The sequence below is a fragment of the Rhinolophus ferrumequinum genome, chromosome 12 (assembly GCF_004115265.2).
Source record: "Rhinolophus ferrumequinum isolate MPI-CBG mRhiFer1 chromosome 12, mRhiFer1_v1.p, whole genome shotgun sequence".
Classification (NCBI taxonomy): domain Eukaryota; kingdom Metazoa; phylum Chordata; class Mammalia; order Chiroptera; family Rhinolophidae; genus Rhinolophus; species Rhinolophus ferrumequinum.
Genome location: NC_046295.1, coordinates 36,910,732 through 38,064,164, shown reverse-complemented (window position 1 = coordinate 38,064,164; position 1,153,433 = coordinate 36,910,732). Strand labels below are relative to the sequence as shown.

The 1,153,433-nt window shown below is 38.4% G+C and overlaps 3 protein-coding genes, 3 long non-coding RNA genes and 1 pseudogene across 17 annotated transcripts; 3 read left to right on the top strand and 4 right to left on the bottom strand.

Moving 5' to 3' along the window:
* Positions 1-11,144: 11,144 nt before the first annotated feature.
* CEMIP2 (cell migration inducing hyaluronidase 2) lies at positions 11,145-83,313 on the top strand. 3 transcript variants are annotated; one of them, XM_033122913.1, is made up of 24 exons: positions 11,145-11,251; positions 27,890-28,232; positions 33,132-33,272; positions 33,871-34,432; positions 38,013-38,182; positions 41,210-41,398; positions 42,984-43,153; positions 44,448-44,657; positions 45,003-45,208; positions 45,347-45,416; positions 49,344-49,472; positions 51,792-51,880; positions 56,345-56,476; positions 57,600-57,635; positions 58,692-58,847; positions 62,414-62,591; positions 64,731-64,946; positions 66,594-66,802; positions 69,854-70,036; positions 72,296-72,515; positions 75,151-75,249; positions 78,420-78,574; positions 80,840-80,943; positions 81,280-83,313. In XM_033122913.1, exons 2-24 carry the CDS (start codon positions 27,902-27,904, stop codon positions 81,474-81,476), a joined length of 4,152 nt encoding a protein of 1,383 aa, XP_032978804.1. In that variant the 5' UTR covers positions 11,145-11,251; positions 27,890-27,901; the 3' UTR covers positions 81,477-83,313. The 3 variants fall into 3 exon arrangements, with proteins under 3 accessions (XP_032978804.1, XP_032978805.1, XP_032978803.1); XM_033122914.1 differs by lacking the exon at positions 11,145-11,251 and adding an exon at positions 11,742-12,218 and having other exon boundaries at positions 64,731-64,895; positions 81,280-83,300; XM_033122912.1 differs by lacking the exon at positions 11,145-11,251 and adding an exon at positions 11,742-12,218 and having other exon boundaries at positions 81,280-83,110.
* Positions 30,019-30,728, bottom strand: LOC117031928 (leptin receptor gene-related protein-like; annotated as a pseudogene).
* Positions 83,314-199,842: 116,529 nt separating the features above from the next.
* Positions 199,843-1,016,955, top strand: TRPM3 (transient receptor potential cation channel subfamily M member 3). Of its 10 annotated transcripts, XM_033122316.1 has the most exons (28): positions 759,453-759,543; positions 760,973-761,060; positions 765,174-765,253; positions 766,574-766,778; positions 781,097-781,310; positions 784,275-784,399; positions 798,089-798,260; positions 815,667-815,741; positions 837,185-837,359; positions 853,144-853,267; positions 887,551-887,623; positions 912,484-912,584; positions 914,057-914,191; positions 918,819-918,869; positions 926,199-926,234; positions 926,388-926,528; positions 929,351-929,380; positions 930,319-930,608; positions 931,941-932,169; positions 935,126-935,293; positions 939,971-940,111; positions 946,685-946,813; positions 951,660-951,911; positions 957,698-957,872; positions 1,001,807-1,001,957; positions 1,002,068-1,002,267; positions 1,004,350-1,004,482; positions 1,013,999-1,016,955. In XM_033122316.1, the coding sequence occupies exons 2-28, from the start codon at positions 761,034-761,036 to the stop codon at positions 1,015,449-1,015,451; spliced, it is 5,085 nt and encodes a 1,694-aa protein (XP_032978207.1). In that variant the 5' UTR covers positions 759,453-759,543; positions 760,973-761,033; the 3' UTR covers positions 1,015,452-1,016,955. The 10 variants fall into 10 exon arrangements, with proteins under 10 accessions (XP_032978208.1, XP_032978205.1, XP_032978202.1 ...); XM_033122317.1 differs by lacking the exons at positions 759,453-759,543; positions 760,973-761,060 and adding an exon at positions 199,843-199,881; XM_033122311.1 differs by lacking the exons at positions 759,453-759,543; positions 760,973-761,060 and adding an exon at positions 286,357-286,602.
* On the bottom strand, positions 987,815-1,030,411 carry LOC117031715 (uncharacterized). Its single transcript, XR_004424601.1, has 4 exons — positions 1,029,973-1,030,411; positions 1,010,063-1,010,190; positions 997,195-997,324; positions 987,815-988,497 (listed from the first exon to the last, which is right to left on the bottom strand). It is a non-coding gene; the product is annotated as an uncharacterized LOC117031715 (long non-coding RNA).
* A 27,490-nt stretch (positions 1,030,412-1,057,901) lies between these two features.
* Positions 1,057,902-1,063,853, bottom strand: LOC117031633 (uncharacterized). Its single transcript, XR_004424586.1, has 3 exons — positions 1,063,623-1,063,853; positions 1,062,566-1,062,664; positions 1,057,902-1,058,354 (listed from the first exon to the last, which is right to left on the bottom strand). It is a non-coding gene; the product is annotated as an uncharacterized LOC117031633 (long non-coding RNA).
* Positions 1,063,854-1,072,405: 8,552 nt separating this feature from the next.
* On the bottom strand, positions 1,072,406-1,102,047 carry LOC117031632 (uncharacterized). Its single transcript, XR_004424585.1, has 4 exons — positions 1,101,961-1,102,047; positions 1,088,226-1,088,248; positions 1,073,366-1,073,429; positions 1,072,406-1,072,875 (listed from the first exon to the last, which is right to left on the bottom strand). It is a non-coding gene; the product is annotated as an uncharacterized LOC117031632 (long non-coding RNA).
* A 4,994-nt stretch (positions 1,102,048-1,107,041) lies between these two features.
* KLF9 (KLF transcription factor 9) lies at positions 1,107,042-1,132,880 on the top strand. Its single transcript, XM_033122845.1, has 2 exons — positions 1,107,042-1,108,827; positions 1,129,411-1,132,880. Exons 1-2 carry the CDS (start codon positions 1,108,323-1,108,325, stop codon positions 1,129,638-1,129,640), a joined length of 735 nt encoding a protein of 244 aa, XP_032978736.1. The 5' UTR covers positions 1,107,042-1,108,322; the 3' UTR covers positions 1,129,641-1,132,880.
* The last annotated feature ends 20,553 nt before the right edge of the window (positions 1,132,881-1,153,433 follow it).

The following is a 1,153,433-nucleotide window of genomic DNA, read 5'->3' as shown; positions in this document are numbered from 1 at the left end:
AATCTGTGTGTGGGGGGGGGGCGGGGGTGGGAATGGGGGTGATGAACAAGGCTACTTTTTATATGTAACATGGGCTAATCATACAAAAGCATTTAATTTAAAAACCAGAGATATTTTTCTATCTTGGACACAAACTGAATACTGGAATACTGTTTTAAATAGTATTTACCACATTCTTGAACCTCATTTTTCTCATCTGCATAATGGAGATTTTAATCCTTGTCCTGTCTATTCCATAGGTTTGTTACGAGGCTCAAACAAGACAGTTTGTGAAAGCATTCTGTTCACGGGTATGCACATGTAAGTCAGCATTATTTTTATTATTTTCTCCAGCAGAATGACTTTTAACTTCAGAGTTAGCCTGAGATATTAAATCTACATGCTGCTAAAGGCAGAGAAAAACGAAGGAAGAAAAGTTCTGCTGTGGCCTATTAATCTGCTTGTTCCCCTTTCCCTTCAAAATCGAAACCCCAAACCTCAATCCACCATAGTAACTTTTGAAACAAATTTCAAATATGTAACCCGGGTTCCCCAAGCCCCCCTCCACACAACCTGAGCCATGTATATGCAGCTGCTAGACGGGATGGGGATGGAGTGGGTGAGTGGGGTGGGGTGTGTGGGGTGGGGGGTGGGACTGGGGTGGGGTGGGCAAGGCCGCCCCGCAAGACCAGCTGTAACCTGTTGGTGCAAACAGCCCTGCTCTCCCACCCACTTCCTTTCCGCCCTCCGTGCGTCAGCTCCCCGCCACACGCCGGAGCCCTGGTGCTGCTGATAGTGTCATTTCCCGTGTGAATGAAAGTGCAAAAGGATGGGCTGACGGTAACTGGTCGTCCTGTCACGCTGGTGACACCTAGGGTCTGGCTTTAGGAAACATCCTCTGTTCGCTGCCCTGCCTTGTAATGACAGTTACTCTGAGTAATGACAGGTTTTCTCTGAGTGGTGCTTTCCCGCAGCTTGGGAGACGCTGCTGCGCATTTGGCTGAATCAGGTGTGGGCAGCTACTGCTTTCTATTTTAAATGCATCGCTTCTGTCTGTCACGGTTGAATCCCTTAAACTCTTCACACCATACTGAGATTGTAGGCCCATGGGATCTGTGTGCTGGAAGGAACATCAAGGTCATTGACACCAGCACCCACCCAGTAACAGTCAAATGTGCCCTTCACACTGTTGCTTATACACAGTGAAACGGTTAAAGAGCAAGACTCTCTGGGTTCAAGCTGCACCTACTAGCTGTATAATCTCACACGAACTACTTAGCTGCACTGTCTTGGTTCCCTCATTTGTAAAATGTGGTTAATAATAGTATCTACCTCATAGGGCTGTTGTGAGGCTCAGCAGAATTTACCTGTATCTCTAACTCTTTCTCTGTTTCCATCTCCATATCTATATGTTAATAAATGTGAAGCGTTTAGAAGAGTACCTGGCACATATGTATATCTGTAAAACACACACAGCAGTTCCTAGCTCATAATAATAATTATATAAGTTTTGCTGTTCGCATGTAACTGTCCAGCCTCTGCATAAACACCTCCAGGAATGGAAATCTCCCTAGTTCATGAAGCAAGCCATTTAATCTTTCAGGTCAATTCCAACTATCATATACAGCTCCTTGTACTGTGTGGAGGGTGGGGGGGAAGGTAAAAGTAGTGGCAAAAATATACTGAATCCTGTGGTAGACTTTTTGTGTGTATTGTGTTGTAACCTTGTGGAATTATTTTTCCCCGTTTTATTGATTTACATGTGACAAACTAAAGCACAGAAGATTTGGGAAACTTGCCTAGAGTCAAAGAAGAATTAAATGGTCCAGTCAGAATTTGAACTTGGGTCTCTTGGGCTCCAATATTTTCTTTTCTTTCTTTTCTTTTTTTTTCAATTAAAGTTTATTGGGGTGGCAATTGTTAATAAAGTTACATACAGTGTTTCCCCGAAAATGAGACCTAGCTGGACCATCAGCTCTAATGCGTCTTTTGGAGCAAAAATTAATATAAGACTCGGTCTTATTTTAATGTAATATAAGACCGGGTCTATAATATAACATAACATAACATAACATAACATAATAAATATAATATAATACCGGGTCTAATATAATATAATACCGGGTCTTATATTAACTTTTGCTCTAAAAGATGCATTAGAGCTGATGATCTGGCTATGTCTTATTTTCGGGGAAACACGGTAGATTTCAGGTGTACAATTCTGTAATACATCATCTATATCTCACATTATGTGTTCACCACCCAGAGTCCAATATTTTCAAATGTTGTGGAAAGATAACTGTCATTTTCCCTTTGAAACTTTGGTTTCTCACAGTGGTTGGCACATAACAAGCTCTCAAATGATAGAAATTATTATGGTTAATTTCTATTAATATAATACTTTATATGTTGCAAATGCCCTTTCCAACCATCCCTTCCTTATTCTTTGTTTTTTTCCTTGCTGAGGCAGGCTGCTTACAACGTTCAGCTTTATTTGATTTCACCTATATAAAACATCAGTTGAGTATTCTTGCCTCTGGACACCTATGTCCCACAGAAACAATGATTTACCAGGTAGAGAAGTATTTGACAAAAGTCTTTTTTGAAGTTACTTCTCTTGTCGTACAGGAAATTTTAAAGTCAAAATTCAGTCCCTTCGTGGTTCTGAGAGGAACTTCTCTTACTGCATGTTTGCTAGGATCATTTTGCTTCCTGAAGATTCAGATAGGACAACAAGCATTTATTCTAAATGTCAACAGGCATTTACTCTAACCCTCCAACAGGTACTTAGCTGTAGTCTCTTCTTACACAAGGCCAGAATGGGGTGCTTCTGAGGCAGCCTCTTCCGTCTTGGAAAGCTCTTATTATTTATTTATTCATTCATTTATTCAACAAATATTTATCGAGACCTGAGAGCTGTTGCCAAGCACTGAGCTCGGGGATACAATGGGAAATAAAAACAGCAAATTCTTTATAAGACTGAACTAAATTCTGCATCCCTTGAAGCTCTACCTATTGATACCACTTCTGCCCTTTGGAGCAACAGAACATGGTTATTTTCTGGTCCTCACAATAACCCTTTACATACTCGAAGATGGTTTTCCAGTTGTCTGTGTGAATTTTTTTTTTCTCTAGGCTTTCCTTGTAAAGACAGTACTTTGTTTAATATTTGCAGATGACCTAAAGGTGATGAAAGAAAGTGGGTCTTAATTATTTTCTCTGAGTCTCATTTCCTTATCTGTGAAATGAGGATAATTATAACCAACAAGTGACTGAAAATTTGAGTTATTGTGTTAACTTGTCTGAAATAGAAAAAAAATGTGCATGTATCAGTGTGTATTAATAACATTAAGTAACTTTAACTGGATGCATCAATGTGCCAGGTACTCTTCTAAATGCTTCACATTTATTAACTCATTTACTGTCATAAGAGCTTTGTGGGGTGGGTACTATATTCTTATTCTTATTTTACAGATAAGGAAGTGCAGGCAAGGAGAGCTTAAGTAACTTGTCCAAAGCCACAGAGCTAGTAAGTGGTAGAGCTGAGACGTGATCTGAAACAGTGTGGCTCCAGAATCCTTGCTTTTGTGTCTCTGGTTGGTAGCTATTTTTATATTAGGAGGGGCTGAGAGACGGACTGGAGTCTAATGGTTCAGAATGTAAAGGGGAGCTTAGAGATTGAATTTAGAGCCTGATTTGATCTGTGGTGTCATTTACTGTTTTAAATAATTGCCTACAGTTTGAAATTCAGTCTCTTGGGTTCACAGACTGGCCTCAGAGGTAGCTTCCTTCTTCCCTGATTGCAGGACCCAGTCCATCCAGCACCCTCTCACATGTGCTGGTTCTCTCTATACCTCATTGTATGGTTCTTGGCAGCAAATATTAATTTTCTTTCCTCAACACATCATTTGTTAGTTTCTTACACTGATTCAGGTTGCAGCTACAAACATGTTTTTTTGCTTAAGTGTGGTTTCCTTGGTATAGTTTGGTTTCTAGCTATTTACCACTCCAAATCAGTCTGCTAACCTGGGAATCATAGTTGCAACCCAAATCACAAACAAGGGGATAATTTGTTTAATACATATAGAGCTTTTACACATCAATGAGAATAAGAACAGCCCAGTAAAATAATGAGCAAAGGCTATAAAGAGACAAGTCACAGAAAAGCAACTGCAAATGGCTGTTGTATATGTGAAAAGATACTCATTCCTGATGATTATTCGAGAAATATATGTTAAAGATATGATATTTTTTCTTATGGCAAAGATAAGACATATCTATATCTTTGTATTTATGTCTACAGTCATAAATGCTGCTGGTGAGGTGATAGGAAAATAGGTATTCTCATATACTGCTCTTGGTAAAATGCATTGGCCTAGCCTCCATGAAAGACTGTTTGATAATGACCTATCAAAATCATGAATGTATATGCCCTTTGTTTAAGTCAGAATTTCTCAACCTAGGCACTATGACATTTTGGGCCAGATGAGTCTTTGTGCTGTGCGTTGCAGGGTGTTTAGCAGCATGCCGGACATCTACTCACTTGATGCTGGCAGTACCCGTACCCACAGTGTGACAACCAAAATGGCTTCTAGACACTGCTAAATATTCCCTGGCAGACAAAATCGCCTCTAGTCGGGAACCACTGGTTGCAGTTTTTTTTATTGCTGCATAACATCTACCCCAAACTTAGTGGCTTAAAATAACAACTATTTCATTTGCCCATGCTTCTGAAATCAGGACTGCAATCAGTTGGGCAGTTCCTTTGCTGGCCTTGCCAGTGGTCACTCATATGGCTGCATTTATTTGGTGGAGTAAGTGAGGCTAAACTCAGCTGGGGTAGTGAGATGGCTGAGTCTTCTCTCTCTCCTTGATGTCCCCGGTTCTTTTTCCCCAGACATTCTCTCAGTATAATAAGAAAGTGAAGGCACAGCGCTCTTTCCATGTGGTTTTTCCATACGAATTGCTGGATTTTCACATGGCAACGCAGGGTTTCCAAGGACGCAAAAATGAAAGCTGACTGGCCTTAAACTGTTGCTTATTTTCAGCTAAGTAATTTTCTACATTCTATATAAAGTGAAGAATCTGTCCAGAAAATTCTTGGACCTTTATGACTACTTCTTTTGATTTATTTGGTATCTGGATAAGACCAGTTCAAGCAGCAATTATGCAAAATGTTTGTCATTGACCTCTCTTGGGTCCACAATATTCCAAGCCTGAATTCCCTGGTCCTCAGGATTTAACCTGCCCTGGTCCTTTCTTTTGCACCATCATTTCTTATCTCCCTTCTCAAATTTCTGTTCTTGGGGTTAATATCCTTTAGATCTTCGCTTAATTATCACCTTCTATGTATTCCCTGACAATATTGTCTTAAATACCTCTTCCCCTACTCCAACTCCAACAAGTGGCAAGAATCACTTGTGCAGGAGCTTTTGAAGCATCTCCTCACACCATTGTGTCCTGGTTGCATTGGCCAAAGCAAGTCACATGGCGAAGTCCAGAGTCCGTGTGGGAGGGGACCTCACAGGAACAAGAATATTGGGAGGTGTGTTTCATTGAGGGCTATCAGTGTAACTTCTAGCCCACTCATTATTCCTAATTTTGTTTATCTCCTTTAGAGACTTTATCACAATCTGTATCATCATTTGCTTATTGGTTTACTTGTCAGTTTCCTTCTATTAGAGAAAGGAACCCCTACTGAACTGTATTGGCGTTTCCTGCCTTATTCACCTCCCGAATCTATCAGCGTTTGGCACACAGGCCACTAATAAGTATTTGCTGAATAAAGAACTGAGCTCTTGAGTTTTCTAAGCCATGCTCAGCTCATTTACAAAAGACCCTGTGTTGATGTGACCATGGAGAGGGCTGAAATTCCTCCTTCATTTTTAAGCAACTTGTATATTTTAACAGTGGTTGTCTGAAAACAATGCCTCAGTTTAAAGTTGTAGTAAATTCTCACATTCAAATGGATCATAAAATCAGATTATTTCTACTTTTGTCCTTTTTGGCATTTTTCCATCGTACTCTTAAAAACTTGGGGAATATTTGATGACTTTTGTTAGTTTATAATATTTCAAGTAATCTTCATTATCTTTCAAAATAGTCTCATGTTCAGTTCTTTAGAGAGGAATGTAGAAAGAGATTTAACTTCTGACAAGTTGTTAACTGGATTTTCTAATCAATGGTGATCTCAAGTTGCCTGGAGACCTTTTTTTGGCATACAGATAGCCTGAGACTGCAGGGATATATATATATATTCTTGTACTTTATTTAATTTTAAAAAATAACTATGGAAAATGCAGAGAACTTTTATACAGTATATTTTGACAGAAATTTTACAGCTATTAATTTATGCAGGTAAGGTACTCCTAATCTTGCTTTTCCTTTCCAATTTTGCTCCTTTGAGGAGTAGACAGGATTCCTAATCTTTCAAGGCAAAGTGCGTTTATGCTTCTTTTCTGGTTGCCTGGAAGAGAAGAACAAGAGGGAAGAGATACAACCCAGGAGATAATGCAGATTTCAGGATATTGGTATTATTCCAAATTAAAATCTATATACATAACAAGCTTTCTCAATTTTTATGCAAGTTCACTATTTAAAATCTTACAGTACATGTATCTATATGTGATTATAATGAAAATATGCTACATTTCTCATGTGTATTTCTTCAGTTTACATGTATCATGCAATCCTCATATAGCAAACATAAGATAGTGGTGGCAGTGCTGTATATGTCTTAGGCTTCATATAAGGGAGTCATAATCCAAAATAATAGCAGCAGTTTTTACAGTAACAACTTTGTTCTAGCTGAGTGGCCTCAGGCTGCTCATTTCCTTTCTCAAGGACAGTGTCCTGTGAGATGAGACAATTGGGGAACTATCCCTTCTAATTCTTGGGTCTGGGTGCCAGCAACAAAGCAAAAACCACTTATATAAAGATGCCTGTTTATGTCCTTAGGACAGAACAATACTAAGTGCTTTAAACTTAGGATGGTTTGGGGCAAATTTTAAGGATGTTGGATGGGAATCAGGATGGGATATCATTTTTTTCAGAGTAGAAGGTCGTGTTTTGAATGAGAAAAACAAAAGAGGTTTCATTCCTACTTACCTAACAGAATTTAGAGGCTGAAAGTGAATATTTTTTTTCCCTTTTTTTCTGAAATGACTGTGCCAGAGTTTTAGCTGTATCAGAATTGCTTACATCATGCTGTAAAGCAAGTATACAGACAGTTTAAATGGAAATATGCAGTCTTCCTAACAAGCTGATGAAGTGTGAGAATGAGGTTAGTTGGAAGAAAGGACATAGAGAAAGAAGAGATGGTTTTGGAGGTACTCAGTTGAACCACAGCAGACACAGCTCACACTAACACTTTGCAATGTTATTGCACCAGGTCAATGGAGGAAAATTACCCTGAGTCTTTTAATTAGGTGAGGATGGCAAATAGCACATCAGCACTTTCCTGGTGAAGCATTCGTCACCTGGAGAATCATTTCCACACCCATATATCAAGGGTAGCAGGGAACAAGTATGAACAGGAGAACACGACTTAAAAAAGATCTGTTCAGACCCTCATGGAATGAAACACTGTAGGAATTAGTAATTTCTACAGCCTGAGGGAAAACAGAAAGGGGAAGAATGGGTGATAGTCCAGGAAGGTTCTGTTTTAAAAGGGTTTGAAGGGAGAACATTCAAGCAAGCAGAGACACTAACGTGCCGAATGAGGAGGTACACAGACCCCTTCCAGTTCCGGGTATTTTTTCCTCTCTCCTCTCCTGAAGCCTCTGTGAACTGCTTTGTCATCCACCCAGCAAGCAGTGTCACTCTGCAAACACTGTGCTAGGCCCTGAGGATTTAAACATGAAGAAGGTTCCATCTAGAATCTCTGAATCTTCAGATGCCCGGTCTACCTACTGTGAGGAGCTGGGCAGGATGGGAATGGCTGGGGTAAGACCTGTTTAAAAATCATAGCACAATGAAGAAGGATTATAGCAGATGTATGCACAGAGCCATTGGAGCTGAGGGGAGACCCTGACTGACCCGAGATCCATGTTCCTAGAAGGGGTGACATTGGATATAGTTCTCAGTAGAGGAAAAGGATAGTGGCAAGTGTGGTATAGGATTTGGACAACCAGGGTATACAATGGGAAGACTGGCATTTCAGAGATCTAGGACAAGGGACGCACATACAGAGCCAGAGAGGTTTGAAAGGATAAGACACGTTTGGAGGGAGGCTGCTGTTTCTCACCATTAAAAAGAAAGTTCCAGCTTCCTGTAGGTGATGCTCACTGCATGTTTCTCATGGCCTTCACCTCCAACCTGGATTCCCAAGAGCACTTGGTTTCCTGTCTCCACCAAAAAAGTCACTGAGAGTGTAACTTGATATCAGATTCCAATTTAGCCAGTCACGGAGGGCCAAAGAGGCAACCAAAGAAGAGAAGCCCCATCATACAATTTGCTGAGCACTTACGGGGTGAATAGCTAAGCCCCTTACAGCATTGCCATATTTAATTCTCATGACTCCATGTGCTAGGTACTCTCATTCTTCCCATTGTAAGGAAGAAACTGAAGCACAATGAGGCCAGGCCTCGTCTGAAGTTATATAATTAGTGAGCTATGGATCCGAGTTCTAATCCAGACAATCTGACCAAACGGCCTCAAGTCTGAGCCAGGTGCTCTCCTGCCTCAAGACTGTGAACCCTGCCACCACCAGGAGCAAAGAGAAAAGGATCATATGAGCATCCCACTCTCTGGGGCTTCTCCCCGCCTACGGAAAGGATAGCACAACAGGGAGGGTGTCGTATACCATGTGAATGGGCAACATGGAGGTGTGCTGACCAGCTCTGCCTTCAAGGGAGGACATGCTGCCCAGCTCTGAGTGCTGTCAATAGCCGGCCCTCAGGGACTGCTTCAGAAGCTCTGTTCCCTTGCCCAAGGTCATGCCACTTCCCAAGGACTGATTCAGGAGGGGATATGAAGGTGCAGCCGCGTACTCCCCATAGTTCTGAAGGGCCATGCCAGCTCCCGGGCCTCTGGGAGGTCAGTTGAGCCTGTTGTTGGGTGCCCACTACAGGTCGACTTCTCCCTTTGCCCCATCCTGCTTCCTCTCCCTCCCATCACGGGGATCCGCCCCATGGGTATTCCTCAGTGAACATCCTGCCACTGACTCAGTCTCAGAGCCTGCTTCCCTGGGAACCCAAGTGGTGACAATGTCAGTTCCACTGACCGGAGAAGTCTGGCATCTCACTTTGTTCTGTCTCCTCTGTAACTTCCTTTCACATCAGTTTTCTTTGTTTTTCATGTTCCCGATAAACATCTAAAAACAAAAGTTTATACAACTCTCAAAGGTAGGCTACACGAAGATTCACCCCCATTTCTTTGTTTAATAGACTTTACTTAGAGAAGTTTGAGGTTCACAACAAAACTGAGCAGAAGGTGCAGAGATTTTCCCGAAACCCCCGATCTTTATCCCCCGGCACAGCCTCGCCCACTGTCAACATCCACTTCCGTTGGTTTTGGCAGTAGGTACAGGTTATGGAAGTAAGACCTCTTTAAAACCAAAACTTGCATTAAAATAATGTCTATGAATTTTTAATTGCTGTTTTTAATGTTTGAGGGATTGGCAGACTTGATTCCAATGAGCTCTTGCTATGTGACCTGAGGCAGGCTCCTTACATTTTTTGAGTCCCAGTGTCCTCATCTCTAAAATTGGAATAATAGTCATTGGGAAGATTAGATATTCCAACTCCAAGCAAAGTGCCTGGCACTTATTAACATTCACAAAATGTTTACATTTTTTAAAATGTAAAGTTGCCACTGCACAGGCCACAGGGTGTATTTGTTTCCTGTGGCTGTTGTAACACATCGCCACAAACTTTGGGTCTTAAAACAACAGACATTTCTTCCTTCATGCCAGAAGTCCAAAATCAGTTTCACTAAGCTGAAATCAAGTTGGAAGCTGTAGGGGAGAATCCTTCCTTGCTTTTTTCCCCAGCTTCTGGTTTCCTTCACTGTGTCTGCATCACTCTAATCTCTGCCTCTGTGGTCACATTACCTTCTCCTCATCTGTATGTGTCAAATCTCCTGCCTTTGTTTTATAAAGATACATGTGATTGCAGCTGGGGCCCACCAGGACAACCCAGGATAATTTCCCCAACTCAAGACTGTTAATTTAATCACATCTGCAAAGACCCTGTTTCCACATAAGGGAATATTGCCAGGTTCTAGTGATTAGGATCTGGTATCTTTGGGGGGGGGGCAATTTTTTTTGGGAGGGGCTATTTTTCAGCCTACTACATAAATGGTGACACAGTTCCTGTCCTGTCTTTATAAGACATGGTCTTAAACATATTACCTTTGAACCACTAAAATGGTCTTGTCCCTTCCCGTTTGCCATTCAAAACCATCTGCCTTACTTTAAGAATATTCCTCCCTCTTCGAGAAGGGCCAGTGGCTCCCAAAGTAGGATGTTTCTTTACATCTCACCGCTAAACCATGTTGCTATTTTGGAGGCATCTTTCCAAGGCTTTAATTAATTCGAGGATGCTCTCTAGTACTGTTTCAAACTTACATATGCAGGTCCCTGTGATTCAGTAAGTTGTGTGAGGTCTGGGAAACAAAAATTTCGAAATGTCCCAGGGGGATGTTATCATCAACCAAGATTTAGAAACACCGATTCCTACGAAGTCCTGAACCCAAACCCTTGAAACAGGGAATTCCCCTTCTTGCCTGCTGGGTGTGTCATAGTTACATGACTGAGTTTTTATTAAAAGAAAAGAAAAATTCTGAAAACTGAACAATCCTGTCTGTACAGTGTTCACTGAAAGAGTTCCCTAGTGGGAAAGCTTCCAATTCCGAATTAAATAGATGACGACGGCCCCGATTTGGCAGTCCTACTGCTGTCACTGGCTCGGGACCTCGTGGGTCTGACTGATCAAACCCGGGCCCGCGCCCTCAGCGGTAGTCAAGGCTTTTCCTCGGTGAGAGCAGCTCCAGTGAGCGGTGGCGGCTGGGCTATTCCAACCCGGTTGCGAGCGTCCATACAGAGGTACTTAGACACTGGGTGGGCGGGGGAGTGGCTTTCGGCGCCACTCCTGCAAGCGGCAGCCACTCCAGAGTGGCGCGGGCAGGGGGCGTGGGAAGGCGTAAGTGTATTTATTCTGGCATGAGAGCAGGGTGCTTGGGGCCGTTCGGAGCTGCCAGAGGAGCTGTCCTGACCCGAGAACTGGCTGGTTCTTCGCAAACGGCTAAGAACCCAGCGCCCGTGGTTGACCAGGTGGGGGCGGCCGTGGTGCGGTGGCCGGACGCACAGAAAATTTGCAGTTGTGGAAGTTCCTTTGGGGTTGATGCGGGTGCACAGTCCAGCTCGGCCGGGAGTGAATGGGGGCGCAGTCAGACTCAGCTGCGGGTGATGGGGGTGCAGAGTCCGGTTTAGCCAGGAGGTGATGGGGGCGCAAGATCAGGTTCAGTCAGGCGGGCCGCGCGTGGCGCCTGGCCCACGGGTCAGAGCATGCAGCTGCAGCCCCGGGCGCTGCTTGAGGGAACTGCCTCCGCACCCCGCGCTCAGGCGCGGATCCCGGCCGCCGCAGCGCTGGGCACTGAACGCCTGCGTCCGCAACTCGCTCCGGGTGGGTGTGGCGGGAGGAGCCCTGCGTGGCTACCGCCTCCTCCGGCCGCAGGCCCCGCCTCTCCCTCCGCCTCCTCCGTCGTGCCCGCCCACCCACCCAATCCGCAGCCCTCGGCCGGGGACAGCCGGGTAGCTTGTCTGGCCGGCGGAGGCTGAGCGCGACCTTAACGAGCCGCGGCGCCCGCCGACCAGGGCCAAGCTTGACTCCCGGGAGCTCGCTCTGCCCCGTGTCGCCGCCTCCTCTCTATTGTCGCGGGGACGCTCGGGCGGCCGCGATTCTCCTCCTCTTCCTCCCGGAGGGGAAGGAGTGGAGAAAGCCGAGCGGCTGCTTCGGGAGAGCGAGCCGAGGCCCCTGCCCCCGAGGCTCGGGGCTGGAGGAGGCGGAGGCGGAGGGAAGTGCGCGTCATTCCCGAGCAGAGAGAGTTTCACCTCCAGGCTCGGGCTGCAGCTGCCAGTTGCGTGAAAGCAGCGGCGGCGGCGGCGGGCGCCAGGGCTCGAGGAGCTTCCTGGCCATGGAGAGGAGATCCGGAGCCGGGGACGCCAAGAGCTCGGCTCTGTGTCTTTGGACCGCTGTGTAGGCACCTGAATTAGCCGACGCTAAGCGGGGGAGGGAAAGGTAAGAAGCATGGGGTCACCCGCTCCCCGCCCCGCCTCCCTCACTGCCCTCTGGGGCCACCGTGGGGACGCGGACTGCAGTCCCCAGCACCTTCCCAGCTCCTGGCGGCCTGGCATGTAGCACTTCTGCTGCAAGGGAAGACGTCCTCCTGCTCCCCGCAGCGCCCCCTCCCCCCGCGCGCGCCGCCTTTCCCCTGGATTAGGAGTAATAAGACTTCCCTGGGGTAAATCCTCACCATAAGAAAGGCTCTTTGGGCTGTGATTTCTTTCTCTCCCTCTCTCTTTTCATTACGTTTACGGGGAAGGAAACAATGGACCTTTGAAAGTCGGTGTGAACAGACTCAAACTTTCTGGAGAGGGCTGGGGTGGGGGAATAAACCCCACAGGAAGCCGACTACAGGGAAAGGTTGATGGAATGTGTGTTGCAGTCTCGGCTTCAGTGCGCGCGCGCACTTGCCTTTGGGGTGATCTTTGTCTCTTTACTATTCCCCGGGGTTGTTGGGCCCCCCGCCCCCATCCCGCTTTCTGTTAAAAGTAAGGCGAGGCTTTAAAATCGCGTGCAGCTCAGCCCTGGACCACACTTCCAGCTTTCCAGTGAAGAGTTGGGAGGTCTTGGCAAAGAAGGGGGAACCGTGAGGACCCCAAAATGCTGTAGTTAATGCTGGTGGCTACATCCCTTGCAATAAAACCAAGGTCCTGACATCCCTGGATGCTCTTTGCTGAGGGTTGATGTGTGTCACCAAACCTCGCTCTGGAGCGGAAACCGCTCACTCCAATGCTCCAGGTAAGGTTAGGAAAACAGAGTTTGTATATGTCTCCTTTCATCAGCAGTAGGGGTTAGGAATCGAGTGGTTAATAATTTTAAGCACGCACTTTCCACACAGGAGCCACTCACTGGCCCGGTTTTCCCTTTTCTTGTTTCAGGGTGACAAAGTAATGGGATGTTGCATAATTGCAGGTGTTGAGCATCAGTAGTGGTTGTCTTCCTGAGTTCTTCCCAGTGCAGAGTGAGAAGAATTTAGAGAAGGGATGGAGGGAGGTTCACCTGAGCTGTGGGAGGCAAGAATCCTCTGGGCAGCCTGGCATACCTGTTGGAAATGGTTCTGTGTTAAGAACAAACCCATTTAAAATATTTAGCCTTAATGGTTCTTTGGTTGGATAGAATGGAGCTATTACTGTTTGACCCTTGAAGGAAGCTTGCTGTTTTAAAAATTGGTCTGGGTATCATACTCTGGTTTTGTGTGCCTTTGGCTATTCAGAGGGCTCTTTGCAGTTTGCATTTCCGGGCAAAGCAGAAGAAAGTGCAGTAGGCACTTCCTCTGTTTAGTAAACATTCAGAGCTTTATCCTTTACATTAAAACCACTCCCCGCTGCTTTCTTTGTACCTGCACTACAGGATCAGCGAGCCTAGGGGTGGAACTGGAAGTCTGTCTCCTGGCTTTCAGTTCAGTCCACCCGAGGCTGTTTTATCTGAGGAATATGTGTTTACAGGCTCAGCATATTGAGGTTAGAAGTGAATTATGAGTCATCACCTGTTCTGTTTTAACAGCCTGTGAATGAGTGAGCAAGCTGAGGACTGGTCACTGCGTGTGTGGACAGGGAAGCCGAATCTGTAAATTCTTACATGATTCCTTTGTCACAACTAATTTTTGAGTAAAATCTATCTTGATCTAACCTGTAACTCACAGATTTTCAGAAGCCTCACAACAGGAAACCAGAATGTGACAACACCTCATTCATGTCCTAATAGATCTAATCAAGCCTGTTCTCAAACAGCTACCTTGGAAATGAAGAGAAGACAAAGCAAAGGAGTAAATTAGTTTTGGGCCATTTTCTGAAATCCAAAGGCCTCTAGTTAGTAGGTACTTCCTAGCTATGCATCTCTGGGCAAGTTTCTGAAATTGGCTATGAAAAAGAAGAACATTTAAATGATCACCATTAAATTCACAGTTTAAGACTCACATGGGATGATGTATGTAAATATGTACCTTGTAAAGCACTGTAAAATAATGAGCATTGCATCATCTTCCCTTCCACCCACCATCCATTTAACTCACAATTATTAATCACCTATTGTGTGTTAGGGCCCTTTATAAGCAATCTGAATGCCCACCCGCTTCCTGGAGTGTTCATGTTGGTAGGGAGAGGGAATTGGATCTTTGGTTGAAACTTGGGAGATCAGAGGGAGTGAAGATAATCTGTGTGGTGGTTTCCATCTATAGAGAAAGGTAAGACAATTGATGCTCTTGAGGAAATCTGTCTAATCAAGGAGCAAAAGGAATGAACAATTAGAAGGCCCAGTAAATGTGTGTTTGGAGAATTATGCATAGAATGCTTTAAGAACACAGAGAGGATCAGATTTTGGGGTGGAGGAGCAATGTAGTGAAAAATACAATTTACTGAATCAGGCAAAATAGTAGGGACTGAAAACTGGTGTCAGACATACCATTTTGGAATGTAAAGATTAGAGGCCCTGAAGTCAGAACGGAGTGTAACACAAGGCTCTGACAGTTGCTAACCATTTGCCATTGGGCAGATCTCTGAATTCTTCATACTTTACTTCATGTGTAAAATGAGTTTAAAGATACTTTATGGAATTCTTTGAGGATTAACTTTGATTTAATTTGCTGTGTATATGATAAAGTACCATACAAGCTAGTGCCTTTTGGTATCAAAAGTACTTTCGAAATATGTTCTTCTTAAAGCTATAAATAAGATACAAATCAAAATTTAATCTAATTGGTCTCAGTCACAGATTTCTGTTTTGTTCTGAATCCCATTTTGAGTGCAAATCCTCTGACTTTAGGTTGTTATCATTTGGCACCCCAGTCACTGGAAATCTTTTCATGGTATTTGGGTTGTGAGCACTAATTAAACGGATGGACTGTCTTGTATGGCACGTCAATTGAGAGGTGCTTGTCTGGATCTGTACTGTAACTTCTGTACTCTTCCCTGCCTCTCAAGTCAAGCTAGCCCTTCTTCTTTCCTCTATCCTAACAAGATGAACATAGAAAAGGAAAAAGAGAGGAACAGAAAGTTATGCGCCTGCATTTTCGAGACCATAAAGATCACCCTGATGACTAGGTGGGTACTAGACTTATCAGGGTGACCACTTGTGAGGTATAGAAATGTCTAATCACTATGCTGTACACCTGAAACTAATATAACATTATATGTCAACTGTAATTGAAAAAATAAATGTGACAAGATCACCCTTACTAGTTTTCTCCAATTGTAAAGAGGTATAATTTTCAACTATACTGTTAAAGAAAGGCTGTTCTCTCAGTAGCAGCAGCTGCTGTGTGGGTGAAACTTGAATCTGTAAGTACTACTTGCTGTAATAGACTTGGTTTACTTCTCCTCTTGAAATGGACTTCAGCTCACCTGACATTTTCATAAATTGCCTTTGATATAGAAATCCATACTCAGATATCTGAAACTATCATGTTAAATGGGACTTTTTTGGGGGGTGCGGGGGGCGGGGAGGTATGAATATAAACCAGTTTTCAGGACAGTGCTACACATGCTGAATCTTAGCATGTAGTTTCAAAAGGCCTTAAAAATAATATTAAAACTAGGAAGTTGAGACCCAAAGAGGTTAACTAATTAGGTAAGGTCATATAGTAAATTAGTGATTGCATAGGGACAAGAACACGTTTGTCCCGATTTCTGGTCAGCATTTTTCTTTTTCCTCCAATATACTCTAATTTGTTCCTGTTTGGTTTTGGTAGCTATTCAGTTATTTTAATGTTTCATGGTGAGATAATTTGCATTTGGGCTCAGAAACCCATTGCAGCCAAGTTTAAGGCAGACACTATACCTTCGTTTTCCTTTGGGAGAATTTACACATGACATGGTGTATAGAGTGAGGGGATGTTACTTGTAATAAATTTCTGCCAAATAAGGAACTAAGTGTAAGAATAATGTTAACTTTGCTTGCATTTTCTATAAATAGTACACAAATTTCAAATATTGTAAAAGCGTACACTTTTTAAGTGAATCAAGTTCCTGGAAACAGTCAGATTTGTGTTATGAATCACATGATAACAGCATGTTAGCAAAATGTTTGCATGCTCTTTTGTTTTCCCTACACTTGCTTTGGGAAGCCTTTAATCTTGGTTGTCAGGATCTGTGTTCAGCCAGTATTTTGTTGCATTCCTAAGATGTGCAGGCAGTGTACTGGTTGCTGTGAGCAATACAAAGATGAATGAGGCATAGGGTCTTTATTAACATGTCTCTTTTAAAAAAGAGAAACAGACTTGGAAGCTGTGTATGACTTAAAACACAGAATTGCTATTCCCCCCACTCCCAAAAACAACAACAAAAAAATCAGTCTTTGATCTAGTAGGCAAATCTGCTTTGAAATTGTTATCGTTGGATTAATGTTGTAACCAGATTTGTAACAACACAGTTATTTTCATTACATGGTGACAAGTGATAAACATTTTACATTTATTTTATCAGGGCTCCATCTTAATTTGGAGAACAAGTGAAAATTTGGCAACATTTGATGGAATTTTATATGATGAAAAGTTTGCCTAGGAGAGCTTAGCTTTAACATGTTTTTTAAAAAAATGACTGTAACACTGCATAGATGTGCGATTGGAACATTGTTGCCTGAAAGGGTTACAATTTAAGACAATCCATATTAAGCCCCTGAGAAAAGAATCGTCCTCATTGACTCTGAGTTTGATGTAGGTATCTTAAAACATGAACGGCCATCAGGAACGAGATGTCCCGGTCAGGTCTGATTACTAATTCTCTCTGAAGAGTGAAATTGTTACTGATTTGGGGACTCTTGCCTAATTACTGGATTGTACTTGGAAACTGCAAGCTTTTTGCTGTCATCGTGGTCTCCACCAATAGCAACTCTCTTCCTTGAAGAATGAGTAGTTTCTTCGCATACAAAGAGGTTGGAAAACTAATTATTATCATTTTAGGGATTGGAAAGATTAAGTTTAGCACAAGGACAAATGACTGATTCCTCTTGTAGAAGGGGATGAGAAAAATGAGTCATTGTGGTTAAAAAAAGGCAAACCACATAACATTTTTTTTTTAAATACCATCATTGCCACGGCTATATGTATCTATATAGATAGATACATATATAAATCTTTATATGAGGATTTAAAAAATACACTTCATTAATGCAAAAGATGTGGCTTTAATTGTTCAGTAGATGCTTGGTGAGAGCCATTTCCCAGCCATCCTTAGAAACATACTCAGAAACACACTCAGACAGAAGTGCGAGCAGTGTTGAGAAGCGAGCACTTTCATAGGAAGTACACTGTGTATGAAGGCATAGCTGAAAAGGCCAAATGAGTGATGAATCATCTTTTCAGCATGGTTAATGACTGGCATCTTTTGATCAATGTTAATTGCTGCTTTTCCAAGTGCCTGTGTTGATTTAGGCACTGTCCTTTCCATATGGCCACCGTTCACAATGTAAGGTCAGCTCATGGCTAACTTTCTCCCACTGCCTGGTCACCGTGTTGTCTGAGCTTAGCTTTAACTGTAAAGTATTTCTTCGAGCTTCCTGTTTGTGCTTGTGGCACTGGAGCTCATCACACAGTCCCTGTTTTCCTGTCTTCTGTCCCTGTTCTGCCATGTAAAGTCCAACCACTGCTCCAGTGCTCAGTCATTGCTTGTTCAGTGGAGGTTCTGCTTTTTTTTTCCCCCTCTGGCACCCTTGAGTTTTGATGAACATTGATTGAGGAGACTGGAGGAGGTATAATAAAGTCCTTTTGGTAGGCGTAGGTTTCAGATGCCCTAGGAAGACGGGGCCTATGACTGTTTTGTATTTTGTTCTGGAACTCATTTGCAGGTGACCCTGCCTGCCAGCCTTCCGGAGACTATGAAAGACTTCATGAGTCTGTTGTATCTAACACCCCCCCCACCCCGCCGTACGCCTCCCCCCATGCTGATCCCTGCTGGACAGTATGTGGTCATTTTAGTGGCAGAGTTCAGTGGTAGATTTTAGTTCACACGTACAAAGTAAGAAAGCTGTTAGTTGTAGTCTGATGGTATACATTTGGGAAAGTAAGTTTGCCAAGGCTCTTAAAAACGTAAACTCTGTTCCATTCATAGTGATTTAATAATCTCAGGCAATCACCTCTTTAGACCCACCAGTCCCGTTTTTGCCCTAACATGCATGGTAATTACGTGTTTCCTTGTGTCTTCTCCCGACCCCTCAACACTGGCGTTTGAGCTCCTTGAAGGGAGAGATGATATATAGGTTTTTGTACCACTGGGTCCCCATCATCCAGCAGAATCCTAGTCTCATAAGAGATGTTCAAACCTGAACGTGTTTCCCATCTGGTAAGGCTTTACTGTCAGTAGTTAATGCTGTATTTAAAATAGGCTATATGTTGTAAATGTAAGAAATAGGACATTTGGTTTCTGGTACTGGCCTTGCCATTAATAGAAACTTTGCTTTGCTGCTGAATTGAGTAGCCCTGGATTATTTCAGTCTGCACATCTCATTATTTATCTGGAATATTTCTTAGTTTGAAAGGCATGCCAAAATATACTCATTATATGTTTCCTATTGTCATTGCATTCTGATGTCCATATATCACTAGATCATGAACTTTTGGTACGCCTGGGCTTATTTATCAAACACATCTCTGTGGTCTCCCCACTCGTGCACCGCCCACCCCCTCCCCCAACATTCTACCGATGTAATTTTCTTGGATCTTTCTTCTTGAGCAGTATTTTAAAGCTTTGTCCCTGGTGCTTGGCAGAAAAATGCAGCCCACAGGCAGCTCTGCCGTTTGCTATAACCTTAATTAAATCAGCCACCCTCAGGTCAGACTTTGGTTTGGTTTTTTCTTTCGAAGGCCAGCTGCAAGGCTGATGACATGCCTGCGCCTGCCATTGTGTGCCTCTGCACAGCCATCCGTCACTGCCAGCAGGTTGGGAGCCTTTCTGCTCTGTCCTCACAGCCAATGGAGAGCGAGGGTGAAGGGGGATGGTCTGTTTTTTTTCCCCCTCCTGCTTTCTTTTGTTGCCCATGATAATGTTCTCCAGCCTTTTCATTCTACCAGTGATCTTGGGTTTAGGGTCAAGGATTGCTTTTCATGGCTATGGTTAACAGATTTGAAAAAAGACAGGATTAATGAGTTAGTTGGTGGCAGAAAAATTAGACATTTGCCTCATAGACCTTGCATAAATGAGAGAAATATGTGAATTAAACATAGTTCTTAAAGGTCACTTATTTCACTTTAAAATGGGAAAATGTTCACTTGGTTTACTTTGGGCATTTGTTTTGAGGGATCGTAGTTTAACAGGAGATTCCAATATAATTTGCCAAGGATACATCCACCTTTGTGAAATTGTAGCTAATTTGATAATCTGACTTCCTTAAATACAGACCCATAAGTATTTATTGTTTTCTTGTTTTCAACATAAGCAAACTCGTAATATTTTTAGTTAATATTTGTTTTCTAGGGATTTGCTATTTTTTGATTATAGTTTTCTAGCAGAGAGTACATTATAACTTACTGAAAAGTGAATTTCTAAGCAGGAAAATACAAATTATCTTATAACTTTAAATAGTACTTGTTATAACTCACATACTTATTCTAACTCAAATGCTTAGTGGCCAAAATAATTTTTAGAAAATGTAGTCTTTTTAGGACTATATACCTGGGGTGCCAAAAATATGTATACAAGTGGACACTTTGGTCAGCGTTGCTCAAGCAGTAGTTTACCGTAATCAGAAGTGTCTGGATGCTGATGTAACCACTTTGAGCACCTCTTGTAATTGCAGAAGTCGAACGTGACTTGTATTCATCTTTTGTTGTCAGTATATATTGAGTATTACAATTTTAATACAGTTTTCCTTTCTTAAAATGTGTATACAGTTTTTTGTCACCCTCTGTATTTGAACTATTCCTTATAATTCCTCTGTATTATATTTTAATAGAGTTAGTATATATTGGGAGAGTTATTTCCTTTTGAGGAAGAAGATAATCTGAACAGTACATGGTTCCAAACTAGGAGTCTGGTGTATCTTGGTGTTTATGTATATTAAGAGCTTACTTGGGGGAATGTCATTCATCATAATCTAAATTGACCAAATGGAGAAAGAAGGTTGGGGAACAGAATTAAAGTTTCTCAGTCCCTTACCCTTTCACTTCATCGAAAGAGGTTTCTATTAAGGGTCGGTGCATCCCCCATCTGCCTCCAAGCATTGGACTGGGTAGGATCAGCTTAGTAAGAGTGAACGAGGATCCATGTAAGTAAACTAACTGTGCCAAGTGTCTTATTTTTGGGGAACATGCCAGACAGTTGCAGGTGATAGTGACTCATCTTGATTTTGAGAGTTGAAAGAAAAAGACAGAAGGGCTCTAACAAGTGCAGTGCCAGGTGAAAATGAAGAGAGTGTTCTTGTGCAACAGTGTGAAGCCACTGCCCTGTAGTGGTTTCAGGGTTTGAATTCTTTGGGAGTATGCTTACACAAAACCAAGCACATCTCTGAATGAAAATGAACTAAATTTTTCCCCACTATCTGTCTGTTTTCTCCCAAACAGCTATATAGATCTCCACCTAACATTTATGCTGAACTCCTTTGCAGGGGTTGTGGAAAAATGTATTTTGTCCTGTATGCTCTGGGAATAGAATATGTAATACAATATATTCCTCTCAACTAGATAAAGGATTTTCTCCCCAGAAATTCTGTTTCAACCTTTGTTTTTGAAAATCTTTACACTATGTATTTAAATACACAATCTTCATGAGACTACTGATCACACTTAAATATTTATTTGACAGTTAATGAAAAGCCTGAAAGTCAACTTTGCTAAGTTTATTTCTTACTGAACAGTGTTGTATGATTGAGGTATTGAGCTCATTGTTTATCTACAAGTACAGATATAATCTGAATCTAAAACAAAACTAAATGAAACCTCCCCCCCAAAAAAAACCCAAATGTGAAAATCACCTTGGTGTTAATTTTCTGTTGTCTTTTTCCTAAAAATAGGAGATTGGAAGTTGGAACTATTAATTGAAACTTCAAGGTCATTAGGAGCTGGTTTACAATTTTATTAGGTCATAATTACTAATTCTATACATATTTATCATTGTTTTCATGATAATTCATGAACCTGTCTTTTTCCTGGCATGTTTTATTTTTTGCTGTGACGGAGCACACCAGTCAATGTATTACAAAGACCTACCAAGCTCTTAAATAAGAGGAAAAGTTTCCTCAGCCAGATTTTGGCCAATTGTACTGAAACTCTTGTAAAGCAAAGACTAACTTGTAGGACTGACCTTTAGGTTGGATACTGTTTTGAGAATTACGTCCCTGCTCAAAGAAGAAAAAGCTTGATGAGATCATGCCACCTTCTTGACTTTTCTTACAAGCCTGGATTTTCCATTCAGAAATATGTTCTCCTCACAAGTGGAGGCAGGGTTGAAAAGAGCTTAAAGGAGTCACCAGTATTGCGTTTTCATGAGGTGTTCAATCTGATGCGGCCACAATGAATGGCACAGCGCAGGGCTGTGGGACCCCGTCTGCGTTGGGTTGGAGGGGCTGGATGAATTTGGGGACTGAGCCTAGCACGTGGCCTCCAGGGCAAGTGTCCTCAACCACTGTGTGTGGGTGCTAAGCATATATGGTGGTGAATTTATCTTCTGTATTAGCACCTTAGCAGTAGAAAGAACCAGGAAAACAGCTCTTTTAAAGAACTCTTACTAGTTTTGAATTAATCCTGCTATCTCTGGATTGAGAAGACTTTCCCATTGATTATATTTATTAATTTCCCATTAATTGGCGATCAGCATAACAACATAAAATGGAATGGAACATTTTCCTTTTTCCTATGTACCTCTTGCATTTCATGGTGGTGTTAAAATGATTACAAAGTATTGTGAGAGGTTGAGCTTGTCTAGGTAGTTTGCTGCTCTTTCTCTTTAGAATTGCTATTTGCAGTTGGTAATAATACCTTTCAGCTACCTGCACGAGACTACATACCAGGATTGACTTTTGTGAAAATTAATGTGTTGACTTTTTTGCTTGAAATGGTGAATGTTCTCCATTTTTCCCAAATCAGGACAATTGATAGAGATTAGACAAATTTCTCAGAGCCTCAAGGATATTAAAAAAGGATTAAGTGGGAAAGTCCAATTTCTCTCTGTGATATACACAGGAATACTTTGATTTAAGTTCAACAAATGCTTACTGAGTGGTTACTGTGTTTAAGGCCCTAGGAGAATACTCAGATGACTAAGACATTGTCTCTGCTCTCAAGAGGCTTTTTATAAGTCAACTGCAGGAAATAGACATATACATACATGAACTGAAACAAGGCAGAAAGCAAGATGATCCAATAAGAGTTTTAAACAGTATAGGGAAGAACAGGCAGGGAACTTTTTTCAGCATTTACACTTATATCTTTTAAATGAATGCGTTTTCATATTCTTAGTAATATCTTTTATTCTTTAAATATTTGCCTAAGTTCCCTGTACAAATTTTTAATTGCATGATTTTTTTTTTTTTTAATTATTACCAAGCCTTTTGGGCTACCACTTTTTATCCACAGTGAATAAATACAAGATATCTCTTTCAAGGAACATCTAAATACCAAAAATTATGCTTCAAAACCTTTGTGGTGTTCATTTTCAAATTCTATATGAATGACTTTGAGTTATCCCCCCTTTTTGAATTAACTGTGTTTAGGGGTTTAGCACAGGCTGTAATAGCTCTTAAAATATATCATAAAATACTAATATGTTCCTTCTCTTTAGTTTGTGCTTTCCATTAGAAATGACAGGTAATATAAACAAATTAACTGTGTATTAAATAAAAACGTTGTTCTGTAGTAAAAACTTTTAAATGACACCTAACAGTACTTACTTGCCTTGCACTCTTGAAAGCCAGAGGAAACGCTTCAACCTCTTTGCTCTATTGGGTTCCTCCTTTGTTCTCAGGACCCCAAACTCAAACTAATGCTACTAGAACTAACAACCTTATGGATTAAACAGCCATTGTTGAGATAGCCTGAGAACCTCACCACCATTTTCAAAAGAGTTCCTTGGTCAGTTTCACTCTGCCTTCAAGCAAGTGATTTCAAATTGTATGTAGGAATTACATTTCTTGGAGATGTTGTCAATTTTTTATCCACCATCCTCTAATGACTTCAGGAGCTCACAGTTCCTTATTGAATGAGTCAAATGTCAGTGTTTCCCATGAATAATTTAAATCTATAACTAACAATCAATATATTTTAAAGTAATAGATTCATAATATTATTCCTAAAGTAGACTCATAAATGTAAAGGGAAATTCTAAGGCAATGTATTTGTATCTTATGTCTTTAAAAATCATAATAAATTGAGAGAGAAATCTGCACACAATACGATTTTGGGTTGTAATTTTATTCTAACTTATGACTGCAGCAGTGTGTTATTTCTTAAGAAAAGAATGATTATATTTGCTGCTTATGCATTTACATGTTTTTCAGTAAAATAGAACTAATGGGCTCAGAATATACATATATATACACATGTATATATATGAAAAAAAAATATATAGTTTTGCTGAAGGGTTATGGGGAAAACACAACCATGATTATTTTTGGTTTATTGATCGTTTTAGTTTGTGGTAGACACCATCTGAATTTTCACAAATTATTCCAAGTGGGACAGTTACTTCATTTAGCCTCTCACTGCCTTTTATTTGCTTGGGGTTAACATCTGGAGATACATTATCTCCCACAATGGGGCCCTCTAGCCAGTTTAGTGACAACCTTTCTCTCGCTGAAACAATGAAGTATCAGATGATTGCAGCCTCAAACAAAAGATTCCCACTCCCTTCAGCGGACATTATAGTCGTGATTCCCCTCCCACCCTGGTGAGCTTGGCTTTCGAGAATATCTCATTTAGCCCTTTCTTTGTTACTAGACGATCATAAAGGGGTCTTTGTTAGTCTCTGCCATTTGTTCCAGCAGGATATGTCCATTATTTCATTCTGCTCTTTGGCACATGCATCAGTTTCTTCAATAGCACCTTGAATTGTTTTGTTTTCCTTTTGACATGGTGCTTAAGCTTCATCTAAATAATTACTTTTGTTCAGAAATCAAATCCCACCAACCCAGTGTTTTTGATGCATACTGACTCTGAGAATGTTCTTTGCCCCATGTGAAATCAGCATCAATTTCCAGTGAGATTCTCTTCCTGTCCCCATTAATTTCCAGGATGTTTGGGTCCTGAGAATGCTTCTTTGTGGCTTCTCTCAGGACAACATTTTGTGTTAATGGGTTTGCTGTAGTTTAGAGCAATTTGGAGGTACCCTTATGACTAGGATGTTATTCATTGTTTTGGTAGCAATTGAGAGGATTAATTAAAAGGGTATTGAATGAAGCCAGGTGGCTTTGAGAAACTCTGGTTGTTAAGGAAAGGCAGTAATGGAAAGGGTTGAACATCACGTTTCTGGGAACATCTTACTTGTCCACACTCATTGAAGTAAGAATATTATATGACATAGTACTTTTCTCTTTTCCTTTTTTTTTCTCTTTTCCTGCCCTGCCCTCCCCTCCCCTTCCCTTCTTTTCACTTGGCAAAGAAACAGTAACGTGTCATTCAAAACTTATTCTTTCATTCAAAAACTTGTACGTGCTTATTATATACTACTTATAAATGCTTACTATAAATAATATAAAAAAATAAAAGGACTGCCCATTTTTGTGTCAGCTTCTCTTAGATAAGAGTCATGCATAGTTTAGTGAACTTCTGCATGAAGAATTCCTGAGAATTCCAGCTGTGCCCTTCCAACACAGTTCTAGTTACACCCTTGTGAAACTGATTCTTTGAAGTTACTGCCTCTCAATGGTTTTGAAAGACACATTTGTGTAACTGTTAAGAGCCTGAACGCCAGAGTCAGAATACTTGGATTTGAGTTCTGGTTCTCCCACATACTAGCTAATTAACCTTTCTAAGCCTCAGTTTCTCATGTGCCAAATGAGGATAATGGCATCTACCTATGTAGATTTGTTGTATCGAATGTATTAGGTGAGTTAATACATGTAAGTTATGTGGAACAGTACCATGTGGTAAGTGCTTTATGAGTGTCAGCTATTTTTAAAATCATCTTAATCATAATATTTGAATGCCTACTTTTTTAAAACAAAATTTGAGGATTTAAAGAGATAATGTAGAATTTAGACTTTCTCATGAAATGAATTCAGTCTCTAGTTAAGTGATAGTACAAGTAGAACTACTTTACTTCACCATAAGATGAATCTAGTGGGGGAAATTAAACACGAAACATGAATGCTTGTCAGTTGGAACTTGTTAGGGCCTTCTTGTGGTCCTCATATGATGTGGATTTTAACTTCAGTTTGAAGAACTTAGAATAATTATAATCAAAGTATGACCACCGGTTTCAGTGTCACCAGCGTATGTTTTAACAGTGTGAAACCCAGGGCTCTCTTTGTGCTAGCTGAGCTGGAATCACGGGCGGAGAGCTCAGGAATCTGCGTTTTTAACAAGCTCCCCTAGTGATTCTTAGGCATAATGAAAATTGAGAACGTTTGCTCTCCACCTAGGTGCTCTTTGGATCACTTTTGGGGGGTGGCATTTGAAAGATACAGGTGCTTGGATACTGACTTAATTAGGTGAAGTGTGGCCCTGAGCAGGATTGGGAAGCAGTGGTATTAGAAGACGATTAGTGAAGGTGATGGTCCAATACAGTTTATTATGGCAGGTGTCGATGTAAGAACATCCAAACCTGTGGAGAACTTTTATAAAAAGTTTTTTTAACCAAGCAGGAAACATCTGGAAGCAAGATCTCAACAGACTGAGGGAAATGATCCCTAGAATAGCAGTTTGGGGCCGGCCCGGTGGCTCAGGCAGTTAGAGCTCCGTGCTCCTAACTCCGAAGGCTGCCGGTTCGATTCCCACATGGGCCAGTGGGCTCTCAACCACAAGGTTGCCAGTTCAATTCCTCGACTCCCGCAAGGGATGGTGGGATATGCCCCCTGCAACTAAGATTGAACATGGCACCTTGAGCTGAGCTGCCTCTGAGCTCCCAGATGGCTCAGTTGGTTGGAGTGCGTCCTCTCAACCACAAGGTTGCCAGTTCGACTCCGGCAAGGAATGGTGGGCTGCGCCCTCTGCAACTAGCAACGGCAACTGGACCACTGGACCTGGAGCTGAGCTGTGCCCTCCACAACTAAGACTGAAAGGACAACACCTTGACTTGGAAAAATAAGTCCTGGAATTACACACTGTTCCCCAATAAAGTCCTGTTCCCCTTCCCCAGTAAAATCTTTTTTTAAAAAAAAAAAAGAATAGCAGTTTGCAGCTTCTTTTATGCATTTTGAATTAAAGATTACATGAAGGTAGGAGGAAGCAAGGTGGTGTCGCAAGCAACTGCTAAGCTCAGAGTCCGTACTGCAGTATCTTCCTGCAAGTCAGGGGGACTAACCCCCCAGAGACTCTCAGACCCCCAGGGTCTACCTGGCACTAACAGGCCTCCACCGTAGCCGTGGCACCAGCGAAGAGCAGAGCACGCAAGATCGTAAATGCCTTTCAATAAGCTCTTGACTCAAACATCAACACACCAAACAGTAAAGCATCAACCATCAATACACCAAACAGTAAAGCACACAGAGTAATACAATAATTGGGTAAAATAGAGTAAGGAACCAGTCCCAAAGTCCATCAGAGTCCTGGTGGAGTGAGGAAGGGTGGCTGGTCCGGGAGGTTGGTCTGGCAGGGATTCTGTCCCAGCGGAGCAGAGCAGAGCGGAGGGTTCTCGGAGCAGAGTGACAGCGTGGTCACCTCTGGGTTGAGACCCCCTCTCTGAGCTGCAAAAGTCCTTAGTTCTTATGCAATTCTGAGTGCCTTTCTGATGTCACTTTATCAGGTCAGCCAGCACCCTGACATCTTCATATGTTTAGTAGCAGACCTTCCGAATGTAGCTGGTTACAGCCAATTACAGGGCAACCGGGCAGCTCCCTGGGCGTTGTCTGCTAACTTTTCTTTGCATCCCCAAAACGTAGAGTTACTCTTGTTCATTCAATATGGAGTCACTCGTGCTCGCACAAAACTCATTCTAACAGCTTCCAGGGGCGCTCTACACAGGTGGGGATTGGATTACAGGATAGTTAAGATTCTGTGTTCTCTTGAGGGTGATTAGAAGGGTCTGAAAAAAAGGCATTTCAAAGGTGTGTTAGCCTAGATGGACAGAAACAATGGACAGCTTGTTTAAGGCAAAGATAAGCCTTTTACTAAAGAAGTTGTGTGCCTGGGGGTTGACTGTACACCATAACCTGTCCAGTTAGGAATTGATGATCTGATCACCCTGGGTGGTTACTCTCCATAGGCCCTCTTTTTTTGTCCACACAGGGATGTAAGCTGACTTGATATTTTCAAGAAATCATTGCAGTGGTTATCAGGGGCTGTGGGGTGGGGGAGAGGTGGAAATGGGGGAGTTGTTGCTGAATGGCTACAGAGTTTCTGTTTGGGATGATGAAAAGTTCTGGACATGGGTGGTTATGGTAGTTGTGCACCACTGTGAATGTACTTGATGCCACTGGACTATGTACACTTAAAAATGGTTAAAATGGTTAAGTTTTATGCTGGGGGTATTTTATGACAATAGAAGGTAGTAAAAACAAGCTGTTCCAATTCGTATATTTCTGAACCTTATTTTTTTTCCTTTTTGCAGTGACAGTGTATCATGCATGCCAGTGATTCCAGGGGACACGCCCCTGCTTTTCTGCAACCTCAGAATGGAAATGGCCATCGTTCATCTGGCTATGTTCCCGGGAAGGTGGTCCCACTGCGTCCCCCTCCTCCTCCAAAGAGCCAAGCTCCAGCCAAATGTCCGTCCATCAGACAGGAAGCCCGGGCCAGCTTTGCCTTCTCACCTGAAGAGCAGCAAGCCCAGGGAGGAAGCCGAAAACAGAAGAGGCACAAAAATACTTTCATTTGCTTTGCGATTACGAGTTTCTCATTTTTTGTTGCACTTGCAGTCGTTTTAGGCATATCCTCAAAATATGCTCCAGATGGTAAGTGCGTGTGTGTATGTGTGTGTGTGTGCATAGAGAACATACTCTAGGAGAAGGAAGAAGAAAAGGAAATAGTATAAAATTAAAAAAAAACACATTCTTGTTAAGTTGATTCTGGCTAACTAGCATATAATTAGATAACATGAGGTGTAACTTCTTACGAAAGAGAGTAATTGTTAAAGGAATCCATTGGGGATGATAAAATTAAAGGATTGCTTTTCATTTCCATTTTGCCACTTGGTCCCCGTGCTCAAGATGTTCTCGGAACATTTCTTTTTGAAATGCTAATTTTAAGAGTCTATTTTACGGAATTCTTGTGGTAGCACAGTTTCATCTTTTGTAGGAGATATGATCTTCAGACTGCTAAAAGTTTTTAATAACTCGCGAACTGATAAACTCACTAACTGTAGGTGGTAAACTGCATTTGATTTTTTTTTAAAAAAATAAGTGAAAATAATAAGATTTGTGTTCTGTGACTGGGGAGACGGTTCCAAAAGGGAAGCTTCCAATATTTTTGAGGAACAATGCATATCCTTAAAGGAAAACATCCATTAGGAGGTGTAAATTCTGATAACATTTGTCTAAAAATCATTCCTTACTTTATAATTAAACATCATGTAAGGAGGTTTTAATTTCTGACATGGTCTTTGCTTTTCAGTTGGTAATATATTAATATTTGGGATGATTTTGAAGAAGTTTGTTGTCCGTTAGCTTCAGTATGGTATCGACAAAGAATGGCCTCATCCCAGAATTCCATCCATCCAGGTGAAAATCAGAGGGCTCGGTTCTGTGGGAAGAGAAGCAGACCAGCACCTGCATTGGGCACCATAATTGCCTGATTTTTTTTTACAGTCTGTAACAGATTTTTTATATCCTTAAGTGAATCTAACATTTGAGAAACATTTACCATTTGCAAGACTTACAAATATTTTACTTAGTGTTCATGGGTGCTTGAGGAGTTTTATAGACCTTAAGGTCTGAGGAAGAGGTAGTGTCAGTACTTCTAAAAAGACCTGAAATGTGAGAGATGTTTGTATTAACACCTTTGTTGACCACGCCAGTTGGCCCCCGTTATGAACTTGTAACGTTGCTTTTTTATTGCACATAGCATTGAGTTTTCTTGTCCCTTTTCTCCAGCAGAAGAACCAGTTCACTGCTGTTGAGTCATTCTTTCCAAGTAATGTGCAGTAAAGGGATGCTAGGTTAGCGGCTAATTAGAGCTGAAATCTGTGGCTTTCACGGACGTTTTCATATTCCATCTAAGACACTGAATCGCTGATGTGATTCCTCGAATCAACATGCTTTGGTTTCACATTTTGGCAGTAAAAGTGCAGAATGTCAGTGGAAATATCTGGTATGCTGAAATATTTCAGGGTCAGCCTCACTGTGGTTATTGCTCTTACGTAACTTTGATAATGCATCCACTGCTCATCAAATGGGTAGCCAGGAAGATGGGGCTGGCTGAGCTATTTTGCAGTGCTTTCTGCAGACCACACATTTTCGCATTAAATGTACTTTACTGGAAGGAAACAACCGGGAGTTTTTGGTGATGATTCTAATGAAGCATGCTCTCCTGGGGAATAATTATAAACAATTAAGAGGAATTATGTAACTATGGTAGTAGGCTCTAGATCTCAAAAGACTGGATTTCCTTCTCCATAGCTGGGTACAGTGCTTGTTACATGGGCCATACGTTTACTTCTGATATAACATTATGGAGAATTCCAGCTAGATTTTTTTTTTTTGAAGTTTTAAGAAATTAAATGCATTTTATCAGAATAAAGTGCTACCATTGCTCCTAGCTAAAATGATCACCTCTTCCAAATAGAAGGATAAAACCTTGAATTGTAAGGAAAATGACTGTATCATTTGCCAGCACAAGGCCACAGGATCCCCATTCGATCACAGCCACATGAGCAAGAATAACAGGAACTCCAAAGGCAGAAACAATTCCAGTGGTGAAAAAATATGCCAGTTCTCAGCAGGCACTGCTTGTTGCATCAGAGTTGTAGCATCAGAATTGCTCTTTTGACACTGAAATGGGAAGTGTGAGAGATGGCATGAAATATCAGGATGAACCAGGGCCAGTAAACATCATAATCCTCCAAAGCATATCCTAGCATAGGGAAAGTCAGTCCAGTAGCACCATTAAAGGATAATAACACAAGAGCTATGCCTGCCATGTCTTCCCCCAGCTTGATGTTTCGTGGGAAGAGAGGGAGTTAGAAGGGAAGTTCAAGAAATCTTCACTATTAAGTCAGAACAAATTCAAGGGGCTTCTTGTTTCTTTGATGGGAAGAAAAGTTTAAGGATTATTCTTAGTATAAGTGTGATGGTTTCTGATTTATCAGAATTAAATGTCAATGATTATGAAACTGCTATGAGAAGAATTAATTTCATGAAGTAATTGCCAAGGACTTAACTAGTGGGACTAATTTTAACTGTAGTGGTAACTATCACCTCAAAGAGAAAGCATAAGCCTAGGACAACATGAGTGCTTAGAAATAAGATGTTTGCGGGGTGGCCGTTTAGCTCAGTTGGCTAGAGTTTGTGCTCTTAGCAACAAGGTTACTGGTGCGATTCCCACTTGAGCCAGTGAGCTGCGCGCTCCACAACTAGATTGAAGACAACGACTTGAGCTGAGCTGCCGCTGAGCTGCCACTGGGACTGCCGGATGGCTCAGTTGGTTAAAGTGCGTGCTCTTAGCAGCAAGGTTGCCAGTTCGATTCCCTCATGGGATGGTGGGCTGTGCCCTCCTACAACTAGATTGAAAATTGCGACTGGACTTGGAGCAGAGCTGCGACTGAAGGACGACGACTTGACTTGGAGCTGATGGGTCCTGGAAAAAGCACACTGCTACCCAATAAAAATTAAAAAAAAAAAAAGTTTGCATTAGTGTTACACAAGGTTAAAATGAGGAATCAGAATTTTCTTTCTACACAAAATGTCTTTGTGCTGCACCCCAGCCTCTTTACTTTTTCTCATCTTATTTCTCAATGTGTACCTTCCACTTTCATATGATTCCCAAGCACATCTTGCCGATTACTTTCTACCTTTGCTTAGTTTAGATATAGGGTCTATCTTGCTGTTCCAACTGAGCAACCAAATAGAGTTGAATAGCTGGGGATACTGGATCACTAATGTTCTTCTCCTTCCTGCTCCTTTTATTTAAATACTGTCTACTCTTTGTCTAGTGCCACCTGTTTCATTGACGCTGCCTCAGGTACTGCAGCCCCACCTCTCCTTTCTCTGAGCTCTTTTTTACCTCGAGTAACTACCAAATTGTTCAGTATTTAATTATTTCATACACGGTGACTGTTTTTACCAAGCTAGATTATAAGTTCTGAGGGCTGTGGGCTCATTGCTTTATGGTGCCAAAAAAATGTATACAAGTGGACATTTTGGTCAACGTTGCTCAAGCAGTAGTTCGCCGTAATCAGAAGTATCTGGACGCTGATGGTAACCACTTTGAGCACCTCTTGTAATTGCGGAAGTCAGACGTGACTTGTATTCATCTTTTGTTACCGGTATATATTGAGTATTACAGTTAATACAGATTTTCCCTTTCTTAAAATGTTACACATATTTTTGGCACCTTCTGTGTGTGTGTGTATATATGTGTGTGTATATATATATATATATATATATATATATCATGATAATATACATATATCAATAAAATTTCTTTTAAAATAAATTTTACAGTATCTAGTACAGAATAAATTAATTGATTTTCAATAAATACTTGGTCATTGGTTGATTCAAATTGTTGTGATTTTTACCCCCCTCTTCTTTCAAATTATAGCAGAAACTAAAGGTCCTATGCATTAACTAGTTGTGGCAATGCAGAATACTTTTATATTTTCATTATCACCTATCCAAGAGGCAAATTCGAATAACAACACTACAAGTAAAGTAAACCTCATTTCTTAAAGGGGAACGTCCATATTACTCATCTTGCTGGGTAATCATCAGTTTAGCTTCTCTAATCTGCAGTTTCCTCATGTCTGAAAATGAGAAGTCATGTATTTGGTCATTTGTCTCTTGCAGTTTTGTTGGGAAAGAGTACATGTCCGAAGACAGTGATATTTATTAGCCACTGCCTTTGGAATGGAGGAGGTGTTGTCACCAACTTTATGATTCACTGTGCACAGGAAGGAACTTGGGAAGACCTAGTACTTGTATTGCTTAACAATTTCCATTTTTTATTTACCATTATGTTCTGAAACATTTTCTGACACAGCTTTTTGGGGTCCAAGGACAATTCACAGTTTTGTCTCTCACTGTTGATGTATTTCCACAGTAGATGGATGATTCAGGGGGATCTCCATTTTTACCTTTTGAAGTTTGACCCGAACTAGATGATAGCAACTTAGTTTTGTGGTGAAACCTTTTTTTTTTTTTAAAGATTTTATTGGGGAAGGGGAACAGGACTTTATTGGGGAACAGTGTGTACTTCCAGGACTTTTTTCCAGGTCAAGTTGTTGTCCTTTCAGTCTTAGTTGTGGAGGGCGCAACTCAGCTCCAGGTCCACTTGCTGTTGCTAGTTGCAGGGGGCGCAGCCCACCATCCCTTGCGGGACTCGAGGAGTTGAACCGGCAACCTTGTGGTTGAGAGCCCACTGGTCCATGTGGGAATCGAACCGGCAGCCTTTGAAGTTAGGAGCACGGAGCTCTAACCGCCTGAGCCACTGGGCTGGCCCTGTGGTGAAACCTTTTTGACGTGTGTAGGAAGTAAAGGATTTGACGTATCTCTGCTGCGTATGATGGGATGGGATTTCCATCCTTATAGAAAGAAATTGCAATAGGTCTGCCATAAATGGTGATAGTGCTTGGATTTGGCTAAAGGTATCCTTGCATTCTTGTTGTGTTAATGGGCTATCCTTATATTGTTTTATAGAGAATTGCCCAGATCAAAACCCTCGCCTCAGGAACTGGGATCCAGGACAAGATTCTGCAAAGCAAGTTGTTATCAAGGAGGGAGATATGTTCCGTCTGACTTCAGATGCCACAGTGAATTCTATAGTCATTCAGGATGGAGGTAAGGGATGGTACCTGTCAATGGGAACTGCAAGGTTGCTCTTTGTGTAGGGGAACATTTGATGCTTTTTATGTAGAAAATTGTACTTAGCCTTTAAAATGTGGTGTCACTCTAACCATGGAGACATAAAAAGTTCCTAAGGTAGAACCATAGAATTCAAAAGGTAGAAGGACCTTAGAGATCACGCAAGATACTTGATTTATAGAAAAGGAAACAGTTCCAGAAGGTGATTTCTCATAATCAAATATTTGTTGCAGCTACGTAGAGTGATAATTAGCATGGGTTAGCATATGGAGAAACGAGATTCAGATTTGTAGGCTGTTAGACACTTCTAAGAAATGATTTACTCGTACCTCTAAAGTAAATGGATTGAAAGTCATTCGCATGAGAATTTTTAGTGTGTTGAGATATGAGCTCTTCATTTCTTCCCTTACCATGTTTGGAAAACAGGTTTAATTCTCTAACTAGACCCTTAGTAAATTCTTTCTCCCAACTTAGTTATGGGAGTGTTTTTTTTTCTTCTCAAGGTGAAATCTATTTCTCTGTATCTCAGAAAGATGTTTCAGAAATTGACTGATACTAGTGTTATTCTCTGCAGGACTGCTTGTATTTGGGGATGATAAAGATGGATCCAGAAATATTACTTTGAGGACTCGTTACATCCTGATCAAGGATGGTGGGGCGCTTCATATTGGAGCAGAAAAATGCCGCTATAAATCCAAAGCGACAATTGCCTTGTATGGCAAGTCAGATGAAGGTGAAAGTATGCCAACATTTGGCAAAAAATTTATTGGTGTGGAAGCTGGAGGGACACTGGAGTTACACGGGGCACAGAAGGCATCGTGGACATTGTTGGCTAGAACTCTGAACTCCTCAGGCTTGACCTATGGGTCCTATGCTTTTGAAAAGGGCTTTATCAGGGGCCTCAATGTGAGGGTCATTGACCAAGACACGGCCAAAATTTTGGAAAGTGAGAGGTTTGACACCCACGAATTCCACAATGAGAGCAGACGACTTCAGGAATTTCTGAGAGGCCAGGCTCCAGGACGGATTGTTGCTATTGCTGTCGGAGATTCAGCTGCCAAAAGCCTCTTACAGGGAACCATACAAATGATCCAGGACCGGCTGGGAAGTAAGCTGATCCAAGGACTGGGCTACAGGTGGGCATACCTTTTGTACTTTCCTTCCCAGCTACATGTGAGAGTCTACGTCTCTGTGAATGGAGAGCAAGGGTGGAGAAAGACACAGAAGACACCACAGTCTGACTTCACGTCAGAATGGCCACCATTTGGAGGACTGGTTACCTCTTACATTGAAACATGGGACTGGAGGACAGGAATCTGGTTACAAAAGCTGTTTTCTTAGCTTTGGTTTATGAAGCACTTTGGGAACTGTAGCGCTGAGCTTGTGAAAAGAACAGAAATGTGGTATTGAAAAAAAAAAAATGGTCAGGCAGTTCAAGGACAATTTATATCCCACTTTCATTACCTTCTGAAGTATGTCATAGGAAACTCAGGCTAATTGAGGCAACTTAAGAGTTGAAAGTTTCACTCTCAATTCCCTGCTAAGGAGTAAAAGTTGTTTTAAGAGCCTAAGGAGGTGGAACATTAACAGTTTTTTTTTTTTTCGTTTTTGAAATCCTTTGCATACTAATTGGGATCTGCTTATTTGATTGGTGCAGGTCTCTGGAGGTCTGGTTCCTGTGGGGAGGAAGAAGGTGGAGGGCTGGGAACTTCATCAGGATAGTAGGATTCATTTCTACTATATGCTTCCTGTGCCATATTCTAGTTAGCCATGGTTTCCTACTGCAGCCCTGTGTCTGGCGAAGTAGCGGGCTCAACACTTAATTCAAAAACCAGAAGTTTCAATTCTGCCTATTGTTAGTAAAGTGAGGGAATATCTGCAGTGAAAAGTAAGAGAGTTTCAGAACTCACATGTTGAAATGATCTAGTTATTATTTTATTTTATTTTTTGATGGTTGGTTGATCTAAGTCTTTTTTTCCTTTGGAAATGTGGTGGTTGGAATGGAATATTATCTACAGAAATTCTGGAGAAAGTTAAGAAGACAAAGGTAGTGAAGAAAAAAGGTCTGTCTTGTTTTAAAAACACTTTTTATTCACTCAGGGAGTATTTCGGACGTGCTAAGAGCTGGGTACCTGCAGACGCTTAGATGAAAGGACACCATCTCAGAGCTGTTGTTTAATCTAAACCAAGACCTAAATAGATGAGTGTTGTCCAGTGAGACATTGCTCCATCTACAGGCTGTAATGGAAGTGTGTGTAGAAGGAGCCCCCATGTTGGCCTGGGACAGTCAGTGGAGGCTTCCCAAAAGCAAGAAGGAGGCTTGAAGGATGTTTAGGTGGGTGCCATCTAGGCAGTGGAGAAGGAGGTCTTTCCAGACAGAGGAAGACACTTAGCATGTGCAAAACCTCAGAAGTGGTTTTTAAAAATAATTTAAAAAATATATAATACACAAACAGACAAGTGCTAAAAAACAAGAATGTAGAGTTTAATGACTTAGTGCAATGTGGTACCTGGGTAGCTACCATCCAGTTCAAGCCAGAACATTGCTAGCGGCCGGAAGCCCCACTCCTACCCCGTCCTGTTCACTGATCACTCCCTCTACTCATCCCAGGCAACCACTCTCCTGAATTTGTGGAGAACACCGAAGTTTAGGTTTGTCTGGTTTCGAACTTCATATAAATGAGGGCAGACAATATATCATATTTTGTGTCTAGCTTCTTTGCTCAACTCTGTTACTAATTGTCATTTATGTTGTTGCAGGTAGTCCTGGCACATTTTCATTACTGCTTATTTTCTATTGTTTGTTTATGCCACAATGTATTCACTGCTGGATATCTGGGTGGTTTCCCAGTTTGGACCTCTGTTATCAAAAGTGCTTCTTTGAATGTTTTTACTTATCTCTTGATGCACGTATGCATGTATTTCTGTGGTTCATAGATCTGGGAATGAAGCATCATGGTCTTTTCAAAGTTAGACTCCTACTTGGTTTCATTGTCCAGTAACACCAGGGGTTACAACTTTTGTTTCTTTGTGCCATTCTTGTTCTAGATTTGTGTGATCATTAGCTATGAATATTTTGTGTCGTCCCCCCTTTTTTTTGGTTACTCTCCCTACTGGTTTCTAAATTCCCTTTAAAATGTGGCTGCTGATTTGATGGAGGAATGCGAGTTGTGATCCTTTGCCAACGTTCCATTGCTTTGACATTATCTCCAGAGTGCATAAACATACTCCTTTGAAGATAATGTCCTGGTGCACTGAAATTTTCCTCAAGTGGAGGAGGGAAGTAGGAGTGTTCTGGAGATAATGTCAATAGAATAGAACATTGTTTTATAGTTGCTGAGGCAGTCCTGGTAAATAAAGGAAGCCTCTGATATTTTCCCTCTCTCCCTCTCGCACAGGAGGTAATAAATTGAGACATTCTTCATGTGATTCTTGCTGCTGTGTCAAGGAATATAAATAGAGCTATAAAGCATTGTCAGTCAAAGAGTAGCTAATCCAGACAGGGGCGGAGGTGAAATTTATAAGGATGTAGGCATGCTTTGGTTAACTTTTATCTGTGACTATCCGGCCATCTGTCTGGCATAGATTACATTCCACCCCCATCACCCCCACCCCCTGAAAAGGAAGTTGACATTTTTCTTTTCATGTTTTCAACTAGGAGTCTTAAGGCACATTTGTCTTTGTTATTTATTTATTTTTGATAGAGAGTGACCACAAGTTTAAGCAAGGCGCTGGGATGTTTATTACAGTATCACAGAAAAAAAAAAGGCATTTTCAAACACATTGCTTTTAACAAATAGACACAGCGTGTAATATCTGTTGGATAGTGATTCTGCATCTTTGATTTAAGAATGTTAAGAAGCCAGTAACCCAGTGGATCTCAGCCTTACTTGTACACCTGATATGTAAAAAAATCCAGATGCCCAGGGCCCACCCTAGATCATTTACATCCAGGATTCCCAGGTAATTGACGTGTAGTCAGGGTTGATAACTACTGCTCTGACCTCTGACGCTAACGCAGGGTTCTCGGCAGCAGCAGCATCTCCATCCTCTGGGAACTTGTTAGAAATGCAGATTCTCTGACCCCATCTCAAACAGAGGGTTCAGCCCAGCAAGCTGATTTAACAAGCCCTCCAAGTGATTTGATGTCCATTGAAGTTTGAGAACCTCTGTTGTAACTCAGTGGTTCTTAAGTGTGGCTACACTCATACCATCTGGGGGACTTGAAAAACTTACTGATTCATTGGTCTGGGCTGGGTCGGACCATTGATATGTGTTCTGAAAGCTCACTATGTGATTCTGTTATGCAGCTAGATTGGAGAACATTGAAGAGGAGAGGTAAAAAGAGAGCAGGTTTTAAAAGAAGGAAAATACTGTAAAAGAAGGGAAAATACATGGCGGTGTGGCCAGAATGATAGTGAATGTAATGGGTGTGTACTGAAGAAGGAAGTCAATGATTAATTGAAGTCACAGTCACCGGTGTGTCACCTGTTACAGAGCTGGACAAACAAGGATTTAAAATCCAGGTGCATTTCTTTCTGTGACGTCAGTTACTTCAGTCAAGGTTTGGACTTGCAGTCTCAGATGGAGAAAAAGGTGTAGGGATTGACAGAAATGAAAATCGGGAATTCAGCGGTACCTGACCTAACATCTGTGTCAGGGATTTGGGTCAATACCATCAAAAAAATCAAATGCACATGCTTTTTTTCCTTCTAGGCAAGCTTGGGCTTTGGTTGGTGTCATTGATGGTGGAAGTACAGCTTGCAATGAATCTGTGAGAAACTATGAAAATCATAGCAGTGGAGGAAAGGCTCTTGCACAGAGAGAGTTTCATACAGTGGACGGTCAGAAGTTCTCTGTGACAGCTTACAGTGAATGGATTGAAGGTAGGCAAGTACAGTTTATACCCTTGTAAGACATTGGTAAGTATTGTGACAGACTTTTTTTTTTTTAAAACAGGTATTGTATTCAAATGGCATTCTCAACTGGTTGAAGGCAGACTCTATAGTTTCCTTCATGTACTTGATCTTTTAGACTCAAGGGTTCTTTCTCGACTAGAGAATGATCTGTTCTAGATTGCACACCCCCAACTGGACTTTGATCATGATCCTTGGGTTAACCAGTGGACATGGATTTGGTTCCTGGATTGGTACCCATTGAACCAATCTGGGTGTGATAGGGTGAATTGTGCTCTGTGACAGTGAACAGGATCCTGTACTTGGCCTCTTCTCTTTATGCGGATATGTCAGCAGATATTACTTTTGGGCCCCTAAAGATGGATCCAGAAATATTACTTTGAGGACTCGTTACATCCTGATCGAGGATGGTGGGGCGCTTCATATTGGAGCAGAAAAATGCCGCTATAAATCCAAGGCGACAATTGCCTCGTATGGCAAGTCAGATGAAGGTGAAAGTATGCCAACATTTGGCAAAAAATATATTGGTGTGGAAGCTGGAGGGACAAACTTCTCGTTTTCTTATCTAATGTGTTTATGTTCTTTCTGCTAGTGTTCATTTTGTTTGAACCTATTTTCTTCCCTTTAGTAACATATTGTAAAGTTATCTCCTGTCTACATTTTCTTCAATGTACTTTGAAGTATAATCCATCTTCCAGAAGAGCTATACTTTGTTTGACTAATGCCTAGTACTGGGTGCTTAGGGTTCTTTTGACTTTTTTCTCTTGAGGTTCACATAATTTTTTTTGCTGCCAGACTTTTGGCTTCAGGTACAGATTGGCAGTTTCCTGTCAGTGCTTGCCCACAATGTTTCTTTTCCACCCAAACATTTTACTCAAACAAATGAAAAATGAGTAAGAGGTGCTTTATTATGTCTGTAATTATCCAGAAAGGCTTATTCTAGACTGTGCTCATACCTCTGTTGTTAGTAGCAATGCAGCAAAGTGTTTATACTAAAATGGATGTCTGGTGAGAGAATGCCTAGGTTCATATCCCAGCTCTTTCACTTACTCCATGTTGGTGAGCAAGCAACTTGAACTTCCTCACCTTCAGTTTCTTCCTCTGGAAAAGGGAGATAATAATAGAAACTACCATATAGGGCTGCTGTGAGTATCAAGTATGAAGAATAGGACGTTTAACACTGTGTATAGTAAGCACTCAGTCAGTAACTGTTAGCTATTTTCACGATGGTACAAACATGATTTGGGTTATAGTAGTGTATTTTGTATCATAATCAGAGAAAGTCTTTTGCTTTAAAACAGATAGACAAGTAGAGTTCCTATCATGTCACAGGAACTTTGGCATGTTGCCTCAAAAGCAACCTTCTGGGTTTGGGTGAGGAGATGGTGTCTATTATGGGCAAGGAAGCTGGAACCAAGCCTCAGCTTTCTGCCTCCACAAGACTATACTGCTTTTTGTACCACATCGTGGTTGCCTCTGGCAAAAAGCATCAGTGGGTGAGAAGCATTACTTAGTAGAAATTTGGACCTGCATGAAAAGTTTAGTACAACTGCCTGCAGTAAGATTCCGGGCAGAAGATGATTACTGAAAAATTTTGTGTCAACATTTCCTCTGTGGGAAATTTTGTTTTCATTTCCACATTGCTGACGACTGGATGAGGGTATGTTCTAGCTGTCTCTCTATCGTAGGATATTGTTTGTGTGCCACGTTCTCAATGACTTTTACTTTCTGGAAGAGGTTAGAAATTCTCTCCAGGAAGCAGGGAGGATGAACTCGTTTCCTTTCATACTTCCAATTCAGTAATGCTAATAGGAGAAAATATTAGGCAGAATTTTCTTCTTAAGTCAGAAAAAAGTGAGGAGTTATGGAATAATACAGATCTCCCCCCTCTAACCTTCTGGGTTAAAAACAAGAAACCAAAAAACAGAAACTAATTCTAACTATCATTTCAGTCAAAACTTATTTATCTAGTCTTTTAAAACAATTTTTGCTTAAAATCATCCTTTGGTCATATTTTAAAGCATTTTTGAAATTTGTATGAAGTTTTTGTGAAAAAAATTAATGTTTAGTTGTCCTGTTTTAGATTATTTTTTTGGTAAGCATCTGAAATTTGGGGTAGTGATTGTAGTTACGGTCACAAGGTTTTTATTACCTCTGTTCCTAACCTGTTTATTTGATTCTTGGGAAGGCAGAATAATACCTATAGAGGTTAAGGAATTGGGATCTGAATTAGATTGGCATTCACTTATGGGCTCTCCCATTTTTTAGCTGTTATTCAAACTCCCTGACCTTTGTTTTTTACATGTCTAATGCATATTGTATTTCCTATCTCTCAGTTTTTTGATGACAGGTTATTATGTGTGTGAAGTCCCAACAACTTTCAGCTCTTATTAGTATTGTTAGTTATTATTCTATTATGATTTGGACAAAATTTTATTATAGACTTTAGTATCTGAATATAATAAACATATTAAAAAAACACATTACCTTTATTAGGTATCTCTTTTTTGGGGGAGGGGGATGGGGGTGCTTTGTAGAAATAGAAAGGCAGGGTAGATCCCAGTGGAAAGGAACAGAATCCAAGACTTGATCAGGTTCGGTTTTATCAGGATAGTTGTGTGAAGGCTGTAAGAATATCCGTATTATTCCTTGTGCCATGCCTGAATTTTCCTTCTTTTGATTCCCTTCTCTTAAGTAAATGTATTTTTTTCACTCCTCTTATTGTCCCTTAGAGTCATTACCTTAAAGGAGTACCAGATCAGTATGTTATATTCTGGTGAGGGGTGCATGGGGCTCTTTCCTCTTGGCAGGGGTCTCTATTAGCATCTTTTAATCATTAATATCTGCTTAGTGACTTCCACATGGTTACCATTAGTAAAAATTTTCTGACTTGAATTTATCTTAACTTTTAATTTGTTAATCTGTGAGTAGGTTGATATTAGAAAAACAAAATTCCTGCTAATAATGCATCACTTTCTTTTTTGCTTTGTGGTTTAGGAGTTTCTCTTTCAGGTTTTCGGGTAGAAGTTGTGGATGGAGTGAAGCTTCATCTGCTGGATGATGTTAGTAGCTGGAAACCGGGAGACCAGATTGTGGTCGCAAGCACAGATTATTCCATGTACCAAGCAGAGGAGTTCACGCTTCTCCCCTGTCCCGAGTGCAGCCGTTTCCAGGTCAAAGTCAAAGGTATTAGACCACTCAGAATGCTTTTTGGGAAACACTTTTTTTCTTGAGATTTGATTCCTGGAGTTTTTTTTTTTTCTCTCAATCATCACCACCACCACCACCACCACCACCACCACCACCACCACCACTACCACCACCATGTGTCATGCTTGTTTCTTTGTTTAAAGTATATATATATGCAGACTAGGTGGATTGATTGTTTTCCAAACTCCTTTCCAACTTCTTATTAATTTTCCACTGTCAAATAATAGTAAACCCAGCCATTCAACCAGATTAGTTTGTTTAATAGAAGTTTGTCTTCTTAATTAAAAAAAAAAATGCATGGGTTTTGAGTGCCTACTTCTTGGCAAAAAGTAGATCTCATAAATACTAAAATGGAACCAAAAAGTTACTTTAATAAGACTACATTTCCTTTCATAATTTTGAATAATGTATTTATGTATTTATTTTTTTTGAGGGAGAGGATGCACATGAGATTCTTACTATAAACTATCTTCAGAAAGAATGGGTGACATTTATCAGGTACTTATTCTGAGCCTGGTAATAGGTAAAGCTTCTTCTCGCATTGCTTCAGTTACAGAATTCATTCTACATGTCACTCATTATATTCCTTTACTTGCTACTGTACTCAAGATTATACATTTATGGTACAAAACCAGACCTTACAGTAACTGTTTGATAAGTTACAGTAACTGTTTGACTCAGTGGATAATTTACAGCTCAGAAGTTTAAGGGGAAATTTTTTGCTTTTAAAAAAAAAAAGGATGATTTGCTCACTTAGCACTTTTTCTCTGTGCTTCAGTGTTGTACTTTTCCTTCTTGATAATACAGGGCATAAGCGGAAAACAAAACAAAAATCCCAGAAAATTATGATACATCTGGCATTAATTTTGTTTGGAAATTCCCACCCTTGTTAACAAGTCTGCATGATAATGAATCTCCATGATCTCAACTGCTTGACTCATTTGTATTTTTTTCCCTGAGTTTATATATAAAACCATCACAGAGAAGCTCATTATAAAAGTGTTTTTAACTTCCAAAAAAGTTGGGAATTTAAAGAATGCATAATATTAAAATAAGAAAGATGGTAATTTCTGTACGGTTCATGTGGGAATGCAGATTACTTTAGCTTGGAAGTAGAAACAAAAACAACTTGACACCCTGTTATCAACATCTACAAACCATTAGTTTTTCTGGACTCGCCATGCATTTAGTTCTTCATGTGTCCTCAAGGGAGTAGGACCAGAGCATATGGACAGGAACCAGAGAGACACGATACATTCTTATGTGGATTCCAGATTATTGGTGCTGTGTAAGAAAGGATTGAGCTTCGGGAAGGAGCAAACTCTGTGCGAGGATTTGACAGTTGGTAGTGAGGGTTTAGGCATTGGGTGGGTGGTTGACTAGATAATCTTCAAAATCCTTGCTTTTTGGGATTCTGTGATTCTGAGGTAGTAAAGAATGGAAGCAGACAATAAATTTTGATAATGTCTTGGGGTTACAGAATAAATAGGACTGTCTTTTTGATGTACGTTCCATGTTTTCTCTGTTCTAATGTTCTTTTTCCCTTGCCCACATCAACTAGAAACCCCTCAGTTCCTGCACATGGGTGAGATCATAGATGGTGTAGACATGAGAGCTGAGGTTGGAATTCTTACCCGGAATGTTGTAATCCGTGGAGAAATGGAAGACTCATGCTATGCTGAAAACCAGTGCCAATTCTTTGATTATGATACCTTTGGGGGCCATGTCATGGTAGGCAAAAGGATTTGATGAGTTCTTGGAAACCCTGCTTGTTAAATATATTTGAAAAAAAAAAAACCTTCAAGTTTTGGAATGAGATCTATAAGGGTATTAAAAAGAAATCATACTTTATTTCTCTATCAAATGACAAAGAGGAGATTTTTAGATCATTAAAAGAAAAAGTTTGTATCTTCATTTAGTTGACGTGGACCTCTGCTTAAGCCATTTAAGAATTGTCTTACAAAGAATTAATATATTGGGAAGAACCAATTATAGAGAGACAAAAACAAAACAAAGCAAATAACCTTGGTATGGAAGAATCAATTAGTTCTTTTTAAAACATGATATTACGGAAGTATAAGCAGTAGCAGTATACATATACAAAATAGATTTCTGTAAAAAGAAGTATATATATATATGTGTGTATATATATATATATATATATATATAGAGAGAGAGAGAGAGAGAGAGAGAGAGAGAGAGAGAGAGAGTCTTTTTTTTTTTTTAAGGAGGGGGCAGCTAACAGTGGCCCATGTGGGGACGAGCCAGCAACCTTGGTGCCACCAGCACCACACTCTAACCAACTGAGCTGACCGGCCACCCCTGTAAAAATATTTTTTTATATGCAGATTTTTATTTTATAAAAGTATTGAGTGCTTACTGTGTGGTAAGCTTTGCTCTGTGTACCTATTTATTGGACTTCTGGGTTGCATTTTGGCTACATGTGTTTTAAAATTAGTTTTTGTGCATGGAGTGGACTATGCTTACTAGCAACATTTCTGTTACACTGAGTTCTGAAATGTCGGTCAGTATTATTTCTTTGTTTTTAGTAGTATGATTGAAAATGCAGTGTGTGAAAATAATAGAGTGCTCCAGTTGTGGATCACAGAGGAATTTTTAAAAAGAACTCTGAGTAAACCATATTGTGTGCTAACAAAACTACTCAGGGATGATTTAGAAATAACTATCAAACTGTAGTGGGAGTTATAAAAGAACAACATGAGACTGGACCTGACCAGAATATTTGAACAAATCAAAACACATATACGGAAATCATTTCTGCAACTTCCTGGTTATATTTCCTTTCATTCCAAATAAAATGCTATTTCTATAGCTCTTCCAAGCAGTCACTTATGTAAAGGAGCATTTGCTAAATTATTAACTGGGGATCTTGGAAAATAGGATAGGAAAGACAATAAATATTTTAATACGTATTCTTCTTCAGACATGTTCTATTGAAACGTTATATTTTGCTACTTTCCTATGATGAAATTTATCATTTGATTTTGGTTACCTTGTCTTATAGATAAGGAAAAATTTTACTTCAGTCCATCTTTCTTACGTGGAATTGAAACACATGGGTCAGCAGCAGCTGGGACGATACCCTGTTCATTTTCATCTGTGCGGAGATGTCGATTCTAAAGGAGGATACAGACACGCAACCTCTGTGGATGGGCTGTCTATTCATCACAGCTTCTCCCGATGCATCACTGTTCATGGGACGGATGGCTTGCTTGTAAGTAGCCTCACGTTATCTTGACGGGTATTATTGAAGCCGTTACCTCTCTGAATTCTCACGCCGTCTCAATTTTAGATAAGTAAGCTTTGTACTACATGCCTTACACTATCTTGATTTTACTGAGAATGCTACTGTTTTTCTGTGTGAAGGAAGCCTCCTGTTTTAGCTAACCAAATTATTCTCTTCAGGGATCAATAAAACCTGACATTTGACTTTGCCTCTTCAGATAAGATAAAAACTTCTTTTTGCATTTGTACCAAGCATGCTACACTAAATAGCACTTGTTACTTAAACCACAATCAATCTTGTTACCAATTACATTATACACTTGTATTTTTGCAGATAAAAGACACCATTGGATTTGACACACTAGGTCATTGTTTCTTTTTGGAAGATGGTGTTGAACAGAGAAATACTTTGTTCCACAATCTGGGCCTCCTCACCAAGCCTGGCACCCTCCTCCCCACTGACAGGAATAACTCCATGTGCACCACCATGCGAGAAAAAGTGTTTGGAAATTACGTCCCTGTGCCTACCACTGACTGTATGTGAGTAGTTGGCAGAAAGGAAACTCATGCATGATGATCAAGGCCTTTGACTTTGGAAGAAGAGGTTTTGGGGGAAGTTTTTAGTGGGCAGGATTTTTCATGATGAATATTTAAATCACCTTAAAAAATGCCTTGCAGGGCTGTTTCAACTTTCTGGATTGCTCATCCCAACAATAATCTGATTAATAATGCAGCTGCAGGCTCACAGGTAAATAATATTGAAGTGCTTTCAGTTTTTTTGTATTCATGTTTCTAAATATTCTTGTATATGGATGTTACATTATGGATGTAACCATAATGTGTGGCAATCTGTCTTCCGCATCACATTGTTTTCTGGTATTACTTGTTGATATGGTTCTTCTGTTTCTTTTAAATCATTTATGCAATAACTCTTTGAAGCCGCTTTTGAAGCCCCCAAGGTATTTTACCCCATCCCTAGCTCAGAATGTCTCAGATACCTGTCCCTTTCTGTCTCTGAACCTCTCGTGCATGTGGGGGTGTCTGACTCTCTTATGTATGTGGGGTTCCCATACACATGTATGTGTTAAAATTGGTTATTTTCTCTTGCTAACCTGTCTTATGTGTATTTAATTATTAGACCAGCCAGAAGAACCTTGAGGATAGAGGAAAGTTGGTTCCTCACCCACAATAGCTCTAGCCATAATTAAAAGTTGCATAATGATAAAATATTTTAACTTTTGTTAAAATGCCCATCAAATGGGTAATAGAAAATATATATCAATATTAAAGACCACATTGTAAAAATCAGAAGAAAGATGTGGCCAGAACCAAATAATAAAATGATAAAATATTTTAACTTTTTATAGCATTATATGAATTTTATAACGCTCCATTTTATTTTTCATCATTGAAGCAAACTTTTAAAAGAATCTTTGTATTTCACTGGAATTTTTTAATAAAAAATTTTAAGTTTGAAATATTCAGTAATTTCTGCATCATGAATTCCCCCCCCTTCTTCTGCCTCCCCTCCCCCACTCTCGTTCAAGCTGTTGTTTCTCAGTCTAGTTGAGTAGGAGGCAGTTGGTCGCCAGTTGGCAGCTCATGGCACCTCTTGCCGGCTGCTCACAATGGCTGCCGGCCACTCACGCCGACTGCCAGCCACTCACACTGGCCAATGGCCGCTCATGGCAGCGCACAGCAGCCTGCGGTAGCACACAGCAGCCTGCAGCGGCTCATGGCAGCTCACGCTGACCTCTGGCTGCTCACAGCAGCCCAGCTATAGGGAGAGCCATTGTTCACAATCTTAGCTGTAGAGGGTGCAGCTCACTGGCCCATGTGGGAATCGAACCTGTGACCTCGGCCTTAGGAGCACAGTGCTCCAACCACCTGAGCCACTGGGCCGGCCTGCATCATGAATTTTATTGAGTCAACTCATTTAAATTTAGCTCAACTTACCATTTTTAAATTTTCAACTTGTTTAACTGGTGCCCATCAAATGGATAATAGAAAATATATATCAATATTAAATACCACATTGTAAAAATCAGAAGAAAGATGTGACCATAACCAAAATTAAAGAATTGTGCACTGTCTCAATAAAATGATCTTGTCAATGTAAAAGAAATCTTTTATGCCACTTAGTATCTTTGAGTACAGTAAGATAGATGCCAAATGGAAGAAAAGAGATGGGATAACCTCTAGGGTTATGTTACTTCCAGAATATATTAATGTGTAATGTAGTCTTTCTGGCTTCTTATATTTAAGTCAGGAGTGCCTGAATAACTGAGCATTTCAGTTTTTAGTGTTGATGAACAAAGAACGCTTTAACTTTCCTTTATGGGAATGGATTATTCTGTAGAATACTATGACAGTTGTCACTCTGGTCAAGGGGCACCTCCTTTTGTTAAATGCAGGGATCCTATACACTTGGGGATGTCATCTCCACGGTAAAGCAGCTGAACTCAGATGTGTACCTTAAATTAACTGCGTGCCTTGAATTGTTTCACAAACACAAGAATAACTTAAAAAGAAAATGAGTGCACTATTTTTGGATGGCAGAAATGTCCTCTGGATAAGCTAGGAAAAATTTACATTTATAATTGCATGTGATTTAAAACCACTGATTTATAAGTATGAATCTTTAGATACTATACTATTATGATTATGTCTGTGCTAAATATTCATATTTCTACATCATGGCTATTAAGATTTTAAAAAGGAAAGAAATACCTATCATTGTTTTCCAGGGTGAAGTAAAAGACTAGTTGAAGGGAGTATTTATTTGAGGTAAATAGAATACAGGCATTACTAGGTGGTGGTGAAATTTACATCTGCGATTTTCGTTAAAAACATAAAACATGAAATTCTTATTTGACAGGGTAGATACCTAGACATTTAATCATTTCGGATTTCCATTCATTCATTTTTTTATCAAATATTTGTCAAGCCCAAGTGGGGTTTGTGTTGAGAGCTTTTAATTGAAAGGTGAGTTTTTGGGTAAAGATGACCAAGAAGTTGATAAGCAATCTTACCCCAGGACCATCTTCTGACCTATGTTACACTACAAATGACCAGCCAGAGCAGAGATTCATTTTAGCTGTTTTCAGAAGTCATGGGGTGAAGATCAAAGCAAATTATAAATAGTCCATGAAAATGGTAAGGTGAGATTGCCAGAAACCCTTACTGGGGCTCAGGTGAGGAAAAAGATAGCAGGTCTCTGTCTTCCACATCTCATGCATGTTCTTCCTTTTCATTCAGTGAGTTCTTCCTTTTCTCTGTAGAAAAACTGTTCCAGTAATGCGCATGTTTTGGCAAGGGTTTTCCTCCCAAAGTCAGTCAAACCCCTTCGACTTGTACCTTTCCACTGCCTTTGACAAAGTACCCTTTACCTGTGTTGACACCGCAGTGTTTAACAGGAAACAGCTGCGATCCCCGTACCCGCCGTCCTCCACCTCCATCCATCCCCAGACGGCATTGTATCTTGGGAGGGTGCACTCTTCTCTCAGTTTCTAGGGCTGTGGTATGGAAGCCTTCTCCACAACCCTTCAAGTCTTTTCCCATGGTCTATTTTGTGTCCCAAAGAGTAGGGGTAGCACACAACTTTTCAGAGTAGTTTATTTTTTTTTTAAGACCCATCTATAAACTTACAGAAAATTGTTAACCATTGCATTCATTTTGGTGTGTAGGATATATATACTTTTCAAATTCATCTCTCCTCCATGCTCCCAAAAGACTTCTTGTTACAGCTAATACAGTACTTATTACACATGTTGTGTTTTAGTTCTGTCTGTATTTCCCATTAAACTATGAATTCTTTGACAATAGTCTTCCTGTACACGTGGCATGCAGTGGACACTAAATAAATGTTTGCCAAATTTGAACGAATACCATACTTTTGGACTATATGTTTAAGTTTTAACAACCTGTTTAATCAAAGCTCCATCATGTGAAGTGTCCTTCACCTGGGGCTGGTTTTTAATTAAATTGTAAAATAAAAAATAGTCACAGGGATTAAAAACATTTAGTTTTGACTTTTATATATGATTTTGAGTGTGAAAACATTTCAAATCGTTCTGCTCCTGTTAATACTGAAATTGAACAGACAGGATCCACACTGAGACAGCATCCTGATTCATGCGGGTGGTGGTTTTTTTCCCTTGGCAAAAATTTGCCTCAGGACAGGAAGGGCATTGGAGTTGTTTGAAAGAAGGCAGTGAGCTCTGCATGTCACGGATAGTTGTTTAATAGGTATGACTCATCTATTGATCAGATTTGGAGGTAAACAGAAAAAAACCCTGTATTGCTAAAAAGCTGTGCTATCCCGGTCACATGGGAGGGAGGAACGCTTGTGTGGTTCTAATTCTGCATACCTTTTTGAAGTAGATAATAATGGGAAAGTTATTTTGAAAATAAATTTTGCTGTCAGCCAGGTATTTCTATCTTTTGTCCAACCCTGCAAGCAAAATTAAGTTTGGTGCTTTGAAAAGCATGATGCAATTGCTTTGAGAGTGCGAGATGAGTACCCAACTTTTTACAGTCAATCCCTAACCTGAAACAATGAATAGTTCATGTCAACAAGATTAAACTTGCCTGTGAAGTGCTTAGTTTATGAGCGAGTTTCATAGAGTGGCTTTAGAAAAGGAGGCTTTTAATGACCTTGGCTTTTTAATTATAGGATGCTGGAATATGGTATTTATTCCACAAGGAACCTACTGGGGAATCCAGTGGATTGCAGCTCTTAACGAAACCAGAACTTACTCCATTGGGTATATTTTATAACAACAGGGTCCATTCAAGTTTTAAGGTAGGTTTGTGAGTTTTAACCCTCAGTGTATATGATTTACAGGGTAAAGGATGGACTACTGTGATTCCAGCTGAGCAGTGCCAGTGTTAGGGAGATCTTGTTACCAGAGAAAATTATTTATGCTTAAAAAGAGCAGACTCCTAACCCTTCTGTGTTCAAGATGTACATATAGCTTTCTGTTTCTACACACACAGGAATATACACTCACACACATGCACATGCGACCTGAATAATTGTGACAATGGACTTGATTCATGAGTCCTCCTCCTCGCTCTCCCTCTCTCTCACCTTTTTCCAATCTGCTCTATTATTACATGTTTCTAGGGATGTACACATTGGTCATGTGCTTCTGAGGATTGAAAAGCATATTTTCTCTCTGTGCTGATAAAGTGTCCTATGGGCATTTAATACTAATTATGTAAATAGTGGAATATTGTGTAAGAATATTTGACCTAATGTAAAGTGATACAGGTCAAGTAAACGAAAGGCCATTTAGAAGGTCTAATTTCTGTACTTGGCACTCATCCCTCACCGACCCCCAGTGATAAATACATCTGGTTCATTTTGTGCTTACGAGGCACTTTGATGTTTTCATTATATGATACAATGCCCAGAGTCTTGACTTTGATGTGATTGATCCACATCAATTAATACTTTCTGTTTATGATACTTACAGGATCCTTTAAAAACCTAGAGTTGTTATAATTTGAAGACCTTAGAATCACTTGATGACGTCTTGAGAGAGGAAAAAGCTTTACACAGAATTATGATTTTTGTGAGCTGACTAGCTGATTAAGAATAATTACTGAAAGTAGCATTTCAGAGTGGAAATCTGCAAAATTTTCTCATGAGAGGTGGTATAAAAAAAAACGTCATTCTAATTAATTTTTAATGGCATAGACCATGTGGACATGTAGTTATCTGCTCTATTAATTGTAAGCATGTTAGATGTAAATAGTGAATGGAGGATTATGTTTTAATTTGTTAAATTTGGGACTGACTATTCAGATACTTGAAAGCCAAAGGAAACTGAATGCTTGGAGTCCTCAGAGAGGAACTTGTCATTTTTGTATGAGTTATAAATGTACAAACACTGACCTCTATCTATGGCTTCAGTTGCTTATACCTCCCAAATCTAGTCCAGATAGGTCAATTACGCCTATCTGACTGCATCTGATTACCCTTTGGATGTCTCAGGGACACATAAATAAAATGTGTTCCAAATTAAAATCCTTAGTTTTTATCACAAGACCCATTCCCGTATCTATTTCATTGAATGAAACCACTAGCCACCTGATTGCCCAAACTAGAAGTATATGAACCTTTATTGCTCCCTGTACCTCACTCTGAGACATTTTGTTAATTACTAAATGATATCAATACTACTTAAAAGAATTCTCACTCTCTCTGTTTCCCGTTACTACTGCCACAAGGCCAGGACATCCTTCTGTCTCTTCTGGGTTACTGCAGTTGTCTCCTCCCTATTTCTTACCTCTTGCTTTGTCCCTTTCCAACCCATTACCTATCTCGTAGCTAGAGTGTTCTTCCTTAAGATTACGTTATCTTTATTAAAAGTCCCATTGTCTGGATCCATTAGCGTATCAACTCTGCATCATATGGCATTTGCTTCTGTTTCTCCTTCCTTGCCTTTCCTCCCTCCATATATTTCCTGTCAGTCCACCTAAAATATTTTTTCTTCTCGATGTTCCATACTCGCTCTCATCCCCAGACTTTTTGAACAAATGATTCCCTTGCGTTCTTTCCTCTAGATGCTTCAGCTGCTTCCCATCTACTTCCTGCCCTTCATCCTCAGCCTGTTCTTTTGTGTGGTTAATTCCTCCCCATCCTTCAAATTTCGGCTTTCGGATGTCACTTCTTTTAGGAGACATTCCCTGAATCATGTCACTCCCACCTTTGCCAGAGGTCTCATCTCGATGTCTTTCTTATGCGCTGCCAAAGCATCGTTTACTTCCTTTATTATATGCTTATCATACTGGATTGTAATTGTTTCTTCAGTTGCATGTCTTCCTGCTAGTTTGTTCAGTAACAGCAAAGACCATATTTTTCTTGTTAATGTATCATGCTTGGTGCCTACCACAAGGTAGGCACTACATGAATATTTACAAATGACCTAATGAGTGAAATGATAAAAATATCCAGGAAAGTAGCTGTTTTCATGATACCTTTGCTTTGCTGTTTATTTCTTCCCCCTCTTTTTTGGTCAGGCATGATAAGCGCAAACTTATTTTCATGAATCATTGTATATAGAGATGTAACTTGGGATTCATATTTATTTCAGTCCATTATTATATTTTCCAGGCGGGCTTATTTATTGACAAAGGAGTCAAAACAACCAACGCCAGTGATGCTGACCCACGGGAATACCTCTGTTTGGATAACAGTGCAAGGTAGAGCTGGTCCTTTTAAATCACACTCAAGCTATATCTTGCCAAAGCACAACTTTCTGAGTTAGTTAAGCCATTGTACTCATCTCTCCAGTAACTCATTTAAAATGAAGTTTTCAAAGCTTGTAGGAGAGTTTTGGGAAAACATTTATTCTCTATTCTAGGCCCTGTAGCTGGGCTTTTAAATCTTATTGAGATACCAAAGAAGTTAATGCTTTCCCCTTTTCACAGTTGTAAATTGACGTTAGCATTGCAGAAAGAGAAAGAAAGAGAGAGATCATGTTGAAAAAGGGTCCACATTTGGCCTAAGTAGAATATGGCTCATTGAAAAACAAGTTAACCAAAAATGTTTTAGTGTAATCCCTGAAAACCAAAGCATGCAGACTTCATTGTTGGTGGTCAAAATGGAACATTGCATTAATTCTATTTCAAAGGGAAAGGTCTCAAACTTGATGATTGAGCTAGTTCTGGTGTAGTCATTTGTAGGCTCCGATTCACCTCATAGTTGAGCTTTATGTTACTCTCCTGTGTAACCACAGACTGTGGTTGGGATATGGACCAGCATTTCAACTGAGTTCTTTTACGTGCTATATATGAGCCAAAGGAAATAAAAATGTCTTCAATGGAAATAAGAATTTCTGGAAAAAATGGCAACTTAAAGTCATATTCAGTAGGAACTGCGTGCATGTTATTTTTCCATACTTCACATTGATTAACCAATTTACAGAGATGAAAGGGTACGAGATTTAATAGAGTCTGTTGATAGACATTTAAGAAAAGGATGCCAAGTTTGATTATTCACAAGGGAATAAAGTAGGAACCACCCTGTAGGTCAGTGAGTCCATTTAGGTATGAGGCAGGATCCTTGTGACACAGTGATAAGTCAAGAGGTCAGGAGAAACTGGGGAGAGTATAGTTAGTAAAATTACTCATCAAGATTCCTTAAAGGTCAGCCTGAAATATTTGAAAGCAATGATCAGACAGCGTTTGAGAAGCTGTGAAACTGGGCGTTATTAAATAAAGCATGAGGTACTGGACACCTAATAGCTGAGCAAGACATAAAATGGAAAACTAGAGGAGATAAACAAGATGAAAAAAGAGCACAGAGATGATAAATTAAGAACCAAGAAGAGAATATTATTTGACAAAACAAAGAAATCTTTGCTAGATGGTTGCTGCTACTTTTTTTAGTTTTAAAGAGTTCATTATAACTGGTAGAACTAGTAATGTGTACTTTGCTAAGTTAGTATTAACAGAAGAATCTTTAAGCAATAAAATTGGCTCTCTTCCCTGCCTTAAAAAATTATGTGTATGTATGTGAATGGATGGATGAGAAAATATATTTCAGAATCCATTGATATTTTAATTAAACTTGACAATAAAACAATTTATCCAGAATGACCTAAGAAGTGTTTTTTACCAGGTGTGTATATGATATTATGATAATGGTAATTTTTCCTTTGCTCTATTATTTACTTACCAGTTTATAAATGCATATGTATTGGTAAGTAACTAGACTCTATTTGGAAGTTGTTATTGAAAAGAACCGATTATAGAAGAGAGTAACAAGACATTTGGCAGCTGGTGTATACATTTAATTTTGTTTGAAATGGTGTATACCGTGTTTCCCTGAAAATAAGACCTAGCCAATCAGCTCTTAATGCGTCTTTTGGAGCAAAAATTAATATAAGACCCAGTCTTATAGTATGTTATATAAGACCGGGTCTTATATTAAAAATAAGATCTGGTATTATGTTATGTTGTTATATTATATTATATTATATTATATTATATTATATTATATTATATTATATTATATTATGCCCAGTCTTATATAAGACCCGGTCTTACATTAAAATAAGACCTGATATTGTATTATTATATTATATTATATTATATTATAAAGACCTGGTCTTGTATTATATTAAAATAAGACCAGGTCTTATATTAATTTTTTTTCTCCAAAAACCTCATTAGAGCTGATGGTCTGGCTAGGTCTTATTTTCGGGGAAACATGGTGGAACATGCCCATATGCATTCGTGCAGTCTAGACGTGAGTAAAAATGATAAAACTGTAACAAGTAAGTAATAAGTCAGCCAATGAATTAAACATTAGGCCCACGGGATACAGAAGATAACTCAGTCTGTTCATTACGGAGAAGTTGACTCAACAGTTAATCAGATGAACCTTTCCTTGTGTCTTCAAGATGTGAAATTACAGGAATCCAAAGATGGGAAATTTTAACTCAAGAAAGGTCTTGGTTTGCGATTGGGAAATTTCATCTAAACGTGAAAAAGCATGAGAATCGACTAGCACATTTAAAGCAGAGAACAGTTAAGGGCAGGGTTTGGAAGGATGCTGAAAGCTCATAATGAGGATGATGAGAAACTGCGAAAATTAACTGTATTTTTTGCACACCAAGTGGGGAAGAGGATGGAAGTAAAGGGTATCTAAGCAAGTGGTCAATAATTGATTTATATGGATAGGAATTTCAGAAAAAAGGAGATGACTATAACAGAGAATTAAAAGTTGCTTTATTGGTACTTGTTTTTTTTTGGCTTTCATTTAGAACATTGTGTAGTTTCTTTTCCAGAACTCTTCCATCTGCTTGATATTATATAATGATGACAAAGCTGTTTGGCGGCAACAACAATGCCAGAAGAGTGGGTGATGGCTCAGAGTCAGATTTTTTACCCGTTAGGTTAGAGCTATTTAGTGTAAGGAGTTATATACACAACCTAAGGGTGACTATAACCCTTTCCACATTGGTCTCTTCACAGTCCAATCTCTACAGTCCTTTCACCAAGTAGCAGCTAATGACCAGTTTAAAAAAAAAATTAAATCTGGTCATCACTTCCCTGATTCTATGTTACCAATCACTTTCCATCACATCTATCTATCATCTATCTGTCTATCTATCTATCTATCTATCTATCTATCTATCTATCTATCATCTATCCATCCATCCATCCATCCATCCATCCAATCCACCCACTTTATTGAAGTGTGATTAAAATGTAAACAGTTGTGCATATGTAATGTATGTAACTCACTGAGTTTGGGCATAAGTACACACCCATGAAACCATCATTACCATCAAGGCCATAGACATATATCCATCATCTCCCAAAGTTTCCTCCCACCTCTGTTATTGTCATTTTTAAATTAAAAAAAAAAATTATTTCTATTTTTTTCTGGTAAGAACACTTTTACCATAAAATCTACTCTTTTAGCAAATTTAAGTATAAAGTATTGTTAGCCATAGACACTATGCTGTATAGTACATCTCTAGAATTTATCTCGCATAACTAAAACTATGTACCTTTTGACTGTCACCTCCCCAGTTTTTCCCCCAATCTCAGGCAACCACCATTCTACTTTCTGCTTTTCCCACTGCATTTAGAATAAAGAACCATATCTTTACCTGGCACATGACTACCTCTCTAGCCTCCCTGAGTCCTTGCTTCTTACTCTCCAGTCAAATTGCTGGTTGTTCCGTACACGTGCCACACTCACTCATGTCTAAGGACCTTTGCACTTGCTGGTCTTTGTGCATCAGTTCTTCTCTCATCATACACATTTAGTGAGCACCTACTGTGTGTCAGCAGTGGTAGAAGTAGTATTTGTATAAATGATATTTCTTGTTTATATGATTGATAAGCTCAACCTGGTGAATTGGTTTTTGAAAAGCTGTCTAGTTTTTTATCTACCACCTCTTCCTCAGCTTTGTAAGATTAAGATAGCAATGATTTTATTTTTAAATAGGTGGCCTTATGGAATTATTTATTTGAGTTATTGTAGTGGACAGTTTTTGACACCATTTTTTTTGACCTTTTCATTAATGTCCTTGTAAGTGTTTTAGAAGGAAGAGAAAGCAAAGATAAAATTCAGTCTTTATCATTAATAAGTTAATTAAATATAGTCTATTTTAAATTTAGGCCTCTTAAATATATTAAACCCAGTTTTATCTCTATATCTAAGACATTTCACCAGCACACAACTCAAATAATACTTCTGTTCAAATATATGTATGTTGAAATATGTGATTAATTTATTCAGTAAGTTTATATTAGTATCATGGAGTTTAAGAATTTGTGAAAACATGCCAGATTTCCTGATCTGAGGTTTTTTGTTTAAAACAAAGTGATTTTAGTGTTTAGAATGTTCTGCAGTTTCCATTCTATAATATTAGTTGATTTAAAAAACATAACTAAAAAGATATGAAAGCACTTCTCTGTAAACTTATGTAAATAAATGTAATCATTTTTTCCAATATTTGAAATACAAATAAATTGTGTCTTAAGGTTTTTTTTTTTTTTTTTTTGGGTGGGAATGGGAGGTGTTTGGTCAAATTTAAATCCTCCTTTTTGACACTTAAGCTTACAATTGTAAATAACTGACTTCCATTGCTTTTTTATTACTATTTAAAAAAAAAAAAAAACTCTTTTTTTCCCCCCAACCCCAAGGTTTCGGCCTCATCAGGATGGTGACCCTGAAAAGCCACGTGTTGCTGCTTTAATTGACAGACTTATTGCTTTTAAAAATAATGACCATGGAGCTTGGGTCAGAGGGGGAGACATTGTCGTTCAGAATTCAGCGTGGGTATTCTCTACAAAGCTATTATCTGATGACACTGATGTATCTTCTTTTTTTTTTGTTAAGGCTATTTTGAAAAACCTGTTAGACTGAAAGTACAGGAGTGGTTCCTGGTATGATATTATTGTTACTAACAGACAGGACAAACTCAGAGGAAGTATGCTAGCATTAACAGACTGCAAATGTTTGGAATCATCTCATTCATCTGCTTTTATTGGAACTGAACTTGTCTAGTGACATGAGAGTTTTTTGATGAGATTGAACAGAAACCGAGAATTTTACTTTATGTAACAAGCATGGTCTAGGTCAGAGAGCTAAATAAAGATTTTGAAACTACCTGAATTTTTTTCCTTCCTCTTGGAAACTCAAAGATTTTTTTGATGCTCTTTCACTGCCATTCAAAATAAAAGTTGTGAATTCTACCTTAATAAGTTTGTTGACTTATGTCTTAACATGACTTGAGGCAGTAAGCATCTCACTTTTTCCCCTATTTGTATAATTTTAGGAGAAGCCTGATCTATGTTGATTGAGCTAGGATTTGGTGTTCCAGAGGCTAGAAAACCATTTTTTTTCCCCTGGCCAGCAGTTACATTAGCTTCTTGGCATTTTAACATCATCTCTTCCTTTTATCATGTAAAAAAAAAAAAGATACTAAAATAAATCTGTAGAAATAGCTTGGGTATTAATGTTGAAAAGTTTTGAAGTGACTACCATGAACTGTTTTTAAAAATAATTATAAAAATAGTAATTAAGCTAGCAATGCTGCTTACTATGTGCCAGGCATTGTTCTATGGTTGAAATTAATTAGTATGTTTAATGCTCTTAAGTATCCTATGAAGAAGATTATATTATTACTTCAATTTATAGGTAAAAAAACTGAGAGAAAGGTTGAGAAATTTGCCCAAGGCCACATAGCTAGTAACTGGCAAAGCTGAGATTTCCACCAGGTGTCTTCACTGTGGAGTCTGTGTTTTTAGTTATTGGGAAGTGAAACTCTTTGTGGTCTTGGAGAGTAAACATTATTGGAACCTCCTGGATTTCATGACAATTAAATAGTGAGAGAATTACCTCCTCTTACATGATGTGGTACATTAAAATATTCCCTCATTCTCTTTTCTCTTACAGATTTGCAGATAATGGAATAGGACTGACCTTTGCCAGGTTTGTAATTACATTAAAAACACTTCTCTGATTATTTGAAGGTGTAGGTAAACTAACCCTTGATTTTTATTTATTTATTTTTTTGCATAACACAAGAATGTTAAATCTTTTATTAGCATTAAAAAAAATTAGCGGGACGACCTGATGGCTCAGTTGGTTAGAGCGTGAGCTCTCAACAACGAGGTCACTGGTTCAGTTCCCACATGGGATGGTGGGCTGTGCCCCCTGCAACTAATGATTGAAAACGGCGACTGGACTTGGAGCTGAGCTGTGCCCTCCACAACTAGATTGAAGGACAGCGAATTGGAGCTGATGGGCCCTGGAAAAAACACACTGTGCCCCAATATTACGCAATTGAAAAAAAAAAAAAAAACAATAGCACACGATTCCTAATACCACTAGAGGGCCAAAAATACATTTTTAAATGATTAATTGAATTCATACCAAAGTAGTAGGTTAATAATATAGCTGGAATTCCACAGAAAGGTAGACCTAACATGTTTTTGCTTAGAAGAAAACACTTGAACATTAGATTAAAGATCTTAAAAAGTATGGGAATAAAAAGGAAGGGAATAAAAGTTGGGAGCAGACTAAATATTTTCTTTCTTAGAAGCTGGTCAAATTTCTCAATGGTGTTTAAGAACTGAGCTTTTTATGTTATGTGTTTTTTCCAGAAAAGTTATTCTTCCCTAAAACATGGTTTAACCTATCTTAAACATGGTTTTCATCTAACTGTTCTATTCAGAGCAAGTTTATTCTCCTCCCACTGTGCAATATTGTTGCTTGAGACTAAACTAATTAGTTGTTGCTGCTAAATTAAATTTCCTTTGTTTAAATCTAATTTACAAACCACTAATTTACAATACAACTAATTTGTATTAATTTATAAGAGATATGTTCACAGTTTAGACACACTTTTTAATGACTCGGTGATACGTATTAGTAAAAGCTACTGGCTGCTTTGAAATTTTTTTGGCTGTTTGAGTTACAGCTTGTTTGAGGGTCAATTTAAATGTCCTGGGGATGTGTGGTTAATGATTATTCTTATTTTGACAGTGATGGAAGCTTCCCAAGTGATGAAGGTTCCAGCCAGGAGGTATCTGAATCTCTCTTTGTTGGGGAGAGCAGAAATTATGGCTTTCAGGGTGGTCAGAACAAGTATGGAGGCCTTGGAGGAATAGACCAGAAGCCTCGGACATTACCCAGGAACAGGTAAGCATTGCTTTAGCAGTGGAGTGTTAAATTTAAATAATAAATGAAAACCTAATCTTTCTGGAAGTTTCTATAATCATCCTGGATGGATTGGTTGCTACTGTGACACTTTTCCCACCTTATCTTATTATTGCAATTATTATTATTGTTGTCACTGTTACTATTTGTGTATCATCCTCTGGAATTCTAGAGCATTAACTAAACACTTTATAGATTTCATTATCAATTTCATAACGAAGGAAACTGAGGTGTGATCAAACAATATGGTAAATATTTAAATAAAAAAAATTTATTACAGTAAAAGACACATTGCCATTAATCCCTCTCAAAATACTCCCCTTCACTTCGAACACACTTATCCCATTGTTCTTGCCACTTTCTGAAGCAGTTCTGGAAGTCCTCTTTTGTGAGTGTCTTTAGTTGCACTGTCGTGGTTGCCTCAATGCCCTGACTCGTTTTGACTTTGGGGAAGAGCTAGAAGTTGCATGATGCCAGATCCAGTGAATAAAGTGGATGAGGACACACCGTAATGTTTTTATTTGACAGATGTTGCCATACCAGAAGGGATGTGTGACATGGAGCGTTGTCATGATGGAGGATGATTTACGGCATGCTTTAAAACACACCTTCTGTCAACTGTAGCTGACACCCAACTAAGTGCACCAAACAAGTTGAAACTTGTCACACACTGTTACTAAGGTTCGATGTGCCCCTTCCCGTATGGAAGATCTCAGCTTTTCTGTTGGATGGAACTCGGCAGCAGCATTCACTGTATATTTTGATCAGAACGGAAAGGCTCTGTCACACATCACTTCTGGTACGGCAATTTCTGTCGGATAAAAACATAACGGTTTGTCCTCATCTACCTAATTCACTGGATCTGGCACCCTGAGACTTCTGGCTCTTCCCCAAAGTCAAAATGACCATGGAAGGTAAATATTTTGAATCGATTCAGGACATTGAGGCAGCCATGACAGCACAACAAAAGACTCTCTAGAAAGAGGACTTCCAGAGCTGCTTCAGGAAGTGGCAAGAATGATGTGGTAAGTGTGTTCAAAGCAAGGAGGAGTATTTTGAGGAGGATTAATGGCAATGTGTCTTTTATTGTAATAAATTTTTTTAATTTAAACATTTACCATATTTTGTGATCACACCTCATTTCTTGTTTCTCGTTTCTTTTTTTCCTTTCTTTACTTTTCTTTTCTTTTTTTTTTTTTTTAAGGAGGGTGCAGCTCACCCTGTGGGGATTGAACCAGCAATCTTGCTGATACCAGCACCACACTCTAACCAACTGAGCCAACTTGTTTCTCATTTCTTGTATAAGGCCTTTAAAGCTCATGATTTTTTTTTTTCTTTCTTTCTTGAGCCACAGAAAATTGCCAGACTGTAAACTATGACATTAGGTCAGTTTTCCCTCAATTTGTGATGTTGGTTTTCAGAAATAGCCACTGGAAAAAGGAAATTACCTATTGAAAAGAGTCCTAGAAAATAAGAGTTGACAGAGGCTGAAGCTGACTCAAAACCTAACCACGGCTGTATAATTAACAGTGTTTCAGATGTTGAAGGAGGTATGGGGGTAGACATTTGGCATGTTTTCTGTCAAAATAATCAGTCATTAAAATAGCACTTAGCACTAGAAAGTTTCTTCAGAACTTTTAGGGAACTGTTAACTAATTAATCCATACTTCTGTTCTGAGACCGTTTGGAGCTGTCCTCATGTTACTTGTGAGAAAACCAGGTAGAGAAAAACCAGTGTTCTAAAGGCCATGCCTCAGAGCCAATGAAGGAATTGATCAAGCATCACTTCTCTTAGAGTTATATGTTCTATCTGGACATTGGAGGGTCAGGACGGGTCAGGGGGATGGGGCAAACAGACTCTTAGCTTTCACAGCCAAGGCTGACTGTTGGCAGAAGGGCTTTAGTCGCTTCTGGCCAAGGATGACCTAGCCTTGGCTCCACTCCACCTGTGCTTGTTTTTGGGAACTAGTGAATGTCATTATATGCTATATGCTACGCTCTCTGTAAACCTCCTGTGAGACCATGGAAGCCACTAGGAAACTTTATGGAATTTTAATAGTGAACATTTACTAAATGCTTATGATGTATCAGGGGCTGTTCTCAGTACTTTATTATTCACTTAATCCTCACAAAACCCAATGAGGTAGCTACTGGCATCATCCCGTTTCATAAATAATAAAAGTAGCCGAGGTGGGATTCAAACACTGTTAGTGTTGTGCTTTTCACAGTTAGGCTATAGCTGCCTCTTCTGATGTGTAGATTAAAGAAAAGGAGCTGTATTGGTTGGGATACGGGCTGCGGTATGACGGCGGCCAATTGAATTTCATTCTTTTTATTTTACACTGGCTTCTAGTATTATTTCAAAATGCTTATTCCTTCTTTGCTGAGGAGGATTTTCCAAAACAAAGATTCATTGGTCAGTGGATCCAGTTTTTATTTTACTATATTTGTACAACCTTATTTATGGGAGAGAACTATTTTTGGATATATACTTAGAAACACCATGTTTCCCCGAAAATAAGACCTAGCCAGACAGTCAGCTCTAATGTGTCTTTTGGAGCAAAAATTAATATAAGACATGGTCTTATTTTACTGTAATATAAGACCAGGTATAATATAGTGTAATGTAATGTAATGTAGTGTAGTGTAATATAATATAATATAATATAATATAATAATGGGTCTTATATTAATTTTTGCTCCAAAAGACACATTAGAGCTGAATGTCTGGCTAGGTCTTATTTTTGGGGAAACAGGGTACATGAATACGCATAGATTTTTAACTAGGCTATTTGATTTTCTTGCTAGCATATATGCTTTTATTATAAAACACTGCCAAGTTGTAAACTAATTAGTTGCAGTAGAAATCCTCTGCAATGCCATCAAAGAATTTAATAGGGGAGAAACCTAAGGGATCCAGAGTATTATGGGTTTTGTGTGTTAATTATGGTGAGTAATATATGATTAAAGAGTTTGTGTTTGAACAGAAAGGAAGAAAACGACTAAAACTAATTTCTCAATTTAGCTAGCCCCTTTGACATACTAAGCCTTGAGGAATTATACTTTTATACTTTTAAATGTATCATTTCACCTCATTACTATCATTTAGTGGCTTAAAAGGAGATTCTTTCTGTTTAAGCACAGATTCATCTTTTGTTCTCATGCTAGAGGTTTTGCAATCAAAACTAAAGTATATGAGTTACCAAAAGAGTCTTAACTGAGGTGATTAAAGGAAGCAAAAGTCACCTCTTCAGAGAGGCCTCCATTCTATCCAAAATGGCCTGTCTGTCTTACCCAGGCTATTGTGTAGCACTATGTCTTAATGTCTCCATAGCACTTTCTGTAATTATCTTTTGTTTTTCTATTTGCCTTCCCCACCATACTGTATGTTTTATTTGATCAGGGATCTTGTCTTCGTTACCCTGTATTCTAGAATGGTGATTAGTGCACACAGGATATTCAACAGTATTTATAAAGCAAATATGGAAGTGAAGTGCTATTAAGGGGAGGGGCCCAGGTGCATTAAACAAAATCTTGTATTTTCACAGGACATTCCCAATTAGAGGCTTTCAGATTTATGATGGGCCAATTCATCTTACCAGGTGCACTTTCAAAAAATATGTGCCAACTCCAGACAGGTACACCAGCGCTATCGGCTTCCTTATGAAGAATTCCTGGCAGATAACCCCCAGGAATAATATCTCCCTCGTGAAGTTTGGTCCACATGTAAGTATGTTCTTACGGTTCAGACATAGTGATTATGGTGGGAGAAGAAGGGATGACACATTCCCAAAGACAAAAACACAAATAAAGGATTTGTACCTAAGTCTTTATGACCAGGAGGAGAAAAAACATGCAAAAGAAACTCCTGATTCCACGTACCCTGTCCAGGGATGGGGATTGTAGAGTTTCGTAGGAACAAGAGGACATATGATTTGGGGAAATTCATTGTAATAATCCACAAAGAGATTTGTGTTCTGCCTGGTATTTTACTTGCCTGGGGTCTATTCTTTCGAGGAACTAGAGGATAAAAAGTTGAGAAAGAAGGGGAATACTGAGGTGGTGTGAAACAAATTGTGTTATTGCTAATAGAAACTGTTGGAAAGCTTTTATGAAGATTGCTAAGATTATTTAGAAATAATTGTTTACAGTACAGTAGCCCATAGAAATAGTTTTCTTAGTAGTTTCATCAGTACCTTCTGTACTCCTAATAAACAGGACAGTCTCTTTACTTCCCCATCTTGCCATTTCCAAGGTGACAGTGACATAGAGAGATTGAGTCTCAGACCGTCCCTCTCCTTGCTTCCACAGGTAACGACACCTGGAAAGTGACTCATAGTTCTCTGATTCACGTCCACAGGCGAACTCTGTTTGCCCAGTTTAAAACAACTTGGAATATTTTACCAGAGTTTATATCTGTTTTCCTAAAATAGCCAAGTGTGGAACAGAGGCACAGGTGCAAATTGGAATGTCAGCTTAGGTGGCTGGTTCTCTTTCAGGCCACATGATTGCAGAGGGGGAAGAAGGGGGTACACTAGTAGATAGCTTCCCACATAAATAAATAAGGTGCGTTTTGGATCTGTTCTCTAGTATGGAGGTTGCCTTATTTGCCTACAGGACCTCTCCAAGCATTGAGTTTGGTGACCACTGACATGGTCATACTGAAAATCAGTTTGTTAGATGTTGCATTTGTTGTAGAATTCTAGAATTCTAACAACCTAAGAGAATCCATGTTGTTAACTAGTAAGTCTAGTGGTTCATCAGCTTGGAGTTCCTTATGATGGTGACGCTCTGGGAATAGTTCATAAAGGGAACAGTTTGCCAAATTTGTTCTACCTAAAAAGGTGGAAAATATGCCCTAAACTTCTCTTATACGTAGCCAGAGGAGGTACAAGGGAAAAGAGATAAAGTCTAGAACTAAGAACCCAGTACCACTTGTCCCAAATATCACTGATTTTCCATTGAGTTGCTGATCATTTAGATGTTCACTTGATTTTAAAACATCCTAGGGCGATGAATGTATAAAAGCATTTTAGAGGTGGATCTGTGTGGCTTGAGTAACATTAACATTAGTAATTTACTACTAATAAGAAGCAGCTAAAGACTATAAAACATGTCACCTGCAGCCTGCTTTGCAGCTGTGTGCTGTGTGTTCCATAAAGGCTTTAAATGAACTCTCCCTGACATGCAAGTTATTGAGTTGGGCTTGGTTGGTGTTGGGGAGAGAGAAAGTGACAGGCACTTTTCAGCAGATTCTGGTGAGTTCAGTGGTCACCCAACCATATACCAAGAAAACACTTAAACTTTCAGTTTGGAACTGAAAGTTTCAGTTTGGAACTCTATTTATTTTTTGGTTGGAGGAGTCATATGAACAAGTAGCTAAAGCATCAAGACTGAAGTAAAATGATTAACTAGTTTGTAATGAAGAACTTATAGTAGATTTTTATTTAATTGAGGTAGACTTTGCCTAGAGGGAAATGTACAGATCTGAAGTGAAAAGTTTATAATTAACAAATATGGCTGACTGCTTAGTTCCCCTTCCCACACTCCTAATTTCTCTGGCCACAGATTAGTTTTGTCTGGAGAGCAGGTAGTAGTTTTTAAGTATAAAAAAAGGAAAACACCAAAGATGAAGTTCAACACTTGTTATTTGAATTCCACAAGGCTTTGGGAATTTGTTTTCCACAATCATGTCATAATGAATTGACAACTTCGATTGACTGGGTGCCGTAGTCGATGGTTATGAACTCAGCACTGTTTTAAACTTAAAGCAGTTGGAATGGCGATGCACTTGGATGCTTGCAGGGGATGCTGAGATGGCAGGAGTCCTCATTTTGTCGTGTCCTTGTTTTTCACTGCTGTCAGGTCTCTCTGAATGTCTTTTTTGGAAAGCCTGGCCCCTGGTTTGAAGATTGTGAGCTGGATGGTGATAAGAATTCCATATTTCACGACGTTGATGGCTCTGTGACAGGATACAAGGACGCTTATGTGGGAAGAATTGACAACTACCTGATCCGCCATCCAAACTGTGTAAATATTACCAAATGGAACGCAGTGGTGTGCAGTGGGAACTATGCCCAGGTAGGCCATATGCATTATGCTGCCTTCTTCCCCACCAGCTCCTGACACTGCTTCTGTGAGGACGACTCCTCAGCTCTTCAGTATGATTGATCCTTTCCAAAGCACGATTTTCTTCAGGAAAAAAAGCATAAGACAAAATTCATTAGGAACCGTGGTCTCACAGAATTTTATTTAAAGCTCTCCTACTCCTAACCAGTTTAACAAGTAGAAACGTGAGTCGAAGAGAGGCGAAGAGATGATTGTGCTTGGTTAAATATGGTTGGGATATATTTGGAGTGAAAACCCATATTTCTTGAGTCTTTGGCCAGATTTTCTTGCCTGGCCAATAATGTACTGCTGTGCATTATTTAGCTGTTTGTAAATTTCTTTTAATGGCATGTCTGCTCTTTACTGACCCAAGGGATAAAGGTGCTCAGGAAGAAAGGTGGTACCATAAGGTTACATGTGTCACCTCAAATCCTTCTTGGATTTGGAAGAAGGCAGGAGAATATATATATATGTATATATGTATATATGTGTATATATGTATATATCTTTTATTATATATTATATATATCATACTATGTATTATACTTAACCTATATTTATATAACCTATTTTATATAAATATATAATTGTATAATAAACATTTAACTATATATAATATAAATATACTTAAATAAATAATATATATTATATATATTAAAGTATATGTTAAATATGTATTTAAATGAAAACAGTCATCTCTCATCTCAAAATATATTTCCTATCTCTTTATTTTAAACCTTTAAGTGGTGTCAGGAGAGAATAGTATTATATAGAAGTAGTCAAACATGAATGAGAGGTAAGAAGATTTTGTGGCCCAAAGATTGTATAATTGAGGAGTCAATATGGACAAAACTGTAGAAATGACCGAAAGAGAAAAATAGAAGTATTGTGGATTGAATGCAATATTCTGCGAACTTTTTAATACTTCTGGGGAAATGTGTTACGGGATACTCATTTGTTTTAGGAAATTGTTTTGAGGTTTGTTCTTTGGAAGATGCATTTGGGGAGGGTTTTGTTTTGGCAAAGCAAGGGGCTCAAATGCCACTGGAATAAATTCAGCACTTTTACATTTGTCTCAGTTTACTATGCTTTTCCAGTTTCTGCAGAACACTTTATACCCTCCCTCCGCCCTTTTTTTTTAAGGTGAAAAATGACTTCTTGGGCTGATATAGGCCATGGAAAACTGAAAGCCAAACCTCTAAGACATTTACATTTTCCATCTCTGTTTTAGAGGATAGCCTCTCAGATTTGAGTAGAGGGTATCAGTTTTCACATGAATTTACTAATTTTTTGTATGTGTATTCTTTACATTGAGGGATTTCTTTGACAGGCCACAGAAGCCACAGAGGTTTTATATTCTGATGAATAAGCGGACCCGTTGTAGTGGAAGAGATGATGATAATCTTGGCCAGCAGATTGTGTGGTCTGTTTTTACCATTTCAGTTTCAGCAGGCTTCATTGTTAAGTGTGGCTTAGCATGAAGTTGGCTACTACTCATTTAGTCTGGCACAGATCACAGAATCTCTCTTTTGAAAGCAGAGACACTTGGCTTTGTGCTGGAAATGCTTGTTTAGCTCTCACTTTTAATGCTCCCATTAATTCTTAATTTATTTTTTGAAGGTCTATGTGCAGACATTGAACACTCAGAGTCTGACTATGACCATCGCACGAGATGAGTATCCATCCCACCCGATGGTACTTCGGGGAACTAACCAGAAGGCCACCTTTTCACAGTACCAGCCTGTGATCATGCTGGAGAAGGGCTACACCATCCACTGGAATGGGCCTGCACTGAAGACTATATTTTTATACCTCATAAACTTCAACAAGTACATTTTCATTACTGTTACTTCAAATAGTTGAGCAAGTAGGAATTTGGTGAAGAGCATAATAACACATCTCCTTTGTAGCAAGTAAAGAATGCTGATTTCATGTACTTTGCTCTTCTTGTGGCGGAGGCTGTGTATTGTATGTGGATGAAAATAGGAGACTATAGAAATTGAATCCTTTTGTTTTAAAAGCATTTCTCTTTCTTTGTGGTCAAGTTATTATGTACAGAAAGCCATTTATCAATAGGTTTTAATAGTCTGCTGAATACTTTAATTCCCCATAGCTGGGATGGGAAGAAGTTTTATCTGGTGTTCCAACTGAGTACTTGGTTACTTGGAAAAGAAAAAGATTTTTGAGGCTAAGTTTAGACTTGACAGAAGAGAGTGATGTGATTGATTAATAATGTCTGCTGTGGGCAGGAGTGTAAGAGTTGTGGCATGAATGCCAGGTATTTGCCACGCCTGCCTGAAAACATCTTCCTATCCCTTGATGTCTCAGTTGTCAGTCCTAATAATGTTACTTTTAATCAAAGGCTCTATTTTTACATTAATTTATTCAAGCATTTACTGTATGCCAGTTGATGTAATGATGAGTAAGAAAAACACTTGCCCTCGAGGAGCTCACAGTCTACAGCTAGAAAAAAACTTGAGTAAATCAATAAACCTGTACTATCTTTTAGTGGACAAAGGATCGTGCAACTAATCCTGCCTAAGGGAGTTGGGCCAGCCTGAGCTGAGCAAGAGATAACTGAGTGCTCTGTCTTGTTACAAAAGCAATAGAGTTGAGGAAGGGCTAGTTCTGTTCAGAGACTGATGGATGTAGTACGTTGGGAGCATAGGGTGTGTCAGGGGAAGTGACAGGAGATGAAACTAGAAAGGACAGATCGGACTATTCTGAAAGGCAGAGTTAATCTATATATGTGTGATGGTTAACCCATGAGATTCCATGAAACTGCTCAGATATATGCCTGCGAAATGGAAATGGCTTATTTACCTGATTGATCATAAAGCTCCAACTTGTCAGAACTTTGTGAAAACACACAGTTGAAATTAACACAGGTGGACGTAGAGCATGAAGGAAGTCAGTGCTAAGTAGGTTACGTCCCAGGGTCAGTGAACATCAGAATGGATGCTTTCATTCTGAGATGTGAGGTCTCTGGCACATGCTCTAGACAGAACCATTGCTATTTTCCTATAACACTTGCTGCTGCTTCTCTGTGTCCTTGCTGGAGAGTTGCACCCCCATCTACCGAGTCAACCAAGCCAGAAATCCCAGGATTCATCCTTGACTCTTCCTTTTCCCTCATCTCTCCATCCCATCAGTGACCAAACATTGCTGGCTCTGTCTCTTCTGTGTTCAAATCTCTCCACTTCATTCCACCCCCACTGCTTGTGATTGAGTTCAGGCCATTATTGTCTTTTGTCTGGGTCCTTCTTGGTCTCCCCACTTCCAATCCTTAGTCCATGTGGTGTCCAGGGTGAGATTTCTAAAAACCAACCTGATACTACTACTCCCATCAGTGAGCTGCAGAAAAGTCAGTGAAAGAAACGAACGATGGTCAGAGAGGACTGAAGAGAAATATCAAAGAGGGATCAGTAAACTTACAAAAACTTATATCTGGCAAGTTATGAATTTGAGGCGAGGTATTATAGTCCAATGGCATGTAGGATTCTGTAAGTGTCACGCATAACTTTTGAACAAATACTGAGCAAGTCAAAACGTTTTAAAGTGAAAGAAAACTGAACCCAGAAGTTTTGAAAATCCACATGGACTTGAAGTTCAAAGTTTCCTCGTTTAATTAACTACAAGTTTGTAAAAATTACATCATGGGCAGAGGCAAAAGGAAGAGAGGGCAATCTTATTTTCCAAATTTAATATAATTAAAGATTTTGTCCTAGCGCCTCTTCTGAAAATAACACTTTAAAAGTTTTAAAAGCTACATGTATTCATTAAACAAAAGAAGGAAAATACAGGAAAACATAAAGAAAATTGAAATAACCTAGAATAATTTTCCTAATCAGAGTGAGGCCTTATAAACATTTGTAGTGTTCTCTCTCTCCACCCTCAAGGGTTTTCTGAGCACATCGATATATCAAAATTTATTTACTTCCTTTTCCCCATGAACACTTAGGTTGTTTTCCTTTTCTCCCCACTGCCTTGCTATTATAAATGATACCGCAGAGAACATGTTTTGTAAATACATTTTTGGCCTTTATTTCTAATTATTTAGTGGAAATACTGGGTGAAACCTGTGGGAACAAATTTTAGGTCTTACTACATATCATTTAAAAATTCTTTAGAATGACTAAAAATTTCTGGAAATGGATAGTGGTGATGGTTGCACAACTGTGAACTGTAGAGTTAAAAATGGCTAAAATGGTAAATTTTATATTATACATATTTAACCACAATTAACAAAATGCCTCCCAAAAAGCAAATGATAAAAACAGGAACATAATTTTTAGTGGTTTTTAAAAAGTATTAACTTTGTATCTAAGGACTTGAGGTAAGAAAAACCCTATGGCGATGTGGTAGTATACATCAAAAGCTTTAAAAATACATATACCTTTACATCCAGAAATTTTACTATTAGGTACTTACCCTAATATAATAATAAAAGATAAAAATATATTTATGAACAAGAAATTCTTTGGAAAGATTTCATCAGTGTACATTTCCATTATCAGGCTATTAGTGTTTCTCCTATCTCAGTATACCCGTGCCCAACCATCTCACTGAATTTTATTACCCACTTGTGCTAAGTACATTTTATCCAACTTCTGTTCACATTCCCCAAAGCCTGGTGGAAACCAAGAAGTTTTTGTAAGCCATGTTATTGTTGGAAATATATTGATAAAATAAATTTGGGTAACATTAAAGGTGGGTGATTGGATAGTATGTCAGGGCTCAGGACTTTTATTGTCAGGGGCTCAATACACAGCAGATACTTAAGGAGGAGAAAATCATGGCTAAAAATTTACATATGCTGTAATGTTCAAAATATATTGGCTTAAATGTGAATTCATTTCTAAATTTCCTCTCCTTTGTAGGAATGACTGGATTCGAGTTGGCCTCTGCTATCCACCAAACACGAATTTTCAGATTACCTTTGGCTTTCTACAGCGGCATAATGGCTCGTTATCCAAAATAGAAGACTATGAGCCTGTGAATTCACTGGAAGAATTGCAGAGGAAACAGTCTGAGAGGAAATTCTATTTTGACTCCAGCATGGGGTAATTCAGTGCAACCAGTGAATGAGAGTTATTGCTATTTTGCTTTAATGGTGAAATTACTAGTTCTTCAGCCTAACTAAGAATTGCCTGTGATGTGACAGCTATGTAGAAAAGCAGCTGATGTGTGTAATTCTCTGCTCATCACTATTAGAGGCTTAGAATAGAACTCGAATGACGCATAATTATAGTTGGCAGTAGGAATTGAGTAAAGATGTTTGCCATATACCTATTAAGGCAATTTAGAGAGAGAAATTATCCTTGTCAATAAAGAACCAGTAGGCCCAATTGAACATTAAACTAATTTTTTTCCATAACAACACTTAAGATGATTATTTACTTGTGATACAGTTCATTTTTCAGTGAAAGCTTATTTTTCTCTTTAAGGCTCTCTCTCAAGTTGACCTTGAGTTTTAAAAATCACTGTATAATCATGGCATATTTGGTTTCAACTTTTTCTAGGCTGCGTCTTTCCACTTTTTAATTCTAATCCTGTTCACCTTGGGGTCCTGTTGGCTTTGTCTGCTCTTACCAGTTACAGTCTCTCAGCCTTTGGGTTATGGTAGGCTTGATCTCCTATACTCTTCCAGCAAGTAGCATGCTCCTTCAATAGCCATTCCTTAAAGTGATATTCTTACCATGTGCCATTGTCTAGGTATCGTAAAAATACTAAGGCAAATAAGCTGCATTTCTTCTGTTAATTCACAGTCTGTTGAAGGATATGGGCATGTAAAGCAGATAATTAACGAGTGAAAGGTTTAAATGCTAAAAGTCCTATAGTGAGATATTCAGTGTGACTTTTGAGGTAACCCATAAGTTCAGCTAGGGTAACCAGTGACATCCCAAGAGGGTGACACTGGGGTGAATTCTTGAGGAATGAGTAGGAGGAGATGGAAACAGAGGTGGGTAAAGTGTCCCTAGAATAGTGTGGATAAATGCATGGAGGCATGGAAGAACGTGGCATGGCATGTTTGGGGAAAGACAAATGTTCAGACTGGGGCGAGGGTGGTACATTGGATTGGGGGAATGAGGTCGGGTTTCAGTTAAGTGCCTTGTTAGCTTTTGAATAAGACGTAACTTATTTGCCCTCCGGGGCCCTCCAATAGCTAATGTGATCAGCTTAAATCTTTTCTTATCATAGTTGTCTTAGATTTTCAGTTTCTAATTAGACTTAACCTACTTGGACTTTTACTCTATAAAAGACAAAACTTCCCCATTTCCATTTGATTTTTCACAAAAATAAATGAAACACCCAAATTTTTAAGGACAGTCTGGTGATCACAGATTAATGATTAAATATGTAAAAATATGGGAAATATTTCATCATCTGGATATTTCTAGACTCTCTTGGCCTTTGAGATTCTAATTCTTTTTAATTCTGTTCTTTTTGATGATTTTAATTATAGGCCAAAGACCCATGCCTAATCAGATCTGTATCTTTCCTTATGTATATATGTTAAAATTACTGGATGTGGAGACAATGGCTAATTTTTACCTCATAATTGCTACTTTGCATTGTTCATTGACCTCATATTAAAAGGTGAATTCTTGATCTTCAGTAATCAATCACATTTGATCAAATCCTTTAGAATTTTGACTTCCTTTGGGTTAGGACTAGGTTTGTTGACAGATGTTGGACTGCTGCCTAGAAGTTACTTTTCCATTCATCTTGGCAGTAGGGGGATAATTCAGAGTCAGTAGGACTGCTCATTTCATTTTATTTTGGCCAAAGTACAGACAGAAGGACCCCAGGCTCATCTGCTTTTAGTGAACACCACAGGAATTGATTTGAGACTATATCTTAGTCTTAGCCAAATAAATTACAGTTGCTGTTTTTATTATTTTTTGTGCCTTAATCCAAAATGATCTGTAAGCCAAAAACAAAACACAACCCCCACCCCCCCAAAAAAAATGCTAATTTACTGAATCAACACAAGTATAAAGTTTTCCAAGGAATTCTTTAGCCAAGACAAATTCCATCCTCCCAAATCACCTACTGAACTAATTGAAACCAGAAATCAACTTTGGTATCTTCTAGAAGGACTGAATCAGGTTATCAAGATATTTTCTAAAGAAGTATTGCATTTAACTCAGGACCCTAGGAGGATAGAAAGGAAACAACTTTATTAGCTTTGTAATTTATTTTTCTTTTAAGGAAATGTTACTTTATTGGAGCAATATCCCTTTTGGCCCTGAGTTAGTTGGGGAATTTTTGTAAGTTTTTGAGTCTAATACCCAGTGGATTGGTTTCTGTTTTTGCAGGCTGCTATTTTTGTATCTCAAAGCCCAAGGCCACAGGGATGGCCACAGTTACTGTTCATCTCAGGGATGCGAACGAGTCAAGATCCAGGCAACAACAGACTCAAAAGCCATCAGTAACTGCATGGCCAAAGCATATCCCCGGTATTACAGAAAGCCGTCAGCCCTCAAGCGGATGCCAGCCATGCTCAAGGGACTCTGTCAAGGCTGTGGGACCCGTCAGGTAAGCAAGGAAGGAAAGTGGGCTGTGGCCTGAGAAAAAGGCAGAAGATTTCTTTGCAATAGATGCATTTTTCTTTGAAACATCTCGGTTGCCAGTTTATAAACATTGCATGGTTTCTCCTGAATTTTGGACCATTCTAGAATGTGGTGCTTATAAGAAGTAAACTAATCGAAATTATAATAAAAATACCTTCCCCTGTGATGTATCAGTTGACCCTGGATGACTGGATTTATTGGTTATCTCCTTTCTCAAATGTGATTCTGTTGCAGTATCGCTACTGGGTTTACATGTCATTGGTGTAGAAAAATACTGTGTTTTATTGGCAGTGTGAAATTTCTCTTCTGAAAATGCAATCATATGGAAATTGTTTCCTGTTTTTCAAACCATAAAGCCACTCAATTTTGAAGCATATGCTATTATATTTACTGTAGTTAAAAATACAGATTGACTTTGGCTAGAAGTGAAATGCTTCTCCTGACATATTCTTAATTAGATAGTCTCCTTCTGGATCTTGGGAAAAACATGGCAATGAAAATAAATAAAAAACATGAGCAAAAATCAGGCTGGGGCTCCCCCAAATTCAGCTATAGATCCTACAATATTCAGTCAAAATCCAAGAATTTTGTATGTGTACTGACAAGCTGGTTTTAAAATTTATGTGGAAAATAAAGGACTTAGAATAGTCTAAATAAATAAATAAGTAATTAAAAAATCAGGCCTTGGTTCCATAGGAAGTCAGATCAATTCCAAGTGAAAAACAAGTATCGAGTTAATACTACCCTAATTAATATTTAATCTTTATACAAACAAATATGGGTTAAGGGGAAATGCTTCTCAAAGTGTGATCCGCCGACCAGCAGCAACAGCATTTCCTGGGCACTTGTGAGATACTGGAATTCTCTGGCCCCTTCCCAGGCCTACTGAGTGCTGGGGGTGGGACCCAGCAGTCTGTGCTTTAACAAGCCCTGTGAGTGATGCAGATACATGTCCACATTTGAGTTTCGCTGAACTAGGAGATTTTTTTTTAAAGCAAGCATTGCCAAACAAATGCATACTGCCTATTAGTATGGAGGAAACCTCTAAATCTTTCTTAATCCTTCTAAGTGATTTTAGAAAACAATAAGTTCGTCTTCCATTGCAACAGTTCTTTATTTCTAATTTATCTCATTTGTTCCCACGTGGCAGTAGGGCAGGGAGAGGAAGATGGATTTATGCTTCCTATTATGATATATGATAAATAGCATCACGCAAGTTGCTATCACAGTTTTGGTCTGACATGCCTGTGACATCTCTATTCTTCAATTCAACTAAATCCCAAAAAACAAAAACGAAAAACCATGTACATGAAGTTGATATGCGTCCTTGCCTATCGCATGTAATTTCGATAGTTAAAGTGACTTTTTTAGATAATCTTTTTAGGGAAGTAAATTTTCCATTCTAATTCTCAAGCTGAGCTTGTTAAGAAAGTCCTTTATTAACTGGACACACTTTAGATAATTTACTGTAACAATTATAATAAACATTATTTATAAATAATTTAATTAACATTGGACGTATTCTAGGCCTATCTTGTTAAATGATTCCATGCATTAATGTTTAATATTCTTTATTCTTTGTGCTTAAAGCATTGATTAGAATTCATTTTTTAAAAATGTATTGAATACTTTCTTGTTCACTTGCAAAGTATTTGAAGCATCTGGGACTACTACTTTTAACTTGGAAATTTGAGGGGAAATTTGGTTTTGACTATCAAAAACAAACACATATGTTAGGAGTAAGTAGGAAAATTCACATGAATTTTTGACCCCAAACCTGAGACTTAAAAGTCCAGCTTCGGAATGCCTGGTATCATGATGATTATTTGCATTTGCAATGAAGTTGTTGACATCAGCTTGTAAGGCCATAGACTTGAAGTGCTACACTCTGTGAGAGTTAAGAGTGCTTTTATATGAGAAGCGAGCCTTTAGGGAAGAAGGGGAATTTGGGGACTGGGAGTAATTGGAAGAATAAAAGGAATCAAGGAAGGGCATTTTGGGGAGGGAACAGCACCTGCAAAGGCAGAGTATCAGGAAAGGAGGTGAAGTACTTGTGGAAAAGTGAGGGAACTGCCCTGTCTATTGAATGTGATTTAACACTGGGGCCTATATATGGGCGTGGCTCTATTTATGGGACACTTGGTAAGTCAGGTAGAGGAATTTAGACCTGGTCATACACAAGGCTACTAAAAGTTTTTAAACATGGTACTTCTTGTCATCTACTTTTCTTTTCTCAGTCCTGGAGTTACTGAATCCTGATTCAGTAATTGGTCCAAAAAAGATTTGTGACTGTTTTTGCAGAAAATGTTTACAAAGATTTAAATATGAAACACATATATTTAGTCAGGTGTAGAATTGATTTTGTTAACAAGATTACAATTATTTGAAACTGGGATTGTTACAGAAAATGAGAAACATACACTTCTTGTATTAAGCCTGTATCAAAAGATGGCATTCTAAGTCATGAAATACGCGTGTGAGCAAAAAGTTCAGGGGGGAAAAAAAACACCTACTGGGTTTGATATAATTGAGTTTATTTTGAGGCACACTTTTAGAGGAGGGTGCAGTTGACATAAACATGGCACTTTTTCCCTTTTTAGGTGGTATTTACTAGTGATCCTCATAAAAGCTACCTCCCTGTGCAATTCCAGTCACCCAGTAAAGCAGAGACTCAGCGTGGAGACCTGTCTGCTATCTCTGTAAGTACCATCTGGCGTGTACACTGCCTCAGCTTTTACATTTCATCCTGGTGACTTGAATTATATCTGGCAACAGTCACTTGTTTGTAATCACATTTTGGTTGTTGGTGGCGAACAATACAATAGAGGTATAAAATACCTCCTAAACATTTGCGTTTTTAAATAGATTAGATAAATATATTCAACCATGTTTTTTTGCAATAGACTGTGTTTATTGATTACTTTTGGGTGAATGTTAAACTTTGTTCACATTATTTTTATTTTATTAATAGTGTTACAGGTGACCCAGATTTCGTTTCTGTAAGAGAAAAGACATCTTTGGTCTAAAAAGCAATTGCCCCAGGCAATCAAATATAGAAAACTGGGCTTAAGCTTGGTTTTTGAAACTTCAAAGAGCTCCCAGCTTATTTGTTTAACATATGGGAAATGAAGGTTTAAAATTTTTCCTTGACCATTTATTTGAACTTGCTTGGCTTTCATTTTTTTCGGGTGAGAAAAGTGAAGACACTAAATGTTAGTTGTCTTTTCTAGGTGGGCTGATGGAAGTATAGCCTGAGCCTCAATGTCAACCCCAGAATTGGGGCTAAGAGCCAAGCTAGCCAGTGGTAACCAGCTCTTGTTGTGTGGCCAGTCCAAAATTGGGTTGACCTGGGTATCATGATATAAACAGCTCTTTGGGTACCAAGGATCTAGCCATCCAACCAATTCCAGCTAGGGCCTGGACCCAGTCTCATGTAATCTCTTGAGGAGCTCAGTTTTTTTTCCCTTTTTTTCAGTAGTGGGCAATACAATGACAAATGTACATAAATGTGAAAAAAATTAAATCTTACCTTTTTTTCTATCCCATTTTTTTTATTGTGTTGTAAAAGTCACCACATGGACTATTTTTAAGTGTGCACTTCAGTGGTTTGCGGTCCATTCTTATTGTTGTGCGACTGTCACCACCCTTCATCTCCAGAACATAAATTTGACTTTTAACTGTGAATTATAAATATTCCCACTTAAGGAGGGAGGGTGAAATGGGATTTGTTAATCAACAGGCATGAAGTTTCCGTTGAGTAAGATGTGTAAGCTCTTGAGATCTGCTGTACAACATGGTCCTATAGTCAACAATAATGTGTTGTGCTCTCAGAATTTGTTAAGAAGATGGGTCTCCTGTTAAGTGTTCTTAGCACAGTTTTTTTTAAAACCCCAACTTATAAATAAATACAGAGAATATCCCTACTTCAGTGTAGCTCAAAGATTCCTCAAGTTTGTATGTATACCTATTGTTGTATGTTAGCAGTTATTCATTTTGTAGTATGTTCCTGAGATTTGTTCGCTCAGCATCTTAGTGAAGTCAGCTGCATGAAGAACCCAACCCCAGCCTGCTAGCTTGGTACCTGGGGCCGTCACGTATATAAGGGACGCAGGTGCTGAGTGCTCACTGCACTACTAGTTCACTAGATAATTTTTTTTTAAATTAAAGTACAGTTGACCACAATATTGTATTGTTTCAGGTGTACAACATACTGTGTTTCCCTGAAAATAAGACCGGGTCTTATATTAAGGTTTGCTCCAAAAGACACATTACATTAGGGCTTATGTTCAGGGGATGTCATCCTGAAAAATCATGCTAGGGCATCTTTTCTGGTTAGGTCTGATTTTCGAGGAAACATGGTAGTAATTCTACATAGTGATATACCTTACGATGTGGTCGCCATGGTATACCTAGTAGCTATCTGTCACTGGACAATGTTATTACAATATTATTGACTATTCTCTGTTCTGTATGTTCACTAGATAATTAAGGAAGATATTGTTTTGCCCCCAAAATCGCAGGCAAACTATGCCCCAAGGTCTGAAGACGTTGTTTATTGCTATGGATTAGGTGCCTGGGATCCCAGAATAAAGTCATAAAACATGGTGTTTGGTCGTATTTGCCACCAGTACTTTTCACATGCATTATATGAAGAGTCTTTGCTAGGATATGGTATTGCTTTATTTAGTTTTTATGGAAAGTTTTGTGTTTCCTTAAAGCAACATGTTTTGGGGGAGGAGGTACTTTTCAATAGGACAGTTTGAGTGTGTTGAGGATCATTATATATTTGTTCTCAAATGTATCTCAATTTTAAGTGTTCAGATTTTTTAAAATAAGGGGATTATTTCCAATCTTTTCAAATAAAAAAAATGGTACTTTACCTCAAGCATTTCCAGGATCATCCTCTGGATTAGAGCAAGGTAAACACAGCTGAAAAGCTATTTTGATTCCTGGGAGATCAATAGTGATTAGAAATAAAATTTAAATATAATTTCCCCAAGCAAGGACAGGTGTAGAGGTGACAGTATTTCTCTGTTAGCTTTTAGTGTAGTTTATAATTTTACACATTTTAAACAGAAACAGTGCTTATGGCATGAATGTTGAATCATTTTTCAGTCCAGGTTTTTTTTTCTTCCTTTTTGGCTGAAGAATTAATGATATTTGGATGTGTCAGACGTTCCTTTTTCTTGAAAAGTTCTGAACCCATTAATTTAAAGAGAACGACTGGAAATTAAATAGTATAGCAATATACTTGTGGCTTAATGGGTTGGTGCAAAAGTAATTGGGGTTTAAAAGGTTAAAAATAATTGCAAAAACCGCAATTACTTTTGCACCAACCTACTAGTAATACCTTGTGTCTTACATGCTAGTAAAATGACCCCTTTTCCATTTTGATTTTAAAGGGGAGCTATATATAGAACAAGGAGCCGAGGCAGTCTGCTCCGCTGATGTTACAAACCTAAGTTCTAATGGGGCGGTGTATATATATTTTTTTCTGAAGCAATGTGACAATAAGTGAGCTGAACTGCAGTGTAGAGGCTGCCACCTGACCGCTGAGTTAGAAAGCTTTGACCCTGATGAGACAGTGTGTGTGAGAGAATGAAGGCATTGAAGCTGCAGAGTCACCCTGGTCTGCAAAGTGCAGGCAGCCGTGCTCAGAGCATCTTACCCAGTCAGTAACATCCAGTCAGGGCAAAGTCTACGAGAACACAGCCCAGTTTCAAATATTGGCAGGAAAAAGAGTAAATGGAACATACAATTTGATGTTCCTGGATATAGTTTTGATTCATGGGTTTAGAAGGCAGCGGGAAGGGGCTGGAAAGTCGAGACAATGAAATGATGACAGCAGAAGACATTGTTGTATTTTCAGGTCAATGGCACCGACTTTACCTTCCGAAGTGAAGGTGTCCTTCTCCTCATTGTGGATGCCTGCAGTGTTCCCTTCCGGTTGACTGAAAAAAAGTTTTTTTCTCTAGCTGATGTCCGTCTCATGGAAGAGTATTTAAAAACAGGCATCCCTCCAAGGTAGGTGAACCTTGCTCTGTAAAGGGACAAGCCCTGTTAAAGGTGACACCTGATTCACTCCGAGCTTTGGTTTGTTTACCTGACCTTTTACTCTGTGGACATTTAGGACTCTTGAAAGGATTTTATTCCTTCTCCATCTCAGATTGATGCCTCTGTGGTCTAAGCTGCTTATCATTGTAAACCTCTGCTTATCAACAGCGAGACCTTGGAAGTGAGATGAGTGCAAATTGTGGGAAGGCTCTTAAAAAAGCTCAATATTTTGGAACATTACTAATCTCTCAACTTTTAGTATTAAGTTGATCTACATTGTACCCAACTCGCTCAAAAGGCTCGTTACCGTTTTAAAGCAATTTTATAGACAGTTTTATTACCTTTGCAGCCATCTGTCCCACGGATGGACCTCAGGCAGCATTAGGCTATGACTGGTATATGAAGTCATCACCTGGGTCGCTTGGAAGTGACTAGAAAGGAGGAAGTTGATATTTAAGTGGATAAGGGTGTGCTCTCGCTTTTAAGAGCCCTACTCTGATTAGTTTTTCTTTGTCAATCTCTGAAAAAAGGTGCATAGGAGAGAAACTTTTCTTTTTTTGTGTTGGTCAGAGACTGCCTGGAGGCAAGGAGATGAATTCAGGTTCCTTTCTGCCCCCTTGGCTTTGCTGCAGACATTGATTTACTCACTAGCCTTTGTTCAGCGAAGCTCCTAAGGCACATATGCTTCCCAGAGATTAAAGGGCCATCTAGCTTTTGAATCATCCGCAGCTGATTTGATCCCTTATGCTCTTTACACATTACAGACCCAGATCTCAATAAGTTCCATAAAGTCGTTGGGTTATTTGAGTGTCTGTCATATTCAGTGTGTACGTACAGCTCCATCTTCTGGTTTAAGATGCTTGTGGGGAATTCCTTTCCGAGGCCTCATTTTTCTTTAAGGATTTTTCTTACTGTTGAAAAGACATACACTTACTTCCCCTAAAACAATCCAGTACATAAATCTTACCATAAATATTGAGAGCAACAACAATAGTCCTGCAAGTTACCCCATAGATTTGTAAGTTAAAACCAACTCATTAAAAAGTCACTGGACTGTTTCTAGGAAGAAGACGCAAGGAAGGCTTTTGAAATACTTGTGGTGCTGTTTCTTAATCTGGGTGCCGGTTACACAACTATGTTTAGTTTGTAAAAATGTAATGTGCTGTACAGTTAGGAATACTATTTTGTATGTATGTCGTATGTCAACTAAGGGTTAGAAGTTATGAGACAACTGGCAGTGACTTCTAGGGGGACTGGGCATGAGGGGGACCTGTAAGTGATCTCATGGGACGAGCCTGAGTCATTGTGACCCATTGAAGAAGCTCAGTCCTGCAGGGTAGCTATGGTCAGACTTGTGGTCTGACTGAATTGAGTCACTAGTGCTTTGGAAATACTTCAACAAAACCCCACACCAATCTAAAACTTAAGAATCTTAATAAGAAATGTCAAGACCCACATGAAGAAAATGAATACTAAAGGGTAAAGAAGAGTTGAATAAAAGGAGAGACTCCTCCTGTTTCTGGATGGAAAAATTAATATTGTAAATTAATTTACAATAATCTACCTAAATTAAAATAGAAATTTAAGACATTTCCATCAGCGTCCAATAGGTTACCTTTCTGTTATACTTCACAGATGCTGCTGACATGGGAGAGTAATAAAATCCAATTTTTAAACAAATTACAATAATACAAGGGGCTTATTTTATTAGATATTAAAATGAACCATGAAGCCGTTGTAATTAAGCCAGCATAATATTGGCAGAGGACAGAGAGATCAGGAGAAGAGAGAATTCACAAACAAATTTGAGTATATATGTTGATATATATGAGTATATATGCTGCATAATAAAGATGGAAATTTAAACCAAACCATGGGGAACAGATTTTATTTTGTTTCTTTTTAGAATTGGTGTTTATTCATTTATTTAATAAATAGATACATAGTGCATCTGAAACAAAATCAACCTCCACTGTTGCAATAGTTTATTCCATAAAAGAGCTCTGTCCCAAGCCATCCACTAGGTTACCTAACCTAAATGACGTTTGCTTTCCCTGCATTTAGAGGGAAGTGGGAACTTCAGAAAAAAAAAAAAATCTGAGTTCTTTGTTGTTATTTTTTTTTGAGTTCTGCTTTTATCTAGTATTTCTATACTGTATTCAGTTCAGAAAGAAACCTAATAAATACATGCTAATTTATTGAAATTTGCTCTGGTTTTCTAACTTTCACATACAGGTCTGTTGTTCTGTTGAGCACGAGAGGAGAAATAAAGCAGTTGAATATTTCAGATTCATTAGTACCTCTGGGATTAGCCAAACCTGCTCATCTTTATAACAAAGGTTTGTGTTTGTATTCTTCTATGAAGTTCTTATGAGGCTAGCAACATATGCATTTTTATGGTAGAATGTAGCTACCAGACCCTTTTCATGAGCCTATTTTGTTAGAGTGGGTATCGTGAAGGTAATTTCCAAGTAAGGAGACGGTGTTAGAGGAAGTGTGTTGGGATGTGGTTTGTTATTCGGGACATGAGGTGGGTGGTAAGAGTTCATTCGCTGATGTAAGGAAACGTCGTTCTTTGATTTTTGTTTTATAGCCATCTTTGTTTTGTTTCCCTCCGACATTACCTTGCCTAGAACTAATAGATGTACAAATTAAACTTTTCTGGTATTTTTTAGGGAGTACCATATTTTTGGGATTCAGCGGAAACTCTAAACCGTCATGGACTAAGCTATTTACCAGTCCTGCTAAAGAGGGCCTTGGGCTGGTGGAACAATTCATCCCTTTGCAGCTGGAGGAATATGGTTGTCACAGAGCCGGCACTGTTCGCAGAAGAGACCTGGAGCTGTTAAAGCAAACTTCAAAAGCACATTAGAGATTAACTGTAACTTAAGTGCTGGGGGAACAATGTGAACTAACTTATTTAATTTATGGGAATTTTAAAATGACACTGTTAACTCAATGGAACCATTTTCCTGTTTGATACGGAAAGGGGAGGAATGAGTTTGAAATGATTGCTTGAATACCCGCTCATGCACCTTCTAGTTGTACAAAATGTTAAAGAATGTATTTGTATTTGTTAGGCTGGTATATTTAGAGAGCGGTTCTCTCATTCCTCACCTCCCACCCCAGTGTTTTGTAGTGACCGTGAGCAGGCCTTCACCTTTTGTATTAGGGGATGTCGTGGGGTGGGTTGGGGTGGGGTGGGGGCCTCTGAGAGTCGGCCTGAGTCCTCGAGAGGACCGGCTCTTGTAGCACCTTGGATACTTGAAGTCTCATACTCAGTGGTGTTGTTGGCTTTGGGTCAGCAGTTACTTTGGGTGGCTGGCATGTTCATCTGATGCCTTGGACCATGGTTCTAGGCAGCCTTTGAGGGTTTTATATGATATTAAATGATAGAGTTTTAAGTGGCAACTCAGGCCCAGCTCATGCCCTTTTTTGCCTGGACATGTGCTATTTTTATTCATTTGTGTATTGATTCTTTCTAAGGGTTCAACTTTCCAACAGGAAGGACATTGGGACAAAAGGGCTTTTAGGGATTAGACATCCCTTTAACATGTGACCATTGGACAAAAATTTGACCTGCACCAAGGTCTGAGGTTGTTGGGACCATTTTTACAGCTTTAATCCTTAACCTGTTTTGACTGTATATTTGTGTTTCAAATGCAGAGCTGAGCTGAATATTTACTTTTTTTTTTTTTTTTTAAAAAAAGATGCAGGCCGTTTTCCTGAACTGTAAACTCAAGTCATTTCAACTTGCACAAAGGAAGTCTGTTCTTAGAGTTGCTCCTGCGCCCAGGATTTTTGTTGTTTCTGTGTGTAGTTTTTCAAAAAGCTTTTCTGCTCACCATCCTGCCAAGAAAATTGCAGAAAGCTTAATGATACCGGAAAATATGGTACTCAGGGGGAGAAAAAAGGGAGAGCCTTTTAAGGGTCAGATCATGGAAGGAACATTCAGAAAGGAGCGTCCTTACAGCCTTAGAGGAGTCTGTCACAAGTAAATTGTTAGAGCCAATTTCAAAAGGTACCATGACACCCTATTGCCCTTCCACTGGGTGCATGTATCTCCTGCCAGTGAGGATTGCATGTGGCAAAAGGAGATCGGCTTCTGGCCTGGGATATCACCACAGCAAGAATCAGGAAGCATCAAAATGCATTTACCTTTTCCTACACCCACAGTGCATGTAGTGGAAGGATGGAGGGATGGCCACGGCCAAACAGTAGGAAGTGCATGTAGGCTGACTTTGGCAGTGACTACAGACAAATTTACTTTCCTCTCCCAAGAGCTACCGCTGATGGCCTGTCTCTCGTGTCCGGGAGAAACTGCAGAGCAGCTCTGTGACTTCTGTTATTTTACAAGATATGCTACCTCAAAGTGCTACCGATAAACCTTTCTAACTGTAAGTGCTCTTCCTAAGGGCACACGTCTTAATCAAAGTTTAGGGTGTTTTTTTTTTTTTGTATATTGATGAAAGAGATCTTGCATATTAAATATATTATCGGATCATGGTTCCTGAAGGTGATTAAAGTTTGTGTGTGTGTGTTTTTTATGACGTAAATATTTCTCATGTGTGTGTTTTTTTAAAGAGTTTGGCTCTTTAAAGATTTGCAGAGGGTGTGTAATACAGTTCTAAGGCACTCAGTTTTTCTGATTTATATGTTAATTGTCAGGGCCTAAGTTAAAGAAATAAAAATATGTGTGCATGTATTTTTTATATATGTGTGTGACTGTTTATCTAGCAATCAGTCAATCTATCATTTTTTAAACTCCACATTCCAGCTGTAAAGAAGTTATTGGCAGAAATGAGGAAGGGAAACTGTCCACTAAGTAGATTCTGTAAGACTGTGCTTCAGAATGAAGGGCAGGGATCACATTCTCCAATGCAGACGTCCTCAACCTTGGCTGCACGTTGGAATCACTTGGGTGCTTTAAAAAACATGGAGGTCTGGGCCTCACCCCACCCCCTATATTTGGATTTAATTGGTGTGGGGTACAGCCTGGGCATTGGAATTTTTTGAAAGCTCCCCTGGTGATTCTAGCATGTAGCCAGGTTTAGGAACGACTGCACCAATATAATAGGCTCACTGTTTAACTTCAGTCTATAATTTTTTGTGACAAACACAAAATTACATTTATCTATTATTTTTATTTGCGATTTCTATATTGCTTAAAGAATTCCCAGTCCTAAACTAAGCATTTCATTTGTCTTAACAGAACTTTTTAATACAGTTTTTAGTCCTTCAAATTGTTAAGTAGGTCATCTAAGCTGATACACACATTCAGGCAACTGGAAGCTAGCAGTCTGTTTTATTTCTACTGAGAAAATATATTCAAAGGTGATTTATAAGTTCAGTTCGTAAGCGTGTTCCATCAGGTGAGGCAATTGGTTGAGCTCCAGAAATACGGCCATCCACAGTTGGCCAACTGATGAGAAACACAGGGCCTTCTCGTGTGTCAGCGACTCGGGCTTTAAGTCTTCGCTGGGAGATTCCTGCCTCTCCACCTGATCCAGCATGCTATATATTATCTTCAGAGGCCAGAAGAAAGTGCTTGTGAGAAGATGAAAGGCAGACACACAGTCTCAGAAGATGGCTCTTAAAGCTGCCGCTAAACTGATGTTCAGACGTGGAGAGAAGGGGGTATTTATGAGTTCTCTGTTCTCCAGCTTCATCAGAAGAAAAGACATCCTCATGCCATTAAGTGGATTACTTTGTTTTGAGGAGGGGTGGGCAAGGAGGTGATGGACAGAGGCTTGGATGCTTCGGAGAAGTAGGTGTCGATTCTCTAAGAGATGAGACAATGTTTGGATAAGTCCAGTTGAAAAGCATTTCAATAAGCAGGAATGCACTCAGTTAATTCAAGTGCTTTCCCCCCAGTTGATCCTAGTAGTTAAGTACTTAGATTCCACTGTGGTGGTGTTTGTTGATTTCCTGATGGAGGGTTGGAGTTTACCCTCCAGAATTCTTGTTTGACTTTCAGATATTTATGAAACCCTGTTTAATCAGTGAAATTCCCTTAGAGGTGAAGACGGAAGGGGAGTAATTGGGTAACAGACTTGTATCATGACCGTTAGTCTTCTCGGGAATAATGCAGTCTGCTAGAAATGTGAGCAGACACTGGGCGGGAGCTAATTTTCAACAAAAGGTCAGGGAGGGAAAAAATTAAGGAAAGACACTCCCAGTCCCGCCCTCACAAATCACAAAATGCTGTCCATGTCTTGGTGGACACTGGAGTCGGGGATGGTAGAGGTTTTTTCAGCCCTGATTTATCTTCAATATGAAAGAGAAGCAGAAAAAAGGATGCCCTGGGGTTCTGGGACAGGCACTCACACTTTTTTATGTGATAAAAGTAGAGAATGACCAAACTAGGAAGATTTCTAAATGAGTTGTGCCCCACAGGGCAATCCCAAAATTACCGGCCTTAGCAAGCAAGCTGTGAAAATGTTATATCTGAAAACACAACAAAGAGTGGGTCAGAAAACAACTTCATAGGTTTGTCTTTTTAAATTTCCTAAGATGGACAGTGTGACTTGTCTGGCTGTGAAAAGTGGTAACAAATTTAAAATTCATCCTCAGAAAAGCTTACACTTGATGATCACAATTGATTCATCAAGGGTTGGCAAACTGACCTGTAGGCCAGACCTGTCCCCCTGACTGGTTTTATACCAATTTTGAGCTAAGAGTGGTTTTTACTTCTTTAAAAATAAAACACGTTGGAAAAAGTCAAAAGAAGAGTAATTTATGATGTGAAAATTATGTCCATAAATAAAGTCTTATTGGAAGAAAGCCACACTCGTTTGCTCACATGTTGATTGGTTTACATGTTGCAGTGGCAGATGTGAGTAGTTGCCGCAGAAACTATGTGGCCTGCAAAGCCAAAAATATTTACTATGTGTTCCTTTACTCAAAAAGTTTGCTGACTCTTGATCTCAGTGAAGGGTATACTGATGTTCTTTGTACTGTTATTGGAACTTTCCTAAAGTTTGGGAAAGTTTTTAAACAGAAAATTAAGGAAAAAGCTTGCATCAGAATCACCTGAGGTGCTTCATGAAAATGCAGAATCCCAAACCCCAGCTCAAACTGGAAAATTGGCATCTCTGGGAGTGGAAGCTGGGAATTTATAATAAGTTCCCCAGGTGTTTCTTAGGAACAGTGAAGTTTGAGAACCCCATAGGATGTAGTGAGCCCCTGTTATTTCTCTCTTTTCCTTCAATAGAGAATACATCTGAACAAATCCTGAAGGTTGGGGTTTTTCAACCCCAATCTACACTGTCTTCCCAGAACTTTTAGTGGCTAATACAAGGCAGGTCTGATCCACAGCGCAGTATGTGACTGTTACTGGGGCAAAGGTTTGGAGCCCATGGTCAAATCCTCTCTCCATCGTGTCTGAATTTCTCATCATTAGGCTGATTCTGTTAGTTGCGGTTATTCCTACAATGAAATCCCAGCCATCTGTTGTTTTCTGCAAGTTTTTATTTTAAGGAATTTAAAGGAAAATGTACATATAGCCACAATCAGGCTGCACAAACAAAAACAGGGTTTCTCTGTTTTTGGATAGAACTGTATCCACCCTAGCTATTTCACATTTATCAAAGCACTGATTGGTAATTACAGATTTTTTTTTTAAGGTTGAATGATTTATTCATACAAGCAGTTTGCTTTGTAAGCAGAAGCCTTTTAACTCATGAATTTCAGAGCAAAGTTGGGACGTGGTTGGGTGGACTTGGAAGATAATGACTTTGGGCCTTGCCAGAAAAGACGGTCGGACACTGTCTGGGAGGGCCTGGCAAATTTACCTTCTCCCACCTTTCCCACCAGCTTATATTGGTGATAAACACCCAGTTCCTGAGGGAGGAATGGTTAGGTCAGGTAGGTTTCTGATGCGGGAGAATGTAGGGTCCACAAATTGCAGGAGGCAAGGAGAATCGTTAGCTCCCAGTATGGGAGGGCGGAGGAGTTCGAACAGGAAAGAAAGACCACGCCAAAACCTGTTGCCTGCTTCTAAAATGTGCATGTGAGTGAACAGTCTTCTAAGGAACATGGCTCCTTAGTGAATAGTTAAGTGGATTCGAGACAGAGTGAAGTAAGTGCCTGATACAGTTTGATGCTGTAAGTGTGTACGGTGGATGATTTGGTCACCAACTCGGGTTTGATGCCAGCTAAGGCTCTTTACTAGTGGTGTTACTTTAAGCGGTTTCCTACTCCTGATCCTAAGCTTTCTCAGAGATAAAATGAGACTACTAATGCTTTTGTAAAATTATAAAGGGAATTAGAATAACCATGGTTCCCACACACAGCTGGTCGTCGACAATATCTGGGTGGTTTGTCTATCAAAAAAAAAAATCAGATTTCCAGGCATCTGTGAATTCTAATTTAGTAATTTTTCAAGGGCTAAGGATTAGGAAATTTGTATTTTATAAAACAAACTTTCAAGATAATGCCAGATTTGGGAACCACTGAGAATTCCCTAAGAAAGCCCTTGCCCTACTTTTAACACACTTCCCATACTCAGTTGTTTGTACCTAGAAAACGGGACCTCAGGCCAGGCAATACTGGTTTAGTAAATTGGTCTGTGTGTCCTACTGTGGTTTGCATTTATGCCCTCAGTAAGCCAGCTGTGTACAGACTAGAGCTATGAAATGTGGAAAGACGACTTTGAAATGAAAACATGCGGCTGCACCCTGTTCTGCAGCTGGTGTGTGTTGTTTGCTGCTCTTCATTCATGTGAGGGAAAACTTCAGCTAATAGTTTGTCTCTTCCAATCCCTTTTGCCATAAAGTAGCACAGAATAAAAACAACTCTTTCCTAATTATCTCTGAGTACTTTACCCATATTTTCACTCTTTCTTGTCAAACAGGAAAAATGCTAACATGCAGTGACATGGTTCAAAGCTATGGTTTTTATGACAAGCTGAAGCTGAGTGAGAGGACTTGGAAAATGAGCACCTTTGGCAACACATCTTTGCATGTTTCCGCACCCATTTCTTCCTAGGTACACCTTCACCTTTTCCTTACTGCCCAGGGTCCACTGCTGCAGCCTTGTTCTACTGGGCAAGACCACATTCCCAGATCTGTACACCTTTCTCTCCCCATCACTGCTCATATATTCTGTGTCCAACCCTCAGGATCCTTAGCCTTTGCTAAACTAATTCAAAATCAGATTGGTCCTCATGTTTGAAACAAATTTTGTTGTAGGCAGCAATGCTATTTTTTTTTTTTTATGTTTTGGCACCTTTTTTAAAAAAATTTTATTGGGGAATATTAGGGAACAGTGTGTTTTGCCGGGATCCATCAGCTCCAAGTCAAGTCATTGTTTTCAATCTAGTTGTGGAGGGCGCAGTTCACTGGCTCATGTGGGAATCGAACCGGCGACCTTGGTGTTATGAACACTGGCACTTTAACCATTGAGCCATCCGGCAGCCTCCAATAATGCTATTGTAATATCTTCCCACAATGTCTATAATGTTAACGTAATGTGCTGCTGGAAGTTTTGCGTCCCTGATTTGGTTGGTTTGTGTTTAAAGCAGTTTTGGCCTCCTGCATGCTTCACCTGCATACAAGGCTGATGCCATCCATCTAGAGGAAGTTACAAATCTGGAAAATCCACAAACTGGCTTAGCATTTACTGGGTAATAGAGTCAGTATCTTCTACAGGATATGAGTACTTGTATTTGAATGAAGTCCTTCCTGATCAGCTTCAGGAAGGTTATGGATAAATCTGTGGTTTTCCTCCTGCACATGGAGACTGGATAAGTAACCCTACCTGGCTCTGAAACATATAATCCATTTGGATTCCAGGCCCAGGGTCTTGGCCACAAGAAAGCGTGTGTATCCCAACATCTTCCTGGAAGCTGTGCTCTGTAAGCATTGGAAAATCTCTTTTGTTTGTAGTGTCTTGCATTTCTGTAAATCACTTTTTTAATAGCTGAAAGGAAGAGATTTAGTAATTACAGCTTTTCTTTGTTGCAGTTTTATATTGAAAACATATGCCAGCGAGGCTAAGTAAGGATCCAAGTGGATAGATGATATGTAAACAAGATTAGGAACACAAGGATTAGGAGTTCCTGTGCAGTTTTATCCAGAGGAAGATCAATTACAAACATATTTTTTTTTTTTTTTTGGTGAAGGGGGTGATATTATTATATTGATTATCTATATTTTCTGGCTCTGTTTCCAATTCCTTGAAATGAGTTAATTTGTTGATTTCAGTTATAAATTGTTAATGTAATATCTAAAATAATTAGATTAAAAAATTGACAAATACCATTGTTGGATAGTTTGGGTAGTCAACTTCTAAATTATAAACTTAATCCTTATATTGCTGCGACATATTTGATTGAAATAACATGAGAGTTTCTTTTAATTGGTCCTTTATTTTATCTGCTTACAGAAGACAAATGATAAATCTGAAGCATAAAGGTAACTAATTAGTTGAACTGATACCATCACTACAACCATGAATTTAAAGTCTTTCTCACAGACTTTGACCTTGAATTTAGTCTTCAGCACTACCAACCTTGAAATTAGTCTTTAACACTATGACCTAAAATTTAGTCTTCACTTTGACCTTGAATTTAAAGTCTTCAACTGTACAACCTTTATCATATTATTCAGATGCATCATTATTGAAATGTAGTGTATAAAAGTACGTATTGTTTTGCTTATTAACAAAAGATTCTTCACAATGTCTCATGTAGCCTAAATTTGTAAATACTGCTTCTATTTTGTTTCTCCTTTATATACTTGACTATATGATAAGTGACATGAATTTTATGTTAAGAATAAGTACGTTTCCCCAAAATATGGAATGTTTTTGTAATTACATAATTGGGAGTTTAAAATGAAAATCTCTCAAGTGTTAAAAACTCACATTTTAAAAACAAGTTTTGGTTCTGATCCTTTAAAAAAATTATCTTAATGAGGGCTACATAGAGAATATTATACTGGTGTGTGCAGTGTTAAAGAGCAAAATATTCAGAACACTTGTTAAAGATGGTAAGGCGGACTTTATTCAAGGGGACAATGCCAATGGAGAGAGAGAGAGATGAAGTTCAACTCAGAATGTAAGGACAGATGGAGACTTATAGCCAAGGAGCAAGGTGGGGATTGGTGGATAGCGAATTACTAAGAGGAAACATCAGGGATTCTGGCTTGACAGAATTTATGCTGAAGGCAGGCCAGGGTGTTAAAATCCTTAGGGTGGGGATGAAGAATTTGACCAGACATCAAGGGTGGGGGATTTTCCCTAAATTGACCAACCCAATAGGATTCTTGCTAAAACTGGACTAAATGGCCCAAAAACAGAGCCCAAGGACAGGGGCTTGGTCAGAAAGAGGACGCTCAGGAGCCTGACTCATGTTTGGTCAAGGAGAGGACTCACGTTTTGTCAGTGAGAGGTAGATCCCTGCTTCAAGGGTGAAGTTACTGTTAATTATCATAGGGAAGTGAGCTATTTGGATGTACCCACTTGCTTGGTATGAGTTTCTCAATTTAGAGAGAAAAGAGGGGTTTAGCCTTTCTGATTAGACTACTGGGAGTCAAATTGAAATGGGCTGTTAATAGTGAATGTTAAGGTTTCAAGTACCACAGGTAAAAGAACAGGCTATAAAGGGGAAGGAATCCCTGTTATGGAATATCACCTTCTGGGCTCTGCCATCTCTGTCGTTTTTCAAAGCCCAGGATTATCTTCTTAAAGTGCAGTTTATGGACCATTTCCCTCAGGACCGTGGGGTTCATTGTTAAAACTGCAGATTCATGGACTCCCTTCTAGATGGATTAGAATCTTTGGTTGAAACTCAGAAATCTATTTAAATAAGCAATCAAAACAAAGTAACAAATCACAGCACCTGGAAATAGACCTGTTAGAAAGATGGCATTACAATCAGTGGGTAAAAGATAGCCAATAAATAAAGTAAGAATAATTATACCACATGGATGGGAAAAAATGCAGTTAGAGCCCTACCTCACACCATGAAGAAAAATAAACTCCATATAGATTAAATATTTAAATATGAAAAGTGGAACTTCTCATTTATTTTTACAGAAAATATAGAATATAATTTTGACATTGGATTAAGAGGGATATCTTAAATACATAAAAACACAAATCATAAAAAAACAAAATTTCTACTAGATTACAATTTAATAATTTTGTATGACAAAAGATATCACAAGCAAAGTCAAGAGACACACTACAAACTTGGATATTTGTAACAAGTATAACCAACAAATAATTGGTATCAAAAATACATAAAGGTCTTCTCTAAATCATTAAGGAAAATAAAAGCAAACAAAGGGAAAAATGGGCAAAAGTTGAATCATATCCAACTCAGAGAACAGGAAACCTGAGAGGCAAATGCGTATGTGAAGATGTCTAACTATGTGAGTATTAAGTGGAAATGTAGTTAAAAAGTGAGATACCATTCAAAGGGTTCATGAATACTAGAGAAAATGAAAGTTTTGGATACATTGTTGGCTGTGAAGTAAACGGGTACAAAAACTTTTGAGATCAAATTGGCAGTATCTAATAGCTTTCTATATAAGCAACCCTAGTTATATACTGGGAGGGCCAAAAAATGTATACAAATAGACACTTTGATCAACGTTGCTCAAGCAGTAATTGGCTGTAATCAGAAGAGTCTGGGTGCTGTTGGTAACCATTTTGAGCACCTCTTGTAGTTGCAGAAGTCAAAAGTGACTTGTATTCATCTTTTGTTATCGGTATATACTGAGCATTACAATTTTAATAGTTGTTTCCTTTCTTAAAATGTGCATACATTCTTTTGGCACCCTCTGTATATTCCAATGAATTTCTTGCTCCTGTGTGTAAGGAAACATGTGCAGAGGTATTCATTGCTGTGTTTATATGGGTGAAAAATTGGAAAGAAACATGAACGGTCATCATTGAGGGACTACTTACAAATACATTATAGTATTCTCATACATTGGACTATGATACTTCAGTTAAAATGAATGAATGTTGTCTAAATGCTTTAATCCAGAAAAGGTAAGGCTGCTGGGTAGACAAGGTACAAAAAAATACACATGAAATAAAAACGTATTTATTGATATAAACATATTGTTGAAGTGAGGTTGCATGATCCAATTTCCTATCTTTAACAAGAGATTTTCTTTCTACTCTTGCCAACCTTCATTATTTTATACTCAGATACCAGAATGTTGAGGCTATTAGGTTGGTGCAAAAGTTATTGCGGTTTTTGCAATTATTTTTAACCTTTTAAACCGCAATCACTTTCGCACCAGTCTAAAAACTATCCTACAAATCATGTCATCCAATCTTTTGTTTTTTAAAAAATCTTTTAATATGAACTTTTAATTTTAGAATAGTTTTAGATTTATAGAAAAATTGTGAAGAGGGTAAAGAAAGTTCCCACATTCCCCACACCCGGATTCCCGTTATTAACATCCTACATTAGTTGGTAACTTTGTTATAATTCATGAACTAATATTTCTATGTTACAATTTATATTTTATTCAGATTATTTTAGTTTTAAACTAATGTTCTTTATCTGTTCTAGAATCCCATCTAGGATACTGTGTAAATTCATTAGTCATTTATTAGTCTCCTTAGGCTCCTCTAAGTTGTAGCAGTTTCTCAGATTTTCCTATTTTCTTTCTTTTCTTTCCTTTCCTTTCCTTTCCTTTCCTTTCCTTTCCTTTCCTTTCCTTTCCTTTCCTTTCCTTTCCTTTCCTTTCCTTTCCTTTCCTTTCCTTTCCTTTCCTTTCCTTTTCTTTCCTTTCTTTCTTTCTTTCTTTCTTTTTGATGACTTTGACAGTTTTGAATTGTACTGGTCGGGTATTTTGTAGAATGTCCTTTGTTGGAGCCTGTCTGATATTTTCTTCATGATTACACTGAAAAGAAAACCACAGAGGTAAAGTACCATTCTCACCACATTGTATCAAGAGTACACATTATTAACATGACATCATGTTTAATGTTAATAACCTTGATCACCTAGTAGGGATAGTGGTTTTCAGGTGTCTCACCTGTAAATTATTCTTTTTTTCCCTCTTTCCATGCTGTACTCTTCGGAAGGAAGTCTATGAGCAGCCCACACTAATATCTTTGTTAAAAAGAGAAATTATAGCTCAGAGTGATAAAGTAATTTGCCATTCATCATGGAGTTAATCATACTTACTCCATGGTATGATTTGGACCACAGTAAGGGGATTACTTAATGTATAGTAATTTAATTTTAAAATTAATCAGTGTGATTCAATACATTTTATTTCACTTAAATTTTACATTTACTTTACATGTAAAATTAAAATTAAGGTTAAAGCAGTTGATTCAGCACATACAAAATCTAGCTTCCTCTCCCCCCAAACAACCCTTCATCTCAAAACATAGAATTATTAGATAACATATTTTTCATAGTCTCTCTCTCTCTCTCACACACACACCTGAACTTGAAATGAATAACGGAAATGTTATATATGCTGGCAGCTAGGAGGGAACTAGTTCAAAGAGCAGTAGCTAAAGTTCCATGGGGACCAGACACATATATGGAAAGTCTGCCCCTAACATTTGCCACCTGAGCAGGAGGTTCCAGGGTCTGGAATCTTTGGAACGTGGTCCAAAAGAGGACAAGAAGTGGATGTCCAAAGGGTGTTTCTTCTTGGGTTCCTCGATTCCTTGGCTCTTGAAGATGGGTACTGGGGATGGAGGCCCAGAGGGACCCTCTAAAGTGCTGGGTTGCTCGTTCATCAGGACCTCCAAACCCAGATATCTGAGGGTGTATGATAAACTGCCATGGGGACTATACTTCAGGAAGAAGAAAAATGGTTGCAGAGTGAAGCTATGGGGTGTAAAAGGCATCGATGAACAAAGGAAGCAGTAAAACATAGAACACAATTTTAAAAAGGACTTTCCATAAAATACAAGGATAACCGTATTTGTGTTTGTGCCTGAAGGCAAAACCAAAAGTAAAATATTCCATAGTTACTTGGAAGTCATAAGGCAGAGGAAGTTACTTGTGTTTTTCAGTAGAGAAAAGAGATACTGATGAACTTTGACTTTGCCAGTATATTATAAATGTATGCTAAAAATAAAAAAAGAAGAAGAAAATGCATAACTTCCAAACTGAAAGGGAAGTTTAAGAAATTGATCTAATTAATGAAAGATAGCAAAGAAACAAAAAAACAAAAAATGAAAAACAATAAGAATGAATAGCAAAAAATAAAATACAAAGATGGTAGAAATCCATCCAAATACATCAATAATTATAGTAAACAGATGCAGATTACATTCACTTTTCTAATATTGGATACAAAAATCAATATGGATTTAAAAATAAAATATATAAGAGAGTAGATCTTAAATGTTCTCATCACAAGAAAAAAAATTTTAACTATGTATAGGAACATATAGGGACATTAACTGGACATTAACTAGACTTACTGTGATCATTTTGCAATATATATGTCAAATCATTATTTCGTACACCTGGAACTAATATAATACTATATATCAATTATATCTCAATTAAAAAACATACTTATAAGCTACTTATAGACATACCTTAAAATGATATGGAATGATTAAAAATGCTATGGAGAGGAGAAAAAGTTATATACTAACTAAAAAAGTTGATGTAACAATAGTAATATTGAATATTGATAGAATAGAGAACACTATTAGGTGGGTGCAAAAATAATTGCGGTTTAAAAGGTTAAAAATAATTTCAAAAACTGCAATTACTTTTGCACCAACCAACAGTAGAGTAGTAAGCAAGAAAATGCATTGCGAAAAAGGACAACACATAATAATAGGAGGTAGCAGTAAGAGACAAAGAGGAATATTCCTCTCAGAAAGTAATAGATCAAGGAGGCCCAAATGAGGAACCAGTTACCCTGAGGAATGATGAAAGTGGGAAATGGGCTCTCTTGTTCTCCAATCCAACATCTAGGTTTCAGTTTTCCATTCGCTTTACAGAATATGCCACATACTTCCCCTGTATTTTTTAAGTACGTGTTTTCAGTTCTCCAAACTCACCACATGTTCTCTCATTTTTGGGCTTCATACATGCTTTTCTCTCTACCCGGATCTTTCTCCTCCCCACCCCTTTTCCCTTTTCTTGGTTAGTGCATGTCTTCCCTCAACTTCACCCCCCGCCGCCCCCCCGCCCTCAGTTTAACTGTCATATCCTCTGGGAAATTGTCACTGTGCCAGGGGCTCCCATAGCACCTCTTACTTCTCCCACAGCGGCATGTGTGATTCTGTATCATCATTACCTGTTACTTCTTTCTCTCCCACTGCACAATAAGCGTTTGAGGACTGGGGCTACGCTCTTTCCTCCTCTGCAGCGCAGTGCCTGGCCCATTTTGCGTGTTGAGTAAATAAATCAGTGTAGGAATGAGATAGGTAAAAATGAAACAAGGTCACAGATGGAGGGATTACTTTTCACCTAAGGAGGGGGCTTCAAAGAAGTGACCTTTAAGAAAAAAACTTAGAGAATGAATAAGTGGATAAGGACAAGTGTTGTTCCAGGTAAAGGGAACAGAGTGAGCAAATACCTGGAGGCTAGTGAGAGCAGAGGAGTAGTTGAGTAGTTGAACTTAGTGTAGCTGGAGCATGTGTGGCAATGAAGGAGGGAGAAATGAAACTGAGAATTGAAACTGAGGTCACTATATAGAGCCTGGAATGCCATGCTAAGGACTGTTAACTATGACCTGCAGGAGAGATATATCCATTAAAGATGTTTAAACAGTGGAATGATTGTAGTAGCTATTAGAGCTAGTCACTGAATATTTCCAGTTCTTTCCACTTCTAAGCCTATAGTAAAATAATACTTGCCTGCCTTTGAAGTTACGCAGGACCACGTAACTTACTTTGACCAATGCTAATGCATAAAACTGACGTGTTTCAATTCCAGGCAGAAACTTTAAGAGACACGATGTTTTGCCATCACAATGTTTGACCTTTTTCCTGCCTTAGCTATTATGGAAGTGTGGGGCTTGGTCTTTGAATGAGAATGACACCCCTCTCTGAGAGGAGACCCTCAGCTATTTTGTTATGGACATGAATAAGGTACAAACCTTTGCTGTTTAAGACATGAGATACAGTGTTTATTTTTTATTGCAGCATAACCTTGCTTGTTTGGGTTATTATAGGTTTTTTATTTTATTTTATTTTATTTTATTTTATTTTATTTTATTTTATTTTATTTTATTTTATTTTCAGACCTGACACTAGTTAGACTTGGGGCTGGGAATAAAATTAGGAGACCATTCCAAAAGGGCATTGGCTGTAGGGAAGGTGAAGAATGGATAGGGACTGTATTGATTTTACTCATTTATGGATTTCTCGTGCCTGGAATTGTTCCTGGAATAGAAGAGAAGTAGGGGGAGAGTCCTTGTTCCCATGTTTCGTAAAGATTGCTTACTATTCCTCCAACAGATCTGTCCAAGTCTTAACCCCCAATACCTGTGACCTTATTTGGAAATAGGGTCTTTGCAGATGTAATTATGTTAAGGATCTTGGGATGAGATTATCCTAGATTTAGGATGGACCCTAAATCTAATGCCTGGTATCCTTCTAAGAGAGAGGGGAGGGAGATTTGGCACAGAGATACAGGGAAGGCCATGTGAAGATGGACGCAGGCAGAGACTAGATTACAAGCCAAGGAATGCTGAGGATTGCCGGCAGCCATCACAAAATGGGGAAGAGGTAAGGAATAGATTCTCCATCTGAGCCTCCAGAAGGTACCAATGCTGCTGCCGCCTGGGTTTTGGAGTCCTGGCCTCTAGAACTGTGAGAGGATACATTTCTGTTGTATTAAGCCAGGAAGTCAGTGGTAGTTTTATATAGTAGCACCAGGAAATTAATACAAGACGTGTGCTCCATTGGTAAAGAGGGAACAGCATTAGAGTAACATTTTCAGTTACATTGTCTTTATCCTACACTCCCCTGTCTGCACAGGAATAAGAGTAATTTATTTGATTTGTGAGAGTAGGGAATTCACTCCTAGCAGCTAATGCTTCTCTGGGCTAGCCTATAGGGAATGGATGTTCTCGTGCTCATCTCTTCCGTTAAGTAACCAAACCTGATTGATGACCCTGAGTCATTTTTCTAGAAGCTCTGTAGGCTTTTGGGTTGCAAGGCAACACACAAATCCCCTTGTAGCTGCTGTGCACATATATTTGCTTAGCAGACTGTTTCTTTAGATGGATTGTAAGGTTGGACATGTGTTTGTGTGTGTGTGTTGTGATTGAAGATTTGAGAGCCTGGAGGACATGAAGAAGGAGTTTCTGTGGGGGTCATAAGTACAGTAGCACGTGTTATTTCAAACTCTTATGAAGGGTTACTTGATACTCAGCCATGATGAAGGAGATATATTTCATTAACTCTAAGATTCCATTGATTATGAGACTCACCATTATGTTATGTACCATAAGAAAGAAAGTGAAGAAACAACTCAAGCTTTTCCTAGTTTTCCAAGGATTCTGTCTGCAGGTTCTGGGGCAAGTGGGGTGTCCCAGAAGGTGCCATCCTTGTCACCAGTAATTGCAGAGGAGGAAAAGTAATTTCCCCTCTAGACCCTTTATGGTGAGTGCTCTGCTGAGACTCATTTTTTTCTAGGGTATTTCGTATACGGCTAACCTAGTCTAGGTTAAAAATTCTCTACTGTGGCCACTGCAATTTAAGATTATCTTTGGTCAGGTTAACCTGCTTGTTTAGTCTTGAAACAAAATTTTATTCACCTGGGTGAGGTCTCACAGTGGCCCCAGTTCAGTTTAAGCAGGACCCAGTCCCACCCTGGATCCAGTTCGGTTTCTCAGTTGATTGGGTCCAACCGCAGACCCAGTCCTACTCTGGCTGGTTTCAGACCCAGCCTAGAAAAAGAAATGCTCAAGTCATGTGTGAAAGTTCATAATGCAAAAACTGTGGAGCTAGGATCGGAGAGCAACTTACATACCACCTCCAAAGGCAGCAACACAGCAGCGAGCTGAAGGGGCTCAACAGGTGCCGTGGCCTCCTTGCTTGTTGCTCCTAGGTGCTGTCTGTGGAGAGCGGGGGTTCTCTCTTGGTTTCTTCTTCTGACATCAGAGCTGTTAAAAGATAAACTGAGGCATATTAAAAATTTTAAGCATGTATTTGAGCAAAAATTGATTTAAATCAGGCAGCACCAAACCGTTCAGTATCATGTTTCCCTGAAAATAAGACCTAGCTGGACCGTCAGCTCTAATGTGTCTTTTGGAGCAAAAATTAATATAAGACCTGGTTTGATTTTACTATAAGACCTGGTCTTTATGATAAAATATGATATGATATGATATGATATGATATGATATGATATGATATGACTGGGGACAGAGCCAGGAGTGCAGTTTCCAGGCTCTCGGCCTCACATGGAAAGGTGCTGGCTCAGGTAGTAAATGGCCATCAGCTGTGATTGGATGGCCATCAGCTGTGGCTAGTTGGCCGTTAGCTGTAACCAGTGAGCCATTGGCCACTAATATAAGTACCGTGGCTACGCTAGCAGCAAATAGGGGGCTAGCAAGAAGATGGTGGCTGAGCTAGCAAGAGCGGATTGCAGTTAGCACAGCGGATTGCAGTTAGCAAGTGGGGTTGGTTGGTTGGCAGAGAAGTGGACAGAACATTGCAGATCGTGTGGATCCTGTTTCCTGTGTCTCCAACCCAGCCGCCAGCGAGACTATAGTGGTATGACTCCCCTATCTATGGCTCCGTGGGTGTTCCTTTTTGGCCTCATCATGTCCTGCGTTCTTATGTGGGAAGTGGGACCAGAGACCCTGCATTGACACCCTGCATGACAATGATGTAATGTAATACCTGGTCTTATATTAATTTTTGCTCCAAAAGATGCATTAGGGCTGATGGTCCGGCTAGGTCTTATTTTTGGGGAAACACGGTAGTTAAGAGTGCTCCACTGCCAGGAGCTCCAGGAGAGGCTTTTATAGATAGAGACAGGTGGACACACAGTCAGGAAATTATGGATTGGCTATAGCTTAAAGCCTAGATGGCTGTTTCTGATTGGTTATTCTTAGTGCTTTAATTTTGCAACGTTGAGGCATATACGGCATACGCTGAGATTTTGGTTTGCTTAAGTAGGCAGCCAAAGCATGAGAGCCACATCGGTCTAAGGGCCTCCTTGTTTAATTAATTTAACAGAAGGAATGGTTCTAAACGCTGGTCAGGCATTCTTCACTGTCTATGATACATTTCCAAGAACAAACCTTCTCCCCTATGTCTACATTCTGCCTTCTATCAGTCACACCTGTCTCTTGTCATTTCATTTTGCTTTGCTTTGTTTTTGTCCCTTGTTAGGTCAAAAGGTTAATTTGTTCTGTGGAAATAACAAATGCCTGATTTCCCACTCTTTAAAGTTCTGGGAGAGTTAAATGTGCAGATGTTTATGAGTGGTGACAATGCCTGTTGGCGGATGTAGTAGCAATACTGTTGTGCAGGAACTGGCCATACTGAACGATGCCAGCTGAAGGGGAATCCCAGGAATGTGCTTTCATGCAGATCAGACATTTGAACCCACTGAAGAACGGCCCCCACTTTTTCAAGCTTTTATAAGCCCTTATTGAGGCCCCAAATTTGCTTATGCAATGTGAGAACCTTGCTTTCATCTGGTGTGGCTGAAGCAGGGGGAGTGGAAGACAGTTGTTCAAAAGGCAGCTTTTTGTTCATCCTGACTCTTGAATCTGTTTCACAGAAAAATTTCCATAGGAATTCTAGGAAGATTAAAAAATGGCTTAGGCAGAGAGCAACATTTGCTCTATTAAACATTCCAGTGGCTAAGCCTGTGGCCAGCAGTATAGCCAAGTCGAAGGAATTCCAAAGAACACAGCACTTTTTAAAATTGGAGCCCTATGTCTGGCCACGATGCTAAGTGTTTGACATCAGCAACTGGGTATATAGTGCTATGGGAACTTCAATGGTATCTTTTGTCAGAAACAGTCTAACTCCAAGTGCTTATTTAAAAAGGTTCCAGTTAGAAAGGATAGTATAATAGACCAGAGCTTGAGAAAGTAATCATGAACATAAATCGCCCCTTTCATTGTTTCTTGTTTGCTTCTGTAGTTGTCAGATGCTCAATGCGTGAATCTCTTTTGGCGTTCTCTTTTCCTGGGGAAGGACATAGTTTATCCGGGCACAGCAGATAACTGAAGGCTGGAATATAAACAGCTGACATGGAAAATAGACATGGAAATGGAGGCTGGTGGTGATTTGAACAAAGCCCAAATGTGCCTGTGGTTAACTTGATTTACAGGAATCAGCAGAACCTGGAAAAGGATCAAGCTGTGAAGCCTTTGGTTTGGAAAGTTTTGCAGGCTAGCCAGACCTAAATAAAGCTTTTCCATCAGGTTTTCAAAACAAAATATTGAGAAAAAAAAAAGAGGGTGCTTCTGTCTTTCCTTGCTACAGGCCAGGTTTTGAGTTCAGTGAGAGGACTAGTGAGTTGGCTGTGGCAAAAGATGTCATCAGTATCTTTGAACAACTCAAGACTCTATCCCTTTCTGGAACACATAACAACCCCTGTGAGTGCACTGGAGGTTGGGGGGGACACCTGCCTGGGTGGCTTCGTTTGGGGTGTGGTAGTGGAGGTGCCGGTGAGATTGCTGGTCCTGTGTCCTGTGACATGGGTCACACAGAGTGATCAGTGAAGCACGCGCCTGGCTTTCCCTTTTGTTTTATTTCTACTCAGAGAAATGGTTATACAATGACCACTACAGTGTTGGATTTATCTCCCTTGCCTAAAGCAAAAGCTAACTAGCTAATTTTTCCTGATGTTTTTATTGTGGCTCAATGTTTGTAGGACTCACGCTAAGTTGGGGGCAATGTCAAGTTGACACAGGAAGTGTCGGTGACTTAGAAATGCAGACCAAGGGTGGGCCCATGCACTTTCCATTTCTAGCTGCCATCTCGGGAGCGGCTACCAAAGGAAGTTCGAGTCTGGATTATCCTCTGTGTAACGGTAATATTAAAAATACCCAATTAAAGAAAAGCCAAGTGAAAGACTGTATGTAAATGTAAACTGTGAAGGTTCCAGGACTTTGTATAGTGTCTGTTCCCTAAACACAATAGATTCATCTATTCATGCCTCTAACAATATTTATGGAGCCATAACACATATAGTAGGCACTTAATTAGTATTTGTTGATAAATGAAAGCATGTTTTGTGGCAGAGCATCATCATTATTCTCTATAACAGGGGCTGGCTAACTACAGCCCACAGGCCTCTTTTCCTAAATATAGTTTTAGTGGAACACAGCTACACCCAGTGTTGACGATAGCTGCTTTTTTTGCTACCACAGCAGAGGCGAGTAGTTGTCATGGAGAACACTTGACCTGCAAAGTCCCAAATATTTACTGTCTGGCCTTTTACATAGAAAATTTGCCAACCCCCAAGCTTTTCTACCTTCCCCTAAACCATGTATCCATGAATGGTTCTAGAATCATAGAGAGGTGCCCAAAAAATGTATACACATGTTAAAAAAAGAAAAAACTGTATTAAAATTGTAATACTCAATATATACCAATAACAAAAGATGAATATAAGTCATGTGTATACATTTTTTGGACACCTCCTGTATTTCTCAAAGTATGTATATGTTCCAAGAAACACTCAGAAAATAGAAATTTGTAAAGTATATTGTAAAGTCTTAAAGTTAAAAAAAACTCTATGATTATTTTTTTGTACTTAAAAATAAGCAAAATATTGTAAGAGATGAAAGTTTTTTTTCATTGTCTGCAGAAGTCACCATCTCTTCGTTCATTGAATATTTCTGACTGTCAGTAGAGTCCAGTGCTTCATTATACCCTGTCACTGAGACATTTTCCTTAAAAAAAAAAAATAAAAAAATAACTATGCACCTGCTCTGTGTTCCAACAGAACCCCAAGCACAACTCTAACATATACTTGCATAAGGCATGACAGTGTTGAAAACCTCTATAATTTTGATTCCCTATTTTGAAATTCATTTGATCCTATTATTCTCCCCTCTCCCCATTGCTGTTTTAAAGAAGCAAGCTGCCACAGAAACACATTAGGAAATGTTACCTACATTACCCAGATCAACCTGGTATGTGTGCCGAGCATTTGTCCACACTTGTTTAGACCTTACTCCAATAACTTTATGGTGATGGTCTGTATGGTCTCTACATTGATCCCTGATGTATAAAGATGTGACTCCAAAGATTCCTTTCTGTGTGGCTTATAACTTAGTTATGAAGAGATTTCACAAAGAATTACAATGAGAGTGCTTGTTTTATCTTCCAAGAGAAACTGGGTCATGTAGACACAAACTTGATTATTACATATAATTCTGCTCCTGGTATTGCCTTTACACCTACGTTCTACTTTTTGTAGTTCCACAGTTCTTGAAGATTGTGGGTTTTTTTTTTTTTTTTTTTTTTGTCTTTGTTCTCTTTGCTTTTCAGATTTTGAAGCTCCTATTGACATCTGCTCAAGCTTAGATTCTGGTCTGCTAATGAGCCCGCTGAAAGCATTCTTCATTTCTGTCACAGGGTTTTTGATTACTAGCATTTCTTTTTGATTCTTTCTTAGAATTTCCCTTTCTCTGCTTACTTTACCCATCTATTTTTAAATTTTTTTTAATTGGAGTCATTAGCATATTACTCATAGTTGTTTTAAATTCCTGATCTCATAATAATAGGTCTAATAATAAGTCTCATCCCTGCCATATCTGAGTCTGGCTCTGACGCTTGCTCTATCTTTTCAAACTTTTTTGCCTTTTAGTATACCTTGTGCTTTTTTTTGTCAAAAGCCAGACGTGATGTACCGGGTAACAGGAACTCCGGTACACAGGCCTTTAGTGATGTGATGGTAAGGTGTGGGGAAAAGGGGACATGTCCTGTGATTCTGTGTAGTCCTATGATCAGGAGGTCACAGTCCCTGGACTGTGAACTTCCCAAGTGCTTCTCAGCCCTCCCCACCCCGCTCCCCTTTAGGTGGGCCGGAAGACTAGAAAGAGCTGCAGCTGGATAGTTCCCTTTCCCCATCAGGTTAGCTCTGGTAAAATCATTTCTCTTGACAGCAGGTTTTTTTCTTTTTTCAGATACTACCAAGTTATATATTTGCAATCTTCGCCCCTTTATTTGTCGTTAGCCACAAATCAGCATCAACCATGTCTTTTATAAATAGGAAGAATGCTTAGCACAGCCCTCTTGAGGGCAAGTTTTGTTAAGAACAGAATTCTCTAGCGTGTTTCAAAATGGTTCCTTTTCTATTCCCTGTGCTGGAAGCATGAAGAAATTACTAAAAAAAGTTTTCTCTGATATTCACTGTCCACTTGTCTACCCTGAGCCTCCAGCAATTTGTCAATTACAGTTAGGTTTTCTTACCCTGGCACTGGTTCCTGTGGAGGTTTCTGCTCTGCTAAGTGGTGATTCTCTGTATCGGCCGGTCTTTCTTTCTCTCCTGTTTTGGGAGCAGTGTTTTGCCCTGTGAACTCATTTCTCCGAGGACTCTAAGAAGAGTTATTGATTTTGCTATTGGTTCCGTTTTTATCTTGTTAGGCTGGAATGACAACTTCCAAGCTCTTTACATGCTGAACTGGAAAGAGAAAGTCCATATCATTTAGGACCCATCTCTTGGGTCCTAAACTCATAACAAAGCAGATTCCTTGTCAGACCATGTGTGTCAGGAAGGCATTATCAACTTGTTTGAAACTCCAAACATATAACAGTATATATAGAGAACGTAAAAGTAATAGATATAGTAATAGAACAACAACAACAAAAAATAACATCTCCTCAGACTAGAAACACAATGAAACAACAATACTATGGTTGTGGGTTGGTACTGGACCCTACTGTGCTCTATGTCTGAAAGCAGGCAGGGGCTTCTTGAAACTAGGGCCTTCAGTGAGTCTCCCCTGGTTAAGAAAGGAGGCTGGAAAGCTCCTTAGGGATGTTGCTTCTATGAAACTTTGTACTTGGGAAAGAAAGACACTGTACAAGTTCACAACCCAAAAATGAGGTAAGCCCCACACATGGGTAGAGCTTCAATACCTGCAATATCAGGGGTATGTGGGGAGAGAAGCAGTTATAGGTGACCTACTAGAAGTAGGAGACTGGCTGAAAAGAAAAGAACAAAAAGAGATTTAGCAGAGATGAGCTTGAAGTGCAAATTCTAAAACACACGAAGAAATCTAGTCTAAGAGGGGCAGCCAACAATTTGAGACACATTCACTTTAGGTACAATTAAAATAGCGTAATATGTAAAAGACTTTAAGTGCGTATGTTCAGGATTCTCAGTGGTAGATGAAAGGAAAACTTTCGTAAGAAGAGTAAGAGCTAACCAAACAAATATAGGCAGAAATGAAATAAGATACATATGAAATAGAACCATTTAGGTATCCTGTATGTGGAAAAATATACATAGTGGAATAAGATAAACAAAATATTGGATCTACTCTAGGCTGACACAGTTGAAGAAAAAAGTAGTGCTCTGGACAGTTGTGTTAGAAATTCGCCAAGAATGCAACACTGAGTGAAAATGAGAAGAAATATGGAAAAGTAGGAAAGAGACATGGAGTGAGAGGCTACAGCATATATCCAACAGGAAGTTTAGGAAGAACAAAAGGATGGTGAAAAACCATATTCAGAGAGAGTGAGGACTTTTCAGAGTTAAAGAAATTCACAAATCCTCACATTTTATAGCACACGAAGAATAATGAAAATGATAAAGTAGAAATGAATACACATGTAGACACAAGATGATAATACAGTTGACCCTTGAACAAGGTGGAGTGGGAGGGCTGCTGACGCCCTCCAATGCAGTCGAAAATCCATCTATAACTTTTGGCTCCTTAAAAACTTGTCCCTCAGTATCATCAGGGGACTGGTTCTAGGACCCCTGTGGATACCATAATCTATGGAGGCTCAAGTCCTCTATATAAAATGGCATAAATCAATGCATACAGTTTGTCCTCCATATTTGTGGACTCCCCACTGCGGGTTGATAACAGTACAGGTATTTATTAATCTATGCTTCCTTTGTATCTTGCTATCATAAAATTGTCTCTGTGTAAGTCTGTTTACTTAAAATTTGCATATAAGTGGACCCACACAGTTCAAAACTTATTCAAATGTCAGTTGTGTTGCAGAACTCCTAGTATAAAGACAAAAGTCTTGAAAGCCGCAAGAGAGAAAGATAGAATTGCTGCTAATGAATACCCATAAACAACAGACTTCTCATCTGCAAAACGTGCCAGATTACAACAAAGTGATATTTTCAAGGTGCTCATAGCAAATAACTGCAAACATTGAATTCTAAATCCGAATAAACTATGACGCAAAAATATGGGCCCTGTAAAGGCAGTTTCAAACAAGCATTGGGGTTCACTTAAGATCCTCAGTGAAAGAACCCTTAAGAGATATCCAAGGATCAAGATACAAAAACAAGAGAAATCAACATTCTTGAGATGTTGTTATGTTTAACCATTGACACTATTTACACATACACAGTCTCTCTCTCTCAAAATTCTAGGTAAGAATTCCAAGGAAGAGAGTATAGACAGAAATGAGGGTCAAGATTTTTCCGTTGGGTAGGAAAAGAAGACTGGTTGTTTAGGAGGTAGATAGAGAGGTTAAGTAATTCTAGGCCAGTGTTTCTCACACTTTGGCTGCAGCAGTCCCTTGGAACACACATGTTGTGGGTCCCACCCCCAGAGTTTCTGATTCATTAGGTCTGTGGTGGGACCTGAAAATTTGCATTCCTGATACTTGCCAAGTGATGCTGATGCTTTTGGTCCAAGTCCACACTTGGGAACCACTCCTCCTGACTTTATTAGAAAAACGTTGTATCTAACTCTCTAGGTCAAAAATTAAGGGTGACCTGTTCAAAGAACAGAAATGATGTATAACTTTGAAATCACAGAGGAGGCAAAAGAATGTATATAACAGTAAGTACAACAGAAGGCAACAAAGGAGAAAACTTAAGAGAAGGAGGAAGAAAAGGAGAATGTTAAACGTAAATTAAGATGGCAGAACTAAGGCAACAGACCGAAAGGCAGTTTTTGCAACACATAAAGCTGAAAAAGAATTTGTATCTAGAATACATTAAGAATTCTCACAAGCCTTTAAAGGAAAGACAAAACCTTGAGAAAATTTGCAAAGGATATGATCAGGCAATTCACAAAAAAGGAGACCAGCATGGCTGATAAGCATGTGAAAAGTGATTAATCTCACCAGTAACCAGGGAAATGCAAATTAAGGCATGGATTCAGACCAAACAGGTAATGACAACTTAAAGTCTAATAATTCTAACCGTGAGTGGGTGTGTGGAAAAACAAGACAGAAGTCTCACACACAGGTGGTGAGAAGATACACTGATAGAACTATTTTGAGGGCAATTTGACAACATCTAGTAAGGATTTGATCCTTATGTCATGTAAAAGTAAAGATGCACATTCTCTGTGACCCCACAGTTTTGCTTAGGAGGAACCTAGGGAAACTCTCGCATGTATGCACAGAGGTGTGTGCATGAATGTTCTTGCAGCATTGCTTGGGATGATGAAACACTGGAAATAGCCTAATTCTTGCACTAGAGTGTGGATTAAAATGTAGGCTCTTCATGAAATGGAACACTGCAAAGAACGAAAATGAATTGGTGCTGTGTGGATTTAGATTGTACCTATAGTTTCCTTAGCGTTCTATATTGTGCGACATTATTAACGCCCAATACTTTGAATCATCCTGAGTTAAAATTATAGTTGAAACTATAAACCACGTGATAAATAAGAAACTTCAATGAAGTTATTGGCATAAGTGCTTTTGAGAATCCAAAACACTGGGTTGGCCATTATTCTTTGTTTAGATTAGAAAGATAACACAGAAGGTTGGAGAATATTTACATTCTAGTAGCCACTATTTTAAAATTAATCTAGGCTTCCTTTGTATTTTGTTATCATAAAATTGTCTCTGTGTAAGTCTGTTTACTTAAAAGAGCAAGGAACTTTCCTATAATATGCAGAAGTTTAATAGTTATTGTCCAAAGACTTGGCTTATAAACTCGAGACAATGTCTATTTGTTTCAAGGAACTACATTTGTTAAAATATTTGTAATAGAGAATTTTTTTTTTACTTAAAGGCATAGACTATGTTAGTCATTCTGTTCTTGTTGTAATGAATATAACCAGTATACAAAAACTGCTCATTTTAAATGGAAAAGTGTATTTAAAACCTTCTTCTCTTCCTGCAGAAAGATTTTTTTCAAGTAAAATAAATGAGTGCTTCCAACATTAAATTAAAGCTACAATACTAGATCTAAGTTTCCTCTTACATGTAAATCTCAAAAACAAAAATTTGAGTGAAAAGCAAATTATGGAATATATACAGTAAGATGACACTTATTTAAACAATTAAGACATTCAAAACAATGCTATATGTATTACATGTAATATTTTTCCCCAGATACTGTAATGTGAAGTAAATGTCAATAAATATTTATTAACATTACTTTGGTAATAAATTATGAAAACATCAGGGTGGTGAAATAATCTGGTGATTTCTGGGGAGAAAGGAAGGGAAAGGTATTAAGAGCTTTCAGGAATATCTGTTACGCTTATTTCTTTTTTTTTTCCTAGCTTTATTGAGGTATAATTGACATATAACATTGTGTAAATTTAAGGTGTACATGTGTTGATTTGATACACATATATTGCAAAATGATTACCACCATTGCGTTAGGTAACACCTTAATTCCATCACATAATTAGCTTTTATTTTTTTTGATGTAGTGAGAACTTTGAAGGTCTACTCTTCTACCAACTTCCAAGTATATAATACAGTAGTATTAGCTATAATCACTATTTTGTACATTGGATCCCTAGAACTTGTTAATCTTATAACTGGAAATTTTTTTCCCTTTGACCAATATCTCCCCATTTGCCCCAACCTCAGTGCCTGGGAACCACCACTGTTATGTTTATTTCTTAAAACAAATGATGAAAATATGGCAAAAATAACTTTTTTGAATATAGGTGGTAGGTACTTGGATATTTGAATACTTGGGTTTTAAAAAGATAAGCCAAAAAAAAAAAGATAAGCCATCACGCATTTTTGTATAGATTACAGAACATGGATTAAAAATATGTGAAAAATGTGTTCTTTCCCTCATACGAGTATATATAATTCTTATAAGCCAGTTATACACAGCAGATACGACTCCACCCCCAATCAAGTTTTTGATTCATAGGTTCTCTTTCTATACAAACTCGTATACCTCCTGCAACAGGAGCCTCAGAGATAGTTGTCAGCTGTTAGCAGCATCGAGCCAGCAGTTACTTTGACATTGCTCTAGTAACTGCACACTTCTAGTTAGCAACCTCTTGCTTGTCCACAACAACTACACAAACCTTCCCCAGTCTCCTAATGCTTCTTCAGCAGTGCCCGCAACTCTGAGCAGGTGATGTCATCTAGAATTTCATCAGGGAGGTGAGCAGGCATTCTTCCTCAGTTTCTCCACCTCTGCCTTTGGACCCATGGATCTGAATCTGAAATCTTTATTTCTTCCATGCCCCTCAGTTTTTGTAAGAACAGTGGCCTTCATTTTACATTAATTCATCCATGTGTGTTCTGGATCTCCTTTCGTTTTACTTTCTCAAAATATCACTTGATCAATGATGTCTCTGATTCCTGTGTCTTTATTCTACTTTATGTGTTTTTTTTATTTTTCTTTGGTACATGATTATGTTTTAGTATCTTCCAACTTAAAAAAAAAAATCTCTGTTGATTCTCTGTCACCTTCCCATTTCCACTACACTTATTTATCCTTCCCTTAACGGTGGTAATTCATTTATGAAAACTTTGTTCTAAATGAAGAGCCATTAACTCTCTCTTAATCAGCTACTACATCAGGTAACATAACCCTTCACTGTCAAACTTTTTGAAAGAGGAACCTACTTTTACTTTTTCCACTGTCTTAATGCACTTGCATGATTGTTTGATTTCTGCCTCCCTCTGTTAACTAGTTTTCTTTCTAAGAACTTTGCCAATTCACCGTCTTGTTTGTAAGCACAATGTTTTGACTTGGCTTCTTGGAAATAGTTCATAGAGTGGATAATTTCTTCTTATGTGAATGTCTTTTTTGATTTCATTTTTTTTTTGAACGAACACTTAACTGATGGACCAGATACAGTGTGCTAGAAACCATGCTAGATGCTAGAGATGTTGAGATAAGTAAGACATGGATCTTGGCCTTGATAGCTTTAGGAGATTGGAGTGGGGAGAAGACAGCTAAATGCTGCTTCAGTGTCAGGGTGCTGGACTAGAATTCAGCTTAACAGCAAAAAGCAAAAGCAGTTAGTATGGTGAGGTGGGAGAACGGAACGAAGGCTTTTCTGGAGAAGGGGTTACCTGAACTGAGTCTTAAAAACTTGAGTATTAATATGGCTGCGAACTTTTCTTATTTCCTTTCTACCTCTAGCTTTATTTTTTTTCCCATCTATCTTCTTTTTCAGTATGTATGTTCCCCAGTCTTCTCTCCTTGACCCTTTATTCTCTTCTTATTCTGTTCTCTCTGTATGTTCATGGTCTTGACCATCATCTGTCTCCTGCCGAGATCTGTCTCTTAAATTGCAAACTAGATAAATTGCCCCACCCCCCAACTTTATTGAGATATTATCGGCCATATATATCACTGTGTAAAAGTCTAAAGAGTAGTGATTTGATATAGGTACATCTTGCAAAATGTTTACTGCACCACTCTTAAACACTTCTTTCTGTCTGGTCTGGACATTTTATAGGCAACTTGACCTAAGACACCTAAAATTGATAATTATTCAACCTCTTAAATCTGTCCTTACTCCTATCCTTCCTATTGTGAATGCCACCAAAATCTGTCTAGATGCCTAAGCCAAGCATTTAAGAATCATCCTTGACCTTTCTTTCCCTCTGGTCTACCATGTCTATTTGGTCACCAAGAGTTATTGATTTTGCTACTTCAGATCTCTTATAGCCATCTACTTTTCTGAATTCTACTGCTATTGCCTTAGCTTAGACCCTCCTCATTCTCTGCCTGATGCATTGACCTGCTAAGTGGTCTCTTCTTCTTCAGGCTTTCCTTTTTCAAGCCTTCTCCATATCACTCCCGCTCCATATCACTGACCCCTTGAAGCACTGATTTGGTCTCTTCACTCCTCTGCGTAAGGCCCTTTACATGTGGTTCCCTGACTGGGCCATGTTTTTGTGCTTAGGCATATGCTATTGTCTGTGTCTGGGACTTCCTTGTCCCCTTTCTTGACTGACTATACCTGAGTCACTCAGTTATCACTTATAAACTACAAATATTCTTCCTTCTCCCCTTTTCCCCTTTCAGCTTACTCTGACACACAGGCTCCATAGTATCCTAGAAATTTTTATATCTAGCGTTTATCACACCATACATTTATTACCAGTTGATTTGTCTGTATATTCTATTCTTTAGGGGTACTTGAGGCCAGGGACTGTATTTCTGTTCTCTATGACCTCAGCTGCTAGAGTAGTGGCTGGCACACAGGCATAAGACATGTACTCAACAGATGTGTGTGGAATGAATAAATGGATCCAGCCTTCCCTAAGAACTCTTCCCGGTGCCATCAACCTGGAACTGGTTTCTTCTTAGTCTGCATTATAAAAATAAAAAAAAGGAAATAATGGAAATAAGATAAAAGATTTTTCAAAAACTAGAAATATTGAACAAATGAATTTTAAATAAGGCTTTTTTCTTTAAGTTGAAGTTTATTGGGGTGACAATTGTTAGTAAAGTTACATAGATTTCAGGTGTACAATTATGTAATACATTATCTATATCTTACATTGTGTGTTCACCACCCAGAATCAGTTCTCTTTCCATCACCATATATTAGACCCCATTTACGCTCTTCTAGAGCCCCGCTTCCCACTCCCCCTTAATCCTCTGATAACCCCTAAACTATTGTCTATGTCTGTGAGTTTTTGTTCTTTCAGTTGTTTGTCTTGTTCTTTTGTTGTTTTCTGTTTATATACCACATATCAGTGAAATCATATGGTTCTCTACTTTTTCTGTCTGACTTATTTCACTTAGCATTATAATCTCAAGATCCATCCATGTTGTCACAAATGGTCCTATTTCATCTTCTCTTACTGCTGAATAGTATTCCATTGTGTATATATACCACAACTTCTTTATCCATTCATCTATCGAAGGACATTTTGGTTGTTTCCATGTCTTGGCCACCGTAAACAAAGCTGCAATGAACATTGGAGCACACTTGTCTTTATGGATAAATGGTTTCAGATTTTTTGGGTAGATACCCAGGAGAGGGATTGCTGGGTCTTAAATAAGGTTTTAAAAACACTCAAAAGTGACCTGTAAAGCAAAACCACCTACAAAAATTCCTATAAGGCAAAACAGTATAAAGGATCACAAAAGATTTTTTGGATATATTAAAAAGTAACAACACAGTGAAATAAGTTCTGAAATGTGAGTTTGAGGTTTATATAAGGGCACCTGTTTTAAAGTCTTAGGTGAAACTTCTCAAAGACTGGAAAGATGTCCTTAATCATTATCACATATACTTAATAATTATTTTAGCTAACATTTAGGAGTGCATTCTATGTGCCAAGCATTGTACTGAATATTTTATACACAATATCTCAATTAAGAAGTATGCATGCCTACTATGAAATATGTATAATTATTATGCCCAGGTTACTAATGAGGAAAATCAAGATCTTTGTATAAACCAGGACAGAGAGGATCCAAATCTAGTGCTTTTTGCCTTCCAACAGGAGGATGTTCCTTGGGAGACAAAGCTTGGCTCACCAGGCAATGCACAGGCAGGAGCGTGTCCTCCACGGGGCCACACCAGCCAAGGCACACTTCTATCTTGTCCTTGTCATTGCCTTTTGCAGACTTCTCTATTTGGGAATCTTTGAAGAGAGAGATTCACAAACTTACGTATAATAATTGACCAGAGGCTATGGAGGAAGGTAAATATTTTTACTTAATCCCGCCTAGCATGGAAAGTGGCCCTGTGAAGTCTGTGGGTGTGAGTGCTGATTATGGGCTTTCTCTTCCAAACCAGGAAGTGGTAGGGCCAAGAGCCAGAATAACTTGTCAGAGTGTCCAAGGAAGTCGGAACTAAAGCAGGAGGCTGAGTTGTTATCATGGGACATTCAGGTAGCTTAAACAGGACGTGTATGAGGATGAGTGTGAGAAAGAGGCCCCCAAAGAAGGAAATGTAACCTTACAACTGAGTTACACAGAGATCAAATACAGAAACCTGTTTTTGGTTATTTTGAGTCCCCTCAAAAATCTGTGGTTCAGAGCTCAGCTCACAATAAACCCTCCCCGCCCCCCATGTATATTCTTAATGAATTTGGAAGATTTTATGGACTAATCATTATCTAATTTAACCTTCACAAATTTTCATCAGTTAGATATCATTGGTCCTCTTATAAAGATGAAAATTCAGAGACTCTGAGAAGTTAAATAACTTGTTCATGGCCACTGGCTGGAACTTGGATCACAGAGCAGCTGCCCTCATGGTCACAGGCTGAAAGGCTTGCCTTTTGCTGTCTTGTACTGGCTCACAGGAGCCCATTGCTAAATATTCAGGGCTTTTCAAGCGGATTATTAATTTGCTTCTAGTTTGAAATTGCATGGTGTAAGTATTTAAACCACAAAAATTTGCAAACCCTACAAATCAGGTCTCTTTTCCCTCTACCTGCGAAGAGCCAGTTTACAGAACTGGTTTAGTGTGTTTAACCTGTCATTGCTCTCACAACTGTCCCAAATAGCAATGTTTCTATTAAATGTCACATCACATCCCACTTAAGAGTATCCTCATGGATCCAAGGAATAACAAAGGTAAAATTAGTGAGACAATTCTAAAGAGATGTTATTTTCTTTGCATTTTATTTTTGTTGAGATGCTTTGAAACTTTTCTGCTTATTTATTTAATATCTGCCTCTCTCCACTAGAGCATGAGCTTATGAGGCCTGACTTTATTTGTGGTGCTCTCCAGTTAGAAAGTAGTGTAAAAGTGCGTCACAAAAATTTCTGTCCCTCAAACATGTGTAGTAGAAACCAGCAGTGAGTTCATCAACAGCAATCAAACAAGGAAATGGTTCCAGTCTCACTCTCTAACTGTGAAAACCTGGGAATCAAAGAAAGATCAGAAAACTCGACCATTGCTAGAGATGGTAGGTCCAAAAACTCCTGGTACTCAAGGAGAGATGATAGGTCTAAAAATTCCTGAAAATTCTTATAAATATCCCCAAGTTTGTGCAGAAGCAGACTGAGGAAGTGAGTAGGCTGCTTAGGAAAAAGTCTGGGCACCCTTGCCTCATGGGAATAGTTTTAGGGGAATAGCACCCACGACTAGGTGAAGTGAATTCTCAGCCAGGATATTAAGAAAATGTCTGAAGAACTAGAAAAGCTCACATCTTCAAATTAAGTTTTCCTGGAGCCCCAGCAGAGCTCTCCCCCTTCTCCTTGTACCACAGACTATAAAACAAATCTAGTACAATATTCACTCTTTAACCTATAACTCAGAGGTGAAAACAGTGCAGGAGCTGCAAAGGGTGTCAGAAGAATTGACTTGCATTCTGTCGGAGGAATGGGAAGCTGAGTTAGAGCCATCCACCTTAAGCTTGTGTAAGAATAAAAACGCCATGGTGCTAGATAGATTGAGAATAGGGAAGGAAGGAAGGAAGGAAGGGAGGAGGAAGAAAGGAAAGGAGAGAGAAGGGAATAAGGAAGAGAGGGAGGGAGAGAAGAGGGAAGGAAGGAAAGAAGGAAGGAAGGAAGGAAAGAAAGGAAAGGAAAGAAGGAGGAAAGGAAGGAAGGAAGGAAGGAAGGAAGGAAGGAAGGAAAGAAGGAAAGAAGGAAAGAAGGAAAGAAGGAAAGAAGGAAAGAAGGAAAGAAGGAAAGAAGGAAAGAAGGAAAGAAAGAAAGAGATGAAGGCAGACCAGAAGGAACAAAGGAATGAAAGGAAGGAAAGAAAAAGGAAGGGAAGGAATGAAGAGGCTGAAGGAGTGAAGGGAGAGGAACATACTGGACAAAACACAGGTGAATAGTTCAGTCCACGTTTCCATGGGTGCTTTGGATCATAAAATAATTATGAACAGAAATTCCTTATTAAGAACAGGAATATAAAAAATAGGAATTCAAAGATAGGACGGTAAAAAAAAAAAGAAAAACAACAACAAAAAAACACAACAGTATGAAATGCATTAGTAGATTTCAAAGCTAAGGGAACAGATTAAGAACCAAAACAACATCATTGCAAAACTTATATGTAAATTAGAGACAACAAAGAACAGAGTACACGCAGATGAAAATCAAATTATTTACATAGTGGAAAAGCTGAAGATAGTCACAGTGAGCCTAGAGGAACAATATAAGAGTTGAAAGCAATTAGAACGGAGTCACCACCACTGGCTCACTCTGGTTCACTCCCATGTCCGCACCCACCAAATCTTCTACCTCATTGGGATTCCCCAGTCCATTGATCGTACCACTTTTCATTTATTCATCAAGCTTTCCAGCCTCACTCCCTCTGTACCCAGCTTACATTGACTTAAAAACACACTCTTTGAAAATCTGAATAATACTTTTTATTTTTTATTTTTTTGCAGCTATTCCCCTGGAACAACAGCCTGTCTGGTAAAGCTGGTGGGTTAAAAACACACTCTTTGAAAATCTGAATAATGCTTTTTATTTTTTATTTTTTTGCAGCTATTCCCCTGGAACAACAGCCTGTCTGGTAAGGCTGGTGGGTGGTTAAGAGCAAGAGATTTCTCATATTAGAAGCTTTGATTATATGGTCTCTCATCACAATCAACCCTTGGAAAACCAGGAGTTTAAGTTAACTCCCTTGCCTCCCTCTCTCCCTTTATTATATTCACTTGGCCAAATAAGCATAAAACAAAATAAAACCCGAAGCAAAACCCCTACCATGATTAAACCCAATTATTTGCTACTTTGAACACCTGAATGGGATTGGAGTAATTAATATAATTGGGTTGACTAGTCCCACTTTAAAAGTATGCCCATAATTTTCCAAAGAGCACTTAATACTTTCTGGCTTTCTTTGTGTGTTCCCTTTATTCTCTAATTCAAAATAACATTTTCATACTCTTCCTCTCTCTCTCCTCCAATCTTTAGTATCACTCTGTTCCTACCCTCTCTTAGTTGATGGTTTCCCTTTACATAACAGATACATCAAAAGCAAACAGATGGTAACTTGACTTCCTCCTCAATATTTACTTGGTCCTCATTTTTCTCAGTGTCTCGGTAGCAGAGTGGCCTCTCCATCCTTCATGAAACACTTTCTCCTCTTGGCTTCCAAGACAGTGCACTGTCTTACTTTTTCTTCCTCCCTGGCTACTCCTCAGTCTACTTTACTGTATTCTTCTCTTTCCAACTTCCAGATGTGACTGCATCCAAAGGTTCACTCCTGGGTCCACTTCTCTATATTGATGTCATATCCCATCCTCATGTACGAGGTTGGACAATTAAGTTCACAAACTCATCCTAGAAAAACTGCTACATACCTCATTGCTGAATTTCACTATAGTCACCTTTGAAGTACTCCCCTTGGGAAGGTATGCACCTAGTCCACCCTTCAAAGTAATTTTGGAACTCTTTTTCTGGAATGGCCATCAAAGCTGTCCTTGTATTACACTTGATGTCCTGAATGTCAAAAATGTCTTCTTTTCAATATTTCCTTAATCTTTGGGTAAAGAAAGAAATCATTGGGGGCCAGATTAGGTGAGTAGAGAGGGTGTTCCAATACAGTTATTTGTTTACTGGCTAAAAACTCCCTATAGACAGTGCTGTGTGAGCTGGTGCATTGTCGTGATGCAAGAGCCATGAATTGTTGGCGAAAAGTTTAGGTCATCTAACTTTTTCACGCAGCCTTTTCAGCACTTCCAAATAGTACACTTGTTTAACTGTTTGTGCAGTTGGTACAAATTCATAATGAATAATCCCTCTGATAACAAAAAAGGTTAGCAAGATCGTTGCAACCAAGTTCGAAACTTAATTGTCAGACCTCCTATGCTGCTTTATTTTGTGACAGAGTACTGGGCATAAGTATATCTTAAAGCTTCTCTGGTGATTTTTTTCTGCCCAGCAAGGACTAAGGACCACTGTCTACCTGAGGTAATTTTCCTCTTGGAATTAATTTCATACATATGTCAACCACTTCTAAATTTCTCTCTCCATTGAACTCCAGACAAGACAGAGACACCTCTGACTCTTGGATTTCTAGTAGATATCTCAAATGTGACATTCCTGTACCCCTGTTCTCAGTCCAACCTATTATTTCTCCAGCCTTTCTCTCTTAATAAATGGCACTAATTTTAACCTACAGTAGTTGTGCACGTAAAACAAAACAAAGCCTAACAGCCAACCAACAAAACACTGGAACTTGTCCTTGGATCCATTTTTCTCATTCTTGCACCTCTAATCCCATCCACTCTAGGAAGTTCCATCCACTCTACTTGTAATGTATATCCCAAATATGCTACTCTTCTATATCTTCACTGTTATTACTCTCCTTCAAGCACCATTATCTCTTGCCTAGTTTGCTATGATAATCTCCTAACTGGACTTTGCTTGTACTTTTTCACCCCACCTCCTCTTTTAATTCATTCTCTACACAGGAATCAAATTGGTCTTCTAAAAATGTAAATCAGTTCATAGCCATTTTCCCAGTCTTGCTTACATCTTCTAGAAGGTCTGCATTGCATTTTGAATGAAGTCCAAGCTTCATATGTTGGCCTGAAGTTCTCTGTGTGAAATGACTCCTAACTACCTCTCCAATCTCATAATCTCTTCTCTCCTACTAAGCTCTAGCTACATTAGTTTCTTTCTGGTGCTCAAACAAGCTATGCTTATTTTTGTCTTAAGTATTTTCTCTTCCTTCCATGTAGAATGTTTCTTGATTGACTCTTAAATTATTCAGGATCCAACTCACATGTCATATCTCAAAGGAGGTCTTTCTTGGCTAAAATAGCATTTTCCCCACTTATTCACCATGTGTTCTGATATACACAGCTCTTATACACAATCGGAAAAAGTATCTTGTTTTATTTATTTTCTCTCTCCCCCTTTAGCATGTAAGTTCCATCAGTGCAAGGATCTTACCCATTTTTCACTTTCCTCTTCCCAGTGTCTAGATGCCCCAAATATTTTTATTGGGTATACTGAGGAACAGAATACCTATGGTAAAAATTATCAGTTTTCAGGATTAGACACATTTAAATAGAGAACTATGGCTGAATACTTCGAGGATTACAATTACAAAACAGATTTTAAGTATTAAAAAGCTTGGCAAAATTAAAATAACAATATAACATAAAACTAAGAATGTGAAAAAATTATAAAAGACTAACCTCCTTATTGTTTAAGGAATCTTTTAACTTAATTCTATAAATGTTTATTTCTGTTACATTCAAGAACAATCAAATTTTACTTTAAAAAGATAGCATATATAAGACCATTCCATTTTACATTTTGCCCCCTATCTATCCATCCTCTTGTTGGTATAAATTGAAAAAAAAACTGTTACAAAGAGAAAATAGATAATTATTTTTCACTTGTGAGAGTTCTGGTTACTTTTTTTGCTTTTTGTTTTTTTCTTTCATTTTTTTTCCTATTAAAAAAAAAGATCATGCATCAATAAAGTCATTCTGAAAAATAGAGAATGGGAGATGAAAAGGTAAAGACTACATGTGTAGACAACACACTTTCAAGAAGCCAACTGTGAAGGAGAGAATTGAAATAGGGATCCAACTAGAAAGATTGTCTATAAAAACTTGCCAGCTTCTTGTTTAAGAAGGGAGGTACTAGAATATACTTGAATATGTTTCAGATGAAATGGTTCAGAAGCAAGGATGTGTGTATGTAGCATATTTAGGGAAGAGAGGTAATCTATAGAGTGAAGTTTCTTTTAGAGAAGAGGATAGTGAATGAGGATTATGTCACAGAAATGCGGCATGAGGTGAGCCTCTTGAAATCTCCCCTGGAATTTACAACAAATTGAACAGCTGTAATTCCACAAAGGAGAGTAAATGAGTTTTGCAGGGCCCATTCTGAATTATCCTTTGTTAGGAGGTGGGTGATTCATCTGTTGTAAAACGGGAGAAGAAAAGAAGATGGGTGCAGGCAGGTGCAGGAGGGTATGTAGATTTAAAATCAGTGGTAGGAAGTTGAGGAGTTTCATAGCTAATTACTTTGATTATCTCAGTGAAGTTGAAAACAAGTCATTACTTGAGAATGGGTATGGGAAGTTTGAAGAAATTGGAAAAGGTATAAAATGGAAAAGCTGCTACTAGAGAAAAGTAGTAAGATTAATGGGCACTGTCGAGGGCTCAGCTGAGGTGAATGACTAGAACTCTGTTTAGTTGAGAGATATTTATCCAGCTTTGCTCAGCTGTTTGGGTGCAGGTATAGAGAAAGTGGGTGGTTGAGTTCAGTCATGGTGGATGCTTTAAGAAATGGGTCTAGGAGGAGTTCAGGAATTTGTAGGAGGAGGATTGTAACAGAATCCAAAATGGATGAGGAGAGAAGTGAGGAGGCTCTCATGGGTAAAGAGAAATTGGTTTGGCCTGTGGGTTGAAAGATGATGAGTTTGAAGAAATGTTGACTCTTGGGCATTTGAGCTGTATGTCTTCCTTTCGTACATTGAAAGTAGATTAACCAAAGCATTCATATTAATGTTCTAGTCCTAGCCTCTCTGATGTGTATACCTTTGTGGTTTGGCACAAGCTACTTCCTTGAGACTCAGTTTCTTTATCTGTAAATAAAAGGGTTGAATTAGGTCAACCTATCACAAACTCTAGAGTGTATACAAATTCCTTGAGTATCTTGTTAAAATGCAGATTCTGATTTAGTTGGTCTTGGGTGGGGTCTGAGGATTTGCATTTGTGATAAGCAACCATGTGATTCCAGTGCTGCTGGTCTATAGATCATACTTTGAGTAGCAAGGAACAGATAAATTCTATAGGCTTCAAAATTCTGATTAGAAAATCTTGGACCTTGAAATATATTTTCAGCTCCTTCTCGTCTTCCTTTCCTGAGCTTTGCCAATTCATTTTGAAACTGAGTCTTTGGACACTACTATGGTTTTCCCTTAACTGAGCAGGAAGAAAATAAAGATGCAAACCCTGCAGAATGGCCAACGCCCAGCAACGGAAATAGAGAAGGTTCTGATGACGTCTTACAGCTGTGTCTGCCCGGGCAGGGGTAAATGATACAGCCTTTTCCCAGGCATGGTGTGTCAAACAGGAATGTACTATCATGCAGGAAATAGCTCCAATACAAACAGGGACACCAGAGATCAGGGTTGGGTGAGAGACTGATCACGGCAAATGAGACATTATGGACACTCAGATCAATTTCCTTCCTTTGTCGTGTCAAAAGGTTTAACTGTGTCAAGCTTCCTTTCCTTAAAAAACATATGTTCCCAATCGAATAGATACACACAAAGCTGACCACCACAAATTCTCCTTTACTGAGCCAACTTTAGGTTTTATTTTGTCTTAAAGCTAAAGACTACCAGAAGATCATCTGGTACCGACTTAGAGAAATCCACTTAAACTACTCCCATATTGTATATTTCCCAGCTGTAACTTTCCCATTTCAAAAGATGCCATCTACAGGGATGTGTTTTTCTGGACTGAACGTGTTTTTCACAGGCAATCAATTCACATTTTAATTATTAGAAAAATAATAAGTACTTTAGCAGACTGAATCTGATATATTAGATCCAAAGGGACAATTTGTTATAAAGAGAACTAGGTGAAAGAAAGGAACAAAATTTTTATAACAGTCATAGCAGTTTGAAGACAGTTTTAATTTAATGAGATGGTGTCAGTGATGGTAGGAAATGCTGAATATGAGTAATTAAGGGAAGAGTCAGAGTCAACATTTCCTTTTGAGATCTGCTTCGATGGAGGAGGAAATTATTCCGAGAAGTACTCAATGGCTTATATTGCACATGAAACTGCCCATAGGGCAAATTTTGAAAGGATTGGGAAAGACACACTCAGGATCTAAATGTCAGCTTCTAGCCTTTCAGTCTGTGGGGCAACCTGCCACCTCTGAGATTGAAAAAGGGACTGATGTTATCTAATAGCTCCTTCTTGCTTTCTGGAGTTTGGTGGACCCCATATTTGAGGATGGCAAGAAATAAAAGGGCAAGAGGCATCATATCTAAGATCTGTCTGTGGGGTTTTCTTTAAATATACTGATTCCATTCAAGAAATGTCTTGGGATAGGTTTTACATTGTGCTGAAATCTACGCCGTCTTTACCTCTAGGAAATGGTGGTTAAGTATCACAAGTGAGAGTAAGTATGTTTACTGATAGCAGCCATTTGCATTGGAGCAAGCAATCTAATGAACTCTGAAAAGAGCAGTCACAAAAGCCCATTTCCACAGGAAAAGAACATTGTACACAGTAAACACAGCTGAACTCCCTGCTGCCTGTCCTCCCTCACCCCGTGCCATGTCTTCATACATACTGCTTAATCCACAGGTCATGGAATATATAACAGCGTTGACTAATTAAGCTGAAGTAGTCTAAGAGGTAGGTCACTTTAATTATAAAGTCAGAGCTTATCAATGGATTGAAATGAGGAAGAAGAAACTGAAATAACCTTGCATGAATTTCATTAGGTTACCATTTTACAAAGCCAAAAAATTCCAAGAGTATTCACAATAGGCACCATTTTTTGTTTGTTTTTTTTCTCCAAGGGGCTGGGTGGGGAGTGTGAGTGAATTATAAGAGACTGTAAATTACTTTAAATAAAGAAGATAAATATATATATTTTTAATGGACAGAGTTTCTGCTACATGTAGCAAATTCCAGATGTTCATTGATGCAAAATCTCTACCAGATGTCCCAACTGGTAGTGTCTGGGGGTGTTTATTGCAAGTAAGGCATTCAGCACCTGTCCAAAGAGACTTCTCCTTTACCTTTTCGTGTGTAATAGCATTTTCGTCATGTAAGAGAGATAAAATATTTAGCCTCACTCTATAATTACAGAGGCTAGAAAATTTTCTAAAACTGTTAATTACCTTACTCTAAATGCCAGTTAAGTAAATGACTGCAGTATTCTTTCTGGGACATTTTTTGAAGATTTATTAATTACACTGTTTCAAAATAGGGGATCCATTTTAGGAAGCTAATTCAGAGTGGTAAAAGGATTTCAGATCAAATAATTCAACCCAAAGGAAAGCTAGTGACATTTAGCGGCCTCTATTTCTGCTCTAAGGTTACACATTTGCTAAAGAGTCACTTATTGTAGAATTTCCAGTTCTACAAGCCACAGGATTGCCTCTGTCTTTTCTATTACATGGAGTAGATGAACACTGTGTTCTCAGCACATTGCCAATTGTTGGGGCCGGGCACTCCCAGTCTGTTGGAGGTGGATTCTTAAGCAAGTCACTTCCCCTTTTGGTGTCATACTTCAGTCTGAATGTCAGTTTGAGTTCTACAGTTGGGATGTACATTAAAAATAAGAGTTAAGGTTACAATTATTGCTCCTTTGGCGTGTATACTTCCACTTCTACTAAATCAATCGGAATGTAAACCATATGTAATATGGTCATTGTCTCTGGGTCATTGGTAGGGAAGACGAGCAACAGAGCAAAACTAAGGTGGCTTTCTCTGAAGCTCACACAGCATGTGATCCAACACACACACACCCCCACACCCACCCACCCACCCACCCACCCTCTCTTCCTATCTACAGCCCCTTTTGATTGCAAGACAAATTATCTATTTATGATCTTTTGCCTTCTGAGATTTACCTTTATGATAAATTTAGCCTGAATTAAATTTTTTCTTTATTAAATAGACTTTATTTTTTAGAGCAGTATTAGGCTTACAAAAAAACTGAGCAGAAAGTATAGAGTTCCCATAAATACCCGCTGCCCCCTACCACACAGCCCGCTCCCTGGCGATCAACATCCCCTGGTATATTTCTTACAATTGATGAACCTCAATTGATACACTGTTATCACACAATGTCCATAGTGACGTTAGGGTTGTATCCTGGTGGTGTACATTCTGTGGGTTTGGACAAATGTATAATGATATACATCCCACCATTATAGTATCATGCAAAGTAGTTTCACTGCCCTAAAAATCCCCTGCTTTGCTTGTTCATCCCTCCTCCTCTCCTGCCTAACCCTTGGCAACCACTGATCTTGTTACTATCTCTGTGGTATTACCATTTTCAAAATGTCACGCAATTGGAATCATACAGCATGCAGCTTCTTCAGAGTGGCTTCTTTCACTTAGTAATATGCAGTTAAGTTTCCTCTATGTCTTTCATAGCTGAAATTCTCTTTATCCATGTAAAAATTTATTTTTATCTACGTTGGGGTGGGGAGAATAAAAACACATGGTAGCTTGCTAGGAGTTGGGACTCCAGTGTTGTCATTCTATGAAATGGGCCAGGATAACACACCTTGAATTTTGGTAGCCTGTCAATCAACATGGAAGGTTTTTATATGCCAGTTAGCCTAAGTCTATTTTGCCATTGGGATGTTCACTTCTGTTTGATGTTTGTCAGTCCTCCTTTATTACCTCCCAACCCAATGAACATAAGGCTTCAACAGGCTCAATATGGATTATTATTAGGAGAGGAGCATATTTCGTCGTGTCTACAAATAAAAGGGTGTAGAGGCTGTTTTTCTATACACAAACTGAGAATATATTGTCTTCTAATTCCAGCTTCCTTTTCAGTAGAGGGCACTCTGACTATACCTAGAGCCCAGTGGTTTTTTACTTGACCAGGTTTGGAAAGTAGCTAGCTTATCATATCCATCCTTCAGTTTAATAGTCATCAGTGAACATATTGTTGAAGTGGAAACCAGCTGCATCAAATCAGAGCTCAGCCCTACCCTATGTGATCCTGAAGTCCTTTGTTCATCTCTCTCCTAAAGCCCCTACTGTTCTCTAATGTAATCCATGCATTTACATGTAGTCTTTCTAACCAGTTTGTGAACTCCTTGGGGGGCTGGGACTCATATATTTCATCCTTATGGTGTAACACAATACCTGGCACCGACTACATACTCAATAAATATTTAATAAATGAAAAAAAAAAAGAAAGAAAGTGTCTGACCAGACTAGGAAACAAAAGGAAGGTTATACATGTATTTGATGTTTCTCCAGAAGCTACCATTTTGCCTTTTGGATTCAGCAGTGTTCCTGGTTGCGGCCATACCCATGTTCAATATTGCTGTATGTCAAGAGGCAAAAACGGCATCTGCCTTAGGTGCAGATGGGAATAGCCCACTGTGTCACTCCCCTCAGCATGGCATTATGTGTGATGCCCCTAATGGCCTGGTCATGGCAAATCAGGTAGGTAAATAAATACTACTATTCTCAGCAAAATTTGGGCTGACAAAACGGTCAAAGACAAATTCACCTTGCTAATTTGTGTGTACCTTACCTGGTCCTAAAATGCCTCCCTCTTCCTCTCTGAATCTCAAAATTCTACCAAACAATCATTAGCGCAAATGCCATTTCTTTCATAAAGTTCTGTTCTAGGCCACCAGGAACCGCTCTGTCTGGTCCCCTGGAAGTCAAACCTTTGAATAACCCTCATGGCACTTATCAAGTTCTCTCTTGTTTTATAATCTTATATATAAAATATATATATGTATATATATGTATGTATATGTGTATATATGTGTGTATATGTATGTATATGTGTATATATGTATGTATATGTATATATATATATACATATATATATGTATATATATATTTTTTCTAGAGTTTTAGCTCCTGTAGTAATGAACTTGACATTTTTTGAGTACCGATTGCATGTGTTATTTCATTTAATCCTTACAGCATTTTGGTGGTAGATATTACATCCTCATCTTGTTGATGAAGAGACTAGACCTGAGAAATGAAATATATTGACTGTTGTTTCCCAGATAGCAAATGATGGAGCCAGATTTTAAAACCAGTTTGGTCTAATGCCAAAGTACATGTTCTTTACATTACATTACGCTGCATAAGAACAGGACCCATTATGCTCTTGAGAGGGTTAAGCCTTAGCAAATTGAGGGAAGTAGAACCCTGTTACTTTGCCCTGTTGATAGGCCTCCAAAGTCATTATGGTTTCCTTGTTTGACAATTTATGACAACCGGCTCACAGAAGAGAATCTGTGGACCTGTCATTCATATTATGTATATTTTTAAATTTTAAAAATAGGTGTATAATTTACATGCAATAAAACAGCAAACTCTTTTTTTTGTTTTTTAAAATTTATTGTGGTGAGATAGACATAACATAAAATCTACCATTCTAATAACATTTAAGTGGCATGAAGTACAGTGGCACTAAATACATTCACATTGTTGTGCAACCATCACCACCATCCATCTCCAAAACATTTTCATTTTCCCAACTGAACTCTATACCGTTAAACACTAATTCCCCATTTCCCCCTTCCCCCAGCTACTGGCACCTACCATTCTACTTTCTGTGTCTATGAATCTGACCACTCTAGCTCATAGAAGTAGAATCATATAATATTGTCCTTTTTTATCTGGTGTATTTCACTTAGCATGTATTTTCAAGGTTTTTCCATGTTAGAGCATGTGTCAGGATTTCCTTCCTTTTTTTTTTTTTTTAAAGATTTTTATTAAAAATATAGCTAACATACAATATTATATTAGTTTCAGGGGTAGGTACACCATAGTTATTCAACATTTATATACCTAAAGAAGTGCTTACCATAAGTCCACTGTATGTTACTGACACTGTACAATGCATCTGACACTGTACAATGCTATCACAGTATTATTGACTATAGTCCCTATGCTGTACATTACATCCCCGTGACTTATTTGTTTTATACCTGGAAATTTGGACTTCTTTATTCCCCTTCAACTTTTTCCCTCTTTTTGAAATTTTTCAATTAGAGTTGACATTCAATATTATTTTATATTCATTGCAGATATACAGCATAGTGGTTAGACATTTATATAATTTGAGAAGTGATCTCCCTGACTAGTCTGGTACCCACCTGGCACTATACATAGTTATTACCATATCATTGACTACATTCCCTATGTTTTACTTTACATCCCCATGACTATTTTGTAACTATTGATTTTTACTTCCTAATCCCTTCACCTTTTTCACCTTATCCCCCAATTTCCTCCTATTTATCACCCTAACAAAAATATTACCCATCTGACACCATACATACGGTGTTTCCCTGAAAATAAGACCTAGCCGGACAATCAGCTCTAATGCGTCTTTTGGAGCATTAAAAAAAATATAAGACCCGGTCTTATCTTACTATAAGACTGGGTCAATATAATATGATATAATGATCGGGTCTTATATTAAATTTTGCTCCAAAGATGCATTAGAGCTGATGGTCCAGCTAGGTCTTATTTTCCGGGAAACACAGTAGTACAACATTATTAACTATATTCCTTAAGCTATACCCTACATCCTCATAACTACTTTATAACAACAAATTTTTACTTCTTAATTCTGTCCCCTTGTTTTACCCACACCCCCAACCCCCTCCCCTCTGGCAACCATCAAAATGTTTACTGTATCTATGAGTTTGTTTCTATTTTGTTGTTCTTGTTTATTTTGTTCTTTAGCATTCATATATAAGGAAAACCACAACGCATCTGTCTTTCTCTGTCAGACACTCCACTCAGCACAGTACCTTCTAGGTCCATTTATGCCACTGAAGATGGCAAGAACCCATTCCCTTCCCTGGCTGAGCAATATTCCAATATATGTATGTGTGTGTGTGTGTGTGTGTATACACACACACACACACACACACATACCTATATATATACACATATATATACACATATATATGTGTATATACACATATATACACATATATATAGGTATGTGTGTGTATATATATATCCTCCTTTTTATCCATTCTTCCATTGATGCCAGGCTGCCTCCACATCTTGGCCATTGTAAACAATGCTGCAATGAATATATGAATGCACACGTCCTCTCGAAGCAGCATTTTGGATTTCTTTTGGATTGCTGGGTCCTTCTTTGTCTCTTGTCATAGCCTTTGTTTTAAAGTCTATTTTGTCTGATGTAAGTATTGCTATCCCAGTTTTTTATGTTTTCTTCATTTCTATTTTCATGAAATAAATTTTCCATTCCTTTACTTTCCATCTGTGTGTGTCTTTCAATCTGAAGTGAGTCTCATGTAGGAAGCATATGTAAGGGCTCTGGTGTCTGTTGAGACCATCCTTTGTGTGTGCCACTTGTGGGGCTAATTGGGGAGTGCTCTGCTGTGGCATGAAGCCAACTCCAAGTATCCTGTTTCCCTGAAAATCAGACCTAGCTGGACAATCAGCTCTAATGTATCTTTTGGAGCAAAAATTAGTATGACTCGGTATTATATTATATTATATTATATTATATTATATTATATTATATTATATTATATAGACCTGGTCTTATAGTAAAATAAGACTGGGTCTTATATTAATTTTTTCTCCAAAAGACAATTAGAGCTGATTGTCTGGCTAGGTCTTATTTTCAGGGAAACACGGTATGTTGGTTCTGGGGCCTCTTGGGAAGGGCTCTTGTGCAGACCTAAGTCACCCACTGCCTGTGACTAGCCAGGGACTACCTGGTAGAAGCTACAAATTGATCTGTGATTGTTTGCTGCCTGTGGCAAAGTTGCAGGCATGTGGGAGGGGCCACCCTGTGAACTGAGGATGGCTGCCACCAGTACTGGGGTAGCTCTGCAAAAAGTCAGGACATGCTGAGGCCGGCTGCCACCTGCTGGCTGCCTTATGGTTCAGCCAGTGACAAAGCCTTGTGCAGTACACAAGTTGGGTGAGGCAGGGTCTCAGGGAGTCACTAGATTGGGAAGAGTTGTGATCACCAGCTTAATGTAGACTCTGATTTGGTGCCAGTGCTGAGCATGGAGCTACTCAACAAAAGTCTCAGAGCACACTAAGGCCAGCCGCCACCCATCTGGGCCCTGTGGACTCCAGTAGTTTTCTAAGAGTGCAACATGGGTGGGGCTGGTTGCTTGTGAGAATGTGCCTTTGGTGTTGGGGAAGTTGGTGGGGCTGGGTCTCAGTGAGTGAGCAAGCAGACCTCACTAGGTCAATCAGATTCAGTTTTGGTTGTGTGGGGATGGGCTCAACACAGGAAAAATGGCGTCCACTTGCTGGCTGCACGGGAATTGGACCTCACACAGGGAAAATGGTGACTGTCCAGTCCTTATCTGAAAGCCACATACCTCAGTCTGCTCCCTGTGTGCCTCCAAGGCCCTCCTGAGTCACCGTCCCTCCTCTGGAGGCCAAGGTGAGTGCCTGTGAGAGAGTCTGTGCATCGGCTGTTTAAGGGGATGACTGGGTTTCTTGTAGTCTTCCATCCCACGTGGATGGTTGGAGTCCCAACAGTTTTTCACAGTCAGATGTTGTGGGGGTCCCTCTTTCCAGCACCAGTACAACAGGTAAGGAGGTTGGTGTGGAGCTAGGGTCCCTCCTTTCTCTGGGGGAAACCTCCACAACTGAGCTATCCCTCCTGATTCTCAACCACCACATGGAGGTGTGGGGCTAGCCCATTTCACGTCTCTGTCCCTACCAGTCTCGACATGTCTTCTTCTTTATAGCTTTAGTTATAAAACTTCTGTTCATCTAGACTTCAGATGATTCTCTAGGTTGATTGTTCTATAATTTAGTTGTAATTTTAATATGTTCATGGAAGGAAACACACATAGTGTTTATCTACTCTGCTATCTTGGGTCTGATCAGCAAACTCTTAAATGTACAGCTTCGTGAAGTTTTTTTTTTTTTTTTTTTAAATATATATAGACATTGTGCAGAAAAGAGTTAACATGGCAGGCCTGCCTGCTGTCTTTGGAAAGTAAAGGTTGGCCTTTGGCTGTCATCTAGGAACTTGAATTTCAGGAGGTTTGTGTTGATTTCCTGATAAGAATGGCTCATTATGTGTTTATATGAACAATATGGTTTATGCTGGATACTTGCTTTTCTCTGGGAGTCTGAAAATTTGATACATGCTAGGCAGAAGCTTCCTATGTGACGGGCTCCCAATAAAAACTCTGGTACTAAGTCTCTGATAAGTTCTCTGGGAGACAATACTTCACAAGTATCATAATTTGTTGCTGTGGGAATTAACAACATCCTGTGTGACTTCACTGAAAGAGGACTCTTGGAAGCTTGCTCCTGGTTTACTCTGAACTTTGCCCCATGTGTTTTTTCCCTTTGCTGATTTTACTTTGCATCTTTATTTTTTTAAATGTAATACATTTTAGCCATGAGTATGACTGTATGCTGAGTCCTCTGAGTTCTCCTCAGTGAACTTGGGAGTGATCTTGTGGTCCTCTGACTCACATATGTACACATTTATGTAACCATCAAGCAGATTAAGATATAGAACATTTCCATCATTCCAGAAAGTTTCCTCATAACTCTTTCCAGTAAAAATCCTTACTTCCAAAAAGAAGTAACCATTATTCTGACTTTTATTGTCATAGATTGTTTTTGTCTGTTCTTGATTTTCCAATCAATGGAATTATAACAGTATGTACTCTCATGTCTGACTTCTTTCACTCAAGGTATGTTTTTTGAGATTCTTAAAAAAGTAATATACATTATAAGTCCAAAGTATTCAATACACTATCCAGTGTAGTGTATATCAGCAGTTCATGTATATAACACAATTTATCCTTTCTTCTCTTGAGAACATTTGTGATGTTTCCAGATTTTGGCTATTATAACTGTGATGAATATTCTTGTATAAATCTTTGTGAGAACATATGCATTCATTTCTCTTGGAAAATATCTAGAAGCCAAATTTTGGGTAATGGGCCAGATGCATTTTTACCTGTATTACAAACTGCCAAACAGTTTTAAAGCAGCTGTACAATTTTACATTCCCACCACCAGTGTATAAGAGTTCTAGTTGTTCCACATCCATGTGAGCGCTTGGTATTATCAGTCTTTTCAATTTTGGTCATTCCACTGCGTTTCTACTGATATTTTGTTGTGGTTTAAATTTGTGTTTCTGGTGACTAGCGACATTGAGCATTTGTCCACATTATTATTGGCTATTTGGTTATTTTCTTTTGTGATGTGATCCGGATCACATTTTTGAAATAATTGAAAAACATGCCTTAGTTCTTTCACCTCTTGTCTGAGTTTTCCTCATTTTGATTTATGGTGTTCTTACATATAATTTATTATTTAAAAAAATTTCCATTTACTTTATTTGAAAAATATTAGGTTACAATTTTCACCTAGTCTTTGAATATTTTCTGTAGTGCTTTTATTATTTATATGTTTTCTTGTGCCTCTTTTTCTATTTTCTTATAAAAATGTTGTATAGAATTCAACTGTGATTCTTTTCTGTTGCTCATTTTTACATGAGATTAATTTCCCTCAACTTTTAGGAGGAAGGGATGGGTCAGATTGCTGTAGTTCCATTGCTGTAGAGTTTTGTCTTTCTGTTCAAAAATTTAATTTCATACTTTTGAAGATCTCCTGGTTTTGTTCCTCATCTCATTTTCTTTAGACCTTCTCTTTCCCCCCCGTCTCTTGGTCAATTTAGGTTCTATTTCCAGCAGTTTCTTGTTGGTGTGGAACTTTGTCCTAAAAAAGCACTCTGGCAAATTAGTTTTCCATAGTTTCTATGACTCAGGTTAATCCAGCCTCTTAAAATCTTAGTGCCATCTTATTGCACTCACCTGCAAACAACCCTTCCAATTCAGTTACAGTCCTCAGATAGGCTGCCTATGCTTTCCAGGCAATATATGTTAGCAATTTTGGAGTTATCTTGTTCTCAGATCTGTTAGCTGCCCCCTTATTGCCCTTGGATTTTTCCATCGTAGATGCTGATACTCCATGGGTCTTGGTGATTTGTCCCTACTTGCTCCTATTCGGGTTCATGAGAATAACTTATTAATGTTATAGATGTTGTCTGTGGCTTTTTGATTTAGCTCTGTTTGTTTTTATGGGGTGATTTAGAGAGATTAAAAAACTACACACTATCTTCCCATATTATATTTTGTATTTAAGTCAATGCATTTTATTTTCTTCAGGACATTTATGTTTTGGGTATTATCTAAAATTGTGGAAGAGGAGAACACATGTCTAGTTAAAGAACTTTCAGGGAACAGATATGTAGTTTTCAACCCCTTGAAATCGTACCATGGTCAATTGTGTCTGCTGGGCCTTTGCATCTCTTTTGAAAGAAGAGGTTTGGGGAGAATATATAACTATGTTTGGCTCCATTTTCTTTTGTAAAAACAATTCTCCTACTTCTTCTGCTTGTTTTCCTTTTGTTGATTGAATTCCTGGGAGTATATTTCACTGGTTTTTTTATGTAAGGGATGGTTTAGCTAAAGAAACATCTTAAACTCTTTTCTCACTTCCCAAAGCAACAATTGACAAAGGTATGGATTTCAATCCAAACATATAGTGGAACTCGTGGGACTGCTTAGATCTTTGCATAATGAAATTTCTCCATGGGATTCGTTCTTTTTTCCCTATCTCATTAGGACTCCTCCTATACTGAATTTAAATAACGAGCCTTCTGGTTAGGGATATTTTCCCCCTTATTCTATGGTTAATGACCAATTTTAGGGTGCGGCAAATTGAGGTAACCACATAATCCTTTGGCTCTCTCACTTTGTTCTACATAAGAATCACATGGGATTTGGATCCCACAAACTGGAGATTCAGATACAATATTGTGTGGTGGGTCTAGGAATCTGCACAGGAAACACATCCCAGATGATGCTGAGGCAGCTGTTTGTTCCAGAGACCTCAGTTTGAAAAACAATAGCATAAAGCAAAACTATTTGCAGAGACCAAACCGAAACTAAATTTGGTGGCCGTGTTATCTAAAACAGGCCAGAACAGAAAGAAATGCTCCGTATGGACATTCATTCATTCATTCATTGTTTCAGTTAACATCTCAAATGCTCACTGTGTGTCAGGGCCTTGGATCATCTATTCTGAAATGAATGAGAGATCGATCTACATTTTGTGGCTAGTAAGAGACAAATGTGCAAAGAAATAATTCCGATATAATGTTAAAAAAGGCAAAAGTGTTGACCAGTGGCCTTCTCAAGGGATGTATCTGTGGCTTTCCAAATTTGCTATATGACTCCTCCCCACAAATGTTTCTTAATCAAGAATGAAGAACGACAATTTCAGTGAGATGTGGAGTCTGGGCTCTTACAGATCTTTTCCACTAAATGAGCTCCACAGGATTCTGTCCCCATTGTATTCAGTGAAATGATAACTCCATGTCATGAACCTTCTGGCCTAGTAAGAGTATGAAATCCACAACTGCCAAAGGTTATCTGCAATTAAACTACTGTAGAACAGTGTTTCTTAAATCTAAGAAAGCTTGTTAACACCAGATTCCCAGGCCCCACCCCCAGATATACGAATGCTGCATTATAAATAATCTCCCAAGTAATGTCGCTGCTGCTGGTTTGAGGACTACATTTTGAATAGCACAGTTTTAGAAGAGGTGTTGGTAGCACTCAGAAATTAGTAATTAATATCCTAGTTTGGAGAGTGACAGAATGTGGCGATGAGGAGGCTTTTCACAAAGGACCTGGGTGTTGGAGATTCAATAGGAATTCTTAATGTGGGAGAGGGTGAGTCATAGGCAAAGAGAAGATTTCCAGGCGGGTGGCACAGGATGTGCAAAGACACACAGGCACAAAACAACACAAAGCACACAGGGACCTGGCTATAGACACATCTCTCTACAGTCTAAAAGCCCACAGTGACTCTAGAGACAATGGAAAAAACTAAGCTTCTACTTGGGCCGCGGAGGAAATGAAAGCAATGGAAAAGCTAAACTACTTGAGCAGTGGAGGAAATGAAGACAATGGTACTCAAGCCTCAAGGAAACAAATTGTGCCAAGAGATAGCAGGATGCACCGGGGTCTGCTGTCCCTTTGAGATATTTCTGAGGAAAGGGGGGGTGGTTTGCTTTCAGGGATTAGGTAGGTAGAGTTCTGCCTGTGTGGGGCAGACAGTGTTTAGAGAGCCCATGCGAATCTCTGATTCTGTGACATTAAAAATGCATTTCAACTTTGGGGGCATGCAGAGGAAAAAATACTTTATATGTATGTCTATTTGATTAGATTTGAGACCTGCAAAAAAGTAGAAAGTCAACTTCTCTGTCAGAGAGGGGAAAAAATCTCCAAAATCTCACAGTGCCTCTGAATGTACGCATCTTTGGCTGCAAATTCAACTGAGACAACAACTTCCTGATTGTATTCCTGGGCAAAGAATCCTGTAATAACCCGGTTTCTCATTAGAATGAGCTGCCAGAAAATGTATTATGGGGCAGCAAAGAGCACTGCCCCCGGTCAGTAGAAGTAATAATTGGGCATTCTCATTAGTGGCATCTAGAGTTTACAGAAAAGAAAGCACCACATGAAAAAGAACATTTCTAATTGTGGCCCCAATGACTTCCACGTTGCTGGGTCTTCATTTCTTTTCCCAGGCAGACTGATAAACCTTTTGCAAGAGAAAAATAATAAGACCAACCAAGCCAAACAGTTTCTGCATGTGGTTTTACAGAGAAAAATAATACCCACTTTTCCCACATGGTTTTCTGGTGAAAGGTGAATATTCTTTCTCTTTTCCCCTTCAACGGCTGTGGTGTATGCTGGGGCCTGAAGTACTTTTGCTCTAATAAAAATTTTCACCTTCTATTATATCTCAGAAGCAACTAATAGCAGACTCTAGGCATCTGTGAATAGCCAAACACACTCTCTCATTCTTCATTTTTCACTGTCCAGATCCACAGGCGAAGTTATCACTGCAGGCTCAGCTGCAGAACAAAAGCCAGGGTCTTTATGTGCTACTGATTAGTTTGGTAAATGGATTTGTCACAGAAATCCTCTCTGAAAGGAAGTGACCCATGTCTATTGGCTTTTATTTATTTATTTTATGCTGCTAAGAATTGGGTTTGACTCTGGCTTTTTGTGTGAGCCCTTACAGCGCATTCATGCAGTCATTTATTCATTTATGTACATAGGGGTCTGACAATTAAGTTCGCGAACTCATCCTAGAAACTGTGCTACATACCTCATTGCTGAATATCACTATGGTCACCTTTGAAGTAGTCCCCGTGGGAAGCTATGCACTGATGCTGGCACCTAGTCCACCCTTCAAAGCAATTTTGGAACTCTTACTGGAATGGCCATCAGAGCTGTCGTCGTATTACCCTTCATGTCCTGAATGTCATCCAAATGTCTTCCTTTCAATATTTCCTTTATCTTTGGGTAAAGAAAGAAGTCACTGGGGCCAGATTAGGTGAGTAGGCAGGGTGTTCCAATACAGTTATTTGTTTACTGGCTAAAATCTCCTTCACAGACAGTGCCGGGTGAGCTGGTGCATTGCCGTGATGCGGGAACCATGAATTGTTGGTAAAAATCTTAGGTCATCTAACTTTATCACGCAGCCTTTTCTGCACCTCCAAATAGTCCACTTGGTTAATTGTTTGTCCAGTGGGTACAAATTCATAATGAATAATCCCTCCGATATTAAAAAAGGTTAGCAATATCATTGCAGCAAGTTTGTGAACTTAATTGTCAGATCTCTGCTATGTGCCAACCACTGTGCTAGGCACAGGGATACTAAGAACAGTAAGACTTGGCTTTAGAACTTTCTTTATAGTAGGAGAATTAGATAAGTTAGCAATATTTCCCATTATCTTGAGACACAAGAAGTATTTAAGTCTACCTGGGGAAGCTCCACAGACAGGGCAAAATGTAATCTGATCGCTTGAAGAAGGAGGCGTTTGTCTCCCAGATAGAGGTTTCTTTGGGGTTGGGGTGCTGCCCCGGGAAGCCAAGGAAGGCACTCAGGACAGTAATAATAGCAAATGCAAAGTCATAGGAACTGTAGTCTTTGGCGAACTCTAGGGAATTTGGGTAGGATTTGGACTGAGATGAGGGGTGCCTGGGGTTGAAGATAGAGATCCAGAAGGGGCCACGCGGTGATTGAATGAATACACAGGCATGAGGACAATCGCTGGGATCTCTGAAGGCTCTGAATCTGTGTCTGTTCTCTCTGTAGTACACACCTCATCTGCATAATGGGGTAACAGTTGTGCTTACTTCACAGGATTGTGGTGAATATAAAGTGAGATAAAAGTATCAAGGTCTTAGCCTGATTACTGGCAATGTTTTGTTGTCCATAAATTGCAGTAATCACAGGGAAAGCAGTGATCGTGGCTGTTCTTGTTGGTTATACCAGTTATAATTTCTGCAGTCTTTTCCCTCTGGCCCCGTGAACAATTGTGGCAAGTCTGTTCACATCCCACTGGGGCTGGAATGGTAAGATACTGCTTGAGAAAGCTAGAGAATTCTGGGTTTTCTTCCTGAGCTGAAGATCAACAAAACCTTGAACAGGACCGTGAAAATGAAGAGGTGAATATGATAACAAATATGTCTCTAAATCTTCACCCCAAATTAGATTCTGCTGCATCCGATTGTGCTCCAATGGTGCTCTCTAGTGGCCTATGGGAGTAGAATATTTCCTATCAATAGGAGCAGGACTGAATAAATTACACAATATATGCAGATCGTGGAATACTATGCAGCCATTTAAAAATAATGAAGCAGAGCAATCCCAGTCAATTTGGAAGGATTTTCATGAGGAGTTGAGGGAGAAAAGCAAGATGTAGAAGAACATACATAATGTGAACCCCCTCTTGCAAAGCAATGGCCAAAAAAAGTTGTCTCTATAATGTGTGTGTGTGTGTGTGTGTGTGTGTGTGTGTGTGTGTGTGATTAAATAGAATTATGTGAGCATAAATAATATGTGAAAGGATGTGCTGTAGATTATAAAAATAGATTCCCTTGGGGTAGGAGTAAGGGCTGATGTGTGTAGAGGAAAGATAAAAGATTACAAAAATGAAACAAGTAAACAAATAAGAAACTCTCCACATTTATTTATGTAAAATGGCCAGAATATAAATATTTATAAATAAAAGTTCATTTACAAGTAAAAATAATCCAGATGATGAAATTTATAAAACAAATTTCCCAGAAAAGTGAAATTGTATGGAAGATAATTTACTCATCTACTTGTAGTTTTTTATTTAGTGACTTTTTTTTTTTTTTGCAAAAGCCTAAAATGACCACTCTTTTAGATTATGGTGTTATGGAAATTCAATATGTATAGTGGTTGTTGAGCTGTTTCTGAAATTCTTATAGTACAAAGTTTGTTTCCTGAAATTCCCAGCTTTTGCTTCCTGCCACAAAAGTGTGCAGAGAATCTCAAGTCTGACCCTGATATTGTGTTTTCTTCCATTTGTAGCAGCCTTCACATGTGATAAAACTATGCTTGCAATTGTTTGCTTGTTTTGTAGTGACTTTGTTTACCTTCATGTGAAGGGCAATAAAAAACCTATCTGAAGATGTAAATTGAAACGTATAATAATTATAATATGGTGTAGTGGAAAGATACCAGAACTTGGATCTCAGCTCTGTCACTCACTATGTATGTGAATCTTGGCAAGTTATTATATTTCTGCTCTCCAGCTTCTTTGTTTGCAAAATGGGGATAAAAATAGGACATAACTCATAGGTTTGGTGTGAGAATTGAGAGATAATTATGGTAAAGTGTTTAGCAGTATTCCTGGTATGTGATATTCATCCATCCAAGAAATATTTGCTGAGTGATTACTATACATGCCAGGCTCCGTGCTGAGCAATGGGGATATGCAGAAACAGATCGAGGTGTCCTCAGTGGGCCTACACATTAGCAGAGGAGACAGACAAATCTAATGGCCGCACAATGAGTAGTTGAAAACTGTGATACATGCTGGAAAAAAAGGTAATCGGGAGAATTGGCAGTACCTGATTTGTACTGCCAAATCAAGGGGGAAGAGAGCTCAGGAAAGGTTTTTCTGAATAAGAAATGTTAAGGCTGAGATATGAACAATGTATAAGTAATTATTAGTTGAAATTAGTTGAAACCAAGCATGCAGAACATTCTAGGCGGAGGGAAGATCATGCGCAAAGCCTGAGGCAATGGGGACAATAATCTGCTCTAGAAATGGCATTTCAATAAGTGTCTATTATGAATTACTTAACCAACCCCACACCTACTTTCGTAATGATACCTATTTTATGAGGCTGTGAAGATGAAATAATATCTACTTTGTAGTGTTGTGTGGATTAAATAAGCAAATGTATTTAATGGTATGCAATAATTAATATATAATATATAATAGATATACAGTAATAGGTATACCATAACTCTTTTCCCCTCCAATATCTAGGCTTTGCCACTGAGATATTTAATGCAAATTAATTTTTAAGTATTAATTATAAATGTAAATTAATGATTTTACGCACACACATACAACACACACACCGGTGTTACCTCTGGAGGTCTGGTTTCGTTTGTGAAAGGTGTAGTTTTAGCCCAATGAAATCTGTACCTCCCATTTTTGAATCTTATTTCAAAACTTTTTGTGTTACCAGTTTCCCTTGCCAAAGTCCTCGAAGTTGTCTGGTACGGGGAAAAGAAAGTTGGCACGACCACTGCAGCATTCTTCAGCCTTACACACTTCAGGCAATAATCCCGTCTATTTAGAACACTAATGAGGCACTAATTTCAATTCACTGCTATTTAATGTATGCCAACTATGTGTTAGGCATTATACTAGTTGTTGGGTAATAAAATACTAAAAAAAGAATCCTTATTCAGAAGAGGAGAGATCCATATAATGACTAGTGCTTTTTAGTATTTTACTTTCTTAGAGGGCAGTAAACTAAACTTGGATGCTACTAGTTGGAAACAGTGCAGCCTGAAGAAACTTCTAATCCTGCCAAAACCTGTTCTAGTGCAATTTTCCTCCAATGATCCTTTCTGCTTAACTCCAGTGACTTTAGGGACCACACAGTAAAATCTTCCGCATTTTATCCCTAAGAGAACCAGGCATTCCAGCCACTGTGCTTATCTGAATATTTAATCTCCTGAGTGCCATGGTATTTCCCTTTATTCATTTCCACTCTCAGGTCTTATATGAATGTCTCTTCTTGGAGGACTTAGGACACATATAGAAAGAACACAATATGAAAACACAAGGAAAAGACTGCCATCAACAAGCCAATGAGGGATCTGGAACAGACCCTGTCCTCATGGCCCTCAGAAGGGACCAATTCTGCTGACACCTTGATCTCAGACTTCTAGCTTCCAGAGCTGTGAGAAAATAAATTTCTATTTGTAAGCCACCCAGTCTGTGGTACTTAATGATGGCAGCCCAAGCAAACAATCCTGGGCCCTTATATTTTGGGTATGGGAGAAAAAGTACCATGTATTATTTACTAGTTTAGAACAAATTGTAGAAGAGCAACCCAAACTCCCAGCTAATGTTATAACTTCCCAGTTGGTAATTTCACTATTCAAAGTTAACTGCTTTTGAGTGATGGAGAACATGATAAGATCAGTGACTCTTGTTAGTGGTACCCATTGCTTTACTTCTTTTGCTATAGAATTGAATTCATAGTCAGAAGCAATATTTTGGGATCTAATTTAATGGAGAGTTCAAGGGTGGTGATGTTGGTATAAGCATGGCTAGCTGGGAGGACAAATCCATATCCAGGATAAATATTTCAGAGAAGACAAATTATTTTCTCCACTCCACCAGGTGGCTGGCTGATCTCTCAGAGGTGTGGTGTTTGCATTTGGTTTCTGTGGTTGGAAGTTTGCACAATCATCAATGGTATTAGCCAGATGAAACTTGGTGCCGTTATACCAGTGCATAATTTCCATTCCTGCCTCTAGTTTTACTTGATAGATGAGCCCATTGAGAAGACTCTGGATAAACATGCCAACTGACATCCACAGAATAGATCATCGTGTCCACATGATTATTGTTAAGTACTCTAAGGAGGGGACTTTGGATGAGTATGGTATACAATTTTACTGATACTTGGTTCATTCTGAAATATCACACATAAACTTCTTTTCTTATACCTTGTCGTAAATCCAAGTCTGGGACCATCCAGAGAAACCATTAGCTACTACCTTCAGTGAATTATTATATTTGGATCGCCAGTTATTTTTCCTCTAGACATTTCCCTCCTGCTGTATTTTAGGGCTACTCCTGATTAAAATAATGTCCACTGTAAGCCATGGTTCTCTGATGGTGCCTTTGGCCAAAAATGAAAAAACTCAAGCATGTCATTTTTCAAAATTAGAGCTCTACAGCACAGTTAGAAATATCTAGCCCACCTCCGACATAACCGTGTCCTACATGCTCTATGTTCTTCTAAATAACTTTTCATGGCAGTAACTTTATCCAACCAAAGCCCTCTAGTAGCTCTTTTATTCAAGGTGACCATAGCCACACTTTGACACTGAATTCCATGGAAAGCCAACGAGTGCCCAACCTCTAATACTAACGAGCACTGACGGACTTCACCTAACCGGAACAGATAACTACTACCACTAAATGTTTGTCTCTCCCCTTCCTCAATTCATAGGTTGAAGACCTAACCTCAATGTGGATGGTATTTGGAGGTGGGGTCTTTGGGTCATAATTAAGTTTAGAGGAGGTCATGAGAGTGGAGCCCCCACGATGGGATTAGTTGTCCTTAAAAAAAGAGAGACAAGTTCAAGGAACCGAATAGGCTGGCATGTAGATCTTGGACCTTCCAGCTTGTATAACTGTGAGAAAATAAATTTCTGTTGTTTAAACACGCAGTCTTTGGTATTTTGTTATGGCAGCCTAAGCAGACAAATGCAATAATGAACATTAAATTCCCATTTCTTAAAGGGTCCATTTTTGGCAAGCATTTCTAGTACCAATTTCTATGTGGGCCACTATTGTTAGTGGCAGACAACAGAATCTTCTCTAGGTAGTTTAAATAGAAAGGGATTATTAGAGCATTAATAGTTATAGAGCATTAAGTGGCATACCATATTTCTAGGAGGACCAGGGAGCTAAGTTTGGATATTATACAATCAGAAACAACATAGTGTAGAGAAACTCTAAACCACCTTCAAATTGTTTTAATGGAGACCTTTCTGTTGCTGTTGCATGCTGCTTGACATCTATGATATTAGTGGCATCAGAGTAGAACCTCAACCACAGTTGCCTGTGAGATCCAAATGCCTCTTCTCCTTGTGGGAAGATCTGATCTGCCTACGTGGCTGCCACCTCCCATTGTTTGGTTATTTATTACAAATCTCTAACAGGTATTTCTACAAGAGAATATGGGTAATGTAGTTATTAACTTTTCAGTATATGAAGACAAATACTACAAAGAATCTAAAGTGGGAGTAGAGTGGAACAATCGGTAGTATCTACTGTAATTTCCATGGAGTCTGATGAAAAATAATTGTGAAGACATAAATATGGAAGATTGTCAATCTGGTCTTTCGTTATCTAGTTTTAATATTCAAAAAGACCCTCTATTTTGGGACTGTAATCTACAGTTATTAACTGAGTCTCAGTTGGGAAACAATCCATTATTCTAACTCCATTCTATGAGAGACACAAACAAGTATGATCCTTCTATTTTAATGAGCATAGTTCTAACATAGTCCATTAGAACTATGTTACTGCAACTGGATGGTTCATTTCCTGACTATAAGGATAAACCATCCTTTGTCAGGATGCTGTTGGGAAAACTGGTCATGGGGGAGGAGAACTAGGTTGAAATTCTAGCTCTTTTTTCCTTTTTCTGGCATTACTTACTATTTGGAATGCAGCCTGTGTACATTTCTCAGTTCTCTAGGATATAGCTGAATAGTTCAGGCCTTTGTTGTTACTTTAACAGCAAGGAGAAAGTCATTGCACAGGTTGACAGGCCCACTGCCTCTCTCTGTGATCCTCCTGGATTTTATTCTTCCAATGGCATGCCAACTGCTTTTTAACCATTGTTAACAATGAAGTGTGTTTAGCAGCGAATGCTGTTTTCTGGTAATCTTTCATCTTCTGTGAAAAAGAAATTTGTCTTCTCAAATAATAAACTATAGGCATTCTTATTTTCCCACATGCCACTTTCTTACATTCTTCTTAGGTCTGAGTGTTGAGAAAAGGACTGCAATATTTCTGCAAAAATACTATTAAAATACATCTCAGAGAGCTTCGGTGTCTCTAATAGGAGGGATGTGGCCTTTGGCTAAGGAAAAGAGCTAAGGGGAAACTGGATGTTTTGATGCCTGGAAGATTTTTTTTGTTGTTGTTAGTAGAAAAACAAAATTTAAAAAGAAACAAACCCAAACCCACTCAGGAACCTTATTCAGGTACTGAGGAGAAACTATGGACCATATTTTAATGAGAAATGTATTCTCCTTGAGAGAGAAATGTTTGGGCAAAAAAAACTGCTAAGGGGATAAGGATGGTCGGGCTTATTTTGTTAAGAAATAGTAAATGTGTGCTTTTTGGAAGGAAAACTGGTCTTTAGGAGGAATTTTAGAAGAGAGATTTTTAAAGTAGGTCAGACTTCAATCCAAATCTAACTATTCTACTTACTATCTAAGTAAATTTGGGCAAGATATTATCTCTGTGAAACATACGCTTCCATATTAGTATCATGGGTATAAATACTAATAGCTGTCTATAGGAATATTGTGAGGATTAAATGTAATAATGTATAAAAATATTTTAGTGCCTGGACATAGCCAGTAGCTGTTGTTATTACTGGTGATTGCATCAGCATCCTGAACAATGTAGGATTGCATGAAAACATTTAATTGGAGCGCTTCAGGACAAAAAAAAAAATACATACACACACACACACACACACACACACACACACACACAGATGCCAAAAAAATGTATACACATTTTAAGAAAGGAAAAAAATTGTATTAAAATTACGTTGATGGTAACCACTTTGAGCACCTCTTGTAATTGCAGAAGTCAAACATAACTTGTATTCATCTTTTGTTATCAGTATATATTGAATATTACAATTTTAATACAGTTTTCCTTTTTTAAACTGTGTATACATTTTTTGGCATACACACACATGTATATATAACATAAAAATATATAAACTTTTCAAGTATCTACAACTGATCTTTAGTTTTGTTTGTTTATAAATAAAAATAATTCACATGTATTTAAACTTTATATGGTAGATAATACTGGTTGTCTCTGCATAGTATCTTTTCTCTCATTTCCCTAAGGAAGATTTAATGAATCCTGATTTAAACAAAACAAAACAAAACAAAACAAAACAAAACAAAACAAAACAAAACAAAACAAAACACTAATGTTCTTTAGGCTGGAAGTGGTTATGTGACAGTTCTGACCAAGGGAAAGAAAGAAGACTATGGATAATTTCTGGAAAGATTTTACATTTCCATAGTGCTACCTCCTCTTTCTTCTTGTCACTTCCTTGTACTTTTTGATTGGAAAGTTGAGATGGGGACAGAGGTAGAGTTCCTATCTTTAGGCTATAAGGAAACCATAAGAATGAGGACCACTCATGAGGCTGGCAGAGCAGAGAGAAAGAAGTAACTTGGGACAACCAGTGCCACTGTGGAGTTGCTGCCTTGGACATGAGGTTTTTTGAGAAAGGGTACATTCTTATTTGGTAATCCCTGAAGTAGAGTTTTTGTTATATGAAGCTAAAATTAGTCCTTAGCTGGTGGTCCTTCTATGTGCTGGAAGCATTTTCTTTGTTTTTCATGATTTGTCTTACTTATACCCTCACAACTATCCTATCTTATGAAATACAAATTTTACTCCCATTTAAAAGATTAGGAAAGCTCAGAATCATTAAATGATTTGTCTATGATCAACTAACCAATACAGGGAAGAGCCAAGATTTCAACCAAGACAGTCAGACTTCAGATTTGTATCTTCATTTCATATAAATTTCAGTAAGAGTTAGAAACCAAAGGAGGCAATGATAATGGGGAATAGAACATGGGTATCTGGACCATACAGTAACACTAGGAAAGATCTACAGTGTCTGAGCTTTTTTGGTAGGGTACTTCTTTGAGAAGAAACAATATACTCAATCTTCATGGGACATAAAGCTTTTCCTAATAGTAAATTCTAAAAGAAATTGCTAACATATGGGACATAAATATGCATGAGACAGATTCCTGTACCTGATCTTCAGAGGTTCTGATTCGATAGGTCTGTAGTAGGGCCTGAGAATTTGCGTTTATTCCATACTCCTACGTATTACTGATTCTGCTCGTCTATGGACTGCATTTTCAGTAGTGTACATCTAGGACATAGGTTACAAACTTATATGCCCATGGATGCCAGCCAAGCACTGTACAGGATTGAAGAGGGCTCTGTGTCAAACAGAGGGAGGGACTGCAGCTGTGGTAAATTAGGAAGTTAATGCTTCATTTTAAAGGGGCAGATGCTTCTCAACACAAGCCAATTGTTGCCTTGTGAAAATGCAGGCAAATATTGCTAGATTTTCAAATGTTTCAAGAGAAACCCAAGGTTATCAAGAGAAAATTAGGTGAACTTTTTATTTCTAAAAGTACTGTTCAGGCCAAATACATCCATATCATAGTCAAGAGGTTGTGTATGTGTTTGGGGGTGTGTATCAATGTATTTTATTGCTTTTGATATAATTTCCTTATATTTCTGTGTTTCATAAAATATGGTCCTAGGGCATGACTGGTGGTTTTCACGAGGTTAATGCAGATTCAGTCTTTGTGCCGGTACCTGGCCTGTGACCACTTCACAACACACCCTAAGGACATCGCAGCCAGCCACTGCTCGCCTGGGGCTCTTTCTTGCTGTCTTTTGATATTGCTTCAATGTTTAATTCAACTGTGGTCAGAGATTGTTTTCTGTGTGATTTCCATCATTTAAAATTTTGTTGAAACTGGTCTTGTGGTTCTGTATATAGTCAACTTTTTGTATATGCTCCATGTGCACCTGAAAAGAAAAAGTATTCCACAGTTTGTTGAGTGTTTTATAAGTGTTAATTATGACAAGTTGATTAATAGTGTTGTTAAAATCTTCTATAATCTCATCGACTTTCTATCTTCTTGTTCTGTTAGTTGCTGAGAAATTAGTGTTGAAATCTCCAGCTATAACATAACATAACATTTGGATTTGTCTATTACTCCCATTAATTTTATCAATTTCTTTTGGTTGAATACAAATTAAAACTTTTAATATATTCCTGATTGATTAACCCATTATTATGAAGAAATGTCCAGCTTTATCTCTAATAACTTTCCTGCCTTAAAATTAATTTTGTGTAATATTGGTATAGCCATAAACTTTTATTGGTTGGTGTTTGTATGTATATATTTGTCCATCATATTATGTTGTTGGAAAGATGTGTTCTTTTTCTCCCCCCACTTTATTAAGGTACAATTGAGATCTAACATTATATAATATATATATGTATATATATATATATATATATATATAACATTATATATTAGAACATTATTTAAGGTGTACAACATGATGATTTGATATACATATATATTGAAAAATGTCATCATTTTATTTTTATTTATTCTATATCCTTATATTTGAAGTGTGTTTATTGTAAATAGCGTATAGTTTGATTTTGGATTGTATCCAGTCTATTAACTTTGACATTTAATTGGGGCATGTAGTCCATTTATAATTAATATATATACGAGTATATCATGGTTTAGGTCTACAATCTTACAATCTTATTATTACTTTTTTATTTGTCCCACCTATTTTACATTTTTTTCTCTACTTTCTTGCATTATCTTTGGTTAATTAAATATTTCTCATTATTCCATTTCTCCTCTATTTGCTTGTTAATAATACATTGCTCTGCACTTCTTTTAATAGTTACCTAGAAATGACAGTATGTATCATTACGTATTAAAGCCTAATATAAATCATTATTTTTAATATGAGTATATCGGGGACATCCCTTAACTTCCACCCAGTGGTGTGCTGGAGCTGCCTCATACCAGCTCCTGAAGGTTGATTCATACATTTTCAGGAATTTTGCAAGCCAATTGTTAAAACGTTGGTAGTTTGAAATAGGCTATGGTGGGGGTATTTATACCACAGAAATTGAAAATAGTTAAAGTGGGATATTTTGGGGATTTTTTTGAGGACTTGTTAAGCATTTATTAGCACATTACTATCTCCATTCCCATTTATGTCACTGTTTCCATATGTTTTAATACTGCATATGTTTTAGATCGCACAATACGTTATCAATATTATCTTGCAGTTAGTATTTATGTAGGAATGGAGTGAGTGAAATCACAGCTCCCTCACAGAACTTCCTATGCTTTTTACAAATCAGCATGTTTTCCATAGCACAAAGGATTGAAGTACAGGTAAATAATTATCTATCCAAGGTGAATTGATATGAATTGTGAGCACAGGGTTTGCCTGATTTTGACTTCCTTTCATGTCAGTCACTTGAGGAGTGTCAGCTGTCTTCTCAGACATTCAGTCCACTGTTGGTTGAATGAAAGAGAAAATTAATAAACAAACAATCTATAATTTACTAGATAATGTTAGTTTTGATACTACTACTATTTCTACTAAAAAATAAAATTAAGGGAATCCCTTTTTACTATATACCTGTAACACAGTTTGCATTCAGTAAATATTTGTGGAATTGGTGAGTGAATAATAAGCTGCAAATGAGCTCGTACCCTCACCAACATAATCTTCCTAAAACTGGGAATATTCCTTTGTTTTACGTCAAAAAGTCTATTCATCATTCAGGCTTCAGGCTTCTCTAGACAGCCTTTCCTAACTTTCCAAGCTCATGTTAGGTGCTCATTTGTGCTCTGATACCATTCCAGTCTTCCTCTAGCACTGCACATAATCACTATTGTAATTGCTTAATTACAATTGTTTAATTGCTCAATTACTATTGTTTAATTATCCATCATTTTCACCACTCTGTGTGCTCTCTGAAGGCAGGGATCATGGCTCTCTTGTCACATAGTTGATACTAAATACATTTAATATATGTATTTGAATATAGAAATTGTAGATTTCCAAGGTCAGGTGCTAAATCTCATTTCCTTGTTTTTACTCTGCAAGGTAGGCATAGTACGCCATTGCTACATGGTTTTCAATTAATTCTTTTTTTTTTTTTAGTTTTAGGAGTACAAAACAATGCAATAGTTAGACATTTCACCCCTCACAAAGTGACAACCCCCTCTGCCAATCGATTGCTGCTCTGACGTCATATATATCTGTTACAATTCCATTGACTCTATTCCCTATGCTATATTCCATATCCCGTGACTATATATGTATATAATTATTCAATTAATACTTCTTGTTTGAAATTGCCTCTCATTCAGACCATGTACTCAGAAAAAAAAAAAAAGAAAATGCTTTTAATATTCACTTGGACAAAACATAGAACACTATGCTTGGCCTAAACAGCCATGCAGTGATATTTGAAGTATTTTCCATTTTAGTCTTTCAGCTTTTGTTCCACTCCAACATAGGTGACTAAGCTCTTTTGGCACTACCAAAGAAGGGAAAACATAATCACAGAGCACATTAATTAGAGGATTTCAAAACATTTAAGATGTATTGGATGATGATATTTAGCAAAACTTAGGCAGAAGTGAATCAAATGTGATATCTTATTAGGTCTTTAATCAGAATTGACTCCCAGCCTCATGGTTGAATAACTTTGTTATTCCATTTGCCTAGTAGGCAGAAGGCTTTGGCAGCTCTTTGTTGGGCCCTATATAGTACCTAGGTCCATGTCATACTTAACAAATCAGAATCTAAGTTTCTTAACTCAATCATCATTCTTCCACATGGCTTGGTCTCCACTGGATAATTGCTTTAACTGAAATAACATCCCCTTTGCCTTGCCATTGTCAAAGCATATTGTGAAAGTTAAAAAAAAAAAAAAAAAAAAAAAAAGGATAAAAACCAGAATTATGTGTTTGTGTTTGGCACTGCACAAAGTTTACAGAACTCCCTGGATGGGGCCTTCGGCTCAGAACCAATTGGCAACTCCAGCTGGTTGGAAGGGTCAATTACATTTGTAAAGGTTTTGGTCCTTAGAAAATCATACGCAAGAAATAATGAGAGGAAAAAAAAAAAACCTCTCTCACTTGGCTGGGATGAGGCTAGTCATGTCATCTGTCTTAAATTTAAATTTGTTGGGAATGGAGAAGACATCAGCTCTATTTTTAATGATTCCAGGTCATGATTTCCATAGCCTGACAGCTTTTGGCAACATATTATTGTGTTAAATGGCACATAGACAGTTTTAAAGCCCAAAACATGAGATTGTTCTCTTTTTCTTCCCTTTTATTTGCTAATCACAGTTTACTTTTTAAAGAACTTCTCTTTGGCTGTGCTATTAGAGATTCCTAATCAGAATTTCCTTAGGGAGGTTCTTTGGACTGGTCACTGAACATATTCTTTCTACTTAACAGAGCACTTCTAATGAGTGATTAAAACCAGTAGATGGCCTAATGGCTAGTTTGGAGAACTAAATCAGTTTCTGGTGGCAAAAAGTGTCCAGGGCATTAAATTAACATGGAACCTGTACCTACCATGAGGGAGAAAAATTTGCTATCAGATCAGGTTGGAAGAATGCCTGCTCTAAGTCACATGATGCATAATTTATCTAGCTTTTACTTCTCTCATCTCTACTGGACAAGAGATATCACTCCCTCACCTCACATATACAATTGTGTGTGTTTAATGTTGCATGTATTGTATGGGAATATAATGGGGACCATATATCTTTTTGATTTTCCAACAGTCTGTTTACTTCCTCTGTGATGCCTGTTAAGTACAGAGAAAACTGAGTGGGGATTCTGGGTTACTTAAAGGAAGCAGGGCAAATCCCTCTGCTTTAGGCATTCTCTTTAACCTATGCACCACATGGACTCCCCACCTTCTCATCTCTTAGCCATAAACCTCAAGAGAGAATGGCCAAATCTGCATCCCCTACCTATATCCCTTATTCTTTCTTTAACTAATACAGTAGTGCCCCCTTATCTATGGTTTCTGTTTCTGCAGTTTCAGTTTCTTGTGGTCATTTGTGATTAAAAAATATTAAATGAAAAATTCCATAAATAAATAATTCCTAAGTTTTAAGTTGCATGCCATTCTTAGTAGTGTGATGAAATCTCCAGGGCTGTGAGTCATCCCTTTGTCCCGTGTTTTCATGCCCTATACGCTTCCGACCCACTAGTCACTTAGTAGCCACCATCTTGGTTATCAGATCAACTGTCATGGTATCACAGTGCTTTTGTTCAAATAACCCTTATTTTATTTAATAATAGTCCCAAAGTGCAAGAGTAGTGATGCTGGCAATTCAGATATGGCAAAGGGGCCATAAGTGAAAAGATGAAAGTTTTGTATCCTGGAAGACGCAACCTTGGGATGGATTCCTACTGTTGGAAGGGATGTCCTTTCTATGCTATGGCACAACCTCTCTGAGGCCATCTGACAGGAATCTTGATACTAACGCCATAGGATTACTAGGAACTATGAATTATTTAGAATGAAAATATATTGGTGTAATTCCCTAAACTTAAAAATAAAACCCGTTGCATACATTAATATGATGTATTATTAAATATGGAACCATAATATACTTTTTTGTAATCTACTTAAACATAGTATATTATGGACAGCTTTTTGTGTCCTCAAATATAAATCTGCATTGTCATTCTTATTGACTCCATGCTATTCCTCTCTAGTTTACTTTACTTTCGTTTACTTGACATAGAAAGTAAAAGGTTTTATTAATAGAGCTCTTTTGTAATAGAGCTCATAGTAGCTGCTATGATTTATTACAAGCCCAAAAGTTGCTGTCTCTATACTTTGGCATATTATTTTCTAAGCCCTGGAAGAGAAATTCTAAGTCTCTTAAGGGTTTCCAGAAATTCTAAGTAAATTTAATGCTCATATCAGCGATTAATAGTCAAAAAATTGCTAGTGAATTTTAAGGTCTTAGAGAAGATTAGAATGCATTTCAGAAAAGTTTCCTAACTTTCAGGACCAATTGATAGAGTTTAGATCCCTATATTTGGCTGAAGCTAGGCCTTGGTCCTCTGGACATGTTACATGCCACCATCATTATTAATGTGAGGTCAGAAACAACTGCTTGCCTCAAAATATTTTGCCAATATTTGAATACTCTGAAATCCTACCTATAGTAACCTCATTATTTTACCTTATGTTTTTGATCCCATGTGTATGAAATGCCATTGCTGTTTGCATCATTATACTATGATATCACTGAGTTTCAGAAGCCTTGTGGATATTTTTCTCAGATCCCTTCTTGAAAAAAAATATTGTGAGAGGGAAGGAGGTTAAGTATATTGGGGACCTAATACAGGAAGGTGGCCTGACAAGTGCGATGGGATTGGGGAGGGTTGGAGAGGATTGGGGGTCAGGAAGTAGATTTCCTGAACTTGGGGTTTGGTATCACTACAGGGCAGCTTAGCCAATTATAGTTTTGTCCACCACAATTTCTGATGTCATAGATAATAGTGTAAATTTCAGATCTTATGCGGGAAGAGGCAACTCTCAGGTCCCATGTTTTGCTCTGATAAGGTGCTTGAAGGCTAATTTCACAAACTTGCAATGAGGAGAGATTCTCTTTAACATTTAAAAGGTGGCAATCAGTCCCTTTGATGTAATATATTGCAGTAGGAAAAGGAACCACAGGCAAAATAGCCTGCAGTTGCCACTCAGGTACTAATTTACTGACAGTTGAGCGCCCCCTAGGGGATGGCAGTGGAGAAGACGGTCCAGGTTCCTGAATTTTGGCCTTTCCGGGTGGTGGGTCTATGGGGCAATGTCTAATGCCAATTGGGGATAAAAACAGCCTCGAGGTTCCCAATCAGTCATAATGGAGTGGTGATAGTTTCAGGTCTGTTTATGTTCAGCAGTTGTGAGAATTAAGGTAAATTGCAGTACTTTGTAATCCATGAGGCGCCACATTGATGTTAGCAGTCATTACTGTTATGACCACTCCCTGTGAGGCTATTTGAGACCTTATTTGGAAGAGAATGTAATTTCATTCTCATAACAACCCTGAAAAGAGGGGAAGAAACTATTTTAATTTTACAAAATGAAAATCGCTTTTTTTCTTTGATTGTGGAAATAATACTTACACTGTGGGTGCCAAAAAAATGTATACACATGACTTGTATTCATCTTTTGTTATTGATATATATTAAATATTACAATTTTAATACAGTTTTTTCGTTTCTTAAAATGTGTATGCATTTTTTTGGCACCGTCTGTGTATAATATCCAAACAAAACAAAACAAAACTATATAACAAGCTAAAGGGGATACATCTTTAAAACTTTGATATATATCACTACAGAGCTCTTCATAAAGATTCAATTAATCAATATACTTACCAGACATGTATGAGAACAACCTATTGCATACACACTTACAGATGGTGGGTTTTGCCCATCGTTTTAATCACAGCCAGTCTGCTGTTTTATTTGCATTTCTTTGATTATTAGAGAGGCTGAACATCTGTTGATATATTTATTGGCAATTCTTTGGAATTGCCTATTCATATCCTTTACCATTTTTCTTTGTTTTGTGTTGATTTATAAGAACTTGATGCACTATACATATTTACCCTTTTCCTGGTATACATATTGCAACTATTTTTCTACAGGTGCTGTTCTTTACCTTCCATTGAAATCTTTTTGTTATTAAAAAAGCTTATATTTTATGTAAGTATATTAACCTTTTCATTTATGGTTTCTGGCTTTGCATCATGTATGGAAAGGCTTTCCTCATTTAAAGTTATAAAATTTTTCACCCGTATGTTCTTTGGCAATAACATTTATTGGATGTCTTCATATGCTAGGATTTGTTTGTTTCATAATATGTATAATTTCATTAAAATTTCACCAAAATCTCATGAAGTAGGTATTATCATCATATCCATTTTGCAAATGAGAAAAATTACCGGTCATAAAACATGATTTACTCAAGGTCACCCCGTTGAGAAGTGGTAGATTCACAACTGGAGGCCAGATCTCTGACTCCATATAATATAAACTTTTCAAGTATTTCATATTCTAGAGATGACCCTACCTGCAGATATTTAATTTAAATAAACTCATAAGTTACAAAGAAGCTATTACAAATACTTTCCCCAGAAAAAAATACCCAATCCTGAAAAGAATGACTTTAATACATTTATGATGACCAGACAATATAGAAGTAGGGATAATGACTGAGAATGCCGAGAACTAATTTATGGAGTACATTTTATTAATTTCCATAATGTAGATGGATAGAATATTTTGGTGATTCACATATTCCAGTTAAAATAAAGTGCAGGGCAGTATCATCGTGAGCCAGTAGATGAATATTCTGAAGTCCTTTATGGGCAGAAATCGTATTTATCTCCAATAATCAGGAAGGAATGAATGAAATGAGCCCTTCCGCAACAGCCACTTGGTAGGCCCAGCACTTTATTTCTACCCTTTCTACATATTCCATGTTAACACATTTGTTTTTATAGTCAAACCTTGCTTTCATGTCCATACCTAATTGTTTTCTTTGAATTCTTTGTTATGTTACACATTTGTGAGTCACTTCTAGCAAAATCAAACTTGTGAACTACAAGATGTTCTGTAAATGAGTTATCCAGGCTGTTGCTAAAATGAGAACTGGTTGGCAAATTAAAAAAAAAAGTATGATGAAGATATTGATGTTGATATGAGTCTTTCATGTTGATACTTTGAGTTTTGGCTGCTTTCAGAGGATTTGTAGAGGAAATGAGGTGTTTTGAAATTACATGGAAAAAGGGTTACTAACATTTCTTTGCAAGTTTTATATCACAGAGAAAATAGTGCTTTCTCTTGATTCATAATTCAGTAGTTGAGGATGATTTCTAATTTAAAACCAGAAAAAAAACCCTGGAATAATAAGGCAATGGGAGACAATTTTAACCAGTGTAATATTAGAAAATGTTGCAGAATAATTTTAATTTAGTTAAGAAATGTAGTGTATGTAAGAAACAATATCTAAGGAGTTGTTTCTTTTGTGGGAGAGGGGCTAGGATGGTCGTTAAAAAATAGATAATTCATAAGATATGAAGAGAAAAGTTTGCAGGCTAGTTATCCATCTAGTACGGGAATATAATTAAGACAATAAGAAGTCTAACCTTGGTTGCTTTCAAGGAATGTTTCTTGGCCACAAAAAAGTCTAGGTAAATTCCTTTAAATAAACCAAATTTCTTTTATCTGCTTGTTCTTAGAAACATGTTAAGAGAGAGAGAAAGATTGACTATTTGGTAATAAATTAATTTTTTTTTAAATTAAAGATTATTGTAGAGACAATTGTTAGTAAAGTTACATAGATTTCAGGTGTACAATTCTGTATTACATCATCTATATATCACATTGTGTGTTCACCACCCAGAGTCAGTCCTCCTTCCATCACCATATTGGATCCCCTTTACCCTCATCTACACACCCCTCTCCCTGCTTACCCTCTGGTTAAATAAATTAATTTTTGAGGAAGGTGATTCATATTTAATGGAGACAGAGTTAGGCAGAGGTGGAAGGTTATGATTTGAATAGCTGCATGGTTAATGGTTCCATTTACTAACATGGGCCATGAGAAGGAAGGCTGGGGGGACGTGGGCTTATGTAGACCTGGAGTTCATGACAGTGATCTAGTCTGGAGAAACAAATTCAGTCATTCATTTATTTATTTAGTCAACAAATACCTACGGAGTGCCTACTATGTCCCAGGCACATTTTTGAAAGCAAGCAGTATTGTCCATTCACCATAGCTTTAGCACATAAGTAATTGGCCTAATTGGGGGAGTACTAGGGAGGGTGCTTTGTCCTTCTCACATTCTTGTATTCACTCCTTGCTAAGGAGACAGAAAAGGTTCATCAGTAGCTCAAAACTTGGAGTTAATGGGCTGCATGTTAACGTGGGCAGAGCCACTGTATTAATGGTGACTGTTGTTAATGACCGGCCCTCTTCCTTCATCCACTTTCTGGATCTATGCTGCTGGAAGGTTAGACTGTCAAGGACTTTCCCCTTGTGTAAAATAGTTATTCCCTTTCTCTACTTTGCATGCGTCAGACTGGCGTGCTAGGTAAGCCCTGCAAATCCAGGTCACCTCAGAGCTTTGAAGTTAAGCTTGCTCTTTCTGTGGCTGTCTTTCTGTTTCTCTGTGTTGGGGCTGGAGAGGCTGGCCTCTGATTCTTGTATATGTGGATAGTTGAGTAAGTGGATTTGGAGTTGCCCTGCAGTGCTGGCCTTTATTGTTCACTTATTCCAGGCATAGCTAAGTCTCAAGGCTCAAGACTGCAAAGGAGCAGGTCCCTCTGTGACCTTGAGCCTGAGCTCTGTTTCTATTCCAGCATTCACTAGAGCTCTGTGCTCCTAATGCCATTAATGAAGAGCATGTTTTGATTGGCTGGTGATCTTTGTCTGCATACTCCATTGGCTAGACTTTAAGGGAAGAAGGAGAGTGTGGCAATTCAATTCAATTCAAGTCTAAGGGCATTTCAATAAACTATAGGGTAACTGAAGCCTTGGAAGTAAGTACATAAGCCAGGGACAGTATGTGAAATGTGAAAAGAGGGGAATAGATGGCAGAATTCTAGGGAAAAAACACAACAATCAAAGGGCTGGTATTACATTATACAACTTTACTATGAAAGAAAAACAAGGCGAAAAAGTCAGAAGGAAACATGTTGATGGTGACAGCGTGAACATTGACACCCCGGGAGGTTTTGGTATTCTTACTTTCACTTTTTGTGCCTTTTTTTTTTTCCAACTTAACAATGAGCAGTATCTACTTTTATAATAATTTTTAAAACCTCAGAAATAATCAGATGGAGAAAGAGTTTAGTAGCATGATTTAGGCAGAGGAAAAAAATCTCTTGAAATTATAAAGGTTACGATGTTCGTTGATTCTCAAATACTGTTGTCTCTCTATGATCTAAAGGAAAGAGGTATCATCCTTCCACCTTGGGCTGCAATGAACAAACCCACTCTTCAACTGCATGTACATTATAAGTGTAATTCTTTTGCAGTATGAACCAAACATGGATTTTGAGAAAATTCTTGTTGTGAGGAACCATCTGGGGACAGTAAATACTGAGGCCAGGGAGCACATGCCAAGGCTGGAGAAAGTGTGTGCAAAGGGAGAGAAGAAATCTGATCTAAGAGTTCAAGGAATTTGTCTGCCCATGCGACACTCACTGAGTGCCTGCTACGTATCAGGTTTTGTGTGAGGTGTTAAGAATGTGATGGTCAACAACATTAATGTGGTCTCTGTCCTCACTGACCTTTCATGTTAGCAAGGATATAGGCAGGTAAGAAGACAATTACGGAAGAGTGAAGATGCTACGATGGGCCCATTGGGAGCATCTGAAAGCGTGTAAGACAGACCTTAGTGAGAGGTGAAGGAGGTGTTGGTAGTGGTGGTGATGGTGATGGTGGAGAGGAGCATATAACTCTGCTGCCCACCTCGGCTTTCCCTAGCTCTGTACCTGAAGGTTCCTTTCTAGACAAGAAAGTAACATGTCCCCCAATAACTGCATAGAAAATTGTGATGCTTCAGTTGGATGCACTGACGTTTCTATGGTAAATAAGTGACTGCTTTATTAATCAGCCAAATAGCTAAATATTATGAGTACTTAACCAAGTATCTGCATATACATTCTAGTTCTGCTTGAAAAGCCTTTTTTGCTTTAGAAGCTGTCTGGTTTCCACACCTAAACCCAGATGAAAAGCTAATTTGTGAACAGAGGGTGGCGGATGCCAAGACAGACAGGCCGTTCTGCAGCAGCTGTAGCAGATTACAGCCTGTTAAGTTTATAAAGACAGATGTCACTGTGCCACACTGCTTTGGGGAAGCCATATGTTCTTTCCTTGAATGCTTTGGGTCTGAGTTTCCTCAGGGTTACAGCTCTGTGGTGGTGTGTCTCGATGTGTAGGGAGCCAGGGACCTCAGAGCTATTCCTCCTAGGCTTGAAAAGGGGGAAAATTGCATTAGCAGGGGATTGAAACAAAGACCAAGATTGAAATGTGTAGTCCTATGGTTTTATTCTCATTGCCATATGGTTCTGAGCCTATGATCTGCCCCCAAATTTCAATCTGATTTTTGGTAAGCTCTTCATTAGTTAAATGTGGGAATTGGTATATCCAAAATGACCAGGTTAGCACATGAGGGGCTCTCCTCTGACTTTTGGGTTCAGAGCTACAAGGAGGCTTATGGGAGAATGACATGAGACACTACCTGGGGCCAGGTGGTGTAGGCAGGGGATGCTCTAAGAAGTCTACAGAGATGTAAAGTAGTGAAGATTTCATGAGAAAATGCTCATAAAAGTACTTAGAATATATAATAATTATATATTAAGCATTTAATAAATATTCTTCTCTTTTCCTTTCTTAAAATAATTTCCCTCCTCACTCTGGCCCTCAGATCCTACCAACTCTTCTGCCAACTTGTCTGGAGACACAGAATAGGTTTTGTGGAAGCAGAACTGTGGTAGCAGGACCACTATTTCTGCTTCGACTTTCAGGGCAAGGACATAGTTTTCTCAAATTATGATTGTTTTGGAGTATCCTTGACCTTGAACAGAAGTATCTCCCAGGTTGATTCAGTAGCACGTCACATCTGGTCACTCAGTCAGGGCCTGAGGAGAGATGATCAGAATGTCGGATACAAAAAATCAAGGACCTCACTTACAACAGTGCTGTCATCCCCTTCCTTTCTCCCTCCCTTCCTCCCTCCTGCCCTTCCTCCCTCCCTTCTCTTCTCTTCCCCCTCCCTCCTTTCTTCTATCCTTTCTCACCTGAAAGAGAAAATAAAGCAAAAACAATTTGGAAGAAGTAGAAAGATACCTGAATTAGGAAACTTAGTTCAGCCTTCTACTATGGCTAAGTACCAAATGTAGCTCCAAACTGCCTAACAGCAAAGCAAAACTACTTAAGCTGTCCAGAGGCCAAAAATAGGCTATATTAGCAACTTGGAAATAATACATTTGTGAGTAATCCTGACCCTGGCTTGCCCAGTAGACTGCACTGTTTATGCTGAAGATAAGAAGAGATAAAAGGAGTGCTTCGATTCTCATCATCTTTATTGCTTGATTCCTTCTTTGAATCAGTGACTATTCGTAATTATATAAACTTGTACATTTACTGGTTTCTTATCTCCCCTATTAGACTATAATCTTGAGGGCAGGAACTGTGCCTCCATTCTCTACTACTGGATACCCCTTGCTAGCACAGTGCCTTTTACATGGTAAATGCTCATAAATCTTGGGGGACACACTAATGAATGAAAGATTTTGAAAAGGTGCATTTTCTGATCACACACAGATGAGTAAATGAAGTCGAAAGGACCCCACTGAGAATGAGACCAAGGATGAGACCACTTCATGGTAAAAATTAGGAGATCTAAGACCAATAGTAGCTTAGCAGCCTATAGTTTTGCATAATAATCTGTTTCTAACAGACCCAAGATATTGAAGAGTAGATGATTAAGAAGGTACTGTCAAATCATTTCTCTCTTGCATCCATAACTTACAGAGCTGAGTATCACAGTTCAGCTAGAGTATTTCATAGACCAGTCCCACAGAATTTCTTCTTAGGTGGGAAGACAGGAACTAGTATATCCTATAAATGAAGAAAGAAAGGAATGGCTTGTCCAAATCCAAACGGGGAGTCAGTGACAGCGAGCCCAGAGATGACTAATGAGCTACAGGAGCCTCTGGGAGTCCCTGAATTCCTTTGAGTCTCATCTGGCAGGTGGGTGTAGTAATAGATGTCCTATAACTTGTCTCACAGGGCTATTGAGAGAATTAAATCTACTAGATGCGAAAGCCTTTCAGTGACACATGTAAATGTAAGATAAGAAAGTGTTATGTTTTGTTTTGCCTGCCAGCATGTCATTCTGTATTACTTGGGGAAGGCTAACCTGCTGCTGAAAGAATAGAACTGAAAGGAGTGGCTCCAACAAAAGAGAGGTTTCTTTCCTTCTCACCTAATAGTCTAGGCTGGTACAGGTGGTGACAGTAGTGGTGGTCACGGGGTGGGGGTGGATTCTTTCTGTATCATTCAAGGACTTAGGCCCCTATGGCTCTGCCATTCTCAGCGTGTGACTTGTGGCTGCTCTGGGCCATGCCATTGTCACTCACAGGTGGGACAATGAGTTTAATGGCCCAGGCCTGGAACTGGCACCACTGGCTTCTTGTTGAAGGAAACTTTGTCACATGGCCACACCTCAAAGAAAAAGAAGCGAGGATATAGAGTGCAGTTGAGTAGTGCCTTTTTCTGTAATAGAAATTGGGAGTGGATTTTGGTGGGCAGCCAGCAATCTCTGCCTGTATTCTTTTATCCAGATGCGGTCAAATTCTCCCTTTATAGGATTTCCCTTTATAGCACCAAGAACCTTACATTCTTTGCATTGGTCAAAGACACAGTGTTACATTTTATGATTATTTGATTGATTTTGCCCCACTAAACAAGGGCAAGGGTCATGTCTCTTGTTCATCATGGATCTCCAACACTCAATACAGTACCAGGCTTACAACAGACCTTCTGTAAACATTTGTTCCATGAGAAAGAATACATGAATGTATCAGAGCCATTGGTCGGTACTGAAGAACTTCACAGGAGACTGTCTGCATGTGTCGACTGAGGGATTGGGGCTTTGCCTTCATCTGGTACCTCTTTGCAATTGGGGGGGAAAGGAGGTGGGGCAGGCAGGATTCTAAGATGCTTCCCCAGTGATTCTTACCCTTGTACAATCTCCTCTCCTTGAGAGAGGACAAAACCTTTAAATATGATGAAATATTACTCCACAATTAAGTTATGTTATATGGCACAGTTGACTTTAGAAAGATAAATTATTCTGGGTGAATCCAACCTACTCAGTGAGCCCTTGAAGGGACTGGAAGTGTGACGGGACCTGATGCAAGGGAAACTCCCGGTTGGTGGCTTTCAAGGTGGAGAGGGCACGTGGCCGGGAATATGGATGGATTCTAGATGCTGACCGCGGTCCCCGACTGACAGCAGCAGGAAATGGAGATCTCAGTCCTACAACCACAAAGAACTGAATTCGGTCAACAATCGTGATGAGTTTACAAGTGGCTCCTTCCCCAGAACCGCCAGCTGAGAACTCAGGCTGGCGGACACCTTGGTATCTACTCCAGAAGACCCTGAGCAGAGAACCTAATCGAGATGAACTCAGACTTCTGATCTATAGAATTTATGACATAATGAATGGGTGTTATTTTAAATCACTAAGCTCATAGTAATCTGTTAGGCAGTAATAGGAAACTAATACAGGTTTGTGTTTATTTGCTGCGGACAAACGCAGATGGGGTGGGGCTGGGAGCATGCGGAGGTTGGAGAAGAGAGAATGATGTCTATTTCTCTGAGGGCTTTATATATCTGGCGTATATATCTGGCGTCTGACACTTAGGATGACTAATTGTTCCTATTTGGCTGGGACTGAGATTTTCAGGGATGTGGGATTTTCAAAGCAAACACCAGGACGGTCCTGAGAAAACAAGGGCCATTGGTGCCCCTATAAACTGGACGAATTGCTTTGTGAAGAGGGGAGCCATGAAACACGCTGACATGACAGAAGACGGCATAGCCTACTTCTACTTAGGAGGCAGCATGAATACAGAGCTATGTTGGGCCACAATGGCTTGTTATTTCAGGAGCGCTGGCATCAGAAGGATCATCGTGGAACCTGCAATAGAGGCTGTGATGAGGTCCAGCTCTCAAGTGACTGCAAGTAGCAGACTTAAGTGAGGAATCCCTGAGGGAAATTACAGGAACAGCAAATGTAATCACAGGCACACCCCCAGGACCTCCCAGAATTAACCACACACAGCTTTGAAATGGTTCTGTCCCTGATCCTGCATAACACAGATGTGGCATGTGTCAGGGAAATTTGCATTTTTATTGGCCATGTGACCTCATTGTAACCACAGGCTCGTGAAACTGAGGTGCGCACACATTTCCTGTGCCAGGCCCTGTGTTAAGTGTTCTCACATGTGCTAAGTAACAAACTCTCACAAAAATGTTAAAGGTGAACATTTTAAGCCCCATTTTGATTATGAGCAATCTGAGGCTGAGCAAATTTACATAATTTGCTTAGGGATGGCCACCTGGGGCTATTCTACACCCATGTGAAATCTCCAGGAAATACTAAAAACAGCCTTAAGAATCTGTGCATATTGCATCTGCAAAACTCTCAAAGGACTACTGAAAACACAGTGGTAATTTATCCTCCCTGTTTGTCTCTGCTGACTTAGCTTGGGAGCTAGAAGCTTTGTGGAGAGAGGTAAATAATACATCGAGTATGAAAGTCATACTTGAAACATAGGGTTTCTGTGGCCCAAACATCTGCATGTATTAAGGATACATTAATCCCAGTATTTGACCAGGCACTGACATTATTTACAAGGTATTTGCAGACAGGTTAATTGGATTAATTGAATTAAATAAAGAAACTGAACATCAGCACATGTCCTACTATTGTGTTGCCTTGTAAAATAAAGGGTACCTGACAAAAAGTCAGGACAGATACCATGTTTCCTCCACATTGGCTTCTTATTTGTAGTGCCAGGGCTAATACTAACCAGAAAACAAGCATCCCTTCCTTTAGCTCTTGTTTGTGAAGAAAATAGATTGTTTTTCATTTTCTAACCAAGGACCACTGTGTACAGTTGGGCAGGTTGTTTACTGTACAAGAGTGCCTGGCGTAGCAGGTATCCTTTTCTAATTTGCAAAGGAAAAGTGCTCAGCTTGCTAAAAGCAGCTCTCCTAACTCCACCTTGGTGCCATGCCTGTCTCTCTCACAATGTGGGCAGAGCCTAAGCTCTACAGAGGTGTAATGCATGCTGGCAGGTATAGGCCGTTTCAAATAGTACTGTCCAGTCTGTTTGGTGGCATGGGCATGGGAGAGATTGAAAGAATCTTGTTAGGCCTGTACGTTGGGAGTTATGGTTTTCACGTACTGTATCTGCTTAGTAGATCAGAGAACAAAATATGGGGATAACAGGAAGATAGCCCAGACACCCGGAACTGCCCCAAAACTTATGAGGGGATCTGAATCTCTAACTAGGTGTGTAAGTAATAACTTTCTTCCTTTTTTCTATACTACAACTCATCTTTATTATAAGTGCCTGATGACAGAACACTTCATCTCAGTCATTTTTGTGCTAATCTCAATTATTTCAGGTTTCAATTTAGACAATTCAGGTCTTCAGCCCCACTCCCCAGCCTCGTAAAATGAAAGTTTATTTTCTCTCTTATTTTCTCAGTTTCAGAGGCTTAAATTGCATGATGGTATCACAGGGAAATGTATGTCCCATAATTGGCAGCTGTCCCTTTAGTAGATAGGAGACTTAACTCATCCCATTGGGAGTTTTCACACGTCTTGGTGTCAGGGTACTCAGGGTACACTTCTTCTTGTTTACAAGAAGCTGCCCAGGCTGTAAGCCTTTCTGAGCCACTTCTGCATTCTTTTGGAAATGCAGGAAACATTTCTCTCTTCTCTTATATCACCATGGACTTAGGCAAGTCTCGGGGTAGAGCCTTAGGCCCTTCCTGGAAAATCAGGTGGGGTCCTTTCTACTTTCGAATCACCACTGCATGCCGAGAGTTACTGTCTCTCTCCTGAGCTCTGTCCCAAGAGAAGCAGGCACTTGTTGGGGACACTTAGCAGAATTTAACTTTTTTACTTTTTGTTTGCTCTTTTAATCAAGTCTTGGGCTTGAGAACTGGCTGTTCAGTCATCTATTATTCATAGGGTAAACTTTGCTTCTTTGTACTTAAAACCCAGTTTTTGAGCCTCAAAAACATCTCACAACGTATTACTATCCTGAGGATTTCAGAACTCACTATGGAGAGAGCTGAGACAGGACTCTCTGTTATTCTCCTGTGGCCTTTCTTCTGCAAGACATAAGCCTGGAGGGCCTGACTGCAGCCTAAAGGGGGAGAGTGAAAAGCCCAGAGCAGTTCATGCCAAAATATTGCTCCCTTATGCTTGCTAGAGGGAAATCAGGGCCTGGACTGGGGCTGGGCAGGAGTGGGCAGATAACAACCACCAGTCAAGTGCACAGCTTATCCACTGACAAACACCCAGGCCAGGCAAATCATCCCCGGGTAGAAATAATTAACCTACACAAGGTCTAGGAAGAAGGCTTGCAGGAAGGAGAGGCAATTGCACCTGGCCGACTCAGCTGAAGGGAGAAACTTTGAACAATCACAGTAGCATCCAGAGAAGAAATGTCATCATCCTCAAAAGAGTGAATGGAGAATAAATTTAAGGAGAAGACCTCGTAGTCTCTGTCTCCTACTTAATTATGCTTAAAGAAGGAGAAATGCAAAAGACCTTGGCTTTATTCTGTCCATTTGAGTGCCAGTTACATTTCTTTTGGTACCACAGCTAGATGGCAGGTCAACGTGTTTGGTCTTACCTTCCCAGTCTCCAAGATTCTCGCTGCCTTTAGATACCTATATGGTTTTTAATCTCTTTTATTAACTGTGTGGGGAATGTAAATATCTCCCAGACTGGATGATGTGTTAGATCAGCCTTAGATTTTGGGAATGAATTATGTTCTCATCTTTTCCTATTTCCAATGATATTTTGTTGAAAAATTTGGAAAGGCTACTGTGGGGACAGAGCCCCGAAAAGCAGTTTCCGGGCTCTCGGCCTCACATAGAAAGGTGCTGGCTCAGGTAGTAAATGGCCATCGACTGTGATCAAATGGCCATCAGCTGTGGCTAGTTGGCCGTCAGCTGTAACCAGTGAGCCATTAGCCATGAATATAACTGCCGTGGCTAGGCTAGCAAAAGAAAAAGAAAAAGGGGGAGCTAGCAAGAAGATGGTGGCTGAGTCTGCAAGCGGCACAGTGAGGGTTGAGAATTGTGTTGCTCCTGGTTCCTGTGTCTCCAACCCAGCCGCCAGCGAGAATATAGTGGTATGACTCCCCTACTTATGGCTCCGTGGGTGTTCCTTTTTGGCCTCACCATGTCCTGCGTTCTTATGTGGAGAGTGGGACCAGAGACCCCGCCTGACACCCCGCACGACAGCTACATTGGGGCCACTATCCTAAACTGGATGTCACATCGTATGTTATTTTTTAAGAACATTTAATAATAGCACAAATAGATATTTTCTATTTGATAATTATTAAAGGCATTTAAGATACTAAAAAACAAATCATTTATTTTTATAAGCAAGTCATTAGCATTATTAGAGTCAAAGGTATCCTGAAAAAGTTTTTTTTTTTTTTTTTGAGTATTTAAAGGTGATAAATTATATGGGGGAGATCTACCACGTACCCGTATAGGCTGTGTATTACACACCTCCACGAATGAACTGATTAATTCAGCAGTTCTGATCAGAATAAAATGAACTTTTTGCCATTTAGTAAATGCCTTAAACATTCTTAAAGGTTGAAATTTTTATCACACACTGAGATCTGAAACCATATTTGATAAAATAGACATAAATCAGCATTGACAAATTCTTTTCCTTTTATATAACTGATGGTGGATAGTAGCTGCCTGAAGAACTGTGTTAAGAAGGATTCTGAAGTCACATCTAAATCTAGAGGGAAAAAAGGGGAGGGATAAATTATTCATGATTATCATAGTCACTGACAGATGAGTGGCAATACCTGTGCCAGGCGTTTGCTATCATTGGTATAAAATATGGGAAAAACATGAATAAAGAAAAAGAAACTAGGGTAAACAATGACGTTAACATGAAGTGGATTAATTTGAAAAAGTCAACGATGTCTTTCTCAAATTTAATACGTTAATGGCCGAACAGTGTGTACAAAATCCTGTACTATGAGTTATGGGGACAGAGAGCTATTAGATAAAGCTGAGATCTCTTCAAGTCCATGGACATCCATGCTTCAAGCCTGAATGCCAAAAGCTTGTACTTTTTTTCAGGCAGAAGAATATCGACAGTCCTTTTGAAATGATTCTACTGAGCATTTTGTGGTGTATCAGATTTAGGTGATCTCACAGTGATAAAAAGAAAATTTTCTTTATTATGTTCATTTTAATTGTGTTTTCTGGCATATTTGTTTCATGGTTGGATTAGTTTATTTGGGCTGCCATGTCAAAATACCACAGGCTGAATGGCTTAAACAATTGAAATTTATGTTCTCAAACTTTTAGAGGCTGGAAGTCCAAGATCAAGGTAGTAGCAAGGCTCGTTTCTGGGGAAGCCTCACTCCTTGGATTACAGGTGGCTGCCGTCTAGCTGTATCCTCACATGGCCTTTCCTCTGTGTGGAGAGAGAGAGAGAGAGAGAGAGAGAGAGAGAGAGAGAGAGAGAATGAATCATCTCTGGGTGATCTCTGGTGTCTCTTCCTTTTCTTATAAGGACACTGGTCTTATTAGGGCCCTGCCCTCATGACCTCATTGAGCTTTCGTTCTCAAAGGCCCTATCTCCAAATACAGCCACAACGGGGATTAGTGCTTCAGCATGAATTTTGAAGGGGCACAATTCAGTCCATATCAGCGATCCTCTGCCTTCAGTTACATATAATCTCCTGGAGGGGACAGACACGCTCAACTTGTAATGCAAGGAGAATGAAACCAAACCTGGGATAGGAGACAAGAAAGTGCTGAGGGAGTGAAAATGCTTGTGTTAGCAATAGCCGTAGTCTTCTCCATGTTAACCTGCCTCATCTCTTGTTACTCATTTCTTCCTAAACTTTAGTCGATTCTGCATCAGTGGTGTTTTGTTCTACAGAGCCCTAGTGTTCCATGCTGTGCTTTAGTGATTCCTTAAAAGTACTCATATGATTCAGATTTTTGTTAAAAAAGATATCTCAACTACTAAAACTGTAATAAAATAACATGCAAGCAAGCCACATGAAGTAACCCACATGTGTTTCGTACCGAATTTTAACAGATTAGAAAGCACTTACATGAAAATGTGGGGTGCCGGTTATCTTGATTTCTTACAGACCTTGGAATACAACCTCTGCCATTTATGCCTAGTTGAAGAATAACTTGAGAATACAGGTCAAGCTGTCAGAAACAGTTTGTTTGTGCAAATAAACAAAAAAATTGAATACGAATTGCATGCTAAGGTTCATATGTTCTTTAATTTTTGTTTAAATCCTGATTTCTGCTTTCTTTTTCACTAAGAGAAACTTAAGTCATTAATACAATTGTCACATATATGAACTCATGAATTAAATTTGTTAATAAATAAGGCTTTATATTCAGTGTAACATTTCATTAGAAAGTAGGGTTGTTGTTGAAGCAAATTTGAAAGCTACTGCCCTATTTGGTTACGTGCATTCTGTGCTGCAGGTGCTATCAAACGACTGAAAACTGTGGAAACCTAGCATATGATATCAACCAGACAGTAGAGATCAGGCATGAGGAAGTGTACTGGGGTACAAGTACACGTCATTCAGGTGCCCTTGAGTCACTAGTGTTACAGCCTGGCAGTGAGCAGTCATTCATTATAAATCATTAGAATTTTAATTTAAAAAACTAGTGTAGGGAGCTGAGTTGGGGAGGGACATGAATATGAGTATTTGGTATTAAGATGAGAGCAGCTCAGTAGGTAACTTCCTAATGGAAATGTCACTGGTAGTAATTACCCCTTTCCAGTCAAGCAGCTCTTTGATTTTCTTCCAGCACTTTGGGACCAGGCAGCCTGACAGATACAGTGAAACAAGAAGGGTGATTCAGAAAGCTAGAGAATCTGGAAAGCTGGCTAGGGAATTTGGAGACAGCAATGTAATTTGACACGGCATTTGTATCATCTGAGCAGTGCATTGGGTCATGCTTTTTAGTCGCTAAGCAGAATTTCAGCGGAGGGTGTGGGGGGAACTGATGGGGAACACTGAGAAATGGCGACGGGGAGCGAGAATCCCAGGACGGACAGATTTGTACTGGTGGGGCTGAGGGTGGGCAGGAGAACCAGCCAAGGCCACGGGAAAACGAATGGAAGCCACTGTTGCACTTCTCCCATGAGATCTTTGTAGCTCTTTGAGAGCCCAAAGCAGGTGCTCCAGTGACTGCCAGAGATGTTTTAGGAAATTGTATCATATCATCTTTCTTGTAGGCAGCATGTGAGATGTTTATGAAACATCTTATGTGATGAAATCTTATGTTAATTAAACTGAATGTATGAAAAGCTCTAAATACAGCCCCTGAACCAAAACAGCGTTTTTTTAAGTCTTTTTTTCTTTTTTTTTAATTAATGTCTGGTATCTTTAAACCCAGTATCAGAAACATCCTATTTCCAAAGAGAATGCTTAAAAGTCAAAGGGTGAAATTTCTGATGATTACATAGCCTCTTGTCAATGGATAAATATGTCTGCCTTTCATTCTTTAGTTTTCCAGTGTTATCAGTCCCTGTGCTTTTACCATTTTCTCCCTCAGAGAAACAGCTTTGTAATCTACTCAAAAAGAAGAGATTGAATGAGAACACTGGTCCTGGGTTTGTTTTGTCTCCTTCAGTGATGAAAATTTTCTTTATCTTTATAAAGAACATTAAGGGAAACATGTCAGAGGACTTAACTGATCTATATTTGCATGTGACAAGTTAATAATAAGATTGAGTTCTGTTTGCCTCTGGAATACATCTCATTTCTCTGAGAATACATTAGCACATACAGAGAAATATACACATATGACAGTATGTAAATGCACAAATGTACTTAAGGATTTCCATGGGTGAAATTAGACTAATGCTTCCAATACACAAATTTTTGTGTCTCAAGAAAGGAAATACTAGAGCTATCCTTCTGAAAAGCTAACCCAACTCTCTGTGTTAACTGGCTCATGTAATGTTCATGGTATTTTTTGGTTGATTTCCTAGCAATCAGAGATAACATGCCGATTCATTGTATTTGGTTTTTGTGGGTTGGTAATGGTTCAAACGCGTAGGAGTAATTCTAAGCTTTGCTTTTTCGGGTTCAATAATTCCAACTCCACTTAGAAATAAAATGATAGATTTTTTTTTTTTTTAAAAGCAACTAAATAATGCATGGTGTGATGGGATGAGGAGAGTATTTCTAAAATTCACATCAAAAAACGTCCTCTGTCATACTTCTCATTTCTCAGAGCTGTTCCATTAGTGCCCCTTTAACATGTAATATTTCCCAATTAAATGTGTTGGTAAGAATTATTCATTTTAATAATTAAAGAGCTTCCTCAGCTCCCTGAAGAGCGTTACCATGGAGGCCCAGCTCCACTGCTGGGAATAATCACAGCATGTTAATGTAAGAAGAGGGTGACAGTTGAATACTAGTATTGCCATTGGGTGAAACTAACTTGGGGCTCATTTTAAGAGCTGGACCCTGGGATATCCGTGAAGTGACCTTTCAATGTAACGGGCTGTGATAAGGTTTGGTTTTGTGGCTATAATGGAGTGTAATATTTATCAGCTTCTGTGTATTTAGACTATGTATTTGATTCTAGAATGACATGAGAAGGCCTTTGGCTATCTTTAATATCATACTATTTAACTATTAGGCAGTAATTTCCCCAACTGGTTTTTGTGATGCTTTAGGGCTGCCATGAAATTCTACAATTTTTTTTTTTCATTTAAATTAAAAAGAAATATATGACTTTAAGGCTTTTAGGAGGCGCTGATGTAAAAGTAAACTTTGAAAAGGGATATAACCATATGCAACAGTAATCAACGCTCTGTTGGCAGCAGCTATGTTGAATCAGGGTCTCCGGGCAGTAGTGAGACAGTGCCTCCTTGGGTATCAATTGCTGATGAGTCACAGCAATTAGGGGATTGATAATTCCCAAACACTTGAGTTCCTATCATAAGAAAATTATATAGTACAGTAAAGTCAAAGACCCATCCCATTACTGAAAATAATAAGAGGAATAAAGGTAACCACCACCACTATTACTTCTGGTAGTCATCATCCTAATAAAGAAGCTCAGGCTTAGAGGGTACTTACCATATTCTAAGTGCATTACATAAATGAACTCATTTAACTATGATCTACAAAGATCAGATCCTACCTTGATTTGGATAATTTGTTAAAGATACCAATAGCTATAACTGTAACTACAAATATTAGTACTCCCTCTATGATGATAATGCTTTGTGACTATTTTGTAGTCCCACCACTTTCAAACTACTCTTACATTCATTTGATTCTTGCAACAAACCATTGAGGTAAATAGAGCTATTTTTATGTTAACAGTACAGAGACATTATGTGATTTCCCCAAGTTTCAACAGCTAATCTTGGATTCCCAGAATTTTCAAATTGAAAGTAGGTTACAGATTTTTTGCTGGTGAGATTGACTGACAGAGATTTGTGGTTTGCTCAGTTTTTAGGTCTTGTTGTCACTGTCATTCTTATGAATTTCCTGTGACATTAGAAATTTTGCTTTGAGTTTTAAAAAAACTGGAACGATCATTCCTTAGCTTTTCTTGATGAGAGGCGGGATTGCTTACGTCATGTAGGAACACTCGAGGAGTGACAGCAGAGGCAAACTGGCTTCTCTAAAGGGTTTTTATTGTTTTCCAACTTGGTTAACCTGAAAATGAAAAAAACGGAAGGTAAAAGAAAGGGTTAGGAGGAAGAGTGGGGGAGCAGAGGACATATTCCCTGGGATAGGACAGACCTGAGAACTTTCTGGGTCCCCGGGCACTGAGTGGACTGTGGTGCCATCCCCCACAGGATTCCAAGCTGCAGTCAGCCCAGTTTGGGGTGGCTTGCTCAGAGTTTTTCATCCACATTTGGGAGTAGTCGTGATATAGTTGTGATGTGTGAAGTGATGGCCAGAAGCCTGGGCTGTACAAGCCAGCTGTCCACGGTTCCTCCCAGGATGGATCTGATTCTCCATCTGCCAGCAGGCCTTGCCACCATCTTCTTTGCAATCCAAGGCCTGTCTTGACAGATGGTTCGTATGCGATATTTTAACTGTTTTTGTTTTGGGGAGAGCTTTCTCAGCCCTCAACTTACAGTTAACATTTTAGCTAAATCCTTCTCTGTTATCTTGGGCAATATACTGACATGGTATTGTGATTTTCGCATGCACTGAGGTGTATGAATAACTTCCTAATGAATAAGTTTCAATGCAAAAATACATGCGTATGATATTTGTACCACCCCTGAACTGGAGGTAGAGCCATTACTATTAGGTTGGTGCAAAAGTAATTGTGGTTCAAAAGGTTAAAGATTGCAAAAACCACAATTACTTTCGCACCAACCTACTAACTGTTACGAGTAGATAAGGAGAGAAGGTCCTCTCATGATTTGTCTCCTAAGTGCCCCTGTGTCCCAGCCGTACTGTTTTGCATATTCCTAGATAATTATGGTTTGCTATTTATCTGGCTGACTTAATCAGGTCACATTTGGTTGTAATTAATGAAACTCTTTATAAAATGAATCAAGTTTAAAAAATGGGGAATTCATAGGATACAACATGAAATTTCAAGCTAGGAAATAAAGTATGGCCCGTTCTTATAGGACTGGGACTGGGAAATATTAAATCAGGATGCAAACTCTCTCTTCCTTTTCCTTCCCAAAGCCTCATTGTATTTGGTGTCTGTTTTTCTTGAAGCATCTATGGACTGTCTTCTGTTACTGGGATGGCCTGTCATGGCCATCTCCAAATGGCAGCTTCAGCTCCCAAATGTCCCGTATCTTATGTCATGCTAGCAGACAACTGATATGGATTATGTGTGTCAGTCATTCTTTCTAGTTGTAAGCAACAGAAACCACCATGGGTAACTTAAGCAGAAGAAGAAATTCATGGAGGATATTGGAGAGCTCACAGAATTATTAGGAAGGGCTAGAAATGGGCAGAAAACAAAGGAAGACTTCCCAGCCAGAAGCACAGCCAATGAACATACCATAGAATTGGTCCTGTGAGGATACCATTGCTAGATTTAACTAGTACTTAACTTGCTGAGTACTAGACTTAGACCACTGATGCCAGGGTCACTGGATTCTGTTCTTGCTGCTTTCACTGCTGCCCATCCTGGTCTCCTTGAAACAAGATTCTTTAGTGTCCCTACAACTGTGTATCTGTAGCTTCCAATTCAAAGTCCAGAGCAGGTATTTCTGATTGGTCAAGCCTACGTCATGTGCCGGTTTCTTGGCTGCAAAGGAGTTTGGGAGAGCAAGTATGAGCGTCTATAAGGGAAGAGAGGGCTATGCCTCCTGCCAATGTCTCATTAGGAAGGAAATTCCTCAAATCTAAGAAGGGAATTTAAATTCTAGACAGCCCCCAAAACAAATAATAACAGCAACAAAACAAAACAGAACGGTCACTACACTCAGTGTCCCAGGACTTCCCATCTGAATGAATATGAGTAGTCTATTTGAGTCAGATATTCATCCCTAGACCAAACAATTGAGGCCAATGAGGCAAAATGCCTTTAAAATAGGGCTGTACTTTCCAGGGAGGTGGGTGAGTAGATTCTTCTTTAAGAGGGGATGTGAAATCATGGCTAGGTAATCATGGCTGCCTTTTTCCTGCTACTGGCTCAAGATTAGTATCCTGAGGTGACTTGTATCCTGCACCACCCATCTCAGCTTACTTGTTACTGGTAACTTGCCATTTGTTGCATTAATATGGTTGTATGTTTTATTTAACTTCTTTAGAACAAAAGTGGTTACTCTGGGGCATTTGGTAGCTTCATAGACCCAGACCTTTTCCAGAAGGTCCAATTCTCTTTCCTGCTTATGTAATGGACACATTTGAGCCTACTCTGGCTGGACATTTGAAATTGTTGCTTCTAATATTCACCGGACTATGTCTAATGAAAATCCTTTGGGGCTTTGAGGAAGATTTGTAGGTATAATCTTTGAGAACATCTACTTGTGTATCTCTCAGATATAGGTCAAATGTGAAAATAGTAACAGGCTTTGGATAGATAAAGCATCACTAAATAACAATTTATTACAATTACTCATTCAAAAATATATAGGGTGCTTATTGTATGCTGGGCACTGTACCAAGTTTCATCAAAGTTAGTTTTTCTTTTCTTATTTTAAGGAACAATGCTCATAGTAAATTGAAATAAAAAAAATCTCTCTCAGTTGTAGCCAAATAAATAATTAGTAAAGGACATACATATTAAAAGCCATATATAGTTTTTCATTTCTTTTTTTAAGATTTTCATTAAAAATATAGCTAACATACAATATTATATTAGCATCAGGTGTACACAATTGTTATCCAACATTTATATACCTAAAGTAATGATCACCATGAAAAGTCCAGCAATCATCTGACATCGTACCATGCTATCACAATATTGTTGACTATATTTCCTGTGTTGTACATTATACCCCCATGAGTTATTTGTTCCATACCTGGAAGTTTGGACACTTATTGTCCTTCACCTTTCCCCCCTTTTAAAATTTTTCAATTGCAGTTGACCTTCAATATTATTTTATATTAATTTCAGGTTTACAGCATATGGTTAGACATTATATAATTTAATAAGGGATCCCCCTGACTAGTCTAGTACCCACCTGGCACCATACATAGTTATTACCATATTATTGACTATATTCCCTATGCTTTACTTTACATCCCCATGATTATTTTGTAACTACCCATTTGTACTTCTTAATTCCTTCACTTTTTTCAGCCTGCCCCCCAATTCTCCTCTCATCTATCAACCCAATAAATCTAGTACCCATATGACAGCATACATAACTATTACAACATTATTGACTATATTCCTATATTCCTACAATATTATTGACTATATCGCTATATACTACATCCCCATGACTTTGTAACAGCCAATTTGTACTTCTTAATCCCTTCCCCTTTTCATCCACCCTCTCAACCTCCCTCCCACCCGGCAATCATCAAAATGTTCTGTGTATTTATGAGTCTGTTTCTATGTTTTGTTTGTTTATTTTGTTCCTTAGATTCCATATATACATGAAATCACATTGCATCTGTCTTTTGCTCTCTGACATACTCCACTTAGCACAGTATCCTCCAGGTCCATCCATGCCACCCCAGATGGCAAGACATCTGAGTATATATGTACCACCTCCTCTTTATCCATTCTTCTATCGACAGACATCCCAGCTGCCTCCACATTTTGGCAATGATAAACAATGACGCAATGAGCATATGGATGCACATGTCCCCTCGAAGTAGTGTTTTGGGTTTCTTCAGATAAATACCAGGAAGTGGGATTACTGGGTCCTTCTTTTTCTCTTGTTACTGCATTTGTTTTAAAGTGTATTTTGTCTGGTATAAGTATTGCTACCCCAGATTTTTTTGTTTGTTTCTTTCTGTTTTCATGAAATAATTTTTTCCATGCCTTTAATTTCAGTCTGTGTGTGTCTTTCAATCTAAAGTGAGTCTCTTATAGGCAGCATATGTAAAGGCTTTGTTTTCTTATCCATTCAGCCGTCCTATGTTTTTCATTGGAGTATTTAATCCACTTACATTGAAAGCAATTATTGATAGCTATGTGGTTATTGCCATTTTATTATTTATATTTTTGGTCTTTTTTCCCCCATCTTAAAGAAGTTCCTCTAGCATTACTTTTAATATAGGTTTGGTGGTGATGAACTCCTTTAGCTTTTTTTTTTTTGTCTGGGAAGCTCTTTATCTGTCCCTTGATTTTAAGTAATAGCCTTGCTGGATAGAGTACCTTTGGTTGTAGTAGCTTGTTTTTCATCACTTTGAATATTTTGTGGCAATCTCTTCTGGCCTACAAAATTTCTGTTGAGAAATCAGCAGTCTTACTAGAGCTTCCTTATAGGTAACTGTTTTTCTCTCTTGCTGCTTTTAGGATTCTGTCTACCTTTGCTATTTAAATTATAATGTGTCTAGGTGTGGACCTGTTTGTGTTCATCTTTTTTGGGACTCTGCACTTCCTGGGCTTGCATGTCTATTTCCTTTGCCATGTTAGGAAAATTTTCAGTCATTATTTCTTCAAATGGATTATCAATCCCTTGCTTTCTCTTTTCTCCTTCTGGTAATCCTATGATGAGAGTGTTGTTATGCTTGATGTTGTCCCAAATGTCTCTTCAACTACCCTCATTTTTTTGGACTCTTTTTTCTCTTTGCTCTTCCAATTGGGTGTTTTCTGCTACCTTGTCTTCCAAATCACTGATTTCTTCTAGTGCATTGTTCATTTTTGTTATTATATTCTTCACTTCTGACTGTTTCTTTTTCATGATTTCGACATCCTTTTGTATGCTTGCTATCTCTTTGTTGAAGTTCTCACAAAGTTCCTTGAGCATCCTTATAACCAGTGTTTTGAACTCTGTACCTGTTAGATTGCTTGCCTTCATTTTGTTTGGTTCTTTTTCTGGAGTTTTCTACTGTTCTTTCAATTGGGTCATTTTTTTTGTTTCCTCATTTTGACTGCCTCTCTGTGTTTGTTTCTATGTATTAGGTAGGGTTGCTATGTCCTCCAACCTTGCCAAGTGGCCTTATGTAGTAGGTGGCCTGTTGGGCCCAGTGGCACAGTCTCCCTGGTCACCTGAGCCATGTGCTCCAGGAGTGTCCCTTGTGTGATTTGTGTGTGCCCTCCTGTTATAGTTGAGCCTTGGTTGCTGTTGGCATGTCAGGGGGTGTTACTGACCCTCAGCCTGACTAGCTGTGGAGTTTGTCCACATCCACAGCTTATGGACTGCTGTGTGTGGGGCCTTACCCCACTGAGTGGGATTCTCCCCAGTGGGCTCTCATGCCTGTTGAGATCACCCTTTGTTTGTGCCATTTATGGGGCTAATTGGGTGGGTGCTCTGCTATGGCCTGAAGCCAACCTCCAGGTATGTTGGTTCTGGGGCCTCTTGGGTGGGGCTCCAGTGCAGACCCAGGTCAGCCACTGCTGTGGAGTACCTGGTAGGCGCTTCAAAGTGATCCACAGTTGGTTGTTGCCTGTGTTGCACTTGGAGGCACGTGGAAGAGGCCACGTTGTGAACTGAGGACAGCTGCTATCAGTACTGCGTCTGGGGTAGCTTCACCGAAAGCCAGGACACTCCAAGGCCTGCTGCCACCTGCTGGCTTCTGTAAGGTTCAGCCACTAATAAAACCTCCTGCACTATGCAAGTTAAGTGAGCCAGGGTCTCAGTGGGTCATCAGGGTGGAACTGGGGAGCTCACCAGGCCAATCAGATACACATTTGGCCATTTGCATGGAGGAGGGCTCAACACAGGAAAAATGGCAGCCACCTGCCAGCTGCCCTGGAGAAGAACCCCACACAGGGAAAATGGGGACTGTCCCTCCCCGCAAAGTCACACAACTCAGTCTCCCCATATGTTTCCAATGACCCCAGAGTCACTATCCCTTTGCCAGAGCCCAAGGTGAGTGCCTGCACAGGCCCTTTAAGAGGATGTTTGGGTTTCCCACTGCCTTCCGTCCCACTCAGACAGTTGGAATCCCCACTGTTTTTCACAGCCAGATTCTATGGGGGCTCCTCTTCTGGACACCAGTACTCCGGGTTTGGGAGCCTGATGTGGGGGGCTGGGGTCTCTTACTCGTTCCTGGGGAACCTCTGTGGTAGAGATATCTCTCCTGATTTTCAACCACCACATGTGGGACCAGCCTGTTTCGTGTCTCTGCCCCTCCTACCAGTCTCCATGTGGCTGCTTCTTTATATCCTTAGTTATAAAACTTCTGTTTAGGTAGACTTCAGACTCCAGGTTACAACTATAATTTAGTTGTAATTTTAATGTGCTCAAAGGTTGAGGCAAGTACAGCGTTTATATACCCTACCATCTTGGATCTCCTCCAGCTTTTCATTTCTATAATTTAATAATTTGGATATTTGGGAGGCAAGTATAGGATAGCTAACCTAATATTACAATTGCCCTCAAGTGTTTTTTCATTTAATAAAAATTTTGAAACTCTTTTTGGAGTTTTTGATTGGGGGCCTGAATTTTAACAAGCACAACTGGGTATTTTCTTTGAATTAGGTAAATGGTGCCCAGAGCAATAATTACCGAGAGCAATTAATGTTTATGGTTATCTGAGCTAGAGAGGAGGTAAAAGAAAGCTTATGGGAAATACCTAAGTTAATAGGCAATAAAAGGAGTCTATAAGAAGCAAAATACAAGCAAGAATATTGTATAAAAAAACCCCCATCATATTGAAGGGCAAGACTAGCAGAAAGTTTTTCTTAATTATATACAGTCAGAATTTAAAAATATGAGGCTGTTATATTAAATGTGATGAAAATGTTTAGCCTTTGGAAGGGAAATACAGAAGTTTAAACATTGTTTAAAGAATATCAATGATCTACTATATCATCACTGATTTTACTAATTCATCTTATAATCTACATCCTCATCTGATCTCTTATTCTGAAGGTCTGTTACATCCTGGACAGGTGTAGTAGTTTTTGAAAAGACATGACATAATTATGTCATAAAATTGATTGATTGGTGGGGCAGTTTTGTTTGACAACATGGTTATATGTGACATGTATCAAAATAAACCATGCTCTTGTATACCATTTTTAAAAAGATGCATGATGAAATGAGAAATGGTAATTTGCATACTCAGGGGGATTCAGACAAATCACCATGAAATAATCTTAACCTTTAGGGGACTGAGTTTTCTTTCAAGGGGCAAATACACAGAAAGCAGCAGGCATGACTATAATTTGGAACCACATGTTATAGAACATTCTATTAAAGTAAAACCCCTCCTGCAACCACTCCTGTTCAACAAAAGTACAGATGGATAAAATCCTCCTTAGGTTAAAGATTAAAATGAGGCAAACTTACCATCTAACTGAATTCTCTAAAAATAAGAGTTGGCCACCTTTCTGAAAAGGGCCAGACAGTGAACATGTTGAGCTTCATGGATCCTCTGGTCTCTATCCCAATGACTCAGCTCTGCCATTAGAGTGCCAAAGTGTCCATAGACTATATGTAAATGATTCAGTGTTTCTGTGTTCTTACGGAATTTTATTTATGGCACTTAAATTCGAATTTCACATAATTTCATGTATCACAGAACATTATTCTTCTTTAGATATTTTTCCAGCCATTTAAAAATGTAAAAACTGCTCCAAGGTTTGTGTGTGGGTCATACAAAAGAACGTGGTGGGGCCAAATTTGGCCCATGGGCTGTCATTCACCAGCCCTGCTTTAAAATGTACTAGCCTTTTCCTTCTCTCATAGCTTCTAAACTAATTAGAATTAAATACATTTTCAAGAGGCATATTACATTTTCTGCTGCGTCACAACTTCAAAATATTGTGGTCTAACTTTTCACACCCCTTGTCTACCCAGGTGTTGATGTCTTCAATTTATAACGTCAAGAATGTGAAATATAAATAAGATTGGTCAGAGTTTATAGATTCAGTATTTAGCTACTCTCTTCCACATTATTTAATTCATCTTTTCTTCCCCCAATTTCAGAACATAATTCCTAATCCCTTTCCCTTCACCTTTTTCCTTCAAATCTAATTAGTATGTGACATTTACAATCTTTTTTTGAAAAGATATTTGTCATGACTCAAACAAACCCTCTCTTTCCTCATGGTTTCTTACTCTTGAAATGAGAAAACACACATTTTAGTCCCAGATGAATAAGAGAAAAAAAGAAAAAGTAAATGGAGTTGAACATCAGCCAAAATACAGGCTTTGCATAAGATGCTCAACTAATTTCCCTCAGCTTTGTCTGCTCTGTTAATTTTCTGCCAGTTGCTTATTTTCTCACAAATCTTACACATCCTCTAGATGCAACAGCAACATCAGTGAAAGCCCATATTTTAACCAGAAAAGCAGAAAGAACTCAGCCATTCTCACTGTTATAATAAAAAAGCAATTGTTACTTCAGTTTAACCAATAATGAGAGTTGTGAGCATGTGTTTTTCCATAGACAGTCCTGTGGAGATTGGAGGATGCTAAAAGCCCCTACAATAGAGTATATGCTTTCAGGGAAGTTGCAATTAAAAAATACTTCCAAATACATTTAAATAAAAATAAAGGACAATAAATAAGCCACTGACCTGGCCAAGAGGGTAACAGCATTGGAAAGCAAAAATATTCTGCATGGCTTCTTTACGTTTCTCCTCCTCGTACTGTCCCATTGAGAAAGTTTTAGCCTTTCTGAAGTCTTTCCTAACCTCCTAGGTTCCCAAAGGCAGTTCCATCTTAACATTATGAAGGTTTGTGCCAGAGCTGATTAAGGATGTCTAAGGTCACAGCTCTGAAGATTCCTACTTGCCTGAGTTCTCCACCTGGACAGGGCCCCACACCTGGGAGTGCCTGGTTGTTAATCCTTTGTTGTTTCTAGCTGGACACCCTGAAAGTTGTTACGGGTGTGGGGGAAATGTCTCTTGTCAAACTTTGTTATCTTCTACTGCAAAGCACTGCCATCTCCTCTCAAAATTTCTCATCATATAGAGAACATAGCTCTAGCATTTTTATTTCATGTTTATTGCCGCCCCATTCCTCACCTCAGGACTCAGGAACTGATCTTAAAGACTGTGCTGTGAATAATTTAAGGGTCAGACACCAAGAGATAGTCATCTCTTTCCCCAGTAAGAACCCAATGGTGTTGAACAAAACATATGCACCTCAATTCTCTCTTCTCTTAGCATGAATTTCTTCCCTTAAGCTTTCCCAGACACTCACTTATCTAGATTCTGGGCAAATCCCATAAGCCCCACTAAATAGACACACACAGCTTGGATTTCCATTCTGGAATCTCCACAAACAAACATAATTAATCATCCAAATGACAAAAGTTGTAGCTAAGTGTTCAAAGAGAATAAAGACTAAGTTTCAGGTAGAGTTGTCAGAGGAAGAGTCTGTTAGGATCTAAGATTTGAGCTAGACTTTGAAAAATGGACATGAATAGAGTATATATTCAATAGAATATAGATAGTAAGTGTCTTTCTCCATTGGTACTCTGATTTGTATTTTAGGAGTTGAGAGTCAGAGGCCATTTATGTGGACAAATTATCAAGAGACAGTGGAATAGGTGTTTTAAAAACATGAAGTAAATACAGAAACAAAAATTTAGAAGAAATCGGTGGGGCAAGGCATTGCTTATCTTAGTGCATTTTGGGGATACACATGAGCGTGCATACTCTGCTTTGTAGCATGTTTCAATTACATCTGCAAAAGATATGAGCGAATTTGTGTGCAGGAAAGGCTTTATGGTAGAGATGGGATTTCAGAAGTTTCTGAGCACTTCCCTGAAGATTTAAAAGGTTCTGACCAATATTAATTCATAAGATTTGTAGGATAAAGTTTCTTGGAATACCGCCAAGATGAACTCAGGGAGAAATGTTTTTTGCATTTACTTTAACAGCTTTTTCATTGAATAGAGTTTTTTAATGTCTAAGAGGTTGATTTTTGACTGAAAAGGAGCATTTGTTTTTGTGGTAAACCATCCCAAATGATAGCTAGTGGAATTCTCTAGTAATGGTTTTCATAGTTCTGTTTGTATTGAGCCAAAGACAGTGAAGGGAGAATAATTAAATGTGGCATAAGAGAACTACTAGGATTGGAAACCACAAATTAATTGTGGGGTTGTGATATCTCTTAAGAACACTTGACTTAAATTTTTCTTTCTCTTTATGGACAAACAGCAGTAGAAGGTATTCATCGCTCACAGGTTCCTGGGGGATGATGGACGCAGTCGTAATAGACTGGTATCTTGGGCAATCTACTTGTATCATTCCTCCTTTGACCTGTACACTAGCATTTTTATCACAAATGAGATCAGTGAGAGGGAATATTTGTTATCAAACCCTCTTGAAGTTCAATTATGGGTATGATTAAGGCCAAGTTTGAAATGAAATCTGGCAATAGGTCTATGGATTTCTTTTGTTCAAGTCATCCAAGAGAAGCAGTGGAGTGTAGTCCAAAGACTCCAAAGTTTGAAGTCACAGTGCTAGTTTTGGAAGTCCAGCTTGGTCATTTATTGAATATAGATCTAAATGAGCCAATATTGTCATTTAAATCTGAAGCTGTAGGGGGGCATTTTCCCTTTTGCTCAGAAGAGGTCAGTCTTTTATTTTAGTCAGGACTTCAACTGATTGGACGAGGCCCACCCACAGCATGGAGACCAATTGGCTCTACTCAAAGTCTACCGATTTAAATGAAATATCATCCAAGAACACCCTCACAGAAACATCCAGAATAATGTTTGACCAAATATCTGGGCATTGTGGCTCATCCAAGTTGACACATAAAATTAACCATTTTAGTTCTTAATGAATGTGGATTCACACATTCATCTTATCCTTACTCAGCAGCAGATTATTATATAGTCGTCATTATCAGAGCATAAACCCAGACTCAATTTGATATCAGTAACCAATTTTATTTTAGAAGCAGGAAGAGAAACAAAAATAGAGCATTTCTTCATTGATGTCGTAATGTCTTATTTCTTACAGATTTTTTTCCTTCAACAATTGAAAATGTATAGTTGGATTTTATTTGGGGCTTTGCCAGATCTCTTGCTGTAAGTAAATTTTTTTTCTTCTACCTTTTCTAGAGTCACCCCCATCCTTTTAACTACTTTCTATTCTTAATAGAGTACTAATCATGGGAAACATGCTCATCGGTACTGCTAGGCTTGGAAATACATGCTTGTTTCTTGTTGTGTTGCCATTTATGTTCCCTTTGGGTTCTTTTGGCTGTAAGAAGCAGAGGCCCACTCAACTCATTCATGGGAAAGCATATTATAAGGATTCAGGAATCTGTCATAGGAATCCTAGGGTAATTGGCCTCAGCCAATTTGCATGGGAACTTGAAAGTATTAAAGAACAGAAGTCGCTCTCTCCATCTCTCTAGCATTACCTGGCATATTCATTTCCCAGAGCTGTTGTAACAAAGTACTACAGACTTGGTGGCTTAAAAATCCAGGAGTTGTTTTGTCACAGTTGTGGAGACTAGAAGTCTAAAATCAAGGTATAGGCAGGCCTGTGCTCTCTCTGAAGTCTCAAAGAAGAAAAATCTCCTAGCTTCTGGGTTGCTAGCAAACTTTGGTTTTCCTTGGCTTGCGGTAACCTAGCTCCCGTCTCTGCCTCTGCCGTCATATGGCCTTCTTCCCTATGTTTCTGTGTCCAGATTTACCTCTTCTGATAAGGACACAAGACGCTGGGTTAGGTCTCATTTTAATCCTGCATGATTTCATCTTATCTTGATTGCATCTGCAAAGACCCTATTCCCAAATAAGGTCATATTTGGAGGTGCTAGGAGTTAGGGTTTGAACATACCTTTTTGGGATACACCATTCAACCGACAGCCTCCATTATCTCATCCTTGTTTTTCACATCATTCTCATTACTTTTTTCTCCTTCTCACTCTCCTCTAAGTGGCTTTCTCTGTTTAATCAGAGTTTTGTCAGCCTCACTCCTTCTACACCATAATATCTTCTTGTACATGGCGTTGGCTTACATCTTACCAACTCCAGTTCGTATTCCCCCTCATTTTCTCTTGTCTTTAACTTCTCCAGATGATCACAGCATTCTTATTTCCCAATTCATAACTGGAAGATGATTAGAATCGGCCAGATCTTTTTTGGTGCTAGGCTTTAAGTTACTGTCAGTCAATATAGGGCTCACCTCTGAGTCACGTGTCCACTCCTGGTTCAATCAGTTGGGCCTAGGGTTACATAGGCACGACAGCTGAGGCAGAAGGCGCTCTGGGTGAGTACTGAATGTACTTGAGGAATGAGTAGCCCCTAAAACTGTATTAACCAGAAAGATAGTTTATAGAAATAGACAAGATTATTCTAAAATTTACATGGAAAAGCAAAGGAACTAGAGAAGCTAAAACAATTTTGAAATACAAGAACAAAGTGGGGGAATCATGCTGTTTTATTTTAAGACTTATTACAAAACTGTACTAATCAAGATTGTGTAGTATTGGCAGAGGGATTGGCATAGACCAATGGAATGGAACAGAAAACACAGACATACACCCAAACAATATGCCCAGCTGATTTTCGACACATGCAAAAGCAATGCAATGGAGAAATGATCATCTTTTCAACAAATTGGATATTCATATGCAAAAAAAAGGAACTCCACCTAAACCTTATATGTTATACAAAAATTAACTGAAAACGGATCATAGATTTACATGTACACCAATCACTCCCCAGCACCTGGTATCCCATCCCCGCTTCTCATAGCATTCCCATTCCATTTGCTTTTAACACAGTCTTCCTCAAAGCAACATTTAAAAATTTTGATGAAAATATATTGTTTTTATTTTCTTTTATTGTGCTTTTGGTATCATGTCTAAGAATTCTTGACTAAACTTTAGATTCCAAAGATTTTCTCCCATATTTTCTTCTAAAAGTTTTATAGTTTGGTATTTTACATTTCAATATTTGCAAACCACATATCTAATAAAGGAGTAATATCCAGAATTTGTAATGAACTCCCAACATGCAGCAGTGATAGAAGACAGGACATTCAATTAGAAAATGGGCAAAAGGCATAAGTGTCATTTCACCAAAGAGCATAAACAAATGGCAAATAAGCCTATAAAAAGATGTTCAACGTTCTTAGCCATTAAAGAAATAAAAATTGAAACCACGATGAGATATTACTCTACATCTATTAAAATAGATAAACTAAAAAATAGTGAGAACATCAAATGCTGACAAGGATGCTAACCAACTGGATCTCTAATATATTGCTGATGGGAATGTAAAATGGTGTAGCTACTCTGAAAATAGTTTAGCAGTTTCTTTAAAAACTGAAATAAACCTTTACCGTATACTCCAGTAAACACATTTGTGCATATTTATCTCAGATAAATGAAAATTTTGCCCACAGAAAAAAATTGTATATAATGTTTTTTCAGCAGGTTTATTTGTAATAGCCCCAAACTGGAAACAAACAAAATACTGTACAATAGGTGCATGGCTAAACAGACTGTGGTCCATCTATCCCACAGCATGTTACTCAGTAATAAAAAGGAGCGAACTATTGATACATACAACAACTTGGAAGTATCTCAAGTGTATTATGCTGAGTGAAAGAAAGCCTATTTCAAAAGATCACATACTGTATAATTCTATTAATATGAATTCATAAAATGACAAAGTTGTAAAGATGGAGAGCCTATTAGTGGTTGCTAAGGGTTAGGGATAGAGGGATAGTGGAAGTAGGGAACAGGTATGGCTATAAAGGGGTAGCATAGGGGAGGTGTTTGTGGTGATGGAACAACTCTGTATTTTGATTGTGTCAGGGTTACACCGTTCTACTCATATGATAAAATGACATAGAATTAATAAATACGTATTATAACAGTATCAATTCCCTGGTTTTGGTAGTGTACTGTAGTTATTTAAGATCTAACCAATGGGGGAAACTAGGCGAAGGGCACATGAGACCTCTATGTACCATTTTTGTGACTTCCCATGACTCTATATTCCAAAACTGTAATAATTTAGTCACTATACTCAGCCTGAACTCAGAAATCAGAAAATGTAAGGAATCAGTTCTAGTAAGTGAGGCAACCTTGAAACGTATGTACTTGGTTCTTACTGTATTATGTGTTTTTAGGTGTGTATACATTTGTATTTTCCTGATGAAGTGACTCTTTTATTATTAGGAAGTGTCCCTCTTTGGATTTAGTCATATTTACAGTCTTAATGTGTAATTTATCTGATATTCATATAGCCACTCCAGATCTCTGGGGTTACTGCTTATATGCTATATGTTTTTCATCCTTTTACTTTCAGTCTGCTTGTGGCTTTGAATGTAAATTATGTCTCCATAGATACATATCATTGGATCTTGCTTTTTATCCAGTCTGACAATCTCTGTCTTTTGGTTAAAGTATTTAGTCCATTCACACTTCATGTAATTATTGATACATTTGGATTTTATATTTCCTATTTTGCTATTTGTTTTGTATATGTCTCATGTTATTTTGTTCCTCTGTTGCTCTTTAATGTCTTCTTTTGTGTTAAATAAAGCTTTTTGTGTATCATTACAACTTCTCCGTTAATCAAAAAAATTTTGAGTTATTTTTGTTGTTGTTGCTCTAGGGATTACAATATTCATCTTAATTTATCACAATCTACTCAGGTTAATACTGAATCAATACTAGTAAAGTATAGAAATTTTGCTCCTACAAAGCTCCTTTTTCTCTTCTCCCATCCATTGTGCTAATATTGTCATATATGATTATATATATATGTATATATATACATATGTGTGTGTATATATATGGTTGGTGCAAAAGTACATTGTGGTTTTTGCAATTATTTTAACCTTTTAAACTGCAATGACTTTTGCACCAACCTAATGTCACACACACACACACACACACACACACACACACACACACGAAGGTCAGACAGTTAAGTTCATGAACTTTCCACCATATGTTTAAATGGAGGAAAGTTCACCAACTCAACTGTCTGACCGTGTGTGTGTATGTGTATATATATGTGTGTGTGTGTATTTATATATGTGTGTGTATATATGTGTATTTATATGTGTGTGTGTATATATGTATATACATATATATATATGTGTATATATATGTGTGTGTGTGTGTGTGTCTATATATATATATATATATATATGCTTGGGGTGCCAAAAAATGTATACAAGTGGACGTTTGGTGAATGTTGCTTAAGCAGTAGTTTGCCATAATCAGAAGTATCTGGATGCTGATATAACCACTTTGAGCACCCTTTGTAATCGCAGAAGTCAAAGATGACTTATATTCATCTTTCATTATTGGTATACATTATTACAATTTTAATAGTTTTTCTTTCTTAAAACACGTACACATTTTTTTACTACAGAGGGTGCCAAAAAAATGTATACACATTTTGAGAAACGAAAAAATTGTATTAAAATTGTGATAATATATACCAATAACAAACAATGAATACACGTCATGTGTATACAGTTTTTTTGGCACTCCCTGTATATATATATATATATATATATATATATATATATATATATGTGTGTGTGTGAGAGTGTGTGTGTGTGTGTATGTAAGGTGAACTTACACATATGTTGGTACAGTTGGTGTTGGCTCACAGGTGTCTGAGATTCTCGTCATTTTTCTTCAATCTTTTCTCTCTTCTTCAGATTCGATAACTTCCATTGACCTATCTTCTGGGTCACTGATTTTTTTTTCTTTCTTTCTTGTGTCATCTCTAATATACTGCTGAGCCTTTCGACTGAATGTTTCATTTTGGTCAATGCTCATTTCAACTCTAAAATTTCTATTTTTTCATTCTTTCTACTTCCCTATTGAGTTTCCCTATTTGTTGAGTCATTCTCATATTTTTGTTTAGTTCTTTAAACATAGTATCTTTAATTCTTTGAACATTTGAAATTCTAGTCGGCTAAGTCCATCATATAGACCCATTCAAAATTAGTTTCTTTTGACTGTTTTCCCCTCCTAAGTATGGGGCATACTTTCTTGTTTATTTGCATGTCTTGTAATTTTTTGTTGAAAGCTGAACATTTTAGATAATATATTGTAGTGTCTCTGGATTTTCATTTTTTCCCCTTGATGATTTTAATTTACATTTTGTAACTTTCTTGGACTTATTCTGCAGAATTTCTCCTGTGGTATGTGGCCACTGATGTCTCTGGTTTTTTTTAAAGTTTTTATTTTTATTTCTTGTCTGACTTCATAATGGTTGTCCTTGTATCTTCACACCTTAGTTCTTAGCCAATGATTTGGGCTAAGGTTATACTTAACCAGTTCAAACCCATGAGCTTCTCACCCTTTGTTTATGGATCACTGTGTATGTGTGGTAGCATGTTCAAAGTTCAAGTAATTCTTATCTGCCTTGGCTTTTATTTTCTATCAGGCCATCTCAAAATTCCCTTTCACACATTCTTAGTTTCCTGGTCACATAGGGATGTGTGGAGAGCTTATTGAGCTTGTGTATGGATCTCTCATTTCCAGGCTCTCCCTGTCAACGTTCTGGTTGGTCCATTCCTTTCCCCAACTGGTACTTCAATATTAAACTAGCAGAGCTGTGGATTTGCCCCACTGTTTGTTTTTAACTAAGTTTGCCATTTTTACTGACAGCCTCACTGCATGTGGGTTTTCACCTTCTGCCCCAAATCAAAGTTGCCTCTTCTGACAGAAATCTGCTGGTTTTCATGGCCAGCTGTGACTTTGTGATACTACTGCACTGACAAACTTGGGGGTTGGGAAGTGGGATGGGAGCAGCCCTAGGCAAAAAGGCTACAGAATCTCACTCTTTTTACACGAAATTCATCTGATTTCATGAACAAATTCTTCTCAGTTTGTTGTCTGCCGTTAGCTAATTTGCAGAGTCCTGAAGTATTTAGACATTGTTTTGGACACTTTTTTCGCAGTTTTATATTTGTTTCTGTGGAGTGGGTGGTAGGATTTTTGACCTGTTTATGCTCTCATAGCCAATTTTATGTTTTTAAATCATGAGAGATGCAGATGTCTTATTAGGTTGGCAAAAGTAATTCGGTTTTTGTAATTATTTTTAACCTTTTAAACCGCAATTATTTTTGCACCAATCTAATATTTACAAATCAGTTTATGGCCAGAGGGGGAAAACCTGCTTCCTCAAGACATATTTCCCCTTTTGTAGAGGTATCACATCAAAAGTGATACTTTGGTGATGCAAAATACAGTCTATTTCAAAATGGCAGTGGTTGAGAGAAGTGAAGTAACTTGCTTATGGATTTAATTTGATTTTTTTCTTATCACATGTTGGTAACTTGTGTCATGCTAACTGTGAGACTATTTGTGTAGGTGGTGTGTTTGGTTATTATATACATAAAATATTGATGAGTGGGATACACATTGTTAAGTTTCTTATTTCAAAGAGGATTTAAAGATTATTAATCTTTGAAACTTTAAATCTAACACTTAATTATCAGTGTTAATGGAGATTAGCAAAAGTGTGATAATATCCAAATATCGGGCAGTACAAAGATCATATATGCTGCTGCATATTTTTTTTTGTATTTTTTTAGGAAAATAGTTTTATTTATTATACAAACAACAGCTTTTAGCTTCCAGGGTTAAACCTTGTATATGTATTCTTTAATTGAGTCTTGATATTTCCTTGAGGGGCTTATTATACTATCATCATTTTACAGATGTGGGAACTGTGGTTGAGAAAAGTTAAGTAAGTTGCTCAAGGATAGACATATAAAAAAATATATGCACCACTATGTTTATTGCAGTCCTGTTCACAATAACCAAGACATGGAAACAACCAAAATGCCCATCGGTAGATGACTGGATTAAAAAAACTGTGGTACATTTACACAATAAAGTATTACTCAGCCATAAATAGGAATGAAATCTTACCATTTGCAAGGATATGTATGAAATTAGAGAACATTATACTAAGTGAAATAAGTCAGACAGAGAAAGATAAATACCATATGATCTCACTTATATGTGGAATCTAAAGAACAATAATTGAGCTAACTAGTAGTCTCAGAGATATAGAGAAAACACTGAGGGCTCCTAGATGGGGATGAGGGATAAGGTGAGGGGATTAGAAAGCACAAATTGGTAGCCACAATATTGCCACGGGGATATGAAAGGCAGTTTGGGGAATATAATCAATAATGTTGTAAAGATTTTGTAGGGTGTCAGATGGGCATTTGTCTTATTTGGGAGACCACTTCATGGATAGTGTAGATGCCTAACCACTGTACCTGAAGCTGAAGCTGAATAATACTTAATGTCAACTATAATTTTATATATGTATATATATGTATAGTCACAGGATATGGAGAACAGCATAGGAAATAGAGCCAAAGGAATGGTAACAGCTATATACGATGTCAGAGGGTTAGTAGATTGAGGGAGGGGGGTTGTCACTTTGTGAGGGGTGTAAATGTCTATTACATTGTTTTGTACACCTGAAACTAATTAACAAAAATTAAAATAAATAAATATATAAATGATAAAATGAAAAAAAAAAAGTTGATGTGATGGAGATTAGAAACCCAGTTGGTCTAACTCCCAAGACTTTGTTTGTATCGTATGTGGTCATGTGATGTGGAAATTCACAGTATTAGTTCCAACTGAGGACAATATGAATTTTAAAGGTGAGACTTTTTAATTTCCTTATTCTCCCTTTCTGCTGAACTTCTAGCTTTGCTTCTGATGATGATTGAAAAAAAGTCCACGTATAGCAGTGCTAGCTTCTTCTACCTTGCTGGCCTATGACTTCCCTGGGCAGAGCTTTTATATATTTTACCTTATACTCTTGCTTTACTCAAGACAACAAAATTCATTAAGCACTATTATTTTATAGTTATTTAAATATAGGTAGTCTTCTCTTTGCCTTTCGAGTATTAGAAAAAACTTAGGTTTTTCTTGAAATTAGTGTCTTTAAAATTCACGACTCTTAACCTTGATGCATTATCCAGAATGGTCCAAATTCAATATGTTTTCTTTTTCCTTTATTATGTGCGGAGTACATGAGGATGGCATAAAGAATATGAAAGTAATGATAATTTTCACCACTAGTAAAACGCTTTGGGATAAACAAAGATATTACATACTTTCCTTCAGTTTCATTTATGAATTTCAAACATATCCTTCTCCCTTAAAGACATCACATTTGGATTCTATACTTGGAAAACATGTTAATTTTGAGTGATACCTCAGATATACAATAGGCTCTTTATTTGTGAAAATTCAGTTTTGTTTGTTTGAGAGTACCTGTAAAAGTGACCAAATCGTTCCCTAGTATGCCTGGATTCTAGCCTGGATGGACACCTGGCCAAATGGACTGAGTATGCTGATATTACCTTTTGGGAATGAGTAGCCCAAATAATTTCAGTTTCCTTGATGCTCACAGAGAGGTGAAAAAGGTCTCATGAGCAAGCAACATAAACTGGTCGTCTTCCCTTGGCTGAGGTGCTGCTGCTGGCTGTGGGCTTTCCAGAATGCTGGGAGAGAATCTGAATTTTAGGGGGCTAGAAGCACACAGATAGCACCAGAAGCCATTCTTAGTGTAAAATGAGCAAAAGTAGAGGTACGGGAAGAGCTCAGTTTTTTCTCACTGACTTTTCTGAGGTTGGACATGTATTCATCTTTTCACCAGAAGCTGTCTTGCCCACAGCTCATTTCACTCTCAGGTGGCTTGGCATTTGAACATAGTATCAGAGCATCACTTGGCACTTACCATGGCTCAGTGAGCAGGCCTGAATGTTATGTAAAGCAGAAACTAGCAGAAAGTTCTTTCCTTTTCATGTTTGCCCACAAGTACCCCGCACTTGAGGATATTTTCAAGCCCCTGAGATATGTTAATTGTCCTAAAAAATCACTACTATAACCACCACCTTCTCTTCAGAATATCCCAATTCTACCTGCCCTTCCCAAACACACAGTTTCAACCAACTGCTATATATAATTCTATACAATCAGGAATGTCATGTGGTAGCTTCTAATCATAGAAAGCAAACAGGTAATTATAGAAGAATTAGGTCCTCTTGCAAAAAATATGTCTTAATGTATTAAATACCGCTGTAACATTTTGTAAAGTATAATTTTTTTATACTTTGTATAATTTGCAAAGAATCATTTTTTCAGGCTGCCTTTCCTGGGAAATGGGGTTTCAAAACAGGTATTTAAGAACATTATTTGAAAACCAGCAGAAGTTTAAGTACTCTGTGATAGGAAGGAAAAATTGAAGAAACTTTCTGTGTGGCTTTGCATCTGTAATTAAATATTCAGATTTGTAATTAAACTCCCCAGGAATTGAAGCACACAGACTGAAGGTCTGAAAAAATGAACAAGAGTGATTATGGGCAGATGAGTAGCCCACAGAAATGTTTTAGAATGCAATACATTGATGTACCGTTTCAGAGTGCCCATGCAAACTCCCAGACATGAGGATTTTGAAAAAAAGATAAAAGTCCCTCAATACCTCGCTAGATAAATAATAAAAACAAATCCAATGTGTTTTTTCTTTTTATTTCGACTCAGTGTGAAGCCCCCTAAATAGCAACTACTAGTCTAGAAACTAAAAGGCACTAGAGTTGGCACTGAGGTGGAATTTTTTCATGAAGCGCTGTGGAATTCAGAATTGACTTAGTGGAATGTCAGCTATTGTTTATGACCATACATAGCTGAGACAGCACATAAATAATAAATGTTGGCTTCAGCTTATATCCAAGAGCCTGGGATGCTGCGATGACCTTAGAACTGTTGCCTCTTTCTCACTGGCAATTATGTGAATTTCTGACCAATCAAGGTCGAAGCCAACGTTTTTCCCCATGAAACACTCCATTCATGGTTCATGCCACTGGCTATAAGAAAGAAAAGCCAGGTTGGTTGTGTTCTGATTTATTTGGAGGGTTCATTAAATTTCTCAGATGAAGCTTGCCTTTGTATGTATAAAACAAGTATGGGTACTATTTAGCAGCTGCTTTATTCCTACACCACAGAGTATATGATAGCTGTATATAAGTATTAGCGAGGCTCCACATAGAAACTACTCTGTGTTTAAAACAGAGGAAGTTTACTACCAGATTGGCTACACAGGTGATGGAAAAGCTGAGAAGCCAAATGGGAGACAGTTAGGTGATGCAGGGATTAACAGCAGCAGGAAGTCATTACTACCTTGTATTAATTATCTCTCGCTGTGTAACAAATTACCCCTAAATTTAGTAGTTTAAAACAGCAAAATATTACCTATCCAGTTTCTGAGGGTCAGGAATATTGGTGTGTCTTAAATGGTTACCTCTGGCTCAAAGTTTCTTTTGGGGCTGTGGTGAAGTTATTGGCTGGGACTGAAGTGTCACCTATGGGTGTTTGACTAGAGTGGGAGATTGGCTTCCAGGCTCACTCAAGTGATGCCTAGTTGGCCTTGGTCCATTGCCATGTGGGTCTCTCCACAGGGTAGCCTTGCATCACGGCAGTGGACTTCCCTTAGTGCAAGTGGTTCATGAGAGGAAGAGAGTGCACTCAAGATAGAGTGCACTCAGTATTTTGGCATCTGAAATGATATCCCATAACTTCTACTGTTCTCCACTTATTACAAGTGAGTCACTATGTGCAGCCCACACTCAAAGGGAGATGATTGCACAGAGGTGTGAATGCCTGAAGGTAGGTATGTTAGTTTGGTAGGGCTGCCATAACAAAGTTCCATGCCTCAAACTGGGTGGGTTAACAGAAATTTATTGTCTCAATTCTGGAGGCTAGAAGTCTGACATCAAGGTGTCAGCAGGGTTGTTTCCTTCTGGAGGCCATGGAGGAGAAGCTGTTCCATGCCTGTCTCCTAGCTTTTAGTGATGTGCGGTCAATCTTTGACCGTCCTTGGCTGTAGATGCATCGCCCCAATATATGCTTTTGTTTTCATGTGGTGTTGTTCCTCGTGTGTGTGTGTGTGTGTTTGTCCAAATTTTCTATTTTTATAGGGATGGCAGTCACACTGCAGTAGGGCCCACCCTAATGACCTCATCTTAACTTGATGACATCTGCAAAGACCTTATCTTCAGATTAGGTCACATTTACACGCTGGGGGGTTTAGGACTTCAACATGTATTTTGGGGGGACTCACAATTCAACCCATAGTAGTGAGCCCCATTGGAGGTCATTTTATAGGCTGCCTACCACACACCCTTGTTAAGACAAATGGAGGAGGTAACGTTACAAGAGCCTAGTGGATCAACTTCCACCTGATGGAAGCTAGGACCATAGCGGGCTATCTGGCCAGAGCTGGAACCAAGGAGAAGACTCTGTTGCTCACAGAAATGCTACATGAGCAGAGAATAAAGGTGAGAATAACCTGGTTTCTTCCTGATTCTGTCCCGCTTCGAAGTAGACAGTCCAATCTCCCTTGCTGAGTGTCAGTTGATAAGGTGCCTGCAAGAGTCAGCCCTACTGCAAGACTGAGCAAAGCTGGAGAAAGGCAAGCCGTGGATCTGAGGGCAAGCAGTCCGGCATATATGTGCTGCATTAGGTCTGTGGCAAGGCATCCCAGAGTGCTGCAGTACACTCACAGAGACTTCACAGGATATTTGACATTTTTTGAGGTTAACGCAGTGATACCTGATACCCACTGGATAACACATGAAATACTAGCTTAAAGTAGTTCCGATTCAATATTAGATTTTGCTACACTGCTACATTCTTTTTTTTTTTTTTGATATCTTTGCAGTTGCTTAACTACTTTAGTCAATGGAATTTAAAAGTATAACTGCCTAGAAGAGACATAAAAAAAATTCCCAAGACACCAAGGACTCCATAAATTCAGAAAGTTTGGGCATTATTGTTTGTCATGGTCACATTTGTAGAGCAAACTTGGGGAGATTGATTCTTTAATGTCTCAGCAGCTAACTTCCTGTCCACTATCATCCCATTTTGAACCAAGAATTACTGAACTCAAGATTAGGCTATGAGAAATACGCAGTTGGGATAATGACAGGAGAATAAAAGTCTTTCCTAAGAAACTCAAAGTAACATTCGTGGATTCTGGAGAGTGGGGCATTTGTATTTTAGTGAAAGATGCTGTTTGAAAGGAAGAAAAATCTGGAGAAATTATACATAATTATACATCGAGCCAAATTGAATAGCTTTCCATTCCTCACATATTGCATATTTGTGCACAGCTCCAGCCCTTGCACCTGCTGTTCTCACTGCCAGAGCAGTCGTCATCCTCTCTCCACCTGTCTCACTTCCCACCAATGGGCTGATTTTTCCTTTAGGGCTTAGCCAAGTGCTCACCTACTCCAGGAACGTTTCCTTCATCCCTAAGACTGGCTAGGTGGCCCTTGTCTGTTCTTCCATAGCAGTTGGTGTCCTCCCCATTGTAAGAGTTACCACACTGGACTACAAAGCATCTTTGTCTTTCTTCCTTGCTATTTTGTCAGCACCATGAGGGAAGGAATCATTTCTGTCATGCCACCACTGTGTCTCCAGTACCTATGACAGAGCCTGGCACATAGGTGCTCAATAAATATTTAAAGAATGATTGTTTTGGAACCAGATTTGAATAGAGAGGTCATAGCTTCCATTCTACTGAGCAAATACTTCCATCACTAACAAAATATCTTCTGTTATAGTCCTCAAGACATTGCAACAGGAAATGGTTCTTTGAAAGAAAATCTAGTTAAATGAGATCTAAATATTGACATTATACTGAAATATGCATAAATGACACTTTATTTATAGTCGACTCTTGCCCCCTTACTTGTCTTTTCAAGGTCACTCAGCAGTTTCCAGTTTGTGACTTAGTCCCATTCATGTTAACTCAGTGTTTTAAGGGAGAGGAAAGCTTTCCATTTCATGGAGAAGGCAGTCTACCTTTGGGTGGTTTAAGTGCCATTTGCTGTGAGGAGCGGGGCATCTGCTCTGCAGCCATGCTCTGACTCCTGGCTTCCACTGTAGTGCAGCTTGTCCCACCTGGCCATGGGCATCTTGTTTGGTACCTGCCAGGTTACTGAGCATCAACAAGCACCTTGGGTGATATCCAGGTTCTGTAGTGCCTGTGATTTTGAAGGCCTTACATTTTATATCTCCATCAACTCAAACTTTCGTTCTCTTCTTGTTCATAAGACATCTTAGCCTCTAGAAAGCCCAAGAAACCTCAGCTGCCTCCTCTGCACTACTTAAGTGTGTGTGAGTCCCTCAGGCTCTCCTGGGTTCACCCACAGTGCTCTTTTTACCACCGAAGCACCATGTCCCTGCATTACCAGGCTGAAGGCCAGGCTCCCTTGAGGCAGCTTACATTCTTTCTAGGATATTCCCTGGGAAACCAGGCCCAGCTGACTTTCTCTGTAATTCTGCCAAGCCTCCTTGGGGGTCCTATTATTGGATGCTCCCTGCAGCCAAGGTCCAGAGAAATAGGGTTTTGAGAACTGTCTCAGTGACCCATGTAGCATGTTAACCCTGGTCTCGAATCCTCTAAATCCTTCTTTTCCTTCTCTACTTACGACTTAATTTTGTAAACTCTCTGAGCTCAGTCCTCTAAACTTGGTCTTTTTTGCAATTCATAATATAACCTTCCTTCACCTTAGTGCTTAGCTCTGACTAATCAAAGCATTTTGGTTTTTGGAAGATTATTTTTCCATCGGGTATAAAAACATTTTATTTGAAACTCAAAGCCAAGCAATGAGTTCTTTGTTACAGGAGGTATCTGCCCTCCCCTTATCCAGTGAATTTAGCCTCGTGTTCATGGCTCAGCTTTACTGGTGGAAAGGATAACAAGTTCAAAGAAGCCAGGTGGGTGAGGGCAGGCAGGGAAGGAAATTTAATATCAAAAAATGTTATCCTATATTTGTAGTTATAACATATTTCATTTGAGTTATATTTATGCAAAGCTTTATACTTTACAAAATACTTTCATGTATGCCGTCTTGAAGCAGTATTGAATAATGGTTAAAAACCCAAACATTAGACTTGCGTTTTGATCATGGCTCAGCCACTCGTGAGCAGTGTGTTTGGATGAAGTGATTTAATTTTCTTCGTCTGTAAAATAAAGGTAAAGGGGATAATACCAGTATCATACTCATAAGGCTGTCAGCGTTAAATATGATTTCTTGTATGTAAAAGACTCAGCATAACCATAGGCGTACATTATTTACAATTGGCATGACTTCTACTTCAAGAAATTGAAGGGTATAAATAAGGGCCACGTTATTATTTTTTAAAGCAGGCCTTAATCTCTTTGGCGCTTCTTTCTGCTGTTAGATTATTCAGACTCCATCCTTAGGGATTTCCTTCTTTGTCGAGAGTTGGGTAAAGAAAATAGTAGGCCCTTAATTGCTAGAACATTTGGCAGTTCATGTGTGCCACTGTCCTTGTGCTGCTGCTAGCTTAAACAGGGCTCAGGGACTTTGTTGACAGACTCTGGGAACTTGGGAGCCTCCAGCCCAGCTTCTCCACATGGGATACTGGGGGCAGGGAGTGGCTCCAATTCTTTTTCTTTTTTTTAAATTACAGTTTATTGGGGTGACAATGGTTAGTAAAGTTACATAGGTTTCAAGTGTACAATTCTGTAATACATCATCTGTATATCACATTGTGTGCTCACCACCCACAGTTGGTAAATAGGATCAAACATATGGTGATGGAAGGCTCTAATTTTCACCAAACCTGCAGCCCTGTAGGTATCTCTGTGTTTCTCCCCCCACCCCTGTCTTCCTCTGGGACATCCTAACATAATCTCAAGAAGTCAATACTTTAGGAACAAAAGCAAAGAAGAGGGATCTATGTTGGAACATTTCCACGTTCTATGGGGCACTTCTTGTGTGTATGCAAAGACCAGCTGCAATAAAAACAAAGCACATGTTAATCCTGAATAAATTACCCTGCTGTGCATTGAATACATGGAAGCAGTTACTACAGGTGTGCCACAATATGATGGAAGGATAAAAATGTTTGAATCACACTTTAATCACTTAACCTAAATCCAATGAAAGAGTTTTAGGGGTGAGTATTTTGAGGATATTGAAAATGAGGATAAAACATCAGACTTAATTGTAAGGTTTTTGTCAGACTTTTAGAAAGAAGGAAAAAGAATCAGTCCAACTGAATATTTGAATGGTTTTAAAAATTTGCTCTCATAATTGGAATGAATTTAGAAATCTGTAACTAGGTCTCTAAAATGATTAAAGATGGGAATGTAAATATGTATACAAACAAACAAACATTTGCAAGAAACCCTACCTTATATATAGGAGTGGGAGAGAAATTCATTACCAAGACTGGAAACTCAGATCTAAAAAGAAAAATATCGATATATTTATTAAAAGTTAAAAACAATTATATGTGATACCATAATCAAAGTCAAAAGCAAATAATGGATTTGGAAAAAGTATTAGTAATACAAAAGAGAAAGGGTTTATATACATAATGTACAGAATACTTAAAACTTAAGTAAAATGGAAAAAAGTATATGCTCAATAAGCACATAAAAAAGTTGACATGACATATCAATTTACTGACATTAGACAAACAAAATTAAATACACAAATATGGAAATGTAAAGACCTGTCTTAGAGAACACACACATAAAAAGAGTGCATCATACACCAATGATAGGATTTGTGACATCCTTTTGGAAAGAGACATAGCAATGCCTACTAAAATTAAAATAAAAAACATACCTATCTGTTGACCTAGCAATTCTACTTATAGAAATGTATCCCATGGAAATAAGTCAACAACAAGAAATTAAATATTAATATATACAGGATATTTATTGCCACATTGTTCAGAATAGGAAAATAAATTATGAGAAACTTACAGCATGGGAACTTATGCATTTATTAAAAAGAATGAACTAAGGCTATATTAGTCATCTTGGAAGGATTTCCATGAACTGCTGTTGACTAAGCAAATATTTAGAGAAATGTAAATAATATGATCTAATTCTTATAAGCAATAATAATTTTCCCATATAAGTGATTAGGTGTATGTGTATGTAGTAATTAGAGTGATCGCAGTAGATTTTAACATGTATTAGCTGGAGGGGTGGTGATAGGTATGGAGGCAAAGGACATATGTGGTCTAACAATTAAGTTCACGAACTCATCCTAGAAAAAGTGCTACATACCTCATTGCTGAATATCACTGCGGTCAACTTTGAAGTACTCCCCTTGGGAAGCTATACACTGATGCCAGTGCCTGGTCCACCCCTCAAAGCAATTTTGGAACTCTTTTTCTGGAATGGCCATGAGAGCTGCCATCGTCAGATTACACTTGATGTCATGAATGTCATCAAAATGTCTTCCTTTTAATATTTCCTTTATCTTTGGGTAAACAAAGAAGTCATTGGGGGCCAGATCAGGTGAGTAGGGAGGGTGTTCTAATACAGTAAGTTGTTTGTTTACTGGCTAAAAAGTCCCTCACAGACAGTGCTGTGTGAGCTGGTGCATTGTGGTGATGCAAGAGCCATGAATTATTGGTGAAAAGTTTAGGTCGTCTAACTTTTTCACACAGCCTTTTCAGCACTTCCAAATAGTAAACTTGGTTAACTGTTTGTCCAGTTGGTATAAATTCATAATGAATAATCCCTCTGACATCAAAGAAGTTTAGCAACATCGTTACAACAAGTTCACTAACTTAATTGGCAGACCTTGTATAATGGATGGAAAGCAAGGAAATGATATCTAGATTAAAAACCAGATATACAATCCCCAAATAAACACACACACACACACACAGAATTTAAGGTGAAAATAAGGATAAATTTAGTTATATGTATAAATATTCTATGATATTCTTTCAAGGTTCAATTTACAGAGTAATTTGTATAGTATGATTCGATCTCTATTAAAACAAGTAAATAATCACCTATAGATGTGTATGTTACTACACAGATGTGCATATATGTATGCACACACATGTGCATAGGAAAAGGCATGTAAAAGTACACATTAGCCTTAATATTGCATACTAGGAGGTGGGAATAGAGCAAGGACAGGATTATATCTTTATTTTTTTCATTACACATATACATTATTTTACTTCTTATACTGAGCTTCAATGAATTTTTGTAACTTATAACACACCAAATCAATTTACATAATAATGCCTTACATATCCATAACTTCTAGATTCTACAAATCTGTTGACTCAAATAATGCACAACCTTGGCTTGTGGCCAATATTATATAAGCCAAACTCTGATCTTAAAGTGAAATTTATTCTCCTTATGCTAAGTGATTGCCGTTTCCTCATTCATCTTTTCATCTACTTCTCCTCAGAAGTCTGAGAAGATATTATTATCTTCATATTTACATATATGGAAGAAGGAATCAGAGGGTTTCAGTGACTTGCCAAAGGTCACAGAGCTAAATAGGACCTAAATCCAGATCTCAAATTCCAGATTTTTTTTTCTTCCTATTATGTCACAAATGCTGCTAAGCAAGTGTTTTTTCACTCCTGCCTCAAACCCCACACTTGTCCAAGTCCTGGCCATGGATGGCTGCAAAGATGCTCATGACACATAGTGAATATTTCACCTCTGGTTGCCAAGATACCATGTATTTTTTCCAGTTTCAGATACCCTCTTTTCTCCATGCTTGGCTACATCCTATCCATTTGTGAAATCATTTGTGTACTTCCCAAATGCATGGCCTCAAAAGAAGACTTGGCCCTATTAGTTGCCCTCTGTTTCAAGTGAAATATCCTGGTCCTTAAGATACTACATGATCAAAATTTTCTCAGCCCAAGTGCTAAAGAACATGAACAACACTAATAAAAAGGCCTCAGAGAGAAAAGAACAAAGCCAGAGGTATTATACTCCCTGGCTTCAAATTATACTATAAAGTGGCAATAATTAAAGCAGCATGGTATTGGTAGAAAAACAGACACACAGATAAATGGAACAGAAGTGAGAGCCCAGAAATAAACCCACATATATATGGGGAGATAACTTTTGACAAGGGAGCCAAAAACATACGATGGAGAAAAGAAAGCCTCTTCAATAAATGGTACTGGGAAAATTGGAAAGTCACATGCAAAAGAATGAAACTAGACTGATATTTGTCACCATATGCAAAAAATAACTCAAAATGGATCAAAAATCTCAATATAAGATCTGAAACAATGAAATACATAGAAGAAAAGATAGGTCCTAAACTTATGGACCTTGGTCTAGAGAGGATTTTATGAATTTGACCTCAAAGTCAAGGGAAGTAAAAACAAAAATAAATGAATGGGACTATATCAAGTTTAAAAGCTTCTGCACAGCAAAATAAACTATCAACAAAACAAAAAATAAACCAACCAAATGGGAGAAGATATCTGCAGACAACACCTCTGATAAGAGGTTAATATCCAAAATATATAAAGAACTCATACAATTCAACAACAGCAACAAAAAACCAAACAATCCAAAAAAAAAAAATGTGCAGAGGACCTGAACAGATACTTCTCCCAAGAAGACATACAAATGGCCAACAAATATATGAAAAGATGCTCAACTTCACTAACTATTAGGGAAATGCAAATCAAAATCACAATGAGATACAATCTCACACCTCTTAGAATGGCTGTTATCAACAATCCAAGAAATAACAAGTGTTGGAGAGGTTGTGGAGAAAAAGGGACCCTCATACACTGTTGGTGGGAATGTAGATTGGTGCAGCCACTATGGAAAACAGTATGGAGGTTCCTCAAAAAATTAAGAATAGAGTTACCATATGGCCCAGCAATCCTTCTTTTGGGTATCTACCCCCAAAATTTGAAAACATTCATAAAGGTATATGTATCCCTATGTTTATTGCAGCGTTATTCATGGTGGCCAAGATATGGAAACAACCAAAGTGTCATTTCATAGATGATTGGATAAAGAAGATGTGGTATTTATATACAATGGAATACTACTCTGCCATAAGAAAAGATGAAATACTGCCATTTGGACAACATGGATGGATATTGAGAATATCATGCTAAGTGAAATAAGTCAGATGGAAAAAGTAAGATTTCACTCATATGTGGGATTTAAAACTAAAAGCAACAACCAAACAAAGAAGACAAACAAACAAAAACTCATAGACACAGACAACAGTATGGTGGTTGCCAGAAGGAAAGGGGGGTGGCAGGGAAGGAAGAAGATGGTGAAGGGGGTCAAATATCTGGTGACAGAGGAGACTTGACTTTGGGGGGTGAGCACACAATGCAATATACAGATGATGTATAATATAATTGTACACTTGAAACCTATATAATTTTATTAACCAATGTCACCACAGTAAATTTAATAAAATTTTTAAAGAGGTGTCATAGCCTAAGGCTAGTACAGTGAAAGAAACAGAAAAAGAACCAACAGATAAGGTTGATATGGACTGAATGTTTGTGTCTTTCCAAAATTCATATGTTGAAGCCCTAATCTCCAATGTGGTGGTATTTGGAAGTGGGGTCTTTGGGAGGTAATTAGAGTCAGATTACGTAATGCGAGCGGAGCTCTCATGGTGGCGTTAATGCCCTTATGAAAACGAGGAAGAGATATGAGTGCTCTCTCTCTCCACTGTCCGAGGATACAGCTAGAAGGCCCAGGACAAGTGCCCTCAGTAGACACTGAATCTGCTGGCACCTTGATCTTGGACTTCCCAGTCTCTAGAACTGTTAGAAATGAATGTCTGTTGTTTAATTCACCCAGTCTATGGTATGTTGTTACAGTAGCCTGAGCAGACTAAAACAAAAGTGCCAAAATTGATGCATTTAGTGTTTTTACATTAGCTATTAGGAAGTGAGGAAATTGTTGCACATATATATCTGTGCTTTTATTTCTTAAATTGCATTTGTGGTAGCAGGATTCTAAGATGACCCCCCAATGAGTCTTGGCCTTATATAATTCCAGCCCTCTGTATGCAGACAAAATTTGGGACTTGTTACTAGCCAATACAATATAGCAAAGGTGATGGGATAGCCAGTCCTGTGATGCATCATATTATACAAGACTGTCTTAGACTGGAGAGAGATTCACCAGCTGGCCTATAAGAAGGACTAAGCTGCCATATTGTAAGAGGTATCTACCCAAAAAGAACTGTTGGCAGTCTCTAGGAGCTGAGAGAGGTTCACAGCTGACAGGCAGCAAAAAAAATCTGAAGACCTCAGTCCTACAACCCCAAGGAGCTAAATTTTACCATGAACTTGGAAGAACTTCATGAGCTCCAGAAAGTAATGCAGGCTGGCTTGATTGCAGCCTTGTGAAACCCTGAATAGAGGATCCAGCTACACCATGCCTGGACTCCTGACTCATGGACATTGTGAGATAAGAAATACGTTTTGTTTTAAGCCACTAAGTTTGTGGTAATTTGTTATGCAGCAATAGAAAATGAATATAATACTTAACAAGTGCAAACCATGACATTGTGGAAAGAACATAGCTATGAAACCTAGGAGACTTGGGTTCGTTTCTCATGTCCCAATGAACTTGCTATGGGGCAGCAAGCACGTCACACAACCTTTGGGATTTCAGGGACCTGATAGGTAAGATTAAGGCCTCTTCAAGATTTCTTTCAGATCTTGCTACTAAAATTTCCTGGCTAATATTGACATTATTTGCTACAAGATTTTTAGCCATATCAAGTATACAGCATATACCTCATACTTTAATCTAGCCTTCTTATTTTATTTATTATCATTGTTACCCTCCCCCCAAAGTTTACTAAAATTAGCATCATTAGATTTTGATTTAAGTAGGCAGGAAGAGGTCTAAGGATCTATTCAGAAAGGTGCTTAAGAAAAATTGTGTTTTCTTCTATATATTTTTTCGTTTCAGGTATTACATTTAATTCTTTAATCCATTTTGAGTTAATTTTTTTGTATGCTATAAGCCAGTGGTCTAGTTTTATTTTTTTGTGTATGGCTGTTCAATTTTCCCAACACCATTTATTGAAGAGACTTTATTATATATTCTTGGCTCTTTTGCCATAAATTAGTTCCCTATACACGTGTAGGTTTATTTCTGGGCTCTCAGTTCTGTTCCATTGGTCTGTGGAAGACAAATAGATATCTAAGAGTTATATGAAAATGTGTTCAGCCTCACTAATTATTAGGGAAATTCAGATCAAAACCACAATGAGATGTCACTTCACACATATTAGAATGGCTATTATCAAAATGACAAGAAACAAGTGCTGAAGAGGATGTGGAGAAAAGAGAAGCTCTGTGCACTGTTGGTGAGATTATAAATTGTTGCAGTCATTATGAAAACAGCCTGAAAGTTTCTTTAAAAAATTAGAATAGAATTATCATATGACCAAGCAATTCCTTTTCTGGGTATTTATCTGAAGAATATGAAAAAACACTAATTTGAAAAGATATATGTATCCCTATGTTCATTGCAGGATTATTTACAATACCCAAGATATGGAAACAACTTAAGTGTCCATTGACGGATGATTGGATAAAGATGTGATAAATACACACACACACACACACACACACACACACTCACACTCATACACACCCACACACACACCCCAGAATACTATTCAGCCATAAAAAGATGAAATAGTGCCATTTGTGACAAGATGGCTAGATCTTGAGTGTGTTATTCTAAGTCAAATACCTCAGACAGAAAATGACAAGCTCATAGATATAGACAACAGAATGGTGGTTACCAGAAGGCAAGTGGGGTGAAAGGAGGGCAAGTTAGGTAAAGAGGGTCAAATATATAGAAACAGAAGGAAACTAGACTTTTGGTTGTAAGCACACAATAGAGTGTACAGATATTGAATTACAATGTTGCACATCTGAAATTTATGTTATTAACCAATGCTACCTCCATAATAAAAAAAGAAAGAAAAACTGTGTGATGATCATTATTACCTTTCAGAAATTTCATTGGAAAATTGAAAAGAAGACATAACTATGGTCAAAAAAGAGGAAATGGGAATTTTTTTTTTTATGGAACATTTTCAGGAATGTGAAGGATGGCTTGGATATGATTCCTGTCCCTATTTCTGGACCATTGCACAATGAGGGAACACAGAGCAAACTCTTAGCATCTCTGGAGAGAACTGTGCACATTCCCCGGTGAGACTCTTACGTCAGGAGGCATTTCTTATAGGCCAGCAGGTGAATCTCATCACTGTCAGGATGCTGGTGGTTCAGTGCGTTCATCTTAATGGTGTTCCCTTACTCATACAGAAACGAGAAACGTGAACAAGATGGAGCCACCAGCCATTTTATTTTCCTTTGTCAGTATTAGGAAGCATCATAGTTCATATTTATATTTAGTGTAAATAATGAACCTTGGAGAGGCAATGCCCCATGCTGTGCAGGGTAAATGGTATATTCCCTCCTGATCCCACTGACGCTGTAAACAAAGGAGACTTCTGCTATAAATAGGACCTGGGTCAGGAAACGCTTCATGCAAGTATTAATAATCAATGCACTACACAGTGTAAGGTGAGGACCAACGTAATTATCATCCAGTTAGGAAAACCAATGAAATCCTGAGGAAACGAAGAAATGACTTCCTTTGCTCTGGGTAGCAGTTGGTGTGACCAGGATGAAGGGTTTCTTTATTAATTTAATTTTCCCTGTTTGCACTAATTTAGCTCCACCGTTAACACAGGGGCACTGGAGCCTACTTTAAGAGTCAGCCCTTGGAGCACAGGAGCTAGCTTCATTTGCAAACTCACCACACGACTGGAAGCAACGCTAGAAGACAGAGCTGCCGAAGCCAATCGCTGCCTGGCGCAACCTGTGGCAGGTTCCAGGGCCCAGGCTCTCCCGCTGCCCCGGGAGCAGGTTCCCTCCCCCTCAGTCCTCCTCGACGACGGTGAGCCTGGCTGCTGCTTTCCCTGCACCTGTCGCACCGCCCGGCTTTGGCAGAGTGAAATGAGGAGACAGCTGGAGTCATTATAGTTCCTCTGTTTGAAGGTTGCCCAAATGAAAAACAAACAAACAAATCTGGTGAGTTTCATGTTTCTTTTAAGTGTACAGAAATGCAGCTGCTAAGTGGTGTAGGAGATCAAAGGAGCCTTTTAAATGCAGGACACCAAAGCGTTCTTCCTGGCTGGATCCTTGGTGGAGATTTGTTAGAAAACTTTAGAAGAAAGTTGCGGAAGAGGATTTTAGGTCTATTAAACTTATGTGAATTGTGAAAAGTTCTTTGTAAAGCTCATTAAGTGTCCTCATTGCTGATCTCTGTGGAGAATGTAGTGAGCTCAGAAGTTGTATTTTGGGTGGCAGGTGTCAAGCACATAGTTTAAAACATCTTAGTTTATAGAATGATAAGGTATTATACTTGATTGCCTATTAATTGTCAGTTTCTTAGACAGAAACAAAGATGTATTCTAAAGCATGCAGCAATTTCAGTACTTTGAAATGAAGATGAATCTTAGATCCCAAGTTTGAAGTTTTGTCTTAAAATATAAAGATGTTATATAGGTAAAATAACTAGCATATTATTTTCAGTGCACATTGCATATTTTAAATAGCTTTGACTCCAATGATCAGGGCAAACAAAATTTGTATATATTATTTTCTATCGGTATCTTAATTGTTAATTTTCTTAATATTTCCATTTTTAAAAGAATGTAAAATTATTTATCATTGTAGATTGCAATAGAAAAAGTAAAGGATAGCAGTTGAATATTTAAATTTTCTTATATTTTTAAAGTTACAGTTACAATTTTATTTTGACCAGAATTGGTTAAATTGCTGGTTTATAGATGGTTTGTACTTGAAAGTTATTTTTCTTTAATTTGACATGCTTTAAATGACTTCATCATGTTACTCCTCTATTTAGCAGCAGAAAATTAAAAAATATGCTATATGGGTAGAATAGCATAGCAAATGTGTCTTGTATAATACATTTTAGTTGTTCTTGATGATGTTAGCATGTGTGATAAAATCTGTCTTGGTTATTCTGAGATATTTTTATTTTCTATTTGTTCTCAAACTCAATTATTTGCTTTCGACTAACTTTTTTTCTGGCTAAAATAATATATCTGTATCTAAAAAAATAATTTTCACCTGGGATTGTTTTAGTCCACAAGTTTAATTGAGAACTGTTTCACACTTAGTTATTTTGGTCCAGTTGGAAGCTTATTTTGACAGCTTTAAGGGGCTTGCTGGGGAGGTGGGGAGAGAAAATGAGTGTGGAAGAGGCTCTTGAATTAAATAATGTATAAAGGTTAAACATCAAACACTCATGACTGCCATCATCATAATTCTAAATCACAGCTGAACATGGATATGATCTCTTCCTCCAATAAACCCTAACCTCCTTGATGTATGTTTTCTTCTGTTGACCTGATTTTCATTTTCTTAGCCTCTGGGATGTAGCTCCATAAAAGGTAGGTTTGAGGACAGGAGCCCCCAAAGGTAGGTTTTCATTTCAGATTTATACCAGACAGCTTACCAAAGGAATTCCAAATGAGGTCCTGGTTGGTGGTCTTATCAAAGTTCTGAGCTATAGCGCTGGTTGGTCATCCAGTGGAAGGCAAGTGAATACATGTATGCACCTTATTGCAAGAGAAAGTCTAGTTTTTAAATGATGTGTGTAGAATTTCTCAAAATGAAGTTAAAAAGAGTTGATAGCCATTCAACAAAAAGCCATTTTTTATTTGTTCCCCCCAAATTTGAGGAGTAATTCACAAACATTTTAATTTGGTGATTGGAATATGGTTTGGCTGTTGGGAGGGAACTGTGATGGCCCATCTTCTGCTTTCTCTGTAAAATGCCACCATTTTTCTTATTTTGGTATCCAACAGTATATGTTTAAGTTTTCATTTTCTAATTTACATTTTTAAAATAAAGCCATTCAATTTCTCAAATAAAGCCTCTAATTAATTTCATTAGAATTGTGAGTGGGATATGCGTTACACATGGGAGGTCATGGGAGTTCAAAACTTTATCACAGTTGCCTTTAAAATTCACAGTAAAATTCATGTTACTTTGAAAAAAACTATTTAAAAAATAGTACGTGTTCATTGTAGATAAATTAGAAGATGTAGAAAAGTACAAAACTGGTTATAAAAACCACTCAGTCTCAATAGGTAGAAATAGTTATTAAATATTATTGTGTGTTTATTCATATGAATATTTTTTAAAAAGTGGAATCATACTATATACAAACTGTATTCTGCCTTTTCCCATAAATCATTAATTATTGTCAAACAATCTTGGTTATTTTTAAGTAGCTACATAATGGATAAGCCGTAACTCTTTAAAATATTCCTTTGTTGACATTTAAAGTTTCATTTTATAGTAAGTGGATACAACAAGATTTGCTTGGTACAGTGCGTTTTAGATATTGAAAATATAAGCTCTTCCCTATTTCCAAAATGTGGATGCTTTTTTTACTCCAAAATGGAATACTTCATTATGGAAATGGATAAAGAAGGCTCTTTAAGTGATTTTTATACCTTCATTTTAATTTTAAAGATAAACATAGTAAACACGTGTTATTATAGCTAATGCTGACTGAGTTCTACAAAGATCATTTAGAAAGACATAATAGGCCATTAATACATCCAGGGAACACTTTATAAAGAGCCTCCATTACAAATCATTTAGAACACTTCTCTTCCTGGAGGGTTCCATTACATTTGTAAAGGCACTTGCAACCAAATAGGATATTTGGCTTTATTAAAATTCTCAAGGTACTTTTGATATTACTGCCTCTAATATAACAATAGTAATGTCAGCTGAGGTTTATGGTTTTAGGTGGGTTATAAAATCAGTAGGGAATGATGGATTTTTGAAAACTAATTATCAGCTACTAGCTTAAAATAGCATCTGGCTAGCAGTCCCTGACTCAACAGTTCCCCACTTTACAATTCTTAGGAAGACATTTTAAAAGATGAATTCATAATACTTCCAAAGACCAGTACTGATAGTTAACCTATTGCCAGTTTCGGGGAGAAAGTTCACTGCACTAGAAAATATCAATGACTCAAGTTTCAATGTGACTAGAAAATAGGAAGAAATCCACTTTATGTCTTTTCTTGTGTTTGACTCCTAATTCACAACCTTCTCATCTATACCAAACAGGGAATTGGGTCTGCATCCTTTTCTGGGTGTTCCTTTTGAGGAAGCCCAAGTACTCTCTATATGCTTCTCCTGGATATTAGTATTTCTCTTTGTAAAACTGTCAGAGATGGCAGACCACGTTAACGTGGAGAGAGAGAGGATGGAGAATTACCAGTAGTGCTGGCATCTTGCACCCCTTGGTAAAGCTCTGCAGGCAGGCTGAGCGACTGGGAGAAACCTCAGAGGAGTGCGTACAGAGTGAAGGGTTTTGATGTATCCCAGCTCTTCAGAATAGTGCAGGTGGAGGCTGTCTCCCAAAAGGAACAGTGCCTTTTGGAAAGTGTGTGTATGTGTCTGTGTGTGTTCACGTGCATGCGTGCTTCACACAAAGTTCCTGCATGTCCTAGAGGTGGCCTTGCCTTTAGAGCATCAGAAACCCAAAAAGTGTAGGTAGGAGAAATGCTCAGTCAGTCTACTTCCGAGCAGCAGATCTGAGCAAGGGACGTGACCAGTGGCCAACTAGACCAAGAGTGAGGCCAAGGGCAATTCTTAGTATCCCCTTGTCTGTTAGCAAATACCTGGCTGAATTCTTTTTTATTGAGATCGAGTGCAATTCTGTTAGATAACACATGCATTTAAAAAACACTAGAAGGAAGATAATCTGGCTATCCTCTCGATGGTGAGGTTATGTAATTTTGAGTGATTTTCATTTTGCTTTAAAATAACCTGCTCATAACATTTTAATAATCGGAAAAATTAAGGTTATCCTTAAGTAAGAGAACAACTGAAATAAGTTTATATTCATTGAATTTCAATAAGAAGATGTCAAAACTTCTATTTTCCTGTTGGAGTCTCCCTTAGTGTTACCTTTTAGTTTATCACACATAAGTTGGTTAGGTATGGTAGTAAGGAGACAAGGATTGCTCAGTCACCCAGATTTTCTTCCTTCCTGGAGTAGTGACACCACAAGCCACACCTGAAACAACTCTTTTAATCTCGATAGTTTCCCCCCACCCCCCTTGCACTGGTTAGAGAATGTCAGAGTGTGCTGGGCACCCAAGGTTATGTGATCTGGTGGGCCAGATCCGATTAATGTTTTTAATTGTGTTTTCAAGATGTAACACACCCAGGGAGATTTGTTCCAGATGAATGCAGCACAAAATGAAAAATAAAATAAAACCCCCTCCAAGCACAATATTGTTCTGAATATTTCTTTGAGGCATCAGCAGGTTTTAAATCACTGGAAGATGGACTGAAGGCATTCTCCACATCATTGTGCCTTTCCAGTAATTTGAAATAATGTTTAGTTTTAAACGTTTTTCTGTGTAGCCCTATTCTCTACCTGTCATTGGTGATCTCACCCATTATATTAAAAAAAGATATCAGAAAAAGGTATATGACAAATCATAATGCGGATAGTTATGACTCGAGAGTATTTCATCTGACATAATTTTTTAGTACATAAATATTTCTGCATGTTTTTGTGTGGATGTGTATACTTTCAAAGGTCAAAGACAATACAAAAGGTTTGTTTAGAAAATATTAATTGTGAAATGCATATGTAATAGAGCAAACCATTATATAAAAACTATTGAAACAAATACACGTGACTGTGTTTTGTAAAAATACCACCATTTTGGGGGGATATTTGCAAATATCAAATCATGGAATTTAATTATCTGGGAATTTCTGATAGTTATTAGATTCTTTATGTGATACATATTGTATAAAGTTGAAATAAATAATATTTAAATTGGCTCTTAGAGTGTGCAAACAAAAGCCAATTTAGGGGGAGGATATTTTTGAAAGTAAGTTAATTTGGATTTAGGTCAGTAAAGATCTCACACACACACATTAGGCTTGCAAACTGACTGGTTTCATCTCGATGCTCTTAGTTTAATAAGCAGTTGTTACAAATGACAACGAAGGGGATTTCTTTGCATATTAAGGTACTACTCCATAACTAATGCCATTTTGGTTTGTTGTTGTTGGGGAGTCTCAAGATTTATCTCCAGGGCCTTTAAATGCTGAAAACGCAATAAAAAACCTAGGGTTTTACTTCTCTTTGATTTTGCAATAATTTGCCTTTTCGCTTTGGATTTAAGTAGCCTTAGAAAAGTAGAAATGTCCTTAAACTCTCTCTTACAATTTAGAGTTAAAAAAGAATGTATTGTAATCAGGAGAGTTAGGTGTTTGAGAAATAAAACTCTGTTTGGGAATAGATTTCATGTTATATCAGTTATCCAGAATGTAGAAAATTACTTTGGTTGAGTGTGGACTAGGAGATGTGGTCTTTATCCTGGAGTAGATCGTGGGGAAAATTTGCACACATACTTAAAAGAGTTACTAAATTGTATGTTTCAGATATGCATACTGATAGATTTCAGATAATTAATAACAGGCCTCCTCATTGCTACCTTAAACTCCACTTTTAGGTAACTCAATGAAACTGTGCTATGAAATCCTTCCTACTAGAGATTCCATAATCTCTAAAACAAAAGAAATAATATAAACCCATTTTAAATGTTTAGGTCCTGGTCACTAATATTGAGGCTTTGTTTCCAATTAAGATTTCTATAGGAAGTTAAAATCACACAAGCATAACAAACAGCATGAGCATCTCTGGATAAATACTGTAACTATCTGAGCCGAGGGGTAGTAGTTGTCTTTATTTTTTAAAGCTAATCACATGAGGAGAATTAATTGTTGACAGTGACTTGGAGTAAGTGTGGAAACTAGGGATCTTTATAACCTTAGCTATCACACAGTTGTTTTAACAGCCATATTCACTCCTTACAGACACAAGTGTCTGGGTGTGCTGTTTCTTTACCTTTAAGTTCCTAAGCATCTCTTTGAAAGTAAAATTTTCCAGTACGTAGCTATCCAAAAATCAGATATTTAAAGGTGATGATGATTCAGGAAGCTAATAGAATAGGAACTGTTTTAAGTTGTTCTTTCAATCTGAATATAGTTGCTAAAATAACGATGTAGTTTGGTTTCAGTACAAAAAAATAAAATATATGCCAAGAATGCTTTTTTTTTTTCCTTTAAATAAGTCTTCAAAGGACTAGAGAAAACTTCCTGACTTGTATCATCAAAAGGATATGAATTGTGTAGAACCCTAGATTTTGTATAGATTTTAGTTGAAAATTTTGGGTGAAATGGGCAAATTATTTTCTCATTCCCTGTATTTTTTGTAGTTTCATTGCATTTCTGTTAGTTTCTTTGGGCACAGTAGATATATACTAAAATTCTCTTTAAAAACCTTCTCTGTAAACATTGGGAGACGTTGCCAGTTCTAAATTGACAATTTGGCAAATGTGGAAATCAACATTGTTTGTAGAGAGGCTAAAATTTCACAGGCAAACTGTTTTCTGTGTACCATTTGATCTGGTGGCATTTGAAGAGAAAATCTCTTTGAGATTATTAATTTATAGCACAACCTGTTGCATAACCTGCCAAACTATGGCTACTGTTTTCTTCAAGCCAAACTTGCATTTCTCACCTTTTGTGAGTAGTGACTTTATCTTTTACAGAATTTATAGCAAACAGAGAAGTTAAAATTGAATATGGAGTTGAAACATCCTTTCATTTTTTTTTTAAGGTTGCTATTTAGTTTATGATTTATGTAGGCCTCCTCCTGCTCAAATCTCATTTTGTAGCTTGCCTCAATCAGTATTTATCAAAGTGGGAGCAAAAAAATAATTGCTGGAGGTGGATCCCTGGGATCTGCTTATTCAACAGGCATCTCTAGGTAAACTTTGAGAGTCGTGCTTTAGGTGTTTCAGATGCTTTGAAAGAAGATGAAATACATGCACCTCCTTCCCACGTCCACTCCCATACAGTAGATATTTACTCAGCATTTTGACAAAGGGTTTCGTATGGAAGAAATTAACCTGGGTGGCTAAGATTGGATTGTCTAAGAGTTTAGTGTATGCAGTGCACCAGAGGTTAAAGAAGAGCTGACATGTAATCCTAAATGATGAATGTAGATATAATAATCATGGAGAGAAATTTTCATGACATTTCCTGAATTTTTAAACAAAATGTCAGTTTTCAGCATTATTGTCTGTCATTGTCATACTGTCATCATTAGCAGTGGCAGTTTAAAACATTGTGATTTAAAGTTGCGTTAAAGAGGTCTAAATGGTTTCCAAACTGTGGGGAAGATCTTGACCTAGAGCTGACAACTTACAGCAAAGAAATATTCATATGTAAATAAGTTAATGCTAAAATCTAATAATAAAAAAGTTCAATCATTTGTACCCCTGTTGACGTTTTTCAACTGAAATTTTGACTCTTCACAAATCAAAGAATGGTTAAATTATAGGCCACCCCAAATAAACATAACATGCACACCATCTTGATATGCTACTGAAAACAATAGAATGAAATAAATAACAGGAGAAGAGGCACAAGTTATTAAATCTGCTGATTTGAGACTTTTAAAAATATATAAATTTTATATAATAAAATAACTGTATGAGTTGAGTCATATGAGGAGTGATTTGTGAGGGAAACAGTATTTAATAGTGTTCTAGGAGGGGCCGATAAAGCAAATTTTTTAGTATTTGGGGGTTCCTAATATTAAGTAGCTCATAATTACTGTGTTTCTCCAAAATAAGACCTACCTGGAATATAAGTCCTAGCATGATTTTTCAGGATGGCATCCCCTGAACATAAGCCCTAATGTGTCTTTTGGAACAAAAATTAAACATAAGACCTGGTCTTATTTTTGGGGGAAACATGGTATTAGTAACCCCACAATTTATAATATGCTAAATACCATTTTAGACACACAAATGTTAGAAGAGAAGTTAGGCAGAGTTCTAAACTTTGCCTGGGGAAGTTCTGGAAGGTTTTTCAGAACAGATGACCCTAGAGCTGCTATAGATTAGTATGTGCTGAAGAAATATTTGTATAGTATCATTAGTATTGCTCCTCGTGACAATTGACCTGGGAATTAGATATTTTTTTTAGATTAGTTTTTCAGTGGATTGGTTTAACTTTAATCTATGTCTTTGGATATCTTAGTTTCTCCCTTTCTTCCTGTCTGTAAATACAATTGAGGTAGCAATGAAACCTAGTTGGGGCTTTGATAAAATGCCTCTAATGCTGTTCAATGTGCATCTAAGTTTTAGAAATTCTGGGTCTTTTATACAAAAAGCTGTGGAAATGTGTTGAAGGATGCTGAGTTGCAGCTTTTGCGAATGGGAAAAGATGTCACAGAAGGATATGTACTTAAAGGATAGTTTGAGATTTTTTAAAAAATTTGAATAGATGATGGGTGTGTCCGCTAAGCAATACTGTGTGTCTTTTTGTGTATGTGTGTTTTCTATGTATATCTTTGTTTTTCTTCTTTTTAAATTTTATTTTTAATTTATTAAATTTCTTGGGGCGACATTGGTTAATAACATTATATGTTTCAAGTGTACCATTCTGTAATACATCATGTGTATATTGCACTGGGTATTCACCACCCCAAATCTAGTTTCCTTCCATCACCATATATTTGACTTCTCATACCTTTTCTACCTTCCCCCTCTCCCCTTTTCCCTCTGGTAATCACCATACTGTTGTCTGTGTCTATGAGTTTTTGTTTTTTATTTGTTCGTTTGTTGTTTTCAGTTTTACGTCCTGCATGTGAGTGAAATCATATGGTTCTTGATTTGTTCTGTCTGAATTATTTCACTTAGCATGATATTCTCAAGATCCATTCACGTTGTCACAAATGACAATATTTCATTTTTTCTTTTGGCTGAGTAGTATTCCATTGTATATATGAGGAGTGACTTGAAAGACTTCACTTATCTAGGATACCACAGATGTAGAGTTCTGACAATTAAGTTTTGCGAACTTGTTACAAAGATGTTGCTAACCTTTCTTGATATCGGAGGGATTATTCATTAGGGATTTGTACCAACTGGACAAACAGTTAACCAAGTTTACTATTTGGAAGTGCTGAAAAGGCTGCGTGAAAAAGTTAGACGACTTGAACTTTTTGCCAACTATACATGGCTCTTGCATCATGACAATGTACCAGCTCACACGGCACTGTCTGTGAGGGAGTTTTTAAACAGGCTATTGAGAGTATTGGAACACTCTCCTTCCTCACCTGACCTGGCCCCCAGTGACTTCTTTTCTTTACCCAAAGATAAAGGAAATATTGAAAGAAAGACATTTTGATGACATTGAGGACATCAAGGGTAATACGATAAAAACTCTGATGGCCATTCCAGAAAGAGAGTTTCAAAACTGCTTTGAAGGGTGGACTAGGTGCTGGCATCCATGCACAGCTTCCTAAGGGGAGTACTTCAAAGGTGACCACAGTGATATTCAGCAATGAGCTATGTAGCATTTTTCCTAGGATAAGTTCGTGAACTTAATTGTCAGATCTCATGTGTACCCATTTTCTTTAATCAATCATTCATCGAAGGACACTTTCCATTGAGGAAAGCTGGTGGTATCAAGACAGCTGATTGATGGGTTCCTCTTTAAATATTTCCCTCATAACCACATCTTTATCAACAGCTGGAAAAGAAATAAAGAAAAAACGGGAAAGGTAAATGGGATCAAACATATGGTGATAGAAGGAGAACTGACTCTGGGTGGTGAGCACACAATGCGCTATATAGATGATGTATTACAGAATTGTACCCTTGAAACCTATTGCCACCCCAATAAACTAGAAACAAAAACAAAAATAAAAAAACAGGGGGAAGGTAAGTAAAATCTTACATTTTAAGTAAGTAACGTAGGTGAGGTGCTCAGACTTTTAACTGCTAGTCAAAGAGAAATGGGGCTAAGAATGAGAAACAGTTTGAGGTCAACTTGGTATTAACCACACTGAAAGTTTAGAACGAATCTCTTGGAAGAGCACTTGCCTACAAGCTAACAAAATTTTGGAAGAGTGGTTAAAGGAAATCATATATAGCAATGAGAAACATTTACCTTCTTTAAAAATTGCTTTCTAATATCCAATTTAAAAATGATGCTCATTTAATGAATAATTTTATTTTAATTTGCCAAATTTTACACTTAAGTAGAAAAACCTCTTTTATAAGGAAGATCTGACTAGTCATTCACATTGGTGGTGGGGCACTTACCATGTGATTTGAATTATACGAGGGAGGCAACCTTGCCACCTCATGGTAGTATATTAAAATTGTAATTTTAATTTCAGTTCAAGTTGAGGTAGGAACTTCTAAAAAGTGGTAAATACTAAACAGCAGAATAGAGAAATGACAGGAAATATCATCTTCCTTTTCCTTGAAAGCTGCTATATGAAACATATGGTTAAGAAAGATTACGGAAATCTCTAGAAAGCCCAAGGTAGAAAAAATACTTTAATTGGCAAAATCTCCTTCACTGACGGATCTTTCTTATTAAATGTAAAACACTGAATACTAAGAAAAAATTAAATATCTTTATTGAAAGGTTAAGTGAGTGGAACATAGTCAAAGAATTGTCATATAACGTTTATCAGCTCCAGAGGAAAAAAGGGGATTGTCAATCCCTTGTCTGTCAATCATTGGGACAATACTTTCTATATTTATTAAGTCAATGATATACAGCATTCAAAAATCACAAAAGCAGGCTGATGTTCTCAAGGCAAAAAAGTCTCTTTTAATAAGAAACGAATAACTCTGTGGTTGCTCTCTATCTTTCCTTGCCTTTGTGACTGTTATTTCCTTTGTGTCCTTTTCCCATCTAGCATTATTTTTAGCATTGAAAATAAAATTTCTAGTCAGCCAGACATATTTTTCAGAATCTATAGATTAATTCTTCCTTTGATATTATGCTTTTAGAATTGAGTTCGATAATTAACTCTAGGGATAGTAAGAGCAAAACCAAAAATACATCCTTTTAAGTGTGTTTCTTCTCATAAATCTTCAAATCTTTAGCCATCACGCCATAAAAGCACATGATCCTGTTCTCTTTTCTATCCACCTCATTATAAGAATTCCCTTAGGGAAGAGCTGACAACACTTGATGAATTGAGGGAGTCATTCAGGCATCTTGCAGAAAAGTCTCTTTGAGAGGTGAGCAACCAAATGTCACCCTGAACTTTTGATATATTATTAGTGATTTCATGAAAGTGATCAGGTATGTTAGTCTAGTTTTGTATCCTTCTTGTTTGTGTTTAACACATAGACCATCCCACTCACTAGTTCCTCAATTTAGCTTCCTCACAGAAAAAGTGCACCCTTCAAGGTGCTGCCTAGAAATGCTGCAACGATGACTTCCAAACTTGTTCAGGTCGCTGAGAACTGGGGAGTCTGTTGTGGCACAGTGTAACAACGATAAAACAGACTTTGAATATATTAAATATATGTTCGGAACTCGTGAATTATGTCATACTAGATTTTATTGTACATAAGTGGTAGCAGCAACCAAAGGTTGAAGAAAACTTACAAGAGATTATAAGAGACTTAGTAGTGTTTTTGCTCATTAACCCATTGCTTTCATTTGCAAATTGGAAAAGGAATTAGTTTGGGTGAAAACTAACCCATTTCCTTTTGTGATACCAGTGTTTGACATACTTTGAAAACATTATGCCAAGGTCAGTGTGTCTCAACCCTGGATGTGCATTAGAATCACCTGAACAATTAAAAAAAAATCACATCAACACCAGGATCCACCCGATGGACATGCTGAGAATTCTTGGGTATTTTACTCAAGCATTTATAGTTTGAAAAAATTTTCCAGGTGATTCCAGTGTACAACCAAGGCTGTGGATGTTATGCTGGGCAACGGCTATCGATAGATGTTGCGGAAGAGTCTACTCGGACTTCGTCTGTGATAGGCAGGTTGACTGTTATTGTTACTTACCTGATGTTCTCTGGTTGATAGTAGCAACAACCGCAGCCAATCAGCTGCTGCAACCTACCTGCCTCCCAAAGACGAATACATTCAGTCTCCATATCACATAGACCAATCCCTCTAAGATATGTCCGTTCTGTCTCCTTTGCTCCATATATGCCTTAGTTCCTTTAACAGTTTAAAATTCACTTGCTTCTAGAATAGATAGCATTGCCTAGTGGACAGAGAATAGGAAGTAAAGTCAGGCAGATATGGTTGAAATTCTAACTCAGCTATTTATATGTTGATGCTTGGCTTTCTGAACTTTTGTTTCTTCAGCTGTACACTGTGGGTTAAGATTAATTCCATCACCACATGTAATCTGTGTCTGTTATAACTCTTCACATCTTAGATCCACAGCTCCCTTCTATATGACAGTAATAAATACTAGTAGTTATAGTTGTCTTGCAAATTTGCTTGCTTCATGATTTTGTAGTTTGGATCCACGGCTAGATTTCACATATTTTTGTCAGGGATGCTCTCTCATTTCTTGGTCATTCCTAATCTTTTCATTATCCCCAACCCCAATCTTGTACGTATCTCAGCCCTTATACAGTTTTCTGTACAGTAGCTGTGTTCTAACTGTTGATGATAGACTGTTCTTTCTTGATTTCAAAGTTCTATAGACACCCTAATGTAAATACTGGAAACAATTGCATAGAATCAAATCTTCAGTAGTTCAATTAATAAACTACGTAGAATTAAATTGAAGGCATTTTGAAATATGATATTTTGAAATATTTGTGCAATACCAAGTAAAATCACCATTTTAAACTAGCATGAAGCTCTAATGGTATTTTCATGTAAAACGCATTTTTTTCATTAATAATCGGAGGCTGTATAATTGTATAAATGCGTACACAAAATCAGAGAGTCTGCCAAGAATTTCAGCAGACAATTTACATTTCTTTCTAATGTAAAATCAGTTACTGTGGCCTGTTTTCTTGAGCTCAAACATAGCTTTAATTATATCTAGGGACCGTGCCTTATAGTCCTGCAAGTTTTCACACTCTGATGCTAAGAGCAGATGGAAAAAGATGCTATAATATTACAATGTAGTTTTGCAAATAGGTGTGAAGAGTCAACCTTCTAAAATTTCATAGGCTTCAGCTTCTGATGGCTGCACCTGTGCAGTTGCAAATATTTTTATAATGTAGCTAACATTCCTTCTTTGGGATTTATCTTTATTGCGTTTAGGCTTCAAGTCTGGTTCCATAATCATTTATTTGGAGTCTTGCCTATGAAACTGATCAGACAGAAGGGCTGCCCATAAAGCTGAGGGTAGGAAGGGAGAAGGGCCTGAGGGTTAGAGTCAGACTGAAGGAATTCTGTGCATGCTTCTGCCAAGGATGAAGAGCTACAGTGTATTGGGGAGGAAAACTAGGAGCACAAAATACATACTCCAACATCACTTTATTGAGTAAACATTTGAGTGAATGAACAGAGACCCAACTATGTACCAGGCACCACCACAGGTTCTTACATCGATGACTCTCCTACCTGATTGACATTTAGAGAACTTTCTCCAACCAATGCAGTCTTCAACTAGATAATTCAGGTTCTAAATTTCCTATTAGTTCACTATTTCAGTAAAGGAGGTATATTGTTAGAGAATTAAAAAAAGTTTATTTCCATTTATTGATATTCCATAGCTTTGAACAGTCAGTGTGAAAGAAATTTAAACATTGAAATAAATTTAAATATTCTTCATAAAAATTAGTGCAAAATAAGAGTGACAATTTTGTCTTCAGGTTCTAGAAATGTATGCGTTTCATGGTTCTCCCCACTCCATGAAGAGATACCATATAGTCTTGTACCGATTTTATACCCTACAACTCTCAGGAGACATTACCATGATGAAAGCGAATGGCAATCCCTAGAATTGTACAGTGCATAACTTGGACAACTGTACCTGGTGGCCCAGAATATATGACCTACTCTTTTCAAACAATACTTGGCATTCATGAAGTATAATAATCGTTTATATGAAGATCTTTTTTATTCAATACCACAGCAGAGTGTTACATGCAGTTGTCATTAGGGGAAGCAATAACTTCCCAATACTTCCCTAATTTCTGGTTAACTATATTAGATGACCTCGGACCTTTTATCGAGGACCAGTTGGTGGCTTGACTTTCTCCCTCATTTTCTGCCATCTTACATTAACCAATTTCAATCACTTACCTGAAGTACAGGTTTCAGGTGACTATTTCAATTTGCCGTTCCCTAGGGCAGTATATCTCCAATTTGCCTGAGTTAACAATAACTGTGTCTGTAAATAATACAGATTCCTAGTGTCCATTTTATGTTTGTAGAATCAGAAGTTCTAAGGTAGGGCCTGGAGATTTGTGTATCTGCTCTTGGGTACATATTTCTTATGTTGTGGAATTTCCTTACCATAAGATATTGCTGCCGCAGAATGTCTCCCACAGAACATCTCCATTACCAAAGCCTATAACAAAAGCCAAATGGTAGGTCAGGGGTATCCCAGGAACTTCTTTCAGGGTCTTCAAATATGCACATTCAGAAGATCCTCACAGTGGTTTTTGCAAATTACTCAATTACATAATGTTCTTAGGTCCATCCTATTTGAGTCAGAGCTGTTACAAAATGGGGAATGCTATTACAGCTAACAAAGAGGCTCCTCACCGACCAGCAGATGTCCATCACTCATCAAATGCAGGGAAGCCTGCTCTGATGGAGCTAGAGGGGAGTCCTGTGCATGATTAAGAAAACTCTTTGGAATTCTGCCATCTTGCTCAGGCTGCAGAGTACTTGCCCACAAACCACTTCATGGGAGCCACACAACACATCATGAAGAAGGCATGACTATGAGGGAACTAACAGTCAATGAATCTAACTCAGTTTCCCAAAAACAGCCAGCAAAGGGTATGGCCAGAAGGCACTTCCAGTTCTCAGGGATTCCAGCTTAATAATGTTTTTTGAAAATACCACAGTGCGTCTCTCTAAGTGTGTGTATGTGTGTGTGTGTGTATGGGGGGGGGGTGTTCTGAACTATTGATTACTCTGTAGTCATGAGCAAGATAGATGTTTTGGGGTGAGTGTGTGGCCCGTGGCAATGTGCATGCAAGGGTGCTGAATTGTAGGGTCATATAGGAATATTCTGGATGTGAAGTGGCTTTTCTATGATCATCATGTCATCTGGGAGGGCATTTTGCTCTGTGGCAAAAATGAAGAAAACCCAAACAACATATGCTAATTCTGGTTCAGACTCCTCAGCATTTTTTCTCTGCCTGCCTCCATTTGGGCACCAGTGCTTAGGGATGCTGAATATTCTCTTCTCCCAGGTGAAGAGCGTCGATTCCTAGGGATATGGGCCCAAGGGGATTTTGGTAGTGGACTCTGCCTAGAAGCGGTTGAGAAACAAATGTCTAGGGAGTGCCTTCCCAGTTATCATAAATATCATTATTGAATGGGTGGATTTGGGGTCTTCAACGGTCCTGTCATCCTTGGGTTCTGGCAAAAGACTTTGAGTATTATTTCACCTCAGGGATAACAACACAGTGCCTTCCAAATGATTCTCAATAAATAATTGGCTTTGGCATTTGCTTAGGTTACAGTTATGCCTTGCCTATAATTTTAGGCAAAATTTTAGCAAATGTTTTAGACAGGTAAAATAATGTTCCAAGGCAGGTATCTTTACATTGGGGTTCACACACAGTGGGGGTGCATGAAGACTTTCCAGACTCTTAACATTAATATTTACTTTTCTCTAATATTTATGGGCTTGAGGTTTGTGGGTTCCTCCCCACCCCCCCTCCACAAAAGCCTTTTCTCGGGTGACGGTGTAATTTATCATTCAAACTGCAACACTTTTGAGAGTGAATGGGGCACTATTAATAGTTATGCCAAGGCAACACATGTGAACTGGGATTATAGACAAAACTGCACTGTGTGGTCACATTACACTTCTCCCATTTTCCAAAGGAAGGCAAGCGTCTTCTCCCTCCTGATTCTGACTATGGTAAATGACTCTAAATTGAGTAAACTTCTGGATGACAAACAAATAGTCATTTGAGACTACATGGCACTTTAGGGAATAACTAGTACCAGTAAGGCAAAAATTTGCAATGAGAACTAGTGAAAAGGTGGTACCTCATGTTATCCATGAAATCATTCACGGTGACTCTCTGTGACTTCTCTTTCTCCCTTTCTATCTTAGAATTGGGAATTGAGATGGTTGTCACACAAGCATGTGTAGTAACACACTTACTTAAAATGAAAATGAAACCTTGGTTTATAGGATGGAACATAAATCTGAGTTTGGCTGATGGGTTTGACAGTGAGGAAGTGTTACCCTCAGGCTGTGTGACAGAGAATTTACCCTGAAGTAAATGACTAATTTTTCAGCTCTCAGGTTTTGAAAAGAAAATTTTTAAAAATCCATATGCATTTTACCATTACCATAAATTATACCTGTAGCAGCTAATCACACCATATCACAATTTTTAAATATTAACTTAAAAATACACAACTGGTACAGATCGTTTTCCACAGTTCTGTTAGCAAAAAATCTTTGAAACCAGTTGAAGTGTTTACATTGAAGTTTTCATGATGTTTACTGTCCTGAACCTGTTGCGTCCCTGTCACTGTGTTTAACCACGGTGGCAGCCACATATTGCCAAATGCACCCTCTCACAAGCACACACGTGCACTACTGTAGGCCAGTAACTCTTCAAATGATTGAATCCCATGTTACAGAAGGTACCCGAGGAAAGAAAATGATGATGGGAGTGATCCCTTTCCTTCTTCTTGCTAAGATGAAACTACTGAGTTTTTCCAGTTCTGGAACTTGAAGGTAAGAAACAAAAAGAAAAGGTTCAAAAAAAGCGCCTGCTGCTTTAGAACAGAAGAGGGTAAAGAGAGCCAAACGGGAACTACTTGGTTAGTGGTGGCTTGCTCACCTGTACAAAGGAGCTATCATAAACATAAATATTGTAATTACATAAATATGGAGGCAAGCTTGCTGGTGGGCAAATAGGAATTCTTAACCTAATTCCTATCTATGTCTCTGCATAGTTCTGAAAAAGTTAGTTCTCTCTCAACAGTCGACAATACTAATGTACCTTTGGTACCTGACAAGAAATGTACAAAAAGGGGCTTATATTTTGTAGGTTCTTCCTTAGAAAATGGCAACCCTCTCATATATTATTCTGTTTGACTTCAACAAGAGTAGTTCACCACATGTGGAAATGGCATTCATGCTAAAGAAGGCAATGCTCAAGAGCAATTTTTCAAGGCTGGAAGATTTAAATATCTTCCGGGTTGCACTCTGCTTCTTGTATAAACTACTCATAATTCAGCAAATTGGCCTGCGGAATAGTTCGTTGACTCATGCCTAATTAAAGAATGTCTCTATATCCAAGAGAAAACAATGAATGTGTAATTTACAAAATATTTTTAACATTTGACAAAGCTAATTATACTGACACTGCTGCTGTAGGTAACCCAAAACTAACTGCATTATAATTATAATGGCACAGATTTAACCCACGGCTGCAGGCTTCAAACATTTTCTTTCTTCTACTCCCAAACTAGTAATTTTTCACAAAAGTTCATAAAACTCTAAATAATATATTATTAGAAGGCAAGCAGTACAATGAATTCATGAATGCAAATTGACACAATTTGGCATGCTATCCAGGTGAAGATTGGGTGTAAATTGTGTAAGTAGATTGAAACAGATGCGCCTACAAATGGAAAGATGGGTTGACACATTAGATATTAATATTTGTGTAGGTTTTCTCCTTGTTTGTTGATTTTCACCAATCTTTCTTTTTTCTCTTCTTCTCTTCTTCTTCTTCTTCTTTCTTCTTCTTCTTCTTCTTCTCTTCTCTTCTCTTCTTTTCTTCTTCTCTCTCTCTCTCTTCTTCTTCTTTCTTCTCTTCTTCTCTTCTTCTTCTTCTTCTTCGCGCTAGCAAATTAACACTTAATATTAATGGTTAGGGGTGAGGTCTTAACATATATTTTCCCATGGAAGTCCATATTTAATAAAGTGGAATGTTAGTCCAAAACATGACAGAGGGGAAATTATATAAAATTGTTTCAAACCATGAGTCTTGTTCATTTTTCTTCCTATTTCTGCTGCCCCCTGACCAGATTCAGACACTTCTTTCAGGGTTGGAATATTAAGCAGTTTCTCTTCTCTTGTGTCCCTCTATTCACATCATTCTGCCTCTTTAGATTAATCTCTCTGAGTGTCACCATCGTTTACACCCCATTCGATGGCTCAGACTACCAACAGTTGATACTACTTAGGCCTGCCATCAAAACTACTACCATTTATTCAGTATTTACCAAATATGAAGGACTGTGTATGCATGTTGTTCTATTTAATCCTCACAATAACCCCATGAAATAGATATCATCTCCCTCTTTATGTAAGGAAAGAGAAGCTCGGAGAATTTGAATAATATTTTCAAGGTCGTATAGCTAATAAGTAGTGGAGCTGTGATTTGAAACTGATCTACCCGATTCCAAAGATTATGACTTCAACTGCTAGGCTAGACTTGCTCCAAACAGACTCCAAAATCTGACTCTAATTTACCCTTTTACCCAATTACTTCCCCACATCTCATATTATTCATTCATTCATTCAAAAATATTTAGTATCTACCATGTGCCACAGACTGGTAAGGAATGGCTGGTCCCTGCCTTCCTATTGCTTATAGTCTAGCAATGATATGTTTGTGCTTTAGGTAACCTGGTCAAATGATGTTCTCTAAGCTTGCAATGCACTTTCCCTTCCCCATGGCATTTTCTAATGCCTTCTTGCCAGATCCTACTTATCCTTTGTCTCATGTCTTTCCCCTCCAAGATGTTTTTCCTAAACCACTCAAACCTATGGAGATTTATCCCTCTCTGAAGTTACAGTTTAATTCATTCTCTAGGTTCACTAGCTCTGCCACCAATTAGCTATGTGACTTTGGGAAAGTTATTTAACTTCTCTGTACCTTAGTTTCCTCATTTACGAAGTGAGGATAATAATAATATCTATCCCATATAGTTTCTGTGAGGATTAAATGAATTGATTTATGTAAAGTGCTCAAAACAGTGCCTGGCACATATTAACAAAATGTGCTAACAATACTACCATGTTTCCCTGAAAATAAGACCTAGCTGGACCATAAGCTCTAATGTGTCTTTTGTAGCAAAAATTAATATAAGACCGAGTCTTATTTTAATATAATGTAAGACCGGGTCTAATATAATATAATAATAATAATATATAGATATGATATGATATGATATGACATAATATAATATAGTATATTAATACTGGGTCTTATATTAATTTTTGCTCCACAAGACGCATTAGATCTGGTGGCCCGGCTAGGTCTAATTTTTGGGGAAACACGGTACTGTATTATCTCAAAACACAAAATTCAACATAGTAAATTTGAAGATCTACTTAGATTTATTAAACTCTGATGATTGGGCAGCATCCCATCTGGTAATTAGAGGGATGCTAATAGAGGTTGCACAAAATGGAAGGTTTTTATAGAGACAAGGTAGGGCAAGGGAGCTATTATGAAAAGAAAAGACAGAATTATTTTTAGGCCAGGACATCTTTTTGGGGAGGAAGGGGCCACTGGGTTTTCTCATGTAGATTGCCTTTTCTTCCTTTGGGGGATATTGACGGCCCAAGCTGCAGATTGCCTTCCTAGTGGTTGACCAGAAAATTCCGTACTGTTTAATTAAGATTAACGTTTTGGTGAAGGTTGAAACTACCGTTAGTTCAAGTATTAAGTCTAGGTTTGGTAATATGGCCTTGAGCACAAGGGACACTGCTTTGGGCCTGTGGTTTTTCCCTTAAGAATATTATTCTGTGATTTATTTGTAAGGAATCATTGATATTTCTAGTAGGTATGTATGTAGCATCATATAACTGTTGTATTACTATTTTTAAAACTGTTGTAAATTTTTATTCTATGGAACTTACCAGAGTTCTTTGTCCTGCTCTAATTTTGCTGTGATTTTTTTCTTTATAAGATATTTACTGTTAGAAATTAACATTGTTCTTATTTCTCTCACATCTTAAGGGGGTAAAAATATTGTGTTGTAGTGACGTTTCAAAGAGTGGGTTCCACTGTGATTTAGCTTCATTCTACTTATGTTCTTATATTTGAAAGTGGTCTTGAGCCTATAGAGTCCTGGTAGTCTTCAGATATCTGGTAGAATAGGTGAAGGGTGCAAGCGTAATTTTAGCTTCACATTTAGATTCACGTATTTTTATTAGAGCCAACATAATTTAGAAGGTGACAAATACTGGTTGTGGGCGTGAGGGGGAGGAAGAGTTAGTCATAGAACCTTAAAGAAAGAGCTGGATATATATTCCGAGGTTAAAAGTAGTCCTTGGCCAATAGAAAGCGTTCAGCTACTGAAAGGGATGGCCTAGAACATCCAGTAGACATCTAGAATGTTCTAGAACATACTAGAAATGTGCCAAAGACATTTAACAGGCAACAAACCCACACTTTCATTTGTCTTCATAAATGCTTTGTATTGAAGGAGGAGGGAAGACAGGTTGAATAGAGGGAGTAACAAATCACCTTCCCTTCTGACGCACTACACAATTCGTGATAATCTGGCTCTTGCTTGGTTCTGAGACCATTTACTTCTAAACTCATGGCAACAATTTGGCCTGACTCTATCTTTGTTTTATTAGAGAGGCCCGATTTACAAAAGGAAAAATCATCCTATCTTTAAAAATACTTTTATATAGAAAAGTGAAGTTTTATGCATGCTTTTTTTATGAGCACCAGACCATATCCTGTACTTCAAGCTCCCAGCTTCACACACATGTAAGGTCAGCACAGTATCTCCTGACACATTACAGTGCTGCTAGACTCCTGCTGGTTTCTTTCAGGATATCATTAGCAGAAGATAATTATTATACAAAACATATTAGAAGTGTATGCCTCTTATACTTCCTTGTTTGTTAACTCACTGCAGTTGCTTTATGTAGGGTGAATCAAGGGGTTCTGCAAAGGTGAGTCCATCTGTATATTCTCCATCAGTTGGCTACAGGGCTGAGCTTTCTCCTTTCGGAGTTATGTTTTTTGAATAAATAACTGGTCTTATGAAACTGTGTTAAAAGAAAGCTATCGAGCTGTAGCATGTAGGAGTAGTACCATGCTGGCATAAGGATGACAAATGCATGGCATGTATGTATGCTACTTCTCCTCCACTCCTGCCCTGTGGCACACATTCCAAATCAACCATGACACTCTGCCCTGACTCTAAATAGGGCCTTAGAATCCTTGCCAATACATGCTCCAGGAGGCATTACCAATCAATTAAAATTGATGCTTGGGATAAAATCGATTTACTCTCGGTGCACAGATTGAGTGGTTTATAAAATCGATGTAGCACAGAGCAATCATCTAGAGTGGATCATCAGAACAATCATCTTTTGGTATATGGAGGAAGTTGTGGGAAAAGGATGTCTCCCCTGATTTTAGAAGAGTGGAGTGTTAAAGAAAAATTGGACACAACAACAATACGTGTTTGGACAGAGGCAGACTTTGCCATCTTTCTTAACTACCTTTACTCAGCAGCCTTGTATTTCTCAATGCTCTAATAACAGAAAGGAGAGCCGAGACGTTGTACAAAAACATCAATTAAAAATATCCATAAATGATAAATGTCTAAGTAGTACTTTGTCTTGTTGCACCTGAAACTAATAATAATAAAAAAAATCCACCCCGTTAATTTCTATCAGTCTATAACACTTTTAGGTTCTAGGGAAGTTCTCTGCTGGGCAGACCAGTGGCCTGAAAAAACACCAAACTGGAACCCTGTTAGGATCATAATTTCTAAAATAACTTATTCAGTAGGAAAACTTTTCTGAACTCTGTTCATGGTTCTTGAGAATATTGGGTTGGTACAAAAGTAATTGCAGTTTTTGCAATTATTTTTAACTTTTTAAACCACAATAACTTTTGCATCAACCTAATAATTTCTAATATATTTTAAAGGATAACACTTCTGTTTTCATCCTCTTAATCAGAGCTTCCAAATGAAGGACCTCATTTCCTCCAAAGAAAGGTTCTGTCAAATAGAATCAGTTTTCAGTTTCCTGTCTCTTGGATAAAGCATGACATATAAAGATAACAAAATACATTTCACTAAATTACAATGTCCTTTCACCTGCATAGAGATATATTTCTAGGTAGTTTACAGGACAACTCTTTAGAGAGCTTAACTTGGGAAAACTATATTTAGGAGAAATTAATAAGTGATGACTGAGTGTCAAATAGATACTGAGGAGATATTCCAAAAGGAAGGTTCTGGAATCCAACCCACACAATGTTTCCACATTGGCCTCTTCCCTTTGGACCGACTTGATTGAGAACTAGTCTTGGATAGTTTTTGGGCTTTTTGTTTTGCAATGGTTGGACCTTTCTAAAAAGTTCTATACAATAAAGTTCATTTATATAGTTCTGAGCAATCTTTTCCTGTGCTGTTGTTCATGTCTGTGACCCTGCCAAAAGGAACATGGACTTCAAATTAACTTTTTTCTACACATACTATATTGTATGTGTTCTGTCTTTATTTGTGGTTATTGTGAGGTCACCAATTTTGTTTTCCCTTTGGTATTCAATATTCTTGGACAATTTTCTATGGCCTCAGGGAGATTCAGAGGGAACAGATGTTGTATAAACCGTATCCCCTGCATGTTTTCCCACTTATATTTCTTTTTTGAAAGAAAAAAAAACAACAGAGGATAGCTCTCTGTTTATGGGATGACTTTTTTTTTTTTTAATGCCAAGAAACTATTTATTAAATCTATTCTACCTCTGTTGTGGAAGAGAATGCTCCCTTTTGAATGGAATGATCAGTAAACTGTGTTAGCTGCTCAGGGAGGTTGATAAAGGACATTTTCTAAAGATATCCAGAGTGATGGATATAAGCCACTAGTTTAGTTATTTTTTAATCTACTTATGTGGAGACCTTTTAAAACACATATTAAGTTTCAGAAAATGTCAGCAAGTCCAGTACCATATGTTAAAAATTTCAACAGTGATTAACCATCCTACTTGGTTGAAAGACAAAGACAATTTCAGTGTCTGTGAACTTTAATATTTGGATATTATATCCATGGGCCTGTTCCAATTTGCCAAGTCAAACCAAAAATCCACGTCACAGCTTTCATCCTTTTCTCTGGGTAAATTTTTTGCCCCCTCCTCTGCAAATGTTTGAAATAAGCTGAAAAAACAGAACACAGTAGGTAACCTGGAAAGTGTTCTAATTAGAAATATTTTCACTCATGGGGTAAGGCTTTATATAACCCACCAGGAGCTGTGATCTGAACCACCCATTGCAAGCAATAAAGCATCGAAATGAGGATGTATTTTTATCAGCTCTCCAGATCCATATTTATTTATCTTTTTCTCAGCTGCTCATGTAAAAACTTTATTGTGAATTGTGCAAATGCATAGCTCTACAAGCTACGGGCATACATTCAAATGTCAATTTCTACTCCCAGTTAATCTTTTCCTTTATACTTTTTCTTCTTTTGTCTTCCAAGTGACAAAGGATAATAGGAAACACAAATGCATTGAAGAGACAAATGCAGAAAATAAAATCTACCTTGTGCACTGAACATTTCAATATTGGGTAGCTGACTTCCAACAAGCACTGGAGTCCATGTCTTTTAAATGATAATTTGGTCCTACAGGTTCAACCCAGTGAGACATGTGAAAAATATTTTTGTTTTCTTAGCTTTCTAAAAACATATTTTGCTTTAAACTGTATCCTAAAAAGTTTGCAACAACATTTATGTGTAACATTTATATACAGTTTGGACTACTAATAAGTTGAATATCTATGTATTCACCAACCAGTTTAAGAAATAGAAAATTATCAGTACCCTTTGCATTGTCCCTTCTTAATACCCCTCTTATCTATCTACTCAGTAATACCCGCTATCTCGAAAGTTGTTCTATCTCTTCCTTTTCTTTAAAGCTTTACTTTATCTGCATGTTTCCATAAGTAATTTTTGATCATGCAGTATTTGAAGTTTATATAAATTAAACATATACTTCATGTTTGTTTTGCTCAACATTATTCTTGTAAGACCCGTCCATGTTCATGTGGGTAGTTGTGGTTTATTTATCTTCACTAGAGTATTCTATTGTAAGAAAACAAAATCCGCTATTAATTTAGTGGTTCTCCTGTCAAGTGACATTTTCAGTTGATTTAGATTTTTTCTTATTGCAAGGAATATTGCTAGAAAGATTCCTGGTCCTCATTGCCTTGTGGTTATGTGGAAGCATTTCTCTATGATATATAGGAGTGGAATTACTGAGTCAGAATCTGGACATCTTCAACTTTACTTGATAGTACTATCCTGCATTTGGTTTTTATTCAATTTTTTAAGAAAGTTTGTATTAAAGGAATAAAACTTTTGAATGAATTTCAACTTGACGTTAATTTCTGTTTACTTTCTCCTACATGCTAAAACAATGGTCCTGGCTTAAAGTTATAAACCACAGATCTGCATGAAGCTGTTGTTGGTACTTTTGCTGTGTTCTTACTTTATGTCCACTCTGATTGTATACAACTAATGTAGGCAAGGTTCCTTCCATTTCTTAGTGTAATACCAGTGTTCCTTTGCTCACTCATCCCTATGGCCTTTCCCATGAGTAATAGGGTGAATAATCTTCTTCCCCATCTATAACTGTAGTGGTCATAGATTGTTTTATCTGATTATCATCCTGCCCTTTTTCTGGGAATAGTACTTCCTCTGCTTTTAATTTTTTTTTAAAATTTATTTTTAATTGAAAATATGCCTAATATAAAATTTACCATCTTAACCATGTTTAAGAATACAGTTTAGTAGTTTCAGTGCATTCACATTGTTGTGCAACCAATCTCTAGAACTCTTCATCTTGCAACACTGACTCTATACTTATTAAACAACTCCCCATTCCCCTGTTCTCCCAGCCACTGGCAACCTATCCATCTGTCTCTATGAATTTGACTCCTCTAGGTACTTCATATTAGTGGTATCATATGGTATATGTCTTTTTGTTACTGACTTATTTCACTTAGCACATTGTCCTCAAGGCTCATCTATGTTGTAGCATGTGTCAGAATTTCCTTCCTTTTCAAGGTAGAATAATATTGCAGTGAATGTATAAAACACGTTTTTCCGCTTATCTGTTCATCCGTTAATGGACGCTTTCATTTTTTGGCTATTGTCAACAATACTGCTGTGAACATGGGTGTACAAATGTCTTTTCAAGACCCTACCTTCAACTTTTTTTGGTATATACCGAGAAGTGGAATTGCTGAAGTACTTCTTCTTCTTTAAGGAGTACTGCTCCTACCTGAATTCCAACCATGTGGTTCTGGTAGAGGCTGTCAATCCAATCATAGCACCAGGCTTTCTCTTGCCACAGTTCACTGGTTGATGGATGAACTCCTGCTCCAAGTGAAGCTGGTAAGAGTTCCTCCCTGGAAGTTTTCAGAGTGGAGCTGGAGGAAATAATTTAGTCCTTTCTGTTGTGGAAGCTGTGAAGCTTAGATGCTGTGAGTGGTCAGGTGCCCTGTTATGTGGAGGAGACTCTTCTGTGAGAGGGGAAAATTAAACCATCAGGCAGAAAAAAATAAAGATGTTAAACGAAAGAGTCCTGGCTTACTCTCCTCCCCACAGTCATGTGAGCCAAGAAATTCCTCTTTATCTTTAATCAATTTGAGTAAGACTTACATTTTTTGCAGCGAGTGTCCCGAGGTATGTAGTGTCATAGTTATACCCACCTTGTACACTAGACAAGTTTTATCTTATATTGGCAAAGAGACAATATTGATTCCTACAATTCTGCTAGCTGTTGTAATGAATTGAGAAGAAATATAATGATATGAGACAGAACAAATGGTGCCCTATATTCCTTACTGAAATTGGCAGTAGGGAAGAACAAGAGAATGAACCTGATAAGGATTAAAATGGAAAAGGTAAAGATATAGTAATGAGCTGTCAGAAGAAAATATTTGAGTTCATCACAAATGTTTGATGAGAAGGTTGACCTAGGCTGTAAACCTAGGAAGTATGACTAACAATAAATAAATGTCTGGGATTATGGAATGCAGAAAAACAAAATTTTCTATGTTAGGGGGCAGAATTTTCTGGGAGGGCAGATTTATCTTACGAGGTGTAATCAAACAATACGGTGAATGTTTAATAAAAAAAATTTATTACAGTAAAAGACACATTGCCCTTGCTTTGAACACACTTATCCCATTGTTCTTGCCACTTTCTGTAGCATTTCTGGAAGTCTTCTTTCATGAGTGTCTTTAGTTGCGCTTTGGTGGCTGCCTCGATGTCCTGAATCATTTTGACTTTGGGAAGAGCCAGAAGTTGCACAGTGTCAATTTCAATGAAAAAGGTGGATGAGGACACACTGCAATGTTTTTATTTGACAGAAATTGCCATATACCAGAAGCGATGTGTGACACAGAGCAGTGTCATGATGGAGGATGATTTCCAGCACAGTTTAAAACACACCTTCTCTCAACCATAGCTCACATCTGACTGACTGCGCTAAATAAGTTGAAACTTGACACAAACTGTTACTAAGGTTTGATGCACCGCTTCCGGCATTGAAGATCCCTGCCTTTCAGTTGGATGGCACTTGGCAGCAGCATTCACCATATTGTGATCACAACGGAAAGGCTCTGTGTCACACATCTCTTTTGCGTTGGCAATTTCTGTCAAATAAAAACATTACAGTGTGTCCTCATCCACCTTAATCACTAGATCTGGCACCGTGAAACTTCTGGCTCTTCCCCAAAGTCAAAATGACCATGAAAGGTAAATGTTTTGAATTGATTCAGGATATCAAGGCAGCCACGACAGCACAACTAAAGACACTCATGAAAGAGGACTTTCAGAACTGCTTCAGAAAGTGGCAAGAATGATGGGATAAGTGTGTTCAAAATGAGGAGGAGTATTTTGTGGGGGATTAATGGCAATGTGTCTTTCACTGTAATATTTTTTTTTAATTTAAACATTTACCATAGTTTTTGATCACACCTCGTGTTCATAAGAGTGAGGATGAATTCCACTTACAAATGCCCTTGGTCCTTCCCAAAGTTTTGAACCCGAGAATAAAAGAAAGGGTTCTAGCCTAGCTGGTCTGCAAAACAGGCTATTATAGACAACCTTAACTGGAAATCTCCTACAAGTGAATGAAGTGACGAAAGAGGAGCAGGAGGAGATGAAGAAAAGGAAATTTACTGGAAGGGTACAGGAATGTCTCAGAGTATTCAAGGACAAGGTATACAGTTTCGACACATAAAGGATGAGTGCCTCAAACAAGAATTCTCAAGGAATGAAAGCAGTTATTTTCTTGCTATCTTTGGCTCCCTCTGGAACCTCTCTTCTTTTGTGTGTGTTTCCATTTTATCCATGTCTGTTTCTCTTTATAGTTTGATTTTTTCTATTTGCTCATCATCATTCATGTCTTGAACATGGCCACCTCAATCCTGACTTTACATGTTCTTGCACACCCAACACTCAAATTTAAGAGAATGAGAATCTGATTGGCTGAGGTTGAGTATTGTGTCCACCCTGGTCCAGCTGGCAGTTCTCGGAGAAGCTTGCTATCTCTTCAGTAGGTAATGGGCCAGCTAATGACCTCAGAGGAAAATTTGGGCACATTCTTTAATAATGAAGTGGGCAAAAGGAACAATCAGGACTAGATTGGATACCATATATATGCCCCAGACTTAATTTATACAGCATGTAGACTGAACTATCAAATTCCTCAGAGTTCTGTTCTCCATTTCTCTCTGATGACAATATTTTAGTTGCAGTTTTTAATGCTTGCAAAGCCCTCACCATTTGTTTGTTTGTTAGTTTTTGTTGTCGTTACCCTGAAGATACATATGACTAAGTCCCACATTAGTGGTAAGGACATGTGGTCTGGAGCCACAGAACCATGGAAGAGAATGAGCCACTGTCTAGTCGAGTGACTTGAGCCATCATTTCCTTACCCATAAGTGGGTCTAATAATGAATGCCTCACTTATCTTACGAGGTGTAAGAGTTGAATGAGATATTGGGAGTAAAACTGATTTGTCACCTACAAAGTCATTCCAAGGGAATAGTACCTAGAACTGTGGCTCTCAATCTTGATATAGATACCTTGGAATATCATTATAATTTGTGAAGGGTAAATAAATGGTTTGTTGTCAGTGATTTATTGCTAATTATAAACATCCGATGTACATATAGCTCTTTAAAAATTAAAAGTATATTCAGTAATATCTATACTAATGTTGCTGTCATTCATTTGCATTCCAACATTTTCCTTAGTGGGAACAGAATGGGTGGAGTTTGGGAGAGCATGGTGAGAATCCCTATAATTTTGAACTCCTTTGGGAGTGTGTGACATGTGTGCTTCATCTAGCACTCATGTGTATCGTGGCAGAATATGGTTGAGGGATTGGGAAATCATTCGACTACAAGCTATGTGAAGCAGGATCCATGTTTCCTCATTCAGTATCGTATGCCCAGCCATTAGCACAATTCCTGCCACCTAGGTTCTCAGCATATATTTAGATGACCAGAAGCTGACTTTCTAAGGGACTACAGTTTCACTTATGCCACAGGTGTAGAATTTCATCCTTGTCCCACGTGGAGAGGATGTCTTCTCTTCACCTTTGTTTAGGAGAAAAATACAGTGCTCAGAGTCTTTGTGATTGATTTATGGTATTAGCCATCATTGTTAAGTTGTTCCTTTGAGGTTCTAGGGGGAGTTGTGAATGGAGAGACATTTATTGATTGTAGCACATCTAATTATAAGGCACTTCCCAATGTATGCATCATAAGCCATGAGGGATTTGTTGATATACTAATGAAAATAATTGATTGGAAAATACAAAATCTTAGTGTAGAAGGTAGACTGAGGAACAGTGGTTTAGAGGGGTGCTCCCTTGTTTTGAAAAAAAAATTGAGTAAAATATTTATCCTGGTAAAGACTCTGAATGAGAAAAAAATTTGAATTTCTCTAAGAATGAGTTGTAGAAAATGCTCATCAACCAAGGGATTGGGAAATGAGATAAAGAGTTGCAATTGACTACTTTGGTTTTTAAATATTACTTCATTGTTTTAAAAGTTGGTAACAAATCATAAAGTGAATTCCTCTGGTATTGGCAGAGTAGGTGCTGGGGAAGAGAACAATTGCTCTTCTGAGGGAGCTTGTTGGGTGCTTGCCTCCTACAGTTAGATTTTTCTATTTAGGAGAGCCATCTGCTTCATTAAACTTTCCAAGATCAGGCACTATCTCCAGGGAGTTCCACCATGTCTTAAAACTGAAAACTGCAGGAAAGTCTTAAGTTGCTGCCAGAAAACCAGATGTTAGCCAGATTGTCAAGTTCTTTCTTCCGTCCAGAACCAAAGATTTCAAGTGGGGCTGAGTGAAAGCAAATGTTGGACAATCCTTAAGGTTAGAATTGGGAGCTAGTATTGACCTCTTTGGGCCTCTGTTCATGACACCCCTCTAAAGTCAGCCAAAGGGAACTTTGTTTATGTTGTTTTTTTTTTTAATTTTATTTTGTTATTTTTTTAAGAGTGTGAGGGGAGAAATTCTGGCCTTCCACAGTCCCTACTGTACATTCCTTACTGAAAAATTACACATGCTACATGCTGGGGAATTCAGTAGATATTCCCAGTGCTGTTTCCTTAATCCAACATGAATTTCTCTACATTTTGGATGGGTTTGCATTTCTGATTGTACCCTACAGACTGCCTACTAATCTCAAAAATGTTGAGTGGAGGAGAAATATGCAATGGAAACTGAAAATGAAAACTGCTCCTTTTCATGTCCCCTAAGAGCTGACATTTGAATGTCTGAATTATTTGGACTGGGGCTCTCAGTACAGATTTACAGACACAAAAATAAGTATAACATTTCTAGAAACAAGTGCTGAGGGAGGCTGTGTGGTCAAATGCTCTGGGGATAGAAAGGCCTCCATTTTTGTTTTGACAAGTGCTAACTTATTTCCTGGGATTAGGGGGATCAGAGGCTCTACCTGTATCCAACCAAACAAGGCAACATTCATGTGCTTTTGGAGACCTACAGCTCTTTAATATTTTCCACTCTTAACCTTTTTCCAAGATGAAATAAATCAAAACACTAAGCAACAAAGCAAAACAAACAAAACAAAACAAAAACAATCCTTTCTTGTCTCTATTGGGTCTAATATTTTAAAAATGGAGGAAAAAATTTTAGGTGAAACCAATCTATCATTAACTATTATCCTCCTATTGTATGAGAGAAAAGCAAGAAAAACACACTTCTGTTTACAGGTTTTATTTGTCTAGCATGGCCTTATAATTTTATTTTAACGAAAGTTGGCCATAATGTTTGAGCCTAATATTACTTCCTATCTACTAATGCTGATGAAAACTTTCATTTTAACAGTATTATGGTAATCAAAATAGACTGAATTCTTGGCATGCCAGATAAAGGTATTACACGAGTATATCTATCTTCATGGTATGATTCTGCCTTTTGTACCATTGGATGGGTCCTGTGGCCATTGCAGACAAGAAGGCATATTTTCTCCTCTGTGATAAGGGCATGCTTTTGCTGTCATAATTTGCTATCATATATTGAAAACGTCCTTTAGACACATATGCATTCATGTTTTTTATTGTTTAAAGATATTTCAATTCAGTTGCTCATTTCCATCATTGGAATCTGAATATCTGAATTCAGATAGTATTTTCATAGTTGGTCCCAAGAATAAAAGGAGAAAATGGCTAAACCTGTCACAGAACATATATAGAGTCAGGAATATTCCATTTCTCAGTTTCCTTCATTCTTCACCTATAATACCAGTTCTACCTCTGCTCAGCTTCCCTGAAGACCCTGAGAAAGTTGTATAAAATAGACTCTTCCATTGCTAAGGAAAGAAAGGTCTACATTCCCTACTGGTCTACATTTATAGGTAGATTTTGTTTTTCTCACAGAACACTCTTATTATTTACCAATGTTGGAAGATGTAAACTGTTATATCAATATCACCCCTTCACTCTGTTGGATTATCCATAATTGTTTTTTGTGATCATGTCTAGTAATTCACATCTTTCTATTTTTAGCAAATATTATCCAATCAAATCAATGTAGCCTTCTGAAGCCTTAGTTAGCAGGTGCTGCGGGAGAAACTTCCTGTCCCCTGTAATAGCACTAGCTTAAGGTTGCTGGCATCTAAATCGTCATTCACCACTGGAAAGCAGAATGCCCATTGTCACTGCTACACTACTCTTTCTCTAACCATATGTCTTTTGCCCAAAGCCACAATTTATTATCCTGTCACTCCCTAGAAAGCCCTAGATTTCTGCTATTCTAAGACAGGGCAGCTATGGACAGAACAGCTTTCTTTTCTCCTTCCTTCCTTCTTTCCTTCCTTCCTTCCTTCTTTCCTTTCTTCCTTCCTTGTTTCCTTCCTTCCTTCCTTTCTTCCTTCCTTCCTTCCTTCACCTCTGCCTTTATTGTGAGCAGCAGGTGGGATATTCCCAACAATAGTTAAAAAAATTAATTTCCAAAAGCAGGGATTTGATGAAGCTATCTGGTCGGAACCTTTAGGAGCTCATACATAGATGCTGACTCAAACAGCAGGAATAAGACCCCAAAGCCTGTGAAGAGCGAGGCCACCAAGGAGATGAGTTGCTCTTTGTGGGTGTCCCTAGTGTACCTGGTGGAGGTGACCTCATAAAAGAAGAACCGGGCGGTGAAGAACAAGACAATAGCCAAAAGCGCAAAGGCCGAATGGGGGAAGACAGCCGGGTTCACCGGCCTGGTTGGTGTACCTGCTCATGGCCGCCAGCTCCATTCTGCCGGTGCGAAGTCATCCACCGCTCTGCCACTGGCCAAGCAGCTTTATTAGCAAATGAACCTTGGATTTTAAAACTGCCAGTTCAACATGAATTAACATGAAGTTTCACTTGAAAAGAGAGTCACTCAAAGAACATGTTTTAAACCAAAAAATAGTCACATCTTTAAAACAAACAAATAAAAACAAACCTCAATCATCATAATGTCTTTTCAAGAACTCTCTTCATCTCTAAGATCTACAGGTACTATGTCCCAGTTTTTCTTTACAGATCAGAGTACTCCGCCTTTCAATTTTGCAAATAAGAGAGAGACCTCTTGGCTTTTACTTGGATTCTGCAGCTCCTATATTATGAAACTGAGTTTGAATCAATTTTAGACTAATGCTGATACAAGTTGAGGAGAAGGCCCTACAGAGATCTCAGCAGTACACAAAGCTACATACAGCCTTGGACTGTTCTAAGGCTAAACTAAACTGTGAGTGCCTTTTTGGCAGGGACCGAGCCTCTTGCTTTCTTTGTGCTCTTTCAATTCCACCTGTCACAGAAATGAGCATGTAGTAGGTACTCAATAAATACTCTGCACAATTATGTCTAATCCCCTCCCCTCCAGTTCAAAGAGCACATTAATTAAAGAACTTTAAGGAAATGTAGGAAGAAGAAAAAATTCACCCAAGGCCCACAAGCCAAATATCAGCACAATTGGTTTAGTAAATGTGTAGTGTGAAGCCGTATGAAGTAAGGCTGGTCTTGATTATGCCCAATGGTCACATCATTAGCCCAGCCCACTCTTTCTCACACCCTACAGCCCTGAAAATAGTACTTCCGTATCCTTCCATCTGAAAAATTCCCATCTGCCCCACCCAGGATCACAACTGGCTGAACGACACATCACATTCCTTCTAGTATGCCCCTCTTGTGGGATTTAACGGAATTCAGAAATCTGCATACAGAAAATAATGTCAGACTTCTTTTATCCATACATCCAGCTACTCATCATTCGCTTAATTCAACTTATATGTGATTGATGCTCCCTGTGAACTGGGTCACTATATAGTCTGAGAAAACAAAGGTGAACAAAACAGACTAGATCCCTTTTGTCCTAGAGCTGAAAGTCTGGTGGGAGAGAGAGGAAATAAACAAGTAAGCAAAGGAAGTGAGTAAACAGAATTTTGAGAAAAATCAGGAAACCATGAGAAAAAGGAAAGTAGCCCAGATGTAATTGGTTTTGATTTCTTATTTGGCTAAGTGCTTTTCTCCCTTGGATTTTTTTGAGTATCAGCTCAACTATTCAGTAGGCATGTCAAGAAACCATACGCAGCACAAGGGCAGTTTGAGTCTAAGTCTTGGCAATTGGAGACCAGCATTCTACTTAGACTAGCAAAGTATGCAAACCAAAAACCGAAGAAACAAGATAAGCTGTATTAAACTGTCACATTGTATGTAACAGACAAGTCATAAATAAGATTAGATGTGATATGTTGCCTGTTGAGTTTTAGAGACAAAGAGTGATGCAGATAAATAAAGGAGGAACCTTATTGTAGGCTGAGTGTACTCTGTACTTCTGGTCAGTGAGAACTTTGGAGTGTTCTGCATCCTCTTCCTCTCTCCATGGCTGCCTCACTGTGTCACCCTCTAGTAACTTCTTCAAATATTATTGCAAGAGAAGATTGTTGCTAGTGAGATGATGACTGACTAATCCTTGTATTGCTGGAAGGGAGGAGTGGGATGGTTAGGAGTGATACTGCATTACGTGTCATTTTCATTCTCTACTAAGGTCACAGTTACGACATGTTGCACTGTAGTTGTAAAGGCATTCACATTTACAGGAGTTGGATACTGATCTTTCTCTCCTCTGTCTACTTCTCATACCTCTTTATTTTTTATTTGAGTAGTTTCTTTATAATTTTCTATTTTTAATTTTGATTTTTTCCTGCTTTATTGAAATATAATTGACATAAAACATTGTAAGATTTACGACAAAATGATTTGATACACATATATATTGTGAAAGGATTACCACAGAAAGTTAGTTAATACGTTGATTGCTTACATAGTTACCGTTATATTTTATCTTTTGTTAGTAAGATTGGAATTTATAGACAGTCAACGAGTGTAAGCACTCTCATTTATAATGGATAATTTCAAGAACTTGTGCATTATTCAGTGTCTGGAAGTGAAGAAGCGTTGAAAGGCTCACTTTCAGTTCAGATACCACAATTGTTCTTTAGAAAAAAGATCTTATATAGGTCTTAAAAATTAATATATTGTACTTTAAAACCATTCAGATATGTAAATCATACAGATCAGTGCAAATACAATAATAGTAAGATAATAGCAATAACTGTAAGAAAAACAAAAAGAATGGTATTAGCTACAATTGGCTGAAAGCTATGTTGTGCACAGAGAGCGTGATCTCATTTATTCTTTGCAAAACACATGAGCATTTATTATTCACATTTGATGGATGTGGATACTCAGGCATAGAGATTAAATTAATTGCTCATGGTCATGTAACTAGTAAGTAGAAGATCCAGGGCTAAAAACTTCTCTGTCTTAATCCAAAACTCAAGGTCTTCCATGAGCAGTACCACCTTTAAGTGTAGGGAGAAGGGTCCTTGTCCCATACTCCACACTTAAAAGGATCTATTCTGACCCTCCTCTGGCTGTGTGTCCTGTCCCAAGACGAAAGGAGCCAAGGGGACATGCTGCCCCTTCTACACCACAATCTGAGTACACAGGGCTTTGAAATGCTTACATTAAAAGTCCTCAGCCAGCTTCCCAAGCTTACTTACTTAGACCTATTGCTAGTGTGTCCTCCTGAGCATGGACCATTCATGGCGTGCACACCCGAAGTGGAGTTGTGAGAAGGAGTTTCCGCAAGTGGGCACATGGGGTACCATGAGGTATGAGATGAAATTGGGGTGATGAGGGAAGGAGGTTGCTTGAATATAGCCAGGGTGCTGCCATGCTTTCCTGGCATTGGCTGTTGTAAAAATTCTCGCCTAGAACTTCAAGGAGTTTAAAAACTCTAAATCGGAATCTGTTCCTTTAGGTCATAGTGGAGGCATTTTTCTCAAGGCAGGAGATATAACAAATTTTATTTGACATTTTCTTGTCTTAATTCATAACTTCTAAATGTTTAGTTTTTGAGTTATAATAGTGGCTTTAAAAATCCTTTCTGGTCATTTTAATATCTGGGTTATTTGGAGATCCATCTCCAATGATGACTTTTCCCCCTGAACATGGACCACGTTTGTCAGATTCTTCATAAATCTAGTAATCCAGCACATTGTGATTTTATATTATGGAGACTCTATATTCTGTTATATTTCTCTTCAGGTCCCCCACCCCCGCCCCATCCCATTTTCTAGTAGGCAGTTAAATGTACTGAACTGAAACTTTCAACTCAACATTCCCTGTGTTGGTAGAAGCTAAAATCCTAGGTCAGTTTTATTAGCCTTAGCTGAGCTTCTTGCAGTCTGCCCAGTTAGGAGTATTTTATAGGTCAGCCAGAGATTTGGACAGTTTTTATACCAAATTTGGGGCTGTCACTCGTCTGGTTCTCTTCTTTCTGGGACTTTTCTCCTCATTTTCCGGTTGCTATGGTTGCCCTGAATTCTGTCCTCTTTATCAAGCCATTAAAACTGCAGTTTTCTATCAGTATGGTGATGGAAGGGACCTGCCTTTAGACTAAAGAGCTTGAAAATCAGGAAACTCAGTGCTGTTTCCTTTTTTCAAATGTCCACTCCCACCCGCTGCTCCCAAATCTGCTACTTTGCATAACCTGTAAATATAACTAATGAGTTATTTACTCATATATTTCTATGTTGATTATTTTAATATACTGTTTCTGTTCCAAAGAGTGCTTATTTTCAGATGGGTAAATTGAATTTTAGTAAAAATTGTAAACTAAGGAAAAATAATAAATAATCAAGCCTTGACTTCTGGGGTTGATTTATTTTTTCCCCCTTGTGCTTATTTACAAAATGATCGATTTCCTACGAAACTTATCTTCAGATACTCCAAGTATATAATCTTACTGATAGTGAATGAGTCAAAGTTATAGTTAATGTGTACATTATTTAAAGAATAAATGTGATTTTCATTAAAATAAGTGTCTATTTGTTGAAGGCAAAATTGCATTGCCCCATTTCCTATTTTGGTTTACAACAGTGTTTACCTATTGGCACTTGATGTTAAATGACTCACAGACCCTACTTGCCTTACCACTTTAATGCTATGAAAAATATAGTAGCGATACTATTTCTGGGTTATATAACTTCCATAATCGAGTTGACCAGTTGTTTTTTAAGTTAGAGCAGGTTATTTTTGAGATGTTTAAGTGGATGGAATAAAGTATACTCAAGACGAGTGACCGCGATTCAGTATCCAAGGATCTGGCTAATAAAACATAATCCAAAGAGAAAAAAAATCTGAAAAAATATTATTCTTCATTCACATGCGCAACTTTAAGTCTCTTAAGAAGGGAACACAGTTGAATAGAAGATGTCTGAACACTTGTAAAAACTGTGGGTATTTTTCATTTCAAAGAGAGGTTTCAAATGCATATGATCCTTTATGCCAAAATGTATCAATACTAAATAATGAATGAAAGGGATTCAACTCTGGAGGCTTTGCTGCTGTTTTCTAATGAGTCCATTAAGTCAGGGCAGATGAGCTCTCTGTGCTGGAGTCAGAGGCGGTGAATATACTAGAGAATATGCCTACTTAGAGGGATTTTTAACATCACCTTGTATCTGTCAATCTGTTCTACTTCCTATAATCTAAGTGATGATTCAGGACAACCAAGAAAAGTATTTTGTAAAAATGAGATCCTTTTGTCAACAGTAGTATTTGTCTCATTTTCCTGCCCCCCAAATATATTTTATTCATTAATGCTAAATTTTAGGTATAGTCATTTCTCTCTGGTAGCTATGGTTAGAAAATAAGATGCTCTGACAATACATATCTTGATTGGTGGAATATATGTAATGCTTGGCCCTTTTTTGATTATTCAGAAGATAATGCAGTATCTCATTTTACTTTGGAGCCACTACAATTATGAACATCATTCTTTTACTTATACATTGGTTCATATATTAATTTTCCTAACAATTAATTTTGCTTATAATGGAGTGCTTTCTGTATGTAAAATACCACATTATACATATGAATAGAAATGCTATTCCATATAGTGGCATTTAATTGAATGCTGTCAAGTTAATAATTGATAATGCTTTGAATAAGCTCCTGTATTCCCAGATTATGTTGTTCACACATCACAATGTATATTCCTGATGAATGTGAAGAATAAATGAATTAACTGTCAGAAATCTGATAGAAGCTGAAACATAAATAGAGCTACCTAAATTGGGGAGCATAAGTCACAGTTCTTTGTGTTTTTTAATTATAATGTTGTTTTTTTTGACAAGATGGAAAACCAAAACAAAGATTAACAATGAGTACTGTCTCTTGGATAAATCTTCTGCTGTCCCAGAAGATTTGGTATGTCCAATCTTGTTGTCTTTATCTCTGATGGAAGGGTGTTTTGATGTCTCTCCTCTCAAATTACATCTGCTCCTGTTGGGAAAGACCTCTTCCTTCCACCTGCTACTTTCCTTCCTCATTCCTGTTTTTGTTTGTTTGTTTTTGTTTTTTAAGCTCCTAAATGGTGAGTCAGAGACCTAGCGGGAAACATAGAATGCTCAAGCTGAGTAATCGAAGAACATTTCATAAAAGCAAAAGGTGTGCCCAGGTTTAGGGAAACCAGTAAGTGTCTTCACTTTCTCTAGGACTGAAGGGGCAATGGAAGAGAGCATTTACTTGTTATCTTGACAAGGCGGCTACAAAGAGAGGGCCTCCTGACAGGAGCTGTGCCTCCAGGAGATGGACACAGCCACCTTGTGACAACCTAGCAAGGGGGAAGCCAGAGCAAGAAAGTCTTTGGCCTCAATCTCTTCCTACTTTTTCTGGTTCTTCAGTTAGCTAAATCCAGCCATCAGCCAGAGGCAAGGGAACCTCCAAGGGTGTAGGGTGAGTAGAAAAGTGTGGAGATTGGATCTGAAGACACTGACGGAAAATACTCAGCATGTGCTACATTTCGTGTTGTCAACTCAGTATCCCCAACACTTGTTTCTAGATTAGAGGAATCATGCTTCCCAGAATTCCCTTCCCCATGGGTCTCGTCATTAGGGTCTGCCAATGAAAGCCACTTGTGGGAGATTAGGAGAAAGAGGCCGGGGATAGACTATAATATTTCCCCTGGGCAGTGGTGGACTGATGTGAGCCTGAGAAAGCATTCCAAGCAGCTTTCAGGCAAATCCTTGAGAACCACGGATTTTATTTTGAAGGCTGAGCCAGCTGGTGGGAGCATCTCAGTTTTGGAGATGCATAGTCACTTTCCAATAAAAGGGCCATGGGGGGAGCTCATCAGTGACAGCTTTCCTATCTCTGCTCTCTCAATGCTTTCAGTGGCTACGAAGGTCGATTAAATTTGGAAGATGTAGAATGGTTGCAGCTTTCCTGACTGAATCTTGACTGCTATATAGTACAGTGCCTATCTGCCAAGGTGCCTGCAATTCTCACTTTATTTGAAGAGGAAATATTGGGCTAAATGGTTAAAACTTGGCACTGATAGGGGGTCACTGCAGGGAGCCTTAAGAATGGTGAGATAACAGGACACTCCAGACTTGCATAAGGGTGAGGAAAGGGAAGGATTTGTGTTCAGGAAAGAAAACAGGGTCATGCTGGCCTAGGAGTTCCCTGGGTAGCTCTGAAGTAGAATTCATTTGTAACCATGGAGTTGGGTGGCACTATTGGACTACTTAATAGATATGTGCCAGATATGGTTTTGTAAACAATAGTCTGCCATTTCAAGCATACTGTTATTATAATTATCAGGGCTGTTAGCCTCTTAAGAAAATGACACATGCCTGTTTTACACACAGTTTAGCTCACAGAGGTGCCATCTGGCACAGCTTCAACCACAGCCTAAACCAGTGGTTTCTTTTTGTTGTTGTTGTTGTTGTTTTTAACTTTGGCTGCATATTAAAATCACCCAGGGAGCTTAAAAACATCCCAATTCCCAGGACTCTCTCAAGATCAGTTCAATTAGAATATCCTGGCATCGGTAATTTTTTTTTTGTTTTTGAAGATCCACAGGTGATTATAATGGACAACCACAATGAGAAGTGGGCTCTAGAGCCTTGCTTGTCAAACTCTGCATCACTGATTGCAGTGTGGGCATCCATCTATCCATCGGTCCACCCACCTTATGGCAGCATGGGCAGCCTTGCCCCAGGCCCACTGAATCACAATCTGCATTTTTAGCAAGATTCCCAAGGCCCTTGTGTGTACTTGTAAAGACTGAGAAGCACTCATTCTGGCCATTCTAAGTAGGTAACATTTGTCCTTGATCCATCATTCCTTCCATCAGCACATGCATTAAAAAAATAAATAAATCGCTTCATTGCGGTATAACTGATACACAGTAAGATTTACCTATTTATAGTGTACAATTTGATAAATTTTGTCATATGCATATAATTGTGGAACCTTACGACAATCAAGACAATGAACATGTCCATTATCACCAAAAGTTTTCTCCTGCCCTTTTGTAATCCCTTCTTCCCACTCTTCTCCTCAGCTCTTTCCCCAACTCAATTCTCTTGCCACCATCGATCCACTTTCTGTCACTGTAGATTAGTACATTTTCTAGAGTTTTATATACATGCTGTCTTTCAGTATGTTCTTTCTTTGGTTTGGCATCTTTCACCCAGAACAATTATTGAGATTTACCACGTTAATGTATGTATCAGTAATCATTCCTTTTCATTGCTGAGTAGTATTCTAGTGTCTGATGTAACATAATTTGTTTATTTATTCATCTATTGATGGATACTTAGGTTGTTTCCAGTTTTTGGCCTTTATAAATGAAACTTCTGTGAACTTTCATATTACAAGTTTTTGTATGGACATACACTTTTATTTTTCTTGGGTAAATACAAGGTTATTGCCAATGTGTTTTCCAAAGGGATGTAACCTGTTTATATTCCCACCAGCAGTGTGCAAGAGTTTCCTTTACTGAGTCTTGAGCAAGAGCTGATGTTGCCCGACTGGTAGCTATAAAATAGGACTGGAATGATTAGGTTATATAGTAGGTATATTTTTAACTATTTGTACAAATACTTTTCATAACAACCCTCTCCGGTAGGTGTTATTGGTGATCTCATTTTGCCATTGGAATAATGAGGCCCAGCATGGTGAAGTGATTACATTGCCTATTGTGAGATATTTTCCCACTCTTTGTAGTGATACCTCAGTGATGACAAAATTTTCACATGTTCTTCGATATTCACATTAGAGCCATTATTGTAGTTTGGGGCCCAATAGCTGGCATCTCAGCCAGATATGACTGAAACCCTTTGGTCCAGTGAGGGGCCTTACATATTCAGCGAGCGCCTTTTCCCTCTGGTCATCATATATGGTGAATTAGCAGACGACTCTGGTTGAAACCAACTCACACTGTGACTCCCAATGAGGTCAAAGCCTACATTTACATACTTCTTGAGCTAGCAATGTTCTCTGTGTCTGTACTGTATTTGTGAAGAATGTAGACATTTTCTAACTCTTGCCTTTGTCTAGCATGTAACTTGTGTCTCAGCACAAAAACTTTATCCAACCTATAATTACTAATAATTACCTGCTGAACAGTTTTACCCAACCTCACATATCTACCTCACTTTAATTACTTGCTGTAGTCCTGAACTTCAGTTGGTAAAAGAACTCGGTCTTATTGTATTATTACTCTTATTAAGTTAGTCGTTTTATTATGTTCTCTTAGATCCATAGAACAGAATATGTATGAAACATGTATAAGTTGTAAAGCATAACAAGCATTCACAAACCCACCACCAAGTTAACTGCGAGAAGCCTGCCTATCCTATTGCATCTCTCAGTTCCTCCCTCTCCTGCTTGCCCCCACCAGGGGTAAGTGGTATTTGTTTTTAAAATATAATTTTATTTAATGTATATGCTTCTCTATATATTGTATTATTTAGTTTAACTGTTTATGAGTTTTAAAAAATGGCACAATGTTATGATCATCTGGAAATTGCTTTTCTCATTCAAGAGCATATTTCTAAGGTTCAGCCACAATACTGTGCATAACTTTAGTTCATTTATTTTTCATTGCTCTGGACAGTTTCTTTTATGACTATCGGTGCTGCTATGATATTCTTATACAGGTCTCCTGTTGCTGTGTGCTAGAGATTCTCTCGGGGATGTTGTGTGGAGTCTAACTGATTGGTAGCAGGATATGTGAATGTTCAACTTTACAAGGTTATTGCCAATGCATTTTCCAAAGGGGTGCAACCTCTTTATGTTCCCACCAGCAATGTGCAAGGGTTGCCTTCACTAAATCTTTAACAAGATCTGATGTTGCCAGACTGGTGGCTATAAAACTGGATCTCACTATGAACTTACTTTGTATTGTTCTGGTTACAAGTAAGTCTGGACAATATGTTATATTTTAATCTCTATGTTCCATTATTTCTTTCATCTTAGATTTCCCTTCTGGGGATTATATGCCTCCTTCCTGAAATTTCTTTGCTGAACATCTGTTGAGTGTAAATGCTTGTTTTTTTTGTTTTTTGTTTTTCCTGTTCGTCTCAATATTTACAAACAGTTTTGGGGTTATAAAATTCTAGGTCAGCTGTTACTTTATATCAGCACATTGAAAATATTATTTTACTGATTTTCTGCTGCCAACATCGCTGTTGGAGAATCTACTATTAGGTAAATGTTTATACTTCACAGAAGATCTCTGTGTCAGTCAGCCATTGCTGAGTAACAAACTTAAAAGCTAAAGCTTGAAAGCTTGTATTTATTCTCACATATCTGTGAGTTGGCTAGGAGTCAGATTATCTAGGCTGAATTTGGCTGGGTAACTGCCTCAAGCTGTAAGTTTGACTGAGTTTGGCTTTTCACTGGGGGTTGGGCTCAGGTCGGTTTCATTTGTCTTCATTCTGGGGCCTAAAAATTAGTTATTAATGCAATCATTCTTCATGATACCAGCTTGCATGCTAAGTTTTCTAGAATGAAATTGCCAAGTATATAGGTAGTTTTACTAGTGCGGTGGAATAGAATTTGACCAAGTAGGGGTGGAGAGGGACAGAAGAACACAGAGAGTTTTTTTCCAAGTAGGATATCTTTAACAGACATTTCAGTTATTTTTAATCTTCCAATCTGTGAAGAGGCTGACATGCTCACTTTTGGAAGCTTGGGTAAATTAGGGGTCAACTGATTATATTTAACACATTAAATTGTACACCCACAATACTGCATTCTACTTTTCTGCTCAAGAAAAGCCTGAAAATGACCTTGGTAGCTTATAAAGGATACTAATAAAGTTGTAAATTCTAATCTTCCAGTTCACTTTTGGTTTCCCTTGTAACAGACTGATGATTTAGCTGTTGGAGAATAAGTTTAGGATAGTGGATTACAATGAATTTTCTGGTAGAATGTGCAAGGCAGCAATCCAACCGTCTTTGAATGAGATCATCAAGTTGATGATTACAGAGTGCAAATGAATTAATGATTGGCAGGTAAGGGCAGTATATGATTTTAAAGTGATAATAGCATTCTTTCTCAGATATTTCCATTAGCTACAAATGCTCTAAATGTTACTAGACTAAGTCAGCCTTTGACTGAAATAAAATTTCACCTTTTCCTCTTTAATTAGTGTTTGTGTCTCTATTTGGGAGCAAATAAACATTTTTCTCACTCATGTTACCTAAATGTCAAGTGACAATGAAAACATAATTAGTATAAATATTTAGGTCTTGGTAGAATGTCCCCTTTTGTTAATTCCAATTTCAGAAATTCATTGTCCTTATAAAACAAGTAAGATAAAACCACTTGGTTTGCATATAATGGCGCCAAATCATCATCACTATTGGAACTAATTTGACATGTCATCATGCAAATGAAACATAAGCATGGTTCCCTAGGGCTAAATGCTTTTGGAATTAGGCAAAATATTGGCAGATTATTGCCAACAATGGAAAGAGTAATACTCTGGCCAGGAACATTGCTGTCCCTTAGATTTTTTAATAAATATACAAGTATTCTTCACCTATGGGTTAAAAAATGAGTCATTTCAGTTTTACAAGTTGGTAACCCTTGCATTCTCAGTGTCATAACACTGGTCGGAATACAGAATTTGTAAAGGCTGGCATTCCAATTAAACTCATTAAGGAATTCTATGATATTTTGATGATAAAGCAATGTAAGGCATGGCCAGTTCTCCAAGTTCAAATTCAAGTCCCTAAGGTTGAAGTTGCTTAAACTTTTGTCTATGACATGCTCCACAGTAGAGAAAGAGGTCTTTTCCTTAGATCATTAGTTCTTTAACTTAAATGATAATAAGTATATTCAGGGATGTTTATTAAAGCTTTAGATTTCTGGAACCCACCGGCAAGTTTCTAATTCAGTATATCTTGGATGAGACTGAAAATCAGCATTTTTAGTTAAAACCACAGGGGATTCTTTTGAAGGTGGTCATGAGCCTATGCTTTGGTGTATGCTGCATTGGACCTTTCTGATAAAACGTAGAATTCTCTCCTAGAGATAAGGAGTGACATGTGTTAACACCTGGTGTCTAGATGTATCTGCCATCACTTTTTCTGCTTTATTATACAAAAGACTTGATGGAACAGTGGCTGAAGACAAACAGAGATTGTAAAACAACATATAAACAAACAAGAAAACTAGAAACAAGGAAGAATTAAAACCACAATTTGAGTAAGAAACCAAGCCTGAGAGGAAAAAGGACAAATTCAGACTACACAATCTCAATTATTTGCCACAATTAAACTAACAACTGCACATATGCTACCTTCTCGAAGAGGCCCTCCATCCAGATGACGGTTGTTCCCAAGATTATCCAAGGCTATCTAAGGGGCAATGCAATATGGAGTCTTTGCAGTTAAAAACATGGTATGAGCCACAATCATACCACCTTTCCTATCAACCTCAGATGTCACTCAGCTTATGGGTCTGGATAGGGAAGAACAGGCTCATGTTTCTTGCTACTGAATTTTATAGGATGAGAAGAAATCTGGAAAGCTGCTTTAAATCTTGCCTAGGAAGCCTGCCCACATCTTGAAAACATTGCTAGTCTTATGTGGTGGTAAAATGAGTAGTCATCTAGATGATGTGATTTGAAGGGCAAAAACAAAGCCCTACACTAAAAAGTATCTCTCCACATGATACGTAGTTTAGGTTTCAAATTCCGCCGTTACAATTCATCCTTTTGTGTTTAAAACTTTCAACTCTGGTGTTATCCTGAAACATAAGGATGATTAAACGTGAGTACATTTATCAGTTTACTCTTCTTTGTAGCAGAGGACCGGGATTAATTGAGAACCCTGAGATGCCAGGGGCAGGAGTCACTTACAAAGGGAACATGAGTGTGGAAGGGTAGCAAAAATGAAAGGTTATTTATCTATGCCATAATTTTAATAAGGGCTATTCTTGCCCACCAGACTATGGAGGAATGAAATGTAATTATTAATAATTATCTTTATTTTCTTTGTGAAGTGCTACATAAGTAATCTAGAAACAAAGGAGACCCTACAATGCTAGGGATGCCTTTGTTAAAATTCATACATGTAGTGCTGATGTATTTAAAAGGGGCCAGAGGAGATCATAATTAACGACTGAAATATGAAAAGGAGAGCGCAGGGCATAGCTGATGCCAAATGAGAACCTTGATTGAATTTTCCCCCTAGACTTGATTTCATTGGGAGAAGTCACTGATCTGGAGTGGATTTTATCTAGAACATCAGGAAGGGGACATTGTTAGAGGGCCTGCTGGTCACTGGTCCCTATTTAATTTGTCAAAATTTGTGTTATAACTCCTGTAGTCCTCGTGCCTAATATTCTGGCAAAACATGGGCAAAATAGAAATGTTCTTCCATTTGAAAATGGACATTCACCATGCCCTCTTTGTTTCATAAAGTACATCTCAAAAGCACAGTAAGTTATAGTTGTCATCGAACATGAAAATAAGCCAAGTTTTCTCAAGATTAAATTGAGGGAATAGTACTAGTTATAAAAGGAAATTGTCCAATTAAGTGACTGGTCTTGAGAATATTTGAATAACATACCAGAAAGGAAAATTACATTAGCTTTTCATGGAGGGGAAATGGGAGGGACACATTTTATTTTGCTTTTCTTCTTTTTTTTTTAAATATATGATGTGTGTGTGTGTGTGTGTGTGTGTATGAAATTTATTGAGGTGACATTGGTTAGTAAAATTATATAGGTTTCAAGTGATGATTACAGAGTGCAAATGAATTAATGATTGGCAGGTAAGTGCAGTATATGATTTTAAAGTGACAATAGCGTTCTTACTCAGATATTTCCATTAGCTACAAATGCTCTAAATGTTACTAGACTAAGTCAGCCTTTGACTGGAATAAAATTTCACCTTTTCCTCTTTAATTAGTGTTTGTGTCTCTATTTGGGAGCAAATAAATATTTTTCTCACTCATCTTACCTAAATGTCAAGTGAAAATGAAAATATAATTAGTATAAATATTTATATACATTTATATAAAGCATCATCTATATGTTGCATTGTGTGTTCACCATGTAGAGTCAGTTCTCCTTCCATCACCACATATTTAATCCTCTTTTCCCTCTTCTACCACCCCGTTACCCTCTGGTAACCACTAAAATGTTGTCTGTGTCTATGAGTTTTTATTTCTTTGTTTGTCTTGTTCCTTTGTTGCTTTCAGTTTTACATTCCACATATGAGTGAAGTCATACGGTTCTCAACTTTTTCTGTATGACTTATTTCACTTAGCATGATAATCTTAAGATCCATCCATGTTGTCACAAGTGGTACTATTTTATCTTTTCTTATGGCAGAATAGTATTCCACTGTGTACATATACCACAACTTCTTTGTCCGATCATCTATCGAAGTACATTTTATTTGCTTCCATGTCTTGGCCACCATGAACAATGCTCCAATGAACATCTGAGTACATATATCTTTATGAATAAATGTTTTCAGATTTTTTTGGCAGACACCCAGGAAAGGGATTAGTGGATTTTATGGTAATTCTATTTTTAATTTTTTGAGGAACCTCCGTACTGTTTTCCATAGTTACTGTACCAATTTAGATTCCCATCAGCAGTCTGTAAGGGTTCTTTTTTTTCTCCACAGCCTCTCCAACACTTGTTATTATTTATCTTGTTGATGATCGCCATTCTAACAGGTATGAGGTGATATCTCATTGTGGTTTTGATTGCATTTCCCTAATAGGTAGTGAAGTTGAGCATTTTTTGATATATCTGTTGGCTGTTCATATGTCTTCTTGGGAGAAGTGTCTGCTCAGGTCCTCTGCCCATTTTTCAATTAGATTGCTTTTTGTTTTTGTTGAGTTGTATGAGTTCTTTATATATTTTGGATATTAGCCCCTTTTCAGAGGCATTGTTTGCAAATATCTTCTCCCATTCGTTTTGTTGCCTCTTTGTCTTGTTGATGGTTTCTTTTGCTGCGCAAAAGATTTTTAGTTTGATATACTTCCATTCATTTATTTTTGCTTTTACTTGCTTTGCCTTTGAGGTCAAATTCATAAAATCCTCTCTGAATCCAAGGTCCATATGTTTAGTACCTATGCTTTCCTCTATGCAATTTATTGTTTCAGGTCTTATGTTTAGGTCTTTGATCCATTTTGAGTTAATTTTGGTACGTGGTGACGGATAGTAGCCTAGTTTCATTCTTTTGTGCATGTGGCTTTCTAATTTTCCCAGCACCACTTATTAAAGAGGCTTTCTTTTCTCCACTGTATGGTTTTGGCTCCTTTGTCAAAAATTATCTGCCCATATATATGTAGGTTTATTTCTGAGCTTTCAATTCTATTCCATTGGTGTATGTGTCTGTTTTTCTGCCACTACTATGCTGTTTTGATTATTGTTGCTTTGTAGTATAAATTGAAGTCACGGAGTGTGATACCTCTAGGCTTGTTCATTTTTCTTAGGATTGCTTTGGCTATTTGGGGCTTTTGTGATTACCTACAAATCTAGTGATATTTTGTTCTATTTGTTGAAAAAATACCATTGGGATATTGATGAGGATTGCATTAGATTTGTATATTGCTTTGGGTAATATGACCATTTTAGCTATGTCGATTCTTCCAATCCATGAACAAGGAATATCTTTCCATTTCTTTGTGTCTTCTTCAATTTATTTTAATAATGTCTTATAGTTTTCAGTGTGTAGGTCCTTCACATCCTTTGTTAAGTTTATTCCTAGGTATTTTATTCTTTTAGTTGCAATTGCAAAAGGAAATGTTCTTTTCATTTTTAAAAAAATTTCATTGTTACCATATGGAAATGCAAGGGATTTTTGTACATTGATTTTGTATCCTGCAACTTTGCTATCTTTGTTTATTGTTTCTCATAGTTTTTTGTTAGACTTTGTGGGGTTTCCATATAAAGAAACGTCATCTGCAAAAAGTGACCACTGATATATGTTTAAAAGCTATTTTGAAAATATCTAGAACATGTTTGTGTTAACATCTTAAAAACTTCTTTGTAGACTAAAGCCAAATTTTTCTTTATAAATTAAAAAAAAATCTATATTCTATGATTATTTGATCAATTCCATGATTATTTTACTGTTCACAAATTTTTCATTTCAATGTCCATAGGTGGTTTAGAACTTGGAATAACTATGCCCACAAACAAAATAATGTAAGTGGAAGTTAGGTTCTTAGATCCTCTTATCAGACATGGTGGAACCCATAATACAGCCCAAACCAAATCATTCCTTATTACCCTGCCACATGTCTTTGGATCTCTGTATTACCCAGAATCCAGAACTCTCAATTCTGATTCCCCAAGGGTTCCTTGAGCTAGAGGTTCATTTCTTTGTGGTCTTCTAATCCTCCCTAGGGCAGTGTTCCTGCAGAGAATGGGGTCATAGTAATGAAAGGCAAACTTGGAGAAGAGTGAAAGAAGGACAGAGACTCTATGAACAGGAGATTCTGAGGTCTGACTTGAGAAGGTTTCTTTGGTCATTGGAGTAGGATCATTGTAGGTAATTCATAGCTCGCAAGACTTTAAGGTGAGACTACCTGTCCCTCATTTCTGCTAATTTTCTTTGAGCGGGGGGAAAAAATTGTTAGACCTTTCATACAGCCCCTGAAGTCAACCAACAAAGTTGGTTTTTGATATTTTATTCTAGTGGCTCATCAATTTAGAGAAAATGATTGGTTCAAAGTGCCCACAGAATATCATATTTCCTTTAGAAGTTTAACTCACAGCCAACAACAAATGGATGTTACAGATAAAAGGGAGTGCAATTAATAACAAGGCAGAAAGTATGTAGTTAAACGAGGACATCAATCTCCTTCCAGCTCTACCTACATGAGTTCCTCTTTTCTTAGAAATGCAGTGGATTTTATAAAGTTCCAGCTGTAGGAATTGTGGAACACAAACATGGGCTTGTGGAAACATTGTTTTGCCAGACAAATCCATAGCCATTGTCAAGTACACATTAGTAACAGTTAAGTTGTCCTTATAACATAAAAATCATAAGGTCTCAGTTTCTTGAAAAGACCAATTCATTCATGGAGGAAATCAATAAATGAACACATAAAAGCTATAAAACATTAGAGCTTGGGAGGTTTCTTAAAGGTTATCTCTCCGACTATGTGTCATGTAGATGTGGAACCATGCTCAGAAACGATAGCTCAAGCTTGCATACCTAGAGGCAGTGCCGAGGATGAATTTGAATTCCAGATTCCTGCCTTTGAAACTAATCTTTTTTCCTTTCTTTCTCTACATACTCTGCCTTCAGAGCAGTAGTTCTCAAACTGGGGCAATGTTCCTTCCCAGGTGTTCCCTTTGGCAACGTCTGGGGACGTTTTTGGTTGTCAGAACTAGGAGTGTGTATGTGTGAGCGGGCGCAGTGGGGGTGGGGGCATTGCTACTGGCATCTAGTGGGTAGAAGCTGTTAAACACTGTACAATGAACAGGATACCCCCTACAACAAAGGATTATCTCGCCCAAAGTGTCACTAGTGCTGAGGTTGAGAAAGAATTAATGCCTGGGAGAAGTAGCTAAATAAATAAATGAAAAAGAACCTGAGAAAGAGAGATTTATTTTTGTGAGTTTTGCAGGCTGTGATAATAGATCTGGGCAGCTCTATGTTGGCCAGATATAGGGTGGTGTCATGTTTGTAGCTTCATATCCTTCCAACAGAGCCATCTTTGTATTTATTAAGAGTGTGGAATGCAGGGTGGGACAATAAAACCACAAATTCATCACAGCAAAGCTCAACAGGGGAACAATACATGTGTAAGAAGCATCAGGAGAAGTCCATTTAGCAACAGGAAGCTAATTGCCTCATTTTTATTCCACAGCAAAATCAAAACCAGGTGGCTGGCTGGCAGCCCACACGTGAAAACGTTTCTTAGAGTTTCTCAGTCATGGCCATAGATGCTGTCAAATGAAGTTGGAAGGCTGAAACAGCCATCTGGTGGCCGATCATATTGTTGAACTCAGTGGCCTTGGTGCCATCAGGGAGCTTTCTAGCTAGGTCACCTCCTGGTGGTCTGCACATCTTTGATCAAGATTCAATAAAACCACTGACATTAGCCAGACGGATAAGTCACATACTCATGTTAAGGTTGACACTCCATTCTTTATAAAAGTCGAACTTGGCAAGCAGTGTTTCTTAGACTTTAGCGTCACAGTCGCCTGGAGGGCTTGTACAAACACGAGGGCGGGGTCTGACCCCCAGAGTTTCTGATCTGGTAGATGTGGGGAGGGGGCTGAGAACCTGCATATCTAACCTGTTCCCTGGTGGGCTGCCGCTCTGGTCCTCTGTCATTGAGGGAGCTGTTCATTGTGTTAGGTATAAATAAAACAAGGAGAGAGCTACATTATAATATGTATTTCTCCATTCACATTTGACTCAAAATTTCTGAGTTTTTATTTCTGACAAAGTTATAAGGCAGGGTTGCCTGTGTTAATGTTTTCATATAAGTTCCTCTTTATCCTTGCTTCTAGGTGAAACATTTATCTCCACCGTCTCACCCTGAGCAGTGCAAATAAATTAATGTTTCTATTTTATGACTCATTACTTGGTCAGAAAACAAGTTCACATTCAATGTGGGCTGACCTGGCTTACAGGCTGGTTTAGTAAAAAAAAAAAGAGAAAGAAAGAAAAATGGAGATCTGTGGTACTTTTACACTAAAAGCCTTTAATAAGAAATGGGTTTTCTTTTCCCTTGCCTCTCTTCCTGGAGAACTACAGTGACTTACACCTTGTATGTATAGTGAACATTTTCCGGAGATTGCAATGATAGAAAGGTAGAGAGCAGAGGTGGGCTGCACAGAGATGGAGAGGTTAAAAGAGTTGCTTTATAATGTATCTGGAGATGAATCTTTTCTGTTGTTTATTTTTTTTATTAAACATTATAAAGAGATTCTGCATGGACAACTCTACAATTTAGTCTAATTGACCAAAATAGAACTTTGTGAGGTGCATCAAAAGAAAGAAAACTTTTTTTGAAAAGAGGAACATATAATTAATCAGCATAGGCAAAAAGGAGACTTGATGGTTTAGAAGAAGTAGTGTATCTTTTAGCTTGGTGATATAATAAAAATCTTTGCAATGGCCACAACAATTTCCTTCCTCCCTTCCATTTGCTTTCCTCTCTCTCTTCTTTCTTCCCTTCCCCTCTCTTTCCTTTGCTTCCTCTCACTCACTAGATGTTCTTTGGCTCTAACATGTGTAAACATATTTAGGATCATAGTGGGAGAAATTGACTCAAACATAGATTCTGTCCTCAGGGAAGTGCAGGTTGACAATAACACCATGTTTAAATTCACATGTGCTCATATATATAGTCACGGGATCTGGAGTACAGCATTGGGAATAGAGGCAATGGAATTGTAATAGATATATACGACGTCAGAGGGGCAATAGATTGGGGGCGGGGGGGCTATCACTTTGTGAGCGGTGAAATGTCTAACTATTACATTGTTTTGTACACCTGAGACTAATTAAAAACAACAACAACAAAAAAGATCAAAAAAGAAAAATTCACATGTGCTCAAACTATAGTAGTTTCACCTCAGATCCTTAACATACATTTATATTATGATAGATTCTGTGAGGAATGACAAAATTTCCTCCCATCTCCATTATGTTTTGCTTGTCCTGGATATTCTCTCATCTCATCCTGGGTGCCTGGCTATTGTAATAGCCTCCATCCTTTACTTTGATTGGCTTTTGTCTCTCAGTAGGTTTAAATATGAATGGAGCTGGGTGTTTAATACTCAAGGGAACTGGGCTTTCAGGATGAAGAATGTCTACCCTTTCAGCTGTTGACTACAGCATGTGCCCAAAAGATAGGTAGTTTGTCCGAGGTCTTTCAGTGGAGTCTGTACCTCCATACAGCTATCGCTAATACTAAACTGTATTGGTTCATGCAGTGATTTGATGTATGGTCACCATATTAAGTGATTTGCACTGCAGGCATGTTTGTTGATCTTTTTGTTGATCAGGAAGTCCTGAAGAGCAGGGCATGGTCATAGCTTGGGTGAGCCTGTCTGCAGCATGCTGAGATCTTGACAGCACTGATGGTGGGGGACAGAAGGACCTGCTGAGTGAGCAGAACTGGGGGGCATGCCTTGGCTGCTGACTGTAGCATTGACTAACCTGGAGCAGCAGAAGTACAATAGCTAGGAAAACATAAAAGTGAGATGTGACCAGCTCCATCATCTATTGCCTGTGTCTATCTGCTAAGGCAAAATTTACCATAAACTAGTGAGTGATAGCAAGGTGGTTTCAGGGGCCTGGCAAATATAGCAGAGGCTTCCAGCCATCAGCTTAATGTACTAAAGGTACAACCTCAGGAAAGGGGGCTGGGGCAAGATATGGGCAGGATGGAGGCTCCGCTCTGTCATTCCTTTCCCCGTCCCCATCCAGGCACCTGGCACTGGGGCCAGGGTTCTCATCCCTTCAGGGAGTGGGATTGCAAATCACAACAGGATCCAGTCAGACACTGGGGCAAGGGAAGCAGTGGGTAAGGGAAATCTGTGCTTCTGTGGACATGAGGTAGCCAGGGTTCACTTCGCAGAGGAGACAAACTTAACCCTGACCAGGTGTGTGGATAGACTGTGGAAGTAATTTGGAACTGATGATGAAGAGAGGAAGTCTTCAGTCTTTCAGCTGAACAGAGCTTGGCAAAGCAGGGACTGAGGTGCTGGGTAGATTCACACGAACTCTTTGGCAAAGTGTAATCGATTTCCGTTCAAAGCATCACTGATCCTCCATAAGCCTGCTGCTCTATGCTCCTGGATGACAGATTCATGGCATCGTGGAAACGTAATTTTACTTTGTTTTAGCATTTTTTTTTTAAGGCCAGCAACACAAACACTATTTGTGTCTGATCGTAGCTGCATGATGCCCCTGGGATTGCCAGCTTATCTACAGACTGTTTAAACTCCAGTCTGAGTGCCCTGGGCTAGACATCAGAAACGTGTGCTTGTGTGGGTGATCACCCTTGGCTACAGGTGATGCTTTCCACAGTGTTTTTGGTAGGTGCCGTAGGGAGGAATCATAGCATGATATAACTGGGAGGACCTCTGAGAAATCATTTGTCCTTGCCTCCTGTGGAGAACCCAGGATAGAGAAAACAAGGAAAAGAAAAGGAAAGAAACAAAACAAAAACCAAACCAAACCCTGATTTCCGTCCCTCTTGCTGACATACTGTATAACTCCAGTGCTTCCTCCCCATGTTAGCAGAAGAAATTAGGATCTGGATGTCAGCTGGATTTCTTTCTCTGCCCTCCATCATTTGAGCTTTCACAAGTATGATACTCACCAACTTGGAAATATTAGTCCTAATCTGTAAGATATGGATTGAAACACACTCTCACAATTATGATTAGAAATAAAATCAAGTTGAGCCAATGAGTATCACATTGCTATTGAATAGAAATTGAAACCTAAACATGTGAAGGAGTTCAACAAATATCGCAACAAACCATTAGGATGGTTCTCAAATATCAAACAGAAGACTCACCTGAAAGTCTTCTTTACAATGGTTCCAGGACCCCATTGGGTTAGGAACGAGGCCCAGAAATGTATATTTTTAACAGGTGTCCCCAGGTAGTACGAATGCTAGTACTCTACAAAGCATGCTCTGAATAAGCACTGTTAGGGGAAAAGGACAAATATTTTGTGAACAGTTACTATGTTCTGTCCCTAGACACTGTTTTCTGGACTAAAGCTTTCTGCCAACAGGAACTCTGAGTTTTTCATTTACCACCAGATTGTTCACTCTCATGGCTTTAAATACCATTTGTATCCCCACAACTCTAGTCCAGAAAACAGTGTCTAACTTCAGACTCATATACCCACTCAGTACCTCTATACAGATATGTAGTCAACGTCTTGAACTTCACATGTTGAAACTGAACTTCTGATCATCCCCTAAACCTACCCTACTTTCAATATTCCCTTTTCAAAGGATGGGAAACACATCCCTCCAGTTATTCAAAAGAAAACCTTGGGGTTATTGTAAAGTCCTTTCTTTCATACCCTTCATCCAATTTGTTAGAAATCCTGCTACCCTTGTCTGTTAACCCCATACAGATTCTGGCCACCTCATGGTCACTACCCCCCATTGAACACTCTATCTAATCTCTCTTAAGTTATAGCCATTTACCTCCTAAGTGATCACCATGATTTTACCCCTGCCCACTATAGTCTATTTTCAACATGATAGTCAGAGAGATCCTGTCAAATATAAATCAGGTGGTGTGACTCCTTGGTTCAACACTTCCTGTGTCTCTCCATTTTATTTGGAGAAAAAGCCAAAGTACTTACAATGGACTGCAAAACCCTCTAAGAAGTGATTTCTCATTGCCTCTTTGAACTCATCTCTTGCTTCTTCTCTCCTTGCTTGCTTTGGCACATCCACACGATCCCCTGGCTTTTCCTGCAAAGCACTTGCCATATTTGCATGTAGGCCTTTATAATGGCTGTTCACTTTTCCTGGGACACTATTTTCCTTTGTATCCATATAGCTCACTCCAAATCTTCAAGTCTTTGAGTCTTTGCTCAAATTTGTCTTTGTTTCCTTCTCAATACGGTCTATCTTGGCTGCCCTATTTAATGTTGTAATGATCCCACCTCCTACGTATTCCTGGTATTTCTGAAATCCTCCCCTTTTGCCCCCCATGCTATTTTTTCAATAGCCTTTATCACCATCTAAAATACTGTGAAATATAATGATTTATCATGTTTATTGTCTCTCTTTTCCAACTAGAACATAAGTTTCACAAGTGTGGGGATCTTTGTCCATTTTGTTCACTGATGCATCCCAACTATCTAGAACAGTGCCTGCCATATGGGAGGTGCTCCATTAATATTTGTTGAAAAATTAATCCTTGACACATAGTAAATTATGAATATTTATTGAATGAGAAAGCATTTATATATATTACTTCAATTAACTCATAGCAGCCCTTTTATCCCCATTTTACAAATGAGACAACAAAGGTTGACAGATATTAAGTAACACAATCAAGATCAAACATCCAAATTTGCCTGACTCTGAAATGCCTTCATTTTCTACTCTCACACTGCCTCTACAATGCCTTTGGCACTCTATTAGCTATTTAGAGGATACAAAATGAAAGAGCCATAGATGGTTCCTTCTCCAAGGATCTCATCTGTCGGAGAAGACAAATATACAGAAAGGTAAAAAAACAAAACAAAACAAAACTATCCTACAAGGAACTCACAAGTCTATTACTGTAGCAAACATATACACAAATAGCTATAAAACAGAATGTGGTATTTATTATCAAAAAGGTTTTAAGTGTCATAGGAGAGACAGTTACTCTTGGATGGAGTGACAGGAGATTGAATTTGTAGGAGAAGGAAATAATAATCATTGAAGATGTGAATGGTCTTGGTTAGTTATTGAATCGTAAGTAGGATTTAACACATAGATGTGGTAAGGACTAGCATTTCAACATGGGCAAAAGAAATAAGCAGGAAAGTGAAGATTAGGTATGGGGTTCATGGTATTTTCTAGAAACACACTATATGAGGTGGCATAGACGATAGCCTGGGTCAAATTGTTGGATCTTTCTTCTGAAGCTACTGAAAGTTTTTGTTAATGGGAACACTGTCCTTTGGAAGAACAATTCTGGCAGGCATGTGTTATACAACATCATTTATGAAGTACTTGAAAGAGTTAACATAGAGAGAGATGGAGGATGCCTCTGTTCTTCAAGTTTGTAATCTGACAGATATGGCAGCTAGTTAAACAAGCAAATAGAATCAAGTGAAATGCGTATATGTACAGTGAAAGGTGACCCAGAACCCATGCCAAGGGAGAATAAATTAGTCTGGATTAGGGGAGATATCAGAGAAGATTTACTAGAGGAATTATATTTCAGCTGAGATTTGAAGGCTGTGTGGGCATTACCAGGGCAAGCAGGAGGATGGAGAGTGTTGTAGGCAAGGGAATGACCAGAAGTGACCATACATCATGAGGGAAAAGCGGTGTCATCATGGGTTTCAAGCAAGGAAATCGTATGATCAGATTTAATTTTAGAAGCTTTAATCTTGCTCCTGTGGGCAGAATAGGTTGGGAGGGAAGGTAAAAATGGAAGGAAGGAGATCTGTTCAGAGGTTCTTATAATAATCCAGTCAGGTGGGGATGGATTCAAGTACAGTGGTACCCCGGTGTTCGAATGTAATGCACAAATTCTGAAGCGTTCGAAAACAGCCGACAGCTAGGCCTCAGGATCTGTCACTCAGCGTAAATTGTGTGACCTGTTCGACTTCTGAGTCGTGTTCGAAAACCGAAGCATTTATCTCCAAGTTGACAGCATTCATAAACCAAAATGTTCGTCAATGGAGACATTCGAAAACCGAGGTACCACTGTATATGAATGAGATAGTCAAGACTTGGGGATTGATAGGATATAAGGGATGGAGAAGAGGGAAGGGTTAAAGATGACATGCCCAGTTTTCAAAATTGTGCAAATTATTGAAGTATGAATGGATAAAAAGTATGCATGTACATGGGTATACACATACATATGTTTGTGTGTGTGTATATTTGTAATCTGTTAGGGAGTTATTATAATGGACAAAAGACTTAACAATGGTAAAAATAGAATGAAAATCAGGTGGTTAATCTTTCATAAAATTTATGAAAATTTTAAGGTTATCAAGTAATAAATCCATGTAGATTTACAAAGAGGTGATGGCACAATTTTTATAATTCATTTGTAGCTTTTTATGTTATTATTTGATAGCCTGTCTGCATTGTTGAGTCAAAGCCTCATTTATTTAGTCAGTGCTTACATAGGGAGAGTATTTTAAACCATTTTATAAGATTGAAATTTGTTATTTAAAAAATCCTATAAAATATCCATCATTATCACTTTGTCATTTCATATCTCTCACGTAAAGAATAAGTGTGCTATTTAAACAAAGTGTTAATTTATTAGTTCTAGTACAATAGGAATTGCTCCCTACTCCTCAGAATTCATTTTGTAGAAGTAGTAATTTGGGAATTGTTCAACTGTAAAGGCTTAAAGAGTAAATAGAGGCAAGAAACAGCTACACGCGGCTCATATATGAAGGATGGATGGAACTTCAACTTAGCCTGATCCTTCAGGAGTGATTTTCTTCAAACAGCTGAATTCACATATACTATTCATCCATTGCATCTGCAGAAAAAGCCCAGTTTTGGATTTGCAAACATTATTCTTTTAAATGGTAAATGTAAACATTATTTTTGAAAGCACATGTATAGAAAATGAGCCTTCAAAGTTTCTATTCAGGGCAGTAATCAATGAAATGGCAAGCCTCACTGAGCTAAGAAAGATGGGCACCCAGAGCCCAGTGCGCACTCCGATGGAGATGGAGATAGCAGGAAAAGACCCAGCTTATAAGGAAATTAGCTTCATCACCTAAATGGACTTGGTAAGATACTTCTCCTTTCTGCTATTTTGAGTAAACAGATGGGCTGTATTTCAAGCAGGCAGCATCATTATACTCACTTTATATACAAGGAAACTGAGACACAGCGATTTTTCAGTAACTTGCCCAAATTGATTCAGACAACATGGGGCAGAGTTGAGATTTGAACTCAGGCTTCCTGGCTCCCAAACCTGTGCACGCAACCATTATGTTTTGTGTAGGTTTCAATTCTATTTTCTCACTTACTATTAGTTGTGAGCTTCTGGGCAAGTGATACAACTTCTTTAAACTCCAGTTTTCCCACCCGTGTAATGAAGACAATATTTGCCTTCATTACATACTACATAAGATTGTTCTCAGGATTAAGTAAGAATGTATTTGAAAATTCTTTTTGAATTGTAGAGCAAGGTATTAAAATTTAAAAGAATATTATTCAGTAAGAATAATAAAAGCACAGAGTTTTGCTGAGTAATTTTCTGATAACTTCTTAAAATTTTATATGTTGTCTGTCCTCGAGTTCCCATCGTAAAATCGTATAGTAACCTTTTACACTTAAACATCACAATCTTTTGGGGAATTTTTCTTGAGGATGATCAGATTTCTGCTGTATCATCCAAGAAATGAAAATATTATTGAAAAAGGGAAATGTCCAATATCCACATCTATTTTTCTCTGTCGTGTCCAGCGCAACACGGGCAGTGAAGGTGCGAGAAGGGGCGGCTTTGGTTTAAGTTTTTAAGAAAGAAAGATACAGAGACTTAATGCAGTTAAATCTCAGAAGGCCAGGGGTCTCACAGTTCTGAAAGACTGGAGCCCAGAACAAAGCCGACTGGTGGTTTTTATTGATAAGTATACAAGGGAGTAGCAGTGTTTCTGGCACGGTCTGTGAGACTCAATTATCACATTATAGAAACAACCCAAACCAATTATGTTGATCTTCAAACAGCCGAAGCAGAAAGTCCTTGAGGTGAGGTATGCAACTCTTTTAAGGGACATATATAACATGTTGAAATTGTTTCACAGAGCTGAGCAGAGAGAGTTTAATCTTATCACTCTCAAGACTTTTCTCCCAATTAGGTGAGAAGGGAAAGCCGGAGTCAGCAGCCGCTTTTCTCAGGCAGGGGGAAGCGGAGACAAGGCCCCTTCCCAAATCTTTCTAAGGCAGCTCATGGAGGGGTCTCCATGGGGTTCTGCCTGGCTTAAGTTGCCCCACCCCCACCCCGTGGGGGATCTTACTCATCTTTGGCCCCAAACCCTCTTTTGGAGACTAAATAGAGAGAAATATAAAGTCCCAGAGATGCACAGTCTCACAGACTCTTCTTTCCTTAAGGAAAGACACAGGGGTGGGGGGTTTGGGGGGTGGGGGCTGTGGGCAGTCTGCTAGGCTGTTGTGTGACAACATTTCTCTTTTCTCTCCTCCCACCTGTGATTATTTGTGAGATAGATAAATTTGTAACATGATTTAAAAGCTTCAGATAAAAGGTGTTATAGGCAATTTAATAACAGTATGTTCTGTTACATTGTTTTTGTCTTGAGCTGTTCAACAACAAATTGCACAATGGGAAGTTTTCTTTTTTAACTTACTACTTATCTTTTTAGTTATATATTTGTTTTATTTTTACCACACTCGGATTTGCATAGCGTACATCTAAATAAAGCCTCTAAAAACAGAAATCATTTCTTAATTTTTTTCTCATTTATGAGCCTTTCTTTTAACACAGTTTAGCAGAACAAGTAGGAACTCCAGTGTGTTTAAAAGAGAATAATTGGGAATGGAGGCAGTTTTTTTCCTTCCAGGTTTCTTTATTGAAATGGCAAGCACTTTAAATGCAAAAATAGCATTAGCCCCAAGAACATATTAGTTTGCTATGGGATACTTGGAGCTCCATGGTAACAATTATTTGCAGAATTCACAAGACACACTTTTGGAATTAAAAGATGCTTATCTCATTTTAGGAAAATGCACAGACGAAGGAGAATAGGGGAAGATTTAAACCAGACTGTATTTTCAAGAATTGACTTTATCCATTATTAATCCTTAACTGTGGATATATTTATTTGTTTTCCTTTTTCCTTTCTTATACTTCTCATCTCCTTTCACACTGAAAAAGGGTAGGCTTGTGCCTGCAGTCTGCTGGGGGATTGTGTATGGTTATGAGGTTGGGAAGATATTGCATTTCACTTCATAAAGTGGATTATGTCCTCCGAGTATGCATAAAAATGAAATTTGCTTTATTTGTGTTTTCTCTTGGAGTAAGAACCTCAGATACACTACTTGTCTTCATTTTAATTAGGTTGACAACCATATCCTCCTCCTATTGTTCATAATATTATTCTTATGTCTTTACGTCTGGGGCAACAACCTGTATTCAGAAACACCTATAGACGTGGCATACAAAATCAGACAGTCAGCTATCACCCAGAAATCATGGCAGAAATTGTTATTACAGGCAAAGATGAAAGGGGTGGAGTAGGGAGGGTTTAGAAAATGTGAAATAAATATTATCATCAATTTTTCCTGGTCATAGAAGCAATGAAATCCATAGATACAGAAAAAGCATTTGACAAAATCAATACCCTTTTATGATTTAAAAAACACTCAACAAACTAGAATAGATGGGAAATTCCTCAATATGATAAATGATACCTACATCAAAACTAACATCATACTCAATGATGAAAGACTGGATGCTTTCCCTTTAAGATCAGGAAAAATATAAGGTTATCCACTCTCATCACTACTATTCAACATTGTACTGGGGATTCTAACCAGGGCAATTAAGCAAGAAAATGAAATAAAATCATCCAGATTAAAAAGGGAGCAGTAAAGCTATCTCTATTAGCAAATGGCATGATCTTACCTGTAGAAAATTCTAAGGAATCTAATTTGAGAAACTCTTAGAACTGTGAATACATTAAGCACAAATACAGTCTAAGAGATTAATATAAAAAAATCAGTTGTATTTCTACACACTAGGAATAAACAATCAAAAAATGCAATTTACTATGCTGTATGCCTGAAATTAATATAAAATAATATTTAATGTTAGCTGTAATTGAACAATTAAAAAGGGGGGGAAAGGTGAAGGGGAATAAGAAGTCCAAATTTCTAGGTATAAAACAAATAGTCATGGAGATGTAATGTACAGCATAGGGAATATAGTCAATAATATTGTGATAGCGTGGTACAGTGTCAGATGGTTGCTGGACTTATTGTGATCACTTCTTTAGGTATATAAATGTTGAATAACTATGGTGTACACCTGAAACTTATATGATATTATATGTTAGCTACATTTTTAACAAAAATCTTCAAAAAACGAAATTAAGAGGACAGTTTCATTTAAAATAGCATAAAAAGATACTTACGAATACATTTAGACAATGATATTAAAAACTTGTATAGTATAAACTGCAAAACATTGTTGAAAGAAATTAAAGAAGGTCTAAATAAATGGAAATAAATCTCACATTCATGGATTGGTATTCTTATTAGAATATTATTATTAGGATAATAATATCCCTTCAAATTGATCTGCATATTTGATTCAGTCTCCATCAAAATTTCCATGGCCTTATTTTTCAGGAATGGAAAAGCCCATCCTAAAATTCATATGGAATTCAAGGGATCCTGAGTAGCCAAAAGAGTCTTGAAAAACGAAGTTGGAGGACTTACATTCCTTAGTTTAAAAATTCATTACAAAGTGACAGTAATGAATACAATCTGGTACTGGCACAAGAATAGACAGAACAATGGGATAGGATTGAGATTCCAGAAGTAAACCCTTACATTGTCAATCAATTGATTTTTCAAAACAGTTACCAAGAAAATTCAACATGAAAAAGAATCATCCTTTTTACAAATGGTGCTAGGGCAACTGTATATCCACGTGCAAAAGAATGAAGTTTGGATCCCTTCTTACACTACACACAAAAAATAACTCAAATGCATCATCAAACTCATGTAAGAGCTACAAAGCTCTTATATGAAAACATAGGGGTCATCCTTATAAACTTGAATTAGACAGTGGTTGTTTTTAGATATGACACCAAAAGCACAAACAAACACAATAGATTAATTGGATTTTCGTATAACTTAAAACATTTATGCTTTAATGTGTACCATCAAAAATTTGAAAGACAACCCACACAATAGGAGAAAATATTTGCAAATCATATAGCGATTAAGAAATCTGTATCTAAAAATATATAAGTAACTCTTACAAAGCAATTATGAACACAATTATAAAAATCAATTAAAAATGGGTAAAAGATTAGAATAGACATTTCTCCAAAGAAGATATATAAATAGTCAATAACCACATGTAAAAATGAACATCATTAGCTCAAGGAAATGAAATTCAAGACCACTATGAGATATCACTTACTCTCACTAGGATGGCTATGATACAAAGAAGATCACAAGCATTGACAAAGATGTGGAGAAATTGGGACCTTCATATATTGCTGGTGGGAATGTAAAATGCTACAGGTGCTTTGGAAAACTGTCAGTTCCTCAGAATGTTAGAGTACTGTACGACACAGAAATTTCACTCTAAGTGAAATTTTACTTCTAAGAGAAGTAAAACCATACATGCATATAAAGCTTCTACACAAATATTCCTAGTAGCCTTACTCATACTAGATTAAAAAATGTTAACAAACCAAAAGTCTATCAGCTGATGAATGGACAAATAATGGAATAGTATTTGGCAATTAAAAAAAGACCTGTAGGCATATCTAGAGACATTGCAGATTCGGTTCCAGACCACTGTAGTAAAGGGAATATTGCAATAAAGTGAGTCATAATCTTTTTGCTTATGGAGCGTCTTGCCCTTAATTTGTAAAAAACACAACACCTGTGAAGCTGAATAAAACAAAGTGCAATAAAATGAAATATTCCTGTATCAATACAGGCTATTAGGTTGGTGCAAAAGTAATTGCGGTTTTTGCAAGTATTTTTTAACCTTTTAAACCACAATTACTTTTGCACCAACCTAGTGCAATAGGGGTGACCCTTGAAAGAATTATGCTAGGTGAAAAAAGCCAGGCACAAAAGATCACATATTATATGATTCCATTTATATGAAATGTCCAGAGAAGATACATCTATAGAAACAGAAAGTAGACGTATGTGATCTGGGCCGGGGGATGGGAAGCAGTATGGACGTGACTGCTAATGGGTGTGCAGTTTCTTTCTGAAGTGATGAAATCACCCTAAATTTAGATTGCGGTAATAGTTGCACATGTCTGTAAATATAGTAAAGATCATAGATTTACACTTTAAATGGGTAAATTTTATGGTATGTGAGTTATGTCTCAGTTAAGCTGCTAAAAAATAATTTGAACGAACCCAAAATAAATCCATGTCAAGACACATCATGATTGGAGTAATGTCAGAAACATGGCCGTGTGAGGGGTCCCCCTTGGTCTCTCCCCTTAAAGTTACAATACGTTGAACAGCTGTAATTCAACAAAGGATTCCCTGTGCAATACGCAAACATGTCTGAGAGATCCACACATTGGAACATCTGAATGTGGGTGAATCGTGGTGAACAGGGGAGAAGGGAAGGGGGAAGTGCAGAGATGGGGGCTGTGGATGCAGTCCAGATCTCACTGCAGTCCCAGAATGGGGGACGATTGAGACTGCAGGTGCATTCTCTGTGGCCCCCAGCATTCCTGCCTGAGTGATCAGCATATAATATGGCTAACCCAGCACTGGAGCAGAGACCTTGGGGCAAATACAGAAGTGTGACAATAGTGGTCTAACAGCCCTCATTGCCAGGCAGAAAACAAAGCCACAGAACCTGGCTGCCTCCCCCACCCTCCCAGTTCTCGCAGCAGGCCCCAGAAGAAACTGTAGCAGTGTCGAGTTAAAGAGCAGAATACCTACAGCCCTGAGAACTGGAGAGACAGTTCCTGAGAGGCAGACACTCACTGTGGTTAGTTCCAGTGAAAAGGGAGGTGATATAGGGACAAGACAGCTGTGGTCTGGCAGTCGCCAGTACTTGGAGGAGAACAAAGACACAAACACACCAGTAGCCTCTCCCAGCCCACTTTTCCTGGCTGATCCCAGCAAGGGAACCCAGGGCTGCTGAGGCTTACAGCTCTGCATGTGGCTGCAGGAGCAGCACTGGGATTTCAGGGGATCAGAACCCCATCACCCATCGCATCCTCCATGGGGGTGGTACCCTGAGACTGAGGGGATCTGGTCACAGAGGAGACGCCCACTTCCTCCGGAAGTCTTTCACCACAAGAAGCCAGAATAGGGCAAGAGAAAATAAAATGCTCCAGTGCTACCTAGTGGAAAACAAAAGAAAGACCTCTTCATATCAACCTGGTGCAGAATTCACTCCTGTACATGCCTAGAAGAGAAATAGTCCATAAATTCTATGAATAACCAAGGTAACAAGGCAGCCCAGAAAAAAAGAAAAAAAACTCCAGAAAATAAGCTTAAAGAAATGGAAACATGTGACATAAATGATGGAGAATTCAAGGCTGCAGTTCTGAAAAAACTCAACGAGATGCATGAAGACTCAGACAGTTTAATGAACTCAGAATTAAAATCAATAAATAAAATGATTACAAAAGAGATTGAAATTTAAAAAAAGAACCAAATAGAAATTATGGAGCTGAAGAATTCAATAAAAGAGATGAAGAATGAAATAGTGAGCTTAGGAAATAGAGCTGACCCGATGGAGAAAAGAATTAGTGATATAGAAAATAGAAACCTAGAAATGACAAGGATGGAAAAAGATAGAGACTTGAGAGTTAAAAGAAATGAAAGAACTATATAAGAACTATCTGACTTCATCAGAAAGAGCAATATAAGAATAATGGATATACCAGAAAAAGAAGAGAGGGAGAAGAGCACAAAGAGACTATTCAAACAAATAGCCGATGAGAACTTCCCAAACTTATGGAAAGAACTGGATGCTCAAATCCAAGAAAAAAAAAGAACACCTAATTACCTCAATCCTAAAAGGCTTTCTCCAAGGCACATTATATTGAAACTCAAAAATTAATGACAAAGAAAGAATTCTCAAGGCAGCCAGGGAAAAGAAGACAGTAACCTGCAAAGGAAAGCTCATTAGATTATCAGATTTTTCAGCAGAAACTCTACAAGCTAGGAGGGAGTGGAATCCCATATTCAAGCTATAGAAAGACAGAAATTACCCGCCAGGAATAATATATCCAGCAAAGTTATCCTTTAACTATGAAAGAGTAATAAAGACCTTTCCAGATATACAGAAACTAAGGAAATTTTCCACCATAAGTTCTGCACTACAGGAAATACCAAAGAAGTTATTCTACCTGAAACAAAAAGACAAAAGGATACAAAACTATGAGTGAGATTACTAACAGACAGACAGAAGCAGGAAATGGCAACCCTACAAAGAATAGGGCACTATACACTTAAACATAACATAAAGGGGAAAGGAGATAAAAAAAGAAAAAGAGAAGAAGAAGACAATTTGCTACTGCAACTCAGAAATGAACTCACCACATAGAGATAATTAGTGATAACAAAAACATAAAAGGAAAGGGGATAGAGGTCTGAATTTGCAAAAGGGAACAGAGATAAGATGCATGCTGAGGAAAAAGGACTACTGTATATATGAAACTTTCTTTTACATAAACTTAATGGTAACCAATCAAAAACAATCCAGAACTGGGACACATAACATAACATTAAAAAGAAGAAACATGCCTGATCACTGCACTGTACACCTGAAGCTGAACAATAATGAATGCCAACTATAATATTATATATATATATATATATATATATATATATATATATATATATACATATGTATATATAGGTATGTATACATTTACAAGAGGCAGAGTACAGCATTGGGATTGGAGATAGTGGAAATGGGATGGCTCGGTGCGATGTCAGAGAGATAGTGGATGGGGGGTGGGGGGTCCACAGTGTGAGGAATATAAATGATAAACGTCTAAGAAAAAAAAACAAACTAATAGACACAGACAATAGTTTAGTGGTTACCAAGGGTAAGGGCGGTGGGGGGTGGGAGATGAGGGTAAAGGGGATCAAATATATGGTGATGGAAGGAGAACTGACTCTGGGTGGTGAACACACAATGTAATTTATAGATGATGTGATACAGAACTGTACACCTGAAATCTATGTAATTTTACTAACAATTGTCACCCCAATAAATTTAAAAAAATAAATAAATAAATATTAAAAGAGCTGAAATGGAGGCAATGGGGGGGGGAGGGAAAGAAGAAGAAACAGAGGGAAAAAATTATAGAATACTACTAAACTGAAATAACAGAAACACAAAGGCAAAAAAACAATGGAGACACCGAGATACCAGAAAACAAAGATAAAATGGCTATAGGAAATCCTTATTTATCAATAATCACCCTAAATGTAAATGGACTGAACTTACCAATAAAAAGGCAAAGAGTAGTAGATTGGATCAAAAAACAAAACCTAACCATATGCTGCCTTTAAGAGACACATTTCAGCTGAAAGGACAAAAACAGATTTAAAGTGAAAGAGTGGAAAATGATACTCCAAGCAAATGACATCCAGAGAAAAACAGGTGTAGTCATACTTACATCTGATGAAACAGACTTCAGGATAAAAAAAAAAGTAACAAGGACATTTTGTACTGAAAAAGGGGACAATACAACAAGAAGACATAACACTTATCAACACATATGATCCCAAGTAGGGAGCACTGAAATATATAAAGCAACTACTAACGGAACTGAAGGAGAAACTGACAAAAACACAATTAGAGTAGGGGACCTTAATATGCCATTGACAGCTATAAATAGATCATCTAAACAGAAAATCAATAAGGAAATATCAGCCTTAAATGACACAGTAGAACATATGGACATAACTGACATTTACAGAGCATTTCATCCTAGAATACCAGACTATACAGTATTTTCTAGTGCACATGGAACATTCTCAAGGATAAACTATATGTTGGGACACAAAACTTGCCTCAGCAAATTTAAGAAGTTGGAAATCATAGCAAGCATATTCTCCAACCACAATGCTTTGATATTGGAGATCAACTGCAAAAATGAAAATGGGAAAAACCATAAATATATGGAGATTAAACAACATGCTACTAAAGAATAACTGAGTCAAAGAAGAAATAAAAGGAAAGATCAAAAGATGCATAGAAACAAATGAGAATGAGAATACATCATATCAAAATCATTGGGATGCTGCAAAAGCAGTATTAAGAGGGGAATTTATGTCATTATAGGCCTATCTAAAATGTTTCTAAAGAAACAAGAAAAATCCCAAATAAACAACCTAATGTTACATCTTAAAGAACTAGAAAATGAAGAACAAATGAAACCCAAAGTCAGCAGAAGGAAGGACATAATAAAAATTAGAGAAGAATTAAATGAAACAAAGACAAAATGATAAGAGAAAAAACTTAATGCAACAAAGAGCTGGTCTTATGAAAAGATTAATAAAATTGACAAAACCCTGGCTAGACTCACTAAAGAAAAAAGAGAATAGACACAAATAAACAAAATCTGAAATGCCAGAGGAGAAGTTATGACAGATGCTACAGAAATACAAAGGATCATACAAGAATACTATGAAAGACTATATGCCACCAAATTCAATAACCTAGAAGAAATGGACAAGTTCTTAGAAATATATAACCTTCTTAGACTGAATCACGAAGAACTGTACATCTAACTAGACCATCAGTAAGGAAGTTGAAACAGTCATCCAAAACTTCCCCAAAAGCAAAAGTTCAGGACCAGATGGCTTCACTAGTAAATTCTACCAAGACTTCAAAGATGATTTAATACCTTTCCTCCTCAAACTCTTCCAAAAAATTGATGAAGAGGCAATACTTCAACACAAAAAAAGAAAACTACAGCCCAATATCCCTGATGAATTTGGATGCAAAAATCTTAAATAAAGTGTTAGCAAATTGAATACAACAGTACATCAAGAATACATATCATGATTAAGTGAGGTTCATTCCAGGGGCCCAAGGATGGTTCAACATATGCGAATTAACCAATGTGATAAACAAAAGAAAGGATAAAAATTACATGGTCATATCAATAGATGCCGAAAAAGCATTTGACACGATAAAACATCCATTTATAATTAAAGCACTTAGTAAAGTGGGTATAGAAGGAAAGTACCTCAACATAATAAAGGCCATCAATGAAAAGCCCTCAGCTAATATCATAATTAATGGTGAAAAACTGCAAGCTTTTCCTCTACGATCAGGAACGAGACAGTGATGCCCCTATCACCACTGTTATTCAACATATGATATGTGCAAAGTAAATTTGGAGATTAGGAAATTAAATAGGATATTTTAGAAAATAAAGGAATAGAACATGTGTCATATATTTTAAAACTTCATTTGTAGAATTTTTAAAACACTATCAGAGATTAAACTATAGATATATAATACAATAAACTTACCAAGCAGAGAGGCTAATTGTAGTCAAATCAGGCAGAAGGTGGGATCTCTTGCTGATTAAAAGGAAAAATATAAGCAATGATTAAGATAGTGGGAAGAGTTGAAATGCAAAACAAATCTATTTATAAATAAGCATCCCCTCCCTCAGAAAAATGTTAATAAAAAGTTTAATTTTTATTCCCTTAGAGGAAGACAGGGTATGTGAGAAACATAATAACCTATAGATCTAATTACATTCAATAAACATCCACCTGTGATAATGAATGACATGCTTCCTAGAGTTCTGCACCTTTGCACAAAGTGGCAGATTGATGTATCTGAGGGGCAGCAAGGAGGCATGAAGGTTAAAAAAATAGTAAGTGTCATGGATTTGCATTCCATTATTTTTAATAGGTAGGTACATCCGGGATGTAGATATGGATCAAACATTATAACCAGATTGAGTGGTTTAATCTATTAGGAACTCCATGAATATATACAAGAGGTACACAGTACATGTTCCCAAGCTCAAAAAGATGACTTGTGAAAGGAGCTCCATGTTTTTATGTTTCCATTTGCCAAGGACAAGCCAAGAGTGTTTGCAGCTAGATCTTGGAACGTAACCTCAGCAGAATGTAAGCAATATTTGTTGTACTACCCCTTCATCTAGCAGAATATGATGATACGTTTCAGGATTATTCGACACAGAAACTAGCACAATGCATGGGCCCTGGCATTTACTAGAGAGAGAAAGAACTTGAGCCAATTATCCTGCGCATTCTCCCTCCACCCTTCAATATCAGAATACTGAAAATAATCCAGCTAACACAAATTTTAAAAACGAAAACAGAAAAAACCCAAAACTGACGACGTGCACCCCACCACACGGGCTCGGCTACAGTGGAGGCAAGGAAATGGTGGGCTGAAGGTATAATAAGAGCCCTCAGTTATTTTAAAAAACGATCGTCGGTGGGTAGAGCTGCCGCCACCTCCCCACCAACTGCCTGTGTGACTCACGGCCCGTTCTCCATCAGCCCTGGGGCGAAGGGAGGGGGGTGGCTGGGGGATAGACCTTATGTAGTGTTCAGTTGCTAGCTGGAAAGTTTGTCTAGAAATCCAACTGGTGGGCAGAGTTTCCCAAAGCATTACTTACGATGCTTGATAACGGCATCCTGGGTTAGGCCACAACCAAACAGCAGATAAAGCAGTCGAACCGTATACAAATAACTAGAGCAACGTCATTACCATTCACGAGCTCTACTGCCATCACCACCATTGTGCTGGATAAGAGAAATCAAGAACTGGGGGGATTTTCTCCATTAAAGACTGACAAAATCATCAGCATGTATGAGCAGGGTGAATATGTATATTTATACCTGTTAAGACTCTCTGCCTGCCCATTCTCATAGGGCTAAAATTGATCAGGGAAGTAAAAAGAGAAACCATATGCAAATGCCAAACATTATTTTAAACTGTGCATTTGTCACATCTTCTCCAATTTGTTCTAAAGATAATGATCACCGTCAGTGATGGCATTTTTGAGTACAATGAATAGCAGAAATTTTGAAGTGTAAAAAATTAATATGGCTTTTCCATTCTTCACCTAACATAAAACGATTATTTTCATTAAAATAAAACTTAAGAGTAAGTACTATATATTGATAAAGTACGAATAAGGATTTTAAAGCTACTATGAACAAGAAAACCCTCCCTTTTTTTTCCCAAATGGAGTAACAAGCTCAGTGTTTATTTTCAGGTGTAGCAGCATGCCTTACATATTGACTATCTTCAATACGCATTTTTTTGGTGTAATTAGCATCAGTAAATTTTGTGCTATTATTGAGGATAACCACGTTAGAAGAATAAAACATTTTTTTTTCACAAAATACCAGTTAAATTGTTTAGCTAGAAGGTGATAAGAATTTTAACCATTTTTTTTTTTTGGTCTGATGTTTTTATTTGAAACAAATAGTTGCACCAAGCAAGAGCTTACGCTCCCCACTCCAAATTAAAACAGAACACAGTAGGGGAAAACATCGCTTGGCAGGGCAGTTCCAGTATGTGAACACCCTTCTCATTGTGTTTGGGATAACTTCTTCATTCATAAGCAGTCATTCTTACACAAAGTCTTAACCCCAAAGTACTAAGATCACACAAAAGGAAGTGGTCCTAATTTCATGTGTGGGGTAGTCTGTTCTATAAATGCCAAAAGGTGGGAGAAGCACAAACACAACCCACTCTTTAAAATAAAGACATAATTCAAAGTAGAATGATACGTATCCCCTTTTCTTTCATAAGAAAAAGTAGCACTGGGGTCTGACACCCAGATTTGGTTTTTATCCTGGCCATTTAGAAAGTGTTCCCCCACAGGACCTGCATCATTAGGGTTGTGGATGATAGTCCATTCACTTTGAAGAGGGAAATGTCTACTCCTTCCTCCTCTTCTTGCCTTCGTGCTCATGTTCCTTGGGGTGGCTGCTATCTGAGGGTCTTTTAGAGCCACCGTGCTTCTTCCAAAAACTTATCCAAACCAAAACGATCTTCCTCAAACTGAACTGGTCCTTCCTGATCTTTTTACCTACAATCTGAACCAGAAAATTCCTTATTGGGAACAAATGTGTTGGTCTTTATTCTAGCTTTTAGGTCATCACCATACATGCCCCTGTCCAGATTTTTATTGGGCCTGTAAATATTCTGGGCCATATCTTTACCACCTCTCCAGGCTTGACCATAAACATTGTACATTTCATCTTCTCCACCTGCAAAACCACTGTCCATACCCTTGGATTGGTTGAAGTGCCTCTGATCATACTGAACTTCATTGGAAGTCCGAGGATTGGGCAGTCCAAGAGCAATCACCTCACTGATATCTTGATTTTCATTTCTCTATAGTTGCGACCTCTTATCAGGAGCTGCCCTGGAAAGATTCCGGTCATGCTGTCTCTCTTTTCGCCTGGCATGCCGGATTTCATCCCCTCACGTACCTCCCCACCCTCTTTTTTCACATGGGTTTTGATCCCAGCTCTTCTTTCCTTGGCTTTCTGGGCCATTTCTCTGTTTGTTTTCACTTAAGAAAAGAGTTTCTCCTTTTCTTTTTGAGCCATCTTTCTCTCTGCTTGAGCACGCATTTCCACAGCTTCACGAGAAAACCGTTTATTTTTAAATAGAGTCTCAGGAGGATGGCAGGAAATGTAGTGCAAAGATGCCACAATCACCAAGGCTGTGAATGAGATGGCAAACCCTTGAACCTCAGTGTGAATGAGAATGACACGGAGGAGCTCCTAGAGGTAGTTGCTGAGGAACTGACAAATGAGGGGTTCTTGGAGCCGGAACAGGAATGCATAGCTGAAGAAGAGACAAGACAAAAGGAACTAGCAAGAGAACAAAAAAGAAGAAACTTCAAGAACATTCACAGTGAAGCATTTAGCAGAAGCTTTCGCAGACCTCAACGAATTCCTTCAAGTACCATATGATCTCACTTATTTGCGGATTCTAAAGAAAAGAATAAGTGAATGAACTAATCAGAAACAGTTTTGGAGACAAAGAGGAAAAACTGAGGGTTGCTAGATGGGCGGGAGGGGTGGGGGGTGGGGGGGAGGGTGAGGGGATTGGAGGGCAGTTGGTGACCACAGGATGGCCACGGGTTTGAAAATTAATCTGGGGAACGTAATTTGGTGGTTACCAGAAGGTAAGGGGGTTTGGGGGTGGGGGATGAGGGTAAGGGGGATCAAATATATGGTGATGGAAGGGGAGCTGACTCTGGGTGGTGAACACACAGTGTGATTTATGGATGATGTGATACAGAATTGCACACCTGAAATCTATGTAGTTTTGCTGACAATTGTCACCCCAATAAATTAAAAAAAAAAAAAAAAACCTCAAAAAAAAATTTGAAAACACGAACGCCAACACTGAAAGGTTTTTTGTAATAGAGAGGAATGTTCCTGGTGCATTACCTGCTGGCAAGCAAATCTGTGATGGAAAAAAAAAAAGAAACAAACCAAGTTAACTACCATGTACATATATCTGAAAAGAGGACAACTCCTCAGGCAGGGCCTCGGACAGATCCTTGAGGAGGGATTCCAGAAGGCAGTGTTATCATAGGAGATGACAGCTCCATGCATGTTATTCCCCTGAAGACCTTCCAGTGGGACAAGACGTGGAGGCGGAAGACAGTGATATTGATGACCCTGTGTAGGCCTGGGCTACTGTGTGTGTTTGTTTCTTAGTTTTTAATAAAAAAGTTTAAAACGTACAAACACATTATAAATAGAAAAGAAGCTTATAGAATAAGGACATTAAGAAAAAGTATTTCGTATAGCTGTACACTGTGTTTGTGTTTTAAGCTGTGTTATTACACAAAGCAAAGAAATTAAAAACATAAAAAGTTTATAAAGTAAAAAAGTTACAGTAAGCTAAGGTTAATTTTTATCGAAGAAGGAAAGAATATATTTTTTAATAAATTTAGTGTTGCCTGAGTGTACAGCGTTTGTAACATCTACAGTAGTGTACGGTGCTGCACACATTCACTCACGCCTCGCTCACTGACTCAGAGCAACTGCCAGTCCTTCAAGCTCCATTCACAGTAAGTGCCCTATATGGGTGGACTAGTTTTTTATCTTTTCTACCACATTATTACTGTGCTTTTTCTATGTTTAGAAATGTTTAGATACATGAATACCATTGTGTTACAGTTGTCCACAGTATTCAGTACAGTGACATGCTGTACAGGTTGGTAGCCTAGGAGAAATTGTCTATCCATCCACAAAGCCTCGGTGTGCAGTAGGCTAGACCACCTGGGCTTCTATAAGTACCCTTTAGGACGTTTGCACGATGACAAAATTGCGTAACAACCCATTTCTCAGACCATGTCCTTCTTGTTAAGCAACACATGACTATACGTGGATTTTGGTTCACACTTGCCTGAGCGTTTTCAAACTCTTGCTTTATTAGGAGACTTCTGAATGCCTAAAAGTCTTAGGTAGATAAGACCTTGGGTTTCCTCAAAGGAAAGCTCAGGTTCAGCAGAAATTCCAGTTTCATAGTAAAAGAATTCTCAGATCTTTCTTAATATGGGTCGGCTTGGTCCCACCAGGAGAATTTCTACTATGTTACTATTTCCAAGTGGCGTTGATATTTTAGTACGTGATGAGGACATAGTGATGACCAAAATGGAGACGGTCCTTCCTCTCATGGAAGTCATAATTTGGGCTTCTTGAGCTATTTGCTACCTATTTCTTAATCTCCGTAACATATACTTCCTAAGTATACCTAAGTATACTTTCTAAATACCACTTTCAAGCAGTGAGAAACAAATAGAAAGGAAATGTGGGGTAATGGCTTCAAGTGAGGTCTCGAGTCAGATGGCTTGGGGTTAAAACCCTAGCCCTGCTGTGTACTTGATGTATGATCAAAGGCAAATGACTTGTCCTCTCATACCTTAGTTGACTTTTCTGTATTATGGAGATAATATTTGTACCTTCATCACAGGGTTGTTGTGAGGCTTAAATGAGCTAATAGAGGTGACACTTGGAAGAGCATCTGGCACACAATAACTGCTCTATAAGTGTTAGATATTTTAATTAACTTTATTTGATATTATTTATATATCACAGTCAATAAGGGTTGAGAGCAGTTATTATTCGTGACATGTTTTAATGACAAGAGGTATCTCCTCTGACTAGAAGTATGTTTAAAAAACATAGTTTTCACTTGGACTAGTTTTGTTTGTTGGAAGAAGTCACAGAAAGGTTATTCTTTTGTATTGTCCTTTAGTTTACATGAAGCTTCTCCTGTGTTCAAGTATAGCATAAACCCATCATTTGTGGGCTAAGATCTTAAATTGAAATCATGGCTAAACAAAATAAGCTCAGTTCAGAAATCTCTGCTGAACAAAATAATGGAAGTGCCCCAGAATACTAAAATTTAACCGAATTTTGCATGAAGCTTAGCAAAGATAAACTTGCCCCAGCCAGTGAGATTTTAGTGTTAAAAATAAAAAGTAGATGAGTCAATAACTCTAGGGCATATGAACATTTATAAATATTTTAATGATAGCAATATGATTCCATCTCATTCTTTTCTTTCCTGAAGTGGGAAGCTGCAGGTTTTATTGGGTAGAGCTTGGGTCCCTCCGGTAATCAGAGCACTCCTTTCCCTAACTTCACATATGTATTATTGCAGGGCACCTCTCATGGCCTGCAGTTCTGACCTGCAAGCCAGAGAAAAAGCTCTACAAAGTTGATAGAGTGAGTGATTTTGCTAGATCGCTGCTTGAAATTTTCTAATGTAGCTTGAAGTTTTCTAATGTACAATGTTGCAAGAGCTCTTCAAAATATGTTATTTTAACTTCTACCTAAATCCATTAATCTAAAACCTTAAATGTTACTGATTTTCTTCCTTGTAACACTGTTAAGATTGTGACAAACATTGTAATGCTTTTCTTCTATCTCCTAAACTTTATATTTAATGTTATACCTCTTTGATATTTTAGATCTCCGTGGTTACTTTTCTTTAAAGTTCTAGCTGTCTTTTCATTTAGTTTTAATGGTAGATATGCATGCTTGATGTAGCTCTGATCTGTATGATTTCCTTCACTTTGTATTTGCAACTACAGTGTTGTGATACAAGTAGTACCATTGAAAACCCCTCTATAGAAGCAGGGTGCTGAGAGCAGTTTTGTGACTACCAAGTTACTATGGTTGCTATTGTATTTTGACTCATTAACTTAGAAAAAGAGGCTTTAGATCTTATATATTCCAATTCTATGAATATTTCAGGCCACAAATAAAAAAGCAAATACATTTCTTGTTAAAATAAAGGAAATCTTTTTAAGGGGAAAGAGTTTGTTGGTTTGTTTGATTATGAAACAGAAAAGAAGAATACCAAAGAAATGATTGAGTCAGTTCCAAATAATAATAAAAATATGTATAAAACAGTGAAAATAATACACCTATAATAAGCAGTTATTGTAAAACTGGCATATAGCACGTATCATTTAGCTACTTTTTACCTGATAAGTATCATACTCTGTGCTTTATAATTACTATTAGATAGATGTTTTTATGCCTATACTATACCATGCGATACAGCAAGGACGCTGTGCGTCAGCAAAAAAATTGAAGATGTTTGCCCCAAATCACATCGTAAGTATGAAGGCTAGAGTTTGAACTCAGATCTGTCTGACCCCCAAATCTTGCTCTTCAGGCTTAATCTTTTTTTTTTTTTCTGGCTTAGATAAAGCATTTCATTTTCTTTTCAAAGACAATACTGATCTAAAGGTCAAACTATTCTTGCCTCTCTTGAGTCCAAGATTTAACTATAAGTAAAAGCCTGTTGTTTCTTGAAAACAATGTGGTAGTCAAGGAGAAGATCACCTAGGGACTGTTTGTCATTTCTGAAAGGGAAGCTTACAAGGGAAAACTTGATCAACTGTAGTGTCAGACCACTTAGTGTTATTCTCATGGCGGGAGTACTTTCCCCAGCAACTTTCTGAATTGAAGAGATTAGAAAAAAGAGAGACCATTATAAATACACACTTGTCAACAGGAATTGTCATTTTATATATGTACATATATTTACAAATGCAAAAGCTACCCTCCATTATCTTTTCAGCTAGGAGGAAAGCTTTATAATTCTAGGCATTTTGTTTAGGAGAGAAGTACTGAGTACCATATGGCATGTCTGCTGTGAGAAGAAGTGGTACACTATTTTATCATCTAGAGAACAGCACTGGGCAACAGAGCAGGATTGATGTCATGGGACCATGGAGCCAGGAATAGTCAGGGATGAGCTTGTCAGTCTCCTCTAATCTATCAGCATGTATAACCCACAAGTCACCACATTCTCCAAATACAGGGCAAATTCTGGAGTATCCCCAAGTGTGAGAGTCCAGACAGCAAGGGACTCAAAGAAAACAGAACGTAAAGTTCTCATGATTTCTTAGGCTGGACTTAAAGGAGGGTCCAAAGTGGTAGGTCTATTCTGGTAAAACCCTAGAATGCATCTGAAGAGTCAGGATTCTGGGGCCTTCTTTGTCTCTGGCTTCCCATGGGTCTTTCTCATCAGTTCTCAAATTGCATTGTTTGGCTTAAAACATAACAAGCCTTTAAGAGATGAGAGGTGGGTGGGATGTGAGTGGAGTGTGATGTCTGAGATACCACCCTTAATCAAAATTTCGAATGGTATGTATCATGCGTTGTTTACTTTTGGGGTTGAAAACACACATACACACACACACACACACACACACACACGTAATTCTTTCTAACAACAAAGACTCTCTTTTGTGGAGATCACTGATCCTGTTTTTAGAGTTCTTCATAAAAGTTCAGCTGTAAACTCGTATCACCAGGAAACATTCTAGGTTAAAGAGAATTAAATGCATCTGGAAAAAAATAATGAAGGGAAATAGTGAAGGAAATCATTGGCATTTCAAAAAGATTTTATAATTTTTTAAGAAAGCCAAAGACTCTAGTTTGGGGGCTACTTGCAAATACTACAAATAGAAAAGGAAATCTCTCTCTTTCTCTCTGACACACAAACACAGGTTGTAATTAACTAAAATATAAAGGAATAGATTGCGTGGCTTAAATACTTTTCCTTTTCTCCCCAAGGTTATAAACATTGTGCCTGAGTTATGTTCTCATTAAGTCTCTGAAAAATGCCCTGCCACACTTAGTACAGAGTCCTTTGTAAACAGTAAAAGTCTCAAAGGTGCCTCCACACTTAGAAATAATCATTTACTCTGTCAAATTAATATGAAATTGATGGAGAGCAGATGTTACTAAGAAAGAATAAGTAAATATTTGATAGCTAGTTTGACAAATAGAATTAAATAATACACTGTGTAGAATAAGTAAATATTTGATAGCTAGTTTGACAAATAGAATTAAATAATACACTGTGTACTTGTCTTTTTAAAAAGATAAGCAGAAACATAAAATATGGATTTTGAGTTATTTTATTCTGAAACTGGGTGAGTGAGACCCAATCATGTTATAAATGACAAGGGAGAATGAGACCACGCGTCCAAAGTAACACTCAGATTCGGTAACTCTTTCTTACATAAAGCATGTGCTGAGCCAAACAAACATTTGGATGCCTAATTAAATAAGTCTAGGCCATTTATGAATACTGCTGACATTTAGGGGAGAGTTTAGAATGTTTTAAGGTTAAACCTCAGACCTAGGCTCTTGTGCCTCGAATTAAAAAAAAAAAAAAAAAGACGGACTTCTTCATGGTTTCAGAGGACGCTGATAAGGAGATAATGACTCCTTAGGAAATACAGAAGAATTCAATACCTGTTGTTGGTCCACTTGGCTTGATGTAACATATTAGGCACTAAAGTCCCCAGTTCTCATGAGCCTCCTTATGATTTCTGTCTCAACAAACCTTCTAGGCCGTATAACTTTATGGTAAGAATCTTTAAAGTTGGCCACACTGGATAAAAACCACACAGCCAACTGGGCATAAGAATGAGCTCCAAGCCAGAAGGCTGTGACTGCTGCCCCGTCCCAAATGACATTGTGCAAAGCCAGGATGACCTCACAGGATGGAGGCAAATTCCTCCTTCATTACTCTCTAGAGATGATTCTTGCATCTTGTATCATCTGTCAAAAAAATCACTTAGAGTCCTTTCTTTAGCCTGGGGTCATGGACCTCCTGAAATTGTGTGCAAATGTCTGGAAGTATGTACAGTCAGTTTCTCTTCTGGGGAGAGGACTATAGCTTTCTACAAGGTTTTTGAACATTAACTGCCCCCACCCCCACTACCACCGTGATTAAAGGTCTTACTTGGATGTTTTTAGTTGGTGTATTGGAAGTGAATCCCAGTGATCGAGATGATATTTTATGGTGATGTATTTATCTAGAACGGTGTTGTTCAGTAAACTAGCCACTAGCCATTTGTGGCCATCAAACACTAAAACAGGGTTAATCTAAATTGAGTCATGCTGTGAATGTAAAATACACACTAGATTTCAAAGGCTTAGTACAAAAATGTAAAATATCTCATTATTAATTTTATATTGATTCCATGTTATAATAATATTATTTTGGATATATTGAGTTAAGCAAAAAATATTAAAATTAATTTCACCTGTGAATACTAGAAAATTTGAATATTACATGTAAGATTTGGGATTATATTTCTATTGGATAGTGATGGCCTAGACTGTGCAACTCAACATATTACAGATATACAGAAAAATGAAATAATTATTCCATAACCACTAGAAGGCACTTATCCTTAGAGGAAGGGAAGGGAACTAAGAATGTGCCAGCACTGAGCAAAATGCTTTTCTTATATTAATTCATTGGATTTTCACAAATCCCCTGTGAGGGATATAATATTGTTAAGAGAGTACCCAAGAAAACAGAGTCTCATAACCATTCTCCCTGACTTTAATTCCTGAACCAACAATGACAATCCATTATTTTAATAGCAACAGTTATGTCTTTTTAAATTGAACTAAATTAGCAGTATAATAGTTAAAATGGTTGAATACACTAAAAGTGCTGTGCTTATGACCCTAGGCTTAAGAGTCAGACACACTAGACTTGTAACAGGGGCTCTGTCAGTTACTACTACCTGTGTGTCCTGGGAAAGTGGATTAGGGCCTCTAAACTGCAGTTTCTTACTCTTCAGTACAGATGAGAGAATAAATTGAGATAAATATGTGCTCAGCATTGGATCTGGTTCCATAGTAAATAATAAATATTAGTTGTTTGTTATTGTTATTATCACTATGGATAGGTCAGGCTGACTGGAGGTTAATCTCAGTGCTGCAACTTAAAAGTTATGGGTCATATTATTACCTTGTGTGAGTCTCTGTTTTTCTCAACTGCATAACGAGAATAATATTTTCTACTTCACAGAGTATCTGAGATTAGCGATCTCATTCAGGACACTTAGCATGTGCTTGGCACAAAGGAAGGAGTTCATATTAGGCAGATATTTTATTTTCTCCTTCTGTCTGCTTCCTTCCATATAATGACATAATGGCAAAGTGCCTGAACTCAGGAGCTACACACCCTGTGTTCAAGTGTAGGGTCTGCTGTTTTCTTGCTATATAACTTTAAGCAATATTTAGCTTGTTTGTCTCAGTCTCCTCATTTGTAAAATGGGGTTATTGTGAGAATTAAGCAAATTAATCCATGTAGAGAGATAATGCCTGACACATAGTAAGTGCTTAATAAATGTTAACCATTTTAATAACCACTGTGATTAGTTTTTACTCTCTTGTATTCTATTCTTCCTTTCATACTTTCACTGTTTTTCTTTCTCTTTTGGTTTTTTTTCCAGCATGTCCCTTGGACTGCCAGGAACACTCATTAATACTATGTGAATAAATTGGTGATATTTAGAACTAAAATTACTACCACAATCTTGATCAGTGTGTTTACTTTGCATCATAAAGCAATTTGAAAAGAATGTGGTCATGACAGATACATAGCATTTTTATGTTACCCATTGTCTTCAAGTTAAGTTTCATCATAGACAGTCAAGAAGTTAAGATTCTGAGAACATTTTTAAACAATTACAGATATTCGTAACATTTGAAACCCCGCTGGCCAAACCCTAGCCTGTTGCAGAGCTGGCTAGATAGAAACTTTCCACCAACTTGCAAAGTTGTTCACACAGGTGAACTGTGTAGCACCCAACAGATCTTTATCAATGGGTGTGATGGGCGTAATGAATAGGACCACTCCACGTGTTTCCATGGCTCCATGGCAAAGTATTACCGTGTTTCCCCAAAAATAAGACCTAGCCAGACAGTCAGCTCTAATGCATTTTTTTGGAGCAAAAATTAATATAAGATAAGACTGGATCTTAATTTTTGCTCTAAAAGATGCATTAGAGCTGATTTTCCCACTACTTCTTATTTTCTGGGAAACACAGTAATAGAAAATAAGAAGTGAAGCTGACTAACCAACCTACAAATACTCAGGCATTGTGCTGATAGGAATCTTAAAAATTACTTAATTTTTCACCTTTGGATAAAAGAAACATTTATTTATAAAGCCTTTTAGAGAAGAACAGTTTAGGAGGACTTTCCATTTATCTTCCTCATTTTGGTTAAGTTTTTATTTTAACCAGCTTGTTATTGCTTTGTATCTTCTTAAACTTTCAACACCCTGATGAGTTTTGTTTCCATGACACCAATCTGGACATACAACTTCGCTAAACTCCTTTATTGTCTTAGAGTAGAACATATATTACAGCCAATCAGATCAGCATTCTTTTCAACTAAATAATTGACATGACTCTAGATAATCTAGTACAACCTATTTCCTTTAGAACCTAACTTAATAAAAACCATCTTTTAATCCCAAGTGTCATGGTTGGCATTGAAATCTCTACTGAATATCTCAAGACCCCATTCATCAGGCAAAGATAATTTCCATGGAATACATCGTGTTAATGACAATAGCTTGTCTCATTTTTAGCATATTGTTGGCTCTGTTTCTTTCGTGGAAGTCAAAGGAGACGTGTTAAGCATTTGAGAATTTTAGTTAGTTCACTGATCCTCTGCCTTCAGACTCTTTTCAAGCTCCAGTGATTTTGCATGAAGTGAAGGAAATTAATTTTGAAAGTATATGAAAGATGAAAAGGTAACTAAGTTGCTACTTCTTGTTTAACGAATTGCTTTCACTTCGTTTGCCTTTGTACTTTAGAAAGAAAAAACTGCACAAATTTCTTCTGTTTTGAGCAGTGAAAAATGTTTAGCAGGATGCTGATTAATATGCTCAGGTACAAACTCACACTTTTCTAGGATGAATAGTAAGTGTGAGTCTTAGAAATTTGGGAGTTTTGCATGGTCACTCCATGTTCCCTTTTTCTCTGTTTTGTAGAGGATCGGATGACACTACTATTTGTCTTTTAGCACAAAGGGGGCAAAATTGCACAAATTGCTCAAACAGTTTACAATGTTAGTTTTATAAGGGCATTTAGTGCACTTACATTTAGAAAACTAATGTGTCGAAGTGTGGGACCTAACTGTTTATTACCTACTACTGAATAGTTTTCTTGACCAAAGTGTGTGACACTTTGAGAAATTCATACTTTCTTTAAAAAGGAGAAAAAGTAATGACTTCGCTTAATGACTAAAACTGTGTGTTTGTTTCCAAGATGACTTTTATGTTTTTCTGACATTTTTACTGGACAAACAGAAATAATTGGACTTTAGCACAAACGATTGCCTTTGATTCTAGTGTTCAAACTCAAGAGCAGGAAGGAAATAACAGTTTACATGTAGAAACTTCCCGGTCTTGAGTTCTGAACCTCTCCTTGACACATCTGTGTTCTATATTCTTCTCTTCCAATCTCCTAGTGTTCCTGCTACACATCTAAAAAATCCTGATAATGGGAAGGGGGTAATGAATGATAAAAGTTAAAGAATTACTCATTGCGGAAAGAGTTGCATTTTTAGTGAAGTGAATGTAGTGAAATTGTAAAGGTGGACGTTCAGGTATCTATGATGTCAGAAACACAAATGAAGAAAAATTTAGTCCTTTTTGGTGGGTAGCAACCTATTTCTTTGGTTGTTAACCAAAGAAGTTCCTTCTGGGGATAGCTGAATCTTCTACCAGTGTAAAAGTTGGTTAAGTTCAAACATCTTATTTTAACCTAAAACACATTATGTTTATTTTCTATTTTGTTGATGTCAGAATAAAGTCTTTTCTTTGAATATGTTAGGAGTAATTGAACCTCTGATTTATCTTTTACATAAACCACATCTATCATGTCGGATCTAATTTCCAGTTTTTTTTCCTTTAAAAATAGAGAGAGATCTTAACGATAACTGCAGAGCAATCTGGTACAACCCAACTTCTGTGTTTTTACTACTGTTTCTTTTTTTTTCTCCAGTTGTTTTGTGTATACCATATTAATGTTTTTGCGACATTACATTTGCGTGTAATAGTGGATCTTTCATTCTCATTGCTGTATAGAATTCCATTGTCTCAATACACCATAATTTATTTATCCATTTTGATGTTGATGGACCTTTGTATAGTTTGGTTTGGAACTTTCACAAATAGTCCTGCTAAAAATATTCTGGCAGTATTTTAATGGCCCTATGCATGCGTTTCTGTTGGGTATATATCATGGAGTAGCATTGCAGGGTCTCAGTATGCATATCATCAGCTTTAGTAGATAGTGCCAAATAGTTTTCCAAAATGGTTGTACCAATATACTCCCACCATTGGTTTGTGAGTTCCAGCTGCTTCACATCCTTGGCAACCATTGGTATTTTCTGTCTGTTTAAATTTTCTTTCTGCAGAAGTTTAGCCATTCTGATGGGAGTGTTTTATCAGTATTTCTTTATTCATCTATTTCAGACATTATAGTGGGTGGGAATATAGTTCACTTTCTTCCCTCTCTTCTCTTTTCTGTTTTCTCTCCCTTCTTTCCTCAGTTTTAATGGTTATATTATTTTCAGTTCTATTATTATCTTTATAATTTTATAACATTTACTTTAGTAATTTTCTCTTAATTTTGAAATAAAATTTTAGAAAATATCTGTAGATTTAGGAAGAGGGAAAATTGTTAATGTACATATAAATTCATACCAATGCATCAATGAAAAACACAGAGGGTGTATACTAAAAAATCCTATAAATCATAATAGTGTTTGAAGAGTAGAACGCTAGGGAAATTGGAGGATTTTATTTATTCTATGTTGAGGGAATGGTTTACAGAAAAATTAAAAATAAGAAGAAAAGAAGGTAGGGAGGGAGGGAAAGAGAGGATGAGAGAGAGAGAAAGAAAGAGAGAGGAGAGAGAGTGAGAGAGAGAGAGAGAGAGAGAGAGAGAGAGAAGGAAGGCAAGAGAGAAACAGAGGGCGTGCACATTAGGGAGGGAGGGAGGAAGGAAAAAGAGAGGAGGGAGAAAAGAAGGAAGGAAGGGATGGAGGAAGGGAGAGAGGGAGGAAGGAAACGAACAGTGTAGATATGAAGCTAGATTCTCTGACCTGCAATGACTTCTGTAGGGAGGACTTGATGAGGTGTGTAACCGGGAAGGCTTGTCAGCAGGTTATTTCAGGGAAGATATGAGATCATGTTTCACTGAGAAGGAGAATAATTTTTCAGGAAGCTATCACCCAGAGAATTTCATCCATATAGATGGCCAATTTACGTAAACCAGGATAACCCTAACTCTCCTTTTCTTGATTAATATTCGTGGGCTTTGGGAGATTTTTTGTTTGAGTTATAAGAATAATTATTTCAGTTCTTATGCTTGTGTGGCTTGTGTAAGACTCAGCCCTCATGTTTACTGCAGGGAATCTAATCATCACTAAAAACAAATTCTACATCCTGTCTCCTGTTTCATAGGTATTGACTAATCCCACCTCACCGTGAGTCTAGTCATAGTGATTAAGCTTTTTATGAATTCACAAAGCAGTTGGCCCCCAATTCACTTCACACTCACCATTTTCACATTTCTTTTAATATGTGAGAGTGCTGATTCTGACTTTGCTCCTCCGTGGTGTAAGGATGTGCGTAACACAAGGAACGAGAGGTTGTTTAGCTTCAGAGAAATTTTAGGGGACTTGTAAAGGCCAGCTTCAATTACTTGATGACTATCATGAAAAAGAGAACATAGGTTAAATGAATGTGATTCCAGAATTTAAAATAAGCGTACAAGGCATGGGTTTTAATTTTTAGTGTACAAGGATAGGCTTCCTAATGCTTAAAACTATGGAACAATGAAATGTTCTGCTTAGGAAAAAGAAGATAATGTAATGCTGAAGAATGAATGCTTAGGTTGAGGGTGAATGAAAGCATGTTGGGGTGCTAAGATCAGACCTCCAAAGAGCTCTATCTCACTCTGAGACTCTGTGATTTGTATTAAACTCAATCTAAGATGCCATCTATTATAAAAAGCATCCTGATTTCAGAGAGGTTAAAAGCGTGAATAATTGAGGGTGGTGAAATTGATGAAATACCATTCACATTCTTATTTTTTGAGGAGAGTTTTTAGATCACACATACCTTTGTAGTTTTTATCACTTTCTCTGTTTACCCAATCCTCTCATACTTTGCTTGATCTAGTTAGTCCCAGAGTGTGCCTGGGGGTTTACACATACTGGAAATAACCAAAGGAAAATGTATTTCTTATTAACTCTCTTACAGGCCATGTGATGTAGAGCAAATGGGGTTTGGAGAGAGTGTATTCTGATTATAGACTCCTGACATACTCAACAGACTAGTAGGACCATGTAACTTTCATGGGTTTCCTAGGGCTAATAGAGCACTGCGGGCATTTGACATTTTCTTGAGAATTTTTTTGGTATACTACTTAAAGTTTACTTTTTAGAACATTTCATAACATTATATTTTGATTGATTCATACATAAAGATTTATATATTTATGTTTTCATTTTATATAGAATATCTATTATTTAACAATATAAGTAATTTTTGCCTTAATCTTGATCTAGTAATATTCACATTCTTTAATGCCTAGAAACCACAGAGAAAAAAAGGTTTATGTTATATTTCCCATTTGCTTTTTTAACATGTTAATATTTACCTTTGTAATTACAGTGACTCTTACCAATAAAGTTAAGTTGCTTTGGGAATGGCTTTCAACCCTGATTCCAGAATTTCAATGCTGGTGATTTTAAATGTCTTCTTAGCTTTGATGCTGTCATTCTCTGCTAATTTTGTAAAAAACATGATAGACTTTCAATCTACTTTTCCAGTTCCTGACTATTAGGAAATTTGGAGAGCGCAAATGAACATCAGAAGAGGAAAGGGTCAATTTTCTGCTTGCCTGTAATCACATCTAATTTAGCCTCTTGTACAGTTCCCAGACATTTTTGGTACGTGTTAAGTGCAAAAAAGAAATGCAGAGATCATCTTCAAACAAGGCTTTAAAAATACTACTGTAAGATAAGGGCAATCCGAAGTTCATTTTTAGACCAAACGAGCCAAAAAAAAAAAAAAAAAAGAAAAGAAAAGAAAATGACATATGCAATCACTACTCATCATTAAATTTTTCTAAGTATGTGTAAAAATCTCATCAGTTGCTGTGAGTGCTAATGGATGTGCTGATACCACGGTTCTTGACAGACATCCGTGATAGCAGGGTTATTTTCCCCTTAATGATGCAGGCGAACCACGGTTTCAGGGCTCTGCGAGGTGAGCACACTTGGATTATATGTGAAAGCCCCACTTAGTTCCTTTTCAGGGATTTTGTCATTATACCTAAAGAGTGAACTTTCAAGGCATCCAGGTTAGCTTTTCATCGCCTAGGGAGTTTCCCCCTATATTCCCCTTTGTTGACAAGTAAAGGAAAAGATAAATATTTACTGTAAGTCATAATTTGCTGACTTTTACTCTTTCCCAATTGATATTTAGTTCTCATACCCGTCTAATTTGTAAACTATGCATAATCATTTTGATTTATGTTTGTGAGGGGGAGGAATCTGGACTGAATTATTATACTTCCATGAAATGCCAGTAATAATTTCAAATCCATGAACTTAGATAGGAAGTGAGAAACTGCAAAGTGGAGCCTGTGGTTTTCTCATTAAATGGCATTGTGTGCTACAAACATTGTTTAGAGTCTCATTTTGTTTAATATGAGTGTGTGATTTCTGGACACAGAGGGTTGTTTAAAAGGTAGGAAGTATGCTCTGTGAGTCCCCTTGCTTAAAATGACAGGATTAATATTAATGTAGCACTACACACAGGTACACAGCTGTGGGATTTTAGAGTTCTGTATTTCATTTCCGTAACCTAGTCAGTTCCAGAACCCCTGCTTAATCAGACTGACCACTGACAACTCAGATTATGATTTTTCACAACTAGCACCACAACACCAATTTTCCTACAGCATTTTCCACCCTCTCTCCTTTCCTCTTAATCCCTTTTCACCTTTTCCTCCTGGGAGGACCTGACATTATTCAAATAGGAGGGAGAATGCTCTATTTCAGAAAGAAATGAAACACATCTGTTGCCATTGCAACAGATAAGCAACCAGACAGCCCTTTCAACCATGAGCAATTTTAGGCCTCCTTCCCTCTAATAATGACTAAGGTCATTTTTTCAGCTTTTGTAAATGTGTGATGCCCCCTACAGCCCTCTCTCCTCTGATCAAGGACATTCTTGAAGAGGAGGACCGCTCGGTCCGGGAAAATAACTGACACAAAACATATGAGGGCGGCCAGCGTTCCTTCTAAAGAGCAGAAGGCAAACACGTGAAACTAGGCGGAGGTGGCGGTGTCAAAAAACATACATACAACACACAGGAGCTCAGGTATCATCCTCATTGCTTAGGTGCTGTACCACCCTTGCCCCGGGAATGAAAGGGTAAACTGAATATCCCAGTCCTATCCTGGGGAGAAAAACGAGTTGACTAAGAAATATTAACCTCCTCTTCCCTTGCAAGGACCCTCCTCTGCCCTGTCCCCATAGTACAGGTCCTTGAAGGTGCTGAATTGCGGTGAGAGATACAAGAATCACCTGGGGAGATTTTAATAACCCGATTCCCAGGCCACAGCCCATCCAATTAAATTAGACTCTGAGGAATATAAGCATGAACAACAACAACAACAACAACAACAACAACAACAACAACAACATATTTGGGTAATTCTGATGTACGGCCAAGTTTCAGAACCAGTGGGCTAGTCTGGGCAAGACTGAGAAGGAATTAGCATAACGTCTGGCAAGGAGATGGAGCTCTACTCTCAGCAAGGATACTTAGGAGGCAGTTGTTGCTGCAAAGAGGAGAAAGGGAAGAATCAGAAAGGAAGGAGGACAAAGTTGCACGCTTCCTGTTTGTCTCCAAGTCAAATGGAGTCTCCACCCACCCAATGTGGGTAACCCAGGCTTGCACCTGCAGCTCCAGGTGGGGTGAGGTTGGTCACCAGGCCTGGGGGCCTGGTTGGGGTGGAGTGACTGGAGGTAGCTATCCAGAGGCTCATTAATAGCCCCAAGTGTGGGCCGCGCGCCCTCCAGGGAAGGCGGCGGCTGCGGCGTGAGAGCAATTTGGGGCGCAAAAGGAAGCTGGCTGGAGCGCAGGTGGCGCTCGCAGCCCCAGCCCACAGTTTAGCCAATCGCCGGCGCAAGCGCAGCCTGGTGGCGGCGGCGGTAACGGAGCGCGGGGCTCCAGCTGGAGCCTGCCGAGCCCAAGGCGGCGCCAACTGCGATCGGCGCGCGGGCTGGAGTGAGACCCGGCGGCGAGAGGAGGGAGAGAGAGAGCGCTGGGCGCCGGGGTGTTGCCCGGGCAAGAGAAGCGAACTTAGCATGGGGAAGAAGTGGAGGGATGCGGCGGAAATGGAGCGGGGCTGCTCCGACCGCGAGGACAGCGCGGAGAGCCGCAGGCGCAGCCGGAGCGCCAGCCGGGGCAGGTTTGCCGAGTCGTGGAAAAGGTTAAGTTCCAAGCAGGGGTCCACCAAGCGTTCGGGGCTCCCGTCGCAGCAGACGCCGGTGAGTGGCCGAGAGAGCCCTTGGGGGTCTCTCCTTCCCTTTCTGCCTCCTTTTCTCCCTCCGCACGCGAGTCGAGCCCTTTCCATGGTGCTGAACTTGCCTCCATAGGTGCTCCTGCCAGGGAACTTGTGGAACCGGTTCTAATGCAAGAAAGTGGGAGCTGTGAGGAGGGGGATGAAGGAATGACTTCCTTTTCTTCAGTCACGGAGAGTCTTCTGACGTCTCTGGTGTGTCTGCAAAAATGAAAAACATGTTCTAGAGGCGAGGGGCTCACTGTCAGATCATTAGAGTTTTGCAATTAACAGAGCGTGTACGATGTCAAGTGTATCGCTGTGACTCATATATACGTCCCGGGGTTCTGCCTGTGCAGCGCCTTCGGAGGTACTCTGCATCCGTTGAATTAGGGAGGAATAGGAAGGGCATGCCAGATTTTTACTCTTTTAACAGTTGCTCTTTTCCATCCTACACCCCCACTATGTTAATGGGTGCGTTTAATTATTTGCAGAATATCATTTGCATGCAGAGAATGGCAAAAACATGCCAGGTGCTTATAATCCCACTGTTAACATATACAGTGTTCAGAAAACAGTTTTCGCATGTATCAGCTCCTCCTCAGCGCCTAATTAGGGTAATAGAAACACTCAAGTGAAAACGATATGGGCATCGTATGTGTGTAGAGAAGTACAGTTGATAAAAACTTTAGCTGCATTTGCATTTTTATTATTTAAATATTATCTGTTTTCCTTCCACCTAGAGGAAGAGAACTCTGTTCTAGAAGAGAGTGCAGAACCCTCCTGTTGCTCATAGGGAAGAAGGATATATCACTTTTAATCTCCAAAACATTATTAAGGACACCAGCATGTGTGTGTGTGTGTGTGTGTGTGTGTGTGTGTGTGCGCTTATGTTTTACATACAGAGGAGTTGACAGCAGATATTGCATGGTGAAGAGAAACTGAATTGATTAAAAGACAGGATGCTACATAAGCATTGTATTTCATAGCATGAATAATGTTTTTGAGGGGTTGTCATTGAAGGATAAAAATTAACCCCTGAAAAACAGGACGTTTAAAACATTACTTCAACAGAATGAAATACAAACACATTAAAATTTATGGTGTGTTTATTTTGTTTGCTTGTGCACAAAAACTACTAGCAAAACAATGTTATTAAATTTGAAATATTTTCCTATAATATTTGGTGTGTTTTGTGGATAAGTTTTTTATTTAAATATGGCTATAGTACACTTAAAATGCAATTAATTTTATTTCAGACATTGAAATATTATCTGTTTAGAAATGTAGACTTGAAAATATTTGAAAAAGATATTATTATTCTGAAGATAGTTTTTCCTGAAATAAATTATGTAGAATATATAAAATTAATGGCTTCTGGTTTCTATCTATTATGTGCACTAAGAATTAATTTTATTCCCTTTTTAATAGAAAGTCTAAGTATTATTCTGAGTAACTTCTTATACCACTTCTTTGATTCTGTTCAACAGGTGTGTGTAGAGTCTATATCAGGAGCATATAAAATCTTCATATAACTACAAGTTAGGTTAAATAACTTGTAGGTTTGTTACCTGGAATAAAAATGTGTGTGTGTGTGTGTGTGTGTGTGTGTGTGTGTGTGCATAACAGGATACCATGACAACCAGAAGACATCTGAAAAAGTAACTCTGTCCTCTTGTTTACTCAGGGTGATGATGGTGCTATCTTTCTCTGTAGTTCTTGTTAATTGAAGCATTAGTAATTCAGTTTAAAACCAGTTATGGCAAAGGCCTGAGCTTATTCTCACATTGCATGGCAAGTTTGATATTGATTTTGTTCTAAATCAGTGCTCTAATTTTGTTCTAATAAGTGCTCCAAGCCATGATTTTAATTGTCAGATTTTTAAAAACAAAGATAATGAGTTTTTAAACCAAGATTTGATTCCATTAATTGTTAACATTTTCATTTGTAAGAAAGACACCCAACTTATTTATGCAAACAGGAGAGAGGGAATAATAATGCTTGCAGCAGCTTTGCTTATACAAGTTCTTAATCTTCAGGGTAAGATTTTTTTTCTCCCTCTGAAGGTGAGCAGGTGCTATTTTCAACTTATTATGTTTTATGTAAAAATAGCTTAAACTATAGAGATTAGGAAGTGATTAAAGCACCTAATATGACTAATGCTGCTTTTTATTTATTCTTCTGAATAATAAGATATTCTGTGATATGGCTTTGGATGTTATTCGTGTTGTACTCAGAAATATTGTGGCATTCATCCTTATAAAAATCACATGAGGATTTTATTCTGTTCTTTCAAGACAAAATAGATAAATGTGGAAAACTTTAGTTGATAAAAATTGGGAGCTTTCTTACATCTTTTTTCTTTCTTTTGAGAATGTGAAAGGATTACATAATTGTTTTATTAATGTGGCCTTCTTACTCTCTTCTCTGCTTTAGTTAGAGTCTTGAAATCACTTCCCATTAAAGTTATTCCCAGGGAACGATACAGTCCATGACTCTCTCCCCAATGGGAATGTTTGCGTTATTTTTCATTTTCACTAACAGCAAAGCATGCATAAATCATAACTAATGGGAGAGATTTTTCTCCAGCAAGAAGAGGTCTGGCATATTCTTGGTCATCCAAAAGTACTTTTCTTTTATGATCTGAGTCATGATGTTTTATGTGTGTGTAAGAGAGGGGACATCTGTTAGAATCAACCTTGGTAATTAGATTTCCTACCCAAATAAATATGTTGTGGTTCTCTTAGAGATTTCTCAGAGGTTGGGCTGGCCTCATGATTTTAAAAACCACAATTAGAAATCAAAAAGTTATACCTGTGGCACTCTCTTTTACTCAGAAAATGGTCTCCTGATGTTCTTTATAGAGTATTGTAGGCCCATGATAGGACAGTGTGTGTCATTCCTGCCACAGTTCTCTGGGGTTTGCTTCTGTTCTGGAACCTGTTAGAAGCAGTACTATCCTGTACAAGAGGTGGAGGAAGGGGCCACTGTTTTCAGTCCCAACAGTGGCATTTAAAAGATGTGTTGTCAAGTTCTGAGCCACAATCATGGGCGTGTCTAGCAAATCAATCCTTGATGATTTGAAAAGATTTTTTTTTTCATTTTTGGAATTCAAGAAACACTCTTTTCTCCCCTTATTTTTAGGCTTCGTTGTTGACAATGCAAGCTTTAATCTAGTAATATGTAACACTCAAATTACTCCTCAAATCATAAAATTCTGATAGAGTGAAGTAGGATTTAGTCATATTTATTCCTTGGAATTTGTTCTTCTCTGAGGGTTGGTCATAGATTATTATTTAAATCTAAAGACAGTGTTTTTATAGTAACTGTGAAAGAATTTTATTTCAGTTTTATAGTTATATTAATATGAAAATTACATATTTGAATTTGGATACTAAATTACATTTCAGGATATTAATATATTATACAATGTCTCTGTTGAATTGGTTAATAGGCATGAAAGTAATTTAAAGCCTCTTTGCCTCCATTCTATATGATCTGGATTTCAAATTCCTCTTTGAAGTAGTGTTCTTGTTATTCCTATTATTTGTTTTAATTTAAAGGGCAAGATTACCTTTCTATTCACACAGAAATGCATGGAGATCTATTGAAAGGTAATTTAGCAATTGCCGTCTGGTGTTACAAATATCAAATGCTCACTTCTGGCATGGATGTAATTTTAATTTTGAAAGGTGATTCTTTCTCTAGTCTCACAACTATTTAAAGGCTGGTTTTCAAGTAGTTGCAGATTTAATTTAATCTCCAAGTCAGTTCCGTGTAGAAGAAAAAAAAAGAAACAGTTTTGAGGGAGTGAATTGATGGAGTTGTAGTTTGAGTTGTTTTCAACCTCAGATGGCATGCTTGCTTCCACTAATGCCATAAATACCCTTATTAGCAGGTGCCAACCACACAACTTCACACCTTGTGCAGACAAGTGTGCAACTGAGAATGTGTAGGAACATCAGTGAGTATACAGAAATATCAGTCCTGTAAAGGAGACAATCTGATTCAGCTGCTTACCAAATACACCCTTTCCACAGATGTTTGAGAGACTATGCAAGCAGGAGGGTCCCATGAACAAACCGGTTTCCATTTCTGAGGCTGACCTGTCCCTTTTGGGCCTAGTGGGTTACTTCCGACTCTTTAATATCTAGAGGTATTGAAGCTGGGTTCTTCAAGATCTTAACATAAATGAGGAAAAGCTGAGTCAAAGGCAGGGCAAAAGTCAGAAAAACTCATCTCCAAACCCATTGCCCATTTGAGGATTGTGTGGGTGGTAGATCCCTTGGTGGCTGTAGTAGAAACAACAGCAACTTGGTGAAAAGAATCCTCGTTTCCTTTTTCAGTGTCTAATATGCTATTGCAGTGTCATTAAACCCTTAATAGTTTGTTCCTGTTACACAAAAGGCCCTCCTGGTGAAAGCAGAACGAATCCCCTGCAGTGCTAGTCCATTACTGAATAAACCATTTCTTGACAGGTTGATTTTTGTCTGTTGCCTTTCACTCATTGTGTTAAAAAACTAAACAAGTGACAAAGTTTTATCGCTCAGGAATACAGATGTATTCTCTTGTTACTGTGATTTTTTTGATAGGAAAAAAAAAGTCTTTTTCTGATTATAGTCCATACTGTTTAAGCATTTCAGAAATGTCATCTTTTTCCTAGTAATTACTGTAACAACAAGCTTTTCCTCATTGATCATAGTGAATTAAAATTTAATTTGCTTTCATCTTTAATTTGAAAGCCATGAATATATTAGGTGACAAAGGAATCATTCAAAGATTTAAGTTTTGAGAAGCAAAATATCTTTGTAGATGATGGTTTTAAATGTGTTTTCAAGTATTCCAAAATATATTAGCATAGTTCCTCTGCCCATTATTTATTGAGATATTTAAAAAATCGAATCATTAAAAATCATTTATAAATAGTAACAAAACATTATATTCATTTGTTCCAACCAGCTGTGATGGTCTGTGCATCAGCTTTATGTTTTCTTTCATTTGCAAAGCCAAAGGAGGACTGGTAGAGCAAAAATGGAAGGATTATAGAGAATGACGTTTAAAGAAACTTTTGTTCATCAACATTTGTTGAATACCTAGGAAATGTTAAGCTGCATGGTAGGTACTGGACAACATCACTAATAGAACTGATGGTTTAATACAAGACAGATGTGCAAAACAACAAGACAGAGACTATAGAGAGACTCTAGCTTTATAGTCAGAATACAATAGAGCAAAGGTTAAAGTTGTTGATGACTCTTAAGGGACGAAGATGGGAAGTTTAGATAAAAAGTTTCAATGATTTGGTGCCTCATTCTTGCACGATGAGGAAGAAAAAGAATTGCTTGGATTTGGAAATTTGGAAAGAGGGCAATATTACCTTTCTGAGAGTTATTTTAACTGACTAATGAGGATAGATGCCTGAATGCAGTAAATGGAAGGCAAGGCAGATGATGAAGAAAAATAATAACTACAACAGAAACAAACACTATTGTTGTACTTAGTATGAGGTCTGACAATTAAGTTCACAAACTCATCCTAGAAATGGTGCTACATACCTCATTGTTGAATATCACTATGGTCACCTTCGAAGTACTCCCCTTGGGAAGCTATGCACTGATGCCAGTGCCTAGTCCACCCTTCAAAGCAATTTTGGAACTCTTTTTCTGGAATGGCCATCAGAGCTGTCATCGTATTACCCTTGATGTCCCGAATGTCATCCAAATGTCTTCCTTTCAATATTTATCTTCAGGTAGAGAAACAAGTCACTGGGGGCCAGATCAGGTGACTAGCAAGGGTGTTCCAATACAGTTATTTGTTTACTGGCTAAAATCTCCCTCACAGACAGTGCCATTGAGCGGGTGCATTGTCGTGATGCAAGAGCCATGAATTGTTGGTGAAAAGTTCAGGTGGTCTAACTTTTTTTTACACAGCCTTTTACATTGAAAGTAATTGTTGATCAGCATGTGGTAATTGCCATTTTATTCGTCATACTTTTTATCTTTTTTTGTCTTCTTAAAGAAGTCCCTCTGAGATTCCTTGTAATACTGGCATGGTGGTGATGAACTCCTTTAACCTTTCCTTTTCTTGGAAACTCTTAATCCATCCTGCAATTTTAAGTGATAGCTTTGCTGGGTAGAGTAATCTTGGATATAGGTCTTTGCTTTTCATCGCTTTCAATATTTCTTGTCAATCCCTTTTGACCTGCAAAGTATCTGTTAAGAAATCAGGTGATAGTTTTATGGGAGTTCCCTTGTAGGTAACCAGCTGCTTTTCTCTTGCTGCTTTTAAGGTTCTTTCTTTGTCTTTAACCTCTGGCATTTTAATTATGATGTGTCTTGGTATGGGCTTCTTTGAGTTCATCTTGTTTGGGACTCTGCACTTCCTGGGCTTGTGTCTATTCCCTTCACTAGGTTGGGGAAGTTTTCTGTCATTACTTCTTCAGATAGGTTTTCAATTCCTTGCTCTCTTTCTTTTCCTTCTGGTACCCCTATGATATAAATGTTGGTATGTTGATATTGTCCCAGAGGCCCCTTAAACTATCCTGATTTTTTTGGACTCTGTTTTTGTTTTTGCTGTTCTGATTGGGTGTTTTCTCCTACTTTACCTTCTAAATTGCTTATTTGATCCTCTGTCTAGTCTAATATACTGTTGATTCCGTCTAATGTATACCTCATTTCAGTTATTGTAGTCTTCATTTCTGACTGGTTCTTTTTTATCTTTCCTATCTCTTTGTTGAAGTTCTCCCTGGCATCATCAAGTATCCTTATAACCAGTGTTTTGAACTCTGCGTCTGGTAGATTTCTTTTCTCCATTTTGTTTAGTTCTTTTTCTAGAGCTTTGTTCTGTTCTTTTATTAGAGACATATTTCTTTGTCTCCCCATGTTGGCTGCCTCCCTGAGTTTGTTTCTATATTAGGTAGAGTGGCTATGCCTCTTGGTCTTAGTAGAGTGGCCTTATGTAGTAGATGTCCTGTGGGACCCAGTGGCTCATTCTCCTTGGTCAGTTGAGCTGGGTGCTCCCTGTGTGTCCCTTGTGTGGGTTGTGTGTGCCTTCCTGTTGTAGTTGAGCTTTGGTTACTCTGAGCTTGATCTTTGGAAGGCATCAGGATCAGGGCTTTTTTTCTAGAGTTGTTTTGCACCAGAGAAAGGTCAAGCTTGTTTAGGTCCTTACTTCTGAACAGAGCCAAAATTTTCTAGGGGCTGAAGGGGAGTGGTACTGGCTTTCTGCTTTAAGACTGTATTGAGTGGAAATCAGACAGACTTGATTTCCAGTCTGATCAGGTCATTAACTGGCTTTGCAATTTAGTTTTCGTGTGTCTCAGTGCCTTAATCATAAAATGAGGATGGGAATACCTGTCCCCAGGATAAACTGTAAATGTTAAATGTATTGATATGTGTAGCTAGTTCAGTGTCTGGTAAGAGCTGCTCATTAAATGTAATGTTACTTTATTGGTATTAAATAGAAATGTTACAACCACTACCAAAAGCAGAAGTTGCCTTTGTTTGATGGGGATGTATTGTTGTGGTCTTTAATTCTTTTGAAATTAGAATGTTGTTGGTTACAGCCAAGATGTAACATAAGGCTAATGATTGTATTGGGCTTCTGATTTTAAAAGTGCTTTCAAAAATATAATCAGTTTGTCTTCTCCAAGATGATTGTTTTCCATAGTAAATTTTGGTCCATTATTCTATGTTTTTACTGAAGGTGATTTTGACAGTTTGAGATAAAATATGAAATCTATGCCATACTGAAATATAGAATATTCTTTGCTTTTGGTATTTTTGTCATTGGATTCTTTATGTTATGTGGTTATCAAATTATTCTCTTCATAAACCTTATAATTTTGGAGAAAGAATCCTTTTTAAATAGCTTTATTAAGGAAAATTCAAACATATACAACTGTAGGAGAAATAGTATAAGAAACCTCACGTACCTCTAACTCAGCTTCAACAATTATCAAATCATGACAAATTTTGTTTTATCTATACCCCTATTTTCTATTTCTTCCCTCCCCACTATGTTATTTGTAAACAAATGCCAGATAAATATCACTTTATCTAAAAAAGATCTGAAGGATAAAGACTCCTTATTAAAACAAAACTGCAACACTATTATAAAATTTAAGCAAATTAATAATTTCCTAATACCCTCATATATTAAGTTAGGGTTACATTTCCTTGATGGTCTCATAATTCTGTTTTTTACACATAGTTTGTTTGATTCAGAATCCACTTGTAATTGACACATTACAATTATTTGTACTTTTTTAGTCTATAGTTTTAACCTCCTGATCTTATTTTGTTTCTGTTGAATTTCTGTTTCAAATTTCTGTTGAAATTTGTCAGAGAAATTTATTTGTCCCATAGAGTTTCCCACATCCTAAATTTTGCTGAATATATCCCAGTGGTGTTATCATACGCATTTCTCTGTCCATTGTATTCCCTGTAAACTGGTAGTTTGACCAGCAGCCTTGATCAGTTTTGATTTTCTTTGGCAACAAAACATCATAGGTATTTTCTGGTTGCCTCTCATTTTAGGTATTCGCTAAACTACGATTGATAACCATTGCCTAAAGCATGAGTTGTCAACCTTTTAATGCAAAGGACCTAATAGTAAAAATTTAGGTTTCATGCACCATAAGGTGTCTTACAACCACTCAACTCTACTGTTACAGCACAAAAGCAGCTATAGACTTTATGTGAATAAATGGACAGAGCTGTGTACCAATACAACTTTATAAATAAACACCGAAATTTCAGGTTTCATATAGTTTTTACATGTTGTGAAATATTATTCTACTTTTGATTTTTTAAAAAACCAATTAACAATGTAAAAATTATTCTTAGCTCAAAGGGTAAGAAAAAAGGAAAAACAACAACAAAAAAACAGTCCATGAACTGGATCTGGTCTTTGGCTGGAGTTTTGTGATTCCTGGCCAAGATTCTTTGCCTCTGGAGCTTTGCAAAATGGTGATATTACAGTTCTATCTTTTCTTTTTCATTTATTAGCTGAATTATTTTTATAAATAGGAACCCACCTCATCAACTGCTTAACCTGAGTTATAATTCATACAGTAAAGTTAAGATAAATGCTTGAGAGACACAATTTTTTAAAAATTGAGCTAATAATAATAATAGGAGCTATGTGGTGACATTGATCTGTTGGTTTACTGTTAGGTCTTAGGTTTTAATTGGGTCACTGTGTTCAGTTAACTATCAGAAAATCTATGGCTTATTTATCGTGGAGGTCAATTAACCTGTCATTTAGAAATAGCTTATGTAAAAGTATATTGTCAAACTATTTCCACATTTTGGATTTTAAAATATGGATTTTACTCTCAGGATTTTAAAAAATCTTGGGCTTTGTGTTGGGTTTCTGCTGCTACCTTAAGAACTTACACAAAGTTAGTGGCTTACAGCAACATGAATTTATTATCTCCCAGTTCTGTATTTTGGCAGTCTGACACAGGTTTCTCTAGACTGAAATTAAGGCATCAGAAGGGCTGTGTTCCTTTCTGTAGTCTCTAGGGGAGACTCTATTACTTGCCTTTTCCATCTTATAGAAGGTACCAACATTCCTTGGCTCCTGCTCTTTCCTCCTTCTTCAAAGGCAGCAAAATTTCATCTTCTTGACCCCTGCTCCCATGATCACATTGCTTCCTCTGACCCTCTCTTCTGCCTTCCTCTTTCTTATTATAGATCCTTATGGTACGTTGAACCCACCTGAATAATCCAGAATACCCTCATAAAGGTGAGATGATTAGCAAACCCAATTCCATCTGCAACCTTAATTCCCCTTTGCCATGTAAAGTAACATATTCACAGGTTCTGGAGATTAGGCTGTGGACCCTTTTGGGAGGTCATTCTTTTGCCTTTCACATACCTTAAGGATACCATTGTTTAATTTGTTAAATCTTTACTAGACAAAGTTTTGAAGATGGTGAAAGAGCCTTTCTAAATTGCCTTTAAATCCATGATAAATACTCATCTCTTTGGAATGAAATTCTGACAAATGAAGGAACAGAATAGATGAGGATTCATTACACTCTTTTTTCCCTTCCCCCAGCTATATTGAGCTATAATTGACAAATTAAAAGTTTACATTATTTAATGTATACAATTTACCTTAAATATATACAATTATATACATGATATTTTGGTATAATATACACGACATTTGGTATAATATACACTGTGAAATGATTATCAAAATCCAGCTAATTGACATATCCATCACCTCACATAATTATCATTGTTGTTTCTGAGGTGAGAACATTAAGATGTATTCTCTTCACAAATTTCAGAGTATATAATACAATATTGTTAATTGTGGTCACCATGCTGCATATGACATCTCCAGAACTACTTTATCCCATGTAACTGAAACTTTACCCTCTTATTTTCTGAGTGTTGAAGTCATAGTGGTGTCTATATAAGTGGAAATTACCTTCCTATCAGTGGATATTCAGTAGATTTGGGGGTATGAATGTCTGTTTTGACATACATTTTAATGAGCACCTACTCAATACAAAATAAAGCTTCATGCTACAGGAGAAATAAATGTGCAAAAGACTTCTGAAAGACTTACGTATGGTGGTGGGAGGGATGAAACTATACCTTGGTATAAAGTGTGATATATTATAAGCATAACGTGTATATAGTTAGCAATTATAAGTAAACAATATATCATATCTTATTCACATATAAGTTTATTAACATTGTCGTAATTATATATTGGTCTGTTAAAAGCTTGGTCAAACTGGTCAAATGAATGAGAAAATCAATTGATTAGACCTATGACAAACACATGATGCGATTTTCGGTTTTTGATGCACTGAATTGAAGCTGTTCAGGTAAATATTTTTTTGGATATCTTATATGATATTTTCTACATAGATGTTACAAAAGCATGTTTTACTAGTTATTAAAATATTTAATTGATTTTATTCTTCTTAATGATGAAAAAATAGCCTTTAACTTGAAAATTTTAATTATAACTACTTTTTAAAGGGCTCTTACTGTTTTTCCTGTTATTTGAGGACATCTAATTTTTCATGTAAAAGCTTGTTTCCTTTATTTATTATCACAACAGATACTTATTATAAGTCACTGTTAATAGGAAAGAAAAGAGGATGATTAATTAGTACCAAGTGAGGAAATAGCAATAGATAGAGTCTTCAAAATGATAAGGTAAAATATGGTGAGAAGGTGAGTGTTTCTGTTGAAAAACATGCATATTTCTTTTTTATTGAAATATATTTGATGTATAACATTGTGTAATTTTAAGGTTTACAACATGTTAATCTGATACATTCATGTGTTGCAATATGGTCACTATAAAACAAAACAAATTATGACCTGAAAAACCAAAGTATTGGAAATACAACTGACGAAGCAGTTATGTCAAAGGAAGTATTATATTTTTAGAGCAATAGTTGATAATAATTTTCTAGAGTCCTGGGACTGTGATTGCTTAAGGTCACAGCAAAGTGGGCAATGAGCAATTAAACTGTAAAACTTCAGAGAAGCAGCAAGTAGATTGTTTTCCCTAGAACATCTGTCACAGAGGATAGGAGACATTCTTTGGTGAAATTGGGAAATTTTCCAAGGTGCATGACACCTCTAAATTGGGAGAGTAGAGAGCTAGGGAGAGGCATCTTGGCCTGGAGCTGCTATCTTCCTGTCAAAAGTCAGAGAGAGAGGGGAAAGGGAGAGGAGAGAGAGGGAGAGAAAAGGAGGGAGGGAGAGAGAGAAAAGCATTCTGACTATAACATTTGTAGCAGATATTCTGGGGTTATGTATGTACAACAGTTATTTGTATCTAGGGAGTGTTTTGAACTTGAAATTTTAGCACATGTTCAGAATTAGGGAAAAAGAAATAGATATATGTGTAGACATAGCACTGATGGAGATTGTCTTCAAGTAATGGGATATGAAAGCTCAGAAATTTTGCAGCTGGTTACTAGTGGCTGCAAAGAAGTACCAGGGAAGCAAGGCACAGGAACCAGAGGAGGCTGAAGACTAGGAGCATAGCAAGGCAGAAGGACCAAGATGGAGACGGAAGATACAGACCTTGATCTCCTTTATCTTTCTTGGCTAAGCATTTTACTGTGTGGCTATAGCTATGTATTATTGTTATTGTTGTTGTTGTTACTTAAGGTTAAGGTAATTGGTGAGTTAACTCTATTCATTTTATTCCCTTTTCGCAGTCTGTCATAAAAGAAGCCCTTCAGGAATTATTGAGGGGGAGTAGTACAATTGGACTTGACAGACATTTATTGTCACCAACCCACTGCCCAGTATGAGTGCATTTCAGAATAACATGTATTCCCACTGGTTTTGACTTTATATCACAAAGTGATCCCTCTAGGTAAAGACATAGTTTGAACAAAACGATAAACTTTAACATTGCTTTCTTTTGTTCAGTTATCAGCAGCCATTTTGTGGGAAATAAATATGAGTTTTTAAGCACTTATGAAAGCACTAAATGAAATTAGTTTTCTTTAAAAGGTAAACAATAGTGATTCAAATTACTAGAGCCTAGGACAAAGTGGGAACGATTTGGGTTACAGCTACAAAAAGAGCTCATTGTTTAAAAAGTGCATCAAGTTATCGGATGTAACTATAGAATGCAGTGGTGACAGTAACTAAAACAAGAGCTTAATTCATGTTATGAAGACCACATACTCCAAATGAATAGACTATGAAAAATAAACGCAGAAGGAACCAGTGGTAAATAATGGTTAGCTCCTACTTTTGTCTCATTGCCCATTAAGTACAGTTGAGGGACAGAAAATTTCTTTTTCATGACTGTACCATACCTTGTATAACTGGTGCCTTTGGGTCCACTGATGGAGACAGACAACTAAGCTGGTATGATACCATCATGGTCCCGCATCGATCTGAGCAGTGAGGTGATTCACAGGATATTGTATTACCACATAGTTTGTGAATCATACACGTTGTAAAACCCTTGGAAAGCTGGGCGTTATTTCTTTCTGGGGAAAATGTGTGATTATTAAACGTAACCTTAGATGTACCTAGAGTATAATCTAGTCCTTAGGTTTAGGATCTACTTTAGGACAAAGATTGTATTTTATTCATCCATGTATCAGAAATCTTGCTCAGTTCCTGGCATTCTGTGCAAACTTAATAGTTGTATGTGGAGTAAGTGAAAGAGCATAGTGGAAATGTTCTAGACTTAGGTGTTTCATATCCTGGACAGAGGAACAGTGAGGAAGGGGAGAAAAATGAGCATTATTTTGGCATTTTAAATACCAGACACTTTCAGTGATCTGTTATATAATCTTCTCAATATCATTCTGAGGTAGGTTTTATTTGGATGCCCAAAGCATGGATGAAGAAACTATATTTCAGAGAAGTCAAGTACGTTTTAACTAGGGCAGCTGGGAAACACAGAGATAGAATTCAAATGCAACCATTCTTTATTTTTTTCCAATACTCTATTGACTTTTGAGTTAGGTATAAGATGATTAAAAGAGCATAAACAAAGGTTTTCCCACACAAAGTTGATTTGTTTGTGGAGGTGGCTTAAAGGTCACTATGGATGTTGAGACTAAGTCAAGGAAGTACTAAATAATGAAAGCATTGAAACTATATTTTCAGCGGTACTGCAAACAAGCTTAATTAAAGGAATAAACTGTTGAATGGAAAAAGAAAAACATGGTCATTTTTGATGTTACTTCTTTTAGTGTTGTTGGGTGAGAGTAGGGGAATAGAATTGTATTTACATGATTGTAAGATTTTATTTCCTTTGTTATCTTCACCATGCTGAGTCATTTACTAATTCTTTTAAGTTTTAAATAAACTCTGGTTATTTTATTCATGTGATGTCAATCAACACCAGATCTAGAAAACTTTAAATTGGAATAAAACTTGAGTATAGAACACTTGTTAAATAGGTTCTCTGTGTGTGTGTGTGTGTGTGATCTACTATTAGATAAGATTTAAATAAGAGTTAAATAAGAACCTTTACTGGGAGTTTAATTTGAGAAAGTAATTACCCTGGTTAGTGTTGGGGTCAGAATAGAGTCAGGCAAATATGCTGTATCTTCAGTATCTTCCACTATGTCAAATGGGAATTGCTGTTCATAGCAATACCGTGAGCCAAGATGTGGCAGGCAGATATGAGAGAAAATGGATGTATGTTCCATGCTTCCTACTTAGCAAGGCAAGAAATTGTATTAAGATCAGGAAGAGACATGTCCAATTACAATGGGTGAACGAAAATGAGTTGATAATTAACTAGAAAACTCACTTAATCAAAACATCCCTTTTCACAAGCATTCCTATTTAATCTTACTCTCTGTGCACATGAGAAGTATATGCCTACATTTTCACAGCCAAGTATATTTAAAATCTAATTAGGACATGCTGATTTTTGCTGCAAATCTAAATCATGACCATAAAATTGAGTTTTCATTTGGTTTTCTCAGTGCTCTGGTACACTGATTGTGGAGTATGACAGTGGTGGTAGGGATATAAAAGCAGCACAATGTGCTTACCCTCCTTATTTGTTATGAAAAAAGGTAGAAAGTGAACATTCGCTGTATGTATGCTTAGCATTTTGTTAGGCTTTTTCATATGTATAAAGGTTTTATATTTTATACATGTTATCTCATTCAATCCATACAATGACCTGACTAGATAAGCATCATTTTCATTTTACAAATATATGTACTTGTAAGCTCCCTCCTGGAGCTTATATTCTAGGGAGGGCTGACAGAAGATATACAAGCAAGCAAATAAATACATAATAAAATGTCTAGTGATTATAAGTACCATAAGGAAAAATAAAGCAAGGCAGAGAGGTAGAAAATGAGCGGGGGCAATATTTCACCTAGAGGGAATTTTATTGGTGCAATTAGACAGATTTCAGAATGAAGCAGGGGGACAAACCATGGAGATACTCTGGAGAAGAATATTCCAGGTAGAGAGAACAGCAAGTACAAGTGTCCTGAAACAGAGGAAGGTTTAAGGAACAAGAAGAAGGCCAAAGACATTGGAATAGATTGAGTCAGGAGAATAGGGGAAGGAGATAAAGATTCGAACCCAGCGTGTCTGACGCTAAGCGTATGTCCATCATGCTCCCTTTACACCACAGTGAACTGGGGAGATGTGTAACAACTAAAGAATGACACAGGAAGTTAGAAACAACTGTGGGCTTTGCAGGATAGACTTTAAGTATTGTAGAAAATCAAGAATAGGACAAGATGTTTTATTGGAGGCAGGATGAGATGGGCTCAGGCTGTAGGATACAGGTAACGTGGATTTGCATATTAAAACTGCGAAGCGCAGGTTAAATTGCAGAGCAGTGACACAGGAATGTTAATAATAGTTACACATATTGAACTCTATTGCCAGAAACTGTTCTGAGAGGCTTACAATTATTGAATCATTTGTTCCCTATAATAACTTCATTATACCCAATTTTACAGATGAAGAAACTAAGACATAGAGAATAGTAAATAGCTTGCCCAATGTCATGGAGCTTAAGTTTGAAATCAGGCTGCCTGGCTTGTCATTACGTACTCATAAGAAATGAAGGGAATGGAAGAAAATGTAGAGTAATTTTTCTTTTCTTTTTTTTTTTTGTCTTCACCCATTACTTTCCTGAAATATGGAGCAAAGATTGACAGATGAGCCATCAGAAAAAAAAATGTTGTCAGATCCCTCTGAAGACTATAAAAAGAAGTTTAGGAGGAATGAACTGGGGAGGATGGTGAAGAGACACATTTAGTCAAAATACTTTCTCATTTTAGTTGCCTTCTGGTTGGGGCCAAGGTGAAAATTTAAGTAACCAATGAGGTACAGTACTGTGCACGTAGTACGTCCTCAATTAGTAGCTCATTAAATCTGCTTCAGAATGCTTTCATATTAAACTAAGTCAAGAAGCCAATAATTGAAACCTGTGGCAATTTGATGATTATAATATATCAAAATGTGCTCAACTGTTAAAAGACACCATGAGAAAATATAAACTTGTTTTTGTTATTGCTATTATTTAAAAATTTGTTTGGGTCTTGCATTTTTCTCTCAGCAAGACTTTTAGGCTTGTTTCTCTTGCAAATTTGTCTTGCTAAACATGCCAGAAGTATCACAACAAGTAGTTTTAGATTAGATTTGTCAAGCTCTGCAAAGATACAGCAATGACAGTAAAAAAACCATCTATCCAGGAATTCTGAAGGAACTCAGTGATGAAATAGTAAATCTGTTTATTGAAATGTGTAGCTGATTTTAAATAGCAACTGCATTAGGGAAAGTTTCCCAAGCCTGCTGGCCATCCAAATCACCTGGGGACTGTTTAAAAATACAGATCGCTGGACTGGCCCCACCACACCTGTGGACTCTCTATCTCTATAGCAAGTCTGGGAACACCGTGTAGCTGACCACTGAACAACACAGGTTTGAACTGTAAGGGTCAATTGAATTGCGAGGGTCAAATGAAAAATATCCATGTATAAGTGGACTTGCGCAGTTCAAACCTGTGTTTTTCAAGGGTCAACTGTAATTTTAAAAGTTCACCGGGTGATTTAGATGATAACCCACATTTGGATACTACTATTTTAATAACTATTATCTGCGGTGGTGATTCTCAACTTTAGCTTATATTGGAATCACCTGAAGGCCTTGTTAAACCACTTGCTGGTCCCACCTTCCGGTATTTCTAACTAAATAGACCTGAGGAGTGGTCTGTGAGTTTGCATTTTGAACAAGTTCTCAGATGTGGTGGTGGAGGCTGCTGCTACTCTGGGTGCTGCCCTTTGTGAACCCCGGACTTACAAGAACTTCAGTGTAAGACGTGGGAGGCTACAGGACAGGTAAGCAACATCACTTTTATTAACAGTAACTCCATGGTATGGGATAGCATCATTGACCATGTAAGGAAAAGAATATATCGTGAGTAAGGCAACGTCATTGCTCTAAGATAAAGTAGTCTCCCCTAACCCGCAATTTGCTTTTTGCAGTTTGTTACCTTTGGTCAACCGTCGTCCGAAAATATAAAATGGAATATTTCAGAAACAATTTATAAGTTTTAAATTGCTTGCCATGTGGAGTTGTGTGATGAAATCTCCCCATCCTGCTCCCTCCTTCCCAGCACCTGAATCATCCCTTTGTCCTCCGTCTCCCTGCTACATATGCTGTCCATCCCTTAGTCACTTAGTAGCCATATGGGTTATCAGATTGCCTGTCGCGGTATCACAGTGCTTGGGTTCAAATGACCGTTATTTTACTTAATAATGACCCCAGGGTTCAAGAGTAGTGTTGCGGGCAGTTTGGATATGTATGCCAAGGGGAAGCTGTGAAGTGCTTCCTTTAAGTGAAAAGGTGAAAGTTCTCAATAAGAAAAAAATTGTATGCTGACGTTGTGAAGATGTAAGATAAGAGCGTATCTTCTATCTGTGAAGTGAGGTATTTTGAGAGACCACGTTCATATAACTTTTATTACAGTATAGTGTTCTAATTCTTCTATTTTATTAGTTATTGTTAATCTCTTACTGTGCCTAATTTATAAATTAAAGTTTATCATTGGTGTGTATGTGTAGGAAAAAGCATGGTATATTTAGTGTTTGGTACTACTCCCAGTTTTAGGAACTCACTGGGGGTCTTGGAGAGTATACTTCTCGGATAAGGGGAGTGCCTGTATATTCAGTCAATGTGGTCGTTTGTAGTTTGTGTGAGTTTGTGAATAATGTGCTAACCAGGGCAATATCATTTATTTGGCAAAGCCTTTGGGTTCTAGACTAAGAACTTCGAAAATAATCTAGTTTCATGGGACTGGAAAAAGTGGAGGTGGAAGGTACTCTTGTATTCAAAAAAGAGATCAGATTTAACGACAGATATACAAAGGAGATAAGCAGACATTTCTCAAGACAGAGAAAAAGAAATACAGGCATACCTTGGAGCTATTGCGGGTTTGGTTTCAGACCACTGCAATAAAGCAAGTTGTAATCCTTTGCTGGTGGAGGGTCTTGACTTCAATTTGTGAAAAACACAACATCTGTGAAGTGCCATAAAGTGCCTGTAGTGAATCACCTCAGGGATTCGGTCTGGAAATTTCTTTTCCTTAACATTAGCAAATGCCTTACAATGATGAATACAGTGGTAAATCATTCAGTGTAGTTAGATTCTAAATTGTTCCAAGTACGAAAATGCCAAACTGGTACGAATAAATTTAAGAAGCTTTTCACAACAAAACCTGTGGTACAGTCAGGAACAGCTGCATAATTTGTAGAGCCCAATGAAAAATAAAAATGCAAGGCCCATGTTCAAAAATTACTGAGAATTTCAAGATGGCAACAGGAAAGCTTTAAACAAAGCATGGGGGACTGTGTGATTCATAGGGTCTCACACCCATGAAGTCAGCCCTGGGTATATTTAAAAGGGCTTCAAAAGATTTGGAGCTAAGAGCTAGATTTGAATTCTATCCCTGGCACTGTATCATCATGAGCAACAGACTTTTGCTCCTCATTTGTTTCATATGTGCAGTTTGGCAAATAATCCTTACTTGAAAAATTTATTGAGAAAAACAGGTAATATGTGAAAGTCCCTGTGGTAGTGCATGGCATTGAGCTGGCAAACAAAACAAGAAAAACCCTAAATAATATAAGAGTTGGCAGGACTGGAGAGGTTACTGACCTCCCCAGTATGTATGTGTTATTTCTCATATTCTTATAAAGCTGATTCATTAAAAAATGCTTGTTGGTTGCTTGTAAACCGCTAGATAGTATCTTAGGTGCTGGGCTCACCACTGTCCTTGTGCAGATAACAACAGCCTAGTGGGAGATTCAGCCAATAAACAAATAGATGAAAACATAACTGTGAAATACAAAATGCAAGGGACGAACATAACTGGCACAAGGGGTATGGTTTTGGAGGGCGACCAGAGGAAAGCCATTTAGCCTATTAACAATCTAAAGGTGGGGGAAAATCCAGTTATGGAAGAGCACTCCAGGTGGAGAGAATAGGATATGCAAAGCCTCTTAAACAGGAAAGACTTTGGTGTGTTTGAGGAGCTAAAGAGGACCAGTAGGCTGCAGCCAGGGATTAAACTAGAGAGTGCTAGGAGATAAAATTGGGGAGTATCATAGTGCCAGATATGTAGCCCCTTGTGGTCAAAGTAAGAAGGCTGGACTTGATTTATTCTAAACGTGGTGGGAAACCATTGAAGAGTTTTAGGCAGGGAAATAATGTGAGTGATAGGTATTGCTTGACTCTCTCTAAATGCTTTCTAGACAGTAGTTGGGAAAGGAGAAAGAGGAAGTGAGAAACCGTTGTGGAAAACGTTGAGAAATGATAATGGCCTGGACCAGGTTGGTGGCAGTGGAGATGGGAAGAAATTGGCTGATTTTCTAATGTATTTTAGTGGTAGAAGCACTTAGGTTTGTAATTGACATTCATGTGAGTATAAAGAGAGATAGATGAATCAAGAATGGATCCCAAGTTTTTGGGTTGGGCATTTGAAAGGATGGTAAGAGTCACAGAAATTATGGAGGAAAACAGGCTTTGGACAAGAGTCAAAAGTCCTCTTTTGAACATACTGATTTTACTGATTTAGATGGCCATAGGAAGCTGATGAGCGAAATACATGTGACTGGAGTCCAGAGGAGAGGGCAGAGTTAGAGATAATCTGGCTGTTACCCATTTATACATAGCAGTAAAGCCCTGGGAATGAAGGAGTGGATAATGTTAATTAGGATGACAGTATATAAAGAGATGATAAGGGGTCCAGGTAAGAATCCTGTGGATCTGTTTAGTAGAGGGACCATCTAAAAAACCAGGGAGCAACCAGAAATGTACTGTATAGGCAATTATGTCACAGGCTGAGAGAGGAGGGTCTTTCAGTGACCAAGAGGGTTAAATGCTGCTGAGATGGTCAAGAAAGATGAAGATACTAAAGAGCCCAATGTATTGGCAATTTGGAGATTCTTTGTGAATTTGCCAAGCGCGGTGTGGTTACAGTATGGGGACAGAGGTCAGATGGTATAGGGCTAAGGAATGAGGTGGAGACTGTGTATACTCGATATTTTGAGAGGTTCAGTATGCAAGAGAGCAGAAAAAGTGGGGTGGGCACCTGGGAAGGTATGTGCAGTCAAGGTACTTTTTTTTCTTTTAAGATGAACAATACCAGGACATGTTTGTGTGATGACAGGAATAAAACCACACATACGCATACCTCAAAAAGATTGTGGATTCGGTTCCAGAGCACAGCAATAAAATAAGTCATAATCTTTTTGCGGGTGCAGGGTTGTGCCTTTGATTTGTAAAAAATGCAACATCTGTGAACTACAATAAAGCAAAGTGCAATAAAACGAGCTATGTCTGTAGAGGAAGAGAATGAAGGAAGAGAAGTGAACCTGTGAAATACAAAGTCATAGAGAAGGCTCGAGGGGATGGGTCTTCTATAAAATAAAATTCTGCAAAAAAACAGAGTGACTTTCTGAGAATAAGAGGACACCAGGGTAAACCTATCATTGTTAATAATATTTGAACTAACTATGTCCTACCTTATGATTGGCATATATTTCGATTATTTAACCTGTCTTATATACTTACTGTCTGTTTCTCTCCTTGGCTTGTAAGCTCCCGGAGGAAGACAACTTGTCTGATTTACCTAACACCTAGCACAGTGTCTTGGCATAGTGCCACCTATATGAGTTTCCTGAAATGATTTAGTGGGGGAAAAAGGGGGTATTTAAACCCAGATCTCTTAATTGGTAGATGGTTTGCCATCAGTTAAAAAATGGCAGTTCCTGAAGGGTATATTATAATACAAAGGCAAATCAGAACTTAGGGTTGCTGAATTGGGGTATAAAACAGTGAAGAAATGTGATTTCTTCATAGGGGACTAACTGTACTGAATTGTCTGTAGGGAACTTCATGGCATTCTAAAGTTGATGGTAGTCTATAAGGCAGCCTTCACAATCTAAATGATTTGACTTCGGGGTGGAAACCAAAAGGCAGACCCCGGAAAGCTGGAAAACTGTTGAGCTGTGTGCGCTAAGATGGAGCTGCACTCAAGGTCTGGAAGCTCAGCCAGCCTGATTTCCTTCAGCTTCTTTTGCCAACTTTTCCCAGACAAGGTGAAGATATTACTGGATTTGGAAGACAGGCAGATGAAGGAAGTAGGTTAGTTATATGTGGGCTTGATTGACATCTTAATAATTTCAGCCTCATTAAGAAAATATTGCTCTCTGGGTTATGAAATTGGGGGCTGAGGCTGAGATTTAGAAAGAAATAAACCTGTCAGAAATAGTAGAGAAATGTTATTAAATGGATTAGGCAAAACTGTCCCATAATGTTAATATCCTTAATATCCTGCGTGATCCTTTTAGATATCTCCAAATTATACATATATATATATATATATACTTAAATTTCAGAGCCAGAAAGGTATAATGTATGTTATTTTGTTTTTATCTTTAAAAAGACATAGATAATGTTTTCTTTCCACAAAGTTTCAGTAATGAGTGTAAAATACTGAGAGAAAACAAATTTGAACTGCTTTCATGGTACCAGGCTTTAGTTCTGGAAGATAGTTTTGTAGATAATGGAGATGGTAAATTGTTCTGAGAAGACAAAGAAATGGTTACTCAGAAAATGCCAGGTTTCTTCATTGTTTAGGTGGTTTTTCTGTATTCTGGTCATTTTTGCAAATTGTCTTAAAGGATGAATCTTAAAAACAAAAATGGCAAATTTTGATTGGTTGTTAAAGCATCTTTGTAAAAAAAAAAATAAAAGAGAATTTGTTTGAGGATTTTTTTTCTGGACATCTTCCCTGATTCTTTCCTGTTTATTTCTTACAATGTTTTCAACTTAAAGTTATCAGTCAAAAAGTGAAAAACTGCCACAAACATGAGAAGTGAATTTAATGTTAATGAAAGCAATTTTTTCACAGCAGGGAACGGCGTTTTACTCTGGGTTTTTCGCTTTGGTGAGCAAAGGATCGTAGCCTAACATGAAAGCGCTGGGAAATGAACGAAACTCTTAATAATCAGCTGTGTAGGGGATTGTCATAGGACACATTTGTTCAGCTTCCTGGGCTGAGATCTAGAGCAGATTTTGCTTTGTAGTTACTGCATCCTGATGTGATGAGCGTGGGGGACACTTCAAAGATCACCTGTCTTACTGAGGCTGTGTGGTGAGCCAATAAAGTCAGAGGTTTAAAAATTATTCTTAAATCTCCACTGAACAGAAAGGCATCTTGGTAACTGTAACATAGAGTTGTCTTTAAGGCTCAGAGTTACTGAAAAATACCAGATAATGTGTGTGTTTTGATTATCAGCTCAATAATTTTCAAAATCTGTTTCTAAGAAACTAAGCATAGCAATATGACATGGATTCAGCCAAATGTGTCTCATTTGGAGTCCCTTTTTAATTTCAGTGCTCATGGAAATGTTTTTAGCTCATTTGGAAGTCTTTGGAGGTATACTACTATGAAAAATGTGTCAGATTATGTTTCTTCTCTCTGTGTGTGTGTGTGTGTGTGTGTGTGTGTGTGTGAAGTAAAGGAGGCAGTGGTTTTCAAATTATATTTAGCGAAACTCCAGGTTTTCATAAAATGTGTATTGGGATTCCCTGGGAAACTAGACATGTTGTCACAGGGTCAGAACCCTTTGCCACTAGGTCCAGTAGTGAATATATTGAAGGGTCTCAAAGGCAGAAGGGACCCCTGAGTCAAAAGGGTAAGAAACCATTGCCCTAAATAATACATGCAGATGGCATTACTTGCTGTGAGTATGTATTTATTATATAACTGTATAGATAACCTGTCACATTTTCCTTCAGCATCTAAGATACTGATTCCTTTTCTAACATTTTCCTTTCAGTATGATGTCAGAATAGTCATGGTTCCTTCATATTATCATGGGAGTCATATTATCATTTCTGTGATATTTGCTACATTACTCCCTAGAGTATGTGTTTTACACATTTGCTGTAAACTCATCCTGAAAGAAGGAAGGGTTTATACAAAACAAATGTGTTCATGGTTAATTAGGTGGCTGTCTGAGAGAGGAAGTGGTCAATAGAAAGTCCACGTAGCATTTCTGCCCTCGGTTGTTTTCTTCAGTCACCCCTCTTAATTCTTTCAAGTTCCTGTCCCCTCCCTACCAGACTTTCCACCCACACCACTCACCTTGTGATGTCTCAGATCCCTACTGTTCCCTCCTCCTTAGAAGAATAATGTGAGACAAAGAAAGTAGCTAATGTTTATGAAGGTTTTACATATGGAAACAATAGAAACTGTTATTTAAAATGAGATGTAGCAGAACATTTTGAATGTAAGAATGTGTAACCAATTGGACTGTGATTGGTTGACTATTAACAACATGATTCATGATTTGATTTTAAAGAACAGTTTTGTTGGATTTCATTGAATAAACCACAGGAGCTTTAAAGTTCAAAGAGTGTCAGAATTATACTTGAAATACGTATCTGACCAAGATACGAGAATAGTTACTACCATTTATCATGGAAAAGAAATCATTAGTCTGGTTTTATTATGAGAAGGAAATAAGCCAAATTGAGATTATTTATATCAGAACTTTTTTAGACTGTATTTCAAAATTATTGTGGTAAAATATACATAACATAAAATTGACTATTTTATCATTTTAAGTGTACAGTTCAATGGTATTAACTACATTCACATTGTTATATCAGAACATTTAAGGGGACATGTTTTGTGAGTTGTATATTGGTTCCAAATTTTAATTGCAAATGTTTTAATTTTTTTATTACCCAGCTATGAAAATTAAGCATTCAAGGTTTATGGCCAACAGAAATTAATTGATTTGATACCTGACTGATTTTTCACCTTGCTTAGGAATAAATTATGTCAGAACTCTATTTCTCAGGCTAAGAGAAGCCTACCAATTTGCAAACAAACAAAAGCCCTGGAAAATATCCTGTCTTCTACATATTTGAATAAATTTCTCAACCTTGAAATATCTGAACAATCATTTGATTTCTGAGTCCTGTGAGGGGAAATATGTCTTTCAAAAAAAGAGTCTCTTCAAAATAAACAAATATCCACATGCTATTACAACTATAAATATTTATCATACTGCATTAAGTTCTATTTAAGGCCTTTTCTGTTAACTAATTCTACAAATTATTTTGGAAGAAAAATTGTCTTAGGAAGTAGATGTTATATCAGGATGAGGAAAGCCCATAAAGGAGCCGATGTTTTACATTTTATGACGGCTTTTTAGTTTTATTTAAGTTTATATCCACTATTATGTATTTTCATACTTCCCCTTTCAGTTCATATCATTGTTATGAAATGCTAACATTTGCTAGGTGCCTTATGGTTTTCAAAGCACTTATGTATGTATATTGCATTGTTAGACCCTTTTAGGAATCCTTTTAAGTTGGGGAGGAGAGGTCATTTTCAGTGGAGTTTTATAGATTGAGATATTTAACTTCCCTGAGGTCATTAGTGGAGATTGATTAGTTCCTGACTGCTCAGGACGTTTTTCCCTTTCCTAGCACAGGAATTCCATTTCCCTCTAGATATAGTTTGCGAGGGCTGTAGTGAGGGACCCACCAATACCTGGTCATGGGAACAGGTATGAGACCAAAAACACTGGCAATTAGAGGCTCCCTTCTTAGAATGTGAACCATGAGACTGCTGGAGGTCTAGCTCCACACCATCTCATCAGAGGCATGGTGTTTTTTCTTTTTATCTTTATTCCATTTATATAAACCTCCAGAAAAAACAAATCTAATGTAGAGTGACAGCTGATCTGTGATTACTTAGTGCTAGGGATAGGTGTTAAATTGTCTGGCAAGGGGCACAGGAAACTTTTGAGGGTGATAGAAATGTTCTATATCTTATGGTGGTAGTTTCACAGGTGTATACTTTTGTTAAAACTTTGTTAAATGCACATGTAAAATGGGTGCATTTTGTTGTATGCAAATTGTCCGTTAACAACTCTGGCAAAAATGTAGGTGGATATTGTCCTTGAAAGACTCTTTATTTTATAAGTCATATCTAAAATAGATTGTAACTAAAATGGAAACATCATAAGACACTTAGTTATACTTTTAAATAGTGCTTTTTTGAGCATTTTAAGTGAAAGTTTCCATCTATTTACAATAACATAGAGTAGGGAAATTATTCCAGAAGTCAAATATATTTTTTATTTATGATAAAGAGTATTTTACTTTAATTATAGAACAAGAGTTATACCGGCCCTTATATCTTTAAGTAGCTTGTGCTATTAGTTTGGGGGGAAATGTTAAAACAGCAAAAAAAAAAAAATTTTAGGTAGTGATAATTGTCAACCAATCCAAAATGATTTATCAAAAGTAAAAATGATCATTTTTAAACTATTGAACTCAATATTTGGTTATGTATTTTGGAAATTTTGTAAGAAGAAACACATTAATGTGTTAAGTATTCCTCTGCTCTCTTAAATACCTACTTTAAGTTATATTCTTAAGCCTCCTCCATTGATATACAACTTTTAACAGATGCCAGGTAAATCCCAAACAACACCTTGATTCTGTAGGTAAAATGACTAGGTCTTTTTTTTTTCTTCTTTGTGAAATAAAAGCTTATAAAAAAAACTCATTTAAAAGGGCAATTCTCTGCCTACTGTCAACTAATGTGAAGTAATACCTTACTAAAAAAAAATTAAAATAAATGCCCAAAACCAAAAAACCAGCAACCATTGGGATGTTGTAACAGGATTATTAAAATATGTTTTCCCAAGGCGTCTGGCAATAATAAAAATTCAACAATTTTTAATTTCAGAGTAAGTTTTTGGGAAACAGTATTTTCATAATTCCTTCAAATTTTTACTTGTCTAATACTGTTTAATTTTTAGTGTTTCTAATTTATAAAAGTCTTTGTACTATAAATCTAGAGAGGCTGTTAGAGTCTCTTAGCTACCTATTTTGAGGTTGTGGGGGGAGGGTGGTATAGAGAACCCTCTCAGTGAGGCAGCAACAGACGCGTTTTGTAGGGGAAGCGTTTTGGAAGTAGGAATCAGTCCATGTCCACATTAACTTGAAGAGTTTCATGGCCATACATAGCACCTGAGGTTTATAATTTCTTGAAAAATCTGTTTGCAATTTTTTAATAGTTCTGAAACTTACTTGAGGGTTTACCTTCTTAAAAACATATTTCAGTATCAACCTTAATACTGCTTCTACTTATGAAAAAAAAGGTTTTTGTATTAGGCTGTTTTCAACAGGTCCAGGTAAATAGAGAAATATGGTTATATGTATTTGAAGAATAATAGAATATAATTATATTGAAACTTAATTATGAACTGTATTAGTTTCTTGTAGCTAATGTAATAACAACAAACCAGGTGGTTTAAGACAACAGAAATTTATTGTCTCATGGTTATGGAGGCTAGAAGTCTTCAATAAGTATCACTGGCTAAAACCAAGGTGTCAGCAGGGCCACACTCCCTGCACAGACTTAGGGGAGCATCTGTTTCTTGTCTCTTCCAGCTTCTGGTGACCATAGGCATTCCTTGGTTTATAGCTACTCTCCAATCTTTGCCTCCATGGTCATGTTTCCTGTCCTTTTCTCTTTCGTCTGGGTCAAATTTACCTCTGCCTTTCTCCTATGAAGACACATTATTTCATTTAAGGCCCATCCAGGTAATCCAGGGTAATCTTCCCATTTTAACATCCTTAACTCAATCTCACCTGCAAAGACCCTTGCCCTAAATAAGGTAATATTTACAGGTTCCAGAGATTAATTAGGACCTCCTATCTTTGGGAAACATTAAAAGACCTAAAAACATTAAGCTTGTTATTCTAATTACATGGCTCTTTTTCCTGTCACTTCAAAGCACATATGGTCTTTCCTACACATTTTGTAGTTTAAATATATTATTCACTCAAAAAAAAAAAAAAAAAAGATGGAGTACTTTTGTTGTATGATACGTCTGTTGTCATTCATAATAATTAGAAGAGTTTTGGGTTTTCTCTGCTTCATTAGTTAGTGTCTTGTCTCTCTAGTACAATAGTGAAGATTTGGAGTGCAGGACCTATGTGCATATTATACCATATATCATGTACCTGAAAATTTTCCTGGGAGTATCAATTTAAAATATTCAGTCCTGTTGTTAACCATTGTATCCATTACAGGTTATATTTTGGATTCAGAAAATGTAATTGCCATATACAGACCATCTGACAGTGCAAGCCTTTTAAAAGAATCTGTTCAAGAGAATAATGGCATTTCATTTTTGCAAGCTAGTTCATTACATCCCATTTCTGTTTTTCACTTTGTGAAAGGAAGTAAAAAGGTAATCAATGAAGAAGCTGTTAAGAGAGTGGCAATATCAAGTCTGTTTCACAACATACAATTATGACTGCTTATTATGGTTCTGATGAATTGATTCTTATACTAAGGCATTAATGTAGAAAAAGAATCCATCATATTAACATTTTGTTTCCATGGTCTCAGTAGATTCTGACATTCTGGCATCTGACAGAATCTAATATAATCTTTTTTCATCTTAGTATCTTTTAGCTTGGTAGACCACAGAATGTGCAGCTTCTGTGGTTACGAGGTTAGAGCTACCCTATACTTAAGAAGAATGAAACTGCAACGGCAATACAATGGGATGAATTAAATTTTATTTCTACATGGCACAATTAAGAGGTTATATTTTAGTTTGACCTTGTGAATACAAGCAAAAGGTCATTCTTAGGGCCATTTTAGAGTAGTGTCTGTAGATGAGAGGGGGGGAATGGAGAGAGAAAAGTGAACAGGTAGTACATAAGCCAGTGAGGAGATGAACGTGCCCAGTAAGCACTATCTATTCCTTTATCCATTGGACAAATATAAAGAGACTGTGCAATATTGTTTACGGTGTAGTATTGAGGACCTGACCACATGGACATATCACATTATGACTACTTACTAATTTTATGACCTTGGGAAAGTTATTTAATCTCAGCCACCAAAGTATTTTTTTATCTATAAAAAAAGGATAATAATATCTATTGCCTCATAATTTTGAAAGGTTAAATCAGGTGAACTTAGCAAAGCACTTAGGACTGGTACCTACTAGATATTCAATAGTATGAGTTACTGATTTTCAGGGTTAGAACGAGATATAAAACCATGTAGGGGAAAATCGCCAGTTTGATGAATTTACCCACCCCAATCCAAATAAATAAGTCGGTCAATGCATAAGCCCAATAAAAGTTTTTCTTTCAATGTGAATCAGAGCTGGCCCTTGCATCGCCCATATCAAAACATATCATTGCTCTAAACCTGTACCCCTAAAATCTGAGTTATGATCTCAGACCATTTTGTTGTTTTTGAGTTCAATCCTTGATACCTCAACCAATACTATAATTTCTATTTTGTAAGGGGACTCAATACTTTAGAACAAATTCCCCTAATCTAGTGGAAATTGCTTCTTCTGGTTCATAAAGGCAGTGACACAGATGACACAATTGTAACAAAAGAGGAGGAACAAAATAAACATCTTTGGGTTGAGTTGATTTCAGGTCACTCTAAGTCTCTGGAGAAGATGTAGCTACATGGGTTGTGCCCTCCCACTCCACCCTGTGGAAAAACTGGCTAAATGCTGAGGTTGCCAAAGTTTAACTAAGTTGACTTTCAGACGTTTTCTTCCCTGGCAGATTCCCCCTTCCCAACGTATCTCACTGTCCTCTTATTCCTTGAGGAAAATTTTGGTCAACCTTTAATTTACTTACTTTTCTCTTTTCTATAGATGGTTTCTCTAAAGACAGTGACTCTATTGTGCCCCTTCTTACATTGCTCTACATTCTTCTTTTTACTCGTTCTGTCATTCAATGAATACTAAATATGTCCAATACTGCAGAATTTGTGTTAAGCACTAGGAACCCAACAGTAAACAAAATAGACAAGCTTGGGCCTTTTTGTAAGGGGGGCTATTTACCAACTTATTCCTGTTTTTCAAAATAACACTATGTTCAACGATGAAAGTTTTTATCTTTATTTTCTTGTTTTATTCTATTACCTTTGAGTGTGCATGCACTTAGGTATGTGACAATGAAGAATAGGTACATAGATGTTTCCTTAGCCTTTGGCATCTTTTAAAATATATTTTCGTCCTGAATATGTATTAGTTGTCCTCTGCCAATTATTAATTACTGTTATTTGAAGCAGCCGTGGTACAGGGAAGCAAAACAAATAGTCAGTAATGTCACGTAGCACTATGAAAAAGAGAACCATCAGGAGGAGATGAAATTCACAAAATGACATTTTTGTTAAAAAGCCATTATAATTAGATCTCAATATATTAAAAAAAAATGTTCCAATGAACTCTCTGAATTTATGGTGGTTAGCGTGGTTTAAGCTTTTGTCCTTCTCTCATGTTCATAAAGACATATCTATTTATAGAACATTGACAAAAAAGGAAAAACATCCATGTACATGGTTGAAGTTTCAGAGTAAGATCTGTTTATAGGAAAGAAAACCTACCAATTATTAATGTGAAAATACTGTTTGGCATTGGAGAAGGATGTGGGCAGCTTGTGGGTGTCTGCCTAATAAACCCAACAGCTAGTGATCATTTATGTCCTTTCCTAAATTCCTAGCTTTGACACAAGAGTAAAGATCCTGTTGTTTTTTTTTCTTTCTCTTTGTATATCTCACTGGGCACAAGGCAGGGCCATGCATACAATAGGTAAGGAAGTGCTAAATTCTAACAGATTCAGAATGAAATTGTTTTTATAGGATGGTATAATTTAGGAGGACAGTCAGACAAGGAGTAATTATCACTTCATTACCAGTAGACAAATATTTACTGGTAATTAGTATGAGGCAAGAACTATAAAAGGTGTTGCGGATGTGAAGTCAAATGAAACAGAATTCCTGATTTAGAGGTCCCACAGTTCAAGTGAAACTCGTGTGTGTTACTCATAGTACATTGTGGGAATACCAAAATGTAGATTCGTACAAAGGACTGTGGAAACCGGAAGGGTCATGGACCAATGCTGCCTGAATAAGTTAGAGAAGGCCTTCCAAAGCAGAGGAGATGTCTGGTTTACATCTAGAGAGATTGTTTAGTTGTCAAACAAGGCAAAGGGCAGATAAGCCTGGTTTATGGGGAAGTGGCAGAAATTGAGGCAGGGAAGTTAGATGACGGCCAGCTAGGAATGGATCTGTGCATTGTTTGAAGTTCGAACTTCATTCTCCAGCAATAAAGAGCCATGGGAGGTTGTAAGAAGACCAGTGACATGATCTTAAGATACCAGCAGCCAGTTTTGAGAATGGGCTAGAGGACAGGAAAAGACTGGAGGCAGCCAAAGCACTACAAGATGATCGCATCAGTGAAGTCAAGGGAGGACCAGGGTCTATCTGACAGAGATAGAGGGACAAGAAAGAGGAGGACAGATTTAAGATTTTCTAAGATAGATTTGAAAGATGTTGATGATTAATTGAATTATGGTAAAGGGAGAGATGAAAGATAAGTAAGAGAAAAGCCTCTGGGGTAATTTCAAATCCTAAAAAGATTCCCATGTTATGCTATGTTGTTCAAGTGGAAATGCATCTGGTTAAGGTTGATAGTAGCTAAATTCATTTCCTAATGAAAATCTTTTAACGCAGCCATCAATTATTGACCACCTGTTTATTTCTGTTAAATGTCTCCCTAAAACTTCAATGACAATAGACTAGTATTACCAGGTTGCTGCTTTGTGTTAGGCATGGTGCTGAGCACTTGAGACATTTTTATCATCCTCAGTCACCCTGGAATGTGTGCATGACGTACTTATTTTACAGATGAAGATGCTGAAGCTCTGAATAACTAGTTTCCTGTGTTACCCTGCTGAACTTATAAGAGGCTTACAAGTAGAACAAAAATTGGGCATTTCTGATTCTGAAACCCTACACTTTTCATTACCTTTCTCTGCCTCTGTCTGTCAGAATTTCATATACCCCACATCTTCAGGATTTTGAAAGGAAACATATTCCTGTCGGTCATTAAGAAGCACTGACCTGTTGACACCCTCTGAATTCTTTTTAATTTAAATTTTACTCCTGTGGGTCATTAATTCTCCTTAGGAAAATGCACATGTTCGTTATCTTGCAGCAGTCTGTGGGGTTCCATGGGCCTTAGGTTCTTTTATGGCGTCTGCCAAAGACTGGGGTTGATAACTGCTTCATATTTGCCTGACAAGTGATACACAATATGGAAATCTCACCACCCGGGTTCACACCTCTCATCTGTCATTTCATTAGCCAGGTGCATTCTCTCTGCATCCGTTTGCTCACTTATCAAATGAAGGTGATAGTTTTACTTCATAGGACTGTTGTGATGCTTAAATGAGATAATGACTGTGAAATTGTTAGTTTAGTTGTACCTGGCATATAGCAAACACTCAAAAATGGCAGTCATTATTAATATATTTATTTCAACCACCTAAGCATGAAGTGCTTCATAATCTGGTCCATGGTTATCCCTCTAGCCATATTTCTTCCCACTCCTCAAGTACATTCTGTGCTCTGGCCAGTCTGAGCCAAGCACAGTTTCCAGATACAACTTTTTTTTTTTTTCCTAACTTTGCTATCTTTTCACATGCTTTCCTACCTGGAATGGCCAAACCCTATCTCCAAATCCACCATCATTTCTTCCTCTAGAAGAGGAGTTGGCAAGTTTTTTTTTGCAAAGGGCCAGAGACTATTTTAGGCTTTGAGGTCCATATGGTATCCATAGCAATTAATGTCTTTGAACTACAAAAGTAGCCATAGACAGTACTTAAAGGATTAATTGTGGCTGTGTTCCTATAAAGCTTTTTTTACAAAAGTAAGTGTCCAGCTAGATTTGACCTGCAGGCACTGTTTGCCAACGGCTTTTCTAGAAAGTTCTCTTGAAGTTCCAGTTTGAGGTGGGTGCCCTTCTAGGTAGGCCTTTACCTACTCATTTACCTATAACCAAGCACTCTTTACTCTTGGGAAATGTTGTGTCTCTTTGTCACAAGATTGAGAACTTTGAGACCTGGGATTGCAACTTGTCTTTTCTGGACTTTTTATACCTTTCCAAGGGTAGAGAAGCTCATTAATGTTTCTTGAGTGAATGGATGTATTTCATTAACAAGATACTGTGCACTGGCTTTGTGATTCAATTGCTCTGTAAAAAATCTGGCCTAAACTGATAAGATTAGTGGAAGGTTCAAATTGAGGACAAACCAGCATGGATCATAGTTGGGAAAGGCGTGGGCTCCCTGCCTCACAGACAGCACGAAACAGGCATGTACAGACTCCTTTTTGTTTGCTTTTTAGTAAATATTTTCCCTACAAAAGAGCACTCCTTTTCAATGCCATTGAAGTGAAACAATTCAATGTAAACACTTCTTTCATTTCTTAGAAATGAGATAATTCAGTTAAATACAATTTTTAATTTAGTGATGATGTGGGAAACATAATTTGGTAAGGGGATGTTGATTAATTGGGAGGGGGATGTTGATTAATTGTATGCTTTGGAAGTACCTGCTAATAGATTATTGCAATAGAAGAAATGCCACAGACCTCTGATACATCCTACAAAAACTTTAGTGCGTCTTCAACGTAACAGAGGAGGGAGGAGTTTGAAGATAGGGGTTACCAAAGTTATCAAAGAAGAGTTGATCTGGAGGAGATGACAAACCAGATGATAGAAAATCAAATTCAGAGCATCTCTTCTCCAATTTTGGGATATCGTGTGTCCTTCTTATTGTTGACTTCTAAAACAGCAAGGTTTTAGAGCATCTTTTCACATTTTGTTAAGTTGTCAACACATAAAAATGAATCATATATCTAAAATAGCTTTGGATTTAAATTTACTTTGGCATATGTAAGCAGCAAAGTGCCAGGCTATGTAGACTGGCATGCTGATTCTAATTTATGATGAGCAGTTGAAGACAATTTGTTCGAATGTTCACTTCTCTCTCCATTTCAATCTTGTGAGCTGAAAGTTGGCAGAAACAATTCTGATATGTAGACCAGCTATCACTTTACTACTAGTAGCCCATGCGAGTGATCTGAGGGGATAATATTACCTTGAAATTTCAATTTTTGTCTCTGCCTGAAGGCTGTTCAGCTGGATAAATCATCTCTTTGAAATAATTCCTCAATTATTCAATTGTCTGTGGTGGTCAGATTTGAGTCTCAGCTTTATTTTGACATAGCCTAAGGGAATCTCAGGGACTCTTTCCCTTTGAAAAGGCAAGTGAGTGCTTTGCCTTCCTCTCCATTCTAGTTGTCACCACTTAAGTTCAACTGTTTAGCACCTTAGAGCCTCATAGCTCCATCGCCCATTCTCTAGTTATTCTCTTCTCTCATTACCCTGTGTGTTAATTCTGCTTTCAGAACATCACTGTTTGTTCCGGAATATTCAATGAATCCTTGTTATGTACACTGTCAAGAGCAAATTCAGCTCAGCTTTTTAGACTTCTAAAATGTAGCTCCATCCTGTTTCTCCAACCCTTGATGTTCTCTTTTACTGAACTTAAAACACTGTTTTCATGTCTTGGCTGTTGGGAGTAATGCTTCAGTGAACATGGGAGTGCAGGCATCTGTTGTCAAACTCATAGACATGGAGAGTAGCTTGGTAGTTGCCAGGGCCCCGAGTGGGGAAAGAGAAATGAGCACATGAAGTCAAGCGAGACGACTGAGTTCTGGTGATCTAATGTACAACGTCATGACAATCGTTAATGTACTGTATTGGATACTTGAAATTTGCTAAGAGGATAGATATTAAATTAAATCTTTTCTGTACACACAGACACAGTGGTAACTACTGTGTAGAGGTGATAAGTTATTTAGTTTGGTTGCAGTGATCATTTTACAATGTGTGATACAACTTGTATCAAAATATGAAGTTGTGTACCTTAAACATATACAATTTTTATATGTCAAAAATATCTCAGTAAAGTTAAAAAAAAAACAAAAACCCAAACAACACACTTTTCTTAACAGTTGAATTTGTTGACTACCACTTGGACCTGCCAACACCACGTGCCCCATCTTCATGCCCTTTGTTCAGTAGTCGGCTCATGTGAATCCAGGGTGACCTTTGAGGCCCTCTAGTTCCCTGAATCCTCTAACTACTCCAGCTTTCCCTGATCTGATTCTTTTCTCATCTTCTTCCCACTCCATGTCCATTTGTTTCAGTTAAATGGAACTCAAAGTTCTTTGAAAACATTGGTTGCTGGCTACATTATCAATTCTTAATGAATGTGTGTCTGGTTTTATTAATGAAAATCAGAAACCCTTCCTTTGAATGTATTTTTATGAAATTTGTTTTTTCTATGTCATTAGAACCTCTAGAAAGTAAAGTGTAGGAGTAAAATTAATATAATCTGTTTTTAATTATCTAAATAACTGTTCTTATTTTATAGATTTCCTTAGCAGCCTTTTATTTGAATATATACTTACTATATAACTATAATGACCGTAACCATATGATATCTGTAGTTTTCTATCTAGTTATTTCCACTTAGACTCTAAGCTCCATGAAGCAGGGAGTTCGTCTGTCTACTCTCCATTCTGTTGCTACTGCCTTGAAAATTCTCTGATGTCTGCTGAGCACTGACAAGGATAATCCACTGTGCTGATTTGCATTCAGTAGTCTTCCTGATCGTGATGGTTGATGGCTTCATTATGTTCCATATTACAATTTTACTACTTTATTTTAAATATCCCCTATTTTTGTGCATTTAAGTTTTTGCCATATTTTCCCTATAAAATGCACTATAAAGAAGCATCTTGAACACAAATATTTCTGTACATATTTGCTTTTCAAGAAAAGATAAATATTAGAATTATTGAGGCAGAGTACGGCGGAGATTCTTCTATTTAACGGCCAATTATGGATATTGTTAGGGCCCTTGATACATATTACTGATTTTAAGATACATTTTTTTCTGTTTAAGGGATAGAAAAGAGAATTTTAATTTTAAAGTCTGCGTTACTCTTACTATTCGTGGAATTGAATCCTTTCTAACATTCATGGATCTCCACGACTACTGTGATTGTCATCAGCATCATCAATGGCACGTTCAGATGCTGTGGCCTTCACTTTATGGGGGATGGTCCTCGTGTTTGTATCACTCTACATTTGCATGCTGATCGATCCAAAGTACATGCAGCATCTTATTCATTGTAACAAACCTGTGGAAGAAATAGGGCTGTGTATGAACCTTACTTTATTTATGAAGAGAAACTTGAAGAGTTGGATTGCTTGCTCAGGGTAGTAGGCTAACAAAGATGCAGCTGAGACCAGAACCTGGCTTTTTACAGTTATCTTAAAGCTTTTATCTCTACCCCTCTTTAGCCTAAAGAAAACCTTTTCAAAGGAGAGATTCTTGGACAGGTAAGGCAAAAGGGAAATTAAAACTACCTGAGAGTATCAAGTAAAACTAAATTGATGTACTGTGTAGCTTACGAAGCAAACCAGTAGTGTCGATTGACTTAGTGCCTATGCCAGCATCTGACGTAGGTGAAGTTCTTAACCCATGACTGCTGAGTAAATAAATAGAGAGTCTATACTGATAAACTGGATAAAGTTGCTGGGAAGGAGCATGTTGTGGTTGAAAATCCAAACTTATATGGCTGGAAGTTTGGCTTGGTAAAGAGTACATTCTGTTTTCCAGGCAAGGTTCAGACCTACATTTGAAAGTAATTTTGGCCAACTTAAAGAATCTCTGATGGAGTCAGTATTCTGGAACACATAACATAGATTCCCCATCTCTCTCTTTCTGAGTTTTCTTCTTTATGGTGTAAAAATGGGAATTCAGAATCAATTTATTGTAATATTAGACTCATGAGTTTAGGTCACTGCATTTCAAATTGCGTAATGCTCATCTGAAATTTCATTTTGAGCTCCTCTGACTTAGGTGGTCAGAGGTTTAATGCCAGAGTTGGAATTCTTTGTTATTCCTTCTGCTTTGGAAAGAGTGTAGCCAAAGAGAACCTTGAGGACGGAGGAGCCCCAACTCTTCCCCAGTGAAATTTGCATTTTTGAAGGTTTACTTCCACGAACACTTCACTGAACATAGTACTGCTGCCGCTGTCAATCACATTAAGGTGAACTATTCAGCTCAACGTGTTTATTTCTTAAAAAAAAAAAAAAAAATCACTCTCCCTACAAAATCTAAAGGGTTTATGATATCTGACCTTTTTTCTGTATTATCTCTTCTGATGTGTTCAGATAGCTTAACATTTTCTTAGGTGATAGGACTCATATTCCAACATGACCATGCACTCGGGAGCTCACAGTTCTGATGAGGAAGGCAAAGCATTTATCCATGAAGCTGTGAAATCCTTGTATAAGAAACCAGATAATTAAGTCCCCAGTAGAGTACAAGAGATGGAAATACAGAGAAGAGATACAGTGAAGTACTTGGGGGAAGTTTCATGAAGAAGAGGAAAGGATGGGAAAAACACAGACAAAGCCACAGTGTTTCTTTATAGATGAGCTATTGGCATTTTGGCAGTACAGCTCTTCATTATGAGGGATTGTTCTCATCACTGCAGGATGTTGAGTATCCCTGGCCCTTGGGTACTAAATGACAGTAGTAGCCCCTCGTTACAGTGGTAATCAAAATAATCCCATACAATCCAAATCACTCACTTGGGTGTTGTACTGCCCTTGGTTGGGAACCATACTAGAACATGCCATCTGCTGATGGATGGTCCTGATTTTGGTCTTCTCAGGCAGAATTAAGGATGCCAAGTAATAGGAGGTTTATTTATTGTCACTCACTGTAACATATTTTAGGAGCAGGTGTAGACATGAGTTTTTTTAAAGGATAGGTTGGATTTTCTTTTGAAATGATTGCTAGTTTTTCAGTCATCCAGGAGAAACCTTATTATGGATCAGAGAAGAAAATTATGTGAGGCAGGAAGATCATACATAATTGAAAAGGCTGGGATATATGAGGACAACATAGGCACCAACAAAATATAATTTTCTCAAATTTGTGAGTCTCCAGAAAAATCCAAGAATGGGTAATTTTTGGCAGACTAATATATCCACACAGGGAAAACATCTTCACGTTTCATCTTGGAAGCCTGTATTCTTTATGTATTTTTGTAAATTACATATAAATATACCAATTAAACATAAGTATAACATGGCTCATATGAGAATTTGGAGAATACCAAACAATTTGAAAAAGAAACTAAAAATTATAACTTCAATGAGAAACTTTTTCAAAATATGTATTCTATGGTTGAAATCATACAGAGCATACAATTTGTTTTCCTAATTTTTTTTCACTTAAAATTATGATGAAGGTATTTTACATACATGTTAATTCTTTATAAACATACATACAGCAATAATAGGATATTTATTATTTTTAATTAAAAAAGTTTTATTAAGTTTATTGGGGTGACATTGGTTAGTAAAATTATATAGGTTTCAAGTGTATAATTCTATAATACATCATCTATATATTGTATTGTGTGTTCACCACCCAGAGTCAGTTCTCCTTCCATCACCATATACTTGACCCCCTTTACCCTCTTCTACCACCCCCGTCCCCCCTTACCCTCTGGTAACCACTAAACTGTTGTTGTGTCTGAGTTTTTATTTGTTTGTTTGTCTTGTTCATTTGTTGCTTTCAGTTTTATATCATGCATATCATTGAGAGCAACAAGTGACAGACATTTCAACACTACCATTAATTCTTCCCTGGGCTTGTCCCATATTTGAGAGAAAGTTTTTGCTGAAAAATAGAGGAGTTCATAACTCAAGTTTTCCACTCTTCTAAGGGAAGTTTCCTAGAACTGATAATAGAAGTCTTCAGGCCATCTGGAAATTTTCTGTGTATGTGCATATAGCCCGTTTTCTGAGGGGAATCCACTCATCTCCTTAGACCCTTAAAGAAATGTGGGATATAAGAAATTAGGAACCATTGCTAAAAGATAAGAAAATCAAGGACACCTACTCATTCATTTAATGTGAGAAGTTTCATAGAACTGATAATAGAAGAACGTATTGCCATTGACTCAACCTCATACTATTCCATTCCCCATCTGTAGAAACACCCAGAAAAAGGTGTTTTCTCTCTCAAATTTAATTCTGTGCTTCCCTTCGCTGTTTTATTGCCATAGAAACCTTAACAGATCTAAAAGTCACTTCACTTTTCTCACTCCCTTGGCCTGACTCAGTCTGTCCTTTTCTTATTGCCACATTATTCCAATATGTCCAGAATCAGCTGCCCAGGTATCTTTGGCACATCATCCTACTTGTCATTTGGAACCATGTTATCCTTCTAATACTTCCTAGAAAACAAGTTACTGCTATTGCTCTCATCCAAGTCAATAGTTCGTGACCTAGATTTCTTGTTTGCTCTCTATAGTCCATATTCCTATCAAATAACTCTCAATACTTTGATCACATTGCAAATGTACTTTAAAAGCATTTAATGGTCTCCCCATTTCCTAGAGGGTAAAGTGCTTTCAGTTGAATAATTATTGAACTCGCATGTCTTAAATGCCATTCTCCATGCTATATAGGGTACAAATGGGATGTAGATGTAGTCTGTCAAGAAACTCACTGTTTAGTAGAAAAACGAAGATGTGCAAGGTTAACTGTATAATGCTAGATTGGAGGTGCTATATGTCTTGAGAAATATAAAGAAGGTCCTACTGAGCTTGAGAAGAGAGAGTGATGATGGGTCCCTCTCACTGAGAGCTGTTGGGCAGGTTTGTTAAAGCTAGATCTCAATGAATGAATGAATATAGGCAAGGGGAGAAATGGGACAACAGGCTTTGAAAATAGAATAATATGGATAAAGGCTGATACTGAGCCAAGGCACATTTGGGGAAATTCAAATTCAAGTTGTCTAGTTTAAATTTGTTTGTTAGTCTTTCATTGAGGGTTTTCCAGACCTTGGCCCAAACTTCTTTCTGGACTTAACTCATCCCATCTCCTTATAAGTACCATTTGTGCTAACCAAATTGGCTTATGCTTTCTTGTCAGGCAAATGCCTTGATTGCCCTACCTCCATGCTTTTGCCTTGCTTTCTTTTTGACAGGCTGGCTCTCTTAATTTTCTCTCTAACCTAAGTTCAGATTATCAGTCTCAGGTCCGACATCACTTCTGAAGATGGGTTTTGTTTAGCAGATACATTGTTTATTTTTAAATTAAATTTGAGTGCCTGAATGTGGGACATACATGGTCTAGTTCACCAGAGTTCCCCTAGTTTCTGTTGTCATACTCTTAAGTGGCTTTTCTTTTTTTAATTATTATTTAAAAATTTTTTCAATTACAGTTGACGAATAATGTTATATTAATTTCAGGTGTGTAACATAGTGATTAGACATTTACATAACTTACGAAATGATCTCCCCAATAAGTCTAATACCCATCTGACACCATACATAGCTATTACAATATTATTGACTATATCCGCTATGGTGCACTTTTCATCCCTATGACTATTTTTATAACTAGCAATTTTTACATTTTAGTTTCTTTACCTTATTCACCCATCCCCCCAACACCCATCTGGCACTTATCAATTTGTTCTCTGTATGTATGAGTTTGTTTCTGTTTTGTTTATTTTGTTTTTAGATTCTACATGTAAGTAAAAACATATGGTATTTTCTTTCTCTGTCTGACTCATTTTACTTAGCATAATACCCTTTAGGCCCACCCATGTTGTTGCAAATGGCAAGATTTCATTCTCTTTTATGGCTGAATAATATTCTATTCTCTCTATATATATACATACACACACACACACACACACACACACACGCACACACATACACACACGTACCACTTCTTCTTTTAATCCATTCATCTATTAGTGGGCAGTTACTTCCGTATCTTGGCAATCGTAAATAATGCTGCAGTAAACATCAGGGTGTATGTATCTTTTCATATTAGTGTTTTGGATTTCTTCAGATAAATACCCAGAAGTGGAATTGTTGGGTCATATGGTCGTTCTATTTTTAATTTTTGGAGGAATCTCCATACTGTTTTCCACAGTGGCTGCACCAATTTACAGTTCTATGGAGAATGCACCAGGGTTCCCTTTTCTCCACATCCTTGCCAACACTTGTTTATTGGTTGATTGATGATAGCAATTCTAACAAGTGTGAGGTGATAGCTCATTGTAATTTTCATTTCCATTTCCTTGATAATTAGTGATGTTAAGCATCTTTTCATATGTTTATTGGCCATCTATATGTCCTCTTTGGAGAAATGTCTATTCAGGTCCTCTGCCCATTTTTTAATTGGATTGCTTGTTTGTTTGGGGTTTTTTTGGCCTTTTTTGGTGTTAAATTGTATGATTTCTGTACATATTTTGGATATAAATATGGCCATATCGGATTATCGGGTATATCATTGGCTAATACTTTCTCCCATTCAGTAGCTTGTCTTTTAGTTTTGTTGCTGGTTTTCTTCACTGTACAAAAATTCTTTAGTTTGATATAGTCCCATTTGTTTACTTTTTTTTCCCTTGACCAAGGTGACATAGCCAAAAAAATATTATTAAGAGTGATGTCAGAGACTTCACTGCCTATGTTTTCTTCTAGGAGTTTTATGATGTTGGGTCTTACATTTAAGTGTTTAATCCATTTTGAGTTGATTCTCATATTCTCAGTAGAAGAAAGTGATCCAATTTCATTCATTTACATGGATCTGTCCAGTTTTCCCAGCATCATTTGTTGAAGACACTATCTTTACCCCACTCCGTATTCTTTCAAGTGGCTTTTCTTTTTAGTTCCTACCCAGGCCCTTGTCAACATTTGTATTCGTAATCCCTGTGAGCTCATTCAAATCCTACTGAATTTTTCTTCAATGCTTTTCCAAATCACTCTAGCTCATGGTAATCACTTCTATGTTTAAATTTTCTTTCTTTGCTGATTTCACTATTTTATGCTTTGCAGTTGGAAATTATGTATGGCTTTAAAACATCTCTGGATTTCATGATTAGGTTTGCTTTGATGTTTGACTATCACACACTGAGTCCTCAGAAAGCTGAAGAACCTAGAAGTGTTTTGTAAGCTCTCCATGCCCACAAAAATGCCATATATTAAGCATGAGTGCAACAAACATTAGGTTGAATCATGTGAAATTACTATTTTTGTTGGTCTAAATGGTTGAATATTAGCAACTTCAAACAGTTTAACATAATAAAAGTCAAATTTGATATTTTAATTTGCAAACATAAAATTGCCTACAATGAATTTTTTCTGATTATGCGAATAAGTGTTCATTTATTTAGCATCTTTCAAGTGGAAAAATTACAATAGCGTTTAATGGAGCTTGACCATTATATTCGTAATTTAGAATTTTAAAAAGTCATTTTAATATGAGCATATGAATAATAACCATTATTAATCTACACGTAAAATAGGAAAAAAATTTTAAAGAAAAGGTATTATCTTAGGAGAATCACTTTATATATTTCACCTTTTTCCCCCCCACTTGAAGAAATAAAGAGAGGTAAATAGCTATAGTTGCTTGAGTTGGTTAATGTGGAATCGGTTATCTGAACTTAAATTTTGGTTCTGGGAAGGTCACTTCACCTTTTTAGCCTCAGTTTTCTGGTGTGTAAAATAGAAATAATGGTAATATCATTCTCACAGTCTTATTGGGAGGATTAAATAAGATAATACGTATTAAAAGGACCAAGGATGGTGCCTAGTACATACTAGACACTCTTGTTGGTTTCATTCCCTTTGATGTTCAGGCAAGGATGGTCTTAAGGAGAATGTGACAAATAAGGTTAATTTGTAATTATTAAGGGTAGGTTTGCTTTATTCATATTTTAGTCATTTGAATCTGCCTAATAAATACCTCTGGCTTTGTGTTCAATACCTTTACCTCTTCATTCTACTGTTACTCCTTTTGCTCCAGCCAACTTCAGGTCTTCTTTTAATCTCTACTTGAACTCTATCTCACGGTACTCTGTGCTTCTTTCTCGTTTGTAGCAGTTATCACAATTGCAATGAAAAAGCGATCATGTAGTTCGGTGTTTAATTTCTCCTCCTTCACTAGATTTAAAACTCCAATATGGTGACTATGTCAGTTTCATTTGCTGCCATCACTACAAAACCAAGCATGGTACCTACCTGGCCCATAATAGTGTAGTGTTTAATGAATATTTGCAGCATCAATGACTGGCTGACACATTTAATTAGTGAATATCTAGACCTAGAGTGGCGCATACACAATCAGGATAGATCAGAGTCTGTTAGGAGTTCACTTCAAGGTAATTTTCCAGCTGTAAATAAACTGCCTCTAAAAGAGGGACTAGTGATTCCTATTAATGGAGCTGGTAGAAAGGAGAATCCTGTTTTTAGCCACACCAAGGATGCGGGCTCTTTGTTTAGAATGATCAGAGTTTAAAGATTTGCAAACGACTAAAGTTGAGATTTGGAGAACTCCTGGAAATATAAATGCTGATCAGATTACAAAAGCCAAGTTCCCTTGTTGACTCAGATGAGGAAAATTATTTAGTTGTTTCCCTTGTTTATATGTATAACAAACTCAACACAGGAGGTGTATTCCTTCTCTCCCTCTTTTTTCCCCCTCTCCTTTCCTTTCTTCCTTTAAATAAATGGGCTCCTTGTAGTTTTACCTCCTGTCTTTTTCTATGTGCCAGATTTGTCTATCTTATCTATCTATCTATCTATCTATCTGTCTGTCTATCTATCTATCTGTGAGTATCTATCTTCCCATTCATCCATCTCATGCATGGAGAATATAGACAAATGTATGTATGTGCATGTATATGTCTATCTGTATATGTGTGTATTTCACCAATGCTGTTTTGTCTGAAATATTAAATAAGTTTTCTAGGTAGGTTGTTTTAATTTTACATGGAGATTAAATTATTTTGTTATATAACATTGTTTTTTTGTTTGTTTGTTTTTTTCTCCAAGAAGCTGTTGCTTTGCTATAATTCTTACAGCAGGATTTGATACTCTTTAGTGGCCAAACCTATTCATATTAGTTGAGGTCCCCACAATTCTCATTTTGAGTTCTCTGAAACACAGTAGACTGTGGAACCCTGGGCTCCAGACTGCAAATGTGCATTTCCTCAAACTCAAGTAATCTCTCCTGGGGTGCTGAAGCTACATTAGGAAAATCGAAGACAAATTTTTTGTTCTTGTTCTTGAGTTTTAAATGATTGAGGTCTAAAGCTGAAGTCTCCCTTCGTTGCTATAGATAGAGCCATTGCACAATTTAGAGGATAATAAAATGTGTGTGCAGGCCCCAATATACTGTGTCAACTATACTTTAGGTTGAAATAGGTAGACCTGGCAGGAGCAGGGATTAATTTCTATTTCCGTATCAAATTACTTATATGTTGCTTAAGGTAGGGATTTTTCATGCTGTTATTGACTTTCCTGCATGCATCCCATATAATAAGGCCAAGGAAATACCGCAAATGCCATGTAGGTACTTTAAGGCTTTAGCTCAGAGATTTTCTGGGAAGGGGTTTATGGCAAAATGTTTTCACTTTTTCAATTTTTAAGTCTTTTTCATAACCCAGACTTGATTTGATTCTTGTAGACAAAGTAATTAATTAGCCAGATTTTGGACTGTTCCTGAAAAAGTTGATGATTCTCTTTGACTTTTTTTAATTCCTCTAAACTTTGCATGCTTGAGCATGCTTCTGTGTGGAATTTTAAAAGTAAAACATATGGAAGGATAAGCCTAAAGGCAAGATTTTCCCCACCTGGTTCTTCATGTAACTGGTGACTCTGCTTTTTTTGACTGGCTGTGTAAGATGGGTGCTGCCAAAATCTTCCAGACAGTGGCACAGAAATCTCTGACTAATGAGCCTTTGATTACTATGGTTTCTTTGAAGACAGGAAAAGAACTTCAACTTCTTAGAACCAGAGCTATCCAAAGAATAGTATTTGGCAATGGAAAAGTTATTAGAGAACATAGATGAATATACGTGTGTGTGTATGTGTGTGTTGGAAACATATTTACAATATGTCATTGAGTGGAAAGGCATGTTACAAGTGTTTAAAGTGTGATCATATTTTTATCTAGAGAGAGAAGTTATGTGTGTATGCATCTGTGTGTGCCTGTATCTATGTGTCTTGCTGGATATGCATTTTGGTGCTAATAGTGATTTATTTGTGGAGATGGTATTTTGTTTTTTGATGTTTTTGTAAAAATAAAAACAATATAAAAAAGTATCTAATAGTGGCATATAGTCTTTCTTGAGGGGTTACTATTTGTCAGGCATTATCTAAATTATTGCCTTACCTAATTTAAATAATGCCTTGTTTAAATTATTTCACATTTTACATTATGTACTATTACATATATTTTAGTAAGAAACAAGTAATATTTAATTAAAACAATAAAAAATTAATTTTAAAAAGAATGTCACTTTATTTCCCTCATTTTTTTACTACACTAAAAGTGAGGTGCACAGATACCAAATATTTAGTTTGAAAAACTGTGGAATTAACATTCTTTTTCATAAAAATTCAGTTTTCCTTTTCTATTTCCTTGTAGTTTAAGGAAACTTTTTGTAGCCTCGATTTATGAATGCAAAATACCATGGTTCTTGGTGAAAATAAAGATGTGGTACTCAGGATCCTGTCACTTCTGATCATTTGGGGGTCTGCAAAACTAGGTCCTTCCCTGAGTGACATCCCAAAGATGATTCTCTGCTATCAAATTAAGGACCAGGTTGTAATACCTGATTTTGTGTGACCATGAGGACTTAGAATTCAGAGACCTTCATGTTTGGCAATTGGCAGTTCTTTGGTATCTGATTGTTTCTAATTCACTGGTTCCTGAGGCTGCTTAGGAAGCTTCGTAACTGGCTTATTATCCATCCAGAATCAGGAAAACATTGCCATCTTTACATATACAACTTAGATTTTAAAACAGTGAATCTGATTTTCTCAAACTCATTATTATTTATCTATTTGCACTTGATCTCTTTTGCAAAAAAATTTGACTCAACTTGGTTCATAGCCTCTGGAGTTCTCCAGGTAAAATTTGAAACTGACCCCAGGCACAGAGGTCAAGGAGAGACTGAAGAAAGAGGCAGGCCACTCCAGATTGGTAGGTGGTAGTTTTAATAAGCAAGGGCACGTACTTATGAGGCTTGTCTTGGATGGCTGCAGAATGAGTAGATCTCTGCAGCCACCTGTCAGAATCTTAAGAGTTCACATAGAGAACTTTGGTTCAGTGATGTATTCAGGTCAGATGACGCCAACAGCACCTTCCTCTCTCAAGGCTATATCTTTGAAACAGCTGCTAACATGGAAACAGTAGGTGGAATGTATATTCTAAGGGGAATAGACAGGGGAGGGGTGGGGAGCCTCCTATTGCCTAGGTTTAGCTCACAGGTCAACTGGCAGCCATGTTTTCTTGATGACCTCCTCCCACACAACTCATTCTGATACGTTCGATAACCTTAAAGAGTGCACAAATCATCAGTTGCATATATGCTGTCTCTGGGAAAAGCCACATACAAGTACCTTTTCCAGTATTCTGATTGTTATCCAGCATCTGCTCTCAGTGCCAATGGAGAATGACATGCTCTTACTAGCAAAGTAAGTAAATGTTTGTACTTTATGTATATGTCTATCAGTCAAACCATGCGATAAATTAAGAATCAAGCTGATATTTATGGAACACTGCCATTTTATTTAGAAATTTTATAGTAAGTTCCCAGGTTTTTGAATATTTGTTAGTTAATGGTATAAACTAATGTTGAGTCCTTACCCATGGCTTAAACTACAGGTCAAGTATACAATGAGTGATCTAATATCATATAATGAACAATATTACATAGAATTAATTTCCTAGGGATTACCACTACTACCAGTATGAAATTAGTGAAAGATAGTTATATACACAGCCCCTAATAGCTACTGACTACCAGATGTATCTGCACCACAATTTTGCACAGCTACACGAAAGCCAACATTTATAGCTTTATTGTCATTAATTCTGCTACCTCAGCCACTCTGAATGGATCCCGTTCCTGTATTCTCTGTTTCAGATAGTCCACCTCTCTTTTTTCCCATTTCCTCAACCAACTCAGAAATCTCAGGGTCATTGTTCCATTCTTTCTCTTGTAACTTCTACACCCAACCTACCACCATTGCTTTTTATTGATTTTATGCCTACATATTCTAAGAATTACTCAAAAGTGACAGATAAACAGTGTAGTGACTGATGTGTTTATTGTAAATAAGAACTAGTCACTTAATTTGAGTGAGGAATAGTCCTGTGAGAGCTTGGCAGGGATTGTGGCAAACTGGATAGCAGCTCTGTGCAAGTGCAGATTCTCCATTTTCAGATATTCCAGTATTTTAAGAGAGCTGCAAATCTGCATCTTTGTGTCAGCTCCTGATTTTTAATGTATGCTTCTAATTCTAATAAAGCATATGCTAGGCCAGTTAATAAGTTCTCTCCATCCAGTTGACCCTCTGGGTTGCCAGTGTTAGATCTGTGCATATAGATCATGTTGGAGACTGTTTCATATATGTTTAAATTTCCTTTTTTTCTTAGTTATTAAATAAAAAACTTAATTGTTTTTCAGAAAAATTGGTTTTATAGATATTTTGAGATGACTGAAGAGACAAATAAGAAGGTAGTATTCTACCTCCTCATATTCTGGAACCATTCTCTGGGGTTTCCAGGACATACTTCTGCAGTCCAAATGGAGGGCTTCACAACTTTTAGATGTTCTTTGTCCTTTTCTTTATTGGGGAATGGGGGTGCGTTAGGCTTCATTTCCAAAATGGAATGAGATGAAACTGTGTTCTCATTGAATTATCTCAGGAGACTCAACATTTTATATATTTTTGGTTACATTTTGCCAAAAAGGATTGACTTCAAAGTCCATTACTGTGTTTCCCTGAAAATAAGACCTAGCCGGACAATCAGCTCTAATGCATTTTTTTGGGGCAAAAATTAATGTAAGACCCAGTATTTATTATATTATATATTTTATTATATTATATTATATCATTTAAGACTCGGTCTTATTTATAGTAAAATAAGACCAGGTCTTATATTAATTATTGCTCCAAAAGACTCATTAGAGCTGATTGTCTGGCTAAGTCTTATTTTGGGGGAAACATGGTATTTGAAAGCTTTATTACCTGAAAAATTAATGCCTATTAGGACTGTTGATTCTTCTTAAGTGACATTAGAAATAATCTTTTATTTTAGAATCTTGAGAGCTCCTGAATAGTTTTAGGGCTCACCTGGGATTCTATTAAAATAAATTATGTCTAATATTGTGTTTACTGCATAACATTTGATGACTGATATAAATTGTTACATTTTAGGTACAAAATGCTAAGAGGTTTTGTTTTGTTTTTGTTTTTTTTCATTTTCTTTCTGGCATTACCAGAAAGCCCTAAGACTGCTAAAGGCTAGGAAAATCATAGCTGAAATTTCAGTGGTATCTATGGGAGCATCAGGGAATAGAAAGGCTAGTGACTGGCAGTTCCTATGGCAACAACGGAATTTTCGGTCTAGAAAGATGTGTAGGTTACACCATCAAATGTGCCAAGATTGGTCTCCATGACGACAGCAATGTGAATGGGAAATGTATGTTCATGAGATTTTGTTTTAAAAGCCTATTGGGTTATTTTAGAAGAAAACCCTTGCCAAATCAATATTTTTTTCTATTCTTTCATTTTTTAATACATAGTAAAAATAATGGATTCCATTTGTTCCAATATTTTTGAGAAAGTAACATCCTTAAATATTTGTACTACAAAAAAAGGTTATTGACTTAGAAACAACTCCTGTGGCAGCATCCCTGAAATAACCCAAAGAATGCAGATGTTTCAAATGTATTTACTTTAAATTTAAACGTTTCTTTCAGGGAGCAATGCCCCCAAATGTGAAAGTAACTACAGAGTTATTTAAACTTTCTGATGTTTCTGAACATCAATCAACCACCAGCATGCATAATATGTTAAAGCTTTATTCCTGTTGCATCAGAAAGACAGGATTTATTACAGTAGTTGTAGAATAGAAGAATGTTCAAAACTAATTGCTAAAGTTCTTCCTATGCTTCGATTTGTAACCACTTTTGGTGAATTTTCCTTATTGCTCTGTTTTGAAAATCTCTAATTTAATGTAAGCACTGGGGAAATGGTCCATGCCTTAGTGTGTGGTGTGCATAATTAAGGACGCATATTCAAAGTGCTAGGGAAGGATTGACTCAACCACAGAAATAAACACTGGCCTTCTGCCTGAGGTTTAAAACACTTAGTGAACACATTTTGTTTTCGTTTCATGGGCAGATGCTCGTGTAATCATTTTTTTTGAGACCTGCTTGGTAAGATTGATTTGTTTGTGTTAGTGAGGAAATGTAAAATTTACAAAACTGTAAACAGGGTTTAGGAAAAGAGAAACAGGGATAGTGTCCTCGGGGCTGGTACTAGCTGAGAGCAGTTATGCTAAATGAGACAACAGGAAGGAAAGAATTCCAGAACCTGGAGAGAGACAGGCTGTAGGAGAGAGACACCTGACAAGATGCACTGCCTTTTAGAGAGGGACACAGATAACTGACTTGGAGCAGCTGAGGGAGTAAGTACTCTGACCCCTCTCTCCACTCGCTCTTCCCTCTCACTCTCCTGCTGGGGTCTCCCATTGGCTGAACCCAACAGAAGTCAGAGGACAGAAAAGCAAATAGGAAATATCCCTAATGGTCAATTAACCAGGGCACAAACCAAGGAAAGGAAAGGTGGAAAATGGATCTGGATGGTCAAACATGGGCTACCCAACACCACCAGAAATGACACATACTTCAAAATGTCAAGAATGAAAAGGTTTGATTTAAAAATATCACACACATATACATGTACATACGTGTGTGTGTATTAGTTTGGATTAATAGTGATGTAAATATTAATATAAAATGTCGGAGAGAATAGTATTTTTATGCTCTCCCAAGAAAGCAGAATTGAATATTAGTGTGGATTATTGCCTAAAGGTTTTTAATCAATGAGTCCCACTTAATCATTATTGATAATTGTTTATCCACAATTTCAAATACTTAATTGTGTTAAATTGCATCCATAGGTCTATTTATCCAGTATCTGTCTATAGTATACAATATTTTTGGGGGCTTATACAAAATAAACTAAATAATCCCCTTTCTAAAAATCAGTATCCCAAACCTGAAAAGGATTATCAAACATTCTTTTAATGTTTATCCTCTGTCTTTAGACAAGGTATTATATAAAATATCTCAGTGAGGGTTTGAGTATTAATGAATATGCTCATTTCTGAGTAAAGATGAAAAAGGAAGTATAAAACATTGTTCTGTCCTTTAAAGAACTAATTATTTGACAAAGAAGAACCTATATCAAGAGACTAAAGGACATTAAAAGCAGTATGTGATGAACTGCATAAATGACTGTATATGAAGACCTGACAATTAAGTTCGCGAACTCATCCTAGAAAAAGTGCTACATACCTTGTTGCTGAATATCGCCATGGTCACCTTCGAAGTACTCCCGTTGGGAGGCTATGCACTGATGCCAGTGCCTAGTCCACCCTTCAAAGCAATTTTGGAACTCTTTTTCTGGAATGGCCATCAGAGCTGTCATCATATTACCCTTCATGTCCTGAGTGTCATCAAAATGTCTTCCTTTCAATATTTCCTTTATCTTCAGGTAAAGAAAGAAGTCACTGGGGGCCAGATCAGGGGAGTAGGGAGAGTGTTCCAATGTAGTTATTTGTTTACTGGCTAAAAACTCCCTCACAGACAGTGCCGTGTGAGCTGGTGCATTGTCATGATGCAAGAGCCATGAATTGTTGGCGAAAAGTTCAGGTCGTCTAACTTTTTCATGCAGTCTTTTCAGCACTTCCAAATAGTAAACTTTTGAAAGTTTACTATTCCAAAAGTAGTAAACTTTTGCCCAATTGATACAAATTCATAATGAATAATCCCTCTCATATCAAAAAAAGGTTAGCAATAGCGTTGCAACAAATTCGCAAACTTAATTGTCAGGTATTAAAGTTCTATAGCTGTTTCGATTTTTTTCTTTTTTTAAAGAATGATTTACAAATAAGAATTGAAATACCACTTATTTGGGGATTCAGCTGGTGCTTTTTCTGGTCTTATACAAGGCAAGCATTCTTTCATTTACTCTCATCACATGTATGTGGATCTGGTTTGTTTGTTTTTTCTCTGATTGTTTAAATTCTGTTGTAGGTATCACTGTACTTAGTGTCAAAAAAACATGAATTCAGATTTGGTTTTACCATTTTCTAGTAGTGTGATTTTGATTTTAACATGTCAGTGCCTCAGGTTCCTTATCTGTAAAACATGAACTTAGAATAAAGTGATGAATGGAAAGGTTTTTCACACGCATGGCACACAGTCTTTTAAAGTAGAAAAGCACACTATGAGTGAAGCAGATCCTGTTCTATTTATCAGTTAAACAATCAGTTAGCTTTTTGTGGAGGTTTAGAAAAGGAACCATTTCAAAAGATTTTTTAAAATACATTTTTATTAAATTTATTGGGGTGACATTGGCTTAATGAACTAAAATTCTCATTGATTTTTCTAGTGATGATTGATTTCCTCTTACATGAAACAAGTAGTCCCTTTCAAGGACCCAGTTCCTTAACCAAATCCTTAGATTGGCTCCGTGAGTTATCCATACATAGCTTCTTGTCTACTTGCACAGGAATTTCATGTCCCAAGTCTATAGACTTGTATACTAACGTGGCAATTGTATACATTACTGAACAGTAGGAAAGGTAGACATTTATTCATGTTCAAATTTGTTAGTGCTTGTGCCTAGTGGCACAAAAACACAGTTCTCAGCTTAGACTTTAGACCACAGGATACCACCGCGTCTCACACCAGCAGCAGCAGCAATTCATTGAGTATTAACTCCATGTCAGACCCTGCACTGGGTGCTTTGCGCACGTGATTTCACTTAACTTGAATAGGTGCCCGGTAACTAGGAGGTATTATGATCCTCATTTTATGGATGAATAAACTGGAGTTTTGAGAAATTAAACCACTCGTACAAGGCCATACAAGTAAACAATGCCATACATGGGATTCAAAATAAAGTTGAACACTTAAAGCCATTTTCTAAACCAGTGCCACAATTTCAAATGCTTAATTGTGTTAAGTCACATGCTTGCGTCTATTTATTCATCTATCCATTTATTCACTCAACTTTGGCATGTATCACAGTATACTGTGATTCTCCTCTCCTCTCTCCTCTTCTCCCCTCCCCTCCCTCCCCCCCTTCTCTTCTCCTCTCCCGTCCCCTCTCCTCCCCTCCCCTGTATCTGTCAGCACTGTGAGGTCAGGCCTAAGTAGAGACGAAGTGCTCAAAAACTGTACAGTCACTCAACATTTACTGGACCTTGGCCCTTCTCTGGGTGCTTGGATTGAATAAGAAGGATGAGGAATCCAGAAAGAATATTTAATAATCAATCCCCTTTTCTGAAAATTAAAGCCAAGACCAATATTAGAGAAAGCTGTGTGTCATAATGAATTGTATGGGATCTGAAATAGATGTGCCTGCATTCACATCTTAATTTGTTTGTTGAGTGAATCGAACTTCTCTGAGCCTCCGTTTCCTTACCTGTAAGTTGTGGTTCATAGTAGCTATGTCATTATGTTGCTGTGAGCATTTATTTGTTGTTGTGTTTTGCTGCCAAATGGGAACAGTCAATATGTATGTGGTTGTTAGTAATAAGAATATTTTGGTGCCATCTGCCATCTGTTTTTCATTCAAGCTAGAGATATTTTTTCAGCTTCACACTTGACAGTTACCTGGAGTCCCATTTAATCAATATTTGAAAGTATTAAATGACACCCAGAGCCTTACATTAATCATTGAAATGACCAGGTTCTGACTTGACCATATGTTAAGGACCCTTATTTTCCCCTACTTTGTGATTTCCAGGGATGCACTCATTTGCTCTCTTCTATCTCTGTGGTTTTGATTATATTCACCCTAAGTCTGTGATGAATCCTCTTCTATGTTCCATGAATGTCACTAGTTCTTTAAGATTTAATTTCAATTTTGGTTCTTCCCAGAAGTCTTCCCTATCCTCTAATATTTATTGATATCTGACTGTTCTAGGCTCTAGCACATAGTACAACATTATTTTATGCTCTCTGAGTTGTCTGGTATGATATATGGGTAAGGCTTAAGGGCAATAGTTATGTCTAATCTTTCTTAAGTGTAGTCATGATTGATCCTTATTTTAATGCAGGTACTGACCTGACTGTGCTTATCTCAACTTGTATGTATAATGTCCTTCCAGTGGATGTGAGAGAAGTTTCAGCTTTTCATTCTTTCATTCCCTACTCCCTACCACCTAAGGGCAAGCTACATAACTTTTTCTCTAGAAAAGTTTTAAGCAATTCTGAGTCAGGATACTGAGGGCTTCAGGGGTCTCTTGACCAAAGAACAGTGGATTGCCTTCTCCCTGTCAGGACCTCAGTTACTACATAGGTTTTATTTATGATGCAGTGAGTGAAAGACTTAGAAACTCAAGAGACAAAACTCAGAGAAAATTGACTTTTTTTAGTAGTCACTTTTATTTTGTGTGTTATATAATAAGTAATCAGATATTGGCCATACTGGTTTCTCAGCTCTCTGCTAATGAAGGTTCTTTCCCTGGGAAGACCTGTCTCCCTCAGGAGGGGTGGATTAGACAAGTTGATCCATGATTCAGCTCTGTGAACCTGATTTGGTTACTGCTTCTCCAAGGTCAAGATGACCTGCCTCCCTTCTTAGTCAATAAAATGATTGACAAAGATGAAATCAAGTTTCAACTTTTCCATTCTCAATTGTGGTACTGAGAGTTGGGCTTCCTCTTCCCCTAACTGGCAATATTACAAAATCACAGACATGTATAATTTCTCATAATACAGGCAAGTATTTAAAGTGTTTACAGACCATCTCATTGTTTGTTTCCTCTTCACTTTGTGTCTTATTTGTATTATCTTTTGGGACTAGAACATGCCATGACTTGCTGTATCAAGCTCAAAGTACATCAATGATATTTCATCAGCCTGTCTGTTCTGAGAAGGAAGAATTTCCCCAGGGAAATAACCAAGAAGATCACTGCACATTGAGAAAAAAACTAGGGTTCCTTCTAATATTGAGAAAGGTAGACAGTAACATTTTAAATCAAGACTTGTTTCTTGAATCTACATATTATGAGTATACACTCTCAGAAAGACCTTGGTGGAAACTTCCTAGTCTCCCTCTGCCCCCATCTAAAATTAAGTGAAATAGATCCAGAGATCAGAGAATGAACATATGGTGGTTGATAGAGGTTAAGAAAGAGAACTGAGAGTTACTGGCATAATCTGTGGGAGTGAATAACATGCTGACCATGTGGCTTCTCCTGACACATTTTACAAGACAAGTAAAGGAAGTCTAACTTTTTGAACTTCTTTCTTGCTAGATTATACAGTCTTTGAGGGCAAGGTATGTTTGATTTGTTAATGTGTGCCCAAGCTTGTTATTTTCAATGACTAGAGCCTGATCAAGAGCCTGATTAATTTGAATTAAAAATAATTTGTAATATGGGAAACAATTTTGTAGACAAGTGATATCCCGCTGTGCTTATGAGACTCTCCTAGAAGGCTTTATGAACTTGTATCACTCAGGGCCCCCATCAGAACATGTAAGTGGGTAAAGCTATTTTAGATATTTTAAAATCCTCCACAAGTGATCCCAATCCGTGGCCAGAATAAAGAGCCACTGCTCTGATAGTGATACCAAAATTTGTGTCTTACAATGACACATCAAAAGCAGACAATCAGAAAGAACATCTGATATATCTTAACAATCAACAAATGCTGAGAATTGGTAGGATTTTGGGTATTTCTAAAATTAGATAGATTAGGTTAATTTTATATTATATGTTTAGACTTGGGGGTATCTGGTTTAATAGGACACATATTAATGATTTAAGTTGGAGAGGTATAACAGATACCATTAAAATTTTTTAGTTATCTTTATTAACAGGATGATGTTAACTGGTAAAGATTTTGTGATTAGCATGACCTCTCTGTAATTAGTTGATTGGGATTCATAAAAAATTAGGTTGAGCGATAAAGGGGAAAATATATGTTTCTTGCAAAATGTGCTAAGACATGTGGAAATGGAAGAATACGTGTGTGTACACGCGCTCACACAGGAAAAAGGGAGAGAGGGGGAATGTGTATGTGTTCTTGTTTTTCTTAACAGAAATTTCTCCAGAAAAACTTTTAAATGATGGGCTCCTTGAGTTCTCTATTTATATGATTTGAATTAATATATAGAATCAAAGTAAATATCCCAAAATTAAATCAGATATTGGCAAAATTAACAAAGGTTTGGATACCAAATAGCTTTCTGATAAATAACTGTTGAACTAAAATTACACATTGGGTTGCTGCTTGAAATGGAAAGGAGTGGCTATATTCATACAATAATGGTGGTGTGTAAAGGATCATACACAAAGATTACAAAACAAAACAGACCACATTGATATTATATTCTGGATATATTAAATTTCTAGAAAACAGTTACGATATTGCTATGTTATGTAATGGTTGCAAGAAGTGTTGATTGAGAAGGAAAGAGAGGAATAAAGATTTAAAGAAACCTTCCATATCATGAATCTTTTTTTTAACTTTATACCGATTAACCCAATAGTTAGTAATTCTTACAAATTCAGAAATATGTATAGAGTATTTAACATAGGTAAACGTGCTAATTAAAAAATTTAAATTGCTCTATTTTTTATGATTAAAGATTTTTATAAATATTAAAACCCTTTGAACAACAATTCGATCTGCTATTTTTATAATACACATCATGATCTTTCTTCTTACGCCCTGAGTACTGTTCCCCAGAGCGGAAGACATAAAGATTGTGGACTGACCACTTTGTGTGGAGGGAACCTAGGGTTTTTTGTTTTTTTCTTAGAACAGAATTCATATATACCAGTCCTTTGCTATGTTTATCAGTGAAAAATTACACTCCATTCAACCTAGTTCTTCATGTATGTTATAGTCAAATTACATTAGTGCATGCATTTATTTAGACTACATTGAACAGGACTTACTGAATCACAGTTCTTCATGTTCTAAATAATTATTTATTTCAGGGAAATAACTTAAATAATTGAATTTTCCAGAAACAATAAGTCAGTTCTGTGGGAAAAGCAGAAAAGAACACCTGCAGCCAGCCAGTCATGCCACTCAGCAGCTTTCCTTTTCCTTCTGGCTGACTTCCCTTGTGTAGGATTATCTTTCATAGTTGGCTATTGTGGGAAGATATGATAGCCAATGATAACTCTCTATACTGTACAATTACTGTTGGACACCTTGGAGATACAATGTCTAGAAGCATAATTTCAAGGTGTTCCTGTTAAAAGAGTTTGGTGAGAGAATTGAATGTAGATAAATGCCAGTTAGACAATTGGCCATGCTAAAGTATCCTGAAAGCAATGAAAATTAATGTACGTTTTCATAAACCTGAGCTACCATTATCTTGTTCTATGATTTAAAGTATTGTTCTAAATAATGCTCTTCAGTATTTTATATCTGCATAAGACCTGTTTGAATAATGCAGATATATTCTGTCATGCATCATAAAGATATGATTAAGCGTTTATATTTTCCTTATATTATAAATATGCCAATTATTGGAAATTGAATAGATTGTATAATAAGGAAACAGAAACCTGGTCTTACTGTATAATAAGGAAACAGAAACATGGTTTTATTTCCAGTTAAAATAATTATAGTTATAATTTTTTCTGGTGTAATCTTGTACCTAAAATTTAAAAATATACAACACTGATTTTTGCTACTTAAAATTTGTGCTCTTTCAATATTTATATCTTCAAACTTATACAACATGATAATTCTAAGTTTACTACTGGTAAACCTTTGAGAAGATATGAATCCAAATTATACCACTGACTGTTTCAGAGACAGTCACACATTATATATCATTTAATAATATGTAATGTTATAAAGGTATCTACTGTAAAGGCTGGATTTGCTTAGGTCCTATCCAAAGGAATTTATTTTTTAATCAACTATTAAGCTATTATGCTTAATTTTTTTTATCCTTATCAGGCAGTGTAGTATAGTGGAGAGAGAAAGTGATTTCGCATCTCCAGAAAGTGGCATGAAACACATTTCTACCATTTACCAACTGTTTGTTTTGTGTAAATCCTTAATTTTTGAGACATTTCTCATTTCTATACTAAGATAGAAAACACTGGAGTTGCACAGAGTAGGTACATAATAATTGGTAGTTATTATTATGCAATTTTTGTGGCCTTTCAAGAATTTTACATGCTGTTTTTCAAGATAATTTAAAGGTTAGTGATATTGATGAAAATGAAATTTCATGGTCAGCAGAGAAAATAGAAAGCCCTTTCAAATTTAACTTATATATTGAGCAGAAATGTAAATTTTAATCCATGGTTCACTGTGCCTTTGTGAATAGAAATACTGAGTTTCCAAATTTTCAGTTTTCTTAGTAGTATGTTATCAAATTAGAATTGAATGTAAATCATATTACCTATTTTTGATGACAAGAACCTGGAAGTATTTTTGGAGAAAAAGAGTTATTCTAATGATAACAATGATGATAAAACAGTTAACAATTATTGAGCTGTTACTATATGGCAGGCACTGTTTAATTATTAATAGTTTTATATGAATTTCCCTATTCTAACAACTTGGATAAAATAGAACATTTATATTCCTATTACACTGACTAGGAAAGAGAGAGGTTAAGATATCATTTTAAGCATGCTACAAATATAGAACTCTGGGAAAGTTACTTGAGTTATAGAGCCCTTGACAATTATGAAACAAAATGTTGTAGATTTTAAATCTTATTCTATTAAGGGGTTTCGTATAAATCACTTTGAGGGAAAAATTATTTTTCAAAGTTATGAGTTTGCCTTAAAAACTGTATTATATTTTGTCTGATTTCCCTTAATCCTATATGAAAACAATGAGATATAAATTTCATTTTTTTCCATATTTTTTCTAGGCTAATACAGCAGAATTTGGAATATTATACTGACTCTTATGAGAAATTACGATCTGTGAGCTTGAGGAAAGAGACTGTAGTCTTGTCAGGAACATAATCTAATTTTTTAAAGAATTGTTTTATTTCTTTATAATATACATGTATAAAAGTACACAGATTATAAGTGTAGAAACTGATGAATATCCACAAACACACAGTGTAACCATAACCGCAGTCAAGAAATTGACTATCACCAGCAATTCAGGAATCCCTGTCACTACTCCCCTAGATACAGCACTAATAGATTGTCTTCTTTGTTCAGTTTCTCTAGATTGATTCTTTAAAAAGTGTTGTTTTATCCATATTTTCAAGTATATTGGCATAAAGTTGTTCACAATATAATCTATTTCCCCTTTTTTGTCCTCAGATCAACATTTCTAGGAATTAATTTTATTAGTTCTTTCAGAAAAAAAATTGTCAATTTCTACTTTTATATATTTGTCTTCTATTTCATTCAACTCTGTTCTCTGCTCTTATTTTCCTTATCTTTTTCCTTCTACTTAATTTGGGAGTTTAATTTGTAGTTCTTTTAAGTTTTAAGATGGATAGTTTATTTATTTTTTAGCTATTCTTTTGCAATATATGTATTTAAGACTATATCCCCTCTAAGCATGTTTATTTTTTTCTGAATCCTACATGTTTTGATATGTCCTATTTTTATTATCATTCAGTGTACAAACTTTTAAGTTTCCATTGTGGTTTCTTTTTTGACCTGTGTGTTGCTTATTTTGAAAATTTTCTGTATGTCATGTTTCATTTTCACTTAATACTTTTATTTTGCAAAATTGGGTAGATTCAGCAGAGTCCATTACTTATTAAAAGTTGTCTTGCTTACTTGTTTGTTATTTGTCTGGTTGTTTAGTTTTGGATTATATAGAAAATACTTGATTCTTTTCATGAACCAGAGCCAAAACATTTTATTACCAAAACTTAGGTGTGAGAGAACATTTCCTAACAGTAAATCACTAAAACCATTACATGCAATTATATTAAGGCTAGATAGAGTAATTATATTGTAATTAGTATTATAAATACTACATATTAAGCATTATCTATTTTGATTTATTGTTTTAAAACCTTAATACTCATACATTTTGAATAATGGATGATTAATCTCATTTTTACCTAATCTTGAAATTGGTGAATATTTTGAACTCTGCTTAGGGTACTAATGAAATATAATTTATAGGAGACCAGAAAAGAACTTTTTCTTAATGTTCTGAGGTTTAGAAAAACGTAAATAAAATTAATAGATGTGTAGTTTTAAACAGGCTGTTTAGATTTACTAATTAAATGAAACTTTTGACTCTCCCAAAAAAGACAAAAGTGATGAACGTTATTTTCAATGCTTTAGGAGCAATAATAACAGTAATTAGTGATTCATGATCTTATATTTCTACAAATCAAAGGATGGTTTAACAATTTTTAAGAGGCAGAAGTAATATGCCATTTTAACATTTATAAAGTAAGCAAAATCTTGAGTGATTAAAGACAACCCAAATTTTGACTCAAAATGATATATATATTTTGACATAAAGCACACAATGTCTACAATCAAGATTAACCTTATTGTTAGGAAGAAAAAAAAAATCGGAGACTTTCTGCAACAGGGTCCAGTGATAAGACTTTAAAAACAGCATATATTTCAGTAACTACTGCGAAGAGTGCATTTTCGCATTTCTGGTGAGGAATTTATGAATGTTCTTAAAGCAATTCTTTAGGTGTATGAGATAATAAGTATGTATATGAGATTTAAAGTTACCGTTTGATTAAATGAGATTCCTTTTTATTTTTAAAAAAATGATTGTTATTTGTACTATAATACCAAACTAAATCTGCCTTTAGAATTTCTGATAATTATGCCTTTTTCTCTTTCCTCAGGTTATAAATTTTAAGTGAAACTTTTTGTAACAAATTGTTAAAGGAACTTATTGATATGCCCAAGTAGGCTGCACTTGCAGGTCCGTTTTTTTTTGGGGGGAAGGAGGTGTGACTGTAGAGTGGGAAGGGGACAATTTCTGAAAAAATGGGAGATGCCATTAAAATAACAGAAAACGGCAGCAAAATAAAACACCGTAGTCTGGATTAAGCATGCATGAAGTGGAACATGACCTTATGACCCTCATGCTGTGTTACTTTTTCCAAAACACTTTTTTTAAAAAAAATGACTAGCATCCGTGACTTTATTTTGTTGTGTTATAATGGGTTGGTTTCCTCATGGTGAAATGGCTTTAGTTAGTTGAATTTGTGAGTCTTAAAATTTATTTTTTCTTACACATTGATGTACAATATTATACTAAGTGAAATAAGTCAGGCAGGGAGGGACAAATACCATATGGTTTCACTTATATGTGGAATCAAAAACAAAAAAACAAAACAAAACAAACTTATAGGAACAGAGGCCAAAGGGATGGTTACCAAAAGGAAGTGTGTATAGGGGATGGGTGAAAGGGGGAAGGGGAATGTAGTCAATAATGCTGTGAAAATTTTACACGGTGACAGATGCGTACTAGAATTAGTAGGGTGACCACAGTGTGAGGTATAAAAATGTCGAATCACTATATTGTACGTCTGAAACTAATATAACCAGTATAAGATGGTTAAACCAATTACCAACTATACTTAAAAGAAATAAAGTGCACAGGGCCACGTGTATATATTATTTTGTGTCACTTCTTCACGAGTACTCGTATATGCTTACTAAAGATGCAGACCGGTCTGTGATATGCAACATACTCATTCTGCCCATTCTATTATAATCGATTACAACAGTATGTGGTTTGATTATTTCTGGAACGTAACACGTATTGAGAATTGTAGGAAATTTTATGGTTTGTGTCTCTGAACTTTATTGGCACAAGTCATGGCATAGGTAATAATAAACAAATTCATGCATTACTTCTGAATTACCCTGGAGTGGATGTAAGACTCTCACTACAAAATTTTTCTGCCTTCTTTTCTCTCCCTTCCTCCCCCCAAACTCAATTTATAGACTTTCAGGGGCTCTGTATAGAGTAGAACCTGTCATTCTATTGCAAGTCCATTCATTCATTCATCCATTCATTCATTCATTCAATGAACATTTTCAGAGTATGTCACTATATGCATTCCTTCTCCTGCCTGCTGGGCAAACACCATTGAACACAATAAACAGGGTCCCTGTTCTCAGGGGACTTTCTGTCTACTGGGTGGGGCACTGCTTTACTCCTTTGGTACAAACCAACAAAAATCCAATGGTGGAAATTTTTCCCCTACAGGTCTTGGGATAAAAGTTTGCTTGTTATCACTAGGACTCCCATGGAAGTTCAGGCCTGGAATGTGGCCAGCTGAGTGAGGATTTTCTAATCACTCACTTTGTCAGGGTATCAGTAGCTCCCCTGAGCTACTGGATAAATTCTGCAGCTTTCAAACAAGTAATCAGAAGGTCCAAATCAGCTTCTACAGTTATACTCACAATCAGAGGAAATAGCGCTATTGGGTGTCTCATCACATTTGACCAAAGAATTTATTTTAAGGTCACTGTGACACATCTAAAATCTTGGTCCTCTCTTCAATGGTTGCAGATCTGTCCCTGGTTACTAGTACACCTTCAGTTAGTGAGCCTAATGCGTGCGTACGCGCGTGCGCACACACACACACACATACATACACATACATATACACACACATAGTCTTAGGAAGACACTGAGCTAGCAAATTGAAAGACCAGCTATTTAAGTCATCCTAAGAGTAACTGAAGATCTGCCCAAGTCTTGGGCAGACACTAACTGCATATATTCCCACAGAGGTGATAATTTCCCGATGGGTGTTCTGCCAGTAATTTAGCAACAGAAGAAATTGCTAATTCCTGCTAATTTAGCAACAGAAGAAATTGCTAATTCCTTATGCCCTATATTCTTTTGTTTATAGATCACTTTTGTCTTTATACTTTATTTAATGGTTTTGTTGAGCTTGGACCTGGACTAGATCTTTTTGGATGGAAAAACAGGCAGGGGAGAGTAGTGAAACTAACTAGAGTTCAGGTATTCGTTCTCCTATCACTATTCTTTTTGTGATACAAAAATAAATTTTATAATTTATTTTTAATAAATAAATTTGTGATACAAAAAGAATACATCTCTACACGGCGTCATCCCTAATCAAAAGAGAAAAAGAAGAAAACTTCAAAAATGTTATATGTATAAATTTGTCTTATACTGTGTGAACATTAGACAGCTTGGTGCTCTTCAGCAAACCTCCATTTCCCTATCTACAAAGCAGAGATGATAATAAAATCTCCCTCATAAAGTTCTCCTGAGCATTAATGGCCTTATACTCAGCATCTATGACAGAGGCCAACACTCCAGGAGGGTCAGCTGTTACTAGGCAAGACTTTCCAAAATGCTTTCCTGTACATGGTCTCTTCTTATTGTTCATGAACATCTTTTATGACTTGTGCTCTTAGCCTGGGGCAAAGAGCATGGCAAATATCACCAGATTTTTCAAACCATTGGTTTATGGAAGAAGATTTGATTCTGAGATTGCATTGAATTTTTTCTAAGGATCATTTTGTTTTGTGTATTTCTTATTAGAACAAGACATTTCTAAAAAACTCTGTTAGAAATTCATCATTTTATTGATCACCTACAAGGTAATGCCTTTGTCTGCCTGGCTCTTTCAAACAATTAAAGAGTTTCGTTTGCCTTATGAAAATCTTCAACTTCTTTTAATTGGTGGAATCTCATCTATGAGAAATCCATCTGAATTTGTAATGACCTTTTACATTTCTGAATGTGCAGATTCACCACTGCCAAATTATTTTTATTGGACAGTAACCTGTGTTGAAATTACTGAATTCAGTTTTGATAGACTTTTACATAATTAAAAAAGAACACCATATTTTAAACATCCCAAAATAGGAAGCTTTTCTCACAACCCACTGCTCTATGGAATAAATTATTAGCAGGAGAATGCTTTCTTGGGGAGTTACTATTTTAAGACAGCAACTATATGTGCCTCCAAAAAATGCCAAGACAATTATAGTGGTTCTGTAAGATCAAGCCCTAAGCAGACTGGCCACATAGGTGGGCTTAGGTATGGAGACTCATATTTCCTTCTCTTCGTGCCATACCACCTCAACTCCCTTCATGCTTGTTCCATGAGACCCCAGGCTGTCTGCAGGCTGCTAAGCGCCTAACATGGCCCTTCCCTTCCTCAGCCAGTGTGTGTTCCAAGCCCCATGCAACTCCCTGCTTCTCTCCCTGGAAAAAGTAAGAGGATAAAGATGTCCATGGCAACGTGCTTGCTGGTGCTGTTGTATAGGTAATGACACTTTTGTATTTTAATAACTTGGGCCTTAAGGATAGAAAAGAAATGAACTCATATTTTTGTAATATTTACCGTGTTTGAGTCCTTTGTAGGCATTACGTATTTACTGTACTCGGTCCCTTAGTTATAATATTTTTATGGCGACCAATCTTTGAAAAGCTCATTTAACAGACTTCACCTCATTTTATTCATGTTTTAGCTCAATTATAACCTCAGAAAGGCCTTCCTATCTAACATGGCACCCGTCTCCATCCCTCTTCATCCCCTTTTTCTGTTTCATGTGGCTCCATAGTTTTATGCATTGGCATTATGTCAAAGATCTAGCTGGATGTTTGTTTGTATTCTATCATATCAACTAAAATGGTAGCCCCATGTTTTGTTTGCCACTATAAACCCCATAGTTAGAACAGTAGGTGCTACATATATATTTGTTGAATGAAGTTGGGCATTACCTCATTTCCACAGTTAAGGAAACTGGGCTAGAAAAGTTAAGTAATGAGCACAAAGTCACAGAGATAGAAAGTGGTGAAAATGGGTCAGAGTTCAGGCTTGTTTGGCTTCAAATCCTTTTCTTTCATTACATCATACTGCAACTTTCCTCATCCCCAATATAACAAGGAGGGTTCCTGATTAATTAAATGGCAGATGACACAAGAGCTCTTCAAAAGAGTTTTTTGCTGAGTTACACTAATCAGAAACCCTAAAATCATATCTGATCCATTGCCATATATTCTATCTGTGCAGCTTAATCCAATTAATGTTTATATTTGGGGAATTTCGAGAATCCAATATAAAGTGATATCTTGAATGAAATCAAGTTAAAAGGAACATTATTATAGAATAAGAGAAATAATATGAAGATCAGTCTAATATGTCACCTAGATATTGGAAAATAGTAAAAAAAAAAAAAAAAGGGGGGAGAAATAATTCTTTAGTATGACCTTTACATGACGTCTGGGGTTGCTTAGAACAAAAATAAAACTTAACCAAAAAAACATGTTATTATGTGACTTAACATAAAACAATTTATTGTGATCTAGTAGGATGTTTGCCCATGTATTCCAGGGATCCATGGTCATGGAATGAAAGAGGGGTCTTTGTCCATTGTTTACAATAATCTATTGTCTTCATTGCCTATTGTCCACAATGACCTTGAGAAGTGAGGTCTGTTGCTCTTAAGTTCCTTGTTAGCTTATTTCCTTCTGTATCTTATTCTTTCTTTTTGCCTTTCTGGGTTGGTGTCACTAATACCAGGCCTTTGTTTTTGTCTGAAGGTCTGCATTGTTAAAATTAGCAGTTTCTAGCGAGAAACAAGATTGTATCTTATTATGTTATTTCCTTTCTAAAAAATAGACTTTTTCCCCCCAGGCAAATGCTTATGAACATTCATATGATTATTCAGTTAAAACGAAATGTGTTCCTGTGTCTGAGTGAATCTGTAGTGATTCAAAGTTTGTGGTTTACTTAGTTGTAGACATCTCTGTTGTTATATTCAGTGCCCTGGGTCAGTAACTTCAGTCATCTATCTAGGATGGTGAAAGATATTTTGTTTAATGAGACATACTGCTCTCAAGATAGAGGTATAAAGATTCTCTTATTGTCTCATCCATGGGATTTTTGCTATCTCCCCTCTCCTAGGATTTGTGAAGATTTTAAAATCACTCCCTGTCCCAGTTTAGCTCTGAATCTTACATTAAACTCTAAGAAGATTTATAATCCTTTATAGTCATTTGGAATAACCTGTTGAGTTCTGAGATAAGCAAACAAATTAGCCAAGCTTCATCTAAGGACTCTTTCTTTCTCCCTGACATGGCTGAAAGCACATGTGTTAAGGTTATTTGCCCACCAGACACATGTTAAGGTAATCTGCCCTCCCTAACCAATTAGTGGTTGAAAATGTCCAGGAGAATATCCCCTTTAATTAGGCATAGACAAACAAAGACTGCATATGTCTCATATTATCTTTGAATGCTCAAGTTCCCTTAAATTGCTGAAGAATTAGTTTTCAGTACTGTTTTGGAATTGATATATGCTAATAACAGTGAACAGAAATATTAAAGAATATTTCTTCCCAGGAATGACAATCTTCTCTTTGTACATGGGGGCCCAACACTTATCTACCTACCTACCTACCTACCTACCTTTTATGTATGTATGTATGTCATACTCCATATGGTTTGCTTCTTGTCATTCTCTTTTGCTTCACACAGAGAAGTCTCATCAACCTATCGTGAGAGCCCTAAATCTTTTCTTCAATTCTATTTTTTCCTGGTTGGCAGTAACAAATAAACAGCTTTCAAAATCAAAATGAACTTAAATACCACAAGTTTAGCATATTATTTCATCCATTTGTTTCATAAATATTTTTGTTCACTTACTATGTGCTAGGTCTGGGAACACAATGGGGTGTAAGCCAAGTTCAGGATCTATCCTCACAGAATCTACAGACCCTTGGGGTGACAGGCTGCAGCAAGAGCTTACATCTAGTGTGATGTGTTTCGGAAGTGTATGGGAGCTATGGGAAAATGTGTCATGGGCCTCCTATTCAGAGAGCAGGAAAGAATTCTCAGAGGAAGTGTGGTGGAAGCTGAGATGTGATGGGTTAGAATGAGTTAGCTTAGAAAAAAGATTTTACAAAGCACATTTTTACTCTTTTTGTGCTTATTAGCTGCTAGTCTGACAAATGTATTTTATGTAGATGACTAGGGCCAGAAGAAGAGCTGATTCAAACAAAGAAAAAAGAATACCAGTTCATTGAGTTGAAAAAATAAAAATATATTATTAAACCATATAGGGCAGCATAGTGACATGAAAATGGGATGATGTTGGAATGATAGGAGTTTGGGTTCAAATCCCACCTCTGTTGTTTATTAATTGTGTGTCCCTGGATACATTACTAACCTATGCCAACCTTCAGCTTTGTCGTCTCGACCTAGGGTTTGTTTAGATTAAATGAGGTATAACATCAGCCTACAGTATGTCCTACCTAAGTGGTATAAGTTTGTTACTGATTCAGGACTCTTGGACAGGATCGAAAAGCCATCTGTCACATTAAACTTTTCCAATAGGGTGAGCAAGTTAGCCTACTGTAAGGCATTTGAATTGAGTGATAGATTTTGCCCCCTTATCCATGCCATGGCATAGGTACCTTTTTCAGGGTCAAATGACCCCATTCCAGGGAAGATGGTGATGATCATTGCAATTTTCTTGTACTTGGTAGTGAATACAAATGGAGTTAGTTTTACAGACAAATTGAATTTTATATGTTCTTTGTGGACTCAGGAACCTATGCCAGCATTTTGGAGTATTCTGTTACTATGCATTTCTCTGACGTACACTTTGGGAGTTCTGTATTTTATTCCTTTAAATTGAAAAAGATGAATTTGATGGGACCAACCTCTCAACCCAGATTCTGTGGAAAGCATTTCCATGGCACATCACGTTTAAGCAGCATGTGTGGGCATCTGCATGGAAAGCAGTCACGGTAGAGGTTGGCGACTGAGATGTTGAAGGTACCCTGACTGTTCTACTTCTGGCTCTGCTACATATTACCTTCGGCAAGTTCATATCACCAAGCCTCTGTGTTCCCTTCTCTACTATAATAATCATAATAGTTATTACAATAATAAGAGCAACCTGGCAGTGATTTCAAGGGTCAATGAAGGCAATGAATATAAAACACATACTACATGCTCAGAATAGAGCAAGAATTCAATTAATGGTAACTATAATCTCTCAGTTTGGTTTGGAACATTTAAAAACATAACTCCTGGTCTATTGGCAGATAGACTACTTATTTGTCTAGTATACGTAGGACTTAAGACAAAGTTAGTAAGTCCATGCTCACATCAGGAAATGATGGTAGCATGGTGTTATTAAACTGGGAGTAATAGTGGGGATCCTCTTATTTAGCTGGGTGTTTCTTTTAATATGCTCTTAACTCTCCAACAGTAGTTTGTTGGGTTCCAGCAGAGACCGCATGCAGAAATTTTGCCTTGTGAAAACTTTATTAGAATGGTCCCTCACGAGTACTACAGGTAGTAAAATGAGTAAAATTAACATTTCTGATTTCTCAGTCTTAGCATTAGCAAGTCTTCTTGTTTTTAAAGTATTGCTCTGAAGTTGATTTTGCTTTTCGTTTGTTTGCTTGTGTTAAATGAAAAAATCACCATTTATATTCTTAAAATCCCAATGAAATGCCAGTCTGATTTTCCAAACCCATGCCTACTAAGCTTAATTCCTAAAATGGTTATTATTTTTTTAATCTTCAGAAGTCCTGGACTAAATTTCATGCAATCATTAACTAGAGCTGTAATCTGTGTTCCCAAGTCACTTAGCTTTAGTTGGTATAGGTACTATTTAATTTGGAACTTTAGATCTAATTCATTATGTTAGCAGAACATGTATTTAATTACAGGTTATAAGAATTGTTATCTGTTATGTTCTAAAGATTTACCTGTAGTCATAGAGACAGGCACTAATATTGAATAGAAAAGATCGTTCTGAATGGTGGTAGTTTGAAACTTTAATTTCAACTCGTATATTTTTCGACTAGGAGAGTACTGGCTACCCTTGCTGAAATTTGCTTTAACCAGATAAGGGTAACAGTGACCTGTTCTTCAGGGCCAGCCACAAAGGGAAAAGTCAAGTAGGCAGAATTTTTCTTTCCTAACGTTTGTCAATGTCTAATTAAAAAAAATTATTATGAAAAAATTTCTAATGTAAACAAAAAATAATATAATGAACCCCCATATATCTACCTTCTAGCTTCCACAATTTTCAATGTTTTGGCAGTCTTTTTCTTGACTATTTTTCTGGAGCATTTTTCTGCAAACTCCACTGTTACAGTTAACAAAAATGATGATATTGTGTCAGCTATTAAATATGAGTGTTAAGAATATTAAATTTGGTCTTGAAGACCCTGAGTTGCAAAGGCTTCTGTGGAAGAATCCATCTGTAGAAAAATACCCACGAAGAGTTCTAAAATGGGTTAAAAACAGTAAGACATTATAGGCATTTGTGTTGTGACTGAAATCAAGGGTGATGCTAAATTAAATTTTTTAAATGGCATTCATAAGCCATCTTGACACTCTTGCTTGGAAATCATGATATACGACCTGTGTAACCTTTCTATTATCCTGAGTCATTAAAATACCACTGTTTTTTGCTTAATTTGAAGCTCTAGGAACATCTTAAAATCCTGGGTGGAAATATGTGCCCAAGGAGAAAGTTATTAAGAAAACACAGGGAAATAATAAAAAATACTGGCATATTCAGAACTATGGGAGTTTAACCATGATATTTGTCACTAGTAATTAAACTGAAAATTTAATGCAGTGTGTTTAAAATTATATTATGGAATAATAGGCATTTACTTAGACATATTTCATAATTTTCTGTCAACATTTCAATGACCTCCATTCAAGATTCCTTCATGGATACAACCATACATGATTACAGACACAGTACAAAAACACATTTCCCCTTTTACCTTACTAAACATTACTTGACTGTCCACCAAATCCAAATGGATTGTGTAAATTCTAAGAGAGTCATTACCTTCCTTTCAAACTCTAAGCCTGTTCTTTATTCTACATTTTGATTTCCATCCCGTCATTCTCACTCTTTGGATAGAGCAGGATAATTGCTGTAATTAATCCTCCCCTGACTCCAATTCTTAGCACTTAGATAAACGACACTTATTCTTGGTTTCAGGGCTCCATGAGGCACCATATCATCAAAAGATGTATGACTGAATTCTTAAACAAATGGTCAATAGAGGTTTTGGAATTTATTTTGATGCATAAAAGTCATTATTTGGGGGACAATTTTAAGGGCCCTGAGGTATGATTGAAGCTGGCACATGATTGGGAACTATAGGATATACCTGTTCATCTCTTTGGCAATAGCATCTATGTGTTGTAAGCCCTCATAATCCCAAAACTTTTTTGCAATTTCCATAAAGTTTAATCTATAAATTGTTCTCTTAATGACTTGTGCTGTGTCTGTCTGACGAAATCTTTCTGATTCTCAGGTCACCAATACATTCACCTACATTTTCTTGTAGTTTTTATTATTTTTTTCTCCTTCCACATTTATATCTTCGGTCTGTTTGCATTTACATTTTGAATATAATATATGGTATCAGTCTAATTATGTTTTTCCATATATAGAGCTAATTTTCCCAACACTATTTACAAAATAATTTATTTTTTCCAGATTAACATATAGTAAGTTCCCATCTAAATGCTTCCATTTCTGTATTCTCTGCTATATCTCCTTGTTCTATTCATTATTATTCCAGAACTGTGCTGTTGTAAACTCTATGGATTTGTTATATGACTTAACATATAATAGGAAATTTCTTCCTCTTTTGATCTTTTTTGAAAAATTTTACTATCTCTGTATTAAACAAATTTTGTTCTTTCATGGAAGAAAATAATTTCTGAATCTGTCACTTTTATCTACATCCCTATAATCAGATACTTGGTAAAAGAGGGATCTCACATCCCAGCTTTAAAACTTCTGACTTCCCTCCCCTTTCACCTTGCCTTGTTTTCTGCTCTTTCTTGACCTTCTACCTGTGCCCTATGTTTTATTCTTTCTTTTCTTTCTAGTACCTCCATACTTAGGGTTTGAAATTTGAAATATCCTGTAATTAGAGGTATTGTCAGTAGATTGTAAAGCATTTAGGCCCATGGTTCATTTAACCTGAAAAAGAGAACAGAAAGCTTGAGCAAATGGGTATGCTTTGCAGCCCTAATTTTGGAGATTATATTCTTACCCACAACCACTAGGGTAGAATCCTTTAGTTGTTTTTGTAGTGATAGGTTATTTTCATCTAGCTGTATGTCTTACCTTGCCTTGCCTAACAAACACATGCAAGCATGCTTACAAACACACACACACACACACACACACACACACACACACACACACAGATACACACAAACACATTCTAAAAGCTGGTCTAAGGCTTAAGTCTGTGCTTTTGAAAGTGATGTAGAATTAACAGATCCATGTGGGGACTGAGACCATAATTTGGCCTCACTAAACTTACCAATGAGTGAATTGTTTACAGATAAAGCCAAGAGGATTAAGAGAAACAACAACAAACACTGTTGGGAATGATAATGTTTGATAACAAAGCAAACTGGCATTCTGATAATTACTGAACTCTCAGCTTACTTTGCCAAGAGTGAGATTTGAACCAGAGCTTATCTAATTTATTGAAGATAAAATATCTGTTTATCTTCTAGTCAGTAATTAGGTTCTGTTGAGGAAGTATTACATCTCCTAAAAATAAGTATTTTACTTTCACTATATTGTTCACTTGTTTTTTTCTGACTCCCCAAGACCCTTGTTGCATTAAGATCTGGGACAGAAATGTGGAGAGTAATCTAGACATTTTGACAAACTGAAATTTGTGTGCAATATGGAGTATTGTCTTTCATATTGCTTTCGGAGTGCTTTTCGAATCACTTTCCTTTATCACAGATTCATGGGAAAAGCTTTAGAATTGAACACGCTATTTGACTCTGGCTGTCTCTGTATAATGATTTTAAAAAAAAGATGTATTTCTTTCAAGGATAGCATATCATTTGAGTATGAAGTGGTTAAGCCTGGTTTGAGCCTAGTCCCAGTGAAGTGAGGGCATGCTTTGTATTTCAGGGAAGGGCAGTTATTTTGGGTGTGTGACTTCACCACAGACGGTGTTCCCAATTCCAGCAAAACATCTGGCAAATACATGCTATTGTTAATTAGAGACTAGACCAGACAATGTTGATAGATGCAAAGTTATGCCAAAGTGAGGGGACAATATTGCAATCTTCGTATTTGATAGAATTGCTATGAATTTCAGCACAATAAAACACGTTTGCTTATCCTTGTATTTGGAACTGCTGAGCTTCAGTTCACTGTCAAGTTAGACTATCTCGCTGTTTAGACTAATGGCACTTTAAGAATGTGAACATGCTTTTTAGGAAGTATTACCACTTTGGATTGAAGACAGATGACATGAAATTGTATCTTTACATGTGCCATTTCCTTCTTTATGAATGACAGACTATACAGAACTGGTGCTGCAGCAAGAAATAAAGCTTACAGTGTTTGAAACTGAGTCAAAAGAAACCAATTTTTACTGAGCAGTATGTTCCTTTTTTAAAAAACAATTTCCCCCCATAGCAAACCTAGCATTGTGATTAACCCTGAGTACAGTGATTTGCTGGAGGGTGGGCTCTCTGTTCTTTTATATCCTACTATATTTTTTCCACTATTTTGTTTTTCATGGGTGCCATTAAGCCATCAACCTCATGATATCCCAGAAGCTGCTCTGGGAGAATTTTCTTGTCCCCATTTGGTCTACTCATGTCATGGTTTCTGCTCTTTACTAGTCTCTCTTCTTGGGGCTCAAGGCTGGGAAACAGAATGGAGTAAGAAAGATTCACAATTAAATGTGTGTAGTAAACAGAAAATGGTAGAAGTCTCTGGGTTTTGTGTTACTATGTCAGAAAGTTATATTGTTTATAATAACAATTGCTAACATTGAGAATTTACTATGTGCCAAACATTGACTCAAGTGGTTCCTGTGGATTATCTGATTTAATTCCCACAGCAACCCAATAAAATTATTATCCTCATTTTATAGTTGTGAAAATGGAAGACTTGCCAAACAAAGCAACATGCTTACATAGGTGGGAAGGAGCTGAAATTTGAATTCAAGCCCAACCTCCTAATCAGTTCCCTAGTCTACATCCTAGAGTCTAGAGACATGGACCTCTGAGTTTCCTGGGTCACAGACCTCACACAAAAAAAAGGCCAGTTAAAAGTACTTGATAATCTGGGCCTCAGGCCCTGTAGCTGTTTCCATTGGCTGAATGGATAGTCACCTACTTGGCGTGATTTTAAGTGTGGCAGAGAGACCCACCTGCTGGTTATTGCCTGAAATTTCATGATTAGGGATTTCTCCAGGAATGAGAGCACATTGAAGCTTAATCAGCCACTAGCTAGCAGATTTTGTTGTACCTGAGTGTGCCTTTTCTAAGTGCCATGATTTAGGTCATTTGGACTTTAATGTAAGATTCAGTTGTCTATTAAAAATCGAATGGAAGATTTAAGTGTCTCTTAAAAATCTTAAGTTTTCAGGGTATTCTGTTCTTTTAAAGGATATAATAGTTACAGCCCCTGGAAAAATCAGGAGAAGCTGTATTAGGCTATGGCAAAAATACCCTAAATATCAGTGGCTTGCAGCAACAAAGATGCTGTTCTAGCTCATGCCACGTGTCCATGTCCATTGTAGGTCGTTACAGATGGAAGCCAGAGGGAAAGAGATTTTGGAGGGTCTCACGTCAGCTGGGAGTCATCTTTGCCTGTTAGAAATACATGTACTTCCCCTTGTAGCTTGTTGGCGAAAAGTAGTCACATGACTAATATCCACAGGGGGGCTGTATTATTTTGCTAGGGCTGCCGTAACGAATTAGCCACAAACTGTATGGCTTGAAACAACCAATTTATTCTCTCACAGAGCTGGGAGAAGTCTGAAATCCAGGAGTAGACAGGATTGGTTCCTTCTGAAGGTCTGAGTGACAGTCTGTTCCATGCCTTTCTCCTAGCTTTTGGTGGTCATCAACAATCCTTGGCATTTTTTGGCTCGTGGAAACATAACTCCATTCTCTGTTGTTCACGTGGTCTTCTTCCCTATGTGGATCTGTGTCTTTGCTTTCACATTTTCCTCTTTTTAAGGACACCAGTCATTGGATTAGTGCCCACCTTAATCTCATATGACCTTGTTTTAATTACATGTGCAAAGACCCCTTTTTCAAATAACGTCACATTGATAGGTACTATGAATTAAGATTTGGACATATATTTTGGGAAAATTCAACCCATAACAGGGACCATCAAGTATAATTGGACCATGAAGTCTGAAAGCAACAGACATGAAAATAGTATATGGCAAAGGGCCCAATGACGACTACATTCCCCTTTCAAATTTGAAACTGAGATACTTCTTTTCAGAAGTTGCTATGGGTTTAAGAAAGGTTAGCGGCGCAAAAAGCTAAGCCAGACTTGTCTATGGGTTGAAACCAAATAGTCTGACCTGCTAAGAATTGTTGAATAATGAGGAGATCCTATTGGGAAAGGGGCCACAAGGATATTTATAGACTCAGTGGTTTCAGGCCTCTGCATATCTACTTATTTGTCATCTCATGGAAGAAAATGGTTCCGGGCTTTTGTGAGCCTCGGGATGGAAATATAAACCAAGTCCTTTTACCTAAGTGGAGCATTTTGTATAGGATATGAGTAGTCTCTTAGTGGTGATTGTAACAAAAGATAATTTAGAAATGAGAAAGATAAGACATTTTGGTACCAGGGCTGTCTCAAGTTTGAGGATTTACTACAAAGATGATAATTTGATTAAAAACAAAGATTTTTGTGTAAATAGAAGAAAATATTCAGGACTAAATAAAAAGTTGACAAGCTGTATCTTTGGTTAATTATTATGCAATTATATTTTAAAATAAAATGTTTTGTGTTTAAAGATGAATTATATTTGGGTAAAGAGCTCTGGGAAATGCGTGATAAATGTCTGTGGGGTTAGGAAGCAGAGCTCGATCTGAAGCTTGTTTAAAGTATCCGTGAGTCAAATCCATGGGTTTTGGGTCATGAGTCTACTGTAAGGGATGATGCTGAATCCATAAATCAATGGTAGCAATTTCATAAGAATACCATGCACTTAAGTAGTATGTGAGTGGTGGGGATGTAGCAAATATGCTTGGGATCTGCTAAGTGGCAACATAGAGTCATTGAAATGAGGGCATCTTAAACACATTTTATCTAAGGCCATCTCTTATTACAGGATGAATCTTCTTAAGTCTGGACCCTTCTTTATTGCCATTGGCAACTTGATTTTCTATCTCCCCATTGCCCATTTCCCACAGCTTTGGGGACAGGTAGGGGTTGGCGGTAATGAGTCCTTTCATACATCAGAATGTCAAATGTCAGCAAGAAGTGACAGTATTTCAGGAGTAGAGAGGGTCGAGCTTGTGGAAATAACAGATACGGACTATAGCTATGGCAGATGGTGAGTGGACTAGATCTTAAGTTAGCAGTTATTTGAAATGAGAGGCCATGAGATGGAGTGGAAAGACTGGGAGACAGAAGAGCTGGGTTATAGGCCAGGGTTTCTCACTAACCATTTACACGTTAGGCAATCATTCATCTGCTTTAAAATTGAGGGGCGTGGTAGAATAGAGTAAACGGGGTCAAATATATGGTGATAGAAGGAGATTTGACTTTGGGTGGTGACCACACAGTGTATCACATAGACGATGTATTGTAGAATTGTGTGCTTGAAACCTATGTAATTTTATTAACCAATGTCATTGCAATACATTTAATAAAAAATTGAAACAGATATTTTCTAAGCACACTTCAAGCTGGAAACTACTATGATTAAGGACATTTGCAACTTTTTGTTCATCAGTAGATGTGGTCGATAATTCATGGAGGATAGGCAGTCCTGAAAATTGGAAGAATGCTTTATGTTATAACAGTGCCAAATGCTTATAAAGGAGGGGTATCTCAGGTTGGGTATGAGAACTGCATGCAGGGAACATAAAAAATAACAAATGTTGAGTGTAATAGTAAATAGTTATTGACAGACACTGTTCTAGGTGTTTTCTCTGCATGTGTTCTTCATACAGTTCTAGAGAAGGAAACAGAATCACAGAAGATTGAAGTAACTTGCCCAAAGTAGCACAACTAGTGGTAAGGTGGCCTGACTGTTGAGCCTTTGCTCCTAATGCAACCCTTTCATCATAATGCTTGCCATGTATAAATACCTAGACATTAGGTGAGGAAAAAAGCCAGGGCTTCATACTGGCGATGCACCTCACTTAAATTTATGCATTCACTCATTTGCTCACCATGAATTTACTGTGAACTTACTGAGCGCCAGTCACTGTTCTTGACACTAAGAATATAATTATGATGAAGAGAAGCCCAATTCTTGCCTTCATAGAGTTGCAGTGTAGTAGAGGAGCAAAGGGATTTAGACAGCTCTTATGCAATACAATGTGAGAAATGCTGATCTATGAGTAGAACCGGATACAGTTAACACACGTGTGTGTGTGTGTGTGTGTGTGTGTATGTATATGTAGGTCATCCTAGAAGAAGAAACATTCAAGATATACCCTGTCGGATGAATACCAGGTACAGGGAGAAGGAAGTAGGTGAAAAATGAAGAGTGTTTCTAGCAGAGAACAAGTGTGAGAAATCTAGAGCGGCTTTTAAACTTCAGACTGGTACTGGCCTGGTTGCTTAAGCATCACTTGAGATTCTGATTTGGTAGGTGTGGATGGGGCCTGGGCATTTATATTGTGAATGAAATAGTTTGAATGCCAGGTAGGTCTGTGAACTCTGAATTTAAGGTTGTCTTTATTCCAGGAGTCCCACATTTAGGCAGGGTGGTTCTGAGGCCCCGCCTGGAAGTTTTGAATCATTTTGCAAGGGGGCAGGAAAAGAACTTAATTAGATATGAAAGATGACAACCTCCCAGGGAGCTTCCTGCTCTGGGTGGATTTGGGTGGTGTCTCAGCTAGTCAGGCTAGACCTTCTGAGAACAGTCTGGGAGTGGCTTGGGCCAACCAGTCGGGCATAAGTTGGAGGAAATGCTGATGTGACAAAATAGGACCTACGTATTTCTTGTTTGAAAAACTATGTTTTGGGAAATTGGATTAATTCTCAAAGACTTGTGGCAGACTTACATCGTAGGATGAATAATGTTCATTTAGGTATTCTCTTTCACATGTGAACCATGTGGCAAGTATCTGTTAGTACTGTGATAACATTTGTAGGTATTTTGCATTAATTTCATAGGCCAAATGCTGTGATAGCAGCGTATCCCATTTTTATCAATAAACATCCTAAAAGGAATATAAACAGGATCATTTTTTGATGGTCTCAGTGACATTGTGATGCTAGTCTTTCTAGGAAAGAAAAGTTCATTGTTTAATGAAAAAAATATCTGGAGTTATACTGTATTTGAGTTACTTTCAGAGTACTCATGGGAGAAATTCTTAAGTCAGTTTTCTTTTAAAAATGTGCTATTAAATATTTCTTTTGTATTTTGGAACTTTTCTAATATATAAAAGGGTAAAAAAGAATAATATAATGAGCATCTATATGTACACTATTCACTTGACAAAATCTTCTCTATTTCATTTCCTTCTCCTTTTTTTTAAATCACCCACCCCCTTCCCATTACACTTTTTATTGAACTTGGTTTCAGTTTCATTTGGTGTTCAATTTAAACAATGTTTTAAAATGTCCTAATTACTATATATTTTTAGGGTTATACACTTACATGGAAAATTATAACATTTATGGCATTCAAAAATTTTTTCTATATATACTATAAAAACATAGTAATTTGAACATTTTAAATATTACTTAAATCATAACTTCCTGTATATAGTTTCCTGTACATATTTTTCCACAGCTTTTTTCCCTTAACGTTATATTTTGAAGATCAATCTATGTTGAAATATATTATTGCTTCATTCATTTTCATTGCTTTATAGTATTTCACCAAAAGACCATGATTTATTAAGTTTCTTATTGACAGTCACTTAATTGGAAACAACCTAAATGTCAAGTTCTTTGACTAATCATACATATAATTTAAATTACTCAATCTTTGCCATTTATAGTTGCCTTCTTTCTCATTTTGAATGATCATCTAAGGTGTATAATGATTATTTCAGAAAGAAGATTAAAGAAAAACAGACAACATTGCAGTAATAACTAAATTTGTTTGCATGAATCCAATTATAGCTAGAGCACTGTGTGTCTAAGCTTACAATTAGGACTAATGATGACTTTCTAAATGGAGAGTAGTCATTTAGCCATAAGAAAGCTGGAGCTCAGGTTGTATCCCATAACCTAGTATTTTCTAGCTCCAGTGAGTTTATTAAAGGGGCCAAATATATTGGTAGCTCTCTACAGGAACATCTTATTTATTTATTTATTTATTTTTTTTTATCAAGTTCTTCAGGGTAGCTCAGCAGGCTCACCTTTTAAAAGGATTACTTGCTGTAAGAAAAGGTCACTCAATTAGATACTGTCACACTCGTGGCCTTTTCAGTCTGGAAGTCTGTATTTTAAAAAGCACTTGTTTCTAGCCATTTCTGATTTCCGGAAAGTTTCAGAAATAGCTATTTCATGAGCATGCAGGTTGATACCAATATGATTTAATCACCATAATGTGTGTGGAGTTATCATCCTGTCCCCCAAATATCTTTCACATCAGTTATCATTGAAGTTTCAAGTATTTTTATCAGAAGACACACTCTTTCTGCTGTATGACTAAAGATAATGCTTATTTAGTTGGGTAACATGAAGCTTGGTAGATGACTTACAAGTTTAATGACAGAGCTGGTCACTTCTTATATGTAGAGGGGAAATCCAAACCATGACCAGAATGAACAGAAATTCAAAGAATCAGTGGAAAAGCAATAGACTGGGTCAAGTATATTTGGCAACCTTTCATGTCAAAACATCTGAGGATTTTAGATGACAATAATCTTAGTGTAAGTCCAGGGTTCAATTATTCTGGGAAACTGAGAATACAAACAAAAGGCTATATTAATAATAGTATAATTCCACAATCAAGGAAGGTAATGAGCCTGTTCTACTCAGGCACTAGTCAAATAATAGCTGGAGTCTTTTTAGAAGTTCCAGAATCTGCACTTTCATTGGCACATTGATCAACTAGACGTCCGGAAAATGACCAGAGTAGTGAAAGGTTTGGAAATAGTGCCATTGAAGAAGAATTTTTGTGAAAACTATAATAGTTTCTTTGTAATTACCCACAGTTCTAGTGTCATGATTGACCAGTAGTTGACATAGAATATATTTGACAGATTGAATTGGAACAGTATAAAAATTACGATTTGTATTTTCATGCAATATATAAGCTATTTGCTCATTTATTTGTGGATATATCTCATCCTGACTTCTCCGGGAAGATAAATCATAAATAGGAAAATGGGAAAAAAATCAATTTGATATGTTCTCCAACCTGCTGATAGAGAGAAGGTAATTATTAATATCTGGAGGAAAACCCACAATTCAAGTACATACACTTTGAAGAGAATACTTAAAAACTCCTAAGTCAGAGTATATGTTAATTTTTTAGCTTCCAAGCAGGTTATTTTTGAGGTTCACATATATGACCACAATGTAAACACTTTTACGATGGAGTGATGGACTCCAGGTTCTCCCTTTCTTCTTTCCTCTCTGGGGTAAACAGCAGAGTGGAGGAGATAAGTGTGTCCTGGTTCTGTAGCAGAGTGTAACTACCAGTGGTGTTGGGGAAAGCATTCCACAACATAGGTAGGTGAATTGCTTTTGAGACTCCCATTCAAATATGCTTTAGAAAGAAAATTGGTCCAAAGAAAAGACATTTGAATAATTGTTGATTGCAATCGTATTTTTTAATGCACATATGAAAAAGCATTATTTAAAAGTAGGATTTTTTGGGCAGACTTACAAAGTCAGTATATTATAGAAGAATAATGTCTTGGGATTTTAAAAACCTAAAGTCAGTCTCCACTCCAGTTTCCTTTAGTGAAAGGAAACCATTCACAGAACATTATGCTAAAGGTCCCCTTAATGGAATTTCTCTTTACTAGTTTTCTGGAATGGGAACCACTCTACGAGTCTGTCCAATTTCAATAAGTCCTCTAGAAACATATGTTTTTCTGCTTTAAGATGGGGAAGTCCTGCCTCTCTACCAGATACATTCTATTGAGTCTTCAAAAGAATACAAGGTCTTGATATTGAAAACAAATCATTTTATAATTTTCCTTGTCACAAATATTGGAATGAATTTTATTTTGATTCTAGAATAGCAGAGAGGTAATTTCAAAGCTTTCATAATATTGACATTAGATGCATTTCTGATTTTATATTATTTCCTTCTCCATGTTTCTATTCCGAAGCTCTGTTGAAACAGACAATCTTCAACAAAACAAAGGCCTTTTCTGCCGCTAATATAAAGCCAGTTGGTATTCTCGAATATATTATATGCCCGAAGCCCAGGAAGGTAGGATTTAAAGATACGATGTTTTATTTGCTTTTGATTTCACATGTTGGCTAACATATTTATTTATTCCTAAATAAATAGCTTTATTTAGGATATAGCTCAAAAACAGTTTCAGTGGCCAATCCCGGGAAAACTTACATTCATCATTCCATCAGAAATAGTAAAAACTGTTTTCAGAAAGGTCAGCTGTCAAACTATGAAAATGACTACAGGAACTAAAGAATTTTTGAAAGTTTTTCAGCCTGCAAACATGGGAACGATAATGCTTTTCTTTCTGGATTATTTTGAGGATGAAATGAGCTATAATGTTTGTGATAGTGCTTAGTATAGCAGCAGCTACCCAGGAGAAAGCAGTGAAGTCAGACAATTTTGCTGCTCTAAGATATTCAGTCACAAATAACAGAAAATATTCGTTTAATGGATACAGCAACTGTTACTGAACTGTGGCAATGATTTATAAATAGTCACAAAACCTTTTTGGGGTAATCACTGAATAATTATTAACATTTATTTGACTTATTACCACATATATATTATATATGTCATATATATGACAACTTTTATTTTTTTATGTTCGTTTCTGCTTTATTTTGTTTTATTTTATTTTTTGATTTTTTTTAGATTGCTAAATCTTTTATTATTACTTTTATTTTTTAATTGAAGTTTATTGGGGTGACAATTGTTAGTAAAGTTACATAGATTTCAGGTGTACAATTCTATAAGATTGCTAAATCTTAACTACTGAACAATCGCTAACAGTAAATCTTTAAGCTGGTACCAGATTTACGATCAGCTTTAACTAAGAACATTCTAGTGACTAAGTGCATTAAACATCACCTCAGAATTATATATGACAACTTTTAAACTCTTACCATTAGGGAAAAACTAAGGAAAATTAATTATTTTTAGGGCTTTAAACTTCATACTCCTTATCCATAATCAGAACAAATAACAAATTTCAAAAAAATTTTACTTCTCTAGGTCACATGAAATTTTTGTAGAAAGGAAAATATTCCTTAAAATTTAATAGAGTTGTTCATTTTGACTTTGTTCTCAACAAAAGGGGAGCAAAAAATTTCTTAGTAAAAATGCAACGAAATTAGCTTTATTATAAACGTCTTTTGAACTTTTCAAGAAATGAGCAATTAACAGCATGGTCTTTAAATATAAACTGCTAAAAATTAACTTTTAACTTAAGGTTTTTAGTCATTAATTTCTTTTAAATTTCATGCTAAACTGCAGATAATGGATATATAATTTGGTGGCAAAATATTAAGCTATTTGATCTAAGATTTATTACTTCTTTAATTTTAAAGCTATAACCACAGCGTCCACTGAAAAGTTTTCATTTTAAAATCAACCATTCTCTCCCATTATTTCCAATAATAGTAAGTTGTCTAGAAAATTGAACTGAACTATGTAAAATCCATGAATGAAGATCCTCTATGACTAGACAGGAAATGCCTAGGTAGAAAACAAAGCAAAACTGCAACTCATTGAAGAAAAAATGCAAATGCACAGGAGAATATTGATGATGAAAAAGAGAATTCCAGAGAGAGTAGCAGGAATGGACACTCACAAAATCTCTGCTATGTGTCAGACATTTCTGAATTTGTTATCATGGGTAGTCTTCTCAGCAACATCATTCTTAGACTACCATAGAATTTATTGTCCAAATGGGGATACCTTTCAACCACTGAAATGTTAAACCAGGCGTGATACTGGAACAAAAGGAATAAATTAGAACTATCATGTGGAAAGTAGAGCATGTTAGTCACTGCACATTGTCTACCTTTTCATTACAAGGAATCCTTCCTTTAGGGCTTTGCTTTATAGCCAGACTTCCTAACCTACCAGAAATGGCAGTTTCTCTCATTAGAGTTCACACATGGTTTGTGCCGCATTTTTTTGCCAAGTGAAGGAGCAATGTTACATTCTAAATGTCCAGTTCCAGGAAACAGAAATAGAAAACAAATTTTGTATCTTGATCTCCTTTACTCCAGCAATGATCCTACTCTATTCTGCTCCCTTCTGTACAAAGTTGGTGGTTGTCTCTTTTTGCTTTCCTATTTCACCTAGACACCAAGATGGAGATGTCTTTGTCCACTTATCTTAAATTTTATGTTTTCTGTTGTTACTTCATCTCAAGCCAAACCCTCTTTCCTGTTATCTCCTCTCTGCCTCCTCTGGCTCCTCTTTTTCCCAGAAGGAACCTCTTTCTAATTAAAAAAGTATATTGCTTTTTTTTTTTTTTAATTGGTTACAACAGCTAATAGTGACACTGGCTCCATTTACAAAGAGTTTGAACTCCCCATAGGTAAGGTCTGTAGCAATCAGTAATGGGTGTACCATGAAGCTAATGGAGCTTAATTAGGCTCTGTGCCTACTTTTGTACTTGTAATATTACATTTCTTTCCTTAAAATAAGTCCCTAAAAGTGTAGAAACAGGAGAAAAACCCTTAAAACCTGGACCTGTTCTTGGTAAAACTTATAGATCAGGAGAGACAGATTAAGCGAATGTAAGTAAAAAAGGTAACAGGAAGAGGCCAATGTTTAAAATTTCTTTTCTAAATCGAGGTTTAATTTGCATGCAATAAAATGCACAGATTTAAGTGTACAGTTTGATAAACTTTGAGAACTGCATGCATCTCTGTATCACAACCCCAATCAAGATAGCCAGCATTTCCATGCCCCGGAAAGCTCTCTTTCCCTTCAGAGGTAACCATTGTTCTAATATGTTTAAATTTGTCCTAATATGTTTAGTTTAGATTTGCCTCATCCCAAACTTCATATAAATGGAATCATACAGTATGTACTCCTTTGTGTCTGTCTTCATGCAGCCTGATGATTTGGAGATTCATCTCTTGTTTTATGTATCAATTCACTCCTTTTTATTGCTGAGTAGTATTACATCATATGAATATATATTGTATGCCCATTCACCTATTGATAGGCATTATTTCTGATTTGGTATTTCTGATTTGATATTTGAGTAAAACCGCTATGAATATTATTAAGCAACTCTTTTTATGATTTAATTATGAAGTCTTTTGATACATGAATGGGTAATTGTTTAAGGAAAATATGTTAAACATTTTTACAAAGTGGTTATGCTACTAGGTAAGAGTTACAGTTATTTTGTACTCTTATCAACATTTTGTGTAGTTAGTCTTTTTAATGTGTGTCATTCAAGTGTGTGTGTGCGGTGCTGTTTGCAGTTTGAATTTGCATTTCCCAGATGATTAATAATGTTAAACATTGTGTATATGGTTATTAAACATTCATATAACTTTTGTGTTTTAGTTTGTCATTTTTAAATTTAGGTTTGTCTTCTTACTGAATTGTAGGAGCTCTTCATATATTTAGGTTATAAGTCATTTATCAGATATGTTTGTTGTGAATATTCTCTTCTAGTCTGTGACTTGCACTTTTATTTTAAAGGGTCTTAGGATGAATAGTAGTTTTTAATTTTGATGAAATCCAGTTTACAATTTTTTTTTAGTTAGTGCTTTTGAAGTTCTATATAAGAAACCTCTGACAACCCCATTTGTGTGAAGATAAGAGGTTTAAATGCCACATTTATCATATGTGTATGCTAAATTTCTGTAAGTTGTTAGACTTATTTCAGGGCTTTCTAGTCTATTCCAGTGGTTTGCCTGTTTGTTCATGCACCAGTATCCACAACGATTTAATTTTTAAGTCTTTGTAGAATGTCTAAATAATATATAGAGCTAGAATTTTCTTATAGCTGTTCTTTATCACTGTTTTCCTAGTTATTCTTGCACATCTGTTTTTCCATTTGAACTGTAATATCAACTTGTCTAGCTCCAGGAAAAAAATGTTTTTGTGATCACATTAAATTTATACAAACTTCAAGAGAACTTAGATCTTGATGACAGTAAAACTTTAAAATCAATAAAAAGGGATATTTTCCATTAATACAAGTCTCCATTGATATCTTTTATGGATGTTTTCGTAATTTCAAGATTTTGATTTGATCTGGCTAAGTTTGTTTCTGAGTGTTTATCTTTACTTGTGGCTATTGGGAATTGAGTTTTCTCTTCAATTTTTCTTGGAACTTGTCTAATTCTTTTATCATTTAAGTTAGATTTATCTTGATTCTCTAGTTTCTTAGTATTGTATCATGTTATCTGAAAATGAGGTAGCTTTATTTTGTCGTTTATGTGTAATTGCATCAGCTAGGTAATACCTCCAGTACAATGTTAAGTAGTCCTGGGACAGTGGATATTAGAGTTCTTGCCTTGTTCTTGACCTTAATAGAAATGTTTGTACTGTTTCCCTATCAAGTAAGATGTTGAATCTTAGACTGAGGTGTGTGTGTGTGTGTGTGTGTGTGTGTGTGTGTATGCTGTAAGAAAGCATTCATTCATTCCCCTTTATCAACGGTTTTATTAGAAATAGCTGCTGAGTTTTATCAGAGGTTTTTCACAATGAAATATTTTAAGTATTGATTTTTTCCTCAATTCTAGGATCCATTGGTTACTTTTACAGTGTCTCCTGAAATCTCCATCTCTTTATTTAGAAATTCATTTTTTCTTATAGTTTGACATACGTTCTATTTTCTCTTTTTAATTCATGTGTGCTCATTCCAAAATCTGTCTTATCAGTGGGTCAGTTTCTTTTGATTTTTCTCTTGACCGTAAATCATGTTTTCATGTTTTTCTGGTAGTATACTGGACGTGATGAGTATGACACTCTGAGGAGACTTTGGATTCTATCATGTTCCTCTGAAGAGTGTTGAGTGTTGTTCTAGCAGTCACTGAAATTACTGGCAGATCACCTTTATCTTCTGGAGTCCTCAAATTTTGATGGAGTGCCTCTATATCAAGTTTGCCCTTAATCTAAGGAACATCTCTTTGTCATGAAATGTGATTTCTACTCCTCAAGCAAACTGAGAGCTTCAGTGGAATGACTGAGGTATTTACCAAGCCCTTCTGACTTTGTGTAGTGGGCCATTGATGAAGTCTCTCGTCAGCCCTTTTATCTTCTTTATCTTGTTTTTCTCCTGGGATGTTTGGAGTCTTGCTGGAAACATATGCGGGTAGGAGCGATCTAAACATTTTGAGAGGAAATTTTATGCAGATTTGGGATTCCCTATTTTGTGGCTCCCTCCTTTCAGGGAGTTTTATCCTGGATTTATAGTTTTTCTGGCAATCTCCGACTCGGACATCTGCCTCCTCAGTCTGTTAAGATGACTACTTTCTGCTTGAGTTCTATCTAGCCCTTGCTCTGGAAAGAATGGATGGTGCTCTCAGAGGAATAGCTTATACGAGTACCTGTAGATTTCGTTCAGTGTTACTTCCTTCTTTCAAGGAATGGATTTGTTCGAGTTCTGTCTTAGTTTTGGTCACTCTCCAATACCTCCAAATGCATTTAAAAATATTTTGCATAGAATTTTAAAAATTATTATTGGCAGGATACAATACAGTCTGATATAAACAACTGTGCCATGAGTTGAATCCAGAAATCCAGAACCAAGACTAATCCCAGTGGAATTGGCTCCAAAGTGTGTGTTGTCCCATGTTACCACGCTGCCCTACCTACTTGATTGGTGCTTCCTAGGTGGCAGAAGTGAGTTTTCTGGTTATTTGTTAAAGCTGAATCATCAGAAAATACCTGGTGGTCTTGGAGTATGGTAATACGCTAAGAGTTTGATGCTTCTTAATGAATTGATTGGTAGGTTAGAGGCACTACCACCTTGAATGTTTTCTGCTGGATTGATCCTTCTCACTGATCCCTTAATGACTGGCCTGACTTTGGTAAATGTGTCTGCTGCTTTTCTGCTGTTTACATACAGAATCTGAAGCCAAAGAGCACCATGTCTTCCCACTTCTAAGAGGGTTAAAGATACTTAGTATTAAAGCCGCAAACTCGTTTCTAAATGTTAGGTTCTAATAGATTCTACTTGATATTAAACCTTACCCAGATATTCATCATGTTTATAAAATGAATCTGAAGATTTGGAAAATATATTGTAAATCCATAAGAGAATAACTCATTTATAAAAAGATTGCTTATTCTTTCAAATAATCTAGTTTATTGGTCCCAGGGGCATTATAAATTATGAATCTGTGAATTCTTTTTCATATTATTTCAAATGGAAAAATCTTGTATTCAATTTTGGTAATTGTCTTCAGAAGAGTTTTATATCAGTGGTGTGGAGTTACTTTCATGTGCAGCTCCGTCAAGTTATACAGTGTTTGCTATGAGTCATATAATGAGAAGACGATAAAGTTGTGTTCTATTTTAAGAGCACGCAGTATATGAGAATTTACTAGTTGTTCAGGTTAAGAATGTCTACTCACTTTATGAAAAGTTAATTAATTAATATTGGTTTTGTGTAAGTAGTCTTCTGATATCTTGAAATAAATGTAATCTAAAAGAGTTTGGTTAGCCAAACTTCTACCCAGAGTTTCAGGGAAGCACCTGGGTTGACTGCAATCTGTAATAACCAATCTATGCTAAGTAGCAAATCTTGCCAAGGAGAAGAGCCGACCCCAGATTCCCAGTGAGCCATGACCATATGTCTCATTTCTGCAAACTTATTAATATACTTCCAGGTCATTAGAAGTGATTATAGTTGCTTTAATCCATAATTTTTGGTTATCCATCATCTCCTTCCTGACATTGCCTAGCTCATTGTGACAGGTAAAGATTCCGTGGTGATTGCATTTTGTAATGTGGGGCAAAACTCTATCACATTTATCAGCAATGATTGATATTTTTTTCAGTGATATTTTAAGGAACTCAATATTGATATGTCTGTGTATTGATATTATGTACCAATGTGTATAAACTAACAATGAATAAATAGATGGAAAGAAAAAGATGAACAGAAGAAAATAACATAGTTAATTCATGTGTTAGTTGCTTAGGGCTTGAACCAGTGGCATTCATGTAGAAATATAAAAGAAGTAATATTGGTGATAATTTAAGATAATTTGATTAAATAGTCTTTAAGTTCTTTAATCAGAATTGGTAACTGAATGGAAATGGTTATGGTGGCATTGTTCAAGGGGAGACAATTTGTGGAGAAAGATGATTACTGAATAAGAAATAAGATGGCTAAGAGAAAATACAATTTGAGATAAAGAATTACAGTTTAAGGATGTGGCCGGGAATAGAAATGTGTATTTGGGATTCATTCTCATAGAAGTGATGATGAATCTTGAGAGTAAGAGGGGATTAACCATCATCTGTAATAGAGCAGATGATGTTACGGTAATTCTGTGGCCCAGATGTATAAAAACATTTAGTCTTAAAATATTTTAGTATGATTTATATCCCTTAGTACATTTCTGTATTAGAAATTGGTGTCTTTTCTCTCACTGTTAGCAACTCATGTATATTTACGAGAGTATAGATTTTCAGATTTAAAAAGGAAAAAATAATCCTTCGGGTTTACTTTGCTACTTGCCTATTACCATTCAGTAGAAACACACAAGCAAAATGTTAAGCAGATTTAATATTAGAGCTTTGATTGATTCAAGGTCTCTCTCTGGTGAATTGTTCAGTTAGTTAGGATTTTTTTCCTCTGATTTTATTATTGATTGTCATACCTACTTGCAACAGAAATTTCTTTCCTTTCAATACACTATCTCTGTCATGTTATACCTTAAAACTAGAAGAATAAATAGGTTTTATTTTATTTCATAGACTTTAATTTAATTCAATTTTATTTTATTTGAGACTTTTCCCTCGTTCCACATGGTTATCAATACACGTTCACTTTTGGTCATCATCTCTGGCAGGCATTTCTCTTGTGAGTATATTAGTGAGAAACTGGAAGTCTTTAACCCCCTTTAGTCTTTAGATGTGGCTACATATTTATCTATTAAATAAATTGTTTTCCAACTTTAAAAGTTAGGAGATTGCATACACATGAATCTGGATTTCTAGATGCTTTGGGTAAAATGGAAACTGGTGACAGTCTGCATTAGCTATCTACTGCTTAAAACAGCAGTCTTTGTTATCTCAGTTTCTGTGGGTCAGGAATCCAGATGCTTAGGGTCTCACACAAAACTGTACTCAAAGAATCTGCTAGGATTGCTGCCATTGTATCCTCCTAAGATTCGACTGGAAGAGGATCATCCAAGCTCGCCGCCAAGGTTGTCGGAAGGAGTCAGTTAAAGTCCTCTCTCTCGGTTCCTTTTCACTTGGATCTCTCCATAGGGCAGCTCATCACATGCAATTTGCTTCCTTAGAAACAAACAAACAAACAAACAAATAAGAGCCAGAGACTGGGTCTGCAGGACAGAAGTCACAATCTTCTGTAATGTAATCTTGGAAATGCCATTCCAACACCTTTGTTGTGTTTTTACTGTTGCTGTTGGTTTGTTTTTTTCGTTGGAAGCAAGTCAGTAGGTCCAGCCCACAGGCAAGGCTAGGGTATTACCCAAGGGCTTGAATGCAGTAGGGAGCCATTTTAGAAGTCATCTGTTCTTCCCTGTCCCTGAGTTTTCACAGCACAGCCATGTGTTCGAGCTGAACGCTGACTGGCTCCCTGTGAGTGGGTCATGAACTCTGGTCCACAGCTGCCTTGTCCAGTCCCCTTAACCCGTTTATGTTCCCTGCCAGGATTCTACATGTAATTGAGTTGGTGATCTCTGTTTAATGTTATTGCCACTATCTTTTTTGAGTGCTGTTTGTTCCACAGTTCAAATTCTTCCCTTCTCTTCCCTGTGGAGACAAAAGATCCACGAGGAGTCCAAGTAGTACACTTGAAAAGGACCAGATTTAATATTGACTAGTTGGTTAACATAGACCACTTATTTTTTTGAAAGCTCTTTAGGAATCCTCTAAATTTTGATCCAAACTTTATTAACATAGATTTTTTTCAATTATTTAAAAACTGTTTAAGAAAACCTATTAGAAGGTGTTCCATAAAAGTTGTCACACTTAGAAACTAGCAAAGCTTCATTTGTGTTTTTCTGGGTCAATCTTTTACTTTGCACATACATTTTAAATTCTTGTAAATGTGCTATTAATCAGAAGCTTGTGGGCACTGCACTGGTCTCTGAAAAATTCTGTAAAATTCTACATGAATGCTCAGTGGTATGATGCAGTCATGTAGAATGGTATGAAGGAAGTTCTTCATGAAATTGTGCAACTAAAATGAAATGTATGAGTAAATTGATAATGAAACAAATATAACACTGTAACTTTTATTTATAGCCCGATTTTACATTTTTTGGTTCATCAAAACAGAATGTATCCTCACTGAGTGACTTTATAAGTAAATTTTTTAAAACATGAAGTTATTTATGTTAATAAAATGCCATTTTTAGCTCAGTTGCAGTATTGTGTAAGAATTCACTTGAGCAAATGATTTCACTGTTAAAAACAGAAACAAATAACATTCAAAAATCTCTGATCTAGACTAATTTTCCTTTGGATTAAAGAGACTTTAGCAAAGAAATATTTCCAGTAAAAGCTCTATTATTCCTAACCAAAATCATAAAGAGCCAGTTAGAATAAAAGCTTGATTTTTCTAAAATTTGTAGCTACAAATAATATTTAAAATACTAACTGTGAGGTACCGCAAGACTCTGAAATATCTTTTCAGTTGTCCAAGATTTGAATGTATATACTGTGTTTCCCTGAAAATAAGACTGGTCTTATACTAATTTTTGCTCCAAAAGACGCATTAGGACTTATGTTTAGGGGATGTCATCCTGAAATATCATGTTAGGGCTTATTTTTCGGTTAAGTCTTATTTTTGGGGAAACACGGTAGTATAATCTTCATGTTGAAGAGGTTATCAGTTATCCAGATGTACTGATTATGTCATTTGACTACTATATTCAATTAAGCAGAATTTTCTATTCTCTTACCATACTATGTTACACTTTATTTTATAAATACTGTCTGCACAATAAGTTGTATAAAAATTTATTTACCATGATTATTTTTCATTATTTTTAGGATATAACTTAAATGATAAGAAATTTAAAAAGTATAATCAGTGTTTACTGGGGTCACTCTTGCTTGATATTTTCCCCTCCATGTGCTACTTAGTAGAGAGCTGTGGTAGCTATGTGCAGTAACACTGTTAGCAAATCACATACCAGTCACATTTATCATAAGTCTACATTATAACCTAGATCACCTTCAAGAATGTTTATTACTTATGAGGCAAAATAAACATGTGGTTTATCTTATCTGAACATTAATGAAAAGTTTCTTTTGCTTTTAAATACAGATATTTTAAGAGGTAACAGTCCATCTTTTTTGATACGTTTTTGTTGTATAATTTGACTACCCCAATATGACTTTATTGTAATTATTAATACTGGGTTTCCCCGAAAATAAGACCTAGCTGGACAATCAGCTCTAATGAGTCTTTTGAAGCAAAAATTAATACAAGACCAGGCATTATATTATATTATATTATACCCAGTCTTATATTACAGTAAAATAAGACAGGGTCTTATATTAATTTTTGCTCCAAAAGATGCATTAGAGCTGATTGTCCGGCTAGGTCTTATTTTCTGGGAAACATGGTAGTTAAAGCTGTATTTTCTTGGCCCCTTTGAGCCCTTTACTCAAATCCTTGAGGCTCAGCTCAGTCATAGGGCTTTGGAATACTCCAACTCTTCTGACGAATTGAAGTATTGAAGAATTGTCAGATAATTAAAACTATTTTCATCTGTCTACTGTATGCTCAGAATCACATTAGATACTGTACAAAATACAGAAAATTGTAAGACCTAGTCACATCTCTCCAGGTGCTAATTTAAGAGACAAGATATACATGTAATGAGCATGAACAATTAAGGCAGCAGATAACTAAGTTTAACTACATTGTTGATTGAGGGGTTCTTGCTGTTGGTGCCCTTCATGGATGCTGCAAAGCCCAAGATATCAAAGAGCAGCTAACACTTATTCAATAATGTCAGGCACTTTTCTTGCTTTATCTTGTTTCAACCTCACCACAGCTCTGTTGTCACCACTCTTTTACAGATAAGGAAACTGAGGCTCAGAGAAGTTACATTTCTTGCTGAGTTTCAAAACCTGCTAAGTCCGTGCTATTGATTGTTACACTTTTTTGGCATTCAGAGTTGTCCATATGTGACTGTGGAAGGTCTTGGCCTCTGGAACATGACGATATAGATGTATTTCTTTGTTTGATAGCATAGAAGGGAGTAGTTAAAATATAAAAGAGATCTGTGTTGTGTTGCAATACATGATGCATAATAAAAATAACAGATCCACTGAGTAATCTTTCGTATTTTGAAAATCAGCTTCATGTACCTTATCATAGATATGGATTTATCATGACAAGCTCCCATGTTGTAATGGGTACTGCTATGCCCATTAGAAAGATGAGGAAATGTAAAAGACCTTAAATGACTTGCCCTAGGTTACAGGACTAGGGATAGATCTGGGAATAGAAACTGGTATCCCAGACTCCTTTCACCAAGGTTTTCTTCAGACTTGAGAAACAGAGTGAAAAATAGATATTTTTGTGGGCTGCCTGAATATTTTTATTAATAGCAATTTTTCAGTCTATACCAATCATCCATGCTTGTCAAAGAAGTGTTAGATGAGAACTTAACATTAATTACTTGGACACAGAGACTTGATTCATACCCATTTATCATTTTTTAGTAATCTTACAATAAATGCCTCTTGAATTAACTTGAATCCCTTAATGATTTGATTATATTCTCCAAAAGCAATTGTGGAGGAATTCAAGCCCTGCTTGAAATCTAGTGGCAATCACCTAGACAGTAGTAATGACAGGCAGTCTTTAGACCCACATGGTTAATTAGTTTCTGAGTATTGATAAATTAATTGAAAACATTTTCCTCCTTGGTTCAAAATTTCAGAGTCTCCCTATTTCAGTCAAATGTTGAGCATTTGGTCATTATACCCTATGGCCTAATGTGAAGAGAGAAGGTGAGGAAAGGATCAGGATGAAATACAAGGTGTCCGAGGACACCCTAGTGACAAACCTGGGACAGGTTTAGTTTCCGGCGATGTAGCAAAGAAGTAAGATAAGTCAGAATATAAACAGGGTTGTAGGCCCCTTTGGCTTCTTCACTTTGGTCACTTGGGTATTTTATTTTTCTCAGTAAAACAGTATATCTTTTCTTTGGCTAATGCCCTCTGTGGTCATTCCCACTCTTCTCGATGTCCAGACGCCCATCACCATCTCCCAGATGAAGCCAGTCCCGCAGTGCTGGAGCAGCCAGCACAATTTCAGGGCTGAGAATGGCTACTTGCAGGGCTGTATTCCTGTTGCGCTCCTGAAAGTTGCATGCTACACAGAGAGGACACCCATGAAACGATTTCCCTCACATCCTTCTTGGAAGCAGGCAAGATATAATGATCAATACATTACAGCACTTCAAAAACATTGATAGAACCTCTCAAAAAGATGGTACTAGGCCCAGATTGTTTCAGAACTAAAGATGACTTCTGAAGGGAATTCAGACGTTGTTAAAGAAAAGAAGGGTTGAGGGAACTTAAGAAAGGTTGTGTTTTGTTTCAGATACACAGAATTAAACATCACATTCCATTATTTAAATCTTTTGCAAGACTGGTTCATGTACTGTATAGTTTTTGGTTTGAAATCCAGAAGGTGATGTGTTTTGTGCTGTTCTGTCTGGCTGTAGTGTTAATCTCATATTTCATATTTACCCTGGTGATCTTGTCTCAAAGGCTGTCAATGTGACTCATATTGTAGATGAAATCCTTCTGTACTTTGGAAATCCACTGCTTCTCTGCTGTGTGTGTGTGGGAAGGGAGGGGGACATTAACTGGGGAGGCAAACAGTGTGTGGTGTGTCTGATAAATCCACCTGTTGGAGCAGGCTAGGTTCTTTTGGTATTCCCAGAAGTGCTAGCATTGGATGGTTGTCCATTGCTCTCCACAGATCACCTCTTTTCAATCATAGTTTGACCCTTATAACATTTGAGCAAAATCCTAACTTGATATCAACTCTTTAGCATCTCTTTAATAAAAGCTAAGACATTCAGCCTCAAGCCTCAAACTACAGGAAGCAGATGCTGTGGTCCAGGGAAGATGGAGAAGCACCGTAACTCCAAATGGCAGTTTATAACAACCAGTCAGAGTGTAAACTCCCGGATCTGTAACTGAGGAGTTTTCTGTAGGTGCAGAGACGCTGTGAATAGCATATGTGATTGGTTAGTCCACACTTTATCTAGAGACACAGTCCTGATGCCATCATGCTGGGTGCATTCCTAACGAGAGTGTTGTGTACCTGGAGAGAGAGTGTGAGTAGCTTGTTCTCTCACTCTGTGCATTTAGGAAGACCGTGGCTTGGAAGTTGTACCAGGGGCACTAGCCTTGTTTGTCATCTGCTGGGTCACAGGAGGTTATGAGAGGGGACTCTGGTCCATACACAGGGCTCAGAGCTACTAAGGATCGGAAGATATTTCTGGACTTGGGGAGGCTCCAGCGATCCTCTCTCTCCTGTTCATCTTCTTTGTCACAATAGTATTCTTGGGCAGCTTTGCAAACCAATTATGAACACTCAATGACAGTGTAAACCGTGGTAAAGGTTGTGTTTAAACAGCAGTCATATACTTTTTTGCCTTTGTTCTACTCATGCTTGAGGAGAATCCATTTTATGAATTCTTGACTCATTCAGCCAACACTAATAATACACACGTGCTGAATCATGTAAGTTGTTGGGTGCTATGAATGCAAAGATGAAAAAATACATATTTCCTGTCCTCCAAGAGATTGCAGTCAGCTAAGGAAATAAATGTAATTCACAGAGTACCTGATAAGCACTGCTAATCTGCTGGCCACCTGGAGAGTATATTCATCTATAAAATGGAAATGTTGTATGACATGGTTTCTTGGGTGTTATCCAGGTCTGATGTTCTATGACTCCTTCTGCTCTATTATCAATAAATGTCATGGTACTGAAGAATGTAGAGTATTTAGTTTGATATAAGATAGCATCATTTTGTTGCTTCAGTCACTACATGAGCTCTTGCCCACAGTTACCAGACACTAGAGCAGGAGTCTTATGGTAAGTATGCCCTGATTTTAAGGCTTTCGAACCTAAGACTTAACGATGTTTTCTGACATGGGCAGTATTATTGAATTGAAGGAAATATGTCAGTCAGATACAATGCTATATATGTTCATCGTATGGCTGGAATCTGATCTTTAGGATTGTATTCTGCTACAGTGAAAATACCTTTGGAAACGATAATCCTAGATTCTGCCCAAGATTTCCACATATGTGTAAAATCTCTAGGTGAATCCAGTTATGATTAGCAACTAAAAATCTGTTGTTATAAGCAGAAAGAGAGTTCCAGTAGAAAATTATCATCAAATTATTATTCCCATTTAATAAAGTATGTGACAGAATCCACATCAGTGTGCGTATGAGGGAGGGATGGAGAGAGGGAGAGGGGAAAAGGGGAAAGAAAGGGAAAAAGATAGAGAGCGAAGGGCAAAGGGAGAGAATATGGCCAGCGTCTATTAGATCAAAGAAAGGGGAAGTTGCATCTTTGACTTGATTATTGCCCTGATTCTTTTTCTCTGCCTATATAATTCTTTATAAGAAATTTATTTACCTGTTGTGTGAAAAGCAGTACTTTAAAATGTGTCCTGTCCTTTCTCACCTGGGGGCAAAAGTGGATTTAAAGTTACATGATGATCCTTCATGATCAAGTTATAAAACTAAGAATCATGATTCTTAGTTTTATAACTTACCATCTCTGTGACTCTAAACTTGACATTTAGTCTCTCTGAGTCTCAATTTCCTCACCTATGACATGGGGGAGCACTTTCCTCTTAAGATTGCTGTGAGGATTTAACAAGAGTGTATGTGAAAAAGGTCACAAATATGCTGACAGCCTTTCAAGATGACATGATAAGGTAAACTGGTGTTTAAAGACATGCCAGCATCTTTTCTTGCTAATCACATTGGCTCCAAATATAGAAATTGGCTGCTATTCACGTTAGTCCTGTTTCTCAGTCATGTGGAAGTCTGTTTTCAACTTTTGTGTTAGAGCTTGCTTTTTGGTTTGAGTTACAAAAGTATATAATTTTGGATCACTTATTCAAGAGACCCATGATTTCCTTTTTATGTATATATTTTTCCTAATTGTTTTCTAATTATTGTTACTTTCTTAATTATATATTAACAACAATTCTATACAACCATAAATATCTGTCTATATATAGAGAGCATAGAAAGTTATCCCAGTGAGTGCAAACTGACACTCACTCTATTTAAAATATCAAATTAATGGATTCCATAAGGAAGAGAAAATTCACAATTTTGTGCATGACGAAGAGCACTGAGAATAGAATCCAGAGCATGATGATTCAAATCAAGTCCCTACCACTTTTTTTAGTCAAGAAAGTTTTGGTTGTGACAGAGCCCAGGCTAGCTTAGCAAAGAGATTTATTGTAAGTCTCTAGTGGTCAATTTCATTGTCATCCAAGATCAGGAAGTAAAGTACAGCCACACCTTGTGGGGATCAGAATTGGAAAGCTAGGTTCAAGATCCCTTTGTTTCTCTCTTCTAAGCTGCATGTTTCCTTTCATGTTATCTTCTCTTTGCTCTTAGTGTGTCAACTTCATTTTGTTTCCTTAACTTGTTTCTTTTGCTTGCTCATATTGGATATGGTTTAGCCAATGTCATTTCTTGGTCCCTCAGAATTCATAGTGTGGCTTTTCATTCCAATGCCTATATCAAGTAGACAACAGTCTCTTTGTATCCGGTTCAAATTCTCTGGACAATCTGATGGGTTGTTGGCTGCTTTGGGGTCAAATATCCATGCCTGATCCATTTAGTAGTTTTGGTTCAGAAGGGTACAGATAACAGAGCATATCTAGTAAACCCTTAACTAGTTTGGTAAGCTTGTATTAGATTCAGATAAATTTTGCCATCTGAAAACATGTAGATAACACTACTTCCTTCAATGTATAATGTAAGAATCAAAATAATGTATGTGATATTGTTAGGTAAAATGTAAGAGTTCTATAGAAAGAAAGGACTACTCTTAGGGGTTGGGGTTACTGGGTAAATTGAAGCCTCTCGCAGCTGGTGTTCCTGAGACTACAGCTGTGCCCCTTTAAATTCACTCCAACTCATTTTAAGGACTGTGGTCCCAATTGTGCTATAAGACATGAGAGCTAATGAAATGATGTCTCTGAAGAATGAATGGAGACCACACTGTGTTCAAATTACTAGGATATCAAAACAGGACAAATTAGCTTGAAACCGTATTAGAGAAAAAGAGAGCTGTTTGTGTTCCCAAATGTTGAAATATGTAATATATCATCCAATATTGACATTTGGAATGTGTTACCTTTTTATTACAAAGGGCAAAAACAAACAAACAAAACAAAACAAAAAACCCTTTAGAAACATTGCAAAAAGATGAATGAAAGTGACTAATCTTTTTTGTCAACAAACATACTTTATTAGCTGAGCTACTACCTTTAACTTGAACTAATCACTAATTTTTATCATATCGATGTACTTAATTTATGGTTTGCCTTAAACTACTCTCTCTTTTTTTTTTTTACGTTGGAAATGATGGGTTCTGGGGAAAATTGCTTAACTGTGAAACTCATCATTTTGAAAATGTAGTAGCATTTAGAGATCATCTAAAAAATAAACAAAAATATTCGCTGTTTGATATGGTGCTTTTACATGAAATCCTTGGCAAAATGTTTATCTGATGTAGTTTATTTTTTTAAATGGTCTCTAGGTATTGACCTCATAAAACATAATTGGAAAAAGTTCTTTTGCCTTGCTTCCAAAATGTTGTTCATGAGACAGGGCTCAAGGTTTCCTTGTAACCACATTTCTCACCCAGAACGTGCTGGTATAGTCTAACTCTGCTGTAACCTCAGGCAATATGACTGACTGAGATGTCATTTCTAGAATAAGATATCAAATTGGATAGCTAGTTATATATGAAGATGCTTAATGAATTTTCATTTAAGAAAATTTACTGCAGTCTTACAAAAATATTTTGAATAACAATATTTTATTCCAGCAACTATTTTATCATCTTATTGTATGAATCATTTGAATGGTTTGTCCAGATGTGAATTATCTGCAAAATTCACAGGCCAACATTCATTTAACATACCAGTGAGGTGTCTCTTGACTTCTAAGATGGCTGTGGTCAAATAAATGACAGGTCATTTTTTTTTTTAATTGGGGAATATTGGGGAACAGTGTGTTTCTCCAGGACCCATCAGCTCCAAGTCATTGTCCTTCAGTCTAGTTGTGGAGGGCGCAGCTCAGCTCCAAGTCCAGTTGCCGTTTTCAATCTTAGTTACAGGGGGCGCAACCCACCATCCCATGCGGGAATTAAACTGGCAACCTTGTTGTTGAGAGCTCGTGCTCTAACCAACTGAGCCATCTGGCCGCCCCGACAGGTGATTTTAATCTAAAATATTTATGGAGTTAAAACAGAGTGCTAAACATATAATGAATCTCAAACTAGATAAAACATTATGGTATACCACTATTCCTCACCATCGTCACAAAAAAATCCAAGCTGTCTATACAACCAAAAATTATTTGATAAAAACGTCCTTAAGTCAAACCTCTTGCCCCCACCCATTGGCTACTTCACCTCCAACTTTTTATTAAATATTTACGCAGTTTTCCTACTTCTGTTTATTTCCTACAAAGCTTATAGGTACTTATTAATCTCTTTTTCCTCACATCATTTTTTTCCCTTTTGTGATATCTTCTGATTGCACACTTTTAAACTTTTTTTCATACATTAGTTATATCCCCTTAATTAGAATATGAGCATCTTGAGAGTAAGAACCATTCATACATCTCTGTATGTACTGGAAGTTGTTCATTAAACTAATGTGCATGTACTAGCTGCTCAATAAACATTTTCAGAACAAGTCAGTACTTTTCTCTTTATAGTTGATAACCCCAGCTCAGACCCCTCAGCAATTCATAGGCACTTTAAATCTCATATCTAGCAGCTTGTATTTATCAGGATGTTCTCTTCATAGTAACTATTGTCATTTAGTTGAAAGATGTATGTAATATACTTTACATCTTATTAGCAAATGCATACAATTGTTAACTTGTGTTTCTTCTGTCTTGTGATATATTCTAAGACTGGGAAGTCTCATAAATGAATGGCTCATATAAGGTGAAAGTGATATTTCTGTATATTCATAGTTTCGTGTTCATGATTTTTCTGTCCGTATGACTTCACTTAAGTAGGTTAGGCAGAGGAGAAAGATCTTTTGCTTTAGAATAATCAATGTGATTATTCTAAATAATCAAATTGTAAAACAGATTAGGGAGGCAAAGACTAGAGGTGTAGAGAGAACAGTTTCCGGGTGGTTGGTATAATCCAGGCAAGAGATGATGATGTGGGGTCTAGTTCAGAGGCATTGGGGTTGGAGAAAGATGGACAAATTCAAGAGCTATTTCGTAGGTAGAATAAAATTTCGGTTGAATTTCAAATGTGCAGAGGAGCAAGAGGAGGTGGTATGTGTCTTGAAAGATCTCTGTGGCTACACTGCGAGGAATGAATAGAGAGTGCTAGAAAAGGGGTGGGTTGAGTTGTTGGGGGATTGCTGCAGTTGTCCTTGATGGCAACGTGGACTAAGATGAAATTAGTGGAAATGGATAGAAGTGGACCGATTCAAGAAAGACACTGTGTTTAGAGGGGAAAGACAGCAAGAACTGATGATGAGTTAGATATGGGAAGGGTACAAGACAGAGGAAAGTGTTAAGGATGGTCCCTAGGTGTGGGTAGCTGGGTGAATCATTCCCAGAGACAGGGAATCTTGTTTGAGAGGAAGATGAAAAGTTGGGTTTTGACATGTTGATTTTGAGATGGCTTTGGAACATTCAAAAGGAATTTTCGAGTAGGTGAGTAGATATGTACTTGTAGAGCTATGAGGGGAGGTCTCAGGTGGAGATATACTATTGTGAGTCATTGTGTACAGGTGCCAATTAAAGGCATAGGAGTGGATGAGATTGTTAGAGAGAAAAAAAGCGGGCTGACTTTCGAACTCAGAAAAACTTCAGCATTTACCCACTGGGTCAAGGAAGTTAAACCTGAAAAGGAAATAGAAGGGAAGTTGTCAGGTTTGGATTGTACTGAGCAGAAGCAATGAAAGAACAAGTGATAAGGAGCTGACTGGATATTGATAAAAAGGTTGTTTTTTCCCTCTCGTATCTGACCATCATTCGTATTTTCTAGTTTCCTCGCTAAGCTAGGTTGGTCTGATCCATTTGTGGAGACTCTTGATAAGCAGAGAATTCAATTTCAAACAATTGTTCAGTGCTTAGACCATAGAAAATATATTTATGTTTAATTAATATTGCAAATATGCTTGAAACACCGGAATTGCAGGAAATACAATTCTAGAACCAGCTTCACTCGATCCTGTTGCTCTTTTTTAATAGACTGTTCACATTTCAGGGAAGACAAATAGTATCTTCTGGGATGGCTGTGGCCTAGAAGACACCCCCTCCCTCCTTACTCAAATTCCTATCCTTTTTCGAACAGCCTTATTGGAAGTTGTGTTTAGCTGTTCTTTGCTCATCTGTTCTAATTATAGTAGCGCAATCCATTAAAATAACAAAGTACAAAAACTATAGTCTTCTCACACTGGGATTTTGTAATTCCTCTTTTTCAGGCGTCGCAGGAACCAGCAGTGATGGCACAGGGGAGTTCGTATTCTTACCCTCTCAAAACTTCCTTCCCATTTCATGCAGTAGTAACCACTCGCTAAGGGCCATTTGCTTGTTGCCAAAGTAGTGGAATGTCTGAGGATACCATTTTAAAATAGTAATAGTATATTAATTTAATAATAATGTTACCTTGCAAAGTGCATGTAGCATTTGGTAACTGTGAATCCCAGCTCATTATTTTGCCCACTGGGGGTTCATTATATGAACAACAAAAAATATTAAGGAATGTTATTCAGAAATAAAAAGGTAAGGACTATTGATATAAGCCACAAAATAGATGAACCCTTAAAATCATTATGCTGAATGAAAAATTGGCAAAGAAAGATCCATTGTATGACGCTATGCAAAACTTTAGAAAATGCAAATTTATCTGTAGTCACAGAAAGCAGTTTAGTGGAAGCTGGGGTCTAAGCGTAGAGGATAGGCCTACGGTAGATTACCAAGGGACAGAAGGAAACTAGGACATAATGGAAATGCCCATTATTTTGATTGTGATGACGGTTTCAAATGTCAAAACTAATCAAATTTTATAATTATGATTCACACGTCCTTTATTCATATGCAATAAAACCACATTATCAATGTGGAATCATGGAAGTCCTGTCTAATTTGTAACAAGTCAAAATTTTTGATTTTTAAAGAAAATGTCATTTTAGTTATCAAAAATAGTGATATATTAATGGGACATGATTATATTTGGAGTTAAGCCTTTATTTCATAATGTCTCATATTAAAAAAAAACCCTGATTTCCACTACTTTTTAATAACTTGGAATTCAATAATGATCAAATACATTTGTGAATTATCATAAAGTCTTTATTAACAGACATCACTTACAAAGCTTCATTTTTTTCCTAATCTAGTTTAAATGTTGAAACCCAACATTCTGCCTGCAGTTTTTCTAGGATATGTTTAAAAGACACATTTTTATTTGTGTTTTAAACATCTGGTCATAAATGGGCAAAAATTTAATGAACATGATTAATGCTATTTTTGGTAACTTTTGCATACTTTCTTAAAAATAAAAAGAAAAAAGAAACGATTAAAAGAATAGCAGTTAAAAATGTAAATAGAATTATGACAGGGTTTTTTTGCTGTTCTATATTTGAATATATTTTCTTGACCCTACAGAAAACACAAAAATTGTTTTTATTTATCAATCACCATTTTTTACTTAAGACATTGTTATCATTCTGGCCAAAATGTTTATGATTTTTTTCCACTAGAAAGAAATGATTGATCTCTTTTTCATGCATTCATTTTTAAGCCTTTAATCGTGGCATTCACATATGTGCTGCAATGCAAATGTATGTATGACAGATCAGAATCACATCCTGGTTATAAGAATGCAGCGTTGAAGTCTTGTGGAGTAGAGAGCCAAATAGAATGACAGAAACAAAAAATGTGGCACAGGGAATATGGCTTCTGTATAACCTCCGTCTTCCATGCCTCAAAAAAGTGGGGATTCAACATGTGTAAATTGTCTTCATTGAAACAAGTACTTCAGAAATGATATTGTAGACTTGTGAATGACATCACTCATCTGAAAGCATAGTAGTCAGATGGTCCACAATATTTTTTTCTTGTATAGGTTTTCTCTTGTTGCTGTAACAAAATCTTACAACCTCAGTGGATTAAAATAACAAAAACTTATTATTTTAGGACTCTGTAGGTGAGAAATCTGAGGATCTCATTGCACTAACATCAACATGTCAGCAAGACTAGATTCCCTTCTGGAGGCGCTTGGGAAAATCCATTTCCTTGCCCTTTCCAGCCTCTAGTGAGCTGCCCTGCATTCCTTGGCTCATTCCCTCTTTCCACCATCTTCAAAGACCTCACTTTGAAGTTGCATCTCTCTGTGACCTCACTCAGATTCTACCTCAATTAGTAAGGGTCTTTTAAAGACTCACGTGATCAGGTTGGGCCCACCTGCATTATTCAGGATGATCTCCCTTTCTTCAATGTCCTCAACCTTAATCACATCTGCAAAGTCCCTCTTCCAATGTAAGATAACGTAGTCACAGGTCCCAAGGATGAGGACATAGACCTCTTTGGGGAATCATTATTCTGCCTACCATATGGGTGAACTACAAGAATAGTTAGGAATTAAAACAAGGGAAGGGGGCTCTTGACTGCATGGGCATGCTTTAGAGACTGTTGGTGTGGTTTTCTACAGAAGAATCAACAAATGAAAAAGAAAATTATCAACAGAAAGAAAAGCAAGGATTAGGATAACACATTTTAGTTGCCAGTTGCCACACTTGGAACATAAAGAGTGATATTCTTTATTCATTTAGTATTTAAGTAAACTAATTGCACTAATAAGCCTGTTCTGTCATCTGTTTCTCAATCTGGATAACAGATGCAATTCCATCATTTAGGTATTTGAAGTTCATAGCAAAAATTTAGGAGAATTAGTTGACAACTGTTAAAGTAAAATAGAACTAGGTTGATAGTTTTTAAACCTAGAGTTTCTTGCTTAGGGTGTATTTGGGATCCATAGGGAAATGACAAAAACTATAGATGAAATACACTAGAAACCAAATGTCTTTTCAGCAAGATGATTTTTTACTTAAACAGGTAAAACTATGACATGGGAATATCAACAGAAGCGCAATGTGTAGTTCTAGTTTTTAAATTAGCAAAACAAAAAAAATCCAATTTTTACAAAAGTTAGTTGATAAAGAAAGACAGATTATACTTTTAAAAACCTTTTAAAGACATTGCCGGATAATATCCTCTTTGTTCTAATTAATTAAATGACTTTAATTTCTTACAGAATCCTTTTCAACTGTATTTTCTTACTTATATTGATTTTAATAAATGAGCTGGGTGAAATTAATATTGAAGTGAATCTGATAGGCAGTTGAAAGTATAGCTGGATTTGATGGTCTTAAAGTTAATTGTAGTTTGCTCCAGGCTGTAAAATCAGTGGCAGACAAGTAAAGCAGAGATCCAGACAGAGTGGGAAGATAATTTTGCACGCCACAGGAAATTCCTCAGCTTCAAGTGTACAGAAAGTTTGAAAAATGCCCTGCTCCCAACACCAACCTTTATAAAAGCAATAACTGATTTTACGTACAATAAATAGCTGAATTGTGTAGTAGAACTATGTGGTCTATTCCTAAAAGTTAACCCATATGTGATTGTCAATGTCTCTTGCTCCACTTCAGGCAGTGGGCAGGGCCACCTGCAAAGAATCTAAAGTCTCCTTGATCTCATTCTTCCTTGAGTCTGGAAGAGAAAAGGGAAGGATTGAGGGACATGGAGGTCATATGGAGGCTGGAAATTAATGCTTAATAAACACCTACCATGTACCACGTACACTGCCTCATGCTTTACACATGTGGCCACAACTGTCTGAGTTATTATCTAGGAGAGAAAATTGAGACTTGGAGTGGCCAAGAACTTCCTCAAACACACCCCAAGCAGTATAGCCTGACTTGAACTCCCGTGGCCTTGACTCAAAAGCTTCATTCTTCTCATTGTCTCGAGGCTGTTTCCCTGAACCTTGAGTCCCGTTTTTCTGTCTCTTCTCCTGAAACAGAAGGCACTGTGCACCTAACAGAAAAATTAAATTAAAAAAAAAAAAGTCCGTCAAAACTTTTGACATTGACAGGTATCAAGATAGCCCAAAGCATCCAGCACCCCTGAACCAGAAAAGCCTTCGAATCACAGAACCTTTCTTGTTCATCTAGATGTGTAACCCAAGGCCTTACTCCCAAGTTATGAATCTTTTCTGGAAACAGATGGACTATGAGGTCCGCTATGCTCTCTGCATGATGAGGGGCGTGGTTATAGTTCAGGTCTTCCAGCTTCTCAACCCTTATGAGATTTTTCTGAGGACTCCTGCTTCCATGTTTATTCCTCCCTTCCTTGTACTCATCAGGGATGAATGGGATAGAATGTGGGGCGAAAATCATTTTTGCTGATTTCAAAAACTCCTTCACTAATGTGGACTGTAGCTGAAAGTAGAGATCAAAGGAATTATCACACAGGGTCCTGAAAGGGGAAACAAAACCCTCTTATGTATTGAGGAGTAAAGAAGGTGGAATATTGAGGAGTAAGGAAGAATATGTGGAAAATATGGTTGATAAAAATGATAATAGATTTTTGTGATATTTGCATGTGATAAAGAAGAATACAATAGTGTTCATGGTGTGTTTATCATAGGTATGTTTGAATTATGATTAAGGTCAGTATGTTATCACTTAGAAAAGCACCTGTAACGGGTCCTTAAAATGTAGGCAGGCTTTGCTGTGAAAAAGGTGTTCATTGCAACATCTCAATGTTTGGCGATAGGAAAATGATTCAGCAAATCATTGTATCTCAGTTTGATGTCTTTAGTCTTTAACAGTGGTGTTTATAAAGAATTTATAGTAATATTTTTAAAATAATACGGAAAATTAAGGCTGTGATATTTTCTTAATTTTGCAAATGCATAAAGATTCTAAACAAAATTGCTAAAATATTAACAGTGGTTGCCTGGGGACTTCTAGTTTATTGCTGATGTGTTTTTTTCTGCTTCATTTTGTTCTTCCAATATTTACAAACAGAAAAACAAATAAAGCTCCCATGATGGAAAAAAAAAAAAAGCAGATTTTATGGAAATTTTCCAGTGACCAGTCAGGAAACAAAAGACTGGCCAAATGGCACTAATCACTGTTGCAAGTTAATTGATTCAGTGATCTTTCTGTGATTAAAGCCAGTAGAAACCAGGTAGTGACTGTAGACTTAAATATCACATTGTCTTAGCAACAGGAAAGAATAACTGGAAGTTATGCAACAAAAATCTCTCAACTGTGATAAATCAAGAAAAGGCATATCCAGAATCATATAAGACATATGTTTTAGACATTAAAATGTTATTTGTGGAAACAGTTATGCAAGTTAATTATATAATTTTGATGTGAAATATGAATAGTATCTTAATTAATGAAATTGCTATGTTCTGCTTTTTGTAATTTACTTTGATATAAAAGTACCTCTGTTCTAGGTAATCAAGAAATACAGGAACCAGTTATCAGGTATTCGTCCATCTTTTTGAAAGCTCTTAAAGTACTAGATTTGGGTATTCATATCAGTTAACAATGAGTTAGATTATAAAAATTCATAAAAATACTACTTTTTAAGTTTTTAGTGTTTTATTTCTTTTAAATAGATATTTTAAGAGCAGCTTTAGGATCACAGCAAAATTGAACAGAAAGTGCATAGAGTCCCCATGTTCCCAAACACCTCCTGCCCCCACACATGCGCAGCCTCCCCCATTATCAACATCCGCCACCAGAATGGGACATTGGTTACAATTAATGAATCTACATTGACGCATCATCATCACCCAAAGTTCATAGTTTACGTGTGAGTTCACTCTTGGTGGTGTGCATTCTACGGGTTTAGACAGATATATAATGACATTTATCTACAATCACAGTATCATAGAGAATAGTTTTACTGCCTTAAAGATATCTGTGCTCTGCCTATTTATCGTTCTCTCCCCACCCCCAAACCACTGACCTTTTTACTGTCTCCAGAGGTTTACCTTTTGTATAACGCTATATAGTTGAAATCATATGATATGTAATAACCTTTTCAGATTGGTTACTTTCACTTAGTCATGTGCATTTAAGGTTCTTCCCTGTTGTTCATAGCTTGATAGCTCATTTCTTTTTAGTGCCGAGTAATATTCCATTGTCTGGATGTATCACAGTTTATTTGTTCGTCTACTGAAAGACAGCTTAGTTGCTTCCAAGTTTTGGCAGTTATGAATAAAGCTGCTACAGACATCCAAGTGCAGGTTTTTGTGTGGACATAGGTTTGTGTGGACACAACTCTTTGGGTGACTACCAAGGTGCATGATTGCTGGATTGTATGATAAGAGTATACTTGGTTTTATAAGAAACTGCCGAACTGTCTTCCAAAGGGGCTGTACCGTTTTGCACTCCCATCAACAGTGATTGAAAGTTCCAGTTGCCCCACACCCTCACTAACATTTGGATTGTGCCCATTCTAATAGGTGTATATCTCGTTGTTTTAACTTGCGATTCCCTATTGATTTATGATGTAGAACATCTTTTCATATACTTATTTGTCATTTATATATCTTCTTTGAAGTGTCTGTTCAGATTTTTGGCCCATTTATTAATTGGATTGTTTGTTTTCCTATTGCTGAGCTTTAAGAGGGTTTTTTTCCCCCCATGTTTTTGGATAATAGTTTTTTTATCATGTCTTTTGCAAATATTTTCTTTCAGTCTGCAACTTGTCTTCTCATTCTCTCAGCTGTGTCTTTCACATAACAGAACTATTTAATTTTAATGAAGCCTAATTTGTCAATTATTTCTTTTATGGATTGTGCCTTTGGTGTTACATCTAAAAGATCATTACCATACTTAAGGTCATCTAGTTATCTATGTTTTTTCTAGGATTTTTATAATTTTTCACTTTACATTTAGTTTTATGGTTTATGTTGAGTTAAATTTTGTGTAAAGCATAAGGTCTGTATCTAGACTCATTTTATCGCATGCACATGTCCAGTTGTTCCAGCACCACTGGTTGAAAAGACTGTCTTTTCTCCATTGTATTGCCTTTTCTCTTTTGTCAAATATCAGTTGACTATATTTATATGAGCTTGTTTCTGGGTTCTCTGTTCTGTTCCATTAATATATCTGTCTATTCTTTGTCTTGACTAGATAATACTTTTAAAACTAATAGGAGGTAGAGTTAGTTCTACCTGAGTGTGGTACATATTTTATCCAAAATAATTATATTCTTGTAGAACATGAATTTCTGATGTTGAAATTAGTTCTAATGCCCCAGAGAGCTTAAATAATGTTTAAAAAATGAATTTAAAGAAAAATACACTTTATCAGTTACAATTTGATTCCACTATATCTATTTGTGTAAATTTTAAACGCTTCATTTCTGAAAGAATGGACATGCTACTGCATTAGAATGATATAAGATTATGTTTCCTTTTTGTGTATGTTTTCTTTAACGTCAGTCTCCAAAAGAGTAGGTAAGGAATAAAGATGAAGAAAGAATTGTAACATCATGGTTTCTATTCACCACAATTCTCGAATAATCTTTCTAATAACTTTAGTGGGAAGTTCTATTCAAGAATAAAATTCAGTTGAGGAACAGATTGAGAAATTAACCAATAATCAAATTAGAAACTTCTCATTATTTCATCTCTTGTTTGGCTGGGTCTGTGGTACAGATAAGTACATCAAGCTGTTTCAGGTTAAGCCTTCCTTGGTGCCTAGATTTTGGTAAGGGGCATTATTCAGTATATTGTCCTACACTTTAAAACTCAGAGCATGTCTGTTCAGCTGGAGGTGATACAGCCTGAAAGATTGATTCATACTAGCCAAAGTCACAAGAGACTGATTTATGTCTTAATGTTCACTCTCTAATTTACAGTGGGAGCTACATTCTTTACTATATATAAATTAACTGTACAAGATACTCCCTTTGGTCAGTTCCAGACTTACTGGGGTGATCACTTTGTAAGTTACATAAATGTCTAATCACCATGTTGTAAACCTGAAACTAATATAATATTGTATGTCAATTGTCATTAAAAAATTAAAAAAAAAGATGCTCCTTTGGGGAAGTAGATGGACTCAGGTGGCCAAATTATAGATCGGATACTTGCTTGGAGGCTATGAAATGAGAGCAATGGGAATTGAATATTAAAAGATATTTATTTCTAGCTGGGGGAGCCTGATACTTTACTCTTTGCCCCTCTAGGGATTTTTCTATTTTAATAACCCAAGATGTGGTCCAGATCTCCCCTTATTTTTTTTTTTACTCTACCACTCTTTTCTTTAGATTGTTTCAAGTTGCTGTAATATACTGTCATCCAATTATTCTTTATGAAATGTTGGTTTCTATTTCCAAGATTATGGTATATTTCAGATTTGTTTCATTTTACTATGGGCTTGTTCTGCTGACTCTTAGTTTATTTTTAGAGGAAAATGTTTCTATCTGAAAATAATCATATAAGAGAGTTTACAAAGGATTGAAACTATTGTGGGTTGATTCTTATCTCATTTAATTTCAGAGATTGCTACACTTTGACTTAGGATTCTATCCTATTCTTTTGGTTTGCTCTTTTCTTTCCGTGGAACATATTGAATGATAGGCTAAGAAATGAATTTTAATTTTACATTTTATTTCGATGGTTTACAGATATCAATAGTTTAGCATTTTTACTATATACCTTAATATGTGTTGCACTCTTTTCTTTTGTGAAAGATAAGTGCTTTCTAAAGCTTTGTTCTCCACAATATAAGGTTTTTCATAATTCTGTTTATGGGCTGAATGATAAAAATAGAAATCCTTCATTCAATTATGAATCCCATAAATCACATTTAGAAACTTTTTCTTAAAAAAAAAAAAAGAAAAATAGCATGCATTGGGAATCTTTTGTGATCTCATATTTGTCAATTCTGCTATGATGTTTTCATGGTATTTTAATGAATATGTGTGTGCATTTCAGTTGTAAATTAAAATGTCAGCATATAGGTGGTAGGAAATATGTCATTTTAAGAAAATGAAAACAATGAATTCAATATTCAAGTTGTGTTTTTTCCTGAAGTGTTTATTCAATACAGCATGTTATTCATGTGAATATTATTTCAGAATTACACCAAAATTATAAGATAAAAAAATAACTGAAGAACCAGCATTAGAAAAATGCAATGATGGTGGATCTTGCCAAACATGTTTTATTTTTGAGTGATATGTGGTTATAGTCCTGGCTGTGATCCCTTGCTTAAGTCTACTAAGTAAAATGATTGTGCCTTAACAGTCTGTACTGGGACATGTCCATTTTGTGTGCATTAAAAATGAAACTATCACATTGCTCTCTTTCTGGAAAAAATAGAAATGTTTATTTGTTACATTACTTTGCCTATTTGGATTAAGAATATCCATGAAACAAATGGAAATTTTGCCATGGATACAACTCAAAAGTGGAATATTTATGAAACTTGAAGTCTAGGTGTCCAAAACATTCTAGCTGTAAGGAAATGGGCAATAGAAAAGATTGTTGTGAATTCTTTTGAAAAGGAATACATAATCTGGAAAAGCTACGCTTTTTACAGCACATTTAAAGATTAAAAGTAAGTTTCTGGTGATTCTGTGTTTATATTTCTCACACTTACTTTTGTGTTCTTCGGGTGACTCCTATGATAGCTTGAAACATGCAGCAGCATCTTTAAATAATGGCCAGATAAAGACAGGATCCTTCCCAATGAAAAGCTCTGATAGCAGATTATAGTCGCAGTCAAGCTTAGGTTATGATGTCTGTTGATGCAAGAACAATATAGTCTGGTAGCCTTGAAGAGCAACTTTAAAGGAGTACAATTTACTGCCAATGCAAGATCCCAATGTACGCGTATTAGAATTGGCTTCATAATCTTGTGCTTCAAAGGACGGGGAGCAGTTTTAACCAGAAGCACCATTGGTTAATATTTCTTTCTGCTGAAAGTTTATCTTGGTTTTCTGCTTCTGTGATTTCACACTGTCTCAGCTTCAATTGCAACGCAGAGTAGTGCTGTTTGTCAAAGCCCCCCATTACTTTGTTTGCTGAAGTGTAAAATAATTTGCATTGTGAGCCTGAACAAGTCTTTCTTAGTCTCCAACTGGCCCAAACAGAAAATGATTAGATTCTTTAAGGATGTTAAAATACTACCACTAAGATAGGCATTTTAATGAAGTGATAACTGATCATTAAATAGTTATGACAGCTACATTCTGCCTGAATTGCTAATTAGAACAGATAAATGTACTAATCACAAATTGATGTTTAAATTAGACAACCTTATTAATTTTCCCCTTAGTTCTGGATTCATGCTGAGAAAATCACTAATAACACTCTACACTTAGTGACAATGTGTAAAAGTAAGTGGAATAGTTTTTTTTCAAGAGATAAATATTTCTCAGTTGTCATAAATACTTTCATATAAACTATAAGAATAATTTTTTTAAGTGTACATTTTTAAAATTGATTTCGGAGTGGCAGGGATGTTAGAATATATTGAAACTCATTTAAAGCTTACACATTTAATTATTGATATATGAGTAAATACCTTAGATAGAAATATTTTCAAGGGGAAATCAAAAAGCATGTAAAACACGAACCCTATAACATGTTGCCTTTACTGAGAAAAGCCATGAGTTTTTGGAAAAGAAAGGTAACTACTGAATAAACCTATTTAAATACACATTTACTCTTCCCCCTATCCTCCAAAAAGGGGAAAGATGAATTACATAAGATAAATTATTTTAAATAAATGGTTGGCAGTTGGCGGGGGGCGAGAGCAAATTTAGTTAGATGCACATTTTACATACTTTACTACAATAATTTCCAAAGAATTAAATTACAATAAATAAATATATAAATACATTAAGAAAAAATAGAATATGAGTTCTTAGATGAAAAAACAATCTAAATGTAAAAGTGCTAGAAGTCTAAAAGAAAAAAAATCAACAAATTTAATTATATAAAAAAAATTTTAAAAGGTAGGCACCCCACACAACCAAAGTCATTAGGCAATTAAATACAATACTTGAAAAACATTAAGAGCAAATACGTGTAATATTTCAAAAGACAATATATTAATGCAATATCTATTACGTAGATATGTAATTTGGTACTAAAGCATTTGATTAAGCAGATAAAAAGCCAACAAACATAAAATTCACAAAAGGGGAGCAGTATTGGTAAATAAACATGAAAATAGAGAAAGATCAAAGCACCTGTTGTCCTAGGAAAAAATGAAGTGAAAGAACAAAGGAAAAAGAAATAAAAAATAAAAAGCAAGAAAGAAGAAACTCTCTTAATGAGGTTGCCATGAAACCACTATGTCTAGGCATACCTCAGAGATACTGCTGTTTCAGTTCCAGACCACTGCAATAAAGCGAGTATCTGTATTGTATAGTCAGTTCACATAAAACTAACTTCAAAGATTATTAATATTCACACAAGTGTCCATAGCCTTTGACCCAGTAATCCCACTGGCATTTCAGATTAATCTAAATGAAGAAAAGCTAAAATCATGAGGCTTACAATTGCATAAAATATTTAGCACAGCAGCATTTATTCTATGAAAAAATTGGAAGCAAACTAGTCAACATGTGAAGTGTTAAATTATGTTTCGTAGTAATGTCAGAGGAATATTTTATAGAAAGCAACAGTGATACAATCAGGAGAACATGGAAATATCCTTGAATAGATACTTCAAGTGTTTTGTTTTAACTGTTTATATATTTGAAAAGAAATATACAGAAGACTTATAGATATTATATTAAGAGAGTGAATTTAAGTATCTATTGTTTTCCAAATTTATTTGACTTTTTAATATAAAAATGAAAGTTACAGTGATGAAGGAAAACTTTCTATATTGACTATGTCTGTCTGTTACTTATAAGAATATGAAAATGAGAGAAGGAAATGAAAGTATAAAATGCCCACAGGGATGTTCCTCCTTTGATTCAGGCAGGACTTCCCTGCTGTGGGTGCCAGTTAAAAATGGAGGCTCTGGAGACAATTCCAAGTCATTTGCTGTGTGGCCAGCAAGAACTCAGGCAAGAGAGGATAGATGGTCAGTTTATATTCCAGAAGAGAAGTCTGCAGGGATTTCCTGTTCAGTCTAGAATTTAGACTCTGGGATTATGATTTGATCTCAGTAGCCAAAATGTTTTTTGTTTTTTTTCCCTCACCTTCTAATCTATAACCAACCAAATAAGCTTATGGTAATAGTTATCAAGCAACAAAGCAAGAACATTTCCCCCCTTGCATTTCTGCTTGAGATACTATGTACTTAAAACAATATGTTTATGGATGACAGTCAAACATCCTTTTTATTAATGGCAACCATCAAACTCTACAAGGGGATTAAACTGTCAGCTTGAAATGCAGACTGGGAAATTGAGTGTAATGAGTCACCTTTCTTACAGCTTCAGAAAATTGCAAAGAAACATCTTGATCAGGAATAAGGTATGACTACATAAAGAAATTACCCCACACACACACAAATAATTACGGTATACATAGAAAGTAAATCCTGGTTATAAGAAGATATAGCTGTAAAGAACAGGTGCCCTAAAGAAAGAGAAAAAGCAGGGCAACACTCACTTTTTAAAACTTCTAAACCTAATCTGAGAGCTCACATTTTATACGCTTCTCACATAGAGTGATTCTGCAGAAAAATTCTTAACCCTGACTGCACGTCAGCATCACCTTCGAGTGCTTAAAAATTCCTGACATCCAGGCCATGACACACAACAATTTAAATAGAATCTCTGGGGTATTTTTAAATCTTCCCAAGAGTTACCAATATGCAGCCAATGTTGAGAATCAGTGGTTTAAAACACTTATTTCATAAAATAGAGGTTGCAAATAAGTACAGAGGTTGCAAAACAAAATGTCCTTATAGGCAGTGCAAGTGAGTGAAGCTGGCCTGGTTCCTTTCACGATAGTGTCTTCAGTAATCTTCTTTCAAAGCACTTTGCTGACGTATTAAGTGTGTAGGAATAGTTTGTATTCCTACAAACATATGCTTTCCAGCATCTTTTTAAAAATGCATGGCCCAATTTTGATAGAGACTTGGCACATGATGTATTTCACTTTCTACATTACTATATATAAACATAGCACTAGGGTGTTTGATAATAAAGGACAATTAACATTTGTAGACTACACTAATGGTAGCTGCTCTTTATCATGCAGGAAGACAGACTAAATAATTGCCGTATTTTGGGATATTTCAGATGAAGAAGACAGATTCAGATTTGCATGTGAAGTCACTCAGTATTTGAATATTGACAATCCAAATTAAAAAAAACACACAAAAAACTCGTGGTACATCAACATTGCAAACAACAGAACATATTGTGGTCTTTGTTGTTGTTGTTCGCAGACTAAATCTGGCTGGCACGGTGGCATTTCATATTCTTCGGTCTAAAGGTAAATTTATTGAAGCCCCATAATCATTTGACCTTATTGAATCATTTGAGGAAGAATCAGTCATTGCTTGTAAAATAGGGTGGGGATTTAGATACAAAAGGTACCTGATCTCAAAAATAAGGTCAAGGCACTAGAATTAAAGCACATGGCCAGAGTTAGACTATTGGCCAAAGAGATTTGCTAATGAGTGACCCTATACAGTAACATTAAGTCAACTGTTACCAGGGTCCGCGCAGGCTCCATAGTCCCTGGCAGCGGTTCGTCAGTAGAGGAGATGAGAATAGGAATACATGGATCATCAGTGGAGTCTGAGGCCTTGGAACGGATCTTTACATTGTTGACCAATACTTGGCTTGTTAGCTCCATGTTCTAAATAACTCAATCTGCCATGTGACCTTTTCACCAGATTGGTTCTTGGAGAGAATTTGCGGGAGAAAAATATGTTCTCCTTTGGCTAACTAGACAAAAGATTGAATGCTATATCTATAGAACAGTGGTTCTCAAACTTCAGTACACACCAGAATCACTTGGAGGATTTGTAAAAACACAGATTGCTAAGCCCAACCTCAGAGCTTCCGGTCAGTAGGTGTGAAATTGGACCTGAGAATCTGCATTTGTAGCAAATTCCCAGGTGATGCTGATTGCGGCTGGTTTGGGGACCGCATTTTGGATTCTCAGATCTTGGATATTTAATTCTCATTTTCCCACTGACCTGTTTTTATATACCCTTTGTCTCTGAATTAGTGCAAAATGTGTTCTTTCAGTGTTTGTGAGAATGCTGCTTAGAATAAAATAAAATACAAACACTGAATAAGAATTATAAGGTACTGCTTCATAGAGCCAGCACTAATCTTTGGGTTCTATTAATTGGCAATTTTAGGAGCCACTTGAGATCCATTTCCTGTAAGTTTTCTTTTCTTTTTTTTTTTTTGTTTTGTTTCCAGTAAGGTTTCCATGGTAATCATGAAAGCTGTTTCTGCACTTCCAAATTCCCAGTATGTTGGCAGGGATGACAACAGGTGAACCCTAGAACCCGTACCTCAGATCATCCAAACACCTGGCTTTGATTGGTTGCAAGTTTGGTGCCTTTTTCTTCTCTTTATATATCTGATGTGATTTTCTAAGACAGTTGAATCATGAGGCACATCCTGGAAACTGGTTATGATTTCCTTGTTTTTATGATGTTATGATTTCCTTGTTTTATGATGTTAGTTGCCGGAGCTGCCATTTGTCAGGCCTGGGCCCAGTCCCTGAACTCTCTGGAGGTCAGAGTTCCCGAAAGAGGGAAAGCATGAGTGCAGTCAATTCAGCCAGATTGTTTTGCTGTATTATTTTTGGGGAGGGATGCTTATGTCTATTAGTGCCATTTGGAACACATTTAAAAAATAAAAAACAGGCCAGTGGTTCTCAACTCTGGTTGAGACGTTAGAAAAGCTTAGGTAACATTGGGGCGGGAGACAGACTGCCTGGTTTCCACCCCAGACTCATTAAATCTGATGCTCCAGAGGTAGAGCCTGGCATTATCTTGTAAAATCCCCCAAGATCAGTGGTTTTCGCATTTCGGCCAGCATCAGAATCACCTGGAAAGCTTGTTGGAGACTGCTGGGTGACACCCCTAGCGTTTATGATTAGGCTTGGGTTGAGAGGCCTAAGAATTGTCATTTCTAACCAGTTCCAAGTGACGGTGATGCTGCTGGGTCTGGGACCAAACCTTGAGACCACTACCCTTGCTGGTTGCACTGTGCGACTCCAGAGAGCATGGCTGCTGTGTGAAGAGGTTGCCCGTTCTCTGAGGTCAGCTGTTAGCTACTTTATGAACCCCGGCTTTCCTAGCAGGCTGAATAATAACCCATAAATCCATTGTGAACCTTTCTTTACGCACTAAAGTATTTTTTGGGCAGTTGTGCTTTTAGTTACATTGGAGCCCATTAAATTATATGGAAATTTAATTTTCTATAAACAAAACGATAATATTTTTATCAAAATTTGTCACTTTAGCCACTTCTAGCTGCATCAATCAGCTTCAAAGAGCTCTGTCCTTGCTGTTATTTTTCAATACATTTTCCTGTAATTTTATTTCCCAGACCCTTAAATTGGAGAAAAATAGCAACTGCAGTATCAGAAGGCTGAAAATAAATTAGATCTATGTGGGTGGTTTTCTGCATTATACTCCACTGGTATGAAAAATTCAGTCATCATTTATGAAGTTCGCCATTCCCAACAAGGTTATTTTTACCAAAATGTTTAAAGACCATCCTCCAGCTCAGTGAATCTTTAGCAGTTTTCAAATCTTCGTTACTGGCTTTCCTCTGATTCCACAGCATTCTGCATGTATTTTAATTATAATTGAATCTTTTAAAATGTCTCTGTATATTGGTTTTTCTCCCTGTACCAAACGTCCATGCCTCTCTTGCGAGTGTAATAACAGCAAGGGCTTTACAGACATATCTGTACAGAGTCTTATTACTAGCTGAGTAGGTTTGGGCAAATTTCTCTTCCACTTCGGTTTTCTGATCTGTAAAATGGGAGAATAATCTCTGTCTCATAAGGATATCGCAAGGATCAAGTGAGACAAGGAAGGCCAAGTCCCCAGAATTGTGTCTGCAAAAAAGGGCTCTATACGTGGGAGCTGCTTTTTGTGGTGATGATGGTATCTAAGAAACTCCTGGAATCCTATATATGGGGAGAGGACACCATGATCAAAACTAGAGCTCCACCCAAGCCACAGAATAAAACCAAACAAATCACATATAAGTCCATTCTGTCTACACGTGGATTCACTACATGTCTATGTCACTTTTGTACCTTATTCTGAAGTATGAAGTATGCGTCAAGAGAAAACATTGCAGGCCAGACTCCTGCTCTAAAAAATAACTTTTGCAAATATAATTGCTGTCCTAACTTTTAGTACCATATTTCATATTTATATGGTGGCATGATATGTCTATTAGGCACTATTTTCAGTGTGAAGTCTTGGGAATAATTCATTTAGGCTTAATTACAAATGGAATTTGATGTAATGAAAGGATTGCCTTTACAATAAAATTTAAGTTGGATTTCTTTGAAGTTTGTAAATCTTCCTTCTAGTTATCATGTAACTGATGCCCTGTGAGACGATGCTTGTTTAGAGCCTAAACCAGTCCTTGCAATGCAGACTTCTCATCTCACTGTACAAAAGGTGTTTTGGAACTTAACCCTCCATTGTGAGAGGGAAGCTCACGCAGCAGGCTACTGCAGTTTTTCAAGGCCAGCACTGGTTTGGAAGAAATAATGTCTACATGAAAACCAAAACCAAAATTACACCTGGAGAATGCTAACTACTCTTACCTTGGTATGTCAATTTAACAAGGCTACAATATACCTGTATTGCTATATAATATCACTATACAATTATGTAGTTGCATAGACAATTTATTTTAAGTGCATTAAGCTCAATTTGTTGTATCCATTATGTGTGCAGTTTCTTCAAGTTAGGAAGTTTCTACACTGGTCCCCAAGATGTGTGTGTCTCAGTGTTCATAGACGTATTGATCCATGTGCTTTTGTATAAGTCTGAGAACAGTTTTCTTTTGGGGGAGTGGGGTGGCGTTTATAATTCACAGAAGTAAACCTTGAATCATCATTGCAATAGAATGAGCATAAAGCATAGTTTTATTTTCTTTAAGCACTACTGTTAAAAATCCATTCAAAATAATAGAAAAACCTTTATTTTCTACCTTTTCGCTTACTGTCCTGATAACAGAATTTTATTTTATGTATCTTTATATTTTAATAAACTAATGAGACAAGCTAGGCTCTTAGATTTAATTTTGCTCACTCTAGATAAGGGCTGAGCTTCCTCCTGTAGGGTTAACCATTCCTCTCCTCTCCCCCTCCACAAGCTCATCTCTTCTCAGTATTGAGCTATAAACTTAAACACCAGCGATGTGCCAAGGAACGCATGAGGTTGTGACTGCCTGGGCTGAGGACGGTCCCGACATCTTTCACCTGAGTCCACTCTGAGTTCTTGTCAACTTCCTACTTCTCTATCTTGAGATTCTTATTGAGTATTTCTGCTTCCCTATTCTGCCAGTGTTCAAAAGGTAACATCGAGGAAAACACGGTCATCTATTAGACTTTTTCTCTATATCTGCAGGATGTGCCCTCTGGCCACTGCGGGTGAAGTAACTAGATTTACTCACTTCTGAGCACTGGTCAGCTGTCCCCTCAAGGCTGTGATAGCCTCAGGCCTCAAAGTTCAGAAACTGAGCGCCCATCTACTTCAACTTCATGGTGCCAATGTGGTCTTCTCCTCTCAGGCCCCAACTAGGAGCCAGGGCACAAGCCTCTCTACGTCAGGTTCCCCTTCCATCTATCTGGACTTGACACAATTTCCTTTTGGGCCCTTATCTTCACCCTCAGGCCTTTCTCAGTGGTACAGGCAGTATCTTAATGCTAGACTTCTTCCTTTACCATCTCTTCCTTGTACCTTCATCTTCTAAGGTTGTTTTTTTTTTGTCTGTTTTTAATGTTTCAACTACTGTTTACATTCAATATTATTTTATGTTAGTTTCAGGTGTGCAGCATAATGGTTAGATATTTATATGATTTACAAAGTGATCCCGGTTAGTCTAGAGCCCACCAGGCACTATACATAGTTATTACAATATTATTGACTATATTCTTGTAATGGCTTTCTAAGAAAAAAAAATATGGTAAAAAATATCTTTATTCCATATTCTGCAGTTGCCCTTGATTATTTCTGTGCCCAGTCTTCCAGCTTTGATTCACGGGGCCTCATAAATCCATCCTTTCAAGAACACCTGGCTCTTACAAATAAAATCTTTGGGTCTCACAAGTGTTGTCTCTGAAACGGATATTAAGGGCTTATTTTGGAAATCAAAAATAGAATATTTTTCTCTGCTAGATTCTGCCTTTCTCCTGAACCAATGAATACTTTAATTTCCAGGAGTACAGACTAAGAGTTAGCGAGAATTAAAGAAACAACATGAAATAATGATTCAGAATTATTTATTATTACTACTTTAAATAAGCTTTGTGTTGCAGATCTTGCATATTGGTTTTGTCCAGCATTGTTCCAGAGAATATTTTGCTGTTTTTTTGACTTTCGTATCAGTTAGATAGTCCTACTTATTTAAATAGTCTGTTGGCCTTTCCATTTGATCATGAAACAGTAGGTAATGATAATGCATAAAATATTTACTAATATTTATTGGCAAATTTCTGATTCCACACATACTAAAGAGTATCTGCAGTGACCTTGGTTCTGTGTGATTTAAATAACTATGATTTATTTTTTAACTGTGTAGATTTTTAAAACTATGGTGACATAGGAAGCAATTTAAAAACCTATAGTGTAGGAGTTGATTTGTGACACTAAATTGTATATGTTTTTTGTTTTGTTTTATATAGGCATTTGAAGTTTGCTCTATTATTCCCAAAACTATGACTGTTATCTCTGATGATTCAGGGTAAAGAGGGGCATAAACACAAAAGCTATTTCAATAAGCTTCTTTCAATGCATAATTGGTAGGAAGAATAATTGATCAGATTTTCTAACTATTGAGAAAAACCTCTTGAGGATAAATCCATGTTTCCACAGACAGGTAAAGGGAATTAATATTTATGAAGCATCTACTGTATGCCAGGTACTACACTAATAGCTCATATGTATCTGATGTTTTATTTAGTCTCTATTTGATAGGTAGTTCTTATAATAATGAAGCACTTTATAATGAAACAATTGGCATATAGCCAAACTGGAATGAAAAACTAGGTCTCTCCTCTTCAACCTAATGCCAAAAACAAAAATCATCTTTGTATAATCTTTCTCTCCATCAGGTGAGTAGCAGGTGACATTTGAATAAGGTAATATCTCTAAAAGATAGTTATTACGAAAGCAGTGAACTATATAACCAGATAGTGATTAAGAGCACATTTTTATAACATTATGTTTTGCTATAAACTAAAAAAATTTACTCTGACTCATCTTATATATTAACTCAGTATGTGACTTTGAAACTGGTTATAAATAAGTATTTTGAGAACAACTGAGCACAATACTTTGGCATATATTCAGTGAATCTTGGGAGTTGGGCATAACAGTAATCAACATAGAAAACATCAGTTTCCTCTCCTGGAAATTATTTAAGAAGTAGAGATACTTCCCTTCTCATGTTTTGTCCTATCCTGAAGTGAAAAATTACTTAGAGTATTATTCAGGACCCCGTGCCTTCCTTGGGTGCCTCTGGGCAGAGCGCTACATCAGGTACTCAGAGGGCAAAAGTGATATATGACCTCTTACATTCAATCAGATGTCAATCAACACTAAAAACGTTCTTGGTACATTTTGCCATGAGACAGTTCCTTGAGAACAGGTATGCTGTTTTCCTATATTTCTTTTGTACTTCAAAATGTTGTATATGTAGGAAGTGCCTGTATATATTTATTTGATGGTGATGGAATAAAAGCATGGTAAAATGGAGCCTCAGTCTAGTAGTGTGGAATCTAGTACAAATTACCTATTGAATATGTATTCATTACATTGAATTGCGTTTCAAGTTGCTACTTAAGGCTTGATTGAGGGTTCAGTTTGGTCTGGAGAAAATGAGTCAGTAGCCGGTATCCTTCTAAGCTCTGAAATTCCGTATATCTTTTGGAGGACATCATTGATTTTAGGTTCTTTTTTTCCATTTCATTGAAAAAGTTATCTTAACTACTGTACTGTATATCATTTAGAAATCAATTATGAAATTTGGAAAATACTATCAGGACTTTTCTTGTTTTTAACTTTTTCTTTTAATTTTTCAAACACAGCTGACAGTCAATATTATATTAGTTGCAGGTATACAACATATTGGTTAGAGATTAATATACCTTACAAGTCTAGTACCCACCTGGCACCATGCATAATTATTACAATATTATTCACTATGTTCCCTATGCTGTGCTTTACATTTCCATCACTATTTTGTAACCTCCAATCTGAATTTATAATCCTTCACCCTTTTCCTCCATCACCCCCCTCCCCGACCCCTCTCCCATCTGGCAACCACCAATTTGTTCTCTGTATCTATAAGTTTGTTTCTGTTCTTTAGACTCCACATGTAAGTGAAATCATATGGTTTTTGTCTTTCTCTGACTTATTTAACTTAGTATAATACCCTCCAATTCCATTCATGTTGTTGCAAATGGTAAGATTTCATTCTTTTTTATGGCCAAGTAATAATGTGCCACATCTTCTTTTTCCAATTGTCTATCAATGGACACTTAGGTTGCTTCCATATCATGATTATTGTATATGAAACGTCCTTCTTTGTTGTTATAGCATTCATTTTAAAGTCTGTTTTGTCTGATACAACTATTGTTACCCCAGCTTTTTTTTTTTTTTTCATTTCCATTTGCGTGAAATATCTTTTTCCATCCCTTTACTTGCAGTCTGTGTGTGTCTTTTGATCTGAAGTGGGTCTCTTGTAGGCAGCGTATGTATGGGTCTTGTTTTCTTATCCATTCAGCCACCCTACGTCTTTTGTTTGGAGCATTTAATCCATTTATATTTAAAGTAACAATTGATAGGTATGTAGTTATTGCCATTTTATTATTCATATTTTTAATCTTCCCTCCTCCCCTTCTTCTTCTTCTTAAAGAAATCCCTTTAACATTTCTTGGTTTGGTGGTGATGAACTCCTTTTGCTTTTTCTTGTCTGGGAAGCTCTTTATGTCTCCTTGGATTTTAAATGGCATCCTTACTGGGTAAAGTAACCTTGGTTATCTTCTTGCTTTTCATCGCGTTGAATATTTTGTGCCAATCCCTTCTGTCCTGCAAAGTTTCTGTTGAGATCTTCTGACAGTCTTATGGGAGCTCCCTTGTAGGTAACTGCTTTTCTCTTGCTGCTTTTAACTCTGCATAGTTGAAAAGAGTTAAATGTCATAAGTGGTGGTTAAGTGTGTGTCTTACACTTAAACCCTCACTCTACATTTTGACGAAATAGAATCCTCAAGAAGTTGCTAAGAAACTTTATGTAAGATAAGAAATGCATAGACTTCATAACTGAATGGAGAAAGAATCCAATTAAATAACTTACTAGTCCATTAATAGGAAGGCATCCCAGTTCTGGGCATCCATGATAGTGCCATTAAAACCATCTCACAGCTTCATATGTTTGAAAGTGTGTTTTGACCATCTCTGAGAATATACTTAAATAAAATTTGTATAAAGTTAATGTTTAAGTTACTGTTTCTTTGATTGCCTTATGATTAATAATATTTCACCACGAAAGAGTTTCTTTTATCTTTAAGAGCGATGAAATAAGAGACATTGCCAGGGTTGTCCTGCTCCAAGAAGAGACAGAGTTAATTTTCAATTAGAAATTCCATTTCCTCTTTGTACGTGGGAAATAGCACGTGTTGGCAGATGAGCCTAGCTAATTTTATTAGACTTTGCTAGGAAGACCTCTATTACCAAATCCCTCACATAGAAATGTGTCCTTCTAATGGAGTCTTATCCCATTTTCCCTCTCCCTTATACTGCAATCTGACATATCTATTTACACTCAGAAAAATCTTTGTCCCTTATCTAGAGTTTGTTTCTTAATAGTTATATTTTGTCATAAATTTTCGTTTTATTTTTATGTTCATAAATACATGCAAGAATGTTTTAGGGGAAGGTATGCAGTCTCAGTCAAATAACACATAGATGAGATGTGCTTGCCATCTCCAACAACTTTCTAGTTATAATTAGCTATTGAATATGTATATAAATCATCTTTGATTTTTATGAGAAATGAGACACACATTTCCCAGTAAAACTAGTAGTTGAAGAATGATAAAGTTTGCATGTTGGAATAGTTTCTCCATTACTCTAATTTTCCTCCCTCTCTTCCTCTATCCCTTTCTTCTTTTCTCATTTCTTTCTTCCCTTAAATTTCTAATTCTTTCCTTCCCCTTCCATTGTCTTCATTTTTCTTTTTAGATCATTTTTATTTTTGTACTTTTTAAACTTTAACATATTACACAACCATGGTACATTTACCACAACTCTTACTTTTGCATTTTTTCACCTACCCCAACACTCCATTCCATGACCTGATAAGTGCCACTATGTAACAGGAATGGTTTACATCAGTGAAAATAATGCATATTTCACAAGGATACAATGAAATAATCTCAGCCCACATCCTCCTTTTATCCCTCCAACACTTACCCATATTTATATTCTGATAGTATATTTTTATGAGTGAGTTTTTTTTTCTTATAATCTTATTTAAAGATGCTGTTTTCATAGTTTTACAGTGGTTAAATGTCACCCAAAATTTACTCCTGGAATGTGGAAGCCATTTCTGAATTATATCTTTTATCTCTAGCCTTTCCACTTTCATCCTTACTCCAGCTAGTTTCCAGAGTAATCTTTTTAGAATGCACATCTGAATCATGTCATTCTCCTGCTTCAGATCTTTCCATGATTCCTCATTGACTAGAGCTGTGGTTCTCAAACTGTGCTAAGGTGCCCCAGGCACTGCAGTGAACTCACACACACACACACCATGAAATATTTGAAATGTTTTGGGGGAAACAAAGCAATAAATCTCTGGAACACTCTGTCCCAGCTTGAGGTAGTTTAGTTTTGACATTAGATTGGCCACATTGCTTTTGATGATGTATTTTGTGAAGCTGGTTTTTCAGGGGTTGTTGTGATAAACAATGCAAAACAACAAAGGAAGGTGGCAGTGTCCAGTCTGACTCTAAAGTCTGTGAAGATGTGCAGTGCCCAACCAAGTATATTCCATTGGTAAATAACGTGGCTACTTAAGGAGGAAATAAAATTGTTAGTTTTTTTTAAAGATTTATAACTCCTTAACAAAGAGAGTGTCATTTAGATATTTCTTTTGGCCTAGAGTCTCAGTGAAAAAATTTTCTGAGATAGATAATACTACAAACAAAGAAAGTTGCAAATATCTGGTGTATAGAATAAAATTCAATCTCCACAGCAAGGTATGGCACACAAGTCCTTCAAAATCGGTTTTCTCTTCATAAAATGAAGGAATCGTACCACTCGTTTAAGATTTCTAGGTTTCAGTGCTTCTCATCTATAAACTTGGAATACTATTAGTACCTAATATATGTTAGGAGAGTTGTTGAAATAAAAAGAGATTAGCATATACTAACCCTTAGCGTATGCTGGACATAGAATAAGTTATTCAGTCAAATTTGGCTATTAAATTAAATACATTATTTTTTGTTGTTAAAGTTAGTGTTATCTTAGTCAAAACACATACAGAGATGTAGAATCTGAAAGCCTGAATAGTTTTAAGTGTCCTAGTGTTTGTGGACTATCTTAAGGTATGTCAGCTCTTTTGTTAGTTGCAAAGTGAGACCTCAAAGTCAAACCTCTTGGCTCTATCTCATCCGCTTTTCCTCTGCACAAGAAATCAGTAGTTTACATTACTCAGAAGGTGTGCATGAGGAAGTACCAGTCTTGAATAGAAAAGAGGTTTCTGTGTGCAAGGAGGACATTTTATTTTAATGGAGTGTCTTTTATCTTTTACTTTCCTTTCGACAAAGATTTATCTGGTATCACGTAGGTAGAAACAGGAAGAATAAAATGCTAAGTTGCCTTACCTAGAAAAGTAGGGCAATGTGGGCTATAGTTTGTATTGGTTCTTATTCCCATATTGCTGTTAGGATTCTGTGTCATCTTTTTCCTTAAAAGGAAGGGTTCTATAAAAAATACTCAGATTTATTCTGCAGGGGAAAGCCCATTTGCCTAGTGACGCAAGTACTCTGAAGGAGGCCTGTTTTGAGCTAGAGAGAGGTAGAGAGAGATCATGGAGATGACATTAAAAAGGTCTTTTCTTTGTTGCTACCTGCAGTTTGGTCTTGGGCTCTGGCCAGGCAGTGATGGGACATCTGTTTAGGCTTTGAATTCATAATATCGAGAAAAACAAAACTAAAAAACAAACAAAAAAGAATTAGCTAATAGTCTCAGGATTAGTTAAATACTGTATTAAACATGTTTTGCTGCTGAACAAACTTAAAACTGTGAACGTTGATTTCTTCATCAATGTAAGAAAAAAAAATATTTGGTCAGATTATTCCTAAACTCCTTTCTAGTTTTATAATAAGTTAGCGGATCAAATTTTACTGTCAGCTGAATCATAAACTCATATTCTAGCCTTGGAGCTTAGACAAGTCACATACCTCAGTTCATAAATGTCCTGAACTGTTGGAATGATCCAACTAGGTCTATGGATTATGCTCTTTGGTGTCATGAAAAGCAAACAAGAAAGCAACAAAAACAAACCCTAAGGATTTCTAGATCAAGTAAGTTCAGCATATAATATATCCAGTATTCCTCTTAGAGACTCATAATACACGTTATTATATTAAAAATTCAATATAATCTTCAGTAAAGATAGATTTATTTTGTTCGGTTTCCTAAAGAAATTTTATTTTATTTTATGTTTTTGGTGAGACAGTTCATTGATATACCGTGGACTGACCCCCCTGGACTAGAGTAAGGAAGCTGCAGACTTCTCTCCGGGAGATCCTGGGAGAGAATGGAAAGATTCTCTAAATTGAAATTCTGTACTAATTATCAAATTTTCTATTGAGAAAACCCGTTGAGGACAAATCCATGTTTCCACAGACAGAAAAAGGGAATTCATGTTTATGAACCATGTACTGTATGTCAGGTACCATACCATTTTCCATATCTGACCTCTATGCTACTCTTCTGAACTTCATGTTATTTGCATAATGAATTCACAAGATTCCTATTTGAGTACCTATATTACAGATACAATTGAGCATATTGAAAAGTATTATGAGATATCATATGTAGGAAAGCATGTGTAACATGAATATATTATAGTTTAAAGACTAACAATTAAATGAACATCTCTATTGTCACCATACAGGTTTTAAAAATAGAATAGGATCAGTAACATTCATATTCCCTGTGTGGGCCCCTCTGCTTGCAGAGATGATTGCATCTGAACTCGGCAATAACCATTCCCTTGCTTTTGTTTATATCCATAAACAATATAAGTTTAGTTTTTTGTGTTCATTTCATGAATATGGAATCATACTGTATATATTGTTCGGTGACTTGCGTTTTCACTTTATGTTACATGTTTGAGCTTCATCCATGTCAGTGAATATAACGGTGACTCAATCACGTTACTTCAGTACAGAATTCCGTTATGTGAATAAATCACAATTTATTTCTCCATCATCTTGTTGATGGATAATTGAACTGTTTATAGCTTTTGGCTATTATGAACAATGTTGCTGTGGACAGTTCCTTATGCCTGCTAGTACACATGTACAAAAGTTTTTCTAAGGTTTATACCTACACTCAGTATTACTCAATCATAGGATACTCTCATATTTAACTTTACTCTGAAATACCTATTTGTTTTTTAACATGATTATGTCAAATTACACTTCCCTCCAGTGGTACATGAAAATTCATGGGGTCTTACATCCTCCTGTACATTGTCAAGAAGATAGTCAGGCTTTTCAAGTTTTGCCAGTCAGCCAGGTATGAAACAATATCTCCATGAGATTTTAATTTCCATTTCTTTGAAAAGATGTTCAGTCTCTTTGGTAAGCAAACATTTATTTAGCATTTCCATTTTTTTTCTTCTGGGAAATGTTTGTTCATGTTTTTTTTTTCTATTGGGTTGTTTGTCTTATTTGATTTATAGGAGTTCTTGTTACATATTCTGGGTACTATTTTGTTTGTCATATGTACAACAAATTTCTTCTTCCAGTTTATGGACGGTCATTTCATGATTCCTTTTGATAAAAAGAAGTTATACATTTTAACATAGTTGACTTTATCAATATTTTTTTTGAATTGGTATATAAAACCTCCATCTTGATGTCATAAAGTTATTTTCCTATGTTTTTAAAATAACTCTAATGTTTAATTCTTCACATTAAAGACGTTGAACAGATTTTTGTATATATTCCAAGGAAGGAATCAATTTTGTATTACTTTCTATTTGGATTGGTAATTATTCCAGCATAATTTATTGAAAAATGTATCTAGTTTCCATAGATGTGCAATACCAGCTCTATCACATACCAGGTCTCCTTATATATATGAATCTGTTTCTGAGCTCTCACTCTCTTGTTTCACTGACCTCTTTGTTTATCCCTGGGACAATACCATTGTTTTTAAATTGTTGTGGCTTTATAATAAGTCTTAATAATGGATAGGGAAAATGTTTACATTTTCTTGACTCCACTCCTATATGAAAATATTTAGACTCATTTTGTCAAGTGCTATAAAACATCTCATTTGGATATTTATTAGAATTTCATTAAAAGTATAGATCAATTTGGGGTAAGGGATTGATATCTTTGGGTATTTCTATCCATGAACATAGTATATCTTTCCATTTATTTAGCTATGCTTAGGGTCTTTCAAGAAAAATTTGTACTTTGTACATAAAGAATTTGAATATCTTTATGGTGGAATTATTCCTAAATTCCTCATTTCTTTGGGATTATAAATGATACGTTTTAAAATTGAGTTTTCTAATTTGTTGTATTGAAAAACAGTGTATTTTTAATTAATTTTAATATTTGGAAATGCTTAAGTTTTCTATACATACAATAATGTTACCCACAAATAATGAAAGTTATATTTCCTTATTTGCAAACCATTTGTTATTTTTCTTGAGTTTTTGCACTGATTGAAAAATCAAAGATAATGTTAAATAGAACTGAAAGTGGGCATTTTTTTTGGTATGAATTCAAATGGAATGATTTTAATATTTCACTATTAAATAAGATGTTTACTGTAAGATTTTTATAGATACCCTTTCCAAGATTAAAAAAAATTCTTTGATTCCTAGTTTTTTAAAAAATATTTTATTATGAAGTGATGCTGAAATTCATAGAATGCTTTTACTAAAATAATTGAGATGAATATGTAGATTTTCTCCACATGAATTGTTAATATGATAAATCACATTTCTGATTTCTAATGTTCAGTCAGCTTTATATTCTTAAAATAAACACAATGTGTTGATGAGGTAGTTAGTTTTTTTGTGTGCATTGCTGTGTTTGGTATGCTATGTGTATTTTTATGATTAGAATTGTCCTCATGTTTGTCTTTGCTGCTCTCTGCTTATCTTAGTGTCAAAGGTTAGACTCATAAAATTATTTGAAGATTGTTTGCTAAGAATAATAGTATTATATTGAGGTTATTGATTCCTTGATGATTTGTAGAATTTGCTTATAAAATGCTCTGGGTTTAATGTATTTTTGAGAAAAATTTAAAAGCTGACTTATTTTTTTAAAATGTTAGTAGGATTCCTCAAGTTTTCTGTCTCTTCTCAAGTCAGTATTAATCATTCATACATTTCTAATACTTTGTCCTTTCACCTTGTTTTCATAGTTAATTGAATCTTGTTGTTTGTAATGTTTTCTTATCTCTTAATTGTTACATTTATTCCTAATATTGTTTATTTGTGCCTTCCTTTTTAAAAAAAAATCAGTGCTTTTTAGTGTTTACTCAATTCTATTAGCCATTGAAAGGAAAGATTTTGACTTCACTAATTCTCTCTATTATATCTTTGTTTTCTCTATTTCCACTTTTAATTATATTGTTTTCTACTGCTGACTTAAAAAATTGATTCTCGTTTTTCTGACATTCTTAAATTGATTTTTTAGCCTATTTTTGGCCTGTATGAGTGTATGTGTATGCATTTTATACTTTCCCTACGTGCACTTTACAGGTTTTGACATACTGTATTTTTATCATCGTTCTTTGAGGTTTAAACATGTCTTCTTTATTTTCATTATGCTTTATTTTACACATGTGCTATTTAGAAGTAAAATTCTTTAATTTCTGTATTTTTTCTTTCTTCCTCATCCTTTTTCTACCTGCTCTTCTTGTCCTCCATCTCTTTTTGTCTATTATTATTTTTTCTAATTTGTTTGTAGTAAGAAAATGTGATCTCTATGACATTGATGCTCTGAAATATGGTGAGATTTGTTTTATTTTCTAAATTGTAATCAGTTTTTCTAAATACCCCATTTGAACTTGAGAAGAATACAGATTCTTCAGTTATTGATTGCAGAATTCTATTTGTCCACCAGATGAAGCTTCTAATTATGCTATTTAAAACTATTATTTTCACCATTTTATTTTTATTGCTTTATAATACCAATTATTGAGTGAAATATATTAGAACCTCTCGCTATGATGGCAGATTTGTCAGTTTTTCTTGTATTTATATTAATTTTCCCCATAAATGTTTTGGAGGTTAGGTGTTTAGAGGCATAGAAATTTGGAATTGTTATATATTCTTGGTAAATTAAACAATTTATCAATAGATAATGACACACTTTTATCTTTGCTAAGATTTTTCCCTTATTAATTGAGTCTATATTGATTAGTAATAAATATTACCATACTTTGGTGTTGGTAGTATTTAACAAATATGTCTTTTACTACTATTTTTCTTTTCATTTTTTTTGGCTCTGTAAACAGCACATATTTGGATTTTATCTTTTTTTATATCAAATCTAATGATCTTAGTTCTTTTTTTTAGGAAATAATTTTTTTTTAATTTTACTTTTTTAATACTAGTTTCAGGTGTACAAAACAACATAATGACTAGACATTTACACCCCTCATTTATACCACAAACTGATAACCCCCCCAAGTCTACTACCCCTCTGATGTTGCACTTTACATCCCGTGGAGATATATGTATATCATGTCACTATATAAATGTCACTATATAAATTATAGTGATATTGAATATTATTCTACTTCAGCTTCAGGTGTACAGTACAGTGGTCAGGCATGTACACAATCTGTGAAGTTGATGATCTTTGTTCTTAATTGGAGAGTTTAGTCCATTTACATTGAATATTTTCAGTATATTTGTCTTTGTTTCTTTTTTTTAAATTCATTTCAGGTGTGCAACGCAACATAATAGTTAGACATTTATACCCCTCACAAAGTGATAACCCTCTTCCCCCAAGCTCCTACCCCTCTGACATATAAATGTTACACTACCATTGACTGTCTTCCTTATGCTTTACTCCACCTCCCATGACTACATATATATATGCATATATATTTAGTTATAGTTGACATACAATATTATTCTACTCCAGCTTCAGGTATATGTGTACAACGCATTGGTCATACATCTACACAGTCCATGGAAGTGATCCCCTTGATAAGTCCAGTGCCCGTCTGGCACCTTATGTAATCTTTACTACATTATTGATTATATTCCCCATTCTGTGTTTCATATCCTTGTGACTATATTGTGTCTACTAATTTGCACTTTCTAATCTCTTCACTTTCTCCCCATCCCCTCCCCCTCCCATCTAGCAACCAATAGTTTTTTTTCTATATCTCTGAGTCTATTTCTGTTTTGTTTCCTCATTTATTATGTCCTTTAGATTCCACATATAAGTGAGATCATATGGTATTTGTCTTCCTCAGTCTGACTTATTTGACTTAGCATCATATTCTCAAGGTCCATCCATGTTATTGCAAATGGTAAGATTTCATTCTTTTTTATGGTCAAGTAATACTCCATTGTATAAATGTACCACAATTTCTTTATCCAATCGTCTATTGATGGGCATTTCGGTTATTCCCATATCTTGGCTATTGTGAATAACACTGCAATAAACATAGAGGTACATAAATTTTTTTGAATTAGTGTTTTGGCTTCCTTTGGATGAATACTCAGGGGTGGAATTGCTGGGTCATAAGGTAGTTCCATTTTCAATTTTTTGAGGTACCTCCATACTGATTTCCATAGTGGCTGCACCAATTTGCAATCCACCAACAGTGCATAAGGGTTTCCTTTTCTCCACATCCTTGCTAACACTTGCTGTTTGTTGATTTATTGATGATAGCCATTCTGACAGATGTGAGGTAGTATCTCATTGTGGTTTTCATTTGCATTTCTCTAATGATCAGTGACAAATTGTCTTTGTTTCTAGCAGGTTATTTGTGTTTTCTATTTTGTTTCTTTTTTTCTTGCCTTTTTTCAAATTTTTTCTTCATTACATTAACTTCCTCCATGAATTTAGAATTTATATATGCTATGTCTATTCTTTTAGCTCAATACATTTAAAATTCATATTTAACTAGCAAAGTCTATATTAATCCATATTTTACCATCCAAGTAATATCAGGATTTTAGAGTGATTTAACTTGTGTTATTTTTTTTCCTGACTTGAGTAATTGCCCTGGATTTTAGTTATATCTTGATTCTTTTAATTCCAGAAATAAGACATATATCATTATTGTTATTGTTATTATTATTATATACAGTTTCACTCATATAGTGAATATAGAATAATAGACAGTATAGTGAGTTTAGAATAATATACAGTTTCACAAGTGAAACTGTATAGAACAACTCCCTTGTTCATCATTTCTTGAGTCATATATTCCTTGTGAGATCATTTTCTTTTCTCTAACGTATATCCTTTAGAAAGACCTTTAGAGAGAGAGTCCTTGATTCTAAACTCTGTTTCTATTGATTGATCTGAAAATGTATTTGTTCCACCCTCATTACACTAGACATATAATTCTTGGTTGACATTTCTCTCTCAATATTTTAAAAATATTATTGCAACTCCTGGTTTCCACTATTGCAAATAAAAATCAGCATTTAATATAGTTCTCTTTCATTTGTATATTTATCTTTTGCTAGTTTTTACATCTTGGGTTTTTGGTATTTTGAAATTTCACCATGATATATTTAAGTATGGATTTCTCTCTATTTATTCATGGGTTATCTTGAACTTCTTAAATGTATAAATCAGTGTCTTATAAATACTGTCATTATTTTTTTTTTAAATATTACCTCTGGCCCATTTTGTCTTTTCTCTCTTTTGTGATCTTTGAATAGATCTGTGTTGCCGTCTTACTCTGCTCTCTAGCATTTTAGCATCTTTTATATTTTGCCTCTAATTGATTCATTAGAGTAATTTTTCAGGTCTATCATTTACATTCACAATTTTTTTTTCAGTTGTGTATAATCTTCTGTTAAACTCATTCATTAAGGTTCTGATTTTTATTATCGGTTTTATCTCTAGAAACTTTATTGCTTTCTTTTTCAAAACATTGTGACCATTTTTTGATGGTATCTTTTTTCCTTTGATATACCCTTAGTATCATCTTTTATTGATTGCACTTAAAGCATTTATAGATACCAAGTATTTGAAGGACTGCTCCTTCAATTTGCATTTTATGCTGACTCTGGGTTACTATTTTCTTACATGTTTTGTGAATTTTTTTCTTATGAAGTTATGTTCCTTGGAACTTTACCTGTGGAAATTCTTTCAGGCCTACTTTTACAGTGTGTTTCTACAGAGATTTAAATTTGGTGTGTGTGTGGTCCTACAGTCACGACGCATCCATTACCTCCTTAAAGAAAGGTGTGTACATTAGGGATTTTTGAGCCACTTAGATTGTACAAATTGTGATCTCCCAGAACACAATTGGGCCTGGAGTTAGAAAGTCTCGGGGAGGGGGGGTTTCCCATCCCACCTAGAATCAAGATCAAGAAGGAATGGTGCCCACTGTCGCCCTCTGCAGGAGGTTTTATTTTTCTGGCTAAAACACTTGAGACTTTCCAGCTTCATATATACAGGTCTTCTATTTGGTCTTCCATCTGCTTGAGCTTTAAGCTTTTTCCTCCTCTTTTCTGTTCATGCAACCTTCGAGAAACCAGATTCTAGGTAACTGTGGATTGGCTGATATTTCCAGCGTAAATGCTGGCGTCAGTGCTGGGTTCATCCTTTCTTGTCATTTCTGTCCTCCAAGGAATTCTTTTCATTTCTCCACCAGCTCAGCCTTGCATTAAAATTATTTTTTTAAATCCATCATTTTTATTAATAGTTCTTTTGTATAACAGAGGTGTGTGTGTGTGTGTGTGTGTGTGTGTGTGTGTGGCTAAAACTAATCTGTCATACTATTGGAAACCAAATGTACATATTTTGCCCTGGAGAATGTTCTGCTATATTCCGATGAGCCTTATTTTTATTGTTTGTGTGTTTGTCTCTCTGTGTATGTACATATATGTGTGCCCATATACACATATACATGAAACATTATTTAATGCTAATGATAAATGGTATCAGGAAACTTGAAGTTTGCTAATAAACAATTTTAGCTCTACATACAGAAAATGCTATGTACTAATAGACCACATTATATATTTATAATTTTTTCCTGGGTTTCCTGGTTGATGTCTTCTGTCTTCATCGTATTTCTCTTTTTTAATGTCATAATTTAAATAAAATATCAGGAATTTAGAGCTAGGAATAACGGGGGAAAATCTTCACTTTAAGGAAGCAGTAAATGTTATAAAGTTTGCATCCGGTAACAAAAAATAAGCCACCTTAGCGAGCATTTAGGATTAGATTCCGTCACAGAAAAGGGACAGTAAATGTAGGCCATCTGTCTTTTAGGAAGTTTTAAGTTCAGGGTCATTGGTACCTATCTCTGGCAGTGTCTGGGCAAACTGGCCAAGTGTTACTCAGAAATGTGAATTTACCTGCAGTGCCTGCTTCTAGAGTTCAAATCCCAGCTCTAATTATGAATATAACATTGGATGCCTTGCTTAACCTCCTAACTACCCTTTCCTCATTTATCTAATGGGTTTAATAAAAGTAATATATATATCATATAACTGTTGTGAGAAATAAAAGAGGATATTCAGTTAGATACACAGTACGTGGCTAGGATAAAGTATTAATAGGTTGGGTCTTATTTTTCTGAATAAATGACAACCTGTGATATGATTCCAAAATTTTTGCCTTTTTGTGCGTCAAGTCCAGCTGTTGAATTTTGAAGGCCTTCTCCCTTACCCCCCAAAATGAGAACCTACACTTGTCGTGTTCCCACTTTTCTGAAGATGCGCAGCATTCATAAAATATCATGTCTGTTACCAAGAGCACATGTAGATTTTCGTACACAGATGAATGCTTTCTCTATAGCCCACATAAGGTGGAATTCGTCTGACAACCTCATAATAATTGCCAGTATAAAACATCTGTTTGATATGCGGCCACAAAAGCACATTGGTATATATTCCTGGTATATATAGACTCAGGAAGGAAAGGCAAGTCATGGCTTCTTTTCTGAATGCCTGTAATTCTTCCTTTTGGCATTTGTACAGTACATCCAGGTATTGTTTTTCTTATACACTGTATTTCTCAAATTAGATGGTAAATCCCCAGAGGATGGACATCCTGATATGGTTTTCCAATGTTAATTATTCAAAAGATTATTTAGTTTTTGAGAATAATCTTATCCCTCATTTATTCATCAATTCATGTATTCATGTAACAAGTATTCATTAAGCACCTACAAAAGGCACCTAAAAGAAAAGTTTTAGGCTCTGGGATATGCATATTAGTGAATAAGGGATTCAAGGGCCTGCTCTCATGCAATTTGCATTGGCTTAATGGAGACAGGAAAGTAAACAAGTAAATTAAGAAGAATTATAAATAGTGGTAAGTGCTATGGCGTCATAAGGGATCTGGGATAGGATGGACCACTTTGGCTAGGGTGGTCAGGGAAGGCCTCTGTGAAGGGTGATATTTGAACTTTGAATTAAACAATGAAGAGAAGCCAAGCATGTGAGGACAGGAGAAAACAATCAGGCACAGGAAAGAGTCCCGGATGTGGAAAAACAGGAAGAAGGCCAATTTAGCTGGAGCAACAAACAAGGCACAGGGTAGTACTAGATGAAATCTGAGAAGCAGATGAGGGCTAGATCATGTAATATGTGATTTTTATTAACAGTGTTCCAGATGGACTTGAATAAGGTTTACCATATTGACGTCTACTTCATTTTAGCTCTTCCCCTGTAAACTCGTTGCTGTTCCCTTTGCTTAAGCTATTGATGCCAGTGAATGTCTCTTTTCCTGTCCCAGCCTTCCACCCTCATCATAATTCCCTTGGGGTCAAATGACCAACAAACCTAGTTTGATTAGCGAGCTATTAAAAAATAAATGTATTAATGGGCTGGATTCTCCGGGAAGAGATTTTCCCTCTCTGTGGAAGACAGATTCTGCAAAGTGAGCTTTGCACATGCAGGGCAGATCACAGCAAGATTCTGGCTTCTTGCAATAAACAGATTGCGAACCTGAATAAATTACATGCCCTCCCTTGGCTTAGCTTAATTTGAATTACTATTGTCTAATATGAGTTTCCTGAGCTGTTAATTATGATTTGTCAACAAGTTGATTGAAAAGCTATAAAATGACTATTCCCTGATCTGATGACACAATTTCGTTCCAGAATTTCAGTAGTAACCACACCTTCCTACTGCCTCTGAGAGGCTTATGAAAGGGAATTCTTATTATCTTAGGGGACACTGTCAAACCTTCTCATCGATGTGGGGCCCTTACCTCATGACTCATAGGTATCCAGATCGATGACACAGGGCCAGTCTTTTCTGAAAGTCACATGGCTTTTTGCATTGGAAGAAATAAGGACTTGGAAAAAGTTACAAGCCAATATGAATAATTTTGTGCTGTGGCATTATAAATCTGCTTTTGTAAAATGTGTATGTTACTGTTTTGAAAATAGGGACATAATGGGTTAATTTGCACCTGCAGGGTGATTGTCAAAGGGAACCTAGGTAAGGTTAAAATTTGGTAAAAACCCCAGCTGGGAAGTTAGGATACAGAAAACAGCAGGAACAAGCTAAATGTGTTTAGAAACTGGTGGTGTTGGCACTTGTTCTCAGCAAAGAAAGCCTCATATGGTGTCTGAGCACTTGAGTGGCTTCGACCAGACAGCGTAGGCATTATTTGATTTTGACTAAGTATCCTCCGGATGAAATGATCTTTCATTTAACTTGGTTAAACGTTCAAGGCATGCTGTGCCTTGCTTCACTTTTAAGTTTGCCAAGTAAAGGGTTGGCAGCTGCAGAACAGGGCAAGACATTTCTGCTACATCAGTCTGTTGATGGCGGTAGTTTTCAATTCAGAGCTAAGAGGCAGCTTATCAACTCTGAGAGCTGTTTGCTCACTGTTTCCTTGCTTATCTGGATACACTAAAAGGAAAAGAAAGAAAAAGAGTCACAGAGCATCTCTTTACATAATGTAACTAGGGCCCTCTCGTGGGCAATGGTGAGTATGCAGGCTATTTGAACAGCAAGTCTTGAAAAACTGGACTATTTCTAACACTCAGATAAATGATGCATACCCAGGCAGGACTGGGTATAGGTTTAGTGGGGCCTGAAACTAATACAATTTAGGGGGCCCCTTTTACAAAGAGAATATAAGCTATCTTACTTAAGTTTTATAAAAACCTGCAAATGTGTAAACACAACTGAGGGGCTTCTCTTATCACCTAAGAAGTCTCATGAATTTCATGGTAGATCCACCTTTGGGTTTACTGATTCTGTGTTTGCTGATTTTAAATAAGATTGCAATTATGGAGAATGTAGTTTTATTTTTTTAATTTTTGATAATTGCAGCTTTTTAGTCTATAGAAGTTATTTTGGAGAAAATTATTATATACTTTTAAAGTACAATACAAAATTCAGACATAATTCCCAATTCTTTCTTTCTTAGGAATAGTTAATCTAGCTTTTATAGGATTTCCCAGAGTGAATATTCTTTTATTCCCCAGTTGGGTTCACAACTGTTTGTACTAAGTCATGTATAGAGCACATTAGTCTTTAACTTATAAAATCTTAATTGAGTATAGTAAAGTACAAAGTTAGTAAATACTAGTAATAACTTTGCCCTCATTAACCTGAAGGGAGTATTTTAGTGATCGGCATGTTTAGTTTTACTTATTTATTGGTAACTGTAGAAATAGATAAGTCTCATCATTAAGAAGTGAGAATTCGCGAATTGACCTACAGATCTGCAAAGTGGGAGACAGAACCTGCCAAGTAGAATCAGATTGTCTTGAATTGCAAACATTAACTGAAAGACACTTTCCCCTTAAAAGTAGGACATTAAAAAGTCATCTCTTGAAATAATATAAGAAATCAATTTTTAATTGTTTCCCTTAATTAAAAAGCATACAGTTTTGTGGTTTTGTACTCAACTACAAGCTTTTTTTAAAAAAAAAAATAGTAGAGTTCTATACTGAAAAGCTCCTAAATAATGATTTATTGATAAGTTTCCTTTTTCAAATAGTTTAATTTGTGAATAGGTTTATAACATATAATGTGTTTCCTTGTCATCAGAAATGTGCAGTCTTACCACTCAAAGAAACTGTAGCCAATATAACAGTTAGAGTTTATGAGAATCAGGTTTGGAGAGACAAAAACCAGAAGATAATTTGTAAGTTCATCTGGTCTAGTCTCCACTGCTCTTAGATAAGTCAAGAGTTGTGTTCTCCATGTTTTGTTTACGTATAAGGATAGCTGACTTTAAACAAAAACTTAAATTGAAATTCTTGATCTCAACAAATGTTGAGACAAGCCACCTGAAGTATTAAAAGCACTGGGCTATTAACCTGGATCACTAGCTTTTATAAAGAAGTATAAGGTGATTTTATTTTTACAAAGATAATTCTTTGCGGTTTAAAATCTAAGGTAATAGTAGCTTTTTCGTTGGTTTTATACTGTATCAGGCGCTGGTCCATGTATCACAACAGTGCTTACAGATGTTCTCATGTATCACTTTCATTTATCCTTACAACAGTCCATTGAGGCTGGTACTACAAATGAGAAAACTAAAGGCCACAAAGGTTAAGTAAATTGCCTAGGGTCATCCAGGGTCATTTAGCTAACAAGTGGCAGAACCCAGAGTTTATACTCCAGTAGTCTGGCTTCCTGACATATTGTGTCCCTATCAGAAGACCACGAGGAACCCCCCTGGTGATTGAGCACGTGACAGATTAATGCATTAAAAGAGAAAGATATAGATACAATTATAAAACACAAGCATCAGAAGACAAAATAACTGTGCTCACGTAGATGTTGGTGTACTAGAAAGCGCATTCATCTTGGAATCTTAAGCTTCTGAATAGTGGTGGTAGTTAAAAATACGGGATTAGATGCAATTTCCAAAAAAAGAATTATAGCCAAAAAAGGAGGGGAGGGCTCAGAATGTGGAAGCTTGAGAGAGAAGAGGAAAGGTGGCGTGCAAGTGAGACTGAGAAAGAATGGTTAGTGAGGTAGAACTACCAATGGCAGTGGCCCTGAGGGTAGTAGGGACAGGCATTCTTACAAATTGAGGGTAGCTGACAGTGCTGGTAATATAACACACACACACACGTGCGCGCAACCTCTTTAGACAAGAACACCTCATATTGACCTAAAGGTATCTGGTCACATCAATCACAACTAGAGTCTGATTATTTTCCAAAAAGTAAGGAAATGAGTTATTTTGCAGGGATAGTGGGCAGGGCACTAATATTTTTAGAGTCAGAACACCAATCCAATGGCTTTAAGTTCTCCTGCTGGTGAGCCTCCAACAAGAAAGAGCAAGTTGTTAATTCTGAGTTTGAGTTCCTATACACATGGTGATAACAGATGTTTTCAAACAACAGACTTCTAAAAATCACAACTCGGCTTCAAGTTTCAAACATAAACACGCACAGACTTTGTAGTACTTTGGCATGCCTCTTGTCTTAAAAAACAGTACAAATTCGACAGTTTGAGTGAGTGAACCTCTGTATAATTACCATTTTCATATTTAGACGTACCTTACTGTTGTTGCAAATGCTCACGTACACTTAAATGTGTTTTTCTCCTGCTCTTTTCATGACTTTTGAAATAATAAGATGGCTCAAGGATCCAGCAGATTCTAAAATAATAGGAAAGCCATGCTTCACCAGTTTAGGAAAGTACAAAGAGATGTAAATAACCATAAAGTGACAATTATAACAGCTTTTCCTCTAACTCCCTACCCAAGAGAATCCATTCAATCATGAAATCTTTATTGAGTCCATACTACATACCAGATATGATACCCAAGGAGACAGCAATGGGCAAAATTCTTTCTTGTGGATCTTTATTCCCGAAAATAAAATAGATGAATAAAACGGGTAGTATGCTAGATGGAGATGAGTGAGTGTTTTAGAGGTCAGGTGGCCCAAGCTTCCCTGATCCCTTAAGTATCTCAGGGTGCTTATAGACTCTTTTTTAATGTACTCATTCAAGTTGTGTCATTGTCCCTGTTGAATTTTGCCTCTCCTCTGTCCCTTCTGTCCTGAGTTGCAGCTGCCTTTTTGGTGTTCTTCATGATATAGGTTAACCTTGCAAGTTGACAATGAGCCAGGATAGGTTTTTATCATATAGATAACCTCTCAACTCCACTTTCGAGGTCCTGATTTTGTCTGTGGGATTGCCCCTCTTGCTCCAGTGTATTTAGTGGTCATTTCAACAAATATTTATTAACAATATATTATAGGCAGGCACTGTGCCAGGTGTTGGGGACACAGTGATGAATAAGATAGATGTGGTCCTTGCCTGCAGGGAGCTTATCATGTAGATAGGGGAAGAAAACATAACAAAAACATGTAAACACTCAAGCGAATCTGGTGAGTGCTATGAAGGAAACAAACAGGATGTTGAAATAGAGAAGAATAAAGCAAATGACGTCAGACATGGTGGTCAGGGATTTCCTCCTTGAAAATGTACCATGGAAGCTGAAATTAGAAGAAAGAAAGGAATTAGCCTTTTTATTTACATATTTGCGTATGTATTTGTATGAAGGGAGGGTTTCATGTTAGGCCATGAGGGTACCATATGCAAAGACTCTTAGCCAAGGGGAACAAAATCCAGTATCTTTAAGGACCTTCACAAGGCTTTTATGGCATTGAGTTGGGACTAGAACACTAGGTGGCCTGAATCTGTTTCTTTTTATTAGTTTCGGGTGTATAAAACAATGTAATAGTTAGACATTTACACTCGTCACAAAGTGATAAACCCCCTCCCTCAATCTGACATTGTATACAGCGGTTACATTGCATTGACTCTATTCCTTCTGCTTTACTCCACATCCTTGAATCGGTTTCTTAAAGCAAACCTGATGTTAAGAACTTATTTGACTCCATTATTTAATTTTCCCCCTACACATTCCTTTCAAGATTCTGGGGGTCATTTCTGTTCATGCTGGATGTTGGTACATTTGACAAAGTATTGATCCCCAATGGTGTAAACGTTGAGTTACACCATTTAGACTTCCGTCTCAGAGATTGTTCTGTGAGCATCTGGGGGAACCAGTACTTCAAGCGTTACCACCACTGTTATTCCTAGGATGCTACAGAGTCACTCTCAGTCCCCCAAGTCATACCAGGCTTCTTCAGTGGCTTGACACCATTCTGAGACCCTAGTCACGAATACACATGCTTTGTCAAAAGATATAATGTCAATGATTTTCCACTTAAAAAAAAAGTTTTCATTTTAATTCTAGATTTAGTTTATCTTCTAAAAACACTTTACTTTTCAAAAGTACCAGATGGACAAATATTTAACTACACCCTCTATTGCCTTGGTGAACCTCAGTAAGCCAACATAACTTTGAGCTCTGTTGTGTAACTATCCATATTTGGTTGGTTTTATTTCATAGTATATTTTTTACCCAGTGGTATTACCCCAGCTGTTGATACTTTCACAGGAAGGGGTTGCCCTCCTTTGTCTATGTGAACATTTTGGGCTTAGAAGTTGGGCCAAAGGAAATATTTGTAGTAAGGAAAATCTGCTAAAGAAACGAAGTTACTTCCTTTCATTTCCACTGCGGGGTATTCTTCAGCAATTTAACTTGAAAATAATGAGCATAAATGGTCATTGGGTGTGTGTGTGCGCGTGTGCGTGCAAGTGCGCACCTTAGGATAAGTTTGGGTGAGGAGAGAACTTGATAAATAAGTGTAATCTTTGTCAATCTGATAACCAAAAAGTAGTATCTTATTGCTTTAACTTGTGTTTCTTTGATTACCATTGAGACGGACTATTTCTTGTCATGCTCGTTGGCCATTGGCATTTCCTTTGTTCATTGCCTCTCGTCTCTTACCTGCTTAATTTGTATTCTTTTTAAGGTTTGACTTTTCTATTGATAGGTTAAGATTTTTATATATCTTGCATAAGGATATTATTATGTAATCATTAACCCTCTGTCACATGTTTGTAGGTTCTTATTTCTTCAAACCTGTCCATTTATTCCTTTTTATCCGGTTGAGCCATGTGCTGTTGCTGTTTCTGTTCATCCAACATAGCAAAAAAATAAATAAATAAAAATCCAGCAATTACATATGGTTCAAACTAAATAGCTTATGCTTTTGATGCCAGGTTTAGAGGTTGTACTCATTCCAGATCATATTCAGTTTTATATGTACTTTTTTTCTCAAGCCTGATAGATAACCTGTACTTGTTTCTTTATTTAGGAAATGTGATTCTTTGAAAATAAGTACTTCATTCCTCTTTGCAGTATTAAAAAGACTCTCTTCCAACATGGATGGGTTTTAGCTGATTTGGTACCTTTTGCTTTTGTTGTGATTCTAATACTGTGATGTCCACACCCTTCTCTAACTCCTCTGGGATTCAGCTTAGGCATCGCCCACTCTGGGAAGTCTCCTTTGATCCCTTTGGCTTGGTGGGTGCTGACACTCTATGCTTCGATGGGACCCTATGTGTACTTCTCCCCTGGAATTTAGCACCTCTACTGGGATTGTTGATTTCCCTACCTCCAATGTGGGACCATATTTTATTTACCTCTGAGTCCTACGATCTAGGACGGTGGTTGTCACAGACTCCCAGTTAGTGTTCCTTTACCTGAATTCAGCTAATTGAGCAGGAGTTTCCTATGGATCAAGGAACAGAGTGATCCTTCCTGCCAGCCTCGTGATGTGTGATACCCATGTGAGAAGTCTCCCTAGCATTGCACTGATAGGGTTACCTCAGAGACAAATGTGTTGAATTGTATTGCGTTGTTATTCTGCACTCTTTTTAATGAGATTTCTTTTCCTTTTTCTTTCCTTCTCATTCATTTTCCTGTTTATGTTGATGAAAGAACCTTGTGCCTTACATTTCTACTCTCTGAACTTGACTCTGCATCTTCTTTTCCTGAAGTCCAACAGTATTTCTCTGTTTCGTGTGTATATGTATTACACCGTGATGAAGTGTTTTCTTATTTGAATATTTAATTCTTCATTTTATTTAAATATAGGCTAGATATTTGATGGGAAAAAAATTATTAGAAGTGTCGTATCATTATATTCAGCCTGGACCGTAGTATTTACTCTTTGGGGAGATGCTTTGCTTTTTACCTGATCATATGAACATATTATAGGCCATTAAACCTTATTCACAGACTTCAGAATTTCCCACCTTGTACTATTCCTTACTGTTCACATCTTCCTTTGTCAAATAAGTGTTAAAAATCATCAAATCCAGGCATGCTCCTTTGGCATAGACTACATATGAAAAAGTACAGGAAAACATATGTAGTTTAAGAACAATAAAGAAATGTACATCTGGGTATACTTCACACAAAGCAAAAAATATATATATATTTACCATTTCCATTTTTACTCTTATTTTTTATTCCATGCATTCAGGCCTTCAGAGGGGATCATTACCTAAATATCACGTTAAGTATTCCCTTGCTTTTCTTAATAGCTTTCTTTTCAAACAAACTTTGCAGGAATTCCCAAATATTGTTCAGTTTTGTCTGTTTCTGTAATATATATATATTTTCCTGATATATATAGTTATAATAAAATCATACTGCATGAATTCTTAGGTGATTTGATTCTATGGTTCAACATTCTATTTTAGTGATTTACTTATGTTGATGAATGCAACTGAAGTTTATTCTTTTTCATGGCAGTTCAGTATTCCATGATGTGGTTATGTCACAACTTATTTATCCACTTTACTTTTGAGGTAGGCATAGATGTTTTCCAGTTTTATTGCTATTATGGGTAGCATAATTGTAAATTATCTTATACGTATTTTCTGGTGCACATGTGCAAGAATTTTTCCCAGAATAAGTAGCTAAAAGTGGAATTCCTGAATCATCAACTAGGCACATGTTCAACTTTCCTACTTGATTTTTCAAGTATCTTTACCCATTTCTATACCTGTTTTTAATGGATGAGAAATCTCTTTGCTATTATTCTACTTTTTGCCAACCTTAGGGGCATAGATTATATCTCATTATGATTTTAATTTATACTTTCTTTGATTACTAAAAAGGTTCATATCTTTCAGTAGGCTTTGGAGTTCTTTGTTCTTTGATGAAATTTGTGTTCATTCCTTATTTCCATTATTAAATAGTGTTGCTGATTTTGTCTGATTGATTCATAAAGTTTTTTATATATACTGTATAGTAACTCTTGTGTTGTACGGTAAGTGTGTTGTCCAAATTTGTAGCTTATATTTTTACTCCAAAATGGCTTATAAGGATAGAAGTTTTTATTTTTTATGTAATTGCACTTACCAATTTTCCCCTTCATAATTTGCCCATTTTGTGATTTATTTAAGAAAAAAATTTTTACACCCCAAAATCAAAATGAAAAAAAAATTCCCTAAATTGCTTCAAAAATCTGTTTTTTATATTTGTACTTAATTCATTAGGGATTGATTTATATGTCTGGTTGAGAAAGGGATTTTTTCTCCCACATATGTAATCAGTTGCCCTAGTACAATTCCTTTTAAAAAGTTTATCCTTTCTCCACTGATCTGCATTATAAGTTCAGTCCTATGTTATATGTATGCAGTTATCATTCTGGGCTCTCCGTGTTGTTTAGCTGCTCTATTTGTCGATCACTGCTCCAATACTTGACTGTCTTGATTAATATGGCTTTATAATAAAGTTAAGGTCTGGTAGTCAAGCTCCATGATATTATTCCTCTTTCACATTAGTATATTAGAAATTATTGGAACTTTGAAGTTCCACATATATTTTATAATCAGTTTGTTCAAGCATCACATACAAAACACACACACAGTTGGAATTTTGATTGGAATTGAATTTATAGATCAATGTGTGATCAAATAACATTTTTGCAATAGTGAGTATTCCAAATCTTTAATATAGTGTTTCCACTCATTCAATTAATCTTTTAATAATTATTAAATTATTTAAATTGTCTTTCAATAAAATACTAGAAATTCACCATTGACATTTTGCATATGATATGTATACTACTATAAATGGTGTCACTTATTATTTTTCATTTTCTAAATTTTGTTATAGGTGCATAGAAATTCAAATGATTTGGGGTGTGCTGATTTTATACCTAATCTCGCTAATTGTGTTAATAGTTATAATGATTGGCAGATTCGTTTTTTATTGTCTACGGAGATATTCATATTATAGTGAGTGAAGATACTTTTGATTTTTCTTTTCCGGTCCTTATACCTTTATTTTTTCCTTGCTGTACTGTATTAGCTAGGAACTCCAAGGATAAATAGAAGGGGTGATAGTAGGTGTGTTTGCCTTTCTTTGCAAACTCAAAGGAGATGCTTTCAATATTTCAACATTGAGAATTAGATGGGCTCCCCTTGTCTGCATTAGGTCTTAACATTATATAAGCCCCTAAGAATTGAGATAAATCACTGGAGACAAATTGAGATAAACCACTGGAGACAAAGGAAAAAATGTAAACTTAAGTTTATGTTTCTGCCACCATGCCTATGAGGAACTTAAAGCAAAAATTAATTTCTATCAGAGAAAAATAAAATAATATGCTGTATACCTAAGTTTGTAGCCTAAGGTTACACTATAGTGAATAGTTTCAAGAAAATAATACTTATTCCAGTGCACAAAACATCATCCAAGTTTCATGTAAGCATTTTTCTGTCAGTGGACAATCTCTTAAGGAATTCTTTTGTAAAAATCCTCCCTGTTAGAGAGCAACACAGTGGCTGACAGGTTAACTAGTCTTTGCAGCATTTCCTGTAGGAAGGGAGGATGGCCGCACGCTTGCAGGGCCCCATAAAAGTCCCGATAAGTGTATGGAGGACCTAGTGTACTCTTTTACCAATACCTTACTGGGTAAGTGTAATTAATTGTAAACGATGGAAAGAAAACGGGATCATAGTGCTATCCAGTTGTCTCATTCTAAAAGAAATCAGAGCATCTTAAGTCTGACTCAGTACAACTACTCAGTTCCATCCCCCCAAAAAAAACATTCTCAGTGCTGGTCCTGGAATAAGGAAGGCTTTCTCCTGAAGTCAAGTTGGAGACTTTAGAAATCAAACCCAAGGCATAATAAATCTAGGAGCACCTCTGGCTGGTACACCACCATTGCAGTGAAAGTGGGCTGAACCACTGGATCATGGGTGAATGACGGACAGGGGAGATGGTTGGCGATGGTTTACTCACAGCTCTAGGGGAAAAGGGAATGAACTTTATCCAGAATCCATTGGTAATAGATGAAGAAACACATGGATTTTATCCATGGACATATGTTACTCATAAATAATTCCTCAGAGACAAGAGGTGATATATCCTATGTTATTGTCAAGAACTGGAGTTGAAAGACATAGGGTAACGCAGGGAAGAGAGTCTTGGGGAACAGTGTGTAAGACGTAACTGAGATGTTGTGAATCTACAAATGTGGCAATCAGAGTTGGCCTAGGAAACATTTCCTCAGGCCTTGCAGACATGTGTCTATGGCCGAGGAAACCGGGCTTTGCTCCAGGCACAAGCATTAAAGGGATGCCCAGACTTGAAGTGGTTTTTAAGAGATTCATTGTCTCCCCCCAGTGTTTCAAACCTGTTATGGGCACAACAGGCTAAATTGGCCCTTTAGGGAGTAGATTAATAGTAAACATTGTCAAGCTCCCAGAATCACATAAAGCCTTCCTTTTGATATTATAATTTAATGACATTCTTAATGACTACCCTAACAGGGAAAAAAATACAGGGCATAATGATCCTTATCAAGTTACCACTTACTGATACCACCTTGGTGTGCCAATTCTATCTTTCTGTTCCTATGCCAAAAGATCGAAAAGAAGAGAGGAAAACAAGATTGGTGGTGAGAGGTCAGATGGTAGGGCTATCATTTTCTTCCTTCAGATACCGTCACGTTTCTCGTCACTACCACAATGCAGTAATAATGGCTTTGCTGCAGTAATCACTATTGAAAAATTGTATAAATGGAACTGAACATGTCTCTGATGGTGAAGGGGGACATATAACAAGTCAACTTGTGATTTCCCTTTTCAACTTTAGGATTCTGGTCAGATACAACTGTTAGAGAATTAAACGTAATTCAGTACAATTTCTATATTATAAATTTATGTACATTTTTAGATCCTGATTTACCTTACTAGAATGATACATCTGAGGTCTTTACATATAGCATAATTATGAATCAATAATATAACACTAAATAAACATGATTATATAAAATAATAAACTATAATATCAAAATTAACACACAATGTACTATATGGTTCTTATTCCAAATGGGGTAGTTTCATAGCATCAGACTCCAGTGATAAACTATGTATCATACAGGCATGTGAGCTTATTCTTGTGGATATAGCTGCATTCAATCTTTTCATCATAGATTACAGAACTCTGAGTCTGTTTCGTCTTTGTATCTCCCACGGTCCTTAAGTATTTAGCAAATGAATAAATACATGAATGAGTGAATAAATTAATAAATGAGATAGTATATAAATACATAGATATATAAACACCACTATTTCTCCAGGAAAAGTACATATGGACTTATTTGGACTTTGTGAAACACTTTGCTAAATAGACTTTCATTTTTTTAATACTTTACATTAATGTGCAAGCTTTTGTATTTTCAACTTTTTAAAATTGTCTTTGTTATTGTTTAGAATCTAACTATGAAAAATTATAATCACCTTTAAATCGTGTCAGTTTCTCTCTCTATGCCATTTTTGCTTTCTGGATGTCTTAATCTTTGAAAATGAAAAACAGATGAGAAAACAATTATCTGCTTTCCTTCCATACCCAGGCACCTTTTGAATGGGACGCTATCTCATTTCAAGTTACTGGTCAATGGTGAATCTTATCCTTTAAAAGGTGGTTCCAACCTTCAGAGAAAAAACAGTCTTTTATTTCAAATGAGATTATTTTGCTCTGTTGCTCTGTGCAGGTGCTGATATTCTGGCCCTGGTTCACTGACTTGGAGGAGAAATGTATTCAGTTTTTCTCTTCAATATCTGCCATTCCCCTCGAAAAATTTCAATGGTAATAGAATGTATCACATAAAAATGCTCAGTCTCTAATCCTGATCATGTATGCAAAATCAACCTTTTCTCCAGTCTAATGGTTTGATGTGACATTTTCATCTCTTTACTGCTTACATTTCTTTCTTTATACTTAAGAACAGGAACACTCGTGCTTTTTAGAGATTCTCATATGTCGTACCAGCTTTTTAATTATGAATCTACTAAATTTTGTCTTTATTATTCAAAAATATTTCTATTAGTTGTTCTGCACCTGCATTATACAAATGAAAACCCATCTCTTGGTTCACTCTCCACCTGGGCCCACACCCTACACTGTTATGCACTGATAACTATACCATGTAGTTTCCTATCTTCATTCCTTTGCACATGTGGTTTGCTCTGCCTGAAATGTCCTCTAAGCTTACTTCTTTCATGAATTTATATTTCTCTTTCAAAGTTGAAAGCAAATATCACTTCCCCTGAGAAGCCTTCTCTGGTCCCTGTAAGCAATTCTAACTCCAGTTCCCCCCATGAACCCATGGGAGGACATTCAGCCCGCAGGGCATTTCGTTCTAAGTACTGTAACTGCTTCAAGATATAACTTGATTCATTGTCTCAAATATGCCATCAGCTCAGTACATTTTATCATAACCAATCAGCACAAACCATTTTAAACAATCTGTGTAAAGCATTTAATGTTTCTGAGCAAATTTCCTCCTATGTCATTTGCTCATCACAATCTTGTAACAGCTTCAAGAACCAGGAACTTCAGGGTGACTGATGTCGAGGGATTTTAAATGCAACAAGATGGAAAGTAATTCCTGTCTTTTCTTATATAACCTAGAGGCTTTGATAGCTACAGTCAGGAAGATCTGAGGTTCATTTTATTTATGTGATGATTGTTTTTATCGTTTATCATCCACTGGGATTATTAGCAAAAAGGATATAAGTCCATCTTCTGTCATGTCCTTTTAGATTGTGTAGCAGAAAAAAAATGCATCTCTGGGCATTCTAAAAGTAAACATAATTAATAACCACACCCAAAGAGTGAGCCTTAGCACTTAAAGTGGGACACAGGCTGTGGAGTTTTAGATTCTCTGATGGGGAGAAAGGGCAGAGATGATGACTAGAATCTGAGTGACGAGCCTGCCTGAACTCTAAGTTGTCTCTGTGAACTGGGGGGATGACAGTTGATGCTGCAGTAAGAGTGCTCAGGGCGATTATCACCCATTTACCTGTGCGTTTGTTTATTCATGTATTCAACAATCTTCTACCACCCTTGCCCTAGGGGCAGCCCCTGTGCTGGGTGTTGGAGGTGCAGTGATGAATGAAAAAGAAGCAGATATTGCACTCCTCATACTAGAAGAAAAGACAAAAGCGATTACATGAGTAATTTGTTTACTGTATTTTTGATGAGTGCTATAAAGTAATCTTCTGGGGTGTGAAAGCATATAATAATGGATGGGGTGTTTACTTTGTGGGAGCTCTTCGAAGGCTTTCCTAAGAAGGTGACATAAGTTGAGTCTTAAAGGATAAAGTAGCCAGGCAAAGAGGGTAAGATGTGGAAGGAGTGGGGCGGGGGGAGGGAGTGAAGTGGGATCCTGAAGGGAGGTCAAGTGCTCCAGGTGGATCCGGGTGGATGGAATAGCTCCTAGGGTGCTCTTATCTGTGAATTTGCCATAAATGACTCACAGGGTTAGTTTTCTTGTTTTGTTTGTTTTGTTTTTCTTCCAGTTTGAGTCATCTTAAAATTAAAATTAACTTTTGTGATTTGGTATTTTTTAGGGAGAGAAGGATATGACATTCTAAGGATTAATATTTTGTTCATTAATACAGACATAGAACAAACTAAAACTTTTTTTAAATTTATGCTTCTGTGCTCATTTTACCATTGATGGAGAGAGTTAGGAAGGGAGAGAAAGAGAGATAAAAGGAGGGAGAGGATTCCCAGAAGGAATTACTGGAGGAACAAAAGCGCAGAAAGAGAAAACAAAATAAAATGTAAATAGCGTGATGTGTTTGTCTATCAACTATTTAAACAAAACGGGTTTGTTCTTTCTTGCTGAATCATCAAGGTTCAAACAACTATGTTTCCTCATTCCCTCATGACATAAAAATGATTAGGTTATTCCATGTTCACAGCCATCAACTTTTCTTTATTTTGACATCTTCAAATAAATTATTCTCCAGGTCTCAGTGCCCAGAATTGTGTAAGCCTGAGGACTGGGTGAAATAAAGGCAGGAGTCCAGACGAGGTTTAGTTCACTAGTGCTATGCAATGGAATGCAAAGGGGGAGCTAGGATATGAAAATAACCAGGAAACAGCAAATATCTTTGGCTGGGTTGGGATACAGTAGACTCCTTAGTTTTGGGAGGTCTGACAGGCCTGGACCACTTGGAACTGGTGATAGCCACAGATTCCCTTTCTCCAGACAGGGGATAAGCAGAGCAAGTTGGTTGAAACAAAATGATCAGGTAGGTAGGTTATTTATCCTCAAAGGGAAATCAGGGTGTGACATCAGTTGATCATAGCTGTTACAGTTTCAATGGAGTGGGTCACTTGAATTTAGAGTACTGGAGAAAAAGAGATGAGAGAGAATGAATAGTCACTGGTTAGGAGAGGTGACAGTGTGAGGGAAAAACTATCATGGTAAATATTCAGTTAACCCAGACAACTGTGGGATGTTCACAACATCTTCCTGTGAATACAGAAAAGGTGTTGCTGTTGTTAATATCACAGGATTTGTCCCTAATGTTCGAGACCTCATAATAGACTTATGGATAGTCCTAGGCTACATATCATGGAGGAATGAAAGCTTGAGCATCTTTTGAAAACAGATGTTTGAAAACAAATGATGGGTAAGGAAGCAGTGGACATAAAGTTAGTGAAACTGGAATCAAGGGTGTCTTGAACTTCAGTTAGCTCGATGTATGTAATCAATTGGAACAACAAAGCAATAGCTACTTAGCACACTCACACATCCCCAATGTCACCCTTTTCAAAGAAGGTTTTAAAAATTATTCTTACTAATTTATAGTTCCATACTTACCCACATGATTGCCTTTTCTAAAGATAGTGAGAGTAAATAAATTGAGTAAGTTGCGTGAAGAATTTAGATTAATGTCAGAAAGAGAACCCAGATGAGTAGTCTGTGTGACTGTGTAGGACACGTTGGTATTGTTATGCTCAAAGAAAGTTAAAAATCACAAAATGATAATTTTTGTATTTTAAAAATGCATGCGACATTTTGCAAGTAATAGATGAGAGTGGCTTTATTTTTTTATTTTTTAATTAAAGTTTATTGGGGTGACAATGGTTAGTAAAGTTACATAGGTTTCAGGTGTACAATTCTGTATTACATCATCTACATATCACATTGTGTGTTCACCACCCGGAGTCAGTTCTTTCATCACCATATATTTGATCCCTTTTACCATCATCTACCGCCGCCCTGAAAGTGGCTTTATTAATCTTTATATTTTTTCTTTGTGTCACAAAAGTTCAAATTAATCTTTTCTCTTAACTTATATTGAAATATTAAAGATCCCACACTTGGATTTAAGACAACTGAGTGGGTGTCACATACTTTTAAAAATATCTTTCTTTGTTATCATCCAAATTAAATGTATTTCTTTGTTAAAACATCTTGTGTAAGATTTAAACATTCTTTTCTCTAGTTCTAATGAGAAATTATACACCCACATGTAACCAATATGTTTCTAAGGTTTTTTTGTTTTGTTTTTTTAATTTGGCGTTAAGTAGATTTTCAAAATATATATGACATAGGAAAACTCTGCTTTGGGATATAGAGGATGGAAGGTGGAATACTTTCATAGTGTCGGGGGAAAAGGAAGGACAAATGAAGCCTAGGGAAACCTAGAGTGGCGCAATGGGTCCATGGCAGCTCTGGTCTCTGGGTTCTTACTCAGAAGGACGACCTTGGGCAGATTACTCAAACTCTCTTCAATTGCCTCATCTGCAAAATGAGTGATAGTGGTTTTCACCTCATAGAGGTTTTGTAACGATCAAATAAGTGAATGTGTAGAAAGCTCATAGAGACTGCTCATGATGCAGCAGCATCTATTCCAAGCCTCATTTATTATTTTCTTCTAAGAGGCTATTTCTCTGGCAACTTGGGACTTTTCCTTGGGTCACTTAATGTGATGATGGTAACATCATTTACTTCTGTTTCCTGGGTACATCAGGCAGTAGAGACAGATAGGGGCGGTGGAAGCCCACTATTGTCAATGTGAATTGTCGTCTTTGCCTTCTAGAGGGGACACCTTATTCTACAATGGGGTTTCCTTCTTTAGTTCTTGATCCTTTTCTTTGTTACTTTTGTTTCCTTTCCCTTCTGCTATTTCAGAATCCTAACAATCGGATCAAAGGTAATTTGTCGTTGTGGGCTAGAACAAGGGGTTGGGAGTTCGTTCGAAAGACAGCTTCGTATTGGAGATCTGGGGCGCTTATTTCCTCGGCTGGTTCTGTGGCTCTCGTACATATTCATGGATGCCTTATTTCTTGACTCGCTGGGATTGTGCCAAAATCAATACACAGCTTTGCATCTCTCCTCTATACCGAAGAATCTAAGTGCTGTAGTGTATAGAGAAGGTAAATAAGACAACATCATTTAGCCTAAGGAATGAGTCATTGCAATATAGATGATATTAACTGACAATTCCATAGAGAGTTGTGATAAATGCCATGGGGATTATGGCTCACAGAATTGAAAGATGAAAGATACTGTTGTAAGCCCAGAAGTCTTCATGAGGCTTATCTTTTGGGAATATTCATCTCATGGTTTTGGAAGTAGATTTCAAGCAAAATAAACAGTCTTTTGACTGTTTTTGTCTCCTGCTTATTTTGAAATTTAATCTTATAGAGTTAACCCAAAAAGAAGGAAAAAAATTTGTACAAACTTGATCACTGTAACTTAAAAAAAATATTTTTAATCGTAAGCAAACTAAATGTGACTAATTGGAGGAAAGTTAACTAAGTTATAAGGTCAATTAAGTGAAATAAGATGTAGCCATGAAAAATGATAATTATGAAAACATTTATGTTATAATGTTAAGTAAAATCAGGATTATAGTAATTTTAGAAAAAAGAGGGCAAAGATTTAAAATAATGGTAGTCAGTATAAATTGTTGGATTATGGTGATTTTTCAGTTTTTCCTTAAAGTGATTAAAATCCTTATAAATGCAGTTTTAAAATTGAGGCGGTCAGGTACTTAACTGCAATTATTATTACCAAGAACTTAAATTTACAAATATATCATGATCCCCAAATTGTAAGTAGCCTGCAATTTTTAAGAGGACAACTTTGAGGATGCTGAGACCAGGGAACATTTTTTTCCCCTCTTTGTGACTCAGATTGCTTATCTATAAAATATTTTGTGGCTGTTGAGAAGATTGAATATAATAAGGCATGTAAAGCAAATACCACAGTGCCTAGCAGTCGGCAATCACACAGGAAGATATTAATTTAATATGTTAGCATATTTTAATATTAATTAAAAATAAAAACATTACTTTGGGGGATAGATTTTCAAAATGAAAATTCCACAGGTAAATACCAATTTACTGTAACCATATAAGCATTTATTTATTTTTGAATAGGAAAATACAGATATAAGAGGACACAAATTCTCAGTAATATATAAAATTCAGATGATAGATAGATTGTGCTCCCTAAAATAAGTGGAATTCATAGGGAGAGTTGGGGCACGAGCTTGAAAGGCCACTGCTGGATGAGTACAAATAAGATATGGCCAGGGTGTCAAGAACTCAGACTCGAGACAGACTGCCTGGGTTCAAGTCCAGCTTTGCTACATGAACTTGGACGCCTCACGTAACTTCAGTTTCCCCATCTACAAAGTGTGGTTAATAACAGCATTCACTTCATACTGTTATGGAAAGAACTAAATGTGTCAGTGCGTGCAAAGAGCTGAGAGCCATGCTTGATTCATTAATGAGTACCATGTAATTTACCTAGAAACTGTGATTATGAAGCTGTATGCCAGATAGTATTTTCATTTTAGTAATTTTAGCCATTCCTCCACTTATAGTCTGTTGAGCAAAACCACTTATGGTGTTAATAGAATAAAATACCATTCTTGGAAACTATAAGTCGTGATGCTTTCAGATGGCGAAAATCATCAGATGTGTGTTCTTGAGTAAATAGTTGTTGCATGAGTACAGCACATATTCCTACAGAGCAATTTAATACATAGTGACCAAATTATCCCCCCTCCAATTATATGTATCTTATAAGGAAACATTACTTCATTTTCAGGAAGTTAAGCAATGAGACATCTGGACAAAAATTAAAACAGTTCACTCAGTTACCAGGATATTGGCAATAATGGAGGAGTATTGACTGTCAAATAACATTATCAAGAGACCTACCAGCTTGTCTCAGCTTTAAAAATCAATATGTATGCGAAAGCAAACATAGTATAAAGATAAATTCACTTGTGCTTATAGGTTTTATGAAACTATTTCCCTTGGGGTTGCTATAAATACACAATTCCTCTTGATGTAAATCAATTCATTTATATAAACATATAAAGAAAACGTGTTTTAAATAGCTCAGACCCATACCTTTGCTGTTATATTGAAAAATGTTTTATATGTAATATCTTAGTCATCACTATCCCATTTTTTTTATTGACTAGCCATTGAGCCCAGAGCATAAAGGTTTTCATTTACATCAGCATGTGAAATCATTATTTTGCTCTGAACCTGCTCTTCTTCCTGTTCCTCTGTTCTGTCAGATGATCCACGATCTGCTAAGTTTCCCTGTTTAACAACCTAAGGTCTGTCTTCTCCTCCCTCTTCCTGACATGGTACCCTCCTCCCATCCAGTCAGTTACCATATTTCTGAAATTCTCTGCCCTAAATGTTCTTTACTGAACACTGGTTTCAAAACATTTCCCATACTGCTTTGCAAACACTCATTCTGCAGGATGTTAAGGATGTTACATTTAGGAAATTCTGGATTAAATTATGTTAAGCAGGATTCTTCACTGTGAGATTTATCAGCATTTTTGGGACTTAGTCATTATGGTTTTCTAAGGGGGTTTTATAATACTTAATTTTTTTCTAAACTTTACTGACCAAAAACTTTTTTTTTTTTTGAAAAGTACAGAGAGGACTGGTATTCTGTGGAATGCACTTTGTGTCACAGTATTTAATTTTCCTCTAAAACCCTCAAAATTCACATTAGCCTGTAAGATAAAGCACAAACTCCTTAACAGGCCTCACAAGAACCTCTATGGTCAGCCCCACCCCCAGCATCTTTGCCCCACCCATGGCAGCTGTTCTTGCACCCACGCCTGTCATTCTGATCCTGTGAAACTATATCTAGATGCCACCTCATACCTTGATGCTCTCTTTACCTGAAATGTTTTTTCCTTTCTTTGTCTGTGCACTGGAACTCTGCTTCATCCTTCAAGATGGGGTACAAATAACACTTCCTTTATCCATACAACAGTCAATCTCTTTCTTCTCCGTACTCCTTGGTGACTAATTCTCTCTCTTGTGGTTCTCATTACATTTTATTAAAAATAAAATATTTGTATCTAGTCCCCCTTCTGTGACAGACTGAGGTTCCTTAATCATCAGTGCTCTTTAATCCTGTGTCCTGGCACATAGCTGGTGCTCAATAAAAAAAGGAATAGTGCTTTATAGAGGTATGGACACTCTGTTAGAGAAGACAACAGCAGTGCAATTAAGTTAGGACTGGGATGAAATCACAGGAAAGACTGTTTGCTAATTAATACATGGTAACTTCAAATATGAAAACACTATCAGCAGAATCAGCATCTGCATTCCAACTCCATTGTTTACCCAAAAAGATGCCATCAAATCAGATGATGATCATTTGTAACTTTGAAGGTTACTTCCTACCTTCTCTTTCTTCTGCTTTCATGGCCACCAAGTCTCTGAATAAAAGAGAAAAGGAACAGAATAGCCTTCTGAGGGACTGAAATCATTATTGAATATGTCACATCTCAGATCTTGGAAGAAGATCAAAGGAAAAACAATAAATAGGTTTTTCTCTCCCCCCCCCTTTTGATTTAACCACTCACTCTTGGTTGGCTGTACATCATTCATTTTTGAAAAAAGTATAATCGTGGCAACAGCCGTCTATAAGAAGCAAACAGCAGAGTTGGCTTTATCCCAAGAGAACGGATATTCAAAGAATGAATTTACTCAGCATAATAACATTATATAGAGTTTTTACAATTAAAGAGAGGCATATAGAACCCACATTATTATACATAAGAACATGGTCCTGGATCAGGATAAAAGATTTCCCAAGGTTTCAAGAACGAAAAATCTATATTTTATAGGTTGCAAAGGTATATTTTGACCCATGTTTGAAAACACAGCTCAAATAAGACTAGAGAAATAAACCAGAGCAGATTTTAAGATTATCAGGCAAAATAATATTACCAAACTTTTGTCTTTTGTTTTAACCTTCCATTTGTGTATAGCATATGCCTTTTAGTGTATTTGTACACTAATGGGTGTTTCTTGTGAGTCGGTTGTTTTAGCAGAGATACATGAGGTGGAATATCGGAGAATTGTTTAGGAAGAGGTGGGTGATGTTTGTAAATGCAGGTGGGGTGGGTGAATGCTTGGCAAACCCGTGGGTGTGATGGTGGATTACCATCTTGTAAAAGTTTTGCAAGATGAGTCTAAAGCATACTTCTTTAATTTTCACTTATTATTTTGGTATAGGAGAACCCAAATTATTGACTAACCAGTATTTTCTTTAAAGTGAACATTTAAAAACTTAGTTTGAAAAAGAACAGAAAAACGTTACCGTTATGTAAGCAGGATAATTTAGATGAGGCATTGGGAAGGTGGAAATGAACAGAGATGATCACAGTCGTAGGTTCTGGTCATGTTTTCTTACACCAGCCAAGGACTGGTGGTACCTATAGGGATTTTGATGCAATCATTTTGTGGGTTAAATTGAGCTGGATAAGGAAAGGCCACAGTTCCAACACTGTAGAAACCAATAGAATCCAACACTTTGTGTGGCGTTGCTGGAATGAAAGTTATCTATGAAAGAGGTAGAGCTTTCATTTGATATTTGGAAACTCAAACCAACTTTATCTGAACAAGAGGGAAGGAGAAACAGTTAATCTTCATTCTTTTCATCTTCATTTTCATTCCTGCCTCTCTTTTCTCTTCTGCCCTTACCTCTTCTGCACAGTAGAGGCTGCATGAGATTTGATCATACCATTGTCAAAAATCCAGAAACAGCAAAAGTTATTAAGTATTCAGTACTTAGTAAGAGTTTATTGTGCATATTAGAACAGCTTGCAAACTGGAAGCTTTCAAACCAAAAACTGATATGAAAGATCAGAGGCATGACATTACAAGATGGTTTATAAAGTGAAAATGAGGAAGTTGTTTAACCTTTACAACGAATGGTTATTACAAGGGAGGTTTCCAGAAGGAAGGAGATTGGTTAAAAGTAATTATCTTATACCATTTTAGTAAAATGACTTAAGTTTCTTTTGTGATGATCACAGCATTTACAAGAAAAAAATCTGAGTTAAATTTTGTTCATGTTCATGAAATAAGCTAGATTTAATTTTCCTTACATGGCTTAAATGGTTTTTTCGGCTTGGAAATTTTCAAGTTTTGTCTCCATTTTGTATGTTATTTTAACATCATTTACACAGAAAGCTTTTACAAACTTTCTAAGGATATAAAAGGCAGAGTGCTAAAGTGCTTTTGCATTCGATCTCTTCAAAATACTGTTTTTGTAGGTCACAAGACTGGATAAAAGCAGTTTCTAGTAGGATACATTTGCGGGTTGCTGTTCTGTTTTAATATGTGTGAAGAATGGATGAAACCCTAACCTAAAGCCGGATGTCTCAACCTTGGCATTGTTGACATTTTGGAACATATAATGCTTTGTTGTAGGCAGTTGTCCTCTGCATTCCATGATTTAGCAACATTTCTGGCCTCTACCAACTAGATGACGGTAGCAACCCTCCCCTCCCTGTTGTGACAAAAATGTCTCCAGATATTGACAAATGTCCCCTGGGGGCCTGGATTGCTTCTGGTTTAGAATTTACTGACCTAAAGCACAGTGTGTGGTTTCTTGCTTACTATAAAGTAAAAACTTGCCTTTGAGTCAGAAAAACTTTCAACTGGTGCTGAAATCCCTTTTGCTTTACCCATCACACATGTGTTGAACATATTACAATGAATCAGATGCTAGGCATACAAAAATAAATAAAGAACTGCCCTCACGGTCTTACATTTTAATAAGGAAGACAGATGTATGAAATAAATCATGACTCTATAGGGTACAGGTATAATTCTGCAGAGGTACGTCCATGGTGCCATGGGAGCTCAGAGGAGGCAGAATAAAATTAGAAATGAAGATCTCAGGCAAGTTCTGTAATGAAAAAGCATTTCTGCATGATTTTCAGAGCTGTTTCTCCTGTGTTAGATACATTCCCTGGGAGAGATCCCCCCCTCCCTGCACTGTCCACCTTTAGCCCAATGGTTGTGGGAAAATCATTAATTTTAGTTACTAAAACCTGCTCCCGATAAAATTGCACAATTTTATGCTGAAAGAAGTTGGTCCTGGTGAATGACTATCACAGCACTGTTCTGTGTTGCTGTGGGGGTCATTGTGACAGAGGTGGTTGATATCACAAATTTTCATCATTTTCAGAAACATGAAGTACATAAAGTCAATGTCAGGTAAACTGGTGTCATAGCCTTAAAGAAAATGAACAAAACTTAGAATGTCACCGAAATGCCTCAGAAAATGATTTAGTTACTCTAATATGCTGTGTTCCCCTTGTTGAAGAGCTCAGCCTCAGAATTCATGAAGATTCATGTATTCTATCTCAATGGGCCATAATCAGAAAAATCTAAAAGAATAAATGAACTCAAAATAGATTAGTTCGGATCTAAGTTTTCCTTTGGGGAGTTGAATATTCTAATTTTAAAAATTAAAATTCCGTTACAACTTATTAATATACTTCCGTTTTTTACTTTGTCAAATATTTATTGTAAAGCTCTCAAGTATAAAGGACAGTTTTGTGAGACTGCAAAAAATGAAGAAGACACTGGTCTCAGGCGTGTATAGTCTTGTAGGGAAGATGAGTACAAAATAACTCATGCAAAAGTAAGATTTGTGGTTAATTTGAGGTTAATTCATCCAAAAGTAAGATTCGTACTGGAATAAGGGCGTTCAGATGAGAAAGTGAAGAATTATAACCAGTGAATGAGGCAAAATGAGCATCAATACATGCTCTTTCTTATTTCTTGAGCGCAAGAATATATATCAGGAATATTTGCAGGGCAAAAATGTCCTCCTCTAGTATTGATGAAGCAGTGTAGAAAGTTGTGAAATTGTTTCAGTAGTTTGTTCTCAAATTCATTTTTCTCTTTAAACGGAACAGTTGAAGGACACTTTCTCTAAAAAATACGTGACTACCCTCTCTTGTCCTACCTCCTCCCATTTGTTTCTCTCTCCCCTCTCTCCCTCCCTCCCTCCCTTCCTTCCTTCCATCCATCTGCCAAACAGCAGTTGTACTGATCTTTTCAAAACGAATCAAACTGTTACTCCTGTGATTAAATCCCGTCAGTGGTTTCCCATTGCTATAAAAAAAAAAAAAAAAAAAAAAAATTAAACTCCTTTCCATGACCAACCAGATGCTGTAAGGAGCTGACACCTCCTATGTCTCTGACCTCAGGTCATATCACTGTCCCCTGGCTCATTATGCTCCCTGTTTTGTGCCCCCTCTCCATCCTAGGACCTTTCTGTTCCCTCTGCTCTTGGCTCCTGCCCTCCCCTCTGCTGGCTGCTTCTCATGTTTCACCTCACAGCTTAAATGCCACTTCCCTAGAAAAGGTCCCTATTATTACAGCCTCTGTTCACGTCCTCCTTTATACTTCAAAGCACTCCTTGAGAGTACAACTCCTCATCTATTTTGTTCACTGATGTATCCCTGAACAAGGCATAAGATACAGTGTATCCTCTGTCTCTCTCTCTACCTCTCTCCGTGTATATATATATGTGTGTGTATATATATATATATATATACATATTACACACACACATATATATATATATGAATAAACAAATATGTCTCTTCAAATGTTTATCACGTACACTAGATTATAAACATCTTAAGGGCAGGGTGAACATCTGTTGTGCTCACCCTTGTATAATCAATGTCTAGATCAGTGCCCAGTTTGACAAATATTGTCAAGAAATATTTTATTTTGAAGATAGAAATAAATGAATCATTCAGTCCAGGTCTTTTTCAGGTGAAAGGCAAAAAAGTATAACCAGCACCAATAATAACAAAAATCTATGATCCTACCATTAAGCTGCCAATGGGTGTGAGAAAAAAAGTGAAAATGTGATTAGTTAATTAAAAAAATTGTAGCTTCAAGATTAAGTGCAGTTGCAAATTTCTACTCAATTTGAATTATAGAAAAATTTCCTAAAACTCACTTATTAAACCAGATGTAATAATTTTAAACATAGTCCCCCATCCCCATAGAACTGTGTGTGGTATTTCATTATTAATATTCTTTATGAATCTTTTGTTACTCTAAATGGCATAATAAAGGCTGTTAATGGGATTTACTTTGTTAATGGCAATTGGGAGTTATGGACAACATGAAATACCAAAATTCACATTGTGTAGTTCTATTAGTCTAAAGTGATTCCCGATATTGGCCACCAGATGGCAATGTCTGGGAAAACCTTTGCCCACTTCAAGAAGAATTCTGTCTTCAACCACTTGATGGCATCTCTCCATTGTTTTCAAGAACTTGATTCAATCATCTCGATTCCTTTTGTTGTTCCCTGTCTGCATTGCTCTCATTCTGTAGTTATTATTACCTGTCACATAGACTCCCACCTGCCATATGCAAGACTCCCAGTACCAGTCATATGTAAGTTTTCCTAAAGGGAAGGTTTTTAGGACATTTTTTTGACGGTATTCATTGTGAAAATTTTTCATTCTAATTGTGTAAACTGTACTTTAAAGCATAAGGCAATAAGTTCTTCTGTTTTAATGACATGGAAAGCTGCATAGGATTCTTTAAAATTTATGAACAAAATTATGTGTACATAATGGGCAAAATGTGTGTGTGTGTGATGTTTTTGTTTAAACGTATTATGATTAGCTTGCAGAGTAGTATCATGTTGCTGAACTATTATGATTCCACACAGGGAAGTTTAAGCAGTACTTACTCTTCATAGTAAAATACGGAGTATTTAAACCTCCTCTGCTTATTAAAAACCCTCGTTTCTTTTTAATACGTAGTGTAAAGTGTACATCCACATCAAAGCTCCAATGTAATTTAGACTTTGGTTTTACAGTCTTTGCTGACAAGTGAACCTTTTAAAATGTATGTTTTTTTCTTAAGGACTGGTAATGTTGCCTCTGAGTTTGGATATTCCCTCATGAACTTATCTGATTTGGCCTTATGATCGAAATTTTGGTTGGCCTTTTATCAAATGAAGCTTTGGGTGATCATGCTTTCAGAAGGCACTCAGCAGTTTTAAAGACGCTCCAGATGAGTTTTGTTATTAACAGTTTGCCAATGAAATGAGGAAATTGTTGCAAGTGCTATTTTTAAGTTGGAGAGCACATTCCACATGAAACATTTTTTTTATTGCCTACTGTTTAAAAGCAAATCATAGACATCATAGAGCTTATTAGAGATGACCTGTTTGAAATGAATCTGTTTTCGTATTCTTCCTTCATGAAGATTTTCATCTGTGTATCCTTAAGTGGCTCTTCCTTGTACTTTGCACTGTAATGTTCTCTTCTTTCCACAACACACACAAAGTATCTTTATGATCTTGAGGGATCTTCCCAAATGTTAGTGTTCAGGGAGTTTGAAAATCATGGTGAGTGTCCAACAATAATTGGACATGTATTTTCACACATATCAGGGCTGTGTTAAAAGTGCGTTGGCAAGATGAGAGTCCATTCGGCAAGGAGAGAAATTGGTAATTAGCTGAGAATGTGGACGGTCTCTCTCCTATGCCCTCCCCCCTTACGTTACTTAGGATGGGATTTGCTCCGAATAACAAAGGGCAAAACTAAATAAAAAAATTAATAAAAAAAAACTAATAAAACTAATAAAAAAAAGGACTGAGGTACGCTATTTCCAGGGTTGGTTAATATAGATCCTGACAGACATCCTCTCTATCTTTTCCTTTTCCTATCCCCAGCCTGTCAGTTTTGTTTTCTGGCGTGTCCCTCATGGTCATTAGATGATTGCATATTTCTAGGAGGTACATTCAAATACCAGAGTGTCCAGAGAAAGCAGATAACCATCTAACCATACCCAGAGGCCCCGTGGCCTTTTCCCTCAGGTCTCACTGGTCAGAATTAGTTGTCTTCAACTTTCTAAACCAATATATGGCAAAGCAATTGATTTCCACGATTGCTCAGACTATTCAGTTTGCCACTACTGAGTGACACAGTGATGCAGAGAATGTTCTCATGGAGAACACCCAAGGAAGGGTGAACGGGCTTTGTGTCGACAACCCACAGTTTCTGATGCCCTTCCTTTCTTTCAATTGTTGGAAGTTTGGGAGGGCTTGAGCAAATTCATTAATCAGATAACAGTTTGCATAAAATCTCAGTAGTTTTAATGTTCTTGTATTGTGGATCCTTTGGAAATCATGGTCCTTTAGACTTTGAGATTGTGAAGTCAGCTTGGGAAAAGCTGGCCTCCTCTTTGTCCCCTCAAATATTTCACCATTGTGTCTACTTTACAGCTTTCACTCTAGCTAGTAAAATAGAATATTTGTTATAAAATAAAGATTTGGAGCTCTGGGTCTCCTTGTAGTAAACCCTAGTTTGTAATTGTTGAATGTTATATTTTCTTCCAGGAATGGTAATTCTAGGCTATCATTAATGATGAGGCTGAAGAAAACAATCTATTCTGGCACTCAACTTGTCCATTCCCACAGCAGCTGTTCCCTCGCTCTGAGCTGCTTACCTCATATCACTGAGAAAATAAAGATCAGCTCATGTGAATCCATCAACTGATATTCCCTTTGTCATCTGTCAGTCTCTCCTCCGTCTCTCCTGTTTTTGAGTATGCAGTACTTCTCTTCCCTTCCTGTGCTATTTTCTCCACCAGTGTTTTTGATTCCTTTCTCTCCTGGCTCTTTGAGCCTCACCACCTCAATCCTTCTCCAAGTCACCTAGGCTAGATGATTTGGACTTAAATTTGACACCCCCACCCCCGCTGCCCCCCACATGCAAAGAGTTGCCAATCTCTATTGATTTCCCCTTTCAGCTATCTGTTTTCCCTTTTTCTACTGACACTGTTGTCTGTTATTGGAGTAATTTTAGATTCTTGGAGCTCAGTAGACTCAGTAACTTTAGGTTCTTGGAGCCCCTTGAATCTGGTTGTGCAGTAGTGTGGCATTTGAAATAGTTTCTATTTTGCTATTTTTTGCTGTATTAAGTATTCTGAGAGGTAACCTCTTAGTAATCTATATTTGCTTTGTAGTACACTAGAATGATAGGGTGTACATCAAACCTGAAGAAGCCAAAATGGTAGTAAATCATTCCTAAGTACAGAGGGAGTACTAATTAAAGTGTCTTACAACTAAATCTTCCTGATAATAGGGTAGATAAATTAGAACTGTGTGAATTTACAGAGACCAATGATAAAATGGCAAAATAAATCCCATTATTATTCACACCCTGAAAACTGGTTGACACAATTGTAGGCAAATGTCATTTAATTTTGTGAAACTGGTTACTGGTATAAATGGCTATTGAAAAGAGCCGATTCAATTCTGGGTGCTCTTTGTGAAAGCCATTGTTTATATTTCTTGTAGTTAAAATCTCAATCCATTTTATATTATGGGCACGACGGAAGGGCTCGGTGAAATATCTCATTTTCCAGAAACATGTGCTGAAATGTGTGTAATACAGCAAAAAATGGCAAAATAGAAAATATTTCAATTAGTAATTTCATTTAGTTTGTATATAATGCTGTGGGGACAGAGCCAGGAGTGCAGTTTCCAGGCTCTCGGCCTCACGTGGAAAGGTGCTGGTTCAGGTCGTAAATGGCCATCAGCTGTGATTGGATGGCCATCAGCTGTGGCTAGTTGGCCGTCAGCTGTAACCAGTGAGCCATTGGCCACTAATATAACTGCCGTGGCTACGCTAGCAAGAAAATGGGGGCTCGCAAGAAGATGGTGGCTGGCAAGCACGGAGTGTGGCAGAGTGTGGATTGCGTATTCTGTGGCTCCTGCTTCCTGTGTCTCCCACCCAGCCACCAGCGAGAATATAATGGCATGACTCCCCTATCTATGGCTCCATGGGTGTTCCTTTTTGGCCTCACCATGTCCTGCGTTCTTAGGAGGGGAGCAGGACCAGAGACCCTGCATGACACCCTGCATGATAAACAGCCCAGCGAGCAGGGTACGGGTCCTGGCCAAAACTCTCCAAAGGGCGGTGGAGCAGTTTGTGCGTATGAACACTCAGTCTCAGGAAAACCAGGAGGAGCAGCTGCCAGAGAGCTGGACCCCTGCAGAGGGGTGGGAAGATGTGGAGAATTCTCCAACCAGCATAGGCTGGAGATAGCAAAGGTCATTGCGGCCTTGTGGGCTGGGAAGTGCTTGCTGAGGCAGCCCAGATGCGGTACTTGTAGTCACAGGAGGAAACGCTTGCTGAGTCCTCGGTGGAGGATGCAGGTGAGGTCAAGGTTGTCCCTCACCTCCATGTTGGGGAGGACTTGGAGCCCTTGCCCTGCGAAGAGGGCTCACATTGTGGGGCTGGTGCATAGCCCTGGTGAATGACAGTGGACTATGGGGAATTGCCTTCCATGCCTGATTTGATGCACTGCCGGACTGTTTGCTTGGGAACGTACCACCATGCAGTGGAACCGGTGGATGTTTGCTTCCTGTGCCATCGAGAATATGTTAGCACCTTGGATGTGAGCCATTATTGTTCCAGAAAGACTGGTGGTACCTGAGAAACCCTGGCTGTGTCCAGGAAGTCTGGCTGTGCCCAGAAGTACTGGTGGTGCCCTGAGAAACCCTGGCTGTGCCCAGAGAGCCTGGCTGTGTCCAGGATATTGCATTCACCTCCAGGCTCCTCGCACAGGGCCCCTTGCGGAAGATGCTTGTCGCGTAGATTGTGAGGCGAGACCCTGGAGGGGTGCAATGTGGGAACAGAGCCAGGAGTGCAGTTTTCAGGCTCTCGGCCTCATGTGGAAAGTTACTGGCTCGGGTAGTAAATGGCCATCAACTGTGATTGGATGGCCATCAGCTGTGGCTAGTTGGCCGTCATCTGTAACCAGTGAGCCATTGGACACTAATATAACTGGTGGCTACGCTAGCAGCAAATGGTGGCTGGCAAGCGGTGGATTGCACTTAGCAAGTGAGGTTGGTTGGCAGAGAAGCAGAAGGCTGCGGATCGTGTGGATCCTGCTTCCTGTGTTTCCAACCCAGCCACCACTGAGGCTATGGTATGAACCTCCCATCCATTGCTCCGTGGATGTTCCTTTTTGCCCTCACCATATCCTGCGTTCTTATGCGGGGAGCGGGACCAGAGACCTCACATGAGACCCCTCATGACAACACCCTGTGTGACACATGGTGCAGCGAGCAGGGTACGGTACTGGCCAAAGCTCTCCGAAGGGCGGTGGAGCAGTTTGTGCGTATGAACACTCAGTCTCAGGAAGACCAGGAGGAGCAGCTGCCAGAGAGCTGGATGGCCATGTGGGCTGGGAAGTGCTTGCTGAGGCAGCCTGAATGCGGTACTTGTCACAAGAGGAAACGCTTGCTGAGTCCTCGGTGGAGGATGCAGGAGAGGTCAAGGTCATCCCTCACCCCCAGGTTGGCGAGGACTTGGAGCCCTCGCCCTGCAGAAAAGGCACACATTGTGGGGCTGGTGCACAGCTCTGGCGAATGACTGGACTATGGAAAATTGCTTTCCATGCCTGATTTGATGTACCACCATGCAATGGAACCGGTGGATGTTTGCTTCCTGTGTCTCGACCAGCCACCATTGAGAATATGTAAGCACCTTGGCTGTGAGCCATTATTGTTCCAGCACGGTGCCCTGAGAACCCTGGCTGTACCTAGGAAGTATGGCTGTGCCCAGAAAGACTGGTCGTAACCTGAGAAACCCTGGCTGTGCCCAGGAAGACTGGCTGTGCCCAGAAAGACTGGTGGTACCCTGAGAAACCCTGTGTGGGGACAGAGTCCCAGAGAGCAGTTTCCAGGCTCTCGGCTTCACATGGAAATGTGCTGGCTCGGGTAGTAGATGGCCGTCAGCTGTGTCTAATTGACCATCAGCTGTAACCAGTTAGCCAATTAGCCACTGATATAACTGCCATGGCTGCGTTGGTTGGGCAGTCGGTTGGTTGGCAGGCAGAAAAGCGGACAGCAGGTTGCAGGTCGTGTGGCTCCAGCCTCCAGTGAAACTGTAGTGGTATGACTCCCCTACCTGTGGCTCCGTGGGTGTTCCTTTTTGGCCTCACCATATCCTGCGTTCTCATGTGGAGAGTGGGACAAGACGCCCTGCAGGCCGCACTGCGTGACAAATGGCGCAGCGAGCAGGCTCACATGACAAATGGCACAGTGAGCTGCTTATGGTGCCGGCCAAAACTTACCGAAGGATGGTGGAGCTGTTTGTGCATGTGAGAGCCCAGCTTCGGGAGGCCCGTGAGGAGCGACACAGGGAACGGGAGGCGCGGTCTGCCTGGGTGACTCAAGCCTCCAGATGGCACACCACCCTCTTGGCCATGGAAGGTGTCGCCTTCATTATGGTGATCTGTTGCTGCCTTAGGCTCTGAGGATTATGGACATCTTACACGGAGGCCTCCACCCACTCAGACACCTGGCACGGCGAGCAGGATTCCGGCCCGGTAGGAATGGCGTCTGACTCTGGGCAGGAGGACAGGTGGCCCCCACACAGTGTGTGGTGCCCGGTGGCCACTGTTCTCAGGAGTTGGACCCCCAAGGAGGGGTGGGAGGACATGGACGGCTCTCCGGCCAGTATGGAGAGAGCTCTGCAGGCTCTGGCTGAGCGGTTGCCGGAGGAGGCGAAGGCTGCAGCCGGCCGTTTGGGCTGGATGTTCCTCACCGCCTTGAGTCTCAACACGGAAAGTGCGCTTAATGAAATGGCCCAGGTGCCGGACCAGGTGTCCCGGTTGAAAGCGCTGGAAGCTCGGGTCCGCCTGTTAGAAGAGGGGCCCCACAGTGGAGATTCTGAGGCAGAGGTGGAGGAAGCAAGTGGAGACAATGTAGCTCCCACCCCCCCCAAGCCCGGACAATCTTGAAGCAAAACGTAAAATGTGAGCAACCGTTGGGCCCTGGGGGCATTGCTGCAGGCAACCCAACTGTGACTGAGTTCACAACCTACACCCCATTCACTCCCACTGAGTTGCGGGAGCTGGGGAGGCGGTACAGACAGCCCTGGAGAGCCAGTCTCGGCTTGGCTATTACGTTTATGGGATGAGGGAGCAGACAACATTCTCTGCTCCCCGGGCGAGATGGAAAAGCTAGCCTTTGTGACAATGCATCCCTCCCTGTGACAAAGGTTGCAGAACTGCCATAGGTTGGCCCAAAACCAGGGCAACCACTCTCTAATGGAGTGGCTCACTGCTGCGGTACGCACAGCATGGGGACAGGCTGGCAAGCTTCCAGACACTGTGAGTAAATGGCAATCATATACGGAACTTACTCAAATCATCCGTGAAATGGGTATGAGACATGCTATTTCCAATCCTAATATGTGGGAGCTGGATGATGAGCTTTTTAAAGCCAGCATGAGAGATCTGGTTCCGGATACTGCACCTGCGTGTGCTTTTGGATCCTTGTTTGCCATTCTTACGCCCTGTGTGGGGCGACGGATCCATGAAGTTACGATTGCCATGGTTACCCTAGGGGATGTAGAAAGCTGGAGGCAAAGACAGTTAAGAGAGGAGGTCGGCGCAGTTGAGACCTGGAAGCCCAAATCAAAAGTAAAGGGGCGAGGTCGCGGGCCTCAGAGAGTAACACGCGCACAGATGTGGCGTGATCTCGTGGCAGCAGGGGTCGATTGGGAAAAAAAAGACTGACAACCCAATGCACTCTTGTTGGAACTTTGGAAACAGTTGCGTCTGGAACAGCAATTCCGGAGAAGCCTAAAAGAGAAGTCTGAGAAAGCGCGACCCGTGTTCCTCCAGGACTACATGCGGTCACTTGAGGCCGACTCCTTTCAGCATGATTAAGGGTGAGGCCAAGATACCCAGTCAGAGGAGACGAGCAGGGACTGGAGGCCCCACGTGGAACTGTCCATACATTGGTCCCCTTCTAATGTGCAGAGGGTTTTGGCCCTGGTTGACACTGGCACAGACTGCAGTCTTGTTTATGGGAACCCAGAACTGTTCCCCGGACCAGCAATCTGCATTGATGGCTACGGGGCAAAGACTGTGACTGTGAAAGCTGTTTCCTTACCACTGGGTATGGGAAGGCTTCCCCCTCGTACCTACAAGGTTTATGTCTCCCCTGTTCCAGAGTATATTCTAGGGGTGGACGTGCTACATGGCCTCAGCTTACAGACATCAGTAGGAAAGTTCTGTCTCTGGATCCGGGTAGTGAAAGCGGTGACACGCGGGCATGCTCGCCACCCTCTTCAAGTGTTCCCACAGCCCTGGCCCGTGGTTACAGTGTGACAGTACCGCCTGCCAGGAAGGCAGGAAGAGACTGGTGGTACCCTAAGAAGTCCAGGAAGTCTGGCTGTGCCCAGAAGGACTGGTGGTGCCCTGAGAAACCCGGTCTGTGCCCAGAAAGCTTGACTGTGTCCAGGATATTGAATTCACCTCCAGGCTCCTCGCATAGGGACCCTCGCGGAAGACGCTTGTCACATAGATTGTGAGGCAAGACCCTGTAGGGGTGGAGTGTGGGGACACAGTCCCAGAGAGCAGTTTCCAGGCTCTCAGCCTCACATGGAAAGGTGCTGGCTCGGGTAATAGATGGCCGTTAGCTGTGGCTAATTGACCATCATCAACCAGTTAGCCAATTAGCCACTGACATAACTGCCGCGGCTGTGCTGGTTGGGGATTCTTCGGTAGGTTGGCAGGCAGAAAAGCAGACAGCAGGTTGCAGGTTGTGGGGCTCCAGACTCCAGTGAGACTGTAGTGGTATGATTCCCCTACCTATGGCTCCATGGGTGTTCATTTTTGTCCTAGCCATATCCTGTGTTCTTATGTGGGGAGCGGGACAAGAGACCCCGCAGGCCGCCCTGCATGACAAATGGCGCAGCGAGCAGGGTCTCCCGCATGATACCCTGGCTGTGCCCAGGAAGTCTGGCTGTGCCCAGAGAGAGTGGCAGTGCCCTGAGAGGCCCTGGCTGTGCCCAGAGAGCCTGGCTGTGTTCAGGATATTGCATTCACCTCCAGGCTCCTCGCACAGGGCCCCTTGCGGAAGATGCTTGTCGCGTAGATTGTGAGGCGAGACCCTGGAGGGGTGCAATGTGGGAACAGAGCCAGGAGTGCAGTCTCCAGGCTCTCAGCTTCACGTGGAAAGAAGCTGGCTCGGGTAGTAAATGTGTGTCCAGAAACGTGCTGAAATGTGTGAAGGGGCAGCACAATTAGTAATTTCCTTTAGTTTGTATACGATGCTCTCTTGATCTACTCTTGTTTTCATTGATTTCATCCATTCACAAATTCAGAATATCAGTTGTGGGGACAGAGCCATGAGTACAGTTTCCAGGCTCTCAGCCTCACTTGGAAAGGTGCTGGCTCAGGTAGTAAATGGCCATCAAATGTGATTGGATGGCCATCAGCTGTAACCAGTTAGTCATTGGCCACTAATATAACAGCCTTGGATATGCTAGCAGCGGATGGTGGCTGGCAAGTGTGGATTGCAGTTAGCAAGTGAGGTTGGTTGGCAGAGAAGCGGACGGCAGGTTGCGGATCATGTGACTCCTGCTTCCTGTGTCTCCACCAGCCGCCAGAGAGAATACAGCAGTATGACTCCCCTATCTAGGGCTCTGTGGGTGCTCCTCTTTGGACTTACCATGTCTGTGTTCTTATGTGGGGAGCAGGAGCTGTGAATCCGCATGTCACAGTCTTGCATGACCCAGTCTTGTTTTCAGAGTTGTAAAACATGCCTTTCTAGTTGTTTTCTAAAATGTAAATACTTTAGGAATTTAAAAAATCATTTAAAGATCTACAAACCCTGGAGAAGAGTATAAAACATTCTTGTAAAACCATTATAGTGTTAGAACTTCCATTGAATTATTTCTCCACCTATCAGGAGATTAAGTAAAGGGTGTGTTAGACAATCATCTCAGGATCTAAATTTTCCAGCAATACATTTCCCAAACCCCCATCCGAGTTACATTTCATAATTGTAAAAGCTTTAAAACATTATTTAAAACCACAACCAAACTTTATTCTTTTCTTTCTCAAGTAATGACCTTGGATTCTGCTTCACTGAAAAAAAAAAAAAGTCATTTTTCATTAACTTCATCAGATATCCTTACCCTTCTTTTCTGTAAATCTTTCTTCCGTTTCTCCCTTCTTTGGGTCAATGTAAACTCCATACCCTGTGTATTTGATAGTATCTATTCCTGTCTCTTGAGAATTTTAGCCATTATCCTTCCAGTTACCCAGGCTAGACTCTTTCAAATCATTGTCAGCCCCTTCTGGGAGGCCCTAATCTAGTAATTACTCATTCTGCTTGACTCAACTTCATAATTCTCTCCAATTACTTGCATTTCCTCTACGACTGCTCTGTTTAAAGCCTACTCACCTGTATACCCTTCTTAGCAATGTATTCTTCTAATGAATGCTTTTACCTGTGTTCTGAAAACAATTGGAATTATGTCACTCCTTACCTCAGAAACATTCAGTGCCTCCCTATGGTCTAAGGATAAAACTCAGATGCCTACACTTTTTCCTTTATACTCTTTCTTAATTTGTCACAAAACTACCTTTCCAAACTCTTCTCCCAGAATATTCTTCCATCTACCCACTTTTCACTTGCCAGTGCTGTACCAGTCACTGTGATTGTCATGCCTCTGCTCATGTTCTGTCAACCCAGAATGTCACCCCCACCAACCTGAACTATTAAAGTTCTACCTATTTTTCAAGATCCACTTCAAATGCCATTGGATTTTCATCAAGATCCTGATCCTTCAGTCAAAATTAACCAAACATTTCTTGAACTCCTAAATTCCTTACAGTGCTATCAAATCACTTCTCTGCTTTTTATTGTGTCCAGTGCAAATTCATTTGCATTTTCCCCATTGAATGACACACACCTTTGATGAGGGTGTCTTATTTATCTTTGTAGGCACTTAGCAAAGTGCTTTACGCGTAGCACAACCTCAATCACATTTGCTGGAATGAAATGTCCTGCTGTTCAAATAGTTTGGCTCCTGTTTCGATGTGATCTTTATAATTTTATGACGTTTACAATTAAAAGAAAAGCACAGTGCTCAGTTTTCTCGTGTTCAACGCACTGGTTTGCCTCAAGTGTATTTTCTATGTGTCCAAATATTGTACCTTATAGCATTCAAGGCAGCCAGACAGGGCTTGTGGTAGCTGGAAGGATTTACCCCAGTTGGAATTACAAATATTATCACTTTTTATGTTTACTGTGATGTGAATAAGGTTGGCAGAGTGAGTAAGAGCATGGGTGCTGGAATTAGTAGAGCTGGATTAAAAATCAGACTCTGCCACTGACGCTTTGGAGTCTCAAACTTTTGAGTCTTAGTTTTAGACTTGGGTAAAAGGTTCTGTCCCAGCGGAGCAGAGCACAGTGGAGGGTTCTCGGAGCAGAGTGGCAGTGTGGTCACCTCTCAGTTGAGACCCGCTCTCTGAGCTGCAAAACTCCTCAGTTCTTATGCAGTTCTGAGTGCCTTTCTGACATTACTTTATCGGGGCAGCCAGCGCCCTGACATCTTCTTATGTTCAATAGCAGACTTCGGGGTGTAGCTGGTTACATCCAATTACCAAAGCAACTGCACAGCTCCCTGGGCCTTGTTTGCTAAGTTCTCCGTGCATGTCCAAAATGGAGTTACTCTTGTTCATTCAATATGGAGTCACTCGTGCTCACACAAAACTCATTCTAACAGCTTCCAGGGGTGCTCTACTCACACACCTTTCTTCACAAGATAGAGAGCTCATGCTGCTAAGGGGGGAATGCTCACGTAGAGTCTGTATCTCCGTCTTTAGAACATGTGCTGGATTCCTAGGCCCTTCCACGCACAGGACAGACTTGCACAGCCCTCTTTCCTCAGTCTGTCTTTCTGGGGGTAGACCACAGGCACACATTGTCCTCCAGCGACAGCTGTTTGATGGGGTGTGGACTGAGATTAGGCATGCGAGCTGAGAAGTCCACGGACATTGCACATGATGTCCCTCAAAGTCGGAGACACAGCCTGAAGTGGGAAATAAGGGAGGGGAGGGGAGAGAATGGAGTCCATGATGTCCTTTTGATGCCTTTATGTGCCTGTGTGGAATCTGAGTAATTGAAGAAGTCAAGCTCAATTTATGTTTTTAGGAAGGTGTATTGCCAAGATAAGAGAACCTATTTTATGTAACAGTTTCTTAGTTTGATTTATAACTTTTGAGTATTTAGAGTGAAGGGGTTTGGGCCTCCATTTGTCTTCTCTCCTAAGCCTTGCACATTACATGCTATAAAGCTGAAATACATAACACTTTTCTCCCTTACAGGCTAACAATGTAGATTAATTATGATAATCTAATCACAACACATTGGTTGTTAGTGATTTGTAAATATAATCTCCCATTAATAATAATAATTTAGTCTTCCATTCGTTTGTTCAAAATATTTTTATCTAGTGTTTACAATGCATCAGGCATGATTTTATGCGAAAACGACAGGATGTCTGCCTTCATGAGGTCTAAACCTGATAGAAACAGAGAGTAAAGATGTAAAGAAACAGAAAAATTGCAAGTCATGCCAAAGGCAACAACAACAAAAACGATGAAATGATACGCTGGAGAGTAATAGGGAGGCACTGTACAGTCAGCAAAGCATGCTCTCCGGAGATGACATTGAACAATGGAGATGACAGTAGCTGGAAAGAACCTCCACGTGAAAACGGGAGCATGAGATTTCCATGTGGTGGGATGGGAGCAGCAGGTGCAAAGTTTCTGGGGCACGAATGAGCTCAAAGAGACTGGGGGCAATGAGGCCAGTGTACAGTGCCTTCCACTGCATCCCAGCTGCAGGACATTGGTAAACATGGGCAAGGTAATTTCTGTTTAACAGGGTAAACAACTTGCATTTTACTTTGAGCATGGGGCAATCATTGGAGGGCTTTATCAGAAGAGTGATATAATTTAATTCACACTTTTAAAAGCTCAAAGTGGTTGCAGTATGGAGAATGGATAATAAAAAGTGATAAAAAAAATAATGGGTAATGAATGGGCGAAGGTCGAAGTAGAGAAATTACTGAGAAGGCTATTATGGAAGATCAGGCTAGGAGTGTTTGTAGTTATGATGATAGCATTAGCCACAGTGATACAAGTAGTACTAATAATCATAAAAACAACATCAATATTTGTATCAGCAATATGACAGTAATAGTAATATGGAATTATCTTTCTTTGTCAGGTTCTTGATTGAATACTTATAGACATCAACTTTCAGATAGCCAACCTAAATTGAATTCTTGCATCAAAATCTAAATTCATTCATTGACATGCCATTCTGTTAACAAAAATCAAGCTGAAATACATAGGGCCTTTTTCCTCATTGAACCCAGTAAGGACCTAGACTTTTCAGAGAGGTGCTATATGGTTAGAGTGTTTGTCTGACGGGACACAGGCATTCCCTCAGTTAACTGATCTCTTCCTAGAATCTGCCTCTCAGAGCTGAAAATCGTTCTGTAGACCATGCCTTTAATTGCCAGGGAAGAAACCGCATCAGGGGATTTCATAATCTAAGTTGGAGGTACCTCGGTCTCTGTGGCTCCTAGCCTGTCGCAGCTATTCCATAGTCCAGTACCTTACGCTGCTGAAAGGCAATGGAAGCTTCTGCCTATGTAAAATACTGCTTCCCACATCTGTTGGCTACAAAAATTATTTAAAGTTGTTGAGAGGCAGTGATTTCCCAAGCTGACACATATGCAAATGTGGAAAATGTTTTTGTCTTAAAGTCTCCTTGCAGAAGCAATAATATGTCTGAGTCATTCTAATTCTGTGTGCCTCCTGGCAAAATGAGCATGACTGCTGGATAGATGCTGAAATGAATGTCTTAAATAAAGTCATGGGAGGTAGCCTTTCGCCTAAGAATATTTTAAATCAACACTAATTTGCACAGGGTCCAAAGTCTATTGTTTCAACCTTTAATTTTAAAGTAAGTCTGCTTATGTCACATTTGTTCTGTGATTTGCTTTTTTTTTTTTTTAACAAGATAAGTTTAGATTTCATAGTATATCAAAACAGTAAGCTTAGGAAGAATTATAATATATTCTGTAAAAACATTGCTAAACAAATCCAGATTACAATCCAAAATTATATTTAAACTATTGAACCAAATTAATTTTAGGTTAGATATGGTGAAGAAAAGGCCACCAGAGCTATAGTGAAAAGAGCTACAAAGAGCATCGGGAAAAGCTCTGACAGCTTTGCCATCTTTACTATTGAAGACTTTAAACTTAAAGGTGTGGAACAGTAGAACTGGAGAGTGTGTGATTACTTGAGGTTCAAGGCCAATTTGAAAGACTGCATTCAGGTGGAATAATGTATTCTACTATTAACTTTAAACTACAAAGAAGTGATAGTTTTGAAGTACTTTCCTCCATTTGCATTTCTCTAGAAACCAAGAAATGCAGAGCATTTTAAAAGCTTTTTATGTCTTTGGAAAGAAAAGAAATAGTTTAAAAAGGACACAATGTTCATAAAAGTTCAAATGATCAACTAATAATGTAAAGCCCAATCTACATTGTAGGAAACGTTCAATAGAGAGAATTTGGTTTCCTGTTGGGAGCTAAAAAAGTTCAATTAAAATTTTATTCCTGGCATGACCCAGATACTACTCTATGAATTCCTTTTAGCACACTAACCCTACAATGGGTAGGCTACAGACTTCTGTTTTTGTTTTATTTTTTATTTTTTCCTCCCAAAATGATGGTATTTGTCCCTTCCTCTCTGTCTTGTATTCTCTCTCTCTTTGATTTCCTCCTCCTCTCTCTCTGCATATACCTTAAATGCTAAAAATGTTTCCATAATAGTTTAAACACAAGAACAACAATTTGTTTTTGCAAATGCTTATTTTTGTTCAAGGAAAGATACATTTGTTGTTGTTATTGTTTAATTCTGGATGTTTAGTGCAAACATTGAAAGTTGCATTGACACTTTCACAAACTATCTGTATTAGACTCAATATAGACTTGGATAATTTTACTTAATACTTTACTTAATATTAAATTGATAAGTAAAGCCAAATGGCAATAATAACATATCCTGTTGGCTAGCAGTCATGGCTAGATTTCCAATGTGTTTATTTTTTCACTCATTGAAGACAACACTTATTTATGCTGGTAAATGGGATGCCAGTGATAAAAAGATGAATATGAACATAATTTCTGTCCGTCAAGTATTTGTAATCTGGCCAATCTCTCTTCTCCTGATGGTGATTTTGAAGAGTATAAGAATAACTTAAACTGTCCCTAAAATAATCAAAATAATTATTTAGTGTTGATGTAAAAAGTTATTTTTAAATGTACAAAATACATTTTTTATAAAGAATCTGGAACAGGTGCAGAAAGTGGTACACATAAGGCCCATCCAGTTGTAGCAGGAAAGAAACATTACGTTTATGTAATGCATTTCAAGATGCACTAAATTATTCCTTTGAGCTATATTTAGATACTATAAAGGTGTCTTCAGTTAATCCTTGACAACGAATGAGACCTTTCAAGCGAATAAATCCTTATGTGGCCAATGTTGTGAATAAATTCCATAGGCTGTACTAATTAGTTCCACTTTCAAATTACAATGAAGTATTAATATTCTTTTTGATATGACTCTCTACCTGCTGTACCTGTGATTACCAAAATACATTGTGCTACAAAAGATCTCAGACTAGAATAGTTCAAAAATGCATATGAATGTGTTGGATCAAATGCACCTCTCTTCTTGAGATGAACTCCCTCCCTCGAAGAAGAAAAAAAAAAAAGGAAAATTTTAAAAACCTGGTGCTATAAAACAAATGTGGAATTTTAAACATTGCATGCAGTAAAATTTAGCAACATTAATAGTTGTGGTTTTTGTTTTTTTTTATATAGTGCTTCCCATACCAGAATAGAACAAGGGTCGGCAGTTTTTTTAAAGTGTACTTCAAAAGTAACATAAATACTCTTGAGATGTATTAATGATAAAGCCCAAATACTGTTCCACGTTAAAGAATAGATGATTGTTTGTGTGATATCATTTAAGTTGTATCAAGAAGATCCCCTTTCCCTGTTTTCTGAAACTTCACACAGCCTCGCTGCTCAAAGTTCTACCAATTAGAGATACATTGAGTTTATAGGTAAATGGTCTTGAAGACTGAAGATGTGTAATACCAAATTTTATATTCATAGTACCTTCATTTCATATAATTCCAGAAAGAAGGTTTCTTTACCCAGTCAGCAGATGTTGGAGCAGTGGGAACTTAAAAAGAATTGAGAGCTAAAAGATAAGTGAGAGAGATGGCCAAAGTTAACTGAGGGCTCCACAAATTAAGTAAGATGATACCAGATCCTGGTTCTACATTGAAGTTTTTCCCGTGGTTGAGTGGATAATTTACACCATAGAACAACACCTGGATGGGGAGAAACATTTATCATTTCACCTGAGTTAGGGAATGCTATGTGGAGAAAGAAGCTGGACTTACTCCCTGAAATCTCAGGCACCATCTCTGGCAGACATTGTGCATGATCCATGTGAGACGGAGTAAAGGTAGATTAACTGAGGAGGAAATGGATATCCTAATACTTTAATGCTACCACTGCTTTTTTCTTCATAGATACACATTAGGCAAATGAAGAAAATATGTTACTTTGAAACACATGATGACTATCTGCTAATTCTTCATTGCAGTGAGCTATTAGAAATTTGATAAGTATAACCTACACCTTCCAAGGGGAAATAGGAAGGTAAAAAATCTGCCAATCACTTTTTGGGAGTCTTCTGATCTTTTGCTTGGGAGATTTGTGCTTAAATTAAAAATGGTGTCAAAACTAACGAAAAAAATCAATCCTATCAGACATGCCTAAGAACTTTAGAATGAAATTCATCTTCTAGATCACCTAATAAATAAAAGTATAAATTTTGGGCTTTTTACTGATATCCACACTTCCTCCCCCAGCCACCTTGTAAGAAAATGAAGCACGTTTCTGAAACAATGTGCCTGGATAGATAAAGAAAGGCTACTTAAATCTGCAAGGGGGAACTATTTCTAAAGGGAATCTAGGGAAATGTTGAAGTCATTTTAGACAGCTCTAGAACTATGGTCACACTATACCCACCTCATTTAGACAAAATAAAAGAACATTTGATTCAAGAGAATATACTAAGAAGAATTTGAATGGGTCAAGATGATGAATGAGGAAGTTTCAAAACCACACAGCCTAGTTGAACCCATTTCTTGTGTTGTTCAGAACTAAACTATTTCGAGTTTGTTTCTTTTATATAGAGAGGGTTTTTGTTTTGTTGTTTGGGTTTTGCTCAGAATAGATGAAAAGTGTTACAAAAACCTCACCATAGTGAGAAACACACTGGCATATTATGAACAATTTTTGAGCATGATAGTTAAGTAACTGCTATACGACAGAAGATATACATCCTGCCTCTGTCTTGAAGGGACTCAATGAATGGTTATGACAAGGTTGTCTTCTATGTAGAGAGAGCAAATCATGAAAGTCATCATAGCTAATTTATTGCCCCCTGCCTTTATTTTAACAGATATTAGCAGAATGTTGTATAATTTCTTCCAGCTTGAACAGGAAACAGAGATGTGTATCTTATTACCTCTTATGACCTGAAGTGTGATATCTTAATTCATTTCCAGGAGATTCTCTGGGGGTGTGGGAACAGCAATTGAGGAGGAATGAAGAGTAAAGGCCATTTCTTTTTATTCTGATTTAGTTCATTAAGATTATTTACTTATATACCACTTCTCTTCTAAGCTTTCCAGCTACTTATTTTTATTTCTGTCTCCAAATCTGGAGGGAAGAAGAGGGGAGAGGATGGGAAAAAGTAAAGATAGGACATTAGAATAAAAAGAAATGATGCAGATTTAACAGTCATTCCTCAGTTTATCAATAAGGAAACTAATGTCCAGAGAATTTAAATGCCTTAGTACAATCCATACATGACTGTAGATCTAACACTAGAAATCAGGTCCTCTAAATCCCAGCCATGTGGCACACAATACATAACAAATTTGAGAATGGAGAAAGATAATTTTGTGTCTCTGGAAGTGTTTGTAGCAGATAATGCCTATTAATTTCTTATATGGCATCCGTAGACCATACAGTTGCTGACCTTTTGTCACACCATGATAGCTAAAAATTATTTTCTAGGCTCATAACTTGATTTCCAGATGAGAAATTAATGGACAACAAGAAGAGGAAATTGTGAAGCATTTTATAAGCTAGATATTTGGTGTATATAATATCTCGTTAGAGTAAAGAATTATTTTCTACTTCTGTGGTTGAGTTTTAGGTAATGTACACAGCAGTACACATGCATTGACAGAGAGCCCTTTGCAAATATAGGGACTTGAGTTTTTGAATATTGAGCATTTCTGGGAAACATATCCAGATTGGCACTAATTTTTGTGTTTGCCTTTCAACATTGCATATGTAATACTTAAATGTCACAGTTTCACATCTAGGGAAAACAAACATTCACTGGCAATTTCTTCGGTGATTAAAGCAATTTACTGAAATTATATCATCAAGGCAAAAAACATATGCTATTAGTGATCAGAAACCCTGGAAGATGTAGATCGTAAAACATAGATACCACCTTATTTTATCTTCTCCTGGTACATATACGTCAGGCTTCCCAAACTGACCTAATTGATGTAGTCATTTGTTCATTTAGTGCTTGCTTACTATATACTATGTGCTATGCCCTGGGATACAAGCTAAACAAAGCCCCATTATGGAGCTCATAGTTTAGTGTGGTAGATACATAAAAAGAGTTAGAAATATAATAATTTCAGGTAGTGATCTATGATGAAAAATAAATCAGGGTGAAAATTAGGAGAATAGCTGGGGAAGAGGGAAGAAGTTAAATAGAATGTATGGTCAGGGTAGGTCTCTGAAAAGGAGCCATTAGAGCAGAGTCCTAATAAGTGAGTGAACGAGCCATGCAGTGACATAGCAGAAGAACATTACAGGGAGAGAATAGCATGGACAAAGGTTCTGCATGGCAGTACCCTACTAGAGGAGAAAGAAGGAGCTGGAGTGTGGTGAATAGGCAAAGTGGTATGGAACTAGGTTGGAGGGGTCGTCAGGGGCCAGATCAGATGGAGAAAGCTCAGTTCATGGTGAAGAACATGAAGTTAGTCCCTAGCTTCTTGGAGCTTTCTCTTTAAAACCTCTGATTATATGGAGATAGATATGAAATAGTTACCTATTCATTATTTAAACAAATTCCTGAGTAAGCACTTTGAATACTTGGACAAAAGGCATCTGTTATGAAGAAGGTGGATAACAGGGTGTTATGGACTGAATTTTGCACCACCAAAATTCATATGTTGAAGTCCTAACTCCTAGTACCTCAGAATGTGAGCCTCAGAAGAAACCAACCCTGCCCACACCTTGTTTTCGACCTTGAGCCTACCTACAAAACTGTGAGGGAACACACTTCTGTTGTTTAAGCCACCCAGCTGGTCGTACTTTATGGTGGCCCTAGCAAACGAATGCGTCTGGGATTATCAAACTTTTATCATGGTGGTAGTCAGCCCCAAAGCTGTCCCCAACAGTCCCTGCCTCCTCATATTCCCAACCTTGCGTGGTTCCCTCCCACGTGAAGAGAACTGGTTCGTGTAATTCAATCAAGCTCTTTGTTCTTGGTTTACTACTAAATCCATGGAAACTAATGGTGACTTCCAAGGTTAGGTCATAAATGGTACTGTGGCTTCTGCCTTGCTTTCTCGTGGATCACTCATTCTGGAAAAAGTCAGCTTCCATGTTATAAGGACATATAAATAGCTCTACATACAGAAGTTCACATGTTAAGGCTCTCTCGCCGGTAGCCAGGCATGGGAGTGAGGAACTTTAGAAGCAGGTACTGCAGCTCTGGCCAAAATCTGCTGTCATGAGACAGCAGCCTCATGAGAAATCTTGAGCCAGAACCAGCCAGTCAAGCTGCTTTGGAATTCTTGACCCATAGGGATCATTAAATATAATAGTAAATGTATATTGTTGTAAATATGGGGGTAATTGTTATGTAACAATAGATATATGATATAATAATTAAAGAGAAAGAAACTCAGTAAGATAGCTACATCCCTTGTTGTGAGTCTGAAAGTTGGTCAGTGGGATTTTATTCAGTCTGAATTAAAGAAAGGACTTTTGAGCTTCACTGCAAAAAGAAATCCCAAGCCTAGAATGACATTTTAAAGGTCAAACTAGATTTTTGGCTAAGGTCTTTGAAAGTTTGGCTTCTTGGAAACTCTGGAAGACTTTCTAATGCTAATAATAACACCTACAATTTATTTAACTGTAGTTTTAAATTTATGATCACAAGTGTTTGATGTGGAAGATGGCAATTCTTTCTGCAGTTTCCTAGAATTTGCATAGTTACTTTTCTAAAAACTATCAAGGCTGTTCACCATGGAATGATATATAAGATGATGATTTTATTTTTATGGCATAAATTATGCCTTCGCAAATTAAAAGACTCTCTCCCATCTTAACATGTCATTAAATTTTGCATATACTACTTATACTAAGAAATGAGCAATTGAAGATATCTGCACATAATGAAAACAGATATATTGACCAAATATAATAAGTATTTGGTACTGAAACTCTACCTTTATCAAATTGTAACTTGGAGACAAATAAGATGTCTGTTGGCTATCACTGGTTACAGCTTTTACAAAATGAAAATGAAGCATAGAGTCTTTGATAAAATTGATATGGGATTGTCATTATCCTTTTGAATTTTAGAAGAGGAAAATAAAATTTATTTGGAAAGGACAGTATCTCATGTCATTGCTAGGTTTGCTAATTCAGTTGTCCTGTGCTATTTTAGAAGGATAACATATTGTTGGACAGTAAAGCAGGACAGTAAAATGAATACCCCAGTTTGCCTTTTCCTAGTTACATGTGGCACTTGCAAATGTAACCCCAGGATGAGTCTGAGGCTGGAGGCAGGTCCCTCCTGGATGGAGGCTGAGGACTGACAGCAGATGCAAGCGTGATCATGGAAGGAAGGTGATATCCACATTCCCTCAGCACAGCGCTGTGATAAAGGGGGCTAGCGGTCAGCTTATGAAAGCACAGGTACAAGACCACACAATGTAGGGAGAAGAGATACAGAATTCAATGTAGGCCAGGAAGGCAGAAGGGCACAAGTTAAAAGAATTGGTACCTGGATATCGAATCCAATTTATAAAATGCAATTGAATATGCATCACATGAGAGTGGATAGGGTAAAGAAAATGAACAGATAACACTCTTGTGGCAAATATATGTGAGGCAGGGTGGTAGCACTTCGACAGCATGTGCATTGGAATCATATCAACTTCAGTGTAACTTCTGGTTCCACTCTTTACTAATCAATAGTGTGATAGAGGCAGGTTTTTCTGACGGTGCAACAAGATACCTAGCACAGGCCAGACTAACATGCGAGAGTGCTGATTTCAGCCCATTTCTAGATTGGAAACTCAGATGTCCTGTGTTTGTTTATTCTTGTCCTTCTTAGAATCTGTCCCATTTGGTATCAACATCTGCTTGAAATCCTGCCCTCTAAGGCTAGCCTTCATTTTTAATTTGTGAAAGATGGTAGCTCGTAGCTAGGGGGCATATTTTAAATCTGAAGGAACATAGTGCCTTTGGAGTACTTTAAGTTCAAATCTTTGAAAGCACTAATATGAATGTAACATTTAAATAATAGCCTGACTTTTAAATCTATTACTCAAATTTAAGTGCTCGTACATATGTATATGTAACGTGTGTGTGTTCCCCATTGCTGCTGTAACAAAAGACCACCAACTTACTGGTCTCAGAAAAGCACAGATTTATTCTCTTGCCATTCCGGAGTTCAAAAATCCTAACATGTTAGTTGTCAGGGTCATGTTCATTCTGGAGGGTCTAGAGGAGAATCTGTTTCTTTGTCTTTCCTATCTTCTAGCGGTTACCTGCATTTCTTGGTTCATGGCTTTACTCTCTGTTTTCAAAGCCAGATGGTATAATAGCGTCTTCCAGTCTCTCTCTCTCTTTCTCTCTTTCTCTTTCTCTCTCTCTCTCTCTCTCTCTCTCTCTCTCTCTCTCTCTCCTTTCACCATCGAGTCTCCTTCTCTGACTCTGATCCTCTTTCTTTTCTCTCATAAGGAATCTTGTGATTACATTGGGTCCACCTGGATAATCCAGGCTAATGTACACATCTCAAGGTCCTTAACTTCACCACGTCTGCAAAGTTCCTTTTTCCATGTGGAGTAACATATTTACAGGTTCTGGAGATAACGGACATGGACCTCATTAGTCGGCCATTATTCAACGTACCACATCCTCCTGACAAAGCTGTCAGGCAGAAGGAATTCTCTCAGCCCTTTTTGTTCTATTCTGGCCTATCAATTTAAATGTTATTTTCATCCAGCAATAACCACACAGTCATATCCAGAACAATGTTCGACCAAATGTCTGGGCTCAAGTGACCAAGTCAAGTTGATACATAACCACCACAATGATGAATACAGTTCCTATTCCATCACAATATAGTTCAATTAACCCTCAAAATATATCAATATAGTTTTTTTTTATGTCCACTTTGGTTTAGCGGCTGAGTAACCATGGCTCATACATTTATCTTTAATAACAGTCACAGCAGATAGTTTATTAGCAGATTCTGGAGGCTGCAGGGTTGTCGTTGGCTGTTACAGTGATTGTTCTCATTATCGCAGCTGTTGTTTTTAATTATTTATTTTATTTTTTCAATTACAGTTGACATTCCATATTATATTAGTTTCAGGTGTACAGTGTAGTGCTTAGACATTTATATAACTTACAAAATGATCCCCCCAATAAGTCTAGTACTCACTGGGCATCATACACAGTTATTACAATATTATTGACTATATATATTCCCTGTGCTGTACTTTACATCCCCATGACTACTTTGCAACTACCAATTTGTGTTTCTTAATCCCTTCGCCTTTTTCACCCAGCTCCCCAACCCCCCTCCCCTCTGGCAACCATCAGTTTGGTCTCTGTATCTATGAGTCTGTTACTGTTTTGTTTGTTCATTTATTTTCTTTTTTAGATTCCACATATAAGTGAAATCATGGTATTTGACTTTGTGACTTATTTCACTTAGCATAGCACCCTCAAGGTCCATCCATATTTTTTTGTGTGTTTTTATGTTTGTTGTTTTTCCATTACAGTTGACATTCAATATTATGTTAGTTTCATGTGTACAGCTTAGTAATTAGCTATTTATATACTTTAAGAAGTGATCGCCCCGATAAGTCTAGTATCTATCTGATACCGTACAGTTATTACAGTATAATTGACTATATGCCCTATGCTGTACATTACATCCCTGTGACTATTTTTATGACTGGCAATTTGAACTTCTTAACCTCTTTTCACCTTTTTCGCCCATCCTCCCAAACTCGCCGCCCATCTGACAACCACCAATTTCTTCTCTGTATCTGTGAGTTTGTTTCTATTTTGTTCATTTATTTTGTTTTTTAGATTCCACACATATATGAAATCATACGGCATTTGCCTTTCTCTGTCTGACTTATGTCACTTAGCATAATACCCTCTTATCTAGGTCCATCCATGTTGTCGCAAATGGTAAGATTTCATTCTTTCTTATAGCTGAGTAATATGCCATTATATACATGTATCATCCATTTGTCTATCGATGGACACTTAGGTTGCTTCCACATCTTAGCTGTTATAAGTGATGTTGAACATAGGGGTACACATGTCTTTTTGAATTAGTGTTTTGGATTTTTAAAAGTAAATACCCAGAAGTTGAATTGCTGGGTCATATTGTAATTCTTTTTTTAATTGTTTGAGGAACCTCCGTGCTTTTTTCCATAGTGGCTGCACAAATTTATAATCCCACCAACAGTGTGCGAGGGTTCCCTTTTCTCCACATTCTCGCCAACATTTGTTGATTTATTGATAATAGCCATTCTGCTGAGTGTGACATGGTATCTCATTGTGGTTTTTATTTGCATTTCCCTAATGATTAGCGACGTTGAGCATCTTTTTATATGTCTATTGGCCATCTGTATGTCCTCTTTGGAGAAATGTCTATTCAGGGCATTTGCCCATTTTTTAATCAGGTTGTTTCATTTTTGTTGTTGTTGTTAAATTTTATGAGTTCCTTATATATTTTGGTGAATATAGGTTTTTATTGTCCTCATCCAAATCCTTCCCTACCAGAGATGTCTGGTAGCTTGCCATATTCCATAGAAGAACACTTGTATTAACTGTCACTGTTGGAGGAAATATGCTAGATGATACTGGTTAAATTGTGGCCCTGAAACCTAGTAAATCTGAACAGTAATAATTAGACATTTTCTTTCTGTTTTGTAAGAAATATTTTCTTGTGATATGAGTATTTTGAAGTTTGCCTTTTAAATGTGGAAGAAAGACAACCCAGAAGCCCAGACAGAAATATGTGCTTTAGAGATACAGGCTGGGGAAGTGGCAGAACCATGTTTGCAGTCCCAAGTCTTGGAAGCTTGACTGTGCCCTTAGGGAATCTTCAGTTTATGTCCAATTTTGTATCTCACTGCCTTGAAAGCTATGCAGATCGGGTGCTTTAACTTACTCAGAGTAGGAGCATAAGCAATCTGGACCAAGCCTATTTTGCAAGTGTAGAATTTTTGGCAGGGAATTTTTTGGCTTTTGGCTGAGTTGGCCTATATTTTGTGTTAGTTTGCTTTGTTAAAATTGCCTCTCCTAATTATTGGAAAGAATGCATATAGGTCAGGAGTCCCCACTCCCTCTCCCAAAACAAACTACCAAAAGAGTAAAGGATCACTTCGTCTATTAATTGGATCATGCTTGCTCTTTGTCCATGGAATTTTATTTCTATAACTTTCAGACTCTGATTCTTATTAAACCCCAAGCATCCTGGAGAAATTGAAACTGTTATCACTCACTGAAAATTGGTTTATTTTTGTATTTTTTTGGTCATTCATGCAGACAGTCGTTTATTCATTACCCATCTATCAACAGGCTACTGCTTAGTTTCAGCTTCAGCTAATATAATATTGTAAGAACATGCTAAGGGCCAAACACCATGGTAGCAGCCATGATCACATAAAGTGACAATGACAGTTTTTTTCCTTTCAGGAGCTAATGGTCCTTTAAGGGTACATAAAAAATATAAGAATTATTTCAAATCAAAGTGGTAGAAAAATTGATGTTTCATTCTATTAAACTTCAAGCAACTGTGCATGTTTCCCTGAAAAGAAGACTTAACCGGAAAATAAGCCCCAGCATGATTTTTCAGAATGACATCCCCTGAGCATAAGCCTTAATGCATCTTTTGGAGCAAAACTTGATGTAAGACCTGGTCTTATTTTCAGGGAAACACGGTACTCACTCATTGCAACTCTGGGTGGCTTCATCTTCTGCGGCTATTGTTTCCCTTTGTCCTTCTCCCTCAGGTATATTCTAACGTTCTTGCTTTTTATCTTACCTATGTTTTTGTTCCCTGATTTTTAAACACAGGCTCCAAAGTTACTCATTGCCTGTCAGGGTTCCTTGAGGGAAAATGCCTGTGTTTAGATGAGGGACCTGGCCAAGGCCTGATCACACAGCCACTTCTATCTCCATGAGGCCACTGCCACTACACATGGACTTTTAGACCGACACAGTGTAATATAGCAGCCACCAGTCACGTGTGACTACTGACCACTGGAAATATGGCCAGTCCAAACTGACATGTGATGTAAGTGCAGAACACTCATCAGATTTCAAAGACTTATGATGGGGAAAAGACAGTAAAATCTCTAATTAACTATTTTAATGCTTTAAATATTAAAATAATTATTTTACTTTTTTAATATGGCCACTGGAAAATTTTAAATGTTGTAATTTATGTAATATATATTACATAACATTTAAAATTTAAAAGCACATTATGCTTTTATTGCACAGTCCTGCTCTAGGGCAGAGGTCAGCAACTTTTCCAGTAAATGGCCAGAGTGTAAATGATTTTGGCTGTGGTCGTAGACAATATGTGATGAATGAGTGTGGCTATATTTACAAGCTGTGCAGGACAGGGGCAGACCAGATTTGGCCTATGGGCCAGAATTTATGGACACTGTCTAGACTTTAAGCAACAGGTAAATATTTCCTCCAAGGACCTTAACTTTAGTTGATTTTTGGACCTCTTCCATTTTCTTTCGTGTCTTTTTTTTTTAATAAAGTTTATTGGGGTGACAGTGGTTAATAAAGTCACATAGTTTTCAAGTGTACAATTCTGTAATCCATCATCTATAGATCACATTGTGTGTTCATACCCAGAGTCAGTTCTTTTTCTATTTGAGTCATTTTTACTAACTCACAAATACATGCACATATCTTCCTGTGACCCCAACCATGCTCTTGGTTGGCCATTTTCGTGTTTTATAACTTTCTTGGAATAAAGGTCTATGTGTGAGGTCCCCACAACAGAGAGTCATACAAATAGCTAATGTGTGTACAAGATAGCGTATAATAAATGTTAAAGCAAAGTGCCGTGGGAGCGTAGAAGGATGTGGTCTGTGATTCAAGTGAATTAATTTGTAGTTTGGCAAGGATGGGAATAGTAATTCCTCCTTTTCTAGGTCCTGGTCACTCCAGGGTCACGAGTTGGGTAGTGGAAGAGGCTCCTGAATTCTTCCAGACCCCCAATCTTCTGTCAAGTATAGTCCAGCAGAAGGGCCATGGAGGGGACATGGTGGCTAGGATGTAGTGTTGCTTAAAGCCTTTTGTCCATGACTCCAAATTTGCTGGTTTGGTTCCCATGGGGGCTGTTTGGCTTTCTCCAAAGGTAATGAAATGACCTGGCAGAAAGAACAGTGTATTTAATTAAGAGACTAGATCTCAATCCAGACTTCAAAACCTTGCATTAAACCTTTAGATGTCAAATGTTTTCCCTTTGTCCTTAGCCTGATACTTTATGAAATGGCATTAAGCAATCGATAATTTTTTATTGTAAAATGATACTGTATTAATACCATGAACATAAATTCTGACTTCATGGGGAAGTGATGAAAGCAGCTGGGCAGAAGACAGCTATGCTTAACCTTTTACTTGATAGCAGAGGACAAACCTAAAACATCCCTCGGTTTCCTCTCCCCATCCCTGACACACATCACATTAGTGCCTGCAAAGTAGAACAGGATGACCTTTGCATGGCATGTCTTTGCTAAACATATGAGCATGAATTCCCTTACACTGTCTAGAGTCCATAGGAGAGAGAATGTTCTAAGAGAGGGCCACTGCATACCCATGCAAAAAACTGATCTCACAAATTATTTCTATGGTAGTTTCATGAAGTAGATTTTCTCAGGGGTCTGTGTAGAGGTATTTGCTCTTTCCCAAAGAATAGAGCTAGAAAGTTGATATCAAATTTAGTGCTACAAATATATATGGTACATTTAGTATGTAAGTGCTGTTAACCGACAGGGATGAGAAGATAGAGTTGCATCCCTTCCTAAAAGGAATTTGCAGGGAAGAAGATCTAACTAAATATAAACATGCCAGGTACTGTACTGAATTCAGTGCAAACATACTCTTTGCTTAACTCTTCACTCTCCATTCAGCCCTATAGAGTGATTAACAAAATGCTACCTTTCTCTCCCTATACATGTGTAAAAGTCATTATGGACTTATGTACTGAAATGTGAACACAGAGGCCCAAAGTCAAATTCCCAACCTTCTGCCAAAGAAAAGAGCTATATTTTATTATGTAGATTAAAGTATAATAATTGGATTGGCACTTTTAGGCAATTTCAATGTGAAAGTGATTTATAATCTTTTTTTTATCATTCACCAACAACTAGGCAAATATGAGAGACAAGAATAAATATCTCTGAATGCATTTTAATCTGATTGATAAGTATCTCTGTGAAATCAACTCATCCTAATATGTGCAAAACTTAGTAGAAGAATGATTAGTATTACAATTTAATTGTTTGTAGTAATTATATTTTAATAAAATCACATCTGTTAATAAACAACCAAGAATTTTTACAGGTTCCCTTTGTTGGGAACAAAATTCTGTCAAATTTTTATACTTCAGTTACATTCAAGGTATAAGTTTTTACTGAAGCCATCAAATGATTAGGTTTCATAGAAGACATATGCTGGACCCTTTTTCACAAATTTCTGCTGGCTCCACACTATTAGCTTTTCTGTTCCTTCTTTGGCTGTAATATGTGCCTCTATCCTCCCATCCTCTGAGCCCACTAGGTGTAGACATTCCCATATGTTGTAAGTAATTTTGAGGGTCCCCTTGTGATTCGTTGATATTAACTTCCGTGTTTTGCACCGAAATGTCTGTTCATCCTGGCATTAAAAAAAAGGAGAAAGAAGAAAAAGAAAGCCATGAAAAAACTCTTTAAAACAGTAAATGAGCAAGTGCCTTTTAGAATTAAAATACCAGCAAAAAAAAGTCCTCAGTTCCTTTCCAAAGTGGAACTGGGGAAATTTCATTCAATTTCACTTCACACTTAAGTAAGTTTGCCTACTAAATTGGCCAATTTCTTAATAGTCATCTTCGGATTCCCAAGGATGTCAAGAAAATTTAGTGCATCCATTAGTAGCGGACCATTAATGCATTTAGTTAAGACAAGTTCAAAGCAAAAAATTTTAAACTCATTGCTTCTGGAAGGAATCTCTTAAACTGAAAAATAGAAAGAGTTAAGGAGTTTTGTAATCCCATGGATCCCAACATTAAATTTCTGATCTTGAGCAAAAGGGAATTGCAAAGCAGAGACCCCAGTCTAATTTAACTTTGCAGACTTTCAGAGATGGGGCTACAGAGAATGCATTTTCTAACACAAGCAGATGCCATGAAACAGTGATCTCCATCTTCACTGTTGGCTTAATTTCATGCTCCAAAATGAGAGCTGTTTAACATCTCCATATATAAGCCAAATTCAATGTCTTATTAAGATACATTAAGAAGTAAGATTTCTTTTTAAGTCGCTTGCTAGTGAAAATATGATTTGTGCTCAAGGATATGAGTCATTTAACAAATACTTTATGAATTACAACTTTTTGTCAGGCATTTGTGTTAAGCATGAATAAGACCTCTTTCCTATCCTCACAGAACTTACAATTTTGAAGGGGTTTTTTTTGTTTTTGTTTTTGATTTTGTTTTTTGGCAGGGTGGGCATCTATGTAATAATAAATTCTGCTACAGAGTAAAAAAAATGATTCTTCTACAAAGTAAAAAATGATAAAATCATGACAGTTGTGAACAGACCTCTGGGTACAAAACAATAGGACCATTTACCTAGGAAAGTGTAAGGACTCAGGAAAGGCATCAAGGAGGCGAGTCTATTTCATTTGACCTTGAAAGATGAGTTTCCAGGTGAACAAGGTGGGGAAGGATATTTCAGGCAGAGGAATCTACAGAGGCAGATAGAGGAGAGGGGGGGGGATGAGAAAGCACAAATTGGTAGCCACAAGATTGCCACGGGGATATGAGAGACAGTTTGGGGAATATCAATAATGTTGTAAAGATTTTGTAGAGTGTCAGGTGGGTACTTATTAGGGGACCACTTCATGGCCAGTGTAGATGCCTGACCACTGCACTGCACACCTGAAGCTGAAGCTGAATAACATTGAATGTCAACTATAATTTAAATTATATATATGATCACGGGATGTGGAGTACAGCATAGGGAATAGAGCCAATGGAATAGGGTCAATAGAATTGTAACAGCTATATATGATGTCAGAGGGTAGTAGATTGGGAGGGGGTTATCACTTGGTGAAGGGTGAAAATGTCTATTGCATTGTTTTGTACACCTGAAACTAATAAAAAAGAGAAAGAACGAACGAACAAACGAAAGAAAGAAAGAAAAAGCAAGCCCATAGGATATACTTTCAGGGATGGGTCATTAGTCCCATATAGCTGGAATACATGATGCCTAAAAAGTAATACATATAAAGGAAGTTTGGTAGCGTACCATTGTTTACTAGTTCAACTTTATCCTTCCAGTAACAGGAAGCCATCAAAGGTTTAAAAGGGAATGATGAAAATTTGAGAACCATGAGTGGAGCCTCCATACAGAAAAGATAATTTGATAGCTATAGGCAGAGGGTCCAGAGCAGGTGTGAGCATTAGGTTATTTCCACTTTTATTGCTGCTACAAATCATGCTGCTATGAACATTTGTGCACAAGTATTTGTGTGGATGTATGTTTTCATTATTCTTGAGTAGATACCTAATAGTGGAGTTGCTGGATTGTGTGATAAAGATATATTTAATGTTTGAAGGAACTTTCAAACTGTTTTCCTAGTACTAACAATTTTTTGAAATGCCTGGGAATTCAGATTTATCTGATATATTAAGCTATGATTCAGGTTCCATTCCTGTGACTTGGGTTCCTTTCCAACAAAGCTTTCTTCCCAGTTCTCTCAGTCTCTCTTCATTTCTGGAAATGCTAGTAGCCTGCCTTAGACCTTGTTTATAAAAGTTAAATGAGTTGGAGGCATTTTACTTCAACAAATCCTATTACATAATTACTAGTTTCTGTATCTTTTCAGAAATTGAGTTTTGAGACAGCATTTAAGGGAAAGATTCTCACATCCCAAGTACAATTACTTTTTTTTGGAAACAAAAAATGAAGCATTTGAAGAAAATATCAAAAACGATCACAATACAGGATGCTTTAGATTTAAAATTTCAAAGTAAATGTAAATTTGTACCAGGCTCAACTGTGGCAAACAGGTTCTATTATGGTACCAGAAAACACTTAGATATTCTTGACTTTTAAAAAGTCAGTGGATGGGAGCATGTATTTATACAAGAAGTAGTTAGAAACCTAATGGAAAATAAGGGTCATGTCTTAGCCTTTTGGTCAGAATATAAAAGTTGGGGATCTTTGTAATATCGCTTGAATGCACCTCACCTCCTAGTGGCCTCAAGAACTGATGTTTCCCATCTGTGTTGTATCACTTCCTTAAAAGAGTGAAGTCAAAAAGACAAAATAATAGTCTTGATATTCATGACACCACTGTAAAGATTCATAACACGTCTTTCAGTTATTTATTCTACACTTAAACATAATAAACCAAAGAAAGAATTAAACCAAATATCTAGTGTAGTGGTTGGCCAACTTTTTCATTAAAGGGCAAGTTAGGAATTATTTTAGAATTTGTGCATCACACAATCTCTGTCACAATTACTCAACTCTGCCATAGACAAATGGCAATGAATATGCATGGCTGCGCTCCAAAAGAACTGTTCTAATGGACACTGACATTTAACTTTCATGTAATGTTCATGTGTTGGGAAATACTCTTCTTCTTTGGATTCTTTTTAACCATATTAGAATATGAAAACTGTGTTCATCTCCTGGGTCATATAGAAACAGACAGCGAGCTGGACTTGGCCTGGGGGCAGGAGCTTGCCGTCCTTACCATGGACAGTTCCCCTCTTTCTCTGTTGGCAGGTGATCTTTGCCTCTCCACTGAATTTTGCCAAGCTCAGTCATGATCTTTGTGTACCAACCATATTTGGCAGATGTTGAGAGCAAATAAGGTGGGCTCCACTACTTGGTACTGTTTGACTTGAAATTTTTTTTTTGGCCAATCGATTTGATATTTATGTGAGGAGACAATTCTTGAAGGAACAAAGTTTTCTCCCCATCCTGTCTCTCTCTGTACCCCATCTCTACTTCTTTATCTTATCTCTCTCTCATCTCTATGTCTAGCTCATCTATCTCTCTAAAGCCTCTTTTCTTGGTTAGATGTTTTTACCCATATAATTGCTTGTGGAGTTGACTTCCTTATCTGACTTAAAACTTAATAAATAAATAAATTTTGCTTATGAAGATGCATACATTAACTCCCTAATATGTATAGAGAAAGCATAACTTATTTCTTTAAAGACGATTAATTAGATCTAGCAATGATGATGCAGAAGAGAAATGGGGCATAAATTTGCTAATTATTCTTTCCCACTCTGACTTTGGCCAAAATTCAATTTCTGACATGTGACATGAATAATTAAGAGGATTGAAGTTTCATGATTTACATTGTGTCTGGATGGGCTAAAATGTCTATTCACTTGAGTTCTTCACAGGTAAATAGTTTCATGGACTGCAACTAAAAGTCTTGAGATATGCACAACTGGAAATGTTTTAGGTACTAGGGTTTCTAAGATAGGTAATAAAACTTCACAGTAATTTTTAAATCACAGAGAGTTACACTTATGTTTATATATCCCTGGCTATTTCAGTTTTACCTTGGGAAATGAGACAATAAAAGGAGACTTATAATGTCAAGTTTAGCAGACATCACAGAAATATTTAGAGATATTATTTTGGCCACAAGGTGATGGTGTATCCCTGTGATGGTATATAATTTTGATTAGATAATTTAGAAAATTTTCCTGTTAATTTCTTTTTGTAAGCATTAGTAACATTAATAAAAATAGGATGCTTTATTTTGATTGTCTTCAAAGACCAAAGTAAATTCTTGATTTTTGGAACCTAAGCTCATAGTCAGTGTTAATTGACGCAGCCCAAAGTAGGCCTTCATTGAGTGATTTGAATCAGTTATTCTTAACGTCCCCACCCCACCACTTCACTATCAAATGTTTACATATTTCCACTTCAGAATTCTTTCCTACTGACTTTCATTCCAAGTTTTGGAATAAAGGATGCAAGTCAAAGTGTATAATTTCAGTCAATGTTTCAAAAGCTTTTTAAATACCGAAATTATTAGGTTATTTTTAGCAAATTTGTGCAAAATGAAAAAAAAATTTGTATTTCATTTTTTTAAAATTAAATTTTATTGGGGTGACAATTGTTAGTAAAGTTACATAGGTTTCAGGTGTACAATTCTGTATTCCATCATCTATAAATCCCATTGTGTGTTCACCACCCAGAGTCAGTTCTCTTTCCATCACCATATATTTGACCCCATATACCCTCATCTACCACCCCCCTTACCCTCTGGTAACCACTAAACTATTGTCTGTGTCTATGAGTTTTTGTTTCTCCAAAATGAAAAATTTAAAACTGCAGCAACAAATTGTACTCCCACCTCTTCCCCAAGGAGTATCATTTTGCACTATTATTCAATGGTCAGTTCCATCTAAGGTGAATGTCAGTTATTGGTGAGATAGGCATGCCAGATAAAGGTAATTGGCTTAAAATCCAATCGTGTTCTTTCTGCTGTTTTGTTTTGTTTTTGTGTGTTTTCTTTTTTTGGCAAAACACCTCCACAGAGTTAACTCTCTTGGAGTTTCTCTTTTCAGCATCTCTTTTCAGCATCTCTTTCATTCTCCTTTCCAGGACTAGAGATGGAAAAACATAGTTGAAATAATTCTGGCCCTTCCCTATTTTTTTCAACTGCCCTCCCTCCTCCTCACCCCTATCATATAAAATGCCTTATTCCATAGGTCAAAGTGGACCTAAGAAAGGAAAGCTTGAGAATAAGGAAACAATTCCCATCAAAGAATGGATCAGTATAATTTTGGGTTTTTAAGAGGAAAAGAAAAGTTAAGCTATATTGGGGAACTGATGAAAATAAAAATGTTTGACATAAAATCAACTCTTTATGTTCTTTTAAATTGATTTTTCAAAAAGGGCAATGAGGATCTGTTAAAAAGAATTTTAAAAGACCAATTTGTTTTATATGACCTATTTTAAAAATCCTTAAAGTTCATTCTCATTTTGAACAATAACTGATTTAGAGAGTTTCTGTGATTACACTATGCATTACTGTATGGAAATTTTATGTAGTACCACACTATAAAGTGCCAAATTTCCAGCTGGTGAAGAATTAACCAAATGATATGCAATATCTATCACAAAATATATGTTGTATGTCTCACATTTATCTCTTTATCTCTCTGCAAAATTCACTGTAGGAAATAATGACCCATTTGTCTTAATTGGGCACACTATTGAAGAATTTCAATATCTTTTTATTTAAAAAAGGTAAAACATATGAGATGTATTACTTATCCCAGGAAAAAGGTCTGTAATTGTTACTAGTATGTTAGATATTGTAGTATCTTAATCCTTTTATTTAAGATAAAGGAATTTTTGTAGAAGCTGGTTGCTTGTTTCATAAAATTTCAAGGAAAAAAGTTATTTCTAATCAGTGTCCAGGTGAATATCATGGATTTAAAAGATCTTTATTTTATGCTGGTACCTACTTAGTCTCCTCATTTAGCTTCTTTACCCACTGTAACTGCTGAAAAGAAAAGCACCCTATGAAGGGGGTGTGAGGTATCTCTGGGTTCATGAATTACTCTTTGAGGTAAATTAGAGAACCCATTTGGTACATTATGAATCATTTCTATCCTGAATAGCATTCTGTAAACCTATGCATTTTCTTTACTTGGTAAGCTTCCTCTTTACCCCAGCCGGCTAGTGACCCTCGTCTTAAAACTTTATTTTCCTTTCAAATTCCTGCAGAGTGTTCTTGGAATAGAAGCCAAGGCGTCGTTTGCTTGTTTTCTCCTACTGAGGTGACTCTATCACACTTATATTTTTCCTGAAGTTATAGTGTTGTAAACACAGGGATTTCTGTCATTTCTCATGGAAAATATCAATAGACAGTTCAATTTGTTTATTCTGATGACAGGAAACATTAATATGGGTGAATGAATCGCTTTTGCAGCTATACAAAATGCACATTTGAGAAGGATAAGTCATTACTTTTTGAGCAGCTATCCCATTCAGACTACATAGTTTATAGTTCTGAATGCAAAAGCATATTTTGGGGGAAAGTGCATAATGAGTAAACATAGTTTTTATTTTGTCTGTGTCCCTAAGTAACCGCTAATGTGTTCTAACACCTCCCATGGCACAGGATTGCGTTTTATTTTAATAGTGTTTGCCCCACACACTTGACATAGGTGCCATTCCATCTCCTCTGCCCTCCTGTCCAGCTCCATTCCTCCCCCACCATTCTCCACTCCACTGGGAAAAATCAGCACACCTAGGAATGGGCTCTCATAAAACTCAAGCAAGTTCCAAGTGGGACATGTTACATTCATTTTAAGCTTACTAAGCAGTTTTGAGAGTAAAGATAGGTACCTATTTTCATAGACGTAATCTTCTTCCTCCTTTTACATTCAAATCTTTGAAATGGGATTACTAACAATTCTATTGCTACAGGTGACCCTGAATGGGCCTTTAAGATGACGATGGTTGATGATAACTGATACTTGTATAAAGCTCCTCATGCTGTGCCAGGCACTCTTACGTTAACATAACTATGTGAACACATTTTATCTTCACAATAACCTTAAGAGGTAGATACAACTATAATCACTGTTCTACAGAGGAGGAAAATGAGGCACTGAGAAGTCAAGCAGTATGCCCAAGGTCACACAGTTAGTCTGGGCAGAACTGGCATTTCAACCCAGGCAAGTCTTGTCTCCAGGGCTGTTCTGCCATTCTAATATCATTAATATTCCATTTTACCCAGTCCCTGTTGATTCTTTAAGACATCATTTTGGCTGTTGATTCTTTAAGACATCATTTTGGCTGAATAAACAAATGAGCAAGTAAAAGTTAAAAACAGACTGGAATTTATGTCTATCATGTTTTGGTACAAAATTAAGCATAGTGGATTTGGCTACAAGTTTCTAAGACATGCTAAAAGGGTAAAAAGGGTAACAATAATATTGAATATGCATTATGAGCCAAACATTGTGGTCTTGTGAGGGGAATATGTTCTCGATTTGCAAATTAGGGAGAATGAAGCCAAGAAAGGTTAATAACGTACGTGACGTTGTAAGTGGTAAAGCCAGCATTCTAAACAGCTCTGTCGTGCTCTCTGGAAGCTTCTCTGGAACTAGAGCGTCCTCAGAGAGTACGTATCAGTCAGTGTCAACCAGAGAAGCAGAAACAATTACACAGGTATGCTGGCCAAACCAAACACTTCTTGGGGACCAACCTGCAGGCCCCCAACTTGCAACTTGGCTTTAAATACTTGATATTGTTTTCATACAGTCAGGGCATACCATGGTGTTACTTGGCAATTTGGGGGTGTCTCTTTTACCAAAGAAAAATGCATTGTTTAATATTTATAAAATGTCCTTGCTTGGAGAATTTTTTTCCTAATATCTATTATGTATCGGGTATTATTTTAAGTTATTGACATATTTTTTCTTATTCAATCCTCATAACATATCTTTGAGGTTGGCTGTATCATTAGGTTCATTTTACTAATGAGGGTACAAAGGTTAAAAGCCTTCATCGGGGGCATGGTTGGTATTCAAACTTGAGAAGCCTGGATACATAGTTTGAGCTCTTTAAAAGGATTCTACGCTAAAGTATTACAACCAAGAGTACTGCGGTTTAACTCACTGACACACAATCCTGCGTTGTTCACCTGAGCACTGGGCCCATCAGTCTTCCATATTACAGATAGATAGATATCTATATCTATAGATATATGTCTACATAGATATGTCTATATCTATAGATATAGATAGATGGATATAGATAGACAGATATCTATCTATATCTATCTATATAGATATAAATAGATATATGGCATATATATAGATAGATACGTATCTCTCTATATATATACATATACATATATATGTATATGTATATATGGTATACCTGGAAAGATGCTCAGAGCAAGCACACAATAAAAGTCAGAAAGTGTTAAAAAATAACCTGAGATTTTTATCTGCCCATGAAGTTCAAGCTAGAGTGCTCTCTAGCTTGACAAGATCCTGTTAAAACATTAATAATTGAATCCTCTTGTAAGTTGTACAGAAAGACCTAACTTATAATCCATTCTGCTTTACAGCAAAGAAAGCTGTGCAATTGCATCAGTGTGCATAAAAAAATGGCTTAATTTCCCATTCATATCTTAGTTTTCTTTGGAAATATGTAGCAGTTGTATAAGTATTGCTAAATAAAATGTAAAGAAAAGCAACAGAAAAACTCTCTCTTAATGGATTTGATATTCATTTGGTTTAGTGGGAGTTTAACTGCCAGGTATCAATTAGAAAACCAAACATTGGAATATGATTGAGGGCCTAGAGTTAGGGGTGGGGTGACAGCGTCAAGATAGGTCAATCTATAGGAAAGAAGCAGGGAATTTGGCAAAATACACATGACATTAACAGAAAATGTAGACTATAAAACTATCCATGACATTAGGGTAGAAATGCAAATATTGAATATGCACATGAACGAGGAGCAAAGCATAGGTTTAGAAATATGTAATGGAGGATGGCAATATGAGTGTTTCTTTTTTTGGTTTTCTTTTTTTCAGTACTATCTGAAATAAAGTATTAAAAGGGAAGAAAAAGAAAAAAAAAACAAATAGTTAAGGTCAAGAAGTTGGGAAACCAAACGAATATGCCATAGTAGAACAAATAACAAAATACTATTTTGTGGTAGTTAGAAAATATATCTTTTACGATATTCTTCAAAGTGATGATTGATGCCTATTCTAAGTTGCTTTTCCTAAAATTTAACTAAAGGAAATGAGAGATGAGGTGTCAGTATTTCTATGTGTAATATGGATGCCATTGATCCTTAATGAGTTACCTACTTAGAAATTAGTTCAGGATGATTATTCTTGGTGGCTTTTTGTTGTTGTATACATTTTGATAATATTTAACCCCCTTTTCAAGTCTAGCTGAGTTCTTAGAACCAATTGAAATCAAATTTTCTTCTTTTTTTCCTAAAGAACTTCACACTTTCAACTGTGGAGTATACTTTTAATAATATATTCGGACCAGTTGTATGTGGGTAAAATATTTCCTAATGCATATGTATTAGTTAAGGTAAAGCTTGATGCTGTGGTAGATAAATCTAGTGGTTTGCGTGCCTTATTTTCCCCTCACCTCCTCAGAAGCCCATATTTCGAAGAAGAGAACATTAAACATGCTATAAAAAGGAGAGACTCACAGTGACACCCGTTGGAATTCCTGTTCAGTAATAAGGGCTTTTGCTATATTTACGAAAAGGTTTAAGCACTGCCGTCTGTTAAGCTTAGACATAAAGGTTACCATACATGAGATACATTTTTCTTTCGTTTTTTTATTTCACTGCTGAAAAGGCAGTGAGAAAAAGTAACAAGTCTATTAGAATGTTAGCTTCATTTGTACCTGAGGGAGCAAAGCAGCCATAAGCACGTTCTCATCAGTTCTCCACATCAGGAAAGAGAAAGGTAATGAACCTCGCGGATATTATATTACCTGAGGCCGAGACTCCCAGTGGCTGAATGCACACTTCAGTTTTCTGAGCCTTGATGATGTGTTGGGTTCAGAAAATTGATGTTCAGTTGTTGCTTACAGCAATAAATACAGATGAAAGTTAAAATAATAATGTGTCCACAAATAAGAGACAAAGTTTATATTTGAAACAGAGTGTCTCCATGTTGTCAAAACATCAATGCTTATATGTAGTTTTTATCTCGTAGTATTGCAAGCAAGTAGAATACAATCCAGCACAGAAAATGACTATATCAGCAAATATTGGGGGCCAGATGTTCAGTTAGGTGATGTAAAGTATTCAGTTTAAGAATCAATGAGTCTGTGTGAATAAAAATAAATGAAAAATAAGGATAACAGAATCATAAATGTTGCAAGGAAGTAGGGCATTAATTGTTATTTTCTAATGTAGACCATGAGTTAAGGAGAGAGAGAAGTGGGTTATGGAGAGGGAGAAGCGGGTTAAGAAGAGGGAGAAATGAGCTGGACGGCCACTTTTGGAAAGCACTGTAGAAGATCATAAGCTTGAAAAGGGTGTTGAAGAAAGGATGGGGAGGCGGTGCTTTGTCAATAGAGTCAAAAAGCAAGCAAACCCCACAGGATCCTGTTTTATTTATTCAACAAAAGGTTATGAAGTCACTACGATGTACCCAGTGCCATGCTGGCCACTGAGCTTAGAGTCGGGGGGTTGAAATCAGAAATTAGGCCTGTTCAAGGTAGCGTTAGGTGTAGGAGAGCTTGGAATCCATATTCAAATTCTAACTACATTATTTTTGAACTGTGTGGTCTGAGAATGATTACATTATCATTTTAGGCTTAAGTTTCCTCATCTCTTAATGGCTCCCTGGCAGGACTGTTCTAAGGAATAAATGAGAAAATATATCTCGGCTATTCAACACAGTACCTGGTGTGTGACTAGTGAAGAGCTTAGAAAATGGGAGCTGCTTTTCCCTGATTGGAACTTAAGTTTAGTGGAATAGTAGGAGATACCATCAGCGTGCTTGGCTGGGATATAATCTGTGAGTGGTTTTCAGTTGTGATCTGGGAATTTGGGCACATTCTATGCATCGTCCAAGGTCCTCACAGGTGCCTGCCCGGGGCACAGGGTCGTGATCACAGTGGTTGTGTAACAGATGGACTGGAGCACAGGAGCGAGGTTGGGTGGCTATTAAAGCTTGATGTCCTGGAATAAGAGATACTGTGGTTCCCTGTACTAATGTCGATGTGGAGACCTTATTTCATAGGGAAACGCATGTCGTAAATGTATGTCATTATCTCCAGGAGTTTATACATGTCTGTACAAAATTACACATTCCCTTCACCCTTCCCTTCATTAGCTGACCCATCTCTCCTTATAGAGTGGCCTCAGATACCTGGAAGACTTGTATGCTTTCAGCTATTTCATAAATTAAATTGTTAAATGTGAAATGAGGATTGTTGTCTTTGAGCGCATTGGACTAAGTCTCTATGGCAGAAACGTCAGTGTGATACTTGGGTACGAATGGGATTAGTTGGACGTAAAAAGAACTGCCATTCACTCAGCCTGCGTATGTTACTTGAATATTTTATACTCAGTTAGGAATTTACGCAAGTTCTTTAGGGGCAGGATGGACTGAGCTGCTTTGTTCGGCATGTTGATACTTGTGGATCCCAACTCAGAGATTTCAGTACCAGGGCTGCCTTGTCTGTACTGAGCAACTGCACAAAATGACCTGAATCCAACACTGCTCAGGCCTTGTGTACTGAACTGTTGACACAACCAAGCCCATATACTTTTAATACAAAAGTCAAGGCAAAAGGGAGGCTATTTGGGTTGCTCTTTCAAATCCTTATATTTCTGCTAGCCATTGGGAAAGTCCATTTGTAACGTAATGTGGGCTGCAAATGAATTTTTGTGTGACAGGAGCATGCGTGTGGGAACACTGTATATGTCTGTTGATATATAAAGTCTTGGCGAGAAAAGACTTAATAAGCACATGCTAGGTATATCTTCTCAAGAGATATAGAATGCATATTGTGAAGGAGAGATACACAGATAAATTAAGAAATATGTGGCAAGAGCTAACTTGAGACATATATAGAGTGTTATGGGAGGAAAGAGGGAGGAATGAGGGTAAAGAGATGGAAGAAATACTTGAGTTGGGCCTGAAGGATAAGTGGGAGTTTGATAAGTGAGTGGATGAGTGGAGAGGGTGAAGTATTTCTAGGCAGCAGTGGCAGCTTGGTCATAAGTATAAAGACATGAAAAAGGGGAAGCTGTCAGGGAGCCATGCAGAGCCAGGTAGATGAGACTTGGGAGTGAGAGTGATGGAATTAAAGCAAGAAAGCTGAGATGATAGGTCCACAAAGCAGATAATCTTGTCTTTGGGGCTAAGGATTTTCTATATCCAATAATACATGAGCCTACAGCCAGCGGCCTGAGGATGTATGAGTATGCGCGTTAACACCCACTACATAACACAGGTAATTTTGTTTAAAACAACATGCAGTCAGGTGGACTCAGATCAAATGTACAGCACTATCTTGATTGACTTGTGTGGCAGGAACAACAGGTTTTCATATCAACCGACTTATCTTAATCCTCCACTCAAAAATAGAATTTTTTTTCTCTCTTTTTTGGGGGGGATGATAAGAGTTAAGAAAGCAATAAACTTTAATTTTTCATTGCTCAAGACAACTGCCTTTGATGACACCTAGTTTATGTTGGGGATTGAAATTTTCTTAGGAAAGAAGGAGGAGGTAAATTTTATTGTGTAGCTAACAAAGAGAGTATGTTAGTTAGCCTTATGGTCTTTATATTAATGTGCTATATAGGCTGTGCAAGGAAGAGGCCAGTACTCAGTATTTGAAACATAAAGCTGAATATATTGCTTCTTAAGCAAAGGAAAGCTGTGCTTCTAAGACAGCGTGAGCAAAATAAACGGCTGATCTTGTATAGAATTTTAGGAGGACTAGAGTTAGAATTTAGAGGAATTTTAGAAGTAGAGGTGCTTAGGGAGGGCCTGACTTTTATCCCAGAAATCCCGGACACCAGGGAGAGGCCAGTTCTGATTGACTGACTTTCAGAAGTGTCTTTATCGAAGTGGTGTCGGCATGAACAGATTTCAAACCCGTTGTGGGGGTTACATGTTCAAAGCTTGGGGATGAGAACAGTTAGTCTCTTCCTTTCTTGAATTTGTAGCATTTTGATTTATATGCAGGTGAGGAAGAAGGGTGGCTCATGGGTCACGGTGGAATATACTGGGGTGTCTTGGAGCCAGTGCTCAGTGGTCTGCTTAGAGAAGTTCTGTAAGTGTTTGAGAGATTCACTTCTCTCTAGCTCCCCAGCTATTCAAACTCTACCCTTCAGTGTTTCTACTATGCAGTGTTATAGTCATAAACATCACATGGTAGCATCAAAAGGATCATCCAGCAGATTAAACAGGAAGTGATTATAGGGATGTAAACCCACCTGAGGACACGGTCCACCTAGGCATGTCCGCTGTATAAATGAACTCTGCTGATGTGTCAGTATGTTTTTCATTTAAAAAGTTTCCTTTTCCTAATCAGATTGGAAAAGATTAAAAGGTTGGTTGATGATACCCAGTGTTGGAAAGAATGTGGGGAGCATGTACTCTCACACAGTGCTGCCAGGAGTATAAAATGGTAGAGCCATTGATGTTTCCCACTAAAATGAAAAATGTGCAAAATGTTGATGTAGCACTTCCCAAGCTAGAGACTTGTTATGTGTGTATACCTAGCATTTGTATCTGAAGGAGGGTGTACAGGGATGTTTATTATACTTGTTTGTATTAGAAAAAAATGAAAACAAAAATCCTAAATGTTAATTAAGAGAGAAATGTTAAATAAATTATGAATTATGATATGGCTATATAATTGAATACTGGTTAACTTAAATAAATATATATACATATATATGTTTAATATATATGTATATATATGTAAATTGTGTGTGTGTGTGTGTATCTTGACGTGAAAAGAGCAGATCTATTCAGAGAGAAGAGTGTTGTAGAATGATATGGAAAGTGTATTCCTTTTTGTGATGTGAAAAGGACATGCCTATATATGATCCCATATTCTTGGAAAGTGAAGAAATAAGAACAAAATGAGGATTGATCATCTTTGGGTACTGGGGAAGTAGAAAAGGGAGCTTTTAAATTTTGCTTAATATACTTCTGTGTTTGAGTTTTTTATTTCATGACGAGTATGTTTTAAAAAAAATTAAAATAACCCTTGTGTTTAAAAACAAAAAAAATCACTTGATTTTGTTAGTTTTGTCCCTGACATGATTCTGTTTCCCAGTTTCATTAATGCCAATCCTCCCACCCTAGTTTCCCAGAAATCTCTTGATGGAGTAGGGTGGTGCAGTGGCCACGTGCCTGGTTAGAATGACCAAGAGAGCACATCCTTACTCCATTCCCTCACTCCTTCCTGCTGGAGGCCTTTGTGTAGAATGCTGAGCATCCTGCAGGAGGTGAGCAAGATTTTGTTGGCATTATGACTAGGAATTTCCTGGAGGGAAGAGCAAACTTCAAACTATGCATTGAAAGATAATTCGGTTGGAGCAAACTATGTAGCAACAAAGACTGTGATGCCAGCTGAATGTAAATTGGTTAATTAGAAATGAGGGAATAATTGAACCTGAGTTGAGCTAAACCTTGACTTGATCTGATCTGTGAAGGGATTCACCAAGCACAGTAGTACTGTTATAAGGATAGCCAAATTCCTGTTTGCTGTCCTCTACGGAACTCCTATTAAAGATCTAGCGAGCTAATCATTGGTATGCAGATATACCAGGAATTATAAATCAGGCTTATCTTTAAATTAAATCGAGCCCAGGATTATGTGTTTATAATACATGATAAAGTATTATGCACCATTTTAGTTGATTTTTTAAGAGTTTTTAACTGTTAGGGGAAATGTGTTTATGAGATACGTTTAAAATCCTGTGGCATTCTCCAATTTGCTCATAGATCCAGTTGAGGGATAATGAGGTGGTTAGATTTTTTAGTAGCTCTTCTTCATATAAAAGCATCAGTCTAACAGCAGTACTCATGAGAAAGCTTAAATATTTTTATAGACTTTCAAATCTAATCTGTTTTTAAGGGACTAAATATAACAATTAATAGCAATATAATACTCTTAACATATTTATAATTAAGAATCTTACAAATATTTGTAAACTTCTAACAGATTTCAACCCTAATCTTGCTCTGGGCTGACCGTAGAGTGCCATGATTCATTTATGTATTTTCTCGGTGAGATACAGTTCAACACTGCACAGAAATCAGCCTTTCTGGAGGATAATTTGCAAGCTAAATACCGTTGGAGATCAGGAGTTAAGATTGAAATAGAACTTGCCCTTATACAGCATATAGTCTAAGAAAGAGAGGGTAAGAATTTAAAAAGCGGTAGAGGCTTGGGTGCCTTCTATGATACAAGATCAAACAATTAAGTTCGTGAACTCATCCTAGAAAAAGTGCTACGTACCTCATTGCTGAATATCACTATGGTCACCTTCGAAGTACTCGCCTTGGGAAACTATGCACCGATGCCGGCACCTAGTCCACCTTTCATAGCAATTTTGGAACTCTTTTTCTGGAATGGCCGTCAGAGCTGTCATCATATTACACTTGATGTCCTGAATGTCATAAAAATGTCTTCCTTTCAATATTTCCTTTATCTTTGGGTAAAGAAAGAAGTCATTGGGGGCCAGATCAGGTGAACAGGGAGGTGTTCGAATACAGTTATTTGTTTACTGGCTAAAAACTCCCTCACAGACAGTGCCGTGTGAGCTGGTGTGTTGTGATGCAAGAGCCATGAATCGGTGGCAAAAAGTTCTGGTCGTCTAACTTTTTCACGCAGCCTTTTCAGCACTTCTAAATAGTAAACTTGGGTAACCATTTGTCCAGTTGGTATAAATTCATAATGAATAATCCCTTTGATATCAAAAAATCTTAGCAACATTATTTCAACAAGTTCTTGAACTGAATTGTCAGACCTCGTATGATTACTTTGATTTTTTTCTAAGTTTATAGTTTTAAAATAGTTTAAATTCATTGCTTACTTAATTTCTAAAATGTTGTCAATATAGTAAATAACCTAAGAACTAAAACATTTAATTTAGAGTGAATTTTTTTCATGAATGTGAGATTGTGATGCTTTTCACATGCACATGCTCCATTCTCTGCAAAGTGCTCTTGATACTCAGACTGGTCAGTGAGCCCAGAAATGAATTACCTTATCTTTGTGAGCCTCAGTTTCCTGATTTGTAAAATACTGAGATTAGTACCTAACAGCAGGTTTATGCAGTGAGACCACAAATAAAATATGGAGCACAGAGCCTGGCACATAATAGATGCTTAATAAATAAGCATGTGTTCTTGTGCATTGCCTCTCTCTGACTTGTGCGGTACAGAAGGTGTTCCCTTAGAAACTTTGTCCGAATCTGTTTGAATTAGTGTCTGAGTAAGAGAAACCATGTCTATGTCAGTGACTTATTCCCCGCCTGGCCCAAACAGCTGAGCAGGAAACAAAGGTGCTAGCTACTTCCAAAATAAGCTTTTTCGTTTGTTTGTTTCTGTTTGGTTTTTGTTTTTATGACCACTCTACATGAAAATATAGATATTTGTGAGATTTCTATAGGTTAATATCTTTGCTTTAGATCAAGGGACTTATGCTTTTCAGTGGTGAAAAGCAGGGAGAAAGGATGGAAATGAAACAGCTGTGGTTATACTAAGTTTTGTACCCAAGATTGCTCTGAATTGATTTCTTTCATGTCTCTCTCTCCTTTCATGTACCTATTGTGTACTGAGTTGTTACTACTGTAGTTTGTAGCTTCTCCACAGCAATATTTCTATCCCCAAAGAATTCCCTACAGTTCATTCAAGAGCACAGTCTTTGAAAAGTCATTTCGTTTCTCTGAACATGCACTTTGCTCATGAACGCGTGTATTTTCATATTTGTTTGGCATAGAACACCAAACAAATTTTAGGCCGATAATCCTGCATCTTGATATCTGCTATTTGAGTGTGTGTGTTGACATCCTATTTCTTACTCTTCCCCAACGTACTTTCTTATAAGAATAAAGCAAACCTCTTCATCAATTAAAAATAGGACCCAATGCAAATTTTCCTGGAGTAAGCAATTTAATATGGAATTAAATTTGGATGAGCAAAAGTTTTTGTCAGATCCTTGCTTGAGAGCAGGGTGAGAGATTGAACTAGTAATTTTTTAAATAAGTCAGAGACTAAAGGAACAATAGGTCAACACGACCGAAAAAAGGCTGAGTGCTTATGAGAAATTTTTGCCTTCTCATGATTTTGCCCAAGGCTAGTTCTAGATTAATATTCGAGGTTAATACTTCAGAACAAGAAGATGGTCTGCCTGCTTGGTACAGACACAGATCTGCCCAAATGGCATCATTGCAGGGAACAAGTTTGGAATGAACTGAGGACTAGTAACATCAAGAGATGCCCAGGCCACTTTCATTTTTCAGGGCTTTGATGATATTAAAAAGAAGTGACAAATCAGGTCACAGAATTTGTACTGTGGGTTAAATAATTACATCCAATAACTTAACCCTTCTTTCATTTGGAAAGAAAGCCAGCAGTTTAGATTTGAGGCTCTTACTAAGTGGTCCTCTTAGAGTCCCCATTCTGGGCCCTGGCATTGATTGATGCTACTAGCTATGCTTTGATGCATTTCCACGTGTTGTGTTTGAGACTGATTATTTTTAGGTAATAGCGATACCTCACTGTGGGAGGTGTTACTCACTTATGTGACATCCACACCTTGGTGACATGTGGAAGTGAATCCCCCAAAGCTGCTTTTAGAAACTGATACTGAAAAGCGGGTCCCCTGTATACCTGGAAACCGGTCCTGATTTTGGCTGAGTTCATAGGAGGAATTGACGTTTCCTGACAAGGGTGTGAGAAAAGATGTGGCAAAGCCACAAACACCATTGCTCACTCTTTGTCAGTGGGGCCCTGTTAAATTACCTGTACTGTGTACAGTAATATTCCGGACATATTAGGGAGGCCTGAAAGCTGTTGGCTGTGTTTTCTCCTATTCCTTAGCTTGTATTCCCTCATAGGGCAAACATCCTAACTCGTTTTATTTTAAATGCTCCCGTAGGTTAAACTGTGATACATATACTTGTAAAGGACAGAAGCGAGGACATTGAAAAAATTATACCACTTATTCATGTTACTAGTGTTGTCAGTGAGGGTGTTATTAACTACAACAATACGATTAAAAATTCAAGAGGAGGAAGATTTTCCTTGCTGTGTGTATTTGGATGTGAAGGTGCTCTAAATAAATCATATTAAATATAATTGTGGAATTAGCATGAAACCAATAATCAAAGCGTAGAAAAGAATGAGCTGCATATAATAAGGAAACATTCATCAGTGCACTGTGCTTGGCTAGGACTGTTTTCAGGGTGGTTTGGCAGGAGAAGGAGCCAACAATTGTAATAAGACAGGAAATTAAAGAGCAGAAGAGGAAAAACACTTTCAAAAGAGTTGGATGGCCAGGGGAAAATGCTTCCAGTACCATCACACCAAGGAGGACTTCCAAGAGAAAGATCTGATTTAAGTGAGATGTTTTTCTTCTCTGCTCTGTGACTCATTATCCTTAGAGAACCTGGCAGAGGTTGAACCGGTGGTAATGAGAACCAAAAAGCACAATAAATGCTATGACCTTCATCTTGAAAGGGTCATCAACTGTGCTGATCTAATAGGCCACACATTGGTAACTTCTGACGCACGGACAGTTGTTTGATCTTAGATCTTACCCAAGTGGTAAATGACGGATAATCTCATAAAGTACACTATTTTATATACCCGAATCCCTATTTACTGCCTTGCTAGGTATAGTGTATGTACAACGACCAGATTAACTAATGTTTTTTGTTAACCCCACTTGGGGAATGAGTAAAATTATGACATTCTTTGATGTGTCTTTAAAATTTTCAATAATGAGCACTTTGGGTCATATAAGTAATCCATTATACTATTTTGTATTTTATTATGTTTAATTCAATCAAAGAAGATTAGAAATGCTAAAAATATCTTTTAGAATAAATTGGCTCTTTTATTGTTTTTGATAGATTATATGAAGTTAGAGTCATGGTCTTCATTGAGGTCTACCTACAACGTGAAAAAAATGATCAGCTTTTACTTGACCATGTAGAATCATTTAAAGCCTTAGAGGAACTCAGATTCCCTTCATAGCCTTGGAAACCTGAAAGGCTGCTCTTCTTCTGTTGCTAACATTTGAGAAGGGAAGTTCAATTGGCAGGCAGTGTGTATTTCTCTAGTGATCTGTGGCCTGGTGGATTAGCAATATTTCACACACACACACACCCCCCAATAATTTATTCTCTTTCCCTCTGCTATTACTTCAATTTAAGAAACATTTCTGAAATTCTGGTACCAAATATATATTTAGGAATGTGTTTGAATACAGAAAAAAAACAACAAATGAACACTTATTCAACACACTTAAAGTAGTACCTGTTATATGCTTGTGTGGGTCTGGCAAAATATGGTTTATGTAAAACATAAACAAGACAACTGAGTATTACATGCAAAAACGAGTTTGGGGCATGAATCGTGTAGAGGCTGTGGTTTTCATCACTCTATGTCCTTAAAATGGCCTGTAGAACCTGTCAGATAGGCATATTGCCAGGTCCCCACTGATTCTGGTGCCCTATTTATGGAGTAGCTCAGGAATTTGTACTTTTACAAACACTCTGGGTGATTATAATGTAGGTGGTACAGGAAACACTGAGGAGATAACCTTAAGCCTGGGTGTTATGTTGGCTACAGTGAGATAATCTTAAAAATATTACCTAGGGTCACACAGTTGAGCAGAAGTTACATTTAAGGATTACTCAGCGGCTAGTTCAGGTATAGCAATCCCATGTGAGTGAGTGTGTATGGCAGATACAAGAAAAGGGAAGTGAAAAATGACCTCTTTGTTACTAAAGAACAATGGTAAATTCGACAACACTTTTGTAAGTTTTGAAAAGAAAAACATCTATAGAAATACAGTAATTATAGTATTTACCTCAGACTACCTAAGACTGAATAAGGTAGTGATTGTAAAATACTTCACATAGTATTGCACATAGTGTCTGATGTTTAATAGACATCATGTATTTTTATTATCCTGTTATTTAAGTTATGCATTTCCTGTTTGGTGCTTTGTATTTAATAAGTAAGACCTACAGACTTGGTTTACCATATTGTGGTTTGAAAAACTAGGTTTTCTTCTAATCAAAAGAAAATAGCTGTTTGCCACTCCATTATTATTATTATTATTATTATTATTATTATTATTATTATTATTATTATTTTAAAAGTAAAATCAAAGGACTTGGATAAAGTAGGTGTTAAAAATCTAAGCCAGGAGCCAGAAATATCGGGAGGTATGCAAAACAATGCCAAAGTATTTTGATTAAAACAGAAATTGGAATTTAAAAATAAAACTAAGTAAGTAAGTAAGTAAGTAAGTAAACTAAGTAAGACTTCCATACTTGTCCTTATAGGATTCAAAGTGGTAGAGGGCTGTGATAATACAAGATCAGTTTCCGCACAATTTAAAAAAGAACCTTCGATAGTCTGAGTAGGCAATGGCTGGGATAATTCCTTTGTTCTCTGGAAGATCACAGATCTGTCTTGCTCTATAAAACAGGAGCATTAAAAAAGGCATTGTTAAGTTAATTTTAATGAAAATGAACCCAACTTCTGGGTCCTCAAGTAAGGGCAGTTTTGTCAACCCCCTGTGACTAAATTAGCATAATGAAAATAAACACTGTAGAGCCTTCAAGAACCATTGGCTTTTATTCTAGAAACTTAATTCTCACAAGACTGGAAGGCCAAACTTTTAAGTAGTACTTGTGTTTTGTAATGAGAAGATCCGATATGCCAGAATTTACAGGGGAGGGGAGGGTACCCCTTTTCAATAACTATTAGCCTTTCCTTTACTCTAACTGCCTCATCTTGGGATTCAGAAGTTTTAACTGGGCTCAAATTGTTCCAATCTTGTTTTGTAAAAGAGACAAATCCCTTACGATACATGTTTCTTCTTTTTAGTAAAAATTTTCAGAATCTCCGAGGCAATAGAGAGGGCATGTGTTCTAGGCCACTTTCCACACCCCCACAACAGCTCACTGCCACTGTGCCTTCTTTTATATCCAAAAGAACGCGTTCTCAGAAATTCATTTGACTGTAGAATGTCTGGTGTGGATTTCCATGTGAGGTATTGCAACTCCTCTTTCTCGCGAAGTACAAGGACTTAGAAAGTATCGGTGCCTTTTGAAAAATGGGGTCAGGCCACGACCCACACCTTAGGCATTTATATCCAGGTTAAATTCCTTTTCAGATGAACTGAATTTGACATACATTGGAAATGATGTCACTTTCTAAGAAAGATGGATGATAAGGATTTCTCCTTTCATTGGGTAATGCAAAATTTGTTAAGTTCTACTGAGAGACAGATGATTTCCAACATGGGAGTTCCAATGAAGCAATTTCCTGCCGTGGTAAACACCAGCATCCCAGACACATTAATGCCACATGGTTGGCCCTGCTGCTCTTGTCAGGTGAACCACTAAAATTTACTTTCTATTTTGGGAGGCAGATTTGATTCGGAAGTCTCGTTATGATTTTCAAATTTTATTTACACAGAACGTTTATAGAAAAAAATATTTCCCAAATGAAAAATTCACAAATTGGGAATACATGTTGGCTGGTTATGCTTAACTGGTATGACAAGTGCTTCCAAATCACTACAAATCACAGAGAACTTCACTGAAGGTCAGTATCCTGCCCCTTCAGAAAAAGCACAGAGTCTGGTTTCCCTATTGCCTTGCCTCATTCAACACCATTTTGTTCTATCGTTTCAGTATTTACTAAGTAGATTCCCTGGAAAAAAAAGAAAAACTGATTTGTTCAGAATTATCTAATCCGATCAAATTTACCCAGAAAGAGTGACTCCTCCATTTTATTTGACATAGTATGCATTTGCATTTGGTTCCTAATAAAGCAAAGTCAAGAACAAAGAATAAGAATATGGGGAGACTCTCTCTGCCTGCAACCTTGGATGTGGTGTAAGCTTTGCTGTTTAGTTGGACAGACGGATATCTGTCTGGTGACTGTTCACTCTCTTTAGGATCATAAATGGTGATACCTCTTGCTTTCCTCTGCTCCTTTTAATAATTGGCTCCTCCTATCAATGATTTTAAGCCTGGTATGAACTCCAGTCCAGTCTCTCACATGAGCACTAACAATGTATTTTTAGTTGATTGTTTCAATGTGTTCACTTCTTCGTCTAAACTAGGTTGTCAATTTACCCTTGAAAGTAGGATAAATGGTGGGATATAAAAACTAAGGAAAAATAAGGTGTAATATCTTCTGGAAATTACCTTTTTATCTAGTTTAGCATTCTAAATGCAGGAAATTTCTATTTAATGGAAGTTTAAACTGTCCTCTGAAGAATGTTTTTAAAGAAAACTTAATTTTTAGAATCTAGGTCCTATGGCATCTGGAATGTCACTGAGGGAATAAAGTAGCTTAATTACCTTGACTTCATAAAAGGAACTCCTCTGAAGTAAGAAAAGCATCCTTGTCTTTCAAGGTTTCAGAGGGAGGATGCAGGCATTTTGAACAGCAGATTGCAATAGTAGCAGGGAGAAGAGGCTGATGAGTAAGATACAGTTATGTATACTGTAACATTTGTGCCTTGCATTTAGTTGAAAAAGATTCTTAGAAATGGAGTGAATCTTATAAAATTGCTGTTTTCTCCCTTTATGCATATTATTCATCTTCTTATAATTTGCCTGTTTTTTTTTTGATTACTTCTTTAAATACTATCCTCTAAACACTAGTACCATAAAGATGGTATCCTACAAGAAATAGAGCCTTAGATGTTTCCACAATAGAAAATGAACTATGTTTCAAAAATCGTATTTGCAAATGTATCAGTGATAGATTCATTGAGTCTTAAAAGTCTTTGATGTGAACAAGTCTGAAATCTTATTTGACAGAGGCCTTATTAAGCAATAGTAAACAATGATTAATTTTTAACAAATGAAATTAAATTGACTGAAATCTGACAGAGTGGAACTGTATTTCATTTTTACTGTTCATTTTAAATTTCTTAGGTGTGTAAACTACTCTATTGAGTAGCTTTAGTATTAAATCACTATGGGAAACATTACTTTATTATGTTTACACTACCCAAAACAAAATGTATTGAGTTTATGTACTCCCTTTCTGAAATACGCTCTAATCTGTTGTTTCAGTTGTGAAATGAGTATAACACATACATAAGAATACCTCCTGAAGTATATGGCCTTGTCAATATGATACGTTGTAAGTCATATATTACCCAGTGCTACATTTGCCATTGTGTATGTTTATTTCACTCTTTCCACAGTGTGTCTTTGTGATACAAATCTCATCTAGAGGAAAATAAATTCCGAGAACTACCAAGTTGAATAATGCTTAGACTTTTACTGAGTTTAAGATCATATCTTGGTTTAATGGTAAACATTGTCTGTTGGCAAAGACAGATTCATTAGAAGCGTTTTTGTTTTATACTCCCCTTCACATTGTGGTACAAAAATACAGTCTCTCTAAAGGTTAAGAAAAGTAAGGCAAACAACAAATGAAAACCTCATAAATGTTAATATGAGGGAACCCTGTATGACACTTCCACATGATTCAAACCTAAGCCTTAGGTTTGCTGGTCCCAAAGTAAAAGGAAGGAAACGCTAAAAACTCTAAAATCCTAGTGAAGTTTTCAATATGGGTTGAATAACTTCTAGAATATTGAGAATATTAGTTGAGTATTTATTAGTAGTAAATAAAAATTTATTATTATTAGTAAAGACCCAAGAGAATATTAGTTGGGTCTTTATTGAGTATTTGAGTGTGAGAAAAGTTAGATTTTCCTAATACATGAATGACACAGAATCTTGCCTGTGTGTGTGAAAACTTGGGTATTCAATGTGTTAGAGAAATTTTTCACACCGAAGGCAATAAAAATCACTGATTGTTTTGCATACCTGCCAACATTTCTGCTCCCGGCTTAAATTTTTAATGCCGAGTCTATCCGTGTTCTTTGCCATTTGATGATTTCAATTTCTATGTTGAAAACAAATCTGACCCCTCCATCATCTGGCTGTATACTTTTGTCAATGGCGCAGCCATTCACCAGCAGCCCAGACAATGAACCTGATCCGTGAGTATTGCTTCAGAGATCTGTCCTCCATCCTCTTTCTTTCTCTCTTACACTGTCCTCGCTGCCACTGAGACAAGTCATCACTCCAGCCTGCCTGTCACATTTCCATCGCTGGCTGCCTTCCAGCTCATCATACACCTCCCTCTTTTACCTCCAGTCTTCATAATATTACAGGTTTGTTTTTCCTACCCACAGTTTCCTTGTCCCTTGATCTGCCTCAGTTTCACATACGCACTGACGACACTTGGACCTGCCTCAGCTCATGTTCTCTGCTCTTCTGCTCCTCAGCTGCTAGGCTTGATGGGAGAAAGGGTAAAATTGTACAGGCTGAGCCCATTAAAACAGGTCACACAAATTCAGTTTGGACATTAATGTGGCTCCACAAGCCATTTACTTCTCTTCTGTGCAAACCCAAACTTACTCTCACAGAGGCCACGTGTGACCTTTTTTTCTCTTCTCTGGTTCTCAATCCTGCCATCCCTCACTTCTAAATTCATGATAGAGATCTTTATAGTCTTGCAAGTGCTGCTCTGCATCTTTGGTCCTGTTGATCTCTCTCTGTCACTTCCTCCCAGGCCTTTTCTCCCTACATCTCATGCCTCCATGGATTTTGGCCTGCCTGCCAATCTCTTATGGCTGCTTGAAGGCTCTCTTTACTCATTCACTGTCCATAGTCCCAGCTTCTCCTCTTCTACGTATAAACGGGATTAGCTTTCAGTATCTGAAAATGAAACAACGAAACAGCTTTTGCTTGGCTTCGCTGTCCTCTCTTTGTAGTCTTATACTTGACTCTGACCCTTCTGTTGAGCTGCTAGAATGTGTGGTCCTCATCTGATTGCTGTGTCACCTTTATCAGTAGCATCTCCACGTCTTTAGACTCTGGCTTCTAACCTTGCTGATTCCAAATTTTGCCCTGCAGTCCTGCTCTCATTCTCCTCTTGTTACCTGATGGATTTTTTTGATTGTTTGTTTTTCCATTTAGACTCTAAAATGAATGTCTTGTAAAAAGTTTATCCTGGATAGTTTTCCCTCTTTGTTCTTTGCTTGGCATTCCCCAGTTCCAATTACCAACTGTGTTTTCATGATGCCCCAAAATGTGCCCCAATGCAAATCTCCCTCCAACATTACAACTTTATTTTCAAATACCTACTAAACATTTCAACTTAATTCCCTATGATTTCTTCCATTTTAGCATGTCTAAAATTTAATCAGTTTTCTGTCTCCAAAACCGTTCCCTTATGACATTCCTTTTCCAAATGATTTTTCATTTCCAAATTTAATTTATTTTAATATTTGAGAGAAGAAATATAATACCAGTAGAAACACAGCCTTTTGGCTTGACACTAAAGTAATCATATGCATAGTCAGTTATCACTTCTACAGATTTTGAAGTGTTTTCCTTCTGAGAAAGTACATTATATTGCAAATGATTATTATTATCTGGTTTATCTTTGGGTGCAGTGAATATGGAATGCCTTTATTTTTAGCAATTTATAATGCAAAGCAATGCCCAGATCATGTCAATTATTTGATAATCAAATTCATTGTATTTTTACAAGTAAAAGCTCACCAAGTAAGAACAGTAATTTCAAGAAATAAATTGATCTTCCTAGGTAATATATCTAAAAACAAATTAAAAGTTGACTTGAGCTGTCCTGCAACCATTTCAATATCATTTTTATCTTAGATGAAAGTAGAAAAAAATTTTGAATAATTTGTCATGGGCTCATCGCCAAAGCTTTCTTACTGGAGGGTAGTCATCTGTCTCTCTCTGCAGCTCCCATGGAATTTTCCGTAAAGAACACAGGCACCTTCCTCAATATACAACCATGGGTATTTTTTCTCCCAAATGCAGGGGCTGCACTTGTCAACTGTGTTTTGAGGAATAGCACTCTTGCCAAGTACAGCTTGTTTCTTACATCATCACCACATATAAGATTTACAAGGTAAATATACGGCCTTTCAATATATGGTCTGTAGGGGAGAGCAAAGTTCTCCTCCATCCTCTTAAGGTTCCTGATTGGGTCTGAATATTAAACTGGAAAAGACAAACTGACAGAAGACAAGCTTACAATTTATTTAATGTAAGTTTTACATGACCTGGAGCCTTCATAAGGAAATGGAGACTCGAAGAAACAGACCTGAGTCGTATTTTTTGCTGGGTTTGATGAGGAGTCTACGGTCGTGGAGGAATATAACAGGTTAAGGGATGTGAGGTAAACGTGGTAACTGGGGGAAACTTAGCAAGGCCTGTTTGTTCAGATTCTTCTGGATGTCCCTTCGTCTCCAGAAATAAGGATTCCCCTTTTCTCTGGGTAGAGGGTGAGCACCTTTCACAAACAAGGGTATGAAGCCGTAACTTGTTTCAGGGGAGCAGTTGTGGGGATGGTCCGAGTTATCTTCCTGCCTCTGCTGTTTTCTTAAATTCCTTTAGCTTAAAGTATTTAACATGCTGAGATGCCGTACTTTGGGGCAGTATGTCTTGAACCCCATCAGTTCACAGTTTACCTCTTGCATGCTCTGTGTTTCTAGTTCTTACTATTCGGTCATCAGGAAAAGTTAATTAAAATACTCTACTAAGGAAAATGTGTGCTTGGAACAGGAGAGAACTTTTAAACTCATTAAGTGTGTGTACAGAAGTTTGGAGAGTCTGACTCGAAGTTAAATTGCTATGCATCAAGAGAGAGGTAGAAGTATTAGAAGCATAGAAGGAAGCTCAAGAAAATTGTTAACATACTGTCCCAGGATATTCCCAGAACCCCAGAAGGAGGCTGGGTGAAGGGGCTAGCGGAAAAGGAACGTGTCAAATGGGGATTTGTAAACTGCTGTGGGCAGTAAGATACAGTGCCCTTCTCCAATTATGCTTTAAAACATTCAGGAAAGTCTACTTTGCTTCCTGATCCTTTTCAGTATAAGTGGATTCTTTCTGGGAAGTGCAAAGAATCCTCCCTCCTAATGGCATTCGTAAACTGCATGGGGGCAGTTGCACTTGGTGGTGTTATAATTCACATATCCGGAAGCAGTTTGCAATGCCACTGTTTGTACTCACAATCATTGTCAGCATATATTCATGCCCTGGGTTGATGCTCATGTCACTGTGAAAACTGCGGAAGGATGAGACAAGCCACTTAAAGTCTAGTTATGAAGCGAGAACAAAATACTAGAAAGTCAAGTAGGGCATCACTGACAAGTGAATGGTTCAGTCAACAGGTGTTCGAGGAGGGAAATGCTGTCTCTGTGGCTTTTCCAGCGTGTCATGGTGTTTTGTGTGTTCATGCCCATTTACCTTACCAGGTCCAAAATGCCTCTGCCCTTCAGATTCCTCCACTTCGCATGTGTGATGTCCTTGCTATACTTCACATCACCTTTAATGTTTGTGTTTCTTACGCTGCACCCGGATTCAGTCCATTTCAGGTTAATGAGAAGAACCTATTTAGATCTTATATTTGGGGAGTTTCTTTATGCACATCACAGTAAATCTGGACTGCAATGGGAAAACTTTGATTGTTCCTCTCCTGGACCTCACAGTTCAAGATAGGACTTGCTGTTTGGTGGCAAAAATGTCCCTTAAGCATGACAATGATGAAACTATTTAGGACATTTATTCTTTTTTATTTTGTTTTCCCCACGAGTTCCTCCAGCAGTAATGAGATCATCGCAGTTTTCCCTCCCCTTCTCTCATAACCAACTGATGGATGGCTAAATTCTACTGATATTGTTAAGACTCATTCTAGGGGTGACTTCCTCCAAAAAGCCTTTTATGACCCCAAACTAATCTCAGGTAAATGCTTGAAACTGCCACATTATTCAGTTCCAGGAGACACCACTTACTTCCAGTTTATGTGAACGGCACCTCTTGGATTTATGCAGTCCACAGCCTGAGTAGCAGCAGACGGCTAGCGTGGGTCGTTCTCTCATAGCGCCCTCTGCTTTTCTCCTTTACAGTAGTGTTTCTTTCTGTTTATAGTTCTGTCCCCTCGCACATTGCAAGCATTTTAGAGAAAGAAGGTGTGACTTGATTTCTGGTCCACAGTAAGTGGAGAATAAAAATATATTAATGAAAAAGAAAAATGAAGCTGAGTGGAACCCCTTTGTAAAATTCATGGCTTCAAAGCCCCCGGCGTAACTCACAGTGTCACTATATATCCTGACCCATAGGTTTTGCAGTTCAGAGCTGCTTGCCAGTTTTGACTCCTGATCCAAAATACTGGGGCTTCCATTTCCCAAGAGTCAGTGTACACTCTGACGCCCTCTGTTCCCTGTCCCCTTATCTCTGCATTCCCTATCTGCTGTAACCTCGTTCATCAGCCATTATCACCTTATCCCCCTGACTCATTAACTTTATAGAAAGAATGCTGGAGAATCTTTTCAAAACTCCACCACCTCCCATTTCTCCTCCAGGGTTTTTCCCCTCTTATTTTTAATGTGCATCTCTCATCAACCTCCTCCACACTCGCCACCCAAAATTAGAAATTCAGCCATAAAGGTTGCATTTAGATTTTTGTATCACTGCCTTCCTTCCCATCATGTGTGTGTGGGGGAGGGGCCGGGGGGCGATCTGTAGGTTTAATAGCATCAGTAGGAATTCCTTACTGGCATTCCTGACTTACCCTAGATCCGTATGCAGGGCCACATTCTATATACCAGTTGTTGCCTATAAATAATATTCACCTACATACTCTCCCCTTTCCTTCCAAGTCTCCATTTCCCAGTCTCCTGTTAGGTAGAATAAATTGGGATGGGGTGGGTGGGTGGAGTTCTGTTTCCAGCTATTGGTGAACATGAACAGCAGGCCTTGCAAATTGGAAGCTTGACCTGCACGTGTTTTACTTGGAAAGCACACTACTTGGAACAAATTATTTTGTAGTCAACGTGAAAATTAAAAGATTTCAAATAAAAACTCATCTTTCTGGGTTTTCTTTAAAAATCCAACAGATGATCTACTTTACAACATAGAAAAAAATGAGTAGGGGCTTTGTAACAACAGCTTTGCTTTTTATAGATATTTACTCCGCAGTAGAACACAGTTGTCACCATTCCCTGTCGTCTCACTGATGTGGAGGGCCCATGCATGCTGCCAGTCCTCTCTGTTCTGTCACTGCACTTTCTTATTGTAAAGAAGCACTTCCTTGTATCCATGGCTTTGTCAGTTATAAGGACACAAAAGATGGCTGGAAAGAGTAGCTTATTTCAAGCAAGAACTGGAAGCTGCTTATTCCTTTGTGTCGATGAAACATATTCTTACATATCAAGTGGAAAAAAAATGTATGTCTGGAACTTTAACCAGGTATCTTCATTCATTAAATTCCTTTCTTGGCCTTGTAGACGTTTACGTTTGTGATCCTTGAAAAATCAAAAGAATGATGTTACTGTTAAAATAATACTAATACCCCAGAGAGTAACTCCTTGAACGGGGCACAGGATAATCCATGTGTAAAGATGAGGGTTAAGGACAGGTGTTGGAGATGTTGGAGTTGCTAATAAAGGTGAAGCAAGGCTCCAACTTAAACTCCATGCAACTCTAGGTCACCGTGCAATATCCACTGCTGTGTTGTCCTCTCCTGTGCGAGATGGGAACTGGTGGGAGAGGACAGATGGTGCGGGATCTGTCCTCATTTATTCTCTGATGCTAAGAAGTACACACAAGTGAAAACTAAACCACAGGGAAGACAACAGATAAATAGTGTATTCGGAGTCATTGTAGTCTGACTCCCACTTGGGAACAGAAGTATCTGGTAGCTTCAAAGTCATGCAAACAATGCTGCTAAATAGGATACAGTGATGGGTGGTAGTTTTTAATTTGGTTTGCTTTACCAATTAAGGTAACATTTTTGGCAATCCATTTTTGTATTCTCTATGAGAATAGCAGTTCTGCCTCTAAGTAAAGTACTTAGTGAACTTATTTTCAACTTTGGCAAAAACAATTCCTTAGTAGTCTATTTGTCTGTTGGTAAGGTAACTATGTACCTCATAAAAACTATTGTTTTATTGCTTCTATTCCCTCACATCCTGCTCTCCACTTACGACTTCTAATTTCTCAATTTTTCCTTCTGCATAATGCAACTAGGATGCTGTTAGTCTATTTAAAATAATATGCTGTCATGATTCCTTCCATAATTGGTTTATTGGAAAAGTCTGGGTGAATCTCTCATAGCTTAGTAGGGGAAACATTAAAAAAAAAATCTCGAGGTCAACTTGTGCCAGGGGTGCGTTACTAGGGAGTTTTCTTTGGAACCTCAGCCATAAGACTATGGTTCTCAGAATCCAGGAAACTGCAAATTAGATCCAAAATTAACCTCTGTATGGAGTAGAAGACTGTTGAAGTTAGGAATGTGTTGTCATTATGTGGAAAAATGATATCTATAAAGAATACAAAATGAAATGTGTCATGGGAGAATAAAGTGGGGTTTTGTTGGGGATGAGGTAGAGATAATTTGTTTGTGTGTTTTGTTTATGGACAAAGCAGGTATTGTTTTGATAAGTTCACTCTTGTGTTTTTAAAGTCTACTAGTTTGGGGATAGCAGAGAAAAATAACAAGGAATTTTAGATAAAAGGTAATATTTTCATATTATACCCAGTGGTCTTGAGGATAAACACATGAGGGAAATTAAGATAAATAAATGAGGAAATCATCTAACTAGATAGATCAGATTAAAGAATATATCTTTTCCAGAATTATCTGGATGTTCTTCTGGTTTTGAGCCAACCACAGACTAGCCCAAATAGTGTCTTACGTTGTAATATATCACATATTTCAAAATTGATTCAAATTTTGGAAATCCTGGCTGTAATGAATTTTCATTTTCTTTTTTTGTTTTTCGTTTTTTTGTTTCTGTTTTGTAACTCATTTTCTTTTATCTTTGGAACAACTATATTTTAGGGAACAATATATTTTAGAAACCAACTCCATTGATATTTTCTGGGTATCAGAATGGAATACTCAGTGAAGTTCTTGAATCCCTCCTGCCATTTACCTCATTTTTCTCAAACAAGGTGATAAAAAATTGAAATAGTGTTGATAGTACCTGAGATATTTCCATGTTGTTTGTCATAGTGTCTTTAATCAATTCAATTTGTTCAGTGAATTGATTCCAGGTCATTTGTATGAAATTTCAATCTGTTATGGTACATGTATGCAATGTAATATTACTCTGCCATATAAAAGAATAAAATCTTACCATTTGTGACAACATGGATGGACCTCGAGGGCATTATACTAAGTGAAATAAGTCAGCCTGAGAAAGAGAAATACCATCTCACTTATATATGGAATGTAAACAACAAAATAAATGAATAAACAAAATAAACAGATTCATAGATACAGAGAACAAACTGATGGTTACCAGATGGGAGGGGAGGTTGAGAGGCTAGGTGAAAAAGGTGAAGGGATTAAGAAGTAAAAATTGGCAGTTGCAAAATAGTCACAGGGATGTACACTACAGTATGGGGAATACAGTCAATAATATTGTAAAAACTATGCTATCAGGTGGGTACTAGACTTATCAAGGGGATCACTTCATAAATTATATAAATATCTAGCCAGTACACTGTTCACCTGGAACTAACATAAAATAATACTGAGTATCAACTATAATTGAAAAAAATAGTCATGGGGATGGAAAGTACAGTATAGGGAATATGGTCAATAATATTATAATAGCTGTGTACAGTGTCAGATGCATTATAGACTTATTGGGGTGATCATTTTGTGAGGTATATAAATGTCTAATTACTACGTTGCTTTGTACACCTGAAACTAATATAATATTGTATGTCAATAGTAATTGAAAAATAAATTTTTAAAAATTAAAAAGAAATTTCAATCTGTGTAACCCATTATTTTACTTTGATACTCTCTTAAACAGTCAACTTTAAGCCTCTACATTGACGATCCATTAGTCCTTTTAATTCCTATCTTCAAAACACTGTTTTAAAGAACATGCTAACTTGAAAACATTATGTTTTTATTTCTTTAGTCATAGCTTTCAACCAATTGAATTTCCTATTTCCTTCTAGTCAATTTTGGCCAGATAGCATAACTTTCTGCTTACTTTGGCTTATTATAATTAGTCTAATCCTGTTCAAACCCCAATGTCGTGTCTGATTTCAAAGTTTTCTTCCCTTCCCAGGTGTAGGCTATTATCTTGGCTACTTGGACTTTGGAGAGTAGGAGTGTCTGGCTTCTAGAACCTCATTCCATCTACCTTTTCAAGATATAGTCCCTTGAAATGGGGGACCGGGGTGGGGAGGAGGAATAGTGTAAGCAGAACTTGTTATGTAACTCGACTGCTCTGGTTGCATGTATGGTACCCTGAGAGAATGATCTCTGTGTAGATAGATGCTTTACATTTTTGTGGGGTGGAGGGGACGTGAGGCCTTAGTTCATCCTCTTCTGGTGACTTCTGATGCTGATGACTCCTGTAGAGAAGGATAGCTAGTTTCCCCTGAGTCCTTCCAGAAGGCATGTTCTCAGTTCCTCCTTGTGGTGGGTGCTTTCCCACATGTCTGTGTCCTTCCTCTGTTCAACTTGCTTCTTCCTGTGGGGCCACAGGAATGGTGACAGTCTCCTTCTGCACCCATCGCCACCCTCTGGGAACCCAGAAGGAGCTGCCCTACCATTTCTCTTCACAGGTATCATGGGCTTTAATCTTTTTAAGACCTGCTGACATAGGCTACTCTGAAGGCCTTTCTGTCTCCAGACAGCTCTCACCCAGAGATGGACAGCACATTTTATATTTATGTCTGTCCTAAATTCCAGGGCATGGATGTTAACCTCACCGAAGAACATTCTCACTGTGCTCAACTCCAGCTCAGGAATCAACCAGTTAGGTTCCCCTACCAACTGCTATAAGTGAGTCTCCTCCACCTCTAAAATGCTTGGCTTTAGACACAGACCATCCTTGCCTTCCTCATATGATTGTAACAAGGATGAGCAAGCCCTCCCCACAAAGAGCGCATACCCATTAAGTCTAAGGCTGCCCGTCAGGCTCTTTCTTCTGTGGCATGGGGTCAGAGAGGGCAAGGGGAAAGGTTGGTGAACGGAGGAGCTGGTTCTGCCACTTCTTCATAAATCCCTTGAGAAAAGGAACACACCTTGTGGCTTGTTGTTAGTACAACTTTGGACTCTTTCTGCAATGTGGAAGTTCCCACAGAACATGCTGTTAGCGAGAGTGTGGACACATGCGTGATATTCTATCTCTCTTCCATGAATTTTAAGCTACTTTGAAGCAGAAACCATGTCTTGCAGCTTCTTTTTTTATCTCTACTGTTTTTATCTCTACTGGCCACTGTTACAATAAAAATGATAAAATAATAATAGTGATGATAATAATAATAATAATAATAGCAAACACTTAAGTGGTGCTTACTTATAGACCAGGCAGTGTTCTAAAAGCTTTATGTATATGTTAATGTATTAAATATTCACATTCTCTATGAAGTTGGTATTATTATTGCTACAATGTTGCCTTGTAAAAATAGATGTAAAAAGGTTAAGTAACTTGCCCAAAGTCACATGCCATGTTTCCCCCAAAATAAGACCGGGTCTTATATTAAGGTTTGCTCCAAAAGACGCATAAAGGCTTATGTTCAGGGGATGTCATCCTGAAAAATCATGCTAGGGTTAGATCTTACTTTCCAGTTAGGTCTTATTTTCGGCGAAACACGGTAGCTGATAAGTATGGAAGCTGGGATTGGAACCCAGGCAGCCGGGTTCTCAGGCTCATCCGTACTGATTGTCCTTTTCATAAACATCTGGCATTGCTGTGAACAGGTGTTGTTGGCAAAGCCAATTAGACAAAAGAAGAATTTGCTCAATGCAATGTAGTATGTGAAGGAACATACCAAATTATAAATACATTATTTTATTTAAGAGAAAAATGAGGTGATTATTATTTATGCATGAAACTTCATAAATTATTGTTGAACTCAGTGAATATGAAACTTGATGGATTAAATGTAAGCACAAAGATTAATCATGAAAGGTTGAGAACATTACAGCAATTCCTTCCAAAGAGAATGTGGAAGCAGTTATTTATTTAGTGAGTAACTGTCCCTGAATTTATCAGATGTGTTTATAAAGGTAAGTTTAAAAAGTTCCAAACATAACGGTTACCTAGTCTCAGGTACTAGTTGGTGCCTCTGTTTTTGTTGATAGGAAAATAAAATCAGTCAAGGAGAGTTCCATCTCCTTAAAATCACTAATGATCTCTTCCTTGCTTTAAACATACATTTTGGACCATATCTCTCACAGTCCCCTTCTCTCTTCTCTTCCATCTCTGCCCCTCCTTCTCCACCCATCCATTTTGCCTTCAGTTGATCCACAGCAGTAGCTGTGCTGTGCTCTGACTCCCGTCTCTGCTCTCTTCCCATTGTGGGTTCCTTGCTCTCTACTACTTCTCCAGCCAGCCCCCTTCAGCTCTAACAATGGGGCAAACTGAACTATATTGACAATGCTGTTTTGGAGAAAGAAATAGAGACCTCAACTAAAACTGTACATTTTTCGCAAGCTTATCCCTACTATAGCCAATACAAATTTCTGTAAACCATTTCAAATTGTTAAAAGAAACAAGTAAATTCAGTGAACTGGTTGTTTGCTGAATTGGCTTTTAGCAAACTTGCTTTAAATGAAGTGGCCGTTCAGACAACTGGTGAAATGGTGGATAATCTTTTGGTATATTGGCCCTGAGATGCACTGGTTCCTGCCTTCCTGGTTGTTCAGCTTATCCTTTGATGCCGGGAGCTGTCCCAGCATGCTTTGTGTTTAAGTTGGTTCTGGTTGGCACCTGTCACTTGATGGAAAGTGACTAATACTTCAGAACCTTAATTCAGTTAGTCCCTAAGCAGTGCTATTGGGAGTGGCAGAAGCAGAAAACTCGGGACATCCAGAATTCCTGGTTCAGGGTTCCTGTGATCATACATAGTCCGTGCATTTCTCTTGATCACAGTTTAAAACTGAACTTTTTAATATGTGTATTATAGATATACACTGATAGGGTTCGGGTTAGCGCTTAGCTTAATGTTGGATTTTGGATTCTCCAATGAAATTTCTCTGTACAGTGATCATTGTCTCCATATGGTCAAATCCAGTAGCTATAATTCTTTTGTTATATTTCTTGACAATTCTATTGTTTTTTGCCATGTTGACCATATTCTGCTACTTAAAAATCTCTTTCTTTGATTTCCAAAATTCTTCTTTCCAGAAGTTATGGCCTCTGTCACCAGCTAATACTTCTGTCACCTTTACAAATCTCTCTTCCGGCCACTCACTCCCTTTAATAGTCTTTCTTCAGGACTCAGGCTTTTGACCTTCTAGTTGTTACACTTTGTTTTCTTAAGGGCCCATGGCTTCAAATGCAGCCGTACTAATAATTTCCAAAGTCATATCTCTTGTGTTGACCTCTCTACTGATCTCTAGACAAATATACAACTGCCTCCTTGTCTCAATTTTGTTATTTCATCACTTCAAAATCATTATCATCCTTCTCCAAATTTTCTTCTCTGACACTGCCTATCTGGTAAATGGCACCACCATTCACCCAGTCCACCAAGCCTTCTCAATCATCCTTATAATACCTATTCAGTTACCAAATCCTACCATCTGCCATCTCCCCAATCATCATTAACCCTCCCCTCCCCGTAAACCTGCCTTAGTACAGGGCTCATCTATTCTTTTCCAAATCAGTGCAACTGTTCCTGAATGATTATTTCCTTTCCACTTTCATCTCACTCGAATCTGTCCTTCACACTATGGCTTTGGGGGAGTTTCTAAGGTGCCATTCTGAATCATGTCACTTCTCTGGGTAAAAGTCATCATTAGATGTCCATTCCCTTTAGAACAAAGAATCATCTCAGTAGCTTGAACAGAAGGCCCTTGTAACCTGGACCCTGCTTGACTATCTAACATTTATTCTTTCCCTCTCTGACATGCATCCATCACTCCAGGAATAGCAAACATGGTATTTCCTGACTGCTCCGTGTACATTAATTCTACAAGCCTTTGCACGTGTTCTGTAAGACCCATGTGGAGCACCACCTCCTTAAGGAAATCTTCTCTGAACCCCCAACCCAACGTAGATTTTCTTGCTTTGTGTTTCTACAGCCTCTTATACATGTACATCTCTACCTTAGTGCTTATCATACCCTACTGGAGCAGTCTGTTTACTTTTCTGTCTTACACTAAAGTCCAAATCCTATTCACTTTATCTCCCTAAATAGGACCTAGCCAAGTACAGAATAGGCAATAAGTATTTACTTAATGAATGATTCATATATATGTAATATTATAATACATAAGAAAATTAAGACACTGGCAGAATTATTCTCAGTTAAAATATTCAAATGATTCCTCTGAACAGTTCATTTATGTAATTTCATTTCTATTTTCAAATGGTCTTTTGCATGTCTTGAGGGGAGTTGCATTCTTGATAATTACATATTTCAATTATAATTGTATAAAGCTATTTTGTCATAGAAAGTTTGACCATTTTTCTTGAAAGATCCTCTGACATCTGCATATAGTCAGTAATAGGAATGTAGCAAACTTTCAGGTATTTAACTTATCTCTGTGCAACATTTTAAATTACTAAGAGTGTCACTTTTTAAATAATTTTCCTGGGATATAGCATCTTTCTTAAACTCTAAACTTCTTTTTTTTGAAATAATTCCATTTTTCTCTCGAGTTTGAGTAATCAGAGGTTCCCCTCTTCACCTTTTACTTGTCATGGTTCCTGATACTCAGCAGTTACTCAGTGACTATATCTTGAGTCTGCTTTCTTGAAAATATGCTCTCTTGTATTTGTATCTAATTGAGAGGATCTCCAACTCACTGAAACCCCTTATATGTCCTCTGCAAAGCCGAAGGTATCTTTAAGGAAGTAGAGTTACTGTTTTTCATCTCCTTGGGATGGCGGACCCCTTGAGAATCTGATTTAGGTGTTCTTTCAAGGAAAATGCACATACTCATATACTCACAAGTTAAGTACATGTTCAGAAGGTCATAGATCCCTAAAAGCATTTCATTGACTCTCTAGGATACATGGAGATCAAGTTAGCTGTGGAGTCAGATTTGGTACTTCGGGAGTGAAGGATGTAGTGTTGGGGCATGACAGAAGATGAGGCCAAATCAGAGGTAACCAAGAGGTAGAGAGAGGTTTTGACTCCATGAAAGCAGCTGGGAGTTCTTCCTAAGGAAACATTAAAATCTGTGATAACCTAAATTGAGGGGTATTTATAAAATCACAACTAATATGTCATAAAGTAAATTTTTACTTATGTGATGGAGAAGATGGATATAATTTAGCCTAAGCTTCGAGGGGGATCTTGGGTTTCCAAAGTCACCTCTTTGCTCAGTAAAATGTTACTAGGTATGGAACCTCATGTTTAATTAGACAGAAGTGATTTGTGTTGAGTTGCGAGTAATGAAGTACCATTCTCTATGAAATATAAGGCTGACTGTGCTAATATTTTCTTGACTAACAATACAAAACTACAAAGTTATGACCAGTTTAACTTCATAAATATAACTGAGTGCCTATAAAGTATCAGGCACTGTGCTAGTCTCTGAGAGGAATATATAGATGATTTTTAAAAGACCATAGCTTCTTGGGTCGTTTGAGAAAGAGACAAATAACTGTAATAAATGCTGTAACCGAAGTCCAGTTATGATGGGAAAGAAGAAAAGAGGATTTGATGCTCCCTAGTGGAACCTGGAAGATTGCACAGAAGCGATGGAACTGGCGTGGGCTTTGAATTTTGATTGTGACAAGTGCAAGTGAGGTGCAAAGATAATTTTAGTTAAAAATATGTTCTGAGTGAAAAAAATGGCGATTAGAAAGAGCAAGGAGAATGGTCAGTTAACTTCTTGGGTTGGGGCAGAGGCAGAATGATGCTAAGTAAGGAAATGTCCTATATGGCAAAACATTCTTGGTGTTCAACATTCAATAAATGTTGAGTACTATAAGCAAGTGGAGAGATACAAATGGTAAACAATAATCATAATAGAAAAATTATAAAGGCTTTTAGAAGGTGGTTATGTGCTATAAAAATAAATGAACATATAAAGCAGGGTAGGGGCATTGCGGTACCTTGTAGGATGCAAGCTGACATTTTAAATTGGGTAGTTGAAGTATAATTCATTGAGAAAATGACATTTGAGCAAAAACTTGGAGATTAGGAAGAGAAGTATTCATATTTGTCATGGGAGAATGTTTCCAGAAGACAGTAATGAGATCAAAGTGTGTCTGGTGTGTGTTGAAAGAATAACATGGAAGCTAGTATAACTGGAGCTGAGTGGATAGGACAGAAATCAAAGGTTAATTAGAGCGGAAAAGCGTGATGGTGGGTCCATAGGGTCTAAAAGGAGGTTTAAGGACTTTCTTGCTTCCTCTCTCTGCCAGCACTTTCTCCAAACACTCAGTAGTTTCAGAATTTTGATATCTCATAGAAAATGTGGAGTCATTGTTCTGCCATAGCTTCCTCTAGGAAGGGATGTGGTGTTTTATGTATTTGTATCCCAGCAGAAGGAATCAACATAGATTCTACATTATTTCAGATTTGACTCAACCTCATAGATCTCTGGAATGGAGATGGTTTTACAAATCTTTAAATAGTAAGGGAGCAGTATTTCGATTGTTACATGTTCTCTGTGATCAAAAAAAAAAAATACCCATGTAGCATTAGACACAACAGGTATGAGTTATTTTCCACTGGAAGGGGTTTTTACCCCAAGGGTATTCAAGGAAAATCTGTTAGAAAGAAGTAAGACCATTATGCAATAACATCCTTAAGAACAAAAGATGGAGAGATAAAGTGATATGTTTGTAGGTTTTATGTTTGTTAGGGTTATTATTTTTTTTAACTTACGTGTGTTTTCTTTGGCCAAACATTGAAGTATGAATGTTTGATATGTTTGACTCAACGTAGTGACAACAGATGGGGTTTCCTCTAATTACCACACGTGGGGTACCAAGCCTTCTTTTTCCCCTGTCACTCTGTCTAGGCAGGGATATTCAAAAACATGTTTGTGTGTGCCTGAGCGTGTTAATGGCTGATAATCTATTGTTTACACTTTAGTTTCTCTCTTATCCTTACAATGACTCTATAGGAGAACTATTTTTATTCAAATTTTACAGAAGAGTTATCTGAAGCTTAGAGAAGCTAAATAATTTTGCCCAAGTTGTACAGCTTATTTGTTGTGGTGCTGTAATATTAATTTATGTTGCTCTAACCCCAAACCCTTTGTAATTTACACATGATTTAATCGTTAACTTCTTTTTAACTCTGTATATAATATGTAACTAGAGTCCAGTGAAAAGAATAAGTTGTCAATAGGTTAATAGTTACTGGGTATTCATCTTTACCTGATATGGTATCCTAGACTAATTTAGGTAGTAGTAGTTTTAAAATCCTGGAGTCAACTCTTAGCTTCGCCGCTCAGGAATAGTAAAACTTGGATCAAGTTATTTTACAATTTTGAGCTTTCTTTCCTGATCAATAAAATGAGGATAATCACATGTACCTTGCAGAGTTGTTGGGAGAATTCAATAAGGGAATATTTTGGACTAAGTAAACCTTCAGTGTTTTTTTAGTTGAATATCATAGGATCTTTCTTGTGTGTGTTTGGCAAAACATGTTACTATATCAAGGATTAATAGTCTAAGCGATGTCACAACTTTAAAATTGCATGTAATATAGCTCAATATAAAACATTATAATTAGGGTTCAGTAACAAAAGTTCACTCCTACTCTTGCACAGCAAGCTGTATTAACCTAATTTAACCCAGTGAAGTGTTCTGTAGTGCCGAATGCAGAAAATTTTTGACAATTTGTCCTCATAGTTTTTGGATAATTTAATTATTTCAGTTTCAACAATCTGTGTGCTCTTCAGCTTAGATTTTCCCTTACTAACTACTTGATTTATCTACAAAAGTAACTAAAAATAGCATGCATCTTTCCCAATTTCTTTTCATTACTTACCATCTGCACTCAAATATTGTCAGTGAAATGTTAGGCTATCACATATCTATATTTTTATTTTCTTGTAATACTTGAAACAATATTGATGCAGCAGAGCATTCGTAGGTTAATCATGTGGCTAATTACTGAGATTTAATCAGAGTTTTGAGTTTCTGAAAATTAATGGAAAATCAGAATGGTTTTGCTTTCACTTGTACATTTTAATTGATATCATCTTTGAAGTGTGCTAGGATTCCTTAGAGTGGGGTGGGGGTTGTCCAAACTGTGGCCCACGGGCCAACTGCGGCCCATGATCCCTTGTTAATTGGCCCGCAGCAAATTCCAAAAATACATTTAGTTTACTTAAATAAACCAGGTGAGGCAATACGTACTTCACCTCGAGTGAGGGGCCCAGCTGTTTGTATATTTCACGGCATATGGCCCTTGGTGAAAAACGTTGAAAAAGTTTGGACACCCCTGCCTTAGAGAGTGCCATTGGTTTAATTTCATCCTGCTGGACTGTGAAAAAAGCAAGAGTTGGACAAATGATACTATCTGTATGCTTGTGTGACTGTATGCTCATAGCCAGTGGTAGAAACTAACATCTTTTGAAGTTGATAGCTATAGCCTTTGGAACTTTTTGAAATAAAAAATACTGCTTTTAAAGATGTTTAGATAGCATTATAGACACACTCATGGTAATTTGCTGCTGTTTTGGGTTGTTGTTTTTTTTAAGTTGTGATACTTAGTTATTTGTTTAGGCAAAAATAGCTTTTGCCTTCAGAACTGTAACATTTGTTAGTTCAGCAAACAAAATGTTCCTTCAGCATGGCGTAGGTGTAATGCTTTTCGTTGATAATGCACTGTTATTCATCTTCTATTAATGTTTGGGAAATAAACCTGGAGTCTGAGAAAGTCAGTATGTGTTCAGTGTGGATTTTTTGCAGTCGGGGAAGCCCTCTGTCATTTATGTGTGAGCAAAGGCAGAAATGGAGCATTTAAATGTTTGATAAAGTATCCTTTATGGAAATTACATTGGGCTTTGATATTCTTAAGACACAATTCTCATGGAAGCCTGTTTTTAACAAGGGTTATGACTTAAAACACTTTCAAGTGATTTGAGGATTGTTGTCACAAAAATGCCTATTATTACATCAAGCTATTATGATTTTTTTCTTTCCAAAGCAATTTGGAATGCATTCACAAGGGACGTTGTGCATTCTTTAATACGTTCGTAGAGTTTCAAGAAAATAAAAATTTCTTGATCCTATATTAAAAATAAGTCTCTAAGTCTCTTAAGAATTCTGAAGAATCCTTATAGCAAGATTTCCTAAGTATAGTGATGAATAACTTAGAAATATAAGTACATTTTGTCTTACTCAGAATGAAAAGCATTTAATAAAATAATCATATGGGGTAGCAGCCTAATCACAATCAGTTCTCAAAGCATTAAAAGTTAATCCTGAGAGCAAGAAATTAGATTTACTTCAAAAATAAAAGTAGGAAAAAAGACTAGGCTATTTCTTTACTTATTAATTACCATAGTTGGCACTTACTGATCAGTTACTATGTACCTGGTGCAGTGATAAACACTGTATATTCATTAGCTGATGAATATTCATTAGCTGGTAAATACTGGTGGTATACTCATATCCTATATAAAGAAACAAAGGCTTAAAGAATTTAAAGACTTGCCCACGTCTATACAGCAGATGAGAGTATTCAAACAAGTAATGATCTGACTCCATAAACTATGGCCTCTACCACCACACCCTATGGGTTTTCACAAATTTTCAATGTACCTAAACTAACAAAAGTCAGACTGGAGTTGACCGTTGGAATTAAGGACCCCAACACATAATCTGGGTGTTAGAATATGGCAATTTCTAGATTAATTTTGAGTAGTGGATTTCAGCTGTCATTGTGTATCAGAATTATCTGAGGAATTTAAAACATCGGAGATTCTGATTCAATTGGTGCATTGGTGTTACTTCAATTCTTTGTAGTTGATATTAATGTGCATCCATTCTATAGCTGCATTTATTCAGAACAAACTGGGTATTTTTGTAGGATACTAGCATTCAGTGGAATGATTCAGGTTTGTTTCAAGTTTAATTTTTAATACATTTGAACTACATATTAAATATAATAAAATTACATTAGGATGTATTAGGTATAAAAATTTAATGGCAGAATGGGCTGAGCTCATTTTAGCTTCAGGGTTTCTCCAATGGGCTTAAAATACGTTGAAGCTTCGCCTTCACTTTTTTCTGAATTTTTGTTATTTTCACTTTTTTATTCTTGCTATCCTTGAAGTCTGCCTTGTTTTAGCATGTATCACTAGCACAGGTGTGGAATTTAGCACATCGTAGGCACTCAATAAATGTCTGTTGAATGAATGAATAAACAACAAAAATTTAGGATATATATTTGGTTAGTCCATCTGCTTATAAATGAAACTGACCCTCCCAACTCTGAACACAAATTCTATGTGCATCATTATTTCCTAGATAATTGGAAAGAGAACATAGCTTATAGTACACAGATAGAGGAATTCTGAATTTAATTTAATATTGAGGTTATTTGATAACGCCTTCATTTATAGTTGGGAATAGTGACTATTATTTCAGGATACAACACAGTATCTGGGCAGTATTAGTTATGTTTTCCAGTAAGATGTCATCTTTAGTATGTAGCAAGGTTAACTTTTCTAGACTCTCCAGCAAAAGTTCAAGATAGTGCTTTTTGGATGGATGGATGTTATTAGTAATACTAGATTTAATTCTGTAATTTATACCATTTTGAAGAAAATCTTGGGTTTTGAATTCTAGACTATATCATTCTCTTCTTTGATGACAGTGCTTTTCAACCATGGCACAATAGTCGTTGGATAAAATAAAATTGATTGGGAAAAATTCCTTTTATAGAGATGGTAAGTTGGACAGTAGCTGTTACGAAAAATGTTTCATAGGAGAGGTTATTGATCTTTGCTTATTCAGAATGGCAGTTTCTAGAAACTGCCCAAGCCAGGTACAAATTCCTGGAATAATGTAAAAGAAAGCTCACTTCTTGATAAAATTGGCTTAGTGCTTATTGTGCGACGGGAACGGTTTCTTCAGTTAGATTATTTTGAAGGAGGGAAAGGGCAGTTGGGTTTCATCCCATGCAAACATATGTTGACCTGCTGCCAATTGAAGTTTGCTAACTTGCAAAATAGCAATGGACTCAAGGAACTCAAAGTGTGAAGGAGACTTGCATATTATTTACTTCAATTAGTTCATTTTACATCAGGAAAACTGAGGCCCAGAAGGAAGTGAATCTGGAAATCTGACTTCCCTTGGTAACTGTAGTCTAGCCACGTGCTCTGCCTTCCTAGCTAATATACTGGATGGTTTACTCTGTATGTTTTGGTGTTCATTCTAGAGGAAGTGTTTTGCTTCATACTTATAGAGCCTGAAATACGTGTTCTAAATATAATAAGAGAGTGTGCGTGTGTGTGTAATGCAAAACAGCACTGGATAAGAGATCTAAAGCACAAGCAGTCATTTGAAGTGACAATTTGAAATTAAAGTTTTTCTGTGGATATATCTAAAATAAAATTACTTTTATTTGGAGCATGCCAGGATTAGAAACTCCAAAGATGTTTTGCTGTTTAAGATTTGAAATTTGCCATTGCAGGTCCCTACAGGTTCACTCTCACAGTGCCAAAATAAATTTACTCCTGGAGTTCTAACGTTGGCTTTATACAGAAATGGTTATATATGCCTCAACTGCAAAATATTAAAGGAGTTTGAAAGGAAATACCCTAAATTAGACTATGTGAAAGTAATTCAGGTTGCTAAGTTACAAGAAAAACATGAAGGTCCTCGCTGTATTTGTTGTGTCACATTTTGGGGGTACATTAGTGCCCCTTTGCCATGGTTTCACTTTCTGCAATTTCAGTTACCTGAGGTCAAATGTGGCCTGAATATTAAGTGGAAAATTCCAGAAATAAACGATAAGTTTTAAGTTGAGTGCAGTTCTGAGTAACATGATGAAATCTCATGAGGCCTGCTCCGTCCTGCCCAGGGTGTGCGTTTATCATCACTTTGTTCAGCGTCTCCATGCTGTACAAGCCTCACTATGCTGTGTCCGCTTCTCCTCAGTCATGTTGTATCTGCCATCTTAATTATCAGATTAACTGTTATATCCCAGTGCTTGTTTCAAGCAACCCTTATTTTACTTAATAATTGCCCCAAAGTGCAAGAGTAGAGATGCTGGCAATTCACGTATGCTAAAGAGAAGCTATAAAGTGCTTCCATTAGGTGAAAAGGTGAAAGTTCTCTATTTAATAAGAAAAAAAAATTACATGCTGAGGGTGCTAACATCGGGGGTAAGAATGAATCTTCTATCTGTGAAATTGTGAAGAAGGGTAAGTAAAATACAGTAAGAGATTTTGAGAGAGAGAGAAACCACATTCACAAAACTTTTATTACTGTATGTTGTTATAATTGTTCTATTTTATTGTTGTTGTTTATATCTTACCGTGACTAATTTACGCATTCGCCTTTGTCATGGATATGTATGTATAGGACAAAATAGTATATAGAGGATTGGGTATTTACTATCTGTCGTCTCAGGCATCCATTGTGTGTCTTAGGACATATCGTCCAAGGCAGATGAGGAGGGAAGGCTACCATATAGAATTTCGTCTCCCATGGGAGATGTCGCAGTGAAAAAGCATGGACTTTGGAGTCAACCAGGGTGCAAGTCTCACTCTGCTTCTTATGAGCCAAGGCCATGTAGCAAGTGACAGGGCCTCCCTGATCCTCTTTTTTTGGCTCAGCTGCAGAATTACCCTGAAATAAAAGTATAAAAGTGAAGAGAGGTGTGTCCCAAGGCACCAGTGGTACAGGAGTACAAACCTTTTAAAAAATAAAATGTTAATGGTGCCATTTAAAACTGTAATGTTAACATAGTGACAGCATTGTTAAGCTTAGCACCTCTGTAGTTAGCAAGAAAGAGTAATTAAAAGAGGAAACTTCCCTGTGATAAGCACTGTTCCCAATACCGACACATGAGGCATAGTGCCAAGATGATCTGATGGTCCTTCCTACCTTTCCTGGGCTAAGTATTGCCAGTGACCACTCTGACCACTCCAGCCTCACAGGGGTGTTCAAAAGATTCTGTGAAAAAGCATGTAAAATGCTGCTGTGGCTGTATAAATGGTAGTCATTGGCTGTTATGACAATGAGGGGCTCAGTTGTCTGTGTTGAATGTTATGCTGACTTTCTTATCAACCTTCTATCTCTTCTATTAGACTTTCTTCAGGGTAAGGCCACTGTTTTGTTTTGTTGTTTTACTTTGTGCCTGCCATGTACAGTGCCTGATATGGAATGCGTCCTCTTTAAAGAGTTGAAATGAATGTACACAGTCATCCAAAAGTTAATTGAGGATCTTGTTATCATTTTGACAGTTCAAATTTCTGCCTTAATAGGATAATGAGCTAATAAAGGTGAGTTGAGTACCTATTTTACTCTTTGACAGTCTCATCCTTCTTAGGAAGCGATAAGGTCAGGATGCGCCAGTGCTGAATCACTCCAGTATGAGGACAGGCTATACCTATGTATTATCTCCCACTGGGGTCTCTCTTTGTATTTCAGTTCCTTTTGAAATATGCGGCATACCTCATTTTATTGCACCTCACTTTATTGTGCCTCACACGTGTTGCATTTTTTGGTTTTTTTTACAAATTGAAGGGAAGATCCTCCACCAGCAAAAAAAAATCATGACCAGCTTTATTGTAATACTTGTTTTATTGTGGTGGTTTGGAACTGTACCTGCAATATCTCTGAGGTATGCCTGTCATGGGTTGAAATTTATAAATTAAAATTCTCCCTTATTTATATTATTTTCATTGGATATTAATAATCCAGTGAAATAGAAAATAGAACTCTCTTTTTTGCTCAAAGCTGTATTTGATCTCCCATTTAAAGATTTCTTTGAGGTTGAAGCCTTTTAATGATAATGATTTACTCACATAACTAAAATAATAATTATAAAATATTTATCAGGTCATTAAGTTCTTAGAAGCAAGATACAAGGCAATCAACATTCAGCACCTTTCTTGAGAATACATAACATAATACCCTCTAAAGTGACTTGGTTTTTAGCAGTGGCCTTGACTTGAAAAATAAATTTTCAACTTACCAGGTAGTAAATCTTAGAATCAGTTCTCTTGCAGTTTATAGCAGAGCAAGTTGAAGGTGATAAAATTCTTATTAACAGGGAGTTCACAGTTTTTATGTGATTAAGGACATGTACTTCTGGTTATTTATAACGTATGTTCAGATATTAAAAACCTTCATTATCGTAAAATCAGCTATGACATATAAATTGATTGAAAAACAAACCATAGTTCTTATACCTCTTCTGAAAGGAAACATGCATATATCATAGCATGGTTTTTATAACGTACATTTTTCACTTGTTGATGGCAGATAGTTGAAGTAAAAAATCTTAGAACATTCACATGAGAGCTTGGAAAATGTTTTTATAATAACAGAAACATGAAATATTCACTGTTGTCCACCTTGCTTTTTTCAGTTGGAGCTCAGTCCATATTAGTACATATAGAATTTCCTCATTCTTCCTAATAGCTGCTAAATATCCTTTTATTTGGATTTGCACATTGTAGTTAAATTCCTATCCGTAGGAGAATGGATATGTTGTTTTCAAACTTTTGCTGTAAACAATGATGCACAGAATATCTGTGTGCATGTGTATTGAGCTCAGGAGTGAATATTTTTGCAGAATAACTTTCTAGCAGTAAAATTGCTAGGACCTGGGGTCTTTAATTTTTGAAAAACATGGCCAAATTGCCTTTCAGAGAAGTTGTATTTATTTATACTTCCACCAGGAGTGTGAGAAGATACATTAATTCTTCACACATGTATATCAAGCTTTTAGATTTTTTTTTTTTACATCTTTCAGATCTGATAGATGAAAGATGGTATCTGTACACTTAATTTACAGGGCTTTTGTTACAAATGGGAGCATTTGAAATTATTCATATTTCATTTCTATGAACTCTGTCTTCTCTTCTCTTGGATAGTTGGTGTTTTCTGATGTGTTAAAACTCTTTACATATTGGAAAATCTATGACTTTTTGATAGGATTTGCAAATATTATTTTCCTCATTTGTCTTATAGTGAGGCATTTTAGTGATGCGATATGTTTTGCCATGAAGGAAATTCAGATTTTTTTTAACTTTTTATTTTATGAATCTTTTATGACTTCTCATTGCAAATTGTCTCTCTTTCTCTCTCATTATTATTTGTTTCTAGTGGTTTCATGTAGAATTTATTTTGATAAGAGACAGATATCCAACCTTAGATGGCTTCCCAGTTATTTCAACACCCTTTAATCTAGTTCGCCTGCTGATTCTATATGCTACTTATACAATAAGGTCCCATGTATATTTGAAGTTATGTCTACACTCCATTTTGTTTTACTGATCTGTCCTTTTATGCAACACAGCCACAATATTTTAATAGCAGTAGACATACTAAAACTAGTTTTCACTCCCCACCTCCTTTTCATCAGAATTCTTTTCTAAAAATTTCCTTTTTACGCATATATATGTTTCCATATGAAATAGACAGCGTGTTATAGGTCTTAAAAATATATTCCAATTATATTTAAGGTTTGTGCATCAGTTTTCTTGTGATTTTAGTGGGAGGCTATTTCATTAGAATTTGGCATCGATGTTATACTGGCTTCATATAAATAATTTGAAAGGTTTTCTTCTTTTGCTATGCTTTGGAACTATTTTGTTTATTTTATTTATTTATTTATTTATTTATTTATTTATTTATTTATTTGAGCTTTTACCTTCCTCATGTTCCTTTGTTTTTATTTATTTTATTTATTTGCTTTTTTTTAAACATTTTTTAAATTAGTTTCAGGTGCACAAAACAATGTACTAGTTAAACATTTATCATGTATATCCCTCACACTGTGTCAACCCCCCTCCCACATCCAGTATCCCTCTGACATTGCACACGGCCATTACATTTCCACTTCTCTATTCCTAATGCTGTACTCCGCTTCTTGTAACTATATATGTGTGTGTGTGTGTGTATGTATATATGGCCTCCCCCCGATAACAGCATCACTTATCAGAATTTTTTTATTTTCCTTTTTTTTTTTTTTTTTAACCAGGGATGAATGTACACTGACACATCATTATCACCCAAAATCCGTAATTTACCTTGGAGTTGACTTGTAGTGTTGCACTAAGTGGATTTGGACAAATACATCATACATATACCCATCATTATAATATCATACAGAATATTTTCACTGCTCTAAAATCCTCTGTGCTCTATCTATTCATCGCTTCCTTACTCTAGCTCAGTTTGTGTAAATTATATTTTCCTAGTTAATTATACGTTTCATACAGATTTTCAAATTTATTTTTAAATTGTTGAGAATAATAGTCTTCACTTATTTCTTTTAATTTCCTCTGTTCTAGAGGTTATTTCCCCTCTCAACCTTGTGTATATGTATTTGTGTGTGACTTCCATTTTCTCTTGGTTGTGTTTGTTGTTTATTATATATTTTTTAAAAGAACCATCTTTTGTATTTTTAAATTAATTCTGCAACATTTCTGTATTCAGTTATTTGCTTTTCATTTCTCTTTACCATTTTTTTTCATTTTGCATTGCTTAGTTTCATTTTGTTCTTCTTTTTCAAAGTTCTTGTGTATAGTTGGATAATTATTCAGTATTTTTTTCATTATATAAATATTTAAAACTGTATATTTTCTCTTAAACCTGGCTTTAGCTATTTCTTATTATTTCTAAGATAGTTTTCATTATCTATATTTCCTAAGTATTCTGTGATTTTTTATTTCCTCTTTAACTCAGATGTATCTGTACTCATTTTTTGAGGGGATATTTATTAAGGTTTTCTATATGGTGTAAAATACTTGATTATTGTTTTGTGTGTGCATGTTCCATCATTACTTCAAAAGAAGTTATTGTCTCTGTTGAAAGGATATAGAAATTTATATCGGTAACCTTGTTAAGTTTGTCCTTTAGGTCTAAGATGGCCTTGATTATTTCTGGTCCACTTATTCATTCTGAGCTAGGAAAGAGGAATTAAAATCCCATATGACTGATGTGATTCTATCTATATCTCCATATGTTTCCAGTAGTTTTGCTTTATAAATTTAATAGTATATTATTTTATTCACAGATATCATAACTGGTAAATCTTTAGTGGGTTGAATTCTTAATCATCATTGAATGTCTTTGTTTAATGTTTATGGCCCTGAATTTAACCTCGTTAATATTAAGTTCATAACCCTTAAACTGCTTTTATTTCCTGGAATACCTTTGTTCACCCTTTTATTTTCAACTACTCTTAATAACTTAGTTTTATGTTAATATCTTGTGTTCTACATACAATTTTGATTTGCTTTTAAGAATGTTTTTCTATCAGTGGATAATGATATTTTTTAAATGATTATCTATAAGACCAATTTGTTTGGCCTACTTCTGACACTGTATTTTATGTGTGGACTCCTACTTATTTAGGCAAAATTTATTGGCTTTTCTCTATATGTGGTGTTTAAATTAGAATACCGCCACTCTCTCATTTGCCTTCCCTCCTGTCTCTCCCTCCGTGATTTTGGGTTTTCACATTTTTATTAGTCCTGATATTTTTATTTATATCTTTGAATATACATCTATTTCTGTTATCTGATTTGTCAGCTATATATGATACCTTTGAATCCCTAGCTCTGAAAAGAGAAAAATACATTCACTACCATGTCCTACTTCTTTATTCATTTTGGTAGTTGTATTATTTCTACATTTTATAGATCTATTACCATAATGGGCACTTTTTTTTTACTTTATCCTAAAATTATATGACTTCAGTAGCCACTGCTGTTTGCTATTCTTATTCCATTTTCCTTTTCTTATGCTGAAATTTATCCTTGGACTTTCAGAAAATTTCAATCTCTTTCAAGAAATTTTCAAAAATGTGCAAAAGTGCTATTCTGTGTCATTTATACTCAAATAATTGCTTAGCTGGGTATGAAATTTTTAATTTATGTTTTCACTCTACCATGTGCTTGAAGAAATAGAGGAGATTTGGGGGGAGAAAAAACAAAAACCCAAAACAGAAAAATCTAATATAAAGCCCATAAAAGTAAAGCATTACTAAACAACATCCAATACACCTCAGTTGTTTCTGAAAGCATTATTGTGATGTATCACATAGTAATGGTATACGTGACCATATCCCAGGTGTTTAGGAAAATATAAATTACTTTTTATCATTTATAACTATCCAAGGAAAGGTATATTTTGTTTTAGGAATTATAGTAATTAAAGAAATAATGTAACATTTTTAACATTATCATGTAAAAAAATTTTATTCTGTGAAATTTCTTATGTCCCAAGGAGTCAAGAACAAGGTGGTATTTCTGCTTCTAAAAGTTTTTTCCAGCGGAAGAACAAGTATATCATAATCACTTGAGAAGAATTTCAAACTTCAGACAATTCTGTTCCACTCCTCCCTGTCATCCCATTTAAGAATTGGTAATTAAATACAAAACTAAATGGGGCAGTGAGAGGAAGGAGGAAACATTGTTGATTAGATTTTTCAAGGCAGTCTTCTTGATGAGGTAACTCTTAAGCTGGATAGATTTTTGTCAAGGCAGAGAGAAGAGGGAGAATATTTCTAGATCTCTGGAAAATGAAATGTTGGTCAGAAAGTGCTACATAATTAGTACCCCTTGTGTTTATAGTGTTGCTGCTTCCATCAGGTCTGAGATATGAGTTGTGCATAGGCAGCATTTTTTATCCATGAGACCGTGAATTATCAGGGTTGGCAGCCAATGAAGTTATTTTTTTTTGAGTCTGTGATGTGATTAGAGCACTTGAAACGGGCTGAACTCGAAAATACTATTTTAACCTTATTTCTATTCACACTAGAGATTGATTCAAAAGAATCACTGAGTGTGCAGTCCAGATCTCTTGAGGGATTCTGTCAAATATGGGCAATAGGATTTCAGAGAAACTCTGGGACAGAATCCCCTTATGAGGAAGAATAGTTGAATTGGTTTCCATGAACCTTTTCCCAGACGATATAAATTAAATTGCCCTGAGTGTGTCTGTGGGAATGGGGTGGGTGTTTAATGACAAGTGTGTGTATTTTGTTTTAATATTAAAGAGAAATAGTTCTCTTCATTACTTGAATACAGTGATATTTTAGATAGCTCCTGTATGGGATTTCTGTTCTACAGGTTTCAAGATCTGCTTTTAACACTTAGAGATTTTAAAACAGGAGCAAATTAACCCAGGCCTTTCAATTCACTCTGAAACCTTACAGTCATTCCCAAGCTTTTCTCCTTCCTAAGATATAGCTAGACGTATATTACATGTTTTCATTATTTTATTGAACAAACATTTGTTGAGTATGATGAATTAGGGAAACACAGGTAAATAAGTTACCACCCATACATTCCAAAATATCCGTGAAAGAAAGTAGTGGTCTACAGAGACCAAATCCATGGGAACTTTGGAAGTACCCAGAACTGACTGGGAGCTCTGTGGTGTGTCTGGCATTTCCTGACCTTAGGGTTTCTTAAGCATCCAACTTCCTTTTCCCAAAGTCAGTGGTCTCCCTGTCCACTTCATTAATAGGTCAGGCCTGTGGCATGCCCCTCCCTCTATCCGTTTCCTTCTAACCAGTTCTTACATGAAACAACCAAAATTAAATACTTCTCATTATTCTAGATGCAGTTGATCATATGTTTATAAATCTGGGATTTGTAGACAGAGGGATTAGAGTTCAATTGCATCTCTGTGTGATAGACATTAGGCTCTTCTTTTGATCTGTAAAATAAGAATGATGTGAAGGGTCATTCTGAAGACCAAAAGAGGTAATACAGGTAAAGGACTCAGCAAAGTGCTTGGTGCACGATAACACATATATGGCATATATTCCTCTCATAATAATTGTTAGTAATAAGTTGTAAACTCCTTAAAGATAGGAAGCAAGTTAATTCAATTTATCTATCTGAGCATTCAGGAGAGTGCTTTGCAAGAGACAATAATTTAACAAATGTTTGTTCAATGAGTGAATATTAATAAATTATGCAAGAGTACCAGCTGCTGAGATCTGCAGGAGAAAGCATGTCCTTTCAGCGTTTCAAGAATATGGGTGATGCCTCATTTCCTACATCCAACAATACCATCTAAGGCACATATAAGTCAGGTGCTGACTTTGGAAGACCCAGAGTTGGATGTTTGTTGTATCATTATGTATAATTATAAAAGAAAAAAGTCCAAATGTTTATTAATAGAGAAAGGATGATGCATCTATTTCAGTGGAGTTATTTAGCATTTAAAAAGAGATGGATCAATATACTGACACTTTAAGGAGCACTACTACATATTGATAAACCAATGAAGCAAGATGCAAAAACATACAACCATACATAAGATGACTTAGTTATTTCAAAGCATATATAAAATAACTCTATGTCTATCCATTTACTCACATATCCACCTATCTATTATTTTATACCTACATCTATAGAAGAGGCTATCTACCCACTTATTTATACATATATATACTTACCCCTCTCTCTGTATTCCCTTTTTAAACAAGACAAAAAAGTAATTCTGATGATACAAACTAAGCTAATAAAAGTGAATATGGTGGGTGTTGCAGTAAGCAAGGGAAAGTTTTGTTTTATCTGTAGATACTATTTCACAAGGAGAATTCTTTAAGGAATTTCTTGTTTTTAAACTCTAATATTAAACAAGAAATCCATAGATCAATCTTCTTGGGTCACATGCTCGGTCTGGAACCAATCACTGTGGTCAGAGTCTGGAGCACTCAGCTGTATCATATGATAGGTGTGGGATGAACTCTTACAGGAAACATACAATTGGTTGTCCTTAGGAAAGAATGGTTCTGTTTCCAGAAAAATGAGGAAGAAGGATATAGGTCAGGATAAAACAACCAATCTCCATTACTGCTATTTAAGGTTTACCCTGGAGCATTATTGAAATTTAAGAGGAATATTTTACTGTAAAGGAACTCCTACAATTCAGTAGCAAAAACAAAACAAAACTCATAACTCAGTTAAAAAATGGGCTAAGGACTTGACAGACAGTTCTCCAAAAAAGATACACAAATAGCCAATAGGTATATGAAAAGGTTTTAAACATCACTAATCATCAGAGAAATGCACATCAAAACTCTAATGAGGTATCACCTCACCCCTGTTAGGACGGCTATTAAAAAAACAAAACAAAACAAAACAAAGGCAGTAAGTGTTGGTGAGGATGTGGAGAAATTGGGACACTTGTATACTTGTTGGACAGGATGCAAAATAGTGAGGCCATTGTGGGAAGAAGTATGGAAATACCTAAAAAAAATTAAAATTAGAACTACCATATGATCCAGCAATCCCACTTCTGGGTATTTATCCAAAAGAATGGAAACCAGGATCCTAAAGAGACCTTGACTGTTCATTTTCTCTTACTTTCCTAAATACACAAATATAAGAAGTGCTTATTAGTTCATTTTGTCTGAAAGTGGAGGATTGACCAAAACATGTGTGTACCTATCATAGAATCATGGAGTATATCAGATTCTGTCTTCATACTCATATATCTTCATAAAGAACAAAGTCATTAGGCAGACTTCTTCTTAGTTCTTCGGAACTTTTCACCCACCTTGATGAGCTGAAAATATAATTTAATAATGGGGGGAATTATAATGTTTAACTTTGTACTTTGGATTTCTCCTTGATTCTCATATTGTATTCTAATTAGTTTGTAAGAGTTGCCTTTGTTAACAGATAATTTTAGATACTATTGGAAAACTTTAATCTGAAATTTAAATTCCACATTTTAATACATGCTTCTTTCAATGCTTTTTTGCTGTATGCTGCTTATGAATAGTATATTAACAGTATACTTTTCCTTTTTGATTACACAAAAGAAAAATCAGGATTCTACATGAGAACATAGACTTTAGAATACCCATTTTGTCCATTCTTCATATTATGTATGTTATCTTTGATCAGAAATTCAAAGTATTCCTTCAGGACACCTCCAGGTTTCGTAACCGTGTACTAGGGCTTTCAGAGTGCTCTGAGTGAACATAATCTAATGACATGCTTATTTGCTGCTTTTTCTCACTTCCAGAGTATTCCACACTTTATTCTCAAAGTCCCATATCTAAAGGAATTTACATGTCTTACTGGAAAAAGGAGAGTAGCATAAATCCTTGCCTGAATGCTCACATTCACTCTTTCTCCTATTGTTATTCTCCTCTGTTGTGTGTTAGCTCCAGAAAAGATTCCCTATAAGACTTCCAAATGAGCTCCATCTAGTGTCTAAGGTACCGTGTTTCCCCGAAAATAAGACCTAGCCAGACAATCAGCTCTAATGCATCTTTTGGAGAAAAAATCAATATAAGACCTGGTATTGTATTACGTTACATTACATTATTATATTATATTATATTATATTATATTATATTATATTATATTATATTATATTATATTATATTATATTATATTATATTATATTATAAAGACCCGGTCTTCTATTATAGTAAAATAAGACCGGGTCTTACATTAATTTTTGCTCCAAAAGATACATTAGAGCTGATTGTCCAACTAGGTCATATTTTTGGGGAAACACGGTAGCATGTACACTTTCTCTTACTTTCATGTCCTCTTTAACTTCACAATAGTCTGAAATGCATGGGACTCTTGAATTTTTGCCCTTCCTTATGATTACGATAATAAACAGATTTCCTAGTTTCTCTAAGAATAGTATTCAAAACATTCAATAATAATTTGTGATTTGCCGTGAAGTTTTTTGTTGGACTATTAGCTAATGGATGTGTATGGAAACAATTTTATCTTGTTACAACTTTTAAAATAATTTACATATTTCTGGTAATGTAGCTATTTGCAACTCAAAAATATAAACCTGGTTGTCATGGCTATGTACCTGCAGAAGCTCACTTCATCGATTTATTACAAAACCGACTATTTTCAGTATATGATGTAGTTTAACCAAAAACACTGATTTTTGTAATTGGGGTTCATTTTCTTTTTCACTAAGGTTATTTTATTGTTCCTTAATTTTCTAAAAAGAATTATTTTTTCTCTGAAGACATTTTATTGCCATAGGTCACAGTATAAACTGTACATCAAAATGTCTGATCAGCCATCTGGGTCGACTTTTACTACCCTTCCTTTCTCCTGCTGATAGTCAAGTAAGATTTGTATACAACCCTCAGAATAATGCTTATTATAATGTGTTAGACCAACCCACTAGGGAGCTCCTAGAAATCTAATTGAGCCAGAGGGGGAGAAAAAAGGAAAAACTTATTATCCTCTAAGAAAAAGTCCCCAAACATGACTGTGCTCTGCCTATTATAAAGATACCATACAATCAGTAAGGACAGACTAATAGCAAAAAACAAACTGACTGATATTCAAGAAGGAAAATGAAAGAGAATGGATGGATGGGTGGATGGAACCAGACATAGGTCAGGTTGTCCATGAGCAGAGAGTTGGATGAAAGGATTTAGAAAAAGTTTTGTTTGTTTTTCAGTAGGCTAACATGGATTAAGACTAAAATTAATGGAATATGCTGCTGCTGCTGGGTACCCAGGATCAAACCTGAGTAATAAGGAGTTTAACAATAATGAACCTTATGAAATTTACAACTTCCTTATTTATTTTTTGTACTGTCTTTTTCCCATAGGCTTAGCCATAAAGTGAGGGACATTTGAAGTTGTTTAGACTATATATATATATATATATATATATACACACACACACACACACACACACACACACACACACACACATATATCCATAGTTTAACCAAAAACACTCATGTTGTAATTGAGGTTCACTTTCTTTTTCACTTATATATATATAAAATGACCTTTTATTGCTATATATATATATATATTTTTTTTAATGCAGCTATATTAGCTAATGCAATCGATAACAGGATAAAGTTCTACCAGTGAAAAAATACAAAACTGTTTTGAAGACTGTGAAGACTAGCACTATTTAAATAAAGTATCAGAATCTGATAGTGCATGAAAAATGCATCTTTGCATAGGCAGAAGAGACAACAATATATATTGCCAGACAAATGTCTTTTTATAGATTATCAGTGAAAAGTAAATCTGAAGATGTTACCTTTGCTAAAGTTAATGTGCTCAAAGTAGCTTGATTGGTGTTCTATGATAATTTGTTTTTAATACAGAAATTTAAATGTTAGATTTGATCTCAGGGTAAATTATATACATAAGATGTAGAGAATAATGGAAAAGTCGTAAGTAACCCAGCACCTTAAACATATTAGCCATCCAATATATGTTTGTTGGAGCTGCTACTGCTGAATGAATTTTCAAGCATCATGGCTCACCAAGTTTTTGGTGTTAGGAATTTGACAGCTATGTTAAAGTGTCAGCACAAACTGCTAAGATATCTAAATAGTTTTTAAAAGTTACAGACAGGGATGGCTATTTGACACAAGCAACTGTAATAATTTCTGCACACTCTGTTTCTTTAGAGAAATGAGGTAAGAGGCAGATTAGTGAATGCTAAAGTTACACAAAGACCCACAGGCTGACCCAACAGCATTGTTCAAATACATGGAGATGGATTACTAGACCAGAGATAGAAAATACTTGGAGTTTAGGGGGGAGATAGGCTTGCATGTGATCATTCCTGTAATGGAAGGATGTGGTATGACTGAGCTCAGGAGTCAAGGCAACTGCACACAGATGATGTGACATTTGAGGTAGTCCAGAGGGCGATCACGAGTCTGCTAGGTACATTGGGAGAAAGGCACAAAGAAGGTGCATGTAGGAGACCCACTTATATCCCTTCAGTCCATTCAGTGCACATTCGCCCAACTTGCAAATCCTCACATCAGCATCTCTTTGCTTGAGAACTTCCTCTGGCTGCTAAAGCCCTGTGTGGCAGGTTGGAAGTGTTGGTGACAGCACCTCCCCTCTCAGCAGCCCTCAACCAATGACAGACAGGAGTTGGTGTACAAATTTCCTGGCTCCCTCTGCCTTCAGATAGTATAACTCTGGGGAACAGGTTCTACATCACGTCCCAAAGCATCCAGATGCTGTGAAGCTCCGTGTGTTCCCTGCAGTAACTTAATTTTATAACGTGTTCCTTATTGTCTTTCCCCTTTCCAATATCAATCCTACTCTCCTTCTGTGTTTCCTGGGATAGCTACCAAACAAACAACTTGCCCTCGAGTTCTTGTTTCAAGGTTTGTTTTTGGGGAAACCCAACCTCAGACATTTGAGACATAGAAGTTATTTCAGATGAGTGGCCACCGTGTACAAAGGCATTTTGGAGATAACCTGTCAAGAAATTACCTAGCTTAAGTCCCTCTCTTGAGAAATAGGAACCAGAAGTCCAGAGAGATTGATACCTAGTCCAGTGTCACAAAAAGAAGAGATAGAATTCTACCCTCCAAATGTAGTGTTCTCAACACTATTCAACATCTCAAAATTCTTTATGTAACAGTGATATAGATAAGATAGAAACACTGCCGTTTTGTCAAAACCCTTTCTGTTCACTTTGAAGACATTCAGATATATATACTGGTGTCTCTGTTGATGTCCTTCATAGACAAGGAGCTTGGCTATGTTACAGGCTCAGTGAATGGAATTTCAGGAACTATCAAAATAGAATCAGTACAGTAACAAAGTATTAAAGATGTTCTTACAGAAGAAGTTTCATTTCATGGGAAATCAAAAACCCACGCCAACTAATTGAGATTTTGCAAGACTGCAACTAACAGAATTATAAACATGAGCGAAAGTGGTATGTGAAAAATGTAGTCAACCTATGAAATGTAATAAAAATTTGTTGTAAGTGATAGCACTATTAATTCCTTTGTTCAAAGCCTCAGAGATATGCTTCAAACACTTTCATGTTTTGCTACAGATTCACACAAATTAATCAGATGTTGTAACATGTAATCTCATTAACTCACATTATTCCAGGATTTTGTTGAAACCCCCTTTAACCTAATAAATAATACATTTTAAAAAAGGATATTTGGAAACTTAAAGGTGAGTTTAAGAAAGATCTATTTTGAAATCATTAGTAAAAGAATAGAATCAGAAACAGAGGTCAAAGGGCAGAGTTACATCCATCCCCCAAATTAAAAACTAAATGTTCACAGCTTGTTACAATTATGTTGAACATTAAAATTCATCTTACCTATGAATTTCAGTATTTTGTATGGTTATATTAAGTGCTTGAAATATTTGTAAATTGGATATCAGCATCCTACTCTAACGAGGTATTATTTATAAAAATCTCTGAATCTAAGAGCATTGATAAATTATAATACTTTAATACAACTAATTAAATTATTGAAGGTGTCAGAGTAAGAATCAGAAACTTAAGGACATGCTAACACTCCAGCTTTTTTAGTTTTCTAAATCATGTTCAATGTGTTTGATTTGGATTTTTGTAAATATAAAAAGGTGAAAATGGGATATATATGATCTTTATATTTCAATGTGAATGAACACATGACAAATGAGAGTCTTATTTGCCTACTTTTGAGTATAGCAACTCATTAAATTTCAATATGATACAGTCTAGCTCAGGCACACCCCCTTCAATTCCCAAGATGCCCCCAGACAGAACCAATTGCTTTATTTCTCCTACTAAAATCATAGCTTATGTATATTTATATTACTGTGCTTTTTACTGTAATGTATTTATACAGTATATTAATATGCAGTATTTTCTTGTATTAATATATGTATGACTCAGGACCAGTGTTAGGCACTAGTCCTATTTATCTTTACCCTTGCTACTTATCTCAGGGCCTTTCACATAGCAGCAGCTCAGTAAAGGGGCGGATGGATGAATATATAAATGAATGAAGAAATATGTTTAGAGCACAGTCATTAAGGAAAGTTATACTTCTGTTGTCTTTAAAGGTACTGTGACATTTAAGTATTTTCAAACATTATTATAGGATGGGATGAAGAATCAAATTTCAGGAGATGTCAGGATGCTGTAGGGAAGGAGATAAGAAAGGGTTGAATTGGAACAAACCAGGAGAATAACGAAGGAAAGGGAAGTAATTTTACCTTCTAAAACCATACTATTTCCTTTGGAAATAAAAGACCATGTAGAGTAGGGATTAAGACACTGGAGACAAAGTGCCTGGGTGGAAATTGTGTCTCTGCTTCTTCCTAGCACTGTGATTTTGAATTAGCTTTTCTGTCTTTCAATTTTTTCATCCATAATTTGCTTCATAGAGCATTTTTATTCTAAATCATTAAGGGTGCAAATAACAAAAAAACCTATGAGTTGCTTAAATAACAAAGGCACTTGACTGTCATATACACCTAGAAGTCTTGGAGGTAGTAGATTCTGGATTGGTTCAAGCTTAAGACATGAGGCCATTGAGAGGCCATGTGGTTCTTTTGGCTTCCTTCTCATGGTTTCAAGATGATTGCTATAGCCCCAGGCTATAGTCCGCTCCTCAACTAACAGCATCCAAGAAAGGTAGACAACAATTGTAGAGACAGTAAGTAACTTGGCAAGGGTTGCAAGAGAATTTGGTGACTTTCTCATATTTCAGAAAGGGAAATCTCTCCCTAAATTCCCATGTCACTTCTTGATTTTATTGACCAGAACTAACAGAATGGGGATTAGAAAACAAGCATCTTATATTTAGCTTTTCTAGAAGGACAAGTAAGAAAGAGGTTGAAATGGCAATTGGGTAGCCAGCCAAGAGTGTGTCATTGTTATAAGAATTATTACTGCTAGCACCATGCCTGGTACAGATTTGATATTATTAGCAAATACTTATTATTTGATAATTGTTGCTATTGTTATTATAATTGCTCTGGACTGCACTGAAAAAAACAATTCCAATATATTTAAGGTTTTTCCATAGTAAAATATGCTACTTCCTACCACTTACACTTTTTTAAAGTAAATTATTTGCAAACACAGTTATTACTATTATTATCCATTTAGTGTTTTCTCCACCCTCATGCTTTTTTAAATCCCACCCCACCCTCTTTTTGTGCAAACTGCCAACTTAGAGAACGAGTTTGTGTCTGTTTTCAGGACTGAATGTAAACAGTGGTTTTACTAAAATATCAAGATGAATAGAAATATTTTGTTTTAAGTATTTTTAAAATATCCCCAGGAATTAAGGTTGAATTTTGCCTCAGAGCTTCTAAATTTATAAAAATTTTATTGCAAAAAATCCTCTTGAGATAATACCTTATGATACAGCCATTTCTATGTGGACAATTTAGCTAATGGGAAAATTCATCTAATATGCTGTTCCCATCAATTTAATCTTTGAGGACATTGCTTATTTCAGTTATGACATGAATTGTAGAGAAAGAGCACAGAATTTTGGGAAGATAAAGTAGCCTGTATTCAGGGAATCAAGTAAGAATACCAAAGAGATAAACAAAACAAAACAAAATGAAAAATAACCTCTGGAGAAGAGAGAGAAGGATGAAAGTCAAATCTACAACCAAGTTTGTTAATTTGCTAGCAAATTAAGAGACTCTCTTTAAATGTACTAGTCACAAGACGTCATATTATACATGACATATTAGTATAACTTGCAAAGTCAGCAGCCTTGAGTAATAGTGTTTTTCATGTTTGTAAATGGAAAAACAAATGATCAAATTTAAAAAATCAATTTTTATATTGGAGCAAGCAGAAATATACATGATGGTTTGCAATGTGTGTCATCAATATACTGAAGGGATCAGTGGACCAATTAGAGAAAGGGAGACTTTCCCCAGGAAAATCAAATGTGGTCTGCACCTAATAAGTAGTTGAAATATTGGGAAAATGGGACTGTAATCCTATAATTCAAACCTATTATGTGTGTATGTCATAATCTAGTTTGTTTTTAAACAAAACAAGTCTTATTGAGATATAATTTACATACCATAAAGTTCACCCATTGAAAGCATACAATTCAATGGTTGGTCCTATTGTTTTTTAAGTGAAATGAGCAAACTGGAAGGAAAAAAAAAGCTAAAAGAAAAGAGATAAGGCTTAGAAAATGCTGATTTTCAGTTAGAAGCTCACGTATATATTGAAAAATCAATCGGAGGATAGTTTTTTCATGTGAAACCTAAAAACAAAATAAGAGTAATACTTAAGCACTGCATTGTTCTCTGTTTCCTGAGTCCTGGCCTTCTTAGTGTGGGCACAGATCACCACCTGTAAAAAAAAAAAGCACCAGCTTTTCTCCTCAGATGCCTGAGGGCAAATATAAAACACACAGAAAGAAAGCTGGATGGAGGCTGATGGGAAGGAGACCTTTGATGTGGAAATAAGTGTATGCGTTTGAGAAAGGAAATTTTATTGCTATGCATCATTTTTTCCCCTTAATTTCTAATACTCTGCTTCCCAAAGTGCCAATGTCTATTTTTAAAGGCAAAATTCCATAAATATATATTTTAAACTGTTTAAATAATGTAAAAATGTTAATTTCCTAAAAAAAAAAAAAACTTGAAATGTACCACCCAACCCTGAATATTTCTTGTAGATGCTTCGCAGAACTCTTGAATCTTTTGCATATGGGTCCTTCAAAGGCCATATCAAAATTAAGAACTGATGAGGATTAGAGCTCAAAGTGATGTGCTCTTCCATTTGGAAAATGAAAGAGAAATAAAATAAGAATCATGTTTTTCAAGAAAAAGGATTAAAATAATTGGAATTGCTCAGCCAATTTACCAAAGTTTCTGTCGACACAATTACCAAACATAGTGTTTATAATCCCCACTCATCTTCAAAACTCAGTTATCATTTCTTCATGTTAACTGTGCTGTGCTCAGATGAGCCTGTCTTAAGTATTTACTTAAGTACTTAAGGTAATCTGTTCACTAAATATTTATTAGTAGATTTTTGGGGGATATCAGTTCTTTCTACAGGGAAGAAGTTATATCAAGCATAGTACATTTTTTGCCTTACTGTGAAGTGATGAAAATGGTGGCACTTGATTTTTATTTCTTTGACGTAATATCTTTATCTTCATTGTTACTTTTGTGTGCATCAGAATGTTTTTTATTAGTTTTAAGGAAAAGCTACAACATAAAAAATAACTTGCATTATTGAGCACATGTTTGGAGCATTATGTTGATTTTAACTCTAAGAAACTCTATAAGAAAATTTTACCTTTGGGTCTAGAGGTTAAAGAAACATTTGGTGTCAACCACTAAAAAAATAAAGAATTAGTATTTGTTTTCTATAATTGATAAGATTTGGTTTTCTTCCTCTAGTCTTGCCCCACTCCAATCCATTTTCTACACAGATAACATCATTTTCTAAAACACAATCCTGATCACATTTACTCCCACATTTGAAAACTTCAGTGACCTTCCCACGCCCTCCACTTTAATGATATAGTTCAAACATCATAGCTCAAACTATTACCACTCACCCCAGTCGATTCTGTGCTATACAAAACTCCTTCCTGTCTTCAGAGGGTACCATGGCCCTCTTTCTTGCCTTTACCAGAACTGTTCTCACTATCTAGAATGCCTTTCTCCCATTTCCGTTGCAAATTTTACTAAATTCTTGAGCTTCCAGAAGTAGCTTGGAAATTGCACATCTCCCTGTGCTCCAGACTCCCCATATGACACTCAGCCATTCCTCCAAAGAAAGATTCAAAGGATTAAACTTTCTTAAGCCACTCATTAAAGAATTTGTGTTTTTAGCTTGTCTAGGGGGCTAACTGTCCCTGTCCAGTCTTGTCTTTAGTCTAGCAATTACCATACTATGTGGGCATCTTGTTTTCTCAAGTAGTCTGTTTGCATCCCATCATTATGTGAGCTATATTTTAATCTTTCTATATTCTCTGCACCTAGCATAGTGCTGGAGACCTAACAGACATTCAGAAGGAGTTGATTGGCTGGAATAACTGCACAGATTTGTTAATCCAATGTTACTTAAATCACTTCTAAATGGCATCTTTATAAATTTGCTAAAATCTTAAATTTATGATCTGGCTGCAAGTGTGGCATCAAATAAATTATAGGCCTAGATAAACACATTTATGTAACTCTGCGGCAAATGTTGAAAAATATTAGTATTATACACGTATATTAATAGCCCTGGAAATATGACTCCACTTACTCTACTGAGAAAATAAAACATATCAAAATGTGTTGGTGTTTTTCCTTTTCCTTGAAGATAGGCATATGCTCAGGTCTGTCTGGCCCACAAGTATCACAGCATAAACTGTGGCATGCAAAAATTCTCCGTTTACATCTGTGATTCCACATGGCTCTAGGTGAGTTTAACCTATTAGGCTGTCCTGGTACCTGGACCCTGTACCTAAATATTAGGCATTATTCACTTTCTATTCAAAATAGGTAACGCTGCAAATGCTTTATCTGTGGCACACTGGAAATGGATGGAAGCAATCTAGGGAGGAATTGGTCTTTACATCTAAAATGTTAGTTCTGGAAAGAACACAATAGAACGTCAACATCATTCTTATTTTACACCATTATCCTGAGGCCCAGAGGAGTGAGGTGCCTTGGCAAAGTTCATATTGCTGCTCAGTGGTACAGCCTGGAGGAGAATCTAGATGCGTTGGCTTCTGTACTATTCCTATTCTCCATAAACATGTCTCCATGGCTTCTCCTTCTCACTCTTCGCTCTGCCCCTCCATCAGAACTAGAGGTAACAGATGGCAGGATTTGTGTAACCAGGGGAATAGGGAGCTGAAGGGCGACTGAGAATTTCCCGTCCAGGGTATGGGCAAGATGCCAACAAAAGATGACCTTGCTTGTCCTAAATAAGTTTTGGCTCGAGGTGAATGCTTGAAGAGTAGCTAACCATAATTTAAGGATGTGGAAAATGATCATAATTGGTAATTCCAGAATGTTTGGATTTAGTTATGTTCCCGTATGTTTGTATTTATGACAAGCATTCCTTTTGTTGACTTCATTCTTTGTCTGTTTGCCTCTTGCCTGTCTTTCCTGTTGTGAGGCTTTAGTGAGTTTCAAATTGGATTTTTTCCCCAATTGGCTTGGTGCCAGGTTAACAGCTCTAGAAACAGAAGTTCTCTATTTTCTGGCTACCAGTCCAGAGAGCATAGTTCTCTTAGCAAGGTATTGGCTCTGAACTTCAAAGTCTCTAGTGGCTTAGACCCTGGCAAACTCAGACATCTCTGTTACATTTATTCACTAGCCGGCGCGTAAGATAGGCTTCAACTCACTCATTGTTTTTGCCAGTCAATTTGGAGGCAGAGATCTCTGCCACATCGAATGCTGCAGGATTGCATCTATCAGAGAGCGAAGAGACAGGTTTCAAAGCATTCTTTACGCTATGGAGAGAGTGCTTATGAAAAAGACAAAACCCTTAATAATATTTGAAAATACGAAGCAGTAGCCTCATTTAGAGCAGATTGTGGATTATATTATAGAACAGAAGATCCCTGTACTCACAGCTGCTGTTTCAGGAATTTGATCACACCATTTCGATGAGCGTAAAATTAAAAAATGTATTATACAATTGCAGTTTAGTAAAGTATCAGCAAGGAAATTTTAGTCAAAATATTTAAATTGTAATGAGAGAAACTGAGACACATGCACACAGGCTTTCATAGATAGTGGGCAAAAGAATGAGGTGACAAAGGAAGGAGAATGGAACAGAGATGGTGTTAAGAGCTGCTAACTGACCACAGAACAGCTGTAAGAGCGTTTATCTGAGCTTGGGTTAAGGACGGACTTTCTTTAGCATAACATCTATGTTGGGAGCTATAAAGGAAATGATATTACAAAAAATTATAAGTAACAAAAGTTTCTTCTAAGGACATAAACAAAATTAAAAGACAAGTGGAAAACTGTAAAAATACTAGCAACTCGTGACAATTGATGCCCTTAGTAAAAAGAGATCGCTTATGAATTAATAAGAAAAACAAAACTCTAATGGAAAGAAGAAGCAATTTACTAGAAAAATTACACATTGTCACAGAAAAATGGAACTTTATAAGTTACCAAATAAAAATGTTTCTTTTTCTGTGATAAACTTGGCCAAAAAGTAATTCAAATTAATGATATGCCTGGTTTTGTCAATGATTCAGTAATAGGGACATTTTTACATATTGCTGAGGGATGTGTCAAATAGTACAGTATTGCTGGATAGCAATTTGGAAATATCAAGAACCTGAAAAAATATTAATGACTTATGAACCAATTATCCTTCATCCTAAATTGTATCTTAGGGAAATAATCAGAGATGTACATAAAAATGTATGATCAAGTGTATCCATAATAGCATTATTTATAACAATAAAAATGGAAGCAGGCTGATTATCTTGTAGTGAATAAAATGACACAGAATTCTATATAACACAGTGGAATATTGTATTTTCTAAGAATATTCAATAACATCGTGATAAATTCATGATATGATAATCATATTAAGCTATATATAAAACATTTCTAACATGTTTAATTAAATTTCCAAACATCACATTAATAGTTATTTATGGGTAATGGAATTATAAGCAATGTTTATTTATTTCTTTATACTTTTATAAATTTTCAAAATTTTCTATATTGAAAATTTTCTGTGTTGAAAAGTCGTTCTTTTATAATCATGGATAAACAGTAAATATATTTTCTCCAGCTTTATAGCATACAAAAATTCACTAATTTTGAGTGTATGTACAATGGAGTAGCCTTCATAAAGACATAGTCTAATATTAAGTTAATTTCTTAATGAATTGTCACTATAGGAAATGTTTGAGAATGGGCCAGACTGTCACAATTGGTAAATAATTGAAATCTTGAGCATGAGTTATTTTCAGATTGAAGTTTTGATATTCAGACTTTTCCCTTTTCTTCTTCTTTTGCAAATCCTTCTGTGTTTAGAACTTTGTCCCCCCTAGCAGATTAAGTATGAGAACCTCCTCCTTTTATTAATTTTTTGAAATCTAAATAAGTAATTCTTAGACTTTTTAAGGTAATGGAGCTAAGATTTGGGGAAACAAAAAGGCACTGAAAAATCAGTGTGTTCAAAGCAGTTTGCAAATAAGCACTAGGCACCGTAAGATAACTTTAAATTACTTAAAAGTAAGAATAAAACAAACATGTCTAGGTCATTTATTTATTCTACAGTTACCAGAGATTTTGGTTGAGTTTTCATCATGTTGTAGACATATTGTAGGATCTAGGATATAGTTGATGATTGCGCTAATAGAAATTACATTCAAGTAGGATATGAAGACCTAAAATAAATAAATCAACCAATTAAATAGTTACAGGTTCTGATAAGTGTAAAAAAAACTCAAACAAAGAACTGCAGTGGGTGATGAAGCAGAGCTAGAGAAATCAAGAATTCTCTAGGGAGATTGCACTTTAGCTGAGACCTGAAGCGTGAAAAGGAGCTAATCTTGTGAAGAGTTGGGGGAAGGAGCAAAGCATGGCGAGGGGGGATAGTACAGAGTTGAAGCTGGAGAATTAGACAGGAGCAAATCAGTCACAACATTATAGACCTAGCTGAGGAGTTTGGGATTTGTCCTAACTCCAAGGGGAGAACTGAATGGCTTTACTCATGGAGGTGTCTTGATCTGTTTTAATCCTGGATGTTTTCATAAAATTGAACTGATTATTCTTTCATCTGTTCTGTAGCCAATTGTTAACTTACAAAGAATTTAAGATATGAGGAAAAAATACACACATTAAAGCTTTATCTGTTATTTTCTGAAACAATAATTTCTCAATATTTTCTTTTGGGGATAATTCCAGGTACTAGAGAACATTATAATTCTTGCCTCTATTATCATCGCTCCACTTCTTTATTGGGGAAGGCTTCCCAGGGACAGCTGGGGGCACCATGCACTCAACCAGATACCCAACGTATCACTACATGTATCGTTTAGGCTCCTGTGGATGGCTTTGGCTAGATTTAGAATAATAGCAGTCAGAATATGATTTATTAGCCAATTTTGAAGCTATTATAAATCAAATTCTTCTTTGGTATCTTCATTTTCTAACTTAATAGTTTCAGGTCAGTATTAGAGTTTTGGTAATATTTTGTTTTGTTTTCTCCCCAACTGCTTTGTACATTTCATATGAAGGTCAAGTAAACTTGAATAATCACAACAATTTTATTTATATACCTATACAGATACCTTTGGCATTTGCTTACTATGATAGTTACCAGGTTTTTTCTGTGTGATTGAAACCTCCTGTTGCCCTGATAAGTATCTAGCATAATCTTTCAGTCATGAAGAATGATGCAGCATAGTTTTGTATCTAATTAGAGTATCTGAAATTAATTCATTAAAACTAGATTTTATTTTAATTTACATATTATAAAATATTATGCTATCTGTAAAGGTTTATATTTGGATTAAAACCATGACTCTGAAACTTACTATGTGAACTTGGGCAAGTATTTAATCTTTCTGTGCCTCAGTTTCCTCATCTAGAAAATGCAGGTGAGGATAAAATTAGGATAGTAGTAAGAATTAAATGAGTGTGTGTGTGTGTGTGTGTGTGTGTGTGTCTGTCTGTGTGTGTGTGTATTCATTTATTATATATGGAAAGAAAACTTAACCCACATTTGCAAGAATTATGTGAGTTCTTCAGAAACATTTATTTTTCTACTTAATAAATACAGTGTCACAGGCATGTATTGGGTATAACAAGTAAGGACAAATCCTTGTCTCTCCTAAGGTCTGAGCTTCCTACCTGAGCTTCTCCCGAGAAACCCAAACATGGTGAGTTAAGGAAACTTACCAAAGCTACATGAAGTAGTAAAGCTGGGGTTTCAATCCAGGTCATTGGCTGCATGGCCTGTGCTCTGACGCACTATGCCAGTGATGTCAGAGAAACAGATAACAATCATCACCATCATAATTACATTGAAGTGTGTTTTTATGGTATCAGCACTGTGATAATTGCTTTTAATCTTCACAAAAACCTCAAAATGGAAACTGATATAGACTCTGTTTTATAATGTGGAAGCTAAGGCTCTGACCCAGCCAGATGGAACTGCAGAGTAGAGAAGGCAATGGAAGTCATGGGTAAAGGCATAAGAAACCCAAAGCCATTGGGAGAACCACTGGTTCTGTGCTCTGCAGGATTCTGATGTTAAGGTTAGATCCACTTAGTTACTTTCCCTCTTTTCAGATTGTGTTAGTGATCAAATACTATTTCCCTTTTGGAAAGGAACAGGAAGCTTGTATAAATCTTTTTTTTTTTTTTTTTTTTAATGTTGACAGCAACATATTGCAGTAGGTAAACACAGGTTGTAGAATCAGGTGCACAGATTACAGAATCAGCTAGACCTGAATTCGAGTCCATTTACCACCCACGTGACCTGCAAGTTTCTTAACCTCTCTATGGTTCACTGAGTCTATGGTTCACTGAGACTGTTTCCTCATCTGTAATATAAAGAGAATAATGCTGCAAATTCCATAGGTTTTTTTTGTTAGAACTAAATGAGCTAGGCTCTTAGAAAGCTTAGCAAACTTTAGCCCATAGTAAGCACTCAAAAAAAGTTATCAAACATCATGTTAACACTGTAATTAAAACACTGTGTTTATTTTAATGAGGATTCATAAAAGGTATGTGTTGTCCAATAAGTTAATGTGGATTCAAGCCCAGTTCTCCCTGATTTCAAAGTCCATGCTGCTTGCATGGATTTTATGCCTCTTCATGAGGAAAAAAAAAAAAAACTGGACCAACACCTCTCAAAAACTAAAATCATGTAATCCCTGCTCCTATCACTAATAAAAATAAAAATCAAAGTGCTCATGGTTATTAAAATATGATACCAGAATAGACATCAACAGTGATACATTTTATGGAACGCTGACAAAAATAGATAGCAAGTACGGTTTTCATTAGCTTTCTCCATTAAAATCCCCTACTGCAGAGAGCTAACACTTTGAGAATTTTCCAGATCACAGCATGTCTCTGTTTCCCAGGTGAGCAGACCTTATGGTTCAACCCAGTGTGAGCCATTAGTGTCAGAAGCCCAGATGCACAAAGTGGGGTGTGCGGCTGGGGCAGGCTCTCTCCTCTCATGGATGGGAGTCAGGTGGTGTTTGGGAAGGTATAGAATTAAGGTTGAACTTGTGTCTTATTTGAGCATCCATGGACCAAAAGATCTGACTAATGCTGGACTGTTAGCATTGAAATGCTGAGCTTCCTTCCAATTCACACAATTTATTCAAGCAGTAATTGGAGTTTCGCTGCTTAAATCTCCCTCCCAAAAGAACTCATTCATGAGTTCTTTAACATGTTGGTCAGATTTATGGTTTTCGTAATGTAAAATTATGTAAACTATCTATATTCTGTGTGTGTGTGCGTGCACGTGTGTGTGTGTGTGTGTGTGTTTATGTGTATGTGTGCGACATCTAGGCTCAGGATAAAGAACATCTGCTATATTAGAAGAATGCAAATAATTAAGTGGCTTAGAAATACACATCTCAAATTCTTATATTTTTAACAATCCTCCATGGTCTCATTAAAATTTCAGAAACATAAAAAAATCATCCCCTTTGTGAATAGAAGTTTTAGTTTCAAAGCTTGAATGAGGATGTATTTTACCTTTTGGCCTTTTAATATTTCTTATACATTTTTTGTGTGGATATATATGTAGGATTTCTATTTTTGATGAAAAAAGCCACTTATATACCTTATCATTTTGATGAAAGAAACTGCTTATATACCTTTGCATTTTACAAAGAGAAACATATTAATATTAAAGGTTTGCACTCTATTAGTGGAATATGTCATCCCATCTCAGCTCAGAGAGGAAAGCAGTAAGTAAAACCAGGTGTGGTTCTCTTGTTTTCTGCAGCGGATTCTTTTACTGGAAGAAGCAAAGGAGTGAAATGAAGGTGTTTTGTTTTGCTTTGCTTTTCCTCAAGCAGCAGCTTTGAGGACAGCACATAGGACTTCATAATGGAAATAGTAAATTGCTAATACTTGTTGAGTTCTGTCATGTGCTGGTTCCTCTTCTAAGGGCTTTGCACATATAAGCTAATTCATTTCATAATATTCCTTTGACATAAGTCGTATTATTATCCCCAATTTGCAGATGAGAAACCAAAGCATGGTGAGGTTAAGAAACTTACCAAAGCTACATGAAGTAGTAAAGCTGGGGTTTAAATCCAGGTCATTGGGTCTATGGCCTGTATTCTGACACACTTTGCCAGTGGTGTCAGAGAAAGAGATAGCAATCATCACCATCATAATTACGTTGAAGTGTGTTTTTATTGTAGCAGCACTGTGATGGTTGCTTTTAATCCTCACAAAAACCTCGAGGTGAGCACAGTTACAGATCCCATTTTATGACATGGAAACTAAGGCTCTGAGAGGTTAAGTAACTGGTCCAGGGTTACAGTGCGAATAAGAGGTGGGACTTGAATTTCAATTGAATCTGTCTGACTGCTAAACTAGCAGGTAAAATAGAGAGAAGGAAGCGCAGAAGGTCCAATCCCTGCCCAGTTCTTGATACAAGCGTGGGCTTCCCATTAGCCAGGCCTTATCACTACCTTCCTTAGAGTCAGGGTCAGTAAAGGCAAATTACAACAGTTCAGGCGCCAGAGACGATGGAGGTCACTTGGCAGCAGAGGTTCTATTTGGCACACTTGCTTTGAGTGTGTGTGTGTGTGTGTGTGTGTGGAGGGGAGAGGGGTCAGCTGTTACTTAAACTGAAGTTAAGTACACTAATTAATTCATGAAGAAAAAATTTAAAAGACGCTAAATTGCTAGTGAGTTTCCCCTGAAAACTCCCTAAAGGAATGTATGAGAAGTAATTCAAAGGATTTAAGAGGATTGGACACTATTCTATTTAAAGTACCCTTATAACAAACATATTATTGACTATAGCCCTGAAGAGGGTTTTTAAATAACTGTACTCCATCATGCGCAGAAGGATTTAAGGTCTGAGACGTCCAATGAGGAGAAAAGGAGGTCTGAGTGGTGCTTGTTGCCTGTCTATACACATTTGGAGAAGCATTCTCTCTCTGGAAGAGAAACTCCACTTGGAGATTACAGAGAGGCACATTGCACTTCAGTTTTAGAAGAACTTTCCGTCAACTCGAGCTGTCCAGCCGTGGAATGGGCTGCCTCAGAGACGCGCCGGCTCCCTGGCCTTGTAGGTAGGTGTTCCCCATTCAGGGAAGTCTGTGGTGAGATCCCAGTACTGGGGGGAAACAGTGTTGACAGCTATTCTAATTCTGAGGACTTCTTGTTTTGCACAGAATAAATGCCGTGTAAGCTACTTCACAAAGAGAATTATTTATTTTGATACATTTTAATGTATTTTAAAATCTATCTATAAAAAATGTTAAAAGGGAAACTATCTTAAGTAAAGAAGTTATTTCATCTATTTCAAGAATATGTGTTTGGAAATAATAATTGTTCGGTAGGTCTTGGTATTTCCCTTGGGAAGCTTGAATATCACCTTTCTGCTGTATGTTATACCACATTCATCTATTAGAGCCTGAAAATATCAGTTTAATTAATGTCCAAGTACTTAATAAATTTCAATGTTATAATAACAAACTGAAAAATTCCAGGGGAACATTTTTTGAGTGTTGTGTGCAGAAAATACATCTCAGTAGGAGGCTTTGGAACACTCTGAACTAGCTGGTCACTGTGTCATTTCTGCTTTCTTAGCTTTTCATGGGTCCACACCTTTTATATCTAAAGGGTATAAAGGAAGACCGTGTGCAGAGTGGTGGGATGCTGCACTGAGGCTGCCAGGATGCTTTTAAGGGGAGGGAACCTGGTTTTCAAAAAGAAAGGAATGTCTAATGTCTATCCTGTGGCTTACTGTCCGCATTGAGACAGCTCAATCCTTTCGTGATTCTTAAATTCAGTATCATTTACACAGGAAATAAAAAGTGAAGATGATCAATGGGAAGTGGACTTATGTACCATAGGAGAGAGTTTGTTCAAGGGCAGGCTTTGGAGTGCAAAGATTTGATATGCTGGGTTTGCTATGTTTTAGGATACTGAAAGCTAGAATTTTCCTGTAGAATTGTAAATATCTACATTCATAACATTTGTGAACAAGCATTTTAGCTTTATGAGATGCTAACTTCTGGGGCTGGGCTTGCTCCTCTCTGCTCTTTCCTCATTAGACTCCTCTCTAAAACCCAGGAAGGCATCATTCCATGTGAAAATATTCTTTCTTGAAAGTTGGGGGAGGGTGGTCCTGACAACCCTGCTTCTGATGTTTTGATAGCAAACAGTTCCGGCACAAACTAGTCCAATGATGGAAGAAAAACCTCCTCTCATGCACTGTTATCTTTCTTTGATCTTGATCTCTTCAGCAGTGTAATCTCCAAATCAGTTCTCCACAGGTTTTGTGCTCCTCCCCTCTAATTGCCATGAGACAAGGCTGTGAATCCTCCTACTTCCCCATTCCACAGACTTCCTAAATATTCTCTTTGACCAAAGTTATTCAGTAGAAATTAAAGGGGCTAAGAGGATCAAAGGCTGTGTGTTTTCAGAATGATGCTGTCATTTTTGTGGGGTCCTTAAAAATTTGGAACAGTGAAGAGCAGGGGAGAGACAACTGCAGTGTTTCTGCATTTTTGTGGAGCAGATTTCTCACAACCGCAGCAGAACCACTTAATAGCATTGAATAGCTTTGGAGAGGCTGGAGCCCTGTAGCCCTAACTAAAGGCAATGTTTGCAGAAGGGTGAATACCATGCTGCCCTACAGCATGAGGAAACCCATACTGCCCTCGCAGTCTTCCATCTGTGTCTTTCCCCCACTTATTAAATTCATAGTAACTCATGTGAATCATTCAGGTTTAATCTGCCTTGCCTGATTTCATGACCTGGTACTATAGGTATGCACACTGTGCTTACATACTGGAAGCTGTTAGTGGGTTCCCCGCTCAACGTTAGCACACGATGCCTAGAAGGTAAATCATGGTACAAGGGCCGGCGTATGTGCCGGGTACTGTTCTAAGTGCTTCACTGATCTTCACTCATTAATCTTCGGGACAACCTTAGGAGTGTGATTTTCTTTTTACCTCCATTTTACAGATAAAGACTCTAAGGCACAGAGTAGGTGAGTAAACTGCCCAAGGTAGGTATCAAGATTAGAATTTGAACCCTCATTTCAGAGTTCATAGTGTTAACTACTACATCAACATCATACCAAAGAGATCATCTGAGAGACGTGCTGAGCATTTCTTCTTTGAGGGCTTCTACCTCAACTCATACAAGGTTACATCACCAGAAAATGGCAGCAGGGGCTTTATTGCTGTTGGCCCCCTTAATGATGAAAGAAATGGGATAGAAGAGAAAGCCTTGTCTTCGTAGGCTGGTAGACTGGTTTGAATCATAATGTGACTTAAACCTGTTTCTAATTTCTCAAGACCTCAGTTGCTCAGTTTGTGAAGTGGAGATGTGACATCTAATTCATGTGGTTGTTGTTGACATGAACTTACGTAATGCATTTAGAGTGCCTAGCTTGAGAGGTACATGTTAGCTGTTATTATTTTAAAGCTACCTTTAATCCTTTGTGGAAATAAAATGGTGACAAAAAATGAACTTACTGTGTGGGGTGGTCTGTTAAAGTGATATTGTTTAATAGAAGATAATCAGATGTATAAATTTTATTATACATGGCAAGCCGATGGTCTGGATTCCACCAACGGGCTAGATTTTCTGCAATAGTGTCTTTAGATCTGGAACACGGGACCATTGTGAGGGAAGCGGTGTTGTAATGCAGTGTCAGGTGTTTGTTACACTCAGGGAGAATCCACATTGTCCCAAATTCTGTATTACAGCAGGGTCCCGGTAATTGCTCTTGCCTCTCCCTATTCTGCATCAGAAAGCATTTTAACTATGGATCTGGAATTTACCAGTCTCTTCAAGTTAATTAGAAATAGAAAATCAGTATAGTCATAGGGAGGGACATAGAGAGGGAAAACGAGTAAGATGGAACTACTTGGAAGATGTGGAAATTCTCCCGGGTGGCAGTTGGTCAAGGGTACCCACCGAGGTCTGATGTCTGAGGGGAGATGGACTAGTTTAGGTGGGGGTTGTGACATGGACTCCTGTCTCTGCCCAACCCCCGAACTTTAGCACTCTAAGTGAAATTATCCAGTTTCTACCTTCAAATTGAAAAGTTCTCCTTTATTCCCTCACTGCTGGATCTCCAAAGACTATATACGCCAACACAGCAACTCTCTTTTAAAGCCCTTCCTTGGGAAATGATGGGGGTGGGTCGCACACTTCAGGAAACTCCATCTTGTATAGAAAGCATTCCACGTGGCACTTCAAGGGTTAAACGTTTGCTGCAGAGAAAGTATCAGGTAGCTTTCCAGGAGGGGATAACCTCCAATTTAGAAACTGCCATTTCGAAAAGGTAAGCCAAACATACACTAGTTCACACTGCTTTCTATGAAAGGAATAACTCCCCTCTCCCAGTGTGTGTGGTAGTTTGCTTCTTACTGGCGGCTGCTTGTGTATCATCTATATAATGTATATATCAGGGTGAGAACCACCAATAAATACAGTTAATAAAAACCCTAGAACACGACAGAGATCCCTTTTACTACAGATCCATTTTACAATAGCTCGCGGTTTGTTATGTCATATAAATCAAAAGGGAAGTGTTTATCTGATCGTTCGGAGGCGTCCCTTCTCCCTCTGTGTCCTAGCGCCGCCCCCATGCCCGTTTCCAGCACCTCAAAGATGCTTTGTGCAAGAAAGTGCAAGTTCCCCATTCTGGCTTTACCGGTGTTCCCTTTTCCTCTCCTCCTGGCTCCCCCCCGCCCCCACCCAAAGCCAGCGAGCAGAGCAAATGGCCCGGGTTCTCCCCCCAGTGCCTGACCTGCGTGTACTGGGAGGAGAGCGGGAGAGGGAGCGCGCATTCCGAGCTGGCTGCTCTGACTCCGACCACAGGCTGTTCCGTGCAGGCTGTCCCTCTCCTTCAAAACCGTGCATCCCCTCCCCGAAGCAGCAGGCAGTGTGCCTCCATTCAGCCCCATTTGGTATGCATGAGCACGGCTGCAGGCAGAGGGGAGGTGGCTCTCTCAAGAAGGTTCAGTGGCTCAGGCAATGCCACTTGACTAGTCTCCCAAGTTCCAGAAAGCCTCTGCCCTAATGGAATTTGCAGGTGTGGAGATGACCATGGGATGCCAGGGCCGTGGGGGACCATTTATTTTCTAGGCATTGCTCAGGTTTGCAGTTCCTGGTTTTCCCGGTGGAATTTTCAAGGGGTCATGAATCAAACTGATGCTCCTCGACCCCTAAACTGGACCATCCGGAAGCTGTGCCATGCGGCCTTTCTCCCGTCTGTCAGACTCCTTAAGGTACTGTAACTTGCTGCTTTGAATGACTCTAATTGTGCTTTGCAGGTCTAAACACCCAACTTCCGCACTTGGGCCAGGACGCACATTTTGGGGAGCACAAACGCATGCAGTACTGGTTCTGTAAGCCATGGCTTGAGAGACTTTGTCAGCGCTCCTCACCCCGTGGTCTTAGGGAGGGCAGGGTGGTCTGAGCCATATTTAAGAATGAGATTATGGTCGCAGAGAATGGGCTTCCTCAGTGCACCGCACCCCCACCCCTCAACATCCCGAAATAGAATTAATTAACTTCTTTGGGAGGGTGGGAGCAGTAGTGGGAGTGAAATCTTTTACTCCCTGGTGCTTGGCTCCAGGGATTTTTTTCCCTCCCTGGGGAAGCCCTTCGACCCACTTTCCCTTTAAATGGAACCTGAGAGAACAAAGGATTCTCCTCATTATTTTAAAAGCCCTGTGTCCTTAAGTGGTCGCTCAGGTAAAGACAAAGAATGAACCTCATCAGATTGTGACTTTTTGGGTGTCCTTGTTTTTTTTAAAAAGGCATGATAATTTTAGTCTCCTAAGTGAAGTCAGTAGTAGGAAAGTATTGTTAAATATATACTGAACGTATGCCTCCAGCTCGCTCTCTCGCTCCGAGTTACACAAAAGAATGAATGGTACCACACCTGAGCTAGAATTGCTACCTTGCATCTGCAGCACTCCTCTTTCTAGAAGCAAATACATTAAAGATACTGAAAAAGTCCCCACAACTCCATATTCACCTTCATCATCTGCCTTGTAGGGAAAGAAATACACGTAAAATGTAAAAGGTGCAGAAAAATAAGTATGTTTCTCCAGAAGAGAGAATGTGGTAACACTTACTGGGGAAAAGTGCTGATGTCTGGATGTCCCACAACCATTTGAAGTTAAAAAGGCAAGGCGAAGTTCTTAATTCTTGTATCCATGTTAATGTGATATTGTGATTTAGTGACCACTGGACATTGAGTCCAATCAGCCCCCATGAAGGATTAAGGAATTTAGCCCTGAATAAACTATACTTGCAACAGTCTCCCCTCATCCCCGCACCCCTTTATTTTCCTGAGGCTGTGTTCTGGTTGGGTCAAGTTTGACGTGGACAATTAGTTCTGTGTAGTTAAGTGGCTTTTCACAAGTGTGTCACCCGCTGAGTTTTCCTTATTCGGTTCAACACAAACTGCCCCCACGTCCTGTTTAAACCCCCACTATATTGTTGTCATGGTGATGGTTTGCTTCCCTAAAAGAGTGTTTAGGAGGAAAAGCAGGTTTGGGGATGGGGAGTGAGAGAGAAGCTTCCTTGGATATAAGTGCTTTTGCTGTAATGGAACAATGTGTGTGATAGGGCATGAAAAAGAATGAGGCCAGGGAACCTAGAAATGAATGTAAGTTTTCCTCCAGAATCACTACTGAATCAAGGGTCGGGGACAAAGAATGCCTTGGAAAATCCCACTATGAGTGTGAAAATTGATCCTAGCACTTTGACGTGCAATGAGAGACATTTTTCAGTTAGTCATTCATTGGCTTCACCTGAAAATGATGCTTGTTAACTTACACAGTGGTCTTCACAGGTGTGTGTCTGTCACTCTCAATATATTAATGAATACTCTCTTTTTTTATGGACAATGTTATTCATCATTGACTGGTCACAAAACCGGCAGAAAAGTATCTATTTCAGGTAGATTGCCTCTTTCTAGAAGATCTGTCATCTTTTTTTAATTGAAAGTACTGGCCATGCTATCTAGCAGCATTGTCAATACTACGCCAGTATGGTTGGCATACGGATCAGTCCTTCCATTCTTTATTAACATGGTGATTTATAACAATTTATCCAATAAAGTGCGTTAGTGAGTATCCTTCCAATTCTCTCAATATCCAAGACAGGATGTGTTTTACTGGAGAACTTTCTTTCCAAATAACATCTGGTTTTTTGAAAGAGCATACCTATCTAAGGAGACTTCAGATATTGAGCATATTTCAAGCTTTTTTTTTTTAAAAAAAGAGTGATACCAAATTCTTTCAGCAACACTTAGGAAAAAATGAAAGCTGCTTTTGTATATAAGTAATTGTATTATCAACATTCTGCATATGAATGCTATATAATTTATCCCCCTCTGGGTTGTTGCTGTCCTGTCTTTGCTTTGCTACTCCCTATTTATTCTTGCCCAGTTTTCATATTTCAAGTAAAATGAAAGTTCCTGAGTAATCATTTGCATCTTTTGGTCAGTGTTCCTCCTGGTTTCGTTCATAAATTAAATATTAATAACAGTGATTCTTACTGTTGTTTCCTTACTGTCTGCTCCCTCCCTCCCCTCTCAATCTCTTGTTCTACCTCCCCCACAATTCCCACCACCATGTTAATCTGATAGACGGATTCTCTGGGTATCCAGGAGTCTATTGAAATCCTAAGCTAACAAACTCAATTCTCCTATTCAACAGGTAATTTGTGTTCTTCTTCCGAGCATTTTTCTGATGTGACATGCCTTTTCCAGTGCCCTGACTTGTCAGTGAATGCAGTGTAGGACGTGATGACATGATCACATTTAGCTATACCCGGATCACTCACCATTTCTGACAGACTGGGCTCAAGCCAATTCCTTTCCCTAGCCTTTCCTTGAAAATATGTTTCTTTGGTAATGTTTTTCGGTACCATGCTAATGTTTAGAAATGGCTGCGCAATCCTGTTTCCGGTATATCTCATTTCCTAATAGAAACAGGATACTAAGGAATTAGAAGGGGAAGGCCACCATCTGAAGCATACACTAAACCCAATGGATGTTGGAATATACTTCTTATTCCTTCTGAAAATATCTCACTTGTTGTTTTATCCAACTCAGAGCAAATTTTAAACATGCCAATCAACTCAAATTTTGAATTTGGGGTTGCATTTGGAAATAAGATTTGAAAGTGAATTTCTGGACAGGCACATGATGATGATAGCCAAAAGACAGAGGGTGTTTTCTAATGGACACATTTCAAGTGGGACACTTTCCAAACTATTTCTCTTTGGTTGTTGTTTGCTTCATTCTTGTTGTATATTTCAAAATTTTATCTTACTGTTAATCACAAAAAAGTCACATTTATTTCAGTGACAGGCTGTTCTCAGCGTATTTCAGATTCATCATCAGATCTGTCTTTGCCATTGTTTTATTTGGGAGATTTTATTTTGATAACTTCTGTTGAATTTGAAGATTAATGTCAGGGCAGAGAGCTTTCTTTGTATTGAGGTCTTGGTGGACTTACTAAAGGGAAGGCTTCTGAAAACTAGGTTGCATTGGGAGAAAGGAAAGTTCTGTACTTATAACAGATGTTAAAACCAGTTTGTTAATGCAGACCGAAGGATCAGTATCATTTTAGGATTTTAAAAGTTTTATACTAAAAAACGGTATGACTTGGAATGATATCAGAAAGTGATTAAAGAAATTATATTCTGGACAGTTAGGCCTAACCACTAGATCCTAATTCTGTTGTGTTCCTAAACAGCTGTATGACCTTGGGTAAGTTACGAAACCTGTCTCTAGTTTGGTATCTCCCTCTTTAAAATGAAGAGTTTAGGCCTTGACTTGACTTAGATCCACAGCTGTGATTATTGTGGCGAAGCCTGCCATGCTCTGTGGGCATGGAAGAGCATAGTCTATTGGGGCTAACAATAGTTAAACTGGATTAGATATTAAAATGGAAGAAGGACTAGAACAATCAACAGGGTTTAAATCATAGAAGGCCTCATCTGCTAAACTAAGGCATTTGATCATTATCCTGAAAGCTCTAGGGTACCATTAAAGGGATTTTGGTAGGGAGGTGACCATCAGAGACAGATACTAAATAGAATTCTCCTCTCTGGCTGTAGTGTCCAGAATGGATGGGAGTTAGTGGGACTGAAAGCAAAGAGATTAGATTAGAGGCCTGGAGAATTGATGAGGACGTGAGCTAAGGCAATAGTAGTGGAGGGTAAAACAAACAGGGCCTCGTTCAGTTGATTAGTTGAGGTGGAGGGAAGAATTTAGGACAACTTCTGAGTTTCTATTTTTGCTGACTGGTTATATGATGGTCCCAGTCTGAGAATAAGGGTCCTGAGAAGGAAAGACAGAATTTCTCACTCTGTGGTTCTTCTCAGGTGAGATAGAAAAGGTACGTCACTTATTGATTCTAATGGTACTGAGACAAAATTAAGGAATATAATTCCATGTCATTGATGAGTATGAACCCCACTGAATGCCTGATAGAGGAACTCTTTGAAGTAAATCATATACAGTCAGTAACATCACTTCTAATTTTCTTAGCTTGTACTTTTGTTACTTACACCCTGTCTTTTTATAAAACTATGCATAGTAAACTCAAATTTGGGGGATCCAGTAAAAAAATCAGAGTTCCGTTTCATTTTTTTTTCTCCTTTCTCTTATGTTATTATCTAAAGAAGGATTAATGAAAATAAACTGGGTAACACAAGGGGAATGATTGAGAGTAGTGATAAAGTTAGGCTACCAGATCAGCACAAGTTCTGCCCAAGTACCAATGTTTCCTATTTCTATAACTCCATGTACGGATAATCAATGTCCATTATACTGTCCTTGAAGCATAGCAAGATCCTAATGAGAAAATGAATTGGGTCTGTCTTCTACAGTTGATGCCAAGCATTCCAGAAGCTGACTTCTTCCCTTTGGTATTCTCAAAGTCTTAGAAAACAATTATACTGAGATTCATTTCAATTGGTGGTTAAAATGTATGACATTCACAGTCTCCTTTACACAGCTAAAATTCTGAGTCTGTACATGGCAGGTGGAGTAATATCAATAAGCCAGAGTTCTTACTTAGCCAGGACAAGGCACTCCTGATTCACTTGCTAGTGAGGAACAGTTACGGTTCTACAGCAAGAACAGAAACATACACCTATTATAGATAGACATGCTCAGGAATGGTGATGAGTGAGGTCAGGGAACTTGGTATGGACCAATTACACTAAGTGCCCGAAAGATGGGAAATAAAGAATAATTGCTTTTAGGAAAACACAGTGTTTTTTAGGCAAAATTTTAAGGGCTACTAACGGAGAAACTTCCTCTTTCCATCTCAGCACACCAACCTCATATTCCCTTTAAGAAAGTGAGAGAAAGAAATGAAAAAAGTAAAATGGATCCAAACTAAAACCCAGGGGAGAGAAAACTTGTCTGGTGTGTTTCAAATGGTAGCTTCGACTCAGACTGCTGAACAGTGTGACCTTGTGACTTGCTTTATTGTGAAATGTTCCTCGGGCAGCCCGAAGGAAATTCCTGAGGCAACAAGGAACCCTCCTGTCTCTCTGGAGAGCTCTGTCTTCTTCTGATGCCCTCTATTGTGGAGGAAAGAATGAAAGTGTGTGGTTGCTGGGGAATGAGGGAGGATGTAGCTGGGAGGTCCAAGTCCAGGGCCACCTGGCTCTGGGACGACTTGTGGAGTCACAGTAATATGGGGCAAGGCTTGTATCAAGGGGAAGCGGTTTGCCTTTGTGTAGATGACTTCCTGTACGGAGAGAGAACACTGCCTCCCCAGCAGTGGTTTTACATCCTCCCCCTCTCTCCATCTGCTGGTGTAACCTCAACGGGCTCCAAGCTCATACAGACAACTAGATCATATCCTTTTTCCCTTTCTCTTATCTAACATGAAAAAGTTTTAAAGACTGTGGCTGAAGAAAAGTATTCAGTAAATGTTTATTGAAGAATAAAGGAATAAACACATGACCAAAGATGAAATCCTAAGAATGCTTGGGAATCACTTGGGAAGCTTGTAAGCAAAGCAAATATTCAAGCCCACCCCCAGAGGTCCTGATTCAGAAGGTAGTGGTGGGCCCAAGAATTTGCATTTTAACAAGCTCTCCCAGTGTGTCTGTTGTGAACAGCTCTTGGAAGGACCACACATCGAGGAAAGCTGTCATAGATTGAACTGAGCTGGAGGGCAACTCGATTTAAACGCCCTCTCTTATGCTGGCATCTGGGCAGAACAGCTCATGTGTTCGTCAACAGTGAGAGCAGAAGGTTTTAAGTAAATAGTTTACGGGATTTCAGAATTTAATCACAAAAGATTATTTACAGATAGAAAAGTAAATTGAGTTTGGCAGCCTTATTTTGGTTTATAGAGGATATAACATCATCAGCTGAAGGAATGTTAGTCCCTATTCTTATTATTTTTGTTTATATGATATTTCTCTGTGTGTTATTTTCATGAACTTTTATAGTCATGTGACATAAAAGATTGTTCTATTCTACTGAATTTAGATAAAAATACATTGTAAACCAAAACTCCCAAAGATAGTGTCCATGGTCAGAATTCTGCAGTATCCTGTATGGGCCCCCTTTACCTAACTTTCCCGACCATGGCCCTTGGAATTGCTGTGGGCACTCAAGGGCATGTCCCTTAAATTTTAATGGTATGTGATGGTACTGAGTGAGAAGTGGCCAGTTCACTTGGGGGCCAAGACCAAAGCAAGCTATAACATGCCCACAATGGCAGAGGTTCCCCCACTCACACCCCTGCAGCCCCCACCCCTGCCTGCGCTACCCTACAGCTTTCAGAAACTAAGAAAGGAGGAGATCTGGACAAGGAGGGGGAGGAAGGAAATATACCGGGCTTTCATTTGGAGAAGCACATTCAAAATTAAAATTAATTTTATACTTGAAATTTGATGACTGATATTGAATATTAAATATGGCAAATTGAGCTGTAGAAATTTTTCTTGACTCCTTAGCATATGAGAAAGATATACTGCTTTCACTGCTGGGGTGGAGTGAGGGCAGATCTAACTAAAATCTCTAGGGGGGTATATTTAATTTTTACATTTATCGGACATAAAATTTATGTTTAAAAGCATTTAGGAATTTTGCTCCAATCAGTGGTTCTTCTCTACTTCCATTTTCAGAGGCAGGTGCATAGGAATTGTAGCTTAGGGACAGCATTGATAAGTTTTTCTTCTTCTCCTCCTCCAAATTAAAGATTTTCTCAAGGTTTAATTAACTATAGATAGATAGATGATAGATAGATAGAAAGATAGATAGATAGATGGATGAAGGGAAGGAGAAAGGGAAGGGAAAGAAGAATTGTGTTGTGTATAAATCCATTAACAGCAACATTTTATATCTTGAATTGCCCTGGAGGGAGATTTATCCACCAAAATAAGAAGTGTTCCTCAAAGTGTAGTCCTACATTTTAACAAACAACCCAAATGAACCTTATGCATGATAGCATTTGAGAATATCTCTTCTGAAGTGTGAAATTTTAATAAAGAGATGTTGGCTCATTAAAATTATGCCTCTGGCATGACCACACCTTCTGATTTTTATTGTTAGAAATTGAGCACCCGGTATCTCCCTATCAATGTATATAGTCTCATAATGGTTCCACGTATTGAAAGTCTCCATCCTCATTGAATGACTTTCATAACCGTTTCTTAAGGGATCATGCAGGAAAGCTGATTTAGGAGCTAGGAATGTGTAGTACATAGGTAATGTCCTAGAATAGAAGAAAAGATGGCATAGTAACCTCTTTCTTGTTACTTCAAAAGATGATACACCTACATGATGATGGTTGAAGGCAGAAGAACATTGCAGCAAATACAGGTCACTGATTTCTGCCCTAATTATTCGGCTATTGCTGAGCTAAGCAAGCTCCCTCACATCTGTTCCTTTTCCTCTATACCTTCTCCCAGTTGCTAAAATCAACCATTCACCAAGTTGCCTAAATTCAAAAACCTGGGCTTATGCCTTTTGCTTTGTTTGCTTTCATCCCTTATGTAATCAGCCAAATAGTTCTGCCAGGTTTCCTCATAAATATGTCTCTGATCCACCCCCTCTGTCTATTCCTAGTTCCCAAGATCAGTCTCTCTCTTTCTTGGGCCTAAAATATTGTAGCTGTCTACTTCAGATTGATCCTTCCCACACCTAGCAGAATGGTCCACTTAAAATGGAAATAAAACCAGGATGCTCCCATGGTTGACATCTTTCAGTTCCTTGTCTCCTGTAGAACCAAATCTAAGTTCCTTGGTATAGTGTATCAGACCCTCAGTGATCTGTCCTCTGCCTACTTCTCTGCCTTCCTATTTTCTTTTTCCCTTACTCAAATCATGAAATTCCTTAAGGCTGGGCTTTTTGTACAAGCTGTTTTCATTGCCTGGAAACTCTGAATTATACCTTCTTCTTCCTAGCTCCTGCCCATAGTTTAATACTCAACTCAGGTTACCTGGATGAATTAAGGAACAGTTTCCCTCAGTCTCCAAAACCAGATTAGGCTTTCCTTATTTGCAAGTCCATAAAAGTCAGTGGGTATTTCTATCTTTGCTTTGAGCATGTTGTGGTATTATTCACTAATTTATTTCATCTGAAGATCTTCCTATACTCGGGAAATGATATCTTAGACAATTTGGTGTATTCAGCATTTAGCAGAGAGCCTGGGATATTTGGGATGTTAGGTGAATTACACTTGAATCGGTAAATGGAGGATATGGGTAACTCTGCTTTGTTGCAGTGTTCTGAAGTCACTACTTAGAAGAACCAAATGGTATTATAGGATCTCGGCGTTTTTGTCTCATTAAAGAATACTTTGAGCTTGAGTTGATAAGCTTCATATATTCCCCACATTGAAAGATGAGCTAAGGAATTGAACTAATAATTAGTACTCAGTAAAAGTGATGCAGAATAAAATGTATACTCAAGGAAGAAACTGTAAGTAGGTAGCACCAGATGTCTGCTTTGAAAATATTTACTGAAAGAGAAAGAGATTAAAATTACCTCATACGTTGATTATGTTGGAGAAAAGGCATTTCTTAATTAAGTGATCTAAGAGACCTTAATCCATTACCTTGAATAATGTTGCTGGCTGATTTACACTATGAAATAGAGAAAATACTATTGAAAGAAAAACTATGGTTAAACTTGCTGGGCTGTTCTTGTTTTATCCTTTAAATATGCCTTTTGCAAATGTCTAAAGATAACCATGTAGACACAATCCTGTTGAAGTATCTTGGCATTTCTGTTTAAGTAAGAGTAAATGTGACTTCAGATGTGTTTTTATGTTTTAGCAGTAGGTTATTTTGCTGTATTTGACATCGTGGATAGAAGTCAAATAGAAGTCTTAGTTTATTAGATTCCTTCTAGGGGAAAAAAAGAAATTGACCAAAGTCAAAATCAATTTCTTATGGAAGAGATCAGAATTATTACAAAATTATCTTACTACCTGTGTTGGTTAAGATTGAGAGATATGTCTGGGGGAAAAAAGTAAATAGTTATTTTTGGCATAAACTCCATACTTATTTATCTCTTTGCTATACAAAAGAGAAATGAGTAAAACTATTTCAAAGAATGAGCTGTTATATAGACCTCCATAAAAAAATATTTGCTCTGTAGTGCCAGTCCAAGACTAAATAATGGGTTAAAAATTTAGGATCTGGTGGTTTAATTTGTAGTTGTTGAATCCTTTGGGCTAGACTAATGATTTCCCTGTAAAATAGACTTTTTCAGCATCAGTACTACTGGTATTTTAGGCTGGATGAATTTTTGTTGTGAAGGCTACCTGTCTTGTGCATTGCAGAACATTTAGCAGTATCTTTGAACTTTATCCATTAATTACCAGGAGCACCTTTCTGCCATTTCCCATTGTGACGATGAAAACTGTCCCCAGACGTGGCCAAATATCTTTAGAGGGGCAAAATCACCCCTAGTTGAGAACCACTGCTTTGAAGATGGATATTTTAAGGGGTGGGTAGGTAACTGAGTTCACTGGAAACCCAACAGACACTTCCTAGTGATGCAAATGGGATGTTTTAACTTTAGACACACTTTCTTTTTCGTTTTACGAAAGACTGAAATTTAGCTTATGTTGGGGAAAATAACTGGTCTAGTTCTATTTACTAAACACAGAAAGACTAAGGAATTATTTCTCATCTTACTGTCAATCATCTCTTGTAAGAAAATTGAATGTGGCTAATTTGTCTGAAAGTGTTTGAACGCTTCACATATTATTGCATTGTGAGTTAAAAGCAGAGAATATTTTCATTTGATTAATGTATCAAGTGAATTATTTAATTTTTATCATTATTTTGTTCTATAATAACATCTACTTAAAACTATTGAACAATACAATATGAAATTCATTTCAATCACTAAAGAAAATATTTTACTTTATGAAGGTGAGTGGTTTTTTTACATCTGATATTAACTCATGTGAGCAATCAAAGATTTTGAGGTACCTCCAGTAATTAGCACAAGGAGGCTATATATTTTAATTTAAAGATGAGTATAATTAAACCTAATTTTCATTATTAAACTCAGCATGATAAAATGGACAGAAAAACTAGATTTTAGCTCTAATTCTGCATGAACTAATATTGTCATCAAGTTACCTAGAATAAATAGGTTTATCTTTCAGTTCCTCAGCTTTCTCATCTATAAAATGAGAGGATTGAGTTAGATCAGAGTTGGCAAACTTTTTTTATGAAAGACATTGCAAATGGCTTTGTGGGTCATACACTCTGTCAAAACTCTTCAGCTGCCATTGTATGTTGAGAAAGCCGTCAAACACAATACAGAACAAATGCATGCAGCTGACTTACAATAAAACATCTATAAACACTGTGCTATAGTCTGAATGTTCATATATTGAAAATTCATGTGTCAAATAAATCCTAACTCCCCAAAGGCGATGGTTTTAATAGGTGGGACACTTGGGAAGTACTTAGGTCATCAGTATGGATCCTTTATGAATGAGATTAGTGCTGAGTAAAAGAGGCTCCAGAGAGTTCCCTAGCCCCTTCCACCACGTGAAAATGCAAAATGTCTGTCACCTGGCAGAGGGCTCTCACCCTACCTTGCTGGCCTACTGATCTTGACCTTCCAGCTTCCAGAACTGTGAAACTGTGAGTAATACATTTCTGCTTTTATAAGCCACCTAGTGTGTGCTTTTTTTTTTTTTTTTGTACGGCAGCCTGAACGGACGCAGACAGACTGAAATTTGAATGTCATATAATTACCACATGTCATGAAATATTATTTTCACATTTATTGTTTTCCAGCATTTTCAAATGTAAGAACTATTTTTAGCTCACTGGCTTTACACAGAGGCAGGTGGTACTTGGCCTGTGGACTGCAGTTTGTCAACCATGAGATGATTATTAAGGCACTTTACACCTCTGACGTTCTTGGATTAAGGAGGAATGATAGAAATCCATTGCGCGCCCTATTTATTTTAAAACTACTTTGAAATCTGAAAGAGCTTCAAGTAAACCATTCATTAATTATAGTAACATCATCTCAGGCTGACTGGGCATCTGTGTGTGGTGGGCTTGCTGTCTCGTATGTAGGTCGTATTTAGTAAATGTTAGGGGAATGCTTCTATCTCTAAAAAATTCGTATGTATCATATATATTGATAATACAAATAAATACATCATTTGGGTACTTGACAACAAAAAGAATTAAAAGGCATATTTTAAAAGTGATCATTGACAAGATACAAAATTTCTCTGAATCTCAATTTTCTTAGTTATAAATTACATACAAATACTGTTTTGTATTGATCAGAAAGTAATGCATGTTTGGGGTCGGTGTATACTGTAGTCAGTATTCAGTAAATATGAGTTCTTTCCTTTCAACCTAATAAAACAGAAATGATGCAGTGCAAATGAGCAGAATTCAAAATGTCTTTTGTAGTAATCTGGACTTATGGAATACATTTCGTTTATGTACAACTAATTACACTTTGTAGTTATTGAAGGTTATGTTAGTCAGGGTTCTCCAGAAAAAGAGAACCAATAGAATGTGTGTAATTATATACATAAAGAGATTTATTTTAAGCAATTGGCTCACACAATTGTGGAGCCTTGGCAAGTCTAAACTCCGATAGTGGAAACTAGCAAGCTGGAGATTCAGGAAAGAGTTGTAGTTAAGAGTGCAAAGGCAGTCTGCTGTAGAACCAGGAATAACCACTGTCGCAGATGAAGTCCAAAGGTGGTGTTCTGGTGAATCTCTTCTTGCTTGGGGGAAGGTCGGCCTTTTTTTCTATTTAGGCTTTTAACTGATTAGATGAGACTCATCCACGTTATTGATAGCAATCAGCTCTACTCAAACACCACTCATTTAAATGTATATCTCACCCAAAAACACTCTCACAGAAATATCTAGAATAAAGCTCAACCAAATATCTAGGCAAGATAGCCTAGACCAATTGACACATAAAATTAGCCATTACATAGATAGTTAGTTATATTAAAATCACTTTTAGATGTAGTTTGCTTACAAATAAGAAATATGATCATGATAACTTAAATAAAAATTTTCTTCTAAGGCTAATCTTTAGGATATTCAGCAACTGGAATGGAAGTACAACAAGATATCATAAGGACCCGGCCTTCTCTGTCACAAAGCCTTTGATTTCTCTTAGCCCATCAACACTGTGCCTTTGTTTTTCTTTGTAGACCCCCTTCCTCTATTTCTCTGCATTTTGCTAACACTTGCCACAGCTTCCAGTTCTATATAATCTTGCAGTTGCATTCTTTATCTCTCACTAGTTTGTCTCTCTCATGCTCCTAAGGAATCTCATTGACTCAGGTTTGGTCAGATATCCATCCTTGCCTATATAGCTATGGTCAGGGAAATTACATCATCACATGTAAATATGGCCACCTACACCCCTTCTTCTAGTAGGCGATATGGGCGGGAACACATTCTTTTAGCAAGGATGTAGGCACAATGCTTTGCTAATCGGATTAGTATGAATCCCCTAGACATACAAAAGGTTAAATCTTCCAGAAGCAAACCAGGCCTAAAAGGTACTGCAAATAATCCACAGCTAAGACCTCACCCTGCAAGTGAAGATAACCAGTTAGTCTGCACCCTTTGCTAATATATAACAGAAGGAAATGGACTCCCAACTACAGAACCTGATTTTAGGCGTACTATAAAGACAGTATTTTTGATGAAGAGGCTTAGAGAACCAGGGAAAATAGTAGGCTCTCCTCTATTGGAGGAAAAGACTAAAATCAAGAAGAAATGATTTTAGAGTCCCACTACAAGATGGCATGATGGGCTCCAGTGTCCCCTTAAATGGCTCCTTGAGTTTCCCCACTGTTCATGGTTTCACTACTGCTGAGAGGTCCTCTGAAGTTTTTAATGGGGTGTGTCAACTCTGCTGGCTGAATGAAATTTCACCATCGCAAGTTTATATAACACTAAAAAAAAAAAAAAAGCAAAATCGCACATTGTTTAGAAGTAGTAGTGTGATAGTAAACTGAATATGAGAAAAAATTTACGAGTTAAAAAAATTCATCATATTTGAAGGAGTTTAGTATAAGAGAGATTAATGTTTTAATCAGAATATTTCTGGTTTTGTTTGTGTTCTTTGAAGGAGAAAAGTTCATACACATTTAATGCTGTCAAAATGAATATTGTTTTGTTTTTAGTTGTACAGCAGTTCACAAATCAAACCAGGAATATAAAATTAGCTTTTCTCTCCCATTCATTTTTTCGTTTCTTATATACTTATTCATTCTACAATTATCTATTGCTATGTGTCAGAAATGGTGCAAAGGTAACAGAAATGCAAAGAGGGAAAATACTACCCCTTCCCCCCGTCCCCCCCCCCCCCAGTCAAAGGAGCTAATAGTGGAGTTAGTGAGACAAACAAGCAAACTGGAAATGATACTATGGCTTGATATATGTTTTCATATTGTTGAGCATAGATAAGGGGCACCAGATATAGCCTGGGAGTTACTAGAAAACGTAACTCCTTATCTGAGTATTGAAGGAGATACCTATGGGAAGTTGGGGTAGAAAGAATATTCCAGATAAATCGAGTGGCATTTACAAAAGCAAGGAGACATCTTAGAGACCATAGCTCATGGAGGAACACCCATGAGGGAAGCTGAAATACAAAGTGTAAAGGGAATGTTGTGGTGAGCAGTGGGTTGAGGAGAGGGGTGTGAAGCAAGAGACTGCTTCTTGTGGTGGATGTGTGGGGGGTGTGTGTGTATATATATATACACATATATATATATTATTGCTAGGGTGTACAGCTCATACTGACTTAACAGTCTGCTCAGTTAGGGCTGCTCAAGTTGAAGTGCAATGCTGCCTGCCACCTCCTCACCCTCTGTCTCAGAGCTCTGTAGATAGTACCACTACCCCCAGCTGTGTAAATGCAGATGAAACCCAGATTCAATAGTCATTAAATGTAGGAATTATTTAGCAGCTGCAGGATGCTCTATTAAGAGGGTTACACACTGTAGGAGGGATTTTTGCTCTGCGTGCGTGTGTGTGTGTGTGTGTGTGTGTGCGCGTGTACGTGCGCCCCTGGCAAACTCATTTTTCTTATCCAAACAAACTTTGCAAACTGCCTCATTATGGAGAAATGTTTTGTTCTGTTTTATACTTTCTAAAATGTCTTCATCTAGAGTGATAATTGCCTTCTGAGAATTATAGTAAAGGAGAACTATGTCACAAGACTGTCTATCTTTTGCTCAGGACATCTATAAAATATTTGGCAAAGGGAATCACGAGCTTACTTTTCAGTTGTGGATAATGGCACGTCACTGAGCAGAAGGGGTAGGTGTGCATGCACGTGTGTCCCCATTTGACAAACAGATGAAATGTAGATATCAAGACTGTTTAAATGTAACCTGACTTCTCTAGGCTGGTCATCATCTACTCTCTTATAAAAGCCTCTAACAGGTGAACTAACTGCTCAAGTGAACAGTTGAACATTATCCAGGAAACTTTACTAAACAGAGGTAAACTTACATAAGGTAAAATTCATGAGTGTTAACTATAAGCTCAACATTTTTTTAATAAATGTAATCACCTACATAACCACCACCCACATCAAAACCTAGTAATTGACATCACCCTAAAAAGTTTCCTGGTGCCTTTTCCCAGTTACTATCACCCCAGCCACTACCACCCAACGTAACAACTGTCAGGCTTTTATCACTCTATATTAGTTTTGCCTGGTTGAGAATTTGGAATACGTGTGATCCCATGGTACGTACTCTTGTGTCTGGCGTCTTCCACTCACCATAACATTTCTGAGATCCATCCATTTCATTTTGTCTAGCATTCTGTGTAATTCCACCTGGTGAGAGTACATCACAACTGGTTTATCCTGTTTCCAGTTAATGGATATTTGGGATAATTCTCATTTCGAACTCCTATGAATAAAGGTGCTGTGAACATTCTTGTGAACATATGTACTCATTTCTCTTGTTACATACTAGGAATGTAATTACTGGTTTCTAGGGTAGGCATATATTTGACCTTAGAAACTATCGAAGGCTTCTTCAAAATGGTCATATTATTTTATACTCCCTTTAACATAACCTGCGAGAGTTTCAGTTGCTGCATATTTTCACCAAAATTAACACTGTCTTTCTTTTATTAATTTCAGTCATTCTGATGGGTGTGTAGTTACATTTTATTGTATTATTATGTAATTTTCATTTGCCTGATGAGTAACCTGATGTTAAATTTCACATGCAAAAATACTTTCTAAAAGCAGTAACAATGGCAAAAATGGATGGGTAAAGCTGAGGAAAGAGGAAAAGAAAATGAACTTTTATTAAGCTGTTATTTGGCTAGAAACCAAGATTCATGATTTAATAACTGTCAATCTTTAATAACTAGGTAATAGTATCTGTTTTGAGATGAGGAATCTGTATTTGAGAGACATTAAAGTACGGATAGTAATAATATTAATTACTTTGCAATGTAGTTGGGAGAAATAAATGAGTTAATACATTTTTATACATTATGTTTTTTACATTAATACAGAGAATAGTGCCTAACATATGGGAAGCCCTCAATATGTTTTTGCTGTTTTGAAACACAATGCTGCAAATTGTAAATAACGGCACATTAGCCTGTGGCTTTTAAGGAAAGTCAGGATGAGGTAGGCTATAAATTTATCCAGCTGAAGTTAACATGAGAAAATTTTACAAAATGTTGGCTCTACCAACTGGGGTGGGTCCCTATTGGCAGTAATGGTCACCTTTGAAAAGCTACTAAATAGGTCTCATTGTTCTCAGCTATAGTTATTCCACAGGGCTTGATTTGGGCTGAGAATGTCTACATTTCAGAAAAAGGACATAGCCTGTCGTTAATTGAGTGATGAATTCACTGTTCCATCAAACTTCTCAGATATATCCTATGCATGAGATGTCATACTGAGTGCTGGAAATACAAACTTGTATAGTAATTATCCTTAGTCTTCATGGAGTTGAAGAGAAGAAAAGCCTATCTTTCTGAGTATACTCTATGCTTCCTGCCCATCACATCTAGTTGCTTAATCAATTCTACTTCGACCACTTAGGATGCTTTTAAATACTTTACTGGCTTTTCCGTCTCTGCCGTTTGCAAGGTGTTTTGTTTTGAGGAAGGTATTTTTGTTTGTTTTGTTTTTTAAGGTCCCCTGGAAATACATTTCAAAGATAACGGTGACACACATTTCTGTGCCAGTATTTCATATTTCTTTTCAACATTGATTTCTGAAATCTCAGACCTTATTTGGCATGCTTCTCAAATCTGTAGTCATATTTTGACCGCATCAATTTAAAAAATTCATTTTTACAGGATGCTCAGCTGATGAGACAGAAGATACTCATCACTGTGTTCTAAGGTTCCTATTTCACGTTTTTATTTAATAATTCTCATTCTGTAATAAGAAAATTTAATAGGGGTATTTGCTGTGGTTACAATCAGAGTTCGATGGAAAACAATGATACAAGTGTTTGAGAAAACACAAACAGCGCACCTCAGCATGTCTATTTATTAGGGAAAAGTATTTTTAAATGACCAAAGCTGTTATCCTCTTTACTTATTTATATTACTCTTATGTCAAAGAGAATTTGTAGAAACAACATCTTTACTTAAAACTAATTAACAACTTCTTTGACTAGTTTTTAAAAATGTTTACTGTACCTCAGAATTCTATTAAAACACAAACACAGGGAGAGGTAATATTGTATCCTGGTTTGTCAGAATGGGGCAAAGCACATGTGCTGGATTCAGAACTACAAATCAATCTAATTCTATAAATATTTTTCAGCACTTCCTATGTTTTAAGCTGCATGCTAAGCATCAGCAATTATACAGATGAAAATGACATAATCTGTACATTCTAGGATCTGACCACGTGATGGACAATATTGGCATAAACAATGAATCATGCTTTCTAATAAAAATATGATAGAAAAACGTTCCGGACGTTATAAGAGAAGTGTGTGAAATAACTAATTTTGCTTGTCGAAAAAGGCAGCATAAAATCCATATTTGAATTGCACAAATCTTAAAAGAGGATTTCAAGAGGAAGAGAAGAACAGAAAGGATATTCCAGGTGGAGAACAGAGTATAGGCAAAAGCATCGTGGTGTGAAAGAGCACGACATATGGGTGACGAAGTTGATCAGTGTAGCTGAGTAAAGTAGGCTTGAGGGAAAAATAGGCTCTGTGGCAGGAGGTAGGGCAGGAAATGAGAAGGGCCTCATGTGATGCTCATTACTTGGGATTTTACATCTTACGTTGTGCCTAAAATGTTCTTAGGGGAAAAGGTATTCAACAAATATTTACAGAAATCAGCTATGTGGCAGAGTCTGAACTAGGTACTAGCAACACAATGATGCATAAAAATTTACTTCCAGTTCTCAGAAATCCCAAGTGCAGCTAGACCAACACAGAAACAAAGGACAGGTGGTTCTCTTTACTTAATGGGAGGGGAGTTGGGTGCATAGGAGAGGGGGTTTTGTTTTACTTTGCCTTTAAAAGAGCACATTCCATTCACTAGCAAGATAAAAAATTTTCATGTCGTGAACCCAAAATTTGATGCATCTATCATGTCCTTTCTGATTTTTCTTTGGTATGGAGGGGATGCTTGCAATATATTTGAAAAGAAAAATGCATGCTGGAACTCTCCTTTCACAGATTTGGTGTTCAAAGCACACACATCCCCTCCTACAAGGAAAGCTGGAATAGAATCTTGATTTAATTACTTCTTCTGAAGAGCCCAGAGAGAAAGCTGTTGGACTTTGCAGGCCTTTACCCGTTTTGTTATCAATAATACAATAGATGGATGCTTAAATGTAGCTTTCTCACAGGGGATGCTGTCAGAAGAGCCAGTGACCTAAATTGTCTTCAAACATCAAACTTGCTAAATTGAAGAGGACACATCTGCCCTTTGAATATTAAACTAGTCACTAAACTGGGTCAGAATGGCTACAAAGAGTGCATTTATAGCATTCTTGTTTTTTCCTTACAGGAAGTAATGTCTTGGCTATTTATTACCTTGAAGAAATTAATTGTATTTCCTGTGCAAATTGCTTCTGATGGAAGATGTGTTTTGTGATATTCACATTTCACAATACAGTCCCGTGCCAATTTTTAGGTTTCCTTTACGGAGTTTGAACTGATTCCTTGGGAATTACTCATCCCCCCCCGACTTGTGTTCCCCACTTTTCTCCTCTATATTTGTCTTCAGTTATACCTGCACACACAATTCAGCCCTCCCTTCAGTCACTAGAAACACTCTTAACCATTGAGACTATTTCAGCTGATTTTCTTACATCAACTTCCTTGGTAGGAGGAAGTCAGGGTGGACTAAGAAAGACTCTTGAGTTGTGTGGTTCGGAAGATCAAGGGTGACTAAATGAAGAGCTATGGTAGGGTGATCAAGGAACAAAACACACAGAACCACTTATTCATGTTTTATTCCATAACACTGAACTTACTACTGAATCAAGGGTCTGGGACAAAGAACGCCTTGGCAAATCTAATTATGACTGTGAAAAATGGTTCCAGCAATTTGATGTGTAATAAGAGATATTTTTCAGTTAAAGTCATTCATTGGCTTCACCCCCAAATACGGCTTTTTAACTTACACGATGATCTTTGTAACAGGTGGTGTATATCACCCTCAATCTATTATTAATTAATACTCTAGTTTCTTAATGGAAAATGGTATTCATCTTTCACTAGTCACACAACCAGCAGAGCAGTATCTATTTGAGGTAGGTTACCTATTTTTTGGTTTCCTAAATGGATGAGTAAATGAGTAAGCAGGAATTAGAGGCAGTGGGTATACTATTTCAAGAGGCTAAGCAGTGGAGGAAAGGAAACATAGTGGGTGGGCGTCAGGTGGCTACATGGCCCCAGAAGAAAGGTATACATATGCTCCTCAATTTACGATGGGGTTATGTCCTGATAAACCTATTGTACATTGAAATATCCTAAGTCGAAAATGCATTTTATACACTTACCCCACCCCACGTCATAGCTTAACCTCTAGTCTACCTTAAACACATTCAGAATACTTGCATTGTCAGAACAGTGATCCCATGATAAGCTGAGGAGCATCTGTAATTGCCTTCCTCCTCTTCTCACCAGAAGGAGAAGACACAGACCGGCATTTTGTAGACACGATGGGATGAGAAAACACAATACACAATATCCAAACACTTCTGGCAGTATCATACACGGTAGAGTATGGGTTGTTTACTCTCACAATCTCGTGGGCCTGACTGGGGGCTGCAGCTCACTGCCACTGCCAGTGTCACCAGAGGGTATCGTACCACATATTGCCAACCGGGAAAAGGTCAAACTTCGAAGTACAGTTTCTACTGAGTGTGTATTGCTTTTGCACCATCGTAAAGTAGAAAAATTGAAAGTTGAATCAGTTGGACACCATCTGTATTTAGCTTTTAGACACATAAGAGAAAGCAAGTAGAAAAAAGAATTAAAATTCAAACATGATGTAAGAAAAAGAAAAGATCAGTCAAAGTCAAGAGGGAGTTTTTCTTGGAAAGGAGAAATCTAACAGTGGGCACACAACAGCTATCTGTTGAATGAATTAATGGGTGACAATGACACTTCATCTTCTAAGACAAAGAAGATTGGCTAAAGATACAAAGATTTGCGTGGAGAAGGAAAGAAAGTTGGAGACTCTCGTGCTTTAATCAACTAAGACAATTGTAGTAAAGATTTAGGAAGTGATTGCTGTATGCCAGGTAGCATGTTATAGACTTTGCATATGTTACTTCATTTAATTCGTACCATAAAAGTAGAAGACAAATGGAAGGTAATACTGGTCATTTATAGTTAAGGGAATGAGACTTAATCTTATAATGAACACAGGGAACGATTGTAGCTGAGGTAGGATTTGAACTTAGAGACTCTGTTTCCAGAGGCCATCACTTCCTAATAGTAAAGAAATGAGGCTAGAGGCTTGAGCATTCTTTGCTTCTAATTTTCCAGTAGTTTCTTATTTTCTTATGCTGAGTCTATTGCTACATGAATTATATACTCATTAAGGTGAAGATGTTCACTTGGTGTCTTGGTCTCTCAGTGGCTAACAAAATGATTGTCTCATTGTAGTCAATCGAATATTTGTTAACGGATTTGTTAATCAAAGGAGTTAAAATTTGGGATATGAAAATTAGAAAGAAAGTCAGAAAGAAATTAATTTTTACAAAACATGATGAAACATAGACGTATATTAATCCCTTAAAGTGTGGCCTACAAGATCTGAGGCCCTATTGTGTCAGGCCAAACTTCGAAACTAAAGGCATATTTAACTTTTTCCAGTGTAAAACTAATGAGAGAGACTGTGGCACACTGTCTGGCACAGAGTGGGCTCCATAAACATCAATAAAGATGCCGGTTATTACAGGCATTGCGTATGTTCATGCACCATCATCTCAGTCACTGGAAACTTTGGGTAAATTACTTAATCTCTTTAAACCTCAGTTTGCTCATCTGTAAAGGAAATAATGATACCTCCTTCTAGGGTTGTTATTAAAATCAAATAAAATATCATATATGAAACACTTAAGGCCTTACACATAGTAGATGTGCACTACAGAGTATTAGCCCTTATTAGTTGATGTTGAATGAATGAAAGGGAGCTTAGAGTCATAATACAAATGTAGCGTGGATCTTAGGCGGAGCCTAACTTGCATCTTTTATTCTGGGGCCTGTGTCTAGCTCATACAGTGGGCTTGCCCCTGGCTTCTTGGGAAAGAACTCATCGACAGGTACAATCACGCAGAAGCTTGGATCCTTAAAAAGGCCCTATACCAGTAGGGGTGTGTGTGATGTGGTATACAGCATTGCACATACCCTGCTCATTTCAGGAGACCGGGATTATGAATTAAATGTAGTGGAGAGAGGGGGGCAGCTTTTTTTCTGTAAAATGCCTGAGATACTGGAAGTACCAGTTAACGTTGACAATTTCCATGCCGGTGTGATTCGGGGAACAGGAATCATATAGAATTTTAGAACTGAGAAGAATGTAACTGGTCACCTGGTCCAACTGTACCTTAACCTGTGGTCCAGAGAGTCTAAGTGATGTTTCTAGGATGACCTGTAATAGGAAACTGTTTGACCAAGTTTGGGTGACAGGGAGCATTCACCACTGCATAAGCCCCTTACCTACCAGCAGTAGGAAAAGCATCACTGAGCTGAACAGTGTGTGAAAGTGGTGAACCAGAAAACACCAGTATGAACAACCAGGCAGCCTGGCTTGGTTTGTTTGCCCACACACGTTTGCCCCTTTGTCTCTCTTTAAGGGTTGCTAGTTAACTGATGATGTGAAAACAGACTTCCTTAACTCCTACACACTCAATCAATTAATGTTGAGAAGCCACTAGGTTCACACAAAGAAATGTTCATTTCTATCTCTTATTTTCAGTTGTTTTATTTTTCTTTTTATTACTTTTTGGTTTGGGATTGTGTTAGTAGAGTGAAGATATCCGACATATTTGTGGACCTAATAAAGGAGCTAATAGGTGATAAGTAGATGTATTGCACATGTTCCAGTGTGGACTACTGAGCCGTCGTTATGCAATGAGACTCATGCCATGAGCATGCACCAGAGAAGCCATGCTGATATGCGGGGAACGTGTGCGTCCTCATTTCTTCTGTTTTGTAGCAGGATACTTGTGAGAGTCCTGGATGGCTTGAGGAGCTTTTCTATCTACATCTTTCCCTTCCTAGACTGGTTTAATCACGCATCCTTCCCTTTGCCCACATCTCTAATTTCATGCCATCTGTGATATGTAGCAGCCCCCCTTTATTTGCAGAATACCTCTTAACCCCATACATCTATCAGTTTGAATCGAGCTGGAACTACTTCCTCTGTTGGTTATGTCTTTCAAAACCATAACTGGTTTTTCTGTTACCTGTGATGTTGAGATAATCAACTCCCTTCTATGTGGCTTTGTTGGGCACTGGATCTCTGTTTACACCAACTTTTAGACCTTAAAATGCAGAGGCACATAAGCTTGAATAATGGGAAATTTGTTTTTCCTATAGGATGCGGTGTATATTTGGTTCTAGGAGAAATCAGTGATGCCAAAGAGAATGTTTAAAGTTCAGAAAGTTCCGTTTTAAGCTCAGAAAAGTTTAGAAGAACTCAGAAAATAAATATATATGCATATAGATATATACATATATATCTATATGCATATATATACATATATATGTATATATATTTACATATGAAATGTGCATAATAAGTACTATATAGACATGTAAATTAAACATATCTTAATGTATCCAACATATACATGTGTGAGTGTGTGTACATACAATGTTGGCCAGTTTTGTGTGTGTGCATGTGTGTATCTGAAATGTTATTACATGACAGAATTACAGAAAATTTATATTTTCTTGTATATTTTCTGAATTTTTCAATTTATTTTTCAATGAGTGTGGAGCCCTTTTATACAAAAGATCAAACAAACAAACATTGTAAAGCAAATCCCTGTTTGAGTCTTTTTGACAACAAGCCATAAAAACTGCCAGAGTCAAGGGCACAGAAATTGCTAAGGGTACCTGGGCTCTGGCCAAATAGGTCACAGGAATTGGTGCCCCCACCTCCCTCTCTGAAGCACCAGCTAAATTGAGCCAAAACGATATATGTGATCAGTGACGAGGCTGCTATGGTATAACCAAACAGATTACTCCAGCTACTGTTCTAGAGACAGTCTGATTATGTTTCAATTCTAAATTTGTATTTTCTCTCAACTAGTTCCAGATAGTATCTTCCCACTCGTTGAAATTGCAAAAACATAAATTAAGTTGACCACCAGCTGATCTGAAACTTAAAGTTTCATTATGAATGCCTATTTGTTTACAGATCATGATTACAGCACTCCAGGTAAATAAAATCTTCCATTGCCACGTTAGGTTCTTGTTCTTCCGTCAGCGTTTTATTTAATTGTGTGTGTGTGTGTGTGCACACAGAGTTCCATCCCTGTGAGGGCTCCAACATCGGTGGGGGATTCTGCAAGCTTTTCACCTACTGGGTCCCATTCTCACTGTCAACCTCTGGAAGATTTCCACAACACCTAGAGACAATGCAGTGTGGACTTCGCTTTTTCTAACGTTTCCTGACTCAGGTTATTCTAAAGATTTTCAATTAGGAATTTGACTCTGGGCATGATCTTCCTTCAGATGCTAGTAGGGTAGTTACAATTCTTAGTAGTTAAAGAGAAAAAGCAACTAAATATAAAAATCAATTGCAGTCAGAGGCTACCGCACTCTATGCCGTTTTGATTCTGGATAGAAACAGCATGTTTGACATTATTTTGAATTTATATATTTTTTCCAACCAGTGATCTGCTTTTAGATGGGAGTAAAAGAACTTATTTTTGAAACATTACTTCACTTAAAATAAAATTTGGCCCTTAAGAAGCAAGACAGCTAATGTTGGAAAGTTATCCTGCTTGTATAAATACCTTTGTTTGACTCTTAACTGAAAAGAATTCATGATGGTCTCCAGAAAACTACAGGCCTACTTTGATTTTTATGGTGGATCTCTCTAATAATGGAAGAGGAGAATTGTAATTCCTTGAGAAGATATTCCAATGAAAATCTCAGGTGTCCCCTCATATCTCTGGTAGCGACCTAGGTGAGCAATGGAAATATTCTCATAACTCTTAGAAGAGAACAGACTGAAATGGAAAATTCTTAAATTCATCTTGGCTTAGAAGTTCATTTTGTCTTCTAATCTGGTTTAATTTGTGGTTAAGAGCTCTTAAGAAACCGTTCAGTAGCATAAATAAAGGCTTTTTCCTTTGCGTCTTGTGGCACCCCCCAATTCCATGTTTTTTCATGAGAGAAGGAAAAGAAGGGAATCTGGAAAATGGTTCTCTCTCTTACATATGACGGTGGAGTCAGTATGAACCCTTCTGTGTTCATTTAATAAGCAAATCTTTTGTTAGTGAAAACAGGAGAGTTTTTGTTCACATAAATTCTAACAGCCAAATGTAATCAGAAACTCACTCGTAGAAGCAAAAGGGAAATAGTGAAATGTCCTTTGAGCCCTGCTGCAGATAAAAGCCTTAGGCATTTCCCAGGGCTTGGATTACAGTCCATTTTGTAGATAGTCATCTGTGGAGATGATATGGATCCTCTTCTGAATACAAGCTCCTTGTTGTGAATGGAGTATGCTAAGAGGACTTAGACCTTCCTCAAGCTGTGTTTACTTCCACAACTGGAGAGCTTTATGGCTGTCCTCTTCCAGACCCTTCCAGTAGCTCATGAGATCAATGTTCTAGTACTGCGTTGAACATCTGTATTTTTTTCTGAGGATGGATTGTTTTTCCTTTAATAAGTGCTTAAACAAAAGGCAAAGTTTGATTTTAGAATGTGCCTATATAATAATGTAGAACATACCACAGAGTGATTATTATGTGATGGGCATTATTTATTACCTTCACACATTTATTTCATTCATCTTCCCAATAGGCCTGTGACATACGATTAACATTTCTACATACAGCTCAGAACATTAGCAGTTACACTGCTAGTAAGTGGTAGTTGAGGTTTGAACCCAGTCTGTGCTCTTAATTGCTAACTGATTTGCTCCTACTATACCTCTTGCTATGCTCCTCTGTCTCTTCCATGGAATAATAGAGATTTGCTAAAACAATAAAGCATGCACAAAGAAACTGAGGAAAAATAGAGAAGGAGTCAAGCTAATAAAATGAGAATATACAGGACTAGAAGAAGATTCAATTTTCCAATCCTAAATGTCTGACAGAGATAGTTTTTACAAGAAGGACCTCGTTTGTTTTTTTCATTCTTCCATCCCTAGCCCAGTGTTTAGCCAATGGAACCAACCAAGTATTTTAAATAAATGAATGTTTTTGTTATACCATCCATAAATTTATTACAATGTTTAATGTGAAAGATACATTATAAAACAACCAAAGAGCAGTGGACATTGATTTTGTCAATTCAAATGACCGCTGCCACGTTGGTCTTAAAGATTCACAAATTTAGAATCAGAGCAGAAAGAAGTGCAATACTTAATTTATTTTGCCTTTGTTATTCTTAAATCAGTACCACAGTTTTAAGAACTATAACAGGCATTGCTTTTGAATTTTTTCCTAATCAGATCCTGGAATTTCAACTTGAGTATGTTCTGCAATTTATGAAATCTTAGGAAAAAGGAAAGCAGAAAAATTTATACTTGGTAAGTGAAGTTAGTCGGTTTGCCATTAGGAAAACAAATTTGTGAGAAATCACATTTAAATTTCAATAAATTTATATCTCTTCCTGTGTATCATGAAGATAGTTAAATAGTGTTGCTTTATTTTCTTTATTTTACGAACCTTGCTCAGGTTGTCCCACTGCACAACTCCAAAGGGCACCATCTCCATTGTAGTAACTCAGTGCCAGCTTAAAGGGGGCTCTGGTTTCACAGCCACCAGCAGACCTGCCTGTCCTTCTCTCCATATAGTCTATTTAGGGCAAAGCAGTAGATTCTTATTTGCAAACAACCAATTTATCCAGAGACTTTTCTTCATATTAATATGACAATTCATTGTTTGTTATCATTTATTGAGTATGTATGCCAAAATCTGGGTGAGAAGCTTGCAAATGAGTAAGACACAATCTCTAAAAGAGATTTACCATCTGTCAGAATGAAAAATCCTAAACTGATGTGACGGTATCTTTATCTGTAGACAGGTGTGATTAATGATCTAGTGGTACAGACACATGGAGGTATAGGTGTATAGAGATATAACTAATACGCGCTGATGCTTGGATAGCTAGGAACCAAGCCTATTATGGTATTTTAAAAGTTGTATGGCATCCACACAGACATTTTTATCCCTCACCATTCACTGTAGCCGAAGCTCCCTCTTTCCATACACGGACATTCCAATACTAGAAGAGGCTTGGAAACTATTCTTTTCTAGGGTTTATATCCTTGATTTTCTTTAGCAATACATGTAACTAGTGATTTCATTTGTATTAGCTATGGCTCTTTGTGAGTTGAAAATGACAGAAAATCCAATTCCAACCAGTTGAAAGAGCAAAACAAACTTCCTGGGTCCTACAACTGGAAACCCTAGAAGTTGTTTGGCTTACGTAGACAATGTTGCTAGGGTTCAGTTTCTCTTGTTCCATCTTTTTATTGTCCTCCTTCTGGGTTATGTCCTTTCTCAATCATGATCTTGTACTGTGGCTCAAGGTGATGGCAACCCATCTGGACTTACACCATCATGTTTTAAAGGCTCTGATCATGTCCTATGGTAAATCCAACCGACCACCTGATGCAAGGGGATGGGGTGCTCTGCCCAGCTTAGGCCTGCGTTATACGCTCCAACCTCGAACTAGGATGGATTCTCCAGCAAAAGAATAGGGGCTGAAACTGAGAAAGAAGTGATTCCTCAGAAATTGGAGTTTCAGTTACCAGAAGTGAAACTCTGGTAATTGAATTCTGGGTAGCAGAAACAATAATGTCAATTACAGAAGCCATGAGAAAAATTTTGACCTTCTTTTTCTAACCTTTATCACAATCAACACAACTTTTGTAATAAAAGCTGTCAACGTGCCAAAGATTGAGATGTCCTATCTGCAAGGGAATGGCAAACATGGCATTTTCAAGTTTTGATGTTTCAAGGTATTCCTTATCAAGTCAGAGTCAACAGGTAGGGTCAGCCATTAAGCAAAAATGTATTTAGAATATAGAAAACGACAATGAATTTTTAGGACTTGTTAAAAGGAAAAAAAGCTGAGGAAATGAAAAAAAATTCCAACTGTAGATATAAATCAAGATTCTGAAAGTTTTATGGGAGCTTTTAAAATCATTGCATATGACTGTACTACTAACAGTGCCTAACATTTATTAGGCGCTTGCTATATGCCTGGCATTGTACTAAATACAGAGGGTGCCAAAAAAATATATGCACATTTTAAGAAAGGAAAAAACTATTAAAATTGTAATGCTCAATACATACTGATAACAAAAGATGAATACAAGTCACGTTTGACTTCTACGATTACAAGAGGTGTTCGAGGTGGTTACCATCAGCGTCCAGACACTTGTGTACATTTTTTGCCCCCACCCCGGTACTTTTAGTCTTCACAGTTGACTTCTGCAATTACAAGAGATGTTCAAGGTGTCCAGACACTTCTGATTACAACGTTTGAGCAACGTTGACCAAAGTGCCCACTTGTATACATTTTTTGCCCCCACCCTGGTACTTTTACTCTTCACAGTAACCCCATGAAGAGGGTAGCTGTTATCCTCATTTTACAAATGAGGGCATTGAGGCTGGTATAAGTGAAGTAACGTGTCTAAGATCACAGAGTGAGTGAATAGTAGAGCCAGCCTTAATCTTCGATGCAGTTTGAGAGACAGTTACCTTGTACTCTCAGCTTCCTCCATTAACAGGAACAACGCACAGCAAGGAAAGCAGGTTGTCCCATTGCTTTGTTACTGGTCAGGGCAAACAGAGCCATGTGACAGCCTGGGAAGCAAGTTTTAAGGGAGACCTTGGCAAATATGAGGGCATGGTGTGGAGGATAGCTGAGATGGTGATGAATCTGAGAGCTGGAGGATAAGAAGGAACCTATCAAGGAAAATGGACATAATGACTTCACCTTTGTCTTAGTTCAGGCTGTTAGGACAAATTACCAGAGACTGGGTGGCTTCAACAAATACTTATTTCTCACAGTTCTGGAGGCTGGATATCTGCGATCAGGGTGCCAGATGGTGAGGATCTTCTTGGTTCCCAGATGATGGTCTTACCGTGTCCTCCCATGGCAGAGAGCAGAAAGAGGGGAAGTAGACTCTCCTGCTTCTTTTTATAAGGGCACTAATCCCATCATGACACCTCCACCCTCATGGCCTAATTATCCCACAAGAGCCCTATCTCCAAAGGCCATCATATTAGGATTAGGATTGTAACATTTGAATTCTTTTTTTTTTTTAATTTTTTAAATTTTTTTTTTATTTATTTTTTAAATTTATTGGGGTGACAATTGCTAGTAAAATTACATAGATTTCAGGTGTGCAATTCTGTATCACATCATCTATAAATTACATTATGTGTTCACCATCCAGAGTCAGTTCTCCTTCCATCACCACATATTTGATCCCCCTTACCCTCATCTCCCACCCCCCAACCCACATATGAATTCTTGCAGCACACAAACATTGCATTCATTCTAGAGCATCCTACTCGCAAGAACTGGATTTTAGAAATGGATGGTTGTTGGATGTTTCAGGGAGACAGAGGTTAACAAAAGACTTTTTAGCGCTTGCCCTTTGGCATATGCCATTCCTTCTGTCTACAGTGCTTCTCCACTCTCTTTACATGGCTAAATACAACTTGTCCTTGAAAGCTTGAAATGCCATTTATTCCAGGAGGCCTTACTTGATTTTCTTTCACCACTGCCATCAAGTAAGTGATCTCCTTCTGGTATCTCCCAGAGCACTGAGACTGCTGTTCCTGAGACGCTCATCACCCCTGCCTTGTGCTGTCCTTTTTTGATGTAAAGATCTTACCTCTGACTCCAGACTGTAAGCTCATTGAGGACAAGTGGTTTGCCAGCTTCACTCATGAACCTTTCCCAAGTGCTCCATTCAGCCTTGCACACAGCAGGTGCTTAGGATACCTACTGAAGTGGCCTGGCTGGGGACAGGGACATTGAGCTCCTGTCCCTGGTTGTCTTCAACAAAGAACTGAAGACCATGGTTATGGAGGTAAATTCCTGCATTAAGTGCAAGGTATACTATATGACTTCCAAGAACCCACTTCATTCTAATATTCTATGATATTTATGGTATAATTTTATGTCTATTTTTATTTTTTCACCTCAGTGTTCAAATATTATTTTAAGCATCTGCCCTCCCCACCAAAAAAAAAAAACAAAACGAAAAAAAAAACTTCTAAATGAATTTCTGGCTCTGAAGTATCTAGATGTCTCTAGCCAGATAGAAATACTTTTAGGTGACATAAAGGAAGATACAGATGACATAGACATGGAGTCTGTTACTATCTCTTGCCTATCCCTAAGTCGACAATCTATGCAACTTATATGGAGATAAAAACACTATATAAAGAAAAATATGTGTTTTATATATGTATTCTTGCATGTGTTCTATATCCTTGTATAGCATATTTAAAGTTACAGCATACTTCTGTAAGGATCGTTTCATTTTATACTTATATAGAAACTATGTGTAAAAATGCTTGTAGAATAGCATGATATATATAACTATATAAACATATGTATGCATAAATGTGTATTTGCAATGCATAAGTATACATTACACACACACACACTCTTACAATGCAGTGATATACAAGCTTGGCTTGATATTTGAAGTTGCCTTTTATCTTGGAACACAGCTCAGATAGTGCCAGGATCATTTGTCAGAGAGAATCAACTAGAGAATGAGGAGAACCATGTATTAGAAGCTGTTTCCTTCCCCCTCAAGTCTATATTAAACCTTCTTCCCACTCTATTTCCACCTCTCTACTTATGGATCTTATCATCTGGTCTCAATGTACAAGTGTAAATAAGAAGTTTGGATGAGTGACTTCCAAAATTAAAAGCAGGAAAAATCTTTCAAAGAGAGAAAAATTGGGTGAAGTTGTGTTACAGAATTTTAGAGCTGGAAGCGACCTCACTAACATCCACATGCTAGTTGTGTTACCTTGGGCTAATAAAGAATGAGGAAACCTCATTACACCTTAGAAATTATGCTGCTTATACCTAGAAATATCAGTTGGCTTTTGGTTAGCACAGACAACTTTGGGCTTTCTAAAAATTAAGTAATGGTAGTTAGTTAGATTCTAGAACCAGAGTAACATTGTTGATATAGCTGGAAACGTTTTGGTAACCAAGTCGCTACAGTTTGATTTGTATAATAAACTATCATTACATTATATCCATAGATTATATTGAATTCCAAATATATTTCATACCATCTTCAAAATATGATAAAATAAATCTTAGAGCACCTCAAACCCATTCAGAGTTTCATATATTTCTGTTCCCATTTCATTGGATGCAGTTCCTCCCTTGCCATCTGTGCAAGTCTCACTCAACCTTCAAAATCTGTTTGAACAGCTCCCATCCTGAAGTTCATCTTTTTTCTGGTATAACCAAGTATTCTGGCCTCTATAATTTGGGTTCATAAATCTTTACCAATGCTTGTCTCAGGTGACTTTTCTTCCACTGTTAGTTACGGAATCACTGTAACCTGACAAGTATAACTGCATCTCATCGTTGGCACGAGATCACTGAAGAATAGTTGTTGGTTTTTGTCTTCTATCTATGTCTAGCGCCTAGTCCAATATTAAGCATAATGGAAACCCGGTAAACACTTGATTAAAGAATGAATATAAGGGTTAATACAGACAGACTGCCATAGATGCTATTTCTTCCTGTCAACGTTTGAATCCAAAGAACATCATGTCCACAGTTTTGGAGCTTTTCAAATATTTGAGCTTCCAATATTTACTTGCTTTGTCTTCATGCAGATTGTAATTTTCAAAATACATTTACATCATGTACTCACCCTGAAATCATTTATTAATTATAAGTGTTTTCCTAGACTGTATACCCAGTAGAATTGGCATAAATGTGCAACAGCCTATGTTTAAAATCTACTTTGCTGACTAAAAGAAGGAAATGAGCTTGCACTCATTCTCCCCTAAAGTTTATTAATCCATGTACACTTGATTTACTAAAGAATGTACCCAGTCATGCAGTGAGGTGCAAATATATTGAGAGCCCACCATGTGAAGTTCACTCCTGGGTTCTATGGGAATATAGAGACAAACAATGGACTCTTCCCTCCAGGAATCCGAAGGTAGTTACAGAACAGGCATAACTGCAAACAATGTTATTTTGTTTGTTTGTCTGTTTGTTTTATAAAAGGAGCACTAAGAAACATACTCTCTCAATGTTGTAAACAAAGAGAGTGGTAAGAGGAGAAAGGAAAGCAATTAATTCCTGTGGGTGCGACCCATAAAGCCCTTCTAGAGGAAAAGGCATTTGAATCAAGCTTTGAAGTGAATAGTAGAAACATTGTACAGTATAAGCAGTATAGAGAAGGATCTTCCAAGAGGAAGACATATCTTCATCAAAAGCCTGGTGGGAGCCAGGTTAAAAGCTATTTGGCACCGATGGAATGTAGGACTGGAGAAGAGGATATGAGATAAGGGTGGAAAGTCAGATTTGGGTCAAAGATCTCATCAGAGGTGAGAATCTGGCTTTAACTTTCCAGTCAGTAGGGAAATAATGAAAGTTTTTGAGATGAGGAAAAGAAGAGGTAAGCCATGGTGTTCAAAAGGTTTTAAGAATCAAAGATGTCAGAGTGAATTTGTCAACAGGAGGATATCTGGTAATTTCATAAGGAAATGAAAAGCTCAGACATAGCTCTTCTCTTCTTGACTAGGGTCTGGGACTAGGTTAAAGCATATGAAGTGTGTGGGGTCTAAGTTTAAAGGAGGCACTCATTCTTAGAACCAAGGAAGTGCATAAAGTGATGCCTCACTCACCTTAACCCGGTCCTAGCCCTGCCTGGAATATTAAGTTAGCATCACTGTAAATGACATTCGTAACATTTCTAATTTCTTTTCCTATGAGGACTCTCAAAGTGGTCTACCAGATTCTTTCCTTAGGCCACCATCTGCAATTTCTGCAAGGGGAGAGGAAGGTTAATGTGTATAGAAAAGTTGCACTGCAATGAGGTATTACAGTGAACCAGGCCATTGAGAAAAATACCTTATTCTGCATGAACTTGAACCTCCCACTTATCTTGACAGCATATACATAATGCCTTCCAGATCTTTGTCACTTTGACCTCTTTCAGGTAGATTTTTGGTCCAAGGTAGAGAAAAGGACCTTTCCAATTGACTGGTGGTGAGCACTTAACTCCGAGAAATGAATCTGTGTCTATGGCCCATTATGATAATCCAAACTTATTGCTCATTTGTAAGGTTACTGAGAAGAGAGGAGAAAAATATTAGAATGAATCTCTTCTTTTAAAACTAAAAAGCAGGTGTCACAGAACCTTTAGTCATTCATGGCCAAGATCCCTTCAGGTTAATAATAATTCATTATTGATTACCTGTGTGAAGCCATGTACAATCGCAGATTCTTAGAGCAGTTGTTATCTTATAAATACCTATATTGGGTGATCCATTGTTAAAATTTGTGTGCACTATGTGTGACTCTCCATTCTAGAATATCTACTCAACTACAGTCCACCAGCCTGTTTCTCACCCACGTAAAGCAAAGGAGATATTCAGGAAACACCTAGCACACACTGGTGCATTTTAGGTCCTCAGTCAAACACTGTCTCAGTTTCTTCTTTCAAAACTTTTCTTCCTCTGTGGAATCACTCTCTCCCCCATAGACTGGGTCCACATCACTTTACTTCAAGATTCCACTCCTAAGATAATTCTATTTTTTGAACATCCTATGCCAGGCAATTGATTAGTTTTAATATATTTTACCACCACTTGGAAAGAAAAGTTTCTAGGTGTGTGTGTGTGTGTGTACATACATACATATATATATGTATGTATGTATGTATATACACACCTATAAGTTCATATATATGTATATTATATATACACATATATATGTGCCCTTCAATGTATAGTTTTTCTAATTTCAAAAATAATAAATAATGCATAATGTAATAGTCATTAAGTTACATTTATCTCTGTTTTTAATGCTTTCCTGTCCATCAAAAACAGTGCATTATACAGTTAGAGTATTAGGTTCTTAACAGTTTCAGAATATGTGTCTCTTATTTATTTATTTATTTTTTTTGGGGTGGGATAATTCTTTTTCTTTTTTTTTTTTTAATTACAGTTTATTAGGGTGACAATTGTTAGTAATGTTACATAGGTTTCAGGTGTACAACTCTGTAATGCATCATCTATATATCACATTGTGTGTTCACCACCCAGAGTCAGTTCTCCTTCTGTCACCATATATTTGATCCCCTTTGCCCTCATCTACCATCCACTTCCCTCCTTACGTGTCTCTTAAGATTGGCTCACCCAATAAGACGCTGAGAGAGGCAGGATGGAGGATGGGAAAGAGTGTGCATGGACTTTGAATCAGTATGATTTAGGTTTCAGTCTCCCTTCTACCAGCCCTGTGATCTTGGGTAGTTTGCTTGCGTTTCTGAGCATTCGTTTCAGATAATAAATTGTCCTCCTGCGATGTTGTAACCATTAGATTAGACGATATACGTAAATCACTCAGCGCAATTCCTGATCCGTGGTAGGCGTTCAATAAATGGTAACTATTATTATCAGACTGACATTGATTACAATTTTATGAAATTGTTTCCGTCTCGTACAATCACTCAGCCACTTCAATCCCAGTATGTTCCAAGAGATTTACTTGGAATTCAGACTCATACCTCCTTTAAGTGTTCAATGGATTTTCTGTGTGAAATGAATTACCTATCATACTGTGTCATCTAAATGAAGGCTGTTCCTGGGAACACACACAGAGATTTGAAAGATTTCCCCTATTTGAGACAAGCTAAAAATCTCTATATGAAGCCTCCATGTAAGACTTTTTCAAATTTTTCTTCTAAGGTGTTGTCTGTTCTGGTTCTGCCTTTTCAATTCCTTTTATCCCAAAGTCTCTTACAAAAGAAGTGAAATTGAGTACCTTATTGTGTTTTTATATGACTCTCCTTGCCTCCACTACCACACAAATACACTTCCTGGTAAACTCACTATTAGTGGTTACATTATTAACCTTTTGACTTCTTTTTCCTGACAAAGGTCATTTTTAATTCCAATAACATCCGGTTCCCTCTTCCTTGATTTGACAGGGGATTGGTCCGTGTAAGATCACGTCATCCACTAACAATAGATTTGTAGACTGTTAGAGCTGGAAGGCATTTTATAGAGTATCTGGTTCCCTTTGTTCTGTATACAGTGGATGAAAGGAAAGTTCTGAGAAGTTAAGGCACCTTGTTAACTATATTGCTTAATAGTGCCTGGGACTTATGTCTTGAAACCAAATGTAGATTTATTTATGAAATTAGAACAGCTCTCTAACTTACCTTATGGGCATCCTCTCTTTGCTCCTTATGTTAATAGGTATTACAAGAGAAGACATTGCAGAATAGTAAAATTATACAGCCTTCTTAATAAGATACCATTCCAGCAATGTCAGGAAAACTGGCATCATGCGAATGGCTTCCTAACTTTTATTTTCAACATCAGCTCTTTGGCCCTCTGTGTTCGGAGTGAGCACTCAGAATTAAATCCAAAGCAACCAAATGATCATCAGTCAACACCAAGGGAATTGCTCTCTGTACATCGGATATATTTCCATGGTTGTTGAGATTGGCGCTGGGGTTAGTTAAGAGTATACAACTATTAACTAAACACACAGTTAACCAAATTGGTACTTTAGGAACTCTGTCACATGTAAACATTCATAGCCAGGTGCACTTTTTCTACATTCTTTCCAATTGGATTTATTTGAAAGCATCCATTGATATTGTTACATCTGTGCAGGGACATCAGGTTCTGCTAGTAGAAAAAATAAAAGATTGGTGGATAGGCAGATGTGGCTTTTATCTTATTCAGAATCATCCTAAATTATAACTCCAGTAAGTCAGTGTGGCAGTGTAGTTAAGGAAAGAGCCAGAATATAAGACAGATGTTTGCACACTTTCATTAGAACCGCTTAATACCAAATCAAGACTCTGTAAGATTGGAAAAATCAACAGCAATCATTTCAGAAATAGCTTACAAAGCACATAGTTAAACTAAGTGTCCTTTGTGTGTATATGTGTGTGTGTATGTACGCACATATGTGTGTGTGTGTGTGTGTGTGTATTTTCAAATAAAACATTTTAATCTAGATTTTCTACCAAAGATCCTTCTTAACGAAAGCTCTTATATTAAGCTCATGGTTGCTTTCTTAGCTATGCCATACAAATTTTCAATAAAGGCCACTTGTCTTGGCATCTTGCAAATCTTTCCCTGATTACCTCAAGCCCCTTGAAAACTTCCCTTCTTTGAACCGTTATATTTAACATGGATTAAAGCACTTTTATATGCTGGGCATTGTTCTCAGCATTTAATCCTTTCAAGATTTATTAGAGGAGCTACTTTTATCCTATATTTAAAGATGAGAACAGTGAAATACAGAGGTCACCTTGTTCAAAGGCATGCAGTTAGTAAGAGATTAGCCAGGAGTGAAATCTAGGCACAATGTTCCTTAAGAGCCCACTTTCCTAACTACTCCATAGATTGCTTCACTGTTCACTATTGATTACCATCCTATGTAACTATATCCTGTCTTTTCAGGTAGTTTATAGGCATTAATACATTATAGGCATTGTTCCTCTCTATACCCTTAAAGGCAGAGTACATTTTGCTTTGAGAAAGGTCACTTTAGCTTCACATCCAGAAAAGCAAGGGTAGAGGTGGTGTCCTGGACTGCCAAGGTCAGAGCTGGAAGGGATAGTCCTGCCTCCAACAACCCTGGCGTTTCCGTTCTCTCCCCAACACTCTCTGTCCTTTTCTGGTACACAGCTGACTTCAGCTTGTGCATATAGAAGGAATTTAGGATCAGCCATCCCTGTGGAAGGAGGGACTTCACAGACTTTCACACCTACTGTGCAAATACAAGGCCAGCTATACAATTTCCTAGCTAGGCCTAGTTCAAAAAGCAGGAAAAATTTCTTCCTTTCTCTCAACTGTCATGGTGATGTTTTTTGCTACTTAATGTTGTACTTCCTCAGGCATGGAGATATTCACTAGACCAGTGCACTTAGGACCCTGCGGGAGGGAAGGAGGAGGACAATTGCTGGTTGGGGTTGCAGATGACCAAGAATCCTTCCCGAGGAGACAGTGGGAGATGGGACTGTGGCTGAGCCTAGGCTCCGAAGCCCTAGGACATCCTCTATTGTCCCATCAGCCCTCATTCACAGAACACAAATTCAAAATGAAATTGCTAAGAATTTCAAGATGGCAACCGAAGAGTTTTCAATCCAAGGGTGGGCCTCCCTTCTGTATATGGGGCCTTTGCAACTGTACTGTTTGCAGGACCATGAAGTTGGCTCATTATACATATTTATTTGGTTTGACTTAGGAGTCAGAGCTGGTGGAGAGTATGGCTAAAGCCCCTCTAAGCTACCTCTTGCTTCTGCCACTATTAGGTTGACAGCATCCTTTGAAGTGGTGATTGTTGTCTCAGTCCAATGACTAGATTGCAAGTCTTAGAGGGCAAAGCATCACCTCTTTGTCCTTACAAACTCTCAAGGTGGCCAGAGGACCACTGGGAGGTAATGTGGGCAGTGTGAAAAATCCATTTCAGGATGGACCAGCCTTTCCAACCTGACAGAAGGAGGATGGCACTACTTTGTGATGCAGAGAATCTCCATGTCCTTGGGACTCACTGAGAAATGTTGCTGACTACCAAGCAAGCTGAACAGGGAGCAGCCAGGTGCAATTTGCATAACAAAGCACTTTGTTTCATTGGGAAGACCCGCATACATTTTAAATAAAGAAGCGTTTACTTTCCAGTTTATCTCTGAATGGTACAGTTCTGAATATGCAAACTGAAAGGGACTTTCAAAATCATCCCATCCACTTTACCCAAGAGGAAAATGAGGCCCAGAGAGGAGACTTGACTTACCTAAAGTCACACACTTCCAGAGATACACTTTTTATTTGACCTGGTTTTTATCACATCACACCTTTCCCTTGGAACTTGTCAGAAATTCCTTGGGAGGGAAGCCAACTTGAGGCCAGAGTAACAGCACAGAGTGCTACCCTCCCAATCATTCGATCATTCCGGACCCCAACTTGTCACTGCCCATAGACCATACAGAGAAAGACACCTTTTCCTTCCCCAGAGAGCGTGTGCATCATTCAGGTGGTTTATCCAAGTACCAGCTGCCAACTCTGAAAGACACAGTCAAACATTTTCTCTCCTTTCAGATAGTTTGAATTGTGCAAACAGAATCCTAGCCAGGCCAGCACAGAGGCTTTTTCTGTCTCCCCAGGAATTCAAGGCAGGTGCGAGGATACACAGATTCGGCTTGATATGGACAAAAATGGTTCTCATTCTCTTCAACTGGCAGTGAGTGAGTTCCTTGAAGATTCTGAAGTTCTATTCATGCTCAGTGGGGAAATGGGCTTTGACTTGTGGCAGTGGCTTCCTGGGGTGACAGGGCAGAAAGGATGGCAACTGTACTACCTGTTTGCTTGGTACCAGCTTAGGCATTTTTTTGGATTTGTTCCTGGATTTATTATGCTATTTGAAAATGTTTTCTTTGAAATTCTAGGCTCATAGACTACATTTTATAATGGGCTCCCCCATTAGACCTTGCCAGCAGACACTCTCTCATCATACTCTTTAAAGAAACAGGATGATTAGGAGAAGGTGCTTTTGGTAATCCCTTTAGCACTACAGACTCTATTTAACAAAATGGTATACCTACACATATGCTGTAGTCTACTTTACAGCTCTTTTTGTAAATTATGATGATTTCGGTTTTCAAAAGTTATTCATTGAGGAAGTAATACAGGCCATGGCAAAAAATTTTAAAGAATACTAGAAAGCATTCAATGAAAAATATTATGACCTCTCATCACTGAAAATTAATTTCAAATTCTCCCTTCCAAGAGGCAATTACTGTTAAAAATTCCTTCTGTATCTTTCTAGAAATTTGCTATGTATGAACAAATCGTGTTTATGCATATGAGAAGATACTTTACATATTATTCCACATCTTTCTTTTTTCATGTAAAAATCATATCGAAGAGACAGTTACATATAAGCACAAATAGATCTGTCTCATTTTTCAGCATCTCTGTATATTTCCATTTCAAAAATGTTCCTTGATTTATGTAACAAATCATATAAAAGGATGGTTTCTAGATTTTTTCAATTACAAACAACACTATAAAAATAATCTCTTGAGTATGTTTTTTGCCCACATATACACATACCCATGTAAGATGATTTTCTAGAGGTAGACTTACCGATTCAAAAGATGCATGCCTTTAAAATTTTTGATAAGTATTTCCAAACTGTACTCCATGGAGCTTGTGTGATTGGCTAGCATTTGAAAAACTGTAATGGAATAAAAAACGAAAGACAAATATAAAACCAAGACAGATGACTCTGATTTGGATTAATATGCCACAACATACTAAAAGCATGAAGGAAACAGTAATTTAAATGTCATCTAAAAACAGGAAGTACTTTAGTTTATCACACACTTGTTTCTGTAGTGTGCTGAACTGCATTAGCAGGATGACAAAGAGCTGGAGGGCATGGGGAGGGTGGTGCACACAAGTGAGCTTGGCGGCTTGCTCGTTTCTCTTATGAGGTCCCCAGTCTGCTGATGCAGGGAGCTGCAGGTGAATACAAGGTGTTACAGGAGCACAGGTATGAGTTTTCATAGCTGTGCTGTTGCGGGGGAGGGGCCTCATAATCATATACTTTTTTGTACCTCAAATACCTTCCTGCTTTAGACTCCAGCACTTAACACCATTCAGGAAGAACTGATATTCACACTGCTCCCTGTTAAACTATGGGTTGAATCCCCAGAGTTGTTTGTTTGTCTTTGTCCATTGCGTACCTTTCTTCACTGAAGTATTGCCGTATATTGTTCCATTCCTAAACCATCACATAAAAGCATATCTTCACCCACAATATAGCAGAAAACATTGTCCATCTGTGGTTAAAGAAGGCAACCATATTATGGTAAAAACAGGTAATTAAGCAAAAGATAAAAACAATTTACAGCTTCCCATCAACCCCTGCGCCTCTTGAAGGCTGCCAGTTTAGTTAGAGGAGACTAACCAATCTATCCTAATTTCTCCTTCACACTGCCTTTCTTTTGTGATTCATGGAAATGGATCAGAGGGAGAGGTTTTCCTGAAGTGAAAAGGAAAGAGCTGAAAGAGTAGGAAAGAAAATGAATTCAAATAGGGTGTATATATCTACCTGCAAAATGGTGTTGTGAAATGGAATTGAGGAGTTTGTGATGAATTGTCAAGTGATAAAGCATAGAGTTAGACAGTTCTGCAAACTGCCCAACAGGTCATGATGTTTGTCCCACACCTTTGGCTGATCTTTGTGGGGAGGCTGGGCTTTGGCAATTCTTGGCTTTAAACCAGTGGTCCTTGAACCTGGAAGTACTTCAGAGTCATTTGGAAATTTTGGAAATGCGGATTCCTGGCACCAATACTGGACATTTGATGAAGGAAGTTGGGGGTGGAGCTCAAGGAATCTGGTATTTTCCTGTTCAAATACATAAGGTTTCCTGGTGATTCTGGTACACAGCCAGTACGGAGAACCACTACAGGGCTGGACTCCATAGCCTTGGGTGAAAGGTTAGGAAGACTACATACAATCTGTTCATGGTGCAAGAAAAACTTGTTTAGGCCAAGTGTTTGTAATGCACGGAATGCTTATTTGCATCTCAGGAAAGTGCATTTTCCTCTTTTTGATAGATTATAGGGTGTGAATCCTCTGCTCCTGGGGACAGGATGGTAACAAGCAGGTCCCTGCTGTCTTTGGATTTGTATTCTGGTGTTTGCTCTATTCAGTGACCCTGATAAGTGCTTCTCAGTCTCAGTGCAGCTGATGCCTGGAGTCCATCCTCGGATGTGATTCACTGGTTCCAGGATGCGGCCCAAGCACTGATATCTTTTTAAAACTCCTCGGAGGCCTTCAAGAGCTGAAGGATTGAGAACCTTGTCTAGATTTGTATGAGGATGAAAAGGGAACAGTGACCTCTCTCCAGCTTTCCGCCTCTCCCAACGCAGCTCCTCTCCCTGGCTTGATTTCTGGTACAGGGAAAGATGTTATATTTCAACAGTTTCTGAGGTGGAGAGAGGGGAGTGTGGTGTTCATTGTGCTAAGAAGTGGAGAGTGCTAAGAGCAGCAGAGCAGGGGCCCCAGTGACTCCCAGAGGCTTTTCTTGTGTGTGGAGCAGCCCTCCCTTTCTCAGCTGAGGGCTGCTGCGGAGAGCTCACTCTCCACCCAGTCCAGGAATCTGAGCAGATAAAAGCTTTTCTTCTCTTCCCAAGGATGGCTGTTTGATCCGGTAGCAAATTAGCTTATTGTTTTTAATTATAAGATTCAGTGATGAACTAGTGAATGTTTAACAACCCACTCTGGAAAAAAAAAAAAAAAACAGAATCCCTGACTGGCAGCGTTTGCAAATTTCATGGTATAAATACTCTCCTGTGGTTGATTTTAAGCTGATAGCAGTTTAACACCTGGCTTGTAAGGTTCCTGAAAACTGGGGAGGAGCTAGCTCCAGCTCACCACCAGGTATATATTTCCCTCACCCTCACATTTGATGGTTTCTATCCCATAAATATAGCACTTTGGTTGTACAGTTAGCACTTTATTGTATATAAGGGATATCTCAATTAAATAATACAACAAAAACCAAAATGAGGGATGGAAGCTTAAGTTTCATTCCTTTTACCGTGACCAGTGATTTCCATCTTTATCCTGTTTGGTTTACATTTATAGGGACAATTTATCTTGTTGCTAGTTAATATGTACTCTTAAGACGTTCCATTAACAGGAACAGCACAATTAAAAATAGGGTACAATCTTTGTGTCCTGTTAAAAATCCTATGCAGAAAGAGTTACAGCTTTGCTCAAAGTAGAAAAAATATTCGTTTTAATATTTTCTTTTTTCAACATTTAAATTAATGGCCTGGATACCTATTATATATGACCCACAAGTCACTCATTAGATATTTCATGAAGTTGACTCATCATGTAGAAGTTTTAAAGGCTTTCAAAGTTCAAACAGATGTATATTTAAATTAGATTTATCAACTACTATAGGAGCCGGCCGGGGTGGTTATTTTCTAAGCATTTATTGGCCAAATCTTTACGAGAACAAGGGTGAATGGGGAAACAAAGATGACCATATCATGCAAATATTCACAAATGAACTAACCGCTTACGCAATTAACCCCCATTCAAACAACCCTTTCCACTTGACACCTTCCCTATTTAAACTCTGAATAAAATGCAATGCAAACTGATTTCAAAGTGAAATTGGAAATCCTTGAATGTAGGGAATTTCATGGAAAGCAGTGTTGGTGAATGGCTTGAATCTTTTGCAAAGCCATAAGCAGATGACGATCTATCTGATCCTTAGCTGAATCAAGAATTGAGAAAAAGAAAAAAATCTGAGGATGAAGACAAGATTATTCAGAAGTGAATAACCAAATATCAAAATATTGAGAGAAGCCTTTGCAAAACTTGCTAGATTTTTGCCAAAATGGCTGTCTTAATAGTGGCATTACAAAGTATCATGCAGTTTTGCTAGGAAAGTTAACTACATTCCCATCCACCAAAAACAAAAAAGCAGAAAACAAATACAAAAATAGCAGAGCCCTTTGTTCTTAGAAACAACAGGCTAACTCTAAGAATCAGCATATAGATACAATTATAATTTAGTTTTTTTGGCATGTAACATGAAAGTTATTTTCATAATTTGAATTTCATTTTCACCAGATGAAATCTTATTCAATCTTTTTACCCTCACTATTTCTAATGGTTTTTTCCTGCTTCCAATAGGGTTATTTCAAGTAAGCCGTTTCCTGATAATGGTTATCCTTAAATAACCACAATGATGTACTTCTGCATTCTATTCAGAACTTGCCAGGTCTCTTTTCGGGTTGTTTTGAGTAATAATGACATCAATAATAATTGTTGAGAATCTATTATGTACTGTTATACTATGACTAGGCACTATTCTAAGCATTTTATAAGGGTCATCTCTTTTAATTCTTACAACCATCCTGTGAGGTAGAAACTTTTATTATCATCATTTTAGATATGAAATAACTGAATCAGGAAGATGGTAAGTAAGTTACAAAGGAGGGGAAGCAGGATTTAGACACAGGTGATGTGATGCTGGAGCCTGCGGCCAGTGTTTACCGGTAGCAGAAAAGGGCCAAGAAATACCAAAATTCTGAATATCTCACAATCTGATGGTAAGTGACCAAAAGTCACATTCTTATTTACTTTAAAACATAAAATAAATATTGTATTAACAGGAGTAAACAAATATCTATACCAGGAAATTCACTCCCTAGTAACTGGTTTATTCACATATCAATCAGAATATAAAACACTGCAAGAAACAGCGGCACAGACTGCTTACAGCAGGGGCAAAAACATATTGTACAATATTTAGACAGTAATTTTAAAAAGAGCTAACTGTACCTGTTCTGTATACCTTACCTGTTCTGGTAGTTACTAAAATAGAATTAATTGCAGACTGTTGAATTACATTGTTAAGAGTTATCATGGTGCTGTTGGCATATAAGATGGAGGAAAAAAGCGTGTTGTAGCTCTTAAACTTATTATTATTGTTATTATTATTATTATTTACAAGCCCCAAATTAATAGAATCGAAAGATGTATTCTTTAAAGAAGAGAAATGGTCCTGCAAAGAAAGTTTAAATTGAATAATTTTATATTCTAGAAGTATATTCTTTTCCTTAGATTAGTAACTTTCCAATTTTCTAACAGCTGCTTAGGGAAATAAAATTAAGATAATCATCAATGCCTTTGTATCACTACAAAATTCAACATTCCTTTTATAGCATTATCTCAGCAATATTTTTTCTGGGTTTTTAAAAATTAAATAATATATAATTTGTGCATACTGAAGTCCTGGTATATATAAGATGCCATTTTGAAAAGCTCTCTGCTTTAATATTATGAGACACAAGAAATAAGATTTTCCAAACAAATTGGTTTATTGTTCATTGATAATCTGTGGAGTGGAATAGGGAAACACATACAGCTTGCTTTAAAATCTTATTCAAGAAAATATAAATGGGTATATTGGGACAGGACATTAGTTGAAGCTACAACTCTGGCCAGCGAAATTAAAGCAATTAGATAGTGTCAGAGTCTAATCTCTGATGAGACCTCTGTACTTCCTCAAGCTTAGACTGGGAAATTAAATGTAGAGGCTAGGATGATGCAGTATGATACAATATGTTTCTTCTTGAAAGCTAGTAGTTTTCCTTTTACCGTATAATTAGAACCACGTCACATACTCCATTTTCCTTTTTGCCTCAACTTCCAAGAGTTTAGAGGCGTAATTTTGGCTCAAATTCAGGATCTTGCATTAAACCTGTGTTTTTGACAGTTGAGTCTCACATTCTCTCCAACCCTTCAACCTCTTCATTATCCATTTTAGTCTTCTATCCATAGTGTCAGTTTGTTCTTGTTTTTGTGCATTACGTTGTGTATTCTTTTAGTTTTTATAAATTATTTTAAGTTCTTGAAAGGGCTGTGTAACTGCACAAGCTCTGCAGTAAGTCTGTCTAGGTCCAGATCTTGACTCTGGCTCTTAAAAGCTGTGTGATCTCAAGGCAAATAGCTGAATCCATCTGTCATTCAGTTTCTTCTGTAGAACAGGGTAATAATGGTACCCGCCTCCTTGTACTCCTTGGGATTATTGTAAAGATTAAATGACCTAATACATGTTAAGTGCTTTGGAAGGGCATCTGGCACATGGTAAGTTCTCAATGAGTATTAACTATTGAAGAGATGGACAGACAGAAAGACATGACTGGGGAGAGGGGAGAGAAATAGGCAGATATAAGATAAAATGCTTTGTAGAAATGATGATAAGTTTAACTGCCTTAACTTAAAAATACATAAATAAATAACTGATGACCAGCCTGAAAGCAAAATGTGGTCCTGATACTCACCAAGTGGAATAGCAAATAGAAAAGTCTCAAACAATGTAGAAGTTGTCATCAAGGAAGGCATTCCATAAAATGCTAGAAAGTAGATCTGAAATATTTGGGTTCCCTATATGAAGAAATCAGAAGGGCATGTGTTTTGTGATATTAGTTTCAATTAGTTCCTCTCTGAAATTGTCTTACAGTTCTGGACCTAGTAATACTAGGATTACTACCTACTGAAGAGATTAACCCTACCTAATCAGGAGATCAGAGACCAAAAAATTGGAATCCCATTTCCAACTCTTACTTCTTTATTTCTTGCTTTCCTGACACTAAGATGTCTGTGATGTCCCTCAAAATGAGTAGAAGAGAGATAAATAGATCTGACATTTATTCATTCCCTCTGCATGAACCAGGTTCTCTGCTAGAAACTCTAACTCACACCCTCATGCCATAAGCAGGTATTAATATCCCCTTTTACACTGCAGATTCAGAGGAATTAAATGAATCTCTCAGCATCTCACATTTAGTGAATGGCAGAGTTGGGTTCAAACTCTGGTCTACATGGTACTAATGCCCATTGTCTTAGTCTATTCTATATGTCTAATCATTCTACCACTGAGTCTATGGATACAGATAGAGCTATAATGCATTAATTCAGTCTTACTTAGTTAGGCATCTATACCAATGGATGTAGAGTTTGGGTTTCAATTCTCTGTTGTAAATTTTTAAAGACCAGTTTTCCTGGGTAGTTTAATATCATTCATTTCATTGTCATGATTGCAGTCCTATGGCTACAATATTCTAACAACCTCTCATCTTTTATCTTTATGACCATATCAATTTTTGATTACCCACAGCTAAGCTCATTTCCTAAAACACTCTCCTATCTCAAGCCATCTTAGTTAAGGTACAGGCTATGCTTTAGTAACCCAAAGACCCCAAAATACAGTGGCTCAAAGAAGAGAGAAGTTATTCCTCTCTCATGTGACAGTGCAGGACCAGCAAGCATCTCTGCCATGCTCAAAACGTGGCTCTGAATGTTGCTTCTTTCCAAGGAAATGAGAAAGAGGTAGGCCAAATCAAGAAGATGGCGCAGAAATGGCTCATGTTACCACCAAACACATCTCATTGGCCCAAAGTAACTCATACAATAACTAGTGAACTCTCTAACCAAGTGGCTATGGAGAGGGGATAGGGACTCTATTGCTGAAAGAAAGAAAGGAAAACATATACTGGGTCACAATCAATGATATCTGGTTCATCACTCCCAGACGAAAGAAGCTCTAACACTCCTCACTGACTATTCTATTGAAGCTGACCTAGATTCCAGTGTTCTCGAAGATGACGTCCCACCTTACCCATTCATTTTTTTTCTCTAGAGACTCACCAACATAGGGTTATTCCAATTTTAGAGCTGAAAAGGAATCTTTTACAACAAGAATTATTGTCGTGACATATACGAAAGTCTGTATATTGCATATAGCCCATCAGCTGAATTGGAAAAGTCTCCAGTCCTTTCCCAAGATAGAATTCTGTGTATGTCATGGGGAAAATGAGATTTCTGTTTATACTAACTAGAAACAGAGATTGTTTGTACTATTAAAGGCAATAACTACACTGAAAAGATAATTTCAGAATTGACTATCTCGTCTTATCCTTTCTCCCTGTCCAAACCTCATCATTAAAAAATATATATATGAATATGTTATTGTTTGCATGGGTATTAGTTGACAGTGAGTATCCGGTAACTTAGAGTTTTGCAAATGTTGTTCTTTTGAAAGATCATGCTATGATTTTGTGTTGCCTTTATTTTATTTTATTTTATTTTTTTAAGATAATACGTCTGATAAGAAATCTGTTCCAAGAGAATTTAGAGAACAAAGCTTACAGAAATTGTGGTGGAGTTGTTCCACAAGCTGGTGCAAAGCTAAAAGTAAAGTGAAGCATGTTTCTTTGCTAATGTCCTCTCTGTTTTAATCAGCAGTGGTAAGCTTGTATAGCTAAACTTCTTGTAGCATGCATCATTCATGAGTATATAATATAAAGTACATAACAATCAAGACAGAAATCCCACTGCACAAAGAAGTTCATCAGTAGGTTACAGACTTCTTCTATTTTGTTTTCTGCTGATCTAGGACATTTCCCAGGCCCATGTCAAGAGCAAATTGCTGATACATTTTCATAATAATACTTCATCCAGATATGTTCCCCCTTAATCTGCAAGTTGATTGGGGTGATGAGCATTTTGGCAACTGTTAGGCTGAAATACATTTTCATGGTCAACATCCATTAAAATCTAAGTTGAAAAGAAGAATAATAACTTGGCATATTAAATTACTAGACTGGAGGCTTTAAGTCCACTTTCCTTCACTTAGAATAAATTTATGTTAGGGGAAGACACTAAAGGGTATGCTTTTTTAAAAAAAAAAGTAATTTGGTATACAGTTCTTCCTATTCCTACCTACCTATTTCTCCACATCATGTGACCCCTGTAGTAACCATTCTTATTAGTTTCTTTATGTTGTTACATATAAATGCAAATAACTGTTCTTATTTCCCTGACTTTCTTATATAAAAGAGAGTATATAAAGTGAAATATCATTATATATAAATTAATATGTAATATATGTATTATATATGTAATATATAATATATATTACATTTATAATATATAATATTATATAATATTATATATAATATATATAATTATATATATTACATATATAATACATATATTGCTGTGTACTTTATTTTTGTCACATAAGGTATCTTGTAGAGCTTTTGATATGAGCACATAGACCACTAACTTGTTCTTTTATAGAGCTGCATACTTTTCTATTGTGTCAGAGTTTATTTAACCAGTCTAAGGGGTGCTATTTAATTAAATCCTCAACTACTCTTAAGGTAGGCATTGTTTTCCTGGATTTGCAGAGAAAAAACAAACCAAAGCAATAATATCAGTTCTTAAATACTGTGTATTCTTAAGAAAATCTCCTTTCTTCATGCTCTCACAAATAAGTGTTTCTATGCCAGAGGTTCTCAACTTCAGAATGTAAGAGAATCATTTGATGCCTTTGAAAATGCAGGTTCTTGGGCTTCATTTCTGTAAGTTCTCATCAGGATGTCTGGGGTGTGTTGCTAGAACACCGCTGTCCCAGGCAGCCCAGCTTCATCATGGCTGCTCACATAGAACGGAACATAGAGGTCCTGCTTCGCAATCATCACTTTAAACATACGTATACCCCAGATGATTTAGGGGCAGTGATCCCTGGACCACACTTTAACACACAGCTATAGATAGTCTCTAGAGGCACTATTATTTGTGTAGGGCATTGTAATGACAAGCAGGGAAAAGAAGGAGGAGGAATACACACTAGAATGCAGCTAAGTAATTTATTTAGCAATATCTAATCAATTTATTTAGCAATATGCAATAGCAAAAGACAAGGGCAATTAATAGAATGTGCTAATAACAGAAAATAGAGATGGTTAAGACTAAACTGTATACGTTGATAGCAATATCATATCAAAGGAGTACACATACATATAAGTTTAAGAGATCTCAACATATGTTTACTATTGATCAAAAATCACTTGGCTAAATACACAAATAACATCAGTAAGGAGTATCCAAAAGCAGTAATAAGCTTTATAGGATAATAACTATTACAGTAGATGCCACAAGCTCACCAAACCGGGGTGGGGAACGGCACTGGAAAAGTCATAAATAAAAACCTTGCCAAGTCTGTAGCTGAGAGAAACTGAAGCGTCTCCCACACCGCTGCTTGCTAGTCCCAAGAATGCTGCTGCTGCTGTTGTCTTTGTTGTTAGAAGTCAAGGCGTCTTCTGATGCTATAAGCTGCAAGCTGCATATAAGTTTTCAAGGTGTTAACAATCTGAAGAATGTTGTTGTCGCTGTTGTTGTTGTTAGAAGTTAGGACGTCTTCTGATACTGCAAGCTGCAAGTTAGGTACAAGTTCCCAAAGATGCTAGAATGATGGCAATTCACCAACAAAAGAAGTCTCTACTGTCCATTGAGGCAAGTTCCGATCTCTTACTCTGAAACAATCCAATCCTGAAAAGCAGTCCTGAAACAGCAAATCTTCTGAATAGCTGTTTCTTGAAACAGCAATCAATCAATCCACATGAGGTCTGTCTTATATACCTCTTTAGATGCACCCCAGAGCCAGATTTTTGTGTTCCTGCCTCCCCCTCCGGGATGGCCAGTTCCGGGAGGGTCCGGCAGTTACTGATATGAATGCTGGCCCATCTGGCCGAAGGGCCAATTCATCCGGCTAAGCAATATCTACGGTTTTTGCTTGGGACCATCAGCCCAAGGTCTTCCAAAGCCTGGCAGCGTGCCTGTCACGTCGTCCTGATATAACTTAGCTACTTCGTCTCTTCATCTGTTGATGTGGGGGAAACAGACAGAACAGAGGGAATTCTCTCAACCCCTGATCAAGAATTGCTTTAACCCTAAGCTAACTATCACATCACAACACAAACAGAAAAGGCAGAAAAGCGACCTCATCTCATGTCTCCCCTGCTCGGGAGAATGAGACCAAAGGGGGGATTTACTCAACCCCTGATCATAGCACAGAAATCATCTCACATACAGGAACAAATAAAAGCTAATAGACAGAAGCTCACATCAACCAATGACGGCAAATTTTCTTCAACATCTGCCCTACAGGCATCATGCTTGGTAGTCAGCAGCAGTCCCTGATCCCATCGCCACCTATTCTGTGTGGTGCTTTGGATCAGGCTTGTTTCTCCAGGACACTTCGCACTTTGACTGTATACAGGCTATCTTAGGTTCCAGTGGGTGCAGCAAAACATGAGGCTGGATATCTCTTGTGCCTTTGAGATTGAGAAAGACTGCAGTTCTCTGTAGCAAATTAGCATATAAATAAGTGCCGTTGGATTCCTAAATCCTGAGTGTACCAGGAGTTGAAAGCAAATCTGTGCAAGGGACATAAATCGGAAACTCTTACAACCTCCAATAAGACAGAAAACAGAAATCTTCAGTGAGGAAGAGTTACTTCCTGAACTTACCTTTCACCTTTTTCATGTTTCCACCATAGTCAGGTCAGGAGTCATAAGAATGATATCATACCTTTGGACCTGAACACCACAGAATATCAGGGTTTGAAGAACCATCAGAGGTCATATAACATGAAGATTCTTAACTTGGGGTCCATAGAACGATGTGCTTAACTTCCAGTGTGGACCCCCTGAAATCATGAACAAAATGCTGTGTCAAAGGAGTTTCTGAGCTCCTCAAAATGGATCAATAGCCATCAATATAGCCTACTACCCTTGTTTTGCCAATGATGAAATAATGATCCAAAGGATTTCAATGACTTACCAAGGTCACAGATGTATTTGTGGCAGAAATGGGGCCAGATATGGGAATCTTAATTTCTGGTAATTGCTATCTCCATGACTTTGAAAATCATATATAAAGGTGGTCTAGTAAGAGCCTTTGGCAATGAACATACCCTTGCCAGGACTTATGATCTCCATAATAGCAAATGTTAACTGAACACTTTCTTTGTGCTGGCCACTGTTTTAAGCACTTTACGTATTAACTCATTTGATTCTCATAATGACTCCACAAAGTAAGTGGTGATATGATCATTATTATTGCCCCATTTTCTTTATGAGGACACTAAAGTACAAATAAATTAATTTAATTTCCAGAATTTGTTAATGCAAACTCCAGCAATTTGGCTCCACAGCCATACTTTTCATCATTATGTTATGACATTTCTTTCTGTGAAATGATGACTTAATGTCAACTGGGAGAATGACAACCAAAGCTTTCACACATCCATATTTTCATGATACATGAGAGAAGGTACCCTTGATTTTGTTCCTGCTAACTTCTCCACTTGCACATGAGCCCTAAAATGAAGAAACACTATTGAGATTTTTTTTTTCCAGTGGTAAAAGATAAATGTCAATAGTGGTTATCTCTGGATCATACCATATGTGCAAATTTAGTTTTGCTTGGTGTGTTTCTGTTTTCCAACTTTTCTACAAGGTATATCTGCTACCTTGGTAGTCAAAAAGAAAACAAATATTATTTTAAAAAATACTATATACCGTCTAGGAAACCTAGGAGTTCATTGCTTTTGTGTTTGTCTCAAACCACTGAAAGGAATCCTTGACCTCTACATTTACTCTCAGGATTCAAGCCTCTGAGGTGCATTCTTGTCTGTCATCAGAGTGCTTTTGTACAGTGGGAATTTCAAGGGCTGACAGAACTGCTTTAGTGCTTTCATTGGTTGAAGTATGGCACCATAGCACCAACCCCTCACATCAACTTAAGGAAAGAGATTTTCTCCAGACTTTATCCGTAGAACACTATAAGTGGATGGATGGTCAGAGTTAACTTCTGAATACAGAGAGGTGGATAAAAACCGGACACTGTGGTGAGATTAGATGAAAAAGGGGATCGGGGTCCGAGAGAGACTGGTAGGGGTCAAACCTCTAGGATAGGCCACAGAGGAACAGATGACTTTAAAAATAAATTATGTTCAGTGGTAATTTCTCCACCTTGGGAATAAAAAGGAATGTAATACGCAACAGCCTTCGGGGCTAGTCAGCAGTGATTTATCAGTACGTGCCTTGATGTGTTCAAACTTAGAGTTGTTCATTAGACAACAGCACGCCACGTGACCCAGCTCTGCATGTAAGGCTGTAGGGGGCCCTCTCCCTTCCATGTTGTCACAAACAGTATCAGCACAGCTTCAAGACTGCACTCCATCTGCCGGGACCCCATTTACAAACCACTTTTAGAAACTCTTATGTATGGCTGGGAAGGCCTGTGTCGTAGAGTTTATTACAATTTCAAGTCTCAAATTAATGGGCCACTTCTTGGATAGTCTGTGCAGAATTCATCTCTTAGGAATATGTCTCTTGGTATGAAGATCAGACCATACCTTAGTTTCTCAGAAAACAGCATTACCCAAGTGTCGAGGTACGCCATCCGCAAGTGGGCCAGTTTCTTAAATAGCAAAGGTCACAAGGTCAGGCCGTGCTTATGTGGGATTGTCATGAGGACATAAAATATTGTACTTTAGTGAATTTCTTTTAGACTTCAAGATGTCAAAGCTTATTTTCTCTAACTTGAAACACATGGGTAGGGACATTTCTCAAATATCTGATGCGCTTCTGTCCCAGTTGAAACAAAGCACTGTACTCTGGGTGACTAAGGGGTCACCGTGGGAAATCTGAGCAGTTTTGATGCATAATCCGCGTTTTCCCCTGCACTTAAGTCCCAGACTGCTGCACTAGGTCAGCTTGTACGAGTATGTCTGCACTTTAACATTTTTTAACCACTCTTCCCTTACTATCCCACTTCCAGATATAATTTCTAGCTCTTGCCAGCGTGCCAGTCACAGGCAGGTTATATGAATTGGGGTTACTTGTCTTAGTTTCCTTGGTTCCAGGATTGCTTTAGGTAATTGAGGTAATTAGATGAATGCTTTTTTAGATAAGAGAGATTTTGCTCTGAGTGTCAATAGATATTTTTAACTTTTTTTTTAAAAAATAACTTCACCTAATGATATACCCTCAAAGTATTTAGAACACGTAGCGGCCCCATTGTTTAGAAATGTAGGATGCGTGACAGTCACAGAATGCGGTGACAGTGATTTGACCATAGTACTATTACTTAGCCATCATATCAGTCAGCACAGATGGTCTCCTAATCCTCCCAGTGTTCAGAGATCCCACTCATTCATCACTCATCAAAGTGGTATTTCAGAAGGATCCATTGTGTGCTTGTATGCAGAACGATTTCAAGGTTATGGAGACTTAAGAGGGAACAGGGCTTCAAAGAAATATAACGCTGAAAAAGCTTTAAACCAGTTAGAGGCCTTTTCAGTAAGTTAGCATGAAAAGTCACCCTTTACTTCACAATCCTACTTAAACATGTTTTCTTCATCCATTAGCTTTGAGATTCTTTAGTGACGGTTACCTTTTGCAATAAAACTCAGTTGTGGTTCACCTTTTACAATAAAACTCATGGTTCATTATTGCAGGCGTTTGGACAAATGTCACCCACAAAGATATCATGAAAGTTCTGACATACCAATTGTTTGCAAGCTCCATCACCTACAATAAAGTGCGTTATCAATAAGCAACTCTTGCTTGATATTGTGCCTCTAATTCACCTTGTTTAAAACTAGATTTGTCATTATTTTCTCTATCTTCTCTTCTTAATATGTCTAGAAATTCCAGTTTTTGAATAATTGCCATGCCCTTTGTCAGGCATTTGACACACAATCACAGCCTGCAAAGTGTTGTGGACTAGAAGAGAAAAACAATCAATCAATAATTGCACTAAGGATTATTTTGTTTCAGTCATGCTAAAGGTGGTGATTTAGAAATTCAGCACATTATGCAAGTGTATCAAAATCAATTTTTTAAAACTTTTTTTGGGGGAGCTCCATCTCTTCAGAATTTCCAATGCTTATTGGCTGTTGACTCATTTTGCCTATTATGTACATTTCTTTTCTACCTCCCCTTCTTATGTTTGCAAACTAACTTGAGCTCTTCTTATTTTAAGAGTCAAGCTATGCTGCCCTCTCATTTCCAGTCTTTTCCAGGTCTCTATGTCAATGACGTACTGCCTCTTCCACACCTCTCTTCCATGTGTCCTTCGTATACCACACCTTCAGATTAAGTATCCACACGTGTCACCTTGAAAGCAAATCTCCTCTAGTGGTCTTCCATTATCAGTAAGAGGAATGCCAACCTCCCTGGATTGTAGTTAGCCTGTCCTCAGCCTAGCTCCAGCCGACCTGCCCAGCTTTAATTTGCATTATTTCCTTAAACACACTCTCCCTTCAGCCACTTTGCTCATCATCTCCTGCATGTGCATTTATGCCTATTATCGATTCTATCAGAAGTGGTCCACCACCTCTGGGCAGTGAATCCCACCCACCCTCGTGTTTCAAGATAGATCCTTCCTATAAAATGATTTACATCCTCAGAGGGTTGTTTTCTTTGTGGCGTCATGATGTTAATCTGCATTTCTTAACACAGTTTTTCTATCGTTTCGTTATATTGCAACTAGTGCTGACAGTTTCTAGATATCAAGGACTATGTCACCTTCAGGACATAGCACATGCCTTGTGTGAAGTTGGTGCCCAGTAGGTATTTATTGATTTCATAAGAGAATTCTGCCTGTGCTCAGCAAAGGTGAAGAGATTTTATTGATTCACATTAATGAGAATCTCTCTAGCCATAATATTCCAGGCTCCCCAAAGATGTCAGGTTTGAGAGCTTTTTGACTCTCCCAAGGAGAAGTTCATAGGCGGAGAATAAGTGCTGTGATAGGAATTTAGACCTGCTTTGGTCATGTGACCAGAATGGCTGGATTCCAGAGATAGAAGATCAGTAGTGTTGTTTGGTTGTTTACTTTAGAAAGCAAGATTTGTCTTCCAGGCCAGTTCTTGTCTCATCAATATTTTATTGCTGTATTACTCTTGGGAATATCAGAGTACGTATATTGAATCTTCATGTACTCAAAGGAACAAAAGTATTTAATAAGTGAAATCAAGTTTTAAACATTGCTCCACCTGGCTGTAGGCAGCCTGGCATATGTTTTATAAAATTTGCTTTTGTGGGGTTTTCTAGTATGTTTACATTGATAGTTCTTGCAATTAGCAGAATATAAAATGCAAAGAAATGACTAATTTTCCTTGGTCTTCAATAATATATTGAAAGCATAAAAAACAAGGCCATTCAGATCATAACATTGGCTGGCTTAACATAAAGATATAAAACCGAAACGCCCTTAAGACCATGTTCTGAGACTTACTGGCACAGCCTGCATTTTAATAAAGGGCAGATAGATGAAAGCTATAGAACATTACAAAATCAGCTTTCTGACCTCCTGAAGGTAAGATGTTATGTTCCTGGCAAATCCAGAGCGGTGGCACTGGGGGTCGCAGATGGCTGTTTAATATTTATTACGAATTTTCATTGGAAGTCGGTGTATGTCTTTAAATTTTCATTGCCCAGCTGTGGATCACTGCAGACATTTCTAGACCTAAGAATGGTGAAGTAACTGCAGAGGCTAGGGTTCCCGAGAAACAGGGAGACTATTCCTTTCTGCCTTTGTAAGCCCTTCTGTGGCCAGAGGGGAAGCTTTAATTCCACAACTACTACTGGATTTTGGGTCAATAAGGTCACACACTGTTAGGGTGTGTGACCCCCCCCCCACCCCCAAGTTTGGTGATTCACTAGGAATATTCTTAAGACTCATTCTCATGGCTAAGATTTATTACAGAGAAGGGACACAAAGCAAAATAAAAAACAGGACAAGAAGCATGGGGTAAAGTCTGAAAGAAACCAAGTGTTTACTTCTATGGGTTCTCCCCGTGGAGTCAAACAGTATGTGCTCAATCCCCCCAGCAATGAGTTGTGACAATATGTGGGAAATGTTGTCTACCAGGAAAACTCATTTGTCATTCAATACCCAGGGTTTTTATTGGGCATGGGTCAGGCAGGCATTTTCTGCCTAGCACATACAAACATTTGACACTCCTAGAAAGAAAGCAGGTGTTCAACATAAACCATATTGTTTGCACAAAAAATTTAGGCCCAGTGAGCCACTCTTACCAGTTCTGGCAATAGCGGGAACCTTGTCCGCGTCTAACTGTCCTGATGCCAGCCAAGAGCCAACCTTTCAAACAGGACTTTCTAGGGATAGCAGTCTCAGGTCTGCTATGTGAACTCTACACAATGCCCAAACCCCACGTGCAAGTGCATTTGAGGATTATATGATTGGGATGACCCAAGCCACCACGTTATCTCTGTCCTTATTCATTCATTTACGAAGATTACATATTCTACGTGGCCCTGAATGAAGTTGCCTGGTCCTCATCTCTGCTTGATCTTCTGACACTGCCCACTTTGACTCTGCATTCTTCAGCTCCTACCTTGGCAATCACTTATTGAGAGACGTCTTCCCTCACCTTTCAGATAAGATAAGGACCCACTTGTTACTCATTCTCAGAGTACTGTGTTCTTTGTCTTCCTAGCACTGGTGACAATTGTAAGTAAAATGTAAAATCAATACATTTTAATTTAATATTTGCCTTCCTTGTTAGATTTAAGTTTCTCTATGGGGCTGAGATCACATCTATCTTGTTTGCAGCTGTATTCCTAGATTACTAGTACCCGGGGTCAACCAGTATTTATTTAATAAAAGAATATACTTCCTTCACTTTCAATTCTTTGATAAACGAAGCGTGGCCCCATCACAGATACATTCACTATAGTGAACTGAAGGCAGACACACGAACATATAATTAGGCTGCATGTGCTAAGGGTTGAACAGACACTGACTTGTGGTTCATGTTGTGATTTTGAATCCTATCACAAGGTGAGAAAAAAGGTTCCACATAGAGTTGCCCTCTAGCACAGTGGCTCCCCCGGGGAGCCTGGGGAGTCAGATGGACCTGGGATTGAAATGTAACTTTGAAATCTATCAGTTCCTATTGGATGACTTCAGACCAGTTACTGAGCTTCCAAGAGCCTTATTTTTTCTGTCTTGAAAGAAGGGATACTAAATCCACCTTAGGAGTTAAAAGAATGATGTAGTGAAATTAAATGTATAAAGTTCTGAGCACATAGGAAGTATTTAGTAAATGGTAGCTGTGGTCTTGGAATTGTGAAGCTGGATAACAGCTTCAAGGTTATGCTCTTTCCTCTCACCTAGTCAGGGAGTCCCTATTCTAATTTCCTTCCACATACCATCGTTATGTTCCAAACATAACGATCCCTGAAAGCTCACTTCTTCAAGATGGAGCTGATGCAGCTCAAATGCTTAGGAAGCTCTTGTGGGTATTGATCTCAAATCTTGCAGTAACTTCTAACCTTAGAACGCAGTTCTGTTTCCTGGGTCAACACAGAACAAGTTTGATCTCTCTTCTACATTTCAGACCTTCAAATGTATGCAGACAGCTATTAAATCATACTCAGCCCCCCTTTTCCCAGACTAAATATCTGTGGTGCCTTCAACCACTCCTCCCATACTGTAGTTCCAGACCCTCTCAGTCCTGGGGTGCCTCCCTCCACGCATGCTCCATTTGGGCAGTGGATCAGTCAGGGTTCTCCAGAGAAGAAGTACCAATTGGATTTGGGTATGTGTGTGTGTGTGTTTAAGTATGTTGCTCATGATATTGCCAGGACTGGCAAGTCCAAACATCCGTATGGCAGGCTCTGGCAGGCTGGAAACAGAGGCAGGAGTTGTGCTGCAGTCTTGAGCAGTATTTTTTTCTTCCTGGGAAACCTGGTTTGCTCTTAACATCTTCACTTGACTCGGTAAAGCCCATCCACCCACATTATCAATGATAAAGTGCTTAAAGTCAACTGATGGTGGATGTTAATTACATCTACAAAATACCTTCACATCGATACCTAAATTAGTGTTTGATGAAATATGGGGTGCTATAGTCTAGCCACGTTGATATAGAACTATGACAGTCCTCATATTTAAACTTTGTATGAGGCTAGAACTAAGCACAAAATATTTGCTCTGAATAGGGTCCCACATATGGATAATGTTAGCTACTTTAACCTGGAAATGACTTTTGTGTAAGTGTGGTCCGACATTTTATTAGCCTTTAAAAAAATATCCAGACTACACCCACTTATTTGAATTGAACATGTACACTACCCTTGCAAGTAGGAGTCCTGGACCCTGCTGGAGAGATTCTGATGCAGGTGGGAGGGTGCCTGACAACAAAGGAAAACCCCAGATTGGAGGAAAGGGTGGGAGGGGGGAGGGACTCTGCCAAGGATCCTGGAGGGAGGGAAGGAGACAGTTTTCGCTGACACACTCCTACTTTGTTTTCAGTAGCTGTTAACATACTCTTCCCCTATCCCCAGGCCAGCCCTTTTGTTCACATGTCCCTAACTGCCACCTAGAAGTTACTAGTATAATATTAGTTAATATTAGGTTGGTCCAAAAGTAATTGGAATTTAAAAGGTTAAAAATAATTGCAAAACCCGCAATTACTTTTGCACCAACCTCATAATAACTTCTGGTGTTATTTCTCCTACAGGTTATTTACAGCCTAATAGATGACTCTTGAAATTTGCAAGTCATGTCATAGAAATATATTTATTGCAGCAGAACTTTAGACTTCAAAGACAGGAAGGGAGGGAGCTGATTTTGGAAAGTGGTGCACGATTCACCAGGTGGACCAGCTGTGTCTACCTCTCCATTCCTGGAATCTCATCACTCTCCGTATCACAAGAGGTTGGCTTCCCCCAGAACTGCTTACACTCCATTTGCCTGCAGGGCCAGCTCTCCACATCTAGTCAGCTGTGCTGCCTCTGTCACTGGTTTGCTTTCCTAATTCCCATGTTAATATCAGGAGGAAATGAACAGCTGAAGAATCTATAGAAGGAAACAAAAGAATGGAGCGTGTTAATTCAAAAATTGTGTAAGCCTGCAGCACCCAGCAGTCAAATCTATAGATTTTAAGATACTGCCAGGTGGCTGCACAACTTGCTTAAAATATGCATCTAGTAGCTTCTGAGAAAACACCAAGGTTTGTTCTGGGCTATGCCCTGAGTTCATTCAGTTCATAAGTGGTATCAATTTGTGGTACGGTATTTCACACAGTAGGATATCCATACCATTGGTGACCCACAAGGTAATTTTAGGTGTTACATGGATGATCTTTTTTTTTTTCCTAGACTTGTATGTTTATTTAGTACATATTCTTATAAAATGTGGTGTAAGGTTCTATTTATTTTAACGAATCTTTTAAAAGTACAGCTATTGTATATAAAGGTATAGTTATTGCATATGGGGACAATGTTAAGGTAAATATTTGAGTCTCTTTAAAGAAAAATGTTAAATAAGTAAAAGTACAGACAGGAGGCTGATACGGTAAAAGTTAGGACACGAGAATGATTATAATTAGGAATCACATGCCCAATGAGAAAAGCCCGGGCTTTACTATCAGAACTTTTTTCAGCTTTCAGCTCCATTATGGCCTCTTTAAGCTCTGGTATTTCTCATGCATAGAATGGAAATGATAAAGGTTAACCTTTAGGATAGGCTTGGGGATTAGAGTTAAGAATATGAAGGGCCAGGCACATCATAGGCACTCCATAAATAGAAAATATTGCTTTTAGTATTTTGCTCTGTTAAAGAAAATGGCACACCTGTCGAAAAGATGAGAACAAAGCCTAGAGATCTGGCAAGAAGACATAAAGACAGAGGACTGTTTAAACCCATGAGTTCACATCAGTGTGATTAAGCAGTAGTTGAGCTGATCCTGTTTAGAGCACTTTATTATCTGACATTAGCTTTGAATACAGATGCAGAACAAGAAGACCACAGTCAGCGTGCAGCCAGGCTAGACCTTACGCAAAAGTAGATTCAATGGTACGGAAAATGTCATGCAAGAGTTTCAGTTAAACGTGCAGAGAGGAAGAACTGATAGCCCTCTGGCCCCACAGAGGAAAGGGAAAAAATGATATGGCTCCCAGGTCACATGGAAGTACTGAGAGGGGTGTGGAAATGCCATTCTGTGTCAGGGGTCTCACGAGCCCATTGTGTGGGTGTTTGGAGATTTAATAAGACGAAAGTGACACTACAGCTTGAATCCTTTATTCCCTTCCTCTAGAGAACACTCAGGCCTTGTCACAAAACTCCTGACCCTCCAAAGCAGTTCTCAACATTTTGCTCACCTGAGTCAACATGCTAATATGCTTTCCTCACAAGGGACACCAGATTTTGGAGTGTGGATGAACCCAAACTCGCTATATTAGTCTGCTAGGGCTGCCATAACAAAGGACCAAAGTACTGGGTGGCTGAGACAAGAAAAATGTGTTTTCATACACTTCTGGAGGATAGAATTCTGGGATCATTGTTTCAGGAAAGTCGGTTTCTTCTGAGGCCTCTCTCTCTGGCTTGTAGACGGCCGCCTTCTTCTTGTGTCTTCACTCTGTGTCTGTCTGTGTCCAAATGTCCTCTTCGAATGAGGACACCAGTCATAGTGGATAAGGGACCTCCCTCATGACCTCATTTTTATTTATTTACATCTATAAGACCCTATTTCCAAATATAGTCATATTCTGTGACACAGGATTAGGACTCCAAGTTGTGAACTTTCAGGGACACAACTCGGACCGTACACACGTCCATTAATCATTCCTGGAAAGAAAGAATTCACATTGTGACCCACTGATTAGACAACAGCTTCATCTTCATCTGAATGAAGAGTGTCTAATTATCCATATCTTTGCAGTGCATCTTAAGGATCAGTGTCAAATAAGCATCTTTTTCTGAAGTTTTGAAATTAATAACATTGATTTCCTTTGAACATATTATGAAATGATTACAAGAGGCAGCACACTGTGATTGGTGTACCAATTGCCGTTCACAGCTAATGAGTACTTTGTAAACACTAGTATATCATATGTTCTTCCTCAGGTTTTCTAGCCCCATTCCACTCCCAAATATGATATTTTAATACTACTTTAAGATTGATTGGGATCATGGCTCTGCCACTATCTACTTCAGTGGCCTTGGACAAGTTTGCCCTTCTCGGTCTCAGTCCATTCCTGTGTGAAATGGGGATGCTAATTACCGGGCAGGGAGGCTAAGGGATAATAGGAGATGATGGCTCTAACGTGCTTTGTACAATGCCTGGCGTGCAGCAGGTGCTCGGGACTTGATAGTTTAAGCTCTGAGGCTTATTTCTGTATGGGTATATGGATTCTTAGATGTTGGATTGGGAAGCTGTAAGAAAGATGGGATGATCCCTTTGAACTCGTTCTCTGACAAGAGCAGAAACTATTCTGCTTCATTCAAATCAACGTTCATTTATGAATTCAGAAGGACACACACACATTGAACTGTAGCAGCCCCAGCACATATAATGCTGTCTTCAAAGAACTGACACAAAAACATGCACTCTTATGATTTTCATCCACATCATTAATTCCTTAAAGAAAGCAAGCAGTGAGGCTGGGGATTCTGTGATATATATCAGAGCAAATAGCACGAACTAGTAAGTGATATGGCCAGGATGTGCATGCATTTGAATTGTGATCCAGCTGAAGCTGCCCTTTTGGAAAAATATTTCCCTTGGGTATAAGAAAGGATGTACTTTGAATATTTTCTGGCACTCACAAGCCCTGGCTATAAAAATATATGCTGGACACATAGGAATAGGAAACTGGACACATTTTCTTTCCCCTTTTGAGGCTATAATTCATCTTGAATTGTCTACGAATTTTCTAGGCATTAAATTTGAAATCTTAGAGACACCTGTAATTTCTTCCATTTTATTATCTATCTCCAATAATGTCTAATTATTTTTAGACTGCTTCTTCTACATAGTTACATTTCTACTATACTGACTTTAAGTTCCCTCTAACTCTTGGCAAGATTATTATTATTATTTAAATTTACACCATTATATATTACTACACTTATTAATCTATGGGCAGATAATTTTTTTTTTAATTTTTATTGGGGAATACTGGGGAACTGTGTTTCTCCAGAGCCCATCAGCTCCAAGTGGTTGTCCTTCAGTCTAGTTGTGGAGGGCGCAGCTCAGCTCCAATTTCAGTTGCCGTTTTCAATCTTTAGTTGCAGGGGGCTCAGCCCACCATCCCATGCAGCAATTGAACCAGCAACCTTGTTGAGAGCTCGCGTTCTAACCAAGATTAGAACTTGGGTTCTGACTACCCAAGATTATTATTTTTATAATTAGTCTCCTTGACTTTATTCTCTCTCCTCTCCAGTCCATCCACTTGCCTCATTAAGTTCTTCAGAAAGTAACTCTGTTCAACCCACCACTTGAAATAGCAAATATTTAGTCAACAGACTACCTATACCAAATGGTTTAAGCACAACCTAAAATCTGCCAGCATCATAACTAAACAAAGCCTTACCTCCTCACTTGTGTTTCCAATGAACTGTAATCTCCAAATCTATTCTGAGCTCTGGGTTTAAAAGCTACAAATGTAGCTAAAATTTATTGAGTGCTTGCTAGCTGCCAAGCAGTGTGCAGTGTGCTTTATTTGCATCAGTTTTTTAAACCATTATAGTAACTCTGTAAGAAATTGCTTATAGAATGGAAGCGGGGGATGAGGAGATGAAAGGGCTTTCCCAAGGTCACAGAACTAGAAGTGGTGGAGCTGGGTTTATTCCACCCCAAAGCCATCCTCTACCCCAATCCCTGTGTATTCCGGCCTTTAAGGTGCGTCTGAGGCATCTCCTCTAATAAAATTCTATGCTCCTTTATTGTTGGGACCATGGAAATGCCCGCTAAATATATTTTTATTACTCATACAATTTAGCATCATGTTAGCCTCACAGTAGGTACTCAACAAATGTTTGATGAATGGATGGATGGAATGGGTGTTTTCAGATGAGCGTAAAACAGATGTAGAAAACAAAGTGGTACCTAGTGCTACTGTATACGTAAACACAAGCTGAGCTAAATTAAATTTCATTTCATTTCACAACTACCTTACTCTACCTAAGGGTAGATTAAACAGATTCCGTGAACCCTGTGATTTCATACCCGTGAAAGAACATTGCTCATGTGTGGCCTCCTACAAGAGGGAATAGAGTTTCATGGCAGGCATTCTGCATAACCATAGATGCAGAAACCAGCATGGGGGAAACATCTCAAGCCAGTCAACAAAATCAGACTGCCATCCTCCTGGGGCCATCTGTTTGCTTAGCATCCACACAACGTACTGGGTTGTCTGGAGCAAACTTCACCTCTTTTGACCAAGTTCCTCATCTCTAATGCCAAGAGGCTGGTGGAAATAATAACAGCTACCATCATTTAGGTGCCAGGTACCAGCGAAAGACTTACATATGTCAACTGTAGATAACACAGCTGGTATCAGGCAGAGCTAGGAGGTAGGCCTGCTAACTGAAGTTAAAGCCGTCACGCTACCATTGTAAAAACTGTTTCCAGCTCTAACATTCAGTGATTCTTTTATAGGTTCTCTTAGCTTCTGAAGTTCTTGAGTTGGCTGGAGGCTCTTATACTTTAATGTCTGAAGATCCTTCACCCTATTTTGTGATGTCTGCCAATAATAAGCATTAATGGTTTCTGTACTTCTAGCCCTTGGGGTACCTGCTGGAAAGACCTCAGCCCTTACATGGTGCGATCTGGCTCACATCTGCTGAGAGCATGCTGGCTGGGGAGAGTGAGGAAGCAGAGCAGATAGTAGAAAGAAGCTTCCGTTGCCAGGTCTATGTCACCGAGAGGCAATTTGATATGTAAACAGATATTTTACAAAATTTTCAAATTGTTAGAAAATCTTTCTAACTTCTAACAGAGCTGAAAAACCACACACATTTGTCAAAATTGGGCAGTGGGATTGTAGGTGGCATTTGTGTCTCTTTTATAATCTTGTGTTTCAAACACATGAGCAAATCCTCTGCCATTGTGACCTTGGGAGAAGACTTTAAATTCTCAGGACTACAAACTCTGTGTGCATATTTAACAGTATATCTTTTCATGTCTGGAACACTTTCCCTTCAAAATCTCTGTGAGACGGGAGCAACCTGAGAAGCACTTAGATGCATGTGATGGGAAATGAGATGGACAGCACTGTATGCACGATAGTGAGGCAGGGTGGGTTAGCTTGAAAGACCCAGCATTTCACAGACATCTTCAGAGGTCCTTGTGGCTCAGGCTTCTTCAGCAGGAAGCTGGCATATGCTCCTGAGGTGCTTTCCCGGTTGTTAATTGCAAGATTCTGAACATCTAGTGCTAGGCTCAGAGACAACTTCCATTTTCTCTCTCCGCTCAATTTTTTTTTTTCCCCACCTAGCCTAGTTCTCTAAAAGAGGTATATTAGTTTGCTGATAATGAAACTTTATATGGATCACTGGCACCAAGAGAGTTACTGTGATGCACTTGGGGTAGGTGTAAATGTTATTTTATTTTTTTGCAGTAGTATTTTTTTATGTCATGAAAATAGAGCTCCTAATGATGATTTCAGTCAAAAAGAGAAATAAGTATCTCACATGGACATACAGGAAGTTCCATTTGTGTGCTGAAAATAAGTTATGCTTTGCTTGTGCACTGAAGAATGCAAATGATGGCACCTTGGCTCTTTGCAGTCAACTCCTAGATACCAAGAGTTGTAGGGTATTTTAGATGGGTCTGTGATTTTGGGTTCAGCTAGTGAACAGAGGTGGAAACAAGCTCTTGGTATGACTTTTGCGGTTAAAAGTTTCTGTAAAGTATTTATGATGAGCATTAATTATTTTCTAGTTTCAATATGGAATACTCTTGTCCCCACTCCCACTTGCACACCCCTTGCAGACATAACTAATTGAACTTGATGCTCTCTGTTGACCTGGGTCAAGACCTCAGAATCCTTTCTCAACGCAGCAATTCAAGAAGCAACTAATAGCTAATGAGAATTAGTACCCAAAACCCAGTTGCTATTCCAAGATTCATCCTTGTTGGATCCAAGAAATAGATAGGAGTTCTAAGTATAACACATTTAATTTTGTTTGATTTTGATTGACGAGCTCATATCTCTTTACTGTCGCTTAATTTTATTGCATCTTTAACAGTTACTTAGGAGACACTAGGGTATGAATCCTTGATCTGCCATTTACTAGCTGTGTGACCTTGGCCAAGTTTCTTAACTTATCTCATTCCCCTAGTATGAATGAGGGATAATATGTACAATGAATATGTTAACATGGCTCACTAACATGAAGCCAAATTGTGCCCTAATTATTTACTCTCCCACATAACACAGAACTAACTACCAGTGGTAATGTAGTGCTGCCTTTACACTTTCTCCTTCACCCTGCCCAGCTTTTTCCCCTTCTGACTTGGTTATTCCATTGTCAGAAATACATTTGATTAAGACGTGTAGTATAGAAGCAGGTAGGACATGCCAGACTTGAACACTAATGGGGATGAAATTAAGTGATAATTATTTTTTTTTTCCTTGTATCCCCTAGATGATGATGAGACTGAAATGAACACCAAAACTGTGTTCTGCGATAATGCACGGTAACAAAAAAAAGAAACAGCCAAATCATGTATTGGCCTCAATAGTCAGATCACGTTTGGAATACAAAATAAGACTAAACAATCTGCCATTGCCCTTTCTCCCCTCGTTTGTACAGTAGAATGTGAGCCGGGAGAGTTCCCTATGTGGGTGTGGGTGAGGCAGTGTGCTGGAGGGAGGGACACTGGACTTGGGGTCAGGATACTATGTTCATGTGTCAGCTCCATAACTGACTACCTGTGTATGTTTGGGTACATGGCTTACTGCTATGAGCCTCAGCTTCCTAATGCTTAAAATGGAGGAGAATGATAATAAGGACCTCACAGCAACGTTGAAATGAGATAGTGAATATAATTTAGTAATGCATTTAGTAAACTGCAAAGCACTTAAACACATTTTAGAGTCTTGAAAGAGATTGGATAAAGAAGATGTGATACATGTACTCAGCCATAAAAAAGATGAAATATTGCCATTGCAATAACATGGATGGATCTTGAGAGTATTATGCTAAATGAAATAAATCAGATAGTAAAGGACAAGAGCCATATGGTTTCACTTATATGTGTGTTATAAAACAAAATCAACAAACGAACAAACAAAACAAATATAGGAGTATAGATACAGACAGAAGAAATGGTGGTTACCACAGAAGAGGCTTAGGGGGAGGATGAGGAAGGGTAAAGAGGATCAAACATACGGTGACAGAAGGAGACTAGACTTCAAGTGGTGAGCATATACAGATGTTGTACAAAGTTGTGTACCGGAAATTTATATAATGTTATTAACCAATGTTACCCCAATAAATTTAATTTAAAAAGATGCTCAAAAACATGCTGAATTAATGCAAGTCAATTAAGTAGTAGAGGCTGAGACTCCCAACCTAGTGGATTCTTTATTGTATACTTTATTCAAAGAAAATCTTACTGTGGAAAGCCAATAATTGAAACAGATTTAAGAAGAAGATGCCGGGGCGGCCGGTTAGCTCAGTTGGTTAGAGCGTGGTGCTCTTAACAAGGTTGCCAGTTCGATCCCCACATGGGCCACTGTGAGCTGCGCCCTCCACAACTAGATTGAAACAACTACTTGACTTGGAGCTGATAGGTCCTGGAAGAACACACTTAAAATAAATAAAAGTTAAAAAAAAAATGTTTAAAAAGAAGATGCCCAGGTTGCAGAGGAGGATACCCAAAGTCCAGCTCAGTCATATTCCCGCTTACCCCTGAAACTTCCTGGGGACCAGTAGGGACAGTTTTCAGAAACATTGGCCAGTTCTAAATCTTTCATTTTTTAGATAGAAGAATAAGCCTATGGATGTGAGAGGCTTATTTCTCATGAACTAAAGTCAGTATCCTCATTGGCGATTGTTAGGCAATCAACATGCTGGGCCTTTTCCCATTCCATCATAGCAGGCGCCCTCACTGCATTATAAATTTATCTGGAGCACTCGTCCGTGAAGCGAGTCCAAAGACATTACAAGGGAGACCAACTGAGATGTGGGCTTTGAGTTCATACTATTTCATTCAGTATGGTGGCCGACCTGCATTCCATTGTCATGGCCCATTTGCAGGTACAGACGAGTAAATGTCTGAAAAAGGAATGTAATAGTATGTAGGTATAGTATGTAATTAGAATTGTTTTTTATTTTACAATAATAATTATTTTTCAATAATTCAAGTCATGTTCTTTGTTTTTTATGTGTCATTTTATCCCCATTATTGTGGTTTTCTTGTTTTCCCTGTCTGACACTGCAGGGACTTTCACGGCTCATCTTCCATTTCTGTAAGCAACACTGTATCTTATCCATGCCTTAGTTAAAGTTACAAGTTGTACTTTTTTAAATTTATTTTTTAAGTTCTTTGTTACCAAAGTGTGTCTGAGACCTACAAGAGTCTCACAAAAAAATAATTGCTACATCTCATAGGCATAAATATTAGTTGACAGCTTCCTATGTCCCACATACCATGTTCCACACCAGCAAAACAATGATGAAAAAGTTACAGTCCCCACGTAACAATTTCCTACATGCATTGTCTCCTACTATGTACATGACACTGAAGGGAGCACTGTGTAGAATAAAATTAATGAGGCTTTTGAGAGCCTTCTGTGTGCCAAGTCCAGTTGTTACTTTCACATTTTTTCTATTTAAGCCTCAGAATAACCTTGAAGGATATGGTTGTTTTTTGTTCTTTTGTTTTTTATTATGGTACGTATTATGTCATTGGAATTAACCCCTGGTCGTTTGCAAAAGATGAAAAAAAATTCAAAAACTCAGCCTGAAATGAGGAGAGCAAGGAAGCAAGTTTATTCAAGAAGAAAGAAACCAGCCTAGACATTGCCAGGGCAGAGGACTGCACCTAACTTTAGGTTAGCTTTTCCTTATATGGGAAAGTGTAGGTAAATTTCCTTGTGGCAGGAGATGTGATGTATAGACTGAGGTCATTTGATTGACATATGCTGGTTATATAACTAGTTTCTTTCTGCGCATGCTCTTACCCAGAATGCATACAGAAAAACCCACAGGTGTGGGGGCCAAGCCTTAATGTTCATTCCATTCTAATTGCATTATAATTAGACTAGAGTTCAACTAACGGGCAGGTATTGGCAGTTTGCACATGGGTGAAGAACCAGTTAAAACCAGTTGGGTCTTATCTCCTCTTGTATGAGGGTTTAGACATCTTAGATTTATTTCTAGAGGATGAACCTGGGTGGTTCCTGGGGAGGGGATGCAGGCCTGGGCAGTCCCCCTTCAGGTACACTTTTATTAACCCTTTTCTGCCTCATCAGTATGGGCACTTAACATGAGATCCACCCTCTTAACAAATTTTTAAGTGTCTAATACATTATTGTTGACAATCAGTACAATGTTGTATAACAGATCTGAAAAGGGTTTATTATTAATCCCTGGGTCACTGATGAGGGAACTGAGTCTCAGAGAGTGAAGTTACTTTCCTAGATTCACACAGTAGAGGAGAGGGGATTTTAATCTAGGTGGTTGAGATTTTACAACCGCTACTCTTTTGCATTATACCACAGTGTCTCCTCTGCCCTCAAAGAGCGGAAGTCCAGCCAGGCCAATACAATATACCCATAATGACCAGGAAAGTAGAACAGGCTATGTGTCAATCACTTCAAGGATCTTCTCATTTGACCACTTCTTCCCCTCTTCCCCCAAACCCAGGCAACACATATGCCTTTTTACTGTCCTGGGCTCCTTGGGGCTACCCTTTTCCCCTTCCTCTTGAACCAAGCAAGAGTTAGTTAATTTGGTTTCTGCACAATTAGAAAATGATATTTTAGGGACTAGCATTCTCATTTTTGCTGATGTGCCTACCACTGGCACAAGACCAGAGTTGCTAAGGCAGGTTAGCGCAGCCTTGGGGTGAGAAAGTCAGTGTGTGCCTCGTGATAAAAAAAGATAAGTGGGATGGAGTCATTTATAAAAACTATGAAACATGAGCGAGAATAGTGCCAAAATGTTAGGGCAGCAAAGATGTGATAGAGAAAGTAAGGGTCCTCAGACTACTCTGGGAGGAGACTCATGTGTCATATTTCCCTGGAAGTGAAAGATCACGGCAAAGCTATTCTATGAGACAGAATTTAACAATATGAATTTGAGGACAATGAATAATTTCCCTCTGCTTTCATCTCATAATGGCTAACAGGGGCCAGAATGGAGTCACAGCTCAAGCTCCTGATGAAAAATCCTATGTCCCCATTACTTTAGCAATGAGTGATTTCCAGTTGCTTTAGTTATTTAATACTCATGGGAATCCATCCTGACGTTCTGTCACAACAGCGTCAAAATGAGACTTTTCCTCGCTGAGGCAGTCTCAAAACCCAGACACTGTCTTTCAGTCACCCACAGTTTCTAGGCATGGGTGTGATGGTCTGCAATCGCTCATCCCGTTTCCAGTGCAAGGCTCAGATTCTCATCCACAGGTAAAACACAGTAGATTCCAATGACAGAATCAGAGGAGGTGAGCGACACAGGGCTCTCCCCGCCTGGCTGGAGCAATAGCTAAAGTGCCTAGAGAGGAAACGGAATCCAATGAGACTTCTCCTGATTTATGTGGTAGATAAGAACTTCTTGCTAGAAGTTCAACAAAATGAGAACTTGATGCTAGAAACACACACTGCCCGGTATCCACTTCCTGGATGGCTAGTGAGTGAAGTGTTCCCAGAGACAGAAGGGTTTGAAGCCAGCGAGCGTGCCCCTAAGTGAGGGCCAACATTCTGGGCAGTGTACACTTGAGTAGTTACTGAGTTCTTTGGCATAAAACGAGGTAGGTAATTCAATAATTAAATGTTCTAAAAAGTTAAAAGGTCGTTTTAGTCATCCATTTAACAAATATATTGAGCACCTGTTCTGAGGAGAACACTAATCTAGACTGTAGGGGGGATGGGATGATGAAAATATTACTTCTTACCTTCTTAACAAAAGTGTCAATAACATACTACCTTAAATATCTGTACTAGAGTTGAATAATTATATGACCAGAGTAGAAAAGATAGAATGATACATTCATTCAACAAATACTTAATAAGCACCTACTATGTGCCAGACACTATACAAAGTGTTTGAGAATCATTGATGAGCCAGAGTCACATTATCTGCCCTGAATGTGCTTTTGCTCTGGAGGGATGCACCCAGTAGGCTTGCATTTCAAAGACGGTGATTTTCTCTGGCAATTGCTTATGCATAGACTTGCAATTGTGGGGGCAGATCTGACTGTGGGGGCAGATTTAGCTTTTGCTAGCTTTCACTCATCATGAAGTTCTTGCACATGGTGAACCAGAGCCCAGGTCATGTCTTCTCCAGATACTCTTCAAGTGAAATAATTAAATGAGCAATTTGTTTATCTGATCTCAAGGATAGCCAAAGCTGCAGGAGTTTTGGACAGCCTCCTTTGTTACCAGGGATGTTACAATCCCTACACAAAATCAACTTGAATTCTTTTCAATACTATTTGTGCCATGCCTAGATTGTTAATGATGTATCCTGATTCTTGGGCGTTTAAGTAAAATATTTCAGAAGAATTTCAGGAAGAAATGTGTTAATGTTTGCTTACCTGATGATCGATTCAAGCTAGAGCATTTGAATGTTTAGAAGAAAAGCAACAAAAACTGGAGTTGTATAAAAAGCAAAGGTCCGTGAATGATTACAGAGTACCATATTTATACATCTATATGTGTATAGATGTATAAAAATATATATATAAGTATGATATTCTATAGCAACTACAGTGTATAATAATTTCTACTAATCTCTGATGATATTGATTCCAAATTGCCAGGATGATATCCACATATGAACTTCTTTCTCAGTATAATTTGGGACCCTCTCCAACTATTGGAAAACCATTTCATTAATTTGATTTTACACACACACACACTTTTCTTTCTCTAAAATGGTAGTCCTGAGGAATTTATCTTCATAAAATACTATAAATGCAACTTGTATTTTACCTTCAAAAGACTCTGAGGAATACAAGGGTCAGACTATTTTGCCATGCGTGAAACTCATGTGGTATTTGGTGCTTATTAGTTTCCACTATTATTTTGAACATTAACTAAATGTCATGACATTTAAGAAAAAAATGTACTGCAACTATGAAATACCAAAGACCAGATTGAATATTAACTCCATTCCATTCAGATAAGTTTCTTAATCTGTACCACCCAGGTAGATATCTATTCAATATATATGTTGCTTTAGCAACATTTTCAAGTCATGGTAAATCCATTGTAAATTATAAGGGCCTGAAAGATGTATGTGGAATTACTTTTCTTTTTTTTCCACCTTCCTTGGATTGCTAAAAAAAATCCCACCAGGAAAAAATGTCTCACGAAGTAAGAATAGGGAAGAGTGATGATTGGTGGTAGAGGACAGAGCTGGAAACAGGCAACAAATTACTGATAGTCTGGGGAGTCTTGGGAGAAGGGAAGGTGAAGCAGATAACAATATTTAGATGCTCGAAATAGAAGTACCTCTTCTCTTGCCATGGTATGGGCTAGCTAATTTACTTTTTCCATTTCTAAAATCCTGAACAGTAAATCAACCTTTGGCTTCTTATTTGAAAGCTTACCAAATACCAAGTTGCAGAGAGACAGTCATGCAGTGTTTCCCATTAAAACTTCCTCAGAAATGCTCTTCCTACAGGCTGCTCTGTGATAAAACAGTGTTGCGGTCATATAAGTGTAGGAAATGTCACAAGCTACTACAGACCCTCCTGGCAAGTCACACATTAGTAAATGGAAAGATGTAGGAAGTGGTACAATAAAGAATCCTGTTCATTTGTGTTTGTCAGGTTTTCCCCAGTTTCATTTTAGGACTATTGGCTGTTCATATTCCTCAGAACAAATGTGACGCAGTACAATAAGCTCTGTAGGAAGCACCTTTGTCAAGTATGCTTCCCTAAGAGTCCCCTCGCCTGCACTTAGAACACTTCACAACTGGAAACCAACGTACATTGCTTTCTCAAATGTCTGCTCCAGGAAAACTTGTCTTTGTTTTTCACAGTCATAAAAAATGTCTTACCAGCTTGCTTTAGGTTCCATCTGTCCTTTTCCCCAACTCCTCGTGGGCTGCTCCTCTTATGTGAACCCCCAATCCTCTCATCAGCAAACTACAGACAGTTTATTCAGTACACAAGTATTAAGCATGTATAATGTGACAAATTGTTCATTAGGTGCTCAGGTACTCAGGTGAGAAAGAAAAAACTTAGAGACCAGCTCAGTATCTGTCTTGAAGGAGTTGACAATCTAGCCAAGAAGAGAAGTCATTGTACACATTATTAGAACTTGTCTATGTGTCACATGCCATCAGAAAAGTATAAAGGAGTTGAAATAGGGGAAGGTAATATTCAGATGAGGTCTCCCTAAGAAGGAGACATGGGGGAATATTGAGATAGTATTCCAGGTTGGGAGAAAGCATTAAAACAGTAAAATTACAGAAATACTAAAAATAATAATTAAGCTCAGAGACTTTTCAGTGGAGTCTCTCAGCCTGGCTAGAATATGACAAGGAGCAATATGAGCTAAGCTTGAAAAGGAAGTTAGGAGTCATATAGTAATCGCATGTGTCAAGCTAATGAAGGATGATTTTTTGTGGAAGGCAGAGGGAGGTAACAGAGAAGCATTGAATGTCTTTATAATGATCCAATCAAAACATCGAGCAGATTAACTGAGTAGCAATTACTAGGAAAAATTCAAGTGAAAGATAACTAGAAGCTAGGTCTCCTGGGAAGCTGATAAAAATGCAGAGAACATGAACAGACTCAACAAGAGTTGGCAAGTAATCAGTCATAGAGTGAATAGTAAACAAGGGTGAACCCAAGTCTTTGTGTTTTCTTGTCAGAGAATCTAGAGAAAGAAATAAGAAAACTGAGAAGCAGCTGCTTTGGGGGTGGCAAGGACCGGATGTTTGGGTTCCTTTTAAGAGGCTACGTACCATAGAGGTGACATTTCTATGCAAGTGATTGGAAACACAAACTTGGAGACTAATAAAGAGGCTTAAACAAAATACAAAATTCTAAAAGTCCTGTGACTAAAATAAATGATAGAGATTTAGCAGATCCTCACAGGAGAAAGTACAAAGTAAAAATGAGGTGAGTCTTAATTGGGGAAAACGCCAGAAAATGGGGGCAAAAGAGTCAATGAAAGATATAAAGATGTGGTGTGAGGTACAAAGAGAATCAGGGTAGTACAAAACCACAGAAAACCAGGCAGGAGAAAGTCTCAATCAGTGCTGTGAACTAGTACAGAGGTAAAGAATCGGGTTTGAGGCGAGACTACTAGATGTGGTGAATCAGAGATCTTTGCTGAACTTTGAAAGAGTGGTTCCAAGAAGGCCGTGGTTCTGGCTGTGGTGGGCACGGGGATCCCTCGGAGGGCTTCTTGGAACTTAAATCTCAGACCAGTTCTACTCTCTAATCACCCCCCAGCAAAGATTCTGATTTTGTAGGTCTGCAGTGAGGTGAGAAAATTTTCCCTTCTGATTCCCAGCTGATGGTAATGCGAATGTTGCTAGTCCTGGAAACATACTTTGCAACACTGTCATAGAGTGATGGAAGATTGTAACAGATTCAGGAGAACCCGGAGATAAAGGATAATCTGGATGTCTATGCAACGCATGGAGGCAAGCTCAAAATATTTGCTTATGAAGAGAAGATGGGAAAAGGCTGCAGTTCTGGGGACTAATTTTTCCTCTTTCCTCCCCTAGTGACTGGCACCATTTTATATATATTTATATTAGGTACTGAGGGACTATCTATGCATTGGAGATAACCAGTAGCCATTTCTTTCTCCTTGCTCTGAGAGCTAAGACTTCTTACATGTAGCCTCAACTGTAGTCACCTCTTCTAAGCTCCTCTATCTCTTTTCCCCAGACTACCCCGAAATTTCATCTTATAACCAAACTATAACAGTTGTGTGGCAATTCCCTTCTCACTACCAATGTTTGGATATAGCAAATTTAAGGCTTTCTGCAGAGGTTAGCTATTAAAAGGATTAGGAGAATATGTCAAGCATCACTTTAGCCTTGAAGATGCAGATGTGTGCCTTTTTACACTTATGTGCTGAAAAGCTGAAGATCTGTTTTGCAAAGATATCAAAATTTCTATTTTCTCATACAACTGCAACAACTTGGCAGAAAGCATGTGCTTTCCACTAAATGCAGTCATGCTCATGTGTAATCCCAGGAAATATGAATTAGCGCAACCCTTGCAGTTTAGAAAAGTCATTTCAACATCTGTGTAGTGGTTTTCTTCATGACACTATGATTTTATTACCTATAATTTAACACACCGTGGTGCTTCCTGATGAACTGTTTGTGATTCTTTCATTGTTCCTAACTGCCAGGTATAGAATGTCTATTTAAATTATTTTTTTCTCTCTTATTCAAAACCATTTTTGAGGACTCTGCTCTTTGCAAAATTGACTCTTAACCTCAGTAGGAAGAGAATGAAGTGTTGTACAAATGTAATCAAATGCTGTCAGAAGGCTGAAGGCTTCCATTAATGATTAGAAATCAGCTTCAGGACATCAAAAGGTCACTTAGTTTACATGTAAATATTAGTTTGATACAGGAAATTGAAGACATGAAAATTTAAGAACTACTAAGAAATACTTTAAGAAAAGAGACCATATAAGAGAGTGTCCCTGCCAATAATCATGGGCTATTTATTGCATACCTACTATGTGCTTAACATATAAAGGAAACAGAAGTATAAGGTACATCCCATTCTTCAAGTAAATACTATCTATTTGGATAATAAGACAAAAATGACATAAAATAGCAACAAACAATTTTTTTAAGTGGCCGTTAAAGAGCGTGGTACACATTAAGTGGGGATCAGTGCCTAATGAATACACATTGAAAAACAGCAACATAAATTAGCACAGTAGAGGCTAAGTTAATTCATTGATTTCATTTAATGCAGCATATCCCAAATGTATTTGACCAATGTACTCACCTTTTTTTTCCCAGTAACAACTTCAATATTCTAAGGTATGTATTTTAGGAAATGAGTATGGAAAGGATCAAGCCAGAAAACTAACAAATTGTACTAACTTTGGTCCACAGCTTCCTAAGCTCTAAAATGGGAATAACAATGGTTATCCCATAGAAGATGTAGGGATTAAGTGAGAGAGAGAGAGAGAGAGAGAGAGAGAGAGAGAGAGAGAGAGAGGAAAAGAAAGGAATTGCAGATATATATTTATCCTTAAATACTTTAATGTATTTCCCTAAACAAGGACATTCTTTCCTAACAACAGTACAATGATCTAATTCAGGAAACTAACACAAATGTAATATTACCTAATCTACATACCTTATTCCGATTTTGCCGGATTTTTTTTCTTCTACCTGGGAAAGTGCCTCAGTCTTCTCTTTTCTTTCATGACCTTGGCACTTTTGAAGAGTGATTTTGTGACTCTCTCAATATTTGAGTTTGTCTGCTAGCTGCTCATGATTGCATTCAGGGAATGCATTTTTGCCACAGAAGTGTCTTTGTGTCCTTCCCAATGCATCATACCTGGATGCACCTGATGTCCGTTTGTCATTGACGGTGATGTTCATTTTCATCCCTGCTGTGCTCTGCAATTGTGTAAATATCATGTTATTAATCAAAGTTTATACTACTTGTTTTAGCATTATTGATGATTCTTTCTGAATCAATTATAACCATGACGGTAGCCAAATGGTGACGTTTTAAATTCCAAGTCAAAAGTCGTTTTTTAAAAATTGTATATACAGAAAAATGCTGCTCTCTGGGAATGTCTCTAGTTGACAAAATGCCACCCTGAAATTAAAAATGTTTTATATACAGCATGAGAAACATTGCTAAAACCCAGCTATGACTGTGAATACCCTGGAGACAGCGCTGCTGGGAAGGACTACGAACCAATATCAGCTTGATGAACGGTTATGTACTTCAAACCTTCTGTTATAAAGGAAGCTTTTTCCACTAAAGATTTCTTTAAAACATATTGAGAAATATTATGTGGTTTGGGATAAAGTATTTTTATGAAGAATTCCTGCTCTGGCTACCAGGACTTGTTTCTGTTAAAAGATATAAAGAATTTTGTCTTTGGCTTTTACTGAAGCAAAGAATTTGTTTGTATGTGACTGAAAGCAGATTAGGAGCTTTTAAAGCCTTGTTTGAAATAGCCACAGGCTTTCTCTTCCCTGCATAGGGATGCTAGCTCTCTTTTCCCCATACTTGAACATTATGGCACTAAATTACTTCTCATAACATCTAGGAGATGTATTGGAAAAAAAGAAAAAAGTTTGGCCACTATTTTTTATTGCTGTTTTTATAATCAAATTATCAAGTGTTAGGATTTCAAACATTGAATTTTGAAATATGACCATTGTATACCATGAATTAAAAAAGTTTAACATCTTATCAATTATGCTGCCCCAGGTACTGGATATGATAATATACTATTCTATCTATTCTCAGTTAATCCAAGACTACCCTGTGAGGTATTATCCCCATTTATAGAAAACAAACTGAGACAGAGACAAATTCAGTGTTCGTCATTTCATTTCCAGTTTTTGTGAGTCCTGCTTGTAAATCATGAGAGTTAGAACCTGTTTTTGTTCACCTGTGTTAATGAAAATAATACTGAGACTGAGCTGACCATGGTGTAAGGGGCTCATAAATGTTTCCTACTTGTGTGGCGTTTCCAGACCCAATCAATATGTTTACTTGGAATAGTACATGCATCCCTGGCAGAATCTAGCTAGAGGTATAGATGTACCTTTCTATGAATCCATTGGCATTATTAAAGAACAGCTACTGATATTATGATTTAAAACTTTCACGTTTACAATGTGCTATACCTCTTACCCACTCATTGAATTGTGTTGAGTACTTAATGTACCTGGCACTGTGCCAGGCTCTTTACATCTATAGCCTTCTGCTTCATAATTTCTGGATGGTAGTATATTATATCCAGTACCTGGGGCATCATTTTGAATTCTGATTCTGCATGTGAGAAAGTGGATGCTTAGAAATAGAAAGATGTGCTCAAGACCAAAGCAGCGGAATGCTCAGATCCAGGATTAGAGTCCATTATTTGTTTGATTTCAGTGTCCACAATCCATATACCACACTGACCACACTGGCTTTCAAAAGGGTGCAGGGATGTGCGGGTAAGGAAAACAACCAACGTGCATGGTTATAGCACAGTATCTTCACACGAATACAAGACTCGTTTTCCTGTTTCTTTAAGTTTATTTCAAAATGTTCATTCCTGATTTATTCATGCAAGAGTTAAAGATTATACAGGAATTAACTTATTTGAGAGAGAATTTTGGGCTGTCAATTGGGGCCATCACATTGAGAACAGAGTCGAACAATAATAGTCTTTCCCGTTGCCCAGCATATCAATTCTGCCGAGATCTCCCTAATGGCCTGTTCCAGCAGTTTTCTGCTGTGGGCCATTAGTACAAATTATTTCCTCTGCCTGGAATATTCTATTCCTCCATTCTGCGACGGGCTATATCCTACTCATCCTTCAAGTCTCAGAGAGCTCTCTTCCTGACCTGTCCATGTGCCCTGCTAGACTGTGAGTTCTCGGAGGCCAGGGACCCATCTGAACCCTAGTCCTTAACAGTATGCCTGGCACCTAATAGATGATCAGTAAATAATTATTAAATAGATGGACGGGTGGGTGCATGAAAGAAGTAGAGGAAAATGAAAAAGGAGAGAAGCCACGGGGAGTAGGATAAAGAAAAGGAAGGAGTGAGAGATACTGTTACAGAGAAAGAGACAAGAAAGAAGGGAAAGAGAGAGGGAGAAAAAAGGTAGAGAGGGGAAGAAAGAAAGAAAAATTCTCAGCCAGTGTATATAATAAACATTGTAATGCAAAAATTTCCTGAACCTAAGGCCACTAGAAATGAGTTCAGCTGCCCCTTTCTTTATTCACTTGTTCTACAGCATTGAATAAATTATTTCCCTTCTCAGACCCCCTAATTTCTTTCCAGTAAAATTAGGATTTGAACTTGAAGACAAGAGGCCTCTCAAATCTCTTCAAACTGTTATTCTCCAGAACTACAATTGTTAGTGAATAAGTGTTCTCAAGTGCCTAATGCACACTTCTCCAATTCTCTGCCAACTTCCCAAAGAAAGAATAGAACAACCTTGAACAATGCAAATCTGTTTGAAAATACTTTATTCTTTGTCACTCTCTCTGTTGCTCCAGCTTTTATCTCACTAAGCTAAGACTGTTAAAAATTAAGTAGGGTCATTAAAATCCATTCTTCAACCTCTGTTCCCTTATTAGCAGTAAGTGCTACTATATTTTGACTGAAAAAGACAAATACAAGCATAGAAGAGCCCGAGCAGCAAGAACGATAGGCTGTGCCATTCATTTGAATGCATAAGTGTCATTTTCTAAAAGGACTGATGTTGTTATCCAGGTTTTTCTTAATTGGGATTCTCCTGAGGCATCCACGCTTGAAGTCACTGTGAGTGGGCAGGAGGGAAGAACAGCAAAATGGCTTGTGTTATACAACTCGTGGGCTCCGATACATTACTGATTAGATCTGTGTGATGCATTTCACTTCTGCACGTGCCTGCCTCATCATCCCAGTGTTCTGCAGGCTGTTAGCTGAGAAATGAGGTGCACCACACAGCGAACCTCAATGGGAAGGCTTGAGTAAGCAGGAAGGGCAGACTTAAAACTCCATAATGAAAGAGTTGTGCTGAGTCGGTGGGCAAGGGCCTCTTTTCTGCACATACGTACTCACACACATACACATGGATGTGTAAGTTTGTCCCATTGGAAGCTGTGCATTACACACACACACACACACACACACACACACACACACAAATCTTCATGAACACGTGACAACCCAGTGAGTTTTAGGAAACCCTTGGATTCCACCCAGTAACGTTAAATCCTACCAAAACACTGGACGTGTGTTATATATTCAAACTTTAAATGTAGTATTTCCTGGGATACTAAGACTTGCTCTGAGGTTGATGGGGTAGCTACAGTTGATTAAACCAGACTAATCTCATATATCTAAGTATCCAACTATCAGAACTCTCCATTATAGATTGGAAATAATCATCATACGAATTGATCAAGGATGGATGATCAGGATAGAGTTAATTCTTAATTAAACCCCTAAGAGAAAAGAAAATGAATCTAGAGTTTATACATAATACAGTATACCTTTACATATGGGATGCTTTTTAAAATTTGTGTTATTGCTGGTGTTTCTCCCGTGGCTACTGTTATTGGTCCTGAGCTCTTGGAGTGTAGCAACTATGTCTCATATTTTTTACTATCTCAGTCATAGCTTCCTGTATTATAGATGCTTAGGAAATGTTTGTAATCATGTCGTAGTGGATCATCCGGAATTTTGCATAATTTAAAAATGGCCAATTTGTGTTTGTCTTTGAAATGTGTGTTTTACGCATATTTGAATGTCTATTGCTTTTCAAGTCCCGCTGAACCGACTGGTGACATCCCCGAGGTACAAAGGAGTTGTCTAGTTCCTCATGCCACCATTCTTACAAGTTGCTTCATAATGGTGTGCACCTACTTTTTTCATCAGACTAATGCAAACTTAGCCTTGTTTTCAAAACTTCTCTTAATCTGGGCAAGGGGCCAAAAGCTTCTGTTTCAAAGAGTTCAGCCCAGGCCAAGCAAATTGAAGGAGTTCCCTCATGCATTCACCTATTCCTTGAAAAATATTGGGCCAACAAATGTGTAATGAAGCCTTTCACTGCTAACTTTTCCATTAATGCCCAGCAAGTGAAAATAAACTAATTAAATGAACTGGGGTCTGTGGGAAAACCAGAAAGCAGTGTAGACAATATATCCACAAATAAGTGAAATTTGGTTGCACTGAGTTTATATGGTCTTACTTAAAACCATGCCAAGGTGCCTGAGACGTAAGTGCGTTCTCAAGAAAATTGAAGAGGCATCATTTAAAGAGATGTGACCTGGAGGTCCATGCTTCATGCATCCTAATTAAGTAAAGCGGCCACTGAAATTGCTTGCTGTCATCTGGATAAGAAGCAATTACAGTTACATTTCAGGTTGCAGGTTTGGATAGGGAATAAGGTATTGTATTTAGCTGACTCCTCCAATCCACTGAGGGTTAATAAATTACTGTCCATAGTCGTGAAAATGTAATATGGCAAAGAATGAAATCTCTTAACTGCTTAGCAGATGGAGACTTTACAAATCAAATCTAAAACCTTCCTACACCATAAAGTTAGGGTTGGTGATCATTTTTGCTTTCTCTCTTACTAATTGTGGAAAAAATATCCCAAAATAGTTTTTTAAAAAGCCATATTTTCTTCATGAAGTTGAGTTTTAATATGGTGTAAAATAAATTCAGTTAGAATAAATTTCCTTCTAAAACATCTTCTACTTATTTCTATTTAATAAATACTACAATAAAATTTATGACCCAACGCCAACTAGATGGTGAGTTCTTCAAGAAATTTTTCTTTGAGAGCTTCTAATTATAACAGGCCCCCATAAAGTTTGATGAAGGAATAAATTTTTGTGTTGTGGTTTTATGCAATATATGAGTTGGTACATTTGTCTCCTCATGCCTACTCTTGAAATATACTATATCTCTATAAGTATAATAGTTTCTGACTTTTTGTTGTTGTAAGAAGATTTTTCTGGAAAGATTGCATAGTTTGCATTCATTGGTAGTTTTGGTAGTTTCTCTTTTCTCTTGCTGATCAATCTATACTCTAAGAATTGCTGGTTACTTGATGGGTAGTTAGCTGAATGGTTGTTAACCAAGTTTTTACTTGTCAAGAAAAACAAATGTGCTTAGATGGAAAAGCTTTTAGGATAATTCTAATTAACTACGAAAAAGGGCTGCCCAACTAAAGGAAAGCATTGGGCTGGGATTACCAGTAGGTTAGTCCACTGTTACCAGCTTCTTACTGTAAAAATTAATAACTGCAAGGTAACAGTGTTAAGAGATTTTGTAGCTGCTAAAGCACATGTCTTACCGTTTTATTTCAATGCACAATTTAAAGTTATTTTAATTAAGTTTCCAGAAATTGAATTTTCAGAATGTTTGCATGCGCACACATATACAGACACACGCTGAGTGGTGTGCTGGTATGTTTGACAACACAACAGCTCTCTGAAAAAAAAATAATAATACAGTGACCTGTTTTGTAGCACTGTTGCTTTCCCTGGTGTAAAGACTTCCATCATGGCCAATTTCAAGCTATGAAGGTGATGTGACTGAGCACAGAACTGGGAAGAGAGATGCTCAGTCACCTTTCACACTGACGCAAACCACTGCGCACCTCACCCCCACACGCCATTTAACCTCTACTCTCTGGTATTGAATCCTGTGAACCATACGCAGAGGTGACCCACAACCCAGCATAAAATTAGCTAAATTGGTAGAATGAAATATTCGTCGTTCTTTTCCCCATGTTTTTTTTTGTCAACTAAATAGAACAATGAGGCTTGCCTCTTCTTGGGAAAAAGCTCAAGTTAGTAAAACACATTTCATTGATAAATGAAACCTCTAAGCACGAAGTCTTCACCAAACCTTATTTCATTTGCCAGTGACCCAGGCTTACTGACCAAGTTGGGTGTTGCCTGGGTCTCTACTGTTCCAAGCAAAACTGAGGTACGGCCACCATGAGAAGCAGAGAGGGCGTCTTCAAAGTACTGGCTTTGAAATATTAAAGTCACCTGTGTCCCTGGGACCTTGCTTTCAGCCCAACTTGCTTCTCAGGACAACTCAGTCTGGCTATCTGGCTTCTCAACAGGTTAGGACCCCTCCTCTTTATTTCCTGTGTTCCCTCTTGCGTCAGACACCACAGTCTCCAACCTGCTAGAAATGGAGCAGTGGCTCATAAATGGGATATCGTATAGGTGCCAAGAGAGTCAGAGGGAAATAGGAGCTGGTTGTTTAATTCTACTTATAATAAATAATTGGCACTAAGTAAAGAAGGAAGTTTTAATCAAGATAAAGGGGACTGTGATGAATAGATAGCAAAAAGGAGTCCAGGAAATAATAGAGTATAATTCAGAAAGAAAGATTATATTTAATCCAAATATGTAAAATGCTTCTGAGAGGGAGAAAGGTTATTTCCTTACAGATTCTGGAAATTCAGTTAATGAATGTATACTGAGATCCCTTGATGGTATGAATAGACATACACCATACAATACAACATACCAAGGGGCATGATTCTGGTATTCTAGAATTGTCTATGTCAAACCAACAAATCTTTTCCAAAATCTATACAATTAAGTCTTTATTGAATTCAAGAAAAACTTCAATGTACATTCCTCCCTGATGGAATTTTATAATACAAAATTGATGGCTGAGCAATCTAGCATGCCTTTCCTTGTAAAGAAATTAAATACTTCATTACATCAAAATCCCCTGGCAAAATGCTCAAGCTAATAGTAGGAATCATCATGGTAAAATTGCCATAAAACAGATTCAGAAAACACATCTTCAGTGGTGTGGTAGAAAAAAATAAATGTCTGCATTTTCAGGCTTGAGTTTAATTGGACCCAGAAGATTGCTTTTTCTGGACCTATTGGTCCAGATTTTTTCATTATGCATTCTTTTATATCATCCCTAGTTAATAAAGTGTTATTATATTTATGTAGACTTAGACTGACTATCTTCATATTCTAGCCTTCACTTCTGCAATTTTTCCTCTTTTTTTCCTATTAGTTTGTTTCACTTCTGCAATATTCAGACTGTATTTCTGTAATATGTTGAAATTAATTGTAGGTTTATAACCTGATATTTATTTTTTTAAACGCTGATATTAGTAAATACATCAGGATGAATCCCAATATCTTTTGTTTAGGTCAATAAGTACAAAGTGTCATATTTGTACTTATTTGTGTGGGTTTCAAATTATGATTCATGAAATACATTTTATGGAAGAATCAGTGGCCAAATAGATCTTGGATGCGATTGGCCCGTTATCTCCAGCCTTTACCTTCAAGTTGAGACTTTTACATATTGAAAAGGGAAAGTATAAAACTCCCATGATCTCAGAAATTGCAAATCCCAAGGCCCCTAATGGAATATAACTTGGCCTGACATATTTAGATATTACTAAACAGATCAACAACCACACAAATAATAACAGTGATTATGCTTTTTTAAGTACCTTCTTTGTGTCAGGTATCTGACTTTCTTCTGTACCAGTATCTGCTGAGTGTACACTAGGTATTTCATATATATTGCATCCTTTCTTGATAGCAATTTGTTTTTATAAAGGAAGAAATTGAAGCTTAGAAAAGTTTAGAGAAAAATAGGAGGTAGGGCCAATACTCAAACCCAAATGAAGCTGACCATAATTCTGCTCTTGTACTATACTACAATGGCCATCTGATTTTTAACTCTGAAAGGTCAGAGACCATGTTGGTCATGCTTATCTTCTATTTCTAGCACCTACTAATTCGCTTGGCATTCTAAGTGTGTGGAGTTGAAAGAATAAATGAGCATCACCCCTAAGGTCTTGTTAACTGTCTTATATATTTTCATCTGTAAAGTGAGAATTATAATGTTAATGTTTTTTTGTTAAACTTTCAGACATTTAATGCGACCACCATATGACTTAATGTGGTGGCAGCATTTTAACTCTTCCGCATGCAGCATTGGAGAGTAGTAGGAGTCCCAGATGTAATCTACAGAGAACTACAGAAATGCTTAAATAAATCCAAAAATCCCATGAGTTCAACAATTTAACATTTGGCTCAAATAACTGCCGGTGACCAATAAATACCCTGTGACTAGGTAATTTATTTATAAATGTTTCCTGTAACTCTCAGCATAATAAATGCAAGAATTAAAATCTCTAGGAGAAATAGCTTCATATTCATTCAGTCTTGTAACCCAGGTGGAGCTACCAAATAGTATTGACTACATCCTGGGTGTTGAATTCATGAATTTTCTATTACAACTTAATATACAGAGGGTGCCAAAAAAATGTATATACATTTTAAGAAAGGAAAAAAACTGTATTAATTGTAATATGCTATATATACTGATAACAAATGATGACTACAAGTCATGCTTGACTTGTGCAATTACAAGAGGTGCTCAAAGTGGTTACCATCAGTGTCCATACTTCTGATTATGGCGGCGAACTACTGCTTGAGCATAGATAACAGCTCTTAAAATGTGTATATATTTTTTTGGCACCCCTGGTATTTATTATTTATGTCCATGCTAGCCTAGCATTGCTACAGTAGATTCCAAAATGAATAATCTTGTTTATACTAAGATAATGTTTTGTGTTCTTAAAATGTCATTTAGCCTGATTAGTCAAGGAAAAACTGCATGTCATTTTAGCAATCTTTAAGCTTCATTAAAATTTAAGATTCTGTCATAAGGGAAAAATAGAGCTCCTCTTACCAAATAAGGTGTCTCTGTCATCTCTAAAAACAAATGATGGCAATTTATTTTTAAATAATTGTAATAACTTTTCCTAACTATAAAAGTAGCATATGTTTATTGAACAAACTTTAGAAAATATACTCAAAAATAAGAAATTTAATATAAGATAATCACAAGGAACATTCATTTGTTTGTGCATGCTAAGACCCTTTATTCTTTATTTATAGATATGTGAGTCAGTAGAAAGAGAATGTGACTTAGACATTCTTGTCTTTATAGAAAGCTTCAACATGTCATTTCAGGTATTTGGATCCCTGAAATAGCTCTTTTTAGTTAAGAGATCAGTCTACATCTTCATACATGACTCAAATGATAAGAGCAGACCACCAAAGCTATGTCATAGCCCTAATTCTACTCTAACTTTCCTACTAAATGTTATTTCCTGAATTCTAGTTATCTATCTGACTGTTGTTTATTATCAATAATATTCACATTTGAACTCATATTTATATAAGGATCTGGAGTGACATGAAATGGTTTCTTGTTGAAGGTCTCTCATAAGACACCATTACGTACCTTGATTCATAATGTCTGAATGACTCTTCTCAAGAATACTTGCATTGAAGAGGGTAAATGAGGTCAAATATATGATGATGGAGGTGGTGAACACAAAATATGATATATAGATGATGTATTACAGAAATGTACACTTGAAACTTATATAATTTTACTAACCATTGTCACCCCAAGACATTTTAATTTCAAAAAAAAAAAAAAAGAATACATGCATCGAAAAATCTATTGACTTTCTTCTTTCTGTCATAAGCTTAGATTGTCTAAACTTCATTATGGCATATCTCTTCTTTTATCAAATCTTCATATAGTAGTTGAATTTGGAATGGGTAATCTGGAACTTTTTATTAATACAGTATTTACATCCTAATTTACTATCCATTTATATTTTGGTCATCTTTCAATATGTAGCTTTTATTCCATACTGAATTTTGTATATCTTTGGTGCTAGAAATCTGTGAATACATAGAACTTATGAAGCAATCCCTCTAATTAATATTAAGCTGATTTCTATTAGTCTTTTATTTTTTACTCTCTCTTAATGGGAATACTTTGGCCTTATTGTGCATCAGAAGTTCTTTAACTAAAATTCTAAGACCTAAAAAGGGTTCAAGGACTGAAGTCATAAGGTCTGTGAACTTGGATAGGAAAAACATATACATCTTCATATTCACTAACCTCTAACTGAAATTTAGCAGTTTCTTCAATTATAAATGTAGACAACAAATCATAGTAGTGGCTTTGTCACCAATGAAACTCACAGGTAATTTCATATCAATCTACAATCATGATAGGTATCTTAAAATATCATTGCATTCATCACTACTTACAAATTATGGAAGTTATTAGGCCTACTGCTAAATCTTGATATTTATTAATAAAGGCTTGCATATTTTATTCTAGCACCAATTTTGGGTTTTAATGTTTCAACAATAATTTTTAGTATTTTAATATAATAGGTTTTCTTTATAAATGGATGTAGTTGATTTTGTGCACAAAAAAACTATTTTGAGAATAAGACTATCATCCACCTATTTATTTTAGTCCTCCCCAAATTAGGATAATATACCAACACATAACAATGATGATGTCATAGATTAAAACATTAAGAACTATCTAAGAATAAGACTTGAAGACCTTTAAAATCTAATTCAATAGTTAGATTTTTATTTAAGATATATATTTTTTTAAATGCATATTTCAAACAATACTGATTTCAACCTATTTTTCTTTGATTCCTAGATGATACTGGCCACATTTCCCACTCAGAAATAACTATTGATATTTGATGTGTGTTTTTTCAGTCTTTTTCTTAAGCACATGATTATAATTTTTAAAATGGGATGATATTATGCAGTTTTATAACCAGCTTTTTTGTTAACAATAAACCAGAAAGATCCTACCTTATCATTAAATATTTTTTACACATTTTCTTGATAGCCACATAATATGCCTTTGTATTGTGCCATGTAGAGCCAATCTTTCTTGAACGTAGACTTCAAAATATCTTTTTGTTAGTTTCCATACTTAAAAAAGGAAGGTGATTATAGAACTTAGAAGACTTGGATAGGAAATCAACTTCAAAACAGACAAAAGGGCATGATTAAAAGATAGACGGAGAAGAGTAAACAAGGGTGGTCCCAAATGATCTAGAAGAGGAATTTCAAATCTTTCTATTTATAGGTGATGCTAATCTCACCAGGGAATCAGATGCCAGATTAATAAGGATCATTTCAAAAAGACCTAGTAAGATATGGCAGATGTTCTTTCATAAGGAAAGGTAATAAATTTGCAAAAAATGGTTCTAGAAAGAATAGAAGCCATTGTTGACTGTTTCCCACAGTATAGTGTTTTGCAGCCAGAGGTGATTCCCCTTTCCCACCCATTCCCAGCCCTGCAAAGCTGCTCATTTTCAAAAAGAGTTCCAACAGATAAGAAAAATGAAAGTCTTGTTATTATGTGTCTAATCATCATATACTCGTGCCAAAGTTATGTTTTTAGTTCCTGTATTTTCACAAAAAGAATAACGAATACGGTGGATGTTCAGTGAGTAGTAGCTAAAATGACCAAGTAATGGATGTATGCCTTGATTGGAGATGGTGAGAATTGAACAAACCCAACACCTATAGAATTTTGAAGAATATAAATAATGGAGATGGCTCTATTAACCAAATTCTGGAATGTAGAAATCTTAAAGGGGTTGGATTTAAGAAATTAAGATAAATGACAGACTTACCACACATAGCGTGTAATAAACATGGAACCACTCATCTCCAAAGGTGATAATTTGTCAATATAAACATAAAAGGGGGCCATAAAACAATTGAGTGTTTGAATGGTGGCTCTCTAAGGGGATTTCATTAAGGGCAAGTAGAAATGATAAACCTACATGCCTAAACTTCTGAAGTGACTGACAGAGAGGGCGACCATTGCCTATAATGAAATATCATTTAATGACATTAACAGGAGCCACGGGATGGGCTGGATTCTGCTGTTTTCACTGTGTTGCTTTTGTGTATTTCTATGGCTGCATGCTGTGTATGGTATGCCAGCCGTGATGGCTGCTAAGTCAATGTTTGTGTTTCTTAAAGAAGAAATATGCCTGTATTACCAATATGGTATTTTCTTTAGGAGAGATCGCATTGTAGAAAATATGAGTCTCATATTGCTCATTCCCATACATTCACGAAATATTTATTCGTTTTCCGTGAATCATGTATTCTTGCCAGTGTAGCTCAGGCTCTCAGAGAGAGGAATTCTCATGGCTGTCCTTCTGTAAGCTTCAGGGCCACTTCAGCAGCTACTTCTGCAGCACTCTGACAAGCAGAGCAAGTCTATCTGTAAGGGATTTAGAATGGACAACTTCAGTCTCGATCATTACTATCTGTCAATCTTCATCAGTCAAGAGTTTTGCAAAATAAGGAAAAAAATTATCAGCAGGGCTGGAAAATGCTGATTATAGCTCCTCTTTGGGGAATGAATGCGACATTCACTTAAAGGGCATTGTGCTTTGGTCGAGAATAAATAGGTCGTGTGGTACTGAGTGTGTGAAGAAACTACAGAATTACTCTAATTTGCGCTGGATTCACAAAAAAAGATATGTTGGAAATCAGAGCCAGGAAAAGGGGGACAGGTTCGAGTGAGATGTATTGATGAACAAGTTTATTTCCTCTCCAAGTCATATTGTGTGTGCTTGGATGGGTAAGCGGCCACCTACCCAATACTCTGCTTCCTGGCTGCCTCTTAAATGACTTTGGAAATCAGAGGTAAAGAGGTATCAATTCTCCCAGACACCGGTGGATGAACTCAGATAGTAGAAGCATCAAAACACAATAATAATAAGAATAAATAAGAAAATTACAGCCTACGTTGTCATATATAATAAATGTCCTGCTGTCAGATAATGATACAGTAAGCTAAAACTGAATGCCCGGCACTTTCCTAAGACTTTTTTTTATATGCATTAACTTATTTAGTCCTCATAATAACCTTATGAGATTCATGTATTCTGAGGAACCTGAGGCATAGAGGAGCTTCAGTAAATTGCCCAGGGTCATACTGCTAATAATTGGCAGAGTTAATATTGGATCTCAGGAAGTCAATTTTAGAGCTCACACTCAACAGTTACACGCTACTGGATATTTTGGGTGATGATGTATTTTGTTCAAGAAGGTACCATGACATGCTTTCCCTGAATTTTCATCCCTGGGTAGGTAGAAGCTTGCCAACTCTTCATTTAAATTTGTTTCAGTTTTATTCAGTACTTCTATTTCACTGGCATTATTGTATTCAATTTGTTCTTTTTTCCCCAAAAATCTGATAATGGCTCAGTTTTTTATATTCTGCCTCTGTCCTAATGTATGTGTGTGTATCTGTTTCTCTCTCTCTCTCTCTCTCTCTCTCTGTCCTTCTGTAATATATATATAAATATATAAATATATAAATATATAAATATATATAAAAAAATATATAAATACATATATAACATATATAATATATATGTTATATATTATATACATACAGATATATTATTTAAGTTTATTGAAGAATAATATATATATTCTTTAAAAAACTTGAAACAGAGGCAGAATATAAAAAGAACATTTTCTCCAGTTTCTCTCTCTCTCTATATATATATATAATATATATATGTTATATATTATATATAGATATATTAAGTTTATTGAAGAATAATAATATATATTAATATATAAACTTAAATAATATATCTGTATATATAATATATAAAATATATATTATATATATTTTACATATATACTTGTATAGCGATTTTTGTGTTTATTTACTTAACCTTTTTTGAGATAAATGTAAATTTACATACAGCTGTGAAAAAAATACAGAGATATCCTGTAACCTTTACTCAGTTTCCCCCAACAGTAACATCTTATAGAACCAGAATATAATGTCACAACCAGGATACTGACTCTAAACAATCCATTAATCTTACTTGGATGTCCCAAGTTTCACTTGTTCCCACTTGTGTGCGTATTTCGTTCTACAGTTGTATTATATGTGTGCATTACTGTGTCCACACCACAGTGAAGATACACAAGAGTTCAATCACCACAAGGACCTTTTGTGTTGCCCTTTCACTGACCGTACCATCCCTCTCCCACATCTTCCCTTCCCTGTCTCTAACCCCTGGTAATCAGCTAGCCTGTACCCACCTCTGAAATTTTGTCCTTCTAAATGCTCAAGATAAATGAAATCATTCTGTATGTAATTTTGGGGGGATTAGCTTTTTTTCACTCAGTATAATCCCCTGGAGATTCTTGCACATTGTTATACATAACAAAAATGTATTCCTTTTTATTGCTGGTAGTATTTCATAGCTGGTTTAACCATTCACCTATTGAAGGACTTCCAGGTTGTTTCCACTTTGGGGCTGTTATGAATAAGGGTGCTATGAATATTCATGTAGAGGTTTTGTGTTCATGTAAATTTCCATTTGTCTAGGATAAATGCCCAAGAGTATAGGTGTTGGGTTACACAATAGTTGATGTTTCGCTCTATGAGAAACGGCCAAACTGTTTTCCAGAATGACTGTATCATCTTATTCTCCTGCCAGCAATACATGAGTGAGCCAGGTCTCTCCCCACCCTCACCAGCATTTAGTACTGGCACTATTTTTTTATTTTAACCATTCTGATAGGTGCATAGTGATAGCTCCTAAGGTTTTCATTTGCATTTTTCTGTCTAATGGTGTTGAACATCTTTTTATGTGCTTATTTGCCATCTTTATTTCCTCGTCTGCGAAATGTCTGTTCGTGTCTTTTGGCTATTTCTAAATGGATTGTTTGTTTATTTTCCTGTTGAGTTTTGCTGGTTCTCTACATATTCTAGGTAATAGTCGTTTGCTGGACATGTGGTTTGCAAATATTTTCTCCAGTTTTTGAACTTGTCTTTTTTTCACCATTTACCTGGTCTTTTGCAGAACAAATTTTTAATTTTGATAAGGATCAAACGATCAAATTTTCCTTTTATGGAGCATGCTTTTGGTGGCAAGGCTAGGAATTCTTTGCTAGCCCTAGATTTCAAAGATTTTTCTCAGGTTTCTGTTGTAAAATTTTTATAGTTTTATGTTTTACATGTAAGTCTGTGATCTATTTTGAGTTAAGTTTTTTAAGAGGGCTGATGTTTAGGTCAAGGCTCATCTATTTACTTATTTTGTCTGTGGATTCCAATGTCTCTAATGTTATTTCTTGCAAAAACTATCCTTCCTAATACATTGCTTTTGCACCTTTGTGAGAAATAAGTTGGACATATTTGTGTGGATCTATTTCTGGGTTCCTGTTTAGTTCCACTAAATCCATGTGTACAGTCCTCTACAGATACCATACTGTCTTGATTAATGAACCTATAGAGTAAGACTTGATTTGGGTGGAGTGATTCCCCCACTTTATTTTTTTCAAGTTTGCTTTAACTGTTTTATATTTAATTTATAATGTAAATTTGTAATGAAAAGCAACAGCCCGTGCTTCCCTTATTACAACTTCCTGGAGGCAAAAACCGACTAGTTACATTTTAGTTTCTTATGTTTGTTGACTCTTTTATCTCTAAATAATACGCTTGTATTGCGACCTGTTAATCAACTTTTGATCTTATGCATTTGCTTTCTGCTGTAATACATACAGTGTTAGCTCCCATAAATCAATCCCTTCTTCTCCCTCCTCCCTTCACCTGTGGTTAAACCACTGTTTTTAGTTTGCTTACTGGTCATCTTCAAAACACATGCTTGCACCTTCGTCTCTTGACTCCTTGCTTTATAAGATGACATTATTGCTCCTCCAACTCTTTCATCTCCAATTCTTTGTCTTAACTATTTTCAAAATTTTCAACATTTGTGTTCTGTTTTATAACGAGAATTTTCTTATTTGAGTGCAGTTCAATTTGAAAAGTTGAACATCATTCAACATTACTAGCTCTTAAAACTAAATATTTGATTATAAATATCTCTACTGTGCCAAGCAACAATCCAGGTGCCATTCCAATACAAATGTTCCCAATACCAAATGAAATAGGCTGTCTCTACCAACTGATGAAAATTATGTCACATTTTAGATTACATCACACTTGAACAATACATCTCTTGATTCCTTGATATTGTCATTCTTTTTGAATAAATTTTTTAATCAAAGTATATGCATAGATAAAAAGCACAAAACTGCATAACCTAATAATGTTTTACAATAAATAGAACGTTACCAGCGCCCTCCCAAACCTCATATGCACCACCCCTGTCACTACTTGTCCTTCCCCAAAGGTAACCATTATGCTGATTTCAAACTATATTTGTTTCAAATTATATTTGCTGCACCTGATTTTGAATTTAATGTAAATTGAGGGATACAATATTGGTCTTTTGGTCTGACTTCTTTTACTTTACATTAGGTTTGGGAGAGACATCCATGTGATTGCATTCAGCACTGATTCTTTGGTTTTTTGTTGTCGCAAAGTAGTTTTGTATATTAAAATACTACAATTCTTTATTCCAACTCTGATGGACATTTTTTTTTGTTCTGTTTTTTTTCTGCTTGTCTATTATCAATATGTTGCTATGAAAAGTTTGTATCTGTCTTTGGGTACATACATATAAATTTTCTCTTGGGCATATTTAGAAGTATAATTACTGTGTTATAGAATCTGAGTATTTCCAAGTTTCGTGGATACAACTAAACAGTATTCCTAAGTTTTTCTGTTTTATGGTCTCACCAACATGCATGAGAATTCTACTACTTGATCAATTTTTACACCAACACATGGTCTTGTTAGTTGTTCTAATTTTACCTAGTTTGGTGAGTTGTATTTGTTTGTTTTTCCTTATCTCATTGTGGTTTTAATTTGCACCTTCCTGATGACTAACAAGGTTGAGTACTTTTTCAGATGTTTCTCAGTTAATTCTAGATATATTTTAAATGTGAATCCATTTTTGTTTACATGTATTGCAAATAAATCATTGCATTCTGTGACTTTTTCTTTGAAATTGTCTGGATAAGCAGAAATTCTTACTGTCCAATTTATCAATGTTTTCTGTTTTGATTTGTGTGTTTTTTTAACCCATCTAAAACACATTTGCCTATCACAAGATGATAGAAATAATGCCTAATAGTTTCATCTAGAAACTTGATTGTATTAACTCATATTTAGATTGACAGTCCACGTGGAATTAATTATAATGTAAGGTGTTAAGTAGTAGTCTCATTTTTCCTATGAGTATCCAACTAATTTTATTCCATTTATCTATTTATCCATTTATCTAAGACTATCCCTTTCCCAAAGTTCTGCAGTAAAACCCTAGTCATAAATCAAGCGTACATATATGTGTGGATTTGTTTCTGCCCTCCCTATTCTGTTGCATTGTTCTATTTGTCTGCCTTTGCACCAATACACACTCTAACTCTACACATTCTTGAAATGTGGTTATGTCAGCCTTTCAGTTTATAATTGTTTTGGCTATTCTTGGCCCTTTTAATTTTCATATTAGTTAAAAAAATTCCCCTGAGATTTTGATGAGGATTCAATAAATCTATAGATTGATTTACAGAGCTATAACATCTTTACAATACTTTGCAATATATCAATATTCCAATTCATGGATCTGGTATATATACTCCTAATTATTTAATTATTAAAAAACCTGTCAATATTTTTGTAGTTTTCTGGATACTTGCACTTCTTTCACTTTTTTTTAATTAAAATCATTACTATTTGAATTTTTTAAAAAATTTTATTGGGAAATATTGGGGAACAGTGTGTTTTTCCAGGACCCATCCGTTGTCCTTCAATCTAGTTGTGGAGGGCACAATTCAGCTCCAAGTCCAGTCACTGTTTTCAGTCTTAGTTGCATCGGGCACAGCCCACCATCCCATGTGGGAATTGAACCAGCAACCTTGTTGTTAAGAGCTCACGCTCTAACCAACTGAGCCATCAGGCCACCCTACAGGTAGCTAAGCGGCGGCTCATTGTCTTCGATCACTATTTGAAAATTTTTGATGTAAACAGAACCTTTTTAAAATTTCATTTTGTAACTCTTGGTGATATATAGAACTAAATTGATTTTTATATATTGACATTTTAGTCAATGACCTTAACATGTATTAATTCTAATAACTTGTAGATCCTTTTGTTTTTACTATAATTTTTTTGTAGTTTTAGTCATATGACACTTTTATTTGTTCCTTTCCAATAGTCTTTTAAATTTATTTTCCTACTTTAGTGTATTGGCCAGGACCTCCAATAAAATATTGAGTAGAAATGGTAATAAGAGGTATTTCTGTCTTGTTCCAGGACTCTATAGGGAAGCTTTCAGTATTTACCATTAAGAATAAAATTTACCATAGGGTTTTGTTTTGTAGATACACTTTATCCTATTAAAGAAATTCTGCTTTATTCCTAGTTCTTTATATGAATTTTTGAGATAATCATTTGAATTTTATTACCCTTACTGTGAATGTGGTAAATTAATTGAATTTTGTGTGTTAAATTATCCTATATTCCTGAAATTAACCTGACTTAGTTGTAATATAGCATCATTCTTATATATTACTGGGTTTGAGTTACTTAATTTTTATTTAGTATTACTTAACCTAAGATTTTGAAAGCTTTTGGTTTGTAATTTATCTTTATGACAAGTTCTTGTCAGTATTCAGTATCAAGGTTTGTTGGCCTCATAGTAATTTGGAAGATGTGCTCCCTATTTCTGTCCTTCAGATGGAAGAAAAATTAACATGTAATAATAGCTAAGAAAATGCTGAAAGTGCAGACAAGCAGTAACAGAAGGACTCACCCTTCCAGATATGAAAGCAAACTCTAAAGCACCTATATTAAAAATGGTGTGGGACTGGCATGTGAATTAGTAGGCAAACCAAAGAGTGGAATAGAAAACCAAGAAACAAACTTAGATGCATATAGAAATGTACTGTATGAAAAAGTGGCATTTCTAATACTGGGATAAAGATATATTTTTAACAAATAGTGTTAAAAAAAAAAAACATGAGACCTATTGGGAAAACAAAAATATTGAGTCCATGCCTCATACCATGTAGCAGAATAAACTTCAAATGAGTCAATGATTAAGTGTGAAAAATGAAGCCATACAATTATGAGAAGAAAGCATAGGTAAATTCTTGTATGACTCCTATATGAAAAACGCCTTTTTGTTATGACTCAAATTAAGATGCAATTAAATACACATTTATAAATTTCATTGCATAAAAATAGAAAGTAATCCCTTACATTATATAAAAAGCATATGAAGTTTGAAATTAAATAAAAAATTTGGAGACAACACCTGCAAATATAATACAGATTAGGGACTAATTTCCTAATATATAAAGAACTTCTTTAAAATGATAGGAAAGTAAATACTCAAAACCTGATAATAAATGGGCAAAAGACACTGTTTAAATAGTCTTTAAAATAAAAAGATACCAAACTTTATTCAAAACAGCAGTGTAAATCAAACTACAGTGAGATATTTCTCATCCCTCAGATCGGTAAAAATTCAAAAGGTTGACAACACGTTGTATTAATGAGTCTATAGAGCAACAGGCAATATCCTACATTGCTTGTAGAAGTACAAATGGTTCCGCACCTGTGGAGGGGAGTTTATTAGTATCTAATTCAAATAAGTATTCATTTACTTTTTGATACAGTGGTTGTAATTCTAGTAATTACTCTGAAATTACATCTTAATAAGTATAAAAAAACTACGTACACAAAGTGATTTATTCCACCATTATTTGTTGTAGTGACTGGCAACAAGCTAAATGTCCATCCATAGAAGAATGTTTGGATGACTTTTGCACAATAAAATACTGTTAACATCACACACAGAGAACAAGTAAAATGTACTTGAACTCCTGTGGAGTGATTTCTATGATATATTGTCAAATGAAAAAAAGCAAGATTCAATGGATTCAAGTGTGTAAATTAAATCTAGTCTTGAAGTTACAATCAGACAAATCAGATTGTGGAAAATCGTACGAGATATCTGACCCCAAGACTTTTTTAAATGTCAGTGTAATGAATGGCCAGGAAAAAATAAATATAAAAGATAGTGGGCCTGTTCTAGATTAAAAGAGACTAGAGAGACTTGACAACCAAATACAGTAAGTAATCCTTGATTGAATCCTGGATCTAAGAAGAACATAAATTATTAAAGACATTTTAGGAAAAGTTGAATACGGACTGTATATTCAATTATATGTTTCCATGTTAAACTAATTGTTTGTGATATTGGTTTTGTAGTATAGAGGATGCTCTTGTTCTTAGGAGATACATGCTAAAGTATTTAGGGATGAAGTGTCATGATATCTGCAACTTGTATTTAAATGATGCTAAAGGATTTATGTAGATAGAAGATCTAGCGGAAGGTACACAAGTGTACGTTGTACTATTATTTCAACACAAAAACAGATTTGAAATTATTCAGCTTAAAAGTTGAGGGACAAAAGAAATGTCCAGGAGAAAAGATAATTTAAATTAGAGCTATGCCTTTTACTTATTTTGTAATTCATCAGAATTTGGGATTGCATTTTAATGTTAAAAAGTAACAAATTGGTCATTGAATGCCTGTTATATTTGGGGTGTGGTAGGGAACAGAATCTAGTGGGGTTACTAAAGATGAGACATGTATAGTGGAAGGGAAAAGGAGTCAAAGGAGAAAAATGTTCAAAACTCTGGATGAAATTTTAGCGAAAACATCAATGTAGAATAATGGTGCATCTAAAAGTTTGGTCTTTCATTTTCTCTGAGAGCTCTCATTAAAAAGAAATGTGATCCCTTGTATCAGATGTTTTCCTGGAGACTGACATTCCTCTTTGAAGTTCAAAAGCTAAAACCACTATTCTTGTTTCATTCCAGAGAGGTACTTCTAGAAACTGATGATTGCTTATAGCATATGATACATTAAATGACCCAGTACAAGGTATGATCGAAAAAGACAGTGAATGTTTAAATTTAAACAAATTATTACAGTAAAAGACACATTGCCATTAATCCCCTTCAAAATACTCCCACTCACTTCTAACATACTTATTCCATCATTCTTGCCATTTTTTGAAGCCGTTCTGGAAGTCCTCTTTCCTGAGTGTCTTCATGAGCATTTAAGAAATAATGTGCATAGAAAATGGCCTGAGAAATGGGCAAATGGTTTCATCCTCCATCATGGCAACACTTCATGTCACACATCGCTTCTGATATGGCAGTTTCTGTCAAATAAAAACATTATGGTGAGTTGTCATCCACCTTATCTTCTTTAAAGGCAAAATGACCCTGAAAGGAAAATGTTTTGAATCGATTCAGGACATCGAGGCAGCCACAACAGCACAACTAAAGACATTCATGAAAGAGGACTTCCAAAACTGCTTCAGAAAGTGTTAAGAATGATGGTATAAGTGTGTTCAAAAGTGAGGGGGATCTTTTGAAAGAGATTAATGGTAACGTGTCTTTTGCTGTAATAAATTTTTTGTAACAAAATGTTTTTTAATGTAAACATTCACAGTATTTTATGATTACCCCTCATATATGGAGTTAGGGAATGCTTCTTTGAAGAAGTGATATCAAAGGTGAACTCTGAAGGATTGATAACAGTTAACTAGGCAAATGAGGGGGATGAATGTATTCTAAACACAGGGAACAGCATGTGCAAAGAAGAAAAACAAGAGGCTAACATGGCATATTTGGAAACTAAGAGAAGGTGTGTATGGCTGGAGCACAGAAAGGGAAAGATGAAAAGTAAGAAACCAGGATGCAAAGTTTTTCCATTTGCGAAATTCCTCCATGTGTATTGGCACGTCCGCCGCCAGGGGGCACCCAAAACCTGACACCTGTTCTGTGGCATTTCTGCCGTCCCAAAGGTATTTTCTTTGTTCCTTAGGGCTGTCCAAAGCCATCCTGGGTAGCTTCTACCTCTTTCACATATGCTTCTGCCAACTAAGCAGCAAAGGCAAAACAGAAGTGATTAAGTTCCAAGTTACTGCCACCACAAAGTAGATGCTATGTGTCTCATACTCCCCTGTTGGACTAGAAATCAAAATTGCTGCCTGGACACATGTGGATGAGCAGTGCTGTCCTTTTGTTAGAATGATTTTTTTGCTTTGGATTCCATCAAATGGCTAATATTTCAGGGTTAGGGACTTGCTCTTTTCACAGGAGAAAAAAAAAAAGAAGAGAGTATTTGGTTTTATTTTTCACAATGCCTCTATTGTTCTTGGCTTTGTTTCCTTAATGGACATTGTATGATACCCAGACATTTAGAAGTAATTCAGCAAGCCTGTTTCAGAATGCATTTAGATCAGTGGGAATATTATAACTTCTGACACTGGAACTATGAGGTACCAGAAATCTTAGGTTTGCTGAATACATTAAAGCTCAAAATGACCTTAATGAAAAGAACAAGCATGTAAACACTAAAGGACAAATATGTTGCCTGTATGTCTTTTTCTATATCTCTGTATTTGTTAGTTATCCCAGGGTTTATAAATTGTATCAGAGAGCATGGTGCTTACCAAATTGCTTATAGACATAACTGCCATTATGTGCTTACTATTGAGGAGACCACACCCCCTACCACTTCTGGCTCCTGGTTTTCGGGACTTGAGTGACCTGAAACTGGGTCCCAAAACCACAAATAATCAGAATTCACTCAGTCACTCACCCACCAACCATCACTCAAATACATTTTATACCAATCTTTCATCTATTAGAATAGAAGCCAATTAGGTAGAATTGAGGAAATTTAGCAGGCCAAACTCTCATTTTGTATTCTGCATGTGATTTGTTGAGACCCTTCTAATAAGAAAAGGTGTTATGTTTTTTATCTAGCTGGCATTATGTTTATAGGAACAAAATTTATCAGACTAACATCAGTTTCTTCTATGAAAGTAATAGAACTAATAGATTAGAAGATAGGGTGATTACAATTTATCTTGATTCTGTGAAGATTTTTATTCTATGCATACTAATGCAAAAATTGGACAAACAATCCAGCTTACTTTCAGAGTGTGTTAGCCCTTTAGACTAAATAGCAGATGGACATTTTATTGTAAGCTTCTTATTAACTATGTGATGGGTCTTGGCTAAGGAAGTAAAGGGCAAGATTCTTTTCCTTTGTGATGACAGATGATTGTTATTTAATCAGCAAACTGTGTTTAATTAACTCTAAAGGTAATAAAACTAGATAAGTTTGACTATTAAGTGCTAGACAAAAGTCAAATAAACTAAAAAGCAAGATTTAACTTTCTCTAGATCCCAAGTACATTGAGAAAACTTGCTTTCGTTGTATATATACACTTTAAAATTTATTTTTCTTTTAACACCATACCTCAAGGGATTATTTTTGCACCAGAAAAGCTTGGTCATGGATTTGAAACCAATTTAGCACTTTCTTTATTTTATTTCCAAAACTTAGCAGCACTTTGGAAATACTAAAGAAAAAAATAAAACCTAAAATGAGATGGAATTCAACACTTCAACCTCAGTGTTCAGCCAAACAGAATCTTAAGGCTCTGAATTGTAAACTCATTCCATTTGACTTGATTTTAGGGTCACATTGAGCCAAAACTAACTTATGTGTCTTGAATTCACTGCTTTGAACTGAAAAGCAAACTGTTTACTTGCTCCCAATGGGAATACATTATGCTGAAAGATTGCTTCCTGTTTGTCCTAGAGGGGTTTCCCTTCCCTGAAAGAAGTCATAATTTGGGTCAGCTGTCTCTGCAGGGGCCATCTCTGACAGCTTTCTCAGGATAAGTGAGATCAGAAAAACACCCGGCTGTCGCAATATATGAATCTAAAGGCTGGGCACAGTCCCTCCTTTTGCAGAGGGCTCTAACTTTAAAAACACCCTGAATACTGAGGTCAGAAAAAGAACACGTTTTCCCCGGAGTGACTTCTGCTGAACCTCACTGTAGCTTGTTTCAGATGCTCCTAAAAAGTATAGGAATGTTACCCTGTGTGGCTATTTGATGGTCCGTAGGAGGCGTGCCCAGAAAGAGTTGTACCTTTTTTTTGCTGTGACATTGGAAGGTGCTGGAGAACAAAAATAATCCTGGAGCAACATATGAGTCAAATGCCGTATTTATCCATTCTACAGTTAGGGAACAAAACTTAAAATATCACCTTGCCTAAAATAGCAGACAATTAAAGTATGCTGCAGCTAGGATACTATGTGTGGCAGCCAAGTGGTCTTAAGGAGCATCATTATGGAAGAATAATTATATTGGAGTTTCCAGTCTTGCATCTTTTTTGACATTACCTACTGAACTCTTTACCCTTTTGCACTTGAAAAGCAGTGGAAGTTTATTTTCCTCAAAATTCATCCAGGATAATATCACCACTTCTGCTTATTATTTCTGATCACCATCAGAACAAGGAAGTTCTGTGCCCTGTCCTGGTTCTAAGTATGATGCTGAATTCTGGCACGAGCCATTGCCCGAAGGAGTCTGTCCTGGTTCTAAGTATGATGCTGAATTCTGGCACGAGCCATTGCCTGAAGGAGTCCAAACAAGAAAGTGTGGACATTCCAAGACTACCCCATTCACACAGTCTAGAAAAATCAATTTGATTGAAAGCACACATGCAACCTACTTCAGGTGTGATGGACAACATACTACTTAGTCAATGACTTCATAACTCTTTCTTTCTAATGAGGTCCTGTGGGAGATGGGCCAGATACTCTGACTCATGTTCGCTGAGTGCATTCATGTTAGAGTGCTTCCTTCCCTGAAAGGCAACTGGAATTGAAGAAATATGGAAAACTCATCTTGAGGTGAAATTAGAAGGGGCCAAGGAACTTAAAAGAGGTAGTGATTGTCAGGCAGATATAGGGGTTTTGTTAGAACCATGCCTTGTAAATTTGTCCACACTCCACCCAACTGCAGTATATCTAGCAAGTCTAACAAAACATGATGGAAAGTATGAAAATTATGAGTGTTCTATGTAGGAGGAGATAGGAGAGTAGAAAGTAAAAGTTAAAGAGCGTGTAAAGACCATTATTTTAAAATAAGTGGGAATGCAGTTGTAGGACTTGTAAACCACACTAATGAAATTATATATGTCACAGTGTTGTAATATGAGTTATACCAGTAACTAACACATCCTTCTCATGGGAATAACGTAAATGGGGGATGGGGAGAGAGAGAGAAAGTGAGGGAGGTATACATACTAGAAAAGAGCTAAAAAATAGTCACAGTGGTACAAATAAAATTCAGTCAAAGAGGTTACATCAGGATAAGGGAAAAAAAAACACCCCTAAAATTAAGAAATACAATTGAAGTACAATATATGGCATATATAAACAGGGAATAAAATTAAAAATAGAATTTTTCGGCTATAGCCATAACCCAAAAACAATAGGAACAGGCTCGCAGGCATATGGATACAAGGTATTTGTTGTTACTGCGTGGGCTGTGTGCTGTGGGATGTGGGATATTTTATTGTGAGGCTTTGAGAGATCTTGTTGGGCATTGTGGAAGTGGGTATCACAGGAGTGTTGAGATTTAATACATTACTATCAATTCAGAGAAGGTAGACACACAAGCAGATCAGGAAAACCACAACAGTTCACCTAAGAAATGCAAAAACGGTGACATTTGTAGTAGAAATCCACGATGAAATAAAATTAACATTGATACCCAGGAACCTTGAACACTGAAGATTCTGTCACGTTAACGACAGAGTGTGTGTTATGAAGATCATCTGGAGCAACATCTATGAAACATGTCCTGCCTGCAAAAGATGTCAGTCTTCCTGCTTGAGGTGAAGGTGAAAGAGTGGGAACTCCGCCACTCTGACTGGATTCCAAAACAAATTGGAAATGATAGTCTGGGAAAGAATGTGGAAAAGACAGATTATGAAAAAGTGGAAGGAAATCAAAGAAAGCATTGAGATTAACAAGTAAAAAATGTGATACAGAAGAGAGAAAAGAGAAAAAAGACTGTTACTGAAGTTATAAAACAGTGTTAAGGTCTTTTGTTGTAAATCCTGTTGTCTCTCTAGCCCTCTTTGGTGAAAACAACCATACTCAATAGAGCATTATAGAGAATTAAGGTAAAAAACCCTAATGCTACCCACAGGGGAAAAAAAAAGAAAAAAATAGAGGAGTCATAAACCATTATTAAAGGGATATCCATGACTGATTAGAAGTTTGCTCACATTTGAGAAAAAGAATGACAAATCTTCCATTAACTCCTGAGACCCAAAGAAGTGTTCTCCACATCTACCTAGTCACAGACGTCAAATAGTATCAGAAGAAATGTAATCAATATTTCTAGCTATCTTGAAATGCTACCATGTTTTCCCAAAAATAAGACCTAGCCGGACCATCAGCTCTAATGCGTGTTTCGGAGCAAAAAATAATATAAGACCCGGTCTTATTTTGCTACAAGACCAGGTATAATATAATATAATATAATATAATATAATATAAACCGGGTCTTATATTAATTTTTGCTCCAAAAGATGCATTACAGTTGATGGTCCAGCTAGGTCTTATTTTCGGGGAAACACAGTACGAAGTAAATGTTAAATCTTTGTAGAAAATTTAACCAGATTGTTACCAAACCCAACAAAAAACACTTGAAGCTACTATTAAAATGCAAAAAAAGTAATTACAAATAAACTATTAACTCAAGTGGTATTCAGTATACTAGAAATGACTTAGTGAGAAAAACTAAAGGTGAGAAATTAGGATGATTTAATACTATAATTCGGCCAGTAATTCTCCTTGGGTACAATCTGAGTGCCATTGCCATAGGATGTAAATGTAAGGTGGGACCACATACTGGGGGTGCCTTGGGGTGCCAAAAAATGTATATAAGTGGACACTTTGGTCAATGTTGCTCAGGCAGTAGTTCACCGTAATCAGAAGTGTCTGGACGCTGATGGTCACCACTCTTGTAATTGCACTTGTAATTGCAGAAGTCAAACGTGACTTGTTTTCATCTTTTGTTATCGGTATATATTGAATATTACAATTTTAATAGTTTTTTCCTTTCTTAAAATGTGTGTACATTTTTTTAGCATGCTCTGCATTTATCATCCTAGTTTGCTCAGTACTTCATAAGCCAATTTAATAATGCTTTTGGGTATCTTGTTCACATGAGTATTTATTTAGAGTAGACATAAATGGCCCAAATCCTTTGGTATCATTATAGATCAGGGAATTAGAGGAGAGCATTCTTTTATCAGATTCCCCATGAGCTCCAACAATATTGGGCCCATGCACTTCACCACCTAAGACTTCACCTTCTAGTTAGACTGCAAAAGATGAGTTCATGTCTATAGATCAAAGTCTTTAACCCCTTAAAATGATAGGCAGAATTATGTTTCTATGGCTATATGGTCAGTTTTTTTAAGGAGAGGATATCATTGGCCATTCATCTGGAAAGGTTAAGAAAGACCTTTCATTAATTGAACAACATAGTGTCTTCAATGTATAAGACAGTAGATTCTGATTATAAAAGGATGTAATTGTCCCTAAGCAGTTCTCAGTCCACTGGGGTAAACAGGCCCCAGGCAATTCCAAAAATGCATTCTGCGTTATAGTAAAGAGACACAGAGAGCTAATGGATCCAGGGAATTACAGAGGAAAAAAGTAACCAGAATAAAGTTTCTTCCTGAAATTGAAATGGTGGCAATTAGGGATCAAAGTTAGGACAGCAAGACAGGGCAGTTATTTAAATAAGTCCAGAAACATATGCATGTGTGAGAATTGGTATGTTTGGGGGCAGATAGCAGCTGCATTTTGCAGGGCTTTATTTTGAGTGGTTGGTTTTTAAGAGCCTGGAATGCTGAGTTTATTCCTCTTCTTGACCACACATCTGACTTGGCTAATTAAAACGAATGGCTCTTGTTGCAGCATTATGAATGGCAAGGCAAGCAATCTCACTCTTCTTTATCAGGTTATGCCACAGACAAATGAAAGAAAAATGGAAAAATTCCTCCCAGATGTCTTTCCTAATTGATACGAGGACATTTGATGTGCAGGGATGACAAATGCCAAAAGTAAAGGAGGTATAAAGAGAAATGGATCCAGTGTGTTGGGTTTGAAGATTAAATTGATGAGATTTTTTTTTAAAGTATCATCTAATATGAATCTAATAGTCAAAAATAGCAAGTGATTCATCTCCCACTTCTTCTCTGTCCTGACCTAGAGAAAATTTGCTTCAATTGTTGATTTAAATAGCATTTTTAAGTAAATCTTTTTAGGAAACCTTAATGAAGACAGTTCAAAGAGAGTTGATTAGATTATCTGACCTTAGAATTTTCATGTGTTTAAAAAATGGTCAGCACCCCTATGTTGCACTGTAAAGACCCTAGACTAATTTTCAGCCAAGTAGAAGGCAGGAAAACATTGATTAGATTACAGACACACGCACACAGACATATATGCGCGCACACACGAGGGAGCAGGTACCATGGAAACCTACATGCTCTGATTTCTGTAAAAGTCCCTTGTATGTTCTCTGGTGATTGTTCATTAGGAGTGCCTACATAGATCCAATAAAACACCTGTGCAAACACAAAGTGAAATGGAGACCACACTCTACAGAAAACAAGGAAATGCATTTTGGAGATGACAGTATTGGGCTGGGTCCGTGTTTCTAATTGATCAGCAGGGATAAATAAATTGTCTGTCATCTCTTTGTTTCTCATATCCAAAGTGGCTGGAGGTTTATTAAATAGATTGCACAGCAGAAGCAGAGTCAGCAGGAATGGAGCTAAGTGACACCCCTCCTCCCCCATGTTTAACTGCAGGTTGGGAAAGAGCAGTGCTTGTGCCTTGCTGGTGAGCCCTGGGTGCTGAGTAAGCTGGTGAGGTTCCCTTGCCGAGTAAGGTGGGTTGGGAGGAGGAAAAGGAGACATAGTGAAGAAAAAGAGTTTCCATGTGCATATATTTGAGAGGTAAAATTGCATACTTGCCTGCCAGAGAGCAGAAGGCAGACCCAATTTCAGGAGCAGCATTTTCCAGTTTTAAAAGTGAACTAAATTTAAAAAAAATATATTTTTAGGGAGTGTTAGAGAAGTCAGCAAGAGAGAGAAAGGAAAGAACCAAAATCGGGGAGTTCTCAAGCTGGAGTCATGGAACCACGGGAAGATCACAGGCTTTGGGGTTGCATACACCTGGATAAATTTCCTAGATGTGTCACACAGTAACTGGGATTGCTGACTCTGCCAAGGTATTTCATCATCAACAACTAGCACATATGGGGCATTTGGTATCTGTTAGGCATCAGGATTTTATGCATTGTTTTATTTAATTTTCTCTACAGCTCATTTTATTGAAGAAGTTTGGGAGACATTAAGTATCTTGTCAAGTTTATGCAGCCAATAAACAGTAGAGTCAGGATTTTCACTTAGGGCTGTATGACTATTTATTTGTATTCCAGTTACAGTCTCTGTGAAGTCGAGATGCAGTTACTAGTCTCCCAGTGCACGTGGGTGGACACAGGGACTCTCATAACTTTGGTGCTCTCTCTCCCTGACTGTACGCATTTGCTTGGTACAGAACTCAGAGTAGGCCTCCCTGGTGCACACTTAGGTCACTAATGGCTGTGTCTTTAGAATTTGCCCATTTTTTTCCCAAGGAGAGAGTTATCTTACTCTGAAGGGACTAACAATTTTGTGCAGGTGGTGGTCCGTGTAGGGAAAGGTGGGAAAGGTACTCATCCATAGGTGACCTCATCCAGACCCTCAGCTTCGAAGATAGTCTCTACACTGGTAACTCCCAAATCCACATTCCCAGTCCTTACCTTTCCATAGAAATCAAGATGTAACATCTTTATTTGGAAGTCCAATAGATATTTTACACTTGGCATACTATCTAAAATTGAACACTTGATTTCCGCCCCCAACCTTTTCCAGTCATTATCTCGGTCAATGAATGATCCATTCAATTGCCAAATCCCCCATCTGAGAGTTTTTCTTGATTTCTTCTCTCTTGCCCATCCCCACAATCACTCCAGACATTTTTGTTGACTTCAATTCCAGAATATATACTGATTCCATCCACTTCTCTCTATCTTGATTTCCATGACCCTGGTATAAAACTGCCATTCTCTCCTGCTGGGTTTTTGTAATCATTCTGACTGGACTCCTGGCGTCCATTCTGCAATCCATTCTTCATACAGACATTAACATTTGCTTTATGAAACTTAGGTAAAATCATGCTGTCCCCTGGTTCAATCCCTCCAATGACTTCCTATTGCACTTGGAAAAAACCCAGACTCTCTATACTGGTTAACAGATCCCTGCAATGTGGCACAAGTCCTCCTCTGACTTCATATCCCACTAGGACCCCTTTACCTGTTGCTCTGTAGGTACATTACCCTTTGTATCTCTCAAATAAGCCAAGCGCATAACTCTCATACAGGTTTGTAATTGTTTCTGTTCTCTCTGCCTAGAATTGTCTTTCCCCATTTCTTTCTATAGCAGGATCTCTCTTGATGTTCAACTCTCAGCTCAAATGTCACCTCCTCAAAGGACCCTCCTCTAATACCCCAGTGACTCTGTATTGGCCTACTTAATTCTTTGCCTTAACACTTTTCAATATCTGATTTTTTTTCTTATTCATTTATGCACACAATTGTTCACTTACTCATTTCTAACACATATCCTCTAGAATTGCACTGTCAATATGGTACCCACTGCCAACATATGGTTATTTAAACAAATTAATGAAAATTTTTTTAAAAATTCCTCTCTCACATTTCAAGGGCTCAATGCCCACATACGGCTACTAGTGACTATTAGACAAGGCAGATATGCATCATTTCCATCATTGAAGAACGTTCTACTAGACAGCACTCCCCTACTTTGTAAGTAAGCTTCGTGAGAGTAGGGACAGGGTTTGTCTCATTCATTGCTGAATCTCCATACCGTGTCTGGCAGATAGTAAACTCTCTCCGAAATTTTTGCTGAATGAGTAGATGAGTAGACGAACAAGTAGTGTATAAAAAGGAGTCTAATTTTTCAGAAGGAAATGCCACTTGGAGACATCACAAAGAGTCAAGCTTTTGAATTCATAGCTCTTTTATCATAGGAGCAGCCTGCCTCGGAGCATTCTAAAGATGTAAGTCTCTTATTCACCCAGAGGGGCCAGGAGAATTCATTGCTAATATTTGGAATTTAGCAGTTCTACTTCACAAAGAAGCCATTGGCAAAGCAAATTAGCTAGTTCCACTTCCTACTCAATTGAGAATCCTACACTGATTACAAAACCAGCTTTGGGGCAACTTAAGATTTACTTCTTTGTTTAACACTTGTGGACAGTAGTCACATGCATAACAGGCCTAGATGTGCTGGGCGCCATTGTAGAACAGACAGTACAAGGAGTGGTGCCAAGTAGGGACTGTTCATTTTAACCCCTTAAATTCAAGGGACCTATAAATACACAACCATGGTGCCCTGTGTTACATGCTGTAATGCAGGTAGGGTATGCAGGAGTGGAACAAAGAAACAAGTGATGGTCCTGAGTCTGGAAGGGATGAAGAGCCAGTATGTCAGGCAGTGTCACAGGGATGTGAGCTTGAGCTGGGTCTCTCAAGATGAGTAGGAATTTACCAGTCTTCAATCAGGGAGAGACATTTTTATCAGAGAGAACAGTGTGCCCAAAGAAAAATGAGAGCTATGATGGTTCAGTGCACCTGGGAACTTGAAATAGTTTGGAACTGATGGAAAGCAGAGTACAAGAATGGATACACAGGGCACAGGGCAGCCCAGGGAGCCACGCAGATCACGGAAGGCCTTCTGTGAACCACGAGGGATTTCAACACTATTACAGAGATGACTTGGTGCCACTGAGGAAGTTTAAGTTAAGGGGGTAACTTTATAAGAACTTTATTTTAGAAAGATTCTTCCAGAACAAAAGTTCTTAATCCTCTTGTGTGTGCCCTGGATTCCTTTAGCAGTTTGGGAAAGCCAATAGATTCCATCTCAAGGTTGTTTTTTAAAGATGCATAGAATTTTAGAGGAGACCAATTACATTACATTGAAATACAGTGACCAAAATATAGAAAAAAAAAGTTGCAATACAGCAATATGTGCTTCCTAATTAAATCCATTAAATAATGAGATCTCACAGCAGGTCTAATAACTATGATAGTTTTGAATGGCGGTGAGTTTACATGATGTATGAGGACATTTACTGCTGTTGTAATGAGATAGAAAAATATCTGTGATTCATTTGATGACAAGGTAACTGCTACGGCCCATAGTACTGAAGTTTGTTGTCTCCATTCATGATATAAGGAAATGCTCAATTTTGATCAGAGAGTAGTGAAAATAAAGATTTAATTTCTTTATCCAAATTTATGGACCACTGAATTCTATCTGTGGGTCCAGATTAAGAGCTTCTAATCTAGGTGTTATGAGGCATAACTTGGGGAAGGAAAAACTGAGGTTGAATGTTGTGAGGCCAGAGAAAGGGAAACAAAAATATTGCCATGGTTCAGATGAGAGATGAGGAAGACTGAACTGAGCAGTTTCTTTAAACGTGATGCACACATATTCTCTTCCAAACTAGATCATTTAAAGGGCAATTTTTTATATTAGAAATGATTCATTGCTAGTCTCTTAAAAATTGGCACCCCCTTACTTTATATAAGATACAATTTAATTTATAGCACTTTGAAATATGTGAATTTCAGAAACACAATATTTCCTGAGACATAAAGTTGTGCTAGTTCTATTTTTGTAGCCCTTTTGAAACATGGTGAGAAGAAAACCAAGTATTTCTAAAATCTATTCTCCCAGGAAAAAAAAAATCCCTTTTGTGCATTTTATGCCTTTGTTTTTAAACATGTGCATGTGTATACACACACACACACACACACACACACACACACACACACACACACACACACACACACACACACACACACACACACCGTGTCATGTCCTCACATCAGTGACTGACAAATAGCCCAGGACCAAGAGAAGCACATTTTGACTTCCTTCATTCCAACACAAGCATTTCAAGCGCAGGGGTTTTGGACCCAAAAACGTGTTATCAAGGAACAAGGAGCCAGGGCGTCACCTTTCAAGACCTATTTATTTCATAACTTAAACTGAAAGCTTCTATCTTGTTATAAACTCTTAAACTGTACTGTCTGTTTTATGGTGCTGTATTAAGTTTTGTAGGCTCTAGGCAGAAGTTCAAAGTAGGCTTTCTCATAGTCTTCATTTTTATTGCCAATAGCAGGCATGAAGAAGGAAATGTTTGAAGAGGGAAAGGTTTGGACTCGATCACTGCTTTTTAGATGTTTCCTTGTTTCATGCCTGTGCATTTTGCGTCTCCGAGTAGAGACCACATGCTTCCACGTGAAGGTCCTGCATCTTCTGTTGAACGTTGGTTGACCTTTGCATTCACTGGATTTGTGGACTGAGAGAAATAATAGATCTCATCTCAGAATGGAACAGGCATTAAAACCACCACTTGAGAGCCAGAATTTCCGGGTTCCCAACTCCTCTAACTATTAGCTATGTGATCTTGGGCAAGTTATTTGTGTACTCTAGTTTCCTCAATGTACAGAAGGTATAAGGTTAGAACTTATGGTACCTTTCTCAAAGAGATGTATGACAGTTAAATGAATATACTTCAAGTGCCCACAACAGGGTCTCGCATATACTTGCTTGATAAATCTTAGATGTTATCATCTCCCTGGGAAATGCACACATGCTTCCTACACAAGTAGAAATTCCTATACGTAGTTGATTTTGGTTATAAAAAGGGAAAGAGAGATCACTATGCTTCTATTAGATACTTGTATGACCTCATGTAGTTTAGTGACATGATTTGTTTTTATTTAAAACACATAGAAGATAGAGTTTGGATGAATGTCCAAGTCCCTACTCTAAACAATCCAAACCAATTGGGATTTAGCTTGAAAAACGTATCAAGCTTACACTGCTCTTACTGAAGTCCCAAGATTTGCAAAGAAAATTTTGCTCTTGGTCTAGGTCCAAAGGGCAAAAAGCACCAACCCCTCCCACTAGCCATACAGAAGAACTAAGAAAATGAAAAGTCGACAACAGTAATAACAGGGAGAAAGCTCTTCCCAGCTGTAAATCTTTGGGGATTGCTGTTTCTCCAAGTTAAAAGTTCAGTGGCTATCACTTCTAGGTTTTCAGCTAAGCCCATGGGCAAAATGGGAAGGTTATTTCACTATAGGGTTTATAACAAACTAAAGGAGATGGAGTGAAAGTGAAAAAAAGATGTACATTTCTGTAGTCCTTGGTGATATGTCAGAATAGTGCATGTGCTGTTTTTCCTTCCATTTGTCCCGTGGAAGAAAAGAACTGTCACTTTTTGTTTATGTTATAGATATAAGTAAGTATAGGTGTGTGGGTGGTGAAAAAGGAAAATTGATGAATTTGTTCTTCTAATAATGTTACATTTTAAAAACATCACAATGCGGTTTCATCACACACACACGTATTTCCTTTTTGCAGTATAACAAATTATCACAAACTTGGAGACTTAAAACATCCATTTATTATCTCACAGTTCTGCATCAGAAGTCTGGCACAAAATGACTGAGTTCTCTGCTCAGGGTATGGCAAAGTTGAAATCGAGATGTCAGCCAGCTACATCCTCATATAGAGAGCCAAGTAGGGAGAAATCTCCCTCTAAGCTCCTTTAGGTTGTTGCAGAATTCATTTCCTTGCAGTTGTAAAGCATCTTAGGTCACCTAGCTAGAAAATGACAAGGCAAGATTTTAAACTTTTGAGTATTTGGATTCAAAGTTTAAACACTTTACTCCATACCTGTGGTTCTCAAACATTAAGATGCATCTGAATCAATGGAGAACTTATTAAACATATTAAATTCTAAATGCTGTGATTGTTGGTTTGGGAATTGTTATTTGAAGTCATGGTCTGTGAATATATATATATGTGTGTGTGATTTTACCCAATTATAACCATATATGTGTGAATATTACATATATCCTGACTTATTAGTGACAGTCATTGTATCACATATACATGTCTCTTGTTTTCAAGTTCCAAAAAATATCAGAATTCATCCTTGGAATATAATCTTCATCGCAACAAAGTGATCATTTCACAACAGAAATAATGGTTCATGAAATATTGGGGAATATAATAGATGTTAGAGACCTCAGAAAGTAAAGAACACAGGAATGGAGGAATGAAGCAGAATTTTTCAACTACTGAGTATATTTCAATTATGATCTGCATCAAATAACATATACAGAAGTTACATCTTACTCAGTCTAAGTAGGTTCAAAATTCAGGAGGAAATACAAATGTTAGATAAAGTCAGAATTATCTTTGTAAACCAGATAAAGGGATAGAACAGATAGATCATTCTTCAGTTAAGTAGTAGTTCAAGTATTTGGCTGAAGTTTGGCAGCCATTTAGTATTTAAACAAATATCAGCTCTTGTTTATCATCATTTTGGTTTTGTTCATTTTGCTGAGTCCATATGATTTCATTTGAGTTTAGTGAACATACGAGGTCTGACAAATAAGTTCACAAACTTGTAATGATTATTGCTAACCTTTTTTTGATATCAAAGGGATTATTCATTATGAATTTGTACCAACTGGACAAATAGTTAATCAGGTTTACTATTTGGAAGTGCTGAAAAGTCTGCATGAAAAAGTTAGATGACCTGAACTTTTTGCCAACAATTCATGGCTCTTGCATCATGACAATGCACCACCTCACACGGCACTGTCTGTGAGGGAGTTTTTAGCCAGGAAACAACTGTATTGGAACACCCTCCCTACTCACCTGATCTGGCCCCCAGTGACTTCTTTTTTTATCTGAAGATAAAGGAAACATTGAAAGGAGACATTGTGATGACATTCAGGACATCAAGGATGATACGACGATAGCTCTCATGGCCATTCCAGAAAAAAAGTTCCAAAATTGCTTTGAAGGGTGGACTAGGCGCTGGCATCAGTGCATAACTTCCCAAGGGGAGTACTTCGAAGGTGACTGTAGTCATATTCAACAATGAGGCATGTAGCACTTTTTCAAGGATGAGTTCACGAACTTAATTGTTTGACCTTGTATGCTACAGTTCTACTGTAGGAATATTTTTTAAAGCTCTTTGAGTTGGATTTCTATCCCTGACTGGGAGGTTCACCAAAACAATGATGTCTGAGCTGCATGCAACTCATATTGAAAAAGTAGGAAAAGGAAGAAAAGGAAGAAGAGATGAGCTGAAGATTTAAACATAAAAAGTAGTGTCCACACCATTGTTTTAAATAAACATCTTTTGAAAACAGCTTTTCTAGAAGTTAAAATTGTATCTTTGAGCTTTGTCGATAAGGCAAAGTTCTTGGTAGGCTTGCATTAACAAAGGTTTAAGACTCTTGCATTTGAAGTTTTTTCTAAATTAAACTTTTCTTTCACCTGCACCCATTTCTTCCACTCTCTCCACCCCCACATCCCCTCCACCTCTGGCAACCACCAGTCTATTTTTTGTATCTATTATTTCGTTTCAATTTTTGTGTTTTTTTTGTTTTTGTTTTTTGTAGCTGAGATTATGTAGTATTTGTCCTTCTCTGTCTGACATGTTTCGCTTAGTATAATGCCCTCTAAGTCCATCCATGTTTCTCGCAATGGCAGGATTTCCTTTGTTTTATGGCTGAATAATATTCCCGTGTGTGTGTGTGTGTGTGTGTGTGTATCATATATTTTTTATTTATCTGTGATAAAAGTGATTAATATATTCCTATACTAATCTATTCCTATACTGATCAATAAATTAAATTTAAATGTAAATTTAAATTAAATAAAACTTTAAAAACCCAGTTCCTCAATCACACTAGTTATATTTTAGATGCCCAAGAGCCAAATGTGGCTGAAGGCTACCATATTGGAAAGATACAGTAGACATACAGAACATTTCCATCATCCAAAAAGTTTAATGGAAAATATTGATCCACCGTTGGCTAAATGATGCTCCTTACAGGATAACTACAGATAATAAGATACTGATATTACCTGTGTTCTTCTGAGGTGTTAATCTTTTTCTTCTAATACCAGAGATCTAAAGAGGCTCAACTAAATTAAACATCTGAGTTTGCATACCTGCTGTATTCTGCTTGTCTACATTTTTGGGAAATCACAAATGCTACATAAAGAAACAAAACAACTAGTGGAAGAAAAATATTGCTGGTTCCAAAACTGGTTAATTCACTTATGAATTTAACTACCAAAGACCAATCACCATAGGTTTGTAGGTCTTCGTTTCCTTATCTGTCAAATGGGATAATAATATTGACCTCGCATGGAAATTTTGTGAGTTGACTTAGATAATTCAAAGGGAAAGTATCTCAAAGTACCCAATGATTCTGAATTATAAAAAACTTCCTCTTGAAATGAATATGTAACCAAGTCTGTTGTTTATAAAAGTATAAGTAATAAAGATGTACTAATTTAAAGCAAATATATATAACTAAATCCAGTAGCAACCAAAGAATTATCTAGAATTTAGAATTTAGAAATATTCCTTCCAGGAGGAATATTTTTATCACTGACATTATTGAATTGCCAGTGCATGATAAAAAGCATGATTTTTTGTCATCTTTAGTATTGTTTTAAATTCTTTCCCTCTGTCCTTGCCTGTGGTATACCTGAGTGTCCCGTGTAACTGTTCCAAGTGGATTTCTCTCTTCATACTCTTGGTCCTTCAAATCTTTTTTTTTTTTTTAAGATTTATTATATTCTGCTTATAAGCAAGTAGAGCATTTTTATCTTCCCCTATTAGATGATTAATTCCTTGAGTACAGGAATCATGTCTGGCCTGTTTTTATACCCCCAAAGGAAGAGCCTAACTCAGGGCAAAATCAATTCTCAGGAAACACTTGACTGTTGAGCTGAGATTGCTAGCAAGTACTTTAGTTGGACTTAGAAGCCAAATTTTATTCTTTTTTTAAAGTAGTGTTTTAGTTATAATGCTTTTGACCACAAGTAATAAAATAAATTCCTGACTAAAAATGAATACAGAGATTTCAATGCCTATATGAAAAGAAGTTTGGAAGTGTACATCCCCAGGGCTGGTTCAGAGGCTCAGTGCTATAAGAGCACTGGATTGCCCTCTCTAGAATTGTCTAGAATTGGCCTCTTCCTCATGGTCCCAAAATGGCTGTAGCAATTCCGCATAGCATGTCCTGACATCCAGCACACAAAGCAGGAAGCGGGGAAAGGAAAGATTCTCTCTTCATCCATCTTTCTTTAAGAAAACATTCTTTTCCAGATACCCTCCAGCAGAGGTCTCCTTACATTAGTTAGCACTGGATATCAGGGATTACTACCCCTGACATTTTCATCCTAAGGGATGTCTAGTATGGATCCCAACAGGCTCTGCCACAATATGGCTGTCCTTAACCCCTATGGATAATAATGCCATAATTAGACCTTTTTGTTGTCTCATTTCCTCTTACTTTTTCTTTTCCCATCTGTTCTTTTGGCATCCCATGCCAACTGCTGGGTGCTGTTATTTACATCTGTATCTCAAAGTGTATTTAACTTGAGATAAAGAACCCAATAGCAAGAAGTCATAATCTAGGATAAAGATGCAGGAAGCTCCACATTATTTCACAATCTGTGGGATAAATGAGACAGTGGATGACACATTAGTTTCCTATTGTTGCTGTGACACATTACTACAAATTTAATGGCTTACAACAATACAATATATTCTCTTACAGTTCTGGAACTCAGATGTCCAAAAGGAGTCTTAAGTGGCTAAAATCAAGGTGTGACCAGGGCTGGTTTTTTCTGGAAGCTTGAGGGATCTCTTTCTTGCCTTTTCCAGCTTTTAGAAGGGCCAGTGTTTCTTGCTTCCTGGATGTCTGACTTTAATTTCCACTTCCATTGTCACATCACCTTCTCTCTCATTGGCCCTCTTACTTCCCTCTTATAAAGACCCTGTGTATATATTGGTCTACCCAGATAATCCAAAATAAGTTTTCTATTTTAATATTCTTAAAACGGTAAAAATCCCTTTCACCATGTAAAATAATAGATCCCAGGGTTCCAGGGATTAGGACATGGACACCTTTGGGGGCCATTATTCAGCCTACTATAGATGAGAAGTTTTATTGTATATCTTCAGAAATATGTGGAAAATAAGGAATATACACGGTCTGACAATTAAGTTTGTGAACTTGCTGCAATGATGTTGCTAACCTTTTTTGGTATTAGAGGGATTATTCATTATGAATTTGTACCAACTGGACAAACAGTTATCCAAGTTTATTATTTGGAACAGCTGCATGAAAAGGCTGCATGAAAAAGATAGACGACCTGAACTTTTCGCCAACAATTCATGGCTCTTACATCACGACAAGGCACCAGCTCACACAGCACTGTCTGTGAGGAAGTTTTTAGCCAGTAAACAAGTAACTGTATTGAAACATCCTCCCTACTCACCTGATCTGGCCCCACTGACTTCTCTCTTTACCAGAAGATAAAGGAAATATTGAAAGGAAGACATTTTGATGACATTCAGAACATCAAGGGTAATATGACGGCAGCTCTAATGGCCATTCCAGAAAAAGAGTTCCAAAATTGCTTTGAGGAGTGGATTAGGCACTGGTGTCGGTGCATAGCTTCCCAAGGGGAGTACTTGGGAGGTGACCATAGTGATATTCAGCAATGAGTACTTTTTCTAGGATGAGTTCGCAAACCTAATTGTCAGACCTCGTATTTGTTTGTTCTTTCACCAACATCAATCACACTGTCTTGATTACTTTCTCTTTATATTAAGTCTTAGAGTTGTCGTGCCAGTCTTCCAGCTTTGTTCTCCTTAAATATTACATTGGCTGTTTAAGGGCTTTTGCCTCTCTATTTAAACTTTAGGATCTGTTTGTCAATACCCATAAAATAACTCAGTGAGATTTTTATTGGGATTACATTGTATTTATAGATTAAACTGGAAAGAACTGACATTTTGGCAACATTGAGTCTTCTTCTCCTTGAATATCTCTCCATTTACTGAGTTCATCTTTGATTTCTTTCATCAGAGTTTTGTAGTTTTTTTCGTTGTTTTTTTTTTAATATAGATCTTGTACATATTTTACTGATCTATACCTAAGTATTCCTTATTTGGGTGCTAACATACTTGACATTATGTTTTAAATTTCAAATACCATTTTCATGGCTGGTATATAGGACAGTAATTGACTTAAAAAAAAAACGTAAGATTGTATCCTTGCTATCACCTTGCTATAATTACTTAGTATTTCCAGGAGGCTTTGTTGTTGTTGTTTTTGTTGTTGTTCATTCTTTCAGATATTCTACACAGATGATATGTAATCTACAAACAAAGACAGTTTCATTTCTTCCTTCCCAATGGATACACCTTTTCTTTCCTTTTCTTATGGCATTAGCTAGGACTTCCCGTATGATGCTGGAAAGGGGTGGTGAGGGGTGACATCTTTGCCTCATACTTGACCGTAGTGGGAAATGTTTGAGTTTCTCACCATTAAACATGATGTTAGCTGCATATTTTTGTAGATGTTTTTTAATCAAGTTGAAGTTTCCCTGTATTGCTGTTTCTTAAAAGGCCAGGAAAATATTTCTAGAAACCTCTCAGCATGTTTCTTCTTCCATCCCATTGGACAGAATTGCATCACATACACATTCGTAAATCTGTCACTGGCAAGGAACCGGAATTACCGAGACTGGCTCAGACTAATCAAGATTTACCTTTGGCTTGAAATGAGGCCCAGCTTACACTAAGCACATGGCCAGTTCATACATGAACATAATATTTTATCAGTGCAAAAGCAGTAAGAGAGAGGCTGCAGAAGGACTTGACTTGTCTGCCAGCAGCATCTGCCACAGTCAACCTCTTTGGCTACCCAAGGTTCCTGAACATCTATCACCCCACACATATACATTTAAGAAATGGCTCACCTGCACTGGCATAATGGCATAAAATATACCGATCTCCTGTCCTATGATGAAAACTTCAAATCTTAACCAGTTTTCTGGTCCTGGTGGGGTCTCTGGTGGGAAAGTATTGTGCTGCGTCAGGTCTGGATATGACTACTCATTTTCAAGTATTCTAAGTGTAGAAGACATATTGTTCAATCTTGTCACAGCAAACAACTATGCCAAAAAAGTAAATGGATAACTACAATTAAAACTACTATTCAGAAAAAGGGGAAAATGACAAACAACACACTGACTGAAGAATGTCTTATATCATATCTTGCTACACAGGAAAGGTGACAACTCTCTACTCTGGTAAAGGTCAGTTAATCAATCTTGTCATCTCTGCTTCTACCCTAAGGAAGGCTCTTTCTTATCTGTTGTCCTTCAAAGTGACATGGCAGACATATTGAGTACAATGTCCTTTTAGTATTCTACTTCTTGTAGGTATGAGTGGTAGAGCCCTAAAATCGTTATCGGGTTTGTTACAGATTATTTTGTCAGGCATGTGGTAACTTTAGCAGTCTAGTACTCAGAAACAAAAATCATAGGCTTTCTTTCTTTCTTTTTTTTTTGCCGTCAATCTGTTTCATATTGTAAAACCAGAGCTAACAATATCCTTGTGCATAATCCTTGAGAATATCTATATTGTCTTCTGGTCAGTCATTGGTCTATTTCCTCTGCTAATCCCAGTAGCTTTGATTTTAATGGCTCCAGTTAAAATATGAAATAGTATCTCCAGTGGTATGGTAAGACACCTCCCTTAGACTTATCTTTGCCATCAGTCTTTTCCCCTTTGTTAAGCAGAGAATGAGTCAGAGGAGGTGCTTGGAAGATGCAGGGGCCCATTGTTTTCTCAGATGTATCTCCTGCCTCTGTATTTACACTAACTGAAGGTGAGAATTCCATTATTCAGCACAGCAAGTCTTCAAATTATAGAAATCTTTGGTAATTTAAATTGTAGGCTATTGGCAGGAAGAGCTTCTCTCAGTAAATTTGACTCTTTAAAGACTATACTGAATTCTGCAAGGCTGTAGGTAACACATATGAATAGGCTGAATTTTCCTTTTAATATCAGTCTTGTTAATAAAATTGTCTTCATTTCAAAACAATAAGGCAATAAATAAACTAAACATTTTGACATTGAATGACAAAGCTTATCAACTCCCAATCTAGGAATAGTGGAATTCTCAATACACTCTCTTTTCTGCCTTCAATCAAATTGTCATTTTAGCATCTTAACTTATAATGCACCATTCCTGATTATCCTTGGACCAAACACATCGTTGATAGGTAATGCTTTTAACACTTTTAGAAAAGTGCGGGTAGTGGCTATTGGGTAGGCAATAACTGTGTCTTCCTGGTTTCTGGTTTCCACAACTAGATTGATGGAGTTGAGAGACTGAATATACAAATGGACCATGGCCAGACCATATATAAAATAGAACTCTGCACCATAATCAAGAGCAGCAGACCAGGAAGCTAATCTACTATTTCTAGTTCCCATTCCAGGAAGTCAGACTATTGTCTCTTGCAACCTGTCCAGGAAACCAAACAATAATCCCTGCAACAATCAGCCCCAAACACCCAGGGCTTGATTAATAACTGACATATTTCCTAATTTTTGCCTCCATTTCCAATGTAGGGCCAACTCAAGAAAGCCAGATATGTACTTCTAATCAATCACACAGGATGTCCACTTCTAATTCGTCCACTTACAGCTACCTAATGTCAACAGCCTCTAATCAGGGCATAACTGAAGTCTTTCTTTTCCTCACTATAAAGCATTCCCACCCTTCTGCCCACCTTTGAGTCTCTGCCACATGCCAGTGATGTTGACTGACTCCCTTGCACTAAATAAATAGTTTTTGCTTAATCCCATTTGAGTAGTCTTTTGGTTAATTTCCACAGAGGTGTCTTTCAATGAGAGAGAAAATGCTGGGATAAGAGAAAGTGAATCTTGGATAGGCTGTGTTTGTTATCTTTGAAGTATTAAAGTACACATGTCAAGCAAGCACTTAGTTATATTGGTCTGAAGGGTCTAAGCTGTGAAGCATGGCTAAAATTGCTTGGGGAAATATTCAAAGTGAGAAGATATGAGGTATTAGAACTGATGCTGGAGGAACTCCTACCTGTAATGGCTGGGAAAAGCAACATCAGCTTATAAAAGAGTATGAAGAGATAACAGGAGGATCAGAGAAAAACTAGGACAGTGGGGTCATAAATGTCAAGAAAGAGAGGTTTTATAAGAAGGAAGGGATTGACAGCCTCTAATGCTGACGAGAGCTGAGTCGATTTAGCAATACAGAAGTCAGTGTGCCTCTAGCAGAAACGCTACTGTGATGGCATAGATTCCAGACTTGTGGAGGTTAACTAGAAAAAGAGATGAGAAAAGGAAGACTGAAAGTTAGAGAACTTGCAATAAATTTGGCTCTAAAGAGGGGGAATAAAACTGTGCTGGGAGCTGGAGTAAGATGTGTGGATCGGAAAGAATTATTTGAAGGTAACGAAGGTGGTGTGTGTTTAAATATTGGCGGGATGGATACATTTGAAAGGATTTGGTTGATGATATGGGAAAGGAAGATGGATAACCATATGTCAGATTCCTGAGGAGACTAGAGAGGAGGGATCTAAAGCGTAGATAACAGAAAAAAATAGCACATTTAAAAGGAAAGAAGATAAGGACTGTTATCTAGGTCAGTGGGTTTGTCATTTCCAAGATCGTTCCTTTGGAAAGTTTAGATTTTCTGAGTAATATGAAGTGAGATTGGAAATGTTTCAAATAGTCACTGTGGAATTTAGGAGAGGTAGATTACCAGGGAAGGGATGGACAGAATACCAGGTATAACTGAAGGCCCATTTGAGGTTTATAACCTTGAATTTATTGTTATATCAGTAAATGGATCCAAGAAGTTGAGGTTGTACATTATAACTGACTTGCAGAAATAAAGTCACCAGAGAGACATCGGGCTGGGCTGAAAGGGAAAAAAAGAGAACATTCATGATGGATGAGGTGAAATTAGTTCGGAGGGTGGATATAACCCAGGACTGAGGTTTAGATGATGAAATATCACCTGTCCTCTAAGGTTTCAGAAGAAGCAGGAGGCTTAGCAAGATTTGCTTGAGTCACATCAGTATATCAAGGTACTCTAGCGTATGTCCTCTTGGAATCATTTTATAAGTCTCCTAAGAATACTTTTCGTGCATTATTGGATGGAGTCCCGTTTGTTTGGGGATAAAACAAGGATGATGTTTTCTAAGATTAAAATGCTTCTATGCTTTTCTATTGCATTTTTGAAATTTACATAATGTGTGTCTTAGAAGCATGAGCTTCAAAATGGAATGAGGAAAAAGATGCTATCATGCTCACATTATAATTATTGGCATTAACTGAGTACTTACAGTGAGCCCGACACTTTGCCAAAGGCTTGCCTACATTACCTCATTTCATCCTCCCAACAAGCATATAATCTAGATACCATTATCATCTCTATGTTACTGTCCAGGAAACTAAGATTTTCAGAGGGTAGGTGATTTTCTGGATGTCCCCCTGCTCGAAAGTAATGGGACCAGGACCAGAACGCTGGACCTTTTCAAGCAAAATACAGAGGGTGCCAAAAAAATGTATACACATTTTAAGAAAGGAAAACTGTATTAAAATTGTAATACTCAATATATACCAATAACAAAAGATGAATACAAGTCATGTTTGATGTCTGCAGTTACAAAAGGTGCTCAAAGTGGTCACCATCAGCATCCAGACACTTCTGATTATGGCCAACTGCTTGAGCAACATTGACTAAAGTGTCCACTTGTATACCTTTTTTTGGCACCCCCAGTATTTGTGTCAGCAAAAGTGATCTTCAGGAGCTCCCCAATTCTTTTTGTAGCTGTCTCCCTTTAAGCTTTACTTTCTCAGATCTTGCCTGACACTCCCACCTCATCCAGATGACACATTTTCTATCTTCTTTCCCACTAAGGCAATAAAATAGTCTTGCTAATGGGTTGATCATGTACTCCCAGACTTCTTATTCATAATTTATTAGGAAAATTTCTCAAGACAGTGGCCTAAATCGAAGAGATAGCTCTAATGGTGCTTTTATTCTCCTGTTCTCAAGCCAGTCTGTGTTATAAAACTGCAGAAGAGGTGACAGTACTGTTTTCATAAACTACAGCCCTAAAAATCAAGACATATGAAGCTCTGGACCATATGACATTGTCGTCTTTCTCAGTAGAAGTGAACAAGTCCATGGAAATGGGGAGCAGAAAACTGACAGAAATTCTAGGTTCATCAAAGCTCATACAAATTAGGAAGCAACTTCTTTAATGTGACTCTTGAGCCTCCCAATCACCCAAGAAAAGACGCTTTCGTGTGTGTGCTTGCCTGGGTATGTGTGTGTATGAAAATTGCTTTAGATGTCTTTTGTGTGTGTATTCTAACATTGTAAGATTTTTAAAGTTTGTGTTGTAATGATTTGATATGTGTGTACATTGTGAAAAGATTCCCCTCATCTAGTTAATTCACACATCCATCACCTCACATAATTTTTTGTGACATAGACTTTTTTATAAATAAATTTTATTGGGGAATATTGGGGAACAGTGTGTTTCTCCAGGGCCCATCAGCCCCAAGTTGTTGTCCTTCAATCTAGTTGTGGAGGGAGCAGCTCAGTTCCAAGTCTAGTCGCCGTTTCAATCTTTAGTTGCAGGGGGCGCAGCCCACCATCCCATGTGGGAATTGAACCGGCAACCTTGTTGAGAGCTCGCGCTCTAACCAACTGAGCCATCCAGCCACCCCTGTGGAAGCTCAGCAGCAGCTCGTTGTCTTCAAACTAGTTGTGGAGGGTGCAGCTCACTGGCCCAGGTGGGAATCGAACTGGCAACCCTGTTGTTGAGAGCCTGCGCTGTAACCAGCTGAACCATCAGGCCCCCCCGTGTGACACAGACTTCTTAAAATAGATGAATATAATGTACTTTCTTAGTTCTAAAACAGGCAAGACAGAAAAGAGGTGAAGAGGCCATAATAGCAGTGTGCCCATCTCTATAGTGAAACATCTACCTTTGTGTGTGTTGAGGCAAAGACAGCACAAAACCTCCACGGATTGAGTTCTCCCATTTTAAAAAAAAAAGTTCAGTTCATTTTTAATCATCTCTGCCCACTTTTTTAGAGAGACATTCAAGGCAAGGCAGTTGACAGGGGAAAGGGGGGATAGTTGGTTGACAGGGGCTAGGATGATATTGGACAGATAAATCGGGGGTGGGAAGTAAAGGAGATGGAAACCAGATGAGTGAGTTTAGAGAGATGAGTGAATCAGTCAGCTGGGAAAGAGACTGGAGCAAAATAAGTACATGAAGCAGATGTCTTAGAACCCTAGGGAGCCACCAACAGAAGTGAGCAGAGGGAATAAGAAAAATGAACACCTACTCACAGCCGGCATTGATTAGTTTCCTACATCAGGAACACAATGGAAAACCACTTTCAAACCACTTTAGAAAAGCAAGGGGGAAATAATATAACTCGCCCAGACTGCCCTCTTCATATGTCTTTCTTACAACTAACTCTGATCTCTCTCATGCTGCTTCTCTCTCTGGTCTTATCTTGTCTGTTACCACTCAAATCTTTCTTTTTGCCCCATCCCACCCCCTCCGAGATCTCCAGAAAACACAATTCCTTGATAAAGCCTTTCCTGGTTAAATGAAAAGAGGTCATGATTACCTCTTCTTCCAGTGGAATGTCAGCATGACCAGTCCTCTCACCATAACTTTAGCTCTTGGCTTACTGTGCAGTGTGTGTGTGTCCGTCCGTCCTAACCCCTAGTGTGACTGTATCTGGAGAGAGCTTCTTTAGGAGGTAATTAAGGTTAAATGAGGTCATGAGGGTAGAGCCCTAATCTGATAGGACTGTGGCTTAAGAGAAGAGGAAGAGAGAGACCCCGTCCTCTCCCAAGGAACCCCCCACTCCCTGTCACCACATTAGGACACAGCACAAAGGTGGCTGTCTAAAGCCCAGAAAAGAGCCCCACTAGAAACTGAACCCTGCTGACACCTTGATTTTGGACTTTTCAGTCTCCAGAACTGTGAGAAAACAAATGTCTGTTGTTTAAGCCACCAGTCTGTGGTATTTTGTTATGGCAGCCAGAAAAGTCCATGACAGTGTGTGTGGGTAGGGGTGGCGACAGTTGTGAAAAGTGTTGGTTAAATGTACGTCATCCCTGTTAGAATAAAACTCCCACAAGGCAAGGATTTTCCGTTCAACTGTATTTACAATAAGGAGCACAATGTTTATGTAAAGCAAGTACCTAATAAATGCCAGTAAATTCTGCTGTTTCTTTTAATATTAATAAGTGTTTTCTGCCTATTTTGCTTTATGCATCCAGTTGTCTCCCCCCTTTACTTTACCCTCTGCTTCCATTAAACTTCCATTTACCAGTCCCAGATATAGCAGTACTGCAAGTGCTGGATTATACAGGACAAATTTGGAATAAAGTGATCTAATAGCTTGTTGGAGTGTTGGGAAGTTATGCTAATTAGGTGCAGCTGTCTTTCACACTCTTTAGCATCTTTATTAAACTAAAGTTATAGTCAGCTATATGCATTTTTAGGTGTGGAACTCAACTCAGATAAACTATTTCAAGTAAGGACACCTGCAGTTATCAAGAAGTAGGTGTCATATGAGAATATAGCCAAAAAGCACTTTTCCTACTCTCTGAATCATTGTGTTGAAAAAACAGTCGAGGAGAAGCCTGGAAGTAATTATATGCCATTAAGAAGAGGTAGAAGCGCAATTCTTCATTCTCTTTCCTGGGCCAGCACACCCACAGTATAATTTACATCAGGAAATCCTTCCCCCTGACTCAGGATGGTGGTTCTTGGGGGGGCTTCTCCTCCTGTGGGGAATAACTGTGCCCCCAGAGACTTACCCTCTTTAACCATTAAATATTCCAATCTAGGAACATGGACCTCAGAAAAGAATATTTGCAAGGTTGGCAAAAAGCAAGTGTTTGCCCTCTCTCAGGCTTCAGAGCCAACTTGGAGAATAAAATGGCATGGCCATTTAGCGGGAAGGTTACTTTGGGTTCTGTTCCCAGTATGAGGGAGGGGGCAAGGGGTGGCAGAGCAGATTGAGCCCTTCAATTTTCTTACAACCTTTTTAATTTTTCTACATTATACATCAATACCCCCAAACACTTACTTATACTGGATTTTGTATTGCACTCGTGTATCAGTGAGCAAGGCTGATGGCTAATTCTTACAGCGTACTGGCCAGTTATGGGGAGGGGAACCCTACTCTCAGCATCTACCCCTCCAACCTCCATTCCTATCCATAACCCCCCAGTGCCCATGAAGACCACCAGGGTCCTGAGGTCAGGAACAAAACCTGGAGCTATTTCCTACCTGACGACTACAGATGCTCCTAACCCACATCCCTATTCCCTCTCCTTCCCACAGCACTGCCATCTGCATGGGAGTAGACCTTTGAAACCATTGTGTAACCACACGTAAGTCAAAAAGGTAAACAAGCCAAAATGGAATGGACATATAATTTATCATCCGACCCTGGACATTTGTGACATTAAAAGTTAGAACTAGCGACAAATGCCAGGACAACAGGCGTAAGCCAGGAATGTCCAGAGCTAATGGGGGATGTATACTTACCCTAATCCAAAACCATAAAAGAGGTACAAGAACGTTGGTTTTCCATGATCCCTAATTTGGTTTGGAAATACTGGATTTAAAAACGAAAAAAATTGTCTCTTTAACATAAACTTATTTATTTTTTGAAGGGGTTGATACTTGGTCTGATTACTGTTAAATTTAGTGGTTCTCAAGTCTAGTCTGGACAGTAGCATGAGAATTCAGATCTGAGAACGTGTAAAAACTACAAATTCCTCAGGCCTACCCCACACCTGCGCGCGGTGCGGCCCACGAGCTTGTGTTTTAGCATGCCTTCTAGGTGCTTCTGATACCTGCTAAAGTTTCAGAACCATTGGGCTAATCTGTTCAGCCCTGAAGACAGCTTGTTAGGGGGATTCACCAGGGATTTTTAGATTGGCTTCCTAGCCAGTGGAAAAGGAAAATGCATGGGTGAACCTAACCAGAATGTGCAGATAACTGATAACCCCGCTGCAGGCACTTACCCCTAAGTCTAGCTGTCCATCAAAGTCTTCACTTGTTGGCTAGTTGCCTGATGCTGAAGGCGGCAGCATCTTCACAAGCCACATGTAGGCTTTTATAAATGCTTTTGTTTCTTGGGAGTAGACCTTAATTTCAGAAATTCGTTGTGTGTGGTAATACAGGAATGTATGGACTTCCTGTCTGTGACATTGGGCAAGTACTTTCTCCATCTTTCATGCATCAGTCAGACTGGCTTAGGAGATGCTATCAAACAAACCCCAAAATCTTAGTGGCTTAAGACAATAAGGCTTATTTCTTGCTCATGCTTTACGTCTATCATAGTTTGGTGGGATGGAAAGGTAGGAGGGTCCTACTTATTGGAGTAACTCAAGGACCAATGTCCCCATCCAAAACTTTGCTGATCTCCATACAAAGGACAAGGGTTCTAGAGTGTCTTTTCATCAGCACTTGAGTGCTCTAACATGGAAGTGACATGTTTCGTGTCTCACAACTCATTGGCAAGTAATCACATGACACAACTCATGGAACATCAGATACTGAACAAAAGACATAAGAAATGACTTCCATAATATGTAAGGAACTGACGAGTGTGATGGGGAAAGGAAACATGGAGCAGGTAAGGAGGACTGGGTGTACCGATTGGACAAGAACGGGGACGAAGTGGTCAGGGTAGACTTCCGGGAGAAGGTGGGTTTTGTACAAAGACTTAAAGGAGGTAAAGAAGTGAACCACGAAGATAGGAGGGGCAGGAGCACTCTAGGCAAGTAAACAGAGGGAACTGCTAACACGAGGTCAAAGCCTCTTTGCTTAGATCACAGCTGGCATGTTCAGGTGTGACCTGAAAAGAGGCTATCGGTGAAACAGAGTGAAGTGAGTGATAGAGGAGTGGTAGGAGGTGAGGCAGGAATGAGAAAGGGGCCAGACCTCAGTCTTTACAAGGACTTTGGCTTTTACTCTGACTGCAGTGGTGGCGACCTTTTACAAGCATTTGGGAGAGGACTGCCATGATCTAACTTGCATTTTAAATTGATTGCTCTGGCTGCCTTGTTGAGAAGAGGAGGATAAAGCCAGAAGGAGAGAAACCTTATTAGAAGCCAATGTCATAATCTGTGCACAAAATGGTGATTTGGTCCAGGAGGTAGCAGATAATTGGGGGTCAGAGAACAAATTCTAGATATGTTTAGAAGATAGAGACAAGCAGGATTTCCTGACAGACTGGATGTGAAATAGGAAAGAATTGGACTTCAACGTCTTTGGCCCAAGCAATTGGATGAAATGGAGTGACCGTCAACTGAAATGGGAAAGGCTAAGGGGGGAACAGGTTTGTGGGAGGGAAGAGCAAGAGTGTGTGAGATATTTAGTTGAGATATGAGAGAAAGCTTCTTGCAAAAGGCAGTCAAAACTGAAGTTTAATAATCTTTAAACATCAAAAGAGAAGTAAAACCCATACTTTAGCATAGGCTATCTTCCCTAATTTCACGAATCCAGTTATATATAAAACAGACCTGGAACAATTCTTTCAACAGAATGCTATGATTTTACTAGTTGTTACTTGTTTCATAGAGAGTTCTCAAAATGTAGTAGGATGACTGAAATTAAAATTAGAAAGCTAACCATCGTTAAATAGTAATCCCCCATTATCTGCAGTTGCTTTCTGAGATCTCAGTTACCTATGGTCAACCACCGTCCAAAAATATCAAATGGAAAATTCCGGAAGAAAACCATTTTAAAATTTTTAAATGTTCACTGTTTCTGAGTAAGGCGATAAAATCTCGAGAGGTTCTGCTCTGTCCCTCCTGAGATGTGCGTGAATCATCCCTTTGTCCAGCGTCTCCACGCTGTATAGGTTCCCACCAGTTAGTCACATAGTAGTCACCATCTTGGGTATCGGATCGACTACAGTCGTACTGTGTTCAAGTGACCCTTATTTTACTTAATAATGTCTCATTCACCTCAGTTCACTTCATCACATAGGCATTTTATCATCTACCTCACCACAAGAGGAAAGGTGAGTACAGTACACTAAGATATTTTGAGAAAAAGATCATATTCACAGAACTTTTATTACAGTATATTGTTATAATTGTTCTACTCTATTCTTAGCTGTTGTTAATCTCTTATTACTGTGCCTAATTTATAAATTAAGTGTTGTTTAGGTATGTATACATAGGAAAAAACATGGTATATATATAGGGTTTAGTACCCCCTTGGATAAGGGAAGACTACTGTATTCATCTTTATATTTACTCATTCTGCATGAATAGATATTTGATAAATTAATAAATGAATTTATGCCCCCCCCATGCACATATCTCCCCAAGTCTATAGGTAGTAGTGAGCAATGGGATTGCCAGTGGAGAGATATAATAGGAGACAAGGGGAACCAATTGGAAGGTGTGGGTTTGAAATGATATATCATTTGGCCAAATGGGGACTTTATATACTGACCTATCTCTGGTATCAAAAAGCAGTGCACAATAGCCTTAGAAGTTGTTGTATTAGTAGTTGGAAATTCTTTTCTGCTTGAGAAAAGATGACTCATCTCAAGATATTTGCCAGGGAAATAACATTGAATCTTCTGATTTTCTTTCTTCCCTGGGGGAGAAAAAAAAATCTCATCTTTCTCTGGCATTTGTGGAAAAATTATATGAATGTAGCATTTTGGAACAGTTGTGTTCATTTCCCTGCGATATGGGTGGCATCCCAACCTCAATGTTGTGTGTTGAAGACACGTGCAGGGCACCTGGTGAGCCTGTAGCCATGTGACAAACTTCCTCCCATAAAACAGAGCTGTCTGCCACCAAAATAAATGTGTTTCCATTTTATGCCGTTTATGTTTTATGAAGTTGTTTAAATTATGCTGATGGCAAATTAACACTAAGCTAAATGCCTTACCCCATGTTGGGAACTAGAGTATTTCTTTATGGAGGCAGTATTTCAGGAATTTATGTTGCAAACAAGGTACCGGAAATAACTTGAATGCTGATGTCTCTGAAGCACTACAATCATCACTGTTGTCAATGCACTAAATACATATGATTGTCGCTGGAAAAAGAAAAAGAACACAAGTTTTAGAAGGGGAGAAACCCATAACGGGATTTTCTGAGCAATGTCAACTGACTAGAGTAAAATACTCTATACTGACAGATAGTGTGGTAGGCATAGGGCTATTTTTTCTTACACTCAGTGGGCTGAACTGCTTTTGTTTTGGTCACTAGACATAAATATCTAAACAGACAGTGGTCCTGAAAAGCATGCCAGACATTTTTCATTTTACATGTGCACATTAATCAAAGCTGCACTATAGACAGCAGTTGCTGACACACACACACCTTTTTCCCCCAACACACAGGTGGAACACGTTTTAGATTCTTTGTATTTACATACTGGGGATGCCAAAAAAAATACATACTAGTGGACACTTTGGTGAACGTTCCTCAAGCAGTAGTTCACCATAATCCGAAGCGTCTGGATGCTGATGGGAATTATTTTGGGCACCTCTTGTAATTGCAAAAGTCAAACGTGACTTGTATTTGTCTTTTGTTATCGGTATATATCGAGTATTATAATTTTAATAGTTTTTTTTTCCTTTTTTAAAATGTGTATACATTTGTTTGTCACCCTCTGTATATTTCTTAAGTTATTTTGACCCTTTGTACTTACAGTAATGCTGTGCCTTTCTCTTCTTAAAAAAAAAAAAAAATGCTTGGATTTAAAAAAAGACTCATTTGTGGATGATTCACAAATGAGAGAATGACAGCTCAGAAGGATTATCAGACTTGCCCACTGTCTATCAGTGGTAGCAGCTAAGCTAGGGTCCTTCCTTCTTAGGAAGGAATTTTTATTAATAAGTTGTTTCCAAAATGCTCACTAGATACAAGCATAGTGGCACATTATCTCATTTAATCCTCACAATAATCCAGTGAGGTAGGGACTATTATTTTGCACATGTTTACAGAAGAGGAAATTGAAGCATAAGGAAGTGAAGTGACTTGTCCCAGGACGTATAGCTTCTAAGGTGAAGAGCCAGGCGTTCAATGCAGGCAGTCTGGTTGTCAGATTCCATGCCCTTAATCACTGCATAGACTGCCTTTTAAAAGACATAAGCACTTTCAAAGAAATGAGCTTCTCTAAAAGATGTTCTCATATTATAGCATTCGTGAGACTACTGTAGTGTATATCAGAGAACCCTCTGCTTCAGGAGCTTTGGGCAGAGGCCCAGAAATCTTCTTTCAGATTCAGGTGTCTGTGGATGAGCCATCCTTTGGAATACCTCTGCTATCTAGATAAGTGGTATCTGAGATGGGCAAGGGTGCTTTTGAATGTCTTGACTTCAGCATGTCCTTTGGACCTTCTGCCTAGTGGCCTGGCATCGTGGGAACTTTCAGCTATGTGTGGATATTGGTGAATCTAGTTAAGAAATCACTAGAGGAATGATCCCTGGGCAGGAGTAATAGAGCTTCCCTGGGCTATGTTTTCTTTCCCAATGAACAAAGCCTTCACTTCCTGAGGTTTTGGCTCATGGATGATGCTCGGTTCACCTTGCTCCTTCTGACCAATGTCTCATGCTGAGTTGTTCCTCACCAGGAGTGTGAGCCTCTCTGTGTTCTCATTGTCCAGGGAATCTCAGCATGGGTTGTCCTTTCTACACTGGGAAGAGGCGAGTTCTCACGAAGTAATTGCACTGAAAGTGTGTTCTGGATACAGTGAAATGACGTTTCCCCCTGGATTCTGTCTTAGACTGGGAATGGAGATCAAGCTTGGGGGAGAGGGATGAAAAACAGGGAAAGTGAAATATAAGTCTTGGGCTCTGTGTTTGACCATTTGGTTAAATAATCTTTGAGAAACCAGTGAATCTATTCTTACAGATACAGATCCTGGGCGCTGAGAAGTTAGGTGACATGCCCAAGGTTGTACAGCCAAAAGATGACAGACTTGGAATTCAGCTCTGGCATTATACAAATATCACATATAAGTAATGAAGTATTAACAGCATGGTTTTATCTTATGTAAGGGGTTAGATTCTGAAGTCAGGACATGAGAAGCAGAAATCCTGTGTAACCCCAATCCATGCTTCCAGTACGTTAGATATCATAGCTTCCACAGAAAGTAATAATTGGGAGGTTACACTGGACACTAATTAGAGCACCTTCTATTCTAAGCTGAATGATGCTTACTGGAAGAACCCTTACAGATATTATAAGCCAGATAACATCCAGGGTTTCTTTGCCCCTTGAGATGTAGAAAAAATTATGCACCAACACAAGTCCAAAGCCCTCTTCAAGAACCTAAAACAATTCCTAGAGCACTGATGCTGTCTACCCCCCTCTTTCTCTCTAAATAATAGCTTTGTTGAGATATAATTCACATACCATAATGTTCACCTTTTAAAAGTGTACAATTTAGTGGATTTTTGTATATTCACAGAGTTGTACATCTAATATCACTATCTAAGACCAGAACATTTTCTTTATCCCAAAAGGAAACCCTGTACCAGTTAGCAGTCAATCCCATTTCCTGCTCATCCGAGCACCTGGCAAACACTAATGTACTTTCTTTCTCTATAGATTTGGCTATTCTGAGCATTTCATGTAAATGGAATTATATTGTCTGTGTCCTTTGATGTCTGGCTTCTTTCACTTTACCATAATGTTTTCAAGGTTTATCCACGTAGCATGTATCACAACTTATTCCTTTTTATGACTAAATAACATTCCATTGTATCTACATCACATCAATTGATGAGCGTTTTGGATTGTTTCCATTTTTTATAATGAATAATACTGGTATGACCCTCGATGCAAGTTTTTATGTGAACATACATTTTCAGATCTCTTGGGCATATACCTAAGAGAGGAATTGTTAGGTCATATAGTAACTCTGTTCAACATTTTGAGGATCTGCCTCCAAAGCAGCTGCAGTATTTTATATTACCGCCAACAATGTATGAGGATTCCAGTTTCTCCTCACCTTTGCTATCAATTCTTATTGTCTGCCTTTTTCATTATAACCATCCTGGTGTGTGTGCAGTGGTGTCTCATTGTGGTTTTGATTTGCATTGCCGTAATGACTAATGATATTGAGCATCTTTTCATGTGTTTATTGACCATTTATAAATCTTCTTTGGAGAATGGTCTATTCAAATACTTTCCCCATTTTTTAAAATGGGTTGTCTTTTTATTATCGAGTTGTAAGAGTTCTTTATAGATTATAGATTCAAGTTCCTTATTAGTTAGATCCATGATTTGCAAATATTTTTCTCTCATTCTGTGGATGTATTTTCACTGTCTTGATGGTGTTCTTTGGTGCACAAAAGTTTTTAATTTTGATAAATTCCAGTTTATCTAGTTTTTCTTTTGTCACTTGTACTTTAGTTATGAGACCTAAGAAGCCATGGCTTAATCCAAGGTCACAGAGATTGACTTCTATGTTTTCTTCTAAGGGTTCTATAGTGCTAGCTCTTATGTTTAGGTCCTTGATCCATTTTGAGTTTATGTTAATATATGCTGTGGCATTGATGATTTTATGGTATCTCTACCTTTGGACTCATCTGTATAGTGTTTTGTTCTCACATTGACACAGGAAAACCAGCCCCTTCCTTAATTTCTACACACACATACATATAAACTCCATGACATAGTAGAGTTCACAGAAATTTTAGCAGTCACATAATGTATCAGATGAACAATCTAAAATCACGTTTTAGACATCTCTAACCTTCAAAGATCTTTTTGCCCAAGGGACATTTCACTGTTAATTATCCCCCCCACCACCACCATCAACATACACACAGTCCACTTCCTAAATAGTTTATTTCCTCTACTCAGTCTTTCTCTCTCTTCCCTGCTCTTCTTTCTAGACCCTCTCGAGAACTAAAACACAAATTTCCCTCATTTTTTCATGAAGCACGGCTTAATTTCCTTATTTCCTTACTTGAGTTCCATATAAGTTCTTACTTTCTTCTTCACAAGATTGTATTTTCCCCCAAAAAAGACAGTTCCCTCACTAAAGGAATTCTGGTGCCATTCTTCACACCATTATTCTAGGAAAGTTTTGATAGGGTAATTGGTGGAGAGTAATCCTAGGAGTGAGTAGAGAGCCCAGATACTAAATAGCAAAAACTAAGAACCACCAAATGAATTAAAGAAAGGCACAAAAGGGAGTCAAAAAATACCTGTGATGATGATTTTCAATAATTTTAATGTTCTGCAATGACTAAGGTAGCAAAAAAGGCCTTATAGGTCAGTTCAGTGCTATAGGGTGTGTGGGTTGTGGAGAGATTAGTCCGTGGAAGAGAGAAAGAAACCGCTTTTAAATAAACAAGGCTATGGTGTTTTGAGTATAAAGATCCACAATTCCTTGGCAGTAGATATGTTTTGTAATTCAGTATTTTTCAGATTTTCGAAAAGTAACACTATAGATAATCCATATATGTATCATATGATACTCTGGTAGGGTCTGAGGCAGCATCTCATAATCAAACACACCATCAAATGTATGTAACAGCAAGGGGATTGAAAACTCTAAATAGCTTTATTTCAGTTTAAGTCTGATTTTTTTTTTTAATTTTATTTTTGCCAAATGAGTCAGGAAAAAATCTTTCTACTTTCATTTTTGTGCTTTTTTTAATTATTGTAATGTTATATTGTGGACGTATATCTTTGAAATACTAGATCTGTAGGTGATAAACCAGTCTTCAAACGCTCCCTTTCGCTGAGACAGCTCAGCAAGGCTAGAGCTGATGAGGAGGCTTCATAAATGCCAGTCTTCTCTTTAGCTGGTACATCATTTGCCAGTAATTTGCCTTGCAGATCAGAACCATTAGAACCATTCACTTTAGCCTTATTTCAGTGGATATAGTTGAAAACATAAGATAATGGGCAAATGACGTTTAGGACAATAATGTGAGCTCAAAATAACTTCAGGGAGGAGAGTGCCAGGAAAGAGCAGACCAAAACAGTATTAGGAAATTGCTATCCCTTCCCCTCCCCCCCAAAAAAAGCCCATCAGCTGTACAACTCTCTGTTTGGAACAGCTGGATGATAATAAATGAGCACAGGTGTTATCATTTAGAGCTAGAAAGGGTGACTGGTAACCTTTATAGACCTAAGATTATAGACCTGAGATTTAAAAGAAAAAAATCTTAATTTGCCTTTTACTTAAAAGGATTCTGATGCAGCTTTGACATGGTGGAAAATGAACAAGACTTTAATTCAGGAGCCTGGATCTTACCCAGCCTCTTCTTCAACATGACTTAACAAGCATCATTTATTTTCATTAAGGAAGATTAATATTTCGTAAGAGTTACTGTGATAGGAATGTTTTACATGCACTTGCAATAATATTCATAATAGCCTTATAATACAGGTCCTAACAGCCCCATAAAATCAACGAGGAAGCTGAGGTTTGGATGGTTAGCTAGCTTATCCAAGATGTACAGTAAATGATGTGTTCCATTGGGATTGGACACAGCTGTGATGCTAAAGCTCATGCTCATTCTATTGCTCAGGATACGTTTTCAATTCCCTTGTTTTATCATTGTTCATAGAGATACTGGTTTTACTGTATAGTGCAGAGATCCACAGACCGGGTTTCAAATCTAAGCTTTACCGTATACTACCTATATGACCTTGGCATAGTAATAAAGTAGTAGTAGTAATAGTTACCGTTAACTATGTATCAAGCACTATTCTAGGAAATATACATATATAATATACAATAGGTATCGATCTGGAATACATGTGGATAATAGTACCAGTTTGGTTTCCATGGAGTTCACATGATATAATGTGAATCAGTATTTTTCAGAGTGCATTGTAGAAACTGCTAGATACTTGGTATATCCCAAGAGAAGAAGTTTTCTGCTAAAATAAATTTGAAAAGCACTAATTATAGTCTCCCCTCTTGGAGATTCTCAATGAATATTTGCATCATAATGATGCTGAGAAGTATCTGAGGCTAAAAAGAAATGGTTGAACCTTGTTTAACTCAGGAGTTTCCCAAATATTTTGACCACAGAACCTCTTTATTCAGAGTTTATCTGTTAACATCTGAAGGTTCCAATAGAATGCATTTGGAGAAATGTTAATTAACTCGTAAGTCCTTCGTATATTTGCATGAAGTGGCATGATCACTCACATTATTTTGTACAACTACAGTGCAAATTTACAAATTAAACAAAGTTTATGTCAAAAAATGGTGCTAACTTTAACTTCTCATTCTACCCAAGGGTTTTGCCTACTTGGATATTCTTTTAAATAAAAAGCATTTATAGAGTTACGTCTTACCATCCCAATTCAACCCATTCAAAGCCCAGTCAAAGTTTCTCTCTTTCAAAAAATCTTCTCCATTCTCTGTCTCTTCTCACCGACAGGGATCCCTCTGTTCTCTGACCTATCTCCACACTGACTGTCCCCAAGAAACTGGGGCTTTGGAGTCGTCTCTAAGAAACAGGAATTATGCAGAATTAAAATGTCCCACATTTGACGGAGTTGAATAGGATTAGAGTAAAATTTGTGAGAAAACCACAGTTTTAACAGAAAAGGCAGCATTTCTTCGTTAGAGTTCCAGAAGAAACTGCTTTGTTTCTTTTTTTCCCTTTATTTTCCTTCTTTCTTCGTCTTTCTTTTCCTTTGTGATCCAATCCCAAGTTCACCATTGCAAAAATTTTATTTACCCAACATAGATACTAAGTTTGAGTCTTCTAAACTTGGACATGGGCTTACATTTAATTTTCTTATACATCTTTTTTTAAAAATACAACTACAAAAAATGTATTGACTTTCCTCCCTGTTTGAGTTCTTGATAGTTTTTATCTTTAAACACTTTACAGCTATATTGTAATTTGCGAGTTTCTATTCAAAATCACTTTTTCAAAAAAAGGTGATGAAATATAATATTTGTAATTGAAATTTAGCACACTATTTATTACGGGCGGCCCCTTATTGAAGTTGTAAAATCAAAGTACAATATTTACTCAATTTAAAATATAAATATGCTCAGTGCTTCTCTTTCAAGTGAGGCACCCATTGGCCTTCTGATTAAAGCACCAATGGAAATGTAAATATTCTAGAGGAAAACTCCCATGAGCCACTTCTATTGTGATTTTCAAAAAAATAAAGTCTAGCTTGAGGGTATAACACTAGTTTATCCTTGGAGAAGCTGGACTTAGATAGGAGAGGATAAATGAGTCAGAGAACTAGAGTAGTAAGATAAGCAACAGTGGGGTGTAGGTGCAAAGAGGTTTTATCAGCTACTAGTTTGCTAATTTAAAAACAACCACAAGCTAAATGGGGTGCTCATTATATTTTATACAGAGAATTAACATTTGGCAGAGATAGTGTGACACAAATATCTATTGCTTCATATAATACCCTGTTTCCCCGAAAATAAGAACTAGCCAAACAATCAACTCTAATGCATCCTTTGGAGCAAAAATTAATATAAGACCTGATCTTATTTTACTATGAGACCGGGTATAATATAATATAATACAATACAATACAATACAATATAATAATATAATAATATAATAATATAATACTGAGTCTTATATTAATTTTTGCTCCAAAAGACGCATTAGAGCTGATGGTCTGGCTTGGTCTTATTTTCGGGGAAACACGGTAGGAAAGGGTCAGAAAAAATTTGATTTTTGAAAACTCTCATGATTTTCTAAAATAGAACTAGATCCCTAAGCAGAATCTTTGGAACTCAAAAGGTGATTTATTTGAAACCCTGTGGTTAATTACAGTATCGTTGCTCAAATCCAAATTGTGATTTATGAAAAGTAGTCAAGGCTAGGAATTATACCTGTGGCTCTGACTTAAAATGGTGGTTATTTATAATAATTCACAACAGTTTAGAACATAACTGGAAATTTGTCTATGAGCTTTTCAACCAAACTATTCCCACCCCATGCACAGGGCCTGGAATTGAGTACCTGCTCAGGAAAGGCTTGCTCTCTAGACTAGTCATGTGTGTAAATAGAACAGAACAGGGAACCACAAGGAAAAAACAGCAATAGCAGTGAGATTGTTCCATGAGTGAGATTGTTGCCTTGACTTTAGTAATGTCCTTCTGTTATTTACCAAAATGCCTCATAGTTTTTAAGCTCTTGTTATTCTATTTCTCTGTTAACTCATTCATTAGTTTAAGCATTCATTGACGCAAACCTCTTGTCTGAGCCTATTGTCTATTCCAGGTACTGGGGATACACTGTGTCCTCCTAGGATTTATGGTCTAATAGAAGAGACAGATAAAAAACAAGGGAAAAAATATATATGTACCGGGGGTGCCAAAAAAATGTACACAAGTGGACACTTTGTCAGCGTTGCTCAAGCAGTAGTTCACCATGATCAGAAGTGTCTGGACGCTGATGGTAACCACTTTAAGCACCTCTTGTAATTGCGGAATCAAATGTGACTTTATTCATCTTTTGGTATTGGTATATATTACGTATTACAATTTGAATACAGTTTTCCTTTTTTAAAATGTGTATACCTTTTTTTGGCATCCTCTGTATGTGTATATTTATTATATGTAATTTTATATATATACTTATTATATATAATTATTTTTATATAATTATATAAAAGTATATATAATTTTATATATAATAAGTATATATATAAAATTATAATTGGGATAAATAATAAGAATAAAAATGATGACAGATACTCAGGAAGGATGTCCTACTTCAGAATGGCAGCTCTAAGTGAACAGAAATTTCACCTTTCTTTGGGAAATCACTGCATTATGATGATTTGTATTCACTGATTTACCAGTGAAGCGCTGTGATGTTTAAAATTGAGGTTAGAAATCTCTCTAACCCAAAAAGGACACTATCAGAAAAAACACATTTTGCAAAGAAAAAACATAAAGGTAATAAATGTCATAATTGTCCTTCATTAGCTCAAAAACAACAAAAGGATCTTGCTTTAAAACATGGATTTCTGACCTCAGACAGAAGTTTCTAAACCAAACCATGGTCTATTATTGATGCAGAAAACTTATTTTGCATTCATCCTCTTCCAAGGCAGTAGATTTGGGGGCCCCGTCTGAGAAACAAGAATGTGAATTCACACTGTTCCAAATATTTTCCATAAGAATTTGGACAGCTTATTTAACCCTTGAGAGCCTCATTTCTGTAAACATTTTAGTTGAAACACAAAAACTACTCAAAATACCGATGTGTAGCCCAATGAATTATCACCAAATAAGTCTGTGTAGCCAATACCCAAATCAAGACAGATCATTGCCAGCACCCCTACCCCCTCTTGCCCCCCTCCAATCACTTCCCCTCTGTCTTCTCCAGAGTAACTGCTCTCTTGACCTCTAACACTACAACTTATGCGCTCTTCTTAAAAGCTTAATACACAAGGAAATGTTATACCCTCTTCCTAAAAACTTTACACACAAGGAAATGAATCCTGTGTATTCTTTGGTGTCTGGCTTCTTTCATTGAGGCATATTTCTGTATCTGGAAAATGGGGGAAATGATGTCTGCCTCATACTGTGGGTGTGATAATGATGTTGGAGCTGTGTAACATGTAAGGTACATGGTCCTAACCAGGTGCCAGAAAATGTGAGTGTTTCATTCTACCTGGTTCTGTATTCACAAGCAGTGTGTACATATACAGAAATACTTGTGACAGGATGGGATGGACTTGGAAACCCTTGAGAGATCTGGCGTTGCCTTGAGTCCCAAAATGGACCTTAATCCTGGCATTTAATTCGTCTTTATATTCTCTATGCTTTTTTCTCTTATGGAGTAACTAGCAGTTCCTCCTGCATTCATTCCCCAGCAGGCCCAATTGGTTTGTGTCCCACAAGATTATAGAAGTGACCCAAGCAGGTTTTCAGGAATAACAGTAATTACAACTAATCTTTCATGAGGACTCATGTGGCAGGCACACTCCTTATCACCTCACATAAATTGTCTCATTTAATCCTCACCACAGCTGAATGAGGACAATATATTAACCCCATTGTAGATAGGAGGTACTGAAGCCAGAAAGACTTGAAAGTTTACAGGACCACTAAGAGATGGTGTTAGGATTTCAACCTAGGCTGTTGGTCTCTAGAACCATGAGTTTTTAACTGCTGATATGCGGGCCCCTGATACAAGCAAACCCTGTCATTTCTTACTGTAATTGTTTTGTAAAGGTTATCACCTATAGATTTCAACTTATCCTTGGAGAAGTTCTTGGTTTAAAAAATGATGGAAAAGTCTATAACACTCTCCCCTCTAACCTTACTGGGAAATGTCCTCAGTATCTGGTATTCAATGGAGCTTGAAAGACACAAGCCATATAAATGCCTCATTAAAAGCCCTGAAATTTAAAGCCTAAATCTATTTTTATTGTGTTACCTCTGCACTGGAGCATGTCATGTTATCTGGGAAAGTGCCTTGGGGGAACTTTAGTGCCTTTTGTAGTTCTTACCATGTCTTTCTTTTTATCTCTATCATATTTTTACCTATTTCTTTATTTTCCATTATTGACCAGTAATCACAGCCCTGTATGATGTTACTTTAGAAATCGAGAGAGCCTCTATGAAAACCCACTGCCAGGTTTAATCCTATGAAGTTGCTGGTAATAGGGGCTATTAGATTATTACAGATAATAAATCCTCTCACAGCATTATTTAATATGTCTCAGTTTACAAAAGCCAAACTAACAAATATTTATTTAGTGCTTTCTTTATGCGAGACATCATGCTAAGTACTGTGGGTAAAGCAAGAAAGTAATATCACATAAGTCCCATTCTCAGAGTGCTTAAAATTTGGTGGGAGAGAACAAGAATATAACCATAGAAAGTTACCTATTAGTTCAAAGTAATAGTAGAAATGTCGTAATACTCCAGTGAGTAAGAGGACATCAAAAGTGGTCTCAGAATAATTACTAGACATGCCCAGAGAAAGCAGGCATCACTTGGTCAGAAGAGAGGTGGGATTGAAGGTACTCTGGGAAGATGAACAAGGTCTGCAGAGTCAGACTGTAAAACACCCTGGCTGAAAAAAATATGGCTTCACCAAGGATTCAGGAGGATGAGAAGTGATAAGTTAGAGATGAAGGTATTTGTTTCCTATTGCTGTTGTAACAAACTACCACACATTGAGGGGCTTAAGACAACACAGATTTATTATCTAATAGTTCTGTAAATCAGCAATCCAGAATGGGTCTTAGGGGCTAAAATCAAGGAGTCGGCAGAGCTGCATTCCTTTGGAAGGCTCTAGGGGAGAATCTTTCCTGGGCTTTTCCAGCTTCTAGGGGCCACCTTCATTCCTTGGCCCATGGTCCCTTCCTTCTTTAGAGCACATTACTCCAATCTCTGCTTATGTCATCGTGTCTCCTTCTCCGACTCACCCTCCTCTCCTCCTCTCAGAAGGGCCCTGTAATTACATGGGACCCACAGGAATAACCAAGGTTATCTTCTCATCTCTAAATTAACTTAATCGCATCGGCAAAGTCCCTTTTGCCAGGTAATGTAGCATATTGACAAGTTCTGGGGAATAGGACCTAGACCTCTGTGGCGGCCATGATTCTGTCAGCTACAGTCAGCACCACATTGAGGATGTTTCTAAATATAGGCTTTGAAGTTGATCCTGCACAACATGAAACCATTGATCATCTCAGTCTGAGCAGTGATCTGAGAAAAACAAAGAATATGAGGCAGAGCAGTGGTCAGAAAAGCATAGAGGCAAAGCGACCAATGCAGAGCGTGTTGAATCTATCACTGTACCGTGTGTGGTATTTTGCTCCCCTGTCTCTATGTGTGTCACATCTGAGTGTGAGAGACCACCCACATGCCCATCCACATTTGTACCTGTGAATACAGTCTCATCTTCTTCCACGTGGTTATTTGCCTAGCCATGGGAAAGCAGCGGCCTGAAGAGATCTGCAACTCTTCTTTTCTCCCAATACAGCTGCTGCTGGAGCAGAGGTAACATGCAAGTATTTCGGTTTCTGAGGAATCAACACCATACTTTAAAATATGGGAAGTGCCTCTCCAGACAACCTCCCAGGTGTCCCAGAGGGGTTTCCAATCTTAAGGAGGTAAAAAAAAAGCAGTAGTCTGTGAGGGTAGTTACACATCCGCAGTGACCTCCCTGATAGACTGTTTCCAAAGGTGGTAGGGCCTACAATGTAGTGGCAGCCAGGAAAAGTGATTTGATTAACAAGAAGCCTGAATGGTGTTCAGAGCAGAGCTGAGAGGTGATTCATTAACTCTCCTCTCTATTCTTCGCCCTTTTTATATTGTCCAGAATTTGCAATAAGTTGTCACAGTGAGTTTTGATTCAGACTCTATTTTATTGGAGTTACCTGGAACTGTGACTGCACACGGGTGTGAAATTAGAAACAAAGAAGAAAAGAAAACCAATAATCATATGAATTAGCAGACTTGTAATGGAGCAAGAGATTTTTAGGGGAGTTCTCACTAACATGCAGGCAAGGGCTGGCGTTACGTCTCTGGCAAAACAAATTCAGATAGTTCAGGAGTAAGGAAGCCCGAATGGTTTAACGCATTTGGGGGTTCTGTCATCCATAGAGTTGCTTATCTAGGATAAAGCAATTAAAATGGATTACCCAACTGCCTAGTAAGGCTTGATAACATGGAATATTCAGAACAAAAATATGTGTTTTCAGCAATGGGAGAGAAAATTATAATGTTGGTGTTCAGGCTTCTAAAGGATTACAACACAATCTGAAAGGGATGGACATTACGAAATAAAAGCATTCCCCTCTTTCCAAGAAAGAATGGTGCAGCCATTATGTTGGTGGTGTTTAACTATCATGATGTTCAGTAGCAAAGGAAGATCCTCAGAAATAAGCCCAGAAGTCTCTGAGGGAAAACATAAATATTCAGCTGTGCTTTTTTTGCTATTTTCTTTCTAAATTGTGTTTACCTTTTAAACAACAACAAACAGAAGCCAAAAACTTGGCAGAAGGCTGCTTTTTAAAGAGAATGTATTCCTTGGTTGCCAAATGAACATGCCTCTCTTTTTCACTTTTCTTTTTTGCTTTAAAAAGTGATACTTCCCATTGCCTTCATTCAAGAACATCTTGCCCTTCAGCCATCAAGAGCATTCAGACTCCAGAATGTCGGGGTCCCCAGGAGGACAAGTCAAGGGCTGTGTGTATTATCATCATCCTCATTCTATTATTGTATGAAATTATAATAAACATCCATTAAGACTCAGGGTACAGGGCATTAGAGATGCACGATATTGAGAGAAACATATGCATAAACAAATAACGACCGCACAATATAATCAGGCATTTGTACTTAAAAATTACTATGAGAAGATTATTATTACCAAGGGAGACAACCTCTAGTGAATCTGTGCTTGTATTTTCAACCATTAAAGAGTCCCTTATCCGTACACAAAACCAAACAGACTACAAAGCAGTAGCAGCCTTCCCTTTTAAACCTGTTTCCCATGCGTGGGGTGTAGGACAGAGGGGACCACTGCCCTGGAGTCACTGATGTAAGTTAGGAGCCACAGTGGTATTCAGGGAATATCCCAAGAGGAGTGTGACCTCAATACAGTGATCGCGTGCCATCTGGTGTCCTCTTCTGTACTTCATCTGGAAGTTGCAAGTTTCCATGTCTAGTTAGGTGTCTCATGCATGTTAGTCCTAATTTTCTGGTTGTTAAACCCTCTTCCCTGTGCAACCAGAAAAGATCTCTGGGGAAGTGGGTTCTGAAGGCAAAGCACAATTTTTTTACATAACATTCCTTTACAGACGCTAAAGCTTGGCAAGAGCATTAAGGAACTGGAGGGGGACTTTTATATTAAAGTCTCTTTCCTAAACGTAAAAAGTTCTGCCTCTTCTTACCGATTATATTTACCTAATCACCACAGACAAGATGAAGTTTGGAGAATGTGGAGGAAAGGGAAACTGGGCAGTGGCTGGGTTTGAAGACTTTGGACAGAGTACTTGAATTATTGTGAGCTTTAGAGAAATTGAGAGGAATGAGTATTTATTGACCAATTGTGTGAGTCAGGCACTGTGCTAAAGAATTTAAATACCTATTCCATTTGGTATACTCTTCAAAATCAAATATGAGGGTCACAGCTGTCAAAACTAAAGATTTGCAAGATATTACCCCAAAACATTACTCTTCCACAACCACTGGGTGGCAAAGCTGGAGTTTGAATTCAGTCCTTTTGCACTGTTCACCTCAACAGTAATAACAGTGGGGAAATGGGTAACACGGTAGATGCTTCGTGAGTGCTTATTGGGTCTAAACTTACCAGGTCCTATGTCGTATGTTCTGCTCTTAAGTTGACTTTGTCATTGTGTTTTTGTATAAGTCTAGTTAAAAAAAACATTTGCATTAAAAATAAAACTTCAAAATTTAGGAGATTTTTAAGTGAAAAATGGGTACACCAACATTTATTCATTTTTTCCTTTCTAGGCTCTGTGATAGGGTTTTGTATGTTTATTTATTTTTATCTTTATTACATTTATTGCCATAACATTGTTGAGTAAAATTATATGTTTCAAGTGTACATTTCTACAATGCATCATCTACATATTGCCTTGTGTGTTCATCACCCAGAGTCAGTTCTCCTTCCATCACATATACTTGACGCCCTTTACCTTCTTCTACCACCCTCCCACCCGCTTACCCTCTGGTAACCACTAAACTGTTGTCTGTGTCTATGAGTTTTTGTTTCTTTCTTTGCCTTGGTCATTTGTGGCTTTTAGTTTTATATCCCACATATGAGTGAAATCATATGGTTCTTGCCTTTTTCTGTCTGACTTACTTCATTTAGCATGATAATCTCAAGATCTACCCGTGTTGTCTCAAGTGGCAGTATTTCATCTTTTCTCATGGCTGAGCAATATTCCATTCTATATATGTACCACATCTTCTTTATCCAACCATCTATTGAAGAGCATTTTGGTTGTTTCCATGTCTTGGCCACTGTGAATAATGCTGCAATGAACATAGAGGTACATGTATCTTTATGGATAAATGTTTTCAGATATTTGGGGTAGATACCCAGAAGAGAGATTATGGGGTCATATGGTAATTCTATTCTTAATTTTTTTGAGGAACTTCCGTACTGTTTTACATAGCAGCTGTACCAATTTACATTCCCAGCAGCAGCGTTTGAGGGTTCCTTTTCCTCCACAGCCTCTCCAACACTTGTTATTACTTGTCTTGTTGGTGATAGCCATTCTAACAAGTGTCAGGTGGTATCTCATTGTGGCTTTGATTTGCATTTCCCTAATAGCTACTGAAGTTGAGCATTTTTTTCATATATCTGTTGACCAGTAGAAAAAATTTTAATGTAAGAAGTAAGTCATTAAAACTTTCATTTATTTAGTTATAATATGTATATCAATGCATACACATGCATTCACATCTTCAGTTTAATCAATACTAAGTTCCTACAGATTTTCAACGTCTTTATCTTTGCTTTAAGAGCTTACTACAGCTCTTCTATTTTCCAAGCTGACCTATTGTAATTTATATATTTTCCTTATTTTTTTCTATTTAAAATTTACTATCCTTAAGTGGGAATGTTGAATTAAATAGAAACCAATGCTTTCTGAGGTTAAAATATACATTTCTCTTAGTAGAGTCTTGACTTTATTTATTTACATGATTTCAAAAAGATTAATTATAAGAGCCATCCAAATTCTCCCTTTACTTATATATTAAGTATAACCTGTGGTCTGTTATTCTCAACTTTGTCCAATTCCTTTATCTTTATTTTGAAAAGCTAATCTTTGAGTAAGCAAACATTTCTGTTCCTCTGATTCTTAGCCGGGTGCCTGTCAAGCGACACTGCCAAATAGTTCAATTAGAATCTTGGGAGTTCCTCTGATATGAAAAGTCGTTCAGTAGATATTACACCACTGACTAATTGGTATTGGCCACAGATAGGTTGTCAGAGATAATGATATATTGTCACTCCCGTTATTATTATACTTTACCAGTATATCAAATATATTAGATGCCAGATAATAATCATAGAGCTGCCCCCACAATGATTTTGCTGTTACCCATTGAGCTTATTATATTAATTTGAAGAATGGGATTCAAAGCATTGACAAAGACTTGGATTCTATTCACAGAAAAAAAACCTGGTAACTCAGAGTTCATGGTCTTATCCTATAGAAAATTTTCCCGGATCAGGAAACTTGTATGCAGAGAGTGCCATCTTACTTGATGAGAATACTATCAGACAGCCTGAAATAGCAGTGGTCAAAAATCTTGTATTCAAGTTCTACCACATTCCCTGATTTTCTATGTGACCTCAAATAAATCACTTAACCTCTTTAGGTCTCAAATTTTCCACCTATAAAATAGGAAAACGTAACACCATGCCATTGAAGTTTTAAAATTACTGTGAAGATCAAGTGAAATTTATGTATACACACACAGAGGGTGCCAAAAAATGTATACAGATTTTAAGAAAGGAAAACTATTAAAATTATAATAATATATACTGATAACAAAAGATGAATATAAGTCACGTTTGACTTCTGCAATTACAGGAGGTGCTCAAAGTGGTTACATCAGCGTCCAGACACTTCTGATTATGGCGAACTACTGCTTGAGCAACATTAACCAAAGTGTCCACTTGTATACATTTTTTTCACACCCCCTGTACACACACACACACACACACACATATATATGTATATATATATATATATAATATATAGATAGATATAGCTATGGATAGAGACATAGATATGGATATAGATATACACCAATTTTAAAGTATTAAGAGCTAGAGCTATCTTAACTGCTACTTCAACCATCATTATACAGCATGTGAGATAGTGGAGACCATCTAAACATAGGAGCATGAAGTATAAATAAAAACAAAATAATTGGATGAGACAAGGGAATTAAATAAGGCTAAAGAATGGTCCTCCATTTTCCTGTGACTTCTTCTCTAACACAGAAACAACCCCCAAAAAAACTACACTGCTAGTTGTTAAAATTTTTTTGTTAGCTAAGGGCAGAGGGGTGTTGCATATTAAAAAGAAGAGTGTGATTGTCACTTGTTTTCAGTCACTCTAAGTACTTCAAGCAGAAAAGTATATAATACAGGGAATTAGAGGCTGGTAGAACTGTTGAAAGGGCTGCAGAAGCAAAGGTCAGGGAGAAAACCGCTGCTGGTTTTCAGGAACTCTGGGACTCCAGGGAACACAGCGACGTTATTGATGATGACCTTCATTGTCTGCAACTCCCCAAGTGACTCTGGTGCTTACCCAGAAAGCCCCTGGCAAAATCTTCCATAGGCATCTGTCGGTGATCACCTGGCTGCAGCTCTTCTTTGCTCCAGATTGCCTGCAAGTGACACCCCTTGGCATAATTCATATGGGAACCTAGCTGGCAAGAGAGCCCAGGAAGTGCAGGTCCCAGGCTTCTCCCCAGGGATGAGGAGAGATACACAGTCAACAAGAGACAAGTTTGACACACTGCTGCTCTTCAAAACCATTTCTTTAATAACACTTGGATGAAAAGACTTACTACGTTACACCCCAAGGATTCCCAATGTTAAATCAGAGCTATTTGAGAGTGGGAAATTAGATTTCATTCCTGTACTCTCATATGTTACACTATTTCCACAATTCTAAGATTCCAGTGATTAGGAGTTACACCATTACTTTAATAAGACCTTTTTTAAAAGCAACATAAAAGGTACACATCAAATGTAAAACTTACCCTTAAGTCACTGTTGTTAAGAGTGTGACAATTAGTCTTAAGGAAATACGATGTTACTGTAGTTCGGGGGGTGGCCCTAGTGTAAGGAAGTTGGAAAACACTTATTCCTTCTCACATACGCTACATATTTTTTATCTGATCCTGTAACAAAATTGAGTCAGGATCAAGGCAGTTCACTCTACCACCAAAGAAGCCTGGTGGACATGCTCACGGATATTTTATTGGTCACTGAGCCATGGGATTAATGGAGAGAATGTTTCACTGTCCTCAGCAGAGAAGAAAGGGAGAAGATGGATTGTCACAGTCTCTCTCTTTACACGGACTTCCTTGTAATATACTAGGGAGAAGAAGCGATTTCTCTGTATTCTTTCATTTCCTTCTGCTCCCTTCTGGCCTTTGACCCCGAGTGGAGGTGGTCCACTTCCTTCTGGAAGAAGCATGGTATTTATTTTTGGGATATCATTTCTTCAGGGATGTTCCTGATGCTCTGGCCTCAGAAGTCCCACTGAAGTTTCTCTAGAAAGAATATGTAGTAGACATTGTAGAAACGTTTCATCAATATTTCTCTGAGCTCTCGGTCTGGCTCTGGATGAGAGCCTTACAGTGGCATGGTGAGATCTGAGATTTGGGCTTGTGCACAGTGGTCTCTTCAGTATGCCCTGGCTCTTGGTCTTTTCAATCTACCTTGTTTAGGCCATAAGGGTTCTACCTGGGCCCCTCCCAGTTCACTAGACAGTTCTGCATTAGAGTTTAAGAGTTATACGTACATCATTTTCCTTTGCAACTTGGTAGGGAGTGATGGCCAATTTATGACCTAAATTCTTGGGTTCTTAGCCAAATTTTGTAATAATCTCACTTTGTTTTGAAGAATGCCATTTTTATTGTCTATAAAACAGTTTCTAAAAATGTTAGAAAATAATCAGTGTTGAGCCATTAGCATATGTTGCCTATTATTAGGAGTAGAAGTTCTAACACTGCTGCCCACTGCATCTCTATATTAGAGTCGCCAAGGATAAGACAAGCACTGGATGGAACAATGCTTTACTCACATAGAGAACAGACAGAGCAAGACTCGCTGCAGGAGTGGGCATCGGTCACCTTTGGCCAGCGGCCACATGCTGGTCTACATACACCCCAGTTGTGCCACAGAACAAAGCATCCCGTCCCCTCCCTGTAAGGGACAGATACAGCAGTGGGGTTGGCCAGGTGCCATATGATGCATACACTTAAGTAGAACAAAGGAGTACACATTGAATCTGAAACAGAGAAAGATATTCCCACACAACGTTTTTTTTATTTTTTATTTTTTTGGTAAGAAAGTGCTCTAGGCCTAAGGCTGCCCATTCTTATGAATGTGAGAGGGGGTTGAAAACCTGCATGTATAATCAGAATTTTATATATATATATATATATATATATATATATATATATATATATATGTATATATATATATGTGTGTATATATATATATATATATATGTTTTCTTTTTTCTTGATGAAAAGAATATGTATGTGCTCATAATAAAACATTTTTAAAATGCTTGACAAAAAAAAATGCTTGACAATTTCACAGATTTTTCTGGAAATAGTATTGTATCCTTACTTTAACTGCATCGTTGTTTTGTTAGTTTTGTTTTGTTTTGACCAGAAAAAGATTACCCATAATAATCTTCTTCAGGGCTGACTGGTTCATTCTGAACTATTATAGGTTTCACTTGAAAAAATGTCTGTGGACACCATTCCCCAATCATAAATGCTAACATAGCAACCTTCTCATCAGAGCCTCAGCTGGTTAGGTAACCCTGAAAAGTGAAAGCATTTTGAAACTGGAGGACCATTACATGAAATGTTCTCAGGCAAACTTCCCACCATGGGAAAATAAAAGAGAATGTCTGAGGGTATGTCATAGACCTTGTCTTTTCTTTGTGCTATGTAAGTTCTGTTGAGTAGCAATGAAGCATTTTGGGTCCTACAGCTATGGACCACTATTCAAATTTAGCAATGTACCCTTTTAACCAGAAAAGAAGCACTTATTTTTGAGGTTGTTTCTATATTATTTGGGTCAGTAGAGAAATCATTATTTTTTAGCACTTGGCATAGTTGCCGAATAAATGGTTTCAATGCTTTATCATTTCTCTGATGAGTTTAATTTCATTTCATCTCTTCGCTGGTTAAAAATTCCTTCAGTGTCTCTCCTTATGTTCTGGATAAAGTCCAAATTTTTCACACGGCTCTACTAGGCCTTTCAGCAACTGGTTCCAGACTCACCCATGTCCCGGTGATCTACCAGTGGCTTTCTTCATTATAACACCAGTAAACTATTGTCATTTCCCCGACACTCATGCTTACTTGCTAACCTCTCAGTCTGGCTTCACATCTTTCCCTTTTCCCCCTCACTCCCTTATTCAATCTTCCAGATGAATTTCTATTTAACTTTAAGGACACTAGATTTTAAGTGCCTCCAAAAATTGGCCATGCCTTATACATCTCTAAATTCCTGGTGCCTGTCAGAAAACTGGTATATCAGAGGAGCTCAAAACATTCAATGTGCTATATTATAAATTCCACATATAAAAATATGTCCTAACATGCCACTTAAGAATTCACCATAATTGTATTTGTAGGAGCAAGACCATCCCCTGTCTATGGGTTCAAGCTGTAAGATGAACAATAAAAAGTTTGCTGCTAAAGAAAAATATGCTTTCATTAGTACCACAAGTTCATCAAATATTGGTCTTAGTTGAAAGACAGTAAGCACATCTTTTAAGGAAACATTGAGGCTTATCGATGGTTAGGAGAATGGTGCTTTTCTATTTAGGGCATTGCATTTGTTTCCTGGAGGTATAATCAAGCCTTCTTGGATCATGGATCTCAGGGAGCCTCCTGATCTTGAACATTTTGTTTTGCCTCAGAGCAGCCATTTTCAGCACAGAGTCAGCCCTGGGGTTTAGGTAAAGCTTTGATCAACTGATCAGAAATTCTAGAAAGCTGAATGAAATGCATTGAAACATGTTATGGCTTTTGGAATGTTTATTAGTTGGTTGGTTGGTTTAAATAGAATTCCATCCTCATTACCAAAATACTTATCACATTGAACGGTAATAGAAAACAGGGAAGAACAAGCAGGCCTTCCTGAAAACATTCATTTAGCTCAGCAAAATCTTTATTTCCCTGAAAGTTACTGCAGAGACACAAGAACAGACTGTAACAAAAATATTATCGACGTGCTTCACTGCCCCTGAGTTAAATAAAAACAATACTTCTGTTTCTGAAATTCTAAAAAGATCATAACAGTAGAATATGCCTGATTTATAGACAGTGTTTAGTGAGGAAGAGCTAGCAATCTAATAGACTAAATTGAGTCAAATATGTTGCTATATTTTAAAAGATTTAGTTTACCTCTTAATGTTGTACTTATATTTTCCTTGATCTTTTACATGCACAATGCATATTTTGACATTTATAACAGACTCCTCTAATTTTTATTCGATTACTTACAGGATAACAGGATTCTGTTACTATACTCTTTTTTTTTTTTAATTACCTTAGTCATATGATTTGCAGATTTAGAGTTACTGATATTGAAATGAAAATTACTCAAGAAGTTTATCATCATTATTTATTGACATTTTATGTAGCCATCTATTGCAACATAATTATTTATTAAGTATCTACTAAGGCTGGATGCTGAAATGCAAAATCTATCAGTTGTTTCCCACACGTTAAGTTGATTGAATCAGAGTGTTTTCGTATATATTGATGGAAACCTTGAAAGCTGAATAATTGAAGAACAAATTAAATAAAACAACAAGGTAGATGTGCTCTGAGAAAGGACTTCAGGCTCGAGAGGTTGGATAAGGTTTAATAGGCCTTTTCAGATTCTTAACCTCAGTGAATTCACAGATCATAATGTCAGCTTTCCCCTCTCTCCTTCATTTTGATTAATTCCATTTGTCTGATAACCTGTCTGTACATTAACTGCAGAGAAGCTTCTGTTTTCAGTGCCTCAACTCAACGAAAAGGATGCATTTTTCAAAGGATTCCTAGACAATCTTTGTGATACTAGGTGGTCTGTTTTATTTGTTCCCAACCACCTTATTTTGCCCTGTGTGATATTTTCAAGAGCACACAATTAACACATCGCCCCAATCGATGAGAATATTGTGGAGGTTTGCCCATCTATTTTTGATGCATCAGGTTAAAAACTGTATTATAGTCATTTGAAAAATAACACCGTGAGCTTGTGACAGCTCTTTATTAAGAGCAAATAAAGACTTCTGTGAAAGGTTTTTTGAGGCCACAAAGCATGTTCTGCTGTGAGTTTAAATGCATTTGTATGATGGTATTATTTAAAAAAAAAAAACGAAAAACTGATTTCCTACTTAAATACTTTCCAAATTGCTTAAACACGGTAGCTTTGAAGGGTTTTGCTAGAAATTGTAATACTATATAGACTTTGTCATCTCAGTTTAAGAGAAATATCATGACCACTAGGAACCTTTCAAACATTTTCTTTCCTTCAAATCTTAGTAAACATGATATGAACATCTCAAGAGTCATGACAAAGTGAATTGCTTTAGCATTCTTCCAAACTGCAGTACCAAATTAGCATTCAAGTTTTCAAGTTTCACATGGACTCTATGAAAGGAATGAGTTTGACCTATGGCTCAGGCATGGGAAAGAAATGCAGACCCAATTTGGCCAGGCAGTGACACCTATGTCTCAGATGAAGGAGGTGATTCCTACCACCAGAAATGAAAGAATGTTGAATTTCTTCCAGAAACCTGCCTTATTCTTTTTACTAAGTCATGTGCACACACATCTCGTCATGATCATATATTTCCTTAAAAAGCTTTCTTGACTTCCCATTTGTTATGTTTAGGATTAAGTCAAATCCTAATCCTGATATGGCAGAGAAGTCCTTCCAGGATCTCAGCCTCTCTGATCTCTTCCATCTCACTTCCTCCCTCTACCTGAAGCTGCAGCCAGATGGGGGTCCCCTCTGTTCTGCACACTCACCATGCTGTCCTCACAGAGCTATATCTACTCAGAGCACTGTACCACTCTACCTAAACCATTCCATTTGCCTCTACCTATTTTTCATGATTCACTTGATGAGTCACGTCTTCCATGAAGCCCTTCAGACATCTTAGACCACTGTGGGCACCCAGAGGATTTTAACAACCTGTTACTTTTCTGTTTTTCTCAACTAGATCGTGAAGGAAATTTTATCATATTTATCACCATATCCCCAGTGCCCAGAAACGTGCTCAAGCCCATAAAAAAGCACTTTTTCATGTTAAATGAAAGCATGAAGGGAACTAGCCATAAAAAGAGACGACCTCAAGCTACTGCCACTACATGTACAGATTTCTATAACAATATGCGTTGAAATCCCTTTGCTGGAAGATTTTAGCAATGCAAATACAAAAAAGTATTTTTATAAGAGGGAACTTGCTTTATTAGTTTATCTGAGTATAAAAGTAATACAGGATAATTGTAGAAATGCAATGCAAACAATACAGAAAAAGAAGAAAATTTAAATCGTTATCCAGATAGAACCACCATTAATACTCATGATTACTTTCTGTCCTTTTTATATAAGAGTATTTTTAAAAGACTATGGTTCAACATACTATTTGCATAATTGTGTAACCTACATTTTCGACTTCACAATGGCCAGCTTTCCTCAGTCAACAAATATAGATGATAATGACAACAATAGTACTTAATATGCAAGGACACTTTTCTAAGTCCTCTCCATATATTAATTCATATAAATCTCAAAACAGCCCTCTCTACACTGTTAGTACCTTCATTTTACAGATAAGATAAGTAAACCACAGAGATGTTATGTAATTTGCCCCAGGTCACACAGCTACTAAGTGGTTGAAGTTCAGTTTAAGCCTTGGCAGTTTTTTCCAGAATCTATGTTCAGAACCACTACATGGTGCTACCATCCATGTTCAATCTTATTTCTAATAGATGCACAATTTTAAATTGTAAGCATGAACTTGAATTTATTTAACAATTCCTTTATTATTAGACAGGTGGTCTGTTTTGCCAGCTTTTCGGTATGATAAAAAATGCCATGGTAAATAGCTCTGTGAAATCATCTTTGTGCAATTGTCCAGTTACCATGTTAGGATAAATCCCCATTTTCAACTTGTTCTTCTCTTCCCTTTGGATGCTGTGCTTCTGCAACACATGCCTCTTGTCAGTTCTACGAAGTCCGAAAGCCCTTTTCTGAACACTCTATCTAATTGGGTCCCCACCTTTGTTATCCATTATCATTGCATGTAATTGATTTCCTTTAAAGCACTAAAGTTCTAATAAAATATACATCTGATAGTCAACCTATTTATTGCCACCTCTTTCATTTCTGGCCTATTAGCTCTGTGAATCTATAGATCATGTCTATTATATAGAACATGATTTGCCCAGGGCTCAGCCTGTAGTAGGTTTTAAATACTAATTTAATGAACAAATACATTTATGTAAAATTGCTCACAAGGAGATGTCATGCAAATTTAAACTGAGGACATTACACTTTTTCTCCCTAAAAACACAACGTAGAGAAAACTTCCAGACTCGGCAAAACAGCAGGCCTTTTTGTAGCAAGGATACAATATATTCAAACTTTAGAAACAAAAAACTTAGCATCTTCCTTCATCAATTACCACTCTTGGCAATAGGGCCAGTGGTTTAAGTAGTTCAGGAAAATCTGTGTCAAAAGTAACTCCAGGTCCAGCATCATGTTGTGAGTTCCCCAGGAGCAGGGACTACCATGAATAGTGGCTGGAATACCAACTGCTGGGAACAGCAGAAACTCTGTTTACTCCTTCTAAATTCCTAATGATGTTTGTTTAATAGTCTGTCTAGTACCCAAGCCATGTTTTTGAAGACAGTCTCTTCAATTATTAATAAATTCATTCATCCACAAGCTATAGCCTATCCGCTGATCACAGTCTCAATTCTTTATAGATGTACGCAAACCAGAGGGCATGTTATACTCCAAAAACTTATGATAGGCATCAAAGGGCTCTCTGTTTTTTAAGCTTAATGTTTCAATAGAAAGACAAGGAAAGGTCAGAATAGGGTTGAATGCAAGAGTTAGAATGATTAAAGTATATTTTGTTTCCAGCAATGTTCAGATTGGCACAGGTAATTTAAAATGTAGCTTCCTATTCAACTTTCACAAGCTAAAAAAGAAATTATTTTAAATAATTTATATTTGAGAAGGATTATTGAGGAAGACGTTTCTTTCAAATCCAGGAGAAGGAAAACTGTGTGTTTTGAACATACACCAAGAAGATATATTCATTAGTTGGAACTCTTTTCATGAGAATGAAGAGTAGTTTAGTGTTTCTTCTGAAAGGCAAGAACAACAACAACAACAAAATGGCTTTGAGAGTGAGAATAAAAATTTGTATCCTGGATGATACAAATGCTGCTGTTCATAAAATCAAGTTATGTTTAAGGATTGGGTAGTATTCCTGTGCACTCTTGTAAATATAAAGAAAAACAGGAACAACTTAAGTGTTTTACAAGTGATAATATGTTATAAAAGTACCTTTTCCTACATAGTTTCACTATAAAAATCTTTGGGGAAGTACAGGAAACTTAAGTATCTGTATGCGTTAACAGTGAAAGTCAAATTTAAAACCCAAAACAACAGTTATGCATTCTCCTACAAAACACTCACAGACTTTCTGTATTATCATTATTCTCACACATACATCCAACCTTCTTCCCCACAGGCATACTCGGCTCAGTTTCAGAAGTAATGCCGGGAAAGCACCTTGCAGTCACTAAAAACCTTGTCATGGAGCCTCCAGAAGTAGGTCAGCTTCCTTTATTGTCTTCCCCTTGCTCTCCTCTGAGCTCTGAGCTGGCTTGCAGAGCCAAGGGAATTTTTTAATCTCACTTTGAAGGCAACAAAAGGAAAAGCAAAAATATTTTTTATGGAAGACCCTCCCCCGCCCCCATGACCAGGAGATAATTCTCTAACTTACAAGAGAAAATAAGTTAATAGAAAATAGAAATAGTGAATACCCTTGGTTTTTAACTTAGAACTTAAAATTCTCTGAAAAACTTAAGAGGAAAGTAGTTATTATTTTTTCTTAAAGTGGGCTTATAAAGAGAGAACACATGGCTTTGACCAAGAAAAACCCAAGTTTAAGCCGTGGTGTTACTTCACAGAAGATATCCAAATTCCCAATAAACAGGTGTTCAATTTCATTAGTCATCAAGGAAATACAAAGTAAAACCACAGTGAGATACCACTCTACACCGTTCAAAACAGATCAATGAAAAAGACAGAATAGTGAAATTCTCATACTCTAACTGATGAGAGTTTTTATTGTACAATTGATTTCTCTTATTCTGTATTCTAAAGCTGACTTTATTTATACCTGATGAGTCAGAAATTCTACTTATAGGTACATACCAAATAAAAATGCGTACACATTTTCACAACAAAGCATTGGTAGAATATTTATAGCCGTACTCTTGGTAAAAGCTTAAATCTAGGAACTACTCAAATGCCTATCAACAGTAGATTGGATATATAAATTGTGGTAAATTTATAAATGAAATACTACACAGCAGTGAGAATAAAGGATTTTTATTGACACAGCAGCATGAATGGGTCTCATAAATATAATATAATGTTGAGTGGAAGAAGCCAGATACAAAAGGTCATAGACTGTATGACTCCTTTTATATGACTCCTTTTACAAAAACAGGAATAGAGTATTCTTTGGTTGAAAGTCGGACTATTAGGGGGTGGGGATATGACTAGAGGGGAGGATGGGAGGAGCTTTTAAGTGCTGGTAAAATTACGTTTCATAATCTGAATGCTGGTTACATGAGTGTGCTCAGTGTGTGAAAATCTATATAAATTTTAATAGCTTTATATAAAATATAAATATTTTAATATTTCTTTATATAAACTTGTGGTGCCCCAATCACTGGCCATGTATCCTTATGTATGATTAGTACCCCCTCTATGATAGTATTCCGAGTACTTTATAAATAGTAATGCATTTAATTATCGTAACAATCCTAGAAGATAGATATGATTATTGTCATCCCTGTATTTCAGAGGGGGCAAGTTCATTCCATTTCCATTGCCTCAGGAGGGAAATAGGAATGACGATAATCATAATAAGGGTGGTGAACATAACAGCCTGCTTGAGATTCCCAAGGTTAACTTTAGAGGGTATCAGAGGAAGTGATCCTGGGGTGCACTTTTCAGAGGGAACTTTATCTCTTCTTTTTCAGAGGTCTGTTTCTGGAAAATAAATTAACAAACAAACAAACAAACAAACAAATGGCCAATTGTTTCTGCTAGTGCTTGCAAGCCTGAGCTGCATGATCCGTTTGTCTCACAGATAAAAATCAAGTGGCATCCAAAAGGAAGTTGAAAAGAGTATGTAGTAAAATTTTAGAGGAAAAAAAACCTACACGTTTATAGTGAAATGTAAGATTTCCATGGGCCTCTCTCTACTAATTCTTTTTGGAACTGATGGAGACAGATTAATTTTTGTTGTTGTTGTTGTTTTTCAAGTAACAGATTTGGGGATGGAAACTACTTGCTGAACTGAGGAGTCAAGACAAACAGGAATCATATCTATTTTCAAAAGAGTCCACTGAGTTCTCAGAATGAGCCTGAGATTCAGGGGGACCAAATCTGAGCCAGATGCTCATTTGGTACCATCCAACCCCTCTGAGTCTTTGGCGGTGTGAGTAGGAAGCTGATACTTTGTCATGCCCCGTGCCTTTCTGCATCAGCCTGTGCATCAACAAAACCTACAGGCAATGGAACACCCCTCAGCCCAGGGCAGATACCACCCTGAGACCCCCTCAAATTTCCCTTCTACACCTTGGTTTTCAGATGCCATTCTTGCATTCTTTATATGCAAACCTAGAAATCATAAAATGTTCATCACTTTGAAGAGAGGCTTTAAGTAAATACTTCAGTTGCAAGGATATCTAAAAAGACCCTCAGTAAGACACACCAATGCTGGCCACCCTTCATTTATTCAAATGCAAACTAGCTCCTTTCCTCCTCAAGCCCTTGCATGTGAGCTCCCTTGGCATGAAACACTCTCCATGCCTTCGTTCTTCGTCAGCGTCCCCAAACTTCTCCTTGCTAACTCCTCATCCTTCAGTTTTAGTGCCACTGTCACCTCCTCAGAGAAGCTTTTCCAGAACACCTTATGGCAACAGGTCTGTGTTTCGGTGTTCTATTTGCTTCATGATTATTTTTTTCCACATCCTTTGTGTAGTACACCATTGTATACTTACATATTCTTGTTTACCTCATTTCTTATATTTTTCTTCCCCCCACCCCCATCATACTGTAAGTCCCCTAAGAGCATGGAATACCCCATCTCCTAGCATCACACTTAACGCACAGAAGATGTTTAAGAAAGTTTTAATTGATGGATCATCCAGACCAAAAGATTGAGACTGAGCCAATTTCTCGTCTCCATTCCTTACCTATTACCCTCCAGTCATGCTGTCTCTGTACTCTAATGGAATCCTAACTAATTTTGAAGGAAACTTAAAGAGATAATATAGCTTGGTGATGAAAAACATAAGCTCAAACCCAGCTTTGTTTTTTCAGAGGCTGGTGAACTTAGGCAAAATGTTTTATTTTTTTGGTCTACATTTCCTCATCTATAATGTGGAGCTAATAATTGTTTCTAATTAAAAGGCTGTAAAGAGTCTTAAATAAGTTAACCCAGGTTATGTGCTTTTTTTAAACAGTGGCTGGCACATCAGTTCTGGGTATTATTCCTCAGGAAATATATAGTTTCAAAAACTTCATCCAGGGGCTCCAGCACTGCAGGAATCCTAAGTTGACTACAGGAAGGTTGAAGCCACCCAACTGAAAACCAGGGTTGTTTGTTTTAAACACTGAGACATCATCTGGATTTCTCACTTTAGCTTCTGAGCTTTAGCCAGAAAGTAGCTTACTGTAATTATAATGGAGAATCTGCCTCATCAAGCTGAATTCCAAAGGACTTGAAGCACTATATTTTCATGTTAACTTCATGCTTCAAGGAACATCTCATGTCATTAGCAGGATTAATTAATTTTACCTTAATAGACGGAGACATTGAAGAGAAAGAACTCCCTAGGGCAAGAGAAAGAGTGAGTAAAGATGTTAGAAAAAGGTTGTAGCAACTCTACTTCATAATTCAGCACTCAATTCAAAAGATTGAGCTGTCGCTCATTTAGATTTCCTGTGATATCTTCCAATATAAAATTTAACTGGATCTATCCTAGGAAATTCTCTTTTAAATCTTTCACTGGCAAAATCAACCCTCGTGGGTAGGTCTGATCACTGTAACCCAATTAGTGATTTGTTGGTTTATCTAAAGAAACTGTTTCTTAAAGCCGTTAAAGATTTAAGGTAAATTTGTTACTATTCAGAACCTGTATTGCTCTAAGCAAGTGGGCTTAGAGCATATTCATTCTAGTGCTAAATCAGAGTAAGTCATTAATCTACTGAATAATTAACATATATGAGAAAAAGTGAGGAAGTTCTATAGACATCTGAGAAGTGTCAGAGATTGTTGAGTAATTAGCAACAATAGTAGGTGGAAACTCTTGCTCACTTTGAAAAGTTCTGTCATCAATAAAGACAGTAACTTTAGTGAGAATTTTGGTAAAAGAAACAACCTTAAGCAAAACTGTAAAGGAAACAAAGCTCATTTTAAGGTGTTCCCTGCAGCCCTTTCATTCCTCCTTCCCAGCCCTTACTTCGTTGCTTTGAAGCAGAGCCATTATTTGCTACGCCCCACCTTTCACAGAGGGGAGTGGCTCTGAAAAGCATGTAACACATTCGTAGTTTAGTAAGGTATCCCTTGCATAGTGTATTATTCAAGGTGACCATAAAGAATTCAATGTCTAACGGTAGAATTTTAGCTTCTGAGACCCTTGGTAGAGGGAGAAAGGAATATTACTGATAGTTGGCAGCATTTTATGATGCTAAGGGAACTGAATTGTGCATCATTTGAGAATGTTCAGAGGACAGGAAATATGCAAAGAAGACTGAGAAAGAATCACCGGAGCGAGAGAAGGAAGACCAGGATTAAACAGAGAGGTAGTTATTAAATGTAGAGAGAGCATCAAGCAAGAAGGTGCAGTGAGCGTTGGCAGATGTGCAAGGGGCCGGTAAAAGAAAACGCCCATAGAGGACACAGTGGAGTTAGCAACAAAGAGTCATTGGTGACTTTAAAGAGAGCATGCTTGGAGCACAGCAAACGGAAAAGGAAATATGACCCTAGGAAGTAAAGGTGACTACATGATTACTTCTACCACGCGTTTGAATTAATTGGTTCTTTGAAATCTATCCTGATCCCTGTAGTTTTTGCAGCAAACTGTCCCGACAACTCAAAACTCAGGACAGAAATCAGTGAATGCCCTGCCTCCCTCAGTATATTTAGTGCCCCAGCCCTAAGTACCCGGCACTCCTTTGCACCGTTATGCTGATGCAGCCCCAAGTTCTATTCCCCATCCCAGGGGATTAAAAAGTCCTAAAAGTAGTTTTCCAACTTCTGCTTACTTACTGAACAGAATATACTGAGACGCTGTAATAGCATAAGATGGTTGTCATAGGAAGGTGGCAAATTAGAGAACAAATCCTCAGAAACTAACAGGTCGAAATTCAGAACTTTGTTAAAGTGTAAGAGGAGTTCTTTAGCAACTCCCTCCCAAAACACTGCTAGCTTGTTACTCTGAGAATCTAGTTAAGGTCTCGGCTGTTTTCTACAGGACCTGTGAGAGTCACAAGGGATCCCAAAGACAATTGCTTAAGCTGTCCTACGCCAAGAACTTTGAAAGAGGATTTCACAGTCTAGCCAGTAAACATGCAAATCTGTTCCGTGGTGGCTATATCCTCAGTCAGCCACAATTGGAGGCTGGTTTTCTCATGAGATTTCCACACAAAAGAGTCAGTGAAATATGCTACTTTGTTTATTTTAACTCAAAAACGACACTCAATTAAAAAAATGTAATTGTTTTCTATTGTCTAAGTAACTTTGGACACTTCTGTCTATAATATACTGCAAAGTTGTTTCAGCAAGAATGAAATTAAATATTCTAAAACATTGCCACGTTTACTCTTTCCAATGAGGCATCTTACAATTTAGACCCTGAAAGGATTGATTTTAGAATCATAAATGAATCTTCTCTTTTAGGGATGGGTGTACCAAGGAAGAGGTAGCTAAGACACCTTCCCCAAGATACCAGTTTGTGGTCGAGCTGAGAAGGGAAACTAGACAAAAGAATAGCACCTAAAGCTAATTCCAAGCTCAGTGTCTCTTTGTATGCCTATCTATCTACTTTTAACTCATCACTTTAAAAAATGCATTTCATTTTGAAATGTACAATTATGAAAAGAACATCAATCCATGCCATGTGGTGAAGTTATATCAATGTATATAACCAAACAAATTCATTAATTCCTTTAAAACTATTTTTAGTCATTCGTGGCACATTTCCTCATTGTGTTAATATTAAACAAAAAGATAAGATAATTGATGCCTGAGGCTGATTTGCTTCTGAAGGTTTTTTGCAGAGTTTGAAAATTGGTGATAAGTCATGTATCCTTTGTATGGTCTGGGGATCTGAAAGTCTGGAAGATCTTTACAGATATGAGTTATAGCAGAGAAATTATATACATGAATTTCCTCTTTGATGCTAAAGCCTGAAGTCAGCTAAGCTGAGTCTGAATGAGCTTGTTCTTAGTTCACTTCACCTACAGGGACAGCTCTCCTGAGCAAAGAGAGTGTTTACCAGTGATTCGTAACAAAAATCTATTTACTGAGCTGAGAGAACTCTAAGCATAGGAGGTTTATGTGAAACAAAAGCCTTCGAGCACTTGAGGGGTAAAGATCAAAGCTTTCTGTTCATCCGAACCATTATCCAAAACATCCAAGAGCCTAATGGGGATCAAACCATGATTCGCTCTGATTTCCACTCTTCTACTAACCCATAGTGGTCTCAATTGCATAAATCAGTTGCATTCCAGTTGAGGTTTCCCATTTTCACCACTTCTACCAGGATTTCTATATTTGATTCCAGAGAGTTATTATAATAATGGAACATTCTGTCAAGAGCTATAGAGTACAGAACCCCATCCTTAACCAAAGTTTTGCAGAAGATGGACATAATTCTCTCCCTTTTATGGAAAATTCTATAGCTGCCAAGTCTTCCTGTACAATTTAATTAATGGAGTTGAGTGAAGTTTTTGTTTTGTTTTGTTTGTTTTAGCTATCCCTGAAAATTGAATCAAAGCAAAGCAACACTATTGTTCACATCTACAAACTGGTGCATTTAGTCATATACTTACTTATTCATTTATTACACTTATTGAACTTATAGTACATTTATGCCATACAGTCAACTTTAAAAACCTTAGAGGCTGAAGACTGTGAATTATAAATTTACTTCCATGGAGCAATCACCCAAGAAAGCTCTTCCTTTTATGTTTCCCAGCCAAAGTTAATCCTATAGCTAAGGCAATGCCAGGTGTCTTTGGCATTATCAGAAAGTGTTTGAAGGAAGGAAAGTGCATAAATGCACAAGTATTTGCAGGCCTTTTTGTTCTGTCAGTAACTGGACCACTAGTACTCTTTTGCCTAAGGCTTGCAGCTTTGAAACACACTACAGCAAACTTGGAAATGAGTAACCGATTTGAATGAACAGCACACTAAGAGGTATTAGGATGCAGAACATTTATCCTGCTTGATGGGCAGGGGGGTGGGGAAATGCTCTGTTTCCTCTTTTTAATCAGTTCACAGATATAAACAAATTCCGTTTAAAAATCTTATCCAGAAAACATATTTAAGTGTCTACCTATTCTTGGAATCAGACTAATTATTAGATATAGATAGTTTGTCAGGGTTCCTGGTGCCCAGTGACTCAGAAAAATATACAGAACACACGTCAGTAAGGGAAAAGAGCAAAGTAGATGCCAAAAAGTAATAGATAATATCAGGAATTTTCAGTACGTACAGGCAACCTGTGAAGTGTGAACAACTGTCCGTTTACATGGTATCATTTTCTAAGATATACATGATAGATGATTGTGCAAGTCAGCTTTGTTATTTAAAATATGGCCCGAATGTATTCTTTACTTCATCCAGCATTTGTCGAACACCATGATGCTGTAGCATCATGGTAACACTGACACGGCTCCACAAATGAATTGAGTCTTTTGCCCCTGAGGTGCACAAAGTCTGGTGGGAAAGGAAATCCATTCACTGACTAATTAAATACAAACTGATAAGTATCACAATGCACGTACTACGTATGCTCAATACTTTCAGAGCGCTATCAGCCTAGAGAAAAGATAGAAACCAAACACCTGGAGAATTAGGGAAGTCCAGAGAAAAGACTATTTCATTGGCTAAATGGGAGGTAAGGAGATAGATGAGAGAAGCAGTGGGTGTGGAAAGGGACAGAAAGAGGTGAGATGGAGATGATGGTCTACTAGGGCATGCAAAGTAGGGTATAGGGACCTAATGGGAGGTGAGGCTATGAAGTATATTGGGGTCTGACTATGCAGGACTTTGTAGGAATTGGCGTATCATTCTCTGAGAACTTGATACCATGGAAGAGGCTTCCTAGGCTACAAACGTCTCACCTACAGAATTTGTATCAGCACAGAAAGACCCAGCTCTTTTTTTTTTCCTGATCATTCCATGGCACAATTCATAAAGTATGAGGTTGCACTTTCCATAGCTGTGTCTCAGTGCACATTTCTCGTTGAAAACACGTGGGTGAAAGAAACAAGGATATTCAACTTCTGTTTTGAGAGAAAAGGAAATTTGATTGTAGTAGGCATTTTACACACATTATTTTGTTTAATTCTTTTAGCAAGTCCATGGTATTATTCATTCCTCATTTTTAAGATGAAGAACTTGAGAAAACTTTTACTTAAGAAAGAGTAGTTAACTAGCCCAAAATCACCATCATAATAATTTTACAAGTTACACTTAAAGTATTCGGGTGCTATGCATATATTATATATACTTCATATATTGTTTGCTTTAATCTTCACAACCCTATGGGATCATATTTTATTCCCATTGACTGATGAGGAAACTGAGGCTAGAAAAGGCTAAATATTAATAACATGTTCATAGCAGAACTGGTATTTGAACCCAAATCAAGCTGATTTCCAAACCTAATTTTTTCTCCGTGACTGTCACTTATGCTCACAAAGCAAACCCGAAATGCACTGGGTTTTGCGCAGGCCTAATCCTAGAATCATCAAATACTATGTTTTTCATGCCAGATGCTCCCACTGTCCTTTCATATTGTGTACTTATCATTTGTGTCCTTCGTTGTTATTTCTGAGTCCACCTGGGACTCAGCACACATTCATCCTGTCCTGTGCATTCCAAGGACTTTAGAACATTTATAAAAAGATTTTGACAAGTACATCTTTTGGACAGCCAAGAGAAATTCCTTTAGCATAGAACATGTTGGTAAAACAATAGAGAGCAGGGAATGCAGTTATGTGTCTTCCTAAACTTCAGGGATTGAGTTCGGTAAAAGGGTTTATGCACTGAAAGAAATGTTCAGTTATGTGCTCATTAGTCTAGAAACAGCCTAATATCTGTGATAGGCAAACTTCCAGGTTTATCACAAAACTTCGATTTTAAAATTTTGCATGAATACAAAAAGCATTGGTGAAGATACTAAAGGTTTGTTATTCAGGGAAAATACCATCTTTCTCCATAGAGTTCACTTTTCCATTTCTTTTTGATCATTCTTCTAGGCTGCAAAAAAAATGATAGCACAGAAAACAAAAAGAGTGAAATGGTGATCAGTCCTATCTTTCACTTCTTTAAATAAAACGGTTTCTTCAAACTTCATGTTATTTTTCTTATTTGGAAGCCAGTGGGTATACATCTTGGATACAGCTCTACTTTCTGGGTTCTGACTCTAATCAGTGGTAACCATCAAGAGCTCACATGTATGAAACCATTCTTATTTCTTAATTATAGACATATTTTCTTTATGCATTTTGAACACACTGCCTTAAAATTACATAACCTTTACATGTTTATTTTTGTTTCTTGAATGCTCTCAGATAATAAGAGTTTTTATAATTTACTCATGTTTTTTTCCAAATGCAAATCACACATTTAAAATTATTCTTAAGACTTGTAACTTGTGCCTATATATAATTACATTTACTACAAGGGTAATTATCGTTATGCCAGAAACCCTACTGAACATAAGTTTCTGCAAAAACTGAACATTATCTACCCAAGTTGCATTTCTCATCGTTATCATAACATAACTCATAAAGGGTAGAAAACAATTCTGTTATATTCAAAAACTTAAATCACTTTTTAGAAAAAGTAAATATTGAGGGCCTTTATCCAATCCGGAGCTTGGAGGATAGGGTTATTAGAGCCCCAGTGTTCAAAGTTATATACATGCTCTCAGCTTTGACCATTGCATTCGATACATCTGAATAAGTGTTGTAATTTTTTTTTTGTCAGCTATTTTGTTTTATTTTTCTTTTCCTCATCTCTTAAGCCCCGTATTGCAGCTGATCACACTGGCAAGAGTTTGTCTTATTTTCAATGAAAATTTAAAATGAACCATATTCTTCTGCCAAAGTGTTTATGGAAACCACTTTGATATAAGTTGAATTTAAATCATCTTTCATTACATGAAAAGAGCCATGCAATCATGTGGCAGGACATCATCTTTCCTTGGTACTCCTGCATTTCATTTGGTAGCAACTACTGACATAACATGAATAAGAATTTGCGGTGCTCTACTCTATCCTTAACTTTTTATTTATGGTGAGATCAAACATTAACATACTGTAGCTTAAGTGTTAATATTGAAATAAATAAAATAGATCAGTAGCATACATGTTACATTTTTTAATAATCAAAAACCAATTGTAAGAAAAAGATAATGAAAGATGAAAAAAGGACGTGTAAAAATTCACCCAGAGAAACAATTTTCATGGCACTGCTGAATCCTCATATAGGACCTTATGTAATCTGCATTAAATGACAAGCTGGACAATTTCTTGAACTATAATTTTGGAAAAGATGGTAATAAATAACCATCATTTACTGCACGCTCTCGGTGTAAGGCATTGTGTGAAGTACTTTAAAAACGTGACCGTTATTTCTATCAGTTTGGGTTTTTTCCCACCCCAGCCCCGTCCTCCACTGTCTTCTGTATATCTCTTCATTTCTCTCACCACCCCCAAACAAATGGGTATGGAAAGTAAAACTGTGGGAAGCCCAAGATATCTAAATGTGTTCCCTAAGGGTTAGGTTTCCACATGAGTCTAGCTATCTCCAGAGAGTTAAGATCTCCTGTATTAAATCTGACTGTCCCTAGAATCAACCTTACAGGAGAAATTGAAGAAAGAAGGCAACTTTTAAAAGGGGTGAGGGGACATGGTCTGTTCAAACAAGTCCGAGTATCTCTAGTAGAGCTACAGCCAGCAATCCTGTAGGTCACAAACGAGGAGACTGAGGCTCCAAGATACTAAAGCTCCTTCCCGACGTCACCTGCCTAGTAAGCTACAGAAGTGGCATTTGATCCCAGGTCTATCTCTGACCCCAAAACCCATGCTCTTCCCATTTTGCTTTACTAGCGAAATACCCAGACAATTAGTTTGAAGTCATAAAAACTCAAAGAATCAAAGTCTCCAAAATAGCATCTATATTTCCAAGCAGTGTATTCATTATCTTAGAAATAAAGAGCTGTCTCAGGAAAACGCTTAATAAAAAATAAAGAGTGCTGATAAATGCTGTTAGAAACTAATAGTTGGTGGGAGGTGAGAACGCTGCTCCAGAGCTGAAAATGGACAGGAAACGGCCTAAATTAGGAAGAGAATAGACAGTACTCAAAGAAAAAGAGAGACTGGGATGATTGTGCCTACCTCCAGTCTTGCCCTAAGTCATTCATTCCTCCTGGCAGGGCAGATCCGGTGCTGTGACTTTGCCAAATCTCCCCTTTTCATACAAAATGGGGCACCTCACACTCTGTACCCAAGCTTAAGAGAAACACTGGAAAGAAGAAGCCACGAGAAAAGTATCCAGAAAGTTCTTGTGAATAGCGAAGGTCATTAAACCAACCCCTGGAAACTTGGAAGCCAAGAAAGTATATAATAAAACATATTTTTTCTCTCTCCACGAGGAAACCTTAATGTACTATCCTAACTTACAAAATTAAATTGGGAGGTTTAGATGCCTTTAACTCTTTGCTCTGGATTGGAATTCCTTTACCTTTTTTCGTGCTGTAAATTTCTTGGAATCCTGTCTATTGGTCTATAGAGCTGTCTGACAATTGCTTTGTGGATGGCATTTACCATATCATTCAGTGAACAGTCAATAGTGTCTTATCTGCAGCTTAATGTATTTTTACCTCCTACATACAGAACATGATAGTACGAAAGTAAATTTGAATTTTCATAAAAATGTAAGGAGACACTCTCTCTCAAGCTTCCATATAAGAGAACTTTTCTGTAGCCCCCTCAGCTTCCCATGAAAAGAGAACTAGAGAACAATAAATTCAGATACAAAGTGATGATAAACAGGAAAATATTTCAATAGGTTGGTAATATAGTATCAAATCTTGATAAGTAAGGCAGAGCCCTTCAACTATGACCGTCATGGAGAATTCTAGAATATATTTTCATGTTACTTGAAATGGAATTTCCTTAGATATGGTACATTTACAAGTTAGCACTCAACCTTTAAGCTGGAAATTTTCTGATTAAATCCAATGCCTGATGTGGGGAGAGCTGCCAACACAGTTCTCCTCTGATTGGAAGATTTAGTTGACATGTTCTACAGTGTGGGTTATTTACGAGCTGAAATCCGCAAGGTGGCTGACACCTTTGAAAATGTAGTCTTTAAAATGCCTTCCCGAAGCACACCGTGACCAGATTGCCCACCGGTTATAGTGTGTGCAGGACCGACACAGCCAAGTGCATCAGATGACTATGCAGAAAACTAAGTAAATGCCAACAAATTTCAAGAGCTGCTTAAAAATAATGGGTTACAGGGAAATGGTTTTGTTGGTTAACTTCTAGTATTGAAGCCCCAGACTGGGCTGTGAGTTGAGCTATGTTTTTGGAAGCACTGCTATGTTTTTGGAAGCACTACTATGTTTCTTTGAAGCAGTACTACATAAAGAAAAAAATTGTGGCTTTGTTCTGGGATATTTCAAGATCTAAAAAAGTAGTTCTGATTTCGTTATCTGCCTGCCTCTTTTCCAAATGCCCAACACTTCCTTTCGGGAGAGACTACTTTTCATTTTTGTTGCTGAGTATGTCTATGAAATCATAGAATACTTGTGTGATTTTGCAAAGGAAAAGGTTCATACATTAGTATCTCTGAATTATATAACCAAAAATCTTTACAAATAAATACAGATAACATCATAAACAAATACATTAGTTTGGGCTAGACCTGAAATATTTTACAAATAGTGCTTTGTCTCATTTTGGTCTTAGGGGCACTTCACTCTGAAGATCACACAAGACCCCAAACCCAGATTTGTAATTTACTTCCATTTCTTGTCAAATTACAAATCTGGGGAGAAAACTATTAAAGGTCATTTATTTGTCAATATGGTTCATCATCAATTTTTTTACCGGCAGCCTGTGAATTGTTTTTGGATTTCTTGCAACATGGATAATTTTTCTGTGTAGATTAGGAATAGTTGTTTGAGATATGCAGGTTGTAGATGAATCGTAAAGGTGGCTAGGTTTGTTTGTTTCTTTGTTTTGTTTTCCAAGTATACCTTTTTCTTTCCTTATTAAGATTGGATCATAAGATTCCTCTTTGAAACTGAGCCCTAAATCGCCACTGTTTTCAGAAATGTTTGACTGGCCTCGTTTTCACATGATAAACAATTTTGGAACCAAGGAAAGGTGCTCTTCTCCTCCAACTCCTAATGGTGTTTAAGGGAACTTCTAACCTATACTGACGATGAGAAATTTCTCTCCATTGGGCTGGCTGAAAGGAGATATTATGCTTCTTCATCCATCTTAACATTAAATTACTTTGGAAAATCAGTCACTGCTGATACCCTGGCCATCTAATTCATATCATACCAACATTTTTTCTATGATATCCACGATATCATAATCTTTTTATAATTATCATGTTTAAGATCCACCTGTGACTCTCACAGCCTCCCCAAAACATTTTCCTCAGTGTCTCTAGGAAAAAGGTCTGGTTTAATACAGCATTGCTGTAGGTGATTTATCATTTATTTACCCTCAGTACTTTGGAAAACACATTGTTCCCATCGATATTGGACAAAAACTGGTTTTGTGTTTGAAGTATGCTGTCTCATTTTCAGGTCCAATTTTGGGTCTGTGAGCAATTTCAATAACGCCAATGTGCAAACTAGACTTTACTGAACACCTTTAAGCAATCCTTCAAAAGTTGTAGTTTGCTTTGTAGCAAATTTAAATGCTGGAAAAACAGCACCATCTGCTGGAAAGGGGCAGGTAACGTTTGTTAGCCAAGTATTGGAGAATTTGAAGGCCAAAATCCTTGTCCATGTTCAAGTCATTTACATTATGAAATGGTAATTGTGTTATTTCAATGATAATGAGGCATTATGGTTCAGTGGAAAGAGCACAGAATGAAGGTAGATTTCTGGTCTTGGGTTAGCCTTTATCTTTTTTTTTTTTAATCTGTGTAAACTTGAGGAACTCATTTCATTAAAATAAGAGTTTCTCCTATGGAACTTGGGGGTCGGATGGGTAATAGTACCTGAACTTCCTACCTCACATTAGTCAGCTGAAAGAATTGCTGTCACAATGATGAGGTCACTCTATTGAAAACGTGCTTAGTACCCTGTAAATCACATTAGAGCTATGAGCTATAACTACTAGTCTTTGCGTGTCAAATTTTAACTGAGCAAGATGAGGTGGAAACAACGCAGGCCTGATGGGTGCTCTAATACACTAGCAGAAAGACTGTTAATTGAGAAAGTAATTTGGCGACAAGAGGAAGAGCTTTAAAAACATTCATTTAGTTTGACTCAGTAATTGGACTTCTAGGAAATCATTAGAGAAATGAAAATAAATTTGTGGTCAAGAATGTTTGTACCAACCTTTATTTACAAAGTGCAAATACTGGAAATACAACCAATGACCATCAGTAAGGAATAAATCACATGATCAAATGTTGTGCAGTATTAAATGTCATGTTTTGAGGAATCGTGAAGAAATATTCGAAGGATCAGTATAGGTGAAATATAACTGTGGAAGTAGATGGGCAATGTGACTACGATTTTGAAGGGAAAAACACAAGAGAGAATCAAGACAGAAAAAAATATATTGATGGACATGGAACAAAATGTCAACAGTGGTTATCTCAGGACTGTTAACATCTGGGCCATGTAATTCTTTGTAATTCTTTGTTGTGTACGTGGGAAGCTATCCTGTGTGCTGGAGGATGTTTAGTAGCATCCCTGGCTTCGATGCACAGAATGCCATAGCGCCATTTTCCCCAGACGTGACAACCGAAAATGTCTCCAGACATTTACATATGGTTTCTGGGGGCTCAAATCACTCTCATTTGAGAACCACTGGTTTAAAGGAAAGTAGTAAAAAAAAAAAAAAAAAAAAAAAGTTATTTCTGTGCTTGTACATTACTAAGTCCAGCTTCATCAGTAAGCTGGTTATAACAATCAAAGGAGAAGTTTTAGAGTAACTCACTGGCTCTCCAGGATCTTGCCTGAAGGAAGTCCTTGGGAAACGGATTTGCTGTCTGGCAACAAGAACTCATAGGAGATACATATCCATGTGCAGGGCGAAAAAGGCATTCTGATATATGAGCCTTAGGAACTTAGGCATCCTTTCCCTTTGTGCTAGCTACATCACTTTATAGTCATTTCTTCTTTGTACTTTCTACATTTTTCTTATTTTTATGTAATTAACATGAATTAATTTGCTGTCAGAAAAAAAATTTTTTAATGTGTTTTAAGGAACCCTTGAAGCAGGCTAGGAAGCAAATGCTCTAATCTTGGCTAATATTATCCTGATGTGATCCTGATGAATTTCATGTTTATATTCCTTTTGTCATCTTAAAATAGGACAAACCTGCAAAGTTGCCATAGTAAACATGAGCATGTATCACAAAGCATAAAATGCCATGGAAATGAAAACACATAGTTATCTTAAGTAACATTTACTTTCCGTGGTTTTCTACGCTTCTTTTTCATTACCTTGTTTACCCAAATCGTCAAAGAAATTGACAAACTAAACAATTTATAGGCTCCCGTTAATCGTCCCTGGATAAGCACCACAGTTTTTAATAGGCCCAATAGGTTACTCCTTTTAGAAATCCAAAGTCAGGAAGACCAATCACTTTTTCTCTTGGTGGACATTATTTTTGATGAGCAGATCAAGTGCACTGTTGCAGAGGAGCTTTTGTGGAACGTGTTTACAGAGTCTCTTCTCTTTCCTCAGGCCCCAAGTAGTACATTCTATTCAACATGCTGGTTACCTGCAAAATTTCCTTTTGAAAAATAACCTCTTTGGAGAGCCAAGCTCAATATGTGGAGAGAAAATGAGCCTGAGACTATTTAGCTGCACAACAATAACTGAAATCAAATAAAAATGTGCAAGCCCTTTCCCTTTCCAATTTTTAGAAATGAAATTTTCTCATCAGTGGAGTATCCGCGTGTGAGGATTTAGGCACAAGATAAATTAAAGGAGCTGTAATAAATTCTGAATGCTGTGATTTAGTAGGGAAAAAAAAGGTAATCAAAGGAAAGTCTGATGGATCTTCAAACAGTATCTGCAGAAGACCTGCAGAGATGCAAAAATGTAAAGACTGACTTTCTGCTATTTAAATTCCTTTTTTTAACAGCTTTGTTGAAGTATAATTTACATAACATGGAATTAATTCATTTTAAGCATGGTATTCAATTACTTTTAGGTAATTTACAGCACTTTGTGATCAGCACACCAATTGAACTTCTTTTTGAGGTGTAACATATTTGATTACTCAAGTCAAACTGTAAAAACATAAAGCACTCGGACATGTGTGTATGGTTGAGGACAGGATATGGAGAGGTGGAATTTATTCAGAATTGAATCTCCTTTGCCAAGAAAGGGCTCTGAAGGAACATACTTACTGCAAAGGGAAAGATGATCAGGTTCTTAAGAGTCATTATGTCTCCAGCAAGAGTGATCCCTCACCGCATCTCAGGGGACATTTGGCAATGTCTGGAGACATTCTTGGTTATCATAACTGGGCCGTACTAATGACATCTAGTGGGTAGAGATTAGGGATGCTGCTAAACATCCCACAGTGCACAGGATATTCTCCCCCACCCATGTACATAACAAAATGCCCAAAATATCAACAGTCCTGAGGTTGAGACCCTTCCTGTAAACTCACATCAAGCATTTGCTAGTCCCCACCATGGACAAAGTGTCAGGCAGGGTCCATGCCTTCTGCAATCATTTCACCACAACAAAAAGTCCTGTGGTCACTTTCAAGCACTCAGATGTCTACTCTAAGTGAAAAACTCTAATCTCATCTGGTCAAATATGAAAAGTACCAGCTCATTTAGAGGAAACATTTTCCCCACGTAGTTCAAGCCTGCTGGAAACCAGCAGGAAAGATGCATAGTTAGCTGATGCTTCCTTCCTAGCTTGCCTTACTCTCTAGTTCCTGAGCTGCGGGACCTTTAAGGTCCAGCCCAGGTGACCAGGGAGTGGTACAGTTGCAATTTAGTAACAGTGCTCTCTGGTATAATGCTTGGACAATATAGACATTTGCATTCATGGACATTTTTGCAGTTTCCTTAGAAATTATCCTACACACTCCCCACCCAACTCCCCAAGATCTTCTCCAACTCTCTTGATTCAGGCAACGTCTCTCCTCTGCCTGTGTCCTACTTAAGATCCCTCATTGTTATCTGTCCTTCCACTGGTCATCCCTCTCCCAGGGAGCTTTCACTCATCGCTCCAGGTGCTCCTCTGCGAGGAGATCCCTCTCCAGACATCCGCAGGCCAGCTCCCGTTCATGGGGTCCCAAGTTGGATCCCAGCTGTATTGGTTATCTATGGCTATCTAACAAATTATCCCAAACCCTAGTTATTTAAAACAACAACACTTCTTATCTCATGGTTTCTGTGATTCAGGAACGTAGATATGACTTAGCTGGATCCTCTGGTTCAGTCTCCCACAAGACTACAGTTATAGTGTTGGCTGGGGCTGCTGTCACATCTTAAAGGTCTATTGGGATAGGATCCTCTTCCAAGCTCTTTCACGTGGCTGTAGGCAAGATTCAATTCCATGCTGACTATTACACAAAGGCCACTCTTATTTCCCTACCATGTGGGCCTCTCCATATGGCAGCTGACAACATGGCAGCTTGCTTCATCAGAGAATGTGTGTGTGAGAGAGAGAGAGAGAGAGAGCAAGAGAAAGAAACAGAAGGAACAAGGAGAACTTTGTACTGCTACTGTTAGAAACACAGTCACACTCTGTACAGCTTTCCCTCCAAGAGACACTTATCAAACTCTCCTAGTGGGTTGCTTATTGACCCACCTGTATCTAACACGTGGCTGAGGGAAAACAACTTTCTTTTCCCAGTGGGGAATTGTCATAGCACCTCAACACCCTCCCAAAGTGTTCTCTCTCAGACTGCTTAATATCGGTTTCTTACATAGATGTGGGAGTGGGAGGCCTGAATAATTGCTGACAATAGTTGAGCTTGCTGCTTTGCAAACCCCATATGGATGAGCCAGCATTTTTCTCGGTAATGTGAAGAGAGTTGACAATTATTTATAATTCAACATTTAGGCCTCAGCAAAACTGAGGCAGAAAGTCTTTTTTTTTTTTTAAATCTTGTTATCTTTCGATTGAAAGGCAGTAGAGACTGCAGAAGCAGATTATAAAATTTTATTTAATTGCACTGTGGAAAACAGAATTTAAAATGAGAAGTGGGGCGAAACTAGAAGAGAGAGACAAGAACAATTTGTGGGGAAGAATCCAATCATTGGTTCAATGAAGAATAAAATAAATAGGCAAAGAATGAAGAGGACACAGACATGAGAAAAATGAATCTACCTGTTAATAGAAAATGAGTAAGGGAGGCAATCACACATTTTAGAAAGACTCAGAAAAGACGGTTTAGAGTAAAAGAGAAACATAAACATGAAAGGAAAATGACCTACACTTGCTTGGCAATACTTCTCTGGCTGTAGTAAGTAGGAATATTGAGTTATGAGTGTGCAACCTGTATTTGAAGAACCTGCTAAAAATGAAGCCCTAATATTGTTCTACAATAAAATTTTCATCAGTTCAGGATGAAATGAGAAATACAGATATTATAGTAAACATTTCATATTTATTCACTTTAAAGTATGTAATATCTTTTCTGGCATGATAGCTTTCATATTTAGGAATGATAATATTTCCTCTTATTTATGAAATAATGTTGTGGGTAGTTGTCTGATTATTCAGATTGAAGATTTTAATGTTTTTTCATCATAATCTTCAGGGATTTTTTCTTTTTTAATAATGTATTTCATCACTTTTTAATAATAATAAGTATGTAGTTTTAGAAAAACATAGAGCAGCCAAAATCAGCAGTTTTTGCTTCATGTTAGAGTTCTGGCTAGAAATGTGATAGAGGGACTTTAAAATGTCAAAATTATTAACATTTTAATATGGTCTGTCATTTCCCATTATTTATTTTGTTTCTAATCTATTACCACATTTCATTATTTCTATTTCATTACCATAGCAGAAAACTAACAGACTTTTCAAAGCATTAGCTTCATTTGCTAAATGATAAAACAAAATTTTATTAAGCACCTACTATGTGTAAGGCATATAGTCATTATGAAGGGACAACTATAAATGGCACAATTGTTGCCTTCAAGAAAATTATAGTCATGGGGAAGAAGGCTTTTATCCCACAAATGGCTTATTGAATTCTCACTAACAAGTATTGAATTCTCTCATAACAAGTGCTAGGGATGAAATTTCAAAAAAGACCTGTGGTCCTTACCGTTTTTGAGTAATCACCAAATGCTGACCATGGGATAATTTATTACCTACAATAAATATTTTTGCCAATTATGTCAGTTTTCTTTACCTAGGCTCCCCAGGGGACTTGATGGGTCAAATTAGAGAAAGCTAACTATTATCTTGAAGGCCAATGTCATCAAACCTGGGGAGAGCCTGTTCTGTATTTTTGACCCCAGTTATACAAAAATAGTCATTGGTTGATGGACAAATGAATATCAAGTTAGACCTTCATTCATTTAAATCATTGATTATAATCATTGGCTGCTTTTGTCTTTTCCTGCTATAGAAAGTCATACAAATTTTAGCAGAAGCTATTTTCTTCTACTACTTTAAACTTGGACATTGTAAACAAATATACCTGAACTTGATGGTATTTTTTTCTATTTAATATCACTCTCAATAGTAGTGGTGATATGAAAAGTGTGAAACCTAGGGGAAGAGTGACCTTCACCAATGCAGTGAAAAAGAGGTCACTATACCCACACTGACGAGAACCCTGACTTTTGACTCCCAGAGACTCAGAGAAGTCAGCAAATCATTTCTGGGTGAATCAAATAAGACTGTTGGGATATTTCTGTGTACAGGTGAATTCAGAGTTCATACCTCTGAATAATATCAAAGGAACAGAGCCTTGGAAAACAAAATCAAACATTATGGAAGTTGACTTATCCCAAATTTTGAAAAGAAAAAAAATGCTGTTTCTGCAATTTTGTTTTGGGGTTGGCAATTTTACCATTAGCGAAGGTAAAACATAAGCCTACACTACATTTATAGGTTGCCTAATTAGATTTTAACTTACAGGAACCCATCTCACAGTTTGGATACCTATGTAGCCAAGTGGTTTACTGGGAAGGGATGGGTTACAAAAGGAAAGAAAGAAACTTTTGTGGGTGGTCTAAATGAGTGTTGTCATGATTACGGTGATGGTTTCATGCTTGTATATACATGTTAAAACTCATCCAATCTTACATTTCAAATATGTGTAGTTTATTGAGTGTCAATTGTATCTCAAGAACATTGTAAAAATGAAAACTAGACTGAGAGAGAGCAAGAGAGAGAAACAGAGAAAGAGGCAGAAAGAGAGACAGAAAGGCAAAGAGAGACAGAGAGAGGCACATCTAAAATACCTTGCATAATGGTGACTGCCGCCGAGTTGATGCTCAATACATTTTAGTTTTCTTCTTCTTTCACTTCGTGGTTTTTCCAGGCTTTCTTTCCAAGTCTGCTCTCTCAAGCACTTGTTAGGGGGTAATATCCACATTTGTTTTGGCTTCCCAGACACTGGTCCTTTCACACTGTGGTACTTTCTAAACATTTTTGTTGATTTTCAGATAAGCAGCCCAAACATGTTTTCACATTTACTCTACCATGCAACCCCACTCTCTCCTCACTCTCTGTACCTACTACCTATACCCGTACTACATGAGAAACTAGACTAAGAGATTCTGATTTGTTTTAGCTGTTTAAGGTTGCTTCACTTCATCAAGCCTGTGAGACAGCTATTTAAGACCACCTTAGAATTGCTGTTTTAATTTTTATCAAGTATCACAATGATTTTTTTTCCAACATAGTATTTTACTGGTGAAAGGGTTGTTTTGTTTTGGAATTTTAATTTTGAGTAGCTGTTTAAACTGTAGAAAATATATTCTCAACTTTTTCTGCCTAGACGGGCCACAAAGATTGTCCTGACATCAGCTATTGATTGAGACAGTCATGGGGGAATCCGCTTTGATTAGCCTAATTCCACTCTTACTCCTCTATTTGGTTAGACATTATTCTGTTGCCTAAGTCAAGGCAATCTTTTTAACAGTATCTCACTCATCCACTGATTATTCAAGCTAGGTCCAGCCATAGCCAGAGGGAGAGAGGGGACATTGAGAGGTATAGGAGATATCTGTTGATCCTCGGGAGGCAAATGAGGAAAAGGGATGATGGGATATGAGGAAGCTTGTTGGGAGGATCTGCTATAATGCATCAAGAAGAGCTGAAGGCATGAACCAAGACAGTTGCATTGACAATGGGGACGAAGAGGAGAAGATGGATTCAAGATATATTTACAAAGTAGGATCATTCGGACTAGGTGACATTTAGATGGTGATTGGGAAAGTAAATAACAGAGGGAAGACTATCGGCATCCAGGTTTCTGTTTTAATCACTAGTGGACTAATGATGGTGTTACTTACTATGAGAGAATATAGATGAGGCAGGTTGTAGTGGAATCCCATGAATTCATGTTTGGACATAACAAATTAAAGATGCCTTTGAAATGTCTAGTTGGAAATAATCAGTAGGTGGCTGAATGTATAGATGAAGAATTTGTAAGAGAGATCTAGGTTCAAGGTAAGGATATTGGTGTCATCAAATTTTGGTGGTGATTAAAGTATGATTTTATATGAAGTTACACAGTAAGGGAGTATGGAGTAAGATAAATGAAGGGAGGGCCTGAATGGAGCCTTAGGGAATGCTTGTGTTTCAAAGGTGATCAGAAGAATAGGACCTTGCAAAGAAGACCAAGAAAGAATGGCCAGAAAAGTTGAAGAAAAACAAGAGTAACTGATTTAATACAATGCTTTGAAAAGCATGTACTGTGGAGATTACAGACGGTCCCCAACTTATGATGGTTTGACATACAATTTGTCAACTTTACAATGATGAAAAAGCAGTAAACCTTCGGTAGAAACCATACTTTGAATTCTTTTTTTTGTGTGCATGGGGGTGGGTTTTCAGACAAGTTTATTTGAGCCAAACCTACAACATATGCTAGAGAGCAAGATCTCAAATGCTCCCTCACAAGACTTCTTTATTTCTCCATACTTTTCTTTATTCCTATGAATTATTTTGTAAAAAGCATATTTTTTTTATATTTGAGAAGATAAATGATTTTAAGAAATAAATGGCATCATCAATAACAGATTTTGACATAGACCTCAGCAACAAACAGTTCTTCAGTTTTTTAAAATCGTGAGCAAACCACTTTCTTAAAGAGTTGTTCAGTGTTATGAAATTACTAAAAATAATACCTTTCAGGCTCATACTTTGAATTTTGAATTTTGGTCTCTCCTGGGCTAGTGATGTGTGGCACGATACTCTTGTAATGCTGGCCAGTGACAACAAGACGCAGCGCAAAGTCAGCCACGTGATCATAAAGGTTAACAGCCAGTGCGCTGCAGTACATTCATTGTGTTAAATTATTTTGCCCAGTTGTAGGCTAATGTAAATATTGGTGAACACTGTTCACCTTTTGGTGAACATATGTATGCATTTTGGTTGACATTTGCCTATGAGTGGAATTGCTACATTATAAAGTATGTATACATTCAACTGTAGTAGAAAATCCCAAGGAATTATATCAATTTGCACTCAAAATCGTAGCAATTTACTCTCCACCCAGCATTTAGGAGTTTCATTCTCACCTCATCACCAACACTTCATAATGTCTGTCTTTTAACTTTTAGCAATTAGGATCAGAGTGTACCAGTATTTAATTGTGGCTTTAATGTTCATTTTCCTGGTGACAGATGAGGTTGAATATATTTTAATATGTTTGTTGGACATATGGATATCTTCGAAGGACCTCTCAAGTCATTTGCCACCTCTCCCATTTGATTGTGTATTGGACCCAATTTATATGCTTCCTGAAGTTAACTCACTCCTTTTAACCACTAACTTTTGGGCCCTTAGCTACTTGCCCAATTTACAGCCCAAGTTGCCAAGACTGTTGTCTTCTTTCCTAACACCGGAGGCTGCCTAGGGCTCCCCCAGAATAAGGATGGCCCCCTTCATGCCCACGATGCTAGAGCTGCAAAAATTTTGTTCCGTAAAACAGCCCTACCAGACTATGGAAGGTCTGGCTTTTCCCACCACCTCTCTAGATGTTCCTAGAAGCTACCTGGAAAGGTCAGGTGACTTAATACGAAAATGTAAAAAAGTTAGTGCTCTATTGTGACAATGACAGGCAGTTGCAAGCAGGAAATCAGCATAGAAATTATTCTCCTTCTCTTGTCTCCATATATTTTTCTGAACTTGGTATCTCTCTATGTCGTTTCTGGAAACTGAGCAATCAGCTATGTTTTCTTATAAAGTTATAAGTAGCTAGAATTTGCTTTCCCTTTTTTCCTGCCTCTCCTTCCTGTTTTCCTCACTCTTGCTGCCCTGAAATTTTTACCCTTCAATAAAGCATTATCCCATTAGCTTTCCCTTGGAGTCTATTTTCTATAGAACCTGGGCTATTGATTTTAAGATATGGATATATATATATATATATATATATATATATATATATATATATATATATTCTCCTGGGTACAGATTCTTAATTAGTTATGTGTATTGCAAATATCTTCTTTTATTATGTGACTTGCCTTTTAATTCTTATAACGGAGTTTTTTGATTAACAGAAGTTCACATTTTAAAGTACTATAATGAATCAATCGTTTTTGCTTATGGTTTGTGCTTTGTATACAATAGGAAATAGCTGCTGATTTGCAAGACTTCTAGTAAATTTTACAGAAAGAAACATTTAGCAAGAAAAGGGGGGATTATTTAAGTTGGGAAGGAAGAGCAAAGTCATAATTTTATTCTGTCTTCCTGTGAGCTGTTGTTGTTTGTTTGTAACTAGAGAAATCAGAGGATTCACAAACAAGAAATAAATTCCTAATCACAACCCAGGTCATAGACATGTAGGATGGATGCAGTGTCTGTGTATTGATCATCTTTTGGTCATATTAGTTATAGAGATGACAAATGGTTATTCGTTGCATTTTTAATTTCCAGATATTTATAAAGTGCTGTTGCTTCTATTTATAGCTATAAATCTTGTTGGCCTACTTCCACAGTGGTGGAAATATATTACTCTTCAGAGTAATTAAATGTACTTTATTGAAAGAAAACGGTATAATCACAACTGAATAGAGGCCATTCTCCTCAGTTGGTTTTAATAACAGAGAAGATTATAACACAGGTACTTTGATATGTTCTGTAAAATGTACCAGTCTCTAAACAAAGGGGAGAGAAACTTCTAATTAGTTTTGGAAATGTTGATTTAAACAAAGTTAAACAGCTTTCTTTGCTGCACTTATGTTCTTTAATATGTTAATGTATATCGTGTCCCCAGGAGATTAGTGTGCTTCAATCACAAACGTACTTAAATTCAGAACCCGTTTAAGCAACATCTTGCAGGAATAGTGCTATGAACGGCATAGATTTGGGAATAGTATTTAAGAATATGACCTACATTACATGTGTACGCTTAAAAATTCTAGTAGAGGAAAACAGATAATTAATGATTGACAGGAGCTATATCTGTTATTGATGTTCTCAAGATGCCTTTTCAGGATTACTGTCATCTCCCCAGGATTTCTTGAAACCTGCCAAAACAGTTGAGTTTTTGCTTACCTAGTTTATTAAACCACACCATGAATGAAGCAGATGTTATGAGATTCAGAGATCATCAAAAGGAAAGCTTCCCCAGTCATGAGGAAAATTTAAACTTTGGAATATAAACAAAACATTTAGAAAAGCTCCTTTCATACTTGGTTAATATCAAAAGGAGCCAGTCGTCAATGAAAAGACTCTGCTTTAAGTCGTCTTTTAAATTGTCTTGAAATTAGCAAAACTTTATTTCAGTACCTGTAAAGAACTAATATTCTAAATGATTTCCCTGTCTTCTCAAACTAAGTCTACAAAACCCAGTTCAGCCCTTCTTTGAGGGCTGGTCATTCTGTGACATTTGTGCTCAAAGTCAGTTCTGCTCCAGGCCCATTAATGTCTGGGGGCCATTTACTCCCTCCCTGGACAGACCGGGGTTGTTCTGCTTCCTGAGGTTATTTTCTAGTTCTTACCTGCCTAGGAGGTCCCGCTGGTCCTTCTTCCTCTTTCACTCGCTTCCCTGGGCTGTTTCCAATCTGCTGCACTCTTAGAAACCACATTATTTATTACATATGTTGATATAAGTAGTGAATTAGAGAAAGTGAGCCCTGAATAAGCACCTAAATTGAACTTCTTTGATTAGAAAGAAGTAACTCCTCAGAAAACTTCCTTAGTTTTCTCTCATCGAGCAAGTATTCAGTCAACAAATATTATTATAGCTTGGGGCTCTGTTTTAGATAGTCAGTTTTGCCAGAAAAGTGAAAAAATTAATATTTAATGAATTAATTCCCAAAATAAGCAAAAAAAGAAACTAGGGCAAACTAGATCCTTACCCTTATTGTGTAGCAGTTCTAGCTAATAATGTTAAACAATACTCTATAGGTAAAATTTAACTTAAATCACGCTTTAGTGATACATCTGATGATATACATATATATATGTGGATTTAATGATATATATTTAGTGACATATTTAGTGATATGTATAGTATAGTGATACGTATATATTTTTATATTCAGCATTTTTCTTTTTCACTTTCTTTATGATAAACTCAACAACAAAAAAAGCAAATTTTTTATCTTTCATTTACCTTGTTAAGAAAAAAAGTACATTGATTCCTAATTGTGCTCCCTTTCTCTTTACCCAATTCCTTTTATTTTTTAGTAGTACTCCAAGAACATTTTTAACAGACTGCATTAAGCAGAATTATCATTTTAGGGAGTCCGGTGGAAGCCACCATTCATACTTTCAGAGGTCCAGGATGTTAGTGTATGAGCGCCAACGTGGCATTTCCACACAACAGAGCTAATCCCCACAACCAAACTTGTCAGTCATTTTGCTGTGTATTCATGCCGTAGCTCTCATTTAAACGGCCAGGAAAGCTCAGGTCTTTATTTGAAGTACAAAACCCTGCTGATGGGCCAACTTTGTCCAGGCCTCCGGCACATTGTCTGTGTTTCGTGACCTGGAAAAAAGACCCATTGTATATGAAAATGTTAACATTTCAACCCAGGAAAGGACAGTACGGTACAAACCAACACAGAGTCATCTGTCTTTTGTACTGGATTTGGTTTCTGAATTCCTTCCTGGGAAAGAGTTCCGGCTGTCATTTTCCCCTGGCCAGCTACGCGGATAACATCTTCACATCTCCCATCCGCTTTGCTTCCTCTTTTCCATTTACAGCAGAACACATTATGCCTTGTATTATAGAATCTCATGTGCTTGTGGCAACCTCTGCACCAGACAGCAACCTAGAGGCAGGAGCCGGGTTATGTTACGCTGCTGTTTACGACATGAAACAGTGAGCTCTCTCAATAGGTTCTGTGACGGATATGCTAATAAGATTCACGGCAACTTTCTCTTCCCCTGAAACATCACTGTGTGCAAGTCACAGGTCATTCATTCATTCATTCTGGATACATTAGGCCTCAGGTACTGTGACTTATTCATCAGGGAGCCCAGCACCTAATGCTGTGCCTGGGGCTGAAATGCCCCTGAAAACTGAATCAATGAGTGAATGGGTTGTGTTCTCTCACAGTTGTCATAATTCTTATTTAAATAATAGGTGAAATAGTAGAAGGAAAACCTGATGGATCCCAACTTGTCTCAGACACACGCAATAAACTGGTGTCTCTTATGTAAAATCGGAAATCCTCCCTTACCTTCTTTCAGATTACAATATGTGGTCTTTAGAGTAACACAAATAAATCTCAACCAGTTCCCCTTTGGTCATCAGACTTTATTGAATCTGTAGTGTCAGGCACAAAGGAAATGAGCCATGCCAGATCTCGGGTGTGATGAGCTCAAGCGTAGTGACAGCTTTGCTGAGTATGGGGTGTGACTAGATGAAAGGGCATGCCGGAACGGGGGCAGACACCAGGACCAGCCCTGCAAGATTATGCTCATTTAACGTCTTGGACTCCTCTGACCCTAACTTTCCTAAGTGTCATTCCCTGGCAGGGGTGGTGAAATTAGTTCTTGATCAGCTAGACATGTTGGGGAGAAGCAGGCTTGGTAAAAGAGAACTAAATAAAAATTGCTGTGTGTGACTGATAGGATATTCAGTGTTGACCCTCACATATTATGTAACCCTATCCCTGAACACCAAAGAACAAGAATGTCAGGGCCTAAAGCTTGCCTTGTATGACTATAGGCGTCTTCCCAGGTCATCTTATCCTAATTGTACAACAAGCACAATGTGTGACATTTAGTCAAAGCATAAAGATGGTGAACATCATCCGCTGGTTTAAAATTTACAAAGCATTTCCACCTATGTGTTCTCTTGCACTCACAAGTCATTCTCTGGGGTCATTAACCACTTATTAATAACTTGGAAAGTAATAACTTGAAAAACAAAACTCACCTTCTCTCTATTCTTTGGGGCTCTTAGGTAATCTCAAATCTGAAAGGCTTCACAAGCTGTAATTGTTGAAGTCTAACTGTCACTCACAGCTCCACATATTGCTGCGCCTCTTTCATTATAAACAACTAATTTTTTTTTATTTTGAATGTTTAAACTTTATTTGCAATTTATTTGGAAATTTATTTGGTAAATTTATTTCTGAATATAAAATAAAATTCCTGAGTATATTCTTTCCACTGTATATTTCAAATTCCAGAAAATGTTTTACCACGGCGGACAGGTCTATCATGTTACCAAAGTCACGTTTAACCTACATTGTTAAGAGAGAAAAAAAAAAGTTGAATGCTACATCTTGTGAATGCTACACAAAGTAAGCCATTGGATTAGAAATATGCCTTGAGAATGTTCTGCCTTTTGTACTACTTGGCAGTATTTGGAGATTTTTAAGGAGATTTTCCCCTCCAAACACTGACTCTATTGTGTGGAAATGCTTGTAGGATTATTAATCCACTGTGTCCTCTGAGCTCAATGATCAAGAGTGTTTCCTTTGGTTTTAATTTGTGTTATCACAGCCATACCCATAACAATTGTGCAGGTCATTACTCTGTATTTTCACCTAGTTCTTTGATTACATTTTACATCTCCGCTTTTATTTTTATTTTTTCATGACACTTTCATTTTAGGCTACCCTGTTCCTTCTGGAACAAGGCAGTATATAAATAGCACTGAACAAAAGGACAAAGTTAAGACAAACCAATCAGTGATTTCTGTTGAAAACAAATTGCGGGGGAAAGTTGCCCTTTACATGCCACTGGGAATAGCATAGAAAATAGTTCTGAAAGCTTTTTAGGAACCTCAAAGACTTAAGCCTAAGCTGTCTCTGCCCTTATGAAATGCCTGGGACTGGCTGCTTGTAAGGTCAGGTACAGATTCTTCCTCCAGATTGACCTTTCTCATCTCATGATTGGTCCATTGAGTCTAGACCGTCACCATGATTTAGGGCAGAATCAGGAGTTCTGCCCTACAGTTTAGCTTGTGCAGTAACTGGCTAGCAGAAAAATGAGAAGAGTGTATGCATAACGGATGATCTAAGTGCCCCATCCATTTGTAGTGGGAAAAGGCTAGAAATTCTTTTTAAAAGATATTTGTGGATACTTCCCAGTTTTGTTCTATAATTTATAGAATATGCCTTTTGAGGTAAAGTATTTATTGACTTGATTATCTTTTTAATAACTTATTCTATAATGCTCTGGTCTATTTGTTTTCTTCCATTATTCCTTTTTTGTGCCTTTCAATTCCAAATCTCATTACTTTTTTTTTACATTCTTACTCTCTGCAAGAAGTTTTGAAACTATGACCTACACTTGTACCTTATTCATTTGATTTTCTAGAGATTTATTTCTTGAACTTGAATAAGTTTGATTATAACTATGTCATTAAAATTATGATTCCCATACTTGGAACTTGACTTTTCTTTTTTGATAAATTTATTTTTAAGGGCCCTTCTAACCCTGAGATTCTCTGAAATAGTGCATCTGTCCAAGTAAGTAAAGGATGATAAGAATTTATGCAGTGCTTATTCTTATACTCTTTATAGATATTTTAAAGCAATTATAATGCTGCAATAGCATAAATAAGACCAGTCTCTTCAAGTATATATTTATCCAGTGGTTGGTTGATTCATTCATTCTTTCTTTCTTTCATTCTTCAAACATTAAGCGACTTCTCTATGCAAGCACGATGCTGAGACCTATTTCTACAGTGATAAGGCAGGGTGGGTTCTTAACCAGAGAAGTTCACAATCCAGTAGAGATAAACATACAATTAAGCAAATGCCATAAAGTGGAATCATTGTTATAGTCTAAGCATCTAAGGGTGCTTTGGGGCACAAAAGAGTGAGTGGTCAGTTCTCCCTGAGGTATGGGTAAGGAAAAGCTTCATAGATGAAATAATGATTCAGCTGAGTTTTGCAAGACAACAGATTCGTAAAGAGCCAGAGGGAGGGAAGAAAAAGAGCAGTTTGGACAGAGGGAATAGTACAAGAAAAACAAAGGAACATGAACCAATATAAACAGCTTAAGGTCTGGGAAGTACTTCTGTGGCTCAAGTGTGAGGTATAAGAGTGAGACATAGTAAGTGATGAATAAAGAAAAAGATGGAAAAGGACTCTGAATGCCATCAGTTTAGCCACAAACCTTTAGGCAGTAAGGATCTGTTGAAGGATGTGATTAGATTTGCCTGAGAAACCCTGTTTTAATAAATAAACAATAACTGTAAGATTACCTCCAGGAATGACAATTTATATTTAAAGGCTACAACAAAATGTGGTGACTGGTTTACAGTTGGTGATGGTAGTTTGTATTACCTAATAAAATGAAATCACTCTTTCCCTCTTTCAATTGTATTTGCTCTCTTTCCCATTCCAGTTTCACTGATAATCTTTCAGTCTCTTTCTATTGCTTTCCATACCCTGCTCCTTTCTCTCTCGAGCCACATCAAATTTCATGTTCTCTCAACACTTTACACAAGCTCTGGCCTTAGCTTCAGTTCTTTTAACGGATTGTTTCCTACAGAGAGATCCTACACTTATTTCTGTCATCCAAGCTCCATATTGGTAACATGCTTGCCAATTAGGCACACATGTTTCTTCTTAAAGGCATTTGGACCATTCATTCCCAGTAAGGGTTTGAATTCAAAAGACTTGTTCCGTCCAAATTCTATCAGAAGCTTTAGCTATCCTCAGGCTGTTTTCAAATTGGTAGAAGTACAGAAAAAACCAAGTACATCTTTCTGAAACATTTACTTTTAAATTTATTGTGATCTGCTTAGTGAGAATTTAGGTCCCTGCGATACAAAAAAAAAAAAAAAAAAGACTGTTCTAATGAGTCACTCAATATGTAGCACCTGTCAGGGATCTTATTCAAACAGGGGTATCCCCACAGCTAGCAAAGCTTCAGAAATTGGAGTGAATGCTTTATTTCGTCTTGAACTATTAATTACCTGTGATTTAATGATAACTGCTTAGACAGCTTGAGCCTTGCTATAATTTACCAGTCTGACTCTCCTTGACCTTTGCAAGAAATGCTATTAAGGGCGAGTGAACAGGTACACAGAAATACAGAGAATTTTCTTCTAGGTTATCAGCATAACTTAGAAGCCATTATTTGTTTAATTTTACAACCCATTAGCATATTCTGTTTCTTCCCTTCATTAAACATAATCAGTTCCCTCTCCCAGTTGGAGACATCTACCTACAGATTTTATAACTTTTCTTGGAATTTGCCTCTGGAAAAACAATATCCTTTTCAAAACTCAGCCTAGACTTTTTGGAGCTTTTGCTCCAAGACTCTTTGTAGCTTTTTGGAGCAACTGTCCAATAAAATCAAAGATCTCCACAAGGAATTGTTGGAAAATCAGGGTCTAGTTCCCTGATATTCACTGTCCCTCATGCACCTCGGTTTTCTCACCTGCCAAAAAGATTAGTAGTCAGAAGGTCTGCTTAGCTCTAAAATGCTCTGTGGTGTTAGGCAGTTCTTTACACTGCTCTGTCATGTAGAAAACTATGGTAAACTAGAGAAATTGGATTTAATGAGTTTAACAAAACATAGATCCCCTGGTTAGGCATTAGTCCCTACAAATCTCATCATTGTTATTTGTTAGTGGTAATCTTTTAGTTAAAACCTGCCTAATCCAATCCAAGAGTGATATGAAAAGAACATGATAAGCTTTTATTAATAAATGTTCATTTATTTTACTATACAGTGAACATCAGTAGTGATTAAGCAACTCTGTATTTTGTTTCTTTTGTCATTGAAAGTATTCATTGTTTCTATGCATTCACAAGTTGATTAGTTCTTTTTGTATAATAATTCATGCGCATTCATTTTTGAAGTCTTTTGTCTATAGCATCTGGTTCTTTATTTTTTGTGACTGTATCTCATACAAGAAATTGAAGACATAGCAGCTATCTAACGTAATCAATATGTGTAGCTGAAGTAGAAAATCCATCCAGACCTCAATATATTTTGAAGGATGTTAGCCTTTTGGTGACCAATTTAATAAATAAATGTGTAAGATGAAATCACCACTTATTGCTAAACTGTAGAGCTGTCCTCTGTAGCCTACTCCACAAAGCCATGACAGGCAGATAGAAGTGAACATTACCTAAAACATTCGCTTTACTCAGAAATTGGCCACTGTGTACCTTATATGACCAAAACATCGACAATGCCTACACAAAAGAGATCACCCTAAACCTCCTTATGAATTGCTACTGTTCTCGTTTCTGTCTCTTTCTTTAGAGATTGACCTTCATCTCATCTTTCTTTCCAAAAGTATTCTTAATCTCTAATAATCTTTCTTGTGACCGAGCAATTATATTTTTTAGTTCCTGATTGATCCTTTAAACCACCTGAAGTCTGGCCCCTTTGACCAGTACTGCATTTTATAAGGGATATTTCCCTATGTGATGAGATGTCACTGGAGTTACTCGCCCATTAATTCCCTCGTTCCTAACTTAGAGTTATCTAATACTTTTGCCATCTCTAGTAAAATGTGCTATCTTTTCCAGATATGAGCTCTATGAGATAAACCCTTTCGTTTCTGGGATATTTGGGGGGACAGTCCGTGGTCTATCTCGTTTTGTAAGTTATAAATATTTAACTTTCTAAGGTCATACTTTGTCTATAAAATTATGGTGAACTAGTGCAAGTTCTCTCAAAATAGCTTGCAGTGCAGTAAATTTACTGAAAAAAGTTTTTTAAAGTATAAAGGTTGGCATAATTGAAACATACACAGAAGTAGAGTAAATCCCTATAATCCCAATACCCAGCTTCAGTATTACCACTCACGACCAGTCTTGTTTCCTTGACTCTACCTACCCACTTTTTTCCCTTGTGTATTATTTTGAAACTATTCCAGACATGTGATTTCATCCATAAAAATGTAGTTTTTAAAATATATATAAACATGTATATATAATAAATATTAGAATATGTGTTATATTCTATATCTTAGTATAGAATATATAAATGGGGTAGAAAATTATCTAAAAATATGCTATATTCCATATCCTAATATATAACATATAGTCTATATATAATATATCTTAATACAAATGAAGGAGAAAATTGTCTAACAACTTCACTTTACTCATAAATACTGGGAATTTCCTGTAATCTGTTTATCTATCATAAATACTGGGAGTTATGACAGGTCATCTTTCATTGATCAGTTTATAGTATTAGATAATTTAATTAAAATATCAGCTATGAAGGAAAAAAAAATTAGGATTCCATCCAGATGTTAATTATATCATTTCATTTCAAATAGCTTAGGCAGTTCATGTGTCTCTCTAGACTTCCAGCAATGTATAAACTATTTTGTAGATAGATGTGCCTATTCACAGGCTGCCAGGTGGTCCTGCCTGGTCGTAGAAAATATTAAGAATTTTAAAAACCTTTCTGAAAAGTTAATAGGCATCAAACATATGAACAAAATACAAGTGGTGTGCACTTGAGAATTCCATAAACAACAGAAAATACAGCATTGGGTCTCTTTAGAGCCAAGACCCATATGTGTTTGAACTGTCATACAGAATTGTCAGAATGCCACTGATGTTTATATGGCACTTGCCACTTTGCAAAGTACTTTCATGGATAATATATCATTGATGGTTAGTACTCCTGAGGGACAGGGACTACTGTCATCTTCCCTGGGCTCAGGAGGAAATAGAGGCTCTGAACAGATGAGGATCTTCCCAAGTCCTGGAGCTCGTGCCCGGTAGAGCCGGCACACAAACGGACATTGTGTGACTCCAAAATTGTGTGCTGTTTTTCCCATTTCAGGTGCGTAAAGTTAGCAGCAGGGTCCAAGCTCCTTGGTGTGTCCTGTTAAACCAGTGTAGCACTAACATATAAGCTTCTTGAAGACATAGACACTCAGGAAGGTCTATTGTAAGAAGTGATACTGTCATGATGCTACTAACATTTTTGTAGCAAACTGTCAAGTGTTATATAAATGTTAGTAATATTATGACAACACAGTATGACAGCCCAAACAGATACAGGTTTGGGCTCCGGAGAAGCCCAAAATGACATTTTTCTATTCTTTACAGAAATCTCAATTGCCTATAACTTTGTATTTGTATGCTTATGTTCAGTGTTCTTTTGGTCAATACTGTACGACCAAGTGCCCAGAACAGTGCCTGGTACATGGTAGATGCTCAAGGAATATTTGTTGAATAAATAAATGGATGAAAAGTGATGACAGTATCCTTTAAATGTTCCCTGAGATGCGAACACTGAATGTAGCCAACGAGAGTGGTGCAGTCTCAGAAAGCCTATGTGATGTCCCTTGGTCCCTCTGGCCCAGGTATCCATTCACCGTATTTCCCAGGGCAAACCTTGGTTGGGCCATAAGCTTGCCTCTGCTCAGAGTCAACAGTATCCCTGGACAGCCCTATTAAAAATGTTCTCTTTTGTGTATGCAACAGTTCCCAAAGTGCTTTCACAGACATTGCTTTGAGCCTCAAAGCAACTCAAAGGAAAACTCTCAGGTCCACACCTCTTTGGGCTCCTTGGTCTCTAAGTCCTTTCGCATTCCGGTTCTGTGATCCAGAAAAACATACTCTTCCCTCACTTGTAATTAGGGGTGTGCATGTATCTGTCATGAAATTATTTCCCAACTTTTAAGCTATTGTAAAGTAAAATATACTTCATATAGTAGTTTCCTGTGTATCTTATTTTTATGTTTGTTTTAGATTATATTCCTGATTGATGTGTGTGTGTGTGTGTGTGTGTGTGTGTGTGTGTGTGTGTGTATGTGTTTGTGTATTCTATGGCTATTGTGTATTCTATGGCCATACATTATAGTTAGATGACTGTTTACCTGCATTTGTCCATAGCACCTTACAAGAAAACTTGCATCTTTGTAGCTTAACAGGGAGCACATATTGGTATTGAAATTTGATGAGACAGCTTATGGACACCTATTCATTCTGCCTACTGTGCATGCTCTCCTCTACCTGTCCCAAATGAGATTCCCAGGTTCCTATATATCCATGACCCAATTCGCCCTCCAATATAGTGCTAGTTCCTGTATGTGGAATAAAGCCTTAAGCATATTATAACGTCTGGTACTTTGCAATAGAAAAAAGAAATTGTGCTTACCTCATCATATTTTTCAAGTTCTTTTAAAATAACTGAGAGGCTTAGAATGCTTTGCATAAAACTTCTTTTGTGTCTTAGGATTTCTTTGGGAGAAGAGAGAAAGAATCCTTTGATGTAAATCCTTTTAGATGTAATCCCTTTCTAATATTAATCTTATTCACTCTATGTCAATCTTTAATTACTATTAGCCCTTAAATCTGACCACATGTGGGATTTGGGGAGGAGGGTGCTTTACTACCAGAGTAATGTGACTTTAGCTGCATGCATTAGTTGTTCCTTTCCAGTAAGTAAGAATACAGGGCCCTAACTATTCCAGATCTAAGAGATGTATTCTCAATCTCAAGACTGTCAAGATACTACTAAAAATATCTATAGAATACCATGAGGACTTGATGGTCACCATGGGAAATCTTAATATTTATATCATTCTATTGTTATTTGTATTAATAGTAATATCAGAACGTATTTCTATGTTACTTTATGAGTTATAAAAAAGCTTCCTGTACAGTAACCATTCATATTATTTATTCATTTGAAATGAACAAAAACCCTATGAAGTAAATAAGTCTTCCTTTTTATGGCTGAGAAAGTCTGGGCTGGGTATATTTCAATTATTTGCCCAAGATTCCTTGTGGCAAAACCAGTTCTTTGATCCACACCCCTGGCATGGTAATTTCACCAAGCGAATCTCCACAGCATGGTTATGTAGCCCTTACAATTTGGAGGACTTAGAGAGATTAGTTTCGTTAGTAAATGTGTAGCTGTCTCGAGCAGTATCCGTACGTAGATATTGTAGTAACTGTCTAATGCAGGTGACTGTCCGTTGGGGAAATAGCTCAACAGTGTTGTCTGTTTATCAGAATATGTTGTATATAGATGTTGCTTTGTGCTTGTTTAAAATGCCATATCATGTTGCAGCATGCTAACAATCTTGTAAGTAGTCAAACAGTAGATAGTATTTGCTCAGTTTTATTTATGGGCATATTTATTTATGGGCATATAAGTGACTTCCCTAGACAGGTGAAGATAAGTAACAAGAACCTGGAAAAAAGGAACCTATAGTATTCTCTTATTTTTTAAGTTTTCTATTCCACCACACACTATGGTTGGAATAAAAATTACCAATTTTAACCACTTACATCCTAGTATTGATTAAGAATTACAATAGCCTCTTTAATCATAAATCCTTGACCTAATGCAGAAATAGATTCTTTTAGAACTGGTTTTAACCATCCATGAAAATAATCTTTCTTCATAAATGTTTGCAGATTCGCTAATTTATTGACTTTTTTTTTTTTAAGTCAAACAGGCACATACAAAGCTTGAATATAAAGGGGAAACAATGTATTAATTTGGGACTTTTTTATTTCAAAAGCATAAAAGATTGAAATAACCAAAACTGAATTGAATGGAACCACAGTATTTCTTTCAAAATAATTATCAAAAATTAAAAATTGGCACACTCTCAGTAATAGCTAAAAATATTTCCCAGAAAATAATCAAGTGGCTTTATTTTTAATCTCATAATTCAAGGTCTGATCCGATTCATGGAAAGGAAGAAAGTACTGACATAGAGGAATTACCCTATTTCTATATATTCCCACCAATTTATACATAGATGACTTGTTTAACGATCTGACTCTAACAGGGACTTCTTTCTCTGAAACGTAGTTAATATTATTAACTTATTCCACTTTTGGTAGTATATACCTCTCTGTTGCCTAAAAAAGGTAAATTCTTCATCCCTGTGATAATTAATTTCTAAATATAGTCTTTCAAATCTTTAAGGCATAGGATGTTGAAATAGTGTATGTAATAAATTCTGAGAATAAAAAAATCTTCTCAGAACTTGCTCTCCCCTTTTTCCCTCTTTCTTTATTAATTTTCCCCAAAGAAGCATTAAGGTTTTTATCTAGGAGCCCACCTTGTTAGGGACCTGAAGGAAGGCTTGGAGAAGCATGGTGGTCCATGACAACTTCTTAAAATCAGACTTCCGTATATAATTAAATGAAACTTTGGAATATGGTAAGAGCATGGAGCTCAAGTTGAAACAAAGCTTAAGGTGGACTCTGGCTTTGCTAGTCCTCTGACCTTGGACAAGGCTTTGGCACTTTTTTATCTGGGAAGTGGGAACAAAAAATGCCTACCTAATAGGACTGTCATTAGGATTAGCATGGTGCATAAGAAATTGCCTAACACAGTGGCTCAAAATAGATAATACATGTTTGTTTTATATAGCAACTCAGGAGGAGCTGGAAAGATAATGATCCAACCTTCTATTCAAGTCTTGTTATTGTTGTTGTTAATTTAATTCTTATTACATAGTTTCCTTATATAGCTTAAAAAACTCAAATAGTGTTACAAGGCCTTTGTAACAGAGTCACTTACCCACCCGGTTCACCCCATATTCCTGCTTCCTATCCGCGTTCTATTCTTTTAGCATCTTTTTCTGGTATGTAGCTCTATGTTTGTAAACAGCACATTTACAATTCTACTTTTTTTTCTTATAGTAGATAATTTTACTATGAAAGCCGGGATTGAGCTATTTTACTCTCCTTTCCCAACACATGCTTCCTCTTCCCCTTTACTCCCCATAGAGATTTAGCAATTTTTTTCAATCTATATTCAGAGTTTTCATTTTTTATGACTTGCTCAGCCAAATAATAAGATTATTAAATCTCCTTTCCTGAAGAATATTTTAGGTTTATTGTGTGTGTTTTTGTCGTTGTTTTCATATAGATGGCTTTTTTTTTTTTTCTTTCTGTTTCTAGCCAGGTTTTCCCATACCCTCAGCAGCTCTATAAAATGTGTCCATCCAGCTTTTCCCATCAGTCCTTCTGCTCCAATCTGGAATGGTTATTCCCAGGTGTGCTGCCTAGCTATCTTGTCAGTCTGGCACTTAGTTTTTCCATCCTCTTGTGAATTCCCTCTCTCTCTATTCTGTACTTGGTTTCCTGCTCTTTGCATACCATGTTTTCTCATATTTATGGAACATATTTTCTACCCTTCCTGAGACAGGGTGCATAGGAGATTAAATTTTGAGATATTTTAGGTCCTAAAATTCCTTTATCCTATTCTCACACCTGACTGAGAATTACTTTCTCTCATAATTTTGAGGTAACCCCCGTTGCTTTCTAGATTTCATTGACTCTTGATCTTATTTATGAAACCTATTTTCTCCTGTCTGGAAGCTTATAGAATCTTCTATTTTTCTCAGGCTTTGGATATTCTACCATGTTATATTTTGGCGTAAGTCTATCTTCATCCATTAGACTGAGCACTCAGTGGCTCCTTCAATTTGGAAATTTAAGATTTTCAATTCTGGGAACTTTTCTTATATTGATTTTTGGTAATTTGTCCTTTGATATTCTTTGCTCTCTTTTTATAAAAAACTGCACTAGTGATTCTCTAATTTTAAATATTTTTTCTCCTTTACTCCTGTTCTATTTTCCAAGAAATAACCTCACCTTTATCTTCTGATACCTCTATTTATTTTATTTTTCAGTTTTTTCTTATATCTTTAAGTTTCTAAAAATCCCTTTTTTGTTCTAGAAATGCCCTTTGTTATCATCTTTCTTCTTTCATGCCTGGGGCTTCTTTATCTCTCTCAGAGGCCACTAATTATATGTATTACCCTTGTTCTTGGCACTGTCTCCAATGTTGTTGATTTTGATGGTCTCTCTTTTTCACGTCAGAGGTTTTTCCCAAGTCCTAGTAACCCTTGGTTGTTATTATATTTAAAAATGAGACACTAAATGCAAATCAGAAATTATTTGTGCTGAGGTGAGACTTACTGATTGGTGGTCTTTTTAGTGGGTACCTAATATTTTGTTGGGATAACCCCAAAAGTCAAAATCATTAGGTCTCTATTTGGTGCTCCTTAGTATTTCTAAAAAAACGTCCTCCAATGTTTAGCCTGAATGTGTATGTGGAATGGGGTGAGAATGAACAGAGGCTGTGGGGAGGTTATTTAGACCAACTGCCCAAGTTCTAGCCGCTAAGTGAGGTAAGGACCTTGGGGGATCTCACTGGCCCATCTGTAGAGTATCACTCAGTCTTTTTGTTTTCAATCTGGTGCCTAAAACCTTTTGTCAGCTGTGCCTCAGTACCCAGTCCTCAGAAGTTCAACTTTTTTGTCTTTAATTAAAATTTATTGGGGTGACAATCATTAGTAAAGTTACATAGGTTTCAGGTGTACAATTCTGTAATATGTCATCTATATATCATGTTGAGTGTTCACCACCCAGAGTCAGTTCTCCTTCCATCACCATGTATTTGATCCCTTTTACCCCCATCTATCACCTCCCTTCCCCCTTACCCTCTGGTAACCACTAAACTATTGTCTGTGTCTATGAGTTTTTGTTTCTTTGTTTGTTTGTCTTGTTCCTTTGTTGTTTTCAGTTTTATATCCCACATATCAGTGAAATCATATCGTTCTCCATTTGCGAGAACACGGATGGATCTTGAGATTATTATGATAAACGAAATAAATCAGACAGAAAAAGTTGAAAAAAGAGCTCAGCTTTTCAAAAGGATAAACTTCTGGTCTACTGCCTGGGTGGGAAGGGACAGTTTCCTTGTTGTGTGGAATAGAAGAGGAAATTTGATTGCTTCTTTTAAAGATTTTCAACCAATCATTTCCTGTGCACTTGGCTCTACAACCCCACCTACACCCCAGCCTTCAAAACTACCTGGTGCCTCCTCTGCTCCTAAGCCTGTCTGAAGTTCAGTGGAGTAAATCAGCTTGTTTCTTGTTGGCTTATGCCACTCTTTCTAGTCCCTTTAGCTTGGAGCAGTCCCCAGTCAGCTATACTGGTTACCACTCATCCACTTTGAAGCTTCCAAGTACGTTGTTGACATCCCTTATGCATTCCCACCTCTTCTTCCACATTCTTGTCCTTCTGGGTTATGCTACATTGTTTGTTTCTTGACTGTAAATTTAGAAGAATATTTGAGAGGAACCAGGAAAAAAATGCTTATATCCAATCTTCCATGTTTGATTAGAAGTGTTATTGATTCAGTCCCCTTCCCATTGCAGAACAGACATTATCATACGTTAAATTAGGCATAGGTCAGCCTGAGGAGAGCTATGTCTTCTTCCTATTCTCATCCTAGGCCCAGGAGTCAAGACAGTGTCTCTGCTGAGCCAAAGTAAGCAGACAGAAATAGTTAGTGAATTATCACTGATTCAAGGTATAGTCCAGATATCCTTCCAATCATTATGGAAAATTTTTAAAGTTGTACACTTTGCATATTAACAATGAAGTTAGACAAGAAGCAAATTTGGGAAGTAAAACATGTATTTGTCAATGGCAAAATAGAATAACCTAATGAATAAGAGATAAACTTTTCTGAGAAAAGTCTTGGAGAATACATACTATCTGATCATTTCTAATTTTATCTTAATTATCCAGAAAATTTGACATCTGAAATTGGATAAACCACACATACCAAAAACAAACACACAAGCAAAAATACTCAATGCTACATAGGGAAATTTTTTAAAACTGAATATATTGTGATAAAAAAATTCAAGTTTTCAGGTACCTACTATGTGCTCAGTTGTCATAATATTTCATAGTAAAGACTGAGACTAAACTTTTTTTAGTCATAGGAAGCCTCATCATTATAGTGACTTGGTGATAGCCAAATCTAGTTAATACGCCTTCTTGGTTCTATGGAGCTTGCTACAGTCTGTGCCAGGTGCAATTAAAGAATGGTTCAAATGGCAATCTGTAGAGCTTTGAAGATATCCGTGGGAAACAGGCTGCTTGGCTGTTCTTTCCTGTTGTAATAGATTAGAAGTGACATTGGTTTGAAAGAAAAAAAAGCAAATTCATCATTCTGGTCCAGTTGACCAATTAGGGCATTCACACTTGTCATACTGCAGTTGCACAATTGTTGACATTATTTTTCATCATGTGCTGGTTATGGGAAAGCTACACACTACTTTATAGAGTCTTGTAAAATCTCTGCTCCTGTCCAATTTTAAGTTTTCAGGCATCTGAGCGTGTAAATATGTGTATTTATGTACATAGGTAAAATGGAACAAACCAGTCTCTGGTGGTAAAGAAGAAAAGGTTGATATTTGAAAAACAGGTGTTGAACACACAGATAACCAGACATCAAGAAAATATGAGATTTGTATGGGCTGCCTCACAGCCTGACCTGTAACAAATTATGAGAAGAATCATAACGACTGGAATAAAAAATTTATAGTTGCCTGCCAGAAGTTTATTCTTGTCATTTTCTGAAATCCAAGGAAACTCTCTTCTATAATAATTTCATAAAAAGAAGACATTTACATTGACATAAATATCGTAGTACACAATAATACCCATTAGTTTTGCATCATATGTCCATTCCAATATGCTCTAAAAATGGAAGAGAAAGTTGATATTTATATTCCTTATATTTATTTTCCCATTAAATTTTATTAGCACTTCAGGTGAGTAATAATATAGTTAAGAATCATTTTTGTAGGTGAAAAATTAGCTACTTGAAGATCTGTCCAGAATTTAAATAATCTACCATTTTTCTTTTGTAACTTCAACACTGAGGTTAGAGAAAATACATGTAGATGTGACACAATTTGGACTTAATAAGACCTCAAACACCGTAAATTAAGTCACCTGAATTCATATTCTCAGCCCTCTTTCTTTCTAAGCAGGAGCCCAGTCAGCCAGGTGTGGTTTACAGATACCCAAATGACGTAGGAGTTAGGTGGTCTGTACGTATTGGCACTCTAGTACAGGTTTCCACGTGGAAGAATGACGCTTCTTTCAACTCAACCTTTGTTTTTCTTTCCTCCCAATTATCAGTTATAAATGTGAACACCTTATAAATAAATAGAGAACCTCTCAAAGGACCTCCAACACCACCACCATATCCTCCTCAATAGTCCTCACTTTACCTTCAAATCCATTGTCCCCATCTCCTTTTTCTGAATTCAGGGTAGCTCAGCTGGTAGAAAGAAGTGCCTTAGACCTGGGGCTGAGACTGAATGGTGAGGATAAACTGGATACATTTGTTATAAAACATACAGTAAGGACAAAAGACAATGAGGGAAAAAGGAAGACAAGCTAAATTACTGTAAATTACTGCCACTGCTAAGCCAATAATAGAGTAATTCCTAAAACCTAGAACTTTTCTACTAAAGATGCTTATGTAGCACCTACTAAATCAGTGCTTTTCAAAGATGACTTGAAGTATAATTTACATTTACTTAAAAGAAAGGAAAAATACTAAAATAACATGACTCAGAGATTGGCTTGGGGGGTGGTTTTGTTTAATTTGAGATGCTTGTAAGTAGTTTGGTCACCTTTTTTTTTTTTTTTTTTTTTTTTTGCTAATTTTAACTTAACTGTAGTTAAGGACTTAACAGAAATGTCATCTAAAATTTCGACGGCTAACATCCTGGCTGTAAGTGTAATGCTGTAAATCTATAACACACGTTTATTTTATTTGCGTTGTGCTTGGTGAGTCAGTTACATGTGGATTTAAAAAAAATACTCTTTGTGGTGTGCTATAAATGTCAAACTTTATTCATTTACACAGATATTATTAAGGACCAACTAGTACTTTTCCCATGCTAAGTCCTAGTGACTTGGGCAGAAATAAGTTCTATTCTCTGTAATTGAAGGACAAAATGATGGGCAAAAATAAACTGGTTTCAGGACAAGTCTGAATAAAGAAGCCCTAGGTAGAGGCAGAGGTAAACATGTAGTATACAAGAAAAAAGTGGAGGCAATATGCAAGTCAAGAAAAATTTCAGAGAATATGGATTTTAAACTAACCTTTGAAGGAGTCAGGTTTCCCTCAGAAAGCAACCAAAAAAGAAAAGCACACACAAGGCCTGAGAAAAAGCAGAAGCAAGAGTACAGAGATGTGAGTACCAATAGTTAATGGGAAGAATGGCCTAGTTTGGTGAACAGTGAGGGTCATTGAATAGTTTAACAGAAGACAAGGCTGGAAATGTGGTTTGGTGGTTTGGAGGCAGATTGCATAGGTATTTGAATGCTGTAGTAAAACATTTGGAAAATAGAGAAAGAGACTAACCCATTCTTCCCTAATGTTTAAGAACAATGATTTTCAACCAGAGTCAGTTTTGCCCCGGAGGAACATTTGGCCATGACTGGAGACAATTTTGGTTGTTACAGCTCAGGGTGGGGATGCTACTGGTTTTTAGTGGGTTGAAGCTATAGATGATGATAAACATCCTTCAAGGACAGGACTGCTCCCGCACAGCAAAGACTTATTCAGCCCCAAATGTCAGTAGTACCAAGGTTGAGAAACACTGGTTTAAGAAGATATTTCTTATGGCACTGTCTAGGATGGAATAGGGAGAGGAAGCTGGGGGCAGAGAGGCCTGTTAGAGAACTACAGTAACAGTGTTGGAGTGAGATAAGAGCATCTAAACTGAGGTCGTGGCAGTGGGTTTGACATACTGCAAGTAAGCAGTAGTAGCCAACTTTGAGAAACTCAGAAACCAACCAGTGATTAAGAGGAAATGTTAGCAGTGTGGCTCAGAGGGAAGTTCACAAAATTATCTATGGTGGTTGTTTAAAAATTGAGATGCTGGAGACCAACCGTCACCTACAGATGCAGAATCTGTGAGCAAGGGACCATAATGTACATTTTCCACAAAGGCCTGGGAGTTCTGCCAGTTCAGCAGGAGTTCTGCCTCAAGTCAATTGTTCCTAACTTGTTTTCTAAGACTTTAGGATACTTATAATTATCTCTAGGATTGTTCTAGCTTTTTTAATCACTTAAATGACCAGAATGCATATCCCCAGCTCTGTGAAACAGGGACATAAATACATTTAGGATACTGTAAAAACAAAGGCATAGCTATGTCCTCTGTATACAGGAACTCTTTGGGGTATTTATATAAAATGCCATGTCTCTCCTATAATAAAGGGCACCTTTGCCACTGGCACACTTTTCCCCATGCCGGGGCCATCACCCGTTCTGCCCTCACATGCTGGTCAGCACATTCTCACATGAATGGTTAATTCAGTTCTGTGTGCTTTCTCCAGGTCACTGCATCTGAGGGAGAAATCAAATATTTGCCTTGTCGGCTTCGAGGGTATCCTACACTTTTCAACCAACATGTTATCAGAGTTCTTTCTTGGTGGGAGTCAGGGTTAGAGCTAACACTCGTACATATTTTCTTTTCTTTTTTTTTTTTTTTTTTTTTTTTAAGATTTTTTATTGGGGAATGGGAACAGGACTTTATTGGGGAACAGTGTGTACTTCCAGGATTTTTTCCAAGTCAAGTTGTTGTCCTTTCAATCTTAGTTGTGGAGGGTGTGGTTCAGCTTCAAGTTATTGTCCTTTCAGTCTTAGTTGTGGAGGGCGCAGCTCAGCTCCAGGTCCAGTTGCCGTTGCTAGTTGCAGGGGGCGCAGCCCACCATCCCTTGCGGGAGTCGAACCGGCAACCTTGTGGTTGAGAGGACACACTCCAACCAACTGAGCCATCCGGGAGCTCAGCGGCAGCTCAGCTCAAGGTGCCGTGTTCAATCTTAGTTGCAGGGGGCGCTGCCCACCATCCCTTGCGGGACTCGAGGAATTGAACTGGCAACCTTGTGGGTGAGAGCCCGCGCTCCAACCAACTGAGCCATCCGGGAGGCAGCTCAGCTCAAGGTGCTATGTTCAATCTTAGTTGCAGGGGGCAGAGCCCACCATCCCTTGCGGGACTCGAGGAATTGAACCGGCAACCTTGTGGTTGAGAGCCCACTGGCCCTTGTGGGAATCGAACCGGCAGCCTTCGGAGTCAGGAGCACGGAGCTCTAACCGCCTGAGCTACCGGGCCGGCCCCATATTTTCTTCTTATGTAACTGTTGCCCAAATGGCCCTCAATGAATTAGCACAAATTTGCAATAAGGAAAGAGTATACAAAATAAATGGTAAAAAAAAAAAAAAGCAACTGAAAGAGTTTGCATTTGGTCACTGTCCCTGCAAGGGCTCATTGTAAACCACACCCTAATATAGAAAAATATCCTAGGAAGCTCTTCACAATGAACAGCAGCAAAAGATGAAGGCTGAAATGGGATGAATCTTGCTGTAAATATATATGTCCCTATATTTCTTGAGATCCCTAAAATATGTTTTTCAATACAGTCCAGAAAACAACTCCCAAAATGTTGAAAATCAAGTTTCTTCAGGTGAATCTCATTAAGTGAAATGTTGGGATGTCCAAGACCCATGGATGTCAGAGCTACTAACATACCCGTTTCCACATCCTGCCCCTGATACAAGCAGAATGTTTCAGCCTCTCTGTACTACACATCAGCCCCTTTCCAGAGGTGAACACACTCTATCATAGAAGCCAGCGGGTCCTGCCGTTTACACGTAGGAGTGAGTGTGAGGTGACTGGGGAGCACAGGCTTCTGGGTCAGAAGAGCTGGCTTTAATCCTGGCTGTGCTAGTTGCCAGGGCTGTGACCTTGAATAAGTCAGATGCCCTCTCTGAATGTCAGTTTCTTCCACCGTAGGGCTCAGCTGGATCAAATGAGATGCTGCACTTGAGAGCTGGATCTCTGAACTCCGAAGAAATAAACTTTATTGGTATCTTTTGGCTCATGTGATTTTACTGTTACCTTTCCTCGCTGTACTGATGAGAATTATGTATGTCACTTCAGGAGAGGGGAAATTATTGTGAGCCCAGAAACAGGTTAGAATTGGAATAAGAAAATCATCAGGAGGCAGGACTACTCTTTCTCTCTTTCATAGGCTGCTGATTTCTTTGTCATGCATAGCTTTTCTGCTTCTAACTGCATTGGGTGCTACACAGTCATGTGTATGTTCCCCGCTCTCAATTTCTGCTTAATGCATAAGTGTTGTTGCCTATTTGGAACTTTCTCTACCTTAAGACTTCTCTGTATTTGTTCCCTATGGTTCCTGGCTCATTTTCTCTATGTTTCTAAGTTCAGATTTCTAAGAAAAGGAATATTGATTATCAGCTATTGAATATCAGCTTCTCTGGGGGTACAGTCCATAAGTCAAAGGTAGTAGTCAACCTATGAATTTTTTGCTCTGGAGTCAGGCACCACCCTGGTCCACGGTGGTCTATTCAGCAGTGACCACAGGGATAGGTGAGGATGTGGCATTGTAATCAAAGTGGACACATGTGGACAGACAAGCGCTGACTGAGATCTCTAGGAAGTACACTGGTTTGAGTCCTTCTCTATAATGCCTGCCTTCAGCAGTCTTACACATCTCTCCTTTTGAGGTTTGTTACTATCCGATTACACAGTATTGGGAACATATATATATCTAGGGATGTTATCTTGGGAAATAGATCCATGGTTTAAAAGATACCCTATTAAAACAAAGTCTCTACTCACTCAGGTAAAGGTCCAGATTCCGTCTTCATTCTCCTTTGTTCTTTATAATGTTGCAGCATGCTTGCAAAATCACTTAGGAGAATCTATAAGGGAGAATTTTTATCAAATATTCAAGGTAGACCTCATATGATTAATAGTATGCAGTGGGAGACACAAGTGTGGGATTAAGTGTAAAACTGATTTTAAGGAAGGTGATATGTTTCAGAATACTCACAATTTCTTGTTGAGTTTGAAGTTCAGGTGTCATTCTGAAAAGCCAATGAAGAAAACAGAAACCTGCAACCGACCCTGAGGCCTGAGTCTCTACACATGCAATTTTTTTCGTGTCCTAACATCCAGGAATTGAAGAGAAAGAAAATCAGGATTGACCTTAGGTACTCATTTTCAGCCATTCCACACAGCTTTGGCATTTCCTGTTGAGAAATATTATTTATGTCAGCTCCTGCCAGTGTAGCATTTTTCACTGTCTGGTTTGTGACTTTTAGAAAAATGACAGACCTAGGAATCCCAAAGGAATACAGACTCTTGCCATCTTGCGATGGCATCATATGGATGTAACCAAATCCACTAAAATGAGGACCCATCACATTAATACACTAAATTGATTTGTTTAGTCAGCTGACTTGAGCGGAATGCTCTTTGTGGCCAAGAATCTACCAGATAATAAACCATCATTTTACTCACTGATATACAACCTCTTTCGTATGTTGACTCTTAGTCTTTTGGGTAACATAGCAACTTTATACTTCTGGCTAAAACTAACTTCCTGGAACTTGAAAACTTGGTAATAATGTTATTCTTAGAGCATACTTTATGATTATTTAAGGTAATTCATTCGTTAGGCAAACAGGCTTGGGTGTCTCAATATACCAGATGCTATACGAATTGCTAAGAAATCAAAGGAGAGATGTGGTCCTTCCCCTCATGGTAATGTAGACAAGGTATCCTGTAGACAAGGGCGTGCACGAAAAATTTTAGGAAACAGTAGAAAGAAAAGTCATGACGAAGGTATGGCCCAGCTTGCTCTAAAGTGAGTATTTCCATCTATGGCTTTTATTTCATGTGGCACCTGTAATATCTCTCTAAGTAATATAATTGTCAGGTGATAGGTTTTGGTGTCATTTGAGAGAGATGCGCAAAACTCTGAAGGTAGTATTCTAAAGGAACCTGCAGAAATGCAGAAATGGCCAAACGCATCACTGTGATGTCACCTTGTGTTAGCCCACGGAGGAGATGTAATTATTCTGCTAAGTTTTGTTTGCTATTTGAGAGCAACAAATTAAACTGCACTAATCTGCCTCATGGATGGTACTTACTGAACCTCAGAGGCTTCAATTATCAGCAGCTTAATGAATGTACTAATCTGCATTAAATGAAATCCTCATCGAAAGAATGCTTAAGTCATAATCAGCCTGACTGGTGTCTACAGCCTGTTGTGGCTGAGCCCCAGAATGCTCTACGTAATCAAATTCCATATAACTTAAATCTCAATAAATTCCTAATGGGTGTGTGTGTGTGTGTGTGTGTGTGTGTGAGAGAGAGAGAGAGAGAGAGAGAGAGAGAGAGAGAGAGAGAGAGATTTTGGTCACATTAGTTCATATAGTGCTTTTTTTAATCCAAAGAAATTTGACATTTATGTATAAGTCATGTGAAAATGTAATTGAAAACTGCTTAATTCAGCTACCTATTATCATAAAAAGAAAGCTTAAAAGAATGTTTTATTCTGCATACGGCAAACCAGCACCCTATGCTAACAAATCCTCTTAGGACACTCAAAGAATCCAGGGTTGTCGTCATGTTATCACACCAGACCACAGTCCCTTGCGAGGTGATAAGAGATGGGCAGTATTCTTTAGGTTTGCAAAAGGAGAAACTGAGGCAATGGAATGATTTCTCCTCCATTCATAGTTAGGGACACAAACAGACTACCACTTCATCTCTCCTTTCTATTCTAAACAGTCCGGGTAAGAGAGAACTATAAGAACAGAATTACTAACTGAGTGGTTTAGGATTCACATAGATATTCTCTGAGTTACTTGCATTGACGTCTGGCAAAAAGCTCAAGTGGATAGTAACACTGTTATGAGGAACTCATCAACTAGGTCTTAAATGTCAAATAGCAAGCCGTGTGGTACAGATAAGAATAGGATCTGTGCATTTAAGAACACCAGGAAAGGGAGTCATAAAATTAAACTGAACAAAGCATTTAGGATTTTGTCTTCAATCCTACAGACTAATTAATCAGGTAAACCTGCCCAGGGCACACGCAACTACACACACATGCAAATATACCAACTAAAATCCACCAGGTTTCTGCTGGCACAATTTTATTTTTCTTAACATAGAAAATGCAAAATTTACTATCTGGGTAAAACAAAAGCCAAGAATCTGGTAAGGACCATCATTTAAAAGTCACCTAAGAAATATAAGTTCTAATCTCCTCTATTATTTTGAATTATGCTGACTAAAATTATTTTTCATCTACATTGGTCTGTGTTTTATAAGACTTAAAATTTTTTGAGGGAAGGGAAGATATAATGTGATCTAAATTCAGTGCGAAACCATAATTGATGGGCAATTATACTATTTAGCAAATGACTGAATTTAAATAATGACACCCACTGACATTAAGAAAAGACTTTGCGTACCTTCAAAATAGCATCTGACAATCTAGAGATTTCATAAGTTTTTTTTCTTTTCCTTAGACTACCAAAATATTAATGTAGAGGCCCAGGCATTCAAGAATGGTAGTGTGGATCCATTGTTCTTCCAAAGAGCTAATCAGCTATAATGCCCACAAAGAGACGGTGGAGATTTAATATATTTGTATATATTGCTCTTTTTTCAATGTTTTCCAGAATGTTTTCTGTAATGTAAAATTGGTGAAAGCAGAACTTGGAGTGTGTCTACCAGATTCCAACAGGAAAAAAAAAAACACAAAAAAACCCTATGCAAATGTGCACAATGACCGTGGGCATGTGATCCAGTGTAATCACTCAGCCAATTTAGTGGCAATACTTTAAGATTGACAGTTACCTTTTGCCCAGGATTGTAAGGCTTGACAGTTCCGTCAAGTGCAGACAGTTCCATCAGGTGCAGAACATGTTAGGAAAATGGAATAACGAGATGTTAAGTTACTGAACATCTGCAAGAATGCTCCACCCACAGTTGAATGATCTATTTTCTTGATAACTGTTTAATACAATCCATTATTTTAACAAATGTTTACTGAGAATCTATCTGGTACCAGGCACGTGGAGTTAGGGAAGAGGGTAAAAAGGTGAATAGACATGGTTCCTGCCCTAAAGGAGCTTAGGGTATAGCATGAGAATACAGGATCGCAGCACACTATTCATCAGGATAGAAAGTGTTAATAGGCAGGGAAAGAACAAAGTACCTTGGAAGCTCATGGAAGGAAACAGACCCTTTCCATTGTAGAGATGGAAACAGGAGAAACAGGAGGAGAAAAGAAACTTTAATCTAAATCTTAAAAAGTACAGACTATGAGAACAGGTCATTAAATTGAAACCACCTCCCTGAAATTGTGGACATAGGGTAGGACAAAAGTTATTTAATTCAGGAAATGCAACAAAAATCATTGAAGTGCCTGCTTTATGCTAAGAGCACCAGTGATGTGCCAGATCCAGCTCAAGTGCCTCTCCTAGCCAAAACTGACCCTTCCTTCCTTTGAGCACCCTTGCTCAGTCCATGTCTCTGTCTCTTATGTCCTTAAGCTATTCTAATCCCTGCATTCTACTCTCTAGCTGTGTGACATTGAACAAGAAGCTTAATCTGTACTGCTTCAGTGTCCTTACCTGCAAAATGAGCATAATAAAAGCATTTACTTCACAGGTTTGCTATGAGGTCCAAATTAGTTAATATATGAAAATAATTAGACTAGTGTATGGATATTGTAAGGACTATAAACCTGTTTATTATTATTGCTCTTATTAAATGTAAAATGTAAGATTCATCCATCTGATTGATTTCCCACCAAAGCAGTGCTTTCTCAATTTTAATGTTAAGGAATCCCTTGAGAATCTTATTAAAATGAAGGTCTGGGGCGGGGCCTAAGAATCTGCATTTCTAACAAGTTTCCAGATGCTGCTGATGCTTCTGGTCTGTGGACTACATCCTGAGTAGCACCCGGTGGCCCACGAACTGGTACTAACCCACGAACTGTTTGTGAATGTTGAGAGGAGTGTAAAACTTGAGACCAAACATTTAGAAATTTCTATAGCAATTTGCCATTGCCACAAAATCCAAGTACATGATAATTTTTAGGGCATTTTATAAAACTCTTAGATTGTAATGGGATGCTTCACCACACATCAGTTGAAAAGCGTTGATGTAGAACATAGCACAAACTTCAAAGCAGGTACAGGGTCTTTGTAAAGTTTTGTGCCTCCTTGGTAACTAAGAGCTTTGCACGAGGTTAGTGTTCAACTATATATATATATATATATATATATATTTTTTTTTTTTTTTTTTTTTTTTTAAGGAGGGCGCAGCTCACAGTGGCCCATGTGGGGATCAAACCGGCAACCTTGGCATCACGCTCTAACCGAGCTAACTGGCTACCCCTCAACAGATATTCTTGAATGCTTGTGTGAGAGAATTAATTAAAAAATAAGTTAATATAGTTCTGAATGCCCATTTTCAAATTCTCCATGGAATGGCTAGCGCTGGAGCTCCAGGTAGCATTAACTTTAAGGAAGTATAATTAGCAACTCCACAACTAGGCTTTTGTTTACATTTTATGCTTAATGATTATTTAAAGACTTCTGCCTTAGAACTGTAAGCACCGAGAAGTGTTTTGTCTACCTGGTTCTCTCCTGTGAAATGTTAGATTTGTCAATTTGTAGAAATGGATGCCCACATTATAATAATTGGTTTTCAAATAACTGACATTAGGATCTGAAGTAGACAAAATACACACACACATGTGCGGGAATATGCGTCTAATGTTTCATCATCGTTCTTCGTCTATTGTAGCCTCAGGTAGTTAGTCTTTAGCGGTAATGTGCACATCAGAATGTCAGGTGGTACTAAAAGAAAAAAATAAAAGGGAAAAGAAATACCCGTTCGTACAAAAGAACCATACTATCATTTTTGAGGGGGGTGTGTGTGAATGACAACCAGTACAATAGTATATTTTATGCCTTTACCTGCATGGCAGTTTGAATGAATGGTCACAAATCGTATTCTAATACAGGGGATGGCATCCAGGAGTCAGGAATTTCATGTGAGCGTGTGTGTGTTCTATGATTTTCCTTTGCAGGTAAATCATTAGCTAAAAAGAAGATATTGTTTACCAGGAAGAAGTCAATTTTCTACTAAATATTGGAGAAAAGACCTAAGAATTCTTGCAAACTTAAGGTTTAGAGTTTAAATTGACAGATGAATCAGGATACTTGATCTTGGCTCCCAGTGGTAATGACTTTACTATTAGTAATTATTTCTGAAATAGTTATCACAGGACCCATCATGTGTCAAACAAGAATCTTAGGGAAAAAAATCACATTATCAAATTAAACAAATCTGCGGAGACTTGCTACTTATGAAAATTTACACTTGAAATATTAAATCATCCACAACCTTCTCCACAAGGTCACAAATATTATTTGTTTGTATCCTATCAAAAAATGGTATTCAAATTAAAGACTAGCTTCTATCATGACATTCTTACTCTTCTATCTTTTTATTTGGAGCACTTGCTGATCTGAAAGAATGTTAGTGTCATTGGAAGCAGGGATTTGGGTCAGCTTGGCATAGAAAAAGTTTGGAGACAAAAGCTGGGATATAACTATGCAAAGTCTGTGAGACCCATTGAGGAATCTAGATTTTATTCTAGAAGTAATAGGAAATCTCTAAATGACTTTTTGGTGAGGGAGATGTAATGCATTTGGCTAATTTATCATTTTAAAAGATTATCAGTAATACTATTCTCTATGATACAGCAAATATTCAACGATGGATATATGAGATTATGCATTTGGCAAACCCATAAAACTGTATAACACAAAGAGTGAACCCTAGTGTGGGCTAGTTGGCTCAGTTGGTTAGAGCACAGTGCTCCTAACACCAAGGTTCGATTCCCACATGGGCCAGTGAGCTGCGCCCTCCACAAATAGATTGAAAGCAATAATTTGACTTGGAGCTGATGGGTCCTGGAAAAACACACTGTTCCCCAATATTCCCCAATTTAAAAAGCAAATGAGTGAACTGTAATGTAAACTATGGATTTTACTTAATGATGATGTATCAATAACAGTTTATCAATTAGAACAAATATAGCACACTAATGCAAGACGTTAAGTAATAGGGGAAACTGGAGGGCGGCAGTGTATGAGAACTCTCTGCACTTCTACTCAATTTTTCTTTAAACCTAAAACTGCTTTAAGAAATAAAGTCTGTTTTTTGAGAGGGAAAAAAAAGTTGCTAGGTGGAGAATGAACTGGGGTACCAATTAGAAAGCCAGCACTGTACACTTTTTTAAATAGTTTTATTAGCATAGATTTTTTCCAGAAGAATTTTGCTATCAGAATTGCTATTTGAATATTTGATTTTGGCATCAAATATTCAAAGATTGGGATTACATTAGATTAAAGATAATGTGGTAAGAAAATAGAGGAGGAAAAGAAATCACATTGCCGTTCAATGGCACATAAATAGGAATTTAAATCTATATTTCTGCACTACCTATTAACATTTTTACACCAACTTTTGAATTTGTGTTCATTTCTATGTGCATCAAATTTAAATGAACATATCTGGAAAAAGCTAATACATGTAGTAGTATCGTCTAGGGCCTAAAATCTTCCAGAGATTTTATATTAATGCACTATAGCACCAATAAATAAAAAAGATGCAGGTTTTGGTAGTAAGTGTGTAAGGAAAGACATTGACAATATTTTGAAGCTGAGCCTAATAACCTTGATTAACCTTAAAACTGTCACATAACCAAAGGCTGAATTTATGTGAATGGCTTTATTTTCTACCTAAAACGCTAGTAATTTGACAGAGAGAGATGACTGTAAGACAGAAATACATTTATGCTGCATTAACTTAATACCCAATCATTTCTCATTTCCAGAGAGTAATAAGGATAGGTTCACAGTTACATTACTGGAACTATCTGCTTCTAACTTGCTTCTGATGATAAAAATGGGATTGATTTGTCAGTTTCTCCCGTTAAATATTTCTTGATTGTGAAGCCAAAAAAAAAAAAAAAAAAAAAAACTTACATATCATGGGCAATCTCTGCATATTCTGACCTGAATTATCATCAAGACTTGATTTATCGTTTGGTGGGGGATGAGGGCGAGAGAACACCAAGTTCTGGTCTTGAAAACTCTCTCAATGGCAGGACTAGAAATGCCAAGTTATTAATTAATCATAATAATGTCTTCATAATACTTGATACTTAATAATACTTGAAGTCTTATTGAAACAGAATTAGAACTATACACATGTGCCAGATTGCTAAACCAGGGGCGTTGTTAAGTATGGTTGGAGTCTGGTGAGAATTCTTTCAGAGATTATTTATTAATTCAAAGCTCCTTATGTACTTTGTGCTTGGTAGGCAAAACACCTTGTGCTCTGCTACATTTTTGTTTGTTATCAAAAGCATAATGGTTCCATGAATCTGTAAAAACTAAAATAAAAAAAGAACCCTCTTATTTTCAAAAAGCCTCCACAACTGCTTTGCACATACTAATGAGGGACTAGCAACAAAGCTGTCAGTCAGATTCTGATTCTCAGAATCCTCTAAGAACTGGGGTTGACCTTGAAAATCACCAAGATTGAGTCACTCCCACAAGGTCACACGCCTAGTTATCAACAAGCCACTGCTCGGATGTGTATCTCAGAACTCCTAATCAGTCGTGCTTCTACCAGGCTCCGCTTTACAACTGCTTTGAACAAATAGAGAAAAAATCAGGATTTCAGAAATAAAATCCTACAGCTAAATTTAAGTCTAAGCCTTGTGAGAATAAAGAATTTGACCTTAGAATTGGACTCGGCTGTTGATTAAAATAAATCAGTATCTCTACCCAGAATAATATTTTAAGGTAGTTAGAACTGATGATTAAAATTAATAATTTTATTAATTTAATAATAATGAAATTAATAAAACTTATATACGTATATACCAGGGGTGCCAAAAAAATGTATACAACTTTGGTTGGACACTTTGGTTAACATTGCTCAAACAGTAGTTCGCCATAATCAGAAGTGTCTGGACGCTGATGGTAACCACTTTGAGCACCTCTTATAATTGCAGAAGTCAAACGTGACTTGTATTCATCTTTTGTTATTGGTATATATTGAATACTACAATTTTAATAGCTTTTTCCTTTCTTAAAATGTGCATACATTTTTTTGGCACCCTCTGTATATGGAGAGAAAGAGACTGATTTCCTTAGTTTATCCTAATAGAGAACTTTACTACAAATACAAGTAACTATTTATTTATGCTCACCCTCTGCTCAGTATCTTCATCCTTCCAGATCAAAATAGGTAAAACAATACAGAAATCAGTCTCTGAATCTATGATGTTATTTGTCACATACATTCCATGTTTCTACATAACATAAAATGTTCAATTTCATAACTTAGCCCGTTTCTTTGGCTCCTAACAAAATCAGAATGGTGCAGGAATGACTAGTGAAAGCTAAATGGAATTAAGGACTTAAGGGATGACATTACATTGTTCCAGTTCTGCATTTACTTTGACAGAAAACAAGTTATATTTTTTTACGGGCGCAGCCTCCATGAATACAGAAACCCCTCCCTGTCACTAGTTGTTTACCAACATTCTCACACGGATGTTGCCTTCTAATAAATGATCCATCTTTTTAAACTTCCTAGCCTTCGAGGAGTATTTTAAACCTCAGTGTCATATTTCTATTGGTTATAATTTTGGCTTTCGTTTCCTCCTTTTCTGGGTAAAGTTATTCCACTATTATTTTTCAAAGGTACACCAGTTTTATAGGGCTGGCACTATTATAGTTCTGTTTTTTGGTCAATGAAGACAATAAAGTCCCCAAGTGTGTGGGGGTGGTTTCTAAATTTTCATGTCACCGTGTGTGGGAATAGCTATTATATTCAAACAAATGGCTGATCCTTGACCGTAAATATAATACTGGACTTTTGAAATAGAGACCTGAATCTTCACTTCAATTTTTCAGCAGTCTTTTAGGCTTGATGAAATGTATACATGTTTATTAAGATCAGAATGCTTGAAATGAACTTATTCCACCACAAGGAAGAAAAAGGTCATTTAGCATCTGTAAAATCAGTCAAAGAGTGTGAGGAATACAGGGTTCACTGTACCTAACAGAAACACAAGGGCTTGGGTATATCAGACTAAGCCAACGGCTGATGTATAACTTTGGCATAATGCTTAACCTCTGTAAGCCCCAGTTTTTTATTTGTATAATGGAATCTTACAATACCTTATGGATTTATTGTGAATATCACATAAAATACCATATGTGAAAGCATTCTGTGAACTGAAGAATACTTTATAAATATAATGTATTATTGCCAAGTGATGATTAACTGATTTATGGAAACAATTGTTTCCTCATTATGGAAACAATGTTCCAAAGAAATGTGGAAATATATTTTTTAAATTGTTTATGAAAATTCTATGAGGTTAACATTTATATATATATAATATACATATTATATATATAATATATATAATCTCTATATATGTATATAGAGATAATATAGATATATATATTCATATTACTTCTACATATAGAGTCTGCATAGATATATTTAAGTATAATTTATACAACACGACCTATTGTATGAGTTTCATTTGTAATTGTAAAGCATAATTTTTTGAATTTTTTCCCCAATCTGGTGATGAAAATATAATCAAAGTTTATGTTAAGGTGTATATGATTTAAGTTTAGAGGCTATAAAGTGACTTTTAATACAAATAATTTCAATCCATAAAGAATTATTCCCTAAAGATGATTTATTAGGAATAAGGAATTGATATTCCTGTAGAAGCCATGTTACAAATAGGAGGAGAAAAAAGGAAGTGTCCTTTGAGAGGCTACAAAACTCTAGTTATGCCATCATAGACCAGAGTGCTGTGCGTTTGTAGCGGAAATTGGCAGTGGATGATTATAACGTTGAAACGAAAATAATTATAATATTGTATGGCTTTTTCCTAATGGAAGTGTGAGCAAGGTGTGGAAGTGGAATAATAGTGGTGGTGATTCATTCAGTCTGGAAGCATCTAGCCACATCTCTCAAAGAACCCAATGTTTTGTGCCGAGTTTGGAAGAGGCATTTATTAAGTATGGAAGGAGGAACCTAGGATTCCAGATGAAGGGGACAGCATAGTCAAAGGTTTAGAAGTGTGGAACAGCATGGTGCATCAGGGAAACTGTAATTTAGTTTATTGGAGCATAACATGTTTAAAGGTTTGGAGGGAAATAGAGAGAGTTCAATAGATACTTCGGGAGCCAAATCCTGAGGGTTTTAAATACTGAACTGATCCGATTGTGCTGGGGATAGGGAGCCATAGAAGGTAGTGGTCGGGGCATGGGCTGATTGGTTGTTTTAGAAGAACGTGTTGGTATCAGTGTGCCCTGGAGGCAGCCGGCTTTGTCACGTTCCTCTGGCATTGTTTTACTTTACGGGCCAGTGGCAACTCTGAATATTAGAGAACACGATATACTTATTTCCATGCATTAGAATAAAAATGAGGAGCCTGAGGGACATTTAAGAGGGATTGGTCCTGTGTTTCCCCAACTTTAGTCACTTTTATGATACCATCATAACTTTTCCTACAACTAATTTTTCATCTAATTTATTAAATAATTTTGATGAACTCATTTCTTCACAACTCCAGAAAGGAAAATCTATGTTCCTAAGCAATAATATTTGTTACATTGAAGGTTTAGCCATGGTTATACATTGTACGAGTATGTTAATATAAACCCAACTATTAAAGGAAAAATGCCTATCTGGGTGCTACTCTAAATTCCCTTTTAGGAAACATGGATCTATCTGATGCCATCATTTTATAGGTGAGGAATTGATGTGCAAATCAAATGATGTGCCTAAGTCCCCTTTGTTTGACTACCATGTCCCAAACACAGTTCTAGGTGCTGGGTAGACAGTAGTTACAAAACGCAATCATTGCCATCAAGAATTTACCTTCTAGTGGGGGACACAAATGAAAAACAAAGACATAAAGACATGGCATAATCCCAGGTAATGTGAAAGGCTGTGAGGAAAATAGACAGAATTAAGGGAATAAAGAATGGCATGGTGTGCCTTTAGATAAGGTGGTGAAAGAAGGCCTCTCTGTAGTCCCACATGTTGAAGAGCAAGTTGTGGGATATCTGAAGATGTAGCTGTCCAGGTAGAAGAAACAACAGGAGCAAAAGGACCTGACATGCTCAAGGAAGAGCCAAAACAAACTAGTGATGGCGCCGTGGAAGCTTGGTTCTTAGGACCACCACTCCTTCCCCCACTACCCCATCAGACAGACCCCCTTTTTCTAAACCAAGGGTTGACCAGTATACACCACTTGCAGCCCAGCACCTGTTTTATTGGAACTCAGCCATGCTCAGTTGTTTACATCTTGTCTTTGGCTGCCTTTGTGCTCCAACAGCAGAGTTGAATTTTGCAACAGAGACCGTGTGGCCCCTAATCAGCTAAGTTATTTACCATCTGGCCATTTACAGAAAATGTTTGCTGATCACTACTCTATATCATGCTTTGTTGTCAAATGTGGGCATTGGAGGAAACAAAACAAAAACACTTGAGATATATTTATAACAATGAAATATACAGGTTCCATGTCAAAAATCTTGTTTCTACTTGTAGAAAATCTGATTTCATTTTTAAAAATTGAGTTCTTTACCACTGGAAACTTTTTAGCATATTTTATTTCAATGTGATTTTTTTCTTTAATGACAAATTGGGAGAATAAAGTAATCTGTCATTCCATAAAGAGAGGAGTGAAGAATAACCACAGTTTTCCTTACACTTGTAGTTTTCTCTTATTAGTATTCAAATTATATTCTCTCTACATCTAAAACAGGCTGATGATATATCCAGTTAGGAGTTGCATTGTTGGGTAATGCACAAGATTTTTAAAAGACCCATGTGGACAATGTGGCCCAGATCGACAAGTCTCTTTGGACCTAATTACCTTCTCAAATCAAGTGGTCTTGAAGATCATCTGTGGCCTCATATGAAAGAATTGCCATGCTGATTTTACCTCAGGCTTCCTTTTCTACTGAAACAAGATGCTCATGGTTCTGGTGCTCATTTTCTTTGGTGTAAGGTTCATAGAGATGTCTCATATTCTTTCTCTACCAAATATTTCAAGAAATGAAAACTAGCCAAAAGAAAAACAAAAAAATAAGTAAGACTAGAGAGAGAATAGGGTAATTGAACTCAGGGTTTAAAGTGAGTCAGATGAAGAGTTGAAGTAGTGTCTAGTGAAGAAGAAAGTTGAGAAAACGGAATTTTCAAAATATTTCTTACATTGGAAGGATTATCTCTAACCAATTTATTGAGTCTCACAGAAGACTACTAGCTCAGTATCTCTCAGATGCTTTCTGCCAACCCTCCTCCTCCTCTCTGTTCTCTCTCCCTCTCCCTCCCTCACTCTCTGTCCTTTAAACCCCGGAAAACTCACCATATACATTATAGAACTTTCTTTTCCAAATATCCCCACTGAGCCCTCTTTTTTAATTGAATTCTTCCCAAGTCACTGAACTACTCTTTCCCAATGACTTTCTGTTATCATAAGTAGAGCTTAAGAGTTGAAAAAAAAAAAAAACACTATCTGTAAATCTTCTGATCACACAGACTATAGTTTTATGACTACAAAATGTGCTTATAGGAGAAAATTTTGGAAAATATGGAAAGGCAAAAGGAAGAAAATAAAAATTAGCCACACTTTTCACTTTAGTGTATTCTCTTCCTGTCATCTCTATATCTATTTAAAATTTGTAATTATTCTTCACTTACTGTTTTAGGTTCTGCTTTTCTCACCTAACAATATGAAAATATGTATTTTTTTATGTAATTGAATAGTCTTTTGAAGCTTGAATACGATCATCAAATGGTATGAACCATTTAATTAGTTTAATTAGCCTTCCATTGATGAACTTAATTTGTTTCCAGTTTATTTGTGTTGTAAATAATGCTGCACTGAACATCTTCGTGGGACCATGTATCTGCTGATTCTTTTAGAATAAATGCTTAGGAATGTTACAGTTACATAGAAGGAAGGGGATGTACATTATTAAGGCTGTCACTGCACATTATTCTATAGCCAACTCCTGAAGATAGATGAAGAGACGTTCTTCATTGTATGTGTAATGCTAAAGCTCAGTCTGATGTTCCATTTGGGTCTTGCTTATCGTAATGTTTCCTCAGTTGCAATACACAGAGTAGTTTATCATTCCTTGTCTCTGGGGAACCTTGGTAAGTGAGAGATCCAAAGATATGGGAGTTTGAAAGAGATCATTCCTAGAAACAGCAGAGAGGCAAGGAAAGGGCTAAGGATCTGATCCAAGTTTGAAATAAGTCATTTAGCTACCACAATGCCTCTCAGTGAGTGTCCACATGACATATACTAGGTACTTTGAAGGAGATTCTGAAAACAATGAGGACTAAAGTGGCTTCTGCCCTCGCAGAGTTACAGCCCACAGAGTTCATGGAGACCACCTCTCAGCTCTAACATCTGTCTGTGAGAAGATAGAAGTATTTTGGAGATGAAGTGCTCAAGTATTCACCTTTTTAAAAAGTATTTTTCCCTGTTGAAATTTGAGTTTTTCTCCCAAGTGTATTCACTTATCTAGTTAAGAGCTACCATTATCTGAAAAATTCACTCCTGGATGATACTTAAAAGAACGCTTTTTGTGTGAGCCAGAACCTCTCCGTTGGGCTATCCCAGTGTCACTGTTTCTGGTCTGCATGTGCCATTGTAGTCACATCTCATCTTTTTTTCAATAGGGAAACAGGGGAGTGGGTTATAATCACACCTCTGCAATTGTGGGAGAGGGGCTGCAGGATAAGAATGATCCGACAAGTTTTACTATTTATTGACAGTTTGGTAGTTGTGGAAGGTCACTGGCAAACTCCCACTTTATTCTACTTGGGTTCATGTTCAGGGACCAAACTATCCTTTTGAAATGTTCCGATTTTAGCAGTTTCTCTTTAAAGAAATGCTATCATTCCATTCTTTGGGGAGGAACGAACAATGCGGCTTGTGTGTTCAAACCACTTGGAGCTTTTCATACACTGTTTCTTTAGAAGGATTTGCTTTCCAAAGTTGAACTTTTCAGAACTCAGAACACCTTATCACACTTTCACAAGCCTTCTCTCTGAAAATGGAAAAAGAAAAAGGGGGTGGGGGTGGAGAGACAGCCTGTCAGGACTTGTGCCAGTTAAATCTGATCTCCCTGGGGATTTGTTTTTCTTCTGGCGTCAGATTAGATGTTCAAATCAAGCAGTGTTTGAGGGTGAGAGGGAATGTCCATGGGATTCTTAGTGAGGCTAATCCCAAAGCAGCACATTCCAAGGGGCTAATCTGCCCAAGTTCATTGCTTACTTGAAACGTCTCTTGGGGGAAGAGCCGGGCAAGTGACTTTTTTTTCCAGTGGGCGGTCATAAGAGCATTATTAACGGGATGACCAGCCCCAGACGCAGCAAAATGAAAGCAACAGGAGCTGCTCTTAGGACTGCCTTTGCCACCACCCAGAATCAGTGCTCAGGTAAAACGATTTCAGCTCACTTTCCTCTTGTTCAACTTCCCAATAGTGGATCGGCAGATCTAGAACAGGACCAAAGGAATGCCCAGGGACAGGCTGAGGGAAAGCAAAAGGCAAAAGGGAACATTGGATTCAGTACCTTTGGGTCTTTGGTGTTTGCTTCTGATTATGACAAAGTACACATTTGAAACATGGGAGTCTCAAAGTGAGAAACATGGTGAAATTGTGCTTGCAATTTATTCCTATAAAGTTAGTGGACTCTTTTTCTAATTTTACAATGACTAGACTGGGTTGCCCTTCTATTAAAGTTGCCCGGCTAAAGGGTGGATTACAATAGCATTTTCCAAGGCTAATACATACCCTGTGTATGTAACTTGTAGACTATTCTGTCTGGAGAAGTTCTTGGTTCTGTAGCTAGTTGGGAGTGGGTAGAAAGAGGACTCAAAAGTAGTTTGGAGGACTAATGTTTGTAGCAGAGCAGTTGTGAAAAAGAGTTGAAAGCTGCCTGAGTGAAATGACTTACTTCTTTTTTCTCTTGAAGGCAATGGTTTACAGCTTTCTTGTTTGTTTCTATCATTTTGATGCTTTGTTGACTGTACATTTGACTTTCAAAATGTATACTTTATTCTTTGAGGGTAATCGTTATACTTTGTTCAAAACGTGAATGTTCTCATTTTTTGTTTTGAATAATATGTCCTTTAATTATTAGCCTTTGAAAAACACGTCCCTGTTACACATCACACATGACTGATAATGCAGAAAGACAAGAAAGAAAATAGTCTTTGACAAACTCAGTCATGGTGATGTGACCGTTCTACCTTTAGTAAAGTACACAAGTGATTTTCTGAGGGCTGGTAGAAGCCGTCTTTTCTAAGGGTACACGAGACTGCCGAGGTATGTTTTAAAAGAAGAGATTTTTAGGACACATTGTCCATTGAAGTAATTGTAAGAAAATTAAAGGGTCAGCTAGAAACAAGGCATGTCAAAACTATTTCATGCTTTCTACAACAAGGATAGCCAGTCTGAGCTAATTTAGTTGGATGTTGAAGCCAAGTATAAAGCCTGACACAGAGTAGTTCAAAGACTCTGAAGAAAAGAAAAGGGAATTAGTTTAGGGAACAAGTTAAACTATGATTATATTTCAAATATGCCCTCTCCAAGAAACAATTTTAGAACGCTAGTATCTGTCCACCTGAAGACCTACATAAAAGCACAATAAAAAGCAAAGCCCACTAGCGCATAGCAAATTATGCATATTTTGTAGAATTCCTAATTTGTGTGTTATACATGCATTCTTTCTGTTATGTATTATACTTCTCAAAAAAAAGAGAGACAGAGAATCCAATTCAATTATGAATGCTAGTAGAAAGATTCTTTTTTACATTACTTTGTTTTTTTTTTGCCTTCTCCCAATTTTCTGTGCCTTTGCAAGAGAAATGGTTAATCTGCTGATAATAAGAAATGGACACTGATCCTCAGTCCCTGTGCTAACAATGAGGAACCTTTTCACCTTTGAGAAGGTAATTACCTTGCTAAACTGCACACAATCCAAATTACTTTATACTTAAAGACTAACAAGTTGGCAGCCTATATGTAGTAATTCTTACTACACACCATCTGAGTAAAACTTCCAGGGCTTTCCAAGGTGAAAGTGGGATCCATGAGTGAGAGAAATAATGAAGGTGCCCTTGAAAAGTCTAATCTATTTGTCATGGGTCCCAGATTCTCAAGTTGGAAGTCCGGTTGTGATTACATTTCTTTGTTGTAGTTATTATAAAGGTCCCCCTTTTGTTTACTTCTTTCTCATATTCTGATGGCTTCCTGATGTCCCACCCAAATCCTTTACCCCAAAGGAGAGAGGAAGAACAAACAGCAGGAGTGTTTATTACTCCACTAGTGGAGACTGGAAGAGGGGAATGGAAAGAGGAAAGATAAAAGTATGAATGGCTCTAAGACTTGCCTCCAAGTCCAACTGTTCCCAAATACCCAGCATGCCCAGATGGTACTGCCAAGATCAAGGGTATTTAATATCAATAATATCCAATTTGAAGAGGCAGTTTAGTCAAGTGGGTAAAAGTGTGAACTCTGGGGAAAGACTGTTCAAGTTCAAACTCTGGCTTTAAAACTTATTTGGGGCATCTGACCTAGTTTCTTCCTTGGTAAAATGGATATAAAGTAGTACTTCTCTCACAGGATTTTCATGTGAAACCAAGGAGATAATGTGTATATGACACAATTCCAGGCACATGATGAGACCTTGATAAAGGGTAGGCATTGTTATTACCTATTGAGCTCCTACTAAGTGCCGGGTACTTTCCTTGAATCATCCATTTCAATTAATATAACTCTTTAAAGTAGCTGTGATTATCTTCATGTTATAGAAAAGGCTCAGGGTAATGTCAACATCCATTTATGTTGTCTCAAATGACATTATTTCATCTTTTCTGTGGCTTCATAATATTCCATTGTGCATATATACTACATCTTTATCCAATCATCTATCGAAGGACACTTTGGTTGTCTCCATGTTTTGGCCACAGTGAATAATGTTGCAGTGAACATAGAGGTACATCATGCTAAGCAAAATAAGTCAGGCAGAAAAAGTCAAGAACCTTAAGATTTTACTCATATGTGGGATATAAAACTGAAAGCAACAAACGAACAAGGCAAACAAACAAACAAACAAAAACTCATAGACACAGATAATAGTATAGTGGTTACCAGAAGGTAAAAGGGGAGTGGGAAGGTAGAAGAGGGTAAAGGGGGTCAAATACATGGTGACGGAAGGAGATTTGACTTTGGGTAGTGAACACACAGTGATGATGCATTATACAGATGATGTATTATAGAATTGTACACTTGAAACCTATATAATTTTATTAACGAATGTCACCCCCAATAAATTTAATAAAAATTAAAAAGTACTTATACAAAAATGTCAAGAAAATTTAAAGAAAAGGCTCAGGGTGTTAAATAACTTTTCTACATACCTTGTTAGTGGCCAGCCAGGCCTTCTGGGAACATATCATGCCCAGTCCAAGTGAGATCAATCTAGGTCGGATCTGCTACAGCAATTTCATCGTAGTCTCATCTGAAACTTCAACTGAACTTACAGGACCAGAACCAACCCAGGCCTGGTCCCTCTTCTTGAAGTGAAAACATGGTATCCAAATAATGATGCTAACAACTCTGTGTATCAGGCATTATTGTGCCCATTTTATAGATGAAGAAAATTATATGAGTTTGTCCACATCACTGTGTCTCACTCATGCCAATTTTTCTGACTGCAAGCCTCATGCTCTACCCATGATACTATCATTGTTGCCTTATTTTCAGAGAGTATTGATCAGCCCTCCCTGAAATTCTCAGATGCTCCCCCGAAAGATCCTTCTGAATCCTAGCCAAAGTGGGCCACAAAGGAAAAAGGAAAGTGCACTCTTTTCTGCTCCCTGAGGTATAGGGAGAGTTGGTTTCAAATGTCCCAGTGAGGAATATTTTTTACCATCTTTCTGCCAAGAGATGTTATCAATGAAGGTATTCAGTAACTAGGAAAAATCACAGCCTATGAATAGTTTAACTTACAGGCTTTTTTAAAAGATAAAAGCTGGTTATCATCTACACTGCTAAGCTCATTTCTATTGCAAAAATGTAGCCACTAGCTTTTCCTACATATTTGAAAAGAAAAATCTTTAAGAATAGACACTGGAGCTTTTTTCATGCCTCACTGGCAAGCAGGATGGCAAATGTTACCTTTGTGGTGTGAGGGTGCCGAGGTCCACCTGGACCCAAAGGTCTCTGAGGCAAGGTGGGTACTCCTTTCCATGTTGGCAATTCATAAATACTCAGAAATGATGTGAATCTATTATGACCAGGACTGAAAAAGGATGCAGTTCCTTTGTACCCCTCAAGTACTCCCCATGTAGCTACTTTTAAAGTGTGTGTTGTCATGAGTATCCGACGTCAACCGCCATCAGTGCCATGTGCTTGTGTAAACTCCGTTGTGATAGAGGGAGATGCACCATTAAGAGACGGAGGGCACATCAGACCAAGCACAACTTATGCAGAAGTTTGGGTCCTTGGCAGAGTCAGTATCAATTATGGCCAGCAAACGGGAGCTTGTCACAATTAATACCGGTCACTGAGACAGAACAAGTCAACAGCTCAGTTGTACTTTGGCCCTGTATATTTTCAGAGTATGAATTTAGTCCTGATGCTCGGTTAGGGAGAAGGTGATACCAGATAGAAATAACATTATAGGTTGTTCTAGCCACTTCCATCTTAAACACTTAGAGAAGGAATCTTTTGAGTAGCTTACCATACTCCCTAGGAGTCTTCTCTACTATTTCAAATGCTGGTAAAAAAAAAAAAAAAAAAAAAAAAAAAAAAAAAAAAAAAAAAAAAAAAAAAAAGGGGTGGGGTGGGGGGTAAAAAGATGCAGGATGGACCTCTGCTTTGGAACAAAGATGATACAGTTTTTCCAGAACTTCCTTTATTTGTCTAGGAACCCAATGTCGGTGGCCAGACGTCTGGGGGGGACTGTCTCAACAATGTCCATTCTAAGAAGATGTATTTGCTGTGTTTAAAGGCATATGGGATACAAAAAAAAATGCTATCTTACTTCCTTCCAAAGGCATTACCTGTGACATTTTGGACTGTGACGAAGACATTTATCTTCCTTAGGTTTCCATTTCCTTTATACCCCCTCTGTATTTAAGCACTGCTAATTTAGATTTTAGAAAAAGCATGGTGACGGATGAGGGCTCTTGAGTTATATAATGCCCTCACCATTTTTCTTTCCTTCTACAAGGAAAATCTAAGTGCCAGCCATGAAAAGTTTATACTTGTTTAGATATATGGTTGACCCTTGAATAATGCAGGCGTTGGGGAGCCGACTCCCAGCACAACCAAAAATTCACGTGTAACTTTTGAGTTCCCCAAAACTTAACTGCTAATAGCTTACTGTTGACGGGAAGCCTTACCAATAACATCACAGTTGATTAACACTTAGTCTATTTATAATATGTATTATTAGGTTGGTGCAAAAGTAATTGCAGTTTTTGCAATTATTTTTAACCTTCTAAACCGCAATTATTTTTGCACCAACCTACTATATACTATATTCTTACAGTAAAGTAAGCTAAAGGAAAGAAACTGTTATTAAGAACATCGTAAGGAATAGAAGATACACTTATAATATTTATTGAAAAAAAGTCCACATTAAGTGGAGCCACACAGGTCAAATCTGTTTTGTTCAAGGGTCAACTATATATCTTCCCACAAATGAATACTTGTTACCTATAGGGTTACAAATATCCAGCTCTACGTTTTTCATTTTCTCTGTAAATAACATTGTTTTTCTGTTCTTCAAAAGTCATTATGAATTTATATATGGTTCTATCACTAACATTATTTTTGTGATGGTCATTTCCTTTAACTCTCAATATTATAATGATAAAAATAACTTAATCAGCAGCTTCTGAGAGCAGTTGATTTTGTTCTATGCAGTGTTTATATGTGTGTAACCACAATTTTAATTCAGTATATGAGATACCAGTCTATTATGTGATTAATTTTGCTGCCAAGTCAAAAATACTTGAAGGTGATGTTCACCTTTTCTCTTCTTTTTTTTTCAGGCTCAGAAATCATGGATAGAAAGAGCATTTTATAAAAGAGAATGTGTTCACATCATACCCAGCACCAAAGACCCCCACAGGTAATCTTGTTATCTCTCTAATGTACTGAGAACATGAAGTAGCAACGATGGGAACAAAAATACAATAGTAATCACTATCCCCTGCATGTAAACCAGTGTGAAATTAAAGATCAATTTATATTGTTGCTGGACATCTTTGAAGCAACCATATGCATATATCACATAATATGCCATCCCTACAGTTATTTCTCTAGGAGCCTATACAGAATAACAGATATATCATTAGGGAAGCAATTAATCACTGTATCTAAGAATGGGTTATAATATATATTTTAGTATGGTTACCGGTTTTCCCTTGTAAGCATTTTATCAAAATGCTTAGTTTGTACTGACATGCTTTGCTATAGTGAAAAAGAGATTTTTAAATAAGTGACTCCTAACAGATTACTAATTAGTCTGCAGACCTTCAGACTCCTATCCAAGCACATTTTTAATATCCTACTTACCTTCCTGAAGATCAACAATAAGAAGGTGGGAAGTATTTGGGATAAAGTAACATATGAATGTCTGGAAATGCCTTTTTGAAAAGGCATGGTAATAAAGCAGTTTAAAATATAAACTATAGAGTCAAATAGACTAACTGTGAAACCTGGAGCAAATTACCTAACCTTTACAACTACAATATTTTACCTGTAAAAATGAATGTCACATTGTTAGTATTTAATAGATTATAACTATGTAGCAGTATTATTACTAATAATCATAACAGTGGTGGTAGTAAAGTATGAAGGACATTTTAATGGTGTAAGAAGCAACTTTTGTTTTTAAATATCTTGTGAATAAGTTTTTCATTGTTTCTTCAAGAACACTTAAGCTGCAGAATTTTTTTTCCCCCTCAGAATTGGATATTTGACAGTCAATGTCAATTTGGAAAAGACAAGTTAGGTTGTGACTCACATATGAGTGAGACTCCTCATTTAAATGTGCATGTTAAAATTCTTCCCTTGAAGCTGTTCAGTGTCCTTCCTGCAAGATTTAATAGACGAGAGGAGCAGGAAGTAAAAAAAAAAAAAAAAAAAATCTACAGAGCTTTTGTTTGGAGATTCCAATCCTGAACGGTATGGCAGGTGTGAAAGGGGTGGGTGGAGAAGGACAGGAGGCACGTTACAGCTTATACAGCTAAAGGAAAATGAGGGGACAGAGAAGAAATGTATATCGAGTAAATCCGAAGTTCACCATTTGCCTGCTAGAGCCATATTATGGGATTCCACCTGAAAATTGACTAACTGGCTTACTATGGTTTGTAGATTTCTGCAGCCTTAAGGGTGTATTCCAATAGTGGCTAATACAACCGGCTCATTGTGGCCTCTTATGTTATAGGTGTTGCTGTGGGCGTCTAATAGGCCAGCATGTTGGCCTCACTCCCAGTATATCCATTCTTCAGAATGAGAAAAATGAAAGTCGCCTCTCACGCAATGACATCCAGTCTGAGAAGTGGTCCATCAGCAAGCACACTCAACTCAGTCCAACGGATGCATTTGGGACCATTGAGTTCCAAGGAGGTGGCCATTCCAACAAAGCCATGGTAATCAGAAAACAGTTCAGTCACTTCTTAAATTCTGTCTCAAGTCCTGCAATGGAATGATGAAGAGCTAGAGATGTAGTCTTTGGGCCCAATCCCAACTCTGCCAGTTCCTAGCAGGGTGACCTGCTTTAATAACCTTGCTGCCGTGCGTCCACTTTCTCTATAAAACGGGGGGAAGAAAACCTTCCTTCTAGGATTTTAAAAATATTAGTGTGAGGTCAGACACATGACTGTTGTTGTTATTAATAATATCAGTAGATTTCTATAGTTACCTACTTTTTATTATGTTACTTTCTGGGTCTCCTCCATTAAGACATGTTTTTCTAACTCTTTTGGTAAAAATCTCTTACCTAAAGGTCTCTGTTTTAGTCTATCGGTAATTAGCATTTCTCTCAATTCAAAGTAGAAATGATCATCCCAGACTAATTTCTTTCGTGTTCTAACAGAGATCTTGCCATCCAAATTGTGTGCTTTTTCTCTAAGCAGCTGTGTTCAATAATGTTCTCAACATAATAGCTTCATATGAAAAGCATTCTTTTTTTGGAAAGGAGGCTTTGGGAAATATACCAATTTTACTTCTAAGAATTGTCACTTCTAAATTTCTGCTTTCCTCCTGGACCGCTCCTACTTGGCTGACAGATTTTGCCAGGAGAAAAGTATACCATGTGTTTTTGAAAATTCTAGAAATGCTACATTCCAACAAGCTTGCTTCTAACTATTAAAAGAGAGAGTTAGAGGAGGGTGGAGCGGTTGGAGGTGGCAGTTCTCAGGCATGCCACAGAATTTTCCGAGTTTGGAGAGAAAATTTTGCTTCGAGAAGCATCTGCAAAATGCAAGGGAAGTCACCCCACACCAGTTACAGTCTAAAAATGTTCAGTAAAGCCACCTCTCTTTTCTTTTTCCTCTCCTCTTCCTTTCTTCATCTGCCTCCGACCCCGCCCCACCCTGTACCACTGCAGTAGTTTCTTCCCCAAGAATGGCTGACTGAACTATTTTCACAGTTCTTCCCTAAGAAAATTAATTCTGAACTACATATTAAATTGAAACCAATACTGAGCAATATATTGGAAAGAAGGGATGCTGTATGCAACTTCTAGCAAGTCCTGGGAAGACAAAGAAAGGGTTAGGCTTGGGTGTACAGCCCTAAGGGAAATGAAGAGTTGGTAAGGTAAATGAAGGAATAAGGTAAGGGATGTAGTCGCCCACACAAGATGAAGAAGGGTCCCCAACGCAGCGCAGTTCTCATTCACAGTATGGGGCTGAACCCTATAAAATGTGGATCCTCTGGAATCATGCATTAATGAAAAGTTATGCACGTTCTCCCTGTAAGAAATGTACTGCCGATGAGGAAGTGACTTAGTGGGCAATAATCATAGATCAGTACACCCAGGGACTTCATAGGGTGCTTGAATGGTACCTGCCAGCCTCGTGCCACAAGCCTAGAGGCACGTGGTCAGCTGCTGGTCATTGCTTCCCTTGTTAACATGTAGTGTCTGTCAAATATGGAGCATATCTTTGCTCGTAAGTAAGAGGGTCCCTCCGCAGTGATCACCGGGGGAGATTCTAAGTACCATGATGTTGCCAGTGACCAGGACATGTTTTGGGGACTGATTTCAGACAATTTATAGCTCACAGGAGAAAAGCCATCTATATTTTCATCAGATAATGTTTTTGACCAAAAATTAATCTCAAGTAACTGAAATTCAAAAAACGTAGGACTCAGTCACATATGACTTCTGCTAGTTTTTAAAAATCAAGTCTATTGACAGAAGATAAAGTTTTCCACCACCAAAAGTTCTAAAAGAACAGAGTACTAGTTTGGTAATGAAGAGTATGGATTTTGGATGCAGACACTCTTCAGCTTTTCCCAGAACCATTATATACTTGCTGTGTGACACAGGAAAAGTAAATTAAATTCTGTGGACCTCAGCAATTTATTCTGTTATCTAGGAATAATAATAATAATAATAATAATGATAATAATAAATAATAATAATAATACCATCATAAGTGAGTAATGAGATGACATATGTAAATCACTTGGCGTAGTGCCAGGCACATAATAAATGTAAAATTAATTTTAACTGCTATTTTTACTGCAATCTTCGTTATTTGTTTCAGGCTCTGAGAACATTTTTTAAATATTTTGACTAATACTTTGAAGGACACACATTTAGATACAGGTCTTGGTATATTAGTTTAGAAAGTCAAATTACACTCTTTCAGTTAACACTGAAATGATTCCAGGAGTTCTGATTCCCTCACCTCGTGGTTGAGCACCGAATCTGAAGCCACATTGTTGGGTTTATAGCCTGGCCTGTCACTTAGAGCTTGTGTGACTTTGTCCAGTTTACTTAACTTCCCAGTGTCTCAGTTTCCTCATCTGCAAAATGGGAATAGTAATTCCTGCTTTATAGGGTCGTAGCAAAGATTAAATGAGTCAGTATATATTAAGTGCTTAGAACAATGCCTGATGTTAAAACTAAGTAAGTGTTCACTATGTAATTACTTCCACTAAGAGTTCACTTACTACAGTTCCAGGAGAGGCTTTGCGATAAATTAAAGCAAGATGCATGATCTTAAAGTCAGAAACAACTGTGTCTAAACGCTCACTCTCTTGCTGACCAGCTAGAAAGTCTCGGTTAAACCAGTCAGCTTAGCTGAGTCTCAAGATGTCTGATCTATGAAATGGGCATGATTGCCTGATGGAGGTTTATGAGGCTCGGAGAGGAGATAAAATCACCTGGTATACAGCTACAGCTCAATATATTTATGACAGTCATAGTGATCGCGCAGTGAAGAGCTTCTTTTAACTTCCTCAGAACCCAAAGATATGTTAAACTATTTCCGCAGGAGGACCAGGCTGCATAAGCTGGCGTCAGGGACAGTCACTGACAGGAGGCTATGGGTACCACCTCATCACTGACTAGAGACAGGTAGCTTGTAATCACCGTGTTATATGCTTTGACTTCCCCATTGAGTCAGTCTCCTGCATCCACTCATTCTAGCAAAACAGAAAGTGAGATGCTGTTACCTCCCTACTTTATTCACTGTGGGCCTCAACAATTAGACACCTCTGGTGGGTGTGGCACTTGTGCCTTTTTAGATGGACCAAAGCCAAGATCCCTTTTCATTATATAATTTTTCTACCTGAGATTTTTTTTTTCCCCTTCTAAAATTTTCTAGTGAATTTGAGAAATCCTAAGAACCCTGGAGCCTGGAACTCCAAACTAGTTTGTTAGAATGTGTATCCTTCAAAGTATTAATCAAAGTAATTTTGTAACAACTTTCAGGGTCTGTAGCAAATAATAATGACAATTAGAATAATAATAGCAACTAAAATATAGTGAGCATCTATGTGCTCAGGTCTGTGCCAAGTACTTACATACGTTACCTCATTTCATGTTTATGACAGTAGGATTATTCCTATATGACCGAATAATGTACTAAGGCCCAGAAATGTTAAGTCATTTGCCCCACGTCACACAGCTAATATATGAAATATGCATATTATGAAATTTAACTATAGAGCAAAAACGTAAAGAGACAGATAGAGCTTTTACTCTGTTTCAGAAGAGTGGACACACGAGGACACTGAACTTTAACAACCCTCCCCAGGCCCCATATAACTCTATCAAATACAGAGCTGTCTTTGGCAATCAGGTTAGGCGAAGTCAACTATACGACTTGCGGAGCTCAGTGTAAAATGAAAATGTAGGTCCTCACAGGGTCAGGGAAATCAATCCCCCCTTCCCACGGCTGACAGCCCCAACCCACAGTGGATGGGCAACCCCTAAGGGATTACTATCTCCACACTGGAACATGCTGGCTGTCTGGTGTGGGTGAGACTTGCCACCATGTCACCTGTGAAATATACCGTGGCACTGCCAGCCCAAGGCAGGGACAGTGAGTTCCTTGCCCTGAAACGCTACAGGGCACATACCTGACACTGACTATCTTCTTGTCTGCTCCCAGGTCCCAGCCAGGGATGTAGGATGACGGTGGAGCGTACCCCTGTCACTGCCCCATACAGGGTTGGGGAAGGGAAGCTGGTCAGGCAGGGGTGTCAGAGACAGGAGCAGGTAGCTGAGATCCCATCCTAGTGGGCCATCAGGAGGTGGGACGTGTGACCGTGGACCATGTGTGAGCTGACCTTCCAAGCCCTCTGCGCGTGCTTCATTGTCCCATTAGATTTCACTTGCAAAACACAAATTCAAGGATAAAATTTTGAAGAATTTCAAGACAGAAAGTGCAGAGCATTAAAGCCTTAGCAAGCCCTTCTGAGCAGGGTGACAGGGTGACTGGGTCTTGCCGGCCCTAGATGGTCTCGGAGCAGTCACCCCGAGGGGAAACCTTTCTTTCTGGGTGTAATCATCCAAACGAGGACCAGTTTTCGTATTTAACAAGTGGGAGTTCATGCTATTCACCAGACACAATGAGCATTTTGTCCACTTTAAATACTTGCCCTCGAATTATTCTGATTCTCCTCTCTAGACAAAGGGCTGGAGTTGTCCACAGGTCATATGTCTTGTTTTATCAGGCAAGTTAGTTATTTTGCACCGATCTCTGTCTTCTTTACCTCTTTTGCTCTCCAAGAAACCAGCATGCCGTTTGGACAAAGGAAAAATCATCAACCACTGTCGGTTAAAGAGTGCCAGTCTTTAGAAGGGAGAGGCATGGTTAGTTATTTGCCAAGATTTAAGTGAAACAGGTCAGCTAACTTAATGTCTTTGGACCCCTCCTCTGGACAAGAATATTTGAAAGTTAAAGTGATTTTTAACAAAGTGGTCAAAAAACTCCAGAGGGCAGATTAACTTTGACCTTCATTAATTGGTTTTTTGTTTGTTTTTTAAATAAGGTACAACATTAACTTTTCCCTTCAAGACAGCCTAAGAGGAAGCATTTGGATCTTCAAAATGTCTGCGTGGTCTGGATACAATGTGAGGCAGAATCTGTTGGAATTTGGTAGAAGAGACAGTTGGAGAAAGGAGAATCATTATTAAAATAATTGTACTAGTAATTCTATGAATAAAATAATCATTGATAGTAATTATAATTACTATTAAAATTATTAAAATGTGAGAACCATACCTGCTCAGGAACATTATGTATCTATGGTACCACATAGACAGTACAGCATGATGTCACAGACTCTGGCCACTAAAGACTCTGGGGGAATCAGATGCAGTGGTTCTCACCTTGGAGGCTCATGTCCACACATCTCTCTCAGAGTTCCCTTCATTGGTCTAAGATAAAACCTGGCATCCAAAGTTTTTTTTTTTAAGTTAGCCAGGTTCTTCTACTGTTTAGCCAGCCATAAAAAATACTAAAATAATCCCAAATCTCTCTACGTGTTTTATAGATGAGGCAATTGGAGCTCAGTCGAGTTAAATTATTTTTCCAGAGTCACCCAATTATTTAACAACAGAGATGGGTCTCAAATCCAAGCTCCTCAGGACTCACCATCAGTTCTGTTTCTTCTGTTTTGAAAGGAAGTCGATTGCTATTATATTTCTGTCTTTTTATAAGGACGCTGAAAACTTTGCAGTAGCGTTATAAAATCACTGTTCTTTGACAAGGTTAATTAAGTGCAAAAGCTAGGTGCAGGACAAGTTCTTTGTAAAATTACATCTTAGGTTAATAGAACCACTTTCTCAACCCTTCCCAGAACTTTGTGGTCTTCTGTTCCCAGTTCCCAGGCTTGACAGGCCCTAGTAAAATAGCAATGAAACCAGGTTCTCTCACATATTACAGAGAGAGAAGTTGGTGACACAGGACAGTAGACGTTAAAAGCTGGCACTGAATAAAGGATTCTTCCTTCTTTCTCTTCTCAACACCAAGCCACATCCTACCAAATTGCATGCCCTAAAAAAGGCATTCCTGGACTTTTGGAGGACCTGACAGTTCAGTCAGATGCTTCATAAAAGTCAGAACAGAGGGATCCAATGAAAAGATACTGAGATACTAAAGCTCCGGTTTCAACACTGTTTTACTTAGGGTCGGTTCCAGGTAACTTTTTAAACTGCCTTCCAGCGCTACAGCAAGGTCGCCCCACATCAGACATCGGGTCCCTTCTCAAAGACTCTTCTTTAGCTGAGGCTGAGGCTGTAGATTATTTAGAAAAGAAAGCAATGTTGAACTTGATTAGAATCTTATTTGCTTACTAATCATCTCTTCTAATAATGCTGAGCTGATATGTGGACAGGGTATATATAACCTAATTAAAGGCTTGTGTTTAAACTTCTCAAGTCACCCATATAATTCTCTTCAGATTTTCTCTGGCTATTTACTCTGCTTATTAGATCAGGTTGAGCTCCTTGTTACAGTTTTCACATAATTTAGATAATTATTTTTAAGCCTCGTTTTCACACTTAAAGCTCTAACTATTGAGTCTACCAAGATTAAAAGCCTTATTGGCTGAGCACTGTGAGTGGACGAGAGAGGAAGCAGGAAGACCGAGGGAGAAATACTAGGTTGAAGAGGAAGGGAAGTGGTCAGCAGCATGGCATTTCCGACCTTTTCCTCCTAAAATGCTTTGGGATTGAATTTTTTAAAACTTGTCTTACTTTGCATTATGCAGATTTGATCTGGGAATCACCATTGACTAATACACACCAAATATGAAATGAATTGAATCCCACTTCACAAATAAAATAGCGAATCCCTAGACTATGGCTAACTAAGCAGCTTTGCATAAGCATGGGAAAGGATTGAGGGGTTTGGTAATTGCTCCATTAATTTCCAGTTTTCATCTTGTAATCTCTAGGCTATTGAACTGGCAGCGGCTTCGGAAGGACTTTCTGAGACTGCAAATAAAACTAGAATTCATATTGAAACTTTGAATCCCAATCATAGACCTATAAAGAAGAAATAACCGACCCTCCTCAAAAAACCCATGTCCCTCTAGAAACTTCCTGTCTCCTTGCTTCTAGAAAATTTTATCCTAAATAATTCTGGAAGAAAATTCATAGCGTATCCTCCTGTGACCTGCTCATATTCTCAGTGGAGTTTCATAATCATTTCTAAACCTTTAGCTTTGGCTTATCAGTATCTATCTCCTAGAAGTACCTGGTATCTAACATTGAGGAATCACAAAAACAATATGGAATAAATTAAAATGTCATGTCTCACTTCCAAAGTTTTGTGGGTCATCAGACTAGGAATCTAATAGCAGTGCCATCTCACATTTGCATTCCAGGTATTTTCTTTCTAGGGAACTTTTACATGTATTAAACCACCGTTAAGTATAAAACTTTCACTGCAAAACAAAAGGCTCCGTAGACTTGAAAATCTAGTGTCAGCAAAATTGTCTAAGCAGTCAGGTGAAGAATACTCTCCTTTGCCACAGTTTTAATTAAAAGTGCTCATTTAAACTGTGACTACAAAGAAGTCGAAAATGAAGTGATACTTGTCTCATTTCTCAAAAGAAAGGAAAATGGGGGCAAATTTCCCACTGCAGGCTCAGAAGAAAGGCATTAAAAATACTATTAAAATAGATTTAGCATTAGTAGTTCTTACTCAGGACAAGCACTACTTACAAATACCAACTGATTATTTCTAAGAATTCAAGCTGGCTTTGCAGTGTTTGGAGAATGTGTCATTTACCATTTCCAAGAGGGTAACCAGATTTATTGTCCTGCAATTCTTTTACATTTTTATTTAAAAAAATGGGCAAAGTGATGCAGGTAAAAATTGAGAGCTAAAAAAGGTGACCAATTAATTATTCTGTGAAGCCAAACTGTTCCACAGAAGCTCAAGTTCAATATGCCAATGGATCATTATTATTATTATTATTATTATTATTATTATTATTAAACAGCCCAGCCTGTTGGAAGTAATACTGGCTGATTCCTGACTCTCCAGCCTTTGACCACCTTGTGTGTCATCAAGGGAAAAGGACACTGCCTGGTTTGTGACACCTCGGTGGTCTCCAATTTCGTGCAGAGTCAGGCCGTAATAAAGTTGAAGTCTCCCTTGATAAGTGAATAGTAACATTTCTTATGATGCAGCAGTAAGAGTGGCTTTAGAAAACAACTGCAGTGAAGTCACCTGCTAAACTAAAAGACCTTTAGCACCAGGCAGTACAAAACACTCAAGAGTTTTTGTTACCGAAGCCCTTGGCCATTTGAACAAGAGAAACCTCTAGTAGTTTTCTATTCTAGTCTCACTTTAGATTTTTCATTTCTAAGTTTGTGGTTCGGAACTCAAAATATGTGTTCTTGTGAAAATTCAGCTATATGTGTTGGCCTCCAACGCACCTCAGAATAGATCAAATAGGACAATTTCAACGAGAGCAAACATCTGTTTTATGCAGAGCATTCTTGAGATGCTGTTGTGAATGTCATTACCTTATTACCAGGCTTCCTGTCAGTCAGGGGCACTAATGATGAAAAGGGAAAAGGGGACATACGAGTAGGCATGGGTAACTTATTGGAGCTCAGGTTACTTCTAGAATTAAAAATTGGGGAACTGTAAGCGCATGTGGCTGGGTGGAGGATGGGTTAGCTGGCCCAGAGCACCAGTGGCATTCTCCCTTTTGACAGATACTTTTTTATAAATACCTGCACTCCCAAGCTAACTCAAGAGTCGAGAAACAAAGCGCAACTTTGAAGGGCGTACTAGTTAAAGAGCTAAAGGCAAATTATTTGGATCCTTTTGTATGCAGAAGTCATTTGTAAGGTGAGTGCTTATAACCATCATCCAATTTACAGGTATCCGTTTTTTCTGCCATGCCAGGCATTGTGCACAATTCAGTCTTTACAGTGAGGAGGTCAGGATCACCCCTGTTCACAAGAAAGGGTGCTCAAATTGGCCCAATGACTTACAGGGCCAGTACCTGCTGCTAGAGTGTAATGCTGCACGTAACTGGGGGACTCTATAAAGGGAAGCACATGTCACCAGATCAGAGTGCTGTCCAGGTGACAAAATCTAATATACACATTAGACGAATTCTTGGTTGTTTGTGAGGTGATCCCTTAGCAATTAATGAGCTCATAAGTGGACAGTTAAAATTGCTTATCTTGACAACCAAAATAGCTCCTAATTTCAAAACACATTGACTGTTTAGCAGGAATTGATTAATTGCTCTGGGCACAATCGTTTATGACCTTGAAGGTGCTGATTCGGCACATGATTTAGCTGTTATATTACAAGCATCTGGAGAGCTTCCTGAATAAACTGATTTTTATGGGTTTTAGCATACGAGGTGTGATCAAACAATACGGTGAATGTTTAAATTTTTAAAAAATGTATTACAGTAAAAGACACATTGCCATCAATCCCCCTCGCTTCGAGCACAGTTATCCCATCATTCTTGACACTTTCTGAAGCAGTTCTGGAAGTCGTCTTCCGTGAATGTCTTTAGTTGTGCTGTAGTGGCTGCCTCTATGTCCTGAATCAGTTCAAAACGTTTACCTTTCATGGTCATTTCGACTTTGGGGAAGAGCCAGAAGTCACACAGTGCCAGATCTGGTGAATAAAGTGGATGAGGACACACCTTAATGTTTTTATTTGACAGAAATTGCTGTACCAGAAGTGATGTGTGACACGGAGCCTTTCTGTTGTGATCACAAAATATGATGAATGCTACTGCTGAGTGCCATCCAATGGAAAGGCAGGGATCTTCAATACAGGAAGAGGTACATCGAACCTTAGTAACAATGTGTGACAAGTTTCAACTTGTTCAGTGCAGTCAGTTGGGGGTGAGTTACGGTTGAGAAAAGGTGTGTTTTAAAGTGTGCTGGAAATCATCCTCCATCATGACAATGCTCCGTGTCATACATCTCTTCTGGTATATGGCAATTTCTGTCGGATAAAACCATTACAGTGTGTCCTCATCCACCTTATTCATGGAATTTGGCACCGTGCAACTTCTGGCTCTTCCCCAAACTCAGAACGATTCAGAACATCAAGGCCGCCATGACAGCACAACTCAAGATACTCACGTAAGAGGACTTCCAGAACTGCTTCAGAAAGTGGCAAGAATGATGGGATAAATGTGCTCAAAGAGAGGGGGAATATTTTTGAGGGGGTTTAATGGCAATGTGTCTTTTACCATAACAATTTTTTTTAATTTAAACACTCACCATATTGTTTGATCACACATCATATAATTTAAAATTTGAAACTTTCAGACATTCATAAAGTATCATTTTATCACTGCGTTTTAATTATTCTCTTACCCCCATGTTAAACTCAAAATATTTAACTTCCACGACTGAAGTCTTTTTTAAATAAAGTTTAATTAAACGTAAATTGCCAGTCAAAAGACCAGTTTTGGGCATGGAATCTAAATTACCGCAGTTTGGCTAGGTAGAAAAAAATAGTATGTCCATGGTCCGAGAGTTTTGCAAGCCTTTTCATACATCAGGTAGGGAAGGGGGAAGAAAGAGGTAGTCTGGAAGAATTTACATGGGCTACAGCAAAATGGAGAAGGTGAAGTGGGACCAGCTCTGAGACAGCAGAGTCGTCATAAAGAAACGCCCACTCCTGTGGCGTGGCTGTGGACAGCCTTCCCCTAAGCCCCTATGTAAACAAGCAGAGGAGTTAGATGGTGCCTGGCTAAAATATCTGCAGAAATAGCCACCTGGAAATTAATCCAAAGTTCCAACAGGCAAAACAGGAATGTGAGAAATCTTTTATTAGCCGGTCAGGAAACATTAACACACTAACAGGTCTCTTTCTCTCATTCTTCAGCCACTCTTATTCAACCTAGGACATCTCAGATTCTTTTTTTTATTATTATCAAAACCATTTCCTTGAGTTGCTAAACAATAACAAAACATAAAATAACAAATTGATTTATTTAAATACTTCCTTTTTTGCCCTTTGTTTCATTCTCCACGGGGAGGGCACAGAAAATCACAAATAATAGCTAACGTCAAAGGACCAAGACTACCCAGTATCTGTGTAATTTGTTAACTTGTGAATAAACTGGGGTGGCCTGTAGTTAATCATGTATTCTCTTGTATGAGAATTAGTCCTGGTCAAAAGGGATTAGGACCTGAGGGTCCCAGTTTTATTTTATTTCACTAAATATCCCTTTCTGGAATTGGACAAAATGATGTAGATTTAATCCAGCGGAGCCACCAAATTTTAATTACTCAAGTAGCATAGATTCAGTGTAGTGGCACAGAAAACATTTTATTCTTTCAACTTATGGCATTCATTATCTAGATTTTTTTTCTTATAAATAGTCACTCAGTGAGGTAATAAATATAACAATAAAGACATAATGAAGAATCTTTTAGTTAATAAACACTTGTGTTTGCTTCCTCTACTGTAATACCCTCTGTCCAGCCCCAAGGCTCCTTGTATTGTGGTTGAAAATTTCTGTTGATACATATCTGAACATTCTTGCCCTCTGCATGAGAGTCTGTGCATAAAATATGTCATTTTTCATATTGTAAACTTCAGTTAAATTCTATTGATATAATGTACTTAGCTAAAATTGCCAACTTTACTCTATTGTGGAATTAATTTTTGCTGGGTAGATCGAATCAATACGGAACCAGATTATTAGTTTCCAACACTTCTTGGATTTCTGTGTATGTGTACAGTAAACTTTAGCTCTTTGGTATTTCTTGATGATGTAGTTTATTTTATCAAGCAAATTGTATATTTTGTGTGTCTTTGCCTCACATTTCCACTAAATGTAGTTAAAATGTACTTTAACAAGAATTAACATATAATCTTTGAATTTTTTCCCAACAATGGATCTCCCAGATCCAAAACTTTGCAATAAATTGTCTCCTGGATAATCTTATTTATTTATACATCCAAAAGCATATGTTTGTATGAGTACATACATATCTATTCTTTTTGTGGTTATGTTACTTCAACATTAATATTTAACAAATTCTAAAGTTTCTCTCCCACACAACATACAGACTTTAAATGTTTTAACTCTGATTGCTACCACCCAATTTATATGCTATATTATCTAGTGCTTCAGTTTTTTCCTTTTCTACCATAAATTAGACATCATTATCATTTTGTATTTTACAACCAATGCTTTTTTAGATTCACCAAAAATTTGCTAATATCTTTGTTTACCATTCTTTCTCGTATTCCAGATCATCCATTTGGGATCATGTAATTCTGCCTGCTATATATATTATATTTTTAAGCTTCTTTCAGTGAAGTCTGTTAGAAGCAAATGCTCAGATTTGGTAGTCTGAAAATATCTATAATTAGCTATCATTTTGGAAAGGTATTTTAGCTAAATATAGAACTCTACACTGACAGATAATTTCTCTTGGCACATTGGAGACGCTAGCTTCTGGCATCCATTGTTACTGTTCAGAAATAGGCCTTCTGTCTGCTGACTGTTTCTTTGTAGGTTATCTGTCTTTTTCTAGCCGCTGCTGAAGTTTCCCCTCCCCCCACCACCACCCCATCCCCTTTTGGTGTTCTCTATGAAGTGCCTGTGGGTGGGGTATCTTTTTATTTATCCTGCTTGAATTTATTGAGCTTCCTAGATCTGAGAATTGGTATCTTTCAAAAATTCTGAGACATTTCCAGCCAGTATCTCTTTAAGTATTACTTCTTCATTATCTCTTTTATTTCTATCTAGAATTCAGATTATCTCCTGCAAGGTTCTCAAATTTTCTTCTGTGTTTCCAATTCCTTTGTATGCTGCATCTGATTTATTTCTCTGGATTTATCATTAGCATGTCTGATCTGTAGTTATACATATCCATTGTATTTTTCGTTTTCGTTATTACATTATAATTTCTAGAAGTTCTGTTTTTGATTATTTTTCAAATACATATGGTCATTCCTTATTATCTCTTGGTCCTTACATGTTCTCCTTTTCTTTTTAACATTACATACAGCTACTTTATATTCTGTGTCCAATCATTTCAGTATCTTTGAGGATTTTATTCTACTGTCTGTTGCTTCTTTTTCTTCTCATTCATGGTGCTTTATTTTCTTGTGTGATTTATGCTTTTATGTTTTTACTATGAAGTACTTATTTTACATGGAAAGTAATTAGACTTGGATTGGCGACACATTCACCCACAGAGGATATTCATTTGCCTCTGCCAGTTACCTGAAGCCATTACCCCACCAAAACCATTTTACATTAGATACTGTTTGATGTTTCTCAAACCATGCTAATTGTGTGAATATGGACCAAGACCTGTGTCAGGATCTGTTTTTGTTTATAAATAATCATAGTGGGATTTTTTTTTCTTATCCACTGAGAACCAACATTGAGCAGGCTGGTTTCCTTTACTCTCTTCTTGGGAGTCAGCAGACTTATTTATTTTTATCTTCCTTCCACTTGAGAATAGAGCCCTTTGAAGTATACTAGCTTTATGTGGAGCACCCCATTGGACTCACCCATACTGCATAACGCCACCAAAGCATATATTCAAGGACTTCCAGGGTTTAGGAGAAACTCCCAGAGCCAAAGCTTGCTTTGGTGTTTCCTTGTCTCCTGAGGATTGAGCTTCAATTTTGTTTAGGAATCTAAATATTCCCTCATTTCATGCCAGTTCAGCAATACATGACAAAAGGCTTTCAAATATATTTGCTCAATATTTCAGTTTCCAGCTAGAGATGGAAGTCTTTACGCAATTAAACTGAGACCTAAATGAGTATCTATGTATATGGTTATCATTATATGTATTTATGGCATTTCATTTATATATACTTACAAATTTATTTCCAGTTGCATCTGGTAACACCTTGATATCTGCTATACACTTTAATTTTTTTCAACTATACTGGAAGACTAATCAACATGCTTTTTGTCACTTATTTAAAAGATAAAGAAAACATTTGGTATGCAGTTATTATAGATTTAAATAAATAGAATCAGCCATTACCTCATTTTAAAATTCTCATTATATAATGTAGAACTGTAGAATTTTTCAAAACCTCAAAAAAATAGGATCATAAAAACAGTTATAGTCAGGTCCAGTTGCTATAAAGGGATGAATTATATTGAAAATGTGTAGAAACATTTGAACTGTTGCACAAATGTTAAAGTTGGTAAACTATAAACGCAATTTCCTTTAAGCAAAGAACTCATTCTGGGAAAAGTTGTGCTTGTGCTACATTTTGGAAAAATAAAATGATTCGAAAGTTTGTAGCAATTCACAATTTCAAGAAAATCTTTTAAAATGGTGACTCCCCTTCTGTAATGAAGGTTCTTTTGGTCAAGCAGACGATTTGCTCCTTTTTCAAAAATCTGAGTTTATATGAGACATTTTCTTCAAGTAACTACATCGACCATGGCAATCACTAAAGAGAAGTATCACCAGCGAGCCCTGGCCTGTCTCCCTAACTGATGGCTGTTCTTCTTCCAGTATGTGCGTGTATCTTTTGATACAAAACCTGATCTCCTCCTACACCTGATGACCAAGGAATGGCAGCTGGAGCTTCCCAAACTTCTTATCTCTGTCCATGGGGGCCTGCAAAACTTTGAACTTCAACCAAAACTCAAGCAAGTCTTTGGGAAAGGTCTCATCAAAGCAGCCATGACAACCGGAGCATGGATATTCACTGGAGGGGTTAACACAGGTAACTGGAAGTGGGACAGAGAAAGGCAACATACGGCCATGGAAATATGGTGACTAAGATAATTTTCTCCTCAGGTTAAATATGGTTGTATTCCCCCCACTTTCTCCTACCCATGTGTGTCTATACTCGCTAGTTATCTCTCCTCTCACTATGTTCTCTCCCTCCTTTACCTAAATAATAACTGTACTGTTATTTCTCAACCAAGAAGAATTACTTACACATAAGAAATAGGTTGGGATATTTAATACTTGACTATATTAGAACTTTTAAATGTGACTAATGGAATATCACAGGATATTTTCAATACCTCAAGTTGCCAAATCAGCATCAAGTTACTCTTTAAGAAATACCTTTTGCTCTAAATTAGAAGCTCTGCCTCTGTTCTTTAAGTGATTTTAAGCTTGATGCAAATAACTTTAATTTTTGGAAAGTGTCCTTTCCATCAGGAACATACATTGTGACAGCAAAGCCTAGAGTATCATTGGTTTATTATTTCAAATGTTTTATTAAATGTACTCTGTACCAATAGAATACACACCCCACTCTGAATTCCAAACAGTTTTTTCTACCTGCCAAATAAGTTCTTATATTGCAATACAGGAAGGCTGTCAAATCAGTTCTTACCAAAACACTTACTATACTTAAGTGTGTACCTGCAGATTTAATGTGCAACAGATAATGGAATGGATGCCTATAAATTGTTTTGACATATTTCCCAAGCCTGGGTCTGAAGTGCCACAGGTAATGCTGCAGTGAGTTAATTCAAACTTGTTACAAGGTCAAAGTCTGCACATATAGACACTTAGAGTTAGTGGGACATTCTGAACATATCCGTGGACCAACAGGTTTTAAATGAAAGGTTATCTCAGTGTTGTTTATTCTTTTGTTTGCAGTCTGGATGATGTTTGACCAAGACCTGCGCTCAGAATTCTCCTCAATACCTAGAGTTTGTGAACATTCAGTACGCAACTCCATAGGCCCATTTCAGTAGTGAACTCTGTAAATTATCCATGCTCATCATTGTTACATGAAATTCTGACTTAGTCTGTAAACTGACATGATCTTAGAATGACCTGCTCACTCAGCTCTTTACTGTTTATTCTGTAGTAATCAAACATCTACAGAGCAACTTTCTTTCAGTGACTGTTCAAGCTTTAGTCTTCAACTTTCCCTCTCAGCTTAGCAGGCATTATTGGCCTGTGATTATTCACTAGTTTACTTTCCTGATATAACTGGCACCTCATATAGAAACCAACTCAAAATTTCTAAAGGTTCAAAATAAATTCTTACCAATCTCCTGTTTCTAAGTACTGGAACATTGTTTATTGTTTTTCTTCTTTTATGAAAGGCACCTAATAACAAAAGAAGAATTTACAGTATAAATACTGTAAATCAAAGAGTTCATCTCTGCTTCACTCCTGCCTTAGTGTTCAATGCAGTACCCAAAGTGAGGTTCTAAAGGTGGCATGCTCAGGTTAGGTAAGATGTAATGAGATGGAAGTGTGGCAGGTGGACGGGCATAACATGAAGTTAAACTTTTTGTCAGGACTAGCCCTGAAAGGAGTTTTGCATATAAATAGGAAAAGTTAACATTAATATTCACAGCTTTACTTCTTGTATTTTTTAAAACTAGTACTCTCACTTAGAAGATCCATAGATAAGCTAGGAAGTGAAATTGGTATTCTCCTCAACATTCCCAGATTAGCTCAACATAGATTTAGTGGCTGTTTACACTATTTTATTATTTGATTTTTTTTAAAGGAGGTTCTTTCTGTTTGAGCTTATAAATATTTCAGAAGTGAGTAGTTTACACATTTATGTTCTGTCCCATGATTACACTGTGGTGTGTTTGTGTGTTTAGTTAGTTTGGTGCACACTTTCTGAGGCCTTACTCTGTGTTAGCCCCTGAAGCAAAGGAAGGTAAGACACTGACCCTCCAACCTTCCTCTCAATGTGTTTTGCTATTAGAGGAGACATCTTCATGGTGGTTGTGATTCATAGCAGAATATGTTAGGTGACACATTGAGCTATTCAAGATATACAAACTGCAATCCTGTTCAACCTTGAAAGAAATAAAATCCAATTTAGCTTTCATATAGGAGATGGCACTAAGTGTGAATGTTTCCTTGAAGAATGGGTGGAATTTTGATAAGTGGAAACATCTTTTCTTAGAGAATATATTTCATATCTTTTATAAAAATATTCATTTGAGAGGGAGGTTAGAAGATCAGAAATTGCATCTTCTTTAAGTGGTTTATGAAAAGATAAAACAGAGGTTTCCTACCATCTTGTAAACTGAATTTTCTCACTTTTAACTGTGGTGAGAAAGGCCATGGTGATGGGGAAGGCCATGATGACAGAAAACAACTTGAGTGATACAGATAAAAAGATTTTTAAAAATATTTTTAACATAATTTTTCTGCAGAATATGCCAACATTTTCTTTAAAAGGAAGATCTCCATATTATGTGCTTATAAATAGAAAGATGAAATCAAAGTTGACAAAAATCTGACCTACAACTACTCTCTTTGAATGACCCTATCTCTTACACAAACTGCGGTGTAGATTTAATGTGACATATGTCATGGTCTTTATAGGATACAGTCACATAATTGGTTCTTAGTCACGCCAGCATATCATTGTGCTTATAATACAAGAAAAAGATTTCCTAAGTTTAAAGAATCATATGTCATTTTTTAATGGACATTAGATGCCTTTTTATTTTTTATATAAAATAGGATAAGAAATGCATGGCTGGAGTTAATATACAGGTTTGGCAAATGTATCTGGCATTAGAGGCACAAGGTTATATTCTCATGAACGCATGCACTTTGTGTAGAAATGTGTCACATTTTTATATTCAATACATTTAGTCTTAGGAGAAACAGTTATCGCCATTTATTTTAGAACAACGAAAGCAATTGTTTGAGGAGCCAAGAGTAATAGTTCTCTTTTTCCTCGTAGGTGTTATTCGCCATGTCGGAGATGCCTTGAAGGATCATGCCTCCAAGTCTCGAGGGAAGATCTGTACCATAGGCATTGCCCCCTGGGGAATTGTGGAAAACCAGGAGGACCTGATTGGCAGAGACGTAAGTCTTGGGAGCAGCCCGTGTACGTGACTTCTCATGGAGGCAATATCAAAATAGTAAAAAAAATTCGAGTTCAAAATATGCATAGTATAGTACTCTTGTTGTGCCTACCTACCAAAATGAAGCTTACATTAGTCGTAGTTTATTGGGAGACTATTTATTTTCCATAACCTAACTGTGAAAACTCCAGTGTCACTTCTGACAACAAGAAAGGTCTGAAAGAAGGCTTCTCAGCTGCCCACTTGGTTTGAATCCAGCAGTGGCCTTTTCTCGCCCATCAAATCTTGCAAGTGCGCTTGGCATGGTTACATTATAATTACCATGAACTCATTGGCTGATGCATTAAATGAGGACACTCCTCACCCCAGAGCTCCAGCCTCTGTATTATGTGCATGCCCTTGAGCTAGGTCAGGAGCACTACAGAGGGAAATTCTTTCTATTCAAGCCCCATGGTTCCTCTGGTTGGCCTTTCTTTCGCTAAATGCTTGGAGGAGCAGTAGGCACAGTTGGGTTCTTTATTTCCTTCTCTGGAACTATTCAGAAACCCTTGAACAAACTCAGCAGGATGCTAAACCTCTTTCCTATTCAGATGGACAGAGCCATACACTGAACACTCAATCAACAATTTTGTTAATGAGAACTTGGTCTTATTTTTTTCTGACTCATCATCTTATTTCTGTCCCTTCCAGGGGACTCTTTTCCTTTTTTTGAAACCGCAAAGAGGCCATTCCCAACCTCCCTTAGAGGGTTTTTCTTTCTTACTAACCACCAGACTTTTCCCCCTATATAATACATCTCAAAATTCCATTGATAGGAATTATAGTTAAACTATGTAGTACAGATTGCTGTATTTTATTTACTTATTATTTCCCCAATAATTTTAGCAATTATTTATCATTGCTTCTCTACATCAGATCAGTGGTCTTACCTTCCTAATCTGGGCATTCCATGGAGTATAACAAATGTGCTAAGTACTTTTTTCCAAGTACCATGAGGTCTGTCTGAGCCAAAAAAATCAAAAGAGGAAAAAAATAAGAGGTTGAGAATTAACTGGTCTTAAACTGCTTATTCTATTGTGTTGCAATACAATGAAACCATCTTATTTCAGTACAATATAACATATACAACGTTTTCTAATTTAATACAAAATACTTTGAATTAAAAAATCAAATATCATGAAACTCAAACAGTAAACAAATAGTCTCTGAATCCTTTCGGGCCTTTATTTTAAGTAATAAGAAATGTCCATATCAATGCTACAAAATTACATGTAGACACACTAATTTATCCAGAATATACAGAGTAAGGAATGAGATAATAATTTTGTCAGTGTAATATGCTCTTAACTGAAATTTACTGGCTATTTTATATCACACACTCATTGAATATCTCAAGCAGCAATTCCCAAAGTGTTATGTAATCAGAACTGACAGGAAAGGTAACTTTGCTAATCTTTCCAGTGTCTGGGACAAGTCTTTGATGGAGTATACTTGGGTTAATACTTCCCTTAGATTCTAAGTTGCCTTTTAAGTGTATGTTGATTGTGACTTAGAACAAATATATTTCTTAAAGAATTAGAATATGCTAAAATGCCCCTAATACCAAAAGCATTTATCAGTGCATTTTATTAACAAATGAATTAATTATCTAAAATGTTGTGATGATTCAGAAGTATTTTTAAATGTTGTTAGTTCCAGGATATCTATTATAAACGTAAGTCATTATTCAGTTTCATAGGGGAGAAAAACCATTTTGTTACTTTCTCATTCAAATGAACTATGAGTAAATGGAAGCTGATTCTTTCTTTATTCAAGAGAGAGTAATCAAGTAATTATCTATTGCCTAAACATTTTCAGAGATGCCAATATTCCAATATTGCCTTTTTGTATCATTTTGTATGTTCACCTTGTAAGTTCTGTATGATTGCAGAAACATAATACCTATATTACATTTATTTGTCTTGCTGAGTTGAAAGAATCATCCCTGATTCATTATCCTCAAATTATTTCTCTAATTTCACCACTTCTCATGTTCCTCTTCTTTCCTCTTCTTTTCTTTCTCCCCATATTGTTTCCCAATTGTATGCCAGTACGAACTTACATGTATATATGCTTCTTCCAATAAGACTTAGTTACAGTGTCTGACTTTCCAAAGAAAAATGGTCTTGATTCCAGCCCAGAGTACAGAAAAAGCCACTTGTATGTACAGTAAAATGTACATATTCACTGGTCCCTGCAGGAGTCTAATAAAGGTAAGCCATAGTTAACCAGAATCCAAGGGAACCTGCAGAGAGACCATCAAGAAACGGAAATGATATAGGCAGGTTGGAGAGAGGACAGGAAAAAACAATTGTATTTTAGTTTTTCAGTTAATCTTTTACAAAGATCTGTTGAATTTCAACCATGCTGGTACATTTTTCCCCACAATTGGGGAATTGGAATATGCATAGAATTTCTCAAGCTCTTGTGTAATAATACAGTTTGTTTCTCAAGTTGTAAATTATTTGGAGCAAAATTATTTGGTGGACAGGACTTATGACACAGTTAGAAGGAAAGTTTCATATGTGTTTAGTATTCTGATCTGATCATTAAAAAGGAATATGTTGCTAGGTTGTCATAAAAAAGTAGTATTCGAATAAAATGTCAGTGGTCACTGGTGAAAATCCGTCCCCCTTCACCAAAATCATCAAAACAGGAGTGTTGTCTGGTAAGCTTCTTAAGCAGTTATAACAGTTTTCATAGCTAGTTTAACAAAGTTCCTTCTATCCTTTTTCTTCTACTTTATATAATCAAACAGACATGTAATAAACATCAAAAATAAATCTGGTTACATCAGACATCAGGTAGCAGAGGAAAAAAACTAATGTATTGCAAAAAATCTTTACCACCTCAGAATTCTGTCAAAATGCAATCATTTAAAAGAAATAGAATAACTGCATTTTTGGTCAAGTCTATGTCTGTATTCAAGAATAAGATTGAAGTGACACAAAATAAATGTCAAGGGAAACCTAGGAAATTTGCTTGAAATAAATAAAAAATATAGGGATAAAAGAAAGGTTCCATTTCCTATGCCTGATACTTTATTACAATATATTTATTTCCAAACTGATAGAAAATATAGATTATTTTATTTCTGTAGAACTGGCTCTCAGATGAGCATTTTTAGAAGCTGAACATTCAGAAACCAGGAGTTATTTTATTGGTAGAAGTAGTCGACACAGCAATTGCTAGTTGCTATTCTTCTTAGAATATGAATATCCCTTTGGAATGGTACTATAAAGGCAAAACTGTTCTAAACATAAAGAAGAAAGATTAACTTGCCGGTAAGTCTGCTTCTAGATATTTGGAAGCATTTTCCTCCCATCAAGTCTTCTCTCTTAGTTCACATGAAGTTAGACTTTAACGATACAAGACATGTATTCTTGTATCTCAGAGCTCAAATTAGAGCCTCACACATAGTAGGTACTCAGTAAATGCTGATGAAGTTGGATTGGGCGTGATGCAATTCAGGCTACGAGGGAAACAAACATTATGGAAAAAACTACTATGGTAAATCTTACCTAGTTCACAAATCTCCCAAAACTTCATCTCTAATTAGATTCCCAAGTTTGATCATACTATAGTGACTATAATGAGGACATTTTTTTTTACCCAAATGTCTGAATATAAAATTATTTTCTTACTTAGCAACTCAAGATGGAGGTGGACGGTTAAACCTCTGTGTTTTGGATATAGGGGCACAGTGTCGAATGAAAACAGGCCTTTCTGTAAACCCTTTGAAAATGCATGATCTACTCAACTGAGAGATAGAACTAGCCTTGATTTTTTAAAATTTGGATATCTTCTATTCCATTTCACCAAACCCTTTTTATTCTCAATGAAAAGAGCTATGCAACAGACTTTGGTGAGGAATAACGTCATGAGAACTGAGATAGCATTAATTTTTTGTCCTGACATTAGACATGTAAATGTATATTGTTCAGCTATTGAGGTTAACCCCACCACTGCAATTTCTCTGTAGTATTCTCACTGCCTCTTTCTTCCACTAAAGCCCATAGTCCTACACTTCAAACTAACCTCAAGACTCGTCTCCACCAAGATGTTTTTTTCTAACTACGTTGACCCATAATGGCATATCTTTGATTGTAATTGTCTCAGAGCTGTCTTCTTCCCCAACTTAACTAAAAACTCCTCAAAGTTAGGGATTGTGTTGTTTTTCTTTGTTTCTTGTTAACCACTGATGTGATACTTTGCATGAACATGAAGCATTGACATGTCACGTAAACTCCGTAAGATTTTATTTCTTCATCTCTAAGTGGACTATAAAAACACTTGCTCCGTCTATCTTCATAAAATTTCTGGGAGCATAATCATAATAATAGTAATTATAATTTAGTGAGCTCTTATTTGAGAATGCTTTCTGTGACGGCATATATTAGCCTTATGAGGTATGTGTTGTCCCTTTTTATAGTAAGACAATAAATAAGTATTAGAATCAAGATTCACTGTCTTTGAAGCCCATACCATTAACTAGTAGTATGCCAAGTAAGATAGAAAATATTTAATGATATTATATTCTATTGTTAGTTGAGATATTGGCAAATATTGTATGCCTATAAATTGAACTCAAAAATAGACTCAATGAGAGTGACCAGAGTCATTTTCTTTGTCCCTAGAGAATCTCATCCTGGATAAATGATTATGAAAGTGTCACCAGTGTAAAGTCAAGAAAGAACTTCCAGTGAATTTAAATTTTTATATGACTCATTTTATATTTAGATTCCTTTAGAAAACAATCTTACCAGAATTGTTTCAGGTAATTGAACAATTTCTGAAGCCTTTATAATTTCTTTTTTCCCAAATCTAGGTTAACAACACACATGTCAAATTAAAAATCCAGATATGAGCACAAGAAAAAGCACTTTTCATTTTAACTTGAGGATGAAAATTGTGTTTGGGTAGATTTCCAACATATCATCTTATGTGATTATCAAATTATCTTGACATTCAAGGCTATATTCTACTTTTCTTAAATTATAGATTTATTCTCGGAATTTTATAATCTTTAAGAGTTCTTATATTAAAGTGGAAAGTGTTCTTTTGATGTCATCTTTATATCACAAGCCAAAAAAAATCAAGTTTAATAACACAAATGATAATTCTGGTATAGTTATTAACTAAGTACATATATCATTTATTTCTAAGACAAGCCAAATATGACTTCATATTGTAAGCTAAGAAAACTTACCAAAAGTGGTCCTTGTATGGACATTATTGGATATCCATGATTAGATTAGATAAGATGTATCCAGGAGATGTGAGAGGAAAAGTTCAGAGTCAAGGTGACCCACCTAAGACTGTTGTAGTTATACAGGATCCAATGCTAGCTGAACCTGGACCATACTCAAGTTCTAGGCTACATTCACTTACATAGGGAATGCAGTTTTGGTAAAGAGAGTGTTGTTTGGATATGGACATATTGATTTTTTTTATTAGTTTTAGGTGTACAAAACAATGTAATGGTTAGACATTTATCATTTATACCCCTCAGAGATATAGAGGAAAAACTGAGAGTTGCTAGATGGGAGTGGGGGTGGGATGAGGGAGTAGGGAAGGGGATTAGAAAGCAACATCGGTAACCACAAGGTTGCCACGGGGATACAAAAGTCAGTTTGGACGTATTGATTTCAAAGTTCCTTTGAGATAGCTATGTAAAAATGTCCAGGTGGTCAGTGAGTCTATAAGGCAGAAGCTCAGGACCAAGATCTGGCTACACACTTGGATTCAGAAGGCACCTGCTTATAGATGACAAAGCCATTATGGTGGATGGGATCCCCAAGGGAGAGTGTGTAGGGTAAGGAGAAGGAGAGCCTACGCCTCGACCTGAGGCTCTTCCAACATTTTATGGCTGAGCAGAGGGAAATCAATCTGCAAAATAGACCAAACGAAGGGCTTAAAGGTAGGAGCAAAACTAGAGTGTGTTATGGAAGCCAAGGGAAAAGGGTGCTCCAGAAGGATGAAATGGAGGGCAATACCAGGTAGAACTGGGAAACTAAGGAAGGTAAGGACTTGGATTGAATGTTCATCCAATTTATCAAGACAGACATTTTGGTATCACTGGTCCACGCTGTTTCAGAAGAATGATGAAAGATCAAGCTCCCATTTCAATGGGTTGAAGAAGGAGAAGTAGAAATGAAAAATAGGAACTACATTTACAGCTTTGACTGTGATGAGAAGAGATATGAGTAGCCACAGGGAGCCATAAATTGAAGGCTGTATTTTTCATCAAGATAGGAGAGACCTGAGTCTGTTTATATGTTTATGGTACAAAGGGAACTAAAGAGAGAGAAGAGATAATTGATAAAATAAGTCCTAGAGTGTCCCTGATGTGAAGATGTCCACAGCTAAAAGGGGAGATTAACCATCCACAGCCTTATAACTAAAAGAGAAGAAGAATATGTATGTAAAGGGTTGGTGGCAGGATATTGAAGGTTTAGTCTAGAGGTTTATCATTTATCACTGAAATTATAACAATAATAGCATCACCACTTTTGTAGAGCTTAATAAGTACCAGCACTTTTACAGAGCTAGTCATTTCATTCTCATAATGGCACTAAGAAGTTGTTATTTTCAGTATCCCCAACATCCTTCCCATTTTACTGATGGTAAAACTAACCACAAAGAAGTAAAGTAACTTGCCCAATATTGCATGACAAACGATGCAGGTAGCTGGTGTTTAAACCTAGGCCAGGTAGCTCCCAAGACCATGTCCTTACCTATTATGCAGCACTATGTCTCCATAATAATAGTAGCTGACCATTTATTTAAGTTCATATGTTCATTGTTCTATGAGTTTTCCATCTCACATCATCCATATGACACCCCAGTGAGGTGGTTATAATCATTCTTAATCTCCATTTGCACATGGAGACACGGAGACACAGAGGGTAAGTACCCTGATCAGGGTTACCCAGTTGGCAAGTGTGTAGGCACAGGAGTCAGATCGTCTGCTACGTGAGGAAGGACGGTGTTTGGGTCAGACATGGGAGGAGACTGGAGGACAGCAGTCACAGCCCTAGTGGAGAACAGAAACCAGAACTGTTTAGAACCCAGGGAAGGAATGCCAGGCGGCACAGAGGATGGGAGCCCGAGGGGTGGGGGGCAGCAGGGGGAACTAGAGATCCTGAAATTATGCTGCCTCAGCCAATCCAGAATAGAAGGGAGAGGATATATTTTGAAGCCTCAAAGAAGATAATACTACACTACTATATTAGTTATCTATCACTGTGTAACTAATTACTTCAAAACTTAATGGCTTAAAAACACCATTTATTGTCTCACAGTGTCTGTGGGTCAGGAATTTATGAGCGGCTTATCTGGGTGGTTGTGGATTGGTCTCTCTTAAGGTCATAGTCAAGATGTCAGTTGAGGCCACATCATCAGAATGGCTGAATGGAGCTACTGTGCCCACTTCTCAGATGACTCAGTCACATGGCTGTTGGTTAGGAGTTCCTTGCCAGGTGAACCTCTCCAAAAGGCTGCTTTATGAACATGGCATAAAGCCATGTTCCCCCAGAGTAAGTGACCCAAGAGAGACCTAAGAGGACTTCTGTTATGACCTAGTTTTAGAAGTCATACACCATCACTTCCAGTTTATTCGGTTTCTTAGAAGTGAGTCACTAAATCCAGCCCAGACTAAGGGAAGCTTTTCAAAGAATTTGAACATATTCTCAAATCACCCCACTGACACATGGTGATGTTTAAAGCATGTAACCCTGTTTAGAACTTGGCGACCATTTCCCACTGCCAGTGAGCCCTGTACCTGAATGGTACATAGTTCCCCTCAGTCAGGACAGAGCGGGGTGAGCCTACTCCAGCGGAAAGCCGGAGATGAGGACGGGTCACCTCTGCAGCCCATAATTTGAAGGGCACTTTTTCAAAGTGCTGCAGAAAGATCTAATTGTTCTTCCTGTGGATTTTGGTGGGAGTCACATAAGTGAGATATGTAGGCCCTCTTTGGAGATGGATCCCTGGGTTTGCTGCTTTCTTGTTTGGGTTGCTAAGCTGAGAGGCAGCATCTGGGATTCAATACGACCCTGCTCTCTACCTAGACTTACAGCCGAGCTGCCTGAATAGGAAATAACAAGCCAGTGTCCCTGCTAGCACAGGCCTCTCTGTGATTATAAGGACACAGTGCCTTTCTTTCTTTTTTTTTTTTTCCTTTTCATTCCCTCAGCCCCCACGTTTCTTTATCTCGAACAAAGAGGTTGCTTCCCACTTCCCTGCGGTAGCCTCTCTTCTCTCCCAGAAACGCAAACCTGATCCGAAGAGAACCTCACTGCTCCTTTATTTCTCTCTCCCCAAAGCATACACCCCATTCTGCTGCCTGCTGGTGCCTTTCCTGACCTCTGTATACTATACAGTTCTAGAGGACTCATCTGGAAATAACCTGATAAACGGTCAGAAGGACTTTAATGCTTAGCTACACCAGTGGCAAAAATGTCCAGCAGCAAAATCATACCTTTATAAATTTTATAATCAGGCTGGGTCCTCTGTCTTCCCTCTAAATGTCTTTGGACCTGTAAAGGAATTTAAGATCTACATGGGGTTGAGAGGGAAGAGTGTTAGTGGAGCAAATTTAGCCAAGACACTTCACGTCTCTAAGCCTTTATAATTTTACCTAGAAACTAAGCATGAAATGGATTAATGCACGTAAAAGTGTGATCTCAGTGCCTGGCATGCAGTAAGTGGTCAATGAATGCTAATTTTCTTCATGCCTAAATTAAAATAGTGCTATTGGGAGGAAAAGAATGACTCTGTGGACACACATCCCCTGCCCTGCTACTTGCCTGGGGCACACTAATTACACACCTTACTACAGAGGGTGCCAAAAGAGATATGTATATATATGTACATATATTAAGAAAGGAAAAAACTATTAAGATTGTAATACTCAATATATACCAATAAGAAGAGATGCATACAAGTCATGTGTATACATTTTTTTGGCACCCCCAGTAGGTAATAAGGTCTGGGATTGCAGAAGGCCTGTAATTGATAACTCAAAAACCTGATTTAGCTCAATTCAGTTCCATTCAGGAAAGGCGCCACAGAGGACCAAACTGCTCTTGCATTGTCGAAAGCACCACAAAATGGAAGAGACCCCAGAACATGAGAGAACAACTTTTCTTTGTAGCCAATGTACATGGACAGTCATTGTTCTGCATTAACTTGGAAAAAGCAAATGTACTCTTTAAGACAGGCTGTCCAGATTCAATTTTAGAAGTAGAAAGGCTTCGGAAACCACAGTCTAGTCCTCTACTTTATAGATGAGACAGCTACCATCCAAAAAGTTTCTTTCAATAAATAGATTTTGAACCTTTATTATGAGACATTACCTAGACGTGAGAATACATGTCTCCTCAAGCCAGCGTTATAGCATTTATCACATTCATTTTCTCCAGACATTCTTAACGAGTGAGTAAACAAAGGAATGAATGAAGTCAGACTTGTTCAAGGCCACAAATTAGTACTAAATAGAGGACCTGGAACGAGAAACCCCATCTCCTGATCCCCTGCTCTGTACGCCTGGGTGAGACCAGAACATCCATGATGTTTGCTAGGAAAACTCAAGGGGGTGTTTAAGATCAGCTCCCAAATGATCCATGTGAGGCCATCCAGGGAAAAGAAACGCAGCACTCTGGCACCAGCCTATGAAACACGTTCAGGTTTTCCACAGTGTCTCTCTGGATCAATCCTTTCCTGGCAATGACAGTGACCCTACAAATGCCTTATATAAAGATATAAAGGACCTTCTACTCTGTTGGCCCCTTAAACAGCTCCCACTTTGTTGCCTCCTTGTTTCAGAGTCAAGGTATACAAAAGCCTTGGAACCAGAATTTTACCAACCAGCTAATTCAACGTGGTATACAATGAGTTAATGAATGAAGAAGTCTCTCATTTACCCTTGAGGGACAAGAAAGAGAAGCAAAATGTCAGTGGTATTCTGGCCCATGATACCCAAGAAGTATTACTTGTCTAAAATCCATTTCTAAGCAAATTTCCCTGCTGGGTCTAGATACTACTATATTTACAAATCACAAAAGATCACTTGATATGTAGGCCTTTCAGATGCCACCAGCCTTTCTCAATCCAGGTTCCTCATCTGAACTACAAAGCACAAAAAAGTTATCTGAATGACTCTCTTCTCGATTTTCTCAAGAATGATACATAACCTGGTCATCCTTTATTCTTAGGAGAGAAGGTAATCCATTACATCCAGTGGATGCTGTAGGTCATTAGGACTTGACTTTGTTAGGAAACACTGGCTGAGAAACATGGTAGAGAAATGTAATATACCTGCCAGTCAGGAACGTGTACCAGTTGTTCTTACTGTGCATGCTTGTGCGCACACACACACACACACACACACACACACACACACTTTCAAAAAGTCCTCGTTTTATGAACTGTTAATGGTGAAAGTGGGTGCAATATCTCCAAAATTTTGTCAGAGGAAAAAATTAATTTGTATTCATGTACTACAAAGTGTTATTTTTAATTTGAAAAATATAAGAGGAAGATCAGTAAATCTTTTGTAGATATGCAAATTGTAACTCAAACAAAAATAAATTGCTAGTATGTTTGTAATGAAGAATATCAAGTGGATTTTATAGGCAAGTTAGACCAAATTGCATTCCTGTGAAGTATTTTGGAAGTTATTTCCTACTTTGTAGTTAATCAACAAATAGTTCTAGAGCATCACCCTCTGAAATGGCTTGGGAGAACACAGCAAAGAAAAAACACTTTGCATATTTTGCCAACTGATTACTAATCTTCTTCTCTTTTTTTTGTACTTACATTACTTAATTTAAATCCCTTGTAAAACAAAAAATCAGTGATTTGTCTCCTATCATTTCATGTTGGTCACTAGTTTGCAATTAGAAAATCAGTTTAGAGTTGGTAAAATAAAAGAGAGCTTGAGAAGGAATTCAAATTTATCGATTGCCTCTAGAAGTCAGGCATGGTGCCAGGTACTTTGCACATATAATCTCATCTGAGGTAAGTGGTTTTATATCTCCCTTCTAAAGGTTAAAAATATGAGACTCAGATTCACACAGCCATTGGCAGAACTGGAATTGAAACAGATTTCCGTGGCTCATATGTTAAGAATTATTCTAAGATTCAGCACATCTTCATCCAATGATGATTAGAAAATAAATTAGGACATTTTAATTATTTTCAGATTTATGTCCCCTATTATTCAGCAGACAAAATTTCTGCCAAAACATGACCAACTTTAATTTACCCTCACATAAGATCAAAAGAAATGGAGAGCAGTAAGAAGGGGGAATTAAAATTTATGAATGATACCGTAAACTTGACCTTCTTGTCATGACTGATTCAAATGTACAGTGTTCCCAAAGATGATGTGCCATGTTTCGCAAGAAAAGAAAGTGATGTCCTTAGAATCCTGTGGTGGAAGAAACAGATATATAGAATATAGTTTGATGATTGAATTATGTTATTTTATTCTCAGCTTGGCCCAGAGTCATTTCCATGCCTTTCTTCATTTGAAAATGTCACTTTCACTAATGCTCTTTTATTAGGTTCCCAGGAATTAGAAAACGTGCTCATGTCTCAGCTAGAACAAATGTCTGCATTCACTGTCACACAGAGATTAACCTCTAGAAAATCCATTGTCACCTGCTGCTTGTGGAACTGTTTTGGGTCTTCCTCCTTCTTGGCAAGGAGCCTACTGTTAGAAAAGAGAACAGTAACTAAAGCATTTTCTTTTGTCCAAAACCACAATGCAGAGGCACTTTAAGAATAGGCAAAAGTCTTTCTGCTAAGCCTCTTTCAACAAAGCATTAATATTTATTAACTTCCACCCTGCTGTAGAATGAATGTTTTATGATAAAAAATGAGTAACAACAAAATGGGAATTTCAACCACAAGCAACCTACTCTTCCACTGATAAAGAACTCGGGATGGAGTTAGCCAACCACTGTCTCTGTGTTTTGGGGACTCTCATTCATTAAACTAGACAAAGGAGTAATTGAAAACCGCTCCATGAGATTACTGGAAACAATAATCAAAAAGTTATGGGCTTCCTTTATCAATCAGAGCCAAGTCAAATGAAGCTATGAATTAATGTTATATTAATGCTACATTAACAAATAACACATATATTAAAAGAATAAAGGACATTTCAAAGTTTCAGAATTATACATTTTAAATTTAGATTAGATCAATTCTCAAACCATTCAGAAAAAGAAAGTTGTCTTTTTTGTTGGGTTTTTTTTTTTCCAGTTTTGAACAAAAGCATGTCTGTCTTGAGTTGTCCTATTCATTCATTCAGTATGTATTGAGATTCTGTTTGCCAGACACATAGAGATGCAGGGTTTCGAAATCAGCATCAAGGTCTAAAAAATGACTTTCATGAGATCTTTATTGAAGATTGTCCTTACTAAATCCTTTGTAATTCCTCTAACAAACTACACGATCTTTCTATAGCTTTTCATGGTGAGTTATTACGTACTGAAAATGAACAGGGGCATCTCACCTTCAGAGTCACTTCATACCGCACATAGGGACAGAAAGAATTTATTTCTGTGCTGTCAATTTCGATGATTCGGTGCAGGGATAACTGTACTGGGACTGTGCGATAATGAATGTTCCTTTTCATAGTCTTGAGTGAAGTTTCTACCTAAATATTTTACAAGCAGATTTCCAACACACCTTCTTGTTTCCATCGTGTCTAAGTTGGTCGTATGGGAATGGCGAATAAGCACAATTTTTGGAATCAGTCAGTCCTCGGTGTGAATTCTGGTTCTGTGTGAAGTGAACTCTTACAAAACTTACTTTACCAGTTTCTTCATCCATGACATAAACATAACAGCATCTACCTTGCAGGATTGTTGCAAGGAATATAGATAACGTGTATAAAGCAGCTCACTCACAATAGGGTTTGCTTTTCTCTTTATATCAAAAATCTGAAAACTGCACTTAGACATATACTGTTTTAGGTAGTGTAATTCACCATGAAATTAAAATAACAATAACAACAGCGAAAATAAGATAGTGACGGTCATTTTGAGCCTGATTCGTATTTGTCTCATGAGATGATTACTTTACATAGAATATTTCGACTTAAGTAAGGTGTCTCATGAGAACAGTGTTGATTTAAAATAACAGGATTTCAGATTACTGAATGGGCTTGACAGAAAAGATCACCCCCCAGCCCCCACCATTCTCCAGAATGATCACTCTGCTGTGCCGATTAGAGTATATGGACATGACAGAGAAGAGAAAGAAAGAAACAAATAACTAAATTTAGAAATTATTTCTAGTCCATCAACAAATAAAAGATCAACTTCAAAGTGAATCTATCATTCACATAGCAGTTTTTTGTGTACAATGAAAACACAGACTCTAGTTTCTGTATGAATTCAGTAAACAAATAAATTAACAGATATATAATCCTTTAAGCATAATCTTGCTTTGAATAGAACATTTACCATCAATTTTGCTTCTATGCAGAGCAGTATTAGGAAGAGGAAGTAGACTATACTTTCACTGTACCAAATAATTGATTTTCCTTCTCTCTCTCTCTGTCCTCTCTGGTTCTCCTTTTTATATTTTGCTTTCTTTTCTCTGACTTCTGCCTCTTCCTGTTGAACTCCTGCAGGTTGTCCGGCCATATCAGACCATGTCCAATCCCATGAGCAAGCTCACTGTTCTCAATAGCATGCATTCCCACTTCATTCTGGCTGACAACGGGACCACTGGAAAATATGGAGCAGAGGTGAAGCTCAGAAGACAGTTGGAAAAGCATATTTCACTCCAGAAGATAAACACAAGTAAGTAAGCTACTTTTCCCACTGTCACGCCTCCTAGGAAGTGTGTTGAAAGTAAATAACTTTAAGTACACCAGATAATAATATTATAAAAACTTGAGCAAGTTTCGAATACCGATCGTTATGGCTACTGGGCCAGTGGTTAGAATTAGAGGAAGTTGTCTAGAGGACGACTGGAGGCATAAGAAGTGATCACACAATTAATTGATGGACTCCATCTCATTTATCATGCCTGAAAAATTCAACCCCATCGGGGGTTTGTGACTACAAATAAGTTTTTCTCTCCAAACTTTTTCTACATCATTTACACAATACTCCCAGGAGGAAAAGCACACTAGAGAAATTGTTTCTATTTACTAAGGTATTTTTGGTAGCTGGAGAAACAAAAGAAATAAAATCAGGCTTTGATCTGAGCACAGATGACCACGTGAAGGCCTTTCAAGGGAACTGACATTGTCTAAATTAAAGCATCATGCGTAACCATCTTGATAAAACTTTAATCTGTTTTTAATTTTGTATGTATTCATTCATTGTCTCTTGATATGTGTGTATTTAGATATATTTGGACCACATAATATATACCCGATGGTTACACTAAAATTCTCTCTTAACTTTTTACGTGTTCTGTGCCATTTGTTGTGTACACCTATGTTTTAACTGTGAAAGGTAACATTGTAAAACCAGCGGTGCTCCCCAGATCACTAAGTGCCTGAAATATGCTAGAAATATGAAAATAACCTACTGTCCCCTCCTCACAAAATAAAATGCAATTTATTTTCACAAAGTAACATACCAGCCTTCATGGCAGGGTCAAACTTTGTGATAATTGTATGTCCCATCTGGGGAACTTGTATTTAACTGATGGAACTTCCAAAGCCTGAAATTCTAAAAGAAAGGATTCTCTTTGGCTAGATAAGTTTTCAGAAGTTCAGTGTCATGTGACTCAATTTGTCCAAATAGCTGTCCTTTCCTCTAGTCTTTTCTCTGCACCTATCCCAAGTGGGATTTCCTTGCTATAGCCATCTTCCTCCGAGAATTGGGATAGTTGACTTACTAGACCACAACTTCTTTTTCTATCCTCTCTTTTCTGGTTTAACTTTTCAGGAACTACTGCTGTGTAGGCAGTCAAGTTTCACGCCTTCATCTTTTTCACAGCGAAGTCTGGAATGATAAATTGTGGTATAGGCTTAAAGTCAAAATTGTATTAGGAAACTCGCTTCTAAGAGTCTTCAACTGTCTTTGGAAAGAGAAAACACAGTATTATCCTGAGGTAAACATATTTTGGAAAAAAAGAGTAGAAAAGACTAGAGAATCTTTGCAGAGATCAGTAGTAATTGAATGTAACAAAGCACTATAATCAATGGGTTGCAGGTTTCATTATATTAAAATTGAATTTGATTATATTATTTGATAGAATGTGTAAATGTTATGCAATTAGTGTTACCTTCTTAGTTTTTTATAAGCTGTAGCATTACTTTCTTTACACCATCAGGGTACAAATGAGAGCCTAAGTAGGAGTGATCTGAAAGCTGAAGGAGATGGGAGAAGTGTGGACAAGGAACAAATGCAGGTCAAGTTCAGGTCAAGTTCAGAGACAAAACCTGTCCAAATAAGCAAAGCATGTCACCATGCCAGGCCCCAGTGGCAGCTGAGACAGTCAGTCAGTAGTGTTAGGAGGAGAGCTAGGTGTGACTATGTAAGTTATACACCCAGCTGAGGGGGTGCCAGTGGATTTAAAACTGAGCCAGGGCTCTCTTAGGCAAGCCCTGTGCCTTACAAGCTGCCTGAGGAAAGGTTGATTTGTTCTAAATGACCATCCCAGAAGGGGCCCCCTTTTGTAATTTACGTGCCCGGAGGGGTCCCTTTCTCCAAAGCTCATGAGGTTCTATTTGTGTGGATGGCCCTGCCGGGGAGGTCCAGGGAGGCTCATGGACAGTCACCTGGCCTCAGCAATGTGGAGCTGAAGAGTGGGTCAGGATCTCAGGGATGCTGGAGGAGCCAGGATCCCATACACACACTGCATGCCATGTGTGGAGGCCTGGCACCCTTGCTAAGTCTTCAAGGTAGATAGCGGCACACAGGTGCATTGACAAGTGGAGATCCCGGCAAGGGTCTAGGGTACAAAGTAGGGGAGAAGCACAGATCCAGGTACCAAGCTGAGGCATAAGGTCAGAAAAGCTGGCTTGAGACTCCTGAAATGCTCCAAGTCCACAAACAGGAATAGGCCTGGAGTCTGGGGAGGGGCTGGGCCCCCAGAGTGGGTTCAGTGATAGTAGCAGGAGCAAGGTCGAGGCGGAGAGGGTGCATATGGTCACTGTAATCATCACAATTTATACACACAATTTTCCTCCTGACTTTGGGGACTGTATTTGAGGCTTAATAGAAGCCCACAAGCTCTCATTCAGCGACTATAATTAAAAGGGAAGAGAGGGGGATGAAAGATGCCCAACAGATCCCTGGGGTCACAGAAAGTTAAAAGCCTTGGGGTCAGGAATTTGCCTATGATCTGTGGTGAATGAAGCCTTGAGTTATCTCCTGCCCTAATTTTATCCCTGAACTTAATTGTGAGATGACCAACTCGTCCCAGTTTGCCTGGGACTTTCTCAGATTTAACATCGAAAAGTCCCATGTCTCCAGGTCCTCTGAGGCCCAGGCAAACTGAGATGGTAGGTCACCCTCCAAGTGAGAGACCCATGAGTCATCAGGTCCACTGCTGGTACTACGGCATTCACCACACAAAGCGGGGAGAGAGCAGCAAGGTCCTCAGATCATAACTAAGAAGCAGCCAGGCTAACAGCGTTTGCCTTGAGATCTCTGTTTAGTTAGCAGCCAAGTCCATGAGAGCCCAGAAGCCTCCAGAACAGGACTGAGCAAGGAGGGGAAGAGTTGATCTGGTTATAACAGGAGACAGCAGAATGAAGAATACAAACCTTTTGTGAATCTCCAGTTGGTATTTTAGAACAGCAATTCTCCTTTTTCATCTGGATACTACGTTTTTTTTCCCCTTTGTATCATAATTAGCAGGAATATGGTTCTTCCTATGAAAAATAAAATTTTATTCTACGTACCCATTCTAAAAATCCCATGTGCTTTTGCTTTTCCTTCTTCAAAAGTTGAGGAACTCTAAAACACACCAGTGGAACTCAATTTCGGGAGGCCCCAATTCAGTCTCCTGAAAATGAGCCACCTGCCATAATAGACTGCCCCATGATACCACACAATTACTGTTCACCACCTAATCGCGTCAGACGATCCCCGGGGATGTCTGAATACACTCAGCATTTTCTTCATTACAGTACCGTTCCTCCTCATCACTTAGGGAGACCTGCATGCCACAAGCCTTTCAACAAGCCTATGTTCTTACACAAATGACATAATCTTCTGAAGAATCCTTTCCTGAAATAGTAAGTGAATTCTGCTCGGGGACCTTTACACCCTTCCTCATCAAGATGCCAATTGTTCATAATAACTTATTACAAGCACAGTGTCTTACATTTTTCATAGCACTCTGGAATCCATTATCTCATTTTTCCCCTCCCTCCCTTTATTCCTGCTGTCAACAGTCTGCCCTAGAGTGTCCTCATTGGTCACTAAAGGGCTTTGTTTTTAAAGGAGAATTTTTTCCGATGTGAGCAGTTGCCTGCTTTGGAACACTCTTCCATCTACTATTTTCTGAGCTTCAAATTTAAAATGCAAAGCCTCAAACAAGTCCAATCATGCCCTTAGTAAGCAAATATTTCTTGCACTTCTACGATGTGCCAGTCATGGTGAAGGCCCAGAAAAGCAGCAGTCAGCCAATTCATTGCACTTAAGTCAAGAGGGGCAAACGGTAATACGTAAATAAGAAAACAAGGACACATATGAGATGTCTGGTAGTAAAAAGCGCTATTAAGAAATAAAGCAAGAGAGGGTATACGTATGTCTGCATGGGTGCACGTGTGCGTGTTGGGAGGATAGTAGAGATTAGCTAGTTAGGAATGAGCTCTATAAGGAGATGATATGTAAGCAGAGACCTGAATGGAGTCGGAGCCGGCTGTGGAAAGGGCAGCCTGGGGAGAGGGAAAGCAGGGACAAAGGCCCCAGGTGTTCAGTGAAGAGCAAGAAGACCTTTATAAAGAGTAGGATTTTATTCTAACAGACTTTGATCTGGTAAGTTACAGGCTCTCCCTTCCAGTTGAAAACCTCATCTGATGTTGTCTGTAGAGATCACACTGAGGTAGGGGGCAAGATTAAACGCAGGGAGGTGTTCTAGGAGGCAGCGTTGACAAGGCAGGAGAGAGATGATAATAGTTTGTATTAGGGTGGCAGCAACATAGGTAGTAAAAAGTGGTTGGATTCAAGTATATACATATCTGTTTCTTAACTGATATTTTTAAACATGTGGCACAATATACATAATTTAAAATTTACCATTTGAACCATTTTTAAGTGTATGGTTCAGTGGCATTAAGTACATTTACATTGTTGTGCAACCATCACCACTGTCCATCTCCAGAACTTTTTCATCTTGCCAAACTGAAACTCTATCCCCAATAAGCAGTAAGACTGTATTCCGCCTCCCCCCAGCCCCTGGGAACCGCTGTTCTACTTTCTGCCTTTATAAATTTGCCTATTCTAGGTACCTCATATAAGTGGAATCATATAATATTAATCCTAAGATATATTTTGAAGGTAGAGCTCAAGAGGACTTGCTAATGAATTGAGCATTCAGGGTAAGGAATAGACACATCAGGAATGCTGCATGGTCATCCTTAGAGACACCAGCTGATTCTTAAAAAATGATGAGACGAGATGAGATGTTCCAATGAGTAAGTTTTTAAAGAAAAGGGAGTTGAGAACCAATCTCAGGGAAATTAGAATAAGGCCCGCGAGAAGGAGCAAAGGGATCGGAACCAGTGCACAAATGAAGAATGTGGACAGTTTCTTCCTCGGCAGCAGGAGGAAAGGCAGAGTACGTGGGCACAGATGTGGGTAGGAAGGAGCGTTTTCCGCTGGGAAAATCACATGTTCTCTGTAGAGAGCTTCTTTAGGTAAAGCAAATAATACAGGAGGTCATGGGCTGAGGGTGTGGAAGGGAGGAGGGATAAGAGATTAGGGAGAGAAAAACACTACAGTTAGTGTAGAGATGGGAGAGTGGACGGACAGGGAAATGCAAGACGACCCCCACAGCAACCTGGACCCCTTGATATTTGTGATCGAGAATTTAAAAGGGTGTGAATCATCAGGGCTGTGTGTTGCTTTCCACCGATGTTTAGCTTGCATAGAATAGGCACAGAGTTGGGGTGAGCACATGTGGGGATTTTGCCTGGCAAGCACAAAAGAGGAGGAGAGCAGCAAGGCGGTGAGGCTATATGTGCTCTGTATATCTGCATCCCAAGAGTCTGTGGAGGAGAGTAAGCTGTGGCTGACATTCATGAGGATTTGCAATAATTCATGTAAAAGATCAGACTGAGCTACAGAGAGGCAGGTAAATGAAGTATCACAGGTGATTCGAACTTTTAGTTAGTATTGCCAAATATCATATATACTAAGCTTGAACTAAAATAAACAAAGGTCCATCATAAACAGTCCCTTGTTATTTTATGGGCATTCACATAGTCACACAAGTTCAATCAATTTAGCACATTGCTAGGAACATAATAACCGCTCAATAAACAGGTGTTACCTGAAAGACTGAGTACCAAAGGACTGTTCCAGAAAGCAACATATATGTTGCCTAATGAGAGTTTAAAATCCCAAGCATACTTTTTGTATACATTTTTATTGTTCAAAAATTTCAAACAAATACAAAATTAGAGAATATTATAACCCCTGTAACTATCCTTAGCCTCTACTTTTTTCAACTTATGGGCAATCTTAAGATATATATACATGTACATATATACATGTGTGTGTGTGTATATATATATATATATGCAATCTTAAGATATATATATAGATAGATATAGATATATATGTCTTAAGATTGCCCATATATATGTGTGTGTGTGTGTATATATGTATATAAAATATATATAGGTAGATGCAGGAGATATATATATAGATATAGACATATAGATATAGACATGTGTATATATATATCTCCTGCATCTACCTATATGTATTATATATACGTATATATTATATATACACACACGTATACATATATGTATATCTAATGTGGCAAAATATACATAATTTAAAATTTACCATTTTAACATATCTATGTAAATATATAAAAATATATATGAAATATTGCCATATATATGTATATATTCTCCTCTAAATAATTTTGAAGGAAATCCATAAATTTTTCATTATATTTCATTACTATAAATATTTCAGTACCAAAACATTTTTTTTAACTTGTAGCCACACATAGGGTAGATTTTTAAAGTATTTCCTTAACTCAGTAACAACATAATGACAAATATTGATCCAAGAATTCTTTAACAAGTTTTTCAAAAAAAACTAAAATTAAGAACTACATTATTACATGCTAAAATTCATCAAAAAATTTTGACAACCATCTTCCTCATTCCAAGTTCTTCTCTTAGTTGGCCAAAAAACATTTAAACAAATATTGCCTAGCAATTCTCAAAAGGGAAGATAAGAAAAATCCCCAGCAATTGTGACGTTCATTTAAGAGTTTGGAGGAAAGAACATAACATTTGGGAGAAGAGGGTGTCTTGGTGTTTGTCTATAGCCAGTGATTAAGTTGAAAGTGGCAGGGAGACCTGGAAGTTCAGATCGTTATGGCTCTGCGACCTTAGACAAATTACTGCATTTCTCTTAGACTTTGTTTCTGCAGCTGTGAACCAGGGACAATAATTCCTCACAGTGTTATGATTAAATGAGTAAACATATGAAAGGATTCTATCATGTGGCAGTTCAGAAAGATTGGTTGCCTTCTTGACTTTGTGGCACTGTGGTCCCCCAGTGGGAAACCATGTCCCATGTTTCTGTAGCCTGGCTGCCAAAGGTTCCAACCTGAGACCCAGACGTTTCATTCAAAGCCCATCAGAATTCAGGGTGTTCAGAATATCTCTACCACACATAGAAACTGCTTCGGATTGTTAAGAAGCCATGTATCCCTGGGCCCAAAGAGAAAATTAAGGCTCATTGTTATATTTTGTAACATGTCATCCAGCCTCTATTAACAGTACTTGTTGAAGAGTAATTGATTTACATTCTTGGTCATTGCAGCAATAATAAAACTCTTTTGTTTTGTTTTTTCTATTATTGAAAATATATTCTGAATGGTAGTTGCTTCTCCTGCCTAAGTAAATAGAGAATAATGGAGAAAATTTAATCTTTCTTTAGAGATTCAAGTGTGTTGGAGTAATTGTTATGACTGTCATTAAGGATTGTTGCGTACTCGTTGGGAGTGTCGGAATTTGGACTAAATATGAATTGGCCCAGAATATATCTTAAATGTTTAGATTTGGGCCAATGTCAGATTTTCTTCTTGTAATTTACCATTTTATTCAAAAAGATGATTGAGGAAAGACGACGGAAATCTAGTTCTCTTTGGGCTGTGATTGATTAAAGTGTTCCCCCTTTGTGTTTGAATTTTATTTTAGGTTTGGCTGCATACAAAGTTTTATTTGGATTACATGTCTAATTATACTGTGAACATCAACATTGGTTATAGGAAATTTCCTTATAAAGCTGGAATTTTCTGACTTTCTCATCTCCCTACGATAAAGTGAAATCTACGTCAGACTAAATCCAGTCGAAGGCATTATGTCCTCGTAGTAGTCGTTATAGATACACTGACTTTGTGATATTAATTGATGGGAGTATCTGGGTAGGTTTAGATTTTCTTAACCAGTGCTTTTGCTACTGTCAGAATATGCTCGAAAGAGAATTTGATTTTCTTTTCTTTCTTTGTCCCAGAGTAATGATTGACATTTGAGTGTGGCCTCATCTGATGAAGCCACCAAGAGTACTTTTCTCTAAAGCGAGATTAAAATGGGCTTGGCATTTCTAAGTAAGCAAGTAGCAGCCACGATTGCAAAATTCATAAAACATAATTAAATTTGGTTTTTGAGGATATTGCTACTTAAAGTTCTCTGGAAAACATGTATGTTTTATTATTCAGTCCCTAAGCCACACACCTACGAGTATTCATAGATGACTGTGCTTATTCACACAAACTAACAAAAATAATGATAATAATATTGTCTCTCAGTGGTACAGACTATCATCCCTGAGAAGTTATGCTTTATTATGGGAACAAATATTTCCCCTTTTCACTGATTTGTATAATAGATGAGCCCCATAAATGTGCTAATACACAGAGTGAGTCATGGTAGTAGAGTCCAGTTGGTTACAGGAGATTTTATTTTTAAAAGCGCGTATCTATGAGGTGGCACACACCAATTTAAAGCATTTTGTTTCAGTGAAATTTCCGAAATCAGAAAGAAGTTCTCATGACTGCAGCATTTATTCCCTTGCTCCTTTACCATCATTTTTTTGGTGATAACCACCTCCACTAGGAGACATTTTAAAATAATGGGAGGATTAGTGGTTGACACAATTTCTGGTGTTCTTGAATGGTGCTAAATAGGAGACAGGAACGTTAATATTCTATCTTGTGCAGAGCAGTTTCACATGAAAAAATTGCCTGGTCCAAATGCCAACCACATTCCTTAAGAAACCCTACTCTGACTATGTTTCCTTGAGTTTTCTTTTTGTTTTGTTTTTTTTTCAACTCTTTCCAGTAACCCACCCCTGATTCATTAGGGCCACACCCTTCCAAGTTACTCTGTCCTAGTTTAGAGACATACTTGTATGTAGAAAAAGCAGCAATAGTGAGCCAAGGGGGACATTCAAATTACTTAACAACTTGTGAAGACTTTGGTATCCTACATCCACCCACGGCACAGGCAGGGTGTCAGCCCTCATATATGTCCTTCAAATCCCAGTGTCACTTGCTGTTGGGTATTTCTTCCTTATATCTCACTTCATTTGCTCTGTTCTGTCCTGGGTGAGGACCAGAGTCACTGTCTATGTTAGAGCTCTCAGCATATTTGAAAACTGTAAATGAACTTGAGTTGACCTTGCTGCTATAATGGCGATAAGGAAGCTGTTTTTCATTTGGAGAGACACACTGACCTGCTTAACAGGCAGAACTGACTCATGAAGTAAATCAGAATTTCCAACTCGGCAGCACCTGCTCTTAGCACCACTGCTTCAGATGTTGCAGGCTCAGTGACTCTAGAAATGTGCTCAACGATGGGAGCTCCCAGGTCAGCAGCCTTGATGCTCAGAGAAATCCCACAGTTCACCGTTATTAGCTGATTTGGGGATACAGGCAGAGGTCCAGAAATGTGGTTACTGTACCCGAAGGGCCCTGGAGAGCCTACTCACTAGAATTAATTTCCCAAGGGATATTTTAATAAATCAAAATTCTAGTAGAATAAAACGTTTGAAATTGAACACAAAGAGAACTCTAATTTTTAATCTATAAATTACTGAGACTTATTTTGGAAATAAGGGAGCAGGGCAGTAATATAAATCTTCAGTGAATGAATAACTTCGTTAAATAAAGCACCATGAAGCAGTGCTTTTAAAATTCACCTTCCATTTCTGGAATATGTGTCTCCTTTCCCTGGGCTGCAGTAGATCCCTTTTGCATATTAGTATTTTTCTATTGTTAAATTATGAAGCCAACTTACCCTGGAAATTTGACATAGGTTATGTAAAGTGTACCACTGACGTCCTTACAAGGTTTACCAGTCTCTCTGACACCGAAATTGGAGTTAATGGTGTGCATGGTAAGTACTCAATAAAGAGCTGCTGCTTTGGCATGAAAGAAATTTAAGTAATTTCTCCCTCTCATATTATTATATAAAAATGTGTGAATTTACAGTTCCAAAAAAGTTTCAAAACTGTTTAGCCACAGCAGCATGATTGAAACAAGCATATAACTTTCCAGGGCAATTTGAAAGGATTGTAATCACTTACATATAAATGAATGATATATCATAAATAATACATATATGACTTATTTTTATTCTTATTATAATTGTTAAGTCAGTCTCATTTCTTTGTATTTATACCAAATGCAGAGGGGACAAGCCTGAAGTGGTCAGTAGTAGCACAGAGAGGGAGGCAGATGGCAAAGGGAAGAAATAAGGTATGAGTTACATGAGAGTTTCTTTGGCGAGTTTTCCATTTTGGAGTAAGTTGACTATCCATCCAGTAAGCATTGGCATGAGACCATGGGTCCCTGGCCCGCGGTCAACATTGCAAACCTATCATGGTACTTTTCTCACTGAGCCTTGACATAGCTCAGAATCATTTGCATTCATTTGAACACAGGCTGACTCAAACAGTGGATACCTCAATGAGACAGGTGTTTATTCCTTATGCATATGTTATTCTGAACATGAGTGCAGATCTGACAGGGTGACCTCACAGTGTTGAGGACTCAGATTCCTTCTTTCTTTTGCTCTGCCCTTCCCTATTTTCATGGTCCATGGGAGTTCATCATCACATCTACATTCTGGCCAGAATGAATCAGAAAAAAGGATCAAAGGAAAATCATAACCCTTCCTTTTAAAGGCACAATAGGAAAGTCATACACACCATTTTGGCTTACATCCTACGTGCCAATATTTAGTCACATGTCCCCACCTAATTAAAAAGGGGTTCAAAAATGTAGTCTTTATCCTGGGTAAATGCATAGCCAATAAATTCTATCACACTGAGGGAAGGGAAGAATAGATATTGGAGTACAACTAGCAGGTTTTTGGGGTTTTTTTATCACACCTTTTCAGCATAACATTCCAGATGATCAAGAAGTGGCAGGAGTTGGCATGTGAGATAAAATACATCTACCATTCATGAATAAGATGTACCTATATGTTCCAGTATATTCATTGGGGAGCCTTGTTCATAAATAGCTCCTGTAGTATATGCTTCATATTTTGCCCTTTCCCTCTTCACCTGTGAGTTTTTTGGATTTTTTTTAAATCAATGCACATACCTTTTCTTTTTTTAACTGGGGGATATTGAGGAACTGTGTTTCTCCAGGGCCCGTCAGTTCCAAGTCATTGTCCTTCAATCAAGTTGTGGAGGGCGCAGCTCAGCTCCAAGTCCAGTGGCTGTTTTCAACCTTAGTTGCAGGGGGCACAGCCCAGCATCCCAAGCGGGACTTGAACCGGCAACCTTGTTGTTGAGAGCTGGTGCTCTAACCAACTGAGCCATCCGGCCGCCCCCACCTGTGAGTTTTTTAGTGATATGTAGTTGAAGAGTCTTGCACTGGCTCTGGAAATTGTTATTTCCCCTGAGAATCCGATTGAGACAAGCTGTCTAAAATTATATAGATCATTTTAGACTATCCTGGTTTCGATAACTTTTTAAGCTAACTAGCTCAAACAGATCCCCTTAGTCTCAAAGTCCTTGCATATGCTGTACTATGAATAATGCATGTGCATTCCACAATGGATCCTTCACCACATATTTTGTTACACATCATTAGGTAACATTTTAAATCCTAAAATATTAAAAATAAAGAGAATACATTCTGTTTCTATGACACCATACTGTTAATATTAATGTTTCAAAAATAAATCCTGGAAATGTGACCTACACATGGCTGTCATCTGGGTAATACATAGTAGAATGGAGATTGGTTGGCCTCTCAAATCCATCCTGATGAAGATTAGTTATCACTGGACTGTGGCCCTATTGTGGGAAAAAGGACAAGACACCTGTCTTAGGGAATAAAAGCAGCCCATCTTCCAACTCTGTTGAGGAAGTATTTAACAAGGCCTGATGAGCACAAGAGTTTGTGAGGGATTTAAAGCCTTCTTATATCAATTATCCAATTTGACATTCCTACATTTTAATAACTCCTAAATGATAACTAGTAATTTTGCAAGAAATAGCTGACGGGCTCTTGAAACTTTCTGAATGCCAGTAAATATATAATTGAGAGTATTTCCTGACACTGCTCGTTATTAAGATTAATTAATAGAGCTTCTCTTAATAAATGGTGAATTGGGTAGCTTGGTTTTAGAGACCAAGATACACATGTGATTATTGATCCAACCTCAGTTAAGTTTTCTTTTGATTTTAGTTCATGTTTATTCAATAAAACTTAAAAGGTAGAGCTTTCAGACAGTTGGGATTTCCTTTCTATCTTGCTCAGTGAATAAAGCCTAGGAGGATCTGTTGCCTTCCAGATTTAATTAAACCACATACAAGCACTTTGAAAATATTATAAATCTCATCTTTCCTCTCTGGATACTCTTTATGTAGAACAGTTTCTTTGCCTTTTTTCTGCCTTGCCAAGTATATTTTTCCTTCATCTTTTTATAATAGCAAACTCAACTGTTGTGACTTTTTTATTCCACAAGCTAAGTGTCTGTAGAAAATAGATTCAAAGTATAAAAACTGCATTAGAAAATACTGTAAAGAAATTCAATAAACAAATGGCAAAGCTAAGAAAAGATTTGCTACCATGACAAAGGCTAATTTCCATAATAAGCAAAGAGCATCCACAATCTAAAAGAAGAACACTGTAAGAAAACGGGCAAAATATATCAACAGAAAGATCACAGGGAAGAAAATACAAATGTTCAGCCTCACTGAAAATTAGAGAAATGAAAATTAAGAGAACAATGAAATGTTTTTTAACCTATCAGATTGGCAAAACACAAAGTTTAAAAACATCTAGTGTCAGTAATTATATGGAAATATGTACTGGTGTGTGTGCAAATGTGGGCAACCTTATTTGCAAGATAGTTTGGTTACCCCTATTAAGTTCTAAATGTGCATACACTTTGACCCTATAATTTTATTTCTAGGAATTTATTCATATTTATTGCAATATTGTTTGCAATAATAAAATGGAACTAACCCAATGATTCACCAATAAGTGACTAATTAAATTATATGTAGACATACAGTGAAGTTACTCTGAAGTTATTATAAATAATGCAATAGCTCTGTTTGGGCTCATAAGGAAAGATATCCAAGGATAAATTATTTTCCTTTCTAAAGTTAAAAACCTATTGTACAATAGCACAGCTATGTGTTTATGATCACGTTTAGGTTTTTTAAATGATATACAAGTATATATATTATATATATATGCATATATATATAGTATATATGTGTATGTATTTATATACACACACACACACATCTTATAAAATATCTGAAAGGACATAGGTGAACAATTATTATTTACAGGTTGTAGGGAGTGAGACATTAGGTGAGAGAGGTGAGATGAGAATTGACACTTTCCACTTACAGCTTTTAAAAACTTTCTCAATGTTGTTTTTTACAATGAGCAAATATAGCTTTTATGAGACAGAAAGAGACAGAGAGAGACAGAGACAGAGAAGGATGGAAGGAAAGAAGGAATGAAGAAGGAAGGCAGAGAAGGAGGGAGAAAGAAAACCTTTGAAAGTAGTCAGCCTATCCATGTAATGTAGGAGTTTAGAGTACCATCCTCCCTCAAGGGTATGTACATCATTCTTGACTTGCGAGTAAGGAGCCAGTATGGCTGTGTTGGGCATACCCTGTTTTCTCTTGCTCACTCAGTCTGCTGCCAATTCTCCTCTCCTTCTAAGAAAAAGGAAAGGGTCACGTCAGAAAAGCTTAAGGGGAGAGGCTGGTTAAGGACACATCATAGAGAATAATATTCTCAAATCTTACATAAAGGATGTATATAAAAAGTATGAAACCAACATAGCAGGTTTGATGCTTACATTTGCTAATGGCTGAACTCAAAGCAGAATTATCTTCCCTATTAGGAGTTGGTGAATGAGAAAAATAGCCTAAATTTACTCCCAATCCTTCGCCATAGGCAGATATCCTAGTATAACGGGGCTACTGGAAATTCCCTACTTTTGAATCTCTACCATGAGTACAATCAAGCAGAGTTAGATTTATTCATTTTCCCTTCGTCATCTCCTGGGCACCCCAAAGTCCAGCTTCCTTCTCCCCGGGTCCTACTCCCTGTGACGGATGGAACTGGCTCACTCAGCAGCTCATTCAACAGCTGTTTCATGTCGAAGATTGTCTGTAATACCCACTGAGGAAACAGTGGCTCCCACTACATTCCTCATTCCTCTATACTTTTAAGATGCTTCATGTGGAGCCAAAATTCATGTCTTCAGCTTCTCAAAATGTGGCAAAAATTCTTCAGCTTCTCAAAATGTGGCAAAAATCAGAACTCAAAATATCTGTCATTTAAAATAAATAGTTATTGCTCCCTCTGTGTTGACAATACTTCTGTGACTCTACCATTATTTGCTTGTGTGCCTACAATATACAAAGCATTGTAGGGGCTGCAAGATGAATGAGCTATAGCAATAACTAGTGAGTGCTTACTGAGTACTATTCTAAACACTTTACTAGAATTAACTGAATTAATCCTGATAACAACCCTAGAAATAGGTACCATTATTGTTATTCCTACTGACCAATAAGAAAACTGAGGCACAAAGAGGTCAAACAATGGTCTATGAGGTCGGACTGCTAATAAGTGTCAGAGCCAGGAAGTCTGCCTGCATCCACACCTCAACCACTGTGTTCTATTGCGTCTCAGCAGGCAAAATACTGCGTAATAAAGCAGCAAGTGTTAAATGGCCTTTATGATATGAAGTCCAACAAGAATTCAGACAGAGAACTTACCTGGGTGGAATGTTCATGGGGCTACGTGGCCAAGGGATTTTAAGGACAATTTTGATAGGTGAAAAGTAGACAATGATTGCAAGCAATGCAGGTGAAAGTTTTCAACATCTGGAAATTTAGTGGTCTAATTAAATTTATTTTATTTTTGTGAAATTGTTTATCCTGTCTGAAAAAGCAAAATCTCAGCTGCAAGTATAAATAAGGATTACATGTGAACTAGGGTTAGTTTTTTAGGAAATACCATCATTAGAATGATAAGGAAAAGTTATGTTTCATTGTGTTTCCCTTTCATCAACTCTCCTTAATTTAATAAGGCGATATGAAGGTGAAGTTTAGAATAAAATGATAAATGGGGCATTGTGTATATATTATAGATGTAGGTATATAGAGGTGTCTATAATATATAGATCTAAGTGTATCGATGTATCTCTATATAATATATATATCATATATATGTATGTACATTATATATACACACACACATATATATGTATATATGTGTGTGTGTATGTATATATGTGTATATATATATGTATATATATGTGTATATATATATATATATATATATATATATATATATATATATATATATATTTCATCAGTTCATTGCCTTGCCTTCATTTTCCAGATGCGAAAACCCACTTGGAAAATGTCAGTGTCCTGCCTAAACTTGTACAATGAATTAAGTGGCACAGCATTTCTCTGAACTCAGAACACACTTCTGGTCTGCAGCTCTTTGCTCAGCACTGTCACTGTCTTAGTTTGGGAGGTATTTTTCTTATTCTGTTTAACACAGCACAAGGGAAACTCAAATAAGCAAAGGCTTTTCATGCACCTGAGCGAGGAACAAAATCAGGGTCCTTGGGGCATCAGGCTCATTTGATGCAAAATCCTTATCCTTTTATTCCCTCATTTTTTTTCCCTTGAGGCCATTTTCTCCACTATGTCCTAAAGGATAATTAAGGCACTATCAAGAAATTTGGGATCACAATCAACAGATACCTGATAGCCAGACATTTCCATTGTTAATCATGCAACAAATCTTCAACAAATCTGGTTGGTCTTCACTGAAATGTCATTTTAACTTTTGTTCATTAGGATTTGGTAACTGGGAGGGAGAAAAGAAATAAACTGAAAATACCAGTGTGCTGTTCACTCTGCAGGGAAGATGCAGCTAAGCCAATTTTGTGCTTGGATCCGTAAACAAATGCTTGTGCTACATTTCCAGTAGGGTTTCCGTTGTTGTCTGTTTTGCTCATAGTATTTAGCAAGCACTGTAATTGCCAGGCACAGTGGTAAAGAGGCCTGGGGAGGCGTGTGCTCCCAAGCTGAATTTATGTTCTTGGGAACACGATAATTAGTAACTTTCTGGAAAATATACGGTAGTTACTCTTGGCTTGTTATTTTGCAAACTATTGAGAATCTAGAGGAACAAACCTCCTATTTTGTGCTTCAGGGGATATTGCTTTATGCTTTCCTCAATCAATCCATTCTTATGAAAAGGCATCTCTGCCAGGTTGTGCGGGGTGAGAAATTACCAATTGATGTTCTGTGAAAAGTGGGGTGAGACCCTACTATGTCTCTTACCCACCAGCTCCCCACTGCCCAACCACCAATTGCCATAAGTTGAGGCTACTCTACAAGTCTGGCTTGATCCTAGGAAGATAGGAACAGAAGATCTAACTTGAGGGTCTAGGGCCCTCTATAAATGTTGTTTCTAGGGAAGGAAGAAAAAGAGCAGAGCAGAGCTACTCATGCTCATGGGAGTTTCCTCTGGGGCCTACATAGGAAATGAGGTACTGCCTGAGTCATCTAGCCCACAGCTAGCTTGTTTACTAAGTTAACAATCCCAGAGACATGAGTTACCATTAAATTTATGTCCCATTTAGGAATAGAATAGCCAAGTTGGTAGGAAATCTATAATGAAATGGCTGTGATAACTTTTTTAAAGATAGATAGACAGCTAGATAAATAGATATATGCATACATACATACCTACGAGTAAATACATAGAAAAAAAGATGAAATAGATATATACGATATAATCTATATATATGACTATATAGAGAGATATAAACAGATATAATCTATATACATATGACTATACCTATTTATTTATCTCTTTAATAGGTCATTTTCTTGGCCAAAGAGAGAAGAGAAGGAAATGTGGAGATCTCTTCAGTAAATAATATTACTCATATTGAGTGATATGTTGGCATTGATTTTAACTGAATACATTAGCCTCTCAAAAAGTAATCCTTTTAGGTAAAAAGTAGCTAGTCACCTGAGAATAGGAAACATATCTCCAGAAATCAGAAAGATGTTTTGAAAAGGATGGAGGGGGAATTCAGTTCTTATTCTGTCTTGGAAGACACAGAATTGAAAGATTCATAATTATTATTATAATTAGTATAACAACAGCTAACATTTCTTGAGGAACTTATCAAGTGCTAAGCATTGTTGCGAGCACTTAATATGATGAACTCACTTTATTCTTTCACCACCACAGTAGTCCTGGGTTGAAAGAGAATAATGAAGGATATTTCCTCCAGCAAAGGAGTTGACTTTAAGGACACGTTTAATTGAAGGAGTGATGAGACAAGATATAGCTGGTACAGAAGGCCTATTTGATGCTTTGCATAAGTCTGAATGTGAGACTTGGATTGCCGTCATATGTATAAATATATATAAATTAGGTGATCGGTCTGCTTTAATAAAATGTGTATCCAACGATTGGGTTGTAGAATTTTCAAAGATTTTATTTTTTGACAGGATGCCTGCCGTTTTTCTCTCTTGATTCCCGCTTGTTTTATTCATTTTGGGGTAGTTGCCAATTAGACCAAATTGGTAAGTATCATGAATGGAAAACATGAATTTCTTCTTAAACCCCAACCAAGAAAATTAACCATAGAAACATTCATTTCCTTTAAAAATTCCTAACAATATCCTTTCCTATGATTGCTGTTTATCCCTATCTCATCTAAAACATCCAACTGCATCAAAAATTAGTTACTCCTTATTATTTGTCCTCCTAAAATATCACATAAGACACAGAGGAGAGAAATGAACATTTATTGAGGTCATAGTATGTTCCAGGACTATGCTACATATTTTTCTTTATACCATCTCTTTTAATACTCACAAAAACATTCAAGATAGGGATTATTATCTTCCTGGGTACAAACCTAAGCTGATGTGAATCTAAAACTCTTGCTCTTTTCACCCCACTTAAGGGAGCGTTATTTCATTCAAAAAGACACTCCCCTAAAATTCTGTTACCTTGGAGGATTTGGAGGTCATTATTTCATTCAACAACTATTTGAACACAAACTCTATGCCAGATATGGTTTGAGCATTGGCTCAGTTGGAATTAGTCATTCACAGAACTTCGGGTAGAGGATGGTGGTTAATTACAAGATGGCAGAGGAATTCACAGGAACAGCACAGAGGGGAAGTAGTACAGGGTAAATACTTGGATGGTGGGTATGGAGACAAACAGAGGAGCTCCTGATCCTGTACCCATGGCTACAGTCTTTCTTCATGTGACTCGTGGACTTCCCTTTGTCATCCTATGCCTGAGAATATATGAAGGAGGCTGGGAAGGCAAAGGGACGTTCAATTGTCATCACTGGCATCTTTTTGATCATTGCACCATCATCAAATGCATTGGGGTAACCATGACACGAAATTTTCCATCATCGAGCCCATAACTGTTCCATGAGATAAATAACAAATCTATAAGTTAAAGGTCATAGTAGAACTTCATCCAGGGAGTCCTGGAAGTAGGAAGCAGTGAATTTATATTCTCATAGACTGACAGCCCTGGGTTCAAACCACATGACTTGAGAAGAGAGTTAAACTTCCTCTGGGCAGGTTTCATGTATATCAGGAACATCTCATTGCCTTCTGTGGATGCTCTAATTTGTTCGGCCCAAATCATTCATACTTGCTACTGCCAGTAGACTCAACCAGTTAAGTTTCTAATAGGTTCTTCTCATGATAACATAATCCTTCTTGTTGGGAACCAATCTCTTCCTTGTTTCACTAAAGAAAGACTTTCCATATCTTTTTATCTCTTGTTTTTCTAGCTTCTCCTCCTTCCATAATGCATATGGACATTATGTTCCACCATTCCAAGCTATTTGCAGTTTCCCTTAAATTGCATACTCCATCAGATGTGTTTTTGTCCTGTTTGATGTTTCGTTGAAATTCTCTACTCCAAATCCCTACTCTACTTATTGGCAAAATCTACACTCCAAATCTCAGCTCCAAAATCTTCTCTTTATGAAATCTTACCAGAAACCACACACACACACCCCCACGCTCTGTGACCCTGCTAGGTTCAGTTATTCACCACACCCTCTCTGTTCCCACAGCACTCTGTGTAAACCTCTGTCATAATACCACCTCTTTTGGCAGAGTGGTTATCTGTCTACCTTCTTGTACAGCCCTCAGCACCTGTAGATTGTGAGCTCCTGGTGAGCAGAGGCTGAGTTTTACTCATTTTTTCATCCTGTAAACCACGCACAGTGCCTGGCCCAGGCAGGTAGGTGCTAAATAAATTTTTATTGTAAACATCAATATTTGGTTTTCTGGCCTCATTTTTAGCTCTGGTTTCCAGCTTGGCATAAAAATGTAATAGAGAAGCTTTGATAGTAAAAGCTATAAAGGAAGGACAAATAATAAAACAATATTACATAGAAAGACTCAGGGAAGATAAATGAACAGAGACATGTACAAGCAAAGACCATCATGCATGTTTCTAACTGTCATGGGCATGAAAGTGTTTACTCTGGGATCCCAAATTTGACTGTGTTCCTGTCGAATGGTGATTATTGTTAAATCATTTCCACCTTATGAATTTAGAGAGTCTAAGAATATGTATTTTTTTGTAGCTTCCAATGTCATCGTTTCTTCATTATTTCAATTTATGCAGAAAAAGAAATATCTATTGATTTTTCCTCACTTATTTAAAATGATAATTGGACATGGATGCTTTTCAGTCTGGATGAGGATTCCCCCATTTAGTAGAAATGCACAGCTAACCTTAGGAAGTTAGACAAAGGTAAAATTAATGGGAAAACTTGTGCTGACTGAGTACTTTTCTGCCATAACCAACAATTGTACAGTGGGATATATAGAGAGAATGAGATTCCTAGGGGTCTTTAAAAAAATGTATGCTGAAATTTTAATTTGCTTGAGATGGATGAGGCCAGGGAATTTATCATAGGACCCTTCAAAGCCACTTCCTAAGATTGAAAATAATGTGTCCCTCCTTTCAAAAAATGATCTGGCACATTTCAAACCATTGAAACTGATGAATGTAAAAGTAAAGCATAATCCAGATAGGCTTGCAAAATGACTAGGAATAGTGCCCCCAAGATGTCACTAATAGAGTTGTCCTGTGTTTTAACACAATAAAAATATTTTAACCTTGAACCCTTAGCTAACGTTTATTAACTCCTGGGGAAAAATGAGAATAAGAGACATGTTATGCCCTTTTACTAACCAAATAAGCAAATAGCTGATTTTTTTTTCTTTTTTGGCATCCATAGCTGAAACAAATAATCAGCTCTTCCCTTCACGGAACAGGCTGTCCCTGTTTTGTGACGAGGACAGTTTTCAAAAGCTGCGTGGAGTGCCAGATGCCACAGTCCTGCAGACAGACACTGAAGTCCTAAATCTCAGGCAGAAGAATCAACAGTCCTTGGTGGCTAACGAGCATTGGCATCTCTGGGACCACAGGGGGTTTTGTGGACAATTCCTGCTGGAGTGAGTCCGGGTGGAAAACACAGGTGCACCTTCGCTAAAACGCGGAGGGGCGGGGTTAGGATTGTAGAGTCAGCTCTTCTGGTCATCAAACAAATCTGAGCTGAGCCCTGCCTCATTAGCAGCTTTTCTTCTACCCAGAGGGAGAACACAGGATGTGTATGCTGACTTGGGTGCATATCAGAACTTATTATGAAATTGTAGGGGAGATTCTGAAGAAAGCAGCAATTAGACATGGAGTGCCTGCATCAGGAGTTTGGGGAGATGTGGAAAGCTCACGTCCCCCTTGTGTAGCTATTCTTAGATTCTGTTTGCTTGGCGTGCCTAGAGCAGGCTTTATTTTGTTCTGTTGATGTATTTGTGTCCATTATTCCAGTACTAAGAATCATTGTAGTGAGTATGAATTTATTGTTCATAAATGTAGGTATGTAAGGAACGGCATATAGCACAATTTTTCCTAAATTCAAATGAATCCAATTCTAAGCCGCTTCCTATCAATTCGATCTTAATCTTTATTATGCCCCCCCCCTCTCCCTCTCTCTCCCCTCCCTCTTTTTCCCTCTTTCTCCCCTCCCCTCCCATATTGCTGTCTCCTGTCCCCTCCTCTCCTCACCTCTCTTCTTTCCTCTCCTTCTTTCTTCCTCTCCTCTCTCCCACTCTCCCTGTCCCCCTCCTCTCTCCTTCCCTCTCTTTTCCCTCTCTCCTTCCCCCACCCCCTCATCTTCCCCTGCCCCTCTCCTCCCTCACTATTCGCACCTTTCTCATGCTTACAGTTTACCTGGAAAACTGGCAAAGGGCCTCTTAACTTCCCTCAACCAAGGTTACCACTGATACAACAACTGCCCAAGCCTCCGTAGTTCCTCACAGGAAGAAGGCTTCAATGGTCCCGCACTGACGAAAGCCAGTGGTATCTTTGCTGCAGCTGGTATCACGGGTGCCTGCGGGGCAGCAGCCTCAGGTTCAGCACCCCAAGAGACATGTCACACAGTCCCCCTCACACCAGGTGTCTGTGCGAATCCAACCTTTATAAAGCTTACCCTTGGGTGGAAGGAGACAGAAAAGTAAAGAAGTAAAATACACAGTGTATTAGAGAGTGATGAGTGCTAGGAAGAGAAATAAAGCAGAGAAGGCAGGAAAAGGAGGGCAGGGAGGGAGCTGCCCTTTAAAGAGAGAGGTGGGAAGGCCTCCCTGAGTAAAGACTTGGAGGAAATGAGAGAGAACGCTGTGTGGTATCTTGTGGAAGACTATTTCTGGACAAGGGAATAGCAATGAAAAGGCACTGAGGTAGGAATGTGGATGACATGTTGGAGGGACATCAGGAGGCCTACGTGTCCATGTGGAATGAGCAAAGAGGAGAGGAGGAGGAAAGGAGGCCAGAGAGGGAACCAGGACCAGATCCAGTGAAGACTGTAAGACCTTTTGCTTTCACGTGCACTCTGTGTGAAATGGAGCTTGCCGAGTTTTAAGCAAAGGAATGAGTGGTCTCGTATGTTTCAACAGAATTGCTTTATCTTCTGATCTGAGAGTAGCCTAAGTCGGGATAAAAACAGAGATACCAGTTAAGAGAAAATGGCCATAATCCAGGCAAAAGCTGGTGCTGGCATAGACTTGTCGTTGGGGAGATGAGAAGTAGTCAAATTTGGGCTATAATTGGAAGGTAGAGCAGACGAGATTTACCATTAAATTAAATATGGAGTGTGAGAGAGAAAAGATAAGTCAAGGATGACTCCAAGTTGTGGGAGGGGGCTGATCAGCTGGAATAATGGAGTTGCCATTTGTTAGGATTGGGAAGACTGCGGGATTGGGATCTCAGCTATGAGACAATATCAGGAGCTTAGCTTTGGGCGTGTTTGAGATGTCTCATAGCGTGTGTGGAAATCTTGAGAGGGGCGCAGTTATGTGAGACTGAAGTTCAGTGGAGATATTTGGTCTGGAAACATAAATATGGAAGTTGTCAGTGTGAAGACAGTATATGAAATCATTTGAGCGGATGAGATCACCAAGGGAGTGTGTGAGGACGGGACAGGAGACGACCAAGAACTGAGCCTTGGGACAGCCCTTCTATTAGAAGTCAGGGAGATGAGGAGGCCTGGTAAAGAAGATAAAGAGGGAGCAGCTAGTGCCATAAGAGGGAAACCAGGAGAGAGTGCTGTGTGGAAGCCAAGTGAAGAATGTATTTCCAAGAGAAAGGAATGGCCAACTGTGCCAAATGCCACTAACAGGTCAAGTTAGAAGAGTCCTGGGAACTGACCATCAGGGAGATTGCGAGTCCCTTCGCCCTGTCCCAGAGTTAAGTAATTTTCTCCCTATCTCACCTGTACCACCTCTCCCCATCAAAGACACTTGCCTTTCTCTTCTCCCCTTTCAGAACATCAGTGGCTTAGGTTTTTAACAAAACTATTGAGGAGGTTTCAGGTGAGCCATGCAATCCTCTCCTGAGAAAAGACAGCCCAGTGGGTTTTTTTTGAAATGAGGAGAAGGGAAAAACCTGTGGAAAACAAACCATAAATTCACAACTCTACAAATGACCTGGCTACACAGAAAAGATATTCTTTACTTTTAAGCAAAGTATCAAGTAGAGAATGTATTAAATATAGGAAAGCAATTTCTAGCAGTGCGATGAAACCCCTATTGAAGTAGGATGAAGTGGTAAGGGAACACTTTTTAAATAGTTGGTTCTAGGTACTGAATTGCAAGAAGAATACGTTTCTTCCAGTACAGGCGTATTATATCAATCTTGTACAACTAGAACAGGTGTCAGTGCTTGGCTTACGCAGTCAGGTTTCCAACTTGGTTAGTTTTTCATTGATCATAGGCATACTCAGGCCATGGCAAACTAACAGATGGTGTCTTATGTGAATCATTTTTATCACATTAGTTAGACCCAAAGGTTGGCAAATTATGGCTTTTGGGCCAAATCTAGTGCACCATCTGTCTTTATAAATAAAGCTTTATTGGAACACAGCCATGCCCATGCTCTTTCTTTTCTGTACCGTGTATGGCTGTTTTCAAGCTACAGTGGCAGAGTGCAAAAGAGCCTGTCTCGCCTGCAAGTTTGAAAATATTTACTATCTGGTCTTTTACAGAAAAAGTTTGCTGACTCCTGGTTTCGACTTTAAAATAGACAGTTAGAAACATGACATGGGTGTTTCAGTCCTACTCCACAGGATTTCATTTTAATTTACTCCAGGGGCACATCTTAGATTTCACATCTTTTCATAGGCGGAAATCTGTTCTCTCTGTAACTGTATGCCAGGGCATTGGTTTCCAAAATGTGGTCCATGGACCGGAAGCAATAGCATTACCTGGGAACTTGTTAGGAATGTACATTCTCAAGTCCCATTCTATACCTATGGATCAGAAGCTCTGGGATGGGGCCCAGCCGTGTGTGTGTTAACTGTTCTGTGATTCTGATGCATGCTGAACTTGAGAGCCACTGTGCTAGAGCAGACCCTGACAAGAAGAGCTGAGAAATGAAATGGGGCGTTTCTTCACACTCCTTCTTATGATAATTTTCAATGCACAAACTACTTCTCTGCACATTAGAATAAGGCTTTTGAGAGAAGTCCTTAGAGTGCTACTTTGTTGTATAGCACGTTAGGATAGCCCACTTTCTAGAATGATGGTATTAGCACTTCCTATTGCAGTCAAATGATCCTTAGTAGCAGCAGTAGGAATAAGCCAAGTGACTGTTTCACACAAACATGGCAGAGCAGGATAATGAGGTTAAATACCCCCAGTGATTAAGGACCCCAAGTACTCATTGCATGGCCGTAGGCCACGACTGTCTCCTGATTCCTCATCGTGTACTCTGATGTGCTTCAGTGATAGAATATAATGAGGCATTTATTTATAAGAGAAAAAAGTAGAAGGGATTTGTTTCTAGCACCATCATAGCTATGCTAGGACATGAGGAAAACTTTAAGCCGATAGTTTCCCCCTACAGGATTTATGCAGGTGCTGCTGTATTGTTCTTGCTATTTTCCTTTGCTTAATGATCTAATCCTTCCCTGCTACTTCTTCCCTCTATGTATCTAGAAGGACTATCTCTGCTAATGAACAGCTGTGGTTTAAATGCAGCTAGAAACCTGATCCCAGGACTCACAGAAGGGCAACAGTGAGGTATGGCCTTTTTGAGTCAGGAAGAGATGTACCAAAGGCACAGTGAACAAACTCAGGCCCCTTTCTAAATCTCTGAGGTTGGCATCTATTTTTAAAATCTGCCAGAAATGAATTTGAGACCCGAAGGCAGAGAGATAGACTGACAATATGTACTGGTTTGTCCAGGACTAAATAGTTCCAGTTTATACCTGTCATCACAGAATAACTATTAATGATGACCCCTTCACTTGCAAACGTGTTCTGGTATTTGTATGTTAAATTATATGGTCACCCACTAGACTGCAAAGAGTGCAGACTCTGCGTTTTTCTAACGGGTCTCTGTTTGAAACCCAGTTCAGACATGCAATTTACTCTCTATGCCTCAGTTAACTTGACTGTAAAATGGGGATACTAATATCTCTGTCACAGGATTGTTGAGCAGATTGAGTAAGCATATGCAACCCGCCTCGCTGAGTGCCCAGTACCTGGTAAGCGCTCAGCAACTGCTACTTCACCTAAGGGAGAGAGATTGCCGTCAGTCAGCTGGCCCAGTGGACTTCACCACACGAAATCTTTCACTGCAATCCAGAGATTCATAAGCAACCTTACTTTGGCTCCATTTGTCATTAGCTCTTTTCACATGTTGCAGTTGTCATTTCCTTTTAAGGAGCTATGACATCAAGAAAACAAACTGTTTTTCAGAGAAGGCCATATGTGCACTTAAAAAAATAAGTTCATGTTCACAAACTTGAATCGGAGGCTCAAGTTTGTTAGCTGCTGCTGCAAAATGAAGCCTGGGACAGAAATGACAGTGTTGCAATTCATGGGGTTGAAGCTTGAGGAAGCCACATAAATTATACTTCTCTTTTGACAAGTTTCAAATTGACTGAGAATTGGACACTGGAGTCAGGCAGATGGAGATCAAAATATCATTTTTATTGATGAAATTGTTGGAGATGATGACCTAGAGTGAGGGCCAAATGTGTTCACCTGCTCACCTCAGCCCCCAGACAGTCAACCAGAGAAATCTGGGTTTACAACAGATACTTTTACTAATGTCACAGACTGGCACTAGGTACCTGGGGGGAAAGGAAGAAAGAAGCTAAATCCTCTCTAAAAGACTTTTAGTAGATTAGTTCTATCCAATCAAAAAACACAGACATTAGTCACCACTGATCAAATTACTCAATTCTACATTTGGAGAGGAGTAAGGAAAGGCCAAGGGGCTAGGTGTGTCACACCATGTGGAGCTCCCTCCACATGGAAACTTGAAACTGGAGGAAAGAAGGCTTCCCATGACATTGTCATTTGTATTTTTCACCAAGGATTTAGCCACAGTAAAGATTTGATCAGATTAGACTTAAGTTACCTTTTGGAAAAGATGCCCAGATAATCGAATAAAAATGTATCACTTTTGGGGCCAGCCCGGTGGCTCAGGCAGTTAGAGTTCAATGCTCCTAACTCCGAAGGCTGCTGGTTCGATTCCCACACGGGCCAGTGGGCTCTCAACCACAAGGTTGCCAGTTCAACTCCTCGAGTCCCGTAAGGGATGGTGGGCTCTGCCCGCTGCAACTAAGATTGAACACGGCACCTTGAGCTGAGCTGCCTCCCGGATGGCTCAGTTGGTTGGAGCATGTCCTCTCAACCACAAGGTTGCCCGTTCTTCTCCTGCAAGGGATGGTGGGCTGCGAACCCTGCAACTAGCAACGGCAACTGGACTTGGAGCTGAGCTGCGCCCACCACAACCAAGATTGAAAGGACAACAACTTGACTTGGAAGACAGTCCTGGAAGTACACACTGTTCCCCAATAAAGTCCTGTTCTCCTTCCCCAATCAAATCTTAAAAAATAATAATGATAATAATAATAATAATGTATCACTTTCCCAACTATTGGTCAGAAATGGGATTAAATACCATTACTGGATCTCAAATAATCAGTGCCCTTCCTTTGCCACATATAATGACAGTTGACTATTTTAATAACCTTGGTAGTGAATGAAGGTCACTCCTGGCCTACAGCACCTTAGCTGCTAAAACATATCAATCCCTTCCTAGGGAGCAGAATTTACGTTTCCATTTCAGTCACAATTCCCTATTTATTTCAACTAGAGGAAGTAATAGCTTTCATGGAAGTGCTTCTAGCAAGGGGAAGAATGTAAACCACTGTTTACAACTTTCTCCTCAGTGGCCCCGGGACACAGGACTCCAGCTGGGTCCAACTCTGAGAAATAGCAAGGCTTCAATTTAAAAGTATGAGATAGCTGAACTGAAGCTGGCTGTTCAAGTCCCGAAGAATCTGGACTCTTCCAGAATTACTCCAGATGGACAAGGGAAATGTGAGCACGCACCATGTCACTCAGCATATTCTCCTCTAGGTCTCTGACACTCCTGAGGCCCAGTAGTTAAGGCCTGTGAGAGGAAGCTATGAGACCCCTGAAGGGCTGTCATCTGCACTTTCAGTAGTAGACGTCATTAGTATTGAGATATAACACTCAGTCCCTTTACAACCACCAATGTGTTCCTGCCCCTCATCCAAGTTCTGAACAATTTGAGAAATAAAACAAGTGCTTGATGAGACTCAAATATCATTTTAGTTGGGGGACAAGTTAAAAGGCATGGCTTAAAGACTCTTGGCCAAGTGGGCTTAATGACTCCCCAGAAATAGGCAGAAATTCACAGTGAGATTTCACCTCCACCCTACCACACACATCTTCAGGGGCAGGGCCCCTGGAGGAGGTGGGCCATCTCAGGCTTTCTACAGGCAGGCAGATGCCATAGAGGAAGAAAAAAGAGGCTAAGTGAGCAAACCTAGTTATTCTCAAATTCACCAAAGAGCCAAGTGAGTAAAAAGCATAGAAAGCACAAGGATGTGTTTAGAAAAATCTCCTCATGAAATCAGGAATAGGAGAGATACTCTTCTCTGAAAATTAGGCTGGCTAAGAGGAAGTTAAAAAAAAAATTCGTAGATGGAAGATCATGAAAAGAGTCTGATGAGACCAGAATCAGAGTGAACGGAGAGTTCTGGAGGGAGATGAGGCTGTAAATTCAGATTGGGTCCAGAATATGGGAGCCTTGTCTATCATGCAAAAGCATTTGGACTTTTATCTATAAGCAATGGAAACCCACAAAAGATTGTTACAGAGAAGACTGTGTTTATGGATGATAACTAGCAGTTATGCGGTGATTGTTGTGGAGGCAGGAAAATCAGGAAGCAATGTCAGTAGTCCACTCCACCAATGAGTATAGAAACCGAGCCATCGGCCTAATTCCTGATTTCATGAAAATTTAAATGAGATTTGGGTGCCTTGGTTCTCAAGTTAGTTGACTGAGGGAAAACTGCTTATGTCATAAAAAATCCTGTGGAAATAACTACATTGTCATTTAACCTATGAGTAATCAGGATATACTTGATGGTGATTCAGTCTCTTGCCTTCCTCTGTACCCCAGATTTTAATGATAAACTACTACACATAGAGCACTGTATGATATGCTGGGACTATAAAGATAAATCTAATGCAGAAAAGAGATGCCCCAACATAATTAATATGATAAAAGTTTAAGAGGTATATAAGGTATATACTCATTGACATGGAATTTTTTAAAAAGCAAATGCTATAAGAACCCACAAATGAGAATGGTTAATTCTGCCTAGTGGGGGTGGGAGGGTCAAAGGCAGGGGCCAGAGGAAGGCTTATTTTTGAATCTGGAAATGGAAGAATGAGTAGCAGTTCCTCAAAAAGAAACAAATCAAAAAGAACAATCCTTAAAGGAAGAATAAAACTGTTTGCATTTGAGGCAGAGGAAAGTAATCGCAGTCTCCTTTAACGGATGCAAAGAGATTTTTTAAAACTAATTTTGGAAAGGCAAATTAATACACACACCACCAGCAACATTTCCTTCTCTCCTGCTGTCTGCCTCTCCCACCCAGCTCTGCTCTGCACTGTGGGCTAGATCTTTTCCATGTTTTTTCAATCCCTAATTCCCTTGGCTGCTCCGCTACTTACAAATTCTGCCAAGAAGCCAAAGGAACTTGCACAGGCTGTGGGCCTAGATCCTGGCACAATTATGGGGAAGTGTGGGCAAAGCATTATAAAGTAAAATGAGTTAGAACCACTCTGATTACCTTACATTTGAGAAGGCCAGGAATGCCTTTTGATGTGGGTTTTGAACAAAGCTGAGACTAAGAGACTAGAGCTTTGTTTGGGCGAGTTTTCTTGTAGACTTAGATCAATTACATTAAAACATTCAGCCTGCAAACAATAGCCCCAAAGAAAATAGTGCTGGCTCTTTCCTTTTGTGAAAGTAATACTTGCCTTATAGCCCGTGGGATTGACTCTTCGCTTTCTATTGAAACGATTGATGTGGAATGTTGCTTGGATGTCCTGGTTATATACAGACATTAATAGCAGAATATTTCAATCCGAGCTCTCTGACCATGAGGGAATAATTGTTTCCCATTGACTAAGTCAAAAGCTAAGTTAGTTAATTAGCATATAATATACTTGGAGTCAGTTTATCGTTTATAAACTGCTTCCTTTAGGTTTTGTTTTTTGGCATTTACATCTTTGTCCAACCCACAGAACTCAAAAGACTTAATAAGCTGATTGAGCCCTGAGGAGAGGCCCTGGTAGAAGGCATGTGTGGAGTGATACAAGTCACCTACCTCAAAACAGAAAGTTTTAGCTTTTTGAATACAAGAGAAAGGAATTGGACTCCCTAAGTATATTATTGGTCTGTGTGAGAGAGTGTCCAAACTTTGGAAGAGCAATTTTCAAATTATTTCTTTGTCAGAGAATCCTTTTGGTTTAAAGACAGAAAATGCATTTCTTTTACTTTCATCTTCATGCATCATTTATACACTTATAGAAACATTTTATAGGCTTAGTAAATATAAATAAGAATTTTATATTTGTGTTTGTTAAAGCATATTGTTCTTACTAAGTGCCAGGTTCTGTTCTAAGTGCTTTATAAATAATAACTTCTTTATTACTCAGAAAAATTTCTCAGAAGTATATACCAGCTGTATATGTTAGATCCTGGTAGAAAACCAAAAGTGAGTACAGTATGTCAATTTATATCAAGATGTATTTCTACACTGCTCAGATTTGCATGTTTCCAGATAACATGTTATTAATTTTTGTGATATCTAGACAGGCTATCAAAGTTTATAATGGCAGGGAGGTAAAACAGACTAGTGACCCGTGCTGAGAGGGAAAATGGGAGTCAACAGGAAGCCAGCAGGTAAATGAAGGCAGAGGGAGTCATGGGACTGAGAATCGGAGTCTGAGAACAAGAACAGGACAGATTCTGCCCAGTTCCAAACAAGTAGCCCACAATCTAAGGAACAGCCTCAGTCTGAGAGAGTGAGACAGGTCAAGGCTTCCAGAGCAGACAATAGAGAGAAAGGTAGTGGTGGTGTGTGAGGAAGTGCTTCCCGGAAAGGCCACTGAAATCAAGGTAACACCCGAATCTTGGGCCCACAATGCCAGGGACAGAACAGGCAAATGTCCCAGCCTCGTTTGTATATAGAAGATGACACTTCTGCTCTCCAGGAACTAAGGATAATCAAAGAGGAATGATTGCTCTCTCTGCCCTTGGTCTTCTAGCTCTCCAAAGAGGGGATCAAAAGCCCTTCTGTTGTTAGGGTGAAGTCTCTTGTTAAACAACACAAGTGACTCCTTCTTTCTTTAAGTGTGAGAAAGCAGAAAAGCTCTATGTGACTGGTAACCAGGCTTCCCACATAAGCATCAATTATGCTGCAAAATGAAAGCCTGCCTGACACCTGTACAGATAGGAGTTTTATATCCAGTTTCGACTTGAATGATGCCTCTTAAGGACCCACCTTATTAATAATAATAATAATAATAATAATATCTGCTATCCAAAATTCCTCTTTTACAAAGAGCCCTCAAGGACTCTTTCCCTGCCTGGATCTTCATGCTGAGAAAAGAGCACATGAGGACTTTTAGGGTAGATAAATATGGGTGAAGACTTCCGTAGCGTGAGCAGAGGTGAAACTAGGGAAGAGAATATTTGGTAGCAATAAGCAGAAACTCACTCAAAATAGGTAAAGGGGTATTTTTGATAAGAAGACTGAAATGTGTCTATAAGAAGGCCAGCAAACTGTGGCCCACCTGTTTTCCTATGACTCATGGGCAATGTTTTTTTTTTTCATTTTTTAATGTTTGATAATAAATCAAAAGAATATTTTGTGACATATTGAAACTGTATGAAATTCAAATTTCAGCATCCATATAAATTCCCTTTTTCTCATTGGTAGACCTATAGTACAAAAAAATTGTATTTTGAAATTCATCCATAAAAATTCTGTATAAATTTGTTTTCTCTCTTGTTATATAAGTACCTAGACAGTGTTTTCAATTTGACCCATTGTCCTAAAAGTCCAAAATATTTACTATGTCAATCTTTATAGAAAAAAAAATCCACCCCTGGTCTATAGGGGACTCTATGCAGTAACCATGGCCAAATGAATATAGCTTGGACTGGAAAGTCACTACAGTCCAGGAAATCTCAATCTTTCTCCCTCTGTCTCTCTCTCTCTGTCTCTCTCTCTCTCTGTCTCTGTCTCTCTCTCTGTCTCTCTCTCTCTCTCTGTCTCTGTCTCTCTCTCTCTCTCACACACACATACACACCTTTTGCCTCCCTCTCTCTCAGGCCATCTCTCCTCCATAGTACCTCTGCTCCCTTCTTTTCCTCCTGCATGCAGACTGCTTTGCTTGTTTATTCACCCTCATGTGGTTCCATCAAAGCCACTGCTAACAGGCTTTACTCAAATGCAAATGCCCACCCAGGCCCTCCAAGTTACTCACCTTTGCCCAAGGTCTTCATTCCAGTTCCAGAAAGGCTGGCCCACTGCAGGTCTGGAATCAAACGAACACTGAAAGAAGCCAATAAGGCTGCCTTCTCTGCTGTGGACAATTCGATTCTCTGATAGGGAATGTGGATAGGGAGGCCATGGTGGGTGTTTCCAGTTCACATGCCACGGTGACCTCCATGGCTGGCTTATAAGATTTCCCATTCAATCCACGTGTCCACTCTCTCAGTTCTGTCCTTTGGCCTCTGATTGCTATACAGGAAAGCAAAGCAAGAAGATGATGTCCAAAATGAGTCAGCTGGCGGGGGCTAGTACAGGATTTCTATAGAAATACCTGCAGCATTGATAATTCACAAAATTGATTAGTTCAACAATATTGGAAACAAACCAAAAAAATGGCAATTGCCATATTAATTCAATAGATTTTATATTCTCAGTCCCCAGGAGAAGAAATGCTATCTCTGCAGCATCTTTTTCAATCTGTTACCACTGGCTGAGAGAAGCATTCCCATTCATCCAAACTCTGTATCTTCAGTATCTTGACAAGCTCATATCTCCAAATGTGCTGAGATTGTCAATGCCAAGATATCCTGAAACATTGGTATTAGCTTTAAATGTGTAAAGATTATATGTGGAAGGAATCCATTAAGTTCAATGCCAATAAGGGAGCGGCCATAGGCATGGGTGATCATGGGGAAAGATATTTAAGGAATTCATATTTTTACCCCTACTTAAAGTGGATTGGACATTTATACCTTGGGAAGTCCCAACCTCACAGAAAGACCCTAGCCATCTTTCAAGGAATATCTTCCCCATTAGAGAAACATAAGTATCTAAAAGTGAAACATCTCACTGTATTTTCACTCTGCTTAATAGTGGGTGTGGTACTTTATATTTCCGAATACTTTCCTAAGCATCAATTGCAAAGAAAAGTGTAATAATAATGACATACATAATTGCTTTGCACTGGTTTCGGCATTTACCAACTTGGTATATCATCAAGACTCTCTAAAAGATATTTGGGTTTATTACCCATTTCTAAGTAAGATCAGACACATTCCAGTTATGGTTCTGTTGTGTTGAATAGATGATGTATCCTACTTCCAAAACATGGAGACAATATCCAAAACATCTGCTTCCGTAGAAGACTAAAGTGATATTATAGTTAAAATGAGATGCATTTTTTTAATATTATCCCTAGATATTTTCTTGGGCTCCTTCTGTCCCTTAGAAGCTCAAAGATTTTCAATCATATTTTTTTCTGCAAAATAGAGCATATTAAAATATTCTTTCTGTAAAATAATATTCTACAGTTGTCCTAAATAGTCACGCACTGGGAGTCTTTCTAATGGCAAGAATCGTTATTATTTATTATTAAAATGAATAAACAAGAATAATTTTGAATGTTGTTAGTTAAAAACAACTGATTACCAGTTTTATGTAGTTTTCATACATCCATCCCAAAATTACTGGACCACAGAAGAGATGCACTAAATGTTAAGGGCATCAAGGATCTAACTCTGAAATTATTTGCGGAAAGCTGTGGTGTTGTGCAAACTTAGGCCTTTATTTTTCAAAACGGCAGTAAATTGGTGCCCATTAAAATGAGACAAATAATTTAGCTGCTACTCTTCCATCACTATAGTGATTGTTAATGTCCCTCAAGTCTGTGTAAGATTCTGTTTGAAAAATGCAAGCTCTTAGGCTGAGTTTTTACGGCCCCATTATGTAGTCCAAATACAGGAGACGGTGACCAGTGTTCTGTTGGTAGAGTTAACCATTGAATCAGAGACCAGGCCATTCAAGTAAGAATTTGGATGAAAGCAACATGTTTAATGCTTTTTTTAATTCTATGCAAAATTTAATTACGCAAATTTCAAATTGTGCAACATAAAACGTATTGAGAAAGTCTCACTCTATGCATAATTTCAAAACGTGAATTCTCCACACAAACGTCTAAATCAAGATCACGTAATTCCAGAGCTGATGAGGCCCATGTATTAACTGTGTCCATTGTTACTGCTATGTGGCTTTTAGCTGTCAAACAGAAATGTCCACTGTCATGCAGGGACTCATGAGGGGTCTCAGCTCTCGCTCTCCACATAAGAATGCAGGACATGGTGAGGCCAAAAAGGAACACCCACGGAGCTATAGATAGGGGAGTCATACCACTATATTCTCGCTGGTGGCTGGGTTGGAGACACAGGAAGCAGGAGCCACATGATCCGCAACCCGCCGTCCACTTGTCTCTGCCAACCAACCTCACTTGCTAGCTGCAATCCGCAATGCTAACTGTAATCCGTGCTTGCTAGCTCAGCCACCATCTTCTTGCTAGCTCCCATTTTGCTGCACATAGCCACAGCAGTTATATCAGTGTCCAATGGCTCACTGGTTATAGCTGATGGCCATTCAATCCTAGTTGATGGCCATTTACTACCTGAGCCAGCACCTTTCCAACTGAGGCCGAGAGCCTGGAAACTGCACTCCTGGCTCTGTCCCCACATCCACCCACCACTGACAGCCTCAATCTTGAATTACTCAAGATCTTCAGGAAGTCACCTCTTACCTACAGTTAGAGCCTCCTTTCTAAATGACCCATACTGTAATAGTCACAAGCTCTGTGGCCTTGGTCATTAAGATTTAGCTAAAGACTAATCTCATATGTTCTGTCTCCAGGGAAATATGAACCATTTTCCAACCACAAATAAATTATTCCTTAGGCTCATAGCATTTTAGACCCCATATGGTAATACTGACATAAAACCAAAGTGTTAATTTAGTTTGATCAAAAGTTTCTGTTATCTAGGCGTTTCACTGCAACACACCAAATATTTTTTACAAGTGCCTGAACTGAGCATAGGTTATGGTCTCACATCATCAGAAAGAGAGACAGAGAGAGAGAAAGGCCTTTGGAATTTTAAGAGATTCTTCTATTCCTGCCACCTCCCTTTCTTATAGCACAGTCTTTGTTCAAGCCAATTTTGACACTTTTTGCCTTATTGGGAACTCAGGCTGAGCTGCATAGCAGTCACAAGAGAATGTGACAAAAGTACAAGAGATTATCTTCTGCAAAGAACAAGTGGTTGGGTTCAGTTTATAAGTTGAAAGGCTTAGGTCAACCCTGAATCCTGTAGAAGGTAGCTACTAAATCAAGTACTCAAGCTCACAGTTTTGAAGGTTCTAATGCTTCCAGTTCCAAAATTGCAAAAGCTATAGTGTGGCAAGAATCTTGCCTCTTCTGTCTTGAACAAATCTACATTGCTCTGAAATGAAATTCTAATGGAAATCTCTGAGATCTACTATGAGTCTTTGGTTATGATAGAAAATGAAAAATTATTGCAATCAACTAAAGAATTAACCTACTTTTTCCCAAAACTAAAAGGACAAGTATTCACCAAAAAAAGTCCCTGAGGAATCTAAATAACATGAAAACATTTTCCTGAATAATAGAGATTATATATATTTTTTAAGATTGTAAGTCAAACAACTGTTTTTTATGAACGGTCAGTGGGTTTAGCTGAGCGAGGCATATATTTATGAGGATCTTCAAAAGAATTTATATTAATTTTTTATGAGCATAAAGAAAATGGTAGTGGGCCCTGCACCTCCAGCTGAATCTGCAGTCGATTCTCAAAATGTTTTCTTTATGTCACTAATAAAAATATATACCATTCTTTATATTTTAAAAAGCTTTTCTTTTACTAATGAAGTTATATGCTACAGGTTTTATTTTGTAAATTTGTGAATTTCTCTAGAGACTTTTTTTTTTAATATTCTATGTTGAAAATGTAATTTAGAAAACAAAGTGTGAACAGAAGAAACGAAGAAAACCAAGAAGGAGAGAGAGGAATGAAGGGAGGAAGGTATCCTATAGACAGTACTTCACACTGGAGAGGTTAGCCAATCAATATAACGGGGCAGCAATAATATCACAGAGTTTCCTTGGGCATAGAGTTGTATTTAAAACCCACTCTGCAACTCGTCTCGGAGGCCTCAGTGAGCTCCTTAAAAGAACACAAAGTGATGCTGTTTGCAGATACATCAATGTGCTTAATTTAGGGTAGGTTTTTGTCCGGGTCCATCAGCAAGTTTTTCATGAATAGATTTCAAGGATCCATGAATCCCTTGAAACTGCATAGATATATTTTTGCAACTGTCCATAGGTGCAGTTATTTTTCTCGAGAAAGAGTCACCAGCTCTCATCAGATTCACGAAAGTGAAACAAAGAAAGTACTCAAAGATCATTGTCTCTAAAAGTTAAGGACCATTGCTTCAGGTCATTACTAATTATCTGATATAATTTTCTGTTCTCAGAAACAAGGGCAATGTGTGTATGTGTGTGTGTGCGTATGTGTGTGTCTTGGCAGAAAGGCTAAATATTATGATATATTAGCAAGTTTAATTTATACAAAGCATGATGTTTTTAGGCCTAGACCGATTCTCTACCACCCATAAATAAGAAATCAAAAATGCTTCTGTTTTGGGCTATAGGGGCTTTTATTCTCTCTGGAACAAATTTCCATGTATTATCACTGAAGGAAATACAATTTGGAGGCATATATATTATTAGATATATTCAGTATTTATGAAAAAGTGGATAATATTTTGATACTTTGCTCCATCCAATTTTTAGCACTGAATATACCGTGTTTCCCCAAAAATAAGACCTAGCTGGACAATCAGCTCTAATGTGGCTTAAGGAGCAAAAATTAATATAAGACCCAGTCTTATTTTACTATAATATAAGACTGGGTCTTTCATATAATAATATAATATAACATAATATAATATAATATAATATAATACAATACAATACAATACAATATAATATAATATAATATAATACAGGGTCTTATATTAATTTTTGCTCCAAAAAGATGCATTAGAGCTGATTGTCGGGCGAGGTCTTATTTTCTGGGAAACACGGTATACATATATATGAATTAGTATAGTTTTTTCAACATTTTAATTGATAACAGTTTCATTCCAAATGTAAGAAATTTGATTATATAAAATGCTTCTGTATTACTAGAGGTTATAACAGTTTGATTTCTTGAGAAATACATTGGCTGGAAAGCAACTGTCAGTTTGTTGCTCTCAAATCTTCCTGTGATAAATGATCCTTTGCACCTAAGTGTCTTCTCAAAGAGAAGACTGCTTTCCAGCCATCTTGACTATTGTCTGGTAGACTCTAGATCACTGGAACATTCTACAAGTTCTGTTCTAGGACTTCGTGAGAACACTGAGTGGAATCACAGTTGGTCTGTGAATTGGAGTAAAGATTCCCCTGACAAAATCAGTGCACATGAGTCAGAATTTGGCAAAGCTTTCTCTTAGAAGATCCTAGAATGAGTCTGAATATATCACTTGATATAACACATCAGGTATAGCACATTGTTCCTTGATATGAAGCAATATGCGAGCATGTACTAAAACAAAGCAAAGGGGAAAATTAAATAGTATAGTACTTTGGGAAATACCTCATAAATTAACTTTAAACATTGGAAAAGAGACTCTTCCTAGGCAGATTAAACTACAAATCTACACCGGGTGGGTATTTTTTGTCAGCAAATTCTCCTCAAAGAGAAGTTTGCTGTATTAACATTTCCAATGAGCTGTTAATCTTTCAAGTGCCTTTCAATAGGATTTTACTTAATCCCTGTGATCATCAGCAATGGGAAAAGGGTCTTCTTCATAGACACCCAAACAGAGCTTTAAAGGGAACTTCTGTTTGAGTCATTAGGAGATTTTGGATCGTAGGGGAGAAACAGGACCTTCTTCCATTTCCTTCTCCTTGGATGTAAAGGCGTAATTCTCAAAATCTATCCACGCACAGAAAACTTGATGGGATCCAAGTCATCTCTCTCTCCTAATTCCTTCTCTGGAACAAAAAGAAATCTTGGCATCTTGCCTAGGTCCACAATTGTCATTTTCTTACATTTTTAAAATGTAGATTTAAAATAACCAAAATGGATATAACTGGCTTTTTGGACCATGCCTTTAAGATAAAAATCAAGCCATGAAAAACACTGACTTAGAAGAGAGAAGGCCCTTGACGACAGATGTACTTTAGAAGTAAAACAGGTTATACAAGTCAAATAAAATCTCTTATTAATGGAGTAAGAAACCAAACCCCAAACTATTATTTCTCACAGGGAATCAGTTTCTTGATATAAGATAAAACCATAGCAGAAGGGGGAAAAAGGGAGAACTGAGATCATGAAGGTCTATTTTAGTTCATGTTTATAGAAGTGGTACAGAATCTTGATTAGTTCTTTTTTTAAGGTAACTGCTTTGTGTACCCTACAAAACCATCTCATTTTTATGGTACTGCTCAATTCCCTAACTACTCTGAGAAGGTAGATTCAGAATATAGAGTGTGATACCAAATTGAGCAAAAGGAAGTCGTCAGTGAACAGTTATGATCGATCCTTGAAAACGAATTAATTTATTTCTCTTCATGTCTCTCATGGACATTTGTTTTTAATATTTCTCTTTAGTACGCTCGGTTGAACCACATGTACGTGCTGATGTTAGGGCGGTTGTTACTTGAAAAAAGCAGTGTCTGATGACTCAGCATAAATAGCTTAAATACTTTAGGAAAAGCTTGGAAAACCCCTGAATTCAACTGAAGTTAACAAATACAGAGGGTGCCAAAAAAATATGTACACATTTTAAGAAAGGAAAGCTGTATTAAAATTGTAATGCTTAACATATACCGATAACAAAAGATAAGTACAAGTCATGTTTGACTTCTGCAATCACAAGAGGCGCTCAAAGTGGTTACCATCAGCATGCAGACACTTCTGATTACAGCGAACTACTGCTTGAGCAACGTTGACCAAAGTGTCCACTTGTATACATTTTTTGGCACACCCAGTATATACTGACCAGCTGTCATGTGCCTGGCACCTTGCTCAGTAGTAAAGGATGAAATAATGGCAGATGGCAGATGCCGTGTCTCCTGGTATTAAGCCTATGTCTATTAAGCCTTCAGAATCAGTAATCAAGCTGATTATTTATGGTCAGAAATAAACCCATAATTTAGTGAGAGTTGATTCAACAAGTTAAAAATATGTCTCCAGCTAATTTTGATAGCTTTTAATAAAAAGAACCATTTAGGCATTTTCTTACCACTGCAATGACTTCAGGAAGGTGGCATTTTTTAACTTCCCATTTTTCATATAAGAAACTGAACCATTAGATACATAAAAGACTTGCTTAAGATCACCTTCATCGTCCAATATATTTGCTGCCACCCAGTGCTTCATCTACTAATCAGTTCCTCTCTCCCTTCCTTCCTTTATGCCCTCCCCTGTAAAGTATGGTATTCAGTACCTTAACTGACCCCAGCATCCTGGAAATTGTTGGGAGAGGGCAGAGTCAAACAGACTCCTTGGGGGGAACGTTTTGCTAAAGGGTTTTCTGAAATTTTGCTCAGTATTTTATCCCCTCAAATGTTATTACTTCCCCCTGTGCTCAGTAATTTTAGTTTGTGCTTTTTGTTTCTCTTTTTTGTTTCTTTGGTTTGCTGGCTTTGTGTTTTTTTCTCTTTTTTCCTTTTCTTTTCGTTTTTGAATGCAGGAATCGGTCAAGGCGTTCCAGTGGTGGCGCTCATTGTGGAAGGAGGACCCAATGTGATCTCGATTGTCTTGGAGTACCTTCGAGACACCCCTCCAGTGCCGGTCGTTGTCTGTGATGGGAGTGGACGGGCTTCCGACATCCTGGCATTCGGGCATAAATATTCAGAAGAAGGCGGGTAGGTAATTTGCCAGACCTCATGGGAGTGCTATGAGTGCAAAAGCTGTGTTCCAAGCTTAGAAGAGAGGGTATTTGTTAATTAAGACAGTTGGCATGGGAGGCTGGTGGGGATGAGGACGGGAACCTATTTTAAATGTCTTATGAAGTAGGAAAGTCCATGAAAGCTACGCTAGACCACGCTGTTGATAAACAGAATGAGGGGAGGAGAGGGGCCATAGACGTGGTCTCCTTTCTCTTGTCTTTGTTTCTCCTTCCCTCTTTACCTCCTCCTAATAAGAAGAAGCAGGAATTGGGTTTTAACACATGAAGCACAGCTAATCTGGACCATATAGTGCAGGTAACTTGGGAAAAGTTGAGATGTACAACTTCCAGGTTTGGCCATCAAACACCACATCACCAAGCTGCTATGTGTTTACAAATACTAAAAATTTACAAAAACAATTGGCAGCCTGTGACGCCAGAGCCCTCTAAATCTCTGTAACGGTAACCACTCTGGCGCTGTATAAATTCCCCTTGAACCTCTCACGTCCTTTCCTTGGTCTGTCAGTGCCCCTCAATGCTGTTGTCAGCAATCCAAAGCTCCCAGATCCATGGAGGACGCCCTCCAGCCTGAGTTCCTACTCAGTGAATTGCGAAACCCGCGCCCTCACAGATCAAAGTAATTCATTTCAAGGTGTGAATGAGTGAGTGTAAGGAGAAAAACACAAGGGAGCCATTAAATTTTAAATAAGGAACTTCCTAACCTAATCAAGTCTCCTAACACAGGAAAATCGTGGGGAAAGGTAGCCCCACAGGAGATGGGGGTCTTTCATTCACTCCTTCTATCAGCATACAGAAAGTGTTTACTCTGGGCCATACATTGAGATGTGAAGAATAACGTGATCTTCCTACCTTCAACGAACTCATAGTATGTCTAGTAAGTAGACAAGCTTGTAATTATAATAGTAAAAGTCACAGGTAAGTAAGCTCACCTACTTCAGAGAACCTCCCCCTGCTCCCCAGTCTCCCTCAGAGCCTGCCCTGAAATAGAGATTCAGCATGACAGCTCAGTGCCATCTCTTCTCTCCCATTCTTTTCTTGTCTTTGCCAGCAGTCTAGCACTGCAGGTGAGCCATTAAATCAGCATCCTTTCCTAGTAAGTGCATGAACCTAAATATGTGAAAGGAGGAATAATGAAAAGCACAGGGCCTCCAGCTTAACACTGCAAACATTGACAAGTGATTTTAGCCTCTGTTAAGGCTTTTGATTTCCTTTTGTTAAAAAACCTAAGTTTTGTAAGCAGAAAGTTGAAGTTTGCTTACTGGCAAATTTAATTAAATTACTTTAATCATCTTCTTTGATAGTAAATATTGGTCCTTTTATAGCTAAGGAGATAAAAAACAGAGAACATTCACCCAAATGCCTCCAGGTCTGTTACAACCAGAGTTCAAGATCCTGAACTGTACTTTGTTTTTATTAAAAAATTACCCATAATTCTCTTTGATTTCAATATAGCAATTTGTTTCTTTTTTTCTGACATAACTAAAGAATATATACTTTTTTTATCTTTGGCTTGGTTTTTGCTTCCTACTGCTCTAATTACTTTATTGCATTCCTATAAAGTAGATACAAGTTTGCATTCAGAATGCACGTTTTCTTTACAGAAAACTAATGAAAAAGGAAGCTGTTCACCTCAACATTTCAGGTTTTCTAGGTCTATACACAAAGAAAGTCTGTACCTAGTGACTACTTTTTGTCTTTATCTGGGGTCGTGTACCTTGAAAATGTTAAAATCTTTGCTAAGTTGCCCTTCTTGATTCTGTTTTAATAACAGAAATGTTATCCATTTTAGAACTGGCTGGGACTCTATATTATTTAACCTGTGAGATAGATACACAGAGAAATTAAGTGCTTTGCCAAGGCCGCATAGCACACAATCCCAGGTCAGGATTTTTTCTGGTGTATTATAAAAATTCACTGAAATGTGTTTTGTGCTATGTGCCTTAGTGTTTCTGGTATAGTAGGGCTTCAGTGATACTGTCTTTTAAATATATAAATGTACTTAAGTTGCCTTCAGCTTCCATTTTGCACTATAATTTATTTTTTTTATTTTTCTGTGTATTTACATAAATTCTGTCATTTATTCTGTGTATTACAAAAAGATAACAATCCGTGCATTCCTGGTTGTAAACCAGTGTCTAAGCTGATTAACCCTATATCATGTGGATTCTTTTCCTTCCCTCACCCAGTCCATTATACCCCCTCCTGAAAATTAGGAGTCAGAAATCCCATGCCTCTTTAACTTTAATTGGCAGTTTTAGTTTTAAAACTAAAGTTTAACTTTAGCTCTAATTATTCTATGGCCAAAATATGCCAGAGCACAACTTTTATGTGACCGATACAAACATATGACCCATGACTGATTATCAAAGAATGTGAAGCCATGCACATAACTAGAGTGGAGATAATGAATTAAGATATAATTTCATATAGTGGGAATTATTTAAAATTAAAACTTTAAAATTGTAAAGAAATGTTTATAAATAGTTACTAGAAAAATTGAAGCTTAAAGAGAAGCTTTGTATTTACATATATATATAGTTAGGTATATAGTTAAAAGTATGTTCTTGCTACTCCAGGAAAGGAATTACAAATTTATCATGATAAAATGAATTCAGAATGTTTCTGTGTGCTGTCTGAATAACTGCCAGATTAATCATGTTTATTTAGCTTGAAATGAAATTGTCTAGCCATACATATGCAGCCAATTTAAGAAATTATTTCCAAAGAAAATTATTTTGCACTAGTGTGCTTTCTTTATACTAACAAAAAAACACACACAGAGAGAGAATTAGCCCACCTAGACCTGATTCTCATCAAGAAGGATTTCTTCTTTCATTTCCAACAAAGTTCAACAGAGTTTGGACCTGTTTCACTACAAATAAATATAAATGCTTATTATTTGTTCATATAAATAAACATATAAGTGTATATGATTGTACCTATAAAATTGACTATAGGAAACATACACACTCTGTTTAGAAAACTTGAATGGGGATTTGAAATCATTGTTTTTTACTTTCAGTTACTTTGATAATTTAAACATGATTAAAAATTTTAAAGTTCATTTTTAGGTTGTTAAATAATACAGGCCCAAGGACTATAAATATGTATGTATTTTCAGCTATATAGCTTGTCATTTTATAACCTTAAAGGAGTGAATAAAATCTTCACATCTCTATTTTAACCTTTGTGAACTTGATAGCCCGTCTTTAAATTCCCATTATTAACCACCTTCTAAGAATATGAATTTAAGAGGGAATCACTTCGTAAGCAAATTACAATTGGCAAAACTAATTAACTTTTGTACATGAGATTATTTGAGGTAGAAAGAGACGTGACTATATCTATCACAACCCAAAGGGAATTGGATAAACTAGGAGACAATTATAATTACATTCTTAGTTTATCTTTTTCTCTCCATCTCTGCTCTGTGGCGTATACTACCTGAAAGAAGTGCTCAAACTCTTTATTCCTTATTGTTGTACTGGATTTCTATGTCCTATCTGTCATAGTTTAGAATGAGTCACAAGTCACTTTCCCTAACTAATATCGTTGCTTTAAAAATATTATCAAATTTTATTTCTGAATCATAAATGACTAAACATTGCAGACATAAATAGATTAATGTTACCTAAGTAGCGTTAGATTCAAGTACCCAAATTTTTAAACACCTGGATTCCACTTTATGCTTTGTCTGACTAAGCAAGGTACCCACAGGCAGGAAGACCTCTCAGGCTGCAGGTGCCTGAAGTTGGAGTCAGATATTACTTTGCCTGATAATTGTCAACCTAAGTCTCAGATTGCAAAGAAATGTGATCTATCCGCTCATGTATCACTCGGCAAGCAAGTATTTCACAGATGAAAAAATGTCAGTGTGAAAAGGCATCTGAATGAATGTGTGTTCTGAGATGATGTCCCTCATTAATCCAAATTGTATTACTGATGCTTTTTTGGCATGTTTATCCCAAAATAATCATCTAGATTTACAACTTTTAAACACCCTAGGACAAGAAGTAGAATTTGCAGTAGCAGAATGCCTTAGAGCTTTTAAGTAGTCTGTTCATAATTTCTGGGAAATTATCAATAGGGCAATTACTAAAAGACTGTTCATTCTTTTTTAATTGAATGTATTTGATATATAACATTGTGTAAATGTAACATGCACAATGTGTTAATTTGATGCATTTACATACTGTCAGATGATTGCCGTGGTAGGGATATTTAGCACTTATATTGCATAATTATCATTTCTTTTTAGTGTATGAGATAATTAAGTTTTAGTTGTTCACATTCTTATGTGCCAGTGGAATATGAATTAGATATTGTGAAGAAAAAATGAACACTAATATATTCCAAATAAAAATCTGATTTTCCTGTTTAAAAGGAGCTTAATAAGGTCCCTACATTTTTGGATTAGCTGAAGTAAAGGCATAAATGGAACACAAAGTGGAGATAAAAAAAGAAAAAATATGTTGTGTGGCTTCAAATTATAAAATCATATCCTAGCAGATATATGACAAAAGTTTACTTCTCTCCAAATACATATCAAAATGACCAAAGACAGGGAAAGTCTCCAGAAAATTTGTCATTTTAGAAACCCTGGTGTAGGATATATTCCCTAGAACATATCATTCTACACAGTGGTCACTAATATTTTCTTCCGCTGCTCAAGAGATTTTCATCTAAAGCTGAAGGATGTCACAGGCATATCATTTGTCTCTATAAGATCTGCTGAAAAAAAGTAATTGATAGCGATGGTTTGTATTCCAGCATGATTTAGACATAATTGGAATGTCAAGTGAGAAAGAAGGAAACAGATATCAAGCATGCTGACTTCAGGTGTCCATTTTAGCTGTTGTCAATTTCATCTTACCTGCCTCTTTTCTAGAATTTCCTACAAGAAGGCATGTCAAAACCTGATTCTGTTTTTTAACTTTCTCAAAGAGAAGTTGGAAACATCTCGTACAGACAAAGGATACTGGTGGCTTTATGAAAGTTTGTTTTTTTCTTTTTTTTATAAACTATTTTCCAAGTAAACATTTACTGAGTGCTTACGCTATATACGCATGGAATTGTTAGGGAATGAGTAAGACATGGCCTTAACTGGCAGGGTCTTTATTGATGGCGATTAGAACGTAGACATGAATACAGAGAACTCGGTCACCTGGGCTATAATAAATGTATACAGTGTTACAGAAGCATAGAGGACAAAGTACTTGAGTGTAGCATTCCCCATGAGAATCTGCTCAAGGAAACCATGCATGTTAGTTATCCACAAAATGACCATATAATGGCTCTATTTCTCCTCCTCTCCTTTTCCATCAAAAACTGGACCTAAACTGAGTGTCAGCATGAATGACCAAGAAACAGCGAATATTTTCTCTCTTATAAAACTCAGCATAGAAAAAAGAATCAATCTGAACAGGATTGAAGGAAAGTTGGTAACAAGTTGTATGAGTATTGTGGTGGTGTTTTGTGTGGTGGTGTGTGTTTGTGTGTGTATATATATTATGAAATTGAATTATACAGACTCAAATTTAATCGATAAATTAATTTAATCTGATAAAGTTTAATTTAATTATAAATAATTACACATATACTAATGCCTGTAATTATATATGTGTGCATGTGTGTGTGTGCGTGTATTTAAAATACAAGTAAAAACTTAAAGATAGGACTGATAACAAGTCTTTTCAAATCAGTCAATCACCAGGTATTTTTTGAATGCTTGTTTTAGGCAAGAAGTGTGACTTTCCTTGAGACTTATAATCTCATCTGAAGTAATATAATAATAAATAATTTTCAATTAGATGCTAGTTACTGAGTTCTAAGAAGGCAGAAATAGTCACAGGTTGGAGTAGATAACAAAATTTTTATAGAGAGATTATTATTGCAATTTTTCCCTCTGTGGAATGTATAAAGATAGCAGTTATATAGATACCCGTATCATCGTATCCAACTTTCACAAAGCTAGAGTAGCTCCATTTATTTAGGAAAGTGAAACATAAAATAAATATTTTGTGCTACAGTTTGCTATTTGATCCCTCCATGTGTATAAACATGGGGAGAATTAAGCATTGATGTGGGGACAGAGTCCCAGAGAGCAGTTTCCAGGCTCTTGGCCTCACATGGAAAGGTGCTGGCTCAGGTAGTAGATGGCCATCAGCTGTGACTAGTTGGCCATCAGCTGTTACCAGTTAGCCATTAGTCACTGATATAACTGCTGTGGCTACGCTAGCAAGTGCGGAGTGCAGTTAGCAAGTGGGGTCACTTGGCAGAGAAGCGGGCGGCAGATTGCGGATAGTGTGGCTCCTACGTCCTGTGTCTCCAACCCAGCCACCAGCGAGAATATAGTAGTATGACTCCCCTATTTATGGCTCCGTGAGTGTTCCTTTTTGGCCTCACCATATCCTGCATTTTTATGTGGGGAGCAGGACCAGAGACCCTGTATGACACCCCGCATGACAATTGACCTTTAAAAAAATTATGTAGAGGTCATGGGGGAAAGTACTAGTGAGGGAAAAAGTTTTATTGCTCTAAATTGACCAATGAGATCCCTATATTGATTACATTTACCTTAGAATCACTGAACTCCAAATTGGGAAAATGTGGCCTTGAACATTAACAGCAAACATCAGAAAAACACAGAGCTGGATAATCCTTTATGATAAGGAAATCCATTTTAGGGAACCACTGCCCACAACTTTTAGATAGCCCACTGAGGCCAAGTGAAAATTTCAGAAGTATCAGTTATGTTCCTGTTCCTCTGAGATTTGCTTGGTTAACTTTTGGCTGCTTATGATATAGAAAATTTTCAACATAAGCATGTGGTTATTATACTTTAGGATCCCTGAGAATCACCTGGAAAGTGGTAGAAGATACAAATTCCCCTAAATATCCTGATTCAGCGTACCTGGACGGGTGCAGGAAAATGTATTTGAAACCAAAACTACAGGGGATTCCAACAAGAGTGCTCCATGGACTACCCTTTCAGAAACGCTTTTAAAATTTGTAAACATTAGATTTCTCTTTATACTTCTCTGGTGCTTTCAAAAATAGTTTCTTCACTTCCTATGCCTCATGTGCATTCTCCTTACACAAGGCATTGCATTGTTACCACAAGCACTTTGTACCCTCTGCCAAATTTTGTCTTTAGAACCTAGCTGACTTGAAAAGTTTATTTAGCATGAATCACCTTCGTTCATCCTTTATCACAGTTGTTCTTGCTTCCAAACATCAGTCAGACTTGAAATTACCTCCTTTGAAAAGACAGCTCTACCACAAAAACTTTGACAGGACTGATCGGCTTCTATGTTAGTTTTTTAATTTACGTGGATTTCTTGAGGGCATACAGTTCACTTTCTTGTTTCTTTTGAATGTTATTTTCTGACTGGTTCAAAATATATGACCGATTAAAAAGAGAAAGAAAAAAAAGAGGATGAGAAAAGCAAAAGTTTTTAAAAGAGAACTGGTGTGAGCTGATCATGAATGATGCTTCTGAACTCTGCTATTTGAGAGGCCATTGACAGTCATTGGGGCCAGCAAGTTGAACATTAGAGAGTCTTGGGTCTTACCTCACTTTCCTTTGACTTTACAATTGCAATGGGCAATCATTTAAGAGTCCCCATTTCCTGCGTGCCGATAGTATTGATTTTCACTTTTTTAAAGCCCTTGGACCCCTTTTCAAATGAAATCTCAGGTAGAAGTACAATATATGAAACAGGCAAGATAAAGGTTTGTTCTGTGGCAGCTGGAATGGAAGGTCTAGAACACTTGTTTTCAATTTTTATCTTGCATGAGAATTACCTAGAGGGCTTATTAAAAATCAAATTGTTGGGACCCATCTCAAATTTTCGTATTCGGTAAATCTGATTTGGGCCGGTGATTTTCATTTCAAAGAAGTACCCAAGAGATGCTGATGCTGTTGGTCCAGGAAGGAAACTTTTGAGAACCGTTGGCCGAGAGCCTCCCTCTACTGCCTGGCTCTCACCACTGAGGCAGCTCTGAAGCCGCTCTCGGGCTCCTCCTCAAAATTCCAGGGGCTTCATTGTAGAACCCAGTTGAAAACCATAAATCTACAGGTCAAGTTGTGTACATTCCTTTGCTTGGACTCAAGACTGCATTCTAGCCCCAGCCGCTCTCTAGAGCCATCTCAGTGAAACTCCCCTTCACCCAAAAACCCACCCAAACTGTCCTGCCCTCTGCTTTCCAAGCACAAAGGGCAGTCATAGGCCTCTCTCCCTTTGTGTGAAATGTACATATACATTTCTGTTTTTTCTTATGTTATTTTTTAAAATTAAGTTTATTTGACATATAACATATCAGTTATAAGATATAAGTTATAACATATCAGATTTTAGAACCTGCTGCAGCTACTGCAAATATAGTGGATTAACATCTCACCCAATGGTATCATTAACAATAGATAATGTTTGTAATGTACTTCATGGGTTTCCTCCAGATTCCCCATGCTATTCTCAGATGTTGATCATGGACCACAGGATTTATGAAAACTGAAAACAACAGTGACCACCTGCTCTAAAAGCTACTTCAACCAGAGAAACCCTAAAATTGCATTAAAGTAGCATTGCAAGGTCAATTCAGGTCTGGATTACTGTTGTCTAGAAAAGTCTCCATTTAGGTTCAATAAGGTCTTTATCGTCCTAATTGTTGGGAAACTGTCCTAGAGTTGATATACACAGTTCTTGTGTTTTCTGGGGCTATTCAGTACAAATCAAGTGTCCACCGAAGAGCAGTGACCCTTAAAGGCCTTGAGTAAGCAGTAAAGAAATGGTTCCTCTAAATTCATGGAAGCTATCATTTCATGTCTTAAGAGACCTAAAGTTTGGAGTCCTTTAACCCAATGATCTCCTTGGTTTTCACCATTTGATAGTATGTTTGACATTTTATTTTCTCTAGTGCAGGGATGGCAAATAGTTTTCATCTTGAGTGTCAACAATAGTCAACTGGTACTGGCTTCCTGGAATGATGTGTTCTGAGAATGATTCTGAGGCCACATCTGGGCTCAGAGGAAAGATCACTGTGATAGATTAATAATGATGCAAAGAAAGAAATTTACAGTCAACATGTCATGGAGGTCTACTCTTACTTTAGAAGGAAGATAAAATCTGATAGATAGCCATATATATCACTACCATGCAATCATCAAATATCATACTGAACTATGAAGCCAAGGAAAAAATAAGAAACTTGCCTGCCTAAAAGACTATTCCTCTGAATAAATGTTGGACTAACTTTTAAAGCATATCAGTTGAAGAGGTGCCAGTGTTTTTGCATGCCCAAGGAGCATACACATCTCAGCCAGCTCTGATTCTATCTCTTATGCAGAGCCTAAAAAACAATAAAAAGTTTGACTATTCTTATTGTCTGGCTCTGTGCAATAGTCGCTGATGGGATTTCATTTGGAATGAACTCTGAGGATATGTTTTCCTTACAATTTTGGCAGCAAAAAAGCTACCTGACCATGTGGCAGTCCCTGTATCCTTTGGCAACAATTTAGTTTCTACTCTTGGGCACATTCATAACCAAAGGGAAAGGAAAGAAGAGAAATTGCAGAAACACTGTTCAGGATTTTTCAGCTAAATGTCCTTCGAGTCCCTGCCTTACATGAAGAGTTTGGCAGCTCCATCTGCCTCGAGAGTAGTGCTCTCCAGAACTTTCTGTGATGATGGAAATGTTCTATATCTCTGCTATCCAATCAGATAAGCACTGAGCACTTGAATTGTGGCTAGAGTGACTAAGAAATTGAATTCTAATTTCTATTTAATTGTAATAAATTTAAGTTTGAATTGCCTCATCACTAATGGCCACCATATAGAATTTCGTAGTTCTAACATTTCTGCAGTTGGTTTCCACAAAACTGGGAACCCTTGAATACCTGACAGATTTCCATTGTTCCCTTTATTTTTTAATTACATTCTTCCATCCAGGCAACATTAGGTGTTCAGTCATTCAACCCATATTTTTTGAACACCTACTATATTCCAGGCACTGTTCTAGGCACTGCCAAACACACTTGTGAACCAAAAAGACAAACATTCCTGCTGTTGTGGAGCTTTCATTTTGACAAGTTAGATAGATAATAAGTAATAAACATGTTTATTAATAAATAATATTTAAATAATATTAATAAATTTAATAATAAATAATATTTAAAAGGATATGCAATGGGAAAAAAGGGAAGAGTGAAAAGAATCAAGGTCAGAGGCTAGTGGAAAAGCATGTCTTCAGCACCTGGATGAGCACTGAGAGAAGAGGATATAAAAGTAATATAATGTATAGTCCCTGCATCCAAGAAGTTACAGTCTAGTTATGATTTTCTTAGAATAATTGTCTTTATGAAACAGCACATATAAAATGCCTGACACAAAGCTTCTCTTACAATCGGTATTAACTGCCTTTCTTACCACCCTCAACCCCACCATACCACCCACCTTTTATTTCCTTTTGTATGTGTATCTGTGCCTTCTGTTTTACCATATTTGGCTTGGGATTCTAGAGTAGGTTAAAAAAAAAAAGTAAAACAAAAGAAAGTAAAGAAAAGTAAGAAATGCTTACTCTATGGGTAGTGTTAAATGAAATTTATTGAACAGATTGCACCATCAAGGTGTGTGCAATATGTCCAATTATAAATAACTTCTCAAAGATCATTCTAACTACTTCATATTGCTAGGTAAGAACCCTCAGGAAAAACCCAGCTGAACAACTTCTCTAGGCTAGATACCAAAGCAAGATCAGAGGCAGAATTTCTCATAGGCCTTAGTTGATAGAGACCATTTGTTTCTGAAGTTGAGCCTCAGAACAAAACAAAAACAGACTCATAGAAACAGACCAAATGAATAGTTACCAAAGGGGAGAGGGTTAGGTGGATTGGTGAAAAAGGTGAAGGGGATTATAATAAATAATATTGTGATAAATTTTCACAGTGACAGATGATTACTAAAATTAGTGTGGTGATTACATTGTAAGGTTTAAAAATGTCAAATCACTATATTGTACACCTAAAGCTACTATAACTAATATAATATTGTATACCAACTATACTTAAATTAAAAAAAAAAATTTAAGTTGGGCAAACTAATCTATGGGATCCCATCCCATCCCATCTATTGGCCACTTTTGTGTGGCCAATCATATTATGATTCTCACTTTACCTGTATGAAAAGTATGACATGGAAAGACAGCTTGCACAAGATCCTACAGCCAGCAAGTGACTGCATCCCTCCAGACAGACTGGCCCTGGTGGCCAGGAAGCTTTTATTCAGTGTTGCCCTGCCTCTCTGGGAAGAATCATGCTGTTACTTAATGACTGAGTCATGACCTTTGGGAGGAAGTGGTGACTTTTACCAAAGAAGAATACGGAGAAGAAGAATACAAGAAAAATACCATTCTCTGTGACCTTAGGCAAGACATGTACTTTTTCTGTGCCGTTAAGGTTACATTTAGAAGTTTGCTTTGGCTTCAAGCAAATTATAAAATTTCATTTTTCTTTAACACATTTGAGATTTGGTGGGAAATGATGTCTTCTAAATACCAGGTTGTATTATTAACAATCTCTTTTATTTATAGATGTAAAATTTTCTCAAACTGTGTCTGAATAAATTAATAGAGTGTCTACGGAAAGCATTAGAAGGGCTTCACTCCTTGAAAGTCATTAACTCAAGTCTAGCTCTTCGAGTCCCATTGAATTTTAAATGCATTTTCTGACTTTTGAATCTCGGAACAAAACTCTAATATTGCAGGTAATTAAATGCATTCTGAGAAAATTGTGTGCATGTGGGAGGTATTCCTAGCATTTGAACAGAATACTAATAGCAAACTGTGGGAAGCTGTGTTGGTTACTCTGAGCCCTGGATAAACATTGACCTATTTCAAATAACTCTATGACTCATCTGATCACAAGTACAGTATTTAAATGGAGACACAAATGCCATCGTATAAAGATTTTCCTCACTTCAGTGACTACACTTCCTAAATCATAATGCCTTCTAATTTGAGTTATACCAAAAATAGCATTAGTATAGGAAGCCACAGATGGACGGTTTCCATAAATAGGCACCACTTTGTCAAAGACCCAATTCTAGAACTAAAATTTGACTTAATACTATGATCATGTTTTGATGTCAAGAAATTTCCAATCACCGTTCTAAAGCCATACAAATAAATCTAAAATGGACTTATTTCTATTTTTGCTGATGATGAATTATCACAGTGAAGATTTTTAAATCATTCGAGTGTTTTTCAGAAAAAAAATGGGAAAAGGTAGGAAAGCAACAATTTCAAGAAAGTAGGCTTCCCAGTATCCGATTATGGCCACAAAATAGGAAAGGGTCCTAGAGAAGACAAAGGAAGCTTTTTTGCCAAATACAAAACAACTGGTTCAGTACAGCAAATACTTGTGAAAAATGAGAAGCAAATATAATCTTCAAGGTACTAAATATACTTTGCCACAGTCCTCACTTACCAGTTTTCCTTTATCTTGTTCAAATTTGTCTGATGTCCTTCAGATGTTATCTATATCCCAAAAGTAAAGTCAATTTCCTACAACAAATATACTTAAATTTCTACCTCCATTGCAGATGATTAGGAAACTGCAAGACATATTTAGAGATTGCAATCAAGAAAAACAGCACCATGGAGGGAAGGCTGAATTCAGTAGACTCAACTCAACATTGAGATCGCTAAGCTATGTGACTTTGCACAAATCATTTAACCTCTCTGAGCCAGTCTCCTCTTCTGCAAAATGGAAAACCTGCTTGACTCACAGATCGTTATGAAGATAAAATGAGATTATTGCCATGGCCTACTGAGTGTCATAAACCATGATGTGCTACGAACATGTCAAATGTTACACAGGATCTTTTCCAAATAATATTATTAAACTCATTCTGTGAAAGGCATGGGGCCTAATATTTCTTTGTCAAAAGAGGGGAGATTGTCAAGTGTCGGGGAGCTGTTAAAGGCAAAGAAGCACCAAAAATGAGATTTTCCTCTTGGTGCAATCAGGTGGAAAAAGAACTAAACCAGGATTAACAATTACTTCGAAAGGACCAAATCACCTTTGTTCCACCTAAACCCCCTCCGATGGAGCATACTCTAGAAAACGACCAACCTAGAGAATCCTTCTACTTCTCAAAATAGAATTCCATGGTTCATATTGCTAAATGATTTAACCAAAGCCACAATTTCAATCAGCTGCGAACTTGAGCTAAGGAGTATAAGATTCTTAGTGTCTTTCCTCTTTCCGAACCACTGAAGCCCCCAATCAGCTAAGGTGCACATCATTCCTCAATTTTTACAAAGTGACAGTCGGTGCAAGTGACAGATGGATCCCTCACACAGCTAATGACCTCAGGGAACTGGGATTTTATTATAGTTAGCAATGGAAAACAAATTATGAGTTGTTATCAAAATTAAGCACCTGCAGACAAATGATTGGATCTATCAAGTGGCTGATCAGGAGAGTCTCTGGTATTATTAATCACGTACAGCATCTAAGTACACCAGATAAAGCAGGACTCTCTAGACCCTTCCACATGAGTTACCTGTCAAGTAGACACATGACCAGGTATGAGTGCCTATGTCCTGACTCTTCAAGACAATTAATTGGCAACACAAATGTAATCACGTCACCCTCCAACTTAAATCCTTCAGCAGCTTCTCATTGCCTGGGGGATAAAACCCAAAAACTCTAACACTGTCTCAAATGTTCCCCTGGTCTTGCCCTTGCTCACCCCTTCGGCAGCTCCATCTTTTCCACTCTTTCTTTTGCTCTCTCTGCTCCGGCCATACTGACCTGCTTTTATTTCCTCCACACTAGGCCTGTTCGTGCTGTTTTGTCTGCCAAGAATGTTCTTATCCAGCCCCGCCACCCCCCTGCCCATGCTAATGTGCATTCATTCTTCAAGTCTCAGATGAAACAGCACCTCCTCCTCAAAGGAAACTTCCCTGAATTCTCTAGATTTTATATTGAACTGTATATAGGTTTTGTATCAGAGTTAGCTTCTCTACCTCTCTACCACTCTCAATCACAGTTGAATTGCTTGTTCCTGTCTTTCTACTCCATGGGTGTGAAGGCTCACTGCAGGCTGACAGGGTATACAGTCACCTATCCCTGTAGCCCTGGCATACACCACAGTGTCTGCCATTAATAGACATCACTAAGCAATTGTTGAGTGAATGGATGAATGAATAAATGGATGAATGAATGAATGAATGAATGAAAGAATGAATGAATGGTTTGGGACTGGTCCACACCGAAGGCCACAGAGTTCTCCAGACCTCCACAGAGGCTCTTGTATCATTTTTCAACCTTACCTGGACCAGCCTCTTTTTTCTAAATGTATATGTTCATGATACAAATCTTCCTGAGAGGCAGAGGGGTAACCCAATCCACCGCTGCTGAGCTGAGTGACATTCCTTGGTATAATTCTGTGATGGGGAATGCACCGTCCTCAAAGTTGGGCCCCCGTAATACCCGGCCTAGTGGGCCCAGGTGAATCCTCACACTGTCTTGCGGCAAGCAGGCCACTGATATAAAGATATTCTCAAGACTCCCATCTTGCTTTCTTTCAAGCAACAAAATTTGTCATGCTTTCATGTTAAAGGGAAGTTCATAGTTTCCTGCTCAAATAGCCACAGAGATGAAAAGAGGCCGTGGTGTAGTGCACTTGGTAATAAGAGGCCGCATGGTGGAAAGAGCGCTAGGCAAGGACTCAGAAAAATTAGGTTCTGGTTCCGGCCCTGCCATTTATTTGCTAAGTGACCTTAAATATCTGGTTCTTTCTGGATAAAATGTCCTTTCGTTTTAAATTGTATAAATCTTTTGCCTGTAGGGTTACTGTAAGCACCAAATGAGATAATAATTATATTTTACTATTGTATATAGGAGTTGCTGGTACATCAATTAAGAAAAAAATGTAAACTTTAAAATACCAGACAAATTATGATAATTTTGTCACTGGTTCTTGAAAGCAGTTTTGTCTTCCTGTCTTAGGCAGTATCTGTTAGTAATGAAGTGTATTTTCATTCCCTGCCATTTGATGGTTAGTAGAGATAACCAGTTCTCATCAGGCTAGTTAGAGAGGAATTAAAAGTTAGTTATTATTGGTACTTATTTGAGCATTGATTGAATATGACAAGAGTCTGACCCAAGAGTCAGCGTCAGTCTCTTGTTGGTTGTAACACAGCAAAAATTTGACCTAAATAATGATGACCTGAATCACAGGCCAGATAAACTACCACCTGCATGAAATGATTTTAGAGGAAACATAAGTCTTATTTATCCTCATTGAGTTCAAAAATCCATTACCTAGATACAGCCTTTCTTTCCACAATTAGAGATGAAGTTGAAATTTCAATCTTTAGATAACAGTAAATTTTTACCAAGACGCTAATGATTCATTGAAGGTATTTCTTTAATAAAAGAAAAAAAGAGAGAGACAGAAAAGAACTAAATCAATCTTCTTACTTTACTCTTTTAGGTTCTGAGATGTTAACATGGATTTATTTTTAAAGGCACTGGCTTGTTTTTTTTTTCTTAATTCAAAATAACTTTCATGAGAAAAATACTTTCATGAGAAAAATAACTTTCATGAGAAGAAGTAGCCCCTGTTTAAAGTAAATCATCATAATGCTTTCTTGTATTTTATAACATTTTTCAGGAAAAAGTACTGAATAGGAGCTGGGTTGACCTGTTTGGACATTGCTTTTAATTACAGGCTTATCAATGAATCTTTGAGGGACCAGCTGTTGGTGACCATCCAGAAGACTTTCACATACACTCGAACCCAAGCTCAGCATCTGTTCATCATCCTCATGGAATGCATGAAGAAGAAGGAACTGGTATGTAAACAGTGTCCCCAGGAGTGGTAGAGCCCTCTCCACATTCCCTCTGTCTGTTTAACCATTTTCTTGAGTCATGCACTGTTTTTGTTTTTTTCTTTCTGTTCAAGCTTACAATGTTTCTCAGGCCCCAATGGCTCCTGTAGTTTCCTCCCCTCAGTAACTAAGACACTGCTTTTCTTGCCCAGATTTAATTAAGTACATGCAACAGGAGTTTAGCATCATTTCCTACTGATGCTCTCACCCCAATCCTTCTGATTGCCTTACCCAAATGAATTCAAGGGAGTAAATAGGTTTCCTGCTGGAAAATGCTGCAGTTGGTCCTCTCTTAGGTTTGGGTTTCACTTTGCTTGTGAGTAGTGAATCACAGATATGCTTATTGTCACATATCTTAGTGACACAGTGTCCAGGCTAATATACTAATCTATATGGGTAGAAGATGGAGAAACCTACCCAAGGAATGCTGGAAACTTCTGTAGATTCTGAGGTGTCCTCCAATAGCTACTAAAACATTTCCTACATCTGGGAAAAGTGTCTTATAAATGTGTAATCACAGAGGCTTCTTGTTACGGTGAACAGAAATAAAAAATGAGCTAACATTCAATGAGTACTTGCCATGTGACAGGCAGGGTGCTAAATCTTTACATGTATTAACTCCTGTAATGTTTGCACCTGTCTCAATGAGAGAGGTATGATTATTGTTTTCACCTTACAGATGAGGAGATTTAAAATCACTCAATTAGTAAGTGAGGGACTAGGACTCAAAACCAGTGATGTTTAACTTCTATGGAAAATATTTTTATTCAGAAATTGTCTCATTGAAGCCAATGTAGTGAGTCGCCCACTTTAGATACGTTCTCAGTAGGCATCGGCAGGCAGAGACGATTCTCAAAAGTCATATGAGCTCACCTGATGCCATGGGAGGCAAAGGAACCATTTAAACCTGAGCGGTGATTCCACTCAGGTTTTGGAGCCTCTCAATTCTGCGTTGACATCCTGGAACGATTATCTCTGGGAACATTGGGGGTGGGAGGACTTCTCCAGATGGACACCAGGGCCAGACCCTAGAAGGCTCAACCACAGGGAGACAGGTAGGGTAGAGAGGAGCTGGAGCTAGCTGCCTTAGACCAGTTCTCCCACTAGACTGCGAGCTCCTCCAGGCCTGGGCTGGAATCGTCTTATTTCTCATGGTGTCCCTATGCCTACAACAGTGGCTGGCACACACAGGGGCCCACCGAGACTGCCCTGAGGGGGGAGGGAGGCAGTGTCTGTGTTTGAGAAGCCAACCATTTAGAAAAAGAGGACATGATTCAAGTAAGCTCGTGCCATCTCTGGAAAATAGCCACATGACCTTTATGAGAAGCCTTTTGGCAGCATCTAAGTTTGAGTTGAAAGGAATGGAGGTGAGGAGCATGGGACAACACCTCTAAACCTTGAGTATCCACAGACCTCAATAGTCTGTCGCCACCAGGTAGAGAAGCCAACGTGCAGACAGGGCTCACAGTCGTGGCTGCTGGTGCCGCAGCAGAGCCTCTATCGACCCGGAGAGTGCCGCCAGCACTCTTCCATGTAGGATGCAGCTCCTCACAGCAGTTCAGCTTCCGTTCAGTTCCGTGCTTTCTCTGCCCCCAAGGAAGTACATGAAACCCTGAGCTTCCACCTGCCTCAGTGTGGGTTTTCTCCTGACGAAGTGCTGATTTTCCAATGCTAATGCCTAGGCTGACTGTGAAACCTTCTCAGAACTATATATTACAGCAGTCCTGCGAATTTTCTAGAAAGACAGCTAAGATTAAAATTCTGGAAACCAGTTGGAAATCATAAAACCAAATGAGGCTGAAAGTCCTCCTCTGAGTATTTCATAGGACTCTTCCCTGGGATTCTGCCTGAAACTTGTCATGTCTTTAATCATGGCCCCTGCTGAATGGTCAACTGCATTTTAACGTAAGATATTTATCGTGAGATATGTGAGGTATCCCTAGCTGTCAGCTAAGGCAATGTGATCTTCACAAGAAATAAAATGTCCTTATCTTCACATCTGGGCAGAAATTAGTATTTTTAAAACCATAAATACAATTATAATAATTTCCATATTTGAGGGACTATTTATGTGCATGGACAGTACTAGGTGTTTTATAAAGGAGGTATACATGAGCTGGCATTGTTTTCCTCCTTCTGAGGGGAGCAAGGGAGGGAACTGAGGCAGGGAGAAGGTGAAGGATGTGTGCACAGCAGGAAGAGCCACTCCAGGACTGTCTTACTGCAGAGCCCAGCTAGCTTCTGTTCGCTATGCTGTGCAGCTTAGCACACAAAACAAGGAAACATTGCAGAGTGGAGTTCCCCTTCACTCTTATAAACTCCAGGTTCCTTTTGATTCCCTTTACAAACTAAGTGGGACGTAATATTCTGAGGTCAGTCTAACCATTGCCAAGTTCAGCTAAGGGATTTGGTTCTGGAGCAAATCTGACATCTTTCTCATCCCAGCATCTAGTAACGTATATAATAAAGAACTGCACTATGGATACATATATAGCTTGTGAAACACGGGCGTTTGGGTCATGTGGCCTCATGGAAAATATGCATTGGTGGGCCTTTTGTAGGAGTATTTTCTACTCACTATATATATTGTTCTTGAAAAAATTCACATCTCTGCTTATTTCCCACCTTGGGTCAAAACAACATCTCAAAACCTGTCACCTTCTGAGAACATATATCCCCCTAGAAACCAACCTGTGAGCTAAGTTCCATCATTGTTATTGAGGAAAAAATAAAAATTAAAGAGGTAAAAACCATCCACAGTAGCATATTAGTGTGGGGGCAAATGTAAGGGATCAGGAGTGGGTGTCCCTCCACCCCCTTCTTCCTCAGGAGGGGACTGGTCATAAATGATATCAGGACCAAGAAAACAGAACCCCAAGTGGCAAGCACACTCTGAAGCTGATTGTGCATGTGAAAACCACAGGCTCTGTGTGTAGAGCCTTTCAGTTTCAGACGGCAATGCCAATTCCTGCCTTCTGCTGCTGCCTCCCGGAGCTCCTATTCACCCTCCAAGCTCCTGCACACACCTTATCCCATAGCCACTAGTTCCAGGCTTAAATTCCAGTGGTCCTTGTTGTTGTTGTTTTTAATGGACCATTCACCCTAACCAAACTAATCTCCTTGCAGTTGTTTTGTAATTTCCTACTTCCCTGCGTTCATTCAAGCTTAGAGCACTGTCTTCGGCCACAACCAATTGACAGACACAAGCACATACATGCCCATGTGTGCAAACACACACCCACATACCCACCCACACCATCTACACCGGGAATACTCTTCACCCGTCTCTTTGTAACTCTCTTATGGTACTTACCATTTACACCTTAGCGTGTATGTCTCTAACTTCCCGTGTAAGCTCTAAAGAGCAAAATCGGTGTCTAATTTCTTATTCTGTTTCCCCTGTACTCCTCACCCCTAATTGTGCTTAGTAGCATAGCATATATATAGCACTCAACATTTCTAAATCTTCTGAGCTGATGAACCGCCCCTAGTTACTAGGAAAGGCTCCAGAAGGGTGTTGTTGGTCCTGACAGATGAGTCTTTGGAGACCCAACTCTGGTGCCTTCCAATGCAGGAACACTTATTTATTTCTTTTGTGAAGGCATATATAAGTTGTATATCGATATTATGTCACAACTCTCTTACCATATTTGGGGAACTGAGGAACAATTCTCTACGTATGCTTTCCTAGGTTCCTAAAAACCAGGCAAGCAGGACTTCTAAAGAGACAGGCATCCTATCAAGATGTGCCTTGTTTAGAAAAATGGATGTTTGCAAGACTCTTACTACCATGAGCAGGGACCCTTAGTGTTCCTTGGTGGGGTAGGGTCTCAGCACCATGTAGGAGATATTCGTGAGGATCACAGTTCCCCCACTGCCCTGGGTCGCTGGGAGAATTAAGCATGTTGGCATATGTAAAGAATGTTTGACTCCTAGGAAGCACTCAATAACTTTAGCTACCATTGCACTTATTCTATAAGTAACTTCGGGTAATAATTAGAGTATAAGCACAGATGTCTACTCTAACCCTTGTGTTTTTTTTTCCCCAGTCCTAGCTAAAATTGTCCAAGAGGCACAGTTTTCCTTCAGTGACCTGCCAGGTGACAGGAAAGAAGCAAGCCAGTGCCTTCCCTATTTAACCCCGAATAAGCACAGTAGACCTCCTATGGTCATGAGGGAAAGAAACCTCTTCTAGGTTTTGGCCTTAAAAAAGGGCGTTTTAGGCAAAATAAATGAAAATCATAAAGTCATGTATCAAGTTTAGAAAACAGTTGTCTCCAACACAATGTTCAGGGAGAAATAGAATTTATCTTTCAGATCAATGCTGATGACGTATACCTAGCTCCTTTTAAGTTTATTTGAATATCAACATAATTTATAAAGTCCAAACTTTTTAAATGATGTAGTGGAAAGAGGATACATCAGAAGGATTGCTCCATTATATTTTCCCTATTAGTTTTCAACACACAGTGGGTTACAGATTTAATTTGGGGGAGTTCTGAAACTCTTTGAGATAATTAGAATATCACTATTCTAGGAAGGATGATACAGACTTGGAGTCAATTTACCTGGTTTCAAATCCCAGGTCTGCCATTTAATACATAACAATGGGCAAGTTATTTAATCTCTAGAGCCCTTCATTTTCTCCTCCAGAAAGTTAAGATAATAATAATATTTATATTAGATGGTTAGCTATAAGAATTAAACAATTTAATATATGCAAATAAGCACTCAATAAATACTTTGATTGTAATGATGATGATGATGATACCTATATAGCACTTTATATTTAACAAAGATCATTTTTATGTCATTTTATTTGATACTACAGCCAGCTGTGCTAAGGACAGTATTAGGATCACCGTTTTATAGAGGGAAACCAAGACTCAGAGGCTTAACTAACAAGCCCAAGGTCATGGAGCTAGTTAGTGGCAACCCCAAGACTGGAACCAAGAGCATCTTTCTGCGAGTCCTGGACTCTTTGCACCATATTTCCACTAATTCCATATTCTGAATGTTAGGTATGACGTAGTTAAAAATGACTGTAAGTTTGAAGCCCATTTTCTCTTATTCCTAGAATAATCAGAATGTTCATTAGATGTTGAGATTCTTAGAGAGAGAAAAAAATACATTGTTGGTTGGCATTTCTGGAGTGCCCTCTGGCCCTGTGTGGTAGTCATTATATTCCTACAAGGACGATGTAAGCACAAAGACCAGATCACTTAATATTTCTACATCAAGGGCAAACTGAAATTATTCTTTTCCAGTATAATTTTTTAATCAGGCTAACTAAAAGCCCAAAATTAGACATCAACTTACCCTATGTCCTTCTCACAAAATATTCATTGAAATTAAAAAAGGAATTAGAAGGAAATATCATTTATATAATTCCTTGTCAAGACAGCTAATAATACCACCTTTCATTTTATGTTGTATAAGTTATAATAATAATGCCTTATATGGACAAAGTTCTGTTGTACTCTTTGTGTCTTTTGAGCTGGACAACAATGGGACAAGAATTATGTCTATTTTTCAGCTAACCAGAATAATTAATGAAAAAAAGAAATTGGGAAAGACCAGAGAAATGTACAGAAAATGCCCGTTTGATTTTCACCCTCACTATCTAGATCTAAAATTCTCTCTCATAAGCAACAAAAATGCATAGAATGTTAATGTCCCTTATCTTTTTCACCCATATTCATCAAAAAAATACTAGTAGACTAGAGGCAATAGAAAAAAGATAGTACTCTCTTTTAGTGGGAAAAATAAAGAAAAATAATACAAAAAACAAAATGTAAATAATACACAAAAATAAACATATTTTGTATGATTTTATTCACTTTAAGAGCTTACTTACTCTATAATTTACATGACAATTGGTTTGAGTGCCAACTCTAGGAAGATATTCCCGCAGACTGGAGTAGTAATTCAGAGATAGTACATCTTGCCCCCACTCTGTATTCCTACTCTGCTTCTTTAGTCCAGGGGATCTTATCCTGCCCACCTAGTCCATTGGTCTCCGCATGGAGTCTCAGGCCCCATTCTCCCCAGTGAATCATTGAATGACTCCTTTTAGAGAGCAGCTCTCATAATGCAACCACCCGCCCAATCAGGAACACTAATTGCCTCCACTAGTGTTTCCCAAAGTGAGGAATCCTGATTCCATATGAGATCATTGCACATGAAATGCAAATTAATATTTTTTATTTTAAGAAATATATTTTTATTGGCATATATATTAGAAATAATTATAATAATACAAAACCACAGATATTAAGCCTAAATAAATACAAAATTTAAAGGGGAATCAATTTGAAGAAAAAGATCTGATGTAGTGTTGGTAATAGATATAGGAAAAAGATGAAGATTGTATAAGAATGAGTGTAGGTTGGAGCATACTGGCTTTCAGAGTAAGTTTCACTTCCTTAGCCTGGCATTCAAGACCCTCCACAAACCAGATCTAGTCTACCTTTCCAGCCACAACTCCTAGTACTACCATTTTTGTCTCTTATACTCTAGTCTAACCAAATTTAATTTTCCTTAAGGAAAAAAACGTGCCTTTTTTTTTTTTTTCTGTATTTTGTGCCAGGTCTTGAATCCTCTCTCAAATGCTAAATGCACTAGGTCTGACAAGCACCAAGATGGATTCACCACCCCTACCCTACATTCTAGTCCCAAATAGGATGTTTTCTATTCCAAATAGGAATACATGGGCCAGTGTTTTCCCTGAATTCAACAGAGCAAGAATTCTTAGCCTAGTGTCTAACAACAACAAGAATTCTGTGAATCCCTCGAAAATATATGCAAGATTTTGTAAGTATAAGCATATTATGGGAGAAAGACACTCAATTTTCACATTCCCCAAGGTATGAATGACTCCGAAGAGTTAAGAACCACTGTACTGGAGACCTCTCCATGGCCGCAACCGAGTTAGAATCACAGGAGCCATATGCATTGCCTTACATTCCTTCTAGTCCCTTGGAGACACCACATCTTGATACACATTTAACTTCTGAGTAATTTTTAAATGTGAAAAACTCCATGTTTCTCATTAGCACTTTTTGTACAGGTACTTTCTTGCATGCTAAATAGTCAGTGATGCCATTTCAGGAAGGCATTGGCTTATGAACGGGCTATGATCCAAGGATCGATCCCAGAATCAATTTTCTCATAAAGCAATATAAATAATTTAGCAAAATTCTACTTTGCTCTAAAGAGACTGAGAACAAGAAACCAAGAAATGTAGGAAATAAAAAAAAAAAAAAAGGATTTTAACCTTCTTCTTTGGGACAGGATTAACCCTAGACAAAGTTGTTAATGTATTAACATTTAGTACCTGCTCCCTCCCTCTCTGCAGTGTTGCTCCCGGAGTCCCCAAACTCTCTTTAACACCCTAACAGGACTTTCCCCATCTTCTTCCTCCAGCGTGACCCATCTCTCACCTCCTACAAGTAATCCCATGTCCTCACTGAAAAGGAGCTGGCCTGGGAATCTGAAGTATAAAATTCCCATTCATGGATATGCGTCTGATACAACACAGGACACATATTGAGCCAAAGGAATTATTGATTAGGGAACTGTAGGGTACTATAACAAGTGAAGCAGGAAATACAAATGGGAAGGGTGAGGACGGGGTGGGCTCCCACAGATTTTGTTGAGTCTTGTTTAGAAATCTCCTTCTATGTCAACTCTCAGATTCAGATGATTTCCAAACTCTGCTTCCTACAGCATCTTCATGATGGATAAAGGCAAGGAGAAAGAGAATGCCGAGCGTAACAGACATTGTACCACCCTTTCTCTGTTTCAAATTTATCTTCGTTCTGTAAACTTTTCCCAGTAGCACTCCTTTAACTAAAGGTTGTAGGACTAACGTTTGAAAATCACTCCTCCAAAACAGACAGATGTTTCCCTGCTTATTCCCTTCCTCTATTTCTGATTCCACTAAATTTACCCAAAGCTGTAAGTTGTGTTGTGTTTTTGACCAATAGTGTTTGCAAGAGGAAGAGGGGGTTGGAGGGTTGAGAGGGAAATAAATGGGAAGGAACTAAAAGGGCTATTAATGGACATAAGTTATTTGTAAACCAGATGTCTGAAAACCAGGTCTTTTCTGCTTTCTCTTCCATGCTAATCAATGTGTATAAAATACGTCCTCTCATTTAAAGTCATTCACCCACACTTCCTTCTATATTAGTATCGATGCTTCTGCTTACTAGATGTGAGGCTCAGTAAATGAATACATTCATCAAATTCCAAGGTTTCAGCCAGGGCCATTACCCGACTGCTGATTGCATGTTACCCAATCTATCATTCTCCCAGTTTATTGTCGGCATTCACCAAACCCAAACCTTCACCTGAGAAAATTGTCCTAATCAGGAAAGATAAACATGCACTGCATAAAAGATCATCACTGCGACTCTTATCTCTACCGTTGATCTTTGGGTTTTGTCGGCTGTACATGGCCATCTTCTCCCTCAAAGGAAAGTTCAATGTTTTACCTGCTAATCTCCCTTATTTGAAATATTGTTTTCCTTCTTTTTCTCTCTCATCTGGCCTTTACTATCATGTTTTCTTTATTCTACTGCCCAGTTCCACTGTTTGTTGTCAGCGCACGGCTATGAATTATGGAAGCCGGTGTTCAGGCATCGCTCTGGGGCTGGACGATCACCTGCATTTCTATAATGATATGACTAACAGTTTATTCATCCCGATCTTTGTGGGCCGTAGCATTGGCCTGTGGTGACCATCTGATGGTAGTTTTCTTCTTCTTCTCCTCCTCCTCGTCCTCCTTTTTAATCCATAGAAACATAGACACGTGACCCATGGAAGCATAGAGGTTTGGGGTGTAAGGAACCACACAGCAGTGGTGCTCAACCTTGGCTGCACATTAGAACTACCTGGGTAGCCTTAAAAACTACTGCTGCCTGGATCCCACCCCTAGAGATTCTGATGTAATTGCACTCCAGAGTGTGAAAGATGTCAAAAGCTGTCTAGGTGGGGCTTCCTAATATAAGGAACTTCTAGCTTTTGCACCATTATCACTTACACATTCTGTTTCCTTCTGTGCCTTTGTCCTGAGAGAGGATCTGGCATAATTTGCCAGAAAAAGATGGGCTTAAGTTTTCTGGAAAATAAATTCAAATTTCATTGATATGAAACTCCTCATTTTCTAAAGATACCACCAAATGAAGCATCATTATACATTGAAAGCAGGCCTGGAGGGGGCTGGAGCAGAGAAAGAGCATAATTAAGTGAAACTGGCCCCCACCAACTTGATTTTAAATACTATGATCACATTCTTGTCCAGGTACTTGGCGATTACTTTCAGCAAGTGGTGAGAATGACTGTGGGGCGTCACTACCACATCATGGGCTCTCTGCCCATGCCAGTGATGAGCTATTTACTGACAAAAGGCAGACGAGAAGGAGAAGGTATCACAGAGTAGTGGCAGGGGGAGGGGCACGGAGGGAAGAGAGGAGGGAAGTGGAAGAGGAGTAGAGAAGAGTAAATTAATACTTAGCTTGCCAGTAGCTTTTTAAAATCTTATCTTCCCACAACACTAAAAGACAGATAATATCATCTCTGTTTTCACAGATCAAAAAAAGTCTGTTAAGAGAAGGGAAATATTTGTTCGATTTTACTCGACTAGTACGTGGTATGATCAGACCTCCTCCTACCACTCTCACCTCATGTCATCCTCCACTCAAAAACTAGTTTCAAAAGGCAGGAACATAGACTCTTCAGTTCCTTTGTTCTTCCCTCCAACCTGGTTCCAGGTGTGAGAAAGAGCAGGTCCTACCCATGGGAGAGGAGGTTTACAGCTCTCAGCGCTCAAGATGGGGACCGTTTGACTTGGGACCCAAGAAATGGAGCTTGAGTTTTTCTGGCCGCATGTTGTCCTCCAAGGGACCTGGGTCAGGGGAAAAACAGAAATTCCACCAGCAGGTTCCAGCAGGTGTTGCATGAACGCAAAGACGGGAGTGTGAGTCCTTTCACCAGGCTTCCCAGGAAATAGGCTGGAAGACTTTTGTTGTGGAGCAAATGAGGAGACAACTAGGTTTTCATGGGGAATAGCAGAGCATTTATAAAAACCCACCATCCTCTCATCTAACAACACTAAGAAACAATGCAATGCTAATTATTCAAACATAGTGTATGGGTAAACTGTTGCACTTCAAAAAAATTAAAAAATGCCATCCTTTTGTTTCCAAAATTGTAGAGGACAGAATGGTAACCAAAGAGAGAAGTGTTTTTACAAGGTAGCATTTTCTTGGGATTGCACCATACTCAGCCCCTTGCTCTTTCAGAGAGATGCCCCTGGAATGGCTGAGTGCTCTGAAGAAAGGGTGCAGTGACCAGATAACACACCTACCAGCATCCCCAAAACTCAGGGCTCACAAGCACCAACTTGCAAATCCCATTATGGACAAAAAAGGGGGGTAGGGTGATGAAGAGAAGACCCCGGCCCTGACACAGATAGAGCTTGAGATTGCCAGGACTTGTCAGTGGCCTCTCTGTGGCTTTAAAGGCCCATGTTCCAACTCTGCCTAAGACACAATGTTTCTCCACAACCCGATTTCTAAGCCGACCTCAACCATCTGCCATCCATGAGCTCTAATCGCTTTGTCTTCCTCTTTCATTGGTCCTCGGAAGCTCTCCATCCCTACGGCAGCTGTTTGATTTCCTCGTGTGGGTTGATTTTGTCGTTCTGCCAGCTTAGCAATACTTGGTAGCTTTCTCAGTCCCAATAGGATAAGCCAGAGGGCTCAGAGAGGAGAATTTTCTAAACCTCCTTATAACATGCCAACAAACTCCCAGACAGCCTGTGGGCACCGGCACAGAGAGGGGCGGAAGCAGAGCAGATGCCAGGCACAGCACACATCATCACAAATAAACATGGGCATATGCAACCAAAGCTCACGGCAGAAAAATCCAAGTAGGAAATACATCTCTTTTGAAAGCCAAGTCATCACACATGCCAACAAATTATAAGCATTGAAGAGACGTCTAGGAGCTGCTAGTGGCATCCATTGCATGGACCCTGGCTTAGAATGTATATTCACATTCCACTTAGGGTTCACTTCTAAGTCACACAGAGCAAGGTAAATTTCTGTTACCTAGAATAGTCTTGTGTTCACCAAACTACCTTTGCAGTCATTCATTCCACAAACATTTGTTGAGTGCCTGCTACATGCCAAGCTTTATTCTAGGAGTTGGGGACGTAGCCGTTCCTGCCATCATTCAACCTACATTTCAGTGGGGAAGAGATAGTAAAGAAATAATAAAATAGATATTGAAGGGAGGAAGGAATGATGTTGTGCTAAGAAATTAAGGAAAACAAGGATTAAAAATTTGCTGCCACATTTATCAAGACGGAGTTCATTGGTGACCCTGAGAATTGCACTTTCAGTGGTGTTGTGGGAGAAAATCCTGAATGGAGTGCATTCAGGAGAGAATGAGACTGCAAAGAGTGGAGAAGCTGAGAATAAAAATGCTTTTGAGAAATTTTGCAATAAGGAAAATAAAAACTGGGGAAGAAGGTGGAGGAGACCAGACATCAAGAGATGATATCACAATAACTCTTGACCATAAATATGTGTATGTATATATATATATATATATATATATATATATATATATGTGTGTGTGTGTGTGTGTGTGTGTGTGTGTGTGTGTATATATATATATATATATATATATATATATATATATATATATATGCCATGACCTTAAATATTTATCCTATCCTATATGGGGAAACACAGAAATGGAGATGTCAGTAGCTATCTTCATTGTCTTCTAAACCCAAGAGAAATGGCATCAAAATACTTCTGTCCTGGGAGCCACTGAGGAATCAGAGTCTCAAATAATGATAATGTTAAAAAGCTGCCATTTATTGGGCACATTTAGGTACTAGACAAATCTATCTATCTATCTATCTATCTATCTATCTATCTATCTATCTATCTGTTTATCTATCTACCTACCTATCTATTCCCCTCTCTCTTTTAAGTCTGAAAACCACCTTACGAAGTAGGTATTAGTGTCAACTTTCCTCTCTAAAGTTTAGAGAGGTTAAGTAATTTTAAGAAATTTGCCCAAGGGAAACAAAGTTATGGATCACCATTAAGATTTGAAAGCAGATTTGTTTAAATAAAAATCTTGTGTTCTTTCCTCTTCTATCTTTTAATGTGAGAAGGACAGGCTTGTGACTGTCCAACCCAAAAATCTCACCTTCAAATGACCTGATTAGGTAGAATACACAATCTAGATGATCTCTAGGTCCCATCTGGCAGTGCTTTTCTTGGATTCTGTGATTCATTTACACAGAAAGAGTTTTCTTTCACATTTCAAATTATTTTTTACATTTTTTACAAATTAATTTCACATCTCTTAGTGAACAATCATCTTGAATTTGATTTTTAATGTAACTTCGATCCAGTTCATTTTCCCATGTGAAAGTGATATATGCTGATGAAAAATGTTTATGATAGAAAATTTAGAGACCACCAAAAAATAAAAGGAGGAAAAATATCACTCACAGCCCCATAAGTACCAGAGACTTTTGTTGAGTTTCCTTCAAATGTATTTTTTTCTATATGTAAGGTTTTAGGTTTATTTTATTTTAAATACAGTCATAATCATATATGTGTTTATACAGTGAAATTTTTTATTTAGCATTAAAACACTTGCATTTTTTATGCTATTTAATAAACATACGTTTTTTAAGATTATGTCATGCATTATTTCATAGTGGGATTCCCCCACTGAAATTGTGAAGGTTGAGTTTTAAGGTCAGGAAAAGATATGGATAGAGCCTCTAAGCCTCGCAGCCGCCATGGCTTTAGAAAAGAGTAGGTGTCTGATTATAAGAACACCCAACAGCTTCTTCCCCAATTATACCATAGTTCTCAAAACGGTGTTCTGTAAGGGAGCTGTGTTGGCAAGTATTTTGAGATCATCCAATTATCAATTTTATGGCCCTATTGAGAACACTTGAAAAAGCTTAGGATTTAGAAGCATGCCAAAACTCCTATCTGCCTAATAAACCCCTTCCTGACCACGAAAATTGCACGTGAATGCTGTTCATACGCATCTGATGAAGACTGCCTAATATTCTAGTATTTGAACAGAGGATAATTTTTAAATATTATAATGCAGAGATGACCCTTACTATTTGACCCTTTTCACTCATGAAGTTTATATAATACAATTACTTTGAATTCATTCAATGTCCAAACATGTTTTTGGGCAATTTGTTGAGTTGCTGAGTGTCATGGATTCATGAAATTTGAGGTAGTCAAAGCCTACTATGAATGTGGCTAAAATGCTGACCCCTGGTAAAAGTCCCATTATAAATCTCCTGTTTCATGGGTATAATGTACCAGCTGTTGACTAACAGAAACATGATCTATTATTCAAGAGGTCTTGGGTCACTGTACAGCATATTCTTCAAATGCAACAAAAGCTATGTCAGGGACAATGTTAGAAATCAATTGGAACCACCAAAGAATTCCCTTTCATTCTTTTCCCCATGCAATCTCTATTTCTCCTTTTGTCTTTCTTTCCCTTTTGAATTGTTTTGGAAGTGGTGTTCCCAATAAATCTATGTCTGATACGAAGTAGTTCATTTTGTAAAACGTCGTTGAAATTGAACTACTAATGAATTTTTTTTTTCTTTTTTGGACTGTTGTTCCCTGGGGGAAAAATGTATCTTTTTGACTGTTTCGTCTCTCATCAGTATTTTTTTTTAATGCTTTTTCTATGTATTTGGGAGCAAGAAATATAACTCTGGGTTTTGGTGGAGCCAAAACACTGGGAAGTGTAAGGAAAAACATGTCTGTTTCAGGATAGGACATACTGACTAGCTAAAAGCCTAATTTTAAGCTCTTTACTGCCCCCATGACTAGCCTATATTCTGAGTAGGAAGATATTTGAGAAAGACAGCAACTATTTGGGGAGTGAAAGATTTGCAGTAGCAGTTGCTGAAACAACTGGCTCTCAGCCTGTCCAAACATTCTCCCAGATTTATAACATAAAATTACTGTGTCCGTATGAGCCTCCAGGGAGCTAAAACAACCAATTGACAAACTGTTCTGCTTGCTGTTAAGGTTGAACTGGGTCTCTCACCTTCTAGATCCCAAAGCCTTCAAAACTAGGCCAAGTTTTTAAGCCCCAAGTTTTTAGGGGAAATTACCTGGTTATTATCATTTCATCATTCTGGCATTATGAGAAAAAAAAAAGCAAACACGAAGAAGTTTTACATGGAGCAAGACAAAACAGTTATTCTTCTGCTTCTGTTTGCTTCCATGGGTTCTTAATACTTCAGGGTAAATTTTCATTTGTGTTCAATGTTAACCTGACCCACTCATCACTTCATAGAAAGTTAAATGACAGAGCATCAGGGGTCCCCAAGAGAAAGAAATGGTAGGGATCATTGAGATGAAATCCACCTGTGCAGTTGGGAGATGAGGAAACCAGGACTTTAAATAATAATAGTGATAGCAACAGCATTCACTGAACTCCTGTATTTTCCAGGTGGCTTGGTTTTTTCAGCTTATCTCTGTCAAGCTAATTCAGTTTCTCTATGAACATGCCCACGTCTTTTCTGAGCGTTTTACACATATTAATTCACTCTTCTCATAACAACTCATGAGTGAGATATTGTTGCTCTGCTTGTCTGTAAAACAAACAGATGGTTTGTTGATGTCCACAGAGCCAGTTAAGTGGTCTAATGTGTATACTATATGGTTAGGCATTATTATATTATCTATGACATATATTTATGTGATAATATATTGTACGTTATAATAAAGTTGTATTATTTTATATAATAATAAATATGATTATATTGGAAATTATAAAAACCCATTTTTCTAAAAGCTTCTATGCATCAAGTATTTCATTCAAGAGTGTTGTAATAAGTCCATCATACTTGGTATGGAAAGCCAGGAAAAAATAATATGCCATAACCCACATAATAAAAGTCCTCTCATTTCACTAGATACTGAATTAAAACACCAACCTTACATCTGGAGATGGTGTTCAGAAAAATACTTGTTGAACTAAAATCAGAAGCTCACTCTTACAGTCAAAACAGTGGCTCATAGGGGTCCGGAGACCATATTTTCAAAACTAAAATTTAGACTAGATGGTCTTGGATGTTAACTGACAACTGGAGAGAATATTTGAAATAGGGATGATTCTGGAAAATTCTACTTGGATAGTCAGTGTATGTGTTTAATGTGTGTATGTAATGTGCATATTTGGTGTGTGTCAGTGTGAAATATAGAATGACATTGTTTAACTTCTTTTGTTTGATACTTTAGTGAAGCATTTATAAAATTGTAAAACATAGCCATTTTAAAAACTGTATGTAAAGCCGAAGAAAACTTTGAATTCGAGAGCAGAGCATCCAGTACTCTTTCACAGGTCAGCATAATTAAGTCATCAGTGACAAAGAGGAAGTCTTGTCCCTAGATTTCATCCTAATTCCAGAAATGCCTCCTTTCCTGTCCATATAACAAATATAAGATCATTCACTATAAAAAGGTGTGATTAGGACACTTGATTCAGAAAGCTGCTAAAACGTACTTTTCCTTTAAGGGACTTTCAAGTTCTTTCCCACCCTTTGTCACATTGGCCTGGGTGGTTCTATGATTGCTGAGTGTGTTCAGTGAAGTAGTGCTTGAAGGCAATTGAGGCTTCAGCTTGATTGGGCCTATAATTGCAGTCAGCCTACTTGAAATTACAAACTGGACTCCTTCAAATGAAACTTGTCATGCCCAGCAAAGCTGTTGACTGCCTGTCACATCTGGGAATTCTTGGAGAAATTGAACTAGCCTGGCAGACTCAAAGCACCAAGCAACCTGGAAAATCTTCCTGAGCCTTCCCCTCCTTTAAACATCAGGGATGCTGGTGGCTACAGCCTATCTTCCTCAGTAGTTCCTGATAGAATGGTGGTCATGCTTTAGGGGGCCCTTTTTAAGAGATGATGAGATTCTTGAAAAGACGTTGTCTTGAATAATTAAAGAATTTGTCATTCACATGATATTTCTTCTTTTGAAAAAAAAAATCTTCTTCCACTGCCCAATTCTTTTTTTTTTTTAATTAAAGTTTATTGGGGTGACAATTGTTAGTAAAGTTACATAGATTTCAGGTGTAAAATTCTGTATCACATCATCTATATATCCCATTGTGTGTTCACCACCCACAGTCAGTTCTCCTTCCATCACAAATTTTAGGGACTGCCTCATTTCTGTCTTAGGACCATGGAGTTATAGTATGTTTGAAGTTCGTCTTACCTGCTCTTTCAGACTGACAATATAATTACAAAGAGCCACTAATAGTGAAGCCAAACAGACTCTACTACCTAATAAAAACTAGGCTTTTCTTTTCTAAAGGGTGAATAAAAATAAAACCTGATTTCTTTTTAAGGAATTAGAACTATCCATTGTATTTGGTATAAACCCACTAATTTTCTTTTCATTCAGAATTGCAGGAACCCACTAAGTAGTACATAATTTTGTAATTTCTCCCCATGACTAAATTTAGCTTCATTTAGCTGCTAATATATTCTATTGTTTCTTATTTTAAACAAATTTGTTTTTAAAAAGTCTCTCTTACGCACATTTTTCTCATCTAAAAACTGTATTTGCTCTTTTAACTAATAAAATTGCTCTTGTGATGCAGTTTTTAAGGTTATAAGCTCTGAACTGAACTTCACCTAACTATAGTTCCTATTCCAGAGAAACAAATATCTAGAATCATAGTATCATTAAAGTTTAGTAAAGAGTTAATTACGTTATAGCTACCAAATCATCCAGAACATGAGATAAAGGGCAAGTGATTCTAAAGATAGGCACAGTACATAAATATATATAATACAGATATAGATGATATAGATATATTCCTTTGTGTATATGTATAATATATGCATATATATATAATATACATATTAACTAGGAGCCTTAAAATGGGTTACTGTGTAAAGACTGCACTGCCACTTTAAAGGCACCCAGTTAAAATTTTAACTGAAGGATTCTGGTGAATATAAAGGCTCTTAGTTAATATAAATTTTATATATATATATATGTATATATATATGTATATATATGTATATTTGTATGTTTATACATATAAAAATATATAAAGGCTCCTAGTTAATATGTGTGTATAAATACATATGGTATGATATATATAAAAACTGGGAGCCTTTAAATATATATATGTATAAATATATAAAAATACAAATACACACACACACACACACACACACACATATATATATATATATATTTCTAGGTCCTTGTATAGTGCCTGGCACTTTAAAAACTCCTAGGTAATATTTTTGGAAGGAAAGATGGAAGTGTGAGGAAGAATGAGAGGGAAAGAAAAGGGGAGATTGAAAACGTAACCAAAAGAAATGCAAGATTTGTATGAGAGACTCAATATTTGAATGTTTCTTGAATGTTTCCATGCCTCTATCCATACATAAACTTTCAAGCTAAGGGATGTTTTGCTGCAGTGGACTGATAAGGGAGAGGTAAAAAAAGGAAAGAAACATCTCTCACTGATGTCCAGAAATGAATAACAAAGTGACAGACTCAAAGACAGGTGTTGGACAGAAAATAATTGCATCCTACTTTTTGCCACTGTTACTGCAATGAAGTGCAGTAGCTTTATAATGGTTAAAAATATGCACATTTTCATGTCATTCTACCATGCCTGTTTTTTTTTAAATTTCACTTTCTTTAGCAGCTTACTTTATTCATGCCATTATAGTTCTTTTTCTGGGCATCTAGGGAATTCTCTACTTAAAAAGCAAAGTCCAAATGATGATTAATGATAAAATCTGTTTGAATAATCTGACCAATCAGTATGTCTTCTTGCCAAAGCAGTAGAGAGGAAATTCAAGACTAACTAGTAACCCTGTCTTTTTCTTTGTATCCAGGCTATTTTAAACCTCCTCTGCAAGTTGATGGTTGTATAGGAAGTAAGAGGAATTGAATTCTGAACTTTAAAGAACAAAAGGAAGTATAACTAACAGTCCTGATTCTTTTCTTCTAGTGGTCTTTGCTTTTCCTTTGAATCCACTGAGTAGAAGTATGCACTGCACAAAATAAGGAGAAATGAGGTTTCAGTGACAGAGCAGCCAGTCAGCGTGGCCTGAGAGCCGTCCGGCCTTGAGTGTGACCAACAGGGCTCTCTGCTGCTCCACCTGTTCTCTCAGCAGGCTCTTGAAAACAGTGACCATGGACAAACATGGAACACTATCTCTAACCTCAGTGTGGCTTCCATTCATTTTCCTTCATTCTCTCCATAGAATCCAGGAACTCTGATGAGTCATCCAGCAGAATGAGCAGGAGGCCTGCAGCTGTGTAGTGTTTGAGAGCACAGCATGGGAATCCCAACTATGTGACTTTGAATAAGTTACTTTCCCTGTTTCAACTTTAGGTCTCTCTACTGGAAAATAAGACCACTGTGTTTCCCCAAAAATAAGACCTCGCCGGACCATCAGACTAATGCGTCTTTTGGAGCAAAAATGAATATAAGACCCGGTCTTATTTTACTATAAGACCGAGTCTTATATAATGTAGTTAATATAATATAATATAATATAATATAATATAATATAATACCGGGTCTTATATCAATTTTTGCTCCAAAAGATGCATTAGAGCTGATTGTCCAGCTAGGTCTTATTTTCAGGGGAACAGGGTGTTGATACTGAGAGTCATTGGAAAGATTAAGTGAAAGTTACACATGTACAATGTTTAGAGGGCTGCTTGCATACCACAGATGCTGTTTTTATTATTAAGAACTCGCTACTCTTCTCACTTTAGGCAGACATGTTTATATCACTTACCATCTGCTCTCCCTAAGAGTCTAGAAATGTTCAATCCTTAACTCCCTAGCAGCAGAAAGAGCTCAAATAAAATTAATTAGAAAAGTTTCCTGCCCAAAATATGACAATACTTCATTTATCTAAAGATCTCTTATATAGAAACTTCAACTTCTCGGGACCAGGAAGTAAGAAAAAAACTTATTTGAATGCCAACACTGATTATCCGACAATCTGTGCACCAAATTCCACACAGTCACAGGCATTCAGTGCCATAGAAACCACCACTGTCCTGCTTGATTTGGGTCTGGTATGCCTGCTCATTGCAGTTAGAAGGCAGGGAGGCATAATGAATGAATGAGGGTTGTGATAAGAGTTAGTCAGACTGTAGATTTAGGAACCTATGAATAGCCAATGCATGAACTCTAAACGTGAGCAGTCTAGGGCCATTTACACAGAGCCAAGTGGTCCTGCTTTTCTTGAAAGTCAATGAGAACATCACTAAATCACACCAAAAGAAAGCAATGGATTTTCTTTCTCTTTAATACTGTCTAAGATGACAAATGAGTCTGTTACATTTTAGAAAAATTTCCATCCAGGAGAATGCACTTGTTTTTAATTGGTATTAAGGGATAACCCGTACTTAGCTAGAAAATTCACTTCTGTAGAACACTTCATTCTGTAATATCTCCCCCATAAAATAGACATCATTGTATAACTGTACCTTTGAGGTAATAGAGATATGTGAAAAAATGCTGGCATTTGACTGAAGTGTTTCCCTGAAAATAAGACCGGGTTTTACATTAAGTTTTGCTCCAAAAGAGGCATTAGGGTTTATGTTCAGGGGATGTCCTCCTGAAATATCATGCTAGGGCTTATTTTCCAGTTAGGTCTATTTTCAGGGAAACACGGTAAAATCGAACATTTTTCTGGTGGTTCTTTGTGAGAAAAGCAATGATGGTTGAAATGTACATTCTGCCCTCCAAGAGAATCACATTCAAATTGTATAGAGTTGCTTTCTGGAACAATGGTTAACATGTGTAACAGTCACATGACTCACAAGACCACTACATGTAGTACATGTGTGCACACCCATTTACCTCTTTTTGTTGTGACAGGCAAATAGATGTGTATAAAACTTCTCTCCACTTCTATTCTCCAAAGAGAACAATTTGATGAGAGATTCTGTCCTTAGTCTTGGGGTTCTCCACGTATACACACATTGCTCTGTGGCAGCTATAACCTAAAAACTTGCTGACAGCCTTGAAGTTTTGTCATACTTCCCACTTTCCCAATCTCTCCAGGACTATGGCTTGATTCAAAGGCATTTTAACGAAGAGCTTGTTTTTCTTGCTCACCAGTGCAAAATTTTCGAGGATACGCAAAGAATATTCATTCTGGTTTTACTACAGGGCAGAACACTTTCTGAATCACCCTGTACCCTCCAGGGTGCTACCCTGGGCCTATGCTCACACTTTGGAGTCAAAAAATGGAAGTTATGGATAAGTCATCATCTTCCCCCCAGTCACCCTGGCTTCCCGGTTTTTGTCAAGAGTAGCTCTACGCTCATCGTACTGAGGCTGAAAAACTAAGAGTCATCTTTGATTCCTCCCTGTCTCTTGACCCCTGAAATCAATGCACCTCGTGATTCTTCTTCAAGTCCCCATCCAGTGCCTCCTGTCCATCACACAGCCACCGCCTAATCCAGGCCCTGCTATTTCGTCTCAGGCCTGCTGCAACGGGCCCACCTCCAAACCACACCCTAAGATTAATTTGCCTCCAACAGCTTTTGACTTTAGCAAGTTGGCCTCGAGAGGCTATGAGCATAGCTTTTAGAGCTGTACAGATCTGAGATCCAATTTTGCCTCTGTCATTTACCAGCTAAGTGCTCTTGGGTAACTAATTTAATTTCTGAGCCTCCTAGGGTTGACGTGAGGATTAGTAAGGGTATATGTACGTATATACCGGGGGTGCCAAAAAAATGTACACATTGAAAGAGATGTTATCATCTATGCATTACTTTTCGAAGTTAAATTGAATTCCGGTAGCAATGTGTAGTATGACGTTCGCTCAAAAGATGGCATGAATCAAATGAATGCTAGTGTCATTCCTTGTATTACAATTTTAATACAGTTTTTGCCTTTCTTAAAACGTGTATACATTTTTTGGCACCCTCTGTATATATAATATTACATATATTTGTATATTATATATAATGCATATATATAATATATTATGCTTCGTACAAGGCCTAATATATAGTGAATTATGTCCAAATTCCTTGACACTGAAGATCATTTATAGCTTGGCCCCAACCTTCCTTCACAAGTCACCTTCCCTTTACGCAATGCTCCAGACAAATTGAATATTTGTTTGTAATGTTTTTAATGTTTACTTTTCTCTTATTTTCTCTCACCATTGTATACTTCCTGCTCCTCCTCACCATCATACTTCCCTGTTAAAATTCTAACTACCTCACGAACTCCAGGTCTAATCCTGGCCTTCTCCACAAAGCCTTCTTGTGTCACACCAGCCAGAAATGGCCTTTGTCTCTTTAGCCCCTATGTTCTTTTCCTAGTTAGAATTTTCTTGTGGCCTTCATCACAGCTTCCTCATTTTGATCACGTCTGAATCTCTGTTTCTCCCCAAATGTTTTTACATGTGACATGCACATATGACATAGAACATATGACACAGAACAGTAAAGCAATCCTAAGAGAGAGAGAAAAGAATTACTCTGTTTGGGAGAAAAACAAGCTCTTCCAGTCATTCTGAAAAGAAAAGGTTAATCCCAAAATTTTAGCCTGAAAATTTTTGCAAAGCGTTTTGACCCTGGAGCAGTTAGCAATTATAGTTTGTGGAATGTGCAACAATGAGAATAAACTCAGCTATTCAATGGGAGGATACAGGGCTGTGTGTCTGTAATGGCCCAAGGAGGAGAGAGGGATTACTTGGCTTTAGAGAGAATAAATAGAGCTGATAAACTAAATTCTTCTTTCTTTGAATCTGAGCTTGAAAGAATAGAAAACTTTTCAGAATAAGGTTCATTGTAGGTTGATATAATATGACAGTCCGACTGTAGACTAATACTCCCTTTTACCATTTAACAAATGTCATGCTCTTCCATTGTCAGGCCAGAAAAGGCAGTTTCATTTTTAATTTGCCAAACTGCTTTAGGAAGGAAACTGGTTACAGGGAAAACCTACCGGGGATGCTTTTTGTTTCCCTTGTTGTTTCCATTTTGTCATATGACAAAGGGAGTTCTTGCTTCTCATTCTTCTCGAGTGACCCTAAAAAAGATCTGTGGTCAAAGCACAAATTGAAATCAAAAACTGAAAAAATAGAAATAAAGGCTGCGTCTTCAGAAAGGGCATTGTGTAAATAAACAAGGAATTTTTCTCTGTCCAAGGGAGTGACAGCCAGGCACACAAAAACAAGAACAGGAGAGCAGCCCTGGCTGGCATGCAAACTTAATGGCAGAGGAGGCCCTAGGAGGATCTGACTTCTAGTTAAAGGTCTTTGTGATTTTCTCTTTTATTTGTGATTGTTTAAGACAAAAATGCAATTGTGCATCTTCGTTTGCAAATGCTTTCCAACATATAACTCAAACAAACACACACAAAATAATCAGGATTATCTTGGGTCAGACACATACCCAGGATATCCTGGCATTGGTCTTCAGATGTGGGTTTGGGCACACACTTAAAAGCAGCCCAAAGGTTTTCACTCTTCACTGTCTCTCAAGCTAGGAATTTATTTTAATATTGGTTCTTATGACTACACGGGGACATCCTTGACCAAATGGCAGTATCTGTTTTGGCTAAGATTAGCGTGGAAGGCTAAAAGTGTAGTGAGTCCTAACCCTTTCATTGCTGAGTACCCTTGGAATGGTTCTACTGTGTTTCCCCGAAAATAAGACCTAGCCGGACAATCAGCTCAATGCGTCTTTTGGTGCAAAAATTAATATAAGACCCAGTCTTATTTTACTAAAATATAACACTGGATCTTATATAATGTAATATGATATAATATAATACCTGGTCTTATTTTACTATAACATGACACGTGGTATAATATAATATAATATCATACTGGGTCTTATATTAATTTTTGCTACAAAAGACTCATTAGAGCTGATTGTCTGACTAGGTCTTATTTTTGGGGAAACATGGTAGGTACTTCACTGTAGACATCTTTGCTACAAGCATTTTTGTCACAAATATTTTTGCCACCTAACTAATTGGCCATAGGCAATTTTGCCATAACAAAGATAAAATAACTGGTTGACAGTTGAGTTTTTTCTGTTTGGCCTCATTTCTCCATTGATGAATCAACTGCCTTTGGCAGACTTAATATATTTAAGCTACTTATCAGTTTGGTTTCATTTTTCTACTGACAAAGTTCTCTGTTACTCCCATTTTTATATTATTTATAAATCTTAGCTAACCTCATACTGGTCCATACAGTGATGAGTAGATAGGGTAGAGGTGGTCTTAAAATAGTTAGCATTTCTTCTAATTGATGATTTGCCACAAGAGTTAGTTTCTTATTTTGAAACACACTACATTGGAAGGAGTAAGAGAGGCCAAGGGCCCTCCTTGATGTGACAGAGTTGAAACCACACATTCCATAGAAAGAAGACAAGTGCTTAGGTACAATCCACAAAATAAAATCAGTTATTTTCACAGTATAAACATTAATCTACACACATTTTAAATAAAGTCTTTTTAATGTTGTTATTCATTTTTCATGTTTTATTATCCTTTGTAATGTCCCTCCTTTATTTGTTGGGATTTCATAGTTTTTATGGCAAAGTTGCCTCGTAGCCAATTAGTTATAAGGCAAAAATGCCTGAGGCAGGGTTTCTACAACAAAGATGTATCTCTGGAAATACAGCTAAAACACTGGACACACCTTGGAATTTAGCACGGAGCCTGTCTTTTCTTTACTGGAGAGACTGGGAATACATCTTAGATGGAAACTTGACCAGTCTCTGGTTGGGAAATAATGTAGAGATACACAGGCACCTGAACCCGGAGATGGAGCCTCCAAGACTCCAGTTCTGCCATTCCTAAACCCAGTGAGGGCTGTTCAGTCTCAGATATGTTAACTGAAAAAGTATTCTGACACTTGTTAATGATCGTAAGGAAGCCTTTATTCAAGGAACTACTGTAGTGGGGTTTGTAGTAAGGGAGAGGCATTGGGCTCAACTCTGAATAGAACAAGGAAAATGGGTATTTATGACCAAGGAGCAGAGTCAGGGAGATGTCAGGGGATGTAAAATCACTAAGAGACTAAGGTGATTCTCGTTAAACTGACCTAAAGGGTTCTTGCTGAAGGCAGACCAGGGTGATCAGATATCAATCACGTGGATATCGATCATGCGGGGAATGAGGAATTTGGTCAGATATTGAGCATGAGAAATATGAAGGCTGGGGGATTCTCAATAAACTGACTTAGCAAGATTTTTGCTAAAACTGGGCAATAGGAAGATGAACAGAGAAGCCCAAAGTGGAGAAAGGGGCTCAGAGGAGTCTGACTAAACTTAGGTCAAGGAGACAGTCTTTGTCATACACAGTCCCCATCTGAAAACTATGGGCCAAATTTGAACTCAGAATGAAGGATTCATTCCACAAACATTCATTGAGCACCCACGATGTGCCAAGCACACTACTGGGTCACAGGGATATAGAGATGAAAGAAGTGTCCTTGCCTTCTAAGAAATCAGAGACTATTGAAGGAGGCAGATAAGCAAATAGGACCTTGTGCCCTTGAGCCAGGCTGTCTGGGTCTAAGTGCCTTCCTAACTGCATGGCCTTCCATGTAGTATCTAACCTCTCTGGGCTCAAGGTCACCAACTGCAAAATGGGATAGTGATAGATTTTTGTGGTTTGGGCCCAAGTCATGTTTGTGAAGTGTTTGCACAGTATTTGGCACATTGTAAATGCACAGTCAAGTGGCCTTAGTAATATTGTTATCATTGATGTTGGCATTGTTTGTGGTATAGGGTCAGTACTGTGACAGAGGTATATTCACATAGTTCAGAGGAAATGCAATGGACACATAACCAACGTAAAGGATAATTAGTATCAAGATGGGCTTGCAGGAGGTGACAGCTGAACTGTGCCTGGGAGGACAAGGGGCAATTAACCAGGCACAGCTTCAGGGGTAAGACATACCAGCAGGGGGAAGACAGGGCAAAGCCACCACAGTGGGAGAGAGAGCTGTCCTAGGGAACACGCATGCCAAGGATGGCAAATAAACGAGAAGGGAAGTAACAATTATTGAGCCCATGCTGGACACTAGAAACTGTGCTGTATGATGTAAAAAGATGATCCCACATAAAGCTTTTCAATAATCCTTAGACAAAGAGTTATCCCTATTTCCCAGGAGAAGAAACTGACGTTCAGAGAGGTACAGTAGTACCTAAAGCCTAGTAATCGGCATGATTCACTTCCAAATCTGCATGATTCTAAAGCTTGTTCATATTGTACAGAGTCTGTCCTTCTGAGCCCGAGCACAAAATGTGTTAGGTTTCTGGAAGGATGTAGCCTGGGCTCTGTGGAAGATGGGAACTCAAGCGCTAGACCAGTATTCACAGTAAGGGGTTTGGGCCATGGGCACTGATGGGGTATTATAAGCCTGAGAGCAACAGGTTTTCCTGAACAGAGGGAGCCATTTAACTAATTTCATAGGCATAAGACCTGGGTGTATAATAGGCTAACTATCAACAATATGGTATACATGGCATGGAACAGAAATGATGGTTCAATGGTCCAGCAATGTAAAAAGGGAACATTTTTTAAATGGTAATTTGTTTCTATGCATTTGGCTTTTTTAGATTCCACATATAAGTGATATCATATGGTATTTGTCTTTCTCTGTCTGACATGTCATTTAGCATAGTGCCCGTAAGGTCCGCCCATGTTATCACAAGTGGAAAGATTTCTTTCTTTCTCACAGCTGGATAATATCCCATTGTATACATACGGCATCTTCTTTATCCATTTGTTGATGGACACTTCAGTTGTTTCCGTATCTTGGCTGCTGTGAATAATGCCACAAAAAAACATGGGAGTGCAGATATCTTTGCCAATATCCTGTTTTCATTTCCTGTGGATATATACCTAGAACTTAGATTGCTGAATCATATGATTAATTCACTCTAGAGTGGTAATCATATTGTGATTACATAAATGTATCAAATTGAATGTTCCTTAAACTTAAACGTTATATGTCAATTATATCAAATTAAAAAATGATAATTTGCCCTAAGCTATTGAACAGACTAAAAAAGATAGTAAATGGAAACAAGATTTTCATATGGTATCATCCACAAAAATCAAGGTTCCTTCTTACTGATGTTGCTGAGGAAAAAACAGGGATATAATTAATGTATCAGGTAGGAAGCTGAACCTATTGGATGTCCCTAAATGCTGATTTTCTGCCATTTTGAGCATGAAGAAAGAAATTCTGTGACCTCTAGAGCTAAAAAGAGCCCCTATGATCACCTAGTCAGTTATTTTATTTATTTTTTGTGGATTCAGAAAAGTGAGGTGATTAGGCCAAGATCCTTTGACATGGGACATCTGCCATATGAAACGAAACTCATCCTGTCAGCCATGCCAAGAAAACCCAGGAATCTGAAAGTGTTCACACAGGCCGAAATGGGCATTTTCCGCTAAGACGTTTCCCCTGACCCTCCATGGGGGAATCTTTCACAGGCTCTGAAGTCAATGTTATCTAAACAGCTCTCTTCCTTCCTTACCAGGAAAGGTGCAGAAAGGCAGCCTGGGGGGGAAAAAAAAAATCAGATCCTCCATCCCTAGTGAGCTTTCATGCCATATATTCAAGATTTTTCTGGTGTTCATTATGGCTGGGCAGAAAGGGAAGGAGAAGTAAAATGTATCTTTTTGTAAGTTCAGAAGAGAATCCAAAACATTATTCTTCTTACCTTAAATGGGCCTCCCTCACTGGCTCAGACTAAGGGTTGCTGTCCCTGAGGGAAAGGGTGAGATTGGCCCAACAACAACTGTGTGACCTCCTGGTGGGTAGTTTCCCAGAGTTGTGAACCAAGGTCATCCAGTCTAGCAACCTTGGAAACTGTCAACAAGATTTTTACCAGGGAAACTGGACAGGCTTGAGAAGGGAGGTGAGATACCTTTTCTGTCTGTATCACTTTATCGTACCTTCTTGGCAACCTCTCTCATCTGGAGAGATCGCAAAGAAGTAGTTGGGCTGCAGAAGCATGTGATGTCTTGATAATTATGACAGGAAGTAAGAAAAAGATATAGTTTCATCCTGTGATGATGAAAAATAAGATAAAACCACTGAAAACAAAACCTTACTAAAAATTATTACAACCTAATAAGAAGCCCATACGATGTTGGCCCATAAGACCCATCTGTGGTCCTGCATATTCTCCTCAGAGAGATATCTACTTATTTTTTTTAAAAAAAAAGTATGTAAGAAAATGCACATGAGCCCAATAATGTCCTTTCTGAGATGGAAAATATTACTTTGGTTCAAATTGAATTTTTACCCATCTGGTTGGCTGACAAGATGGTAGATGACAAATATTCTTGATTCTGATAGCCAAGGCCATAAGGTATACCTTCTAGAAGAAGCTTCTAGAAATATTATTGTTGGACCTGTGGCATCTGTCATATTGGCATCCAGTGAGGTACACCACACAGTTATATAATAAATGAAAGATGTAACATCAATTGTCAAGAAAGGAACTCAAAGCAGAAGATAGTAGATGACAGGTTGTCATCTAGTTTCAACCCCAAGAAAGTACCCTGAATTTTTTTCTAAAGAACTAAATGAGGAGTTTAGCCTGTTCCTATTTTTTGCCCTCATCATAAAATCAGCCGGGCTGCTTTATCTGCTTTTTCTTATCCTCCCTATGTGTCAACTTAGAATCAAAAAGTACTCTTCAGGTTATAAAGAATATGTCAATCATGGAGCCGGGGTTGAGTTCCTTACCCATATATAACAAATTTCTTAGTGACACGACATATATATATAAAGCTCATGTTCACCAAATGATTTCATTTGCACCATCCAGTCATTTAAGCCAGCACTGTCCTGAGACTTATATAGCATTCAAAGGGCTATAAAGTAAAAATTATGAAAGTAAAACTGGGAGAAAGTGATGATATCGATCTGTTTTTCAAAACCACTTTTCCAAAGAACAAGAGCCTAAACTCATCCTGGTTGTTCATAGTGGTGCAGATAGAGAGAGGACAAGCTGATCCTGCTCATAGCTCCTCTGCCTCCTGCTGTGAAGTCTGCACTGTCAGCATATGCATGTGACTATGTTTTCCACTATGATTTTGGTAGAACCACTGTATATGAGCTGCCTCCCTCTCTCCAGCCTTTTCACTAATAGGGTTGGCGGCCTTTATAGTAAATCTGGTTCAAGGACAACACAAGCTTCCTTTTACTTCAATTAGCTTTTATGTGCTAAAATACTCATTTCTAGTAAAATACTGAGGCAATTTGTGACAAGAGCACCAACCTTCTGGGAATCTATTCTAAAGACAGAAGACCAAATACAGAACAGGATTTATATGCAAAGATGTTCAGCATATCATTATTTATGTCAAATATTTAGACCCAATGTAAATGTCCAAGGAGGTATTGATTAAGTGAGCTATGCACATTGATTGAACTAAACACTCTGTAGATATTGAACATTATGTTCTGGGAGAGTTCCCAATAATGCAGGCAAGTGCTTAATTATAATGCTAATGGAAAAGAAAATGATATTACAAAATAGTGCTTCACAAATATGCCTCCCCCACCACCACACACATGTACATACTTTGCCTATGCGGAGGGAGGGAGAAAGAAAAAGAGAGAGACTTGAAGGAAATATACCAAAATATCATCAATGGTTGTCTTTGGATAGGACTTGGGATTTTGGAAATTATTTTTCATTTGACTTTTTCTAAACTTTCTATAATTTTTAATGACAGTCATCTATTGCTTTTATAATAAAAAAAAAAATTTCTCGTATCAGAACCGATGAGCTTCTGGCCTCTGAATTGCATTTTTGAAGGGAGAAACAAACTTTAGTGTTCTTAGATTATAGTGGGAGAAAGAGAGAAACGGGAGTCAAGGATTAGAGTCACAAAAGCAAAACTTCCTCCTTCTTCTGGCATCTTCATTAATTCCAAGTGGTTCATGCATGAAGGTCCCCTAAGAGAGCATTAGGTTGAGAGGTAATGTAGTGGAGCTTTAATCTATGAGACAATCTATTACTAAAAGTAATCTAAATTGAATTGTGTACCAAAGATAGGAAGAGCACACCTTTAAAATACACTGACAAATCCATTGTATAATAAAATATTTTATTAACCAATGTCACCCCGATCAATTTAATAAAAAATAAAATAAAATTTACTTACAATAAAAATATATACATATCCTTCCGAAAATCAAATATTCACTTATTTTTGTCTAATGTATAAATTCATACATGACAGTCTTTTTAAGGTATAACACACTAGAGTTATATTAATTTCATCCAATTTCTATCTCAATAGCATCATTTTTTATTCACCCACTTCAATATGAAACTGTGAGTCTTATTACAAAATATTACATGGAAAGTTAACATGAAGTTTATATGGAACTTCATAACAAATATTTGAACTCATGGGATGTTAATTTTCTCACAAAAACTTTGAATATCACCTTCCACTGATCTTTGGTTTGCTCATTTACAGGTGTGTTTGAATGTCCTCTGATGTTTTTCCCTTCCTCCATATAAATCAGCAAGTCCATTTCTAGAAGCCAGTATTTTGTCAAAATGTTCACTCTAAGAATTCTGTCAACCAAAGGGAGTTTATTTTCTCAAGCGATGGAAATCAAATAGGAGTATGTTTTAGGTGCATAGTATTCTACTCATCAAGTTGCATTATTCTCTTCCCTGGACTAAGTGATTTTGATTGCACCAAAGTGAAAACTGAAGTATCTGCTTAAAGGTCTTTTTTACCAACCAGGATTCCTGTGTACTACCCTACCAGGGGTCTTCTATCATTCGATATTGTGATAAACATGGATTTTTGCATTTTCTATTAATCACTCAATTGTTTCAAATTATTTTGAATATTAATCATCAGAGAAATTTTCTGCTCAGCTGGTGATTTTTAAAAGTCACTGCATTGTGATGATTGAATTCTCCGTGGGTCCAATTCTCTCCCTGCTCCTGTCCTTGGGAAACATATCCCCAGATTTTATTAAAACTTGAATGGGTAAATAGGAAACAGGTCAGAGATGTTTCTTTTAAGGAAGATCCAGATGTAGGATATTTAATGTCCTTAAATCTTGTGGTTACAATTATTATAGGTGGACTTTTCTAAATGCCTAGAATACTGTAAGAACTTTGCTGATTATCTATTGTGTAGCTTTGGTATTTCTCTAAAATTCTCAGACACATTACAAACCATTTGCCAAACTCAGATATCATCTCTTACATATCTAACACAGCATGAAATGATTGTGGAATGTGCCTTTCTGTTTCTGATAGATTGAGCCAATATGTGCTTACAGCTTACAGATGACTTTAGTTTAATATCATGGTTATTTTCATTTTCAAAAGATTGCTTCAATATCCATGTCTATTTTCACAGATTCATAGCACATTGTGACAAAAATTTAAATCACAAGTTAAGCTAATTGATAGACTCCTTGAAAGGGAGTCGGCTGAATTTTCCCAATATTTTTCTGTACCCTCATCTTGAACTATAGGACTGGCTGAGTTTTAGAAGTGGGAAGTTGATGATTAATTCAGCCACATATATACTCTATTTTGTTATTTAGGTGGTGAATATGTACGTTTTTTTGGTTCAGAAAATGAACCAAATCATCTTCAAACATAAAATTATTTTTCCCAAATCATTTCCATACTACTGTTTTGTTTTGTTTTCCCACTTTTCTGCAATATATTCCTGCTTTGAGTCTTTTTATAGTATGGTTTAATCTACATAGCACCAAAGTTTCAAACACTTTGGTGAAACGTACTTTTGTGTTAATTGATGCTACCCATATCTCAAAAATTGGACATCCATAGTCATCCTCAATAAATAATTTCTAAACCTCAGACATTCCAGTTTCTACTACATAATGTTTGACTAAGTGTCTAGCAATAATATACTAGTGTCCAGTAGACTCGTGTTAAAATTGACTCTTAAGATTTGAAATACACTCTTGCTCTATAGCGTAACATGCCCATTCACTTTAGCTATATTACCATTCTTGTGTGGGATATGCTACTTTTTCATTATTGGTTTCTCTAAACCAGTTTCCTAAACACAGCCATTTGGTAATAATTTATCCACTTAACAAATATTGACTGAGCAAGGACTAGTGATCCTGCCTGCAAATGGACTTGTTTTTAATACAAAAAAGACATATGTACAAATAAGAGCAATGACGGATTAAAGTGGTATATTAGATAGCCATACAGAGAATAATAGGGGCCAAAATGCAGGTTCAATCCTAGTTAGATAGAAGGGCTTCTTCAGTGACAAATGTCAAGTGAAAGGCTTGTAGTTGGTTCACCAAGCAGAGGGAAGGGCATTCCAAAAAGGGGGAACTGAATGAACAAAGGCTAAGAAGCTAGAAACAACATCCAGAGCCCTGAAAAGAGCAAGTTTCTCAGCACAGCAGATGTGTGGGGTTGGGTCGTGGCTGTGGTGGTGGGAGTGGCAGCAAGGTTATGGCAGTGAGGCTGTAGCTGGCAAGATACAAGACTAAAGAAATCACCAGGTGTATGATATTGGCATCCCTTGAATGTCCTACTAAGAATGTTTACCTTTGTGTCATAAGTACGGAAGCCACTAAAACATGTTAATAAGGAAAGCGATACAATCCGGAAGATTTCTTGAATGGCTGCATGGGGAATAGAATGGAAGGACCAGAATCAGGAAGACCAGTAAAGAAACAACTGCAGTAAGTTGAGATGCTACAAGCTGTGTAGCATCTCCACATATTGCAATGGCTGTGATGGTGAGGGTAGAGAAGGAGGTAAATAGGAGTGGCAAGCACTACTGTAAAGAACTTTTCACAATCTGACATATCATATATCTTCCTTACCTTGTCTCCACTCTTTAAGCTGGACTAGAACATAAGCTCCATGAAGTCAGGAATTGTTTGTCAGTTTTGTTCACTGCTCTCTTCCCAGCACCTAAACAGTGCCTTGGCACAGAATACAGGCTCAATAAATGTGTGTTTAATGAGTTACTTCTATGTACGAGGTGAGGGTAGCAGATGAGATGCCCAGATTCCCTACTTTGAAGAGGGTGCAAAATTAGAGCAAGAACATAAGCAGAAAAGCTGGTTGGCAGACAGGTCAAAGTGGTGGAGAATAAGGGAATCACGTCATTTTGAAAGATTTACCTCCTCTTCAGCATTAGAATTATCTAGGCTAAAGCCTAGATAGCAATTTATCCACAGGCAGACTGAAGATATAAAATGTCAAACTGAATTTGGGAGAAAGTAGTGTTTTGTTTTGTTTTTTTAACAAAATGTTTGATGTTTGTTCTTTTGAATCTTGAAGAATACTTTAATCTCCTAGTGTTTTCAAAAAAATAACCAACCATGTCAAACAAATCCAAGAGTTACTTTTAGGGTACATGTTGAAAATACCAATTTTATAATTTTAAAAAAATCAGGCTTTAGTTACTAAATTGCCTGTGAAATAATTAAATTAATAACTTTCACTTCTACCTAATTTAAATTTTTTCTATTAAAATTTACATTGGAGAGAATTGATAGAATAAGTACATGTGCCTATGTCCCTTTCTACCCCTCAAATGACCAAAAGGCCAAAAATGACATATGTATTATATGACATATATATGACATACATATTGTATGACATATATAGGACATACATAGTGCTCTCAGTGCTCAGCATGGAGGGAGATGAAAAAGGATACCTTATTAGGGAGACAAGAAATTTTGAGTAATTTCTGGAATATTAAAAGCAGGTATAGAAGCTATAGAAGAAAAATACATACTGTAAAGTTAAAAGTTATTTCTGTTGCCATAAAGGATCAAAATAAACAAAAGCAGGAAATAGGTAAGGCTCTAGGAAGAGAATCAAAGTAATGCATTAAAGACCTTCCCTCAGAGTGACAGGGCCCAGAACATCCATATCTACAAATTTTATTCTACAGACATACTCAGCCATGCATGTGCATACAAGGGTACTCCCTGCAAGGGTGTTTATAATGGCAAAGATTGGGAACAACCCAAATGTTCACTAATAGAAGACTGGTTAAATAAATCGTGCACATAAGGAAACATTCGGCAGTCGAGAAATAATGATGCATTGACCTTAGGCAAATTACTTTATCTCTGGGTAGTGGACCCGACGATCTCTAAGGCAACTGATAGTTTAACGGTGTATGGTTCTATGTCCATTCTCTCCATCACAGTGGCACAACTTAGAATTATATATTAGCAAATCCTATAGAGATTACGTCCTATGTAGTTAGAAATAGACAAGCACTATCATTTTCCCATTTTACAGACAGAGAAACTTGAAGCCTAAAGCAATTGAGTACAATAGTAATTCAATGTAGATATTCAAATAATCTTTGGGCTCCCTTAAGTAGCTTCCCTTTGACTTGGGGGAAGAAGAAAAAAAAAAACTTCATTATTCTTAAGCATTACTTCGGGACTTTGTGTTAATCTAACATATTTCAGTCCTTCTGTTATGTCTTTCTTCTCCTCCCCATGATCTACCCCCAGAGAATCCTTTTCTCTACTGGCTTACCAAAATGAAGCATTAATTGTATTGACTGCTTTCCCCTTCTTACAATCTGGATGTACTGCCAGATCAGTCTCAAGAAGTTTCAAGGTGATTGAGAGGACATCTCCAGGCATCACAGTGTTGAAAACCTTAAGTAACTGTTGCTGAGGAGTAAGTGTCGGGACGGCTATATTGTACACATGAATATACACACGTGCATACACACACGTAGTCAGGCCATTTACTGAAGGTCATACTAACTAGCTATTTTTACACACTTAATTTCTCATGTCATAGTTTACATTGTGGATTACACATTGTTAATCCGGCAAGCTTTAATTTTAAAACGGAAATGATAGAAGAGGACGCTTTCCTTGGTCTCCAGTTTCTCCTCGATGTAACCATAATCAGTGTAATTATCTGAGATGGTCTCTGTTAGGAGGCTACTGAGGCATCTCACTCTTAATGAACTGCAGAGCTTCTAATTGAATTCTTGCTACGTATGCTTTCCCTGTGGTTAAGAATCTACTTTAGAGCTATTAAAGTCGTCTGTGTTCAGATATGGGCTCCCTGATTTAATTTCTCTTGGCGGGGAAGGGAATGTATTCCTAATGATCACCTTGTCTCAAATTTCAGATTACAGTATTTCGGATGGGATCCGAAGGACACCAGGACATTGATTTAGCTATCCTGACAGCTTTACTCAAAGGTAAGAGAGTTTCTGTGTCCAGAGAGTGCAAAGATAATTAAAATGGATTAACACAGCAACCTTGTATCTTCTAATAGTGGATGTGATTCCAAATGATACCATGACACATCCAATTAGTGATAACATAAGGACCTCTCTTGTAAGACACTGTTACTGCTATTAAATTCTCCTATATGGAGCTGTATTAAAGTGATTAAATTTCATAAAGTTTAAATATACTACAATTCAGTCATGTCTATTGAATAATAAAAATACACAAAAGGCTAATATAACATGTAAGACACTAAGTTACTGAGGTTACTTAATAATTATTGCCTTGTCTACTTTCAAAAAACACTTCGTGTGCTATACATGATAGATAGATAGATAGATAGATAGATAGATAGATAGATAGATAGATAGACAGACAGATACCATAGTACATTAAAAATGGAAAATCAAAACCATTTGAGGAAGAGAAAAAGAAATAAACCAAAATAATTAGGCTACTGTACTTGTTATAATTGAGCATTAATTTAACTCTAAGTTTTCTCAAAGTTGAGGAAGAAATAGAAACGCCATGGGTTGTATGATTTTCCTTTATAAGGTAGGTGTTTATCCTGTTCTCTAGTTTCAATACTGAAAATATTTTCTTCCTCCATCATCAATTTGTGACTTAAAATTGTGTTTCACTTTTGAATCAGTCTTAGAATTTATTTGTTGTGATATAGAATAATTGTTTTCTACTGTTTTGTTCATGACAGACCATATTAAATATATTTTATATTATAATCAAGTAGTTATACATATGCATTTAAAAAACTGAAATTAAGTTACATGAAATAATGTTTACATTGACTATGTAATAAAATTGGATATTTTCTATTCTCTTTAATGCTGATTTTGTACCACTAAATTGACTTCATGACCCACTAATAGTTCATAACCTGGAGTTTAAAAAACACTGCCATAGAAGATTAAAGGAAATTATGATTGCTCTAAGAAATTAACATTTCTAATCACTATAATGAACCTTACTTATGCAACAGTGGATACTGATGGGAACTTATGCCATTAAAATACTATGGTGTGTCAGCTCTATTTTGTGAAGGCTTTTAAATGCTTTCTGATTTTGACCCAGTTGATTTCTGAAGTATATCTAGCATAATACTTTTGCGGGCTTCTTTGGAGGCCAAGAACATACTTATATCAGTTTCAAATTCTTTAGTTGATTAAATTATTCTTCCCATGTATTTTTTTGTTTTATTATGCCTGGGCATGTAACAATGTTTAGCACTTATTTTTTATCCAATTATACTTAGTTTTCAATCATCTAATACATGAGGAATCTATATAGTACAGCTGGTATAGTACAAGAAGTTAGACAGGAGAGGAAAGAGCTGTGAAACTAACCACTGACCTGTGGCTGGTGGAGAGGAGGACACATGGGAAACCAGGTGGCTGTGGTGGTACTATTTACCTTTGCATCTCTTGTTTCTGATTCCATTGGGTTTGATTTTCTTCAGGATTTGTACATGTTAAAAGATACTGTTCACATGATACAAACTGATTGGTTGTCAGTTCAAAAATTAAGAGAGAAAGCTGGAAATAAAGTGAATGTTGTTATGGAGAACTAAGGGGCCCATAGTTTCTTCAAATGCTGACCTGGGGTAGCTTTTGAGTACAGGTGATGTCGTGTTTGTCCCTGGCATGAAGGTAACCACTCTCCGAGAGTAGTCGTCTGAGGCTAGAGACTGTACACTCTTCTCCTCCTTTTCGTTCTCCTCCCACTCCCACTGCACACATTCAGGGGAACCCAAGGAAGTGGCACAGAGTAGAGTTACCAGAGAAAATAAAGGACATTGAATGTTCAGATAAATAACATATTTTTAGCATAAACCTGTCCCAACTATTGCATGGGACATACTTAAACTAAAAAAATTGTTCAATATTTATCTGAAATTCAAACTTAACTGGAAGTCCTGTATTTTTATTTGCTAACTCAGGCGACCCTACTCAGAGGACATCTGACTCCGTTAATACTTCTGGACTTCAGACACCTTGATAGGTTCTATGGGAAAAGTACTCAAGAATCTAGGGATGTCACCTAGTCCCTCTGTCTCCCTCCATCTCTCAGCCAGGCCCTGCCAGAGAAGACTTCCCCTGGAAAAGACCCCAAACTTACCTTAATAAACTATCAGGTGCTTATCAACCGGCTCTCTCAGTCACCTCATCCTCTTTGCATCTCACACAGCAGCATAAACCTATTGCTCCAGGCTCAATAAAGCCAGAAAACATTTGCTCATAACAGAAGTTATTGTAAGTAATCCCTTGACCTTTTCTGTAGATAAAATTACTCACAATCTTTTTTGATCATTTCTCGTGCATCTTGGAAGTCACATCATGTGGGTGTACACTCTAATTCCTGTACGTGCACTAAAGTGTAATATGTGGTGATCACTGTCCTCTCTAAGTGAGAATTCTTTTTCTTTGGCTTTAATCTTCATTGGCAAAGAAGTAAATCTGCAGCACGCAGAGAGAGGAACATCTACTGCTCACTTATTTTTCTGGAAAACATTTTAAAAGAGCTGAAATAGAGTGCAAAATGCTACGTTCCTCTGCAAGGTCAAGGTCATCCACACAAGGGTACTCTCAGAAATTATCACAGCCTAGAGGAGCCTAAGGAGACATGACGACCAAATGTAATGTGGTTTTCTGGATGGGATCCTTGAGCAGAAAAAAAACAACCAGGAATATTAGGTTAAAAACTAATAAAATCTGAATACAGTATGGACTTCAGGGTTTTTCTTTTTTAAAGTATTAGGGGGGGAAATAAGAAAGCTATGTTACCATATATATGTAACTGAGCAGGGGACATACTGTAGTCAAGAAAACGCTATAATTCTTTCATGTCAAAATGACAGAAATGGAGAAAGCATCTTATGGAATTAACTGTAAAGTTAGGTACATATAAAATCAAAGCACTATAACATGCACAGACAGTATTTAATATAAAGGATCTATATAAGTCACATAGTCATGGATAATAGCTATTGATTTAAGAAATGATTAGAAATACCATTGGGGACTGTAAGCAAGAGATTTATGAATGCAGAACTAACAGAAACGAATTTATAAGAAATCAAATTTCCCTATGGATTTATACAGTCACTTCAGAGAAAATTACCTAGTTTCTATCATTTTATTTCACATGTTCTTCAGATATTGATAACTATTGATAACTATTGATAACTATTGATAGCTATTGATAACTAATAAACTAACTGCTTATAGATACTTACATGGAGAAAGACAGCTTCTTTTTAAGATATGTATTTGTAAGTTTGTTCAAATCATAAAGAAAAAAGTTTGAAATAAAAATTAAAATGCCAGAATAATAGTCAATATGTTCTCTAACTTTAGAAAAATTTCTACTCAATGTAATCTACAGATTCAATGCAGTTGCTATCAAAATACCAATAGCAATTTTCACAGAAGTACAACAAATAGTCCTAAAATTTATATGGAACCACAAAAGACCCCAAATAGCTACAGCAATCTTGAGAAAGAAGAACAAAGTTGGAGGTATTACACTACCTGATATCAAATGACACTACAAGGCCAAAGTAATTCAAAACAACAAGGTACTGGCATAAAAACAGACACACAGATCAATGGAACAGAATAGAGAGCCCAGGAATAAACCCACACCTATGTGATCAATTAATCTATGGCAAAGGAGGCAAGACTATAAAGTGGGGTAAAGACAATAGCTTCAATAAATGTTGTTGGGAAAACTGGACAGATACATGCAAAAAAATGAAACTAGACTGCTTTCTTAGACCATATACAACAATAAACTCAAAGTGGATTAGAGACTTAAATGCAAGACTCTAAAACATAAAACTCCTAGAAGAAAACATAGGCAGTAAACTTTTTCACATCACTCTTAGTAATATATATATATATTAGTATGTCTCATTGGGCAAGTGAAACAAAAGAAAAAATAAACAAATGGGACTACATCCAACTAAAAAGTTTTTGCACAACAAAGGAAGCCATCAACAAAACCAAAAGACAACCTACTGAATGGGAGAAGATATTTGCCAACTATACACCTGATAAGGGGTTAATATCCACATATATAAAGAACTCATAAAACTTAACACCAAAAATTCAAACAATTTGATTAAAACTTGGGCAGAGGACCTGAACAGACATTTCTCCAAGAGGACATAAGGATGGCCAATAGACATGTAAAAAGATGCTGAACATCACTAATCATCAGAGAAACGCAATTAAAACCACAATGAGGTATCACCTCACACTTATCAGAGTGGCTACCACCAATAAATAAACAAGCAGCAAGTATTGGCGAGGATGTGGAGAAAAGGGACCGCTTGCTCACTGTTGGTGGGATTGCAAACTGGTGTAGCCATTATGGAAAACAGTATGGAGTTTCCACACAAAAATTAAAAATATAACTACCATATGACCCAGCAATCCCATTTCTGAGTATTTAGCCAAAGAAATCCAAAACAATAATTTGAAAAGATACATCCATCCGTCTGTTCAATGCAGAATTATTTACAATAGCCAAGATATGGAAACAAGATAAATGTTCACTGACAGATAACTGGATAAAGAGGTGGTACATATATACAATGGAATATTACTCAGTCATAAAAAACAATGAAATCTTACCATTTGCGACAACATGGATTGACCTAGAGGGTATTATGCTAAGTGAAGTAAGTCAGACAGGGAAAGATAACTACCATATTATTTCACTTATATGTGGAATCTAAAAACCAAAATAAACAAACAAACAAAACAGAAACATACTCATAGAGAACAAACTGATGGTTACCAGATTGGAGGAGGTCTGGGTAAAAAAGGTAAAGGGATTAAGAAGTACAAATTGGGAGTTATAAAATAGTCATGGGGATGTAATGTACAGCATAGGAAATATAGATTTATCAGGGTGATCATTTCGTAAGTTATATAAATGTTTAACCGTCCTGCTATATACCTGAAAGTAATATATATTGATGTCAATGGTAACTGAAATTTTTTTTTTAATTTTAAAGAAAATAATTTCAAACAAGAATGACATTGATTAGATTAGATCACAAAATAATGAAAATCACTATGTTCTGAACCATTTTCCTTTAAATTTATATCTGTAAAAACACTAAACTTGAAATAAAAGTGGATAACATTTTTTAACAAAAACAATATATTTTAGTGATTTGAAACTACTTTTGAATGCACGCCCCTCTGACTCTGTTAACTAGAAATTGCAGAGTTATTATCACAAACCAGTACTGGCATAAATAGGCAATTAGTCTTGCTAAAAAAAACTCTTCTTAGTTTTCTATATGGCTTAATTAATCCCTAGTAAAACAAAAATTGTGGAATATATTCTGAAGTAGTTTATATTCAATAATTCTATGCACTAGATAGGTCTCATAAGCAATTAACATTTTGGAGTGTTTACTGAGACGCTACCTTGCTGAAACGCAGATGATTCATGAATAGGTTTTATGGGAATTGATTATGACCCTACATTGAAAACAGAAAGTATTTCTAATTATGTATTCAGGCCCTCCTACCCTCCTTCCTGTGTGTAGGCAGCTTAATACAGCACATGCATGATTGCTCTCCTTTTAATATCTGGTTTTAACTTGGAATGGTTTAGATAGCTTTATTAAGGCCAAAAAGAGACATTTATGTTGACCCTTTCCATCACTCAGATGAGATGCAAAACTACCATAGTTATTAAATATTATACAAATGAAAGTAGATGAAATTGTGTCCAAACGAGATCTACAAAGTCAAAATGTGCGGCATATTCACTTCAAGTTTAAAAGGGACATGGGGGTAAACAGTGGGAGAATAGGGAAATATTTTAGTTGGAGATGAAACTGACCAAGTCATTTTTGCAATTTAGGTTCTTTAGTAAAGTATTTATTAAACCCTTCTCTGCATGAGGCCACTTTTAGTCTTCCACGTATTCTCTGACTTGGAAATTAGGCTTCCCGAAATGCACTTGTTTCCTGATGGGTCATTTTACACCTGGAGTGAAATCTTTAACTTCAATGTCACAGAGCTGATTGGCCCTCAGCAGTTTGAGTGCAGGCATGGGCCCCCAAAACCTATGTCTGCCATTGGGCTCTTATTACTACCTCATCTCAGAGCCATGCTGAAACCACAATACCCTCTATCCCCATGCACTTTACAAACTAGGGAACTGAGGCCAAAGAATCTAAGAGACATTCAAGATCATTTGGCAAATCAGTGGCAGAGCCAAAGCCTAAACCCATGTCTCCTCACTTCAGGTTTCTATATAGTATATGTCTGAGTCTTTGGGGGACCCAGGACTCCTTGGCTCTGCACAGCCACCGAGATGTCGGGCATTTGCCACTGTGGCTCCAGGGACATCCCGAGTGATGCAGAGATCAGGATATCTGCTTCCTGAGTACTCTCAGAGGTCTGACCAGCACCCTCAGCTGCCAGACAATCTTAGCTGCCCACACAGTATCTTAGTGGTGAAACTAGGACGCCCACAACTGCACCTAATGTAATAGCAAAAATAAGTGCAATCTGATACTTGCTTTATTTTCACAAATTAGACCACCAGTAGAATATTGTTTCAACCAGGAAAAAATTTAGTTACTGATGACAAAAAAATTAAAAAACAATTCAAATTAGCTCAAGCAAAAAGAAATAAGATGGATCTGTTAATTCACATGACCAGGAAGTCTAAGGGTAAACTGAGTTCAGGCAAAGTAGAATCAGGACTCAAATGATGTATCAGGGTCTGTCCTCCCTGTCTCAGATGTTAGTCTATACACCTGTCATGAAAAGCAGCCATCAGCAGTGCCAGGCTCACACCCAGCCAACAGTGCAAACCCCAATCCAAAAGAGCCAACTATTTGTTGAACTCATGAGTAAATGATCAACAGACTTTGGGATCAGATTAGATATATATTTAAAATTTAGTGCTTTACTGGCTGTGGCATTAACCAGGCATGTTAGTTAACCTCAGAATGCCTCAGTGTCCCTTCCCTGTGCAAAGGGAAACCATACCTCTCTCATGCAGTTGATATAAGGGACACATGAGATGGTTACACTGGAAGCTCTTTGAGGGAAAGCAGTATACCTTCTTTATGATAAATACCACCTAGTAGTGTACTTTCATACCCATTCCTTTCTAAAACAGTCTTTAAAAATTCTTAGGGAACTGGCATGTCCCCCATGTCCAAAATCCATTGGAATCAAAAAATGCTAAATTTGAAATGACCCATAAATTTGAAAATGATAACCAAAAAATAAATTTCAAGGATACATGTAAGGAACCAAAACAGACCACAAAAAGGAGTTTAATCTTGAAAATGATTGAGCACATGCTAAGCTGCCTTAAAATGAAATTAATTTCCTGGCAAGTTTATTTTCTTGCAAATCCAAGTAGATCTCAGAGCAATAACAGAGACCAAAATAGATAACCATTTCAGACCTTTCTGTTTGTCTCTAATAGGAGAATGCAAGAAAAGAACTTAAATTTCTTAATCCCTTTCTCTGTATAATCTTTTACAATTCACAAAGCATTTTCACATAAATTTTAATCATCTAATATTTACAACTCTGTGCAATGGTTACCAAATAATTTATCTCCAAACTGGGACTTTCTTAGGCATGAAAGAAGGCAGTATTGATAATTACGCGAGAACTGGAATAAACCGAGAAGATCCAGGCAGGCTCAGAAGTATTAGGTTGGTGCAAAAGTAATTTGTTTTTAAGTTTTTGCAATTGTTTTTAACTTTTTAAAACCGCTATTACTTTTGCAACCAACCTAATATTATCACCCTGGTTACAAACCCCACCTTGCAATTAGAAAGTTGCCAAAGGAAAAGGATGGTCTTCTTTGCCTTCGTAGTCCAACACCCAGGAAAATGCTTGACATATGGTCAGCATTCAATAAATATCCATTGACTGAAAGAAGTGGAGTCCTGGTCCAATCAATCACTAGCCAAAGTCACATAAACAAACCAGACATATGCTGAGGACTCCTTAACCCTGGAAATTTCATTAATGTGGACTACTAACCTCTCAACTGAAGAATCCACAGAGATGTAAATCCTACACCTTCCCTAGGATTTCTGTAAATTCCTGGAAGTCATAAATTCTCTCAGTCACCCCTGCTTTCAAGTTCCTGATTTCACGTGTGTTATTTCTGTTCCTCTTCATAGAAGGTAAAATGTAAAACTCAGCCCTCCTACAGTTTCAAAACAAACAATAAAATTCACTTACACAAAGCATTTAACAGACATGGTAGACTTTTCTAAAATATAGGTAGGGATGGAAGAGAGGTTTACTTCTCAATAATGTAAACAATTTCTAATTGGACAGCAGGCATTTCCAATGTTGACATCCTTTGGGGACTTTCCGCGCAGATCCTTCACCCGTGACTTCCCCAGTGTCACACTCCCACAGGCCTCCCTCCATCTTCTTCTCCCCGCTGTTTGCTACGTCCTCATGCTTCCCCTTAAGAGTAACATGAAGTCCTCTTCTTTCAAACAGAGCAGTCCATCCCTGGTCTCTGATATTGGGGCCTCAGCCCTGAGGGGCTCATCTGCCCTAAGCAGCTTCGCAAGGTATTTTGCAAACAAAGACAGTCCCTTCCCTAAACAGAGTTCTGGTGCCAACTCCCAGGAAAGAGCGATTTCTTCAGCTCCTTTCATATAGGCAGTAAATGAGAGAGTGGGGCTTCAAGTCTCTCATCCGAGAGGGAGAGTATGCTCTCCTTCTTGGCTTCAAGGACACAATCACCAGCAGGAAACTTGCTGCAACATGTAGATTCACGTGTTTGCAAGGACCATGAACAGCAGTTTGCAGTCTTCCAAGTTTGCAGTCTTGGACAGGCCATTCCCAGGGTACTTCCAACATTACGACCATGTCCATAAGCTTGTCTCATTGTGGAATTTTAAAGCGGGAGAAAGCCATAAACATCTAGGCCGCTGTGAGGCCTCTGCTGGTGTTTGGATGAAGGGGAAGCGGAAGCCAGGTCTGCAGATGCCCAGGCCCATTATTCCTTTTCTGCATCAGGCAGCCAGTTCTGATGACAGACGTGGTCATCCCTGGCCCCTTGTCACACAGAAGCTGAACACCCTTTCACTCTGCAGCTTGCTCATGCCTCAGTGCCACTGTGCTAAATGCTCTACACATTAAGCTAATTGCAAACCCAAAACTTGTGAGTGACTACCAGCTTGTAAAGTAGTCCTCACTGCTGACTGCCCAGCAGAGCAAGGAATCAGACTTTTTCTTCCTTGACTGCCTGAGAGCAATGAATCGGCTTCATTTGTTAAATTCATCACATAATAGCAGCAGCATGATGCTGAAATGAGTACTTTACATTAATAATAAAAATAGTAGTGATAACAACAGTAAAACTAACATAACAATAACAACGAATACGGTGCTTACTGTCGTGCAAGTATTAACTAATTTAATCCTCGTAATACCACAATGGAACAAGTACTCTCAGTATCACCCATCTTATAATTGAGGAAACTAAGGCATGGAGAGCCTAAGTATCTTGGCCGAAATCACACAGGTAGAAACTGTTGGGGTCTGGACAAAAATCCAGGTTATCTGAGTCCAAAACACTTGCTCTGCACCCTGCACATCAATGGCCTGGACTGGATATTTAAATTGCCCTCATTTTTGACATGTTTTGAACAATCAGTGATGACTAAACTTTCTGTGAAGCAAAAAAATATATAAACAGACTCCTAGATAGATGTAGTTCAATGAACACATAAATTTACTAACTCTCCTGAGAATCACTCCAAAACAAGAGTAAAAGGATTTTTAAAAGAATCGGGGCAGAAGCAATACTTTGTGCTCTTGCATGTTGGGAGACTAAATACATAAACCTCCTTGCAGAACCACATGACTAGAAGAAAAAAAAATGGAACCCAAAGCTGGTATCAAACTGACTTACACTTCAAAAGGCTCAGAAATTGGAGTACCCGGAACCTGAAAAAAGGGAGGCAAATATAAAAGAATTTGTGGAGTCTATTTTAAGAAGCAACTAGAATGCCATATCCTCTCACCAATCCCCAAAACCCTCTCCAACAAAAAAGGAAAGATTTATTCTCTGAAGAGGGTAAAACAGATTCGCTGGACCAGAGGACACCAGGTGCAAGGTGAGGGCTGGGCTGCAGTATTGAAAATGGTGTGGGAAGAGGGGAGAGGTTAATAAATGAATACATTTTGGGTGCTGAGCCTCCAGCCGTCTTCCACCACTTGGTTCCCAGCGTGCTTGTGGCTGGAGTCTTTATTGTCCAGGCAGGAGATTGGGAGAGCCTTTTCTTTAAAACTTGATGCTCTTAAGAGAAACAAACCTAAATACTAATATCAATGATGTTCCCATCTAAGGAGCCCAACCAGTTTATCTTACAATGAAGTTCATAGTTGATAATCTCCACTCAGGCATTCAGGGCTTCTCATCAGCACGTTAGTGGCCCACTCTTAAAAATGAGAAGATGACCAAAGACAACCAATCATACAAAAGGTGGAACAATTAAGTTCACGAACTTTTCACTGTGTAAGTGCATGGAAGAAAGTTCGCGAACTTAATTATCTGACCTTACAAGAAAGACCTCTAACTTAGAAGACAGATAGAGAAGCAGAGAGGAATACAATGTGGAGCGAACAGAACCTATGTAGGGAGAAGGAACCTTCATCCAAGTTATCATTAATATCCTCAGAAAAATCAAAGAAAATATTTGAATCACTGAAAAAAAGCATCTTATGTTTAATTCAAGAACTAAAGACAGCTCTTAGAAATTTAAAATGGCAGCATCAAATAAAAAATAAATGGAAAAATTAAAAAATGAAGTTGAAGGACTCACCCAGAAAGTACAGAAAGAGTCAGAAAGAATAAAAGAGTGAACAGAAGTGAAGAAATCATTAATGCAACAACTCCAGAAAATGTCCCTGAACTCTAGAACACGTTTCCTGATTATAAGGACCCACTGAGTGCCCACCACAATAGGTGAAAATAAACCCATAGAAAGTCATATTAATGTGACATTGCAGAACATGAGGGACCAAAAATGTATATCTTAAGAGATTCCAAAGAGAAAAACAGGTCACATTCAAAGGACCAGGAGCCCAAAAGTTTTAAACTTCTAAACAACAAGCTATCATGCAATGCCTTAAAATTTCTGAAGAACAATTATTTGCAATCTAGAGTTCTATATCTAAACTACCAGTCCCTTTAAAGGTAGAATGAAAACTTCTTTAGACATGAGTTGTCAAAAACTTCAATTACCGCATACCATTTCTTTGGAAATTATTGGAGCACGTGTTCCACTAAAATGAAAGAAGAAACAAAACAGGAACCAGGAAACACAGGAAACACGAGCTCCAAAATGGAAGAGAGGTGTTGGAAATCCCTGGATGATGAAGAAGGGAGGCTCAAGATGACAGTTCTTCACCAGGTGTAGGAGGCAAAAGCAAGAGCTGCCACAACCTGTAATGTCACTTCTGCCACATTCTATTGGCGAAAGTGAGTCATAAGACCAGCCGGATTCTACATGGAGCAGATGTACCAAGAGTGTGAATACTGGGAGGTCTAGTTCCTTGGCAGCTATCTTTGAAGACCAGCTACCATGGAGAACCAAAATAATCAGCTACGAGAAATGCGTGACTGCCTACGGGGAGAGGATTGGGTAATGAGACTTGTGATTTTTATAACAAATCTTGTAGGAAGATGACTCTAAACTCTGTGCATGTATAACATTAGTAAAAATAAAGTATAAAATAATGCCTGGATTACGTAGTTCTCAAAGAAAGAGACAGAATGTGCAAAAGAAAAAGAGAACAGTAGGTAGGAAATCATCAATTTAGTAATTCCAGACAATGTCCCAAAACTCCAGAGTATATGTTTCCATAGAATCCTGCTAAACATCACAATATGGAAGATGCAATTATTTTACTTAACCCAGCTATGTAAATGAATTCATTTTTTGTCATCACAAGCAAACAATAATCCAATAGAATGTTTGGTTCTTTTATTCCCTCTGTCTTAACATTGATAAAGTTTCTCAGTTTTGTGTATTGTGCATAATACAGGAACACTTTTATAAAGTTTATTTTTTTAACATGTCAATGGGAAACTTTTGTGAAGTATTGGCTTCTTTTATTGCAGAAAGGGCACAATAAAGAGAACTCATCCTTTTAGGATGAGGTCAGCAAAAAGAAGGAAATAAATAGCACAGTGCTTTACAATGTTATTAATCATAAGCCATATAATTTCATTTGTCCTTTCTGCTTGCATATGTCATTAGGGCATGAGGAAATAATGGCAAATTAATGCAGAAACTCTTGGCCACTGTCATCACACAGACCACCTGATTTTGTACCCCTGTTATATAGCATTGGTCTGTAAAAGTGTAGTATCCTAGCTCTGAAAATGAAAGTAAGAACTCACTTTGTTTTTCAAAGTGAGTGAGACTTTACACAGAACACTCAGAGCCAGTAAATGAGTGAAAAACAAAATAAAGCTTAATCACCACCTACTGCCACCCCTGGACCCAGTGGTTAGGAAGTGGAGGGACCTAGGGAAGAAAGAGTCCTGTCATTACTTCACGCAGACATGATGCTAAAAGGAAGAGAAACAGCCTTCATTCCCTGAGGGGCCCTCAGTCACCTCTGACAGGTCAGGAAGGGGGCAGCGACTCTCTAGGCGGATCGCAGCAGGTGCCATGCACAGGAGCAATGTCTAGTTACACCCGGCAGCCTGAGAAGGAGCCAGATGCATTTCCTAACTGTGTGGTCTGGCTCCTACGGAAACACCTAGTGTCCGGGGCTTAGGCTGCCCAGAGAGAAATACACAACCAGTCTTCTCAATTCACATTCCTAGCAAGGAATCACATTCTTTAATCCAAATCAAGCATTTATGTCTAAATGCTCACTCTTGTATTTAACAAATTTCCCTCTCCTTTTTTATATCTTAGTACCTAAGCCTCTGCTCACTGGAGTGTCAGAAGAGAAAAAAAAACCTCAATCGAAGGTAGCATTTGATCGATTCTCCAAGCTCTGTCAGAGAAGCACTCCTAATGCCTGCTGTCAATCCTGACATGTATATAACCCTAGGTAATTTAGAGACCATCAGTAGTTAATTCCGAGAATTACTATTTCACTCGACAGTAAGTATCCCTTTCATGAAAATTCATTGGGACCTAATCATTCACATTGACCATGGTAGAAATCATAATGATAGTCTAGCTGGTATACCTGAAACTAATATAAAATAATATTGAGCTATAATTGAAAAATAACAAAGGATTTTAAAAAATAATAAAAATAAAATAAATTAAAAAACGTCTAGCTGAATTAGTCTCCATCCAGGAGTGTTTGCATGACGATGACATTAACTTCATAAATTTGTTGAATTATTTCATTAACCTGGTAAATTTATTGTCAGAAATATGTAAGACATGAAAAATATTTGCAGTGCTTTAACGCAGTGCATAAACACAGAGCAATGTTTTCATCTATTATTCTAGTTAACCTTCAAAGCAATCCCTTGAGGGAGATATTATTGGTCGTGTTTTATAAATGAGAAACTAAATCTTGGAGAGGATAAGTAACTTTTCTGAGCCCCCACAGGTAATAAGTAAGCTCAGTGCCCTTCTCTTCCACCCAAAGAAGTCATTACAGCCTCTATTTACACTCACCATGCACCTGCTTTCCAGTAAAGGGCAACCTGACACGGGTCAGAATCAAGCTAGGCAGCTGCCATCTGGCTGGTAGGTATCTCATTCAGTTCTCCAAGAGGCCAATGTGTCTCATTCTTAATATCAGGGATAAATGACCTCTTCAAAGACCTGTAGATGGTAGTAGTATATGCCATAATATACCACTGTATACTATAATCTAAAGTACAAACAAAATGCTAAAAATGCACAAATGAAAGAGATTCCTGGGTCCAGGGGAAATTTTAATGCACCTCCACAATTCAGAATGCCAAGCCTATTATATGGAATAAACAGCCTACAGAAATACAAAATAAGTAATATGCCAATTTTTTCAGAGGAATTTCACATTGAGAGAAAGATCATTTTTAAAAATCTTATTAATACTGGAAATCTGAGCCTCCAAATAAACAGGTTATAAGAAAGTCCAAACAGGGTTGATTCTGCCCACACAGGAACACATCTTTTCATCCAATCGATAACTTCCTTAAAGTGTACTTGCAAACTGTATCTTGAACCGCATCATACCTTAGATGCATTTATAAATTTCTAATTAAGAATAAGAAATACTTTTGTAGAAGGGAATCCTTTTATAAAATAAGTATCACCTAAGTCACTGTTTTGTAAGGAATCATTTTGACAGCATGACTGTTGAAAATGGAGAACTCCTATTTGTGACTATCAGGGAGGGGTGGCAGAGATAAGGAACGACTGAGACATGCAGGAGGGTGACAGGGCAGAGTGGAGGGAGCCCCATTTAGAAGCAATCTTTGCTGTTCCAAAGAAAACGAACAACACTGAATTCATTGTGACTCACTTCAGAAGCTGACATAGACTACTAAGTAGACTTGGAAAGATTCCATCCAAACAGAAACTCAGTTATAGAACCTAAAGGAGGACTCAGGAGAGGACAACAACAAAAATATGAGAGCGAAAGAGACGGAGAAAGGGAGGGGGAAGGAGAGGGGAAGGGAGAGGGGAAGGGAGAGGGGGAGCAGCGAGAGGGAGAGCGAGAGGGAGAGCGAGAAAAGGTTTTATTTTTCTTTGAGGGCAGAAACTTTGGTCCCACCTTGTTTTGCTAGTGCCTACAACGAAGGCTGTCAAAGAGTTTTACAAAAAGCTGTTGAAAACCATCTAGGGGTCCATAGGGGTCCAGCTCTCTTCCTTTAAGGCTTCCCCTAGTCCCCTTTCTCAACCCCTGGGGCAGTAAAATGAAGATGTGAAGATTTCAGCGGGGGGGGGGGGGGGGGGGGGGGGGAATGCCGGGGTGAAAAGAGTGAAGGTAGCCAAAAGATACAAACTTCAGTTATAAGTCCTGGAGATGTAATGTATAGTGTGGTGACTAGAGTTAATAATACTGTGCTGTATACCTGAGGGTTACTAAGACAGTAGATCTTAAAAGTTCTCATCATAAGAAAAAAAAATGGTAAGTTTGTGATTAAACTTATTGTGGTAATCATTTTGCAATATGTACATATATCAAATCATTACGTGTACACTTAAAACTAGTACATGCTATATGTCAATTATATCTCAATAAAACTGGATAAATAAATCTCCAAACGCAAATGGCTTGACTGATAAAAAAAAAAAAGAATTAAAGGAACTGATATGTGAATTTTAGATAATATTTTACCATTTTACAATTTTGGGCTTAACTATATGGCATTCGAGAATATACTGGCTTTTTTTATTAATGCGGTGTAGGTTGTTTTTTTTTATAGAGGACACAAAAGCCTTTTTGCCTACTTCCCTTTGTGGGTATCATGAGTTCAATGAAATTTGCTAAGTTTCTATGAATAAAAAAAAAAAAAAAACAGCTCTGAAACCAGATTGCCTGGGTTTGAATCTCATCTCTAGCACTTCCCACCTTCTTCATTTTGGAAGCATTTCTGTGGCACTTCATAGTTTGTTCTAAGAATCCAATATATTAACATTTAGAAACAGTGCCTGGCACAAGCTAAGCATGAATGAAATATATCATTATCTTTATCTTAAATAAAGATAATGATATCAATATCATTATCTTTCTTATTTAGTAAAGATAAACCAAGAAAAAAAAACCGATCTTGCTGCAAAGGGCTCTTTCACTCAGTTGTCTGTTTTGTTTCTTACAAGCCAAATCTAAATTTCTTCCGCTAAAGTTAATTCAATTTTTCCTGATTCCTTTTACCTTTCTCCTGGGAGTTCGCTAAAATTATTTTTACCAAGAAGAGGTAGTTATCATTCAGGGCCAGAAAATAGAGCAACGAATAAATTACACACAGACCTCATCTACTTTTTTTTTTATTATTAAATTTATTGGGGTGACAATTGTTAGTAAAATTACATAGATTTCAGGTGTGCAATTCTGTATCACATCATCTATAAATTACATTATGTGTTCACCATCCAGAGTCAGTTCTCCTTCCATCACCATATATTTGATCCCCCTTACCCTCATCTCCCACCCCCCACCCCCCTTACCCTCTGGTAACCACTAAATTACGTTTCCCCAGATTAATTTTCAAACACCGTGGCCATCTTGTGGTTACTGATTGTTTTCTAATCCCCTCTCCTTCCCTCTTACCCCCACCCCCCGCCCATCTAGCAACCCTCAGTTTTTCCTCTTTGTCTCCAAAACTGTTTCTGATTAGTTCATTCACTTATTCTTTTCTTTAGATTCCGCATATAAGTGAGATCATATGGTACTTATCTTTCTCTGTCTGACTTATTTCCCTTAACATAATGTTCTCTAGGTCCATCCATGTTGTTGCAAATGGTATTACGCAGCCATAAAGAAGAAAGAAATCTTATCATCTACTTTTTACGTGTATATTTCAAGCCTTTAATTTGTTTTTTCTCAATATAGTAGTCACATTCCTAAGAGAGGCTCCCCAGGGTAGATGGAGTCTCTGCTCTGGGAAACAAATGAAGGTGTATCCTAGCAGCCTAAGTCACATGACAGCCAACTCAAGTCACATTTCAGCTCGGTTCCTTCCACCTTCCTGGTTTTCATACTCTCAGCTGATGGTATCCTCTCTTCCTTAACTTACAATGTTTAGGTTCATCCAAGTTCCCTTCCTATCATTCTTTTCCATTCAGGAGTATTAGTTTCTTCATTCAGTCTCTTTGCTTTTCCTCTTCACTCTGAAGACCTCTCTTCTTTGCTACAACCAATGACCCCTGGCCTCCATTCTCCAGGATTTCATCCATCGTGTATTTGCTCTTCCCTTTCTCTCCAGTGGCTCTTCGTCTTCTGCTATAAACACATTCAGGGTCCCTGTCACCTAAGAAGACCCTGACTCCTCCCACCAAGCCCCTCAACATTACATTTTACTTGTCCTCTTAACCATCATACTCTGAATGTCAGTCTGCTTTCTACCAGTTATCCTCAACCTCCGCTCACTCTAAATTCTTGAGTCACTCTTCAAATTCCTGCATTCCAGATTCTGTCCCACCCAGTTTACTCACACAGCTTTCAGTCCTCCTGAAGACCCCAAATACAAGTATGTACTCTTCTAACTCCAAGGATCATGTTCCTGAACCTTTAGCAACGTTTGACAGTGTTGACTTCACCTACTTCTCACTGCAGCTCTTTCTTATGACGGAAGCCCTCAGTTGGAAGCCTGACCCTACAAATCACTCTACTTGTCTGAACCTGTTTTCTGTTCTGCAGAGCAGGGATTGAGATATTCACTATTCAGTGTTTGTGAGCACAAAATGAGATAATATATGTAAAATCTCTGGCATATAATTAGCTCTCAGTGTATGATGGTGATTATACTTATTTTGACCTTTCCTTGGTGTCAGAGATACTGACTATCCTGCCTTTCCAACCACTCCTTTGTCTCCTTCATGGAAGCCTCTTATTTTTTCATTCTGCCTTCTGTCAAACTTAGTACCGTGACTTTAAATATCATGTCTACGTGACTGACCTCCAGATTTAACTCAAATCCCAGCTACCCTTCCTGCTCCCTCTTCTAACTGCTTACTGGACAACTCCCTTCAGTGTCAATAGGCATCTCAAATTCAATCAAATTAACTGTCTTAAGAAATGCATAAAAATAAAGACAAACGGTCTTTCCCTGAAAAGCTGGTTTGTACCTGATTTCCCCACTTATATCCATAGAGCCACCATCTTTCCATTATCCAGGCTCAAAGCCTCCATCAAATTCTTCCTCCCTTTGTTAAAGCAAATTCTTAGCTAATTTGGGGCATTTTTGCCACTACAGTAATCTGTCATGTCTCTCCTTTTTTTTTCTGTACTTGCTCAGCACCGTTAGGCCTTCAGTAATTTTGACCTAATTTAGTTCAATGACCTCTTAAGGGATCCTTCTGTTTCTTATTGAGCACGCTCCTGTCCATCCTTTATTCTTCAGTTAGAGGAATACTACTAATGCAAATCTCTGATCAAAGATACTCCTCTTTCGGACTTCCAGCATGGACACGGTTACATAACTCATCATTCCCTTCTTCTCCTACACAGCTTTCAAAGCCAATAATGAATAGGGAAGAAAAAAACAAGCAAGCGGCATCTTTGGTAAAACTAAGCAATGTTAGAAAGTATTTGTAATATGCAAGAGACGTGTGGGAGGAAAAGGGGAAAGCTGAGGAAAGAGAAACCAGCAGTGGCAATCTTCAAAAAGCACCAACAAAAATGTGATTCGTAGATGTGACGAGCACCCCAAGCAAGGTGCAAGTTTCTCTCTTTGTCTGGAACAGCGTGTGCAAGAATTAGAGTGAGTTGGATGGTGGCAGGAGACCCTCCTGACTGTAACTTAGTACATAGAAGGTGAGAAGGTGGGCTACATGTAGAATTATGCACATAAGCCATGTTTGCAGGAGGGAGTTTGTCTTTGTGATAGCTGAAAAGAAAGCTTTCCAGTGGGATTAATAACTAGCCTGGACTGCTACCCTGGGCCCATTATAAACCAACTCACTAAATTATAAAATAATATAAAGGGATTAGCATATACATATTCTTAAAAAACAAAAGAGCAAAATGTATTCACACACACAAAAACTAATCTTTATAAAAATGTTTCCTGGGAACAGATGAACATTATGAACAAATATTTTACTATGAATTAAACATTTTTAAATCTCAGTGAAGCACTTATTTATGAAGAAATAGTTCAAAGTTGGAATGCTAAAATTCAGGATCCGAGTAGGTGGGGAAGCAATAGGAGGTAAAATGTGAGTAGCATGCAGGCAGTAGAGGGGAAAAAATAAAATCATCACAGAAGTACAGAAGAAATGAGAAATGGTACAAGATCAGATATACATTGTGAAAAACCCCATGCAGGATACAAAGGAAAGAAGTGAGGAAAGTGAACAAAAAAGAAATGAAATGGAGATATTTAATTGGGATTAAAGAGAAATGATATTTATAGAAGACAGAAAATGGACATCCAATGTAAACATAGTTAGTCTCCAAAGAATAAAACCAAAATAATGGGTCAGAACAAATATTTTAAATATAATGACATAATTTAAAAATAAAATTTAAGGAATTTTTTTAATTAATATTTATTTAAAACTTTGATATAGGTATTGCAAGGGCCACCTTATGCTGGAAAAACTGATTAGAATCCTCAACACCCAGACATATCCTTGTAGAGTTACTGAACTTCAAAGAGAAAAACTAAAGAAAATAAAGAATGTTTTGGGCCACCAGACAAAATGATCAAGTCCCTTATGAGGTGGAAAATCAAGATGGTCTCAGACCTTCTTACAGTAATAGTCGATGTCAGGAGAAAATATAGCAACAGATTTTATATTGAGCCACTGTCAGTCAACTATAAAGACTACTAAAAAAAAGCGAAAACAAACAAACAAATAAAAAACAAGCTTAAAACAGCCTAGAACTCTGGCCTTATTATTCTCATAAGTAATTCTTGCAAAAACTACTAGAGAAGAATTCAATCTACCAACCAAGAGATGCTTGGGTACACTCTGGCAAAATCACTACTTGTGAGTATCGGTACTAGAATCTAACAGAACTAAGATAAAAACAAAAATGGGAATTTGAGTAACAAAAAGGAATGGAAATGTTATTTTCCATATCAAGGCAGAAATAATATAACAACAGTAACAACAGTATAACAATAGTATTTTTAGTAGCTCTGTATTAGTTTCCTATTGCTACCAGAACAAATTACAATAAATTTAGTGGCTTAACACAACAAAAATTGGTTCTCTTAGAATTCTGGAGGCTGGAAGCCTAAAATTGAGGTATCCGTAGAATTACCTTCCTCCTGGAGGCTTCGGGAGAGAATCATTTCCTTGCCTTTTTCAGCTTCCAGACGCTGCCTGCAATCCTTGATGCATGGCCTCTTCCTTGCATCAGTCCAACCTGTTGCTTTCACCCTCAGTGCCCTGCTACTACTTTGATCCCCGGTCATTGGATTGGGCTGTTCAGATAATCCAGGATAATCTCCTTTTCTCAAAACTCCTAACTTAATCACATCTGCAAAGTTACTTTGCCATATAAAGTAACATCTTCACTGGTTCCTAGGATCAGGGTACGGACTTCTTCAAGGGCAAGGGCATCATTCAACCTCCCACGAACTCCATGTTTTTAAATATCCACCATCCTTCCCTGCTCAGTGAAATTCTACTTCCTCAAATTGGTGGGACTCAGCTGACAAGGGTGTGCTCTGGACTTCTTATTTGTTTATGGCACTTACCACTTTGTTCTTTGATATAGTGATGTATGAACTTGTCATATCTCTCCCTTCATCCTATCCCACCTCCATTCTTTTCACATTAAAATGTCCTTGGGGGACGAGGTTGCAGACATGTTTCTGTTCCCGTATTCTACTGAAGGTACACACTAACTTCATCAAAGACTTCGTAATTGCCAAATCCAGTACACACTTTTAGGTTCACTCATTCATTCAACAAAGACTTATTGAACACCCATTCTGTGCCAAGCACTGTTCTGGATTCTAAGAATACAGCAGTGAATCCCTGGTCTGTTAAGATTTACATTCTGAAAATGGAAATAAATAATAAACTAATAGATACATAAACTGGTGCCTGGTAAGAATAAGAACTGTAAAGAAGGAAGGCCAGTCTTTCTCATTTGCCTTCTTCTCAACTTTTGCTCTAGTGATCCCTACCCCCTCCTTCTTGAAAGTCTCTGTTCCCATAGTTTAGGGCATCTCTGGGTTATCTTCCTGTCCCTCTGACTGCTTTCTGTGATTTTTTTTTCTAAAGATTTGCTTTGCTTTCATATCTTTTAAATATTGATGTTATTCAATTACCCATCCTCTGCCCTCTTCTTCTTGTGACCTTTAGGTTAACGTTTCCCAATCCTTTACCTCCATGCCTGACCCCTCCCCTACCCCAAACCTCAATATCCAAGGACCTCTAGTCATTCTCACCTCGATTTACCACAGGCATTTTAAGCTCAATATATTCAAGAATGAAATTTTGCTGTCCCCCAAATCTTGTTTTGGCATTGCACTGCCAATCTCAGTTGGTCATTACGTAGCCAGGCTACCAAACTGGAGACTAGGGGATCACTTTTGACTTCTCTTTCTCTCTGACTCCCCACTTTAAATCAATCACCCAAGGCTATCAATTTTGCTTTCTAAATCTCCCTCCATCCAAGCTGCTCCTCCGGGTCCTCATTATCCCTTACCTAGAATATTGCAAAACTTTCCTAACTCTTCCTCCTCCAGTGCCCTTCCAATCCTTTCTTCACACTGCTGCCAAAGCGATTTTTCTAAGACATGAATCTGACTGCATTGTTTCTGAGACGAAATCCTCCAGTGGTTTCCACATGCCTTCAGGAGAAAGAGAAACTCCTCCACATCATTATAAGTCCTCCTGTTCTAGCTTCATCTCTCTCTGCGTCTAACTCACACTATACCCCCAGCATTGAATCTTCAATGTCTTGCCATGAATTTCCCAAATTCACTGGGCTATTTAATTCCTCCACTATTTGTCTGCTGTTTCCTTTGATAGAACATCTTTCTTCATCTAATTGGTCTAGTGAACTAATCTATTAAAACCATGTGTGGTCATTATTTATGCACTTAAATCTTCCCTGACCTTCTGCAGAAAGAGGAAATAATAAAACCACATTTTTATGTCTTATCCCTACTTGTATTCATTCCTACATCAAGGCCTTTGCACTTGATGTTTCCACTTCCTGGAAGGTTTTCCCCCTAATTCTTCACTTGACAGCTTTTGCTAATCATTTAATTCTCAGTTCAAATGTTACTCTCAAGAAGGCCTACTGTCTACTCATTCTAACAGAGCACTCCACCACCACCCTGGGCACTAGAAGTATCACCCTTATACTGGTTCTTTAAAGGGCCTTCTCCATGCCCACCTGGGATCTGGCACCAGCCTGGCTATGGGCTATATGGGTGGGGTGCCCTGATCCCAAACCAGGACCTGCATGGACCGCAGACATATTTCAATACTTCAGTGCATTTTTCAACCATCTATTCTCCACATGGGGTCAACCAGATGCCCCAAATAACTCCCAGACTTGTGTTTACGAGGTTAACCAACGGATCCATGTCCAGCCCTGGTTTCAGGAAGGCAGTCTGGCCAGCAAATCACTCCAGCTGAATGGCACAATACTTCTGTCATGGGGTCACGCAGGATTGGGTAGCCAGAATGGTGCTGCCACATTGATTTGGAGTGACCCAAATTGTTTATATAGAAAAGGTCCCACATATCCTGGGAATGACACTGCTCCTTCATAGCACTTACACAACTTGAAACTGCACTGTTATTAGTTTGTTTATTCGTTTATTTTTTGAATCCCACTCTCCCACTAACAGAAGTAAGTTATAAGCTCCATGAAAAGAGTACTCTTAGCTATCTTGTTCACCATTGGATATTCAAAGACAAAACAGTTCCTGGCACAGAAGGTATTCAGTAAATTTCTGTTGAGCAGAAAAATGAATGATTGCATGAAATGGTATATTTAATTACAGACCTCTTTCCTCCTCTGAATGTAAGCTCTCAAGACAATGGATTTTGTCTTATTCACCTTGGTCCTCATACTGGCATAATGCCTGCCATATGAGAAGGCATGAAAGCAACATCTTTGAATGTATAAACAAATTAATGAATAAACAGATGAATGAGTGAATTAATGAACATACATTATCTAGACTTAAGGTTCTTAACCTTGTCTTCATGATTCTAATGTGAACATAAATTAAGAAACTCTAGTTCTTAAAAGCTCTTAGGGAGCTTTTAAAAGCTGCAGTGCTCAGGACCAGTTAAACCAGCATCTCTGGAGATGCATCCCAGGCATGAGTATATTTCAAATGTCCAGGCAAGTCCAATGTACAAGCACAGCTAAAAATAGGGTGACCAGCCATCCAGATTTGTGCAAGACTGAGGGATCTCCCAAGATGCAGAAATTTTGGTGCTAACCCTGATTATACTAGGCAAATGGGAGTGATTGGTCATCCTAGTTAAGAAACACTGATCCAAAATGTCATCCAGGACGATGCTTGAGTGATGTATTTTCAGTTTTTGGAAAGTCAAGACTCACCAGCTTCATGCTTTCCTTTGACATTTATCATGTTGCCTTCAGGTAGCTCACGTTGCTCTCAGTGACTGCTTCCGGCTATGTGTTCTTCTCCAGATTTGTACTGCTACTATTGACTTAGGTGACATATAAATTTGTGGCGTACAAATGGCAAGGGGAATAATTAAACCATTCCGGCATGTCAGCAACGACCAATAGAACAGCTAAAGAAGCGAAGAAAAGTATAAAGGCAACCTTTCCAAATGCAGCCCCAAGGAGCCTTCACTTTTATTCCCTTCAAAATGATGACAGTACATTTTGACATGTTCCTGTTTATCACTTGTTTGTGCCAGTGACCCTGGTATGAGTTTACAGTCTCTGTTGTTATCTGAAAAGATGAGAAATATATTTTTATGGAAAAATCCCTATGTAAACTGAATTAATATCCATCATTCCACACACTAATTATTTTACTACAAGTATATGGTTCATACTGAATCCATCAATGTGTGGACACCAGAATCAGACTGTGTTATCCAAAAATCAGCAAATAATAAATGTCGATGAGAATGTGGAGAAAATGGCATCCTTGTGCACTGTTGGCGAGATTGTAAATTGGTGCAGCCACTATGGCAAACAGTATGGAGCTTCCTCAAAAAATTAAAAAGCAGAACTACCATATGACCCAGCAATTCCACTTCTGGGCATTAATCTGAAGAAAACAAAAACACTAATTTGAAAAGATATGTGCACCCCCATGTTCCTCGCAGCATTAGTTACAATAGCCAAGATATGGAAGCAACCCAGGTATCCATCCACAGATGAATGGATAAGGATATAGTGTATAATGTAGTATTACACAGCAATGGAAAAAGAATGAAATCTTGCTATTTGCGACAACATGGATGGATCTAGAGGATATTACATACTAATTGAAATAACCCAGGCAGAGTGAGACAAATACCATATGGTTTCACTTATATGTGGACTCTAAAAACAAACAAACAAAATGAACGAACAAAACAAATACAGACTTACAGGAACAGAGACCAAAAGGATGGTTACCAGAAGGGAGGGGATGGGGTGAAAAAGGTGAAGGGGAGTATAGTCCATAATATTGTGATAAGTTTGCTCGGTGACATGTGATTACTAGAATTATTGGGGGTGATCACATTGTAAGGTATAAAAATGTTGCATCGCTATACTGTATACCTGAAACTAACATAATATTGTATACCAACTATAGTTAAATTTAAAAAAAAAAAAAAAAGATTATGAAGCAGTTGTTCTTAATGGCTGATTTTGTCTTTTTTCACCCCTGGGGGAATTTGGCAATGTCCAGAGGTGTTTATAATTGTCATGACTTTGGAAGGAGATGCTATTGGCATCTAATAGGTTGAGTCCAAATATGCTGCTAAATATTATACGATTACAGGACAGCCCCCGCAATAAAGGATTATCCTGCCCAAAATGCTAAGAGTGCCAAGCTTGAGAAACCCTTCTGTACACCTGAGTGTGCTCTTCAGGAAGAGGGGTATTGATGGCGGTGTTAGAGTGGGTCTCCTTGGTCTAATAACTGATCATGTTCTCTCTCCCATTTTCTCCTACTTGTCTACTGTACGCAGGAGCCAATGCCTCGGCCCCAGACCAACTGAGCTTGGCTTTAGCCTGGAACAGAGTCGACATCGCTCGCAGCCAGATCTTTATTTATGGGCAACAGTGGCCGGTAGAGTATATGTTGTCATCCCTGAAAAGCCCGCTTGCTTGGGCAAGGGTATTTGTTTTAAGGAGCCTCTGAGACCAGCTCAGAAACGGCTTCCTTTTCTTTAGGGTGGAAATAATTTAGGAAATCACTGCCACCTGGTGGAACATACAACAAAGCACAACTCAAAAAACGTTCCAAATGTTTCTATCTCTCTGAGTGGCCCTTGATAGCAATTTTCAGCAGCAAATGATGCCATTTCCTTTAAATGTATGAAAATAAAATATGTGTGTATATATGTATATATATATATACGACAAAGTTGTGTTAATTAATTAAAATTAAGGAAGGACTGGAATTAGCAATTTGTTTCTGCTTGTCTTTGAGGTTGCTTCTTCCAAGTGGTGTCACCCCGTGCTGGTGTATGGCTGGGGCGCACCTCAGGATGCAGAATTAGCAGGTTTCCCCACGCAGGTGCCATCTGGTCCTGGTTGCTAAGCACAGGTCCTCCCTATTCCCAAGAACAACACAGAGGGAACCAACACTTTATATAACTGTTCTTGGTTTGTTTCCCTCAATTGACTCTCCCCAAAATAAAAACTTGGAAAATTAGCCATTGGGTGATGTATGCATGTATCCTCAGGAGGCAGCCAGCAGCCTGAAATTTGATTTCTGTGCCTAGCAAATCACTGACAGACAACATCCTCATGTGCAGGGCTTCCTTTCCCCAGAGAGCTTCTGCCCACTGAGCCCCTGTCTTTGTTTAGTGCCACTAGTGCATTGCTGGTGTGGAAAGATTTGTCAAGGAGTCTGGACACAGGGAAATTTTTGTGACAGGAATTACATAAAACCCTAGTAAACAGACCAAAGGACCTAAATAATTGCTAGGTCTCTGGGTAGAAATGGGTGAGATGGAGGCAAGATGCTATCACTTAAGTTAAAAGAAAAAATAGAACAGCCTACTTTCTAATCTGTTTACTAGGGTTCCTCTTCTCAAGTCAGCCAGAGTCTAATTCAGAGTCTAAGGAAGATGAAAACAAATATAGCACTTCACTGGTAGTGCAAAAGCAAAAGCTTGGTCAGAGAGTTGGGGGAAGAAAAGCTTTGTAAACTCTTGTACCGTCTCAATATTGAGAGGGAGGGAGGGACGTAAGGAGAGAGAGAGAGAGAGAGAGAGAGAGAGAGAGAGAGAGAGAGAGAGAGAGAGAGAGAGAGAGAGAGAGAGAGAGAGAGAGAGAGATTGAGATTGAGATTCAAGGGGGGAAATAAATTTTGGACCGAGAAATCCTTGAATTCTATTTGTGAAGACAGGTCCCAAAACACAAGAGAGACTATGACTGTCCCAAAAGTGGAGCTGAGAACAGTCTTGCATGTTCTTGAATATGCTGAAAGTTTACCAGATGTCAAAGGCATCCATTTGTAAACTATTCTGGTGAATGCCAAAAAACTGCATCTTTAGACCCTGGGGCAAACTAACTCACTGACTTGATTTGCAGGTGGGGTCTCTGGAGCAAGCCATGTTGGATGCCCTAGTTCTGGACAGAGTGGATTTTGTGAAATTACTCATAGAGAATGGAGTAAGCATGCACCGTTTTCTCACCATCTCCAGACTAGAGGAATTGTACAATACGGTAGGACCAAGCTAAGGCACTTTTTATTTTCTCTACATTTTTTGTTTTACCTTCTCCTGCTCCCCACATGCCTGTGAGTCTCCTCCCTCCCCTCCAAATGCATGGATCATTTTTCACAAATGCTTCCTTAGACCTGTGTAGACAATAAACACCAAGATTCCACTTGTTTTAACTGCTCAGTTGTCAGCATCTAAGGCAGAAAGTCATGTGATCACCAAAAGGTAACGTTCTCAGATTCTTACACAAAACCACAAGGCTCTGGAAATTAGAACACAGTTTATTTGTAAGCCCAGAGAGTGGTGAGGCAATCAGCAGAAGAGGATTGATTTAACTCCAAGCATCAAAGGAGACCGATTATCTATCCTGCACCATCTTGTTATTCTTAGAACTATAAAGTTCATTCCTTTCCCACTATAATGGAATAAAATGTAAAACTCCTCTTGTTTGGAGTTACCCAAGAACAATTATTTGTTGTTTTGTAAAGATGTGTTAATTCATGCACTAGGGATACCAAGGAGTAATCGTAAGAAACACTACTAATTAGGAAGTTTTTGAGAGTATTCAGTGAGTTAAGTACATGGGCCCTGAGCTGATACTCACTAAAATCCAGTGAAATTTAAAATGTAGATATTGCTTTCTCCCATTTTACAGATGAGAAACCTGAGGGCAAAGAGTAAATTGGTTTATTCACAGTCACAAAATTCCTAATAATTTTGTGACTGTGAATAAATTTGGACTCGGTCCAAATTTGGACTCGGTCCAAATTACTAAGAAAGAGGCTAGTACTGAAGCAAAGCTTGTCTCAGAGATTACTTTTCCCCTTATTTGTCACAATGCTTCTCTGTCCCACCACCCACAGTGGGACAGATGAGATGGCACTTTTTGACCTATCCCCAGTCAGTGATAGGTTTTAGATGGTGCCACCCTGGCTCTATCTTATTCCTACTGCTGGAAGTAGAAAACGGATTAGCAGAGTAGCTCCAGCTTTCTGTTTTCTCTGCAGATTTTGTTGTTGTTGTTCAGCATACTGAGACTTTCAGTAAGAATAATGGACCAAAATGGTGGCGTAGGAGGCCTAACTTTCTATCCCCACAAAAGGATAAAACATTATCGATAGAAGCAATGGATACATCCCTAGAAACATATAACCTACCAAGTCTGAATTATAAAGAAATAGGAAAATTGATCAGATGAATAACAGGTAAGGAGATTGACTCAGTAATCAAAAACCTCCCAACAAAGAAAAACCCAAGAATAGGTGGCTTCACAGGTGAATTCTATGAAGCATTTAAAGAATTAAGCCCAATTCTTTTTCAGCTCTTCAAAAAATTGAAGAGGAGGGAACACTCCCAAACTCACTGACCTTGATACCAAGGCCAGATAAGGACACTACAAGAAAAGAAAACTACAAACCGAAATCCCTGATAGATAGAGATGGAAAAATTCTCAAAAAAAAAAAAAAAAAAAAAAAACTAGCAAAGCAAATTCAACCAGCACATTAAAAAGACTATGCACCATAATCAAATTAGATTCATTCCTAGATACAAGGATGGTTCAACATATTACAAATCGATAAATGTGATACATCACAATAATAGAATGAATGATAAAATCATATGATCACACCTATAGAAAAAGCACCTATAGAAAATCATATGATCACACCTATAGAAAAAGCATTTGGCAAAATTTAATATCCTTTCATGGTAAAAACTGTCAACCAATTGTGTATAGAAGGAACATACCTCAACATAAAAAAGCGATATATGACAAACCCACACTCAATAGTGAAAGGTTGAAAGCTTTCCCTCTGAGACCAGGAAAAAGACAAGGGTGCCCACTCTCACCACTTCTGTTTAACATATTACTGGAAGTCCCAGCCAGAGCAATTAGGCAAGGAAAAGAAACAAAAGACATCCAATTTGGAAAGGAAGAAGTAAAATCGTCTCTGTTGGCTGATAAAATAATCTTGTACATAGAAAATTCTATAGACTCCACCCAAAAATGGTTAGAACTAAATGAATTCAGCAAAATTTCAGGATACAAAATCAACATTCAAAAATCAGTTGCATTTCTACACACTAACAACGAACTATCTGAAAAAGAAATAAAGAAAACAATCCCATTTACAATAGCATCAAAAACAATAAATTACTTAAGAATAAATTTAAGCAAAGAAATGAAGACCTGTATGCCAAAAACTATAAGACGCTGATGAAAGAAACTGAAGAAGACCCAACTATAATAAATGGAAAGAGATCACATGTTCTTGGATTAGAAGTGTAAATATTGTTGAAGGGTCCATGCTACCCAAAGCTATCTGTAAATTCAGTGTAATCCCTTTAAAATTCCAATGACATTTTTCACAGAAATAGAGAAAAACAATTCTAATATTTGCATGGAACCACAAAAGACCCTGAATAGCCTAAGCAATCTTGAAAAAGAAGAACAAAGGTGGAAGCATCACACTTGCTGATTTCACACAAAGCTATTGTCATCAAGATATATGGTGTTAGCATAAAAACAGACACATAGACCAATGGATCAGAGTTGAGAGCCCAACAATAAACCCATGCATATATTGGTAACTAATATTTGACAAGGGCGTCAAATATTAAAAAAAAAAAAAAAAACCACTGTAGAAGCTCCTCAAAAAATTGGGGGCTGAAGGGTGGTGAAAAAGTGGAGATATTGGCCAAAGGGTACAAACTTTCAGTTATGAGTAAGTTCCAGGGATCTAAAGTACAGCATGGTGAGTATAGTTAACAATACTGTATTGTATACTTGAAGTTGCTATGAGAGTAGAGGTTTAATTGCTTCACCATAACAACAACAAAATGGTAATTATGTGAGGTGAAGGATGTGTTGAGTCGCCTTATTGTGGCAAACATTTCACAATATATACGAGTATCAAACCATCACACTGTACACCTTAAACTTACACAATGTTATGTGTCAGGTATATCTCAGTAAATCTGGGGGAGAAAAGAATAATGGGGTTTTTAATAAAATGAAAAAAATGAAACACAGAGTTGAATGACTTGCATGTCAATTAGAGAACCAAGACAGTAGAGTGACTTCTTCCAATCATTGGAAAGAAGGAAGTAGGGAAGTTCTAGATTGAGAAAGGCCAATAGATTTCATCACTCCAATCAACTGGTGGTGTTTCCCTGGAGTCCTCTGTTGAGGAGGATTAGGGTGCAGCGAATGGCCTCAGTAACAGTCACAGCTAACATTTCCTGAGTGCTAAGCACTGCTTTAGTAGGTTTATAAACATTCATCATTTAATCCTCCCCACAGCCCGATCAGATAAGTGGTATTATTATCCTCGTTTGAGAGTTGGTAATACTGAGTCACAGCGAAGTAGCTTGCCTGTGGTCACAGCTGGTAGGGAGCAGAGCCAGGTTGGGAGCCAGGCATTCTGACTCCAGAGCCTGCATGCGTAATCCCTACACAATACTCCATCCCTCAGTGGAAAAAGAGTTCTGAGAACTATGTCCGCATGACTGGGCTGAGACTTGAGGCAGCGTCCAGGGACTGTCTCTGTCCTTGAATGTGTCCTTAAGGATTTGCCATCATTGTTTGAGTTCCTCCGGTAAAGTTGCCAGATTTAGCAAATAAAAACACCGGATGCCCATTTACATATGAATTTCAGATAAACAACAATTTTTAGTATAAGTGTGTCCCAAATATTGCACAGGACATACTTCTATTAGAAATTAGTCATTCTCTATCTGGAAATCAAATGTAACAGGGCATCCTGTATTTTATCTAGCATTCCTATTCCTGAAAAACAATTAGGTGGTGAACAATTTCATTTTATTCTTACCTTAAGCAAACATAACATCTTTTTCCCAAGCCTCTCTTTTTCCCAAATTACCTGTGGCTTTTTCTTTCAACTGGAGTTTAGCAAATTACCACCCAAGAACCAAATCCAGCCCACTGCCTGTTTTTATATGGCCTGCAAGACCGAGAATGGCCTTTTACATTTTTTAATGGTTGAAAACAAATCAAAAGAATGATATTTCGTGACATATTGAATTTTATGAAATTTTACTTTTTGTGTCCTCAAATAAAGTTGTATTGAAACATAGGCAAGCTCATTTGTTTAAGTATTGTCTCCAGCTGCTTTCACACAACAGAGGAGTTGAACATTTGCCATGAAGTCTGTATGGCTGACAAAGTATAAAATGTTGACTATCTGGGTATTTACAGAAGACGCTTGCCAACCTCTGCTTTAGACAGTTTCTCATTCATGATGGGTAATAAACAAGTTGGGACTGGCAGGATGCCAAACTGTATTTCCAATGCAGTAAGTTGGCACCTTTGTCTCCCCCTGCTGCATAACTAGCCCCTCAAATGATGTTTTGGCCCAGCTGTCAACAGAGTTGATGGCTTCCTTGATAAAGTTTGAACCTAGAACCTCAAATGCTTTTTCTTGAGGAACCACAATCCAAAACTCTGCCAGTGTGTTTAGAAAAGACAGGGGCAACTGAGCAAGTACAACAAGATTCATCTGAATAACTGTCCCTCCGCCAGCCAGAACCCTCCCTTCCAGATCCTTCTTGCCTTGCCAGTGAGATCCCCTGACTAGCAAAACCATTTGATTCTTCTTTATTGTTTTCAGAGACACGGGCCCTCAAACACATTGTACCACTTGGTCAGGGATGTCAAAAAGGTAAGAACCCTCTCGACTGCAGGTCGGAGGCCCTGTCTTGACTGCTTCCTGTGATTAGAAAGCGCCTCCGTTTTGCATTGCATGAGCTGCCAGAGTATTCCTGTCTTTGCCAGAACCCACTCATTGCAGGACACAGTGTGTGTGTGTGTGTGTGTGTCTTTTAACTCTGACATTTCTGCTTACGATGCAGCTGTGGTTTTATCTCCAGTCTCCATGGTTTTAGATGCTTTCACTGGGCATAGTGCTTTTGGAGAGTGGCACTCTAGGCGTTTCCCATGTCGTGTGGATTTATGCCATTACTGATATTTTTCTATATGTCCCTCACTGTTTGGGGAGCTAGTCTCCAGGCTGTCCAACTGACCATAAGCAGTATCTTCATTTACTAGCGCCTGATGCAATGTATCATTGTCACTTCTAGCATGATACAGACTGTAGTAAACATAGCTCAAAAAGTCTCAGGGCAACAGGGACTAAAACATATATATGTATTCCGTTCTCCTAAAACTGTATTTTTGCCGGTATATTTTTTCATGTTCATCACCTAATTTGATGAGGGGGAGGAGGTAGCCAATAAGTTTGGATCAATTAGATTTATTCCCAGTTTACAGATGAGAGGACTGAAATGCAAGGAGGCGAAAACTATATTAAGTGGTTAGTGAAGAGCTAGGATTAGAAGTCTGAACCTTTGATTAATAATAATAAAATAACAATACATAACATTTAGTGATAACTAGGTGCATGACACAATCTAAGCTTTCTATGTATCTTAGCTCGTTTCATCTTTAAACAATTCTATGGAGTAAAATTTTTATTTTATTATTATTTTGTTATTATATAGTACTATTCCCACGTATAGATGAGAAGAGTGAGACACAGGGAGGTTACATTTAAACTTACCCCACTGCTTGTTCCTTTGCCCCCCACAATCTCTTTCAGAGGTAGCTTCAGTTCTGAGTCTTTGACAGCATTCCCAGAAAGTGATGCTTTAACTCCAAAGGATAAAATAGATGGTGGCACTTCTCTCACCTCACACCCATGTGCACGCACACACACAGGTATACCCACCTACCTGTTTGTAGCAATTCTTCACCAAAGTACATAGGACATAGAGAAAGCTACAAGCTAAGGTCATAAACAGAGTCCAATTCCTTCATGTCATAGGACTTTGTTGGCTAGAACTGACCTCTAGGTGTCCTGTAGCCACTTTTTCATTTTTCCTTTGAAAAGCCACCCAAGATGCTGGGGCTGTTTATAATGTACCTATTAAGCCACTGGACCTTTTTCATCTGTGTGAGTGAGTGAAGCTTGTAGTTCTTTCAAAGCAAGGGAAACAGCTGCTGTACGATGTGTACATCCAATCCAACCACCACTTCACTAAGACCACACCTTTCCTTAGTCTGCCCCGTTTCAAACCATAAGCATACCTGCCCTCAACAAACCCATTTCTCTTTTCCTCAAGACTTCCAATTTTGTTTAATTTATCCTGGCTTACAATTGCCTGGAAACTGAAAAAGGGGAGTCTCTCGGAAGATTACGTGTACACATCCAATGTGTATTCTTAGCCAAGACATCATGTTGTTCAATAAAATATCTTGAGTTTTCATAAAATAATGAGATATTGTCCCCCTTCCCTTAAGCTATTCCCAAGAATTGGGGAGGAAGGAATTGTGAGTTTCTCTGAGGAGACAGCTGTGCCTTTGATCCTCAGTCCCAGCCATCGGCCGATCCAAACTTTCAAATAAAGTCACTCATCCGCCTCCATCACCCAGGTTCTCAATGTCTTGCCTGATTTTCAAAGGGATTTTGCAGTTGTATTTTACTGAGTATAAATGATCAATATCTCTCCTATTAGGTTTTCTTCCTCGTAGGACTCTGCTTTGCAATATCCTTTTCTCTTTTCTGAAATCCCATTAGCTGCCACTTACATTCGCTTGAATCAGTTGTATTAAAAGACATGGAGAGTGTTTCTAAAGTACAGGGTTTTTTTTTTCTTTTTAACTTTGTAGCTAAAGATGTGCCTCAAAAGTAATAACTAATAAGAAAGAACAAGATGGTAAGAATTGGGGAGGAAGGAGTATTAGTTAGGAGCAGTTTTATTTCTCTTTTAAGTGTGATTTAAATGGTGGAACAAGAATATAGTTACATAGGGTTCATTTACTTACTAATTTAGTAGCTGGAAAAAATGACAACAAATCACCCAGGATAGTACTGAACTGGCTTAGGAACAATTTATCCTTTTATTTGGGAATAGAGACTGCCCAAATGGTGGGGAGAACAAGAAAGCCTACGTCTAGTTTCTTCCCTTGGGAAGAAATAGGGGCAGGAAATGCAGACTCCATTTATTTCTGTGATAAAGGTGAACATTTGACTAATGGAGAGCAAGAAAGAGTAAGAGTGGTGGCCAACAGAGCTGGAAGTGGCTACATTTTATGGTACATGGAATAAGGGAGCTTAAAATGAGGCGTTTTATTTGTATTTCTTTTTAAAAGTGAATGATAGAGAAATTAATATTGGTGCACATCTTCTCAGAGGGTTCCAGGTGACTTCCAATAAGATACTCAAAGTCTACAAAAACTAGGTTTAAAATGCTAAGAAAATCTTGGACAATTTAAGCAATTTTTGAAATTAAGGAACATAATAATTAGTATGTGCTTTGTGCTTTACGCTTATAGAACTTTATGCACATATTAACTGATTTGATCTATGACAAAAAATTCATCAGTGAGTGATAAGCCCCAGTACACAATGCTGTTCATAAGTGACAAAGTGTTTGTAACTTATTGGATGTTTGGACGTTAACTATAGTGTTTGATTGTCTGTAAATGAAATGTAAGTAACGCTTATGAACCCGGGGAATGCATGTAGGAATTATCAGACAGTCATAAGTTAGCCAGCATGACATCTCCAAGTCCAACTCGCCTCTGAAATAACAGAACTGAACATGGAGAATTGTTCCCAAGCTAGTTTCAAAATCTAAAATTATTTATATCAAGGGAGCAATCTAGGAGCAATAAAGTAAACAGTTGATATTCAGCATCAATCAGAAATTTCATATGATATAAGTCAACCCAATTCTCTGAACTGTTTTCACGCATAAATCCACTGGATATACCAATGCTCTCTTATTAAACCAGAGTGGTCGAGTCTGTCTGCTTTCTTCGTGAATTCTAACTTGCCAGTTTAGTAGCTAACTGTCTGCTCAATTTGTGCCTCTGTATGTTTCAAATTAGTAGCTTTTTCTTAAATTAAATGTGCTAATACTTCAAATTACCTATACTGTCCCTCCGCACCAAACGAGGATGCTATTTAAGTATTATACAGAAGTAGTGGTGAAATTATGATAGTTTAAAATGCATTCATATGAGAATCAAGACCCAGAACTTTGCAGAATAAAGAAACAAAAAAAGCATTTCAGACACACTTTGGGTAAAGAAAGGACAGTTTCATAATACCATCTGCTCAATTCATGCAAATTTACAAAAGTATTCTAATTTTTTAAAAGATTGGTGGCCCAGTCTACTACCATACCAAGGATTCGGGGGAACGTCCTCTTTTTTCATAAACTTTCACCAGAATAGTCTTTGCCCCACTCTTGTCTTGGTAAACCTGACAACCAGCTATCATTTTACACCTTACACACAGAGAAAGAAACAATCTTATTTCGAAAGCTTATTATAAATTTCCAAGAAAAAAAGTGTGTCCTTAACTGCTGAAATCTGATAGCGATAGCATGAGCTGACATCTGAAAAAACAGAGTGCATTTAGAAGAGAAGATCTAATAAGTGAATTGAAACTATTCTTTCAATTAAGTCTTCCTTAGGCATGGTCTGGATTAAAATTTAGCTTCAAAGTAGTAGCTCATAGCATAAAAAAAAAGGAGACAACGTTTTCAAGTTGTCAAATTGTACCTACCCAAGTTTCTCTGTGTTATTCTGTGGATCAAACTATTTGAATCACATGGCTTGCCATGTATTAAGTCATGAAATGGGAAATAAGTGTTTGGGCTTTACCAATTACCAAAATAATTACCAAAAAGGGGAGAGGAGAATAACGGAAACAGCAGGCAGGCGTATTACTCCGGTATTATTGTTGACTTCCTATTTAAAAAGAACCCAAGCAAAGGAAGACTCCCCCCAGAAGGTTTTTGGACATTACCTGTGGTGTCTGAGGTAACGTTCACTTTCTCTGCTTTGTCCAGAGGCCGTGTTTGTGATGAGCACAGCCCTATATCCCTGTCGCTTCCTTTTCCATCCCTTGTCTCTGACTCCCAGCGCCCTTAACCAAACTGCAGGGAATTCGTAGAAATTACATCAACTCTGGAAGCTCCAGACAAGGGTCTTTTCCCAGTGACCTTGCAACAAAGAAACAAGAGCAGCCTTCCAGTGGTCAGACAATTGGACCTTTCAAAATAGACAAGACCTTAGATGTAAATGTGTCCAAACAGCCTGTTTTCAAAGTGTAAACTGCGGTACAGAGAAAAGATGTGATCTGTCCAGGATCACACGGGGGCAGAACCACGACCACAGCCCTGCCCAGTGCTTTCCACTGTGGGGTCATATGATTGACTATTCTCTGTACATCTGTGACATCTGCAGGTTACAGGTGGTCAAGGTTACAGCCCAGCACCTCACACAGGCTCCGATGTTGCCATCCCTTTCAGAGTTCACCCAGGACACAGTTATCGCAAGAGGCCTCAATTGTACCCAATTTTATTCACTTTACGAAATCTATTTCTTCTTCACCACAAGGTTTCCCCTCTCCCTAGTAAAACTTGTGACACTAACTTCCCTTAATTTCTCTGTTCCCAAAAGACTCTGGAGAGAAACAGCTGTAACTAGTCTTGCAGACTGAATTTAAACACATTACTTGGTAAAATAAGCTTTCGCTCCTCCAGATGTCACTTCTAGAAAAGCATTTGATTCTCCCCTTATCTCCAAATCCTCCCATCTGCTCTGTGTTCGTTTAGGTGACCTTATTACACAAATAAAACACAAGCAGGTAAATGCTGGTGAGGGTGGAACCCTCATTGGCTTCAGTTACGTGAACATCGCCCTCTTGTGGTCAAACAGAATGCAGGCCAGTTCCTTTCTGGCCTTTACTGAAAGCTGGTAGAACCCAGGGTAGTCCCGGAATCTTTTCTCCCCCTTCAGATCATATCATACATACATAAATCACTCTGAAATCATCAAGGTTTATATTAGAAGTTTCTAGAAAAAGAAGATTCTAGCACCTTCTTTGGTAGTCTATAAACCTAACAGCCCTTTATGAATAAAGTCGTTAGCAAAAAATATTTTATTTGCCCCTCTTAAATTTTTATTCATTTTGAATTTTACTACTATCACATTTCCTGACAACCCCCACTCTTACACCTCAAATGTATAAATATTGCCACTCAGTATTGGTCTTCAGGAAACCTTGGGTCGTGTTCAAACCAATGCTTACACATAGGTTTCTCAAAAGAAACCTATAGGTGCTAGGCTCACTATTACCCATGTTTTAAATTTACAAAATCATTACAGGATTAAAAATAGCCACAAATTCATAGACTTGCTATGATTGCCTTTCAATAGCATCACAATAAATTCTTTGGAGATTTTTTTCCAAAACCTGGTACTTGAGCATTACAGACCATAGAGGCCATGAATTTCAACCCTTTTTAATAGGAAGAAAATTGATGCCTTGAGTTTTCTCAAGTGACTGACATATGAAGGATTGACAGAAGCCCAGGGCAGTTCACTCATAACCCGTGTTCCTTACCCTGCCTACCTCACAGTGCCAGGGAAAATAACAGAGATGAGGTGGGCCTCCTCAGGAGGTCATTCGTTATAGGAGCCAAATGCATATGAGATGAGGCTGCCCCATATGTGCGCAGGTCCTGGGGCTCCTCTACTTTTGAAATAACAGGCTTGCTTAACCATCTGGTAGAGCCAGACTATACAGACACTGCAGCATTGTTCACCTGTCCGAAAATAATGCAGAAAAGTTGTTGGGCAGGTAATATTTTTAAACTCGGTTTAATGTTTATGGAAAGGGTAATACCTGAAAAGTTACGATCTTAAAATAAAACCATCTATAAGTTCCCTTTTTAATATGTTGTCCATGCTTTGCATAAAGAAGTCAGACAACTGGTCTTTCTTGATAGCCTGAGGATGGCTTACTGTAGTGATTAGTCAGATTGATGAGATAAGCATCAAACAAAAGTGATTCCACAATTCTGAGAAAGATGGAGAGGAGAGGAGAGACCTTTTGCGTGAAGGGACAATTCAGCTAATGAAACGGATTTCAGATTGGGTTCTGATGGGCCAACGTCAAGGATCGAAGGGAATCTATGCCTCAAAGTGCTTCCACTTCATCTATGACACACTTCACACAGTCCCATTTTGCTCAGACCACTCAAATTAGGTCCCCAAGCCTGCCCTGTGCCCCAACTCAAGGGAGAGATAGGACCCAATGTGTGGGCTGAGAACTAAGTCTAAGGGCAGCAAGGAAGCTGACGGGCAGCACGGGGACTTCATGCATGGGCTGGCCCATCAGTTGCTATCCATTTATTCCTACCCCACTGAGAATACGGATACAGCAACACACATACTTCAAGTCAAATTTCTGCAGCAAACTGAGGCTTTCACAAACAGGAATGACTCATAGGCTGTGGCTAGGTAGTACTGTTACTGAGAATATAATACTAATAAAAAACCAAACTGAGCCTTTATCCCAACCATATCAGTTAATGTTACTGTTTTACTCATTCACATTTTCAACAATAACAACAGAAAAGCATTTTGAATGCCTCCCACACCCAGGCACCATAAAAGGCACTGGGAATACAATGATAAAGAAAACTATTAAAAATATAAGGTTATTCCTTCCTGCTTTCCCTTTCATCACAAGGGATGTTCATAAATGACTTCATCCTGACATCCATCCTGCTCTCCTTTTATGAAAAAGGTGCCAAATTTTCACTGTTAAGAGAGACTTGGTATTATGAGAGATCTGAGCTCTAAGCATACCCCACCGGATGCAGGCCCTGGTAATAGCAATCCCCTTCTGGAAGGAGTCTTCATTTAGTGAGTGTGAAGAAGCAGATGATCAGCAAGGAGGCAACATCAGGCCTCGGTCAGCGACAGGACAGCGAGGGGGCCCCCAGGCCATCTGGGGAACCTAGTTCCTAGTGTCTGGGAGTGATAGCATTTGCCATGTCTAGCCTTGTGTTTCTTTCTGCTATACTGGTGTTTTTTTCTCCCCAGCTGAAGACTTGAATAAATATTTTGATTTTCTGTTATTACCGACGGTTACTGCATCTTCTTATTTAACTTATGTCTTCTTTCCAAGCGAGAATATCCAGGTTTCGGTTGGATCTATTTTAAGGTGAATTAATTAACCAGCATAATAATACATTCATATGTTTCTTTTTTAATTATATTTTTTACTCTAAAATAGTTACAGAATACCAGGAATAGAATCCCTAGTAAATCACGCTGTCTTCTGGATTTGTCTGTGTGTGTTGTTTTTCCCCGATAGGGGAACCTGCCCCCAGACTACAGGATCAGCCTGATTGACATCGGCCTGGTGATCGAGTACCTGATGGGCGGCGCTTATCGTTGCAACTACACGCGCAAGCGCTTCCGGACGCTCTACCACAATCTCTTTGGCCCCAAAAGGGTGAGGCTTGCAGCAAATTGCATTTCCTGGACTCCTGGGAGGAATAGAGTGTGACAGATTTAGGGTGTGGCTCCCTGCTCTCTAAGTGGAAGATCAGATGAGAAGGCAACTGCCTCACCTCTTCTTCCCTCCACCATCAAATCCCTTAAAATATAAGGAAAAAAAAAGATATGTATTGGGTGATCCACTCCTTTTTTATCCTCACTAGGTCCAATTCAAATCAGAAACTGGCGCTGAAACTGAGCCTTAATGATCACAGAATAGCAATGAAATTCAAATTATCTACCTCAGCAATTTTCAAAGTTTTTTGGTCTTGAGATCTATTCATACATTTAAAAATTATTGAAGATTACAAAAAGCTTTTATCTGTGTGAGTTCTATCAATATTTATCATGTTGGAAATTAAAATTGAGACTTTAAAAAATATGTATTAATTCATTTTAAGATAACTATAAGTAGCCCATTCATTACATGTTATCATAGATATGTAATAGACAAATATTTATCATAGACAAATGTTTTATAAATAAAAATTAGTGAGTAGCATTGTTTTACACTTTTTGCAAATTTGTGTAATGTATGGTTTAGTAGAGGACAGCTAAACTGTCATTTCTACTTCCGGCATTCAGTCTGTTGCAAGATGTTGTTTTGGTTGAAATACCCGAAGAAAATTTGACCTCACACAAACATGGCAAATGTATCAAAAAAGAAAGGAGTAGTTTAACAACCTTTACAGTGATTGTAGATATTCTTTTTTGATACTGCATCAAAATTCAACAACTGGCAATTTTTTGAAGATTAGTTGCAATATAAAATCTGAAACTATGTCAATGAACTTTAAAATCCATTGGTCTATCTTGCACTTTGGATCTTGTAACATCATGGATTGGTCATTGTAAAATATTGGTTTGTCAAGTTATGCAGATCTTCTGAATGTTGCCATATGTCATTATACAGTTTCAAAAACTTGCATTCGTTAAGACCACCTCCAATCTCATAAGAAAAGTCTTTACATACTGAAAAACGGTCAGGGTCAAAGGTTGGGGGAAGACAAGATGTCCAAGATTCTAATTTTTGCTTGAAAGTTTGAGTTTTGTCATTGAATTCTGTCAACCAGTACTGTCAGTTGCTTTCCTTGAAATGTCAGTCCTACTTCGTTCATGTCTAGCATGTCTGCCAAATATCCAAGTCCAAATAACCACAGTTGATAATCAGTCATTCCTTCAAGTAGATAGTCCACGAAACAAAGTGGCCATAATTCATTCAGTCCAAACAAAGCCATCAGTGTTTTCCTTCAGGATAATCCATCATAGTTCAGAAAGTAGCAGAAGTTCTTTAGGCATACTTCCCATTTCATCCCTCAGAATGGTAAAAAGATGTATTTTTTTTTTACTAGCAAGGGTAGAGATTTAATAAAGTTAGTAACATTTTAGGCCTCACCAAGGACATTCTTAAGTGGAAATGTTTTGTTCTTTTTTTAACTTCAAGTGTCTAACAGTGGAGTCTAATGACAACTAGTAAAGTTTGGTACCACCGCCTCATTCTTACTAAAGTACCCAGCAGTTTTACTCGCCATCGCTTTTGTACCATCAGTGCAAATATTAATACAGTATGAATATCAAATAACATCTTGGCATTACGATGACAATAGCTTTGACTTCACTGACCCCTGGAAGGGTCTCAGGAAAGACTCACTGAAAGGGTCACATGGTCCATACAGGACATTGTGAGAACTGCTACTGTAGCTGGTGGTAGACATGATTTTTATTTTTACCAAAGCTTATCTTCTGATGAGAAAAGTATTTTGTGGTGCTGGAAGAGAACTTTGAAAACACCAAAAAGTATGCATTTTTTTTCAAAATTGCAAATTGCAAACTGGTGGTCGTTATAGAAGCTAAAAGAAAGAAAGGGAAGGAGACAAGTTTCAAGCTATTCCTACTTGAATGGTCAAATAAAGTGTGGAGGACTCTCAATGCTGTAACCTTACTTATTTACTCAAATAATTTTCAAGGTGGCACCCAACAACCATTCTGTAACACTTAAAACGTAGAATTGGAAAAATAAATAAATAATAATAATAATAATAATAAATAAAACGTAGAATTGGAATTCCTAACCACAGAGACGTCATTTTGTATCTCCCCTGTTAAATAGAAGTCAAGTTCTATAATTTGCGGACTTGCCTCCTCTCTCCATCTTGGTCTGTGCCTACTTTGCACATCACCAGTATGACCAATGATGCTACTGTACGTGCTGACACTCCCCATGCTGTTGAGTGCCTTTTCCCACCACCAACACGTGCCCCTCTAGCCACACTCACCCTTGCTCTGCTGGACAGCAGCATAGAGAGATGGCCACCATGAAGCATCTAACACATGGCCAACATGTATTTCTGAGTACTATCCCAAATCTCCAGGTAACAGAGGTCTTTCAGAAGTTTGAGAAACATCTCACGGTTTGATTGATTGTTTCATTGCTCACTCAAGTGCTTGATGTCATGGAGATGCCAAGCAGGATGGTTCTAGGAAGCTGGAAGAAATTTTGGCCCACAAAAGCGTTAATAAACCTGCAGGCTGTACCGTTGGGCAATCTCATTATACCTTTCCAGTTTCCAGATTTTCTGTGATTCACCAAAATCACTAAATCCCTGATTCTCTCAGAATTTCTATAAGTAGGTTCCTCTTGTGGTGTTTTACTTAGTGAAATGAATAAAGTGCTATATGGTACCATAGAGTTGTCTCATTACCTGTTTAAAATATAGTAGGATTTTTTTTATATCTGTATAAAGAAATATCTAACTTTGTGCATAAATTTTTTAACAGCCCAAAGCCTTGAAACTACTGGGAATGGAGGTGAGTGCTCAAATTATTAGTGTCAATTATTTATTCTCTTTGTTATACATTCTTAAAATACGTGTAAATTCATTTCAGTGGTAAACTTTAGTACATGGTTCTAAAATAAGGAAGTGAAATTCTTCCCAGTGTTGAGGAGTCAAGTCGCAGTAGCTTTGAAAATTTCACCAAGAGGTTATGTTAGCATTGCAAACAAGGAAATAAATCCTATTTGAAATACTAACTTGAAAACCAAGGAAGCATATAAATTCCAGTAAGCAAAATCTATCCATGGATCTTTACAAATGGCAACAGATCCAAAGGCCAGAAATATTTCACAAACTCATCTAATGAAGTATGCAGAAATTCGAGATATATTATCTATGTGCCATCTTTCATTCGCGTGGTTATTATTCTCTATGCAAATGCCAGTATAGGATGTCCTTGTCCTTTGAGGGAAAATGGTAGTGCTGTCCATCATGAGGTATAAATAAACCTACTTACAGAGGTAAAAAAAAAACAGACAACAGGAAAAAGAAAAAGAAAATGGCCCGTTAAAACATAGTGGGTTTTTTTTTTCCAAATTAAAGTATAACAATGACATGTTCCCATAGGACCGTGTTTATGCCATTCTAACTTGTTTTAAAGTGAAGCATGTATGAGCTTGTGAGTTCTTTTAGGATTGGAGCTGAGATGGAATACAGGCATACACCTCAGAGATATTGCGGGTTCAGTTCCAGACCATTGCCATAAAACAAATCATAATCCGTTTGCTGGTGGAGGGTCTTTCCTTCATTTGTAAAAATCATAACATCTGTGAAGCACAATAAAATGAGGTCTGCCTGGAGTTCATTTCTGTATCTACCAGGGCGGGGCCAGTAGTAAATACATAACAACTGCATGCTGCATTTAATTGAATCATTTCTAACCCCACCTCTGTTTTTTCCCTAAAATGGCAGGACGATGTTCCCTTAAGGCGAGGAAGAAAGACAACCAAGAAGCGGGAAGAAGAAGTGGACATTGACTTAGATGACCCTGAGATCAACCACTTCCCTTTCCCTTTCCACGAGCTGATGGTGTGGGCCGTCCTGATGAAGCGGCAGAAGATGGCTCTGTTCTTCTGGCAGCACGGCGAGGAGGCCATGGCCAAAGCCCTGGTGGCCTGTAAGCTCTGTAAGGCCATGGCTCATGAGGCTTCAGAGAATGACATGGTGGACGACATCTCCCAGGAGCTGAACCACAACTCCAGGTTGGCCAGCCGAGCAAATGGGGTGATCGAGGGAAGAGAAGGGAAGGTGGGCCCCCAAAACTGGAGGGTCTGAGCTCCCCAAAGCTACAAGGGGAGGCAGTTGCATCCCAGTGGTGAGCAGAGAGGGTGGACATAATTAATGTTTGCGGTGCACAGTGCTCGATAGGGAAGTATATACAGATACATAGACGGTCTCAGTTCATCGTCCCAACTGCCCCACCACGTCCAGTATTTTCACTGTAAGCATGTTTGCCACAAAACATCGCCACAACACATCTTTGCTGCAAGCATTTTTTACCGCAGAACTAACTGGCTGTAAGGTAATTTTGCCGTAAAAGATAAAATAACGAAAAATAAAAGAGGGACATTAAAAAGGACATAAGGGAACATGAAAAATTAGTAACAAAATTTAAAAACTGTATTGCAAAAAAATGAAAACACTTTGTCTTGAAGTCTTTCGTTTATAGTATTATACTTTTTAAAAATATTTTCCATAGCTTGGTAAACTTTTGGTTTTGATGGGTGAGAGGCTGACTCTGCTCAAAGAATGATTTGCAACTGGTATTTTATCTCTTTCTCATATAGTATACAATCTGGCTTTACAAATCGCCTTGCAAGCTTGCTTTATACGTAGTTGTTATCATTACTATTTTAAGAGCACCACATCTACTCAGCACTGTATAGACCATTATAAGGGCTAAGATTTATGTAATACACAAATGGGAGTAACTGCAAGAACTTCCTCAATGAGAAATGAAACCAAACTGACAACTAGCTTAAATACATTAAGTCTGTCAAATGTAAACCAAACTGTCAACCCATTACTTTATCTTTTATGGTGAAATTGTCTTGCAGCCAAAATGTTTACGGTAAAAATACCTAGACCCCTACCCCAAGAGGTAGGTCCTCTTGTTGTGCATACTTTACCACTAAGGAAAATGAGACTTAGGATTTAAGTAACTTGTCCAAGGTAACACACTTGTGGTTGGCAAGGCTCAGATTTGAACTGAGGTCTGTCACGTTTAAGAAGATTTACTGCTCTCTAATCATTGATGTATTGGTCTGCCACCCTCATCCATATGCCTTGAATTGAGGGCCTTGGTTGTAAGGATTATGCCTTGTTTGATTATACCCCCAGTTCTAAACACAGTGTCTGGCACATAGTAGCTGTGCAATGGATGTTGGCTGGATGAGTGAAACGACTAGACCCCAAAAGAAACAACTAGACGACATAGAACCCACCTTTTGTGGCTTGGTCAGTGGGTCCCCACTTCCATTATCTAAGTCTCCAAAATGGCCAAAAAGATGACTCTCCACTTCCTCTTTTGTCAGAGACTTTGGCCAGCTGGCCGTGGAGCTCCTGGACCAGTCCTACAAGCAGGACGAGCAGCTGGCCATGAAACTGCTGACGTATGAGCTAAAGAACTGGAGCAATGCCACGTGCCTGCAGCTGGCCGTGGCTGCCAAACACCGCGACTTCATCGCACACACGTGCAGCCAGATGCTGCTCACAGATATGTGGATGGGCCGGCTCCGGATGCGCAAAAACTCAGGCCTCAAGGTCAGTGCGCTCAGAAGGCCCTACTGGCTATGAGCACCAGAGGGCTGGTTGGAGTTTCCCAAGAGAAATATGTGGCGGGATGAGGCATCCCCACATCTTAGGAGGGAGACGCTAACCCCCAACCGGGCGTCAGAATCTTCTGTATAGTGGAGTTTGGGTGTTTTCACTTTTCATGTAGAGGCTAGGGCCCTCCCCTAAATTCTGCTAAATCAGAACCTCTAGAGATAGCGCCTACACGTTAATAGTTTTCAGAAGATCCAAATGTGACGATCAATGTCAGGTACCATGGGGATGCCATTTGTTCTTACACAAACCGTGCCGCACCAGAGCCACTTACCAGGGCAGCCGTTCACCGCCAATGCCCTGGCCTCCTTTACCCCATGTCATAAAGAGACATTGGTTCTCATCAGCTATACTGAGACAGTTTTTTAACTGAAATAAAAGTCAGATACGTTTATATTGCAAAGATGTTGCTAGATAAACCTGAACTATTTATTCTTCAATGAAGAAAAACAAGTTGCAGATTATTATTTAACACCTGAGTCCATTTTTGTTTTTCTAAAGCATGTACAGGTAGAGTTATAGCTGTATAAATTCATTTAAAAGAAACAGGAAGGATACACAGTACATTGTTTATCATGGTTACCTCTGGGGTTGAAGGTACAAGAAGGAGGATGGTACGTGGCTTTAGCTTTTGTATGTTTTCTTCAATGTTTTTTCAAAGAAAATATTAAACTGACAGAAAACATGACACTGAAAGAAGTAAAAGAAAAAAAATGAGAGGCAGAAGATTAAAAGAACACTTTAAAATACTTTACCAGTTTAGAGTTTGTGGTTGTTACAACTGAAACCAGGCTCATATTTTTCTGGAACTATCTGATCCGGGTTAACTCTGAGGTCAGCCCAAAGCAGAAGGGTCCATGGGACCAGAGCCACAGCTGAGGCCACCCTGACCAGCACCCCTCCCCTACTCCACCCTCCCATGGGCTCTTGGTCCAGAGTCACAGAAGGGTTCCAGGAAGTGGGTCCTGGGCGATCTATAGCTGCACTGCCACTGACTGCCAAGCCAGCTCTCAGCTCCAAGGACAGGATGTCGTGTCCCCTGAAGGCTACCAGCACACCACCTGAGCTTTCCCAGGCCTGCCAGTCACCCTGAGCTCAGGGTCACCGCTGTCCCTTAACTCTAGGAGTTCAGCACAGGCTGTCCCTGACTCCTTACTTGAGGATCATTTTTACTTACCCTTCAGGGTCCTCCTTGTTCCTCACTTTGGTGAGTTTCTTCAAGGAGGTGCATATTCTGACGCCTTATGCAGTAGAACCATTGTAGCATTGAGGGAAGAAGAAGTGAGGGATTTAGGAAACACAGACCAGATGTCAGTATTACCATTCAGAAATGCAATTTGTTCTCTGGCAAATTGGAGAATGCGATTGCCCTCTTGTGAATAAGGCCTGTGTATTTAGTATCCCCACAAGGAGATTTAAGCATGTTGTTTATACATGAGAGAAATATGGTGCTAGACCCTCCTGGGGTATTTATACAGGGGGCTTCTCACGGTGAATACAGAGCCACTGGTGTGTGTGGGGGGGAGGGTGTTGTATAGTAGCAAATGTCAAGGGAATGCTCTAAAATGAATAACATGCTTTCTATATGGACTTTGTCAAGGTCAACTTAGGACAGCGTTTTTTACAGACATAACCAGATGACACATAATCAGCTCCACTTGATACATTAGCAAATAAATGCCAGTGGACATACATATGAATTGACTTCACAAACTCAAGTATTACCTAATGGCTAAATGGGAATCTCAGTTCTTTCCCATTCTTTCCTTGGCTAGGATCTCTCTTTTTCCTCAGTTGCCCCCATGCAAAGTGACTGTTAACTGGATAAGATATATTTGGGTAAGACGCTTTGTTTCTCCACGATCGGACTGAGCTACTATGCGTAACAGTTGGAGGTATTTTTCACAGTGAGCTTCTCTGCCGTAAATATCTTTGCAACAGTATTTTGACCACAAAAGTCATCGGCTATCAGGCGATTTTTCCATAAAAGATAAAATAATTAAAAAATTAAAAAAGGACATTTAAAAAACATAATGAAATTCATTTTCTTAACAAAATGAAAAAGACATACAAAATACTTGATACATTTAAAATGTGTATCGATTCAGGCCAATACTGTGCCAATAACTGATTTTATTTTATGGGTTGTGTCTAAGCACTTCCACATTTCTTGCTGGTTGATTCATCTCCTCGTTCGAGCTGAGCTACGCTGTTTTTTTTTTATTCTTGGCATAGTGTCACGTGTCCATGGATAGATGTTCCAAAGTTCTGTATGAAATGTGGGTTCAACTCCATGTCTTTGAATTACCAAATGATCTGCAAACTGATATGTTAATCATTTTCTAGTGTAGTATGCAATCGGGCTTTACACTGTCTTATTTCACTGCCAGTAAGTTTTATCACCGTATTTTCTATCAAGTCCTTATATGTAGCTGTTATCTTTCACTGTGATGACTCTGCCACATCTACTCATCAGTGTACATAGACCATTATGAGGACTAAGATTTATGTGACATAACAGTGGGAGTCCACTGTCAAGCTAAACTGTCAGTTATTTTATCTTTTCGGACAAAATTGACTTATGGCTGATGAGTTTTATAGCAAACATGCTGTAGCAAAGATATTCGAGGCAAAGAAGCTGACGGTGAAAATACCCGACATGGGGCATAACAGTTCCCAGATGGACAGGAGTGACTGTCGTACCATTAATGTGTGTAGTTATTCAGATATGCAGGTCCATCCTCAGGGAATACACATAACACTCAGACACTTCGTGCGCGCGCACACACACACACACACACACCCCTCACCTCAGGCCCTCTGAATCTAAGCAACCACCTTAATCTTAATCCTTTAAATGTGATTATTATTATTATCATTATTATTACTTTAGGTAATTCTGGGAATTCTACTTCCTCCTTCAATTCTCAGCTTGGAGTTCAAGAACAAAGACGACATGCCCTACATGACACAGGCCCAGGAAATACATCTCCAAGAGAAGGAGCCAGAAGAACCAGAGAAGCCCACAAAGGAAAAAGATGAAGAGGATATGGAACTGACGGTAAGAAAATACTACGCAGTTATTGTCCATGGGGAGAACCCCTAATCCACTTGTCCTGTCGCTATGGCTTAAGATTCAATAATTCTGGAGGTCAGCCTCCCCCCAGGTACTTTCATTTAAGTATTGAGGCCAGGATATCATAAAAGTGTCCCCTCTATGCACAAATAACATGATTATAGGGACTCATTCTATGTGAAATTCTTCAGCCAGGGTCGGTGGTTCAAGACAACCCAATGGAATTCAAAAGCAAGGCACCCTCAATTTTCCAAACCGGCAGTGCTTTGTAAACAACCATGTGATGTGGCAGCTTTGGCCCACAAAGAAGGAAAGAGAATTCATGATTTGGGAGCAGCCAGCTTCACTGAGCTGGAACTGTTCAGCTGATCAGAAGCTAAGCCTTTATCTGTCTTCGGGGTCAGGCTCACAATACAGGACTAATTGAATTTTGAGGTTTGTATGGAAGGCTTTTATTAGCTCTTCCTGGTATAATTATAGTGCATGGATGCTTTGTTCTGCAGGGGGAACGGGCCAGCTGGGCATAGGACAGCTTCCCTCAACCTCCGCCTGAGCAGCGTGACTGCCGCTGGATTGTATCCAAGGTCTAAAAATATCACATGCTGTTAAAGGGACAAATAAGGCTTCATAGCTTTGGAGACATTGAGCCACAACTCCATAGGACCTCCCTGATATTCCCCACCTTCCCCACCTCTCTGACCAATGACGGCGGTGACCCAGAGAAGCTGTAAGGGGAGAAAGCAAAAATTGCTTTTGCTCAGGTGGCAAAAGGCCTTCCCGTTATTATCCTAGTGAGACCACCCTGTGAATTGTTTTTCCTCCAGATCAACAATAATTTCTTTCCAGTAAGTCCTTTCTAAAGATCTATTTTCAGGCACAATTTCATCCCCACATAGAGCAGGGTATATTCATCGGGCCACTCTTTTGATTGGTTAATCATTCACAGCTTTTGATTCACTGAATTTAAAGCCCATATGTGCTTTCAGTTTCAACTTATAAAAGTTGGTGGAGGAATCTACTTCCCTCTATGACAGGATCAGATGAATGCCTTCCCTAAAGATCTTGCCTTAACTTTGGCCTCTGAACCCCTTCAAGGAGAGAAAATGATATTTTGATCATTGGCAGAAACATTGTAGTAGCCCTACAGAATCTTTAGTGAATACTTCAGTTTTTAAACCTTTAACATGGGAACAATATTATTATTATTATTATTATTATTATTATTATTATTATTATTATTATTACCAGCTTACAGGTACATGTAGACTATGTAAAAAGTGTACATGGAAACTATGTAGACTGGTGGCTAGCACATGGTAAGCGTTGATAAATGTTTGCTAATATTGTTATAACAGTGCTAAATGCTTCACATGGACTCCTCAGCAATCCCACAAGGTAGGTTCTATTATCCCATTTTACAGATAAGGAAGCTGAGACTCAGAAAGATTAAATTGCCCAAGGTTACCCAGCTAATTATTTACAAAGCCAGGATTAGAACCCAAGCATATTCCATTGGCCATGCTTTTACCTGATAGGCTAAGGAATGCAAAAAAAAGTTTTTTCCTAGTCTCAAATGTAGATACCCAGCTGCTTTTGGTCCACCGTGTAGCACAGAGAATCCAAACGCGATGCATAGAAGTATGACATGGCCTTGGCATTGGCCTACCTCCTAGGAAGGCTCAAGGAAAGATTTTGGGAAGGTAACCAGAAGCTGAAGGCAGTATTCTTTCTGGTTGGTTCTCAAGGAAGAAAACAAATGAGGCAGCTCTCTTTTCCTGCTCAGTGTAGCGATTGGAGGACCTGATCCTTCAAGAAGACACAATAAAAAATGTGTCTCTGGGCTGAAAGGAAAGTCTGCTTCCCAGAGAATAGACCTGGTAGTTGTTTACTGAGAACGCAAGTAGAAGACACCACCCTAACATTACTCCGTAAGCTTCTTCCCCAGACGCTGAAACAGCAGGGAGTGGGCTACCAAAGTTGTCTTTAAGGCGAAGCAGCCTTTGTCCCCAGTGACAAATTCTGTCATTGCTGGAACCCTGGTATCTGCTCACCCTGGACAGGAGTGGAGAATGCAGCTTATTAATACCGCTAATCTTTCATAGGATCAATATTTGTTATTCTGTGTTAAACCACTCTATCCTCTCTTGGAACGGGATACTTTCCCTTGGCCCATCCAAAATTATGCATGAAATGTCAGCGTTGATTTGCTTCATTTTAGTAGCATTTAGTAGCTTTCTTTACCTCACAGGATCTTATCCAGACTTGACATCTGTGTTCAGACAGCAAAGATTTTTCAAATTCATATTGTGCAGTTTTGTCTGTATTTTACCCGGTTACCTTCCATTTTAAGGAATGTGGGCAAAGGAAATATTTGACTGCTGGGGAAAGACATCAACAAAATCAGCAAGTTAATCTTCTTAAGCTAGAATGAACAAAATATCAAAAATGCTTTACTTAAGCCCATAGAAGACAAGCCTTTTAAAAATGCATTCACTTTGGAATATATCTAAATACAAAGATAAAACAGGTTGTTGTGTTTTTGGTTTTGTTTTACCTGCATTGTCAGATAAATGTCATGCACTTCACCTAATAATGTCCCACCATGTCCACTGACTCAGGGCTTTACTATGACTCTTGGGAAAGTCACTGTCCCCAGAGGTTACCTGAAGATGCCACTTTCCAAGATGCCTGAAACCCTCCAAGCTGCCTTTACTCTCATCTCATTGTGTCCCCAAATGGCATTGTATTGTTGTGCATATAAATAAGCAAAATAGAAGTAGGATAATTATATTACATAAATTATAAATTATAGAGGGCCAAATATCATATAACCTAAGAATTTCTTGGAGTCAGTGATCAATATTTATGGAACTTGACTGCTGTCGAGTGTGCTCTATCCATCACGGAGACTGATTCAACTCACTGATCAAAATCAGCACCTCGATAGGCCATAATATAGAATATTACATATTCATTAACTCAAGATATTTTTTTCTAGCCGAAGTGTCCATAAAGGAATGGAAATTACCTTCTCCGGAAATCCCATTGGTCAAAAGTAAATCATTTGTGACTTTTTTTTTTTTACATATATGTGTATGAGTGAAGTGGATTTTTGAGGCAATGACAAAAATAGTTGAAACTAGTATTTTATATTTCAGATAAGGTGGTTTGAAACCTGGTGGTTGTCTCTGTTCTAAACTGCAAAATGAATTATTTCTATAATTAGATCTCTCAACTCGAAACCCATATTCCCAGTACTTTTCTCTTGTCCCAAATCCTTGTCAGTCTCTGTACTCTTAACAGGTTTTATACTGTTCACACATTTAATGCAAATTTTATTTCGCAAACATTGTAGAACTAATCTTGTCTTAGAACGATATTGAAAGAATTAAAGCCAAGAAACTATGCTGTAATAGAGTCCTAATGACATACTTTTTTTTTCTGGTGAGAGATACCAACTCGCTCAGTTCAGTCAAGGGTATCTGAGAAAGTCTCAGATCACTTTAAAGATTAGCTAACACTTACTGAGCACTTATTAAGCGCCAGATGCTTACTGATTGTAGATCAACTTTATAGCAGGTGCTAGTAATACCTTCATTCTACAGACAAAGGGACTAAGTCTCAGAGAGGTTAAAAGACTTGCCCAAGGTGCCATGGACTCTAAGTGTCCAGGTGAGGACTTGATCCTCCTTCTGAGTGACCCAAAGGAACCCTTCACCATTAGGATCTTAGCCATGTTTGGGGCATCCTGTCACTTGCCACCCAGATATGCATGTGTCTGCCTTTTCCTCACATTCTGCCTTTCTTGCAATATTTAATCATAATTGTTGTTGTTGCTGCTGTTGTCATGAATGAGAAGGAAATAATTCCATTCTTAAGGAACTCTCCAACAGCTTGGAGGTGAGGGCCTCCCCAGGTCAGGCTTGACTTCTCCTAGTCACACCTGGCTACTCTCCCACGCAGAGGACGGCGGTGTGCCCAGGTGTTGCCATGAAACTAACGCCAGCAGTAATTCAGGTTTTACAGGGTTTGAAATCAGAGAACCAAGGCATATGTCTAAGGGCAGGGGAGATGTTCCTAAAAAACTAAGCTCCAGGCATTTCAGTAACTTAACCTCTTGAATGCGCATAACTTTTGGATAAGTTAGGTATCAGAGGCCCAAATCACCTTTGAGTTAAGAGCCCTTAGCCTGAGTGGAGACACAATTTGAACCCAGATCTGCCTGTTTCACAATATATATGGGGAGGGGGTTTGGGAGAAAAGGCAGATTCGTGATCTTCCAAGGCTACATTCCTGCCTCCCTCTGGGTATCTTCTATCACTCCCATCTTCCAGAGGTCCGAAAGTGAAAGACACAACAATGGTCAAGAAATATCCTGAAAGCCTTCCATCCCCTGCAAAGGTACACAGATTCTGTGTATTAGGTTGGTGCAAAAGTAATTGCAGTTTTTGCCATTTTTAACCTTTTAAACTGCAATTACTTTTGCACCACTTAATATAATGCAAATGCACACTTAGGGAAGGCACAATCTCTAAATCTCTGGGGGCCTTGGACAAAGCTCTTAGGTTCAATGAGCATGTTTTCCTCATCAGTAAATGAGCATGTAGAATTCTGTGCTCTCCAGAGCCCTGCCATGATGGTACCAATTCTCTTCTACGATAGGCTATGTTGGGACGAAATAACGGGGAGTCCTCCAGGAAGAAGGACGAAGAGGAAGTTCAGAGCAGGCACCGGTTAATCCCGTTGGGCAGAAAAATCTATGAATTCTACAATGCACCGATCGTGAAGTTCTGGTTCTACACTGTAAGTATCTTTCCTTCTTCCTAATGGATGGCCACAAAAAGCCAATGTCAATTTCTCATGCACCTGGGTGGTTCCCTCTACAAGTCATAATATGGGGACTACACAGGCAGAAAAGAAAGCTTTATGACCTTGCTTTTCGCAATAGCTTTGCAAGATTTGTGGAGTTTGTGAGGCATCTTCCACAGCTTCTACATTTCTCCTTCTTGCAGAAGATAAAGGAAATAGTAAAAGTGAGAACTAACAGAAATAGAAGTGAGATGAGTATGAATCTAGTCTAGCAGAAAATAGATGTCCTTTTACAAAATGTTTTCCTGTTCTGGATGTATGAGTGCTGGATCAGAGTTGCCCATTTTGAAGGATAATGCTGGGTTTGGGGGGGACATTAGGTGGGTACAGTCTGAGCAGAGTGTGAGAAGAAACACTACTGAATATATGTAGCATTAGTGTGTAAGTACTCCCATCTGGTAGTGTCATCAAACAGCCTTTCTTGCTCTGTCACAGTGAACATGCAAACAAAGCAGCAAAAACTACGTGAAGCAAACTACAGTCATGGCAAATATTGTTCAGTAAGCACACCCTGCAAACATTTTCTGCCCACAAGATGAAAACTTGTCCTTGAAATCGCTTCCTGGTGTGGTAGAAATGGCTCGACTGTTGGGTGTCTACTTCTACTTTTCAATCATATTTTAAGCTTACGGTGAGCTGTGGCCCAACTCATCTCGTCTTCTCTCCAGCCACAGTTGGAACTGTGCCAGATGATGGGTAATTCATCTATATTTTTGGCCTTTCTCACAACCAGCTACATACTCATCCCTTGAGTCAGCAATAGGATAATCGCATCTGAAGGCCAAGATGACTCAAAGGACCCGAAGAGGTGCTTTTTGTGCGGTCCCGTATGCTAACACTTAATTCCATCAACCTCAGCACTATTGACATTTTGGGTAGAGTAATCCTTTGTTAAGGGAGCAGCACTGTGCATTGTAGCGTGTTGTCCAGCATCCCTGACCTCTGGCCACTAGATGCCAGTAGCACGCTCCACACCCCAACTATGACAACCAAAAGGTCTCTAGACATTGCAAAGTGTCCCCTTGTGGGGTAAAATTGCCACCAGTTGAAAACCACTGCTCTCAAGTGTGGACTTCAGAGAGGATGAGATAATATCAAAACATAAACATTAGATTTTTGTAGTGAAGTAAAAGTTCAAGTTTATTAATGTTTCAAAAAAATTCTCCCTTGGAAAAAATATAATTAATTCATGCAAAACTCATTGCTATTGATATGCTTTCTACAGTTATGTATTATTTTTACCTTGCAAAAAACAATTTAGTAGTTACACAAATGGACTTTGGAATCAGACAGCCTGAGTAGAAATTCTGTCTGCCTCTGTATTAGTAAAGTAACTTGTGACCTCAAGTTATTTTAGCACTCTGTCCCTAATTTCCTTAAGATGAGAATAATAATAATACCTACTTTATAAGGTTTAGTAAAGATTAAATGTGTTAAAATGTGTAAAGCACTTAGTGCTTGGAATGTGTACACAGAAAAGCAGCTTGTTCCTAGGCTGGGAACAACATCGAGGAACAAGTAGGTGTTTTATTCATGCATCCACTCAACAATAATAAAACGCCATGTATTGAACACCTACAGTGAGGCACTGTTCTAGTCGCTTTATGTATACTCTCCCTAACCTAAAAGTTGAATCAAGGTAATATTTTGATTGCATGTTACACTCAGGTCTATCCTTCCTCTCATAATAGGGCTGCCCCAATTGTCGCACCTAGAACAGGGCTTGGTGAGCAAGGACCCACGGGCCCAATCCAGCCCACTGCCTGTTATTATGGCCTGTGAGCTAAGAGTGGATGTATACGTTTAGAGAGTTAAAATAAAATCAAAGGATGACTGCTTTGCGCCACATCAAAATTATTTACAATGTACATTTCAGTGTCCATAACTGAAGTTTTATTAGAACACAGTCCGACTCATTCACTTACCCGTACTCTGGCTTCTTTTATGCTCCAGCTGTTGAGTTGATTACTTGCAATAGAGCCCATCAGACCCACAGAGTCTTAAAATTTTATGATCTGGCCCTTTACAAAAAATGTTTGCAGACTCCTGATCCAGAGCATGAAGAAATCAGCACAAGAATGAGCTATCACCTTTATGAATAGAGCACTCACTTCTTTTATCCTTCCCAGGCATTCCTCTTGTTTTCTTGATCTGTGTTCAGTCTTCATTTTATTTCCTTGATTCCTCTAGTTCCCACTTTTTCCGCTGAGGCACGTTATTAGCCAAGAATCTTTTTAAATAACAAAGGCGCTGGCCAGTGGTTCTCAGCCTTGGCTATACATGGAATCACCATCACCTGGAGTGCTAGCACCTGGGTTCTATGTAATCTATTTAATCTTTATCTATTGAGATAAAAAGACACCTGAGTTCTAGTCTCCGCGATTCTAATGTCATTAGTCTGAGGCAGAGCCTGGGCATGAGGATATTTCAAAGCTCTCAGGTGGTTGTAACGAACAGCCAGAACTGAGAACCACTACCCCAGACAGAGAACTGAGTTTTTAGCCCAGTATTTTCATAATGATGAGGAGTTTTGGTAGAAATGCAAATTCCTGGCCCTATCACAGATCCAGTAAGTCTCTAGGACAGAGCCTGAGAGGCTGTCTGTTTAACAAACATCCCAGGTGAGTCTTGTGGTCCAGGAAGCTTAGGACACACTGCTTTCCTTCTATCATAAGCGGCAGGTGGTGAAACTGCCTCTTTGGGAAGCTCTTGTATCCCGCTCCCTTCTGCATGGCTGATTGGATTAGCCTCAGCAAGCCCGTCAGACTGGATGCTCCCGTCATATTCAGTTGTGTTTATACAACGATTTCCAAAAATCCATATTTGTTTATTGACAAAGCCCAGCCTCAAGGAAGTAAATGGAGAAGGGGAATGCCAGTCTTTTAAATACCCAGAGATGCTTCACCATAAAATTCAGCTTTAGATCAAAGGTGCCATTTGCTTTCGGTTGTGTTCTTTTCGGTAAGAGTATTTCCCACTCTTATTTCCAAAAGTATCCCCTTCTACACTCTCATGGTTCTTAAAGTAGGACACACCTCATTTCCACATAACCTCACTTCCATATTGTAGCAAGTTTCCAGAGGATCATGTTGGGTCCTCTTCTGTTCCAAGAGGAAAGGAGGCAGGGATCCAACTGGCTTCCAGGCCATGTTTGTGATGAAAGCTGGTTTCAAGTACCCAGCTGGAGAGGATGCAAATTCAAGGTGTGAAGTGGCCCCAGGTCAGAAAGCACCAACACACTCCTCCCTCTACTAATACCATGGGCCCCCTCCACTCTCTAGGGGCAGCAGGAAAAGGAGGAAGGAAGGAGTGGCACAGCCCCTCAGGGATCCACAGGCCACAGCAGCAGGCGTTGGTGCTTATGTTTCCCAGGTTAGCAGTCATGCATCTTGGTTACTGGAAAATGTATAAAAAGAATATATACGCCTATCAAATACACATTCTTATAGGATTCCCACTGACTTAAATAAGAATCATAAGGTTATATGTCTTTTCCAAGCTTTGACGGTCTACATCCAGCTTATTAAAGCTTACAGAATATGTGTGTGACTACACACACACACACACACACACACACACACACCATTAAAGCACATCACGTTCAGGTAGTCTGCAGCAGGTCCCCGTGAATGTTCTAAGGTAGGTTGCTTCCAAGACAGCAGCCACTCCTCTGTTGGGCCATGTAAACATGTTTACAGCCCTATATTTGTGGAAGTCCATATTTTGAGTTGTCCCAAATATTCTGTTATAGCTTGATTATGGGAAAAAAAGTAGAGTAACCACGATTTAAAGGACAGGCAGAAGTTAAAAAGGATGATTGTGGAGGAAGCATAAACAATAATGAGGGCAATTTTTAAAAGAAAAAAAAAAGAGATGAATAGTTTACAGAGGATCAAAAGGAAGCAAGGACTGACTGAGGTAAGAGGAGAGAAGAGGAATAAAAGTTTCTTGAAAAAAGAGGCAAATAATGTTATCCACCATTCGTTAGGCCTCTACACAGCGTCGGGAGATAAATACATATCATACACACATACACACGCACACCCAGTCTTTCCAAAAGCTTTATAAGGTCAGTAGCAAACATTTTCATTTCACAGAATGGAGGCCCAGGCGGGTGAAGTGATATATACAAAATGAAACAGCTAGCAAGTAGTTGAGATAAGATTTAAATCCAAGTTTTACTGACTCCTGCATCTACATTCCTTTCACCAAACACTATTCCTTTCACCAAACAGGTACACTAGACCTGTATTCAGAGGACAGAGGCAGCTTGGAGGAGTTGCAGGCATACCTCGTTTTACTGCACTCCACTTTGGTGTGCTTTTCAGATGTTGTAATTTTTTTTTTACAAATTGAAGGCAAGACCCTCTACCAGCAAAAACATTGTGACGTGCTTTATTGTGATGCTTACTTAATTGCAGTTGTCTGGAACCGAATCCGCAAAATCTCCGAGGTATGCCTGTACTTAAGTACTGAAAGGCAGAGGTTCTGGAATAATTGCGTGTGTGTCACTGGGCCTACATGTGACAAGAGAAGATAATGCTTTGGAATGTTTTACAATGAATTGGGTGACATGATAAACACCAGGGCACTTAACAAGATTCATTTCACCTAGAAGGGATAGAATATGATCCAACAAAGAAAAGGACGCAACCAGAATGAGAGAAGGGTTTCAGGTCAGAAGGAGGCTTAGAGTATGTTTTAGAGTTTAATCACTGAAGTCCTTTCTTTGCATTCTGCCAAATACTGTATACACAGGGACTGGCGAGTGGAGGCCAGTCTATAATGGTGAACACAAACCACGTGAACCAAATTCCATTTTAAATAGTACCTTACATGATTTCAAATAGAGTAGGCTCTTTTCAGGTGAGGTTTTCACAGTGTGCTAATGATCCTGAAGAGGAGGGCTAGGAACTGAGGCATGGACTAAAACGACAGTCCCTGAGGGGGTGGGTGTACAAGAGCAAAACTCTCCTGTGGAGAATGAGCCCTGCAGGCCCTCCAACATCTACATAACTGCTCTCATGCTTCCATACGTGATCTCCCTGAACTCCCAAACGAACGTTCGTCCTTCAAGAGATGAGAAATTATGTGGTTGTGTCTGTAAATGCACCAATATAATAGGGACTCAGAAAATATCTTTCACTCATATTAAGAATCTATGTATCCACACACACACAAAAAAAAAAAAAAATGGAGGGAGGGAGGAAGGGACAAAGAAAGAAAGGAAGGAAGGGGAGGAAGGGAAGTCCCATTAGTAGAGAAAGCAGCATTTCTCTAGCTCTGTAGGTTGCCATTTTCCCTTCGTGGCTCCCAGCCATGTTGCGCTTTCTCTACCTTCTAAGCTGCCCCAGGGTTCCGGAGTCACACTCTATCTCCAGAACCCTCAAGACCTCAATCCTTTGCCCACACTGTGTCCTATTTCCTATGTAGTCTCCAATGATTGCCGATTTGAATAAACTCACTCTTAGTTCCTACTCACAGCCCCTGAGGCCCCTAAATCCAGTAAGTGCCATCCTCAGCTTGAAGCATTGCATAGAAAGTTTTAACTTATATGCTATTTCCCCTAGGTGAGTTTGTTTTTTTAACTCCCGAGGCTTCTTGGCCCCTTATGCAAGAACCTCACCAGCCCTCCTACATTTCACTCATCTAGACATAACTGAATCCTCTAGTGATGGTCACCAAACTTGAACCCTGAGGCATTTTCCAGGATACCCAGCCATTCTTCAACCTCTGATATTAGAGCCTCATGAAAATTAAACCCCACTCCAAGCTACAGTAGGCCACACAGAATGGCCAGTTAGCCATTTCTTTCTATAAATTGCTTTTTCTTCTCTTGTTTCAAAGAAGCAGGAACCTGTAAGGAATATCCCAACTTGAATAGGGCAGGAAGGTGATACAATGGAAAATAGGTAAAACCTTCCCAGGGCACTGTCAAGCCCAGCGCATGAAGATAGGAGGGGAAAAAAGACATTATCTCAGGAGAGAATTAAAGTGGGGCTTCTAGACAAAGTCCAGGCTATTTTTATGTTGGTTTGATGAATGTACACATATAGCAAGTGTCTTCTTTTCCTTCTTACTGACACTTAATCCACCTGGCATTCATGAGGCAAAAATCCACTGTGTTGCCCTAGTCCAAGAACTTGAGGCTCATGCATGAGCAAGAGCAGCCACTGAGAGAAGAGTTTCCCTATTTAGCCAGGAAGTCACGAGAAACGTGGTAATTGCCAAAGAAAATGATGTATCATCATGGCACATGGGTACAAGCAAAGTACTGGAACCCAGAGACTTATGTAAGGGTCAACAGGAAGGTTGCGTATAAAATTATTTCAAAGAGTATGGTCTTTTTTTTTTCTTCTTTTGATAGTTTAGAGCTTTCAAGTTCATTTCTTCATGCATTCTGAGTCCTGCTTGCTGACCTTGTCCTGCCACACGCTGGCCGCACCCCAGGGCAGGGCTCCCAGGTCTTTGCAGCTAGAGCACCAACCGTATTGTGTTTCCTTACAGCTGGCGTACATCGGATACCTGATGCTCTTCAACTATATTGTGTTAGTGAAGATGGAGCGCTGGCCTTCCACCCAGGAATGGATCGTCATTTCCTATATTTTCACGCTGGGAATAGAAAAGATGAGAGAGGTAACTGGCTTCATACAAAAGAACCGAGGAGGAAAAACAGTGGTTAATTACATTTGTGCGTGGAGGGGAGAGGGGGACACTGGAGATCCCAATTCATCCAGAAACTATTTTCTCTGATGCTGCCATAGAAAGATGGAGCTGGCTTTGAGGGCTGCCGACAAACTGGGGAGGCTTCACAGTGTGTGTTCATAGGGTTGGCACCCATGAGTGCTTAGGGGTTAGTCCATTTTCTGCTGACATAGCTCTTGCCCCTAGAAATCCTCAAGTTATTTTCAGTGCAGTTTACACCTCTCTTTTCTCATCTCTATAAACATAACTTTTTACGTTTTTCCACTTATTTAAAAATCTTTGAATTTTTCCACTTTTAACTCCCATTGCAACCTCTCACTCTGGGTCTTTTTGAACACGGTCCACCAATACCTGTGATTCTCCAAATGCATGTCAGCAGCTCTGGGAGGAACTATGCTTTCATTTGTTACTTTATTCTCTGGTTTATTCCCCACCCCTCACCCCCCCCCCCGCCAGTATTTATTTTGCACCTGCTGGGTACCAGCCTTTCCAGCAGGCCCGGCATCACCTGGGTGAATTGAGCACACTTCTCATGCTTCAGGTTGAGGATGTGGGTCCCTCTCTTTGCCCCCCACCCCCACCCCCACTGAGCAAAAGGAGCACTCATAACACCACCCCTCTGTGACTTGCTTGAAGTCAAAGCTCGCCTCAGAAGCCATCAGATTCAGAGCCGCTAAAATGAATGTACTCAAGCAACAGTCCAGCAGAGGGCCTTGCAGCCCTGCTCAACGCGCTCCACACACTCGCCTTCCCAAGCCTGGAGGGAAGGCAGGCTTCTGCCCTGACCGTCCTCCGCACCCCCCCTTACACTAGTCTGCAGGAGACACCTCTTCTGGAAGAACTGCTCCCTGTCAAGTCCACTGGACCCTCCGAGCTCTGGAACAATCCTACTCACTGTACTACAGGGAGTGGGGAAATAGATTGGGATCCACAGAAAACAAGGATTCCTACAAATCCACAATTTTGCCCTTCATTATTCAAACAGATTAAAAGACCCTTGCTGTCTTAGAGTTTAGTTCTAGAATGTTCTCCTCCAGAGAAAAAGATGCACTATCTATTAGATACCATCGTATTGGGATCATTTTTAAAAAAAAAATCTCATGTACATATTGAGAGCCCTTCTCTTGGGTTTAATCTGCTTTGGGAATGTTTAAATTCTAACCAGAGCGTTTGGATATGGGTACACCAGTCCCATTTGATAGATTTTAAAAATAGATTTAAAAAACAATTTAAAAGGATGCCTTGCCTTCTTGCCTTGTTCCAACCCGTTTACAGTGCCTCCTACTTCCTGATCGGTTTGTGGATTTCCCATTTGTAAACTGAAAAACAGTAATCAATTTGCTTCAGTCCCTGTGTAGCTCTCTCAGACCTGAGGCCTGCTCCTCCTGCTAAGACTCTGTTGCTGTGAAGTGTCGGCTCACTCTCTTGTGATTTAACGCCCAGATGCGTATTCCTTCCCCATAAGCAGAAAAGGGAAAGACTTGAGCAGGGAGACTGGACTCCCTCCAGGGACCAGACTGGAAGAAGACAGGGAGCAGTCTGTACTCCACAAACTGTTCTGGAAGAGGCTGCCAAGCAGGCGGGCGGCCAGGAACCTCAGGGCCTGGAGATCCATTTCTCCTGAGGCGGCATATAATAGCAGAGAGGGCAGGGCCTTAGAGGCTGGGGTCAGCGAGGGGTCAAGGGAAGAGCCCTGGCTTCTGAGGAAGCTGTGAAGGAGGCAGGCACTGGCCAGCTTCGTGTCTGACCTTTTCCTCTTGAGCCTGGTGAGGCAGCTCCCTCCCTCACCCCCAACCCCGTGGCCCGGAGGCCCTGAAAGAAATGCCCACCTGCCAAGGGAGTGAGGACCCCATAGGTCCCACCTCCTCACACTCAGCACACAGGCCCACACGATCTCAGACGCAAGGTCCTGGAAACCTGGGCAAGTGTGTAGGCTGCCTTGCATTCTGAGGGATAGACGGGGAGGGCGCTGCAAGGCTTTGTGGTGTCCCACGCTTCCCTCCCCGGAGTGGGCCCACACACTTCTGCATTTGGTCACCACCACAAGCCACGGTAATCCCTTCATAGTGGGTGACTGTTTACAGCGTGCCTCAGGAGACGTTATCTCCTGTGGGTCCTCATCCCCACAACTCCGTGAAGTAAACGGTGTGGCTGTACTGCCATCCCCACTTTACAGGTATGGGAAGTAAGACTCAGGGGGTGAGCTATTGTTCTGTATCCCACAGCTAGAAAGGAGAACTCGGTCTTCAGGCTGACTGATCCCTCTCTAGGCCCACTGCTCTTTTCACTCCCGCAGTGGGTTCCAAACTGGGATGCTCCTCAGAGTGCTGAGGTTCTAAGGAGTGTCTAAGAGCTTGCAGGAGAAGTGAAAGGCACAGACGGTGGGGGCTCAACTCTTCACGGCTGCTTCATCTCCAGTGGCTTGGCTTTTCTCTCTTTTTTTATGTTGAAATTTTACAAACATATTTTCACTATTTAAAAAATTATACTACAAACCTCTGTGTTTAACAGTTTTAATAAATTGTGGGCAAAGGGTTAGAGAAACTCTAAGGCCCACCCACCCACCCACCAACCCTCACACAGATTTTTACAAACTTAGGACAGAGCTGGGGGTAAGAAGCCATGAGGATAACAGCAGCTGCAGGAATTCCTGATGGATAGGACAGTGCTTCTCAATCTGTGGTTACCAGCTTGACCTGGGAATTTGTTCGAAATGTAAATCTTCAAGCCCCACACCAGGCAAACTAAAGCGGAAACTCCAGGGTAGGGCTCAGCCATCTGTGGTTTACTCGCCCCACAGGTGGCTGATGCGTGCTAGAATTTAAGAAGCCCTGGGCTAGGGTTAGGAATGAGACACTACAGAGGGTGAAGAAGGAGGCTTCCAGATGGCTCCTGGTATCTTGCTTAGCCTTCTAAGCCCTGTCCTGACTTACTAAGACCTCCCTCCCTTTAAGCCATTAAAGGGGACCTGAGGATTAAAATATTTAGCTGCAGCTTAGACCTGTCCTATCTTTTCTCTCCTATCCTTTGAGAGGTCCTGGGTTGCGAAAGGGGTGGGTCCTGGCTCAAAGAGATGGAAGTCTCAGGGGTTAAACACAAATGATTCATGAAGGTAGTCCTGCTACATAGCCTCACTGGCTAGCTTCCCTGGCTGCTCACATCCCTGGGCAGGCTGTGGTGTGGGATAGGTTGCAACTCCCGCTATGCAACTGTGCATTTCATCGAGTATGTGTAAGCAAAAGGGCCCCTCTAGATTTAAGATGAATCAGATTTAAGATAAACCCAGCAGTTAAGGGGCTGGAGAGGTGTCTGTGAGGTGGATCTACAACAATCGGTCAGTCAGTCAACACATATTTATTGAGCATTTTGCAACTGGCCCTGGGGAACAAAGGGTCTGCCCTCAGAGATTACAGTCTAGTGGATAGAGATGATAGATAGACAGACTTATACACATATACATACATACAGAAGTTAATTTCATATAGTGATAAAATCTTCAAAGAATAAAACAGGATGATATATTAGAGAATGGCTGGGGTTGGGGATACCATTGCAGGCAGGGTACTCAGGGAAAGTCTTCCTAAAAGGGAGAAATGTGAGCAAAGACCTTGAGGATGAGGAGGAGCCAAACATGTAAAAATCTGGGAGTGGGGTGGCCAGATGGCTCAGTTGATTAGAGTGCAAGCTCTTAACAATAAGGTTGCTGGTTCGATTCCCACATGGGCCTGTAAACTGTGCCCTCCACAACTAGATTGAAAAATAACGACTTGACATCCTATAAAAACACACTATTCCCCAGTATTCCCCAATTAAAAAAAAAAAATCTGGGAGCAGAAAATGCCCAACAGAAAGAACAATTGAAAATGTACTAAGCATAGAATGGACCTGTTATGCTCAAGAGCAGACCACCATGATGGCAGGGTAGGGGATGCGGACAATGCGGTGAGAGGTCCAATGAGGTCACGGTAAGGAGTTTGGATCTTTCTCCATTTGTAATAGAAGCCACTGGAAGCTTTAAGCATTCCATTATCATAATTTGCTTTAGTTTTTATTGTTGTTCTTCATAGAACTCTCAAGGCTCTCTCTTTTATAAATTGAAATATAATTTACTTGTAAGAAAATGAACAACTCGTAAGGGTACAGCTTGATGAGTTTTCACCTACCTATACAACTGGGATTACCATCCAGATGGTGGCTTACGTTTTTAAAGACTGTCCTGTGTGCTGCTCAGAGAATGGACTGAGGCAGGGTGGGCAACGATGGCGGCAGGGATCCCAGGCGTCATCTGGGAGGTGTGATGGGCCTTCAAACAGAGTGGCAGCCGTGGAAGTGGTGAGAAGTGGTTGTGTTTAGAAATAGAGGTGACAGGGCATTTTGATGCATAGGATGTGGGTGTGGAAGAGAAGAATAAAGGAATCCTCCCAAGTCAATGGTCTGAGTAACTCAATATGGTGGCACTTGGACTGAGATGGAGGAGGATTTCAGAGACGTACAGGGATATAGGAATCAATAATTTTATAGCAAAACCCCAATGTGTGTCATAGAATTGGAGGCAATGCCAAAATCAAACTTAGTGCTTATATCTGCGTCCGTATTATTTGCATCTGAGTAGCCTGACCTTTGCTCAGTCGTACATACATAGCATGCGAGTGTTCATGTATACACAGCCAAACAAATCAAGCTACCGATGTCAACTAATAGACCAAGCACTTTTCCAACTGGGCTGAAAAGATAGACCGAAATCCTAACTAACCCCACCCTCTTTCCTGCCTTCTAGATCCTGATGTCAGAGCCAGGGAAGTTGCTACAGAAAGTGAAGGTGTGGCTGCAGGAGTACTGGAATGTCACAGACCTCATAGCCATCCTTCTGTTCTCTGTTGGAATGATCCTTCGTCTCCAAGACCAGCCCTTCAGGAGTGATGGAAGGGTCATCTATTGTGTGAACATCATTTACTGGTACATCCGTCTATTAGACATCTTCGGCGTGAACAAGTACTTGGGCCCATATGTAATGATGATTGGAAAAATGGTAAGCAGTGTCCTCTGATTCCATGTAATCAATTCTCAAAGGAGGAGTGGTGATAATATGAAGAGGGAAATCATTCATTTGGGCCTGCTATCAAGGTCTAACTGGGAAGGCCCTGGGGGTGTTTTATTTTTTTGAATTCCTTTTGAGTGTTCAGCGCTTTGACTACCTCTATACACTTAACTGAAGAATTAGCCATCACTCACCCCATTTATTTACTGAAAAACATATAAAGATCATCTATTCTGTGTCAAGCACTGGATTAGGAGTTGGGTATATAAAGGTATTCATTCCATGAGCTATTGAGATGAAAAAAAGGTAAGTAATTGCCATACACTATGAGAATGTTCTAATAGAAATGTGTACAACAGAAGCATAGGAGAAAGAACGTAGGTCAGGGAAGGTTTCACATGAAGGTCATATTTTAGCTAGATCTTGGAGGAAGACTTGAGTCTCCACTCCAAAGTTTTAACAGATTTCCGATTTTTAACATTGCTTTTTTTTTTTTCTTAATGAAGTGCTAGGAAATGCCTTTCCCTATACAAAGGGAAGAAAAACACAGTTTATTTGTATTCAGTTTGAAGTGAGCCCTAAATTCGATCAATATAGCATGTGTCTTGTTACACTACTGGCAAATGATGTCTGTGAAAAACTAGGTTCCAGAGCGATGCCCTACTTATCTTATTCTTTAAAAAGGAATCCCAAGTGGCACACTAATATGCTACCCCACAAATGGCTGTGGATTTGTTCCAACACTCCTTGACCACGCTAGTTTCCAGACTTTCTCCATAAAGACTGAGCCCTAGGAGGACAACATTAGTGTGAACCTGTGAGTCTGCAAGTAAATCAGCTCCCTCTCCACACTCACTAGAGGAATAATAAGGGCCTGATGCCCAGAAACTGGGTGCTTTTTTTGTTTGTTTGTTTTTTTATCAGTTCCTTCACTTTTCTAAGTATATCCTCTACTTCACCTTACAGGACACATGTGGAAAAGCCAAGAAGCCAAGTACATCCATCCTACAATGGCAAACACCCCCTTCTGAGAAATCTCTTTGCTAATAACCTCCACTCCACTTCTGTTTATGAGTTGTTGAATCCAACAATTGGTCAATAGATGTCCTTTATCATTCTCACTTGAGTTTTACTATATATTAGGTTGGTGCAAAAGTATTTGTGACTTTTGCAATTATTTTTAACCTGTTAAACCGCAATTACTTTTGCACCAACCTAATACATCATTGTTGCTTACCTTTCAGTCAGCAAATCAATATTTATTGTTATTATTGTGTGTATATGTAACTCTACTAAAATGAATCTTAAATAACCAAGACTCTTCCTACAAAAGCACTGACAAACTCATGCAAAGAGAGGGAGAATTTAAATCCAAAAGGAAGGGTTTATGAGACCATGAACAATTCATTTAACCTGTTTGAAACTCAGTTTACTCATTTCTTAAGTAGTTACAATAAATGTATATCTTATAAGGTTGTTGGATGATTAGAAATAGCACATGTTAAATAGTCAACAGTGCCTGGTTCATAGTAGGTAGTGGATAAATTGTCTCTGTTATTATGTTCATATTATGTTTGTTAAAGTACAATGAGAGGGGGGAAATTGGTAAGCGTAATAATTCTGCTCTATTCCTAACCCTTTTGTACAAAAGCTTGGTACTTACAACACCAGCATTATTTGGGGAAAATATCTCAAACCTATTCTAGCGAGGAAAAACTTAAATTCAACAAGCTTGAGTTAGACTGAATCCCAAAACTGAATCCCAGTTCAATTGGGAATTTTTGACTAGGGCAAAAAAGAAAAAAAATGCGTCTTACTCTATTACAGTCTGTTATATAATCCTTTTTGTACTTCAGTACTGAATTTGAGATTGTGGTAAAAATTCTTATGTCTAAAAGCAAAGAGTCTCAACTTAGAGTCTCTGGAAAAGATTTAGGAGAAAGGATCTGTGGACCCTCCACCCAAGTTATATATAAAACTGTGTGGGTGTATGAATTTTCTGAACAGAGAGGACAAGTTTCCATGAGATTCTCAAATGGATTCTCAGATGGACCCAATGAAAGTGAAGAACGGTAAAAGCTGCAGAATAGGCCAAGGTGTTTCAACCTTGACTCTATTGATATTTTGGACTAGATAATTCATTGTTGTGGAGGCGGTCCTGTGCATCGCAGGACGTTTAGCAGCTTCACTGGCTTCTACCCACTCGGTGCCAGTAACATGCGTGTGTGCACACACACATACACACACACCAAAAATGTCTCCAGACTATGCCATGTGTCCCTTGGGGGGACAAAATTGCCCTCTGTTTCTAACCACTACATTAGGCAATTACATAATCTGATCGGTTGTTTTTTCTAATTGAGTATTCCCTTGTTTTATTTCAATAAATAAAACCTGAAAAGACCCAAACCAAATGTATTACTTTTAAAAGGTTGGGTGGCATTTAAATACTTGAAATAACTAAAGTCAAACTAAAGCAGCAAGATTATTTTAAAATCCACGTCTATCATTTTAATGATGGCATAATTATCCCCAGATTTTACTAGAATTAAACTTTACTATGGAGTAAGCAAGAGAGATATACTGCATTTTCTCTAGCTTCTAACTTATGAATGGCTTCACTTATCAGTCAAGAATAAGTAGAAAAAGAGTATAGTTGGGAACTTTGTTCTCCATGGGGTTTTTAAGATAATTGGTTCAATAACTGAGTCACTGATCCAGAAGGTAGGTAAAATATGCCTATAGAATTTATCAGGGAGCCAGATGGCCTGCTGGGCTGGAAGCTTAACAAAATATGCCCAGATGTGATTAAACTGAAAGCCCCTCAGCATTAGAGAGTCCCTATTCAGTATTAAAGAGCCAAGTAACTGTGCCCTGTGGTCTAGGGACAGACAGCTGCTAGGATACCTGAACACAATACTGATCTGATATGATTCCAATTGATCTTTAAATCTAGGGTCACTTTCCTCCATGTTCCACATCTCAATGGAATTTTCTAAGCCTAGGACTAAGCTCACTTATATAACTCAGAATAAAAACAACACTAACGATAGCTATCATTTACTATGTGCCAAATACCATGTCAGACATAGCATCATCATTACAACCCCATGAAATAGATGTCAGTGTCTTCCTTTAACAATGGAATCAACTGAAACTGGGCAAGGGACAAAGGCAGTGTTCAAACTCCTGTCTGACTCCACAGCCTGACCTACTTCTAATTCTAATAATAATAATACATTAGTATGTACTGAGAACTACCCACATCGTTTCACATATTATCTCATTTCATCCTCACAAAAACAGTTTGCATTATTGTTATTATTAGTATCCCCATTTTGAAAATGAAATAAAACAAGGTTAAGCAAGATCGCCTAGCAATTTTTACTAGCAGAGCCAAGATGAAAAACTCAGATAGTATGACACCTGAGAACACGTTCTTAATTACTACAGTATATACTTTCCTCCATAGAACATAATCAAAGAATATTTACAAGAATGAGACAGATTCAGCTCTCTTACTATTGAGCCAACTGGACAATTTAGCTTTAAAAACAGAGGTAGCCAGCCCCAGTTCTCACTAATCATGTTCTATTTCTGTACTCCACTCTATCAGATTTTGGCATTTGTATGGAAGCTAAGACTTCTTTGAAATATATGAAGTTGAATATTTGGGAAGAATGTTTCTTCTCTTTGGTTATTTTGACCCTTTGGATAAATATCACAATCATTCTGAATGAAAATAATCCTGAGAAATTAAATTAGAACAGTTGCAGTATTTACTAGCTGTTTTCTTGAGTCAGACTAGCTCCTAAATCTCATGTACACACCTTCTTTTCCACACCCACCTTTTAGTCAATCTAAATAAATATAACATGAAAAACCCATTAGTGTTTCTTCATTGGTAGAACTTTTTGTAAATAAATAATGAAAGGATTTTGCAGAATAAAAGACAGGATGAGAAACAGATCCATGTTTCCTACACAGTTGTTTCAACACAGCTTCCTTGCTCATTAAGAGAGTTCTGAGACCACTAAGTTGTGAAAGGAATAATTAACATATATTTTTAAGGATAATGAATAAACACGAATTAATGTCATATTTTGAAAAATTCTTATTTAGTTTCAAAGTCAGACAAAACTTGAGGGATGGACTTTGAAGTTGCCTTAAAAGTTGCTGAATTAACCTAAAATATATTGAGCCCCCAGTGTCCTAAGGCAAATAGGAAGGCTGTGATATTTTAACTCCAATTAACAGGCACCATGACATGTATTCTTTTAAAATGAAATTTCAAAACTAATTTAAAGCCTTCGTTATCATTGGTAAGGTAATCATTAATCTTTTTTTGTGGATGGGAATCCCTTCAGGAGGTTTGATATCTAAGAGAAGGTAGTCTTTTGTATTAGATGGTTTGATGCAAGGGATAGAAACTAATCTCCAACTAGCTTAAGCCTGGGAGGGATATATTGATTTATAGCAGGGCATCATGGAACTGGCCTTAAGGGCTATTACAGTCAGGCTGTCAACCACTGAGAGGACTTGCTTTCTCTCTGGAATATCTGCTTCATTCACTGTGATCAGTAGTTGGGGACTCAGCCTCAGACACTCTGAATTCACGAGAAAGGAAGTTTCTCTGTAGGAAGCTTCTGTCTCCCAGCTTTAGTTGAAAACTATCCAAAGAAAGGATTCTGGTTGGATTCTCATCACATGACTACTTCCTATCAGTGATGCCAGAGGGTAAGGTACAGTGATTAACCTAGCCTGGAAAAGACACTTACCTTTGCGGCCAAAATGGGTGGGAACTATTTCTAAAAGAAGGAGATGATGGGTTCTGGACAGACAAAACAATAGTTATTACATCCTCATCTGTTTGTGGTGATGAAAGTGATTTGGCATATGAGAAACAGATCCCAAATAACATGTATCATGAAAATAAGCAAAAACGAAAGGGATAAAGAGGAACAAGAGATAGCATTGTACTTGAATGCAATCAAGAGAATTTTATAAACATGTCAAGATGAAAATCCAACATTTCAGCAGCAGGCACAGGAATGGGCTGTCTGATTCAATGCCTATGAAAACACCCTTCATAACTGATAGGATACACTGCAGGAGAAGTACAGAAAGAATGGTTCTCTGAGAGACTGGTTTGTGGTAGAATACCATGCAGTGAGGTGGGCACAAGAATAAGATGGTATGTGATGGATATTTGTTGCCCTAGCTTTGTTTACAAATGATTATTTTCTTGAGCTTTCCAATTCTTCTAGACTTTCAGAACTTAGAGAATTTACGACATTACAATAGCTCTTGAAATAGTTCAACTATCCCAATTCCAATTTTGCTAAGGAGAAAGAAACCCAAAAAGGGTGTTTGCCCCCACCAGGGGCAGAGTAAAAGTTAGTACTGAATTTATATAGATACCCAACATTGTGTGTTATTTAACTCCCATGACTAGTCTTGACTAGGTCCCACAGATGGCAATGGAAAATGAAGGGGTTTCATTGTGCATGTGTTTGGGTTTGTTTGGGGATTTTTGTGTGTGTGTGTGTGTTGTTTTTTTTTAATGATTTTTTTTGAGTTACTGATAAGATTTTGTGGACACTGGCTTCAATAGACCAATTTGTCCTCTTATATGGACATAGCTCCCTATCTAATCATCCATTATCAGCATTGTCGAAAGTGAACCTCCTTCAAAGGTTTCTATCAATGTCAATGTCATAGGAACACTGAATGATGTGTTTTCTTTTGTTTCTCCCTCTGCTTCCCCACCCTTCCAGATGATAGACATGATGTACTTTGTCATCATTATGCTGGTGGTGCTGATGAGTTTTGGGGTCGCCAGGCAAGCCATTCTATTTCCCAATGAGGAGCCATCATGGAAATTGGCCAAGAACATCTTCTACATGCCCTATTGGATGATTTATGGGGAAGTGTTTGCGGACCAGATAGACCGTAAGCAAGTTTATGATTCTCATACACCAAAGTCAGGTATTTAACTTCAATTGGGTCATATCTTTTCCAAGTTCATTTGTTTGTGCTCAATAAATGGCTCAAGATAGAGGACCGATTCCTAGCTTATTATCTTGGAGGAAAAAAAACCCACAGAAGGTGAATATGCAATTTTAGCAAAGTAGTCCTCGGGTGTTTCCTCAGGTATGTCCTTTCTGTGACACGAATCGACATCTGGTGTGCCAAATTTGATTAAGAAATGAACGATTAAAAAGACTGAAATTCTTTGGGGATTCAAAGTCCTAGCACCATGTGTTGATTATTTCAATATTAGTAATATATTACATCACTAGTCCCCACCCCTACCCCAGCCTGTAAAAAATAAATTCCTTGGGTTTGACTTCAGAACAAATAAACAATTCTCAATTTCGCCATCAGAATTCAAGAGTGAGGGCCAACATCTGCATGGTGTTTTCGTTGCACTGGAAACTATTCTCCAGCTCCTTTTCCCACTGACTTGAACTATGTGCTTTTGAGACTCAAAAGAAGCTAGTATTCATTGCTTGGAAGTATGGAAAATGCCTTAGGTTATAAACTGAGTTGCTTGCTGGAAATGCCAAAAATAAAATCGTATCTATATCATGAAGTGATTCAGTGTGGGGAGCGAGCGCCAGCAGGCCTCCGCTGTTTCAAACACTAATAGCGCTGATTCTCTATAATAAACACTCCTCTTGTTTGGAGTGTGAAGATAGTTGTATCCTAGGAGTCTGTTCCAGAATTTTATTTGAACCAAATGTCAGGGCACACCAGACATTGGGAAGTTGTTTGGGAAGAAAGCATCAGGAAAGAAATATCCTTCAGTGTGGAGGAGCTGAATCCCAGGAGCAACTATTTCTCATTTTCCCTGAGGAATTCAGCTCTAGAAATAACACCCCTCCAACGTTGTTGAATTCACATTTTTTTAAGACATTTTTTGCTGACAGGCCAGCCATCTGAGCCCTGGACTGTGGACCAGGATTCGGGTTATATAACCAGGTAGTTTAGCTTGTTAAGAGCAGGAGTGAAGACTAGCCAGCCTCCCTTTTCCACCCCTGCCAGTCCCAGGTAGGACTGAGACTAGGAAAATAAGGACAGAACAGCAAAGGGTGTGAGCCCTCCAGGCCTGGGGAGAGCATGTGTCCACTGGCTACAGAACATACCACCATGTCACGTTCCCTTCCGTGATTTTGAACAAATACCCTTTCCTTCTCAAAATGAGTTATCTGAGGCAACAAGGCTTTCTGGAACACCTAATTGGAACAAATATCCATTTCATGAGACTTAGCCAACTCACTGAGGAAGAATTTTAACTCCATCTCCCAGCTGAATTATCTTTGGTTGACACTGTGCAGCTTTCACCAAGACAGCTTTCCAAGGACTGGGGAAAACTCTTTTGGAAACCTCCTTTCAAATGGTCCCTAAAGGCAAAACAACACTTAAAAAGCCCACCTATGATCGTTCTCCTTGGGGACTAAATGTACTGTTTTCCCCCAAGAAATTTCTTTTCCACTTACATTATTTTGCCTTTTCTAATTTTTCTTTTTTTCCCCAAAAGGTGATTAAGCCCACATGGGTATTTTGACAATGCACCACTTTGGGATGGGAGAAGGAGGGAGGTGCAGATATGTTTTATGAATGGCATTTTGTCTGTCCCTCTACAAGTGGCCATTTATTGATGTTGTACTATGAACCTAGCCTAGTGCAACAAACACCACCATCTGGCTGAACAACAGGATATATTATTGTTATTTTTAAAAGAAGGGCTGATTGTAGTTTAGAACTTGAAACCACCCCTGAGACAGAAGAGAGGTGTTTTGTGTGAGTGAAGTATGAAAATAGATTTCCCACATTGTTAATTAGATCTGTGGTGTTCTATGTGTGAAAATAAATTTCTATCCCAAATCCCAATATGTAACTGACCCAGCCTTGGATGGATGCAACCTTCATGACACCTTTCCCCCAACCACTTACCTTCCTTTTTGATGTTCGAAATTGGCTATAATAGCAGCCACTGTTCTAAGCTAAATCAGCCAGTTTTCTGTCTAGAGTGCTAAAGAGTATTTGTCCTTTCTCAAATGGGTATAGAAGGCTGTCCCTAAATCTGTCATCACATTTGGCCAAGGTCATTGAACATCCCTGTCCTCTAAATGATTGATTTTCATTCTGTGGCACTGGGAGGGCCCATGGGTGTTGGGTGACTGCCCCATCTAGTCATTCAGAACTACCCAGGAGACCCAAGTACCAAGCTATTTGAGAAAGGTACAAATCATTTATGCTGCCCTGCAGTGTCTTGCCTCCTTTCTGTGCTGTGTTCAGGTTGGTTTGTGAAGCATGTGTTCAGGCTGATCGGATCTCATGTCCAGCTGGACCCACAGCTCTGCCCAGGGTCTACCGATCCCATCCTGTGGACGTGCCCTGTGTGGGCCTCTCCAACGGCTTCTCCTTCACACACACCTTCTCAGAGCAACTCATCTCTAACATAATGCACGCGCTCCGTATCTAACTCTTTCTGTTTTTAACTGCGCAATTGCTGAACTCATTTCATGTTTGGGGAAATGACCTTTCTTAATTGGGGTGAGTGTATCTAGATGTATAATGGGGCCCTAGGGGTGCATTATTAACATCTGTCTTATACCTCAGAAGGGAGGACAGCTTTAATGCCCTCATTTCTGGGGGGCAATGTTACCAAACCATAGATCTTTTATATACATTCCACTTTATTTCTTGTACTTTGTCCTAAACCCAGAGACTATCAATGAGGCCCAAAATGCTAGAATGAGACTTCTAAGGTTACTTTCCTAATGTGCTTAAAGACTAAAAGAAAAAGCAAAGGAATGGAGTCAATGGAAACTTACAATGTAACTTAGGTTCTTTTTACCTCTAAACCAGGTTGGGTTAACACAAACGATAGTCCAGCCTTAATTCCAATTATCTGTAGAGACTAAAATATTTGCGTTGGTGTCAGGAGCAGAAGCGAGTGCAAGAATGTGATTGGAAGCCGCAGATAATGAGCCTGGGGAAGGGGCAGTAATGGTCTGCTCGACCTGACCACTGCGCCCCACTCCCTAGTTAGCTCAGGGGAATGAGCTTGCTATTGTTTAGTGGTTTTGTTTTGGTTTTGTGTTGTTTTCAAATAGCTCAAAATCATCTCAGGTGTTTCCATTATGCCTATGAGGTGGGTTTTAGAGAGCTAGCGTTACGTGTAGTACGAGGTGACTTGGGCTCCAGGTTGATAAATGCATTGCAACCAAAGGATGACATTCTTTCGGGCATCTCGTTAAGGTGCCCATGTTGTATGGCTTCTGAGAGCTGGTCAAGATCCCACCGGAGCCTGAGGGGAAGAAAAGCCACTTAGAGAAGAGGAGCAGCAAAATAAATTTCCAGCACATTCATGCCAAGGCCAGAGCAAAGCTAAAATTAGATGGACTCTTTGCCAGCTGAGAAATCGGACTCTGTTTTGGCGTGTGAGGTACCTGGAAGTACACCTTTGTTGGCAGAGAGAACGGGGTGTCTCTGGCTTCCTGGAGCCTCTGAATGAATGAAACTACTCTTTATTTACAAGGCATCCTTGTGTCGCCTGTCGTACACACAGATTCCCTAGGCCATACCAGGACAGGGGGAAAATGAATCATGCTCTTGAATGCATTAAATCAGGGTCTAAATTTAGTCCTTTTTTCTGCCTCTCTGAGTATTTTTACATGTTTGGGTAGTTATGTGAAAGCATTACTTTCTACCACGACAACTCATTATTTGGCCATTTCTACTCGCCCTGGAATAACTAGCCAATCTACTTAATGCGTGGGTCAAGTGTTTTTTATTTTCTCTCATTGCTTAGGGCTTTTCCATCTGAAATGAGTAGATAATCTGGAGTAAGGAGGTTTATTTTTGTGGTTGTTGTTCTTTGTTTTGGTTTGGTTTTGCTCTGTTTAATTAATACAAACATTTTGCTGTAAAAAAAAAAAATCTTTGCTCTTTTGTGTACCCTGTTGTTTCTGTGATGTTGACTGGATTTAAAGTGTTTTTCTCAGGAAACAAGCACCATGTTTGAGCATGTAAAGCTAAAATACTCTCCTGCATTATTTTTCTGCCTCAAATTACTTGTTTCTCACTTCAGGTGTGGAAATTCAGAAAACTCAAGGCCAGTCTCTAAACTATGCTTGCTTATGGTGAAACTGAGAAAAGCATGAACAGAGAAGATGACTATTGTTATGCATTTCAATTGTTAGACTCCAGTTCTGGAAACTCAGGGCTCTGCATCTGTTTGGTATTCAGGACTGACCTTCTCTAATGGATTCAGAGCACAATAATGCCTAACAGCTATAGCATGGGGACTGCTGCCTGACCAAAGAAAGTATTTTGGAAAAGAAAAACTTGAGACAGTGCCAGCTTTTAGGAAAGGGGTGAATTGTTTTGCTCTGTTTTGTTTTCACAAATTGCTAAGGAAGCAAGCCAATATGAGGCACTACCCCATCTTCTGTCCCTGAAAGTCAGCTTACATTCTAGAGAATACTTACTTGACTTGTTTACTAATGCAAATTGAGGTTTAGTGGGTTTACAAATAGCAGAGCTGTCTGCAGACGGGCCTTTGTGATGATTTGCTGTGCTATTGTGATCAACATTTGTTCTTCTATCATAATATTCATTTAGCCTTTGCTCATAGGTTGGGCTCCATTTTTAATTTGTCCATTCTTCACTCAATAGATATTTATTTTCTTCCTGCTATGAGCTGGACATGGAGGCACAGAGATGTCCATGACAGAGACATGGTCTTCAAGGAATTTATAGTCCAGGAGAGTCAAACTGATGTTGACATTACATATTTGGAGATGGAGTCCAGAAAAGAAAATAGCCAGTTCTTCCTGGGGTGAGAGTAGAGGCACAATAGATGATACCTTGTAAAGAATGAGCATGTTGAGCTGAGCTCTGAAATATGAGCAGATATTTGCTAAGGCAGAAAGAAGCAGAGGGGTGTGAAGGAGAAGAATGGCATTCCAAACTGAAACTTTCCATGGAAAGTTCCGGGCACAGCAGCTAATTTAATATGGCTGACTGTACATGAAAGGCAGGTGGCAAGACGCAGGAGAGAGGGTTCTGAACATAGATCTCAGAGGACTTATACTTCATGCTCTGGGTAGTAGCATGATCTGATACACGTTTTAGTCAGAGCTATCAAGCAAAACTGTAAAGGGTCCATAAAAGGGGTTGAGATGGGAGGTGAGAGAACATTAGCTAATGCAATAGCAGGAGGGGTGGAAAGGATAAGCAACATGAGGTTTTGGGAAGGTAAAATCAGAAGGACCTGGACAGAAGTCAGATGGTGCACGAGGTGGTAGTGGAAGAAATGGATGAGGCTTTAAGATGGAGGAGTTGAAAGTCACCCCAAGGTTTCTGGCTTAGTTTCAAAGGTGACATCATTTACTGATATAGAGAACCTGGGAAGAGGAATGATAGGGGAAAGGGATTTGTTTTGTTAGGTTGGAATGAGTTTGCGGTTCCCATGGGAATTCCAGGAAAACCATGAGGAAGGCCATTTTGTACATAGAACTCTGGAACTAAGTAGAAAGAGCTGGACTGGAGAGAAGTATTTGGGAATCAAGACTATAGCTACCAGATGAAGCTGTGGGAGTGGGTGAGCTTGCCAGGGAAGACAAGTAGAGAAAGAAGAGAAGGCCAGAGCAGAACACGGAGAACAAAGGAGTCAGTAGTATCAAATGCGAGATAAGAGTCCAGTTAGGTGAATATTTAGAAGAGCCCATTCAGTGAGACCCTCAGGAAGTCACCGGTGACATTGGCTAGAGCATAATCATTTCAGTGGTGAGTTCAAAAGCCAATCACAGTGATGTAAAAGTCCATGAGCATCCAAGCCAAGCATTTACTAGGGAAGAGGGGCAGAACTGTTGTGTACGTATGGGGGGGTGTCAATGAAGTGGGGCTTTGAGAAGAAGAGTACAACAGTCCCCTGTCATCCATGATGGGTATGTGCCAAGGCACCTAGTCGATGCCTGTCTGAACTGCAGATCATACCGAATTCTTATACACACACTGTTTTTTGCCTACACATACATACCTATGATAAAGTTTAATTTATAAATTAGGCACATAAGAGATTCACAATAATCACTAATAATAAAATAGAGCAATTATAACAATATCTTATAATAAAAGTGATGTGAATTTTCTGTCTCTCTCAAAATATCTGATTGTACTGTACTCACCCTTCTTTTTGTGCTGATGTGAGATGATAGTGATGAGATGAAGGGAGGTGAATGGCATAGAACTGTGACGTAGTAGCATTAGGCTACTATAAGGGGTACTTGAATACAAGCGCTGTGATAACCAAGAGGGCTACTAAGTGTCTAATGGTCGGGAAGTGTATGCAGAGTGGATACGCTGGATTAAGGGATGATTCATGTCCTGGGTGGGGCTGAGCTGCATGCGAGATTTCATCATGCTACTCAGAGCAGCACACAATTTTCCACTTATGAATTGTTCATTTCTGGAATTTTTCATTTAATTTTTTTTTGGACTGCAGTTGACCACTGGTCACTGAAACCTCAGAAAGCGAAACCTTGGATAAGGGGCACTACTGGAATGTTTTGCAATCACCACTCAGAAAAGTCACTGACTCAGTACATATCCGAGAATTGCTTAACGCCACCAATTTGCGTAGTTAGGTTGTCTATTTTCTCAATCAAGACCCAGCAGCCCACTTCAGGAAAAACAAATCGTTGGATTAATCCAAGGTTGAAGCTTTGCAGTATCAGTATGCCAGGATAAAAGGAAACTGGGGTTTTTGAAGGTACTTGCAAGCGTTCTTAAAGTTCTACCTTATGAGGAGTAAGATGGAGGAAGAAGAAAAAAAAGGTATAATGTTGATTAGTACTTAGGAGGGAAAAAAAATACTGATCAAAGGACGAGAGGTTAAGGCGGAGCACCAAGTATATTGAGAACTAAGAATCCTGAGAGTAGTGATAATAAGATGTTGTGGTCAGAGAATGGAAAATTGCCATTCAGAATTAGAAAGTAGAACAATTTAGGATAATTGTAAGCTCCTGGGGTGACTATGAGAATGGATTCTAGGATTTGCTGGCATTGAGGTCAAGCAACTTGAAGTTAGGTTCTTCTGTGTTTGTCAATATCGATACTGAAGTATCCACAATAATGACAGAAAAGAGAGTGAATAGGAAGTCTCCAATCAGGATGACTGGAAACTTAAAGGAGAAATGGTTCTTTGCACGAGAATGAAAAACAGTGATTGGGAAGCAGCAAAGAGTATCAACGAGAATGCAGACATTACTTATGGGAACCACAATGGTGGATGTACAAGAATGTGGAATTTCCTTTTGAGAAGATTACAGGGAGGTAGTGTCTTCTGGCAAAATGAGTTTTAGTTAAGGCAAGAAAATACAGGGGTGGGCTTATAAAGGTATGAGAAAGCAGAGAAGTTTGTGTTCAATGATAAGGTGTTCCAGAAGGATCTGGGGAAAGGGAAGAAAGGGAGAAATGATAGGAAAAGTCAGTGAGCACAAAGCCCAGCATCATCTGAGGACAATAGCAAAGGGGGAATAATTGATCAGAGGAGCTTGCATTGCAGGAATAGAGAATGATAAGTAAAAGAAGTATGGTGGAAGTAACTTTTCCACAGTTTTGAGGCAGCTGAAGCCCGGAGCCCTAGTAGTATAAGAGGCCAGATGAGGCTAATGATATCTAGATCTCCGAAACAGTCTAAAGCTGCCTTTGCTCAGGTTTCCAAGATCATACTGGGGACAAATTGTTCTGAAGCCCTAAAAGGATGGAACTCTAGACTATGTGTAGTAGTGCAAAACAACCGGATTCCAAAGAGGAACTTCCCCTGATAGCTGGAGAGTTCTCCATCTCGGAGGAGACTTGAAATTTGCAGTGGCGTCTGATACTAGACACGCATCAATCATCACCTTTCACAAGGATGAGCTCTTATTATCACTGTGGAATATTCAAGTTTTCTTTAACCCTTTCTAGACTTGCTAATAATACCTTGCCTATAATTAAATGTAGTGTTTGGGCCGTCCTGGCCATTTTTATTCCCTATTGTAACTCTGCCTTTAGGAGAGTTCCCTTGGTACACCTTGGGTTTGCATGGCTCCAAAGCTTTTTCTGCTCTACCACAAATATTCCAAGTAAGTCCATCAGCAGATGAGAAATATTTAAAATTCTCGAAACATTCTCAAAAGAGTGCCAAGCCACTTCCCAAAGAGTTGTACTTGGGAGAGAAAAGTTGATTTCCCATCTAGTCGTTGGGACTATTTTGTTACCTATGGGGAACTCACTTATCACTGAGGGGAAAAAATATATATAAATGTGTGCCCCTCCATAGTGGCAAATCAGTAGGGTTTCCTTAAAAACTATATTGGAACTTGTCCTCTTTAGCATGTGCAAAAGTTATCTAAAAATGGGAATCTGCAAGATTTAGAGGAGAAACTAAAGTTTCTGGCAATCCTGAATACTACGCCAACAGTGAGAGACTTCAGGAGGACTTCATGTGTGTGCTAGAAGAAAACTAGCTGATATGAGAATGTTTAAGATGAAATTTGTCATTAAAAGCAATAATACTCTATACTCTAGCTAGATGCAATCAACTACAGGTAAGGAAAGGTAATCACTATAGACTGAATAATAGAGACACCTGCATGGTGTGTAACTCAACCCAAAATGATGTTAAACATCATCTAGAAGAGCTTTAAAAACAAAACATAAGAGGCTATCATTAACTAACCCAACGCTGTGATGTGTATCTGTGACTGGGACACCAAGTATAATACTGATCGTTGCCCCTCAAGGAAGACAAGCATATGTTGAGCTGGAGAAGACCAGCCAAACTAATCAGGAGAATGAATGAGAAGCTGCAATTTGAGGACAAATCAGGAAGATGAGAGCTCTTTACCATGAAAGAAGGAAGCAGCCAGGCCTGAAGTCTATGAACTTCCAAAGTGAATCACTCTGTGAATAAAGTCCATATGCCTTGGATTCCCAAATCCCAGTATACTTGAACCAAGAATCCCTTGAAGTATGAAAGTGGCAGACTTAGGTCAAATAAAAGAAATACCATTCTACAGGGTGAGAAGAGAACTTACAGGATTTAAGTTCTCGCCCCTAAGAGCTGTGACAAGAGAAATAATATAGTTTTAAAGAGAACTTTTAAAATGTTATCTTTGTAATCATAAAAAGGGAGACTGAACCAAAAGTGGACTTTTTTGTTGTCATTGTTTCTTCCACCAAAGTAATTTTCTTTGAAGGAAAAGGATGAGGAAAGAGAGGAAGAAGATTCTGCTATACAATGGAGGATATCATAAAAATGACATGGGTAATTCAAAAAGGCATATAATCCCAAATCACATGTAAATGATAGTAGAGAAGATACCCAGTCTGGCATTACCCAGATACCACTCGTCCTCTACCCAGATCCCCTCCCATCTCCCTTTACCAAAGTTTTGCATCCATCCTCCACTTTCTGTGTGCTCTGATACTAAAGGCTGGTATCTGTGAACTTGTGCATATAATTGACCTTAAGCTGCTGGAGCCTCTTCACCACCCAGAGAGCACAGCGTGCCTGAGAGTTTTTGTACCTATAGGACATCCTGATGCTGCCTGTTGGGAAGGGAAGGGTGGGGAGAATATAAAAGCCTTCGTTCCTTGGCTGTCGCTTAAGTGGGAAAAACTACTGCCTTCAGGACTACAAAATTGCATCTTGACTGTGAGGTGCAATACATACTCCAGAGATCCCCAGGGGATCTGATTAAGGCTTAGATTTCTGAAATTGCACCTTTTTCTGTTTTTTTTTTGCCATTTCTTATCCTGCTTCCTCTACTTTCTATCCAGTTTCTCTTCTGAACACCTCCTTAACAAATCACTTTCACTTGAATCCTTTGCATAGGGTCTCTCCTGGAAGAACCCAACCTAAGACAGGCACTCAGGCTCCATGTGTGTGTGTTAGAGACATAGGAACCTCCCTTGCAGTGCGGAGTAGGGGGCTGTGGGGCACCCGGATTATATACAGCCATGCCTTGGAGATATTGCAGGTTCCGTTCCAGACCGCTGCAGTAAATCAAGTCATAATCTTGTTGGTGGAGGGTCTTGTCTTGATTTTGTAAAAAACTCAACATTTGTGAAGTGCAATAAAGTGAAGCTCAATAAAATAAGATATGCCTGTATAAAGCAGATAGTTGATCTAGTCATCGGTATTAACAAGGTGAGGAGATAAGATTCTCTCTCTCGTTACAGATGATGGAGACTTATGTGCACTGTGCTTCTTTAACACCTAAAGTTAATGGCTGTAACTCAAGGCATTATCTTCCCAGGAATCACTGAAAGATGTCATTCTTGAAGCTGGAAAGTTTATTCCAGCCTTAGAATCTTTATTCCACTATATTTCTCAAATCCCTCTTCTGCACCAAGCAGGCCCTTTGAGGAAACAGGAAGATGTGTAGACGCTGTCATTGTTTTTTTAAGTTTATCTTCTTGGCCAAGGTCAGCAAACTTTTTCTGTAATGGGTCAGGTGCTATTGGGAGCCATACTTATAACTCCTCAAAGTAACAATAAGTAAACTAATGGGTGTTCCAATAAAACTTTATTTACTAAAACAGGAGACATGCAACAGTTGGCCCATGAGCTGTATAGTTCTCTAACTACATCCAATCATGTGATTGCATTGGCTCCTTCTCACTTCCTTCAGTTCAGGAATGTGTGAAATCAGAGGTCCAGGATGGAATCAACTTTCTATTTGACATTTTATCCAAATCCATAAGATGACACTGCTTTATACATTTATTTCTTCCAGGAAAATTGTTATTCTACCTATTCAAATAAAAAAGATCAAAGGAGGAGATTATGTCTTATTGTTGAATTAGTATATAAGGAAACCACGCTGCCTGAGATTTGGGGATGGCTCCCATACCACAAATGCAGATGCTGTCAGAAAATCAACTTTATTTTTTATTATAATTCCACTTCTATTTTGAACACCCAACCCCCTAAGCTGGTACAAAGACAATACCTGCTTGAAAGACAGGAAGGAAAAATGAGTATTTCAAAATGCTGTCCTACTCCACTGATTTAACTAGGTATACTGTAAATAAAAACAGGATGCCCCAAAGAAAAATAAACATATTGGCTCCAGGCATGCTAAATGTAATCTTCGTGTTTCAAAGGGAGGATGGTATATGAAGGAATCATAACCTGGTATCATAATAAATCACCACACAGTATTGCTCGAGAAATTTCTTAAACATTCAAAATGGTCACAGGCCTGGCAAATTCTTCAATAATAGCCCTGTCCACTAGAATTTTATGTGATAAAGGAACTGATCTAGATATGCTCTGTCTGAAATCGTAGCTTCTAGTCACACGTGGCTAGCGAGCCCTTGAAATGTGGCCAGTGTGAATGAGAAGGTGAATTTTTCATTTTGTCTAATTTTAATTAATTTAAATTTTAACTGAAATAGCTGCATGATGCTAGTGTCTACCCTGATGGACAGCTCAGTTCTGGAATGTAAAAAGCATTTGGAATGCCAGTTCCATGAGAGCAAGGACCATCTCTACCGTGTTTCCTGCTGTAACCTCAACATCTCAAACTGTGTCTGGCACATAGTCAGTACTCAGAAAATACTCGGTGCATGAATTAAACCTCTTGAAGTAAGGAATAGAAAGAGAGTAAAGTTGTTATCTGCTTTACACAATGAAAAAAAACAAAGATTTCAATGACTATAAGAGAATTCGAAAATTTTCAATAGAGAAGGTGAAAAGGACTTAAGTTTATTATAAAGGAATTTAAAATATGGATTAAGTTCAATGTAATGATCATGGCTTCATGCTTCAGAGAGAGAGAGAGAGCAAGAGAGAGAGAAAAAGAGAAAGAGAAGTAAACTCAAAGGGAATCGTAGTGTTGATAACTTCCTGCAACTTAGCCAAATATGTATTCAAGAAGAAAATTACAGCCAGGTTCCAGAAATATTCATTAAACAAGTCATCATTCGTCTGTGTGCAGAGATCTATCATACAGCTATAAAGAAGAGAGGAAGGAAAAGAGGGAGAGAAGGAAGGAGGGAGGGAGGAACATCCCTTGGTTGCTAAGGGCAGCTGAGGAAGGAAGCGAGTTTTGTGACCCAGCGGTGAGACCAGATGAGACCCAAGCAGGGAGCCCTGCCAGCTCCACGCTGTACCACACCGGAGGTGTTTGCCATGCATCCTGTAACTACGGCTTTTCCAAGGCAGTGTTCTGACCAAATGTAACTAGGCAGATGGCCGATTTCACTCAAAGCAGAGCCGAGTACACCCTGTGTGGCAACATGGCAAGATTTTAACTGATCTGTATTAACGGCCACCAAAAACTAGACTGATCTCAACACAGGTTAACTGTTAGCAGATGATCCCAACAAGGCTCACATGTTAATTGTCTTTTGTCAAATGTGGCAGAACCCAATTCAGCCTGCAGCCTCAGTATGGAGGAGGAAGTGAGGTGCCCAAGATCTTTTACAAGATGCTGTCCAGTGAAGCGAATAGCTTTCTGTGCTAGATTTCAGACCTTGTCTGCTAAGTGATATTTGACTGAATTGCTTGGTTTTCAGCCAGATATTTGGTATCCAGGATGTCAGGCCTGAGGTTCAAGATGAGGACCCGCTTGGCTAAAGACCCCAATCACTGCAGGTTAGATACAGAATTTTGAGTCTTCATCTTCGTGACACATTCAATTCAAGTAGATGACATGCACAGATGAGCTAAGAAGAGAGAGGGCCGTTTCCTGACCTGGGTTGTGGTTGTGTGGGTTTTCATTTCATACTGGACATACATGTTTTATGGACTCTTCTGTATATCTGATATATCTCACAATGTTATATAAAAAGGAGTAAAGTCATCATCATCCTATCACATTTTCCAAATTCTAGTTTGAATGGGTTTGTTCATTCAGTGACATTTCCTGAGCACTTCTGTGTGCCAGGTACTGTGCTAAGAGCTGGAGATTTAAAAGAAACATATTTTATTGCCTCGGCTTGGGGAAAAAGTTTAAAGGGGAAAACTGGCAAGTAAACAAATCATTGCAAATCAGTATGATACATATTTCCATAGAGGTGATGTGTAAGGAAAAAACATTTTGGGTGGGTGGGTGGGACATAGTGAAGCAGAGAAAAGCAAGAGAGGGCAAAGTATAATCAGAGAAATTTTCCTGGAGGTAACAGTTAGGCTGGATCATAAAAGATATTAAGAGTTTTCTATCCAAAGCTAGAAAGCGATGAAAAGGCCCGTGCCAGGTATAGCCATATAGAGACAGCAGAGAAATGAGACCTCCTTGCTAAGCCGCCAGTTAAGGGTGAGTGTCTTCTACAAGGTGCTCCCAAGCCTCCTATACCAACCATGGGTTAACACATGGCACCATATTGTTTTTGCCTGGATTCTTATATGTATCCCCCAATGGACTTTATGCATTTGTGAAAGGTGAGGGCCAGGGTCCGTGTCCATCTTTTCCACCATATTTGACTCACTCAGATATGGTGGAAAAGATGGACACGGACCCTGGCCCTCACCTTCCACAAATGCATAAGAGGCTAGAACTGTAGATTGTAAAGGGCATTGTATGCTAGGCTAAGGAATTTGGATCTTATGGGAGATGCACAGCTCACCTTGTGTGGAGCCCCTCTTAAAATCAAGGCTCTGGTTTATGGAATTCGTACTGTGTTTCCCTGAAAATAAGACCTAGCTGAAACATCAGCTCTAATGCGTCTTTTGGAGCAAAAATTAATATAAGACCCAGTCTTATTTTACTCTAAGTAAAACTTGACATAGAGTAAAATAAGACCAGATATAATATAATACGATATAAGATAATATAATATCGGATATATAATGTAATATAGTATAATATAATATAATAATATAATATAGTATAATATAATATAATAATATAATATAGTATAATATAATATAATACCGGGTCTTATATTAACTTTTGCTCCAAAAGACGCATTAGAGCTGATGATCTGGCTAGGTCTTATTTTCGGGGAAACACGGTAGGTTGTGATCCCCAAGTGGGGAGACTGTGGCTGGAAATTACATGATGATGAAGCTCATTTCAGGGAAACTACATAAGCCATAGACAAACCTTTTGTTCCAAAATATCTTCTTGAGGAGTAGCAAACTTAGAAGAGTCAAAACATCCCCTGAATAGTTAAATCTACTGACTCTTCTCCCCTTAGTGTGAAGTATTTGAATCTTTAATTTAACTCCCAGAAGAGCTGAAATCAGCATTCAGGAAAGGAGAGTTAAAATAGGGGCAGGTAATAAACAGATGGCTCAGGCTGGGCGAGGCAGACTTTGAGCAGCCAGAGGGCAGCGCCAGGCGACTGTGTGCCTGGAGGGCAAGGAAAGTGAGACAGGGTGTGGGGAAGGTTCAGAAAGAGAGGTGGTGGCAAAAACAGCTTTGCCTACTTTGCAATTTTGCCAAGGGCCCTGGCAGATGCCCGGCTTGCCTCCCCAAACCAGCTTCTAGGCTGTCTGCAGTAAATTGCTGATGCCTGAATTTAACTATCAGGAATGCTTGACGGTCTGAGAGCCTCAGGCTGCCCCGGGTCAGTCTGCAGGCACTGTGCTTCCCGACTCCAGCTCTCCAGTTTACTCAGGTTTCTCCTCATCTACACCCCTCCTTTCCTCCACTAGAAAACTAACAGAGGTGCAAAGAAGAGGAAGGAAAACAGAGAGGAGTTACATGCATTTAGGTATTGCACACATGCACCTTTTCCCTTAGTTCATCCTTAGTCTGCAAGTACATCAAAAATCTATTTCCCAGGAAACTCAAAAGTCTAAGAGGCCCCAGGACAGCCAAGAGAAGCTGGAATACTCTCAAAATGTCCTCGTAACCACAGAATAACCTCCCACAGTTAGACCTCTCTCAGGGATTCCTAACCATGGGCAATTTTGCCCCACTCCCCATTCCCAGGGGACATTTGGCACCACTTGGAAGTATTTTGGGTTGTCACAACTCGAGGGGATGCTACTGGCATCTAGTGGTAGAGGCAAGGGATGCTACTACCCAACCTATAATGTACAGGACACTATATATATACACACATGTACATATACATATATATACACACATACCATCTCTTCTTTATCCATTCATCCATTAATGGACACCCAGATTGCCTCCATATCTTGGCTATTGTAAATAACGCTGCAATGAACATATGAATGTGTATATCCCTTCAAAGTAGCATTGTGGATTTCTTCACATAAATACACAGAAGTGAGATTGCTGGGTCCTTCTTTGTCTCTTGTTATTGCCTTCGTTTTAAAGTCTATTGTGTCTCTTATAAGTATTGTTACTCCTGCTGTTTTTTTTTCTTTCCATTTTCATGAAATATCTTTTTCCCTCCTTTTACTTTCAGTCTATTGATCTGATGTGTGTGTGGGTGTATATATATATGTATACACATATATATATACACATACATACATACATATATATGTGTGTGTGTGTGTGTGTGTGTATATATATACATATATATATAGTCTCCCAAAAAAGTATACATATTTTAAAGAAAGGAAAAAACTATTAAAATGTAATACTCAGTATATACCAATAACAAGTCATATTTGACTTCTGCAATTACAAGAAGTGCTCAAAGTGGTTACCATCAGTGTCCAGACATTTCTGATTTCTGATTACAGTAAACTACTGCTTGAGCAACATTGACCACTCGTCACTAAAGTGTCCACTCATGTACATTTTTGTCACCCCCAATTCTATATATGTATATATATGTATGTATATATTCAATTAGCATTGGCATTCAGTATTATTCTACTTCAGCTTCAGGTGCACAGTATAGTGGTCAGGCATCTACACAGTCTATGAAGTGATCCCCCTGATAAATCCAGTACCTATCTGGCACCCTACATAATCTTTACAAAATTATTGATTATATTCCCCATACTATATTTCACATCTCCATCACTATTTTGTGACTACCAATTTGTACTTTCTAATCCCTCACCTTTCTCCCCTATCTCCCAAACCCCCTCCCATCTAGCAACCATCAGTTTTTCCTCTGTATCTCTCAGTCTGTTTTGTTTGCTCATTTATTCTGTTCTTCAGATTCCCCAAATAAGTGAGATCGTATGGTACTTGACTTTCCCCGTCTGACTTATTTCACTTAGCATAATATTCTCTAGGTCCATCCATGTCGTTGCAACTGGTAAGATTTCATTCTTTTTTATAGCAGAGTAGTACTCCATTGAATAAATGTACCACAATCTCTTTATCCAATCATCTATTGATGGGCATTTCAGTTGTTTCCATATCTTGACTATTGTTAATAGAGCTGCAATAAACATAGGGGTGCATAGATTTTTTCAAATTAGTGTTTTGGATTTCTTTGGATAATTACCCAGGATATAACCAGTGTTTTAAACTCTGCATCTGGTAGATTGCTTGTCTCCATTTTGTTTAGTTCTTTTTCTAGAGCTTTGTTCTGTTCTTTTATTTAGGGAATTGTTTTTTTGTTGTTGTTGTTTTTACCTCCCCATTTTGCCTGCTTCTTGTGTTTGTGTCTATATATTAGGTAAAGCTGCTACATCTCCCAGTCTTAGTAGACTGGCCTTATGTAGTAGGTGACCTGTCAGGCCCAGTGGCATAGTCTCCCTGTCACCTGAGCCAGGTGCTCCAGATGTGTCCCTTTTGTGTGTTATGTGTGCCCTTCTGTTGTAATTGAGCCTTGGCTGCCATTTGCATGTCAGTAGAAGGGACTCACCCTCAGGCTGATTGGTTGTGAGGACTGGCCATGACTACATGGAGGAGCTATTTTGCAGGCGCTGACTCTACAGAGCAATATTCTCTTTAACAGGGCTCCGGTGCCTGTCCAGCCTGCCCTTTGAATGTGTCATTTTTGGAGTTGGTTGGACGGTGCTCTGGTGTGGTCTAAAGCTGGCCACTGAGTGTGTTGGTTCTGCAGCCTCTTGGAAGGGGCCCTGTTGCAGGCCAAGGTCAGCTGCTACACAGGGCCACTTGGTATGAGCTACAAAGTGATCTGCAGATGGTTGCTGGGCTTTGAGGTGCCTGGGAAAGGTTAAGCTGTGAACTAAGGCCAGCTGCCTCTAGTGCTGGGCTTCAGGCTGCTTAACAAGAGATGCGGGGCATACTAAGGCCAGATGCTGCTTGTCTGGGTTTGTGAGCCTTAGAGAGATTTTAGGAAAGTCTGCAGCATGAATCAAGACATCCTGTTTGTATGGAATAGCCAGAGGAAGAACTTTGGGTGTGCCCACAATTTGGATGGGGTGGGGTCTCAGGGAATCACCAGGGCAGGGAGAAAGGTATCAGATGGGTTGATATAGACTCAGGTATGATGCCCACCTGAGCCTGCATGTTGGGTGAGGTGAGGGCTCAACAAAGGGACAATGGCTTCTGCCAACACTTCTGTCTGGAAGAAAGCTGCCCCTTCAGCCCTCTTCCTGAAGCCAGATAATTCAGTTCCTTCCTGTATGTCCCTGGGACCTTTCCAGCTGCTGCCCCAGTGCTGGAGCTCAGAGTGAGTGAGTCCATCAGCAAGTAAGGCTGTGCGTGAGCTCTTTAAGAGGAATGCTTGGGACTCCAGCTGCCCTCCATCTTACTCAGCCACAATCTCTGCTGGTTTTTACAGCCAGAAGTTGTGAGAACTTCTCTTCCCAGCTGGGGAACCCTGGACTGGGGAGCCTGGTGTGGGCACCCCTTACCCCTCAAGAGGGACCTCTGCAGCTGAGATATTCCTCCCAATTTTTAACTATCACACACAGGTGTGGGACCAGCCACTTTCACATCTGTGCCCCTCCTACCATTCTTGACATGGCTTCTTCTATATGTCCTTCGTTGTGGGACTTCTGTTTGGTTAGACTTCAGGAGATTCTCAATGATGGTTTTTCTGGGGTTAGTTGTAATTTTGATGTGGTCATGGGAGGAGGCGAGCACAGCATTTGTCTACTCCACCATCATGACCTGGAAGCCCCACCAAATTCAACTTCTTATTGTTGCTTCTCAAAGAAAAGTGGCACAAGGTAGTTGCTGTCGACATCTGCAAAGTCCTAAAGAGGAAGATCTGAGAAGATCCCAAGTTCTCACAATCTGAAGCCAGGAAAAGAATGCTCCGAGCCTCCAGCTACCATTCCTTACAGAGTTTTACAACATCTCCCTCCACTCCGTTCACTCTATCTTCAGACCAAAGACCAAGTTAGGATATCATGCAGTTATGGTGTTGGAACAGTCAACATGACAAACCACTTGGGCAAACACCAAGAGACCCTGTCTCTAGGTCTTGGGCATCAGTTTTGGATAGAATAAATTCAGCTACCATTGAAAAATGAGACTACCCAGAGGCCTTACCTAATTTAGAATTCACCAAATAGTTTACTGATCCAGGTGAAGTCTAGCAAACTTCAATACTTCCCTTCCCAAGTTTGTATTTGAGAGATGCTCATGGTTTTTTAAATAGGAAAACATCATCATAGATTCACAGAGAAAGTGGTTTAAGTGACCTCAGAAGTCCTGTGGAATTGTCCAGTTCAAACACTCCAGCTCATCATTTGGGATGAAGCAAGAAGGAGAATCATACTCCCCAGGATCAGGCTCATTTATTATAGTTACTGACCAACTTAACACACTGGACCAAATTCAACACCGTTTTTAAACATTTGCTGGAGCTAGTGACTCTCTCCTGAGTAGACCATGGGATCCAACTTTACAAAAATCACAGCCTTTGAAGCAAAGGAATGAAGTCTGTGGCATGCCCTTTTTAATATTCTGAACAAGGGCTTTAGAAGTAAAATGCCACTGTGAACTGAATGGTTACAGTACTGTTTCAGGAAAGCCAGTTGCTGGCAAATGCTTCAAAGTCACTTATGCCACCTGAGGAACATAATGTTTAACTACCGAAGGACTACAAGTATATATGGTGCACGAGGTTTTGTTATACATCAAGTAATTGAATATACAGGGTGGGGGACACCTCTATCAAACAGGTCATGCACTAAAAGATTAGGTTCTTCTCAGTAGATTTAAGATTATACATGCTATCAGAAGTCTACATAAAATAACCAGGTGTCGAAAATGTCACTGCTTTTTGAAAAATGTATGGCAGTTGTACTTAAGCAGCTTGTACTAAATATAAGGATGCCTGCATTCTTTATTAGCTGTCAAGTGTGTTACAAAGGCTGTGTCATGAGTTTCATGTGTTTCTTCTGGCATTTCTAGGTGAAAAAAAGTCAGTTAATATTTGCTGAGATCCTATTATAATGGCTGATGCTGGACCAGGCACATGATGTACTGCAACTCGTTTAGTCCTGTTTTACTGTTGGTGTACATAAAAAGTAGAGATTAAATAACTTGTTTACAGCACACAACCAGGAATAGGCAGAGGTAGAATTGGAACCCAGGCCCATTTAATTCCTAAGCCAGTGCTCTTATTTCTACATTATAACAGAAGGCTGCTTCCATCTGATTCCATAGCCCTGCTCTTTGCTGGCACCTCACTGCAGTGACATGACCACAGTCGTGCATTTATTTACTTGGCAACTACTTACTAAGCACTGGAGAGAAAGTGATAAACAAGAGAGTCCTCGTCTTTCCCTTCATGGAAGTTACATTCTACTGGGGGCAAGATAGAGATAGACAATAAATAAACAAATAAATAAGATACTTTGGGGTAACATTAAGTTCTGTGAAGGAAATGAATCCAAGTAGTAGGCTAGGAAATCGTTGAGGTGAGGATTTGGGGGTATAATTTTATGTTGGATGGGCAGGGAAAGGCCTTGAAGAGACAAGATTGAGTTGAAATGTGAATGATGAAAGCAGGCATAGCTAGAAGTTGGGAAAGAACATTCCATACAGGGAATGGCAAGAACAAAAACCATGTGGTAGGATCTAGATATGGTCAGCTAGAATCAGAAAGAATGCCAGTGTGACTGGAGTTTAAGATCTAAAGCAGCTTAAGTTGGTATAGCATGTCATGGTGGAATTCCTGGGTTCAAATATGTGACTTAATTCTAAATTAGGGACTGGATTTAAGGTCAGAACCAACGCCTCTGCAACTATTCAGAAAATATCACACCGTCATATACTGACAGGATGGTAGAAAATCTTCCAGACGACTACGGCTTCCAGAATCATGAAGGGAGCTGCCTCTGCTGTAGGAGCCAAACTGTGGCCTCTCTGAAAGGTTCCTATGGCACTGGGGTGGTGACACATTGGATAATCTCAGAAGCACCACACCTATCCTGGATGAATTAGACACCCACATGAAAAATATACACGTATTGTACTTCCCAAGCAGAGATTTACCTGTCCTGTGACTATGTCAAAATAACATCCATCGTCAAAATTGTGATATCCTAGTAATGTAAAAAAGAATGCAGCATTTGTAAATGAGACATGGCTCACAGACGGGTCAGAGAATTACAAATTGGGAAGAGGAAGTTAAAAAGTGTTAGCCCCAAGATATCAGCAGCATAGATTATAATGTACTCGTGGGGAAAAACCTTCCAGAAGAGTTTGCTTTGTGGAGTGATAATTAGTCCCATAGCAGTTCACATTTATGGAATGCCTGGTGTGGGTGGAGAACTCAGTTAAGAATAGTTTGAGTTTGTGTGCTAGGGACAGCCCAGGACAGAGTCAGAAGGCAGACACTGAATCCCAGCTCTGTCACCTCCGATAAGTCTGTGACCTTGAGCAAGTTAGTGAACCTCTTTGTATTTCTGTATTTCAGGATTTTTAACAAATTAAAGACAGTAAGGAGGTCTTCCCTAGGTGTGTCTCCTCCACAGGAACACTGTAAAGAAAAAGAACAGTCCTTCCCAAATGAGTATAAGAAGCCCAAGAAATACAGTAGCTCTTGCCTATTAGTGTTTATGGTGAAGCTAAAACCTGCAACAGTGTCAAGGTGTGATGTATTCAAAGAAAAACATTAATAAATAATAGCACTGGTGATGTGCAGATGTGCCAAATTAATGAAAGTGATATCCAAAGGACTGAGGTCTGGGAAAGAATGTAACAAAATTTGTACTTTAAAAGGCACAACACCAAGGGTTTCTCAGAGATAAGGTGTTATTGGTAGGAACAAAGGAAGCAGGAAGTGAGATTTCTTGTAGGATTGAGTCCTATAAAGCCTAAGCTTACAAAGCTGGTACTTGAGCCTCTGGTACATTCCAGCAAGGAAGCCAGCTCTAGAAAGATGCAGGAGCCTTGAGTTGTCTCAACAGCGAGGTACCTTTCGGCCTCCACTATTCCACTGTCTTCTTTTAAAACCAATCCCATTGAAACAATTGAGCCAAAACAAACTCTGTCTTGTTTAGCTCGCCTCTGTCTCCTCACAGCAAAGTAGAACCAAGGGTCTATAGCTACTCCTCATCATGAGAAACCACGAGTTTGTTCACCTTATTGTGTTTGCCTTTTAGCCAGCCTGAAAGTCATTCTGGGTAACTGACACAATTATTCATCCATCCATGAGTTCAGCCCATATTTAGAACCTACTCTGTTCCAGGCGCTATGCTGTGTGCTGGGGGTACAGTAATGAGGAAAACCAGTGGAGCCCCTTCCTCCTGGGGAGCTACCAGCCTGGTGGAGGCATCAGATATCAAACACAGAATTATACAAATACTTAACCATAAGCTCTAATAAGTGTATGTTCAAGAAATACAGGGTGCTGTGAGAACATCTAACAAGGAGAGTCAAGGAAGGCTTTCTGAGGAAGTGCCTTTTAAGCTAAGCTATGCACAATTAAGTGGGAGCTTGCCAGGCAACAAGTAGGAGAAGAGCCTAGGGAGGGGGGACAGCCTGTGCCAAGGCCCCACGGCAGAAAAGAGGTAACCCTTGCCAGTAGCTGACAGAAGACCAGCATGATGGAGGCACGCAAACAGTAAGTGAAATACTGTGTAATGTATGAAATACAACTGACAGGGCAAATAAGGGTCAAGTTGAGCAGGGCCTTTTAGGTCAGTGTAAGACTAGGAATTTACTCCTATGTTTAGTGGGAAGTATATGAAGGGTTTGGTGCAGAAATTGGGTTGTTGTGATGACGGTGGTGGTTATTGTGGGGTGGGGTGTGTACACGCTTATGTTAGTGTGTGTATGTGTGTATGTGTGTGTGTGTGTGTGTGTGTGTGTGTGTGTGTGGTATGAATTGCATGATTTGATCCATCAGCATTAATCCAAGATTACCGATGGGTACTGTAGAGGGCTCCACAAGCACCAGATCATTCAGAGGACGAGCTAGCAAATCGGACTTTCAGGCTAAGGTTTTCGAAACCTCCTGCGCTGGCTGTGTGGATCTGAGTCCAGCTCCTAGCTGTGAATTGAAGTGATTGAACTTAAGCTAGACCAAGTTCACTTTAGCTGTGATCTTGACTGAAGCAGCATGGCCCCCATAGTTTAGAAATTTTATCTTGAAATTCAAGCATTTCCACTTGCCCTACCTGATTGGGGGGCACTACTGGCATTTATTCAGTAGGGTCCAGGGAGAGTACATATCACGCCATGCACAGGACACCCAGTCGGGCACTGTTCTCTGCCCCACACAGCTTGCCAGTGTTCCAGCAGACATTCATGTAGGTGGAAAACCTGGTTATAATCATCTGAGCCCAACTCCATTTTGCATTTAATGATACAATATTTTTGCATGTTTTTAATAAGCAGCAAATTTTTCCAGGAATGAAACCGCCATGAAAATTGGGGGCAATGGTATTTGTTTGCTTTGGAACTTTCCCAAGGGTTGTTCACCCTTTGGGAAAATCAACTCGCCAATGACAGTGCAGCTCATTGTACTCGAGGCTTGTATCAGCCTTCATTTGGATCTGTCTCATTCATGCAGATTCTTCATATAGGTGTAAGCATCTGACTACTTCACTAGGGCTTGCACAATAGTCAAACCTGAGCATTTGTAGATCGAAATGTTTATTTTATTATAAATCACTTTCCTTTTCTTGCCCCCTTTATATTAAAATTAGGACACATTTACTTTTCTGTGATTGTGTGTATAGGTAATTTATACCATCTGTAAATTATATTTCAGAATAGTAAAGGAGGTAATAGGAAATACTTGTTTTAAAAAAACAGGTGTTGAGACTGATAAGGTTGAGAACAATTGAAGAAGTCTGCTCAATGTTTCAAAATGCTATGATATTAGGAATTTAGCTACTTAGTATCTTTGGATGGTCTCTTGGTAACTTTTACATGTACCGAATTCTATATAAAAATTATGCTTTGTTAAATAACCCAGCGAAGTATCAAGGTTGACGTCACCAGTGAGAAGTCATGTTGGTATCATTTACCCCCAATAAGATATGATGAGAAGGACATTTGACCTTTGTGGTATTCTTCCCAGAAATCCATAACCCCAATCTAATCATGAGAGGAAAGAAATCAAACTCAAATTGAGTGACTGTCTATACAATGCCGGACCAGTACTCCTCAAAACAGTCAAGGTCATCAAAAAAAGGAAGACTGAGAAACTGTCACAAACCCGAGGAGACCAAGGAGACATGATGACCACGTACAATGTAGTATCTGGATGGGATCCTGAAAGAGAAAAAGGACATTAAGGGAAAACTGATGAAAATGTTGAATCAAGTCTAGAGTTTCGTTCCTAGTAATGTATCAATGTCAGTTTCTTTATTTAGGCAAATGTACGATGATTGTATAGGACTTTGACAATAGAGGAAACTGGCTAGAGGGTATACAGGAATGCTCTGTACTATCTTTGCAACTTTTCTATAAGTCTAAATTAGGCAAGTATTTTTTAAAGTCTGTTTTTTAATCAAACATAGGAAGACATTAGGGGTCCCACACACAAAACTTAAGGCATTTTTCTAAAGATATAAATAGTCATTGCATGAAAAGACACAAGTGAAGCCGGAAAAATGGCATGCCCTCCCTGAATCCTTACATTCCAGGGTCAATATATGAAGAAGACAAAGACCACATGGGAACCACTGCCAGCTAACGTAAACCATCATGTCCTTAGTGACTACACAAATGCCAAGAGTCCTGGTAGAAATGGAGGGAATCGAGTGGATGGGTCAATCAGATGAATTGAGACCGAGCTTTGAAGGAACAGAAGCATTGCAGAAAAGGCAGAAAGGTTGATTGACAGAAACAAAAAGAGGGATTAATAAGCAAGCTATTCTTGGGAAAAAGTTTGGTTCGAGCCGTAATGAGATGTGAGGGTAACAAAAATAATAATGGCAAATACTTCAATAGCACTCTGTATATATCAGGCATTGTGCCACATGTTTTAGGAATTCTCCCTCATTTACTCCCCATAACAATCCTATGAGGAAGGATTATTGCCCCTAATTTTAATATGTAAGGAAACTGAGGCACAGAGAATATTATCTACATGTTAGGTTGAACCCTATGAAGTTGCCACTTTTGTAGAAGAAAAATTATCTACTCTCAGAAAAGTCATACGGTTTGACCTAATAAGTAACCTGCCTATGGTGCACAACAATTTGAGAGATGGAGCTGGACTTTGAACCCTAGCAGCTGGCTCAGAGGCCTGGGTTGGAAGCCTCCAAGCTAGGGAGCCACTTACAGACGGAGCCAGCATTTACTGAGTGCTCACTGTCTAAAGCTTTATATGCAACAACAACTAATCACTTATCTTCCCAATAACATTCTTGAGGGAGGTATGCTTATCGCCCAAGTTATAGTGGAGGAAAGTGAGGCCCAGAACGCTAAAGTGAGCTGCTGAAGCTTACATAGCTAATACATGGCAGAGCTGGGATTTGAACCCGGGCTGACAGGCTCCACAGCCTGGGTTCGGTGCTCCCTGCCTCTCATGTATGAGTAGGTACGGCGTGGCAGAATTTAGACTGAGACAAGTTTTCACTGCAATTCAATAACCTGAAGAAGAGAGGCTTTTCCTGTCAAACCTCAAAACAGATACTAAGGCCGTTGCATTTGGTGGGATACACAGGAGGGGGACATTATACTTTTTGGCCAGCTCAAAATGAATGGCATTGTTATTCTGGTGGAATAGAAAATTGGCCTCAAAATATCTTCAAAAACAAGCAAAGAAATAAAAGAATGCGAGACAATGGAGCAAAAGGAGAGAAAAAGAATGTGGAAGACTGGAAGATAGACTATCAAAAGTATTTCAAGTGTTCCTGTGCTGGAGATATTTGGAATCAAGTATTTTATTTACAGTTAGCCAGCTTCTCCCTACTCTTAAATGACTCGCTGGCCGTTCAATGGACATTTGGTTCTTGAATCTACTCTGTCCAACAGTTAAGTGGTCATGTCATAATGGCCTTATATTCAATCGACTTAATTTACAGCAGGATTCTCATAGGCATGGAAGAAAAAATAGCGAAAGGTTGCTCTCTGGTAAATTTACTTTTAAAAATGTTATTTAATAATATGTCCTAAAACTTTACTACTTTTAACTACCAGGTGAATCCAAATTAGCAAAAAAAAAAAAAATCTGAATTGCAGAATTTGTGAAAAGGCAATGTCATTATTTTCACATGTGTACGTAAGTGAGGCTCTGGGTTGCCTAGCAAGAAGATTTTACATATGTAAAGAGTCCTAGAACCTAAAGTAACTACAATCCTGAGCAGTAAGTAATTCAGACTCCCAAATCGACATAAAGATGGAAACATCCTTAACTATATTTCTTTAAATCTCAAAATAGAGTGAATTAAGTCTCATGAACTTCATGGAGCAATACTCTGGGTCAGTTCCATGGAAATATAACTTGGACTAGAAACCGAGCTTAAGGCATAAGTACAAAAACATAACTAATTCACATGAACATCTAACTAATTAAATTAAAAGAGCGCTGCGATGAATATGTTATTGGCACCACTTGGCCCACTGGGCCCTGTATACCTGCGATAACATTGGCAATTCTCCTGTATTTTGAAGCATATAAACATGACTGTGCACATCTTGATTGGTCTCAGACTGACACACAGACTTCCACGAGTTGTAAGCCAAATCCCTGTGTTTGATATTCCTCAACTCAACATCGCTGCTTCCTATTGTAATCTGGGACCAGTTGGAGCAAGTGCCATGGACGTCAAGGCAGCTGTAGGTATAACCAGTTCCTTCACTTACTTAGTAACATGGAATAATAGGCTACTCTTCCTGACACACAGCAAAACGAGATGTGGCTTTATTCATTGTTTATACATTATTTTGAGCAATCCTGAACCTCCACAGATACTCTCCTGCCAACCCAACACTACTCTGCTAAAGGAAGCTAACAGTCATGGTGAGTGCAAATAGCTTTGCCTAAGCACACGGCTTATTCTTGGTCTTATCTACGCACTCTAGTGAAATAGAATGATCTCCGTTTCCATCGGTTAAAAACAGACCGTTTACACCATTAACTAGGAGAAACGAGACCCAGAGAGGACTTAAACCAAGTCTTCAAGCCTGTGGAAGGAAGCACCTTGTCCAATGAACTGTAAATGACACTTCACGGTCTGGAGTTGTTCATTGTTCATCCCCCTTCCAAAGAATATCAGTTTGCTCATTTCCAAAGGTACCGTTGGACAAGAAATAAAATGAAAGCTGGGCTTCTGAATGTTTTTCATTACGAGTATGTGCGGTGACAGACATACATTTGCCATTTACATTGAATGTATTATCCACATAGATGTAGTTCTTAAAGTAAGTGTGTTGGCCAAAATTCACTTATGATCAAACTTATTCTCAAAGGTCTTTATAACACAGAAAGCGTATTACTCATGGCCATCACCATTTGAGAGCCACTGACCCAGACAAAAGAATAAACACAAAGAAAGACTAAACGCAAATGTCTGGGTATTCAAGCCATCTTGACTTGAACATACCCCTCAACTCCCTCACCATAAGAAACGCCCACTGTGTGTAGTTTAAGATGATGGAATCTTAGGTTTGAATCCATGCTCAGGACTCTAACTAGTTGTGTGCCATTGGGCAAATTACTTGTCTCTATGTGCCTCAGTTTACTCATCTGTAAAATAGACATAATAGTACCTACCTATTTTGGACTAAGTTGTGTCCCCCCAAAAAAAAAAATTCATATGTTGATTCTCTGACTCCCAATGTGACTCTGATGGGGCCTTTGGAAGTTAATTATATTTAGATGAGATCATGAGTGTGGGACTCTAATTATGGGATTAGTGCCCCTAGAAGAAGAGACAACAGAAATCTTGCTTCCTCTTTCTCTGCCATATAAGGACACAGTGAGAAGGTGGCCCTGTGCAAGCTAGAAAGAGGGCTGTCACTGGAGAAGGGAATTAGCTGGAAGCTTGATTTTGGATTTCCCAGCCTCCAGATTGTGAGAAAGAAAGGTCTGCTGTTTAAGCCACCCAACCAACCTATGTCATTTTGTTATTGCCGTTTGAGCTAAGACACAACCTTATGTTTTTTTCTCATTTTTTTTAATAAGCTGAAATCTATAAAGCATGCAAAATAATGCCTGAAATATATAGCAAGTGCTTTATTGTTTGTAAAATGAAATTTTAAAATTAAATGAATGGGTGGGAAATTCTAAAGTGTTTTTTTGCAGGATTTCCACCATTTTGTCTTAATGATCAATCTCTATAATACCTTTGTAAAAATGTGTTTGTTATTATGACAATCAAATGAGCTAATATATATTAAAGCCTCTGGCATAGAATGACACACCCATCTCTAGGGTGGTTATAACCACAGTCGTTTGCTATGTAATTATAAATGCTTGCTGTTCTTGAGTTTAAAACTTGTTTCATTAGACCCATAGCAACCTTGTACTTTGAAAAGTTGTAGAGAAAAACTTGGCCATCTGCGTTAGCTGGTGTGTCCTATTGTGGCCGAAGAGCAATGATCACTCTCTGTCTACTGGACGTTGGTTTGATGTCACCTCAAGTAGAATTGCATCTTACATTGGGATGTGATTGTATGTAGTCAGGTCATACTTTAAATACATGCCGGAGGTTATTCCTCTATATTTTGTTAGCGAATTTAGCAATCCAGCTGGACTTGACACCGTAACTCTCTTTTAGCTCTCCTCTTTCTTCTCTCTTCTCTCTGTGTGTGTGTGTCTGTGTGTGTGTGTGTGTGTGTGTGTGTGTGTGTGTTTTCCAGGTATCTAAGTGAAAAATACAAATTGTACATAAACCACCGATTTCACTCCAAAAAGATGTAATAACCTTCCTATCTTCATGAAGAAAGGAAATGAGAATTTAAATCTACCCTTTCATTCATATACTTTGTGATGGATATGCACACTTTTGAGTAAAACTGTCTAGAAATTTTCAGACTAACCACTGGCTACAGCTTTTGGCTGGGATGGCTGCCTGCAGAAAGGTTAAGATATGTAAGGAACAAATGGGTTTTGCCTGTACCTGAGCTTATTGTGCTTGTGCCTGAGCAGGTGCAGCCAACAGTCTACACTAAGCAGCAACCACCAAGGAGTGTTGGTGCAATGAGAAAAGCTGAGATTGTGTTCTCAAGTCATCAACGTGAACCTTTTTCCCTCTCCCACGCCTCCTACTATGAGGGTTTCTTCTATCTATAAAAGTTGATTTTGCTCACATCAGGTTAGAAATCAGTATTCCCTCAGCAGGCTGCTGTTTATGTGGGTAGAATTGAAAGTCTGAGCAGGCCCAGGCCCCTATTTTCATTAGCCAAAGGGGAGTCTCAGAGTTACTACATATTACTGCAAATTGTGGAGGAGCAGAATTCAACTGAATTCTTGGTCCCTAATTCAACTGACTTCCGTTCTCCTACGTGGGGACAGGGGCTTGGTCCCTAATTCATTTAAGGGCATTGGGGATCTATTCGGAAATACAGAAGTAAGGAAGAGAGGGCTTACTTAGTAGAATGAGAAACCAGCAGGCAGGTGCTAGAATCGACGAAGGGAAATTACTCAGGTTTTTTAAATAAAGCCAATAAAGGATTACAATAACTAATATGCATTATTATTATCGGATTGTATCCTGGGACATCTTTTGAAAGGCCCCCCATGATGCTGTCTCTCCCTCTACTCCGTAGGTGCTCTTTCCTCTTCCCCAACAACTGTCTTCTGCATTACTTCAAACACGGGAACGTTCATGTGGTTCACAGAACACAGCAGGCAAGTTTCTGCCCCAGGGCCTTTGCCCTGGCAGTGCCTGCTGCTTTGAGCACCCTTTCCCCAGACATCCTCTAGGCCAACTTCCTCACTGAAGACTGGAGTCTGTTCCCATCTCACCTTCTCAGTGCAGCTCCCAGCTGCCCCTCACATTCCTGATCCCCCTTGCCCTGCTCTACGTTTTCTTTTCTCCTATAGCTCTTATCACCTTCCAACACACCACTTAGTTTACTTATTTATTATGCTATTGTTTATTTTCTGTCCACCCGCCACACCACCGCCCCTCACCACCACCACCCCCTTCCCAACTCAGACCATGGAAGGTTCGGGGTCTTTGAAGTTTTGTTCACCCGTGTAACCCAAGCACTCAGAACTGTGGCTGGCACATGGTAGAGGCTCCATAAATACTTGTTGAATGAATGATGAGGGAAGCTGGGTATGTACCATCATCATTATTATTAATGCTATGTCTATTATTATTTCATCAACCTTAGAGATGAGGAAACTCGGGCTCAGACACATTACTTGACTTAATAGTACAGAGAAGGCAAAATATCAGATCCTGGACTCAAACTGTACCCATCCAAAGTTCGTGCCTTATGTCTCGTGACTTCAAAGAATGGTTTAGTAAGATGGAACAGTTATGGAGAGAGACCAAAACAATGAGTCCAGTCCACTTGATCAACATCTGAGTTTATTATTTTTAACAGATAAATCTTTCAAGATGAAAGTGTTTATTTTATTTCCACTTATGTGTGTCAGTGTTGCTCTGTGGAAGAAAGAAAGTTGTTAATTCACTGTACAAGGGTGTACTGTCATCCAACTATTTTATTATAATAATAATAATAATGTTTATATCAGGCACCTAGTTGGACTCATATGTACAACATGACAGCAAGTAATGGGCACTCAAACCTGAGCCCACCCATAGCGGTTTACATTTAAGCTGAGCAGGGACTGACCATGATCTGAATTCTTTACTGTTTGAGGAGCATCAATTGAAGTGTGAAAAGCTCATTTTAACAGTAAACAAATGAGTGGGCAGCCTGGCCTTAAAGTAAAAAGAGAGAGGGCAGAGAACGCCAACTAAAAGAATGAGGGGCTCCAAGAGGGACGTATGCTAGCAGATCTGAGCCAGAAGCGTGAGCTGTGAGTACAGATGGATTTCTTGTGTTATCTGCAGCTTACCAGGGAATTTGTAAATGATGTCAGCAAGAATGTGTGTTTGCTTATATACATGTTCCTGAATATTAGGGGCTGCATTGATTCTTTCCCTCGATATCATATAGCCCTGGGGGTGTAATCCAGTAGGCGTTCACAGGAGCCATGGATCATTTCTGTGGAGCTGGCACAGTCCGGTGTCCCTGATATACATCCACACAGAGATATGTACAGCCTTGCTCACTGGACCGATCGTTCTCAGCACACAGAGCCCTGATGTGAAGTGGCTGGTTTCTTCTTCTTCTTGAAGAAGGGCCTGGCTTTTCCCTCTTCAAATACCCTAAGGGACAGATGTATGGATTTCTGAAAAATCATGCAATTCCATTTTAAACAAAAAACAACAAAGCACGTTCCCTAATGTGTGGCATGGCAGCTAAGGTGGCGTGGACCCACAAGGGAAACCCTCCACATTTAAGGCAATGAGAATGGAATCGAGCTCCCCCCACCGCCTGTGGTGGAAGGAACACCTATTCCTGACCTTGTAGCTCTAGAGCAGGGGTGTCCAAACTTTTGTCAACTGTCAACGTTTTTCACCAAGGGCCATATGCGGTAAAATACACAAACGGCCTGGCCACTCACTCGAGGTGAAGTACGTATTGCCTCACCTGGTTTATTTAAGTAAACTAAATATATTTTTGGAACTTGCTGCAGGCCAATTAACAGTGGATTGCAGACCGCAGTTGGCCCGCGGGCCACAGTTTCGGCACCCCTGCTCTAGAGGGTATATTGTTGCAACATGAGGAGTTGTGACGAGAACATCAGAGTCAAGAATTACGATGGAGGTGGACAGTAGCCTAACAATCTGGGAGAGTAAATCATTTATTTGACTTTTTCTCTAAATTTTTGTGTTGTTTTGTTTTGCAGAAGGAAATAGCTTATCTAATCCTATTTTGTTTAGGCAAATATCAAAATGAATGAGCTGAGCCCTCAATAAAATTGTAAGTTAAACAGTTTTTATTTCCACCCTTCCAAACCTTCCCCGAGCCCCCTTCTCCCTTCTCACCGGCCCCTCCCTGATGGCCAGGAGTCTCCCAGCACACTCTGGATCTTTGCCTCATCTGGTGAAACTATTAGCCTGAGATGATGATTCTCGCTAACATGTTAACTAGAGAAAAATGTTGATCACCAGAAAACAAAACTCACTTAAACTAGATTAGGTAAAGAAAGATTAACTGCAAGCATGTATAAGAGGAAATCTCAAAGACACGAAACAAAACATGGTGTGAGCTGACTGGAAACAAAACTGGAAGTGGTTGGGAGAAGCCAGAACGTGAACACATGACAACTCTCGTCTGTGTTTCTCTCCAGTGTCAAGCAATCATCTCTCATGTTCTCTCTTGCTCTCACGCTCTCTCCCTTTTCTCTCCTCCCTTCCTTCCCAACCCCTTTCCTATCTCAGGGGGCTTGCTTTCCTTTTACATAACCTAACATGATCTGACTCTATATGATCTTTCAATTAACCTGTCATCACCTAAAGTCTTACACCTCAGTTTCATTTCTAAAGACAGCGTCTGATTAGTCATTGGTCATTCAATGAACCCTCTCCTCCTTGGGCAATGATAGACTTTGCTCTTTAGGCAGTGATAGGACCTGGCCTGGATTGAGGGAGGGAGAGTGAAGAAATTAGGAAAGGGTTTTGTCGATCTGAAACACCTAGAGCTGCCTAGCTCTGAGCAGGGCAAGGGCAGTGGAGCATGTGTATCAGGTATTTATTGACATTACCTATTGATAATGCTGTAGGACAAACTCTCCCCAGAAGGCAGTAGCTTAAACCTGTAAACATTTATTAAGCTCAGGAGCCTGTTGGTTGGCTGCATGGTTCTTCTGGACTTGGCTGGGCTCAGTCAGGCTCAGCACATGCCAGGGAGTCAGCTGCCTGTCAGCTGATCTAGAACACGCTCAGTTCAAACAACAAAAGAGACTGGGAGCAGAGGCTCATGTATTTCAGCCTCCAGCAGGCTAACTCAGGCACATTCCTCATGATGATGGCTGAAGTGGAAGAGTGGAAACAGAAATGATCCAAGTGTTTCTTCCGGGTTCTATATGGGTTACATTTGCTAATATCCCATTGGCCAAAGAAACTCACATGGCCAAACTCAGAATCAAGGGGCAAGGAAATAGATCCTACCTGTTTAGTAAGAGAAACTATCAAATCACATGGCAAAGAAGCTTGGATACAGGGAGAAACTGGAGCTATTTATGCAATCAATCTGCTACATCATGGCAAGAAACTCACTGACATGTACAACAGGCCAGAATAGATACTCATTCTTCGCCAGCAAAATTTGTACAGACTCTCTCTGATACTGATTCCTGATCAAATAATGAACTACTAAGGTTGGAATTTTGAAGCCCTCTCAAATAACAGTAAATAAATGATATTTTTGTCTCTAGGCAAAGGGAGATATATAGAATAGAAATAACACAGGAACAAGATAACAGCGAGAATTGAATTTTCTTCCCTTCTCCCCCTTAATGTCTGCCTTACAACAAATGCACAACATACCTAGGCTTGTGACATCCTGCTCTCTAATTCACTGCTTTAAAACATGAGAGTTGTTCAACTTAATTGTGCTTTGTAAATAGCTCAAAGCTGAATGTGTGAGCAAGTAGACCAGAAACCCTGAAGAGTTAGAGGCTGTCACTGGTACCTTCTTTTCCCCTTGTGGGGCGTGGATTCCATATCATGCAGTGGGGGCTAGTAATTTGATTACTAGCCTCTTCTGCCAGGAGTGGAAAAGAATAAGGCTTCTACAAGGGACCTACAATTAGCTCCAAGGATAGATCATTTGTCTGGGGGTTATTCTGATTTTTTGCTTCTCTCCATAGCATTACAGAGTACTAGAATATCAGGACTAGATGAAATTTAGAGATCACCTAATCCAGAATTTCCCAACCATTAGTCACATAAACCATTCATTGTTTTGTAACGTATCTTTTACTCGTTAGTATTTTTCATGAAATTGGCTCATTTTTAAAACCTAAATTAATTTATTTTTAAAATTTTGTATCATGGTCATAAATTGAAATATCAGTATGATTTGATGTAAATAGAAGATAGCCATAAAATGAATAGAATGGAAACACTACATTGTTAGGAAATTCTGTCCAGATGCTTGAGCCTTTGGCCTGCCCAGTCTTTACTAAAAAGGGAATTTAGCAAATGTGAAGGAAATGTTAAAGAAAGATTATCCTCAAACTGACGCATTCTCTCTGATGGAGTCAGGAAGATCGCAAGAGGCTTGAAAAGGTCATCACTTTCTCACTATACAATTCAGTGTTATTTAATGCCCTATTCCTGTGCCCTAAAATCATCTTGGACTTCCTGAATTGTGTGTGCACCACACTGTAGAGAATATCACTAATCCAAGTCCTTATATACACAGATAGAGGAACTGAGGTATCCTCGTACTCCTTTCTGATGCTTGCCTTTGTACCATGTCACCACCAATTTGCATCTTACCCAGCAGTTGGGTCAGGAGAAGGGAAAAGAAATGAACCGCAAAGAATTAAAAGGCAGAGCTGATGGATGGTGTTCTTGACTCTACAAAAGTTGGAGTTTACCTGGTTTTCAATTACCTTTGCTCTTCCTATCCTCCATTACTAGAGCACATTGGTATTGGCCTATTAAAATAAATAGAAAGTGCCCATAAGTATGGGCACATGAAGAAAATATCTGCCTGGATATACCACTAGCTAAGACTCTTAAATCAGGAAGCTTCTAGAAAGATATAGCCAGACAAAGGGAGGCATCTCCAGTTGTCTAGCCAAAGAAAGCATTGTGTCAGGAAAAAAGCCAAAAGAGCAGAGCTATCTAAATCTAATTCACCTTGGAGTCAGTCATAGGAGCTGTGCTAATAGCATTCTAAATCCTCCATGGCAAACTGTATGGATTTTCAAAAGAAGGTGGAGAAATCCTCTTTGTCTCTTATCTTCTCAAGATGGATTTTTAGTTGAAAATCCTTTCTTAAAAAAAAAAAAGAAAGAAAGAAAGAAAACAGGATAAATAAAGCCATACACTCAACTAAGCTCTTTATTCCATTGTCTGTGATTTGGAATAAGCTTTTGAGACATTTCTTCAGATAGGAGATGAAGGGATAATCTTCAAAAAATATCCTTCTTCATTATATTTTTGTAAATGATGCTGATTATATCAAAAGTTGTTGTTGTTTTTAATTTCTCATGCTCTTTGGGAACCATGGGAGGTGTGCAGTAAATAAATAATGTTTCTTTTCCCCTTATATTATAGGATGAGATCAAAAGGGCAAATGTCTTAATCTTTGGGACATGAGTGCCCACACCTGATACCGATTCTATGAATTGAATTTCTTTCTCCATTCTCTGAATTTTAGTGTTCCATACATTTTTTACCTTCTTATTGATGGAAACAAGAAAAATTCAGATGTCTATGAACCTGTCTCTATGTTTGTTCATAATTGAGAGAGTCCTCTCAACGCCATGTTGGCTTTCTTCAGAGGCACAGAGGAAAGAGACTTCATGGTAGAACAGGCTTGAGTGGCCCTCCTGAGTTCTTATTGTCTTTGACATACTAGCAGAGACACTGAAGCTTTCTAAGCCACACTTCTTTATCTGTAAAATGGGGATAATAATATGTATCATGTCAAAATATTGTCAAGATTAAAATAAGGGGATATAGATAAAGCTCATAGAGCACAGGGCATTATATTTAAGCATGCGATAGGTGGTCAGCTATTATAATTATGCATTACTACATTGGAAAGACCACATGAGATAAAGCAGAGTACACACAAGCTTTGGGGTCTGAGAAAGGATTAATTTCTGTATCATTCATAATTGCATCTCCAGTGCCAATCCCCACAGGCACAGAGCAGGAATTAGTATTTTGGGATGAATGAGTGAATGGTTCCTACATTATCCTTTATAAGCTGTGTGGTCTTGGATAAGGCATTTCACCCCTTGGTGTGTATTTCCTCAACTTAGAAGCAAAGAAATACATTTCTTACGGAGCTATAGGGAAGCTTTAATGCAATGACCAACGTAAAGCATCCTGCACAGAAGCTGGCATATGTTATGTTTTCCCTAGGTTTTTATTCCCAAGTCTCGACTCTCCTTCACTTTTAAGGATCCCAAACAAAGAACCAGGATCTGAATTTCCTGGGATCTGAAACAAAAAGCTTTGTTTTAAGATGAGCAGTAGGCCGTGTCCAGGGGCCTGGGATATACATGGGAGAGGTCCCAAAACACACTCAGGGTGGTTCTTCATCAAAAATGTTGGGGTCTGAGAAAAGCAGGATGTCCAATTTGACCCAACTTTTTTGTTCCTGGGCAACTGAGGCGGTATACATTGGGTATTGGCCAGGCTATGTGATCACGAGGATCCTGAAAAGAGGCACAGAAATTATCTTTCACCCCAGACCTCGCATTGTCATTTTTGAAGGAACTAAGGTAAAGGTTCCTTCTCTTGTGTCAGTTTCAGTTGATTGGTTGTGCTTTAGGGAGTTTTGTCTTGAAAAGGATTCCAAGGCCACAACTTGGCTCAGAAGGAAAGAGTGTCATGATTGATTAGCAATGTCTGCACAAGTACAAGATGGAGTGTTATGGCCGGTGTGCCTGGAGATTTACACAGCAGCATTCAGAAGGGAGATTTGCTACAGCCTTTGCCAAAGACAAGGCATGTTCCTTTAATTGCAAAACTTGGCAATTGCTAAAGCAAACAAATAAATAAACATCTCTTCTTATAGGAAATGTGGCACCTGAGATCTTAAAGTAAATAGGAAAACAGACACTGTCCCAGTGAAATCAATCAGGTGTAACCCTTGCATAAATGCGTGGCTAAGCAGGTCAAATGTACAGTGTGTAATATTCCTGCCTGTATTCATTTGGCAAATATTTATTTAGCACCTACTATATACCAGGAAGTGTTCTAGCTGCTTTTTTGACAAAACAGCAAAACTCCACAAAAACTCCTGTCGCCATGGAATTCATATTCTAGTGAGGAATACTGTCAACTCTTATTTTAGTTATTAAAAAGTTTATTTATAAAACAATTTATAAAGTCCAACCATTGGAGGGCTGCTCTCCAGAACATGTATAGAAAGTGAGGGCGAGGGGGCAGAAGCTTTCCTACTGCCATTTGCATACTCTGGCCAGATTATGACTGCACAACCTATCATTGTTTGGAACCCAATCATCTGTTTCATTCCTACCTTTTAATGCATAGTTAGTAGAAATGGCACCTCCCACTTCCTGCCATGCAGTGTGTCAATGTGACCCACATCGATAAACCATAGCACATCTGAATCTCCAAATGTTTGATCCCTTCTACTTTGGCCACCACTGCATAGATGTAGCCTTCCCACTCTGTCCCTGCACCCGCACCCTGAGTCTCCCGTGGCCCCATTTATCTATGATCAGCTTCTAGAACAACGTTTTCTTCACTTTGGGAGCAGTTGGCTGTGTCCTGGTGCTTGGCCAAACTTCCCCAACTGCGTTTACCCTCCTGATTTGATAATAGGTGAAATCTGTGGCATCGGTTTCTGAGTCAGAGGCCCCAGTTGGACAACTGTGCATTGATCAGAATAGAGCCCTTAAGTTCTTCTGTGCTTGGAGGAAGAAGGAGAGTACCAGTGTCTCTGGGTCCTGAGACCCCACACTGACTTAACCTTGGTATCAGCTCAGATTGCACATTCCTTATCACCCCTTCCAATCTCTTCATGCGATTCCAGTGCTCCAAACGCAGTCTCTCAGGAGTAAGGTGCCCAAAATATCCATGTCTTTTATTACCGGCCCATTGGTAGGGGTTGCAGGAGAGGGTGATTGTATTAGCCAGGACTCTGAATTGCAAGTAATACAAACTCAATTCAAATTGACTTAAGGAAAACAATGAATTTTATAGTCTGTACTACTGAAGAGGGCTGATTTTAGATATGGCTGGGTCAGAAATCAGTTTCCCTTCTCTGTGATACACTCACTCCTGGACAGGCCCTGTCCGTTTGGTAGCCTTACATCACATTATAAAAAGACAACAGCTGTTTTATACTACTTTCAGCAAAAGTGCCAAGGCTTCTTCTGCTCATTGGCTCGGATTGCTCAGGCTAGAGTCACATGTCCATCTCTGAACCAATCACTGCAATCAGGATATAAAGCACACTGATTAATACCCTAGAAATGGAACTGGAGTTCCTCTCACTCAAATTCATAGCCGAAGAGTGGGGCTGGGGTGTCTCCAACAAAAGGAAACCAGGATACTCCTACCAGAGGAAGGGGAAATGTATACTGGGCAGGTAGAACTGGGCAGGTAGAATCCACTAGCGGCACTCTGCATCATTACCAATGAAGAGGAAGATGACAACATACCACTTGATATGAAGGAGGTAGTGATTATGTATGTATTTACTTCCTCCAATAGGAATGGGAGAAGAACCACTCAAGTGTCAGGTTCCAAAGCAGGAAAGGAGGAGGCAAGTGGTAGCCACCAGCCAACATGTCCCTAAACATCCACCGAGGTGTCATCTTGGGTGCATGTGTCCTGGAGGATTTCCCTGGGAACATGAACCTCCAGATACTGGTTGGTGCCATACGACAGTCCAGATAGCTTATCTTCCATCTTGAAATCTTTTCCCTGTCAGGGCTTTAAGTTACCTAGCTCATCGTCATCCATGGTAGACATCTGTAAGTTTGAGTCAGAGCATTTTCTAGCACAGATAAATACCTAGAACAAGGACATCATTAGAAGCCATCGTAGAGCAGTGTTTTGCACTAACTGCTGCCTATAATGTTCACTGCTTCTTTGCTGATAGTACCAAATGAGGGCTGCTTCTTAAATGATTCATTTTTATTATCATTATCACTGTCACAAGGATTATCTAATTCATTTATACTGTACTTGTTGCTATCGAATCTAGGTGATGGTCCTGGATGCTAGTTCTGACACCAGATTGCTGGGTGTGACCCAGGCAAGAGGGGCTGCAGGGCTTCTTCAGATCCCCCGTCAGAGCCCACATCATACAGAAATGCAACGTTCTCTTCCCCATCCATGCTCCTTAGTTGTGAGCTTCTTAAACAACAGGGGCTGCCTATTTGATCCCCCAAATCCCTTGTACCCTACATAGTATAACCATTCAATAAATGTTTGTCGAATAAGTGCTATGCATAATGATGGCAAAACAGAGCGATCAGACATAGTCCCTACACTTGAGAAGCTTAAAGTCTATTCATTACAAAAGTAGCAATACTAATGTTAATCGAGTGCTATGAGCTAAGTGCTTTGCATGCATTATCTCATTTAATGATCTTTTTTTTAACATTTTTTTTATTACTTTCGGGTGCACAAATTAATGATCTTGACAACTTCCCCCTATGTTACCTACTATTACTACCCCTATTTTACAGCTGAGGAGGCTGTCGTTCATGGAGTAAGCTAATGTCACATCATTTGAAAATGGGAGAATCAGGGCTTGAACCCTGGTCCACTTGATTATAATGCATGTTTCTACCCACTAAAGTAATCCTACCTCTATAAAGGCAGGATGAATAAAAGGTGTGGGGGAAGCTGAAATAAGTTAATACCCAAAGAATTGGCAGGGAGTTCCCAGAGCCAATCACACTGACATCAAAGCAAATGTTGTAAAAAGGTATTAAGTTGGTCCAGTCTTTGAACTGTTAGAGGGTTTTGAGGGATGGAGCAGAGGAACCAATCAGAGACGTAGAGATATGTCAGTGACAATATCTGAAGGCCCATGGAAAGGTGAGTGGGCCATGAAACCAGCAAGCACCTACTGTTCTCCCTGGTTTTCTCTTTAGGCTAGAAGGAAGGAGGAATGGAGGAAGTGTCTGGATGCTTCGCTAAACATGGGGTCAAAAGAGCAAGATGGATGAGCTCTTCCCGTCACAAGTTTATTTTACGTTCTCCCAGAATGTAAAGAGCAATCTCAGAATGTCATTGAGAAATGGAGATCAGGAACTACATGTCAAAACTGTGCAGTTTGTAACTTACCTGAAGCAGTTCTTTCTGCTGTTCTTTATCAGCTTTCCCCAGAGAGATCTGAGCAGGAGCCAGAGGAGAGTGACAGCCCCTCAGGAGGTCAGGCTGGAAGGAAGGGAGTGGATAAGTGGGGCAAGCTTCCCTACGGAGAGAAAAGCAAAGCAAGTGATTCTTTGAGGCCTGTGGCCAAGTGGGTAACAGAGACCCTGAAGTCTGTTTGAGGGAGAAGCCTTCTTGCCAAGGGTGAGGTTTCTGGAAAGAACCTAAGGAAAGAACCAACAACCGCTCAGAGCTAGGTCTGTCCATCATGAATAGGCCTGCCAAACTGTGGGAAATGTTTGTTACTACTCAACAACCAAATTGTGTCCAATGATCGCCTTTATTCATTCAACAAACAGCAAACATGTGTAGCTATGTATGGATGTGCTGTGTGTATGCACTGAGCCAGGTAGTGGGAAGCCATCAAAAGTAATTTTCCCACTGGGAATCTTGTGTGGGACACACATGGGTAAATTGGTGATGGTGACACAGTGTGGGAAGCCTCCCAAAGGGATATGCAGGGGCGGGGAGGGGGGTAGCCTGGGATTATAAAGAAGATAAAATTACTAAAGAAATATTATTTGTTAAAGAAAAACAGTATTTGAGACACTTGTGAAGGATAGTAAGGAAGACTTTATTCAAGGCAGTGGGGGTACTGCAACGGGGTTTTGTAAGAGGGGAGAGAGATTGGACTCAATTCTGAATAAAACAAGAAAAACTGGGAATTTACAGACAGGAACGGAGTGGGGGGTCAGAGGATGGAAAAATCACTAAGAGGAAATATCAGGGATAAGGGGCATCCTGGCTAAACTGACCTAACAAGAATCAAGATTCTTTTTTTTTTTTTTTGAAAATTTATTTTTTAATGTATTAAATTTATTGGGGTGGCATTGGTTAGTAAAATTATGTAGGTTTCAAGTGTACATTTCTGTAATCCATCATCTATATATCACATTATGTGTTCACCACCCAGAGTCAGTTCTCCTTCCATCACCATGTATTTGACCCCGTTTACCCTCTTCTACCATCCTTCCGCCCCCCTGACCCTCTGGTAACCACTAAACTGTTGTTTGTGTCTATGAGTTTTTGGGTTTTTTATTTGTTTGTCTTGTTCCTTTGTTGCTCTCAGTTTTATATGCCACATATCGGTGAAATCATGTGGTACTTGACTTTCTGTCTGACTTATTTTGCTTAGCATTATAATCTCAAGATCCATCCATGTTGTCGCAAATGGCAGTATTTCATCTTTTCTTATGTAATATTATTCATCATATATATGTACCATATCTTCTTTATCCAATCATATATCAAAGGACATATATGGTTGTTTTATCCAATCATATACCAAAGGACATTTGGTTGTTTTCATGTCTTGGCCACTGTGAATAATGCTGCAATGAACATCGGGGTCCATATATTTTTACAGATAACTGTTTTCAGATGTTTTGGGTAGATACCCAGAAGAAGGATTGTTGGGGCATATGGTAACTCTATTCTTAATTTTTTGAGGCACCTCCGTACTGTTTTCTATAGTGGCTGCACCAATTTACATTCCCACCAACAGTATATGAGGCTTCCTTTTTCTCCACAACCTCGCCAATACTTGTTATTATTTGTCTTGTTGATGATAGCCATTCTAACAGGTGTAAGGTGATATCTCATTGTGGTTTTGATTTGCATTTCCCTAATAGCTAGTAAAATTGAGCATTTTTTCATATATTTGTTGGCCATTTGTATGTCTTCTTGGGAGAAGTGTCTGTTCAGGTCCTCTGCCCATTTTTTAATTGGATTGTTTGTTTTGTTGTTAAGTTGTACGAGTTCTTTATATATTTTGGATATTAGCCCCTTATCAGGGATTGTTTGCAAATATCTTCTCCCGTTTGGTTGGTTGTCTCTTTGTTTTGTTGGTGGTTTCTTTTGCTGTGCAGAAGCTTTTTAGTTTCATATAGTCCCATTCATTTATTTTTGCTTTTACTTCCCTTTGCTTCAAAAACAATCCTTTTTGAACCCAAAGTCGGTAAGTTTAGTACCTATGCTTTGTTCTTTGCAGTTTATTGTTTCAGGACCTATGTTTAGGTCTTTGATCCATTTTGAGTTAATTTTGGTATAAGGTGACATACAGCTGTCTACTTACATTCTATTACACGTCGCTTTCCAATTCTCCCAGCACCATTCATTGAAGAGACTGTCTTTTCTCCATTGTATGTTTTCGGCTCCTTTGCCAAAAATTATCTGCCCATATATATGTGGGTTTATTTCTGGGTTTTCAACTCTATTCCATTTGTCTGAGTGTCTGTTTTTCTGCCAATACCATGCTGTTTTGTTTATCTAACAAGATTCTTGCTGAAGGCAGGCCAGGGTGATCAGACACCATTTGGGAAATCGTGGAGGACAAGGAACCTGATTAGATAGATATCAGCAGTGATCAGATATGAAAGGTGAGGATTCTGGCTAAACTGACTTATCAGGATTCTTGTTAAAATTGAACAATGCAGAGACAAACACAGAAGTCCAACAGCAGAGGCCTAATTGAAAAAGAGCTCAGGAGAGCCTGAGTTCAGTTTGATCAAGCAGAAAATCTTTGTCAATACCTGTGCCAGTCCTGGGGTGGGCTTCAGAAAGCTAACTGAGCATTGAACATTGAACAGCATTTACCCAAGTGAAGCATGGGAGTGAGAGCAAGGTGTCAGAGGGGTCTTTGGAAGTAAAAGGAGCAAGACTCAAAATCAGGCAGTAAGAGATAGCATGACATTTCCAGGAACTGCAAGAAACTTGGTTCAGTTTGTGCTCATAGGGAGAGATGGGAGGTGGCAAGAGATGGCACTGAGCCAGCCACCCTCAGAGTTTGGACTTCATCCTGGAGGCAGTGGGGGCCTCCATCACTGGGTTTTCCTTCCAAGGGAGGGTTGTCTTGGGCGGTTAGTGCCACAACTGCCAATAATAAAAAGATTCCGGCTCTTTTAAAACACCCGATCCAACACCCAACCGTCTTGAAGGCAAATCCAAAGGAAGCACTTTGGCCATTTTCCTCTGGCCATAAAAACAGGATCTTAGTGTCCTGATATTATGAAAACCCTCATAGCGTGAGAAGATGCATTTTTGGCTTGAGAGCATGTAAAAATCATATACTTTTTGCAGCCTAATTCTAGCTCAGTGGCCTTACCTTAGTGGCACCTGAGAATTACCTGGGAAGTTTTAAAAGAAATACTGATGCCTGAGCCATCCTCAGAGATTCTGATTCAGTTGTCTCGGGTGGAGCTGGACATTGGCATTTTTTAAAGCTCTGCAGATGATCCCCTGTGCAGCCAGGGTTGGGAATTACAAAGCACACAGCCTAGCAACATTAACTCTTGAGAAGAGAATGGACTCCCCTTGCCAGGTACTCCTACCAAGAAGACTCTGGGTCAACTTTGCAAACCTTCCTGGCAGATCCTCAAAAGCTGCCTGTGGCAACAGCTGAGACGTCTTTGAGCTCCGCCCCTTTTTATAGATAGCTGCAAAAGGACCCTGTGCTAAAGCCAAATAAGGGAGAGGGAGAGCTGAAGCAGGAGGGCAACCTCACCTACCTCTGGGCACCTAAAGGCATCATTTCCCTCCCTGAGCCATGTTATCCGTGCAGCACTAAGGAGCTTTGTCAAGGATTTCTTTTTCCCCTGAAGTTACCCGGAAACACCAGGCAGGCCTCATTAGCGCATGACTCACGCTCACCCCGTACCCCCCCACACACACATCACCTTCCTCCTCACCCCCACCTACAGATCTTTTTTTTCCCATTTGCCCTTTTTTTCTTTTTTTCTTTTTTTTTCTTTTTTTTTTTTTTTAGTGCAGTTGGGTTTTGTTCCCTGTGCCCTGAAAAGCCCATTTTTGGAATGGAAATGCTGGAAGAAAGCAGGTGGCTACTGGCTCTGAGGTCCCAGCCCATCACCCCTCATTGCCCTCCCCGTGAAATGCCATTTGTCAGGAGCACGGAGAGACAAGGCCTCTAAATACTTCCCAAGGCGATGCCCTGTTTTGTTCCGTTCCTTCCTCACTGAGACAGCAAATCGTTAACTCGGAGCCCCCAGGTCGTTTCTTACAGCAATTAACAGCTGCCCCCTGTTAATTCCCAATCAATAGCCCCGCCATGCTGCTGCTCTTACAGCTGTCAGGCTTCCGGCCTCCACAGCACATTTTGAAAGTAACTTGACGGGGCAGTGAGACTGCTTCTCCTGCTGCTCCCCAGGAAAGCCCTCGCCAGATTTCTAAGGACACCAAGTGCCCCTCAGTGAACGTCAGGGGCCAAGGGACAGGGTGAGCTAGCAGGGGACTCCACCCACCTCTTGCAAGTCGGATGACAACTTGGGAGACAAGAGGAACCAGCTCCCCTCTGGAGGAGCAGCAGCCCCTCGGGATAGTCATGAAGCTTTTATTTTCCATTTTGGCCTTTTTTGGAATTCTTTTTTTTTTTTCTGTTTGTTTTGAGATGGCTGTACTTTTCCTCCATCTTCAAAACAAACAAACAAACAAAACTCTCTTTCAGTCTTTTTTTTCTTTTTTAATCCAATAGCCATGATTTCTCATTTGTTACTTGTGTCGCTTCCTCCAGCTCCCTGTGGGCAGAACGAGACCCGAGAGGATGGTAAAATAATCCAGCTGCCTCCCTGCAAGACAGGAGCCTGGATCGTGCCAGCCATCATGGCCTGCTACCTTTTAGTAGCGAACATCCTGCTGGTCAACCTCCTCATCGCCGTCTTTAAGTAAGTGGGTCCTTCTCCAGAGCACTTGGGATAGAGTGGGGGCACTGGCGGGATGTGACGCTTCGGAAAGCAGTGGAGTTTCTCACTTGATTCTCTGGTCTCTATTTCAGCAATACATTTTTTGAAGTAAAGTCAATATCCAACCAAGTGTGGAAGTTTCAGAGGTATCAGCTCATCATGACTTTCCATGAGAGGCCGGTTCTGCCCCCACCTCTGATTATCTTCAGCCACATGACCATGATATTCCAGCACCTGTGTTGCCGATGGAGGAAACATGAGAGCGACCCAGACGAAAGGGACTATGGCCTGAGTAAGCGTTGAGTGACAGCCCTCAGCAGCCACAAATCAGAGATCCCTACTGCTTCCTGTAGGCAGTCATTTAGGACCCTGGGGCTACCAGTTCCTCCAGCTTTCTGCAGACTGCTGGCTACTCTGAAGACTTGGAAGGGAACTGGGAGGGCATGCTTGCCTGAGAAGCAGTGCTAGAAAGAAGACAGTAGGGGGCTGAAAATCGAGTATTCTTAGCCTCATATCTTTCCTAGTGAGGTAAAACCAGTCTCCAGCAGGGCTGTGTTAGCACCTTCATAGGTTCTAAGTTTCTTACTTTCCAGAGATCCCACCACAAAATATATCAACCATATTTATATGCTCCCAATGCTGCATTATATGTAATTTAAGCATCATTACATGAATTGAGTTGAGTTGCAGGTGACTAAGTTTGATTTTCCATTATCATTTCTGGACCGATCATTTTGTTTGTTTGTTTGTTTGTTTGTTTTTGATCTCTTAAACATTTCCCAAGCCTTAGGGGTTGTGCTTATATGACTTCAGAGGAAATCAGCCCTCCTTTCCATTATTCAAAGGGAAAAATAGAAGAGCCTTCACCATCCACCTTCTAGTCCAGTGTTTCTAAAAGAAGGTTCTGTTAACATTGAGGCAGAACAATTCTTAGTTATGTAGGATTGTCCCACACATCAGGGGATTTAGCACCTCGAGCCTCCACACATTAAATATCAATAGCTCCTGCAGATTTCTAAGTGTCCCTTGGGTACCACCCACAGTTAAGGACCATTGGGCATCCAGCCCCATATCAGCAAACTACTGTGGTTTCTGAAAGTATGTCAAGTAGACCATCTACATTAGATCTACTGAACCAGAGCCTCTAGGAACAGGCCCGGGAGTTACTTCTAGGTGATCACTAGTGGCTCTCAGGTTTGAAACCAAAGCCACTTAACTGCTTTTCTAAGTCTGAAGCTTTTTACAACATTCCTGACACAGCAGCGCCTGACTTCTTTCTAGACATTAAAATTGGAGAGTTGGAGAGGGCTGAGAATTCCAAAGTTCACTATTTCCACCTGAAAAATAAATGTAAGCCAATAGAAAGCTTAGGCGGGGGCGGGGCGGGGGTCAAATGTACACTGGACTTTTTCTATGGCTGTATCAGTTATGAATTAGTTTACCTATTATTAACAGAAAGCCAGATTCACAATAACACAAATAAACAAGTTTTTGTTTTTCTCACAAAGCAAAAGGTGACTAGGCTGACAGCCAGAGCTCACCAATGGCTCACTGAAGCCAAGGACCCGGAGTCCTATTTTTAGGGGCAGCTATTTGCTATTGCACTGTCTTGTCTCGTGGTAGCGGAGTAGCTGTTGCACTTTCCATCATCACATTTACGTTCAAAGCAAGAAGAAAAGGGGAGGGTATATATATATATATATATATATATATGTATATGTGTGTGTGTGTGTGTGTATATATATATATATATATATATATATACACACACACACATGTAGAAATAAGCAGCCACGTCTCTATAGTTTATCAGGAGAACAAAATCTCTTCCCAATACACCCCCCGCCCCCAGCAGACTTTTGTTTCGAATGAGCCAAATTGGGTTTCATCATTGCTGCTGCCTTCCAGGGAGGCTGGGAATATATGTATTTGGCTTTCCAGCCTCAGTAGTGGGAAAAGGGAGAGGAGAAATGGGTTGCAAAAGGGCTTTTAGCAAGGCCCTTTGTAAAATATGTCTGTCTGCCATACTACTCAACCCAGAAATTGAGCTTTTAAGAAAACTCCATTCTCTGTGTAGCTTCCCTTTCCTCCTTGATTTAGCTACATTTTTGACCTTACAACTTGTATAATTCTAATCAGTCCCTGCAGTAAACCAGATATGTTCAAGCGAACTTCAGAGACCCACAGTGAATCTAACTTACAGAAAAGGACAGTGACACACATTGCCTGACCGGATTTGGATTTAGTTTGAGACTTTAGTAAAGAATCTAGGCCCCTTTTCCAAATGTTGGTTTAGATTAGGAATGTCATTTGGCCCCAAAGCAGATTCCATTGCTTTTACTTCTCTGACTCATATCTCATTTTTTTTCCATAGAACTGTTCATAACTGATGATGAGCTCAAGAAAGTACATGATTTTGAAGAACAATGCATAGAAGAATATTTCAGAGAAAAGGATGATCGATTCAATTCGTCCAATGATGAGAGGATACGGGTGACTTCAGAAAGGTATGTTCCCTGGGCACATATATCTCAGGAAGTTTTACGCCATCGCATGCTTTATCAATTGCTTTTGTTTGCCCAGCCGCAAAAAACAGAGACGTCTTGTGTTTATTGTTATTGTCCAAGGAATCATCAAGCTTATGAGAGAACAGAACTTTGTCTGAAGGGTTTACAGATCAAAACCCCAGACTTACAGATCCTGGACTTCTCCGGCAGGCAGTAGTAGCCACCATCCTGGACACTAGAGATTGTTGGGTTCAGGACAGGGCAGGAGTTGCTAGCTCAGGCCAGAAATTGGAAAGTTCTGACACAGATACAAACAAACCAAGAGAAACCCAGCCCAACTCAGGGCTCTCCAGCAGGTTTGTGTTTTGCGTAGATCACTGAGCATCTTCTCCAAAGGTACAGATAGTCCTGGTACCTGGCTTCTGTGCGTGCTCAGTACTTTCTGAATAAACCACAACAAGAGACATATGAATTAGAATAATGGTTGGGGTTGTTTGGTGGGTGTTGTTTTTTTTTTTTCAGAATTATTTTGTTTTTTTCTTCTGATGGAACAATATAAAAGCAAACAAATAAAGCAGATTTTTCTTTATGTATATAACCAGTGGTTATATATTTTTAGATCTCATTGACCAAATAGTTTTGTAGACTAGCTGGGTGGTAAGAAAAATCTCAAAATAAAGAGAGGAGAATCCTTTTAATTTAATAAATCTAGCTTTATGCAAATGAACTTACATTTTCTTATTTTCCTCATTTTACTGTAGACTAATAAAAACATCATTTAGGGCTGGCACACTCAAAATCCAGCATTTGGGAACACTGTTTTAAAGAACACCCAGAGTGTTACAAGGAACTGGTATAACTTTGAATTTTAAGCATTTGCGACATGAAGATGGCCGAAGTAAATTATAAATACTGGGAAAAGGGATAATATATTGGTGAATTTAGTCAACATGATTCAAACTTCTAAAACTTGAGTCAGTCATCTCCAGTTTTCATGAAATGACATTTTGTCAGCTTACCCACTTCATACATTCTCTAGTGGTTCTGTAGAAATTATGCAAATGGTATTTTTCTGTCCCTGGCCCTTTATTTCTGTAGAGAAGGCAGTCTACATAAGTAGGTGTACAGGCATATGCCACTGAGTGCTTGTATCATAGGTACTCAGCCAATATTAATAAAGTTTAGAGCCGTGCATAGATTCTATACAAATCTGCCTTGCAAAGTAGAACATTTTATGATGATACAACGTGAAGCAATTTTCTGGCAAACAAAGGAAGAAGCTGTAAATCTGAAGATCTTTCTCCTTCTGAGGCCTTGAAAAAACGTATTTGTTAATGGACAGATAACCATGTGGTTCCCAGAAAATTGTGCCATGTAGACACATTGCCCATCGCTCAGACATATTTCCAAAGCACATGTCCAGGGGCCTTTGAAATGCTCGTTGAATTCCGAAAGCCATAGAGCCGGGAGGACAGAAAGTTTGGGGGAGGGAGTGTTACTGCACGAAGAAGACTTTGCCTCTCGGATGCGATGGAATGAGAGGTGCAGACCCAGGGCATGTGAGCATATTGTGACTATGTCACCAATTCCTATTGGATGGAAACGGAAAGGAACTATATATAGCACCTCTACCTGAGCCTCTCACCCCACACCTGCAAACGCTTCCAGGAGACTCCTCCCCCAGGGCCCTGTCCCTCTCTGGGTGGATACAGAGCCCCACCCTCCAGGAGGGTGACCAAGGTGAGCAATTCCCAGAAATCCAGGACAGAGGGTAGGCCACCTTCCCTATGTCCTAGGGATTAGCGACCTTCTGGAGTCATGGGGACCAGGAGGACCAGGATGATCTCATGACCAAGCCCACGTGCCAGAATGAGTGCTAGACCTCATTCTACTTCTTTCTATATTTGAGGTTTTGTTTCTGTTGTTGGTGGTTGTGGTTTATTTTACATTTGTAAATGTACCAAAAAAATAACACCTTTAAACATTAGAATTACACTCAGCACAACAGAAATACCACGAAATACATGAGGGAACAGAGATCAACTAAGGGAAGAGTGGATCCATATTACTCATCTCGCATATACTCTAGGACATGGCCTTTCTGAGTGGAGTGGCAGGTGAAATCACCTGTCCTATTTACATTAGATGGATGGATGGATAGGTGGATTGATGGACGGACAGATAGATAAGTAGACAGATGATACACATGTATATACACATTTTTAGACAGGTATATATATTTAATTTACATAAGATAACTGTGTACATTCTGTATAGTACATAGAATACTACCTAATTCTCCCTGCATATTAGGTAACCCCAGTACAGAAATTTGAAATCAGAAAACTTAAGAGCTGGCTCTCTACGAAAGACTTGGAGGAAGGGTTTCTTCACATAGTGAGCCCCATGTTCCTCTCCCTGCCAGTGCCTTTGAAATACAATTTGTGTATACAGGTTGTATTTGTATGAATCCTTTTAGAAATACATAGATACTTCTGTAATTATCAATTTAAATGCATCATTATTATACCATATTTTTGCACCCAAATGGTATATAAAGAACTCATTACAGTATTTGAGAGATCATTACACCTCAGAGGAACTTGATTCTGAAAAATCCTTATCTGTCCCATTTTTATATAGCAATGACCCCGAAGCTTCTAAAGCAATACAATTTCAGATTCTAATGAGTTAATGGAGTAACCACTACCCTCCACTTTACGTGGGTCAATATCTAGCGAATGATAATTATACGAAAATAACCAAAATTTTAACCTATTAAGCTACATTGACAACTGGCTTCTTTTCTCAGGATGTTTAGTCTTTTGGCTGAAGATGACCAATCCTTAAAGTCTGTTCCATCAGATTCCACGCTTATTGTCCTTTTTCAAGCTCAGTTCTGTTTCAGTATGTGCATACTGGGCTTTCACTGTATGCCAGGCAATGTGGTAGGCACGAAGGACCCACAAGGCAGAACCCTGTCCTCAAGAAACACACAGTCTCATTGCGTTCCAATGGACACTCAACGCAGGAACAACCAGAAACATCTAACCCAGTGGTTCTCAAACTTTGAGGGCTTCAAAAGTCATCTGGAGGGCTTGTTACAACACAGGCTGCTGAATATCCTTCCCCCGCCCCCACCAGTTTCTGATTCACTACATCTGGGATGGGGCCTGAGAATTTTCATTTCTAACAAGTTTCCAAGTGACGCTAATGCTGACGCTGCTGGTCCAGGGACCACATTTTGAGAACCACTGATGGAACCCAGTGGACAAGTCAAGAGTTAGGAGAGGACGGTGCTGAATTATTCACTGTGGATCATATACAATTTGACAACTTAAATTTGGAAAAGGTTCTTGATATCACTGAGTACAGATTACTTGTACCCAAGGCAGTTGTTTTTCTCACTCACCTGGCCAAAGGTGATTTAACAAATATGTACTGAGCAACTGGCATGAACAGGGCCTGAGTTAGGGGGCAGGGAGGTAAGGACTCTACTTTGAAAGAATGCATAGTCTAGTTACGCCCAGCTTCTAGTTGAACATCTGCTAGAAAAAGGAGAAACTGCCTTAGATATTGGTCTTCTGGATGAGTACAGAAAACAAGAATAAATCCTTTTCTCTCTGAGAGAAATGTTTTACGTATATGAAGATCACAAGCATCTCCCCACTTTGCTTTGCTTTTTCCAAACTAAATATCCCAAGATCCTTTCACTACTGATCGTGCAGGCAGCAGATCGCCTATTACTCTGGTCATTTTCTCATCTGCCCTTTAAATTATCAGTATCACCTTTTGAATGTGGTACCTAAATGGAACTTAGTTCTGCATTGTAGTTAGAGCCTAGATTTAATTCCTTTATTCGTTCCTTTACTATTTTTGAGTACCTACTGTGTCCTGAGCTACTATTCATAGAGTACAATAGGGCAAGTAGTTCTTTCCATGTTATCAGGGAAAGAACACACTATAATAGAAAGATTTTAATGCTAGTTCTCTAGTAACTAGATGTGTGACATTTAGCAAGTTACTCCACTCCTCTGAACCTATGTCCTGATCTGTACAATGGAGTATTAACACCTAGCTGTAGAGTGTTAAAAGTCATTGAGATAACATATGCGATATTATGCTTTCAATAAATGGTGGTTATTATTATTATTTGATCTACATATTTTATTCACTAATAGGTTATATTATAAACCTAGCAGCCAGGTCATGTCTTCAGTCCAGGTGAGCCTACAATTAATTAGAACCAGGGCTTTTTCACATGAGCTGATTCAAATATCCTCAAACATGTTCTTGTGAAAAGCTTGTTTTTGACCTAAAATCAGTATTCACATTCATTACTGTGAAATTTGTCTTCAATTTTTTTTCCCCTTTCGAGTCATTAGTCTCAAGGACTCTTTGAATCCTGATTCTATCATCCACTACATTAATTTTTATCCTACTCATTTTATGTCATTGTTTGCTTGATAAGCATGCCTACTATGCCCTCAACAAATTCAGCAAAATGTCCCTCAGCGCGGCTTAGGTGAACCACAACAGCACCGAGACATTGCACAACTCCAAAACATACTTTTCATGATGACGTCCGCCCATTGTTTTACCATCTCTGGTTTGTTTCATCAGCCAGCCGGGTACCCACCTTTCTCCAGTCAGCCCAGTGTATCAACCTCCCTGTGAGAAGCACACTGTGCTTTATCACAGATATTTTGTATCTATGTAACTGTCAGTCTGCATTATCAAAAAGAGACAAGATTAATACTGAGTCCATGTAGTCTCCTGTTCACGAACCCTATCTTTTTAAAAGTACTCAAAAGATACCATCTGCATAGTTACCTACAACTAAGTCATTCTTTAATGCTGTCTAGAATTTTTGTCAGACTCCCATAGTTCCTCAGATCCAGGAATGTTGACTATCAGGAATCGGTAATCTCCTGGCATTTCTTTTTATTTCCCTTTGGTTATTAAGGGTTACTTATGTTTTCTGGTGATCAGAGCCAGAAGTTCTTTTCTGGTTGCTTCAACTTACTTAAAGCGGAATTCACAAACTGGCGGCTTGTGGGCAGCATGTGCTCACAGAAGGCTGTTGTTATGGACTTACGGTGGTTATTAAAACCCATTCCGAGTGTCTTTGGACTGGGCATGCCACGGAATCCCTGCCTCTATTCTCTTCCGCCTTGGCGGCTTCACCTACTTACTTGATCTGCCCCTCCCACACGCATCTCATTCTCATACCCCTAACTTAAAGTTGCCAGATCGTCTTCACCATCACCCTCGTCAGGCTCCACTAGTCAGGAGAAGTTGCAGTTTGAATTTCCTTCTTGGCAGTAACAATTTTAGCAACATGGGATATGCAATATTCCTAGCGCCATCTTTTAATCTAACATTATCTTTTCCAAGCCAATGGGCTTTGTACCCTTCGTTCACTTCACCTAGATCCCAGAAAGTGAGAGATACATGACTCTTAATAGTACATTCAACTTATAATTTTTCATAAAAAAGAGAGACAAGATTAACTTAGGATATATGAAATTCATAAATAACCAAAAACTGTACAATCCAAAAGAGATGAGCTTCACCCACCTCCTGCCATATCTTTTTCCAGGGCTGTTCTTTGGTATCTCTATTGATTGAGGTGAATTGAAACGTTTCTCCTTCTTTTTTTAACCCAGAGTGAAGGATCATTGGTCCAGTGGGAAAGGCTGGTGACCCTAGAGGATTTAAATCAGTCACAAATTAGGTATCAAATCTGTGGATAAGTAAGAGTTAGCTTTAGCTGTTCTGCATCATTGGCTTTGATTTGAAAACCCTTTCCCCCCCCACCAAAGCCCCCGTGATTGGGCCCATGTGATACAGGATTGTGTTTACCTTTCTTCCCATACTGACCCTACTGCTAGCGCTCCAGGGAATATATGAAATTTAGGACGGGCATGGCCTGCCAACCCTCTTTTTCCTTTAACTATATTTCATTTAACCACATGTTGAGGTTCTCAGAAAGGACAATGAATTTCTAGAAAATAACAGTCCTTATGTTGAGGAATTATATATTGAAGCTGAAATTTGCTGTGCCACCAGAACCTTCTTTTGAGTATCCCTTTGCTCATCTTACTGGCTGTGGATGCCAGCTGTCTTCATAGCTGGGTTTGTTACTAACCTACTGAGTCCCCTCGGCTGGGCTCCCGGCTGTCACTTTCTTAGGTTGCCAGGAGCAGGAGCCACCTCACATCTTTCAAGGGCCTTCTTGTTGTCCCTACGTATTGGCCTCCTGAGTTATACTGAAATGAGCCACGCAAGGTCTGGAGACGTGAAAGAGGGAAAGGAGAATCAGGATTTCCTCCTGTACGGCGTCTTCCATTCCACAGTCTCTCCTTTACTCTCACTTTGTCACTTCCAGTGTCTGTCCCCATGGGGCTTCCTATTGCTCCATAAATGTATCATTCTTATCTCCATTTTATCTCCTGAGTGGTTTGGCCAGAGCCAGCTCCAGAGTTACTACAGTTATGACCCAAAACTCTTGGTTTGTTCCTCAGACCTAACTATATCTGAGACACATGCCCATTTACACTTAACTTTTCAAGAATTTTTTTTTTTCAAATCAAGGAACACACTGTCGTTACGAACAAACATATATAAATTTGACTCTAGGAAACTTTGTTTTTTTATAACTTCTACATTAACCTCCTGTCAGTTACATCCAAGACATAAATGATTATACAATTAGGTGGCTAAACACATCCAGAATTCTGGAGAAAATGAATGAAACAGTCTTTTTTTTTTTTTTTTTAAATCAAGTCTTATGTGCCAAAGCACCTCAGAGCCCACAGGAAAGTTAAGATTTAGTTCCTTGTGAAGAATAGTTCCTTGGCCCTGTTCTGACAGGCTTCCCTCCCCTAGTTCCTTCTGTTCCCTGAGGCCACACTCTTGGGGCTCCCAGTGGGAACCTCCTGTTTTGTTAGAGTGGCCTCTTTCTCCTTCAACCTCCACTCTTCTCCCACCTCCTTGGGCTCCTTAGTCTCTGTGTTCCATGTACTACCTACAGCCAGGTCCTGATTCTTCCACTGGCTCCTGTTGGTGCCTTAGCTCTGCCTCTCACCTGCTAGCTTTCTCTGCAGTGTTGGATCCTAGGGCTGAAGGGAGGTGGGCATAGGGACTGGGGTCCCCACAACACAGGGAGATATTTCACAACGCTCAGACCAATGATCACTGGCAATTATGCTAAAAGAGCGTCTTTACCCCTTTCCATACCAGCCTTGTATGCACCAGGCTCCAGGAAAGGTAAGGAGAAGGAGGAAGTAAACTATCCTGCCTTTTGTTGTTCTGCCAACACTAGAAAGCTAAGGGGAATCAGTACCTAGAGTATCCAAAAAGTCTCATTCTGCAGACATGCAAAATCTGTCCTTCTCCTGACTTTAATGAACAAGTATTTTATCCACTTACCCAAAGTTTATTGCATTGCAAAAAATAAAATTGCAAAATCACACTCCATCAGTAGATGATGAAAAAGTGAATTGTAAGTCTAAAAGACACACAAACTTACTCTTTTAAGTAATTTGTTTCTCAGGCTATGTTTATACCCCAAAACAAAGTGAAACTGGGAAAAGTTGTATTTTCCTTCTGAATTAGCTGTGTTACTGGGTGAGTAGCTTCGGGTTTGCCAGACACAGAATTGCTCAGTTTACGAGTCTTTGGGGAACATACCTGGGCATGGTGGCTGAGAGTGCCAGGACCCTGGGCAGTGCTGAGATGGTTATGGGGCTCAGGAAAGAGCAAAACAAGAAATGTCTCCAAAACCTCAAACTGGGTGAAAGTAAGCTAGAGGATAAAAGAGCAGAGTCTGTAGAGTGAGTTTTGTGGGTTTTTGTTTTTTGTTATTTTTTGGAAGGGGGGTAGGGTGGTGTTGCAGAGAAAAAGACAGAGAGAGAGAGACAGAGAGAGAAATGTGCCCCAAGGCAAAGGAATCTCACACACACACACACACACACACACACACACACACACACACACACCACCCTGGCCAGCAGGAGAGCAGTGTTTTTAAAGCCTACAGGTCTCTCAGAAAGGGAAACCACTACCTCTTATACCTCCTTCTGGCACTGAAATGCATATTCCTCCCTAACAGCGGTGTTTCTGTTATTAATACCCCAGCAGCAGCAGCACAACAGCTGGGGAACCTAGCTCTAATTCCCACTGTTCTTTGCAAGGCATATTCTGTACATGCAGTCATGTTCCTTTTAAGAGTCAGCAGTCAAATGATTTACTGTGCATACTGGGAATATTGTAAAAGTATTTTTATCCTCTCTAGAAAAGTTGAGAATGGATCTCATTTAGATTCTCCAAAAGATTTGCCGTTGGGAATTTGAAAGTGAATGTTTGAGCTCAAACCATGACTTGGCTTTGGTTTGTTCTTTCCAAGTTAATTTAAGCAAGTGAAAAACATGGCACAATTTTGTTTTATTTTAACTCTGTGTCTTCTGTCTTTGGAGATAAATGACCAGGTAGTTTATTAGACAATTGAAATCAAGTTCATAACACTGATTGACTCAGTGAATCTTTATTGACCCTTGGCAGGTATTGGGCTGGCAATATGGAAATGGAAATAGGAATATGAGACCGATTATGCCCTCAAGGATTTCCAACGGGGAGGGTCAAGGCATCTAGAAATAACTAATATAAAGACATCTGACCAGCTACCCAGAGAGACAGAGAGAAAGGTGTAGGATAATTAACTTGTTGATAGACACTCCAGAGTTTACCACAAATACTTTCTGTAATCTTGGTTAAATTTCTTGATGTTTGTATTTCTTTTATTAATGAAAGGATTGGATTAGATCAACACCAAGTGCCTCAGTACCAGGACCATATGAATTCTTTTGGAGGCATTAAATTCTAAAAAGATGATTGGAAACAACAACAACAAAAAAATTATTATATAAATATAAAATAAAACTAATCCCTGTCCACATAATACAAATTTTACATGTACATTGCAATAAGAATAGCTACGTTCTAGAATTCTATTGCAAAATTCTGGGTAAAGTCATCAAAATGCGCCATGTTCATTTTTTTGGTGATTCTGATAAGCCAACACCCTAATACTTATTTAGGTCATTAAACCCTGTCCCAAGCCACAGCTAAGCCATGGGAGTGGTAAAAGGGTAGGACATTGGCCCCAATCCACTTCAATAAGAACTATTGAACTTTGGTGTTTATTTATTATGATTATGTATTAAATTTCATTGAGGGAAAAGGGGATTAGTCATTAAAAATCACTGGATTAGATAATCTCTAAAGCTTCTTCCAGCTCAAAAAGATTTGGATTCTATGATTCTCAGTGACAGCATCACTGCCGTTCTCACATCCCCACCCCCTCCTTAATGCCTATAACCTCTCAGTTTCCCTCTGGTAAGACATTGATAACCAAGGGCCAGGCACAGCTTTGACCCCTCTGTCCATGCTCTGTCTGTAAACCTCTAGCAGAGGAACCCAGCCCCAGGTGACTCTCCTCTTTTTCTTTCCCAGGGTAGAGAACATGTCCATGAGGCTAGAGGAAGTCAATGAGAGAGAGCACTGCATGAAGGCGTCACTCCAGACTGTGGACATCCGGCTGGCACAGCTCGAGGACCTCATTGGGCGCATGGCCACAGCCCTGGAGCGTCTGACAGGTCTGGAGCGGGCTGAGTCCAACAAAATCCGTTCTCGGACCTCCTCGGACTGCACAGACGCAGCCTACATCGTTCGCCAGAGCAGCTTCAACAGCCAGGAGGGGAACACCTTCAAGCTCCAAGAGAGTATAGACCCTGCAGGTGAGGAGACCATGTCCCCAACTTCTCCAACCCTAATGCCCCGTATGCGAAGCCATTCTTTCTATTCAGTCAATATGAAAGACAAAGGTGGTATAGAAAAGTTGGAAAGTCTTTTTAAAGAAAGGTCCCTGAGCCTACACCGGGCTACTAGTTCCCACTCTATAGCAAAGGAATCCAAAGCTCCTGCAGCCCCTGCAAACACCTTGGCCATTGTTCCTGATTCCAGAAGACCATCATCATGTATAGACATCTATGTCTCTGCCATGGATGAGCTACACTGTGATATAGACCCTCTGGACAATTCCATGAACATCCTTGGCCTAGGCGACCCGAGCTTTCCGGCTCCAGTACTTTCCACAGCTCCTTCAAGCAGTGCCTATGCAACTCTCGCACCCACAGACAGACCTCCAAGCCGGAGCATTGATTTCGAGGACATCACCTCCATGGACACCAGATCTTTTTCTTCAGACTATACCCACCTCCCAGAGTGCCAAAACCCCTGGGACACTGACCCTCCAATGTACCACACCATCGAGCGTTCCAAAAGTAGCCGCTACCTTCCCACCACGCCCTTTCTTCTAGAAGAGGCCCCCATCGTGAAATCTCATAGCTTTATGTTTTCTCCTTCGAGGAGCTATTACGCCAACTTTGGGGTGCCTGTAAAAACAGCAGAATACACAAGTATTACAGACTGCATTGACACAAGGTGTGTCAATGCCCCTCAAGCAATTGCTGACAGAGCCACCTTCCCTGGAGGTCTTGGAGGCAAAGTGGAAGACTCATCTTGCTGTCATCCCGAGCGAGAAGCAGAATTGAGTCACCCCAGCTCTGACACAGAGGAGAATGAGGCCAAAGGCCGGAGAGCCACCCTCGCGATATCCTCTCAGGAGGGCGAGAACTCAGACAGAACCCTGTCCAACAACATCACGGTTCCCAAGATAGAGCGCGCCAACAGCTACTCAGCAGAGGAGCCAAGCGCGCCATATGCACACACCAGGAAGAGCTTCTCCATCAGTGACAAACTTGACAGGCAGCGGAACACAGCAAGCCTGCGAAATCCCTTCCAGAGGAGTAAGTCCTCCAAGCCAGAGGGCCGAGGGGACAGCTTGTCCATGAGGAGACTGTCCAGAACATCTGCTTTCCACAGCTTTGAAAGCAAGCACAACTAAACTTTAATAAGCATTGCAGGAGGCTCAAGAATCCCACCCTAAACTTCTCCCCGAATTTCACCTGTTCCCCTTCCTCGAAACATACCTGCTTTATTCTGAGCTGAGCAAAACAAGCAATGCCTCAGGAGGTGTTAACTCAAAGGTGACTCTGGGCCACAGATCAAGAAAGCATTTGATCGGGCCCAGGGCCAAACACAAGGGATGTAAGTCGTGGCTCATACTGGATGGGGAGGGAGGAGAGAGAGAGGGAGAAGAAGGGTTGAGCGGAATGTGTATCACTAGTCACTTCAGAAAGCCATGAGCTCTGCGAATGAAGGGGCTTCACGCATTCTCCATGCCGGGAGGCATCTTTCAATTTCTGACCATTATCAAGAGTTTTAGGATGTAGGGCTAAATTGCAAAAGAAAAGAAAAGAACGTAGCCAGCTTACAAATGAGCTATCCTAAACTTCAATTCTGTTTTCTTTTCACATTGGCTCCATTACTGGTGACTGATGAAGAGCATCCTCTTTATTCAGTATAAGCCGGCAGCAAGCAGTTCTACCTAGCGTCCCACATCCTCCTCATGCCAACACTTCCGTAATTGATCATTTTAAAGAAAACACAAGGTAACAGTCATAGTTCACCTGTCTCTTGTATATTCACTTCTGGTGCCACAACTGTTTCATCTTTATTGAAGAAAATAAGGGAAAAGAAATGCCTTTTTTGTATTGCAAGCGAAGAATTGATGTTCAAAACAAATGTCAAGTGCTCTATTCTAGACAGGGGGCGTTCCAGTGTAGTCGTGCAAGCTCAGGATGAATGCAACTAAATAGTTTTATATTTTTTAATTTATTTTGTATCTCACCTGTCATCAATGAATTCGCTCACTGGATACATAACAGTGAACTCACAAACAAATGTAGTGGGGCAGAACTCACCTAAAATTGCCATCTGGGATATTGTTATCCTCTCACCGTCATGTCATGTGTTATGCTGCTGTGTGACCTTCATCATTTGCATGACTCCACCATGTCTTCTGAACATCTCCAAGATGTAACTGCCAATTTTACGCACTACTCATCACGTGACCATTTTGTATACAAATATCTGGTTATTACATGTGGATATTTTCATATCTAGAGTGTCGCCATTTAGTCTGAGCTCAGCATAAATTTAATTGGCATTTTTCAAGGGCTGGTATCTTTTCTATGGAAATGTTCTAAAGTACTTTTTAAGGAAGTTTCAAAACCATAAATAACCTTATAATTGACTGGGAGTTTGTTATTGACCCAAAGCCATCAGTTGCAGGCATACCATGAATATTTTTTCTTTTATACAGAGCTACAGAAAAACATACAAAAAACTAAAATAGAAAGCAAATAAACCATGTAAAGAATTCTGTAGTATATACTGCTTATATACATATATATGCATTTACACAGAGACGTGTTTATATATAGTATATAAACAGACATATAGAGCTTTCTTAAGAGGCTTGGACTTTTCTATCACCTTGAGGTATAACCTGAGGAGTTCCACTGAAAGAATACATTATATTACATTTCAACAGATGTTGAAATTACGACTTTTTAAATCCCTATAACTTTAACTTTTTCTTATACCAAACTAGAGTTGTCAAAATTAATCAATACCTGCCCTCTGCCCCTTTTTTGACCGAAAGCACTAGCTAGCGTGACCTCTCTTTTAGTTTGGTTTCTCCTGTCCCAAATGTTTACACCAAGTATTAGGTTGATGCAAAAGTAATTGCGGTTTAAAAGGTTAAAAAATAATTGCAAAAAACGCAATTACTTTTGCACCAACCTAATCTGAATGGATATACAATTCTAAACCAGATAGTATTACGGATTCTAAAATATAACTATACACTAGATCAGAATCTGTATTTGAAGTGGGGTAATGAAATCCTGACCCTCAAATCTTTGGATTTCTGTATGGATCACTGATTTAAAAAAAGAGTAAAATCTTTAAGGAGAATGACTTAAAGTTACTGGTATAAAATACTACCTGGTTCTTTTGTTTAGTTGTAGTTGTGAACGCCACATTTTCTCATTATGTGAAATCAAATAAGTATGTGAACACAACCTCTAACCTTTAACTACTTAAACAAAACAAAAAACCCTTCAGAATAAGCTTTTCGGGTATAGAAATAGCGATGAAACCACATAAAGAATTGAGGAATTCCTTTCTCACTCCTTGGTATTTGGGTGAATCAGAAACAAGCAACCAGAGTCCCTTGTATATAATTACTCTAGAAACACCTTTTTATTGGAACCCATATTGGTTATTTCCCCCTCAGCAAACATGTATTTGGTCTGAGACTAAATCAGTTGTCCTTAAGCTTCCTTGAGTCATGAATCTCTCTGTAAGGATCAGATGAAAGCTCTGGGCCCTCTCCCCAGAAAAAAAGTGTACATACATGCAAAGTTGCAATATAACTTTAAAGGGTTCCTGTATGCCTGGCTCCATATTGATTAAAAATTAGGAGGAGGAACCATGTTTGTTCATAATCAATACAGTTGTAATAGGCACTTTACATTTTGAGATCATTTCTCTGTGATTCTCAGGAAGGCCAAGTCTCAGCACCAGTTAGGACCAAGATTTTATTCTCATTCCTTAGATTAGATTTTGCTAGTTTGATGTACTTACATCCTAATGTATTGATGATTTTAAGTATGGAGCACACTCACAAAGCTGGAAGGCTCTCTGAGAGAGTCTGTACAGGAATCCAAGAAGGCAGTGAAACCATTATTCTTTGACCGCAGAGCAGGATGTCATAGCACCTCCAGGGTCTCATTCTGGAGCAGATTGAAAGCAGGGAAAGAAATTGTGAGCACGTGTGTTTCTATTCATCGCGATTTCTGGAGAGAACAGAACAGGACCTGGGAAACAAAGTACTTTGTCCTGACCTAGTGACTACCTGGTTCTTTTGTTGTGCATGAAAATAAAGTTCTTCCATCTTTTGTGAAGTGTGTGAAATATGTAAGCCAAATTTAAATGACTTTAAACACAAACTGTGTAACTTTCACGAGCCATTTCTTTCCTGTGTGCATACATGTGTGTTATGTTTCAATCCATTTCTTTCCATGTCTGGCAACTCTGCATACTGATGTGGCATTGATTCTCTGGCCTTGTACAGTCAGCTTGTCTGCAGCTCATTTATTCCACCTTGTCCCTGATTGAGGGGACATTAATTACCTGTCTCTGTGAATTAAGCAGCTCACGAGCAGCAAGTTATTGAGGAACATAAATAAAGTCATAGAGAACACAAGGAAGTGATAGCTTTGGTTTAAACATCTGCTTCTAAGGTGCCAATTTTTATATATTATGTAGTGGTTTGTTCTAAACTACTGGTCCTTTTGAAAAAAAGTTAAGGATGTTTATGAAAATGATAGTGGAAATTTCCTGATTAACCAACATACTTTATATTTATAGTTAGAAACTCCGTCCTTAATGGATTTGAATGAGGAGCTAGAACGCTTGGATGTAATTGTCATGGCTGGTGTGTGTATTTCTCCAAGCCAAGCAGTGTATTAGCGGTAGGAATGCAGCACTTTACAGAACTGAATTTTTTCTAAGTCTAGGCTTCCGAGTCTAACATATTATTTAGCACTTTAAAACATTCCCCTTTAAATATATACATATATATGTATATATATATATATGAATAATTAAATGGGGAAAAAAATGTACCTTGTAAAAACACAAAATGTGTTTCTTCTGAATGTTTCAAATGTATTCTAAAGGATAGTTTCTATAGGTAATATTATGGTAGATAACTGGATAGTACATTTATTCTACTTTCTGAGGCTATCTACAGTCTAATTTTCTTGAATGTTTGGGCTGTTTAACTTCTTTAATGATAATAAATATTATCCAGTCATCCATCATGCTACATCTATAGACTATACTATTCAATGTGTTGGGAAATTCTGTATTATAATACACATGTAAACATATATGTAACCCGTGTTTAACCCAGCATAGTTGTAGCATGTGGTTGTATTAATGAATGTTACAGGACAGCTTTATAATCATTTACAAATCTGTAACATTCAATAAAGAAGCACATGTTGCAAGAATTAATTACGTCCCCGATGTTATTTAGCATCCTCGTGAATGGGCACTCTTGTTCCTGATCTGCTTTGTGTTTTCCCCTTTCCTGTAGACCACTGTAAAATATTTGTGTAAGCCAATGTGCGTCCCCTAACCAGCCCTGCGAGTTGTGGTAGGCAAGTTGTGATTTTGTGAAAGACTAACTGGCATGTTATGCAAAAGACTATATGAAAAATGAACTTAAAATAATATTTTAAGCTCCAGTTTAATTAGCTGTTTGTTTACATCTGCTGACCCAATGCAGAAGCAGTGTACAGTATTTTATAAATATGCTCATTTAGTAACACTATGTTTGTTTCTAGATAAAGTGATGCTAGTGCATAGGCGGTTATATACTGGTTCTAAATATTGCATTATAACTCACTCTTCTTTAACAATAGCAATGTGACTTAAATGAAGTAATCTCGCTCCAAACCCAGTCTTAATTTTGTGACAACAAAATGCATGCACTGCTTTATGCGTTTCTTTGACTTTATAAAGGCACTTAACCTTTTACTTTTGCCTGCTGTGACACTTAAACCAGTTAGGAACTTACTCAAATTGTTGGGCTCCTTACGCTGTTTGGGGATTATGTTCAAGTTTTAAAAATTAAAAACAAAAAAATAACCAAGGGTTTTTTTAATCTTTTTTTTAAAGCCCTGAACAAATAATATGAAATAATGTATTAACCACAGAATATATGGTTATGGGATCCAGAGATGACTAGCCAACACCACTTGGATTTACCAAGGTCTAAGTGTTGGTGCATTTGTGATGTATGAAAGACGCATTTCTGATTGTTTAGGGCCACTGGGTACAAACCGCTAAACCAGAGATGAGAGTGAGAAGTCTATTCAGGACAGTGCAGAAATCCACACATCATTATGAATCAGTGGTCCAGTAATATGACATGCCACCTCCTTCCTGCCTGGTGGCTTTTCTCTTGTGGGTGAGCCTGGCCTGAGGAAGGGGAAGGGTTGGGTGACTGAGTGTCTGATTGAGAACTGGGTGACTCTGAAGAGTTTGCCCTTTAAAGAAATCACCATTTCATTATTAGAAGCCATTCAACATCTGGAAAAGAGACGAGCCAATCCGCACAGTCTTATAAATGACTGCTTCTCAAATGAGTAGAGGAACTTTTCCCTCAGCCTGCACTGGCCTAAGTGCTCCCTTCTTTTTGCATCTCAATCTCTCTCTCAGATTAGAGTCGACCAAAGGAAGGGTTGGTTCTGATTTAAGATAAACAAGATATATTTTTTCTTTTTTTTTTAAATACATTTGAGAAGGTAGTTGTTTTACCTTTTCTCTGATGAATCCCTTGCACTGATCGCTGCTAATGAAATCAAGATGTGACAATTTCTACCTGCCATCTAAGGATTTCAGTGGCCGAGTAATGTACATGGCAATAAGAGTGAGGTGACTTTTTCCTCCCCTACCTTACCTAGTCCACCGGCCCTCTTAACCCTTCAGGCCACTGCCTGTTTGCACAATGTTTGGAAAAGGATGTGTCCATAGGCTTTCTGAAGAGCGTCGACACAAAACTTGACCCAGGCCTTGCTCTGGAGCAGGCAGGCTGCTGAGAGCTGTGGGACACAGAGAGAAGGTCAGCCTCATGCCTTGATGTGCAGCCTTCTTCACCCCCTTGATTTCCTCACCTTCTCATGATAACCCAGCAGAAGATGCTTTGGGGCCAGAACAACAGAGCCTGGCTCTGATTACCTCGATACCCCGTGGACCCTGATACAGTAAGCTGGAACAGTGGCTACTTAAAGAAAGCCAAACATTCAGACGTTGTCCCAGCCCTAATCTTCCCACTAACTTAGTTAGCCTCCTCCCCCGACTCTACCCCACACAACGAACTTGGCTGGTGTTTGCATCAGCCGCATCCAATTCTTTGCCTGTCTGAATCCCAAAAGAGTCCTTCACATCTCCACCCCAGCTTCCCACATATCATCAGAACCAGCCATCTGCATCTAGACTGTGGGGTTGCAAACTCAAAGATGTGGAGGGGCTGGATCTGGAACACAAGTGTGTCGGCTGGACTAGTGAGAGACAACAGGAAGCAGAAGCGTCTGTAGGGCACATGACAACATGTGTCCCACTTACAAAGACGTTCATATTCAGATTTGCCAATCCTGTGCCAGCCAAACAAAGGTGTCTGCCAGCAGCATTCAGTCCCAACGGCCATCGTTTGGGACCTCTGATTCACAGCCGACCGGGGTCACATTCTTGACTCTGACTCAGTGAGTGTATATACAAAATACACTGCGAATTGAGGTGGGGGAAAGGACCTCGCCCTATTCAGGGTCGTCCCTGTTCTCCTGAATAATACATGCCGCATAATTCTGGGCACAAACGCAGGATCGTTGTGAGAGTCAGGAGAAGAGCACTGTAGCATTGTGTCAGGCCAGGCGTATCACTTGTCAGGCATCTTGTCACTGCAGCGTGTGGCCTGAGTTTATATTGCTGCTCCTGCGTGCAAAACAATACGTGCAGTAACTGTACTCATAGCCATTTCGTACCATAGAACTTAGGCTCTCATTTGTAAATGTTTTAACCGTAGTTTCTAATGGGGGAATTTATTGAAATATCATTTTTAAATGAATTCCTATAAATAAAACAATTTTGAAATTGGGTTTGTTAAATATATATACATCTTTTCCTTCTTTATGTATGGATAAGCAGCGGTTTGCATATCTATTGACTATATATATATATATATATATATATATATATATATATATATATATAAATTCTTAGAGGAACTGCTCTTTTTTTAAAGGTCTATGATTGGATTCACAATGCAGTTTGAGCTTGTTTGTTTAGATATATAATTCAAAGTAGAAGTTGGCAGATACCACAGGAAAAACTTTCTGAAATTTCTGTAACACGTTTTACAATAAAAAAAGAAAAACCTCAGTAGTTCAAAATATTACTTGGACTTCCTTGTGCATTTATTTGCCGCCATTTGATCTCCATCACCCTCATACCAAGAACTATTGGGTTGCACAGCAATAACTGCCCGTAAATTACTTGTAGAGTAGAGGTTGCAAACTAGTGGCCGATGGGTCATATGTAGCCAACAGAGAAGGGGTGCTGGTGGACAGCACAGTATTTAAAAAAAAACTGCAAGATTTTTGAAAAATTAAAAAATTTCACATCTAATTCCATAATTCTGGCTTCTCTTAAGAAATCTGAAGATCTGGTAACATGAGACATGTGTTCCTACTTCACAATAATCACCTCAATCATGGCATCTTGGCTGCCCCTTTAGAAGCAGCATGTGCTCGCTAATATACCACACTCCCCACCACTCCCTGCTGTCTCTTCCATATGGTCCCCTTCATTCATTAACATTACCTGGAAAACCTTATATATACTGAAGTATTGAACTCCTATATTAAAGGGTAGGAAAAAGCAGTGGCAGCTCTAGAATTTCAAAGTAGGAAAGGCTTAAGTGTAGCAAGTTGCCTGTGTGAGAGAGACATGGGGAGCTTGTCTCCACACTACAGGTACAGCAGGCATGCTTTCACAATCCATTTTAAAGTCTGTTATTATGATCTTTAATTGGATTGGCCTCAGAGAGCTGAGGGATGAGAGAAAGGGGCTCAATCCTACCCCCCATTAAGTAACTCAGGTTGCAGCTCCTGCCAAAAAGAATAAGCAGTCGTTCTTGAGCTTACGAATATTTTAATTTGAAATAACAATGGGAAGTAAAACATGCAGAACACATATACATGCAATTCTTCATTCAAAAATTTGTCGCGTACCTACAATGCCCGTGGTATGCCAAGTGGTATGCCAAGATGAACAAAGTAGGCAAAGTCCCTGCCTACGTGGAGTTTTAAAACTAGCTGTAATGAAATGTAATCATTTACAGTCTTGTAATTACCATTTAGTTACCTAAGGACCATACCATGAAAAATAAGAGTCAAGAGGTTCAGATGAATGGCAATGCTTTGTGTCTCAGGACGAGGAAGTCTGTGCAGGAAGCTACATTGAAGAACAGGGAAGATTTAACGAATCAGACAGGGGAAGGATGCGCCAGGTAAGAGGGACATTAATGTGATAAGCACCCAAATGTTCCAGTGCTTCATCCTGGTTAGAACTTCCAGGCAGCCCCAGCTTTGTGGACTGCATCTCCAGCATGAACCCCAGTTCTGAGGATGAGGCTTTGTGCTTCCACTAGTACCTTTGTCTTTACCTTTCCCGTTGGCTCGACCTAGTCAGTATTTTGAAAATGGAATGGCTAGCGTAGTTTTCTGCAAGCAACTGTCTATGTTAATAATTAGGTACACTTATGTTACACATACAATATTTAACCACGTGACCTCAAATTTCCTGGAAAATCAGGTCAACCATCACTTGCTGCCAAAACTTCAGATTTAGACCAGTGTGGGGCTACCTTGAAGGAGAGCTCAATGGAGGTTGATGACAACTAAACTCCCTGAACTAATGTATTTGTGTATATTACCTTATTTGATTAAAAGCTAGAACATGCCTGGCCATATAAAGAAAGGCCTGAATGGCCATACCCTTATCAATAACATGTTCTCAGTAATTCTTTTGTACCCTTCTTGAATTCTGGGTGTTAACTTAGCCTCTTCCCCAACATTCCTCATATTACTTTCTTATGGTATGACCCATTTTCCAGAAGCCTTGGTCTGCACCACAGTCATTATCTCACAACATATCATCAGGATAAACACTATGTCACCCTAGAAAGGCCTTCACTCAAAATCATGAACTGTTGCCCCACTATTCTTTGTCTCAAGCACTAAAAACCCATTTCAACACATGGTTGAATATTGTATGTGTAACACAAATGTACACATTTATTAACAGAGACAAGTTGCTTGCAGAAAACTATGCTAGCCAGTCCATTTTCAAAATACTGACTAGACCAAACCAATGGGAAAGGTAAAGACAAAGGTGCTACTGGGAACACAAAGCCTCATCCTCAGAACTGGGGTCCATGCTGGAGATGCAGTCCACGAAGCTGGGGCTGCCTGCAAGTTCTAACCAGGATATCTGCCTTTATTTTCACAGGATGTTCTCCCTGTGTGCTCTATGTATCCAATTTCCCCTTTTTATAAGGACACCGATACGGGGCCTACCCTACTCTATATGACCTTATCTTAATTAATTACATCTACAAAGACCCTATTCCCCAAATAAGGTCACATGCTGATGTACAAGGGACTAGGATGTCAACAGTCGAATTTGGGGGGAGGGACAAAATTCACCTCTTAACACTGGGTGAACTTGTGAGAAGTGTCTTGATCATTTATCTTTTTAATATATTTTCAGGTAAAGAAATCAGATTTCAAGAATCAATTGGAAGCACATATGGGTTGATCAATAGGAGAAAAAAACACAGATCAATTGTGCCATACAATGAAGCCATTGAAAATAATTAAACCTTTGTATATTAACATGAAAAGATGTCATTGGTATATTATTAAGTCCTTAAGAGGAAATACAGAGCAGCATATATGATCTAATCCTGATTTTTGTAAAAATTAAACCAGGTATATAAATATGGATATATTTGTAAATGAATAGTAAAACTAGAAGAACACGCCGAAAAGGAAAAAAAGGAGTAAAAATTTGACAGCATAACTTTTTCTTTTTCAAAAATTCAAATACTGTTTCAGAGTAATCTAAAGTGGCCTAAGAGTTGGTTCCAGGGTCAGTAGACCTCAACCAGGAGGATTTTCTTTGCCTTCTTTTTCTTCAGAGACCTTTTCTAGGTATTGTTACAATAATCCCTAGACCTGTAATGGCAAGCTGTCTCCTACAAGAAATGGTAAAGTTGGAAGACAAGTGGTAGCAATGGTTTAACTACTAATATCATGAAATTGTCATTCTAGGCATAAATACAATCCATGCCTTTCAAGCAGCTACTTTGTTCCTCTGGAAGAACTGAAAATTTTATTAAAAAGTCAAGACTGTCATGACTAAGAAGATAATTACATGTTGTAGTTATTTAATTAGAGCCGTTGAAAACTGAAGATGAGCCTCCCAAATTTAGCTCATCAACACTAGAAGTATTCAAGTTGAAGAAAAATGGCCACCAGGAAGGCAGCGTGTGGATGGTTTCCCACATTTGGGTAGAAAATTGGACCACATAATCTACTGAGACTCTGTATAGAACAATCTAGAAATGCTCTTAGCATTAGAGGAAAGAATGAACATTTGTAGCCTGACAGGGCCGAATACACAAGGCTAAAGAAGACAGGAGGTGAGAGGCATTTCCGAAGTTGGAGTCTCAGGTGAAACAAAGGTGTAGCCCCAAGCATTATGAAGACATGCTTGGGGAACAGTAGGAAACCAAGCTGATCAGAGGAGAGGACTCACATGGGAGGCTTGTGAGAAAGTATAACAACCTTTTATATTAACTTAATCTTCTCAACATGTCTACGGAATTAGCATTCTTATTCTCCTCTCCCAGATGGGGAAAATGTGACTGATCATTTTATACATAAATGCCAGATTAGAGTTTGGACTTTGTTCTGTGATAAGAAAAAAGTGTCTGAAGTATTCTGGGTAAAAATGTGACATGTAAAAATATGGCATGGCTGAAGACAGAGAGGTACGGTGAAACTAATAACAGGATTTTAGGCACATGGTAGGGAGAAAAGTAGGAAGAGGGGTAGAATTTGTTGGCATAGATATTTCTCAATTATATATATATATATATATTTTTTTTTTTTCAGAGCTCAGATGTAATCCATGCAAAAGAACCTACCTGGTCTCCCCCATGTCACTGCAGACAGGGGCTGCTCTTAAATTATGTTGCCTTCCTTGGGATTGCAACCAGACTTGGTCTGCTATTTGGGGTTTCTGTGCTGACAGCAAAAGCTCCCTAGTGGCTCTATTTCATTCAACCAATTTTACTGGACAATTAGCTCAGTCTGTAGTGGCAGAAAACCAGGTCAATTCTGTAAAAATATACAGACATTCCAAAATTCCAATAACTGCTTTTTATCCTAATTTGTTGTCTCATTTCCTCTGTCTATTACATGGGGTTTAGAGGTTGGACCAGATCAATGGCTCTTAAATGTCTCCAGTTATAACCAGACTTAACAGAACCTGTTGAAAGCTAGGAACCATTCCTAGGGAAAAAGGCTTAGATTTGGGAGACTGTTTAAAAAGGCTCATGGAAGCCCAGAAACCCATCCACAGTCACCAAGGGTAGAATCCATGAACTCCAGGTTAAGAACCAAATGCCATTCCAGCTCTAAAGATCTGAGATTCCATGCAGGCTGGCAAAACAGGAAGCACACAGTCATTTTGAAACATCTATCTGCAGAAGAAATCAGGCTGACAGCTGGATGAGCCATGATGTAAGCTGCAGTCGCTCACCCATCCTCCTCCACAGCTGCTGAACAAATGCACTGAAGTCAAGACTGTAAGATCCTGAATTAAGTAAATCAATCTATTCCTGACAAAGACAATATACACAGTCCGTGCATCTTCCAGTCTCCTGTAAACCAAAGATCATACAGCCCTCCAACTGTAAGTCCTGCCTGAAAAATGAATATTAACTAATAGTCTTGTCAGTTGTCTCAATGTGTCTTAAAATCACGTTCCCTGCTTCCACCTCATGAAGGACGGTCTGCTGATGAGAAAGCCATCCATATCTAATCACCGGCCTTTCTTACCATAACTATGGTATTGACACATAACTAGATTTCCTCTCTGTCACACTGGACATTCTAAGTGAACAGCTTTGTTATTTTTCAAAACCATTCTGAGCTGCCATTCCACAAACATGCAGTACAACTATTGTCCCATCTGTTTTTCCAGTGAATCTTAGAATCCTCACGTCCTGCTAGCTCAAGTCTAGTATCAACTCTTTAGTCTCCCACTCCCTCTTTTTTCCCTCTCATTATGAAAATTTTCAAACATACAGAAACATTGAAAGAATAGGATAATGAACACTCTTATAACCTCTACCTATGTTCAATGATTATTGACATTTAGCTCTATTTGCTTTCTCTCTGTATATATTGTTTCCAAAACTATATAAAAATAAGTTTCAATAATTAAAATACTTTGCGTCCACATACGTCAAAATCCGTCCCCTAAGAATAATGATATTCTCTTCTGTAACCACAATATCATTATCATACCTAAGGAAATTAGCAATAATCCTTAAAGTCCTCTAATATTCATATTCAATATGGTTCATATTCAAATTTTTTCCAATTGTTTCCAAATTTACTTCTGTGGCTTTCTATTTGCCAAATCATCATATTTGGTTGACATATCTCTTTAGCCTTTTAGTCTAGAGCAATCCCGCAGCACACACTTATTTTTCATAACATTGACTTTTTAAAGAGTCCATGCCAACTGTCTTGTAGAATGCCCCACATTGTGAATTTGTGTGATTATTTTCTCTGTATTGTTTATGCTCTTCTGTCCCCTATATTTCCTGTAAACTGGAAGTTGGGTCAAAAGGTTTTATCCGATTCAGGTGAAACATATTTGACAAGAATACTTCACAAGTATCTTACATACTTTCGTATCTGGAGGCACGTAGCACCAGGTATTTCACTAGTAACAGTAGTGCTAAGTTTGACCAGTAGATCTCTCCAATGTGAAGATACATTTTAACCTTTATAATTCATAAGTAACCTGTGGGGTGATGCTTAGGTAGCACATGGATGTGCCATTCCCCCAACAGCCTTTCACCTAATGGTTTTAGTATCCGTTGATACACCCTTGACTAGATCAATGATTACATTGGGATTGCAATTCCTTATTTACTCAGTCCAAAGAGTCAGTCCTACTCTCATATTCAAGTGAAGTGAGAATTAGGTCTGATCAGTCTACCACTGCCATTGTTGTCACACTTTGTCATTGTTGAAGTCTGGCCCTGCACAGGGTGCTGGTCCACCTTGAGATCATACCACTTCAATCTGATCCCTGAACAGGCTGCCGCATCTGCTAAGGAGGCCAATCCCCACCCACCACTGCCGAGCAGAACTATGGGTGCCTTCTCCTGAGAGCCCCAGTTCAGGTCTCTGGTTCATATACACAGACTCATCCAAGCACATCAGGCCACCCCCGAGCGCTGATTCACAATGGATTCTGTCATCTTCCACCTCATGGACTCCACGACGGAACTAATTCCATTCCTTTCCTAAAGACCCACATTAGGGAGCAGGTGGTTTTCCATTATAACTATGAAGAGTGGGTCTGCTGTTGCAGCCTTTTCCATGGATCCTTCTAAGGGAAGCCATGCTTAGTGACTCAAAGACAACGTGCCCTTCTAAAAATGTCTCCCCAAGTGATTCTAAAGTATTTAACACCCCCCTTTCTAAGGGTACTACCTTCAGTGATTCCAAAATTTTTGCTGTCACTTCCCGATAGAGAAAAGCAAATGCATAGATTGCATCTCTGGTGGAGTCTCCTGTATGCTCTCCATCCATAAAGTACTTGCAATTAGTCTTATGCTTTCACAACATACATATGCTCATACGCTACTATAGCTACTAACGTACTTTCTTCATAAGGTTATTTATGCAGCTTGTGACTATATGTTAAGCTACTCAATTAATTAGTTAACTTCTCCCAAAACCTAGTAATTTTCAGCCACGCTGGAGGACAGAACTGAAAAGCAAATGTGTATAAAGGAGTACTTTGAGGTAATTCTACAGGACAAATAGTTCTGATTAAATTGGGTGTAATACATTTGTCAGCACAGACTATAGACATCACCATCAACATCAGGGCTACCATTTATTAGGCATCTGTTATCTAAGACTCTTAACATACATTATGTTTAATCTTCAAAACAGTTCTACAGGGTAGATTTTATTACCTTCAACTTATGGATAAGAAAATTGAAGCTCAGTATGATTAAAAGGTATTTCCAAAGTCACACCCTTAGTAAGTAGTAGAGCCCCAATTCAAATCCAGGATTCCTAGACTCCAAGGCCTATGCTTTTTCCACTCCACTGCTTCTCAGAGTCTATACAAACCATGTATTTAGAGTTCTATAACTCCTTGTGTTCTGGGCTGCCAAAGAGTAGCTCTTTAATTAGAGTTCATTTGATGGAAATAACCAAATGATTCCATCTTCTCAGGTCTCTGCCTACCATATTTACTTGTACAGAATACTTTAAAATAATGTTTAATTCCAGTCAGTGTTTATTTTGTCTTCTCCAAGTACTTTTGTGCCAAGGAAATAGTTTTTTAAAAACCTGAATAAGACACTTTTTGTGGTAATTTTAAAGTCAATAAGTAAAACAAACAAGGGAGGGAGGATTGGAAATCATAAATATCCATTTCCTGAGCTAACTGTTAAGTTAAATTGAAATGCTTAAATGTTTCCCAGTTCTACATCACAAAGGAATGACCACAACATCCCATTACTTACTATTTTGACAACATGTAATCCATCTCATCCAACTTACCTGTTGGAAAGCAAATGGCTCCACTCAGCAAGCCAGAAGATGATAAATGGGGAGCAAAGTCTTTGCTGGCTGTGGTTCATCCATCATGTCTCCCAGGAAGTGAGACCCAGGGAACAGAAATGAATGAGGAAACATTCCATGTGGCTGCCAGGAAGAAACAGGTCACCAAGATGGCAGCTCCAGACCTGCTCAGCTACAGGATACATAATTACCAAATTGCTTCCCCTCCTCTTCAGCATCTCAGTGCTTGAACCTCCTCCTCTGAGACAGCCCTCCCTCTCATCAAGAGGCACCAAAACAGACAAACATTTCATGTGATATCACTAAGTTCTCTATTTGTGCACTTTGATAAAAGAGAAGAAGGCCAATGTTTATTGACTGCTGACTATGAACCAGCCAATTTGATATGTTTTCTCATTGAACAGCTGCAACCACGCTAGAAGGTAAGAATTATTTTCCTCTTTTTACAGAGCACTTATATCTCTTGCTTAAGAACACACAAATATCAGGTGACAGAGTTGAGAAATAATCCCAGGCCTGTGTGGCTGGAACGTCTGATAACACTTAACCCTCCTTCTAAGTAGGTCTCTTTTCTGTTTTTTGAGGACATGTTTACAGGATAGGTATCACACACTGTTTTATACCTCTATAGCTTTTGAGCTGAAAGAGAAGCTTACTAAATTACCTACTTTCAAAAGTTCTTTGCTTCCCTTCTCTGCTATGGTGACTTACAGTCCCTAGGCTAAGCCATTCTGTACTGGCAGTAGTCCCATTCAAGAAAGCATCTCAGAATTCAAGTGAGTATAGTGGCATTATGACAGGAGACAATGCTAAATATGCATTAATTTTTTTATTAAGTAAATATTTACAAACCTTTCTATTTTGTCTATTATTTTGTTTAATTACTGCTATATCATCTATTATTATCATTGATTATCTATCCATTATCTATTATTCTCTATTATTTTATCACAATACTAAGTTGAAAATCCTGATGTAATCCCACCAATAGGCAAGGAGAGCAAAGCCCAGTGAAGATAAGCAATCTGCCCAGATCACATCATTTCTAAGTGGTTTTGCTAAAGCAAGTCTTCTGAACCAGGTCTTCATTCCTACCACTACACTATAAATATCCGTCCTGAGCAAGGAGAAAGTCTCATTCCAAGTTTCCTGACTCTCCTCTCTGTATCCCTGCTTTTTCCTAAAGACTCTCCTGCTACCTTCTCATGTCTAAGTCTGCATCCTCCGTGAGTTAAGACCACCTTCCTCCCCGCCCGACTCCCACACTCACTGCCTTTCTTAACTAGCTATATCAGAGGGGGAAAAAAAAGAATTCAGCCCATACTCAGATGAAAATGGCCGGGCACTATGCTAACTGTGCCATAGAGCAGTGTTTCTCAAATATTTTGATCTCAGGATGCTTAAAAATTTTTGAAAATTCCAATGAGCTCCAAAATAAAGAAACAAAAAAATATTAGTGAGTAGAATGGCATTGTTTTATATATTTGCAAGCTTCTTTAGTCTCCAGTTTAATAGAAGACAGCTGGATTCTCATATCTGCTTCTACATTTCATCTGCTTTAATCACATGTCATTTAGCCTCTGAAAAACTCCAAGATACATGTATAGGAATGACAGTTTTTTTAAAAGGCAAATACCGTCTTAGCATTACTCTGAAAATAATTATGACTTCACAAATCCACTGAAAGAGGCTCCAGGACCCCCAGGTCTCACAGGAACACATTGAAAACCACTGCATAGAGCAGTGAACTTGGAATCAGAGGAGCTCCAATCCTGGGGACCGCTTACTGGCTATGTGACCTTGGGCATGAATGAATGCATAAGAAAGAGCCCAGCAGAGACAGTAAATGTATTTTTAAAAGCTTTATAAAAGCTTGTCCCAAAGATTTATATTTATATTTAAAAACGATAATGCCTAGGGATAATGCCTAAATGCAAAGGAATGACTCTAATAATGGGCTATCAAGCAGAGGAAGAAGCAGAGATAGAAAGTGAATTTTGGAAACTTCCTTTCCTGACAGGCCTCGGTTCCCATCATGCATGTGCCCATTTTATGGAAAAAGATTCCAGCTATAGCTGCATATGCGCTATTTAATCCAGCAGGCTCTATCATACTGGAGCCTCTTACTTCTCACTGACTCGTCTGAATTCACCTCCACCCATGGCCTTGAACAAGAAGTCCTCTGAGAGATTGCCCCGCAGAGATGAGTCCCTTTGATTAAGTGACGTATTTGAACCTGCCATTGGGTCTCTTTCTCCTCATCCTGACAGAGATCACCTGGTGAGCCCTCACTCACCGCCACTCTATCCATAGGCATGGATGAGGGGTGGGACCCTTCCCAATCTATTTTATCCCTAGATAATGAGCAGGAATTCTTAATTAGACTTTGTTCTTTGGGATTTGTTGCTATGGGTGTTCAAATTAATAGAGTGTGGTCTACGTTCAGAATTATAGGAATTATTTTTTGGCTGCCTGGTACACTCTGCTTTTCTGACTCAGCCATCTTTCATGGCCACCTAGGAGCAAGAATGAACACTAGGACCATAATCCTGCCTCTGAGAAAGGAGGCATTTGAGAACCTTCCAACTGTAACTTTAATTGAATCACACTGCCCAAACCTCAAATAAAACCAAGACCTGAGGACATGTGGTGGGGCCCTAGCAGCCCTGACTTGCAAGTCCTGTGAGTTTCAATTCGAATATAGTTGGAAACACATGACTGAAACGTTTGGAGGGAGGAAAGGGTGTTAAGGGGAGAAATATAATACAAATGCCATTATCTGCTGCCCTGAACTCGGCATTATCAATCTGACAATCAGGTAGGTAACATAAATAAGTGGCACTGTCAGATGGGGACTCTGGTTAGCAGGAGAGCACACACCCCACCTAAAGGTGACTGCTCCCTACCAAGCTATACATTGAACCCAGTGGTGCCCAATCATCTGATTTTTCAAGAGAATCCAGAAATCTGGATTTTTCTTTTAATTTGAAATATCCCAATACTTAATTACACATTTTTTTAATAAGCTTTTTTTTTTTTCAATAAAAATTCAGCAAAAGAGTTTTCCAAAACAATTTCAACCAAAGTTTCTGGGCGCTGCCAGTTTGTGTCCCGTAGCTCAAAATCCCATTTCTTATAGTGCAAGGCTGGTTCTGCCAACCCAAACACTGGGGCTCCCACTCTGACACTGCCCAGGGCTCCGTTTTTCTTTGGTTTTTGTCTTCTACGATGATGAAAATTTGCACTTTACACTGTCACAGAACACGTAGCACTGTAACTGATATTTTGCAATTTCAGGTGCTGATTTCATGTGCTTTTGAGAGACCTGACATGTTTACACAGGAATGTTCTTCTTTCTGGAAAGTTGCAGAGCTCACCAAATAATTATGGCCTTGGGTTTTCTGATACTTCAACTACCATTGATGCCTCCACCCTGGTCCCCCAGGGTGCATCACCACCCAGCATGGTCAATACTTTTCTCTTGGTATAACTTGGCAAAAAAGAGTCAGAGTAGAAATATAAATCAATCCATCAATCCTAAATCCTAGGGGAAAGCCTAAGCAAAGCAGAACAATAAGCAGAGAAACAGATAAAAACACTATAAAAACACTTTAATTTACAAAGTACAACTCTCTGTGCCCACCACAGGGAGCTCCAAGAAAAAAAGACCTAAGTTCATCTTTTAATATTGTTCCTCTCTCTGTATGTAGCCACATACAATACATAGTACTGTTTTGTAGATTTTAATTGTACATACATGATTATGCTAGTATGTTCATTTTATGATCTGTTTTTTATTAAAATTATGTTTTTGAAATCTATGTTGTTATATATTGATCTCATTCATTTCTTTTTATTGCTGTATAGTATTCTGTCACTTAAATATATCACAATTTAGTTTAGCCATTCTCCTTTTGACAAACATTTAGGGTTTTCCCCCCACTATTATGAATACCGTTGTTTGCCTTCAACATTAAGGATTTCTCTAGAAAGAGAATTGCTGGATTGTAGCAAAAATACTTTTATCTTTTCTACATTTTGCCAAATCACCTTTCAAAGTGGTTGCAGCAACTGACATTTCCACCAACAGTGTATGAGAGTTTTTTCTAAAAGGGTCTTGATTTTTCCTGTGTGGCCCTGAAGACAGTTAAGACCTAGATAGTGAATGAACATAGTCAAAACTTCTTTTTAAGAATGTGAATTATCTTTATATCTACGGAAAAGTGATCTTCAGGATAGATTGTTAAATACAAAAAAGCAAAGAGGGGAAAAGGTACGTATGGTAAATATCATTTATCTTAAGAAGGAGGGGAATATAATTACATATACGCATATTTGTTTATATTCTTAAAATGGAATAATAAGCTATAATTTTCTTAAGTTACCTATAGGTAGAGGAAGAAATAAGTAGAGAGAGCAGGGAAAGAGCTAGACTTCTTTGAATATATCTTCTTTTGTAGATTTAACTTTGGAATTATTTCATATTTTGCATAATTATAACAAAATTACTTTAATATAAACACAACCCTAAAAGTCAGAAGCAAAATAAAGTAAGTAAACCTATGTGTCCAGTTGGTGGCATAACCACACAGAGATAAACTACTTCGAATAACTTTATGATTTAGAACTGCAAAAACAATGTTTTTAACTATTGTTAGTAATTATATTATTGGCTGTGTTGTTGGTATTATTTTAGGACTGGTGAGTGTGTGTGTGTCCAGACAATGACGGTCACCGGCTGCTCACAACCCTAAGGGAGAGAGAACCAGACCAAAAACATACCATTAACTCTGAAGTCTTCGCCAGGAGAAGACGAAGGAGGAGAAGGAGAATCTAACGAAAACTTCAGGTCTAACTACCAATTTGCAAGTACCGCAAGAGATAGAGAAACACATTACATGTCACCAGAGGAAGATGGGAAACAGAGTCAGGAGTACCGCAGGTTACCAAGTTGCTCTTGGATCAACACTGTCCAACTATTAAAACTCTTAATGAGTCCTAAAGATCATTGAACGATGCATTCATTTTCAGTAAAGCCGGGCCGTCAGACTGCTCAGATTGTTCCACCTCTGCCTGATTTCCACAATCGTATCCTTAAAATAAAACCCATTAACTGAACTTCCTGACCATGTCTACTCCTTCATAAAAAAGACATCCTATACATTCATAAGGAAGTTCCAACTTCCCTCCCTAGTCTGTGTACACTAGTACTTGCCACCATAGTTCCACTAACACGTCCACTACATTTCAATAATACCGTGAGCCTGTGTTGAAGGGGAGACAAAGGAGATTAAGTCTAAAGGAGTTTGATTCCTTCAAGATGAAAGATACTGTGCAATGTCCATTTCCATCATTTCTATTAGGTTGTTGCAAAAGTAATTGAGATTTTCGCAATTATTTTTAACCTTTTAAACCACAATTACTTCTGCACCAACCTAATATATGTTGGGCAAGACTCAGACCACAGAAAATATACATTACAATTCACAGAGCCTTATTTTTTATATAAAAATAGAAGCTTAGAGAACATCTCCAGAAACTGTTACCATGCAGAGGGCTGTGATTTCTACAGCGAGGTGATTTCTGATACATTGCGAATATAGCATTAAAGGGATGAAAGGATCTCTTAAAAGAAGGACTAAAAAAAGCAGAACAGCTCCCCTGCTTCTCCTGGTGTCTCAATCTTTTCCATATTTAGTGAGCAAGAGTCAAAAATATCAAAACTCCTGGGAAATTCTCAGTAAAAGAATTTATTTTCGCTCAGCATAATTTAGTTCCATTTGTGGCTTTATCGTGCAAGACTCAGGATCCCTTATGCTTGAAAGACAGGGACTGAAAACAGGGATGATCCGTGATCATCAATCAATGATCCAAAGATTCCTTTATCATTTGGCCATTTTCTAGTACATTCACATGAAATTAAGGAAATGGGTTCAAAAAGAATATAAGCATGGCCTTAAATAACAAACAATCCTTAGAGGAAGAATACTAGGCTATGATTTCTCCATCTTATACATCCGTGACAACAGAGAGATTTTACATCACCTATGACCAGATACCAAAGGAAGCAAATGTATGATAAACAATACCATGCAAGGAGAAAGTCATTCATTTTAATCGCTCTCAATTAATACTACAAGCCAAATAAAAGGCAAGACTTTGGAGAAAGTAATGCTTTTTTAAACCAAAAACCCTGTGTCCATAAGGACAGAGAACTGGGTTTGGCTTGAACCTTTCTTAAAAGCTAAAAGAAGACATTTCTCGCTCTTCTAATTCCAGCTATCTAATTCTATTATTCTGTAATGTTGGCCAGTGTTAAAATCTTGGACGTAGCGCAAGATTTGCAATTACTATGAGTGCGGAATTCCAAATATCAGGGAATTCAACGCAGTCTAGTGGAAGCAACCAGATTTTTTTTTCAGGTAATGTAATTGGTTCTAAGTGTTTTGTGTATGCTATTTTTAGTCCATTAGTAACAGCTGACTTAAAAGTGAGCCCCACCCAAACTGGAATGAACCTTGGTGATAAAAATTATCCCTAAATGACATATTTGCTTACTATGACCTAAATCTTGTCCCCCCCAACAAAACTCATATCTTGAAGGCCTAACCCCCAATGTCACTGCATTTGGAGATAGAGCTTTAAGGAGGGAATTAAGGTTAAATGAGGTCATCAAGGTGCGAACCTAATCCAAAAGGGCTGTGCTGTTATAAAAAGCGGAAGAGCTGTTCTTGCTCTTGCTCTCAGGCTCCCCTCCCCCAGTTCCCCTCGCCTCAGTCCTCTTCTTCCCTTCTCCCCCATTCCCCTCTCACTCATTCCCCGCCCCACTCCAACATGCATACACTGAGGAAAGGCCACGCGAAGACAATGCAAATGTAGCCTGGCTGCGAGCCAGGAAGAGGGCTCTCACCAGAAACTGAATTGGCCAGCCCCTTGAGCTTGGACTTCCAGCCTCCAGACCTGTGAGTGACACGTTTCTGTTGTTTAAGCTGCCCGGTCTGTGGCATTTTGTTAGGGCAGCCTGAGCAGACTCATATAGCAGGTCTTTGAATAACATTGTCTCATTATAATATTGCTGAGAAAAATTCATTCCTGGGCATTAATTCCTGGACCACAGTGTGGAATTTGCACGTTCTCTCCATGTCTGCATGGGTTTTCTACGGGGACTTCAGTTTCCCCCCAAATCCCAAAGATGCGCACATGAGGTGAACTGGCTTGTCTAACTATTCCAGTCTGAGTCAATGTGTTTCTGCAAGTGGCCTGTGATGGAAGCGCTCCCTGTCTGGGATGGACCCCACCTTGTGGCCTGAGCCACTGCGAGATGCGCTGGCTACTGGCCACCCTAAACTGGAATAAGTGGGTTGGAAAATAATGCTTACTTGTTTTTATCAATATTTCTTAAATGTGTATATGGCTCACATTTATTTCACTATTTAATATTAGAAGTATTTTGGGTCTTTATTTAGAGATTGCTGATGTTTGTGTGACCACAAGTATGCAATAGGAACTTAACTCTTGTTTATATCAATTGGCTGACGGAAAAATTGGTTTCATTATATGCCATTTCACGTGAAGGTTCTAAGAACGTATCAACAATGTTAAGTGAGGACTTACCATACATTGCTACTTTTTAAATTGCCACACAGAGGCTACGGACAAAACGCATCACGTCTGATGATCTCAGGTTTCTAATCTAGTATTCAACCATACAATTTGAAATTGATGAGTTGAACAGAATTCTAAAAAATGTCCAGTACTGGTTTATCTTGTGTCATGTCACTAGTGGTGTATGTCTGGAGGCTCTGGCTATGGTTAAGCTCAATGGGAAAAGAGAGTTAAGATTAGTTAGCGATGCTACTGCCACCTCTTGGACCCTGGAGTGTGTATGAGGGGGCAGGTAGGAGAGGGCCGGGATGTGTCAATTGCATGTGCCACAAATTACTACCACTGCTCAGGTCCAACATCCCACTGGAAGCAGAAGACCCAGGTCTACTTCCAAACTCGTCCATTAGCTAGTCTGGGCCACTAACATTAGATAGCAAAAAATAGGTCACTTAATGCCAGGTGAGTACTAGACTTACCTGGGAGATCAATGCTTAAGTTACATAAATGTCTAACCACTCTGCTGTCCACCTGAAGCTAACATAATATTAAATGTCAACTGTAATTGAAAATTTAAAACATTGAAAAAATAAGTCATCTGAAATACCGGGGCGTGCCCAAAATTGTATACACATGACTTGTATTCATCTTTTGTTATCAGTATATATTGAGTACTACAATTCTAATACATTTTTTTCCTTTCTTAAAATGTGTATACATTTTTTGGCACCCTCTTTATTTGAAACTAAGTCAAATCAAATGAGAATAGTAATTAAAGATACCTGCTCTAGCTCTCAGAGAAGCAAGCTGACAAAGTCAGATAAGATCATGTTTATGCAAAGGCTTCGTAAACCCAAAACATTATACAAATATCAGTTTGGTTTTTAAGAAATAATAAATTATCCTGTGTAGATGGCCACTTATCTTTCACCCAATTGTAACCACTCCTGCCTACAACCCACACGCGGGCATTCCAGTACAATTAGGAAAGAAAACCAGAGGAAACCATCTTTAAGCATGGTGGGTTTTTTTAAAAGGGGTGAATGTTTTGAAAACCTTCCATTTATTAATTATATGTATGTATATATCTGCTCTTATCCACCAAGCATTTGAGGCAGTATATAAAGCTTATAAAGGTATAATAGAACCAAGGGAAAGGGCATAAAATTCTCAGACAAGTTGGAAATTTTCCATCTGAGCTTCCCGGCAACCAAGGGAAAAATAAAACCACACAGTTACATACTTCTCGTTTTCAGAAAGGAGAAAAAAGTTTTGCTTAAGAATTGTACTCAAAAGAAACTTCACTGAGCTGAAAATAGCCATTCTTTTTCCATCAAGCCCTCCATTTGCCCATGTAACTGTGGATCCAGCAGGAAAAGGCTCTCGAGAGAACTCTAAGTGTGAAAGACTTAGTGTCCCTGAGAGTGAGGATGTACTTTGACTCTGGCATGGCACCGATTTCAGAAGCTTAGGGTTGTGTCCAGGAGGCAGCAGAAACTCACGAGGGCATAAAACTGAGAATCGAACACTGGTTCAAGTCCCAGTTTCCCCATCTGTTGATTCTAAGGCCATCGGCAAGTATTTCTACTCTCTGAGTCCTAGCTCTGTCTCCTGTAAGAAGAAATAATTATACCTACCTTGGAGAATTGTGATAAGGAAAATCCAGAATCTATTTGGCTGACACATCATCTGTAAAGCATCAGTGACATGTTTGTTGTTATTAATTCTCATGTTTGACAGTCCAGACATGCATCTAACATAGCAATGCCCAGCATGTAATCAATACATGCTCATCCCACATGCTCCCTCTTTGAGAGTTCATGTGTCCATGGGCATATTGCAGCCCTGAGAAGTCCTACAAATAAAATGCTCTCTTTAGCTTGTTTTAACTCAGCATTCTCAGACTTCCTTGACTACAGACCCCACTTTTTTTTTTCTTTGCATGACCCCTATTCTGTGATCCATCATTTGGGAATATTAAACTAACCCAGTGTTCTCCATTTGGGTGATTTGGGCCCCCAGGAGACAGATGGCAGTATCTGAGCACATTATTGGTGGAGCACACAACTGGGGTGGGGCGGGGGCAGGATACTCCTGTCAGTTGATGAGCGGAGGCCAGGGATGCCACTATATGTCTACAATGCACAGAACAGTTCTCTCCTCCATAACGAAGAATTACCTGACTCAGAATGCCAATAATGCCAAGGTTAAGAAACCCGAAACTAACCCTTTCTGTAAAATATCCATATTTGCAGCCTGTATATTCTCACAGGGTTAACAGGCCCCGAGATATATTATCTTCTTTGAGCTATCCTATCTTTTCTTCTCTCCAATCCTATTTAGTTGGCCTAGTTTATATACTGTAGTCTCCAGGACTTCACAAACAATCCATGGGGTGCAGCTCTCACCCTTGCCGACTCTGGTTCAATTTCCTCTCAGCAGCATGCGTTCTAGGCCACAGTCGTAATTGCACAGCTGTACTGCATGTCAGCTCTGTCCCTGCCAAGGTCCCTGCTTCTCTCAGGACTGACCATCCTGAATCTTCTCTGAAACAGCAGGTCCTTCTTAAAGTATGGTGACAGATCCTCACCCAATATTCCAGGTACAGGGGACCCTTGCAGCGAACTCCCTAAAAGCGACCATCAGTACACTTCCCAGGCCACAATCAAGAGCCAGAAAGTGTCATCTCATAATTATAGTTTGGGAATGTCTTTCTATGTGTGAGGCATACAAATATCAGCTAAAATGTGCCCACAATGTAACTTGCTTTCCTTTTCTGTGATTAAACTTAAGGTCCCGCTTCAGCTCTCATTATGCTCAATGGCAGAAACTTCATCTCGGTAATTTCAGGATCCCTGGAGATTCTCATTCCCTCAGGCTCCCAGTAGGTCGGGGGAAGGGGTCATTGTGTCCTCCGTGTCATCATCTATGCTGGTATCATGGAGAGGTCCCCACCCGCTCTGTCTTCTGCCATGTTGTTCTGGTTCCTCCTTATGTCTGTGTCCCTGTGTCTCCTCATCCATGCCACTCTCAGAAGCATAAGGTCCTGTCTGAAGTTCTCGCACTACCCTGGGCTTTGAAAAACTCAGAGGGTTTGTCTGAGGACCTTCACATGCCACAGTATGTTGGGCACTTTCTTGGGCTCACCCCAGGAAAGAGAGGCCCAGGTCCCCTCTAATCTCAGCTCCCCAAACCTACCAGGGACACCGTCATTCCTCACCCAGCCGTGACCCAAGGAAGGCAGGGCATGGAAATCCTTCTCAAAGACCCACTTCTTCCGAGTACTTCTCTTCCCACCTTGACGTCCACTCTAGAATAGCTTTTCCCTATTTGCCTGTCTGCATTCTTTTTTTAACTCAGCATACATTCTCCCTGCCCTGAGTCCCCTTAGCAGCCATGCTTATGAAAGTCCAAAAGTTAAGCTTTTAAACCTCAGAAGCTTTTCTTCTTTCCTTGAATTACCATCTCTGCCAGGAGTTTCAAAAGTCTGTTTAGACTTTTAGCTTTCTCTTTGTATTTTTGCTGAGTCATTCATTCACCAAGAGAATAAAAGGAGAATGTTTTGCTGAATTCCGGGAAGGCCTAGGGGTACAGACAAATGAGGAAAACACTTTGTTTAAATCTCAGAATATAATTATCCCACAATAGTAAGCCCCCTGCCACTTGTGGGTCCACTCTAGTGGCCTGTTCATGTCTTCTTATATCCAGTCTTCCAAGGCTTAATATTTCACTCCCTGGAGGAACTGAATGTAGGGATAACAGATTTCATCTCACTTGCCAAATTCAATTGATTAGTAGTGGCTGCCCGGAGTGGTGTTGAAAAGCTTTTTTGAGGCCTCAGCTGGGCTGATTGAGCAAAAGTGGATTAGTCACGTCGGCTGAGGGTAAGGGAGGAGAGGTGAGATAGCATGGGTGCCAAGAACTCGCCATCACCAGCGGACGGTTATCTGCGAACTTGAAGGTTCACCTCGAACCTCCCTTTTCCAGATTATATAAGTAAATATTGTTAGCGGGCTTAATACAAAGTCTATGAAAAGAGGGACCCTCAAGTGTAAAGGATATTTGGCTATGAGGCAGGATCATCCCAGAACCAACACCCCAGTGGCACTCCCTGGAACCAGGAATGGGATATATAACCAGGTAGGTTATGGAGCCCCCAGGATATTGTCCCTACTCCCCAGCTTCCAGGCCAGCCCTCAGGAAAGGGTGACAGAGATTATGAGGTTCGTACCCTCTGGAATAAGCACAGAAACTTTGCACAAACTGGTTATTTATTCCACAAGCAATGGCAGCCATTGGAGGTTTGCAAGTAGAGGAGTGACAAGTAGTGGGCCTTGAACAAAATGAATCCAGCAGCACCAGAGAGAATGGATTGGAGGAGGGAGTAGAGGCGAGGAGACTTCTCGGAGAGTTGCTACAGCAGTCCAGGTGACAGGCTTTCTTGAATGGGAATGAGTGCAGAGATAATACTGAGACAACAGAAGGGGACAGCAGGCCGTCCTCACTGAACATGAGCCAAGTCACGGGTCTTGCAGAAGCCAGCGTGTCACTGAATAATGCAGTGTGCCTAGAACCTCCACCTCTACTTTTAGGGGAGCAAGGGATTTGCAAAAGTTAGAGTGAGTCAAAACAGAATGCTGCCAGCCCAGCCTGATTTAGGGAGTCCTGGTTGAGGACCCTAAAAGGGAAAAAAACACTATACCCAGCCCCTGAAGAGTCTGGGGCAGCAGGCCTTGGGCAGGCCCACTTCTAGCTGCCGGCACCGCCAAGGGAAAGTTCTGGTCTCAGGGCAGCTCTAGGCCACCCTGAGAAAGGTCAGGCTGCACTGAGGATGTGGCCGCAGCTCTGTCCCTCTGGGCATTTCTCCAGGGCTCAGAATAATTCCTCCAAGGCACAAGTCAGCCCCTCCCACTGAAACAAACTAAACCAGAAACACAAAAACAAAGCCAGGCACAGCACGGAGAGGAGATTGCCAAGGAGGAATACACTCTGGGCTGGGGCTGCTTTTGACCTATTAAGGCAGGCGATGTGAGGATAACTGGTGGGGGTGGGAGAAGGGGAAGGGATGGTATATCCGGGCATGGGAGTGGGAGAAAAGTATGAAAATAGTGGGAGCCACTCGGCAGAGTTTCCTTCCTTCAGCAAGATGTGGGAGATTTTGCTGCTTCTTTCCCAAGGTTTGGGGGTCCCTAAATCTATTCCCCTCCATGCCCCTCTTCTCCCCTACACTGACTTGCCTTTTTCTCTCTGTTTCTGTCTCATCTTCCCTCCTTAATTTGTCTTTCTGGTTCCCTCTCTGCTCTTCTTTTTGCTCATCCCTCTGCCTAAACCTTGTCACAACACAAATGTGCTTCTGGGTCATCCTGAAAGAACCCTAAGAAGAAGATTTACGACCTTCTCTTCTAGATGCCCAACTCCAGCACGACCTGGGCAAGTGTCCTTGGAAGATGGCTGAGCTGTCCAGAGTCACCTCCTTCACACATTCCTAATACGCCACCCACTAATCAGAAAGAGGTACGGGGGTTCTACCGCCTGGGCTAATAGAATAGCTACCTGGCTCTTCTAGGGTCTCTTCCAGAGGACACATCAGGCTAGAGGGTAGGCAGGTTGGCCTTGGTGCTGGCTGCAGTCAGTCATTCACCCTGCCCCCAGCACAGGAGACAGAAACACGTGAAGTCAGTAACCACACGAGGCGGCAGGACACATACCTAGAGAGCGCTGACCAGGCTGTGGAGATCAGAGAGGAGAGGAGGCTGGGAGCCCAGGAAGGCTCAGAGGTCAGTGGGAAAGAGCCTCAGCAGGCAGGAGGAGAGAGAGCACATCCCTCGTGGGGAAGGAAGCGGAAAGGACCCCAACCCAAACTGAACAAAACCATTCTGGGGACAGTGAGTAGGCCAACCTGAAAGGAACAGAGTTTGTGCTGGGGGCAGTGAGAAAGGCAGCTAGAGTGCTAAACTGGAACTAGTTTGTCGAGAACCTCGAATGCCAAGTCAAGAGTTTGGAATTTATCCATTCGTAATAGAGAGACATAGAAAGTTGTTGAGTGGGGGAGGAACATTATCGCAACGATATGTAAGAAGATAACCAACAGGACCTTTCTGGTTGTGGCAGACTTGGCACTCGGATCTGCAGCTGAAAATAACAGCAGTGAAATAACACATAAAGAATCCAGGGGGGGAAAATGGAGCCAGATGCCACACTCCCCCGGGGCTAATTAACTGAGGTTCCACTGTAATCACCCCCCACCTCAAGCTATGTAAGCACTTCTGCTGGGGAGGGGATGGGAATCAGAGCGACTAGCAGAAAGGGCAGGGGAGGGAAGGCTGCGGCTTTTCCTGCTCTGTGCAGCCGGAATGGGCCTTCTTCCCACCCCCTCCAGTGTGGGGGAGGGCTTCCCATAGAGAGTCACCCACAGAGACTGAGCCACTGGAAAGAAAGGGAGGTAGGCAGCCTATTCCCTGCTCAGGCAGCAGGGCGCAGCTCTCCCTGGGAGCCAGGAAACAGGAAATGGGAGTGACAGCAGGAGGATGGAGGAGGCAGCCATGGAGCACCTGCGCTGCCACCATGTGGTATGACAGTCCTGGGTGAGCTTCCCGTGGCTCATGAGGACACCTCCCAAAGCAGCTGGACTTAAAGACAGAAGGTTCCACTTACATGAAATACCCAGAACAGGCAGATTCATAGGCAGAAGGCAGATGAGAGGTGGCAAGGGGCTGGAGGAAGGAGGGAAATGGGAAGTCACTGCTTACTGGGCCCAGGGTTTCATTTTGGGGTGATGAAAATGCTCTGGAATTAGATACTAGTGATGGTGGCACAACACTGTGAATGTAGTAAATGCCACCGAATTGTACACTTTAAAATGATTACGTTGGTAAATTTCATATTGAGTGTATTTGACCACAATAGTCTTCTGCGAAAACTAGCAGCTGGGCTTCAGGATTTTGTCAGTCATCCTCCCAGGGGCTGCCTGCCAGGAGTGGAGATCCAGAAACAAGGTGCCATGGAGTGTACTTCCAATAATCTAAGGGGCTGGAACAGTGGCCTTCAAACTGGAATCTGAGCTCCTGTGACAGAGAGCTAGGCCATGCTGACTCTTCTGAAGAACTCACACATGTGCCCTGTGCAGGTCATCAGTACTGTTCCCAAATATGTCAGAGTACCCCCTCTGGGCACATGGTAAGATTGTACTTCCTGGCCCTCTTCCAGTTGAGCGGGGGTATGGAACTAGTTCTTGCCAATGAAATGCGAGTATGAATAAAACTTCAGTCCTGATACAAGACGGTCTCCGAGCTCTTGTCCACCCCTCCCCATGTCCCCGCTACCCTCAACCCCCTACCTTAGTGGAGTGTAGCAGTGTTGGAGATCAGGCTGTCCCATCAGCTTGAGTCCTTCAGTCTGGTGAGCAGACTGAGCTGACCAGTGGTGGACATGTAGCATGAAAGAGAAGTAAGCCTTCGCTGACTTAATTTATTCAAATATAGGCTGGTTTGTTACCTCAGCATATCCTAGCCCATCCTGGAAGAATCATCGTTTGGACTCTTGCCCCAGAGACAGCCTCAGTGGGCCCTCAGTGTTAGCCAGAGACAATAGCAGACAATAAAGACCAAACTATCTCAGTAGCTAGTTATGAGAAGAGAGATTTGTCCCTTTCTCTTTTTCTCTTCCTTCCCCCAACACACAGGAGATGCCGGGTAGAGGGAGCAGGAAGTGAAAGAGCACACCCTCCCTTCTTCCTCAGGTCCTGACTTTTGAGGAGAAGAGATGAAAATCAAATCAGAGCTGAAGTGACCCTGGAGACATAGAGGGACCCCTCCCACCAGGATTAGGGTTGCAGAGGAACACAGCCTCTTCCAGCTCCTTCGTGAGGCTGCCATGGAGGGTCAGAGGAAGCCAACACCTCATCTCATGGCTCTCGCGTCCTCCAATCTCCTCTGGTGCTGCTCGTTGGGTGAACCAACCAGAACCCTAAGAGCAAGGGAGCCTAAGAGAGGCAGAGAATGGATCTGTGTGGAGAGGGGGAGAAATGGAAAAACCCCTACTTGGAGGAAGGAGGAAGTGAAAGAGCAAGGAAACAGTGAGGAAGTGGAAGCTAAAGCAGCAGGCTATTTTCTGGGTAAAGTAAAAGGATGAGGCAAGAACAGATGTGAAGCAAAGGTGTTTTCTAGGCAAAAGAGACCGAGCATGCTTTAAACTGAGACGCAGTTCATCTAAACCACAGCTTTGATGTCATGGTGACTGGTTAATCCTGGCTCACGTTGCATGGAGAGTTTCTGTCATTTTAAGTGCCCCAAAAGATACCAAGGGTAAAGTGAAAGGGGCAACACAATCACAACTCAACAACACTGCAAGCTCCTATTGGCTCTAACTACAGTGGTCCCCCACCCCACCTCCACGGTTTTGCTTTCTGTGGTTTCAGTTACCTGTAGTCAACCGAGGTCCAAAAATGTTAAGTGGAAAATTCCAGAAATAAACAATTCTTAAGTTTTAAATTGTACACCGTTCTGAGTGGTGTGATGAAATCTCTTGATGTCCCACTCTGTCCCGCCCGGGACATGAATCATCCCTTTGTCCAGCATCCCCACGTTGTATATGCTCCCTTTCCATTAGTCACTTAGTAGCTACCATCTTGGTTATCAGATTAAGTGTCACGGTATTGCAGTGTTCAAAAAACCCTTATTTTACTTAATAATGGCCCCAAAACGCAAGGGCAGTGATACTGGCAATTCAGATATGCCAAAGAGAAGCCATAAAGTGCTCCTTTTAAGTGAAAAGATGAAACTTTTCAACTTAATTAGGCACTTTATCGTTTCACATCATCACAAGAAGAAGAGTGACTATGTACATAAGATATTTTGAGAGCGAGTGAGCACATTCACAGAACTTTTATTAGCGTATACTGTTATAATTGCCCTCTTTTGTTATTAGTTTGTTATAATTTGCTTGTTGTTAATTTTTCACTGTGCCTAATTTTTTAATTAAACTTTATCATAAGTATGTATGTTTAGGGAAAAAAATAGTATAGGGGTCAGTACTATACACAATTTCAGGCATCCACTGGGGGTCTTGGAACATATGCCCTGTGGATAAGCGTGGAGAACTGTATCCATCTTTCACATAAGAGAAGGATAATCTTTTAAGAATAGGAAGACTTTCAGGCATAATAACACAAAGGCTACTGTATTGCATTTTTGGCTCCCTGGAAGCTGGCTGGATCTAGTTCAAATAATTTCTTTCCGGAGTTGTTGTTGCCAGGAGGATTTAGAATAGCAAACAGTGGTGGTCAATCTAGGTAAAGCTGCCCGTGCTTTTCATCCTTTCTTCCTGGACATTTCGGAGAAATCAGCATCTAACTTTCCAGCAACAGCCAACTGTGGTCGACCAACGCAGTGCCTTCGCTGTAAAGGGTCAGCTACCCCCTGCAACACCATTCCTCAGGATGGTTAAAAAGGAAGGATTCTCTTCCTTGCAGTTGGAATCGTATGTGGTGAGCATCTGAGAAACCAGCAGAACCTGGATGCTAGTGAGTAGTTAACTAAAAAAGGCAGCATGACTGCTGCGTTCAGCATGAAATGAAAATGCTCAGGAAAATGGTCTTAGAGGGTTACATGAACTTGGCCAGGAAAACAAGGAGTTAGGCTTCCAGAGTTCAACCTGCTCAATGGTTCATCACCAACATCAGGGCACAGAGTACAGCTGTGCAGGTTGTGCCCTGCACGGGACATCTCCCCACCCCTGTCTGCTCAACCTCCCGTCAAGGGGGCAGCGATAGTTGAAATTCAGCATGTTTTCCACTCACCAAGCCATGCAACCTAGCATGCAGGTGTGTCTAACTAGAGAAAGGGGTTATTTTTTATTTTTTCTTTAAAAAGATGCTATTCTCTCACCAAGTCATGTACCCTGGGAACTGTACCACCCAGAGGTAGAGAGAAGCGTTTATTTCTGATTCTCATAAAGATACTATCTATACTTACAGCAACCCTGGCCAAATTCTTTCTATTTGCTAATGATGCATTTACTCTTCATGTCTTGCCTGAAAGAGCGTTTCATCATAATCAGAGCATGAGTGGGAGAAATTCAGAAAAGATGTTAACAGTAACAACAACAACAATCCCTCATTTTGGTTTAGTCCTTACATTTTAAACACTACTTCCCTATACAGGATCTCATTCAAGCCTCAGAAGAACACCTGGATCAAATTGGGTAAAGGTATCCTTTCCCATTTAACAATTGCGGAGCTAAGTCTCAGAGCTGGGACTGAGATCTCAGTTTTCTGATTTCAAATTCTCTGCTCTTTGCACAGTATACACCAAAAATATCCACACATTTAGAAAAGCTTGTAAGTATTGAGTTGGACAGCCAGCACTTATTCGCTGTCTCCCGGGTAACAGAACAGCAATTTTCGTCTGGTGATCTGCTGCCATTCACAGTCTACATTCTTCAGTTTAGGGAGAGACATGCAATTCAGGCCTGGCCATTCAGAGCCCTGCCATCGTGATTGGTTTAGAATGGTTATATGATCCAACCAGAGCCAATGAGAAGCACGAACACATTTGCATAGCGGTTTAGGTTCAAGGTGGCGATGTAGAAAGAGCCTGAATTCACCTCCTCTTCCATGGACACGGTGAATTTACAGCTGTATACAGTATATATGGAATAACTTCTTCTGGAAAAAGACTAAGAACTGGAAGAGCAACCCCGTAACATCAGGCAAATGAGAAGGAAACATCAAAGCCCATAGGAAAGGCTGAGACACAATCTCGCCATAAACCCATCCCCCCTGTGGTGACGACCCACAATCTGGAGGGAACTCAAAACCCTGAGCTCCTGCTTGAGAAGCAAAGTGTTTGTACCCCCTGGTGGGTACCCCAACTTTTAAGACATTTTGCATCGCCTGAGAAGAGAGGCCCACCTCTTTTCCATTGCTCTTGAGCAGGGGAGAAGGTGTGTCTGGAGTTGTTGCCCCCACCCTGCCCCCATGTGGAATGTGAGAATAAATAAAGCCAGTGTGGATGATGGGACAGCCAAGAAGTGACCAGGGGCAGGATCCTGGTGACATCATTTAAGCTTGTAGGTTGAGTCAGACATCCAAGTACTTTTCATTTACTTGAACCAATATATTTCTTTTATTATTTAGGCAACTTGAATTGTATCATCTGTCGCTTAAAACTAAAATGTCCTGGCTAGTTCAGGTAGTTTCTAACTCTTCTGTCTCATTAGCCGGAGACAATTCACAGCACTAGGAGCCATCACCAAAAGGTTCCAGCATAAGGTTCCAGCACCAAAACTGAGCCACAGAAATTTCTTCCGTGACATTCTATGGCTACTCACCAGTTTTACTCAGCAACCTGGAAAAGCTGGAAACGTTCCTTTTGCCCAGATGCCCAGGGGACAAGCCTCGCCTACCGGGAATCGTGAGGTAGTTGTGTGGTACAGTGGGAAGCATACTTCACTTAGCAGAGATTGAGCTGTGCTCTCATTGTGCTTGGACACCTGCGTGATGAAGAGATGGCTCCCAATGGTAATGGAGGCTGCATGCAGAAGAAAGTCTTCTCCCCCAAGCGTGGGATATAAGTCCTCTCTGTAAGTCTGACTGGGCCACCATAGGTCATGGACTCACCACTGGATCAATAGCAGTGGCCAGGAGAATGTCGTGCATTAATTGGCTTAGACTAACTAGGAACCACGCTAGAGCTGGAAATGGTGTCACATTAGTTAAAGCTGAGTCACACTGGGGAACGATAAATCCCCAAACTGGAATTCTGTTGAGAAGAGAAGTAGGGACTAGATGTTGGATAAGATCAAGAATGTCATTGTAGACGCTACTTGACCATGTGAACTTGGGCAGATCCCTCTAAGTCTTTGGGCCTCGGTATGCTTGTCTGTAAATTGAAGAGGACAGAATGAAGGATATTAACACTCCCTTCCTACTCCAACGTACTACGACTCTGTTCAACTCCTAACACAAAAGAGGAAACCCACGTAGATCATATGGTATGAGGGTAATGGCTCGTGTTCATTCATTTCTAAGTTGTCTCACTTTGCGCTGAGGTCTTTATAGGGTACAGGTGTGTCCTACTTTAAGAAAACCCAAAATGAGATCCATAAAACACATAAATTAGGTGGGACTACACATACTATATTTGCTTTACAAAGGGATTTCTCACAGTTCTCTGTTTCTGTTTTCTATTTATTTCTAGATAGTATGATGATAACATGTCTTAAGCTTGAAGAAATAGCTTTTGCAATCTTTGGATGTTTCTTTTGTTTTTGTTTGAGGAATTCTGCTGTTTCTCCATACTGGAGAAGGCATAACAAGCTGTCTTATACGATAAATTTGGGAAAGAACTAAGGAGACTGTCAAAGAAAATGTGGGAAAATAAGCGTAACCTGGTGCAGCTCAATTCGGCATACGTTAATTTAGCATTCATATGTTTTAAGAACTTCCCTTATCACTCCTGGGCTTTATCAAGTACATTTATGTCCAAACAGAGGTTTTCTCCTTTTCCTCTGATACTTTTCTTCTTCTCTGGCATGCTCTAAAGTCATGAAAATGAAGGAGCAGCACAGCAGATATATCCACTGGTTCCCAAGCCAAAATTTCATCTCAAAATCTAGCAGCTTCTAAGAGCATGAGGATAAATCAGTCTTACTCAGTTCTGACTCTCAGCACCTCCTTCTCCCATGACAAAATTCCAGTCTCTTCTCAGTTCCCTCCTACCTCTTACCTTAAATACTTCCTACCCTGTGCCTCTCTTGATAACACTCTCTGTACGGAAACAGGGCCACGGTGCACCAGGAACTCTGTCAGAATTGCACCCATGTTCCTTTGCGACAGTCCTTCCTCCCTTCTGCCTCCAGACCCACCCCATGGACCCTGACCCTAGTCAGCCCGCTTGGTACAGAGCTTTGCCAGACTCTGGCAGATCAAACCACATAATATAGCAGGCAAGGCTCTTTCTAGCTCAAAACTCTTCCCCAGGCCAACTTCCCCGCCTGGCATGTCAACTCCTTAAAGCTTAGGAAACTCCAAAAGAATAAACTAACATGTTCTCTAGTGTCTCCAGGAAGAATGAACTCTTCTTCCTCTAGCAAAGCAACCTACAGAAGAGAGTCAATCCACAAAACAATGAGAATAAAAGTGAGTTTAGAAATGGAATGTTTTACCAAAAAAAAACAAACAAAAAAACACCTGATTTTAAACAGATTCCCACTCCTGTACAGTTCTTGAAGTCACAGATAATGATCTAGGGATCTAGTCCTCAAATCCATTTATTTTGGCATTCAGTGTTTTTAAAATTGAGAGATTCTGCGTACAAATCCTAATGTATGTCTTCTCCTAAAAAAAATAAAAATAAAAAAAAAAACGTTCTGGCAACATTAGGTCTAGATTCATTTGGCAACCATCAGCCAGAGCTGGGTCAACTTTACTCCCTTGAGATAGAACTCCTGCCTCACCCCAAGTCTATTGCTGAGTTTTGTCTGCATCTTGTCCTTCTCCTCCAGCACGTCCCTGCCTGACCACACCCCCTCTCCCAAGCAGGTGTGTACAAATCTTGGTTTACAAAGCACGCCTGCTCCCCCACCCCCATGGCTATATAATCTCATTTAGGCTTCACAGTAGTTCTGTGGAACAGGCAATCGATCCCCAGTTACAATCAAAAAACAAACAAAAGCTTTTTCCAGATTTCTGTATTACAAAGTCATATTCTGTGACATGTAGAAAGTAAATTATAAAAACCGGTTCAAACCAAAACTGGATCTAGCATATTTTTCTGCACCTGGTCAGAACATACAGCTACATGGCATATTGTAAATACCTGGAAAGATTTTTGAAATCCTAATGCGAGGAAGCACCCCAGACCAAATAATTCAGCCTCTCTGGTGGGGGGCTCCGGGCATTAACAGTGTTTTAAATCCCCAGGTGACTGATTGTAATGCTCCCCTGAGACTGTGAACCACTTCCTTCGAGTCTGCCCTCAAATCAATGGCGACCCAACCTCGGGAAAGGAAAAGAAGGGAATTGAACATTTCCCAACTCCTGGCTCTAAGAAAAGTAAAATTGTTACCAGATCTTTAAAGTCTAATGGTTCCTGGGATATTTAGAGGACCGGAGGTATTGTTCTGTCTCAGAAAAAAAAAAATTCTAGGCTTTAATAATAGGAACCAGCCAGACTTACTCCTAACAAGTTCTGGTTAAGTCATACCCTCTTGTAAAGTCACTCATAACCCACCCATTTCACATGCAGGCCAGTGGCCAGTCTGACCTCTACAAGTGCCTCTAACGGGAGCTGTGTACAGGGCTCTTTAGCAGAACGTTGCTGAAATTATTTCATTATGATTTTACTACAGAGGGATTGAAATAAAAGGGGCCAGAGAGGGCCCCCAACATGTTCCAAATATTCACCAGGCAGAAGCACTTAAGCAAGAGACACACCTTCTGCTGGAGATGCTCCAGTTTGGGGCTGAGCCAAGGGTGTGTACACGTGTGGCCTTCGCCAGAGAATAAATATGCATGCAGGCACAGGAAGTCAGCTCCGGCAGCCTAGGGACATTTAAGGTGACCTAGGGATTTAGTTCAAGGCATAACCTGTTCTGTCAAAGCCATTTTCACATGGTCCTCAGCCTCTGATTTTGGGGACTAACAATATTCCAAGAATCAGAGGCTGAATTTTGGAGGGGAAAAAACCTATTCTTACCACTAGCTCAGGAATACTTGGTCATTCTTTGACCCGAGGTGGAAATGACCAATGTATTGGAACCAAGAGTTGGTTCTCTATTTGTTCAATAATGTCTCCAAATAACATCAAGGCTGCAAAACACTGTAATCACCAAAAGTATTTATTAAGCAGCTACTGGCTTAGGGCTATCTAGTTGGTACTTAAGAAACGTATGCATTATTAAATGAAAACTACTGTAAGTGTTTGTTTCTCTGTTGTCACCTTAGAGTTGATAAGGCCCCTATAGATATATAAATACATTATGAATATATAAACACATAACTCTTATTCAATATGGGGATCCTATCTCATTTTGAGATATGTCCATTGTATCAAATGATATGAGGACTATCTCTATCATTTGCAGAGATACGAAACCAACTATTTGCACCAGTGGCCTACCTGAGCCAGCACAGAAGCTCCAGGTTCACACTGGGTAGTTGGAGGACAGGTAGCAGTACCAGGTCAGGTGCTCTGGGGAGGATTTGATGCAGGAAAAAAGTGCTCATCTTTGACCAGAGCTGTGCGAAACCAGTTGCCTCACTTTTTATCTGACCCTCCTCCACCCGGACTGAGCTGGAATGGGAATCAGTCTAGGCTAGTTAGGGTTGGGGAAACGGTTTCAGGCAGATGCCAAAGAGCTGTTCTTTGATTCACCTGCACAGAATCATGGAGCATGGTTTGGAAGGTGCACAGCAACAGTTAAAACTTTTTTAGTTGCAAGTTATAGAATCTCAACAGAAATTGACCTGAACAAAAAGGGAATTTATTGACTTCCAGTCATGGCTGGATGTAAGTGCTCAAATGATATTATCCAGAATCAGTTGCTTTCCATCCCTCAACTCTGATTTCCTCCATGCTGGCTTCATCCTCAGACAGGCCTTCTCTAAGTTGTGGCGATAATAATTGCCAGAAGCTCCTGGCTCACTTCCCACCAGTTTGGCATCCCCAAATAATTCTAATAAGAACTTGGAGCTAGTTGCCATTGACCTAGCCTGCGTCGTATACCCATGTGAACCAATATTTTGACCAGGGGAAGCCAGTTGTCTCACTGGCCAGGCCTCTGTCACATGCCCACTCTTCATTCAAGGAGGGGTGGTCAGACATGGAGTAACACTTTAGGGGATGCCCAAAAGAAATTGGAAGGTGAATGGAAGCTGAGTGTCAAAAACAACAGCTTTCCTACACTGGACTGTGGTGACCCTGTCTGTGGAACCTGGAGTTAGGACATTTCTTCTTACCTTCAATGTCATTGAATTTCCTGTGTCTGAAACTGAATAGGCAATTTGATAAATAGTTTTAATATGAATGGATGAATGAATCTGGTTGAGCGTATAAGCACGAACCATTTAAATATTCTACAGTATTTGGTGATATTCCTAAATGGATGGTACAAAAGCAAAGATGCAAAGATAAAAGAAGAGATCAGAGGAAGCCATAAGAAAAGAGGCAATAGCAGAAATGGCTTTTGAAAGATGACTAGGTATAGAGAGGGGGAGGGGAGCATTCCAAGCGGGGACATACCATGGCCACAGGCCCTGAGATCAGACCAGCCCCATGCATCCAGGAACAGAGAGAAAACTTGCCAGCTGAGCTTCATGTGGGCAAAGAGTGGGAGGCTAGGGTAGGCCAATTTTAAGTGTAGAATGGCCATCTGAAGAGCAGACACTGGGTGGAGCGGAAAGGGGGAGTTGGCATTGAAGGGAGAGAGGAAAAGTTTAGTTTGGGACAGGATGCACCAGCAGCATCTGCAGGAAGCACGAAGTAGGAGAGTGAGGATGACAGCGTTGCTTTGGAAGGATAAGCCTGACGGAGATGTGGAGGGTGGACGGATTGTCAGGGGTGAAGACGGCAACAGGGAGTTAGTCCAGATGCTTTTGCCAGGTAAAGGGGAGGAGGGCCAGGATTCTACCCCTGCAGGTAGAATTCAGCCCAGTCTTAAAAGCCCACTGGTCACCATGCCCTGTCCCCCCTTACCCTTTCTCTCTCCCGCTCCTTTCCCTGCCTCCACTTCCTGAATGCATGTCCAATATTTGACTATATTCAGGAAGCTTTTAAATGCCTGGAGGCTCCACTGAGAGAAGGGCTCAATAATACCATGAGGAAAAACCAAGTCTTGCTAAGAGACACACAGGGACTGATGGGGCTGACACAGAGGCCCAGGGAGGCCAAAGAAGATAAACTTACTGCCCCTATTCGGCAAGCTGACTGACGGACTCTGAACCTCCGCGTCACTGTTTACGTCTGTGTGATCGTCTGCAGGTTCTCTCTGTTGACCTCATTATTTCTCATCTAATTGTGAGAATTTAATTGTGCTAATAATGTACGTAAAGTGCTTGCTTAAATAATGTTTTTGATTGTATTAGTATTAGTTTAGTATTAGTATTAATATTAGTATTAGTAGCATCTGGGAACAACACAAGCAACCGAGCTGGTAAAACTCACCTAGACTTCCTCCCAAAGCTAAAAATTCCTACATGAAAGAGAGGCTTGTAGAGTTGGATTTCAGCTCTTTTCCATTGGTCCTCAAGCCAAACTGAGACCAACGAGCTCTGACCAACCACTAGAGGGAGAGTGGACTTCCAAACACCACAGCCCCTTAACCCAGTGTTTTCACACTGCAGGTAGCTACAGTTTAGTGGTTATGATGTCAACTTACTGGGATTCAAATAGCAGTTTTTAATGAAATAGAAAATGGCAGTGATTGCAGAAGATACAGGTAGATATTGTTTCACACAGTTCTTTCTTTTAGTTACGTAATTATAGATGCATGTGGAAAACGTATTTCCTGTGGGTCATGGTCAATCGTCCAAAAGTTTGAGACACATTGCCTTAAGGCACATGCGGGGGAACACTGCCTATTTTCTTCAATTCTCAGACAGACACCAAACAGGCTACATTCAGGTAAGTCATTGCTCTGTATTAAAGAAGAATCAGATACAGGAGTGGAGGACTAGATTTAACTAATGATGCCCCCATATTGTTAGGAATTTATATTCTTTCTTGGATGCTCTTTCTCTGGTTTTTATTAATATAAGCACGGCTCAAGGTCTAACCTAGCCCTCTTTTTCCAAAGGCCTATGAATAACCTGCACAGCTCTCTTTCTAGGTGATGACATCTACTCCCAAAGCTTTCATTGGTTTCTCTGTGTGGCTGAATCCTGAATTACTTCTTTAGCTCTTAGCTCCAAATGATGGCGGGGATTCTCTCCCTAGATGTCCCATAGACCCCTCAATATCAACCTGTCTGAAACTCAACACATCACTTCCCTTTACTAAAAGAAAGGTACAAAGCCCTTCTTCCTGCGCTCCTTCTCTTGGCCCCTGTCTTCGTCTTGTCAATCTACTATAACAAAATATCACAGATTGGGTGGCTTATCACCATGAAAATATATTCCCCACAGTTCTGGAGACTAGAAATCCATGTTTGGTTGAGGGCCCTCTTCCAGATGTACGACTTTTTGTGCCCTTCACAAAAAGTGGCAGAAGGGGCTAGGGAATCTCTGTGAAACCTCTTTCATAAGGTACTAACTTCATCCATGAGGGTCCCACCCTCGTGACGTAAGCACTTTCCAAAGGCCCCATCTCCTAATAGCCACAATTTCGGGGGGTTAGGATTTCAATATATGAATTTGGAGGGGATACATTGAGACTATAGCAGTCCTCTCTCCTCTCCATAACCCAGATGAGAAAACTCAGTTCTCACCAAGTCTTCTTTTTCCCTCTGTGTTCACCAAGTCCTATCATTTCTATCTCCCCAGTGCCCCATCTGTCCCACCTACTTTTCCCTCCCACTCCCATTGTTTTAGATGATTTGCGTAGTCTTCTTATTGGTCTCTACGTTTCCAATCTTTTTCCATCAGTGTGTTTCCAATCTCTCACCTTACCCATGGATCCTTCTCATGGCCATCAGCTACCTTTCAAGAACACAGATTGAATCATATCATTCATTCATGTCATTCTGATTCTTAAAAACATGCACTAATTCCCCAAAAACATTACAATAAAGTAGAAATATGTAAGCATGGGATTGAAGGCCCAAGCCAGAAATGATGGTTGTATCTCAAGCACCTCAACTGATTAGTGGTGGCTTCTTCAGGAGTTGTGTTGAGAAGGAATCTGACGATTCATACAAAATGAGCAAGAAAGGTTAGCAGTGAGCGCAAAGGGGGCTGCACACACACGCAATCTACTTTTTTGTTTCTTTCTACATACTCTAGTATCAATTGCTTGGTCACAAGAACTACTCATTATTACCCGAATACACTACACAATTTTTATTAACCAAAAAGACCACCATTTTTTTTTTTTTTTAGGTTTTTTTTATCGGGGAATACTGGGGGACAGTGTGTTTCTCCAGGGCCCATCAGCTCCAAATCGTTGTCCTTCAGTCTAGTTGTGGAGGGCACAGCTCAGCTTCAAGTCCATTCACCGTTTTCAATCTTTAGTTGCAGGGGGCGCAGCCCACCATCCCACGTGGGAATGGAACTGGCAACCTTGTTGTTGAGAGCTCCTGCTCTAACCAATTGAACCAATCTGGCCGCCCCAAGACCACCTATTTTCATGATTCCTTTCTTTTGCGGTCTATACTGCTCTTGTCTCAGCTTCTACCTTTTAGACTCCTCATCTTGTTCCTGTAATACTCTGCCTTCACAGTTTATTACTTGTCTCTCCATTAAAAACGTATTAACCTCCCTTGTATTGCAAGTATTACATATGTATGTGTGTATTATGTATGTATATGTATGTGTGCATATGTGTATATGTATGTATGTATATATGTGTGTATTTCTGCTTCTCCCACTGGACAATATGCAAACTCTTTGAAGACACTGAACATATCTTACATATCATCTCTGAACTCTTAGATCCCATATAGTAACTTAAACATAACAAGTATTCAATGGAAGTTTATAGAAATGAATGAACTAATTAACCAATAATCTGATGATATGTTAACTTGGGAAGAAAAAAAAAAGGTCACAGGGAATCTCCAGGAACTGGAATCATCTCAAAAGTAAAGACACTCTTTTAGGAATCTCCCAGTTGCCAGCAGTGAGTAAGATCCACAAGACAGCAGCCCCCAAATTAGGAAGTAGGTGATGCAGCTGCAAATTCAAGAGAAGTGTCTCTTTCATTGGTACATCGGTATAGCACTTGACATTTATAAATGCCTCTGCAAGTACACAAGACAAGCTTAATTTCCCTTTCACCAACCAAGTTTTAGAAGCCATGACCTCCCCAATATCATATGTGTACCCACAAGGCTCAAGCCCACAGCTCACATAGAGTTGTGCTCTTCTGCTTCACCAGTGGGGTTTTGGTAAATTTTAGTGTAGAGAAAAGAATCCACTGCTATTACAAATAATAAGTTGGAAAACTACTGCTGTCTGTCCTGTAACGGTCTTGCCTCAGATCCTCCAAACAGATTCCCTAAGCTGTTTGTAAGTATGCCCCAAACTGGAGATTCAGCCCTAAGACTAGGTAAAAATTGTTTCCAAGAAAAATTTCAAACCACCTTACCAAGCATTGGCAGCTTCTCAAGTTGGAGATTTATATGGAAGCCAATGACCCAAAGCCCTCAGCAAATTGGGGAACACTGTTTGTAATACCACGATAGCCTAAACAACTAAGAGAGAAATCACAGGCACTGGGGGTCTTTCCTTTCCCTTACAGGAAAATAGCTTTTGTTGTCATTGTCCCTTGAATGCCCAAGAGGGAGAAAAAAGAAATCTGAGGAGAGGCGGTGACAAACTTGTTAATTTTCTAAAGTCACCAAGTCCGGTCTTAGAAAAAGGCCATCAGGCATTTTGTTCTTCCAAGAACTATATACTCGGGATTTTTAATTTCGAGCCGTGAAAAACAAATGATCTGGGCCAAAATCAGAGAGAACACTTAAGATTTCAATGATTTTTGGGGTTATCTTCCCTGTGTTTTCTCCTCTGGTCTGTATGGTTCCTCAAACAAAGTGGGATGGAAAAGTTCAAGCGCAGTTCACAGAAGAGAACATTCTGTACTCTGCACAACAGACTGGGTTGCTCCCTGTAAAACAAAATCAACAGCATGATCTCAGCCGCTACTGCCGCGGCAGGCACTGCGCCGCCAACCCACGGGCCCCAGCGTTTGAATAGACCGGCTGTCAAAGGCGCCCTATAGACAGAACAGGCCGCTGAAGGTGCAGCTGTAAACGCATGCGCAAGACACACACACACACACACACACACACACACACACACACACACGCAAAAGGCCACAGAAATGACTTTCTGTCCCATTGTTACTTCTCCCCAGAGGGTCAAGGAAGTTGTTTGGACATTTCTCTTTGGAGAGTAATTACAGCTGAAACATTTCCAAGGAAACAACCCCCCTGCGTGTGCACTTCTGCTCCAGCATTGATTGGAGCTTTTCAATCTTTTGGATGTTGCTGTAATCAAATGACAGCATTAACACTAAATATGCCTCTGCTTCCCTTAGGAGGAAGAGAGGGGGTAGGGAAAGGGAAAGAGAGTCGAGTTGGTTGTTGCACCCCCGCCCCCACTCCCTAAGCTTTTCAATTTTCTTCAGGATCCCGGGCTTTTTCTTCTGTCCTCTAAAATTTAGCACACAGTCCAGTGAATAATGATTGAGTGCATATTTTGTTGCAGTGAATAATACCTGTAGTAAGGTTTTCCTAGTGAAGTGAAAACCTGGCCTTAAAGCCAGTCAGAAAAGAGGGAAGGGAAGCGACGTGTGGACCGTACGTGGAGGGTGAAGGGGAGAGGAGGGTTTGAAGACTGAGGTGCTAGATGGCCCTGGACATGGGTGAGTGTCCTTAAGTATAACGAAGTAGACATCCCCAGGGTCTGGGGTTGCTTCCGCAGTGTTCTTTCCATGCTGAATTCAAGCCTATTCACAAAAGGAAGAAATGACAAAAAGAATGCACAACTGCCCACAGCAGGGGAGTGGAATTGCTGCTCCAAGACTCCTTTAAAGTCCCCCTTTACTGCAGCTGTTTCAGGATGTAGAGACCAGTGGGGTGGGGGTGGGGGTGGGGGTGGGGGTGAGTGTGGGGGTTGAGGGGGAAAGAAACGGGAAGTGGAAAAGCAGGGCTTTCAGTTATGCAAAGGACTTTGAATCCTGGTTTACTGTCTGTGTCACCTCAGGTGAGATCCTCAGACTTTGTACCCATAGTCTCTCCATGTCCTCAGCTGTTAATTAGAAAGAGAGATACCGATTTTGTAGAGCTAGTGACTTTTGTGGAATTTAAGGAAATAATATATGCCTTTGTTTGCCATAGACTAGGTATTTATTTTGCAAATGGTAATCATTGTTATTATTAATGCGAGTACTATTTAGAGAAAGCTGTTAACTGGGGTGTCAGTTAAGAACTTCCACCAACGTGTCCTTTCAAATGTTTTTTTGCCCACATATTTTTATAATTTATTGACTTAGTAAATATCTGTTGAGCACCTGCACTGAGTGCTGTGCTCTGTGCAAAGCACTGCACCAAGCACTGGGGTAACAAAAGCTTCGGCCTCAAGAAGCTTCCTCACCTTTCCAAGGAGGCCAGTGAACACAGGCCAGCGGCAGAGCCCTGGGTCTTGACAAATGCTTCTCCACAGCTGCCTTCTCTCATGCTCAGGCTACTTCCTTCTAGATCCCAGACCAACTACCGTGCTTCCCAGAAAGTGAGACCTAACCAGACAGTCAGCTCTAATGTGTCTTTTGAAGCAAAAATTAATGTAAGACCCGGTCTTATTTTACTATAATATAAGATCAGTTCTTATGTAATATAATGTAATGTAATAATATAATACCAGGTCTTATATTAATTTTTGCTCCAAAAGACGCATTAGAGCTGATTGTCCGGCTAGGTCTTATTTTCTGGGAAACATGGTATGTGGCTGTCGCAAGCCATCCCACAGAGAAAAAAGCTGCTGGGGAGCAGGGATTGGTCAGAAACAGCCTGATGCAAGACATTTCTGGGACTCCTCTTCCAGAATGTAAACACCCTTTCTCACCTCAGGACTAGAGCTCCTGCCAAGACTTTGAAAAACAAGTTACACAAGCACCTTTGAGGCGGTTGGACATGCCACATCATGGCTGCTGCTACACGGAAGGCGGCAGGGGTGGCCTCAAGGACTCAGTCAGGAATAATACAGAAATCTGTAAACACAAGACTCACTGGGCCAGAAGTCCAAAACAACCACAAGCCCTTGGGCACCACACCAAACCCCAGCCTGTGGAAGTAGTCAGTCATTGAAGATAATTTCACAGATTTCCCTACTGCCATCACTGATCCGATCTCAGAATTCACAGAGGAATCGCCTGCCATTAGATCAGGGCCCAAGCCAAGGCAAGGCTTCCTGGAACGGGTCACCTTGACAGCTTCAATTCTTTCTTCCCCATCGTGATCGCCTCCCTAACGAGACCTACCTCACCTAGGGCCCTGTTTAAAATTTTGGCAGCAGACAGCCCTGTCTCAAAACCACCCTTCCCCATTGGACCTCCTTTGCCAAGGGCTACTGCCAACTCTAGCCAGTTGCAGGTGGGCTTTCTCAGAGGGCTAGAGTGTGCATGGGGCAGTAAACGCAAAACCCTAGGGATTTGAGGTAGACCAAACTAAATAAATCCAGGGACTAGGCAAGTAACCAAGCTCTCAGAGGAAGTAAATGAAGGAAAGTCGTTTCCAGAGAAATAAGCAAGAGTTCATACCAACACACACATACTTGATGGGAGGAGCCTAAGAGAATGATGTTGGTTGACCATTCATTATGTGCCAGGTGCTTTATATACGTTCTCTCATTTAATCTCCATAATAATCCTGTGTAGTAGGTAGTGATGTCATCCAAGACCCAAAGAGCTTAAATAACTGGCCCAAAGTCATGCGGCCAAGTACATGGCGGCGCTTGCATGTGAACCCAGTTTCACCCAGCTTGAAATCCCAGATTCCTTTCATTATACTTTCTGCCTCTCTGTTTGTAAGGATCTTACTAGAATACTGTGGAATCATCTTATACATCTAGTTTGCTTTTTCAGAAATTGAAGTCTCTGGTTGAAGTCCTAACACCAAGTCCCACTCCTCCAGTCAGATATATGTCGTCTGTCTCCATCTATCTACACAATCAGCAATAGTTGTTGAACATGCATGAGGCACTATGCTATGTTCTCTGGAGGATACAAAGGTGAGTTATGCGTGAGTGCTGGCTTCAAGGAACTTACAGTCTGTCTGGAAAGGATAGGCTGTGTTGCAATAACGCACAATTATTTATTATTTGTTTATTTTATTAATGATTCAGATCACCTCTGAATCTAAATGGCAGGAACACAATGAAGGTTTACTTCTCGTTCACACCACACACCCCTTGTGAGTCAGCAGTGTCCTCACTCAAGAACCCAGAGAGATGGACAGTCCACTAGATGTCTCAAACATTGCCAGGCACCATGTCAGGGGGAAAGACAGCGTGATCAGTCACTCACCAGCTCTTACCAATTCTTCCTCTGACCACTTCTTCCTGAATGGGGTTCATTTCCGTTCTGCTCACATTTAATTGGCCAAAGCAAATTAAACAGCCACACATAGCTTCAAGGCATTAGAGAAATACAAACCTACCATAAGTCTGCAAGTGAGGAAAAACTTGAAAAATATGATAAATAGACCTGCTAATAACCACATTCTTGGAAGAGGAATGGCCTCAAAGCCTTATACCCGAAATTCCAAATAATGTAAGACTGAAAGATTAAATACCCTCAGACTGGATTCATTCAAGGCTTATGTCCTAAGGACTCAAGAAAGAATTGCCTGGACTGGAGACATCAGTGAAGTATCCTGAGGAAGTGAAGACCTGCACTGAGCCTTGCAGAGTGGGAAGAGCTTGGATGGACCTACAAGACCAGACCAGTTGCATTCATCTTGACCTTCAATAGGGTGATGGTAACCCACCACCAACCACTCTCATGAACAACATAGGTCACTCCAGGCCTGGAGCGACAACCTGAATGGATGCTGGAAAGCCAGAATGTACACCATGGGCTTGAGAGGAGGGGGCCCATCATAGCTGGGCAGAGTGCTAGTCAGGGAGAAAGGACAGTTGGCCAAAGCATTACTTAAGAAGGTATAGAAGATCTTTAAACAGGAGGAAATCATGATTAGAAGGGGATTTTAGGGATTTTAATCTGTGGCTATATTCTTTCATTTATTTCTTCTCTTGCTTCATAAATAGTTTAAATATTTTGCATAGGCGATGCAAAGGTGTATAAAGCTTGGTTCTTACCCTCAACATGCTTCTGTCTTTAGCAGAAGGAGAAGAAAGGTGCTTGGTTTTTCATCCTTGCCTTTTAAGAGGGATTGATCTCAGACTGATGAACAGGATCTAAAATTTCAAGGATGCACGTTAATAAAGAAGGAAGGGCTACAAAGCCTAAATTGCTAGTTGAGACTGGGGTGATAGTAAGGAATCCAGGGGTGAGAGGAAGTCAGAGGATTTAAGAAAGGGGGCAACGGGAGAAAAAGCTTTTGGAATGATGGAGATTTTTAATGAGGATTTTTATGAAGTTTGGCCCTATCGTGTTCAATGGAAACCCTCCACTTTTCTTCCCTGTGAACATTTCAGTAAAATCTACATTACTCAGAATGCTTTGGAAGGGGGCTTGAGAGGTCATGGGGGTGGGGGACCATTGGGTAGAAATGAAATGACAATCGTGGCCTCCTAGTGAGCCGAGGGTGTGAGCAGGGATTTCCCAAGAGAGGCCAGTCACGTCAGTGTTAAATACATATGTACAATCACAGTGGTACAGGATAAAGCGGCAATTTTGGGAATGGGTGAGTTTGTCGAGAACAGCTTCGTAAAGGAAATTAAATGTGATCCTGGTACCAAGTGTTAAAAAACCAGAAAGTGTCCCCAGCCCATGTGGATTAATGGAAGTGTTCTAGTCCAGGCATAAAAGAGCAGCATGTGCAAAGACACTGGGGTGTAGAAGAGCCTGCTTTATTTGAACTACTCCAAGCAAACACTGATGGACAGGATTATGAGGGATCAAGTCAGGAAGAGCAAGTTCGGTAATCCAATCCAGTAAGCAGGTTTTGTAGAAATGAGGGCATGTATTCATCTTCAAAATGATTTATTCAGCATTTACTGACTCGCAAATACTTTCCAGCTTTTATATTATTACAAAGAAATTTTGTTTTGACTTGGCAAGATCCTGGGAAACTTATGATTTCCTACTTTCTTAACTATTGGTGAGAAAAATGGTGGATGCAGAGGTGAACTTTTCTAAGGACGTCCTGACTTATTTATATTCATTGCTCACGTACAGTATGCCAATATTTACCTTGCTGCTAAGCACCACCTCTCCATGTGCAGTGGAGAGAACGTGCCAAGAGCCTGCATATCCTGTGTCCCGCGAGGTGAAGGATTGCCTGAGACAGCAGCACACAGAAGCAGAAAGGTGGTGTCTATTAAAACACACTTCTTGATTTACAGTCAACTGTCAGGTAGGAAAATTTATCTCTGCTGATCAGAGCGGAAAGTACCCTGAGTGTGGGGTGTGAGTGTATGTGTATGCCCGGGTATATTTTAACTATCCACCTGGGAAATCTCTAAATCAGCATTTATTTCAATAATCTCATACATTCATATGGCACCTTTCTCCACAAATGCTTCCAAAGCAGTTTGTAAATTTTATATAGCTGGAGAACCATCACTGCTGGAATAGAAGGAAATATATATGCTTATCAGCTTCCTAACAAGAACCTGGGATTACATGTACTTTTGTGAAGACGCACAGGGTTCCAAGGATGTGTATCTAATTCAGAATGTGTGTATCTTTAAATGACATTGGAGTTCATTAAAATCACTATTCAAATTTCCTCCTAATAATCTATTCACATTCTACCTAGCCTTCCAGGCCCACCTCTAGATTCCACTCTTCAGTTGCCACTAAAATTCAGTCCCCTGGAGCAAAATACTGTCACCTTGCCTTGGATATTGCTCTTCCCTAAATACCCAGAAGAACAGAAGTGGGCAGGAGATTTTGTATCACTCTTGATGGTTATACATTATGCATTTCTGGCCCATGCAGAGGCTGAGAAGCATCTGAGAGGCCCGTGAGCACCTTTGAGGAAACGAAAGGAACTTCAAATCATTCATTCAGTCAATATTTACTGAGCAATTGTTATGTTCCAAAACTCAGCCGGGGCGCTGGAGATAAGCTGAGAGCATAAGAGACCAGGCCCCTGAGCTCGTGGAGCCAGCAGTCTAGCAAGGATATGGCTATTAGTGAAATAATCACATAAATCATAGTAAACTGAGAGCCAAGATAAGTGCTACAAAGGGTCGTTCTGAGAGCATAAGGGAACTTCAGGAGTCAGGGCAGGCTTTCATGAGGAAATGAAGTACACGTTTTCATCTGAAGGATGAATAGGAGTTAACTAGACCAATCTCTCTCTCTCTCTCTCTCTCTCTCTCTCTCTCTCTCTCTCTCTCTCTCCTCACCCCCAACCTGTTTTCTCATTTGTAAAATGACTATACTAACAGTACTTTGCCTAAGTGTGGGGTCCCCAGAAGAGCCAACCTTGAAATCAGGACTCTTGTGAATGTGGTTTCTTAGGAAGTGTCCCCAAGGAAAACTGCTTGAGAAGCCGAATGGGACTGGGAAGGGAAGGGAAGGAAGCATGTTTGAGAAGCAAGCAAAATGCCATGGAGGGGAGAACTGGAGACAAGGTAGGTGACACGGGGAGCTGGGGTGCTTGTCCCTTGCACTGGTTAGTTACCAATCAAGTCCCAGGCACGTCTGCCCTCTCAGCTGGGAAGCAAAATGGTTCCAGTAGCTTGAGAACTGTCCCCCAACACACAGCTGCCATGGTGCTGGCTGCTGGGCACACAGCACATGGTGATAACCGTGTGCAGGAATATGGCAAAGGGATGTGGGCAGAGGATGGAGGCCTCTGCTACATAGGCTGCAGGTACAGGTGAAAGAAAACAATGCATAGTGGAGCACAGCACAATGCCTGGCACATAGTAAGTGCTCACTAAATATTATCTCTCGTAATTCTTATTATTGACTGTGCATTGACATGGCCCGGACAGGCTCTGCTTTACCCACCCAGTCATCTCTGCCTACTCCCACCCTGCAGGAACCCACTCTGCTACCCGCACTCCCTGCCAGGTCTCCTGAGACAAACACACATATAAATATAGCAAAATATATTTATATTTCCCAGGATTGTCACATTTTGCTGAGCTCATAACAGAACTGAACAAATAGCCCTGTCATCCTCTGTAATACGTTCTATCATTCACTGAGGCTTCATCTCTCCCCGGCCTCCTGGGCTCCTGGAGCTCAGAAATTCATGTGCCTGGCTGCTTCTTAAATGTGATGTGTACTAACCTGATACAATTCTCAGGCCTTCGTTTGCTGGGCAAGTTGATAGAATTTTTGGACCAGAGGGATTTCCTCGATCTGCTCATCTTACTGGGTGGCGCCCTGAACAATTGTTTTCCACTTCAAACATCAGCATTTTAAATAAAAAGAATGAATTATGATATATGAACAAGAATGAATCTCAAAATCATTATCCTGGGTGGAAAAGCCAGACACAAAAGAACATATATGGTATGATTCCGTTTATTGCAAATTCTGAAACAGGCAGAATTAATCTATTGTGACAGAAAGTGGGCCAGCGGTTGCCTGGGACTGGGGCTGGGGTAACTGCAAAAAGGCCTAAGGGAACTTTGGGGAGTTGAAATGTTGCTTGTCTTGGTTGTGGAGGTGGTTACACCAGTTGTATACATTTGTCAAAACTCATTAGAATGGTATTCTTCAAATGGATGTGTTTTTGCTGCATGTAAAGTATACCTTACTGAAGTTTATTTTAAAATTAAATACATAGGCATTTTATTGCCTGACCAAGAGATCAAAAGTAGATCCAAGACAATCCCAGGGAAGCCTTTCTATTGTTCCCCTTCTGCACCCACTATTTTTTCTTTTGGCAAGAAGTTGGTCTTTATTATTTGCACTAATGGAGGGGAACAATGGCCTAGAGAATTTAAAAAGAGAATAACCCACGAGTCATTTGCATCTGATGGCTCTGGAATGTGTTTTGTTGCCTATCTGGTATGTGAATAGAGATATGCCTGCTTGATATCCCGAAATACACTTCAAAGGAAATAATGGACTTCCTGAATTGTGAAGACCTGAATTGTTGGAAGCTTGGGAGGCACTTCACTTTCCCTGCCTGACCCCACTTTTCCCTTCTCCTCATTCCAAGCAGAAAATGCAATGTGTCACCCAATCCCAAACCTCCCTTCAAGCAGGCTATCTCTGTTGTTGAAGCTCTGCCTTCTTAAGATCAGGTGCCTCTGTGTTACATGTAGTGAAAATAGAGGGAGTTGAGATACTCAAGCCATTGAAAAAAGGCTTAAAAAAAGGTTCCTTGCAAATTAAGTGGAATCATCTACTTGAAGATAATTGAGAACAGATTCAACAAAAATTAGTTCTTTATATTTAGGATGCAGCTTAGCTGGATCTGGCTCTGGGAAGCCTCTGCTGGTACTCATCACACCCCCAAGCCCTGCTGCTCTCAGGGTTGGATTGGCTGCTCCTGGTATTTTCACCCCACCCCCACCCAAACACCCTGGACTTCGTCTTTCAGGGCACTTACCACGCGGAGGGCAAATACATGTTTACTAATCTGTGTCCTGGACCCAGACTGAAAGCTCTTTGAAAAGCAGGGTCTGCTGAGGTCACCATTGTAACCCCAGCTACCAGGGCCAGGCTCATAGTAGGTGCTTAATAAATAGTTGTTGAGTTGTTATTATTCTGAACACATCACAACAGAGTTTATTTAAGGTTTTGAAAATCAATTGCACAAACAGGAAAACTCTGGCGCTTCCAAAGGGAACTCCACCCAGACAGAGCTCCAGCAGGAAATACCAAAAAGTCAGTATCTAGCACAGAAATTATGTTTCAGGGCAAACTCTCATGAGTTGATTTCTGAGAGACAGTGGAATAGTCTGAAAAATCCAAGGCTTTAGGAACTCGTCATACAAATTTTCCTCCAAAGCAGGTGACAGTCTGTAAGTGGGGATAGAGGGAAGGGAGGAGAAGCTCCCAGGAGAAGGCCCTGGGGCTCTGGAGGAGCAGGGAACTTGGAGTCAATGGCCCAGCCTCGGTGGCTAGACTCAACGCCTCTGTAAATGACACTTCCCTCAGAGAGTTGTTGTGAAGTCCCTTCTGTAAGTTCTTAAGGGTGATATGCATTTTAGCTGCTATATTATCAGGAAAGACAACAACAACACTCACCTGGGACTTTCAAGTTCAGAGAAGAAAGGAGGAATGAGGAAATGCTGAAAAATAATCACAAGTTACTCCTATTATTATTAAGTATTATTATTCAAACACTGGCTTTCAAAGTATGAATCACCCCAGCTCCTTCTTTCTTTCTTTCCCATGGCCTCCTGGGTTCTCACCCTGGGCTCATTTGTCTCACAGGAGCAAGGAGAGAGCACAGAGAGTTTAAGTTCACTCAGCACTACTACACATTACCTGCATTCAAACTAGGAAAGAAACAGTTAGCTAACATGAGCAGTTGACAGTATCTGAATCCCAACTTTCCATAAATTCACCCTGGTGGGCACCTAGGTATCAATATGTACAGTACCAACATTTGTTGATTGATGGTGCCTCCGTTCACAAATACTTAGTTAAGTGACCTCATGAATTTAACAGAATGCCATTGCCTAGACCCATCAACTAACTTCCCTTGAATTTAGATAATGAACAATGCCAATCAATATTTGGGGGAAAGCACAAGAATTGCAGAACAGCAACAATCAGGTCAATTCCTAGTGAAAGTTCAGCTGGTGCATATGGTGATATCATCATTCATTCATTCATTCATTCAATCATTCGTTCAGCAAGAGGGAAAGAACTTGGAGTCTGGCGTGAGTCCTGGCTCTGCCTTTTATAAACTGGTGATATAACCTTAGTCAAATTGCGTGTCCTTTCCTTTGTAAGTTGCAGGTCACAATAATTCCTACCTTGGAGATTTGCCATGAACACTAAATGACTAGTTTTAATTATTAGTAATAATAATAGCAATAACGGTGGCTCAGAGCCTAATAGGTGCACCAAGAACCTAGAGCCATTTTGCCTTCTCCTCCAGGGGTGTGCATCCACACGTGGCAACAGTGGAGCAGAGCAGCCAACTGTTCATATGGCACTTCCCACTTTAAGAACATTCTTTCCAGCCTTAAGGTCTTAAGTAGCTGCCATTGTCCTCATGCTCACAAGCCTCCGGTAGACATTGAAGGGAATCCTTGCAAAGTGCTGTGTTTCTAGTAAGACAATCACAGTTCCATTAGACTAAGCACTCTGACTATGTTTGGAGGAAGAGAAAGAGCTCACCTGAGTAGGAACTGGAAAACAGAAAACACAAATGACCAAGGTAAATACTTAAGAAACCCAGTTCAAGCATCGTGAGTCAGATCTTTCCAGCACAGAGCTGTGGTGAGCACAAAAGCTTCTCTCAATGTCTCCCTGCCTAACCACAATTCAAGTACAGTGCTTTGTAAAGAATGTGTGCCAATACATTCAATAAATATTTATCATGCCTTCTGTGGGATAGGCAAAGTGAGAAACATGAACCATATGGGGCATTCTCCTGAAGGAATTTGTCTGGTAAATGCATGATGACCTAACAAGAAAGTTTTACATATCAGTTCTAGTTTATCAAATTCCATAGTACTTTATCTGTCCGACTCTTAGGCAGCAGTTTCTCTCAAGCCTGTAGCTGACTTCTCATATACGAGATCTGACAATTAAGTTTGGGAACTTATTGCAACGATGTTGCTAAATTTTTTTGATATCAGAGGGATTATTTCTTATGAATTTGGACAACTGGACAAACAGTTAACCAAGTTTACTATTTGGAAATGCTGAAAAGTCTGCGTGAACAAGTTAGACGACCTGAACTTTTCGCCAACAATTCATCGCTCTTGCATCATGACAATGCACCAGCTCACACTCCACTGTCTGTGAGGGAGTTTTTGGCCAGTAAACAAATAACTGTATTGGAACACCCTCCCTACTCACCTGATCTGGCCCCCATGACTTCTTTCTTTACCCGAAGAAAAAGAAAATTTTGAAAGGAAGACATTTTGATGGCATTCAGGACATCAAGGGTTATATGACAACAGCTCTGATGGCCATTCCAGAAAGAGTTCCAAAATTGCTTTGAACGGTGGACTATGTGCTGGCATCGGTGCATAGCTTCCCAAGGGGAATACTTCGAAGGTGACCATAGTGATATTCAACAATGAGGTATGTAGCACTTTTTCTAGGATGAGTTCGCGAACTTAATTGTCAGACCTCGTATCTTCCAACCTGGGATTTAATTTCCTTGAAAAGAAAGTATATGGAAGGGAAAATGTTAAGGACCTGGGTTCTTTTTCTGACCATATCCCTAGCTATATGGCCTGGAGCACTGCCCTCCTGTTTTGTTGCCTGAGTTTCACTGCATAATTAGTGGGGAGGAGGCTTGCCATATTGGCTCTCTTAGCTGTTTCTGTGGATGTACACTCTGAACAAACAGCCAATGATTTGTAGGTAGCCAAGGAAAAGTATGATTGGAGGGAGAAGGTCACCAGTGACGTTTGACAAGACAGGAAATGCAATAGCTGTCTTCCACTGGAGAGCTACATACTATGCAATCGGCAAAGGACAGCGGTCCAGACATTTCAACCGAGTGCACTGCCTATCTTATCAATGACTGCAAGAACCGTATAGGCAACTACGGTCAGTTTGCACCATTTCAAAGAAAGGCATTTACAGGTGTGACAATACCAAACACAGTTAGTTAACATTATACATATACGTGTGTGTGTGTGTGTGTGTGTGTGTATATATATATATATATATACACACACACACACACATATAATATGTATATATATATAATGTGCATATATATATATACACGCACGTGTATATAGCATTAGTGTATATTATTATATAATATACAGCATTATTGGACACACACACACAAACACACACATACACACACGGTCTGGTCAGCTATTAGGGTTGGCTGGTGAAGAGTTTTACTTGCTTTTGGAACCAATGTGTTTCATGGTAAAGAATTCAACCTAATGAAACATGAGTCTCAAAGCATCCGCTTGATTGAAGAAGAGTCAGTTTGCGTTAAAGTAGGCCGATGCGGGTGTTGCCAAGAGGGCTGCTACTTAGAGGGCTGCTGCCCTCTCTTCCTTCTCTCTGTTCCTAAAGGCCCGGCCCTCTCCCCGTGATGTTATCAGATGGAGAATGCTGGGAAAAAGGGTCTGTAGCAGCTGCAGAAAAACAGCACAGCAGAGGGTTATACCTCATGCAGAGAAGGGAGTAGTAACTATAGGAGAGGGCTATGGCAGTCTTGGATGCAGGCACACAAAGAAACAAAAAGGAATTTGTTCCATGCAAACTGGCTAAGGGCAGAACCAAAGAAACCATCTGTTTGTCCCTGGTCCTTTCAGCCAGATCAGACCCCTTACCCACATGCTAGACCTCAGCTATTGGTATTGGAGGTACTCCCTTTCTTACTCAAGTTTGGAACCAACTGGGAGAAAGTCGCAGGAGTTGGGCAGATGGAGATGAAAATGCTGTTCCTATTGTTTGCTGTGCACAGAACGTTTGTGTCCCAAACATTCACATGTTGAAACACTAACCTCCAACATGATGCTATTTGGAGATGGGCCTTAGTCAAACAAGAATTTATGAGCATCTAGTGTGCACCCCACTCTGCCAGACACTCAGCGAACACATAAGACTTGCCCCCTCCAACCTTCTGAATGCAACCGTGGAAAGAGCTGACACAAAAATGCCCAAAAGCCTGGTTTCCGCTTTTTTTTTTCTTCTTCCGCCTCTCTGGTTCAAGTGGTTGTTTCTCAGTCTAGTTGTGTAGGACACAGCTCCCTGGCCCCTGCTGGAGGAGCCTTGCGCTCCCCCAGGGAGATCTGTTGTTCACAATCTTAGTTGTAAAGGGTGCAGCTTACTACTGGTCCATGTGGGGATCGAACCGGCGAACTCAGCATGAGGAGCATGGTGCTCCAACCACCTGAGCCACCAGGCCAGCCCCTGGTTTCCTTTGAGGAGAGATTTCTTCAGATTGCCTGGGAGAGGCGGAGCATTTAGAAAAACAAAATAAATAGCCAATTCAATTAACTAAGATTAAATGTCTCTCGTCAAATTACACAATTTCTGAAGAAGAGTTGGTATTACCCTTAAGGAGATAAAACTATTCTGAAAAATAATATGTGGTAGTTTTTAAAATGTGAAAAGATTGAGGATCTGCATCCTGCCCTTGATAGAACCATGACTGCTGACCCCACCACAACTCTTAGAGAAATGGATTTGTACATTTTTAGACACCATAGAAAGATTTCTTTCTGCCTAGGTTTCTTCAGGGCATTGTACATTTTGATAAAATTTTAAAACAACACAGCAGGCAAAAGAATAAAGGTTTTTCCTCCTTTAGTCTCAATATAACTGTGTATAAAGGGCAAAGAGGCAACAAGGTCACGTCTAGAAATTCAGGTGCTATTTGTAGCTCCCTAAGGAACAGAACATTTTTGGCCATTTACTCATTCATTCATTTTGCTCCTGCAAAACCTAGCATGAAGATAGGCACACATTAGATGCTCATGAAGCCTTAGTCAATGGATGAATGGGTAGATGGATGGATGTCCAGAGATCAATCCACAGTCCATCCAGCTTCCCATAGCACAGAGTGACGTCGGACCTGTCCAGCAATAACTATTGTGTTTATACCCCACCAGGGACTGGAAGCAGAGAAGTAGAATGAACTTATTCAGAAAGGCTGCTGAACCCAAGAAATAGAGGACTAGAGAAATGTGCAACCTAATCCCTCTAAGACCCATGCTCAGGTCAGCAATGACCTCAGTTTAATTATAAATATTTATTGAGCTTTTGCTACAGGCCAGGCGCTACGGGTACCAAGATGAATAAGATCACATGTTCCTATGATTCCAGTTTACTTTTCTCTAATAGCCCCACAGTCGATCCACTGGTCTTACCCATCATGTCTCTGACCAACTGCCCCTTCCTGCCTTGGCTTCCCTGTCTGTGAGCTTAGAGTCCCTAGTCCAACAATATGCTAACTACTTCCTTGCAGATGCCTTCAACTCCCTTGCTCTCTATCTCCTATTGCCCACTCCTGACAAACCCTCACCTGTGGATGAAACCTATAACTACCTTCTTGTGCCAGCTAAGCATTGCTGGAGAAAGTCACATGACTGTGCCAACTGATGTCATTATAAATGTATCACCCAAACCCAATCGTCTCCCAGTATTCCTGTTTCACTAAATGGCATCACCACCCACCCAGATATTCAAGCCAGAAATAACTCATGAAATTCCCATGTCCAAACCGTCACTAAGGTGTGGATACCGTGTCCAACACGAACCTGAAGTTGACCTCTTCTCTCCATCTGCCACCACCTTGTCCAGGTCTCCATCATTTGCCGCTGAAATTGCCTCTGAATTGGTCTCCCACTTCCACTCTGGTCTGCTTCTGGTTTATTCACCATGAAAGAATGAAAGGGATCTATTAACTCCTAAACTGGATCATGATTGCAGTAGACACTGCCTGCCCATATACCCTCACCCCTCACCAGCCCAATTTACAATCCTCAGCATGGCATACCATTGCTTTCAGGATGAAGTTCAAACTCTTCCTGTCCCAGAAATTCCTGTATGAATCTCCTACACACCTCTCCAATTTTCACTCTCAACATGCTCCCCCTGCCCCACAACACTGGTGCCATATTGCCCTCTATCAGTTTCTTGAACATTCTAAGACCTTTCCCACCTTAGGGTTTCTGTACACTCTATTCTCTTGGGCTGAAATACCCCTCGCTCAGATCCTCACATAAATGCTCGGCCTTCTTCCCCCAAGTCTCAGCTCAGCTCAAATGTCCCTCCTCAGATGGGCCTTCCTCAATTAATCCATCCAAACCAGGGTTTCCTGTTATTCTCTCCTTTATTTCCTTCATGGCACTTACCACAATGTAAAGCCTTTTTTGTGTCTCTGCTTGTCTAATGTTAGTCATCCCACCAGGCTGGAAGCTACAAGAAAACAGAAATCTTTTAGCTTTCTTAACTAGGACATAGCAGAGGGTCTAGCATATGGGAAGCCATCAATACTTTTTTTTTCCTTTTTTTTTTAAGATTGAACAAAGACATGGCCCTTGCTCTCAAGGAGCTCATAGTGTAGTGGAAGAAACTTGTGTGCAAATGGACAATTTCCATGTTAGAGAAATGTTAGAGGTCAGATAGCCAAGGGCAGAAGGCACTAACAGAGGACAAGAAAGGGGCACTCAGCCCCTTTCCACAGTTGTGGATAAAAGAAATGATAGTTCATTTTACTGACCCAATAGCCTCCAAGTTCCATGAGATACAAAAAGCAATTAGGTCCTTCTTGCTCAATCCTACATCCCCAGTGTTGAGCATAGTACGCAGCGCACAGTAGGTGCTTCACAAACATCTACGGCTTTAATGAATGGGTGAGTGATTTCACTATCCTTCTAAAATTTTAAGTATGTTCCAAAAATTCAAAATAATTAAAATATCCAGCCAGAAGGAAAATGTAAAGGAAACCATGGTACATCTCCTTAACTGAAAAAATATATAGCCACAAAAAATCACATCAATGAAGAATTTGTGACAAGATAGGAAATGCTTATAATATAATGGGGGAAAATGGGATTCAATGTGACATGTACAAAACAAGTACTGTAAGGTTAAACACAAAGCACCAATATATAAAAAAATGTCTGGCAATAAGCAAAAATCTTCAGATGTTTTCCTTTTGCCTCATGTCACTCTTCTATAGATTCCAAGTAGTCTATAATAAAGCATAATACTTTTGTAATTAAAAAATTCACTTTTCTTTAAAAATAGGCCTTAAATCTGACTAGGAATTCTAGAAATCAAAGCAAAAGACAGAACTGGTATACCACTATCAATATTTACTTTGAAATAATATATATGTATATGTGTATATATATATGTGTATAAATATAAATATATATGTGTATAAATATAAATATATATGTGTATAAATATATATATATGTGTATAAATATATATATTTATATGTCACCTCTCATTATCCTTCCCTCAAATAAAGTTGTTTCTAAAATTGGTTTATGCATTTATTCAATTCACTTTAACATGATCCATTATATCATTAAAAAACTGAGGCATATATTCTGATATGCGAATTATAAGAGGGCTCACAGGTCTTATTTCTCAGTAATGAAGAAAACTAAACCTTAGAAAGGTTATTGTGGTAGCCAGCTTCCAAAATGAGCCTCAGTGATCCACACCTCTTGGTATTTACACCCTTGTATAATTCCCTCCTTTGGAGTGTAGGCTAGATTTCGGGTGACCAATCATCCTGGTTTGCCCAAGACTGAGGGAATTCTCAAGTTGTGGGAGTTTTAGTTTTAAAGCGGGAAAGTCCTGGGCAAATTAGGAAGAATGGGTCACTCTAGCTGGATTCAGTGACTCACTTTTAAAGAATGGAATACAGAAAAAAGAGATCTTGGAGTTGTCACTTCCAAGATTATCTTATATAAAGACTGACTTCTATATGATGCTCTCTTGGTTCAATTATTCTAGGAGAAGCTGGCTGCTGTGTCATGAGGAAGCCCTGTGGAGGGACCCACAAGAGTGAACTTGGAAACAGATTTGAGGCCTGTGAACGGCCACATGAATAAAATCGGAAGCAGATCCTCCCCTAATCAGGCCTTTAGATCAGTGCATCCTAGACAACACCTTAATTGCAGCCTCAAGAGAAATTGTGAGCCAGAACTCCTCTGGTAAGCCATACCCAGATTCCCAATCATCAGAAATTGTGAGATAATGAATGCTTGTGGTTTTCCATCACTACTCTTTGGGGGAATTTGTTACACAGCATGGATAACTAATATACTTGTGAAAGCATTGGAAACCCAGTCTAAGGTGTAAATTATTTTTGAGCCTAGGATATAGAGTTTCTTTAAAATGAGCTTTATTGCACAAATCATAACTTATCTCTCTCTACCCACATTTACTTAAGTGCTCAAAAGCATCGCATTCTGTTGTCCCACCTCTCCCTACCTCATTATGAATATTCAGACCAGGTCCCTGGCTATGTATAACTGAAAAACCCAACAACTTCCCCGTGGCAAGTAGCCTCCTCCTTTTCTGCCTCTTCCCAACCATAATGTGGGACGAGCAATGATGATTATTATGACCAGTATATCAATTGGTCACACTCTCACAGAATCATATCATCAAAGAATCACAAGATTAGAAGGAGCTCCATGAGATGTCTTTGATTATAAATTTAATAAAAGTAAAAATTGCATGCCCACTTGCGGAGGAAATCCTTAATAACTTTTCCCTCCCCTACCAAAGAAAATTAACAGAGGCAACAACACGCTGAGAGCTTTCATTTTGAACTTTGCATAATGGAAACGTTTAACATAGAGAAGTAGAGAAAATAAACCCATAACTTCTGTTTCTATCTCTCATCTCCAACAGTTATCAGTTCAAGGCCAATTTTATTTCCTTTGTTGCCCCACCCTGCCTTGACATACACTTTACCCCAAACCTTACCCTTTGGGTTACTTTGAAACAAATTTCAGACATCATATCATTTCACCTATAAATATTTCAGTGCATATCTCTAAAAGATTAGATGAGAACTCTTATTTCACATAATTACAATACCATTCTTATGCCTACATTTGAAAAAGAAGAATTCCTTAATTTCAGCAGATATCCAGTCAGTGTTCTAATTTCCCCCAATTATCTTGTGTTTTGTTTTCTAGTTGTTTTATCCAAATCAGGATTCAGACAAGGTCTACACGTGGCAGTTCGTTGATGTGTGTCTTAAATCTGTTTTAATGTATAACTTATCTGTCAATCTACCACCACTCCCCACCTACCACACCCCTGCTCTAGTGGTACATTTTAAGACAATCCTTCCAAGCCTTAGTAAACATACTGTTTTCTGATTTCTCTCAGGACTCATCTCTCCTGATAAATAAATAACAGCTTGCTGGACCCCTTTAAGATATAACTTCAAGAGGTGTTCTTGGACTTGGGTCCATTTTAAAGTATCAAAATGTATCAAGGAAAGATAGCCTGATTACACATTGTACTGGAGGATATAGGAGTCAATTTCACACTACAGTTGATACGGTACTTTTAAATAGCGGTACTATTGAGGGATGTTTCACAAAAGTCAATAAATATTTTGCGCTGTTGACGCTGCCCTTGTCATAACTTTTAAATCATAAAAATGAAATGAGAAAGTGTTTCAATCAGTTGTACACATCAGTTACATCTCAGTGCCAGTGGCCCTTCTTCCGAAACTTCCTTTAGCGTTTTCGTATTTTCTCTCTATGAAGTGGGGTAAAACTAATAGCTTCACAGGAAAAATCTCAGAGGCCTCTTCCCAAGTTTTTCCCCAAGCTGAGGAGCATCGGTGGAGAGCTGGTTGTGAAGTGAAAACAGAGGGAGTAGTAGTAACAGGTATCTGTGAATTCATTTGGGTCATCATGATGCTATTAACTGCAGGGTTTTGACAAGAATGCTGTGAAATCTCCTCCCAAGCCTGGCATCCCTTAGGACCCAGGAGCAAGCAGGCTCAGGGCCTGTTTACTCTTCATACCCTCCCCCCTTGGGCTTGCACTTCACCTCTGCTCTTAACACCTGGCCAGACAGAGTTCTGCACTGTAAACTTGGAGGTGAGATCCTCATTACTGCTTTTCCTATGGTGCATGCCTGGGATTTATCCAGCGTAGAACAGGCAAGAGTTCAAAGCCGATGGCAACTTTTCATGACTTGAGTCAATTAACCAAGGATTCCAAGCCAGTCTGGAAGGCCCAGCTGCCAGAAGGGTCCTGGAGCAACAGCTGGAATAAAACTAATAAAAACAGCTACAGAGCAATTTGTGAAAATGTCAAGGCCAGCACAAACATGCTGACCTTCGTAAACCTTGACATGAACTTGGGAAGGTTGGCTTAGCCTGCCTTCAGGATAGCAGAGGGAGGAGGGGCCCTGCTGCCTTTTTGCCAGTTCTTGGGTCATCCCCAGTCTTCCTAATGCTTTGGTTCACTGCCCGACCCTCTCCTGATGTGGCTCACTTGAGTGGATCCAACATCTGGGCCATCCACTCTGTCCTCTAGGTAGACCCTTTCCTCACACAAAACTGCCTTCTCTGATGAATGAAAAGTGTTCTGTGTATCAGAGGTGACTGGAGCCTGCAATTCTAAACAGCCCTGTTTTTAATTAATTAATTAATTAAAGCAGCTTTAGGAAGAGGGACGGAATAACAGCTCCTCCAGCCTATAACGATACTCAGAACCTAAATAAGTAAATGTTAGGATTCCAGGCTCAACAATTCATCCTTTCCTCGTCTCCTCTCTCCCTGTAAGTGGTTCAGAGTGTACTCATCAGTGTTTACACAAAAGCAAATTCCTCTCTCAAGAGAAATGGACTTTCTGTAAACTCACAGCTGTATAAGCGACAAAGTTACGGTGGTGATTAATTGATGAAGCCCACAGCTTAGTTTATACAGACACAGCGCAGAGGGCAGCCCAGATCACAGTGTTGTTACTACTACAGGTGTTGAACCAAATTTCAGGACACCCGTAAGGTCAGACTAAGATGAGGAAAATGTAATCCAAATTGGAAAAGGGAAAATAAGGAAGATTTGCTTTTAGCTCATGTTAATGGACAAAGGAGTGTGCTTTCTAAAAGTACTTTCATGAGGTTAGTGGTTCTCCTGGAGGAGGAGAGGTGGCAGGACAAAAGGACAGTGGCATGAAAGGGGCTTCCGGGGTGCTGGCAATATTGCCCCCAGTTCTGGCCCAGCACGTTCGATGGTCACACTGAGGTTCGTTTTGTGATCAGTCAGAATTGTACTTTTCTACTGTGTACATTTTTCAGTATGTGGAAAATGTTTGATACGCCTTTTTTCCGAGAATTAATAGACAGTCCTTAAACAATACACATGACCTATAAAAGTTTTGCAAAAGTTTATTTTTAGGTATTTTTATGGGCATCTCTTAAGAACTCCCTGTTGGACGCGCGTGCTTGTGTGTGTCTTCGTAGGCCCAGGTATGGGTTTTGGATTCTTTCATCATTTTATATTATTATTATTTTCAGGTGTACAAAACAACATAATGATTAGGCGCTGACACCATAGAGAATATACCGTGTTTCCCCGAAAATAAGACCAGGTCTTATATTAATTTTTCCTCCAAAAGACGCATCAGGGCTTATGTTCAGGGGATGTCATCCTGAAAAATCATGCTAGGGCTTATTTTCCAGTTAGGTCTTATTTTCGGGGAAACACAGTAGTCAATGGTAACAGCTCCCTGTTTTTGAAAGTGTGTCCCTCTACCAGCTGCTTCCTGGTTATCTGGGATGGCTGTTATAAGAGCGGAGAGCAAGTATTACTGATTCGGGAGAGCAGAGAGTGGAGGGATGAAAGTGATATCTCTGAAGCCCATTATCCAAGTTGAAACACAGAACAATCCTTTACTTCTCCCTCTCACGCACTGCCCACATCCAGACAGCCCTCAGAGCCATCCTGTGACCCCATGCAAAACATGACCCAGCCTCTCTACCACTGCCTTTCTTCCCTGACTTCCTAATATTTCTCCTGGTTCCATTCCTGCCCTCTGCCCACTCAACCTCCACACTTCTTGCAGGACACACAAATATGACTATTTAATAAGACATCCCCTTTGCTAAAGAGCGCGCGCACACACACACACACACAGCCCAGATCCTTAGCTAGGTCTACAACTGAACCTCTCCATCCTCCCATCCTACACATATGTGTATACTTATGGTCCCACACCTCCAACCTGCTCTCTAGTTCCCAAAGGCGACATGTTCTCCCACGACTTCTTGCCTTGCTAATTTTGTCTCCTCTGCCTAGCTGGCCTGTTCACTCCCTCCTTCTCCAAGCAAGATCCTATTCAGATGTCACCTCATCTGCCTTCCTTTCCTGCTGCCCAGATCCTGTAAGCTCCTCCCCCTGCCATGCTATTAACACTAGAATGATATATGGTGGCAGTTTTTATGGAGCACTTCCCTGCCAGGTTGTAAACACCTACAGAAAGGGACCCTACCTTGTTTCTCTTTGAATTCCTAACGTTTTGCACAATTTCTGACACATAATAGGTGCTCAATAAATATTTCTTCCATTGAATTTAATTAACTCTAACAAAACCCCAATGAAACCTATTACTTGGCTCCTCCGCCTTGGGCTCTCTTACCTAAACTGTTCTCTTCTGTTCCTTTCCAATCATGGTGAACACTTGATCATTTCTAGCCAACAGAGATGCTGCTGCTGATGCAGTCTTTCTTTACTAAGCCTCCTCTCATTGGCCAAGCTTGGGCCTGAACAGCTGACACTGGTGCCAGTAACTATAACCATTACATGCTTCTCCTGCCAACAGCAGCTGTGACCCAGGAGCAAGGTAAGCCTGGTCACTGGAAAGCGTTCAGTCTTTGCCAGTTGATGGAGGCTTCTCTGGTCACTCTTCTGAAGCAGCAGGCAGCAGATAGAATTACCCTCACCTGGGGCAGAGATTGTCTGGTAGGGTACTTACCTCTCTCCAATCCAAACCACATTTTCCTTGAAATGCCTTTGCAATCTAGACTTCTGCCTCCTTTCCCTGGAACTCACCTCCTTGGAGGTTGGTTTTCCAGCCTAAGACAGCAGAGCATCATCTTGGAATGTTTTGATTTCTTGAGGCAATTGCACTGACTCGGTGTCTGCACAGAGCATTCATGCTGCTCGGGTACACCCATGACTGAAACACAGGTTCAATGAGACAAGCACTGGGTCCATAAGGCATGATAATAATAATATAGTGGACAGCATTTAGTATTGTAGCATGTTCGCATCAAAAAGGACATGAGGTAGGTAAATCTCAAAGTGTCATTGAAGCAACTTAGAGATCCATAAGTCCACACTCCCATTTTACAGATAGGAAGCTAAGGCCCAGAGAGGGGTGGTAGTGGTTTGCCCAAGATCACACAGCAGGTTGAGTGACACTTCTTGAGCCTTGTTCCATTCAGGGCTCTTCCCAGCTTCCATACTTAAGCTCGAGGATTTATGGCAAAAACAGAGTCCAGGGTTTCCCAACACCTCTGCCCAATCCATCTCCCATCTGCTCACTTGCTTTTAAGGGAATTGCATTTTCTGATGCCATGGCCCATTGATTTCAAGTGCACGTCTGACCCCTCAGAAGTTGCAGAGCATGTCTCCTCTCCCACGCACTCAGAGTGGTCCCATTGAAGCCATGCTTTCTAAATCTGCCACCAAACCACCTGGAGTGGTTTTTAAAATACAGAATTCTGGTCCTCATGTTGGTATTTTCATTTCAGTAGGATGGGGTTCAAGAATCTGTATTTTTAACTCCTTCACTAATTGCCCTGTAAGGCAAAATTTTAAGACCACCCTGCCAGCTACCCTTTTCAGGTCCTTTCTAACCTGAAGATTCTGTCCCCTTACCTCTGATACACTGGCAATCCATCATTCCTAATTTTTTAAAAAAATATACAGTCAGAAGTATGGGTTTGTTGTCCAGACTTTGAGCAGGAAAATAAACATCCAGAGAGAATGTGAAAGTCACACAAGGTCACCAAAAGACTGCCTCCATCAGTTGTAGAACCCCGGAATTTTAACTCACTGACCAGGAGGTGTTGTTGTCCTATAGAACAAGCAGTAAAAGGAGACCTAATGACCCTGAATGACTCAGCCATTGCCCTGCAAGAAAGTTAATTAATGTCTGTGCACCAACTTTTCAACCATGACATGAGAGTGATAATGCTTGCCTCTATTTCAGGTTACAGAGATGCTTATAAAACACTGACAGTATAAAAGTGTTAAAGAGAAGACAGACTGTCTTTTTTAAAATAACTTAGACATAATATTCCCCATTAAGTGGCGTGTTGTCGAGTAAAATTTCCATTTAGATCCAGCATGGTAATATGAACTATGAGAGCACTGACATCTTAAACCACTGTTCATATAACTTGGGGCCTGAATGGGGTGGCCTCACTCAGTGTGGCTACTTCAATTTATAATTTATTGAAATCAGTCTAACACCAAGATACAACTTTCTCAGGTCAATTGATTCTCTTATTTCCAGTCAAATCCAAAACCCCGTCATAGACCTTGCAATACAGAAAGTGCCCTCCATGGGAAGAGTCATACACCTTTTTCAGCTATAAACACCGGATTCACAGAGCTGGGAACTTGAGAGTTGGCTGAAGACCATTGCTTAGTGATTCAAAGAAGGTACCTGGGAGAACCTCTATATTAGCCTTCTATACAACCTTTGTCTCAGTTCTCACTAATCTATGACTGTTCAGTAGCATGCTTTAGATTGAATTGAAAGCTTAAGAAAGCCTTGAATACATTCAACTTAGATGTATGAGATTTCAATGGCTACTATCTGCTGGGATTTATGATCCTGTAATCCTGAAGTTGTTTTGCAATTTATTATGTTCTCCCACTTCCATCCAGAGCTCCTTATGGTTTTCCTATTGGTCTGTGGGATGGTAAGCTCTCACTGATATTCACAGACATGCAGTGGGAAGCCACAGAGAGAACAAGTAGGCAGAGATACAAGAGAAAGAAACAGAGATCAGAAAAAGTAGAGCCCTGGGACAGACCATAGACAGCAAAGTGGACAACACACAGTGAAACAATAAAGTCACTCATGGAAACCAGAGAAACAAATGCAAAATCAGAAGGGAGAAGAGAAAGAGGAAGAGAGGGGAGAATAGGATATCTTCCTTTCAAGGAATCCATATGGCAGGAAAATGGTAAATGTAAGAAACAGTTCTCCATTCCAGACTGTTTTGAGTGGAGACAGTAGGAATAGGACAGGAGGCGAGGGGTGATGGTTTTGTTGGCTGCGAAGAAGAGGAAAGCCATGCCAGCCTATGTGCTGACCACACCACACAGCCCTGGGCAAACGAAGCTGCAGCTGTCCAGGCCCATGCGAGGTCAGGCCAACCTGATAAACTAGAATCAACACCAGAGCACAGCTGCACATGAAGCATCTGACACTCCGGTTTCCAAGTCCACGGGGACTGCCAGCCAAGGCGTGACACAAGCCAGTCTTGCGGGAAGAGAGAGAATTCCCCGTGGGCAAAACAAATGAGGGTCTTTTTACCCAGTGGACTGGAAAATTCAAGGAATCCCACCCTCAAGTCTGGAACCCAGGCCAAACGAAGGCCTTCTGAGCTGGTATGCAGGGCAAGGTCATGAGGGTGGTAAAACCAGACCACCTGTTGGAGCTCCCTGCAGAACCTAAGTTTCTGGGGAGGCTGAAGCTGAAGGGAACCACAAATGTCCACTTGTGTGAGTTAGTTTGGGCTGCTGTAACAAAATACCATAGATTGGGTAGCTTAAACAACAGACATTTACGTGTATTTCTCCTAGTTCTGGATCCAAGATGCTCTGCCAACCTAGTTGATTCCTGGTGAGTGCTCTCTTCCTCCTTTGCAGATGGCTGCCTTCCTGCTGTGTCCTCACATGGCAGAGAGAGAGACTGTCTCTCTTGGTTCTCTTCTTATAAGGGCACTAATCCCATCCATGAGGGTTCCACCCTCATGACCTAATTACCTACCTCCTCAAAACCCCAACTGTAGACACCATCACACTGAGGATTAAGGTTTCAACATATAAATTGTGGTGGTGGGGGGTCACCACTAGTACTTTTGTTTTTTTTTATTATGAAAAACTTCAAACCACAGAAAAGTGTAACATAAACCATGGTACCCCAACATCCAGACTTAATAAATGTTAATGCTTTACCATATTAGCTTTGAATCTTTATTCTAAATGTTACATCTACACTTGAAAAATGTATCTGGATCCTGTTCTGCTCCTGTTTCCTGAGAAGCAACCACAATCAGTAAATTTGTGTTGACCCTTTAAATCTCTTTTTATACTTTTTAGTATATATATAATCTATATATTATATATAAATATATTATACAGATACAAAAGTGTATATATATACTTTTTAGTGTATATATATAAAATGATACATATATATGTATCATTAACAATACTTGGCATTGTTCGAGAGTGTTTTTAAATTTATGTAAAAGGTAGTACATGGGGTACTGAAACTTGCTGTTTAAAACTTAAACATTATGCTTTTGAGATTCATCTATATTGCTCCACATTGGTCTAATTTACTCATTTAGTGGTTGTATGCTGAATAGCCTTCAATTTATCTATTCTTCCTTCTTTTAACAGACTTTTGGTCTTCATTTTTTGCTGTTCCAACACTGTAATGAAATACTTGAGAGAGTTTCTCTAGGATATATGCTTGGTGACAGGGTACGTGTATCTCCCATTTTTATAAGTATTACCAAATTATTCCTCTCGCAGTCCTCCCAATTTACGTTCACCAACAATGTGTGAAGTTTCCTTTTTCTCTACGTCCTCGCTAATATCATTGACTTTTAATGTTCATTAATCTGATGGATACAAGATAATATCTCATTTTAATTATAATTTACATTTCTACGATAACTGGAGAGACTGAACATCTTCCCCTTCAGGTCAGCCTCTACTATGAATTGCCTGTCTGTTCTTTTCTTTGTCTTTCCCTTTCTTTGGTCAGGAGGTTGTTTTTCAATTGTTTGCTGGAGTTTTCTGTGTATTCTGGATGCTAATCCTTTGTTTATTGTGTGTAATGCAGTCTTCTTCCAAGATGTAATTTGTATTTTAACTGTGTTTTTGGTGTATTTTTTATCACTTTGACTAAGGTTTTTTCTTAATATAGTTAAATACATCAACTTTGTATTTATGGTTGTAATTGTTGTGTTTTGTTTAAGGAATTCTCCCGTCCTAAATGATAATCTCCTATGATTCTTTTTAAAGTTTTGTTTTTCATGGTTAGATCTTCAGTCATTCTACAATATATTTTTAATATGATAGGATATAGAGATATACTTTTATTTTTTTTCTCACATAAGATATCCAAATGCCATAGCAACATTGAATAGTCCATCATTTTCCCTATTGAACTCTAATGCCTCTTTTATCATATATATCACGTTTTCATATACGTTTGGGTGTCTTTGTGTTCTATATTCTGTTTCATTAGCCTTTTTGCTTTGTCACTCCACCATTATTATACTTTTGATTAAATAGTTGTATAATAAGTCTTAATATCTGTTAGAGCAAGTCTCCCCCCATCCATCTTCTTTAATTTTTCAAAATTCTCTTAGCTTTTTCTTGGCTTCATCTTCCAAATTAATTTTTGGATCAGCCTGTCAATATCGACGAAATGCCTGTTTAGGATTACATTAGTTAGAAGTCTATGAGATAGACACAGACAATAGTTTAGTGGTTACCAGAGGGTAAGGGGGTAAGGGGGATGGGAGATGAGGGTAAAGGGGATCAAATATATGGTGATGGAAGGAGAACTGACTCTGGGTGGTGAGCACACAATGGGATTTATAGATGATGTGATACAGAGTTGTACACCTGAAATCTATGTAATTTTACTAACAATTGTCACCCCAATAAATTAAAAAAAAAAAGAAGTCTATGAGAAACACAGAAGCACTATAGATGATATAGACTAGGAGTTTTTTTATAAGGCTTAAACCCTACACATTTGAGGTACTTAAGCGTTTTATGTAAGGCTGTTGGTTCCGTGTCTGGTGTTGGACCTGAAGTCAGCAAAGCCAGCAGTAGGGAAAGAAGAATGAGGCAGAGCAGAGACAAGTAGGAACCCACCAGGGCAAGCCCAGTCTTTCTCTCACTGCCCCCAATCTCAGTAATGCAGGTGACCTTCAGGATAACCTGATACCCTTCACAGTCACACCGAGCTGGTTCTCATGAGTTGCAACAGGGCCTGGCCTTGGACTGACCTTCAGAACATAAAAAGTGACTACTGCTTCACCTCTACCTTCCAGTCCCCACACAGATTTTTCTTATGGCTCATCCTAACCCAGGACCATTCAATGAAGGGACATCTTGGTAACAAAATTCCTGTCTAACTAAACTGACACTCTTCAAAGCTAGCTCAGGGATTTTATTTGGAATGTCTTTAAGTTAAAGATTAACTTAGACTACCTGACATCTTTAAAATATTGAGTCATTCCATCCATGAGAGCAGTTTACCACTCTTTTTATTCAATCTTCCTTTATGTCTTCTGAAATGTTTTAAAATTCGCTCCAGAATAGTGTCGCACATATTTTAAAATTTTAAGTACCTTACACTTTTTGTTTGATATTTTGAATGCCATCTTTTTAAATTATATATTTTAATTAATTGCTAATGATTTATAGCAATGGTTCTGATTTCTGTAGGTCTGTTGAAAGTAGACCTGCTACTATTCTGAACTAGTATTAGTTCTCATCATTTGTGTGCTTGGGTTTTTCTATTTAGACCTATCAACTACAAATGTTGAAAATTTTGCCTCCTCCTTCCCAAATCTATGCCTTTTGTTTCCTTGACTTGTCTTCCCCTCCTTGTAGAACTTTCTCTACAGTCTTGACTGGTTGTAGTAAAGGGGCGTTATTGTCTTGTTAAAGTGAAGATTTTTACAATTTCCAAGCCAATATCTTAAATAGTTACTGATCATTCTTCTTGATCACTCTTTGGTGCATTATCTTTTCCAGAATATTGCCCATTTCATTGACATTTTAAAATTTACTATCCTAAACTTGTTCATATTCATCACCTGTGAATTTTTAAATCTCTACGTATCTAGGTTATGATCCCAATATTTTCCCAATATCCTTTTTTTATTCCTTGACTAATCTTGCCAGAAATTTGACTATTTATTAAATTCAAAGAATCAGTTTTTGGCTTTAAGACTCTATATTGTTTCATATGTTACTTACTTTTAGTTTTATAATTACTGTTTTCTTCATTTTACTTTCTTTAGATTTCCTCTCGTTTTCTATTTACCTTTGTAAGCACAGTACTTACTAATTGATTTTTAATCTTTCTTCATATCGAATAAATATGTTGAATGTCCCACTCTAAGCAAAAACTTATTTTTTCCACTGCTTCTGCCTGGTTTTAGACCCAGAGCCTGCTGCTTCAGGCCTACTCACTACATATTTTTCTGCTCCACTTCTGATCAACAAATGTTTATCTTGTCTTTGAGCATAGCTATGTCTGCTTTATTTTCCCATTTTATATTTTGTCTATTACTGGTATCATTGGAGCAAAGATGGTGAGTAGAGAGTATCACTTGCAATATGACTTTGACAGAATTCTCCAGCTATTTCTTGTACCAAGCATCAAAATGTAATTCTTTGTCTACATGGAAAAATTTAGCACTTGTGGAAGGGGTAAAGATGTTCCAAATTGAAATCTGTGTCTGTAGGGCTGCAACTTTCAACATTGGCCCACATGTTCTCCTTACGTTGAGTTGGTGATGGAGATAGTGATGACTCTGTTTAGCCTTGCCACTAATTATGTGCCTGACCAATAGAAGTGGCAGTGGCTTGTCACCATCACAGGGTTCAACCCAGGGTGACCCGCTGCTTAATGATCCCTTTGTCTGGCGATATCGTCCTCCCTTGAGGTTTCCAGTCAAAGGAAAAGTTTACATACTTTTGGTAAGTAAACACGTTTAAAATATTGAAACAAATCTCCACAGAGCAATTCACCCTTGAACTTAGAAGGATATGAATCCTAATTAGGACAAAGTGGTAATGTGGCTGTGATGGGAGCTACACTTAAAGCCATTAAATAAAGACTATAGTAAATAATATTGTGATAACTATATAGTGCCAGGTGGGTACTAGCCTTACCGAAGGGATAACTTCCTAAATTATATAAATGTCTAACCGTTATATGGTACACCTGAAACTAATATTGAAGGTCAACTGTAATTGAAAAAAATACTACTACTATACACCCAGCTTTCCGGCCATCGCCCTTAGGATAAAGGCCATCTGGGTATTCACAGCTCTTTGAGATGTGATCCCTGCCTTTCTTCCCAATCTTTGTCCACTTCTGTCTTCCCATGCTATACTTCTTTCAGTTCCTTATATGCAGCCTGATCTCTCACCTCAGGACTTTTGTAATTGGTATTACCTCTTCCTGGAATATCTCTCCACTCATTCCTTTCCCCTCTTTGCTTGCCAAACTCCTACTCATCTTAAGTCTCAGTCCTTCCCTAATGTTCTGACAAGGTGAGGGACCCCTACTATATTTTCTTTCTAGTATCCTTTAATTCTCTTGTCACGCACTAATCACAGTGTATTGCAATTGATTATTTCCCTCCCCTTTTAGACTGCAGGATTGGGTAGACAGGGGTCGTGGGTGTTCTGTTTACATTAAATCCCTACTTCCAAGCCCAACGCTGGTACATAAGAATGAATGAATGAATGAAAGAAGACTTCTTTTATGAGTAACTGTAGAAAATTACCTATGGGTTCCATGCTTTAACTCAGGAAATGGATTGTTAAGAAGGATATTTTAGAGAACTGTGCAGGCATGGGGGAGATATATCTGAGAGTGCCTTATCCCCAAGTGAACTCTTCTCAGTCCCTAAAGAAATGGTGCATTGGTTCTGGGTTCCTTGTGGGGTCCCTCTGCTTCCTGTCTATACCACCTGCCCACCTCCTTCAATGACATTGCCACACTCTGGCCCTTGCTATAATGTAACCACCCTACCCAAACCTCCAGGCCCTCGGAACACTTCCCCCATTCCCATACTGTCGCTGGGTTATTAGAGCCAATGTGAGGACTGGTGTCTCCATGCAGGAGCATGTCCAGGAGCCCTGCCCCTGGAAATCGACCTGTGGAGCCTAACAAAACCCCAGGTGCTGCTGAGTGTCTGACTTACCATTTTCTCCGTACCAACAAGATCTAGAAAGAAGAACAATAAATGATAATTTTAATAATAGACCAGATATACAAAAACAAAGAAATTATACTTGAATTTTATGACAACTAACATATTCCCCAGCCAGATCTGTTTCCTCCTTGAAGGGCGAGGTAGGGAGTCTACATATCAAAGCTCAGCGAGGGTTTCTAATCTAATTTTCTGAGTCGGGAGGCCAGAGAACCAGTTAGTGAGCTTCTCTGCTCTTGGCTTTGGATCCGTTAGGGACTGTCTAGAGGAGAGCAAATCTTAGGAACTTGCCTATCAGCACCGTGCTAGTTTATGGTTTCCCTGGCAACTCCATGCATTACTAAGTAATTTGAGTTGACGTAAACTTTGGGCAGAGCAATTTAGCAACACATAGCAGAACTGGCATTTTCCTTTTTGCTCTCAGCTCCACGCTCTGTTCTGCAGGACCATGTATAAAGTTTTCAGGGCCTGTGCAAAATAAAAATGCAAAACCCCTTGTTCAAAAAGTATTGAGCATTTCAAGAGCATGACAGCACAGGGCCCTTCTAAGGATGGAACCCTCTGTGGCTGCACAAATCAAATGGTCCATGAAGCATCCTTGCTGCTCTGTATCAGATGGAGCTATACCCTGCAAACTACTCTTCCAGACTTCTTTGCCATCTAGCTTCTGATTAGGTTCAGTCAGCATTGGTGGGGCAGGAAGGCCCTCTGCAAGGCAGGAAGAAGAAGGCATTTGTATCTTTCTCTGCTTCTGGATACATCTGCAGTACTACTGGAGCATCCTTTGGTGGTTCCAGCAGCTGCAGCAGTGGCTGACTGTGGTCCTAGCATTCTGCAGTGATTCTAGTGGTAGCATCAGTGGTTTCAAGAGCAAACACAGCTTCATTACTTTCAGCAGTGAGCACGTGCTGGGCCTTGGAATACCATCTCCTCCTGTTCACTCCTACAATTCTGGGGTTGGTAGTGGCTTCCTGCACTTACTAACCTAAGGGTTATCTCACCTTCTCCTATTTGCTCCTTTAGCCCTTCCAACAATAGTAATCTTTCCTTAAATTATGGCCCCTGATTGAAACAATTAACATGGTTTCTATTTTCCTAATAGGACACTGATTGACAAAGTAGCTAAATTCTTAAAATGATGTCTACCTGTAACCCAGTTATTCAACTTCGAAGGATTTATGCTAAGGATATAATCATGGAGTGGGAAAAGAGCTAACCAAAATGTTGTTTATTACAGTGTTGTCTGTAATATCAGGACAACAGAAATAACCTAATTCCTAAATAGCCAACAGTGCATCCATTAACAATAATGAGATAGGAAAGACAAATATTAATGGAACCGAATGTAGTATAAAATTCAGAAATAGACTCAAACATATATGGAAATTTAGTATATGGCTACAGTGGTATCTCAAATCAATACATAGCAATGTATAAAAAGAATAATCGTGACCAAGTGGAGTTTATTCCAGAAATGCAAGGTTGATTTCATGTTTAAAAATACATTAATATAATTCACCGCATTAACAGAATAAAGGCACACACTAAAACACATGACCATTTCCATAGATAGAGAAAAGGCACTTGTCAAAATGCACGATAAAAGCTCTCAACAAAGAATAGAAGGGTACTTCCTCAATCTGATAAAGGCCATCTTCAACATACAACTAACATCAGACTTAATGGTTATGGTTTCCTAGGTAACACCACACACTGCAGAGTAGTTCAAATTGGCATCAACTTTGTGGAGAGCAATTTGGCAATACATATCCAGCTGATAACTTACCTGTTTGCTCTCAGGGAAGATAAAGAACAAGGCAAAGATGCCCACTCCCCCTGCCTCAGCCAACATTTGACTTAGGGTTTCCAGGCGGGAATTCCCACCTGTCCCATACAGGAACTTTTTTTGCTTTCCTGTATCCGAATCCTGAGATATAACCTGTTTTCTGTTCTCCACGATGAATCGTTTCCACAAAGTGACAGCCGATACTATCAACCACCTGGGTTCAAGGAGCCGATTTTCCCGATTTCCCGACCAACTTTTCTAGGGATTCGGGAAAAGGAAAGCGGAAAAGAATTCCTGAGAACGGGCAGGAACTCCCGCCTGGGAACCCTAATTTTACTAGAGGTTTCAGCAAGTATGATGAGGTAAGAAAAAGAAAGGCATAAAGCTCAGAAGAAAAGAAAAAAACTCTTTATTCATAGTTGACATCATTGTATATATAAAAAAATAAAGTCAACACATGGGATTGAAACAACTGAATATCATTTGGAAAAAATTGGGCACACGTTTCACAAATGACACCAGACAAAAAATTTTAATAGATCAATAAAATCGTAAAGGCACAAGAGGAAGCCATGGGACAATTATCTTATAATATGAATGTGTAAGACCTTTCTAATTATGAAATAACATCTAGAAGTATAAAAACTGATAACTATAACAACAATAATAAACTTCTACATGGCAAAAACACAACAAAGTTAAAAGGCAAATGGCCAATTGGGAAAAATATCTGTGATTTATATCACAAACAAAGGGCTAATATCCTAATTTAGAAAGACTCTATAGGGAAAAAGCCTATAGTCTGAAAGAAAACGGGCAACGGCTATGGATAAAAAGGAAATATAAGCTCTCCAATATTATGAAAAGACTGGCAAACCTCACCTAAAGAGAGAGTCAAAATTAAAAGCACCCTGAATATCATTTTTATGAATCAAATTGGCAAAAATCAAACACATTTCAACCTACTCATTGATGAGGATGTGGAGAAACAGGCACTTTTATACATTACTTGTAGAAGTGTATGAACTGGTACACACTCTGGGGAAAGTGATTTGACATCTATCAAAATTACAAAACATTACATGTCAAGAACTTTATCCTACTAGTGTAGTGCCCCAATGTGAAAGAAGATTATTTATGGTAGTATTTTTTGAAATTCCAAAAGGCCCAAAGTAACCTAAATGCTGAGTAGCAGGGGACTTGTTAAATAAATTAAGGTACATTGATATCAGAATTCTATGGCAGCCCTTAAATGTGAGAAGACTATATATATTGATCTGTTGTGACCTTCAAGATATTAAGTTAATAAAGTAAGGTGCAGAATGCTATTACATTAACCATTTGTGTGAAAATGTGGGCAAGATATATTTATTTGTTTTGACATACATAAAAAATACCTCAGGAAGAATTTATTAAAAATAAAGATAAAATTTAATTGCTTCTGGAAAGGGTAACTCGACAGCTGAAGAACAGGGTTATGAAGGAGATTTTTCATTACATATCTTTTTCTATTTTTTGAATTGAACCATGTGAATGTTTACTTATTCAAAAGATAAATTAGTTTTTAAATAATTTAAATTAAAAAATGTAAAATAATGTGGAATATATACATTAAAAAATGTCAGCAGAAAAAGATTTAAAAAATACACACAGCCTGATCTCAGTTTTATTTTTTTACATGTATAGATATGCATAAAAAGGACAAAACCAGTATGTACTGAAATACGGTTTTGCTTTCTGTGGTTTCAGTTATCCTTGGTCAACCATGGTAAAAAAATATATATATTATATGGAAAATTCCAGACATAAATAATTCAGAAGTTTTAAATTGAGCGCTATTTCTGAGTAGTGATGAAATCTTGTGCGTCCCGCTCCTTCCCGCCCAGGATGTGTGCTCTCCGTCTCCACGCTGTACACACTCCAGGACCATTGGTCTCTTAGTAGCCACCTTCTTGGTTAGCACTTTGACTGTGGAAGTATCACAGTGCTTGTGTTCAAATAACCCTTGTTTTACTTAATAATGGCCCCAAAGCGCAAGAGTGCTGTGGTGATGCTGGCAATTCAGATTATGCCAACCGAAGTGCTTCCTTTAAGTGAAAAGGTGAAACTTCTCGACTTAACCATCTCACATCATCACAAGAAGGGTGAGTATGTATAGTAAGATATTTTGAGAGAGAGAGAGAGAGAGAGAGAGAGAGAGAGAGAGAGAGAGAGAGAGAGGGAGAGAGAGAGAGAAGACATTCACAGAACTTTTATTAGAGTATATTGTTATAATTGTTCTATTTATTAGTTATTGGTGTTAATCTCTTACTGTGCTTAATTTATAAATTAAACTTCATCCTAGATATGTATGTGTAGGTATAGGAAAAAACATAATATATATAGGGTTTGGTACTATGTGCAGTTTCAGACACTCACTGGGGGTCTTGGAACATATCCCCAAAGGAAAACGGCGGGAGGGGAGCTACGATATTAACGATGGGCACCTCAGGGTTTGTGGGATATGATTGAGTTTTCTTTTTCTTTTTGTTTATCTGTATTTTTAAACTCTTCTACAATGAAAATATACTCCTTTTGTAACACGAAATAAGTAACAGTTATTTAAAAAGTGCCACTAATGCAGTGTCCCATCTCAGCTAGGCAGCTGTTTCCATTTAATGATCCTATTACAGACATACCTCATTTTATGGCGCTTTTCTTCATTGCACTTACAGATGTTGCATTTTTTTTTTTAAATTAAAGGCAAGACCTTCCACCGGCAAAAAAGATTATGACTCGTTTCATTGCAGTGGTCTGGAACTGGACCTGCAATATTTCGGAGGTACGCCTGTACTCACATTGAGTCAACTCACTAATCCAATAGACAGAACCTGCCATGTGCCAGGCATAGTGCAGGGAGATTTAAATAAGGTGCCTTATTCCAATGACAGGCATTCCAAAGCCCCGCCACTCTCCCCATGGCCTGTCACATTCCCCATCGTCTCCCTTGTATAGACTACCTGATTCTACTTCACCAGAAGACAGATGCCATCAGGTGTGAACTCCCCAAGGCTTTCCTCTTGCGACTTGCAAAGTTCTCCACATTTTCAGCCAGGCTCACATCCCTCTTTCTTCCTCGAAGGGTAGGCACGGCTTTCTTTTTCTTCCTGCATTCTTGACACTCTATTTCCTTCTGTACTTTGTTTTATCAATGATCTCTTCTTTCATATATTTTTAATTCCTTACCAACCACTAGCTCCTTCTCCTCAATTGAAATATATCCAAGTATTTGCAATGTAGGGAAAAAAGTTCTCATCACCTTTTCCTCCCTCGATATAACCCTTCATCTGCTTTTCCCCTTCATCTCACAACTTCTTGAAAAAACATGCCATAATCTGGTGATATGTGTTTCCCTGTGGTTCAAACCTCAGCTTATTTGAGTTTGATTAATGTCACCGTAAAATAGTGAAACTTTTCTTGCTAAATGTGTCCGTTAGGATTGCTTTTGGTTACAACAGAACATCCAACTGGCAAAGGCTTACACACACACAGTATCATTTCTCCTCACAAACAAGCCCAGAAGTAGGTCACTGCTATCAATTCAGCATTTAACCAATGGCAGGGCTCTGGGTTGGTGTCTCAGAAATCCTCTTGGGCGTCTCATGGTCATAACAGATCGAAATATCATAGCCTCACATGACTGTCTGAGGAAAGCTGCAGGGCTCTTGGACTGATTTTCCCCGCACGTGCCTGCCTCTCCGCATGGAGGGAAAGCTTTAGGAAATGCCCCCTCAGCAAACTCCCCCTTTCACCCCATTGGTCAGAACTGAATCACATGCCCATCTCCAGGGCAGAGATAGGCCTGCTTCTCCTGAGATTCAAGGAATCTCTGCCAGAACGGGAAGGGGGGTGACTTTTGTGTAGAAAATAAAGTGTCCGACCCTCGAAACTCCCCAATCACCTCTTAGTGTTAAAATCCAGTCCTCACCCTACTTGACCGCTGTGGACTACTCCCTTTCTCCTGATCCTCTCTTCCTCTAGCTCTTGGGACACACTTTTTCTCCTGTCCCCCTTGACTTCTACTTGACTCTTCTACACGTGCATGATCGTTGTCTCTTTGATATTTGCTCCCTGGGCAATCTCATCCACTACCATAATGCCAATCTCAAGCTAGAGAACCGACTTCTCTAAAACTCAAGCCTTTACTTAGACCCAGTCCTATCTTTCCAAATGCCTACTGCCCATCGCTAGCTAAATAGATGTTAGGCTGTTTATGTTGCAAATACCACAACCAAACTGGCATGATACGATAGAATACTTACTGGTTCATGTAACATGGAAATTACAGGTTGTGTGACTTTCGAGTCAGTTTAATTCATCAATGCATTATCACCAAGGGCACAATTCTTTTCCAACTCTCGTCTCTGACTTCTGTCTGTCCAACTCACCCTAAGACTGACTTCCCTCAGGGTGACAGAGGCCTGTAAATCCTCCAGATTCTACAATCATATAAAACTACCTCATCCAAAAGGAGACAAAAGGAGCTTCTTTTCTAGAAGCCCCCAGGAAAGGCTCCTTGACCCAAGTTGGGTCGTGTACCCATTCTTAAAGTACCAGAAAATTAAATTGTTTTTGATAAGCCTAGTCCTGAAGCAAAATACCGAAGTTCTATATCCTGAGACACATTCAGATTCCCCCGAAACACTTGTGCTGCTCAAGGAGGCATGGGTACCCAAACAGAAATCGAAGCCAGCTCCCAAGACAAAGGAGAATTGATAACGGGGCAGCAACTACAGTGCCCCCCAATGTCCCTCGGACTCACCAAACTCAAAATATCAAACCATGTTAATGACTTCAGTCCCTGCACTCATCCCAAATTTGCTCCTCCCGTTTTTGTGGTTTTGTTTTTTGCTGTATTAGTTAACGGCACCCGCAACCTCCATGTTCATTAAGCTGAGGCTTGACTCTGGATTCCTCCCGACACTCGCTCAGTTACGAAGCCCTACTAATGCTGCTTTCCAACCAAGTTTCCCATTATTCCCTCATCCCCAGGCCTTCTGCCGTAGGCTTTGTTCAGGCCCTCATCATCTTTTATGAGGATTTCTGTAACCCCTTCCCGATTAGTTTCTTACCTTCAGGTTCTCTCTGCCTCAGTTCATCTTCCCTATGTTACCCAACAGTGATCTTTCTGTATGATCTGACCCTTCTTGACAGATTCATAGTTCCTGTCACTCTCAGAGGGAAAAACCACATGACGGTTGGTGCCCTAAACTCATTCTGCACCATCTTGCTGTCACACCTGTGCTCAGACTGTTTGCCATGTGCGGGATGCCTTCTGCTTCTCGTCTTTTAATCCCCCTTCACAATCCAGTTCAAATATAACTTCTATCATGAAACCTTTATTTCTCTACCCCCAAGGAGAACTATTTACTAATGCCCTAGAATCCCCCTTTTTTGTTTGCACATATGACACTGTGTTGTAATTATTTGGACATATGTCTTCTTCCATCATATTGTGAATTCTTTGTGAAGTTATAGCATAGTAGTCATTAATTTGCTGTACATCAAATATATCTACTAAGAGTTAATATTATATCACTTCACATAAAATTTAGAAAACTTGTAACGGTATGGGTCCACTTAACCTCCCCTTATCTTTTATGTACTACATAATTATCATATGCAGTATATGTACATTACTATAAGCTGCATAAGACAATGTTATAATTTTTGCCTTAAACAGTTAATATATGTTTTAAAGAAATTTTTTGTCTGTTGTATTTACCCACATACGTACCATTTCTGATTCTCTTTATTCCTTCCTAAAGATCTGAGTCTCTATCAAGTTTCATTTTCCTTCATCCTGAAAAATTTCCATTAGTATTTCTTGTAGTGCAGACCTGCTGGTGGCAAATTCTCTTGATTTTCTTCTATCTGAAATTATTTTTATTTTGCTTTCATTCCTGAAGGATATTTTCACTAGATATAGAAATCTGGTTTGACAGGAGGTTTTTCTTTCAGTACTTTAAAGATGGCATCCATTGTTTTCCAGTCTCTATTGTTTCTGATGAGAAGTCAATGGTATTCAAATCTATAGTCCTCTCGAGGATACAGTTTGGCTTTTTTTCTGTCAGCTTTTACATTTTTCTCTTTGTCTTTAGTTTTCAGGAGTTTGACTATGACGGGCGAAGGTGTGGTTTTCTTTGTATTAATCCTGCTTAGTATTCACTGAACTTTTTGAATCTGTTAATTTATTCTCAATATTATTTCTTCAAATACATTGTCTGCCCCATTCTCTCTTCTCCTGGGACTCCAATTACACATGTGTTAGATATTCCGATGCTGTCCCACGGATCCTTGCAGCTTTTTTTTTTTGGTTAATATTTTTTCTTGCTGCTCTTCTCTTGGGTAATTTCTATTGCTATCTCTAAGCTCACTGACTCCTTTTTCATTTCCATCTGCTTGTTAAGCCTATCCAATGAATACTTTATTTCAGATGTTTTTAAATTCTATAGCTTTTCATTTGATTTTTTAATTTTTTTAGTGAGATTTCCTATCCACTCAGGAGCATAATTATAATAGCTGCTTTAAAATCTGTATCTGCAATATTGAACACCTGAGTCATGTAGGGGTTGACTGTCTTTTCTAATGTGAATGGGCCATATTTTTCTGTTTCTTCATATGTCAACTAAGTTTGGATATATCCTCGATATTGTGAATAGGTTGCAGAGATTGTGGGTTCTGTTATATTCCTCCAAAGATCATTGATTATTTAAAGTGGATAGTTAACTTGGCTGAACCTCAAACTGCAAAACTCCATTTCCTATACAGCGAGTAGCTGCTCAAATTTCAGTTCACTTGTGTAGATTTACCTGGACTGCTTGGAGTCTGCCACCACATGCATGCATGATTCAGTGATCAACCAGAGCTTGGGCAGAGTTCATACCCAGAATTTAGGGTCCCATCTCTCTAGCTCTACCTTCTCTGGAATTTATTCCTGTATTTTCCAGCACTTGTGGGTACCCTAAAACTTATCCTCTGGCTATTTAAGCCAATAAGACTATTGGCTTTCTATCAGTGTTTTAACTATTTTAAATGGTACAAATGAGGACCTATGCTCAGGCTAAAAGCCATAATAAACAAGAAGTTCTCCTCACATCATTCTCGTCTTCCAAATGCCAACTCCTTTCCACTATCTGCCTGCTTTTGTTTACTCTCCAGGAGCCTCAAGTAATTGTTTTTTATGTTATCCAGAGTTTATAGTTGTTTTCTATAAAAGGGTTTGTTCAACAAAAGCTTACCAGTGATACTAGACATGGACTAGTATCCATAGAACAAATATTTCTAGCTCTCTGCCTTCAGGGCACATGGAAGGATTGTGCTTTCTGTTCCTTTTATGGATGGGATGGTGACATAGGAGATGTAAGTAGAAATTATGACTTGAATGTTCCAAATGAGGACTATTACCTCAACCTGGGTCCTGAATTAACAGACACTCCAGCCAATCCTTGTTTAAAATGAAGTCAACAAGAAACTAATCTACTGCACCAAGCTGCCTCCGTTATACAAATACGATCAACACTTTCATAAGTAGCCAAAATACTCTGGTGCAAGCCAAAGACATGGTCATGTCCTTGCCAATCGCCCTCACCCTTTCTTTAGCACTAGCATCTGCAGTAGGAGAAAGAGCCTCTGTGACCCACCCTGTTCCCACACACATACTTAAGTGACATCTGGAGATGTTGCAGTGTGCTTCTCCACAGCTGACTGCAGCCTCAGCAGACAAAAATCACTTTTGGCCTTACAGCTTACTCATATATACAAGGGCACAATACTGGAGTCCTTAAGACCATGAGCTCTGGATTCAGAGTCCTGAGTTCAAATCTTAGCTTTGCCATCACGTGAGCTTCGATTTCTCATTTACCCTCTCCATACCTTAATTTCCTCATCTATAAACCAATGCCAGCAGCTAGTCTACCCTTCAAAGCAATTTTGGAACTCTTTTTCTGGGATGGGCCACCAGAGCCGTTGTCATATTACCCTTGATGTCTTGAATGTCATCAAAATGTCTTCCTTTCAATATTTCCTTTATCTTTGGGTAAAGAAAGGAGTCATTGGGGGCCAGATCAGAATAGGGAGGGTGTTCCAATAGTTATTTGTTTACTGGCTAAACCCTCCCTCACAGACAGTGTCGTGAGAGCTGGTGCATTGTCATGATGCAAGAGCCATGAATTGTTGGCAAAAAGTTCAGGTCGTCTAATTTTCTCACACAGCCTTTTCAGCACTTCCAAGTAGTAAACTTGGTTAACTGTTTGTCCAGTTGGTACAAATTCATAACGAATAATCCCTCTGATATCAAAAAAGGTTAGCAGCATCGTTGCAACAAGTTTGCGAACTTAATTGCCATACCTCGTACATCAGCAAACAGAACAGTTTGTATTTAGTAGGTGACAATGAACAATAAATATCTTTTATAAGCAAATTATGTAACATGCCAGAATATGATAGTGCCGTGGAAAAATAAAATGTAGAAAAGGAGCAACTGCAGGAGTTGCAACTACAAATAGGACTCCAGGGCAGATCTCTCTTAGAAGGGGACATCTGAACAAAGACTTGAAGACAGTGAAGGAATGAGCCATGCAGAGGTCTTGGAGAATAGAGGTCCAGGTAGGAGGAAGAGCCATTGCAAATGCTTTAAGGTGGGCAGGGTGGAGAGAAAAATGGGGGGCAAATCAGAGAGAAAGTCAGAAAGTCACCTTTGAAGCAGATGGTCTGAACCCTGTCCCCTGTGTGAGGACTTTAGCAGTTACTCCGAGTGATATGGGAGTCACTGCAGAGTTTTGAGCAGAGGAATGATCCGACCTGACACGTACTTTAAGAAGAGCATTCCAGCAGTTGTGTTGAGGAAAGAAGCCAGAGCAAGGGTGGAAGCAGGGAGACCAGCTAGAAAGCAGTTATCAATGCAAGAGATGAAGATGGAAGCAGCCAAGGTGACGAGAAGTGCCAGATACTGGATAGACTTGGGAAATACAGCTAACAGGAGTTCCTGGTGAATTAGCTGTGGAGTATAAAGCGCAAAATCAAGGATAACAGCTTGGTTTATGGCCTGAGCAACCAGAAGCACAAGAATGTCTTTATCTCAGCGGGGGAAGGCTTTGAATAAAGCCATTTGGGGTGGGCGTGGGGGGGTAATCAGTTCAATTTTATTATGTTAAGTTTGAGATGCCTGTTAGATATTCAACTGGAGACGATGAATACTTGTAGATGGTTGGATAGTTAAGTCTGGAGTTTAAGAGAGAAGTCCGGATTGAAGATAAAAATTTGGGAGTCATTGGCATACAGAAAGCATTAGAGCCTTGAGGCAGGATTAAGTCACCAAGTGAGTACAGATGTAGAAAAGGGCCAAGAACAGGGCCCTGGGGCACCCCAACTTTTAGAGAGCCAGGAGATGAACCAAAACCGACAATGGAGACTAAAAAGGAATTAAACTCTCTTCCTTGAAACAATTCTTCTCTTCGCTTCTAGGACAAAATATTCTCCTGTTTTCCTCTTACTTTACTGCCTACTCCTTCTTAGTCTTCTTTGTTTTGAGGTGGATGAAGTAAAATAGGTATCTAATAGATTTGGCAGCATAGAGGTCGTCTGTGACCTTGACAAGAATGGTTCTGATGGAGCGATTCGGGTGAAAGTCTGATTGGTGTGAGATCAAGAGAGAATAGGAGGTGTGGACATACAGGCAGTGAGTACAGGCAATTCTGTGATGTTTGCAGCCAAAAAAAAAAAAAAGCTGGTGGAATAATAGTATTGGAGAGGAATATGGGACGAAGAGAGTATACATATACATACCTATGAGTATACATGAAGATAGGAGGGAGTTCACCATGTTTTTGTGCTAATGTTAATTACTTAGGAAAGAGAGACAATTGATGAGCAGGAAATGGGGGGGTAATTTCAGGAGCAGTCATTAAAGAGTCAAGAGGAGAAGGGACTATGGTGCCAGGTGGAGGGGTTTGCCTCAGAAAGGAGCAGGGACACTACATCAAAGTAGCGGGAAGGAAGGCAGAGTCCAGGCCGAGAGGCAGGTAGGATGGAAGCTGTGGTGATGGAAAGACTACGCAGTTCTTGTCAAATTGCTTTCATTTTCTCAGTGAAATAAGCAGCAAGGTTTGCAGCTCAGGGTGGAGAAGGAGAGGGGTGTTGGATGTTTGAGGATAGAAGGTGCAATGTAATGATATCAGAGTGTGGAAAGTGAAAAGACGAGGGAAATGCAGAAGGGCAGAGTTGAGAGCCCACTTGAGATTTATAATCATACATTGAGTTGCAACAGTTAGCACTGTTGTTTTTGTCCAGCGTGTTAAGGCTGGACAGAATCAGGGTTTTTACCAGGTAGTAGGATCTTCTGGGAATGACAGGCTGTACATCAGAGCCTAGAAAAGATAGCAACAACTGGGGCTGTATAGTCTGATGGCAGGTATTGCTGAGCAGCTGGGGCTGGGGGATTAGAGGGGACGGGGAGCAGTTTCAGATGGGAGGGGGGCGGGGAGAAATAGCCTTACTGGGGTAACAATTCTCCTGCCCTGAGTGGACCTTTGTTATGAATCTCACTCTCTGGTACCTCACTCAATAAGCTTCCTTCCCTCTGTTGGCAGCTGAGAGACCACGCAGAATGAGGGATTCATTCAGGGTCCCTGGGGTCAGTAGGAAACCAGGGAACAGTGGGGACTTTTCATTCCCCCTTCTCTGCTACCAAAAGACCTAGGCAGTGCTTTAGATATTTAAAAAAGAACATTTAAAATGCCCTTGTTTATTTCTGCTTCTGTGCAACATTTGTGCTGCCCAAGAACAGAGAGCTGGTAACCATGGGAGAGAGGCAGTGGTAGGGGAGAGGTGGCTTTTAAATGGGGTGAACTTCAGAGAGAAGACACCCAGAGCTCAACCCTCCTGGCCTCCTCAGAGTTCTTTGTTCATTCAGGTTACTTAGGGAGAGAGGTTGTATTCTTCCCTTCTGGGAAGCCAGCTTTGAAAGGGAAAGCTTGTGCCAGACTCCATAAGGAGAGGGTGTGTCTGTTCCTGGGAGCAGGTTTCTGAGCTGTGCCTAAAAATCTTGGTCAGCAGGGAACTTTGGGCACCCTGTCATGAGCAGGACAGCCTGCGACAGCAAATAAGCCAGCCCTGCAGCATCCTGGATCCCGAGTTCTTACACAGTGTCCCCTCTCTCACTACCCCTCCCTGGACAGGTGGTCACTCATGGAGGTGGCCCAGAGCCCTGGCCAAGTCAGCCAGGAAGGGCCCCCACAGGATGGTATCTGGTGCCAAGGTGGGAGAAGAGGGAGAAAAGCCATCACCTCTTCCACATTCCTGGATGGGGAGCCCCAAGATCCCTTCTTTCCAGGACTGAAAGAAGTGCCCCAAGTGAACACTGGGCAACGCGGGCCGGGCAGGGCAAACCCGGGCCACAGTTCGGGTCCAGGGAATTCTCATGACCGCAGTGTTTTGCTGCAGGTTTCCCAGTTGCTCCGAGAGGGAGGCAGCGTGGGGGGTGGTGGGGGCGAGAAGGAGGGAGGGGGGAAGGAGGAGGGAAGTAAACAGGAGACCAAAGAGAGCGCCAGTTCCCTGCGTTCAGAGAACACCAGCCGCCTCCGGTCCCCGGTGGGTGGCTGTATGTGTGGAAATGAAACTGGGAGGGGAAGGGAGAGAGGGAAGAGTAAGCACGCACTTCTAGGCTGTTCTCCACCCACCGCGCCTTTCTCGACCCTCCAGCCTACTCTCTTCTGGGGTGAGGGGGTGGGAGGGAGACGGCTCACGAAGCGCGCACCCCCATGTACGCATAGCTGGTTTAGCTGTCGGTGAATCAGACACTGTCTCAGCAGCATGTCACCTGCGCTCCTGAGGGGAACGGGGGGGTGAGGGTTTGGGACTTTGGAGGGGGAAGGTTGGGTAAGCGGCAAAACCGGTACTGACCTGAGCGTGGTTGACGTCTGGCGCTGGAAAGAGGGGGTGTCTACCTACGAACATCAACACATTATCTCGACACCGTACCCAGGACACAGGGGTAGCGGGGTGTGGGACGAGGGCATGGGGGCACAACTTAAGGGAAAATTGGAAGAAGGGGAGGGGACAGGTGGGTGGGAGTGTACGGCGGCGGGAAACGACGGGGTGCAGGGCTGGCGGGGTCCTTGGGGCAGGCCGCTGCCCGCCGCTTGCCCGCGCGGGGTTATGCGAGGTAACCGTGAGACGGGAGGAGGCGGGAGGCGGCGGGGGCCGCGGGCCGGGGTGTCTGGCGCTCGTTGGACAAAGAGATGATGAAACGTGAGCGCTATATTTACCAAAGGGGTGGAGACCGAGCGGGGTGGGGGGCGGGTAAAAAGGACAAACTGTTCCACAACAACCACAGGAAACACAGCCCATCTGACTCACCGGGAGGGCCGCGCCGACCCCCTCGCAGGCTTAGCCGAGAGGCAGGCGCGGGACTGGAGGGCGCGGGTGCCCTCCGTACGGACCAAACGTGGGCGATACGGTTGGGGGATGAGTTGATTATAAATAATAATAAAAAAACACCTTAGCTCCAAGGGTTGCGTGTGTGTGTTGTGTGGCTTTTGTGGGGTGGAGGAGAGCGCGGAAATGACAGGAATGTTTCCTAACCTCGTGGCCCGACCATCGCGGGAGAGATTTGCCTGCAAACTCAGCGAGCACCATTCCTGCAAAGTCATGTCCTCCCGCACTGCCCTGCCAGCGCGGCCGCCCCGCCCGCGGACAGCAGTACCCGCCTCCCCCGCTCTCCCCCCGCCACCGCCCCAGTCCGGCTCGCGGCGCTCAGAGTTGGGGTGCGATGCCGGCTATGTTTAGAAGCTGATGTCATCCCGACACCCTACTCCGCAGTGTTCCCTGGGGGGACCGCAGGGCAGGTTTTCCTCTTCCTCGCGGTCTTGGGGGATGGAGAAGGTGCCTCCCTCCCCATCCTACCCCCAACACACACTCACACACACACTTCTTCCACATCTATCTTACACCAGAGAGTTAAAAAAAAATGCAGCCCCACTAGAGTTATGAAACAGGATTTATGGGGGCTGTACGCGCACGCGGAGGGCGCAAACCCAAGGGTTTGGGCCGAAAGGGACCAACAACCCGCCCACTCCCGCCCCTTCCGCCTCCCGCCCCGGTGCGGGGGCTAATTTCAAGGTTAGCTCACGTGGGCGCGGGCGCCCGGAGCTCCTTGCACGAGTTTGGGGCGGGTTCCTCATCCCCCAATCTAGGGCAGTTTGTTCAACTGCAGTAAAGGGAGCTTGATGTTCCAGCAGGGAAGGGATTTCTGAGAACTGGGACTGTCCTCAGATGAACTCGCCTCCTCCGGCTGCTGCTGCTGCTGCGGTGGCCGCCTGCGGAAGACTTTTTAAAAGGGCGATGCCAGGCCCCGGCGAGCGGCTCGCAAGTGGCTGCGCCGCCCGCCAGTCTGCGGTTCGAGCCTTGCGCCCCCCTCTGAGCGCGGGTGATTCATACTGCACAGCGCGGGGCTTCTCCGAGTGCGGGGGACTGCGAGCTAAACTTATCCTCTTGCATATGCATGAACGGGTGGCCTTTCTGCTCTGCAAAGGAGAGGCCTGGAGTTTTGCGGAAAGCTGCTAAGTGGAGCGAGAGCAAAGTAGGGCGTCGTGCAAGTTTTCGCGCAAGCCAGAGGCCCCCTCCCCCCCAGCCTCTGGGTGTTAACTGTCGTTATGGCGATGGGCGTTTCACCAGATAGGGCTTTACCTGATTGTATTTCAAATCCAGGAAACTCCGCCATTGTTGGAAGCCCGATCCCTTCAGCCCCGCCTCCTCCTCCCCAAACTCGCCACCTTCTCTTAATTACCCAGTTTTCACTAAAATGAACACTGCTTTTCCCTAAATTTGCCCTGTGTGCCTAGACAGGGTCTCTGAAGCCGAAGGGCTTGGGTCCAGAAAGAAGTCTGGATCCAGTCCAGAGTGAGGTCCGACACGTGATCTCCTACCCCCAGCGGGCCATCTGTTCTCTTTCCTTCCCGCCTGGAGGCTGGCAGCTCGGCCCAGCACCGTCCACGCCTCGCAGTAGGAAAGAATGAGAAACGCTAGAGTTGGCGGAACCCAGTGCCTCCAAAGTGCGATTTTAACCTAAACCTCCCTGGGTCTCGGGCAGGGATGAGACCTGGCAATACGTATTTTAAATTAAACTCCAGGGGATCAGCTCCACCCAGGCTAGTTGGGGAAACTCTGCCTTGGACTCAGGTTGCATAAAAATCTTCAGGGGAGGGGCCTGGGAATGGGTTGCTCTCTGCCGGGAACTAGTTCACTTTGGGCTAGGGTGGAAAATTTAGGAAAAAAGATGGGATTCTCTGAGTCCTCCAGGCTACTTCCCACAAACTAACCTGAAGAAAGAAAAAGCAAGACCATGAAGTTAAGGAAGAAAGGTTTTAAGGGACTTTGGACAAATTTATATTTGTGCCTGCTATTTTATTAAATATTGATGTCAAGTGTTCTGACCTTCACTGGCATAAAGAGCTGTTTGTAACCGCACAGTAGATGAAGTGGTGTTGAAAGAACCCAAGTTTTGCCCAGTTTTTACCCTAGGATTGTTTTTTAGAGGAGGGGATCCGTAGACTTTGGAGTTTGGAAGGGACTATGGAGATGGATTAATCTATTCCCATCAATTCACAAATAAGGAAACAGCTCTAAGAGGTTTCCTAAAGTGACACAGCTGTCTCAGGCCCAGGAAGCCATTGTTCTTGAGAACTTGGATTATAAAGACAAGGTTAGGCAGAATTTAGAAAGGAAAATGCATACTTACAAACTAGAAACACAGTTACAGTCTTTGAATTCTCCTGCTCCTCCCAATTGGTTTGTGTAGATTTGAAATGTGTTTTTATACAGACTAACTTGGGGAAAAACAGACCTCATATTTATGTGGCGGAGTGTATACTTTACTGTAAATTATTCATTGTAATTAGGAATGATTCATATTAATTTGGGATAATTCATTTTGCCAGAATTTTAAGTAGGACAACTACATGCTGGCAAAACAGCATAAGCTGGTTTTAAACATAAAACTTACAATATACATCCCCACACAGCAAGGAAACCTGTTGTTGAAAATACAAGAAAAAAAAATTGTGATGTAGGAATTATTACTTGTAATATGTTATTTTTATATATATTTATTTTTTAACATATAAGCCTCATTGAAGACAGAGTGACTTTTCATTTCTGTATTCCCTTATGCCTAGCTCATTGACAGAAATGTAAATAATCTGGAGAGTGAATGAGTAGAAAAGGAGAAAAAAGAAGCAATCTACAATTTTAGAATTGTGGGGTTTAAAAAGATATTCTAAATCAAATCCAGCAGCTATTATGTTTGTAAATGTGTGAGAGAGATCTGTGTGTATGAAATCTCAGTTTTCTTTTACTTTATTACTTTCTTTTATAACTCTGAAATGAATGCGTTGTAAGAGTTCCGGGTTTATGTCCAGTCCAAACAAAATTAAAGGGAAGAGAAGAGGGCAAGAGGTAGGGAGGGGAAAGTTTATATTTTTTAAAAATCCTGTAATGATTGATTTATTCAAGTTCCTGGATTACAGTCTTCAAGGAAAAATAATTTTCTTTTTTTTTCTGGAATCACCCCAGTATTAATTCTGGGGCTGTGCGAAGGTACCCAGTGCAATAGTAGCACTGAAAGTCCGAGAGACTGTACAGGCCATTATCGTAGGGACCCTAGAGAGATCCCTCAGGTATTTGTGCTGGACCTTAAAGAGGCAAGAGAAGGTGCAGTTTCTAAGTGATCATGTATCCTTGGGGACAGAGTGTGTCCCAGAAAAATCATGAAGTAGGCAAACTCTCCTGAGCATTAGTGAATTCTTTTCTAAAATTAAGGGGATTGGAATTCAAGAAACCTAAGATGGCTTCCCTTTTACACACAACGATGTATGTGTCCATCTTACTAGTATGATAGTGATGGTGATGATGATGATGATATTCTCGGTTGACCAGAGCCCCCTTTCTATACTTCCCTTTCCCATTTAGTCACCTACTGTAATATCTTCATGTACCACTTCAAAAACAAAGTCAAAATAAACTATGCTAGCCTTCAGACTGGGAGGATTAATTTGGGATCCTTCTTTCAGAAACCAAGAATCAGGTGTAACTTTCCCAAACCTTAACAAAGGTGAACAGCCAGTGGGGGTCACGGTTGGACCTCACTGGATCTGCATCACATAGAAGCAGTTACCTCTCACACCCAGTTAGGAAAGTAAATGTATTTTTAATCAATTGTGCTGACAATGGGCCTTCTGCAGGAGATTAGCCCTAGATTCTTTTCTCAGCTATGAAGATGGAAAACAACCCCATCATTCATTAAGAGACAGAGGCAAACGGAGTTAATCAGACTCTAGGGTTCATACTAATTGTTGATCAAGTACTGGCGAAAGCTTCTGGCTGGTTACAGTTAAGAATTTGTTTAACATAGTTAATATTTCACAAAACCAAAGAGCTCAGTTGTTGTAAAGCTCAAAGAGCTAGGAATCGGGAGATCTATGGTTCCAACTGAGGTCTGTCACTATCTCCCCTGATAAGATAGACACGTCACTTCTCTGTGTCCCCAGTCTCCACATTTTTAAGGTGAGGGAAGGACACACATCCTAACAACCATGCAGGGAATCTGTGGAATGAAAATGAGCTAAGAATGTTTTTAAAAAAAATGTTATACAAATGACGGTTTTGTCTCCATTTATTTGAAGGTGGGTCACAATAGCTTCAAAACAACAACAACAAAAAACTTACTTAGGATAAATTGCTCTAGGGCAGGAGAAGAAGTAAAAGGTATCACAAAAGCAATGATTAGGTGTTTCAAAGTAAGAATAGCCAGACAATAGAAAGACTGTGCTCTTAAAACAGAACTTTGTCACCTTTGCATTTTTAGGATGAATTAGTCATAGTTCATATGCTGGATAGAAGGACTATTAAAAATCTTCCCCAAAGCACGCTGCATCCAAAAACTGAAAAAGAGAAGTGATGCTTTCTCATTTCTGTTTATTCTTGGACAACATGGCCTGACATTATTTAGTTTTCTTTTTTACTTTTTTTATTATAGCTTGACATTGCATTTATTCGTCACCCCTGCTCTCCCATACATTTTTCATTTTTACAACGAGCAACTCAAAATACAAGGATGTGTCCAGTTTCACTACAGCTCTCTGCATTTACAAGTGTCGAGCGCTGGCTTTCGGAACGCCCTTCTGATTGGCTGAGCCAATGTCAGTGACATCAACCAACTTACTTTTGATTGGAAGCCTGGTTGCTGGGACTGTAGCGTTTGCAGGAAGTCACTTAACTGTTTGCGAGCTGGAAAACCGAACCAGAAGTTATCTTTTGTAATAAGAAGCAGCGCAGCAGACTAGGAAGGTGTATCCCACAGCTCCGCAAGCTGGAACGGAGCCAGGAGGCCCGGACCAGCTACCAGACCGAGAGGCACTTTGGAAGATGTACGGTTACTCCTTTCCAGCCTCCGGGCTGTTACCCTTTTAAATGTAAGCGTTCGTGGCTGTAGGGGTAGCACGAGGCACCGAAACGGAACAGTCGGATTGGCCGCACGCCCCAGTTCTAGACGCACCTCTCCACCGAAAGGCCGTTCTGACTGGCAGGGGGAGAAAGTAAACAGAGTTGAATCACCCTCCCCACTGGCCAATTGGAGGGGGTTTGGAGTGTGACGTGATGGGATTCTGCGAAATTGTTACTGAGCAAGAGAATGCCGGAACGGTGCGGACCGGCGAGAGCAGGGGCTCAGAATCCGTCAGTGGGCTGGGGGAAAAGTGTCTCTTAGACGTGGCGGTTGGTCCAGCCCTTGCCACCCGTGTTAGGGTGGTCGGGTGAATGTCTTGGGTCTTCGGCTAGACGGAGAGGCTGCCGAGGGCGTGTACCTCTCTTGCAGTTTCCTCTCCCAGCGCCTCGGGGGCGTATTCAGTCGAATAAACTTGCGACCGCCACGTGTGGCATCTATCCAAGGAAGCCGGCTCGGGGCGACGGGCGCGCCCGTCGTAGGGACCGCGCCGGGCGCGGGGCACTGGCGGCAGCGAGAGGCGGCAGCGCGAGGCGGCAGCGCGGCGAAGCCCGGGGCCGTGGTTGCTGCGTGCGGAGGCGCTGCTGGTTACGTAAAGATGAGGGGCTGAGGTCGCCTCCGCGCTCCTGAGAGTCGGAAGCGCCCGCGCCCCCGCCCCCTTGGCCGCCGCGCCGCGCCGCTCGTCCGAGGCCAGGGTAGGGCGAGCCGAACCTCCGCAGCCACCGCCAAGTTTGGCCGCGCCGCCGGGGCTGCTGTCGCCCGCACCATGTCCGCGGCCGCCTACATGGATTTCGTGGCTGCCCAGTGTCTGGTTTCCATTTCGAACCGCGCTGCGGTGCCGGAGCATGGGGGCGCTCCGGACGCCGAGCGGCTACGACTACCTGAGCGCGAGGTGACCAAGGAGCACGGTGACCCGGGGGACACCTGGAAGGATTACTGCACGCTGGTCACCATCGCCAAGAGCTTGTTGGACCTGAACAAGTACCGACCCATCCAGAACCCCTCGGTGTGCAGCGACAGTCTGGAGAGTCCGGATGAGGATATGGGATCCGACAGCGACGTGACCACCGAATCTGGGTCGAGTCCTTCCCACAGCCCGGAGGAGAGACAGGATCCTGGCAGCGCGCCCAGCCCGCTCTCCCTCCTCCACCCTGGAGTGGCTGCGAAGGAGAAACACGCCTCCGAAAAGAGGCACAAGTGCCCCTACAGTGGCTGTGGGAAAGTCTATGGAAAATCCTCCCATCTCAAAGCCCATTACAGAGTGCATACAGGTTAGCGGCGTCTCCCTCTCCCATCGACTTCTGGGTTTAGTTAACCTTTGGCCAGGCAGCGTTCCTGGGCGTTAAGGACACTACAGTCGGCCTAACGGGTGCAAACATTTTGGATAAGATGCTGTTTTAACTCTTTAAATAATTGGACCGTGTAGAGACGAAAAGCTCACTCAATCCTTAATTGTCCCCAGCCTCTGGAAGCCGCGGAGCATTAAACTGGCGGACAGAGTGAGTGCCGACTGCCAGCCCCTGTGCGTGGCTTCACCGGGAGTGGTGCCGCCCCTCCCCTGTCCTGCCCCGCCCCCAGGACTCCCGCATTTGTAGACCGTGGGGTCACTCCACCTGGGCTGATGCTGGCAGCGGGGTAGTCAAATGGCGTTATCTTTTATTTGATTTTCTTGTGGGTGTGCAGAGAAGTGGCAAAACCTGGGGAGAAGCGACAATTTACAGGGAACCTTTTAAGGATGACTAAGGACTCATTTCGCTGTATGCTTGCTACTTTTCAGGGCTTGCCAAGGTGGTTTTAAATTTGGCCAGGAGTCCCCAGAGAGGTTTAAAATAACACTGCTTCAGGCAGCAGAGGAGTTTGATCAAGTGATGGTTGGTAGGTTAACTTCACGACTAGTTAGCCTCTTTAATGAGAAGGCTTTCAGAGCTGATTTTTCCCCCCCATGTGACTTAGCTTCACCCTCCACCCTGAAAACAGCAGTTAGGGAGCAGGAGGTGTGGTCTTTGCTGGAGGTCAAGGCTGGGTAATGACTGTTGAAATGTTCTAGAGGCCCCGAGGAACTGTGTCTCCCAGGGAGAGCAAAGGCAGGGTTGGCCAAATGCATGTGGCTGGAAAGACATCTGCAGGATAAAGTGGGCTTTGAAGATTTGCAGGGACCTCGGTCCTCCAATTCTGTGGGTTCTGTTTCACATACTCAGAAAAAGTTGGAAAGTGTTGATGCCTGGCCCTGCTGTCTCACCATCTTTAGTAAGGTTCCTTTACAACTGCTCTTCTGACAATGAAGCCCGGGGCCTGGTCCTCTTGTGAAACTCCTTTTCCTACTGTTTTATGACACCATCTTGAAAAGGTGGTTGTTGGGAGTTACTTGGAAAAGTGTTGCTGTTTTTGGTGTCATTTTTGGCCCTTCCTTATGAGGCCCTGAGCCTGTAGTTTTAAAATGATAATTGGTTGGTTTTGTTTTGTTTTGCTTTTTAAAAGGAAGGCCACGTAACTGCATCTCATATTTTATTTCCTTTGGAAAGTGCTTCTTGTGGAGGTGGCTGCTGGCACAGGAGTCAAACTGAATTTCCTCCGTGGTTAATGCAAAACCCGGTTCTGCTTGAGGTTGTCATCTAGGCAGCCGTAAACCAGCACATTTCAGAGTGTGCATCTGTACGTTTGTTGAAAGTATTGTGCCTGGATTGGGGGATGTGACCTTTAGTGTGCCTCCCCAGGGGTGAAGTAGGGGTGTATTAACCAGAGGGTGTTACTCACCAACAGCTGTTGGGCGGGCCTGGCAGTGTCAGCCATGTTCCCTGACTTCGGGTGTTCACATTGACACCCACGGCCACCTTGAGCAAAGGCACTTTCTCCTTCAGGGAGCTGCCTAGTCGTGCAGTTGGGGAGACCTGCAGTGCTTCTGTATGAGCTACCCTAGTCTGTCCAACTCACAAAACTGATTCCCAGCGTTCGGGACCATTCAGCTGAGTGATTTTCTCAGGCATTTATAGAAATGGCTGCTTATGTGTGCGTGCATGCGTGGTGCTCTTTAATTCTCCATAAGGCAAGTCTGCTCAGCTGTTTCAGGAGAACCTTTTACACACATAGTCAAGAGTGGAAAACGAAGAGAAATGTTAATCCTGTTTTAAATGCTACAGTCAGTCTTTTGAAGCTAGTGATGTGGTGATTGCAGGTGTCTTATTTATGTTTGGGGCAACAGTAATACTAGGACATGGTTGCACGAAAACCTCGGCCTCTAAATTTTGTCAGAAGGGAACTCCTGCTAAAGAAGGTATGTGTAAAGGCTACTCTAAATAAGAGACTTGTAGGAGGTCTTATGCATTTGGAAGTTTCAGATATAGCTTGGAGTTAGATTGTTTTGGGGGTGGGGGAAGGAGCTTCCTGGTTTTCTTTTTTGCTGGTATTAAATCCAGAAGGTGGACAACAGATAGCGGCTGAAATGTCTGCATTCTGTGAAGCTTTTATAAGCTAAAATTCCAGCCACACCCCTCTCCTAGATGTGGCTCAACAAGAATTCCTCAGGCTGCTTGCTTACCTCTGCTATAGTCTCCACTGCCTCCTGGATTGAACCAGTGGCTTTAGAAATTGAGTCATTTAAACAAAATTGCATTTAATTCAGTACAACTATTTCTCTTGTGTCCTAAGAGAAAAGACAATTTTGAGGCAGGCTGACCTGGGTTCTGATTTGTCCTACTGTTGTTGCCCCATTGGGAGACCTTAAACAAGTTACTTGATTTCAGAATTTGCAAGCTAGAGGCCTGGTGTTGATTCTGCTTTGCACATTGGTTTGGCTTGGCCAATACAAGGCTTAAAAATTTTAATTGGTTACCAAAATCTAAAATTCAGTGGATTTCGGCACAAATCCAGATTTCTGGCTTCTCTGGAAAAATCGAATGATCTGGCAATACTGGGCCTGAATTCCTGGTTAGCAATTATTGGTTTGAACTGATCTTTCTTTATATGGGGCGGTGCCCTTTAGTTTGATAATTTGCATCCTGTTGGCATTTAAGTTTGCAACCTCTGCTCTGTTTTATCCTTAGTTTCTTAATCCACAAAATAGGGTATCATCACTGAACTCAAAGGTTTTTGTGCAAGGATAATATCTATAAAGCACCTAATAGGATTTCATACATAGTAGGCCCTCAAGAAATGCTGGATCATATCGTTTGTGTGTGATGGGGATCTTCAAAATTAGGAAACACAGGATATAGTTATTTTTAAATATATTTAAATATTTATATATAAGTATGTTTGTTTACATTTTCTAATACTATGTTCAGTTTGTTTTCCTTCAGTTTCGAGATGAGATGTCTTCTTAGGTGATGTATCTCTAAAGTTTAAGCAGTGGTTCCATGGTTAATCTGAAAAAAAAGTGCAACAAAAACACTTTTCCATTTCCAGACCTTTTGCATACTTTAGAGTATATTTATTGTAATTTTTCATGTTAACAATTAGAGTACTTTGCCTGAAAAGGTATCAAACATATTATCTGAAAATGCAATGGGCTTTCTCCTGGCACACCACCACAGACCCTCACCCACACCCCTCCCTCTACGTCTGCGTGCACATGCACACACAAATTCTGCAGTCCCCTCAGCCACACCCCCACAGTCCTCCACCTCCCAGCATATGCCCCAAACTGGCCTCCACAAACACCCACTCAAAACTACTCACTTCCCATCCCCCCTCTGCTACTCATGTCCCTATAACCCCTCCATATGCACTAAAAAAATGATCCTAAGTTTTCTGACTTTGTGGGTACCCTGTACATAGAGTATATGTATGTTGGGGGGTGGGGGGTGGGGGTTTCTTTTGGGGAAGGAAACAACTGCATCCAAATTCCAGATCAAAAGATCAGCGTCAGATCCGCCTAACACCAGGTTGACATACCAGCAATAGAAACCTTAGGCCTTCTTTCCACGCCAGGTGAAATTGTACTTTTTTTTTTTGGAGGGACTTAAGTCAGCTATCCTCAACTGGTGACAGTGGGTTGAGCTTGATGACACTGGTTACAGAATACTGAAAATGAGAAAGCCCTAAATCCCAACCATCACACTCCTGTTCTACAGAAAAACACAATTGTTTTTAAACAATTAAAAATAATACTAGGGCAGAAGGAAGTTCATGTAAAAACAAGGAGAGGTAAGAGTTGCAAACACTCCAAGAGTGGCTGCTTCTGTTTCTCCTTATCCTGTTTGAACATTTCCCTATTATACTTAGACGGTTTGGCCGGAGGGACCTGGATCACCCCTACCGTGGAAGTTATCCTCCACTATGGGAAATAGATTTTCTGGCCTCTCTAGGAATGTCCATCATGGGCCAAGTCTGACTCAGATGGGATGTTCCCTCCCTGACGCTAAAGTTTTACATTTTTGCTTATACAGATGCCAGGCTTGCTCCATGCCTCTTTTATTCTTTCTTTTCTCTTAATTACTGCAAAAAGCTTTAGAGTGAACTGTTTGGTTCAGGAGACTCTAGTGCCATCAAAAGTATGAGAAGGACCCACTTCCGCTCCCCAGGAGGCAGGGGTTCAGGGACAGCACAAGGCAAGGCCCTACGCTAGTTGCCTTAGCTCAGAAGTAGACTCTGGACAGCCTATTAAATAGCCCTTGCCCAGTCTGTACCACTGTGTCTTCTGTTCATTAGTAGAAGGGAGGCCGTGTGCCTTGATCCTTAAGGAGACATTCTCTCTGCCCCATTGCTCTTTCCAGAGAGTACCCTCCAAAGCGATGCGGAATGGTATTTCATAACCTGACATGCTTCATCCAAGATAGATTTACAGCTAATCCTGAGTGGAGCTTGCACAGATAGGTTTTCTACTTTCTCCCTCCCCATTTTTCTCTCGCTTAAGGAGACTTTAGACATTTTTTCCCATACTTGTCCTCCCCCCATGACATTTTCATACCACAAATAGATTGTAGAGCCGTTAATGCACTTTCCCCCTTTAGAAGACCACAAACCATTGTAATACCTAAGACTTTTTCACCTGCCAAAGATCTAATTTTTGCCCCCTTAGGGGAAGTATTACCCACCCCACCCCTCAGTGAGACTGTCTAGACACTGTCTCGTGTATCCTATCAGGACAAAATAGCAATCTACATTCAAGAGCAAAGGGAGACACATGGCCTCTAGGTCTAGTCGATAATAGGTTTCTAAGGATTGCAAGGATGTCCTCTTGGGTTTCAGACAAGAGGCTAAAATTCCCTTGATTCCAAGGAAGGATGGCCCAGACAGCTGCTCCCACCCCAGCCTGCTGCTGCAATCTCACCCTGGGCATCAGGGTCTGTCGGGGGACCCAACAGCTCTTTCTTCCTAGTCCCAGAGGCGGAAGAACCATTTGTGGTTCTCCCTCAGGTCCTTCTTGTCCATCATCTTCCGTCTAGCTGCCCTAGCAAAGACAAAGCGGGGTGGCCTTAGAAAAGTTGCTGCTGCTGGCAGGATTACTGTTTCACCACAGAAACTACAAGTGGATTAGAATGACAAAGTAAAAACATTGTTTCCTTGATTTTCCTCTCAAATCTTCCGTGAGTGGTGAGAAGAGAGAGGGGAAGGGTGTAAATGGAGCTGGGTTGGGGAGGGAGATACCAGAATAAAAATAATACTTTGGTGTTTTGATGGTAACACCCCATTACCTTCAGACACAAAGAAGCAACGTGAGGGAAATGAGTTCTTGCACTGTGAACAGAAGGGTCAGATTTGTGTTCCTGTCTCAATTGTTGATACTCATCCCAAGAACTTGTCACTCTGCAATCTGTGAGAAATGCCCACAGTGAATTTCCCTGGGAGAAACATCATATGACATATTGGGAAAGTGGCTGACAATGGCCTTCCTTAAAAAGCTCATTGGGAAGAAAAGTGGGTGGGTGAGTTCCCAGTGTTTCCTCTTTCACGAGCCCCTACAACAAACAACCTGACATGCCCTGGTGAGAGTAGGCTTTCTAGCCCATCAATTTGATTTCTGAATGCCTTATGAGTATTAGCATTCTTGATTTCCAAGAAACAACAAAAAAACCCACAGCACTGTCCTTTCCGTTAGTTTTGACTTCCACATTTTCTGTTGTTTCCCCCTCCCCCCCCCCCTCGGCTGTTCTCAGGCTTGAAGAGAAAGCTTGCAGCCTTCCAGGCCTCTGCTGCTCAAATCCTCCCCCACATCCGACCCTCCCACCTGTTCCTAAGGTTTCTGCAGCAGGCCCAGCGCCCACTGAAGAACATAAATTAGTGCCCAGTAATTGGTACAAAGGCACTTTCTGTTTCTATGCAACACATGCAGAAAGGAGGGGAAAAAAAAACAAAACCCACCGATGGTTAAAAAGGGAAAGAAATGGGACCCTCTGAGCGCTCTTTGAGCAATCCTGCCTCTCATTCTCCCCCACTGTTTGCTGGGAAGTCAGTCACAGGCCTAGGTCTAACTCGGAGCACTTGGTGGCAGCAGTTGTGATTTTAGTATCAAAAGAATAGAATTTGGGGGTTGGAAGTGACCTCAAGCGGTCATCCCATCCATCATTTTGTCTCTAAAAACGCATATGCCCCCCCCTCTCAGATAGATAGGGATTATCCCCTCGAAGCATTTTGAGGGCCTTGGATGGTTTGGAAGTGCACCCTCAGGATTCAAAAACTGGCTGTCCATCTTGACAAGCGTGTGCTTTGAGGCATAGTGTGGAATCTCCCGAAGCCTGTTTCCTCAGCAGCACCAGGTATTTTGAAGGGCTAAGAAGATGAAGTGCTAGTGGCCGGAGCGTGGTCCCTGTAGAGCTCTTCCTTCCTTGTGAATTCTTCCAGCAGAGGTGGAGTCAGCCCTGGACCTCCGCCCTTTTGTTATGTATTATATACTTTGTGAAACAGCCCAAGGCCCAGTGCCGTTGAAATTTCCTACTCCTCCCTTCCTGGAGCCCTCCTGAAACTTTAATACCTTTTTGGTGCGTTAAGGCCAAGAGTAAACATTTGTCTTACCCCGGCCTTAAGCAGTCCCCTCAGCAAATAATAGGACTAACATTATTATTTCTAGAGAATGCCTTCCCCACTAAGGGAGTGAGATGCATCTATTTTTTATGCATGGGATATTCCAAGGCATGTATTTCCATTTGTGCTTAAAGCCCATGTTTACGATGGTGTACTTGCAGGCTTCCCTTTTAATCTCAGTTTATCATGAGGTATGTTAGTCTTTGGAGTCCTGAGATGAGAATTGATCATCTGGATCTGAAATCTAAAGGTTCTAGAGCTGCAAGAACCAGGGAGCTCACTATCTAAGGCCAGCGCCACTGGGTCTTTGAATTTTGTTTCATTTATTTTTTAATTGAGAATGATCACAAATAGGAACTGGAGAAAGGAGTTCATCCCTGATGGAACCTTTTTGAAAAGTGAGGACATTATTTAAATAGATTAAACGGAAGAGATGGGAGCTTAAATGACACAGAATTAATGACAAGGATTTGAAAGGCAGGCAGTAGTATTTGTATTAAACAAACGTTGAACATTTTTCCATGGCAAGTCTGTTGTTTTGGAAGCGAGTCCCTCCCGGACGACCTGATGTGAACCAAAGTGGGAACCAGTGGGGCAGACAAAAGGCCAGAAATTCTGCCTGAGAATTATGGACATATCAGGCCTAGAAGAAACCTTACAGGTCATCTGTGTTCAAAAAGATAGGGAGGGGAGGGGAAAGGATTCACCATCTCTCCCTTCCAGGGAGCCAGCTTTAATGAGAAAGAGGCAGTCAGAAAAGAAGAGTTTGGCCTCTGATGAAGACACCGGTCCCCTCGTAGGAACTTGAATGCAAGGGTTCTCCAGAAGAGTCCTTTTTACCTGCAGTAGACAGAGTGATTGGAGTGCGGGCTTCCGGGTCCCTCAGACCTTGTGTTTGAATCCTGCCTCTGCCATTCTCTAATTATGAGAACTCTGAGCCTTAGTTTTCCCATCTGTAAAATGGAGTTCAATAATGATATACTCACGGATTTGTTATGAGACTTAATCCAGATGAGCTATTTAAAGCATTGAGGACACTGTCCCCATATACTGAATATTAAAATTAAAAATGAATGATTTACATGTGTTGCCCAGAAAGCCCTGGAGGTTCCTAGAGATTTTGTTTACAAGTCCAGATTAATCCAGCAGTGGCTCATTCATTTAAACAATATTTATTTCTTGCATGTTACATGCAAAAGAGCTGCACAACCCGTTGATCGCAGGCAGTAAGCATGTTGTGAATAATAGTACCAACAATAATCGTAATAAAAGCAAATTATTAGTATTAGCAGTACCAATAGTAATAGCAGTAATAGTAATTGTAACAATAATATCCAGCATTTATTACCGGTCAAGTTCCAAATGGTTTATGTGCACGGTCACACTTAAACTCACAGAAGTCCTCTTATTCTCATTTTATAGGAGGAATTAGACTTGGAGTTAGCTAACTTAGTCCAAGGTTACTCTGGGATTTTCCTAGTATGTTTCTGGGTGCTTGGAGTTGTGCATGAATGGTTACTGACCTGGATGCCCTGGTTTCTGCCAGTGGGAACAGTCCCTGTGTTTTGCCTGGCTCTCTTGAATGTGGTCCTAAAGCCACCAGTCTTTAGCTCTCTCCTTGTGTGTTCTAACTCTGGCTTGTGGTTGGTTTTCATGAAACTTGGTTAGGAACATCTGTAGAAATATTGGACTTGAATCGAACCTACCCTGTCTTTCCCAATAATTATCCAGAACCTGCTTCCTTCTACCTGAAAAAGACCCCAGTTCTGGGTCCATAGCTGTATTCGTCAGGACTCTTGGTTGCAACCAACAGAATCCAAACTTGGACTGGCTTAATAAAACGTAGAAGTTTATTGGTTCGAATTACGAACACATCTGAGGTAGCTCTAGTTACAGGTATCCCTGGATACAGGTACTCAGTGTCTGCCGCTGTCCCTGGCTTGGCTTTGCCGTGTCCTTCGCTTTGGCTGCGTTGATGGGCAGGCTGTCTCTGAACAGCAGTGTGATGGCAGTTCCCAAACCCTGTGGAAAGACAGTTCCCCTTTCTTAATGATGCCAGCAAAAGTGCCAGGCTTTATTCAAACGTCATACCTGAGTTACGATTTTGTGCCTGTCCCTAAACTCAGTCACTGTGGTACAGCTGGGTCACATCCAACCTCTGGATCTGAGGGAATGGGGTCACTCACTGGAATTACCTAGACTCAGAGTAGGCCAGGGGTGTAGGCAGTGTCGGGGTGTAGGGTGTAGACTCAGAGTAGGCAAAAGAGGCAGTGGAGGCCAGACAAAACCAACAGCTATTCACGCTCTCCGCCCATGTAGCGTTCCAAGCAGGATGTTCCAAAGAGCAGAGCTTGACAAAATGAGAGACAGATTTGTATGCCAACCATTTTTTCATACTTTTCTCGGCTGTGAAGAGAAAGGACTCTGAACCATCTCTGGAGTTCAGCCTAAAGCTAGGTCACCAGTGCATGATCGAGATGGTCTCTGTCAGAGATTGATTATTTCGACATGGACTTCTTGTGCTCAGGCTCATATCCGTAGGCGTTCCTCAGTGACTGTTCTAGGAGCCAAAACCCAAAGCTTCACAGGGAACAAGTGGGACAGCAGCAGTGTGATCGGTAGCACGACTCGCTTGGTCTTCATTCCAGTCGTCTTTCCATTTTAATGCCCAGAGAAATGAATTGTGTCTCCATGAGCAGTTGTCACTCTGTGTACTAATAGATAAAGGCCTTCTCTTTCCAAAGATGAGCTGTTTATTTGGCGATACCCATTGGAATTCAGAAGTCTCTTCAGTGTGCGTAATGCCCAACAAAAACCCCGTAATAAATCCTAAGAGGCAAAAATTAGATCTTAAAAATAACTTACAAAAACACATCAAAATGACTTAAATCCCTATGCTGCCGTAATTCTGCTGTAGTTTTGTACCATTGCTGTTTTAATGAAAATAAGCAGCATGACAACCAGACAGCTGGCTTTCCCTCTGTCATGTTGTAAATCGTACCCATGGTGAGCCACAGAATGCTTGTGTGCTGAGTATCACGCCACTGAGATGGGGGTTCCCAGCATGAGGGAAACATGGGCCGTGGCCCTCTATCCTGAGTCATTCCTTCTCCATGTCCTGCTTGCTCCCAAATTTCAAAACACTGCTCAGGAATGTGTGCCCAAGGAGGGCTGGGGGCGCCAGGCAGGGGGCTGTTGGTGAAGGGTGGACAGCTCACACCTGCCATTCTTCATGGTCTTCGGGGACAAACACCAGGCAGTATGAGTTCGTGTCTCCCTCTGTTAAAGCTTGAAAAACTATTTGACGGTGGCCCCTGTGGGATGTGTGAAGAGGACCTATACGGTCTTACTCTGGTGCCAGCAGTGTACAGAGGTTGAGCCCAGAGAAAAAAAGCTAGAAACACATGTTAGAGTCGCATCACTAGTGACTCTGAGTCATGACAAGGACCCCCACCTGGCTGGCATGTAGAGTAAGCATTTACTAATCAGGTACCCGTCTCCTCTCCAGTGTCTTCCTCTTTTGTCCATTGTCCTCTCTGAGCCAAAGGCTTCAGCTTTCTGGATAGTAGTTGTCCCCAGACCGGAAGCTGCGGATGCTAACAAATAATTGTACTGAAATGCACAAATGGAGAGGTTACCCTTGTGTTCACTAACGAGGCCAAAAGACGTAGTGGACCTGGAAAAGCAACTATGCATGTTGGGTAGGAAGTTCCCAGTCACAATGCTGGGTGTGCAAAGAGGAATCTCCGTAACCAGAGCTGAGCCCCTTCACCCCCCACCCGTTTCGGCTGGGAAAAGTTTATCTTGGCAATTCAGGGTCCCTCAGTCCATTTTGTCTTAAATTGTGTCCTCCTTTGGGTAAAAATCTGCAAAATTACAGTTTTCTCTCTCTCCCCCTTTGCTTTTCTTTCTCCTCGGAGTAATGGATTATTTGGTGGGCAAGAGGCTCACCTCTGATTTTGGCTTTCTGGGAGGGCTGTTCATGTTGCATGTCATCCTGTGGGAGGGGCTCGGAGGAGCTCTGGGCATGCTGTGGGCCTGGTGACAGTGGTCGCTCCCCTGGGACTGCCCAAGCCTGTTACTAACAGGAAAGTACAGATCGCCAGGCACTTCTTAGAGACCTCTGTGTCTGTTCTCCACCACAGCCCCTCCAATCTCTCCTTCTCTACAGCTCAGGTCTTGGGACGAAACTGGCAAATCCAGAGATTAAGGACTTCGGGGTCTGCTTTACGTTTTTAAAACTCCATTTTGAAATTTAAAGCTCAACAGCCAATTTACTTACGTTAAACTGTCTCTGTCCACTGCAAGGCAATGCATCTGGAAAGGAAGAGAATTAGAAGAACATGCGGTGAAAGGCTCTCTCTACATTTAGTTAGGGCCTTTGCTGTTCTTTCACAACCTAATCGTATTTTGTGCTCAAACCTGAAGGAGGAATTTGAAAACTGGTCCTAATGGAAGGGTGACCTCGGGCAGGTCATCCACATTCGTGAGTCAGCTTTGTCAGAAACAGGACAGCTGTGAATCCGATGGTCATAAACATCACCCCAAATGCAAAGATGCGAATCTTACGTTCTCAGGAGAGTTTTGCCATCCAATATGTATATCCTATTCAATGTTCAGTGCCTAGTAGGTTTATTTATTATTTCTCTTTCCCACAAGTCACTGGGGAGAAGTAGCGTAGTCTGGGCTGGTGGAAGAATGTGGGCGTGTGAATCAGCTAATCGGGGCCTGGACCTCGCTGTGTAGTTGTGGGGAGGTTGCTTCCCCTCTCTGCTGATTCAGAGGTGCTGAGACGGGGGCTGTGGAACTGACACAGCAAGCCTTCTCTCTCGTTGGGCTGAAAACTGAAAGAGTCAAGAATCTATTGTCTGCCATCTTTTTTCCGGAGGTCCCAGCACGTGGGCTGTCTCACGGATCAGTTAAAGTTGGAACCGTGCAGGCAGTATTTGGACAGACTCGCTTCCTAGACACCAACATGCTCCAGGGAGGAGGGGCTTCCTGACAGATGTCACAGACCCACACGCACGCCCCAGTTCAGAACCTAAAGGATGGGACAAATTGCCTTCCACACACAGACAAACACGGGGGCCAGGAAGGAAAATCGCATATCCAAACTCTATAGTGACTCTGTTGTATCAACACGTGCAATATGAAAGGAAACCAAATCGCAAGAGGTGTTTCGAGAGGGGCCAAGAGCAAACGGTAATATGATGGAATGTCATTCAGGCAGGATTATTCTTCCAAAGCCTACCAAGTGTTTTTATTTTGTCAGAACGTCTACATGTATAGGTAGCAATATTTTTTTGGCAAACAGAAGGCTCTTGATTTTTGAGTCTAGTATTAATTGGAATGCTTCATGCAGGGAAATAATGGGATTGTCTGTACCCAGCGGTGGTCTGCCTACCTCCTATCAAGTGCTTGGGTGCTTCTACACTTGAGGGCAATAGAAATGAAAAGGAAGCAAAGGCTCACATTTTGTACCAGCAAGTCAACGTTGCTTTCCCGTGGGTACTAAGGCCAGGTGACAATGGACAACAGGGTGCCAGGGGACTTGGTTGGGGGCAAGTCTGTGTGGACATGAGGCCCACCAGCCTGGTCCAGGAGAAGCACTGTTGGATTCTGGGCTTTGCCCATCTGCATGCTCAATCCCCACTTCCTAATGAGGACAGTCCTTGGTGGGGCAGCCCTGCTGTCACTGTGGGTATAACTCCACACCTGAAGGGAGATTCCTGTCTGTTCTTGTAGGGGCCATTTTCCTCTCACGTATAGAAAAAGTAGGAGGGGTGGAGGTGGAGGAGGAGTGAGAAAACAGATGTAGTTTGTTCAGAAAGTTTCTCACTTTCTAACAATTTGTTTGAAAAGGAAACAGAATGATTCTTCTCCTTTCTTTGATCTTGTACGTTGGAGTGTTCCAGTGATTTCTCAGTAGAAAGTAAATCTTTCCCCCCTCCATTCCCCACATGGAATATATTCTTGATTATAAAACATTTGTGGAAAAATTTAAACTCTGGTGCACCATTGTTTCTTTTGTTTTCTGTAAGACTTTCTGACTTTTTCTCATGATGAAAGAAATTTGTACTTACTGTTTAAAAAAATTAGAAAATGTAAAGGGAAATTACAGAAAGAAGTCAAAGTTACTCTTTATCCTCTCACCTATAGATAACTATTGTTCATATTTTGTATATATTCTTTCAGGATTTTTTCTCTTCATACTTGTTCACACACATATGCTGCTCTCTTCACTTGGGGATATGCTGCTACCATCTTTCCATTAGGTAGCAACTTAGTACCCTTTTAACAGTTACATGTTATTCTACTTTGTGGATACACTATATTGTATTAAACCTGTTCTTTACTGTTACACATTTAAATTGTTTTCAAGTTTTAGTTTTTACAAACAATGCTGGTATCCGTGTATGTTTTTGTTTTCCTATCTAATTATTACCAAAAACAATTCTTAGACAAATATATTGCCAGATGGCTCTGGATCAGTTATAAGTCCCATCCATTCAGTAGAGGGCTTATTTCCTCATGCCTCCACCAATGATTGGTATAAGAACATACTTTAACTTTTTCACCAGACTGATATGTATCTCATTGGTGTCTTAACTGGCATGTTTTGATTACTTGTGAGATTGAATATATTTTCAACTTATTTTACAATTTACTTGTTTGCATTCTTGCCCTATTTTATTAAATTGGGCTATTCATTTTGATTTGCAAGTGTCCTTTTTATATTACAGATTTTCACCTTTCGTCATATGCTGCAATTTTCTTTATTAGTTCATTCTTGTGGTTCTTAATTTTTTTTTACTTACATGTTTATGCCATGTAGAAGTTTAACATGTTTGTGTATTTCAAAGCTGTCTTTCAAATAGGACTCTGCCTTTGGTTTCGTGTTTAGAGAGTCTCTCCCCGTTCCAGGATTCTAAAAAATATTCACTCATATATTATTTTTTTTATCTTCATGGTTTTATTTTTTATATTTATGTATATAGCGCATTGGGAATTAATTTAAGTGAAAGGTATAAGGTAGGGATTCAGATTTATTTGTTTTTTACCAGATGTCTATGCCATTAATTGAATTAAGCATCCTTTTAGTCACTAATTTGCAACATCCCATCCCAATAGAGTCTTGAGATTATTTTGAGGCTTGAGTCTGCTCCATTGAGTTGTCTTTCCCTATGCTGGTCTCACACTATCTTAGTTACTGCAGCTATAATCATACATTTCGATAACTGGTATTGCAAGTGCTTACTTATTATTATTCTAATGCAAAAGTTTCTTGGCAAATTGAGCATACTTATTCTTCCAAGTGAACTTTAGAATATTTTTCAAGTTCAAGAAAAAAGAATTTCTGGGAGGTCTGTTAATTTTATGGATGAATTTGTACAGAATTGCCACATTCACCATTAAGTCTTACCATCCAAGAACATGGGAAGTGTTCTATTTATTCATTTTCTTTTAAATTAGGGTTTTATTATTTTCTTCTTACAGGCCCTAAACTTTTATTTTAAGGCTTATCCTGACTGGCTGTGGTCAGCATATAAGAAAACCATTGCTCTTTTGTGTAGTTCCTCCTAGGAACGCATTTTTAATTTATATTAGTTTTAATTTATATTAGTTATTTATCTTAGACTTTCCAAGTAGACTTTATCAAGTAGAAAGTTGTATTGACTGTAAATATTAAGAATGCCTATTTCACTTTCTCCTTTCCACAATTTACTTCTTATTTTGTTATGTAGTTGCACTTGCGAACATTCCCTGAACAACATTAAATAGCAGTAATGATGGGGGTGGGTGTCCATTCATGCCTTGGGCTTGACTTGAATGGGAATGCTACTTTTATTTTACGATTGACCTTGGAAAGGTTTCAGATCTATATATTTTTATCCTGTTAAGGAACTATTTTCCAGAAAGTTTTTATTAGGGATGGATGTTGCATTTTATCAATTTTATCAAATACTGTTTTGTATTTGTCAAGGCAAGATATGTGTCTGGGTGGGTGTGAGTGTGTTATAATGGGGAATAAATATCAATATGATTTTCTAATATATTATCCTTTTATCTCTGGAATCCTACTTGCTTTTTTTTTGCACTCAAAAACCACTGTTTTTCCTCAAGCAGCAGGCTTGATTTTGTACATCTGTGAGAAGCTATGATTCTTAATTGGCATTTTTAGAGTTTTGTTCTAAAAAGGAGGCCTCGTTTCCTTAGATTTAATTTACTAGATTGGGTTACTTTTGCTAGAAGCAATGGAAACTTCAGAGTTTGTATTTTTAACCTTCGTGCCTCGTCTAAGGTTAGCCTGTTTTAGACCTTTTTGTGGAATCGTGGAAGGGAAGCTGAGAAGCACCAGGTGGGAAAGGGGCCGTATTGAGAGCATAGGCAGCCTGTCGGAACCCAGGGAAGCCTGGACAGGGTTAGGTGTACCCAGTTAGCAATCCCCACACTTGTCCCCTTTCTCCCTCTATATGGAGAACTCAACACTGGTCATTTCAAGACTTTGCTGAGAAGAATAAGCTTCACTTGGCATAGTCAAACTCATGTCCCGGTGGAGTGGAGGCTCCTTCTTAAAAGCAGTGAGCCGTCATTTGTGCTAAATAGGCGAGAGCAGAGCCAGCAAGCCCCACTCCATTTCTCTCAAACCCACTGGAGGCCCAGGAGACTTCTGGAGGCCTGGCCTCTCTGCAAAGAAAGTCTTTTACACATTTGGTGCAATGTGCAGTAGCGGTTTTGATCAGGTTTATTTTATACTGTGAGCTGAGTCTGTCAGCGAAAGGTGCTTAGCTTGTTGCTGAAAGGGGAGGGGAGTGTTGTATAAATAATGAAAATGCCGAGAAACTTGTGCTGTTAACAGCTCTGCTCCAGTAAAGCAGAGTTTATTGTGTCACTGCCTCTGGGTGTGTTTTCCTGTGAAGGCCAGAAATAAAGCACTAGTACTTGTCTGTTCTCCTCCCCACCCCCAGGAGGATGGTAACTCTCTCATTAATACTAAAGACAAGTTTAAATATTCTTTAACTGATAGCTGCTTTGCCTTATGATGTGTTCACTATGAAGTAGGGTAACCATTCTTTTTTGGGCCCTAGCACTGAGCTAAAAGGCCTGACTTTGATCTCCCCCTGGCTGCAGGATGCAGGGCAAATCCTAGCCTCCTCCTCCTTCCTCTGCTCATTGTCTCTGGTCCCATTCAGCCTTAAATTCTATTCCTTCTCTACATGTGATTTCCCCATTTCATACTTTCTTAGGTGTAAAACATGTATTATTTTCTCGATGATACCTTATTATGTGTCTATCAATGACTAGCATGCTGAAATGTGTCCCCTAGTAGGTTGTATGCAAATTCTCCTCTGGGTTAAAGAGATGGTGACTTTAAAGGGCTTCAAATTATCTGGGGTCCCCTGCACACACTGCTTGGTTGGCACAGTGTTTTATAAAGCGTGGAATCTGAATGCTTTTCAGAGGGTAAAGCACTCTCCAGTTGGCCATGGGTTCCACCACAACCCATGATCTAATACCCCTGGCATTTCACCCATTTTTCATAATGTGTCTGACTCCTGAAGACGTTTGGATTTACACCACGTAGAAGTTCCAATCTTCAGATTGAGATAAGGGGTCGGCCAACTTCCTCTAAAGGACCCGACAGTAAACGTTCTAGGCTTTGTGGCCATGTGATCCTTGTAGCCAACTGCTGTTGTAGAGGAGAAGCAAGCATAGATAATACGGAGACGAGTGAGCATGGCTGTGTTCCGGTGCAACTTGGTGTACGGACATGAACATTTGAACTTCATGTAACTTTCTCGTCACAAAACATTACTCTTCTTTTGATTTTGTTTTCAGCCATTTGGTTAAAAGCAAATGTAAGAATGGTGTTTCCACCATTCTTAGCTCATGGACTTCACAGAAATTGGTGGCAGATCACAGTGGGCCTGTGGGCCATAGTTTGCCAACCCTTGATTAAGATGATTGATCCAAAGCTCCTAATGCTTTTCCAGAGGATCCGAGAATCAAAATGATCCTCGAGCTTTTCCACTAAGTGCAACTCACTTTCACGTAGATCTTTTTCTACATGCTTGGAAACTGTAAACTTGAATTATACAAGTTATGTGAGTTGAACAAAGGTTGCTGCCACCCCTGGTTTGCTCTGGGATCTGTGGGTGGCCTTCTGTGATCTCTGAAACACTCAGGGCTAAGGGTGCTAGGTCAGCGACAGCATCGGGGTTAGAAGTAATGAGAACAATCACATGATGGCAACTATGAGAAACAGTGAGGGGAGCACAGCCATGAGCTAGACTGAAAGTGAACTCCGTGGGAATGGCCCCCGATTCCACTTGAAATACATGTAAATTGTGAGCTTCAATATTTAATCATTCTCCTGCACGTACAGCTGAGTCAGGCTTCATGGCAATCTTCCATTATCACATCCATGAAACCATCTTCCTCATACAGAGGGAGTACCTTATTTTCTAATCCTAACACATGGCAGAATGGTCTTCTGATCCATTTTTTTCCACAGTGGAGACAGATCCATTCAAATAAATTAACCACCTCTCATGAGGAAAGAAACATGTGCCAGTGATAATCTAGGCCACATTACCACCCCTCGAAGAAAACTGCATCTGATGAGTTTTTGTCCTAACAAGCATTGAGAAAACACTGAGCTTTTCCTTTTTATCGCTTTCCTTACCATCAAATCATAAAGCAGTGGTGAGAGGGCTCCAATAAGGAGAGAGCAGAGAGAATGTTTTGATTTTTTTTTTAATAACTTATCACCCTATAAATTGTGACTCTTCATTGTAGTTTTTAACATACATATTTAAAAGAACATTTCTCCCATCGATACTTCGTTGGGTTTAGAGAGGAGTGTGCTTCAGTCTAATTCTGCAATAGCCCAGAAGTCTTGTCCGGTGATGCGGGAACTTCTGAGCAGGCTTTGGTCATGTGAGCGACATGGAGGATGAACACACTCAGCACACACACACACACAGCACAGAGACACACACACACTATATAACACATCACACACACCGCATACACACCACACACGAGCACACGCTCACTACACAACACACACACGCCATATACCACACACATCACACACCACACACACACCACACACACCCACACATGCACACACACATGAGTTTAGGCATTTGCTAAATGCTTGGCAGCACAAGTAGCACAAAAGTCAGACATGACATTGTCCTTGCCCGAGGACACTCAACCTTGTTGGGTTGTGACAACCTGCGTTTCAGCTTTTGCTCCAAGTTCTGCTGAACTGGGTAAAAATGCTATTTAATCCAACGAAGTTGCAAAGTGTAGTTTTCACCTCCATGTCATTGAGTTTTTCAGAGAGTTCTGTTTGAAGCTCTATTTTTTCTTTCTTTTTGGCCTCACCAGAGATCTTGAGCATTCTCGTGCGTTATTAACCCTCGGGCTCATCCACCTTGGGTAAGGGTCTTCATTCATTGGTTTGCTGTTGCCTTTTGCTGCTGGGGCTTTCAGCACAGAGTTCAGTGAGGATTTATACCTAGACTCCCCGTAGCGTGACTCCTCCTACAGTAGTCCATCCCCCACCCCCACCCCCGCCCCGCCCTGCGGTTTCACTTTCTGAATTTCAGTGACCCACAGCCAACCACGGTCTGAAAATATTAAATGGAAAATTCCAGAAATAAGCAATTTATAAGTTTTAAATTGTGCGCTGTTCTGGGTAGTGTGTTGACCACTCTGCTGTGTGCGTTGTCCAGCCCGGGACGTGAATCATCCCTTTGTCCAGCATCTCCACCCTGTATATGCTCCCCGCCCATTAGTCACTTAGACGCTGTCTCAGTCATCAAGTAGACTAGCCGGGTTATCACAGTGATTGTGTTCAAGTGACCCTTATTTTACTTAATAAGGGCCCCAAAGTGCAAGAGTAGTGATGCTGGCAATTCAGATATGCTGAAGAGAAGCTGTGTATGTACGTGTGTATAGGAAAAAACATAGTATACGTAGGGTTCGGTGCTAGCTGAGGTTTCAGGCATCCACTGGGGGTCTTGGAACATAATCCTGCAGATAAGGGGACTACTGTACATAGACTTCCTTGTCCACATTGGGTTTCCTATAAGAACAAGTAGGTTGTACAGGTTATGAAGACTGTTGCTCTCTCTGCTTAGAGAACAGCAAATAAAACCTTAGTCACTTATAGGTTGTCACGAAGGTGATAGAGGTTTTGTTTTGTTGATGTTATCATTATTTCTACATCTCTGGCACAATTTAGGAGAAGCTGGGGAAAAGAATGAATAACTTTAGGATGATTCAGACTCACCACGCTGGACAGCTCCCAGCCTTTTGAGTCTCTCTCTGGATTCCAGGAAGGTGGGGACAGGAGTGAGAAAATATTCACTCCTCACACCTACTAAAGGAGTGTCTGGAGAGTTCTGTGGAAGCCAGGAGTCTGTGCCCTGAGTCTGTGAAGCAGCTGCTTTGGGCTGTGCTTGGAAAGGTGTGAGGAGCAGGCAGGCACTCAGAGCTGGGGGAGGGGGGGCAGGGGGGGCAGTTACTCCCAAGAGGAGCCAGCAGGACTCTCATCTTAAACAGACAGCCTGTTCTGCCTTTTTGCTTGTATATGTCCCTCCCAAACATGGACACAGTCCCTCCTCTGCCATCTGGGGATCAGGAGGCCCCTGACACTGGCCTGATCACACCTGGAAGGCGGGTCTTAGCTGCAACTGGAATGGGGATGGATGTGGAAACACTGTCAAGTGTTAAGCCTCTGTTTCCTCATCTGTAAAATGGGCCACTTCTGTGGGGTGTCTTGTGAGAATTCAGTGAGATAGTGCATATGAGGCCCTTAGCTCTGTGACTGCACTTAGGTGATTTTAGAATAATGTTAGCTCTTTTATGAGAAATATGGAAAAAACTCATTGTTTAGTCTCGACAAAGAAAGATTAGAGAAAGACATGATAGCTGTCTTCACATATTTGAAGAGTTTTTATGTGGCAGAGGGAATAAACTTATTTTTTGATATGAAGCCAATCGATTTAAAAGACGGTCTTTGCAGGCAGATTTCCCAGGAATAAGAGTGTATTGACAGAAACGCTCAGCAACAAGCAGGCTTCTTGTCAGATACAGGTCTCCCCATCACCAGACTTGCTCAGACAGGGACTCAGGAGCTTGAGGGGAAATGCCTGCTCCAGGTGGGCGGTTATTTGGACTGGATACTTCCATACTCTTCCATCTCTATGATGCCATGAAATTTAGCAAAGGACTGAGTTTTCTGACTCCTCTGAGAGAACTCATGAAACCAGCAACTCCAGAGAGTAAAACCAGAAAATATAATTTCCAAGGTTCTTGGAGGTCCATTGGGTACAAAGTAGCAAGCTCATTTGCTTAGAGAAGATGATTCTCAGCGATTGCTTCGCGGTATCAGTTAGCTGGGACTGCCATAACAAAGTACCACAGACTGGGCGGCTTAAACAACAGAAATGCATTTCTCACAGGTCTGGAGTCTGGAAGTCCCAGATGAAGATGTTGGCAGAGATGGTTTCTTGTGAGGCCTCTCTCCTTGGTTTGCAGACGGCCGTCTTCTCCCAGCATGTTCACATGGCCCTTTCTCTCCCTGTCTGTGTCTGTGTCCTAATCTCTTATTAAGGACACCAGTTGTTGGATTCGGGCCCAGCCTCGTGCCTTCATTTAATTTTAACTATCTCTTTAAAGTGCAGTCACATTCTGAGGTCCTGGGGGTTAGGACTTCAGCATAGGAATGGGGGGGCAGGGCCCCACAATTCAGCCCATAGCACTTGTAGACTAGAGATTTATCCTTCGAGTCATAGGGATTGTTGACCTTGACCAGCCTCCGGAATGTTTGTTATGCGTTCTTTAAACTGTACCCTGTCTTGATTCCCTTCTCGCAGGTGAACGGCCCTTTCCCTGTACGTGGCCAGACTGCCTTAAAAAGTTCTCCCGCTCAGACGAGCTGACCCGTCACTACCGGACCCACACTGGGGAAAAGCAGTTCCGTTGTCCGCTCTGTGAGAAGCGCTTCATGAGGAGTGACCACCTCACAAAGCACGCCCGGCGTCACACCGAGTTCCACCCCAGTATGATCAAGCGATCCAAAAAGGCACCGGCCAACCCTTTGTGAGGTGCTACCCACGGAAGCCAGGGAGGGACGGACCCCGGAAAGACAAAACTACTCCCAGCAAACAGACAGACATGTGGAAACTGAGCCCCAGAAGAGGCACGCTGCCAGCACCGGAAGTCAGTTTTTTTGGTCAATATTCTAATTTTCCTCTCCCTGCATTGTTTTTAAAAAGCACATTGTAGCCTGAGATCAAAGTCCACATTTGGTCCCCTTGTAGAGGCAACCATGAACTTTGACTTTTGGAGGGAAGGCAAATGCTGTTGTTTTTTTTTTCTCCTTTATTATTATTATTTTTTTTGGTGGGGGTGGGGTGGGTAATGGGTGGGGATAAGGGGCTAAGCCAAGACTGGGGTAGAATTTTAAAGATTCAACACTGGTGTACATATGTCTGACTGGGTGAGTTGACCTGTGGGGTCACACAGTCATTCTGGGCCCTTTCTGCTTGCTGTCTCTCAGAATTGTTTTCGTACCTTTTAATGTAATGACGAGTGTGCTTTGGTTTCTTTAGCAAAACCACTCTTTTGAATCACGTCAACTTGTGAAATTAAAAAAACAAAACACAACACGCCATAGCACAGCTGTCTTTATGCAAGCAAGAGCACACCTACTCCAGCATGATCTGTCATCTAAAGACTTGAAAACACAAAAAGTTACTTATAGTCAATGGATAAGCAGTCTGAATTTATACTAATCAAGACAAACCTGTGAAAGGTTACACTAAGTACAGAACTTTTAAACCTTGCTTTGTATGAATTGTACTTTTTGAACATAAGCTGCACTTTTATTTTCCAATGCAGAGGATTAATAAGTTAAATACATGCTTTAAGGATAGAAGCAGACGTTCTGTTTGGAACCACGTTATAATCGGCTTATTTTACAGTATACACATTTCCCTAAGAAATCATGGCAGAGATGTAAGGGCAGTATATATACAATAGATGCTGAAGGAGAAGGAGGGTAGTTTTTCTTTGTTTTGTTTTTTGTTGTTATTGTTCTCTAATTTAAAAAAACAAACAGAATTTTAACTCTCTTAACTTTTCCAAATTTTCTGATCTTTTTAGTTAACGTCACCTTATTGTACTATAATGCCACAGAGGGAGAGGGCTTTGACTCTGTTGGGTTTTATTTGAATGGGTGCATAACAGTAACTAGCTCTGGAAACACCTGTTTTTTTTGCGGGGGGCGGGGTAAGAAAGGGAAGGCTTGTTGGTCTCCTTTCCATGTTCCTACAAAACTCCCACCAGCAGGTGTGAGAGTTATGTAAAAGAAAAATATACCCCTATGAGTAGTGAGTGCCAAGGGAAAATACCACGATGATTTCAGAGGAGACCGCAAACTCATCCCTTTTGGAGAACGAAGGCACGTGGAATACGTACAAATGAAAATACATCACTGTATCTTTTACATCAGAAGCCTCACCACTATATATCTTGTATCCAGGTGTCTACAATGGCCTAAACCACTACATCCATAATATGCCATTTACCTGAAAACTTAATTTTGGCCTTTACGTGGTCAAAAAAATGAACTGAGTTTTCATAGTTAAGACGTAACCTCACATAGGGGAGTCAGCAGTGATCGTGGGGGAAATGTTTACATTTTTTTTCTTCGGAAATAATGCTTTCTGACAATTTTGTCTGATAGTTAAAACAGGGAGCTCTGGTGCACTCTAGTTTACACATGTGCTATAAGATGTGTGGTGTAAGGCCAGGGTGCCCTCCCTATCAGTGAACTCGTTATTTCACCTGATACATACTTATTTCCAGTTCAGAACCAGTGTGGGCTCCTGCAGCAGGCATGGGTCACAGCTGACTCCTACTCCCAATACAATAGCCATCACTAGCACGGTGTTTTTTGTTTTTTTGGGGTTTTTTTGTTTGTTTGTTTAACCAACATAGTTGTATTAGTAGTTCTATAAAGAGAACTGCTTTTAACATTAGGGACTGAGAGCAGTCCATGGGATAAAAAGGAAAGTGTTTTCTCACGGGAAAACATGTCAGGAAAAATAAAGAACACTTTCTACCTCTGTTTCAGATTTTTGAAACGCTTATTTTAAACCAAATTTTAATTTCTGTGTCCAAAATAAGTTTTAAGGACATCTGTTCTTCCATATGAAATAGGTTAGGCTGCCTATTTCTTACTGAACTCATGGAATGGTTCTGCTTGTGATCCTCTGCACGCTGCCTTTTAGTGAGTGAAGAGTTTGGGGTTGCCTAGCAACTCACTAACTTGTACAAACTCATCTTTCCCTCACAGAAAGAAACGAAGGAAAACCAAGCAAAGTCAGTGAAAGACAATCTTTGTAGTTTCAGGAGTAAATCTGTACGTGGCTTGTGTCCAGCACTTAGATGGATGTAAATGCAGCAACTTGTTTTAAAAAGAAAAAAAAAATGCACAATTTACTTCCCAAAAAAAGTTGCTACTTGCCTTTTCAAGTTGTTGACGAACACACATTTGATATTCTCTCATATGTTATAGTAATGTAACGTATAAACTCAAGGCTTTTTATTCTTTGTGATAAATCCTGTTTTAAAATGTCACAAAACAGGAACCAGCATTCTAATTAGATTTACTATATCAAATATGGTTCAACGAGGACTACTAGAGTTCATTGAACACTAAAACTATGAAACAATTACTTTTTATATTAAAAAGACCATGGATTTAACTTATAAAAATCCAAATGCAGGATAGTAATTTTTGTTTACTTTTTTAACCAAACTGAATTTTTTGAAAGACTATTGCAGGTGTTTAAAAAGAAAGAAAAGTTGTTTTATCTAATACTGTAAGTAGTTGTCATATTCTGGAAAATTTAATAGTTTTAGAGTTAAGATAACTCCTCTCCTTGGTTAGGGAAGAAGAAAGCCCTTCACCACTGTGGAATGATGCCCTGGCTTTAAGGTCTATCTCTACATCATGCTTCTTTTGAGATTTCTATTTGGTAGTTATAATTACAGAAACTGATTAGTGGTAAGTTTGCAGATAGATTTAGCACAGTAATCATCACTCTGGATAGACTGCGATGTTCTTTCACAACAGATGATCTGTAACACTGTAAGATACTGATCTTTACAACTGTTTAATCAGTTTTATTTTTGTGCAGTATTAGTGACCTAAGTTATTTTGCTGTCCCGTTTTTGTAAATCAAATGAAATTATAATAGAGGATTCTGACAGTAGGTATTTTGTACATATGTATATATGTTGTCCAAATAAAAATAATAAATGATACAAGATTTAAGTGTTCCAGCTATTATGTGTTTTAAAGGGGGCAGATTTCACCATAATGGGGGTTACTTCTTTAACCTGTACTCATAGGATTGTGCGGTGAGTGCAACGATGATTTTACCTTATGCCTTTCAACATGTGTGATATTTGTATAGCCCTGTGTGTATTTACTCTTCACAGACCTCTGAGGAAGTCGATGGAATGGAGACTGCTGGAAACCACTGTATTATGCTGGAGGGGAATATTTATATTTCCAGGTGAATTACTTAAAGAGGTTTACAAAGCTCATGCTATGCTGGGGTGTGGTAGGAACTGGTCAGAGAATGTTAGAGACTCGGACTGTGCTCTTGAAACATGATGTTGATAAGATTGCACAGGTTGAGGTCTCAAAGGCAGGGCAGTGGAACCGTTAAGCCAAGAGAAACACTAGAGTGTGTGTGTGTGATTTATGTAGGTACTCGCTAGCTAGCTATGACTTACGAAGCTCTTATTGTACACGCACCACAGTGCAAATGGTTAGGTCTTTTTCTCCTTTAATCCTATAGCAACCCTGTATGGCTTCTACAGTAGACACTGTTGTTATCCACATATTTCAGATGAAAAAGCTGAGGGTCACATAACTTGCTAATAGACACATCTAATAAGTGATATAGACAGTATTTAAATCTGGATCTTCTGACTCCAAACCTCCATCTTTCTATGCCTGCATGAGGGGCAGGGAGGGATTTACTAAGCATCGTTTTCATTTGACCCATTTTATTGAGCATGTGTTAGTGCCACGCATTGTCACTGAGGACACAAAAGTGAAAACACAAGCTGTGTGCGTTTAAGGAGTTTATGTGTTGGTGGAAACACATAAGTAAACAAATTATTATCCATATAATTTTTAAATAGTGATGAGGGTTATGATGAAAATAGAATCAGGTGACTTGGATGTTGGAGAAAGTCTCCTTTAGATCGAGTCTTTCTGAGAGAACTTGATCTGGGACCAGGACGACATGGAGGAGTCAGGCCGGCAAAGATTTGGAGGAATGAGGAGAGCTAGTGCGAGGGGAACTCAGTCAGGATTTTGGAGACACTGAAGGAAGGTGGGGTGGCTGGAACATAAACAGAGGACAAGAAGTTATGGGAAGTTGGGGTGTTCGGCCCAGGCCAGTGGTGTTTGATTTTGATTCTAAGGGTGGAAGAATCTTTTGGAATGTTTAAAGGAGAAGAGTGCTATGATCAGATATATATATCAGCAAGCTCTTTCTGGATGCTGGGTGGAAAATAGATTTTAGAGGGGCAGGCATAGACGCTGAGAGTGTAGTCAGGAGACTATTGTATTATAGTCCGGGCAAGACATGATGGCCATTCAGACCAAGTTGTTAGCAGTGGAGGTGGAAAGAAGTGAGTAATTCCAAAAATACGCCGGAGGCAGAACCATTTGGACTTGGTGATATTAAGAGGTCAGGGGTGAAAGATAAGAAGGTCTAGTGATGACCCTCACGTTATGGTCTGAGCCACAGGTCTGTGTTGCTGCAGTTTGATGAGGTGGAGGAGAGGAGAGGGTTGGTGTGAAGGAAAAGCCGTGGACTCATGTTGGACGTGCTGAGGTGGAGGTACCTGTCAGGCATCACATGAAAATGTCAAGAGAACAATTGTACATGTTAGTTTAGAGCTCAAAAGAAGTGATCAGGACGGGAGATTTGCAAATCCCGGTCATATTTGGTAGCACCTGAAGCCATAGCAGTAGAGGAGATGACCTGGAGTAGAATATAGAGGGTTAGAGCCTAGAACAGGGGAGGAGTGGGAGGAGAGGAAGGAGACAGAAAGGTAGCTCCACAAATAACAAGACAAAAGCTAAAAATTGCAGGGCCATTTAGAACGGGGTGGTGGGGGAGGCAGAGTAACCAATTGTGTCACACGCCACTGGGTGGTGTAGCAAGACTAATGCTGAAGTGTCCACTGCATTTGGGAATCAGGTTACTGAGCCATTACATTAAGAATGGTGGAAACAACCATCTGGTTGGGTAGGGGAGGAGTAATCAACAGGTGAAAAAACATAAGAAGAAGTATGGTCAATTCTTGCACAGTTTGCTGAAAAAGAAAAAAAAAAACAGCCTTGATCAATATATACAGACTTGATCAATACACAACCAAATACAGGAAAAAGAAAGGAGACACAAGAAAAACAGACAATAAGAAGGAGAATAGAATCCACATGTCACCTAAATCTCCTTATTTAAAGATTTTCAATTTGGATCAAAACCCAAAATTTTGTATGTACCTATGCGTTTGTGTGCATGTGTGTGGTGTGCATGTGTGGTGTGTGTGTGTAGGTGTGTGTGTGTGTGTGTGTGTGTGTGGTGTGTGTGTGCATGTGCATGCATTTCATTAGAGATTCACCTAAAATGAAATGACTAAGATTAAACAAAATGCTAAAGATAAAGCAGAGGTCAACAAAAATAATTCAGGACTGGTCATATTGATATCAGGATAGAATTTAAGGGAAAAAATACCTGGGTAAAAGAGGATGACTTTATATTGTCACATTCTGTATTGTACATTTAACAGTGCCTAGTAACATTCCATCAAAATATACAAAGCAAAAATGCAAAAATCAGCAGGAGAATTTCACGAAAACCATAGTCTTACCCAAAAAAGAGATAGTGGATTTTAATAATATGCATATTATTTTCAAATATCCATGGACCCTATACAAAAATATAGGATATCATAAGACTAAGTAACACATAGAGTACATTTTCTGACCACCAGACAATAAAGTGATCATAATAAAGTACTAAAATCATTAGAAATTAAAATACTGTCTTAAATAATTCTAAAAACATTAGAAATAAAAATACTAAAAACATTAGAAATTAAAATAGTCTTAAATATTTCTTAGATCAGAGAAAATACAAATTATAATCAGAGTTTAAGACAATAAAAAAATAGAGAAAATTATATATCCAAAATACACCCAGAAGCTATACTTAAGAGAAAAATTCAGGGCTTTGTATGCTTTTATTATTATCAATGAACAAATAAAAATAAAGCAATCAATTCAAGAAGCCAGAAAAAAGAAACACTGTACAAGAAGTTAAAAAAGGTCATAGAATTTTGGCACCCAGATCATTTTAAAGGTAAAATGTTCCATACTTTTAAGGAACAAATATCTCCCTTAGAATTTGAACTATTAGAGCATAGAAAATGGTAGGAAACAACTCGATTCACTGTAGGGAGATAGTTTACCCCAGACTTACAAGACTAATCAAGCATATTTTGTAAAAGAAAAGTAATGTAAAGGAATTTGCCATACCAGGAATTACAGCCTATGTTGAAGACATAGAAATTTATAAAAAATTAATATGTTTCATGACTGGCATTCCAAATCAATGGGGAAAGGATAAATTACCCGTTGTGTTTAGCCAACTGATTATCTAGAAAAAAATTAAGGTACATCATACTGTATACCAAAATAAGTCCCATATTGATTATAGATTTGAATAAAGCACTTAAAATATAGGTGAAGATATATAAATCATGATTTGGGGAAGAACTCAAATGCGCAAGTCTAAAAGTAGCAACCAATAAAAGGAAGATTAGTAGATTTAACTATATAATAATGTGAAACTATTATACATGAAAAATTAGCCTAAAAAAAATTTAAAAGTATGGAAAAATGTACTTCAAAAGTATTAGTATCTGTCATGCAGGGTGTTATGCGGGGTCTCACCTCCCGCTCCCTGCATAAGGACACAGGACACGGTGAGGCCAAAAAGGACCCACACGGAACCATAGACAGGGGAGTCATACCACTATATTCTCCATAGCGGTTGGGTTAGAGACACAGGAAGCAGGAGCCACACGATTTGTAATCTGCCGTCCGCTTTTCTGCCTGCCAACCAACCCACCAACCCACCAACCCACCAACCCACCAACCCACCAACCCACCAACCAACATAGCCACGGCAGTTATATCAGTGGCTAATGGCTAACCAGTAACAGCTGATGGCCAGTTAGTCACAGCTGATGGCCATCTACTACCCGAGCCAGCACCTTTCCACGTGAGGCCGAGAGCTTGGAAACGGCTTTCTGGGACTCTGTCCCCACATATCTTTAATGTAAAACTTCTTACAAGTCAATATGAAAAAATGAGCACATATTCAGAAAAATCTGGTAAATGATGTGAATTGACACTTTACAAAATGACAAAAATAGTCAATAAACATCTTAACAAATGTTCAACATGGTTTCAGTCAGAAACACAACATAAATTAAGGTACAGTTATTAACCTATACAATTGATGAAGATTTTAAAAAAAACATTGTGTCAAGAATTGGGAGAGATGGGCATTGCTAGTGGGAATCCAGACTGGCACACATTTTCTAGGAGACAACTGAGCCATCAGAACAATAAAAAAAGAAAATTGTTCTTAAGACTTTAAGGAAAGGTTTTTGGAAGGGAGGTGGCTATAAAGCATCCATACTTATATTTTCCTTCCTCCTCTTCACCCCAGAGAACTCAGGCTTTCATCATCTGTCACCTGTACTCCTTGAATAGCCTCCTAACTAGTCTAGTTTCATTGTCCTTTTTTAATTTCATCTTCCACTTTGCAGTGTCAGCGATACCAAATAGAAATATGTCCACATCCTTCCTTTTGCAAGGACCTCCCATGTCCCAGTCACCTACAGGATTAGATCAATCTTCTTAACATGATTCTCCATGTTTGGACCCCTGCCACATTCTCTAGGCACACTTTTCCCTACAGTTTTGCCATCCGTTCATAGTACGCACCTGCTTATAACTGTTACAGATATGTTACTTCTGTTCATGTTATCCCTTTAATTTAAAATCCAGTCCTGTCCTCCCTCTTACCTCATTACTCAACTCTAGTTCTTTGTCGCGATATCTGTACCTTCCCCAGGAAGCTTTCTATGACTTTCCTGGCTGGGTTAGGTACCCCTCCATTTGCTCCCATAAAACACTGTTATCCGCTTACTCCACCTTATGTCTGTGAGATTCATTCATGTTGTTGTCAGTCTTTGCAGGTTGTTCATTATCATTTCTGTATTCAATGATAAGAATATACCACAATTGTTGTTGAATAATGTCTCCATAGTTTGGCTAATATGAGTAGTGCTTCTATTAGTATTCTTGTGCCTGTCGCTTTGGTGATCATATATGTAAGCATTTCTGTAGGATATAAATCCAGGACTGGAAACTGCTCAGGCATAGGAGGAGGAAGCAGAATACTAAAAGTGGCCCCCAAGAGTCCACTCCCTAATGATAGGGAAATATCCAGGTGGGCCTAATGGAATCACACCAGCTGCTTTAAAAGCAAGAGAGGAAAAGCTGGGGGCAGAAGAGGAAATCAGAGAGGTCCGAAGCATGCGAGATACTTACTACCTCCTTGCTGGCTTGATGACACGGGGGTCCACATGCAAGGACTGGACAGTGACCTCTGGGAGCTGAGGGTGACCCACAGCTGACAGCAAGGAAACAGGACCTCGGTCCTAGACCCTCGAGGACCTCAATTTTGCCAACAATCTGAATGAGCGAGGACATGGATTTCTTTCCTGAACCTCTGAATGAGACCTCAGTCCTCCCAGCTCCTTGATTTCAGCTTTCCATACCCTGCGCAGATAACTCAAGCACACGGCCTGGGACTTTGGATCTACAGAACTGTGAGCTAATAATGGTTTTGTTTTAAGTTTGCGGTAATGTGTTATACAGCAATAGAGAACTAATACATAGATTTGGCATGTATTCATTTTTAGTAGGGGCTGCCAACAATTTCAAAGTACCAATTTATTATATCCATCTCTTTTAAAAAAAAAAGTTTTAAAAATGTTCATGTCTTTGACAAAGCAATAGCACATCCAAGGAATTATCACGAATGTCTGCAAAGGTTTGGTTGCAAAAATCTACATGGTGGTATTGTTTATCATAGTGAAAATTTGAAAACGATCTCAATATTCAGTTCTAGTGGGTTGTTTAACCGTGGAATATTTTTTTTAATTAAAGTTTATTGGGGTGACAATTAATAACTGTGGAATATTATGTATCCATTACAAAAGATGTAGAACAGCTTTTCACCAAGGGCTTTCTGTAGAACATTCATTTCCCGAAAGTTTTGTTGTAGAAAGATCCCCTGATTAAGTAAGTTTGATTGAGTAACCCTGGCAAGGTGAGCCAGGTTTCTCTACTGAACCTCTTTGCTAGCCTTTTGCTCTCTTCTTCTGGGTGGTGGTAACACCTGAGGGGCTGACAGTGTAGCATTACATAAACCTATTCGATTATGGTTGTTTTGCTTTGTTTGGAGGGACATTTGGCAAATAGACTTTGGGAAAAAATGACGGAGAAGCACATTCATGATATATTTGGTGGAAAAAAGCAGAATGAAGGGCATAGTCCAACTTTAAAACATGTTGGAAAAACGCTAAAGGATTTAAAGGCTATTACATAAAAATAGTAACCATGATTATCTTGATGGACAATTTTTAATTTATATTCCTTATCAAAACATTTTTTTAAAGTGTCTACAAAGTGAATATGTCTTGTATTTGTAAAAAGGGGGGAATAGGAAATGCCAGACGTTAATCTAAATACCATTATCTTAAAATAGCAACATTAAACCTTTAGCTCTTGTAGGAAGGTTAACTTGCTACATGGTCTGGCCTTAATTAAATTAATTTTGTTAATGGTCCTCTTCTTGGCTCCCTGTCCCACCACAACAGGCCAACCTGGGGTCACCCTCCGGCGGATTTGGGGGTGGCCTCGGGGGCTGCTGTTCTAGCACAGTAGTGAATTCTTCAGGCCACCTCTGCTCATCTAGCATTGAAGCTCTTGCTTCTTGAGTTTCATTTCTTCTCAGTGCAGATTCTGCTTCTCCCATCACTCTCAAACTCAGTGCTTTCCAGGTGAAAATACCACATTGAAGGTTTTCTGAAAAGATGGAGCCATGTTGAAATCCTAGCTGGGAGCCAGATGTAGGCAAAGCACTTAATTTCTCTGAGTCAGTTGCCTCGTCCATGAAAAGAAATGTGTGTACGTCTGTCATGTGGGGCAGCCTGCAGGGTCTCTGGTCCCACTCCCCACATAAGAACGCAGGACATGGTGAGGCCAAAAAGGAACACCCACGGAGCCATAGGTAGGGGAGTCATACCACTATAGTCTCGCTGGCGGCTGGGTTGGAGACACAGGAGGCAGGAGCCACACTATCCGCAACCTGCCATCCACTTGTCTCTGCCAAACAATCTCACTTGCTAGCAGTCCGCTTCTCTGCAATCTGCAATTCACACTCCGCCGCTTGCTAGCTCAGCCACCATCTTCTTGCTAGCCCCCATTTGCTGCTAGCGTAGCCACAGCAGTTATGTTAGTGGCCAATGGCTCACTGGTTACAGCTGACGGCCAACTAGCCACAGCTGATGGCCATGCAATCACAGTTGATGGCCATTTACTACCTGAGCCAGCACCTTTCCACGTGAGGCCGAGCCTGGAAACTGCACTCCTGGCTCTGTCCCCACAACATCTGTGTAATATCCCACAGTATTGTTGTGAGGAATAAATGAATGAAACTTAAGCAGAGTACTTAGCACGGTACTAGGTTTTCAACAAATATTTGTCGTTTTTCATCTCTCACCCCCAGAGTTAACATGGCCTTCAATTAACAATAGGAGGTATAACCCCGCTTCTCCCTCATGGATGGGTCCATTTTCTTCCATCAGCCTTTGTTTATGGAAAGAAACTGAAGTTGCTTGGCGGTGTGGGGGGGTCTTGTAAGGGGGTGGGGGTGGCGGTGTAGGTGTTGGTATCATGCCAGCATTGATGTTAGCCAACTACAGCCCCTCCAATCTTCCCCATAGCTGTTTTTGTAGAGCCCATGAGCTAAGAATGGTTTCTATATTTTTAAATGGTTGATGAAAACAAAAAGAAATTCATATCCGACACATGAAAATGATACAACATTCAAATGTCAGTGTTCTTACTGTGGGGACAGAGTCCCAGAGAGCAGTTTCTAGGCTCTCAGCCTCACGTGGAAAGGTGCTGGCTCGGGTAGTGGATGGCCATCAGCTGGGGCTAGTTGGCCATCAGCTGTAACCAGTTAGCCAATTAGCCACTGATATAACTGCCGCGGCTGCATTGGTTGGTCAGTCGGTTGGTTGGCAGGCAGAGAAGCCGACGGCAGGTTGCAGGTCATGTGGATCCTGCCTCCAGTGAGACTATAGTGGTATGACTCCCCTACCTATGGCTCCGTGGGTTTTCCTTTTTGGCCTAGCCGTATCCTGCACTCTTATGTGGGGAGTGGGACCAGAGACCCCGCAGGCTGCCTCGCATGACAAATGGTGCAGCAAGCAGAGTCTCCCACATGACACTTACCTAAAGTATTATTGGAATATGGCCACTCATGGATTTACCTATCGTGTATGGCTGCTGTCACACAGTGACAGAGCTGAGTATTTGTGACAGAGATTATACAGCCTGCAATACCTAAAATATTTACTATTGGACCTTTTACAGAAAATGTGCCAACCTCTGCTCTAGGATATTTCTTATCTAAGTATTTCTTAAAGGCAAGCTTTAAGCATGAGAGACATTGCTCATTGGATTACATTTTTAAAAATTAAACAAAATAATTGCCTTTTGAAAGCTTAATTTTTGGTTTCCATTTCCATCCCTTTTCTTCAACCCCAGTTAAGTCTGTAATAGGTTTGGGTCCTCAAGCCTGGCACGACTAAGACTGCATGTTTCTTTCTAGATACTCTCCCTCTCTGTTGGTTGGCCACCAGGTTATTGGTGGAAACCAGCTTTTAGGGTGAAGCCATTAGGTTATGTTTCTATTTTTACACAATTATCATTTCAGGCCTTTTTTAAATCATAGGTTCGAAATGATATTTAATCAGCAATGCCTTAAAATATTTCCTTTGTCATGGCCTCCCTTGTTCTTGAATTATTTATAAACAAGCATCAGAGAAGATGTTACTTTCAAGGGACCCTGTGATCCCTTTGTAATATTACGGTTCCTGTGCTGTGTGACCGTTATTACCTTCATGTTTCTCTGTAGATGAAATGTTCAGATGCTAATGGCAAGTTTTCTGTTTAATACTGTAAAGGGCGGTCCACTGAACGGGACAGAAGAGTGTCTTGGGTAGAGGCTCTGCAGAAAGATACATACGTGTTTTTTCTTCTTTCCTCCCCGATGATAGGTATTTTGGTGGAGACTATCTGCTACCCAGCCAGTTTTGAGTGTAAATTATGGCTATGTTGGGCCTAATTAATGGGAGGGTGAATCTAGCATACTGTCCATTTCCTTACACTTTTTCTGTAAAAGTAAAAACCTTTATTAAACACAACTAACAATAAATAAAATGGCACACATGAGAACAGGATTGAAAGGGACACAGCCCTTTGAATGATGATAATCATGCCAAACTGAGCCCAGTGTTGCTTATTCTGTCTGAGAAAGACCTTTATGTGCTCAGGCAGAAACACCCTCCCCCCTGGAGACTCACAGCCTGCAGGTTTGCTTCCGATGCTCGCTCCAAACAACCATATTTACCCAGTTTTAGAGTCAGCTTGCTTTCTGTTAATCCAGGAAAAACCTTAGGGTCTTATATCTTCTTTGCAATTTTACTAGCTGCGAACCATCAAATGTTTGCAGAATTTCCCAATTTTCCTATAAAGCAGCAGGATATCAGCCCTTACTAACTCCCCTTCTGTCAATTCGGTTTCAATGTCTGTCTTTATTGGGATATTTCCCTTGCTGCTCCAGTAGATTTTAGACCCCTGCCCAGGCCAGACTCTCTACTCTTTTGCATATTTAAATACACATTTGACAAATTGAGACTGTTCTGAAATAGGCAGGGTCTCCCACAGAGGAAGTGCTAAGTTGTTTATAGCTTCTTCAAGCTTTTAATATTTTCCAAGATGTTTTATAGCATTTATGCTTTTCAAGATTCCAGCTAACTTCCCCTATTTTTAAGGGAGCCACTGATAAGTGCCTTTTATTATTTTTATTTTATTATTTTTTTAAATAAATTTTATTGGGGAATATTGAGGAACAGTGTGTTTTCTCCAGAGCCCATCAGCTCCAAGTTGTTGTCCTTCAATCTAGTTGTGGAGGGCACAGCTCACTGGCCCATGTGGGAATCGAACTGGCAACCCTGTTGTTAAGAGATCACACTCTAACCAACTGAGCCATCCGGCTGCCCCTGATAAGTGCATTTTAAATGACTTGTTTATCTTTCTGAGTTGAGATCGGCATTGATGTGCAATCTGTTGTTCCTAACTACCTCTGATAATGGCTAAAAAATATTTTTCTGCAGAAATCAAAGTTACAATTTAAAAGCCCACAATCAATTCTTTATTTCTGTGCTGGCCTTAGAATATCAGCTTTGGGCATCCTAAAAAATAATGTTCTGTTATCACCACCTATGGAAATGCCAATTGGCCTCCAAGGAATTTACCTAAATGAGTCAACCTTTATGTATGTTTCAGTTATGTTTATTTTTATTATCAAGGCTTATCATTTGTATTTTTTTCCTCTTCAGAATCCTATGAAGGAATGTCTCAGCACATAAATATTTACTTTGTAAGTGTCCTCCAATTTGAAAATCTGAGGTTTTATATGTACTCCAAAAAGCATTTCAGAATGAGACTGCCTGAAGTTGACTTTGAAACTGGCATTTATGTAATTTTTCTGGTGCTTTCGCCCTACTCCCCCCCACCAAAGAATACTATATGAACTATTAATGGTGATCGTGTAGACAGGAACACAATGGAAGAATAAGCTCAACATACTTAGGAAAGTAGACTAGAAAACATTGCTCATTTAAAAGTTGGAATCAGCCTCTTTTATCTTCTCCACGAGAGGGAGTGGTAGGTGGGAGTGAAAGTGGGGGTTGGAGGCTAAGTAAACTGTAGAGAAAATGTTGCACTTAAGAGACATGATGTATAAAGTTCACAGGATTCCGTGCATTTATTGAGACGATGCAACATTGACATTAGCCATAAAAAGTTCAGTCAGCTTTTAGAACAAAGATCTGGCCGTTCAGTTTTCACTTGTCTGGGCTCCTGGGGCACCCATTATGAAATTGTAGCAATTTGTTTCCTCTTGTCTTTCCCACTAGGCTCTGGGTCCTTAACGGTTCCTTATCTTAGTGCAGCGTGCTCCACCCCATCCTTTGGGGGCTCCCATTCCCCGACTCTCCCAGATACTCAGACTGGTCCAGCCAATGTTGGGAAAGAGGTGTTTTTGTCTGGTGTATTTGCTAAATTGGACTGTGTGAGTCTGGGACTGTAAAAGGCCATCTTTCCTGGCTATAGGAAAGAACTCTGTGCACCGGAGAAAAAAATCGTAACATCCACTGGGAGAAGAGCTCAGATATGGAAGGACAGTGAGTCTTGCAGGTGTGCCTGAATCCTAGTTCCACCCATGTACTTCCGAATTATGTGTGTAAATGAATTTCCTATTTTGTTCAAGTTAGTTTGAATTTGGCTTCTATTACTTTGTTAACCTAAATAAAGAGGTAAACTGAGGAAAGCTTGAATGACCAGAAATTGGGTTTATTAGGGAATAGCAGAGGAACTGCAACTCTGGAAACTCATGCTATACAAGCTACAGGCAAGTCCACTGAGGGTTTGGGGTGGGCTGCATTTTTGAGCAGGGAGTGCAAAGAAGGAGAAGTCTAGCCAGAAGGCAAGCAGTAAATTCACTGGCTTGAGGGTGGGGAGAAATTCTTGGTGGGTATTAATGTGTCAGTAGATAAGTCTTGGCCTTTTGTAAATCAGGCGTTTATGGAAATCAATTTCTCAATCCTTAGTTCAGTTCTGAGAATGCATGAGTGAGATTCTCCATTTCATATCCTCTGGTTCCATTTTAGATTGGAATCCTTTTACAACTTTCAACCAACAGTTCTGCCACAAAACTGGTAAAAGTTTCTATCATAAAGTTGATGAAAAAATGTTTGTCAAACAAAACAAAGATTTTTCAAATCTGATTTCACAATTTTAGACTGGGATATTTAGTTTATCTATGATGATAAGTCAAACAGCACTGCAGTGGCTCATTAATGAATAGTCTTTTGGGGGGCTATTTCTCCAGAACGAGGAGGGGTGGGGGACATAAGATGGTCAATTTAATAACCCAGGGATTCCCCATCCCCCGACCCCACCAGAGTTTTTGGTCCCTCTCAATCTGAAATATTTGAGTTATTTTAAATTTATACCTATTCTGCTACTTAAGCAATACTTTCACTGTTTAAAAATTTTAATCTTCGATTTCTAGTAAGTTGCACAAGAGCAAATGGGTAAAAACAAACAATGTTTCCTACCATTGATTCACAGATAGATAACATCTGTTTACTCCAGGAAGCTTTTACAATTTTTTTAAATGTACTTTTTTTAAGCATCCATTTTGTTCTCTCATAGTTAGGCAGCTTTAATAGGTTTTCTTCAAAAAGAATAACCCAAAACCTCTTCTAGAATGATCAATTTTTATGGTATATTCCTGAAAAGATATAATAAAGATATAATAAAGAAAAAACTTTATTATAAACACCAGAATATGAAAGCAATATGGGAGAAGCATTACCTGGATTATGTCTCATTAATATAATCTATAAAGTTTGGATACAACCTATTTGGCCATCAGAGGGCCTCTGTTAAATAAGTGATGAAAAATCTAGAAAATGGAATAAAATTTGCTGCTAAAAAGAATGAGGTAGAACATATACCTGATAAGGGACGTTTCTCAAGATATATTTTGTGAACAGTATTATTAATTTCTTTGACAATTATTTTTTGAGCATCTTCTAAATGCCAGACATTGTCTGAGCATTGGTGAAAAAGAATTTAAGGCAGATGAGGTCTCTGATTTTCATGCCTGTATTAATATAGCATATTTCTATTTGTGAGGGTTTTTTTTAAAGAATATAAGTATATGTAAAAGTATAATTTAAAAATGTTTATGTGTATATAAGTATACAAGTGTAGGTGTGCGCACACACACACACATATATATGTATGTATAATATATATGTATAAATTGTATGTATATGTATATGTGTATGTACATATGTATAAATTGGTTTGCTTTGCAAAGTTTTAGAAGTATATCTCATAAAGTGTTAAAGTGATTGCTTCTGGGAGCAGGTGTGGGTGGGGCCTGAGGTACGAGGGAGACTTCCTTGTTTACCCTTTGTGTACCGCCCACATGCATTACCTTTTCAATGGAAAAATACATGACCTGTAAAACGAACATTACAGCAATTATAGGCAGTACAGGCACACCTCGTTTTATTGCGCCCCACTTTATTGCACTTCACAGATGTTGCGTTTATTTACAAATTGAAGGCAAGACCCTCCACCAGCAAAAGGATTACAACTTGCTTTACTGGGGTGGTCTGGAACTGAACCCGCAATACCTGCGAGGTTTGCCTGTGCTAGTAACTTTCACATTGAATATATAACCAGTGTTTGTTAAGGTGGAAGAGTCATTGCGGGCTGAGAAACTGCAAAACCATGACTGGAAATACTCATTTCCCAACAAATCTGTCTGCTTTTGTACAACATGTGACTAGTGTTCAATAATGCTTGTTGTAGGGAATAGAGAGTGTACTGTAGAAACTGGAGCAAGAGCAACCATGGAACGGCACAAACGCAGAAGCCAGGGCAGCAATAGTAAATTACTAATCCTAAAGAAGTATTATACGATGAAAGGATGGGCTGGTGAGAATTTTGGTCTAGACTAAGAAAACAAGGGAAATAAAAAAAATCAGGAAATGTACTGAGCTCAAGGGAGATGTAGAAGCCAGCATTAGAACAGGGGAGAGGCAGGTCCAGCAATCTCTAGGTACCAGGTATATTATAAAGTAGCCAACTCGGAAGGCGCCTCATGAGAGGACGGAGAAGAGGCTTCCTTCAGTGCAGAGTGCTGTGGTTACTGCAGGGATAGCACGGTTCAAATGTGGTTCAGATGTCAAGACTATTGGCAGCCCCCCATCCCCACCAAGAGGTATGAACAGAATTATTACTCACATGATGGGTCTTTCCAGGGGGATCAGGGCAGGCCTCCCAATTTTATCCAAAACGGTTGGAGAGAACAAGGACAGAAGAGTGCTGTAGGTTTTACTGTGGTCAGGCGGTGAGGCCAGGGTGAGGGTTCCTGCAGGTGGGCAGGGGCTGCTGAGGTTTGAACCAGCTGTTGGCATCAGAGGAGGGAGTGCTCAAGCTGTCAGCTTGCCCAGCTGTGGGGCATGAGGAAGAGATTGAAAAGCCTCAGAAATCAAACAAAGCCTCAGGAGTCAGACTCTATTACACAAGGTCTGATGAACGTAGAATCATTTCCCAATATTCCATTTCCACGTGAAGAAGATAGAATTGGGGAGAAAAATTCTGAATTTCCACTGCCCTGTGTTTTAAGATTGCTGAGGAGGGAGTGCTGCTCTGGAGAGAAAAAGGTACCCAACAGACAAGGATGAAGTGTGAAAAAGATGACAGAATGAATTAAAAATGCCAAGCTATCTCAAAGGTGATTGAAGGAGTCAAAAGATCTGCAAGCAACGTTGCTACAACATCAGAAAGCGGCTACAGAATTTGAAGTTTTAAGATAGATGGGAACGCATCGAAAAGGTTTTATACAAAAAAGCCTTTTAATGTCAGTATTAAATTTTTTATGCATGTCCATTTTGCTTGGCAAAATACTTGAGGGAACAAGACCAATATAAAATCAAGGTTGGAAAACATATCTAAAAAAGAACAAAAAGGAAAGGCTATCCAAAAGAAGGACATGGAGATCAGATACAGGAATTCAGCAAGAAGGCCGTGAGTACACCAGGGCTCAGTCTCAGTCCTGCCTCATCTGTGTGACCCTGGGTAAAGAAGTGACTTCTGTAAGCCTTCGTCACGTTTTCTACAGAGCTGGGGATACTACCAGGACTGATAGAATGGTCGTGATGATGAAATGAGATAGTGTATGTAACCTACTGAACACAGGCCCTGGCGGTTCAGCCAGTGTTGGGGTTAACATATTAATATCAGAAGATTTTGACTACTTGTTCAAAAAGGGAGGTGTGGGAGCAGCTTCATTTTAGAGCATATGTTCTCTCATGTAATCCCCATAACCCTGCAAAGCAGGTACCATTACTGTGTCTACTTGACAGATGCTGAAATAGAAACAGGTGTTATGTCACTGGTCCAAGGTAGACATTAGAGCCAGCATCCAATACAGGTCTGCACTACTTCAAAATTTCCAGGATGTCCTGTACCAAAGGCTTTTATTTGTTACTCTTTATTGGATATTTTTTAAGTGGGAGGAGAGAAGAACAATGGATCTCAGAAAGAATAGAAATGTGTGGAAGTCTAAAAATGTGTATGAGTCAGAAGAATGGAACCAGAATATAAAATACATTTGAGAATAAAAAGGAAAAAAAAAAGAGGGAAAAATAATGGGCATATGTATATCGTGTTAAGAAGTATGCAATGTTTGTAGAAATTTTCTTGGCTAGGTGATAGGGAAAACTGTATGTAAATGTGTAAAATGTTAAGGTAGCTTTTATAATTAAAACCTGTGAGAAAGAGATAGGAAGTTGCTTTGGTAAAATAAAAAGTACTTTACCAATAAGATAGTATTAGAAACGAGGTATTTTTTTAAATGCTTTTTGATAATGTTCTAAGACAGTTATTATTGTCATAATCTTTTAACTTTTTTAAAGGAGAGGGCGGTATACAACAAATGGAACGAATGCTTTTATCCAAGTAACTAAGCTTAACTGAATCACTTCATTTCCACACTTATTGTTTTTAAATTTTGTTGTTGTTTTATTTTTTGTCCCTCTTCATTTCAAATGACTGCTCCAAGATAGTCTCAAAGGACAGCACTATTCTCAGGGTGGGCATACAAAACTAATCCCTATAGCAAACAATACCAATCCCGGTTGCCAACAGTTTGTAGTATTCCACGCATCTCACAGGTTTCTTCCATAGTCTCACTTTAAATTCCTCAACATTTAGTTTCTGAAGAGGCAGTGTTTGGAACTGAGGCGCAGAAAGGCAATGTGAAGAGAATGCCACACAGTGAAAACAGTCATTGTATACCACAATTCCAGAAACATGTAAAGAACAGTCTAACAGCGAAGTCGGTGAGAACGAGCGATCCTGTGACTGGTTCATCTGCCTTTCGTGACGCTCAGCCCTCTCTTTATACTCCTCCTCCGTGTTCTCCTTAGACCGAACTCCAACAGATACAGTACTGCATGGTAACACGGCCTCCCTAATAAAGGCTTCCCATCCATTGGGAAGCTGTACTGAGGCTAGAGAACATAATGAACAGAACCTCTCCACCTGGGTTCTCTGGGTTCTGAAGACTTCCTACTAATTTTTGTAAAATGAACCCAGCTTTCTACAGAGTAGATTTATATTTCCACATAAATCAAACAAACAAACAAAAAAACCCAAAAAACCCCAAACAGGTCTGATCTTCCTCAGGAGACACAGTGAAATCACTTATTTCATTAAGTGTCTGTTCTACTTCCCTGCTTTAGACTTAGAAGGCTAGACTGGCTATAACTTCCTAACAAGTTTGGGTTACACTCACTGAGAAACTGTTCTCCTCCCTCTATAATGATGACAAATGCTTCATTTTGAAATTTAAAGGAGATATTTTCTAGAAGATTTCTAGATATTGGTTTTGCTTCCTCTGCATCAAAACAGGCTTATGGAGACTCCCAGAAACTAGTAACAATAAAAGATAAGGCAAAACCAACAATAAAACAAACCAGCAAGGAAAACTTTGCAAGAAACAGCCTTCATGCTATGATTTGCTCTGGAGTAAGTCTTTTTATTATCAAAGTCTTCTTTCTGCCATTTGTTAATAGGTATGATCAGATTGATTTTTTAAAGTTCTCAATTAATATTTTATAAATTAATGATTTTAACAGCTTTGGTGAGTTATTATATAATTGACGTAAGACACTGCACGTATTTAAAGTGCACAATATAAGTTTTGATATACGTAGATACCCATAAAACCATTACCATCAAAATAATGAACCTACCATCGGCCCAAAAGTTTCTCCTGCCCCTTATTATAAATGAGTCACCTTCCATTCCCTCCCCACCTCCGTCTGCCATGTACCCAGGAAATTACTGATCTGTTTTCTGTCACTATACGTTAGTTTGCATTTCCTACAGTTTTATATAAATAGGATGATATAGATGTTTTATTTGGGTGGGGGAGAGGGGAAGTGTCTAGCTTCTCTTGCTCAGTATAATTAAGATTTATATGTAGTATTCCATCGCATGGATACACCATAACTTGCATATCCATTCATCAATTGGTGGGCATTTGGGTTGTTCCAGTTTGAGGCTATTATAAACAAAGCGTCTGTAAACATCCATGTAAAAATCTGGGCATGGACAGATGCTTTCCATTTTCTTGGGTAAATATTTAGGGGTAGAATAGCTGTATCATATGGTACATGTATATTTAACATTTTAAGAAACTGGCAAACTGTCCAAAGTGGTTGTACGATTCTATATTCCCACCAGCCTTGTAGGAGAGTTCTAGTTCCTCCACATCTCTGTCAACACTTGGTACTAAGTATCTTTTTAATTTTAGCCATTTGAGTGAGTGTGTAGTGGTATCACATTTTGGTTTTAATTTTCATTTTCCTAATGACTGACGATGTTGAGTCCTTCTTAAAGTGCTTATTTGTGACTTACATATTTTCTTTGGTGAACTTTCTGTTAAAAAAGTGTTCCCCTTTGAAAACATTGGGTTATTTTCTAACTATTGAGTTTTGACAATATTTTATATATCCTGGATACAAGTCCTTTATCAGATATATGCTCTGAAATTATTTTCTACTAGTCTATGGCTTGTATTTTTATTTTTTTATTCTCTTACTAGTGTCTTTCACTGAGCAAAAGTTTAAAATTTTGATGAAGTCTAATTGAACAATGTTATTTTATGGTTTGTACTTTTACTGTTCTATCTAAGAAATCTTTGCCTAGCCCAAGGTCACAGAAGTTTTCCCATTTTTTTCTAGAAGTGTTATGGTTTTGGGTTTTACATTTAGGACTATGGTTCATTATGAGTTAATTTTTTGTATGTTGCAAAATATGGATCAAAGGTTCTTTGGTTTGGATATGGATAACCAGTTGTTTCAGATGAAAAGGATATCATTTTTCCACTAAATTATCTTGGCAATTTTGTTTAACAGTACTTGTTCATATATGTGTGTGTATTTCTGGGCCCTTTTTCCATTGCTCTATTTATCTTTATGCCAATAAGACAGTCTTGATTATATTGTCTCTACAATAATTTTTGAAATCAGCTAGTGTTAGCCCTCAAATTTTGTTTTCTTTTTCAAGTTGTTTTGAGTATACTCATTCTTTTCAATTTCCATATGAATTTTAGAATCAGTTTGCCAATTTCCACAAAAATGCCTGCTATGATTTTGATTGGGCTTTGTTGAATCTTGAGATCAATTTGGGAGAACGAATAACAACACTGAGTTTCCAAATTATGAACAAGGCACATCTCCATTTATTTAGGTCTTCTTTAATTTCTCTCAGCAATGTTTTGTAGATTTCAGTGTAAAAGCATTTTACATCTTTTGTTAGATTTATTCCTAAGAATTTTTGTTTTTGATGCCATTGCAATATTTTTTATTTTAAATTTCTGATTCTTCATTGCTAGTATATAGAAATATCACTGATTCTTGCATATTGATCTTGTATCCTGCAAACTAAATAAACTCACTTTTAGTTCTAGTAGAATTTTTATAGATTCAATCTGATTTTCTACCTAAGGGACGTTTCATCTGTAAAAAAGAAACACACACAAAAAAAACTGTTTTACTTCTTTCTTTTCAACATAGGTGTTTATTTTCTCTTGCCTTATGGCACTGGCTAGAATCTTCAAGGTTGAGTGTGGGCATCTTTGTTTTGTTCCTGATCTTAGGGAAAAAAAAATCATTCATTGTTTTACCATTAACTATGATACTCTTTGTAGGATTTTAAGTAAATGCCTTTTACCAGGTTGAGGAATTTTCCCTCTGTTCTTTTCTGAGAGTATTTATCAGAGATGAATGTTGGGTTTTCTCAAATGATTTTATTTGCATCTATTGAGATACAGTAATTATAATTTATGAGGTCAGACAATGAAGTTCGTGAACTTGTTGCAATGATGTTGCTAACCTTTTTTGATATCAGAGGGATTATTCATTATGAATTTGTACCAACTAGACAAACAGTTTCCCAAGTTTACTATCTGGAAGTGCTGAAAAAGGCTGTGTGAAAAAGACGACCTGAACTTTTCGCCAATAATTCATGGCTCTTGCATCACAACAATGCACCAGCTCACATGACACTGTCTGTGAGGGAGTTTTTAGCCAGTAAACAAATACCTGTTTTGGAACACCCTCTCTACTCACCTGATCTTGTCCCCAATGACTCCTTTCTTTACCCAAAGATAAAGGAAATATTGAAAGGAAGACATTTTGATGACATTCAGGACATAAAGAGTAATACCATGACAGTTCTGATGGCCATTCCAGAAAAAGAGTTCCAAAATTGCTTTGAAGGGTGGACTAGGCACTGGCATCGGTGCATAGCTTCCCAAGGGGAGTATTTTGAAGGTGACCATAGTGATATTCAGCAATGAGGTATGTAGCACTTTTTCTAGGATGAGTTTGTGAACTTAATTTTCAGACCTCGTATACATGACACGTATTTTCAGTTTGTTAATATGAATTTTACTAATAAATTTTCAAATGTCAAAACAATGTTGCATTCTTGGGATAAAGTTTACTTGGTCAAAATGTATTATCCTCTTTATATATTTTAAGTTCAATTTGCTAAAATTTTGTTTAGATTTTTGTCATCTGTGTTGACGACATAGGAACACTGGTCTGTAACTTATCTATAATGTCTTTGTCTGGTTTTGGTATCAGGGTAACCCTGGACTCATACAACGAGTTGGGAAATACAACCACTTTTTCAATTTTCTGGAAGAGTTCGTGAAGAATTTGTAAATGTTTAGTAGAATTCACCAGCACTGCCCTGTGGGCCTGAAGTTTTCTTTGTGGGAAAGATTGAAATTCTTCAGTAGATACAGGGCAATTCAGATTATATATTTCTTCCTGGGTAAGCTTTGGTAATTTGTGTCACTCAAGAAATTTGTCCATTTCATCTAAGTTTTTGAATTTATTAGCACAAAGTTGTTCACAATATTCTCTTGTTAATACTTGTGGACTCTGTAGTAATGTCATTCTTCTATTTCATTAATTTCCACTCTGAATTTGATTATTTCCCTTCTTCTGTTTAGCTTGCATTTAATTGGCTCTTCTTTCTCTAGCTTCTTAAGATGGAAGCTGAGGTCATTGATTTTAATTCTTTCTTGTTTTTAATATGGCTGTTTATTGTTATAAATTATCCCCTGCATCTTGCTTTGTAGACATCCCCCAAATTTTGATACGTTTTTAAATTTTCATTCAGTTCCACATACTTTGTAATGTCTCTTGATTTTTTCTTTCACCCACATGCTACTTAAAAGTGTTTTGTTCAGCTTCCATA

What these genes read in the sequence shown, in the direction of transcription:
- CEMIP2 (XM_033122913.1), top strand. Translation starts at nt 27,902, where the DNA reads ATGCATGCCAGTGATTCCAGGGGACACGCCCCTGCTTTTCTGCAACCT. An exon ending in ATGGGACGGATGGCTTGCTT is followed by an intron (nt 44,658 to 45,002) that starts GTAAGTAGCCTC and finishes GTATTTTTGCAG; the next exon opens with ATAAAAGACACCATTGGATT. An exon ending in TCGTGAAGTTTGGTCCACAT is followed by an intron (nt 62,592 to 64,730) that starts GTAAGTATGTTC and finishes CACTGCTGTCAG; the next exon opens with GTCTCTCTGAATGTCTTTTT.
- TRPM3 (XM_033122311.1), top strand. Translation starts at nt 286,420, where the DNA reads ATGGGGAAGAAGTGGAGGGATGCGGCGGAAATGGAGCGGGGCTGCTCC. An exon ending in ATCTCTTTGGCCCCAAAAGG is followed by an intron (nt 926,529 to 929,350) that starts GTGAGGCTTGCA and finishes ATTTTTTAACAG; the next exon opens with CCCAAAGCCTTGAAACTACT. An exon ending in AAGAGGATATGGAACTGACG is followed by an intron (nt 935,294 to 939,970) that starts GTAAGAAAATAC and finishes CTTCTACGATAG; the next exon opens with GCTATGTTGGGACGAAATAA.
- KLF9 (XM_033122845.1), top strand. Translation starts at nt 1,108,323, where the DNA reads ATGTCCGCGGCCGCCTACATGGATTTCGTGGCTGCCCAGTGTCTGGTT. An exon ending in CCATTACAGAGTGCATACAG is followed by an intron (nt 1,108,828 to 1,129,410) that starts GTTAGCGGCGTC and finishes CCCTTCTCGCAG; the next exon opens with GTGAACGGCCCTTTCCCTGT.